The sequence below is a fragment of the Nycticebus coucang genome, chromosome 9 (assembly GCF_027406575.1).
Source record: "Nycticebus coucang isolate mNycCou1 chromosome 9, mNycCou1.pri, whole genome shotgun sequence".
Lineage (NCBI taxonomy): Eukaryota > Metazoa > Chordata > Mammalia > Primates > Lorisidae > Nycticebus > Nycticebus coucang.
The window spans coordinates 28,071,070-29,224,502 of record NC_069788.1 but is presented as its reverse complement, the minus strand read 5'-3'; the positions used below and the strand labels follow the sequence as shown (position 1 = coordinate 29,224,502).

General features: G+C 38.1%; 1 protein-coding gene and 2 pseudogenes across 4 annotated transcripts; 1 reads left to right on the top strand and 2 right to left on the bottom strand.

Annotated features, from left to right (window-relative positions):
* Nucleotides 1-139,499: 139,499 nt before the first annotated feature.
* On the bottom strand, nucleotides 139,500-140,731 carry LOC128594063 (14-3-3 protein eta-like; annotated as a pseudogene). Its single transcript, XR_008382479.1, has one exon. The product of XR_008382479.1 is annotated as a 14-3-3 protein eta-like (transcript).
* A 513,157-nt stretch (nucleotides 140,732-653,888) lies between these two features.
* Nucleotides 653,889-1,151,353, bottom strand: PKHD1 (PKHD1 ciliary IPT domain containing fibrocystin/polyductin). Of its 3 annotated transcripts, XM_053602538.1 has the most exons (67): nucleotides 1,151,202-1,151,353; nucleotides 1,148,775-1,148,910; nucleotides 1,147,075-1,147,152; nucleotides 1,146,297-1,146,447; nucleotides 1,137,213-1,137,321; nucleotides 1,133,427-1,133,484; nucleotides 1,129,637-1,129,715; nucleotides 1,128,046-1,128,120; nucleotides 1,123,855-1,123,919; nucleotides 1,122,838-1,122,877; nucleotides 1,121,875-1,121,945; nucleotides 1,119,500-1,119,601; nucleotides 1,118,600-1,118,695; nucleotides 1,102,864-1,103,005; nucleotides 1,099,987-1,100,101; nucleotides 1,098,745-1,099,023; nucleotides 1,097,338-1,097,427; nucleotides 1,097,146-1,097,236; nucleotides 1,096,400-1,096,542; nucleotides 1,094,867-1,094,997; nucleotides 1,093,758-1,093,933; nucleotides 1,089,422-1,089,560; nucleotides 1,085,566-1,085,693; nucleotides 1,082,852-1,083,036; nucleotides 1,081,822-1,081,944; nucleotides 1,080,316-1,080,421; nucleotides 1,078,967-1,079,242; nucleotides 1,075,549-1,075,679; nucleotides 1,073,116-1,073,251; nucleotides 1,065,935-1,066,130; nucleotides 1,065,636-1,065,703; nucleotides 1,062,458-1,064,059; nucleotides 1,060,783-1,060,926; nucleotides 1,054,827-1,055,049; nucleotides 1,048,146-1,048,296; nucleotides 989,620-989,776; nucleotides 963,409-963,621; nucleotides 936,083-936,293; nucleotides 935,334-935,491; nucleotides 932,835-933,026; nucleotides 929,482-929,607; nucleotides 926,529-926,585; nucleotides 926,129-926,259; nucleotides 900,419-900,531; nucleotides 898,287-898,392; nucleotides 893,988-894,122; nucleotides 887,163-887,298; nucleotides 883,927-884,173; nucleotides 870,297-870,474; nucleotides 868,698-868,893; nucleotides 856,670-856,735; nucleotides 850,009-850,137; nucleotides 817,381-817,518; nucleotides 803,422-803,535; nucleotides 801,153-801,240; nucleotides 782,172-782,326; nucleotides 780,618-780,770; nucleotides 775,520-776,398; nucleotides 774,396-774,564; nucleotides 772,418-772,575; nucleotides 701,353-702,370; nucleotides 689,492-689,627; nucleotides 686,626-686,713; nucleotides 678,144-678,251; nucleotides 673,007-673,168; nucleotides 666,358-666,480; nucleotides 653,889-656,245 (listed from the first exon to the last, which is right to left on the bottom strand). In XM_053602538.1, exons 2-67 carry the CDS (start codon nucleotides 1,148,824-1,148,826, stop codon nucleotides 655,749-655,751), a joined length of 12,288 nt encoding a protein of 4,095 aa, XP_053458513.1. In that variant the 5' UTR covers nucleotides 1,148,827-1,148,910; nucleotides 1,151,202-1,151,353; the 3' UTR covers nucleotides 653,889-655,748. The 3 variants fall into 3 exon arrangements, with proteins under 3 accessions (XP_053458513.1, XP_053458514.1, XP_053458515.1); XM_053602539.1 differs by lacking the exon at nucleotides 780,618-780,770; XM_053602540.1 differs by lacking the exons at nucleotides 1,097,146-1,097,236; nucleotides 1,097,338-1,097,427; nucleotides 1,098,745-1,099,023; ... (13 more) ...; nucleotides 1,148,775-1,148,910; nucleotides 1,151,202-1,151,353 and adding an exon at nucleotides 1,097,030-1,097,072.
* LOC128594033 (RNA-binding motif protein, X chromosome-like) lies at nucleotides 922,012-923,294 on the top strand (annotated as a pseudogene).
* Nucleotides 1,151,354-1,153,433: the final 2,080 nt, after the last annotated feature.

Here is a 1,153,433-nt window from a genome sequence, read left to right as displayed (position 1 = left end):
GGATGATTCTAAAGAACTACTTGGATAAAGCTTTTGTCTCTAATAGCAGTCTGCAAGGTTTTTCTGTAAAGAGCCTTCTGGTAAATATGTTAGGCCTTCTAGGCCACACTGTTTTCATTGCAACTACTCTACCATCACAGTGTGAAAACAGTCAGAGATGATGTGTAAATGAATGAGTAAGTCTGAGTTTTCATACAATACAGTGAAATTCAATTTTCATATAATTCTCATGTGTCACAAAAGATTATTTTTCTTCTCCCCAATTGTTTATTTAATATTTACTTTTGAGTAGGAGAAGTGCAGTTCTTTTTTTTTTTTTCTCTGTTTGATATAAGGGTACACATGACTAGGTTACATTGTTTGCATTAGTTAGGCAAAGTCCAAGTTGTAGTTAAGCCCTTTACCAAGGAGTTATGCCATATATCCCTACATTGTGCCCATTAGAGGAATACAGAACAAACCCCCTCCCTCCTCTGCTTTCCCTCCTCCCTCTTCCTCCCCACTTCTTTAAATATAGTTGTGCTTTTTTCTTGTGTGCGTGTGTAGTTTTTCATCTACTAGTTTTGTGCTAGTATTGAGTACTTTTGATGCTTGCTTTTCCATTTTTGTGATGCTTTACAAAAGAGAATATTCTCCAAATCCATCCAGGTAAATACAAAAGATATAAAGTTCCCATCTTATTCCTTTCTGTGGCTGAATATAGTATTCCATGGTATACATATTCCATAATTTATTTATCTATTCATGAGTTGATGGGCACTTGGGTTGTTTCCACATTTTGGCTATCATGAATTGAGTGGTGTCAAACATTCTAATGCAAATGTCCCCCCAATCATTTAAACATGTAAAAACTATTCTTAACTTATGGGCCATATAAGTATAGAAAGTGAGTTATATTTGTCCCATGGGCCGTAGTCTGCCAACCCTTGATCTATGCTTGACTAACGTAGTTTAGAACATGGGCTTGGAATCCTGTCTTCACCACTTCCTACCCTTGTCATCTTAGCCTCTCTGGGCCTCTGGTGCCTTATCTGTAAATGGGATAAATATATTTTATGTTTTATGGTTTGTTGTGAAGATTAAATGAAATATATGTAGGATCCTAGCACAGTACAGTTCCTGGTTATTATAGACATTTATACTATTATAAGTTACTATGTACTGCAGAGATTGACCACATGAAGCTAGGCCCCTAAAAGACTGAACAGCAGAATAAGACATGCATGCAAACAATTCTTTTATGACAGAATGTAAGTGTGATTGGAGCTAATATTACACAAACACTACATCTGTAGATATTGACAATGGATGGTGTTAGCGGCTCTTCTCTTGGCGCTGGGGAGGCAGGTCTGTAATCTTGCTTTGCATTCCTATAATTCTCTGATCTTTCTGTGGAAACATGCATGTTGATCTTGTATTATGAGGCTCACCAGTTATAAAAGATTCTTCTGTAGACACACAACAACTTGAGTAGGGTCTGTAGTCCTGGACACTACAATGTTGTTTAACTGACTCACAGGTCTAGTTTATTGTGAACTATCAAGGGAATGAACACAGGGCCTGTATTTAGGATATATTTGTTTCATACTTCTGGAGATCCGCAAGGCCCTGAAAAAAAGTGAGGGTGGGGGAGTGGGAAATAATTTTGAATTGATTAGATGATTATCATCCTCTTTGGTAGAGCTTCCTTGAAAAAGAAGTTCCACATCTTTAGTGCAAATTAAAAGCAAATTGGAAAGCACAGTGAAAAAGATAAAATTAACTTTTATTCTCAATATTCAGCCATAATCATTGTCAACATTTTTGCATGTACTCCCAGTCTTTTGGGGATTGTGCATTGTTATGAATCATGATATATACATTGATATATGATGTATTTTTTATTATTAAATCATAGCTGTGTACATTAATGCGATCATGTGGCACCATACACTGGTCTTATAGACCGTTTGACACATTTTCATCACACTGGTTGACATAGCCTTCCTGGCATTTTCTTAGTTATTGTGTTAAGACATTTACATTCTACATTTACTAAGTTTCACATGTACCCTTGTAAGATGCACCGCAGGTGTAATCCCACCAGTCCCCCTCCCTCTTCCTTCCCCTCCCTTTCCCCATTCCGCCTATTCTTAGGTTATAACTGAGTTATAGCTTTCATGTGAAAGCCATAAATTAGTTTCATAGTAGGGCTGAGTACATTGGATACTTTTTCTTCCCTCCTTGAGATACTTTACTAAGAAGAATATCTTCCAGCTCCATCCATGTAAACATGAAAGAGGTAAAGTCTCCATCTTTCTTTAAGGCTGCATAATATTCCATGGTATACATATACCACAATTTATTAATCCATTCGTGGATCGATGGGCACTTGGGCTTTTTCCATGACTTAGCAATTATGAATTGGGCTGCAATATACATTCTGGTACAAATATCTTTGTTATGATGTGATTTTTGGTCTTCTGGGTATATGCCTAGTAGAGGAATCATAGGATTGAATGGCAGATCTATTTTTAGATCTCTAAGTGTTCTCCAAACATCTTTCCAAAAGGAATGTATTAATTTGCATTCCCACCAGCAGTGTAGAAGTGTTCCCTTTTCTCTACATCCACGCCAACATCTCTGGTCTTGGGATTTTCTGATATGGGCTAATCTTACTGGAGTTAGATGATATCTCAAAGTAATTTTGATTTGCATTTCTCTGATGATTAAAGATGATGTGCATTTTTTCATATGTCTGTAGGCCATACACCTGTCTTCTTCGGAGAAGTTTCTCTTCAAATCCCTTTCCCAGCCTGCGATGGGATCACTTGTTCTTTTCTAGCTTATACGTTTGAGTTCTCTGTGGATTCTGGTTATTAAACCTTTGTTGAGACATAACCTGCAAATATCTTCTCCCATCCTGAGGGCTGTTTGCTTGATTTACCTACTGTGTTCTTGGCTGTACGGAAGCTTTTTAGTTTGATCAGGTCCCAGTAGTGTATTTTTGAAGCTGCTTCAATTGCCCGAAGGGTCCTCCTCATAAAATACTCGCCCAGACCGATTTCTTTAAGGGGTTTCCCTGCACTCTCTTTCTAGTATTTTTATAGTTTCACATCTTAAGTTTAAATCTTTAATCCAGTGAGAGTCTATCTTAGTTAATGGTGAAAGGTGTAGGTCCAGTTTCAATCTTTTACAGATTGCCAGCCAGTTCACCCAGCACCATTTGTTAAATAGGGAATCTTTTCCCCACTGAATGTTTTTAATTGGCTTGTCAAAGATCAAATAATGGTAAGTAGCTGGATTCATCTCTTAGCTCTCTATTCTGTTCCAGACATCTACTTCTCTGTTTTTGTGCTAGTACCGTGCTGTTTTGACCACTATCGATTTATAGTATAGTCTGAGGTCTGGTAGTGTGATTCCTCCTGCTTTGTTTTGATTTCTGAATAATGTCTTGGCTATTCGAGTTTTTTTCTGATTCCATATAAAATTAAATACTAATTTTTCAAGATCTTTAAAGTATGACAGTGGAGCTTTAATAGGGATTGCATTAAAATTGTATATTGCTTTGGGTAGTATGGACATTTTAACGATGTTGATTCTTCCCAGCCATATGAGCATGGTATGTTTTTCCATTTATTAACATTTTCAGCTATTTCTTTTCTTAGAGTTTCATAGTTCTCTTTATAGAGATTTTTCATATCCTTTGTTAGATAAACTCCCAAATATTTCATCTTCTTTGGCACTACTGTGAATGGAATAGAGTCCTTAACTGTTTTTTCAACTTGACTATTGTTGGTATCTATAAATGCTACCGATTAATGAATGTTGATTTTGTAACCTGAGACGCTGCTGTATTCCTTGATCACTTCTAAGAGTTTTGTAGTAGAATGCCTGGTGTTTTCTAGATATACAATCATATCATCTGCGAAGAGCAAAAGTTTGATCTCTTCTGACACTATATGGATACCCTGGATCGCTTTTCTTCCCTAATTACGGTGGCTAAAACTTCCATTACAATGTTAAAGAGAAGTAGAGCAGCCTTGTCTGGTTCCTGATATGAGTGAAAATGATTTCAATTTAACTCCATTCAGTACAATATTAGCTGTGGGTTTGCTGTAGATGGCCTCTATCAGTTTAAGAAATATCCCTTCTATACCAATTTTCTCAAGTGTTCTGATCATGAAGGGATGCTGGATATTATCAAAAGCTTTTTCTGCATCAATTGAGAGAATCGTATGGTCTTTGTTTTTTAATTTGTTTATGTGCTGAATTATACTTATAGATTTATGTATATTGAACCAGCCTTGAGACCTTGGGATAAAACCAACTTGGTCATGATGTATAATTTGTTTGATGTGTTGCTGGATTCTGTTTGTTAGGATCTTGTTGAATATTTTTGCATCTATATTCATTAGTGATATTGGTCTATAATTTTCTTTTCTTGTTCGGTCTTTTCCTGGTTTGGGGATCAGGGTGATGTTTGCTTCATAGAACGTGTTGGGTAGTCTTCCTTCTTTTTCTACATTTTGGAACACATTGAGTAATGTAGGTACTAATTCTTCTTTAAAGGTTTGGTAGAATTCTGACGTGAAGCCCTCTGGTCCCGTGCTTTTCTGTTTAGGGAGATTTTGTATGGTTGATGCTATTTCAGAACTTAATATTGGCCTGTTCAACATTTCCACTTGATTCTGGCTAAGTCTTGGAAGGTGATGTGCTTCCAAGTATTGGTCAATTTCCTTCAGATTTTCATATTTCTGAGAATACAGTTTCTTGTAATATTCATTAAGGATTTTTTTGAATTTCTGAGGAGTCTGTTGTTATTTTGTCTTTGTCATTTCTGATTGATGAGATTAGAGATTTTACTCTTTTTTTCTGGTGAGGTTAGGCAAAGGTTTATCTATTTTATTGACCTTTTCAAAAAACCAACTTTTTGATTTATTGATCTATTATATAATTCTTTTGTTTTCAATTTCATCTAATTTTGGTTATTTCTTTTCTTCCACTGGGTTTGGGGTTGGAATGTTCTTCCTTTTCCAGTTGCTTGAGATGTCCCATTAAGTGGTTAATTTCCTCTCTTTCCATTCTCTTGAGGAAGGCTTGCAGTGCCATAAATTTCCCTCTTAAGACTGTTTTTGCAGTATCCCAGAGGTTCTGATAATTTGTGTCTTCATTGTCATTTTGTTCCAAAAATTTGGCAATTTCCTTCTTAATGTCATCTCTGACCCAGCTATTATTCAGCATAAGGTTATTTAAATTACATGCTTTTGTATGAGTATGCAGATTCATGTTGTTACTGAGTTCAACTTTTATTCTATGGTGGTCCGAGAAGATGCAAGGAATAATTTCTATTCCTTTAAATTTACTGATGTTAGACTTGTGACCTAAGATGTGATCAATTTTGGAGTATGTTCCATGGGCTGATGAGAAGTATGTGTATTTAGTTTTGCTGGGATGAAATGTTCTGTAGATGTCTGCTAAATCCAAATGTTGGATGGTTAGGCTTAAATCTAAACTTTCTTACTCAGCTTCTTATTGGAAGATCTATCCAACACTGCCAAAGAAGTGTTGAAATCTCCAAATATTATGGAGCTGGAGGAAATCAAGTTGCTCATGTCTGTTAGAGTTTCTCTTATAAACTGAGGTGCATTGTGGTTGGGTGCATAAATATTAATAATTGAAATCTAGTTATATTATTACCCTTAACAAATCTGAAGTGACCATTCTTATTCACCTTACTTTTCTTGGTTTAAAGCCTATTGTGTCTGCAAATAGAATTTCAACACCTGCTTTTTTCTGATTACCATTTGCCTGAAATAATGGATGACCATCCTTTCACCCTGAGTCTATATGTATGTTTTAAGGTAAGATGTGACTCTTGTATGCAACAAATATCTGGCCTGAGTTTTTGTATCCAGTCAGCTAACCTGTGCCTCTTTAGAGAACAGTTTAAGCCATTCACATTAATGGAAAATATTGGTAAGTCTGGTAAAATTTTGGGTATCGAGTTTTTCTAAAGTCCAGTGGACATTTTTAATCCTTTCACCACTGTGGAAGTTGGAGTTTGATAAAAAGTTTCTGAGTGAGTTTACTTTTTTGGTAGAGGATTGGGCTGGTCATTATGGAGGATAGGTCTGAGAATATCCTGAAGAGGTCGTTTGCTTATGGCAAATTTCTTCAACATATGAATGTCATCAAAGTATTTAATTTATCCTCAGTTTAGCTGGATAAAGGATCCGGGGTTGAAAGTTATGTTGCTTTAGGAGATTAAAAGTTGATGACCACCCTCTTCTGGCTTGAAAAGGTTCAGCAGAGAGATCTGCAGTCATTCTAATATTCTTTCCTTTGTAAGTAATGGATTTCTTGCATCTGGCTGCTTTCAGAATTTTCTCCTTCATATTAACTTTAGTGAAGTTAATTATGATATTTCTGGGGAATGTCTTATTTAGATTGAGTCGGGCTGTGTTTCTGAAACTGTCTGCTATCTGAATTTCAGAATCTCTTGGCATGTCTGGAAAATTCTCTTTCATAATTTCATGGAGAAGGGCCTCTGTGCCTTGCAAGGCCACTTCATCACTTTCAGGGATTTCACTGAGGCAGATATTAGCCTTCTTCGAACTGTCCCAGAGCTCTCGGAGAAAATGATCCATTTTTGTTCTCCATTTCTCTTCCTCTTTGAGAGTTTGGGAGCGTTCAAAGGCTTTGTCTTCAATTTCAGAAATCCTTTCTTCTGCTTGCTCCACTCTGTTACTGAGGGATTCTACTGTTTTTTTTTTCAGATCTTTGAGAGCTGCAAATTCTTGCTTCAGTGTGTCAAAATCTTTGGTGGTTTTATCTTCAAATTCGTTAAATTCTTGAGACAACTTTTGAATTTCTCCTCGAATTTCTAATTTTGACTTTTGCATTGCTCCTTGAATATCTAATTCCAATTTTCCTCCATTCTATTAATCTTGTTTGCAATCCAAATTCTGAATTCAATTTCTGACATCTCAGCCAGCTGTTTATGAATGGGATCTTCAGTTACATCTGCCATATCTTTCCTTGGGGGGGGGTTTAATCTATTCTGGTTATTCATATTACCAGATTTTTTCCACTGATTCCACCCCTTGATTATTTTACACCGTTTTACTTTTCCCCTGGAGCTTTGTCGAGGACCCATACAGTGCTATGGCCTGAGAAACTGGGGACCTGTTTGGTGTGGTGGGGCTAAGTGGTTCTGTCTTATTTTCAGCTGGTCTCTGTTTGACCCTAGTGAAACAGAAACAGTTACTCTGGGTTGAAGTCTCAGGTGTGGAGAAATACTAGCAATTAAGTCACCCCGCCCCCACAGGCAACAAAATCAAACCTTACTACAACCACACACCCAGGGCACCACTTGAATAGTCCTCGGGTGATTGGCTCAGTTCAAAAGGTCCAAATCAGTTGTCTCAGTCAGCACCTGTCTCAGTTGGGAGAGTTTAAAAGGTCTCTGGCAACTGGATTGCAGGGGTCTGGTGACAACTCAGATATGACTTGCTCTGGTGCTCTGTGAAGTCAGGAGGACCCACCCAGCAAATAGATTAGTCTGGGAAGGTTGACGCCTCCTTCTCCACCTTGTACTTCTGTCACACCCAGTCACTGATAGACTCACAGGGCTGTGACCTAGTTGCCTCCAGTGAGCAGATACTCCTGGAGTTTGCACCTGCCTGAATCACAAGGAAATCTATTTCTGCTCAGTCAGGATGCTGCTCTCTGTGTCTATCCAGCAGGGGAAGGTGAGGTCTGACAACCTCAGGCGCTTGATGGAGGCTGGGGTCTGTACCCTCAGTTCCAGCCTCATCCCTGATTGATGTTATACTGACAGAACAGAATAACTTTGCAGGGACTTTTTTCTGTCCCTGCTAAATTCCCCTGCAGAAGAGAAGCTGTTTTGAGTTCCCAGAACCTGTGCCTCAGGCCCTGTCTTTGCTCCTGCAGGTTTGTATTTGCAGCTTGGTCAGCTGTCAATTCTACCCTCCTGCCTTCCTTTGTTTATAGGCTGACAATCCCCTGAGGGCCAGGTGCATCTTAGGCTCAGTAAAGCGGTCTTCTGGGTCAGTGATGCCCTGGGAATTTCCTGGCTCTGTGCATGCGTTTTCTAGTCCCCTGCACTCTACCCAGGCCGGTAGCACCTCAGGAAAACCCTTTACTCATGGAGCCTGCATTTGCATCACAGATCTATTCCGCGGTGGTTGCCACCTGAGAAGATGCCCGGCCTCCTCTGTTTGCCCAGGGAGACAGGGGATGTGGCAACGGAATATTTGGGAGTGAGCCCTATTGTTGCCAAAAATGGCTGTTGCTCTGCGCCTCGGGGCACCGTCGCTCTGGCATGGTTCCCTCTCAGCTGACCATCCTCTCCTCACTCCCACAGTGCCACAGAATCAGCACTGACCAGCTGCAGTCTAGGCCCTGTCTATACCCCTCGAGAAATCACCCAAGAATCTGGACTCCTGGGGGACAGGCCTCCAGACATCAGAGTGAGAGTGGAGGGGCGAGCTGGGAGCTCAGAATTGCAAGTAGAGAATATATACAGCTTTATACAGTTTTATGCCTGGCAGGAGAATGCTGTGGCACCCTAGTAGGGGAGGTAGGTGCAGTTTTTAGAGGGTCTCTCCCGTGAAGTATAGTGGGAAGACCTTGGAACTCTGTTCGTTTGTTTGTGGGGCACTCTGTGCCATTCTCATGGGTGAGGGGGCTCCCATCCACTTGATGATGGATTTGGTACCTTTTGTTTGTATCTTTGAGGTTGCAGCTCACCTCAGGGGGGTTGATGTGCGTTCTTCAACCTTCTCTCTTGGTACAGCTCTAATCCACCAGGTTACTTGCTAATTTTTTGTCCTTTAACTCTCCTTCTGTATGGGAGCCTCTGTGGAAAGCTGGCTTCAGTCAGCCATCTTGTCTCCACCCCAGCGACCAGCGGGGGTTAGTGGGAGCTGGGTGATGCAGGGACCTGGCTCACTTGGTGCCAATCTAATGTATTTTTTTAAGACTGGATTATACCATACAAATTATTTTTAAAATGTTTTTTTCAATGTAACAATATTGCATGTATAATTAATTATTATTATTCATTAAGTCATGAAACATTATTTAGTAGCATTCCTATAAAGTTATTCTATATATAGCAGTGTATAGTTAGCTAACAGACTCCTGCTGCCACACTCCAGAGTTTGCTACACTATTTTTACTGAGGCCACACAGTGATGGCACTGCACATAGAGGGGGTTTTGGGTTTTTTGCCTGATCAGAAGCTCCTCTAAGAGCACTCTTTCACTCTCAGGTCTCCTGGCCTCTCTGGAATTTTCCTAGAGCTGGACTGCACTCAGGTTCCCCCTACCCTAGACTTCCTTTCTCTCTCCTTTGTCAGGTGTCAACCCTGCAATGCATTCCAAAGGCACTTCTACCTTACTCCTAATCTCTCTCCCTTTTATCTCACAAATATTTTCCAAAATAAATCTGTTGGACTTCAAATTTTATTTTGGCAATTTCTTTCTGGAGGATCCAATAGATATGAATATGTAATATAAGTAAGTCTCCCTCCAACTCCTGCCTCTTAGCCACTCAATATTCTTCCTTCATGGCAATGCCTGTGATTATATATCCTTCCAGAGTTTTTCATTCAGATATAGGCACTGCATATATTTCTTCTTCTCTTTCCTTTCCTTTTTCCTCTTGTATACATTTCTTTATCTCTTCCTCTTTCACTGTCTTAACAAAACTGATAGCATACAAAACAAATAGTCCTACTGAACATACCTTGGGGGAACTCTTAGTTTATCAGTTATGTGGAATTACCTTATTCTTTTTGTTAAAAAAAAATTTTTACAGTAGTCCCCCCCTTATCCATGACTCTCATGGATATGATCCAAGACTCTTGCAGATGCCTGAAACTGCAAATAGTACCAAAACCATATAGATCAGTGGTTCTCAACCTTTGTAATGCTGTGGCCCTTTAATACAGTTCCTATGGGTCATGAACCACCAGGCTGAGAACTGCTGCTATAGATAGATAGTAACTATATTTCTTCCCCCACCCCTATGATAAAGTTAAATTTACAAATCAGACATAGTAAGAGCTTAACAATAACTACTAAAATAGAAAATTATAGTAAAATACTATAATCAAAGTTATGTAAATATGATCTCAATCTCTCTCAAAATGTCTCATTGTATGTAGTATTTTCAGGCTGTGGTTGATTGACGGTAACTAAAACCACCAAAAGTGAAACTGTGGATGGGGCAAGGTTACTGCATAGTATTAAATTGTTTAAATGTATTATAATTAATTTAACCAATACTCTATTATCAGATTACTTCCAACATTTTTCTATTTATAGCAGTGCTACAATGGATGTCAGTAGCTAAACAACTTAACATCCATGTGAGAGTGTATGTTTATGAACAAACCCCAGATTTGTCATTGGTGGATCAGTGGGTATGAGTATTATGATTTTCATACGTATTGCCAGATTTCCTTTCATGGAAAATGCCCCTGCCTCTATTCTGAGACATATATGGCAGCAGTAGCATCACTTATAATAGAAACATAATTTTCATCATAAAAATACAGTATAAATGTAGAATCATTACATTCTTCTCTTGTGGTTTGGATTTTAATAATAATGTGTTTGATCTTTAATAGTAAAAAGAAAGTGCTGAACAATAAACCAAAATCATTAAGTCGGAAAACAGAACAACAGAAGAATGAAACAAGACCTTTTACTACTCACAAAAATCAACTCAAGGTGGATATAAAACTTAGATATAAAACATGAAAACATAAACATTCTGGAGGAAAATGTAGGAAAAATTCTAGTAGTTATCAGCCCAGGCAAATAATTTATAACCAAGATCCCAATGGCAATCCTGGCAACAATAAAAATAAATAAATAGGATTTGATTTTTTAATCAAAAATCAAGCTGAGCTGGGACTGCAAACTAGCACAACCTTTTTTGGAAGGAAGTATGGAGAAACCTCAAAGCACTCAAGCTAGACCTCCTATTTGATCCTGCAATCCCATTACTGGGCATCTACCCATAAGGAAAAAATCCTTTTATCATAAAGACACTTGCACTAGACTGTTTATTGCAGCTCAATTTACAATCACCAAAATGTGGAAACAGCCTAAATGCCCATCAACCTAGGAATGGATTAACAAACTGTGGTATATGTACACCATGGAATGCTATTCAGCTATTAAAAAAATGGAGACTTTACATCCTTTGTATTAACTTGGATGGAAGTGGAAGACATTATTCTTAGTAAAGCATCACAAGAATGGAGAAGCATGAATCCTACGTACACAATTTTGATATGAGGACAATTAATGACAATTAAGGTCACGGTGGGGGTGGGAGAAGGGGACAGCAGAGAAAAAAAGAACGAGGGAGGGGTGAAGAAAGGAAGAGCAGAGAGAGAGAAGGAGGGAGGGGAGTGGGGCCTTGGTGTGTGCCACACCTTTGGGGGGCAAGACATGATTGCACTTTGCCTAACAAATGCAATCAGTATAATCTGGTTTCTTGTACCCTCAATGAATCCCCAACAATAAAAAAAAAAAAAAAAAGAACCAGCTCTACCTCCAGCCTGCCCCAGGCCCTCCCTTCCTCCTTCTCCTCTGCTTTTTGGCTTTCATCCCCACTGCACCCGAGGGCTCTGACTGATGTCAGAGATTCTAGAAGAGATTCGAAGGCGATACATGATTCACTCTTTCTTTTTTTTAATTAATATTAAATAATAGCTGTGTACATTAATGTGATCATGGGGCACCATACATTGGTTTTATAAACAGTTTGACACATTTTCATTAGACTAGTTAACATAGCCTTCCTGGCATTTTCTTAGTTATTGTGTTAAGACTATATTCTACATTTACTAAGTTTCACACGTACCCTTGTAAGATGCACCGCAGGTGTAATCCCACCAATCACCCTCCCTCCGCCCATCCTCCACCCTCCCTCTCCCCATTCCCCATATTCTTAGGTTATACCAGGGTTATAGCTTTCATATGAAAGCCAAAAATTAGTTTCATAGTAGGGCTGAGTACATTGGATACTTTTTCTTCCATTCTTGAGATACTTTACTAAGAAGAATATGTTCCAGCTCTGGATTCACTCTTTCTTATGTCTCAGTCTTCCAGAGATGATATCACTAGACCAAAAAGAGATATTTTGAATGAAAAAAGAAATTAAAAAACTTCAAAAAACTTAAAAAAAAAAATCAAGCTGAGCTTCTGCACAGGCACAACATCCATAGCACAGTGGTTACGCTGTCAGCCACATGCACCAAGGCTAGTGGGTTCAAACCTGGCCCAACTGTGATAAAAAAAAGGCCAGGTGTTGTGGCGGGTACCTGTGATCCAAGCTGGTTGGGGGCTGAGGCAAGAGAATAGCTTAAGCTCAAGAGTTTGAGGTTGCCGTGAGCTATGATGCTATGGCACTCTACCGAGTGAAACTCTGTCTCAAGAAAAAAAAAAAAAAACTTCTGCATAGGTAAATACAAATAGATAACCTACAGATTATGAAAAAGCTTCTGCACAGAGCAAATAGATAACCTACAGATTAGGAAAAAAGATTAGCAAGTTACACATCTGATAAAGGTCTAAGAGCCAGTTTACAAAGAACCCAAGGAGATCATGAAGAAAAACAGAGCAATCCTATTAAAATGTGGGCAAAAGACATGAAAAAAATCTTCTCAAAAGAAGAAATGCAAATTGAGCTGCAATAAACAGTCTAAGTGTCCTTATGGTAAAAGGATTTTTTTCCTTCTGGGTAGATGCCCAGTAATGGGATTGCAGGATCAAATGGGAGGTCTAGCTTGAGTGCTTTGAGGTTTCTCCATACTTCCTTCCAGAAAGGTTGTACTAGTTTGCAGTCCCACCAGCACTGTAAAAGTGTTCCCTTCTCTCCACATCCATGCCAGCATCTGCAGTTTTGAGATTTTGTGATGTGGGCCATCCTCACTGGGGTTAGATGGTATCTCAGAGTGGTTTTGATTTGCATTTCTCTAATATATAGGGATGATGAACATTTTTTCATATGTTTGTTAGCCATTTGTCTGTCTTCTTTGGAGAAGGTTCTATTCATGTCTCTTGCCCATTGATATATGGGATTGTTGGCTTTTTTCATGTGGATTAATTTGAGTTCTCTATAGATCCTAGATATCAAGCTTTTGTCAGATTTAAAATATGCAAATATCCTTTCCATTGTGTAGGTTGTCTCTTTGCTTTGGTTGTTGTCTCCTTGGCTGTACAGAAGCTTTTCAGTTTAATGAAGTCCCATTTGTTTATTTTTGTTGTTGTTGCAATTGCCATGGCAGTCTTCTTCATGAAGTCTTTCCCCAGGCCAATATCTTCCAGTGTTTTTCCTATGCTTTCTTTGAGGATTTTTATGTGAAAACAGCCTAAATGCCCACCACCCCAGGAATGGATTAACAAGCTGTGGTATATGTATACCATGGAATACTATTCAGCTATTAAAAAAAATGGAGACTTTACATCCTTTGTATTAACCTGGTTGGAAGTGGAAGACATTTTTCCTAGTAAAGCATCACAATAATGGAGAAGCATGAATCCTATGTACTCAATTTGGTATGAGGACAGTTAATGACAATTAAGGTCATGGAGGGGGAAGGAAAAGCAGAGAGAGGGAAGGAGGGAGAGGGGTGGGGGCCTTGGTGTGTGCCACACCTTCTGGGGGCAAGACATGATTGCAGGAGGGACTTTACCTAACAAATGCAATCAGTGTAACCCGGCTTATTGTACCCTCAATGAATCCCCAATAATAAAAAAAAAAGAAGAAATGCATACAGCCAATAAATATGAAAAATACAACCATAAAAAAAATTGAATTAATACCTTTGCAGCAATCTGGGTTGAACTGGAGACCATTTTTCCAATTGAAATATCTCGAGAATGGAAAAACAAACACCACATGTACTCACTACTACCCTGTTTCCCAAAAAATAAGACACTGTCTTATTTTAAGGTGTGCTCCCAAAGATGCGCTAGGTCTTATTTTCAGGGGAAGTATTATCTTTCCTGTAAGTAGGTCTTATTTTCGTAGGATGTCTTATTTTTGGGGAAACAGGGTAAAATGAAACTAACCGATGAGCACACATATGCACAGAGGGAAATAAAAATCAGAGGGAAATCAACCGAGAGAAGCAGGATAAAATGGAGGAAAAATGCCTACATAACGGGCACTGTGAAAACTATTTGGGTGATGGACATACCTATAGCTGGGTCTCCATCATGATAAAAGCAATACATGTAACCAAAAACATCTGTAGCCTTTTAATATGTTGATATAAAAATTTAAAAAACCAATGAAAAATCCGAAAGCAAACCAGTTATTAGAGATATTATTTCCAAGCCAATCATTGTATCAACAAAATTGGTTTTGACCAAAATATATGTTACTGAATTCTATGTGATTTTCATTTCCATGGGTCAAGTGTTAGGCAATATTTTGAACCATGTAAAATATGTCTTCAAACTCATCCTACTCTCTTTTTTTGGCATCTTCTCCCCCATTTCTTTGACCAACTCTAGTAGAGGGATATTTATCTTGCCTTCCTAGCTGCTCACAGCTGTGAATTCCTCCCCAAATCACCCAAGCAATGCAGTTTGTTCTAAAAATATCTCTCCTTTCTTCTCCTATTAGAAAAAAAGTAATGAAATCAATTACCTCACATTAGATAGAGTTTACTTATATATCTATCTTTATGTAATGTACATGGTCAAGCTAGATCTAATTCTGTCATGTAGATGGAAAACATGAAATTCAAGGGTTTAGAAGTATTATACACCTGTGTGCCACTCCTCGTCTCTCCATCTATACTCCTATAAATTCTAACTCCTTAATATTGTTTGAGTTCACTCTACTTTTTATGGCTCCTCTGCTTCCCTAAGTTTAATGTCAGCTCCCACCTGAGTTACTACTCCACTGAGTGTCCTAAAATTAAAATATTGACTATGTCAATCCCTCTTAGAAGCCTCCATTTAATAGCTCCATTTAATGTGGTGTAAAAGCATCTTCATAGTAGAGCATCCCCTTATCGCTGTCACTTCATCCATTCCAAGTTCTCACCTGTCTACACTTTTAAGCTTCAAATACCCAGAAATTACTTAAGTCCCTCCATATCTCTGTTTTGCAAATGGTTAACCAGATAAATGTTGACTCTTACTTTTATTTCAACCTTCTGTTTGATGACTAATCTATAATTTTTCTCTTTTCAGTTGGCTGCTGCAAGGCTTGGAACCAAATCTGTGGGTTTTGTCTCACAACACAGACATTTAACAGCCAACTTTTAATTTCACATCTTGGTTCAGTGGTTTTTCCACTCTTTTCCCTTTTACTCTTCACACCCTACTTAAAAAACAAACAAACAAAATAAACTTATTTTGTATTTCTGGTACCTTTTGATATTGGACATATCTTTGAAAGTTTTCTGAAATACTTAACGATAAATAAATACTGGGTGTCCCGAAAGTTGTTCATAAAGTCACCATACACAGGAAAATGGGAAATTATAGTTAAATGTACCTTTATGTATAAAATATTACAAAATGTTATGTAAAAAATATTCATTGCAAAATTTTACAAAGAGGTGGCCCACACATAGAGAATATTTTGTAAATTATTAAAGAACATGGTGACCTTCCCAAACATTAATTTATTACTTCCTTAATCATTCTTAGAAAATATGGGGAAACAGTTTTTTGGTGCCCACTACTGGAGCTGATATTTTTCAAGAAATAATTTCTAGGTTAATCAGAGTGGTTTGGTAAAAAGAGTGTCAAGAACACAAAGGGTGTTCATTAAAGTCTTGTTGTCATCTCCCCTGAGGAGACACCCCAGGAGGAAGATGATGGCCCTGTGAGTAGGTACTGAAGAGTGGAAAAGGAACATGTGGAAAAAGAAATGCGGTGTACAAAAAAAATCTCAGTACCCCAGTCTTGTTTTCAGGTTTATAATTGCTAGATGTAAGTAATTAAGAAGATTACAATCTCTGTGTTTTTCTTATCGACACTATCAGAATGGGAGTGTAAACAATAGAACATGCTGCCTTGTCCACTGGCAGCAGCAGCGAGTTGGCTGTTTAGTGATCATTTCCCAATGATTTTTTAGTTGAGTTCTTGCCATGAGCTCCAGAAAGCCTTCTGAAGGTATGCTGGGTTTCTTCTCTTCAGAGCTTAGCATTAGGCCATCAATAATATTGCCTGATGATAAGAAAGAGAAGATGAAAGAACATGGGAGAAAGATGCAGATGCTTGGAGAACTAGTACTCCTTGAAAGAATGAAATGTCTGTTTTTTCCCCCATGTTCGTTTCATCTGTTTGGTTCAGGAAAATCTAATGTCATAAATATTTCTCTTAAATGAAAAATCCAAATGAAGGACTGCCCCAAATTTTGTGTACAATTGAGGTCACATATGTTACATTCCCAGGTTTTCTTTAAATGCTTTGGCAACTGACACGATGGCATAATTTAGGCATGCCATCTTTTTTATATCGTTATACATTTATCACCAAGGTTTGTGGTTTATATAAGATTTGTTTTAGGTCTTTTAGGTTAGTTATCTAGGTCAATTTAACGTTGATTTTAATATCCATTTTAAGTCTCCTGAGCTGAAAATTTATATCTGTGCTAAAGGCTTTTTTTCCCCTTGTACCCAGCCCTCAATATATTATTTCCTTATTCAAGTTAACGAAAAATTTTAGACCTTATATTTTTTCCAGGTTAATTTTCAGAATATATTCTATAAGGACCCTCCCCACAAAATGTCTCAGGTTTAATACATTTTTACTTGAATGCTTTTAGATACACTTGTTACTGAATAACATTGGACTGACCACAGTACCTGGCCACTGGTCATCTTGAGGACACAGAGTTTCTTAGGGTAGAATGGCCTTACCCATCCTACCTCTACATATGTCCACAAAAGCTAAAGATGTAAGGCACCCTTCTTGACTATGAGAAGTGTAGGGGGTTTAGTCTTCCCTAAAACTATAGTGTTTTGTTAGCACCTCTAGATGCTTGATAGAAAAAAGACTCCACATCAAGTTTAATTTATCGTATCTCCCTCTTGTTGCCCCACAATAAATATTAACATAGTAAAAGCCTTAAGACATCCTACATTGCCAGATCAATTTTTTGTTTAACATTGTTTTCAGAAGTATTTGATAATGGTACTTTTCTTTTCAAGGTAATATTAGCACCACTTTAATATGCTATCCTAATAGCATAATGGTCTCTTTTATGGCCATTTTACATAGTAAAATGAAAAACTTTACAAAGTAAATGCTAACATCAAATTTGTGCATGGCTGTGATTCTCTAAACTTACTAATCAAAACTTCCCATTTTGGTTAATTACTGCAGTGTTTATTAAGAGCTATGTGGGATTTGACACGTGGTGCAAATAATACTGCAATTTTAATTTTGTAGGGTGCAACATTGTGTATAGTTTAGGGGATCACAGGAAGGAAGTGGTCACTGCATAGTAGGAAGTGTTTCTGGCTAAAGAGAGTGGTGTGGCATGATGGAAGGAGCTCTAGACTGATCACAAGACTAAGGTCAGCTCTAAGCTTCACCACTAGATTGGCTCGCTGTTGGTGATTGGTTCAACCAGAGTTCAGTTGTCTCATCTACAAAGTAGATTTGTGTGGGAGGCAGAATTCTAAAGATGTTGCCTACCCCGCAATCCTGTGAGATAATAAATTTGTATTATTTGCACTGCTAAATTTGTGCAATTTTTAACGAGAGTATTAGAAAACTATTAATAAAACTGGCTATTATACACTCCACTTGTCAAGATTAATAGAACATGGTTTGTGTGAAAGGACATTGTAAAGTGTAAAGACATGGTAAAATTCACATCAAACTGGCTTCTCCTGGAGTTTTCCCTGTTTCAATAAATGGTACCATTTTATCCAGCTAATACAAGCCTAAAACCTAGAAGTCATCTTGCTTTTTTTTTTTTCCTTTTCATTTCCCATCCATATCTTGTCTGCCAACAAGCCCTCAGTTCCTAGAACACCACCTGGAATAGAAGGTCCTTCAACATTTACATTGAATAAGTTTGTTATCCCCTGAATTAAGTCATTTTAGAAAGTTGCATGTATGAGTTGCCCTCTTGGGTCATCTGTCACTGTGATAGATTAGAATTCTCTTCAGAAGTACCTGCTTGTCCCATCCCCATTCTACTTCAGTGGAAGTGTCCTGTTCACGTTAGGCTTAGTCATAAGACTGCTTTTGACCATGGGTGTATGGAAATGACAGCTGTGACCTGAGGTCTTAAGAGACTTTGATTTTTCCACTTGTCCCTTAGGGAGCTCCCAGACTTTATCATTAATAAAACATCCTCTAGGTATGGAAGTGTAGCAGGTATTGGATGAGACACATTGAACAGAGTTGCCCTAGCCATCCCATGTTCTGCAGGCTACAGTAGACCCATCCTAGACAACCCTGGACCTGTGAGAGATGGAATAATGGTTTCAGCCACTGATTCTGGGGTTGGCTTGTTATGCAGCATTTGAAAAGCGATAGATGACTAATACACCTTTCTACACCATACTCCACCTATGGGAAGTTATGTGCCTCACTTAATGAGGTTATTTTAAAAACTAATTTCCGTCAGTTAAGTATGCTGAACACTATCTCATTTTGGGACTAAAAGGACATAAAATTATAAAACTGGATGGAATATTAAAGATCATTCAGTTTGCAACTTTCCCTTTTCAGATAAGGAAATTGATGTCCAGGTATGTCCAAACTCATATAACTAATTCATTTTAGAGAGAGGACTGAAGTCTATAGCTCCTGAAGCAATGCCTCAAAGGCCCAAAATGGGAAAATGTGATAATAAGGAGACCAAATTGTGTGTGGAAATCAACTCATTTTATAAATTTCCTTGAAATATGCAGATAGCAAGAAGCTCAATAAAAGGTAACAATGGCAGGATGTATTTTTTAATATCCTTTGGGAGGAAACTGCCCTATGCACATATTAGCTACCATTATTCAGAGTCATAATAGTAGCTAACATTGATATGCCCATTAGACACAGTGTTATTTTTGATCTTAGCTGACTCCCAGGACCTAATTTTGATTTGATTAAAGGAACAGGTGACATTCAATTAGAAAAGTTCTTTATGTTAAACATGGTTAAAGCTATTAATTCCAAATCATTTCCACTGCTATCTGTTTTATAAATCTATGCATTGTCTTTAAAAATAGTCACATTAGACTTTTTAAGGCAATATCATAGTTAAGGGTTTTTACATATTGCTGGATTTTCTAATTTGGGAGAAGCCACTGTCCTCAGAAATCCCTTTACATTATAAATTTTGTCATATCTCAAAAATCTTAAGCTATTATATCAAGACATTATAAGGTTGCAACTTCCAGGGGCTTCTGTCTTTAAGTGTCTCTACCTATAACCTCCTTCCCCAGCCATTTTAGTCCACTGGGAATTTTGGCCCACTATCATATTTAGTTGCCTTGGAACTTCTATAAGTTTTATAAGTATAGTAATTCAAATCTAGCATGTAATATTTTGACTAGTATATCTTTTTCCTTTTTCAATAAAGATAAATTTATTATATCATACAGTTCTTCTTGGAAAATGGTGATTTTTTTTGATAAACAGTACAGAGTATAAAGGAAACAACCACTGAAAAATGAATATTGGTGACTAAAAGACATCAGGAACTAGGTGAATAACTATTTAAAAACCTATTTTTCTATAGTTCTCACAATGAATAATTTAGGATCAAGCACATCAAATCCATTATTTAGAGCCCAATACACAATGATAGAGGGAATATCAGACTGACCTATGAAGCCTTTAAAAATGCACATGCCTGGGCCCCAACATTGAGGCTCAGATCACCAGCACTGGGATGGGACTGAGCTATTTGTTTATAAAAAGGTTTACTGGAGATTCTGTTACTGTCCACTGAATTAGGGATTCTCTGAGAGTTTTATTTTCATGACTTTAGATTTAGTCACTTCAATTCACTCCACCTTATCTGTTTTGTTCTATGAAAAACAGAACAACTTAGAAATATTAGTTTCACTATGAAAAATGAATATTGGTGACTAAAAGACATCAGGAACTAGGTGAATAACTATTTAAAAACCTATTTTTCTATAGTTCTCACAATGAATAATTTAGGATCAAGCACATCAAATCCATTATTTAGAGCCCAATACACAATGATAGAGGGAATATCAGACTGACCTATGAAGCCTTTAAAAATGCACATGCCTGGGCCCCAACATTGAGGCTCAGATCACCAGCACTGGGATGGGACTGAGCTATTTGTTTATAAAAAGGTTTACTGGAGATTCTGTTACTGTCCACTGAATTAGGGATTCTCTGAGAGTTTTATTTTCATGACTTTAAATTTAGTCACTTCAATTCACTCCACCTTATCTGTTTTGTTCTATGAAAAACAGAACAACTTAGAAATATTAGTTTCACTATGATAATCGGTTATGTCACACTTATATAGATGTGGTCAAAGTTCAATTCAAAAAATTTAAAGCTTTTTAAATCAAAAAATATATCTGTGTACTTTGTAAAATGTTTCCTTACTGTGGGCTTTTCAAAGGTTTCTAAACCCCTTTAGTCTTAGATGTCTTTTCTGTTCTTTTACAGTGTCTTTCATTTAGAATTTGCACAATAAACATTTGAATGATTAAATAAATGGAACACAATAAAATGAGATTTAATTTTCTAAGGATAACTCTAGTACTCTAAACCTTATATTAAAATAACTATATGTACAGATTGTTTTTAGATTTTATTAAAAGGTTTTTAAATTACCCTATATTTTCTGGTCTTCTAATTTCTTTTTTTTTTTTATTTACAAGTAACTATTTTTATTACAATCTCTTTAATTTTTTAAAAATAAGACAGCTTGGCAAAGCAGCAAAAAAACCCTCCAGTAATTTTGTGATCAGCAATAAATATTTTTAACATTTTGGTGCATATTTTCCCAGCTATTTTTTTTTTTTTTTGGACAACAATATTCTTAAGATATAAACTAGAATTTCTGAGGCACTAATTTATTGGGACTGGACTTCTGAAAATAACATCCTTATTAGACTTGAAATTATAATGTAGCACGTGAAAAAATGATAAATACTTAAGGATCACTTAATTACTCTGATTTATGATTTGATCATTATACATTGTATTCTTGGATCAATATATCACATGTACTCCATAAATATGTATAGCTATTTTGTATCCATAATAATTAAAAATTAAAAACAAAGTAATACATGGATGCTGCAGAAACACAAACAATGCATGTTTTAAATTAGAAAAATAAGTATTTTTCTATCCTATCCCATGTTGACTCTTACCCCTCTCACCAAGAAAACCCATTTTGTTTGCATCTGTTTTCAGTTTGTTCCCTATAAATGTATATTTTTATTTAAATTTTAAGTAAATTTATTTCAGGTTAATGTGAGGTTACCCAGGTCAAAACATTTGATTTTGTTAAGTAGAGTTTGTCTTGTGGTTATATTCCACAGATTATATTTAAAAAAATAAAAGTTAACTGCTTTTATTTCTTAAACATTATAAATATTGTCACATTACTTTAAAGAATCATCTGTATGTGATTTTCATGAGTTGCCCAGTTTTATTTTTCATTTATTATAATAAATCCTTACTATTAGCAGTCTTTATTGATGAAACATTTTTGGTATCCCTATTACCTCCTTATGATGAATTCCTATAAATGTGTGTGCAGGTATGGGCATGTGTACATGTCTGTGTGTTTGGATAAAGTTTATTTCTAAAAACAAACTAAATTTTACTCTCACCTAGAATTGTACCTTCTTATATACCTGTTTCTTTTGCCCTGCATGGAATATTATGATTTAAAATCAGTACATTTTGATTTTACTTACATCTTTATTTGGTAAGGTCGAATATCTTTACTTACTAGACTTTGACATTTGTTTTGAGAATTGGAAGTTCATGAGGTTGTTATTAAAATTTGATCATATAGTCCTAGCTACTCAGAAAGTTGAGGCAAGAGGATCATTTGAACCCAGGAGTTCAAGTCAATCCTGGGCAAAAGTATGAGACTCAGTATCTTTCTAAAAAGAATTGATATTATTGTTTTAAAATCATTCTTGACAGCTTAAAGATATTAACTTTTTTTTTTGCTAAGTAATATGTTATGAAAAATTTCTTCTTGATTAATTTGCCTTTACATTGTGTTATGAATTATTAGTTTTTATGAGGTCAACTCTGCTAATATTTCACTTACCGAGGTTCCACATTTTGGCATTATACTTAGACCTTCTCTATTTAGAGATAAGAAAACTATTCTTTCATTTTTATAAAAATAAACTTTTAATTTTAGAATAATTTTACAGAAAAATTTGCAATGATAGTAAAAAGATTTCCCAGTACTCCATACTTAGTTTCACCTTTTAATAACATCTTAGTACAGTGAATTTGTCACAACCAATAAACCAATATTGATACATCGTTATTAACTAAAGGTCATTTTTCTGAAGGGAGAGAAAGTATTACTGATATAGAGAGGTCAGGGCAGCCAATAATGAGCAGAATTGCTGAAAACATTGCAAAAATGTGTTGAATTGTCATTGGCTGACTGTGAGAAGCATAACAGACCAAGTAAACATCAATAGAGGATCAGGAAAATCTTAACTGAAAATCTCAGCATTGGCAGGGTGTGTGTGAAAATGGTCCTGAAAGAGCTCACTGATGAACAAAAGCAAACAGCTCACATGACACTGTCTGTGAGGGAGTTTTTAGCCAGTAAACAAATAATTGTATTGGAAAACCTCCTTACACAACTCATGTGACTGGCCCTCAATGATTTTTTCTTTACCTGAAGATAAGGAAAATATTGAAAGGAAGTAATTTTGATGGCATTCAGGACATCAAGTGTAATATGACAACAGCTTTGATGGCCATTCCAGAAAAAAGAGTTTCAAAATTGCTTTGAAGGGTTGAATAGGCACTGCTGTCAGCACATAGCAACTCAAAGGGGAGAGCTTCAAAGGTAACCACAGTGGTAGAAATATGCAGGAGTGAGAGGTATATGGTACCTTTTCTAGGATGAGTTTGCAAACTTAATTGTCAGACCTTCATATATATTTTATTTTTAATTATTATGGGTGCATAATAGTTGTATATCTTTATAGGGTAAATGTGATATTTTGATGAAGGTGTAGATTGAGTTTTAGATTTTGACCACTTCCAGGAGTCTTGTGGTTGAGTCTTTGGGATTCTCTAAGATCAAATTGTTGGCAAAGAACAAGAATTTGCCCTTCTCTGCTCACATTTGGATAACCTTTATTTCCTTCTCTTGCCTGACTGTATTGGCTAGAATTTCCAGCACTAAGTTGAATATTAGTGACGATAGAGGACAACCTTGTCTGGTTCCAGTTTTAAGTGGAAAAGTTTTCAGTTTTACTCCATTCAATACAATATTAACTATGGGTTTGTTATAGATTGCTTTGAAAAGTTTAAGTAATGTGCCACCTATGCCTATATTCTTAAGTGTTCTAATTAGAAAAGGATGCTGAATTTTATTTAATGGTTTTCTGCATCTATTGAGAGGATCATATTGTCTTTATTTTTGCTTCTGTTGATATGGTGAATTACATTATGGACTTGTGTATGTTAAACCAGCCCTTCATCCCTGGGATGAAACCTACTTGAAAGTGATGAATGATTTTTTTTTTTAATGTGTATCTATAATCTATTCTCTAGGATTTTATTCAGAATTTTTGCATCATATTCATTAGTGAAATTGGTCTGAAGTTTTCCTTTTTAGTTGGGTCTTTTCCTGGGTTTGGTATCAGGGTGATGTTTGCTTCATAGAACATGTTGGAGGAAGATTCCTTCCTTCTCAAGTTTTTGGAATAATTTCTGCAGTATGGGCATAAAAATCTTTGAAGGTTTGATATAATTCTGGTGGATTGAATTCACCACTGAAGAGGACCAGGTGGGCTTATTGGTTAAAAACACATAAGCCATCCATATGCTGTCTCCAGGATACACACCTACCCTTGAAAGGCAAATCAAGGCTCAGAGTTAAGGGATGGAAAACAGTATTTCAAGCAAATGGAAATCAGAAGAAAGGAGGGGGTGCAAAGGAACCAGGGAAATTTTTTGTTGAGAGACTTTTTTCATTATATCTTCCTTCTTAGTTCTTGAAATCAGTCTGTTCAAGAGATGTATTTCTTCTTGATAAGCCTAGGGAGAGGGTGTGATTCCAGGTATTGATCCATTTCCTCCACATTGTCAAATTTCTGGGCATAGAGTTTCTTGTAGTACTTAGAGATGCCTCTCTGTGGCATATGTTGTTATTTTCCCTTTATTGTTACTGATTGAGGTTATTATAGATTTTACTTTTCTGTTTCTAGTTAATCTGGCCAAAGGATGTTCAGTTTTATTTGTTTTTTTGTGTGTGTGTGAAAAAATCAACTTTTTGTTTTGCTAATTTTTTGAATTTTTTGCTTGTTTTCTTCTGCTTGGTTTGGGATTAGATTGTTCATTTTCCAACTCCGTAAGATGATTCATGATATGTTGATGTGCTCTCTTTCTGTTTTTTGAATGCAGGCATCTAATGTGATAAATTTCCCTTTTAAGACTGCTTTTGCTGTATCCAACAGGTTTTGGTAATTTCTTTCTACACTGTTGTTATGTTTGAGGAATTTAATGATTTCCTCATTTATCTCTTCCTGAACTCGACTATCATTCAGCTTACGGTTGTTTAATTTCCAAGTCTTTGTGTGTGGGTGAATGTTTTTGTTGGAATTGAGTTTTACCTTTATTGCCTTGTGATCTGAAAAGATACAAGATATATTTTCTATTCTTTTAATTTTGCATAGGTTTGATTTGTATCCCAGGATGTGGTTGATTTTGGAGCATGTATCATGGGCTGATGAGAAAACTTTATATTCTTTAGCTTTGGGATGGTGTGATCTGTATATGCCTATTAATCTCATTTGTTCTAGGGTCACACTTAAGTCCTTTGTATCTTTGTTTAGTTTCTGTTTAGAAGATCTGTCCAGTTCTGTCAGAGGGATGTTAAGGTCCCTGGCTTTTATAGTGTTATGGGATATCATATTCCTCAGACCCATCAAGGTCTGTTTCATAAATCTTGGAGCATTTAAATTGGGCACATACATATTAAAACTGGAATGTGTTCTTGTTGTATCGTTCCTTTGACCACTATAAAATGTCCATCTTTGTCTTTCTTAACTTTAGTTGCCTTAAATCCATTTGCATCTTAAAATAAGATTGAAACCCCTCCTTTCTTCTGATTTCCATTTTCTTGAAATACTGTTTTCCATCCTGTAACTCTGACTCTTGATTTGCCTTTCAAGGCTAGGTGTGTCTCCTGGATACAGCATATGGACGGCTTGTACTTTTTTATCCAATCAGCCGGTCTAGGCCTCTTCCTTGGTGAATTCAATCCATTGACATTTAGTGAGAGAATTGATAAGTGTGGTGGAGTTCAAGTCATCTTATTTTGTGAAAGTCTGTTTTATAGTTTTATCATTTGCACGATTTTGGAAGCTAAGTTTTGACCATTAGCTTCTGGATATTTACTTTGCTAGTGATCTATTGTGATGATCAGTATTGAGAATAGGCCTAAATATTTCATATAGACCTGGTCTTGCTGTGACAAATTTCCTCAGTGCTTGTATCAGCAAAAGATTTGATTTCTCCATCAATTTTGAAGCTTGGTTTAGCAGGATACAGAATTCTGGGCTAAAAATTGTTTTGTTTATGAATGTTGAAGGTGGATCACCATGTTCTTCTGGCTTGAAAAGTTTCTGTTGAAAAGTCTGCTGTTATCCTAATGGCTCTGCCTCTGTATGTCAGTTGGCCCTTATTCCTGGCTCCTTGCAGAATTTTCTTTCATCTTAACTTTGGACAGGTTCATTGCAATGTGCCTTGGAGAAGCTCTGTTTGAGTTGAGATTACCTGAGGTTCAATATCCATCTGAAAGGAGTGTGTCAGGGTCTTTAGTAAAACTTGGGAATTTTTCATTTATGATAGTCTCTAGTAGAGCTTTAATTCCTTTGGGACAATCTTCTTCCCCTTTATGAATCCATATTATTTATATGTTTAAATGCTTCATGGAGTCTTGTAGTTCTCTAAGTGCCTAATCTGCTTTCTCTGTCTTCTTTTCTGCCTCTGTAACTACCTGGGTTAACTGTAAAACTTTACCCTCTAACTCTGAGGTTCTTTCTTCTCCATTGTCTAACCTATTTTTGATACTTTCTACAGCATCTTTGCATTCCCTGATTGTCTCCTTCATTTTCTTAAGTTCCACCATATCCTTTTTATATTCTACATGTTTCTTGTCTGACTTTTGATTCTGTCTTTCCATTTTCTCATCCATTCCTTTTGTTGTCTTTATTATTCATATTTTAAATCCATTTTCTGTCAAATCCATTAATCTTTGTAGGTGGAGTCTTCTGAAATAGCTGCCTCATGGTCTCTTGGGGGAGTTGCTCTGCTTTGGTTTTTCATGTTGCCCAATTTTTCTGTTGCTCACTCATGTACTTTTTCCTTGTTCACCTCCTTGTCCTCCTTTTTCCTTCTCACTGCCTCCTTTGTTTCAGATTACCTTGTCTCAGAGCTTCAGTCTTGAAGTGGCTTCAGCCTGAGCAAAGCCAAACTCTTCCTTGTGGTCAATGAAACAGAAGTCATTGCTTTTGATGACAACAGGTTGCAATGTGTTGCTGGGATCCAGGTGGCACTGTTTTTTTTTTTTTTAGGAGACAAAGAGAACAGCCAGCAACCTCTATGGTCCTTATTCCAAACTTAGTTGTCTTTGTTTATCACCTGATTGTTTCCTCAGCATTTAGACCCTGCTGGGTTGGGATCAAAAATCTCATAAGAATCCTTCAGGGGCAGGTTTTATAGTGCCCCCTGATTCCAGTTCCCATGGGGTGTGGGAGTCCCTCAGCCTGTCCCAAGAGTGAAGTTCTGATCCCAGCAGGCAGAATTGAGATGGCTGTGCTTTAGGTTCCTGCTAAGACCTTGTTGTACCTTCCCACAGTGGTGGCCCCCTGGCCTCTGAGACCTCATTATGTCTGCCTCACCAGCCACCAAACCTATGGCAAATCTACTCCAACATCATTCAAATCTGATTGCCAATCTTGATTCTAAGCTTTATACTCAACACATAGCTTCCCCCAACAATCGAAAGTTCCGGAAAGGCTTCCTCCCATCCTGGGCCTCCATAGGGGGCCAGCCAATCCCAGCTGGTGGCAATCACTTTCCTAATTCATCAGATTTTCACTGCTCCAGATCATATGCTGTATCCAGCTCACCACCTCCTCGCTGTGCTCCCAGAGTTATGACTCTGGGTAAGGTCCCCATGTCAGATATGGCTGGCTTCTCTCTTTTTCCCCAATTGTTCTAGGAGAGCTCAGCTGAACAATCCTTCTGGCCTGCCATCTTGCTCTGTCCCTCCTCGCTTTTAGTTATTTTAAAGTATACCTTAACTTAATGTTGTTTTTAGTCACCTCGGTGTACTGCCACTTATTCATTCTATCTAATCACCTAAGTATATTTTTACACCCGTTAACCATATCTCCTGCTCTTTACCACACTTCCCAGGCTCTAGTAATCATTGTTTTAGTTCCCATCTCCATGAGATAAATTGTTTTTAATGTTTAGCTCCCATATATGAGTGAGAATGTGTAATATTTGTTTGGCTTATTTTACTTAACATAGTGTTCTCCAGTTCCATTCATGTTGCTTCAAATGGCAGGATTCTATTCTTTTTTTTGTGGCTATATAATTGTTCATTCTGTATATGTACCATGATTTCTTTATCCATTCATCTTTTTATGGATACTTAGGTTGAATCCATATCTTTGCTATTATGAATAGTGGTGCAATAAACATGGGAGTATAGATATCCTTTATACTGAATTCCCCTCCTTTGGCTATATACCTAGCCATGGGATTGCTGGATAATATGGTTGTTCTATTTTTTGTTTTTTGAGGGACCCCATACTGTTCTCCATAGTATTTACACTAATTTACATTTCCCACCAACAGTGTATGAGAGTTCCCTTTCTTTACATCTTTGCCAGTATTCATTATTGACTTTTTCATAAAAGCCATTTCAACTGGGGTGAGGTATAGTTTTGATGGTGTATTTGTGTGATGACTAATGATGCTGAGCATTTTTTTTATATACTTCTTGGCTATTTGTATGTTTTCTTTTGATAAATATCTGCTTTGATCCTTTGCCCATTTTTCAATCAGATTATTTGATTTTTTTTCTTACCAAGTCGTTGGAGCTCCTTATATATTCTAGTTATTAATCCCTTGTCAAATGGGTAATTTGAAAATATTTTTTTCCATTCTGTGGCTTGTTTCTTCACTTTGTTGTTTCCTTTGCTGTTGTTTCCTCTGCTGTGCAGAGACTTTTCAGCTTAATGTGATTTCATTTGTCCAACTTTATTTTGATTACCTGTGCTTTGAGTGTTTTACCCAAGAAATCCTTGCCCAGACAAATGTCCTCAAGTATTTTGCTAATGTTTTCTTTTAGAAGTTTTATAGTTTTAAGTCTTAGATTTAAGTCCTAAATCCATTTTGAATTGATTTTGTATATGGAAAGAGATAAAGGTCTAGATTCATTCTTCTGGATATGGATACCTAGTTTTCCCAGCACCATGTTTTGAAGTGACTGTCTTTTCTCCACTGTGTGTTCTTGGCACATTTGTTGAAGATAAGTTCACTATAAATGGTAGATTTATTTCTCAATTTTATTCGATTGCTCTATGTGCCTGTTTTTATGCCAGTAGTAAGCTGTTTTGGTTGCTATGAGGTTACTTGAGGTCACAGCATACGATTTTTTTCAATTTTATTCTTTTTATTCAGGATGGTTTTGGTTATTCTGGGTATTTTGTGCTTCCATATAAATTTTAAGGTTAATTTTTCTATTTCTGTGTTATTGGTATTTTCATAGGTATTTTATTGAAACTATAGATTGCTTTGGGTAGTATGGACATTTGAATAATATTGATTCTTCTAATCCATGAACATGGAATATCTTTCCATTTTTTGTGTACTTTTCAATTTCTTCCATCAAAGTTTTATTGTTTTTATTATATAGATTTTTCACTTATTTGATTAAGTTTATTCCTATGTATTTTGTTTTATTTAGCACTATTGTAAATAGCTATAAATAATTCAAAGGATCATTGGAAATTAAGGATTACTTTGTTTTGTTTTCATACTGTTTTCTATTGACATATAGAAATGCTATTTATTTTTGTATGTTGATTTTGTATCCTACAACTTCCTTGAATTAATTTATCAATTCTAATGGTTTTTGAGTAGTCTTTAGGTTTCTCTAGACAAAAGATTGTATCGTCTGTAAACAAGGATAATATGACTTCTGCCTTTCTAATTTAGATGTCCTTTATTTCTTTCCCTTGTTTGATTGCTCTAGTTAGAATTCCAGTACTATGTTGAATAGCAGTGGTGAACGTGGTGTCTCATTCCATATCTTAAAGGACAGGTTTTCAGTTTTTTCCCCTATTCAGTATGATACTAGCTGTGTGTCTGTCATATATGACATTTATTATGTTGAGGTAAGTTCCTTCTATACCCAGTTTTCTTTGAGTTTTTATCACGAATGGGTGTTGAGTTTTATTGAACACTTCTTCAGCATCAAATATTGTTTTTATTATTATGTTGATATGATGTATTACATTGATTGATTTTTATATTATATACCATCCTTGAATCACTGAGATGAATCCCACTTGATTATAATGAATAATTGTTTTTAATGTATTGTTGAATTTGGTTTGCTAGTATTTTTGTTGAGGATTTCTGCACCTATATTCACCAAAGAGACTGACCTGTAGTTTTTTTTTTTTTTTTTTAATGGTGTCTTTGTCTGGTTTTGTTATCAGGGTGATACAGACCTTGCAGAATGAGTTTGAGAGTATCCCCTCCTCTTTGAGTTTTTGGAATAGTTTAAGGAGGATTGGTGCTAGTTCTACTTTTAAAGGTTGGTAGAATTCAGCAGTGAAATCATCAGGTCCTGGGCTTTCTTTGATGGGAGACTTTTTATCACTGCTTCTATCTCATTACTTGTTACAGATTCATTCAGGCTTTGAATTTCTTCCTATTTCAGTTTTGGCAGGTTGTATATGTCTGGGAATTTATCTGTTTCTTCTAGGTTTCTAATTTATTGGCATGTAGTTCTAATAATCTGTAACGATCCTTTGGATTGTTGCAACAACAGTCATAATGTTTCCCTTTTTCATCTCTAATTTTATTTATCTGGATCTTTTCTCTCCCTTTTTTTTCTTAGTCTGGATAAAGGTGTGTATATTTTATCTTTTCAAAAAAGGAACTTTTCATTTTGTTAATCTTTCAAATATTTTTGCTTTTAATTTCATTTATTTCTGCTCTAATGTTTATTATTTCTTTTCTTCTACTAATTTTAGTTTGGCTTGCTCTTGTTTTTCTAGTTCCTTAAGATGCATTATTAGGTTGTTTAGTTGAAGTTTTTCTACTTTTTTGATGTAGAAGCTTAGTGCTATAAACTTTCATCTTATTACTGCTTTTGCTGTATCCCACAGGTTGTGCTGTTATTTTTTCATTTGTTTTAATTTTTTTTTAATTTCTTCTTAGTTTATTCATTGTCCTGCTTGTTATTTGGGAATGTATTACTTACTTTCCATGTATTTGTTTATTTTCTAACATTCCTCATGTTATCAATTTCTAGTTTTATTCTATTGTGGTCAGCAAAAATACTTGGTATGATTTCAATTTTTTTTTAAAAATTTTTGAGTCTTATTTTATGACTTAACGTATGGTCTATCCTTAGGAATGATTTATCAGGTAGGAGAAGAAAGTGTTGGATAAAATATTCTGCAAATATCCATTAGATCCATTTGATCTATAGTGCAGATCGAGTCCAATGTCTCATTGTGGATTTTCTGTCAGAATGATCTGTCCCAGGCTGAAAGTGGAGGTTGAAGTCTTCAATGATTATTGTATTGGGGTTTCTCTCTCTCTCTTTAGCTTTGATAATTGCTTTATATATTTGGTTGCTATAGTGTTCAGTGCATATGTATTCAGAATTGTTATGTCTTCTTGCTGAATTGACCTCTTTTTTCTTTGACTTCTTTTTTAATTTTTGTCTTGAAATCTATTTTATCTTATAGAAGTATAGCTGATACCAGAATTTTCCTGCTGGGTCTTTGTTCCTGGGAAGTGAAGAATAAAATCACGGACTACAAATAAGCAAAAGTGGAAGATTTTATTATAGATAAAAGAAAGCAGACAAGAAAGTTTCCAGTGCAATGGAAGGGGTTCCAAATGGGTTGCTGCCAAAACTCCTTTGTCTAAGAGGTTATATATTTTACCATACTTTCTCCTTTCTTGATTGAGTCTTTCTAAATGCAAAGTAAGGATTCTGTATTGTACCAAATTGATGATTCTACATTGCACCAATCACGCCATCACTGTAATTGCTCCTGACATACATGATATAAGAATGCATAGTTTCCAGGTGATCCTTCACCCATTTCCATGGTGTCACTACTTTTCAGTTGACCTCAAACCCATTTCTATGGTGTCATAAAATTTAAGATGCAAGGTTCCATTTCCCTTTCCAAGGGTTGTGGCGTGATGATTGCACAGGTTGTGAAGGCTGAGAGCTGTGGCTCTCCTTTTATTCTCTTTCTCACCAGGTGCCTTTTTCCAGTCCTTCATTCTTGACTGCCCTAAATAGGTTCCCCTTCATAGCTGCCTCTGTTCTTTCTTGGTTTCCATTTGCATAGAATATCCTTTTTCATCTTTTTATTTTCAGTCTATTTTTGTCTTATAGGTAAAGGACATTTCTTGCAGGCAACTTGTAGTTGGCATATTTTTTTTTATCCCTTCAGCCCTCTATGTCTTTTGATTGGAATGTTTAGTCAATTTGCATTCAATATTATTATGGATAGGTTAAGTACTTACTAGTACCATGCAGTTATTTGATTTATGCTTGTTTTGTGGTTCTCTCTTTCTTTATTACTTCCTGTATTCCTTTTTTAAAAGTGATTTTTTACAGTAGTTTGTTTTAATGTCTTTTTTTACTTTTAAATTTAATTTTTAATTAAAATCGTAATTTCATACATAGATGGGGTACAATGTGATGATTTGATATGCAATATGGAATGCTTAAATCAAACTGATGAACATAACCATCACCTCACTTACTTATTTTTGGTGGTAAGGCATTTATAATTTACTCTTACTTATTTTGACATATACCTTTGCATTGTGCACATTAGGCAAGATCCCACCAAATGTCCTCCCTCCTCCTACCAATCGCCCTCCTCTCTCTCTTTTTCTCCCTCCTCTCCCCTCCCCTTTGCTAGACTATATTTCTGTTTTATAATTATATGAGTGTGTAAGTGTTTATATATTGGTTTCATAATAGTATTGAGTACATTGGATACTTTTTCTCAATGTTGAGATACTTTACTAAGAAGAATGGGTTCCAACTCCATCCAGGTAAACATGAAAGATATAAAGTCTCCATCTTTTTTATGGCTAAATAGTATTCCATAGTATACATATACCATAATTTGTTAATCCATTCATGAGTTGTTGGGCATTTGTATTGCTTCCATGACATGGTAATTATGAATTAGGCTGCAGTAAGCATTCTGGTGCAAATGTCTTTGTGGTAAAAGGATTTTGTTCTTCTGGTAGATACCTAGTAATGGAATTGCAAGATAAAGTGGAAGGTTAACTTTTAGTTCCTTGTGGCTTCTCCATACCACTTTCCATAAAGCTTGTATTATTTTGCAATTCCACCAGCAGTGCAGAAGTTTTTGGTTCTCTCCACATCCATACCAGTATCTGCAATTTGGGACTTTGTGATGTGGGCTAATCCTACTGGAGTTAGGTGATATCTCAAAGTGGTTTTGAGTTGCAGCTCTCTGATGATTAAAGACAATCAGCATTTTTTCATGTGTTTGTTGGTCATTCATCTGTCATTTTCAGAGAAGTTTCTGTTCAAGTCTCTTGCCCACAAAGAAGTTCTTTGTAGATTCTAGTTATCAGATGTTTTAATGTCTTTTATTTTTTATGTATCTATTGTAGGTTTTTTGTTTTGAGGTTACCATGAGATTTGCAAATAACATTTTGTGACCAGTTATTTTAAACATACGACAACTCTCTTACAGACAAAAAACAAACAAACAAATAAGCAAGGAAAGGTAAATCTAACAGAAATTTAGTTTCATACTCCCACGACTTTTTAACTTTTTCTTGTTTCCATTGATATCTTTTTATGCTATCTATCTCTCAAAAAATTATTGTTGTTATATTTATTGCTTGTCTTTTAGTCTTCCTACTCATGATGTAAGTGGTTTATACTCTGCAATTACAGCAGTAGCATATTCAGTGTTTGTGTCTTTACTGCTACCAGTGAGTTGTATACATTCAGATAACTTCTGTTGTTCATTAATATCCTTTTCTTTCAACTACAACGCCTTTTAGTATTTCTTATAGGATAGGATTGGTGTTGATGCAATCCCTCAGCTTTTGTTTGGCTGGGAAAGTCTTTATTTCTCTTTCATGTTTGAAGAACATTTTTATAGGATATAATATCTAGGGTTAAGGACTTTTTTGTTCCCTGAGCACTTTCAATGTGTCATGCTACACTTACACTGAGAAGTCTGCTACCAGATGAATTGAAGCTCTTTTATATGCTGTTCCCCCTCCCCCCTTTTTTCTTGCTTCCCTCAGGACCTTTTCTTTTTCCATGACCTTAGGGAGCTTGATTATTAAATGTCTTGAGATAGTCTTACTTGGATTAAATCTGCCCGGTGTTCTGTGACATTCTTGTGACTGAATTTTGATCTTTTTTCTATAAGTTTGGAAAGTTCTCTTTTATTATTTCTTTGAATAAACTTTCTACTCCAATTTCTTACTCTACCTCCTCTTTAAAGCCAATAATTATTAGATTTGATCTTTTAAAACTATTTTACATCATTCTTATTCTTTCTTTTTTTTTTCTTTTCTGACTATATATTGTCAAATAGCCTGTCTTGAAACTCACTAATTTTTTTATTCTGCTAGGTCAGTTCTGCTATTGAGAGACTCTGATACCTTTCTCAGTTTGTCTACTGAATTCTTTAGCTCTAGAATTTCTGCTTGATGTTTTAAAAATTTTAATCTCTTTGTTAAATTTCTTCGGTAAACTTCTCTGTGTTGTCTTGAAGTTCATTGAGCTTCTCAAGGACACTATTGTGAATTCTTTGTCTGAAAGGTGACTTATCTTCATCACTCCAGGATTGGCCACTGGTACCCTATTTAATTCGTTTGGTGAGGTCATGTCTTTCTGGATGTGTTTGATATTTATGGGTGTTAGTCAATGTCTGGACTTTGAAGAGTTAGGTATTTATTTTAATCTGGGCTTGTTTGAATCCATTCTTCTTGAGAAGACTTTCCAGATATTTAAAGGGAATTGAGTTGTGGTCTAAGTCTTTGGTCATTATAGCTGTGTCAGCACTGGTATTACCCCAGGCCCAGTAATGCTGTAATTCTTGTAGACTCCTGGTAGTTCCACCTTGATGGACTTGAGTAAGATATAGGAGCATTCCTTGGATTACCAAGCAAAGTCTTTCATTCTCTTTCCTTACTCTCTGTGCTGGAGTTGAAAAAGGAGTGACATGGGTACTCCCTCATGTCTACCAGATCCTAGTCACACTTGAAGCCAGCCCAGTATCATGAAAAGCACTGGTGGCTGTTTCCTGGCTGCATACAATGTTTATTCAAACCTCAAGGGCTCTTTAATCAGCAGGTAGTGAATTCTGTCAGGACTGGGTGCTTCCCTTCCAGGCAGCATGTTTTCTTCTGGCCCAGGGTGGGACCAGAAATGCCTTCTAGCAACTAAGGTATTATACTCATGGGCTCCAGCAGTCTGCTTGGCTCTTTATTTTACTTTGAGTAAGCTGGTACCCTAGTTGCAAAACAGTCCTCTGAATTCATCCCTTTTGTTTCCCCAAGAGGAAGAAGATACTCCCTGAGCCACGCTGCCTGTAGTTGGCAGAGGTGACATAGGCACTGTCTTTTGTGTTACTGCTGGTGTCTCACTGTGTCACATGTACCCCAAGTTCACTGGCTCCAAGTCAGCACAGTCATAGAAATTGCACGGGGATTTCAGGCTTTATGGCTCAATTGCATTAGCAATTTGGTTTAGGACCCAAGCTGCTTTCTGTCAGTTAGTGGTGGAGCTATCTGAAACTTGGGTATGAAGCAAACCCTCCCTCTGTGGGCTCTGGCAGAATTTTGCCATGTGCTGTGTTCCCCTGTACCAGGGCAGCCCTGAGTTTCAATGCAGAGCCCCACAATCACTTTACTCTCCCTCCCTTGGGCACACGGATTAACTCTGCACTTGGTCTGCTGGTGTGGCACTGCCAGAAGATAGGAGAGGGGTGGTGTAGGCAATGTAAGATTGTATTTTCTGCTTTCTTCGGTGCCTCTTTTCTTGATATATCATTAAAAATAAGTAGTATGATCGTTTTCCTGATTTTTTTATTCTTCTGAAGTTATTTGCTTGGGTGGGTAGTCATTGATTTAGGTGTTTGTACTGAGGGACAATTTCTGAAAGTTCCTATTCAGCTGTCTTCAGATAATTCAGATTTTGAGCAAATTGTGGCCCACTTTTTTATTTTGTAAGTAAAGTTTTATTGGATTATTGCCATATTTCTCATTTATATATTGTTTTTTTAACTGTTTTTCTGTGGCAGCAACAGAACATCATAGTTATAACATCTACCATATCCCTTCAAAGCCTAACATATTTACTGTTTGTCCTACTATAGGAAAAGTTCACTGACTTGTGATTCAGAAGGACATTAAGAGAAAGAGAAAAAAATGAGACTACAGTCAGAAATTTTAGAACTTGGCTTCTTATTACTTTGTAGTCTAAAAAATGTTTCTTGTTTTGTTTATATGTTTGTTTTTGCTTAGTATCAATGACCTGCTTTCTGACTAGGTTGATATAATGGCATAGATAGTTTATGTCCATCCTGATTGGTTAAATATTTGTTCTTATTGATTACTGCCTATTCTATACAAGTAATAACTTATTTATAACACCACAAATATTTCAACTATTGTAATATAGTTATTCCTTTCTTGGAAAACAAGATTACCATTCTCAAGTGCCATGCAACATCAATTACTAGTCATTGGAACATGAAGTTAATTCAGAATTTCTCTGTATCTCTCTCTCTTTTTTTCTTAGACAGAATCTCACTTTGTCACCCTGGGTAGAGTGCCATGGAATCATAGCTCCAGTGATCCTCTTGCCTCAAGCTTCTGAGTAGCTGGGACTACAGGCACCCTCAATGATGCCTAGCTAGCTATTCTATTTTTTAGTAGAGACAGGGTCTCGCTATTGCTCAGGCTGGCCTTGAACTCCTGAGCTCAAGCATTCTACCCACCTGGCCTCCCAAGGTGTTAGGATTATAGGCATAAGCCTCTGCACCCAGCCTAGTTTTTCTCTTCTATGTATCAGAGGGAGATCTCTCTCTCTCTCTGTCTCTCTCTCTCTATATATATATGTATATACACACATATATGTATATACATATACGTATATATACGTATGTGTATAATATATATATGCTAAAACTTGTCATTAGTCAGCATAACAATCAGTACCTACTGAGTATTCTGTATCACTCAGGTTGTTGATTAATGCTGCAGGAGATACGAACATCATAAATGCTTTGGTGGACAGGAGTTTCCAATCCTAGAAAAGAGAGGCCTCTAATATTTGATGCAACTTAAATATAAGAATATTATCTTTATTTCCTTTCTTACAAATTTGGCATTTCCCATTATAAGGGAAAAGTTTCTCTTTTTCATTGCAGAGACCTGGCAGTTGAAGTTACCTTGCTTTTGCAGTTTTTTACATTGGTGATGGCTCAGAAGACAGCCCAGGTTCAATGAGTGACAAATCATTACTGACTGTACAATGTAATTAAAAAACACAAGCATTGATTAGCGATGAGCTAAACCTGAGACCCAAAAGTGAAAGACCCAGAATAGCTGGTAAAACTTCTCATTGGATCTGTCTGAAATAGAAGATGTTTGCCCCTGCAGGCATGGCGTGGGGCCCATTGTGCATTTCCATTAGAGATCTGCACTGGATCTGAATATGCCATTGATGTTGGCCTATTTATGAAAGGCTGTTGAAAGAGGTTTCAGAGCTAATTGAAAAGAAATGTTTGTGAACTACAGGCACTTCAAACAACATGGCTCCAAAATGTTTCAATAGTTTGGAAATCCATGTATTTCAATCACTTGCATATAAAATAAAATGATTTTAAATAAAAGCTTCATGGATATTTAGTAAGAGTTTAAAAAACTTTTAATTAGAAAGTTGGCTGAGCTTACTTTAACAGTTTCTACCCTTATCTGTTTTTGCTTTTATTATGTTGTCTATCTCTGTTTTCAGGAATGTCAACTGCAGTTGCCTAAATCCACCTTGTCTAGAGACAAAGAATATATTTTGGACAGGATGTTGTCAACTACTGTTAGATACACATTTTTATCTTTTATCTTTCTTTTATCTAAGAAAAAGATATTTTTCAAAACCGACTTTTCCATAAAAAAAGAATAATAATAATAAAACAACACTTGACACATACTTTCACAAAACATTTTTCTCAAGTAAGGGCAGCACCTATAGCTCAGTGGGTAGGGCGCCTGCCCCATATACCGAGGGTGGGAGGTTCAAACCCAGCCCCGGGGAACTGCAACAAAAAAAAATAGCCGAGCATTATGGCAGGCGCCTATAGTTCCAGCTACTCGGGAGGCTGAGGCAAGAGAATCACCTAAGTCCAGGAGTTGGAGGTTGCTGTGAGCAGTGTGATACCATGGCACTTTACCAAGGGCAATAAAGTGAGACTGTCTCTACAAAAAAGAAAACAAAAAAACAAAAAAATTCCCCTTGGGGCAGCTCCTGTGGCTCAAAGGAGTAAGGCACTGGTCCCATATGCCAGAGGTGGCGAGTTCAAATCCAGCCTGGCCAAAACTGCAAAAAAAAAAAAAAAATTTTTTTTTCTCATGTAAAACTTAATAGGTAAATCTCAAGGGTGAGCTGTGTCTCAACCACACTGAAAACTAAGTGAATTTATGTGAACAGAATGCAAACATAATTATTAAAAAATGTTCTCCCCCGGGCAGTTTTCAATCAAGATCTGAAAGCATTAGCAAACATTGATTTGTTCCATAACACTTGTCCATATTATTGGACCTGATTTTTGTCTATTCTTAAAGCAGAAATTGAGGTCTGATAACTGAAGCTGGTGTGCTCGGTTTATATGTGAGCCATTGTTTACAGGGGTGGGAAAGCAAGGTGTTGTATCCTTGTTCCTCAAAGCAGAGGGGGAATAAGGTTCATTGTTATTATCTCATTTATCATAATTACTCTGTCCTTAATGTTTTAACAATATTTTTTTAAGTTAGGAAGACTGATGCCAAGCAATTTACTTAGTTAGGCATGTAGTTGGTGCTGAAACAGAAATAAAATACAATTTATCACTGGTCTTTTATTCTAGCATGGTTTATAGAAAACAATCAGGTTTTAAAAGTTTAACCACTGAGGGGAATACCAACTCCAAGTTTCTATGACTGATTGAGAGGGGTGTTCACAGCTTAATTGTCAAAACAGCAATTAGATTTCATCACAACTGAAGTAGTTTGATTGACCGAAGTAACTGGATTAACATGGGAGATGCAGTTACTACGGCTATGTTCTGATTGAATTGTTTTAATTTAGGAGAAACTTAGTTGCCTGCTTACTGCCTTGTCTGACTAAAGAAAATGTCCTCAAATTCTTTCTTACTGGCTTGAGCACTTAGTGGCCACTTCATAATTACATAACTTAACCTGCTTCCTGAGGTCCAGAATGACTTTAAGAGATCCCGGGACATTCAGAAGAGCTGGGATAGGTATAGGAATGTGGGAGAAGTGAGGCAGCCCTGAAAATCATTTGCCTAAGAAGGTTTAAAATAGAGTTGGGGTGACATAGAAAACCTGAAACATTGCATAATTATATCTCCTCCATTTAAACATGGTGCAACTCACCTTTAGTCTTCCTTTCTATAGAGGATTATGAGCTATGCTGGTAGACTTTGAGAGCCTCTGGCCTTAACTAGGACCATCTTGGACATCATACCTAGCTCTGTGGAAGCCTATAACAGACACATCACTTGTGAATTTCTTTTTTTTTTTTTTTAATTAAAGCGGACCTCCCTTAGTTAACACCGAACTTTCTTTTAAGTTTATTCCCAAGTGGATTTCCTGGGGATGTCATAGAAGTTCAGAGTTTCAAGGCAGGTGAGATACACAGATATGCTTAACAGTGCTGGACAGTGAAACAATTGAAAACAAATGTGATCTGGTTTGGAGAAAAACAAGCAGAGCCCTGGCCATGTGGGACTTCCTATGCAATGGCTATTTGCTTAGAAATAAAAAAGCAGCAATATGTTTTAATAGGTCCTAATTCTGAATATTTTATTACTAGTTAAGCATTCATGACAGAAGAAATGAAAAGGGATGGTGCAGGCCAATTGAACATTGATCCAGTCCTTGGGATGTGCCAGGTACTGGACTAATACTTACCTGCAATATCACATTCAGTCCTTGTAATGGTCATGTGAAGTTACTATTCCCTCTTAGGAATCTGCTCTTCTGCTCTCAAACCACAGATAGAGTCAGGTTCATATCTAACCTGAAAGTCACACAATGGGTGCTTTTAAACCTAGTTATACTTTCTGCTTAATAGTTTCTGTATATGTCAAAGTAAAGCAAAGAATGAGTATACAAGAGAATAGTATGAAAGTGAATTTATAGATTTCTGACCCAGATCTGAGGTTTGTAGATAATCTCACTCTCTGTAAGTTCAATGTTTTCCAAATTGTTTCTTCATTATTTTCCTGGGCTGTGTATGAGAGCTAAGTTGATGGAGAGAGAGAGTAGATTAGCCATCTAACAAACCCAGAAGTGACTTATCAATGTGGGTGAAATTGTATTATTAGGGATGATGATATGTCCGTTGTGTTTGTGTGTGTAAGTGTGTATGAGTGTGTGCAGGTCTAGGGAACAGAAAAATAAAGGAGAAGATTAAGGCAGAAATTTCCTTTTAAACTGTAAATACAAACTGAGAGTACTATCTCTGAACATTAGGGTGAATGATTTTTATAAGAACAGCAAAAAGCTTTTCAAAAACAATGGTAAGCCTATTTGCTTCATGGAATTTATTTATATGTATCTTATTCTTCAAAATATTTTATTTATTTTTATCTGAGTAGGACAGTCATATGATCTAAGAAGGAAGAGTGTAATAATCAAGTGTTCCTGGGGAAGGTTTGCTCAAGGAACTGTTCTCATCCCCACTGCTTCCTCGATAGTCACTGAGTTAGACTCTTGTATACACTTCTGGTACATAAAAGTAAATATAAATAGACACTCTTATGAATTCTTTTCTTACACAAAGTCATATATGTGTATTTCTGGCTTTCTTTCTATATCAACAGGGATATAGAAAGATATCCTTTGTCTTTCTACATCAACAGGGATATAGAAAATATATTCCTTTGTCTTTTGTATAGCTGCATACTATCTCATTACACTGTGTGGTACTCTATAGTTTAATCCATCAGTTCTCTATCGGCAGGAAATAACCTTCTACAAATTTTATTTTGTACATGAACAAGTGTTGCTGTGTAATACATGACTGAAAATGAGGTTGTTCAATAAAGGGTATTTATATTTACAATTTTGATAGACATTGACAAATTATCCTCCACAGCAATTATGTCAATATAATAAATTCTATGATAAATCTTGGTTTTCTATTTATAAATGTTTGCCAGTTTTTATAAGAGGAGATGGAATGTTAGAAAACACAAAGTATTTAAAACCAAGGAAATGTACTAAGTTTCTGTACCACTTTGGGCCTCATTTTTCTAATCCATGAGAGGGAGTAAGATACGATAATTTATAAGGTTTCCTTTTCCAAAAGCTTTTCAAAATAGTATGATTTTATACTTCCTACAATTGTCAACACTGTGTATTTCATTTTTAACTCTACTCCAACTCTGTGATCTTTTCCACTATCCAAATTCAAAGCACAATCTCTGAACAGCTGTTTCACTCAGAACGAGTTTCCTAAGACTAATAACTACTGTTTGTCATTTTACTGAAATGGAGTGAAACTTCGGTGCTACCTACAGTAGAATCAGCTACCGGGTGGTTTGAACAGCTTACAAGCATCACATTTCACCGTAGCTGTAGTGTGAACTGGAAGCTTTATGGCACGGTTAGCAGCTGGACTACTTCATCAGGTAAATAGCTACGTGACAGTGATGCGATCCATGTCAGGTGCTCCCGGCACACTGTTTTGATGGGCAGGCACTGTCAGCCAGCCATAAAGAACCCGTCTGTCTCCCATGCACTGTGGGGAGGCTCTCCAATAAGGATGGTGAAAGGCATATAGTTGACAAATGCAGGAGGAAGGTTAATCATATTAGGAATAGACTGAATCTTGCTGTGTATTATGGTTGCAAGTCTGGGTGAATATGCATTATGGTTTTAGAGAAGAAAACAGTGGAAAGGCCAGTATATCTTATAATCTGAGTTTTCTATTTTGCCATCTTATTGCAACAACATAACCCCCAAACATACTTCCAGGAGGTGGTATTTGAATTAAAATATATTTATTGCAGGCTGCCTCACTATATAACCATTCCAGTCTTTTTATTCTGGCTCTGTAAGTTTTAGCACTAGAGAAGGAATACCTTGTGTGGCACATGAGAAAAAGGACAAGATGGAAAGACAGTACTATTTGTTGAATGCCTACTTTCTGGCTGCTTTACATGCAGAGATGGAAGGTAGGTTTTCACTTCCCAGTAGAAATTAGAAAACTCTTTTTGCTACCAAAGTTCTGATTAGCCTTTCAGACCCAGGAAATGAAGATGAACGCTGAAGGCTTCACTAGGTGTATACATTATTGTATGGCAGGGAGGGAGCGTTTATTGAGGAGCTGATCGTGTTTTAGATGTGGATGCAACAAAATTAATTGTCTCTGTGCAGATAAATCTTCCTAGAACACTGAAGTTATCAAATCTCTACCTCTTCAAAACCCCATACCTATATTGTTCCTTATCAGGAAAAAAAAAAAAAACACAGATAATAGTTCCCTAGGAGTGAATATCTCATCTTATTTTTCCTTTTCATCTCAGATAAAAATTGCAATATGAAAAGATAATTATTTCCAACTGTCAGATCCCATTAGAATTTCTGCAGCCTGATGTTCTTTAAGGTAAACATGCTGTATGCATTTACTGCAGTAAACTCATCATATTTACATTTTGATTGTCAAACACTGTATAAATTGCACATAATTGCCTTCTCTACGGCTATACTCTTGCTATTTGAAACTTTTGAAAATCTTCCTCATCTGGAATTTAGTAACAAATTAATCTTCCCATCAAATAAGGGGACAGGAAATTGTCTTCTGCAGTTGTATCCTGTGAGGACACTACTAATTAGAAGTCATTTCCTGCTCTCTGACCACTTTCTAGCAGTATTCCCTGGAGGTCTAAGAGTTGCCATGTGACTGCATTTGAGCTGAAACCCTTGGTGGTCAGTAGGACTTGTCTACATGCTGTGTTTGGAGATAGTAAGAATCCAAATGATTTCCAGATTTTTACTGTCTATAGAGCAAGATTTTTCAATCTTGGCACTACTGATAATTTGGATCAGAAAAGTCTTTGTTGTGGGAGCTATCCTGTGCATTATAGAATGTTTAGCAGTTGCCCTGGTCTCTACCCACTAGATGCCAATAGTGTTTTGACAAGCAAACATGTCTCCAGATGTTCCTGAGGGTTCTCTAGGGTATAAAATCACCCCTGTTTGAGAACCATTAATGTAGAGAAATTGGAATCATATTAAGTATCCAAATGGAGGTGAGTTACTGGCAATATTAAAGTGCAATCATTTAGATAAATGTTTTTTCTTGTCTGTATACAAATATCAGAAAACAAAAACAAAAACAAAACCAAAAAAAACTGATTCACACATTAGCTTTTTTTTTTTTTTTTTTTCTAAAATTTCTTTCTTGGTTGAGTGGAATCAGAACAGAGCATGACTTCTCTATTCTGGTTTTCCTGCTGGTAGAGTGGTAGTTCTAGCTTTCACTCAGAAGATTCCAGAGTTTGGGTCAGGTTTTCTTTCTAATACATGAAACTGGTGACCTAAAGATAGTAGGTGTCATTTTCAGGGATGGCAAGTTAGATTTATATTTGATGTTGGTAAGAACTATAATTAATGTATTTCTTAGCTTCTGTTTTAGTCTATTTTTTTATTAATATTAAATCATAGCTGTGTACATTAATGCAATCATGAGGCACCATACATTGGTTTTATAAACAGTTTGACATATTTTCATCACACTGGTCAACATAGCCTTCCTGGCATTTTCTTAGTTATTGTGTTAAGACAATTATATTCCACATTTACTAAGTTTCACATGTACCCTTGTAAGATGCACCGCAGGTGTAATCCCACCTATCACCCTCCCTCCACCCATCCTCCCCCCTACCTCCCCTCCCACTCCCCATTATCCATATTCTTAGGTTATAATTAGGTTATAGCTTTCATATGAAAGCCAAAAATTAGTTTCATAGGGCTGAGTACATTGGATACTTTTTCTTCCATTCTTGAGATACTTTACTAAGAAGAGTATGTTCCAGCTCCATCCATGTAAACATGAACGAGGTAAAGTCTCCATCTTTCTTTAAGGCTTCATAATATTCCATGGTGTACATATGCCACAGTTTATTAATCCATTCACGCATCAATGGACACTTGGGCTTTTTCCATGACTTAGCAATTGTGAATTTGGCTGCAATAAACATTCTGGTGCAAATATCTTTATTATAATGAGATTTTTGGTCTTCTGGGTATATGCCTAGTAGAGGAATTATAGGATTGAATGGCAGGTCTATTTTTAGATCTCTAAGTGTTCTCCAAACATCTTTCCAAAAGAAATGTATTAATTTGCATTCCCACCAGCAGTATAGAAGTGTTCCCTTTTCTCCACATCCACACCAACATCTCTGGTCTTGGGATTTTGTGATATGGGCTAATCTTACTGGAGTTAGATGGTATCTCAAGGTAGTTTTGATTTGCATTTCTCTGATGATTAAAGATGATGAGAATTTTTTCATATGTCTGTAGGCCATGCGCCTGTCTTCTTCAGAGCAGTTTCTCTTCAAGTCCCTTGCCCAGCCTGCGATGGGATCACTTGTTCTTCTCTTGCTTATACACATACTACCCAAAGCAATATACAATCTTAATGCAATCCCTATTAAAGCCCCACTGTCATACTTTAAAGATGTTGAAAAAATAATACTTAGTTTTATATGGAATTAAAAAAACCCTCAAATTGCCAAGACATTACTCAGAAATAAAAACACAGCAGGAGGAATTATGCTACCAGAACTTAGACTATACTATAAATCGATAGTGATCAAAACAGCATGGTACTGGGACAAAAACAGAGAAGTAGATGTCTGGAACAGAATAGAGAACCAAGAGATAAATTCAGTTACTTACCATTATCTGATCTTTGACAAGCCAATCAAAAATGTTCAGTGGGGGAAAAGATTCCGTATTTAACAAATGGTGCTGGGTGAACTGGTTGGCAACCTGTAGAAGATTGAAACTGGACCCACACCTTTCACCATTAACTAAGATAGACTCTCACTGGATTAAAGATTTAAACTTAAGATATGAGACTATAAAAATACTAGAAGAGAGTGCAGGGAAAACCCTTGAAGAAATAGGTCTGGGTGAGTATTTTATGAGGAGGACCCCCTGGGCAATTGAAGCAGCTTCAAAAATACACTACTGGGACTTGATCAAACTAAAAAGCTTCTGCACAGCCAAGAACACAGTAAGTAAAGCAAGCAAACAGCCCTCAGAATGGGAGAAGATATTTGGAGGTTATGTCTCTGACAAAGGTTTAGTCTATTTTAATTGCTATAAAAAATAGCATAGATTGGGTAGCTTGTAAACAATAGAAATTAATTACTTACAATTCTGGAGGCTGGGGAGTCCAAGATCAAGGCATCAGCAGATTTGTTGTCTGGTGTGGGCCCATTTCCTGGTTCATTACATATACCTTACTACCTCCATGATGTAATCACTTCCCAAATAGCCCCACCTCCTAATACTATCAGCTTAGGGATTAGAATTTCAATATATACGTTTTTGGGGGGACACAAACATTCAGACTATTGCAGTTCCCATTGTCGAGTTTGAATGAGTTCAAAGAAAAATGTTATTACTTATTTTAAACATGTGCTTGCTTAGGAGATAAGAAACATTGATCCAATATCATATTTGTAAGTTTCTTTAATTACTTGGTCTACCATATAGACATTTAAACAGAGTAATCTTAACATTAATGCACCTTACTTGTTTGTATATCTGCCTCCCACTTGTAGATGTCAGTTTCTTAATGGCAGGAACATGTCTATTTTATCTGCCTTCATTATCAAGTGCAGCTATTGAAACACACTGGGCCAACATCACTAGATTACATGTTCCATGAAAAGAAGCTAAAATTTAGTTTCGTTCATCATCATTTCCATAGGACCTAGCATGTGCCTTGCACATAATAGGCATTCAATAAATGTTTGTAGAACAAATAATAGGGAGCCAAACTGAAGGATTGTGGTTAAATTATGGATGCATAGGTTAAATGAATTTTGACTTCATAGTTCAAATGACTCCCAACTAACTCAATTTAACTTGTTTTAGCTAGGGTTTGGGGAAAGTACTTTGTCTACTTTTTTTATTTGCTTCATTTATAGGAAACCCAAAAGAAAGATGTGGGAAGCCCATTTCAATGCTCACAAAAGCATCGCACATTCTCTAACAGATACCTGCAAATTAGTGTGACAAATTCTCCTGATGAACCAAGTTTCCTATGTTTAATTCAGCTGAAAGGAATGGTTGTTACATTTTACTTTTAAAGACAGTTGAGCATAGTGGTTAAGAGCAGTTTATATAATCACAGACTATCCAAGTTCATATCCTGGCTGCAAGATTTATTAGATATGTGACCTTTCAAGAATTGCTTAACCTTGTTGTACTTAATTTTCTAATGTATTAATTTTTATTAGATACAGAAGATTAAAAATGGTATCTACCTCATAAACATATTAGGAGGATTAAATGTGTAAAAATTAATAAAGTTTCTTAAATCTCTTAACAGGTATATTGTTTTAGTACATTCTTTCAGATCAGGATATATATATGTATTTATTTGTATATTCATTTCATTAAAATTTGATTAGTTCCTATACTTTCTCAACTTTATTTTAAACTTTATTTATTTGAAGTAATAAAAAGCAAAACTTTACTCTTTAGAAACTCTTAGAGAAAGAATATCCATATCATCAGCTTTTGAAGGCAGGAAAGCCTCACTCCATTACAGGGACATAGCTGGCCTCGTGGCTTTAGCAAAATGAGATGCTAATGAGAACGCAAAGGGAACAGCTTTAGGGGAAACAAAGGTATAATGCAGCAGAAATTGCAGACTTGGGGCCTTCCATTTTGTAAATATTTGGATTGGTAGAAATTTGTTAATTGAGGCAATTGATTTTCACCTGAAAATGGTAGCAATATCTAATTCATTAAAGCCTGAAATAACATCCTTTGGGCCAAATGGGGTCATTCCATTCTTAACCTCTTAGTGATATATTAACAGTAGGAAAGCATTTGGATGCATATCTTAAAAAGTGCCTTATTAACAGAAATACACAGCAGAAAAAAAAAAAATCTGCACAAACCTGTACTTGCACCGAGAACAGGGAAACGCCTCCATGGCCTCCAGCCCCTGTCCTCCTCTTCAGTAGTATTTTAAGGTTTGTGTTTAATATTGCCAAGCCTACTTGAGTGATAAATGTAACTGTATAAAAATTACTTATTACAAGCTGTCATGTTGCCTCAGTCACATCGACTGGGCTGGAGGCATTGCACATAAAACTTGAATCTCTACCTTGACAGCGTCAGCTGCGCTGGCTTTAAAGTAAAATGCTTTCAGTCATGAATAGAAAACATAATTTACCTTTTCATAATACTTCAGTTTGAAACAAGTTGGAAAGCTCCTGTTACTGTCAGCCCTGTACCTGAACAGAGTGGGGAACCAGTGAATTCCAAACTGTCACCTGAAACCTACTACTCCCTGCAGTCCTTTGAAGCAAACTTAAGCTGCTTAAATTGTGGGGGCTCTAATTTCGAAAGTCGTATTTATGCATAATTCCTTTTTGCAACTCTTCAGTGACAACATGTTGTCAAGGTGAATTAGCTCATTTTCTAAATTGGAATTTGTATTGGAATTCTCAACTGTTTGGATTTTCCTCCTCTTGAAGCACTCAGACACCTTCTAGCAACGGTTTGTTCTAGAAGTCAGGAAGTATTTACTGGTACACAGATATTCTTTAAAAATGAAACCCTTACTCATTTGCAAATGCTGTCCAGTCTACCATGAGCTCAGCCTCTCATATCAGTGGCTCAGCTGGCGAGTGAGTCACCGGCAGTCAGGGACTTGTGGGTGAGTTCTGAACCTCCGCTTAATCCAGCCACTAACTACAACCTGCAGATGTCACGCAGATGGAAATCGAATGTGAAGGTTCCAAGGAGCCTCTCTGCAGCACAGCTGATTCATTCTGACTGTTTTTATGGTTGGTCATGATGCATACAGTATGTGAGGATCCATCTGCGGGGGCGTCTGCCCACCAGCCTCCATGCCACACCAGTAGACATGGCCCCCGCCGGAATGCAATGGGAATGGAGCTGCAGATACCTCCCGTTAGCCCAATTCCTTCTGACAATGTTCACATTCAGTTAGGGCCCAAAGTGCTTGTACTTGTCAGTTGGGATAAAGGATGAAGAAAACAGTCCCTCTGTGGAAAGTGAAACAAAATAGCCAAAGGAAAGACTGTTTCTTTACTGATCCTCCATGCTCTCCTCCTAAGCACCCATTCTTACAAAACAACTCCTGAGCTTTCGACTTCTCCTTCACTTTGCCAGACATGTGATACGACTGTTGGAAAAAAGACAGCTGACCTGCAGGGGTGTTCAATACTGTGGGCTGTTCTCTTTTTGAAATTTTAGGGCCAGTGAAACTGATTCTGAAGGAAAACTGGTAGGGCAGGGAAGGTATTGCTGCTTAGACAAAGACAACTCCTCTGGAAATGTTGGATTCCGATTTCACTGTTTGCCTCTTTGTATCTACATTACACCTTCCCTTAAGGAATTTAAGGCGTTATCATTATACAAACATTACTTTTCATCTTTTTAAAAGCCCCCTCAGTAAATGTAACATTCTTTATACCAGCAGTTTGAAGATTTCCCAAAATGTAGCTGCAGGCTCTTTTGTCCAGCTCTTTCCTCAGATCTATTATCATCCCTTCCCCCAAAGGTACTTGTTTTAGGCAAATGTACTCCATTTCTAATTTCATAGCTTCAAAGTTTTTTTTATCATTCCACACACAGTAAATCCTAAATTAAAAAACAAAGTCTTGGGCGGCGCCTGTGGCTCAGTTGGTAAGGTGCCGGCCCCATATACCGAGAGTGACGGGTTCAAACCCGGCCCCGGCCAAACTGCAACCAAAAACTAGCCGGGCATTATGGCGGGCGCCTGTAGTCCCAGCTACTCAGGAGGCTGAGGCAAGAGAATCGCTTAAGCCCAGGAGTTGGAGGTTGCTGTGAGCTGTGTGATGCCACGGCACTCTACCGAGGGCCATAAAGTGAGACTCTGTCTCTACAAGAAAAAAAAGTCTTTTTCTTCTGGGTTTGCCTCTTATTCTGTATGCTCCCTGGACTCTGGGATTCTTGCAAAGGACACCTGAAACTAAACATTACATCATGGGATGCCATATCATGTCTCATCATATCCCATGTGAGTGTTAGAAATTTTACCAGTGGACTTTTTCCTTTGCTCTTATTATTTCTTCTCTGTACATTAGTATAGTTTATCCAGAGCAACATTTTCTTCAAAATGTATAGGACCTATAGATAGGGGCCATTTAAACTTAGAAGCATATAAACTGGTTCTGGGTCTAGAGAATTGTTTTTATGTGGGAATCTTGGAGTCCTAATTGGATATAAGAGTGTGCTAAAATAATATTTGATGATTTTCACATATAAATTTAAGTTTCTAAAAGTCGAACGGATTCTTTATTTGGTTATAGGATGATAACTCTAGCATGAGATAGTCATAGTAAATCTGTTGTCACATCTACGTTCTTATGTCCTACTGAGCACATGGAAGAACACATTTATTCTAGAAGTGTTCTATTAATTTTTTTCTAAATTTACAACATCACAATAATACTATAGAGTTTTATTTCAGAGATCCCTTCTAATTGCTTTTGTTCACACACATGCTTCTAAACCAGGTAAACTGATTATGTAAGTGCATATTAAATCTTTTTATGCATTTAAGTTATTGGCATGAGTAGAGATTTACAAATATATCATAGCATAAAGCTATGGAGTACAAATAGGGTCAGCCGGTGTGTGGAGAGCATCAATTTATTAATGCAAAATTAATGCAGAATCTACTATAGGTTTAATTTACCATCCTAGGTGCCAAGGAGTATAAAAGATAGCAGATAGTGGTAAGGTAAGCATGTACTGTTTATTTCCAAATTGAACAGCGTGTATGTCAAAAGTACAGTAGAAACTCAGCATAGTGAGAGATGAATGGGTCTTTAAACATGTAAGATGGGAGTACAGTTTGGGAAAGCATAAAAGAAGGGAGAAGATGGGTGGTGGGCAGCAGATTCAATATTTGCTGTTGAAACTAAACCTGGTATATTTTGAAGACCTGGAGGGGACCAGCTTGAGAGAAGAGGAAGTTTTGGCTGGCCAGGATGGAGGACTGCAGAGGAGGCTCGGAGGAGGCTGTATTTCTGGAAATCACAACGAACAAAAGAGCCACTGGCCCTGATGAAAGCTCATGTGTGTACACTTGCATGCAGGAAAAGGGCATTAATATTTGCTGATTGCCAATATGTAAGTCTGGTAAAGTAGGATTTTTAATATATTAGCTTATTATTCATCATAATAACAAGGATGAAATGAATATGATGACTGAAAGTGGATGCAATTTTTCCAGTTTTTTCAATGAATGTTGGGGCTGAAAACAAATTCATTTCTTCTCTTGAGCCATTCAGCAAGTAAGTTATAGAGACAGTAGTTGAGTCTTGGACTACTCAGCACCAGCATCCAAGTCATTGGGGGAGAACTGGTGAAGAGAATGTGCGACTCATTGTTTGAATATTATGGCTTACTAATTTGTACAACATACTAGTGAGAACATAGGGGCAGCTATTTGATTGAGCACACAACCTAGGATGGACCATTTGGCACCTCTCAATTCTTTCTTAGCTATGGCCAATTAAGGGCAAGAAAAAGAAGTGTGGCTATTTAAATGTTTTTTTTTTTTTTTAGTTTGTTTATTTATTTTTAAAATATTTATTTATTTATTGAGACAGAGTCTCATTTTGTTGCCCTCAGTAGAGTGCTATGATGTCATAGCTCACATCAACCTCACAGTCTTCAGCTCAGGAAATCCTCTTGCCTTAGCTTCCCCAGTAGCTAAGACTATAGGCATGTGCCTATAGTCTGGCTAGTTTTTCTATTTTTAGTAGAGACAGGATATCCCTCTTGCTCAGGCTGGTCTCACACTCCTGAGTTCAAGCAATCCACCCACCTTGGCCTCCCACGGTGCTGGGATTACAGGCATGAGTGGCTGCACCAACCTTATTTAACTGGTTTCAATTAAAGTTTTATTTGGATTCTCATCTCTTAATTTTAAATATCTTTGAAAGTTTTCCTTTAGCACTCATTCTTACCTTTTTGTTCTTATGAAATGTTCAGGACACACAGACTGATAGTCAAGCATTCCTGTACAGGTGATTTTATTATCATGGTTGGGCACCATGGCAGCCCAGAAAACATGCCTGCCAGGCCTCCTATTAGGAGAAGGTAATTGTCCAATGGCTACAGAAGCTGGATTTTAAGTTCCAGGGCCATGTTTGCCTTGAGGCCACACCTCCAGAGGGCTGCTCTCTGCTAGAGACTGAGTGCTGTGGGGCACTTAGGTTTCAGGAAGACACTGGCACTTTTTGTCTCTGCATTTTGCCTGAAGTACTTGCTCTGGGTTTTGTTGCCCTGGGGAGACTGTGGAGCAGTCTAGGTGCCTCCATGCAGAGATCTTCGGCTCTCTTCCCTCATTGTCGGATGGCTTCCCAGACCTTTTCTGATGCCCTTCCTGTTTTCTTTCACACAGTTATTTCCCTTAATAAAATTCTTGGAGTTTGCTACTCCAAGGACTCAGGCTAAAAGAGACATGTTAATATAGCTATCATTTTCTCCAATATCTGAAATATGGGAAATAAAAAATAAATGTAATAAAAATAAAAAATTGGTAAATGGATTAGATTGAAGTTCACACAAGAATATGTTAGCAGATATTTAAGAGGGAATTTTAGATTTTTTTCTTCTTGTTTTGCACATGGATTTTGGGGAAGAAATGATATGCAACTAAAAAATAGTTTAAAATGAAAAATGTCTGTGAGCTCAACCATAAAATTTATTATCATTTTTAAATATAACTGATTATCCCCGGACTCTATATATGTGTATTTTATGATATTACAGCTAAAGTATGCATATCATTTTATTGTCTAGTTTTTCACTTAATATTCTTTCCATTTAGTTTGAATATCCAAATTTGTCATATAATTATCTTCTTGTGAACTTTTATTTATTGATTATTACCAATTATTTACCAATTTCTTTCTTTTTTTTTTTTTTTTTTTTTTTGCTATTCTTTAATGGTAACTCTTAAAATATTTTGATTGCATTGAAATGTTTCCTGAGTTTAAATTACCCAGAGATGATTCATATCATTTGATATATTTGGCTATTCTCTTTTCCACTATGCCACCAATAGACAATGAGAATTCCAAATTCAGCTTTACCTCATCATCACGGAGCGTTGGGCATCACATACCATTTTCCTCATCTAAGGGAAAAAAAACAAACTGCTACAGCTTAAAAAAAAAAACAAAACTGTACTTCTTTAATTATTAGCACAAATAAGAATTTTCAATCAATATACATTCCAAAATAAAAGGAAAATAAACCTACATTTAATTAAAACAAAAGCATTTATAGTAGACTTGTGAATTCATATGTTGATTCAGTTGTTACCCAGGAAAGCATACATGCTTTGTCCCTTTAAAGAAGTCCGTTCAAAGTTAAGCAGCAATTTCTTTTTGGTTCCGTAAGACCAGGACAAAGCAATAGGCACATTTTGTACTAACAGGTAGAACATGTGAACATTGCAGACAACTTTATTTAGCATCATTTGTTTATCATCTTTTTACCTTAGTTAGCAATTACGGGAGTTCTAACCCCACTTAAAGATTATATAATGGAATCTCATCCTCCTTTATGCATAATCACATTTTCAGGACCAAATTAGAATGCGTAAGCAGGGTAGCCCACTTTGAAGGCAGGGCCAGCAAGACTGAAAATTTCATGTAAGCAGCTGAGCCTCATTTCACTAAGACACGTGGTGCTTTTCTTCCGGAAAGCTGCGAGTTCATTTGTTGGAGGGAGCTAGAAGGTAATTCTCACCTTTTTGTTGACTGTGGGAAAGCAGGGGAGGAGAATTAAGAAAGGAAGGAATAGCTTTGGATTGTCCTTTTAAAAAATTCTCCTTGGGTGGTGCCTGTGGCTCAATGGAGTAAGGCGCCGGCCCCATATACTAGAGGTGGCGAGTTCAAACCTAGCCCTGGCCAAAAGCTGCAATAAAAAAATAAATAAATAAATAAATAAAAGTAAAAATAAAAAATTCTCCTACCAGGGATCTTCTTGGAATTTTTTTTAATAATAATCCCATGACTGACATTTATTCTAAAATATGTTTTCTACAATTACCCATTGTATTAACAAGACAACTGAAATATGAAACATCTTTCCAAAATCATATAATAATCACTGAAGTAAGTTTACCCATGACAGAATTATTGCTCCTTTCTTGTTCTCCAAATGCATTTTACTTACACATTCATTATTTCATGCTCCCTCATTATATGTAGGGTTCTATTTTTGCATGCCTAACTCTGTTTTAGAATGAAAGATTTTACTAAGTAGCAAAGTCTTGCTTAGTATTTTATCCCATGAGACTTCTTATAATTTAACACTCAGAGGATGTATCCCATGTGGCAGGAGTAGGATTTTACATGCTTTATATCATTTAATGCTTTCACCTCCTTGAAATATCATAGGTACTATTATGATCTCCATTTTACTGATGAGAAAATTAAGCCCTAAAGACATTAAGTAACTCACTCAGGGATGAACAGTTACTTGGTGACAGAGCTGGAATTCAAATCAGACCTGATGCCAGAGCTTAAATTCTTTATTAAAACAGACTATAATAGTTTACCTTTTTTTCAAACCTGGGGAATAATTTTGGCCCTTATGTTTGAGACTTTTTCCAGTGTCTGAATCATCAGGGCTTATAGTGGAGTAAAGTAGAGTATTCTGCTTCTCCCATCCGAAAAATATAGAACTTCTTTATGTGTGGGTGCCAATTTCAATGAGCAAATTTTAATATTCGTTTTATTAAGGTTGGGCCATATTATAGAAAGAACATGACCACAGAGTTCATCTGACATGGACTTTAATACACATCCCATAATTTTATAGCCATGTCATCTTTGACGAATTACATGTCGTAACCTCAGTTTCTTCATCTGAAAAATAAGGATATCAAATCAACCTTGGTGCTTTTATGAAGATCAGATAGGACAAATTTTATTTTATTTTATTCATTTTTATTTATTTATTTATTTATTTATTTATTATTATTAAATCATAGCTGTGTACATTAATGCGATCATGGGGCACCACACACTGGTTTTATAGACTGTTTGACACATTTTCATCACACTGGTTAACATAGCCTTCCTGGCATTTTCTTAGTTATTGTGTTAAGACATTTATATTCTACATTTACTAAGTTTCACATGTACCCTTGTAAGATGCACCACAGGTGTAATCCCACCAATCACCCTCCCTCCACCCATCCTCTCCCCTTCCTCCCCTCCGTCTCCCCCTCCCCAAATTCTTAGGTTATAATTGGGTTATAGCTTTCATATGAAAGCCATAAATAGGTTTCAAAGTAGGGCTGAGTACATTGGATACTTTTCCTTCCATTCTTGTGATACTTTACTAAGAAGAATATGTTCCAGCTCTATCCATGTAAACATGAACGAGGTAAAATCTCCATCTTTCTTTAAGGCTGCATAATATTCCATGGTGTACATATGCCACAATTTATTAATCCATTTGTGGATCGATGGGCACTTGGGCTTTTCCCATGACTTAGCAATTATGAATTGGGCTGCAATATACATTCTGGTACAAATATCTTTGTTATAATGTGATTTTTGGTCTTCTGGGTATATACCTAGTAGAGGAATTATAGGATTGAAATGCATATCTATTTTTAGATCTCTAAGTGTTCTCCAAACATCTTTCCAAAAGGAATGTATTAATTTGCATTCCCACCAGCAGTGTAGAAGTGTTCCCTTTTCTCCACTTCCACACCAACAACTCTGGTCTTGGGATTTTGTGATATGGGCTAATCTTACTGGAGTTAGATGATATCTCAAAGTAGTTTTGATTTGCATTTCTCTGATGATTAAAGATGACAAGCATTTTTTCATATGTCTGTACGCCACGCGCCTGTCTTCTTCAGAGAAGTTTCTCTTCAAGTCCCTTGCCCAGCCTGTGATGGGATCACTTGTTCTTTTCTTGCTTATATGTTTGAGTTCTCTGTGGATTCTGGTTATTAAACCTTTGTCGGAGACATAACCTTCAAATATCTTCTCCCATTCTGAGGGCTGTTTGCTTGCTTTACTTACTGTGTTCCTGGCTGTGCAGAAGCTTTTTAGTTTGATCAGGTCCCAGTAGTGTATTTTTGAAGCTGCTTCAATTGCCTGGGGGGTCCTCCTCATAAAATACTCACCCAGACCAATTTCTTCAAGGGTTTTCCCTGCACTCTCTTCTAGTATTTTTATAATTTCATGTCTTAAGTTTAAAACTTTAATCTAGTGAGAGTCTATCTTAGTTAATGGTGAAAGGTGTGGGTCCAGTTTCAGTCTTCTACAGGTTGCCAACCAGTTCCAGTTCACCCAGTTCCAGTTCACCCAGCACCATTTGTTAAATAGGGTGAAATGAAATAGGGTGGAATGAACATTCCCCACTGAATGTTTTCAATTGGCTTATCAAAGGTCAAAAACAGTAAGTAGCTGGATTCATCTCTTGGTTCTCTATTCTGTTCTAGACATCCTACTTTTCTGTTTTGGTCCCAGTACCATGCTGTTTTGATCACTATCAATTTATAGTATAGTCTGAGGTCTGGTAGCGTGATTCCTACTGCTTTGTTTTTACTTCTGAGTAATGTCTTGGTTATTCAAGTTTTTTTCTGATTCCATATAAAACGAAATATTATTTTTTCAAGATCTTTAAAGTATGACAGTGGGGCTTTAATAGGGATGGCATTAAGATTGTATATTGCTTTGGGTAGTATGAGCATTTTAACAATCTTGATTCTTCTCAGCCATGAGCATGGTATGTTTTTCCATTTGTTAACGTTTTCCGCTCTTTCTTTTCTTAGAGTTTCGTAGTTCTCTTTATAGAGATCTTTCACATCCTTTGTTAGATAAACTCAGAGATAGTTCATCTTCTTTGGCACTGCTCTGAATGGAATAGAGTCCTTAACTGTTTTTTCAGTTTGACTATTGTTGGTATATATAAAGGCTACTGATTTATGAATGTTGTAACCTGAGACGCTGTATTCCTTGATCACTTCTAAGAGTTTCGTAGTAGAATCCCTGGTGTTTTCCAGATACACAATCATATCATCTGCAAAGAGTGAAAGTTTGAGTTCTTCTGACCCTATGTAGATACCCTTGATCGCCTTTTCTTCCCTAATTGCGGTGGCTAAAACTTCTGTTACAATGTTAAAGAGCAGTGGAGACAATGGGACCAGACAATCTGGTTCCTGATCTGAGTGGAAATGATTTCAGTTTAACTCCATTCAATACGGTATTGGCTGTGGGTTTGCTGTAGATGGCCTCTATCGGTTTAAGAAATGTCCCTTCTATACCAATTTTCTTAAGTGTTCTGATCATGAAGGGATGCTGGATGTCATCAATAGCTTTTTCTGCATCAATTGAGAGAATCATATGGTCTTTGTTTTTTAATTTGTTTATGTGCTGAATTATATTTATAGATTTATGTATATTGAACCCAGCCTTGAGACCCTGGGATAAAATTGACTTGGTCATGATGTATAATTTGTTTGATGTGTCACTGGATTCTGTTTGTTAGGATCATGTTGAATATTTTTGAGTCTATATTCATTAGTGATATTGGTCTATAATTTTCTTTTCTTGTTGGGTCTTTTCCTGGTTTGGGGATCAGGGTGACGTTTGCTTCATAGAATGTGTTGGGTAGTCTTCCTTCTTTTTCCACATTTTGGAACACGTTGAGTAATATAGGTACTAATTCTTCTTTAAAGGTTTGGTAGAATTCTGACATGAAACCATCTTGTCCTGGACTTTTATTTTAGGGAGATTTTGCATGGTTGGTGCTATTTCAGAACTTGATATAGTCCTGTTCAATATTTCCACTTGATTCTGGCTAAGTCTTGGAAGGTGCCGTGCTTCCAAGTATTGGTCAATTTCCTTCAGATTTTCATATTTCTGAGAATAAAGTTTCTTGTAATATTCATTAAGGATTTTTTGAATTTCTGAGGAGTCTGTTGTTATTTCATCTTTGTCGTTTCTGATTGATGAGATTAGAGATTTTACTCTTTTTTCCTGGTAGGTTAGACAAAGGTTTATCTATTTTATTGACCTTTTCAAGAAACCAACTTTTTGATTTATTGATCTGTTGTATAATTCTTTTGTTTTCAATTTCATTTAATTCTGCTCTAATTTTGGTTATTTCTTGTCTTCTACTAGGTTTGGGGTTGGAATGTTCTTCCTTTCCCAGTTGCTTGAGATGTCCCATTAAGTTGTTAACTTCCTCTCTTTCCATTCTCTTGAGGAAGGCTCGCATGTGCTATAAATTTCCCACTTAGGACTGCCTTTGTGGTATCCCAGAGGTTCTGATAATTTGTGTCTTCATTATCGTTTTGTTCCAAAAATTTGGCAATTTCCTTCTTAATCTCATCTCTGACCCAGCTATCATTCAGCATAAGGTTATTTAACTTCCATGTTTTTGTATGAGTATGCAGATTCATGTTGTTACTGAGTTCAACTTTTATTCCATGGTGGTCCAAGAAGATGCAAGGAATAATTTCTATTCCTTTACGTTTACTGAGGTTAGATTTGTGACCTAAGATGTGATCGATTTTGGAGTATGTTCCATGGGCTGATGATAAGTACGTGTACTCAGTTTTGTTGGGATGAAATGTTCTGTAGATGTACGCTAAATCCAAATGTTGGATGGTTAGGTTTAAATCTCAAATTTCTTTGCTTAGCTTCTTATCGTAGGATCTATCCAACACTGCCAAAGGAGTGTTGAAATCTCTGACTATTATGGAGCTGGAGGAAATCAAGTTGCTCATGTCTGTTGGAGTTTCTCTTATAAATTGAGGCACATTCTGGTTGGGTGCATAGATATTTATAATTGAAATCTCATCATATTGAGTATTACCCTTAACAAATATGAAGTGACCATTCTTATCCTTTCTTACTTTTATTGGTTTAAAGCCTATTGTTTCTGCAAATAGAATTGCAACACCTGCTTTTTTCTGATTACCATTTGTCTGAAATATGTATGACCATCCTTTCACCCTAAGACTACATTTATCTTTTAAGTTAAGATGTGACACTTGTATGCAGCAAATATCTGGCCTGAGTTTTTATATCCAGTCAGCTAACCTGTACCTCTTTAGAGGACAGTTTAAGCTGTTCACATTAATGGAGAATATTGATAAGTCTTGTAAAATTTTGGGTATCGAGTTTTTCAAAAGTCCAGTGGACATTTTTAATCCTTTCACCACTGTGGAAGTTGGAGTTTGATCAAAAGTTTCTGAGTGAGTTTACTTTTTTGGTAGAGGATTGGGCTGGTCATTATGGAGGATAGGTCTGAGAATATCCTGAAGAGCTGGTTTGGTTATGGCAAATTTCTTCAACATATGAATGTCATTAAAGTATTTAATTGCTCCATCATAAATGAAACTCAGTTTAGCTGGATACAGGATCCAGGGTTGAAATTTATTTTGTTTTAGGAGATTAAAAGTCAATGACCACCCTGTTCTGGCTTGAAAATTTTCAGCAGAGAGATCTGCAGTCATTCTAATATTCTTTCCTTTGTAGGTAATGGATTTCTTACATGTGGCTGCTTTCAGAATTTTCTCCTTCATATTAACTTTAGTGAAGTTATTATGATATGCCTGGGGGATGTCTTATTTGAGTTGAGTCATGCTGGGGTTCTAAAACTGTCTGCTATCTGAATTTCAGAATCTCTTGGCATGTCTGGAAAATTCTCTTTCATAATTTCATGGAGAAGGATCTGTGTGCCTTGCTAGGCCACTTCATCACTTACCGGGATTCCAATGAGGTGGATATTAGCCTTCTTTGAATTATTCCAGAGCTCTCTGAGAGAATGATCCATTTTTACTCTCCATTGCTCTTCCTCTTTGAGAGTTTGGGAGGATTCAAAAGCTTTGTCTTCAATGTCAGAAATCCTTTCTTCTGCTTGCTCCACTCTGTTACTGAGGGATTGTACTGTATTTTTCAGATCTTTGAGGGCTGCAAAATTTTGCTTTAGTGCATCAAAATCTTTGGTGGTTTTGTCTTTAAATTCATTAAATTCTTGATACAACTTTTGAATTTCTCCTCGAATTTATAATTCTGACCGTTGAATTCCTCCTCGAATTTCTAATTCCAAATTTTTCTCCATTCTATTAATCTTGTTTGCAATCCAAATTCTGAATTCGGTTTCTGACATCTCGGCCAGCTGTTTATGAATGGGATCTTCAATTACATCTACCATATCTTTCGTTGGGGGTGTTGCTCTATTCTTGTTATTTATGTTAGCAGAGTTTTTCTGCTAATTCCACCCCATGATTATTTTACACTGTTTGACTTTTTTCCTGAAGCTTTGTCGAGGACTTGTGCAGTGCTACGACCTGAGAAACTGGGGACTTGTTTGGTGTGGTGGGGCTAAGTGGTTCTTTTTTTTTTTTTTTTTATACATTCCACATTTACTAGGATTCACATAATACCCTTGTAAGATGCACCGCAGGTGTAATCCCATTAATCCCCCTCCCTCCACCTACCTCCCCCCAGGCTAAGTGGTTCTGTCTTGTTTTCAGCTGTCTCTGTCCGACCCTAGTGAAACAGTACCCTGGGTTGAAGTCTCAACTGTGGAGAAATACCAGCAATTAAGTTACCCTGCCCCTACAGGAAACATATGGAAAAGGAAATCAAACCTTTCTACAACCACACACCCAGGGCACCACTTGAATAGTCCTCGGGCGATTGGCTCAGTTCAAAAGGTCCAAATCAATTGTCTCAGTCAGCACCTGTCTCAGGTGGGAGAGTTTAAAAGGTCTCTGGCAACTGGATTGCAGGGATCTGGTGACAACTCAAATATGACTTGCTCCAGTGCTCCGTGAAGTCAGGAGGACTTCCCAGGACCCACCCAGCAAATAGATTAGTCTGGGAAGGTTGGTGCCTCCTTCCCCACCTTGTACCTCTGTTATACCCAGTCACTGATAGCCCCGCAGGGCTGTGATCCAGTTGCCTCCAGTGAGCAGATACTCCAGGGTTTTGCACCTGCCTGAATCACAAGGAAATCTGTATCTGCTCAGCCAGGCTGCTGTCTCTATCCAGCAGGGAAAGGTGAGGTCTGACAACCTCAGGCGCTTGATGAAGGCTGGGGTCTGTTCCCTCAGTTCCAGCCCCACCCCAGATTGATGTTACTGACAGAACAGAACAACTTTGTGGGGATTTGTTTCTGTCCCTGCTAAATTCCCATGCAGAAGAGAAGCTGTTTTGAGTTCCCAGCCTGCACTTCAGGCCCTGTCTTAGCTCCTGCAGGTTTGTATTTGCGTTATGGTTATGTGTCAGTTCTAGCCTCCTGCCTTCCTTTGTCTACAGGCTGAAGATCCCCTGAGGCCTGGGTGTGTCTTAGGCTCAGTAAAGCAGTCCTCTGGGTCAGCCCCACCCTGGGAATTTCCTGCCTCTGTGCATTCGTTTTCTAGTCCCCATGCTCCACCCAGGCCAGTACCGCCTCAGGTAAACCCTTTATTCACAGATCTGTTCCGTGGTGGTTGCCACCTGAGAAGATGCCCAGCCTCCTCTGGTTGCCCAGGGAGACAGGGGATCTGGCTTCAGAATATTTGGGAGTGAGCCTTATTGTTGCCAAAAATGGCTGCTGCTCTGCACCTCGGTGCACCGCCGCTCCAGTGTGGTTCCCTCTCAGCCGACCGTACTCTCCTCACTCCCATGCCACAGAATCAGCACTGACCAGCTGCAGTCTAGGCCCTGTCTACACCCCTCAAGAAATCACCCAATAATCTGGACTCCTGTGGGACAGGCCTCCATACCTCAGAGTGAGAGTGGAGGGGAGTGCTGGGAGCTCAGAATTGCAGGTAGAGAATATATACTGTTTTATACAGTTTTATGCCTGGCAGGAGAATGCCGTGGCACCCTAGTAGGGGAGGTAGGTCCAGTTTTTAGAGGGTCTATCCTGTGGAGTGTAGTGGGAAGACCTTTGAACTCTGCTCATTTGTTTGTGGGGCACTCTGAGCCATTCTCATGGGGGAGGGGACTACCCTATGCTTGGTGATGGATTTTTTTACCTTTTGTTTGTATCCTTGGGGTCGCAGCTCACCTCAGCGGGGTTGATGTGCATTCTTCAACCTTCTCTCTTGGTGCAGCTCTAATCCATCAGGTTACTTGCTAAATTTCTGTCCTTTAAATCTCCTTCTGGATGGAAGCCTCTGTTATTAGCCACTTACAAGGAGATCTTCAATGTAAGGATCATCTCTAGGACAAATTTTAGATTAAGTTATTAAATTAAGTAGGACAGCGTCTTAATTTTTCACTGTTGTATGTCCTTTACATACATAGTTCCCTATGAAAGTTTTGAAGCAGACCATGTTATGGTCCATTATCTCACTTCCAAGAAACACAGCCGACAGCCATGTAGTACTATGAACAAAGTTGGTCCTCGGTAAGTATCTGTTGAATAAATGAAAGAATGATCTTGCCTATCTTGTAACATACAGAAGTGCTCATTTATGCTAGCGCTTGTCTGTCTAAACTTGCTTATTTTTGTAGTGTTTAGTATTGTCTCCTTGAAACTATTTTCTTACCTTTTGGAGCAACATGTTTCCTTTAGAAGTTTTAAATTATAAAATTTTTAAGTAATAAACTGTCCATGTATATAAAGATACAAATATGTTAAAAGTATATATTCATCTAAAGAATGAAGAAGTGACTATATTAATCTCAGACAAAAGAGAGTTCACAACAAGAAATATAACCAGGAGTAAATAATGCTTTTTAATTTGTTGCATGCTTTGGTTAATTTCTGGAGTTTGAAATAATTGTTTTTGATAATTTTGTACAGTTTTCTCATTGCTTTTTGGGGAAAGCATTTGCTTGCTTAACCCTTCTGGGACTTCCACCCCTTACCTAGAGTGATATAAGTATGATTATTGAATTTATTAAATGACTTTTCAGTATCCTTGATATGATCACATATTTCCTCCCTTGTTGCCTTCATCTAAAGCATGACTTTGATAGACTTTCTTACAACCACCTTCACATTCATTGAACAAATTATAATTATTCATGCTATTTTTGAAAACAAATACTTATTCTTTCAATGATTCTTTTAATCAATATATGAGTGGCTACCAAAACAAACAAACACTTCTATAACTCCTTGTTGACTCATAGTCAATTTCCTAAATGTTAGTGTTCTCATAAAGTGTATTTCTGATACTTGTCTTTTTTCACCCCAACTTGCTGTCCTGACTAGAACGTAATTACCCGTTAAATATGAGAAGTGAAGAGAAGAAATCAAGTATGGTGCCTGAGTTTCAGTTCCAGTGTCTGATTATACAGGGGCCAAGGCTGGCTGTCACAGACAGAAAGAATTTTAGTCATATGCAGAGCATATATTGTGCAACTGTTAAAGAAGGCTAAGTGTAGTATTAGGAAAGAGATGCTTAAAATATTAAATATAGGAAGTGATGTGCAGAGAAGGCATTTAGAAGAACTAACAGGATTTGGCAATTAATTAGGGTAGGGGTTGGAAAGCAAGGAAGAGAGAAGACTACAGATTCTAGATGGTGAAACTAGAGAAGTCAAAATCTGCCAACAGAAACAGAGAAATTGTAAGTTACTGATTTTGAGAAAATGTTGATTATTTGTTTTTTATGTATATTAGATAAGAGTATTTACAAAAACTGATTATTGTATAGGGCAGAAATATAGTCTGTGCTCTGTATCTATGGAGTCTAGGTCCACAAATTCAACCAAATGCAGACTGAAAATATATTATTCATACAATGCAAAACCTGTGGATACAGAGAGTTAACTTTTCACATTCATGAGGTCTGCATGGCTGACTGTAAGAGTTGATTATTCATGGATTTTGGTATCTGCAGGATTCCTGGAACCAGTCCTCTGCGGATACCAAGGGATGGCTATATTCATCTATGGGTTGCTGGGGTGTTTTCTTCTAACCAAATGTGCCCTGTTTTTCATTTTAGTTTCTAGTTTTATAATTTTATTGCAACTATTCACTGTTCTCAATTGTTGCTCCTTTTGCCAACTTTTGCCAATGAATTAGTTTTTTTATATTATTTAAGTAGATCATTGTGTCCTAGACACTATGCTAAATATTTCATGCATTAACTCAATCTTCAGAATATTTCTGTGTGATAGATGGCTATATTAGTCATTTATTGTCTTGCAACCATTTTCTAGCAAGATCTTTCTTACTTAAGCCAAGGCCACACCTGCTGTGTCCTCAGAATCCCAAGTTGTACAGTGTGCTCAAGGCACATTAAATGTTAATTAATACTTTATTCAAAACCTACTCACTGGTTCCAAAGCCACTTCCACATTTGAGATTTCTGTTAAAACAGCACCAACTTTCATCACCAACATCTGTGTTGGCTAACTATTGCCAGGTAACAAATTACCCCATGGTTTAGTGGTTGAAAAACAGCACATATTTGTCTCACAGTTTCTGATTGTCAGGAATCCAGGAATAGCTTAGCTGTGTGGTTTGGGCTCAGGTTCTCTCACAAGACTACAGTGAAGCAGTGCAGTCATCTTAAGGTTCCATTTAGGACAATCCACTTTCGCGTTCACTCACACAACTCTTGGTAGGACTCAGAAGATCCACTTCCAAACTCACTCACATGGGTGTTAACAGGACTCACATCCTTGCCCTCTATTGGCTGGAGATGTCAGTTCCTTGTCATGTTGGCTTCTCCACGAGATGGCTTATAACCTGTGCATCTTACTGACCCCTGAATAAGGATTCTGATAGAGAATAAAGGTGACAGAGAGCCTACAAAATGGAGCTTATGACCTAATCTCAGAGGTGACAACTTACTGCTTCTGATGTATTCTACTTGTTAGAAGTGAGTATGTATATTTAGTCCATATTCAAGGGGATGGGGACTCCACAGGCCATATTGAAACAGGAATCATTGGAAAGCATCATAGAGGTTCCCCCCCTACAGTGAGAAAACTGAAGAGAGGGAAGAAATTGTGGGTGAACCATGTGGAAGGTAAGTTTAACTCCAGGTTCTCAGCTCTTGGTCACATCATACCATTATCACAAATACATTATGTACTAGGAAACCAGATAACCTTTGTGCTATAGAAATACAAAAATATTGTGAATAGCCTTCTTTGAAGCCTTCTTTTATGGACGTAAGTACGAAAGCTTACTACAGAGAAGTTCAGAAAGGTTTTTTTTTTTTTCTTGTTTATTGGTTTTATAGTAGGTTATTGCACAGACATATGGAAAGGTTTGATTAGTGTTCTTCTTCTTGTTCATTTTTTACATTTGAATGAGATTTCAAATGCTAGTCTTCCAGATAACTGTGATATTTCTGTAGCTATAAAACAAATAATACAAAACATCAAATTAGCATTTCTACTCATTTGCTTTAGGATTTGGAGCACAGTGAGAGAAAGTATCCTAAAAGGGAAAAAGAAAAGATCCAAGAGAGATGCCAAAATGTAATCTGAAACAACAGTTTAAACAGAGTTGGGTAATATTTATGAGGGAAGAAAAAAATACACAAATTAGCATATACTAATGCCTGCCTTTTATTTTTCAATTAAGTGGATATTTTATGACAGCAAATGGCATGTTTTATAAAATTAAATTTGCTTAATGTTTTTAGAAATCTTTGCTTACTGTTCAGCCATCTGGACATGTTCAGGTGGAAGATACGGCCAGCTTACCTGACGAGAGGCTCATCTAATACAGCCTAGTTGGGGGGACTTGAACAAGTGTTAATGAATAAATACGACATTATGGTGTCCCTGGTGTTCTGCTCTGCAGGACAAATGGTACTTTTTCAAGGGTAGATTGAAGGCCTCATCTCCAATATATCTGACATATGACAGATCTCTGCATGTATATAACAATTAAGGGGATGAAGTGATTTTAAAGTGGTTCAAGTTTTCGGTACAGCATCCACACTCATTTCTCAGGTTGCTATTTTTCCTACTGTATGGGAGGCTCTGGGAATAAATTTGTGAATGAATAAGTTTATGAAAAGAAGAGAAATCTGTGTGAAACATAGTTGTAGGCCAACAAAAATGAGAATGAACCTCTGCTACTGTAGTTGTGACCCCACAGCCCCACTTAAATGAGCCTCCCAGGAAAGTGGCTGCAAGGTGGGAAACCTTTATCTATGCTCTTTCCTAAGGAGTTAAGCTTGCCTCTCCATGTCCATACCTTATCCCCTGTTACTTTGGTGTCCTTATAGTGGGCTTTTCACCTAGAAAACCATCCCCTTATCCCTGGAAAGGGAGAAAAGCAATCCCATCTCCTTCCCCCTGCTTTTTTCCTTTGACCTTGGCAACCGGAATTTGGTAGGCTGTATTTTGCCTTTCTTGCCCTATTCGCAGATTTGAAATAGTTAAAATCACATATAACTTAGTCATTAGTTTCAGAGAGTAATGCTCATAGACTATTGAGAGAAAGTAACAAAGTATAAGATGAGAAATGCTGTGCAGAACTGTATAAAATGCTAAGGGAGTGCACATAAAGTAGGGGCTCCATGTGAGGAGAAGTGCTGAATACTTGCTCTTTGCCCCTGTTAGATCCACTCTTCATCTCTCACCCTGTTTGCTCTGTGCACTTGGAAGTTAAAGTGAATTTATATGGTCTTCATGGCAGGCTTCTCTGACCCTCTTTATTCTGCTTAGGTTGGTCAATGGAAGGCACCATTCCTTGTTAGTTGCCCTTAACTCTGCATCATTGCAAGTAGTCACTTCATTACCCCCACCTAGTGTATTAATCACCTACCCTGACTCGAAAATGACTGGACAAATGAGAAGACTGAACCATGCTAGAGCCATAGCTTGCCTTTACAAATAGAACTATCTCTTAACTGGATAACCACCTTTGGAGTACAGAAATTATGTAAATAAATAAACATTAGGCCTTGTGAGGACTTCTTAAGTCTTATTATTGCAAAAATTTATTGTCAAGTTTAACCCAACTCTGATATCAGTAGCTATGGTAGAAGCATTTTAAAACATGAATTCAGGCCTTGTACATTAGGTAAGAGAGCAGTTAATTTTTATGAACATGATATTGCTTCAAGCTTTCTTTTAAGTGTGATGTCTTTAAGTACATCCCATAAGAGAAGCTCCTCAAACACATTTAAAAAATCCATTTTATCTGCAAATCTTGCCAAATATCTATCACCTCTGTGCATTGTTAGAATTTTATGCTCAGAAAGGTATTTTGCTCCATCTCAAAATTTGAAAATCATTATAGGAAAATAGTAAGTGATTACAATAATTCTTTAAGGTTTCAATTAATGTGTGTTTCAATTTGACAGAATGTAATAAAATTATAGAAATTTTTTTTCTAGATTTTCTTATAGAGGATAAATTAATGTTGTACAGATGGTAAAAGATAATTTAAAAGGATTAAAGAAAATAAGAACTCTTTTGAGAATATAGTTGATACCTTTACATATGAAAAGATATTTTTGTAGTCCCTGTCATATTTTAAAAGACTTCACTTTCCATGGAGACATCAAATAAATGACATAACTCTGAAAATTACTTATAAGATAAAACAATAGACACATAACCAGTATACCAGATGAGTTCTGGCTCGTATCTATAACTAAACATTTTAAGCTCAGTTTCTTCATCTGTAATATCAGATGTTGGACTAGATCTTTTTTCCAAGTTATTTCTTAGTGTTAAGATTCTATATTGTATGTTTCTTGTCTAACAGAGACAAATGATTCCTTTAAAGCCTGAATTAACTACAGTTAACAAAAGACCTGATAACTGGACAAGATAAAGCTCACAGGTGGCAACATTTGAGGAAGTTCAGCCTAATCAGAAGATGTCCCTTTGGTCCCATGGGATGACCATCACTCCTTTGAAGTGTTTGGTGATTGATATATGTGCTATAAAGATGGCATCTAGGGACACAGTCCTGGGTAATTCTGACGTTATTTTTGCTAGAAAGAGAGGCTGGAAAATAAACCAGTTAGTGATGGAGCTAATGAGGTCAATTTCTTTATGTGAGGCCAGGCAAAGGTGAGTTTGTGAAATGCTCAGTTTGCATCTCTGTCTCCATCTTTCATTTCCATATAAATTCAGTAACAAGCTTAAGCACCAGCAGAAGCAGTGTGTGCTGAGCAAAATCCTTTCAAAAAGATCATTTCTTGAAGAATTTCATGAAGCAGCAGCAGCTATTTAAAGCAGCATGTATGTCATTTTCTATGAGAAAATCGAAATGAAGAAATACGCTTTTCCATTGGTGTTATCTACCTAAATTCTAGATATCTTTATAGATGTACTATAGCTAGAGCTCAAATATTTGTACTCCAAATGAGCTTTTAAAAGATTCAATCCTTGTTTTTCCAGACCAAGATTTCAATAAAAACAGTTTGAACTAGCTAGCACCATTTTATGGTTTATATCACAGGAGACCAAATATAAAATTTGAGGAATATGTTTTGCAATAGAATTATATCTCTTTCCACATATTACCATTTTAAAAGCCTAGCCCTTCAATTTTTTTTCTCAGTCATCATGGTGGAAAATTGCTCACATGAATAACTGTCCAACTGAAATTAATGATCACTGGCAAAAAAGAACACAAATAGTCAACTTGGAATATATCAGCATGTCTCTTTCTGTTTGATGCCATGGAACAAGAACAACAATTAAAAAAAAAAAGCACAATACCCGGTTTCAATTTAAAAAAGAGAAATTGAACTGTAGATTTTCAATGCTGACCTCCTGAGACAGGGAGGTGAATAAGAGGTATTTGTTTGTTTGTGAGTGATGCAACCAATTTTTTAGAGAAATACAATGTTTATCAATAGACATGGGAGACTCAAAAGGGGGAAGGGAGAGGGATGAAAAATTCCCTTTGGGGTAATATGGACACTACTGGGGTGATGGGTTCATCACAATCTCAGCCTCCATGACTATACAAAAGATACATATAATGAAATTCAACGTGTACCCCCCAAACTTTTTAAAATAAAGAAAAGAATACTCCCAGCTTTTCACTACTTGTTTGTTTTTAGAAAGCTGTAATAAGTGAAAAATGGGTTGTAAAGATAGCAACATGTTCACCCCTGTATATTCACAGAACATTCCTGCAGGCAGAGGCTTGTAGCTCAATGGAACATTTTCTCTGTGATATAATTTTTCAATAATATTACATGCATTAATAAAGATAATTTAGAAAAAATAGGGACCTTTAATCTCTTGTTAGGCTGGGCTTGGAAATTTTGTAATGTAATTTGTTGCATTCTGACGTGACAGAGTTGGAAAGCAGAATGGCTTGTGGCTCACACATAGACTCAAGGGACACTGGGATTTCAGCCAGCCCCATCTCTGTGCATAGCAGCCGACAGTAGTTCATGGGATGTGTTGGGAAGCATTGGGGTTTTCAGGTATAGGCAGGTGACCTAAAACTACCCCAGGGAATTTGTAAAATAAAGACAAAGGAATCATCAGAAATACATTCTGAGAGGTGCGGTTAAAATAGCGGCACCATTACTGCTCATCGAAAGGATTCATCATTTTTTAAAATAGCAAATTCCCCTGAATTAGAGGCATGGATTTTGCACTGTTAGTGAGAAATCTGAAACTAAACCTATCAGCTATTCTACTTTGAAACTCTCTTAAGTGTAACACCTGCCTAAGTGTCAGGTGAGTGCTCAGTGTTGGCCTTGTGAGATGTGTCTTTGTCCATTTTTCTGTCTTAACATGTCAACTCCCTGGAGGCAGACAATTTCCTTCTTTATAAGTAGACAGCGAATGCTAAAAAGCTTGGCTGCCTGACACATGTTAGCCATTAAGAAAATGAAAATAAAGGATGGAGTTGTTATTTAATGGGTGCGAAGTTTTCCAAAATAACATAGTTATGGAGATGGATGATGGTGAATTACACAACAGTGTGAATGCCCTTAATACTAAAATGTACACTTGAAATGGGTAAAATGTTAAATTTTGTGTTATGTATATTTTAACACAAAATAGTGGAGTCATTAAAGAGGAAAACGGTAAAAGGAAAACCCGGATTTATTTTTGTGTCTCTGTTCACAATTGTAGTCTTTTCTTTTTTCCTGCTCTTACTTTGCTAATGCCAAAGTGACTAATCACCAAGCAATGGGGCTAAGATCTATCGTTATGTACAGCCCGCAAATGTTTCTTCTTAAATGTTCTTGATTATATCAGAAGTTTCTTGTTTTCTCATATGATTTGATACAAAGAAAAAGAAAGGGAAGGAGGAGTAGTGTGTGTTGGCTGGTGGGGGGTAGGGTAAGAAAGAGACAGAGAGAGAACACAACAGGACCAGAGTTTATTAATTGTAAGATCACCATTCCTAAGTCAAGGCTTGTACCACTGATGGGGATGCGGGAAGTGCTGATCTGTACTACTGAGTCCAACTTCATCTGTCTGAAATCCCTCGAGGTTACTTTTCAGCTTTTAGAATATTTTTTTCAGTTTGCAAGGCAGATGCAAAGAAGTTCTGAATTTATAAGAGAATTGTGGCCACAGGATGGGGGCTAAACCTATGGAGTATAGAAATGAATATATTAAATCCAGAAAAGAGGTTAGAAAAAGAAAAAAAAAAAAAGGCCCTCTAATTTTTTCAATGATGAATCTTTTCTGGTGTAATCAAGCTGCTATGTTTTAGCTGTTCTGTAAAAACATGTTTCTGTGTGTGATTTAAGGGAATGAAAGTATATATATGTATTTGTATAAGTGAACATAATTCATATAACTTGTATAAAACAATAGATTAATGCTCAAATACATTTCCCATTTCTTAGTATTAATAGGATATAAATTTTTGGCACGTTAAAATCTGAAAGATGATTTTATGCATTTTAAAGCCATTGGAATGAAATAAAATAGCAATAACAAATAAAAGATGTTGGCTTATAGTGAACTGAGCTAAGTTGGTTTTGACTACATAAATGTTGAATGTTGTAATAATTTTGCTTTTATTTAATGAATAGTGTAACTAAATGGATATTGTCCAACAATTATCCCTCAAATGCTTGAACTAAAATTGATAGAACTTGGTGCAAGTTGGTGGAATACTTAAATGTTGTCCTTTGTGTAAACCAAAGGACAAATAAATGGCTAGAGACTTGATATTCCTTTTGGATGCAGTTTCTGACCTGGCGGTGTCCTTTGGTAGATGACAGGCACTGTCATATTGTCTTGACTTATTTTATTATCCCCTTTACTCATGAGTTTAGTGCATTATGGAGCATGCTCAGTATTCTCTAGATCTAAGGACAGGGTTGATGAACTCATTTTCACAACCACTTGCCCATTATGACTTTTAGGTAATACACTTAGGTTCTCTCTCTCTCACTTACTTAAACAATTTTTAAAACATGCTCATTGTCAAAAAGTTGTGGGGCCCATTTATAAAAAAGGTCAAAATCACCAATTTATGTCACAATTAAGTGGTAGTTGACTTCAAAATAGAAATGGAATATTGGTCTTTCTCCTCGTCATAGTAAACAAGAAAGCTACAATCTATGCTCTGCCTAATTTATGTAGTATTTATGAGTCAGAAGAAAGAGAAATCTGGAATTATGATCATGGATGTAAATTTTTACCCCTTTGCAAGAGAACAGTGGAATCTACATCTTGCAAAACTGAGAGTGAGTTGTAGGAATACCATTCCCTAAAAATACCTAGTAAAGAAAGGTACTATGTACTGTATTCCCAACTGGCTGAGTAATTATCGGCAGCACTCACAGTATCAAGTATGTAATGATTAAGCTGTAGTGCCTAAGGGAGCCCTGTCTGTGAGATGTTGACGTAGGAAATTTTATCATAAGGTACATACAAGAACAGATTTTTCTTTTTTAATTTTAAGAGGAATACATTGCTTACATTTTGAGAGCTCAGATTGTTTTCAAAACATTGTTCTCTCTTTAATTTCATTTAATCCTTACAACATCTCTACAAGATTGCTTTTGACAGAAAAGAAGGGAGCAAAAGGTCCAGTTAGCAACTAGCAGAGCTGGTATTACAAACCCAAGCTGTCTTGCATTGGGGCCAGCCCACTAAACCAGTGCTGGTTCCTATCTGTTCCTGGTCTGCTTGCTAAAAAGGCCTTCCTATAACCTTAACACTGAAAGACATTAGTTTCCAGAGACGCTTCAGTTGTCAAATTGTGCTCAGATTAGAATGCCTTTCTGAAGGTAAAACACAGGTGACTCATTCTGAAGCCTGTGTCAAAGAGCCTGCAACAAGGAGTGGACATCCTGTTGCATAGATGTGGTTATGGGGAACACACACAGGAGGGGAACAGGAGGACTACACCTGGGTATCACCTGTTCCTAGTCTAAAGGCACCGGAAACTGCCATTAGAACTTGTTCTTACATTCTATTAAACATATTTAGGAAGTTTATAGCATCCTTATTAGAGTATGGGGTTAGTTATTTTCTTCATTAGACTTCATATAAATGGTAATATCAGCACTAAGCTAACAGAAGAAGCACAGGTATCAATTACATATTGTTCCATAAAAGATCACTCCAAAACTTAGGGGCTTAAAATAGCAAAATTGTATTATCCCATAGTTTCTATGGGTTTGGAATCTAGTTACCTCTGGCTCAAAATCTCTCATGAGTTAAGTTATACTGTAGGCTGAGCTGCCGTTTATCTGAAAGCTCAGCTGCACGGGAAGTGGGGTGGAACAGGATCACCACCTGAGCTCACTGAGCATGGCACCAGCATGCCTTGGCCCCTTGCCATGTGGGCTTCTCCACAGGCTGCCTTAATGACATGACAACTGACTTCCCTCAGGGAGACGACCTAAGAGAGAATATCCAGAATAGAAGCTACCATCTTTTTATAACCTAATCTCATCTCAGAAGTGACATGCCACCATCCCATCACCTCTGCACTATTCCGTTTATTAGAAGCAAGTCAGTAGGTCTACCCACATTCAAGGGGAGGGAAACTCAAGCTGTGGGGAGAAGTCACAGCCATATTACAGCCTGCACAGCACAACAAACCTTTCCCACAGGAAACTTACGGACTTTTTATGTTAATTTTTTTCTTCTACTATATTGTCCCATAACTTTAAAAATCACCTGGCCAATGGGAAGTTCTGATAGATATTTGCAGAGTAATCAGTTGTAAATAAAAGGGTGGACTGAGGCTAAACTGAAGAGGCCCTAGAGGGCCTGGTGGAATAGTTCATACTTCATTTGGTGGGCTAGGTAGAATGACTCACAGTTAGAGTACTGAAGAGCATACAATGGAGAGAGTTTCTGTCACTGTAATTTTGTCTCCTCCCACCAATTTGGTTCCCTCACAAGTGAGAGGCTTCATCCTGGTTTCTACTTTAGGATAACTAACTGTTCCAGTTTATCCAGATATGGACGTGGAAATTTTGGTGATAAAATGAAGAAAGTCTTGGGCAACCTGGGACAAGCTGGCCATTCTACTCTAATCCCATAATCCATTTCTCCTTTTATAATGAAGAATGACCAATATGATTAGTTCACACTCCCAGTGAATGCCTCAAAAGCTAATAAGCTCTCTCTCATCATCATGGGCCACTTATGCTTATCCACGAGGGGGTGGGGCCTCAACTCATATTCCCACTGTCCACTCTGGAAGCAGGCTTCTGTTCTCTCAGTTCAAGCCCATTCACCTGTTTTTAGTAGTTCAAAGAGGCTCAGATTACAGCCTCAATTAGATGGCTCAGCCAAGGTCTCTTATGTGGGTTTGCCAACCAAAAAACAGATGTATATGCTGCTTCGTTGTATCTATTTCTAAATTGGATAGAATTCAGAGGAAAAAAAACAATTAAGATCTCCCACATATTTAATAATAACTGAAGCTAAATTTTCAAGGTGCATTTAGCAAGTGTTTATAAAGTACTGAGTATGAGCCATATGAATAATTAGTTAGACAAAGAGAAATAAAGCAATCTTCTACCTTCTGACACTCAGAGTTAAATGGAGTACAGACAGATAAGCCACTATTTAAACACACCTATTAAGTTATATTATAGTCATTTATTTATAACTCTATGGGAGACAGAAGAGATAAAGTTAGACTTTTCTTCTTAACACTCTAATAATTAATATGGTTACAACTTCCCCCAGAGAGTTATAAAGGTGATTTGTTTTTTTAGAGTGATACTTCAACTAAGTCTTGAAAAATGAATGCAAGTTTGTGAGGCAAATGCATTAGAATGGGCATTCCAATCAAAATTAATAGCATGCAAAGACATGGAAGTGCATTAAAAAATTGGAAATAATAGAATATAATTTAGAATGTCTCCATCAGTAGGAGAATATAGAGACCTGGCAGAAAACAAAGATTAAATTTTATCTAAGGGCTGTACATTCTGGGATACCAGACTATGGCAAAAATCTGAAAAACCCAAGTTACAGGTTAAAAAGTGGGAAGAATTGCTGTCAACTCTGCATATGCTTGAGAGATGTGAAAAAACTGGAAATAAAATGGTTGTCATTTCATGAAATGGAGAGATCAAATTACACAAACATAAGTTAGAGAATAGGATCTACAGGACTCTCCCACTAGTTAAAGGAGGGATAAAAACACAGGAATTAAGGGTAAAGGCAAGACTTTGATCCTGGGGGGGCCCGAGAGAAGTTCCCTCAACAGAACTGGGAAAAGTGAGAAGAAACCAACCTTTGGAACTGGTTCAGCTGAAGAAATATTTAGTTTGAGGAGCTGGCAGAAAGTTGGAACGTGGAGAAGGCAATTGGAACCGTAGACTTGTATCATAAAAGAGAGAGCAGGGCAACAGACACAGGGATGCCCGTGGATGATGGATGATAGATGATGCCAAAAGAAGAGAGAGAAGAAATCGGGGGAAAAAAAGAGGAAGAGATAAAGTATTTAGAAAAGCCAATATTTTTGTGGAAAGAAAATTGAGTCTTTTGAAAAAAAAAAAAAAAACACTGAAGAGAAATAATTCAGTGGTAGACCTTAAAAGGTGATGTGGGGGCATTTCATGAAAAAAGAGATGGTTAGTTGGGTTGGAGCGACTGAATATATCAGGAATTATATGGTGGCTGTGAGACTATCACCATTCATGAACCACAGCCTTGGCAGAGAGGCAAATAAAAGTAACACAAAACACAGCCACATAAGAGAAAAACTCAATTCAATTCAAGTTGGGGGTAGAGGGAATAGATGGCAGAGAGGGGAGGAGGGGATTGGTGTGCTCCCACTTAATGGGTACAATGTAAGGGTATATGGCACACCTTTTGGGTGTGGGACATAACTACAAGAGGGACCTGGCCTAACAAATGCAAATATTGTAACCTAGTTATGCCCTCACATTAACCTGAAATAAAAAGATGGCAAAAAAAGTAACACAGGTGTGATGAATGAAAACTTGGTGGTGTTGCATGATGGACAAAACTTATCACAAGTACATTATTTTTTTAGCCTACCAAGACCTATGGGTGGGTGGGGGGAAACTCCTTCAGATTATTAGGCTATATACACGAAGCATCTTCATGAACAACATCAAATATTACGCCTACATTTCTTATTTATTCATTCAGCCATTCAATACTATGTAATTCACTCATCTATTTACCCACTCAAACAAGCAAAATGCCAGGTTAGCTTCTTTTTTTTTTTGCTAATGATCCACTTAACACAGTGCTTGCATAGAATAGATGCTCAGTAACTAGTGAATGAATAATATGATTTCTTTCCTGAAAGAATTTTTTTTTTAGAGACAGAGTTTCACTTTATCACCCTCAGTAGAGTGCTGTGGTGTCACAGCTCACAGCAACCTCCAACTCTAGGGCTTAAGTAATTCTCTTGTCTCAGCCTCCCGAGTAGCTGGGACTACAGGCACCCACCAGAACGCCCAGCTATTTTTTTGTTGCAGTTTGGCCGGGGCGGGTTTGAACCCGCCACCCTCAGTGTACGTGGCCGGCACTTTACCCACTGAGCCACAGGTGCCACCCAAGAAATTTTATTTTTATGAAAAGATTATCTCCTTTTTTAGACCAGGGACTAAGTCTTAGAAGCAATTTTATTTTCTGTATTATCTGTGATAACATCTTATGTCTTTTGCATACAGGAACTTAAACATTTTTGATTGATTTTGATGTAGTACTATTTTTTAAATGCATACAACCTCTGAAAATTGCCACTCCGCTGAATTAGAATGTAGAGTTGGAGCTTATTTGGATCAAATTCAAGCTTGTACGAATAAGTATGATGAAGACCAGCAAATGATCTCAAGCCAACTTATAACCTCATAATGTTTATTTCTTTATTTCTCCTTTTTTGATGTTCATTACATCAGTCACATCTTTTATCACTTGTTTAATTAGAGAATGAGCATGGGAACAGGCAGAAAAATTTTGTGACTTGCATACTCATAATTAGAGTTATAAATTGGATACATTTCAGGACTTGACTAAATTCCTGAAGTGGTGGGGAAACATAGAATTGCAAATAAAAAATACTAGCCCAGAAGTTGGGAGACTTGAGGTTTTTGTCCTAGTGTTGCTATGAACTGGTCATGTAAGTGTGGAACTTCAAGCCTTGTCTTTGTTTTTAGTGTCTTTTTCAGTAAAATGAGTGCATTGGGCTAATGTTCTCTAAGTTTCTTCCAAGGAAGGAGAAGAAAATCCTCTGTGTATGTCTGCTATGAAGTTAGCACTGCATAACTTTTACAAAAGATACAAAAAAATTGCTTATAAATTTTTAAAGAGGAGCTAAATTATTTGAACTTAAAAAAATTAGTAATTTGCAGAACATATGTAAGCTGTAATAGGAAAAAGTCAGAGAAATCAGACTTATCCCAGAAATTTTACTATTGTTAAAAGTAAAAGGATATAGCCCTAGAAATCACAAGCCCCCAGTAATGTGATGTTACTGACCCACTGCAGATGACATTCGGGAAAGCAGCCAACAAAACTGGTGATATTCAATAATTGTCAACAATTAACTAATATTTATCTTTTATTTCCCGTCAACATTTCCAGGTAGGAGCATCCCTCTTGTTGGTCTGGCTCAGGTTAAACATCCAATAAATATTTGTGGAATGAATAAATTTTGAAAAAAGTTCTTGTTCCAAGTTCCTGTTCCATGACTCCACAGTTAAGCATCTGGCTGGTTTACAATGGACACACTATAAAAGCCTGTCTAATGCATCTTCTTTTCAGCACAGAAGAAAAATAAAAGATATGAGACTTTGAGGGCAGACTCATCTGGGTTTAAAGCTATGGACTTGAAAAGACATCATTCCTTAATCTCTTGAAGACTCAATTTCATACATATTTTTCTAACCTCAAAGGACTGTTGTGAGAACTATTTGAGAATAAATAGAAACAGTCAAGCATAATGTGTGACCCAGAATATAAGTTCAATACATTGTAGTTCTGTTTTCTTCCTTATTTTTTACTTCACTTCCATTTTTAGTAAGCTTTTCTCTATTATTATATTCATCCAAGACAAAACAATAAAATGAAGTAACAATAGTACACTGAACCCCATACTGTAACTGGAGAACTCTTTGTATGTGGTTGTATGATTCATCATTTGATTTCTGTTGGCCAGATGAAATCTGGTTATGTTATGCATGATTATATTAATTTTTTTCTTAGACTTTAACCCCTTGGAAATTAAAAGCATATCTTTATTTGGTGATAATTTTATAGTCTGCATTGTCATTTGTTTAAAGATGATTCATTAATATTGATTGGCCAATAATGATGTCAGTTCCTTTAGCAGTGTAAAATATGATGACATAACAAGTCCATGTAGGAGAAATTGTATTGGTTTCATCATTTAATCTATCTCTTCTAAGAGCTGTCCATTGATCACATTAATTTCATAATGTGGATGGTACAGGTTAGGGGCATGGTTGGGGCTGAGGGTTAGTAGGGGGAAATCAAATAGTCTTAAGTATCTACAAATAAGATTTCTTTAGATAAGTAAATTTGATTGGTTAATACAACTTTATTATTTTTTTCAATCTTACAAATATTCTTTATTGTTAAAAAATTGTATATATTTCAGTTGTACAACGTGATTTTTTTTTTTATTATTGTTGGGGATTCATTGAGGGTACAATAAGCCAGGTTACACTGATTGCAATTGTTAGGTAAAGTCCCTCTTGCAATCATGTCTTGCCCCCATAAAATGTGACACACACCAAGGCCCCACCCACCTCCCTCCTTCCCTCTTTCTGTCCCCCCCCATAACCATAATTGTCATTAATTGTCCTCATATCAAAATTCAGTACATAGGATTCATGCTTCTCCATTCTTGTGATGCTTTACTAAGAATAATGTCTTCCACATCCATCCAGGTTAATACGAAGGATGTAAAGTCTCCATTTTTTTTAATGGTTGAATAGTATTCCATGGTATACATATTCCACAGCTTGTTAATCCATTCCTGGGTTGGTGGGCATTTAGGCTGTTTCCACATTTTGGTGGTTGTAAATTGAGCTGCAATAAACAGTCTAGTACAAGTGTCCTTATGATAAAAGGATTTCTTTCCTTCTGGGTAGATGCCCAGTAATGGGATTGCAGGATCAAATGGGAGGTCTAGCTTGAGTGCTTTGAGGTTTCTCCATACTTCCTTCCAGAAAGGTTGTACTAGTTTGCAGTCCCACCAGCAGTGTAAAAGTGTTCCCTTCTCTCCACATCCACGCCAGCATCTGCAGTTTTGAGGTTTTGTGATGTGGGCCATTCTCCCTGGGGTTAGATGATATCTCAGGGTTGTTTTGATTTGCATTTCTCTAATATATAGAGATGATGAACATTTTTTCATGTGTTTGTTAGCCATTCGTCTGTTGTCTTTAGAGAAATTTCTATTCATGTCTCTTGCCCATTGATATAAGGGATTGTTGGCTTTTTTCATGTGGATTAATTTGAGTTCTCTATAGATCCTAGTTATCAAGCTTTTGTCTGATTGAAAATATGCAAATATCCTTTCCCATTGTGTAGGTTGTCTCTTTGCTTTGGTTATTGTCTCCTTAGCTGTACAGAAGCTTTTCAGTTTAATGAAGTCCCATTTGTTTATTTTTGTTGTTGTTGCAATTGCCATGGCAGTCTTCTTCATGAAGTCTTTCCCCAGGCCAATATCTTCCAGTGTTTTTCCTATGCTTTCTTTGAGGATTTTTATTGTTTCATGCCTTAAGTTTAAGTCCTTTATCCATCTTGAATCAATTTTTGTGAGTGGGGAAAGGTGTGGGTCCAGTTTCAGTCTTTTACATGTAGACATCCAGTTCTCCCAACACCATTTATTGAATAGGGAGTCTTTCCCCCAAAGTATGTTCTTGTTTGGTTTATCAAAGATTAGGTGGTTGTAAGATGTTAGTTTCATTTCTTGGTTTTCAATTCGATTCCAAGTGTCTATGTCTCTGTTTTTGTGCCAGTACTATTCTGTCTTGAGCACTATGGCTTTGTAGTACAGACTAAAATCTGGTATGCTGATGCCCCCTGCTTTATTTTTGTTACAGAGAACTGCCTTAGCTATACGGGTTTTTTTCCGGTCCCATACAAAACGCAGAATCATTTTTTCCAAATCTTGAAAGTACGATTTTGGAATTTTGATAGGAATGGCATTGAATAGGTAGATTGCTTTGGGAAGTATAGACATTTTAACAATGTCGATTCTTCCCATCCATGAGCATGGTATGTTCTTCCATTTGTTAATATCCTCTGCTATTTCCTTTCTGAGGATTTCATAGTTTTCTTTATAGAGGTCCTTCACCTCCTTCGTTAGGTATACTCCTAGGTATTTCATTTTCTTTGAGACTATGGTGAAGGGAGTTGTGTCCTTAATTAGCTTCTCATCTTGACTGTTATTGGTGTACACAAAGGCTACTGACTTGTGGACATTGATTTTATATCCTGAAACATTACTGTATTTTTTGATGACTTCTAGGAGTCTTGTGGTTGAGTCTTTGGGGTTCTCTAAGTATAAGATCATGTCGTCAGCAAAGAGGGAGAGTTTGACCTCCTCTGCTCCCATTTGGATTCCCTTTATTTCCTTGTCTTGCCTAATTGTATTGGCTAGAACTTCCAGCACTACGTTGAATAGTAAAGGTGACAGAGGACAACCTTGTCTGGTTCCAGTTCTAAGAGGAAAAGCTTTCAGTTTTACTCCATTCAGTAAAATATTGGCTGTGGGTTTGTCATAGATAGCTTCAATCAGTTTTAGAAATGTGCCACCTATGCCTATACTGTTCAGTGTTCTAATTAGAAAAGGATGCTGGATTTTATCAAATGCTTTTTCTGCATCTATTGAGAGGATCATGTGATCTTTATTTTTGCCTCTGTTAATATGGTGGATAACGTTTATAGACTTGCGTATGTTAAACCAGCTTTGCATCCCTGGGATGAAGCCTACTTGATCATGATGAATGACTTTTTGGATGATAAGCTGTAATCTATTGGCTAGGATTTTGTTGAGAATTTTTGCGTCTATGTTCATGAGTGAGATTGGTCTGAAATTCTCCTTTTTGTTTGGGTCTTCTCCTGGTTTTGGTATCAGGGTGATGTTTGCTTCATAGAATGTGTTGGGGAAGATTCCTTCTTCCTCAATTTTTTGGAATAATTTCTGCAGTACAGGAATAAGCTCTTCCTTGAAGGTTTGATAGAATTCTGGAGTGAAGCCATCTGGACCAGGGCATTTTTTGGTTGGAAGATTTTTTATTGTTTCTTTGATCTCAGTGCTTGAAATTGGTCTGTTCAAGAGCTCTATTTCTTCCTGGCTGAGTCTAGGGAGAGGGTGTGATTCCAAATATTGATCCATTTCTTTCACATTGTCAAATTTCTGGGCATAGAGTTTCTGGTAGTATTCAGAGATATCTCTTGTATCTCTGTGGGATCAATTGTTATTTCCCCTTTATCATTTCTGATTGAGGTTACTAGAGATTTTACTTTTCTATTCCTCGTTAGTCTGGCCAATTGTTTATCTATTTTATTTATTTTTTCAAAAAACCAACTCCTTGTTTCATTAATTTTCTGAATGATTCTTTTGTTTTCAATTTCATTCATCTCTGATTTGATTTTGGATATTTCTTTTCTTCTACTGAGTTTAGGCTTAGATTGTTCTTCTTTTTTCAATTCCATAAGATCTCTTGTGAGATTGTTGATGTGCTCTCTTTCTGTTTTTCGAATGTAGGCATCTAAAGTGATGAATTTTCCTCTCAAAACTGCTTTTGCAGCATTCCACAGGTTTTTGTAGCTTGTGTCTTCATTGTTGTTATGCTCAAGGAAGTTAATGATTTCCTGTTTTATTTCTTCTTTCACCCATCTTTTATTCAACAGAAGATTGTTTAGTTTCCATGCCCTTGGGTGGGGTCGAGCATTTTTGTTAGAGTTGAGTTCCACCTTTAGTGCCTTATGGTCTGAGAAGATACAAGGTAAAATTTCAATTCTTTTGATTCTGTTGATATTTGTTTTGTGTCCCAGGATATGATCAATTTTGGAGAATGTTCCATGGGGTGATGAGAAGAATGTATATTCTTTATCTTTGGGATGGAGTGTTCTATATGTGTCTATCAAGCACAGTTGTTCTAGGGTCTCATTTAAGTCTCTTATATCCTTGTTTAATTTCTGTTTAGAAGATCTGTCCAGCTCTGTAAGAGGAGTGTTAAGGTCCCCTGTTATTATGGTATTATCAGATATCATATTGCTCAGACTGAGTAAGGTCTGTTTCAAGAATCTGGGAGCATTTAAATTGGGTGCATAGATATTTAGAATTGAAATGTCTTCTTGTTGTATTTTTCCCTTGACCAATATAAAGTGACCATCTTTGTCTTTTTTGACTTTAGTTGCTTTAAATCCACATGTATCTGAAAATAAGATTGCAACTCCTCTTTTCTTCTGAATTCCATTTGCCTGAAAAATTGTCTTCCAACCCTTGACTCGGAGCTTTAATTTGTGTTTTGAAGCCAGGTGTGTTTCTTGCAGACAGCAAATGGATGGCTTGTGTTTTTTAATCCAGTCAACCAATCTATGTCTCTTCAGTGGGGAATTCAAGCCATTAACATTTATTAAGATAATTGATAAGTGTGGTAGTATTCCATTCGTCTTATTTTGTGAGAGTCCATTGCTTAGTTTTATCTTTTGCATCAGTGTGGAGGTTTGGTTCTGTCCTTTAATTTCTGAGTTCTTACTTGCTGCTGATCCATTGTGGTGGTCAGTGTGCAGAACAGGTTGAAGTATTTCCTGTAGAGCTTTTCTTGTTGTGGCGAATTTCCTCAATGTTTGTATATCCGTAAATGATTTGATTTCTCCATCAATTTTGAAGCTTAGCTTAGCAGGGTACAGAATTCTGGGCTGGAAATTGTTCTGTTTAAGTAGATTAAAGGTAGATGACCATTGTCTTCTTGCTTGCAAAGTTTCATTAGAGAAGTCTGCGGTCACTCTGATGGATTTGCCCCTGTAGGTCAATTGGCGCTTACTCCTGGCAGCTTGCAGAATCTTTTCTTTTGTCTTGACTTTGGAGAGGTTCCTCACAATGTGTCTTGTAGAAGCTCGGTTAGAGTTGAGGCGACCTGGGGTCCGATAGCCCTCTGAAAGCAGTGTGTCAGAATCTTTGGTGATATTTGGGAAATTTTCTTTTATAATATTCTCTAGTATGGCTTCCATTCCTCTGGGGCATTCTTCTTCCCCTTCTGGAATTCCTATAACTTGTATGTTGGAACGCTTCATAAAGTCCCATAATTCTGACAGTGAACGTTCTGCTTTCTCTCTCTTCTTTTCTGCCTCTTTTGCTATCTGAGTTATCTCAAAAACTTTGTCTTCTACCTCTGAAATTCTTTCTTCTGCATGGTCTAACCTGTTGCTGATACTTTCCATTGCATCTTTAAGTTCCCTGATTGACTGTTTCATTTCCTTCAGCTCTGCTATATCCTTTTTATATTCTTCGTATCGTTCATCTCTGATTTGATTCTGTTTTTGGATTTCCTTTTGGTTATTTTCCACTTTATTAGCAGTTTCCTTCATTGTTTCCATCATTTCTTTCATTGTTTTCAACATGTGTATTCTAAATTCCCTTTCTGTCATTCCTAACATTTCTGTATAGGTGGAATCCTCTGCAGTAGCTACCTCATGGTCCCTTGGCGGGGTTGTTCTGGACTGGTTCTTCATGTTGCCTGGAGTTTTCTGCTGATTCTTCCTCATGGGTGATTTCTTTTATCTGTTTTCTTGCCCTAATTTTCCTTTCACTTCCTCTTGCTCTTTATGTTCTTGTGCCTGTGGAAGTTGCGTGCGGTTTTAGATGGCTTGAACACACGCGACCACTTGCCGGTTTTCCACTGTTTTAGTCCTCCTCTTGGGGTCCAGAAGTCTCTCGCTGACTCCCTGTATCCTCTCAGGGGTGATGATAGGCAGATCCCACCAGCCAGAGATGCCTGGAGTCCTATATCCCCAGACTCACGGTGCCCAGATGCAAGGAAGCTGTTACTTGGCTGCCATCTTGCTTCGCCTCCACCGGTTAATACAACTTTAAAAAGTCAAAGCTAATGCTTCTCACCTGTCTTCTTACTCGGAGTGTTCATGGAACAGAATGATGTGGGGATCTAACTATGCACAAGTTCTAAGCCATTGGCAATCATTATTATTGATAGGAATTTGTTGTGCTCCTCGTACTGGAAGAAAATAAGGCTTGCAGATAATTATGTTTATTGTTTCATGGCTTGTGAATGTACAGTGGTAAGTTTTCACTCAAATCATTTGGTTAGCATTCATAAATTCAAATGCAATGCTATCTACCTCTGCTCTTGTTTGCTCTTTCACCAACCTTGACCAGCAGTCTTTCTTACACCTTGGGTTACTGTGTCTAGCCCTGACCGGCAATTGTGGTGCTAATTCCTACATATTTGGACTGAAGATGAAGAGAGGGAGAACTATGTACAGGCAACTATGCAATAATGGACAAAAATTGACTTAATTTATTACAATGCATTTGTCTCTTACCCTGTAATAGAATTTGTAAAACCAAAGATTAATTGAGCAAGGCCCCACTTTTAGGACTCTGACTGCTGTGAGAAATCTTAGTCAATATGGTCCTCTTTACTGTTGTTTCCAGCAGAAACGTCTTTAAGGGTCACTGAACTAAGGAGATAGTACTTTTAGGAAAAACCAGAAAGACTAATGGATTTTACTGAATCTCTGAGTCAAAAGGGTCCATTCCTCATCCATCTGTCCAAAGACACTGGTCTGTAAGTTGTTAGTGGGTTGCTGCAAATAAACAAAGTACGGATAACATACGTTTTTCACAAAATTAAAATACATCAATTCACATTCTTTTGTTATGAAATTATAATTTTTTTACTTTTTACTGAGAGATTATTTCTTTTATGAAACAATAATAGATAATGGTAAAAAATGAATGAAAATCTTTACAGTGTTATTAATGTCATTAATTCACAAAATACAAGTTTAAGCTCCCTCAAAATTATGATCTGTAAAAAAATTAGGAAAATATTGTACTGAGTCAGTGATTCTAATCAATGAAAAACCTTCCCCAGTTGAGAATCACTGTTCTAGTCAACAGACTTCTCTACATAGTAAAGATCCAAAGAGATGAGCTAAGTAATATTAATAGTATTAAGTGATGTTTCTTATTGGCTTTTTATAAAATATAATATCCATGACATTTCCTCTGTTCAAACTATACTTTGGCCCCCAGGCTACAAGGGAGTGGAGGTCACAGCTGAAAGGCAAAAAGAAAAAATATATATAAGGTAATGCTCAGCTTCTGATCTCCTAAGGACTAGATCCTAGATCAAACAATAAATGTAGACAAATACTTAACTATCCTGTTTTATTTGGCAGGATATAAAACTATCCTGTTTTATATTCACAGGGAGGGAATATAAAACCTTTTGGGCTGGAAGTAACAGACTAGGATTTTTGAAAGATAGCAAGAGGATTAGATGAGGTGTGAGAGTTTCTTTGTGTCACTGTTTGAATGTCACTGAATTTAAACCCAAAATGTCTAAGAAAAATTTTAATCGTGGAAACAACTGAATTTACTTTAATGTGATTATATTTTCTGCATTGTGTTGAATAGAGCTGAGAAGTCTATTCCTCTTCATCTCTGTCTTACATGTTCTCTGTAATATTGCCAGTAGAATGGTCTAATAAGCAAAACACCTTCATTCAAGTAAAAGGACTCAATATTGAAAAATATATTATTAAAATATGGACTAAAACCTCCAATGTTGCCAATTAGTAACTGGAGTACCATTAGAATAAAAGAAAATAACAACTGCTCTGAGATTTAGAGGTATTGAGGACAGTAGGCCACTTTGGTTCAGAAAATAAAATGGATGAATGGATCGCAGTCTGGATAAATGGATAGGTGTGTGATAAAGCAAACACAGCAAAATGTTAATGTAGATTCTATGGGCATTCACTGTACAGTTTCTTCAACTTTAGTATATATTTTAAAATATTAATCATAACATGTCAACAAAACAACAAAGATTAAGCCACTGTTGGCACTAGAACTTTGACTAGTACTAGGGGTGAATTAGATTTGTTATGCAATAGTACAGTGGTTCTCAACCTGTGGGTTGTGACCCCTTTGTAACAATGAACATTGGCATTAAGAAGATTGAGAACCACTGCAATAATAGAATCGTTACGGATAGCTGCCCTGCATATATATACAGAAGTGTGTGTGTGTATGTGTATTTAGTTGGAGATTACGTATGTATAAATGTGAATGTGAACAAGTAATGATCAAATGCACATTCTGCTTCCTTCCAGACTGATCCAGCTGCTGTGCTGATCATTTTAGGAACCTTATGAGAATTACCTGGCATTATCCCCACTTGCCCTTGCTTCTCTTATTTTACAACTCCTGGAATTTTCTAATAATTGTACAGTAATGGGTTGTGGTTTATCATCTTAACTTGACATTTTTTGGGGGGGAATGTAAATAAAAATACTTCTCACTACTATTGAGGCCTTTGAAACATAAATTAGAATTCCTTGTCCTAATTTGCCGTTGACAAGTCTTAGAGGCAGAGGTAAAACAAAATTCTTGAACCAGCAAACTTGCTTCTACAAGTACAAAGGAATTTCAATAGTAGCCTCAGGAAAAAATGGATGAAACTGTCAGTCACATAAAAGAATTTAAGGGGGGAAATAACTGGTGCTTCATCAAATAGCAGAATTCAAATGTTTCAGCATGTCACTGACCCCAGTGAATCTTACTTTTGAATCTTACATTTTTTGAATCTCTAAAGATAAAGAAGACATAGGTGCTTCACTCCATTAAGGTCTAATGAATTTAGGTAGTAGATATTAACTATATACAGAATTTATCCCGCTTAACTCCTCCAAGTCATAAGAATTTCTGGTGTGTAGCCATTTTGAATATTTGTAATATTTCTTTTAAAACTGAGATGCAATTAACATGTAATCAAATGCATAGATCTTAAATATTCACTTTGATGAATTTGGACAATGTAATTGCTATTCAGGGATATTTATGATATTCTTAAATTGGATCAAAACTTTCAAATATTTCAGGTGTCTCACTGCTGATTAGTAGTGGTATGAAATGAATGGTGAGTACTGGTCTAAGTAGTAATCCAAATAGTTCATGGCCATACTTAAAATAGTATGTAAAAATAAACTTTCTTAAAGTTACATCTATTTCCAGGGGAAGAAGAACTCTAACTATTGACTATAAATGTTTGGTTTTTATAGGTTTTAAAAATCTTAACGTAGAAACCTGAGAGACTTGACTGATTAATTTCAAAGAAATTCAATTTTATTACAATTGAGAAAAATGAATTCTAAAGAAAGTAGTAAATTTGTGTTTGATTGTTTTCACAACTACTATGTAAAAGGGACCTGCACCCCCTTACTAGGAAACTGACTGCTATCATACATCTAGTAACCATTGCCACAAAACTCCATTCTCTCAGCACTGCCTGAGTGGACCTGTCTCCTGTAACTACCCTCAGGTTTGTTATTGGGTTAGAAGCTCTGCTCATCTGTCTACCTGAGTGTACAGTGCTGGAATTTTATACCCTGCTTTAAAGGTGCTTCCCTCCAATAAGAACATTAAATATTTGCTGGGTGCAGTGGCTCACACCTGTAATCCTAGTACTCTGGGAGGCTGAGGCAGGTGGATTGCCTCCGCTTATGAGTTTGAGACCAGCCTGAGCAAGAGTAAGACCCTGTCTTTCAAAACAGCCGGGCTTTGTGGCAGAAGGCTGTAGTCCCATCTACTTAGGAGGCTGAGATAAGAGAATTACTTTAGCCCAAGTGTTTGAAGGTCCTGTGAGGTATGACACAATGGCACTCTACCAAGGGTGACAAAATAAAACTCTTGTCTTTAAAAAAACAAACAAAAGCAGAAAAACAAAAAATAACATTAAATATGTTACTCTGTGGAAGGTATCTCCTTGTATTCTCTTTATCAAACTATGCTCATTTTAAGGATGAAACATCTGAGGCATAGAAAAATTAACCACTTGCTAAAATCATCTATCTATTAAGTGGTGAATGTCCTAGGAGAATTTGTTGCCACAACTGTCTTGGAAATTAAATTATTTAATTTTTAATTCAGTCGAGATAAGAATATGAAACAAGTTTCATTTGGGGTGCTAAAAACTCATAGGTGATAAACATTTAGCACCATAAAAGTTAGTTATAACCCATTCTAATGTTTTAAAATCTGTTACTGCTTAGGGAAGAGAAAAAGGAGACACCTGAAGAAGTCACCAAAGTGATCTACTTTTGTGTGTTTAGTTTGCTTATGATCATGATTAATATTTTATTTGAATAAAGTGTTCCCAGGAAAAGAAATCTGAAAACAGTTGATCTTGTCTAATTCTCCCATAATTTTGGTAAAAATCTAAGGCATATAGAGTGGTGTGTGAACTGAGAGGGAAAACCCAGTCTAGCTCTGTCCAGTTCAGCAAACACGGTTTCTGTTATGCAAGTGACCTGAGCTGACTGAACAAGTTAATATTCAGAACCCTGGTTCTGGTTTAGGAGAACTCAAGTTTGTTGGTAATAAGACTGTTAATATCTCTGTTCTGTCATATTACTGATTGTTTAATTTCACCAGTTCACATACACAATCCCTCATCTGCCAGTCCTTAGAATGGAAGGTACGAATAGCTTCATGCTAAGTACGAATAGATTTGCTTGAGGCTTCCTTATTAGATCTGCTTCCCTATCCCTAGAGAACTGTGTACTGTGGGAAAGAGGAAAAGGGAAGGAGAGAAGGAGCTGTTTGAAAGATAAATAAATTCTGAGGTGGCACTGGTGTGTGTTGAACTTGAGAATGCGGGAGATGAACTTTGCCTATGCTGCTGTTTACCCACACTCTTTCTGAGCCCTCAAGTCTCCTGCATAGCAGTGTAGGGTCTTGGGAATCCAGAGAACCCAAGTAAAAATATTAGTATTGACTCTGGCAGGTGACAATGTAACAATCCCTAACATCAGTTTTCTCATCAGTTTTCTCATCTCTCATCTCTAAAATAATAATTACAATATTATCTGCTTCATAACATTTAATTGAGATAATGCTTATAAATGGCTTGGGACAGTGTTCAATAAATGGGCCTCCTGGCAGGGCTGAGTATGGAATGGTACCCAGACTGGCTGAAGAGAGCAGCCTATTGTTTGGGGATGAATTATAATGACCTTTGCTGGCCATTTGGCCACTGCATTGAATTCCTTTGCTTATTATGAAATCATAGTTTTTGAAAGGTTCCTCGAGAGACTTTTTCTGCAGGGCATCTTGAATTATTCTGAATTTTTTCTTGCTTTCAGAATGAGCTAATGCTAGGAGAGATAACCCAGATGCAGATTATAAAATTGCACAATGGACCTGCTCATGTGGGGAAACCCGTGGTTTCTGGCAATGAACTTGGTTGCGCCAACCAAGAAAAGAAAGGCCCTTGAGCGGGATTGGTGCACAACTGCTTTCCTTGATATTATCACTCCAAGAACCAATGTTAGACCTCTGCACAGGTGGAGGTTTGTGCTGAGGCCCATTGAGCAATACCTATTTCCCTAATGCATCATAATTAAACAACTGTGCTAAATAATTTCTTGCTGTGGATCCACTGTGGAAATTTGCTGGGTGCTTAGCCATCCTTGACGTTTTCTATTTCTTACTTGAGAGGGTGGTCTCAAGGTCATGCTTTGGTTTTTCTCTTAAAAAAAAAAATAGCAGGTTCTTTCCACTCCATGAAAAATTCTTGTTGAGGTGTGGATTTCAGAACCTTTCAAGGACACTTAGGGAAGAAAGCATTTTGTGAATTTAGGAGACATTCCTATTGTCTCAAAAGCCCCAGTAATTAAAATGCATTGTCCAACCATGAAGTGATTCCGAGTGCTGTTTTTTGTTTGTTTGTTTGTTGTTTTAGACGTCACCACTGATGTAATGAAGAAATGTCTGAGAATGCAATGGCTTTTTAATGACATTGGCTATGCTAATATGAGAAATAGGTAAGAATCAGATGAACCAGTGTTGCTGTGTGTCAGCAAAATGGCCCTTTTCGGTTGTCATGCTTATGGTTGAAATACGCATCAATACAGCTTTGAGCATTTTTCTTTCATCTTGAACAGCAGACAGCAAACAGGTTCAGGTCTGGGCTAAACTTACGGCTTGGTCAAGTCTATCTTCCACTTGTATCATATCACTTTCTTGATAGCCTCATGTTTTAAGTGTGCATCTTTGCTCTTTATGTTATTCCCTCTGTCAAAATAAGAAAGAGTAAGAGCTAATGGAATTGTTTATTGAATATATATCCATCTATCATTACCTATATTGTTCATACAAACTGAGGAATATATGCTTTTAACCCCCATGTAATAATTCATGCTGAGAGAGGTTAAGACATATTTATCATGTCTTACAGAATTTACCTATCACCTTCAGGCAGTATACCTACAATCTGTGTGACATCAAAGTTTGTGTACCTTCCATTCAAGAAGAGGATATGTGTCCATAGTTTGCCCTTCATGGTTATTTCAATGACTACTCTTTAGAAATTGTGTTTACTCAAGTAAGTGATTTTAAGTTTTTAATTTCTAACATTGCATGAAAATAATGGTAAGGGCAATCTTGGACATTATCAAATATGTAGGAAGACACTGGGAAATCCCTTCAGGTATCAAATTTTCTTGATTTTGTCACTAAAAGTGATTATTTGGGGGAGGATTTGGTACTTTTTTTTTAATTAAATCATAGCTGTGTACAATAATGCAATCATGAGGTACAATGTGCTGGTTCCATATACAGTCTGAAATATTTTCGCCGAACTGGTTAACATAGCCTTCATGGCATTTTCTTAATTATTGTGTTCAAACACTTATACTCTACACTTAGTAAACTTCACCTGAACCCTTCCAAGATGCACCCTAAGTGTGAATTTTGTACCTTTGATTATATTCCCCCATTGTTCTTTTGCTTCATCTTCCCAGAAAAATATATAACTCTGAATTGTAGAACAAGCAAAACCCCCATGGAAGATTCCGTGACTGTGGGTTTGGTGATCCAATGCTACAACTTTGTATTTTCAAAGTCCAATGAACCCTCAGTTCCACTCAATGATTCTTTCCAATGTTTAGTGTCTCCCATTTTTAATAGTAGCTATTCCACATTTTTTATCACATTCTTCAGGACTTAATCACCTCTCTGATAATATCCTCACCTTAGTTCATAGAGAAAATCAAACTTCTCAGGTGAGAATACTATACTTTCTTTTTTTTTTTAATTTTTTTAATTTTTTTATTAAATCATAACTGTATACAATGATATGATTATGGGGCATCATACACTCACTTCATAAACCATTTGACACATTTTTATCACAGTGGTTAACATAGCCTTTCCGGCGTTATACTTTCTTTGGGATTCAAGTAGCTCTGAAAATGATGCCTCTCCTTTTCCCATTTTCTATCTTTTTTAGAAAAAGAAAATGTCTGTGCTTTTGTTCAGAGACAGTCATTTCATCTTTAATCTGGAACCTCTTAACTTCACTATGTTGATTCAGTCATCATTTTTTCATCCTCTCTTCTGAAACTTTTATATATTTTTTCCACTGATTCTCTCCTCTTTCTTATAAAAATGATCTGGTTTCTCCTGTTTTAAAAACTCAAATAATAATTTTTCAAAATGGCCAGGCTTCTCTCAATCTTGCCTCTCCTCTCTACTGTTTCCTCTCTTTATTTTTCTTGCCAGTTTGTTGATGTTTACTCCCAGAGTTGCATTCACTTTGTCACTGCCTGCTGACTCTTCACTCCCTGAAAACCTAACATCTATCTACTCCAATACATGAAGGCTAATGCCTTCTGAACAGCTCTGCCCCTGGAGAATGTTCACTCCTGATGTCATTGTGCATGTCTGTGTAATTGGTTAGTTTTGTCTTTTCTTCCTTGAAATTTTTCTTCTGTCTTTCCTTTTGATTCCTGGAGTCTTTCTAGTCAATAACACAGGCTTCTATTTCTTTGCTTGATCTTTAAATATGGGATGGGTTCTATTCTCAGTTATCTTTTTCCAACTTACACTCTGTCCTCAGGAGACTTTATCTAGGCCAGTTACTTCAACACCTTCATTCCAATGATGTACAATTTATCTCAAATATCCATTCTGATTTCTAGAACAACATAACCACTTGTTTGATGATATTACCACTTGGATGTACTATGGGATCCCCAAACTCATCATGCATCCTTTCATCATCTCCCTGAACACACATTATTATACATTTACTATACATTTTATTTTTGATCCTCAGTAAGAACATAATCATTCATCTAGATTCCCAAGCCAGAAACTTAGGCATCTTTCTGTATTCTGCTAACTGCCTTCCTTGCCCCATGCAATATGTTATCAACTCTTCTCCCTAAAAATTTCTTTTTTTTTTCAGTTTTATCGAGGTATAATTAATGAAAATTTTATGGCTCCAAAGTATAAAATATTATGTTTTGATATACATTATAAAATGAATACCATAGTAAAGCTAATTAACCTGTCCATCACCTCATTTTTTTTTAATGGTGAGAATACTTAAAACCTACTGTTTTAGAAAACTTACCTTTTTTTTTTTTTTTTGGAAAAGCACAAAGTTTCTTCTGTATGATGTATTGTAATAAGTGCCATTTTTTTTTTCTAGACACCCATGGTAGAGGGCCATGATGTCATAGCTCATAGTAACCTCAACTCTTGGGGTCAAGAGATTCTCTTGCCTCCCAGCCTCCCCAGGAGCCCACCACAACACCCAGCTATTTTTAGAGACAAGGTCTCACTCTGACTCAGGCATGTCTCGAACCTGTGACCTTAGACAATCCACCTGCCTTGGCCTCCCAGAGTGCTAGGATTGTAGGTATGAGGCACCACATGCAGCCCTGTCTTAAAAAATTTAAATCTGTCTCTTCATTTTTATCTGATCACTAGTACTTCAGTTCTGGCTTTTATCAGTGTTAACAGGACCACTTCAACAGCCTCCTAACTGATGCTGATTATTACTACTAGAAGCATGGAAATCAACTAAAACTTTTTGCAATACTTTAGGCTCAACAGATGAAGTGTGTCTTAACTAGGGTAATGACTTCTGGGATGGAAGATGAGGGAAGTGATGTCAGCATGAGCAATTTGAAGAAAACAGAGAAGGTATAAAATGGTTGTGAAAAACTACATAGAGAGCTGGCAGAGAAATGAAGGCAGCCTAAGATTCATTCAGAAAATTCTGATTTTCTAGTGCTTCTATTCTGTATGCATGTGATGCCTGCAGCAGTGCCTATAAAAGTGAAGAGAAAGTGGGCATTTGACTTTGTAATAGGTTGCATTTGTGTGGATGTAGGGGATGGGGTGAATATACTTTTCATATAGAATGTACATGAATTTAGGGGGTTCCAGGTGGCATATAGTAGTAGGCAGAATAATGCCTCCCTAAGATATCCAAGTCCTAATACTTGAAACCTGTGAATGTTACCTTATATGGAAAAAAAAAAAAGGATTTTATAGGTGAAATTAAGTTAAGAATCTTGAGATTGGGAGATTCTCCTGATACTCTAGTAGTCCTTAAATTTAATCACAAATGACCTTGTTAGAGGAATATTTAACAAAAAATGTAAGGTTATATAATGACTGGAAACAGAGGTAGAGAGATGTGCTTTGAAGGCGGAGGAAAGGGCCATGAACCAAGGAGCAAAGACAGCTACTAGAAGTTGAAAAAGCAAGGAAATTAATTTTCCACTCAGAACTTCTAGAATGAGCTAACCCAACTGACACCTTACCTTAGCACAGTGAAACTAATTTTAGATTTAAGACCCCCAGAATTATAAAGAATAAATTTTTGTTATTTTAAGCATGGTCGTTTGTTATAGCAGCAACAGGAAACTAATACAGGCTTGATTCAAGGGTGCGGTTTTGGCAGAGAGATGGGAAGAAGAGAAAGAAGTGAAAGTGTAGGGAATAGGTGGAAAGGAATAGTTGAAGTGATAGTCCATGCCTCAGCTTGTAGGGTAGAAGTAGAGATGTACTGGGACTGATAGGAAAAAAATAAAGGCTCCAGAGGTTGGAAAGCTCAGTACGGGAGCAGCAGATTTCAATTTCAATTGAAGTCATTGGGTAAATAGCTTATAAATTAATAAATTTACCTGAGTTTAAAAAACATCCCAATACTGCTGCCACTAGTAATAATGTAAAGATGACTAGCAATGAAGCTGTAAATCCACAGGAAATCTTTATGTTAGCTTGTGCAACCAACAAATGTTGGATTAAAAAGCAAACAGATAAAGAAATAGGAGATAATATCTTTTCAGAACATTGTGGATTTTTCCAATAGGCTTAATAGCTGTGCCAGAAATCATTCCTGAAATTCCCAAATAGGCATTGATACAGTTGTTAACACAGTATTAAAAGTACAGAGTGTCCATAAAGTTTGTGTGCAATTTTTTACATAGGCGACTATTTTAAATTGCACGCAAACTTTATGGCTGCCCTGTACACACTTTGGTAAAATTTTAGGGAAGCAGTTCAATCTGTATTGCAATAGAAATGAGAAAAACCCAACTAACCAAGCTGAAATGTGCTCCTTGATAAAAATAAAGTAATAAAACATCATAATATATCTGTTCAAGTTCAACGAAATATCACAAGAAATCTATACTCACAAATGCACAGACACATACATAGTCAAGTGTGTGATTGGTAAAAAGGTCATAGCAAGAACCTGAAATATATGGATCAAGCCTGTAGCATAATAGTATTAGCAAATATGACGTATTTCATTTTTTGAATATTCACAGAATAAAACACTAATATTGTTTAAAAACTATTCAAAAGAATATATCCTTTCCAATTTTTATTTATCTCACCAGAAAATGTCTGTCTATACTAAGATGTGCACTTGGCCATAGGGTCATAGTACTATCATGTTTAGATAGGATTCATAAGAGTAAAATGAATTCATTGTATTTTTGTGACACTGCCCTTGGTACTGACAATGTTACCTATGAAAGCCCATCTTCTTTTATCACAATTGGGTGGCTTAATTTATAGAGAAAGCAGCTGTCACTTTTTTTTGCATCTCTTCTCCTCTCTTTCAGGTTGTTATGTCATTTCTATTGCTGTGAACTTCGTGTAATCCGACTATAAACCCATTCAAAGGAAAACTTAAACAGCTTCATTGTCAGTTGGACTCTATGCCTTTGTCCTATAAGCAATAAAACTATATGTTCCTGGCTAAATATAAATAGATGAGGTTTAGTGTTATCTTTCAGGAGATAAACTACAATGGTTGATTTTTCCACATTGAGTCATTTAATGGATTTTTTTCCACGTGATGGTTTTTTATATGCTAATGAAACCTATAAAGTGTGACATTAAATAGTATAAGGGTCTAAGTAGCACTAACATGGTAAGACTGGAAGATTCTTTTCTAGGTTCTAATCCCTGATGCATTCAGTGCATGTGAGCTCGTACAACCAAGTTGTCTTGGGCAATAACTCATTTCAGTATTTCAATAATCATAGGAATAATAATTTTGGCTGGTTACATCAAAAATGTATTATATATTAGGGTACAATTATAGTCCATGGGCCAATTGTAGCCAATTGCCTATTTTTATAAATACAGTTTTATTTGAACATAGCCATACTCATTCATTTAATTATTGCCTGTGGCTTTAGCTCCATAATAGTTATGCCAGAGAACTTATGGTCAGTAGTTGTGCTGGAGAATTTATAGTCTGCAAAGCCTAAAATACATATCTGGCCTTTAAGAAAAAGCTTGGCAATGCCTCTGGTAGAGAGTCAAACTTAAATACAATACTTATATAGTACCTTACTTTGTAATGCATCTTGAATGTTCTGAGATAATTTTTATTTCAATTTTTTTACTGTCTTCATAATTTATTTCTAGGAATTTCAGTTATAGTATCCAAACTTCATGTGTGCCTTCTTGACAAAGTATGGGTTCTGACTTTTGTTTCAAAAACAGTATGCTTATTTTTAGAAATAAATAAGGTATACTGCTCTCATTTTAGAAAGAATTGTGTATAGTGTGAAAATAGTGCTTGCCTCTTGATATTTACTATGTATGGGGATTTTAATTTTATGTGTAGTTTCTAATCCAAATTCAAATTCTTTGAGTTTTGAATTCATAAATAGTAGAGTCCATGCTGTGGGGTTTATTAACAATGATAGGCTTTCCAGCGCTACTTCTATGACCTATTTGACTTTGGACGTCTCATTTAATTACAACGTGAGCTAACCTACCCTCTCTGCAAAATGGGACTGTTCACTGCTTGGAGAGGAAACCCCTTGGACTTGGGAATTTAAAACACTTGACTGCTGCATCATGCTCCATGTTTAGTTAAAGGCTATGTTTTGGAATTGATCCAAGTATTGTTAAGGGTCTGTTTGCCCCACAATATTAAAGCTCTATTTGTTTTCCCAAAAGTCAAGCATTTTATAAAACAAGGAGCCTAGCTATCTACTTTTTCATATTGGCCTGTAGATTGCTATTGACCTGTGGCAGGAAGCACAGAATGCTCACAGGCCCATTTGTATGCATATAATACTATTTGGCATGTAGTGAGGATAGTGGGAGTAATGGGATCTCTAAAAAGAGGGAGTCAAAGGGAGGTTTTCTTCTCCTAAAGGGGGACATAGCACCCTGCGATGAGTACACTGAAAACCCTCCTTTTTTGCACTTCTGGGAATGGTATTTTCTTTTCTGGAACTTTGAGAAAGCACCCATGCTGAATACAAATTAAATATACATGGTCTTACAAATGGTCTTCCAGGGCACCATGGCATTTCGTAAGTTATATCCTATGAACAACAATTTAAATGCTAGATTATTTGGATACTTTTATGCAGATGAGTTTGTGTTGAAACCTCCCTAAGATAGCTGATGGGAATTTAATTCTGTGATATAATAATAATAATGTAAGTTGAATGCAATCAGCTTCCTAGACATTTCTATTTCTTAGGGTTTTGAGGAGATTTTTACAATACTGCCCACAGGTAGAAGACAAATTCAGAAAGGATATAGATGATTTTATAGAATAACTAGTTATATTTATCAAGGAAAAGGTTTAGTTAGGATTAAATCACCCTGTTTTACTGAGGACTAAAAATGCAAGACCCAAACATGCTGTGACTCTCCAGGAGCACTGTGGGATTCTGAGTTGCTTGTGAAGGGCAGATGTGAGAGATTTGGCCTTCTCTTTCTGTATTTTTATTGGCAAGCCTCTGTGATCACTGAGCTTCCTCTCCTGCTCATGCCTCTTTCTAGCCAACTGCCAACACCAAACCAAGTCGATGGGAATTCTACTCATTTTGAAAGGGGCCCAGAAGACGTGGATTAGGAATTCTATCACTATCATCTTATTAGATACTTGAAAGTATCTATATATGAAGCAGGTGGTAGGTGATTTACCCAAAGAATGTTCTTTGTCACCTTGATAGAAATACCTCAGGATGAGATAGCTCTTGCAAGCAGTTTAATTACTCAATACACTTGCCCTCTTGGAGGTTCACACTGCAATCTGAATGCCTTTCATCAATTTATGAAAGGCTCTTCAGTTCTTCCTTAGTTGCTTTCAACCCTCACTCCTGTTGTCTTAAGAAGAAGAGTTAAGGGCCAGCCAGCCTAGTTGTAAATATCAGTCTATTTCTTAATGTCTCTATTCTGTTCCATACAAAAAGGAATTATAATAAATACATTCATAGTCAATACATTTCTTATAATTCCTTTTTATACAATACAATAAAATGTTATACAATAAAATGAAAGTATCCTTTGTAATGCGCAAAGCAGTGACTGTGCATAAGCAGGGAATGACATAAATGTTAGTTATTGTTATTGAGCTGAATATGAGTGTAAACATTTTAAACCCCACTCTTCCTTATTTTCTCCTTATTCCCCACTCCCTTTTATTTTCCATCTTCCTTAGAACCCTTTTGAAACTAATCTTCTAAGGGTCTATGTCTGGTATATTCCCGTTCTGTGATCTTATTGTACACTTATTGTACACACTCATTGTACCCACTGTCATCTTCGTCCCAGTCATACCTAAACACTGCAGTAATCTTCTGGGCAACATATGGCAAAATGGTTCTTCTTAGTGATTTTTCAGAATGGTGTATTAATACGCTTACCATGTATATATGTATGAAGAGTTAATTGGAGTCATGGAATCCTTCAGAATATAAAGATGGGAGAATCAGAGCATAACTTCAAGCATCAGGATACTTGTGGGATTTTTTTCCAATTCCGTTTAGATTATATTTTTCTTAAATAAAAACATTGTGATCAAGTTGGTGTTACATAAAGATCCTTAACAGCCAACAAAATTTCTTTTCCTATTTTTTATACCCACTCTCCCTAGATATGTTTATGGACATATTTTCAGCCTCATCTTGGCACTGGCCAGATGTGTGACTTCTTGAACAACAGAAACCATTTTCCCCTCTCAGGGAAGTACCTGAAGACTGCTATGGAGACCTTCTTTTACCATTTTGAGTTTTGTTGGTCTTAGAAAGAGAGTGATTCCCGAGGCTCATCCCTGTCTATGAGTCAAAACTTGTGTTTTCCTCCACTTCCACCAGTGGCTCTAATTCTTCAAACCACAGCTTGTCATAACCTACCTTTACACTGACAGTCCCAGGCAGGCAGCTGATCTTTTCCTGATCTCAAGGGTGGTCCCAGAGTCATTATCTCAGTGGCTTATGAACTAACTCTATTAGCTCATAATGAGCTATTTTTTTTTCTGTGTCCAGGAGAGTGCTACTAGTTGAGCAAGAAATCCAGATGGTCTCCTTAATTTGTATTATTGTTTTGTCAGGAAGGGAGCGTTGCTTGAAAGAAAGAAATACTGGGTACCAAACTGTAGCTTTTACAGTCAGAAAGCTAATTTTGTGTAACATACACATGGAAAATATTCAGAAAGATGTAGATGGCCAATAGTTAGTTATCAACACTATGTTTAAAATAGCTATGCTTGTCTAGTCCTATGCCCTTGACAAATCAGATGCACACATTAGCTCTATTGATTTTTACTACAATTCTTGTATAAAGGGATCAAGTGTTGTTATTCCTATGACACGTTTTGTCTAGGTTCCTGGAACTGTAAGTATTAAACTTAGTTCCCCTTCGGGTCTTATTACTTCTGGTTCTATAGCTCTCTGCTTCCTATAGCCACACAGATAGCATTATTGCCAACTCCCTTCCTTAAAACTCTGGCTTTTGGGAGTAATATATTCCTGGTATTACAGTGTTTGGACTGGGCATTTCCATGCTCTCATACTTGAAAGATAACTTTTCTCTTAGAAATAATTTAAACAATTAGTTAATATTAACGGATCAAATTTATAAAACTTTCTTTAAGAAAAATGGAAAATAAAAAGAGATATTCCATCAAGGGATATAATAAAAAGAAGAAATAGAAGATTTTGTTAGAAAGAAAGAACAACTTTGCTCTTCCCCAATTTGCTTCAGCTGTGGTCTTCACCGAGAAGACATATGGGAGAACCTAAGAAAACCAAAAATACTGGTGCGCTCATGAGGGCAGCTCTACTCACAAAGCCCTTATATTACCTTGCATAAGCCTTTAAAAAGAAAAAAAAAGGAATCTTGTTCCATATTATCCTAAATACGACCTTAGGAATTACCTTTCAAAGGAAAAAATGTTGTCCTGAGGCTGGAGATAGATTTATTTTAGTAAGATGATGCTTCAGCGAACTAATTAGTATTTTGAGTCAGTCTTCAGTCTTCAGGAACTTAAATTCTTCTATATATTTCAAAAAATGAATTTTTATGCATTTGAATGATTTCTGTGCACACACTTTCTCCCAAACCCTCTTCTATTTCAGTGTTTTAAAAATAAGCCAAAAATATGTGGGCGGCAGGGTGAAAGTCTGGACAACACAAAAGCCATTGCTTTTGACAAGATTACCGTTGCTATGATTTGAATGTTTGTCTTCCCCTCCAAATTCATATTTTGAAAGCTGATCACCAATACGATGGCATTTGACACTATGGCATTTGAGAAGTGATTAGATTGTGAACCAGAGCCCTAATGAATGAGATTAGCACGTTATAAAACCGACCCCAGAGACCTACCTTGCTCCTTCTGCCAAGAGAGGATACAGAGAGAAGGAACCAGGAGATGGACCCTCATGGTTCTGAGCCTCCAGAACTGTTGGAAATATTTGTTTAAGTTGTCCCATTGATAATATTTTGTTATAGTAGTCCAAATAGATTAAGAAAGTATGTACATTATTCCTGTATGCACAGGACATTCAGAAGCGTGATGTTCTCTGCAATGCAAATTTGGACATTGAAGTCAACCTGAATCATAACAATTATGTGGTGGCAAATTAACAAAGCAGGAAAGATATGGGAGATAGAAGTCTCAGGCATTTGTTGTGTATTTTCTTAGAGATTTTTCGATAGACCAATCAATAAATATTATTGAATGTGTATTTAGAGCCTGAAATTATGCCATGTAGACCTTAAGTCCATGCAAAGGAAGTCATCTCTTCTTACTCCTGGGGAGACTACAAACTTGTTGGAGTTAATATTTCTGCCAAACCTGGTTATCTCTCTTGGCTCCTGCATCATTCTCTTATCTATTTCTGGTTCTATGTGATTCCCTACCTATATGTTCCTTCTTGCCCTGCTCCCTGAACTGCCTTCTCTGGAGAAAAGAAATGCTTAAGCTGCCTTAGCTCCACTTGCTGGGGTTCAGCATCTTACAAACTTGCTGGTAGACCTAGATCTGTTCATATGGCCCCAGTTGTGATGCATAGGTTTCTGTTTTAGTTGCTTTCTTAAAATTTCTAATCCAATAAACCAAAGAATATCTCTCCTAAAGGAGAGAATGAGAGAATCTACTTTAACCTTTTTCAAGTTCTTCTGGAGGATGGAGGCCTGATCTTGAATCTACATCTGTGACTAAGAATCTACTACCTGGTGTTTAGTCTCCATTTCTTTGGCCAACCACTGTCATCTCAGAGCTTTAACTGCTGGCCTAGGTAGACACTTGTAGATTCTATAAACTTTGGGTACTATTATTTATTATGAACTAGGCAGACCCTATCCCATAATAAATAATTATTAGGGATAGGCAGACCCTTTTCTATCTACAAAAACCTTCCTTCTCAGAAATTGCTGGGTCATTATTCCAATTTATTTCCAAGCCAAAAATAGCTGCTTAAAAGGACTACTCCAGATCAGGCCTGGTTTCAAGTTGTGATGTATTCTAATTATAGGATAATATATAATTGAATATCAGATTATATACAGAGGTCCTATATCAATGTATAGGGTTATTAAGAGATAATTACTATTATCTCTTATCAAAGTTATTTTATAAACTCATTTATTATTTACAAATATGCTTTGGAAAATATAAAGATTATACTATGTAGAAAGTAGTATAACACAGTAGATAGGAATAGGATTATAGTGCTAAACAAAATTGGGCTTGATCTGGCATTACTATTTCATTTAATTATTTGCTTAACTTTTTTGTGCCTCAGTCTTATTATCTGGGGTACTGTATATTAGGATAATAGAGCATCTATTTCTCAAGGTGATTCTGAGAATTAAATGAACTAATGCATATAAAACATTCAGTATTGTGCCTGACTCAAGCAAATGTTCAAGTAATTATAGGTCAAGGCATTAATATAAATCAGGGGTATGCAAGCACAGGGGCCAATTCTTTTCTGTCTGTTTTTTTTTTAAATAAAGTTTTATTGGAACACAGCCACACCAATTTTCTTATAGCTGTAACCTTATCTATGGCAGCTACTGCACTAAAATTGACAGAGTTGAATAATTGCAACAGCGACCACGTGATATGGAAAGTCTAAAACTTTCCATATGACCTGAAAGGTAAAAGTATTTACTATCTGGAACTTTATGTGAAAGGTTGCCAAACTATTTATAAATAATAAGAGATGAAAAGAGTACTATGTAAGAGTTCTAAGGTAAGAGATAATTTCTTATTGAGAGGATGGGAAAGGAAAGTGCATTAATCTTACCATTTTTTTTTTTTGCAGTTTTTGGCCAGGGCTGGGTTTGAACCTGCCACCTCCAGCATATGGCCGGTGTCTTACCCCTCTGAGCCAGAGGCACTGCCAATTTCTATTATGTAACTTTCAGAGATGTAACTTACTCCTGGGCAGAGAGAAAGAATTATGTGAAAGATATTTCGCAAAACATAAGTCACAGACAAAAGGCCTATTTTAGTAAATAATACAGAAAATAATGTTTTACAACAAAAATTAATTTTGGTTTAGGAAGAAGCCATTTCCAAATGTGGTAACATGTGACTGACAATGCCAAAGTATAGACCATGTGACTTTAGTGTAATCTTGACACTGTGTTTCATATACAATGTCATCAAGTACTTGTGTTTTTTTTTTTTTTAATAGAGACAGAGTCTCACTTTATTGGCCTCAGTAGAGTGCTGTAGCATCACAGCTCACAGCAAACTCCAATCTCCAACTCCTGGGCTTAGGAGATTCTCTTGCCTCAACCTCCCAAGTAGCTGAGACTACAGGCACCTACCACAATGCCCGGCTATTTTTTTGTTGCAGTTTGGCCAGGGCCGGGCTTGAACCCACCACCCTCGGTATATGGGGTCAGTGACTTACCCACTGAGCCACAGGCACCACCCATCAAGTACTTGTTTAAAAATGAGATATAAACAGTACATAAAAGTAAAATATAAAAAAAGTTTGGCTATAGCATTTCATGTATGTCCATAGCTCATACATACTGCTTTAATTATTTTAATCATTATTGGACTACTTAAAGTTTTGATTTTTTTTAAAGTCACTTTTATTAAAATATATTCCTAGGAATTTGTTCATTGAGTCTAAATTTTCCAAATTACTGCCTTGAAGTGTTTATCTTATTCTTTTAATAATGTCTGTAGTTTCTTAATGTATCCCACTTTTAATTCTTAACACTGGTTATTTGTGTCTTCTTTCTGTTTTTCCTTAGTGAGTCTTTGTTACTGGAGATTTGGAAATTTTTATTAGACTTTTGAAAGAAGGAGTTTTCTATAATCCAGTTATAACCTAAGAATAGGGGGAAGGGGGAAAGGGAAGGGAGGGAAAGAGGAGGTGGGCAGAGGGAGGGTGATTGGTGGGATTACACCTGCAATGCATCTTACAAGGGTATATGTGAAACTTAGTAAATGTAGAATGAAAGAAGGAGTTTTTGGCTTTATTGATAATCTTTATTGAATATTATTATTATTAGTTTTTTTTTTTTTTTTTTTTTGCAGTTTTTGTCCAGGGCCAGGTTTGAACCTACCACCTCTGGCATATGGGACCGGAGCACTACTTCTTGAGCTACAGGCGCCACCCCTTTATTGAATATTTTTTATCCTTATGTCATTAATTTATGTTTTTATCTTTGTTATTTCTTCTATCGTCTTTCTTCCCTGTTCTTTGTTAATATCTTGAGGACATTATTAGCTCATTAATTTTCAGACTTTCTTTTCTGATATGTAATTAAGTACTATAATTTTCTCTTTGCATCTCGTAAGTTTGGATATGTTAAAATTTTATTAATATTAATTTCAAAATAAATTATAATTGATATTATGATTTTTTTTCTTTTATCTGTAGGTTAATTGGAAGTACATTTATTAATTTTCAAGCATACATTGATTCTTCATTGTTTTTATTATTAATTTGTGATTAAATTGGGCTGCAGTTGAAGATCATGTACTGTATTACTCCAACACTTTGAAATTTTTTGTGTTTTGCTTAATGACCTAAGATAACGCTAATATTTGCAAATATTTTATATATATTAGAAAAGAACATGATTTCTCCAGGTTTGACTGTAGTATTTTATGTATGTCCATAGCTCACATTTGTTCACTTTGTCTGAGCCTTGTAATTTTTGTCTTTAACTTATATGTAATTTTATTTATTACCAATTGGGTTTATAACTGTAATTTATCTGTGTTATTTGTCTTGTTCTGTTTTTCTTTCTGTTTTCAACTTCATTTGGGCTAATTCAAGTTTTCTCTTTTCTGGTTTGTAGGTTATACTTCTTTTAGTGCTTATTGTGGAAATTACAACTTGCGTTTTTAACTTGTCAATGTCAAGTTAATCATTACCTTCACCTTCTATCCTGACAATACAAGGTCCTTAGAATATTGAACTTCATTTATGCGTCTTCTACCTCAGGTTGTTATTAGTATGTATTTTACTTCTCTGTTTGTGTTTTTAAACTTCAAAATATTATTGTTTTATTTAGTAAATATTGATTTAAAATTATCATCACATATCTCCCTATTTTGGCTATTTGTTTGTCATCCTAGCCCTTCCTTCTATCTAACATCACTTTTCTTGTGCCTGAAATATGTCCATTAGCCTGTCCTCTAGTGTGACTGCTGGTGCCAAAGTCTCTGTCATTCGATGAGGGAAAGGACGGGGTATCTGAAAATGTCTTTACTTTTCTCTCAGTGTTAAAAAATATTTTTGGTGAAACAAGATTCTGGGTTGTCAGTTATTTCTTTAAGCACAGTGAGGATGTCATTTCACTGCCTTCTGGCGACTACTTTGTTATCTGAAAGGCAGTGGTCAATAACTACACCTTCTCAGGCAATCTATCTTTTATCCCCCATTGATTGTTATAGATTGCTTTTAAAAGTCATTCTTCATCTCTTTTTATTTGTTGGTTTGTTATGAAGTTTCACAATGTGCCTAAGTGTGGATTTATTGGATACTCTGTGTATCTGAATATGCAGATTATTCTCTGTCATTGTATCTATAAAATTCTCTGCCATTGCCCGTTCAAATATTACCTCTGTCACATGTTCTTTATTTATTTATTTATTTTTTTTTGCAGTTTTCTGGCCAGGGCTGGGTTTGAACCCACCACCTCCAGCATATGGGGCCAGCGCCCTACTCTTTCTTATCTCCTTTTGGGATTCCAATTAAATGTATGTCAGATCTTTTCACTCTATAATACATTTTTCATATCACTTAACTTCTTTTCCAATTTTCTCTTTCCTAGATATGATCTATTCACCAATTAACAAATTCTCTCTTTAGTTACGTCTAATCCATAGTAAATTTCATTTTTTAATTTTAGCTAATTTATTTTTCACTTCTTGATTTCACTATTTTCAACATCTACTGTGTTTATTTGAAGTAGCTATTGGTTCCTAGCAGAAATTTTAAGTTTGTCTCATATTTCTTTAAATACAGTAGACAGTTTTGCACAATGGTTTACATCTTTGTCTAATAATCCCAGTGTCTTGTTGTGATAATTCCAAAGTCTAATGTTTTGGTGAGCTTGTTTCAATTTTCTTCACTGCTATGTCTTGCTCATGCTGGCTCATTGCTGCGCTTACTTGTTTTTACTATGTATCACTCATTTTCTGATAATATTACTTGTAAGAATTTTTCCCAGTACAAAATGAAGAGTCATATTTATTTCATCAGAGAGGGTTTGTGAGTCTTCTGTGAGGAGTCTGACAGCACTATCAATTTAGGGCCACTTTAAGCTAATTTCATTTCATAGCATGAGGCTTTTCTTTTTTGAGGGGTGGAGGTGATATTTTGTGTTACAATTCCTACTGAAGGTAGGTTTACAGTTTTTCACAGCCATAATTGCCTTCAAATAGAAACAAAGCCAACTTCGGTACAAGATGACATGAGATTTTTTTACTTCTTTTTTTTGCTTTTCCTTGCTCTGAGATGTTCCTCCCTGAAGCACCAGCACTGAGAGTAGAAGAGGCTCCTCCTACCTTGGGTAGGTCTTGGTTTTTGACCATGCTGTGGACCCAGACAGACTGGACTGCCAGAGTTTGCCAAATTCAGCAAATGCCTCAAGGCAAAAGTGACTTCACTTAACTCTGTGGCTTAGAAGTTTTACTTAGCTTTTGCTTGCTAATATATATTAACTTGCTCATGCTTTGATCCCTTTAAGAAAATTTAAAAATATATTATTCTTTTACATCATATTTAGTTGTTTCCTGAGAGGAGGGGCCCATGGTGGTCTTAATACCTTTAGTCTATTGTATTACAGAAACTGATATTTTTCCAATTGATATGTTTTATTTGTATATGAACTATCTTAAATGAATATAAGGTAAGTTTTACTTGGTTTATGTGCATTTTATTTATATGTTTAACAGGCTTACATTTGTTTTTTAAGATTTTTCTAAGGTTACTCAATATTTTAGTATAATTTTTCTGGACTTTTTTATTGCAAAATTATGTCTTAAACCTATATACCTATGTTATTTTCCTCATAAGCAGTCTTGGTAGCACAGAGGAGAATCATCAGTGGGAGAGGTAACAGATCCTTTCAGGATTTGCCTTATAGTCATAGATGGAAATTTGGTATCCAAGAAAATAAAATGAACAAATGAATAATTATTGGAAAACTTAGCTAAATAATCTATGTAGTGCTAGTCATGGAATAAAAGATCAGAGAGACTCACGGGTTGTTGGACAGGACCATTTTCCTATCTTTTGTCAGGGCAGCATTTTTCCAGCTAGTGTTTCCTTAAATTTGTATGTTTTTCTGTGGGTTTTAATGCTGCAGTATGACATTTAGAAATGGTACAACCAAGTAATATTGGAAAGTATTTAGAAGCAATGATGGAGGGTATCAGAATCTCACTCTCGTGGAGCTCTAGGGATAGGAACACAGGTTCTGGGTTCACCTTAGGAGAATTACCCATCTAATCAATGAGTCATTTTCATGACTTTTAAAATAGGAACAAAGCTGGATGTGGTGATGCACACTTATAGTCCCACCTACCGGGGAGCTTGAGGCAGGAAGATTACCTGAGGCCAAGAGTTCAAAGCCACAGTGCACTATGATTTCACCTCTGAATAGCCACTACCCTGCAACCTGGGCAAAATAGCAAGACTGTCTCCTAAAACAATTAGAATAATAAGAGTATTGTATCTTAGAGTTATGAACATTAAATGAGTTAGTATATGGGATGTGTTTAGAACTAAGCCTGACAGGTGGTGAATGAATACTATGTGAATGTTCATGAGGAACAGAGCTATTTGGTGCACAAAAGAAGCTGTATGAAAAAATAAATACTCTTGGGGAAGCTAACACGTTGTCTGTGTTCCCATGAGCAGACCAGTTTTAGGGAATGAAGTGCAACAAGGATGGAAGTTTAGGTTTAGGATTATGCCTAAGGGATGGTGATGAGAAAGGAGTTTAGGACAAAGGTGTAGAGGTGCTGCTCTTAGTCCAATTTACACTTAGCTTGGGGCTATTGCTTGATTTTAATTATTATTAACTGTTCTATCCCTCAGTTACATATTCTTAGTTCCCTTTTCTAGAAACCAATGAGTATACAGGCTGATTTTTCTTTTAAGCAAGGAATATATTAAGTAAGGTTGAACATGAATTGTTATTGTGCCACAAGGGGGAAGAAAGTGATTCAATTTGATTCTCAAGTGTATTCCTACATTGAATAATAATGACATTATCATTTAATTATTTAGACATTAGCTTCATTCGCATATGTAGTTTGTATTTAGAAAAAAAACCTAGAAAGAACAATATTCTGTTTTTATTGTAAAACCCCACTGTTAAATATCTCACAGGCTAATGTTTAATCACATTCTTAGTCTTGCACAGTTCTTGATAATAATTAACCTGAAATAACTACTTCCATACGTGAGTTAAGGACACATTTGCTTTTGCTGTTTCAATTTCCTTTCTCAGGAAGTTAAATGGTTAAAACTCGCAGATCTAAATTGTCCGTGAATAACCACAAGAGGAAAAAGCCCTTGAAGATAAAGATTGGGAGGTTTGTATGTATTAATACAGGATGCCCATAAAGTTGGTGTACAATAGTTGACTATTATAAATTGCACACAAACTTTATGGACACCTTGTATTTGCTAATACAAACCTAAGCATTCTTAAAGACCATATTTACATGTATATTTTTTGGATAGTGTGATTAGGATACTTGCAAGTTTGAAAAACTTATATTCTACTGTGAAGAATATTTCTCTTATTTCAGGTGACGAAAATAAAAATAATCCAATTATTAATGCCTCTCATTAAAAGTAAGTTAGGTGAATGGATGTGTGTGTGTGTGTGTGTGCGTGCACATGCATGTGTAACTCCTTTACTGAGGTATGTATGAAGCTATACATATTTAATGTATTTAATGAATACAGCTACTTGAGTTTGAGAATAAATGTATAACCATGAAACCATTACCTCAATCAAGGCAATATGCATAGCCATTACTTTCTCAAATTTTCTCCTACCCCTATTTTTATTATCATCACTATTTTTTAATGGAAAAAATATTTAATCTAAGACCTACCCTACCAGGATATTTTAAATTTAGAATATAGTTTGTTAACTATAGGCACTACACTATATAGTACGTAGATCTCTGGAACTTATTTATCTTACATAACTGAAACTTTATGTCCTTTGACCATCACTTCCACATGTCTCCTTCCTCCGTCCCCTGACAATAACAATTCCACTCTCTGCTTCTATGGGTTTAGACTATTTGAGGCTTCACATATTAGTGAAATCGTATAGTATTTGTCTTTCTGTATTTGGCTTATTTTCACTTAGCATAATATTCTCTAAGTTTATCTAAGTTTTTGCAAAAGTCAAGATTTCCTCTTCTTAAAGGCTAAATTGTATTAAATTTTCTCAATATGCTTTATCTTTATCCATTGGTTTGTTGATGGGCATTTAGGTTCTTCCCATATCTTAGCTATTGTGAATAATTCTGCAGTGAGCATGGGAGTGCCAATATCTCTCTGAGATTCTGATTTCAATTTCATTGGGTAAATATCCAGAGGTGGGATTTCTGGATCCAAAGATAGTTATATTTTTAATTTTTGAGAAAATTCCATTGTGTTTTCCATAATGGCTGTACCAACTTACATTCCCACCAACAGTATACTAGGATTTTCTTTTGTCCACATACTTATCAACACTTGTGTTTTTTTCTTTATAATAATCATCCTATCATGTATGAGGTGATATTACTGTGTTTTGATTTTCATTTTACTGATGATTAGTGATAATGAACACCTTTAAATATACTTATTAAAAATGTATATATCCTTTTTGTAGAAATGCCTACTCAGATATTTGTCCATTTTAAATTGGGGTATTTATTTTACTATTGAGTTGTGTGAATTCCAGATGTATTTTTTGATATGACTCCCTTTGCATATAAGACTTTCTAAATATTGTCTCCTATTCCACAGATTGCCTTTTCATTTTGTGACTGATTCCTTTGCTGTGAAAAAGCTGTTTTTACATTGATGTAATCTCACTTGTTCATTTTTGCTTTTCATGTTATATCAAAAAAAAAAAATCACTGCCAAGACCAATGTCAGGCAATATTTACCTATCTTTTCTTCTATGAGTTTTATGATTTTAACTCTCACATTTAGACCTTTAATCCATTTTCAGTTGACTGTTGTGTATGGTGTGAGATATAGGTCCAGTTTCATTCTTTTGCATGGGGCTATCCAATTTTCTCAAAACATTTTATTGAATATGAATATTAGTTCATTTTGTATTGTTGGAAAACTTGTCAAAAATTATTTGATCATATATACACAGATTTACCATATTTTGCCTTGTATGATGTACTCCTGTGTATAATATGCACCCTGCACCCATATTTTTGGCCTAAACATTCAGGAAAAAAAATCTATAATTACTTCTTTATATTATAAAGTAATTTTAGCATTTACTTTGTAACACATGGTACAGGAAATTTTATGTAAAAGGTAATTACAAAACATAAGAATACATATAAAGTAGTTATAATATTTATGCATCATAGAAGGCCAAGAGTGCTTCATCACTGTCAATAGCAGAAGTATTATCATTTTGGGGGCTTCAGATACCCCAGACCTCTACTTGCCTGCTGCAGCCTCAGTGCCCTCCGGAAGGTACAGAAGAAAGCCACAGGTGGGGCAATGGTGTATAGCACTGCACATGCCATGGGGTGCCACTTGGTGGACAGCTGCTGAGATGCTAAGCTATCGTTTGCCAACCCCTGGGCTCCAGGGCTGGCCTAGGGGCAAGTGTAATGAGTTTTTCACTGCAATATGCATCACCCTAGCCAGCACTACACTGAGGCATCCCTGCATGGAGCTGCCTGCACCACCACGTCACAGCTGCTGGTCTGCCAGGGGCACAGGCTCAGACCGGGGTCACCTGCAGCAGGAGGGCCATGAGCTGCCCTTGCTGGTAGCTATGGGAGATCCTGCTTTCATTCAAGTTCATCATAAGTTCAACAAAACCAACTACTGTATTCTAAGGTATTATTTTTCATACATATATTGTTATTTCTTTCCAGAGTTATACTTTTAATGAATAAACATAAATAAAATAATTAAAAACATTTATATAGGTGAAAAACTGAAAGCATTCCCACTTTGAACTGGACCCAAAGTTGACCACTGTTGCCATTTCTATTCTACATAGTGCTGGAAGTTCTAGCTAGAGCAATCAGATGGGAGAAGTATCCAAATGGGGAAAGAAGAGATCAACCTTTTGCTTTTTGCAAAAGATGATTTTATATGTAAAAAGTCACAAAAATTCAACCACGATACTCCTGGAACTGATAAAGAAATTCAGTAACATCTCAGATTACAAAATAAATGTATACAAATTAGTAGCTTTCATATATGCAATAACAGTCAAGCTGAGAATCAAATTAAAGGCACAATAACTTTCACAGTAGCATCAAAGAAATTAAAATATCTAGGACAATATTTTGACCAGGGAGGTGAAAAACCTCTATAGGGAGAATTACAAAACACTGAGGAAAGAAATCTTAGAGAACTTAAACAGATGGAAAAATAATGCTCGTGGATTGGCAGAATCAACATTGTTAAGATGTCTATACTACCCAAAGTGATTTACATATTCAGCACAATCCATATTAAAATGCCAAAGTTCTTGTTCACAGATCTAGAAAAAATAGTTTTACATTTCTTATGGAATCAGAAAAGACCCTGAAAAGCCAATAAAACCTTACTTAATACAAATAAATCTGGAGGCATCACTTTAGCAGACTTTAAGCTATACTCCAAGGCTATGGTAATCAAAACAGCATGGTACTGGCATAAAAACAGAGACATAGCAGAGGTATGGATCAGGATGGAAAACCCAGATATGAACCATCCTTATATCTTAGCTTTGACAAAGCATTAAAAACCTACAGTGGGGAAAATAATCCCTATTCAATAAATGGTGCTGGGAAAACTGAATAGCCATATGTAAAAGACTGAAACAGGACCCACAGCTCCCACCACTCACAAAATGTAATTCACAGTGGATAACAGATTTAAACATAAGACGTGAAACTATACAAATTCTAGAAGAAATGTTGAAAAATCTCTTACAGATTTCAGGCTAGGCAAAGAACGTATGAAGAAGACCCCCAAAGTAATCACAGTAAAAACAAAAATAAACAAATGGGACCTGATAAAACTAAAAAGTTTCTGCACAGCCATGGACACATCAATAGAGCAAATAGACAACCTACCAAATGAGAGAAAATATTTGCATGCCATATATCAGATAAAAGGCTGACAACCAGAATCAACAAAGAATTCAAGCAAATCAGGAGGAAAGGATCAAACAACCTGGTTGTAAAGTGGCCAAAGGACATGAACAGAAAATTTTCAAATGAAGATAGACTAATTGCCAACAAGCACATGAAAAAAAGCTCAATGTCACTAATCATCAGGGAAATGCAAATCAAAACCTCTTGAAATATCACCTAAGCCCAGTGAAAATGGCACATATCAAAACCTGCAAAGCAACAGATACTGGCAAAGATGCAGAAAGCAAGGGACACTGTTACAGTAGGTGTGGTTGTAGTTGTAGTTGTGGTTGTTACAATTACAAACTCTAACACTCTTACAGTTTGTAGCTGGTGGAAATACAAAGTAGTACAACCTCTATGGAAAACTCCATGGTGATACTTCAAAGCACTAAAAGTAGACCTATCATTTGGTCCTGCAATCTCACTACTAGTATTTACCCAAAGGAAAAAAAGACTTTTTGTCATAAAGACACTTGCACTAGAATGTTTCCAGCAACACAGTTCACAACTACAAAGATATAGAAACAACCCAAGTACCCATAAAGGCATGAATGAATTAATAAAATGTGGTATATGTATACCACAGAATATTACTCAGCCATAAAACATGTGATGAAGTATTTTTTGTAACAATCTGGAAAGTATTGGACGGAAACCATTCTCCTAAGTGATGTATCACAAAAATGGAAAAACAAATATCACATGTACTTGATATTAAATTGTAACTGTTGGTCAACACTTACAGACACAACATAATTCAAGTAGTTGGGAAGGAGCAGAGAGGATGGGTAAATTTATACCTAACAGGTATATCACACACTTTCTGGGTGAAGGACATGTTTATTACTTTGATTTAAAATACACGAAAGTAAACTATGTAACCGAAATGTATGTACCCCCACAATATTCTGAAATTAAAAAAAAATATGTATAGGTACAGAATTAGTACTACCTGTGAATAATAATGTTCACCCTTATTTTTCCTCAAAAATTTGGGGGAAAACGTTACACACAGCAAAATACAGTATTTCTGAACTCTGTATTGTGTTTCCTCTGTCTATGTGTCTGTTATACTATACTGTTTTAATTAGTATAGCTTTGCAATTTAGTTCGAAATCAGGGAGTATGAAGCCTCTAACTTTGTTCTTTTTCAAGATTGCGTTGGATATTTGGAGTCTTTTGTGGTTCCATATAAATTTCACATTTTTTTTTCTATGTCTCTGAAAAACACCATTGGAGTTTTCATACATTGTCATAAAATATCTCCTTGTAGGAAAGTTTATTTCCCTACCTCATCGTCAACTGGTCAAATAATTTTCAGGGCCAGTGGGGAATATAAGAAGATGTGGCGAAATACTGATCCCAAGCAGAACTTTTTTTTTTTTTTTTAATTTTTTTTTTTATATTTTTTATTTTTAAATTTCATATTTAAATTTATTTATTTATTTTTTGAGACAGAGTCTCTCTTTGTTTTTTTCTTTGTGGTTTTTTTTTTTTTTTTTTTTTTTTGGCTGGGGCTGGGTTTGAACCCACCACCTACAGCATATGGGACTGGCGCCCTACTCCTTGAGCCACAGGCGCCACCCGCCAAGCAGAACTTTTAAGTGACATCACATGTTTCTGCTGTCTCTTACATTCTTTCTCTAACATGAGAAGGAGCTTGCCAGGTAAGGGTAGTTCTTTAGCCAGAATGAGCAAATGATTAGTTTGGCCACCGTGGGTAATCTTCAAGCTCTGAAATATAACAAAATCCAGAAATTAATACTTTAAGTCACTGAGATGTCAAGTTGTTTCTTACAGTAGCAAAGTTGATTAATACATATGTTAAACTGACCTCTGCTGTCTCTCCATGAGTCATATAATTTTTAATTATTTAATTATAGATCTTTGAAAACTGACCAATAAAAGTGCAGCCATATTCTTGTTAGCATATAGATAAAAATGATATTTGATGGTCCTGGTGTACTCAAAAGCTGCAAATTTCACCAGTTCACTATCTAAACCAAAATTATATAAACTGTGCATAAAACGCAAACATTTTAGTTTATATATGACATAATTACATCCTAATTCTTGTATTTGGGGGAAATGTTTATTTTTTTCTTGGTGTATATTCCTGTCCTGTTTTTCATTTATTTTTTGGAATTAAAAATACTTACAGAACTATTTTTTAATGAAGACATAGATTAAAAGATAAAAAGGGAGTATTTTATAAAATAAGGGAAAGTGAAAAACAACTTCTTGTGTTTTTTTTTTTCTATATGAGAGTTTTCTGTCTCCAATAGGATTATTTCTCTTGATGTATGTGTTTTTGGATTCTTAAGGGATATAGTCTCACCTCAGTATAGTAGAGGGAGAAACTTTGGTGCATCAAGAGGATATGAGGTTACTTTTCTGCTGTTAGTTTTTTCTCTGCACTTTGGGGTAAAACTGTGTCACTGGGTAGCTATTTTAGATTATTATTTCAGAGAAGGTATGTAATGATGTCTTCATAAATATCTGTGGTTCATAGCAAAATAGTAACTGTATTGATTATTGGATAAAACCTCATCAGAATCTGTCCCAAAACACATTCCTAGAAGACAACAGAAATCTTCTCCATAATCAAATTCTATAGTGAGTCAACTTTGGCACCTCCTTGAAGCCTCCCTGTTATGTCTTCCATCACCAATATCTTCTAGTGTGTTTCTTGTTCATATTGTATACCAGTACCCATTATATTAAGGATACTTTGGGAACGAGGAATGGGTTGCTTGGCACCCCACAGAACTCCATGTTCACTCATGTGAGCCTGCCAGAGAGGGAGCATGTGCACTGATGAATAAACAAGATCATGTAAAGTTCAGTATGTGGGTATCAGCTGGCTTCTATTATACTCTAATTAAATCTTGTCTCCCTCAGAGTAAAGTAAACTCCTTGAGGGCAGTTGTCATGTCACTTCATTGTTGTTTCCCACGGCACTAGGCACACAGTCATGGCTCAGCAAGTTCTCACCAAATGTAATGGAATTGAATTAGATGGGTAGGAAATAACAAAGACTTGTTTGAGTCAGGCTTCATTTATTTGTAATTGAAACACAAATCTTCAGAGTTACTAATCTAGTCCTTATCACCTTACTGTTTGGGGCAACATGAGCAGCTCAAACCATTTCTATTTTGTGAACAAATTTTAAGCAGTTCAGAAAAGAGAAGGACTCAGGGATTTTTGTTATTTATTCACACAGTGTGCACTGGCTAGAATTACCTAAGAGATGCCAACACCCCCATTGGTGTTGCATATTGAGGCCATTTTCACCCCATTGTGTAATGCAGACATTATTTAGCTCTTATCATGGTAACTATGTATGTTGTTAAGATATATATTCCCAGCACACATCTAGAACTAAAAAGACTGTCAGGAGCAATGAGGAAGGACAGGGTATCTGCCACCAGATGGACATGAGTTCAGTTCTCAATCCTAGTACTTACACGGATTAGTTGAATGTCTTAGGTAGCTCACATAAACTCTCTGAATCTCCATTGCCTCATTTATCATACATGGTAAATGCCAATTTCACATGCTTCCAGGAATGTTATAGAAAAGGTGATGAGGTGCTGACCACAGCGACTGATGCAGGGCTTGAGAGTAGCCTCTGTCACTATTTGCATCTTTGGTTCCTCACACTATGTCTGGTATGTAATAAATGCTAAATCAAATTGATTTCAGTAAATGAAATCTATTGGGCTCATTAACCAATTTTTTTTGTGATTACAGAAAAAATATTCTTGATAAAATCATGGAAAGGCTAATTAATGTGTATTTTTTATGAGTTAGGAGAGGTAGAAAAGTCTTTGTTCTTGTAGGTAGGAATGAAACTATGTAGTTTAACTTGTGTGTCCATAGTTTATTAAGTATCTACTATGTGATTGGCACTGGGAACACTTTTTCATGTGCTCTGAGAGATTTGTAAGTAGTAAAAACAGAACTGGCATTGAACATTGGTGAAGAATTTGCTACTTCTGATATGGACGTAGAGAGATGCTGGACAAGCTTCTGAATCAGTAGTGCCTGTTGTCATGGAGCCTGAAATTCTACCTTAAGAAATCCATCCCCTTATTGCTAATTACTACTTACTCTGGTGACACCATGCATTTATGTCTCACTTTACACTTAAATAGTCATGATCTTATTTTACTATTATTTTTATTTTTTATTCTATATATTAAAGGAGTACAACATGATGTTTTGGTATACATATTTAGTGAGATGATTGTTATAGGCAAGAAAATTAATATGTATTGACAATAGTTCTCAAGTTGATTATTATAGGCAAGAAAATTAATATTGACAATCGTTCTCAAGTTGTACATTAGAACTCTTGACTCATTCGTCCTATGTAACTGCAACTTAGTATCCTTTGACCTACATCTTCCCATTTCCCACCTGCCCTCTGCCCTTGGTGACCACTCTTCTACTTTCTTTTATTATTTTTAAAGCACCCCAATGAAATAAGAAGAAATTATCCCTATTTTTTGATTCTCTATATGAGAATCAAATTTATTAAACCAGGAAACTTTAAATCCAGAGCTCTTTCTCCCAGGGGCGTTAGAAGTTCTCTACTAATAGGAGAGATGTAGAGAAAAAAGATGTAAGTTCTGAACATGGTTACTGACCGTCAAGTCTCCAGTGAGTGGTTGGGAAGTGGCTTCATGATGTCAGGGGTTCTGGGGAAGAGAGAGAACGCTTTAAGGCAGAATTCGTCAAGCTTAGCACACTGCCCGTCTGACTGGACACTCTTCCTTGTGGGGGTTGTCCTGTGCACTGCAGAGCATTTTTCAACATTCTCAACCTTTACTCACCAGGTGACAAAATCACTTCCTTGGGGCAATGGAAAATGATTCAGGTATTTCCAAATTCACTTTGGGAGTTCAGGGTGAGGGTAGCAAAATTGTCTTGGTTGGGATAGTGCTCTACACAAGGGATTAAAATAAACTATAAAACTGTATCTATTTTATGGTTTTTGACCTAGATAGATGTCAGGAGATGTCACAGTCCCCGAAACAAATCAGTTACTCTTTTTTAACAGATAGAAGTCCTACCTTGCTTCTTAGGAAAAGTTCACCTGGTGCTGAAAGCTATAGAATGCTAAAAGGTGAGAGAGACATTTCCCCTACAGAGGAAGACACAGCTGTTCTCAGGGGCAGGGGGAGGGAATCATCAGCTGTTATTTCAGGGCATAAGCCCAAATAGGACTATTCTGGGAAACCGAAAGAAGGAGAATAAGGGAGAATTGTCCAGCTGAAATGTATCCAGGGTACAGTCAGCACACAGTTGCTCTTCTATAGCACGACATATAATAAACTTGGGCCACCCCCCATCTGTTTCTGGCTTTAAAAACACAGAACCTGCCTTGCTGTCAATATCACTCCATTTCAATATTCAAAGGGGGAAAAGGGGAGCATATTAGGTCGTAATTTGGAATCACTGGAATCAGGCATTAGTCACTAGTATGTAAATTTAGGCATAGCACTTTACCTCCCTTTTCTAGGTTTCTGTGTCTGAAAATAAGATTAATTTTAATGTCTCCAAATTCTAAACTTGTATTTTTTTTTTTTTACTTTTACTACAACAACTGAAATCATTGTTAGTTCCAGCTAGTATAAATGTATGATTATATTGCCATGCACATCACCAGAAGTAATATGGTAATATTGGTAGTGTCATTCTTGTAAAGTTAAATAAAGGTTTTAATGAAGCAGATTAAGGCTACTTACAATATATGCCTCCTTGGGCTCAGAGGGACTAGGGAAAAAATGATCTACTTGGATATGAGAAATGAAGTAGCCAGGGCATTGAAATCCATAACTCACCATGGTTAATGAATCTTCCTCTCCCTCGCCCAATACCCCAGGCAAAAGATAGGCATTGGTACCTATTAAATAAGAGCTAGGAGAAAAGGAATTATAGTCGAAACCCTCTTAAGACATTTTCAAAGGAGCAGCCATTAAAACTTCTAAACCAGGGAATCTTCCTTGGAGAGAAATGGGAAAGCGTAGGTACCGTGCCATGCAAATGTGGCCGCTTAATACATACTATCGGATCAGGAGGATGATAAGAATAATGTATGCTGGAGGGAAAATTAGGAAGCAGGGACCTTTTAAGGGAAGGTTATTAGCTTTTTTCTTTCTGTCTTTTTTTTTTTTTGCCAACTGAGTTTGTACTTGTAGAAATGTCATATGACCTGAAGATGGATATTCCTAATGGACTAAGAATCCATTAAGAAGTCATCTCTCAGTCAGAATCTGAGCTTAGGTGGTTATTATAGCCATGTGGATATGTGGGGTATGTTTTCCATTTGGGGAAGAAGGGATCATCACTTTTACAGTCAGATGCACTCTTTGTTAATTAGAAGACCTGGACTTCCCTTTCCTCATTTCTTACTTTTCCCTAAAAGAGACCAAGTCCTTGCAATTCCCTCTCACAAGCAACAATGAAGACTTGTGGAGAGTAAGAAAGCAGTGATAGATGGCCTCACAAAAGAAAAGCTAGCTTTAATTAATGGGCATGGGTGGGGTTTTTAAAATTAAAAAAGAAAAGAAAAGCTAGTTTTAAAGTATATATTATAATAGCATCATTTCTCTAGAGCATTTGGAATTTTGGGATTTGTTTGGGGATGCTTACTACCCTCTCAATGGAAGTACAGGTGTGGGTGAATGCTGGCGATCCCTGCCACTTCCTGACCAGGTATCATTTGCTCCCTCCCACCCACACTCTTGCCAGTCATTGCATTCAGGTTCTTTAAGGGAAGACTCTTGAGAGCCACACATGTAGAAGGGAGCAGTCTCAACACAGTCTTCAGCCAATCTTGTGAAGAGTTGGGGTGGTCCTTCAGAATTTCCCTCAAAGCGGAGTGAGGAGGCTGGACCTTTAGACCCTAGATTGACCAGTTTCTAAATTTGGATGCCTATAGAAAGAGGCATAACTTTGGACAAGGTGTGAGGCAAAATCTCGTTAGCTTGAGACAATTTATCAAAAAATGCTATTCTGAAGGGTGTATTCAGCACTCCCAACAGCTAGGGGATTAAATCCCTTTGTCCTTTATCAGGATCTGGGAAGTGCCTCAAGCAACTACTATAAACTGCCTGTATTCAGGGAAGGGAAAAACACAACAGTTATTGGTCAATAAAAGAATGGGAATCCTGTGTGTAGGCCTTGAAAGTTTCTTCTCCCTGTAGAAGGAGAAGCTACTTCATGTGATCTATGAGTTGTGATTGATAGGAATCCATTTTTCTCCATGGTTTCAACTTCTGGGGAAGTTTGCCTTGTTTATTGTCCTCCAGGTATAGGTCCAAAGGGAGCAGTGGAGAGCCTACTCTCCTTGGACTGTGCATGTTTGGAAGACATATGCCTGTCCCTGGAAAGTTGGGAGGCTAAAGGGGTTGCTGTAAACCTTGAATAGTGAGAGATGTTTAAAGGGTTCTTTGACAATGCAGTTTCCTTAAAAACTTAATAAAATAATGGTCTATTTGTTGCCAATCAATTCCACGTGGCAGAAATCATCCAAATTTCTTTTCCAGATTTTATCTTCCAATATGCTTTATTTACTTCTTTGGTCCCATCTCTCTCTTTTTTTAAAAATATGTTGGTGGCTATCTTGAAGACATCTGGTTTTAGTGGAAAGGCTAACACTTTGCCCAAGGCTGGATATTATGCGGTTTTGTTTGTCAAAATTTTTATCAGTCTTACATTTTTACTTTTGGGGGTCTAGGAAAAAAAAACAATTTTTATAAAGCTTTAAGACCTTGAATTTTAATCTCTGTTCCATTTCATTGCTGCTTACTAACTAGACACATTTCTTATGAGCTCATCTCTTGCTTGAAATACCTTGCCAAATGCAGCCAACATTAGCCAACATACACTTGAGCCAAACTACCTTTCTCAAAGTTGTCAGCTCAGTAAGCCTATGGTCACATTCTTATATTATTTTAGGTTACAGTTTTACCAAATATTTTTCCACAGCATAATATAGAACAACAGTCTACATTTGTTTCTTTGACACATACATATTTTATATAATTGAGATACTGGTTGTTGCAGCATCCAACTTCAAGGGACTTATACCTAGATTTGTTGTAGTGGGCGAACCACTTAACACTCAGCCCTCAATTTCCAGTACCCTAAAACATCTTTCTCATTCAGATCACATCCTGCATATGTCAGCTATCTTTCTTCCAAACACTGATTCTCATATGCAGTCTCTCCTATATTTTGGCACTATGACCTTTGACATACACCTTCTAAGATTTTCTAAGGAGAAAGAAAATAGAGGATGGAGCATTGGAGATTTGGGAGGGGAGTACTAAGTTTGAAATGCCAGCTATTACTTTTGGCTACATTCCATTGTCTGTGACTCAGTCATCTGCTTCAATTCATGTGTAGTGAAGGCTTGGAAATACAATTTAGTGTAAGTTCAGGATGAAGAGTAGGAAGAGAGTATTGGTGGGCAGCCATTCTTTGACTCGCGTGGGCTGCAGAAAATAATTAAGATGCTGATTATAGAGGTTCTTATGTTATCCTGCTATGGAAATTGAAATATAACTTTGAAAAAGAATTTAAGAGAAGTGGTCTAAAGAAAGGAAAAAGAAGAGTGTGTGGTGATATACAAGGCAAGAGAAGGTAATAGTGAAAACCGAGAAAGAGTATTCAGAGAAACACTGAAAAGACTTATGAAAGAGTAATAACTAAAAGGCAAGGCAGGAGAGTTTTCCAAAATCTAAAGTGTCTAGTGCTACAGAGTGATCTGAATGATAAGAAACTTAAAGGGCAGAAAACATGGTGAAAGTTCGGGCAGCTAGAATTTTGATTCACACATGTGTTGGAAAACTGTATTTACTAAGGGTGGAAAAGAAACATATTTATATGTGATCCTAAAGATAGGTTTGAATGTTAATAGCAACAATATTTGTAAATAGCCAACCAAGAACTGGAAATGTCTCAAATGTTCACCAATAGTAGAATGGCTAAATAAGTTGTGGAATATTCATCTACTGAATATTATATTGTAACAAAATAAACATTGTGGATAAGTCTTGTAATTAATATTGACCAAAAGAAATCAGACAAAAAAGGTGCATACTGCATAATTTCATTTATATAGAACTTAAAATAGTGGAATCCAATTTTTGGTATTAGAAATCAGGGTAGTGTTTAGTCATGGGGGCAGGTGTGACTTCAAGGGGACATGAAGGGTCCTTTGAGGTTCTGGTAATGTTTGAGATTTGGATAATGGTTACATGTTATGGTGGTTACATTAATAGCCTCCGAAGGGTATTCTAATCCTTTATATCTGTTAATATGTTCTTTTACATCCTTACAAAATGATTTTGCAGATAAAATTAATTTAAGCATCTTAACATTAGAGGATTTGTCTGTAGTCTGGGTCCAAAGTCAGGATTTCATAATTCGGAAGTTATTTTTAACCCTGTTGAAAGTAGTTTTAGTAGAGAAGTGGTGGTAGAGCCATATTATAGCACCTTGAAAAAAATAAAGCTGACAGAGTAGAAGAATGGGTTCTGACACTTCCTTCAAAGCTTGTCAGTTATGAGAGCAGAAAGTTATGGTTGAGTTGGGATTGGGGTGGGATACACCGGGGTAGAATTAAGGAAAGACTTATATTTATATTGAGAAAGTCTTAAGCAACTTCTGAAACTGAGAGGAAGATACTAGCAAAGTTATAGGAGAGAACGCATCAATAAGAGATGGAAATAATCCATATTTTCTTTCCTGCTGGTTAGCAAGAAGAAAATTGAATATTTATAAACACATAAATAAATACATGGAGAGTTTATATAGAGAGGAGTTGAAAGTTCTTTTATCTGCTCTGTTAGGGTGGGAGGTACCAGAGCGAGCTATCTTGTTAATATTTGTCTCAGTTAACTATTGTGCATAACAACATGCTCCCAAACTTAGGGGCTTACAACAAAAATAATTTATTTGGCTCCCGTGTTTATAGATCAGTTGGGTGGGTTTTCTAGTCTTGGTTGGCTTGGTGGATTTTTGCTAGGGTTTCTCAATTGTCTGTATTTGGCAGAATTAGCTGATCTAAGATGGCCCCAGACAGGATGATTGCTGTCCTTTCCACTTCAGTAGGCTAGCCTCATCTTACCTCATGATAAAGGGAGGGTTCCAATGGAGTAAGCAGAAGTATGCAAAAGCCAGCCAAAGGCCTACAGTTGTGACTGGAACACTGACACTTCCATATCATCCTTTCAGCCAAAATAAGTCATAAGACAAACCCAAATTAAACAGTGACAAAATAAATCCCACTACTTAATGGGAACAGGTACAAAGTCACATTGCAAGAAGCATGGATACAAGGAAAGGAATAATCCATACCAGTTTGCAATCTATATAATGAAATATATTCTTTTTATTTTTATTTATTTATTTATTTATTTGAGACAGAGTCTCACTTTACCGACATTGGTAGCATGCCATGGTGTTATAGCTCACAAGCAACCTCAAATTCCTAGGCTCAAGAGATTCTCTTGCCACAGCCTCCCATATTTGAGACTACAGTCCCCCTCCACAACACCCAGCTATTTTTAGAGATGAGGTCTTGCTCTTGCTCAGGCTGGTCTTGAACTCCTGACCTTAAGCAATCCACACACCTCGGCCTCCCAGAGTGAGTGAGCCATTGCACCCAGCCAAAATATATTCTTTTTGAGCGTTATGGCCAAAGATAGTATTTGAAGGATGTGTTACATGTTGATTTAGTACTAACTTTCTGTTACCCTGACATCAGGTTTTTATGGGGTGATTTCTAGTCCATAGGACAGATTCTTTTGGCCACTGAACAGAGAAGATACAAGGTGAATGTTGGGAGAGTATTTGGATGTCTGAGGTATACAGAAACTATTGACCCAATGTTCTGTAAGATCAGGCTTTTGTACACTCTCATTTTAGAAGGAGGGAATTTAGCTCATTAGCAGAGATATGTAGAAAATACAATATTCAAGCTTAGATTTATCAGAAGATAATTCAAATTATCTTACTTAACAGATTCCGGATCTGTTTAAATTTACTGAAAATCTGGATCAAATATTAGCTTTTCTATTACAGAGATATCAAATTTCGGATATGCTTTGTAATGACTCAATTTCTTGGCACATGCTAAAAAGCACCCTGGTGATCTAGCACAAATGAATGCAGAATGTATCACAGACCATGCTTTGGGTCAAAATATCCCCACCTCCCTCCCTTCTACCTTTTCACTCTGTTTTTTTCTCCTGAATAGGATATACCCTATATTGATATTCAATACTGATACCGAGTATGCAATTTATTATGTCAAACTGAAAAATGCCTGTGGTGATACAGGTTTTTATAGCTGTGGTTTTCTCCAGCTCAAATTGCTTTGAGTATCTGTGTGTTGGCAGAAAGTTCGAAGTGGAATAGCTACAGAAACCATGAGTGGACAAAAGACACCTTTAGAAACTACGAACCAGCAAGCAGAAAGCCTTTTAGCTGTAAGTCAGCAGACTTTTATGTCAAGCTTGGCTGACTAATTATTGCTTATAATTTGCATTAGGATTAATTAACTAATTAGAGAGGAATGTCTGAAGGCAAAGTTATGGCTCTGCTTGTCAAGCTGAGGACTTTAATTATTCTGATATTTTTAATTATAATCAGCTGCTGAGTGAGTATTACATTGTCAGCTACTATCGCTAAACTAGGATGGGCAAAGGGGCTGGAGGAATCATGGGACTCACCACCATTCTTCCTCTAGTAATGGAAAGGTACAGCCAAGACACATGTAAGAAGAAAGCCTTCTAACAGCGACAGTCTTTAAAAGTGCAAACAGAATTGGGCAAACTGCAATCCAGGTTGGTTTGCCAATTAAAGACTACAGTAGAAACTTCTCCTAAGCAAAATGAAGAAATCAACGTTTTACCCCACTTCTGTAGCCGGCAAGAAGTCTTGTGACGTGATGATGATAATGGACTGGGCTTCGCCAACTTGACATTTTCTTATGGATCCTGATATCAGCTTCCTGGAATTCTTGTAGATTGTTTGCTGTAAAATTAGGCTTATATGATTTTTTGCTTTTTCTATAAATGGCAAATTAGGAGACTTAGTATGCACATCCTGGAAACTGCTTTCAGTGTTCCAAAGAAGTTGTTAAATAAAAATACCCAGCACGTGGTATATAACCAGTAAAAATCGATTGAATTAATTGTGAGATATTGGCATATGACATATAAGACCTAACAAACATATATGTGCTACCATAGCACCTAATTTCACAAGATATCTGGGACTTTCTGCCAGAATATCCAAAAGCAAAATCACACCCTTTATCTTGAACATAACCCTTAAACAATGGCCAGAAACGTAATAAAAAATGAAGCATGAAAAACTGCAAAATAACTTTTTTATGATGATTGAAGAGCTAAAATCACTGTTTTTCTCAGATAATTACAACAAAGAAACTCTAAACTTAAGTGATGTTAAAGGTTCCAAATGACTTACAAACTGGCAAAGGCCTGCGGATTTAATGTCAAGGCACTACACAAATGTTGTGCTGATTTCTTTTCTTTTTAAAGATGCCCAGGAGTGAATTCACAGATTCTCAATCACATAGACAGTCTATGAGAATCAGCAGTGTTTTCTTTGGGAGAGTAGCTTAGGGATGAAGGCAGTCATTTAGCCCTTCATTATTGCAGAAGTGCTCTGCATTTAGCATTCTCTGTTTTCAACCTTTGTACAGAGGGGAGCAAATAAGGGGATGAGGCTGTTCATAAAATTATAGACTATTAGGAGCCGGAAGAGTTCTTGGAGAAGAGAAACCATCTGTGTAGTGTTTAAGAGCATGAGTGCCAATTTTTATTTATTTAACAAACACTTGCAAGCCTTTCCCTTGTGCCAGGCATTGTTTGGAGCACTCTCAAATGACCACATCAGAAGTTCCCAAATTACTTAGCACAGAGGTTAAGGAACCTGTGCACAGTAACCCAGCTACCAGCATGGGCTAGGCTGGAAGTCGAGCCCTGGCCTCCTAAGAGCTGCGACACACTGCCTCACATGGTATGACCTGAATCCCAGGCTTCTCCTCCTCCCCTGTGTCCTCATCTGTCAGTGCAAAATAATAATAGCGCTTGCTTCACAGTGGTGTTGTGAGGATTCAATGAGGTGAGGTCCATGGAGCATTTCACACAGGTCTGAAGAGAAAATACCTGCTTAGCAAATGCTGTTTAGCTAGGTATCAGGTCCAACCTTGAAATTTTGTATATAAGAGACCAAGGATCAAAGATTAAGAGACTTGCTCAAGGTCCCTGCAGCAGGTGCCACAGCTAAGGGGACTGTGTGGGGCCCTTGACTCCCAGTCCAGTGTTCTTTCCTCTGTCTACATCACGCTCCTCAGAGTGACTGGCTTACCTTCTAATTTGCTTGTGATTTCCCAGTTTTAGGATTAATAGGCAAATCCAGGGAGTTAGTCATGTGTAACTGTATTCTGTAAGCACAAATAGTCTTGTATCTCTCTTTAATATCTGAATTCTTGGTGCAGGGTTACCTGGGCTTGGAAGGGCACAGGCAACTTTTAAGCCCTTTGGACCAAACATAGGAGAGATAAACTCTACATAGTGTAAACAAAGCGCAAATATTTTTACCACCTTATATAATTGGCTAATTTTTTTCACTGCTTTTATTGAAGTTCTTGTGTTTTGTTGACATAGCCTCATTTATCATAATATCATAGGAATTAGAGCACCATGATATCACATTAACTACATACATTTTCAGGGGGACTATCTCAAATGGCCTTGTTTAATCTTTGCAGTGTTCCATATCCATTTTGCACAGGGGTTGCTGGGGGATCAGATAGTGGTGACTTGGCCTAAGGACACAAACCTGTGCCTATAACTCAAAGCCTATTACTCCTTTATTAGTACATGGTAGGATTTTATAATAAAGGGAAATTCTCTTTGGGGAAAGTCCACTTAGGAGGAGATGGGACAAGAGTAAAGCACTTACCTTGGTGCAGAATTCAAGGAGTCATCCGGAGGCTCGGTCATTAAGAGAAATAGTATTTTAATGTAGTATTTGAAAACACGTGCAAAAATCAACGATTACCAAAATATCAACACTTCATTTATTTTTTTATTTTTTATTTTTATTTATTTTTTTGTTGTTGCTGCAGTTTGGCTGGGGCCGACTTGGAAACTGCCACCCTGGGTATATGCGGCCGGTGTCCTACTCACTGAGCCACATGTGCCGCCCAAATATCAACACCTTAAATAAAGACAGTATACAGACATTTACTGGTATGGCATTGCCTCACTCACCTCACCCTAATCTTGGCTTTGCACCCACAGCTTCTTCTCTCATGTTAAAGAAGAAAAATCAAATCCCTGAGTAGACTGGAAGAGAAATTCTGTTCACCCTGTTTCTTCAGGGTTTAGCAAACCTACCTCATTTTGTTTCAGATTTTATTTTCTAACTTATTTCTTTCTTGGAGTGTTTTCCCCTCTACCAGTATGTCCTGTAATACTTATAAGAATGCATATTATTTCAGTTACTTATGGTCGTTTCCCATAATTTGTACCTTGAGGGAAAATGTGTTGTCTGTCCTGACTTTGTTAGTGGTTCTGGGGATCAGGTGGAAGAGATGCTGGTGAGTGAGTGAAGGTCTTTGCGAATGCATACTGTGGTTGGTGCTTCAGAAACAGTACCTAAAAGGAAGAGATTGGTGGCATTAGGAGGGTCATCTTAAAGCGGGTGGCAGCAGCTCCCCAGGTGGCAGGTTCTTTCAGATGTTTATGATTTGGGGCCTGCCTTACAAGGAACCTTTCTGTTCCAAAAGGAAGTAGTGCACTCACCAGCAGGGGCTGGCTGAATGTTCTTTATTAGAGAACACCTGTGGGGAGTATTTGAAGTAAACTTCTCTGGAAAAGTGAACACTGTTTATGCTCAGGCATGCCGTTTGCATCTCACTAGCCCCTCTACAAAATATGTTTTAAAAAAACTCTAAAGCTGGCTGCTGTATCTCTTCTTCACCAGTCAGCATTCTTTTGTTTGAAAGGGCTTTCATCTACAAGGCCACTGATGCCCACCCACTTTCTCCACCTCTGAGAACTCAAAAGCCACTTCATCAAGCTCAGGCATCAAAATGAACAAAATATAATGTGAGGGGGAGTAGACAAGATGGCTGACTGAAGCTAGCTATCCACACAGGCTCCCGTCCAGTAGGAGAGTTAAAGGACAAAAATTCAGCAAGTAAGCTGGTGGATTTGAGCTGCACTAAGAGAGAAGGTTGAAGAATGCACGTCAACCCTGCTGAGGCGAGCTGTGACCACAAGGATACAAACAAAAGGTACAAAATCCATCACCAAGTGGACGGGAGTCCCCTCCCCCATGAGAACGTCTCAGAGTGCCCTACAAACAACCAGGCAGAGTTCAGAGGTCCTCCCACTACACTCCACGGGAGAGACCCTCTAAAAACTGGACCTACCTCCCCTACTAGGGTGCCACAGCGTCCTCCTGCCAGGCATAAAACTGCATAAACTGTATATAGTCTCTACCTGGAATTCTGAACTCCCAGCACTCCCCTTCACTCACACTGAGGTCTGGAGGCCAGTCCCGGTCGGCGGAGAGGGGACCGCACTGGAGTGGCAGTTCCCTGAGGCACAGTGCGACAGCCGTCTTTTGGTGAAAATACGGCCAGGCATAAAACTGTGTAAAGCTCTGTGTGTTCTCTGCCAGCAACCCCAGGCTTCCAGCACTCCCTGCCCTCCCCTCTGCTCTCTCTCCAAGGTCTGGAGGCTTGTCCCCCAGGGATCCAGACTCCTGGGTGATTGCTCAAGGGGTATAGACAGTGCTCAGCTGCAGCCGGTCAGTGCAGACTCTGGGGTACGGGAGTGGAGAGAGGACGGTTGGCTGGAAGGGAGCTACACTGTAGCAGCGGTTGCCTGAGCCATAAAACAGCAGCCCTCTTTTGCTAGCAATACAGCTCACTACTGAATATTCTGAAGCCACAACCCCTGTCTCCCTGGGCAACCAGAGACTCTGAGTATAGGATTTGCCTGAGGCAACTCCAACTTGCAAACTGGGGAAACTCCCAGGGCAGGGCTGACCCAGAGGTCCTCTTTACTAAACCTAAGACTCACCTGGCCCTCAGGGGATCGTCAGCCTATAGACAATACAAGAGCAAAGACAAGCTGATTTGGAACTCAATTCAGCTTCTCTTCTGCAGGGGAAATGCAGAGTTGTTCTGTTCTGTTCTGTCAGTAACATTAATCAGGGGCGAGACTGGACCTGAGTGAAAACCCCCCAACCTTCCTCAAGTGCCCGAGGTTGTCAGGCCTTACCTCCTCCTGCTAGAGAGAGGCAGAGCGCAGCGGCCTGGCAGACTTCCTTGTGATTCAGGCAGGTGCAAACTCCTGGAGTACCGATTCATTACAGGCAACTGGGTCAGCCAACTGCAGGGCTATCAGTGACTGGGTATGACAGCGGTGCAAGGTGGGGAAGGAGGTATCAACCTTTCCAGACTGATCTATTGGTTGGGTGGCTTCTTCTGACTCCACGCAGCACTGGAGCAAGCCACACCAGAGTAGTCACAAGACCCCTGTGATCCAGTTCCATCAGAGACCTCTTAAACTCTCTCACCCAAGACAGGTGCAGCCAGAGACAATTTATTTGGACTTTTTGAACTGAACCAATCGCCTGAGGACAAATCAGGTGGTGCCCTGGGTGCACAGTGGTAGGAAGGTTTGATTTTTCTTTTCCAATTGTTTGCCGATGGGGGGTGGGGTGACTTAATTGCTGATATTTCTCCACAGCTGAGACTTCAATCCAAAGTATCTGTTTCACTAGGGTGGAACAGAAACCAGCTGAAAACAAGACAGAACCACTTAGCCCCACCACACCAGACAGGGTCCCAGCTTCTCAGGCCACAACACTGTACAGGCCCTCGACAAAGCCCCAGGGGAAAAAAATCAAAGGGAGTACAACAACCATGGGGCGGAATCAGTGGAAAAACTCTGGTAACATGAATAACCAGAATAGATCAACCCCCCCAAGGAAAAATATGGCAGATGTAATTGAAGATCCCATTCATAAACAACTGGCTGAGATGTCAGAAATCGAATTCAGAATTTGGATTGCAGACAAGATTAACAAAGTGCAATTAGGAATTTGAGGAGAAATTCAAAAGTTGTCTCAAGATTTAACGAATTTAAAGACAAAACCACCAAAGACTTAGACACACTGAAGCATGAATTTGCAGCCCTCAAAGATATGAAAAAGACAGTAGAATACCTCAGCAACAGAATGGAGCAAGCAGAAGAAAGGATTTCTGACATTGAAGATAAAGCCTTTGAATGCTCCCAAACTCTCAAAGAGGAAGAGAAATGGAGAGCAAAAACGGATCATTCTCTCAGAGAGCTCTGGGATAATTCGAAGAAGGCAAATATCCGAATCATTGGAGTTCCAGAAACAGATGAAGTGGGCTCACTGGGCACAGAGGCCCTCCTGCATGAAATTATGAAAGAGAATTTTCCAGACATGCCTAGAGATTCTGAAATTCAGATAGCGGACAGCTTCAGAACTCCAGCACCAATCATCCCCAATAAGACATCCCCCAGGCATATCATAATTAACTTCACTGAAGTTAATATGAAGGAGAAAATCCTCAAAGCTGCCAGGAGAAAGAAAACCATTACCTTCAAAGGGAAGAATATTAGAATGACTGCAGATCTCTGTGCTGAAACTTTTCAAGCCAGAAGAGGGTGGTCACCGACTTTTAATCTCCTAAAGCAAAATAACTTTCACACCTGGATCTTGTATCCAGCTAAACTGAGTTTCATTTATGATGGAGAAATTAAATACTTTAATGACATTCATGTGTTGAAGAAATTTGCCATAAGCAAACCAGCTCTTCAGGATATTCTCAGACCTGTCCTCCATAATGACCAACCCAATCCTATACCACAAAAGTAAACTCACTCAGAAACTTCAGATCGAACTCCAATTTCCACACTGGCGAAAGGATTAAAAATGCTCACTGGACTTTTGAAAACCTCGATACCCAAAACTTCACCAGACTTATCAATATTCTGCATTAATGTGAACGGCTTAAACTGTCCTCTAAAGAGGCATAGGTTAGCTGACTGGATACAAAAACTCATTCCAGATATTTGTTGCATATGAGAGTCACATCTTAACTTAAAAGACAAATACAGACTCAGGGTGAAAGGATGGTAATCCATATTTCAGGCAAATGGTAATCAGAAAAAAGCAGGTGTTGCAATTTTATTTGCAGATACAATAGGCTTTAAACCAACAAAAGTAAGGAAGGACGAGAATGGTCACTTCATACTTGTTAAGGGTAATACTCAATATGATGAGATCTCAATTATTAATATCTATACACCCAACCAGAATGCACCTCAATTTATAAGAGAAATTCTAACAGACATGAGCAACTTGATTTCCTCCAGCTCCATAGTTATCGGAGATTTCAACACTCCTTTGGCAGTGTTGGATCGATCCTCCAACAAGAAGCTGAGCAAAGAAATCTTAGATTTAAACCTAACCATCCAACATTTGGATTTAGCAGACATCTACAGAACATTTCATCCCCCAAAAACTGAATATACATACTTCTCATCAGACTATGGAACTTACTCCAAAATCGATCACATCTTAGGTCACAAGTCTAACCTCAGTAGATTTAAAGGAATAGAAATTATTCCATGCATCTTCTCGGACCACCATGGAATAAAACTTGAGCTGAGTAACAACAGGAATCTGCATACTCATACAAAAACATGGAAGTTAAATAACCTTATGGTGAATGATAGCTGGATCAGAATGAGATTAAGAAAGAAATTGCCAAATTTTTGGAACAAAACAACAATGAAGACACAAACTATCAGAACCTCTGGGGCACTGCAAAGGCAGTTCTAAGAGGGAAATTTATAGCACTGCAAGCCTTCCACAAGAGAACAGAAAGAGAGGAAGTTAACAACTTAATGGGACATCTCAAGCAACTGGAAAAGGAAGAACATTCCAACCCCAAACCTAGTAGAAGAAAAGAAAGAACCAAAATTAGAGCAGAATTAAATGAAATTGAAAACAAAACAATTATACAACAGATCAATAAATCAAAAAGCTGGTTTTTCAAAAAGGTCAATAAAATAGATAAACCTTTGGCCAACCTAATCAGGAAAAAAAGAGTAAAATCTCTAATCTCATCAATCAGAAACAACAAAGACGAAATAACAACAGACTCCTCAGAAATCCAAAAAATCCTTAATGAATATTACAAGAAACTGTATTCTCAGAAATATGAAAATCTGAAGGAAATTGACCCATACTTGGAAGCACGTCACCTTCCAAGACTTAGCCAGAATCAAGTGGAAATGTTGAACAGGCCCATATCAAGTTCAGAAATAGCATCAGCCATACAAAACCTCCCTTAAAAGAAAAGCCCGGGACCAGATGGTTTAACGTCAGAATTCTACCAAACATTCAAAGAGGAATTAGTACCTATATTACTCAACCTGTTCCAAAAGGTAGAAAAAGAAGGAAGACTACCTAACACGTTCTATGAAGCAAACATCACCCTTGTCCCCAAACCAGGAAAAGACCCAACAAAGAAAAGAAAATTATAGACTGATATCACTAATGAATATAGATGCAAAAATATTCAACAAGATCCTAACAAACAGAATCCAGCAACACATCAAACAAATTATACATCATGACCAAGTCAGTTTTATCCCAGGGTCTCAAGGGTGGTTCAATATACGTAAATCTATAAATGTAATCCAGCACATAAACAAATTAAAAAACAAAGACCAGATGATTCTCTCAATTGATGCAGAAAAAGCTTTTGATAATATCCAGCATCCCTTCATGATCAGAACACTTAAGAAAATTGGTATAGAAGGTACATTTCTTAAACTGATAGAGACCATCTACAGCAAACCCACAGCCAATATCATATTGAATGGAGTTAAATTGGAATCATTTCCACTGAGATCAGGAACCAGACAAGGCTGCCCATTGTCTCCATTGCTCTTTAACATTGTAATGGAAGTTTTACCCACCGCAATTAGGGAAGAAAAGGTGATCAAGGGTATCCAGATAGGGTCAGAAGAGATCAAACTTTCCCTCTTCGCAGATGATATGATAGTATATCTGGAAAACACTAGGGACTGTACTACAAAACTCTTAGAAGTGATCAAGGAATGCAGGAGCGTCTCAGGTTACAAAATCAACATTCATAAATCCGTAGCCTTTATATATACCAACAATAGTCAAGTTGAAAAAACAGTTAAGGGCTCTATCCCATTCACAGTAGTGCCAAAGAAGATGAAATATTTGGGAATTTATCTAACAAACGACATGAAAGATCTCTATAAAGAGAACTATGAAACTCTAAGAAAAGAAATAGCTGAAAATATTAACAAATGGAAAAACATACCATGCTCATGGCTGGGAAGAATCAACATTGTTAAAATGTCCATACTACCCAAAGCAATATATAATTTCAATGCAATCCCTATTAAAGCTCCACTGTCATACTTTAAAGATCTTGAAAAAACAATACTTCATTTTATATGGAATCAGAAAAAAACCTCGAATAGCCAAGACATTACCCAGAAGTAAAAACAAAGCAGGAGGAATTACGCTACCAGACCTCAGACTATACTACAAATCAATAGTGATCAAAACAGCATGGTATTGGCACAAAAACAGAGAAGTAGATGTCTGGAACAGAATAGAGAACCAAGAGGTGAATCCAGCTACTTACCATTATTCAATCTTTGACAAGCCAATTAAAAACATTCAGTGGGGAAAAGATTCCCTATTTAACAAATGGTGCTGGGTGAACTGGCTGGCAACCTGTAGAAGACTGAAAGTGGACCCACACCTTTCACCATTAACTAAGATAGACTCTCACTGGATCAAAGATTTAAACTTAAGACATGAAACTATAAAAATGCTAGAAGAGAGTGCAGGGAAAACCCTTGAAGAAATCGGTCTGGGCGAGTATGTTATGAGGAGGACCCCCCGGGCAATTGAAGCAGCTTCAAAAATACACTACTGGGACTTGATCAAACTAAAAAGCTTCTGCACAGCCAAGAACACAGTAAGTAAAGCAAGCAGACAGCCCTCAGAATGGGAAAAGATATTTGAAGGTTATGTCTCCGACAAAGGTTTAATAACCAGAATCCACAGAGAACTCAAATGCATTAGCAAGAATAGAACAAGGGATCCCATTGTAGGCTGGGCAAGGGATTTGAAGAGAAACTTCTCTGAAGAAGACAGGTGCGTGGCCTTCAGAAATATGAAAAAATGCTCATCATCTTTAATCATCAGAGAAATGCAAATCAAAACTACTTTGAGATACCATCTAACTCCAGTGAGACTAGCCTATATCACAAAATCCCAAGACCAGAGATGTTGGCACGGATGTGGAGAAAAGGGAACACTTTTGCACTGCTGGTGGGAATGCAAATTAATATATTCCTTTTGGAAAGAGATTTGGAGAACACTTAGAGATCTAAAAATAGATCTGCCATTCAATGCTGTAATCCCTCTACTGGGCATATACCCAGAAGACCAAAAGTCACATCATAACAAAGATATTTGTACCAGAATGTTTATTGCAGCCCAATTCATTATTGCTAAGTCATGGAAGAAGCCCAAGTGCCCATCGATCCACGAATGGATTAATAAATTGTGGTATATGTACACCATGGAATACTATGCAGCCTTAAAGAAAGATGGAGACTTTACCTCTTTCGTGTTTACATGGATGGAGCTGGAACATATTCTTCTTAGTAAAGTATCTCAAGAATGGAAGAAAAAGTACCCAATGTACTCAGCCCTACTATGAAACTTATTTAGGGTTTTCACATGAAAGCTATAACCCAGTTATAACCTAAGAATGGGGGGAAGGGGGAAAGGGAGGGGAGGGATGGGGGTGGTGGGTAGATGGAAGGGGATTGGTGGGATTACACCAGCGGTGCATCTTACAAGGGTATAAGTGAAACTTGGTAAATGGTCTGTGAAGCTAGTGAATCATGCCCCATGATTATATCAATGTACACAGCTATGATTTAATAAAAAAAATATATATAATGCAAATGTCAATGTTCAATGACTAATGCAGGTTTATTGCCATAATGCAGATATGGGAGACAAGTGTAGACATACCTGTAATTGTTTTCTAATAACAGTAGACAGATTATCATTGTTTTTTTTTTAATTATACGACTAATGAAAATAGAGCAGAAATGAAAATAGGGCAGAAAAACATAGAAGTATTTTCACCTGAGAGGAAAAATATGTCCTTCATTTCCAAAGCATTAACAAAAGAAAATTAACGAAAAAAAGAAAATTTCAGTGTGGAGTTCTTTTTTAGGATTGGAGGGCAGGAAAAGAAATAGAGGGCAAACATACATACACATATCCATACAAATAATCCTGACAAAAAGGGCGCTGAATGAGAAGAGTGGTTTTCTATACTTGGATGAGGAGAATATTGAATAGCTTAGAGAGGTACATCTCATCACTCCTTTGAATTCTTACTGTACCTGCAATTGAAACACTTAACTCAAGGCCGCCTCTCTTACTACCCAGGGTAATGAAAGTCACTGTTGTACATGAACAACTGTTTCTGGAAATGGGTGTTTAGGAAGGTGCCCACACAATAAATCCATTCTTTGGTCATGATGTAGAGTTGATCACCAGGAGTTGCCTTCCCAGTTACTTTACCTGTATAGTTATTTGCCTCTATTCTAAGTACCCCAGACTCTTTCTTTTTTATCTAACACCTCATCATTGTAGTAGTTTTTATATCCCTTTTGTGGATTACAATCACTGTCCTTGACGCTATCTGCTGTCAGCATAGCTGATGTGTATTTGACTCCACAAGTCTTCCTAGGGCTTTCTCTGCCTCTTTTGATTCATTCCTTTCATCTGTTGTAAGCTGGGACACCAAGCCACCAACCCTTTTGTATTTCTGTCTATAATGAAGCTTCGAGGAAGGGTTTTCCATTCATAATGTGCTTTAAGTCATAAGCACATTAAGTTCATACAGGCTTTTTTCCAATCCTATGTGCTATCCTCTCACTGTATTCTAGGTAGCTGAGATTGCTAAAAACTGAGTTTCAGATGAGTGGAGAGCCTTGTTTTGAAATTATTTTCACATATGTCATCTCCTCAAGGTCACTGTAAACTCAGTGTGGAAGAGATCCCTATCTTAGAAGTTTTTACAGTTATTAAACTACCCTCAAGTGGCACTTTATACCATATGTGTAGTTGCAATTTAGTAAATTCCAACTGAATGTGTTACTCAAGACTTTCCAAGCCTCAGTTTTCTCATTTGCAATGCAAAGAATTCGCCCTCCATGAACAATTCCCTAGGGAACAAGGACTAATAAAAACAAGGTCATTCTAGTGTTTTTGATCATCTGACAGTAGGATGGTGAGTCTCTTTCCTTTCTGAGATCATAGCCATCATAATTCTTGGTGCTAAAATAGCCTTTTTTGATGAAATGATGATAATACATGGTTTTTAAAGTGCCCTTATTATACAAAAAAATACATTGGCAACCCCATGTCAGTTCCTCAACTGAAATGAAACAAAACTATTATTAGTCTGTGAAAATCTGTTACGAGCACTGAGCAAAAATCTCATAATAACATTCTACACATTTATAAATCTATTTTTTAAACAAATGGAACCATATTAATCATAACAATATAATATAGGTTGAATGTATACATAGATTTAAGAAAGATTAAATTGGTATATTAAGAACCCCTCACGTATGCTTAAGGCGAGCAAATTTCAGGGAAAGTGAGAGAGAACACAGCTTACTTTTGGTACTTGATGTTATAAAAGTCACCTGTACTTAAGAGACTTTTCTATCAGTTCCTCAGAAAGTCAAATTCCTGTTGAAACCATTTGCTATTGGACCCTGGAGGAAAATGCTTAAGTTTCTCTAAATATTCTTCCTTTATTTTTCATTTCTCACCCTATCCCACCCCTCACTCCAGCTACTGGTTCAGAAGAAGATAAAGAAAAGGTAAGAATGAAGTAAAGTTTTAAGTCAGGAAAGAAGAAAGACATCATTTTAACTTCTGGGATGTCTATAAGTACCCTTGCTTGAAATACTAGCCCAGGCATTTTATTTCTAGTTCCAAAATGTCCTTAGTTTGTCACTTGGCTGTGACAAACTTGAGCCATTGCACATGGCTCAGTGACAGCTGAGATGTGTCATGAAGGAAGCTTTTTGTGGGACAGCCACATTCCGGATGGGGCAGGGCTGTCTAGCAAAGACAATTCACTTTTCCCCAGTTCTCTCTGTTGTCCTAATAAAGAGATGGGCTATGCATGTCTCTGAGGGTGCCAGGATGAAAACTCCCCACCCACTTTTTGTCTTCTCTGCTTCACTGGCTGCAGCTTACTTAGAAGTGCTCAGCTGAAACCAGTGGCTTCTGGAGGTTCTGAGGTTTCCTTTCCATTCAGGAGCCTGTGAGGGGGTAGAGCATGGTACTGAGCAGCAGGTGGTGCGTTGAAGCCCAGGAGGCTGCAGCCATGATCACCACTATTGAAGGACTCACAAACAACGCCTGGAACATTACCCCACTGCACAGTAGCTTAGGGTTGGGTGTTCAGAAAGCGTTTGAAATCTTTCAGAGAAAAGTCTATGCCATTGTTAGGGAATATTTTACCGGGCTGATTTTCCTTCTCGACCTTTTGCATCCTTCCTTTAGAAAGCTGCCCAATCATGACATTTGTCCATTTATTCATTCAATACATTTTTATTTAGTATCTAATGTGCACTGTGTATAATGCTAGACTAGGGATTCAATACAAACTCCTGCCCTTAAGGAACCCATAGTCTAGTGAGACCTGAGAGAAATGAACACCAAAGGCACCACAGCCAGTAAAGAGTGAGCAAGACTCCTACACTCCGCTGCAAGCTTTGGTGGGTGTGTTTGTGATAAGTGACTCTGCTGGGGTTGAGGCCTAGTAAAGCAGGGTGGATTCACCAAGCAGGTGACAGTGGGATTGGGTTGTAAATCATTATAGGACATTGTGTTTATACAAAGATGGGAAGGAAACCAAGGACAGAGGGAACCACATGTGTGGATGTCTGGAAGTAAAGTCCCCTTTGGTAACTGTGAATAGGTGAGTGTGGCTACACTGTTGGATGTGGATTTACTTGGGTTAGTAGGAGATGATGCTGGAAAGGAGAAATTTAAGACCCACAGAGTTTCACAGGTTCTCATCCCTACAAAGGAGAGATGGTGCCTTGGGATGCTGAGTGCCCCTCTATTTCCTGTTTCTCACTTGAATCACAGAGGAGGAGGAAAGAGGAAGGCAGGAACTCACCAGGGCACTAACACAGGTCAGTCCCTGAGCTCCACCCTTTGTATGTGGTCTTAGTTAATCCTCACAACAAACTAGAGATAGGAAACAATTCCAAATGTTTCCATTTGGGAAATATGGAAACTAGGTTCTGATCAAAGCCACCCACTTAGCATGATCATCTTAGAATTCCACTCAGGTCTGTGTGGATTTAAATAATCTTTCTAGTTTCTGTTGTTTCTGATGGCTACTTTCAAAAAAGATTCATGACCCTCTTATATAGGAATATAAAAATTGGATTAATTTTATGGACTTGGTGAAATACATGGGTTTTATCTTCCACACAATGAAATGTCATTCAACCCATGGGGACAAGGAGCCTGGGAACTCCGACAGGACTACTGGGCTTCCACGGGCTGTCTGATGGCGCCTGGCAGGAACAGAGCCTGGCAAACAGGAGAGAAGAAAGCAGCAGATAGCCAGTTGCAAGCCCTGGAGAAGCATACCAAAATGAGGGAATTTGCATAGTAAAATTGAAAGCATATTTGCATTCAGGAATCAAACGCATGCATTACCACTGTCCTGGAAATAGGCTGACTCAGACCATACGACTAAATAAAAGAATAATGTTTACTCAGAACTGATGTACTTGTTTAAAAAGTTAATGTTTTAAGCTTTCTGCCTTCTAGCAAAACATCACTAATCTAATTAGAGCTTTCCAACCCCACTTGGCCTGCAAGTGGGCCTGCAGTGCATTGACTATTCACCAGACAGGATGGACCCCGGGCCCTTTCTCCTTACCCCTCAGCTTAAAAAGTTCAGCTCAACCCTCCTATGCCAAATGTTTTATTCTTATTTCTAAGCCAGCCACTGACACATTCCAGCACTTGGGATTCCATTCCCTAGAATCCCAGAAAGCAAGTTTATTTGGGTGATAGGTCTTCCCTCAAAGAGATTCTTGGAACGCCATGTGGTAAGCAACAGATATATAATTACAAAGGCAGGGAGGTTTCAGCAGCGGTAGAGGGATTTGACGACACTAAAGCCACTTGCAGAGAGTGGGGGTAGATCTCTAAGGCTCCTCCCCCTCACACTTCAGCAAATTAGTTTACTGAAACTTTTTTCCCATTCCCAAGTTGAAGCTCTCCAGCTCTTACAGTCCAGGAGACTGGAGGGTGTTGGCTGAACAGGTTATAGATGATGAAGTTTAAGATTGAGGTGGAATTAGACATAATCTCATTCTAAACCTAGTTTGCTTTTAATCATTCAAGATTCAGGAAGGAGTGAGCCCCAGGGGTGTTATAAAAAAATCATGAAATAAAAATATAAATTCAAGTCTGTGAAGTTTTCCTGCAATTTACGCAGAGAGGGAATTAGTCTGTCCACAGAAATATCTGGGGATGCTGAGTGAGAACATGGCAGATGGGGAGCCCTGGTTTATTTCTCCCCTCTTCCCACAGTTGCTGACTTGAGATGTGATGAATGAATGGAGTGGAATTTGTATTAGGGGCAGGGATCATGGACATTTGCACTTCAGGGCCCCTGTAGTTTCAGAGCCCTCCCCTACCCAGCTCTTGCTTAGTATTTACACAGCCTATAAGTGTGCGGCTAGTGCAGGTGTTGCTAGACCCTTCATGGAGGGCTCTCTTGAGTGCAGGTGTTGCTAGACCCTTCATGGAGGGCTCTCTTGAGACATAGTGGGTAAGCAGATTGCCTAGGGTCACAGAGCCATTCCATGCCAGAGGTTGGATTAAAGACAGCAAACGTGCCCAGCAGGCACAGAATCACCAAGCTCCTCCTTCCTTGCGGATCAGTTCATAGACCTGAGGTGAAGGGAAGGCAAGACCATGACCTTCTTTTCCTCATCGCAATACTCCTTCCACCTTGAAAAGTTGAAGTATGGGCATGGTGTGTCTCAGGACAAGACACCCTGGGGCCTGATGGGGTGCAGAACCATCTTTGTATCTCAGAATTCAGGGTAATCCTTTGACCCTCTTTCAGGGCTGAGTGGCCTTATTATCCACACAACAGGGGTACTTGGCGCCTGTGTTTACCCATGCACGGGGGTGGGGGGGTGGAGGGGGAGGAATTTTGAGATTGATGAGCTTATTGTCTTCCAGTTCTCTGCAGGATCTGAACCTGACCTCAAGTACTAGCGAGTGAGGTTATTGAAACGATAAAAGTAGCTGTTTAAAAAGAAACAAACACAATTTGACACATTTTCATCACACTAGTTGACAAAGCCTTCCTGGCATTTTCTTAGTTATTGTGTTAAGACAATTATATTCTACATTTACTGAGTTTCACGTCCTTGTAAGATGCACCACAGGTGTAATCCCACCAATCACTCTCCCTCCGCCCATCATCCACCCTCACACCCCTCCCTCTCCCCCTTCCCCATATTCTTAGGTTATAACTGGGTTATAGCTTTCTTTTTTTTTTTTTCTGTCTTAGTAACTTTACTGATACAATATTATTATATGACATTCACAAAAAATGTCTTACAATTGAATGCTTTTATGATTGGCAATGGAAAATAAAGATCACAAACAGTAGTAATTGATTACCCAACAGACTCACATACATAACAGGATATTTTAGTGTATTCTAAAAATGTATACACACACTATATATAAAATATATATAGCATATATTTTACATGTAATATAAACACATATCTAAAGATAATAGTCTTGAGGGTGGTTAGCTTACCTAATACAAAGGACTTTCATCACTAAGTAAGATAATGAACAGGACTATTATTTCTTTTTAAATTCTTTCCTAAGAACTTCTTAATTTTTTTTTTTTCTTGAGAAAGAGTCTCATTATGTCACCTTTGGTAGAGTGCCAAGGCATCACAGCTCACAGCAACCTCAAACTCTTGGGATTAAGTGATTCTCTTGCCACAGCCTCCCACATAGCTGGGACTACAGGTGCTCGCCACAACGCCCCACTATTTTTTTGTTGCAATTGTCATTGCTGTTTAGCCGGCCTGGACCAGGCTTGAACCCCCCAGTCTTGGTGTATGTGGCCAGTGCCTTACTCACTGAGCTACGGGCACTGAGCCCCTAAAGTTTCTTTTTGAGGAATGACCTCAAAAGTATCATTTGGTTATAGAAATAGTACTTCATTTCCTAAGGTTAAGTAGTATAAAAAAACCCCGAAGTTAAGAAAAAGAAGTAATAACATCTAAAATAATGACTATACTACCTCAAATGGAAATGAAATGATGAAAAGACTTTAAAATTTAAATTTCCTTAAAAAAAAAAAAGAATCAAAACCAAGTAAGTATTCCCAATGACAGAAAAAAACCAGCATCCTCATAATCTGCCTAGGTAACCAACTTCAGGTATTAGTGTTTTATTGGCATTTTGTCAGTTACCGCCACCTGATTTTGGGGGGTGTGTGTGTGTGGGGGGGTGATAAGGGTAGGGCAGGTCTTGCCCTGCTGCCTGGGCTAGAATGCTGTGGTATCATCGTAGCTCACAGTAACCTCAAACTCTTGGGCTCAAGTGATCCTCTGGCCTCAGCCTCCTGAGTAGCTGGGAGACTGAGGCAGGAGGACTGTGTGCCACCACACCTAGCTAATTTTTCTACTTTTTGCAGAAACTGGGGCTCAGGCTGGTTTCTAACTCCTAGCCTCAAGCCATGCTCCCACCTTGGCCTCTCAAAGTGTAGGATTATAGGAAATAGCCACTGCACCTGGCTGAATTTTTTTTAATAATAATAATTTTTTTAATATCCCTAAAGCAGCTTTTATTTACCCATTGAATTCCAAAACATTTATTTTTGAAGTCTAGCATTTCATAATCACCCATCTCAATTGACATGGGCTGACACACATGGTGCTATCAGATACACAAGGACAATAGGCAAAGAGTTATAAAAATAAATCCATGATTCTTAAACAATCACAACCAAAAAAAAAGTTGCAAGCATCAAAACTTTAGATGCATTGCATTGAAAAGAAGGTGTGTGCATATCATAATTTAAAGACGCAAAACAAGGCACTACTGAAATCTCACGTTAACAGTTTATTATAAAGCTCATGGAAAGGAGCAAGCTGTCTCTCTGTATCAGCTTCCCTTAACAGTTTTCCACTAGCTGAAGAAAGAGGTGGGAAGGGTGAATTCATTTTTACATGCACAAGATATACTGCTTAACAAAACACTATCAGCTTGTTTTAAATGGATCTTTTAAATATCAACTGTAGCCTGTGTTGGCTAATTCTCCTAATCTTCCCCTGTTACTTTCACCTGGATTTTCCTAATCAACAGGCATAGTAAAATGCCTCATTCACTTCTCTGCACAATTCAAAAAGGGAGCTCCTGTGGGCTCAAAGCAACCATCAGCCCAGTAATGCCCATGAAGAGTTATCTGAAAATGCTTTCCAAGGGACAGGAGAGCAGATCTGAGTAGTTGTGCTGCCAATACAGATAGGTTTGGCATTAGATATTGAGTGATTGTGGCAAGGAAGAATTGGTGATGATGGGGTGGTGAGTGAAGGAAGGGCGAGGGACGCAAAGGCTCTTCAGTTGCCTTCTCCTGCTTCTCCATCCTGCTGGCCGCTTGTCCAGAGGGTGAGGTTGTCTCGCAGCAACTGCATGATGAGTGTGGAGTCCTTATGGGAATCCTTGTTTAGTGTATCCAGCTCAGCTATGGCATCATCGAAGGCTTGTTTGGCTAAGAGGCAGGCTTGCTCAGGTGCATTCTGGATCTCATAGTAGAACACAGAGAAGTTGAGGGCCAGGCCCAGCCGGATGGGATGTGTTGGCTCCATTTGCTCTTTGCTGATTTCAAAGGCTTCCTGGTAGGCAGCTTCAGAAGCTTCCACCACACTGTTTTTCTTCTCCCCAGAAGCCACCTCTGCCAAGTAGCGGTAGTAATCACCTTTCATTTTCAGGTAAAACACCTTGCTTTCGTACTGAAAATCACTGCAGTTCTTGATGAGGAATTTGTCAGCAGAGCCAGGACATCATTGCAAAGTGTCTCCAGCTCCTTCTCAATCTTCTCCCAATAAGCTTTAACTTTCTCCAATTTCTTTTCATTTCCATCAGCCATGGTTTTCTGCTCAATGCTGCTAATGACCCTCCAGAAAGATCACCTGGCACCAACCACATTCTTGTAGACCACAGAGGGGAGATTTCGATCTTTGGAAAGAGATTCATTCAACTCTGTCACCGCCTTCATGGCGGAGGCCATGTCGTCGTAGCGCTCAGCCTGCTCTGCCAGCAGCACCCGTTGCAGGAGCTGCTCCCGGTCCCCCATGTCACTCGGCGCCTCCGGTTATAGCTTTCATACGAAAGCCATAAATCAGTTTCATAGCAGGGCTGAGTACATTGGATACTTTTTCTTCCATTCTTGAGATACTTTACTAAGTTAATGTACACAGCTATGATTTAATAATAAAAATAAATAAATAAATGACTAAATAAATAAACAAAATAAAAAACAAACAAACAGTGTGCTGTTGCTCAGATCAAATATGGAAGAAGGAAACCAATTTACTTTCTCAAGCTGGTAGTCAAACATGCTAATGTTGAGTGATTTTTTTTTTTTGACGTATACTGACTTAGTTCATTTGTTCATGGTTGGTTTGAGAAAAGTTCTGCAGTGCCTTTCACTGAGAAAAAAACCTGTGATCCATTTTCCACCTGACTTATTAATTCCACTCCACCTGAACGCAGTGGTTAACATTGCTATTATCCTGGATCCCATGCCACGCGGCACAATACTTTCCTTGTGACTCAGAACACAGCCATCGCCGCAGTTGCTGTATAGGGGAGATTATATCAAAAGTAATGTTTACAGTGTACTAACAGCCTCATAAAGATAAACATCAGAAATTGATTTGAAAACCTAAATCACTTGTGTCAGTTAAGTTTCCATAAACGGCTTCCTTATGTATTTGTCTGTGCTTCAGTGTGTATATATTTGCCCAGAATTTCAACAGACCCTGCCTTTGACACATTTGTGTAAGAGTGTGCACATGGCCCATGGGCACAGAGATATAGCTAGTTCTGCAGGCCACTCCTATTCCCCTTTGGTTCCATTGCCAGATTTATAGGGAAAAAGAGAAGTCCAGTGTAGGAGCTAAGCAAAAATGTAAACACACTGCCTAATGATCTGTATAGAGTCTGCTTCTGCCTGACCTTGTGTTACCCAGGACTGAACTGGCGACGTAACTTTCCAACTTCCCTATTTGTGCTCCCATTTCTGAAACAAGAGGAAAAGAAAATTGATGCAGGACACTCCACAAGTCCACATTTTCCTGGGGAGAGAGGTGAGGAGTGCTGGCTTTGCAGTCACAGAGACTTCAGATTCAGCACCAGTTCCATCACTTGATACTTGGGTAACCTTAGAGAAGTTGCTTACTCTCTCTATGCTTCACTTGTCTGATATTTCAAATGCCGACCAAGAGAGTAATTATTTCATAGAGCATTTATGAGAATTAAATAATTACACACAAAGCACACCTCCCAGCTGTCAATACCAACTAAATGATCAATAAACGTTAATTAGTGTTATAATATATTTACCACCCAGGAGGACCACCCACAGCATTGTTACAGAGAATAAATATGAAAATGCAAGCAAAAGCCTTTAACACAGCCCTTGGTCCATGCCTGAAGATTTTCTGGTATAGCAATGGGAAAAAAAAACCTGTATTCATACTCTCAGTTTATGGATTTTAATTAGTGGGTAAAATAAACTATCTCTCTAGTTCCCATCAAATTGCAGGTGTGAGATTCTCCTTTGAACATCCTTCTCATTTCTATTTTTCATTCCTTTGTTTTGACACACTTTGGGTAGATGGGCAAATTTCCAAAGCTGAAATGTCTGTATTTGGTCAAGAATCAAAACTTTGTCTGTAGTTTATCTTCTGATCACTCAGGTTATTCCAGGAGACTAGAGACCACCCTGAGACTTTAACTTTGGCATTCAAAGTAAACCAGCATCCTCTGGAGATGAGCACTCGGGTACAGGGAATATATGACTATTGATGTATAAATATATTGACAGGCAGAAAGCCAGGATTCAGAGCTACTGGTGAGTCAGCATGAGCCCTAAAGGCCAACAGGCCTGAGAGGTAGTTCTTCTGCAGAGCCCAGAGACCCTGAGGTTGAAATTTGATAGGATTTATATCTCAGCACCTTTTAGCAGATAATGCCACCTGAAATTTCTATAGCATTATATTCTTTTTAGAGGATTTTCACATAACATATCTTAACACAACACAGGAAAGATTCATTCTTACTCTACTTTGAGAAGGAAGGATAGATCCAGAGAGATGAAGTGGTTCTGGGCACACACTGAGTGAGTGACAGCCTAGAACTTGAACAGGTGCTGTTGTGGCCTTGAGAACAGTGGTATTGAAAGGAAGGAGCCCTGGGCCGAGACTAGAATGGTTAATAGTCAAAGAGGGGTCTACTTTCCTATCGGGGTGGCCTTCATAGAAAAGGATGACCTAGTATGGGGGTGTCTTTATAGTTCCTTGTTCCTACATGCTGTGCTGTTACTTCCTGATTTCTGGCCCTTTTTGCTTACCTCAGGGATCCTGGGTGATCTTACTGCTCCCATTTCTGAGGGACACTCTAGGCTTACCAGTGGCAGCCAACATTGCTACTTCTATGAAATGGTTCTCATACATTTTGTGTATTAGACTTACCTGTGGTGCATGTCAAAAATGAATTATGGACCAGATTTTGAAATCCTTATTAAGGGACTGTGTGTGTGTGTGTGTGTGTTGGGAGTGGATTCTGTCGTGTGCTGGATTGGCTCATAACAGCTTTCAAGAGCTTACCAAACACATCTTTTTCTATCTTTAAATTCTGTGACACGATGACATGGTATCTTCAAGTTGACAGTGGTAGGAGGTTTAACCTCATGGAAATCAGAAAGTACTACAAATCAAGGCTCCTCTGACAAAAGCTGGTTGTGTTTTCATTGTGTTTGAGTTCCAACCTTATACTTGGCCTTCAGGAGATTCAACCTCATGCCTTTGTGTCATAAGTGGGATTTTTTTTTTTTATTAGTATTAGATCATAGCTGTGTACATTAATGCGATCCTGGGGCACCATGCACTGGTTTTATAAGCAGTTTGACACATTTTCATCACACTGGTTAACATAGCATTCTGGGCATTTTTTTAGTTATTGTGTTAAGACAATCATATTCTGCATTCACTAAGTTTCACATGTACTCTTGTAAGATGCACTGCAGGTGTAATCCCACCAATCACCCTCCCTCTGCCCAACCTCCTCCCTCCCTCCTCTCCCTCTCCCTCTTCCCCATACTCTTAGGTTATAACTGGGTTATAGCTTTCCTATGAAAGCTATAAATTAGTTTCATAGTAGGGCTGAGTACATTGGATACCTTTTCTTCCATTCTTGAGATACTTTACTAAGAAGAATATGTTCCAGCTCCATCCATGTAAACATGAAGGAGATAAAGTCTTCATCTTTGAGTAGAAAGATCATAACTAACAATTTTAATTGCTCCATCTTATATTTACTCCTGAAGTAGGAAAAAAAAGACAATTCATGCATTTCCATTTCTAGGAAGACTTAGTTATATAATTTTATATTTCTAGCAGCTCTATATTTTCTGTGTTGCAGCTCTTTCAATAATAAGAATCATTGAATACCTACTACGTTCCCAGCCCTATTCTAATGACTTTTTTTAAAGCTCTCACTCTTTTGGAATGTGAGTAAAATTGCAAAGTCTAATCATTCCTTGAAAATTTCTTGGAATTGAAGAATATCATACATAATGGGAACATAACGAGGGAGATGGACTGATACGAGATAAAGTTTGCCTTATAGGCAAAGCCAGATAAAGAGTTTTGTATTTAATCTGAAATTTACTAGACAGCCCCAATATAAGCTTAGCAGGGGATGCAAGTGCTCAGATTGATATTCCAAGATGACTTTGGTTGCTGTGTGAGGACTTAGTGTAGAGGACAAAAGGGAATACTGGGCAATGACACTAGTTTTTCTTACATCTCTTCAAAGGAGAAACTTTTGCAATTCCCTCTGTCCCTTTTATATACAAAGTCTTTCCTTCCAACTGCAAGAATGCAAATCACTGAGCCAAACACGTAGGGAGAATTGCATCACTGGAGAATTGGTAAAACCACCTCAGAAGCCATGTAATAAAACAGCGTGTTTGAAAGCTGTTTCATTTAACAAGCACCAATCAGTAAGATTTCTTGTGATGATGGAAATATTCCATGTTTGCGTTCTCCAACATGGTAGCTCTGAACCCCATGTGGCTATTGAGCATTTGAAATATGGCTAGTGTGATGGAAGAGTTTAATTTTTAGTTTTATTTAATTTTTATTAATTAAAATTCAAATTTTAACAGCTATATGTGGCTCCTGGCTACTGTATTACACAGTGCAGCATTAAATGCCCTATATTTGTTAAACAATGCTTGCCTATTAGGAAGATAAGGATTAAATGATCCGTGTTAAAGCAGAAAGCTTGCTTTATAGGAACGCAGTGGATGCTGGATTCAGTAGTGCACTGGAGCATGATTGAACTGGCTTTTGGGAGCCAATTGTGGACATCTCGTTCTGTCTTTGAGTTCATGGACATTGCACATGCTCTTAGTGGGAATGTGCCCACCACAGAAATCAGCAACCCCTGCTAATAGGGTTCCCCATCCTTACATTAGCCCCAAGAACAGGTTGTTAAACACTTATCAACATACCACTTTCAAATTTTATTTATTTATGGTATTTCCATCATCAGACAAATGAAGAATCATCTTAAGAATTTATTCCTTATATCATAATAAAGTAGAACTTTAATTCTTTTCCTTTTCACTATTTTTATAATCATATTTTCATGTTCTCTTTCTTTCCTTACCTGACTTTCACAGACTTGTTTGCTTTTGTGTTTCTGCTCCCTCAGAGAAGCTTCTGCTCAAGGAAGATTTTGCATCTTTGTTCTTTCTCTTTTCCCTTTCAATGTAATCTATAAACTTTTAGTCATTTCAGTTTGTCTACTCATTGTTTACTACAAGGGAAGGAGCCAGCTGACTACAGAAATGAGTCACAATAACACGTTCAGAAATAAGACCAGGTGTTATTTGTCTCCTTCTCACCACACCCTTACCAGGCAGGTGCTAAACTTTTGCATTCTCCAGCAATATGTGTTGTAAAAGATCATAAATTACATCTCTCCACTTCTCTCGTCTTCCTGTTTCCAGCCATATTGGGTGGTATTTCTTCTGCAAACAAGATTAGGAAAATTAGATGTTTATGTTTCTGTCAGGGATGGCTTCCTTTTCTTAGCAATATGTTCTTCTCCCCTAAAACTTAAAGTCCCTAAGTCCCATCTCAGTCTAGGACTTCATAAAACTTCCTCAGATTGTTAATTGGTTAAAACATTTAAATTAAAGATGATATTGAATGAAGAGTTTTTGCCTCCAAAACTTCTTAAGCCTGTCTTGACTTGTCTCGACCAACAAGTTAACTTTAATTAACTTCACCAGTGTCATTCCAGCTACATGAACTCTAAGAAAATCTACCCCATTAGTTTTATATTCTTTTTTTATTTTTTAAAGTGGTGGGATCTTTCCCTCAAAGATAATGCACACGGAAGTCTACTACATAAAACAGGCAAAAACTGAGGTTTTTCTGGTTTTCAAATCCACACAGAAGTTGTGTGTATATGAGGGGGAGGGGGTTAGACTTAAATAGCATTGTTTGAAAACCATGATTTACTTTTTTAAAGGAAGCTCTATCCTTCACCAACATTATACATCCATTCTATTAATGGGAAATCTTTTTTTTTTATTGTTGGGGATTCATTAAGGGTACAATAAGCCGGGTTACATTGATTGCAATTGTTAGGCAATGTCCCTCGATGGGAAATCTTTTTAAAAGGTATTATACTTCTTCTTTTAAAAAATTATGAATCTTGGTTTCCCACGTCAATACTTTATGTAACAATCAAGAGATCAAACGGGCTTTGGCAATGTCTTTTCTATCCTGCCTGTTTTTTTAAACTCTGCAATGTTATGGTGAAATATACCAAAATTAGTAAATGTGGTTGTACCTTCATGATGTCTCCTTGCCTTGTAAATTTTGTGTATAGATTTCCATAAATCAGTTTATGGAAGAAGCTCTGTGACCTCAGTACTGATGCTCAATTATTGCTACAAATACAAAACCCGTATTTTAACAGGACTTCCACTCTCAGTGGCATTAAAATAATCCCCTGAGGGGACAATCGGCAATTTCAAGAAGTCTATGATTTAAATCTTAAAAATTTGCAATATATTTTGGAAGATCTGAATGCATGCCTCTCCATCTTCTCTTTTTATATGTTGATTTTATAGTTTTATTTCTGTAAATGAGGAATGTCCACAACAATGAATTATGCCATTCTCATTTTCGTCAGAAAATGAACTCTTGTCAGTGATGCTAAAATCAGAAGTGCTATCTTTTCTCAAATTTAATTGTTTTATACCTTATAAGCCCTTAGTTCAGATTGATTCACATAGTCAGTTAAGCCGGGCTGTTTTAGAACTAGCTTCTTTGGACTCAGAGCCTAAGGATGATAAGCTAGCTTTGCAAGGGCTTACTAAAAATGTTTGAGTTCTAAAAGAAAATGTATTGACCTCAAAATACAAAAAGAAAACTACCAAATTAAAATGGGTAACTGTTGAATCCTGTGTCTCCCAAAGTTAACATTATGTTAACGTATTTAATGTCTCTCTTCTACAGGTTGATGTCAATATAATAACCTTAAAACAAAAGAACAAACATGAATTAGTTATTCTTAATAAAACTCAAGATTTTAAAATGTACAAAATCCTTTAAGACAATTTACAGCATAATAATAATGTAAAATGGAATATGGATTTAATGTAATGTGCTTCATATGAAAAAGGCATAGGAAACCTAAATAAGAAACGTCTACAGGAGTCTTAAATTTTGCACGTTTAGGAACTAACTCAACATAGTAGATTCATTAGCCAACAAAATTTCTCAGAACAGCAATCTAGTTCGAATATTGTGAGGGTCAAAGTTAACTTAGAAACACTAAGGGTAACGAATAATGGCTGTTTAATTAATCACTTATTCGTATACTGGAGTAGTCTCAGAATTGTTTTTGGAGAATAAATCTCATTTTGCTAAGTAATATGTCTATAGGTCAATATGTGGAAATAAGGAAAGTTATGGTTGAAAAGAGTTTTGTTTGGGCTTCTTCACTGACGTCTATAATAGCAAATCAACTGCACATGTGTTTTCTATAATGATGGACAATCGTATGTTTCTCAGTGCTTAGCAGAGGCTCTGATGATGGAAACAATATTTGCAGCATTTAGGGAGTATTGTAGGAGAGACCTGTAATTCATCTATTCCTCCAAATAGTCAGAATCTCCAAACCTGCAGTCAATAGCTGATGGATAGAATTTAGAAGACCTGCCAGTTCTGTGTAATGGTCAAAAAACAATGTTCCTATATATAAATATGTGTGATTTCCTAAGGAGAAGGTATGTAACTTTCAAAATCTTCTTAAAGTGATTTGTCTATTAAAGAAAAAATATAGAGTCTTTCTTTGGTTCCAACAAGACTATCAGAATGTGTATATTTGATTATATTATCGTTAGCCCCACCCTGCCCTGCCCTGGGCTCACTTGGTTACCTTCTTCTTGCCTAAAAATAAGTCTAGCTGAAGTAGATTTCAATTTTGAAAGCAAAGTTTTGTAGAGCTTTCAAGAAATAGATTTGTGAAACCTTCAACCGCATTTATGTTTGGAAAGTCACTGAAGATAGCTTTCATCATGTTTTTTAAAAACTTCCTTAAAATTATCCACTTGAGAAAATTCTTTCAGAGAGGAGCTTTAGGAAAGATTTCATTTCTTCCAAGAATCTGACAATTTTTTTTTTTTTTTTTGTCTGATAAAAGGTGTCAAATCAATTCTATTTAAATGCCAAAATCCATTTTAGGCTTCATTCTACATGCACAGTTGTGTCTACTCCTGCAACGCTGGGTCTTCACTGTAACTTTCTACTCTCATTGACAGTTTTCTTTTTATTCTTAGTTGTATGTTCTGTATTTGAATACATCATAGATATAAGTCCCCTCAAATAAGAGTTAAGGGGAAAAATAAATGAATACCCAACTTGCTTATTGGCAAATCAAATTTCAGTTACGTGGGTACTCCAAAGTAACAACTTACTCAGGTAAAAGTGAACACTCAAACTGAGGCCTCTCATATACTGGACTTGTTTTTGGTAATTCACCATACAGAAGGCTCAAAATACTGGTTGTTGGTAATCAATGCAAATTGAATTTAGATATTTGGAAAAACACCTCTCCCCTCTATCCTTTCTCAAGTTATGAAACAATTTCCTGTTTACTTTGCAGAAATACTATTCTATTACAATTGGTAACAGAATGACTGACCATGTTATGTTTCTTCTCTATTTATAATAGTATTTTAGGAAACTGTGGTGTGGCAGCAGAGTATAAGACAACAACAGAGGCAAAAAAGCTTTGGCTGAAAGTCTTGCTACACTCTCTGCCTATGTGCCCCTTTGCAGAGATAGACAGAGAAAGAGAGTGGAGTAGTGGAGTAGTGCAGTGGTTAAGAACCGGGACTCTTGAGCCAAATGGATTATGAAGTCCAGTTCTGCACTTGGTAGCTGTGTGACCTAGAAAAAGTTACTTAATCTCTCTATGCAAAATGAGGGTAATTATCATTTACTCCATAAGGTTGTTGTAAATATTAAGGAGTTAATATATGTAAAGCATTTAGAACTGTGATGAGTATATAATATGATTTCAGTTAGGCGTTATGCATTATAATTACTAGCAAGATTATGAGTAGAAGCGGTATAAACATTCTCCACTTGAAGAAAGTTAATGCATAGGGGACACAGGAAAGTTAATTCTTTCTCCTAAATATTAAAATATTAAATTTATCTTTCTGCAAAATACTATATTTTCACGAGGGCAAAATATAGTGGGTATAGAAATGAGCTTAAAAAAACCCAGATGGCATTTGTGCCTACAAATCAAGGCCAGTGACTGAATTTCAAACCATTCCTCTGATATCAGATCAAATCCATTCTGGGTGGAAGCAGAAGGGACAGAGCAGATTGCAGGGTGGGTGGGGGGAAAGCAGTTGAAATCGCGTGAGCAGGTTGTTGTTCCAACACTGGAGGTTGGAGTGAAGCCACCTTGAAGATTTGGCCTTGTGTGTTTGTGATCCTAAGAAATTTCCCCAGCATTAATTTTGTGCTTCAGGGAACTGAAAGAAGTAATGATTTTTGTATCTGTAAATAAGGCCGTTGCTATGTGTGAGTGGCAGTGTTCCACAGACATTAGCTATTTTCACTTTCTTGTGGTCCACCCATGAATTACAAAGCTCAAAAGGGTGTTTCCTTTCCAGTTGAAAATAGCTTTTGGCAGTGTTTTCTGACACAGTTCTTCAGTGAGCCACGGGACCTGTCACCTCAATCATTTTACTTTCCCTTTCATCCTCCCACAAAAGTGATTTTAAGGAGGGAAGGTAAGTGATCAGATGAAGCCAAGGGAAGTGAGCATGTTAATAACAACCTGTCAACACCTGGGATAGCCAGATGCAAACACATTAGATTAGGGATGAGGTGGGCTCCCAAAATGTTCATATCCTCATCCACCTCAAACTCTATGCAGCTGTCCCTCTTCCTCCTCCCATCCTGAGGTCACCAACATCACGAAACTCAGTAGCAAATCTATTTTTTTTTCTTCTTTTTTTTAAAGGTTGAACCAGACTCACGATGAATAAAAATTCACTCTTGGCTTTCTTGATTACCAGAATAATTCAAAAAGTTTCTCCTAGAATATTCTTTACTGGGAGAAACATAATCACATAATCATTAAATGTTTCACATGCATTTCAAAATGATGAAATTCACGTCTTCAACTAAGCCTTACTCCAGCTACTGAAAAAACAATGACATCTTAAGAGATCCAGTTAAAATGCACCTTTTAGCATGATTCCAAATGCTTTACTTGTCTTAATTAATTCAGACCTCCATAAAATTCTTATGAGGTAAGTATTACAATTATCACCATTTTAGAGGCCAAAAAACTGAGGCACAGAGGAATGGTGCCCTGTGTGTGAAACCCAAAGCACCGTATGGTGGTGAATATTTCTGAGGGGCAGTGATAAGTGAGAATTCACTGAGTCTTTCCCCCTTCTCACATATCGGCTAGGGTAGAAGTACAGAAAGTCAGAGTGCAAAGTGCATTTGGAGATCACTTGGGCCTGGGGACAACTTGCAGTCAGTTGTTGAGTGACCCCGGGCTCCAAACCTGGGCTTCCCTCCTTGGACAGCACCTTATGCCTCACACCATTCATGACCAGTTAGAATGTGTTTGACTGGGAAATGTCTCCATGAAATTCTTCCTTTATCTCCTTTTCTGCTGCTTCTTTTTCTGAATGCTGTTTCATTACTCCCCATGCCTCCTTTTTGGTAAAGGAGGGGTGGCTCTTTACCAAGAGTAGGGAGATGGCTAAGAACACAGGTTTTGAATCCTGATTGATATTTTCTAGGTGTTAGACTAGATGAAACTCCGCTCTGGGACCCTCTGTTTGCTCTTCCATACCTTGGTAATAAACACTGGCTTTTTATCATGGGCTTTCTCAAGAATGACGCTTTCTAGATCTCTGCATCTTTGCTACTTAAACTGTGGTCCAACAGACCAGCAGCATGGGCATCACTGGTTGCTGTCTGGAAACGAAGAATTTCAGGCCCAACTTCAGATCTACTGAAATGGAATCCGCATTTTAACAAGAGCCTTCAGGGGATTTGTCTGCAAATTAAAGCATGTGAATCCCTGTGAACGTTTCGTAACTGTAAAGCCCAGTCCAGATAGAGGAGCTGCTCCTCTCTCTTTTATTTCTTCTTCACTCTGCTCCTTCTCTAGTTTTTTCCTGCTTTAAAAAGGCAAATCAGGTCACCAGTCCCTTATCCTGGGGACCAATTTGGATTTTTTTTGTATTCTAAAAAGGTAAACCCTGTATTATTTAACACCCTAGTGGGGTGTGTGGTGATTCACTGAAATAGAAGGCAGTGACCATGAGAGCACAGTGGTGCCTGCCTGTCCTAGCTGCTCCAGGGGCTGAGGCAGGAGAAGAATCACTTAAGTCCAGGAGTTTGAGGTTGTACCACATAATGAGATGTGATTATGCCTGTGAATAATAACTGCCCTCCAGCCTCGGCAACAGAGAGAGTCCCCATCTCTTACACATGCACACACACACCCACAGACTAGGATACTGAAAAGAATGGAATAAATAAAGATAAAAAATAGCCCCCTCCCCATTAGCTCTAGTTAGAACTCACCTTCAGATGAGTTCAAACTTAAGAAATAACTTTTAGGTGCCAGAGCTTTCCAGGTTGTAGAGTGTTCGATGAGGACTAGGGATGTGAATGTCTCAGGGATGTGCAGAACTCCGTCTGGGAGAGCTCTGAGGTGTGAGTCCCACGCAGAGTAGCTTTTCTGTGGGAACAGCCTGAGTAGACTGTGGCTATACCTGAGGTGGGCAGATAAGATGAGAGGGTGAGAGACTGGGATGTGGCCACCCCACAAATCTCTAGAGTACCATTTGGGGCATCCTGTTTCTGCAGGATCTTATCCTATCAACTGCCCTAAACCCAGGCAGATGCATGGTTCAGGGAAGGGGAAAGCTCATTTTTGTCTTTGTCTTAGAATATTGAGCCCGAGGGCAGATTGGAGTGGCAGGAGATGTACAAAGTTCTTCACATCACAGGAAAGAGTGCGTGTGTCCTGTAAAAAGGAAAAGTTAGCTTGTTTTTTTTTTGTTAATCATCCAGAAATCAAATAAAGAATTCAAAGTAGAAATGCATCTCATTGAAGGTATTGATTATAAGGAGTCTTTTAAATGAGAGAAACAAATGTACCTGTGATGAAAACCTCTCTAAAAAAGATGAAGGAACTGCACCCTCCAATCTGATTTTTCCATTCTCCACTCCTTTGCAGACTACCCTAAATTTATTCAGACTATGTCTGGAGGGTTCCAGTAGGCAGAACATTTGGATTCTTTCTTTAATGCACATCCCTTTGTTGTGGCTCTGCTGGAGAAAAGGAAAAGGGGGGAAATTAGTATAACTTCCTCACTGTTATGTATTTTTTTAAGTTCACCTAAAAGGAAAAATCCTTGAAAGAGCCTATAACTCTTAAGAAATGGAAAACAGTAGGGTTTCTGGTTCAGAAGATTTGGCTTCTGATCTGAATTCTTCTAAGCTTTTGGGTGAAATTGAGACATTCTTTGTCTATAGTCCAAGGCATTTGGTGAGTAGGTGGTGCTGGGGATTTAGACCAATAGGGGTGTGACTTTCCTACCAGAAATATCCACTCATTTACCCTCAGAGCCTTTCCAGAGTTGGTGAGACTGATATAACTGGTTGCAAATTGAACCAGCTCTGCAACATGTGCGTAAATTTGTGTCTGATAACATCCAGAGCTTTTTTTTTATTAGGGTAAGATCTTCAGTTGTATTATGTCACTTAGCCTTCCTCAAACCCCTCAGAGTAGAAAACTGAGGCTCAAGGAGATTAAGTGAATTTCTTTTTCTTTTTCTTTCTTTCTTTCTTTTTCTTTTTTTTGAGACAGTGACTCAAGCTGTCACCCTGGGTAGAGTGCTGTAGCATCACAGCTCACAGCAACCTCCAACTCCTGGGCTCAAGCAATTCTCCTGCCTCCGCCTCCCAAGTAGCTGGGATTACAGACACCTGCCACAATGCCTGGCTATTTTTTTTTTTTTTTTGGTTGCAGCCGTCATTTTTGTTTGGTGGGCCCGGGCTGGATTCCAACCCACCAGGTCAGGTGTATGTGGCTGGCGCCTTAGCCACTTGGGCCACAGGCACCTGGCCAGATTAAGTGAATTTCTAAAGATTGCACAGATAGAAGCTGGGTTTGGCTAAGACCAAAGTGTTGTTCTCTTAACCAGTGTATGGTCGCTGGTTTTGCTCTGAACCCTGGATTTGCCTTGGGAACCCCAGAGTTCAGGGTGCAGATGGAGGTGCTCTATGTTACAGGGCTGGACAGGCAACTTAAATATTGCCCACTGAAAAGTTGTTGGGCAAAGAGAGAAGGGGGGTGGCAGGCTGAGATTCATGTGCCCAGAGAAGATGATTTATGGTTCCTTTTCAACCTTCCTTCTATCTCCCTTCCAGGGATATAAGTGAGATAATCATAGGATTATAGTGATGAAATGAAACTCCTAAAGCCATCCAATCTATCCCCCTGCCTTCAGGCAGTGATTCATTTAAAGTAGACGATTTTCTCCCTTTGTTTAAAGATCTTAAAAGGAAGAATTTCCAAATCATTCAAAGGTTCCTGTGATGGGAGCTCACAGGTCTCATGGTGATTAATATTTTTGTGATGATAAATCCAAATTAATTTCCAAGCACTTATTGAGTTCTTACGTTATGCCCTATGCAAATGTATGTGCTTGTGTGTGTGTGTTATGTTTTAGAGTCAAAGATAGAGAAGAGCCTTTAGGTTTCTTACAATACTCTCGGATCAACAGAAGTAATACAATTGCAATAATTAAAACCCAGTAAAAATACTTTAAACCAATTATATGCTAAGAGCCAGTATTCTGCTGTTGGTTCTGCCAGCAATTAGCCATATGACTTTGTATAAGTCATTAGACCACTCTGATTTCCAGCTGCTCTTTCTGTAATGTGAGGGTTTGGATAACCTTGTCCTCATGTTTGCTTAGCAGCCCAAGGAACACAGATTCTAATATAATATAGTAGTGGAGACTATAAGGATAATAAGAGCTCAGGAGTGATCCTAGAGGGACTGATTTGTTAAGATGTCGGGAGGAGGAGCAACTTTAATTGGTTCCTGAAGAATGTGTAGACTTGGCCTAGAGAAAGAGAAAATAGTCCAGGAAAATAGCATGAAATGGGAATGACTATTTCTTACTGAACAGCCAGTGAGGGCCAGCTAAAGGCATAGATTGAAAGGGAAATGGAGGCCAAATCACCTAAAATTCTATTTAGATTTGAAGTGTTGGGATTAGAATTGGCATATCAATAAAAACAACAATAAACCGGTCTTGAGAAAAGCAGAGAGAAAATAAGTACGTAAATAGAGCATCTTCAATATCACAGGCCCTAGACTGTGATTTAAATATGTAACCCTCACAACCCCTCAGAAGGTAAGGATGAGTTTTGCCACTATGATGGCTAATTTTAAGTGTTAACTTGATTGGGATAAGGGATGCCCATGTAGCTGGGAAAACATTATTTCTGGGTATGTCTATGAGGGTGTTTTTAGCAAAGATTAGCATTTGAATTGGTGGATTGAGTAAAGATGATTGCCCTCCCAGTGTGGGTGGGCATTACACAATCTACTGAGGACACCAATAAAATAAAATAAAAAGGTGGGCAAATTCAGCCTCTTCATGAGCTGAACCGTCCATCTTCTCCTCTCAGACATAAGTGCTCTTGGTCATCAAGTCTTCAGTCTTGAGCTAGGACTTAATTGTATCCTCTGGTTGTTAGACCTCTTAGCTTAAGTTGCCATACCACTAGTTTTCTAGGTTCTCTGACTTGTACTCAGCAGATCATGGGACTTCTCAGCCTTCATAATCCTGCAAGTTCAATTCCCTATAACAAATTTCTTTATATGTATGTATACATATATGCACACACATACTCATACACATACAGTTGAACCTCCCCAGTTGACCACCTCCTTAAGTTGACCTAATTTTCATAGACTAGACATGCACCACACATACATATCAGTACAGTAGTCCTAGTTCCATATGTTGATCACCTCTGTATGTTGACCAGTTTGCTACACAGTCTCTTGAGTGGTCAACTTACAGAGGTTCTACTATGTATATATACTTCCTTTTGTTCTGTTTCAAGATTATGCAATTTTCTTCCAGTCACCTTGTAAATAAATTGACTGAGATTTCTGGATGAACCAGCATGTGAAATAACATGTGTTATAGAAATGTTATGAAAAAGTGGAGTGAGAATTACATAACATTAAGAAAGCTAGAAAAGTGGTGAGGTGATGTAGGTTAAAGGTAGTAAAACAAGAGAGGAAGGAGATATTCTAAAGTTATACTTTGGAAAATGACGGACTGGCTATATAATAGAAATGGATGAATAAAAGATGGCTACAATGTTTGGAATAGGAAAAGTCATAGATCCTTGCTTCTACTGATATAAACAAGCTGATTTGGAGATGAAGGTGACTTATCTTGTACATGTAGAGTGGGAGGTTAAACTGATTTCCTCAATTGGCCATGGCCAGAAGGACACTGGTATAGTAGATGCAGAAACCATGACATAAAAACAGAGTGAAAGAGAGAGCTCTGGGAATTATTATCAGAGAGAGATCACAGAAATCTCAAAAAAGAGGAAACTCTGTAATAAAGATAAGAAAGAAAGAAGACTCCCAGGCGGTGGAAGGGAAGAACAAGAGAGGTCTACACCAGAGACAAAGTGAGTTCTCCAGGAGAACAAGGACTGGAGAGCAGAAAAGCCAGAAACTGAGGGAAACCAACCCATGAAAGTGGGATGGAATGAGGAAGAAAAACTGTGAGACGCTTATTAATCCTCAGAAATTCTAATTACAACAGAGAAATCTATTCAAAAGAAGATAGAAAAATGCACACAATTTTTTTTTTTGGGGGGGGGCATTATTCCAAAGATCTTTTTCTTTCTTTCTTTTTTTTTTTTTTTTTTTTTAGTGACAGTCTCATCACAGCTCACAGCAACCTCCAACTCTTGGGCTTAGGCGATTCTCTTGCCTCAGCCTCCCAAGTAGCTGGGACTACAGATGCCCAACACAATGCCCAGCTATTTTTTGTTACAATTGCCACTGCTGCTTTAGCTGGCCAGGGCTGAATTTGAACCCACCACCCTCAGTATATTGGGCCAGCACCCTACTCACTGAGCCACAGGAGCTGCCCAAAGATCTTTTTCTTTCTATTATTTCTTCAGGCAAATAATATAGTTATGATCCTCAAGTTTTCTGCAAGAGAAGAGCTGTATTGCAGAACTTGCTGTGATATAGCTTTATGCCTGAGAATAATACAGTTTCTTAAATTTCCTTTGAGCATTAATTGCTGAAATGGTTGTTTACATCTTTGGAGCCCACAAGCATTCATTCCATTGCTATTTAAGTTCTTCTTGTGAGCTGGGCCCTGCGCTAGGCCCTGGCTTTGCAGACAAGCAGGTGGAGCCTCCCTTTTCTATCCACCACAAGCCATATATATTATCATTAGCTTAGCTAAACAAAGGGAGCAGCGGAGGGAAAAGGGTGCCCTGGGACGTGGAGGCCAGACAGTGGCCCAACCAGCTTCAGTCTCCAGCTCTGCTTTCATAATCAGTAGAGGCTGAGGATAAATTGCAATTTATTTCCAAACAGTGTGACCCTCAATTGCATAAACAAGCTGAAACTGAATGCCGACTGTAGCTCAGGAAGGCATTTTCCCCAAGGCAGATTGGCAGGGAGCTCACGGGCTTTGCCCCTTTCCCCTGCAGAGATCATCTGTTGGGATCAGGTGGGTGTCTCCCCAGCAATCAATATCCTAGGAGAGCTGCTGGTGCAGGGAAGAGCAGCAAATGGCTGGGTCACTGTTGATTTCTTTTTCTTTGGTTAGTTCTTTTACCTTTCAAATACAGTCTTTGCCCACCTGCTTTGAAAAGGTAAATTCAGTCTGTTTGAAATTAGTTCAGATTTAATTATATACACCATGTGCTCACTCTTCCCTTGATACTCATTTCACGGACAAGCAGGAGTTTTGGAAAGTCACAGTAGCTTCTTTGCAGATACCTCCCTTCTCATCTCCCAACCCCCATTTCCACAGTACCATTTTATGCACGTGGAAGCTTTTATATTCTCTATGTTTTCATGCATGCAGCCAAATATAGGGGCAAAGCCAAATATAGGGGGGAGAAAAACCTTTAAAAAGAGTAATCATCTTCTGTTTTTTTTTTAATCAGATGAAAATTTCCTTTACTTTTGTCCATGTAAACGCAAAATTATCCTTCTGCAAGTTGAGGTGGTGGCAGTTCCTGAACACAGTTATATTTTGCAGATAACAGGATTAGCTTGGATGTGGGTAATAAGTTGGTGAATCTCCCCCCGGCCATTTCTCAACACTGTGAGAGCACTAATCCTTTATGCTTTGATGTCTTCTAGTTTTCCATCAGGTGCGCCACGGACTATTTGTCCTGGGGCAGTCAGCTCTCTTATAAGATCTCATAGTGTCCTCATTAGCTGCGCCTATTTACCCAGCCAGCCTGTTGAACCCAATTTATAGTTTATGTGATTAATTCCCAAAGTACAGTAAACCCTAGCTCTAAGGCTCTCTATTATGTGACTGCATCTCCTTTAAGGGCAAACATAAGCTTCAGCTCTTTTGCTATATGACTGCATCGTATATAATACACTAATAATTTTACTCTTGAGGACACATTAAACATCCTTCTATACACTTTCTTTATGGCCCACAGCTCATAAAGAAAAGAATGTTCCACATTGCACTGTAAAGTGATAACTATATGAGGGAGTCATTTGGGTTTTTTTTTGTTTTGTTTTTTCTTTAAAAAATTTATTTTTGCTGAAATTACCATGCAGCACTACTATCAGGTTGAACAGTGAATTGGCAAACCACATTGCTGTACCATTCTTTATCTACTGAATTATAAGTTTGAAAGAGCTTAAGAGGTGACGTGGCAGCACAAACCCATGGGCTCCTTTTCATCTTTAGCATGCAGGCTTGGAAGATAAAAGATTCCAGAGTTTGAGTGTGTGTGTGTGTGTGTGCGCGTGCTCATGCATGGTGACAGTGACAGAGCAGGACAAAGACACAAAGCAAAATGAAGAGAGCAGCACTCAAGGAAAGCTGTGTCAACTTTGTTGGAATTTTTCCCATAGCAAAAAGAATTATAGAAGAGTCACTTACATTTGGAATGAGGTTAAGACACACATACACACAAACACACACACACACACACAGAGCAGTGGTTCTCATATAGGTGTATGCAGAGACGTTTGGCAATGTCTGGAGATGTTTTTGGTGATCACAGTTGAGAGGGCAGAGGCATGCTACTGGTATTTAGCAAATAGGCAAGTGGAGGCCAAGAATAAGGCTAAACATCCTACAGAAAGCCTGCTGGGACAACAGAAAATTTCCAACCGTGTCATGGTTGAGAAATCCTGTGTACACCTTTGAAAGACAAAAATAAGAGCAAACGTGCATGGAGGACAGGAAAACTCAACAGAAGTCAAGCTGTGGGGAGAGGGAAGGAGGGAACAGGCAAAAACCTGCCTAATGGGTGCAGTGAACACAATTTGAGTGACAAGCAAGCACGTTTACAACCATGACTCAAGCCTTATGAAAGCAATCCATGCAACCAAAAATATTTGTACCCATGTCATACTTAGAAATAAAAAGAAGGGAAAAATTCCAGAAAACTTGATTATTTCTTTTCTTGACTCTTAACTGATCTCAAAGCTGAGAAAGCATGAAGACACGGTGGCTGTTTGGCACCTATCTATCTCGGATTTTGCAAAGAAAACAGATCAGGGGTGATGATTAGTACCATGAATTGACTAAGCCTCTCACTTTCTTTCATCTAATTTGGTGCATAACAAATCTAATGAGGTATAATTCAACCTCCTTCACTTTTCTACTGGTTGGAAGCTATGAGAAAACCTTTGAAGGGCTAAGATATAAAAAGGGAATGTCTTTGAAACAATCTGTGGGCTTGTTAATCATATTACCTCTACCCTATTTTTATTCCACCCTACTTATGTTACCTTTACTCTCCATTGCTATGAGAATGAAGAACTTTTGACATTTGCTGATGTGTTACTTAACTATAAATTACTAATTCCACAGTTGTTCTTTTCCCATTTTCACAGGATTATGGTTCTCATTTACAGATAAATAAATTGAAGTTGTGAAAGGAAAACAGTAGCCCAGAAAAGGGGAGTAATGTAGTACCATGAAGGGAGGGTCTTAGAGTAACAACCATCATTATGGCATTGGCCCATGTCCTTGTCCTTCCTTGATCCCAGAAAAACTGCAAATGTTTTATAACCATATGAGTCACCTGGAAAATATCAAAATATTTTCTGGACTAGTATTTTTTCTAAAATACGGACTTACCGAGCAAGTCATTTCTCTACAGAATATAACACCTTAGAGACATATTTTGTTTTCAGGTTCTTGTTCTATGGACCTGCCCGTGAAGTTTCTACCCATCATTCTGGGTTCCAAGAAGAAGAATTAGAGTTTATTGTAAATTATTTTCTGTCACTAAGTGTTTAGCTACAAAGAGCTTAGGTTTCTACAATCCTCCATCCTCACATTTCCTAAGAAATTAGGGATCTTTGACCATATAAGATCTTCAGTAACCCAAATGAGTCACAGAGGTACAGTGTGGAGTTTTTAGCCTAGTTCAAGGAAGGTTACATGAAACTTGGCTACCTTTTTCTTAGAATGGTGGAGGTTAGTAATTTGCTGGTCATGTGACATATAGTATGAATTCTCTCCAGGAATTTGATGTGTTGGTCTCCTTGTTGGGAGTGGCATTCAGAAAATACAGCAAATCTCTCATTGAGATAGTACTAATTCGGCTTTGTATCATTTCAAATATTCTGACTCGTAGTTTGCCCTTCTTTGAAAATACAGATAGTAATGGTAGACTCCCTCATGGGTATATAGAAAGAATCATTCATAAAATACACAGGAACACTTTTATGTAACTCCTTAGTACTACAATAAATTTGAGGTTGATACTTTCTAGTTCTAACTTTCTCTGATTTTATGCTGCCAAACAGGGAATGATCACAATTGATAAACATTCAGTTGGCAGTAGAATATCCGAAGGCAGAATTTGATTCTGAGAAAGTGATGTTGTATATTTTTTGTTTTATTTTACAAAATATACTAAGTTCTTGATTTTCCTTATAAATAGTAAATGGATGTCATCTCAAAAAGATGAGATTCAAAAACCTCTTGTAATTGAATGACAGATAAGGCATTTTTAATACTTATATCAGCTTACATTGCAGAGCTTTAATACTTAAATCAGTTTACATTTCAAAGTATGGAATAATGATAGATAATATTGATCAAGGGCCTATTCTATCCTAGGGTCTGTGCTAAGCATTCTAAACAGATTATATCTTTTAATACTTAAAATAATCTTATGAGGTAAGTGGCTATTATTATAACCAATTTACAGACAAGTAAACTGAGAACTCCAGTAGCCATGTGACTTTTTAAAACACTTATAGTATAGACATCATTCAAAATTTAAGGCTATGTTAACCAGTTTGATGAAAATATTTCAAAATTGTATATAAAACCAGTGTTTGGTGCTCCGTGATTACATTAATGTACACAGCTATGAGTTAATAAAAAAATTAATATTTCTGATGCCAGAATCTTAGCCCTTAATCATTCCTTTACATTGCTTGGAGTCTAATTACAGAGGAATTTCATTCTGGACAAACATGTATAGTTTTTCTATTATCTGTTACTAAAGTATCCTTGACTGAAAATCTCTGGAATTTATCCTCTCAAGTATATTTTTAGCTCATAAGTAGAAATTGGCACAGGCAAAAGTAGAATATAGTTCCTGAGAAATGGGTAGAAAAATAGAACATTCTACCATATTCTATTCTGTTCCTTGAGGAAAACTGGAGAGTTGGGGTGCTCCCTAACAATCCAGCATTGTGGAATCGCCAACAACTCTTAGCAGGGTAAAACCTTTCTCTTCTGCCTAGAGGGTTTAGGATGCTTTAAAAAAAAAAAAGTATTTAACCCTGGGCTCAGAGAACAATAGTCCTGAATGGAAATTGGATAATGTGGAAGAAAGAAAGAACATATCAATAATGGTAATATTTGCTTATTTTCTCTGAACATTGTAAATACTCTCTCCCTCCACAGAAAATACTCATAATTTCTCTAAATTTTCACAAGCTCTACAAAGTAGCCTAAACATATAGAAGGTGAAGAGGCAAGAGTACTCTCAGTTTAGGAGATCGAGAGAGTGAAAAATAATCACAAAACAAAGACAGTGTTATGGGGCATCTGCTATAGGCCATCAAAACGGTAGGTGAGGAAAAACCAGCTGCTGAGGTCAGTTGAACTCTCATAATGTTGAACTCCAAGGGGACTTGGATTCCCCAGACATCTGCTGGGTTAAAGACCCATGAAGGATCAAAGGAGTCAGTGAATTGGAGAACTATGACTTTCTGTTATCAACCGTAGCTAATGTAATTGAAGGAGAAATTGTGTTAGAGCTCCTGCTTATGGACAGGTAAGATTTTATTGAAAGTATGAAAACAAGAGGCAGGTTTAATACTATTGCCCGTGTGATGATGTATACATAGTAGAGTAAAAATGAAAAAACTGAATACAACAGTAACAGAGAATTAAACTCTGAGGAAGCATTATTAAGGAATCGAGTTAGTACAAGAGAAAATATTGAAACTCAAAAAGGTGGTGAGGGCCAAAGCAGTCTTGGGGATAATCATAATTGCAACTTTCTCAAAATTCCTCAGAAAGAGAAAGGTGAGAAAGAAACTAATAAACTGTCACTGAGGCTTTGTGTAAATTTGGTGTGGGTGACAAAACTGTCCAGGAAGTGCCACATCAGTTAGAGCTGTCAGGGCAGTGGAGATAAGGACAGCAAAACATCAAGAATCAATTAATGATAACAAGAGGGTTAAGGTGAAGAGGGGATTTTATAGAGATATGCGAGGCAAATGGAAGACAGTTTTTAGAAAGTTGTCCGGAGTATCTTACTGAAGCAAGACTTTGAGTTCAAAAGTCATGAATTCAGATTTTAATCCCAGTTGTTTGTGAGATATGAAGGCAGTGACTTGACTTATTGACATTTGAAGTTTCCCCTTCAGTGAGAGTGAGAGGAACCAGCTTTCAAGTAATTGAGTAGAAATATATCTATTTTTGAGATTTTGAAGGACTCTGAAAAGCTTCAGCCTTCCCCCACATGTCATTGAAGCCATTAAATTTTAACTTAATTTAGTAGTAAAGTTAAAATGCTCTTAGCAAGAATAACACATTTCATTATATAAAGGATGCCCAGGTACTCTCCTTAGAATAGGCTTAAATTGGACATTGGCAATCAAAGGAGGATACCAGTGAAATGGAAGAAGTAGCTGTTGGAGAAGCTTGGAACCCAGGCTTCACTCACCTCTTAAGTTTATTTGAAGAGATTCACAAAAGGGTTCTAATTTACACCAAATTATAGTCTATCATATGGTAACACTTCTTTCAAGCAATTACAAAAAGAAGTACAATATACTAGGGGATAATTGTTCTTATTTTTTCCTTATGTAAGGGCTATCCAGAAGGCATCCAGGCACCTGATATGGAAAATAGAAATATACATGGCTGGATACTGTCTGGACACTTTCCAGACAGCCCTTGTATAGTAATTATTAAGGCAATACTATGTAATTACTGGTTATAGGGGGGAGGAAAGAGGTAGCAGATCAACCTAAATTCCCTTTTGCTATGGGGTTGCATTCCTAGTTAAAAAGAGTAGAAAAGTGCTTTCTTTCCCCAGTTGTAATGGAGAAGTCTTATACCCCCATATAATAGTCGACCTGGAAGGGGCCTTATAAAGTAATCTAAATCCTGCCTCCTCTTTCTTTTTTTTTTTTTCTTTTTTTTATGCCTCCTCTTTCAACAGATGAGAAACTGAGTCTGACAGAAGATGGTTGTCCCACTGAGCTTGTTGGTGTCAGATCCAGGTGATTCTTGACATCAGAGAGACACTTTTAGTGAGAAAAGGATACATGGAATAACCGCAATAACTCCCTATCTGTAAGAAATATTTTTTGAGATATTATTAATGGATACCTGAAACCATGGATAGCATAAACTAGTATATACAGTATGTACTATGTTTTCTCCTTTTTAAATTTCATGTTAATAAAGGGGTACATGTGATTAGGTTACATTGTTTGCATTTGTTAGGTAAAGTCCAAGTTGCTGTTGAGCCCTTCATCCAGGAGGTGTGCCACATACCTCTACATTATACCCAATAGGTTAGAACTTACCACATCTGCACCCTTTCCTCCTTCTTGAATTTAAATATGTTTTTTCTCCAATGTGGGCGTGCAGTTGTTAACCTACTGGTTTCATATTGGATACTTGCTTTACCACTGTTATGATACTTTAGCTAGGAGGATGTTCTCTAAATCCTTCCAGGTTAATACAAAAGATGTAAAGACTCCATCTTTTCTTTTGGCCGAGTAGTATTTCATGGTAGCATATACCACAGTTTGTTTCTTCATTCATTCATGGGTTGATGGGTACTTGGCTTGATTTCATGTCTTGGTGATTGTGAGTTGAGCTGCTATAAACTTTCAAGTGCAAATGTCCTAATGGTCAGATTTTTTTTTCCTTCTGGGAAGTAATGAGATTACAAGATCAAATGGGATATCTTTTGTTGTTGTTGTTATTCTTTGAAAATTCTCCATACTTCTTTCAAAAAAGGCTCTGCTAGCAATCCCACCAATGGTGTATAAGTGTTCCCTTCTCTCCGCACCATGCCAACTCCTTAAGCTTGTGATGTAAGCTATTCTCACTGGGATTAGGTTATATCTCAGGGTGGTTTTCATTTGCACTTCTCTGATGATTACAAACAAATGGGGTTTCTTTTTAAATAGTATGAAGTTGGACACTGGTGATGTGATAGTGGTACAACTTTGTGACCTCATGAATATACCAACACCTACTAAATTTTACATTTTAAAATGGTGAATTCTGCGATGGGTGAATTCTATATCAATAAAAAAAAAAAGCTTGAATGAAGACTGGGAAAATTTCTTTAAGTCTCTGTACTATCTGATTATCCAGAAAGAATTTATTACTCTTTCCTGTTTGTGCTAGTTCCATTAATAAACACAAGTAAAATCTGGGTGATTTCTGATTCAAGGTGTTCTTTAGAGGATCAAGAAGAAAAGGATTAAACTGAGAATAGAGAAAGAAGGGTTGGAGTATGGTCAGAGAAGACTTGTGTAAAGAAGAAAGAGTAGACATTCTTTAGATGTATAGGAGGTGAGAAATAGGAATCCAGAATTAGAAATCAGTTCAGCAAATTCACAGTGTAGAATGAAAGTCACGCAACTCAACTTTTGAGCTCTTCTATTGAGTATCTACTATCTGCACACATTAATAGACACAGTCTCTACTGTAAGGTGCTTATAGACTCTCGAAGAATCTCAAAGTAGTGAATTCGGGATTCAAATACATTTCTAGCTGAATCCATGCCATATGCTCTTAGCTACCAGGTTCCAAGGCCTCTGATGACACTTATAATCTCTACTTCACCTTAAGTGTATGTTTATTTACTTCTTATTATGAAATCTTACCATTGAAAGACTGTTAAATAATCTCTTCCCTTCATGGGTCACCAGAAAAGTCAGTTTATTCTTTTTTTTAAGACAGAATCTCACTTTGTCACCCCCGGTAGAGTGCTGTGGCGTCATAGTTCACAGCAACCCCAGACTACTGGACTCAAGCAGATTCTCTGGCCTCAGCCTCCCGAGTAGCCGGGATTACAGGTGCCCCCCACAACCGCCTGGCTACTTTTAGAGGAAGAGTCTTATTCTAGCTCAGGCTGATCTCGAATTTATAAGCTCAGGCAATCCACCAACCTCAGCCTCCCAGAGTGCTGGGATTATAGGCATGAGCCACCACATGCAACCCCAAAATCAGTTTATTCTTTTTTTTTTTTGGCCAGGGCTGGGTTTGAACCCACCACCTCCAGCATATGGGACTGGCGCCCTACTCCTTGAGCCACAGGCGCCACCCCCAAAGTCAGTTTATTCTTAACGAAGTTTATCTCCTTCATGTTAATACTTTCCAAGCAAAAGAGATTATCATTTTGTAAAACTCAGCTGATAAGTTTCGATAACTTACATAATCATAGAAACCAACAACAATGTGTAATAAAAACATAGCATTTAATTTTAAATGACAAAGCCAATAAAAACCTCTTTAATCATTTGCTGTTAAATGACATGAACTAGTTGACAAATAAATTATCTCACAATATTTGTTTCCCCCCATTAAAATACATTAAACATGCTGAGACAAATCGCATCAAATCTATCATTAAAAAAAAGAAATATCACTCTTGTAGTTGGGTCCTTCACCCAGGAGGTGAGTTAGCTTAGAAGTTAAACTTTACCTAAGAAATTCAAACAATGTAACCTAATCATTAGTACCTTCATAAGAATCTGAAATAACAAAATAATTTTAAAAATCATTACTATCATTTAAGACACAGTCTCACTTTGTTGCCGTCAGTGGTAGATTGATGTGGAGTCATAGCTCACAGCACCCTCAAACTCTTGGGCTCAAGCAATCCTCTTGCTTCAGCCTCCAGGTAGCGGGGACTACAGGCGCTAGCCACGATGCCTGGCTATTTTTAGAAACAGGATCTCTCTCTCACTCAGGCTGATAGCTAACTCCTGAGCTCAAGCGATCCACTCACCCTGGCCTCTCAGAAAGCTAGGATTATAGGAGTGAGCTATCCTGCCCAGCCTGCAAAGTCATTATTTACTATGTATTGTTGACGTATATTCGGATGATGGATACCAAATAACTGAGTTACAATATTTTCACCTTATGTTTGATATATGATTTTTCTATTTGATATAGTTTTCTATTAAGGCAATAAAAAATTGATTATAAAAAATTTCACTCTTAATCCTGTCTAGTCTGAGATTCTATCTATGCTATGTACTTTGTACCACTTTGATTATTTATAAATCATCCTTGTGTTACCACAGTAGTTTGGCATTCTCTCTGCTTCTTTTGGGGCAAATACCTTTGCCATAGGATGAGAGATTAAATTTATTTTATTATTCAGAACAATTCAAAACATTTTTCAAAGTTTCTTGGCATAGTTAAATATCAGATATGTTTTTCTTTTTTTAATTTTAATTTTTACATATACATGTGTTAATTAGGTTTCCATTTTTTTGCCTTCACAAAATTAAAAAGACTTAAAATTTAATAACCATAACAATGTTTAAGATAAGGATTAGAAACAAAAACCTTGTAAAGAATGAACGAACATAAATACATTCAGAAAAGGAATCAGACAATTGCTACATCGAAATATAAGCAGCAATAGAAATAATAATGCAGTAACATTCAGATTGTCAGATAAGAGTATGTCTATTACAGAATGCTTTGAATCTGAGATTCAGTATGGAGTCATCAGTTAACTATTTTTTTAAGTATCAAAAATAGACAACTAATATTTATAAAAAATAATAGATAATTTCAAAAAACAGATCATGCTAAACCTTATAGACAATAGAAAAAGAAGAAATACATCAAAATCATTCTACTTGATCTGGGTACACCTGATATTAAAGTTGGAGAAAATTTATTATTATTACGGAGCAATTACAAACATATGTCACTTATAAATGAGGATACAATATCCTAAACAACATATCAACATGTTGAGTTAAAAATTAATGTTTAAGTAATATACTTTGGTCAAAATCGAAACCAATTTATGTGAAAATTAGTCACTATTTTCTTTTTTCTTGTTCTTTTTTTCCCCTTCTTTTCCTTTCCCTCAGCCCTTCCCTCCTTCTCTGCCTGCTCTCCCCTTCCCCCATGACCCACCATGTCATTAATTATCATTAATTGTCTTCAAATCAAAATTAAGTACATAGGATTCATACTTCTCCACTCTTGTGATGCTTCACTAAGAATAATGTGTTCCACTCCATCCAGGTTAGTACAAATGCTGAAAAATCTCCATTTTTTAATGGCTGAATAATATTCCATCTTACACATATACCACAGCTTACTGATCCATTCCTGGGTTGAAGGACATTTTGGTTGTTTCCAAACAGTGCAATGACTGGATGAATAAGATTTTCTTTTGGGCTGTTGTGTAGTATCAAATTAAGGAAATTCAGGCCAGAATTCTTGTTTTTTTTTTTTGGTTGCTCTTTAATAGGTTTATGTCAACCATAAGATTCACACACAAATGAAGTATATACAAATTAAATCTTGCACATAATTGAAATTATGTCAGTATATGTGTGATAGGAATGGTAGATAATAAAAATATTTAATCACCATTATGGCTTTAGTAATGGAGTAATCAGAAAACAGATGTTGGTGGAAGCCAATTGGTACAGTTCTCCTGGCAAGTACCACTTGAATATTATACCATCTTTAGAATTACCAAATAACCACTTTTTCATGGAGATGTTGTGGTCAATAAAACAAAAACACTTATTAAAGAATTTATCTTTTGCCTAATCTATGTTCTTGGTGCCTTTTTTTTTTTTTTTTTTTGTAGAGACAGAGTTTCACTTTATCACCCACAGTAGAGTTTTGTGGTGTCACACAGCTGAGAGCAACCTCCAACTCCTGGGCTTAGAATTCCCTTGCCTCAGCCTCCTGAGTAGCTGGGACTACAGGCACCCGCAACAATGCCCAGCTATTTTTTTTGTTGCAGTTTGGCTGGGGCTGGGTTTGAACCCGCTACCCTTAGTATATGGGGCTGGCACCCTGCCCACTGAGGCATCGGCACCACCCCTTGGTGCCTTTGTTAAAGATCAGTTGGATGTAAATATTTGCATTTGTTTCTGGTTTCTCTATCCTTTTCCATTTTTCGTGTGTCTGTTTTTATACTCAGTATCAGAACTATGATATTTTAGTTATAATTGCTTTGTAGTGTATTTTGAAGTCAGTGTGATATCTCCAGCTTTGTTCTTTTGACTCAAGATTACTTGGGCTAATTGAGATCTTTTGTGGTTCCATTTCTAAATTTTAGATTTGTTTTCCTATTTCTGGGAAGAATGTCATTGGTAGTTTGATAGTGATTGAGTTGAATCTGTAGATGGCTTTGGATAGTTTGTATATTTTAATAATATTAATTCTTCCAACTTATGAACATGAGATATCTTTTCATGTATTTGTGCTCTCTTCAATTTGTCTTATCAGTGCTTTGTAGTTTTCACTGTGGAGCTCTTTTACCTCCTTGATGAAATTTATTTGTAGGTATTTTACTTCGTTTCTCATGACCGTTAAATAGAATTGCTTTTTTGACTTCTTTTTCAGAAAGTTTGTTGTTGGCTAGTTGTAACATGCAACTTTATTGACTTTATTAGTCCTAACAGTTTGTGTGTGTGTGTGCATGTGTGTATGTGTAAATGTGTGTGTGTGCATGTGTGCGTGTGTGCATGCGTGCGTTTGCACGCATGTGTGTGCATGTATGTGTGTTTGTGCACGTGTGTGCGTGTATGTGAATATGTGTGTGCATGTGTGTGTGTGCGTGTGAATTCTGTAGTGTTTTCTATTCACCATGACCAAGTGGGATTCATCCCATCATCCCAGGATGAATGCAAGGACGGTTTAAAATGTGCAGATTAATAAATATGATACATCATGTTAATACATGTAGAATGAAAGAACAAAACCATATGATCACCTCAATAAACACAGAAAAGGCATGTGGTAAAATTAAATATCCCTTCATGATAAAAACTCTTGACAAATGGTGCGATACTACTGAGGGAGGATGATTTGGCTGTTCTTGAGAGGCCCACAAAAAGCTAGAGAAAATCGCTCTGCTATTAACTGAAGTGCCTGTTCTGGGGCAAGACTGACATGAATGGAAAGCAAATTTTGTTTTTATCTTCCAACCTTCTAGACTCCCTGATAGCACCTCCTTTTGGTGGAATACACAGGAAGTCACCTGATAAAGGAAAAGTACATTTAGTGGCTAGTCCTGGTGTTATCAATAATATATATAGAATTATTGTTTACAGCTGAGAAATAATAGCTTCAAAATCAGCACAATTGACTAAACTGGCAAAAACAAAATCAAACAAAACTATATATGTATAATATAGTTATATAAATCTTAAACCATAGAAACTTTGTTAAATAACTTAACCAATTTATTGTTATTATCAAATATGATGGCAGGCTAGAATCCTGAAACTCTCAAAAATGACAGACAAAATAGTTTTAAGCCCTCTTTTAAATAGATGACTTCTTAAAGAAGCAAGAACAGGAGTCCAGTGCAGTGAGTAAGCATAGAGGTACAGGTACCTGCAGCATCTCCTGATGAGAGTCATCTGTGGATAGTGGGTAGCCTACAGCTTATGTTTTAATGCCGGACTGGGGCAGTAGGGAAAGTATGCCAAAGCTAAAGCCCCGAGACAAACAATAAGTGAGAAAGTAGAATGAAAATCTCCCATTCCTTTTTCTGCCTATTCTGTGAGCCAGCCAAATCTATTCCCTCTGGGAAGTAGGGAACAAGAAAATATGTAGCCCATGGTCTCAGAATGTAAGGAAATTGATTATCTCAGTTTTAACTGAGATAGATAAAGAAGAAAAAAAACTTTCCTGAAAAATGTGTGTGTCAAAGCCAGCATTTACATGAATTTTGAGCCTGAATTTATGCCATTTACTTGAAACAAAAACTGTTGAGAATTCTGATTTAATGTATCCCCAGGTAGATAGTACTTCTAAGTGTCTACAGAAACAAACACTATCTTCTGTGGAGGAAAACAGCTTCATTCTAGTCCTGCAAGACTTGCCTGTGATAGAGTACCAGAAAGCCACGAGGAAACAGGACACCATTAGAGGGAGTTGGCAGAAATAATAAGCAGCAAGATCAGACTATAAGACCTTCAGCTACTAGAATTTTAGGCAGAATATTTTTTTTAAAGTGTTTATTAAACACATGAAATTGTGAACCAAATACATGAATCAGAAGCCAGGGATAAAGAAAATAACAAGGTTAATTTTTAAAAGAATTAAACAGAAAAAAAAAGTAAAATTAAATATTCTTTGAAATACATAGTCTGTGGAAAGATTCAATAGCATATTAGATCAAGGGCTAGCACACTTTTTTTGTAAAGGGCCAGACTTTTCTTTTTTTGTCTTACATTCTTCCTTTTGGTCTGATTTCTAATTTTTACAACCTTTTAAGAATGAGAACCATTCTTAGCTTTTAGGGTATACGAATATTGGTTGTGGGCCACCTTTGTTCTTTAGGCCATAATTTGCTATCTCTGGATTCAAAAATGCTAAAAAAGATAATTAGTTATCCAGAGGTAGAACTAAGGAAATTATATTGAATTCAGATACTAAAGAAAAAAATTATATAAAATATAATAAGTAATTAAGAGGATAGACAATAAGGTAATAAGTCAAATTAGCATCTAGGAAATAGAAGAGAATGGTAAATATTTCAAGAGATAATTGCTGATTTTTTTCAAGAATTAATAAATAACCATCCTCCAATTCGAGAAGTCTAATGAATCCTAGGTTAAAATTCCAAACAAACAAATAATAATTCTGACGAACAAACAGCAGAGAACTAACAGCCAGACTATCCTTCATACACAAATTAACAACTAATTTGAGAGTTAATTTATTAATGGCAGTAAATGGAAGCCAGAGAACAGTGAATAATACCTTCAAAATTCTAAGAAGATGTAACTAGCAATTTTAAATATATCTTTATTTTACATTTTTCTCTTCCTTCTTGTCCCTGATAATTTGGTGAAATTAGTATCTTCCCCTTAGATTTGCAGTTGTTCTTCTTCTGTGAGATAGAGATGGATGAAATCACCATTCCTGTCTCTCTGGCAATGGGGAAATTAGACTGGTGTATGGAGTAGAGATTCTTATGTGAGTGTCCAGTTATATCCTCTCTATCCAGATGCTAGCCAAGAGTGTGGGACTGAATGATAGAGGCCCCTGAACAAGCAAAATAAATGGAAGATCTGTTTGTTGAAGGCTCTGTACATTGTTACTAAACAAGACTTTCAAGTGTTCATTTCATTCATTCTTATTTAATATATATGCACTGTGAAGAAACAAACCTTCAAATTAAAGTGATACCTCTTTGCCCTAGGGCAAGTGAGGGCCAACTTTAGAGCATGAGTCTGTTTAGCCCTTAAGCTGCGAAGACTGGGCTCTATCTTTTTCCTTGCTCTATCCCCAGTTCCAGTGAAACTTAAGCTTGATACCACTCATTACATATCAGATGAAGAGGAATGAAATGGTTACTGAATAAAGGATATGATCCTAGGTGACAGATTATTCAAACGTTAATAACTCTTCCAAATGGAGTCTTTCTTTCTGGAACACTCTCTTAACATTGTGTACGAATTCCAAGTATTATATTTTTTATTGCTGTATTATATTTTTCATTTTCATATTTATTTCTTTCTATTCTGTTTTTAAAGGGAAGTACTGTACATTTTTTTCAGTTCTAGTGCTAAGCACCTTTAGAACATATACCCACCTCAAAGAAACATGAAAGATTTATGAATGTTTGACCTAATGAGTGATTGAATGAACGAACAAATGAATGAGGAAAATGGAAGATGGAAAATAATTACTGTTAGCCTACAAGGACCAGAGAAGGCATGTTCCTTAAATGAAGAAAAAAAATTGAGGAGAAGGAGCAGAAGGAGAAATTGAGCAAAGTCATTTCTAAATGGCTTACTCCCCCTCTTATCCAGATCCACCGTAGCTTCAGAAACGTATCTCCAAACACACACTTGAGATGACATAATTGCACCACGATTTATTATGGTTTGTTTTGGATTATACTATTTCACTCTACTGAAAATGCTCCTGTATTCTAAAAGAGCAATAATTCTACCACAAAAGCCTCTCCATGTTGGCTGTCTTCTGGGTTCCTCTTTCTCCTCTCTTAATGCTCTTTTTCTCTTTCCAGATTTCCTCTTCTCTTAACAGAAAATATCAACGTTCACTTTTTGCTTTTCACCTCTTCTCCAATCCTAGAGAAGCTCATCCACCTGCATGGTTTAACAGCAGGCTGACAAATATGAAATCTTCTCCAGCCCAGATCACTCCCCTGAGCTTCAGACTTACGCATTGCTACTTCCTGCTGCACACATGCATTTCCCATAGACATCTGAACATAACTCATTTACAACTAAACTCATCATTGTCACTGAAGTTTAGAGGATGAGAATAACAAAGAATATCTTCATGCTGGGATGAAGATAGTGGTTGGGGAAAGATTATTCTGGGTCTTACATGTCATACCTGGTCCACCGTCAGACGCTTCCATATCGTAATAATTTAAATTATTATGGGCCACTGGAAACTTTGGTGTGTGAGAGCGCTGGGTCTAACCTATTCATTTCCATGGTGTATCTCTCTACTACAGGACTCTGAGGGATTTAGATCTCCATTCCTCAGGGTGCCCCTGGCATATCACTGTATCCTCCTTTTCAGAATCCCCAAGGAATTTCCTTCCTCCTTCAAATCTGTTTTCCTCAGTGTGATGTGGCTTTTAGAAACAAAATCCTAGAAGTACGCCACAAATTTTCTATGCGGTAGGGACAAAGCAGACTATTTTGCCTGCTCAGTGGAGATGAAACCAAAGAATTTCTCATTTCAGAGGTCCAGGCTACCTATGATCGAGACTAGAGAAGATTCTTGCAGAGGAGAAGAGGGCTGAGATGGCAGTGAATTTCTAAGAGGACCTCACACCATCTAGAGCAAGTCTGGATAGGAGGGGTCGGAGAATATCCACATAGATTTGAGAGCCTGTGAAAATTTGTATCTAATCCCAGAACGGAGTCTGCCGAAGGTAGCAGGAAGAAATAGATTTTTCCCATTCCCAACCTGGTGCCAGAGCAGAAGGCATATGTGGCTGTCTTTATAGGCAGACAACCCATGGTTAGCCCCACGGAGTTTCCTGTCGTGTGCCAAGCACTGGAGTAACAGGATATTTCCGGGTGCCTGGAAGCATCAAGAAGCAGATTCCCATATCCCTACATTTCAAAGTGAAGATTTTCCAAGTACCTCAGAGTGACACCTGAAGAGGCTGCAGGTTTGTAACAAGAATGAACGTAGGGGAGACCTGTAGAGACCCACAGCCTCTTTGTGAATGGAGAGGTGACTGTGTTAGAGTGGAAATTCCACCCAGAGACCAGTTGTCCCTTTGAGACCTCTTGAACTTTTGTATGACTCCAAGACAAGTAAAAAGTGGAATCTTTAATTGACTCAAGTTTTTTCTTTCAGTGTAGGCTTAAAATAGAAGTGCAAATTTCCTACTGGTGTGGGCTTTAAATAGAAGTAAATGTCAAATGCAAACATACATTTACTGAAAAGCATGTTTGATCATGTATCCTTGGGTAATTTGATAATCTGTGAAAAGGTTAAGTGGGTACCAACCATGTTGCTGAGACTTGACACACTGAAACAAGACAGACTGCAAAGTGCAAAAGACCTCAAATTTCAAGTCAGTGGGTGCTGGTTCGAAATATCTTAAAAGAAGGATAGTTTTAGTAAGAAACAAAGAACTGACTTTTTAGAAATATTTCTTGAATTACCTAAGAAAGTAATGTGTGAGAAGAATTATCTGACAGTTTTTGATATACATTTGCTTTCAAGAATTTCTTTCACATGAATTCTATGTTAACCTTAAAGTTTTAATCCTAACCTTCTATTTCTTCCTTTTATTTTTAATGAGCCCTGATCATACCAACTGTGGTTGTTTTCAGCCATGACACATTTAAGAAATATTACTCTCAATTGGCAAGAAATTGAATTCTATATATTTTAAAAGGAGGTTGGATGGGTATACTTTTAACAGATTTTCAAACTAGGTTGAAACAAACAGGATTTAATTCTTAATTTAAAAAAATTAATGCACCTCAGTTGCTGGACCATGCCAGGTATAGTTTTATTGGGATAGTTTTATTAAATTTATAATTTTTGGGTTTTAGTGGCTCCTTTCCCATAGTCAGCTCCAGATAATGGAAGGTCTTAATTTGGAAAAAAACTATGAGTTGATATACAAAGACTAAGACTGAGGAATGAATGCTAAACAATATTATCTACTATTTAAATGCAGAATTGTGATGGCTAATACAACAATAAGCAATATTTTGGAGGTTGAAAGGCAGAAGAAAGAAAATCAAATTTGAATTATTATGATATGCTAGTCATTGAATCTATTAAATCCACTTGCCCTTAAGACTTCTTGCTGTTGTGGAAGGCATTTCACAAGGTTGTAATTATGTTTGCTTTTTTCCCCCCTTTGTATTTAGGCTGTAGCTTTGTTAAATTATTCATTATAATATATCAACTTTAAACCCAAATAGTGTATAAATACAGGATCATGTAACTTCAACACAGCATTAGAGCCTTAGGAACTAAACCAGGGTGTGCATTCTATTGCATTATTTTCTGATTTTCACTTATATTCTCTATGGATTTAGCTGTCCCTGCTGCCATAAATTAAGTACTCGGTAGCCTTACCAATGTAACATTATACCTTCTCCAGACCTAATTAACTGCATCCCTAAGAACCAGGGATAAACTGTTGGATTATACTCATGCTTCCATTATTACTTTCCTCCAACTGACAACAAGGAACAAACAGTGTGTATGTATGTGGGTTTGTAGATGGGGAAACTAAGTTGTGGAAAGTTACCCAAACCCCACATGTTTCAGCGAAGAAAAAAAATAAACCTTCATTATGTTTGGACAATGTTTTGTTAAAATCCGAAGTAGAAGGCATTATCCTGTTTTCCAGATCTTTTGAGTAATCATTTGAGTAAACGAACAAAGAAATATCCAAATAAAGGATTTCATCACTACATCGTTGAGTGCCTACATATGTACATGAGACCGAGTCTGCTAGAAGAAGAAATACTATTTTTACTCAAAATTTGCATTGGGATAATACCACCACCTGCTTCACTCATAACCTCATAATATCATTCTTGTATTTCCATCTGTCTGTGGCTGATTCTCCCATCAGCTTTCATCACTCCCTACCCTAACAAACCTGCTCTAACACAGCTAGCCCCTAAATGTTCCTTCTTTTGGAGAATATTCCTGATGTACCAGCTACTACAGAGTCTGAATATATATAATAGGTGCTTAGCAAATGTTTGTTAAATGAATAATGGAAAAAGTATAGACACCTCCACCTATAGTTTCACATTAGATAAATATCCTTGTATGACCATGTAAGTTTGTTTATTCATAGATGCATTCTTAATAGAAAAGATTCAAATAATACTGAAGTATAGAATAAAAAGTATAACGAGGTTTCTATTTTCCTAGCCTCATCCCAGCCACTCTATTCTCCTTCTTTCCTCATATGTAACTATTGTTATCAGTTAGCAAGTTTCTTTGTAGTTATTTTTCTGTTTAGACACATACATAGGTCTGGGTGTGTCATATGTCTCTGTCGAACATTCAGAGAGCTGCTTTGTTTATAATGTAAATGGGATCATAGTACTTTTTAAAACTTGATTTTTGAAAAATGTTACTTGTATATGTAAAAATAAATAAAAAGTGTTGCTCAAAATAAAGACTCTAGAAAAGTAAGAATAGGGTATGGAAAAAGTGAACTCAATAAAACTAATAGAATAATAAAACATACAGTTAAAGTTAATTATTGTTGAAGCTTTTGAAACCAATAAAATGTTACAAAATAACTTGGAATTAAAAAACAAAATTTTACAATAAAAATTCGATTTTTGGCTGAGGATTTTTTTAGAGTTTTACAGAGTTAATACTTAGGGATGTATACCATTCTTTTTATGATTGCAGAACATTTCATAATGCACTATAATTTATTTAATATATCCTTATTTGATGAACATTTAGGTATTTACTTTTTTGCAAACTTTTTTACTTTAACAATTTGATGGTGTAAGTAATCCCACGTCCAACTTTGCATAGTCTTGATTATCAGTGAGGCTAGTTATCTTTTTTTGAAATTAATTAATTTATTTTTTATTGTTGGGGATTCATTGAGGGTACAAGAAACCAGGTTACACTGATTGCATTTGTTAGGTAAAGTCCCTCTTACAATCCTGTCTTGCCCTCAAAAGGTGTGGCACACACCAAGGCCCCACCCCCTCCCTCCTTCTCTCTCTCTGCTCTTCCTTTCCCCACCCCTCCCTCCTTCTTTCTCTGTCTGCTCTCCCCCACCCCACCCTATCCTTAATTGTCATTAATTATCCTCATATCAAAATTGAGTACATAGGATTCATGCTTCTTCATTTTTGTGATGCTTTACTAAGAATAATGTGTTCCACTTCCATACAGGTTCATACAAAGGCTTTAAAGTCTCCATTTATTTTAATGGCTGAATAGTATTCCATGGTGTACATATACCACAGCTTGTTTATACATTCTTAGGTTGGTGGGTATTTAGGCTGTTTCCACGTTTTGGCAATTGTAAATTGAGCTGTAATAAACAGTCTAGTGCAAGTGTCCTTATGATAAAAGGATTTTTTTCCTTCTGGGTAGATAGATGCTCAGTAATGGGATTGCAGGATCAAATGGGAGGTCTAGCTTGAGTGCTTTGAGGTCTCTCCATACTTCCTTCCAAAAAGGTTGTATTAGTTTGCAGTCCCACCAGCAGTATAAAAGTGTTCCCTTCTCTCCACATCCAGGCCAGCATCTGCAGTTTTGAGATTTTGTGATATGGGCCATTCTTGCTGGGGTTAGACAGTATCTCAGGGTGGTTTTGATTTGCATTTCTCTAATAAATAGGGATGATGAGCATTTTTTCATTATGTTTGTTAGTCATTCATCTGTCTTCTTTAGAGAAGGTTCTATTCCTGTTGCTTGCCCACTGATATATGGGATGGTTCGCTTTTTTCATGTGGATTAATTTGAGTTCTCTATAGATTCTAGTTATCAAGCTTTTGTCTGATTCAAAATATGCAAATATCCTTTCCCATTGTGTAGGTTGTCTCTTTGCTTTGGTTGTTGTCTCCTTAGCTGTACAGAAGCTTTTCAGTTAAATTAAGTCCCATTTGTTTATTTTTGTTGTTGTTGGAATTGCCATGGCAGTCTTCTTCATGAAGTCTTTCCCCAGGCCAATATCTTCCAATGTTTTTCCTATGCTTTCTTTGAGGATTTTTATTGTTTCATGCCTGAAATTTAAGTCCTTTATCCATCTTGAATCAATTTTTGTGAGTGGAGAAAGGTGTGGGTCCAGTTTTAGTCTTTTACATCTGGATATCCAGTTCTCCCAGCACCATTTATTCATTAGGGAGTCTTTCCCCCAGTGTATGTTCTTGTTTGGTTTATTGAAAATTAGGTGGTTGTAAGATATTAGTTTCATTTCCTGGTTTTCTATTTGATTCCAAGTGTCTATGTCTCAATTTTTGTGCCAGTACCGTGCTGTCTTGACCACTATGGCTTTGTAGTATAGCCTAAAATCTGGTATGGTGATGCCCCCAGCTTTATTTTTATTACTAAGAACTGCCTTAGCTATTATACAGGGTTTTTTCTCGTTCCATACAAAACGCAGAATCATTTTTTCCAAATCTTGAAAGTACGATGTTGGTATTTTAATAGAAATGGCATTGAATACGTAGATTGCTTTGGGAAGTATAGACATTTTAACAATGTTGATTCTTCCCAGCCATGAGCATGGGAATATCCTCTGCTATTTCCTTTCTTAGGATTTCATAATTTTCTTTATAGAGGTCCTTCACCTCCTTCGTTAGGTATTTCATTTTCTTTGAAACTATGGTGAAGTTAGTTGTGTCCTTAATTAGCCTCTCATCTTGACTGTTATTGGTATATACAAAGGCAACTGACTTGTGGACATTGATTTTATGTCCCCAGACATTACCACATTTTTTGATGACTTCCAGGAGATTTGTGGCTGAATCTTTGGGATTCTTTAAGTATAAAATCATGTCGTCATCAAAGAGGGAGAGTTTGACCTCCTCTGCTCCTATTTGGATTCCCTTTATTTTCTTGTCTTGCCTAATCGTATTGGCTAGAACTTCCAGCACAATGTTGAATAGTAAAGGTGACAGAGGACAACCTTGTCTCGTTCCAGTTCTAAGAGGAAAATCTTTCAGTTTTACTGCATTCAGTAAAATATTAGCTGTGGGTTTGTCATAGATAGCTTCTGTCAGTTTCAGAAATGTGCCACCTATGCCTATACTTTTCAGTGTTCTAATTAGCAAAGGATGCTGAATTTTATCGAATGCTTTTTCTGCATCTGTACAGAGGATCATATGGTCTTTGAGGCTAATTATCTTTATTTGTGCCTTATTTCAGGCATTATTAAATTGTTCAAACACTTTGCCCATTTTCTATTAGGTAGTTTCTCTTTTTCTTTTCTCTTTCCCTTTTTTAATTCTAATTAACATGGTCTGAAGATTTTAAATCTTTTGTTTACCAGGCTACAGATATTTTATCTTACTCATGTTCTAGTTACAATACTGAGTTAATTGTTATTCTTTTTTTTTTTTTTTATTGTTGGGGATTCATTGAGGGTACAATAAGCCAGGTTACACTGATTGCAATTGTTAGGTAAAGTCCCTCTTGTAATCGTGTCTTGCCCCCATAAAGGGGACACACACCAAGGCCCCACCCCCCTCCCTCCGTCCCTCTTTCTGCTTCCCCCCCATAACCTTAATTGTCATTAATTGTCCTCATATCAAAATTGAGTACATAGGATTCATGCTTCTCCATTCTTGTGATGCTTTACTAAGAATAATGTCTTCCACTTCCATCCAGGTTAATACGAAGGATGTAAAGTCTCCATTTTTTTTAATAGCTGAATAGTACTCCATGGCATACATATACCACAGCTTGTTAATTCATTCCTGGGTTGGTGGTCATTTAGGCTGTTTCCACATTTTGGTGATTGTAAATTGAGCTGCAATAAATAGTCTAGTACAAGTGTCCTTATGATAAAAGGATTTTTTTCCTTATTCTTTTATATTAAAAGTTTTCATATCTGTTTGTTTTACGCCTGCCTTTTGTAAACCATGTTTAGTGTTCTGGTCCTACCGAATCTGAGTTTTGCTTTTTTGTTTTGTTTTGTTTTGTTTTAAGACATTTATATACTACACCTAGTAAATTTCACACATACCCTTGTCAGATGCACCGTAGGTGTGATTCCCACCAATGACTCTCCCTCCACCCATACTTCCCCCTCCCCTCCTACTTTCCTTTCCCCTTTGGGGGCTATAATTGGATTATAGCTTTCATAAGAAAGCTATAAATTGGTGTCATAGAAAGACTGAGTACATTGGATACTTTTTCTTCCATTCTTGAGATACTTTGCTAAGAAGAATATGTTCCAGCACCATCCATGTAAACTTGTAAGAGGTAAAGTCTCCATCTTTCTTTAAGGCTACATAATATTCCATGGTGTACCTATACCACAATTTATTCATCCATTCATGGGTCGATGGACACTTGGGCTTCTTCCATGACTTAGCAATTATGAATTGGACTGCAATAAACATTCTAGTACATATATCATTGTTATAATGTGATTTTTGGTCTTCTGAATATATACCTAGTAGAGGAATTGTAGGATCAGGATCGAATGGCAGGTCTATTTTTAGACCTCTAAAAATGGATCTCTAAAAAAGTGTTCTCCAGATGTTTGGAGAACACTTAAGGTCTGAGTTTTGCTTTTAATAGAGAATGTAATAAGCTCAAATGTGTGTAATTATTGCTGTGCTTGGACCTCACTCTGCCATCTTTCTTGTACTAAATATTAATTTGTTGTGTGATTTTCCTTCCCATCTATTTTTCTCTTCCTTTTTTTCTTCTCCTTTCCTGAGTGTCTTCTATGGGGTCAATTGAATTATTTTTAGTTTTTCTTCTATCTCTAGAATCCTCACTATATTTTTAACTTTATATAAACTTTATTGTGTTGCTTAGAATTCATCACTGTGTTTCGTTCTTCTGAAGATAACAGAAAGCTTGGCACATTTTGATTTCTCTCCTATCTCCTATGTTAAATCATTTGAGATTTATTCCTGATTATTTTTTTTACATTATGCATAACTAATACTCAGACTTAACTATAAACTTTTATATCTGAAATATCTTCCTTTTGTGTATTTTTTGTTTTGTTAGAATGTAACTTTCTATAACTTTTAAGAAAAAAAGTTTCTGTAAATAGTAAATTTCTTTTGCTCTTACCTTTCAATGCAAATTTGGTTAGGCATAAGATTCTATGGTTAAAATACTTTTATTTCTGAACTTGGAGGATATTGTTTTACTGGCATTTAGTACTAGTGCTGAACCTGAGAAGTCTGATGCCAATCTAATGGCTATGTGGGCAATATTATTTTCTTGAAAAGATTTTGTGATATGCTCATTATCGTTTTGTAATTTTACCAAAGAGTGCTTAGGATGGTTATTTCTCATTCACTTGGGGAATGAGTCTCCCTTAATATGGAGTCTCCCTCAATATGGCGTTTCTGGCTCTCAAGAGATTTCTTCTGTTACTTATCCTCATACATCCTTCAGGTCTCTCCAGGACTCCATTAAGTAGATGTAGGTCTTTGGATCATAGTCTTAATTTTCTTCAATTTTTATTTAATGATTTTCATTTTTGCCTTTTAGTAATTATTCTGAGAGAGTATTAGGCTCTCTGATAGTTATTCTCCCTCTGTCCTTCCATTGTGTTTATTCTTTTGTTTATTCCATTTATTACATTTAGTATGTATTAAAATTTTGAGGATTATTTATTTAATATTTAAAATACCAAAGTGTGTGTGTGTGTTTGCAAATAGTAAATATATTTTCTATCTCTTGTGGGAATCAGTAAGACATGTTCATATCTTTTTCTTAATTTTTGCCATTATCTCTTCTCTCAAGTGTTCTTTAGTTGATTTAGTTTAGTGTTTCTCTTTCTTGGTGTTAGTTGAACTTAAGTATCTGGTGATTCTTCATTGTCTGCTGTCAATTTTGCATTTGTATTGTGTTTGTCGAACCTTCTTTGTCTACTCATGGATATTAATGCTTATTCAAACTCTTTTGGATGATTTGGGGGGAAGTGCAAGATGGAATATCATTGGGACAAATGTGCCAGTAGCTTATCTTCTAGTTCCCCCCACCTTCTAGATGTTACTGACTCCATGTGATACCTCTGTTCTTCCTTGTCCTGAGCACTTAGACTTGATGTTTTAGCTTGGGAGTAAGTGCTGTGCTGCAACCTACTTATGACAAGCTGTGGAGGGACAGAAGCCAGGTTGTCCAGTGCTCTAAATGGATTTTCTTAAATAATGGCTCTGAAGGTTGCCAAAAGTTCTTCTGTTCCATGCTTCTTTTTTCTTAAAGATGAATATTTTGTGAATCTTTTTTTCTCTCCTAATGCTTCAATTCCATCCGATCTTTTTACAACTCTTTAAAATTACTTCTCTACCTATGGCATTTCTCCCTATTTCCCTCATTATGGTAAATGAATAGATCTCTCCAGCTGACTCTATCTCTTCTATGACATCAATACTCATAACTATTTCCTTTTTTTTTGGTTTTTGGCCAGGGCTGAGTTTGAACTCGCCACCTCCGGCATATGGGACCGGCGCCCTACTCCTTGAGCCACAGGTGCTGCCCTTATTTCCATAAATAAATCCCTGTTTACTATTTGTATAGTTCTATGACTTTTGGGCCATATCTTGGGATTTGTCATGATCAAGGAGGTGGGCACCAGAGTTTACTTCTGTTTTCTTGTTTTAATTTCCAGAAATAGTCTTTTGTAGACTATTGAACTATATTCTATGGTTTCTATTAACAACAGAAAACAAAACATTACTGATGAAGTTAGTAAAGTCCTTTCTATAAACATCTAAGGTAATAGAGCTGAATAACGCTGTTTCTGATGTTTGATATGATGTAGGTATGGAGCTCAGAGATCCTAGAGGAAGAAAGTATGCACATGTTACACTATCTGTCCTATGTGTTGGATATCTCCAAACAAGGTTATAGCAAGTACAGGATCAAAGAAACTAAAGACTGAATTTCCTGGAAATTGCCAAAGTGTTTTTATTCTGGGTCATTGATTAAACAAAGATCCATATGCTTGAGATGCCAGATGTGCAAGCAGGAGTTAACATTCTAATATAAAAATGTAAGAGCATAATTCTTATCCTTACTCACATGGGAAGCTATGCTTTATCTATATGGAAGTTCACCTGAATCTTCCTTTCTTCTCGAAACAAGAAGCTGACACTGACATGGAGAGCAGACAAATATTCACTTGAAAAGACACATTTCTCATTCACAATGTATGGAAAGGCACACTTCTCTATGGCTATAATATAAGAATCTATACCTGATTATTAACAGGTCTTCTAAGACAAAGAAAGGTATAGGATGTTGTAAAATGTTCAGATCATAAGTGAATCAATGTAGATTTTACTCTAAATTAGTTTTCTTATTTTCCTAATTCTAATGCTTATATAAAATATCAAGTGCAAATATTTTCAGACCGGACTCAAGAAGAAGTGAATACTTTTAATATGGTCTAAATGTTCATACCAAGAAAGGAGATGAAGCATAGGCAGTGATTATAACTCTCATTAGAGGTGATAGTGAAATGATCCCTACTTATTTTATAGAGAGATTTTAACTCGTATTAGATTCTGCTATGAAAGAGTCTACCGAGTTGTTTTTCTCATTGAATAATTTAGAGATCCTTAGAAGCAGTAATCTCCATCCTGAATGAGGAACTACCATAGCTACTGCTGGTTGTGGATGCTAGGGGTTTTATAAAAACTCATAAATGTCTAGTGTTGCCAAATTCATTCAAGCTCTAAGGGAGCCAGAGGTTGAAATTTAGAATGAAATAAGAAAAAGAAAAATATGAGTTTGTGTAGGTGATGATGCCTCAGAAACTGATCTACTCATGTTTAACTAAGTTTAGTGGGGTTGGCCCACCATTATATCTTAGGAGAAGGACCTCAAATTAGGACAAAGCAAAAAATCTTGAAAACAGGTAATTTTTAAAGGTGAAAATGCTAGGGTCACTCTTCTTTGTCCCATAATATTGTAAAAAAAAGAGGTTTATGCAGGAAGAAATTCTTTATGAAATTTGGAAATTTTCAAAGAATTTTTGTGATCTCAAAAAGCGCAGTATTTTGTTTTGAATGAACTGTCCTTTATAGTACTCTAAATTCAGAGATACAAGTACACACAGATCCATGCATATACATACTCCCGTGTACACATTTGACAGTTTTAATTCATTGTAGAAAGACAGCTGTGTGGATGTGCAATGCCATGAGAATAAGGCATGCAAAAAAAAAAAAGGAAAAGAGAACAGAAAGGAGCAATGGAAATTAAGTCACACGAATAATTCCTTGGAAGTTGTTTTTTCCCTACAATTAGCAGCACACACCTCATGACTTCATGAGGGGTCACTGTAGGTTTGGAGAACAAATATTTGTCAGCAATTGCTTTGTATTTTCCCTCAGATGAGTTGTTTTTAACGGTTAAAGCAGTAGAGTGCAGCCGATATATAGAAAAAGTGACAGGTGCCAGTTTTGTTATTAAACCTCAGCCTCAGAGACTCTGAATTTCAAATGAGGCCCCTTATTGGCTGCATGTGTGAGGGGTCAGGGGATGGGAAAGCGTGACCGGAGCAGAATGGGTTTCACTTCACTGAGCGACTCCAAAGTCTTCATTAAACATGGACATAACATTTGCACTTGTTTTGTTTGTTCTAGACCGTTTGGATAATTACCCTCTGAAATGGTGTGCACCCATGTAGATTTGTGTATTTATCAAGGGGAGGGGTCATTGAGGCATGGGAGAAAGAGTAAGAAGGTTCATTGCACTATTTATTTTAATCCTTCAATGATAATTGCATTTCTCAACCTCCATACAGAACCTCATCATTTGCTTCTTAAAACTGCTATTTCAGGTCATTCAATTGAAATTCTATTCACTTTTAAGGGTAGCTTTTTGCAGTTCTTATTCCTGTTCTCCTCCCGCTCCTGTTGGCTCCGAGGACCCCCATTGGCTTAGGAAAGAACTTTGCCCTCAACCATTAAAGAGTGAAGACAAGAACTTAACCTTAAAGGAAAAATAACAAGCATCTTATTACGAACTTCCTCCCCCCAAATAAAAGGGGTCAGACAGAGATGGGAGGCAGGGAGACCAGTGTCATTACCTTATCATTCCTTAAAAGAACAGATCAGGTGGGTCAGCAATACCCAAAGAGCCATTGTCTAGGGTTCTGAACATAGGATTCAACACTGAGCATGGAAGCCTATTATGTGGCTGCATTTCATCACAAATTGTGCTGGGAACTTCACTTGCTGCTGGTTAGTGCTGTATTTATTCGTTTGAATCCCAGATTATTAGCTCCCTCCCTCCCTGAAATGGTGGATAATCTCAGTATTTCCTTCTAGGGAAGACAGAAAACTGAGCTAGCCAGTCCTATAATGCCACTGTACAAAAATCCTGATCACTATGGCAATCACACTGAAGACAGAGAAGCTATTTCTGCATCTTTTCGTTATTAGAACTATGGCATAAGAGAGGATCTAATCATAAAATCTTACATTGCAGGGCAGTTTTAATTCTTTATAGTACATTATCAAAGGTAGCTGCAGTTACCATTGTTAAGAGCTTATTATGTTATTATATGAGAAGCAATGTTCTAAGTGCTGACATTTAAGCCTTTTAACAATTTCATGTTGTTATTGTGATTATTTAAATTTATTTTCCAAAATGACAAATAAAAATTGCATATCTTCTGGTGGACAACATGATGCCTTGATATATATACACATGATAGAATGACTACATCACACTAACATGTGCATTACTTCATGTGTAATTATTTTAAAATAAGGATTCTGCAGCAATGAGAAAATAAAATTGAGGAACTTGCTTAAGAGACAATGCTGAGCTAGGACTTGAGCCTAGACACCAGCTGGCACCAGAGTGAGTGGTCATGAGAGGGAGGTAGAGTACATGTAAGACACAGGGAGAGACCAAGGGCTGAGGGACACTCACTCCCTTATTGTCTGAAGTATTAAAGCTGGAAGAAAAGCCCAGTGTCTTATTGCCTTGCTGCAGATTCCCCCTCGGGGGCTGGCTAAGAGTGTGGATCTCTGGAAATGGTATCTAAGAGCCAGTCTTCTCAGGTGGCTGGGCAGAGAAAGCCATTCTCCTTCGTGGAACTGACATACTTAGATGTGCAGGGTGGCACTCACCAAAAGCCTGTGTGTACATCATGCTTCGCTAGCTACTGTGCGCAATTAAACCAAGCAGTTTTTGAACTTAAGAATCTTATAGTCTACAAGGAAGCCAAGACATGGAACAAATGGTATACAAAAGTTAATGGGGTTTTCTTGATTTCAGGATGTGGTGGTTGAGTAAAAGATCATCCACCTGATTATTTCATCTAACAAGCAACATTTGATCCTTTAAAAGGAATTCATTAATAATATTGCTGAGTTTAGAAAATTTCAGAGTGAGGAAGAATCAAAAGCGAATCCTCAGTATTTTTTGAGCGAATACTGAGGCCCAGCCCTGTGACTGACACATTAAGACACAAAAACTGTTGGAGGCAGAGTAGTTAGCAGGTGATTAATATGCACAATGGGTCAGAATGTGACTTGGCTCTGTCCCCACCAGCATTCAGTTGCTTGGGAATATTGTTCAAATGATGTGGTGAAAGCCACCCATGAATAAATATTGGCAGAACCAGTTGTAAAAATTTAAAAAAATGTAAAAAAAAAAAAAAAAATATATATATATATATATATATATATATATATAGAAGAACATTTTATAAAATTAGTAGAGATAAGGCACTTCCAGTATGGGATTCTTTCCAGCGGCACTTAGTTTCTGCTTGAACTTTAGTAGTGAACAGCTCTCCAACTTTTGAGGTATCCCATTCTTTGTATCAAGTTGGAATGTGTCTTTCAGTAAGATCTTCTACCTGTTTTTTCTTTTTTTATAAAGCAGCAGAAATTCAATGGTTCTTTTTGGTTTTTCTATAAACCAAACTCCACTCAGTTCACTTGGCCTGACTGTATATTGGCAACCTCCAGGTCTTTTGTCTTCTGAGCTACTCTACTTTGGGAGCTCTATGTTTTGTCAGTGTGTCAGAATTAGACGCAGAAGTTACAAACGTGCTCTGACAGGAGCTCAGGAAGACCTTTGCCTTTGTTAAGCGAAGGACAATGTTAACTTCTTAGCACTTTATTTGCTCTAGACGAGTTTGTAACTGGAGGATTTGCCCCCAGGGCGCATTTGGCAAAGTCTGGAGACTTTTTTTTAGTCAAACCTGGCAGGGTAGTAGTGGCATACAGTAGGTAAAGACTTAGGACTCTGATCAACATCCCTGTGACACATGACACCCCCCAACAACAAATAATTATCTGACTTCAAATGTTAACAGAGACAAGATTGAGAATTTCTGATTTGACTACAATATCCTGGGGACAAACTTTACTGAAACACAAAGATAGGTACTAAAAGGTGGGGTGTCAGTAAATTATTCAATCTTTACTACAAGTGTAGAAGAATCTGAGCCTCGGGAGGATATTATTCAAAAGGACGGCTTTGTCTTGGCTGTTACAGTGTATAGGGAAAAATAGACTGGGCAGAAAATCCAGTAAAATGATTGGGAAATGGTGATGCAAGACTGAAAGGTCACTAGGCATGAGGAGAGTGAGATGGCAGCAAAATAAGTTACCTTTATTATAAATCATTTGCTAAGCTGCGAGAGGTTTAAAATATGAGAAATTTGTTGATTCGCAATTAAGGAAATATAATTTGAAATGACCTGAAATTGGCAAAAGTGAAAATAATACCTGAATTTTCCTATAATGTGGATAAATATGCATTTATGTAGTAGATATGACAGTGCAAATTGAAATAGCTGTCTTAAAAGGAAGTTAGAAAGGAGGTACAAAAAACCCTAAAAATGCACAACCTGGTAACCTAATTCTCTGAGATTGTCTTTTTACTTATCCACTATGTTTATATACATTTATAAAAATGAGATACGTTGTTACGTCCTAACACTGTGTAATGACCAAGTAGGGCATTTGTTATGTTCATCGTCTTAAGTACTCATCGTTTCATTATGTTGGGAACATTTCAAGCTATTTTGAAATACACGATACATTGCTGTTAATTTTAGTCACCCTGCTATACTCTCAAATATTAAAATCCTTTCATTCTTTAAAACTGTATGTTGCACCCATTAATCAACCTCTTTTTGTCACCCCAACTCCACACTCTTCCCAGCCTTTTTTTTTCTCCTTTTTCCAAGCGTTTGGGGTTTATCATTCTACTCTCCATTTCCATGAAATCAACTTTTTTGTTCCCACAAATGGCAACATTTCATACTTTTTAATGGCTGAATAGTATTCCATTGTGTATACATGACACGTTGCCTTTATCCATTCATCTGTTGATGGACACTTAGGTTGATTCTCTTTCTTTACTCTTGTGAAGAGTGTTGTGATAAACATGGGAGTACAGGTCTCCCTTTGATATACTGATTTTAATATACTTCTTACTTTTCTTTTGGATACATACTCAGAGAGGGATTGCTGGATCATGTGATAGTTCTATTTTTAGGATATAAAAATAGATGTATTTTAGATAGTTCTATTTTTAGGTTTTTGAGAAATGGAATTGTCTTAAAGTGATCATTAAATTTAGAGAAAAAATATTCAGCAATAAGATATTCTTATCACTACCCTTTTCTAATAATATATGTGGGGAGCAACCTAAGTATTTAACAACGGGAGGTTAATTAAATATATTGTGGCATATCTGCATAACAGAATATTATGTTATTATTAAAATTATACCAGATATAGTTAATGACATGAAAATATGCCATGCCCACAAAATTATATTAAATGAAGAAAGAAAGTATGTATTTTCTTCGGCTTTATCAAGGTATAAATAAAATTGTATATTTTAAAGTATATAATGTGCTAATTTGATTTAAGTATGTATTGTGAAATGATCACCACAGTCAAGTTACTTAACACATACACCATCTCACACAGTTACCTTTGTTTTTTTATTTGTGTGTGTGTGTATAAATACATAGGATCTAATCTCTTAGCAAATACCATATATGCAATATGGTATTATTACCACAGTCATTGGGGCATACATTAGACCCTCAGGATTTATTAATTTTATAACTGGATTTGTTTACCTATTGAATATTGCCCCCTTATCCTTACCCCCTAGCTCCTGGAAACCACTGTTCTACTGTCTGTTCCTATGAGTTTGACTTCTTTTTTTAAGATTCTCTATGTAAGTGATATCATACAGTGTAGACACGTATCACATAATGATAGTTTGGTCATTGATGAATTGCACATGCCATGGTGGTTGTATAAGAACATAACAGAGCATGTACAGAAATCAGATATAGTGCACTGATACTACTGACCTTGCGTATCGACTAGGGTGACAATGGCACATTTTCTATATTGGTTTTGAGACGTTTGGTTTTCCATATGAAAAAATACATATAAATAAAAGTACACATTCCATACAGGTTTGTTTAAGTACAGCAGGTTCTCAATTAGTGCCATTTCCTTCAAATTTGTTTCTTTATAACACTGAGGAAAAAAATAGATCCCTGGAGGTGTCGCTGTCTGTGTGGAGTCTGCGTGTTCTCCCCACATCTGCATGGTTTTCTCTAGGTACTCAGGTTTCCTTCCTCATCTCAAAGATGTACACGTTTGGGATATTGGCATGTCTACCTGGTCCCAGTCTGAGTGAGGGTGCCTGTGTGTGCAAGTATGTCCTGCAGTGGACGGCGTCCTATCCGGGGTGGGTTCCTGCTTTGCACACACAGCTGCTTGGACAGGCCACCGTGACCCTGAATATGAAAAACTGAGTAAAAAATTCTCTTTATTAATCCTTATTAATATTTCTTAAATATATATATATAGCACATATTCATTTCACCATTTAATATTAGAAGTTTTCTAGTCTTTATTAAAAGTTCGATGATGTTTTTGTGACCAGAAATATACTGTCGGACCTTGACTCTTGCTTATATCAATTAGCCTGTGATAAAATTTGTTTCCTGTACCTGGTTTCATTTAAACTCATACTTCTAAGAACATATTGACAAAGTTAAGTGAGGATTTATTATATACTCTGTGATGTTCCAACAATGTCAAAATCACATACCAATCCATTTCTCAGAAGGTGTCTCTGTCACGAAGTGAGACCTGACTATATTTGCTCTGTATGAACTATTTCACTTAGTATAATGTCCTCCTGGTTCATCCATCTTAACACAACAAATAACAGGATTTCCTTCTTTTTCATAGCTGAATAATACCTCATGTGTGTATATGTACACATACACACATACATATACACATATACACACACACATTTATTTTCTATATATATACACGCATATATCACATTTTTATTTATCCATCACCCATCCATGAACACTTAGCTTGCTTTCTTCTCTGCCTATTGTGAATTATGCTGCAGTGAACATGGGGATGCAGGGATCTCTCCAAGATGCTGTTTTCTGTTCTCTCATATTTATCCCCAGTGGTGAGATTGCTGGATCACATGATAGTTCTATTTTTGTTTCTGAGGAATCCCCTGCTGTTTTCCATATTGGTTATACCAATTTATATCCTGCTAACAGTGTACAGGGTTCTTTTTCTCTCCATATGCTTGCCAGCATTTGTCATCTCCTTTCTTTTTGATAATAGCCATCCTAACAGGTATGAAATGATATTATTGTGATTTTGATATACATTTCCCAAGTGATTAGTGATGTTGAGCACCTTTTCAAATACCTATTGGCATTTTAGAAAAATGTCTGTTCACATACTTTGCTTCATCTTTGAATTACATCAGAGGTTGAGAATTTCATATTTGAAAATCCAAACTTTGAAAGGCTTCAAAATCTCCCCCCAAATCTGAAACTTCTAGGGCTGGGTGCAGTGGCTCACGCCTATAATCCTAGCACTCTGGGGAGGCTGAGGCAGGTGGATTGCCTGAGATCATAGGTTGGAGACCAGCCTGAGTCACAGCAAGTCTCTGTCTCTAAAAAATAGCCAGGTATTGTGGCAGGTGCCTGTAGTCCCAGAAACTTGGGAGACTGAGACAAGAGAATCACTTGAGACCCAGGGTTTGAGACTGCTGTGAGCTATAACAGTATAGCACTTTACTGAGGATGACAATGTGAGACTCTGTCTCAACAAACAAACAAAAATACAAACAAACTCTTCTGCTCATAAGCATTTAGGATTAGTGATACTAAAATGTATTTGGTTTTTACTATTGACTTATATGAATTCTTTATATATTTTAAGCTCTCATCAGATGTATGGTTTACACATATATTTTTCCATAAAGAGTATATGTTTCTGTAGGTGGATACCAAATAGGCTTGGGCAGGGAGTGATCTGGCTTAAAAATTTTGGTTTTCACATTTATGCTTTCTCATGTTTTAACAGTGAATAAGTACTGTTCTTTTAACAGAAGTGGTTATTTTAAATATAAGAATAAACTGAGAAAATAGAAGCATAAAGAAGTAAAAGAGATTTTTATGCATTTTACTAAATAATTTGCAAGAAGTTTGCGTGAAAGACTGATGATCTGAGAAAAGGGATTTTTAAATGTCTGGGGAAGCGGTATATTAGGTCAAGAAATAATGGTTGCCTTTAATTATGCAAAGTTAGAGGGAATGAATATGATAAGAGTTGGAAGTGAATTTTCACAAGGGACAAGTGATTGTCCCCTGGAACAGACAGTTCACAAGCAAAAAAGGGGAAAAAAAAAACAAACAAAAAACAAGCCAACAAAACCCTCTTTTGACTATTGCATTAAACCAATTAAAAAGAATCTTTACTAAAAGGGTCTTTCCTTCTTAGCCAATCTAATTGTTGTTGGTACTTCTAAGTGTTTAAATAGTGTTGAGAAGAAATAGAATAGAAATTTGGGGATTAAAGCAGTAACAACAATGTATGACCCACTGAAGTATTCACTTCCTAGAGTGAATTGCAGAAGGCAATCTCTGTGTTTGACAACTTTGCTCAGTATTCACATGGCTGACTGTGGGGTCAGACCCCTCAGCTACAAATGTATGCAGCTGAGCATACAGGCAAGACGTGGAAGGAAGGGCAAAAGGCTCGATGATGTTTAAATTGGTGATTCTGTGATACCAGTTACAATTCAAAGAAAAATTTCAGTCTCACCATACATGTCTTTCTAAACCAAAGAGAGCCAGTCTAAAGGTTGGCAACCAAGGGGCAGTTATATCAAAATAGGAAGGATTATCTTCTGCAGTGTTCTTCTGTTCATCGGTCAGGTGTCAGAACCTCTGGAGAGGCATGTTGAAGTCAGGGAAAGTCCAAAGAACACCTGCTCAGTGGATTGGAGGGAGAAATGCAGAGTAAAAAGGAGAGTAAGAAAGGAGGGAGAAAGGCAAGCGGGGATGCTAAAACTTGTCAGTTTTCCTTCTGGATAACAGAAAATGTACTAGATCTTCTCATTGGTTATTGCATTTAATTCTCAGAGCTCATTTATGTGGAAGATAAACTTGATCTGTCAATCCAGTTTTTATTAATCATAACTTACTGAGAAAATATAGCATTATCTCAGCTCCTCACTTTCTAGCTGTATGACTTTAAGTGAGTTACTTAACTTCCCTTGATCTAATTTCTTTATTTATTTAATGGATCTAATAATCAGTACACAAATTATTGCAAGGATAAAATGAGTTCACTTAGTGAAAGTCGTTAGGATAGTGCCTGGTCTATAGGAAGCATTCAATATGAGCCACTATAGTGGCTAACATGCCCATGGTCATATAATTCCTGGGTGTGTTTGACTTAAGACTGTTTCTTTCAGAGAAAGTGCCTGTTTCAAATCTGTGGTCTTGTTTGCTAAATTCAAAATAATCTAGAATGAGGTGGCCATTTGAAATTTGAGTTTTGGCCAAGCGTCCTTCCTTACTTCACATAGTTAGTACTAAGCTTGGGGGAGTCCTCCAGGTGGGATCTTTTGTGGTCGTACTCTGTTTCCACCTGTGAGAGCATCTGCTAGACTCATGAAAAAAAATTCCTTTCTCTTAGGTCTGAACTGACACAAAAGCGAGAATTGAGCTAAACTGCTCTCATCAGCATTTGTTTTTAAATTCAAGGACCACATTTTCAAAGGGAGTGGCTAACTCAGAGAACCCTGGGCTAAGGTACACTTGAAGGCTTATCATGGGGAGGCTCAAAAATGTAATTTTATTGAGAGAAAATATGAACCTAATGTCTCCAAGTGTTTTAATTATTTATCCACCACTGTTCCAACTTGTTCTCTGATGTTGGCCACGAGTCAGATGCAGATTTAAGTAGCATTTTAGCAATTATTATGCCAGTATTAGCTTTGCTTCTGTATTAGAAATTAAACCAAAAGACTGTTTTAATTTATTTTTGTTTCATGATGGAGATGAAAAAATTAACATTAAATGAGGGAAAATAAAAGCCTAAAATAGCTCAGAAGGTCATAAGAATCTCCGTCATCAGACTTCTAGGGAAAAAAAAGGTTGTTTGTGTATACATATACGGATATGAATGTGTACTCATGCTCAGAACATGGCCTTCAGAGGCAAACCTGTTTTGGAAGAAAGCAAGCCTCAGTGGGCCATAAAACTTGAACTCCTGCCTCAAAGAAGATGCCTCAGTTTCTTTATTAGTACAAAATCCTCTTGCACCTTATGTAATCCACTTAATTTGACTTAAGTGACCGTGTTTTGAGGCTTCAAAGTATGATTGGCACTTTGATGGAGCTGCACTAATCCAAAACAATGTTTTAAAGTACCAGACAAAATTACTCACTGAACATAGGCAAATTAAATCTGTGTTTGAACTGAGGATTAAATATGTACACACCTTCTTCTATTTTTAATTCCATCACTCTCTGAGAAGCAAATTTAAGAGAAGTGACTGTGTTATTTAATATATGGAACAGGAGAATCTACCTTTTCTCTTGCTAGAGAATGGTAACCTCTGAGAGTTGGAAGAAACTTTGGAAGACATGAAGTCCACTTATGGGGCCCTACATTTAAATAAAGTGAAAATTGATCCATGGTACTGGGAAAAGTCCAGGGTGGCCTTGTTTGCATCTTTCACAACTTTTAGATCCAGTTGTTATTTTAAAATATGTTTGAAAAGAATCCTATTGAAATGGCCATTTACTGCTGCCTAAGTTAACCATAAACACATTTATGTGTATTTATCTAAACTGAATTAGGTAAATAGTGATAAAAACTACAGAGAAAATATTTATTGTATTTTAAATTTCAGTTAATCTAGATAAAGGCAAATAAGAAATAAGTCAGCAATTAAAGATAGAAAGCTATGAAAGACACTGGCCTTGGTGCTAAATCAACAAAATATGTATTAATGTCTGTTGGTCAAGGCATAGGGGTGGCGTATGCTTTGTCCCTAGGAAGACATTCCCAGTCATATTTAGACAGTGTTTTGCAAAGACCAAGGCTTCTCTGGGCAAAGGGAAGTCCAAGGGGGCCAGGATTCTTATAGAGAGGGGTAAGGAGTGGTCTTTCTACTATTTGATTTAAATAAGGTTTCTACTGCTTTAAATACAAGTTTAAAAATCAGGTAATGCCATCATTTCATAAAAGAGAAAATTTGTAACCAAATCTATGCACCTACGTACATTTTCTTTGCTTTCGTTTCTCTCTTCCGCCTTTATGTAAGGTCATCATAAATTTCCAAGAAGGAAAAAAAATGTGTTTGCTTAATAGAATTTGAAATAGCCATGAGTTGTGGTCATTGTTTTTCCAGCAGCTTGCCTTATGATGAGACCATATACTCTGTTACTGTCTGTCCTTGTGGATTCATTTTGGATTACAAGTTCAATAAATTTAAATTTCTCATTGCCAATTAAAATTAGATATTTTTTGTTTGCAACTGATGAAAATTTACTAAATCTTCAGTATGAATTCAGGTAGAAATACCTGAATTCCAAGGACAGATAGGAGGATGTGACTATAAAATCAGTTGAAAACAATCCTCTGTCCATGAGAAGTTTATAGTCCAAGCGGGTAAACAAGATAAAGACTCAAGAAATCACAATGAATAAGCTGGAGTTTCATTTTGGAAAAATTTTCTTTCTCCAGATAATCTTCACAATGTAAACATGATTAAATATGAAAAGTATGGACTGGGTAACAGAATTGGGGGAAATAAGTCATGTGAAGGAGAAATAAAAGTGTTAGCTCTTTTGGGTCTTTCCAACATCACAAATAAAATATTAACTAAAGAGTAAAACCGGTACCTTCGAAGGATTTTGCTGCCAAGGGGCTTGGCATTTCCATAATGGTAGGAAAGAAGTGACATCTCTGATTTCCATAGTATTTTGTAATTAATTTGGTGCTCTTATGGAAAATTAATTGGTTTTTTGATAATGAAATAGAAAGAAATATTCAGACTCTGGCATATTAAAAGAAATTCTCTTTAATAGAGGAGATGTCAGTCTGATAATATGGTCTTGCTCCCTCAGGTGCTCAGATGCAGTTTCAGGGTAGCCTGAGAGTGCCTTGGTGGCCTAACAGTTAAGCAAGCTTCTCCCTTGCAACTAAAGCTAAGCAGATTAATTAAAACTTAAAAGCATTATGATTTAGTTATGAATAACAGTTTGCGGTGACAGAGCTCCCTGTCTATAATTCACCATAACAAAATGACACTTGGGCTTACTGCTGCTATAATTAGCTTTTGATATACTATTTCTTAGAAATTTCTCACCAGCCACAGCCTGTGTGTTTCCAGATGTCCTGTACATACTTAAAAATGGTAAACATTAATTTATAGGGATGACAGCTGTGGGTCAAGTTTGAGGTTGATTGATAATTCCTTATTCAAATGTGTGCCTATGCGGCTTCATTTGTCATCTCCGAGCGAAACAGAAAGCCATTCTACCACATTCCTAGTTAATATTTCATTTTTTTCATAAATTATCTGTAAAAGCAAAAGCAATAGAATTTAGACCTTTTTCTACCATATGGCATGGAATATTAATAGAGCTGAGGGTTTTAAAAAATTATTTTGCAGCCAGAAGGGTTGTGATTTGTTAACCTGACACCTTGTATTTATACAGTGCTAAGCACACAGTGGTGCTCAATAAATGCTGCCTAGTGAGAAGCTCAGAATGCTTTCTGGAGGACAGGCCTCCAAGCAGTCTTCCCATTTTATAAATTAGGAAATAGCAGACCTGAAGAGTTTTCCTTAGAGGCGATAAAGCAATTCATCTCCAGGTCACACTCAAGAGTATAGAAAATGACCTGTTGTCACAGAAAATGTATTCTTTCTGATTGATTGGATTAGACCCCAAACATACATCTCTCCAAGCTTCCTTTCTCTTTGATTTTCTGTAGGGAGCTAAAAGAGATCCCTGAAATAGGAAGGAGAAATTTATTTCTATGGCAAATTATATAGTGTATAAGCATCAAGGTAATTGATCGAATTGACCACCAAACTGGCTGATACTTTTCAGTTTTGAACTGACTGTTTGTGGAGGATTTTGGTACTTTCAGAATCCTGAGTTCCTGCTATGGAAATGTAGACAAAAGTTTCATTATATAAGATCTCATCAATGTAATAAAATATGCAATGCAACCAGATATTGAGTCTACATGAAACTCAATGTAGACTCAATATCTGGTAAATGACCTACTTTAACACTGTGCAACCAGCTGCTTAGTCAATATTATTTTAACCTTTAATTTATTTAAACAAGGAACTAGGTCCTTTTGTTGAGCTACCAGAAGCAAATTAAGAGTTAAAAAGATATCTGGACCCAAGAAATGTTTGTCAGTTATATTTCATAGTCATTTAATAATCATTAATATGTTATTCCATAAAACATCCCTGTAAGCCAGAATATGTCCAATGGATCCACATGAAAAATGAGGACATTAAGTCAAAGAATTTTGGTGACTTACCTAAGGTCACATCTAAATTTGCAAGTGAACAAAGAATTAAGTGAGTTGTTTTTTTTAAGTTGAATTCTATGTTTTTCAACAGATGTGTTGAGTTATCATTAAATATTATCCTTCTATTTGTGCTAAATGTTCATAGAACTCCGAATCTTTGACCATGTAAGTATTCATTCCTCTCAGTCTTGAATCTTAATAGGACATGTGGCCAGAACAGGTTGTAGTAAACAGGGCAGAACAGGTAGTAGTAAACCTATAAGGTAAAATTTGGGTTTTATTCTTGTATTTTTGTATAGGTAACATCTGCTAAAATATTTGCTAAATTGTCCAGCATTGTTGAGACAGAGTTAAGGTTAAAAGTGGGATAAACTGAGCATCTTTTGGGCTGTGCAGTAATTGCAACACTGTACAAAAGGATAGGAACAACATTTTAATGTAAATAATACAAAATTTTCTTTTAAAAATGTTCAGGATTCATAAAAGACTCAGTGATATAAAATTCCCAATACAAACAAACTTTAAAAATATATAAACATGTTTAAGTAAAAATACAAATTTATAAAAACTTACATGTTAAATGTATAATCATTTTGATAAAAATATTGGTTTCTAAAATTAAGGAAAGATTACTACAAAATAATAAACTAAAAAGACTATATATTCTTGAAAATGAAAATACTGATCTTATTATAGTCCTTATTATATTAGGACTATATTTAATAGTCCTAATTTAATTAGGACTATATTTAATATTTTAATTAAATATTATAGTCCTAAAAAATAAACTCTGTTACCGATATGATCAAATGAATTTTAGAGAAATTTCTTCAGTTGTAGGAGCAGTTTTTCTCACTCTACATTAGTTATAACTACATTAGGATTAAACTAATATATGTTTCACATATATATAGTATACGCACACAGGTATCTATTCACATATAGAGAGATAGAGAGAGCTCATAATGTACATGATTTAGAATTCAGAGTTTTTAAATTCCTCTGTAATTGTATTACTCAACCCAATCTCTGGCATTTCATATTCAAAAACTGCACTCTACCAGGCAATTGGAAATTGTTAAGGATAGTGTCTGCTGTGGCACAAACATTCCCTCCATGAGTGAAGTCAAGAATAATGTTCTTTCCAACATCACAGTGGGAAAATTTGTGCTAGTTAGCAGCTGCTGAAATGCTGTCTGTAGTTTAGAAGGTGAAATATGCCTTCTTTACCGTGGGCCACTGGGGAACTCAGAGCCTGTTTGCCATCTATGTTTAACAATTATATACAGGACTTCCTGGTGTACACATTGGTGAACAAATTTATCCCATTTTAATTTACTTGTATACTCTAATTTGTCTTTGTATTTTGGCATTGTATTGACACATAGTATTATGACACTATGCACTTTTTAGCTACCTCATTTGTTTTTAGCTAAGGAAAACAGAGAAAAAGATGAAAGAACCAAGGGAACTAAAGAAGCAGAGGAATTAGGAAAAGTGGAAGGTAAAAAAGGAGAGAAGAAATATCTAAAATGACATGAAAAATTATATGATTAAATTAATCTACATAAATAGCTAAGCAGATAAATGGTTTACATATCACTGATATTTCTTTAGCAAATCAAATCTTGGAAAGGCTTTTCAATGTCATTTTTTACTTAGCCTTTTGTAAACTTAACTCTGATAAGAGTTCCTGATGGGTGGGCACCATGTCTTATTTACATTTGATGCTGGTCTAACATGTTAGCTAGAACATAGTAGAATTTTAGTTAGTAGGTACTGATGAAATCTATTTAATAGTACTCAGATTTTCATGATGGTATGAAATATTTTGTTATTTATTTAATGTTGTTCCTATGGATTATTTCACCAGGGACACAATCAGGTGAAAAGAAACATAAAGTCTTCCAGTGTTTGCAGTGGGGGTGGAAGAGGGTTATGTGGGTGATTTTTCTTCTGCATGAAAAGGACACAGCACTTTCAAATTCAGCAGCTGAGTGGATCCATATGCCTTCCAGGCAGAATGTAGCCAGGGTAATGCTACAGATAATGTAATTAATTAACCCGTTTGTAGTCTCAGAATTTCAAACTTCTAGGTAATGGTATTTGGATAGTAATTTTCCTTGGTTTTATATAAGATCTTTAGTAGAATCACAAAATAAGATTTGCATTTAAATGTAAATCGTAGAAGTAAGGCAATGGAAGTTATTAAAAGGAACACACTTGATAAATTTGGATAAAAGTTGCTTAGTATAATAAAGTATATCTAGCATGATCATTTGTATTCAGGAAATTATTGGTGAATGCCCAGGGTTGTTTAATCTTTGCTTTGTGATTTCTGTTCTGGTTTGGCTTGATAATCAGCAATTTTTTTTTTAGATGAATAAAGGTTGCAAATTCTTGGACAGAAACAACTGTATTTTATAAAACCCAGTAACTTCAAAATGATTTAATCTATTTATTTTAGATGTTCTCAGAGTAAATCTATAACATAATATGAATGTAGAGAGAAACCAAGTGAATGAGTGGTTTGTTGAAATGAAGGTCATTGAGTGAGCAAGTGATCTCAATATTATCTTCCCGTAGGCCAAACGGTACCAGAATTCTAAATGCCCAGCTAATGGAAGGGCCTGAATTAGAAAACAGTGTAAAACCTATTCTACATAAATTTATTAAATTATAGATATTCTCCAAGTGTGTTAGTCTTGAAATTGCCCACTATATTTGATTGACAAATTTCATTGCCAAATTTCACATAATAAAAAGTTCCCTAGTTTGGAAAAAGCAAAAACTTTTTTCTTAGGCTCCATCTTTCCTTTTTTCCCTTCCTCTCCCCCTCTCTCCTTTGTCCTCTTTGCTGTTTATTTATATATACATTGAACAGAACATATTTTAATTAATTCTTTGGCTGTTATATTAGAGTTTCATATAGTCTGAGAGTTTTCATCTTCTGTCTTTTATAAAAAGGTTTTTTTTACCTCAATTTTTCTCTTAATTGTTAAAATCAGTCGTATTATCCAGTGTTCATTTGCACCGAAGGCATTATTTGTAGCTATTTAATTGTGAGCCTTTAAGCAGACATACTAAAAATGAAAAGATCTGCAATAAAACCTTGCTCAAACATTTTTTTAATGCCAATAAAAACCAATGAATAGACCGGAGACTGAAGTAAATAAAATCCTGTTACTTCACTTATGGGGCCTCAGTCCTTTTCCAACCTGAAATCTTTTGCTAAAAATAATGTCAGTTAGCTTTAACGGTAATGTATAATAAAAATGGTTCATGAGTTAACATTAGTAAGCAGGACAGAAGGATTGTAATGAGTAGATGTGACAGGAAAACCCTGAAATGACACCATGGCAGAGGTGTGTAGAAAAAAGAAAAAGAAAGGATGCTCTTCCGTCCAGGCACAATCAATGCTTAATTGTAGGGAAGTTGAATACATGAAGACTAGTATCAAAAACATGCTCAAATGTAAATTAATTTTTCTACATCAACAAACCTTTCAAATTTGGCCACGGAACAGGGTTGTGATTTCCTATGGTGTCTGGGAAGGCACAATTGACAAGATATCCAGAATTGAGGAATCAAGAGTCTTAGAAAATATGGCCCAAGTCCAGGCCTTGCCAGAAAATTACCTACTTGAAGCAGGATTTGTAATCACTCTCTGATCATGTATCATTTGATCAGATTGTGTATCCTGTAAGTTTAATGTCTTGGAGCGCTAGAAGTAAGCTGTCTATGTATAGAAAATTCTTTTATAACATAATTTTTGACACTGATTTATTAGACTTGGATCACAATCTGTCAGTCCTAATGTAACACATATGCTATCCATTTTATAATCATATCTTTAAACCCAATGATATCTCCGCAGATAAGCATATAAATTAAACATTTCCATTTCTTCGTTCTGTTCTTTCCTTTGGGCATCCTGTTGTATGTACGGCTGTCTGTATCCAAGGAACTGCTTGGGCTGCACTTGGTCTGAGTGCAAGGTACCTTTTCCTTCCCCTTCTCGGTGTCTAGTATCAAGCCACAAGCCCAGGAGAATTCCAATAAATAGAAATTTAGTGCTACAGCTGTAACTACCAGATCCAGATATAAAGATCAATAGAATAAAAAATCAAGTCCTACCCCAGGCTGCATGGTAATTCTGTTTTGACGAAACCCCAGGGCCAGTAAAGAGGGATATAGGAGAGCAAATGGCTGAAGAAGGAAAATTTACTTGTTTTCTTTTAATGGCAAAACAAACTAACGTGGAAAAGCTCTCCTAAGTTTCTTTTGTGGACCAAATAGGAAGGAATAAGAAAGAGCTAGATTAAATTTCTCTTAAAATACAAGAGAACTTTAAAAACAAAAGAGAAATCAGATGAGCACCTGTGTAGCCATTTGCAGGTTTGTCAAACTTCTTTCCTCCCCCACTGTCTCAGGGAATAGATGCCACGCACGGTCTAACCCTGACCATGGTCTATGCATACCCCTTCACCAAGTCTGAATCATTAGAAATGCATTTCTATTCAGAGGTTCATTTAAATAAAAAGTTCAGAACTTGTGATCCAAGCTGCGTGGTCTCTATTCCCACTGCATTTTCTTTGCCTGTTTAGTTCAATTGGTGTTTAGAAACCAGAGCCCCCTTTTTATAAAGGGGAACAGAGGTATGGTGATTGGATATTCTCATTCACATGTGCTATCTACATGTAATTCCAATGCCTTTTTGTTTTTTCATTTTAATAAATCCATCCATATATATACACGCATACACAAAGAAGGTGCCAGAATATGTATACACATTTTAAGAAAGGAAAACATTATTAAATTGTAATATGTATAATCAAGTCACCTTTAATTTTATTTTGAGACAGAGTCTTGCTTTTTTGCCCAGGCTAAAGTGACATGGCTTCAGCCTTGCTTACAGCAACCTCAAATTCCTGGGCTCAAGCAAAGCAATCCTGCTTCAGACTCCCAAGTAACTGGGACTATAGGTACCTGCCTCACCACCTGGCTAAATACTTTCTATTTTCAGCAGCAGTGGGGTCTCACTTTGTTCAGGCTGGTCTCGGACTTCTGACATCATGCAATCCTCCTACCCCAGCCTCCCAGAGTGCTGAGATTACAGGCATGAGCCATCCTGTCCACCCCTCACCCCTGCCATATATTTATGTGGGAATTTAGCTAATCTACTTCAGTATTAGAAAAAAAATACTCTGTGAGATTTATTAAACTGTTAATTCTTCCAGAAAAGCTTATTAGTAGTTTTAGGATAGAATTAAAAAAACAAGGCACTGGTGACATCATTGAAAGCCTGTCCTGTCCTTTTGGAGACTTCAAGGCCATGCCTAATTTTCAGTTTTGTAAATGTCTAATGTTCTCTAGACCATCCTTGAATGTGTACAAAAATGTATCCATTGACCTACTGATAGAATGATCTGACTTAAGGAATTTCTATGTTCAGGTTCCACATGATAGCACAAATTTTCTAGTCAGTACATTTTTTTTATTATAAACTTATCAAAGCATAAGGCCTTTGCAAAGGAGTTCTACTTGTTGCCTTTTCCTAAAGTTTCCCATTTCCCTTTTTATTATGCACTGTAAGAATAATGTGTTTTCCTCTGATTTTCTTGTTGCTCCTGGGAAATTAATCCTTCTTTGTATTTCTTTTCCAAATCTCCCCCAACTCAAAATATCTCTTGGCACAGGGCTATAGATAAGCACTTTAGAAAACAGCTAAATGAAAATATTCAGAAATGTGGCTGATACGGGTTTATAATTACAAAGTCACAATTTAATTAAACACATTGTATTATGCCTCCAAATTTGATATTATACTGCTATTGAAATAATGATTGTATTAGTAGGAGTTCCCCAGAGAAATAGTACCAACAGGATATATATAGATAGATAAGAGATTTATTATGAGAATTTGCTTGTGTGGAGGCTGAGAAGTCCTATGATCTGCTTTTCTGCAAACTGGAGTCCCAGGAAAGCTGGGGTGTAATTTAGTCTGAGTCCAAAAGCTTAAGAACAGGACAGGGTTGTGGGTGGACATAGAAGATTGAGAAGTTAAGCTCTCAAACTCATCCTAGACAAAGTGCTACATACCCATGGCTGAATATCACTACGTCCTCCTGTGATAGGGCTCCCCTTGGGAAGCTGTGCACCGATGCCAGCTCCTAGTCCACACTACAAAGCCATTTTGGAACTCTTTTTCTGAAGTGGTCATCAGACCTCTTGTCATATGAGGTCTGACAATTAAGTTCTCAAACTCATCTTAGAAAACGTGCTACATACCTTATTACAGTCACAGATGGCCAAGGGGAGTACTTCAAAGGCGCTGTAGTGACATTCAGCAATGAGGTATGTAGCACTTTTTCTAGGATAAGTTTGCCAACTTAATTGTCCTACCTTGAAAGTTCCAGAGTCTGAAGACCTAACAAACACAAGCGCTGATGTCTGAGGGTAGAAGATGGATGTCCCAGCTCAAGAAGGGGCCCTTTTCTGCCTTTGTTGTTCTGTTTAGGCCCTGAGTGGAGTGGACGATGCCTGCTCTTTTTGGTGAGAGTAGATCCTTACTCAGTCTACTTACTCAAATGCTCACAGACTTTCCCAGAAATCACATTTCACCAGCTATGTAGGAATTCCTTACCTTGGTCAAATTGACACGTAGAATCCATCACAATGATCATAAAGAATTTGTAATAATATGGAGGAAAATGATTATTAAGTAATAGGTTATTATAGCAACTACAAAACTATGGATAATATAATCTTAACTACATACCAAAGTTATATATATATATGGAGAGAGAGAGAAAGTTATATATATATGTAGATGATAGTACACTGAAATATGAAAGATTATTTATATTAGAATTATTATTTTACAAATATTCTACTGTAAGTATGTATTTCTAGCATAGATTATGGACAAGCAATTTACTCAGCACCTACTGTGTGCTAGGTTCTGCAGCTATTACATTTAATCCTTAGGCACAACCTAAATTATATATTAATTTCATTTTACACAGAATCAGCCCACATCTCAAAACGTGGAGTAAATTACCTTAGGCCACAAAGCTAATAATAATTACAACCCCCAGTTTTCAAGTGAAAAAATTGAGGCTCAAAGAGGAAAATTACCTGCTCAAAGTTGTCTTGAGTATAAGTAGCAGAATAGATTTGAATTAGACTTTCTAATATCAAATGCCCTAGTCTGTCTAACACCATGGCCCTGCTTCTCAAAAACAAATGAATAAAAACAGTGACAACACAAAAATAATTAAAAGGTATTATGACGAAAGAGAAAGGTATCCAGTAGGAAAGAGAAGAAATGTTTTATTCCTACTTCTGATTGTGGATTTTAAATATATGTCATATGTGTGAAAACACGTAATAATATTTGCACTATATCTATCTTCTGAGAATTTCAAACTTACATAGTAAATATAGTAAAGCTTTTTTGGAGCCTCAGTTAGCAAATATTTTTTATTGTTCTATCCAGTAACAGTCCTTGTTTGATCTATGCTATACTTCAAGCAGAGAGTGAAAACTTTGTATCCATTGTCAATCTGCAAATAATGCCTGGTCTGGGATTATATTTATATGATGTTTTCTTCTTTATTAATATTTTTCTGTCCATTATTGGGCTCAGAAAATGCATATAAAAAGTGAAAACATTACTGGCATAAATATGGTATGTCACCAAAAACTGCTGTGGAAACTCAGAGATAGATAAGAAATAATGAGGTTTATAGATTCATTAGCATTTGAATGATGAAACATGTATATGTGTTACTCCTTTGATCAATACTGCCCTGGAGGGAAAGTACTGTATTTAATTGTCTTTCCCAGACCTTCCACTGTGGACATCTGGTTGCTATGCAGTCTTGTAGCAGGACATTTTATTGCCTCAGTGTTGTAGAATTCAAGTTCCCGTTTTATTACAAGTGATAGTATATGTTATAAAAGAAATGCATGGAAAAGAATGTATTAGGGGGAATCTCCCCTTTTCCATCTGCCTGTGGGGACCTAACTATGCGTGGCACCCTCTAAGTGAATATGGATTATCTTTCTAAGTAGCTGCTAAGTTTCAGTGATTTTATTATATGCGTTGTATTATATACATCTGTGAGCTGTTTTACTGAGTTTTGCACATTAGGAATGCTTCATTTTTGTCAGTACCTTTCACTTTGCAGTTACCCAACCATTTTCCACCTTTGTGTGTGCATACAAGGCCGAGACAATGGCTTATTGTCAGTCCTGGCATCAAGTATTTGCTCCATCATTTTCTAGCTACATGATATTCAGAAAATTATTCAATCTCTGCATGCCTTACTTTCTCATCTGTGAAATGGGGATATTGATACCTTTCTCATGGAATCTTGAGAGAATTAAATGAGACATAGAAATAAAAAAGCCTTACTTAACACATAACATTTTCTTTCTCCCTATATATATTTTTGTCTCTTCTCAATTACCCATACTGACAAAAATCATCAGAATGAACTAGTGTATTGTTGTAATATAGTCATCCCTCAGTACCCCCAGGGTATTTGTTCTCTGCTCATACCAAATTTCAGGGATGCTCAGTCCCTTATATAAGATGACACAGTATGTGCACGTAACCTGCACATATTCCCTCACATACTTTAAATTACCTCTAGATTGCTTATAACACCTGATACAATGCAAATACTATGTAAGTAGTTGTTAGACCCTATTTTTAAAGTTTGTCTTTTTATTGTTTTAGTTTTTTCCAAATATTTCCAATCTCTACTTGGTTGAATCTGGAGGTGCAGAATCCAAGGATATGGAGGGTTGACTGTAATCTAAAATAAGACTTTCTACAAAAGATGATTTTTTAACTTGTATTATGTGCCTTTTATGGGGCAGACAGAGGTGGCCTACTTTAAGCTTGTATTAAAATTATTTACCTAATATTGGCCAGTTGATATGGAGGAGCGGCGTTGCAGAAGCAAGCAGGTGGATTATGGTAGCCAGTGTGGGATATCAAATAAGCTTTGAATAAAAAGAGAGCACACATTCTATAAATGGATAATTGAGAATTTCTTACAGTAAGTTCCTGTGCTTATGACCTGGTGGCACACATCTGAGGGACAGGGCAATCTAGGAGTTAATGGAAGGCAAATTGTAAAATGCCCCCAAACTTCTCTTGCTATGGAGGATGATGCCAACCTCCACCAGGTTTCTGCTTGTTAATTCCTATGGTTGCTGCCGCTATAGGGAAATTGTCCTCATTTGCATTGTCTTTCAGTGACCTACCTGGAGGCAAACACCTGCAGACACTTTATGTTCACAGAAGTATCACTTGGGACAGAGACCCACATCCATTCAGTGCAACCAACTATGTTAAAATAACATTATGGGCAAATGTTTCAAAGCTTAACATTTCAAACTATCGCTTCCTGTACTCTTTTACCTCCTCTTATTGCTCCTAAGTAATATATACTGCTGCCAACATAACTTCTTGGCCTATCCTTTGCCCTGTGTGTTTTTTGACTTCTCATGAAATTCTTACAGTGCTTTAATTGTGGAAATTAAAAAAAATAATAATGAACAGCATTCACTGTTTATATAGAGAGGAAACAGTCCCTGGTTAAAAAAAAAAAAAAAAGGTTAGATTCCAGCTGAAAATAAAGAATGAATAAAAGAAAATAGTAATAAAAACAAGGGATATATTTGAAAATGTAAATAGGCATATATTCTTTTTTTTTTTTGTAGAGACAGAGTCTCACTTTTTTGCCCTCGGTAGAGTGCCGTGGCGTCACACGGCTCACAGCAACCTCCAGCTCTTGGGCTTACGTGATTCTCTTGCCTCAGCCTCCTGAGCAGCTGGGACTACAGGCGCCAGCCACAACGCCCGGCTATATTTTTGTTGCAGTTTGGCCGGGGCTGGGTCTGAACCCGCCACCCTCGGCACATGGGGCCGGGGCCCTACTCACTGAGCCACAGGCGCCGCCTAATAGGCATATATTCTTTATAAATTATGTGTATATATTTTAAGAGAATTTGTGAGTAATAAAAGAATAACCATTTGCCTATTGTACCACATATAAATGTGTTTATTCTAAATACAAGTATGCATAGGTGTATTAAAAAACAAATATATTTTCCACATAATGTAGTTTGTAAATTTTATGTTTAAAAATATGCTTTCTGAAGAAAAATTCTGAGTTTTTTTTTTTTTTAAAGGTACAGGTGCCTTCTTAAAGATAGTTTTCTTCAGCAATGGTTTATGGTCAAATGTTTCCTTTCTTGAACCAATAATCACAGTCTCTTTTTATTTATTTTTATTTGTACATATGTTTGTGTGTGTGTTAATAGTTACAGCAAAATAGATAAAGCTGGTTTGGGATTACAAGAGACTAAAAAATTTGCACCACAACAACCCCAACCCCACCAAATGGCCAAGATGTTGTTTGTATTGAACCTATAAACATTTATTTATTTATTTATCTATTCATATTTGCAGCTTTCAGACAGAGCTAGGGCTGGGTTTGAACCCGCCATCTCTAGCATATGGGGCCAGCACCCTATTCCAGCCACCCCTGAACCTATAAACTTTTATGTTTGGTTTAATCCAGAGTCACTGAAGGAGGAAGATCAAGCCAAATTCAAAGAAAATTGCTCAAGAATTTTTGAAGTGATAATGACTTAAAATAACATGTTTGCATATATGCAGTAGAATGTAGTTGGCTATTATACACACACACAAACACACAGACACACAGGAGGTTGGACAATTAAGTTCTTGAACTCATCCTTGAAAAAGTGCTACATACCTCATTGCTGAATATTACTCTGGTCGCCAGATGGCCAAGGGAGTACTTCAAAGATGACCGTAGTGACATTCAGCAATAAGAGATGTAGCACTTTGTTGAGGATGAGTTCAGGAACTTAATTGTTCCACCTTATATAAAATGCTAAAACAAAAAGTATTCCATATTTAATTTAGTCCTGAGATATATAAATCACATCAGTAAAATCAAGAGTTATTGATAAAAAGCCTCAATTATTTCAGCACCTACTGCATTTCTTTCATTTCTTTAAATGTTTCGACTCTGTACAGTAAATCATTCCATTTGCACTACCACACAGAACTGTACTCTGAAAAGAACTTTTTTGCATCCAAATGTCTAATAAACCCACCCTTATCAAAAGTGGTAATGGACAGAGTCAAACAGATGACCATCTATAAATCCTCACGCAGCTTGCCTTCTATGTGAAAAAGACACATGGAGGCATGTGCAGTTTTGTGTCAGAACACAAACTGAATGATTCACTGTACAGAGTTGAAATATTTAAAGAAACACAGTAGGTTTCTTTAAATATTTCTGAAATAATTGAGACTTTTTGGAAATAATTGTTGATTTGTATTGATGTGATTCATACATCTGAGGACTAAATTAAGCATCACAGATTGTGCCTTTTAATAATGGTTACCTCCTATTTTCTTCAAAGAGGTCATCAAATGTCTCTTGGGCCTGCATAGCAGAATCTGTCCTCTCTTCATGAGCAGAAATCAAGATTCAATCAGCCTGTGCCTATCAAGTGGGGGAGTTAAGGCATTTCTATTTCTTAGACCAGGTAAAATCAACACACTCTATAAGAAAAGAGAAGCTTGGTTTTGTTTGTTAATTATCCATCCGGAGGAACTATAATAATCACATGTTGAATGCATTTGCTCGAATTTTCATTCACTTGTGTAGAATAATGCAGCAAGAGAGAGGTTGGAATAATTAACTGGAAATGTTTGGACCCGCCAGGAAAAGATTTGCCCAACCCTCCATTAAAATTTGAGACCTGCTCAAACCAGTAAGCAGATAGACATGATCCCACTTCCCGTGGAGTTACAATTCTGAAAATCTAAAGCCCAAGACTCATGGATCACTTTGAGGGTATATTGTTCTCAGAAGACGACAAACGAGGAGGCAAAAGTACTTTCATCCGCATATAGTGGAATTAAAAGTTTCGAGCATAATTTTCTCCCAAAACAGTCTCACGGAGAAAAGTCACCCAACTCTGGAAATACGAACAGGCTAATTAGGGGCGCCTGAATTTGCAAATCCTGTGCGTTCTCGCGTCTCATCCTCCCCGCCCACCTCCTCGAACCCTTCATATATTTCAGCAAGGGAAGAGCGAATCAAGGAGGGGTGGGGGTGGAGACAGCGAACTTAGCACAAAATAAGTCAAGGGAGAAATGAAGTACTAATTAAGAAAGCCGAGGTGTTATGCAAATGGCCCCGGCAGCCGAGGCAGCCTAATGAATGTGCCCGGAGTGGAAGGGGCGCGTTGGCGCCGACAGCTGGCTCCCAGGAAGGTCAGGCGCAGGCGGGCGCGCCGAGCGTAATCCTTCAGATTGGCAGCTCTGCCCCCTGGTCACCGTTTGATTATCTCCCAAATTGCTGTATTTCACAGAGATAATGATTTTTTATGGTCACAGATTTGAAGACAACTGCTGTATCCTCGGGGTTGTCGTTCTGCAAGGAGATGCGGCTGCTTCCTTCAGAAGACAGAGAGAGGGAGAGAGAGAGAGTTGCTCCTTTTCTCTCGCTCACAACTTACTTCCTGGAATGGTTTATTACTGTAATGAAAGCAATGTATGTATTAGTAAGGGAGCCGCTCCAATGCCAATTCATCCCAGTCTTTCTCCTGTTCCTTTAGCCAGGGCTTGGATCCAAAGGTCTCTTTCTCTCATCTTCCAAGCTTGCCAGTACCTTCTCTTCCGTATACTCACGAGGATGTGGTCCTCTCTGCAAAACCTAAATTAGTGTATGCGTAAAAAGAAGAGGGCAAGGTTCATCCCGGGGCCCTCTGGAAGTCTCAGTGTGTGCCCCGTGTGTGTGGTGCTCAGCAAGAGGCCTAGGAGAGCTGGGGCAGGACAGGGGGTAACTGCAGTTCACCTCCCCCCACCCACGGGGGCGGGGGGCGGGGCTTGTCCAGGTGGGCCACGGGGCTATCACTTAGGGTCTCTTTTGTGCTTTGTATATATATTTTTTAAAGGTTTCAAGGTAAAAGCTTTGGACTAGAGCTCTCAAGTAGTATATTTATTTAATTAAAAATAAAAATAAAAAAATTAAAATTAAAAGAAAAAAGTCAGGGATTAAAAAGTTTACCCATGTGATTGCTACCTTGAAGACAGGTTTATTTTGCAATCGTTTAGAGAAATTTAGAGAAAATGCAGTATGAGTCCTTGTGTGTTCAGGGCTCTCAGGAACATTTTATTTTTCTTTAAGAGGGTGACCACTGAGCTCTAGTATAGATATGATTTTCCCTTGGTGCTGGGGACATCATTGTTACTGAATCCCAGTTCCTGGAAGGATTCTCTGAGGATTGGGCATATTACCCACCAAGGGACCATCTTAGAATTTGCTAACTCCTGCATCCCCCAAATCACTTGTATTTCAGTTCAGCTTTGATTATTCCAATATTGCTAAAATTTTAATATTTATGAGAAAAGATTCCTAAAGGTTTCTATTTTAAACCACTTCTCCCTTAATTGAAGAAAAAGGTGAATAGTGTAAATAAAGCCCAATTGGCTGAGGTCTTTCTAGTACTTATCTAGAAAACATGAACTCAAGGGTGGTTTGCTCATACACGTATCCTATTTCTCAAAAAGTATTAATTTTTTCACAGTTTTCATTATTTCTGCTGTATTTAGTTAATATGTATTTTTTTTTATGGTAGTTGTTATTTTCTTTTCTTTTTTTTTTTTTTATTGTTGGGGATTCATTGAGGGTACAATAAGCCAGGTTACACTGATTGCAATTGTTAGGTAAAGTCCCTCTTGCAATCATGTCTTGCCCCCATAAAGTGTGACACACACCAAGGCCCCACCCACCTCCCTCCTTCCCTCTTTCTGTTCCCCCCCATAACCATAATTGTCATTAATTGTCCTCATATCAAAATTGAGTACATAGGATTCATGCTTCTCCATTCTTGTGATGCTTTACTAAGAATAATGTCTTCCACGTCCATCCAGGTTAATACAAAGGATGTAAAGTCTCCATTTTTTTTAATGGCTGAATAGTATTCCATGGTATACATATACCACAGCTTGTTAATCCATTCCTGGGTTGGTGGGCATTTAGGCTGTTTCCACATTTTGGCGATTGTAAATTGAGCTGCAATAAACAGTCTAGTACAAGTGTCCTTATGATAAAAGGATTTCTTTCCTTCTGGGTAGATGCCCAGTAATGGGATTGCAGGATCAAATGGGAGGTCTAGCTTGAGTGCTTTGAGGTTTCTCCATACTTCCTTCCAGAAAGGTTGTACTAGTTTGCAGTCCCACCAGCAGTGTAAAAGTGGTCCCTTCTCTCCACATCCACGCAAGCATCTACAGTTTTGAGATTTTGTGATGTGGGCCATTCTCACTGGGGTTAGACGAAATCTCAGGGTTGTTTTGATTTGCATTTCTCTAATATATAGAGATGATGAACATTTTTTCATGTGTTTGTTAGCCATTCGTCTGTCGTCTTTAGAGAAAGTTCTATTCATGTCTCTTGCCCATTGATATAAGGGATTGTTGGCTTTTTTCAAGTGGATTAATTTGAGTTCTCTATAGATCCTAGTTATCAAGCTTTTGTCTGATTGAAAATATGCAAATATCCTTTCCCATTGTGTAGGTTGTCTCTTTGCTTTGGTTATTGTCTCCTTAGCTGTACAGAAGCTTTTCAGTTTAATGAAGTCCCATTTGTTTATTTTTGTTGTTGTTGCAATTGCCATGGCAGTCTTCTTCATGAAGTCTTTCCCCAGGCCAATATCTTCCAGTGTTTTTCCTATGCTTTCTTGGAGGATTTTTATTGTTTCATGCCTTAAGTTTAAGTCCTTTATCCATCTTGAATCAATTTTTGTGAGTGGGGAAAGGTGTGGGTCCAGTTTCAGTCTTTTACATGTAGACATCCAGTTCTCCCAACACCATTTATTGAATAGGGAGTCTTTCCCCCAAGGTATGTTCTTGTTTGGTTTATCAAAGATTAGGTGGTTGTAAAATGTTAGGTTCATTTCTTGGTTTTCAATTCGATTCCAAGTGTCTATGTCTCTGTTTTTGTGCCAGTACCATGCTGTCTTGACCACTATGGCTTTGTAGTACAGACTAAAATCTGGTATGCTGATGCCCCTAGCTTTATTTTTGTTACAGAGAACTGCCTTAGCTATACGGGGTTTTTTCCGGTTCCATACAAAAGGCAGAATCATTTTTTCCAAATCTTGAAAGTACAATGTTGGTATTTTGATAGGAATGGCATTGAATAGGTAGATTGCTTTGGGAAGTATAGACATTTTAACAATGTTGATTCTTCCCATCCATGAGCATGGTATGGTTCTTCCATTTGTTAATATCCTCTGCTATTTCCTTTCTGAGGATTTCATAGTTTTCTTTATAGAGGTCCTTCACCTCCTTCGTTAGGTATACTCCTAGGTATTTCATTTTCTTTGAAACTATGGTGAAGGGAGTTGTGTCCTTAATTAGCTTCTCATCTTGACTGTTATTGGTGTACACAAAGGCTACTGACTTGTGGACATTGATTTTATATCCTGAAACATTACTGTATTTTTTGATGACTTCTAGGAGTCTTGTGGTTGAGTCTTTGGGGTTCTCTAAGTATAAGATCATGTCGTCAGCAAAGAGGGAGAGTTTGACCTCCTCTGCTCCCATTTGGATTCCCTTTATTTCTTTGTCTTGCCTAATTGTATTGGCTAGAACTTCCAGCACTACGTTGAATAGTAAAGGTGACAGAGGACAACCTTGTCCGGTTCCAGTTCCAAGAGGAAAAGCTTTCAGTTTTACTCCATTCAGTAAAATATTGGCTGTGGGTTTGTCATAGATAGCTTCAATCAGTTTTAGAAATGTGCCACCTATGCCTATACTCTTCAGTGTTCTAATTAGAAAAGGATGCTGGATTTTATCAAATGCTTTTTCTGCATCTATTGAGAGGATCATGTGATCTTTATTTTTGCCTCTGTTAATATGGTGGATAACGTTTATAGACTTGCGTATGTTAAACCAGCCTTGCATCCCTGGGATGAAGCCTACTTGATCATGATGAATGACTTTTTTGATGATAAGCTGTAATCTATTGGCTAGGATTTTGTTGAGAATTTTTGTGTCTATATTCATGAGTGAGATTGGTCTGAAATTCTCCTTTTTGTTTGGGTCTTTTCCTGGTTTTGGTATCAGGGTGATGTTTGCTTCATAGAATGTGTTGGGGAAGATTCCTTCTTCCTCAATTTTTTGGAATAATTTCTGCAGTACAGGAATAAGCTCTTCCTTGAAGGTTTGATAGAATTCTGGAGTGAAGCCATCTGGACCAGGGCATTTTTTGGTTGGAAGAATTTTTATTGTTTCTTTGATCTCAGTGCTTGAAATTGGTCTGTTCAGGAGCTCTATTTCTTCCTGGCTGAGTCTAAGGAGAGGGTGTGATTCCAAATATTGATCCATTTCTTTCACATTGTCAAATTTCTGGGCATAGAGTTTCTAGTAGTATTTAGAGATGATCTCTTGTATTTCTGTGGGATCAGTTGTTATTTCCCCTTTATCATTTCTGATTGAGGTTACTAGAGATTTTACTTTTCTATTCCTCGTTAGTCTGGCCAATGGTTTATCTATTTTATTTATTTTTTCAAAAAACCAACTCCTTGTTTCATTAATTTTCTGAATGATTCTTTTGTTTTCAATTTCATTCATCTCTGATTTGATTTTGGATATTTCTTTTCTTCTACTGAGTTTAGGCTTCGACTGTTCTTCTTTTTCCAATTCCATAAGATCTCTTGTGAGATTGTTGATGTGTTCTCTTTCTGTTTTTCGAATGTAGGCATCTAAAGCGACGAATTTTCCTCTCAAAACTGCTTTTTCAGTATCCCACAGGTTTTGGTAGCTTGTGTCTTCATTGTTGTTATGCTCAAGGAAGTTAATGATTTCCTGTTTTATTTCTTCCTTCATCCATCTGTTATTCAACAGAAGATTGTTTAATTTCCATGCCTTTGGGTGGGGTCGAGCATTTTTGTTAGAGTTGAGTTCCACCTTTAGTGCCTTATGGTCTGAGAAGATACAAGGTAAAATTTCAATTCTTTTGATTCTGTTGATATTTGTTTTGTGTCCCAGGATATGATCAATTTTGGAGAATGTTCCATGGGGTGATGAGAAGAATGTATATTCTTTATCTTTGGGGTGGAGTGTTCTATATGCGTCTATCCAGCACCGTTGTTCTAGGGTCTCATTTAAATCTCTTATATCCTTGTTTAATTTCTGTTTAGAGGATCTGTCCAGCTCTGTAAGAGGAGTGTTAAGGGCCCCTGTTATTATGGAATTATCAGCTATCATATTGCTCAGACTGAGTAAGGTCTGTTTCAAGAATCTGGGAGCATTTAAATTGGGTGCATAAATATTTAGAATTGAAATGTCTTCTTGTTGTATTTTTCCCTTGACCAATATAAAGTGACCATCTTTGTCTTTTTTGACTTTAGTTGCTTTAAATCCACATATATCTGAAAATAAGATTGCAACTCCTCTTTTCTTCTGAATGCCATTTGCCTGAAAAATTGTCTTCCAACCCTTGACTCGGAGCTTTAATTTGTCTTTTGAAGCCAGGTGTGTTTCTTGCAGACAGCAAATGGATGGCTTGTGTTTTTTAATCCAGTCAACCAATCTATGTCTCTTCAGTGGGGAATTCAAGCCATTAACATTTATTGAGATAATTGATAAATGTGGTAGTATTCTATTCGTCTTATTTTGTGAGAGTCCATTGCTTAGTTTTATCTTTTGCATCAGTGTGGAGGTTAGGTTCTGTCCTTTATTTTCTGAGTTCTTTCTTTGCTGCTGATCCATTGTGGTGGTCAGTGTGCAGAACAGGTTGAAGTATTTCCTGTAGAGCTGGTCTTGTTGTGACGAATTTCCTCAATGTTTGTATATCCGTAAATGATTTGATTTCTCCGTCAATTTTGAAGCTTAGCTTAGCAGGGTACAGAATTCTGGGCTGGAAATTGTTCTGTTTAAGTAGATTAAAGGTAGATGACCATTGTCTTCTTGCTTGGAAAGTTTCATTAGAGAAGTCTGCGGTCACTGTGATGGATTTGCCCCTGTAGGTCAACTGGCGCTTACTCCTGGCAGCTTGCAGAATCTTTTCTTTTGTCTTGACTTTGGACAGGTTCATCACAATGTGTCTTGGAGAAGCTCGGTTAGAGTTGAGGTGACCTGGGGTCCGATAGCCCTCTGAAAGCAGTGTGTCAGAATCTTTGGTGATATTTGGGAAATTTTCTTTTATAATATTCTCTAGTATGGCTTCCATTCTTCTGGGGCATTCTTCTTCCCCTTCTGGAATTCCTATAACTCGTATGTTGGAACACTTCATAAAGTCCCATAATTCTGACAGTGAACGTTCTGCTTTCTCTCTCTTTTTTTCTGCCTCTTTTACTATCTGAGTTATCTCAAAAACTTTGTCTTCTACCTCTGAAATTCTTTCTTCTGCATGGTCTAACCTGTTGCTGATACTTTCCATTGCATCTTTAAGTTCCCTGATTGACTGTTTCATTTCCTTCAGCTCTGCTATATCCTTTTTATATTCTTCATATCTTTCATCTCATATTTGATTCTGTTTTTGAATTTCCTTTTGGTTATTTTCCACTTTATTAGCAGTTTCCTTCATTGTTTCCATCATTTCTTTCATTGTTTTCAACATGTGTATTCTAAATTCTCTTTCTGTCATTCCTAACATTTCTGTATAGGTGGAATCCTCTGCAGTAGCTACCTCATGGTCCCTTGGCGCGGTTGTTCTGGACTGGTTCTTCATGTTGCCTGGAGTTTTCTGCTGATTCTTCCTCATGGGTGATTTCTTTTATCTGTTTCCTTGCCCTAATTTTCCTTTCACTTCCTCTTGCTCTTTGAGTTCTCGTGCAGTTGCTGGTGGGTTTAGACAGATTGAATACACGCAACCACTTGCCGGTTTTCCACTGTTTTAGTCCTCCTCTTGGGGTCCAGAAGTCTCTCGCTGATTCCCTGTATCCTCTCAGGGGTGATGATAGGCAGATCCCACCAGCCAGAGATGCCTGGAGTCCTATCTCCCCAGACTCACGGTGCCCAGATGCGAGGAAGCTGTTACTTGGCTGCCATTTTGCTCCGCCTCTCCGGTAGTTGTTATTTTCCTTTTGCTCAATGGTATCAGCTCCTTTCTGATTTCCAATGTTCTTTCAGAGAAGAACTTCGCAGCCACCGAGGAGTTGGGCTTCTCCAGTTAATATGTATTTTTTATTTTTCTTAAGAATATACAATTTATTTATATGTGGAATTCTGTGTGTTTATCTACAGAAGAAAGATTCTTATTATCCTTTATCTTCCTATGTCTGTAACTAAAAACAAAAACAGTGAAGCAAACAGAGTGTTTCTGAAGGCCTATTACCAATGCATCAGTAAGTCTTAGATTTTTTTTTTTTTTCCAACCTAAGAGCCTGGCTTTATTCCCAGGTGAGTTTATATCGAAAAATAAGGTACAGATGTAAGAGTCCCTTACAGAGGTAAGAGTCTTCTCTGGAATTTGGGGGTATAATTATATTTGGAGTAGTAAAGCCTGATTTTTAAGAAACATTGTGTTAATCTTTCAACAGTTTCAATGGTTCTTACCAGATACTGCTCCAGGAGTAAAGAAAAAAAAAATCCAGAAGGGTGAGGGAGTGGATTGCTGTTTTAGATGGGGTAGCCAAGCCTCTGGAGCAGCTGATGTTTGAGTGCAGACAAGGAGTAAAGGAGAGAGCCTGAGAGCACAGGGAGGGAAAGCATATTCGGGTGGAAGGAACTGTAAGTTCAAAGGTTTTGAAATGATAGCATGCATGACTTGTTTGAGAAATAGTAAGAACAGTGTGTTTGGAACAGAGTAAGCAAGAGAAGGGTGGGTGATGAGTTCTGGGGCTGGGCTTGGGAGAAGGTCATGTCAACTTTACAGATGATGAGAAGGAGTTTGGATTCTAGTCAAAGAGGGAAAGACAGCTTCAATTAATCTTTTGCAGATAAACACTGAGGATTTCTATTGTTCACAATGATAAAAAATATTGATATGAACATTGTATGCAGACATTTGCATATTTTATTTCTTCATTCATTAATTAAGTAAATGATATTCAGGGCCTGCTCTGAACCAGCCGCAAAGGTAGGCACTGGAATCAACCTGTGGAGAGAACAGACATGATTTTTCCAGCACAGACCTTCTAATATATGGGCTGTGTGGTCTCCCATAGTTATCCTAACAATATAGTTCAATTATTTCTCAAGGAAATAGACTTAGAAGTGCAATTAATCTATCAAAAAGAATGCATATTTCAAATCATACACCAGTTATATATTTAAATATAAATATCTCCATTGCCCTGCAGAAAGTTTGCACCAATGCATATATTGATTCCTGGTGGAGGAAAGTGATTCTTTCCTCCCTCCACAGAGACTGCTTCCAACAAGAAGCACAAATGTATTTCATTTTTTTCAACTTATATATCTCTAATTATTGAGTATTTTTACATTTTGCATGTTCATTGTCTTACTAAATCAAAAGTATTTCCATGTGTTGCTAATTCTCAACATAAAGGCCAGATATTTCTTATGTTTTGTCCATAAAAGTAACTACAACCAAAAAAACTCATATTCACGAGGCATGAGTTATGTGTCAGTGCAGTGAAAGCATTCTATCTAATCCTCACTAAACTTAGAGAAAAAGCAGCATGCTTTGAAATCTGCCCTTTGAAATCTCTCTCCCTGCTTTCCCCTCCCACCTTATCTCTGCCTTGTGTTCTACCTACACACAGCTTTCTGCTGCTAATTGAGTTCCTCAAATTGATTCCCACCTCAATGGTACTGCTGCCTGGAAGGCCTCCCTCCTCCCCTGCATCCAGGAGTCTGCTCAAGTCTTCTCCTTAGAGAGCCTTTCTCTGACCTGTCCACCCAGAGATGTGTTTCCTCCACCCCACCTTCCCTTCACTGCCTGTCCTCTCAGACTGCTTTATTTTTCCTCCGAGCGCTAATCCCTATGTGATGCTTATTGCTTATTTATTAATCGGCTTGTTTATGGATCATCTATTCTACTAACATATGAATTCCAGGGGGGTAGAGACTGGCTTGGCTGCACCAGAACAACACCTGGAAATTATTGGGCAATCAGTAACTTAAATAAGTGAAAGAATGGAATTGAATTTTATACTTTTGTAAGAGGCCTTTTCAGATAAATACTTTGAATTAGTTAGAAAAACCAAAAGTATCAAGTTTTGTGATCTGATTTACTTTGAATAATATTATCATTCCTACAGTGTGAGACAAAATAATGAATGCCAACTAAGATATCTGCTATTTGAGAGTCTTAGATGATTTGAATCATATTTTAATGATTTCAGCTAATACTTGAATAGTGATTGTGAAATCTTGAGCATGAAATTTCTATTACTGAATCTGAAAGGCTTCTGTTGTTCCTACATGTAGTGAATTTAACTTATGGACTTTTGTGGTCTTGTACTTCTGGATGATGGGTTCTAGGAAAGAGTTAGAGAGAAATGTCTGTTTATAACTGAGGTGTGTGTGTGTGTTTGAAATTAAAAGGAATTTTAAGATAGAAGGACACACCGTTAAGTGCTCTGAGCTCCCTGCTGTCCCTAGATACATATCTGTCTCAGATTCCACTGGGGACTTGCTCAGTTAGGAGGAGCTGGTTGAGGTTTTGTCTCAGGTAAGAATTCTTTCAGATGCCACTGTTTCCCCAGTTCTGGATAATAGCTCGGGAAGGCAGTGCTCTCATCTGCCCATTATGGATATTTTCTGCTTAGTATGTAACACAGGTTTTTTTTGCTAAAGGGTCAAGAAAAGGTCAAGTCCATAGCTGTCTATTAAAGTGTATTAAAGTTAAATGTAGACTAAAGAGGTGATATCTTTGAGATGTAAATTATGTCATATCAGAGTTTAAAAAAACTCTCCATTTTTAATTGTATTATTTTCTTAAAAAGCTTCAAAATTCAAATGCTATAAAAGGTTATACAGTGAAAAATCTTTTTCTAGTTTCTGTCCTCTAGATTGGTTTCCTGGTCTCCCTCCCTAGGCTATCAGTAACAGATACTAGTTTCTCATACAGCCTTCTAGAAAGAGTTTATACAGGGTGGCACCTATGGCTCAAAGGAGTAGGGCGCCGGCCCCATAGGCTGGAGGTGGCGGGTTCAAACCCAGCCCTGGCCAAAAAACTGCCAAAATAACAAAAAAAAAAAGAGTTTATGCATATATAAAAAAAATGTAGATGCTATGTATATGATATATATGTGTGTATATATGTAGTATGCATGTGTGTATATGTTGTCATTTCCACTTATTTTAAAATATATAAATGGTAGCAAATTATTATATAGGCTTGCTTTTCACCTTGCTTTTTCAGTTGGAAAGGCTGTGTGCAAACTTTCTTTTATTTTTACTCAGGTTAATATAAGGGTGCAAATGATTAAGTTACATTGTTTGTATTTCTAAGGTAAAGTTCAAGTTGTAGTTGAGCCCTTTATCCTGGGGGGGAGGGGTTAAGCTTTTCTGAAAACTAGAGATTGGAGCTGGACTGCGTGAGTCCCAATTCTGGTAACAAGTCAGTAATCCTCTCCGCACCTCAGGTTCTTAATTTAAGTAGAAAATGTAACTGGACGTATTTTATCAGGTTGTGGTCAAAGGACATCAGTATGCATGGAAAGCACTTGGCACTGTTTCTGCCACATCAAAGGCAGCCTGAGTGGGGAGCTATTGTTAAAGTTGTTGTTATTATTGCTCTCATTATTTTTTGATATTGTAGGTCATTCTCACGTTAGTTTGTGAAGAGGCCCCTCATTTTTTAAACCTATGTAATATTCCAGTGTATGGCTATTCTTTAAAATGTATTTAACCATACCTTGGTCTCCAATATTTATTATTTCAAGGAATGCTATAATGAATAACTTTCCATGTCAATCATTCTAGACAAGCCAAGTATCTGTGCAGCATAAACTCCTCAAAATGGAAATGCTTGATTACCAAGCAGCTGCATTTAGAGCTATTTTTTTTTTTCTGGTATTTGCAAACTTGTCTTTATAGAAGTTGTACCAAGTTATACTTGCTCCAGAAGTGTGTGAACGTGTCGTTTCCCACAAACTTATACCCTCCTTGATAAATGGAAAACAGTGTCTGTGTAGTTTAAATTTGCATTTCTCTGAATAGCACTGAATTTGAACACACTTTCATATGCCTCAGACATTTCTAATTTTTTTATAGTGAATGCTCTGTTAATGCATTTTGCCCATATTTTCTATTAAGTTGTTGGTATATTTCTCATTTATTTATGTAAGTTTTTTAGGTTGTAGGAAAGGATGTGTTACAAATATTTTTCTTTGTTAGAAATTTTTTCTTTTGGCTGGGTGCGGTGGCTCACGCCTATAATCCTAGCACTCTGGGAGGCTGAGGCCAGTGGATTGCCTGTGCTCACAAGTTCAAGTCCACCCTGAACCAGAGCAAGACTTTGTCTCTAAAAAATATCCTGGTGTTGTGGTGGGCACCTGTTGTCCCAGCTACCTGGGAGGCTGAGGCTAGAGAATCACTTGAGCCCAAGAGTTTGAGGTTGCTGTCAGCTGGGACACCACAGCACTCTACTGAGGGTGACAAAGAAAGACTCTGTCTCAAAAAAAATAATAATAATAAGTAAATAAATAAAATAAATTTTTCTTTTGGCTTTATTTGTGGAAGATTTCACCATACACAGACATATTTATTTTCATATAAGTGAATTACTTTATCTTTTCTTTTGTGAGTTTGATGATTTATCTTTTAGGGGAAAGTTTCAGTGAGTTGCAGTTAAGGTCTGTGGATTCATCGGATTCAGATTTGAGTTCAGATTTGGCTTTCTTTCTGCCCTATTTGAATTTAAGTTGTTTATGAGCAGTATTTGTGTGAATTAACTCCTGAGTTGCTTTCTATTAGTTAATCTATGTAACCCCCATAGCATCACAAAGAATTTGGCACATCTACCGTTCCTGTTCTACAGGGGAGCAACCTGAGACTCAGGAAAGCTGAGTCATTTTTTTGTGTGCGTGTGTGTGGTTTTTGGCCAGGGCTGGGTTTGAACCTGCCACCTCTGGCATATGGGACTGGCCCCCTACTCCTTGAGCCACAGGTGAATGGCTATAAAGTTAAAATTCCAGGATTCCAGCCCCTGTGCTAACGGTAATGAAGGCAGAATCAATGAAAGATACTGTATTTTTCTAGAAAAGATTCAACTGTTGCCATCTATGATACCAAGTCTCAGATACCATAATCATCCTTTCCTAAACCCCAAATCCTGGAAGAATGCTTGCAAAACATATATTTTCTCAAAATCATATGGGTAGAAATCTAAGCTTCTAAGTCTAACCTAGGTTTATTGAACAATGTTTCTTGTTCTTATACAGTGGCATAAATACAATGAAAAATCTTCTCTTTTATTATACCAAGATAAATTTGCATGCCAATCCTTCTAGACTTATCTTTAAAACTGAGTTTATACCATCAGTTAAGCAGAAACCTAATGATGACCTAGAACTGGCCAACAGTAAGGGTAGGCATAGGCAAGATCAAAAATTGTTATACAAATAGTTGAAGGTTGATTAGCAGTATGACTGTAAGTAGTAATGCTGCCAGTCTCCTTCAGACAAGACACTTTATAGAAAGTGGTTAAATGTATTATGTAAATAACAGGTCTTTATCTACAAAAGATGTGACCATTTAGGTTTTCTGTTTTGGGAAACTAGGATTTTAAAAGATATGTTTGAAGGATAGTATAATCCATGTAGGATGGTTCAGAGCAGACTTTGGAGTTGATAGCCTGGAATTCTAATTCCAGCTTCAGCAATGCTCTGATTCTCTGAGCTCCAGTTTTTTTTTGGGGGGGATAAAATGGGCATGAATTCTGCTTGCCTTGACTGTCATGACATTGCATATAAAAAGTGCTAAGTAAATAGTGGCTATTATTAACCCCCCCCCCAAAAAAAAATACGAGACTGAGTCTTTCAGTACTAACGTAGTACCTCATTTGGAATTACAGAGGAAAATCCAAATACTACATATGATTAACAATGGTATCTGCAGGCAGAGACATCAAAAGAAGGATACATGTGAAACTTACTAAATGTAGAATATAAATGTCTGAACACAATAACTAAGAAAATGCCATGAAGGCTATGTTAATCAGTTCGATGAAAATATTTCAAATTGTATATAAAACCAGCACATTGTACCCCATGATTGTATTAATGTACAGAGCTATGATTATATTAAAAAAAAAGAGGTCCTCAAAGGAGGGACATGCCAGCATTGCCTTTTAAAACTAGCTTTCTGGTTAACATATTGCTCAATCGGCTATTTCATTCTAACTGAATATTTATACTAAACAAAACTTCCTTTGCACATTTCACGCAACAAATGTACCTTGGAAGTTCATCTTTGTGGAAACCTCTATATTCCTGTTCCAAGGAAGATCATTAATCAATGATCAATGTTGGCTATGTTTATAATTTTTTTTTACCCCAGAAACATCTTTTCATTATTTTAAGGGAATAATTTTGATACTAAGCATTCTGCCATTTAGTTTCCAGATTCTGGGCTTGATTTTTCTGGATATAAGCATTCACTCTTCTATGCATAGCACCACTGATAAAAAAAAAAAAAGGAATTAACACAGATTTATTAAACATGATAAACCTGCCCCTTGCCAAGAAATCTAAAATCCTGAATTCTAGCACTCAGAGAACTTTGGCAGGGCATAGTATAGGGTTTTAGCTGCTTACCATCATGAAATATTATGTTAAAAAGAGCTAAAAAAGGAACCAAGGAATATAAAGTAGAAATTGAAATCATGTTCATATAATCATGCTACAGACTTAAAACATGAAGTTAGGTTGAATATTGCTCTTTATCATAGAAATACTTTATTATATCAAGTGTTTTTGATGGGCCAATTTGTGATATGCTTTTAAAAGCAACTTTATTGATATAAAGCTTACATACATACACTTCACCCATTTAGAGTATATAATTCAGTGTTTTTTAGTATATTCACAGTTATGTACATCCATCATGACATCATGACAGGCAATTTTAGAACAGTTCTATCACTCTCAGAAGAAACCCTTACACTTTAGCTATCTATCATAACACTCTCAACTCTCATCCCTAACCCTACGCAATCATTAACCTACTTTCTGTTTGTATAGATTTCCTTATTCTGGACATTTCATATGAATGGAATCATAGAATATGTGTTCTTTTGTGACTAGCTCCTTTCACTTAGACTGATGTTTTCAAAGTTCATCTATGTTGTAGTTTATGTCTATACTTCATTCCTTTTCATGGCCACATAATATTCCACAGTATGTACCTACCATATTTAGTTTATCCTTTTATCAGCTGTTAGATATTTGCTATAAACATTCGTGTGTAAGTTCCTATATGAGCATACGAATTAATTTCATATATGTATAAATGGGACTGACAGGCCATATAGTAACTTTATGTTTAATCTATTAAGAAACTGCCAGAATGTTTTCCAAAGTGGATTCACTATTTAACATTCCCATTAGCAGTGTATGAAAGTTCCAACTTCACACTCCCTATAACCGTTGCTATCTGATTTATTTTGTATTCTCGCCAACCTGGTGGGTATGAATTAGTATGTCATTGCCGTTTTTGTTTTTCCCCTATAGCTGATAATGTCGAGTATCATTTGTTGTGCTCACGGCCTTTTGTAGACCTTTCTTGGAAAAAAATCATTTTCACCTCCTTCTCCCCTTTTGTAACTGGGTTATTTTTTCACTTCATTATTAAGTTGTAAAAGTTCTTTATATATTCTGGGTACAAGTCCTCTATCAGATATACAACAGGAAAATGTTCTCTCCTGTTCTATGGATTGTCATTTCACTTTATTGATAGTGTACTTTTAGGCATGAAAGTTATTAATTTTGATGAGCCTAAAATATGTATTTCTTTCTTTTTTTTTGCTTATGCTTTAGTTATTATATCTAAAAATCCTCTACCAAATCTAAGAACATGAAGATTTATTCTGAGATTTTATACCTTTAACTCTTTCTTTGTTTTTATTAAATCATAACTTAGTACATTGATGCATTTAGGGGGTTTGGTGTACTGATTTGACATACAATGTGAAATGCTTGCATTGAACTAAATAACACCCTCATCACAATTATATTCTTGTCTTAATAGTTTTGAAATGTACCATTGCATCATGCAGATTAGATGAGGTCTCCCCAAATGCCTTCCTTCCTCCCACCTCCTGCTTCCCCTCCCCTCTCTCTTCTCTTCCCTTCTACTTTTTGGACTATAGTTATGTTTTACATTCATATGAATGTGTAGATGATTATATATTGATTTCACCGTAGTGTTGAGTACACTGGATACTTTGTTTTTCCATTCTTGAGATACTTTACTAAGAAGAATATGTTCTAGCTCCATCCAGGTAAATATAAAAGATATGAAGTCTCCATCTTTTTTATGCCTGCATAGTATTCCATGGTGTACATATACCACAATTTGTTAATCCATTCATGGGTCCATGGGCCCTTGGGCTGTTTCCACATCTTGGCAATTATGAATTGAGCTGCAATAAAAATTCTGGTGCAAATGTCTTTGTTGTAAAATAATTTTTGATCATCTGGGTATATACCTAGTAGAGGAATTGTAGGATCAAAGGTAAGTCTACTTTTAGTTCTTTGAGTATTTTCCAAACTTATTTCCAAAAGGGTCGTATTAGCTTGCATTTCCACCAGCAGTGTAAAAGTGTTCCCTTCTCTCCACATCCACGCCAACATCTGTAGTTTTGGGATTTTATGATCTGGGCTAATCTTACTGGAGTTAGATGATAGCTCAAAGTGGTTTTGATTTGCATTTCTCTGATGATTAAGGATGATGAGCATTTTTTCATGTGTTTGTAGGCCATGCGCCTGTTTTCATCAGAGAAATTTCTGTGCAAGTCTCTTGCCCACATAGAAATTAGGTTATTTATTCTCTTCTTTCTTTCTTTCTTTCTTTCTTTCTTTCTTTCTTTCTTTCTTTCTTTCTTTCTTTCTTTCTTTCTTTCTTTCTTTCTTTCTTTCTTTCTTTTTTTTTTTTTATTAAATCATGGCTGTGTACATTAATGCAATCATGGGGTATAATGTTGTTCTTTTCTTATTGATTAGTTTGAGTTCTCTATAGATTCTAGTTCTCTATAGATTCTATCAGACCTTTGTTGGAAGCATAACCTACAAAAATCTTCTCCCATTCTAAAGGTTGTCTGTCTGCTTTACTTACTGTGTTCTTGGCTGTGCAAAAGCTTTTTAGTTTGATCAGATCCCAGTAATGTATTTTTGGTGTTGCTTCAATTCCCTGGGGGGGGGGGGCTCCTCATAAAATATTCTCACAGGCCGATTTCTTCAAGTGTTTTCCCTACACTCTCTTCTAGTATTTTTATAGTTTCATGTCTTAAGTTGAAATCTTTTACCCAGTGAGAATCAATATTCGTTAATGGTGAAAGGTGGGGGTCCAGTTTCAGTCTTCTAGAGATCACCAGCCAGTTCATCTGGCATCTTTTGTTAAATAGGGAGTCTTTCCCCCACTAAATATTTTTGATAGGCTTGTCAAAGATAAATGACGATAAGTGTCTGGGTTCATCTCTTGGTTCTCTATTCTATTCCATAAATCTACCACTCTGTTTTTGTGCCAGTACCATGCTGTTTTGATCACTATAGATTTATACTGTAGTCTGAAGTCTGGTAGCATGATTCCTCCTGATTTGTTTTTATTTGTGACTAATGTATTGCCTATTTGATGTTTTTTATGATTCCATATAAAATGAAGCACTATTTTTTCAAGCACTTTAAAGTATAACAATACTTTAATAGGGATTGCATTAAATTTGTATATTGCTGTGGGTAGTACGGACATTTTAACAATGTTGATTCTTCCCAGTCATGAGCATGCTATGTTTTTCCATTTGTTAACATCTTCAGTTATTTATTTTCTCAGAGTTTCATAGTTATCTTTATAGAGATCTTTCACTTGCTTTGTTAGGTAAATTCCCAGATATTTCATCTTCTTTGGCACTACTGTAAAAGGAATAGAGTCCTTGACTATATTTTCAGTTTGACTATTGTTAGTATATATAAAAGCTACTGATTTGGAAGTATTGATTTTGTATCCTGAGATGCTACTATATTCCTTGGTCACTTCTAAGAGTTTCGTAGTTGAGTCCCTGGGATTTCCAGGTATAAGATCATATCATCCGCTAAGAGTGAGAGTTTGATCTCTGACCCCATTTGAATAACCTTGATCACTTTCTCTTGCTTGATTGAGATGGCTAAGGCTTCCATTATAATGTTAAATAGCAGTGGAGACAATGGGTATCCTTGCCTTGTTCCTGATCTGAGTGGAAATGTTTTTAAATTTACACCATTCAATATCATATTGGCTGTAGGTTTGCTATAGATGGCCTCTATCAATTTAATAAATGTCCCTTCTATGGCTATTTTCTTAAGTGTTCTAATCATGAAAGATGCTGGATATTATCAAAAGCTTTTTCTGCATCGAGAGAATCATATGGACTCTGTTTTTTATTTTATTGATGTGATGAATTATATTTATAGATTTGCGTATGTTGCATCAACCCTGTAACCCTGGAATAAAACCAACTTGATCATGGTGTATAGTTTTTGATATATTCTTGAATTCACTTTAACTCTTATGGTTAGAACTTTCATTAATTTTAATTAATTTTTGTATAATTTTGTATGGGTGAGGTAAGGGTCTATCTTCATTATTCTGCATATGGTTATTCAATTGTCCTATCATCATCTGTTGAAAGGCTATTGTTTCCTCATTATATGATCTTGGCACCCTTGTTGAAATTGGTTGGTTATATATACGAGAGTTTTCTTCTTGACTCTCAATTCTGTTTCACCAATTACGTATGTCTCTCCCTATGCCAATACCACAGTCTTGATTACTGCTATTCTGCAGTAGGTTTTAAAATGAGGAACTGTGAGTAAGTCCTCCTACTTTTTTCTTCTTTCTCAACATTGTTTTAGCTATTCTCGGTCCCTTGAAATTCCAGATTAATTTTAGAATCAGTTAATAAATTCCTACATAGAAGACCTGGGATTCTGATAGCAATAGTGTGGCATTGTCTCAAACTCAAATGTCCTCAGGACAAGAATAATTCAGACTGTGCCTATGGGGAATAATAGGACCTGTGGTTAAAATGGAGAATATAAAATTCAGAATTAAAAAAATATTGCACTAGCAAAATAAAATTGTCTGTCAGCTCTTGAAAGCCATACAAGTCTGACACTCTGCTGAGATCAATATATTATCTCATTACTTCCTTATAATAAATTGTATGAAGTAGGTGCTTCTATCATATCCACTTTCCCCCTGAGAAAACTGACATTCAAAGAAATTAAGTTAGTTACTATTAAGAAGTAGCATCAGAATGTGGAGACAGGCAATCTAGTTTCATAATCTCTGATCTTAATCATAATAACATGAAAATTATATATGCAAGATTAGCAATCAAGTATTTTCCTTTATAGATTAAAAATCATGTAACATTCGAAAACATCCACAGCAACATTATTTTGTAGATATGAAAGTCAACCATATATATAATTTTAAATTATCTTGGAGCCTTTTTAAAAAGTAAAAAGAAACAGATAAAATTAACTTTAATATTATCTATTATTAAATACAACATAAAAAATATTATTGCAACCTATAATCAATGTACAAATTATTAATGAAATGTTTTGCATCTTTATATTAAGTTTTAGGAATCTTATGTTTATTTAATACTTTAATCACATCTCTATTAAGAGTATCTGCAGTCAAAGTGCTCAATAGTCACTTGTGGATTATGGCTACCATTTTGGTTAGTAAAGATCCAGGTGACTGGCTAAATTTTTAATATTTATTTTTTCTTTGTTATCATATGGAGTTATAATTTAATTAAACTCCACTTTTGTATATGTAAAGTAGACTGTCACCCAATATAATAATCACAGGGTAGAAGTCGCCACAGGTGCCTCTCTTCTGATCTCATTAAGAAGTTTGTATGAAACCTCAATACAAAGGGTTTGAGATTCTGTGGATTAATGGCCTAAGTTATGTAGGGTTCATACATACACACTGATGTTACCTAAAATATCCCTTTTTATAACATTCTCTTTATGAACCAGTTTTGTGGATGTAATATTTATATGCTTTTGCTATGAACATAAGCATTATAAAGGAACTATGCTTTGTGCTGCTAACCTAAATGGACTTGGAAAGCAAAGTGGAAAAACTATAATTTTGTGATAAACATTACCACCTCCCTTTAATGCATTATTATATTTTATAGTTAAAATAGAATGGAACATTGAGGCACTGTGCAGAATATAAAAAAGCATAGAGGCAGTGAAAGGAACTAAAATTACATTTACTCTTATTAATTTATGAAAAAAAACCCAAAATATTCTCAGACAGCTGCAATATCAACTCAAGTGAAAAATATGTTAACATGTTAGCAACCTTAACCTCATAATTTTGCCAGGACAAAATTAAACAAAACAATCTCCCCAAATTATTAAAGTCTAAGTCTTTAGGGGAATGTCCCATATTATACCTTAAATTACTAAACTGTAAGGCAGAACTGTGTGGCCACATGTTTCTTTACTTCTGTACTGTGTAATTGTACACAGATGTACCCAGTGTTGTGCAATAGACTTGTTTCTTAAAAAATAGAGTGCAAATTCTGTATTAAAAGTCTTTTAAATGCTTTGGGGGAGTTTGCTATTCAGAAAGTTCTTTTCTAATGTGATTAATTATCCCTAATTCTCCTTCTAGGCAAGGTAAAGTTTTAATATAGAATTTCTGTAGTTTTAAAAAAAATTGTTTCAGGCAAGGTATGATGGCTATAATACCTTGCTATAATCCTAGAGATGCTATAATCCTAGCACTCTGAGAGGCTGAAGGAGGGGGATCACTTGAGGCCAGGAGTTCAAGACCAGACTGAGCAACAGAGCAGGACCTCATCCCTACAAAACATGGAGAAATTATCTGGGTGTAATTCCAACTACTTGGGAGGCCAAGGCAGGAAGATCATTTGAACCCAGGACTTTGACGTGCAGTGAGCTATGATGACACCACTGCATGCTAGCCTGGGCAACAGAACAAGACCCTGTCTCAAAAAGAAAAACACGTTTACGAAAGTAGGAAAAAGAGAGAAAACTCTTTGTACACAGTTTAGGCTGCCCACTCTGCACAGACTAGTATTCTCCCTACCTACACAGACAGATAATTTATGCAATTTTTTCCTACTATGGAATATCCTTATTGGTATACAAATGTACTGTTATTTCTCTCACATTAACAACAAAAATGCCCCCTAATAACCCTATTTCACTTCCATTTACCATTATTTTTCTCCTTTCCATGACAAAATGCCATGAAAGAGCATGTACTTGGTGTATTATACTTGATGTCTCAAGTCTTTTTCTTTCTTTCTTTTTTTTGGCTAGTGCCGATTTTGAACCTACCACCTCCAGTGTATGGAGCTGGTGCCCTACTCCTTTGAGCCACAGGTGCCGCCCTCAAGTCTTTTTCTTAAAACTGGTAAGTTCAATGCTTTTATCATTTGTCAAAAAATTTATAGGATCCTTGCAATTAGTTTTCTATCAAAAAAAAAAAAAATAGGAACCAAATGATTAAGAGTCTTTCCCATAGTGGTACTTTGTAGCAAATATCTGCTATGTACCAGACACTGTTCTACTCATTCTACAAAATGCACCATATGTTTTCCTGACACCTCTAAATGAAAAGACGGACGTGTCATTAATAATTATATAAATAGGCATAGTGCCATGTCTGGGTGGGTGTTAAGAAGTATGGTGATATGAAAGGGTATTGGAGGCAACCCGATACATAGAAAACAATTGTATTTGTGGGTCTAGAACAAAGAATATGTGTCCAAAAAGAAGTTAGAAGCCACTCCTCAGCTATAAGAAAAGACCACACACAATTCTGCTTGCTCTATGCAGTCCCAGTCTGCAGGGTCTAAACTAGTCAGTGGTGTCATAAAAGAGACTAGAATTCATTTCTTCCTTGAAGGGAATGAAAGTCCAAATCTCTTGGCTCTAGTGACCCTGAAAATTGGCGATCAAAGCTGAGTATTCAGAACTCTAAATTAAAAGAGATATGCGAGTCTATTGAGGGAAAAGTCTATGATCTGAGATGATGTGTGCTAAAGGGCTATAAATAAGATGGTTTAGGGAATTTACAAAAATCTACTCCACTGGGTCCCACTGCCAAAGATTCAGATTTCACAGATGTACATGAGTTTTCTCCCAAATGATTTGGAGGTGTAATTTTGGGTTAAGGTTGAAAGAATGAGAATATCAGATGCAGATGCAATCTGGAAACACAGCTGGGGCATAAGGGAGAAGAGGAAATATGACATGTAACATTGATAGACACAATATAACTGATGCCATAAGGATAAGGGGAAAGAGAGATCCTGGTCTAGCTGTCAGAATCGGAAGGGGATGCATCTAGGAAGAAAGTCCATGATATTATTCTAAGGATACTCTAACCATATCAGAGAGAATTAATGGTAGACAAGGATGGGAATACGGAGTGTCAGAGATAGCAGGAGGGATCAGTTGGAAAAAGTCAGCTATTTTCCGGGCAGTCCTTTTGGAGATGTGCAGAGGGTAATAAATAATATCTTGTTATCCCCTTAGGAATTGCAAAGGACTTGAAACTTGCTCAAGACTAAGATTGGAGGTGGGAGATGTATTCATTAGTTCTTTTAGAAGTAACAGAAATTAACTCATAATTTAAGTGAAAAATCAATGCACTAAAAGAGTGATAGTTAGCTTATGGAATCATCACAGGGTGCGAAGAATAAAGTTGGTGAAACAGCAGGTATTCCTATATTTCCACAGACCACTGGGCCCCCAGAAATTACATGGAGGAGGCTGATCCTATACTTTCTAGATTTCCTCTACTTCCTGCAAGAGCTGTTGGAAGAAGGAACAGGCTAGTTGGTAAAAATGTCACGGGTAGTCAGAGCCAGTCTAGAAAGTGACTTGATGTCGTTTATGTGGGAATTGGCTCCAGAATTTATACTGGGCTTGATCCACAGGTGACATTGTGATTGCCTTGCCCCCACCTCCAATGGGAGAGAGAATAAGGTGGAGATTGAGCACATCTACTATGAACTTGATCAAGCTAAAGCAAGGGTTTCAAAACAGGGGTGTTGGGCGTCGCCTGTGGCTCAGTGGGCAGGGCGCCGGCCCCATATACAGAGGGTAGCAAGTTTAAATCCAGCCCTGGCCAAACTGAAAACAAAATCAAAATGGGGGTGTTAACTTGGAAAGAAGATTATTATAAGCAAAATCCATGACAGTAAGAAAGCTAATACTGAGCCAATCTAGGTCATATTTTTGTCATGAATTTTTCTGCCACCTTGGTTTAATAATATTTCCACTCAGAACACATGACTATTAATGATCTGAACTATTCAGGCCAAATGACATGTGACATTTCAGTTTTCACTTTTTGCCTTGTTTTACCATTATAATTCCCTGAAAGCAAAGCCAAGTGAGTCTTGCTAGTGTCCGCCTCTATCCTAAATCCATTATAGGTGCCTAATACATTTTTATGAAATTAATGGATGAATGTTTGGATAGATTGGTAAATAGAGATGGTTAGATAGACAAATGGATAAAAAAATACATTCCATAGAATCTCTGCGTTTCTTTGCAAGGAACAGAGGGACCAATTAAAAAGATAACTTTGAAAATTTCTTTTATCTATTCAGAGTCCTCATGAATTCACAGATTCTTTTATGAAGAACAGACCAAACTTCTCTAACACATTTGAGATCTATATCCCTAGAGGTGTGTTAAGGGAAAATCAGATTTTTGATTGTGCTGGTAGTTTTCAGGAAGACATGAAAAGCTAGGAATAAAAAATAAATCCAGAAAGCACACAACTGAAAAACCGTACCAGGCATCCTTTTGTACTCTCACAAATCCAATTATTTGCTGAAAGTCTATTGACTCAAAACCTCTCATCATTTATTTGACTGTGATATTGCACAAGATCACACACACACACACACACATATACACACACACACACCCTCAGAGCTCTTTTGTTTTAAATTTTCAAAAGGCCACTGGATCTGAGTTAGTGGATATTGAGTAACCTGGGAGGCAGGGGATATAGAGAGTGTGTGAAGCCCTCTACCTGTTAAGTAAGCTATGTATATGGGGCCCTGAGGCTTTACTGGATACCTCCCAAGGGGTTTCGGACACATTGTGAGCCAAGCTTATGCCCTAATGGAGCAAAGCTTTGGCTCCTGGTTCATGTCCCAAACCACCTCAGTTGTTGTTTTGCTTATGTCTTAAGATTTTAATCCTTTTAAATGAAAAATTACCATGAGACACTTGTCTTAGAGAAATGAGATGCTTCTAAGAGAATTCTTTAAAGGTGTTCATGAGGCCATCAGGTGACTAAAGTTTAAGTGAAAGATGTAGGGAGAGGGAAGAGAAAGGGATTCAGTTTCTAGGGTAGGTTTGCCTTCCCATAAACAAATATTTTATGTGTGTGTGTGTGTGTGTGTGTGTGTGTGTGTATCACCTGTCTACATTTAAGATAGTTTCTTGTGAAGGATTTTATTATTTCTTTTACTCTTTGTCATTATGATAATGCAAATTCCAATAATTTATTAATTTTATCTAAACTCATACTGAATTCAGAAACTTCTCCATCACCTGGTTGCACTAGCTGCTATAAATCATCTTCAGTGTAAGTGAGTTGAGGGCTCCTGAAAAATATCTAATGTGAAAGTTAAGGGATCTGGTATATTCTTTTTCTAGCCACTTCATTTGAAATTCTTCCTCATTTTGATCCTGGAATCTTTTTGTGGTGTTCTCCTGTAATATTATACTATCATTCTTCTCAGCTCATAGGCTCATACACTTAAATTTTTCTTCCTCTTTTCCTTTGTTTTCTGTTCCTCTACCTAAGATGCTCTCTCCCCCTAATTTTTGAATCTTCTGATCTACCTTTGGGTTCTTGCTAGGAATACTCTCTTTCACCTTTAGGCAAGCTTAGTGGTAGTAATAGCAGGCATTGGTTCTTGCCAAGACATGTTTATCTTTTAAGGTTCTTAATAGTTTCTGTGTTATTGCATACTTAATTATCTTTTTGCTTCTCTCTGCTCCCATTATATTTTGTGTTTGTGTATGATTCATCTTTGCATCTGCCAGAGCTTCCTAGCCTAAATTCCATGCTTATTTAATGTCTCCCGGATAAATGTATAAATGAATGAATGCGCAAATGAACGAATATGTGAATGTCTGTGCTGTACTTCCTTGGAGTCAGTGCTCTTTACCCTTTATTGGCGAGCACAGCAGAGAAAGAATATCTATTTCCACCCATTACCAGTGTGTCCAAGGTGGCTTATAGTCACCAAAAAAGTATCCAGCCACTTTTGAAGCCACGCTCATGAGCTTGTTTTTACTTGTAGAAAGTCATTGTACGTCTTCTTTTTCCTACAAATGGTTCCAGGGCACACAGAGAGAGACTCTTCTAGAGGCTTCACTGAAATAAGTGGTCATGTTGGAGAAGCCTGTATGGCAAAGAACTGTAGATGAGCACTAAGAACTGTGGCCAATCTATAAAACTTGTGGGTGGTCCCTGGCCAACAGCTCCCCCCCTCAAAAATTTCAACACTTTCAGTCATACAACTGAATTCTGTCAACATCCTGAATGAGCACGGGAGTAAATTCTTCCCTAGGTGAGCCTCCAAATGAAAATGCATCATGACTCATATTTTGATTACAAAGTTATGAGACCTTGAACAAAAGACCCAGTTAAGCAATACCCGGGATCTTTGCCATGGAAATAGGTGATAAATATTTATTGTTTTTAGCTGCTGGGTTTTAGGGAAATAATTACACAAATATAGCACTTTTGGTCATCCACATGATATAGGAATGGTATCTTCATGCTTGTGTTCTGCAGCTGACAACATTGTCAAGGCTACCCTTCCCCAAGGATTACAGTGTTTCAAGACAGGAAGAAAAAGAAAGATGGTATCCTCTCATATGTCTCTTCTTTAATAATAAATAAAACATTTTCCAAAACTCTTTTTTCTTGTCTAGTAATTTTGACTTCCCATCTCATTGTCCAGAATTTTCATACATATTCTTAAATTGGATACTGCTGATGGAAAAGCCAATATCATGATCATCTTGGACTAATCCACATTTATCCCCTGGGCCTGAAGACAGTCCAGCTTCTTCTGTTACATCTGACTACCTGTGAATTGAACAAAACTGGGGTTTGGGTGGAAGAAAGGTATAGGTAATGATACTGGGTGGGCAATTACAATATCTGCAAGAGCAAGAACAACATGGTTGTAGTTTTTCCATTTGTAACACTAGGATCTGGACTAATTCAAGGTGTGTGGAAAGATCTGAATATCAACATTTCTTCTTAGAACATTGTATTGAGAAGGATTCTGTGGCCATAATTAGACTCAGCAGGAAGGACTACAGGGATAGAATGGCAATGTCTGTTGTGGGCATGGGAAAAAGAAATTATTCACAATTATGATTTTAATCTGTAGAGACTATGATAAAAAAATAAAATGTATTATTTAAAAGTGCAGATTACAGAGTCATACTGTCTTCAGATCTGGGCCCTGCCACTCAGTTAAGGTGTGGTCTTGGCATTTTCCTTAATTTTTCTGTGCTTCAATTTTCTCAACTGTAAAATAAGGATAAAAATAGTAAGTGAAGATCAAATGAGATGATGAATGTAACAATTTGAGGCCCACGGTTAATACATATGTGTACTAAGAGCAGAGAGCAAACACTTCGTAAATGTAATCTACTATTATTTAAAGGCACAGCAACCACTATTTTGATGATTTGAAGGAAAGATTTCTTGAATGGAGGAAGAGTTATAGCAGCAAGATGGCAGAATATGGCTGGAACATTCTGGTGTTCATCCCCTGACAGAACCATAGATTTGAATAACTATGCACGTGTGAAAATATTTTCACAAATGCTAAGGAATCCAGATGAGAGATTACAGCACCTAGGTGATGCAAAGGAATAAAAAAGTTGCTTTGGAGAGGATAAGAAAGACACTTCCATATTACCCATGTAACCCTCCTCCAAGCTCACACAGTGCAGTGTGGAGAAAGGAAAGTGAAGTAAGCACCTGACTTTGCCACAAATACCTGCACCAGGGCCCACCCGTTAAACCTTGACACCAGGCTGGTGCCCATGAGCCTGGGATCTAGGCTTGTTCCAGTAGGCCCCAGTGCCAGTATAGCCACCAAGGGTTCAGGCTCAAGGACCACCCCTGCAGACCCAAGGTCCAGGTTGGCCCCTGTGGACCCAGAACTTAAACAAGTCCCTCTGGTCTCAGGCATTAGGTCTGCTATCTTGGACTGAGGGTCAAGGCCTGCCCCAGTTCAGTCCCCGTGAGCCCAGGCTTTAGATCCGTGCCCATAGACACAATCCAGTGCCCTTCCTCTAAAGGGGTCCAGGCTCCAGGCCAACTACCACAGATGAAGAAACCAGGTCTGCTCATGTAGATCCAAGGTCCAGCTCTATCCCAGCAGGCCTAGGCAATTCACTGATGAAAGAATTCCACAAACAAATGGAAATACATCCAATGATTATTAATTGGAAGGATTAATAGTGCTAAAATGGACATGCCATCCAACGGAAACTACAGATTCAGTGCAATCTCATTAAAAATTCCAGTGCCATTTTTTACAGAAATAGAATAAACAATACTAAAATTCATAAGGACTTACAAAGACTTTAACATTTATATGGAATTACAAAATTCATTTGGAATCACAAAAGTACACTATTACAGAAAATAGTATGGAAGTTTCTTAAAAAATTAAAAATAAATCTATCATATGACCTAGCAACCCAAATTCTGGGTATATATATAAAGGAAATAAAATCAGCATCTCAAAGGGATATGTGCACTCCTATGTTCATTGCAACATTATTCATAACAGCCAAGATATGGAAATGACCTATTCATTAATGAGTGAATAAAGAAAATATGATATACATATATATACACAAATACATATATATACATATATAATGGAATACTATTCAACCTTTTAAAAGAAAGAAATCCTTCCATTTACAACAATATGGGTGAATGTGGAGACCGTGCTAGGTGAGATAAGGCAGGCGCAGACAGACAAAGACTGCATGATCTTCGATACCTGTGGAATCTCACACAGCTGAACTCATGGAAGCAAAGAATAGATGGTGGTTGCTAGTGGGTGGGAGAGATGGAAAGATATTGGTCCAAGGGTACAAAGTATTAGTTTGGCAGGAGATCTAATGTCCGGCATGGTGACTATGTTAATTAATACCTTACTGTATCCTTGAACTTTGCTAGGAGAGATCTGAAATATTCTCACCACACACACATATAATATCCGCCCCCCCCACACACACATACAAATGAGAACTATGTGAAGTAAGGGATGTATTTATTAGCTTGGTTATGATAACCATAAGTGTGTATATCAAAACATCACATTGTATACCATAAATTTATGCAGTTTTGTCAGTTATAACTCAAAAAAACTAAAAAATAATAACTAAAAATAGGAAAATAATTGATTTTTACTAATTAATTAATTTAATAGAGTCAGGCTCTTGTTATATTGCCCAGCCTAGTCTCAAACTCTTGGCCTTAAGCAATCCTCCTAGCCTCTCAGAGTGTTGGGATTATAGGTGTCACCTGGCTAGGAAAATAACATTAAAATCTAAAAAAAAGATAAAAGAAGGCTTTCTGGCATCAAGGTAAGATTCAGAGAAAATTTGTAAGAACATTTTCACTCAGAGGAAAATTTTACTAATGACAATACTAACATTGTTGATAAAGTTGATTTGCTTAGGGCAGTCCTAGTTTTGCCTTATGTTCCAGTGTAATTGTAAATACTCCCTTTTACACTCTCAAAAGGGTTCTGATTGGAATAATAAATTGTATGATATCAATAACTCTAACTCTTGTTCTGATGAAGTTCAAGTCAGGAGATTTTCTAAGACTGCTTCTTTTTTTTAAAAGACATTTTAGGTCCGGACTGCTTGATGTCAACTCTGGACAGCTACATGGAAGTTAGTGTTTTGTTTTGTTTTTAGGTGGAATTATGGCCATATAGAAAATGTTATTTTCTCAAATAACTGCAATTCTACCTTTAAACATACATTCCTTGACTTTTTTCTATAAAATTAAAATGTAGAGACCCCAGACTCAGAAGAAGTAATTCATTAGAATTAAAATTGGGTTGGATAGGAACTTCAAATCAGTTAGATCTATTAAATTGGGAATGGTTTCCTATTCCTAGATATTTATCATTCTCTCAATTATGAAACAGTTTTTATGGGTACAGTCCATTAACAACAGTGAAGTCTTTCGTGAAATCTAGGAAACACCTGTATCATTGATGGAATTCAAATGAAAGTAAGTCAGAGTGAGCTTACAGTACTATTGCAGATGTAAACAAAAACAAATGAGATTTATTACCTTTCCACAAATAAATGGGAACTGTCCATATATTAATTAAATTAGATAGTATCTTGTATTTCCTGAGAACTGAAATTGGCTAAGATTCTTTTGAGCAGTGTGTGTAAGAAAGTGATTTTCAAAAACATATTTAGATAAAACAAAAGAGTATATAAACGTTGTTTATTTTACAGTAAAATATATCATAACTGCCAAAGCATTGACAGCGGTAACTAATAGTTACATATTTATCTTTAGATACTGACTTATACATCATGCATTTCTGCTCTCCTCTTAATTACATTTTGTCATAATTATATCATAATGCATAGAAACTGAGAAAATTATCATATTCCAAAAATGATTTAACAGCATGCTTCTAATGAACACAGATGCAATCTTAGAATGGGTACAGGCAATTGCACTAATGTACACAGCTATGATTTAACAATAAAAAAAGATAAAAACAAAGAAAAGAAAAAGTGGGATGTTAAATCGATCCTTGTTCTCAACTTTCTACTATTTTTCATAGAAAGCTGTGATCTCTTTGTCTCTTAACATGATATGCGCCTCAAAATCTATTCATGAAATAGAAGGTGAACATTTGGGTTATATTCTATTATGTATAATTGATTTTCCTTAGTCCCAAATAAATCTTACTTTCTCAACCTCAGTATTAAGATGTAGAAATGTATCATTTTCTACCACTAATGTACTAAAATTAGAAATTTTCCTTAAAAGGTATCTCAAGTGTAGAGTGATGCACGTTTTGCAAAATATGAGCACTTCCTTTTTGTGTAAATGCCATTGGCACAGGCAGCACGTGTATGGTACCTGCTATGACCTCTGTGTATTTCATCAATAAACATCTAGAGTTTGATATTCTATCATCAGCATGTAGCTCATCACCTTAAAGGCATGATTAAACTAGGAAATCACAAAAGCCTTTGGTAGAGAATACAGGCATATGAGCACAACAAAGGGAAATTTCCTGTCAAAGCAGGGCCAAATTAATTTGTCCCTCCATCCTTAATCATGCATGATAGGTTTTATTGCTGCTTCTATAATCTTAGTTTTATTAAGCCTGCTATCAAACTCAGAATCCAAGGATTTTATTAGCACAGGTGTCTGATGAATAAAAAACAAAACATATTTATGCATAGGAATTTAGAGTCATAGCTAATGACTTAATTTTTATTTTTGCCATTAAAGTTAAACTAAATATATAGGAAATTCTTACGGTAACTATATTAATGTCCTTAAAAATGGAAATATTAATGCTGGTATGTGTGTTCCCACCACAACTCTGTGCCACAATAGCTCTTTAAAGAAAAAATGCCCCTAAAATCTTCATTGATATAACAGAGAACCACCTGAGTGAAAACAAAAACACCAAGCATGCATAGTACATGAACTTGAAATGACAAAAATCAGAAAGTTAAAATGACCATAAGCAAACTCAAACAGACCAGATACTCAACACAAAGAACTCTACTCAATTTGCCCTCTTGTGCTGAGAAACTTGAGAGGGATTCAGGCAAGAGATATTTTGGAAGAATTTATCCCCACCTGTATGAGCTCCATCAGAAATTCCCCTAAGCCACCCAAAATGTAAGAAAAAGAGCACATGTCTTATGCAAGCGCAGCTTTAAGCCAAAATCTCAGAGATGAAACCATAAAACACACCAGGATAACATAAAGAAGGAAAGCTCTCCCAAATATACAAATGAATGTCTACAATCCCATCAAAGGACATAATTAGAACAAATGGGAAATCATTCCGTAGTTTTGAATGAGATGGTAGTATCATGGAAAAGTTCTCATGCATGTATACTTAATGTAATTATAATTAGAAACCAAGCCTTGGGGAAAAATTGTATGATATTGTCCGAAGGAATAATAAATGCATGACAATGGCATAGAATAGCATAAATCAGAATAACGAAGGCAGCCTTGGCTTAGCCAATGCTGTCACATACTCTATAATCACAGCAGTCATACAAACATGGTAACAGTGTGATACTAGACAAATAGGTCTGTAGAAGAGAAAAAAAATATAAAAAATTATATTAGTATATGAAAATTTAATCTGTAATTAATTCATAGTAAAAAAGATTACTTAATAAATGATGGTGCTACAAATGGCTACCAATTTGGATATCCAAAATTAACATTGACACAAATTACTACCTTTAAGTATTTTTTTAAAATGAAATAAATATTTTTACATAAAATTCTAGAAGATTGCATGTCCAGTCTAGAGAAAGGGAAAACATTCTGACCAAGACTTGATTGATTTTAAATAGAAAAAAAAGAAACTAAATTATGGTACATTCGTATGGTGACATATAGGCAAAACAAAAAATATACACAAACACACTCTGCATGTAAACATCTCAGGGCTCTTCTCTCAGCTTTGAGTACCCTTCTCCCATGCATTCACATGACTTAACTTTATTTAGGTCTTGGCTCAAATCGTATTTCTTCATAGAGCATTTTCTTGACCCTTCTACTAAAACGGCATTCTCTTTCTACAAATCTTTGTCCCCTTACCTAGTTCTATTTTTCTCCCTAGCATCATGTGGTATTTATAAACATTTACAAATATTTATTACCTACCTCTTCCATTAGACTGAATGTTCTAGGAGAGTAAAGATTTTTTCTTAGTTATTGTTGCATATCAGCATCTAGAACCATGTCTGGCATACAGTAAGTGTTTAATAAATATCAATTGAATGAATAATATCAAAAGGAACTATGTAAGAAATGTGGAATGAGTGGAATGAGTGGTACTAACTCATAGGCAGTCACTGTACACTGGAAATTGCTGTAGAAAAACTCAAGGGAGGAGTCATACTTACAATTGGATGGGAAGGATCAGTAAGTAACCTTTGCCTACCAATTGATCTCTAATAACAAATCAATATCCTGAAGTTGAAGGGCATTATTGGGATAAGATATTTTCCGGCATATCATAGACTACCCTTTTGAACAGTTCTACATCTTAGCATTTTTGTCTAAGTTCTAAGCACTCAAGGGAACAAAACAAAATAAAATGAACAATTAGGAATAGATGATGTCTTAAATACTTGAATTATTCACTGGATGGAGCTGCTGAGGGCTAAGCTCTCATGTAAGGATCCTGGCAACACAGTAGTCTGTACTTAAAAGGTTTTAGGGAACAGGCCCTGACAAAACAAAGCCCATGGCAGGGGCAAGTGTAGTTCTTTGAATAACAAGTTTAGAGGGAACTTGGACTACTTCTTACAGCCCTTGGAATACCAACCAAACTGGGACAGGCCTTTGATACCCTTTAGCTTCTTTATGGGAGGGCTGGAAAGTGGGTCCAGGATCTGTGGACAGTGTCTTCAGGGCTTGGAAGACAAGCTAAGGTGGAACGTGTTTGTATTCTAGACTTTATCTTCACTCTAATTGTAGAAAGAAAACTGCCAGTTTTGCTAGTCACTGCAGGGATATGTTCCTGTATTATGCTCAAGTGCCTTATTGAGAAGACACACTTTTGGAGCAAGGTGCATTGAAACTGGAAAATAGACGGATGCAGTGGGAGGAGCACAGGTGCTGGGGCCAGACAGTCCTGTCTTTATACTTCAATGTCAGTGTAAGGGCAATGCTATCCTGGGACAGTTGCTCAGCTTTCAATAGCCTCACATTTTATTCAAAAAAGAGAACTGTTGTAAAGATTACATTCCTGACAGGGTATGTGGCCCATGGTAGGAATTCATTAAAGATAGTAGTGAAAGTAACAGTAATCATTTTCATTAAGCCATTACTATGAAACAGATACCAAAATCTATTTTACAGTTGCCTCAATTAATTCGCACATGATCACTATGAAATCAGCACAACTACCACCTTTATTTAGCAGATTTAACAGGTCTGGAAACTGAGATTCCAAAAAGGTTAACTAACTTTTCCAAGTTCATAAAGCAAATAAGTAGTAAAGCCTGGGACTAGATCCAAGAAGGATGACTGAGCTTGAATTTATGCTTTCAAAGATTCTGTTAAATTTCCTCCCCAATTAATAGACAATTTGTAATAGCAAGAATAAAAATAATAATAATAAAGAATGTGGTATATCATTATCATTCTAGCATAGTGGTTTGATCATATAACAAAAGGGAAGGAAAAGAATTTAACAGCCAGAATTTATTGAGTTACTTCTGTGTATTTTTGCAATCTCCACAACACTGAGGTGGACATTGATTGTTATCTTGAAATTTGCAAATGATGAAACTGAGGTTCACAGTGGTTTAAAGCACTTTCTTCATGTCATTACACATCTTTAGATTAGAAATTAGAAGATTAGAAATGAAAGCTCATGGGGGTGGGGGGGGTGGGAGGCATAGGGAACATAACAGCTGAGACCTAAAGAAGGAGAGATAACTAGAAGCCTGGGAAATGGGACAAAGAGTAGTTGGGGTCAGTGATCAAGGGCATTCAGTGTCTTGCTATGGAACTTAAGTCTTTGTCTTAAGTCATGGTTTCAGAAAAGGGAACTAATATGATCTAATAAGACACTTTAAAAAGTCTTTTCCGACATCAAGGTAGTGGGTTGACTTAAGTAGCTCAGTGCGGCACAGAAATGTGGCAGAGGTTGTCTTGGTTCCCACCAACCACATTTCTTCCTTTGGGCACTAGAGAACACTAAATTCCCCAGCTTCCCTTATAGATAAGTGGAGTCCATGTGACTGAGATCTACTAAAAATGACGGACATTACTTCTAGATCTGACCATACATCACCCTAGACCCTCCTCCACCCTCCTGATTCCTTTTCTCAAAGACAGTGGTGGTCGGGTATAATAGATGGATCTCTGGGTCATCACTGAGTAGAAGGTCCCAGCACAATCACCAAAATTCACTGCTCTTTGCAATATCAATTGAAACAAGCAAATAAAACAAAATTATCTATTAAGACAATAAAACCTAAGGATTTATTTATTGTGGCAATCCTTTTCATTTCTAGCCTGTCCCTGCCTAATGACTATTCTGTATTCTTCCCATAGGAGGGAATGTACATCCTGGGAAGAGCACCTAGGTGATGGAGTTGGGGACTGAGAGGAAACTATCTCCTTTGGAGTTCTGTACCATTCTATTTTTGCAGGTAGGCAGGATTTTGGGTTTTAGGACTACTTAAGATGTTCACTAAGAGGAAAGTGAGTATATATTCTGTGAGTATAACAGCTAGCCTCCAAGATGGCCTTCAGTAACCTTGCTTTTTGATATTATTGCCATTGTGTGGTCTCTCACAATGAATCAAGGCTGATCTGGGAACATTGTGGAAATGATGGTATGTGACTTCAGACAATAAAATGCATTGTGGCTTCTACTTTGCTCCCCTAAATTATTCACCCTAGGAGAAGCTAAGTAGTACCACCCCCAACTGCACAAATACACTTAAGAAATCCCATGGAAAAGCCCATGTGAAAATAAAGTGAGACTCTTCTTCCAATATCAAGCACCAACTTGCTGGCCACACTAGTGAGCCACTTTGGAAGAGGATCCTCCAGCCCCAGCCAAGCCTTCTAACTCCCAGCCTCTTGAGTTGTCCAGCTGAGCCCCATGATCTTGTAGAGCAGAGACAAGTCATCTTCACTGTGCCTTTTCTGAATTCATGACCTGCAGAATTCAGGAGAAATAATAACTGGATATTGTTCTTTTAAATAACCAAGTTTCAGGGCCATTTGGTACACTGAAGTAGACTAATTCAGTTATCAGTGAAGTACACGGTGAAAGCAAAGAAGACCCACAGTAGGATTTCTGAGCACAAAGTGTCTGGAGGCTGACCCAAGGACAGCTGCCTGTCTGCCTCTGGTGTGGACTTCAGGCTTCTGTGCTTGTTCTTCGCCAGAGCTGTGGCTACTTTGCCCTTCGTTATATTGCCTGGCTCCAGGAGAGACCACCATAGTTACTGCTTATGCTCTTTATACTGGAGAAAGAACCTGGGGACACCTTCTCCTCCAGATAGTGAGATTTCCAAGTAGAATGGCAAGACATTTCTTTTAAGGTGTGATCTTGTCATTTCCTTCCTACTTTGAATTATCTTCAAAGTCAAATGGAATTAGAGAGGGTTATCCTGTTAGAGATTCCTGTGTTTCTTACAGCAGATTGAACTAAGATTCCTTTCTATGGAAGCAGGTTGAAGATTCTCCTGGTTAACCATTTACTCTCTTTTAAAAACTGCAATTGAGCAGTCATGCTGTGAAAAGGTTACTGGATCTAAATAAAGTCAAGGGCCTGGCCTCAACCTTGACTTTGTAAATAGCTAGACAACCTCAAAGTCACTAAAAATTTCTCTATCTGTAAATTTTAGGTGATTCTGATGATGCATAAATAGAAGGAAAAGTAGCGTCATGAGCATGAAAGTAGATGCTATTCCAGGACTGTTTGGTCAAGTATGAACAGTTCTATTAGTACAGGTATTTCATTTAAAGTCCATGTACCAAGGATATGTTCTGGGCCAAGCACTAGTCTAGGCTTTGGAAATACAGCAGTAAATGAATTAAAGGTCACGTGTCTCTAATAGAGATTCTACTGTCCTACAGGCAAAGTATATTAGTTTTCTGTTGCTATTATGACAAATTACCACAAACTTATTTAATTGCTTAAAACAATATAAATTTATCATTTACAGTTCTGCCTGTTACAAGTCCAACATTAGTCTTACTTGGCTAAAATCAAAGAGTCAGCAAGACTGCTCTCCTGCTGTGGGTGGGCATCCATTTCCTTGCTCTTTCTAGTTTCTAAGAGGCTACCCCATTCCCTGGCTCATGGAGTTTTGATCCATCTTCAAAGCTCATAATATTACATCTCTATGACCAGCTTTGCCTGCTTCTTCTACTTTTTGCGATTACATTGGGCCTACCTAGATAAATCACAGTAATTTTTCTTTTTTAGGGTCCATAAATTAATTATACCTGCAAAGTCCCTTTTCCCATATAAGGGAACATATTCACAGGTTCTGGGGATACGGGCATGCGCTTCTCTGGGATCTGTTATTTTGCCTTCCATGTGAAGTACATGTTAGTTTGAGTTGAAATGCTCGGAATGACTACTTGCTCTTCAGTTTGTATTAATATAGTCCAAACCATATGCCACGTCTCATGACTTTTCTCTTGTCATTTCATTTTGCACCCTAGGCTTATTTATGCCTGACTTACAAGGAGAATTAGATTTTAACTAAGAAATTATTCCTTCTCAAATCTGTCCAGGACTTTGCAATTGTTTTTCTCCATAAACTATTGGAAAGTGGGAGTGAAAAAAGACCCTGATAGCCAGAGGAGAAAACTCCAATTCATTTATTATTTCTATGTAAGTTCTGTGTGCATGAGATCTTATTCATTGACCTGGATTAGGACTGGTGTTGAATTCTTATTCCTAAAATGTGATGCTATGACCCTGAGGAATGAATCTAGTTCAAAACAGGCAAGACCAGCAGTGACAGTCACTGTCTATTTCTGGCATATTAAATCAAGACTTTGAGAGTGTCAGAATCTGTTATAACTTGGATTTAAATATGACAACCTGTCAAAAAATTTCCACAACTGATAACATTCCCTTGAGGTTAATAGATAAAATTACATGATGGCATAATTTGTTGTAATATAATTCCTAAATTCTATGTCATAGAGTCTGAGAGGGGGGAGAAGTTTTATAATAGTCCAGTTTTACTGCACTGATGCACAATACTTGGTCCCTTAGGAGTGGAACATATTTACAAAAATGCAAAAATAAACTCAACTGCATAAGGGTTTGGAGGTAATCAACAACAGGTGATATACCATGCCAGGGGGTTGTGTTGGGTATATTAGAGAAATAAAAAATGGCTCCTATTTGCAGAGAACTTAAAGGCTTGTTGCTGTAACATGATTGTAAACACAGAAAACAGCTGAAGAACATTACAAGTCAATAGATTCTGGCCTGCTATAGACCCGTGAACTCTGAAAGCACCGTGGGTTCTAAGTAGTATGTTAAAGGCTGAAGGGAAGTGTAAGGAAATTGAGAAAGGCTTTTAAAAATAGGAGAACAACATTCAAGGTGGGAGGAATTTTATGAGCAAACTCCCCACGATCAGAATGGTTCTATAAAATACATTAAGGTTACCAAGCTTGGGCGAAAGAGAGGGAGCTGTGAACTATAAGTCCCGGTGACAGTTGGCACATTCACTTGTGTCTATGTTCATAAGTGTGTGCTTGTGTGTCTGTGTAACAGACACAGAGTTCAATGCTTGGCTTCTCCGAAGAAATCGTAAGGTGCTAATGCAGGTGGTAATAACAGGTATTTTCACTGGGTGTGTGCTGGGCATTCACACAGTAACTCATTTAATCCTACAGCAACTGCATGAAGTACGTATTGCTAATAGTTTTAGAGATGAACAATACTGAAGCTCAGAGAAATTAAGTAAGGAGCCTATGGTCACACAACTAACAAGTGAGAAAGCTGGGCTTTTAATTCACTTTACTGACCTTAGGGGAACCCATTTTTCTCAAAACAGTGCTAATTATTAGCTTACTTTATTCTATAACAGTGCTTTTTAATTTTTTTTCTTTTTGATTCAGATGCTACTGGTAAAAGGAACTAATATGAATATACTGAGTATATTAATGTTTATTCAATGAAATTTATCACTTTTTGTTTCATATCTTTGAATTTTGAATCAATAAAAAGTCTTTCCTAACTATTCATATAGGTATATATGTACTGAATATGTTAATGGCTTGTAGCAATTAGGGGCAAGCTTTCTCACAATTAAAGAGAAAGCATTTTTGCCATGTTAGATTATTGGGAAAATATTTTTAAAATCATGCAAACATGCCATCCCTTGGTGAAAGAAGTGTCCTCCTAGATGGTTTCAAGAAGAACTTCATTTTTACTAAGTTAAACTATCTTGAATAAAAGATAGCATATGACAGATACTCCTTTGTATTTATTTTTTTTAATTTTAACTTAGCATATATAGTAGAATCTCCATAATTTACCACCCATAGGACTATAACAAACTGGTCAACATACAGAGGTGGTCCCCGTAAGGAACTGGGCCGACTCTATGACACGAACATGTAGTTCAATGAAAGAAAGTGGTCAACTAGGGAGGTTCTGCTGTATACTGGGACTCACAATCTATCATTTAGGTGATATTCCTTTTTTTGGAAATAACAAATGGTGATTGCATTTATGGCATTTTCTGTCATGCCAAATTGTTTTTTTCTAATGTTGATTTAATCAAATTCATCCCTCTTTTCTTTCATTATCTCTGGATTTTGAATCAATAAGTCTTTCCTAAGACTTATTTACACACACACACATACACACACACAAATACATATATATATACATATAGGAATTCACCTGTGCTTTCCTCTGGTGTGTACATGGTTTCATATGTGTATTTTACCTTCAGATTTCTGATCCACTTGGGATGTATTCTCGTATATGGTGTGATTTATAGATCGAATTTACTTTTATTTGTAAGTGGTTATCACGTTGTTGCTGCATGATCTTTGCACGTCACTGGAATTATATCCACCGTTCCCATAAATACATGCCTGTCTCTGGCCTTCCTGTCCTCTTTACTGTTCTGTCTGAATCCTTGTGTGTTAATGCCGCATTGTTTCAATCAGAGACACTTTACATATATTTAATAGCAGGTCCAGTTCGTCTCCTTTGCAGCTTTCCTTGCACAATGTTTTCCTACCTGTACTTGAATGTTTATTTTTCTATATAAATTTTATATCAATAAATCAAGCTTCATAATAAAGATTATTAATATTTTATACTAAAATTATTTTTATTACATTTATAAGTAAACTTAGGGAGAAGCAATATCTTTATGCTATAGAAGTGTCCTGTAATATAAAGGAATGTCTTTCTAATTCTTTAGGTTTACTTTTATGACTTTCAGGAGTATTTTAAAGTTTTCAGTATATAAGTTTTGCAGATTTCTTGTTAAGTATATTTCTACGTTATTTAAAATGTGATTTCTACCCCCTTTTGTCCTCTGTTGTATTATTTTTGTATGTGCAGACTGTATTTGTATATTTATTTTTTTAAACTGCTACCTTAATTCTTTCACTGATTAATTTTTGTCATTTGGCCAGGGGTCCTCAAACTACCTCCTGTGGGCCACATGAGGTGGCGTGATTGTTATTTGTTCCCATTTTGTTTTTTTACTTCAAAATAAGATATGTGCAGTGGGCATAGGGATTTGTTCATAGTTTTTTTTTAAACTGTAGTCCGGCCCTCCAGCGGTCTGAGGAACGGTGAACTGGCCCCCTGTTTAAAAAGTTTGAGGACCCCTGTGGGAACTTTTCCACTTACTGTCATATCCTCCTTAAAAAGTGACATTCTTTTTTTTTCCTTACCCCACCCCCCATTCATATCTGTTTAATTTAGCTGTTTTGTTTAAATGTATTGACAAATGCTCCCTAATTAGACAGTCCTGGAGATGGAAGTATCCTTAACTTCATTGTAATTTTGATGGACATGCCTCTCACATTTCCCTATATAAGTTAGATGCTGGTGTTAGGAATGAGCTATGTCATATATGCATTTGTAGTTTTTCTGCTTTTTATTAAGAATGAGAATTGAATTTTTCAAAAGCTTTCTCAGTATCTAAGCATACTATTATATGAATTTCTTCTTCTGGCAATATTTTTATTTGAATTGTTATTTGATGCTTTTATTGGGGCTCTATTACAAAGGTCTAGAGATTTGAATGGTCTGCCCAATCCCATTTTTTTTCTGAGTCCTCTGTATTTTTAATAAATGCTTTTGCAGAATGCCTTGTTTTCCCCATAGGAGCTTGTAGTTGATTCAGGGAAATTTTATGGGGCACAGAGGTACAGTCTTAACTTTCAAGTCATAAATATGCAGCATATACAGTACATATGAACACTAATTTTACTTTCCGCTTGCCAAAGATTTCATTTTTCCAGATTATGAGCACCCAGAGATTTTAGTTTATAACCTTTTAAAACAGGTTATTTTCATTATATTCCTGACATTAATCCAGGACCCAGCATTAAATAAAATGGTCATGTTTTCCAGGTGATATTTCACACAATGAGAAAGAGAGTAAGAGAAGCAAGGGTGTTTAAAATATGATGTAACATAAAAAATTCTTCACTATTGGGCGGCGCCTATGGCTCAGTCAGTAAGGCGTCGGCCCCATATACCGAGGGTGGCGGGTTCAAACCCGGCCCCGGCCAAACTGTAACCAAAAAATAGCTGGGCGTTGTGGAGGGTGCCTGTAGTCCCAGCTACTCAGGAGGCTGAGGCAAGAGAATCGCTTAAGCCCAGGAGTTGGAGGTTGCTGTGAGCTGTGTGAGGCCACGGCACTCTACCGAGGGCCATAAAGTGAGACTCTGTCTCTACAAAAAAAAAAAAAAAAAAAAAAAATTCTTCACTATTGATCTTCTAGCAGACTAAGGCAACGTACCATTTTTTTTTATTGTTGTTGATTTTAACAGAGTCTCACCATGTCTTCCTCAGTAGAGTGCTGTGGCATCACAGCTCACAGCAACCTCAAACTCTTGGGCTTAAGCGATTCTCTTGCCTCAGCCCCCCGAGTAGCTGGGACTACAGGTGCCCAGCACAATGCCCGGCTATTTTTTTATTACAGCTGTCATTGTTGATTTTAGCTGGCCCTGGCTGGGTTTGAACCCACCAGCCTTGATGTGTGTGGCCAGCACCCTATCCACTGAGCCACGGGCGCTGCCCCAACATACCGTTTTTGAGGTTAATTGCTTCTCTGTGTGACATATATCAATGCTTTCAGTTATTTGTTAGCAAGTTTTGTCCATATCTGGGAGGCCACTCAATGTCCTGACACTCACTCATTTTTAGCCGAGGTGAGATTTGTACCCTTCACCCTTGGCACGTGATCAGCAAAAGAAAGGGAAGCACAAACATACCTGAATATGGCAGCCCACTGCGGCCTAGCGTCTCTCAGGGCATGGAGACCAGCTCTGCTCCATTTCTGCACGTGACAATTCCAGGAGTTGTCCTCTCTCTGGGCATCACTTGGGGGCATTTCCTCTTCCCAGAACAAGAAGAGTAGAAAATGCACTGAGGACCTGGACTTTACAATAGTTTGTACGTGCAGCATGTGTTACTGGTTAACACGTCCTTACAAATACATTAACTCTGTAGCTAAAATGCTTTCACAATTCCGGGAGATGGTCAAAGCAGATAGTTTCAATTACATTTCAAAAAAATAAATAACTGAATCTTAAAGAGGTGAAGCACAGAGATAGGATTAGAGACCAGGTCATATGACTAAGCTTCTTTCTTCTTCTCACTCTTTGAGCCTCTTTTAGGCTTTTGGAAAGTATTTCACTTCTAATTTTTCACTCTATTAAGTTGATGGTGGGAGGGTGGGGAGGATTAAATGATTTATAATGTCCTTTTCAGCTTTAAACTCTTTTTTCACTTCAACATAAACACAATACACAGACACTTCTTATAAAATGCTCACCTCTCCATTTATACTACCTTCATTCCTTGATATCCTTTGGGGATCAGGTCCAGGACCTCCATCCCCAAATCTGCAGATGTTCAAGTCTCTGATTTTGGTATAACCTATGACATCCTTTCTTGTGCTCTTTAAATAATCTCTAGATTACTTATACTATGATGCAAATATTATGTAAATAGTTGTTATATTGTTTGTAATTTGTATTACCTTTATTGCTTTATGCTGTTTTTATTATTTTTTTTTCTGAATATTTTCAATCCTCAGTAAGTTGCATCTGAATATGTGGAACTTGCAGATACAGAAGGCAAATTATACTATCTTAGACTTTAAATCCCATAAGTTCTCACTTTAAATACTTTAATGATCTCTCAATTAACCCCCTCACCTCCACTTTAGCGCCACAGAATCCATCTTTCATGCTTACAACCAAAATATGTATGTTGTATATATTTTAATTGACACCATCTTACTGTCAACCCATACTGGAGTGCAGTGGTATAATCATAACTCACTGTGGCCTTGACCTCTTGAGCTCAAGAAGCCTTCTAGTCTGAGCCTTCTAAGTAGCTGAGGCTATGACTACATTCATACTCAAATAATTAAAAATATATATTTTAGAGATGCGGGTAGGACTATGCTGCCAGGCTGGTCTTGAACTCCAGGCCTTATTCAATCCCCTCACCTCAGCCTTCCAAGGTGCTGAGATTACAGGTCTGAGCTACCTTGCCTGGCCAGTCAAAATATTTTTCAAGCCTAGACATGATCTATGTCATTCTGCAGCCCCAAACTCAAAGGGTTCTTCTTTGTTTTCTGTACAAACCCAAGACCTTTTGCTTCATGAACAAGACTATCCTGTTGTTATCTCTCCTCTTCCCTGAAGCTTTAGCTCTAAAGATTCCTGAGGGTTTTCTTAACAGGATAGCCTCTGGCATAATGACCCCCATGGCGCTCCCAACCTGCTCCCCCATGAGAACCGCGGCCTTCCCATGAGTTGCGCACTGCTCACTCATCTTTAAAGACTCAGTTGTTGCCTTTTTAAAGAAGCCTTTCCTGCAGCTTCTCTTTTTAGAGGATTGTTCATCCTTTATACTTTCAGTCTTCCCCATCCAGAATTCTATTATAGGGCTTGCAGTATTTTATATCATGTATGTGTTTACATGTTTCTCTTTGGGAGTAGTTTATTTTTCCCTTTATCCTTAAATTCCAACACTATTCCAGGCATATAATTGCAATCAAAAAATATTCCTGGAATGAGTTCAGCCTCTGTTACCTGGTCTCCCTTTTCTATCAAAGGTAGATATTTCTGAATAGATTTGTCAGAACACGGAACGAAATCTGCAGTTCTGGAATGAAAAAGAGAGTTGTATTTCACAGGGTTTGATTTTATGATGATTTTCATCTCATTATGCACTCAATAATAGCATCTTCTGACTGGCTCATGGGTAATACACTATCAAAGAGTATGTGAAATGCTAGCTTTAACTCTATAATCAAGAATATTACTATGTATTAATATATTAGCATTAATAGATTATATCTTAATGAAAATTAAGTATTTTAAAATCTCAAAAGTGCAGTGAGAAATGTGTTTTTTTTAATATATGTATTTGCAAATTTCTTTTAATGTCTGCTTCTGCATTGAATTGTTAGATATCACATGTTGTATAGCCTCTGGAAAACTCTACACTCTTGAGAAAATAACAGTAAAAAACATATTTGTATTTATATATGTATATATGCAGAGAGCAGCTGCCTATTATTATAAAAATAAATTTAAATATGCCAATAGTCTAAAAGGGTCTTTGGGATATCTAGAAGTCTCTGGATCACTCTTTGAGAATCATGGGTTAGCAAATTGTAAATGTTTCACAAATATGTATTTAATACAGCAAATTGACAATATCCATTTAATATCCATAAAACATGGCATCACTTTCTGGTGAAATGCTGTATGTAGCCTCACATTTCATCCTGTGCTCACAAAGTTCTTAGGAATTATATTAAGTTGCCTTTCCCCTCTGAAAATACATTCATACTAGCCATTTTACGGATGAAGAAACTGAGGATTTGTGGGGTACAATAATTTGCCTGAAGTAAAATTGAGTTGAACAGGCAGTCTCAATGTTTTAAATTTAGTTTGAATTCAAGCTTAAGATTGACTTAAGAAAATGTCTCAAATACTTGGGAAGGTATCCCAAGGATCTTGGGGTTTGGATCTGCAAATGTCATGTCACAGCTCCAACTGAATAGTAATTCACTTAGTATCTAACACTATCCCTAAATTTCTGGATTTGCCAGTTCAGTCTAAACAAAAAAGCTGATTTTGCCTCAAGACACAACTCCAACATTTATATCTAATTATTGACTGCATTTGAACCCCATTATTATTCAGCAAGGAACAGAGCAAAGGTAAATATGCAACAGAACTAAGAAGAAATTAAAAGCAGTAACAACCCAAATAGCAGAAAACCGAAGAGTGTCAAGGGCAGGGAGATATGTACATGGTCCTGAGCCATGTCGGCGTCCAAGCCAAGAGGAAGAATGAACCTTGAGAGGAGGGTGGCCCCCTGCAATTGGCCTCACAATTTCAGATCAGCCTTCTCAACCTTCAGTCACAACTGGGTGTTATTAAAATCCGGGAGCAAACCCAGTTGGCATGTGACCAAATAACAATCATTTGCCTATGTTTAGAAATTTATGGAACATACAGAATCTTGTGGGCTGTCACGTAAAGTCTTTGTCTTTTTGGAAATTTAGAGGAACAGAGAAATAGTTATTGCTTATCCATTCTGCAGATGAAGAAAGAGCTCAAGGGAGTGAGTAAGTCAGGGAGGTTTCCCTTTCTCACCCTAGGTGCAGGTTTACTGGAAAATTTATCTCTGACTATGAGCCGGCGCTGTGGATTCCCATGTGGGAGATGACTTCAAGTCGTTTAAATTGGTCAGGCTAAAAAATCTTAGGGTTTTTATAGCTAGGGAGGAAAAGCAATGGATCTCTATTTTTCTGCTACTTTAAGTAGGCTTCTATATGGAGGAAAATAGATTTGGGGGAGGGGAAATCTAAAGAGCATGGGTTTTACCTGTTTGGTTATTTAGAACAGAATACAGAATACTTTAAAATATCAAATCAACTTTAGATGGCATGTATGTGTAAGCAATCATTAACATTATGAATGAACAGTAGGATTTTACTTAAAAGATGTTTTATAAAATATTCACAAGTGTTTTGCTTAACATATTTTTTTATAAAATAAATTAGGAAAAACAATAGTTTTTTATTATTTTTAAATTAGAGGTCTTAAATATAAAAGGGACTTAATTTCCTCACTGTTACATACCTCTTCTTGCCCATATGAAGTTGTCCTCATCTTTGTTTTGTCCTTGGTGGTTTTTGATCTAGTTTCAAGCACTCGTGGCTTTTTCTAACACTTTCCATGACAGCCAATTCCACAGCCCAATAGACTGTTAAGAAAGTTTGAGGGATTTTTAATGCACTGATTCTTTCCCTGAAATTCTTCTTCTTTTTTTTTTTTACTTAACAGTATTTCTCCATCCAGTTATATCTCCCTTTAGTTATGCTTTAGTTATGCCTAAATAATTCTTCCTCCACTTTAGTTTTCATGTCCTTAGGATATTTTAAGCAATCATCATGTCTCTCATCAGCTATGCTTTTAAGCTTGAAATGGCAGCCTTATTTACAGATGATGCCATTTGAAATCCAGAGCTTGTAAATAGAAGTTTATGATTGTAGGACTGCTAAAGCATTGCGGGGGAAAGCTTTCGTTTATTTATTTGTTTCACTTACTTATTTGTGCTGCCAAAGGAAAAAAAGGACAGAAAAAAGTATTTGCTCTGAAAACAGAAGTGTTTGTCTCAGTTCATTCTTTCTGTAATTCTGCGGAAGGAATATAGTCCCATAGTATTTCTTTATGGAATAGTGATTCTATGTGTTTATAATAATAACGAAAATACTCTTCAGAGAATGTTACAACTAATTTATAAACAAATCTTAATGCACCTTAGATGTGTAGGAGTTAAGGAAGAAAGAAGAAATAGCTATATATGTGCATATATTTGTTTATACTTAAAGACAAATATAATCTGGAAAAAGTTTCAAATCAGTTGTAATTTATAATTACCAGACTATTACTCTAACATAAGTTCTTTGCGTGTGCTAAACATTGAAGGATGAAAATATAAAAGTAAGAGATCCTATCCTTCAAGAGGATATTACCTAGAAAAGAATGAAAACAGGGAAACAAAAATAAATGCACATGGACAATTTGGAATTAAAAAATTTCATTATTGTATACATAAAGTAAACAAAATTCCAAAGAAATAGAATTATTACCAGTCCCTTTCTGTCTATTTTCTTAATTTGGATAGTTAAATGTTAGAGTTTCTTAAAGGGGGAGGGTAATTAAATTGTTTAGAGGTGTTTAGTTTTGTGCTTTTGTTAGAACTGGAATTTTATACCTCAGAGTCAGTGTTAAATTATTTAAAATGAGAAGTAATATTTTAAATAGTTCACTTAAATTTTTGTTCCCAAATTCAAAGAAAGTTTTAAAATGTTATTTTAAATTTGAGAACAAGAGAACAAGTCTCATTTGCAATCTCATATTGTATCAATTAAGAGTTTGGTGTCATAACCAAGTAACCTATATGTAGCAACAACCTATTGGGAGCATGGGGGAATATTTAGGATTATTCATCATAATAGTTCACCATACTCCATTTAATTCATCCTGTTTTTAAAGGGTAGATAGTTAAGACACTTATTCTCACTCTAATTCTTTTTTTTTTAATGTCCTGGCCATTCTTTTTTTTTTAATGTCCTGGCCATTCTTTTTTTTTTAATGTCCTGGCCCAAATCAGGTTGTTCGGCCTCTGGCTTGAGCTGACCCTTTGTAGGTAAATTATTAATTGATTGACTGGATTATCACCATATGAATAGGACTCAGTATTGAGTTTATAATAGGAAGGAAAAATAGTTGTTCTATGCATTTGGACATCTACAAATATAAATCACTTAGTGCGTAATATTTAGTCACTGTGTCAATCATAAAATCAAAAAGGCATTTTGGTTGGTATAATAAAATTGTAACTTCAGCCCAGTCTAGTCCAAAATAATAGCAGACTAGGTGCCAGCTCCCAATATGTTCATTCACCTGTAAGTGGATTATACTGTCACAGACTTAAGAGTGCAAAGTAGTAACACCTCTGTGGAAAGTTAGAGTCACATTAGTCTCCTCTGCCAAAAATAAATAACATTTTCAAACTAATTAAATGTCTTTGTAATACAGAACATTTGGAGCATTTAAAGGTAAAAAAGTGAAGTTAAAGCTTTGAAGATGGTATTTAACATTAGATGAGACTGTCATATGTAGACTGACTTTTTAGAATATAATAAGAAAGTGTTCTAAGAGCCATTTGGGGAATAGTTTCAAGAATAGTTTAAGTTTTAGGGTTTAAGCTTTATCTTAAAAAAACAAGGATAACAATTTGTGGCTTCCAAGACTGCTCCAGGGATATAAAGTATAACATACTCCAGAGCTGGCATATAATGACCTCTCAATAAACAGCAACTGTAATTATCAGAAATACCTTTCTTGGGTATTTTCACCTTGGCATATTTGCCTTTTTCTGTAGCCCACTTTCTTTCTGACAGGCACAAGCCTCTTTTAGCTCACAGGAGAGAGCAAAGCCTATAGGGAAACTGCTAGGAGGAAGCCTCTCCCATTCTCAGCATTAGCAGTCACTTTAATCCAAGGGGAAAACCCAGACACAAGTACCAAGGATGGGCAGAAAACGGAGTGCAGGAGCCAGACATTAGCCAGCATGTTCTGCTCCTCCCCGCCGGGGTGCACTTCCTGGCTCCCACAGAGGCTTTTCGGGGCCTCACACGAATCTCTCCCGCCATCGCCTGAAGCTCCACTGTGAGGACAGAAGTGTCCCATGGTAGCTAGACCATCACTCAACTACTGCCATAATTAGTCACCTACAGCAGACTCCAGAATTCTCTGCTTCTGAATTCAGAGGCTATGTAGTAAGACTCTTTGAGCCTGGAGGCAATTAGCAGGAGACCAGACACCGGTGAAGATGATGGCAATCAAACTGTAAAAGCTGAAACCAACTAGAAGCATGAGGTCAAAGCTGATATATTTTGAAAGAGAAATATCTGTCACTTGTCTCTCTTTTTTCAACAATTACAAATATATGTGCAATAAAAAGTATTGGTTTTCACTTATCTATTTAGTCCTATTGCAGACTATAGCCCCATAGCACTGTTTTTTAAAAAGATCTCATTAATAGATTTTTGTGCATAAAAACAGTAAATTTTAAATAAAACTGCTAGGAATCAAGCACTCCTAAAGTTTCGTCTCTAAAATAATGACATTTTCTCTTGATTTGTAGATTTTAAATTTTACTTTAATTTTCTCCATGAAAAGAAGACAATAAGGGCAAAAAATGATTATAATCAAAAACTAACAAACTATCCTATTTTTTTAACTAAAATATATGATTTTTACTTGTGATTGCATATTAATCTCCCTCTACACCCAATCCTACTTAATTGTTATTTTCCATAGCAAAAAGGAATTATAAATACAACTGGAAGATGTGCTAATTGTTTCACATGGAAGATGGGTAGGAAAGAGGTGTGCATAGCACACAACAACGTTCATACTTACAGAAACCATGACGGTGCCTGCTTCTTTTTAAAAAGTACCAGTCTGACAAAGAATAAATAGCGTAGAGTAGGTTTTGCCCTTTGTGGCTGTGATTAGAGTCTTAATGCTATGTTGCCTTTAACCGTGCCAATTTCATTTCTACAGTGAAATATGCTTTAGAGGACAGGAAGAAAGCTGATTATTTAATCAAAGTGAGGGAGAAAGCCAAAATAATCCACTGTATCTCATGAAGGAGTAGGGGTGGGTGCAGGAAAACCTCTGAAAGCATTATAGTAACAGTACTTCTTTATTTTAAGTAACAAATAAAACAGCAAAACATTTTTTCCCATCATAAAAACTGACTTTGATCCCCAGTACAGCCATTGAGTGGAAAATTGAACCACAATATAATTGCTTTCCCTGTGACCGATAAAGTGGTGTAACAAATTTTGTGTTTGAATGATAAAATCAGCAATTGGCCCCTAGCATTTCCCTCTGCCATTCCTCCAAGGACACTCAAGTCCCATCAGGCTCCAGGCGAGAGGAAGGGTGGAAGAACTAACTATAAATCTACTCCAACTTGTTGGATTTCTCTTGCTTGCTTGCTTAAGGAAATAAAAATAATAATAGTAATAATAAAAATGTCCATTTTTGTCTTTAAATGCCTAATATAAATCACTTCTGAATGTTGGAGGAAAAATCCACCTTTCATTGAAAACTGCTGATACAGAAAAAATCTAAAGCCATACTGAGAAAAATAATTTTACTCAAGAGTAAAATCTTATTAGATTGGGGAAATTGTCTTAACAGTACCAGGGCTGTTGATGCAAAGGCAGCAGCCAGAAAGATGCTCGCCACAGGAAGGAAGCCAGGCTGCATTTATGAGCTTGTTATGGCAGCATTTAAGTGGGGAAGGATACCGCACGCTCAGTGTAGGAGCATGGCCCAGCTTGGCTAGCCCTGCAGCGGACGCTCCCAGCCCCTTTGGGATAGCAATCCTAAATGGAAAGTCAATTTGTGATTTGGACAGGCTCTTCTCCAAAGGAGGGTAGATTCCAAGTTACCAAAAGAGATTTATAATTACTACTTAATTACAGTATTAGTGTATTGAGTGGAAGAGTGATGAACGGGAGGAGGGAACAAGATCGCAGTTAAGTGAGAGTCAATCCAGGTGTTTATGTGGGAGCTCATACTGCACTGAAACATTTGGTTTGCAAACCTGGACCCAGATGTGATCCTCTGCAGCTACTCATTGAATACACATAAGGAGATTTATTTCTTGAACAGCACTTCTGGTTTTAACCCAGAGAGTTTATGGGAACATACAGAGACTTAAAGGAAAGAAAAAAGTTTTTAAAGCCCAACTTCTGCAATCTTCCAGAATTTGTTGGTTGCATTTGGTAAGACAAATTTGCCATCGGATTAGAACACAGTCCCCAAAAACAGGCGAGCAGCCTCCAGTGACCTTGGGTTTTGATCTAACAGGAAATCTGAGCCAGGCAGCATTGTGGGTAGTTTTATAAAATTATTTTCTATGTTTTACAAATCTCTACAATGAGAAAGAAAAGCTTTTGTGTTATCTTTTGTGTATTTGTTAAATGTCTTAAGTTGGTTTCTTAACTTTAATGTTTGAAATTTTTCATATACATAAAAATAGAACAGTGTTATGATTATGATGCATCTGTTACCCACTTCAGTAGTCATCAACTCACGTCTGGTCTTGCATCAGGAACACCCTACTCCTCAGATTATTTTGAAGAAAAACCAAGACACCCTATATACACAGTTATACCAGGGTGCCCTCAACTGTATACACTTTTAAGTGATCTTGTTCAAAGTAAAATCTATAATTCCCCCAAAGTATATGAATTATAGTAAGATGGATGTGCCTAGCATATCTAGATATAGTAACATATAGATAACATGCCTAGCATATCTAGTAACAGTAACATATAGATAACATCTCTTAAAATTTGTATATATTTTTTGTCACTCTGTATATTTCTAAAAGGTACTAAAATATGACATTAATGCCATATTGAATATATGTACATATATTTAATGCATTTAATACATATATATTGAATGTATTCAATATTGAGAATATATTCTCTGTCCCTTATACTTTCTATAAATTTGTAATTATATAATACATCTCATTAATCATCTATTTACATTTTCATTGGTTGGTTTATCTCTTTAGTCTTTTTGTTAAAGTTCCTTCTTTAGACATATATATACACATACATATATATGTATCTTTAATTTGAAATAATATATATCTTTAAATATGTATGTTCTTTAAATTTTTTTCAATTGTCCTTAAAATTTCTCACTATAGTTGGCTGATTGTATCCCCACAGGATTGTTGAACATGCCTTTTGTTTCCTGTAAATTGACAGTTAGATATAAAAGTTTGAGCATTTGAAACATTTTTTTTTTGAGGGTACATGTGCAGTGAGGGAACAACAATACTTCATGGGTATATTTCTATCAGGAGATACTTATTCTGGTTCCTTTGGTGGAAATATGATCAGTCACCAATGATCATCAATTTACCGAGTGTTACTAAATTTAACATTCTAAATATTTATAAAAATAGCAGCTTAACAGGAAATCCCCATTAGCTCATTTCAATCAAAGGAGAAGTAATGTTAAAAGAGGGCCACCCTAGAGGGAGGGGTTCTAGGGTCAGTCCTGGGCTTTCTTTCCCTCATTTGTAAAATGAGTGGGTTCTTCTCTAAGGTATTACCTAGAACCTAACATTTTTAAATTAGTTGCTTTATGACAACGGATGTGTGTGGCACACCTGGCACCTCCCATGTTGGTTGGAGAGGACCACTTCCCTCTGAAGTACAACTGACCGCTGGAAGGCAGAGTGGGCAATACATTTACTTTAGTCCTCCTAATGCACTAGGTGTAAACAATAGCATCTACATGATTACCAAGTGTGCAGATTGGATTGTGAGCTGAATCCAGACTCGAGTATCCCATATTTGAATTATTCAATTCAGTACTGATATTAAATTAGATCCCTTTAAAAGAATTGTTAATTATGATGATATAGGTTAGTGGTTAGAGTCCAAGCTGTAGCTTATAGTAGCTCTAGCTGCTTTAAACAGTAGGACCTTAGAAGCAAAGAACTAATGACACCCATGTCACCGGCTACCATGGTCTGAATGTGTCTGCTGAAAATACACACATTAAAATCCTACCCCTCCCCCCAAGGTGGTGGTGTTAGAAGGCAGGCTCTTTGTGTAGTGATTAGGTTGTGAGGGCAGATACCCCCTTCCACCATAAGAGGACACAGTGAGAAGATGCCATTAATCAGCAAGAAAATGAGCCCTCATCAGACACCAAATCTTCCTTGATCTTGGGCTTCTCAGCCTCCAAAACCGTGAGAAATAAAGTTCTGTTGGTTATGAGACACCCAGTATAAGGTATTCTGTTACAATAGTATGAATTGGACTAAGACACTGAATATTGCAAAAATTCAATGAGAAATAACGTGAGTAAAGCAATTCTATCAATGGATCAGTGCTTGGCACTTAGCACTTTAAAAGTAGTCATTATTATTGATAAGTATGAGCACAGTGGTCTGCAAGGTGACTGCACGAACGTTTGCCATATAGATGGCCAACCCTGAGCTTTTCTAAACTTTAGTGGATTTACTATTTTGCCAGTCATATTAGTACATTAGTAATCACCCTTATGTGTGTGGGCAAAAAGACATGTTTTTCACTCTTCTATCTCAGTTCTACAATAAGACTGTCTCAACACCTTGCTACCTAAAACCAAAGGGCAAATGGAAAGCAGTGGAGTCCAGGCAAAAGTGTGTGTCACCTGCATCTTATTAGGTATCCACGCTTTTACCCTGGTCACTTCCAGCTTACACAGTGGATACAGTGATCCTTTAAAACATATCCGATTATGTTGAATCTCTATTTAGTTCTTCCTCTGGCTTCCCGTAGTAGGTTGAGTCCGCTTCTCAAAGTATGTCTATATATGATTCCCGAAACATGTGAACAAGACCTTATTTGGAAAAAAATGTCTTTGTGGGTAGAATTAAGTTCGTATTTCAAGATGAGATCATTCTGGATTTAGAGTAAGCTCTGAATTCAATAACAGGTGTTCATACATACATAAAAGAGAAAGTCAAAGAACTTGGAAGATACAGAGAAGGCAGTGTAAAGAAAAAGGCAGAGACTGAAGTGATGAGTGTGTAAGCCCAGGGACACAGGTACAAGGTTGTCAGCAGCCACTGGAAGCTTGGAGGGAGGCATGGGATAGACTCTCTTTTAGAGACACAGAGGAAACCACCCTTGCTAATGACTTCATTCTAGAATTCTGGGCTCCAGAACTGACAGAATAAATTTATGTTCTTTTAAGCCACTCAGTTTGTACTAACTAATACCCCTTTACGATTCTTTCCACAGAGGTCCTCGTGATGTGTGTGGGTCTATCTGTTGGTCCTTGTTTTCTCACTTCCTCTGATCTTGTGTCACTTGGCCATGCTGGGTGCGTTGTCACTTCCAGCCTCTGATCTTCACATTTAGAATGCACTACCCCCTGATTTTCACCCTGTTTGATGATACTGGCTGTCAGGGAGTATTCCTCCTCATCCCACTTAAAACAACCACTTTATGCCCTCACATTATCACTCCCTCACACTGCTTTGTTTTTCTTAAGGTAGTACTCATCACTTCCTGTCAATATACCAGCATTTCTTTGTTTGTCAGTTTATTTCTTCCTACTATCACTTTAGGTTCCATGGAAGCAGGACACTTTTCTCTTGTTCTCACTCTATCTTTAACATCTAGAACAGATTTGGGACCATAGTAGGCATGCCATTCATATTTGTTGACTAAATGATTTTATCTGAAATCTAGAAAAATGGGCAAAAATTTACATGGGCATCATTCTACTTTGTAGGAAATGTATCAGTGGGCCACATCTCAAGGCTTACATTGTCAAAGATCTAAGAACTTCACTGCAATAGTTATCTTAAAGTTACCCCAGGCTCTAAAACTGGGTCTGGAACAACCAATTTTCAAAACCAAAAGGGGAAATCTCTGACAAGACTGCATCTAGGGCGAGACTGTATGGAAAAGCTCCTGGCAAAGCACCCCAAGGTACCTCTGTGGCAGTCCCACAGAACCCTGGGTGACTGCACTATATTTGCTTTACGTAAGGCTGAGTGATCTTCTGAGGAAAAGGGAGTAGAGAAGATTTGGAGTTGGTGTTTGACAACATGGGGAAAAGAAGGATGTAGGACTAGTGATACCAGAAGCCACAAAGGCACTTTCTGTGATGTTCAAAAAATCAACAAAATGCATTGAAAGTTTAACCACCACTGATTTAAGTTTTAAAATAGTATGGTATTTTAAGACTCACCCTAGAGACCACTGACACTTACTTGGGATGTTGGAGAATATTACATAGATTGAGCAACTGCTAATGTTCTAGCCATGAAGAAAAGACAATGAAATCATTTAGAAATACAGTTAATTTTAAAGATGCTGACAACTGCTCCCAGAAACCCTATTAACCTTTAAGTAATTAAGGACTTTATCCAAGGCGCTGGAGGTCAAGTCAAGATAAATGGTAATGTACCCAATTGGGCAAGGTGCCTGATAGAATACACAGGAAACAGGCAAAGCTAGATTTAGTGCTAGTTGAAATATATATATATATATATATATTTTTTTTTTTTTTTTAAGGCAGAGTCTTGCTCTGTTACCCAGGCTAGCATGCAGTAGTATGATCATAGCTCACTGCAGCCTCCAACTCTCGGGCTCAAGTAATCCTCCAGCCTCGGCCTCCTGAATAGCTGGGACTATAAGTGCACTCCACTATGCCCTGGCTATTTTTGGAGGGTGTGGGGGTGGGTAGAGGGTTTTGCTCTGTTACCCAGAAGAGTCTTGAACTCCTGGCTTCAAGCAATCTTCTCACCTCACCCTGGTGATTACTGGGATAACAGGTGTTTAACATTTTTTTTTTTATGATTCTGTTGAGGGAGTTACAATTACAAGCCATAAACTTACAAATGTTACCAAATACAGAGACACCACAAATCAAAGGGAGGACAGTGAAATGAGAGTTAGCAGAGAGAAAATGAATTTCCATATAGAAGTTCTAGGATAAGAAACATAGATGAATCATAGGAAGCAGTAATGCTGCAAAGAAAGTCTAAGAATGAGGACAGAAATTTCATGTAAACCTCTAAAAAGACGAACATGGGCTAACAGGGCTCTAAAAATCAATCCCACATACCACAGGATGTGGGATCCCAAAATGTAAGACAGTGGACAGACATGGGAAACTTTCTGCATCTCTCTCCAACCGAAAGCAGACAGTAGGGAGACGTCACCTGGCTTTTTCTAAATATTAGAGTCCCAGAAGACACCAACTGGTTAGTTTTCTTTGATATTAAGCTAGCACTACTCCAGAGGGTTCGACAAAGTCACATTCAGTAAATGGACACATCGATCAACTCAATTGCCCTAACCCAGAGTTGTCTAATATGATTTTTATGGGGGTAAAAAGAAATAGATCTCTTTATTATCATTAAAAAAGGAGCGTGGAACTTTCCACTCTTATGACTGAAAAAAAAAAAACCTAAATTAAGCTTTATGCTTGGGCAGAAGTAAAAAAGGGAACAGGAGAAAAGATAAAATAAAAGAAAGAAGGGATACAGAGGAATTAAAGTCTATAAGCCCTGGATCTTGATTTTTGGATAGTGAATGAGATGATTAGAGAGACATTTTTCATCTCTTGCCAGGGTACCCTGATTTTAATTAGTGGAAGTTTCTTAGCTTTGACACTCCTGGCATTTTGAGGCATGTGATTCTGTGTTTTGGAATGGGGTGTGTATGGCCTGTGCACTGTAGAATGTTTAGCAGCAACCCAAACTTCTACCTAGGGGATGCCAATAACTGACCCCACCCTTAGTCCTGGCATCCCCAAATCTCAACACTGCCAAATATCCCCTGCGGGAAACCACCCCCCTGCAGCCCTACCACTGAGAGAACTACTGAATTCCATAGATGAAATTTAGGAGGAGAAACATCCTCCAAATTGGAAATGTTTCTATAGATTTCTAACAGAAAGATGACACGTTTTTCTATATTTCCAGATAGATTTCATATGCCCTATTGGCTTGTATAGCTTTTGAAGTTTCAGAAAGGATGTTCAGATATTTTCCCAAATCACTGAGTTTGAGATATTTCTTTCATTTGATCCCAGGCAGGTACTGAAATTTGGGAGCCTCTCGCACTGCCGTTTAAGACTTCAGAATCCACTCACGGCTTTAAGACTTCTAATCTTCCAGCCTTGGGATGTCCCATCTTTGAGGGTTGACCTACAGAAATGACACCTACTGGCTTCAGTTGGTCCTTCCTTCTCAGAGCATAGTGTTGCCCTGTCCCTTGAGACTTGCTTGCACTGAACCATTGATTTTGCAAAGCAAGGTGGCTGGGCTGAACCCTGACCAACTTTATGCAAAGCCAGAAAATCTCTAAGGCCAGGAACACATTGGCACGACTGCACTGCCATCATCTGAATCTGGATGCCTCTCACCTACCCTTTTTGCAGACACAGTCAGATGGAATGAGAATCACTCCAGGTCCTAACTTTATAGAGCAGCCTTTCAAAGCACATCGGAAGATTCCATTTATTGATTAAGCACAGTAATATTAATATGATTTTTGCCTCTAGTCATCTTCTTTTTTCAGAATATTCCCAGGTGGGATTGAGAAAGTTTCTATGATTCTAGCTGAATACTAATGTGGTAAACTTTGGGGTGACCATTTGACCTACGCCTTTTCTTCCTTTCTCTCTTTGGCATCTCTCCCTTCTCCCCTGTTCCTCCAGATGAAATAGCCTTCCAGGTTTCACTGTGGGGCTCCTGGTTGACACGGTGACTGATGGTTCACAGTGCTGCCTGCCTTGACCTCATCAACATCAGAAACTGCTCTCAAATCTCAGTCATCTCTGACAGCCTTTGAGCAGAGAAACGAGACAGTCTCCCTGACACAAAGGCTTCTGGCCTGGGGTAAAAAATTCCTTTTGAAAAAAAAAAAAAAAAATGAACACTCTACAGACCACACTGGTTTCCATTCGTCTTGTACTCTGGCCCATCCATCCCCAACTCCCTATTAGCTTTCAGACAGTTCAGCCTTTCCTGCTTCTCGGAGGCTAGCCACAGTAGCTCAGATGTTTTCACATCGTAATGGTTTATTCCTGGTACAGCCTTCAGAGCCAAAAAGAAAGCTGGTCAGTTTATACAAAAGCAGTTAATTTTGACATCTGAATAGCAAAATAAAGGATAAGCTTATTTCTTAGCATAACACCCAATAGTTAATCTAAAAATATGAAAAAAAAAGGAAAGATGGGACCCAGAATTATTACAGAGAACAATTGGTCTCATTGAATCAGAATGACATCCTAGAGTCTTCAGAATGAGGATATAGTGTGTAAACAGAGGCAATGTATATGATCTGATGATTAAAGTAAGTGACTAAAGAAGACCCAAATATAAACCCTGATTTTTTTCTCTATTTACAGTAAGTAAACTGCCTTCATGTATTTAAGCTCAATTTTCTTGACCTCAGAATGTGATAAAATCCTTTTTTTTTTCTGAATTCAGCCTCAGCCCATTCATGTTTAAGAACACCGAGTCTTTTGGATCATTAGAAAAAAGGACAGAAATATGCAATTTATTTTTCCGTGAGCTCTTTCCCAGTCAGCCAGGTTGGTAGTGATACTGGGCAGCAGCACAGGTGGCTCACTGTCCTCTAGGGCGACATGAAACAGTCGGCTTGTTTCAGGGATGCAGTCACCCAGGAAGGTTCCATTTCCCAGCATCCCTTGCATCTGAGTGAAGGGTCTTGGGACTGCAACCTCTTAGTGAATAAAAGGTTAGTGGCAGTGATAAGCACCACTTTAAGGCTCGATACATAAAAAACTTCCCAGTATAGTTGTCAGATTTAGCAAATAAAACTATGGGCTGCCCAGGTAACACGAATTTCAGATAATTACATACCACATACTTACACTAGAAATTAGTAAGCATTTGCTTTATTCAAAAATCAGATTTAAGTGCCCATCCTGTATTTCATCTGGTAACTCTACTTTCTATGCAAGACCTTCTTTCTCCTCTCCTGATGTTGGTTGGACGCCTTTTGGAAACCCTGTTGAATCTGGAAGAGCCTCCACCTGTTTGGAGCCTTGACTGATGGTGTTGAGCAGTCAAGCTCCTCCCACAGATTAGATTTTATGCAAACAAGAAATGTGTTGTCACTGAGATTTCAGTACTTATCTCTTCTAGCATACATTAACTACTAAGTATACCATTTAAAAAAAGAGGAAGTTTCTTTTTCATCTCATACACTTACTGGTGGACCTTAGAGTAGGGTACAAAAGGACTCAGAGGCCAAATTGTCCACGCCAAGGTGTTTATAGAAAAGGAAACTGGGTGCAGCGCCTGTGGCTCAAAGGAGTAGGGCACTGGCCCCATATGCCAGAGGTGCTGGGTTCAAACCCAGACACAGCCAAAAACTGCAAAAGAAAAAAAAAAAAAAAAGAAAGAAAAAAAGGAAAGGAAACTGAGTTCTATACACAGAAAATGTCTTGGCCATAGTCTATCATTATTTATGGCTGAGACAGGGTTAGAGCCCCCCCTTTTTGTCTCTCTATCTGATCTTAATCCTACTTTACCACAATGACCTTCTCATATGTTTTCTGTTTATCTAAATAATGGACATGAACAGCCCTACAATCCTCAGTGACAGTATAAATTCTCAGATGGGGCTCTGTTTTTCACATGATTGTTATTTGTTTGGGAAGAAGGATGTCTAAGATGGCAATTGACTGTAATGCATGGCATATCAAAAAATGACAAATGTAGATAACGCCTAAAGAAAATGTTTCTGGAATTCAAAAGACAAAGGCATTTGGTGATTAAACCTGAATAAAGCCTTACAAAAAGCACAGGAAAAAACAGTGGAGTGGTTTGGTTGCAGGAGACCTTCTATGCAAAGGGAATAGTGAAAGCGACGAGTTCAGGAGCAGATATTTACAAAGTGAGACTTGAGTTAATTGATGTCCCCATATTATGTGGCTCAGACAGCAAAGGACCAAATAAGGGCATCCAAATGAATGTGATCAACTTAGATTCACTGCAGCAGACCTTTGCACTAGAAAAGCTGGAGATTTTTGCATTCATAGGTTGGAACATCTTGGGTATAAGCCTTTTAAGAATTCATTAGCATCTGGGCATGGTAGTGGGCAGCTACTCATGGAAGTCTGAGGCAGGAGGATCACTTGAACCCAGGAGTGGAAGGCTATATTGCACTGTGACTGCACCTGTGAATAACCATTGCATTCTAGTCAGGGCAACATAGCAAGACCCCATCTTACAAAAAGAAAAGAAAGTTTTACTGGACTTTGGAGATAGCATTGTGGTAGGACTTCCTGTTCTTTAACTTGCAAGAACACATACATTCAGTTTTTTCCCTGAGGTTCAGGAAAACAAGCACCAACTGTGATATGATTCTCTCCCTTGTTAGTGGGAAGTTAAAAAAACCACAGATCCCAGTGTTCTGGGAAAGTGGTTGATTTACAGAAACATAGGCATAGTTGCATAATTTGCAATTTAAACATTTGTATGTTCACAAAAACCAGTGAAAATAGTTGATGTCATTAATTGTAATAGTATTTCAAGCTATTTTTCATCCATTACTGGATATCTTTGACACTTTTCTGAAGCAGAAGAAGTTGGTGATTAGGAGGATGGCCTGGGAATCCTGGCTTCCCCATCTCTGAGTCTTCTGGCTTTGGGCAAACTACAAAAGCTCTTGTGTTTCTGTCCCTGTTACTAGTCCTATACAAAAAATTACCCCATAGCTTAACAAATTAAAACAATTTCTTTATTCTGTTCATGAATTCTGAGGGTCAGGAATTCAAGTAAGGCAAGCAGGAATGGAAGTCTGAGTTCTGTGATGTCTGGAACCTCAGAGGGGAAGACTTGAAGGTGATACGATGGCAGGAGACTTTCAGAATTCTCTAAAAGTTAGGAATTACCTGCTCTGGGCTGGGCTGACAGGAAGACTAAGACTGCCAGCTAGAGTGCCTACACATGGCCTCTTTGTGGGGCTTGGCACTGTCCCATCATGGTGGCCTCAGAGTGGTCACATTGCTTACATAGTTGCTCAGCCTCTGAGTGTAAGTACTAAAGAAAACAAACTGAAGCTACATTGCTTTTTATGACATCCTCAGGATCATGACCCTGCCTTGTAATATGCTCTATTGGCCAAAGAAGTGACAAGGTCCTCTTAGATTTGAGGGTAGGAGACCTAGACTCCATCTCTTGTACCTATGTTGAAAACTTCCGCAGTTTTCTCAAGTGGGAGTAATAATAGTACCTCCTTCATATGGTTTTGTCCAGCCTGATATGAATAGTAGTTCATAAGGCTCTAAGAATGAAGCATGATACACAGGAGAGCATTCAAGGAAGGACAGCTCTTATAAGGGGTGAAATGCTGAAGCTTCACAGATGAAGGGGACTCACTCTGGGCCACACTGAGAAATTCACAGGAAGGTGCACGTGAGCTCATTGGAGTCCTCACTTTTCCATAAAAATCTAAATGTGAAATATTACCTAATCCCATTGACCCCACTTCAGCCTCACATGGTCCTATGAGGTTAGCAGGGCTGTGCATTAGTTTTATTCTGTTTAACCAAAGAGAAAACTGAGGCTCAGAGAGGTTAAATAACTTGCCCAAGGTCATAGGGAGTAGGGACGGAAGGCAGGGCTTAAGGAAATGTGAGAGACCCCTAATCTTTGGTTTCTGTGTGTTACAAGGGAGCTCTGCTGTGAGGAGGGGTAGCTGACTGCCAGCCCCAGGGCTACAGCAGTCTGTAGGCACAGGGCCCAAGGCTATCATCTTGCTCTTTGGCCTCTAATGAAGTTGTTATCAAGTTTCCTCCCGCTCTACTCTACAGGAAAACACCACAACACTTCTAGACTTCCTTAAAAAGGGCACTTAGCAGGAGGCAGGGGAAAGAGGAAGAAGCTGTTCCTCAGATACAACTCTTTCTGGGGTTACTTTCCTCCAGCAGTCCGCTTATTTACTCTCCATGCAATAATCATCCCGATTTTCCCAATTCCACGTTCACTGACATTAATCTCCCGTTAGCTCTACCTCTGGCTTCCGAGAGGCACAGCAACACACGGAATTTCCAATTTGAACTGGACCTCAGCAAGTGGAGAACGAATTTCACAAGGGGTGCTCCAAGTGTTCTCCAAACTGCAGATTGTTCCCAACAATGCAGAAAAAAGGTGCCTGCTACCCTGAGTCCTTATGTTTTCTTTCTGGTGGAGTCAGATTTGCATTCTCTTCTAATCCAGTCCCACTGCCAAGGCCAGGCCCCCGAGGGCTTGGATTCCGCATGGGTCTGTAAGGTTGTGCTTGGGAGGATTGCAGGTATAAACATACAGGGGCCTGGGAGGCTCGCCTTTAATCCCCAGCTGTGCCTTGGTATTTCTTTCTCATTAAGGGCGTCAGGGTTATCGGAGCTGGGAGAATGGCTGCAGATAAATTCCGCAGTTCATTTCCCCTCACCCTCACGCAACCCTTGAATGTCTTTGTCGTTTTGTTTGTTTGTTTGTTTGTTCTTTTCCTCCTAACAGCTAACTGACTATTGTGACAATCACCACCCACTACCTGGAATTTCACATCCCAGATGCACTGGGAGGAGGCCCCAGAATAGGACTGCCCCCAGTAACAACAGGCTAAGATTTTATTTGTATTTTGAAAAGCGTTAGTGGCCGTTGTAGCAAAGTGTTGTTACCAGTGCTCCTGCTCCAGGTGATTATTATTATTTTTTATTAGATCATAGCTGTGTACATTAATGTATTTATGGAGTAATACAATGTGCTGGTTTTATATACAATTCGAAATACATTCATCAAACTAGTTAACATAACCTTCACCGCACTTTCTTAATTATAGTGTTAAGACAGATGATTCTTTTGCACAGGGTCATTGAGAATCGTTGCTGAGGACCTACAGAATTAAACACCCATTTTGCAGACAATACTAGGAGGTCTTGGGAAGGTAGAGAGCAAGTGCTCCTTCGTGTATGATCTACTAAATCTAAGTAATGCATCACTTCTGGGAGTTGAGCTCCTGTACTTTTAATTGCTGAATTCACTGGTGCAATACTTGCTGAGCACCAGTTGTATGCTATCCACTGAACCATGTGCTGGGAATTCAAAGATGATTAAGACATCATCTTCATACTAGCTGTTCTCAACTGGGGAAGATCTTTTACTTCTCTTCCCAGGAGATATATGGCAACGTATGGAGACAGTTTTGGCTTTTACAACTCGGTGTGGAGCGTACTACTGACGTTTAATGCATATAGATCAGAGAGGCTGCTAAACCTCCTACAATGCATAGGGTAGACCTTGCAAAGAGTTGTGCAGCACCAAACAGTAGTACCATGGTGGTAACCCATTCTTAGGAAGCTGGGAGTCTTGTTAGATGACGGCGGGCATCTTGTCATGGCAAAAAGTATAAGGCAGGCACGATTTAAACACATTGAAAGTAGAAAGGCATGGAACTAAGGCTGGTTCTCACAGTTGTCAGGTACCTCCAATAGGGAAATACATAAAAATGATGACCTCACTCTCACCAACAGAAGGAAAATAGTTGGCCTTGGGCAGAAGGGGGTGGTTGGAGGCTGGCAAGAAAGCTAAGGCTGGTGCTTTCTCTCTTGCCAGCCTCCACCACCCTCTTCTGCCCAAGGCCAACTATTTTCCTTCTGTTGGTGGGGGTGGGGTCATCTTCTTTATTTATTTCCCTATTGGAGGTACCTGCCAACTGTGTTTACTAAGACAGCTACTTATTAGTATGAACCAAAAGGCTGGGAAATGGGAGGAGTTTGGGTTCTTTTCCAGTGCATGGAATTCTGCACTGCTTGGAGAGCCAGGGACCTCTTCACCATTTCAATCTTCCTTCTTAGTTTTTTCCCCCATCTTCAAAAAGAACCACGGCAAGTAGCATCATTAGGCTTTGAAGCCATGAGCACTATAGGAAAAAACAAAAGTTTTGAAGCCCTGTGTTCTTATCTTTGCCAGTCACATACTGAGTGGCTTTAAAAAATAATTTCCCCACTCCAGGCTTCTGTTTCTTCAGATGCTAAATAATTAAGTCATTGAATAAATCATTGTTTTATTCTCTTCTAACTTTTTGGGCAAATGAGAAGCTTTTTCTTTTCTTTCTGTCTTCTGTTTTTTTTTTTTTTTCTTGATAACTCCTAATACCCACTAGACCTCATGTCTTTTCTTCTCACACTCAAGAGTTAGAAAGCAAACTCGATGACTTCGTCACCATTCTGCTCCCCTTTTGGGGTGAAGAGGAGATGTGTCCAAGGGACTAATTGTAAACTAGCTTCCTGAAGGAGAAGATACCACTTCTGTTTGTAGGCCTGGCTTTAGCATTAGGGCACTGGAAGGGATGGAAAGGGGTGGTGAAAGAAGAAAGGTACGGGTATCTGAGAGGATATATCCTTTAGGGTAAGAGTGTCTGCCTGTTAATCCATCAGATTTTTCTTCTCTCATTTTAAGGACAAAATGATCTCCACTTCACCCCTGAAGATATTTCTAAGTAGGAAAGGATAAGGCATCGTAGATAAGTTCAATTCTGGACTACGATCAATAATAGAATGTGTATTCAGAGTTACTTATTTTCTTACTGAGGTATATGTGACCTCTTTTCAGAACGTCAGTTATACGGAAAGTCTAAATGTTATCACATGGGTTTAGCAGTTAAATGTCCATTTACTGTCCCAAGTAGACAAGTTACTCTTAAAAGTCCAGGGTTATCTTGTCGATTTCCTTTATAGATTCCATGGGATCTACACCCTTCCTAGGCACATAGAAGGCATCATTCAATTAAACCATCAAGTGGCTTCAATTCCATTTCATTAAGTAGCTTTCCACGTATATCCTGATTTACAAAAGATCTTCACATTTCCTTTGAGACAATTTACTTTTGAACACCAATTAATACTAAAAAAGCAGCGTCAGTGTCATTGGATTTGTATCATTGGGATGTATTGAAACAGCACTTCGTTTGCACAGGCCTAGAGCAGGGTTTGTCAATGTTAGCATTACTGAAAGTTTGGTATAATTTGGGATATTTGCAATAAGTCTCTTCTGTGGGGTTTTGCACCTGTGGCCTTTACCTGATGGATGCCAAAAGCCTGTCCTCAAATTGTGGTAAGCAAAAATGCCTCCAGATATTGTCAAATATCCCCTGGGGGACTCAACTTCCCCCAGGTGGGAAGCACTGACCTAGAGGAAAACACAAGAAGACTATCCATAAAACATTTATCATTTGGTGATCCCTTACTGATTCCTGAAAGATTTATTATGCCATGATATTTCATGTATTTCTTCAAAGCACATCAAATTTACTCATATACATTCATTCATTCTCCAGACACTAACTAAACATCTTCTGTTTTCCAGGCACTGTAGAGGAATTCATGATGAATGAAATATAATTCCAGATACAAAAGATGTACCATCTAGCAGCAAAGATAAGGCATGAGTCAAATATAGGCTAGTAGAAACCCATTCATAATCTAAAACACAGCCACTGAACAAATGTGGCTTCTATAAAGTCCATAAGCTTTCTGGTAATGACTGATGAGAAGAATATAAATCAATTGTATCACGGAGGAAACTATTTGACAGCTGATTTTTTCTCTTTTTATAAAAAGGTTTTATTAATGAAGGAGGCATCACTTAGATTTGCATTCGGGTACAGGCTTTTTTATTTTATCGCAGACTTTTAATAAAAGGGTTTGTGGACTAGCTCTTTCATAAGACTTAAAAACATCTTTCAGAAAAAAAGTCCTGTGCTTGGGGTGGCAACTGTGGCTCAGAGGAGTAGGGCGCCAGCTCCATATGCCAGAGGTGGTGGGTTCAAACCCAGCCCTGGCCAAAAACTGCAAAAAAAAAAAAAAGTCCTGTGCTTTATGTAAGGAAGGTGTGAGGACCAGTTTGAAGAAACAGTTGGGGTTGAGGAGTCAATTGACATGAGTTTGAAAAACAGGTAGGTCAGAGTCTGCTAAAATCATGATAATGCCGTGATTTAGGAGACTTAACACAGTGAAGTAGTAATTCTTCATTACATTGCCATTCATCCCAGGTCATCAGAAAGGTTCTGCTTCTACACTCATCAGACAAGCAGGCTTCTTTCACCTAGTGGCCCAGCATCTCACATGGTCTTAGGAGGCCTCCACTAAATTCTGTTGAGTGTAAGAAAGAGAAAGTGTACATATAATACCCATGCAAAACTGCCTCACATACCATTTCTGATCATGTGTTTACCATATTTCTTACTTCTGCTCATATTGCATTGGTGAGAGTGAGTTATACACCCACATCCCCACACAAGGGTCCTGGACATGTTTTCTAGTAATATGTCAAGAAAATAGAAGATAACATGGATAAATGATCACAGGGAATAGGAGGTGTGTTTGTCACAGAAATGCTGGATAGGCCTTTTAAGAAAACAGAATAATGGGGTGGCGCCTGTGGCTCAGTGAGTAGGGTGCCGGCCCCATATACCGAGGGTGATGGGTTCAAGCCCAGCCCCGGCCAAACTGCAACAAAAAAAATAGCCGGGCGTTGTGGCGGGCGCCTGTAGTCCCAGCTGCTCGGGAGGCTGAGGTGAGAGAATCGCGTAAGCCCAATAGCTGGAGGTTGCTGTGAGCCGTGTGACGCCATAGCACTCTACCCTTGGGCGGTACAGTGAGACTATGTCTCTACAAAAAAAAAAAAAAAAAAAGAAAACAGAATAATGAATATGAAAGATTCATGTGGAAAATGGGGAGGACTCGTTAGTTAATTGAAGATAGTGTATGAAAGGAAATTATAGGATATGTGGCTGAAGTATCTTGTATAGATTACAGTGATACTTCCAGGGGTAAAGGGCAATTGTTGGGTACTATTTATTTTTTAAAGTATTCTCAAAACTTAAATTAGTAAATGAAATTTTTTGATTATGAGATAGTATGCATGAAGTAGAAATTTTACACATTAGGGAAACGACAAAGGTCAAATTTCAAATCTCCTGGCTTTTTATTATACAGAGGAAAAACACCATCAATATTTTGTTGTGTTACCCATCAATTCTTTTGTTAGCATTGTGCATATGAACACCTCCTTGTATCCTTTTCAGAAAAACAAAATTGAGCTTATAGTCTCAGTATTGTTTTGCAGTCTCATTTTTTCATATGCTTGTATTATGATTAAGAACAAGGCTTGGGAATCAAACTCTCTGGTTATTATGACTAACTCACCACTTACCACTTGGACAAGTTACTTTGCCTCTGTTTCTATTTATTCATCTGACAATTATTGCAAGGATGAAATGAGGAAATGCATGTAAAGGATTAGATTCTGCTTTTGCATGATGAGAGTTCAATAAATGTTCGATATTATATTGTGGACATTTTTCTAGGCTATTCCATATGTTTCCCATAGATGTGCTTATTATATTTACCCAATGTCCTCTTATTAGGGATTTAGTTTGTTTCCATGTGTGTGAGTGTGTGCACACAGAAGCTCAAATGTTGCTTGAATAAATAGATCTGTGCATTTAGTTTTGTATCTTTATTTCTGTAAAATGAGAGATTACTGGGTCAACAGCCTATTTTTAAGACCCTTGACATATATTGCTGCATTACCTTCCAGACTTGTGTCATAATACTTTCATTTTGCTAGCAGATTATGAGAATTTTAGTTTCCCCACTCTCACTAACTGCATATTATGTTGAAATTCTACCCGCACTGTGGTGTTATTGTGAGATGGGCTTTTGAGTGGTAATTAATTGGGTTATCAGGGTGGATCCCTCATGAAAGGAATTTGTGGCCTTGTAAGAAAAGACAGGAGAGCCAGCCCTCACTCTGCTTTTGCCATGTGTACAGAGCAAGAAGACAGCCATCTGCAAGTGAGAAGCTGGTTATCATAGTCACAGGGTCTTCCCAGCTTCTGGAACTGTGAGAAATAAATGTTTGTTGTTTAAGCCACTCAGTATTACAGTAGTCTGACCTGAGTGAGGCAATCCCCAACCTCAGCATTAATACTAACACACACACACACACACACACACACACACATACACTATTTATCTACTTGAAAATGATTGCTCATTGCATAGAAATTTTGGATTGTGGAAAACCAATAAATGTGTTGATATTAATTATGCATATTTGTTACTGTGTCAGACAAAACTTTTGATGGTTTGTACCTTTAAAAAGAAGGCTATCTAGATTAGGTGGTATTTTTTTTTTTTTTTGAGACAGAGTCTCACTCTGTTACCCTCAGTAGAGTGCCATGGTGTCACAGCTCACAGCAACCTCCAACTCTTGGACTCAAGCAATTCTCTTGCCTCAGCCTCCCAAGTAGCTGGGACTACAGGCACCTGCCACAACGCACGGCTATTTCTTGTTGCAGTTGCCACTGCTGTTTTAGCTGGCCTGGGCCAGCTTTGAACCTGCCACCCTCAGTATAAGGAGCTGGTGCCCTACCACTGAGCCACAGGTGGTGCAATCCAAAACAAAGTAAAGGCCCTTGACTGAACATTTGGGGATGCACTTTGGATCTCTAATAAGAGGAGCTGAAAACTATCTGAAGTTCATTCTTTCAATTCAATTCCTCATGGTATGTATCAGACTTTATCTAGAACACTGGCTTTTTAGAATTACATACTCAGAGCTGAGATAGAGCTTAATAGAGATTGTAAACTACGTAAGTCTCTCCCACTACAAATCACACCAGCTATCTAAGTGTATCCAAAGTAGGAAACCATCTAAGGTGACCGATGATTTACTACCAATCTAGGTAGTCCCATCAATCTATAATGATTACACTTTACTTCAGGAGTATTTGAAAACAAAAATCTGCCACTGTCTTCAATTCCAGACTACCTGTATGGGTTCATATCCTCTTCTTGGATTTGAAGAGACACTGATGGTAAAAATGTTTTCTAAGTGTTAAAATCGCCCCTTCTCAAAGCACCAAGTGGTTTCATTTATCTCCTGGGTATGATCCAATAATGCAACTCATGCAAGTTACAAATTCCCCTTGGCAATTCCTATTAGGACTGCCCAAACCAAAAACCAGGTGTGACCCATAAATCCCAGTAAATTATTCAGACTCTCTCCATCAGAGAAGTGAGAGCAATCCAGTCAGTAACAGTACATTTTACCCATGTTACCTTCAAATAATAAAACAGGGCCACACACTTATCTAAAAACAATATAAGAGTATATCTCTGTGAAACCTAAATAATCATTTTGAAAGAGAATCATTCAGTCTTCTTAAAAAATTTTAATGAATTGATTTAGGGAAAAAAGATCTTGCATTTTCTGAAAGACCAGCTATTTGACATCTTGAGATTACCACATATTCCAAGGATCAACCATCTTTGCTTATGAAAAGAAAATATACAAAAACTATTATGAATAGTGTCATAAGAGTTAGCTATTTTTATTATTTCTCATTAACTGTAGTTTTGTTTGTTTTTAAACTGTTAGGCTTACAGCTTAGTTTAGGAGAGTAAAAAAAAAGAAAAGTGAAAACAAGGGGAAATGAAGTGTAGAATTAAGGGAGTGGCAGGGCTTGAGAAGAAAGGACTAAGAGAGGAAAAAAGGAAGGAAGTGGAGATGAGAAGGGAAAGGAGGAGGTGCCGAGGAGGGAAGGGGGGAGTGCAGCAGTCCTGCTTTAGCTTTAAACTAGGAATTGAATGCTTTTGTGGATATATTTTTCCCTTCCTACTCCCTCTGCGACAGGCTACTCCCAGTCACAGACGCTGTCCTTGCCCATTGAAAAGAGCAATCAGCACTCAGTGGTAATGAGGGCGGACAGAGAAGTGGGAGGAGTTATCCACCTTCACTGCAGGAGTCCTGGGAGAAGTCCTTTGTCTTTACTCAAATGGTCATAAATAACACTATGCTCCAGGTGTTCAAAGACCCCAAAACGAAACAATTACCAACTCAAATCAGAGAGAATCATCAACGTGGAATGACTTTTAGCTAGGTGTGTCTATTTTTATCTGTTCCCAGTTTTAATTATTGATGGTGTTATAAGAACAGTAGTTGTGACGTTATGGGCAGAAAAATAAAATCCAAGACTTGCTTTCTTAACTGAAGGAGAATTGGTGGAAAAGTATGAATTCTACCTTCATGATTAAGCTGGCACATCATAGTCAATATTTTGCAAGCTGTTATGAGAATTTCAAAATATGAAACATGATTGACTTCCTCATGTTTTCTGAATGATCATGTGGACTGTATTTCTTAATTTTTCCGATAGATTACTTATGTCTATCTACTGCTCACTCATTACAAGATAATAAAAACAAAATAACTCAGTAAGTAGCATCACTGTATCAACCTAATTGCCCCAATCAAAAACCTAGACGTTATACATGATATATTCTCCTTTTCTAAATTATCTTATCTACCAGCAAATCTAATCCATTATTCCACCAGAATATATTTTGTGTCTGCAGAGCATACTAGACACTGTTCAAGTTACTGCCATCTCTACCTTCGTGTTCTGCTGTAACCCACTTAGTAGCTTCTGTAACCTCCAGTCAACCCCCTTTATTGCAACCAGAATGACCTTCTGAAAATACTAAACTGAAGCTTATATTTAAGTTTATATTTGAAGTTACCTGTACTTGAAGTAACTTTCTATTGCTTTTTAGAATTAAGACTTAAATTTTCAAAATGAGTACAAATTCTGCCTAATCAAATCTCTGCTTCCCTCTTTCGTCCTATGGACATCACTATCTTAAATGCAAAATCCTCAGGGGCTATTTCTATGCACTATTAATTGCATTGATGTCACATATCTAACATAGTAATTGTGTACGTATATGTGTACTTACTGTGTTTTTTCCTAGTTTTTGGTAATTATGAATATAGTAGTGTCTCTGTATAATATATTATGTACATATATATTATATAAGTTCTAAAATACAAACAATTGTATACAGATTTTTGTGTTTTTCTTTCTCTAGGGTAAATACTAAGGCGTGTAAGTGCTAGATCATGTGGTGAGTATATAGTCTATTTAATTTTATAAAAAACTGCCAAGCTGTTTTTACCAGAGTGGTTGTACACTTTTATATTCCTATTAGAGATATGTGTGGTAGCCAGTTGCTTACCCTCCTTGTTGGCACTTGGCTCAGTATATTTCACTTTAGCCATTCTAACAGGTGTGCTACTACTATTTAATTTTTACTGGAAACCAGACCAAAGTGTCAAGAGACCTGTCCGAGGTCATATAAATGATTCACCAATGGGTCTAGGTCCCACTTGCTCTCCATTGTTGCATGATTAATTACATGCTAGCTACATTTAAAAGGTAAATAAGACTGGTTTACATAACTTAATTTATTTATGGAAAATTAATGAATCAAAATCTATTTATACTTTGGCACCAAAGAGTAATTACTTATGACTTCAGCCTTCCTACTTTGATTATGGGTCAGAATATTAGCAATGACTGTACCTGGGTTCCTGAGATTCAATGCAAGATGCATTACTTTCAAAGGAGGATGAAAGTCTTCTAGGTAAGGTAACATGAAAGTTTTGCCTGAAAGTCAGAAAACTGGACACAAGTTTTGCAATCGGTTATATATCATTATACATTATGAACATTTTTTTTGACAATCTGTAAATTGAGGAAATAATGGCAACTCATCTTGAAGCTCCTTTTTAGTTTGCTTACTTGTACATTGATTTTGGTGACAAGAACTTGTGACTAATCAAAAAAAGTTCAAAATGTTTTTTTAATCGACAATAAAATTAAGAAAATTATATTCGATTATCTACTTTTATAAAAACAGTCTCAAGTTCTTTTTTTTTTGCTTGGGCCGTACATCTTAGTTGTTTGTTTACAAAATAAAAACCTAGAGTATTTTCTTCAGATTATAGACAATTTAAAGTATACTTCAGTGTTTGCATAGTAATCCCTTCCACTTCAAGATGCCATTGCCAACAATGTTATTTCCTAAAATTTTTTTTTTCCTTCTGAAACCAGGTCTTATCTGCTGTGGGGTATTTTCAGGGAAGGGGAAAGACAGTAGTTATGTTAATATTACTCCATCTTCTATTATTATTCTCTTCTCATTTATTTTCCATTTAAAATTTATTACACTGTTGTTGTAGAGTCAATATTAAATAGCAAATATTAGGGTCTGGTAGATTCCCTCTCAAGGTTTCAATGGACTTATAATACCTTTACTCTTAATTTATTATTTATTTGATATCCCAATTAAGTGGAAATTCATGTAAAAATGTTTCTCCTTTTGAAAAGTCATGAAACTTTTAATAAGTCTTATATTCTATGACAATTACAAAGAGATGGACCAAGTATCACAGATCAGGGATACTGGTAGGTATATTTGCATATTCATTCATGCATGCATTATTGTTAAGTTTTTACTACAGGGCACTCATATGTAAAATGTAACAGTAAAAAGTAAGCAATGAATAATGATATTATGTTCCAAAATTCTTCCTATTTGTCCATCAGTCATCTATCATTTATTGCAGCAGTTCTCAACCTATGGGTCGCCATCCGTTTGTAGCAATGAAAATGCATCCTACATATCAGATAGTTACATTATGATTCATAACAGTAGCAAAATTACAGTTACGAAGTAGCAACGAAAATAATTTTATGGTTGGGAGTCACCAGGACATGAGGAACTGTTTTAAAGGGTCACAGCATTAGGAGGCATTAGGAAGGTTGAGAATCACTGATTTATTGGATTTGAACTATCGGGAGTTAGGACTCCAGTAGATCAAATTAGGAGTCTCAGTAAGTGAGACTTATATTCAATTAAATAACTTTTTCCCCAAGCTCAATTTAATTTGGTTAATTATTTAATTGACTATGACCTTTTAAAAATAGTTGAATATTTGAATAACATTAGAACTTTTATTTCCAAACCCATGTGAGCCTCTGTGTGTGTATGCTGAAATACAATAATGTGCATATGTTGTCTGTTCCCACAGTTCTGAAACCGCACAGTTCATATTTCTTAAATCACAAGCCTTATACCTCAGTTCCATCACTCATTCTCACCATCACCTTCGACAATTGGAAAAACCCCATTCTGTTGGTCCAGATTTACTGGCAGAAAAATGAGAAATTCTTTCTTGTTATTAAAAAGCCTTATTTCCTTTTAAAAGATGAGATGAGTCATTTTTAGTTTTCTTCAAAGTATCATCATAAATAAGTACAAGTATTATACCTGTAAAGATAAATGGGTAAAGGACAGTTCTGTTATAGCACTTTCTTGATTTTTTTCACTAGTGTTTATTGACTTACAAGTGACTGTGTAGTATCTTTTGACCATAAGGATGATTTACAATGGATTTGCATGTAAATGCATATAGATAATCACAACTCCTATACAAGGTAGTTCTAGTATATCTGTATAGTAGCATATGTATGTTATTTATGGTCATATTTATTATGTTGGGTTGGATATGTTCACATATGTAGTTCATGAATATGTTCTTGCACAGATACATATAGATACTTATAAATATTTATGATTATATATTCCACTATTCATTCATTCTGGGAATTCAAAAGCATATGAATTTAGTTCTATAACTTGTGTTATTTTATTAAACTATGTGAAGTGTAATATAAAAATTCATTGAACATGTAAAATGGCATTACCCTTTGAACCTAGAAGTTTTAACATTATCTGAAAAGTTGGCTGATGAACAGATTACAGTTTGGAAGCAGACCCATTGACTACTATGATTGACCAATAGAGTGGGGCAGAGTGCAAGTTTTAGGGACAGTGGAGTGAGCTGGAGGGAGGAGACAAGCTTGTCAGCAAGATTGTATTGCTTTTTCTGGAACAAAAAAGGGAAACTACCTCCCTATTTGAATGGTTCAGAAGAAAGAGAGAGAGAGGGAAAGGGAGGGATGAAGGAGGTGGGGGAAAAGGGTTGGGAGGTAGGGGTGGGGGAGGGAGGAGAAAAACTTCGGGGGGGGGGGGGGAGGAAAAAACCTCAGCAGGCAATTAGACTAATCTTCAGCCAGCCAGGCTTGTGGGTTCATTGTTTGGTATTTGCAGGGGCCCAAGCTGTGTGCCCTGGAGGGGCGACCTTCTAATCATTATCTGTCTGTTTTATTACCCAGCCAAACTGGGCCCAGTTTTAAATAAAATATGCAAAGGTTTCTTAAATTATCACCTGGGGCAAGGCGGATCGCCTTTCTTGCTGTACATGTTGTTAATCTGTGAAATGCAAATTCCGTTCATCTTATAGTTGGGCTTTATTAACTTTTTTGAATTTAAAATTTCTCGAACAATGAGTTCTGTCAGCTTCTGAAATTATATTTTCTCTTTTTTTTTCCTCCTCTAACACGGAAGCGAGTTTAAAGCACAAAATCACCAGGGGAAATAAGAACAGTTTCATCTCGCTTTCAGAATTTAATTGGCTCCTTAGCAATTATTAGTTTTTGCTGTTAAAGTCATTTTTTATTACTATAAGTATTTTCTTAAAGAAACCACATTACCTTTCTTGGTGAGGAGCGAAATGTCACAGGCAAAAAAGATGAAGGAAAGAAGGAAGAGAGAAGAAAAGGTACACACTTCAGAAGGATCCCGAGTAACCCATGCTATTGATCTTCCCCAGCTCACGGAGTTGTGAGATTTCACCCTTGCTTCATTGATCTCCTAAAGGCTCAGGAATTCAACAAACTAAATTTTATTTTTGTTATGGATTTTTTTTTCTGATTTATTTATTTCAAGCTCCAAGTGAGATCTCGTTTTTTACACTTCTTCCCCCACTCTTCCCTGCCTCCTGCCTCTTACTTCTTGATTTTTTCATCTTTGTGATTCAGTGCTCATCATTAATTCATAAATAAGAATGTTGGAGCCCAGGACTCCGTGCAGACTTGCCTGTCTACCTGCTTCACGCCACACTGCCTCTGAGGGGTCATGTGTCAAGCGTGTTTCACAGTGAGGGGTGTTAGCATGGACCAGGTGGAGAAAGGACCCTGTTCTTTCTTCTTGCTAACCATGTACCACCACCCCTACAGGTGACATCACTTTTCTTAGTGGGTGGTTCTAGGCACAAGAAACACAAAAATGCCAAGTCATTAAGAAGATAGTAGGAAAGGAGAAAAATATAAAATACATGATATAGCATGTTTTGTTGTATAACCATAAAACCCTCTAGAGACGAGTATTCCCTTTAACTTCCTAAAATCTCCCACAGTTTACTAGGTATTGATCAGGCAATTCTAATCCACTTTAAGGAGAAATAACCAATATCTTACAGGATACTAGTGTCAGTTTCCCTTGTCGCATAAACTATGTTAAGGTAATCTAATCCTGCTAAAATCTTTACACTTGTGCTTGGCTGTTGGTACATTTTTGAATCTCAATTATAACTACAGAAAACACGCTAAAAAGAAGCCTTATCTAATCTCTTAGTTAGCATTTGAGGCTTGTATTATAGGCATTGAAATAGTCTTTCAAATTATAACTCCCTTCAGAAAATCTTTTCCAATAAGATCTCAAAACAAACAATCTGAAGTAAACATAAAAGGAATTGTGTCGGTATTGTATTTCTGGCACACTGATTCCTGGCTCCTCTTTGGAGTTTTACCATGTATGATTTGTCCAGCTTTATGAAACATTTACGCTAACTCTCAAAATACAGAAATTTGTGCTGGAGCAAACATAGGGAAACTAGATAACCATGATGAGAACACTTTGAAAATTAGGTCCAATACACTGGGAATACTTGGAAGCAGTGGATGATATGCTGTAACTAAACTTCTTTCCAAAAAAACAAAATTGCAGACTGAGTTACTTCCTGAGTACTAGGGCCAAATACTAGTATGACTGGAGGATTTGGCCAGTTTTAGTCATAAATAAAAATCAGCCAACAAATATTTATGAAGAAGCTTATCATCTTCAATGCATTGTTAAAAGCTTTAGGAATTAAAAACATAGTGACAATAATAATAGCTGCTGTGTTAAGTGCTTTAATACATGATTTCCCTTAAAATTAACTAACTTCCCAAGGTCACATAACTGTAAGAGTCAGGGTTGGAACTCCAATTCATGATGTGCCTCCTCTGGGAATATATTTCCACGGCTTCATGTACCACTGGAGGAATTTTCAGTCCTATAATTCGCCGTGATTTCCTTGATCATTCTTTAGAATCGTAGAAAGTATATTTCTTGTTCTTTGCCCATGTAGAGCTGGTAGTTCTGCTTTCAACCGCACCCATAGCACTCTGGACACCTTCAACTCACCTGCAGTAACACTGAAAGAACAATACTATGGCATTGTCCACCAGGCCTGTTTATTGATCAAATCAATTAGACAAATATTAACCTTTTTTGTGGGTATGTGTATTGTGGGTCTTAGGAATATTGGGAAAGGTTGGCAATATTCATTCAAGGAGGCAAATCTGTTGACTTACGCTTACAACCATCACATTTTCTTGGATTGATTTTCCAAACGATCATCTCTAATGCTGTTGCTGTGACACTTTTTCACTTTTCCTGGATGTTGTATAGAAAAATATGGATGACTAACTTGGAAAAAAATATAAAGTCAATGTAGACTAAGAATATGGCCTATGAAATAGACTACAATCATGCTGTTATTGAAAGTACGTCTTGTTTTCTATGCCATCAGTATGCATAAATTTGAGAAAGAAAGAAGGAAGAGAAGAAAAAAGGAAGAGAGAGAGATGGGAGGGAGGAAATTTGCTGCAAATAACAAACAAATCCACATTTCCAAAATCCTTTTAATGTATGAAAATATTTTCACAGACATAAATTCCTTTTGTCCTTAAAAAGAACATGTAAATTAACAAGCATTCATAATGTTATATCCTTAGGAGCAGATGAAAAAGTTGGAAAATCATGAATTTTGTGTTTCAACTCAGGCTCAATCACTTCGTAATTTGGGACTTTGGATAATTTATTTAAGTTTCCTGGATTTATGGAATAATTTTTTTCACTTGTACATCTGGAATAAAAAATCCCTATCATATAGGATTATTGTAAGAATAAAATGAGATGAGGAAAGCAAACTGTCAGGTAATATAGCAGGTGGTCAATAAATGCTAGTTCTCTTGTTTATCCATTATCCCCTAGCAGGGGTAGAGCTGATTATTCTTTAGGACACTTCAGCTTTTAAGCAGGCAACTAGAGAGATGTTAAACTAAGAATTTTTCATTCATAGACAATAGGGTATTCAATCAAGAAAAGGTTATTTCCTAACTCCCAATGAAGGCTTGCCATTTTGGTAAGAGAAGTAAACAACAAACTCATAAGAAAAAATGCTCAGTGTTTGTAATCATCGGGGAAATACAAATCAAATCTACAATGAGATATCATCTATCTCCAATGAGAATGACTCATACTAAAAGTCCCCAAACAACAGATACTGAAGTGGATACAGAGAGAAAAGAACTCTTATACTCTGTCAATAGGAATGCAAATTAGTTCAACCTCTATGGAAAATTTTACGAAGATACCTTAAAGAACTTAAAGCAGTCCTACAATTTGATCCAGCAATCCCACTGCTGGCTATATACCCAAAGGGAAAAAAAAAACATCATTTTACAAAAAAAGGCACTTGCACTCTAACGTTTATAGCAGCACAATTCACAATTGAAAGACATGGAAACAACTCAAGTGCCCAATACATGAATGGATTATTAAAATGTGGTACATGCATATGATGGAGTACTGCTCAACCATGAAAAATAGTAAGCTGGTATCTTTTTGGAAAATCTGGAGGGAACTGAAAACCAACATCACAAGAATGGAGAAATAAGCACATGTGCTCAATACCAAATTGGAACTAATAAGTCGCCACTTTAGTGAACATATGGAAGTAAATTTTAATGAATATCAAGCTGGGAGGAGGGAAAGGATGGGATGGGTAAATCCGTCCCTGTTGGTTAGAGTGCACGCTCTCTGGGTGAAGGACACACTTAACTGTATAACTTTCACTCAATCTGTACAAAAACAAAGTATGTAAACTAGATGTGTGTCACCCCTAATATTCTGAAATTTAAACAAAAAAAGTGGTTAAAGAATTAATGTACTTTTTACATAGTTTTACTCATTCTTTGGTAGCTACTGATCACCTCTCCCTTCCCAAAATTTAAGTTTTGGTATTCCTTCTTTTGGAAACTTCTTATTGGGCAGGGAAGTGTTCCCCAGAAGGGTCTTTAAAAGCTGAAACCTGAGCGCATGACACTTCTGCTTGGCATCAGAGCCCTTTAGTTCATATGAGGAATTGCTTCAAGCTGATACAAGAGGCGGTCTTAAGAAGACTCACAAATACTTTATTTTAAAATTCTTTCTTATCATTTATCTTCAAAGTTGAAAGAAGTTAAAAAGAATAAAAAACAAGAAAGAAACAAAGAAAACAGTCCAAACAAACACTGAACAAGAAACAGTGTTTTTATTTTCCCAAGGGTTGCTTTCTGCAGAGAGATGTGCTTCATGGAACTGTGAGCACGTTGTGTAGTGTGGTTCCGAGAAGAGTTGTAGCCTCAAATCTTCAGCATGAATTCCAGTGCTTTTCTCAGAGGTGGTAGAGGTGCAGATGTGGCTGTTTGTGCGAGACTTATTAAAACTGTCCAGGGACAGAGGATTGGTTTACAATGACCGACTCAGTCCTGAAAGTTGCAGGCATTATTCTCTGACTCTGTGTCTCTGCACTGCCCTCTCAGGTGTGAGACCCTAAAAGCATTTGCCCATGAATGTGATATTTGCCAAAGATTAACAGACCTGGAGAAAAACAAAACTAAAAATAAAGGGGGGGGGGGGGCGGGGGGATGACTATAACAACAGGGCAATTATCTACTAAATAGAAAAAAATGATAAAGGTGAAACCTAATAGTCCTTGAAAAGCTGCAATTGAACTAGGTCTGCTTAAGATTTCATTGATGACGTGCTGGTAACAAAGTGCTATTCTGCCCAGACTTGTACCCTTGTCTTATGGAGAACAGCTAAGCAGTGGTTGGTAGTTGGATGTTTTAGCAGAACGCCGAATTAAGGGAGTTAGTAAACTCTAATCACAGGCTAATTCAAATTTTTAAAGAGCAAATTTTAATGGCAATTAGTAAGTTAACTAGTAATTAGCCTTTAACTGTACGTAAACATTAAAACCTATGAAATGGAATTGTCAGCAAAAATTATTGAAGTATTCCAGTTTTAAGAATCAGATACTGATGCAGGAGCCCTCAAACTTTTTAAACAGGGGGCCAGTTCATTGTCCCTCAGACCATTGGAGGGCCGGACTATAGTTTAAAAAAAAAAAAACAACTCACTGCACATATCTTATTTTGAAGTAAAAAAACAAAACGGGAACAAATGCAATCACACCGCCTCATGTGGCGGGCAGGCCACAGTTTGAGGACCCCTGATGGAGAGCTTCAGTAATCCCCTACTGAGCCATATATCACACTCAATAATATGGACCATGACATACTAACATTAGCATGTTTTGCTTAATAAGATATGTTTATTGTGTCTATGTTTTATTTCAGTGCAGTATATACGTATTTCAAGACTATAGACTTACTGCAGCAATATGTCTACAACAGGAAAGAACAAGGGGTACTCGAACATGCATCTTATTTATACTTTTTTATGCAAATCTTTTTTTTTTTTTTTGCAGTTTTTGCCGCCACCTCCAGCATATGGGGCCAGTGCCCTACTCCTTTGAGCCATAGGCGCTGCCCTTTATGCAAGTCTTTAAGTACGTTATTTAATTCAAGGTAGATGTTCTTTCTATATATGCATAATCCAGCTAGAAAATAAATCTTTTTAAAAAAATTCCTGTAACATAGCATGTTCTATGATTAATAAAAAGTATGTCATTAACATTTGTGAAGAACTGATTAATTTCATGAATTAGAAATTAGAGCTAAGTAAATTAGTATCTTTGAAAAAATGTTTCTAAAGAGGAGCATGAGAGATTTAGGAAATATATTGGAAAAGAGGAGAGGCTAGAAAAAATAGAGTCAGAGGAAGGACAAAGGAGTAGAAAAATTTCTCATCAGATCCTCTGAAAAGCTAAAAACAATGAGAAAAGACCGTTCTGAGATGTGAGGTGGTAAGGAGTGAGAAGTGAAGGTGTGGGATAGGGAAGGTAAAATCCAGATTGCTGGAGGTTAAGAGAAGAAGAGATGGTCAGAGGGCAGACGATTGCATTCATTAGAAAAGCTTAGCAGTGTCGGATAAGAGAATGACATATATTAAGTCTTTATTGATGCTGTCCCCTCACATTGAACTTGACTTTCTCTAAATCCTTTTTCACTTAATGAAGATGTGCTTTATTACTTTAGAAAACCATTTCCAAGTTTGCCTGATCATAAGAGTTACTGGGTACTTAATAAAAATAGAGATTCACAGGCTACACTTTAATGTAGTAAATAAGAACCTCCAGCCACTGGACCTGGAAATGTATATATATATTTTTTAATAGAAACCTAGATCATTTTGTGATAAGTTTGGGAAACATTGTATTAGCATACTATGTTTTTTTCTCTTTTCAGTTCTTAGCTGGGACACCTATAATAAAAAATGGATTAAAAGCCAAAAAATGTTGATTAACCTGTATTCTTCCATATATACATGAGAGAAAACTCCTAGGGAGAGTGTAACTCTCAAAGATATGGCCTAGAACTTCATTTTGTATAGAGTCTTCAACTAAAATGAAGAAAGAAGGGTGTGGGAAGGTAAGTTGTGGAAAGTCGACCAGGAAAAGTAAGGTAAACAAGTCTGTTACACAGATTTAAGTCTAAGCTGTCTCCATTGATAAGAGTCTCATGATTCGGTCATCCTTCTGTGTCTGGTACACACACCCCCACCGATGGAGATTTTTGTTATAAATGTGAACTTCCCTTGCAAAGCAGTAATTCCACTCTGTTTTCAGAGCTTCTTTAGTGCTTGTTATTTCTCAAAATAATCCTTATGCCAAGGAGGCAGATTTTAGAGTAGTGTATTCTGTTTTCCTACAAAGTCATATCACAAAGTTGCCTTTTCTGTTAATTGATTTACATTTGAGGATTTGAATATATAACAAGAATTAAATATTCTTTGTTCATATAGATTGTGCCTTATACTTCTTTTGTATTCCATAGAACAATGATAATGTCATGTTAAAGTGGAAGTGTATAAAAACATCACATTTACTAGTTAAGTTTTATATTTTAGTAGTGATGTCATTCCTCATAGTAGTTCATGATGGAGATTTTTGGGCATGGCTATATCAATGGTTTCTTATAAGAAATCATGTCATAAGAACTATTTTGCTTCCTGGTGGCTTTATATACTCTATGCAAACATCTTCATATAAATTATGTGGAAAGATCCTCAGAATAAACTAGCTGAGGAATGCTTTCAAAGAAAGGGGCTGAAACCATTTTGCTAACAAGTCAATCCTTGACTCTGCTTCTGGGAGGAAAAAACAGTACAAGAAATGTGTTTATTCCATATTATCCTGGTACACTAACTATATTGACCAAATTACCTTAGGTGATTTTTCAATTGTGCATGAACCTTCCTGTGGTGTTTTTATCTGTTTGTTCAGGTAGAGATAATTATTATTAGCACCTGTTACCCTGGGGCAAATTTTCAATTCTTTGTGAATGTTCATTTTTTTTATTCCTTCAGCACAGTACATGTTTTTTGAGCAATTGTTATGTTCCAGGCATATTATTATTAATATTTGGCACTAGAGATACAGCAAGGAACAAAAAGAAACAAAGCATCTCGTGGAACTCACATTCTAGTGGGAGAGACAGAGAGTAAATAACCAAATTAGTACAAGCCAATTCATCTAAGGAACAAAAAGTAAGGCAAGGAAGCAGAGTGAACGTGGGGCTTATTTTAAATGAGGCAGGAAAGACCACTGCAAGCGGACTGTGAGCGAGTAAAGCTGGGGAGTGCTGAGAAGCCCTGGGGAAGGAGTGTCCCTCCCTGCAGAGTGGTTGGGAGTACAAAGGCTTTGTGCTGAGAGGGTGCTAGTCCTGGAGTGACAGGAGCAGGTGTAGGAAGAGGGGGCGATGCCAGGAAGATAATGTAGTGGGAAGGCAATATTAAGGATTGTAAAATAATAAATAATAGATAACATTTCCATGGAAATTACTGTATTCTAGGTATTATTTGAAACATTTTATAGACTTCAACTTATGTAATACTTGCAATTACAGTGTGTGCTACTGTTATTCCTATTTTAAAGATGAGGTGACAGAGAAGTTCATTGACTTATAATGAATGGTACAACTATATTTACACAGCCCCTGATACTGCAGCTTAAACCCACCACTCATCACTCCACTCTTGCTTATTCTACTCGCCTCCAAACAAATTTTGTTTTATTTATCCTCCCTTCCCCACCCTACACTTTGCTTATCGAAAGGAAATATATGTAATGGACATAAAGGAATAAGGCATCTAGATGTTGCTTGCAGAATTTTATTCCCCTTCTCAATCTTCACCTTTACTGGGAAGGACTGAGGAAGAAGATCAAGGAAATCGGAGTTTCGTGATGTGTCCTAAGATGGAGTTTTGGGCAGCAGAAATGTTATTTTTCTTTCATTTTCCTTGTGTATCTCCCCACTTATTTTCCATTTGATTATTGATCTAGGGTCCATGACCTACAGACTCTATAGACAGAATTTATGCATTGATTTAGCCTGAAAGACACATAGCTTCAGCACATTATTTCTGAAAGGGGGTTATTATGGTCAACCAGGCATGCGGGCTTCACCTACAGCTATTCCTTTGATTTCTTTTGAGGCTGATCCATGCTCCCTTGTCTGTCTGGTCCTGTCAGTGTAGAGGATAGTTGTTAGAGAAGCATGTACAGACACCTGCAAAGACCCTGTCTCTAATCCCATAAGGTTCTCACAGTTCATATTTTCAGGAAGAAAATGGAATTTACCACGTGTATGTGTGGAAGGGGTGTGTGTGTGTTTCTTATTGTTATTTAAGGAGAATCTTGAATGTCTCATACTTTTTCTCTGAAGACAACTAGAATCCACTCCCTGGAATGAAAATATGGAAACATTGCTGGGGGTAGTGGATTAGCTAACGTGGGCTGGAAGACAAAGGTGGTAACAAAGGCATTCTTCCGTGACACATGAAACCCAGGAGGAAGAGGAAAGAATTTGAAAGGAAAGAATCAAAAAGAGTCTGAGAATAGAAGAAAGAATAAGAGAGGAACATTTCTCTGCTCTTAGTATCATATGGTGGGAAAAAGAAGGGAATGAGAATTGAGAGATTGGCTTCTGGTTCCAATATTTTTCCTAATCACCATTTAACCTCCTGTGGTATCCAACAACTTTTTTTTTCTCTGCTGAACATTAGAAGAGTAAGAGTTGTCTTGGATCACACAATAATGCACAAACACTAAGGAAAGCTGGTTAACAAAAAAGGGTCGGTGCATACTTTTCATGATATCCAACACCACAGATACTAAATACAAGTCTTGACAAAATCAGCATGTGGCCTACAGGCTACAGGTTGGACACCCCTGCCTTAGACAAATCATTTAGGTATGATCATAGACAAGTTGCTTTATCTTTCTGTGCCTTAATTTCCTCATCTGTAAAATGGCAATTATTATTATAAAGCCCTGTTAATCTCATAGGGGTGTTGTAAGAATGAACTAGTTAATACATGTAAAGCCTTAAGATTGAGATTAACAAACAGTAAACGTAATAAATGTAAGTGTTATTATAAATTTCTAAGAGCTTTATTTTCTCATATAAAGTGATAGACTTCTAATTTTGTAAATACATGGTTCTTGCATACTTTTTTCAAATTCTATACAACTCCATCATTTGAAAGACCCTTTTCTTTTCTGGTTGCAAGCAATTAGTTAGAAAAAGGAGGAGCACCATTACCTAGAGAATAAATCCCAAATTTCTCAGCCACACATTTAAAGGCCTTTGGAATCCAGTCTTGCTTAAACTTCCCAACCTTGTTTCTAACCACTTTTGTTCACATAGCCCATCTGTGGGAAAATGGAGCCACTTGCTCTTTCTTCTACATGCTACGAGAAGGCCTGCACTTCAACTTGACTTCTGCTGCTCAACTCAGCATCTCAAAATATTTTTTATTCATCATTCAAGACTCAACTCAAATAGCAACTTTTTTTGTAAAACATTTTTGACTGTCTTACATGGAAGTGCTCTCTTCTTTTTAAAAACTTTACCAATACTCATCTGCATCTATTTTGTGGAAGTGATTGTTTCCTATCTTACATTGTGGTCAAGTTCATATTATAACCTTCTCTCATATGAAAGATGGCCCTAAATTCTAAGTAGTCTTCCAATTCAGAGGTGGGGTTTGTAATCTCTGTCTATGAAAGAAGACAGGTTCAGTAGTTAATTGACCTGCATATGATGAGCTAGTTGTTGCATGCAGGCCTTATGAAACTGATTGTTTGACTTCCTATCTCTTGAATGTTTCCTCTGAGAAAGCCAGCCACCATGTAAAAAGTCCTATTCTGTGACCGCCATGCTGGAGAGGACATATAGGCACTCCTATTGACAGTATTCTAGCTAAGTAGACATAACAGCTCATCTACCATGTGAATACCACTGAGGGACCTTCGTTCATACCATTCAGAACAAAGAATCACCAACTGAGACGCATCTGAAAGATTCACTGGGGAAATTATGAGACATAAGAAAATGGTTCTTTTTTTAACCACTGTTTTGGGGCATGCTATGGTCTGGATATGTTCGTCCAAATTCATATGTTGAAACTTAGTCACCAATATGACAGTTTTAAGAGTTGGTGCCTTCAAGAAGTATTAAGTCCTGAGACCAGAGGTTTCATAGATGGCATTAGGGCCCTTATCAAATGGCTTGGGGGAGTGTGCTCACTTTCTTCTGACACATGAGGACACAAAGTTCATTTTCATTTTCTTTTCTTCATCCTTCCATCCCTTCTGCAAAGATAGTCGGTGCCATCTACAAGAAATGGGCTTTCCTTAGGCACCAAACCTGTTAGCACTGTGATTGTGGACTGCCCAGCCTCCAGAACTGTAAAGAATAAATTTGTTTTTTATAAATTACCCAGTCTCAGGTATTTTTTAATAACAGTACAAATGCACTAAGACAAGGTGGTTTGTGATGCAGCCACAGATAACTAAAACACCTTTCTCCTGAATTCTGAGTTCTTTCTACCAGGAAATCTGTTCACCTTTATATCTCTGTGGCAACCATCCCTAGGCCCACACATTCATAAAAGGCTGAGTTCCTTTCCGGAAGCATCCCAGATTCTCAAGTGTTTTTCCAAGGCAGGGGTTTTTTATCTTTGATTGCACATTAGAAACAGAAAGATTTTTTAAATTTTGGAGTAAGATTCAGTCACAAGTGACATACACTATGGTTGTTCCTTCATAAAATGGAAAAAGAGCACAACAAAATAAAAAAGTAAATACTTCTTTAATTTTGAGAAATAGGTGAATAGATGGATTAAAATATTTCAGTCTGATTTCCTGGAGGCATGTTTCTTTTAAGTTAGTAATTATAATTAATTTAATTTAAATTAAAATGTTTAATGTAGTAGTTTTTCTCTCTTTGAGTTGTGACTTTCCTCATCACAGGGGATATTGGGGGCTGCATTTAAATTTAATAGATATAAATCTACTGGTAGGTATTTATAGATAGTCTAGACTATCTACTATATATTGGTAGGTATTTATAGACTATCTACTATATATTTGACCCCATTTGGAAGGGAGTTGAAGGCTAGAGAAAATATAAGAGATATTGATCCTGCCCTTAAGGTGCTTATAAGTATGTCTTATTATGTTTCAGAAAAAAAATTCTCATGCAGACTCAATAAAAATATTACTAGTCACATATGGACTTTTTGCTAAATTAGTAGATACAGGTATTGAAGGAGTGCAGAGGAAGAGACATAAATAGAGAATGGAATGGTCAGAGATGGAAATGACAGATAGGCATAATTTGGGTGAGGAAAGGGATTGTCACATAAAGGAAAAAATATGTGAAATCACAGAGACAGAATAAAATTGAGTGTTTCTTTGTTGGAGGACAGTCGAGAGTGGGAATGCTGGGGAGAAAAGAAAGAATAAATAAAGAGAGAGAGAGAAAAGGAAGGAAAAGAAAGGGGGAAGAAAGGGAGGGAGGGAAGTTAGTTGAGCTGATTATATGCAGAAAAATTATGAAAGCGATCCCTTAAAATCCTTCAGATCTTTTCCAAGAAATATAAGCTAAAATACTATGCTATTATGATTTGGAATAGCACATAAACCATTTGACCCCCAGTTATTTGAAGAAAGGTAGTACCTTGTACCAACCAGCTAGCCATACCTTAGCACCATTTTAACTTCCTCTGCTCAATCATTAACTTGACCTTTTGCTCCATGGTAGTGACTCTCTCACACAGGCATGACCTCTATCAAGGACTGAGCATGAAACAGATCTAAAAAACCTATTTGGCCAGTTGGCCATCAGTTGACAGTCCAGCCTCTAACAGAATATATAAATTTGGAGCAAGAAAACAGATTTCTCATGGTTCTGGGATGCTGGGTACTGGGATGATAACCTAGGAATTCAATATGCACAGAGAGAAAGGATTCTCAGTCTTGTGAAATCTCCCAGATATTTAAGATAGCACTGGGAAATCCTTCATCTTATATGCATAACCCCTTCTTCTATGGCTAGTTCTTTGACTAAATAGCATGTGGTGGGGTTCATACATTAGTTATCTAACCACTCGTAATACTTTCAGTAAGAGTCAACCGTGTACCTTATGTATACATATATTGTGCTTGGGTGTGTTTGTATGTGTTAAAAGCTGCAAATTAGCTGGAGATAGAGTACTCAGCAACATAGACAGGGGTCCTGCCCTTGTGGTACATACATTCCTATTAAAGGAAAAAGACATTTTGCAATGAGCTATTTAATTATGAGTTTGGTAAATGCTTTAGAGAAGTATGGAATATTAATGAGGTTTGCCAAAGTGAAGAGAACGCTCTGGTCACAACAACTTAACAATCCTAGTGCCCATCAGAGGTAATTTATAAATGTAAATAAATATTTGTCCTGATTTCATACCTCAGTCTTAGGAACATATTCATAAACTGATCCCTGGAAGAGGAAACTGCTTGCTTGCACAGATGCCATTAGAAGTAAGAGTAAATCCGTAGGCCCTCCGTCTCTACACAGGGCCACTTGAAAAGTTGCCACTTTCTTTGAGGACCAACCTCCACATTGCAACTGATTAATGAGCCCTTTTCCTAAATGTCTACATTTATTGCATCTTGGAAGGGTGCAGGTGAAGTTTACTAAGTGTAGAGTATAAGGGTTTGAACACAATGATTAAGAAAATGCCATGAAGGCTATGTTAACCAGTTCAGTGAAAATATTTCAGACTGTATATGGAACCAGCACATTGTACCTCATGATTGCATTATTGTACACAGCTATGATTTAATAATAATAAAAAAACTCAAAAAAATTGCTGACAACAAGGGTTAAACCAGAAAAGTGTTGCTAGTATCAAAGAAGTTAATTTAAAAATTTAGTAATAAATTTCGGGAGAGCTGTACTTCATATAAAGAAGCTGAAAGGTTTTATAAGTTCTTTGCCTATCAGACTTATAACTCTGTCAGTTAGCCTCTAAAAGGACCAGGAAAGATTCATCTGGAGTGTTATTGGAGTATCATCCCTTCCTTTATAGCAAAATGTTATTTCTTTCCAGAAAAAAAATGCAGCCAGTTGAGAAGGACTTTTATTTCTTATTAAAGTATAATTTTACCTGACTTAACCTAAAGGTTATTTGAAAGACTTACCATTACAAAATATGTAGGTTTATAAAGGTTTGGGAATAATTTATAGGTACAGGACAATGTTAATCCTAAAAGTAAATATTAAAATTGGCTGCTGCCCTAAGGCACACTTCTTATGACTTGCATCACATTAACCATAATTGGAAAACAAAATTAACTTTTGAATTGGTCCGTGTGGTCTTCAGTGCCCTCCTCCCCCCTCCATTCACTCATCCATCCTCTGGATTCCATTTCCTTATGCACTCAAGAGAAGAACCCCTCTTCACCCCCTACATTAGCTTTCTGAAGTTGCCATAACAAATTACCACAGACTTGATGGATTAAAACAGCGGAAATTTATTCCCTTATAGTAATAGAGGCCAAGAATCTGAAATCAAGGTGAAATCAAGGCCTCCAAAGCCCACACACCCTCTGGAGGTTCTCAGAGAGACTCCATGCCTTGCTGCTTCTAGCTTCAGGTGGTTGCTGGCAGCCCTTGGCTTAAGGCCACATCATTCGGATCTTTGCTTCCATTGTCACTTACTTTTTCTCGTCTGTGTTTCCCCCTAAGTATATTTGTCTATATCTCTTCTTCATAATACTTCTAATAATATGTAGAACCCACCTAAAGAAAAGCCATAATTATCTCATTTCAATATCTCTAATTTAATCACATCTTTTATTTATTTATTTTTTGAAAATGCCTTTCTCTCAGTCAGGTAACATTCAGAGGTTCCAGAGATTTGACGTGGGTATCTTTTGGGGGGTAATTTTTTTGTGTACTATACCTGTCATGAGGAGTTGACACTCTTTTATGTGGGTAAGAATCTGTATTTTGTATAAGAATGTGAGCTTCTAGATGATGAGGAGTAATACATTTTTCAGTCTCTTCACAGTGCCTTGTATAGTACTTAGCCCATAAGGAGGAGATAATCCATTCTTAGTAAACCATTAACATATGTAAAATAACCTTAGATAACATATAGAAAAATGAACTTCCTGGAGAAAAAAAATTACTGTGTATGACCACAAGTTCAAAAACAAGTTGCCAGAATAGATTCTTCACCAAGCCTAAAGTGATATAGAGGGTTTCTAAAATCTTGCTCATCAAGCCAAGTTGTCCTCATTTTAGTCATGTTGCTCTCCCAAGATCCACAGCTGCTGCCTCTCACTCCAAGGATAAACCTTTCTTCCCACTCAAATGGACTGTCTACCCTGAGCTGTCACTAAGATTGCCCCCACCAGTGAAACTTCCCTAATATGATGATTGACTTCTTAGATCTCAACTAGCTAATTTGATAATTGAATCTTTAAGAACCTCTCATTGACCAACTAGTCAACCTCATGAACCAAGCTTCCACGTACCACTGGCTTAGAATGCAGCCAACTTGGAGTAGTGGTGCTTTACTATTGAAATGGGGCTTCAGAGGCTCATGACAGTGGGGTGTCTTCAAAGGATTTCCTAAAATAATATGCAATAAGTGGCAGAACTAGGACATGGCTGTTTTAATGCCAAATTCCATTATTTTCCCATTTTTCAACAACTACTTCTAATCTAGCATCAGCTCAGAGGACATGGTTAATTATGTTCCAAACCTGGTCATGTTTGTCTCCATGATAGAGGATGACCCTGCTCCTAAACTTAGGTTTGTTTCACTGTTTCTGACTTCAAATCTATTTCATCATTTTTTAGTGGATTTTTAAATTTGAATTGGGCATAGCTCCATTTCTTTCCTTTGGCTTCTCAAGAACGGTGTTAGAGAAATGAATTTGGCCTCCTAGGCTGGTGGTCAGGCCCTTTATCGCCACACCCACTTCTTAGTCTTGGAAATCAGGAGCACATAAGGGAAACTTTCAAAAGTTCTTTTTATGCCATTTCTCTCTTCTCAGTCATATAACTTTAAAAATGCCCCAACAAACTTATTTATTATTTTTTTTTAAAGTAGTAAAAAATTCCGTTCTGGACTTACTTTCCATGTGCTGAATTTAAGCCTGAAGCACATTTTTACTGCTAGAAATAGGGGGTTATAATGAAAATGCTGACACAACCTCAGCCATAGAGGTGCTAGCAGGCACTGCTGTAATAAATAATGTGGGAAATATTTTACACTTCAAGGCAATTACATGTTCAGCCATCTTTAGGATAGCTGGCCCATGAAGGGTAGGGATTAGGTTTTTGTGACAAGTGTAAAAGACCCATGACTCATGAATGCCGGGAGGTATGAATGAATTATAAGAGCTGAGTGAAAGCCACATAATTACCTATCATAGATTAAAAAAAAAAAAAAGAAAAGAAAAAAGAAAAAGAAAAATTCTGTTTATTTGTAAGGAGAAATGTGGCAAAATCCAATCCAGGGCATTTCTGCCAGTTTGGGGTTTGACCAACAAGACTGGAGGTGCTGAACATTGGGCAATCCTCTCCATGAACTACCACATGCACATAGAAGCCCATTTTTTTATCCTTGACCTTTCTTTCATATAAATATATTTCCAGTGGACATTAGAGTGATAACTTATGTTCCCTGAAGGATAAGAGTGTCTGGGTACCTACTGATAATACTGTGGCCAGGGGAGCCATGGAGATAGGGACGAGCATTCACTAACCCAGCTCTGCTCAGCCTGCACATTCAGGGACATGCCCTGGCTGGTATTTTGATTGCCATATTTATTCACTCCTTCCTGGCGGAGAATAACCAGCAATAGCTTTTCAGGTGCCTTCCCCCAGGGGCTATTCACCTGTAGGTACAGGAAGTTTGCTTTTACTTCTCTTTCTCTGTAAGTGCCTTGAACAAACATGGGGGTATTGGGTCACGTGAGTTATAGAGTCCCCTGTCTGGCTTAGATGTGCCATAAAAGTCTAACTCCCAAAGCACACCAATGAGAGTTATTTTACTCCTACTACTTGTTAACTGAATTTACTCTTCCTTTAGAAGGTAATCTTCATGAAGACAGAAACTGTATCTGTCCTATTTGGAGCTGTTCCTTGGAAGCCTAGCATACTTCCTGGCACATGGCTGATACTCTGTAAATAAGTTAGTTAAATAAAAGAGTGGCCTTTGGGTTAAAACATTGCATATATCCATTCACTGCACAAACAACATTGTGACTGATCCCATGTCCAAGCATTGATTTCGTCATTTTGGTATAAGCGAATGATGCTCCCACCTCTCATGGGCTCCCCTTGCAGTAGAGGGCAGAACTAAGTGAATAATCATGTGTCTGACAAAGGCTGTAAAGAGCGGCCCAGACCAGAGAGAATGTTGAGAAACGAGTGATTAGTTCAGCATTTGGGCTTATTACTTACAGATGCTTGTAATATGGGGCTTGGTTTTAGTTATAGATTTATTTATATGTTCTGTCACCCCAAATAATCATCAGCTGTATCTTCTACATGTTAATTCCATGTGATAACTAGCACAGAGTTTGTTACATCTGCATAGTTACTGAATGGGACCCTATGATGACAGCAGACAAATAGCTTAGTTCTTTGGGCTGCTATAGAAGAATACCGTAGACTGGGTGACTTATAAACAATTTGTTATTCATACTTCTGGAGGCTGGGAAGTTCAAGATTGAGGTACAAGCAGATTCAGTGTCTGGGAGCACTAGATTCTTGGTTTATAATAGACTCTCTTGTCACCGAGTCCTCACATGCAGGAAGGGAGCCTCTTTCACAAGAACACTTATCCCATTCATGAGCATTCTATTCTCATTGCCTAATTACCTACAAAAACCGTACCTCCCACTACTATATCATTGGGGGTTAAAATTTCAACATGTGAATATTTCTAGGGGGGATACATTCAGCCTACAGCAATGGGGGATATGACTTCAAGTTAAATTACAGGAAATAAACACCATTGTTGCTAGTGACATGCTTGTGACTTTGAATTCCTTGTGAAACCATTGTTAAACCTTTTTAAAATTAGTTTCCTTGCCTATACAATGATGATACCTATCTCGCAGTTTCTGTTTGGGCGATCAGACAAGTCTCAATTAAGCAAATTTTATGCTCAAAATTTGTTGTATTTTTTTTTTGCATCTTAATATCAGTTTGTTGATGGTTCATAGGAGAAATTACATGTTGAAATATGATGAAAATATAGATGGTTGGAATTGTGAATGTGGTGATTCCCTTCTTAATGTTTTAGGTCATTTAACAGTTTGGTGACACTTAGTTCAGGATGCATAATGTAATGGAATAGAATGTGTTCAGATTCACTATTCACAATAGACATTTGTCACTGTGCCTCAACTTATTCACTAGTAATTTGCTCAACAAAATTCTGTATTCAATTTATAATTTCAAGATCCACTAAAGGTAGAAACATGGTAATAGTGGTAAACAATCACCACCATTCATCACTGGACGTTTCTGATTTTTTTCTTTTCATATAGAAAAGCATAGGTAATACCAAGGCTGACAAGAGAGGCATCTCATTTCATTAACCAAATTCTATAAAATTTCTGATAGGATTTTAGCTGTAATCTCCATATTCCTGATGGAAAAGCAAGAGGGAAGTATGCCTGTCTCACGTGTATGTATGTGTGTGTCTGTGTGTGTGTGTATGTGTGTGTGCACGTTCTGTGTAACTGCCAGTAGCCAAAGCACATACAGGAAATTAGCAGGCTCTATGCTCTTTACAACAAAAACTTTACTTATTACTGTGGGAAGTACATTTGGGGCCATGCAGGTTGAAGCCAAACTGGTTGATGCCTCATGAAAGTCTTTTGGTTCAAGCTTATGCACTCTGGGGAAGACCAAGAGAAAGCCTTAGACTCAGAAATTCATACAGTAGAACCTCCGTAGTTGACCTCCCTACTTGACCGTGTCCTTTAGTTGACTTAATTTGGACATGTACCATCAGCACAGTAGGCCTCTGGATGTTAACCAATTTACAGTTCCTTTGGTGGTCAACTGAAAAGTTCTACTGTATTTATCATATTTAAAGTTTAACATGCATATGTGCAATATTCTATAATAGACTGTAAAGTGATTAAATAATTGGCAAATAGTTGCTTTGACGTGCATTATTTCTTGAAATATTCTACTTTTGAGATCAGAGAACCTAATGAATTATCTTAAACCCATCCTTCTGCTGTCTGTGCAGTGAGTAGATAGATAACTTTATGAATACTGTATTTAATTTTTGCTTAATAAAATTGTGCAAGTGAGCCACAGTATCTCAGAGAAGTCCTCTTTAAATATTTGCAAGGCTGTATTAAGTAACATATTAAAGTACATGCATTAGTGCATATGTATACGTTTTTCATTCCCAGACAAAGCCATGATTATTTAAGAGGTTTAAAATAACAAGCACTAATTTATTACCACTGGTTATAAAGACTTTGGAAGGGTGCACTGAACATTATGTTAGCATTGATGTGTCAATCTTTTAGTTGAAGGATGGCATGTCTGAATCCCAGAACAGCCTTAATTAACAGAAAATAATTAGCATCATTTCCCCAGCAGAGAATATGAAGCTTTTTTCTTTTCCAAGAGAATCCATTGATTGATAATTAAGGAGGAGTTAGTTGTAATAAAACTCCCAGTATTGCAATTTCTAATTGGCCTTTCAGGACATTTTACAGTTACAGTTACTTTGTTCCAGGCGTTTTCTGCCTTTTGAAGAGTTGTAATAAGAATCTTTCCTCTCCAAAGCCAAGGCTCTGCAGGTGATGAGGGAAGAGGAGGTGATAGCAGCCAGGAGCACATTAGTATCAGGTGGGCAAAGTATCTGCTGGAGAGCTCTTCATATCCTTTTAAGTTTTTGTGGTCACCACACTTAGTACCTTCAGGGCTAAACTTGTTCATGGGAAGAGTAGGATCTGCCTGAGGGTCTCTCTCTGCAGGAAACATTCTGCAATCTGGAATACTTTCTATAGTAGAAGACCCTTAAATAACTTTCTATTAAAGGGCTTAAAAAAAAAAAACAGAATGCCTTACCTCCCTATGTATAATGCACAAATCCCTGATTATCTCTTCTTTAAGCACTGAACTGCTTTTCTTCAAGACTTGAGCTTGATTTCATGAAAAGCTCCCATCCCATCACTTCAACACGTCCTTTCTGTCTTAATTTCTAGCCTTCTCTGTCTCTGCTCTTTTGTAATCAGGGAATGAAGAGGCACAATTTCTATACATAGGGTAGGAAAATTGAATGGTACAGCAAACTAAGGAAGAAAATTCAAATATATTCTACAGAATATGCCTTTATATAACTATCGTAATTTTGATGTCTTTCCTTTTAGTTTTTTTCTCAGCATTTCCCCACATAACTGAGTTCATTTTTTTAATGAAATATGAATAAAACAATTTTAGTTTTATTATTCTTTAAACCCATAAAGATGTGCTTTTTTTTTTAACTGAATTGAAGTGGCTATTTACAATTGTGATTTTTTTTTATTGCTAATTCTTTATTTTTAAATTGTCACAGTATATTTACCAATATGAAGATTTACAGGCAGATAGATGGATGTAGAAAGTGCAAAACAGGACCTCATTGTTGCTGTTTTGCCTCTTACATATGTAGAGATTGCTAAATTGTTACTAGTTTATCAATACACAGATTTTACCAACATTAAAGTATATTGTCAGTGATACAGACTTGTTATACTTGTTATTTTCTCTCTCTCTCTATTTAATATTCTCTAAGCTGGTTAAGAAAAAAACAACACCTGATTCTGACACATGTTTTGATTTGGTGATTGATGATGACCTGTGGCTTTCAGATCTCAGCTCTTCCTTTGTTTCTCAGGTACCGTGATTTGTTTTTTGATGACCCTTTTAAGAATCCTGCTTTCCTTCAAACATGTTTATATTTCTTTGTTTTTGTTTAGGATGTGAGAATAAAATTAGCCTTCAATTTCTCATAAATTGAGTGTAATTTAGAAAGATAACTTAGGAAGATGAGAAAAATAAATCATAGGAAAGAGAATTATGATACCAGCTTAATAAATGTTATGAGTAAATACTTGTTATTTGAACAAAATATCTATGCAATATCACAAAAACTATACAAGTCATAGATCATTTTATTGACTTTTGAAGAGATAAAAATCCTCCTATAGAAAGCAGCCCAAAGGAAAGGAAAAAATCGGCTTTTGATAGTATGTTTGGGATCTATCCGTTTATAAAGCTTCCAATAGGTTATAATAAGTTTTCAATTTAAAGGAAACAAGATAATAGGAATTTTAAAAATTAGAAGAAAAATGCACTTAACAAATAAATGTAATAAATGTATTCACTTAATATATCTGATTAAATTTACATTGACTTTAATAAATATTAACACACATTTGAGAAATGTTAAATGATATAAACTGAAATTTTTCTACATAAAAGGATGCATGGAATCTCAATATTATGTTTTAATTGACTTTAGGAAAATGTAGTTCAACAAAATATCTATTAGACTATATTTGAGACATAAAATATCACTAAAATTTTAAAGATGTCTACTGAATTAAAAATGCATATATATTACTTGAGTTATATCCACTTGCCTTCCCTGATCCTTCTCTTCTGGTTATGTCTTTTTATTTTTCCCATACATGAACAGATCATTTATTACACCCCTGGAAATGAAAGGAACAGGAGTCCATGGTTTGACTGGGTCAATATTTATTGGAGGAAGCTAGCTGTTGCCCTCTAGGGCCAGAGAGATATCTTAATAATCTCTCCTTATAATGCTAGCTCTGAGCAACATAGCTTCCTGTTGAATCTGCAAGATGAATTAAACACAAAATTATCACTTTGTAGTGGAGTGAATTTACTATCATTGTATATAAACTAATTTCATTTTAGAGAAGACATCTGCCCCAAAATATTATTTTCTATTTTAATTATTTAGAATTGAGAATGTTAAGACCTGAGTGTTGGTTTTACCAATTAGATTAACAAGAAATAAATAATAAAAAGTAGGAAAAATAATCACAAAATATCTTTATGTTAATATTAGCATATATAAGCATTTCACTTAAGATATTTTTAAAATCACTTATATGATTTGTAAGTACACACACTCAGTACTTTATATTCAATCAATCTTCCAAGCTGTGAGTATAAGCCAACTCAAAGAAAGTTGTTGACCTGTTAGACACACAATTCTCAGATCAAGATCCATGTTACCTCTTTCATGAATTCTAGATCTTACCATGTTGAGTTCTGAATGATCTGTAATAGGTATTGTTTACTCTTTGGTGTGGCTGCCTCTCTCTCTCTTTTTTTAATCAGTTGTTTATATGTTTTGGACCCATAAGAACTGACCAAATTTTGCCTGTGACAGTTCTGGACCTACATTATACAGGTCAGAGTTAGATTCTACAGTATTAGGGAACTCCAAATTACAGTATTAGGGAACTCCAAATTACAGTGGTTTAAACAAGAGAGAATTTTGTTTACTTTCATGTAAGATTCTGCAGGGGTTCAGTTCAAGGCTGAGATGGTGCTGTTCTACAAAGCACCTGACTACATTCATCTCACCCCCCTGTCATTGCTACTGTAGGGTCTACATTCTTACAGCCCAGGATGGTGGCGTTCTCATTCTAGGCAGCAAGATGAGCAAAGGAATGAAGAACGGGAACATACAGCGCACTCCTTAAACTTAAGCAGCTAGAATGACAGATACTCATTGCATATGTAGGAATGACAATTCTCCTGTTAATTAATCAACATCAGTGTTAAATGGATACCTCTGTGTATTTTCTCATAGATAAAACTTAGCCCCATGGTCTCATCGAGAGGCAAGAGAGACTGAGGAATGTAACCTTGTGCTCTAGGTGGCCCAGTGCAAGCAACAAGTCTCCCATTATGGAGGAAAAGGGGGTAGAAATAAGTGGGTTGACACCAGTGGTTCAGAGAAGCAAAGCAGATCACACTCCTTAGAAGCAGAGCTGCAGACAGTTGTCTGTGAGCATGTGGTCATTACTGGGAATGCTCTCAGGTGAGACATGAAGTGAACACACAGGGAAGCGGGAAGGTGCCACAGAAAATGTGCTTCCCCTGCAGCCGGATCACATAGGGATTTCTCTGGGCAGGAATTCATCACAAAATCTATCCCACCTCTGACAAAGACAGACTCCTACTTCAGACATTCAGTGGTCATGAACCAGTGCTTTTTTTTTCCCTCTCTCTTTTTCATTAATAAGAAATTAATTAGCTTTCCCACATTTGGTATACTGTAAGGGAGGGGAGGTGGGAAGATTAGGAGGGGTGAGGTGTATGTTGTGGAGGATGGGTTCTTTTGCTCTTTTTTTCTTTAAAATTATAGTGCCTGATAGAAATTTGAGAGGATATATTGTGGTTATTTCCATTGCACATGAACTTTATAGATCCCCTGTACAATCCCAAGAATGATCTATTTAGACAGCACCTCCACACAGATGCCTCAGCTAGGAACAACTGAACACTCCTCTGTAAGAGTTCTAGAAAGGCTTCTGGCAAGAAGATTCTGAAACTACTGATGATCCTTTGGGAAAAATAAATATACTTAGGTATATGGGGGTGTTGGTCCGTTTCCTTTTCTCCTCCTCCTCCTCATCCTCCTCCTCTCCTTCCTGCTTATTTGTCTCTTCTGTGATGTCAACTTAAAAGGAAGAACGAAAATGGATTATAACTGTTTTTTCCTCAAAACAAAAGAATACGGCTCTTGTCCATAAGGCCATCAAAAACCAGTAGGAACATTTGGTGCAATCAATCTATTACAAAACAATTTTATAGCTATATAATGAGATCTAATTGCTGCTTTATTAGTCTAGCTAATATTAAAAGTGTCAGTAATTGCTTTGCATTTAAGTTGGTTTTCTGATTTAAATTGCATGTCCAATACATTACCATTAACTTATGTCCTTCTTTTATTTAATAGATTTTTCCCCTTTCTAGTCCACATTTATAGAATTTTCCCTTTCTACCTAATTGAAATTGGAAAAGGAGAGAAATAAGAATAAATGAAAGATTTTAAAGTGAATATTTGTGTTTCTGGCATGCTATAATGTATTATTGAATATTAAACATATCTGAGGTGTTTATCTGGCCATCAACTATAAGCCATAGTGAGGCTGAACAATTTTTTTTTTACAGAGTATAGAAAATGCTGTTAATAATCAAAATAACTAGTTTAGACATTTCTAATTCACTTTATTCAACCATGTTAATAGATCAAAGAAATGTCTAATGAAGTAACTCATTGATTGGCTATTGGTGAAATTAAAAAAGATAATAAGGAATCAAATAGATCATTTAGATAGTTATTTTAAACTGCTATAGAAATATAGCCCATGTCCTGAGTATTAATTACTAGGTTCTATGACCATGTCCTCTGGAAAAATCTGTCTTTTCAAAAAACAGTGTATCCCTAACTCTTTGTTAGTCCATACTACCTTGAGGTAAACTAAATAAAGTTTCCATGGAAATCAGTAGGAGCCTAGCATTAATCGTAGGAAGCATTCTGTGTTTCATGAGTAATTTAATGAACCTGAATTTTCACATCAAGGACTAAAAAAGCAATCTGTATTTAAATTTAATCCCTCTATCTTTGAAATGTATATGTTTCTTCTCATTTTATGATAATTTTTAAATGGATTGAATTTTGGCAAAATTTTTATTCTACTTGTTACTTGCAATGTCAAAAATTCTTCCTGCTTTTATGTCAGTTCACCTTGCCAATATACCTGCATTGGCTACATCATGATTTCTGTAGTCAAGCACCCTAGATTAATATCCTGGCTCCTCTTCTTAGCTGTGTGACTTAGGGTAAGTCACTTAATCATTCTGTATTTCGATTTTCTCATTTGTCAAATGGGGATAGCAATAGAAACTACTTCTTAAGGTTGCTTTGAAATTTGGATGAAATAAAAAATACTCTCTATATATAAAGGGCTTTTGTTAATATTATTATTACCTTAAAACAAAATGTTAGCAAATTTTAAAAAATTCATAAGACATTTTAATAATATTTCTACAAACACATTGCAGGATAGTTTGTTTGTTTGGGTTGAGACAGAGTCTCACTTTGTCACCTTTGATAGAGTGCTGTGGCATCATAGCTCACATCGACCTTTAACTGTTGGACTCCAGGGATTCTCTTGCCTCAGCCTCCCAAGTAGCTGGGACTATAGGCACATGCCACAATGCCCAGCTATGCAGGATAATTTTTACCTGGGGCAGGTTAACCATTATTCTTGCACCATGTATTTTGCCTGGAATATGTGTATCTGAGAACTTTGATGAATATTTTTTAATGAATGAATATTCGGACCTAAGATGAGGTTTGTTAAAAGAAGCTGGCATACCTTAAAAGAACCTGTGAATGTGACCTTATTTGAAAATAGGGTTTTTGCAGATGTAATCAAATTAGATTTCTCAGATGAAATAGATTGTTCAAGCCAGAGCCATCTGTAGCCTCTTTTAATTCATCACTTAGGACTTTTGATGTCAGCAGAAATTATTTCTCTAATTCAGAAGTTACCAATTCACATATATAAAGAGGATAAGTATAAGATAATAAGGAGGGAAGGGTACTGAGTTGAAATAAAATAAATATGTGACTTCTCAAGAAAAAGCAGCTGCTATGAAGCTCTTATCAATTTTGCTGTGAAAGAATTTGGCACAATATTTTTCTGCCTTCTGTTGATTTAAGAAAAACTAGAAATCTGGAGGAGCATCAACATTTCCTTGGGTTTTAATTATTGTGTGGGACAAAAGAAACCCAAACAAACAAAAAGTGCAATGAAGAAAATTCATTCCTATGAGCTGCGGGTTCAAGGCTTCTTGCTAATGCATTCCTCTCTCCTCTGGACCAGGAGGTCAGTTCAGTCCCCCAGGCATCTGTCTGTCCCTGCATTACCTGTGTTCTCCACCCCATCATGCTCTTCACCCACCGTGCTCATTAATCAAGCTCATGGCATTTGCTTTCAAAACTTCTTAGAGATCCTTTGGCCTCCACCTTGCAGCCTGAATGCTTTTTTAACATACCAATTCAACCAGGTCATTTTCTTCATTAAACCCTTCAGAGATAGCTCATTTCTCTCAGGATGTAGACCAAGTCTGACCATGTCCCACAAGGCCTGCCTACCTGGCCAACCCCATCCCTCTGCACACAGACTTGCCTCATTTCCTTTCTGTTTCAGGAGCTTTGTGCACGCTAATTCCAAGAATTCCTCTTATTTCCTCACTTGGTTAAATAGTGGCTCCCCAAACTGATATGTACCTGGAACCTGTGCATGTGACCTTATTTGAAAATACGGTTTTTGCAGATGTAATCAAGTGAACAAGGGGTCATATCCCAAATTCAGTGACTGTTGTCCTCATGGGAAGAGAAATATTTGGACACAGAGACACACGCAGGTAGAGTCTCACATGAAGATGGAGACAGAGATTGGAGTTTGCCAAAGACCAAAGAATGCTAATGAGTGTCTGCAACCATGGAAGCTAGGAGAGCGGGGTGGAAAAATTCTTCCTCTCCATCCCAGCAGTCATCCCACTGTTGCTGACATTTTGATTTCAGAGTTTTGGCCCCCAGAACTATAAGAGAATAAATTTCTCCTCCCTCCCTTCCTTCCTTTCTTCCTCTCACTCTCTCGCCCTGGGTAGAGTACCATGGCGTCCTAGCTCACAGCAACCTCAAAGTAACCTCTAGCTAAAATCAACTTCTCTTGGACTCAAGAGATCCTCTTTCCTTAGCCTCCCAGGCAGCTGGGACTACAGGAGCCTGCCACAACACCTGGCTTGTCTTGTCCCTACTAAAAGTAAAAAATAGAAACTATTTTTCCTAAAAAATAAAAAATAGGAATAAATTTGTATTGTTTTAAGCCTCCAAGTTTGCAGTCATTTTTTTCATTCATCCTTTTCTTTTACTCTGGCCACCAGAAATTTACACTGTCTCCAAAGTCTTCTTGTCCCTCATTTCTCTGTTCATTTCCTCAGAGAAACCTTTTTAGATGCTGACTTAAAGTTTAGGCTTCATACAGTAAAAGGAGCAAAATTGCAGAGGGGTATGCAGTGTAGTTATTTATTTACGTCTATCTTGAAGAATACATGATTTCTGTTAGTATCAAGTACTAAGTTTCCAACTCCCAAAGCCATGCAGACACCCTTGCTTGTTTTGTTCATCTTTTGATAGCCTGAGCATTCAGTTGAATAAATTAAATGGAAGAAGGGAATTGGACATGGGCTATAATAGATGAATTAGAATGTGTGTACAGTTAATTTACCAGTTAGAGTTGTTTAATTGCTGTGCATCTTTGAATAAGTCTCTTCCTCTCTCTGGACATCTGTTTTCTCTTATGATACAAGTGGACTCAATTATTTCTGAGGCCAGAAGCAATTCTAATATCCCATAGGTCTGTGATTTCTTCCGCTGAAAATCCTTCCTGAGACGTTAGACACAGATACGTGGTTGGGCTCACAATCCTGTGAAAAATAGGTCAGACTCAAGATTATTTTATATAAATTTATAATCACTATCACTGGACCATTCATTATGATGTGAACATGGTAAATGATGAAAATGAATGTGTGTTTACACAATATACTCACAAAGGCCAGCTCTGTGCCTGGTATTTTGGGTTCTCAATAATGTTTGTTAAAATATTGCAGGTGGGGACTAAATTTATGTGTGGAATGAAGACTCTTTGGAACAACACAGTATTAAAACATAAGTTCACCCTTATCCCAAATAGTGGCGACTAAAACCAATATGAGAGTTTAGAAGATCGATATTTTTCATTTTTTTCTTATTCTGATCTTCTAAATGCCTTTATCATTGAAAAGTTCACAGGAAAAAAAAAATCAAGGAAAGGTAACACATAAAACCAGATGTCTAAGATAATTAGATTTATTCCACAGCAACTCCATCCTCAGCTGAGTCCTTGGAGCCTGTCAACAGACAGAATCTAGAAAGAAAATAGAGATTTTTTTTTTTTTCCAAAGTTACTTCACTTCATGTACGAATTTAAAAACACCCACTTTGGGGCTTTTTCTTCTTCTTCTTTTTTTTTTTTTTTTTGTAGAGACTGAGTCTCACTTTATGGCCCTCGGTAGAGTGCTGTGGCCTCACACAGCTCACAGCAACCTCCAAGTCCTGGGCTGAAGTGATTCTCTTGCCTCAGCCTCCTGAGTAGCTGGGACTACAGGCGCCTGCCACAACGCCCGGCTATTTTTTGGCTGCAGTTTGGCCGGGGCCGGGTTTGAACCTGCCACCCTCGGTATATGGGACCGGCGCCCTACCAACTGAGCCACAGGCGCCGCCTGGGGCTTTTTCTTCTTTTTTCTCTGCCTGGTCTGGTTCTAAATCTCCATCTAACACGCTGTGATGCTGGTAATTTGTTAAATATTGTGTGGATCGTCAGCCCTGAGTGAAGATTTATATTTTGCACATGTTGTGTAGTAATTGGGGATTTGTATTTTCCATGGGGAAATTCATCTGAGTAGTGAGGTTTGTTTCTTTTTTATGAGAGCTTTTTTTTTTTTAAATCCTGGCTCGGCTGTTGTTATCTCAGACTGGTTTCTTTAAGGGATGACCTGTGTCTTACTAGTATGGTCATTATGATTCCTAATGGGCAGGGGATGCCCAGGGCCCCACTTTGTAGAGAGAAGCATTTGGGGGCCACCAAGAAAGTTAAGTGCCGGCTTTTACATAGTACACCCAACCTGAAATAAATTGACTGATCATCTCTGTAATATAGGTTATTAAGCACAAAACGTCCGATTTCCTTAAGTACTGAGTTTGGCAGTCGATATCTTTGACATTTCACTTTGACTTTCTTCTTTTATTTTTATTGCCGAGGTACACCCTCATTCTTTCAAACATTTTGGCTTGTAATTATCTTTCAAAAAATTTTGTGGAGCCAGTGCAGCATAAGCACCTTGAAATATCAATGAAGTATTTGGGGAGGATGTTACTAATGAATGTACATGCATGGTTTGACAAGTTCCATTCTGGTGATTTTAATCTTGAAATGAGCCACATGGGTGACATGAGACCATGGTGGATAATGGTGAGCTGAAATCTGTAATGAAAGCGAATCCATTTTAACCTATACAGGAATTAGCAGCAAGATTTGCCAATACCATTCCAATAATGTTGGACTATTTTAAACAAATTGGTAGGGTAAAGAAGTTGGACAGATGGGTTCTGCATGAATTAAACGAGCATCAGAAGAGAAATCATCTTGAAGCTTGCCTTTATTTGCTGTTACAACATAAAGGCCAACCATTTCTATAGTATCTTATTATGTGTGATGAAAAATTGATTCCTTGTGACAGTTGCAAGCATTCAGCACAAGGGCTGGATAAAGATGAAGTGTTGAAACACAGCCCCAAACAGTGTTCATCAAAAAAAGCTAATGGTGGTTCTGTGCTGATATTATTCACCATTAACTTCATGAGAGCTGGTCAGTGGATTGTAGCAGATATCTACTGCAACCAATTGAACAAAATGATGAGATGCTTGCAATTAAGCAGCCAAGATTGGTCAGCAGAGACAGGCCATTCCTCTCGCCAGACAATGCTTAACCACATGTTGTACAAACAACACTGCTCAAACTGCAGAAGCTGGACTTGGAAACTGCCATCCACCATATTCACCAGACCTTGCACGCACTGATTATCATTTCTTATAGGCTTTGAACTACTTCTTGAAAGGAAAAATACTAAATTCTGTTGAAAACACCTGTCACGACTTTAGCACCACTTGCTCTCCAGGCTTATTTGCTGCTGGTACACACAAGCTACTGCTAAGATGGCAAAAATGAACTGCGTTGATAGTTTCAGTGTATACTTTGACTAACTGAACTGTTTCTTGTTTGAGATATAATAAACTAAACTTTTGACTCAAAATTGGACATTTCATATTTCATAATATACTTGTTAGAGAAAATTAAATATTTATACAATTATTTGTGTTATGTTTATCTTTCATGCTAGAATTGTAACTTCTTAAAAGGACTAAGAATGCCAGGTGTCCAGATACTTGGAGAAAGAAAAAAATCCATATACCACACTTGGTTCAAATTTCAGAATCCTTTTGTTGGCTAGGAGAGGCTCTCATATGAGGGTCCACATTGCCCCCCAAAGGGGAACCCGAAATAAAGGTCATGTGCAGGTGGTTTATTTAAAAATTGGCACCACAAAATGGGAGAAGAGGAGACTGGAGAGAGGAAGGAAAGACAATACAGGGCTTCATTACTGGGCTGTATTGGGACCTTCACCGCCTCTGGGACCTTCCAAGGACTATAGAACACATTTCACATTTTTCTGTGCCTTAAGTTTTAGTGCTCTGTAGTTTAGAATTGTGCATGTGAAATGCCAAGTGGGTGCCAAGAGGCATCCACATTGTGGAATACAAGGAGCACTGGGATGGGGGTGAGGTAGAGGTAAGTGCTAGAGATAAGCACTGTCAGTGTGCGCCTGGTAGAAGTTTGTACAGAACCGGGACTGAGAGAACGTGGGGCAGGGCTTAAGAACTTGCCCGATGATAATAGTCAGTCTTTTTTTCTAGTCAAGCATCATGTTGGTGTAGAAACCAGACCATATATGGCCTGGGAGTAAGCTAGTTCTCAATGTGTATGGCACACATTGAGTTATCCTGCATCTCTATTCAACAAAAGTAACCACCAAGTGATTAATTCAGTTTTATAAACCAGTCTATTGGGATGGTCTTGTCAGCCAGCTGTGGGACTGGAATTCCTCAGTTTTATAGGTTCCATGGACCCCCCAAGTAGAGAGAGGATGCCAAGTGATATGCTGATAAATACTTATCAGCACTTAACAATCAGTTCCCTAGGGGAAAAATAAAAGCCTGATTTGTAGTATTTGCCAATTTCCATGCTATAAATATTCTCACCATGGCCAGTTTCAAGCAATCAACGTGATGTCACTTAATGCAAAGTTGGGAAGAAATGTGCATGATCTGCTCTCTGTATCCCAAGTGTTGAGAGCAAACACTTGTCAACTCCAATGCACCAGTGGGGCTGCCATAGGTACACAGGTAATTATAACAAGAGATTCTATAGCAAAGTGATTAAGATAATAGGATTTAAAAATTGAATGCCAAATTTTAAAATCTGACTCTATTACTTATGCAATTTTGCAGTATCTTCTCTATGCCTCAATTTTCTTTCTCTAAAATGAACATAATAAAAGACCATCTCCGGCTCCATGCAAATGATTATCCATTTCTTACATGGTAGCCGGCACATGATGAGAATAGGAAGGTGACCCAGGTGGTGAGAGAGGCAGTGCTGGGGCATATCTGAGTTAGGAAGTAATGAAAGTAGTTTAAATAAAATTTTGTGCTTTAAAAACATATATTAAAAGCAACTGAGAACAGCTTCAATATATTGCAACTTTGTTCATTCATTTTACCTGCACTGGGCATAACATAAAATCAAGAGTTCATTTTAGAAAACAATTCTCATGTGGCAAAGTGGCTAATAAAAACTCTTAGTCAATTTATAGGAATATTAATAATAAAGTATATGATATAATCAAATCAAGATATAATTTTCTATGAGCTTTCTTCTGATGAACTGGATATTACTTTTTTCTGAGGAAATTTGGTAAGGATTTTATGGATGTGTCAGCAAAATTTTTGTCAAGAAAACAGAATAAAGAATGCCCTCCTCCAAAAAAATTTATTTAGTAGTGAAACTATTTAGTAACCACATTTCTATTTTAACAGTTGGTTTACTAATTTTAACATATACATTTATTAATACTTTTATAAACATTTTTAATACAGGCAATATTTCCTCTACAAAGTTCCTAGTACCTGGCAGCTGTTTTACTGTATGAACTTAGATTAATAAAATTACACTTTCTTCAACATGTTCTTCTCTTTGGAGACTTTTCATTAATTCAAAATGACCTCACCATGCACTAATTTCCTTAAATATGGCAAATTAATGTTGTTTTATTATGTGATACACTAAAAAAAATGGAGATGGCACATAAAGTCTGTAGAAATTTATTTATTTAGCCTCTCACTCTATCACCCTGTGTAAAGTGTTGTGGGGCGTCATAATAGCACCCAGCAACCTTAAACTTTTGAACTCAAGCGAACCTCTTGCCTCAGCCTCCTGAGTAGTTGGGACTACAAGCGCTGGCCATGACACCTGGCTAGTTTCTCCATTTTTTTGGTAGAGATGGGTTTTCACTCTTGCTCATGCTGGTCTTGAGGTCGTGAGCTTAAGCAATCCACCTGCCGTGGCCTCCCAGAGTACTGGAATAGCAGGTGTGATCCACCATGCCCAGTCAAATGTCTACAGACTTTTAATTTAGTGATCTTTTCCCCCAAACAATTTGACAATTATTTTAGCCCCTGACAGCCTCAATCTCTTTTTCATAGAAACTTGAAGCCTTAATTTGATCTTTGATTTCTCCTTTCTCCTCTATAGTTAATCTCTATAACCAAGTCTTTAGATCTTATATGTAATTTTCCCCATAAACTTGTAATTATTAAAGAGAAAATACATGTAAAGGTTCAGAACAGTCCCTGACCTACTGTAAGCTGGCCTGCTTTCTCTCTCTCTTCTATCTATTTATGCATCCATCTCTATTATTACAATCCTGCCATTATAATGTCTCCTGTGTGCAGCCCTCTGTGCTTTCTCCAAGATCCAGCCCTTTTCTTTTCAGGCTAGAGTACTGCATGAATTTACAACTTATATACTTGACTATACTTCCTCTGCTCCTACAGACTTAGGGTAAAATAAGAATTCAACATTTTCTGCCATATACCCCAGCCTGACAGTTTGGCCCATCTCCTGTGATGTGACTTGTCAACTAATTTGCAAGATCATTACTTTCAGCTCTTGTCATTTTTTTCTCTGAGAAGTTTAACATGATACCTTTAAAACAAAATAGAGGAAATGCACAGATTAATCAGAGAGAGAGGAAAAGGAAGACTAAAGAAATAATAAGGAACATGACAGTTTCAGTCCCCACACTTCATTTGCTGAATGGGTGTGAAATATCTTGGGGAATCTCATATCTATGGGAACCGATTTCTTTTGATTGATCTTTTGTTTAAGATGCAAGACATAACACACAATAAAATAAAAGAAGCAAACTTGTGTGGCAATTGGGGAAAGGGCCAAGGCATTCAAATACAAGGTTCCCTTGACTCATATGCCCCACATGCAGGGAGCAAAACTGCAAAAATGAGTTGCCATCAATTGAAAAGACCTTGGTTATATCTTATAATTAAATGCAAGCTTATTCAGTCTACTTCCTCATTAAAAAATAAAAATTTAACAAAGATCCAAGTGGAATAATTAAAAAAAAAAAAACCAGATTGTTGCTTTTAATCGTTGTTTTCCTGATAACAGTGCGTTCAAATATTTTAAAATTGACATAAATTTCACTATTGTACCCTATAAAAAAGGGACCCTAAATATCATGATGCTATAATGAGTAAATAAACCTTCTGGTATTCTCATCATAGCAAATTATTTCAAGTTTTGGAAGGCAATTGGAGTGACCTTACTTCCTGCTGTGTGCATTCTATATGGATAAGTATACCTGATAGAAAAATGATGTTGAGCACACCTAATTTTGAGATGGGTTGAGAAATTTAGTGAATGCGCTTGAATGCTTAGAAATTCTGGAGTAGAGAGAACATAATGTTATGAAGGTACTAACAACCATCCTGCCTACACACATTTATATACGCCAAAAGTGGGAAACTGGCAGGACTTTTTAGGTTAATGGGAATACACATTGAAATTGGTGGGAGGCTCAAGAGAATAGAGATGTGTCTGTTATTCATGTATGAAGGTGCAGTTTGTGTTTTGGTGGCCGGTACTTGGCTTTTGGTTAGTCCCAGTTTCTGCCCCAGAGTAAAACCATATTGAGTAAGACGACCCTCTTACCTTAAAGGTTACTAATGCTTAACGGATTGCAGATTTGTAACCTGGGGCCACAGCGTGAGCTGGAAGAAGGATTTCAGAACCTGTGCCCAGCAACACAATCAGCTCTGTTATGTGACTTGTTTCATGTTACATCCAGGCTTTACTGAGCCCTGCTTCTGACACATTTGTTTTAAAGGGATTTATGTGTTTGCTTTCTTTATTCGCCCTCAGAGGAGATGTATGTTTCTGGGAAACAGTTACTGTTGTTGTTTTTCTTTTCCTCACTTTTAAATACACAGATCAATTTGAAGAAGTTTGTTTTGTGTGTATCATCATAATACTTATTAACTTTAAATTGCTGAAGTCCAATTAGTGTTCATAATATTTAAAAACTCAGCTTATAGAGTCATTCTCTTTTCAGGAAAGGATGTAGGTGCTTTGGGAAAAGGTACAATTGATAAAAAGTATTTTGTTCATAAGTATAAACAAGTGCTTATGGCATACACTAAATTATTTGTTTATATGCCTGTCTTCCCCATCACAATGAGCTCCTTTCCAGCAGAATCCATTTATTGTTAATTTTTTGGCCTTCAGACCTCACCTGATACATAATGTGTGCTCAATAAATGTGTGACAGGATAAAGTAAATTTGAATGGCTTGACCTTCCCTTTGGGCTTTCAGGAGTACAGGAGCAGATGTGTTCATAGGTGGCATCTTTTCCTGTTTAATAACATCTACTCCAAAGAGTTATAGCAAAAGTAATATCACTAAGCAAGGCTCCCTTTTATACGCATTAACAGGTGAGTCCCAAGCCCTTCAGCATATAAGGATGGGAAGTTCTATAAGAATAGAATGTGTAGCTTCCTAAAAAATGTTAGCTTGCCAAGAATACAATCTAGAACCAAAGTGAGGCAGTCTTACCACAGGCACGCCTAATGCATATCTAAAGGAAGGGACAATCTAAGGCCATCTGGGTGCTTGGAAGTTACTTGAGAAGTAACTTAATTTACTCATTGAGAATGGTACTAGGAACTGGGGAAGACATAAAGAAAGATAAAGATGTGGCCCCTGCCCTCAAGAGGTCCACAGTTCAATGCAAAACATAGTAATCCTTTGGTTTTACCAATGCTGTGAAATAATTTTCATGTAATTATTAGCACACATTGGGCAAGACACATAATGTGCATGGAGTTTACACAGGGTACGGACCATTTGGTGTTTGTTTATGTTTTTGTTCAGTACCTACAATGCAGTTGGTGCTGGAAGGATACAAATTAAGATGTGGTATTTGCCTCTGAGGACTCACAATGTGTCAGTAGTGTTGGGGGAATGCACTGAAGGTCTACAAAATAGTACTATGGAAGGGGGTCTGAACAGAGAGGTGGTTAAGAGAGTCAATGCTGGGATTGGAACTTTCTAAACACTATGGGCCAAGTATTTTGATTTGTTCCTAAGAAAAGAGAACTAATTTGTTTGTTTAAAAGAGGCTTCATCTGAGGAGGGAAAACCATTTCAACACCACCGGTTATTAGTTGTATGACCTTGGATAAGATCTCCTGACCTCAAGGTTTTAACTTGAGCTATAAGAGCTCTAAGACATCATAGCATTCTAATAATCTGCCAATTTATTAGTAAGGATTCTCCAGTGAAACAGAACAAATAGGATATATAGTAGAACCTCTGTAAGTTGACCACCCGAGAGACTGTAACAAGTTGGTCAATGTACAGATGTGTTCAGCATAAGGAACTAGGCCTCTACTGATACATTCATATGGTGCATATGAAAATTAGATCAAGTTAAGGAGGTGGTCAACTCTGGAGGTTCTACTATATATAGATCAATGAGGGGCTTCATGAAGATTGGCTCATGTAATCTGGGAGGCTGAGAAATCTCACTATATGTCATCTGCAAGCTGAAGATACAGGAAATCTGATAGTGTAATTAGTCCAAGTACAAAGCCCCGAGAACCAAGGAGGCCACAGTTGTAAGTCCCAGAGTCCATACAGCAGCCTGAAACCTGGAGTTCTGATGTCCAAGGGCAGGAGAAAATGAATGTTCCAGCTCCAGAAAAGAGGAAATTTGATCTTCCTCTGCCTTTTGTTCCATTCAGCCCCTCTACATATTGGATAATGCCCCTACATAGGTGAGGGCAAATCTTCTTTATTCAGTCTGCTGATACAAATGCCAATATTTTCTGGAAACACCCTCACAGACACACCCAGAAATAATGCTTTACCAACTGGCCCAACTTGACTTACCTCAGTCAAGTTGACACATAAAATTAACCATCATAGCCAATATACAGTGCGCATAGTAAAATACCTCTAGAACCATGTGGTGCAAAATGCAATCAAATCCTAGAATGAGGCTCAGATCCTAGAGTGAAGCTGACTCAGAATCTCAGAGGACATTTCTGATGTAAGTAAGACAAGTGGAACTTACCAAATCCAAAAGGAACATGTTAATTCAAGTGTATTACTCTTTACAATTTCCTGATGAGATACTATTGAGTTATTGTTAGGGTTCTATGTTTTACAAATTTTTATTAGCTATGAATCAACATTTAGTGATGTCCATTTAGAGTTTTTGAAAGCATGACAATACTGATGTCACTAAACTGTGTGGGGAATCATATTTTTGACACACATGCTCAATTATCTCTGTAACAGTCACAACCTGGTGAAACATTGGCGTCATGCTGTAGGTAACTGAAGCTGGGTAAAGAAAGTTAGCAGCACCAAGGGGAGGGCATTTTTTTCCTCCCTGAGAATTGTCTGTCTTTTCTTTTTTTTCCTTTACTTAGAGCAACAAATGTTTGGTAGATTACTTAGAACAAAGGAAGTTTGCCTGTACTAAATAACCTTCATTTCATCAACTCCCCACACTACACATAAATTAGATTGTTTTACTATCTAAAGGCTTTTCAGTGGAATTAACTTGAGGCCAAGAGTTTAAGACCATCTTAACAGCATAGGGAGACCCTCATCTCTACAAAAATGTAAATAAATAAAAATTATCCAGGAGGTGGGTCATGCCTAGAGTCTAGATACTTGAAGGCTGAGCCAGGAGGATCACTTGAGGAGGAATTTGAGTTTGCAGTGATCTATGATTGTGCAATTGCTCTCTAGCTGAGGCACAGAGTGAGAACCTGTCTCAAAATAAATAAATAATACATAGATAGATAGATAGATATAGATAGATAGATAGATAGATAGATAGATAGACGAAAGGATAGATATATAAAAAATAAAGGCTCCACATATTACTATTACTCACTAAAAAAAATGTTTACTCTCACTGTACCTTCTTTAAGCATGTGCTTCAAGTCTTTTCTACCCTCTCTTCAAAAAATAAGAAGAAAAAAGTAGTGGATTTTTATTTTAGCAAGATGTTTGAAAGTATCTCCCATGCTGTTCTGGTTTAACCATGCTAACCTAGCAGTTGGGTGGCATGTACATGCTGCAGGACTCTGCTTACTCACATTGCCTTAGTCAGTTGCTCCAAAATTTTGTCAAGGATTGAGGCAAATTGACTGATTTCACCTTCCAAAATAAAGTTGCTCTTCTCTATGAAAACTGGGTCAATATATGACTATTTCCAGTTTATGAGTATCACAGATACAATAGAAGTTTGATATAATTCACAAACATTTTTAGGCCTTCACGTGAATATTAAAGTGTTTGGGCACTCTGTCACTTGGCCTCTGAATGTGAGAGGGTGAGTATTAAAAATGCCTTTAGTTGATAATCAGCAAACTTAGTCTGTTGTTTCAGGCATCTTTACCTACACTGAGCCTGGCTCCCATCTTCTCCTTCTTTGCTTACTTCCCTCCCTTCTCACTGTCCTCCCCCGCCCCCTCTAATTTCTCACGTGTTTGATGAAAAGCATTCTTTTTCATGTTTCTTCTGAAGCATCATCTCTTCATTTATTCCAAGGATATGTTGCACAATTCCCCATGTGGACCCTATTACACTCTCTACGTGCAAATAGCATAGAGTTGTCAATGGCTTTTCAGCCCCATTTGTTTATGTTTAATGCCTCAGTCCATTGACAAGCTTAACATACTTGATGATGTCAGCAACCATGTCTTTCTAAGCCCCATTTTCTCTACTGAGAGCTGCAGTCCCTAATACATTGGAGATAATACAGATTATTAAATAAAGTAAGTAGAAATGGGCCTGCACTTGCATGTATTAGATATCCAGAGAATATTATTATCTAGACACTGTGTTTTTTCTTTCTCCTTGTCTTAATACATAAAAGTAACATATCCTTCTCAAGGTAGAGGGGTAAACAATATCAAGACCTGACAATAAATTAATGAGGTTGCATGTTAAACTATGTATGGCAGGATGTTTGCCCAAATGAACATCATCTGCTTCCAAGCAATCATCTTGGAAAACGAAACAGTTGGCATGAAGTTGTTACCATTGCTCAAAACAACAGTTGTGGAACTTCTTTGCAAAATTGCTTTTCCAGTCTTTTTTGAATATCCTCCACGTGGCAAATCTTTGTTTCTGAGGTTGACTTAGATTTCTGAAAATAGCCAAAACTTTTTGGGAGCCAAGATTAGCAGAAGAAGTGAATACTTAAGTTGTGCAATGTCATTTCTGGTTTTATTGGTATACTGTGCCTCAGGAGAATGGTGCCTTATATAATTGTGAATTGCCTCTGGGAAAATAATGAAAATATTAATGCAACAGCTGGCCTGCTTCTTCTCTTCTTCAGAATTCCATCTTGTGTGGTCTGTGGTGTATTGACCTATTTCTACACTGTTAATAAATGAATTGCTTTTCAAATTGTTTTTTTAATAACAGGTCTTATTCATCTAAGTCTGCTCTTCATAATTCCCACTATGAAATGTAAGAGTCTTGTTCTTCTTATAAGTCTTGAGGGTGGACTCTAGAACTAGCTTTGCCATTTGTTACCTGTGAGCTTTTGGGCAAGTGTCTGAGCCTCAATTTACTTATCAGTAAAAATATATTTTATTATACCAGGCTTACAACCCCCCCCCCAAATGACTGAAATTTTGTATGAGAAGAAAAATGTTAAGGTCTTCCTTTTTGTCCCCCACTTTACTACATATGTTATTTTGACATTGTTTCTGTGGCCATTTATGGCACTAGGTTGCTTTGTTTGTCTCTTTTTACTCTCTGCCTCCCCTGATAAGGAGTTTGAGCTCCTTAAGATTAAGAACCATGTTTGACTCATATCAGTGTTCTTCATAGTTTGACATATAGAAAGTATGAATAAATATAGAAATAATTATCTGATCTCTATAAAATAAAAATATATGACTACTTTGGCATTGTTGTTGGTGACTATATATTTGTGGGAGAGATGCTAATTGTCCCCAAGTGTCCTGTCTCCCCTTCTTCCCTTTAGTACTGGAAATCTTTAAGGTTTGGTCCAAGGCATGAGTCCAATCAACTACAGATGCTAGTGAGTAGCAGGGATGACCATATCACTAATATATGGTCAATGATTTGTGAGTAGAAGTAATACATTCAACTTCCTTAAAAGAAAGCAGTTTGCCCCTGGTTGTGATAATGATGAGTGAGCTTTGAACATGTGGATGAGGACTATATCCAGGTGCTGGAACAAAAAGGCAGAGTCCCTGAATCTTTGAATGACCTCATGGAGCACAGCAACCTACTTCCTTGCACTTCTAGCCTACATCTGGGCTGTTGTAATGAGGATAAATACACTTGTACCTTACTGAATACACTGCATTTTGTGGCCTCTTTATTATGGCAGCTTAAATTGTATGTAATAAGTGTCCTTAAGTCTATAAACTCCATTTGCAGATTCCACTCAACACATTGGCCATCCCTTCCTTTGCTTCCTTGATGCCATCATTCTTCTCACTGCACCTTAAATGACCTTTCTCTTAGTCACTCCCTTACTCTTGGTGAGAATGATAAATGTGTAGCCTGCAAGGTCTTGTCTTCAGCATCCTGCTCTATAAGCACAAACATTCTTTGTCTGCATCTAGACATTCAATCTATCGACACTGCAAATTTCTTCTTATCAATTCTTCTTCTATCATCTTAGACTTACTTCCTTATTCAAGTGGGATCTCATATTCACCTCTAAAATCACTCCCTTACAGCGCCTTTTGCCTAGCAAAGCTGAAATCACGATGAATCCCAGCACTCCACATGTTGTACTCAGGCAGCTGTTTATAGCTGCAGGATAGCAGAAGGCCACAAAATTGCACTTAACCTTTTTATATATTTCTTTCCTCAAGTCCCTTAAACTCTATGCTACAATTTTTAGTTGAAAACATTTTTCAAAGTTTATTTAAGAAAAAAGAAAGCACCGGATTTCATATCTTACTACCTTTGAAATTACCAAGCTGTCTGTCTGTACTCAAACGCTACCTCTTGTTTACTACCAATAAGATATGTCTTGAATCCATTAAAGGCCAACTAATCCCATTCCTGTGTTTAGGTTTCCAACCCATCTTACGGTCTCAGAGCCTTTCTTCTAGAGATCATCAGCAATGTCCAAGCTTCATACTTTGTCTCCGACTTAAAAAAAAAAAAGTATCTAGATATCTATATTTCCCTCCAACTACTTTCTTCCTTCACTATAAAACTTACTGAAAAAATTGTCTGTAGTTAATACACTCACTTCCTTACACCATATTTTCTTCCCAGTCCATTCAAACTGGGTTTCTTTTTCTACATCTTCACTGAGGCTGGATTAATCATAGTCACAGATGATGTCTATCTTGGCAAATCCAACAGCTTCTTCCCTTTATATTTTACTCTTTCCCACAACTTTCTAAGCAACTAATATTCCCTCCTTTTTAATGCCTTTTTTCCTTTTGATTCTGTAATACAGCAGTTTTCTTGTTTTGCTCTTACATCCTTGGCTATTCTTTTTCCAACTCCTTTGCTGCTTTCTCCTCATAGCCTTCCCTTCTAAGTATTGACATACTCCAGGTTGTGACCTGGCCTTCATTTTTCCAGATTATCCAGGAATCTTGTCATTTCTTTCACTATCGTATCCTCAAGATGTTCTCTAAAACAGTACTGGGCACAAAATATACCTCGACATGTATTTGTAAAGTTAATAAATACAGTACACATCTTAGAAAAAGTGATGAGAGTAATGTTCCTCTCTTTCCTCTCTTTTACTCCATACATCCATTTTTGGAATGTCTCTGGATTTTTGTCTACTTATGTCTTCCACACATGCTGGAGTCTAATAATTGTTGCTTGGAGAGGACGACTCATCGGTTGGCTTTATATTACTTTATGTACTTAGAATAAAATAAACTTAATGAACTACTGCCCCATGCTTTCATAGAAGAAAACAATGGTGGGTTAAGCAAGTGCCATGTGAATTTGCTTCCACTAGACAACAAATATGCATGTGACACTCAGTTTCTTTTTTTTTTTTTCTTTTATTTCAAGTTAATGTGAGGGTACAAATGTTGGATGTACACTGAGATAGTACATATTCTTGTACTGTCTGGTCTGAATTTACCTAACATATCCATAAGATCAAGGCACCAGTTAAAGATGGACAATTACAAACAACTAGGTTACAATGTCTGTATTTGCTATGTAGAGTCCTTGGTGTAGTTGGGTCTTATACCCAAGAGGTGTATAACACTCGGTTTTTAAACTTATTTCCCTTAGCATAGCCTTTTTCTTTTTTTCTTTTTGGTGGTAACTTGAATTATACAAGCAACAATTCTGTGATACCTCTAAAAGAACTGTAAATTCTATCTTCCATTGTACTATATTGTACTCCACCTTTTCCATCTTTACAAAATGCCTTTTCCATCTTTACAAAATGGAGAAAGAATTTTGTTTGAAGCGTGACTTGAGGTCAGGAGTGAAAGATGTGGTAAGTCCATGACATTATGTCTACAATGTGTTTAAAGTGGCCTAAGCCATTTGCACAGGAAAATAACATGTCCTAATCCATTTAAGGGCCTTTGTAAGTAGTCAGGTGTCCAACCCTTAAATCCACCTCACTATGCCTAGGTAGTGAAGCATAGAGGATTTCAAATTCCTACAATTATAGGCTGATAACATACACTGACTATCAAAAGATACTTTAGGCAATGATATTCTAACAAAAGTACTTACAGCCTGTGGCCACATGATACAAAGGTTGGGTGTACATTGAGATAGTACATATTCTTGTACTGTCTGGTCTGAATTTGCCTAACATATCCATAAGATCGAGGCACCAGGTAAAGATGGACAATTACCATTTTCATTGAGTGCCAGGCGTTACTGATACCTCCATAAACTCAGACCATACTATGGGTGCTCCTGGGTGTTAATTGCATAAGATAAACTAATTTTCTCATATTTATACCTCTAAATAGCTGTACCAAACGTTTTATGTCCACAGCCTCTCCAGAGTTTCTAGCATTCATCCTTGTATATTCTAATTAATTAAAACATAAAACACCACTGATGATGTCTCGCACTAGAGACATATTGGTTAGTATCTAATAACTGAGCTGGGACTGTGGCCAGGAATTCCACAGTAATAGTCCTACCTGGATGCTCCTGGAGCACAGACATGATATGAATCAAACTCAGCTATATACACATATCCACAAGTTTACTGGACTTTCCATCTAAAATACCTGAAGTGGTCTTCCTTTGTAAACTTCAAAAGAGGTCAATATTTTTTATGAGAAGCATGAAAACTTCAGATATAGCCACTCTATTATGGACCAATAGTGTTATCTCTTTTCAAATAAATCTTATCAGGAATAATATAAGATTATTTATTTCTTGAAATTTTCCTGTATGTTTTATTTTTGTAAAATGATTTGTTATTGCCTAATCTGCATGAGGTCAGTATAGATCCCTCTTTACTTTTTTTACTTAAGGAATATTTGAAGATATTAATTAAAACTTTATTTGGCAGTCAAATATGGCCATTCAATATTTTTTAGCTGGTTGCTATTCCTCATATACACATATTTCTAGGAATGTTACTCAATATTTAACTTTTAGACTTTATTAACATTAGCATTAAATTTCCCATGCCTTGCATTCTGAGGAACAAATGAGTGAATTCTATTTAGACTGTCATTTTTTTTGCAAATAGAAATGTTTAAGACTTTGTGAATTGTTTCATGGATTTGGTATCTCTTATAATTCAATATTTCTTATTCTGAAGTTTGCATTTTCTCTATACTTCCTACCTTTTGTTTTCTTATCAAAATAGGTATAAATTAAGATCGCAGATGAATGAATATTGTTAATTGTAATGTGTCTGTGTATTGGTTATTGGTTACATGGGCCTGGGAATGCTACTTCTTGGGAGGTAAATAATATTCAGTTTAAGATATTTTATATGCATATTTGAATGCAATAAAGTACAACATGATTCAGACATTTTATTAGATCAAACTTCCTCCTCTCCACACATACATACACTCACACACATGTAATGGGAATATAACTAAAGACTTCAATGCTGCAAAAGCTGCTCAAGTGTAGTCATGTTAGATAGTTAGATCCTCAGGATTAGGGGTTGGTGGGATTCCAGGTGAGAAAATGTGAGGAACACAACCAACAGTTTTATGCTTTTGCTTTGTAAGCTTTGCTTTTGCTTTTTGTTTTTAATCCTCTTAGCAAAGGCACTAGCCTGGTGAAGCCAGATTTGGAAGTGTTTCTGGTCTTCAGCTAAACCTCCTAGGAACTGGCAACCCAGTTAAAACTTTGCTTCCTAGGTCCTGGGATATCTCAACCTTGTAAAGTAACTGGGCTTTTCCATTTAAGGTTATAAATGTGTAGTGAGGGGCGGCGCCTGTGGCTCAGTGAGTAGGGCGCCGGCCCCATATGCCGAGGGTGGCGGGTTCAAACCAGCCCCGGCCAAATTGCAACAAAAAAAATAGCCGGGCGTTGTGGCAGGCGCCTGTAGTCCCAGCTGCTCGGGAGGCTGAGGCAAGAGAATCATGTAAGCCCAAGAGTTAGAGGTTGCTGTGAGCTGTGTGATGCCACGGCACTCTACCTGAGGGCGGTATGTGAGACTCTGTCTCTACAAAAAAAAATTAAAAAAAATAAATAAATAAATGTGTAGTGAGATTGGGTACATAGTATTCTATACCACCTTCAGGGGGCTCCTATCCACCCTACCTATGAGATCACCCTTCTTAGTGATCTCATATGCACCTATGCTTTTTTCCAATGTTGTCAGAGCCTCCCTAGAGAGAAAGCAAAGATGAGCAATGCAATTTGCTCTAGATTTTCTATTTCTCATTCCTATAACAATTTCTACTTGCTATTAACAAAATTCATAATTGCAAGCAGGTCTTAAGAAGTTCTGTGCAGTGATGCTTCTCCTCCTCCTCCTGATAATGTATACTTCAATAAGGGTCTCACAGAGGCAATGGTAGGAAGATTCATGTAACATGATAGCTGGGGGTGTGAGGAACCTATCTGATCAGCCCAGCCTCGTGATAGTTCTCAGAGCACACCCTGTGGAAATCAGACATCCCAATTGACAAGTTGGCCTGAGAAAAGCCACTTTCTGTTTTGAATGAATGTCACTGGGAACAAAGAGAATATACAGAAAGAGTGCACAGGTGTGTCACAGATGGAATAGATCCTGGGAATTTTAAGTAACTAAAGCTAAGTGGGCTGTAGCTGTTGCTGCACTCAAAATAGAAGACAAAAATGGCATGATCTTAGGTGAGGTTTGGCAAAAATTGAGGTGGGTGGATTAAGGGTGTTTGTTGTTAGAAATTTAATCAAGGCAAGTCATGGTAAAAAGAAATCATAGTGATAATTGTCCCTTCATTTATATTTTCTTATTACCATTACAGCTTCTGTATTTCCTTGTATCTTATCATAAATTCATATATACATCCAAAGAAACATGAGAGTCCTACATCAGCTTCTGCTCCCTGGTAATTTATTTAAGAAATTCCTGGAGGCAATGCCTTAACTATGATAAATAACTTTCATGGTAGAACTTTTGTGAACATAGGAGGTTGGTAAAAGAGATATATTTGACAGGATGGGGTCTAATGCTACCCCTCGCCTCATACTATGTAGGAATGAGACATCTGTGTGGTAATGGGTTTGGGGAAGTCACTACTCTGTCCCAGATGAGTCCATTTACAATGGACAGGACTTATAGGCACATTCTTGCAGATAGAGGGGATTGCGTGTAGTGAAGTTAGAATTGTCGCTCATAATATTAATCAGTAGGACACAGGAGGTTTGACAAGAACTTACAGCAATGATTTTCAACCAGTGTGCCAGGGCACACTGGTGTGCCATGAGAAGCTCTTAGCTGTGCCAAGAAAAATTTTAAAGATTATTAATTATTTTTATAAGAAGTTCTAATCACAGTAAGTATATTCTTTTTTTTTTTACACTTCTTTATTAGCATAATTTAAGTGTGCCATAGGTGTGCCATGAGATTAAAAAAAAAAAAAGGTTGAAAAAAACTTAGAAGTCAAATGGGTCACGATCATTGCTGGTAATTTGGGCAGTTAAAGTCACGAGCAAAGGCCAGTTGAGTGTCTTTAGTTGTTGTTGTTGTTGTTGCTGTAGTTTTTGGCTGGGGCCAGATTTGAACCCACCACGTCTGGTATATGGGGCCGGTTCCCCACTCCTTGAGCCACAGGCACCGCCTATACAGTTGAGTGTCTTGAGTTTAGGTCAAGCTGGAATATCATGGAAAGGCAATGATGTGACTTGTCCTTTGGAACATGCAATTGTGAAAATGTGAGTCTGTGCTGTCAATCTGGTCCTACCATGGAGCCACAGCATACTTTTGGGAATAGCCGGAGTTGGTGCACAATTGCTGTGATTATGATCAAGTAAGTAATTACTGCACTGACCTTGGTCACCTTGAGACCTTGTGATCTAAGAGAAGTCAAAAAAACATAAAAAAAATAAAATAAAATAAAAATCCATCAACTTAATGGACAACAGTGAACTTTTTTTTTTTTTTTGAGACAGAATGTCACTTTTTTGCCCCCGGTAGAGTGCCTTGGCATTATAGCTCACAGCAACCTCTAGCTCTTGGACTCGAGCACTTCTCTTTCACCAGCTACCCAAGTAGCTGGGACTACAGGCACCCATTACAACTCCCAGCTATTTTTAGAGGTGAGGTCTCTCTCTGGATCAGGCTGGTCTCAAACCTGTGACCTCAGGCCATCCACCCACCTCGGCCTCCCCAAAGTGCTAGGATGACAGGCATGAGCCACTGAGCCCAGCCAACAGAGAACTACCTTTATGGATTAGATTTTTGCTGTAGTAAGGTAGTGGTGGTGCCGAAGTTCTAATATTTATTTGAGCAAATAAATGAAAGTGTCCAAGATGGTCTTTTTCTAATTTTAATTTGTTACTTTTTGTAGAGACAGAGTCTTACTATTGCCCAGGCTTGTCACGAACTCCTGGCCTCAAGTGATCTTCCTGCCCCACCGTCCCAAAGAGCTAGGATTATATGTATAAGCCACCACATCTGGCTCAGAACGGTCTTATTAGCAAAGTTTTTCATTTATATCTATGTAATGTGAAATGGTATTATGTTAAGCTATTAGAGGTTTTTTTGCAAGCTTATTATTGCTCCAATGTTATTGCTATTTCAGTTTATAGTGCATTTGCCATAAATTGTTACATTATTAAAAAGGAGCTATCCTTGTTTTAGATATTGTCCTATGGTTATTATCCCTTAACTAGGCTGAATTCCACTATAATATTATTAGCACAATTAAAAAGACATTAAGTGACATGTTTTAGATGTTTGTATTTAAATACATAAAATATTTTGGATGGTTTTCCTGTTCTCTTTTTTTCCCAAAGTATATTTTTGGGAACACCTAAGATTATGTAGAGGAGTTATTAGGTGTACTTCATATTTATATTCTCTTACTGCTCACATTTTCTTTGTAATGGTGGTTTTTCCCGTCCAGTGCATGTTATACAACTAACATTTTTACAGATATGAATTATATATCTAAAAAAAGAGGAAAACAAAAATGAGATTGCTCCATCAAATTTTTAATACCATAAAAGAAAAAACAATACTCTTATTAAGAAAATTTTAAACAGACCCAAATGTTCAATAAGATAGATGTTGAACACCAGTATACTTGTAAGCCAATAAATCCTCACCAAAGTTTATGAAAATAAAAAAGTTAAGATCATATCACTTCTGTTTGACATTTCCTTATACAAAAATTAAAAGTATTTTTATTATTTCCCAGGATTTTTATTTTTTTTAAAAATTTAATTATTTTTATTTATTATGGGTACATAATAGTAGTATATATTTCGGGGTACATATGATGTTTTGATGCAGACATACAATGTGAATTAGTCAAATCAAGGTAATTGGGGTATCTGTTGGGCATTAATCATTTCTTTTAGTTATTTTTGTTTAGTTTAGTATGATTATCGTTGATTATAGTCACTTCGTTGTGCTATCAGATATTGTTCATTCTAACTGTGTATATTTTTGCACCTCAATGCCATCCCTACTTCTATAGTTTTCATTATAGAGATGTTTTACTCCTTTGGTTAAGTTTAATCCTGGATATTTTATTTGTAGCTATTATAAATGAGATCCCTTGATGATGACAAAAAGCATTCAATAAAATTCAACATCCCTTTATGAAAAAAAAATTCTCAAAAACTTGATATAGAAGGAACTTATATGAGCACAGTAAAAGCCATTTAAGACAGACCTGCAGGTAACATCATACTGAACGGGGAAAAACTGAAAGCCTTTCTTCTAAGGCCTGGATGGAGACAAGGATGCCCATTTTCACCACTGTTTTTCAACATGTTCTAGTTAGAGAAATCAGACAAAAGAAAGAAATAGAGGGCATCCACATTGGAAAGGAAGACATCAAATTATCCTAAATTCTCCACACACAAACAAACAAAAAAACACTATTAGAATTGATTTTTAAAACGTTCAGTAAAGTTACAGGATACTAAATCAACATACAAAGACCTATAGCATCTCTATGTGCTAACAGTAAACAACCTGAAAGAGAAAGCAAGAAACCAGTTGTGGGTGTGTGTTTATTTTACTTGCTGTTAATTATTTTAAATATTTAAAAAATTACATGATGGTCACTTTGATTAATATTGTTTGTCCAAGAGAGACTGTTTATTACATTTGAAAATTGTTTTCATCCTCTATAACTTCATAATGTTTTTCAAAAACTTTTTTAAGAGCTCACAGTTTTTTTCTAAGTTGAAAGGGAGAATAGGGCGGCGCCTGTGGCTCAAGGAGTAGGGCGCCGGTCCCATATGCCAGAGGTGGTGGGTTCAAACCCAGCCCCGGCCAAAAACTACAAAAAAAAAAAAAAAAAGAGAGAGAAAGGGAGAATATATGAAATAACTAAGGGGCTTATGCTCTTTAACATTTTTAATCTCTTAAGATAATGGATGAAGGTTATATAGATGGTAATTTAGAAACTTTTTGGAAGGTTTACCAAATAAAAAGTAAGCTAAGCTAATATGTCCTTTTGTCAATGTGAAGAATATCAGAAAATACACACATGTCTGGGGGTAGATGTATAGATCTACTATGAAAAGTAGATTCACATTATCCAGAAGTATTAAAAATATCCATATTATTTTAATGTTCATTCAAACCACTTGGGGATTGTTAAAACTAAAATTCTAATTCAATAGATCTAGGATAAAATCTGAAATTCTAAATTTCTGGTAATCTCCTAAAATGGTAACTACCATGCTGGTCTCCAGAGCAGTGGTTCTTAAAGTGTGTTTTTCATACCAGCACCATTAACCTCACCTGGGAACTTGTTAGAAATGTAAATTCATAGGTCTCACTCCCATGCAGGGATACTCAAACTTTTTAAACAGGGGGCCAGTTCACTGTCCCTCAGATCGTTGGAGGGCCGGACTATAGTTTAAAAAAAAAACAAAACTATGAACAAATTTCTATGCACACTGCACATATCTTGTTTTGAAGTAAAAAAAAAAAAAAAAAAAACAGGAACAAATACAATCACACCACCTCATGTGGCCCACGGGGGCCCGTAGTTTGAGGACCCCTGCTGGGATATGGCCCAGCAATTTGTGTTTTAATGAGCCTTCATTTAGTAATCCTGATGCAAGTCAAATGTATCAGGATATATGTATAGGAATACTCATAATGCCACTGTTCATGAAAGCCCCAAATGGATAAATTCCAAACATCTAACAGTTGGTTAGATAAATTATGATTATTTACACAATAATCTACACAGCGATGAAAATAAGCGGCAGTTACCTATAACACTATAGATGAATCTTTTGAATATTGACTATATGAAACAAAGTGTAAAAGCATATGAATATGATCCATCTATATGAAAAAAAACCAGTTAACATTTTTAGAGGCCTGTATCAGTGGTAAAATGGTGAAGAAAGGAAAATGGCTAACCATAAAGTCAGAATAAGTATTACCTCTATTTTAAGTCAAGGGGTGCCTGGCCAGAGCCAGGAGCTTTGCCACTGGACTGTGCGCTTGCTGGAGAGGCTGCTGCCCAGACCTCCTGAGATGTCAGAAGGCAGATCTCATATTTTGGATTCTGGCTATAACGAATGACACTTTTCAACCAGGTGCCACTGGTTGAAAAGTTGAAGTTAACGGGGAATGTGCAGCAGTGCATTTTTCTGACATTGTCCCTCCTATGGAAGAATGCTGGTTAGGAGAAGCGTGGGACACTCCTGAAATAGAAAAGCATAATGGGAACCACGAAGGGACTTCATGTTTTACATGCGGACACCCACGAGGACATCCACCCTGTTATCTGTCCTAACAAGGTCAATTGTGGAATAGACTTCTTACTGCAGTTAAGAACCACTATGTATTAGAAGACTGACATAACTCAAGGAAGATGGACAAGAGCAAACTGTTATAATTGGAAGTAAATCTGTGGAAACTGTTGGTTTTGACTCTTATAAAAACAGCACAGTCAGCTGGGCAAGACATTTCTGAGGAACTGTGCAATAAGCTGTGCTGGTGACAAGGGAGGAATTGACAAAGCACGTCCTACTATTGGAAAGGTACATTTGTCACAAAGCCTGTTGTCATCACGGATGAAGTGATATACATATTGCTGATGAGCTCCGATGCCTGAAGTTCTTAATCTCCATAAAAAGAAACTAACATATCCCTCCGGTTCAGCTTCTCTAACTGGAATGTTTTCAGCACCGAAGGTTTTAGCCCTCAGCTGAACAGGAATAACCCAGGCTAAGGTGCTCCAGAGTGCCTCTGGGTGCCCGGGTCTTGAGGACCTACACCTTGAGTCTAAAGATATTGTCATTTCAGAAAGCCAACTGATGTTCTACAGGCTGTCGAGTTGTTAGACTTTTCTTCTAATCAACTGATGAAAATCAGCTATTTCTGATACCATAATTTCCCAGATTAGTCATCAGATTTTCATCCATACAGTTTCCAGATGCTGGAATTGGATGCAAAACATCAAATGTTCTCATCCTCGAAGTACCTTGCAATAAATGATAATTAGATGTCACATTTATCAATGGGCTAGACAAGTTACAAAGCATGCTTTATCCTGCACAAGAAACCCCCTGACTGAAAAAGACAAAGCAGCACAGACCACATGGTGACTCGTTATCACCAAGATCCGTCAGCTGAAGCCCTGAACAGGTATGAACTTGAGTTTGATCACTGAAAAGGCTTTGAAATGAATGGAGGAAAAGGCTGGTGGGCATCAGGATCCAGAAAAGGACAGCCCAAAGGACGAGTTTATTGCTAGGTACCTGTTGCTCTGCCTTTTAGATGGTTTACCTGAATATGAGGAACTCGAAATGCAATAACCATTTTTGCTCATAAACCAACTGTTAACACTGAGAATAAGATGCCCTAATTGACTAGATCTGAAAATGCTACAGAAACAGACACCAGACTCCAAGACAATTTCAAAGGTGAAGGGATGCTGTCACATCTTCTCAGAGTTCCTCTGTCTGACATTCTGTTGTCCTATGAATATCCCAAAACTCCAGACAGAGAAATTGAACTGGCCTATAGTCATTAGGAAAATGACCTATAGTCAGTACAGATTTATTCTTTGGAAAATGGAGATTGTGTATTAGTGTGATGGTAACAAGCAGTCAATAAAATTTAGAGACTAGACTGTTTATCGTATCTGGGGTTCACCAGCAATAATAAATGATTTCTTAGGCAATTCTATTGTCAAAAAATGAGGTTTTACAACTTGCCTTAACTACAACAAAGGATGTTGTTTTTAGTTGAGATGAAATCATTTCTAGGTTTGGATATGTTATAAGATAGCAATACTAAAGGCCTTGAATCTACTAAAAATACATAAAAAACAAAGTGAAGGGGTACGCTGTTATGGTGGGCGTACTTGGGAGACCCGGAGGAATGATGTGTGTAATACTTATAACCTGAGTGGTGCTAATGATATTTATATGAACAGTTGTTTTGTAATTATTCTTTATAATTAATTAGATATAATTTACATTTTATGGCCTTTTAAAAGTTGCAAAATATGTAAGAGAATAATAAAGCACCAGAACTATTTTCTACCAGAACTATTTTCTAGTGATATTTTTCTTTATTAAAACTGAAGAAACTAAAATGGCTAAATTTCTTTGTTTCTTTACCTTTTGCTCAACTGTTTAGAATAGCAGAATTAACTTGTCATTAATTGCTAACGAAGAGCTAAAATATGAGGTCATTCTTTCACTGATAACTGACCACCGCAAAGCCTTGCTGGATCTGTCTGGTGGCAGGGATTGCTCTCTCTGCGCTGACATAGGACTGGCGTGGGACTGAACTGAGAGAGATTGCAGCAGAATGAAAGGAGGTAACATTCTCATAAGGTTTCCTTCAGAGTTTTGAAGTATTGACTCTCCTGGTTCACAGCCTCACTTAACAGCTTATACACAACGCTGAAAATGCAGACACCGAGAGGGTTGCAGAGCAGCGGCCACACATGGAGCCACCGAGGAACTTTATAAAACTGCTGATTCGGTTAGTCTGGGTATGGCCAGGGCAGCGGGATGTAGAACATCTCCTCCGAGGGATTCCATCGTGCAGCCAAAATGAAGAGGGGCAGGTACAGGAACGATCCAGCCTACACAACTCCTCAGCCTTAGTCCCGACTTAGAGTTTTCTTAGTCTTTGTCCCAACTCATAGATTTTGAAGGACTTGAATTAGCGTCAGGGAAGGACTTATATAGAAGAACGAACTGCCATATCTTCTGGGAAGGTTTGGTGATTATTCTCCATTGTACTACACCATAATACCCTTGGGCTACTCACCGGGCCTTCCCTGAGCACTTCTCAGCTAATCACGGTGAATCACTCCTGGGCCTACTCTCTCCTTTATAGGTTTCCGCTGAAATCACTCCCCACAGATTTCAACTGCTCTCCCTCACAGCTTCTTATTTCTACATCCTCATCAGGACAAACAACCAAACAAAAACAGTAGAAACCATGGTTAGGTTTTCAGTCAAAGATTCAGGAACCCTAATGGGCAGACATAATCACTCGGAGTGAGCAAAGCGCACCTGTAAAGATTTTTAACCCCCCTCCCCCCAACCCCCGTCTGTCTTCCTCCAACCTAATATCTATTGCTTCAGGCTCAGGTAATTCTGACAAACATATCTAGTTTTATCATCCATTGATAGGTTGGCCCCTAGATAGGTTTCCAGATTTCCATAGATCATCCTCACCCACAAATGCTGAGCAGTGCTGTATGTGTGGGACTTTTGTTTGTACCCAGAAATAGTTCATGTAAACATTTCTCTGATTATTAAGTGGGCCTATAATCTCTCTCTTATTTAAGAATTGTTTCAATATACTGGAAATATAAACTCTCACCAGAAGATAATTTTTTCTCATAAAAATATATAACACAATTCTTATGTATATTTGAGGCGTTATCAGTAAGACTCTCTAACAAGACTTTTTAGCTGGATGAAACTTGAAATCTACTTTTTTGGAAAAATTACTTCAGTTCAGCCATTAAATGCTATGATACTGAACCTTAGCCTCACACTCTCCTATAATCCTGGGAAGACTAACATTTCACTCTTTGGGAAATGTTTGGTACTATAAGAAAAACAACTCTTTTTTTTTTTTTTTTTGAAAGTCAGCTTTCTTGATGGTTACTGCAATGTAGCCATAACTGCTTCATTGTTTTATCAGAATCTCAAGTTTTTAAAATTATAAAACAGTGCTAGTAAAATAATTTAACTGTAGTTATTCTCACCACTGTCTCTCCCCCACCATCTGGAGATGGCCAGTACGAACAGTGTCATATCTATCAGGCAAGGACAAATACACATTGTGTGTGTGTGTGTTTGAATGTGTTATTTTTAAAACAAAAATGCAACCACATAATTGGCTCTTCTCACTTGACAACATGTCTCGGATATTTTTCCAGGACACAACGGCTTTCAAAAGAGTATACAGTGTTATTTTCTGAACGTACCAGAAAATCTCTTATAATGAGCTTGCTTTCTATAAAATGGAAATGGAATGTCTTTGAATATCAAAGTCAGCTGCTGTCATCAAAGCAGCCATTCTATTCTCTCCTGTCTCCTTCACCTGCACAAACCCCATGGTTCTTACCCCTCTGCTTTCTTTCCTCCCTTTACCCAGGAGAGGACAGAGCCGTGGCCTTCCTCAATCTATGCAGTCCTTTCAGAAGACCTGTGCAAGGCTCTAGGGCTGCTGCATACCTAGATTTGCTTCTAATACAGAAATGTATTCTGCAACCTTTCTGTCAAGTGAGCTTGCACTATGTGTTTTTCACTGTGAGCAAAGAAAAATAGATTTAGCACTGAAATGTACCATCTGTGTCAAACTGTGTCAATATGTGATGGAGCAGATTTAAACCTGAGCACCTTCGTTAGTTTTAATTCTCAGCCATCCAGTGCTACATTCTTCTAACCCTCAGAACCATCTACCGGGGATCACCAAACTCCTTAGAAGTCAGGTGAAAACCTTGCTGAAAAAGATTTCTTTTAGGCAGGCGCTACCCACGCTCTCCCGCCCCGCCTTGCTCAGTGAGTCTCTACTCCCAAAGCAGCCACTGAAAACACAGTTACAAGTGAGCTGTTTTTTCCTCCCACTCCACAAATCCTTTCTTTTCTGACTTCTGCTTAATATTATGCTTTGTTACAATGCAAACATTTAAGATTAGTTTTCTACCCCCTTGACACCTCCTCATTGAAAAGATTCTTCCTAGTTTGAGCCAGGATATCAGGAATGTGGAAAAGCCAGTGAAGTTTTAATTGGATTAAACTCTGTGTGTCCCTCCACCCCTCCAAGCTCCTTACTGGCAACTTTCTTGACAGCTTAACTAACAAGATAATGTGCAGCCCACAGGAGCTGCGTTCAGCAGGGCCTCCCGCCTCACCTGGGGCCAACACACCTGGGCTGGCTGTGAGTGGCCACAGACCAACAGGTAACTGACAGTAACCCCCCTCTCTGATACTGTCACCAACTCTCAGGCTTTGTGCACTTCTGAGATGAAATTCAAACCTGAAATTTTAGCTGCTCAGAGTGATTGGATTCAGCAGGCGCCCTCTGAGCCTGCAGTGGAAGCGCCAGAGGGGGGAGCAAAGCCACTTCCCTGGTCTTTAATTCCCTCGGCCAAGAAAAATCAAAATCTGTCCATTTGGCATATTTCAGAGGGAAAAAGGGCAATACAAATTTTCCTTAATAAAATAATGCCAGCTATTAAAGAGCAGTCTTGCTGAAGTCATTTGACGCCCTTCTCCCACAGGGCTGGCGGGCGCGGGGCCAGGGTGTGGGGAAGTGCAATTGGAGACATTAGTTACACCTCCTTAGGTACAGTAGCAAAATAATATTTGATAAATGAAAATAAATCCAGGCAGACACAATTTCCAAATAGTTTTTAGAAGTACCTGTCACTGCCAGATTCTCTTCTTAAGCGTAACCCTTGGTGAGCGAATCCATTTCACCGCTTCTTCTGGGCAGAAAATTTCAGTGTGCCCTAAAAGAATTCAGTGTTTCCGGAGGGAAAGTGACAAGCACATTTTCATGAGAATTGGAGACTCTGCCAAAGCTCCCTGCAGAAAGTTTTTACCTGAAAGTGGAGCAGCTGGAGTCCTACACTTTCATTTCAAAAGCATTGGGAAGAAGGGTGACTGTCCTCAAACACTCACCCTAACAAACAGAAGTGTTGGTATCTCAAATGCCTTTCACAAGAAGACACCCATTCCATGCTGGTAGTAGAGCTAAACTTTCAATGTCAGCGCCCCTAAGAAGGATCACTGTGCTTCAAAATCCCCGCTCCCCCGAGGTGTAAAGGGCATCTGCTTGACTGTGTCCTAAGTATACGTGTTGATACTGAGTAGTATAAAGAGATGAACAATACAAGGGAAGTTATAACCTAGAGATCTAAAGATATATTTCTGGTCTTGACTGCGTTTTTTCACTTACATGCAAAAGATCTGATAATTTGGGGAAGGTTGAACCAGGAGTTCTGGTAACAAAAAGGTAGAAGAGGGGAAAGAAAGCAAAGATACTGCATAAGAATACTGAGAAGGGGAGGTCTAAAATGACACAGAATTGGGAATAATACAATCTTTTGACTTTTTTATACTTTACGTTCACTACAGTCAACACTGATGAAAATGTTACATAATGTGCTGGGGGGGATGGTTGTATTAGCGAGTCAGGAGTGGCGTACTAGATGGTGTCACTTACCTGAGTTCCCATCCTACTTTAGTACTTATGACCTATGGTCCCTTAAATAGAGTAAGTCCCCACTCTGTTACTGACACTATATTATGACCATACAAATATACTATCTAGGTCAGTCTATCTAGAGATTTTAAATGTCTTCATAATACATACATTTATTGTGAGGACTAAATGTAATAATGTAAAGAAAGCAGTAAGGATGTCTCTCTCTTTTCTTCCTTTTCTCCTTCTCCTTATTCTTGTAAATTATATATCATCACACTCTATTCCTCGGCCATAACATGGAGATAGCAAGAGTACCCGCTTTATAGGGGTGTTGTGAAGATGGATGAAGTCATCCATTTTAATTGCGTAGGAATGTGCACGGCATGTAGTAACAACACTCAGTAAACAATCTTTTATCAAGAGTTGACATTGTAGCTATTTGATTATGTCTATATACTGTGTTCTGGTAGGCACCGGCCTTGAGAACCTAGATTTTTCTCTATATCCATTTTCAAACTTATCTTTAAGCTTGGGAACTTGGTCTTAAGATTACCTTTAACAACAGAGCATAGTGTGAAAATTAGCCACGAATGAGAAGCTTCCTACCAGTACCTCTGCCTGACTCTTGTGCCAGGGCTGGTGACAGGCAGAGGTACTGTTGCCTTTTCCTATTGGAAAGCTGCCCCAGCCTCTAAGTTTCTTCTCTGGCCACTCATCATTTTAAGAAAATGGATCTAGATAACTCTGCCTTAGACTGCTGTAAGATTCTACTGCCAACTTCTACAATTCAGGACAAGAATTCCACAAAGAAAGAAAAAAAAATGAAAATAAACCTATTCTTTGAAAAATAAACCTAAAACAGGATTTATTTCACCCTGGCCCGGAAGTCTAAAAAGCCAGACTCTCATGGAAGTCAATGAAAAGATAAGTCACTATTATTTTATCTTGCAAACCTTTTAGTAATAAAATGTTAAGGGGATGGGGAACCTACAGCCCTAAGGACACGTGTGGCTCTCCAGATCCTCAAGTGGGGCCCCTCAATGGAATCCAAACTTCACAGAATAAATCCCTTTATTAGAAGGATTTGTTTTGTAGCATTTGATTTCAGTCAAAAGGCTGCACTCAAGGATTCAGAAGGCCACAGGCTCCCTACCCCTTTCTGAAATTATAAGCAAGCTTTACTGAGTACATACATGCAGTTTTGTAATAAGGGTTTATAACTTTTATCTGGTGTTGAGATAGGTGTGAGACTTTAAAAGGGTTAAGAACTTTAGATTAGAGAACAATATATACTTATGTTTATAAAAAAGGACGGTTATCTTTTTCATCTTTACGTTGCCCAAGAAAGTTCCAAAGATACTGTATAATACTTGGCATCACAGCAAGAGCGATGTTGATCCTCACTTTCTTGAAAGCCAACAGGAACTGCGGGAGTGGGAAGTGGCCTAGGTTGTGGGCCTTTGGCCTCCACTGAAGAGTTCAATTTGCTTTTCTTCTGTTGACTGAGCATAGGACCTACTCAGCTCTGTCCTAGGCTCCAGAAAATTCATATAAGAATAGCCATAATTTTAGCCTAAAGGTGATCTGGGTTCTCGGAATCACTTCCATGTCTATCAGACTCCTCTCAAATTAGTTGCTGAAGAGTTTAAAGTTTTGTGTTTCTCCCCAGGCATTGGTCCCAAGGAGGATGGAGTTAGTGACTGGCTTTAACCCACTCCCACCCTGGAAACAGGGAGTGAGGAAGGGTCTATTTTACATAAAGGGTCTTGAACGCAGCATTCAAAAATCTTCGCAGATTCAAAAATCTTCTTTGAAATGAATATCTATCATTAGTAAATGTTTTCTTGATGTTGCCAAACACTATTCTAGGCACTTTATAGACATTTTTCCCTTCAATCCCTATAGCAACCCTATACAATTGGTATAATGATCAGTTTTCAGGCAAGTGAATCAGGACTCATAGTGGTTAAGTACTCAACAGAGTAGAGATGCATGCCACAGTCTGTACGGTTTCAAAGTTCAAACTCTTAACCCTTGTCCTGTGGTAACAAGTTATTTCTATCAGATTGTAAAGTATCCTACAGTTTTCTTATCTTCAGTATATTTTGAAAGAAGTACAACTGTTTGGTTTGAGAGGATCATCTTTAAACACTAGCTGCCTGCATGTTCCCATGACTGAAGAGATGAATCCTTCTTCTGTTTCTCTAAACTGTGAGTTACCAACCCCGATATCAGAAGGTGGGAGACATACGTGAGTGCAGCTTCTCATGTATGTTGTGAAACACTGCACGTTATGCTCCTCGTATCCCTTAGGATGGATCATAGTTTAATAACTAACAGAATACATGAAAGACTGTATCTTAAATAAGAAAGGACTGTGATTTCCACACTCAACAAGGCTGTAGGTGGGCAATCTACAGCTGCTGTGGTGGCTCAAATGTGACATCAAGGGCCAACATCCTTCTGTCTTCCTGTGTCACCATTCGTAGTCTATTCTGTCATCATTTCCATAGAATAGCGGCTGCACCTCTGGCCATTGTGTTCATGTTCCAAGAAGGAAGGGAAAAGAGTAAATACAGAAGAAGGAGTGTGCCAGCTAGGCCTGTCCCTGTGCCAGTCACATGACCACTTCTAGCCATAAGGGGGACCAGGGAGGGGAGGGTTGGTCCTGAGCACATTGGCACTGCAAACATAAGTGAAGCTGTGTCAGTGAAGAAGGGGAGGATAGTTCCAGAGCAGATGACTATAGGAGCAGCCACACTTTACAGAGGGAAACAGCCTCAAGGCAATTCAGCTGAAGCTCCCGTTTCTCCACCTATAAGTCAGTGTTGTCACCTTAGCAACATCACTTCATGCTGGGGTAAAGCCTGTGTATTATATGGCCCCAGGTTTCTGTTGTGTGCTGTGTCAGATACAAAGGACTGGACTTAGTATGAAGCAACTGAGAAAGCATGGGCTCAGATTCGGAAGACCGAGTTTGAATCCCACATCCGCCATTTACTACCAGTGTGACCTTAGTCAAGCCACATGTGAAGGCACGGTTCTTCACGTGTAAAGTGAGGACTTTAACACTAACTAAGCTGTGAGGTTTAAATGAGATGATGTTTATAAAAGCGCTGGATGAAAAGTTGAATATAAACATCATCTAAGAGTATCATAATTTTCAACTGGGGAGGAGCGCTCAATTTGTTTTGTTATGGAAGTTGCTGTGTTTAAGCCCTTGCTCTGCACAAAGCATCATGCTATGCACTGATGCTATAGAAAGAAATGTGCAGAGTCATAGGAGCATCTGCCACAGCTCACATCTCACAGTGCTGGTGTTCCTTTCAGATATGCCTTTCCCCATCTCTTCTCCTCTGCCGAGCTCAGCACTCAGCTCAGAAGCATCTTCTTCAGGGGCATTTCTAAGTCCTCTGAGGCCCTTCTACTCTATTGGCTCCCATGACGCTGCATTTTTCTGGTTCTTCTTCAATGTTCTTCTCTTTTCTCTCTTTTCTGCCTAGAACGTAGAAATTCCCAAGTGTGGGCTGTGCCTCAGCCATGCCTCTTGTTAACTGCTGAGCCCCACAGGTGAATCTCAGCCACCTCTGTGGTTTCCTTTCCTTCAGTTTGCTGATGATTCTCTAATCTGTGTTTCTGGTTCAAACCTGTGTCTCAGACATCAAACCCATGTATTCGATGGCTTGTTACATATGTCCCCGGGGGCCCCAAAACACGCGAGTGCAAAATGTTCAAAACTGAGCTCTTCCTCATTCTGTGGACTTTGGTCCCACTTCTAGGTTTTCTATTTGGGGGAGTCTTACCATCTCCCCAGTTAGCTGAGCTGGAACACTGTGAGTCAATTCCTTTCTGTCCACATTCAATCTTTTATGAAGATTTTCCTTCTTTAGCACTTTTTTCTCTTTTTGCTTGCGATCACTGCTATTGATTTGGAAGTGTTGACTGCCTTCTGTATGGAAGGTCTTAACAGCTTCCTCTTTTACCTCTTGTGCCATCCACAGATCACAGCCGCTGGAGTAGGCTGTCCTAACTGAGATGAGATTGACTGAGTCTCTCCTTCACTTCAAAGCCTAGACAGTTCCCGTGATATGTCCCATGGAACATTTCCACTACTCAGAAACTAAAACTTGGGACGTTCATGAGTGACCTGGGACTCATCTGATGGGAGGCTCTCTGTGTTGACCTGTGAGCACATGAGAGTAAATGTCATAGTGTCTCCCACAGCTCTGTCTAACCCACATTCCTCAGTCTGGGGCCCGTTCTGTGGGCTGCAGTCTTTCCTTCATGCATACTTTTGTTACATGGTTTAGATTGATTATTTTCACCTTCACAGTTAAAATATCTGGCAAGAAATTTAATAGTTAAATGGTTTTCACTTAAATCTACATTTGTGAAGATTAGGTCTGTTTAGCCTTTATAGTCTGTAAACCCTGCATAACATTTCAGGGTAGAGCCAAGTAAGGACGTGACAATTAGAAAATTGATCATAATTCCCAAGTAGTTACTTGGTCTTCATCTAGATTTTTTTTCCACTCTGATGTAGCAGAGCCTGAGTAGTCAAAATTAGTCACTCCCTGAGACTGTGTGTAGGAAAAGCACGTCCTTTGATGTTAACCATCCTAAAAGGCTCAGATACCCTAACTACATGTATGGTGACATCAGCCCTTTGTGTTTGTGTGAATGGGCTAGATTAAGGAGATTAAGAAAGGAGTGGGTCAGAGGTAAATGTGGTTGAGAGGCAGTGGAGGGGGTGGGACAGCAAGTTTCTCCCATCTTGAGAAAACAGGCTTCACTCATGTCTTTACATGTACTTGAAAGCAGAGTAGCAGGTAATTTTTGAATCACGACCCCTGCTCAGGGCTCTGAGTTCAATTTTTAGCTCTGGCTCTAACAAATGAAGGACAAGGCTCATTTCTGCATGGAGCTATTGTTTGCTTTTCAATAAAAAAATGAAGAACCATTAGGTGCTCTCACATGATGATACAACCTACTGAAATGTCTTTGCAGATAGTGAAGTAAAAGCATGTGCCTACCGAAACTTAATGATTAAGTGCACAACATATTGAACCACCCCTTTCTGGGACTGACATGCTAATGAATAGTCCAGCATTCATTTCAGGTTTTTAGATACCTAAAGCAAAATAATATGCATTCTATAGAGTATATAAGAATGGCGCCAGCCACATACACCAGGGCTGGCGGGTTCAAACCCGGCCCGGACCTACTAAACAACAATAACAACTACAACAATAACAACAACAATACCCTGGCCTTGTGGGGAACACCTACAGTCCCAGCTACTTGAGAGGCTGGGGCAAGAGAATCGCTTAAGCCTAGGAGTTTGAAGTTGCTGTGAGCTGTGATGCTACTGCACTCTACCAAGGGCAACATAATGAGACTCCGTCTAAAAAAAAAAAAAAAAAAAAAGGCAGCGTTAAATACTGTATTTTCTAATTTTTTATGAAGTTATCAAAATGTTCAGATATCCCTTTCCACACTAGTAGCGTGTCTGTTCAGTTGTCAGTTCATTACTCAAGCCAATGATGACCTGCCAAAAAATGCAAATCTATAGCAGTTTCTGGTTTGAAACCTGTAAATATTTGTATGATAAGTTCAAACCCTAAAGAACAAAACCCTTTACCCTCTGGGTTCTTTATCTTTACACGTTTACTTTCTTCCTCCCCAGTTTTGTCATCTTCAGTATACATGAGAAATACACACACGGATGAGGGCACACACACACAAACACATGTGCATGGCCACACATCTCACACAAGTGCACACATCGTTAGCACACATACAGCAAACATACATATATAGGGACACACATATACAAGTGGAAAACATATACACACAGGTAGATATATAAGATATATAGGTACATATGAAAGGACTGCACAGAAGTGTGCATATAGGCACACACACACAAGGGTGTGCATACACAGGAATGCACATGGTGTACACAGACACACATTAAAACACAAATATTTGCATAGTCATACACACGGGCACATATTGCCACACTGGCATACATATAAGACTACAAATAAGTTTATATGTGCACAAACACTCACGCAGCTACATGGAAGGACACACATGGGGACACGCACACATACACGTATGCAGATGTGGAAAAAGCATCCAAAGACACCCATTCCACACTCCATTTCATGCAGATTAATGCTTGTCCCTTCCTTGATCTCACTCCTAGAAAGGCAATATAGCCTTTTATTTAGTTCATGAACTAATTGGCCTTACTGTTCTTCCTGAGAGCACATTAATGCTACTCTCATTTTAGCTGATTGCTAAAGCATCTAGCTCACCTAGCATCAGGCACCTGGAGGTCTACAGCACAGGCATATTTCAGGGAGCATCACTGGAACTCATCGTTGTTAAGAAATAGGCCTTTCAGAGTATCACACATTCATTTGCAGCCTGTACATTGTTTTAGAGCATGTGTGTCCAAAAGAAATATAACAAGACTTACAGATGGATGATACACATGTAATTTAAAATTTTCTAGTAAACACATTGAGAAAAAAAGGAAAACAGGTGAACTAAATTTTAATAATATATTTTATTTAATTATAAATATTTCAACAGGTAATCATTATAAAATTATTGCAATACTTTACATCATTTGTGTATGTGTATGCTGGTCTTGAAATTTAGTTTGTGTTTTACACTTAGGATATCACAATTTGGAATAATCACATCGCTTGACACAAATACATGCACAGACACTCATTCACATGGGCACAGATTGACATACAGGCATACGTATAAGAATTATGCAGCTCATGTGGTGAGTTACTTACTGTATGGTGCAGCGTAGATTTTACAAAATCTTCTGTGAGTCAAATTGAATCAATAAAAGACAATTTTGAACAAATATGTGCTATACAAAGATTTTTGTATAGCACTTAAAACAGACCTTTCATAAACTTACCTAACACCAGGATTTATCTGTTTCGCTCTTTTTATTTTCCTTCTGCCTAATTTTTAAGTTATTTTCATATGTTTTGTTTTGCTATATTAAATGCATTTTTTACAAGCCATTTAAGTCCTTTTTGGTTTATTGTCTGGTCTTGTACATAATAAGGCAAGTTAAAAGAAAGAAAGTAAAAGAAGATATTCATGCTCTTCCATCTCTCCATTATTCTTCATGTTCACCTCTTGGGGAAGCCATTTCTGGACCCTTTCTCTCCTCTACCAGGGCAAGCAGCTGCCTGCTCTATGCACTCAATGGAGAGACTTACCTCATAGCCCATTCTGCTGTAATAGCCATATGTGTTGCTAGCAATCACTGTGCTACGAAAAATCAAGCAACAAAACCCATAGGACTTCTGGGGGAAATGAGGCAAGGGTTATAATATTTTAAAACGCCCAAGTTGGATGCTTGAGCATCACTTAGCATAAAAAAGATAGAAAGAGAATGAAAACAGCAGCAGAGTTTTACACATACAAAATGGTTAAGTAATGCTTATGTATATTATAATAAGTATGGCACTTGACCTTGAAAAAGACTAGAAAATTTGCTTGTGGAAGTGGGCATCTGAAGAGTTCAGCTGCAGATTTATGATGGAAGGAAGGTTATCTAAAATCAGCGGATGGCGCGGCTCCCAACCCACTAGGTGAGCTGGAGGAGCTGATGCGTATTCAGCTGTGTGCCTGTGTTGTTTTTGTGTATCCCTTGTGCATTCTTATGCTGCTCAGATGCAGTTTTCTGTGTTTACTTAGTGTCCTTTACAGATGCAAAATTCATGTTGTGCTCATATTGTTCCCTAACTAACAATCCTTAGGACAAATCTGTGTTTTTAAATACAAGCATTATAACATAACTGACTGCAGTTATTTTTGTTATGATCATAATTTTGCATCTATTTATTTTGGGCTGCTTTCACAGGGGTCCTTCTTTTCCTAGAAGGAAAATTCTAGACTGTGAATTCTCTGAAGGTAAGAATCACATCTTAACTTTAGATCCTCTTTCTAGCATTTGTCCCTGACACACAAGAAGTGTTCCATGTATCATTCAAACTTTATTAATCTGTGTTTTATTTAACTGCCTCATATTACATTTTTAATTCCTTGGAGGCAAATACCCCGCAGTTATGCACATCTTCTCGCCATTTTTCTGTTTGAAACTTAGTAAGTTCAGCACCAAGTGGAGAGCAAACACGTGCACAATGGTGCACTCTGCTGCCTGTGCTCGTCCATCCACCTTCTCTTACCCAATCTCTGGGAGACTTACCCAGGCTAAGAAAATGTCAGTGACTTAGTCAATGGATTCAGTGACTTAGCAGAGCAGATTAAGGGGAGCCAAGGCAGGCAAAGGAAACAATGGTCTGTGTTATTTTTCCAAGTCTTTTCTCCGTTCCCTCCCCCAGCATGGAAACCCTCCCAGACTGCTCCAGATCAAGAGTAACCTCACTAGTACTGTAGAAATGCTTTTGTGCGGGACCAGGGTTATAAAACCCATCAAAACCAGTGTGCTTTTCCCATTGGCTAAGCTGAAATAATTCTTCACCCAGGGCAAATGGGAAAATGGAAATTTGAGTAGAGAATTAGAATATCCATTCTATACACTGAAAATACTCAATGGGGTCTTACGATTCTTTCAAAACATGTACATTGTGTTAATAAAACAGTAAGAGAAATGGAAAAAAAAGCGGAATCCAGAAAAATTGTTTTATTTTGTTTACATAATGACAAAGTGTTTTTCACTTTTAAATTTGTGGTTGTGGAATCTTCCAACGAATATGAATATCCATGTGTGTGTCATTGCCCTCTACTGGATAAATTGAATAAGGTTTCACTAGTTGTCCATACATTATGATAACACAGTAGAACCTCCGTAGTTGACCACCTCCTTACATTGACAACCTCCTTAAGTCGACCTAATTTTCGTAGACTGGACATGCACTGCATGTACATATCAATACAGTAGGCCTAGTTCCTTATGTGGATCAGTTTGTTACAGTCCTTTCAGTGGTCAACTTATAGAGGTTCTACTGTATATTAAATAATAGCTCATACTTGGCTAGCAGCACTTTTTTATTTTTCAAAGTGTTTTTACATTTAGCATTAAAATGTACCCTTTTAAAAATACTGTAAATAACTTAGCTATGTTTATTTCCATTTTACAGATAAAAAATTAAGGCAGAGGTAAGTTTATTCACTCAATATATGTACTTTCAAGAAGCTGTATGTAAAGAACTATGCTAGGCAAGTTACAAAAGTGAATAAGGTGATGTCTCCTCTCTTGGAACTCACAATGTATTACAGATAAGATACATACACAAATAGCCATCACGAAAATAAAATTGAGGAATAAGAATAAATAAAACCAAGATTTGTTGATTGCACCAGGAGCACTATTTTAAATTGTACACAAACTTTATGACCATCCTGTATGTTATTTTATCCTCAAGACAACTGTTTTGGCATTTATCATGTGTATGTAAAACTGGCATTGGGTGCTTGTGAGTCACTTGTCTTATTCCCACGGAGAAAAATTCTATGGGAAATGAGATGATAAGGAATCTGCTACTAATACAACTCAAGAAAGACTTCATAAAGGTGGTGGTGTTTGAGCTAGGGCTTAAAAGATGGGCATAATAAGGCAAATGTCAGAGCAAAGCTCTGCTCATGAGATTAGCAAATGTCAGACTCAGTTAAGGGATAAGAGGTCCTGCAGACAGAGTGGGGAGCTTAGGCTACAAGAAAGGAATTATGCTTGCTACAGAAGATGTATCCCAAGGAAGTCTCAGGAACCAGCAGTAAAGCCAGGGCTGGTCCAGATGTGCTCCCTGCAGTGAGGACAGGCCCTTGAGCAAGCACCTGGGCTTTGGCCCCTGTGCTGGCCGGAGGCGGTGGTACTGGCCTGTTTGTGAAGAAGGATGCCAGTTATGAGGCCTGGTTGCTGTTGCTTATGAATATGGTCACAGGTCAGTGGGAGGCTGGTGTGTGACATGTGAGCAAATTATGGTGGCCTGTGCTCCTGAGAGTCAGTAAGGAGTGCCACATAACAAGCAAAAGTCTGAAAATCACTCACTTTCACATTAGGGATTACTGAACTGTGGCACCTCCTCTCTCCTTTAACAGTCTGGACCAACAGCCACATGTAGAAAAATAAAAAATAAAATTGAAGACACTGTAGCGAAAAAGCAGAGCTCTCTTTGTCCTTTAAACATGATGATAAGCCTCCTTTAGTAGAGTATGTACGTGATTTTTGCCTACAGTTTTCCCTTTATGCTCCACAATTCTGAGAGCCCTCCAAAGTAAACCTTTACCACCTTCCATGTGTTCTGTTTCTGACAGCCTCAGAATTTCTTGGTGACAGAATCAATGACAGGGACCACAGCTCTCTCTCAGAGCTCCCAAGGCCAGGGTCCTGGAGTGGGGGATTAGAAAAGAAAAAGAAGGAGCAGAAAACCTATGTCAAGTTACAAGATTGGGTCTAACGCTTTGACAAAGAAAAGGAACAATGGTTTGGAAACGTGTTTTTTTCTGAAGATTTTCTGTTGTGACTCCTTTGATCCACTAAGAAAGAAATACAGGAGAAAGAGAGAGAAACCAAGAAATGGAGGTGGGAGAAAAGCTGTGAACAGGGACGAACACACAGGAAAAACAAATGAACTTTGAGTAATCATGACATCACTATGACTTTTCTGAAAGGACCACTCTGTTGACCCAATCTTGAGTCAAACAATAGTGTGGACCAAGACAGTATGTTCGGTTCTCCATTCCATGCAGTTTACTGAATACCTATTTCACCTTCACACTTATGTAGTCATTAAGAATCGAATAAGGACCTACCAGGTCCCAGGAAGGGTGCTAGGAATGAGGAATGCAAAGGTAAGTAAAGGACATCTCTTCTGCCCAACCCAGAACCTTTGTCTGAAGGTGTGCCGCACCTGTGGGGTGAGTCATAAGTGTTGGATTTTTGCACTGCTGTTACCTCATCTTAGGGAGGCTGGGACCTGGGAACACCAGTTTCACCACTTTGTTGGTGTTCCTGAGACAACACACAACCACAAATGGCATGATTTTTGTGTTTCTTTGTTCTCCTTGTTAGGATCTGTCTCCAAGCAGAGTGGTCTCGGCATTTGCCTTATAGGCTGAGCTATCAACTTCTCTCACCTGAAACTCACCCTTCTGTTATCAACACCATTATAACAGCCATTAGTGGACAATGCTGCTAAAGCCCAGTTTCTTTTTCAACTATTGAAATGAAATGTGAAACTTCCTCTCCCTATCCCACCAAGGTGAGGACCCAGGGAGCTGCGGACATTGAGGTGAGAGGCAGTTAACATGTGCATTGGAGCTTTATGTCATCAGGAAAACCAGACTGAAGTGGGTGAGGCTGTGTTTGTCCTTTAAAGCAGAAAGATAAATGAATTCAAGTAACAGTCCTTTACTTTTGGTGTTTCTTTGCCAACAGTTTTGCCTCATTTGCATGTAAGTGCCCCTCATCCCGCATGTTGGCTTTTTTTCCTGCATGATGTGTGAGAATACTAAGTTTCCAGGGAGTTTCCATGGGGCATTTTTTTATACTTTGAGCAATTTGTCAAAAAAGTGTGGATGAGGGGGAGTTTGAAAATGGTACAGAGCTAAATCCAATGTGTCCACAGTTTTTTTGTCCTTTAAAAATCCACTGAAAGTTTCCAGAACTTTTCAGATCACCAAAATCTACAACCAATAAAATTGTCTACTCAATTAGCCCTTCTCATATTTTGGATTTCAAACAGCATTTAAAAGAAAAAAATATCAAAACAATATCTGAGGAACTGATATCAGGTACCAAGGTGACGTTAACTTTTCAAGAAAAAAAAAGAGTTCAGAAAATGGCAATAGCTACCGTCAACTAACACTATTATTTCCTAAATGATGTTTAAAATCACAAAAGGGAAACAACTCAGAAAATGAACAATTCCTTCAATGTAATCAATGTACATTTTATGAAAAACTTAAAACATTGTGTTCTTCATCATGCAACAAACTGGTGACATGTCCAGGTTGGTCACGCACTGACCAACCTGTAGTAACTCCTGTCCCAGCGATCGAGTAGGAGAGGAATCTAGAAGGGAGAAGAAGGGTGGCGCCTGTGGCTCAAGGAGTAGGGCGCTGGTCCCATATGCCGGAGGTGGTGGGTTCAAACCCAGCCCCGGCCAAAAAAAAAAAAAAAAGAAGGGAGAAGAAGAGCACACGGGCTTCCTCGACAGACACCTGACTCCAGCAGCAGGTGAAATCGTGGGGAGTTTATTCTGAACTTCAGTTTGCAAAATGGAGATGGTGCTGTCTGCCAGGAACTGTTAATACTATGGGGGTCTGGTCATTTAGTGGACTGAAAGCAAGGAGTGAAGGGCCTCAGCTCAGGCCCACCATGAGATGATGACCCTTATCTCTGTCCCTTCTGAAGGACAAGACCTGAATGTTACTCCTTTTATCCCTTGGGACACATCGCACAAGGCCTCGTATTTAGGGAGTGGTCAATAAAGATTTGCCAAATTGAATTATATGAGTGTGACTAATAACGTCGCATTTGTTATGCTTTATAGCCAATCACCCTATTAAATTTATAATAAATCAATTTATAGTAATTGCTCTTTTTCTCTTCTTCCTTACAAAGTCTATGTATCTTTTGAACTGAGAGATGTTATCATTCATTTTTCTGGTATCACCTTTCTCTCAAGTGCACAGAACAGATTATATCCTAAAGCCTCTATAAATACTTGATTATTAGTCACTGATGAAAAGAAGCCATCTGCCCTTTTCTCATGGTGCATTGAAAAGTGTGTGTGCGTGAACACCTTCTCATGGGCCTTATATTTCTAGAAATCTCAGTCCACCTTGGAACTCCAGTGATAATTCTGAGTTTACAGACACTCGGCAAGGATGATCAGATTGCACTTTTAGAAAAATCTATTTCAAGTGCGATAGCTTGTGTGCCAAGGGCAAGGGCTCTTTCTTTTGCTACTAATAACTCAACAGGCACGGCAGGCAGGAGCACTGCTTACAGGGTCGTCATTCTTCACAGGTGAAGACAGTATTACCTTATATAGGCAACTACATTTTACTTACTTAGTGTGATCTGATTAACTTGATCTTAAGTGTTTTAACATTGCACTATCCATGCCCACAGAGAGTTGAGCAAAATGAGAAGGGCCTGTGGAAATACACATCTAATTTTATATTGCAGTTGTATTGATAATTGTAACTTAACCAGCTTTACTGCTAGTTCTGGATGAAAGTGAAATTACATGCGATGATAAGATTTTTGAAGAAATGGATATAATACATAATACAAGAGGCTTCCTTGGTGAAAAACCTAATAATACGTACATACATGGAAATCTAATAAATATTTTTTTATTAAGGATCACTTGTTCAATAGTATTATTAAATGACAAAGCCACCAGGAAGGACCATCTGAAGAGTGTATGCTGTGTTCTCAGTTCTTTCCCAATTTAAATGGTATCTTTTCTATAATATATCTTTTGTGGAAGCGTTCAGAGAGACTGGGTTAGGAAGGGATAAAGGAAACTCAAAATACTTTTGGGACCCTTTCAGTCTTCAGGTCTTCATAGTGACCCGAATCTAGCTCTATCAGTACTCAGAGAACGAGTTCCATGATATTGGTAAACTTAACATCATTAGTAAGATCAGTATTTTTATTTTTACTTACTTGGATACTTCTATTTTTTGAAAAAAACAATTCCAGTGATTTATAACACTGTTGTTGAATCATGTCAAGTCCCCCCAACTTTTTGTTTTATTTTATTTTATTTTATTTTATTGAATCATAACTGTATACATCGATATGATCATGGGGCATCATACACTCGCTTCATAGACCATTTGACACATTTTTATCACAATGGTTAACATAGCCTTTCCGGCGTTGTCTCAGTTACTGTGCCAAAACATTTACATTCTACATTTACCAAGTTTCGCAAATACCCCTGTAAGATGCACCACAGGTATGATCCCACCCATCCCCCTCCCTCTACCCGCCACCCCCCCTCCCCTCCCTTTCCCACTTCCCCCTATTGTTAGGTTGTAACTGGGTTATAGCTTTCATGTGAGAGCCTCAAATTAGTTTCATAGTAGGGCTGAGTACATTGGGTACTTTTTCTTCCATTCTTGAGATACTTTACTAAGAAGAATATGTTCCAGCTCCATCCATGTAAACATGAAAGAAGTAAAGTCTCCATCTTTCTTTAAGGCTGCATAGTATTCCATGGTGTACATATACCACAATTTATTAATCCATTCGTGGATCGATGGGCACTTGGGCTTTTTCCATGACTTAGCAATTATGAATTGGGCTGCAATAAACATTCTGGTACAAATATCTTTGTTATGACGGGATTTTTGGTCTTCTGGGTATATGCCCAGCAGAGGAATTACAGGATTGAATGGCAGATCTATTTTTAGATCTCTGAGTGTTCTCCATATATCTTTCCAAAAGGAATGTATTAATTTGCATTCCCACCATCAGTGCAGAAGTGTTCCCTTTTCTCCACATCCACGCCAAAATCTCTGGTCTTGAGATTTTGTGATATAGGCTAGTCTCACTGGAGTTAGATGATATTTCAAAGTAGTTTTGATTTGCATTTCTCTGATGATTAAAGATGATGAGCATTTTTTCATATGTCTGAAGGCCGTGCACCTGTCTTCTTCAGAGAAGTTTCTCTTCAAATCCCTTGCCCAGCCTGCGATGGGATCCCTTGTTTTTTTCTTGCTGATGTGTTTGAGTTCTCTGTGGATTCTGGTTATTAAACCTTTGTCAGAGATATACCCTGCAAATATCTTCTCCCATTCTGAGGGCTGTCTGTTTGCTTTACTTACAGTGCTCTTAGCTGTGCAGAAGCTTTTTAGTTTGATCAAGTCCCAGTAGTGTATTTTTGAAGCTGCTTCAATTGCCCGGGGGGTTCTCCTCATGAAATACTCACCCAGACCAATTTCTTCAAGGGTTTTCCCTGCATTCTCCTCTAGTATTTTTATAGTTTCATGTCTTAAGTTTAAATCTTTAATCCAATGAGAGTCTATCTTAGTTAATGGTGAAAGGTGTGGGTCCAATTTCAGTCTTCTGCAGGTTGCCAGCCAGTTCACCCAGCACCATTTGTTAAATAGGGAATCTTTTCCCCACTGAATGTTTTTAATTGGCTTGTCAAAAATCAAATAGCGGTAAGTAGCTGGATTCATCTCTTGGTTCTCTATTCTGTTCCAGACATCTACTTCTCTGTTTTTGTGCCAATACCATGCTGTTTTGATTACTATCGATTTGTAGTAAAGTCTGAGGTCTGGTAGTGTGATTCCTCCTGTTTTGTTTTTATTTCTGAGTGATGTCTTGGCTATTCGAGGTTTTTTCTGATTCCATATAAAATGAAGTATTGTTTTTTCAAGATCTTTAAAATATGACAGTGGAACTTTAATAGGGAGTGCGTTGAAATTATATATTGCTTTGGGTAGTATGGACATTTTGATAATGTTGATTCTTCCCAGCCATGAGCATGGTATGTTTTTCCATTTGTTAACATTTTCAGCTATTTCTTTTCTTAGAGTTTCATAGTTCTCTTTATAGAGATCTTTCACGTCTTTTGTTAGGTAATTTCCCAAATATTTCATCTTCTTTGGCACTACTGTGAATGGGATAGAGTCCTTAACTGCTTTTTCAACTTGACTGTTGTTGGTGTATATAAAGGCTACCGATTTATGGATGTTGATTTTGTAACCTGAGATGCTGCTGTATTCCTTGATCACTTCTAGGAGTTTTGTAGTAGAGTCCCTAGTGTTTTCCAGATACACAATCATATCATCTGCGAAGAGCGAAAGTTTGATCTCTTCTGACCCTATATGGATACCCTTGATCGCCTTTTCTTCCCTAATTGCGGTGGCTAAAACTTCCATTACAATATTGAAAAGCAATGGAGACAATGGGCAGCCTTGTCTGGTTCCTGATCTGAGAGGAAATGATTCCAATTTAACTCCATTCAATATGATATTGGCTGTGGGTTTGCTGTAGATGGCCTCTATCAGTTTAAGGAAAGTCCCTTCTAGACCAATTTTCTTGAGTGTTCTGATCATGAAGGGATGCTGGATATTATCAAAAGGTTTTTCTGCATCAATTGAGAGAATCATATAGTCTTTGTTTTTTAATGTGTTTATGTGCTGAATTACATTTATAGATTTACGTATATTGAACCAGCCTTGAGACCCTGGGATAAAACCAACTTGGTCATGATGTATAATTTGTTTGATGTGTTGCTGGATTCTGTTTGTTAGGATCTTGTTGAATATTTTTGCATCTATATTCATTAGTGATATTGGTCTGTAATTTGCTTTTCTTGTTGGGTCTTTTCCTGGTTTGGGGATCAGGGTGATGTTTGCTTCATAGAACATGTTGGGTAGTCTTCCTTCTTTTTCTACATTTTGGAACAGGTTAAGTAATATAGGTACTAATTCCTCTTTAAAGGTTTGGTAGAGGGCGGCGCCTGTGGCTCATTCGGTAAGGCACCAGCCCCATATACCGAGGGTGGCGGGTTCAAACCCGGCCCTGGCCAAACTGCAACCAATAAAAAGACGGGCGTTGTGGCAGGCGCCTGTAGTCCCAGCTGCTCGGGAGGCTGAGGCAAGAGAATCGCTTAAGCCCAGGAGTTGGAGGTTGCTGTGAGCTGTGTGAGGCCAGGGCACTCTACCAAGGGCCATAAAGTGAGACTCTGTCTCTACAAAAAAAAAAAAAAAAAGGTTTGGTAGAATTCTGATGTGAAACCATCTGGTCCTGGGCTTTTCCTTTTAGGGAGGTTTTGTATAGTTGATGCTATTTCTGAACTTGATATGGGTCTATTCAACATTTCCACTTGATTCTGGTTAAGTCTTGGAAGGTGGCGTGCTTCCAAGTATCGGTCAATTTCCTTCAGATTTTCATATTTCTGAGAATAAAGTTTCTTGTAATATTCATTAAGGATTTTTTGGATTTCTGATGAGTCTGTGGTTATTTCGTCTTTGTTGTTTCTGATTGATGATATTAGAGATTTTACTCTTTTTTTCCTGATTAGGTTGGCCAGAGGTTTATCTATTTTTTTGACCTTTTCAAAAAACCAGCTTTTTGATTTATTGATCTGTTGTATAATTCTTTTGTTTTCAATTTCATTTAATTCTGCTCTAATTTTGGTTATTTCTTTTCTTCTACTGGGTTTGGGGTTGGAATGTTCTTCCTTTTCCAGTTGCGTGAGATGTCCCATTAAGTTGTTAACTTCCTCTCTTTCCGTTCTCTGGAGGAAGGCTTGCAGTGCTATAAATTTCCCTCTTAGAACTACCTTTGCGGTGTCCCAGAGGTTCTGATAGTTTGTGTCTTCATTGTCGTTTTGTTCCAAAAAATTGGCGATTTCTTTCTTAATCTCATCTCTGACCCAGCTATCATTCAGCATAAGGTTATTTAACTTCTATGTTTTTGTATGAGTAGGCAGATTCCTGTTGTTACTCAATTCAAGTTTTATTCCATGATGGTCCGAGAAGATGCATGGAATAATTTCTATTCCTTTAAATTTACTGAGGTTAGACTTGTGACCTAGAATGTGGTCAATTTTGGAGTAAGTTCCGTGGGCTGATGAGAAGTACATGTATTCAGTTTTGTTGGGATGAAATGTTCTGTAGATGTCTGCTAAATCTAAATATTGGATAGTTAGGTTTAAATCTAAGATTTCTTTGCTCAGCTTCTTGCTGGAGGATCCATCCAACACTGCCAAAGGAGTGTTGAAATCTCCAACAATTATAGAGCTGGAGGAAATCAAGTTGCTCATGTCTGTTAGAGTTTCTCTTATAAATTGAGGTGCATTCTGGTTGGGTGCATAGATATTAATAATTGAGATCTCATCATATTGAGTATTACCCTTAACAAATATGAAGTGACCATTCTTGTCCTTCCTTACTTTTGTTGGTTTAAAGCCTATTGTATCTGCAAATAAAATTGCAACACCTGCTTTTTTCTGATTACCATTTGCCTGAAATATGGATGACCATCCTTTCACCCTGAGTCTGTATTTGTCTTTTAAGTTAAGATGTGACTCTTGTATGCAACAAATATCTGGCTTGAGTTTTTGTATCCAGTCAGCTAACCTATGCCTCTTTAGAGGACAGTTTAAGCCATTCACATTGATGGAGAGTATTGATAAGTCTGGTGGAATTTTGGGTATCGAGTTTTTCAAAGGTCCAGTGGACATTTTTAATCCTTTCGCCAGTGTGGAAGTTGGAGTTTGATCCGAAGTTTCTGATTGAGTTTACTTTTGTGGTATAGGATTGGGTTGGTCATTGTGGAGGATAGGTCTGAGAATATCCTGAAGAGCTGGTTTACTTATGGCAAATTTTTTCAACATATGAATGTCATTGAAGTATTTAATTTCTCCATCATAGATGAAACTCAGTTTAGCTGGATACAAGATCCTGGGTTGAAAGTTATTTTGCTTTAGGAGATTAAAAGTTGATGACCACCCTCTTCTGGCTTAAAACGTTTCAGCAGAGAGATCTTCAGTTATTCTATTATTCCTTCCTTTGTACGTAATAGTTTTCTTTCGCCGGGCTGCTTTGAGAATCTTCTCTTTCATGTTAACTTTAGTGAAGCTAATTATGATATGTCTGGGGGATGACTTATTGGGGTTGAATCGTGCTGGGGTTCTGAAGCTCTGCTATCTGAATTTCAGATTCTCTAGGCATGGCTGGAAAATTTTCTTTCATAATTTCATGCAGAAGGACCTCTGTGCCCTTCGAGGCCACTTCATCATTCTCAGAAATCCCAATAATTCGTATATTGCTTTTTTCCAAATTATCTGAGAGCTCTCTGAATGAGTGATCCGTTTTTGCTCTCCATTTCTCTTCCTCTTTGAGAGATTGGGAGCGTTCGAAGACTTTATCTTCAATGTCAGAAATCCTTTCTTCTGCTTGCTCCATTCTGTTGCTGAGGGATTCTACTGTATTTTTCATATCTTTGAGGGCTGTAAATTCTTGCTTCAGTGTGTCTAAGTCTTTGGTGGTTTTGTCTTTAAATTCGTTAAGTTCTTGAGACAACTTTTGAATTTCTCCTCGAATTCCTAATTCCATTTTATTAATCTTGTCTGCAATCCAAATTCTGAATTAGATTTCTGACATCTCAGCCAGTTGTTTATGAGTGGGATCTTCAATCACATCTGCCGTATCTTTCCTTGGGGGGGTTGATCTATTCTGGTTATTCATGTTACCAGAGTTTTTCCGCTGATTCCGCCCCATGGTTATTTTACTCCCTTTGATTTTTCCCCTGGGGCTTTATCAAGGGCCCGTACAGTGTTGTGGCCTGAGGAACTGGGGCCCTGTCTTGTGTGGTGGGGCTAAGTGGTTCTGTCTTGTTTTTAGCTGGTTTCTGTTGGATCCTATTGCAACATCTACTCTGGCTTGAAGTCTTGGCTGTGTGGAAAAATCAGCAATTAAGTCACCCCGCCCGCCCACCTCTGGCACCAGATGGAAAAGGAGAATCAAACCTTCCTACAACCGCACACCCAGGGCACCGCCTGAAAAGTCCTCAGTCTATTAGCCCAGTTCAAAAGGTCCAAATCAACTGTCTCAATCGGCACCTGTCTTGGGTGGGAGAGTTCAAGAGGTCTCTGGGAACTGGATCACAGGGGCCTGGTGACTCCTCTGACATGGCTCACCCCAGTGCAGCGTGGAGTCAGGAGGAGCCACCCAGCAAACAGAGCAGTCTGGGAAGGTTGACATCTCCTTCCCCACTTTGCCCCTCCGTCGTACCCAGTCACTGGTATCTCTGCAGATGGCTAACCCAGTTGCCCTCAGTCAACAGACACTCCAGGTGTTTGCACCTGCCTGAATCGCAAGGAAGTCTGCCAGGCCCCCGCAGTCTACCGCTATCTAGCAGGAGGAGATGGGGCCTGACATCTTTGAGTGCTTGATGCAGGTGATGGGAAGGAGGTGTTCACTCAGGCTTAGCCCCGTCCCTGATTGATGCTGCTAACAGAACAGAACAGAACAGACAACTTTGCGGGGTTCTGTCTCTGTTCCTGACAAAATCGCCTACAGAAGACGGGCTGTTCTGAGTTCAAACGTCTTTGCTGCTGGAGGTTTGTGTCTTCTTTGCTGCTGGAGGTTTGCGTCTGATCACCTCTCTGGGTCGGCCCGCCCTGGAAGCTTCCCGGGTTTGTGAGCAGTGTCAGGAAATCCCCCGCTCACCGGTGGCCTCCTCTGGTTGCCCAGGGAGACAGGGGGTGTGGCCTCAGAATATCCAGAGGTGAGCCGTTCTGCCGTTAAAGAAAAAATGGCTGTTGATCTGCCTCCAGGGAACTGCCGCTCTGGTGTGGGCACTCAGCCGACCCTTTTCACCTCTGTCTCGTGCCCCAGAGTCAGCACTGAGCGGCCGCAGTTTATGCTGGGTCCACACCCCTCGGAGATCTCCCAAGAATCCGAACTCTTGGGGGACAGGCCCCCAGACCCCGAGTGGAAGTGTGGGAGAAGCTAGAGTTTCATTCAGTTTTATGCCCAGCCGTATTGTTGCCCGGGGAGGGCTGCTGCACCACACCGCAGGGAAGTGCCGCCAAAGCTTGATTCCCCCTCAGCAGAGTGCCCTCCCCTCGCTTACGTGTCTCAGAGTCAGCACTGACCTGACGCAGCTCAGGCACTGTGCACTCCCCTCAAGAAATCACCCAAGGATCCGAACTTCTGGGGGACGGGCCTCCAGACCCTGAGTGAGAGTGGTGGGGAGTGCTGGACGCTCAGCAGGGAAGCTAGAGTTTTATTCAGTTTTATGCCCGGCAGGAGAACGCCACGGCACCCCAGTAGGGGAGGTAGGTCCAGTTTTTAGAAGGTCTCTCCCATGGAGTGTAGTGGGAGGGCCTTTAATTTCTGCCCATTTGTTTAATTGTGGGGCTCTTGAGCCGGTCTCATGGGGGAGGGGGACTCCCGTCTGCTTGGTGGTGGATTTTGTACCTTTTGTTTGCATCCTTGTGATCACAGCTTGCCTCAGCGGTGTTGATGTGCGTTCTTCAACCTTCTCTCTTGGTGTGGCTCAAGTCCATCAGGATACTTACTAAATTCCTGTCCCTTAACTCTCCTTCTGGACGGGAGCCTCTGTTGAAAGCTGGCTTCAGTCCACCATCTTGTCTCCCCCCCCAACTTTTTGAAAGTGTTCTCTGTAGCCCATAGGAAAATAAACAAAGCTTTCTGTCATCTCATTTATTGTTTAGTAATATTAATGAGTATTTTGTGCTTGGTAAAGCTTGATGAAGTATTATTAATCTCAAAGAATTAGCTAATTCTTGCTTAGCATAAAAGGGGATCAAAATGAAAATACAAAATTAAATATATTCATATATTTAAACATATGTATATATATGTGTGTATACACATATAGGAATCATCAAATTAAATCTAATTCTCTCAACCCCCACTCTGCTCTTTATAGTGGGACCAAATGGCTTTTATTTTCGAGGAAAGAGGACCGTTCTCCTCAGCAAGAAATGATGGACATGCTCTGAACCCCTCTAATTTGCTATTGCCAATTTGTTCTGCATCTCTCATCTTTGAATTTATCTAAACCCTTCCTGAGCCTATTTTTACTTTCAGCTTATATAAATAATTGACATAATAAATTCCACATGTTACCTTATTTGCAGTTAAAAACTTTCTTTCAAATTTCAGGAATGCTTCTCTAGATTTGCTATTACAGGATAGGAAAAGACTCAGTGTCTCTCATCATTATTCCCTCTGAATTTCCATTACTTTCAAATTGTAGCTGCATAAAGTCTTCTAGGCACTGAAAACATCATTAGCAACATTTTATTTAAATTTTTCCTTAAAGAAGAATTGCATTGAAATGCTCAATTTAGCCATCACTTACAGAGTTGATACTGGCAGGCAGGTAAGGGGATGCAAGATAGAATAAAATACAGCTCCTGTCTTTCAGGATCTCTTCATGGAGCCAGAGAGACAGAGTATAAACTGACAAGTGTAACACAAACACGACTGAGTTATGTAAAATGTTATGGATGGCAGCACAGTGGAGAAGAAATTGCTCCTGAGAGACTGGTATCAGTGGAAGTTTCAGATCTGAGAAGACACTTGAGTATTAAAAGGAAAGAAAGAGTCATCTAAAAGATAATGGTAATGGTGAAAAACAATAAGTACAAGGGTTAAGAACACGGGCCCGGGGCAGCGCCTGTGGCTCAGTCGGTAAGGCGCCGGCCCCATATGCCAAGGGTGGCGGGTTCAAACCCAGCCCCGGCCAAACTGCAACCAAAAAATAGCCGGGCGCCTGTAGTCCCAGCTACTCGGGAGGCTGAGGCAAGAGAATCGCTTAAGCCCAGGAGTTGGAGGTTGCTGTGAGCTGTGTGAGGCCATGGCACTCTACCGAGGGCCATAAAGTGAAACTCTGTCTCTACCAAAAAAAAAAAAAAAAAAGAGAGAGAGAGGAAAAAAAAAGTAAAAAAAAAAAAAAGAACACGGGCCCAATTAGAGCTAGATTTGACTCATATTCCTACCATGTTATAGACATGTAACTGTGGGTAAATTATTTTACTTGTTAAAAGCAAGACTTCCTCTGGAATAAAATGAAGATAATGATGCCAAATTCCCAACGTTGTTGTGAGGTTCACCTGTTATATTTTATATGTGGCATGGCTTTAATGTATGTGTCCCTCCAAAATTCATATGTTGAAAACTATACTTAACATGACAATATGAAGAGGTAGGGTCTTTTGGAAAGTGACAGATCGTGAGGGTTTCACTGTTATAAAAGAGGTCTGAAGAAGTGTCTTGGGGCCTCTCTCACTCTTGTGCTGTGTGAGGAGGCAACAAGGCACCGTCACCAAACACTGAACCTGGTGGCACCTTGATGTTGGACTTCCCCGCCTCAAGAACTGTGAGAAATTGCTTTCTGTTATTTATCAACTATGCAGTCTTTTTGTTATAGAAACAGGAATTGACTGAGACAGTATATAAAACCTCTAGCATAGTGCCTGGCACATTGTAAAAATGTATGAGATAACCACCATCATCTTTACAACCATCATCATTTTAATTATCTGGGCAGTGTTACAAGTTCTGGCTTCACCCAGTCTTTGGAGTAGCATCAAATTGTCTTTTCCCTCTCATGGTTCCTAGTGAAACATGTCTGGAGCCTTGGGCTCTTGCATATTCTTCTGAAGTCTTTGCTGGAAGCAGATAGTGCCAGTGTAAGGTGACACTGAGAGAAACACAGGATTTCACAGACCATGCTGATTCTAAATGTGGGCCATGGGCCCCATATCAGAATCACCATGAACACATGTGAAAAATTAGATTTATAGTCTAACCTGCTCTACCTACTTAATCAGAATCTCTGATAAGGCTCTAGAATCTATATTTTATAAGCCCCTATGGCAATTTGTATGCATATAGAGTATAAAAATCCCTTACATTGACTTGGCTTCAGTCTGCTGAGAACTCTTTGTTTACAAGAGGATTCCCCAAAGCTCTGGAGTTACTTTCCCTTTATAGCCCTTCACTACGCCTTCCTACCAGATTCATTTCTTATTTCATATAGTTTCCCTTGAGCACCTTCCCACCCTCAACTATGGATCACTCTCGGTGAGACTTTAAACTTCCATGCAGTAGATATTCTGCATTGTGTCTCTTTTTAATGCACCTTGAATTTAGCTTAAGCTGTATCTACTTCTAATCTCCATCTCCCTCTCTCTCCCTCCATATATATGTATATATATTCTATTTTTCTATTCTATATTTCTATTTCTATTTCTATCTTGCTCGCTCTCATAGTTTTACCCTCAGAAGGGTAAAGATATGGCTACATATGTACAAAGGCTGGGTAGGTGCCAATCACAATAGTCTTGTACTTCACTTTTTATGTCTTAGGGACCCCTTATTGGCTAAAGAATTAAAGATTATGTCCTAATCCTTTCATATATGTATCTCACAACTGTCTTTGTGGTTTCGAAACTGAAAGGTTTTAATCTTTTTAGGAATATGAGATAATGATATGCAGAAAAACTCACTATAGGTACAAAATCAAAGATGCTAACTTTTAATTTGAGGTCTTAGGAGGAGAAGCCAAGAGTTGCAGCAAAGGAAATCTGAATTCAGGCTTAAGAGATGAGGGTTCAAGTGTGGCTCCATTTCTAATTAGCTATGGAAATTAGATCTAATTTACTTTGCATCTCAAAGCTTCAGGGTTTATACTTAAGGGGTTGAACCAGAGGGTCTTTCCAGCTTTATCATTCTATGTTCATATATAAGTGTATAAGTCTCCCCTACAACACACTGAGCTATGAATATCATGGAGGTGTGATTAAAAGACAAGCTCTTGATCCCGGAATTAATATCTGATAGAATATATATATATTAGAATATATGTAGTTATTTAGTATTAATTATAATGTTAAAAGGAAAAACCTTTAGAAAAGTGGATTTAACAGTTTATTTAATCAAAGAATAATTCATCAGTCAGGCAACACCCAGAACCAGAAGAGGTTCAGAGTGTTCTGCCCAGCAGTATGAGCAGCAAGCTTTTACAGAACATGAAAGCAGAGTAGAGGAATCAGCTGATTGGCTATAGCTGGGCGTCTGCTTATTTGGGTATGGTGTGTTGAGTTGGCTGCCTGTAATTTGCTGAAATTTGGCTATTTGTTACTGTCTGAACACTAGGCTACATGTTACCAAAAAACCCCAAAAGTTCCTAAATTAGATTTCAGTTTGTTTACTTCCTAAATTAGACTGCAATTTGTTAGGTAGGAACTTAAAATATAGAAACAGCCTCAGACTAATGATCTGCTTATTTAACAATAATAAACATTGTCTATTATAATGAATAATATGCTTTTTGTGTGGTATTCACATATTAATTTATAGTTTTTACATTTTCACGTACATTATTTTATAATCAAAACAACTTTTTGTAACATGTTATATAATGTTATATAGGAATTATTGTCTATTTTTCTTTTTATTTCCTTTTTTTTTTTTGAGACAGAATCTCACTTCGTCACTTTCAGTAGAGTGCCGTGGTGTTGCAACTCACAGCAACCTCCAGCTCCTGGGTTTAGGTGATTCTCTTGCCTCAGCCTCCCAAGTAGCTGGGATTACAGGCACCTGCCACAATGCCTGGCTATTTTTTTTGTTGCAGTTGGTCAGGGCCAGGTTCAAACCTGCCACCCTCAGTGTATGGGGCCGGTGCCCAACCCCCTGAACACAGGTGCCACCCCATTGTCTATTTTTCAAGTGGAGACTCTAAAGCCAAGACAGGTGATTCACCCCAAGTCAGACTGTTAATAATTGATAGAAATAGAATTTAATCCAGTACTTTTTCCTCCATGCCACATAACAGCTTAGATTTGAATAGAGCAGATAACTCGTCTATTGTCATAAAGTAAGTTTAACAACTGTGGGGCCAAACTTCATGCTGAGCAGCACCTCAAAGAACCATAGTCTTTAATGATGTTGTATCAAACCTACAGTGACCATGCCTCTCAAGAAAATGGACATAGCTATTCAGACTGCTGGTTTGTAAGATAAAAAATGAAAAGATTTAGTAATACACATAGCTGCATAGTTTTCAAATAACATTTAGGGTATTATAATCTAGAGTTTTTTAAAGACTCAAGATGAGAAAATTATTATAGGTATAAAACTGAAGCACAGATATATGGCATTAGACAGGTTGAATCAGATATGAGTTTTCTGACTCCTAAACTTTAGTTACACTCCACCATGTAGGGTGACTCACTGACCCAGTTTGTTGAGACTGACAGATTTCTCAGGATACAAAATGTTCAGTGATTGCTGTGTGAAATTCCCAGGTAAACTGTTACAAGCTGGTTACCCTACTACCACATTGCCTATGTTCTGACACACACTGTTCCAATTCTGATTTTACTGCCAGGCAATCAATAGTTAAGTCAACAGGTCTCTGAGATCACTGAGTGACCCATCTTGTTATCAAGATGAAACAGAAATAATAATGATAATTGTGTAACCAAGATCTTGATTATGATACTAATCAAAACATTTGCCATAACAATGTCAATTATCATTAAATAGCATTTCCTTACTTACAGTGTGGGATCCAAGCCAACAATATAATAAACCACCCACGAAGGAGTGAGTAGATGTTGCCTTTGTTCTGGAAAAGGACCACATAAAATAAACTCTAGAGAATTATTTATAAACTGATGTGATAATTTGTGTGTGTGTTTAAATTGTTAGGTCCTTTAAGTGCTCTTTTGTTAATTCCAAAACAGAAAGTGTCATTCACCCAGAACAAAAATTGACTATAAAATGTAGTCACTTGAATACACGGTACTCTCTGAAGTCATAAATAGAAAACAACTTGATAGAATTCTTATTTATGTTACTTCTTTTATGATACTTAATATAGTTGCCAAATGCTTTAAAACTACTCTCAGATTGTGGATGTATTTTGTTTAATATAATTGGTGAATTTATTACAGTACCAAGTTCTTTTTATTTCTGTCAACTTAGATTAAGTCAAATTAGCTCTCATTTCAATATTGACAACGATTTGGTTTGACAGCAAGATGACCTCTGGTTTCCTCCCAAGGACATCTTGTCTATAGAATGTATTCTAAAAGTCTCTCTCAGAGGATGGCTGAGACATTGGAGGTGTTTCTGTTAAAATAGTAGGGGAACACAAGTGAAAAAGTGCTTAAAATCAGGGCTCAATTAGACACAGGGAAGGATTGCTTATTTTATGGTTAGGAAATCTTGGCATTTATTCCTGATATATGCTAAAGAATTTTCTTAAGTGGAAACGTTGAAAGGAATGTATAAAAAAAAAAACTAGGTTCATTTAAGAATAATGCTGACCTACATTGTAATGAATCATAAAAGTCTGATTGGAAGGTAAGCAGAGAAGTGAAGGATAAGATACTCATCGGAAGAGGAAAGAGTGGCCACATTTGTAAAGGTTATGATGTCATGAATGTATTTATGTGTTTGTCTAGACTTGAAGCTGAAAGAGGCATTTCTCTAATGCAACTTCTTTCAGTGAGGCTACCAAATTTCGTAGCTTTTATATCACTTACATGAGATCATTTATTTTTCCTGTTTTCTTAATATTTAAGTGAAAAAAATGATGGATTTTTACTACGCTATGCCTTCATTTAAAGTTGAGGGTACTTATGCTTAGAGATATGAAATGGTTTACTCAGAGCTCTACAACCGGGAATTTGCAGAGGTGCAGAATACAGGCTCCTTGCTTTTGTTCCATGCCTTTTCACTGCTCCTCTCTTCTAGTCTTGTCTGTTATATTTAAGAGATGCTTTTCCCCTCACTGTTTTGCAATCTAAGCTTATTCAAGTAATCATGACACCCTGGCATACTAAAGAAAAAATAACACCCTCTGTCTCCCAGGTTTTCTGTCCTAGGCGGGGGGCCCTGGCAGTGTTCTGAGTCTCCAGTCTGCAGAGTCCTTGGTGTCTCTGCTGATGTTCACATTACTTTCCTAGAGCTCAGAGTGAGGGGACCTGTTTGATCTTCAGAGTTATTAGGAAATAAAATGCATATCCCAAAGAGGAAGCACATAAAGGCCATGAAGCAAGTTGTGTGAAAAGATGCAAATTGTGATTGTAACGTGATAAAATTGATTTCTAAAAGACATATAACAGAAGGTAGATGTTTGAATAAATATTATCCCGTGTATCTAGTCCAAATATTTTTGTGCAGTGTTTGGGTTCTACTTTAGAAGGCACCATCAATTTTAGTTTCTGGAGGCATAAGGGCTATCAGTTTGGGAATTATAATCACATCTAAATTTAAACAAAGAAAATTATTACCAAGAAGGAGCATCCATCTCTTTGCAGATTTATTCCTTGCTCATCTCTATCCTGTCGCATGCTGTGAACAATATATTTTTGTTTAATTCAACCAAATAGAATGTAATAGATGAAGAATTGATACAAGACAACTCCTCACTATTACTCAAAGTTAAATGGTTTCACAGAAGGTATATTTGAAAATACTGAAAAGAATGCAGGGTCTGAAAGTGTTAGCAAAGAGGAATTACAAATGTATTTGAAATAACTGGAAAGCATTTTTGGAATGTATCAACTTTAGAGTGATGGCTTTGAAAGGTAACTTTTTTGATGTGAAGGTTTTGCACATTTGTCGAAACCTCAAACTGTATTTGCTATTCAAGACAGTTTTCAGTTCATGTTGGAATATGACAAGTTTATCAACTGACTTAAAAAACATGCTAACTTGGCTCTGTGCCCATATGTCAGTGATTAGGGCACAAGCCACATACACCAAAGCTGGGGTTCGAACCTGGCCCAGGCCAGCTAAACAACAATGATAACTACAACCAAAAAATAGGCGGGCGTTGTGGCAGGCACCTGTAGTCCCAGCTACTTGGGAGGCTGAGGCAAAAGAATTGCTTAAGCCCAGGAGTTTGACTTTGCTGTGAGCTATGATGCTGTGGCACTCTACCAAGGGCAACATAGTGAGACTCTGTCTCAAAAAAAAAAAAAGCTAACTTTTCGTCAGGTTCACTATGACAATTCTAGCAGTGAATATAAATGAAAGTTTATAAGAGCCTCTTTTTCACTTGTTCTGTAAAAAATACAATCATAAATAACCAGAATCCACAGAGAACTCAAACGCATCAGCAAGAAAAAAACAAGGGATCCCATCGCAGGCTGGGCAAGGGATTTGAAGAGAAACTTCTCTGAAGAAGACAGGCGCACGGCCTTCAGACATATGAAAAAATGCTCATCATCTTTAATCATCAGAGAAATGCAAATCAAAACTACTTTGAGATATCATCTAACTCCAATGAGACTAGCCTATATCACAAAATCTCAAGACCAGAGATGTTGGCGTGGATGTGGAGAAAAGGGAACACTTCTGCACTGCTGGTGGGAATGCAAATTAATACATTCCTTTTGGAAAGATATATGGAGAACACTCAGAGATCTAAAAATAGATCTGCCATTCAATCCTATAATTCCTCTGCTGGGCATATACCCAGAAGACCAAAAATCACAACATAACAAAGATATTTGTACCAGAATGTTTATTGCAGCCCAATTCATAATAGCTAAGTCATGGAAAAAGCCCAAATGCCCATCGATTCACGAATGGATTAATAAATTGTGGTATATGTATACCATGGAATACTATGCAGCCTTAAAGAAAGATGGAGACTTTACCTCTTTCATGTTTACATGGATGGAGCTGGAACATATTCTTCTTAGTAAAGTATCCCAAGAATGGAAGAAAAAATACCCAATGTACACAGCCCTACTATGAAACTAATTTGGGACTCTCACATGAAAGCTATAACCCAGCTACAACTTAACAATAGGGGGAAGTGGGAAAGGGGGGGGTGGGTAGAGGGAGGGGAATAGGTGGGATCACACCTGTGGTGCATATTACAGGGGTATTTGCGAAACTTGGTAAATGTAGAATGTAAATGTTTTGGCACAGTAACTGAGATAACGCCGGAAAGGCTATGTTAACCACTGTGATAAAAATGTGTCAAATGGTTTATGTAGTGAGTGTATGATGCCCCATAATCATATCATTGTATACAGTTATGATTTAATAAAAAAATTAAAAAAAAGAAAAAAAAATACAATCATAATTGGTCTTTAATCTTAGATCAGGAACCATGGACACTGTAATTGGTCAAATATTTGCACTTTTGAATGGAATTATATTCAATCATTGTGTCTGGATTCAGATATTCTTAATGGCTAAGATGCATTTGATTAAAATAACACTCAGTAAATTAACTATTTCTTTCTTAAAATTTTCAGATTAATATGGAGCTACAAACAGTTATATTCCATGGTTTGCATGTGCAAGGTTAAGGTCCAATTTGTTACATACCTGCATAATGTACCTGTTGGGTGAGAGCTAACCCATCCTCTTCCCTACCAGCCCCTCTTGAATTTCATTGAGTTTTTCTCTCATGTGAGCATGTAAGTATTAATCTACTAGTTTGAATTTAATACTGGGTAGATATAATGTTTGTTTTTTCATCCTTGTGTTACTTCGCTTAGGAGGATAGTCCACAATTCCATCCAGGCTAGTACATAAGACACATAATCTCCATACTTTTATGGCTGAATAGTATTCCATGGTATACATATACCACAATTTATCAATTCCTTTCTATGTTGAAGGGCTCTTGGGTTGTTTCCACATGTTTAGGTTATGAATTGTGCTGCTGTGAACATTAGAGTGAAAGTATCTTTATGATAGAACACATTTCCCTTTGTGTAAATACCTAGTAAAGGAATATTATAAATAGCTTATAAGGCCAGGCATGGTGGCTCATGCCTATAATCCCGCCACTCTGGGAGGCTGAGGAAGATGAATCATTTGAGCTCACAAGTTTAAGACCAGCCTGAGCAAGAGTGAGACCCCCCATATTTACATAAAACATAGGCAGGCATTGAGTTGAACACCTGTAGTCCCAGCTACTCAGGAGGCTGAAGCAAGAGGCTCGCTTGAGCCCAAGAGTTTGAGGTTGCTTTGAGCTATATGCCATGGCACTCTACCCAGAGTGACAAAGTAAGACTGTCTCAAAAAAAAAAAAAAAAATAGCTTACTCATTAGAAATCATCCAGTATCGGGCAGTGCCTGTGGCTCAAGGAGTAGGGCGCCGGTCCCATATGCCGGAGGTAGTGGGTTCAAACCTAGCCCCGGCCAAAAACCACAAAAAAAAAAAAAAAAAAAAAAAGAAATCATCCAGTATCTACAGTTTAAGCACACTGTTTCTCAAAGAAAAAAAAAAAGAAAAACAGGGTGAGTGGGCACTTAAAGACTTGCTTCTCTGTGTAGCGCTATCCTTTGCTTTGTAATATATGTGGCATCCTATTTCTGGCCACACACTAAAAAACAGAAAAAATTCAAGCAAGTGTGAGAAACAAAATTTTGTCACACATTTCCAAATACACTTTGAGGGCAGAAGAGGAGGTACAGACTCTGGATGAAAACTTCTGATCAGATAAAAATATAAAGAGCAAAAAAATAAAATAGAGCTTATTATTCAGTAGGTGGCCCAGAGCAAATTACTCATTCCTGGGCCTCAGTTTCTTCATTTGCATAATGAGGATAATAATAAGGAATCTCATAAGATTATTGTTAATGTGATTACAATTAATGTAATGATTCAGATAAAATTCCTAGCAAATTACCTCATAAATAGTAGGCAAATAGGATAAAATTGATCAACTTCTATTGGCTCTTTCTCTTCCCAGTTTAAAATTTTCTTTTTATAGGAAAGGCCAGAGTTGATTGCTGGGCATACAGGGCTGTTGTGATGGATGCATCTAAGCATGAAACAAGGGGCCTCAAAGTGGGCTTGAGGATGTAACTGTTCTAGAAATGAAATTTACTCTGTAGAGCATATTGGGGAATTTAAGTTGGGTGCAACTAACATACATAGTTCCCTTGCCTGAACATTTACTTTTTACTTGAAAATGTAGTTTTCCATGATGTCTGGCAAATAAAATTTCCTACAAATAGGTTTTATCTCTTACAGAATGGTTCATGGCTAGCAGTAATCTCCAAGAAACAGATATAAGTCTCAGATTTTGTCACTTCAAATAGCTTTTCATTTTTTTCTGAAAAAAAATTCAGACTAAGCAAATTACCAGATAAATATTCTGAAAATTTAGCTTTTGTAGAACCAGTGGTTTTAGGTAGGTATCCCCCCAAATTCTCATCTATTCTTGTTACTTGTCACTATGAAATGTTATAAACCCTGGGTTCTCTTACCTAACTCTTCAATTCTATGTGGGTTTCTAAAACACAATATCATGTATCAGAAATCTTGGAAGCATTTTTGTTTGTTTTTTTGTTGTCAACGATGTTCCACTTGTTGTAAATTATTAAGCTGAATTAGTTCTCCAGAGATCCAAAGTGAATGTAGCACTGGTGTCTGGCTCTCCATCGCCTCTTCAGATGCAGCTCTATAAAAAAAGGCAGAATAGAATTCCCAGCCTTCAGTGTCTTCTCAGAAATGGAAAGCAGCCCAGTAAAGAGACTGTTCATTATTAAGATCCATTATTGTCAAGATTCAATAAACAATTAATTGAAAATCCCTAGTGGGGTGGCACCTGTGGCTCAAAGGAGTAGGGCGCTGGTCCTATATACCTACTGGAGGTGGCAGGTTCAAACCCGACCCTGGCCAAAAAAATAAAAGTAAAAAGAAAATCCCTAGTGCTAGGCCATGGCAGGGAGACCATGATGAGTAGCATGGGCAGGCTAGTGAAATAGATTAAAAGTGATAGTAACAACAATGACTCTAATAATAATATTTATTGACTCAAAAGTTCCAGGTAGTGTTCTGAGCACATCAAAAATATCAACTAATTTAACTCTCACAATAATCCTATGAGGGAGTTGTCATTATTGTTTCTGTTTGACAATTGAGGAACTGAAGCCAATGAAAGTTAAGAAACTCATTTGGTGTTAGGTCATGTAACCAATTAATGGTAAAGGCTGCATTTGAAACCAAGCAACCTGGTTCAAGACTTTATCCTAGAAACAGGCATGACTGGTTATCTAGAGGACCAGAGTGGAAGGCTTCACAGATCGGGAAGATCTGCCCTTAATGGTGTGTCTCAAAAGACAAATGCATGTTCTCTAGGTGGATAAGGAAGACAATGGTATGCAAGGCAGAGGGAACTGAATTTGAATAGGCTTGAAAGACACAACACTAGTGTGTTCTGACACATGCAGATGGGTACTATAATATAGGGATTGATTCAACAGAAAAGGTGGGATTTAAGGAGGTGAAGAGGGGTAGTCCAATAGCTCCCTGGAGCTAGTAAGAGCAGGGAGTCATTGCCATCTCAAGGCCAAAAGGGTGAAAGAGTAAGGAGGGAATTGTTATCCAGGACTACAGAAGAGTGGTCCGGAGTCTTCGGTAGGGGACTGCAGCCACACACAGCAACCTTGCATGGGGAAGAAGGAAAATACCCCCAAGTTACTCTCTCCCCCTCCCACTCTAAGCTTACACCTATGCTGCCTTTGGCTGAAACCAGCCAGAAACTTGAGGGCAATGAATTCATGAATGCTGTCCATAAGGGCCAGCCTCCCTGGGTGCAGAGCAAGGAGAGAATAGTGGACAGTGCATCTGGAAAGGCAAATAGATAATCCCCAGGACACAAAAACAATGCCTTATGAAAGAGTTTTAGCGTATTTTCGAATGGTTTTGGACAAACTTCATTTTTGAATTATATCCACAGGTCAAGTGCACTGACTGACAATAGAATACCTACATCTTTCCCTGGAGAAAGAAGATCATGAAATCCTAGTTATTTATATTTGATGGGAATCTATTCCCAGATGTTTCTGAAATCTGACTCCACACAAATACAGTAGTAACTTAATACGAGCTCACATTGAGAGGGTTCAAAAGCAACCTTTTCCAATTGCCCCTAACTTAATTAATATTTTCATAATGAGCCAGGAGACTTCCTGAGTAAAGATGAGATATATGAATACTTGCAGCTATTAGTGAATTATCTGGGCACAGAAACAGCCCTATGTTTCTTTCAGGCAGAAAAATAAAATAAGTTACTTTCATCTGCTTTTAATTCAAAAGTAGACGGTGAATTTGATTCAATAGTATTAAAAAAATCACCTTTGGCTGAGATCATGCATGGAAAAATTCAACCCCAAAGGACAAAATTTTGGTATACAATATGCAAGTAAAAAAAGTGGACTGGGCAAAAAGGAAGGAAGAATAATTGAGTTGAAATCTGTAAATAATATGAACTTCCCTATTAATGTTCACTTTTGCAAATAATCTAACAAGAGGGTTATAGTGCTACCACCAAAGAAGATGGAAGACCTACCCCTGTGCACAGGCTGAGCAGGGTTTGCATAAATGAACTACTGAATAATAATTATAATAGCTAACATTTGTTTGTGCCCAGACACTGTAACAAGCATGCTTATTTAATACTCTGTCTATAAGGTACGTTTTATTATTAGCTTCAATTTGCATACCCCAAATCCTGAGATTTATGGAGATCAAGTAACTTTTCCAGGATTCTATTTTCCATAAATGACCTTGTTGAACCATGAACTCAGTTCTTTTTGACTCTATATGCCAGAACATTTGGTGTTAAGAAAAGGAAAATGAATAGCTGGGTAAGACTACAATAGGCAATACCGATCTCCAAAGCTTTGAATTGATTAGGATTTCCAGCAAACTTGAAAAGATAGATGATGACATTATCACCTCAACAATGTGTTTCTCCATTTTGTTTCTAAGCTGTATGTATTTCTTGAGTAGAGAACAGAACCACTGTACGGCTCTTAGGGTAACCACAGCTAGGCCAAAAAGAACAGAATTTTTTTATGTGGGATAGATGAGCAGCCATGATTAGCCCAAGGATGATCTTGACCTCGGCAGTGTTTTAGAGGAAGGTGCCTCAGGAGCTTGTGCAGTGAAACCTGCATTTGTACTGTAAAGAAAAAACATTGTTAGCATGTTAGTCTTGGCATGACTATTCCTAAAAATGATGATTAATCAACAAGTACAGGTGGAAATATGTGTTAAACATATTAGATTTTGGATAATCAATTAACATAGGTAAAAAAATGATTTAAATTTTTAAACTAAACCATCTCTTGAGGTTAGTGTATTTACATTTATTCATCTTGTCTAACAGGAGGAACCCTATATATCCATTCTTCTGGGGTTAGGTAAATAAGTCGTGGGCATCTAAAATGCCCGCAGATATGAATAGTTATTGAGGTATCAATGGCATGAAGCAAATGTTTCCATGTTCACCCAATTCATACATTCACAGCTAATTGATCTTGATCAGCTCCCAATTTAGTTTTTATATTTATATAAAGTATATACTTATTAACATAGAAAGAATTTCTGTATCAATATAATAATACACAAGGCTGTGCTTTTCTTCCCCTTACTTTGATATATATCAGAGGAGTAAATGGATGGATGACCTACAAGTAATAGGATCTACCCTCACTAGGAAAGCTGTGAGAGAGTAAGAGAGTGTTTTCTCTCTCCCTTTTCTTGTAGGTTATGATCTAGCATCTTCCCAGTTACATGTACTAAGGCAAAGCCCTTATGCCCGTATGGAGAATGTGAAGCAGTCTGGAACTTGAGGGGACCATTTAGCCCTGACTTTGGGCCTCCTGGTCTGCTTTAGCGTTGCCTTAATATTCCACTCAATTCTCACCTTCAAGAATTTGCAAAAGCAGAGACATAAATTTCATAATAACCTTTACTAAAGTGCACATCATGTTACCTGGGAGAGAAAGATGAATCCGGAGTTTGTAAGTAAATACGAGCTGATTTGCAGGCTGATGCCAGAGCCTCATGCCTGGGAGCTCAGACTGTTCTGATGGAGGTAGGAAGAGACTGCTGAGGGCGCTGAGAGTAGGATAGCACTTAGCTTTCAGCAAGGGAATGAGGGCAGTAGTCTTTCTCTCTTCTTGTAGAAAAAGAGTGGGAGTCATGGTTTGCCATTGTAGAGTTAGGAAATAGAAAGGTTAATAAAACAGCCAGGATGTAACCAGGGGGAACAAAGCTCCCACAGAACAACTTAGCCTTTTCCTGTTTTCCAGTTTTACTTTTGTAAATGGCAGTATGGCCTCTCTAGAAGTTCATAGCAAGTATGTTTCTTTAATTTGTTTTCAGTAGAAGTAGGTTGAGCATTAAGACCCAGGAACATAAGTGCTATGAGTGCTATTTCTATTTCTGTATCTCACTTTGGACTCTACATGCGAAAACTCCCTCAGTTTGCATCTTTTAAAATTAAGATTAACATGGGCTCTACCTCACTATTGCAAAGTCAAAAATGTGAAGTAACTTTGAAGTATGTGTACACTATAAAGTATGTGTATTAGATGGGTGTAAAAATAGGTATGATGAAAAAGTTATCCTTCAGATTCTCTTAAGATTATTTACTTAAGAATATTTGATCACTATATCTAATTTATATTTCCATAGAGATGAACATGTTATCTGTGTATGTACATATGTATGAACATAAACACACACATGTATTAGTTTCTTCTTCCTTGTTATTTTGTAAATCACTGTTACCAATTGAAGGAAAAAAGAGGCATTTTATAACAAGATATAGGAAATATATAACAGGATTAAATAATAATATAAGGGGAGATTATCAAGGTAATATATAAAAATAAACTAGATAGTGAAAAGATTTTTTATAAAGAACTGAAATCTAAAGTACTTACAAGGTTATTTATTTTTGTAGTTTTAACATGGACAATTCAGAAAAGTGACTTTTTCAGACTTAACACCTTATATTGGGTCTACCTAGGAAATAATTTGACCAAAGCATGAAATCCTTTCTCCGTAAGTTTTAGGCCTTTTAGTTAAATGATAGAAAAACTGCCTCACCAACAAAATATGAGTAATCACTTCCAATTTCTCTATTGTAATCTATTCATCACTGCAGGGTCAGTGTATAATCAAATGTGGAATCAACAGTTCCCTTATATGTGATTAGACTGGCAATGGTTTAACTCAGCTCATCTTATTTTCAATCTGTTATAAGCTCTTAGGGATTCTATACTGGTGTTTGATGAACCTTTTAGAGAGGTTTCCTCAGAAGTAAGAGACTCAGGTAAAGCACGAGGTGTGTATGAAGTTTTTTCTTTTAAAAGTAATGATAAAAACATGAGTATGGATTTCTAAGAATAATTTACTTAAAATTCATAGTTTTCTAGAAATTTTGTATCTGGGGTTGTGAACATAATAAAATGCTTCTAGAGGTGAAGCATTCAAATAAGAAAGCAGGTATCTGATGATGAGACTGATGGAGCAAGGAAGTTAGAAGTTAAATAAAAATAGAAACTATGCAATAGTTAATATACCTCGGTTAGTGGGGAACTTAGGGCCAGGTAGATATTGTAGATATTTGTATACATCACAAACTAAAAATTTCATAGATTTGCTTCTTTGTGTTATTATCTTCAGAGGTTATCTAGAACCATTCAATTTTTTAAATAGTCATTTTAGCAACCTTTTAAAAGATAAATATTGAAATATTGCCTTCCATGGTTAAGCAATAATGAATGTCTCTGATGGTTCACCCTCAAGATGCCCCAGTGGCTGTACATAATAGATGCTCACTAAATATGTTATGAAGAAATTCTGGGAAGAGGGAGACTAGATCATGTGTCCCTGACACTCACCCCTTCCAATCTCTCTCTGTAGCAGGAAGCATCACTAACGAAGGCAGGCTGGTAGACCCTGGAGGCTAGGTCTGAGGATTCAGAGTGTGAGGAAATGGCAGGTCAAGGTTTTTGTTCTACCTTAAAGAGCCAGGATGCCAGTTGTATAAAAGAGGCTTTGTTTGTCCCTAAAGACCAAGGAAGTTTCTTGGTCTAAAATTTTGTACCTTCCAGAGTTCTCAGTTGATATGTTGTATCAACCAGTTGTCCATCATCATGGGAAGGCTGGCTTCGTCTGGTTGTCCCTGGAGGGAATAAGGAGAAGCTTTGTGAGTGGGCTGAGTAACTGCCCCTCTCTAAGATTAGGAGAAGGCTGCCACATGTTTCTAGGAAGTCCAGGAGCAGAAAGCTTCAGCAAAGGGTTAACTAGTTACCAATTTCTTTCTTCTCTGATGGTTCATAAAGATAGAGGCCACACTGTGTCAGGGAATGGTGGCTCACGCCTATAATCCCAGAATTTATGAGGCTGATGGAAGAGAAATGCTTCAGGACAGGAATTTGAGACTAACCTGAGCAAGAGTGAGATCTTGTCTATACTAAAAATAGAACAATTAGCCAGGCCTTGTGGCCAGTGCCTATAGTCACAGCTACTCGATAGGCTGTGGCAGCAGGATCACTTGAGTATACACAGGAGTTTGAGGTTGCTGTGAGCTAGGCTAACTGATGCCATTGCCCTTTAGACTAGTAGATAGAGCAAGATTTTCTGTCTCTCTCTCTCTCAAAAAAAAAGACAAATTACAACTCAAAAGCATTAGCAATTCGAGTGGAGAAGACCAATCTGATTGTCTGGAATGGTAGCCACTGAAGTAGAAACAGTGAAAATGACAATAGAAAAATTTCATGAAACACTCTAGACCTCTCAAATGAGTGAAACCGGGGCACAAATAAAATGCTTTAGTTTTGGATTTAGGAAACATGGTCCATGACTTTAAAAATTCAACGATGGTTGAAAAAAGAAGACAGATCCTGTTGAAAACAGGAGTGGTGTGCTGGAAGACCAGTGGAAGAAACAGCTCACACCACAAAGCAGGGAAAGGTGGAACATCCATGAGGGAAGGTGAGAGGCTGAGAGGGACCTCAGCCACAATCAGGACTCCTGTTCACATAGTCAGAGTTCCAGAGAGAGGTAGAGAGCAGACAGGAAGAGTAGTACTTACACAGATGATCGCAGACAATTTCCTGGATCTCAAGAGTCACGTGAATGAACCGATTGACTGAATTGACTTAGTCTCAGGCAGAATTAATAAAAACAACACATATTCAGAATATCACTAAGTGAAAGATAAAGAGAATGTGTTATAAGTTTCCACTTTGTAAGCGGCTTGTTCTAGAAAGAAGAGGGGATTAGACTAGCATCAGATTCCTCATCTATAATTCTGATGCCTGAAGATCAAGAAATAATAATCACTTCTTAGGACAAAAAGAGAACAATGCAGACATGGTGCCCTTTATCTGAAGAAAAAAATCAAGAAAGCATTTGAAATAATCAACAACTGATTCATAACAGCAAGGCAAAAATAATGAAAAGGGAAAATATTGACAAAGAAGAAATCACGTAATATGTAAGGTAACATAAATGGTTGAGAAATGTCAAAACAAATTTGTAATATGATTTGTTAGGTAATGATTTTTGAAACAGAAGAAACATTATGTTATGGGAGAAAATGAAACTAATAGCCTGGAACTAAAGTTATCTCAACAATATCTAAGAGTTGGGCGTAAAGATGGGACATAGGAAAATGACTTCCGAAGTCATATTTCATCTTGCTAAGCTGTCGTGAAATGAGAAAGAATAAGAATCCTGCGTTTCACATTCAAATATAATAATATAAAAGATTAATTATAATAGGAATGAAAAAGTATTTATTAGTCCCATTAAAAAGTATAGTTGAAATTCCAGATTATTAAGGGAGGCAAAGGGAATTAATAGAAAGTCAATTAAGCTGGAAAATATAGGAAAGAGAAAAAGAAGAATTAATAACAAACCACAATATATACTAAATACATCCTAGAAGGAATTAAGTCACTCATTTAGTTATTCTAGTCACCGGGAATGGGATAAAATCTTCCTACCCCACACAGGAGAGAAAGGAATGGTCAGATAGCATTGATATTGAGCAACAAGCATGAAAACAAAGAAATATTATGTTTAGTGAATAAATTTATGTGTGTAATCTCCTGAGCTTACCTTCTCAGATTAAACAATATATGACATACAACCCCCCACACAAAAATATTTCTATTGTGTGTTATCTCAAGAGCAGGGAGGCCCTGTGTCAGTCATTTGCAGTGGAACTTACTCTCCACAAACCAGCCCACAGCAGGACTGGGGCTGTGGGATGCAGGATAACATCTGGATATGGCGTCAGGCAGGCCTAGATCCTACTGTGTCTCTGCCTGTCACCTGCTATGCGTTTTAGACAAGTGATTTCACCACAGTGAGATTTCTCATCAGGTTGATACAATGTTGATCTTGAACAATGATTGTAAGGATTAGATTTGCTGATGTACATAGAACTCTTTGAAAATTTCTGGCACGTGACAGAAACTCAGTCAATATCAGCTCTCTCTCTCTCTCTTTTTTTTTTTTTCCTTCTTTTTCTGGTCTTCTAAACTCACCAAGTATGCCTTCTCCAACAAAATACACAGAGCTGGGTAAGCCATGCCATTCAGGCTTGACATGACCAGGAGGAGTATGGAAAGACAGAAGGTCACACATAGTCCAGAGATCTGCCCAAGTCTTAGATTTTAGTGGCTAATAGCAAGAAGGGTGCCTGTCTGAGGAATGTATTTCATGCCAAATTAAATGTGTCCAAAGGCAAAATTTCCAATTCAGCAGTTTCTATTCAAACCTCTTTTAATGTTCATCTGAACATTCTCTGTTTGGTAGTCAATTCTGTTCCATTTTCAAGTATAGCTATGACAATAATTTGTATCTAATAGTTATGTTATAATACTCCCTGTATACCATTATTTAACAAGATTATAATGAGGCAAAGACATTTTGCCTTTCCCTTTTCTTCTTCTCTGTTCCTTTTACTCATAAAATTGTCATTTTGAATACATCTTGAAAAATCATTTTTGAATTTAAGTTTAGTTTATTTCAACAAATACTTAGTGTATTTTATTACAAGGGGGTTTTCAAAGGGAAATAAAACACACTCCCTGATTTTGTAAAACTCAAGGGTATGAAGCAAAGTATAAGCAAAGACGTAAATAGATTACAGAAGATGCTAAGATAAAGAGAAACCCAGGGACTTGGAGAAATTAGGGAAGGGCTAATCTGTGAGCTTAGTCTTAAAGGAGGGTTAGATTTAGGGAGATGAAGTGAGCAGGGCGGAGGGGAGAGACTGGAATTGTGAAGAAGAGGACAAAGACAGAGTTGGCATTGATGGCAAAGGAATAGTGAAAGCAAAGGGCAGCAGTGATTGATAGGTCTGTTGAGTGCTTGTGAATATTGATTTAAACATAAATAAAAACACTTGGAACTTCTTGGCACTGACTACCCCAAAGACCTGGAACCCATGGGTTCTTGACTCTTTCTTAACCAGAAGAGTTAGCGATTCTGATGTTATCTAAGTTTCTAGGAGTTTTGTTATTTGGGGACATGTAGCCCTAAAGGGAGAAAATTAGAAGGTCTGGAGTGGGTAGAGACGTGTGTAAGCCTGAAAGCATCCTTTCGTTATTCTGCCCAACAGGAATTTTTCCCATAGACTTAGTTTTCAAGGACGCATCCCCCTCTGTCTTCAAAGTAAATTGCTCAAGATACTAGAACAGTATCTCCTAGTTCTACCGACCTTGTCCTCTTTATACCGGCTCCTTTCCTTAGATCTGTTTGTCCTGGCTACTTGACAGTTGTTAACACCTTCTACTCTGGTGGCACCATGTAGTGTCCCCACTTCGTTAAAAAGTTTTGCTATTCAGAACTTACCTTTCAATGTATGTGCACTTACATTCTTTTTTTTTTTTTTCAATTTTCATGAACTTTTATTTAACTAATAGCAGAGTTTCAGACAGAATTAAAAGGAGAAACTTACAATCCATATTTATACTGTAAGAATTTAACAAAACTATGAGTTATGTTCAATTTATATTGATAGAGTATAAAAACCAAAAAATAGTGGGAATATAAAAATAAACGTGTAGAATATAGAGGTCAAATATAGAATTTAGACATTTGTAAAACACAAGTAACAAACGAGATCAAATATTTAATGTAAAGTCTTGTGCCTAAGAAATAGGCAATATATATATTTTTTAATTCCCAGCTCATTATATGAGACTAGTATAACATTCATACCAAAGCAGGACAAGGATAACCTGGGGAAAGAAAATTACAATCCACATACTACATCAGATCATCACGTTGTACCCCATAAATGTATGCAGTTCTGATTTCAATTAAAAATAATTCAGTTATTGTGGTATTATATTAATAGATTACCTGATATGTTCTTTGCATCCCTATGATAAACCTACTTGGTCATGAATCATTATTTTTATATTTATACATTATTGTTTTTGAGTTTCTCATATTTTATTTAGAATTTTTACAACATTGTTCATAAATGAAATTGGTTTGTAACATTCTTATTATCATTTGCTACATATTCTCTGAGTTCCCTATACTCCCATGTCATAGGAAGACTCACTCATGGTCACAATAATATCTCATAAGGTTTTAGATCAACTGCCAGGACCAGAAGAAGCAAAGTAAATGTGCAATTAGAATACTCATTATCTATAAAACCTCCTTTTCCCTCTTACTTTGAGGTGTCAAGGTTGGAATATTTAAGACTACAGGTTAAAAACTTGGAGGGAGGGAGAAGGGAGAAAAAAAAATGGATTTTATTATACTCGTAATTTTATCAAAACAATATGTTCTTTTTTTTGTGATTAACACTTCTTTTTTTTTTTTTATTGTTGGGGATTCATTGAGGGTACAATAAGCCAGGTTACACTGATTGCAATTGTTAGGTAAAGTCCCTCTTGCAATCATGCCTTGCCCCCATAAAGTGTGACAAACACCAAGGCCCCACCCACCTCCCTCCTTCCCTCTTTCTGTTTCCCCCCCATAACCATAATTGTCATTAATTGTCCTCATATCAAAATTCCGTACATAGGATTCATGCTTCTCCATTCTTGTGATGCTTTACTAAGAATAATGTCTTCCACGTCCATCCAGGTTAATACGAAGGATGTAAAGTCTCCATTTTTTTTAATGGCTGAATAGTATTCCATGGTAATACATATACCACAGTTTGTTAATCCATTCCTGGGTTGGTGGGCATTTAGGCTGTTTCCACATTTTGGCGATTGTAAATTGAGCTGCAATAAACAGTCTAGTACAAGTGTCCTTATGATAAAAGGATTTCTTTCCTTCTGGGTAGATGCCCAGTAATGGGATTGCAGGATCAAATGGGAGGTCTAGCTTGAGTGCTTTGAGGTTTCTCCATACTTCCTTCCAGAAAGGTTGTACTAGTTTGCAGTCCCACCAGCAGTGTAAAAGTGTTCCCATCTCTCCACATCCACGCCAGCATCTGCAGTTTTGAGATTTTGTGATGTGGGCCATTCTCACTGGGGTTAGATGATATCTCAGGGTTGTTTTGATTTGCATTTCTCTAATATATAGAGATGATGAACATTTTTTCATGTGTTTGTTAGCCATTTGTCTGTTGTTTTTAGAGAAAGTTCTATTCATGTCTCTTGCCCATTGATATAAGGGATTGCTGGCTTTTTTCATGTGGATTAATTTGAGTTCTCTATAGATCCTAGTTATCAAGCTTTTGTCTGATTGAAAATATGCAAATATCCTTTCCCATTGTGTAGGTTGTCTCTTTGCTTTGGTTATTGTCTCCTTAGCTGTACAGAAGCTTTTCAGTTTAATGAAGTCCCATTTGTTTATTTTTGTTGTTGTTGCAATTGCCATGGCAGTCTTCTTCATGAAGTCTTCCCCCAGGCCAATATCTTCCAGTGTTTTTCCTATGCTTTCTTGGAGGATTTTTATTGTTTCATGCCTTAAATTTAAGTCCTTTATCCATCTTGAATCAATTTTTGTGAGTGGGGAAAGGTGTGGGTCCAGTTTCAGTCTTTTACATGTAGACATCCAGTTCTCCCAACACCATTTATTGAATAGGGAGTCTTTCCCCCAAGGTATGTTCTTGTTTGGTTTATCAAAGATTAGGTGGTTGTAAAATGTTAGTTTCATTTCTTGGTTTTCAATTCGATTCCAAGTGTCTATGTCTCTGTTTTTGTGCCAGTACCATGCTGTCTTGAGCACTATGGCTTTATAGTACAGACTAAAATCTGGTATGCTGATGCCCCCAGCTTTATTTTTGTTACAGAGAACTGCCTTAGCTATACGGGGTTTTTTCCGGTTCCATACAAAACGCAGAATCATTTTTTCCAAATCTTGAAAGTACGATGTTGGTATTTTGATAGGAATGGCATTGAATAGGTAGATTGCTTTGGGAAGTATAGACATTTTAACAATGTTGATTCTTCCCATCCATGAGCATGGTATGTTCTTCCATTTGTTAATATCCTCTGCTATTTCCTTTCTGAGGATTTCATAGTTTTCTTAATAGAGGTCCTTCACCTCCTCGTTAGGGATATTCCTAGGTATTTCATTTTCTTTGAGACTATGGTGAAGGGAGTTGTGTCCTTAATTAGCTTCTCATCTTGACTGTTATTGGTGTACACAAAGGCTACTGACTTGTGGACATTGATTTTATATCCTGAAACATTACTGTATTTTTTGATGACTTCTAGGAGTCTTGTGGTTGAGTCTTTGGGGTTCTCTAAGTATAAGATCATGTCGTCAGCAAAGAGGGAGAGTTTGACCTCCTCTGCTCCCATTTGGATTCCCTTTATTTCCTTGTCTTGCCTAATTGTATTGGCTAGAATTTCCAGCACTAAAAGGTGACAGAGGACAACCTTGTCTGGTTCCAGTTCCAAGAGGAAAAGCTTTCAGTTTTACTCCATTCAGTAAAATATTGGCTGTGGGTTTGTCATAGATAGCTTCAATCAGTTTTAGAAATGTGCCACCTATGCCTATACTCTTCAGTGTTCTAATTAGAAAAGGATGCTGGATTTTATCAAATGCTTTTTCTGCATCTATTGAGAGGATCATGTGATCTTTATTTTTGCCTCTGTTAATATGGTGGATAACGTTTATAGACTTGCGTATGTTAAACCAGCCTTGCATCCCTGGGATGAAGCCTACTTGATCATGATGAATGACTTTTTTGATGATAAGCTGTAATCTATTGGCTAGGATTTTGTTGAGAATTTTTGCGTCTATGTTCATGAGTAAGATTGGTCTGAAATTCTCCTTTCTGTTTGGGTCTTTCCTGGTTTTGGTATCAGGGTGATGTTTGCTTCATACAATGTGCTGGGGAAGATTCCTTCTTCCTCAATTTTTTGGAATAATTTCTGCAGTACAGGAATAAGCTCTTCCTTGAAGGTTTGATAGAATTCTGGAGTGAAGCCATCTGGACCAGGGCATTTTTTGGTTGGAAGATTTTTTATTGTTTCTTTGATCTCAGTGCTTGAATTTGGTCTGTTCAGGAGCTCTATTTCTTCCTGGCTGAGTCTAGGGAGAGGGTGTGATTCCAAATATTGATCCATTTCTTTCACATTGTCAAATTTCTGGGCATAGAGTTTCTGGTAGTATTCAGAGATGATCTCTTGTATCTCTGTGGGATCAGTTGTTATTTCCCCTTTATCATTTCTGATTGAGGTTACTAGAGATTTTACTTTTCTATTTCTCGTTAGTCTGGCCAATGGTTTATCTATTTTATTTTTTTTTCAAGAAACCAACTCCTTGTTTCATTAATTTTCTGAATGATTCTTTTGTTTTCAATTTCATTGATCTCTGATTTGATTTTGGATATTTCTTTTCTTCTACTGAGTTTAGGCTTAGATTGTTCTTCTTTTTCCAATTCCATAAGATCTCTTGTGAGATTGTTGATGTGCTCTCTTTCTGTTTTTCTAATGTAGGCATCTAAAGCGATGAATTTTCCTCTCAAAACTGCTTTTGCAGTATCCCACAGGTTTTAGTAGCTTGTGTCTTCATTGTTGTTATGCTCAAGGAAGTTAATGATTTTCTGTTGTATTTCTTCCTTCACCCATCTGTTATTCAACAGAAGATTGTTTAGTTTCCATGCCTTTGGGTGGGGTCGAGCATTTTTGTTAGAGTTGAGTTCCACCTTTAGTACCTTATGGTCTGAGAAGATACAAGGTAAAATTTCAATTCTTTTGATTCTGTTGATATTTGTTTTGTGTCCCAGGATATGATCAATTTTGGAGAATGTTCCATGGGGTGATGAGAAGAATGTATATTCTTTATCTTTGGGATGGAGTGTTCTATATGTGTCTATCAAGCACAGTTGTTCTAGGGTCTCATTTAAGTCTCTTATATCCTTGTTTAATTTCTGTTTAGAGGATCTGTCCAGCTCTGTAAGAGGAGTGTTAAGGTCCCCTGTTATTATGGTATTATCAGATATCATATTGCTCAGACTGAGTAAGGTCTGTTTCAAGAATCTGGGAGCATTTAAATTGGGTGCATAGATATTTAGAATTGAAATGTCTTCTTGTTGTATTTTTCCCTTGACCAATATAAAGTGACCATCTTTGTCTTTTTTGACTTTAGTTGCTTTAAATCCACATGTATCTGAAAATAAGATTGCAACTCCTCTTTTCTTCTGAATTCCATTTGCCTGAAAAATTGTCTTCCAACCCTTGACTCGGAGCTTTAATTTGTCTTTTGAAACCAGGTGTGTTTCTTGCAGACAGCAAATGGATGGCTTGTGTTTTTTAATCCAGTCAACCAATCTATGTCTCTTCAGTGGGGAATTCAAGCCATTAACATTTATTGAGATAATTGATAAGTGTGGTAGTATTCTATTCGTCTTATTTTGTGAGAATCCATTGCTTAGTTTTATCTTTTGCAACAGTGTGGACGTTAGGTTCTGTCCTTTAATTTCTGAGTTCTTACTTTGCTGCTGATCCATTGTGGTGGTCAGTGTGCAGAACAGGTTGAAGTATTTCCTGTAGAGCTGGTCTTATTGTGGCGTATTTCCTCAATGTTTGTATATCCGTAAATGATTTGATTTCTCCGTCAATTTTGAAGCTTAGCTTAGCAGGGTACAGAATTCTGGGATGGAAATTGTTCTGTTTAAGTAGATTAAAGGTAGATGACCATTGTCTTCTTGCTTGGAAAGTTTCATTAGAGAAGTCTGCGGTCACTGTGATGGATTTGCCCCTGTAGGTCAACTGGCGCTTACTCCTGGCAGCTTGCAGAATCTTTTCTTTTGTCTTGACTTTGGACAGGTTCATCACAATGTGTCTTGGAGAAGCTCGGTTAGAGTTGTGGCGACCTGGGGTCCGATAGCCCTCTGAAAGCAGTGTGTCAGAATCTTTGGTGATATTTGGGAAATTTTCTTTTATAATATTCTCTAGTATGGCTTCCATTCCTCTGGGGCATTCTTCTTCCCCTTCTGGAATTCCTATAACTCATATGTTGGAACGCTTCATAAAGTCCCATAATTCTGACAGTGAACGTTCTGCTTTCTCTCTCTTCTTTTCTGCCTCTTTTACTATCTGAGTTATCTCAAAAACTTTGTCTTCTACCTCTGAAATTCTTTCTTCTGCATGGTCTAACCTGTTGCTGATACTTTCCATTGCATCTTTAAGTTCCCTGATTGACTGTTTCATTTCCTTCAGCTCTGCTATATCCTTTTTATATTCTTCATATCTTTCATCTCTTATTTGATTCTGTTTTTGAATTTCCTTTTGGTTATTTTCCACTTTATTAGCAGTTTCCTTCATTGTTTCCATCATTTCTTTCATTGTTTTCAACCTGTGTATTCTAAATTCCCTTTCTGTCATTCCTAACATTTCTTTATAGGTGGAATGCTCTGCAGTAGCTACCTCCTGGTCCCTTGGCAGGGTTGTTCTGGACTGGTTCTTCATGTTGCCTGGAGTTTTCTGCTGATTCTTCCTCATGGGTGATTTCTTTTATCTGTTTCCTTGCCCTAATTTTCCTTTCACTTCCTCTTGCTCTTTAAGTTCTCGTCCCTGTTGACTAAGGGTTACAGGACCAAATGGGTGAGAAGGTTTAAGAGCAAAAAGGGGATGAAAGAAAGGAGGGCCGAGTGATAAGAAAGAAAAAAGAAAAATAGAGAAAGGAGAGGGGGTGGGTAAAAGGAATATTGACAAAAAGAAGAGAGCACAGAAAGAGGGAGACAGAGCAATATAGGTGTACAGTAGGGTACTTTGATACAACCTTAAAAAAAAAAACACCTTCTGGGGGTGCCCAGTTCGGTGGTTCCCTTGAGGTCAGCTGCTCTTTGCTAGCCTCATCAGACACAGTACCCCACCTCCACCAAGTAGAGAGGAAAGACAAAAATGCTATAAATCAAACCAAAAAAAGCAAACAGAAAACTTTACGGGATAAAATTGGCTGGAAAAACCAAATAATAGCAGTAGAAACACTAACAAAAATGAAGTTCTAATTATTGAAATAGGCAGCAATGGGAAATTATAATTAAACTAGAAAAACTGAGAAAGAAAAAGGATCTGTATGGAGAAGGTTGAACTTAAAAAACAAAACAACAATCAACAACATCAAAATAAACAAAAAAAAACAACCAAACCAAAAAAAAAAAAAAAACACAACCAAAAACAAAGCAGTATGTATGTTATTGAATATTGTCTGGGCAACACGTGGTCTTCTGGGGTACGAGATGTTAATCACAATTCTGATACGACTGGAGGCTGCTAGTTTCTCAAACCCCAGCAGGTAGACACCTTAAATCTCTCTTCGGCCCACTTAAAAGGCACTTTGAACTTGTTCACTTACTGAGCAGAAGCTTTCTCAGGGAAGTGCTTGTCTCTGGAATCACTGCTGAAGTGGCTATCCACTTACCCTGTGTGTCAAAACTGGTCTCCCTCTGCCCCCGAGGGTTAGGGCTGTAAGGCGGCTCAGACCCCGCCCTTAGGCTACTTTGTTGCTGGGTTACCAGCTCCCACCCAATTCCAGCTCTGGGACCTGAGGGCGGAGCTTGCTGGGGCAGATCGCTCACAATGTCTGCCTGTGACCCAGAGCCAAACACTATTAGCTCCGTCTGGCTCAGCGGCTCAGACTGGGGCCCTAGACAAAGGCCAAAGTTCTCCGCACTCCCGCTCAGGCTCTCCCCAAGGCAGTTCAGCTGAGTGCCAAGTCCAAAGACACCAAAACAGTTCACAGGTAAGGCCTTTTTGGTTTGCAGTCTCGCTGCTACTGAACTTACAGTTGCGGGCGGGTTTAGACGGATTGAACACACGCAACCACTTGCCGGTTTTCCACTGTTTTAGTCCTCCTCTTGGGGTCCAGAAGTCTCTCGCTGACTCCCTGTATCCTCTCAGGGGTGATGATAGGCAGATCCCACCAGCCAGAGATGCCTGGAGTCCTATATCCCCAGACTCACGGTGCCCAGATGCAAGGAAGCTGTTACTCGGCTGCCATCTTGCTCCTCCTCCAACCATATGTTCTTTTATGCAAAGATAATGTGACTTTTGTGTCAGAACACATCCATGCACACTCCAAAGCAAAAAAGCAAATAGTCTCTTCTAATAATAGGCAACAGTCAAAGCATAGAGCATCTGTTGGGCTATTCAAACTAAACATAAATTATTTTTACAAATTTTGGTGTTTTTAAAATTAAAAATTATAATCTTAATATATATCTATATCTAACTATTTAATTCTTACAGCATTCTCTTTGTGGGAGGAACCCATATCTTTTTATTTCTTCAATGTATTTCAATAACTGTTTACATACTCTGAAGTGTCAAATGTCTTTATCAAATACATTTTCGCATAAGACTGGAGTCAACTTGAATATAGTTGGAGAAAAGTGTTTTGTTGTTACTTTGGTAGGGTCTGTCTCTTGTTATTTCTTTCATTTCCTTAATATGGCTCCAGTTAACTTCACAGGGCCCATCTATTAGTGTGGTCTCCCAAAAAGTCCTGGGAGCAGGGTTGGTAAACCATTTACTGTTTCCAAGGGATGTGCTATTGTGATTTGATAAAATGTGAAATTTGTTCCATTACTCATCCTGGCTATAAAAAAAGAAAAGGCAGGAGTCCTGAAATTTCAAGAACTCACATTTTCTTTTTTTCTTTTATATGCTTCTCTGCTTAACCTGATTTCTTGTTTTCCAGCCTTCATATTCTTCCCTTTGAAAACCCCATTGTTTATGAGAAATGATCAAGCAGTAAAATCCTCAACATGGTGGCAAAATGGCAGCTCCCCACATCCATTTCAGGTGACATTTTCATAGGCTTTGCAGGAGATTATAAACTTATAGATGGTCACTAGCCATGTAAGTGATGTTGACTCCTAAATGTTAGAAGGAGTTGCCTTCAATAAGCTTCCATTGTTACCACATTGACTTTCAACCTCAGGTACAATCTTGGCAGCTCCTTTACCACTTTGAGAATTCTAGTGGTAGGTGGAGATGATGTGATGGTGATGGAGCTGACAATACAAGATTTTAGCAGGGAAATGCTCCTTATTAAAAGAAGGTATGTTCTGGGAATTGGGGATATTTTCAAAGGCCTCCCAGCTTGTCAAATAAATAAATGAATGAATAAATAAATAAATACAAAAAAAAAAAAAAACACTCCAGGTTGAAGGGCAATTCAGTCAAGCTACCCTAACAGAGCCTGTATTTTTTGTCTATTCAAATGTGTTTGCCCCAGAGCCAAACAGCCAGCTGTGTTCTTCTGGGTGATGTATGAAGCAGAAAGAACACTGTCTAATTTTTATATCCAGTTGAGCCTGAAGTACCTTGAGATGGGGAGGGAGGTGGCACATCTCACTCCCACTCAGGAATTATTATTCATGCAAAAAATCACTCCTCAGGTATTCTGGTAGCCCTCCCTAATTCCATTAACCCCTCAACCACTGGGTGAGAAATGATAGGGACTTGTGATCTCATTAAAATTAATTGGTTGCATGACAAGGGAGGAGGATCTTTGGGGTTTTGTTTGATTTGGAGGGGGTAGTTGTGTTTCATTTATTTTCTATTTCCTTTTTAGGGTGTGCAAATATCCTCTAGCTCTCTTTCCATATATCTCTTTCACATTTGATTTGTTTTGGAATAGTCACTGGTATCAAGTGTTAAATTCTTATACAAATGAAGGACTGACATAGACCACTGATTTAGCTCTCTCTTTAGGCAGAAATCCTCCCTGGAAGGCCCCTATACCTGACCCATTCATCTCACCCAACACCAGTTGGTTTATATGGGATTATTTGAAGTTGTTTAGATTTTTACTTCCCCTTTCACCCCACAAAACACTTACATAGAATCATTAAGAAATGATCTCAGGCACAAAATCAACAGAATTGGACCAAGTGTTCTGTGACTTTGACAAAGACCAGAGAGTAGGTTCCTGAGCTGTCTATGTCCAGATAAGTATTAATTAATATCACATTTACGTGAGTGTGGAGTTAATTGAAATAATTTCTACAGATGTCTCTGTAGCATTTACAGAGTTAAAAAGGAGACTGAAGCCATATCTATATGGTAAAAACACAATTGGGATTCTGGCACAGTGGTTCAATGCACTCAGTCTGCTAAACCAAGAAGTAGGATTGCAGTATGCTTGATCCAATTGTGATGCAAGGTATTAAAGATTGCATGAAATACTTAACAGGTATTTTAAAAATCTGTAAATTTCATAGCCATCTGTAGATAAGAACTTGTGGAAACTCAGATGTTAAAAATGTGTTAAACTCAGATGTTTAAGACATATGGGTCTTAAAATAATATTGCTGCTTTCTAGTTCACCAGTCACAAGGAACACCCTGTGCCCAAACCATGTCTTCCCCTATGTCAGGAGGTGAATGGTGAGGAGGAAAAGCTTGCATAACTCAGCTTTGTTAGGGGAGCCACTGCTCCTAGGGAATACAAATAACAGTATTCCTCAAGCACAGTTATAGTTCCAAACAAACTATATTTGATTCATCAGGAAACAAAATCTCACTTTATTCGTTGAGAGCATGGATCCAGGAGACAGAGTAACTGGGTTCAAATCCCACTACTATCCCTGTATGACCTTGAGCCAATAGCTTGACTTCCTTATCCCCCAGTTTTACTGTCTATAAAATCACGGTAGTAATGGCATCGATTTCATATGAGTAATCATGTGGAGAAAATGAGTTCTTATTTGTAAGGAGCTTAGAATAGAGGGAAATTTTTTTTCCCTCTATAAATTTTTTAATTTTGTATTTTGGAATGAGTAATGGTATCTTAAGAGCCAGGTATAAATGATTTCTGTTGTTTGAACAAGACTCTTACACTACGAGAAATGCTTTTAGCATAAGTCTCTCATTTGTGAACAAGTGTCAGGACAATGCATCCCTCACTGATCTTTCATATCTCTGAAATGGAAAAAGAACAACCATTTGCTGAGTATTCATGACATGCTTGACATTTCATATATATTGTTATCTATTTCTCACAATAAGCTTGCAAGGTGGGTATGAGTTCCATTTGAGAGATGAGAAAAACTGAGAAAATCCTACCTTCACCTCATCTTAATTTGAGCATACATAAAGTGAAGACAGGGGTACGGATGCTTTTTCTCAGAGCATCTAAGGAAAATGACTTATAAACTCTAAAACCATATGACTTTATACTTCTGAGAGGGAAATACCACTTTCATATCACAAGCTAGTCTAGCTTTCTGAAATGTCTCTGCTTCAAAGAAACCAAACATCCCTACTTATTGACGGTGCATACAATGCCCTTTGTGACCCCCCTTGATCAGAGAAGGTCAGTGTACAATTGAACTGCCACAGTATTCCTCTTTGGCAGCATTTTCTTCCACAGAGGCAAGGCTGCCTAGTAGCTTCCCAGCAGTGATCATAAAAGTAGACAAAAGGACTTCCATCTCCCAGCAAAGAAAGGTGGAATGGGGTGGGATGATATGGTAGTCATTCTGTTCACCAAATATTGCTAGTCCTCATTTCTAGCATGCACTATGATTAGTATCTACACCCTTGAGGTCATATGTAGCCATGCAACTTGCTTTGGACTGTGAAAAGTGGTATGTGCCACAACCCATGAAGGTCCTGTAGATGAGAAAGAAAGAAATCTTGTTTCAGGCCGCTTGCTTTTGGGGGTTTGTTACAACGGGGTAACCTAACCTATCCTGGTTCAAGTGGGAAATATGTGATTTGATGAGATGCATTTGGAAGTTTTGTAATATTAGAATAAAATAGTTCTGCCAATTCCGGTTGGGGAGTTAGTTATGGAACTGAGAAAAGAGGAGAGAGAAGATAGCAAATCAAAGAATCTACTTCACCCAGGTTTTTAGTGGCCACCCAGGTTTGAGATCAGGTGCCTGTCCTTTAATAAGCATTTGCTTTTAATACACAACTGGGTGCTCTTATAGAAACCACCCACTTTCTTAATATTTTTATCCTTCTGTTAATAGCACAGTAATTCATATGGAAAAACAAAAGGCATATGATGATGACATAGCAATGAAAAATGTGACACTATTATAGTCTGGTCACACCAACAGAGAGAGAGAGTAGAACCAGTACATATCACCAAGAGGTCAACCTTATGTAGTCCTTTAGAACACCTGAGAATGTCAGAAGAACCAAAGTTATTTAAGGGACACCACTGAATGTCTATTACCTTCCATTTTCTCCAGTGTTGTTAGACATAGCTAAAGCCAAACCTTTAAATATAGCTGAGCTTAAAAGAAAAGAAAAAGAAGAAAAGGAGGACAGAAGGAAGGGAGGGAAGGAGAGGGAAAGAAAGGAAGAAGGAAGAAAGGAAGGGAGGGAGAGAGAGAAGAGGAAAGGAAAGCAAGGAAGACGGAAGGAAGACAGTAGGACGTGGGGGGAGGGAAGAAGGAGAAAATCTTCCTGATGCCAGAAACACAAAGGAAATTAAAGCCAGATAAATCTCATGAACTGATACCATCAATGCCTCAAAAAATATGATCGAATATAGGCTGTAGATTTTAAGGAACTGGGCTTGACTTTCCAAACAAAGTAAAGAGATGTAGCCTTAGGCCTGTGCTAGGTAGGAAATTAGAACTTACATAAGATAGACCCTTGAAAGATAAAAGTAAAAACTTCTTCCCACCAACACAGGGAAGTGACCTAGATGTCTTTTTCTGCCCTGGGCTATGGATGGACAAAAAGTCTCCTATGAAAAATTGAAAAGCCAGGCTTGCCTGCACAAGCTGTGGGTAGGGGCTATAATTTTCTCTCCATGCACACTACAGGACTTACCTCCAGGGTATGAATTAATGCAGGACTGATCCTGGACCAGTGACATTCCTAGAGTGCCAGCAAGAAGCAAATGCAAGAGCTCTTGGGAGTAAGGCTCTTATAAGTTACATCTTCCTGGGAGAAAAAAATATATTTCTGCAAGGTGAGCTCACAATAAAAATTAAGTACATTAAAGTAAACCACATGAGGGAATAATGGCTCTTAAGATATTGAGTTAGGAAAATCCAAAAGAGACTTTAAATAAATATGTTTTAAATAACTAAAATAGCCTGGAATCCAGGAGGGGAAAGAACCCACTATAAAGCAGAAAAGGCCTATTTGAAAAAGATCTTAATAGAACTTCTAGAATAAAAAAACCCATAGTCACTGAAATTTCATAAAACTTAATTTGATGTGATAAGCACCCCAATTAGACTTAATAAAGCATTAGTGAGCATAAAAGCATACTTGACACACTTATAAGAGAGACTTCACCTAACAAATGTAATCAGTGTAACCTAATTCTTTATACCATCAATGAATCCCAATCAATAAGAAAAAGAAAAAAAATTATATGTGGATTCCAAAAGTATTATGTATTAACAACATAAACAGAAATGAAGATGATGTATTAGATGAAAACAAAAAAAGACATACTTGAGGTAATTGCTCAAAATGCAGCTTGAGAAAAAAAAGATGTAACAAATAATTCAAACGCCGACATCCAAAAACTAAGATGAGAAGACTCACTCAGACATAAGGAAGAACTGTAGTAGCAATCGGAGGGCATTTAATTACATCAACAATGGTTGAAAATTTACTAAACTAAATGACAAAATGAACCTTCAGACTCAAGAAGCACAATGAGCACCAAGCAGAATAAAGAAAAATAAATCCACACAAGATCCATCCTGGGAGAAAAGCAAACCACCCAAGATGAAGGAGGAAGGGCCCTAAAAGGACAAGCAGGTATGTGGAAAGAGGATCTCTCATCAGCAAAATGAGGGGGAGAAGAGAAGAAGAACTGATATAAAACTGAAATAAAACAAAAAAAACTTAAGCGATCCATTTAGACGAAGACGGCAAGCTTTCCAGACAAAGAAAGTTGCTGAATGAGACATTTTAAAGTAGGTAAGAAGGAAATTCTACCCAGAAAGAAGAGTGGGATGCAAGGAGCCAAAGTGAGTAGGGAACTGGCAGCTGTTGGCAAATCCGAGCAAACACTGTCTGTGAGGAAGGTGGTGAGCCAGACTGTGGTCCTGCTTGGGATGTCGGGCTGGTAGAGAGAAGAGATGCTGGGTGTCGGACAACAGGGTGGGCGGGGGCCTCCACCTCACAGAGGAGGGGGTTTGAGCAGCACGAGGGGAGGGAGGGCACAGTCATTACATTTTCAGGAGTATGTTTTCATTTTAAAAGTTTCATGTTTAAGTCTAGATATACAATAAACATTATAACATTCCTTCGCTGGAGGTCTTAATGCTCAGGCTTCTAAGTTCCTTCCTTTTTTGTGAGCTGGCCTAGAATGGGGAAGGAACTCATGTCACATTGTCTGCTTTGGGGCTTGGACCCATAAGACCTGTGGGTGGCTAACAAAACAAACAAACAAAAAAGGGTTCTTCCAATATTGCATATCCCATCTGGGCTCCTCATCACTCCCTCAGTGTGAACCTCTGGTCACCTTTGGCACCTGGGTCTTGGGTCATTACGTTTTGGGTGTGGGCCATTCACTTGCCCACACCTGACTCCTGACTTAGTACATTTGCATCCCCAGCACCCCCAGTTTCTCTCTCCTCACCCCCAGTTACCTGCCCTTTGGGCCTACCCTCACTTGCTCCAGCCCTCCTCCTCTAAATCTAATCTTGCTCCATTCCCATTTGTTGTATTTCTACTCCTGAGTGGTCATCACCACCTACAAGGCTCAATTATAACCTCTGAACCTTTTTGAGTATCCATTTTTTTTCTGCTGCACAGTCTTTCCTCCTTCCCATTGGTTTAGATCAGTAGTTGAAGATACATCATAATCCCATAGAAGGATGGGTAAAACAGATTGGTAGGCTGCATTCCAGAGTGCCTGATTTAGGCAATTTGGGGTGGGGCAGGAGAAAGTGCATCATTAACAAGTTCCCAGATCTTACCAGCCCTGCTGGTCTTGGTGTCCCATTTTAACAAACCCTGGGAATCCCTACTCTGTAAAGAAAACCTTGTTTTCCCTTCTGTCTTCTCAGATCTTTCTCATTTGTGCTTCTCTGGTGTTTTGTTTACACCACTATTAAGGTGTATGTTATAGTTCAATCACATAAGAACTATTTCCCAATACCATTATTCAGGTAAAAGTCCTTTAGGTATAATCCATTTATTCTCAGACCATGAATCATCTCTTTTCATTTCTATTCAAATAATTTGTAGCCTAATATCTGTCTACTGGAGACCACTGGCAAGAGAAGAGGTTGAAAGTCTTATGTTGCTAGCCTTAAAGTGGAGCAGGGGGCTGCGAGGCTAAGACTAGCCATAGGTCTTTGCTTTTATGCAACTTTCTGCATGGTTGCCACTCACATTCAGCTAACTTGGCACTGGTGTGTTTGACAATACACTATATTCTCTGAACATCTTGGTTATCCTCATGAGAAGTTCAAGGGAAGAAGACACACAGAATTCAAAGAACTGACCTTAAGATCTCATGGATGATAAGTCAAAGATTTGAAATTCAAACCTGGTCAGAGTAAGGTCCCCAAGCTCTTGGCTGTGCCTTTGTCTTCCCTCATCAGTTTCATTATATAAAATTATACTGGGAAGGGCCACATATGGCTTGTCATTGGCTACATATACTGGTTAAATGGGCATTCCTGGGAAGATGAGGTCTTCTTCTGGGTTAAGGGTCAGGTCAGGGGTGAAGGGTTGAAATGGGTATTAGACTAAGGCATCTGACTTAACCCAAAAAGGTGCACAGTTAGTGATCCCAAGTATGTGATGGAAAAAAATCACATCCATTACTCAACCTCTTAGTAAGGGAAATTTATTATTAATATAATATTTCTTTATAATACTGAATAATTTTGGTATCTAGTATAAGCCAAATAAATGAATGGTTCCTGCAAATGATATTGAAGAAATGCTAATGTACATTAATCACCCTAGGAAGTTTTCTTTGGTGAAAACATCCCTCACCAAAGGAATCCACTGCTAAATATTTCTTGACCTGGTTCTATTTCTAATAGCAAAACTGTGTGAGGCCCAAATCTAGCCACCATTGTGTACAATTGCTAAATGATTTATTATGGAATCAAGGAATTATATTTTGATTCAGAGCAAAATAACATCCATTTCCCCAGGACAAAATGCTGTAGCTTTCTGTTTTCTCTCTTTTTTTCTTTTCTGCTGTTATTAGATTTCATTTCACCTGCATTTTTTTAATTGTGGAACCTCCTTAAGTTTCTTTTGCATTCATTCAGGCTCACAATCCCCTGTCAAAGGCCAAGGGAGAATTATTTAATACATTGATGCAAACCATATGTCAGAGAAGTTGCATTTTCTCCCACCGGTTACAGAGAGATTTGGATTGGGCTGGTCTTCATGAGAATTGTTAAATACTTTAAGGAATAGCAATAGTCTTCTCTTGCAGACTGCTAATGCTTGGTATTTATTTAAAGCAGTGATTCTAAAATCTAGTTGCTTAATAGAATCACATGAGGAGCTTTAAAGCCCAGTGCTTCCCCAAATCCCAAGATTCAGATTCAATTAGTATGAACTGTGACATGAAAATCAATATTTTAAAAATCAAGAATAAAAAAATACTTCAGATGATTGTAATTGCTTTAAGGCATTGGTCCATATTTGTGTGTGTGTGTGTTTCTCCTTAGACAACACACCTGTGATAAGTGATACACCAACCTGAGAACCAATGAGAAGAAGCTTAGAAAGGATTTATTGTTTAGACCACCGGTTCTCAAAATGTGGTTCCTGGACCAACAGCATCAGCATTATCTGGAAATTTGTTAAAAATACAAGTTCTGTCCACAGAACTCTGGAAATGGGGCCCAACAATCCATATTTTAACAAACCCTTCAGGGGATTCTAAGGTCCACTAATGTTTGTTCTAATCTCAGCATCATAAAGAAGTCTGAAGAATAAAATATAGAAATGCAGAAAATCAGGGACTACATTAGATTTAGTGAATGAAAATCACCATTTTAACAAGACACTTGATCATTTCTATGCATGGTGAAATTTGAGAAGCACTGTGTTAGAAATATGTGTATTTTTTTAAAAATTTCATTCATTGCTTTCAAGATATATGAAGTAAGGCAACACTGGATGTTATAAAAGTTCAGATATTTGTGGTTTAACACCAGGAAAACTTATTTATAGTTCAAGATAAAAGTCTAATTGGTAAGGGGGCTACAGTCGTGCATTGGGGATGACAGAGACTTTTATTTTCAACAGTAGCCTTCAAAGTGACCTTGAAAATCGGCATTCGATGGAAAAAGGAGTAAGAAAGAGTAGAGTATCCCTTGAGAGGTTTTCTTGGTCCTGAGCTGGCAACATGTATATAATGTTTCCCCACATTCTGCTGATCAGAACTCAGCCACACAGTTCTGCCTGGATGTAAGGGAGGCCCAGGGAATCTAACCACAGTCTGGGGAGCTGCTGCCCAGCAATAACTCTACCCCAAGCAAGGAAGGATACATTTTTAGTATCTAGTCCTAGACCTTTTCTACACCACAGGTTCCAAAATGACCACATGAGAGGAAGGTGAGACTTATCCCACCTCCCAAGAGTCACTCTGGAGACAAAGCCCTGTACCTTCCAATTATTTCTTTACATTTTAGTATGAACTGCAGACACTATCCAGTGGTTTTTAAGTCTTCTCAGATATCAGATTCAGATGCTAATTATCATAGAGAATCATATACAATGAAAGTATAGAGAGAGAATATTTAGAGGAGAGGAAAATGTAAGGAAAAGAGGGGGCTTCGGTAAGCAATCGATAGGGATTTTAAAAAAGTTACGTTTATTACCTTGTAGATGTAATAACTTTATTAACTCAGTGTTACTGTCTATAATTTTCATAAGAAGGAAATGTGTCCTAGAGAGGTCAAGAAACTGCTCTGGGTTCACCAAGCCTGTAGATCTGAGGCTTTCATTATCAACATAGATCTTTATTGCAAAATGTGACATGGTTGGGATGGAAAACCTGGAGATGGCCTCTATCTTCCCTTCCTCTTGGTATATACACCCTTATATGTAGGTCACTATGAAAGTTTTGGGACAGACTATATTGTGGTCCATTATTTCATTTCGAAGAAACACATTCAACCGTGTTCTTTCTGATTTCCCAGTACAAGAGTCAACTTGTTTGGGTTATCATTGTTGCTGGGAGGGCTTCCTGCACAGATTTTACATTTCTTGATTTTGGTATATTTAAAAACTTTCTTAATGACCTACATATAAACTTCTCTCCTTGAAAAGTCTATGTGCAAGACTTGTGACTTACTTTTAGCCTAGAGAATATGGTAAAGGTTATGCGATGTCACTCCTATGATTACCTCCTGTTACAGGGACTCTGTCTTGCTGGTAGGTTAGCTGGCGAGTCTGTCTCTTTGCATTGCTAGCTTTGGGAAGATGACACGAATCCCTCAGTGCAGGAAAATGGATTTTGCCAACCACCTCAGTGAGCTCGTAGGTAAATTCCTGCACCTCTGATGAGAAACCATCTCAGGCTGACCTCTCACCTACAGCCTTGTTAGTCTAAGAGGAGGACATAGCTAAGCTACACCCAGACTCCCAGACCACGGAAACTGTGAGATGATGTTTGGAAGCTGTTTGAGTTCATGACTTTCAGGTTCCAACTGCTTTTGTGTAGATTTTTAGGTGTGTACTTTTAGGCACACATAGCTTCTGCGTGGCCTGCTTAGCTTTCATCTGACAATTATTTCATCACTGATCTCCTATATATTCAATTGCATTTTAAAGAATACAAAATATGACCATTGAATTTTTTAGTTGCCATATATTTATTTAGCCAATATTTGATATTTTATCAATGGAGCAAAGAATGACTTGATACCTTTTATCACAATTTCTTGACTCAAATTGCCCCCCAAAAGAGAAAAGAAAAAAGAAACCATATGGAGGTGACTGACAGTATCTTTTTTTACTGACCCCTTGATGCTGTTGTCCAGTTTACTTTAACCTCCTTTATCAGAAATGTTTTCCTATTTATAACAATTTATTAAAGCCTACATCTTTGTACTTACAAAGTTTCCTAAAATATTATGGATCATTGGTTGTGTGCTCTGTTATAATTCTAAAGCCTTTGCAGGGTCCAATTTTGCTGAATAACTGAAGTGTAAGGGCTTCAGTCGCATCTTCATCAGCTCTTCCTGCATAAGAGGTCCTGCACTGCCTATTCATCTTAATGGCTGCAAAGAAACCACCAGGAAGGGAGGATGTGGAGGGGAGGAAGAGGCACCCTAAAGTAGGAGGGAGGCCTTTGGGGCTTCAAGATCGGAGGAAAAGAGGCACAACTGGGACCCGCAGCTCTCTGCTTCCAGCTCCCTCTGGATATTTTGCTACTACCATGAGGCTGAGGGAAGGATAAAGAAAATAAATTATACTCTTGTAAGGCAGAAGGTAGATGATTATATTTTCTGCCACCAATCAACTCCAAGCTAAAGCCAGGACTGATGCTGTATTTTTTTTTTTAATCTGTAGACATTTAAAATAAGTTTATTTTTCAAAGTATTTGTTAAAAGTTTCCATTATAGGATTCCCTTAAAGAGTATGTCCATTAGCACAGTAAGCAAGCAAATTTGACTTTTGCATATACAAAGCAAAAAGTGTATTCCATTTTGTTTAGGTACTGTACATTTGATCAAAGGGATACTATCCGGGCCCAATACAGCATTACAATTAAAACCAGGAGTCTTGTCCGTAGGTATTCACTCATTCATCACTGTATTAATCCAACTAATATTTATTGAGCATTTACTATGTACCATCTGCAGTCAACGTGGCTTAGAACAGGGTTTGGCAACTGGTATCCTACGGGCCAAATCTGATTCCCTGCCTATTTTTCTAAATAAAGTTTTACTGGAACACAGTAATGCCCTGTTGTGTTGTTCAGACACTGTCTCTGATTGCTTTTACTCTAGAGACCATATGGGTCTCATTCAAAGATGAAGATATTTACTCTCTAGCCATTACAGAAAATATTTGGGACCCCTAGTTTAGAGGATCAGAGATATTGTGCCTGGGTTAGTCACCTGAAAATAATAAGAACGTAAATGTTTACCTTTTTAAATTGATATTTTGGGGGGTATATAAAAGTTGTATTTTAACAAACAAAATACCAATAGCTGTCGCTTATTGACAACTCATTGTGAGTCAGGTATTTTGCTAAGCTCTTTGTGAGGAGCCAGTCATTGAATCCTCACACAGACAAGGGAACTACAATCGTCGGTTCCACATGTCAAATAAAGAAACTGGGACCTCTAGAGCATAACTGATGTTATTAGAGTGGCAGTGGCAGCGCTGGCAGAACTTGGTTCCGCCATCCAGGAAGATCTGTCCAAAGGTCCCTTATCTACAGGGTGAGGCTCAAGTATCTCTCCAGGCAGGATTGGGGCAGGGGCTGAATAAGAAACCTGGTATAAAGGTCTGGCCAAATGCACAGAAGCCACACAATAACACTCGATTGTTTTAGAATAACCAACTTTAAGGTAATTACTTCACCAGAGATACCCAACCAATGCATTTAGGCAATTATTCATGTTAAGTATATTTATTCTCTATGAGCACTTAGGTTTGATTGCAGAAATTATATGTCAATGGTACACACTCATGTACTCTTGCTGTAGGTCTGAATTTAGTTACTTAATCCACCCTGTCCTGTATGTCTAACAAAGAATTGGAGGCTACATACTTTCTGTAGAATGCTCAATATAAATGTTTCATTCTACACGTTATGCAAATCTTAAACTGTCAAACGCTGCGAAAGATAGTTGGGAGTGAGGGAGAGCGTAGTTAGTTAGGTAACTACCCTCAACGATGAATCACTCTCGGTTTAAATGCTGTTCCATTAATTCAAGTGACATTTTGACAATAGCATGCTGTCAGTCCAATGGTTTGACCTATACAACAACCTCTAATTATTACTAATTAAATAATTAATTATTCATAGAAGTGCATGCCATTAGCATAGCAGAGATGTGTTGGAATATGAGTTATATGAGGTTTATGAATCTTCAGAAAATAGATTCTTTAATAAATTAATAAAGGGGCTCTGGGGTTTCATTAAAAGGTGGCTGGAGGGTGTGCTTGCCTGTTTCCAAGGAGACCACAGGTGGTTCGTTGCTTTTTTTTTTAAGTTAAACTTGTTTGGGCTAGATGATTTTTTTTTTCACCCTTTTCTCACTGCTCTGTCCTCAGGCAGAGAAAGGAACATTTTAATGAAACCCCTGTTGTCTTCATATCACTTTGATCCCCCTGTGTTCTCTCCAGTCTACACATTGGCCAGTCGGATGAAGGGTTTCAGATTTTCCCCCCAGTATTAAAAACTGTGGCATGCCCTCCATGAATAAACAACATTGCGGTGGAGACCCAGCGAAAGAGGAAGGCAGAGCAAACAAAGGGATGAAGGAAAATGCATAAATTCAAATGACACTGGCCTCATTTACCCACTTAATTACCCTGACTCCTGACTCTCACAGCCACTGCGATTATTTTTCCAGTTAAGCCTGATTTAAAGAACTTCAGGAAAAACAGCTCATCCATTTCCCCCCCTCTACAAATCTCTTTGCCACATGGAGTTCCGCTTCTTCGTTATCTCACCATAATAATGATCATGGTAATATTAATATCTTCCAGTGCTGCTCACTAAATGGTGATAAAAATAGTAATATTAATGTTTTCAAACATCCATGTTTGATGCTCTGAGGCACATTATAAATTCTGTCTTTGTTTAAGCAGTGGGGGACCTACAAAATATCATTACAGTTATCGTTAGAACTCAAGGGCACTCTCAGGAAGCTGAAACCGAAGTGGGACTCTATCAGCAAGCGTGCCAGGGCCATGGATGCAACAAAACAAATGAAAAAATAGAATTTTTTAATACTGTTGCAACATTTGACCTATTTTGAATGAGATGACTTTTTTTAACCTGCTGTTTTTTTGTTTTTTTTTTTTTTCACAAAAAGTGAAAGAGCTTGTTTTCGTGAATCTAGCCACCATCAACCCTTCTAAGTCATCCATTTTTTCCCCCATTCTCTTTCGCCTTCTTCTACAAACAGGAGGGGATATGGATCCCCACCCAACAGCAGTGATGTACTTCTCAGGGTTCAGGAGCCGGCCGCTCTGGCCTGCTCTTCCTAGGTTACATTTCACCCAGGAGAGGGATGGCAGGAAGGCTGAAAAGAAAGCCATTCCAGAACAGAGCCGTTGAAGGCCAGAAAGGAAATACTGAGTACATTTTCATTACTAATGGGGCCTGTTAAATGGAAACAAAACTTTCCCTGGAAACCTGTAAAAGAAAATACCCTCCAGCGGTCGGCTTAATTTTCTGACATTTCCTTCTACCTTCACCCTCTGCAGATGAAGAAGGAGTTGCGAGCATTAGCAGCTTTAGTGTCCCAACCACTCTGCTATGGCTGTCAGTCCCTGGAGACTGGAACTCCCTTTGCACTCCTGGGGGAGTGGGGTGAACTGATCCTGACCTTAGTTCAACGCCACGTGTCTTGTTCCCTTCTTTTCTAGCTCCCCAGCTTTGCTGGAGTTTTTGTTTTGTTTTGTTCTGTTTATTCCTGTCTTGTAAAATCCTCTCCTTTCTCTTCTCAGGTCCTCAGATGCCCTCTTTTCCGCTCCCTTTCTCCTGAACACCCCCATCAGTTTTCTGCCTGGTTATTTTTCTTGAAGCCGTCTGCTAAGTGGGCAGATTATACATAGGTGGCACTCTTAGTTTATAAGTATCTGGACTGGAACATATAATCAAGAGAGGTAAAATAATATCAAGCCATTATAGTAAATTACGAACACAAACGGATGTTTACTAATACTTATAAAATAAGAATCATTTTAGGAAAATATTATTAACCCGATAGGCATCCAGGAATCCTCCACTCCCTCCCTTTCTAAGAAATGACTCAGGGAAGATTAAAGCCTAAATTAAACACACACTTTATTTCTGTATTTAGTTTTCACAAACGACATCCTTTTAATGTAAAACTGAGATTCTGGCATGGCTCACATGCCCAGAAGATTCAGATAATCAACAACAGTTTATAATAACATTGCACCAGAATAATTAATAAAGTCTGAAGTTCAATGAAAAGAAACGTATGCTCCCCCCCCATAACACACAATGAGAAGATATTCAATTTCATGTGTGATGTTAAGGTTTGAAGCTCTGAAAATTAGTGAAAGATTTTAAGTATTTGAAGGCTTGTCACAACTGTGTCCACACTGTCCATTTTGGTTTTCTTTTTTTTTTTCACTATTTTTTTCTAGTTTCACCAGATGAGATTTGCTCCTCAAATTTGGTCCCTTTCAAAAGGACAAAGATCTTGTAGCAAATTCAAGCCATATTAATATCAAGAGAAAAATGTTTCATGTTATAATCTATGGTCACTCACATTCTTTTTTCTTTTTTCCAGTTTTGGCTAGGGCTGGGTTTGAACCCACCACCTCCGGCATATGGGGTCAGCGTCCTACTCCTTTGAGCCACAGGAGCCGCCCAGGTCACTCCCATTCTTAAAGATATATAATTGTCCATTAGTTCTGGTTTTGTAAAAAGAAGGGAATAGGTGAGGAGTCTTCAACCATTTTAGCACCAGGGACCAGTTTCATGGAAGACAATTTTTCCTTGGAGGGTTGGGAGGGGGTATTAGATTCTCATAAGGGGTATGCGACCTACATCCCTGGCAGGTGCAATTTACACGGGGTTCACACCCCTGTGAGAATCTAATGCCACAGCTGACATGGCCACAGGTGGCGCTCAGGAGGTGATGCCAGTGCTGGGGCGCAGCTGTACATACAGATGAAGCTTCCCTAGCTTATGCTCCCCTCCCATGCTGCTGTGGGGCCTCATTCCTAACAGGCCACTGCCTAGTACTGGTCTGCAGCCTGTGGGTCAGGAATCTCCAGAGGAGGTGATCTCTTGAAAGCTTCCTGGGCTTCTGAGTCCATCATTAACTTCCCAACCTTGTGGTAATATCTGGTAAGCCCACTGAATTATTGTTTTCTATGAAATCAAATCAAGAGGTTAGTAAATTTAGTTTTTCATGCAAAGGGTTGAAAACATGAAGTGAATGTTTAGAGACACCATCTATACTTCTCAAAACCAGTGACTGATACCCTATCTATGCTTGTACCCATCATTCATCCATGAGAATTTGACCAAGTGCTATGAGAAAATCAGTGTTTTGAATCCTATTTGCAGACTAAGAAAATGGAAATAACAACGTAGAAATATAAACCTAGCGTGGCTCAGAATTCTTGATTTGGAAGCAGGTTTCAATCCTGTGAAAGATCTTAGGTTTGGCCTTCAGATTGGTCACTATCTGAACTTTAAATCACTTTCATCTTGCTACTCTCCAGGCTGAATATTCTGCACACTGTGTCTCCTGATTCATGGAGCTGTAATCAGAGGGTACATGGGAGTCAGAGCCCATGGTTAAGACTTTCCCTCTTGAATAGATATGAAGGGGGCTGAATCTTCTACTTACTTCAATTACCTCCCACACCCCTCTTCACTTCTTTTTGTCTCCCTCCCACAGAAAACACACTCTCATCGCTGTGCTGGAGTGAGACAGTCTGGACAGGAGAGTTTGGGTCTTATTTTATTTCTACAATGTCCACATTCAACATGTTGTCAAACATATTCACAACAAATGTTTGTTATTGAATAAATGGGTCACATCAAACCTGCTGAACAGTGCAGCACTGAATAGATTTTTACTATTCTTGTAACAAATCTTATTATTATTATTATTAATAGTTTCCATTTATGCATTCATCTTATAGTGAATAAGTGATAGTATCAAATAAGTGATAAGATATCTTTCTCAGAGGTATTTGCCTTTAATTTGGAAATATTATCTTTATGAAAATTAATTACATAATAGTGCTGCTTCAAACTAGGGGAAATAGTTTTTGATATTTTTTGGCAGAGAGCTTCCTTCATTAGCAGTATTTAGCATTTTACAAGTATTTGTATAGTTAGATCATCATTTTCTGAGTGAATAGAAAATCTCTGGACTGGATCTCAAAGAGGATTTTTATTATGATACTAGTTTCCTATTGTTGTGATAATTGCCAGAAACTTAGTAGCTTACAACATAAATTCATTGTCTTATAGTTCTGCAGGTCAGAAAATCAGCATAATTGTCACTTAGTGAAAATACAAAATCAGGGTGTTGGTAGGGCTGCATTCCTTCTAGAAAGCTCTAGAAAAAAAATCCATTTCCTTGACTTGTCCAGCTTCTAGAGGCCACCCACATTCTTTGGCTCATAGCCTCTCCCCAACCTTCTTTCATTTTCAAAGGTAGTAATGCTGTATGTCTATGACCTTTCTCTATAGTCACATCTCTTTCCGATACATCCAGGAGTATTTTCTGCTATTTAAGGACTATCGAACTTATAATGATGTTGGGCTGACCCAGATAACCTTGCACATCTCTTCGTCTCAAGGTCTGTTCCCTTAACTACATCTACCAAGTAAGTCCCTTGTGCCATGTAAAGTAACATGTTCATAGGTTCCAGGGAAAATACATCTTTGGGGGCCATTGTCCTATCTTCCATTCTCATTATACTGATAAAATGTTTCAGAAAGAAGATATTGTTTTAAAAAGATTTAGGATATCAGAAGTATGAATACTATATTCTTAGGGTTGAGACAAAAATAAGTGGCACACACAAGCTGGAAAAGGAAGGATAATTTAATAAACACCACTTACAAAGGTGAGAGGAAGGGATGGTGAGCACCTCAGCACCTGCTGGTGACAGAAGGGGAGCCATTATCAACCCTCAGTTGAACGGGCAGTTGGGATGCACATGGACAGTGGACAGAGGCATAGAGAGGGCTGCCTGAGAGACACTGGGGTTTTTGGTGTATGGGGATAGTCAAACTGGGCTGACTCAATAGGAAGAGAATTTGGCAAATCAATGCCCAAACACCATTTTCTTCCCATCCTCCTTCAATCTCCTGCCAGTGCCATCCCAATTTATCCCCTGTCTCATTGGCTGAATTCAGTTAGCAGGGGATAAACTGGTCTGAATGTTATCTTACAGCTTTGGCTATGCTACAGCTAGACTCAGTCAAACACTTTGACAGCTCGGTGATCTGCTAAGAAATCCTATTTTCCAACAGTTACCAGGTGAAACCTGAGAAGACAATGTATTATCAATAAAGAAGAGAATTGAACTGTCCACTGGATGGTCTACTATCTGAGTCATACTTAGCATTGAGCCTTGTCCTTGCACACAATATTCAGTGACTCACGTGCCACATAATGAAGCAGCAGAGTCACACGGTATCTGTAAACTGGAGGGAATTCTGAGGAGATTGGGGACCAGACTCAGTGTGAGTTAGAGCTCTCAAGAGGGCTTCTGGGCCTGCTCCACCTCCGGTGTATTTCAGTAAATTTGTATATCTAATTTCTCAAACTCTTGCTCTTTTTCTGTGTCTTTGGGCATTTTTGATACCAGCCTGGGCTGGATATAGAAAATTAGATTATGTGCAAATCTGAAAATGCAAATGAGAGTTGCAGAATATTTCTATGGGCATTTTATCTCTGTCTCATACCTACAAATGGAAGAAGTGAGGGGTGTAAACAAGCTGGCCATGAGGTCCGAGTTTCCAGTGAAGCTTTGGTCATGTCAGTGTTGTCGAATCGGAGAGTAGGAGCTGTATTACCTCATTCATGTGCCTACTGCCTTCTCAAATATTCCTAGGCTTGTTGAATCTCATTCGAAATATACCCTGAAAATGTAATTTGAATGCTAAAACTATAACTTCCAATTTGAGGAGAGATGTCAGACTAAATATTCAACACAGCAAGTTCTCTATAGAAGCATTTTCTTTTTTTTTTCTTTTTTTGAGACAGCGTCTCACCCTGTCATCCTTGGTAGAGTGCTGTGGCATCACAGCTTACAGCAACCTCCAACTCTTGGACTTAAGCGATTCTCTTGCCTCAGTCTCCTGAGTAGCTGGGACTACAGCCCGACACAATGCCTAGCTATTTTTTTTTTTTTTTGCAGTTGCCACTGCTGTTTTAGCTGGCCGAGGTTGGGTTCGAACCCATTACCCTTAGTATATGGGGCCAGTGCCCTACCCACTGAAGAAGCATCTCCTTATAACGATACATGTTATAGATATGTATTTTTCTATTATATAATATGTAACATGAATATATCATATGCATAATATGTAACATGGTTATACATAAACAAACATATTTCATATAACACGATATATATAAGACACATGTATGTGTTTTTCAAATATATGTGACATTATCACAGAACTGTGTAGCATGGATCCTACATAGATAGCCACAAACCCATGCACACATGCAAAATTGTATAGTACATGTGTAATGTAACATATATGCATGTAATGCATGTATATTAATGTACTATAAGTCATATGTGCATGGTACACATATGCATACCAAATTTTTGTGAGTAGGTAAGCATAAAAAATATATCACATGAATAAAATTTTCAGTATACAATATGGTATATATATGTACAATCAATTGCACACAAGCTTTACGGACACCCTAAAGAACACGTGCCTAATATATATATATACACACATATACCATGTTTCATATACATATACTCTCTGTATGTAACATAAGATATATTTCAGAATATGTACATGTAACACATGGGCATATGTTATAATATAGAAAACATTTATACATATATAATATGTTATAAATACGTTACCCTTTCTATTCTAAATTGAAATGACTACAAAATGACTACAAAAATAGTCATGAGTGATGTAGGACAACTCATCATAGCACACTGTCCACATGTTGCAGGATCTCATGTAGTAAATTCTAACAGCACACCCAATCATTGGGATAATCACAATTATCCTTGCAAATTTCCAGAGCACACTTAGGGGAACGATCTCTCTTGCCGAGAGCCACAGTTGTGGGAAGCATACTAGATACTGCTTCTATCCAGATCTTCAGTTTATGAATCTGAATGGCAGTATTGTACAATTTAAAATCAGTTTTTGGCAGCACCTGTGGTTCAGTGACTAGGGCTCTTGTCCCATATACCGAGGGTGGAGGGTTCAAATCCAGCCCCGGCGAAACTGCAACAAAAAAATAGCCGGGTGTTGTGGTGGACACCTGTAGTCCCAGCAAGACAATTGCCTAAGCCCAAGAGCTGGAGGTTGCTGTGAGCTGTGACACCACAGCACTCTACCAAAGGCAACAAAGTGAGACTCTGTCTCTAAAAAAAAATAAATAAATAAAAGAAAAGAAAACAAAATTGGTTTCTGTGATGTTCATAATTCTTTCCCGTCCAAAAGGAATTTTACAATGTTTCTACAGGCTGGGACTCCTAGTTGTCATCTCATACATGTAATGATGAAGGTAGGTCTGAGACACTTGGTACATTAGGTGCACTCAGGATAGTCTGAAGATTTATGATGGCACAACACACTAGTTCCACCACACATGAGCTAGCTTGAGCAATGAGTACCCCGCCTTGGCGCTGTCTGTAGGTCTTCCCTCGTAAAGAGCAGCCTTCATAATTAACTTGCTTATACTACTCAGTCTCCGTACTGATGAGCTTTGCATGTAGCCTACTGAAATGTTGTATGTAGGAAAATTACATGAAAATATACAAAGGAATAATTTTCAAGGGAAAATTCACCAAAGCATAATTCATAATCTCAGACGTATCAGGAAGGAACCATTTTTAAGCTTTGCTTGGTAATTTTAGAGCAACAGAAAATAAAAACATGAATATAATCCAAAGACTCTTTCTCATTTGCGCTCTCTTTGTCATTGCCCAAACATTACCAAAACCTCCAACATACAGGGTTTGGGATGACCACCCTGATTCAAAGTTTCCCTATAACTCTCTCTAAACAACAAAATGAGTGAATAGAGATTTTTGTGGCTGGAATTCCTGTATCCAACCAAGGTGACAAACTCCACTTGAATGTTTCAGGGTCATAGAGAAAACACAAGTATGATCGGCATTCTTTTTATCTGAGCAAAATCTTAACCATTCACATTTCATACATTGAAGGGAGTAAACTCACAGTAAAAACCATTGTGTGTTTTATCTGCTCATGGATTAGTCTTGTGTGACAATGTATTGGGGGATGTTGTCTTCTTTCTAATTTGTCAGTGGTTCTTTAATAATAACAGTGAACATTTATTGGGCATTTGTAATTGGCCAGGCAATCTTTTAAGTACTTCCCTGATACTAGCCCATTTAATCCTCACAACAGTTTTCTCCCTATTGAGGTATGGGGACATTTAGTAACTTGTCCAAGGTTACATATTGGTAAATAATACAGGTGATTTGAATCCCTACACCAGAGACTTCTGTTTTGACCAATATGTCCTGCTGTCTTTCTGACTCATTGTTTGCTCTCCTGCAAAATAAATGTATCATCTGTGTTTTAAGAATTAACAAGAAAAATTTGGTGATTGGCCAATCTTGTCTTGATGCCTAATAGTGAAAAGATAACTATAAGCATTGTCAAGAATCTATCCCTACATAAAGATTTTGCTGTTTCTAAAAATAAGAGAGAAAGAAAGAATATATCCCTACAAAACTTTAAACTTTCTCAACAGCCTTAAAAAAAAAAAAAAAAAAAAAAAAAAACAGTAGTAGTAGCAGCAGTGGTAGCCATAGTTATTGTTTTAAGATTACCTCTATTTTTCTGGCTGCCAAAGGTGTTAGACACCACACACCCAGCCCCTTGTACCTATCTTCCCTATTCATGTCTGTCCTGCCCTCCTAGCCAGCATTGTTCACAGGAAGATTCTACATGAGATTTTCCACGTGGCTGGCAAGGATGAGTCGGCCCCTAAGTCCTTCTGCAGCCCAGCCCTTCCCTCCTCCACCTCCCGCTTCCTTCTGGGCGGAACACACCACGCCCCTTGTCTTTCTGATGGTGTGTGCTTTTTCCCTTTCATTACTGCTGAAGGCTCTGAATGAGCCTCTTGTGTGTAAAGAAAGACAATAGTCCTCATTTAATGGGATTATTTACAATAGGAAAAATAGCTTTAAAAAGAGAAAGCAAGAGAGACAGTTATAGCAAGAGGCCTGAGTGTGAAGCCTCTTTTATTAGGAGTCTGGCACCCTCCGCACCTTCTCCTGGCCACCTTCCAAGCTGTCTCCTTCACTTGAGAAGGGCCCTTGAGTTTTGTTACAGTTTCCATATGATGCCACAGCAGCCAGCCTCTGTGGTGTGACTCATTTCCGCAGCAAGAGTGCTCCAGTACATTAACAGCTCTGTCTTCTTTGATCAAGTGACACCAGGGCATCCGTTCTCATGGGCAACATTTTCAGATGATTAGCCTTTTCCCAGGCACACCCATACTGAGGACAGGGCGCTGGCTGTGCAGGAAGAGGCCAAGCCTGGCTCCAGAGGTAGAACGTACCCTACACATGGGAAGAAAAAGGAGCTTAGACCCAGCCCAGCCAGAGCCTTCGTGAGAATTTGGAAACTGTGTCCCCTCTGGGCCAGAAGGTTAGGAAAAGTTGTCTCCTCTCAGTGGACACAGCCCTTTGACCCCACACTCACTTTGCACAAATATGGACCACATACAGCAGCTTGGGTGACTAGAATATGGTGGTGTTTCCACTAGCCATGTGAGCTTCAGCTGACATTAGTAGCAAGGTGGTGAAGGGTAGGGTGTATGGAAACCATGCCAGACTGTGTCTGGGGTTGAATCTTGGGTTTACCATTTGTTAACTGTGTAAATAACTTGTCTTGGGCAAGTTATTTACATCTTCTGTGTCTTAGTTTCCTTATCTCTGAAATGATTCTGCAATAACAGAATCTAACTCAGAGGTCACTGTGGGGATTAAGTGACAAAATTCATGAAAGGATGTAGAACAGTGCCCACCACAAAGAAAGCTCTCATTAAATGCTGGCTGTCACTGTTTATAAACAGCAGAGTGTTAAAGTAACCTAGACCTTAACAAAAATAGAAAATAACTGGTGTGGCCTGTAGGATTTCCAGCCTCACTTTACTGTGCATTTTTTCTTTAATCTCCCAAATTCATTCCATTGTTCAATTTAAAAAAACTGATGATGATACTATTCACAGACTTTTATTTTTTTTTTATCATGTCACACTCTTCATTAAATACTTCACATACATGATATTATTTGATCACCCCAACAGCTTTCTGAAACAGGTTCTTTTATGAACCCTAATTTTTAGATGAATAGCTTGGTGCTCCTAGAAGCTAAGCAACTTATCTAAGATCCAAAATCCAGCAAGTAGCTCAGGTGGCATTTTGAAACCTCTGTATCTAGGACTCCCACTGTATTCCCAGTATTGAATTCTGTTTAAATATGCATTTATTTATTATCCCTGTTTTTTAATTACAATTTTCATGGCCTAAAAATGTATACCTTCTCATATTTATGCTGACTCCTTTCTGGAAGCAGAGATCATGATATTATGGCCTGCCGAATCTGTACAAATAGGTTGGTTCAACTGCTTATTTACAAGAAAGATGGAAATGGTAAACTTGGAAATAAAAACTCACATAGTATAAGTCAAAACTAAAGCATAATTCATTGCCCCTCCCAAGAGCACATGTAGGGAAGACAAAGGAATCAATCATGTCCTCTTAAATACCAGCAAGCCTGGTGAAGATGGGGCTGAGTTCTGGGAGTCACTAGGTGTTCTTGATATCAAAGCATCACCAGCCATAACCTCTTTTGTCTAATTCTCAGTCTGATTCTGTCCTGCCTAACTTTTCAAATATTATTATTATTTTAATATAGGCAGTTTTGCTAACCGACTAATTTTTTCTCATTCTTTTCCTAGACTATTGTTTCATTTGTCACCTTCTTATTTTATTTATTCAATTTTCTTCAAATTGCACCATTTCTTACTTGGCCTCGGGGAGCACCAGCTATTATAACTACACTAATAATTTTAATTGACTTAACACTATGTAAGAATAGCACAGCTGCCAAGAAGTATGGAGCCTTCAAATAGGTGCTACGGCAGAAAGGATGCGTTAAACACAGCCCCTAAATTCAACAGGATGTTGTTGAAGAAAAGGTGTTCTCATGAGGAAACCAGTGGGAACCCCATTAGAATTACATCTATGCTTCTATCTCAGGACATATTATCACAAAAAATGTAAGTTTCCAACAAATCACTGTAGTTTGGGTGCTATGAGGTATAATCATTAACCGTATAAAAGTTTTATCCATTTTCTAAACCCTACGCATATTGAAATTTGATTTAAATCATTATTCTTTTTTTTTTAAGACGATAGATTTTTTATTTTAGAAAATAGTTATTTTCACAAAATTGTGTCTATGGTAGAGCATAACATGTATCTACATTTGTCCGTACTTCTGACTAACCCTGTTCTGACATGAGATCTAAAAAATAGTTTTAAAAAAAAGAAAAAGAAAAGAAAGAAATAGTGGTGGGAGCATCTACTTATTTCAGAAAAGTAGTTTACTCACAGACATTTGAGAAGTATAAAAGACAGTTGCCTTTTAAATAACACCGGGTGGGTGTCACATCCTCAGCCTCAGTTTTTTCTTCTAAAAACATGAGAAAGAAAATGTCCAATTTACCCGGCTTTGTGAGTGGAAGGAGACAACATAGGAGAGAGCAGTTTGACCTCCACAATGCAGGATAAAGTTATGAGGAATTACATGGCCATGCTTTGCGGAAAACCTCTGTAATATGCTATAGTGTCGGCTATCAGAAAGCACAGTCTAGAGGCAATCCTAGCCATAAGGCAATGGCAGACATTTACTCTGTGTAAGAATCAAGCCAGAGGAAACCACAGTCATAGGACATATTGGAAAACTTAGAGATTTGTCCAAAACATATTTACAATGGAAAAGCTGAGAACCAAGGAATAGTCATTCTTGCCAAACATCACCATCTAATTACAGGCAGTGGCAACACTAGAACTCAGGTCTCTCAGCAGCTATGCATGTGGTTTCCCCTGAAGTATCACTCTTACTTCTTAGAAGTAGTGTGAAGACCCCACGTCCTAGAACTACCCCTCAATTCCATCTGACTCCTATAAAAGGAGTTGTACATTCATGTTCAGTGTCATGTGAATGATATGAATGGCATTGTGAGTATTTTATCCAAAATACTGGCTCAATTGCATATTAGCCTAGTAAATAAGTTGTCCCTTATTTATGAAAAGTTATCACGTGCTTCCCAGTAGATAACTGATATCACTAAATACAAAACTTTGGAATTTAGAGTTAGTTCTTTCTTTGGACCTGTGGTACTTTGAGCATAGCTCTGTTAGATCTCACATAATCTCCATCAAGATGGCCACTGACAGTTATCCATTATTATTTCTCTAACAATATGCACAGTCTCTAATAAGTGCTAAATTAATGTTTGATGAATGGAAAAAGAAAAGAATGAATGAATGGGTAGATTCAGAAGCTATAGCCTGTGGGGCTTGGGTGAGATACAGGTCTTGAGAAGGTAAATCAGAGGTGGGGATCAGACTGTACTGGTGGCTAGGCTGGGCAGAGGCAGGGGGATTGGTCACACATGGCAAAGGGTGAAGATGGGCTGGGGTGCATGAAGCATGGTCACTGTAGGCATTAAGAAAGGTCTTTTACTGAAGATGGGTACGAGAGATTCCATCGTACTACTCAACTTACTTTCGATGCACATGCCTATGAAAGACACCCCCAAACCACAAAAAAGATATAATTTCACAAATGTATATATATACATAAATGTGTACATAAATATAAAAAGGAGGGTAATTTGCAATTATAAAACCATATAGAAAACCTTTTTTTGTCACACATAAGCTTAGAATTCTATAGAATATACCTGACGCCTATGTGAAGTTTCCTATAAAAAAACATATTTAAGAAGTTTTGTTTTGCTTCTGAGCAACTAGGCCTACAAGTGGAAGTTAGAGCTAGAACAGCAGCACGTATTGAATTTGGGGGCTGAGTCTGTGCTACAGCAGCACCAGGGAGAGCTCCCAACAGCTGTTGGGCCTTCTCTAGAGGCTGCCCTTGGAGTCATGCAGGTATCTGGAGGAGCTGCTGAGCCTCTCCTGTTGACGTCTGTGCCTTTGAATGCAGTCTTCATCAGTGCTAGGGGGTCACGCTCATTAGGTGTGTCCTCCTCCTCCACTCCAGCACTTTTGTCTCACCCTTCTTGTTATTTACTGGCCTAATATGCAATCGAGCCAGCATTTTGGATAAAATACTCACCATACCATTCATACCATTCACATGGCACTGCCCATGAATGCACAACTCTTTCCAAAGGAGTAAAATGGAATTGAGGGGTAGTACTAGGAAGTGGGAGTGGGGTCCTCACACTGCTTCTTAGCAGTGAGAGTGACACTGCAGGGGAAACCACATGCATAGACACTGAGAGACCTGGGTTCTAGTATTGCCACCACCTGTAATTAGATGGTGACTTTGGACAAGTAATTACTGTTCCCTGGTTCTCAGCTTTTCCATTGTAAAGTTGGAAGTTGGACTTACTAATCTCTAAACTTTCCAACATGTTGTATGATTATGCTTTTCTTTGGTAACTATGGGGGATGACAGTCTTAGATCCTTTGAGAAGGCTGGGGCTTAAGGTTGGGAGTTTGGTAACTTCTAAGTTGAATGAGGATTTTTTTGCTTATTTTAGCAGTATCTATTATTATTATTATTATTATTATTATTATTATTATTAGATTCTTCCTCACTAGGACCCTTTCTAGAGTCTTGAGAACTGTGCTGTTGATTAGAAACTTGCTAACAACTGGCAACAGTTACATGACTTTAGAAAATTCACTCTGCCTCTGTGCTTTCCACCTCATTATTTTCAAAATAAAGTATCTGAACCTGATCATAAATTTCAAAGGCATGCCTCTACTCTTCAACAGTTTACTATTCTTTGTGCTGAGTACAGATCTAGTCTGAAAATCCTTTGAAATGTACTATGGCAACTAGTAATATCTGGCATCTCTCACATAATTTCTGAGTTTCTCTTCAATGAGCATGTTAAAGCACTAAGTTCCAACTTCTGGCTTCTTACATATTTCAAAATAGCCTCCAGTAACAAAATCAGACAACTGAAATTTGAAAATTTAGTTATAAGTTGATTATATTTTGGTTTCTTAGATTCAAAAGTGAAACTATGCCATGCAGCCTCTTAAAATTATCTGTGGCTCAGTGAGCAGGGCGCCGGCCCCATATACTGAGGGTGGCAGGTTCAAACCCAGCCCCGGCCAAACTGCAACAACAAAAAAATAGTCGGGCATTGTGGCAGGCGCCTGTAGTCCCATCTGCTCGGGAGGCTGAGGCAGGAGAATCGCCTAAGCCCAGGAGTTGGAGGTTTCTGTGAGCTGTGTGATGCCACGGCACTCTACCGAGGGCAATAAAGTGAAACTCTGTCTCTACAAAAAAAAAAAAATTATCTGTTCATTTATACATCCATTGAATGAAATGAATGCATACAGGGTCCCTCTGCTATGTATGGTATCCTCTCAGGTCCTAGGTAAATAAAAAGCACAATTAGACAAAGAGCTTGCCACCTGGGAGCTTTCAGTCTAATGGGAAAGTAAGGGAAGATGTATGAGTACTTAAAATATGAGGCAGGATGCAATAAAAGACAACATTGAAGCACACAGATGAAATGTTTGGATGTTTAGGATAAACAAAAATATTTCTCATTGGTGTTAAATACACACACATAGTATATAAAATGAGGAAATCTATTATGTTTGGAAGTTTAGGATAAAAGAAAATATTTATTACTGATGATAAATGTGTGTGTGTGTGTGTGAATTAAACATGAGGAAATCTATTAGAAGCTCTTTTTTGTCCAGCTGATGTAAGAACTAAGAATTGGCTTTCCCCATAATGCAAGTACAACGATTTGATAGTCTACACCAAACCTGGAAATGTTCTGCTGACATTCCTGTTGTTTCCCATAAATTCAAAGGGACAAGTCTATGTGAATGACCTATTGTGCAAGGTTACTTGCTGCAGCTTGAATTTTATGGGAGTTAGCATTAGATTACGGACTAAGGCGTACAGCTGAGGAGCAGTTAAATGTGGTACATCTATCTGGGCCTCTGATAGACATGCATGATGGAAGTGCTGGGCATTTGGAGAGGAGGATTCTTGCTCTTTCCGGAAATGAAAGGATTAGTGCCAGCTTCAGTCTGACCCTTCTGCAGCCTGTGGCTCAGTCGGTAAGGCGCCGGCTCCATATACCGAGGGTGGCGGGTTCAAACCCGGCCCCGGCCAAACTGCAACCAAAAAATAGCTGGGCGTTGTGGCGGGCGCCTGTAGTCCCAGCTACTCGGGAGGCTGAGGCAGGAGAATCGCTTAAGCCCAGGAGCTGGAGGTTGCTGTGAGCTGTGTGAGGCCACGGCACTCTACCGAGGGCCATAAAGTGAGACTCTGTCTCTACAAAAAAATAAATAAATAAATAAATAAAATTCTACCACTGTGTTATTTTTAAAAGTTGACACTATGAGGAAACAAACATGAAAAGAAAGAAACATTAAAGAATTGAAGTGTATCTCTTCAAGTGCCACTTACATTTTGTAGGAAATCTTGGAGCAGAAAGCACAATGATTTTCCAAGCTACCACGAAGTCTTAATTTCTGCTTTTAATTATTTTTGTTTTTCTTGCTATTAACTGAAATCATCTACCATCCCCCCACTATCAATTTGGCCCCACACTTTCAGACTTTGCAGAAAAATTTGTTCTACAATTATTGACAATCCACATTGTATGATATCTGAGAATCCTTGCAAATACGGCAGGTGCTGCGTCAGAGTTAAACCGGCCATTTTGATTTGCACTGTCTTTCCTGCCTGGGAAGTTTCAATTACAGGAGCATTTCAGAGGGGTGGAGTGACAGGGCAGGTAACAGAGAACTGGACTGTGCTGAACTGAAGGTTGTTCAGGTGCAACTTTAAATTGCTCTTTTATATGCAGTGAACAAAATACTTAACTAGCTTGCTGGAACTATTTTAATTTGTATTCTCCTTTAAAAAGGTAGAAAAGAACCAAATTAGCAATGGTGTTTATTTATAAACTTAATTTATTGAATATATCAGCACTCTCTTCCCCTTTAAATTAAAAAATATCTTGCCAATAACTTAGCTCTATATACTGGGGAGGCATAGCGTATCCATTTTCTATGTGCCTATGAAAGACACCCCCAAATCATAAAATGATATAATTTCATAAATGTATATGTACCCACATAAATATAAAAAGGAGGGAAACTTTCAATTATAAAAATACATAACAGAAAGCCTTTTTTGTCAGACTAGCATAGAATTCTATAGAAAATACCCAATGCCTACTTCCTGCACCTGCACCCCATAGACTGAACAAGAAAAATGTAAATGCACAAGAGACTTGACTATGGCAGAGAAATATAGGAAATACTTGATTTCATGCCTGCCCTCTAAACTAATCTCAAATTTTGATTTCTTTTCTTAATATATTAGAATTATATATAATTGGGAGAGAATTTAAAAAAATTAATGTGTATAATATCAAGATACCAATGCATTCTTGGTCTCTTGATATTATCTGCCAACTGCTCAATTCCTTTCTGTTTTCTTCCTTTCTCTTTATATCAATTTAATTTTATCCAATTTAACAAGTACTGAAAGAGTATGCGTTACATGCCAGGCACTGGACTTGGCACAGAGGATTCTAGAAGTGCTTCCAAAGAACGCATAGCTAGGCCAGGGGAACAGCACTTACTTCACTGTTCTAGAGTTTACATCAAAAGACCTAACACAGAAAGCACAGGGAAATGGAAAGGAAAGACAACTGTTAGGGCAAGTCTTTCCAAATAAATGGATATATAAAATAATTGTTCAGGGATAGAAAGTACTTAGCTATAGGAATAAAGGAGGAAACAGCATTCTAGAGAGGTATAAAATAGACAAAGAATCTCAGTTTCTATAGGCTATATAAATAGTCCAATGAGTCTATAATGTAGATTTTAATGTAACATACTTCAAATGATGAGCAAGAAAAAAGGGCATGAAATTCTGAAAATAAATACAAATAATTAATTTTCAAAGGACTGGATATAGGTAGAAGTAAATGTTGAAGGAATTACACATTAAGGCTTACATAATTTGGGGGGATATTTAGGTCATTTCTAATAATAATCAATTAAAAATAAAACTCAGATATGACCATTCATCTATTCAACAAGTATGCACTGAGTATCACCATGTTCCAATACCGTTCCTGGTCCTGGGGCTGTGGAGTGAGGTAGATGAGTTAAGATCCCTACTCCAGTGGGACTTATAGTCTGTTGAGAGGAGATCGACATTAAAGCTGACCAGACCAAGGAAGAAGGAAGTTTCAGATAGTGAAGACAGGATGACAAGTATGTGGAGCAATGTGAGTGATCATTGGAGAAGGTGGTCAAGGAATGCTGTCCATGAAGAAGTGAAGGAATGAGATGTGTGAAGATCTGGGAGCAGAATTTTCCAAAGGATACGACACAAATTGACCAGGAATGAGCTTGAATTTTTGGAAGGAATACAAGAAAGTCAGCATTGCTAGAGCAAAGTAAGCACAGGAAAGAGCGGGAGGAAATGAGGTCAGAGAAATCGACATGAAGCAAATTGCATGGGACTCTGTAGGCTATGGTGAGAAATTTGAATTTTATTCTCAGTATAATGTAAATTAGTTATTTTTAATTGGAGGGGGTCAAATGATCTTATTTGTATTTTACCTTTGCTTTTTTAAAATATTTGTAGACACATCAAGTGGTTACAAGGATCTACAGACTGTATTTAGCATATTTCAGACAGAAGAAATACTTCCATGAAAGTCTCTAAAGATGACTACAATCAATTCCTTTCCCTTATATATGCACTTTCTGCTTCTAAGATAGATTGATGTGTCAAGACATAGAGCCCTGCTTCCTTCTACTTAAAGGGAGCCTGGATTTAGTGACTTTGTGGCAGAATCAGGGATCCTCAAACTTTTTAAACAGGGGGCCAGTTCACTGTCCCTCAGACCATCGGAGGGCCGGACTATAGTTTAAAAAAAAAAAAAAACAACTCTGAACAAATTCCTATGCACACTGCACATATCTTATTTTGAAGTAAAAAAACAAAACAGAAAGAAATACAATCACACCGCCTCAAGTGGCCTGCAGGCCGCAGTTTGAGGACCCCTAGTAGATCTTCAGATACTAGGTTATAGGATTTCCGAGGTTTCAGCTGAATCTCTTGGAAAGCTCCTTTATGAAATGCTCCCTCTAAAATTATGGCCACCACACAATGTGAAAGTGTAGTGCACCTTGGTTGAAAGCTCTAGCTGAGCTCTCAGCTGAGAGAACATCAACTGCCAGCCATGACTGGGCTGGATGTTGAGTCCAGTCAAGAATTGAGATGACTGTAGTTCCAGCCAACATCTCATTGCAACTTCACAGGAGTCCTCAAGCAAGAATCTTCCAAGTGAGCCCTCCAACTTGAGAAACATGAGGTATATTACCAAATAGTTGTTTTAATCTTGGAGTGATTTACAACGTAGCGGTAGTTGACCAGAATGGTTTTATCAACCCAAAAAGTTCACAATCTATTCCACCCACTCTCCTGATGACAAATCTGGAACTCCAGGCATCACTGGTTCCCCACTCCCTGTATTTCTTTCATTGCTTTTTCCTAAATTTTAGAGCTTTTCTTGTAAAATAGAAGCAGGTGCAGTTTCCTCCAATACACTTGGCTTATACTCAAGAATAAGTCAGCCATCCAGTTATTAACGTTTCAGAGCTGAGCTCAGTGATCTCTCATAAGAGCCACGAAGAATATTTGATCACGTGTCCTCTTCCATAGCTCACTCTACCAATGCTTCCCCTGTCTTTCTTCTTACAGTTTCAGGCATCTTCATTTAAGTATTTTCTTGTTATTATTAATCAGGCCAATGAGAGACTTGTTATTAGCATGTATATGGTGACTACTTTTTTCGTCACCATTATTCTGTAAATCTATATATTATAACTACCTTAGTTAACTACTCATGACTGTAAAACATAGGAAAGGTCGTTAATTAACTGATCGTAGCAGACAGAGATCTCGCTTAACACACCAAGAGATCCAAGTCTAATTATGTCATTTGCTATCACATATTAATTTGGCAATGGTACATGATTAGTATTAGCATGGTTCTTTAATCTTATTCTGAATGAACAAGTCAATGAACTTACAGATAAATGGGCTATAAATGTAACTCTTTCCACATCCATAAACATTAATAAAGACAGACTTGTGTAGAAAAGAAAAAAAAATAAAACCCATGACTTCATACAACATTAAGATCTTTTTAGAGAAAGGGGGTAAAATAGAGCAGATATCCCACAGAACCTTCATGCCCATCATTTCTGTGAAGTAAAAGGCTCAAGCCAATCTCAAACCATATAAAACATTTTGACTTGGAGTTGCAGTGACTGAGTGTAAGTAAACAGTTAGCGCCAGTCGTCTGTTGGCTCAGCAACCAGCATGGAAATCAGTCCCAATAAATTATTTTCTATGATCTTTCTGAGCTTGCACAAAGTAATTCTTCATTGCCTGACTTGTTTTTTTTTTTTTTTAGTCTTTTTTTTTAAAGAAAGAATCAAGATGGCTCTAAATAGCTATCAATTAACTTTCTATTTCCCGTTATAAAATGTGAACATTACAATAGTCTTGGGTCACCCACGGAATGAAGGGAAAAAAATCACGTTAGTCATATGACCCCCTTTACATGGGGCATAAATGTAGCCTTTATATATTGCTAATCATAACCACAATAGGACTAATCATATTCTGATACCAAGTAAAATTGAGGAATTAGAAGGGCTCTTTTTATTTTAAGTCTTTAGAAATCTGGATGTAGACCAGACATTATCCAGAGGAAGTCTTCTTTGGGAGGGCTTGGTTTTGGCAGAACCAAGCTAAGGAAGAGGCTGTTTGTGCTTGGTAGTACTCTGATGTTGTTTCATATGTTCCTTTTGAAATATTTTTCTTAATGATAAAAAAGATTAAATTAATGAATGTTGTGAATTTAAATAGCATAAACTATTAGTCATAACTATCTCAATAACAAAGAAGTATACTACCATTAACATTGAAAATGATTAACAAAGCTACTCAAGCTACACATTTTCCTGAATAGATTTATCAATCTGAGGTTGATTCATATCACCATGCCTTGTCAATTCATTTTATTTGGCTGTAAGATACACCAACATATTTTGTTTTGAATAACTGCCACTTTTTACATACTGATCTATTTGGGAAGGAAATGGCCAGAGGGAAGAGTGAAGAAATTGAGTTAACCTAATTGCAATCTAATATTTTGGATTCTTTTTCTTTTTTAGTAATTTATAAAGGATGTCTTGAAATATGTTTTTATAAAGAAAATGTAGGCTTTTTCTTTATCAGAACAAAGCAAATGAGAATGCTAACTGATTTCAAATGAAACTATTTGAGTTAATTTCATTTTTTTTTTTTTTCCATTTTTGAAGTAATCCTATTCGCACATAAGTGGTGCAAATCTTTTATCTGGAAGACTGTTTTGGTCAGACCATCTAAGTTTTATGAAGAAGGCTGGATTGTGGGAACCCTCAAAGGAAATGCAGAGATTAGTATTTCCCCAAGGCAGGCCTCTCTGTCTTAACCCATGGGAGTCCTGTTTGTAATTCCCTTCCTCCATTCCATTTGACACCTCAGGGAAGAGCATCTTACCTCTGTCAGCATCTGCCCAGAAGTAATTTCCTCTATGAGACCTTCCTAATATGTTGAGGTTTTCTAAGACCAAGCTCCTGGAATCCCTGTAGAGTACCTCTAACATCAGGCTCATCTCATAGTATTTACATATCTTTTCTGCAATGACATCCTGACTCCTTCCTCTGACCAAAAAAGAAGGGAAAATAAAATACAACTGTGGCTCTCCAAGGTAGAGATCATATCTTCTTTCCCTTTTCCCTCTTCATATTCCCTGGATTTAGCATTAGCACCTGGCATGTGTAGATCCTTCAGCTGTGGGGTGATCCCTACAGGGAAGCTATTTCAGAAGAAGCAGGATCTTCTTACAAACATGGTTATACTGGGAAAATGCTGAAGTTTTTTAACACTCAAACCAACAGTTGGTATGATTCTCTTATCTGTGGTGGTTAACCTTGGTCTATAAGGTTAAGAGGTTTAAATGCCCTATAAAAGGCATATGAGCTTTTTCTAAGTGTCATCCATTTCCAAACAGATATATACTAATTGTAGTTTATTGATTATTGACATATGCAAACTATGCATGGTTATTTATAGTAAGCAATTGTGTCAGATAGGTTGTGTTTTAACTATAGTGTGGTGCAGGTTGGCCAAAATGCTTGTTAAAATGCAGACTTATCGAGTCTTAGTTGGGGCTCAAGCACCTGCATTTTATTTTATTTTATTATTTACTTATATATTTATTTATTTTTGAGACAGAGTCTCACTATGACACCCTCAATAGAGTGCTGTGGCATCACAGCTTACAGCAACCTCAAATTCTTGGGATTAAGCGATTCTCTTGCCTCAGCCTCCCAAGTTGCTGGGACTACAGGCACCCACCACAATGCCTGGCTATGTTTTGATTCTAGTTCTCATTGTTGTTTGGCAGGCCTGGGCTGGATTCAACCTTCCAGCTCTGGTGTATGTGGCTGGCGCCCCAGCCGTTGAGCTATAGCACTGAGCTGGCACCTGCATTTTAAACAAGCATTCAAGGTAAGTCTGATAATGGTGCCAGCAGACTATACTTCAAAGATATTCTTCTGTAAAAGAAAACTCACTTGCTTAGAGATCATTTTTAATGTTTGTTTCTTTGTACATCTGTATGATTTCCTTTTTCTTCTTGCCTTACAATATAATACCACCAGGACAAAGAGAAGGCCTTTTATTTTCTTATTAATGCTGTTACACTAAATCTCATGCTCTGCCCTCATGGTACCATCAGGAAGCTGATGGAAGTTCATTTCTGCCCTTAGTTTATATGAGCCTGGGAGAAAGGGTGGAATCTGAGGTAAGCTAACAAGACACAGAAGGCTTCACTTTTCTCTGGTCTTGTGAATATTTCTGGTTTTTAGTATTTGCATGTTCTAAAAAAGCACATGAAAGTAATTATGAATCAACACACATTTGTGGCCATCTTCATAAAATATCCCTGCTTCACATAGCACGAGGAGTATTGGTCCAATATCAATCTACTGGGCATCCATCGATCACTGTCCTTCTTGAAGCTGTGAGTGGCTCTCTCAGGAACAGGTCTCAACCTGATCATGACTGATAAGCTTCCTGTGAGTGGCTCCGCCTTCCTTTCCAATGTCATTTACTTTATCAGCCTTTGATACACCTTTCTCCAGCCATTTGGGACTTCTAATATTGTGATAGCTCTTTCATAGTGTTCTTGTATACAACACCTCCTACTACAAGGCTGTTTTGTGACTTTGACTTCTTGGTTGTGACCCAGTCTTTAATGCTCAATTCTGTTATCACTCCCAATGGGAAGCTGACAGTGACAAGGCAATTATTCTGATGTGTTTAATTCCTCAAGTTTTATATGTTCACCCAGCTCTCATTAAAAAAAAAAAGTGAACGCTAGCTAACCTTAACTACATTAGCTCATTTAATGATTTTTTTTTTTTTTGTAGAGACAGAATCTCACTTTACTGCCTTCGGTAGAGTGCCATGATGTCACAGGACTCACAGCAACCTCCAGCTCTTGGGCTTCCACAGTTCTCCTGCCTCAGCCTCCCGAGCAGCTGGGACCACAGGTGCCCGCCACAACGCCTGGTTATTTTTTGGTTGCAGTTCAGCTGGGGCTGGGTTTGAACCCACCACCCTCAGTATGGCATTTTTCCATTTTAGAGATTTTCCATATACTGAGAGGTTGCAGTAACTTGCCCAAGTCTACACAACTGGTAACAGGCAGAGTTAGGACTAAAACTGATAGAGTTTGTTTCTTGCCCCAGTCTAAACCTTTAGTTTACACTGTAACTAAATGTTCTTTCATTTGTGTGCCTTTTGCACTAGATTAAGAATTCCTTAACTACAGCAGCCAAGTCTTAGGTTTCCCTGGATTCCAATTTCCCAGCAAATTGCCTAGTCCACAGTAAATATTCAATTAACATGTGAATAGATAAATCCTTTAATAAAATCATATGACTTTGACCTTAGCCAGAATTGCAAGATCAGTAGAAGTGATAAAATAGACCTAATTCAACAGTCCAACCCGAGCCCATAAAGACCACCCAGTCATAGCCTGTAGAGGTTACAGAGAGACTTTTCATTTCCTCATTAAGCTAAATATTAGTAAAATGACATAACATGAAACAGTGACACATTTGAATTGACTTCTAGAGCATAGATGTGAGTTAGGGATGGCTTGTTCTTTTGGTGTCCTGTAGCTATTTCTGGATTTCTTTGTGGCAAAGAACATTAGTTTCACCTCATGTGATACGGGATAGTGATGGGCCCGGTGATCAAAGTGACAATGATACTTTGTGCTCAGAGGCCTCTGACTATCATTACTCCCTGCCACTGTTGCCAGATAGTACAGCGCAGCTCAACTTTAGAATAATTTAATCTTCTGAACTTTCTGCACATACCTGATCATGGAAGTTGTTCTAGTAACTGACTGATTTCATTCCTAACCAAGCACTTGCTCTATGCTTTGGGTCCAGATAGATGTGGCTTTAAACTGCAGCTTTACCATTTATTATAAGCAAATTTGGATAATATGCATGAGCTCTCTAAGTCATGGTTTTCTCATCTGTAAAGTAGAATTAGTAAGAGTATTAACCCATAGGGTTATTATAAGGATTAAATGACACAATTTGTATTAAGCATTCCCGTGCAAGATCACATGTCTAAAACAGCTGGGTCCAGGAAACAAATTCAGTTCTTCTGATCCTAGAGCTTAAATTCACAGACCTTAGCTTCCTAACAACGTGCTAAACTTGCTTAGATATCTCTCTTTCTTAACAACATACCCCTTCCATCTCTGTTCTTTCACTGATCAAACCTATGAAAATGTAGGCTATCCTCATTGCTTTTCATGGTAAGCCATTCTTTGATTCTGCTTCAGTGGACTCTGCCTTCTTCCACCACCACACTCTCTCTATATATGGTGAGCAATGATAGTTGACTAAGCTGACAGTTCCTATATCATCAACTACTCTACTAATTTTGCAGTGCTCAAGCTGAGCACTAAATGAGCACTGTCTCACTCATTTTTCAGTGCTGAGGAGTTTGGGTTGGAAGGGTGACTTTGTTCTACATAATCATTTAGAAACCAAGCTGATGGTGCAGTCATTCATCACTTGGGGCCTTCACTTGGGGATGTCGTCATTTGATGAGTCAAGAGAAAAGAATATGGAGGAGTGTCAGGGAAGGCTCAATGGACCAGACACCAAAGTGACACACATTCCCTCCACTCACAATTCCATTATCAGAGCATATAGACTAGTTGTGAGGCCAGATCAGCAAGGAGAATGTAGAGTTTTATGAGCACCTGGAAACTCTGCCAACCTTATGGGAAAAGTTCAAAATTATTATTAACTTTACATTTCTTCAGTATCAAGTCTCAGTGTACCTTTCCAGCCCTTTCTTGAAGCATGCTTTTCCACCATTTTTTATCAGATTTTATATTTTATATTAAGTGACCCAACTTAATTTCTTTCACATAAAATTCCCGAAGGCAAAGCACTATGCTGCAGAAGGAGGAGGACAAAAGCGGACAGCAAACTTTTTCTACCTTAGACCATTTAAGAACAAATCCCAACAGGTTAGGATAGGCAGAAGCCCCAACAAGAAGCTCAAAGTTTCTGTTTTGCTTTTATTTTTGATTGGAAGAGGAAGGTAAGGCCCAGAGTGATAAAGGAGTTGCCTCAGTTGAACCATAATCAGAAACCAAGTCTATTGGATTACACTCCTAGTCTCTTTCCAATAAGAAAGAGGAATGTTGTCTCTTCTTGGTGTAGGGCCAACCCTATAAGGCAATTTTTTTTCTTTTTTTTCTATAAGGCAATTTTATTCATTAATAGTTTCAAGAATTTCTCCAATAAACCTGAAGTATGTATTAAAAGAAATAAAGTTTTAGAGATTCTAAAAATACTGACAATAAAATCTTCCTGATTTTATAGACTGACAGATTAAAATATTTTTTTTTCCTAGTTGTGCTTCGTGATCCTATAAGTTTTGAAAATCACTTAGTTTTCTTCTGGTGATCGCTCAAATTTCAGTGAGAATGAATATATGTACATGTATCTTAATTCTTGCAATTTAGTCTAGTGATAATTGTTTTTGTGCATTAGTCATAATCACTTTTTAAGTAGCAAAGCCTATTACTGTTACAGAGTGAGTTTTAGATGCCCTGCAGATTTGAGTAATTTTGGGTAATGCAGCTGCATGTGGTAAAAAGATTTTACAATGCCTATAAAATGTTGCCTCATGACATGTTCAGCAGTGAATCTGTGGCACAATATAGCAATTTCAATGCTTTTCATTAAATACCAGATACCATTTACATTGTGCAGTTTTTAAACAAGAGCCATCCTCCAAAATTAGGGGGATCTGCAAGTTGCAAGGCATTTGGGAGTCCTAAATGAAGGGAAAGATCTTGCAGATATTTTTCTAGAAACAAACACAACAAACAAACCAAAAGATTGCACAAGATAGAACTGTTATCTTGCTTACATTGTCCTTAGATGCATTGAAGAATATTAGTGCTTCTTTCTGCTTCACTCATGGTCTCACAAAAGATCAGGAGATCTGACATGCAAAAAGTAGTTTTCCTGAATACACAGTTTCTCATGTAAACAGAACAAGAAGAGAATGGGTGAACCATGGTGGGTTATACATTATTTCTTTTTAGTGTTTGGAATCATCTATCTTGGCTCCAATTACCTTTGTCGTTGCTATCGCAGGTAGGTCTAACAGATCTGAACATTTAATCAATTATTTATTCATTCAAACAATTTACACATACTTATTTAGTCCCAATATGTGTCAGGCAGATAGAATCCAGGATAAAAGATGTATAGCAGAGAAGAAGATGAATATTAAAAAAATGTTTCTGCCCTTGAAAAACATCACAGTGTTGTAGCTACAAATTAGAAGCTCTGATTTCTCACCCAAAGTTGAGGTGCAACAGACCATTTTCCTCAGATGGTCTAACGTTGACTTAAACTCAATCCATTCAAATCTAAGTTTATTATTTTAGCTGAAACCAGCTTTTGTTCTTGACTAAAGGAAATTATTATACTCTGTAACAACAAGCACCATAGAAGTATTTGCTTTTTATTAGGAGTATTCTCTGTATTAATAATTACCAAAGACACATAAAAAAAAGGTTTGGATTCACAATCCTCCCAGTTTCTGGGGCAAATAACACCACCTAAGCATATTCTTTCTAGAAGACTGTACTTATCTCTCAATGTCTTCAATGTCTTCAATCTGCCTCCTTTGGTAATGCATTCATTATTCTTTACCATGTAGTCTCTGTTCTTTTTTTTTTTTTGTAGAGACAGAGTCTCACTTTACTGCCCTCTGTAGAGTGCCATGGCATCACACGACTCACAGCAACCTCCAGCTCTTGGGCTTATGTAATTCTCTTGCCTCAGCCTCCTGAGCAGCTGGGACTACAGGCGCCCGCCACACGCCTGGCCATTTTTTTTTGTTGCAGTTTGGCCGGGGCTGGGTTTGAAGCCACCACCCTCGGCATATGGGGCCGGCGCCCTACTCACTGAGCCACAGGCGCCGCCCATCTGTTCTTTTTTTTTTTAACATTAGTATATTTTAACACTAAACTAAGCAAAATCTGTCTTAAAACATATGAGTAACATGTCATCTTTTCTTGCCTAACCTGAATTTTTATTATTATTAAATCATAGCTGTGTACATTAATGCAATGGGGTACAATGTGCTGGTTTTATATACAATTTGATATATTTTCATCAAACAGGTTAACATAGCCTTCATGGCATTTTCTTAGTTATTGTGTTAAGACATTTATACTCCACATTTAATAAATTTCACATGTACCCTAGTCTCTGTTTTTTAAGCATTGCAATGTCCTGAGGACTATGACCCAACTCTTAGAATTCAGGGACTCTTTATATCAAGTTAAAGTGAGGGTACAAACAACTAAGTTACAATGTTTGCATTTGTTAGGTAGAGTCCTTCTTGTTGTGTCCTGCACCGAATCTTAAATCTCTTTTCTTAGTTATGATGATAACTGGATATCAGTCTGGAATTGAAAAAGAAGTTCAAGTCCAGTCCTGATTCTAATCAACCAACGATGTAATCCAGTGAGGGCTAAACAACTTTTTAACATTAGTATATTCTGCTGTAACATAAGGAGAATAAATTCCAACTCAAAGAGCTGTATTCCTTGGAAATACACAAGATGTACATCCATCATTAATCTTGATGCAGATCTCTCCATTCTGTCCCCAGATTTTTCATTGTGTCTCAAACACGTAATATGAGACTTTGTCCTAGAGCTCAGGTAGGTTTCAGGGTGTATTAAGAAGAGCACTGATCTTCATTACTTTTTCATTCATTTGACCAAAGTTTACTAATGATAGATAGACACAGAGAGGTATATATTCTCTGTGTGTCTCTGATTGGACTCCAGAGGCCAATTTATATTATTTTCTTTTTTTTTTTTTTTTTTTTTTATTGTTGGGGATTCATTGAGGGTACAATAAGCCAGTTACACTGATTGCAATTGTTAGGTAAAGTCCCTCTTGCAATCATGTCTTGCCCCCATAAAATGTGACACACACTAAGGCCCCACCCTCCTCCCTCCATCCCTCTTTCTGCTCCCCCCCCATAACCTTAATTGTCATTAATTGTCCTCATGTCAAGATTGAGTACATAGGATTCATGCTTCTTCATTTTTGTGATGCTTTACTAAGAATAATGTCTTCCACTTCCATCCAGGTTAATACGAAGGATGTAAAGTCTCCATTTTTTTTAATGGCTGAATAGTATTCCATGGTATACATATACCACAGCTTGTTAATCCATTCCTGGGTTGGTGGGCATTTAGGCTGTTTCCACATTTTGGCAATGGTAAATTGAGCTGCAATAAACAGTCTAGTACAAGTGTCCTTATGATAAAAGGATTTTTTTCCTTCTGGGTAGATGCCCAGTAATGGGATTGCAGGATCGAATGGGAGGTCTAGGTTGAGTGCTTTGAGGTTTCTCCATACTTCCTTCCAGAAAGGTTGTACTAGTTTGCAGTCCCACCAGCAGTGTAAAAGTGTTCCCTTCTCTCCACATCCATCAATTTATATTATTTTCTATATTTCCATTTGTGTATCACTTTAGTCCTCTGAACCTGAGTTTCCTTGAAATGTTATTATTTCATACAACTATTTTGAAAATTAAGAATATGAATGTGTGCCTGACAAATACACAGATAGATAATAATGCACAATTCTTTCTCTTCCTTCTTGATTTCAGGTTAAGTCAGGCCTAAACTATAAAAATAGGTGAATATTCCACCTTTGGAAAGCATGAGCAATAATTGAAGACACCACCCTAGCAAAATGCAGTTTTACCCTGCATTTATGAGGCCTCAAGGGAGATAACTGTTGCTGTTTATTGACTGAATAGCACGTGTCAGGAGCTTTTCATGCATTATCTTTATCCCTCATAGTATTTATATCTTCTAAGGTGACAAAACATGGTTGGAGGACGTAGACATAGGTGACACAGCAGTGGGCTGTGGAAGTGGACTGTTTTTATAGGAGTCCCAGTAACACCTTACTTGCTATGTGACTGACCTTTGGCAAGTTTTGAATCTTCCTTTAGTCTTACTTCCCTCACCCATAAAAATAGTAATAATGGTTCTCTAATCCATATAAGGATATTCTTGCATTTATTTGTGAAATAATTATTGAACAGTGGCACTGTTCCAGGAACCACAAGACAGATGAGACTTTCACACTCTTAAGTTTTCATTTAGTGAAGAAGGCAGCCAACAAATACATAAACAGGTCTGAAAGAATTTTAGAAAGTGAAAAGTAATACAAAGAAAACTTAAATGAAAAGTAACTTGGAAGAAGTCTTCTTTGAGGAGTTGGCAAAGCTGAGAAGCCAGTAATGAAAATATCCCAGGAAAGAGGGTTTAGGTCCGAGCATAGGATCGATTAAATAATATATGCAAAGACCTTGTTATTATTTTGATTACTTTACATTCCCAGAGGTAGAGTTCTGAATTATATCCAGGTCTCCCTGGCTCCAAACCCTGTGTTCTTTTCCTTGCCGTGGAGCAGTGCACAGGTGGTGCCAGCTGCTACTAGTTGCTTTACTCTCTACCAGGCTCTGATTCTGAGGTACAGGTGAAAAGGTACAGCAAAAAACGTGGAGAAAAGTGACTGGGGAGGCAGATCCCCCAGCAGGTCTCACTGCTGGCTCATGTTGTCACCATGTTTGTCTGCTTTCCTGGGGCATCTTCTTACTCTAGACACTGGCCTCTGTCAGTTTCATAAGCTTCCTGTCACAGAGGAGAGCAAGAGGCCAAGACCTCAGTGTAAACTCAGTTGGTCACCCCGTCCAATCATGTTAGTAATATTACACTTGTACAGAAAACACTAAGCATCACAGGACTAAATGATGATAATGATGATGATGGAGATGATGATGGAGGAGGAGGAGGAGGTTTTTGACTATGTTACATAGATAAAGAAAAGTTTTTATTTTTGACAAGGTGCTGCCCTGAGCTTCTCATAACACATGGGAAGTGTACAGGTGACCCATAAATGTTGGGGTAACTCCAAACTCTATTTGGTCCACAGGTATGCATGGTTATGCATAGTTATGCTTTTGCCACAGGTCAAATTATTTTTTTCTCCTAAAGATAAGAAAATTAACTATATATTTTTTTGTAAATGTTGAATAGTCTTCATTATTGGAGAGTTCTTCAAGCATCATCTACCTGGCTGACATTAAAACCTAAGCTGATGACAATTTTTTCAAATTTGAAGGCTTATAAAAAGAATTTCCCTGCCAGAGTGCTTATATTTATTGCATGTAACTTTTATTTAATTGTTTTAATAAGTATGGTAATATAGTGATTTAGTTTTACATATAATTAAAAGAGAAAAGTCTCTTTCTACCCAAATAATCTATGTATACCAATAAAAGTCACTTTGGGGCCTGGATAATTATCCAGATAATTATCTCAAACCTTCTAATTCTGTTGTTCTAGGCTTAGAGTATATGCTCAATAAAAATGTGTTTATTCATCTGATTTTGACTATGAAGACTTTATCCAATAATTCAGAAGACCAAATACCTTGATCACTTAAGAAAAATTTATTTATTGAAAGCTACTTATGTTAGAATCATAAAACTCTTCTGAGAGTAAAATTTGCTCTAGTCATAAGAAAAATAAAAGGTAGTATTTGCCTGGCCCAAAATGATAGGAAAAGCCATGATACTTCCTTTGATAACAATTTCTGTTGTCCTGTAAGTTGATGGATCAAGAATTCTCTCTTATGTCTAACTCCAAATGACAATTAATACTGCCATTCTCTGATAAGTTTAAATTTTGACATTTTCCCCTCCATTGGAAAAGACAGAAAGCAGTGAGTTTTCCTATTTTGCGTATATGCCAGCATCAGTAATCTGGAAATTCATTCTTGATGATTTCTTAAGATTTTTTTTTGTGAAGATGTAAAGAAGTGATATCTCTCTGAAATTAAATTATAGATGTAAAGACGTGTTCTTTCTCCAGAGGTCAAATGGTATATGAGGTGAATCTCTGAAAATTAAACTATAATTCCCTGCTAACCTCATGTAAGAGACATGAAGAGTTATAGTCAGGTTCTGAAGAACAATGATAATAATTTTAATAATTGTATCTTATTTTTCAATACAACTTAAGGCATCATTTACATATAATAAAATGTATAGATTTAGCTGTTTAACTTGGTGAATATTGATGATCTATATAAAACATTTCCATTAGTCTAGAAAGTTCCCCATGCCTTCTCCCAATCAATTCTTAACCTTTCTGAGGCAACTGCATTTTACTTTTTGCTATCACAATTCATTTGCCTATTCTTAAACTTTATATAAATGGAATTATATGGTATTAAAACATTACTTCTGGACATAAACTTACAAAGCACTTTTGCTTTCATTGTCCACTAGATTCTTATAGCAACAAATTAAAATAAAGGTACCAAATGGGTGTACTGAAGCTCAGAAAGTTTTCATGACTTTCTTAAAGTCACACAGCACCAGACTCCAGAAGCAGAATTGAAAGTGGGTGTTCGATTTCAGATTCAGGACTGGTGTTGAATTCTAGTGAATCCTGGAAAAATATTTGGACTTGTTATCATCATAACAAGTTTTTTGGACTTAATGTCATCATAACAGAACAGAGTTAATAAAATTTGGGTCTGAATCCCAACTTTGCCATTTTTTTATGTGCGTGATTTTCAGTTAATTGATTCATTTCAGACTCAGTTATTTCATCTATAAAATGAGAAGAGTAATACTCTCATTCCAGACCTGACATAGCCCAGTGTGTACTGCAAGACTTATTTCTTCATGATTTCTATTAGAGGTTCTGCAAAGCCTCCTAAATGAATAGGCAAAGTTAGAACATCACTATTGGGGTTATTACACACTTGGTGTGAGTCTTTCTGAGTATGTTTTGATTCCATTTCTCTCTCTCTACAAAATCATGAACTGCTTATAAATAGGGTCTAGTTCTTGCTCGCTGCCATTTCTCAAGGGCCCAGGATCATATTTGGCACAGAGGTGACTTCCACTGTGAGTTCACTGAACCTGTGACAAGTAACCAGGAAGGACAGGCAGAGCTCCTTTGTCTCCACCTACATGTGCCTGAGTGGTCCTTGCTGGCTAGAATCTGTACATCTGTGGCTCATGTGAATATGACCAGCACCTTTCTGGGAAAAATTCATGGGTTCAATATATAAGAAGAGGGTATGAAAAATATCATCATGCTATTTTGACGGTCATGCTAAAAACGTTACATCGTGGCAACTTACAAATTATTAAATTATAATGCAAATCAGCTTAGTAGCAGAGGGTCAATCAACTTGTTGGAGTAGATGCCTGTAGGGCCACTTTGCCTACACTGCACTTCCTCAGGTGGCCACCTACTAATTCCCTAGTGCAGCCTTTTGGCAGCTACCTATTGTTAACAGCAGTGCAGTGGTGGTATTAAGGGAAACAATAATGTCTGTTAATGCTGTCAACACCTTGGCAATATCTGCCTTTCTTCAATTACTTTTGTTTACGAATTACTCCTAATTTTGTTCTTAAAAGCTAGTTAAGAACAAATGCTGCTAGGATTGATGGGAAGCTAACTGCATGATTAAGTAATTACGTTTTTAAAGCTTGCCTTACACTAGGACTAATGATATGTCACCCAGTAGCAGAAAACCCGAGATAATGAATGAGAAATGTTTATACGTACTTAGTTGCTTTTAAATCTCCCTTCACGCTAGAGCTGGTGCTATGCATGGGGTACTAAGGATGAAGAAAAGCAGTGACAGCTCGGCCTCCCTAGCCTTTGTGTGGAGGCACAAGCCCTCACCAAGGCCTCTTTTCTGCCCTGGCTGATGCTTTATTTTTTGTAGGGTTGGTGATTCAGTTGGTTCATTGATGAAAATGCTACATCGTTTTGTTGACTAAAGAGCTGAATGAATTTAATGAGTAGGTGATTGTCCTTTCACTGCAGGGACCAGATTTAGAGCAGATCTTTTGACTATATAGAAAAGAATTAGAGTCAGGCCTGAAGGGGCCCTGCCACCCTTCCTCTAACTATGGATTTGCATGGTGCATGTGTTGAGGGAGGTGGGTGTTGGAAGAGTGAGGGTCAGGGGATGGGAGAACAGCAGAAGGAGGTGCCTGTATGCTTACATCTGACAACTCTAGGTCACTCTCAGGGGTGCACAGCCTCTAGATTGGAGGGGCAGGCATCAGCTTGTTTCTTTAGAGCTGCAAGCATGGAGGTAGAATAAGTACTCATTCTACAGTGAGGGTAATGTTGTCTCAACTGCAAAATAAGTTCTTCAATTGCACGGCAGTTTTCTTTTCTAGGCAAGGATAGTAGGAAAATAATTTTATACATGCATGTGTATAAATCAATTATGATGAAAGGCTATGTTAACCAGTGTGATAAAAATATGTCAAATGGTACATAAAACCAGTGGATGGTGCCCCATGATTGCATTAATGTACACAGCTATGGTTTAATAATAAATAAATTAAAAAATCAATAATGATTTATTTCTATGTTCGTATATATTTTAAAATATATTTCATATGCAATTTTAGGTATGAATTATATATGCATATATAAATATATAATTATCTATCATTTAATATCTAGGTTTATAGTATAACACAGGCATATCAAAAGCACAGCACAATAAGAACTCAATAAGTTGCTACAACGATAGGTATATAATACCTACATATGTATACTATACCCACATAGACACAGATATTGTTTATATAAATACTCATTCTCAAAAAAGAGTATTATAGACTTTAACAATAATGCTAGAAAATGAGTGGGTTAATGGGTGGGCTTTAATGTAATAAGTTGTCATCCATTGGCTTACACTGAATGATGGAACTGAAACTGCTCTGGGTATCAATCTAGCCCCACATGGGCCAGTGGCTTGTCTCTCCTAACACTTGTGTCAGATTCTCTTACTGTAAAGTGCTGATTATGAGTATCAGTCTTGCGGGGCTGGTGTGTAGAGTGAACGGGATTATCCAGGAGTTTATCCAAGTGTTCCACACAGAGGAGGTATTCAGTAAATATTAATTTTTTTCCTAAGAATTATAAGTTTTACTCAAAAGTTGACTAATAGTAACCCCTGAGAGAAGTAACAGACTGCAATTTACTCTGCTTGCGAAATTCAAACTAGTTATCTCTTATTGCCACGTATTAATGGCTGTAATAAATTGGGGAGATTTCCGTTTAAATAAGTGGATGATTTTAGCTGACTCTGGAAATGTAAATGGACCCTAATTAATGAGTGCCTTAATCAGTCTTCCTGTTTCTTCTCTACAGACACATTATTTCCTGCCTGGGGGTAAATACATTCAGTGTACATAAGTTCAGATGTGAATACACATATGCATATATACTTTCAATGTACCAGCTTTCATGGAGAAGAACAAAGGATGTTCATTAATTAGACCTACAAAAATCTCTCCGAGTACTTTCCTTTGCATCAGAATAAAGGAAATCTTTCTTAGTGTGGCACTCAAGGCTTTCTGAATCTGACTTCAACTGGGTTTAATGAGATAGTTCATTTTTTTTCTGAGCAACTAGCTCTCTCTCTTTTGAATTTCCAGAGGACTCAATCCCTGTATTATTTGTTTGTGGCTGTGTTTAAGTCTTTTGATGCCTTACTTCTCAGAGCAAGAAAAATAGCTACTGAATTTAGCTGATAAACTTTTTTTTCTTACTTAAAATTATTTTATTATAAAATATTATAGGCTTAGGGTGGCTCCTGTGGCTCAAAAGAGTAGGGCGCTGGCCCCATAAGCCAGAGGTGACAGGTTCAAACCCAGCCCTGGCCAAAGCTGCAAAAAAGAAAAATAAAAAAAAATTATAGGGTTATAGGTTTATAATAGAACACTATAGAAAGATTATCTATGATCCCATTACAGAAAGAGATATTGGTTAATTTCCTTCCAAGATTTTCCTATATTTGAAAAACAAAATAGATTAGTCTCAGATTATTTATATACATTATATCTGTGTCAATTGTTGAAAATTTAAGATTCTGTTAGGTATATATATTTTATATATGTATTTCACAATTTTATGAAACAATTTAGAAAATAGTTTTAACTGTACTTATGAAGGAGTATTGTAGTTAATTTATCATATCTATTTATTATCGATTATTTAAGTTATTATACTTTTATTCTTTTAAACAATAATGATGAGCTAAATTACCTTTATATCCAAATCTTTGTCTTCATGTCTGCTTCTACCCTCAGGATAGATGCTCTTTAAGCTAAATTATTACATTCAAAGAATATAAAATTTTAAGAGTCTTGACACATATAACCAAATCATTTTCTGCAATAATTCTACCCATTTACATCCCCTCAAACAATATTAAGTACCTTTCTCACTAACACCTCAAAATAATAGCCTGAGGTTTTATTTAAAAAAAAAAACTTTTGGCAATATAACTCAGTGTAAATTTTATAACTCTATTTATTATTAACATAGAATGTTTTCAAATTGACAACTTTTCCATTCTAGAAGAAAAATTTGAGATCAGCCTAAATTTATTTCTTTGACATTACCTTTCTTTTCCCCCAACATGATACTTGGATTTTTAAAAATTCATGCCAAAAAGGTCAAAATTTCCCTAAAGTATTTAATATACCCAGGTACCGGTTTCTTTTGCTTGTTGCTTATTGCTATTCTTGAACATGTCCAATGATTTCACTGTGAAGATTACAACTCGGGGAAGTTAATCTATTCATAGATGTTTAAAATACAGCCTGTGGTTCTCCTTTTGCTAGAAAGGCAGGTTGTCCTTCCTGCTTGTGCCCATCTAATTTGGAATGCACATTCTAGGATGCTGGATGTGAGTATGAACCACTTTTCACTCCTGGTCACTGCATAATAGATGCCATCATCTTTCAAAAGGGAACCAGAACAGACTCCTGATGGGATTGAAAACAGAACTCCAGGAGTAAGCAGAAACATCTGAGAGTCTGAACCAGTAGGATCAACCCCAGGCTAAGTTATTGATGGGATAGCCCAGTTCTTAGATATGAAAAAATTAAAAATGTGGGGGAGTAAAGAAGTGAGTGATTGAGAATTTCTTTAGTGGGTTTTTTTTTTTTTTTTTGAATTACTGTTTCTTACTGGTTAAGATGAATGCTGTGTTTTATAGGTTTTTGACAAGACTAGGACTTCTGGATTCATTGTACCCAAGAAATAGTTGATAATAATTCTTCCATGAAATTAACAATTTGTTTATCAATAGCTTTAGTTTTCAGGTCTGTTTAGACATTATATATTTTTCTTTTCCTTTTTTTTTTTGCAGTTTTTGGCTGCTGGGTTTGAACCTGCCACCTCTGGCATACAACTACTCTATGGAGTAGTAGCTGGTGCCCTACTCCATAGAGCCACAGGCGCTGCCCGACATTATATATTTTTCTACAAGGTATAGATGAAAACAAATCAGGTGCTTACTTCTCATTCCTATCATCCACTATATGTATTTTAAATAAAGACACATATGTTTGGATAATACATATAGCATCTCTATGATAATTTTAATTTTTTTTTTTTTGAAACAGAGTCTCACTTTGTAGCCCTGGGTAGAGTACTGTGGCATCATAGCTCATAGCAACCTCAGTCTCTTGGGCTCAAGTGATCCTCTTCCTCAGCCTCTGAGTAGCTGGGACTACAGGCACCTGCCACAACACTGGGCTAGTTTTTCTATTTTCTATTTCACTATTTTCAGATGGAGTCTCACTCTTGCCCCATTCCTGAGCCCAAGCAATTCACCTACCTCAGCCTCCTTGAGTGCTAGGATTACAGGTGTGAGCCAACTTGCCCAGCCTGACAATTATACTTTTCAATCCAATTGTTAGTCCCCACAACCAAAAATGGCAAGACCATTCTTTCTAAAATAAAGAGCCTGTTTGACTATTTGTGGTTTTCTTTCTTTTTTAATTGAAAAGTACAAAGTAGAAATTATGGTTTGTTGAGTTGATATTGAATGAATTAGTAAAAAATATTTTGTTAGTTATAAGTTTTCTTTCAATTTCTAATGCATTAACACCTAATTTTTGCTTCATGCCTTTGTAGCAATTACTATTGGATAAGTTACTTAAAGAGGCAAATTACTTAAGGAGACAGTTATAATGATGTAATCGGAAGTTCTTTAACCCACCTTTACCTACATTTTCTCTCCTAGCCTCTAAAGCTACATAGAAAGATGAATTAGTTTTCATATTCACATTCTACTATGTTCAGAGCTACTTGAGTAGTTATGTATATTGTGTAATTCCGTGGGCACCTCCAACAATGAAAACGTTATCTATTGTATTTCATCTATCAATCTATCATCTGGCAAGTTATTATATATATATATAAAACAAAGTTATATATATAACTTGTTCTCTGCATTATTTTTAGTTTACGTTACAGATAATGTTTGAAATGTAAATTATCCTAGGAACACATACATGGTGACAAAGTTAGGCTAAGAAAATGACAGTTCTTGGATCATTTGGGGGATCTAGTTTTCAGTGTAGAGATTCAGACTCAGGGGGAAGCAGGGAGTAAGAGAGAGGATCAACTCAGGCTGGTCTTTGTTGGCGCACCCCTCCTCCACCCATCCCTATACCTGGGTTAGAATGCAAACAGTTGTGGAAACTACTACCTCAGCTAAAACAAATGTGAGAAGGTGCCTGCCTTTTCTACTATTTGTGGAACTGCATCACTTTCACACAAAAAGGGCAGCACATTTGTACCGTTAAACGAACAGTTCAGACACTTTAAGACTCCAAATTTAATGCGGACTTAGGCAAGGTAACAGTTGTTTGTATGGGATTCCCAGCGAACATTAACCTTTAGCTCAGAGAGAGGACATTGGCAAGAAAGGTGGTGAAACGTGTTCCCAGAACCAAATGACTTGGTGGGTGAGCCGGGCTGATTCTTTTAACTTTGCTTAAGCTTCAAGTGCCAACAAGGTTTAAAAATAAAATAATGAGGTAATAAAATAAGAAGGGGTTTGAGCTCCTTGGGCAATGTAGATTCATTATGTTATTAGAATTAGGAAATTATGTCCATTAAAATTTTAAAATATAAAATAAATAAATAAAATATGAAAACCTCAGAAAAAGAAAGATGCCCACTTTTCCAGGGCTTTGATTTTTCCTTTTCAATCTCCTAGTTCAGTGCTCCTCAACTATTGACGCAGATCAGGTTTGTGAGGGGGTGTGGAATAAGGACCACCAATGCATGTGCCCCGCTCCAGGCCAGTTACATCAGAACCTCCTGGGGCCAGGCCCTGAACGTTCCAGATTCAGTGTGAAGCTGGGGTGAAGAATCACTGTTCTAATGGAACAGGAGGCCAGTAGCTTTGTAGCTCAGATTTAATTGGGGTGGCAATGGTTGAGGAGGGAGTGGTTTTTCCTCAACAATTAGTACATGACTAACTCTGACTTACTACATGACTGACTCTGCTAGTTAACTCTGGATCTCTTAGCACAAAGGACATTTTTAAACTGAAGTCAAGTAAAGTTAGTGCCAGTCCCCTGTCATTTCTCTGTCCATTACAAGTGACATATCTGCGCCTGGTGTTTTAATTCCAAACATGTCACTCTTTTCATGTCATCACCCCATCCCATGTTGCAGAGATCACTCCTGTCACTTCCCATTCATCTGGAAGGGTCAGGCCTATAAATAAAACCGGAGGCGCTGCCTGTACTTCTGACAAGGTCTGTCACATAGCGGCTGTCACCAGGCCCAGCACACACAGCGTCAGTCAGCTGCCACCTCAGCCCAAGTCAGTTGATAGGATTTCACCTTATCAACCACACCATCCAACACTAGCACCAAAAATCAGTGCAAAGTAAATCACTTGGGGGAATGGGAGCGACTTAGATTTTTTGCAAAGTCACCCAAGAGGTGATTTATAAGTCTTGGCTCTGCCAAATCCCCTCCAAGGCATAAAGCATAAAAACACAAAGGCTGATAGGGAATCTTCAAGGCAGTTTTGCAGGACTGTTCAGAAAAGTGATTTGGCTGTTTAGTCTCTCTGGTAGGTAGTAAAACAGGAATTTGGGAATGAATCCAAGGGTTGGAAGAAAAATTGTGACTAGAGGAGGCCACGCTGGCATCCTGGTCTCCATCTTTTCTCCCTCCACTCAGGGTAGAGGAGTGGAAGGTGTGGAATAAGGTAGGCAGTGACTGTGTTGCTTTTTTTTTTTTTTTCATTTTTTGGCTGGGGCTGGGTTTGAACCTGCCACCTCCAGCATATGGAGCCAGTGCCCTACTCCTTTGAGCCACAGGCGCCAACCGCCATTGCTTATTTTATTTTATTTTATTGTTAAATCATAGCTTTGTACATTAGTGCAATCAAGGGGTACAATGTGCTGGTTTCATATACAATCTGAAATATTCTCATCAAACTGTTCAACGTAGCCTTCATGGCATTTTCTTAGTTATTGTATGTAGACATTTGTATTCTGCATTTAGTAGGTTTCGCCTGTACACATTCTAAGATGCACCGTAGGTGTGGCCCCACCCATTACCCTCCCTTCACCCTAACATTCCCCCTCCCTTCCCCTCCCTTGGCCCTTTCCCCATATTCTTGTGCTATACTTGGGGTATAGCCTTCATATGAAAGCTATAAATTAGCTTCATAGTAGGGCTGAGTACATTGGATACTTTTTCTTTCATTCCTGAGATACTTTGCTAAGAAGAATATGTTCCAGCTTCATCCATGTAAACATGAAAGAGGTAAAGTCTCCATCTTTCTTTAAGGCTGCATAATATTCCATGGTATACATGTACCACTATTTGCTAGTCCATTCATGAGTCGATGGGCACTTGGGCTTCTTCCATGACTTAGTGATTATGAATTGGGCTGCAATAAACATTCTGGTACAGATGTCTTTGTTATATTGTGATTTTTGGTCTTCTCAGTATATACCTAGTAAAGGAATTATAGGATCAAATGGCAGGTCTATTTTTAGATCTCTAAGTATTCTCCAAACATCCTTCCAAAAGGAACGTATTAGTGTGCATTCCTACAAGCAGTGTAGAAGTGTGCCCTTTTCTCCATATCCACGCCAACATCTCTGGTTTTGGGATATTGTTATGTGGGCTACTCGTACTGGGTTTAGGTGATATTTCAAAGTAGTTTTGATTTGCATTTCTCTGATGATTAAGGAGATGAGCTTTTTTTCTTTTTTTTTTTTTGTTTTTGTAGAGACAGAGTCTTACTTTATGGCCCTCGGTAGAGTGCCGTGGCCTCACACAGCTCACAGCAACCTCCAACTCCTGGGCTTAAGCGATTCTCTTGCCTCAGCCTCCCAAGTAGCTGGGACTACAGGCGCCCGCCACAACGCCCGGCTATTTTTTGGTTGCAGTTTGGCCGGGGCCGGGTTTGAACCTGCCACCCTCGGTATATGGGGCCGGCGCCTTACCGACTGAGCCACAGGCGCCGCCCGAGATGAGCTTTTTTTCATGTGTCTGTAGATCGTGCTTCTGTCTTCTTTGGAGAAGTTTCTCTTCAAGTCCTTTGCCCACCCTGAGATGGGATCACTTGTTCTTTTCTTGCTAATACGTTTGAGTTCTCTATGGATTCTGGTTATTAAACCTTTATCGGAGGTATAACCTGCAAATATTTTCTCCCATTCTGAGAGCTGTCTGCTTGCTTTACTTACTATGTTCTTGGCTGTGCAGAAGCTTTTTAGTTTGATCAGTTCCCAGTAATGTATTTTTGATACTGCTTCAATTACCTGGGGGGTCCTCCTCATAAAATATTCACCCAGGCTGATTCCTTCAAGAGTTTTCCCTACACTTTCTTCAAATATTTTATAGTTTCATGTCTTAAGTTTAAATCTGTTATCCAGCGAGAGTCTATCTTAGTTAATGGTGAAAGGTGTGGGTCCAGTTTCAGTCTTTTACAGATCACCAGCCAGTTCACCCAGCACCATTTGTTAAATAGGAAATCTTTTCCCCACTGAATGTTTTTAATTGGCTTGTCAAAGATCAAATAATGGTAAGTAGATGGATTCTTCTCTTGGTTAACTATTCTGTTCCAGACATCTACTTCTCTGTTTTTGTGCCAATACCATGCTGTTTTGATCACTATCAATTTATAGTACAGTCTCAAGTCTGGTAGCATGATTCCTCCTGCTGTGTTTTTATTGCTGAGTAATGTTTTGGCTATTCGAGTTTTTTTCTGATTCCATATAAAATGAAGTATTATTTTTTCAAGATCTTTAGAATATGACAATGGATTTTTAATAGGAATTGCATTAAAATTATATATTGCTTTGGGTAGTATAGACATTTTAAGTGTTGATTCTTCTCAGCCATGAGCATGGTATGTTTTTCCATTTGTTAATATCTTTAGCTATTTCTTTTCTTAAAGTTTCATAGTTCAATTTATAGGAATCTTTCGTGTCATTTGTTAGATAAACTCCCAAATATTTCATCTTCTTTGGCACTACTGTGAATGGGATAGAGTCCTTAACTGTTTTTCAACTTGACTATAATTGGTATATATAAAGGCTACAGATTTATGGGTGTTGATTTTGTAGCCTGAGACATTGCTGTATTCCTTGATCACTTCTAAAAGTTTTTTAGTAGAATCTCTAGTGTTTTCCAGATATACGATCATGTCATCTGCGAAGAGTGAAAGTTTGATCTCTTCTGACCCTACGTGGATACCCTTGATCATCTTTTCTTCCCTAATTGCAATGGCTAAAACTTCCATTACAATGTTATAGAGCAATGGAGACAATGGGCAACCTTGTCTAGTTCCTGATCTGAGTGGAAATGATTTCGATTTAACTCCATTCAATATGATATTGGCTGTGTGTTTGCTGTAGATGGCCCCTATTAGTTTAAGAAATGTCCCTTCTATACCAATTTTCTTAAGTGTTCTGATCATGAAGGGATGCTGGATATTGTTAAAAGCTTTTTCTGCATCAATAGAGAGAATCATATGGTCTTTATTTTTAGTTTGTTTATGTGCTGAATTACATTAATAGATTTACATTAATTACATTAATTGAACCAGCCTTGAGAGTCCTGGGATAAATCCCACTTGGTCATGGTGTATAATTTTTTTGATAGCAAAGTATCTCAAGAATGGAAGAAAAAGTATCCAATGTACTCAGCCCTACTATGAAGCTAATTTATAGCTTTTATATGAAGGCTATAACCCTAATATAGCACAAGAATATGAGGAAAGGGCTAAAGGAAGGGAAGGGAGGGGGGATGCTAGGGTGTAGGGAGGGTAATGGGTGGGGCCACACCTATTCTGTTTGTTAGGATCTTATTGAGTATTTTTCATCAATATTCATTAGTGATATTGGTCTATAATTTTCTTTTCTTGTTGGGTCTTTCCCTGGTTTAGGGATCAAGGTGATGTTTGCTTCATAGAATGTGTTGGGTGGTATTCCTTCTTTTTCTATATTTTGGAAGAGGTTTAGTCATATAGGTACAAGTTCTTCTTTAAAGGTTTGGTAGAATTCTGATGTAAAGCCATGGGGTCCTGGGCTTTTCTTTTTAGGGAGATTTTGTATAGTTGATGCTATTTCAGAACTTGATATAGGCCTGTTCAACATTTCCACTTCGTTCTGGCTAAGTCTTGGTAGGTGGCGTACTTCCAAGTATTGGTCAATTTCTTTCTGATTTTCATATTTCTAAGAATAAAGTTTTTTGTAATGCTCGTTAAGGATTTTTTGAATTTCTGAGGGGTCTGTTGTTATTTCATCATTACCATTTCTGATTGATGAAATTAGAGATTTTATTCTTTTTTATCCTGGTTAGGTTGGCCAAAGGTTTTTTTTAAGAAAGAAAATACTCTGAATGTCATGATCTCTATAAAAATGTATACACCATCAGAAAGAGGTTAACCTAAGACAAGCCTGCCTGGTAGGTGCAAAGAAATGTATATTATCTGCTAAAGAAGTAGTTTTCAAAGAATGGGTCAATGTAATTATTACTTAGCTTAATGATCACATACATTAGAATCCCTGTTTTTCTAAGGCTCACTTCTTTCTCAGAGAGACAACCACTTGGGAAGGCATGGTAGAATCTGCTCATTCTAATGCACTGTTCGAAGAAACATTTACTTAAATTACTACTCTTATTGTGATATATACACAAATTCTATTTCCTCCTTCTTTAAGCTATTCATAATACTAAAAAGTGGGAAACTTAGAGGTGGATTATTTAAACCTTATGAATACCAATGCCTAACATTCTTAGAGGATACATGAATGATATACTAGAACAACAGGGTTTCTCAGCACAGAGAGAGAGAGAACTGGTACCTGCTGGCAGTCACAATCTCTTCACCAATCACACAATGTGCAGAGGTACTTAAACGAGTTTCTAATCAAAGGCCAAAGAGCTCCGCCAGTAAATAATTGAGTCTGTCCACTTCTGGAGTCTAGATATGCATGTAGGGGAGAAAGCAGAACTTGACTGAAACCAGAGTGCAGTTGGGTGATAGATAAATTGAGAGAAAGATATTCATTCTTATGTAACATGTGTCTGGGAGTGGGGAATAGATTCAGTGGCAGAAACAAAAAAGTAGGGACATAGAAGAGATTCAGGATATGGCAAGAAACTACTTCTGACCCTCCCATAGCCAGCCCTTTCACTAGGAAATATGCACTCTTCTCAGGGGAAGACTTGTGTATTGAAAAAGACTGAAAAAAATGATTTCTAGGGTTCTCAGCACTTCTACTGTGGTCTCTCTTCTGAAAGAGCTAAGTGACATAAGAAAGTATGTTTTCCTTTTGATCAAAAAGAGGGTGAGCTTTGAAGATAATGTGGAGGAACTACCTATGGTGACAGCCAGCAGAGAGAGTAAGAGAAAGAGCAGGGCGGCGCCTGTGGCTCAGTTGGTAGGGCGCCGGCCCCATATACCGAGGGTGGTGGGTTCAAGCCCGGCCCCGGCCAAACTGCAACCAAAAAATAGCTGGGCGTTGTGGCGGGCGCCTGTAGTCCCAGCTGCTCGGGAGGCTGAGGCAAGAGAATCGCTTAAGCCCAGGAGTTGGAGGTTGCTGTGAGCTGTGTGACGCCACGGCACTCTACTGAGGGCCATAAAGTGAGACTCTGTCTCTACAAAAAAAAAAAAAGAGAAAGAGCAAAGGAGAGAAAGGGACACTACTGGCAAGCAGATTCTGGAGCTTCAGGATTGTCGTCTGAGCCTGTCTCATTGGGTGAGCAGAAAAGTGGGCATTTAAACCTCAGAATCCATAGCAAGATGGCTTTGATGAAGGCCTGCCATGGAACTTTAGTGGAGCTCTGACAGGTGAGACATCTCTCGCTTCCCGCTCCTCTCCCTGTTAGTAGCTTAGAGATTGAGGGTAGGGTGTTGGGGGAAACTGCTGAGGTTTTACCACATGGTTAATGGAAATGTTGATCAGTACACCATGAAAGTGACCTTCTCCTGGAATTTAGCAGGTAGGGTTTAGGGAACATTAGGTTTAATATGACATAGGAACCTTCTACAGCCCTGACAAAAACTTTTGTTAGGTTTGATTAGCAGGTTTGTTTTTTTTTCAGTGTCTCTAAAATACTTGTAAAACTTCTCAGAATCAATAACATCCAAGAGTTATGTCCCCAGATCAGAGCATGTAAACTACAAAGTGCTGGGAGCATGCCTTGCGGTCACTGTGTCCTCAGTCACAGGCCTGGTGGCATGCACACAAACATGCTCAGGAAGTGTTTGCGGAAAGGGTGAATAATTTAATAAATGAATGAAAAACAAGCTTAGTCTATCAGCTTGTATACAAACTTAAAAGCTCTATAGTTACAAATGAAAAAATATATAATATTTAGCCTGTTTACAATATTTATCACATGCGGCACAGATTAAGGAGTGCATTCAATTAACTTCTAAATGACATGCTTGTGTAGGAATGGCTTTTTCAGTACACAAAAAGAATTTGTCCTGAATGCTTTAGTAATGAGCTGTTCCTCATCACCAGCCAATTCTAATTCGTGTAAATACATATAGGCTGCATTTGTTCACTGAAACGGTCAGTGCTTCTTTAAAACTGTGCAAATGATACTAAACCAGAAAGTCTTCAAGATTTTAAATCCAACACAAGATGTTTTAAAAACTGTTCCTACCCTTCAAGAATATTGCTATAGAAATGAAAGCATTGTTCTGTTTACTATTCTCAATAGTGAAAGTTGTTCACAAAACATAGGCTGTCAAGTAGTAGAAGGCTGTGCATACACTACGTATCAGTGGTAAAAGATGACATTGTTATAGGAGTCTGGATTGAGAGATGAAGCAGGTTTGTAGTTTGAGGTTCTACTATTTTCTAGATGTTCATTTCACCTTATGTACAGGTCATATAGTCAGTGGAGAAGCGTAGAAAGAGGTTAGAGCTATATTGTCTAATATGATAGGCATTAACCATGTGTGGCTACTGAATACTGGAAATGTGGACAATTCAAACTATGATGTGCTGTAGGCATAAAACACACAATGGAATTCAAAGACTTAGTTTGAAAAAGAAAGAAGGCAAACCATTGATTATATGCTGAAATGGCATTTTTGTTTAAATAAAATATATTTAAATTATTAACATTATTAAAATATATTATAATTGGGCAGTGCCTGTGGCTCAGTGAGTAGGGCACCAGCCCCATATACTGAGGGTGGTGGGTTCGAGCCTGGCCTTGGCCAAACTGCAACAAAAATAGCCAGGTGTTGAGGCGGGCACCTGTGTGGTCCCAGGTACTTGGGAGGCTGAGACAAGAGAATCACCTAAGCCCAGGAGTTGGAGATTGCTGTGAGCTGTGATGCCATAGCGCTCTACTGGGGACAATAAAGTGAGACTCTGTCTCTAAAAAAAAAATTATATATATAATAATTAAGTTCATGTTTCTTTTTAGTTTTTAAATACTTTTTTAATTGACCAAAAAAAATTTGTGAATTTATAGTGTGCAATGTAATGCTTTGATATATGTATACATTGTGAAATTGTAGAAGCAACTAATTAACATATCGCATCGCCTCACATACTTTGTGATGAGAACATTTAAATCTAGCACCTGGGTAGATATCTAGTAATGAGACTGGAATCAAGTAGGACATCTACTTTTAGTTCTTTGAGGATTCTCCATATGTCTTTGCAAAAGGGCTATATCAGTTTGTAATCCCATCAACAGTGCATAAGTGTACCCCTCTCTCTGCACCCATGCCAACATCTGCAGCTTTTGGACATTGTAATGTGGACTACTCTCACTGTTATTATGCTATATCTCAAAGTAGTTTTGATTTGCATTTCTCTGATGACTAGGGTGATAAGTCATTTTTTCATGTTTATGTTGGCTTCTGTCCTCTTGAGAAAAAGTTCTGTTCATGTCTCTTGCTAATTGATTAATGGGGTTGTTTTTCTCTTTTCTTATTGATTTGCACGAGTTCTTTGTATATTCTGACCACTATCCCTTTGTCTAATCGTAGCATGTGACTATCTTCTCCCATTCTGAAGGTTGTCTGTTTCTTTGTTGACTGTACCCTTAGCTAGACAGAACCTTTTAAACTTGATCAGGTCCCATTTACCTATTTTTGTTCTTGCGGCAGTTGCTAATGGAGTCTTCTTCATGAAGTCTTTCCAAGGTGGATATCATTAAGAGTTTTCTCATACTTTCCTCTGGGGGTTTTATCACTTCATATTAACCTGAAATTAAAAAGAAATCTAACATCTTAGTAATTTTCAAGTATATGGTACATTATTATTTACTATATGTTGGGAGGCTTAGCAGATCTGGCCTGCCCCAATCCCCAGAAGTTCCTACCAAAAGACCTGTGAAATATGCCACCTTCCATGACCACCACCCCAGTATCTAACTGCCCCCCATGTGCAGACACCATCTTTGCACTGCCCAGGTGGGTCACCACCACCCCCTTCAATAAACCTGGCCTGAGTATCTCCTCTGTGGCTTCATCTCTGGGTGCCACAGTTTATACATTTCATATGCTCCATGACTCCATGATGGTGCATTAGCTGGCTGGTGGCTTAGTTGTATCTCACTGCCGCCTGCCATAGTCACCTCGGTTTTCTTGAACCTGATTCCAGTGTTGCCCAGACCCAACTCTGCTGACCCGCCTATCTGTGGAAGGGTCCTAAAGGATGTCTTACCAACTGCCATTCAAATGTGAAAGCTTCAAATAGAACCCCCACCTCACACCAATTATCCCCAAATCATTTATGGAAGAGAACTGTCATTTCCATTGTGTGATCTTGGTAATCTTACCAAAGATCAGTTGATTATAAATGTATGCATTTATTGCTGGGTTCTCTATTCTGTTCTACTGGTCTATGTGTTTTTTAATGTCAGTACTATGCTGTTTTAATTAGTATAGCTTTGTGGTAGATTTTTAGATCATATAATGCGATATCTCTAGCTTTGCTCTTTTTCCTCAAGGTTGCTTTGGCTACCAGGGTCTTTTATAGTTCTATGTGAATTTGATGATTATTTGTGTGAAATAATCCCACTGGAATTTTGATAGAGAGTGTGTTGAATATGTAGAGTGCTTTGGGTAGTATGAACCTTCTTACAACATTCTTACCACTCATGGACACTAGCTATCCTTTTATTTATTTGTGTCTTTAATTTATTTCATCTTTTGGTTACCATTTGCATGGAATTTTGTTTTTTTCATTTCTTTACTTTTAGTCTATATGTGTGCTTAAAGCTAAATTGATTCTCTTACAGGCAATATATTGTTTTATTTCATTTTTTATTCACTCAGCTACTCTGTCATATATTAGAGAATTTATTTAGACTTAAAGTAATTATTATTTTTTATCAATTTACTATTGTCATTTTTTAAGTATTTACTGACTGTGGTAGTTGTCGCTTTTTTTTCCTTTCAATTTTCCTGTCTTCCTTTATGATTTGTTGAATTTTTGTAGTGGTATACTTTGATTCCTTTCTCTTTACCTTGTGTATATCTACTGAAGGGTGTGTGTGAGTGTGGGTGTGTATCATGGAGCTTAGTAGAATGTCTTGTAGTTATAATATTCTAATTTAAGCTGATAACAACCCAAATGCAACTGCAAATAAAAACTCTATACTTTTATTCTACCTCTTTCATACTTTATTCTATTTATGTCACATTTTGCATCTTTCTGCATTGTGTATCCATTAACAAATTGCTGCAGCTATAGTTCTGTTGATAATATTTTTTCAATATTTAAACTGAAGTTAAAAGTAATTTACACACCACTCTTACAGTATACAGTATTCTAAATTTAACCATATATTTACCTTTGTTAGTGAATTTTATGCTTTAATAAGTTTTCATGTTGTTATTTAACATCATTTCGCTCCAGTTTGCATCTCTCTTTAGCATTTTACATAAGACAGGAAGGTGGTTCTCATGCTGGTGAACTGTCAGCTTTTATTTCTTTGGGAATGTCTTTATCTCTCTTTCATTACTGAAGGTCAGATTTTCTGAGTATTGTATTCTTGGTTGGCGATGGCTGTTTTCTTTCAGCACATTGACTATTTCATCTCATTTCCTTCTGGCTCAAGAAGTTTTTGTTGAGAAGTTTGATGGTAGCCTCACAGGAGTTTCCTTATATGTGAGAAATCTCTTATCTCTTGCTGCTTTCAAGATTGCCTTTTTGTCTTTGACTTTTGAGAAGTTGATTGTAATTTGTCTTATTCTTCCTTGGATTGGTTTTCCCTCAAGTCCTTTGAGCTCCATGAATGTGGATGTTCAAATCTCTTCCAAGATTTGTAAAGTTTTCAACCATTATTTCCTTAAAGAAGCTTTCTGCTCCTCCTTCTCGCTTGCTTCTCTTAGAATTTGTATATTTGTATGTTTGATGGTGTTTCGTAGGTTCCTTACTTTTCTTCATTTCTCCCAATTTTTTTTCTGTTTTTTCCTTTAATTGACTAACTTTAAATGATCTGTCTTCAAGTTTGATAGTTATGTTTTCTTAACAATTTGGTCAACTGTTAAACCTCTCTACTTAGTTTTTCCATTCTCTCATAGCATTCTTCTGCTCTAATATTTCTGTTTGGCTCCTTTATATACTTTTATTTCTTCATTAAACTTCTAATTTTGTTTATGTATTTTTTTCCTAACTTTATTTGGTTGCTTTTCTTCATCTCATAGTGTTTCCTTAAGATTATTGTTTTGAATTATTTTCCAGGCAATTCATAAATTTCTCTCTCTCCAGGTTGGTTACTGGAGCTTCAGTAGTTTTCTTTATGGTAGTGAGTTTGCCTGATTCTTTTTTATTTGTGTAGTCTTGCATTTCTCTGTGCATTTGAAGGAACAAATACCTTTTATAGTCTTTACAAACGAGCTTTGGCAAATTCTGTTAGGGGCCCAGATAATGAGATTGTCTCTGGGATAATGGTTGAGTGGGGGTGCTTCTATGTCAACAGTGGAGCCTGCAATGGTAGACCTGTTTTTAGGAGCCCCTGTAGGCATGGATTCTGTCTGGTCCCAGAGTAGACTATTCTATCTTCAGGATCTTGGTCCATTGGGCTGACAATAAGATGAGAGTCTACAGACAGTGAGCCAAGTACTAGTGGGTCTATTACCAGGTGGATAGACATGAATTTCTTTAGTTCTCCTGGAAGACACCTTCTGGATCTTCCTTATTCTAGTTGAGTCTTTAGACAGGGAGTATTAGTCTATGACTTAGAGGGGCTAGAACCAAGTCACAGGCTGCTTCTGGGCTCAGAACCAAAGCTTACATCATCAGATATGTCTCTGGAATCACAATAGGCATGACTCTGGGTAGGTTCCTAGGTTTTCAAGCCTGTTTTTAGTCCAAAGTAAAGGGGGATAGAATTGCTGTAGAGGGCCATTTTCTAACCAAAAATGGAACTTACTTCAACAGGTCAGCCTACAGAGCCAGTGACAGGCATGCCCCTCTCTAGTTTCCAGGGCAGGAAGAACTGCTCCCAGAGCACAGCTGACAGCAGCTGGGACCAAGATCCACGGCTGTTTCAGGAGCTGTTATGAAACAAAATTGGCAAGCATATGCCGGAGACTCAGATGTGTGTGTCTCTTGGCAAGTCCCTGGCTGGGAGAAACTGCTCCCAGAACATAGCCAAATGGGGCTGAGCCAAGATTTAAGGGCCCTTTAGGATTTTTGGTGGGACCAATCCTGGTGAATCTGTGCCAGGACTCAGTAATTTATGTGTCCCTCTGGCTCTTTATGTGAGTTGGGCTCATCTCAAACCACAGCTAGGGGAGTTGGAAGCAAGTTACAAGATAGTTTCAGTATCACAACTGGGACCAATGTCAGCAGACTTGTCTCCTAAGGGACTAGTGTGTGTGACTCCTCCTGGGCCTCTAGGTAGATGGTTTTGGTAGCGGAATAAAGGCCAAAAAGGGTGTAGAAAGCCCTTGGGGAAAGGATTGTTTTTGAGTCTACGGAGAGGACTATGACCTGTGATTCTGCCTCCTAGGCATGAATCTGTCCTTTCAAAGTGACCCTCCTACTTCTTGGGCTCCTTTGGAATTTCACTAACTCCTACCTAAATCCCAAGGCTCCCTCAAAGGCACTTTTGTCCATAGATATCTGTGGGGGGATCTACTAGGGGACTTACTCTTCTGCCAATGTATAGTCATCACTCTTTCTTTTTATATTGTTTTCTTTTTATATTTTTTAATGTGGCTTGAATGAAATTTAAATTATATACGAAATTTTAAATTATGATGTTGCTCACATTTGTGACTCACATTGTACTTCCATTACATAGTGCTGGATTGCAGAGGACAAAAGAGTAGGACATGTGCATTTTAGTTATTGATATGTGTTTAATTGTTTAATGAATACTTATTAAAATTTTATTTTGTACCGGGTGTTAGCCAAGATCTGTATCAAACAGTAAGCAAAACACACTAGTGATAGAAGTAACATTAACCACATAAATACATCATGTAAACATGTGAGTACAAACTGCTAAGTGCTATGAAGAGAAAGTATAGCCAGGCATCTGGTCGGAAGATAAGCTCTAGCAGGGGTGTCCAACCTCTGGCCTATGGGTTGCATGATGACTTTGTAAGGACTTCTTTTGCTTATCTGTGGGGCCAGATATCATGAAAAGCAGGCTCAGAGCTTTTATTGGTTCATCAGCTTTCTTTAGTGTTTGTGTATTCAATGTGTGGACCAAGACAATCTTATTCTTCCAATGTGCAGCAGATAATAAAAATGTTGGGCACCCTGTATAAGAGATGACTGTGAGTAAATCAGGTACACGGAAGTCGGAGTGAGGGAGAAATGAAGATAGATAAGAAAAACTCTGGGTGGAGGAAAAAATATATTCAAAGGCTTGAGTTGAAAGGGAACATAACAACTCCAAAGAATGGAAAGGAGGCCAGTGTGGCTGGAGTACAGGGAACATGAGCAGAGAAGCGCCTGAAGGTGATAAACCAGACTATTAAGAATCAAAGTGTATATAAAACCAGTGCATGGTACCCCATGATTGCATTAATGTACACAGCTATGATTTAATAAAAAAAAAATAATATAAAAAAGAATGTGCTGGGCAGCGCCTGTGGCTCAGTCGGTAAGGCGCCAGCCCCATATACTGAGGGTGGTGGGTTCAAACCCGGCCCTGGCCAAACTGCAACCAAAAATAGCCGGGCGTTGTGGCGGGCGCCTGTAGTCCCAACTACTTGGGAGGCTGAGGCAAGAGAATCACTTAAGCCCAGGCGTTGGAGGTTGCTGTGAGCTGTGTGAGGCCACGGCACTCTACCGAGGGCCATAAAGTGAGACTCTGTCTCTACAAAAAAAAAAGAATATGCTTGGCCCTGGCTACTCACAGTGTCATATGCAGGCCATCAGCATTGGCATCACCAGGGAGCTTGTCATCAAGGTAGATCTTAGGTCCTAGGCTCACCCACCATTTTAGAATCTGCATTTTTGAAAATATCTCTAGATAACTGATATGCTCATTAAAATTTGAGAAACACTGTTCTAAAACTGATTAAAGATTTTAGTCTTAATGCTTAGAGAAATAGAAAATCACTGCAAGGTTTTTGTAGGTTGGTGAAATGATCAAATTTATATACTTTTAAACGGTTGTCCTGTTATTGTATAGAAGGACAGACTGAGGCGGGTGGACAGAGTAGAGCTACCAAGATCAGGTAGAAAATGGATATGGTGTGGCAAGAGACAAGAGTAACATCGACTGGGGCACAGTCTATCTACATAAGGAGGGAGTGCAATGAGAGGCATTTAGAAGACAGAATTGCCAGGCCTCTCTGTGGGGGAATTGAGACAGTGGGTAAGACTGATGCTCAGAGTACCAGCCTTCTGGCTTTCAAATCTTTTTTTTTTTTTGTCTTATTTTATTTTATTATTTTTTTTTTATTATTGTTAAATCATAGCTGTGTACATTAGTGCAATCGCCTGTACCCATTCTAAGATGCACCATAGATGTGGCCCCACCCATTACCCTCCCTCCACCAAAACCTCCCCCCTCCCTTCCCCTTCCTTGGCCCTTTCCCCATAGTCTTGTGCTATAGTTGGGTTATAGCCTTCATGTGAAAGCTATAATTTAGCTTCATAGTAGGGCTGAGTACATTGGATACTTTTTCTTCCATTCCTGAGATACTTTGCTAAGAAGAATATTTTATTTTTTTTAATTTCAAATTAATATAAGGATACAAACAATTGCATTTGTTAGGTAAAGTCCAAGTTGTAGTCGAGCCCTTCACCCAGAAGGTGTGCCATAGATCCTTACATTGTGCCCCTTAGGTGAGAACTTCCCAAACCTCTCTCCCTCATCCCTTCTCTTGCCTTGTCCCTTGTTTAAATTTGTGTTTTTCTTTCTTATGGATGTGTAGTTGTTCATCTACTGGTTTCATATTAGTTTTGAGCTCTCTGGATGCTTTCTTGTCCATTCTTATGATACTTTAGAGGATGTTTTCCAAATCCACCCAGCTAAATACAAAGGATGTAAAGTCTCTGTTGTTCTTTATGGATGAATAGTATTCCAAAGTATACATATACCACAATTTATCCATTCATAAGTTGATGAGCACTTGGGTTGTTTCCACATCTTGGAGATTATGAATTAAGTTGTGATAAACATTCTAGTGCAAACATTCTTATGATAAAATGACTTTTTTCCTTCTGGGTTGATTCCTGGTAATGAGATTGAAGATACAAATGGAAGGTCTAGTTTTAGCACTTTGAGGATTCTCCATACTTCTTTCTAAAATATTAAACTCGATAGTTGATATCTCTGACATTTCGCCTTGACACTTCTTGTCATATTTTTTATTGTGAAGGTACATCCTCATTCTTTCAAAGGCACATTTTCACTTGTGATTATATTTCAAAATTTTTGTGAAACCATGAATAAATTAAAAATTCAAGTTATTTTTGATTATGAGTTCTATCACAGAACCAATGTAGTATAGATAGCTCAAAATGTCAACAAAGTGGGAAGGATGTGGCTAATGAATGCACAGTATGTCAGTAGTTTGAAAAGTTCCATTCTGGTGATTTTAAACTTAAAAATGAGCCACATGGGTAACCTGAAACCAATGTGGATATTGATGAGCTGAAAGTAAATCCATCTCAACCTACACTTGAATTAGCAGTAAGGTTTGATATTACTATTCCAACAATATTGTCCCATTTGCAACAAATGAGTAAAGTGAAAAAGCTGTATAGATGGGTTTCATATCAATAAAACTAGTATCAGACAATAAATTGCCTTGAAGCTTGCCTTTCTTTGCTGTCACAACATATTGGCAAACCATTTCTTCACTATATTGATAAATGTGATGAAAAACGGATTCTTTTTGACAATTGCAAGCACTCAGAATAATAAATAGATCAAGGTGAAGTACCAAAACTGCCCCAAACTGAATATTCATAACAAAAGCTAATGGTGTCTGTTTGGTGGTCCAGCAATGGTATTATCCATTACTTTTATGAAACCTGGTCAGTTGATTACAATGGATGTCTCTTACAACCACTTGGACAAAATGATGAGGATGCTTGTGATTAAGCAGCTGATATTGGTCAATAGAAATAGCCCATTACTCTTGCAAGAAAATATTCATCCACATGCTGCACAAACAACACTGATCAAATTACAGAAGCTGAACTTGGAAACTCTCTGTCATCTGCCATATTTACCAGACCTTATATCAACTGACTACCACTTCTTCCAGGCTTTAGACCACTTGCAAGAAAAAATATTCAATTCTCAACAAGCTGTGGAAAATGCCTCTCACAATTTCATTACCACTCACTCTCCAGGCTTCTTCCCTGCCAGCAAAATGGTGTCAATACTTTTAGTGCATATTTTTTTTTAATTGTACTGCTTCTTGTTTGAGATATGATAAACTAAACTTTTGATTTGAAATCAGACATTTTGTATTTGATGAACTAATACATCTGACCTTTTTTCTTCCAGCAGGTAAGTAAAGCTACTGGCTCAGTCTATCTTACAATTCACTTTGGCAATCATAAAGACCAATTCAATTCAAAATATATGTTTCAACAAACCAGCTCTAGAACATCATAGTTCTGGGAGCAAGAGGAAGCCTCTAAGAGCTCTCCTGCCCTTCACAGACTTGCAGTCTAGCTGGCAAGGCAAGATATTTATGCCCAGGCAGAGAATTGACAGCTCCTTTTAGGCCAGAGAGAAGACCTTACACCAGTTGCAGATACCTGTCTGGCTGGACTGGTTGGGGGAAGGCTTTATGGAAGAACAGCATCTTGAGTAGAGAGTCAAATCTGCTTAGGCCAAAAGGAGCAGAAAGCATGACCAGGGTGAGAGTCAGGGGTGGTGATACAGGGTCTAGTATAAGTGGCCTTTATCACAGCATTTCCACCCTCCTGAAAACAAGTCTCATCTCCCGTTTTGCTAAAGTCAGATAGACTGCTTCCTTTAAGCTAAACTTAAAGTCTCCCAGTTATAGAAAGTTCCATCTTGGATGAAGACAAGAATGTAAATGCCTCTCTTCAGGGTAAGAGCAGATGGCCCAGAGAGACCAAAGTCAGAAGAGGAGGTTTTCACCTTGACTTCCCTTGGCCTGCTCGCACACACTCACCACAAGCCTACACGCCTGTCCAGGGAACACCAGTGAGTTCCAAGGTTCCCTGGATCTTAAAGCCTTTTCACTGTCACCAGGTGCTTGCTATCTATTCTGTATCTGACTCTATCAACTAAAACAGAAAGAAGTAAACAAAAATCAAAGCGAAAAACTATTACTTTTTTAAAAATCCCATTGCGTGGCTTCATGACAAAAGTGACTGCGTTTGTTTCTCCTGTGGTGCTGCTGCTCATGATTCCTTCCCTCTCTCTTACAGCAAGCACTCTTTGCAAATTCCAAAGCACGTGCACATATGCACATGCACATGTGTGCATGCACGCACACACACACACACACACCCACCAAAATTTGGATTCTGCCCTTTCTAATTACAAATCACCACCTGTGGGAAAATTATTGAGAAACAGATGAGCTTTTCATTCCTGCAATAGCCTTAAAACAAGCAGCAGTTCCAACTGCCAGTGTGATGTATAGACACCACAGAGGGCAGATGAGGGATTAATTAGGTCTGTCCTTGCACATTGCCAGGGGAGCACTTCTGTAGAGGTGATTGAAAACTAGAAAGAGTGGCATTAGTCTTCATTGTTGGTTAAAGGCAACAAAAATAAAGATGCAGTTGAGTTGACAAAGCTTCAAGGTATGTGGCTGAGTCATTTGGAGGTGTCAAAACGATCAAACTATAATTAATTAGCCTGAGTGCTATATTTAATCCCTCAACTTTAATGAAGAATTCTGCATCCAAGAACAAATAGCAAAAAACCATCGGTTTCTGATATTTGTTGGGTTTGCAGGGAGGGGTAGTTGTTTGGGGGAGAAGTAAAGTTTTTCTCAGGCTGTAATGATCCACACCCCCTGCTTTTAATCTTATTGTCATTTGCCTTTTTCTTGTAGAGCATTGGTGCTGTTCTCTGCATTTCTATGAGGGGAGCAATCGTAGGTGCACAACTTTCCCTGCTAGTGTATGAAATCTTTTTAAGGAATAGAAAGGGGTCTTTGGCTCTTGACCACTTGCAAATTCCTTGTAAAGTTTTTTAGCAAGTAGTAAGTCTGTTTTAGATCTTCAGGATTATAGCTTTTGGCCATAAATTCATAAATAAATTTGAATTATTATCTAAAAACATTCACTAAAAGCCTACTCTATGAAGGGTACTTCTTCCCTCTCCTTAAAAACCTCTACCGGGAAATGAGCACATATGATTATTCTTTTGTCTGTAAAGTTATTGCACACATTATTATTTTATAAATTGGTTTCTGAGGCCCTAGGGAGCAGGAAACAGGTCTGTGTCATTCTCTTTCTATGGGACCCAACTCAGGCACTTAATGGTTCCTTGATGACGCTCACAATTCAACCAGCTCTAAGTGGAGGCAGAAGTGAAACGTATTAATATTTAACATCTTCATGTATTGGCTATAAATTAGCAGATTTCCTCCCTGCTATTATGTAGAATTTATATTTATTAATGATAATTTAGTATTGGTTATTCTTTTTCAATTTGTAAAGCATTTTGTTTCCTTTTTATAAATTATTACTCATAGAGACTTAAGAAAAGCACCATTGTGCTATAAAATAAATGAAACAGAATTGAAGACAAGGTAATTGGTATCAAAAAAAACCCTCCAATCTTTTTAGCTTTTTGGTTCCCCCCATTATTAAAATATGCAAGAACCCCCTCTGAATGGGGATTGCCTCGTGTCATCTATTGTGGATTTCATGTGCAACACAATATCCTCCCTGTTTTTCAGGATGTGTATTCAAAAATTTTAGTAATCTTTTGTATATAAACAGCTATTAAAAAGGAAGAAATTCAACCACATCAATAATCATGCCTGAGAAAAGTATTAACTCACATATACTAATTAGGTAAGTAAGTGGTTGAGATATTTATTCTCTATATAAATCTTACTGCCTAGAGTAATAACATAAAGTAGAATAATAGGAAAGGACTTATTTTTTCCCTCACATAAGTAAAATATGAAAATTATGCATGTCTGAAAGTTGAAAATGTTCTCTTCAAGGAGACATTTGTCAAAGAAATGTAGAGTTTATCCTTACCACCAAAGAAAGAAATGTTGCAAATTGAGAAGGTTTTTAAAGAGCAATCTCTAGGAAGTTAAATCAAGAGCAATCGCTCCTTTTATTCCACACACTCTTCTTGCTCTCATCCCTACTATTTTAAGCAAGGGACCTGACTGTCAGAAAATTAACCTTTATCTGTTTCTTCATCGTTTTCTCTTGGAGTGTTCACATCCATGTAATTATTATCCATCTTTAATATTTAAAGTTATTTATGGATTGGGAAGGTGTTCATAAAAACATGTCAGCTGGAAAATGTCACAAAGCCAGTGAAAGCTGTAAGAAAGACGTGAATGCAGGCAGTGTTTGTGATCAGTCCACACACTCTTTGGTGGTTTCCCTTGCTCACATGATAAAAACAAGCCTAGGGCCACAGTAGCCTCAGATGTTTGATGGTAAGAATGGTGGAGAAGATGCCTAAAATGCAGAATGTAAATAGCTTATCACCACATAGTTTAACAAGGTTGACAAGGACTAGCAGATAGACCTTCACCCAACTTGCCCTCATTCCACATCTACGATGTGCCAAAATAATGCACTTGACACACTCAGCTGCTGCTTAAACAAATAACCATTGATACAATGATGACTTACACTTAAACCCCACTTTACATTTTCAAAATGCTTCCATAGAACATTTCATCAAATTCCCAAAATAACTCTAAGGTAATTGATACTCCTCCAATTTTCTGATCACTCAAATATAACCTACATAGTTTCTCTACTGTGCTGTATCAGCTGAGGGCACACGGCTCATCTCCATCTACTCACACCTACCAAAAGGAAGCTCGCGACTAAGTATATTAAATATATTGCCTGGTTTAAATCCCATGTGCAATCTGCTCTTATAGTGGTTGTAAAAACTAGCGTTAAAGGGGCAGTACCTGTGGCTCAAAGGAGTAGGGCACCGGCCATATACCAGAGATGGTGGGTTCAAACCCAGTCCTGGCCAAAACTGAAAACAAACAAACAACAACAAAAAAAAAAAAACAAAAAAAACTAGCATTGAAGGTGAAAAGCATTTCAAAAATCCTTGAGGATTTTTTTTTTTTTTTTGAGACAGAGTATCACAATGTCGCCCTCGGTAGAGTGCCATGGCATTACAGCTTACAGCAACTTCAAACTCATTGGCTTAAGCAGTTCTCTTGCCTCAGCCTCCCGAGTAGCTGGGACTATAGGTGCCCGCCGCAACACCAGGCTATTTTCGGCTGCAGTGGTCATTGTTGTTTAGCAGGCCCAGGCTGGGCTTGAACCCACCATCCTGGGTATATGTGGCCAGCGCCCTAGTCACTGAGCCCTTGAGGTGTTTATAATAGATGTTTTGCTGCTTGTTTAGTTTTGAAGGAGATAAATCTGGCTATGACTACATCCTGTGTGTGACTGAAGTCAGTACGGGCCTTCTCCTCATGGCATAAGCAGAGCTCCAACCATCCTTTGAAGGTGCCTTTTAGACTCATCATGGTTACCTTTGCTTCAGACAAGAAGCTTGTATTATTTTTCATTAGTGAGCAGCCAAGTTGATATGCTACCACTAGTGGTGTTTAGAGTGGGGAGGAGGATGAAAAACTGGGTATTTCTAGATTCCTTATGGAGAGCAAGGAAATGGCATTGGGAAGGAACAGCCAATCAATCAGTTCTAAATCTAAGAAAATTTCCTACACAAGTAGAGACTTACTGTGGGAGCCAGCAGCTGCTCCTTAGTTAATGCCTAAATGGTTAGCATCCTTATTTTTTTTTTTAAGAAGTAAGTCACTGGCTAGTGAGGAGGAAGAAGGGACGTTTACACTGAACAAATAAGTAGGAAATATTTAAATCTAGCCCATCTCTCTCATCTCCTTCATCCTAATTCTACCTGTTTTTTCCCAGCACTTGCACAGGCAAAGTGTGGGAATCTGAAGATATATTGTACTTTCCTGAAAATATTCTCCCTCGGTCTCTTCTGAGTTTGATTCTTAAGAAACATGTGAGATGGTAAGGACAAGGATAAGTATACCATTTCGTTGCATAGCATATAAGCAAAAAAAAGAGTCAGTAGCGTATTTCTGTAAGCTAACATGTAAGAACACACACCTGAAGAGGTTGGGCAGACTGCCAATGTATCTGACAGAGTTACCTGGCAATCAAGGATCTTTGCAAGACATCGGTTACATTTACATCCTCACATATGGCCCGGAACAGCGCCGGCATTTGGAAAGTAGAGAGTGCCAGGCAGCTCTGGAGTCCAGTTTAACCAGTTTCATACACTCTCACAGATTGTGTGGCTAGGCCACCTGTCATCTTTTTTAATTTTTTAACCCCCTGAATTATGGAGGTTGTTGTGTAATAATTTGCTTTGCACATTCAAAGTACTTTTCTGTTATTAACTTGACATACTCACTCATAATAAAGTTTAAGCGCCAGTCAATCTTAGAACACTGAATCTATTTATTGTCGTAGAGTGCTGAAAGGAACACAGCTTTGGTTGTGAGGCCGACATCTTTTATGTCTCTGATTTCCTCCTCAAAAACTTTAGCTCTGTTTTGCTACATCTCTGACTAGTTGCTAGTTACCACTGCTACATCATTGTTTTTCAGATTTATCTTAATAACTGCTGTGTGTAGATATATGTTTATGTGTGTGTATATATACATATAAATATATAAACATGATCAACCACTGGGCTGGATGTTATTGTGTGTTCCACCTGAAAGATATCAAGGATCAATAGACACAGAACCTCCAAAACTGTCAAATAAAAACCAACATCAGCCCTCCAGCTTCTTTTCCAACCCGAAGGTTTTGCTGAAGGCCAGCATATATATCTATAAATGGCTCTACACAGGATTGGAAGAGGGCAGAGAGGCAAGAAAGGGCTGCAAGTAACTTAAAAGTTGAACAGACAACACACACTGCAGTGCCTTTGTTCTCTAGAAAAATGCCAATTGTTTACCTTTCATTGTTATTATTTTCCCAGATGGCATGAGGAGGGCGCTGGAGCCTTTAGGTCAATAGTTCTTAACTGAGCTGATTTTGCTACCCCAGGGGACATGTCACAACATCCAGAGACATTTTGATGGTTACTACTAGGATTCTGCTTCACAGGCATCTGGTATGTAGAGACCAGAAACTCTACTAAACACCCTACAATGCATAGAACAGCCCCCAAACAAAAATTAGCCATCACAAAATGTCAATAGTGCTGACATTGAGAAACTTTAGAAAGAAAATAATAACATAAATCATAAAGATAAGGTTCTCTTTGTTTTTCATGGGATTTTCTCTTTTATCCATGAATTATCAGTTAAGGCATTGTAGTCATCTCTTTATGCATATATAAGCCAGGGAAATACGAGAAGATGGGCTGGAATTAGACAAACAGACTGAGTCCAGAGATGTCCTGAAAGTGAGCTGTAAAGACACTCCAATCACCCACTCCAAGTTGATTTTTCCACCAAGTAATCTCTTATTTAAAAAATAAAATAAAATAAAATCCAGTTTTGGAAATACCTTTGATTTCTTTCTTTCTCCTAACTAAAGTTTTGCTCAAGCACATTTGCATAGCCAAAGCACTTTGCTTTGCTCTATCAGTCTTTGTAGTCCCTCAAATTAAGGAGAATAAGTGTCCTCACTACATTCAGAAGTGAAATTTGGACAATTAACAGTTCACACTGATTATATAAATGTGAAAAATAAGACACATCCAAATTCCCTTTGGGTAGTGAATAAGCAATAATCAATCCTACGCTGGCTTGGGGAAGATGGGGCTGTTAAGAGGCAATTACTAATGAAGAGTCTACCAACCATTGCCTGTGCACTAAGTCCCAGGCACTAGTACAAGCAAGGTCCTTTACATATCTTCTTTAATCTGTACTGCACATTTGAGGTAAATGCTATTTCTTCCCATTATGGGTGAGGACCCTGGGACTCAGAAAGGTGAAATTCCCTGCAGAAGGACACACAGTCGTGAGGAGTGGAGTCAAGATTTCAGATATGATCCCCGTGACTCCTGAACCTCTGTGTGGGTCTTGCAAGAGAATATGCTTGGGCAAGAGAAGTGGTAATGGTCATCCAATTAGGTCAGTGAAAATCTATTTATCTGGTTGAGTTCAGAGTGTGCAGTTTAAAAATCACAGATTCACAGAGCTAGTAAGGGCCTTAGAGATATTTTTCCCCCAATCCCTTTATATTGCACAAAAGGAAAGAGGATGTGTGTTAGGTATTACACTCCACGCTGAGATCCTTTGTCTTCCCACGTGTACCACTGATTATTATACCACCTATTAGTGCCTGGAAGCGTGTAAACATATCAGTGCCAAGATGTTCCTCCCTGTCCACCACTGGAGCAGGAAGAACTCAGCCAGCTCCTTTTGCCGATGTCCCTTATTTGCATTTCGGGGAAGTGGAGCCTTTTTTTCTGGAATTCCCTTGCTCTCTGCTCAGACAAAGCCCCAGTTTATTTACCTTTAGGCACCACAGTACAAAGCAGTCAGTTTCTTGTTAGGAGCACACACTCTGCAGACGCTTTTTTTTTTCTTCCTTATTCTCAACTTTGCTACTTAAAACTCACTAAGTGCTAAATCATAATACCAATGGATGAGGATTAATTGTGGTGTTTATTTTGGTACATTTGCCTCAGGATTTGAAGTATGTTTTCACAAATCTAACAAATAATTTTACCTAGAATACCAGGCACTGTTCGGGCCCCATTAGTCATGGTTGGATTTGAACCAGTGACCTCGAGGTGACAGGCCACACATCACAGATACCCCTGGCCACGGGGTTTGCTTGCTGGCTGCTTCTTTAATGTAATTGCCAACAGCAAGATCAGCAGTGGGAATTCTCCCCAGTATGTGCAGCCTAAAGTCTTGGAAATTTAGTAGTTGAAAACTCCTCTTTTTGCCTTAGAGTTTGGACCTATTAACTAGAAACATTGCTGGAGAAACTGCAGAGGAATAAAGGATTGTGTATATTCGGCACTGCTCTCCTGGAGAAGAAGTAGGATATCAGGTTATAACCATCTGATTTCCTGTCAGCCTGGTCGATGGCTCAAGTCACCAATGCCCATGTTCAAGGCAATATTCGAGAGCATTGATGATTTGCTGGTACCAAGAGATGCGATGAACAGTTTAAAACTACTGCCCCTCAATGGGAGAAAATGTATTTTCATTAAGGGACCAGAATTGTGCTATGCTTGTTGGAATTTTTGCTTGTGCACAGGAATTTAGCTCGAGGTCTATGTCTGTCACTAAAATTGACAACTGCCTATGGCTCTGCACAATTGAAACGTAGATCTTAAATTTCACATCATTATCCAAATAAAATATATCTGCCAAGGGGGACTGGTATTACACAGTTAGAGAACTGTGATACCAGTTGTCTGATTAACATATTGAGAGGAATATAAGAATTTCTCAGCTATTTTCCGGAGGGAGGCTGGCTGAGGACCTCGTGTTAAATGGACTAATTGATCATACTTCCCGTGCTAAGTACAGAAATGCCCAGTAATGTGTCTGGTCAGTGGAGACAGGATTCCCCTGTCATAAATAATATCAGTAATACAATGAATTTTTAAAAAGAAATGCAGGATAATCTGGACATTTCCTTAATCCCATCTAAGATGGGAAACACGGGCCCCTGATTATCTAACCCAGAGAGACGGCTGTCGGGTCTTGGACTTACTCAGCGGTACTCAGAAGACACCTGAACTTTCTCCACTCAAAGCCTTGTTATAAGATCCAACACCCTCATGACTCTGACTTAGGAGCATTTATAAAAATGTCAAAGCCATGTAATACTAAAATGCATCTGTAATTTAATAAATCAAAAGGAATAATGGAGGGACAGCAGTTTACATTCAAAAATTCATTAGTAGTCATTAGCACGTGTGTTAGGCCACATTAGCACGTGTGTTAGGCCACTTATTTCCTGGTCTAGAGCTCAGTTCCTAACTCTGATGGGTAGGTGAACATCTGAAGGCCACATATACATAACTCATAGATTAGATAACGGACAGAGCAGCACAGAGACACATGGTTTCTGCACGCTGAACATTACTTTAGTGATCAATATTGATGCAGCTTTTTATTTTTGCCAGATGAGAAAACTGGGGGCCAGAAGTTGCTGTGACTTGTCAAATAATGAGCTAATGACATTTACAATGGCTTTAAGATCTAAAGACTGGCAAATAATTGTTATAATTATCCCTCACGGCTTCGCAGAGATTCATTCTGCCTTGCAGCGGGTTTCCAGAAGTATCGTCCTGTGACAATTTCCATCAGGCTATAATTTCTTGGCACACTGACAGGCACCTAGGAATACTTGAGTTTCCTTCCTGCCTTAGCAATCACTACTGCTTTCTCTGAATGTGTAGATAATGCATTATCAATGCTTTCACGCATGACACTTTTCATAGTCTTATCCTGTGTTGCATTTAGAGGTTAGTTCCTTAATATTCCGACCAGTCTGTAAATTTTTGAAGGACCTAGAATTTCATCTGCTGTACTTTTGTTTTAACATAGAATAAAGCAAAATGCTTTATTCAATTAACTGGCCAATGAAAGGAAACAAATTCAAGCTACTAGTCCTTTTAGGTAGTAATATTACAGATGAAGAATTAAATAAATGGTTCCATTTCATATTTTATCATCTACAATACTACATAGACTTTTGCATTAGTAACCAAAAACTGATGAGGAAATTTTTCTCCATGTTACAGACCATAGACCACAGGTAGATAGGTGTTGCCAAGTTATGGCCCATGTGTGGATGTGCTTCTGTTCTTTATAAATAATTTTGTTGAAACATAGCCACATACACTTACTTATGTATTGTCTATGATTTCTTTGACATTATAATGGCAGAGTTGAATAGTCAGGTAGAGATCATAGGGCTTGCAAAGCCTAAAATGTTTTTACTCAAATACTTTGCTAACCCCTCATATAGACTCTATACTAGACTAGAGTAGACTAGAGGTCCTTGGTGCCAAAGATGAAAAGACTGTATAAAACAAAAGTGAAGAATTCATGCTTCAGCTTTTTATTTTCCTGTGGCCTATTCTCGTTAAGATTAATACTCATCAATTTGTTCTTTAAAGGTGGCTATTAAATAAAATCTCTATGTTCAGATAAGCATTCAAAGTTATTGATAGACATTCTAATTTTCTTTATAAGGAACAGGCATAACATGATTTCTTGGAATCCACAAATCACCTTATGTATGTGTTTACATCTATGTTCATTTATACCTGCTATTCTATAATTTTATGTTACCACATGTCTCCATACACTTGGTAAAATCCAACAGACATGAAAGTTTTTATTGATTTTCTTGCCAGGACTTCGTTAGACAGTCTGGGGCTCCAGAAGCCACATTCTGATTCCCGCTATTCACAGGGCTACGTGAAAAGAGTTTGTTAAATTAGGCCAATAAAAGAAGTTCTGTACACAAGCACAGCCTTTGTTTACTTAGAACACTCATTGAGTGTCATTTTTGTTTTTGCTATTACCTCGGGGATTGCGTATCTCCCTAGAGAAATGTTGCAACGGTAGGGACTACACAGAGTTAAGAGAGAACAGAGAGTGAGACTTGAGAGAGAATTCCAGTCCCTGGGGCTTTCTATTTACTTTTCTTTTTAAAAAAAATTCCCCTGGTCTTTACTGAGATTCATCAGTACTTTTTGAAATCATGAAGTATGCTACCCTAGTCAGAACCCAAAGAATTTTGTAGTGCACACACCTTCCCTGTGGGTCTTAAATTGAGTGTGATCAGCATTCATCATTTCTGTGAAGAACAAACAAAAACAGAGTCCCACAGGGAAGACAGAGAATCCCAAGCATGAATTAGACTCCTTTTGTTCTTTTACTCTTTCCTTCCCTTGAATCCATAACCCAGCTCTGTCAAAGTCAAATAATTAACAAGTGTTGTTAAACAATAGAGCATCAGCCATATGAAATTCCTTCCCCAAGAAAAGCAAAGTAGTGGGGTTTAGAATGATATCAAATTATTTTTCAGAGACATCTGGAAAAAAAATTTTTTTAAAGTCAGCCATTAGGGTGGGATAGAAAGGGCAAGAAAAACAAGCAAAGAAATCAAGGACTTGACATAGTTATAGATTTAAAAATTGAATTCTAATTTTGGCAATCCTACCCTACTGTCATGTACATTTTCTTTGAAGAACTGAAAAGCACAGAGACAGAGAGAAAGAGGGAGAGAGAGAGAGAGAGAGATATGATTGACCAATGTACAAACAGGTTGGCAACACAATAGTTTTCCCTGCCAATAAATTAATTGAAAGACGGGAGGAAGAGGAGGTCCAGAATGTCTAATTCCCTTTCCCTGATTGTGTGTTTCTTTTCTTTTCTTTCTTTGTTCTTTTATGGGGAAGGCTTTTAAAAATTTATTTATTTCACTTGAAAATATTAGGGGGATACCAATGTTTTTGTTACATAGGACTGGAGACTGTACAATAGCTTGCCTCTTCCTCTATTCTTCCTCTCCCCTTCACCATCCACCACCAGTTGGGTGAGAGACTGAGTTGAAAACAGCTAAATTCAAGGATTTAAAGAACACAATAATTCTCCAGCTGGGTTAAGTACTCATTTTAGCCTGTCAGCTTTCCTTCAGTATCCTTAGGTAGCTAATTGTTTTTCCAAGACATTATAGGGAAATTTCCTATCTTTCCTTGATTGACTAATTTATGATGTTAATGAGCTATTTCTGCTGAAAGAGTTCCTTGACCTTTCTACAAACTTCCAATGCAGATGTCACATGTCTCCTTCCTCTCTTAGCTGACGTGGAACCAGAAGCCCTGTCAGAAATACCCCTGGGGTTTATGAGAGGGGACGAAGATTGTTCTAGCTGGGATCTTCACTTCCATCCCAGCATAGATTAAAAATTCCAAAGTGTTCCACAATTAGAATGCTGTGTTGAAAGGACACTTTGCCATTGAAGAATTCCATTTTTCTCCCCATTTTCTCTAATAGCTTAGTTCCTGTGCTGTGGGAAGTCAAGATCACTTCCATCAACACTAAATAACCCCGGCGTAGCTTGGCGTGATGGAAAGAGGCACTGGTAGGAATGCAGATGATCCACAAATGGATTAATAAATTGTGGTATATGTACACCATGGAATATTACGCAGCCTTAAAGATCTGAGATCAAATTCAAACTCTCCCGGTTGAGTTGTAGGATGGTGGGCATCCCTTGATTTTTCTAAGTCTCAATTTTATAATCTACAAAAGGGGGATAACAGTCCTTTTCCTCTCTACTGTGTAGGTTATTATGTTGATAGTGCAAAGAAATAAATATAATGGCACTTTGCAAACTAAAGACTTAGAAAGATGTAGGTGAGGTGCTGTATGAAAGCAAGAATTACTCTATTCCACCTTATAAAGTGGTATATGGCATACCGAGTACAGAAGTAGGGATAGAGTCATGGCTATAAGTGGTGCTGTTACTTTCATACTGGATACTGTCTATAAATATAGGCAGCTTTCTTCTTCAGGTGGAAACTAAGACTTTTTTGTGATATTAACTAGAAGATAGTGATAGAAGGGGATGAGTATCAGAAGAGTTATGAAATTAGTCTCCTAATTACATATATCTCAATCTTATATTAGAATAATTTATCTTATCTCATACCTGACACAAATATATTTAAATGTAGAGTGTGTATTCTGCAATTGCATAGGCAGTGAATACAGTTACAGTATCTCTAACCTGGGAGAAGGCCTATGAATGTAGTCAGTGACACAGGCATATAAATCTAAGATGAATTTACAGATTATGCCACTGTTTTTACAAAACATTTCTTTTTTATTTTTTTTATTTCAGATTAATATGAGGTTACAATTTGGCTACATTGTTCACAAAACATTTCTTTAGAAATTTAAAGTCAATTCCAAGAAGTTGGAATTGGCTTTATATGTAATACATAAAAATATTAAAAAAGTATAAAGCCTGTAGATAAATTTGAAAGAACATTGAAGGTCTAGGATAAATAGACAAAAAACATACTTTGTTCCTCTGTATCTGGAGAGTATTGGTCCCAGTACATTCTTGGATTCAAAACCCACAGATGCTCAAGTCTCTTATGTAAAAAAACATAGTAATCCACACACAACTTCCAATAAACTTTAAATCAAATTTATATTATTTATAATGCCTAACAAAATCTATATAGTTGTTATCCTGTATTTTTTATTTGAGTTATTGTTTTCTTACTGTATTATTATTTTGTATTATTTTTTATGTATTTTGATCTGTGGTTATCTGAATCTATGAATGGGGAACACATGGATAGGGAGGGCTGATTGTATACTCATTGAGACACACTGACCAATTAACTAAAAGTAGCTTTTGTAATCAGAAAGATTGGACTTCTGAGTTTTCTATTTATTTCAAAATAAATGCTGAATGAGAGACCCACTCTCTCCTTCTTTTTCATAGTCCTAATCTGTGCTGCATATGACTAATGGATGAATAACATTCCAGGGCTCTGAATGAGTCTGGATTGATAATGAAGCTACATCAAATTTTGAACTGCCAGGCAACTGTGAAGTTGTCCCCATGATTGCAACGGCAAACTCAGCTTTCCAGGAAAAATCTAAGAGAAAAACAGGTAGAATGATTTAGAGACATGAAAAATACACCAAAAAACTTGAAACCAGCTAGAGGAATTGTGCAACATAATTTTTTTTTTTTATTTTATTTGTCCTGGACATTTTTGAAATTTGTAGTCAATACAGAAAACACACACAGAGCAAACAAACACATTGGAACAACAACATTAATAACATTCCAGTTGCAAGGCCTTCTAAACAGTGATGACTGCCACATCCACACATTCTGGGTCACTAAAACATCTTAGGTCTATTATCACCAGTCTAATGTCACTTTCCATTCTCACACTTATTTTATGATATGATTTACAAATTCATAAATCTAGTGGGAAGAATTCCTTCGTATCAAATATGAGTAGCGATTACTCCATTAGTGACTTTCAGGTCAGGCACTCATGAAATTAAAATTACATAGATTCTTCCTATATTTTCCAATTATGGGGTTGTTTCTGCATCCAAACCCTGATAAGCTATATATAACATTATTCCCCTTAAATTTGAAATAAAGTCCAACATTTTTTAAGTGTATGGAAATTCACAAAGGAATTCAGAAAGCATCGGGTAATGTTCAGATGGGGATTCTACTTGCCTTCGCTTCTCTGAATTGTATAATCTATTATAGTAATGCAGTGGCCAATGAGATCTAATCACAAGCTAAACCAAGCACATGCAACAGTAAGAGTTAATCAAGGAATGGGTATAATGATTTTCCTGGAAAGGACACCTCAAAAAAGAATGCCATTGTGATATGGTTTAATTCATTCAGTGTCAGGAAGCAACAAGTACAATAATAAACTTATTGCTATATGCTGAACTCCCAAGAAAGGAAGTCTTTGCACTAATTAAGTTTCATCACCCTAAGAAAAAAATAGGGATTTTTATTACCATTTTAAATAAGAAGAAACAAAAATTTAGTGAAGTTAAATACTGCATTCAAGTTTATCTAGTTTGTGGATCATTAAATTTGGGGTCAAAATAAGGAATAAAAGGATCAAATGTATAACTACAATTCAATGGAATTAGCTTTCTTAAGAATAAAAATAAGATTAATTTACATATTACTTTACATTTGATTCATTCATTTTCTTCCACCCTTCATTCTTTATTCACTCAACAAATGCCCTGAATGCCAATTCTGTCTGTGACTGTCCTGGACTGAGAAAAATGACTTAGTTTTTGCTCCCAAGAATTTAAGGATTTGGGGGGGGAAGTCAAACATACGAACTGTTGGTAATGAACACAAGAATCCTACTTGTCTTCTGAAATTAAAAGCAAAATTCTCCCATATACTAAGAAAATAAGAAAAATTGAGACACTATTTGAGGCATATGAAGGACATTTTTCCTTACTCTGACCAGGGTATGATTTGGCCATTAAAAGCTGAAAGGAGCATGTCAAAGGCAAAACAATGATGAAATGGAGAAGGAATGTTTTCACATTCCCCAGCAAGGGTGACCTCTAAAACCAGTGCTACTGATAGCTCTTAGAGCCCAGCTGCAGGTGGCTGTAAACTTCCTGTCAACCTCTTCCATGTGATAACTCCATATCGACATTGTCCAAGAGGATTATTTTAGATGAATAAAGATGCATACCCATAGCCACATCAAAAATATTCCAGATTAATCAAAGGTTGAAGTAACGTTTTCATATCTTTAATATTAGACTCTTCACTATGTCTTTAGGAACATGTTGATAATTGTCTTGGTGGTTGTCTTCAGCATGCACACCATCGAGCCCTTGTTGTCTTCCATACACATGAGGCAGACTATTTGGGAGAAGAATGGATAGATGCATATATTCCCAAGGTCACCTTGGTTAACTTTAAGCTCCGTAAAAGTAACACTATACTGCTTTTTTTCAGCACTCTATTCTCAAAATTTGGCACAGTCCCAGACCTTTGCCAGACATGTAAGATATTTTAGTTAAATTAAGAAGTGTTTTCGTCAAAGGTGATGAGTCCTTCCCAATTTATACTAATAAAAGCAACCTATTAATATACATTCTATTTTTTTTTTTTTTTGAGTTTTAAAAATCTTTTTTAATTTATTCATTTATTTAAATAGATGATATTGTACAAGAATGTGGAGGGAGAAAATAAGGCAGAAATAATAATTAAATCTCTCTTCTACCCCTATTGCTTAGTCCTCTGGTTTTCCCAGCTGTGGTTACCCTTGTCTCCAGTTTCTTGTGTATTTACATGTATTTGTGTTTTATTTTGTTTTTGTACCGTATTTTTTTTTTTTTTTGGTAGAGACAGAGTTTCACTTTCTCACCCTCGGTAGAGTGCTGTGGCATCACACAGCTCACAGCAACCTCCAGCTCTGGGGCTTAGGCGATTCTCTTGCCTCAGCCTCCCAAGTAGTTGGGACTACAGGCGCCTGCCACAACGCCCGGCTATTTTTTTGTTGCAGTTTGGCTGGGGCTGAGTTTGAACCCACCACCCTCAGTATAGGGGCCGGCACCCTACTCACTGAGCCACAGGCGCCGCCTTCCACTGTATTTTTTAAAAATCAAAAATGATACAAGCGCCATTCTTCAGCTTAGGGTTGATTTATACCTTAACTACATAATTTTGGAATTCCATATCAGTACTTTTAGAATCCCTTGTTTTTTTTTTTTTGTTTTTTTTTTTTTTTTATTGTTGGGGATTCATTGAGGGTACAATAAGCCAGTTACACTGATTGCAATTGTTAGGTAAAGTCCCTCTTGCAATCATGTCTTGCCCCCATAAAATGTGACACACACTAAGGCCCCACCCTCCTCCCTCCATCCCTCTTTCTGCTTCCCCCCCCATAACCTTAATTGTCATTAATTGTCCTCATATCAAGATTGAGTACATAGGATTCATGCTTCTCCATTTTTGTGATGCTTTACTAAGAATAATGTCTTCCACTTCCATCCAGGTTAATACGAAGGATGTAAAGTCTCCATTTTTTTTAATGGCTGAATAGTATTCCATGGTATACATATACCACAGCTTGTTAATCCATTCCTGGGTTGGTGGACATTTAGGCTGTTTCCACATTTTGGCAATGGTAAATTGAGCTGCAATAAACAGTCTAGTACAAGTGTCCTTATGATAAAAGGATTTTTTTCCTTCTGGGTAGATGCCCAGTAATGGGATTGCAGGATCGAATGGGAGGTCTAGGTTGAGTGCTTTGAGGTTTCTCCATACTTCCTTCCAGAAAGGTTGTACTAGTTTGCAGTCCCACCAGCAGTGTAAAAGTGTTCCCTTCTCTCCACATCCACGCCAGCATCTGCAGTTTTGAGATTTTGTGATGTGGGCCATTCTCACTGGGGTTAGATGATATCTCAGGGTTGTTTTGATTTGCATTTCTCTAATATATAGAGATGATGAACATTTTTTCATGTGTTTGTTAGCCATTCGTCTGTCGTCTTTAGAGAAAGTTCTATTCATGTCTCTTGCCCATTGATATAAGGGATTGTTGGCTTTTTTCATGTGGATTAATTTGAGTTCTCTATAGATCCTGGTTATCAAGCTTTTGTCTGATTGAAAATATGCAAATATCCTTTCCCATTGTGTAGGTTGTCTCTTTGCTTTGGTTATTGTCTCCTTAGCTGTACAGAACCTTTTCAGTTTAATGAAGTCCCATTTGTTTATTTTTGTTGTTGTTGCCATTGTCATGGCAGTCTTCTTCATGAAGTCTTCCCCCAGGCCAATATCTTCCAGTGTTTTTCCTATGCTTTCTTGGAGGATTTTTATTGTTTCATGCCTTAAATTTAAGTCCTTTATCCATCTTGAATCAATTTTTGTGAGTGGGGAAAGGTGTGGGTCCAGTTTCAGTCTTTTACATGTAGACATCCAGTTCTCCCAACACCATTTATTGAATAGGGAGTCTTTCCCCCAAGGTAAGTTCTTGTTTGGTTTATCAAAGATTAGGTGGTTGTAAGATGTTAGTTTCATTTCTTGGTGTTCAATTCGATTCCAAGTGTCTATGTCTCTGTTTTTGTGCCAGTACCATGCTGTCTTGAGCACTATGGCTTTGTAGTACAGACTAAAATCTGGTATGCTGATGCCCCCAGCTTTATTTTTGTTACTAAGAACTGCCTTAGCTATACGGGGTTTTTTCCGGTTCCATACAAAACGCAGAATCATTTTTTCCAAATCTTGAAAGTACGATGTAGGTACTTTGATAGGAATGGCATTGAATAGGTAGATTGCTTTGGGAAGTATAGACATTTTAACAATGTTGATTCTTGCCATCCATGAGCATGGTATGTTCTTCCATTTGTTAATATCCTCTGCTATTTCCTTTCTGAGGATTTCATAGTTTTCTTTATAGAGGTCCTTCACCTCCTTCGTTAGGTATATTCCTAGGTATTTCATTTTCTTTGAAACTATGGTGAAGGGAGTTGTGTCCTTAATTAGCTTCTCATCTTGACTGTTATTGGTGTATACAAAGGCTACTGACTTGTGGACATTGATTTTATATCCTGAAACATTACTGTATTTTCTGATGACTTCTAGGAGTCTTGTGGTTGACTCTTTGGGGTTCTCTAAGTATAAGATCATGTCGTCAGCAAAGAGGGAGAGTTTGACCTCCTCTGCTCCCATTTGGATTCCCTTTATTTCCTTGTCTTGCCTAATTGTATTGGCTAGAACTTCCAGCACTATGTTGAATAGTAAAGGTGACAGAGGACAACCTTGTCTGGTTCCAGTTCTAAGAGGAAAAGCTTTCAGTTTTACTCCATTCAGTAAAATATTGGCTGTGGGTTTGTCATAGATAGCTTCAATCAGTTTTAGAAATGTGCCTATACATTCTATTTTTAATGGTGGAAACTCTTTAAGGCAGGTGAGAAATTGATCATGTTTATAAAGTTAAAAAAAATTGAAGTGTCAATAATAAGTTAATTGGTTTTGAAATCCACTCTGTCTGATATCCTTCTATTTCTATATCTAAAGTAAATATTTATCATCCCATATGAGATAAATCCCTTAAAATTTCTTCATTCCTTTGGAGAATTGAACCCAGACTTACTTTGAGCATCATTAAAGGTGAGTTTCACCTTGGTTTATGTCAAAATCATACACAAGAAAATAGCTAGAACATTGCCTGTCCTTCATAGACCAGTGTCACTGGGATTATTATTTATTTTGATTAGAAAGGATTTGTTATTAGAAACAATATTTTCCCTCATACAAATCACAAGCAATCACTTCCTTTTGTGAGACAAATTAAGTTGCAGTCAAGATGACCCACAAGTTCCTATTTTCCTGACTTTTTGCCAATGATCATGATTAAAAATATATCCAGCTTTGTATGTCCAATTTCAGTATTTTCTAGTTGTTATTGTTTATATTTCCTTTCTCCAGTTTGCTTTCATCGCTGGCCCTGGAAGCCCTTTTATCTCATTGACTTCAGATGCAACTGGCTTTCTTCTTTCAAATGGAAGTCACCATGTCATACATAACAATCAACAAAGGACATTCAAAAGCTTGTGTGTTACTCACAGACACCTAATAGTTCACTTGTGCTACCTGCTAAAATACACACCACACTCATCCCCATAAACCCGCAGCAGTATTTTCACTGAAGGATGAAATCCTGGAACGGTAATTAAACACTTTTCCTAGCACTAGGAAGCTGGGGTGGTGAAGGAAAGAAAGCTAGGGATTGAAATCCATTATGTGGCAACCGCTTCTGTCTGGTCGATTTAAGCAGATTGAAGCCGAGGCAGTCGCACATAACCGCCTCAGGTAAGAGCGCAGTGTTCCTGTGGGGTTATCAAACAGGCCAGGCCTTGAAGGCAGAGCAAAGCCCTTCCAGTGGGAAGTTCTTCCTAAGTGCTTGCCTGGCATCCGTGGGATTATCCCACCCCACTCACACATCATCTGGCTTTAAACTTTAGGCCCTCTGGCAAAGAAGAGACGGAACATTCTATCCGTCCCCTCCTCCCTCTTATCCCTTGGTTCTGCCTTTCCCATCCTGTTTCCTAGCAGCCGCTGGCTGAGGCCTGCCCTTCTCTGCCAAGCACCAGGCTGGATTAGCTGCAAGCCAATAGCTGGGGGTCAGGATTAAGAGGCCAGTGTGCACTTTAATACAAGCTGCCTATAATTAATGGCATTATTAATAGCTTGACTGAAAAATTCATTAAAAAATCCATTAAAAATAAATACCCTTTTACAAAAGGCATTGCCTTGGGTAAGAAAAACAGAAAAAAAGATAAAGGAAAATTGATTGGTGGCTTTCAGTTCACAGAAAGACAGACCATAGTTCAAACTGATTAAAATTGAACATTTTAGATTAAGCACCCTTGCCAAAATATTCTCTGTAGTTACCCAATATGAAAATATTATGATTTGTCATATATTTATATTTTTATTTATCAAGGCTTGGGATATCAGGCAGACAGGTAGTTGTTTGAAATAACTTTCTTCAAGGGAACATTCTTGACCCTCAGGAATAGCAGAACATCTGGTGAAAATGCTGGTTAACTGTATCTGATTAACTCAGAACCATAAATGCCAAAGATCTATCTGTTGGGAAGTAGATTACTTCCCACAAACTCATGACTTTGCCCAATCGTATAGCAACTTGTATATTTTCTGTGTATGGGCTACCTTAAGTTCTTTTTTTCTTTCCTTTTCCTCTACCCTTTTTTGTTTTGTTTTGCTTTGTTTGCATTATACCACAGTTCTTCTCCGTGCATCTGGCTCTGTAACTTGGAATCGATCTTATTGAGTTTTGCCTCAGCCTAAATAAACAGTGTTAATGGTGATTGGAATGTCTGTGGTTTGGATGTTTGCTTGCAGAAAAGTGGTGATGGAAAGAGAAAGTCCTGTTGGCTATGCAGCCTTCCCCTGACTTCCCCTCTAAAAGTTTGTTTGTATAGATACTAAATCTGATCTTTTCAGTCAACTTTGCTCTGGGTCTAATCTGCTCATTGGTGTGAGATGAACATTGTCTTTCAGAGGTACAGGCGACTATGCCCTCACAGAAAAAGACCCCATTCATGAGAGTATTTGCTTGAAGAGAGCTTTTATTCACTTCACCTGTTGTGTTGTGCCTATAGAACACAAAGCCAAGTGGAGATCAGGCAATTATCTGGTTAATAGGATCAACATAGACAAGAAGTTCATTCACTGGGCATTTCTGACTGCACACCATGCACAGCACAGCTCTCCATGGGATGAGAGGCACAGGGTGAGGAGGGAACATGTTGCTGCTTCGTTCCTAACGTAATAAAGGAAATGAGACATAAACACAGCTAACTATGACATGCAGTTTACAAGCATGGGAGAAATCATATGGGATTCTTTGTACTGCAATTGAGGATATAACAAGTGAAAAATTATAGGATGTGGTTAAACGGGAATAAGTTTCTTAAGAAAGGCAAATCAATTTCACTGCTTTTAAACCTGATAATTTCAAACAGTGTATGCTCTTTTAAAATGCATTGTATTTCCTTTGTTTCTGCTATACTAAGTTTTCATAATTTATACTGAAGATGGTATTTAGTTCCTGAAAATACCGAGAAACTTGCTATTATTTTTTTTAGTCTTTCACAAAGATACCCACAGATATTATATTAAATGTCTGGCATTGTTCCAGGTCTCACTTTTCTTATTTTAATCCTACTTGCTTTGCTGAAGTCTTCAAAGTTATCAGTGCAGTACGGTAGATAGTAACTGAGCAGTGGGCTTCTGAGTGGAAAGACACTGGCAAAAAATGCCCTTGCTCTGTTGATTTCCACTTCTGTGTCTAATAAAATATGGCCCCTAATTAGCCATTGTTGAATAACTTCCCAAGCAAGGCGGAAGCATTTGTCTGTTAAGCATTTCCCATTCTCTTTCCTTCTCTTCCCATAACTTAGACTCACGGTAATTTTTTCCTAAAGTACAACAAAAATGCAATTGTGTGAGATTCTTAAAATGAAAAATAAGTGTTTTGGGGTGAGACCCTCTTGCCTGCTACTCCTGGGCATGCAATTCTTAACATACAATTTTTACCTCTATGTTAATATAAAAACCTGCACTGCTGGTTGAAATTTTTAAAATTATATTAGCTGGCTCTTTTGTCCATGTTTACCAAATGCCTTTAACTAACATATTTTTGAAATGTTTCCTGATGGAATCAAGCAATTGTTTTGGCACACATTGGAGACAGACTTCACTGAGGCAATATAAACAGAAAAGTAAGAGGAAAGGTAAGAGACCCAGGAAGAAAAAAGCTGCTCAGGAAGGAAGGAGGATGTTGGATGAAAGGCACTCAAGGAAATTATATCACTGTCTAGGCCTGTCACTTAGCACCTGGCAGGGCCTACGTTAGGTAAATTAGATAGAAGACATTAGTTTTGGAAAGGAAGATCCTGACAGGTAAATGAGATCTAGCCAAAGCCGATAAGATTATTAGTTCTAATTTTTTTTTCAAATACTGTAATTCCATATTTCTGAGTCTGCCAGGATGATTACCAAATTTCTAGAATTTAGTGATCAACTTTCATCAAAGAGGGATCAAATGATTACAGACATGGGATGGAAGGAATATGCTAAAGACAGGGAGAAAAAGTAACATGCATTAGGAAATGAAAGAAGAAATTACAATAACACAGTCATTCACCCTTTCTTTCTCAACTAAGGTCAAACAAAACCTGGCACACAAGATTTAGATAAATCTCAGGTCAGATTCTGAATAATTCACTCAGTCATTCAAGAAATAATTTTTGAGCTCCTATCAGATGCTGATAATTATCCTAAGAACTGTGGATACAGGAGGCAACGAAATGAAAAACTCTCTCCTCCTGGAGTGTGCAGTCTGGACATGAATGATAAAACAGAAATAAAAGCAAATATTTTATATGTTAGAACAAGATACGCATTGGGATGAATAAAGAAATTAAGGGAGTATGTTAGGAAGGACCAGAGGTGACTTTTTCACTGAGAAGGTGACATTTCAGAAAAGACTTAAGCCTAAGAAGGGAATGAACTCTGTAGTCATCTGTAGGAAAGGAATTCCAAGGAGAGGACAGCAGTATGTTCCTTGAGAGTGGAATATAACAGTGATGATAAGGATAATAATTTTCCTAGGGTTAGACACACTTTAGGTCATTGGATACTGGTACATACACTCAAAATTTTAAGCTGCTTCTGATGTCAAAATGGAAGTCAGTGAGGTGGGCTGGTGATGAATCAAACCTAGTACCAAAAATCATTTTGAGTCTGTGTTAATGAGGGTTGCTATCATTCCAAAGTTCCGTTGTCTGAATTTAGCATGAGAAATTAAATGGGATTTGGGTTGTTAATTCTAAGGTCTACATGGTTTCATTAAAAATAAATGGCAAGGGTGGTGCCTGTGGCTCAAAGGAGTAGGGGACTGGTCCCATATGCCAGAGGTGGCGGGTTCAAACCCAGCTCAGGCCAAAAACTGCAAAAAAAGAGAAAAAAAGTAACTGGCATAAACATTTCACATACTAAACACTAGTTTTGAATCAAATTCTCTTTATCAATGTCTTTTGGATTATATTTACTATTATAGATTTTTTTCTGGAATATAGTGCTAGATCTATTCTATCCTATATGACCAAACCATTTATCTACATGATTATCTAATAAATATGTATTGAGAATCTACTAAGTACCAGTTACTCTTCATAAACCTAAACATACAAAGATGAAAGATACTTATTTTTTGCCTTCATCACAATTTCATTTGGGGCACAAACAAGGAGTTGGTTGTGTATGGCACAAAGTAGGAAAATCTGCAACCCAGGTGAACTCAGAGCACTGTGGGAACATACAGGTGGGAGTCTCTACCCAGGCTGGAGACAGGTAAATTTACCAAGAGAGTTTTCCTAAGCACATCCTTATGGGTGAAAGAGGATCTAGCCAATTCAAGAAGTGGGGAAAGACATTTCTTGTAGAAGGAGCAGGTGAAAATTCAGAAAAGTGAGAGACCAATTACTGCACAATGAGTTAGGGTGATTGCAAAGGAAATGACACAAGATGAAACCAGACAGGCAGGCATGGCCCAGTGTAGCAGGGGCTTGACTGTGTTACTGTGATGGAAAGATATTATTAAAAAGTTCCTCAGTGCAATGACATGACTGGCTCTCCACTCTGGGATGAACCCTCTGGTGGCAGTATCAAGAGTAGGAGTGGCATTATGGAGATGTGGGAACAGGTTAATGGAGCATTTAACTAATTCAGGGAGGGTGAATATTTGAATAAACACTGCAGGGTAGTAGGACATCATGATTGATAAACACTTTCTCCTTGCCTCTTAGAGTGCCTATTAAGTAGAAAGCCTTCACTTTCTTCATAAAATTGATCAAAGAGTGCTTATTACAGGCAAGATGTAGATCTTAGGTAGTTAGTAAATCACCAAATATGAATTCTGTGTTAAAATGAGGGAATTTGGAGGATGATACCACTGGTCTGACATTAATAGAATCATTGAAATATAAAATGGTTGTTTGAATTACACCATTCTGTTGGATTATCTCTGATTCTCAGACAGTTAATTGTATGTTTTTCCAAATTTGTCATGCTTTTAAAGTTAGGGCTTGGGAGAAGGTAGTCTTCATTGAGCAGTGCCATAACGTTCCGGCATCTCATATAGAGACTGTATACCTGGGAAGATTATTGCCTAACGTCCCATGTTAGAGTCCTTGGTAAAAGTCTTCTTTGTCTCTAACAATATTCTTCTCTGCTAATTCCTGGAATTCACAGTTAACAGTTTCAATCTTTTTTATACTTTAAAATATCACATATACAATTTGCATTCTTCACACACAGCTATTATCAGCCACTCACTTTTTTAGTATTAATTAATAACTATTACTTAAAAATAAAAAAGTTTTGGACTTGGAAGAAGAAAATAAAAAAGTGAAAGGATGAGATAAATCATATGGATACAGGAAATCTGAGAGGATTACCACTGAAAGGAGGAAAAGTGCAGAATGGAGAAGTGTAAAGTCAGAACTGGCTTGACGCCTGTGGCTCAAGTGGCTAAGGCGCCAGCCACATACACCTGAGCTGGCAGGTTAGAATCCAGCCCGGGCCACCAAACAACAATGACAGCTGCGACCAAAAATATAGCCTGGTATTGTGGCGGGTGTCTGTTGTCCCAGCTACTTGGGAGGCAGAGGCAGGAGAATCACTTGAGCCCAGGAATTGGAGGCGGTTGCTGTGAGCTGTGATGCCACGACACTCTACCCAGGGTGACAGCTTGAGACTCTGTCTCAAAAAAAAAGAAAAGAAAGAAAGAAAAGTCAGAACTCTGAAACCCAAGGTTTTCCCTACAGTGGAGTAAAAGAGAAAGACATGTTAGTTCTTAACTAACAACACCTGGTTAAGACACATGTCTAAATCTACTCTCCAAACTCAGTCTACGACTTTGAGTTTTCCTTTTACTACATTAAAATAGTCCAAGCATGTAGTAGCTTTTTCTGTCTATTTTCGAGTGTTCCTCTGAACACAGAGTCCTGGGCCCCTCCTAGTACCTCAATTTAAGAAGTTCAGGCTGAAGAAAGGTAGCATAACACATGCCTACAACTGTGAATGGTTTTCCCTCCTGGATGAATCACCCCCAGGATAAAACTCCTACAGAACTGTTTGCAAGTCAATGGCAGCTTTTTCTCACTGATTTCCATTACCTTAGGCCAGAGCCTCACGTCAGGTCAGGTCTGTGTATCAGCCACACAATCATATCCAGATAGGTGATACCAAATGCCAAGTAGGTTTGGGGTATCAAATTTGCAATGGGAATCCAAAGAGCTAATATAATAGAGGCAATTCCTGGCACTCTCAAAGGACTTGGATTTGATGATATGATCCAAACCAGGAAAAGAAACAAATTAACAATGAAATGGCAGCATATGGTAACTACCAAATGAACAAAACATATGTTAAGTATGGTGAGAGGTGGTGAGTGGAGGTGAGACTAGGTAGCTTGCTTTCCAGAATTGTTTTCTTGATGGGTTCATTTGAATAAAAATACACATTTCTGAGTATTAGGAAAATATTGCACATTTCAAAGAAGAACACTTTTTTTCACCCAGGTTAAAATTTACTTCAACAAATTCTCAAGGAGCTAACTATCCATATGACTCAAAATTCACATAAGATTCTGCTTAAAATTAGGGGACCAAAATCTAGAATGTTGAAATACCCGTATACAGAATTCTTATGTAACAGAATACAACAGGTAATCACATAGAGGTGGGAGAACCAGGCCAGTGGATTAAAGATTAGTTAGGCATGTTTTCATATGGATGTGGGGATAAAAAAAAAATTAAGATATATTTAGGAGTACCTAGATATATTTAGAGTAACTTGATTTTTCTGATCCTTGGAAAGGTACTTAGATAAGATACCTTTATAAATTAAAATAATGCAGTTGACATCTAAAGAAAGTGAGCTTTTTTGTTTTTAACTAATTGGGAGGATCAGGACAGGTATTTATTGGGGACTTCCAGAAGATAAACAAAAGACACATGCCCATGGACTTGGCAAGAACTTTTAAGGAAGCAACTCAAAGCGCACCATTTCAACTTAAACATGCCGAGACAAGAGGAGGAAGCCAGCAATGTTGACTTTCAAGTGAAACCAAGCCAGAAAACTTCAGAAATAGAAATCAAACAAACACTGGCTTGAAGAACTTGATATGAAGAGAGCAAATGTGTTCCAACTATTTCAAAACTCGTGAAGTCGCCTTGTAGAGAACATGGAAGAATACTTTGTGGTGAAGTGTAAAGTTTCCAGCTAGTGATAATAAGGGGATGGTTCTAATATCCTAAGACACTGGGCCTCAACAGAGGCTCACAGAATGGATGATTTTATTTCACTTTGACTAGGCAACACATCCCACGTTCAGCTGTCCACCTTCCTTTCTGAAATCAACTTCACTCCACTGTGCACTTGCCAGACAGACACATCAGTTTTGATGGCAGGTGCCCTGCTCTGTGTACAAAAAATATCCATGAGTATTAACTAAGTTTGCAGGAGGAATTAGGATCCATAATAAATGCTTTAACAAAGAGGCTTTAGGGAATAAAAATGTATCTTCAGGCAACTCTCATAAACTAGACATCATCTTTGGTTTATAGTTTATAGTATTTTCTTCACTGTATCCAATATCCCCAGCTTGAGGGCTCCTGCTCCATGTGGCATGATTGACTGCCCAAGGTGGGAGGGTCGTTCTGTGCACTGAAGTTAAGTCAATGGAATTAGAAATCGAAGAAAACATAAAACAAGCAGAACTTTATGATTTGGTTTTTATGCTTTGTTTTGTTTCTTGAGTTAAAAAAAAAAGTTTGAAGTATTATTCCATTCACCAAGCAGGAAGTAATTTCAAAAACTTGACTGCTGTTTTCAGTACCTTTTGATAATAGGTACAAGATGAACACCCAGATCAGGAAGGTGTGCTATCACACCGTGTACTGTGGGCTAACAGATTCATTTACCTAAAGCTTTCAAACAAGGAAAGGAGAACTCTTGAGTGCAGATAGAGGGTGAATCTTCAGCATCCTCAATTTCCCATCAAATTTTAAGAATAAACCAAGAAGTGGAGAAAATGAGGCATAATTAAACAAACTTAATTTAACAACAATTCTGTTCAAGGCACTGAACTAGGCACATTGGCAAATTATGTAAATCAAGTAGTTTCATCATATGAGGTGTAAAAAAATCTCAATATCTTATAAATCTGCTAGGAGAGATTATAATCATAAATTAATACACATAGAAAGAATAGGAAAGGAATGACAAGTGGTTTACAGGAAATTTTACTTTTTGTGAGCCATGTTTAATTCAATATTTAAGACTAATACAATAAATACCTTAAATATACAAGAAGATTCTTCTACAGAACTATATAAAAGAGACTACGAATAGTTGGACTATATGTTTAGAGTTATCATTTTGGCAAATGAGTACACAAGTATGCATTCAGAGACAAATAGATGGTCAAAAGCATCTCTGAATATATTTTACACTGAGAACCTTAATGTTACTGCTATTAAACAGTTCAAAAGCTAAAATATAGCTTATAAGTATGTTTCAAAATACTGATCTTTTTATCCCTCTTTTCCATATCTCAAAAGTTATTTGGCTAGAAGCCGTGGGAAAATTGCCATAATTATTGTCAAAAAATGTTCTTATTTGTGTTTGTTATAAGGAATACAAAAAAAGAGAAAGAGAAATGTAGAGAATGTGTTGAAAAAAGGGGTCATGAGACATTGAAAGTTCTTCCAAGAAAGTAATAAAGGGTAGGAGGAGGTATTAGGCAGTACTTGGGAACTTTGAGACTTAAGCTCCAACACCATGAATTTAATGCAGATAAGAACAAAAAAGTCCCACAAAAGAATTACTTAAGCCATCCCCTCCTCAACACACATACACCAAAAGCTAAAAACATGTTTATGGCAGCTTTACACTATGTTTTGCAAAAACTTATATGACTTTGTGCATAGATTCTGGATTAGCAGCTTCTAGATATGAGTTTTGTCATCTCTACAAAGGCTCATACATTCCTGGGAAAATCCCTGCCCTCATGAAATCTTGCATGAGATTTTGTATAAAGTGGATATACCAAATACCTTGACTAAAACTTAATCTCTGTGGCTTCAGAGGATACTTCCTGGCTTCAGAGGCTACTTTTAATTTTCTTTTTCTAACTGTACTTGAAACAAGACACTGAATATTCACATTCCACATGTACTATCATATTTTGACAACTTCATATTTTTTATTCCCCTCAACTACATTTTATCTTTTATCTCAGTGGTTCACAAATATTCGCTTTCTTAGTGAATAATGTGATAATATCATGAAAAAAAAATCTGAGCAAATTTATGTCATGCAACACAAGTTTAACACCATGGTTTCAAAAAAAAATGCATAGGGCTAAAATTAACCCAAGTAAATAATAAAACCAGGGTAGAGGAAAAGAAAAACAGACAAGATATCCTTACTTCTCATTTTCCACATCCTACAGTGATGGCCCAAATGGATGTTATTGAGATTTTTTCCCTTGACTGATTTTGGTATGGCACTAGAAAGGGAGAGATGGAGGAAATAAGGGCTATCAGGTAAAGAAGACAAAGCCTTGTTGGGCAGGTCAGTTTCAGAGTGGGCAGTTGGGCTTGGGTTTGGACATAAGAGTATTTGAAACCTTTGAAAACAAATGTACATGTTCATCTATTAGCCTAAGAGAAACTTAGTCTCTAAGTAAGTAAACTTTAAAATATTTTCTAAAACCATTGTTCTTAATCAGGGGTTAATATATGACCAAGAAAGCCTCGCTCGGTTATATGGATGCTTCATCCTCCACCCTTGTCCATGTTGTCTCCCTGGCAGCAAAAATGTTTCCATCTGGATGCACAAGAGTGGTACCACACAAGCTGAACCTAAAAATCATGATTGTGTGCCTGCGGAGACCAGTTTCTCTTTGTTTCTTCCTGTCTTATGGTAAAACTAGCAGAGTAAGGGTAATGAATGAAGAAAGGTATAAATAATAATATAAAGAGAGTATGTAAAAATTAGAAAAACCTGCAAGGTTCCTGGTTTTATATCTGGATTTGGGTGAATCCCAATTTCTTACCATCTCTCTTTTTCCCAATTCCTACCAATGACCCCTAAATGCTACCACAATTTACCCAATCAAAAACCAATCATACTTTGAAGATGATTTTCCCCACTTCTTTAAGAACAACAGAACTCCACAGAACACATGCACATGCATGAACGTTTGCAAAGCTATGGAACTTTCTTCCCCTAGAATCTTAGTTGAACACTAAAATAGGACAGTCAAGGGTATAACTCGGTCTTTCCAAGCTGGCTTTTGGCCTACCGTGCAGCAGCTGATTCTGGGGAAATCAGCATCAGTGAGGGAGGTGCTACCCCTGTTTGCATTGTGTGGGTGTGTTAATCTACCATCCATGTCAAATTGCCTCAGCACTAAGTGTATTTGAAAGGTTCAGCTTGTGAGGTTGCTGAGGATTTGGGGGAAGGGTAGAAAAAGCTTGGCTTTTCTTATCTCATTCAAATTGGTTTGTCCATCTCTGCTACCATGTGTCTCACAAAAAATCAAGATGGGTGATCTCCTGGGGGACTTTTAGTACATTCCCCTCTGTCAGTTGAGGATTATATCCTACAATCTGTCCCCTAGCACTTTATACACACCCATTTAAAATAACTCCAGTAACAGGATATTTAATTGACTCAGGGGATGGTGAGGATGGAGGGCTTCTCAGTATGATTGTCGTTTTTGGTTCAAAGGAGAAGAATGAAGTTGATTCTGTGCCTTGTGTCCGAGTAACAATATGTGAAAAGATTCATTTAGTTCTTAATCCTTATGGAGGGTCTGAAAGGAGCTGATCGTATAACAGCCACACAGTGTTCTGCTTTTGAGCTGTTTTTCTTATTTATGTCGTGGTTGTTAAAGCTCTAACTGTTCCCTTTATTGTTTGGCAGAGAAAAAAAAGAAAGAAAGAAAAAGAAATACAAATTGGTATTGGCAACACACAAAGCAAAGACTCCACACTTAAAAAGGAAGTCTACTAAGTCTTGCAGGAGGTAAAAGTTTGGTTTAGAATATTTTGCAAGTCATTAGCAAACAGAGCCTCTGGTATCACGACCGGTTTCTCGTGGAGAGAAACGTGGAACAATAAAGCTAAGCAATGGAAAATATCCACTCTCTGCAAACTGATAAAAATGAAGAGAGCATTTGACTTTACCCCAACTACATTGGGGCCAGCCATACTGCCTTGCATGGGCACAAGTAAGTTTTGGAACAGGTATGAGATTGCATCTATCAAGATACTTATACTGAAAATACTGGGCAGTTTGGAACTCCCATAATTAAAAAGTTTGGAGGGTGCAGACACAGAGAAGAGTTTCCTTTCAATTTCCATTTTCTCCCACCATATTCCCAGCAGTGAATTAAACTAAGAGTATCTTATTAGAAAATTGTGGAAGTGTAGGGTGAAAGGATTATTCAAGCTCATAATGTAAGGAGAAAAATATGATTACCATTTCTCAGCATACAGTCCTCGCATATTTCCATCTGTTCTTGCCATGACTTAATTACTATTTACATCATCTGGTAAACTATGAGAGAATAAGCTAAAGCTTCCCAAATTTCCAAGGATGGGTGAATGTAGGAGGTGAGTAAAAGTACACTATAGGTATAACATTTCCTAATTTTCTCTGCAGTGGTGAGTGATTTACCCACTCACATCAGTGTGAGCTCAAGGTCTAGCATATATAAAACCATAGATTGAGAAACCCAGCCTGGCTTGAATATAGGCTTTTATTGCCATATTGGAACGTGATTCCAGATACGTGCATAAGGACATATCCTTATACAGGACAGTCCTGGAAGGTAAATAAATTAATCAAATCAAAACAAACAAAAGTGGCATATTTCATTGAAATAACAACACAAGGTCTGCTGAGACAAGGTTCATGTCCTAGGCATACACATTAGCAATATCTGAATCACTAAAGAATAAGAAATAACATCTAATATCTATTGAAATTCTGATTTGGAATTTTTCTTTTCTTTTTTCCCTTTTTTTCTTTTTTCCATGTTTGAGACAATCAAAGGATTTGGATTTAATATAGTCAAATCAAATCTTTAAAAAAAGGGAACATGAGGAAGAAAATATTTACATATGCTTATGGCCCTTAAAACTAAATGAAATGACCTGAAAATCAATCATCATTTGAAGACATTCTAAGTTATTACTTTTTTACTAACAATTTTTAGTAGCAATGCAAAGGCAATACAGTAATCACTCCCTATTCACAGGAAATATGTTTTGAGATGTTATTAATGGATGCCTGAAACCATCAATAGTATAAACCAGTTTATACAGTATGTACTATGTTTGCTCTTTTTAAAATTTCCGATTAATATAATGGTACATTACATACAACCAGGTCACATTGTTTGCATGTGTTAAGTGAAGTTCAAGTTGCAGTTGAGCACTATATCCAGGAGGTGTACCATATCCCCCTCCATTGTACCTGATAGGTGAGAGCTTACCATACCCTTCCCCACTTCCTGAATTTAAATGTGTTTTTCTTTCATGTGGGCACACAGTTGTTCATTTACAAGTTTCATATTAATATTGAGTACATTTCCATTCTTGTGATACTTTACTTAGGAGGATGTTCTCTAAATCCTTCCAGGTAAATACAAAATATGTGAAGTAAATACAAAATATGTGAAGTCTCCATCTTTCTTTAATATTCCATGGTATATATACACCATGGTTTATCAATCCATTCATGGGTTGATGGGAACTTGGGTTGTTTCCACAACTTTGCAATTGCAAATTGAGCTGCTATAAACATTTGAGTGCGAAGGTCCTTATGGTAAGATAATTTTTTTTTTCCTTCTGGGTAGATAACTAGTAAAGGGATAGTGAGATCAAATGGAAGGTCTATTTTTAGCCCTTTGAGGATTCTCCATACTTCTTTCCACAAAGTCTGCATTAGTTTGCAATCCCACCAACAGTGTATAGGTGTTCCCTTCTATCCACACCCATGTCAGCATTTGCACCATTGGGACTTTGTGATGTGGATTATTCTTGGTGGGGTTAGGTAATATCTCAGAGTGGTTTTGATTTGAAGAAGATGCCCTTGACAATGTCTTCTAAGTTATTATTGAAATAATTTTTAGAGAGGCACATTTAAAAAAAAATACTCCACACTGAGCTTTAACTCACCATGAGGGTCTACAACTTAACTGCATACCTAAAGATTTAGCCAAAGTGAAAAACAGGAAACTGCAGCCCCCTAGCAGTATTTAGTGAACAACTAATGGGACTCTTCATTCTTTTACATAGTAAGATATGATTTGATTATCATCAGAACAACCAACAACACATCTTTTTCTAATAGTAAAGGCTGTTATTCCAGAATATCATATAGAAGAAGGTAATTTGATTCTAGTGTGGTATATTGGCTACCAAATGAACCTCTTAAACTGATGTTCCAGGGCCTCAGTCCAGCCAAGCAAGTGTGTAAAAAGAGAACGGTCTTTATTGTGGGATGCCGAAAGGAGCTTCTGCACTGAAACATCTTTTTCAAGTGTGTTGGGTACCCCAAGCTCATGACTCCTCTCTGGGATAATTCTGGTAAAAGGATTTCTAAGAACATTTTCTAAATTCTCTTTTCTTAGTACTGTTTGAAAGAGTTGTTCATCTTCCAAGTTAGACAATTTGTTCATCCTTGCCTTGAAAGTTAGGCAAGATTAGGATAAAATCACTGGTTTTGTGGGAATTCATCCTTAAATTGGTTAAAGTCAAAAGATGAAGGAGAGGAGCAGCAATAACAAAGTCTAATAACATACAGGTCACTGCCAAGTCCTTTGGTTGTCAAGAAGGATTTGGGTATAGTCTCCCCATCGGATGATTAGGACACCTGATTTACTTGAAAATATTTTCATATGTGTAACCCATTTTCTTTGAGCAATGAATAAAAGATTTCCTTTATGGCAACTCTCCCACTGTCTGGATCACTTTGACAAACAGATGAAGGTTACTCTATCTTTCCTTTTAGAGAAGCCATAAACCAACCCTCAAACATACATCCAAATGGGTTCTTTAAAGCAATATCCTTTGGGACTCAGTTATATGTATGTTGATAGTGTTCCATCCAAATATGCTCTACCTAAAGTATGTGAGACATTTAGAATTAAGTATGAAGATAAATCTTTTTCTTTCATCAAACTGGAATAACATTCATTTTGGACCAGCTTGATCTTACTCACAAATCTAAAGCCCGCCACTAGTTTCTAAAATTGTATTCCATATTAACAAAATGTTTAAAAAGACGTGTTTTTGTTTGAGAGAGAGAGAAAGAGTCTTCCTCTGTTGCTCAGGCTAGAGTGCAGTGACATCATCATAGCTCACTGCAACCTCAAACTCCTAGGTTCAAGTGATCTGCCTCAGGCTTCCAAGTAGCTATGACTACAGGTGCCCACCACAACACTCAGCTAAGTTTTCTTTCGTTGAGACAGATCTCATAGTGTTTCCCAGGGTGGTCTTGAACTCTTGGGTTCAAGCATCTTGGCCCTCCAAAATGCTGAAATTATAGGCATGAGTCACCACTCAGCCTAAAAGGGTTTTGTAATTTCCCTCCAGGTAAAGTTCTTGTCTTTGATCTCTATAATTTTATATGGTCCCTTTTACAAAGCATTGCACATAGTAGGCTTTTAAATACATTTACTTATTTGCAGATGTAATACAAGCAGGTAAGATAACAACAACAACAATAATCTATTATTTAGGTAGAACAAAAAACTTTGTGGTTCTAACTGAAGCAATCTCATTCTTCTTCAAGTTACTTAATGTCACCCAGTGAAATAGATGAAGGGCACTAAGTCAAGCATTAGCAAGGAAATGAATGATTAGTTTTAATTACCTATTGAAGGTGCAAAAGGATGTGTCAACATAACGCCATAACTAACAGACAGCAACTTGCCAACAAGATAGCTTCAAGGTAGCCAAAGGAGTGAGGCGTAGAAGATTCAACACAGGCAGCCACAGCCAAAATGTCTTTGGGAGATGTGCATTCTGCTTCATGTTCCCAGTCACCATACTACTGTTCTAGACATTAACCTGATGCTATCCTGGTTTCTTTGGACTCAGTAATGGTGACTTGACAGTTGCAATGGGACACTGTACCACTGCCAATGTAAGACATTCTGCACTGGTATTTATAACAAAATATCAACCAGTTTGGTCATGGAAGGAAAGAAGAAAATTGACTGCTTTTAAAAAAAAGACAAAATTAACTGCCTGACTCACCAAACAAGAGCAGTTCATGCTCTAACAGTGTTCAGAAGGCTCAGGGTGGGAGTTTCAAAAGTTATTGACATTTACTTGTCCATTGTGTTAAGTTCCATAAATAATGATTCTTTTCATCATAAGATAGATGACCAGTACCACAAAAATTCCTGGATCTTCTGGATGGCCATGCTGAATAATCAAAAGCTACCAAGATAATTACCATCCCTATTCCTGGTCTAGCATTAGTGTCAGTCAGGGAAGTCAGCTTAGATTTGGGATTGTATGCTTGGAGTACAGGCTCATCCTCAGGACAATTAAAAACTTCTTGTTTTGTTTTTTCCCCCATGTATATGTTTAAAAAAACCTATATGTGGATTCCTAATAATCACTATATGAATTATGAAGACTTGAAGTATGTTTTACTAGTGTTAGCATTGGATGACAAAAACAAATCAACAAAATAAGAACAAAACAGAAAAAAACTCAATAATAGCTATTTATATTTTAATAATTGTTACAGATAGAAAAAAACAAGGGAACTAGATTTAATTTATGAATCATCTTAATCCTCATGACAACCCTGTATGACTTGGAACTATTAACCTCATTTTCAGATATAAAATGTTAAATAATTTGCCTAAGAATTCAAACTAATAAGTTCTGATCCCCTTGCTTTTATGTTATGTTTGTTTTTTTTTTCTACACAAATATTTCATGGCCAGTGCCCGTGTGCGGTGACTTATACCTGTAATACTAGCACTCTGGGAGGCTGAGGTGGGTGGATCGCCTCAGCTCACCAGTTCAACACCAGCCTGAGCAAGAATGAGACCTCATCTCTAAAAACTAGCCAGACGACGTGGCGGGTGCCTGTAGTCCTAGCTGCTTGGGAGGCTGAAGCAAGAGGATCTCTTGAGCCCAGGAGTTTGAGGTTGCTGTGAGCTATGAGGCCACAGCACTCTACCAAGGGTAGAGACTCTGTCTCAAAAAAACAACAACGAAAAAAAACCTATGACTCTGGAGCACACCAACCAGCTATCCAACAATCTAATATTTATGTTTCCCTAACAGCGATTCTCAACCTGTGAGTCACAACCCCTTTTAACCGTATTAAAGGGTTGCGGCATTAGGAAGCTTAAGAACCACTGCCCTAGATTTATCTTGAACCAATATAGTAGGCAATAAAATCCCCCAAAGACATGCATGTCCTCATCCCCTAGAACCTCTGGATATATTTGGTTTTGTGACTATGGTGAGTTAAGGTTGCCGGTGGAATTAAGTTTGCTTGACAGCTGATAAAATATAGATTTTTCTGGATTATTTGATTGTGTTCAATGTAATCACAAGTGTTCTTAAAAATAAAAGAGAGAGATGCAACTGGCTAGGGCTGGTTGTGGAGATATAGGAAGTGGGCAATGAGCCAGGGAGTGTAAGTGGCAGGTAATGGATTCTCTCCCAGAGCTCCAGAAGAGGAATGTGCCCTGCAAACATTTTGATTTTAGCCCAATGAGACCTGGTTTATCTTCCAGTACTGTAAGATAATGAATTTGCATTGTTTATGCCACTGTTTATGGGAACTTGTTACAGCAGCGTAGAAAACTGTCCTGCTGGTATACATCGCACCTTTCCTTTGTTCATCTCTGATGGCTTTGCATACAACCAGCAGTCTCATCTTCTAATCTGGCTTCCAACTAGCATCAGCCCCTGGGCCTTGGAGTTGGCAGGACACTGAAGACCATCTCTCTTGAGTTACTCCAAAGGACAAAACTGAGGACTCTAGCTTGGAAGTCCTAGGGCCTGCTAGCTTCTAGTTCTGGGCCTCTAATGTTGGACAAGTGGACACTAATTATAGGATTCATAGTCATTTATTGCTATATCATCTTAAGTATTATTGTGAATCCAGTGAAATAAAAATGAAATCACACTGTTAAGTCCATAAAGGGTCTCCTAGATTGTCTGGTGTGATAGTCTCAATTCCGATCCTTATCATTCAGATAAGAAAACGGAGAAACTGAAGCTCAGAAAGGTTAAATGGCCTGACAAAGATCTCACCTCTATTTAGAAGCAGAGACAAATCGAGAATGAGTTTTCTTGATTCTGGGTGCAGTGGACCTGTCTGACCTTTATTTAACCTGAATTTGATCCTGAAAGTGAAGTGATCAAACAGAAAACCTGCTGTTTGTTTTCCACAGAATTCTGAGGATAGCCCGATTTCTTTAATCTTGAAATTCCATCCTAGTACTTATTCTCCTAACCTACCGCCATTAACTTGATTTTCCTCCCGCCTCCTCTCTCACTCCCCATCATATGTAAACTCTGATTCATATCTTACCAGGAAACACTCAAAATATATTCCTCAAGTGTTTACTCAGAAGTGCTCCAGGCAATACCAGTAATGAAGATCTAAACAGTCATATGTTATATTTATTATTGCCTGTGAGTATTTACCTTCTGACACAGTCCTAGCCTTCTCCCAAATGTTTAGCAAATTCACAGAACTTCTTTACTGGAAGGATTTTAAATTTTCAAATAATTCTCCTTTATGTAGGGTCTATAAAATAAAGCTGTCTCCTCACCTTTAACCACAACCTCTAATGGAAATTAGCCTGGGTTTAAGCTTAAATAATTGGGGAAAAACCATCTCTTCTTAACTGGTCATATTCTTTGAGCAAGTTGGTACTTCAACAATTATCTCAATTGAATCAGGCACATAAAAATTCTTATTCCAGTAGTGTGTTTATCTGAACTCAGCCTCAATTCTTAGTGCTGAAATGACTCCTCTCTTGTCCTACCTAATTTTCCCCAACTTTACCTCAGATCTCACTAAAGTTCTGCTAGTTCCTTAACTTCACTATGGTAGTTTATGGTTTAATGTCTTCATCTTCATGATTCTTTTCTCCTTAAATAAATACATCTTCCAATCCATTTATTCATTTATCCTAAAGTGAATAAGGTTAGATTCTGGCATGGTCATGTGCAAAGCATATCATCCATGAACTCGTAGAAAGTAGGATACAGTCAAATGAAATGATAATTAGAAAAGCACATGAGATGGCAATTGGGTAAATATAGATACGCTTTTGGGAGAAACACCTAAGCCTGACTTTGTGAAAAGGATCTGTTTGAGGCTGAAATCATGATTTATCCACCATTTTATAGCCTTGGAATAATTAGCATATTATATATGCTCAGTGAATGTTGATAGAATTAATGAGAACATTCTGCAGTGAAATGCCTCCTGAGACAGTTACTGTGAACTCTTTATTTCCAGATGACTTTTCATCATAAACACATGTTGTCTTTCTAGATAGAATTGATCAGAGAGTGGTAGGCATTACCTGGATATTTCAGTTTTATAAACTAACAAGTTTTGAGTTGTTTTCCTCCATTGAATTATCTTTATTGCCTGCTTAAACTGAGTAAATTCAATCACTTGAAGGGCAGATAAAAGTTTGGGGGTTAGATGTAATAGGTTTGAATCTTAGCTTTGACATTTAAAAGTATGTGACATTAGGCACCTTATTTAAATACTGTAAGAGCTAGCTGTTAAAAGGGGCATAATCATAAAACCTTAAAGAAATTAAAAATAACATGGAACGGAACTGAGATATTGACATAGTAAACAATAAATAAATGTTAAAAAACTTTCTATATCCTCCTCCATATCTTTGATAATGTATATTAATATTTAGTATAAAGTATGTGAAAGTATATGAAATTATATAAAAACAATTAAATTTCTATTCATCTTTTCTGCACAATAGTCAATATCAAGACACTAGGTTGAAAAGAATGAAGAATCGGAGCTCTATCAGTTCAATGTTTTTTCTGTACCTCCAGTACATAAGGGACAGAAAGAAAGGCAGACAGAAGCAGGATTCTCCTTCCACTTGTGTTATTCTATCTCAATATGTAATTGACTATTTATATAATGCTCCTGGATTTAAAAATGATATCTACTTTTAAACAACATAATGGTATAATTTGGAAATTCAATGAATTATGAAACTGATCATGTAGGGACATGTCACATAGGCCTCCAGTTAATCATCAGACCCATCTCTTCTTCTTCCTGGGCCCTCAGTAAGTCTACACTTCTGGGTCATTCTTGCATCCAGGTGTGGCCCCCCATGACTGGGTTCTAGTCAAGGTAATTTGAGCTTATGTAATATATGCCACTTTCTAAGCTGGCCTGTAAAATCATTCCATGCCTGATTCTCCAGACCTTATGTCTACTAGCTGACTAGAAAGGATAAGCTTCCTGATTTGAGCTTAGGAGATGGCAGACACATGGATGGAAAGAGCCCGTGTCCTTGAGTCCCTACTTGGAGAGCTACCCAAACAATTATATGGATTGTTAAGTGAGAAATGGCTTTTATTATGCTGAACCCTGGAGATTTGTAGATGCCTCTTCTGTGGTACCTTGCATTATTCCTTTCCAATTCATGACTTAAGATAAAGAGTCAAAGACTTTAGTTTTAGTCCTTCCCTTTTACTAGCAATTGATTCATTTTAAATAATGGCCTCCCTTTTCAAGGTTTTAGACAGTTTTGTTTATATTCCGAACTCATAACATAGTGCCTAGAAGGTAATAGCTACACAATAAAAATTTTATAAAACAAAATAATTTCATCAATAAGCAATTGTTTTTGCTAAGAAGAATCTGTCTGAAATAGTGTTCATGTTCATAAACTGTCTAGTAAGTTTTCCTGGGGTTAAATCCTGGCTCAATTATCAATACTTAATGACTGATTTTGGCCAGGTTACTTAACCCCTCTGTCTTATTTCTCTTATTTGTAAAATGAGACTAAGAATAGAAACATACCTTGAACTTATCTGCTCTGTTATTTTGGAGGTTAAAGGAGCTCATGAATTCCAAGCCCTCAGAGCAGAGCTGGCCATAGTAAGAAGTCAGTAATATCATCCTGTATTGAGTATTTCTATATGCCAGATGTTATTCTAGTATCATTATTTCATCAACAGTGAAGAATATGTTCTTCCCATAACTCACGTGAGTATTTTGTAGAGATTAACTGGAATCATACATGACTGTGTTCTTTACTGAGAATGATTTAGACTGGTTTAAAGGGATAGAGTCAAGGATATTTGGTGGAAAAATTTTGAATAGGAGGGAGCTTCAGACTTCTAAAAATGAATTTTATACTGGTGAAAACTATCAAGAAGCTTCAATAATGTCTATGCCTGAAATGTTGCTCTAGGATGGCTGAATGTTCATGTCTTATTAATTCTTCGAAGCCAAGCTCAAATGTTACCTCTTCCCCAAAGCTGAAGGCTCCATGAGGAAATGTGAGTTTCTTCTCAGGGCTGTTTATATGGTTCATGTTTTTGTATCTTGAATTGCAGTTATACACATATGCTTTTATTATCTACTATCTCAATATACAACCTTCTTGTAGTCTGAGTCCACATCATATTACTCATTTTTGCATCTCAAACTCTCTCCTATTAGTCACCTTGAGTGGAAAACATAAAAAACAATGGAAAATGAAACAGACTGGAAATTTCTTCTGCCCCCTAACATCAGACATGAATGGCATCTAGTATTAAGTAGCAGAGGCAACTCTGTAAGAAAAATATCTGTCTTTAAAAAAATTATTGGGGGTGGGGAAGTTTTAAAGTAGAAAATAGGGATATTTTCAAACTCTCTATGAAGTTAATAAAAAGGTAAAACCCAAGGAAAAGCTAAAGAGTCAGGGAAGTGCCTGTGGCTCAAGAAGTAGGACATCGGTACCATATACCAGAGGTGGCGGGTTCAAACCTGGCCGCGGCCAAAAACTGCAGACAAAGAAAGAAAGAGAGAGAGAGAGAAAGAAAAGCTGAAGAGCCACTGCTACAGGGATTCTAGGAGTAGCATCATCAGCTGCTTCAAAGCCCTGGGAAGCAATTTAATGTCATCCCATTCTAACTCTGTAGCACATACTTTGACACTTCACAGCCAAAAACCCACAAGTCAACTCTCAACTTCCATCCAAGCCAATGACAGGGATCAATGATTCGTGTAAGTACAGCTGACAGATAATTGGCCATTGGGGTCAGAATCCCCAGCCTTTTTTCAGAGATAGAAACACCTGCCCGGGCTGGGCATGGTGGCTCGCACCTATAATCCTAGCACCCTGGGAGGCCAAGGCAGATGGATTGCCCTGAGCTCAGAGGTTTGAGACCAGCATGAGCCAGAGTGGTCTCCACCAAAAAAAAAAAAAGCCGGCATTGTGGCAGGCACCTGTAGTCCCAGCTACTTGGGAGGCTAAGGCAAGAGAATCACTTAAGCCCAAGAGTTGGAGGTTGCTGTGAGATATGACACCAGGGCACTCCACTGAGGGCCACAAAGTGAGAGTCTTGTCTCAATAAAAATAAATAAATAAATAGAAAAAAAGAAAACAAACAAAAAAACCCTTCAAACTAAGATTATTGAAAGCCAATTGAAAGCAAAATTTAAAAAAAAAAAAAAGAAAGAAACACCGAAACACCTACCTGAAAAGAGTCCCATTCTCTTGGGCCAATGCTCACCTGCCTAGCTCAGATGGGATATATCAGCACTGATTGTGGTGCCACGGAACACAATTTCAGTCTGGAAGCTGAGATCTAAGCTCTGTCTTTGACCTAGCAGAGGGTCTGGCATGTACTAAAGGGACAAATACCCCGACTGGCTCTGGACAAGCCATTTCAGTTCTGGGTCTCAGTTCTCTATAATGAGAGATGAGGGGCTAGACCACATTCCTTTTCAGCTGGAGGACTCTTGAGGTAAACCCTCTAGTAAAACCCTTCGTAATATCTGTGGGAGAGACAAAAGGTAAGGTGTTAGTACCTGACTCGTTACCCTTCTCAGTATAAGCATGTAAACACATGCAAACATGTTTGCACTTATCCTGGTATCATTTATACATGGAAACGAACAAGTGTACTGAATGTTCCTCGAGTGGCCTAACTGTACGCTACATCTCCCAGTATGCTCAGTGATGCAGACTTGGAGCCAGTAACCCCTGAAGGCTGATACTCTATCACGTTAGCATGGCTGCAAATACTACCTCAGTACGAATCTTGGTATAGCTCAGAGATATCTGAATCCTGTGAATACATACCTAATAAAGCAATTTTTTTGATTTAAAAAAATCCCGCAAATTAGAGTAGTCAGCTGTGCCCCTGTAATTTACTATACTGGCATTTGATCTGTTAACTCTTCTGATTCCCCTTTTTCCTTGGGCTGAGAAATATCTAGAAAGGCCCCACCTAGCTCTAGAATTTGATTGAATCCAATTATTTTCTCCAGGCTGGCACGGCCAGAGCACTTACGTCTTTGTCAGCTAGAAAAACTGGTGAGATCATAAACTATTCTTATTGGTAATTTATCGAGTAGAGAAAGCCGATTAAAATAGCAAAGAAAGAAGGCTTCATCTCACACGCATATGCATACAGAAGCACAACCGCCTCCCGCCCCGCTTTGCAGCCCCAACTGTGCAGGCCCCCGGACACATTAGCATTGAACAGGACAAATGGCCTATTTTCAATCAGCTGGAGTCAGCTGTCTCCCACGTGCCGCTGCCTCTCCGACTTCGCATTGTTGTTCGGGCCTCCAGCAGCAGGAGGCAGGGACATGTGGAGCCACTCTCACCCTCTGGCCCCAAATCCAGTTCTTTTCATCACATTATAGACAGACACTTTCCAAAAACCTGAATGGGGATTCACACCCTCTCTCTGATTGCCCATTAATCTGCTCGTGCAGACATTCCTCTGCCTTTTGGCTGGTTTGGACAACCGCCCAGGAGATAATGCTAAGAGGAGGACCACTCCTTGTGAGCAGTAAGTACAATTTACAAAGGCAGGGTGCTTTACAGCAGCTGAGTGTTAGGTATATCTGAACTTCCTAAACACAAGCTCCTATCTGGATCTGGAGTATGCTAATTGCCATGAAGTATTAACTTTGGAGGACAGTTGACATGTATCCACTGGGAGTCTCCAAAAGGCAAAATCTATTGATAGATGATAAAAAAGAGGCGTTTTGTACATTTTACAGTTCATCGTTGGCTTTAAGAAATTGCCCTTAAAGAGCTATCTCTACGTGGAGATAGCTCCCATGGCTCACACCTGTAATCCTAACGTTTTGGGAGGCCAAGGTAGGAGGATTACCTCAGGATGGGAGTTCAAGATCAGCCTGGGCAACATAGTGAGACCCCATCTCTACAACGGTAGTTAAAAAAAAATAGATAAACAGGGCGGCACCTGTGGCTCAAAGGGGTAGGGTGCCGGCTCCATATGCCAGAGGTGGCGGGTTCAAGCCCAGCCCCAGCCCAAAACTGCAAAAATAAATGAATAAATAAATAAACAGATAGATGTAATCTCAGAATTAGTGTTTGCCTTTAAGAAGCTTCCTTTCTGACACAACTACAACCGGGACCTTACCTAATAAACTCAAAAATTATAACCTAATTGTTTGTACCCTCATATGAACTGAAATATAAATAGGTAAATTGAGGGGAGGGAGGAAGGGAAGATGCCTTTCTAGCTGGGAAGATAAACCATGACCACATGAAGAGGAAGTACATTATGAATTTCAACAGCATCAGAGGGAAGGTGACTTCCCGAGTTGGAATGCTCACAACTGTCTTGAATGAGGAAGTAAAATTTGATTTGAGCTTTAATGGATTGGCAAGATTTGCACAGACAGATTGGTGAGAGGGAGAATAGTCTGAATAAGTATAAGATCACAGGGTGTGATACACTGGACAGGAGCTATCCTGGGGTGACGGGGAAAAGGGTGGTGCAGAGGATGAGTTGGTGGCAAATCTGGGAGGCTGAACAGGGGTAGGCATTTAAGGGACCTTTATTTCTTCTGTGGCTGCAGTTGAATGAAGAATCATTTGCCAGCTCTCCCTAATGTAACACTTCCCTCCAGTCCCTCATGTTGATGTGTGGGGGACTGAGAAGCTGTTTGTAAAGCACTCAGAAACAGGCATCCCATTCAAAACAAAAAAAGATATTGCCTTTATTATTCCAAACTGAGCCTTCTCTGTTTAATGAAGCAGCTTCTCACCTAAGCTGCTCCCTGGGTGTTCACCAGGCAGTTTAGGAAGCAGCTTGAAATCTCTGCTGGGCCCTAGGCTATCATTTAGCACACTGAAGCAATGACTTCTGGAATGGTCCCCCAGTGTCCTGACAGGGTGTCATTCTCCTGTGCTCCAAGATGTGTCCATTTGACTCCCAGGGAAAGGGCTGCATCGACAGTTATTGTCAAGTGCACGTAATGTGAGAGTTGCTGAATGGAGCACAACTCAAGGCAGCCTATTACATTCTGTAAAATCAAAAGTAAGTGTGAATAGGAGCACACTGCTAGGAACCCAGATATCGCTGCTGGTGCTCTTTCTGGCATAGGGACCCCTGTTGACATGGAGCCAGCATACCATATCCTCACTACTTCAGCTACCAAACATGGGTCTTGATTCGACCCCCACCTTGTGCCACTTTTCCAGTGGGAAGTCTCATACTCTAGCTCACTGGGCAGTGGGAAGAGAGGAGTGCAGGTGCTATTTACTAAGATGAATGGATATATGTATGACATCCGCCTGGCTGTGCATTGAATATGTGCCTAGTCTCATTGGCGCACTGGAGCTGAAGGAAAGCCATTGCATAATCTTTTAAAAAGAAACAAAACACTCCTTAAAAGTATTTCATGAGGTCCTTCCCTCAACACTGCTGCCTTACTCTATTCCAAGAATTACCACAGTGTTGTTAATAGTTTCAATGGGAATGAAGTTCGGTTTTTAGTACACCTGGGGACCATTTCCATTCTTGTTTAATGGACGTGCGTATGCTGTCTTAACAGCTTTCCTGCAAGTCTACGTTATCAGTGCATGTACAAAGAGTAATAGTCTCTTTTCTTTTACTTTAGATCTGAGAAATATGAATTTACTTAGGAGTTCTCTATAGGAAAATTTGAAAGAATTAATAAAAGGTCTGCAGAGAGCTGCAGAGAATGTTTCAAATAAAGGCAGCAGGCAATTGCAAGTGATGGTACTGACTTCTCCCCAGTGATCCAGGAGGAGCAGACATAGGACATTCATGCCTTCTAAGCAAAAGAAATGCTCATTCTTTTCAGGACAGGCCACAGGGATTTTCCCCACGTGGCCTGTGAGAATCAGTAGGTATTGGTCTTCTGTCTTTCCCCATTCTTTTCCCCCACCAACTCACAGACTAGTGAGATGATGAATGTTAACCCCTAGCTTAACATTCACTGAATTTAGAATGGGTAAAATTTTGGTTAAGGTTACTGAGGACAGATAGATGTAAGATGGTGAGAATTATGTTGTACAGACTTCAAAACAGATGGCATCTCCTTAACTCGGATAACAAAGAGAACCACAAGGTACAGAAATCCATGCACAGAACAGTTATTAGGGGACTTAGGTAATGGTCTTCTGTCTTTCCCCATTCTTTTCCCCCACCAACTCACAGCACTAGTGAGCGGAGTATTCTGGTTACAAGGCTTTTTGCTAATTTTTTCAGGCAGAGAAAGGCCTCACCATTGATACCGTCCAGTGCTTACAGAGGTGAGGCCTAGTAAAATCATCAAATGAGATGAGGTGCTTGGGTCTGATTTGATCTCACTTTCCAATGCCCAGTTCCTGTGCTTTCCCTCAACAGTGCTTTACTTTTTAGAAAAGCCACAGTTACATCTGACCTGGTGCTCAAGCTTCTGAGATTAGGCTGGAGTTAGATTGAAGGTGACGCTTCTAAGAATAACTTATCTGGGTTTTTGAAGAAAAACTTGTGCAAGTCATTATTATTTTCCCAGAAATCCTAAACAGGCTTATCCTGTTCTGAAGTGTTTCAAAATCTCCTTTCTCCTTCTTGGGCAATGCTTTGGAAATGGCAGGGGCAACCCACCAGAGCGTTCTGATCAGTAGTGCAACAAAAAAGAGAGAGAAGAGAAAAATAGATATAATACAGTAAAAATAGAGAAAAATAGTATAATACAGAAAAAAGTCAGAGTACATTGTATGTAAAGAGGCTGACATCTTTTAATGACATCTGTTTTACTTATACACACATGCAAACACACAAATATGAATATGTACGTTTATAATGGGTCATTCTGTCAAAAGCTGTTTACCATTGAAAGTCTTGTACAAAAATGTTTGAAGTCACTTCTCTGGAGTAAATCAAATGTGTCCAGGGAATCACAGCTTATAAATAATCTCCAGTTCAGGATATAATTTTCTACTCTTTTCACATTCATTCAACAAATGGTACCCTAATACCCTTAAGATTGATGCCTAAACTATTTGACCCCATACATTTCTTTTCTTTTTTTTTTTTTTTTTTGCAGTTTTTGGCCGGTGCTGGGTTTGAACCTGCCACCCCTGGTGTATGGGGCTGGCATCCTGCTCCTTGAGCCACAGACACCACCCATAATTACATACATTTCATCAATACTGACTCATGCCAAAATCAAGTAATCTCACTTCTACTAAGATTCTGAAAGTGGAAACAAAACAAACCACATTGAATAATGTTGCTTGATATCTCTTGTGATAAAAGCATTTCCATTAGGCTGGAGCACAGCCTCAGCCCCCACTCTGGGCTAAGCATTTTTACACATATCGGGTCACTTCATTTCAGTCCATGGCAGGGGCTGTAGCTTAAGCCCAGCCACCTGAGCTCCGAGGTGCGCTGGCACACTCAAGAGAGGTAGGCGGCAGGGCTAACTCACTGGACGTTTATTTGTACAAGGGGCTGAAAAAAGATCTGGGAAGAACTCAGCTCCAGTAAAGCAAGAGTTTTTCCAAGACAAACTTGACCCAGGAATAAAGCTTTGCTCATGTGTGAATGGCTTTATTGTCATTCAGCTTTGCCTTTTACAATTAAGTCATGTTTGAATCCTTTGCAGCCAGAAGGGAAAAAGGATATGGGGAAAAGTAGAAAAAATAACAACTAAAAAATGTTATTTTAATGAAAACTTGGGGCAAAGCAGCAGTGCCCTGGCATCCTTTTAGCAGGGTATGCCACAGAAAGGGTAAGAGGTGTTTTCCCCCACTTTCCCTCCGATGCTCATGTGGCTTTGACGCCAAGACAATGTCCATGCTTCAGTAGTGATAGCAAACTCAGAGCTGCTCTGTCTAGCAGGAGACAATGCCACCTAGTAGACAAGGGTGCCTAGAAGTGACAAGAACAATGGGTGATAACAGATTGAATGTTCCAGTACATGTGAAACACTCTCTTAAGACTTCCATGTTCCCTTTAAAACCAGCACTTTAGAATAATCTGGTGTTCTTATAGAATGGTGAGAGAAATGACCAGAGAAATATTGGCTACTCCTACTATTTATACAGATATTCATCTTAGTTTGTTTGGCTCCTACAACAAAATATCATAGATGGGATGACTTCTAGATAACAGAAACTTACTGCTCACAGTTTTGGAGGCTGAAGAATCCGAGATCAAGGCTCTGACAGATTTTGCATCTGGGGAGGTTTTCTTTCTGCTCGTAGATGGGGCCTTCTCACTGTATTCTCAACTGGCAAAGGGGATGAAGGCTCTCTCCAGGTCCTCTTTGACAAGGACCTAATTCCATTTGTGAGGACTCTGGCCCCCTGCCCGAATCACCTCGCAAAGGCCCCACTTCCTAATACCATAGCCTTAGAGATTAGGATTTCAACAGGTGAGTTTTGAGATAACATAAACATTCAGATCATAGGAGTATTAAGTGTCAGAAAACATACCATAAATCATGTTTCCTTCACATGCACTGTCCTTTGGAGAGTACAACCTATCATACTTTAGCTATTTGTTTTTCTAAGTTACTAATCAGGGCTACCCAGCATGTACAAGGGGATGTTCTACCTAATTGGAAGGTGGGTACAGACACACAGATCAGAGAATCTGGATCACAAAGGAGAAGATGCTTAAAACTCCCTGGACATGCACTGAGGCAGATACATTGATTCAGGCAAGCTCTGATAAAAAGTTACTGAGGAAAGAAATATGAATTGATCATTTCCAGATTCATTAGTTTACAGCTGATTCCAAAGGTGTGAAGAGGTATCAGAGCATTTGAAAATTAAAATGATCAAATATTAGTTTTTTTTAAACTCTGGCTGTGAGGAATTTCAGCAATGTAAGATCTCAGAAACCATTATCTAGTTCGCTTGCTGGGGTATCTGCAAATGTGAGATTATCTTGATATTAGATAACATATGAATTTTTCTGTTTTTACTTTTGTGTCATTTTTAAGTGAAGACTACTTTAAGCTTATTAGGGGGCCCCAAATGATGTATTTTTAAATTTCCTTTTTAAATCATCTTTTTTTATTTTATGCTCTTGTACCCTGAAATTATCAAAAAGCATTCCAGTCAGAAGAAACAGCACCTCGATATTCGGCTTATTATACTCTGGTATTTGATGGATTATTTACATGTAGACCAGCAGCTACCAACAAGGGATGTATATGTGGGTCACTATGAAAGTTTTGAGACAGACTGTGTTACAATCCATTATTTCACTTCCAAGAGGCACAGATGACAGCGTCCTTTCCAATTCACCTGTGCAAATTTCAACTTACTTGGCTTATCAATCATTGGTGGGAGTGCCTTATTTATTTCCATCTGCACACATTTTACATTTCTGCATATCTATAAACTTTTGTAATGACCCAAGTATCAAAATAAGACTTTTCAGGCTGGAGAAAAGAATTCAGTAAACTCGAGAAATGATTTTCAGGTTTATGCACAAAATGGATGCATCCTAAAGAACATGGTTTCAAACATCTTAAATATTAAATCCATCTATATTCAACACCATTTATTAAGTGTCTATCATACAAGGCATTATTCTGACTATAATACAAGCAAAGGGGGGGGGTCAATATAATTGCATTCTTAAGGCACTTAAGATCAGTAGAGACCAAGTAATTAAAATATAACAACCACTTTTCATTTTCAAAAGTATAAGAAATGATGTAAAAAATTTCCAGGGCATGATAGTGGTGTGTGCATGTATGTGTGCGTGCATGTGTGTAGCTTCTGTCTTATTGGAGGAACCAGGGAAGACCACAGATGATGGGTAATTTAAAATAGGGTAAGAGAGTAGCAGGAGTTGATAAGCAGAGATGCATGTGCATCCTTCTGAGGGGAGATCATCAGCAAAGGCATATGAAAATAAAGTTCGGGGGGTCAAACACTGAGTAAGACAGCTGGACTACAGTGGGCAGGGGATGTTGGGGAACAGAAGGCATCATCAATATGGTTTGGAATCACATTGGGAAGAACCTGGAATGAGCATGAAGAGGTTATACCTGGGTTGATAGGCAAGTATGTCTCAGATGATTATTTGACATAAATGTTTAGTATGTCCTGAAGAGGAGTCAGGGACAGGATGGTAGAGCAGTGGTCCAAGGAATAGAGTTTAAACTTGTGTTAGAGCAGTGACAAGAAAAGAGGTAAGGATTAGAGAAAGGAAGATAGAATCTTAAGCACATGAACATGTTAGATAAACAAAACAGAAAAGATTTAAAAATGACCTATTTCAACATGGATTGAATGCTGCTGCTACTACTGAAACACAATCATTAGGAGAAGCCAATGGAAGAAGTGATTCAAGAATGATTTTCTATTTGGACATATGCAGATGAAAGTTTTGCTGAAATATTTAGATGGAAACATTCAGTAAGCAAATGAAAAAGATTTGAAAGAGAAAGTCAGGCTAAACACCAATCCACATGCCCATTAGGGGTCTGTTCTGAATTGGGCCAGGAGGGTGCTTAGAGTTCCAGTTCCAACTCTGCGACTGGTCATCCAATCAAGTCTGCTGTCTATTGCTGCTGCCCAAGGGAAATTGGATCTAGTTATAGGATCTTGGCTCTGTGCTAAACACCAACTTCCTAACTCTTACATCTCTCATGCTTTCTTCCATTTTGACTTCATCTAAGTGTTTTGTCTTGTGCCCATTTCCTCTAGCTCTGTGGTCTCTTAACATCCCTTTGGTGGCTAGGATGCTTAGTTTCCCAGAAGTCACTAGCCACGTGGTTTCCCAACACCACACGCTATTCACCTGTTCAGACACCCTGGTTATTTCATGTTAGACTTTTCTTTCCCTCAACACACACACACAACTACCACCAAAATACACATAGATTCTTACTGCTAATTTAGTATCTATTGGCAGATTCTTCCCAACTATGGATGATATATCTTTTGAACTAAATTTCCTCTCAGCCATTGTAAGTAGTTCCCTTTTCACAAAATCAACACTAATTCCATGTCCCACCTTTTGGTCTTCTCCGACCCATGTAACTGAATAGGTAATATAGGGTTATGATAACATTCTTGTTCAAGATGTCAGAGCTGTATCTATAGATGTGAGAGTTGAAGCCATAGGAATGAGTGAAATAGTCAAGATAGGACCACAGAGGAAGAAGAGAGTAAGAGAAGATACTAGGGAATTCCCACATTTGGGAGGTGGAGAAACAAATAGAAGAGGCTCAAAGCATAGGTGGGAAAAGAACCAGAATAGGGCATAATCACAAAAATTAAGAAAAGAATTTAAGAGAAGAGGGTTTGATCAAAGGGGAAAGTTTAAAGTGAAGGAAAATAGAAAAAAAGGGGGGGGGATTATTTGAGTTGGACTCCATTCCTCTTTTATACCTGAGGAAGCTGAGAATAATTTTATAAGCATATTTATGATCATTTTGCCAGAAAATAACAAATCTAGACTTTAAACCTGATTGATTATAATCTTGAACTTTTAAGTAACACTAGGATCAAGCTAGGGACCAAATCAGTATTTTTTTAACCTTCTCCGATAATTCTTAGTAGCCTGGTTGCTAAAGCAGAGAAACTAATGAGGGGGTTTACTCAGGATTAGGAAATGATATAAATTCAGAGAGTGAGACATCTAGCAGTAGAACTGATTGAAATGGCTGACCCTGTGTTGCAAAATTAAGAACGATTAAGAACAATTAAGACCCTTGTTGCAAGAAAAAGTGAAATGACAAAATTGAGTGTGTCCTGTGTATGGAACTTTCCATGAGGGTGAAGAGCAAGTATAATAGGAGAGAGAGTGGGAAAGAGAGAGACAGTGATTTCAGAGTTTGAGATCATGTAGATGGAACGAGCATACAGTAATGGTATCTGACACATTGGTTGTTCAGGCAGGCATCTGCTGAAGCAGAGTAGAGGCCAGGTTAATGAGTTGGAGTCTAGGAATTTATGTCTAGGCAGTGAAAGTGATAGGTAATGAGATACTACAGCAGCTATTTAGGGATGTAGATTAACCATTACTTTTGTATGAACTAGCTAGGAAGTCTCCTATTTTTGCTTGAAGCAGGTACCAGGGTATATTTTGGAAGCAAATGGGACATATGAAATTCTCCTTTTGCTGGTTTTCAGCTCATGTACCTAAAATGGGATTGTGAGAATGGAGAATAATAATAGTACCAATCACTACCTTGTCAGTCACCATTAAATTCTGAATAATTTATTCTACCATACAAACTCACATGATCATTTTAAAGTTTCCAGAAATAAATGGAGTAACTCAGACACAAATAGAAAAATATAGGCAAGCACAGAGAAGCTGCATCCCTTTACAAGAACCCCAAACCAAGCTTTAAACTTGGTCCCATCCCTCTTTGCTTCTGCACCTACCATTAGAGCAAAATTCTTAGAAATGTATAATAACTCAGAGAAACAATATTGAGCACTTAGTCTGTGCTAATTTCTGTGCTAACTACTTGACATGGTATAACAGGCAGCTTTTAAAATGGCTTGGTGAGCTTTACCTCCTGGGATTAAAGTCCATGTTTAAATCCTTCCCACTGAGAGTGCGCTGGACCTCGGGAATGACTATAACAAATTCAATATGGCAAGAGTCATAGAATGGCATTTCTGAGGTTAGGTTATAAAAAGACTGTGACTTCTGTCTAAGTTGCCTTCTCCCTTTCTTGCTGTGTCATAGACAGCACTGTGGAGAGGCCCATGTGTCACAGAGCTGAGGGTGGCTTCTGATCAATAGCTGGTGAGTAACTGAGACCATCAGCCTGACAATCCCACAACAGCCGTGTGAATGAGCTTAGAAGTAGGTTCTTTTCCAGTTCAGCCTGAAGGTGGCCATTGACCCAGCTAATATCTCAATTGCTGTGTTGTGGGAGAGTCTGAGTGAGGGAACACAGCTAAGCTTTACCTCCATACCTGCGCTACAGAAATGGTGACACAATAAACGTTTATAAGTTACTAATTTGGGGGGTGTAATTTATTACACAGCAATAAAGAGTACACATGGAGTACACATATTTTAATCTTATAACAACCCTACATGGTAAGTGACAATGTGTCTACTTTAGTGAGAAAAATGAGATATACAAGTGTTAAAATAAGTGGTAGAACTCAGATACTAACATAAAAATGGGACGTTACTGTCTCACACAGTGCCATATGGTAAGATGAGCAGGAATAGGTAGCATGGTTATAAATTATACATTTTTTGCAATTTTTTTCCTGATTTTGTATAATTGTATGGCATGTTATGATCCCAGTGCCCCAAGAGGTTTGAAGCAATTCATTTTAAGATAAGCTGTCATTAGTGCTAAGCTTTATGGACCCCCAAACTCTTCATCTCCATTAAACCCATTTTGGGGGACTAAATTGCAATTTCTTTACAAAGACCAAAGGTGTGGTAATCTGTCTTTGCAAAAGGTGGTAGAAAATATGTCATCTAATCATCCAATGACCTCTGGTGGATGAATCTCATTGATGATAAATGCAGCTTACTGCAGAATGTTTTCTACAGTCTTGTCTTTTAGTTAATATTTTTAAGCTCAAAAACCCAACCTAAAATGTTGGCTCTTTTTCTGGTAATGCTTGAGGCTCTTCTGTATGGCCTAATTTCACATATGGCCAAGAAAAAGAGATTTCAGTACTCTGTGTGTTCAACCTCACTGTAATCTACATTGTATATCCAGATATCACTTTCAGTATGATGAAAGGTTAAATAAGCTAGAATCCACTTCTTTCATCTAATCTCTCCACTGAAGTATTTTACAAAAAGTTACTTGCACAGAAGATTGTGGTTGTTATAGTTAAGAAAATATTTGTTAAGGAACATAAGAAAGTAAAACAAACTTCTATTTGTTATGAGCAGCGGCTCCTTGGATGATCATAACATTAGAGTTTCCTCAGTAGTTGGAAAATGTTAATGCTAACCATGCAGTTCATGTGTGAAGGTGTGTGTATAAGTGTCGTGAGTGTATGTATGGGTATGTGTTAACACTCAGGTGCCTTTGCAGACCTATGAAAATATTTACTATCTTTATAATCTCTGGTTTTGACAAAACTATTATATTTTATCTACTATCCTCTCATATTCTTTATGCTTCTTTCTATATCACCCACAAAACCATAACAAAAAATTAAAGCTGTAAGAGATTTTAGATGGATTATTCTCATCCAAACTCCATTTTCCAAAATATAAATGAGGCTCAGAAAGAACTTCCTAGAGCTTATTGAACCAGTGACTCTTCTGAGAGCTTGTCTGTATGACTTCATCCAGTTCAGACAGCATTTTCATGAGGCCCTATTAGCATCCTCACTTTACAGATGTGGAAACTAAGGAACAAGAGAGTTAAGGAACTTTTAGAAAGTTATGCATGATCTAAAGGGAGCCAGGATTGAAGAACAGGATTTGAATGTCTTAATAATCTCAAGAAAATAAGCTCTCCATTCACAATCATGCTAAAATGGTATTTTGTTTTACTGTATTAATTTCCAGATATTGACTGTGCTTAATCTTGAGGTGGATTCTGGAATCCTGTCCCCCTCCTTCTTTCCTGACCCAGTGCTGTATTGAAAGGATTCACAGAGGAGGCGGAGCAAGATGGCAGCCGAGTAACAGCTTCCTTGCATCTGGGCACCATGAGTCTGGGGATATAGGACAACAGGCATCTCTGGCTGGTGGGATCTACCTATCAACACCCCTGAGAGGATACAGGGAGTCAGCGAGAGACTTCTGGACCGCAAGAGGAGAACTAAAACAGTGTAAAACCAGCAAGTGGTCGCATGTGTTCAATTAGTCCAAACCCGCCCGCAACTGTAAGTTCAGTAGCAGCGAGACTGCAAACCAGAAAGGCCTTACCTGTGAACTGTTTTGGTGTCTTTGGACTTGGCACTCAGCTGAACTGCTTTGGGGAGAGCCTGAGCGGGAGTGCGGAGAATCTTGGCCTTTGTCTAGGGCCCCAGTCTGAGCCGCTGAGCCAGACGGAGCTAATAGTGTTTGGCTCTGGGTCACAGGCAGACATTGTGAGCAATCTGCCCCGGCAAGCTCCGCCCTCAAGGTCGCAGAGCTGGAATTGGGTGGGAGCCGGTAACCCAGCAACCAAGTAGCCTAAGGGCAGGGTCTGAGCCGCCTTGCAGCCCTAACCCTCGGGGGCAGAGGGAGACCAGTTTTGACACACAGGGTAAGTGGATAGCCACTTCAGCAGTGATTCTAGCAACAAGCACTTCCCTGAGAAAGCTTCTGCTCAGTAAGTGAACAAGTTAAAAGTGCCTTTTAAGTGGGCTGAAGAGAGATTTAGGGTGTCTACCTGCTGGGGTTTGAGAAACTAGCAGCCTCCAGTCGTATCAGAACTGTGATTAACATCTCATACCCCAGAAGACCACGTGTTGCCCAGACAATATTCAATAACATATACATACTGCTTTGCTTTTGGTTGTGTTTTTTTTTTGGTTTGGTTGTTTTTTTGTTTATTTTGATGTTGTTGATTGTTGTTTTGTTTTTTAAGTTCAACCTTTTCCATACAGATCCTTTTTCTTTCTCAGTTTTTCTAGTTTAATTATAATTTCCCATTGCTGCCTATTTCAATAATTAGAACTTCATTTTAGTGTTTCTACCGCTATTATTTGGTTTTTCCAGCCAATTTTATCCCGTAAAGTTTTCTGTTTGCTTGTTTTGGTTTGATTTATAGCATTTTTGTCTTTCCTCTCTACTTGGTGGAGGTGGGGTACTGTGTCTGATCAGGTTAGCAAAGAGCTGCTGACCTCAAGGGAACCACCCAACTGGGCACCCCCAGAAGGTGGTTTTTTTTTTTTAAGGTTGTATCAGAGTACCCTACTGTACACCAATATTGCTCTGTCTCCCTCTTTCTGTGCCTCTCTTCTTTTTGTCAATATTCTTTTTACCCACCCCCTCTCCTTTCTCTATTTTTCTTTTTTTTTTCTTATCACTCGGTCCTCCTTTCTTTCATCCCTTTTTTGCTCTTAAACCTTCTCACCCTTCTGGTCTGTAACCCTTAGTCCACAGGCACAAGAACTTAAAGAGCAACAGGAAGTGAAAGGAAAATTGGGGCAAGGAAACAGATAAAAGAAATCACCCATGAGGAAGAATCAGCAGAAAACTCCAGGCAACATGAAGAACCAGTCCAGAACAACCCCACCAAGGGACCATGAGGTAGCTACTGCAGAGGATTCCACCTATACAGAAATATTAGGAATGACAGAAAGGGAATTTAGAATACACATGTTGAAAACAATGAAAGAAATGATGGAAACAATGAAGGAAACTGCTAATAAAGTGGAAAATAACCAAAAGGAAATCCAAAAACAGAATCAAATCAGAGATGAACGATATGAAGAATATAAAAAGGATATAGCAGACCTGAAGGAAATGAAACGGTCAATCAGGGAACTTAAAGATGCAATGGAAAGTATCAGCAACAGGTTAGACCATGCAGAAGAAAGAATTTCAGAGGTAGAAGACAAAGTTTTTGAGATAACTCAGACAGTAAAAGAGGCAGAAAAGAAGAGAGAGAAAGCAGAACGTTCACTGTCAGAATTATGGGATTTTATGAAGCGCTCCAACATACGAGTTATAGGAATTCCAGAAGGGGAAGAAGAATGCCCCAGAGGAATGGAAGCCATACTAGAGAATATTATAAAAGAAAATTTCCCAAATATCACCAAAGATTCTGACACACTGCTTTCAGAGGGCTATTGGACCCCAGGTCACCTCAACTCTAACCAAGCTTCTCCAAGACACATTGTAATGAACCTGTCCAAAGTCAAGACAAAAGAAAAGATTCTGCAAGCTGCCAGGAGTAAGCGCCAGTTGACCTACAGGGGAAAATCCATCAGAGTGACCGCAGACTTCTCTAATGAAACTTTCCAAGCAAGAAGACAATGGTCATCTACCTTTAATCTACTTAAACAGAACAATTTCCAGCCCAGAATTCTGTACCCTGCTAAGCTAAGCATCAAAATTGACGGAGAAATCAAATCATTTACGGATATACAGACATTGAGGAAATTCACCACAATAAGACCAGCTCTACAGGAAATACTTCAACCTGTTCTGCACACTGACCACCACAATGGATCAGCAGCAAAGTAAGAACTCAGAAATTAAAGGACAGAACCTGACCTCCACACTGATGCAAAAGATAAAACTAAGCAATGGACTCTCACAAAATAAGACGAATAGAATACTATCACACTTATCAATTATCTCAATAAATGTTAATGGCTTGAATTCCCCACTGAAGAGACATAGATTGGTTGACTGGATTAAAAAACACAAGCCATCCATTTGCTGTCTGCAAGAAACACACCTGGCTTCAAAAGACAAATTAAAGCTCCGAGTCAAGGGTTGGAAGACAATTTTTCAGGCAAATGGAATTCAGAAGAAAAGAGGAGTTGCAATCTTATTTTCAGATACATGTGGATTTAAAGCAACTAAAGTCAAAAAAGACAAAGATGGTCACTTTATACATGTCAAGGGAAAAATACAACAAGAAGACATTTCAATTCTAAATATCTATGCACCCAATTTAAATGCTCCCAGAGTCTTACTCAGTCTGAGCAATATGATATCTGATAATACCATAATAACAGGGGACCTTAACACTCCTCTTACAGAGCTGGACAGATCCTCTAAACAGAAATTAAACAAGGATATAAGAGACTTAAATGAGACCCTAGAACAACTGTGCTTGATAGACGCATATAGAACACTCCATCCCAAAGGTAAAGAATATACATTCTTCTCATCACCCCATGGAACATTCTCCAAAATTGATCATATCCTGGGACACAAAACAAATATCAATAGAATCAAAAGAATTGAAGTTTGACCTTGTATCTTCTCAGACCATAAGGCACTAAAGGTGGAACTCAACTCTAACAAAAATGCTCAACCCCACCCAAAGGCATGGAAACTAAACAATCTTCTGTTGAGTAACAGATGGGTGAAGGAAGAAACAAAACAGGAAATCATTAACTTCCTTGAGCATAACAACAATGAAGACACAAGCTACCAAAACCTGTGGGATACTGCAAAAGCAGTTTTGAGAGGAAAATTCAGCGCTTTAGACGCCTACATTCGAAAAACAGAAAGAGAGCACATCAACAATCTCACAAGAGATCTTATGGAATTGGAAAAAGAAGAACAATCTAAGCCTAAACTCAGTAGAAGAAAAGAAATATCCAAAATCAAATCAGAGATCAATGAAATTGAAAACAAAAGAATCATTCAGAAAATTAATGAAACAAGGAATTGGTTTTTGGAAAAAATAAATAAAATAGATAAACCATTGGCCAGACTAACAAGAAATAGAAAAGTAAAATCTCTAGTAACCTCAATCAGAAATGATAAAGGGGAAATAACAACTGATCCCACAGAGATACAAGAGATCATCTCTGAATACTACCAGAAACTCTATGCCCAGAAATTTGACAATGTGAAAGAAATGGATCAATATTTGGAATCACACCCTCTCCCTAGACTCAGCCAGGATGAAATAGACCTCCTGAACAGACCAATTTCAAGCACTGAGATCAAAGAAACAATAAAAAATCTTCCAACCAAAAAATGCCCTGGTCCAGATGGCTTCACTCCAGAATTCTATCAAACCTTCAAGGAAGAGCTTATTCCTGTACTGCAGAAATTATTCCAAAAAATTGAGGAAGAAGGAATCTTCCCCAACACATTCTATGAAGCAAACATCACCCTGATACCAAAACCAGGAAAAGACCCAAACAGAAAGGAAAATTTCAGACCAATCTCACTCATGAACATAGACGCAAAAATTCTCAACAAAATCCTAGCCAATAGATTACAGCTTATCATCCAAAAAGTCATTCATCATGATCAAGTAGGCTTCATCCCAGGAATGCAAGGCTGGTTTAACATACGCAAGTCTATAAATGTTATCCACCATATTAACAGAGGCAAAAATAAAGATCACATGATCCTCTCAATAGATGCAGAAAAAGCATTTGATAAAATCCAGCATCCTTTTCTAATTAGAACACTGAAGAGTATAGGCATAGGTGGCACATTTCTAAAACTGATTGAAGCTATCTATGACAAACCCACAGCCAATATTTTACTGAATGGAGTAAAACTGAAAGCTTTTCCTCTTGGAACTGGAACCAGACAAGGTTGTCCTCTGTCACCTTTACTATTCAACGTAGTGCTGGAAGTTCTAGCCAATAGAATTAGGCAAGACAAGGAAATAAAGGGAATCCAAATGGGAGCAGAGGAGGTCAAACTCTCCCTCTTTGCTGATGACATGTTCTTATACTTAGAGAACCCCAAAGACTCAACCACAAGACTCCTAGAAGTCATCAAAAAATACAGTAATGTTTCAGGATATAAAATCAATGTCCACAAGTCAGTAGCCTTTGTGAACATCAATAACAGTCAAGATGAGAAGCTAATTAAGGACACAACTCCCTTCACCATAGTTTCAAAGAAAATGAAATACCTAGGAGTATACCTAACGAAGGAGGTGAAGGACCTCTATTAAGAAAACTATGAAATCCTCAGAAAGGAAATAGCAGAGGATATTAACAAATGGAAGAACATACCATGCTCATGGATGGGAGAATCAACATTGTTAAAATGTCTATACTTCCTAAAGCAATCTACCTATTCAATGCCATTCCTATCGAAATACCAACATTGTACTTTCAAGATTTGGAAAAAATCATTCTGCATTTTGTATGGAACCAGAAAAAACCCCGTATAGCTAAGGCAGTTCTCTGTAACAAAAATAAAGCTGGGGGCATCAGCATACCAGATTTTAGTCTGTACTACAAAGCCATAGTGGTCAAGACAGCATGGTACTGGCACAAAAACGGAGACATAGACACTTGGAATCGAATTGAAAACCAAGAAATGAAACTAACATTTTACAACCACCTAATCTTTGATAAACCAAACAAGAACATACCTTGGGGGAAAGACTCCCTATTCAATAAATGGTTTTGGGAGAACTGGATGTCTACATGTAAAAGACTGAAACTGGACCCACACCTTTCCCCACTCACAAAAATTGATTCAGGATGGATAAAGGACTTAAACTTAAGGCATGAAACAATAAAAATCCTCCAAGAAAGCATAGGACAAACACTGCAAGATATTGGCCTAGGGAAAGACTTCATGAAGAAGACTGCCATGGCAATTGCAACAACAACAAAAATAAACAAATGGGACTTCATTAAACTGAAAAGCTTCTGTACAGCTAAGGAGACAATAACCAAAGCAAAGAGACAACCTACACAATGGGAAAGGATATTTGCATATTTTCAATCAGACAAAAGCTTGACAACTAGGATCTATAGAGAACTCAAATTAATCCACATGAAAAAAGCCAACAATCCCTTATATCAATGGGCAAGAGACATGAATAGAACTTTCTCTAAAGACGACAGACAAATGGCTAACAAACACATGAAAAAATGTTCATCATCTCTATATATTAGAGAAATGCAAATCAAAACAACCCTGAGATATCATCTAACCCCAGTGAGAATGGCCCACATCACAAAACCTCAAAACTGCAGATGCTGGCGTGGATGTGGAGAGAAGGGAACACTTTTACACTGCTGGTGGGACTGCAAACTAGTACAACCTTTCTGGAAGGAAGTATGGAGAAACCTCAAAGCACCCAAGCTAGACCTCCCATTTGATCCTGCAATCCCATTACTGGGCATCTACCCAGAAGGAAAGAAATCCTTTTATCATGAGGACACTTGTACTAGACTGTTTATTGCAGCTCAATTTACAATCGCCAAATTGTGGAAACAGCCTAAATGCCCATCAACCCAGGAATGGATTAACAAGCTGTGGTATATGTATACCATGGAATACTATTCAGCCATTAAAAAAAATGGAGACTTTACATCCTTCGTATTAACCTGGATGGACGTGGAATACATTATTCTTAGTAAAGCATCACAAGAATGGAGAAGCATGAATCCTATGTACTCAATTTTGATATGGGGACAATTAATGACAATTATGGTTATGGGGGGGGAACAGAAAGAGGGAAGGAAGGAGGTGGGTGGGGCCTTGGTGTGTGTCCCCTTTATGGGGGCAAGACATGATTGCAAGAGGGACTTTACCTAACAATTGCAATCAGTGTAACCTGGCTTATTGTACCCTCAATGAATCCCCAACAATAAAAAAAAAAAAAAGAAAGGATTCACAATAGCATATGACAGATATAGGGGCTTTTGTATGATACCAGCTAAAACGTTCTTCTTAATACTTCACTGTAATGCACATAGTATAAACACAGCTTATGTGTTTACACCAAAGATGTATACATCCTTTACCTGTGCCACATAAACCACCATCTACAAAGTCTCGAATTATCCCATCAGTGCCCTTGTAGAGCAATAAACACAATCACATGCGGTTTAACTCTCCATTTTAAATGTCCACATATCCTTTTTCAAAAGTCTGAAAACAATAAACATTATCTGGAAGAAAAAAAGATGCTTTCAGTATGATGAAAGGCAACTTCATTCATTTAAAATACGCTATATACGCATACAATACCATTAATTCTCTCATCTGTGTTCCCCAAACTAACCTTTCTTCACATCTTCCAGAGTCACTCATATCCAGGCTAAGATGTCAGACAGACAAATATTTGTTATTAGATCTTATAATAGTTTATATATTGGCATCTCACAACACAATTTTTGTCACAGAGTTAAATATGAGACAATTAGCGTTTTCCTGAAAGCATTCTTAAGAGAGTGGGTAAAGAGAGTGTCTATTACCTTGAGTGACCAGGACATAACATATACTACCTCGCTTTTAGTTAAGGATCTATGAATATCTCCTATTAATAATATGACCATTAATTCAGCTGATCTTAATTCTTTGATCAGAGGTTGAAGATCGGAACTCACAGTCTCTGAGTTAATTGGAGGAGTGAACAGAAGTAATTCCCTAAGTTAGGAGTTGGAAAATGTTTCCTGTCATGAGCCAGATAGTAAATATTTTAGTATTTGCAGACCATGAGATCTGTGCTGCAATTACTCAACTCCCCCATGATAGCACGTAGACAATAATAAATGATGTGTAAATAATGGGTGTGGCTGTGCTCCAACAGAACTTTGTTTACAAAAATAGGTGGTAGACCATCTTGGGCTAGTTTGCTAACCTTGCCTTAAGTCACAGGTTCACTATTTGTTTCGTTACAACATGCATTTGATAAGTTCCTAAATTGTGTAAGGCATGTATAGAATATTAGGGGAAAAAAGTAGAACAACCTCATCGTAATTAATAATCTTACAACTTGTGGGGTATAATATTTTGGGGTAAGGTTTTACAAGCAAGTATAAGAGCGTATCAGAAACAAGAATTTATCTTATTTATGGGTTTCTTAGTTCACTTGTGTTACGATCATAGATCTAAAAGATGGTTGGCAACCTCAAGAGAGTCACTCCTCCATTCATTATTTTCATTTATCAAATATTGTGGAAGGTCTGTGTACCAGGCACTTTAGAAGAATTAAGGAGGGGCGGTGCCTGTGGCTCAAGGAGTAGGGCGCGGTCCCACATGCCGTAGGTGGCGGGTTCAAACTCAGACCCGGCCAAAAACCACAAAAAAAAAAAAAAAAAAAAGAAGAATTAAGGAGATATAAATAAAAACCTCACAGGATAGCAGAATATAGATGTATCAGTGACCAAATCATGACGTGACACATTCTAAAGGCATTATGTTTCCCTGCCTTCATATGGACATCATTAGTAGAAATAGTCCCATTTTTCAGTTAAAGAAAGTGAGGTTCAGAAACATTTTCAAACTCACTTATTTCAGAAAGTTATGTGGACTCATCGCAGTAGGGCAGCTGTCCTTCTCTTACCTCTTTCCAGCATTATCTTCCTACCTCATCTCTGACCTGCTTTAACATGTGCTATCGTCCTTCAGATTTTCAGAAAGGGAATAATGACGTTAAGTCTTTTTCTGTTACACATTTGAAATCAAAAGCTGTTTGTCCTAGAAGTGCTAACTCTTTTATTATTCAGAATCTTTGTTATTTTTATTGTGAAATAATTTCCATATTGAGGAGTACAAGAATCCCTGCACTTTGTCATCATGATCCACGCTAACAACTTGTACCCTTATCCCACACAAATTGCTGAGTGTTGAATGACTGGTAATCCATAACGCTGCCTGGATTTTTGGAAGAAAGAGTAACCTGAACTTTTTGACACATTTTCCTTCATGTACATTTGATTCAGACACTTACTTTAATTTTTAAGCATGTCGTTTAGGAAAAATTCATCTGCACACCTCTGAGTTGTACTGTCTTTGTTTTTACTGTTATTGAGGGACAATTTAGTATAACTGAGAAAAAAATAAGTTAGAGTTAGGCATAAAGGACATGCCTTATAAATAACAATCAGCCCATTCTCTGGGTTCTAAGATTAAACCTCTTCCCAACTTCCTCCTCTTGGAACCTAAGAAATGGCCAGTTCATAAGCTTCTTGGCAGTCCTCCCAGCTACCACACAAGCTAAAAGACAATCCAGCTAATATTACCTTCCCACTGAATGTGTTTATTTTGTAGCTGGAGAGCTAAGGAAGAATGGTAGGAAGTTCTAAAATCTCTTTCAACCTCTGACCTACAATCTCCTCTCAGGGAGAGAGAATGGATAGGAAAAAAATAGCAACCAGCTTACCCTAAACAGGCAGGAAACCCAAGACTCTGATTTCCAACTGTGAGACTCACTCCCACAAAGGCCTTGGAGCAAGACTTTACCTTTGCCCAAAGTCTTCTCACTCCAATCTTAATGCAGCAGAAAGAGAAAAAGATGTGGGAAGACAGTGTCCACTCACTATTAGAATTGTCTTTCTTTTCCTTGTTTGAAAGTTTGATATCCTCTTGAACCATGAAGGCTGGATGTTGTTTTGGTCCTTAATCTCCAAGTGTGTGAGAGTTAATGACTATCAGGATATTCTTCAAAGTGTGGATTCAGAAGATGGTGAAGTAATTCAAAATGTAGCCCACATTTATTTCAAAACTTTAAGCTGACCACATTCCCTTATAATGTGGTACATGTGATGTATAAAAATGAAGGAAATTTATAAAAACATGTCCTCATATTAGTGTAATAAAAATGCTAAGTTAATATTGACTGACTAGAAAACAGGAGCATTTAGGGTGGTTTTCACTTTCTGTTATTCTCAGTGTATATCATTTGTTGTAATAAAGGGCAAAATTGAACGGAATCATATGGTGATTTAATCCCAGTCTTTAAAAAGAAAGAGGCACTAGGGTGGAGAGAGATTTTGTTTTGTTTTGTCGTCTTGTTTCAGTTTCTGAAACTCCCGTAATTATGTGCAATTACCTATTATGTCAGAAATTGGTTCTCAAAGATGTAGAACCTACTTTCTGCTCTTAAAAAAAACTGTACAAAATATGCAATTTAAGAAGGGAACAGTTTGAGTGTGGAGAAAAATGAGGCTACAGCTGTAGGATTTTGTTATGCTTTTAGTACCAAATCACAAAACCCATTAAATTATTTATCCTACAGGCAGGCGTTGTACTGTGAACGTTGAATACAATTGCAGATTCTAGGGAAAGAAATGTGTGCATTTTAATTGCTCTGATTTAAAGGACCTCTAATTTCATTAGTCTTAATTTTTTTTCTTCCCAAAAGAAAAAGAGTTCATTTTTGGTCCTAGGATGTAAATGACACTAATATTTTTTCTTTCCTTTAAAGAAGCATGCTTTTGAAGATCAAGCCATATTGAGGCATGTGTCCACATATACGTGTGAGGAAGCTGTGTACACATGCATAACACGTTTTCCTATACGTACAGTCTGCAATATGCCCCCAAAGAATTCACGTGCACCTACCACATTCTTTGCTCCTCATACATGAATATAGATTGACTTACTATATTTCACTTCCATCATGTCTCCTGATACTATGCCACAAATGAAGATGTCCTCCAGGAGTGCTGCTTACAAAGCAGACTATTGTTCCCAGATGAGGAAGACATACAAATTTATCAAGGATGGGGTAGCATGGGAATGGGGAGGGAAAGCTCTCTCATGTCATACTTTTGAGTTCATTTGAAAAATCTTGGCTTTGCCATCCTCTGTAATTAAAACTCTTCTGTCTTAAGATTTATCGGTGCGGTAGTGAACGCATTTTCAAAATGTTCCTTTACAGCAGCTATTGGAAATCTCTAACTCTGCCTCGGGCAGGATGCTGCGGCTGCTGTACTTTTTGGGGTCTATTCTCCTCATGACAAATGGGCTGAACTTCAAAGATAAGTTGCAGCAACTCTCAGAGGGGAAACCCTTATTACTGTTAATGTACGTTACTCTCTATCACTGTATTTTAAATACTGTGCCATGGAAAAGAAACCACAAAATCGGTTCAGTCTTGCTTTGTCCATAGTCAGGGTTTGCATACAGAACTTTAATTGGGATATTGGATAATTATTATCTTCAAGTCATAGTTATTTTCTTTGTGTGTAGCAAAACAAGTGTGTTCAATGGCACACAATCCACTGTTGTCTCCTAATCAAAAGTGTGCTCAACACCTCCAGTGAGGGCGATCACAGTATTATTTACCATCTTACTCAATCACCCAAATGCTACATGATTTCAGATGGGATATATGTGATTTCAGTGTGATTTTGACTCTTTCAGATTTAACAGTTTTTTTTTTTAAGAGCCTTTCTTATTTCCAGAAATTTTCAACTTTAGCTCTTTTCATAAAAGTATGCTTCCTGAAGTTGTTTAAAAATGAGAATCTAAACAAAAAAGTGACCCATCATTCTACTGTGCTGCTTAGCCAAGAGGCTATTTGTTTTCCTGGCTCTAATGAATTTTTACTCCTCTTCCTGGGTCGTTGGTAACATGTAGATGGATGGGTGTGTGCAGACTGAAGGCTGGCCCTTTATCCTTTGAAAGGGTTAAAGTGAAAAGGGGGCTTGTTGAAACTGGGGAGTCCCTAGGGTGGGGGATGAGGGAAGGAAAAAGGAAAAAGAAAAGGTTAGTGTTTTCTGTCCATTAAAAGGAGTATTCTGTTCTGAAACCAAATTGGTCATGCATTCCAGAAGCGTTTCCTGGTAGAGCGGAGTCCGCCCGGAGCACCTGCCTCGCTATTGTACTGGGCCGGGCTGCTGTCCTCCAGCCCTTTCCTTTATACAAGTCAGAATCTGTCACTTATTACAGACAGATTGCTCATGAGCCCAGAAAGGCTGTGTGCCACCGAGGGGATGGGGGGAAATACTGTGACTGCGTGAATCTCTACCCAAGCCATCATGAACACACAGCTTTGTTTTTCTTCTCTAATCAGTTAAAAAAAAAAAAAAATCATGTACAACCCTAATGACATCACGTTGAAGTCCACCAAACAAATGAACCCATGTGAACCCAGGGTGCAGATGGGTTAATATCCTGAGCTAAAACCTAAGAAACTACAGAAGGGTGGGCACTGGGAGTTGGGCTTTTCAGGAGCACAGAAGAAAAGCGGGTGTTGGCAGTCAGCACGCTGCAGGTGGAATCTATTAGCTCTGTAACACCATAGGTAGGTAAATAATCGGACTTGCTCTGTGGACCCTGGAAGGAATTCCCTGGTGTCCCAGCTGTGATTTTTTGTGTCCAACAGGAATACTTCCATGGATTTATGCCTTGGACAACCCCAGCACTGAGGAAAGACACCTTATCCAGAAATGATGTTACAGCCTTGCTCCTGCATGCTTCAACTCGTTATTTTTTTAAAGGCATGTTGCTTAAGAGGCTCGCACAATTTTTTTTTAATGCATACTTGCAGGGATTAGTCAGTTTCTCTTTCATCTAGTGATTTTGTTTTCTTCTTCGTTCAAGAAGTACGTAATGAACAGAAGATTAAAAACAACCAAGTTTTTTTTTTTCTTTTTACTGAATTCTTTCTAATGGGTGTACATTGAAGGGAACTTGCCCTGATAAAATCCAGTTGTGGGAGATTCACATTGCCCTGTGGCTATCTGTTCAGATTAATGAAAGGTGGCCTTTGTAACCAAATCTTCCAACCTTAGGGTCACCCTCTCTGGCCCACTACAACTGTCCTGACAAACATTAGACAGAAAGACAGAGCTTACAATATGTTGATCTTTGTTATCTTTGCTGAAGTCTCTAAACAAATGTGAATCATAAGGAAAACAATAGTAGAAAAGCAGGTGGTATAAAAAATACCTATTACATTAAGTATCTACCTAAAATTCATTATTTTTAAATACTATTTTATAGTTATGTGGTTTGGTTAGGAAGAGTACATGGCAAAGACTTACACAGAGCACCCCTACCCCCTTGTGGCACAATGGCACTTGTAAAATGGAAATTTCGTCCTTTTTTAGAACCGTTGAGACTTTTGAACTCATACACACCTGAATTACACCTTAAAGTCTTGACAGTCCTGTTAAAGATCACAACAAGGGAGAAAAGTAGATGATTTCTTAGCTCTAGGGGAAAAACATGTCTGAAGAATTTTGCTTTTGGACCATTTTTGTTTTTATTTTGGTTCTCAGTTGCAGTACATTAAAATATATGTGGCCTAGTTAATCATCGAGCATCCTGGCTAAAGGTCCCATTATTTATTTAGATATACTTAAATATTCACATTATCCTAATCCAAATAAACAAAATTTCACAGTTTATAAAACGTTCTTACAGCTATTAACTAATCTGATGTTCTCTGCCATGCCAGCAGGTAGTTTATAGCTATTCTTATTTTGCAGATGAGGAAGCTGGAACTCAGATATAGTTAGGAGCCCTGCCTAAGTTACACCATGCTCCACAGACCATCATGGGGCAACAAAGCTGGTCAAGGAGGAAGCTAGGATCTGAAGCCACATTTTCAAAAACTAAGATGAGGACTCTTGGCTATACCACCCTACATATCATAATTTTTAAAATTTCCCTTTCCTTTATAGACAGAACCACACAATTCAGCACAGTAATCATCATATATGGTCCTCCACACAGCCGTCATCTTCAATGTCTTCATTCAGTTCTGTGTCCAAACTCCTACTCATTTCTTGAAAACTCAGATGAAATGTCATGTCCTCCGTGAAGCCTTTTGTGACTCCCATATGCAGTCACTCATTTTCCCCTCTGTGTTCTCTCTGGCCTTTGTTTTAGCAGTTACCACATTGCAGGGACGTTATCATTTTACTCATCGAATTCTCTCTCTGGGCCAATTCTTTAGAGGGAGAGGGCTTGTCCCATTCATGCTTGTGTTCCAACATTTACTATGGACCTGGAAATGCCAGCTCTCAGGAGATCTTTGAGCACCATGTGCTCAAAAAGATGCTTAGAATGTTTTTTGCTACAAGGACATTTTCACTCAAATGTCTTTTGAATATACTGATAGTAGCTCAGTATACAATCATATGCAATCTCCAAGATGTGAAAACAACACAACTGCCCATCAACATATGAATGTTTATAATATGTATATACCATGGAATACTATTTAGCCATGAAAGGATGGGGACTTTACATCTTTTATATTAACCTGGAAGGATGTGTAGAAACTTCTCCTTACTAAAGTATCACAAGAATAGAAAAGCAAGTGTCTAATGTACTCAATACTTATATGAAACAAGTAGACAAACAAATACATACCCACATAAGAGAAAAACAACTAAACTCAAGTGAAAGGGAAAGGTGGAGGGGGGACAAAGAGGAAGAAGGGATACATATCATTACATTGCTCTCACCTAATAGGCACAAATATATGACACAAATATATGACACAAATCCTGAGGGAGGGGCACAACTACAGCTTGGACTGCACCTAACAAATGCAAACAATGTAACCTAACCTAATTATCTGTACCCTCATATCAATCTGATTTTTTTTTTAAGTAAAAACTTAAGGGCGGCACCTGTGGCTCAAAGGAGTAGGGCTCCAGTCCCATATACCAGAGGTGGTGGGTTCAAACCCAGCCCCAGCCAAAAAAAAAAAAAAAAAAGCAAAAACTTAAAAAAAAGATTAGGATGATGGAAAGCCAATAAACGTGATGATGGAAGATAAGATGGGTCACATGATCATTCACAATTTTCTATAAAGGCAATTCTAAGGGACAGGAAGTAGGTGGGACATAAGCCTATAAAGTTTTCTGGAGAAAGTCAACTTAGTAGTACTTTGACTCATGAGTTGGTATCAACTTGAGAGAGAATAAGGGTAGAGTAAGGGGATATTTTGGAACACTGCTATAATCAAAAAGATTAAAATACAAAAAAGGAGCTAGGGAGGGTTCTAAAAACACAGCATATTCAAGGAAGTTCAATATGTAGTTACAGGATTAAGGAGGAAAATAGTGAGTGATGAAGCTGGTGAGGGTGGCAAGAAACTCAAACACAAAGCATGTGTAAGTCATATGAAAAATATTATTCTGAAAACATGAAAGCATTTGAGGAGCTACTGAAAGATTTTAAGGAGGTGAGTATTGGGATCAGATTTCCATTTTTTAGAAAATGTCTTTTGATAGAAGTGTGGAGAATGCCAGAAAGGTCAGACTTGGAGGAAGAGATGCTGGTGGAAACAGTGAGAAGACAATTGGGATGTTAAACCAATTTGAATAGCAATCCAGGTAATGAGGATGAAAGAACTAAGAGCATGGGGAGCTCTGAAACACATTTATAAGAGCTAATTAAAATAAGGTACCAAGAGGAGGATTCTGAAAAAAACAATGTTAGCAGAGGAAATAAATTTAGAGGGAGGAGAGAAGAAATGAATAGAAAATCCACCAGTCAAAATAAGCCTACAAACCAAACTTACAAAGCATATAAAAAATAAAGTACTTACAGAGAAATTAAATCCAGATAAACTTATTTGATAGAGCATTCTAATGAAGGCTTCAAAATATGTCTGCTTAGAATTTTAAAGAGATCGATGGAATTATTTTTCTATTTAAAAAAGATAATAATAAATCAAAAATAGGTAAAAATGAAAAAAAGATATGAAAAGGGGGAAGTTGGAAATCTAACAAAGAAAAATAAAGTCAATAAAATTCAGTAAGTTCTGGATTAGAATCACTGAAGAAGGCATAAATGTACTGAATTAATAATCCAAACCCAGCACCAAGGGACAAGGAGATAAAAATATGAAAAAGCACTGAATATTTACTGAGGATGGATTGAATGGGTTCAAGGAGTATCTAATAAGACTTCCTGTAGACCGAAAGTTTGATCTCTTCTGACCCTACATGGATAGGTTATCCTTGATCGTCTTTTCTTCCCTAATTGTGGTGGCTAAAACATCCATTACAATGTTAAAGAGCAGTGGAGACAATGGGCAGCCTTGTCTGGTTCCTGATCTGAGTGGAAATGATTTCAATTTAACTCCATTCAATACAATATTGGCTGTGGGTTTGCTGTAGATGGCCTCTATCAGTTTAAGAAATGAAATGTCTCTTCTATACCAATTTTCTTAAGTGTTCTGATCATGAAGGGATGTGGGATATTATCAAAAGCTTTTTCTGCATCAATTGAGAGAATCATAAGGTCTTTCTTTTTTAATTTGTTTATGTGCTGAATTATACTTATAAATTTACGTATATTGAACCAGCCTTGAGACCCTGGGATAAAACCGACTGGGTCATGGTGTATAATTTGTTTGATGGGTTGCTGGATTCTGTTTGTTAGGATCTTGTTGAAGATTGTATATCTGGAACACACCAGGGATTCTGCTACAAAACTCTTAGAAGTGATCAAGGAATACAGCAGCCTCTCAGGTTACAAAATCAACATTCATAAATCGGTAGCCTTTATATATACCAACAATAGTCAAGCTGAAAAAAACAGTTAGCAACTCTATTCCATTCACAGTAGTATGAAAGAAGATTAAATATTTGGGAGTTTATCTAACAAAGGACATGAAAGTTCTCTATAAAGAGAACTATGAAACTCTAAGAAAAAAAATAGCTGAAAATGTTAACAAATGGAAAAACATACCATGCTCGTGGCTGGGAAGAATCAACATTGTTAAAATGTCATACTACCCAAAGCAATATACAATTTTAATGCAATCCCTATTAAAGCTCCACTGTCATACTTTAAAGATATAAAAAAAATAATACTTCATTTTATAGGGAATCAGAAAAAAACTCAAATAGCCAAGACATTACTCAGAAATAAAAACAAAGCAGGAGGAATCACACTACCAGACCTCAGACTATACTATAAATCGATAGTGATCAAAACAGCATGGTACTGGCACAAAAACAGAAAAGTAGATGTCTGGAATAGAATAGAGAACCAAGAGATGAATCCAGCTACTTACCGTTATTTGATCTTTGACAAGCCGATTAAAAACATTCAGTGGGGAAAAGATTCCCTATTTAACAAATGGTGCTGGGTGAACTGGCTGGCAACCTGTAGAAGACTGAAACTGGACCCACATCTTTCACCATTAACTAAGATAGACTCTCACTGGATTAAAGATTTAAACTTAAGACATGAAACTATAAAAATACTACAAGCGAGTGTAGGGAAAACCCTTGAAGAAATCAGTCTGGGCAAGTATTTTATGAGGAGGACCCCCCGGGCAATTGAAGCAGCTTCAAAAATACACTACCTGATCAAACTAAAAAGCTTCTGAACAGCCAAGAACATAGTAAGTAAAGCAAGCAAACAGCCCTCAGAATGGGAGAAGATATTTGCAGGCTATGTCTCTGACAAAGGTTTAATAACCAGAATCCACAGAGAACTCAAACGTATAAGCAAGAAAAGAACAAGTGATTTCATCGCAGTCTGTGCAAGGGACTTGAAGAGAAACTTCTCTGAAGAAGACAGGCGCATGGCCTACAGACATATGAAAAAATGCTCATCATCTTTAATCATCAGAGAAATGCAAATCAAAACTACTTTGAGATATCATCTAACTCCAGTAAGATTAGTCCATATCACAAAATCCCAAGACCAGAGATGTTGGCGTGGCTGTGGAGAAAAGGGAACACTTCTACACTGCTGGTGGGAATGCAAATTAATACATTCCTTTTGGAAAGATGTTTGGAGAACACTTAGAGATCTAAAAGAGATCTAAAAATAGATCTGCCATTCAATCCTATAATTCCTCTACTAAGTATATACCCAGAAGACCAAAAATCACATCACAACAAAGATATTTGTACTACACTGTTTCCCCAAAAATAAGACAGTGTCTTATTTTAAGGTGTGCTCCCAAAGAAGCACTAGGTCTTATTTTCAGGGAAATAGGGTAGAATGTTTATTGCGGCCCAATTCAAAATTGCTAAGTCATGGAAAAAGCCCAAGTGCCCATCGATCCACGAATGGATTAATAAATTGTGGTATATGTACACCATGGAATATTATGCAGCCTTAAAGAAAGATGGAGAATTTACCTCTTTCATGTTTACATGGATGGAGCTGGAAGATAGTCTTCTTAGTAAAGTATCTCAAGAAGGGAAGAAAAAGTATCCAATGTACTCAGCCCTACTATGAAACTAATTTATGGCTTTCATATGAAAGCTATAACCCAGTTATAACCTAAGAATATGTGGAAGGGGGAGAGGGAGAGGAGGGAGGGGGGAGCATGGGCGGAGGGAGTGTGATTGGTGGGATTACACCTGCGGTGCATCTTACAAGGGTACATGTGAAACTTATTAAATCTAGAATACAAATGTCTTAACACAATAACTAAGAAAATGCCAGGAAGGCTATGTTAACCAGTGTGATGAAAATGTGTCAAACGGTCTATAAAACCAGTGTATGGTGCCCCATGATTGCATTAATGTACACAGCTATGATTTAATTAAAAAAAAAAAAGCCTTCCTGTAGAATAAAATATTGGAAATGACAGAGAAGTAATAAATATCATAGAATTTTCCAAAATTAGAGATAAATCAAAAGTGCACTCTCATTGCGAAATAGGATAAATAACAATAAAGCTCCACCTAGAAACATCATAGTGAAAGTATTGTTCATAAAATGCTCAAAGCTATCAGGAGAAAACATAGATTATCTTTAAAGGAATGAAAATTAGACTGACTATAGACTTCCTATAAGTAATAAAGCCAAGGGAGTAATTAATGCCTTCATACCACAGAGAAAAAATAATTACCAACTTAGTATTCTATATTCAGGTTTATTAACTTTGAGGAAAAAATAAAACTTTTTAAAACATACAAAACTAGGAATTTACCCAAAACTCACTGAAAGCACCATTAGATGGTGTTCTTAAGCAAGAGAAAAAGAAAAGTAGAATTCTGGTGGAAAGCAAAGGGTAATAACAATAACAGCTAATAATTGCTGTGTTATTTACTCTCTGCTAGGCAAAGTTCTGAGTAATTAAATTATTAGCTTGATTAATCCCTAAAACAATCCAATTAAATAGATACTATGATTAGCTTCATTTTACAATTAAGAAAACTGATTCATGAGAAAAATATGCAATTTTCTGCGGTTACCTAGCAGACCTGAGGTTTGAACCTCAGCGGAATGGCTCTAGGAGACACATGTTTAGCCACTTCTCCAACAGCAGAAACAAAGCTGAACAGACAAATTGATGGCTAAGTGTAATCCTTCGATATGAAAATAATCATGTTTCATTTAATAGGAGTATTCACCTAGTAGGAGGTATACAAATGAAGATTGATTGAAAACAACTCCTGTTACAGAGGGCAGTAGTTAGAGGCAAATACAGAACAGAAAAATGAAGTTGGATAACTATACTAAAAGTTAACCGGACAGTACTAATTGAGGTGTGGCTGAAGTTAAGAGAATATGGACAAAACAAGGTGTCAGAGGCAGCAAGAGGAACCCTCCTCAATCATTCCTCCATCTCTCTACCGCCCCGCTTTGGACTCCTACAACCTTTACATTTTTAATCACTCACAGGAAATGTAAAGAGTAAAATTAGCAGGTAATTTAAACGCCTAAATTCTCTACACATTTTATCATTTTGTTATCCCCCAAAAAATAAATTGAGCTCCTCGAGAAAGGAGAAATAACATTTTATAGTTCCTTTATCCCCTTCAAGTGCCTGGCCCAAGTTATGAAATTAAGAAATTTGAATAACTGATCCATGAAGAGCTCATAATCCATTTGATATGAATTAAATGATTATATGCTAGATATCTCAAGTAGAACAGCAAGACCTTTAAATTATATTTTCAGACTTCATATATATATTTCAAGAAACTTAGTTTAATTAATTAAAATAGTAGAAACCTTGGAAGTACTAGCATTGGGTCTATAGAACTGCTCTCAACTATTTGGGATTAAAGTATTTGTTAATATTTACTCTGATGAATGTCTCCATGAGCTATAAAATGTACATAGTGGAGCTTGCTTAAATAGGATATCTGGTTCTTGGACATTATCGGACCCCTGAACAGCTTTCACTAACTGATGTGAACCCCAAGTTTGGAGAACCCAGCAATCAGCCTGTGGAGAAGGCTTTCTAAGAAGACAGTAGGCCCTTCTCTCAGTTGAATCTCTTAGAATATCTTTGGATAGATAATGTCTTTGTCCTAAGCTAACAATGTTTCATTCATCACAGTATATTCCACCACCTATGTCAGCTATCTTCAAATATACAGTCAGCCCTAAAACATACCCGTGGAGTCTGAGGTCAGGAAAAGCTACTCTAGAGCATTTAATTCAAATGTGGCTCCTCTCCCTCCTTCACTAACTTCAGCACGATTATGGCCGGAGGGGTCTAACCATAAGGTCTCTCAGGGCTCTTTGGGACTACTGGGTATAGTAATCCCATAGGGTTATTTTCCTTCTTTTTTCTTTCTTTCTCTTGTGCCTTGGACCTGCTTAGAGTTAGTTGCTCATCTTGCAGGATCCTCACCCCCAATATTTTCTGGCCCTGAGCATTGGCTAGAAAAGTGCTTCTCTACTTTCTCCAAACCCCTCTGTGGGATCTCTAATCTAACCCACCAGGCAAGCTCAATAGGGGTAGGCAGCTAAAAGGAAAGATCAAGGATCATGCTCATAACTAAAAAGCAAATATATGTAATCCATCAGCTTCTCCAAGAATATCCTGCAGCTTCCTCTAACACTTCCTGAGGTCCATTGCTATGGCTGGTGAGGGGTCCCATGGGATCCACTAGCATTATCACAGATGCATTGGTGAAGTGCCCTGAGGGACTTTCCAGCTCTGGGAAATGACCCACTGCACCCCTGTGGAATGCACTCCCCAAACGTGCTGCACCTTCTGAAAGTGCCCTGTGGGCTCTTCGGTCTTTTTATTCCTCCAGAATCGCATTGCACTTAATCGACTACCTTGCCTACTGCATCAATTTGTCAGGAGCTCAGCAGAGCTGGAGAGAGTGGAGCTGCCAGGTGTTAGAGTAGCTGATTAAAACAAAAGTCAAAATGAAAAGTAACAGGGAAGCCTTTAATCACCTACTGCAATGGTGTAAGCAAGAAGCTAGACCAGAGAAAACGTCAGCACTCTTCTATTCTTGTTCCCCCCTAGCATAGCCCTTCTCAAAGGTCAGGTGGATCAGCACATCCCTGGGTGTAATTTTCACTGCCTAGGAAATCCCAAACAAAAGGATCCTGCAGTTTCATAGATCTGGGTCAGGGTAGGTGAGAGGCAGAGAGAGTAAGAGGGATGGGGCTAAGAGTGTAAGAAACAGTTTTGAGCCCTCAGTTGGAGTAAAGAAAAATATCGTTAAGGTTCACCCCCCGCCCCCTAGATAAAGACATCTTGTCAGAAATGCTTGGGGGAGGCCTTGGCCAGAAGCCCCAAAAGAGACCTCTGAAGGAAGAGACCACCTGAGCGAGGGGTGCAGCTGTGCCTGACAGCATGGCCAGGTGGGAGCATTTGAGTCCACGGCCGAGACCTGCCTTCTGAGACTGCCACATACTAGATCTGGTGTGAGACAGCCGCCGTCAGGTAAGTTCTTTATCACTACCACTGCCTGGGCCTCAGAAATCACAAATAGGTTTTCAATGAGAAGATAGGCTTCTCATCTAGCACACTTTGCTTTGGGAAACCCCTTTTCTCCATGTGGACCTGGTATATTTATGATCACCATCATCATCATCCCGTCTCCCTGGCCTCTATCCCAGCAATTGGCCAATGCTGAAGTAATCCCAGTACTTTATTTTCCATTTCAATCCTCATCCTGTTCTGAAGGATAGGAATGGAGCCTAAGCTTAGCGAAAGGGAGTGCATGCCCAGAATTTTCTAAATTAGTATTGGAGATAGTAGTTGGCTCTTCCTTGTGGGCCATGAGGTCCTAATGTTGCCAAAGCTATCTCTCCTGCTATTTCCTAAGAACAAAGCTCACAGGTGGTGAGAAGACTTACCAGCTGGTGGAGAGAATGGTGATGGTCTGGTCAAGATGGCCCTTGAATTTTCAAACTATACAATGCAAGAACTTCTTTTGTCTATTTTTTAAGGAAAGTGAAGTAAGTTTCTTTTACTTAAAACTAACCAGGCCTATTAATATGTTTCTATTTCAGTAGTCCCTTCAATGATCAACTCCCACTTCACACTTCTACCCCAGCCTAGTGCCCAACCATCACCACACCACTCTTCCAATTCATTACGGACACCACATCTGCATTCAGATATTTCCTGGGCCTACTCTAAGTCTGCTGCTGACCAGTGCATCATGCTAAATAGCTTCAAAACATAGAGCAGTGATTTTCAACCTATGCCATGGCACACTGATGAGCTGAGAGGGTCTCAAGTGTGCCTTGAAAATCTTTAATGATCATTAATCAAATTATTCTTGAAAGAAGTTCAAAGCACAGTAAGGATATTCTCGTTTTTACTCTCTCTCTCTCTTTTTTTTTTTGCAGTTTTTGGCCGGGGCTGGATTTGAACCCACCACCTCTGGCATATGGGGCTGGCACCCTACTCCTTTGAGCCACAGGCGCCGCCCTTTATGCTTTCTTTTTTTAATCAACGTAATTTAACAGTGCCACAGAAGTTTAACTATAGGTTCAAGTGTGCCATGACATAAAAAAGGTTGAAAAACACTGACCTAGAGGAACATAGGATTAAGGAGGCTTTTAAACTGGGAAGATTATTTTGAAGAGGAGGAGGGTTGGTTGGTGGAAAGTCTGCCTGGTATGCCTGAAACCGCATGAGGTAAGAGACTGGCTTTAAAGATGAAAAGTCTTCATGTTTGTCGGAAATACCTGCCTATCAATTATTTGATTTGATTTTCATAAAGGGCCTGTGATATAGACAGGTTTTAAAATGTGATCTAAAAGGGAATCGTCACATAAAATTAGGCCATCTGATAAGGTAAATGTACAGACACTCAACAAATCAGTGACATGGTTGACTTGCATTTTATTTCACTAAGTCACAGGTCCACTACGTCTAGCATAGATTAAATCATGAGGATGTGAGCATTGTACGGAAATGATGATTTTACAGACAATTGGTGGAAAGTTGCTTACAGATTTAAGTTTTCTACCTAATGAATTTTGCTGGAGCATTCGGATACAATCATTTTTAAAAGCAATCTAATAGGGGTGGCACCTGTGGCTCCAAAGGGTAGGGCGCCAGCCCCATATGTCAGAGGTGACCAGTTCAAACCCAACCCTGGCCAAAAACTGCAAAATAATAATAATAATATAATAATAATAATAAATAAAATCAATCTAATATTCCTAGCAAAATTTTCAAGAAAATCTTTAATTCATTTTCTCATCTATCTAGGGAAACTCTTTTAAATTAAGAAATGCCTTTATTAGATCTGTAACAAGTGGGAAACTAATTGAAAATATCACACATGCTGCTGATAAAGTTGGTATTCATTACATAGTAAGTTGTTTTATACAATGAAAGTCCATTTACTCACAAGGTGAGTCCATTTGCAAGAATCCCTGTAGGTCAAGACATTGACTTCAGCTGAACAGTCCACTTCTTTCACTCAACAAAGTTGAATATAATACCCCAAGAGTTTGATGGGCCCATCTCTTTTCTTCTGCTTTCTGACTCAGCTGTAAAAGCAGTTTTACTGTACCAGGTGCATTGGCTCATGCCTATAATTCTACCACTTTGGGAGACTGAGGCAGGAGGATTGCATGAGGTCAGGAGTTCAAGACCAGCCTGAACAAAACTGAGACGCCACCCAGCCCCCAGCCATCACTACCAAAAAAACAGAAAAATTCATTGGGCATAGTAGTGCATGCCTGTAGCCCCAGTTACCCAGGAGTCTGAGGAAGGAGGATTGCTTGAGTCTAGGAGTTGAGGCTACAGTGAGTTATGATGATGCTACTGCATTCTAGCTTTGGTGGCAGAGCAAGACCTTGTCAAAAAAAGAGAGAGAGAGAAAGAAAGAAAAAGAAAGGAAAGAAAGAAGGAAGGAAGGAAGGAAGGAAGGAGAGAGAGAGAAGGAAGGAAGGAAGGAAGGAAGGAAGGAAGGAAGGAAGGAAGGAAGGAAGGAAGGAAGGAAGGAAAGAAAGAAAATAAAAAGGCAGTTTCCATCTGTTATAAGACAATTGGAGAATTCATTTTTATGAGGGTGATGCTATCTCCTGAAGTTACTTCGTCTAGGTCCAGTAAGGGGCTTCTCTTCATAAAGCTCTCAGTTTGCAAGTGTGATAACTATAGATCCCCCAAACTGTTTTGAGAATCTTGTCTGACAAGTATAAATTAAAGACAAGGAGTTTAGAAACTGTACTCGAAATTTGTAGTAGTAAAACTACCAATATTCTTCTATGTATAATTTATTAATATTTATTTACAATATTGTTGATCAAATTTATTTTGAGTCTTAAATGTTTTTTCCACAACTTTTCTATGGAACTAGTGGAGAATAGAGAGGAAAAAAAAAGCGTGCTTTGGTAAATAGAGTAATAAATGTTCTCTATGAGCCCCCTGCCCCTGAAACTTTACCCTTTTTAATTCTCACAGCAATTCTGAGGTTAGGACTTTCATTACATTGATTTTACATGTGAAGAAACTGAGGCATAGGGAATTTTAGTGTTGTGCAAGGTCACACAGCTTGGCTGTGCTTTGTAATACATGGCTGCAGACCCATGACGGCTGACTGTATAGATCACATTCTTAATTATTGCACCATATGGCCTCTATTTAATATTTCCTGACTGCTGGCTGTGCACTGTATATTCACCATGATGACCCATATGTAAGTGCTTGAATATAAATTTTGGAAATTTGTAGGAAACTCCTACAGTGTCCAATAGCCAGACCATTGCTAACTTACAGTATAATTTCAAATATCGTTGTCACCACAGGTCTCAGTATCTTGCTCTGTAAAATGGTCACAGAAAGAAGCAGTCCCTCACAGGCAAAATAATGACATAGTGAATCAGGTTAGCTGGCCTCATAAGCTCCTCCCTGGGAATAAGCCAGATGCTTGTGGAAGCTGAATGGTTCTTTCATTCAATTAGTGCAATGGGGGCATTATTGCTCCTATGCCCTAAATGTTCAGCAAGCAGGCCAGAAGCCCCTACACCTGCCCATCCCAGGTAGCTCTGAGAGCCTCCTGCCCTCCTGGCTTCCCAGGGTTTATGTGGTGAGATACTAATTCCTCAGCAAGAGAGCTTACCCTTAATACTTTTTTTGGGGTAACTTCTTAAAATAGTCTAATAGGAAAGTAAGTTCATGCCATGACCTGCTGGTTTTACTGTCTCTAACTTTCAGTTTTTAATATGGTAACACATATTCTATCTTATTTATCTACTCTTTCACACAACTGGTACTGAGAATACACCATGTCCTGGAAACTGTGTTAGTTAACACGAGATACTAATAGCACTGATTTGTGGGAATTGACAAAGAAAAGCCTCATAATCTTCTCTTTTGCAGAAGTTAATAGAAAACTTGCACCTTAAACTTATTTGTAATTGGAGAAAAAGGAACTTACAATCATTGTAAAAACTAACATGGGTTGGACATCATGATATGTCCCTTATCTGATCCTTACTTCAATATCATAAAATCTATATAAGTTTTTCCTTATTATTTCTTATTATTTACAAATAATGAAGTGAACACTCAAGAAATTAAGATGGCAGGTCCAAGTTCACAGAGGTGAGGAAGGGTGGGCAGGCTGGCTCCAGAAGCCCATTTTTCTTTCACTAACCTATAGTCCCTCTCTTCATTCTAGTATTTCTGAAATAGACTCTTTGTAATAACTATTGGGAAGAGCCACTGGAGAAGGAAATAATGACCATGACCCCAAATCCACAAACTGTGATTGTTATAGAGCACTTCTAAGAGAATGGGTTGCAGAACATCGGTATTTTTTTTTGACTCACTGCATACAAAGTGCATTTATCTAGATATAGCATCACATCTGAATTCTCTTCCCAGTCCAAATTCAAAGGATAAGTGTTGCCCTAAAGACAGGCAGGCAGTTGCATGAGAGAAGCTTGATTAAATTTAGGAAGAGAATTGAATTTTTAGACTTAAACAGGCTTGGGCGTTCATCCACTGAACTTCATTGAAGGCCCCGTCTATTCCCCAGAACATGGCAGCCAAGAATAAAAGTGAAGCAATAGTAATTTCATCTCTCTAGTTACCATATGGATTTGATATGGTGAAAATACCAGCTCTTCTGTGTCTGAAAGGTGTATTGAGATAGCTCACCCTTATTAATCGAAGCATCTTCCAGAACTTTCAATCTCCTGTGGTTGCAAAAGATCCCCCCTCTGCGAAGCCTCCCCACAACTGCCCTCATCTACCCTCACAGCCACACTGCCTCCTGAGACTCCATTCCAGGTGCAGCTTCGACAACAACTTGCAACTCAACCTAGTAATGGAGATCTGAATATGGCCCTTATTCCTGAAATCATGGCCTCCAGAGGTTGAGAGATTTCTAAAGAATGGATCTGGTTGTTACCAATATTGCACACCTTGAAGTTCTTTAGTTTGTCATTAACAAATAATTACATGTGTTTTCTGGGAAGCTAAGGGTCATGGAAAACACCAATATTAGAGCAGATTCAGAATCCTGAAAGTCAGCATTTACTAGGTATGTACTATTTGTCTCTATAACAGTAGACATGAACTCCTCAAAGGCAGGGCTCATGTATGTCTGTGCACCTAGGATACAGTACCTTCTCACAGTGAAGAAATACTGAGCAAACTTGAAGTGCAAGAACTTTCCTAAGACACTTGCTCTGAAGCTTGCATCACTTGCCAGTAATCGACATCGTACACCTCACTTCCAATAATATTCCTCTTGATTTTTATAGTGATGCATGGGGTCACCTTTTCATAATTTGGCAACTGACTTTCCAATGCCTCATGCTAGTGTTTGGCAACTGACTTTCCAATGCCTCATGCTAGTGTTTGCGGTATTTAGAACTTAGGTTACCATCTTGGAGCATTTCATTCATGGCACCATAGGAGCTAATAGCATTTCAGAGGAAAATGAAATGAAAGAACTGCCCTCTGTATATATGAGTCTAAAATCCCCCCCAATTTTTTTTACCCAAGATAAACTAAATGGGTGAGGCTAAAAATAAAGAAAGGCATAATATTATACAGAATGGTTATGTCAAAGAAAAAAGAGAGAATGAGAAAAGACCAGTTGACAACAAAACCAAAAGCTAGCAACTTTGGAGAAAGATTTGAGTACTAGACATCTGTACGCAATGCTTTTTTCATAGGATGACATTTCATCTCCTTTTATGTGGGCAATGATCAGTTATAACAGAAACTAAACATCCTGACATCTGAACGTAGGGCTTGATCCTCATGGCTGTCCCACAATCCCTAGGCAAGCTAACTCACCGGGCAGATCAGCCACAATTGCACAGGGATGATATTGAGTGGGGGGGCTACAAACAGCCCCGTAAGTTGTGCTCAGGGTAACAACAAGAGGCACTATATTTTTTTAATGTTTGCTATTGTTCCTCTGGGATTCTAGGTTCTTTTCACAGCCTTGGGCAAGTGGGAATCCCCAATATTACATGAGTTAAAATTTTAACTGAGATCTATGTTTTTTTACTAGCCTGGTTAATAATTGGCGGGTGGCTGGGTTTGGATGCTGCCTTCTGAGAGTGAGTTTCCAAGAGCACCCCAGGCACCCTCTGCAGAAGTATTTGTGCTAAATTCACAATCACTTTTTTTTTCCTTTAGAGTCCAGTGTAGTTTACATCTGTTTGCCCCATGAGTCCACTCGTAAAACAAGAGTAGAATTAACAGTTTGTGAGGATTCTTAGGGACTTTATATGTTTGTGAAAATGAAACTAATTCAGCCTAACTCCAATATAACGGCTGCTGCATGCCGCGCACAGCGTCCTGCAACCCAGTGGGTTCCACTAACTGTTGTTGACTGACTGATAAACAAGTTCCAGGTTTCTAATTGGCTACAGCCTTCCTGGCTGCCGTGATGATATATCGCTTTGGGTGGAAGATCCAGCCTGTACAAGCTGGAGAAAAAACAAGCAAAACTAAACTAAACAAAAATGATTTTTTTGGTGTAGATTTAAAAATATGTATAACTAATACTTGAGCCACTAGCACCAAACCTCCTCCTTTTCTTGGGTGGCCTAGGCCTGAGGCCCTCATGCACATAGACCCTGAGAGGACATGTTGATAATGTGAGCCTGGAAGAAGTAGCCAGGAGCCACTTGGGCAGTCCTGGAGGAAAAATTCCATTCTCTCCAAGGGAGCACACGCCAACTCCATAGCATATATGGAGCAACTTTGTGCCAGACTAGATACAGGAAATGTGGAGATAGAAGGTGCACTTCCTACTTTTCAGAACCTACCAGTCCAGTGGAATAATAGACAAATAATTATAATACTTCATGAGAAGTACTATTTAAGAGGTTACATATTGGGAAATATCATGGAGGGCCACCAAACACATTGGTAGGGAAGTGGGCTTTCTTCTTTCCACAGTCCTTGAACACTCTCTCATTTGGAGATGTTGGAATGGTAATTCCTCTTCAGGAACTAAGACTGTCAAACATTCCTCCTAACTAAAGTTCTGTTCAGGTCTATGGCCTACAGCTTTCTTCACCATCTAAATTTTCTGCTGGTCAGTGAAGCTTAGAACTTCTGGACAATGACACCTTTAGTGGCCAAGAAAGATCAGCATGCCTGGGACCTGCCTTCCCCATTGCCAGTGAAATAGTCCACTGGAAAGGATACAATAGCTGAAGTATGACTTGGGTTCTTCCTTGTGAAATAATTCTGTGTTTTCACAGTACGTGACCTAGGCCCAAAAGAAAGTGATTTGTACCTTCACATACACTCCTTCTAGCTGGAGTTCAAGTCACCATCTTAAACTTAAAGTGCTGTTAAATGACCTTCCTCAGAAAGGGTAAACTATGTCTGACCCAATCTACTACTAGCATTGTTCCAAGATCCCCCGAGTAGGATCTTGGGGGACATATAAAATGTCCCTTTCATATTAAACCATATTTTAAAAAGTCAAGTTTTCCCACATAGTTTTATTCCATTAGTCATTAAAAGTCATAGGCAAAATACTTGGGAATCTCAATGCCATATTTCAAAGTACCTAGTACTCGACCGTGAAGGATCATATTCAAGGGACTGGTCTGTCGTCTGCTGTCTGGGAGGATCAATGGTCTCCAGCGATCAGCATCCAACCAAATGTGCCAAAGCATCTGTTCCCCTCTGCAAGTCTTTAAATATGTAGACATGTACTACTTGGCATATTTTCACAAATATCACATGCTAACCTGTGGAAGGCCAGGGTAGGGCTAGCCCATTACCAGGTAGCATTACCACCAGCTCAGAGAAATCAGAGTGGTGGGCCAGACGTCTCTATTTCTCCTGTGGCCTAAACATGAAAAAAAGGGCTAAGCAGGCCGTTAACTTAGCTTACGGATCAGCTTGCTCACTGGGGTCAGGTAACTCAGAGGGCTGTGTAAGAACTTCTTATTCTTAAGTTAGACTATTCACAAAGTTATTTGAACCTGAAAGAAAGTAAAGGAAACCAGGTAGCAGAACAATATCATTTTGAAAAGATAACCCATGAGCCTAGTTTATAGACATTGTATTTCAAGTCAGTGGTACTGTAAAATGCACCAGAGTCTGTGAGTGCTAAGCATACTTACTGCCTCAAAGGCTATTTGAACTAGTGTATAAAGCTAATGGGGACGACTGGTCTAGCTGGAAAATTTTGAGTGCTATTCTGCCCAAGGGGATGGTGCAAAGGACTTATAGAATGGCTATTATTAAAAAGTCAAGCAATTTCAGATGCTGGCAAAGATGCAGAGAAAAAGGAAGACTTATACGCTGTTGCTGGGAGTGTAAATTAGCAGCACCTCTGTGGAAAACAGTACAGAGATTTCTCAAAGAACTAGAAGTGGAACTGCCATTCAATTCAGTAACCCCACCAGTAGGTATCTACCCAAAAGAAACCATACCAAGAAGACGGCTGCATTCATGTTTATTGTGGCGCCATTCACAACAGCAAAACATTGAAGTCAACCTTAAGTACCTACGGATAAAAGGATAAAGAAAATGTGATGTGTGTATACATATATGCATAGGCATTTTATATACACGTGATACACACACACACATACACACAATGGAATACTATTCAACCATAAAAAAGAATGAAACCATGTCTTTTGCTGCAATCTGGATGAACCAGAAGTGAAACAACTCAGAAAGCCAGATACCACCTGTTCTCATTTGCTAAATGATGTGCACACATGGTCATAGAGAGTGGACTAACAGACATTGGGGACTCAGAAGAGTGGGAAGGTGGGAGTGAGGAGAGGGAAGCGAAACCACTTAATAGGCTCAATGTGCATTCTTCAGGTGATGGCGACACTAAAATCCCCGAGTTCACCACCATGCAATAGATCCATGTAACAGAATTTCACTTGAACTCCTTAAAATTATACAAATGAATTTTTTTTTAAAAAAAGCAATATCAGTCATCCTGAGATTTTTTTCCAGGACTTATATGAAGCCATTTACTTGAAAATGAGAGCAAACTAAAAATACCAGACGGCACATTAGTCCGTCAAGACATCAGTCAAAAAAGAAGCCGAACGTGCGGTCCTCCCACCCTAACATTAACATTAACACTAATATTCCTGCCCCCATCCACAGCATGTTTTTAAAAAGTCTCCCAGATAAGCACAGAGTAGAGACCTTGAATGCTGTGCAAAAGTCATTCAGTGAAAAACCAAATTAACACTAATTATATTCTGGCTTGCTGTGGTGCAGACAGTGTGACTTCACAAGGGGAAATGGCATTTGTGGCACTAGGTGGCATCATTCTGACACATTTACAGACCATTAGCCAGCACTAATATCATTTCAAAGGGCTGGTGTCAAAACGGGGAGGGCACCCTGGGAGCACTTCCCTCAGCCCTGTGTGATCTGTAAGTGGAAGCTCTGGGCTCCCAACAGAGAGGAAGGGCTGAGGCTGGGGTCAGGCATCTCTGACCTACCTTGTTCCCTAAATGTAGGTCACTCAGTGCAGGCTGTGTCTTGGGGCATCTAAAAAACTTTGGGAAACTTTTGAGGGTGGGAGGGGATAAGCGTCTAGTGAGGGAATGCCTTTACTTCCTTCACCTCCAGAAAGATCTAAGTTCTTTCTGAGGCTCTGACAGTAGTGGCCACACGACCCAATCCAGACACACCCTGAGTAAAAGTGGAAGTTTTTCTCTAATTGGAGTTTCAGAATGAGGCGTCTACACATCAGCAGCCTTTTGTCAGAAGGAGGTGGGCAGAAAGCAGTCATGAAACTCAGAGAACTAAGGCAGGAGAGTCTCTTTCGGCGTTGCCTAGACTCCTGCTACTCCAAGCGCTGTCCATGCGCTAGCAGCACGAGCATCCCAGGGAAGCTTTGTTAGAAATGCAGACTCTTCAGAAATGTCCCAGACCTTCTGAATCAGAATATTCATTTTAATAAGATCCCCCACATGATCTTGATGCACATTAATGCTTAAAAAGCATTTGTCTGGTCTATACCCTTGAAGATATTAAGTGTGTTTTCCAAGAAAAGACAGTTTCCCTTATTTTTTCCTTCCCTTCCCTTCCCTTCCCTTCCCTTCCCTTCCCTTCCCTTCCCTTCCCTTCCCTTCCCTTCCCTTCCCTTCCCTTCCCTTCCCTTCTCCTTCCTTCCTTCCTTCCCTCCTTTTGTTTCCTAATGAATTTCTAGACTCAAAGTTCTTTCTTGGACTCTGGGCTAGCCCTCCTCTAAATCTCTCCTCACATTTTGCCTAGATCCCCTTTCACTTCTTTCTTCCTTTACTCATTTCTCCTTCCTTTTATCCTCCCAACTCATGCATTCTGCTCTGTGGCCATTTGGTTCCTGCCAGAAGACCCACTCTGCAGTTAAAGCAGCTGAAATGTGAAAAGCATCAACTTACATCACTAAAACTGAATATGAGCCACACTTCTGCTGAATCCTGAATGTAAATCTTTTCATTTCCTTAATAACACCCACTTTTCCAGAATGCAGAGATAAAATGAAATAATGTAGGTAAAAAACTTTACGAACTATAAAATATTGAAGGTATGTCTAAGGTCTTGTTCTCCAAGAGGCTATTTTTGAACATGTGCTGTAGGGGCAGTATTACATAAAGGTTAAGAGCATGGACTCAGAGAGGATCACCAGAATTCATATCCCACTCTACCATTTACTGGTGAGTATATTTGACTAAATACACATTTGTAATAGTTCCTACCCGCTACCATGATAGAGCTCTCATGAGGAGTGAAAGAGTCCATGTACATGCTACACATGGACACACCACATCTTATGACATCAGCTGTGATTATTACTTGTTTATACATGTCTATAATATCCATAAATACCACTATGATTACTACAAAGTGCAGGTAAATTTACATCTGAGCACTTTACAGTTATTTGCAAGGGAAACACAAGAGAAATGGAGTAAACGAATAGAGAACAAACTCAGAGGAGATCTGAAGGTGAAAAAAAGAGAGAGAGAGACAGAGAGAGATCCAGAGATACAAAGATGTAAAATTGGTGCCAGGCTTAGCAAGAAGCTGAGCTGAAAAGACAAAAGGGAAAACTTTACATTACTCAAGAAAAATAAGCATTGAGGGGCTATTACCACAAGAAAATGATTAATCATCACAAGTGAATGCCAACATGAACTACAGCCCCAAGTCAGGTGCTTGATCACTGCCCAGATGGAATTGGTTTCATTTCACATGAGGGCTATGTCTACAAGTTTAATGAATCGGCCATCATGCCATGCCCTCAAACAAAACCATGTTGATAAGAACATACTTCTATGTAACAGGGTAAGTGGTTGACTATACAATGAAATACACTTACCCTGGATCTTCAGAAAGCTCCTGTGAGCTGCATTCAAGGCCATTGCTCTTCCTTTTGCAAGGATGTTTGTAGTCAACAAGCCAGAGACCTGATCTTAACAGTTGCCTTCCTAGCCAAAGAGACGACCATAGGCATTCTGTACAATCCTGCTGTGGCCCCTTTGCTGAAGTCCCAAGAATCCCCCTTCTGGCCCTTGCTCCAGGCCCATCTCTCACACAGCCTTTGCTCACACCCCTGGTCCTCTTTGCTAGGATCTCCTTCTGTATAGTCTGCTTTGAGGAAGAGTTTGATGTCTGCCTGGATCATGATTTTTCAGACAACTCATTTTATCTCTGCTTTCTAACTTTCTGTGTTACATGAACTTGTATGACAGCCTCATCCAGCTCTAGGAATCTCAGTTTTGGGGGTCTAGATAGCCTCTTCCAAGTTCCTTATGCATTTTCCTTGTGCTCTTGTCATCAGGTTAAAGACCATGGTCTTCAAAGATAGTCTCTGATAAGGTATCAATAGAATTCTGCTGCTTCACAAACATCCCAAGATTGATAGAAAGTGACAATGATGAAGATAATTAAGGTTAGTCTTAGGAAAATTATCAACCAAGTGAAAGTTAAACTTTGTTCTTATCTCTTCTACCCTAGAACCCTTCTCTTCACAATTTCTCTCACTTTCCACCAATGTTATTGTTCTGGTTTATGTGGAGCACAATACCCCACCTTGACACTTTACTCACCACTAGTCTGCCTTAGTGTCTAGAAATCCCACCATTATAAATCCATTTCTTAATGTAAATGCTTCTCAGGGGAGTCCTAGTAGTTAAGCCTTTAGTGAACACATGGGTGAGGTCAGGGAAAGATCTACCACCTTAAAAGTTTAAGATTGGATTGGCTGGAATATAACTGTAGTGTGAGGACATTTCTATTGGAACAGTTTTCATCTAGTCATGAGAGAGAGTAAATGGGCTATCCAGTCACTTGTGGGATCCTTATGAGGCTGCATTTTGCAATAAATGAGTCAGAAGGAGAGAAGATTCTAAGAGCTCAGTCCTGCCTTAGTTATTCCTATGTGTTAATCACACTAGGAGGATCATTTCTAAAGTTCTCCAAAATAATTAGACACATGACACTCCATGGATTTGTGCTTTCCCCAGTTAAATCTTTCTTGAACCCAAGGATTCCACAATTCCTTTGAGAATTCAGTTATCAGCCTTGTCCACTGACATTAGGGCACTGGGTCCAGTGTTAATAAAAACATGTGATTTAGTAAAGAGTAATTTAGTAACATTTGCAGGTGCTTTTCCCTCAGAAGTTCTGGAAAGCAATTTTGGAGCCACTTGGTCCCCTGTGCATAGCGCCTACAGTACCTTGCCTAGAAAGAGCCTAAAACGTCAGCTGACCATCATGATTGGAATAAATGATTATTTCTCTTCCATTCATGGAAATCTTTTCTCTGAGCAGACTCTGTGTATTTGGAATATGGATTCATTAGCCAAAAGGAAAAAACAGAGAATGAAATTCTGATGAGTGGTCTCTCCTTTGGGTCTTCAATAATCCCCATTAACTACTAATTACAAGTACAGTCACCCATCCATTTCAAGGTATCATTTTCTTTTTTTAGTTTCATTCAAGAGTGTGCCCTCACTGTCTCTCTGCTACTCACCTCTCTGTCTCTGACTCTCTTGAATTATTTAATGTTTTTCCCCAGTTAATCTAAATTAGAGTTTGTTTGTTTGTTTGTTTTTTTAAAGGGGGGATGGGAAGAAACTAAAAATAGTCACTGAAGCCGGGATATATTACACCAACTGCTTTTGCCTCTGGTGGTTACCGGAGTTTCCTTTGTTGTCTTGTTTGATTGTTTCATTTATATGGCAGGTTAGACAGCAACAGACTTCTGTTATTGCCTTTTCTCAGTGGTGGATTTTTTAGGCTGAGATCCCCCTGAGGCAGCCACTCCCCATCCACAGCTGGTGACAAGAGGTGCTGTTGCTCTCAATACTTACACCTACTGGAGAAAGATCAACAGAGACCCTATTAAGTGTATAGTGTGTCTCCATTTTTAACTGTTTAGGCCTTTGCTGAGACAGTGAAAGTGAGAATGAGAGACTAAAAAACGCTAAGAAAGATCAAGGAACAAGTTTGTCTAGGTTGTTTATGTACTATTTTTGAAGATGTTCAATTCCATTTTTCTTTACACCTTTCTTCCCATTACCAGCTTCTATCCTCTCCTTTAAGGATATTCTGATTTTTTACAATTTTCAATAATCAGAATAACTTTTGAATTAAATTATAATAGACGTTAAAGTAGAGAAAACATTTCTAGAGGACATTTCACAATAGACTGAGAGTGTAAGACTCCTGGGAGCTATTTTTTAAAAGTTCTCCCAGGAAACTTTAGTTACTTTCTAACTTTCCATTACTCTTTGAGTTAATGCAGCCACACAGCATCATCTCTAGACATAAAACTAGGAAGGAGGAGATTTATGGAGGAAAAGGAAGTGAAACTTCGTGAAATTAAACAGATTAGATGGCTCTGGTAATACTTAAGGCGATAAATTAACACTGCAAATTGTTAGGAGTTTCTGAAGAATCTGGGTCCTTAGGAGAGGGTTTCTGCCCTCTAATCTTGTCTCTGTCAGGCATCTCAGCTGCCTTTTTATTTCCTTTTAGTCCATATAACAGATAGCCAAGGCAAAGAGCCTGTAAATGTTTTTTGCTTTGTTTTTTAAGAGCACAAAAAGCAAGGTGGGGACAGGTGAGGTTGAGGCTATCCCCTGGTCTTAGGAGGAACCTAAGGCCAAGACCACCTTAACACTTTCTTTGTGCATAACCCTGACGTGTATATTACCCCACCCCAAAGGAAAAATAAAGAATAAAAAATTCATTTTTAAAAATGGAGGGAGATCCTGGAGCCAAGTACCTGAATTTAAAAACATAACTAAGAGGATCCCCTTACAGAGATTACAAAAGAAAGGTAGGAGACTTTAATAACGATATCACCAGGTGACGAAGAGCCCACATTAATTCCTAAAATGAGATCAAGGAGGTGAGGTGGTCAGAGATGAGCTGGGTGTGGTGATATAATTGCAAGTGAAAAATGGGTAGGATTTCCATAAGTGCTGCAGATAGAATACGTTTTAACATTTCTTCCTCCTTCCCTCCCTTCATAACCACAAACTTATGAGCTCAACTTGGCTTCATCTGCTAGAAAACGCCCCGAGTCCTAGCTTTTTTCTTATTTAGATTAACCTAATGAACTCCAATAAATATTCTAAATTCACCCTCTGAGCAAAAACAGTGAAAATGTGAAGATGTCTTGAGGTAGAACAAACAGGAGGAAGACCAGACCTTCAAGGCGCTGACTTCAGGCTCCTTACTTGATTTGTCTGTGATGAGACATTGCAACATTTTAAAACTGCTCTTTCATAGAACATAGAATCTTGAGAAACATGTAACCACGAATAATTAGTGTGACTTGGCATGGTATAAAGATTTTTAAATTTAAAATGTATTTTATTTTAGGACAAAATATAATTCTAAATTATATGGTGAAGTACATTCTAATATAACATTGAATATTTATGACGTATATAAGGGAATGTTCACTTTGTTATTTAGTAAGTGTATATAGTTTGACTTACTATTTAATTACATAGGAAAATGTGTTATTCACGTGCAGATGAATTTTTTTTAATGTGTTGATTTTGCATTTTGGAGGGACCATTTGTATTAAAAATATGGATTGAGAATTAACTATGTGTTGCAGCATCCGAGTCTTAAAAACTACTATATTAACCTCTTGTTTGCAATTCTTGCACTTTATGTTAATTATTTTTTCTCATTGTATTTTTTTTTAAATTTCAGTAGATTTCAACAAGTGTTTTTTGTTACAGGAATGAATCATGTAATGCTGAACTGACAGCTTTTTGTGTACCTGTCACCAAAATAGTTTATCTTTTAAGACATATGTTTTTCTTTTGAGGGGAAAGTTTCTAAGGACAAAATAAGAGAGAAGGTTTGAGACTGCTATTTCCATTGTGTCTCTGTGAATAATTTATCTTAGGTATGGGTATTTTTTATTTCCAATGAACAGCCAAATTGACCATAACCATCGCTATATTTCCTGTCTTTGTTTTAAAGGACTAAGAGCCTTTATCAGATGAGTTTCACCAGGTGGGTTCTGAGGAGCCTTTGTAGAGAGCTAGTACAGGGTGATGGCTACAAGGGGGACCTGTAGCCAGGTACCTGAAGTTAAACCCACCTTCCCTACTTCCCCACTCTTTCCAGCTTTCTCACCACGCAGCTTTCTAGCTCTGTCATCTTGAGCAAGTGTTATAATCTTTCTGTGCCTCAGCTCCTTTATCTGCAAAATGGGAATAATAGTGGTGCCCATTCCATGATTTGGTTAGCCAGATTGAACGGAATATTTTTAAAGCAATTAGAATAGTGCCTACCATATAGTGCATATTATAGAGATATTAAATAATCACTTATATTCTCCTCATTAGCTTGTATTAAAATTAAAACATTAGTTTTTTTATGTTCTTTACTTGTATAATTATACCCTGATCTCTAAGGGTAAAAGTGATTTTAAAATGTGTAATAATTAAAATGACAATATTTTTTCTGCTCAATGGTGGACTACCAGTGACTGAAAATTCTGTCGTTATCTGCACATGTTCAAGCTCTTCCTACTTTAAAAGAAAATATTTGGATAATTATTTTTTAGTTGCAATTGAAACTGGCATCATTACTACCCTATAGGAGAGAAACTTCCTGAAACGTATTTCAAACTCCATGATTTGGAAAAGCAGACCAATAGTATCTCCAGATTTGAAGGCAGCTTGTATAATTTTGGAAAGCTTGATTTAATTTTGGCTCAACATAAAGAAAAAGTCTTGATTTCTTTCTAGCTTATCTACTCCCAGAGCTGCTCTGTACAGCTGTGCAGAGCGTATGCTGCATACCTCCAGTGTCTCCAAGCCGTTCCCCAGGGGACTGTTGTCCCCAGCATTGTGAAACTGGGCAGTCCTGAATATATTAGTCCCCACACAATCCCTTGTGCCATTAGGACCCACCTCTGTCACATAGAAATCCTCCTTCAGATACTTGGAGATAGTGATCATATTTTTCTAAGTCTTCTTTTTTTCCAAATTAAACATCACAACTTTCTCCAATCCTGCTTTCTATGGCATGTTTCCAAATTCTCAGTTTATTCATTCAACAAACATTTATTGGGTCCCTACACTGTGTCAGGTGGTGACACCCACATGAATAAAGCACAAACTCCAGCCTGAAATCCTGGGTATTCTATGTCCCAACTTGTTGACATCCCCTTTCTATTCTGCTTAGGACAAAACAACATAACTGGCTGATGAAATCTGAATTGTGTCTAGCTTTCTCAGTTGCTACAGCACACTGCCAAGCTTGCCAAGTGCCAAAACTCACACAGCCCGTGCCTCGCCATATCTCTCCCTGCCTAGACGTCTGCAGCTTGGTCTGTAGAGCTTTATAACTGTTCCTGCAGTTGTTAGAAGAATTTTATCTTCTAATATTTAGTCTATCAATCCCTAACAACATGTTAACAATATTTAATACTGATTTTCATTTCAAATGAAAAAACATTTAAGTCATAAAATAAAAACGCTGGACAAAGCAGAGTCTAGGGTGGATCCCTGCCATATTTACTCACAATATAGTCAGTGGTTCATGAGACCCTTTTTGTAATGTTTTCTGAAATCTCACTTCCATGTCAATTATATTTTCCTATTTATTGGTCTAAGGATCTATCAAAGGAAAAACTGAAGATGAAAGAAATTGCTTGTTTTGGGTGACCCCCAGGTTGATTCATAATGGTTACTGTTACATTCTCCAGGGATTATGAAGCCAGACCTTAAAAAAAAAAAAAAAAAGATTAGTTTAGGAAGAGAGGTATTAGAATTAAGAGCCTTGGTGAGTTGTTTGCAAAATCTTCCTTTCTTCTTAAAAAATCAGCTTCGAAACTCCAGATCTTAAGTTCTTCTGGCATCTCTCTTGCTTTCTCAAGATGTCTCTAAGATCAAGGATTACAGTTGAGCTATTTCCATTGCAAATCCTTTCTGCAGAGCTAAAGGTCAGAATAGAACTCTCTAAAGCTGACAGGAAACATCCCTGGCCTCAGACAAGATCATCCTAATTAATAATAATCACAATATTATTGTGCTCTGCATTTTATCCAGGGACACCTGAACAGCAGAATGCTTTATGAACATTATTTAATTAAGTCTTATGACAGTCTTGTGAAGGGAATTGGGAAACTGAGAGATTGGCTTAATCTCTGCAAAGGTAAGGAGACAGGTCGGGAGGAATAGCTCCAAAGTGTAGGAGCAGACAGCCTGGGAGGCTAAGTAGAAAAGGGGGGTTGATGGCAGCTGTGCATTTAAACCTGTCTCACCAACCCCACAGCTGGAGGAAATTCCCACATCTGAATCTTTCTGAAGTGCTCCCGTGGAATTTGATGTTTGTTACTTCAAAACAACACCAATGTTCTATGTAATTCAAGGATCTAAATGTGATTTTAAATTTACTAAAGAAAATGCTTGTTAAACAATGTTTGCCTTTCCTCTCTCTTTTGCTGCCTTCCCTCTCTCTCCATAGCCCCCATGGAGGGGGGGCTCAGATTTGTCAGCCACAAGACTGAGGCGCAAGCAAGGAAAGCAGATGACCACATTCATCGTCCAGGCCAAAGCCAGCTCGTAGGTCATCACCTCCCTGTGGTCTGAAGCCTCAAGGTCTGGCCTGGAGGAAAAGCTATCCCAGAGTCATCAAGGCTGTTGTGTTCTTGGGTAGGATGTGCATGTCCCACTGGGTACACAGCGTGGCCACAGGCTGGTGTCTGCTCTGCCCTGGAAAACAGGGCTCTTTAACGGACACCCCCAATCAACCCAGACAAAAACAGATTAAACATTTCAATCTCTTTTTGCAGCTTGTTTGAGAAAGTCTATATGATATTAATGAAAACAATCATAATTTGCCCCTTACTATACTCTATGTCTTCTCCGTATAACACATAGAGACTATCTTTTTTTCATCATGAGAACTTTTGAAATACAACTTTTACCTCCCTGAGAAGTACGTGGTAGCTAAATCATCTTAACTAGCATGCAACCACAAACTCAAGGTGTGCTGAACTGAGTTCAAATAAACTTAATGAAATGCTCTTTCCCAGCTGAGTTCTCCTCCCTCCTGCTTGACCACCACCTGTCACTCATGTGCCTGAGAAGCCTCCTACCATGTTTCCCTGGCTGTGGCTCTCTTTTCCTGGATCCACCTCTCACACTCTGCGAGCCAAATCATGTACAAGGAGAAAGCGGGGAGGAAATAGCTGGCTAGGGAGATAAGCATCAATGACTGATCATCTAGGTTACTATGTCATCTTTGCTGGAAGTCAGGCTAGGATGCCATCACCTGTGCTTGGTAGAAAATCGCCATCATTCTCATGTTCACGTTGCTGTCAGGGAAGTGACAGTACAGGAGCCATCACTGGATTCAGCAGGTTTAGAACTGCTCACACCTAATTCTGTTATGAACTCTTCATACATATATTCAAACATGGAAAAACAAAATATGCATACATTTAAATATATATTTGAAAGCATACACACACAGGTGTATATATACATATAAATATTCTTACCCCCATCTATTCACTTCCAACATTGATTGATTCAGAGATGATGAAATGAAATGCTATTTTTGATCTTTCATACGGATTGTCCAGAAAGACTCAGCCTGCCACCCATTCAGAATTCCAGGCATCCAAGTGCTGCTTTTACTGATGCTTACATCTGTTCAAAAGTTCATACTCTAAGATTCAAAGGGCCTCCCTGAGCCAAAAAAATAGGCCCCCCTGACATTGTCACTGATGCCGTGCTCCCCATGTCTGCCCTACGTGGGAGAAAGAATGAACGTAGCTATTCAATACAGGCTGCCCAATTATATTTTAAAAAGATGTTTTGCTGACATCTAGAGGCATTTGGGTAATAACACTTATTAATAATGATTCTTCCCATTTACAGGGCACCTGGCATCGCTGGATCCCTCAGCTCTTTACACACATTAATTAATTTCGCATCACAGCACCCCTGTGAGGTAGAGTAGGTAAGCATTATTATGTGCAAAGGATTTATTGATTTTTCAAAGCAATATATAGCTGAGGCACAGAGGGGAAAACCATAGGAGCATGAATTAAGGAAGGAAAAAAAAGAGATAACAATGAATGTAAAAGAAAACAAATAAAAGTAAAAATTACCCCTACTGTGCTCTTTAGAAAGGAATGATTACTTGCCCAAGTTCTGAGGGCCTGAACATTAACTAATTTGGTTAGCAACTTCTGCAAAGTCAGGTAGGAAATCGGAGGGAGAGAGTTATCAGTAAAATTCCCAAGTCATCTTTTGCCATTCCCTCCCCAAGGCTCCCTCCCTTGGTGTTTCTAAAGCCTGGACATTCTCAGTCGTCATTAGCGCCTGTGACAGATGGGAAGACAGTTCTTAGATTTGTGATGAAGGAATTTGGGGTGTTTATGGCAGGGAAGGGTACGCAGAAAAGGAGGGGAGGAGAAACTACAGCCGAGTGTCTAGGCAAAGATGTGCTTGAAGGCTGTGGAATTCCAGCTATGCCACTGAGTATAGCTATATAAATTGACTGTCTTTTGGAATTTCTTCTAGTCTTGTTTTATGATAGTGACTCAGATACTTTTATTTCTTTTTTAAGCAGTAACTTTTCTAGGTTCTTATTTTAGGCATGGTTCTTATTTATTTTCATGGAGCTAAAACTTCTGGGGCTTTCTATTTATTTCTAAACTGAAAGGTAATATTCTGCTTTAAAAGAAAAGTGTCATAAAATCGCTAGCTTGCAGACACCAAGGCATGATAAAAGACTGGAGGAGGGCTTTCTACTCTTCCTATAAGTTATTGTAATGCTGTGTTTTTATGAGGATAACAATAAGTTGCCTTTAGAACAACTTATTGTGTTCAAAACTTTCCTACTCTTTGAATTCCGAAAATGGAACAAGAGTCACGCAAGTATAAGTGAGTATAAGATTGGGAGGTGGCTTGTCTTCTGGGCCTGACACCGAAATAAAAATTACCACCTTGCCCCCACCTTCCTGCCCACTCTTACTCTTTCCCCACTTTTCGAGTCCCATGAAAAACCAAGTCTGTCTCTATAAACACTGTCACCATCATGGGCGGTGCCTGTGGCTCAAAGGAGTAGGTCGCCGGCCCCATGTGCCAAAGGTGGCAGGTTCAAACCCAGCCCTGGCCAAAAACTGCAAAAAAAACAAAAAAACACTGTCACCACCAACCTCCCTTGCACCTGTGTTGAAAATTAAACCTGGGACTCATGCTTAAAATGAGAGGAAGAAGAAAAGCAGGGCTAATTAAGAGAGCTGACTCCGGGGGCACACTCCTAGCCAGATCCCTTCTCAGCTCTCTGCTAATGTTGCCTTTGTCTGTTTGTTTCACTTCCCACAGTCAGCCATCCCGACAGAAAGTCTACCCATGGAGATTTATTTGCACAAAATGTATTCCTTTGTATAGTTCATGTGTGTTCATCCTTTTAGTCATTCATTCATCAGAACGAAAGACTTTGATCAGTTTAGACCAGATGTTCTGGAGACAGAAGGGATTTTGTCTGGGGTGGAGGTGAGGTGAGTCACTTCGAATTACGCATCTCTTTGGGATGAACCAGGCCCCAATGTCATAAAACGCTGAGCTCGAGACCCCCGGAGACTTGGGAAGATAACAAAGACATAGAACACAGGAAGAGGTAGGGAAGGCACCAGATGAAACCATCAATTCCAAAATGTTACAGTCTATCTCAGTTGACTCTGGAGGAAAGAAGAAATTCCTTCCTTCCTTCCACTTCCTTCTCCTCCTTTCCCCCACTCCTGCCCCTGGCTGGGTCTGCTGCACCCAGATATCATATCCTTGCTAGAATTCAACTCCACTCTGGCTGAAGGAGCCTTCAAGAGCTCACCAAGCAGGCCAAACGCCATATAGAATCTGCTTTCTCAGGGAAAATGTTTTAGAGTTTCAAATCATGGTATAAAAAAGAAATTTTGAAAATTACTCCCTTCAAAAAGCTTGATTGCTTCATTCAATCAAGTAGTGGGAAAAGCCAAGGAATCACATGTTGATGCATATAGTGTGAAGTTTCTTTTCATTTCAGTACCTGGTTGGGTTTGTGGGTATTGCAATTTATATGTTTCATGATTTAAGAGAAGAATTTACCTCCAAGTTTTCTGTGTAGTGAACTAGCTTTTCCTACAAACAGATATGCAGCCATGTGCCTAAAATGGCAACAATTTATATGAGGTGAATAGTAACGAATACGTATTTCCCTCCCCTTTTTTATGGTTATGTGTCTTCTCGGTGAAGAGCACGCTGGAGAGTTAAAACCGTGGTGTGCACTCGGTCCACGGTTCCATTTGCACAGGAGCTGGTGAGAGCAAAGAACGTGTGAATTCTGAAAATCAAAGGATTTGCAAAAAGTTTTTTATTTTTAGGACTTTCAGCCTTAGAGGGTCATTTCAGATTCTGTGTTCTTTCGTAAAAGTTTATTTTCAGTAAAACATTTAAATTTAGTGCAATCTGAATGGAACTGTAGAAGGACCGTTTGCTGCTTGGCTTTAACTGCAATTCGCTGGTTTTGTAGGCAAAGAGACCCAAAGGCTGCATGTTTCCTACCTCTCAGCTCTGCTTTATTTTTCTCCTTGGCACTTTTATAAACCTGATAGTATTTATATTTTATTTCTTTATCTTGCCATTGGTATCCCCCAAGTAGAATAAAAGTAAATAAGGTCAAGAGTTGTTGCTTTAAAAAAAATTAAAAATTAAAAAAAAAGAGTTGTTGCTTTGTTCACTGCCGTATCCTTAAGACTTAGAATAGTACTGGAACTGACTAGGTGTTCAATAAATATGTGTTGAATGAATCTTGGAAAAAGTTCAGAGGATCAAAGGCAGAAATTGTTCATAGAGACCTGATACATTAATGTTGGAGCAGTGGGTGGTAAGTTTAAGCACAGGGAGGAGTTAACTTTCTCTAAAGTGACTGGTTGAATAAATTAAAATCACAGACCAAATTATGCCATCGAGCTTTTAATGAAATTGCCACAAGTTCATTCAAGGCCTCCAGATGACTTCAAAAGCAATGTGGCAGAGTGTGTCTATTTCAGAGTGATAAATGCGTGTTCAACTGCTAATGTTTCTTTCAGAAATCTTGTGTAGCTTCAGTAGCTACTGTAGGTAATTTAAGTCTCTAGTTTTAGATATTGTATTGAGTTAAAATCTGCATTTTGGTGTACATCATTTTGCCTATCGCTTTTTGTATTTTGTACTGTGGAACTCTGAATGTTTTAAATACGTATCTGTGCTTTCAGAGGCATTGGTGTAGACTAGTTTGTTTTTCCTTTTGTACATTTTAAAAGCTGTTCTATAAAGTCATACATGCATCAGGCAGGGTTTCACATGTGAAGGCCTCTTTGGAGATACTAGACTGGACTTAAGCCAGGAAGGATACTATACTTGAGGCTTAATAAGGTTCAGTAAATTCTTTCCTTCATTTCTCTGTCTTTATTGAAGTGGCAAAACAATGTGATTTAAGGAGGTTTGCTGAAAACATTGTCCATTGATGTCTACATGATCCCTTGCATGAATGGGATAGAGAGCATTAAAGAAGCTGTTACCAAAAACAAAAAATAAATAAAAAAATAAAAGGCGTCATTGGCAAATGGACTCACTCAGTTGTAACTTAGCTGTCTGCAAGCATCTCTGAAGACTGAATATGTTTTATTATTCTTTTCTCTAACCCCAGTCCAATGTTATTACTATCTGATAACCCTATCAATATTGATAATAGGCTTTAAATTTTCTACCTCTGTTCAAGGTTTCTTCACTCTTTCAAATGAAGAAACTTGCTTCTCAAAATCAGAAATTTGTCCATGATTTTTATCTCCTCCCCTGCCCAAATGCATCCGCCCTTTCCATTTTGTATCCTTTGGTGCAAAAATATATATATTGTGATCTATATAGAAATAATCCCAATAAGTCTATACATATATTTTGGATTAATGTGCATGTGTTCTTTTTTTTTTTTTTTTTGGAGACAAAATCTCCCTTTGTCACCGTAGTAGACTGCTGTCATGTCACAGCTTACAGCAACCTCAAACTCTTGGGCTTAAATGATTCTCTTGCCTCACCTTCCCAAGTAGCTGGGACTACAGGCACCTGCCACAATGTCTGGCTATTTTGTTGTTGCAGTTGTCATTGTTGTTTAGCTGGCCGAGGCGGGGATTGAACATGCCAGCCTCAGTACATGTGGCTGGCGCTATAACCACTGTGCTATAGGTGCCAAGCCATGTGTGTGTGTTATAGTACACCTACTCAAGCATATGGAGACATGGATATACTTACATCACCACATTACCACATTCCTAGTGCAGAACTGTTAGCTCTCAAGCTACTTCATTTTTTTCCTCTTTTTTTTTGTTATTAAATCATAGCTGTGTACATCAATGCAATCATGGGGTACCATACACTGGTTTTATAGACCGTTTGACACATTTTCATCACACTGGTTAAAATAGCCTTCCTGGCATTTTCTTAGTTATTGCGTTAAGACATTTATATTCTAGATTTAATAAGTTTCACATGTACCCTTGTAAGATGCACCACAAGTGTAATCCCACCAATCACCCTCTCTCTGCCCATGCTCCCCCCTCCCTCCCCTCCCTCTCCCCTTTCCACATATTCTTAGGTTATAACTGGGTTATAGCTTTCATATGAAAGCCATAAATTAGTTTCATAGTAGGGCTGAGTACATTGGATACGTTTTCTTCCCTTCTTGAGATACTTTACTAAGAAGAATATCTTCCAGCTCCATCCATATAAACATGAAAGAGGTAAAGTCTCCATCTTTCTTTAAGGCTGTATAATATTCTATGGTATACATATACCACACTTTATTAATCCATTCATGAATCGATGGGCACTTGGGCTTTTTCCATGACTTAGCAATTATGAATTGGGCTGCAATAAACATTCTGGTACAAATATCTTCGTTATAATGTGATTTTTGGTCTTCTGGGTATATACTTAGTAGAGGAATTATAGGATTGAATGGCAGATCTATTTTTAGATCTCTAAGTGTTCTCCAAACATCTTTCCAAAAGGAATGTATTAATTTGCATTCCCACCAGCAGTGTAGAAGTGTTCCCTTTTCTCCACATCCACGCCAACATCTCTCGTCTTGAGATTTTGTGATATGGGCTAATCTTACTGGAGTTAGATGATATCTCAAAGTAATTTTGATTTGCATTTCTCTGATGATTAAAGATGATGAGCATTTTTTCATATGTCTGTAGGCCATGTGCCTGTCTTCTTCAGAGAAGTTTCTCTTCAAATCCCTTGCCCAGCCTGCGATGGGATCACTTGTTCTTTTCTTCTAATACGTTTGAGTTCTCTGTGGATTCTGGTTATTAAACCTTTGTCAGAGACATAACCTGCAAATATCTTCTCCCATTCTGAGGGCTGTTTGCTTGCTTTACTTACTGTGTTCTTGGCTGTGCAGAAGCTTTTTAGTTTGATCAGGTCCCAGTAGTGTATTTTTGAAGCTGCTTCAATTGCCCGGGGGGTCCTCCTCATAAAATACTCACCCAAACCGATTTCTTCAAGGGTTTTCCCTGCACTCGCTTGTAGTATTTTTATAGTTTCATGTCTTAAGTTTAAATCTTTAATCCAGTGAGAGTGTATCTTGTGTATCTCTTGAGAGTGTTGACGGTGAAAGGTGTGGGTCCAGTTTCAGTCTTCTACAGGTTGCCAGCCAGTTCACCCAGCACCATTTGTTAAATAGGGAATCTTTTCCCCACTGGATGTTTTTAATTGGCTTGTCAAAGATCAAATAACGGTAAGTAGCTGGATTCATCTCTTGGTTCTCTATTCTGTTCCAGACATCTATTTTTCTGTTTTTGTGCCAGTATAATGCTGTTTTTATCACTATCAATTAATAGTATAGTCTGAGATCCGGTAGCTTGATTCCTCCTGATTTGTTTTTATTTCTGAGTAATGTCTTGGCTATTCAAGGTTTTTTCTGATTCCATATAAAACGAAGTATTGTTTTTTCAAGATCTTTAAAGTATGACAGTGGAGCTTTAATAGGGATTGCATTAAAATTATATATTGCTTTGGGTAGTATGGACATTTTAACAATGTTGATTCTTCCCAGATATGAGCATGGTATGTTTTTCCATTTGTTAACATTTTCAGCAATTTCTTTTCTTAGCGTTTCATGGTTCTCTTTATAGAGATATTTCACATCCTTTGTTAGATAAACTCCCAAATATTTCGTCTTCTTTGGCACTACTGTGAATGGAATAGAGTCCTTAACTGTTTTTTCAGCTTGACTATTATTGGTATATATAAAGGCTACTGATTTATGAATGTTGATTTTGTAACCTGAGACGCTGCTGTATTCATTGATTGCTTCTGAGAGTTTTGTAGTAGAATCCCTGGTGTTTTCCAGATATACAATCATATCATCTACGAAGAGTGAAAGTTTAATCTCTTTTGGCCCTATATGGATACCCTTGATCGCCTTTTCTTCCCTAATTGTGGTGGCTAAAACTTCCATTACAATTTTAAAGAGCAGTGGGGACAATGGGCAGCCTTGTCTGGTTCCTGATATGAGTGAAAATGATTTCAATGTAACTCCATTCAATACGATATTGGCTGTGGGTTTGCTGTAGATGGCCTCTATCAGTTTAAGAAATGTCCCTTCTATACCAATTTTCTTAAGTGTTCTTATCATGAAGGGATGCTGGATATTATCAAAAGCTTTTTCTGCATCAATTGAGAGAATCATATGGTCTTTGTTTTTTGATTAGTTTATGTGCTGAATTATACTTATAGATTTACGTGTATTGAACCAGCCTTGAAACCCTGGGATAAAACCAACTTGGTCATGATGTATAATTTCTTTGATGTGTTGCTGGATTCTGTTTGTTAGGATCTTGTTGATTATTTTTGCATCTATATTCATTAGTGATATCCGTCTATAATTTTCTTTTCTTGTCGGGTCTTTTCCTGGTTTGGGGATCAGGATGATGTTTGCTTCATAGAACATGTTGGGTAGTCTTCCTTCTTTTTCTACATTTTGGAGCAGGTTGAGTAGTATAGGTACTAGTTTATCTTTAATGGTTTGGTAGCATGCTGACATGAAGCCATCTGGTCCCAGGCTTTTCTTTTTAGGGAGATTTTGTATGGTTGATGCTATTTCAGCAGAAATCTTATTTCCACCAGATTCTGGCTACGTCTTGGAAGGTGACATGCTTCCAAGTATTGGTCAATTTCCTTCAGATTTTCATATTTCTGAGAATAAAGTTTCTTGTAATATTCATTAAGGATTTTTTTAATTTCTGAGAAGTCTGTTGTTATTTCGTGTTTGTCGTTTCTAATTGATGAGATTAGAGTTTTACTCTTTTTTATCCTGGTTAGGTTAGGCAAAGGGTTATCTACTTTATTGACCTTTTCAAAAAACCAACTTTTTGATTTATTGATCTGTTGTATAATTCTTTTGTTTTCAATTTCATTTAATTCTGCTCTAATTTTGGTTCTTTCTTTTCTTCTACTGGGTTTGGGGTTGGAATGTTCTTCCTTTTCCAGTTGCTTGAGATGTCCCATTAAGTTGTTAACTTCGTCTCTTTCCATTCTCTTGAGGAAGGTTTGCAGTGCTATAAATTTCCCTCTTAGGACTGCCTTTGCGGTATCCCAGAGGTTCTGATAATTCGTGTCTTCATTGTCGTTTTGTTCCAAAAATTTGGCAATTTCCTTCTTAATCTCATCTCTGACCCAGCTATCATTCAGCATAAGGTTATTTAACTTCCATGTTTTTGTATGAGTATGCAGATTCCTATTGTTACTGGCTCTAGTTCCTAGTGCCTCCCCTGCCACACACCCTTTCTGCCTCCTGCACTCGCCAAACTTGGTGTGACCCCAGCCCAAAGTGGTGGCTGCCCCTCTCACCGCCCCATGGGCCCCCACTGCCACCCAGCCCTGCACCCCCAGAGCAGACCACTCACTGTGTCCCTTCACTCTTCACCTCCTGGCTGGCGCCGCACTTGTCCTTTGCGTTGCCTTCCACTGCCACCCCCTCCCCCCACACCATGAGCAACTTGAGTCCGGATGGTGAGCACAGTACCAGCACGGGCACAGGCACCCTGGAGGAGGAGGTCTGGATGCTGTTTGTCAGTGGTCTCCCTGTGGACATTAAACCCAGAGAACTCTACTTGCTCTTCCAGCCATTCAAGGGGCATGAAGGGTCCCTAATCAAGCTCACCGCCAGACAGCCTGTTAGTTTTGTGATCTTTGACAGCCCTGCAGGAGCAGAAGCAGCCAAGAATGCATTGAATGGCATTCGCTTTGATCCTGAGAACCCACAGACCCTGAGGCTAGAGTTTGCCAAAGCCAACACCAATATCACCAAGAGCAAGCTGATAGCAACTCCAAATCCCAGCAATGTGCACCCTGCCCTAGGAGCACACTTCATGGCACGGGACCCCTGTGACCTGATGGGTGCTGCTCTGATCCCTGTGTCCCCAGAGGCCTGGGCCCCTACCCTCTGTATACTACAGAGCTGACCCCAGCCATCTCCCATGCGGCATTTACCTGCCCAGCTGCCTCTGCTGCTGCTGCCGCCCTTCATGCTCAGGTGCACTGGTACCTTTCCTCTGACACCACCCAGCAAGGATAGAAGTATCGTGGTTCTGTTAGTTTTCCAGTCTTGTCACCGGGTCATTGTTTCTGGAACCTGTATAATGGTGCCAGAATAGGCACCCTGAGATTTCACTGCCCTCAGGCAGCCCATTCAGAGCTGCTGCTGCCCTCCAGACTATGAATCTGAAGCCTGACTCAGTGGACTGCTTTCTATTTCTCTTCCCTCTTCCTCAACCCTGTGCCCTGTTCTGTCCCCAAGGCCTCTCAGGAGCATTTGGGGATGACCTCCCTGTTGGGGCACCCAGATCCAGCTTGGACGCCTCACTGGGACCCAGCAAGACCTGAACTTTGGCCGAAATTTGCTTCTGTAGCTACACCTCAAGGAAACAGGGCGTTTAATTTTGTATGTTTATGGCATGAATTAAGAGACTTAAACTTGTGCATATGTGACTGTACAGTTTGTTCTCCCACTGTGTCACCATAGAAACAGGTCCTGGCCAGCAGTGCTTCATCCTGCCTGGTTTCTCTCCACCCCACCCCTGCACCTACCCACTTTGGGCCTGAGTCCTATTGCTGTTCCTTCCCTGATGGTCCAGCATCCCCACTACCCACACACAATTCCAGGCTTCACCATCACCCAACAAATATGTTTGCTTTCTCATTTCAAATCAGGGTCCTCCACTTCCTTCTCAGATGGGCCAATGATCATAAGAAAGCCCTTTCTCTGCCCAGTCGCTTACCTCTCCATCGCACACCCTGCCCAGTGCTGCTCCTCATTCTTAAATAAATTAAAAAAAAAAAGAAAAGAAAAGAAAAAGAAAGGAGTGTGGTCTGAGTTTTCAACCCACTCCAAGACTGAGAGATAAGAGAGAGAGGAACTAAGCTGGCCCCGGGAGCCTGGGTATCCATGTTGAAAATACAGCAAAATTATTAGGTGGAAGGACTGAACAGCCACCCTGGTTACTTTTCTCGTATATAATTTCTTCAAAGTTTGTGTTTTCTTTTCTTCTGTCCTTTAAAGAACCTGGGACCACCCAATGAGAAAGCAAGTCGGCTTTAAAAAAGCATCATTCTGGGAAAAGCAGCTTTCTGGGAAAGGCACTTTCTAAACTAGTTTTGGCTGGGGCTGGGTTTGAACCTGCCACCTCCAGCATATGGGGCTGGCACCTACTCCTTTGAGCCACAGAGTTCATCTTGAGAGAAAATTTGGAAGAGATAGAAGGTAGAAAAGTGAGAAAATGAGAGTCAGCAAGGAAACTGATCAGAAAAAGACACCATGAATGGGGAGAGAGGATGTGCCTATGACGTGAGCTGTCATCCAGATGGTGGGAGAGAACACGCCATCCTTGCTCATGAGGAGCTTTGTCTGGGACAAGTGAATTTAGTGTTTGAAATATTGGAACCAAAGCAAAGATGGTTGACTCAAGCCAGCTTTCCACAGAGGCTCCTGTCCAGAAGGAGAGTTAAAGGACAGAAATTTAGCAAGTAACCTGGTGGATTAGACCTACACCAAGAGAGAAGGTTGAAGAATGCACATCAACCCCGCTGAGGTGAGCTGCCACCCCAAGAATACAAACAAAAGGTACAAAATCCATCACCAAGTGGACGGGAGTCCCTCCCCCATGAGAATGGCTCAGAGTGCCCTACAAACAAACGAGCAGAGTTCAAGGGTCCTCCTACTACATTCCATGGGAGAGACCCTCTAAAAACTGGACCTACCTCCGCTGTTAGGGTGCCATGGTGTTCTCCTGCCAGGCATAAAACTGTATAAAACTGTATATATTCTCTACCTGCAATTCTGAGCTGCCAGCACTCTGAGATCTAGAGGCCTGTCCCCCAGGAGTCCAGATTCTTGGATGATTTCTCAAGGGGTGTGGACAGGGCCTAGACTGCAGCTGGTCAATGCTGATTCTGTGGCCCAGGAGTGAGGAGAGGATGGTCAGCTGAGAGGGAACCACACCGGAGCAGTGGTGCCCCGAGGCAAAGAGAAGCAGCCATTTTTGGCAACAATAGGGCTCACTCCTATATATTCTGAAGCCACACCCCCTGTCTCCCTGGGCAACCAGAGGAGGCTGGGCATCTTTTCAGGTGGCAACCACTGCAGAACAGATCTGGGACTGAAACGCAGGCCCCATGAGTAAAGGGTTTGCCTGAGGCAGTACCAGCCTGGGTGGAGCGCAGGGATTAGAAAATGTACACGCAGGCCTAGGAAATTCCCAGGGAGGGGCTGACCCAGAGGACAACTTTACTGAGCCTAAGATGCACCCGGCCCTCAGGGGATCATCAGCCTATAGACAAAGGAAGGCTGGAGACTACAAACCTGAAGGAGCAAAGATAGAGCCTGAGGTATAGGTTCTGGGAACTCAAAACAGCTTCTCTTCTGCAGGGGAATTTAGCAGGGACAGAAACAAATTTCCGCAAAGTTGTTCTGTTCTGTCAGTAACATCAAACGGTGGCAGGGCTGGAACTGTGTGAACAATCAAGTGCATGATGTTGACAGGTCTTACCTCCTCCTGCTGGATAGAGGCAGAGAACAGCAGCTTGGCTGAGTTGATATAGATTTCCTTGTGATTCATGCAGGTGCAAACCCCTGGAGTATCTGCTCACTGGAGGCAACTGGGTCACAGCCCTGTGGACCTATCAGTGACTGGGTATGACAGAGGTACAAGGTGGGGAAGGAGGCATCAAACTTCCCAGACTAATCTATTTGCTGGGTAGGTCCTCCTGAATTCATGGAGCACCCAAGTAAGTCATATTCAAGTTGTCACCAGACCCCTGTGATCCAGTTGCCAGAGACCTTATAAACTATCCCACCTGAGATAGGTGCTGACTGAGACAAATGATTTGGACCTTTTGAACTGAGCCAATCGCCCGAGAACTATTCAGGTGGTGCCCTGGGTGGGTGGTTGTAGGAAGGTTTGATTTTCATTTTCCATTGTTGCCTGTGGGGGCAGAGTGACTTAATTGCTGGTATTTCTCCACAGCTGAGACTTCAACCCAGAGTAACTGTTTCACTAGGGTCAGACAGAGACCAGCTGAAAACAAGACAGAACTACTTAGCCCCACCACACCAAATAGGTCCCCAGTTTCTCAGGCCATAGCACTGTATGGGTCCTCAACAAAGCTCTAGGGGAAAAGTCAAAAAGTCAAAGAGTGTCAAATGATCATAGGGCGGAATCAGCAGAAAAACTCTGGTAACATGAATAACTAGAATATATCAAACCCCCCCTCAGGAAAAATATGGCAGATGTAACTGTAACTGTAAACAACTGGCTGAGATGTCAGAAATTGAATTCAGAATTTAGATTGCAAACAAGATTAATAGAATGGAGGAAATTTTGGAATTAGAAATTCAAGGAGCAGTTCAAAAGTCCGAATTAGAAATTCGAGGAGAAATTCAAAAGTTGTCTCAAGAATTTAACGAATTTAAAGACAAAGCCACCAATAATTTTGACGCACTAAAGCAAGAATTTGAGCACCTCAAAGATATAAAAAAAAATACAGTAGAATCCCTCAGTAACAGAGTGGAGCAAGCAGAAGAAAGGATTTCTGACATTGAAGACAAAGCTTTAGAACGCTCCCAAACTCTCAAAGAGGGAGAGATATGGAGAGCAAAAACAGATCATTCTCTCAGAGAGCTCTGGAATAATTCGTATAAGGCTAATATCTGCCTCATTTGAATCCCTGAAAGTGATGAAGTGGCCTCACAAGGCACAGAGGCCCTTCTCCATGAAATTATGAAAGAGAATATTCCAGACATGCCAAGAGATTCTGAAATTCATATATCAGACAGTTTCAGAACCCCAGCATGACTCAATCCAAATAAGACATCTCCCAGGCATATCATAATTAATTTCGCGAAAGTTAATATGAAGGAGAAAATTCTGAAAGCAGCCAGACGTAAGAATTCCATTACCTACAAATGGAAGAATATTAGAATGACTGCAGATCTCTCTGCCGAAACTTTTCAAGCCAGAAGAGGGTGGTCATCGACTTTTAATCTCCTAAAGCAAAATAACTTTCAATCCCAGATCCTGTAAGCAGCTAAACTGAGTTTTGTTTATGATGGAGAAATTAAATACTTTAATGACATCATATGTTGAAGAAATTTGCCATAACCAAACCAGCTCTTCAGGATATTCTCAGACCTATCCTCCATAATGACCAGCCCAATCCTCTACCAAAAAAGTAAACTCACTCAGAAACTTTTGATCAAACTCCAACTTCCACAGTGGCGAAAAGATTAAAAATGTCCACTGGACTTTCAAAAAACTCGATACCCAAAATTTTACCAGACTTATCAACATTCTCCATTAATGTGAACGGCTTAAACTGTCCTCTAAAGAGGCACAGGTTAGCTGACTGGATACAAACACTCAGGCCAGATATTTGCTGCACACAAGAGTCACATCTTACCTTAAAAGATAAATATAGACTCAGGGTGAAAGGATGGTCATCCATATTTCAGGCAGATGGTAATCAGAAAAAAGCAGGTGTTGCAATTCTATTTGCAGACACAATAGGCTTTAAACCAACAAAATAAGGAAAGATAAGAATGGTCACTTTATATTTGTTAAGGGTAATACTCAATATGATGAGATTTCAATTATTAATATTTATGCACCCAACCAGAACGCGCCTCAATTTATAAGAGAAACTCTAACAGACATGAGCAACTTGATTTCCTCCAGCTCCATAATAGTCGGAGATTTCAACACTCCTTTGGCAGTGTTGGATAGATCCTCCAATAAGAAGCTGAGCAAAGAAATTTTAGATTTAAACCTAACCATCCAACGTTTGGATTTAGCAGACATCTACACAGCATTTCATCCCAACAAAACTGAATACACATATTTCTCATCAGCCCACAGAACATACTCCAAAATCGATCACATCTTAGGTCAAAAGTCTAACCTCAGTAAATTTAAAGGAATAGAAATTATTCCTTGCATCTTCTCGGACCACCATGGAATAAAAGTTGATCGCAAGCTACTTCCATGACTATTAAACTACCTACTTTTTCAGGGAAGAGCTATATCTTTTCACAATTTATTTCCCCCAATAATGAGGTTGCGTGTATACAGTTGGTGCTTAGGAGCAATAAGGTCTTGTACTATACGATCCATAGCCACAAAAGATGCTTAGAATAAATGTTGGGAAGCTGTGACCTTGTTATTTACAGGGACATGTGGTTCTCCATTTTTGAAACACACAAAGGACACAGAGTCCCCCTTCCATTTCTCTAAAGCACACTTGAAATTTCATTTGAGTTAATATCTAGAAAGTACCTTTAACAATTGCTCCGAGTTTTAGTAAACATAATGACTACATAAGAGGAAAAATTAATAAATTAAAAAATATTATTTACAATAGACTTTCCTGGAAGACAGCCAGAGCAGTGGAAAGAGCAGGGATCTTGGTCAGACCAGCAAGGGTGTAAATCTTAGGTCTACTGTTTACACACTGTACATCATCTTTGCTAAGTTAGACCTAAACCACTTTCTAGTATACCCATTTTACAGATGAGGAAACAAAGGCTCAGAGAGTTTACAAAAGAAAAATATTTAGGCAGTTTTTAATGCACACTAGAAGATTGTTAATTGGTAACTCCTTAAAAATAACAAAAAATACCTGTTACAATTATGGAGCCAGAAATAATCCCAATACATCTATACATCTATTTTGGATTCCTGGCACTATGTGCCATCCCAATTGTTACAACAATCCTGTAATTAAAATGTTATCTCCTTTTTTGCAGGTGGGGGAACTAAGGCTCAGGAATTTAACTCTCCTTCTCAACCACTATTCTTTTTTCTGGGGAAAGGCCGTAGCAGCTAAGCATTTGCCAAGTCCTCTCTTGCAACACCAACATTGGGATTTATGTTTCCTGATTTATTAATCCCACCACAAACCCAGGCCCTTAAGCTCCCTTCCCACTACAAAGGGCAATTACATATTGAGTCATCTTTTCAGTTATTTCAAAATAAGCCCACATTGTCCCGAGCTATCAAAATTAAATCAGGCGCATTTTGTTTTGGAGCATCTGAATCATGGGTATTTGCCTACCTTTGTCAGTCCATTTTTTTGCAGCCAAGGGCATTTTCCCTGAATTTTTTCTTCCAAAAATAGCAAAGAAATAAGATATTTGTATTTCTAGAAGTGACCCACTTAGGGACCTTCCTATGTTAAAGAAAGGCAACCCGCCCCTGTGTCCTCTCAGGAACAATTTTCAGGGCACCTGTCTGGATAAGATGCTTTCCTGATGCTCTGGAGCAATTCTGAGATTCTTGTATATACAAATTATGGTGTTGAAAAGAAGATTGGAACTCGTGATCAGTATTGCTGGAAAAATTCAAGGTCTCTTCCGTGTCAGTACTGGGGCATTTCAAATTAGACATTAACAGAGCATTCAGACTTATGAATTAATTAGAAGCCCTATAATTCGTGAGGATAGAAACACCCCCAAGGCCTCAGAGCTCAACATGAAGTCAAGGTAAGAGCATGTATGTTTACCAGCAAGACATTGACAGCATGGGAATAAACAGTGGTGTAAGTGACTAAGGGGCGGTGCTAAGCAGGGAATCGTAGAGGAGAGTGGTGAATTCTGTTATCTATAAAATGGTTTGTTTCTAAAATCAACATGTGAGAATCAACACGCTCCTCTCTGGAACAAAAGAAGAGAGCAATAGTGGTAATTAAGATTTTACAGCAGCGAACAATTGTGTAGTGCTTTACAGTAGGCACAATATTTTTTCAAATTAATTATGACTTTAGAACCTCACAAATGTCCTGTGAGATAGCAGGGATCATCTGTCCACTTCATAGATGAGGGGAAAGAAAGCTGAGCATTAAGTGAACCAATGAGGCTGGTGCTGATGGCAGGCACGAAGCAGAGGTCACCTCCCACCCCCCACAACAACTTTGACAGACCGGATCTGTGGTCTCCATTTGAGTGATGAGGAGACAGAGAAGTTAAATGAACCAACTAGTAGTGAAGCTGGGAAGTGTCTGCCCCAGGGGCATTGCCTGGCTGTGATGTGCTGTCTTCCCTGGCCCTTTCCCTTCCCCTCTCAGTAGTCTGTTAGTTTCTGTGGACCAGGTGCCAAAATCACAACACACCATTCTAAGGATCGTAAATGGGAACAGGTAAGTTAAGGTACATGGATGGTACCAAGTTCAGTTCTTAGGAGAGTGAAAACTGTGCAGAGACAAAGAATCAGCAACCACTCTTGGTGAGCAATTTCTCACAGAGGGAGATAAAGTGGAATCTGTCTGAAACACATGATAAATGCCCAGAAAATTCAAAGGCACAGAGCAAAAGATACACTTCCCTTATACAACACGTCAGCAAGTCCAAGAAGGCACATACGTCAGGAAAGCTTCGGATTCCCAGCCTCAGAGAACAATACACTATTTTATCCTTTGTGATTTCCTTCCATGCCTATGTTAAATTGAGGCATTTTGTGTAATCTAAACAACAGTTGTTTATCAAGTCTGTGTCCAAAGTATATGGAAATTAAAGTATGACAATTAAGAAAACCAACTATGTTTTTCAGAGTTTCTTACATCTCATCAATGATCTCAAGTCAAAGAGTGTTTTGATCTATTTATCTTAATCTTCCATTTTTTAATGAACAAAAACCTGATGAAAATCAGCACAAACTTGCCAAAACATTTCTCCCATGAAATGGGATAGAGCATAGATACCTATCAACCTACCTATGTAGATCTATCTATATTACATGTATTTATAAATACATATACGTATATGTATATATATTTAAGACTTACTAAAGATGATAATAGCACCACAAAAGTCAAAGCATCCTTACAAGCCAAGAATTGTAATTTTATCATACTAGGAAAGGAAAATTCTGCACATATACAATAATTCCTCAGTTTCCTTTTTTGTCCTGCTGTGAGCTATACCTCACACGACTCTCCCTTTCCTCTCTCCTGTTCTTTCTCTCCCCTGTCTCTCCTCCCTCTCCGCCTTTATTAGGGAGTCTTTGTCCTTTAGCCAGAAGAAAGCCTCCAGGCAACACCCCATATTCTAATAAAGCAGCTCTTTTGTCAATGGTGACAATGATTACCTCTTTTGCAGCTGCCCCTGGTGTTGCATTTTATAACACAATTTGGCCTCTTTGGGCTCTGGTTAGTCCTATTTAACGTACTGCAGGGGTTCGCTGTTTGATCTCTAATTGATATAATTGACTGGGAATAATCAGGAAGGCTTTATAGATGTTTATTGATAGCTAATTTTCCTTCATCCATTGTTTAATTCGATAAGAGCATAACCTAATTTATTGTCACTCCAATAGGGATCCATTATCCTTTTGATAAATGCTTCTGGGGCCAACTTGTCAGTAACTGATTTCAAAGAACTGTTAAGCCCACAGAGTCCATCGTTAGTTAATGGCAGTTTAGAAAGCTAATGATGTTATAAATTACAATCAATAAGAACATGGAAATTACAGTTGTTGAGCAAGATAATACTATGTTATTAAACCAACACTAAATCGTACCTTTACTTACTATACATTTTGGGGGGTTTCTAAATCCATTTAATGATATCCATGATTAACCAAGAAAACCATGGATAAGAAGGAAAATTGTAGGAATGAAGTAATTCTTACTTAAAAGGACATTTCAGAAGGATGGAGGAATTAAGCTACGTTCTTTGATAACAGAGGGAATCTGAGAACCATCGCAGAAGCACAAACGTGCACAGAGACCTCCATTTTCTCATGTCTTTAATCTGAACCTATTGAAGGAAATCAAAGATGCCACCCCCAAATACACTAAAGTTGGGGGTATTAGACTGTGGGTGTCTTTCCTTCCTAGAACCTATAAACCTGGATGCAGAGGATTTCTGCAGCTGCTAATTTCTACTATTTAAATCAGGCATCCTCAAACTTTTTAAACAGGGGGCCAATTCACTGTCCCTCAGACCGTTGGAAGGCCGGACTATAGTTAAAAAAAAAAAAAAAACTATGAACAAATTCCTATGCACACTGCACATATCTTATTTTGAAGTAAAAAAACAAAAATGGGAACAAATACAATTCACACCACTTCACGTGGCCTGCGGGCTGCAGTTTGAGGACGCCTGATTTAAATTCTTCTGATAACTGATGGAAGTAGATCAAGGAAGCATTGCTAATTGTAGGAAACAGCTTCTACTTTTCCTGAGTCAGTTATTTCTAAATCTATAAGAATCACGCTTCTTTTTCAGCATGCAGTCATTCCTTTGGGAAGAAGTATACCATTTTCAACTAAATGACAGTTATTCATGTGAAGGTCCTACATTAGTTTCATAATAAGGGTGACACAGCTATGATTTAATAAAATAATAAAAATAAAAAATTTTTTTTAAATCACAGTTATTCTTTATTACTCAGTTCTTGATTTAGATCTCAGTAAAAATAAGCCCTCATCAAAAATGGTATCACTATTTCAATGATTGAGAGTAATGCTTTCTGAAGGTTATAGAGAGAGATTGTTCAATGGGTATAGAGGTTCAGCTTGGGATGATGAAAAAGTTGTGGAGATGGACAGTGAGGATGGTTGTACCACAGTATGTATGTGCCTAATGCCACTGGACCACACACTTAAAAATGGTTCCGATGGTACATTTTATCTTTATATATTTTACCACCATAAAAAGGTAATATTTCTAAAGCAATGTTAGTCCTTTACATCAATAGTTTTGGTATATTAACATTTAAAATTAGGAATTTGATACAGACAAAAAACTTATTAAAAATTTTCATTTATTTACAGAGGGCTTAAAATTCAGGTGATTGTTTCTGGGTCCATTCATTCATTCCATCTGAGTACTTCAGAAAACTTAGCAAATACAATGATTCCTCCTTTTGTTTTTGATTGTAAAGCAGAGGAGAAAAGATAAATCATGACTGGGAGAGTCTGGATATAGATAGAATAATGTCAACTCAATCAGTAGTTTCCTTCGGAAATCTTCCAAAGGAGGACCTCAGCCTCAAGACTTCATGCCTGCATCTTTTTATTGATTTAATGAAAGTTTACTGGGTGCTCATCACAAGCACAAGACTACAGCAGTTCCTGCAGATAACACACAAATATTTTCCCTGAGGATATCATATTCTGATTGGAGAGCTCAAACACAATATGCAAGAAGGTAAGAAAAAGATGTTTTGAGTTAATGATATAAATCGCAATGTAGGATTGTCCCAAGCAGAATATGATTTTTTGTCAGACAAGTGGCAAACCTCCAGCAGTGGGGGGTTATTTGATGGTCCAGTCGGAGACACCTTTGTAGAGATGGTGATGGACAAAGACCTTGACTTGTTAGTGAGCTTGGAGAAAGGAAGGAATGGAGAAAGGAGAGAGTGTGAGCTCAGGTGAGGGGAAGAGATGGGTGCAGAATGCCAGCAGACTGTGAGGGCACTCAGCTAGCCAGCTCGGACCCCAGTGAGACTCCCTATTAGAGCACCTGAGCATCTCACGTGATTAATCTGCTAAAGCAAATGGTGTTGGCTAGAAGAGAAAGGAAGAGGCTCTCACAGCCCTTCCAGGAAATCCTGGAAAAACAGGGTTAGACAGAGGATGGCCTGGAAAGTGGTCCATGCTAGAGGGACTGGCAAAAGTCTTTGGTCAACTGTGAATATATCATAAGTAAAGCAAACATATATATGTATGTGCATGACTTCCTATATTTAGTGCTGCACTAAGGAAGTGTAAATGAACAGAATTGGAACAAATTTTCAGTTTCCAAAAATAAGATCAACATCTGACATAGGGGATTATATGTATAAAACAATTAACAAGCATTATTGCCCATAACTTGAAACATTTTCTTTATTTTACTCACTCTTTCTTTGAAATGTGAGCTCTGTGAGGCACATATTTTTGCTTATCTTATTCACTGCTGTACCCTGATCATTTATCAGAGCACCTAACACATAATAGATGCTCCTTGAATAGTTCTTGACACACTTGTTAAATGATTTGTCTTGGAAGAGCACTGATTTAAAGCAACTTTTATACTATCTCTGTTTACACAGTATGATACATTTCCATTTTTATCCATTTATTCACAATACTCAATGAATATAAAATGGTGAGAAAAACTGAAAGGGTCCCACTCTCCTGAAGCATGTAGTCTAATTGAGAGGACAGGTACTCAGTAAATAAATTAATTAAATATAATAACAAACTGTGTGGTAAGAATTTTGAAAGAAAAGCACAAGTCTCTATGAGATTTTATTTTATACAATTAGATGTGAATCACAATGGTGACCACAGGAACTAAAAGAATCTGAATTGATTATAAACCCTGAAAAGCAGGACTTATTTTTGTCTTTTGACACAGTATTTAGCTTAAGGTTCCGTTCGTAGCAGTTGATCAATAGATTATTTAATAAATGGAGTTATTTTAAAATTGATAGTCCATCTATTTTCCTTCATTAATGAAAAGTCCATCTGTCAGAATATTCTAATACCCAATAATTCCAGATAAGAGTACTTCCTCTCATTTATTTTTTTTTCTGGAAAAGGAAAAGAAATTCGATGCAGCATTCTATAATTTGTATGGTATAAAGTTAACTTCAAATTATGAGTATAGGAATTAGTTATTTCCTGTTTATGTTGGTTTATTTTCTTAATGTGTCAATTTAACTAATTATACAGAGGGGATGAGGAAATTTTACTCAATGGTCATGTATGAAGTGGGTGTAAGGTATAATGCCTGTCATTGGTAGGCCTTTGATTTGCACTAAATCACAACATCAAAGAAAATTCTAACACTTTTTTGCTGTATGAACATACTATTATGTACATATTACATTTCCGTAATAGCTTAAAATTGGGCCACATCTCACAGAATCTCCATTTGGGGGAAGAAAGAAAGGAAGAAGTTTCCTCCCGAAGACTTGTCTCTCCTTTGTCTTCAGTTCTGTTCTTTTCATCATCCGCACTCCTTCATCAGTAGCGTGGAAGTCGTGTTCATAGAAACTACTGGTAACCTTGCAAAAATGGATTGTGATGCTGGGTTGAGGGTAAAAGCACAGCAGGTAAAAATATTAAAAAAGAAAAAGAAATATTTTATGTGCAGGCATGGGCCATTGACAGTAAGCAAGGTAAGCACTATGCGCGTCCCAGGAAGGGTGCGAATCTGAGGCCCCACATCTGCCTTCCGTGACAGTGCCCTTCCCCTGTGCACTCTCTGCTACTCTGAAGACACAGCAGAGAGGCCAGTCAGTGGAGGGAACTGCTGGCAGATTAATTTCCTTGCTTCAATAGCTACTTGACATGGCAAAGTTTGGCTCCATTCTGTTTTCAAATTGAAAATTTATACAGAAATGAGAAAAACCACCACACCCAGCAATGAATTAATAATAGCTGCCAACTAGCTGCGAGAACCATTACATTCATAATGCTTCCCGATTCTGTTCTCATCGCCTGCGAAAGAGAATTTGTCCTTAAGCTGCTTATTTTCAAACTACATGTGAAGACAACAAATTGTATGGCATGTTTATCCAATAAGGCATAGCAAGGAAACTAAAGAATCAGATGGGAGGGAGTGAAAAGACACAGAAATTTAACAGCTAGCCAGCCTGAAATAAAGCTGGCAAGATTAGGAGACACATGTACAATTCTCCACGGTCCCTAAAGTCTCTAGCGAAAAGGTAGAAATGAACTAATTTATTAGTAAAATCACATCAGGGGCAGTAATTTCATGTTAGTGAATTTACATGTAATAACATTAGGCTCCCAACCTCCATTTCACCAGTGTGGCCCTCTCTGATGATGAATGAGGCGCCTAAAGAAAGATGATAGTTTGATTGTTTTCACAGCAAACAGATCAGCATTTTAATTTCTTGCCTCTGTGTTTATTGCTTATTTGGCCCCTTGCTCGGCTTGTAAAAACTTGGCTAAATGGAAATGAATAAATGTAATTACTGCGGGTGACAGTGGTAATCTGTGTGGGTTTTTCATATTGGCTTGGCCAGCGTTAATCTAATCACTGGAGAATACGTGTCACCGCACAAATGCACTGACAGAAAGCAGAGCTTTCAGTCAGTGCCAAATGTACACAGGCTGCGAAGCACAGACACTGACGGCTGTTTCTGCACCCACAGCCTGATCCCCCTCTGCTATTTAGGAGCAGATTCGCTGGAGTATCCTGAAAGGTGAATATGTGTGTCTGAAATGGCTCAGAGTTTGGAGGAACCCAAAAGAAGGCTCACAGATGTCCCCGAAGCCAAAATAAATGGCAACCAGCATTTTCCCCAGTGCAGGGCTGAGATGTCCTAGGGCATAGACAAATGAACACTGAAATTTTCCATCCTACCCTATACTAAATGGCTGGAAGGGCCAGTTAATGAGCGGCTCCAGCTTTCCAGTTTTGTTTTCCATCCATAAGGTAAGAATGGGAGGAGTCAGATGGTTTGAGGCTTGCACTGCAGAAGCAGCAGCAGGAGGTGAACAAGGCAATTGGTGTGGGGTAGGAAGGATAAACTGAAACAATGTACGTCAAAGTGTCTTGAGAACTACAAAGCCAAGCTAAATGGAGCAGAAGAGAATCCTCTGAAACAGATTTTATTATACGTGAGATTTATTTTATCAAAGCAGCAGGGAAGCAAAGGATTATTCAGTAAATGGTAGTTGAATGGCTGGTTAGCATTTTGGAAAGAAAAATAAATCAAGACCTGTAAGTTGGAATATTGGTCAAAAGGAATTCCAGATGGGTAAAATAATTAAATATGACAATAAAATGTTAGGGAAACCAGATGAGGAATTTAATATGCACTAGATTTGGGGGATTTGGGAGAGGGCTGTCTACACTGAAAAACAGTAAAAGAAATTGTGAAGGAAGAATAAACAAATTTGATGACATTAAAGTTACAAACTTCTCCCATCAAAATAAGATAGTCCAAATGGGAAAGCAAATAGTACCTTCAACAAATACAGCAAGGGTCATTAAATGTGTTATATGAAAAAACTCCCAAATATTTATTAAAAAAAAATAAGACCCCATTAATAACTGACCAAAAAAGATGAAAAACTGTCTGAAGAGAAAAACTATTGATAAATGCATGTGGAAAAAGGTTCAAACTTATCATGAACCAAAGAGGAAAATTCAAACAAGTTAGCAAAAATGAAAAATGCCTAATGCTGTCAAAAGTGTAGAGAGAATGAACATCTCTCAACTTCTTATATCAGGTGAAATTGGTACAAACTTTGTGAAAACCAATAGACATCAAAGTTGTCCGGTTTTGACCCAGTAATTCTACCTTTGAGAATTCAATTTAAAAAATATTTTTTTGGTTGGTGCTTGTGGCTTAAGGAGTGGGGTGCCGGCCCCATATACCGAAGGTGCTGGGTTCAAACCTGACCCCGGCCAAAAGAATATATATGTATTTTTTGAGAAGGAAAAGATTGTATCTATAAACATATATTCTATGTGAATAAAATATTAAAAATAAACTGTAGGAATTGTCAACATTTAAGTAATTAAGCAAATTAAATTCTCTACCTACATGAATATTTTTCTTTTCATGAATAAAAATTCTGAAGACTAACAATGTGGAAAGTATTTAGTAGACTGCTGCTGTGAGAAAATAAGAATTCTGCAAATTGTGCTTTGTCAGACTCTCCCAGTGGACTTTTTAGCTCTCTTGGGTCCCAAGTCCATCTCTGTGTAGTCATGGCAGGGACCATGGACTGACTCATACCGACTTACAACAATTTGGGAAATGAATAGTAGCTTACATTGAAAAGTACAAAGAAAGGAAGACTGCCAGATGATATTCTTAGGAATCGAATAAATGCTAAACGTTTAGGAGTAGGGGAGAGGGACAGGGTATTTAAGACAATAAATAGAAATTACACGTATTTGGAAAATTGCAGGCTTAGGAGAATGACTCTGGTCTCCTAAGTGAAATGAAACAAATAATATTTGTCCCAAATATCACAAAAAGAGAAAGAAAAAGAGGGAGAGGGGGATAAAGAAGAAAGGAACAAGGGAAGGGAAGGAGGGAGGAAGGAAAAGAGAATGGCATGAAGAAAAGGAGTGAGAATAAAGAGAGAAACATGTCGCTTACACAGATAGTCAAATTTGGGGAAAGAAACACTGGTATCTAACCCTTTCTACATAAAACAAAGACGTCATCATACTTTCAACCTACAGGTGGTACCAGGAATGTAAGGCCTCAGGCAATCTGCTAGGAAGTGGCTTGAAGGTTTAGAGCTTTCTCGTGCAGTGTCAAAGATAGAGGGGGAACGAAAAGCAAAATGAAGCACTCTCCAAGGAAGCCAGTACAAGGTCCAATCTGAACCAAAGTACATAAGATAAAGCACAGGGTGTGAACTAAGCCATGAAAGAGACAAGAACCAGGACAGGTGTAACCGTCAGCCAGAAGTCTCAAGGAGCAGCCCATTTTGCTCAAGAGAGTTACACTTTAAAATAAAATAAAATAAAACTCAAAACACAATCAATTCAAGGCAGCCAATGCCTAGAGACAAGGGCAACAGAGATTGGGGAAGACATGTTGTTTGTAAAATGCCTCTTGTTGTCAGTTAATTTGTGGAGGGGATGATGATCCATTTTTATAACCTTCCACCATCTCTCACATCTTGTGCACGTTGTGATGAGGTTAAGGAGGGAAACCAAGGCATGTGTCTCACCCCTGGTGGAAGGGTCTGGGTCTGGGAATTGGCATAAGGGGCTGCTTTGTTGGCTTCTGGGAGGTTGTTCCTGGAAAAGAGTTTACAGATATTTTTACAGAGTATCTACAGAAATTCTTTCTAGACCAAGGGTTTTCTGGTTCTTTGTGATTTGGGCTGTCTTCTTGGGCATCACAGACATGGTTTACCACCATGGGTACCTAGTGGAACCAGAGATTCTAAGGACAGAGAATTCACCCGCCAGGCACCCAACTGCACTGCCAGTGATAGGAAATAAAGTGCTTTCACTCCTATTCACTCTGAATGGAAGAATTAAAGTACAAACCCAGTACACTCACTTGACAAAAGATGGGGAGAAGTTTCTTTTATGTTTCAAGAAATTAGTACATTTTGGTGAAGTGCTTAGAGGTATAATATGAGCTGGATAATTTTTACAGCTTTGATATAGCAAATGTTGTGGGGATTTTCTATGACACATAATCAGTACTAAACCAACATTCATAAAATAAAAAAGCAAACAAAGTTTCTCACCAGGAAAATTGGTTTCCATTCAAAAAGATGTCCCAAGGGCATTCTTATAATTTTTAGGTTTCAGATGTCAGTACTCACTTTTACCACAAGGGATGTTAGAGAATAAAGAATCTTTGGTATACCCTCAAAGGGACTACCAAAATATTAGCAGAGTATCTGCCCCAAGTGAATCAATATTTAATGATAACCATTGGTTTAGTCCTCCCTCTTTCAATTATAAAAACAACAAACATAGCTGTTATATTTTCTTTTTCTCTTCTGAATAATTTTTGAAGCATATTCTTGATGTTGTACTTAGTATAATAAAATTGATTTTGATATATCTGAGGACAGCTACCTAAATTAATGCCTTTGATATTGCTTAAATTTAAGACATTTTATGAAATAAATATAATATATAATATCTGCCCTTTAATAGCATATAATTGAACAAGTGCACTATAAAGCTAGCAAATATATACAAAATTATGTTGATGCTTCGCAAAACATAGTTTATCCCCAATTCATATCAGATACATTAGATTCATTTAGTATGCTTGTTAAAATGCATATGCCTAGGTCCCATACCAGATTTACTGAATAAGAAATTTAGGACAATGAGTCCAGGGAGTTGCATTTTAACAACCACTTCAGAGTTTGCAAATTTTTGCATCAAACTTATCTACAAGAAAGTATTAAGAGCTAGAAGCTCTCTAAGGAAGTAGTAGAAGAGAGAAATTACAGCTAGTCACTTTCCTTAGGGAAGGTGACTGAGTAGATGAGATTGAACTTGTCTTTAAACAACAAGCAGTAGAAAAAAATACAAAAGATCAGGATGTAACTACGAGGGTATATGTGACTCTTAGTAAATGTGGAATATAAAGGTCTTAGCAAAATAACTAAGAAAATGCCAGGAAGGCTATGTTAACTAGTGTGATGAAAATGTGTCAAACGGTCTATGAACCAAGTGTATGGTGCCCCATGATCATACTAATGTACACAGCTATGATTTAATAAAAAAAATAAAATAAAATAAAAACATGTTGATGGGAAAAGAAAGCCAATGGGTTGGCCATCATTGAGAAGGATTTGCCAAAGAAGCTGGAAAGACTATTTTATTTTATTTTAATTAATTAATTATTATTATTTTTTTTTTTTTGTAGAGACAGAGTCTCACTTTATGGCCCTCGGTAGAGTGCCATGGCATCACACAGCTCACAGCAACCTCCAACTCCTGGGCTTAAGCGATTCTCTTGCCTCAGCTTCCTGAGTAGCTGGGACTACAGGCACCCGCCATAACGCCCAGCTAGTTTTTGGTTGCAGTTCAGCCGGGGCTGGGTTTGAACCTGCCACCCTCGGTATATGGGGCTGGCGCCTTACCGACTGAGCCACAGGCGCCGCCCAATTAATTAATTTTTTTGAGACAGAGTCGCACTCTGTCATCCTAGGCAGAGTGCCATGGCGTCATAGCTCACAACAACCTCAAACTCTTAGGCTCAAGTGATGTTCTTGCCTCAGCCTCCCAAGTATCTGAGACTACAGGTGCCCACCACAACACCCAACTAGTGGAAAGATTATTTAAAAAGATTCTTGTTTGCCTAACCACCATCCCTAGACTCTCCAATTTATTTTTTTTTACGTTTGAGTAAATATTTAGTTATAAAATAATGCAGTTACACTAGTAAAGTATTGCTAGTTTTAAGATTATAGATGTTTCTGAGCTAGGGGGATAAAGATATCCTTAATTGAGTTCCTCCTATCTTTAAAAAACATATGGGTGGCGCCTGTGGCTTAAAGGAGTAGGGTGCCGGCCCCATATGCCAGAGGCGGTGGGTTCAAACCCAGCCCCGGCCAAAAACAGCAAAATAAATAAATAAATAAAATAAAATAAAAATAAAAAACGTGATATACGTGGTGTTGAGATATCTGAAAATTGCCTTTTCTAAGTAACATGTGAGCCCCAAAGAAACCAGGAGTTCATGAGAATTACAAAAATAATTTTTCCTGCTACTCAAACTTCTAAGATGGCCAATGAATTCTCTGCTTTCTGTTATAACAAATCAAAGAAGCTGATGTATGTTCTCAGTCCTTCTACCTCAAATGAATTTTCTCTGTTTCACAAAAACAGGGAAAGAAAGCACTATGCAAGTCTTTCTTTTTTAAATTGACACAATAATTGTACATGTTTGTGGGGTACATGTGATATTTTGATGCACGCATACAATGTGTAATAATCAAATAATGGTAACTAGTGTATCTACTGTCTCAAATGTTTATCCTATTTTTGTGTGTTATGTGAGCCTATTCTGACCCCGAAAGCCAAAACTCCCATTCCACTGGTTGATGAGAAATGGAAGTAAGCTAAAAAGTTAACTGTTGGAAAATCTGTATCCACTTCCTGCTTTTCATATGTAGTCACAGGTGAAATTTTAGTACTGCTTTTATCTGCAAAGGTGAAACCTGACATGAGCTGTGTCTCCATTCCTTCCGGTGCCCTGCTGGTGGCAGCAGGAGAGTTAAGATTCACAAGGGATTCACAACTGTGTGTGGAGCAGAAGGAAGGCTGTAGGATCCAGGGAAAGGCCGCCATTCTGTCTGAAAGCTCTGGTGCCTGGTTGGCGATGCCGCACCGATTTGTGAAGCCTTTCTCTCCAGGGCAGAGGTAAGTAATAAAAAGGGGAAAAGAGAAAGAAGGAAACTACAAGACACTAAAAGAACAAAATGTGATATTTAAATCTGAAGACTCCTTATTGTACTTGTAAATTGATAGCACCATCATTAAAAATAGATCTTGCATAGTAAAGTTCTAGTAAAATTTATGATCCAAAAGGAAAAATACATATATGTAGGAGAGTGGGGATCAATTTACACCTTTGAGGACATTTCTTTGAAACTTTTTTCTTCTATTAACATGAAGCATGAGAACATGGAACTCAGAGAGACTTAACGCAAAACTGGAGGCCATCAATTGAAATTGAAAGATACAGGTCAAAGAAGTAAACAATGAGGATGTGCAGGAACCACAGGACCAAAGAAAACAGAGCTGCTAACAGTAAGGAGGTGATAAAGAGAAGGGAGGGGAGCTGGGAGATTTTAGAAATGGGCAAAACACACCTGAAAGAAATACAAAACCCGCAAATAAAGAACCCACTCCTTGCGCTCTTCTCTCTCTCCTTTGTTCATCATCACACCAAGGTCTTCTCCTGCACCTCCCACTGTAGATCCAGTTCCACCTCCCGCTTGCTCTTAGGACTTGAGATACACCCATATTTTCAAATCTTCTGAGCTTCATTCTCATTCACATACCAGGAATTTTGGGAGTACTTTCCCAGGACAAGCTCTGCAGACTACCACTCTGGAGAATTTTCACCATCACTCTTCCTACTAAAAAATGTTGGCCACCAACACGAGGCATGCAGAGAAAAACTCTGACCCTAGATTTTGCCCTGTACTTCTTTCTGCTATTTTGGTCACCTATAATTTCGAGGGAACTAGAGACTTCCTTTTGCACTTGATGCGAGATCCTGAAGGTAATAGTGATTCACTGGATCCTGAAACTTAAAATACTGGACCATTATTGTATGGTATGCGTATATTATTAGGTAAGTCAAGTAAAATAATTGCTAAATCTTACTGTGAACCAGACACTGTTCTAGGTACTTTTTAACGAATTAACACATCATTTTGATGATTATTCTTAATTTAATTATTTTAATTTAATTTTAATTTAATTATTATTTATTTTATTATTATTTTTTTAATTAATTATTTTAATTTAATTATTTTTAAATAATTATTTTAATTATTTTTAATCATCAAAATAAAGCTAGGAGGTAGATGGGATATTTTCATTTCACAGAGATGAAAACTGGATTATAATTAAGTGGTTTGCCCCTAATTCCACAACTAGGAAGAAGAGGAGCTATAATTCTAACCTTTGAGTTCAGCCTCAAATTCTAATAACTAACAGCCTCAAATTCTAATAACTTCTTTTTTTTAACTTAAAAATATCTTAAGTGAAATATGTATGCCTATATATCTAAAACAGACAACAACAAACACATTGAACCTTAATTAGTATACAATGAGCACTCTTTACAAGGCCAAGTAAACAGATTATAAAAAACTAACCCAATATATATCATCAGGAGAGATTTGATAATAACCTGGAAGGGCCAAGTGCTAAAGCAGTGACAAAAAGAGTTACTGTAAAGGGTGAAAGACCATGTTATTTTCACCAGCTTTGATCGGGATGGATGCCCTGAGTGTTCCTTATGTAGGTAAATACTGAAAAAGAGAATACACTCAAGAAATTCCATGAGGATGAGGACAAAAACTCCACCTGGTATAGGGGGTATGATTAAGAGGGGTCTCTCTACCTAAAATGCCTAGAAAAGGTCCGTTGAGAAAGGCTGGCTGTGGGTTTCCACAGAACTAGAGCTGGAATGTCTTTTGAGGTCTTCTGTTCCTTAGGACCCATCACTGCATGCCCACCTCAGTTGGTTACTTTGCTTTCATGTATGAGAGGATGGAAGAAATGACCCTGGGAATAAACTTGTGTATTGGTATTCTATGTCCATCGGCGATTGTCTCAAGCCTTCCTCCCTAAGGTTTCAATCACGGAAGATAGTGTTAACTTTTCATAGGCTTCAATTTAACATCTGCTCCTGCCAGGTTTATTTCATCTGGCCTGGGAGAAATAACATAAGTAGCACTTCCCCTCTCTCCTACTCTGCCTGATGAAATGGGATATAAAACACAGAATGGTGGCAAGGAGGAAAATATATTGGCATTCTTCCACCTTTGCCGGATTAAGTGTTTAGAGATCAAAGGGAGTATTAATGGAGATTTAATTAGGTAGAAGGGAAAAGAATATCAATGCACTTTTAATTTCCATTGATGGGTCACAGAATATGGGTTATGTGTCATTATGGAACTATCATCAGTCCCCTTGTTTATAACTGTACTACAAAGGCTATATGAATGGAGCTCAAAACATGAAGTAAAAATTGTAACTAGGAATAATAATAATAGATGCAGATAAATGGGTATGAAAAGTCAGAAACTGTATGATCTTTCATTAGTCCTTACTCCTATTTCTAATAAACTTAACAGGAATTTTTAATATGTATCCTGTACAAATACAGGGTGGCAGCCCCATGGATGTGAGACAGAGGTGCATAGAAGGGGCTCTTGCTGATTTTGCTGTCTAGACTAGGGCTTACATTGATTAGTTTTTATAAAAATAATGAAAGAGGAACTGGCCAATAAAAACAGAATTAGCTAAAGAAAGGCTTTGGGATCCAAATGCAAGTTAAATGCCTGAAGCTCTAGGAAGAGAACGAGTAATTGGTCATTTGATATTTTTGTTGCCTGCCCATAAGTAATAGAAGATAGTTGGGCACATCTATTGACTTTAAACTGTCACAATTTTCACTCAAATATTGCTTCCCAAATTGTACTTGAGACATCACAGAGATTCTAGGCTATTTCCCTTTGTGAGTGCATGGCCGAAAGCTTAGGAGAAAAAGTGGAAGTGGTAAATTAAAACAAGACACCTGGAATTCTCTTAAAATTTTACTAATAGGATCTTTAAAAAAAAAAAAGAGGAAGTAAAATTTTAGGTTAAAAAATAACTTGAAATTTTAAATAAATGACTATGTTCTTCTAGTTCTGCACTCATTTTCTATAACAAAATGCAAAACCAGAAAATTACACTTCCCTGTGAAATTCTAGAACAATACTCTTTCTTAAAGAGAGGCTATTATTGGTGTTAGGTGAGACATGACTTAAACAAATTGATTACAATAAAAGTATAAACATCACCCCAATAAGTCAAGTCACTATAATTGTTTAAATATGTAAGGACTAGTTCCTACATATTTGTCACTACATACATGACATCCGTATAAGAATTCAATTATAAGCAATGATATTGTCCCCAGAAAATGAAAAGTAAGTACTCTGTGGAAGTTTGCATTGGTGAAATATACTCTGAATAAAGTCAAAGTTATGAAAATATACTTTAAATAAAGTCAAAGTTATGATACCTATTATTAGGAGTATGACCAGACTAATAAATGCCACCAATGTAATGGGAGAGAATCTAATAAACTCAACATTATCTTTAAAGCAAATTACAAATACATAAAATTATAACAAGGTAAGAGCTAATTATATTCTGTATAACCAAGAGATCACACACTATCCATTGATTTTTCAAACAAACAAAATTAAAATTACATTGTCCTAGGTCAGTAACAGCTGGAAAATTTAAAGTGATATCACTTATGCCAGTATTTTAAAAATAACATAGGTCTAGAAATAAGTCTATAAAAATATCTGTAAAACATTTATGAAGGATATTATAAACTTTACTATAAAAATTTTAAATCTGAATAAATGGGGATATATACTATGTTCATGAATATGATAAGTTCAAATTTTCACAAATTGATATAAAAATTCAATAAAATTTCAGTCAAAAGGGATGCAAGGCTGGTTTAACATACGCAAGTCCATAAACGTTATCCACCATATTAACAGAGGCAAAAATAAAGATCACATGATCCTCTCAATAGATGCAGAAAAAGCATTTGATAAAATCCAGCATCCTTTTCTAATTAGAACACTGAAGAGTATAGGCATAGGTGGCACATTTCTAAAACTGATTGAAGCTATCTATGACAAACCCACAGCCAATATTTTACTGAATGGAGTAAAACTGAAAGCTTTTCCTCTTAGAACTGGAACCAGACAAGGTTGTCCTCTGTCACCTTTACTATTCAACATAGTGCTGGAAGTTCTAGCCAATACAATTAGGCAAGACAAGGAAATAAAGGGAATCCAAATGGGAGCAGAGGAGGTCAAACTCTCCCTCTTTGCTGACGACATGATCTTATACTTAGAGAACCCCAAAGAGTCAACCACAAGACTCCTAGAAGTCATCAGAAAATACAGTAATGTTTCAGGATATAAAATCAATGTCCACAAGTCAGTAGCCTTTGTATACACCAATAACAGTCAAGATGAGAAGCTAATTAAGGACACAACTCCCTTCACCATAGTTTCAAAGAAAATGAAATACCTAGGAATATACCTAACGAAGGAGGTGAAGGACCTCTATAAAGAAAACTATGAAATCCTCAGAAAGGAAACAGCAGAGGATATTAACAAATGGAAGAACATACCATGCTCATGGATGGGAAGAATCAACATTGTTAAAATATCTATACTTCCCAAAGCAATCTACCTATTCAATGCCATTCCTATCAAAGTACCTACATCGTACTTTCAAGATTTGGAAAAAATGATTCTGCGTTTTGTATGGAACCGGAAAAAACCCCGTATAGCTAAGGCAGTTCTTAGTAACAAAAATAAAGCTGGGGGCATCCGCATACCAGATTTTAGTCTGTACTACAAAGCCATAGTGCTCAAGACAGCATGGTACTGGCACAAAAACAGAGACATAGACACTTGGAATCGAATTGAACACCAAGAAATGAAACTAACATCTTACAACCACCTAATCTTTGATAAACCAAACAAGAACTTACCTTGGGGGAAAGACTCCCTATTCAATAAATGGTGTTGGGAGAACTGGATGTCTACATGTAAAAGACTGAAACTGGACCCACACCTTTCCCCACTCACAAAAATTGATTCAAGATGGATAAAGGACTTAAATTTAAGGCATGAAACAATAAAAATCCTCAAAGAAAGCATAGGAAAAACACTGGAAGATATTGGCCTGGGGGAAGACTTCATGAAGAAGACTGCCATGGCAATGGCGACAACAACAAAAATAAACAAATGGGACTTCATTAAACTGAAAAGCTTCTGTACAGCTAAGGAGACAATAACCAAAGCAAAGAGACAACCTACACAATGGGAAAGGATATTTGCATATTTTCAATCAGACAAAAGCTTGATAACCAGGATCTATAGAGAACTCAAATTAATCCACATGAAAAAAGCCAACAATCCCTTATATCAATGGGCAAGAGACATGAATAGAACTTTCTCTAAAGACGACAGACGAATGGCTAACAAACACATGAAAAAATGTTCATCATCTCTATATATTAGAGAAATGCAAATCAAAACAACCCTGAGATATCATCTAACCCCAGTGAGAATGGCCCACATCACAAAATCTCAAAACTGCAGATGCTGGCGTGGATGTGGAGAGATGGGAACACTTTTACACTGCTGGTGGGACTGCAAACTAGTACAACCTTTCTGGAAGGAAGTATGGAGAAACCTCAAAGCACTCAACCTAGACCTCCCATTCGATCCTGCAATCCCATTACTGGGCATCTACCCAGAAGGAAAAAAATCCTTTTATCATAAAGACACTTGTACTAGACTGTTTATGGCAGCTCAATTTACCATTGCCAAAATGTGGAAACAGCCTAAATGTCCACCAACCCAGGAATGGATTAACAAGCTGTGGTATATGTATACCATGGAATACTATTCAGCCATTAAAAAAAATGGAGACTTTACATCCTTTGTATTAACCTGGATGGAAGTGGAAGACATTATTCTTAGTAAAGCATCACAAAAATGGAGAAGCATGAATCCTATGTACTCAATCTTGATATGAGGACAATTAATGACAATTAAGGTTATGGGGGGGGAAGCAGAAAGAGGGATGGAGGGAGGAGGGTGGGGCCTTGGTGTGTGTCACATTTTATGGGGGCAAGACATGATTGCAAGAGGGACTTTACCTAACAATTGCAATCAGTGTAACTGGCTTATTGTACCCTCAATGAATCCCCAACAATAAAAAAAAAAAAAAAAAAAAAAAAAAAAAGAAATTTCAGTCAAAAATGCCAGAATTTAAAAAGTATATATGTATATTATTTTTTCAATTTGCATACTAACTTGGATAAAGAAAAAGTTTTAAAGGAGAATTGACTAGATGCTTTTAAAGTTTAAATGGAAGAGCAAAGCATTAAGAATAACTAGCCAACTGCTCGTGACGAAGAACAAAAATAACAAATGTATGGCATGATAGGTATGTATCATACACTAAAAATGAGAGATAATTAATTATGAAACTATAGATAAGCCAAGATAAAGGGACCAAGAGATCAGAAGTTGAGTCACAAAACGGGTCAAGCACATATGGGATCTTGCCATAGTGACAAAGCTAACATTGCAAACCAGTGGATAAAGTTTGGACTGTTAAAAACAGGTATAAAGGGGGAGTAAAAAAACTAAAATGTAAAAAGCAAGATTTAGAGCTTTTTTAATTTCAGAATATTACAGGGGTATGATTTCTTTTTTTACACACGAATTGCTTTCCTATAGCTTGAGTCAAAGTTACAAGTGTACTCGTCAGCTGGACAATGTGCGTTGTACCCATTATGTGTGACTTATCTTTCCTCTCCTGCTTCCTCCAACCTGTTTGCTTTTAGTTAAGTTTTACTACCAACTGTGCACATGGGTGTTGATCTGTTGATTGATTAAATCCAAGATAATAGTGACTACATATGGTGTTGTTTTTTTTTTTCTATTCTTGAAATACTTCACTTAGGAAAATGATCTACCATCCCATCCAGGTTATAAAAAGTTGTAATTCACCATTTTTTTTTTAAATGATGGAGTAGTCCTCCATGGTATACGTATACATAGTACCACATTTTATTAATCCACCCATGTATTAATAGGCACTTGGTTGACTTCGCATCTTTGTGATTGTGAATTGTGCTGCAAAAACATTCGAGGGCAAGTGTCTTTTTGATAAAATGATCTTTTTTCCCTTTGACTTAATACCCAATAGCAGGATTGCAAATGGTAGGTCTACATTTAATTCTTTGAAGTACCTCCACATGACTTTCCATAGAGATTGTACTGAAAATATTTTTTAAAATAACATAGGAAATACTTTTAAGAATTGGGATGAAAAGGCATTTGCAAACAAGATTTTTTTTTAAAGTCTGATACACTGTCTCATGAAATTTAAGGTCTACCACTTAGCAAAAAATACCCTGAAAAGACAAAATGCAGTAGAATCTCAGTAAGATGACCACTCAAGGCACTGTAACAACCTGGTCAACATAAGGAACTAGGCTTACTATACTGATATGTACATGTGGTGCATGTCCAGTCTATGAAAATTAGGCCAACTTAAGGAGGTGGCCAATAGGGAGGTAGTCAAGTATGGAGGTTCTGCACATAAACAGAAGGATTCATATCCGGAGCACACAAAGAATTCCTTCAAATCAGAAACCCAAAAAAGTATGTAATAGCTAGAAACAGGCATTTCACTGAAAAATAAACACATTGAACAATAAATATATAAAAATATATTCAACCTCTTTAGGGAGGCACAAATTAAAACTGAAATAAACTAGCAAAATATCTTTTAATAAGAAAACAATTTTAAAAACCATGGTAATGACTTAACAAGGATAAATACAATAATTTTTTTACCTTCTGCTTTATTGACCAAGTTAAATAAATGGCACATACACTGTCTGACACCTAGCAATTACACGCCTAAGTATATGTCAGGAACAGTACAGAAAGATTGTTCATGGCAGCATTACTTATGATAACAAAAACCTGGAAACAACTCAAGTAATTATCAAGGTAGAAAGAGTAAATTAGTTTTAGAATATTTATTCCCCAAATGTAATATTGATAAAAATGCTTATTCATAAAATGAAATATTAATGAAATGAATAAAATCAATTACACATTTTAACAAGGAGAAATCACAAAAACACATTTGTTTGAGAACAAAGCACATCACAAAAGATGTAGCCTGCAGAGTGTTTGTTTAAAGATCAAAAACAGGGGCCAGGCACTGTGGCTCACACCTATAATACTAGCAGTTTGGGAGGCTGAAGCAGGACGATCACTTAAAACCAGGAGTGAGACCAGTGTGAGCAAGAGTGAAAACATATAACAAACAAAAAACAGAAAAATTAACTGGGCATGCTGGTGGGCATCTGTAGCCCTAGCTACTGGGGAGGCTGACACAGAAGGACTACTTGAGCCCAGGAGTTAGAGGTTGCAGTGAGCTGTGATGATGCTGCTGCACTCCAGCCAGGGTGACAGAGAGAGAGCAAGATCCTGTCTCAAAACTAAATAAATAAAAAAGAAAAAGAAAAACTAGGCAGACTAAACAATATATTGTCAAAAAATACATGCAAATATAGTTAAAATATAAATTAAAAGCATGTAAATGATTAATGCCGACATGCAGCAGGTGAGGGATCATGGGTGGTGATGGAGGACCACAGGACACACAAGAGCCCAAAACTTTTTATTCCTTAAACCAAGTGGTGGCTTATAGTGTCTATATTATAATGTCCTAAGCTATATAAAAGTTATCGATAATTTAAGCATCATATATCTTCCACTTTCCACTGTGTACTGGAATTTCAAATTATGTGTAAGATACATCCATCATTGGGGCTAAAGTAATTTGGGGATTGTTGGTAAATGGATTTATAGGGGAAGCTGAGGACCTCTTTGGGAAATAATATAGATAGCCTTGAAGCAAAGAGGCTATGTTACAACCCTTATTTACTAGGCAAGATTAGAAAACACAATAAGGCAGGTCAGTCCTTACTTTTACAGAGGGTTGGAGCTCCTGTTAGGGTAATGAGTTAATAGAATGTTTTAGAACATCCACATGTCACTCATCTAATGCTCATCTATGAACTCTTTAAGGTAGGTAAAATTTTCTCCTGTTGGGCAAACGCACTCCTCATGGTTTCCACAAGGAGACAGACTTGATGACATCTTTGCTTGATGGTCGGCAGATCTGCCTTCTAATCCAGGGCTCATGCAGAGCCCATATTACTCCCACTTTTCCCTGGATTTCTCAATTCCTTCACCACTGGCATTTGGGATGTATGCTTCTTTTTTGTGAGACCTTTCCTGTGCATTGTAGGATGTTAACTGCCTCCCGGGGCCTCTGTATGCGCAGAGTGCCTCTACCTCTGAGTTGAGAAAGCCAAAATATCCCCCAGTTATTGCCAAATGTCCCCTAGGTAGCAAACCCACCCTTGGGAACCACTGGGCTGCACCACAATGACAAATGAGACCTTGATTTCAAGTATGTGTGCTTGCGTCCTATACCTTCACGGAATAGTTTCTGAAAAAGCTTGTCTCCCTTGGCTCTCTGCTTCTACAATCCACCAAAATTACCTGCAGCAGGTGCTTATTACCATTGAGAATCGAAGAAAATGTGTGCACCAACACATCTATACACTTGGAAATAGACCGGAAAGGAAAGGAAATACCAGATTATGCAATTTTTAGATGCTGAGATAGAGAGAGTCCTCACCCACTCGTTCTTTCAGTTTCCATCTCGAAAATTTCAGGTCAGTTGAAATAACTTCTGACAATCTGAAGGCAAAACTGAAGAAGTAAAAATGGTCGCTGATGCATAAACGTTAATAGCTCAATCATTTCCATCTTAGTCTGGGGTTATTCTCATAACTATATGCATGGAACCCCATGAATTGATCAATGTGTCTCATATTAATAATCTGGTAAATTTCAAATGGAAAAATGCATTTTTATGACGTTATAGCAGAATCTATCTAGAAATGTAGAAATTAAGTAAATGGGTCATTAATTTATTAAAAACATTAGTATCTATTTAATCCTTGGAACTATACTAGATATAGGTAGAAATATGATGATGAAATTTTAAGATGAATTTCAATGCTTATAAAATAGTGTTTTATCTGTGGGTAGGAAGGGTAGAGTGATGTGGCTGATTTCATTATGGAGAAAAAGCTGCCTTCTTGGGGAATTGTAATGGCATACATGTGTTTTGAAGCCTAAAGGAAAAGAGACTTTGATATCTCTTCATGATCTCCTTACGCACTGTGCTTAATTAAGACTTCAGTATTGTCATTAAAAACAGAGAAAATATTACTCTTTTATCTAATCTTACACACAAGACCAATTTTCATTTTACCGAAAAAAAGAAAACTGTGAAAGATCCCAAGCAGAGTGACAATACTTTTATGTCAATGATTTCTCTTCATCTGACACATTTTCAATATGCTTTATTTATATTTCTTTTTTATTATTATATATACAGAGAGAGAATTTTCTGCAGGAATTGAAGAATGATAAGCTAAATGTATTATTTGAGATCTTAAAAATAATGAGTACATTTATTTCAAGCATAAACCTGAAACAATGTAGCCGTCCTGTTCATGAATATATGATTGTATGGATGAATATTTGTAAGAAAGAGGTGTATCTTCTTGAAAAACTAGTGTTTTTTAATAAAACCTTAATATTACAAACATGAATACATTTCCCCTTAAAAATCTCAATACTCACAAAGTGAGATAGGTTCCCCACTTCCCTAATCTTCTAAAGGTTAAAGATGTAGTTTTAACTTCAAAAATTGCTGTGGATTAACCAGTAGTAATTATATTTTAGGTGCATAAATTGCAAAAACCGTCTCGAAAATTTTAGCTCTATGAATGGGGTAGTGAGTTAAGTAAATTCACATTCTATTAACTACAGCAGCTACCATGTATGAAAGACAGTAGCTTCATGTGAGACATATTTAGCTCACAGCAAATGCTTGCCAGCCAAAAGGTTATCTATAGTTGCTCATGTATCAGTAAGCTTCATGTGGAAAATACTCAAAGAAAGAGAGGACATGTAAGGAATTTTTCTCCAAGATCTTGGGAATGACAAAGCCAGCCAGAAACAACCAGCAGGGTCCTTAGGGACTCTCAGGCATCAATTTCCTTGTATGTAATCTGGAGACAATAACTGTCTTCAATATAAGGAAATTTTGGTAGATATTAGATAACTATAAAGTAACAGATTTTTAGCTGATAAGAAGAAACATCAGGTGATAAAAAGCACTCTTACTATTTTGAGTTACCTTAGCCTACCTCATTGACCCGGTACTTTGATAGACAGTTATTCCTTCTCCAGTTAGATTAAAAATTTCTGGAAGATGTTTTAGTATCTGACATAGTCTCATTATTTGTAATTCTCCTCACTTACTGTTAGCAACCCCAGTGTTACACAGAGTTTGCTTGCTTTTTGAGATCTAGATAAATTTAGCTCATCTTTATTCCCTTGCCCTATAGAAGTAAAAAAAAAAAAACTTCAGAAAGTGTTCTGTGACTTATTAGAGAACTTAATTATTGGGAGACTCCAGTTTTCCTTTTTTATGCAGTTTTTTTGGCTGGGGCTGGGATTGAACCGGCCACCTCTGGCATATGGGGCCAGTGCCCTATTCCTTTGAGCCACCCTTTTGCTTGTTTTTCCTTTTCCTTTTTCCTTTTTTGTTTGTTTCTGCTGTGTGTGTGTGTACTTGCTATACTGTGCTACAGCTGTCAGTTTTGTAATTCTGTATCTGTTTCTTTCTGTACCTGCTTCATTCATTTAGCATAATGTCCTCCTCCGGGATCATCTATGTTGTCACAATTGACAAAATGTCCCTTTTTAGTGTATAGTATTCTATTATATCTAGATATCGCATTCTCTTTAGCCATTCATCATCGGTGCTTCCCCATCTTGGCCATTGTGAATAATGTTGAAATGAACAGGGGAGTACAGATATCTCTTTGACATTGATTTGAATTGCTCTGGATGTATATCCAGGGGTTGGACCACTGGATCATGTGGTAGTTCTTATTTGCACTTTTTGAGGAAACTCCAAAGTGTTTTCCAAAATGGCTGTACCAATTTACTTTCCTATAACCAATATGCAAGAGTTCCTTTTTCTCCAACACATCTTTTATCTTACATCTATGTGAAATTTAAAAATGTTAAACTCACAGAAGGAGAGAGTAGAAGGGTCGTTACAAGAGGCTGGGTATGCTGGGGGCTGGGGTGGGCCTGGGATGGGGAAAAGAGAAATGTTGGTCACAAGGTACAAAGTTTCAGTCAGGCAAGAGTAATACGTTAGTGATCTAATGCCTAGTATGAGAATCATAGTTTACATATAATGTATTAATGTATTGTATATTTCAAAAGTGGTAAGCGGGTAGATTTTAAATGCTCTCACCATAAAAATTAAGTAGGTGGCATGTGTGTTAAGTAGCTTGTTTAATCTTTTTAAATGTATACATATATCGAAGTACCATGTTGTACTACACAAATGAATACAATTATCAACTGTTTTAATTAGATGATAAAATGAAATAATTTACACAATGTGTTTGTAAGCATTATAGGCAAGAGATGTGAGTACATAGAGGGAATAAAGTAAGGGTCACATCATAACCATAAATAACTATGAGTAGAACATAGGCATCATTGTCGTTATGGTGTCTTTTGGTCAACCCACTATTTGAGTATTTTCACAGGCCTGCTCCCTTATTTTCCCAGCTCTTTTCAACTTAAAAAGTCTTCCTTTCCTCCTACTTTCTCTGCTCTTATAGGGAATTTGTTTGGTTGCCTGCTTAACATTCATTTACCTTTTTTTTCTATAAACAGAGTCCCATTTTTTTCTATAAACAGAATCTATAAGTATCTCCCCTTCCTAGGCACACTCACGCTCTAGCAAAAGCAGGTTACATCCAGCACACAGGCTGCCCTGTGAGTCCACAGTGAGTCATGGGGTCTCGGATGACCCAATAAAGCTGAAAGGGAAAATGTTGGAAGGAGGATTCTTCCTCCTCTTGCTTGTGAGAAACAAGCCCTAATGATTACTGGCAGCTGACTTCCCACCATGATCAAGCCACAGCTATGACTGGCAGAACAAATGGACAGAAAGAATTTGGGCCCATCGTGATGTGACTGAGTCTCTGCCTTCATCTACCCTGGCAGCTATACCACCTCTGTATTTCTGGTTATATAAGATACTGCTATTTAAGCCTATTGAATCAGGTTCTTGTTACTGAGAAGTAGATGTGTCCCAGATAATTACATTTCTTTTTTTAATTCTCTTTTCTTTCGGGAACAAAATAATTTGCTTTGTTTCTTTTGTTTTTTTATTTTACTTATTTATGAGTGAGATTTTTTTAACTATTTTTTTTTTATTAAATCATAGCTGGGTACATTAATGCAACCATGGTGTACAATGTTCTGGTTTTATATAAAATTTGAAATATTTTTATCAAACTGGTTAACATAGCCTCGTGGCATTTTCTTAGTTATTGTGTTAAGACATTTATATTCTACATTTAGTAAGTTTCACATGTGCCCTTGTAAGATGCACCGTAGATGTGGACCCACCAATTATCCTCCCTCCACCCATCCTCCCCCGCCTCTCCCCTTTTCCCATATTCTTGGGCTATAATTGGGTTATAGCTTTCATATGAAAACTATAAATTAGTTTAATAGTAGGGCTGAGTACATGGGACAGTTCTTCTCCCATTCTTGAGATACTTTGCTAAGAAAATATGTTTCAGCTTCATCCATGTACACATGAAAGAGGTAAATTCTCCATCTTTCTTTAAGTCTGCATAATATTCCATGGTGTACATATAACACAATTTATTAATCCATTCGTGGGTCGATGGGATCTAACTCCAGTAAGATTAGCCCATATCACAAAATCCCCAAACCAGAGATGCTGGCATGGATGTGCAGAAAAGGGAACACTTCTGCACTGCTGGTGGGAATGCAAATGAATAAGCTCCTTTTGGAAAGATGTTTGGAAAACACTTAGAGAACTAAAAATAGACCTGCCATTTGATCCTACAGTTTCCCTACTAGGTATATATCCAGAAGACCAAAAATCATATATATATATTTTCTAAATGTTAAATCATAGCTGTGTACATTAATGCGATCATGGGGCACCATACCCTGGTTTTATAGTCCATTTGACACATTTTCATCACACTGGTGAACATGGCCTTCCTGGCATTTTCTTAGCTATTGTGCTAAGACGTTTACATTCTACATTTACTAAGTTTCACATATACCCTTGTAAGATGCACTTGCAGGTGTAATCCCACTAATCGCCCTCCCCCCTCCCTCCCCTCCCTTTCCTCCTTCCCCCTATTCTTGAGTTATAACTGGGTTATAGCTTTCATGTGAAAGCCATAAATTAGTTTCATAGTAGGGCTGAGTACATTGGATACTTTTTCTTCCATTCTTGAGATACTTTACTAAGAAGAATATGTTCCAGCTCCATCCATGTAAAGATGAAAGAGATAAAGTTTCCATCTTTCTTTAAGGCTGCATAATATTCTATGGTGTACATATACCACAGTTTATTAATCCATTCGTGGATCGATGGGCACTCGGGCTTTTTCCATGACTTAGCAATTATGAATTGGGCTGCAGTAAACATTCTGGTACAAATATCTTTGTTATAATGTGATTTTTGGTCTTCTGGGTATATACCTAGTAGAGGAATTACAGGATTGAATGGCAGATCTATTTTTAGATCTCTAAGTGTTCGCCACACATCTTTCCAAAAGGAATGTATTAATTTGCATTCCCACCAGCAGTGTAGAAGCGTTCCCTTTTCTCCACATCCACGCCAACATCTCTGGTCCTGGGATTTTGTGATATGGGCTAATCTTACTGGAGTTAGATGATATCTCAAAGTAGTTTTGATTTGCATCTCTCTGATGATTAAGGATGATGAGCATTTTTTCATATGTCTGTAGGCCGTGTGCCTGTCTTCTTCAGAGAAGTTTCTCTTCTAGTCCCTTGCCCAGCCTGCAGTGGGATCACTTGTTCTTTTCTTGCTTATATGTTTGATTTCTCTGTGGATTCTGATTATTAAACCTTTGTTGGAGACATAACCTGCAAATATCTTCTCCCATTCTGAGGGCTGTCTGCTTGCTTTACTTACTGTGTTCTTGGCTGTGCAGAAGATTTTCAGTTTGATCAGGTCCCAATGGTGTATTTTTGAATTGCCTGGGAGATGCTCCTCATAAAATACTTGCCCAGACCGATTTCTTCAAGGATTTTCCCTGCACTCTTTTCTAGTATTTTTATAGTTTCATTCTTAAGTTTAAATCTTTAATCCAGTGAGAGTCTACCTTAGTTAATGGTGAAAGGTGTGGGTCCAGTTTCAGTCTTCTACAGGTTGCCAGCCAGTTCACCCAGCACCATTTGTTAAATAGGGAATCTTTTCCCCACTGAATGTTTTTAATTGGCTTGTCAAAGATCAAATAACGGTAAGTAGCTGGATTCATCTCTTGATTCTCTATTCTGTTCCAGACATCTAATTCTCTGTTTTTGTGCCAGTACCATGCTGTTTTGATCACTATCAATGTATAGTATAGTCTGAAGTCTGGTAGCTTGATTCCTCCAGCTTTGTTTTTATTTCTGAGTAATGTCTTGGCTATTCAAGGTTTTTTCTGATTCCATATAAAACGAAGTATTGTTTTTTCAAGATCTTTAAAGTATGACAGTGGAGCTTTAATAGGGATTGCATTAAAATTATATATTGCTTTGGGTAGTATGGACATTTTAACAATGTTGATTCTTCCCAGCCATGAGCATAGTATGTTTTTCCATTTCTTAACATTTTCAGCCATTTCTTTTCCTAGTGTTTCATGGTTCTCTCTATAGAGATCTTTCACGTCCTTTGTTAGATAAACTCCCAAATATTTCACCTTCATTGGCACTACTGTGAATGGAATAGAGTCCTTAACTATTTTTTCAGCTTGACTATTATTGGTATATATAAAGGCTACCAATTTATGAATGTTGATTTTGTAGCCTGAGACGCTGCTGTATTCCTTGATCGCTTCTGAGAGTTTTGTAGTAGAATCCCTGGTGTTTTCCAGATATACAATCATATCATCTACAAAGAGTGAAAGTTTGATCTCTACTGACCCTATATGGATACCCTTGATCACCTTTTCTTCCCTAATTGTGGTGGCTAAAACTTCCATTGCAATGTTAAAGAGCAGTGGAGACAATGGGCAGCCTTGTCTGATTCCTCGTCTGAATGGAAATCATTTCAATTTAACTGCATTCAATACGATATTGGCTGTGGGTTTGCTATAGATGGCCTCTATCTGTTTGAGAAATGTCCCTTCTATACCAAGTTTCTTAAGTGTTCTGATCATGAAGGGATGCTAGATATTATCAAAAGCCTTTTTCTGCATAAATTGAGAGAATCATATGGTCTTTGTTTTTTAAGTTGTTTATGTGCTGAATTATATTTATAGATTTAGGTATATTGAACCAGCCTTGAGACCCTGGGATAAAACTGACTTGGTCATGATGTATAATTTGTTGGCTGTGTTGCTGGATTCTGTTTGTTAGAATCTTGTTGAATATTTTTGCATCCATATTCATTAGTGATATTGGTCTATAATTTTCTTTTCTTTTTGGGTCTTTTCCTGTTTGGAGGATCAGGGTGATGTTTGCTCCATAGAACGTGTAGGTAGTCTTCCTTCTTTTTCTACATTTTAGAACAGGTTAAGTAACATAGGTACTAGTTCCTCTTTAAAGGTGTGGTAGAAATCTGACGTGAAGCCATCTGGTCGTGGGCTTTTCTTTTTAGGGAGATTTTGTATGGTTGATGCTATTTCAGAACATGGTATAGGTCTGTTCAACATTTTCACTTGATTCTGGCTAAGTCTTGGAAGGCGATGTGCTTCCAAGTATTGGTCAATTTCCTTCAGATTTTCAAGTTTCTGAGAATAAAGTTTCTTGTAATATTCATTAAGGATTTTTTGAATTTCTGAGGAGTCTGTTGTTATTTCGTCTTTGTCATTTCTGATTGATGAGATTAGAGATTTTACTCTTTTTTTCCTGGTTAGGTTAGCCAAAGGTTTATCTATTTTATTGACCTTTTCAAAAAACCAACTTTTTGATTCATTGATCCATTGTATAAGTCTTTTGTTCTCAATTTTATTTAATTCTGCTCTAATTTTGGTTCTTTCTTTTCTTCTACTGGGTTTGGGGTTGGAATGTTCTTCCTTTTCCAGTTGCTTGAGATGTCCCATTAAGTTGTTAACTTCCTCTCTTTCTGTTCTCTTGAGGAAGGCTTGCAGTGCTATAAATTTCCCTCTTAGAACTGCCTTTGCGGTGTCCCAGAGGTTCTGATATTTCGTGTCTTCATTGTCATTTTGTTCCAAAAATTTGGCAATTTTTCTTCTTCATCTCATCTCTGACCCAGCTATCATTCAGCATAAGGTTATTTAACTTCCATGTTTTTGTATGAGTATTCAGATTCCTGTTGTTACTGAGTTCAACTTTTATTCCATCGTGGTCTGAGAAGATGCAAGCAATAATTTCTATTCCTTTAAATTTACTGAGGTTAGATTTGTGACCTAAGATGTGATCGATTTTGGAGTATGTTCCGTGGGCTGATGAGACGTACGTGTATTCAGTTTCGTTGGGAAGGAATGTTTTGTAGATGTATGCTAAATCCAAATGGTGGATGGTTAGGTTTAAATCTAAAATTTCTTTGCTCAGCTTCTTATTGGAAGATCTATCCAACACTGCCAAAGGAGTGTTGAAATCTCTGACAATTATGGAGCTGAAGGAATTCAAGTTGCTCATGTCTGTTTGATTTTCTCTTATAAATTGAGGTATATTCTGGTTGGGCGCATAAATATTAATAATTGAAATCTCATCATATTGAGTATTACCCTTAACAAATATGAAGTAACCATTCTTATCCTTCCTTACTTTTGTTGGTTTATAACCTATTATTTCTGCAAATAGAATTGCAACACCCACTTTTTTCAGATCACCCTTTGCCTGAAATATGGATGACCATCCTTTCACCCTGAGTCTGTATTTATATTTTAAGGTTAGATTTGACTCTTGTATGCAGCAAATATCTGGCCTGAGTTTTTGTATCCAGTCAGCTAAACTGTGCCTCTTTAGAGGACAGTTAAAGCCATTCACATTATTGGAGAATATTGATAAGTCTGGTAAAATTTTGGGTATCGAGTTTTTCTAAAGTCCAGTGGACATTTTTAATCCTTTCGCCACTGTGGAAGTTGGAGTTCGATCAAAAGTTTCTGAGTGAGTTTACTTTTGTGGTAGGGGATTGCACTGGTCATTTTAGAGGATAGGTCTTAGAATATCCTGAAGAGCTGGTTTGGTTATGGCAAATTTCTTCAACATATGAATGTCATTAAAGTATTTAATTCTCCATCATAAATGAAACTCAGTTTAGCTGGATACAGAATCTGGGGTTGAAAGTTATTTTGTTTTAGGAGATGAAAAGTCGATGACCACCCTCTTCTGGCTTGAAAAGTTTCAGCAGAGAGATCTGCAGTCATTCTAATATTCTTCCCTTTGTAGGTAATGGATTTCTTATGTCTGGCTGCTTTCAGAATTTTCTCCTTCATATTAACTTTAGTGAAGTGAATTATGCATGCCTGGTGGATGTCTTATTTGGATTGAGTTGTGCTGGGGTTCTGAAACTGTCTGCTATCTGAATTTCAGAATCTTTTGGCATGTCTGGAAAATTCTCTTTCATAATTTCATGCAGAAGGGTCTCTGTGCCTTGTGAGGCCATTTCATCACCTTTAGGGATTCCAATGAGGCAGATATTAGACTTCTTCGAATTATTCCAGAGCTCTCTGAGAGAATGATCTGTTTTTGCTCTCCATATCTCTTCCTCTTTGAGAGTTTGGGAGCGTTCAAAAGCTTTGTCTTCAATGTCAGAAATCCTTTCTTCTGCTTGCTCCACTCTGTTACAGAGGGATTCTACTGTATTTTTTAGATCTTTGAGGGCTGCAAATTCTTGCTTCAGTGCGTCAAAATTATTGGTGGCTTTGTCTTTAAATTCGTTAAATTCTTGAGACAACTTTTGAATTTCTCCTCGAATTTCTAATTCGGATTTTTGAACTGCTCCTTGAATTTCTAATTCCAAGTTTTCCTCCATTCTATTAATCTCATTTGTGATCCAAATTCTGAATTTGATTTCTGACATCTCTGCTAGCTGTTTATGAATGGCATCTTCAATTACATCTGCCATATCTTTCCTTGGGGGGGTGGGTGTTGATCTATTCTGGTTATTCATGTTACCAGTTTTTTCACTGATTCTGCCCCATGATTGTTTTACACCATTTGATTTTTCCCCTGGACCTTTGTCAAGGACCCGTACAGTGTCACGGCCTGTGAAACTGGGAACCTGTTTGGTGTGTTGGGGCTAAGTGGTTCTGTCTTGTTTTAGCTGGTCTCTGTCAGACCCTTCTGAAACAGTTACTCTAGGTTGAAGTCTCAGCTGTAGAGAAGTACCAGCAATTAAGTCACCCTGCCCCCAACAGGCAACAATTGGAAAAGGAAAATCAAACCTTCCTTCAACCACACACCCAGGAAACCACTTGAATAGTCCTTGGGTGATTGGCTCAGTGCAAAAGGTCCAAATCAATTGTCTCAGTCAGCATCTGTCTTAGGTGGGAGAGTTTAAAAGTTCTCTGGCAACTGGATTGCAGGGGTCTGGTGACAATTCAGATATGGCTTTCTCCGGTGGTCCGTGGCATCATGAGGACCCACCCAGCAAATAGATTAGTCTGGGAAGGTTGAGGCCTTTTCCCCCACCTTGCACCTCTGTCACACCCAGTCACTGATAGCCCCACAGCGCTGTGACCCAGTTGCCTCTAGTGAAAGATACTCCAGGTGTTTGCACCTGACTGAATCACAAGGAAATCTATTTCTGCCCAACCAGGCCGCTGCACTCTGCCTCTAGCCGGTAGGGGGAGGTGAGGCCTGACAACCTCAGGCGCTTGATTGAAGCTGTGGGGTATTCACTCAGTTCTAGCCCTGCCCCTGAGTGATGTTACTGAGAGAACAGAACAGAACAACTTTGCAGGAATTTGTTTCTGACCCTGCTAAATTCCCCTGCAGAAGAGAAGCTGTTTTGAGTTAGCAGAGCCTGCACTTCAGGCCCTGTCTTTGCTCCTGCAGGGTTGTATTCAGTTAGCTGTCAGTTCTAATCTCCTGCCTTACTTTGTCTATAGGCTGATGATCCCCTGTGGGCCGGGTGCATCTTAGGCTCAGCAAAGTGGTCCTCTGGGTCAGCCCCGCCCTGGGAACTTCCTGGCTCTGCGCGTGTGTTTCTAGTCCCCATGCTCCACCCAGGCCGGTACCCCCTCAGGCAAACCCTTTACTCGCGGGGCCTGTGTTTCCATCCCAGATCTGTTCTGCTGTGGTTGCCACCTGAGAAGATGCCCAGCCTCCTCTGGTTGCCCAGGGAGACAGGAGGTGTGGCTTTGGAATATCTGGGAGTGAGCCCTATTGTTGCCAAAAATGGCCGCTGCTCTGCGCCTTGAAGCACCGCTGCTCCTGTGTGGTTCCCTCTCAGCCAACCCTCCTCTCCTCATTCCCAAGCCACAGAATCAGCACTGACCAGCTGCAGTCTAGGCCCTGTCCACACCCCTCAAGAAATCACCCAAGAATCTGGACTCCAGGGGGATAGGCCTCCAGACCTCAGAGTGAGAGTGGAGGGGAGTGCTAGGAGCTCAGAATTGCAGATAGGAAATATATACAGTTCTATACAGTTTTATGCCTGGCAGGAGAATGCCGTGGCACCCTAGTAGGGGAGGTAGATCCAGTTTTTAGAGGGTCTTTCCTGTGGAGTGGAGTGGGAGGACCTTTGAACTCTGCTTGTTTGTTTGTGGGGCACTCCGAACCATTCTCTTGGGGGAGGGCACTCCTGTTCACTTGGTGATGGATTTTGTACCTTCTGTTTGTATTTTATATCCTTGGGGTCGCAGCTTGCCTCAATGGGTTGATGTGCGTTCTTTAACCTTCTCTCTTGGTGCAGCTCTAATCCACCAGGTTACTCGCTAAATTTATCCTTTGTTACAATTTTTAAAGGCCTAACCCCTGTCCTCCTGGGCCACATGGTTCTTCTCTGACTTACTGTCTCATGTATAAAGTTGAAGGGCTGTTCCTGCACTCGCCAGGGGTTCACATGGGCTTAGGGCTCCTTGGGCCCCTTCCAGAAAACAAACTCATACTCCTTATCCCCTCCTTCCTGTTGTGTCCCATGACTCACAGTCAGGCCAGGCTGGTGGGAGAGCACCGTCCCCAATGACCGTTTTTCAAAAAGGTCTTCACCATCTAAAAATCATATTTTAACAAAGATATTTGTACCAGAATGTTTATTGCAGCCCAATTCATAATTGGTTTTTTTTTATTAAAAAGAAACTCAAATAGAACATTTTTAGTGATCATTCCTTCTGAGAAAGTCCCCTGTGAATTTCCACAGACTAAGAGTCTCACACTGTATGCTAAGGGGATCATAAAGATAATTTTCTGAACAAAGATAATTTCTTTCTAAGAAAAATTATAGAAATAGCTATTTATGAAAATTACCATTTCATCATTATGCATCAACTATTATTTCTTCTCAGCTCTGCCACATTGCTGAATCAGTTCTCAGCTTCCTGTCACAGGTGAGATTACCATGACCCCAAGGCCTAGCACATTGTCCTGCTACCAGAGAGAACAGGCTCCATACATGTCCTCAGATGTGTAGGAGAAAATCTCCAAATGCCCCCCTCTCCCTTTTTTGTCTTCCACCTGCAGTTGCAGAGAGAATGGATACCCAGAACCCCCTTTTAGTGCTGTTAAAGGGGGTTATTGGCTGTCATGAATGCCACACAGGTCTCCCTTCTGGACTGAAGGACCCATTGCCCACCTGTAGAAAATACTGCTCTCATTTGGTTCTTTCCTTTCTGGAAATTGTCTTCTGCTTTACCCCTTCCAGGAGGCAGCCTGGTTCTAAAGATGAGCTCATGTAAGACAACAAAGGAACAGTCCCTTTTTCTCCATTTGTTCAATTCCACAGGGCCATCTGAATTTCAGAGCTCTCAATAAATCCCCCGAGCCTACTGTCAAGATTGTGCCTATACCAGAGGCCAATTTCTCCTCTGCCACTTCCACTTCCTTCCCTTCTTTCACAGGTGTTTGTCACATGGAAATTCCCTAACAAGCCTCCTGCATACACACCTCCATCAATGTCTGATTTCCCTCATGGGAGAACTTGCCTGGTAGCAGTTGGAGAAAGCAGATGCTGGCATAAGATTCTGAAGCTGGCTCATCTACCAGCCAGCAGACATCAAGTTGCCCATCACTGGTGGAAGGTGAAATATGAATTATCTGATGAGGCAGCAGCGCAATTGCTAAAGCTTTCAACTGCAGGGAATTACACGGGCATGTTTCTGGAAGGAAATACTGTAGCAGTGTAATGAATCAGGTGTTTAGGTGTTTGAGAAATATAGAAAAAATAGTAATTAGAGGAACAAAGGGGTTGAGTAGTCTTTGTTGGGGTTGTTTTATTCTTTGGAAAACAAATAATGAAGGGCTAAAAGTGATTAATCAGAAACTAAAATCTAGGTGTGAAAGCCTGAAGACCCCTTTGACAACATATAAAGACATGTCTGTCTCTTACAGTGGCGAGAACGAGCTTCAGACCAGCCCGGGATTTAATCATCGGAACAGCAGAACGCCAATGAGTTCTGCTGACCCCCAATCCCTAGACTGGGGACCTGATTGGAAAGGAATCGGATATTGCATAAGTGATAAGGACATCCAGAGTGATGTGTTTGAAAATCGTGAATCCCCGAATTCCCCTAAACCAATATTTCTCATCCTCTGTACTATTCTTATTTGGGGCTGGACAGTTCTTTGTTGAGAGACACTGCCCTGTGCATTATAAGAAGTTTAGCAGAAACCCTTGGCTCTACCTACTAGACGCCAGTAACTGGTAGCCCCTCCATTTCATTTGTGACAATAAAAAAACCTGCAGACATTGACTAAAGTTCCCTGGGGTAAAACTTCCCCTGGTTGGAAATGAACATTCTACAACCCTGTGCATAGGCAAGATTGGCCTAATCTTCTCTTTTGTGAACTAGTGTTCTACCCTTGCTTAAAGACAGTTCAAAGATCTCTACCCTTCAAACCTTCAAAATAAAAAGGGCACCATTCAGGACATGCCCTTACCTGCCCTCAATGATTAAGCTCCTAAACCAATGATTAAGTTTAAATCACATCCTAACCCAACTGCTAGAGAAGTGCTGAAACAGCTGGAGGAATTAAGAATTAAAATGCAAAGAAACCATAGGGTATATCCACTGAGTACCAGCAGGATCCTGGAGACTTCATATGAGATTGGATCCTAAGAATACTGGATTAAGCATGAAGAACATAAAATTGGATAAGGGTAGAGTTTGTCACTGAGGGAACACTCTCTCATGACATAGGATTCAACATTGTGACAAAGACTCCAGGAGACAGTGCTAATATGCTGGTAAAATAATTTTTAGAAGTTTGGAGAAAGCTACAGCTACAGAAAATATCAGGTGAAGTATAAATGCTATAATTTCCATGACTGATGGCAAAAGAATGAATCAAAAGGCTCAGAGAAGTAAGCATGTGGATATGCTATGTAAGGCCAAATAAATTATTTGATGATTATGACCTCACAGGAGAGTCTAGGGAATATATCGTTTGGCAAAATACTAGAAAAAGTGTTGATAGGAGGGGCACCAAGATCACTGAGGGGCTTGCCGCAGAAGATGAGACATGTCACTTTAGATCTGGGCTCAATGACAGGGATGACTGAACCAGAAGCAACAGAGGCCATCAGGTGACACAATGGTCACAGTCAGACTTGGATTGCCTTCACATCTTCAACAACACCACACTAGTCCACTCATTAATGGCGTCATACTACTTGGCCTATCTGAGCAGGAAGTGGCATGTGTGCACACATGTACTTCAGAGGATGTGAGATAAACCTAAAATTCAGGGGTCTATCACATCAGCAGAATGCTAGGGATACCATGGCCTGGAGCACACAAGAGTGTCTCATCTAATGCCAAGCACAAATTATTATACTTCATACCTCCTACCAGGAAAAGCAAAGCAGAGCACCCACCAGGACTATGGAGGCTTCATTCTCCATACGTGGGTATACTTCTCAGCCTCATACCTGTTTGAGTGGGGCTGTGAACAAATGTGGTTGCTACTTGGATCACATAACCCAGTGGGCTCTGTAATCTTAGAGATTATTATGGTGGAAAGATGCAGTGTCAAGTTTACAGCAACACTAAGGGGAATTCCAGTATAGACCCCTAGGGTTCCAAGACAAGGTGATGGCATCAACATTGGAGAATTATACAGCCATTAATCAGTTCCTGGTGTTCTGCTGGACCCTAGTTAAGGAGGAGCACATGATCCTTGGAGTACTTATGCATCCAGAATGGTCCAACATGAGCTGGGGTCTGTCAGGATCAAAAAGTCATATTGTTGTCCAAGCCCAATGGCAAGTCTATTTCAATATGAGTGATATATCTAGGACCAAACATCAGGAGGTCCAACCGGCACAAGTGAACTTCACAAGAGGCAGCCCTGATTCTCATGTTCTCTATCACAGTTACATCAGACCCTTCTGTCAGCTCACTCCCATGGCTGAATGGGGTGTGTCCCTTATGATTAGCTGACGGGAGAGAACAAAGTCAATCTTGCCTTATGGGTGGTTTGGCTGGTATATGGGTACCAAGTGAAAAGAGATGCCCTATATGGTTGCCACCTCTAGTAAGGCTTTAATTGACAGACTTTAACTGAGTGGTGAGGAGGGATCTTCCTGCTGGGGCACCTGGCACTCTGTGCAGTCTCTAAGTCTGCCTCCTTCAACTCTTCTATACCCTCAGTACCTGGAAGGTAACCAGCAGAGAAGAGGTCCTCAATAAATATTTGTCAAATTAATGAATCAATCCAACAGATACCATTAAGCACATATTTTGACCAAGGCACATATGAGTATTTGTTGGTTCATTAATTAAGACTCTTGAGAATATTGTACCTAGAACAACAGGTTTCTAAGACAGAAACTAACAGAAACTAGAAAATGCACAGACTCAGTAAACAAACAAACAAATAAAAACAACAATGAGAGCAATGAGCAGATCTTGAGTCCTCACCTGAAAGGATAGTTCATGATGAATGAACAACCAAAATGACCAAGATTGGGGAAGAGACGCAATTAAGGTATCCAGAAACATGAATGAAAGCGTGTTAACACAATTTCCACTCATATTTTCTAAAGGTAAAAAGTATTTTATTTTAAGTACATATTGCTCTTATGCTTCTTTGGAAGGAACATTACTAATCTTCGTCCTTATTCCAGTACCACCTCTTGAATGGCCCAAGCATTTGTAGACATCTGTTGAAATGATTTGAATTTAGTTCAGTGAATGTGCAGGAGAGTCAATGCAACATCTAATTTAAATCAAGTAGGGTGATGCCTGTGGCTCAGTGAGTAGGGTGCTGGCCCCATATGCTGAGGGTGGTGAGTTCAAACCCAACCCTGGCCAAACTGCAACAATAAAAAAAAAAAAATTAAATCAAGTAATAGTCAATGTACTGGTAGAATCTAATCAATTAGATTGGTTTATTTTTGGCCAGCGTGTACAATTGTTCATCTGTTCCCTCGAGATTATGAACTGGATAATGGGAACACACGTAGGTCCAGCTCCAGCTCTTGCTGAATTTCTGTTTAAAATTTCACATGTAGAAATAAGACTATGATCCAGCAATTGAACTCTTTGGAATTTACCCAAATGAATAGAAAATTATGTCCACACACTAAAACCTACACAAGGATGTTTACTACAGCTTTATTCATAATCGCCCAAACATGGAAAAATAAAAATGCCCTTCAGTAGATGGATGGATAAACTTTGTATACACAGACAGTGGGGTACTATTCAAACCTAATAGCCGGGCATTGTGGCGGGCGCCCGTAGTCCCAGCTACTCGGGAGGCTGAGGCAAGAGAATCGCTTAAGCCCAGGAGTTGGAGGTTGCTGTGAGCTGTGTGAGGCCACAGCACTCTACCAAGGGCCATAAAGTGAGACTCTGTCTCTACAAAAAAAAAAAAAAAAAAAAAAAAAGACATGAAAAGGCATGAGGGAAACAAAACGCATGTGTATAAGTAAAAGAGGCCAGCCTGGAAAGTTTCCATACTATATAATTTCAACTACATGACATTCTGGAAAGACAAAACTATGGAGACAGTAAAAAAACATCAGTGGTTATAATAAAGTAGGTGGAAGGGAAGGATGAATTAGTGGAACAGAAGATTTTTAGGGTGGGGAAAATAGTTTGTATGATACTACAATGATAGATACATGTCATTACCAATCTGCCCAAAACTGTACAATATACAATATCAAGTTGAACCCTAACGTAAAAAATGGACTGTGGGTGATTATGACATGTCCAAGTAGGTTCATCAGTTATACCAACTGCAGTATGTTGATAGTGGGTGGGCCGTGCATGTGTGGGAATGGGAGTATATGGGAATCCTATGAACCTTTGCTCAATTTTTCTATGAACATAAAACTGCTTTAAGAAATCTATTTTTTAAAAAAAGAAAGAAGACAACTGGTTGACCAATCTTTTGCTCTTATTCACTTCTAGGACTACTATCTCAATAAGACTTTTTTGGCAAATAATATAAAACAACTTGATCTAGAGAAAACAAGAAAAACAGAAGATAATTTGCTATGGCAACACTCATGGTTCACGGACAGGATGGTAGCCAGGGCTGACAAGGGACTTGGGCAAAAAATAAGAAAGCTATCTGGAGGCAAGTGGGCATTCTCCCACTCTCTTTCTCTAGGCTACCCAATTCCTGGTCTATATTTCCTGTTCACTGATACCTACCCTACACTGGTGGTTGCTTACTTGACGTCTCTTCTCTGTATATTCTCCCTTTCTCCATTACTAATGGAACTTTAATCAATAGAGACAATACGTCTAGCTCCAGATGTTAGTTGTGCAGACACTTTTATAACTAGATATTGAAGTGACATTGTTCAGGCCAAAGTGATGTAACCAGAAGAGGAAGTTTTGGGTGGTAACCTCAGGAAGCTACTTATGGAGGTAATCTCAGATGGTATGGACCTTTTTCCTTTCTGCCTAAATATAGATGCCATGCATCTATCTTTCCAGAATGTCATGTAGTTGGAAATGGGATAACTTTTTTGTAACCAAAAGGATTGGAGCCACATGGCAAGGATAGTGGAATAGAAAATTAAAAATGGGGCGGCGCCTGTGGCTCAGTTGGTAAGGCGCCGGCCCCATATACCGAGGGTGGCGGGCTCGAACCCGGCCCGGCTGAACTGCAACCAAAAAATAGCTGGACGTTGTGGCGGGCACCTGTAGTCCCAGCTACTCGGGAGGCTGAGGCAAGAGAATCGCTTAAGCCCAGGAGTTGGAGGTTGCTGTGAGCTGTGTGAGGCCACAGCACTCTACTGAGGGCCATAAAGTGAGACTCTGTCTCTACAAAAAAAAAAGAAAATCAAAAATGGTGTGGATGCTTTATCAGCCCAGGACTGCCTATCTCTGCCCTTCTTGTCATGTGGAAATATTTTTAAAAGTAAGCCACAGTTATTGAGCTCCTGTTTTCACGCAGCCTGTACAGTTCCAAACCAAAATGACATTTACTTGATCTTTCCTCCCTCACAGGCTCTAGTCCCTGGAAAAAGACAGATGCCCACATATCTGCAGTTTATATCACCTCTTATACAAATAGTCCAGCTTAAACCAGAATTCCTCAGACCCCACGTGAACTTTCTTAAAGTAAAAGTCTGATTAACCCAATTGGTCCAATCAACTGTGTGCAGGGTTAGAATAACTTATACAAATATGGCTGACAGGGCCCCATCTCAGAGTGACTTCCGAGAAGATCATTCATCAAGAACAAAGAACACAGAACACCAACGTGGACCACTATCACTTTAAGACATGATGAATTCAACAACAGAATCTAATCACTTTTATTGTACCTGCACAGATAGGACTATTCCTGATGCTTGCAGTTCTCTTTAGCATGAAATACTCCCGGGTGGAAAGAACTGTTTAGGAAAATGACCTGAGATCAAAGGTGTGTCTAGGAGGGTCCTTGGTTTGGCATTCAATTTTCAGAATTTCTCTGTGCATATTTGTGAGTGTGTATTGATCTATATATAAGTGAGAGCTGAATTCAGTCAGGATGCTATCTATTTTGTATACCTTTCAGATGTGTACTGACCCTGTGCAAGGATTTCAAAATACAGTGATATGAGCCATTGTTTCTGTTCTCTAGTACTTATACTTGACATAGGGAGGCAAGCTATAGACAGATAATACTAATACATGATTCTAGTATTTCTACTCCAAATATGTGATTGAGATTATAGTTATTATGAAATCAGAAGAAGAGAAAATAGCCCTTTGTTATTAAGATTTGCTTGAAAATGACAAATTGAGCTCTTCCCCCAAGGTTAAGCAAATATTATAATTAGACAAAGAAAAACCAAATCGTGAATATTGTCCATTCATCTGAAGGCTGAGTGTCTGATAGGATACATCTAAACACATATAGATATAAAAAGGAGTAACTCAGGAAAATCTTTGCAACATGACGTGAAATGACATCCGGTACTCTGAAACTACTTAATGTCACTTTAATATATAAGCACACTTCTGACAATCTCAGCTTGCTAACTGGCTACAGATATGTTAAATGAAATGATGTCACATGTCATTTGCACTTCATAACAAGTGAATTGGATTTTTTTCTGTGAGATATAATTTTTATCACAAGGTATTTAGTGAAACATAGTGGTAGTTACTTTACACCACATTTTTATACATCTTAAAGACCTTTTTTCCTAAAATCTAAAGACAATGAGCTCATTAGTATTTTCTGTTTTTGAGACAGAGTCTCACTCCATCGCCCTGGTAGATGCCATGGCATCATCATAGCTCACAGCAACCTCCATCTCTTGGGCTGAAGCAATCCTGATCCTCTTGCCTCAACTTCCCTGTAGCTGGGACTATAGGCACTTGCCATAACGCCCAGCTAGTTTTTCTATTTTTAGTAGAGACTGGGTCCTGCTCTTACTCAGGCTGATCTTAAGCTCCTGAACTTAAGGAATCCTCCGCCCTGGGCCTCCCAGAGTGCTAGGATTACAGGTGTGAGCCCCTGTACCTGGCCAACATCATCTTTTTAAAATCGAAATTTTGATAAAAATACTATGATAATCCTTGTCTAAAATGTAATTATTTCTCACATTATTATATCTTCCTATAATTAAGTCATACTTTACTCATATATTCAGTAAATCCTTATTAAGTGCCTAATAAATACCAGGCACTGTGCTGAGCACTAGGAATATGATGGTAAACATGACCCAAATGAGAGTTCCTGGCTTTATGGAACTTGCAGACTAAGGGAGAAAACTAACATTAAATAATTCCAAATCTCAAAATGCTATGAAAGAGACAAAGAATAATAAAGGGTTCGAATGGTAGTCTTGGGGAAGGATATTTACCATTTATATCTTCTCTCCTTAATTTAAATTTGAAGTACTGGGTTATCAGCCTTCGAACACTCTTTCTGACCAGTATAAGACCAGAAAAAGCTAAGTTTCAAGAACATTTCCATTTTCTACAATGGTAACTTGGAGTTTTGCCAACATCACACCAGAAATAAATAAATAAATAAGCAAGGGGACCCATCTATATGCAGCTGTATAGAAAATTGTATTCCATATGTGACAACATATTATTAAAACAGCAACATCACAGTTTCCATCTGCCTGTTGAGATGCACAGCATCACTCCTTTCCCTGTAATGTTAGACTTTATTGCATTTGTCGGCAGCATATTCCATTTTAATATTTGGTAAATAGATATGGGAGGAATTGTTTCAAGCTCCAGTCCTGTACTGCTTCAGCTGTTCACCTTCCTTGTGAAGCAAACTCTCTATCCTCAAACTAATATCCCCCTAAAAAGAAAAATCAATTTCAAATGACTGCGAAAATGTGTTTATTTTTCTACCCTCAGGATTAAAAAGCTGAAAAATGATTAATAATAATTTGTCTGGAAAGATAATGCAGGCATTTTAGGGGGGGTAGTGATTTTGCATCTTTAATTTTCATCAGTTCTAACATTTTATCATTAAAACTGCATGAATATATATAGAAAGAGATAAAAGAAAGCGAGAGAGGTGGTAATACCTCCTATCTCTTAAGCGGTATTTTCTATGTTTCAGATTTCTACATTGTCTGACCCCATTTCAGTCAATTTTCCATAGCCTGCCTGTCTCATATCCGCTGAGGGAACACACTAGTGCTGTGTTTATGCTAATTTTATGCTCTCTGAGTTGTGCCTGTTATTCAAAGCAGTTGAAGCAGTTATTGCCAGTAATCTTATTTCTGTGGGAGCCCCAGGGCAGACGAGGCCTCAAAATCAGGCCTGCAGACCGAGGCAAAGCCATCACAGACTGCTGGTAAATGGCAGTTCTTTCCCTCCGAATCTGATATCAGTTACTTCGCAAACACAGTAATAAAATGAAACAAATCAGATTTTCAAGTAAATAAACCAGACTTCAGTGGGAAGCAACAATGGTCAGGGCAACAGGAGTTTAATAAGTGATACATGGGGAGACACAGAAGGCATCAGGGCCTGTTCATCTGTGCTCTTTATTTAAAGCAAACCCTCCCCAATACTCACCTCCCCAATACTGAAAAAAGAACCTATTTTTTAACCCAACAGGAGAAAAGAGATAAGGAAGATGTCAAGTAAGAATAGCAGCAAAGTAGATGTTAACCTTCCATCAGCTAAAATCAAGTGACAATACTGACAATCGTATCACTTCTCCCTGAAGAGCATGTAGGGATGTAATATAAACAAAAGATTCACAAAGACAAATAGACTTGTCCATTCTGCGCATCATAAAAAAAAGACAGCCTTTTAGAAATCTCAACAAAATAGAAACAAAGCTAACCAGTGTTGTTTTTTAGTGAAGAGACATTTGTCCCACAGGAACATGGGGGTTTTGAGGCAGCAAGCGTAGTGACCAAGGTCTCTTTACCAGATCAGAGAATCGTGAACCCACGAGATTATTCATTTCTGGTCTGGCAACCTCTCCTTGTTTTCTAATGTATTCTTTTTTTTTTGTGTGTGGTTTTTTTTTTTTTTTTTTTTTGGCCGGGGCTTTCTTAATTTCATTTATTCTAAGCTTCTTCCCCAAGCCACTCCCCCAACCCTGCTACATCACTCATTTGTTGTAAACAATCAGAATACCTGGCCAACTGTGTAGAATCGCTAGCCTGTTACATCATGAAATCCCGCAACTAGTGCATGTGAAGGGTTTTACACAGGGCACTAACATGTTCAGAATTTGGTTTTATAAAGATCATTTTTCCAAGAAGTGTGTAAGATAGAAAAGAGAGGCTTTAACTGGAAATGAAGAGGCTAGTGTTAAACAAAAGGGTAAGGATAAAACTCAGAATAAAATCAGAGGGAAGAGGTAAAGGAGAGGATGGATTGATGAGGTATTTATCGTGAAGAGGTCTAGTTTAACATTGCATTTTGAGCACATAATTTTATTTTTGCTTCTTCCAGAAAGAACATTAAGAAGACAATAAAGGAAAAGAATATCTAAGCCTCCACATAATCAAAGAAAACAGCAGATGAAAAATACCAAGAAAATGTTTAAATGGAAAGAACAGATGTGTATGCAACTGAATTAGCAGAGAGAAGAAAGCTAAATACTGAGTTCTCTGTGGAAGCTGGCTGATTTGATACCTGTTGCAGAACCTAGGAAAGATTTAGGAGTTAGAGGCAGCAGTATCTCTGAAAGGTGCAAAGTGAAATGTGGTTGGAAAAAAGGACAGGTTGAGAGTTTGTAAAAAAAAAAAAAAAAAATCTCCATCCTTACATTTTTTTGTTTATTTTTATAGCTGTAAGGGGTACAAGTTCAGTTTTGTTACATTGGTATGTTGTGTAGTGGTGAAGTCTAGGCTTTTTGTGTAACAAACACCTTAATAGTATAATTGCACCTATTATGAAATTTATCATTCCTCACCTACCTCCCACTCTTCCTAGTCTCCAATGACTATTTTCCCACCCTTTATGTTCATATGAAAACATTATTTACTTCCCACTTATAAGTGAGAACATGGGGTATTTGACTTTCTGTCTGAGTTATTTCACTTGATTATTGCTTCTAGTTTCATCCACGATGCTGCAAAAGATGTGATATTATTCATTGTTATGCCTGAATAGTATTCCACAATGTGTGTTTGTGTGTGTGTGTGTATACCACATTTTTTAATCCAATTATCCAATGATGGACACTTAGATTGATTCTATATCTTTTCTATGGTGAACACTGCGTTGATAAACATAGGAGTATAGATACATTTTTGACACAATGATACCCAGTTATGTAGACTCTTATATCCTTTTCCTAATCGGAGTTTATTCATCCACATCCACAGAAGTTGAATCAGAAAAAGTTTGGATTCAGACACACAAGTGGATGAAATTAAAAGCTACATCCAGATGATAAAAATTTGTTAGCATTTTGTCTTAAATAATAGTAGGTGTACTTACTGATCCCAGGAAAAGATCAGTAGTATTTTTTTAGGGAAACTGAACCCTAACATCTGTAGACACTAATATATTAAAGCCTCTAATGTAATAATCAGGTCCTAAATTGGTCAATCTCTGGCGTGCCCCTCTGTGGTCACTCATGTACACTGGGCTTCCAGTAATGTTTTTAATGTCTCATTTAAAATCTAAATAACAGTCAGAGATTACAAGAATTTTGAGAAAGATTTACAACATATCAAAACAAGCCAAAAATAAACAAATAACACTTGAAAGAAAGAGAACTGAAGAAAAATATGCATTGTATTAGTATCCTAGTATTAGTGTATTAGTATCCTAGAAGAACTAAAACAAGATGTTGGATTCATAAAATGGTAATCCCACCAATCACCCTCCCTCCCTTCCCTCCTCTCCCTCTCCCCCTTTCCCATATTCTTAGGTTTCTGCACAGCCAAGAACACAGGAAGTAAAGAAAGCAGACAGCCCTCAGAATGGGAGAAGATGTTTGCAGGTTATGTCTCTGACAAAGGTTTAATAACCAGCATCCACAGAGAACTCAAACGTATAAGAAAGAAAAGAACAAGTGATCCCATCACAGGCTGGGCAAGGTACTTGAAGAGAAACTTCTCTGAAGAAGACAGGCACATGGCCTACAGACATATGAAAAAATGCTCATCATCTTTAATCATCAGAGAAATGCAAATCAAAACTACCTTGAGATATCTAACTCCAGTAAGATTAGCCCATATCATAAAATCCCAAGACCAGAGATGTTGGCATGGATGTGGAGAAAAGAGAACACTTCTACACAAATTAAGGGAATGCAAATTAATACATTCCTTTTGGAAAGATGTTTGGAGAACACTTAGAGATCTAAAAATAGACCTGCCATTCAATCCTATAATTCCTCTACTAGGTATATACCCAGAAGACCAAAAATCACATTATAACAAAGATATTTGTACCAGAATATTTATTGCAGCCCAATTCATAATTGCTAAGTCATGGAAAAAGCCCGAGTGCCCATCCATCCACGAATGGATTAATAAACTGTGGTATATGTACGCCATGGAATATTATGCAGCCTTAAAAAAGATGGAGACTTTACCTCTTTCATGTTTACATGGATGCAGCTGGAACATATTCTTCTTAGTAAAGTATCTCAAGAATGGAACAAAAAGTATCCAATGTACTCAGCGCTGCTATGAAACTGATTTATGGCTTTCGTATGAAAGCTATAACCCAGTTAAAATTTTCTGAAAAGAAAAAAAGTGAGAATCAAAGTAGAATCTTTAACAGTGAAAGTTAGAAGGCAATGGTCAAACATTAAATTTCTGAAAAATAACATGATTTTCAATCTATTCTATAGCCACTAAAATTATACACTAAGTGTGAGTGTAGAATAAATATACATTTTCAGGTATATGAGCTTTTAGAAAACTGACTTCTCTAAACGCCCTCAGAAAGTTATTAGAGATTATTCTTCATCAAAACAAGAGATTGAGTCAAGAAAGAAGAAGAGTTTTTTTCTTGTGTGGGCATGTATTAGATCATTTATTGGCTTAATATTAGTATGGAGTACACTGGATATTAGCTTTTCTATTCTTGTGATACTTTACTAAGAAGAATGTGCTGTACACTCACATTAATATAAAATAAGATAAAATAAAATAAAGAAAGAAGAAGAGATTTCCACCTCCCAGAAATATAGGTTAAACACGGAAGAGAAGAACAAAGTATCATTCTTCTAGTATAACAGTATAAAAACATCAAGGACTGGGCAGCGCCTGTGGCTCAGTGAGTAGGGCGCCGGCCCCATATGCCGAGGGTGGCGGGTTCAAACCCGGCCCCGGCCAAACTGCAACAAAAAAATAGCCGGGTGCTGTGGCGGGCTCCTGTAGTCCCAGCTGCTCGGGAGGCCGAGGCAAGAGAATCGCTTAAGCCCATGAGTTGGAGGTTGCTGTGAGCTGTGTGAGGCCACGGCACTCTACCGAGGGCCATAAAGTAAGACTCTGTCTCTACAAAAAAATAAAGAAAGAAAGAAAGAAAGAAAAAAAAAAACAACATCAAGGACTACAGCTGTGCGGGTCTATGGAACAACTAATTCAAATTGGAAGGAGATAAAGAGCTTCAGAAAGTATGGTTCTAAATAATGTGGAAATCCAAGATATCTGATTAGCTGTAATGAAAATATTTTTTGGTTTTATTAGAAACTTTAAAGCTGGATTAGTGATAGGAACATAGAAAACTAAGCAACTATAAAAGGCAATTATTAACTTTTAGATAAATAATAATACCACACCAAATTTTTACCAAAATTAGACTAATAAAATCGTATCAGAGTATTGGTTTGAAGTAAAGAAATAATACAACAGTAGCTAATAATTAAGTTCCATTTAAGTGCTTATTATAAGCCAAGAACTCTGCTACATGCTTCATTTGGATTAATTTAATCCTCATAGTAATTCTATAAAATAGTGCTATTAACGGCCTCATTTCTTGAGTAAGACAATTAGGGTAAAATGCCTTACCCATAATCACAATGTTAGTATACAGAAAAGCTAGGACTTCAACCTAAAAATGTCCAGAATTAAATGTCTTGTTCCTAACTACTTCATAGTTGTCCTTCTCATCCTGTTCTCCTGCTTTCTCCCCTCTCCAGATGAGATGAGACCTGAACCCTATTTCCCAGTATCTTGACATCACACTTACTTGGTAACATATTTCTACTTAGGCTGCCCAGGTCTCCTGTTTCCATGTTCCCCACCCCTCACTTGGACCTCTTGAATATTGGGGTAATGTCTAAATTGGACTCCAGTGTGTTAAGTGCTTTAAACTACTTTAATGAACAGCTAGTACAGCTTGTATTTCTCCTAACGTCTGAAAAAGTAGGCAGACTAATATATTTGATATTTAATTTCTGCATTTCTTCTCATTCTCTCTCACCTTTACAGTTAAGAAAAAATTTTTTACTACTTTGTTTAGTATGAATTCACAAGTCAACTCCTTTGGGTATTTGCATTTTTCTACAAGAACAGCTTTATGGCAACAGACAAGAAGATCATCTTTAATTTGGGAGGTAGGACTTGACCAAATATACAGAAAAGCTTAGGAGAGGTGTCATTTACCCAGTTTGGGAAAATTTACGGATCCTTCTAGTGTGACTAACTATCCTAATTTGCCCCCAACTGAGGAGATTCTGGGGTTACAGGACTTTCAGTGCTGAAACTTGGAGAGTTCCACCCAAACCGGGTCACCACACTTCAGTCAGAATGACACTGGCAGTCAAAGTTCAGAGCCCACTCAGTTGAGATGCTCTCTCTGCAAGACGGAGCCCCTACATCCTGAGTGTCGAGAATGAAATACTCAGAGAGACTGGGAAAAAGTAGAGACGTGTGAAGGAAAAGATTTTTGCTTTGAGATTTCCGAGATGGTTCTGGGAACAACTGAAATGCTGGAGTGAGGACCCACTCTACCAGGGCAGAAAACCCGGAGTCTAGCCTCGTTTAGCCTTAGGAAGCAGAAAGTTGTCCCTAAATGTTGAGTCAACCAGATCCCTAGAGATCCTTGAGAATAAAGAGCATTTGCTGGTGTCGGGCTGGACTTGGGAGCAATTCAGAATTTTATGAAGTTAATGACACTGATGATAGAGGACAGCTCAAATCAAATGCCTTTACTAACGAGGATCTGGCAGAGATGGATCAGATAAAAGAAGAAAAAAATCTGATTGCAAGAGGGACTTTACCTAACAATTGCAATCAGTGTAACCTGGCTTATTGTACCCTCAATGAATCCCCAACAATAAAAAAAAAAAAGAAAGAAAAAAAAATCTGCAATGATGATGCCATCAGAGACTATTCAAAGTTGGCAAATTTTTAGTTCAAAGTAATTAAGGAGACTGTTGGAAAAATTTATAAGACTTTTTATGTTCGCAAAAATTATTGTCTTAGTCACCATGAAGCAAAATTCAAAGGTGAAGGATGTTGGATCATAAATAATCATCACTGAATAATTTTATCAGAAAGTTACCAAAATATAAGAGATTCTTTCACTCTTCAAAAAATTAGTTCACTATTGCAATTATACCATATTTTGTAATCGATAAGCATACTTTAAAATGATTCCACTGCCAACTTAGTCCTAAATCAAATTTACCTCTGTATTCAGGTTTATTCTTCCAAATTGGATGGATTCCTTGAGATGCTTTGGGTTTTTAAAAATATGTGTTTTTTCAGAGCTTTAGTGATACTAGTCGTTTAAAACTAAGAGAGTCTTGGAAGTATATGGTACTAAAGACCAAAATCTGGCTCCCACTATGCAGACAAAGAAAGCTAAGTGATAAATATACTTAATATTAACTGGGAATGTTCAAAAACTCTCAGTACTATAAAGTATGTTACATTCACTACCTTAGTTAAGTGGAGGGCTTCAAATGAAAAGTGTGACTTATTTGAAGGTGGGGACTATCGAGTTATTTCTTACAAAGAAATTTGTGTGTGAGAGGTAAAGTTATAGTAAAAGTTGCTACCCATCATTAAGCCCTCAATTGTGAAGCAGAAGTAACAGATTATCTTTATTCAACTCTGAAAATAAAGACAGGCTTATGTGCTAATTGTCTAAAAGACTTAAAAATAGATATTTTATGGTAGGGCATGGTATCTCCTGCCTGTAATCTTAGCAGTCGGTGAGACCAAAATGAGAGGATTGCTTGAGTTCAGGAATTCAAGACCAGCCTGAGCAAGCATGAGACCTTCTCTATTAAAAATAGAAAAATTAGCCCGGATGTGGTAACAGGTGCCTGTATGTTCAGCTACTCGGGAGTTTGAGGGAGGAGGATTGCCTAAGCCCAGGAGTTTGAGGTTGCTTGCTGTGAGCTAAACTGAGGCCATAGTACGGAGTGACAGAATAAGACTCTGTCACAGAAACAAACAAACAACAATAACAACAACAACAACAAAACTCAACATTTTATAAATTAAATGCTGTTTTTAAATGCAATCCACTCCATTGCCTTTTAAATTTTATTTTTTACTTTATTTTATTTTTTAAATTATGTTAGAGTAAAATGCACTCTTTCTTGTACAGTTCTGTGAATTTTAAAACATATATTTGTGTAAACACCATTATAATTAGGAAACAGAAAAGTTCCACCATCCTAAAAATCATTCTTTTGTCCTCTCTTTATAGTAATATCTTCCTTCACCTCTAACTTCTGGCAAATATGATTTGTTCTCCATCACTATTGTGCTGCCTTTTCCAGAATGTTATATAAATGCAATCATAGAGTAAGAGACCTTCTAAGATTGGCTTCTTTCATTAAGCATAATGCTCTTATGCTTCTTCCACATTGCATGCATTAATAGTTGGTTCCCAAAGTATCCAATGTACTCAGCTCTACTATGAAGCTAAATTATAGCTTTCGCATGAAGGCTATAACCCAACTATAGCACAAGACTGTGGAGAAAGGGCCAAGGAAGGGGGAGGAAGGGGGGAGGTTTTGGTGGAGGGAGGGTAATGGGTGGGGCCACATCTACAGTGCATTTTAGAATGGGTACAGGCAAAACTTACTAAATGCAGAATACAAATGCCTACATACAGTAACTAAGAAAATGCCATGAAGGCTACGTTGAACAGTTTGATGAGAATATTTCAGATTGTATATGAAACCAGCACATTGTACCCCTTGATTGCACTAATGTACACAGCTATGACTTAACAATAAAAATAAATAAATTAAAAAAAAATAGTTGGTTCCCTTTTATTCTGAGTAACATTCTGTTCTTTGGTGTACCGCAGTTTGTTCCACTCTTCCTCTATTGAAGAACATTTATTTTGTTTTTCAAGTTTGAGGCAATTGTGAATGGACTTGATATAAACATTCACTTACAGATTTTTTAGTAAATGTAAGGTATCATGTTTTTCAGGGTAAATGCCCAGGAAGCGGATTGCTGAATGTAATGGTAAATGTATGCTTAGTTTTATAAGAAACCGCCAAACCATTTCCATAATGGATGAACCACTGTATACTCCTCCAAATCTTTGGTATTGTGTAAGTATTTTTTCATTTCCTCCAAATATTTGGAATTGTGGAAACATTTTTCCACACTCGGCTTTGTGCAAGAATTTTATTTTATGTTAGCCATCTGAATATGCATAGTGGTATCTTATGGTGGTTTAAATTAACACTTTCCTGATGGTTAATGACGTTAAACATCTTTTCATGTATTTATTTACTATCCCTTTATTCTTTTTATTGAAGTGTTTACTCAAGTTCTTCGCCCGTTTTAAAATCAGATGTTTAGTTTTATTATGGTGAAGTTTTGAGAGTTCTCCATTATATTCCACGTACCAGTTCTTTGGTGAATATCTGAATTGCAAATATCTTTCCTAAATCTGTATCCTGTCTTTTGATTCTGCTCATAAAGACTTCCACAGAACAAATTTGTAAAATTTTGATGAAGTCCAATTCATAAATATATTATTTTATAAATTATGCTTTTAGTGTCACATCTAAGAAACTTTTCTCTAATCTAGGTCATGAATATTTTCTCAAGTTTTCTGCTGAAAGTATTATGTGTACTTTTACATTTTACATTTATCTCTAGGATCCATTTGGAATTACATTGTATATGGAGTATGAATTTTAGGTCAAAGTTATCTTTTTAAATCTGTGGATACCCAATTATGTTATTATTATCCAAACATAGCTTATTGAAACTATTCTTTACTTTTATTCTATATATTTGAGGCATTCAACATGAGATCTTTATATGTACATACAGTGAAATGGTTACTAGAGTTTAGCAAATTAACATCCTCATCTCCTCACAATTTGTTCTCTTGTCAAATTTCTAGTATACAATACAATATTATTAACAATATTATTAATTCAGTATGGCTATTATAATGTATATTGGATTTCTAGACTTATTCATCTTATATTACTACAAGTTTGTACTCATTGACCAACTTTCCCCAATTCCTGCCCACTTCTGTGGTAACGACCATTCTACTCTCTGTTTCTACCTATTTGACTATTATGGATTCTACATACAATGAGATTGTGCAACATTTTTCTTTCTGTGTCAGGCTTATTTCAGTTAGCACAATGTCCTTCTGATTTATCCATTTTGCCACAATGGCAGGATACACTCTTTTTTTAAGGCTGAATAATAGTCTTAATAGTAAGTATATAAGCCACAATTTCTTTATCCGTTCATCCATTCACAGACATATAGACTATTTCTGAATCTTAGCTATTGTGAATTATGCTGCAATGAACATGGAAATTCAGTTATCTTCATGAGGTACTGGTTTCATTTCCTTTGAATATATAACCAGAATAGGGCTTAATAATTAAAAATAAAATCATATAATTGTTTTCTGTAATGACTGTACCAATTTACACTTTTAAAAACTGTGTACAAGAGCTTCCTTTGCCTCACACTGTTACCAACGCTAGTTATCTCGTGCCTTTTGGTAATAGTTATCCTCACAGGTGTTAGGTGATATCATGGTTTTGATTTGCAGTTCCCTGATAATTACTGATCCTGAGTACCTTTTATATACCTGTTAGCATCCATTCATAAACCCTTTGTCTATTTTATGTCTTCTTGGGAAATGTGCTTATTCAGGTCCTTTGTCTATTTTTAAATCAATTCTATTATTATTATTATTGCTATTGAGCTGTGAAAATTCTTTATGTATTTTGGATATAAACTCTTTATAAAATATATAGTTTGCAAATATGATCTCCCAATACATGGACTACCTTATCATTTGATTGATTTGTCTCCTTTGCTGTGCAAAAGATTTTTAGTTTGATGCAGTCCCATCTGTTTATTCTTACCTTTGTGGATTTAACTTTTGATGTGGTATCCAAAAAAAATCATTGCCAAGGACAATATCAGGGTGATTTTCCCTAAGTTTTCCTTAAGGAATTTTACAGTTTCAGGTATTATGCTTAAGTCTTTCATCCGTTTTGAGCTGATTTTTGCACTTATAAATGTCTAATTTCATGCTTTTGGATGTAGATATTCACATTACTTAGTACCACTTATTGAAGAGACTATCCTTTCCCTATTGCATATTCTCACCATCCTTTTCAGCCCTACTATGAAACTAATTTAGGGTTTTCACATGAAAGCTATAACCCAGTTACAACCTAAGAATAGGGGGAAGGGAGAAAGGGAGGGGAGGGAGGTGTGAGGTGGGTAGAGGGAAGGGGATTGGTGGGATTACACCAGCGGTGCATCTTACAAGGGTATATGTGAAACTTGGTAAACGGTCTGTGAAGCTAGTGAATGATGCCCCATGATTATATCAATGTACACAGCTATGATTTAATAAAAAAAAGATCAGGTGACTGTGCATGCTTGGGTTTATTTCTATGCCTTCTATTGTAATCCATTGATCTAAAATAGCTATTTTAATGCCATATTGTTTTGATTATTATAGTATTGCAATACAATTCAAAATCAGAAAGTGTGATATCTCTAAATTTCTTCTTTCTCAAGATTGCTTTGGTTATTTTGGGCCTTTGTGTTTTCATACAAATTTTATAATTTTTCTCTATTTCTAAAAAAAATGGCAGTGGAATTTTAATGCCAAAGGTGTTGAATCTGTATATGATTTTAAGGTACATTATAATATTTATTCCTCCACTCCAAGTCATATGGTCTATATATCCATTTATTTGTGTCTTCTTTCAGTAACATTTTGTAGTTTTTGGCATATAGCTTTTTTATCCCCTTGGTTATATTTATTCCAAAGTATCTTATTCTTTTTGCTGCTATTATACATGTAAGTGAGATTGTTTTCTTGATTTTCCTATAGGATAGATCATTACTGGTGTAAAGAAATACAACATTTTATGTATGTTGATTTTTCATCATGCTACTTTACTAAATGTTTTCATTAACTCTAACAGTTTCTAGAAGTTATAGATTATTACTTCAATTCATTTGTTTATTACCAGTCTATTATGACTTCCTACTTTTCTTAATTCATTCTTGACAGGTTGTATGTTTCTAGGACTGTGTCCATTTTTTTAGATTATCCAATTTGCACTCATATAACAGTTTAAAATAATGTTTTATAAATCATTTTATATCTTAACAATTCCTTATAATATCTCCTCTTTCATGTCTGATTTTATTTATTTTTACTTGAGTCTTTTGCTTTCTTAGTCTAGCTAAGGCTGTGTCAATTTTCTTTATTATTACAAAAAATCTCAACTCCTATTGCTGTTAATTTTTCTTATAGTGTTTTTCCCCAGAATATTTTTTTAATTATTAAATCATAGCTGTGTACATTAATGTGATCATGGGGCACCATACATTGGTTTTATAGACCATTTGAAAATCATCACACGGGTTAACATAGCCTTGCTGGCATTTTCTTAGTTATTGTGTAGATAACTAAGAAGATATTTATATTCTACATTTACTAAGTTTCACATGTACCCTTGTATGATGCACCATAGGTGTAATCCCACCAATCACCCTGCCTCCATCCATCCTCCCCCAACCCTGCCCTCCCTCTCCCCCTTCCCCATATTCTTAGGTTATAACTGGGTTATAGCTTTCATGTGAAAGCCATAAATTAGTTTCATAGTAGAGCTGAGTACACTGGTTAATTTTTATTCCATTCTTGAGATACTTTACTAAGAAGAATATATTCCAGCTCCATCCATGTAAACATGAAAGAGGTAAAATCTCCATCTTTCTTTAAGGCTGCATAATATTCCATGGTGTACATATATCACAGTTTATTAATCCATTCGTGGATCGATGGGCACTTGGGCTTTTTCCATGACTTAGCAATTATGAATTGGGCTGCAATAAAGATTCTGGTACAAATATCTTTGTTATAATGTGATTTTTGGTCTTCTGGGTATATACCTAGTAGAGGAATTACAGGATTGAATGGCAGGTCTATTTTTAGATCTCTAAGTGTTCGCCAAACATCTTTCCAAAAGGAATGTATTAATTTGCATTCCCACCAGCAGTGTAGAAGTGTTCCCTTTTCTTCACATCAACGCCAACATCTCTGGTCTTGGAATTTTATGATATGGGATAATCTTACTGAAGTTACATGATATCTCAGAGTAGTTTTGATTTGCATTTCTCTGATGATTAAGGATGATGAGCATTTTTTCATATGTCTGTAGGCCATGCACCTGTCTTCTTCAGAGAAGTTTCTCTTCAAGTCCCTTGCCCAGCCTGCTATGGGATCCCTTGTTCTTTTCTTGCTTATACGTTTGAGTTCTCTGTGAATTCTGGTTAATAAACCTTTGTCAGAGACATAACCTGCAAATATCTTCTCCCATTCTGAGGGCTGTCTGCTTGCTTTACTTACTGTGTTCTTGGCTGTGCAGAAGCTTTTTAGTTTGATCAGGTCCCAATAGTGTATTTTTAAAGCTGGTTCAATTGCCCGGGGGCTCCTCCTCATAAAATAAAATAACAAGAGACTCCTCAGAGATTAAAAAAATCCTTAATGAATATTACAAGAAACTTTATTCTCAGAAATATGAAAATCTGAAGGAAATTGACCAATACTTGGAAGCACGTCAACTTCTAAGACTTAGCCAGAAGCAAGTGGAAATGTTGAACAGGCCTATATCAAGTTCTGAAATAGCATCAACCATACAAAATCTCCCTAAAAAGAAAAGCCCGGGACCAGATGGCTTCATGTCAGAATGCTTCCAAACCTTTAAAGATGAACTAGTACCTATATTACTCAACCTGTTCCAAAACATTGAAAAAGAAGGAAGACTACCCAACATGTTCTACGAAGCAAACGTCTCCCTGATCCCCAAACCAGGAAAAGACCCAACAAGAAAAGAAAATTATAGACCAATATCACTAATGAATATAGACTCAAAAATATTCAACAAGATCCTAACAAACAGAATCCAGCAACACATCAAACAAATTATACATCATGACCAAGTTGGTTTTATCCCAGGGTCTCAAGTTTGGTGCAATATATGTAAATCTATTAATATAATTCAGCACATAAATTAAAAAACAAAGACCATATGGTTCTCTCAATTGATGCAGAAAAATCTTTTGATAATATCCAGCATCCCTTCATGATCAGAGCACTTAAGAAAATTGGTATCGAAGGGACATTTCTTAAACTGATAAAGGCCATCTACAGCAAACCCACAGCCAATATCGTATTGAATGGAGTTACATTGAAATCATTTCCACTCAGATCAGGAACAAGACAAGGCTGCCCATTGTCTCCACTCTTTAACATTGTAATGGAAGTTTTAGCCACCACAATTAGGGAAGAAAAGGCAACCAAGGGTATCTACATAGGGTCAGAAGAGATCAAACTTTCACTCTTTGCAGATGATATGATTGTATATCTGGAAAACACAAGGGATTCTACTACAAAACTCTTAGAAGTGATCAAGGAATACAGCAGTGTCTCAGGTTACAAAATCAACATTCATAAATTGATAGCCTTTATGTATACCAACAATAGTCAGGCTGAAAAAACAGTTAAGGACTCTATTTCATTCACAGTAGTGCCAAAGAAGATGAAATATTTGGGAGTTTATCTAACAAAGAATGTGAAAGATCTCTATAAAGAGAACCATGAAACTCTAAGAAAAGAAATAGCTGAAGATGTTAACAAATGGAAAAATATACCATGCTTATGGCTGGGAAGAATCAACATTGTTAAAATGTCCATACTACCCAAAGCAATATACATTTTTTTTTTTTTTTGACACAAAGTCTCACTTTATCGCTCTCAGTAAAGTGCTGTGGCATCACACAGCTCACAGCAACCTCCAACTCCTGGGCTTAGGCGATTCTCTTGCTTCAGCCTCCGAGTAGCTGGGATTACAGGCACCCGCCACACAACAATGCCCGGCTATTTTTTTGTTGTTTTGGCTGGGGCTGGGTTTGAACCCACCACCCTCAGCATGGGGCTGGCACCCTACCCACTGAGCCACATACAATTTTAATGCAATCCTATTAAAGCTCCACTGTCATACTTTAAAGACCTTGAAAAAATAATACTTTGTTTTATATCAAATCAGAAAAAAACTCAAATAGCCATTACTCAGAAATAAAAACAAAGCAGGAGGAATCATGCTACCAGACCTCTGACTATACTATAAATCGATAGTGATCATGGTACTGGCACAAAAACAGAGAGGCAGATGTATGGAACAGAATAGAGAACCAAGAGATGAACCCAGCTACTTACCATTATTTGCTCTTTGACAAGCCAATTAAAAACATTCAGTGGGGGAAAGATTTTCTATTTAACGAATGGTGCTGGGCGAACTGGCTGGCAACCTATAGAAGACTGAAACTGGACCCATACCTTTCACCATTAACTAAGATAGACTCTCACTGGATTAAAGATTTAAACTTAAGACATGAAACTATAAAAATACTAGAAGAGAGTGCAGGGAAAACTTTTCCCCAGAAAATTATAGAGGCACATATGTTTTGGTTACATAATTGTTTTTGTACAATTTGAGTTAAATTTAAGTATAAGTGTGCCCATCATTCAGTTAGTGTGCATTATACCTGTTAGGTATGTATTTACCACTCTCTTCCTGCCACCTCTCACCTGTTTCCTTTCCATTGAGTTTTACTACCAAATGTGCACCTGGGTGTTGACTGATTAGTTCCAGTTTAATAGTGAGTACATGTGGTATTTGTTTTTCCATTCTTGTGACACTTCACTTAGAATAATTGCTTCCAGAGTCATTCAGGTTGGTACAAAAGGTAACAGGTCATTACTTTTTATGGCTGAGTAGTACTCCCTGTACATCTTAATCCACTCATGTATTATGGGCACTTGGCTTGATTCCAAATCTTGGTGACTGTGAATTGTGCTGAATAAACTTTGGAGTGCATGTGCCTTTTTGATAAAATGACTTTTTTCCTTTGGGTGAATATCCAATAGTGGTATTGCTGGGTCAAATGGAAAGTCTACTTTTAGTCTTTGAGATATTTCCATATGACTTTCCATAGAGGTTACAGAAGAGGTCAAACTGTGACTCTTTGCTGATACGTGTATGATCTTATATCTAGAAAACCTGCAGGATTTAGAAATAAACATATCCTATATCAGGCACACAAAGTGAACTCAGAGTGAGTTTAAAATGGCTTGCTTTTTTTCAAGAGGCTTAAGGGACCTAAGCCCCACCCCCGACACACTCAGAGTTGGCTTGCCTGGAATTAAAAATTCTACCAGCCCATTCTCTGAAGCTGTGCGTCCAGTGAAGCCTGAGTCAAAGGGCATGTCACCCTTCCTCACAGATACAGGCCAGAAGGTTAACATATGTTAACAACATATTGTCAGAGGTTTATAAGTGCTCTGCCCTGAGGAAAAGACACAGCCATTACTTCATACTGAGTAAACTGAGTAAATGCTTGAAGATTCTCTTCCATTAACTCTGTTCCCCTGTGGCTACTTTCTTCTTTGTGATCTTTATTTAGATACCTACCCAGAGATTAGTCAGTGTCTAGAAGAAGATGTTTATTGCAAAAGCGATTGTGTTGATATGGTAACAGGATATTTCCTTTCAAGTTAATTTCAGATAGGTAAAATGAGGTAATAGTGAAACTAACAGATAATAGATTAAGTGTGTACATGACTAGAAAAGTATAAAATCAAAACCCTGAATAAAGAATTTTGCTACACACCATTCCATCCTATGTAGTCTGTTTCTTGACTTAATGATTACAGAAACAAGTTTATACCCTCAGCAAAGCTGTTGTTCATTTGTGTCTCCGGTCACACAACAAACCCCAAAGAGTCTGCCAAGAAACTCCTGGAACTGAAAAATAAATTCAGCAGAGGCTCAGGTTATAAAATTGACATTCATAAATCAAGAGCATTCCTACACACCACCAACAGTAAAGTTGAGAATCAAATCAAAGACTCATTACCTTTCACAAAAGCAACAAGAAAAGTAACTAGGAATATACTTAACTGAAGAGGTAAAAGACAAACCACTATAGGGAGAATTATGAGTCACTGACAAAAGAAATCTCAGAGGATATAAACAAAAGAAAAAATATATCATGCTTATGGATGGGTAGAATCAACACTATTCAAATGACTGTACTATTCAAAGTGATCTACAGATTCAGTGCAATCCTCCATTAAAATCAAAAAGACAAACACTAATGTAATTTTTTGCAGATCTAGAACAAATAATTCTATGCTTCATAGGGAACAAGAAAAGAACCCTAATAGCCAAAGCAACCTTTGGACATAAAGGACAAATTTGGAGGCATCACTTTACCTAACTTCAAGCTATACTACAAGGCTATCGTAACCAAAACAGGTTGGTACTGGCACAAAAACAGAGACATTGACCAATGGATCAGAACAAAAACCCAAATATAAAGCCATCCTCACATTGCCATCTGATCTTTGACAAAGTAGGCAATAACATACATTGGGGGAAAGGATCACTATTTAATAATTGGTGCTGAGACAATTGGATAGCTACTTGTAGAAGATTAAAATAAGATCAACATCTCTCACCACTCACAAAAATTAATTTACTATGGATAACACTTTAACCTAAGGCACAAAACTATGAGAATTCTAGAAAAGAATGTTGGAACAATGCTTACAGACATTGGCCTAGGCAAAGAATTTATGAAAAACCTAAAGGCTCTCAGAGACAAGTAGGTTGGTTAGCTTGAGGCTTTGTTCTTTCTGTTGACCTATTCAGAGAGCAGAGCTGCAGGAGCACCTACATGCCCGTCCATGATTCCAGAGGACTACTAATTGTCTTCCCTTTCACCTACTCTAAACATATAAAAACTTAACTTTATCTACATACAAAAAATCTGCACTTTCACCAATTTTTCCCCCAGCATATTCTTTGGGTATTCCAATTTATAACTATTTATATAACGCATCCATGAACATAGTTTAGTTATACTTGTTTTTAATGCTTTTGTAAACTTTTTAAACACAGAATTAAGAGTGGTTTACCTGCCTGACCCATGGGCATCAGTTGGGAAAGTGAAGGCATTAGGTGTACAGTTAAGCCTCTTCCAGCAAGCATCTAGGAGCTGGGTGTTTTTGCCTTTTTGTTCTGCGCTGAGCTAGGAAAATAGCCCTGGAAAGTGTGACCAGTTAGAACCAAGGTAAGATATGCATTTGTATTTCCTGTGCACCAGATATTGGCCACACAGAAGAGAGATCTGGCTGAGTTCTTTTTAATTATACCCAAGAGTGAGTAGATTTTAATGTGGAGAATCTGTGTAGAATGGATCTATGGAAAATGAGACAATGAAGAGAGAATAGAGAGTCAGAGGCAATAAACAGCCACCAATAAGGCTGTGGGAATATGTAAGTAGAAGTCTTGCTGACCAGAAATTTATAAACTGTCTCTTTTCTTCTTTATGCATTTTAATGATTTAATCTATTTAGATATTATTCCTTATCTCTAAAACAAGGACATTAGATGAGGAGGAATTCTTCAGTGCCTTACAATTTTGCAAGTCTGTTAGTCTTCTGCTGTGAATCTATGAGAGCAAATCGAGACAATTCTGACCTCAAAACTTTCCAGATGAAAGAAGAGCTCTATGCCTAGATAAGTAACATAAAAAGAGAAGATATGCAGCTACATAAATGGATAATAAATATCTAGGTATATTATGTTGTAGAGGGAGGAGGTTGGTACAATTTGAAGAAAGAGTAAAATATTCTTTAGTTGATGAAAGATCTTGTCCCAAATGGATATCATTTCTAAAATACATTTGGATAATAAAATTCATGACATTTTCCTCCAGAAATAAATTTTGGGTCATGTGGGAGTGGAGGACACAAATCACAAGGATGTGAGTGATAATTTAAGAGGCCTGAGGTTCTGCAGCTCTGAGCAAGCCCTGAGAACACTGAGCCCTGACTTTCTATAGTGGAACAAAATGGATCATCATCGTGTCGTCCAGGCACTGATCTTGAAAATGACTTGAGTTCTCTTTAGCCAAAGCATTGGTCTCTTGGGAACTCCCTGGTATTAAAGCCAAGAGATCCAAATTTATTCAAAACTCAGAACTAACTCTATCTTATTACAACAGGCAAATCACTTTAAATTACTGAGCTTCAATATTCTCAAGAGCAAAAAAATAATAACAATGCTGCCAGTAATTATAGCTATAAAATACCTCACTTAGTATAGTAAAGGATTAATAATAGACACTGTCTCTGTTATGTGAGTTTGATTTTCACAGAGACTTAGTTTAGATATTGTGATTTATGATGCTTTAAAATTATTATGATGATGATTTCTCTTTATAGAATATAAAATAGTGCTGTGATTTTTAAAGACACACTCTCCTAAGACTATTTACATAGCACCCTGCACTATATTTTTGGTCAAAAAGTGTCTGCATCCATAAACCATCTGACATATTAGTGTAAAGGCAGCAAAGTGAACATTAGGTGATTTAGTCACCTTAATTTTGTTTCTAAGATGTGTGACCTCTAGTTAATGGTATTAGCTTACTCATCTAAAAATTAAAAATCAAACTATTTATTTACTGTATTTTCCTCATTGGAAAATATTTTTATTACTACATAAAATAAAATAATTGTCCTTATTTTTATAATTGTCAATATAAAACATTTTTAAGAAAACTTGTCAACTCGTCTTTAACCTGCATATTTTACTTCAAGAAACTTAAGTTTTTTCAGTGTTTATATAAACATTTAGAAAGAGTAACAAGAAAAACAAATTCACAGGGGCAATCTAATTATCACCAACAGCTGTAACCTGTTGCATTCAATGCTGGGACTACAATATAGCCTGCTTTAAACAAATGTTCAAGTATTTTAAAAGCTTCTTTTATATTTCCTTCTGACTTAAAAGGAAATTTGAGTAAGAACTATGTAAGATACAAATGTTTTTCTACCATATTAAAAAAAAAACTCTTCTTAGCTCATCATTGGTTAGCCTGGACGCTTAAGAACCATGAGGCCCCTCACCTCTCAAAAAGTGAATTTCATCTCCTAGACATAGAGATGTCAAATATTTAACACCTCGTGGTTTCTTTTTCTCTGCTCTATTATAGATTGTAAGAAGATATCATTGTCTTATGGTCTTATTAATTTGGAATAAATTGAAATGGTGTTTCATGACGAAATGATCTGAATTTAACCAAATATAATCAGCACAACATTTATATTTGGGGTGCTAACTTGTTTTATTTGAAAATCACAATTTAAAGTAGTAAGCTGTCCTAATTAATATAGATGGTTTGATTTATACACACTTAACAATATATGTTGTGCTTCGTATAGCAATTATTTCATGAAGTGAGAGATTACTGAAAAGGAAACCAAGTTCTCTTTCATTCTCCAGTGCGATTGGCTATGTCTTTCCCTTTAAGTGTGTCCTCTTGCGCTACCTTATGATAGATGAGAGGTATATAATGAAATTTTCTTACAAAAGAGCCTGGTATCATGAATGATGCTCTCCTCTCTTTAATACAAGAGTTTTCTTTATTCCTGCAATGGAGAAGGGATGAAGTGGAGAGAAGTAAGAAAATGATGTGTAAAGAGAAAAAGGTATGAGAAGCAAAAATAATCAAAATTTCCACAAATTGTTCTCTTATAGAGAATGCAAACTAAGCGAAAAACTTTAAGAAATATGGTGTTCCTTTGTTTTAGTTAAATTAATAATAATTTCTTTTTCTGGTAGTCATTTGGGAGGGTTGCCTTAATTATTTGTTTTATAGAATTTGAGAATTTATGTTGTTCCTTCCTGGTTCCTTGTAACTTAGCCAAGGATGTAATAATGGAAGTGTTTTATATAGTGACATTTTCCTTTCCCTTAAAATAAAGTTTATTGCCTTTCAAAAACAAAATGAATCAGAAAAACATATATTACTGAATTTATTTTTTTTTAAAAAAGAAACCTCAAATGTTGTGTATTCAAATATTTCTCCCCTCACATAGAAGCTTAGGAAGAATTTAGTGCTAAATAAATGCTGCCTCAAACCAGGCAAGATAAAACATAAATCATTGAATTAAAACCTCTAACAAGTCTATCTGCTTTTTGAAATGACTGGGAGATGAAAGCGAGGAGTCTCATTTAAGAAGGCCCAGCGGATCAGTTCTGCATTTATATAGCTGTTATCAAAAGCAATTCATTTGGAGATCAAATAGACTGACAGATAGGACAAGCAGGGGATCACCACTGCCTTCAGGCATCCCAAAGCCAGGATGGCTTCCCAGCACCTCACTAATATTGGGTCTAGTCAACGCTCCTGTTTATCACCACTTCCATCCTCTGTTGGCCACACATCAGCGCACACTTCTTCCACCCCTCCCTTGCCCGGCAACTGTCAGGGAAGCAGGAATAAGAAAAGTGATTCCTCAACTGCAGTGAGTAGAAAAATTCCTCCATTGTACTTTAATGAACAGACCATGGTCAGCCTCCCTTTGGACAAAGGTGATGAAGACCCAGGGGGCCGTGGGTTCTGTGACCTCCTCATGGATGTCATGTTGCCAAATCATCATCAGACTGAGATTGTGCTCAATCCCCTACACCTGATGCATCCACAGTGGGGCAGAGGGAAGCAGGTGAGTTTGAAATGAATATGCAAGGAGGAGCATTTTCCAAAGTTAGGAGTGGGGAGATTTATTTATCAGTGCAAAAGTTGGACTTTCCAGCCCTCACTGAAGTATTATATAACTTAGTAGATTTTTAAAAATCTCATAAAAAGGTAACATGTTATTGTTGAAATTCTGAATAATACAAAAACAAAAAAGAAAATGAAAGATACAAATAATCTTTCAGAGTTAACTCCTGCCAATTGTACACATAGTAATGTAAGTATGCACGTAAATGTACACTCAAATTTAGGTGAGATCACACTGTATTTGCATCCTGTATCTTTTACTTAATATTAAAATTGAGTTTTTATGAAATTATTAGTTGCAATAATAATTCTTAATGAATTGAATCTGGTTATATAGATGTAACAATTTCAATGTAATTATTTCTCATTTTTCAATAATTAGGAAAATTTTCTTTTGTTGTTTTTTATGCATATGAGAGCCTATATTTGTTTAACACTTAAAACCCCAACCATTTTGCATAGAATGTGTGGGAAAATAAATATAAAGCTTATTCATGCCAGCTTAAAAAGTGAAACCCAGCATGATTTTCCTTCCATGGGACTTAAGATGGCAAATCAGTCAACAAGTATTTACTAAGAACTTACTCTCATCTCATGGCCTAGGTTAATCAGATATATTTAGAAATATTTATTTACAAGTACGTTAAAAGCACAGCACTTGCCTTAAGTTTGAGTTAGAAAAACAATGTTTTCCTTTCCTCACATTCACACTCGTTCCAATAGTAAGTCACATATTAGGAGTACGTTAAAAAACTCAATGATACAGGAGATGTGATCAATGTGTCTACAATATAGTTGAGGAAACATTCTATAAAGTGTCAGCAGCTGACCATCACCTTGATTACATGTAACAAAAGCAGCATAGATAATCTCATAGATAATCTCTTTTCTCAAAGAAAAGCTCACCTGGGCATGAGACACCAGATATATACATGGTCTGGTCCTCAAAGGATATATAGGACATGAATTGCGGAAAGGAAAGAAGGGAAAGTTGTACTTATAAATAAGACAAATGTTCTATCTTGTTATTATTATTATTATTATTATTTTGAGCTTAAAACATAGCACATTTGCCTTGAGTTCCAACATGCCAGTCGCTTTTATTTTTGTGTCTATGGTGTCATTGCTTAAATTCTTGTACCTCCCTCTCAGCAGAACTGAGAGGGGACTTTGGAGAACAGTGGAAAGAAGAGATTCACTCTATGTCTCCATGTGGCCCTCCCCACAACAGGGCCCATGAGGGTATATGATGGTGGTTCATTATCATAATTGAGGATTACCAGTGATTCTCAAATTAGATGACGAGCTGTATGTAGGGTTAGGAATCACCATTAATATAGATTTTCTTTCGTGCAAGACCAACCTTACCCTTAAACATAAACAGCTAGAAAGGGAGTTATTTGTAGTAGGGTTAATAATGGCCACTCCAAAGATATCCTCAATCCAATTCTGAACCTTTGAATGTTATCTTACATAGCAAAAAGGACTTGTAGGTATAATTAAGTTACAAATCTTGAAATGAGTATATTATCCAGAGTTATCTAGGTGGGCCCTAAATGTATTGAAAGTAGTCCTTAGAAGAAGAAGATCAGGAAAGTACTAGGAGATGTGAAGCAGGAAATTGGTTAAACAGTTAGAAAGGGAATTATTTGTAGTATGGTTGATAATGGCCATTCCAAAGACATCCTCAACCCAATTCTGATCCTGTGAATGTTATCTTACATAGCAAAAAGAACTTGTAGGTATAATTAAGTTCATGATTTGGGACAGTCATGAACATAAAAAGGAAAAAGTCAGGGAGAACCCAAATCATGAAGTTGGCTCTAGAATAATGTACTCTGACAGAGGAGGAAGGGACCACAAGCCAAGGAATGCAAGCAGCAGTGAGAGGCTGCAACAACAGGACTGCTCTTGACTCCACTTTGACTTTGGCCAGGAAAACTGATTTCTGAAGTCTACCTCTAACCTGTTAAGAGAATAAATTTGTATTATTTTAAAGAACAAAGTTTGTTGTCCTTTAATAGCAGCAGTAGGACACTACTACATTTATCCAGGTATCTCTCTAAAATAACTGGAATTTCATTTTTAGATATGTGTATAAACTCTTTTCAGACGGGGTTTAAGAAATTTGTTAAAATGAAAATTCCCCTGGGAGGTATGACATATTTAATATTGCAGCATTACTGAGACTTATTCTATAAAACTACCCAGAAATTCTGAAAGAAATAGGTTACTGGGTAGGTAAGTTTGATTGGAAGGATCAAAAGGGAAGGGTCCAGAGCTTGAGATATATCTGGAATGAGCTGTTGGAGTACCTGAGGTTTGGATGCTAAGTTTAGAAGAACTAAAAAGGACAAAGGTCAGGGAGAAACCAAATCATACATGTTAATTATCTACAATTTCTGCAATTTTGCTTTGAGATAGCCCTGCTTTTATGTTCTTTACACATAAAATTTTTACCCATTTCTCAAGCAAAGTATTCTACTTTTAATCACTATATAAAAAATACGAAAAATAAAGAATAGTTGTGTAAACTAATACAACCACTATGGAGAATAATATGGAGGCTCCTCAAAAAGCTAAAAACAGAGCTAACACAAGAACTTGCAATCTCAGTACCAACCATTTATCAAAAGGAAAGGAAATCAGTATATCGAAGAGACACTTATACCACCATGTTTATTGCAGTGTTATTCCACAATAACCAATATACAGAATCAACCCAAGAATTCAAAAACAGACAAACAAAGAAATGTGGTATATTAAACAATGGAATACTGCCATAAAAAAAGAATGAAATATATCTTGTCTTTTGTGGCAAACACAGGAGGAACTAGAGGACTTTATGTTAATTGAAATGAGCCAGGAACAGAGGGATGAATACCACATTTTCTCACTCATATGTGAAAAGCTAAAAAATGTTCATCTGATAGAAGTAAAAAGTAGAAAAGAGCATACTAGAAGGTGGTAACTATAGGCAGAGGGAGAAATAGGAAGAGATTTGCTAAAGGTTAGAAAATTACAACTCGATGGAGGAGTAAGTTGTAGTGCTTTCCAGCACTGTAAGATGATATATTTAACAATGATACATAGTTTGAAATAGCTGGAAGGAGGATCTTTAACATTCCCAATATGAAGAGATGATACATGTTTGAGATGATGGATATACTAATTACCTAATCTTATCACCAGACATTATTTGTATCAAAGCAATACCAAGTACCCCATGAATATGTACAATTGCTGTGTCAATTGAAAAAAGAAAGAAAAATGAAAACCATAAACATACATTAAATTCTAAATAATAAAATGTGTGTTGAAATACATAGGAGTGACCTATACCAGCATCTTTAATTTACTTTAAAATTCATTAAAAAATGAACTGAATTGATAGGTGGATAGAAGGATGGATGAATGGATGGATGGATGGATGGATGGACAGGCAAATGGATGGATGGAATCCAGCTCATATAGCAAAATGATAAGAAAAAAGAATTTAAATATATCTAAATGAGTACTCAAGGATTATGGATACTAAATACAGTTATTCAAGTACATCTACATTATAACCATATAAACTCTTTCCTGTGCACAAGGCATCATGACTTTATTTTTTAATTCTAAAATGACACCTTCTATCTCAGAGGCCAGACATCTGCTAAGTGAGAAATAATATAGCTCTTATGGGAAATGATTCACTGTTTAACACAACATGTGATTTACATATTTGGATATTAACTGCAAATGCAGAAATGCATCTAAACCACGATCATTCTTTAAACAAGAGGTATTTGTTTATGAAATATCAGCTGAGTTCTTTCAGCACATTCCTAAGTATCGGAAAACAAAACTTAGGTTCTTATATACGGAAACTTATCAGGAAGAATGCTTTTTAAACTTAACCAAGTCAAGAAAAGGAGGGAACAAGAATTCCATTTTCTGAAATATCGACAGTAATGTTTGAGTCATGACTCACATTTTTTGGAAGTCTGAAGTGTGTCTACTTTGTTTGACCAAATCAAGGTGATCACTTTCACACATAGCTGAAAGTTTGTTTAGCTGAAGGTCATTTTCAGAATGTATATAGTGTAGGACATTAATAATTTATTAAAATATAAAGAAGTGCTATTTTAGGGTAACTAACTCAACCTGGTTTACCCAGGCCTTTCAGAAATTTCCTAGCTTTAGCAATGAAAGTCCCTATCATGGGAAACCCCTTAGTCTCAGAAAAATCAGGACAAGTAATTCAAATACAAATATTTCCCTAACCAAATGTCATTTCAAAAATGGTTTTACCCACACAAACTAAGCAAACTAAAAATCAGATTAGATCAATTATCTTCTTTTAATAAAGAACAATATTTATAATTTTCCTTTGAAATTGATTAAGTATAATGTGAATAGAGTGTATATTTAAAGTTATAGTGGTATTTTACATGTTAATTATTGGTCAAAATATTAATGTATTTTTACTCCAATATAATATTAAAATGCAATTTTTCCGTCTTAGGTTAATCACCTTTTAAGTCCCAGATTAAGATTTTTCTCTATGTACAGATACCACCTGTCAAAAGCCTGGATGAGCCAGCAATTGTACATATATTCATATTCAGAATAAAGCATCTATATTTCTAATGCTCTTTCAAGGCAGTATATCAGATTCAAGATCTTTATTATCTCTAAGACAGGGAAGCACACAGATAAATGTCCTAGTGGTCCAAGCTTTCAAAAACTGTTGCCACATATTCTATGGATATGCATCTCTGCACAGCTACCAGACAACACTGCACATGACATAGCTAAATGTGATTCCAGTTTTCCAATCCCTTCTCTTTTCCCTTTGCCCCCAAATATTCTCTTTTTTCTCTTTTGCTCCCTCCTTCAAATGTTCATTTTGAAGATATGCTTTTCACTGGGATTAAAACAGGGTTTGCATTTAAAATTTTCATTTACCAAACAGAAAAATACTTTACTAGAAGGGAATGGTATTAAGGAGAAATGATTTCCCGTGTGCCCTGAGGCCTGGCATAGACAGGATTTGATTTGCTATGTTCAGCTGGAATCTGGATTGATACACAGAGATGAGAGGGGGTGTTTAATAAAATTTACATTTCATTTTCTCACTTGACACCAGCCTCCTGTCACTCATGGAACTGATGGGAATGCTACAAATAACTTTTGTCAGAATCTAGTTGGGTAAATAGACTGGGAAATGAGAAGACAGAAAGAGAGAGAGAGAGAGAAGAGAGAACAGTCCAGCTTGCTTTTGTATTGTGGTTAGAAATAAACCCGTTAAGTGTGGTTGACCTAACACTTGGTCACCTCCACACTGGAAGCAGCAGGTGCACCAGTGGGAAACCTGAGGAAGGCACCCAGGAACTGACATGATCCAGTTGTGCACAGGGGAAGCCATGCTATTGACCGGGAATTACAGATTGAATGAGGTGTTTGAGTTTATAGGGATCTGGAAGTGGTTGATATCAGCTAAAAAGGAGATCAGAAGTCATCCAAGCAAAGGCAAGAGGAGAGGCTCAATCTCCCTCTATTTCAGTGAAATCACAATATCTGTATTGGTTTTCTATTGCCATGTAACAAATTTCCACAAATTAATGGCTTAAAAAACATCTATTTATCAGATCTTGATTTTGTAGACAGAAGACTGGAGAGGCTCAGTCTCATTCTTGTAGGTAGAAGACTGGAGAGGCTCTTCTTCTTAGGGTCTTACACAGCTGAAATCAAGATGCTACCCATGTTAGGCTTTTATCTGGGGCCTCTGGGGAATAATCAGCTTCTAGGATAATACAACTGTTGTCAGAATTCATTTTCTTGTGGAGATAAGACTGTGGCCTTTGTTTCCATACTGGCTGAATTCTGGGATCCACTGTTAGCTTCCAGAGGCCACCGTATCTCCTGCCCAGTGGCTTCCTCCATCTTCAAACCAGGCAATGGCACATGGAATCCTTCCCAGATTTGGAATACTTCTGACTTTGTCTTCTGCCATCAGCCAGAAAAAAACTCTTCCTTTAAAGCATTTTATTGATGAGGTGAGTTTCACCCAAATAATTTTCCTAGCTTAAAGTCAGCTCATTAGTAAGCCTAATCATATCTGCAATATCCTTTCCCAGGTTGATTTAACCATGAGTGTGACATCATGTAACTGAAGTCAAGGGGTCACCTTAAAATTTTGCCTTTCAGGAGGCGCCTGTGGCTCAGTGAGTAGGGCGCCGGCCCCATATGCTGAGGGTGGTGAGTTCAAACCCAGCCCCAACCAAACTGCAACAAAAAAATAGCCAGGCATTGTGGTGGCGCCTGTAGTCCCAGCTGCTTGGGAGGCTGAGGCAAGAGATTCACGTAAGCCCAAGAGCTGGAGGTTGCTGTGAGCTGTGTGACACCACAGCACTCTAACGAGGGCGGTACAGCGAGACTCTGTCTCTACAAAAAAAAAAAAAAAAATTGCCTTTCACATGGGTTTATATGTGATCCATGAGTGCCATCCCAGGGGAGAAATAATCACTTATTACTATTGCCAATGTAACTGGTGACTTTGGAGAAGTCTGGAGATCCAAAATGCTAGAAAGCAAGACCTTTAATAATGCTCACCGTAGAGTAGCATCTGTGAGTCAGGCAGGCATATATGGTCACTATGAATTTCAGAATCCCATTTGGGGTTCTTTTTTTGGTTGAACTTCAGAAATAATAAGCAAGTATTATTTGCCAAAGGGGAGTAAACTCTTATTATACAGGTAACTACATATTCAGTCAGAAGACATTTTTTTTAACATTTTTAATTTTTATTTATTTATTTTTATTTTTACATATACATTTAAGTTGTGTATTTATGTGTCTTAATCTATGTTCTTCAGAAAAACAAAATGAGACCTAAAAGTAATAATTACTTTCTATTGATCAGAAAGGCAGTATCAACAAGAGTTTGATGTGTTTCGGCACTCTATCTCACTCAGACCAATCCTTCAGTTGACTTGATGTGTTAAGAAAAGAAGGAATCTGGAGAAGCAGCCTCCACAGACTCTTGTGGAAGGCTGAGGATTTTTAGGCAGAAAATTTGGCCCGGGGTACTCAGTGGATAGTCTAGAGGGGCATGGTACAGGAGTGGACACATCCTCTCTAATTTGTGGACTCCCTGCCTGTATGAGAAGTACATCTGGGGATGGGGTAAAGCCAAAGTGGAGCTCCCTAGAGCACAGTGTTTGGAATAGAAACTTCAGTTGACCAAGTCTCAGGTGGAATTGGCTGGGGTGCCATGTCTCTCTGACCCAAGCTTCATTTAGCATATAAGGAAATGAGAGAGAATTTAGAGGTCGTTTACTCCATGACATTCCAGGATATAAATTAGACTAGGGAAGCAGCATTTAACTACTTATACCTTAAAACATCAAGAGAATAGGATACTTAAATATTCATAATTCTATTTTTTTCTAAGGAAACTGATTTTTTCTAAGCAAACCTATTTTTTTCTTGATGCTTAATCTCTTCAGTTATAGTGACTATCCTTCCATCAGGCTTAATCTAAGTTGAAACCACTTCTACCATCTTTTTAATATAATTTCACACATTTAAAATGGTTATTAATTATTCATTCAGCCTTTTATTTCCTGTAGTCTCAACAGCAATTCATCACTGAAGAACCCACGATCTGGAATGTTACTCCTCTCATCACTCTTAAATATTTCCCCTTACCTGAAATGTCCTCTCCCCTATCTACATAAATTTTACCCATTTTAGGTCTCACGTTTTTCTTCTTTATGAATACTTCTTACTTATTACACATATCATTATCTTCTCTTTGCAATTATTATTGCCTAGCATACAAAAAGACTGAGCAACAGAGAGAATTACCTAGAGAGAACTGCTCTATAGAAAAAAATTACCAGGCAGAATGTTGAGGCTCAAATCTGTAATTATAGTACTCTCGAGCTTATGCTTGAGCTCAGGAGTTTGAGAGCAGTCTGACCAAGAGCAAAACCCCATCACTACTAAAAATAGAAAAACTGAGGCAAGAGGATTTCTTGAGCCCAAGAGTTTGAGGTTTCTGTAAGCTATGAAGCTATGACACTCTTCCCAGGGCAACAGAGTGAGACTGTCTCAAAAAACAAAAAAGTGAGATCCCCATCTATACTAAAAATAGAAAAACTAGTCCAACTTAGTGACTCATGAGCATAATCTCGTTACTCAGGAGGCTAAGGCAGAAGAACTGCTTGATCCCAGGAATCTGAGATTGCTGCGAGCTAGGCTAACACTATGGCACTCTAGCCCAGGTGACACAGCAAGACTCTCTCTTTAAAAAAAAGAAAAAGGAAAGAAAATAAAAAAAAAATACCAAAGTGTTTAAATTCAAATAACATAGAAAAAAGATGCTATAACTTTCCAATTATTTCTAAGCAGAAACAAAATCCACATTGATTTCTGACATATCTTCCAAAACACTAAAGTCAGAAAATGGTGGAATAATGCTTATAAATTTTACAAAGTAAAAGTTGTAATTAAAATATTTTATAATTATCCATGTTTTGTAAATGAATGAAAACCATTTTATATGACAAAAGGGCTCAGAAATAATACATCATATGTACATTTCTTGAAAGAATTATAAGGAAATATAGTTCAACATATTAAGATACAATAAAAAATAATGAATCAATAACATGAATGAAACCATGATATAAAAGATAATGCATATTAATGTACACAGCTATGATTTAATAAAAAAAATGATCATGCATGAACCCAGAAGTAAACTTAATATAATGATACATATAAACAGTTGTTATATATTTCATTTTGAAACAAAATGCAAATATCAAAATCATCTTGAAATAAAAAATGTAAAATGATTAACTTAAAATGTTATTATAATTTGTGGTTGAGATTATTGATCCTACTATCTAATAAAAAATTGAGTGAGTGAGACTGGATTGAGGCAGGAGTATAAAAGTTTATTAAAATTAATGCACTGGAGGAAGGAAGATGGATGACTAGAGGCAGCTTTCACCAGAGGCTCCTATCCAGAGGGAGAAATTCTGGACAAAAGTGGACTCAGTGAAGCCAAAGGTGGGGCGCTGAGCTAAGAAAGAAGATAGACAAGTGCACATCATCTCTGCTGAGGCAAGCTGCAACTCCAAGAAAGAAGATTCAAGAAAAGAAATTCAAGGTACAAAGACCATTACCAAAAGGACAAGAAACCCTTCCCCCAAGCAAGAGACTTGCTGTGGGCTCTCTGCAAGTGAGCAGGGAACAAAAGACCTCCCCACAGGACAGGGCCACTAAACACAGGGCCTCCTTCTTTAGGAAGGTTCGAGTTGTGATCCTAGACATCATCCTGCCCAGCATAAAATTGAACAAATATTTTTCCCACAATTCTGAACTCCGAGGCCACCCTTCTCCCCTCTCCTGGCTGTTTGAAGGTCTGCCCCCTGCAAAGCCCAGAGTGTTTGGCAATTCCCAGAGAGGCATGGGCATTGTGTAGGCCACTGAACAGCAGTGGAAGTTTGGGGGCATGGGAAGAGAGGGATGTGTAAGACTGAGAGATGTGCCATTATAGTGCACAGTGGGTGGAGGCACTGACACCCCTGTTCTGACTTTTGTGGGTGTATTCTGACTTCATGGCTCACCAGAGGATACCAGGCTCCATCTCCTCAGGATTCCAGGATGGTACTGACTGTAGATTTCTATTATCAGACCACTGGAGACCATTTGAACTTTCCCTATTGAGCAGTGATTGTACTGCCTTGGACAATCTGTTTAGAACTCTCAACCGGGCTGTCCACCCAGGACCCTCCGAGGTTGAATAGTGGTCATTTTGTAGTGGCAAATGATAGATTGTTTTCCACCACGTGTCAATTGGGGGTGAAGGGGTGCCTCAATTACTTGGATGTCTCCCCAGCTGAGATTTCAGCCTAATACCATGATTCATTAGGATTGGGTAGAGGCTGGCTGACTTCAAGAAAAAGCCACCTTGCTCTATCTCACCAAAGAGGTCCTCAAAGTCTCTGACTGTAGCTCTGAAAGGGTCCTTTGTAAGACTGTAGGGGAAAAGCCACAGTCACAACCCCCAGTTCATTAGTAAAAGTTGGTTAACTCCACTTCCTAGGGCCCAAATTCCAATCTCACCCTACCAGTTTTAATTGTCAAATTGTAGAAAATACTCTTGAGACAGAACCAGTGGAAGAACTCTGGCAACATGAATAATCAGAGTAAATCAACTCCTCCCAAAAATGACAAGGAGATACCACAGAAGATGCCATTCATAGATAATTGGCAGAATTGTCAGAAATGGAAGTCAGAATATGGATGGCAAATAAGATAAATAGAATGGAGAAAAAGATGGAAATAGAAATTCAAGAGTAGTTCAAAAGTTGTCTGAAGAAATTAATGAATTCAAAGACAAAGTCACCAGGGATATGGACATAATGAGAAAAGATATAGCAGAGCTCAAGGAAATAAAATATTTACTCAAGGGGCTTTGAAATACAGTAGAATACCTCAGTAATATAGTTGAGCAGGCAGAAGAAAGGATCTCAGAAATTGAGTACAAGGCCTTTGAATGATCCCAAGCATTCAAAGAAGCAGAAAAATGGAAAACAAGAACAGAACATTCCCTGAGAGAACTGTGGGTTCATGTGAAAAGATCAAACATCAGACTTATAAGAATTCCTGATGGAAAAGAGGATGGTCCTAAAGGCACAGATGCTTTACTCAAAGATATTATGGAAGAGAATTTTCCAAACACTGCAAGAGATACAGAAATTCAGATTGTAGACAGTTTCAGAACACCTCCAAGACTCAATTCAAATAAACCATGTCATAGACACACTGTTATTAACAAAGTTAATATGGGGCAGTGCCTGTGGCTCAAGGAGTAGGGTGCCGATCCCATACGCCAGAGGTGGCGGGTTCAAACCCAGCCTTGGCCAAAAAAAAAAAGTTAATATGAAGGAGAAAATCCTGGAAGGAATCAGACATAAGAAAAGCATTACCTACAAAGAGAGAAATACTAGAATGACTGCGAATCTTTGAGCTGAAAGTTTTCAAGCCAGAAGAGGATGGTCATCAACTTTCAATCTTCTAAAACAAAACAACTTTCAGCCAAGGATCCTGTATCCCGCTAAACTGAGTTTCATGTGTGATGCAAAAATCCAATACTTCACTGACATACACATGTTCAGGAAATTTGTCATAACTAAACCAGTTCTCCAGGAAATATTCAAACACATTTTCCATAATGACCAGTACAATGGTCTACCACCAAAGTAAACTCACCCAGAATTTAAAGAACAAAACCAAACTTCTTCAACAGTGAAAGGATTAAAACTATGAACTGGTCCTTTGAAAACATAAAACAAAAAGTTGGTTCTTTGAAAAGATTAATAAAATTGATAAACCTTTGGCTAGCCTAACCAGAAACAGAAAAGTAAAATCTCTAATAATGTCATACAGAAATTATAAAGGAGAAATAAAAGATACAACAGAAATTAAAAAACAAAAATCCTCAATGATTACTACCAAAAACTCTATTCTCAGAAATATGAAAATATGGAGGAAATGGATGAATACCTGGAAGCACATTACCTTCCTACATTCAACCAGAAAGAATTAGAAATTTGGAATAGACCTATATCAAGCACTGAAATATCATAACTATACAAAATCTCCCAAAAAAGAAAAGTCTGGGACTAGATGACTTCACATCAGTATTCTACCAAACCTTCAAAGAGGAAATAGTATGTATATTACATAACCTTTTCCAAAACATAGAAAAAGAAGGAATACTTCCCAACAGACTCTATAAAACAAATATCACCCTGATCCCTAAATGAGGAAAGGAGTCAATAAAGAAAGAAAACTATAGACCAATTGTTAATGAATATCGATGCAAGAATATTCAATAATATCCTAGCAAACAGAATTCAATGATACATCAAAAAAATTATATACCACAATCAAGTTGGTCTTATCCCAGGTTTACAAGTTGGTTTAACATATGTAAATCTATAAATATAGTACATTACATAAAAAAAAAACAAAGACCATATGATTCTATCAATTGATGGAGAAAAAGCTTTTTGTAATATCCAGGATCCTTTCATGATCTGAACACTTAAGAAAATGGGCTTATATGGGATATTTCTTTAAGTGATAGAGGCCATCTACAAACAAACCCACAGCTAAAATCATATTGAATGGAATAAAATTGAAAGCATTTCCACTCATATCTGGAACTAGACAAGAATGCCCATTGTTACCACTGCTATTCAACACAGTAATGAAAGTCTTAGCCATCACAATCAATGAAGAGAAGGTGATCAAGAGTATTCAAATGGAATCAGAGAAGATTAAACTCTCACTCTTTGTGGATGACATAATCTTATACCTGGAAAACCCCAGGTACTCAACTATAAAGCTCTTAGAAGTGATCAAGGAAAACAGCACTGTCTTAGAAAACACAATCAATACTTACAAATCAGTAGCTTTTATATATACCAACAATATTCAATCCAAAAATATAGTCAAGGGGAGGAGACAAGATGGCTGACTGAAGCCAGCTTTCCACAGAGGCTCCCATTCAGAAGGAGAGTTAAAGGACAAAAATTCAGCAAGTAACCTGGTGGATTTGAGCTGCACTAAGAGAGAAGGTTGTAGAACGCACATCAACCCCGCTGAGGCGAGCTGCGACCACAAGGATACAAACAAAAGGTACAAAATTCATCACCAAGCGGACGGGAGTCCCCTCCCCCATGAGAACGGCTCAGAGTGCCCCACAAACAACCGGGCAGAGTTCAAAGGTCCTCCCACTACACTCCATGGGAGAGACCCTCTAAAAACTGGACCTACCTCCCCTACTGGGGTGCCATGGCATCCTCCTGCCAGGCATAAAACTGTATAAACCGTATATGGTCTCTACCTGGAATTCTGAGCTCCCAGCGCTCCCCTTCGCTCACACTGGGGTCTGGAGGCCAGTCCCGGTTGGTCAGCGGAGAGGGGACTGCACCAGAGTGGCAGTTCCCTGAGGCACAGTGCCACAGCCATCTTTTGGTGATAATACGGCCAGGCATAAAACTGTATAAAGCTGTGTGTGTTCTCTGCCCGCAACCCCAGGCTTCCAGCGCTCCCCGCGCTCCCCTCTGCTCTCTCTCTCCAAGGTCTGGAGGCCTGTCCCCCAGGGGTCCAGACTCTTGGGCGATTGCTCGAGGGGTATAGACAGAGCTGGGCTGCAGCCTCTCGGTGCAGACTCTGGGGTACAGAGCGGAGAGAGGACGATTGGCCAGAGGGGAGCTAAACCGGAGCAACGGTTGCCTGAGCCATAAGGCAGCAGCCCTCTTTTGCTAGCAATACGGCTCACTACTGAATATTCTGAAGCCACACCCCCTGTCTCCCTGGGCAACCAGAGACTCTGAGTTTGCCTGAGGCAACTCCAACTTGCAAACCAGGGAAACTCCCAGGGTGGGGCTGACCCAGAGGTCCGCTTTACTAAACCTAAGACGCACCTGGCCCCCAGGGGATTGTCAGCCTATGGACAATACAAGAGCAAAGACAAGCTGATTTGGAACTCAATTTAGCTTCTGTTCTGCAGGAGAAATGCAGAGTTGTTCTGTTCTGTTCTGTCAGTAACATTAATCAGGGGTGAGACTGGACCTGAGTGAAAACCCCTCAACCTTCATCTAGCGCCCAAGGTTGTCAGGCCTCACCTCCTCCTGCTAGAGAGAGGCAGAGCGCAGCAGCCTGGCATACTTCCTTGTGATTCAGGCAGGTAGAAACTCCTGGAGTACCGATTCATTACAGGCAACTGGGTCAGCCAACTGCAGGGCTATCAGTGACTGGGTGTGAAGTGGTGCAAGGTGGGGAAGGAGGCAGAAACCTTCCCAGACTGATTTATATGCTGGGTGGCTTCTCCTGACTCCACGCAGCACTGGAACAAGCCACACCACAGTAGTCACCAGACCCCTGTGATCCAGTTCCCTGAGACCTCTTAAACTCTCTCACCCAAGACAGGTGCAGACTGAGACAATTGATTTGGATATTTTTGAACTGAACCAATCACCTGAGGACAAATCAGGTGGTGCCCTAGGTGCATGGTGGTAGGAAGGTTTGATTTTTCTTTTCCAATTGTTTGCCGGTGGGGGGCGGGGTGACTTAATTGCTGATATTTCTCCACAGCTGAGACTTCAATCCAAAGTATCTGTTTCACTAGGGTGGAACAGAAACCAGCTGAAAACAAGGCAGAACCATTTAGCCCCACCACACCAGACAGGGCCCCAATTTCTGAGGCCACAACACTGTACGGGCCCTCAACAAAGCCCCAGGGGAAAAAATCAGAGAGAGTAAAACAACCATGGGGGCAGAATCAGCGGAAAAACTCTGGTAACATGAATAACCAGAATAGATCAACACCCCCAAGAAAGATATGGCAGATGCAATTGAAGATCCCATTCATAAACAACTGGCTGAGATGTCAGAAATCGAATTCAGAATTTGGATTGCAGACAAGATTAACAAAGTGGAATTAGGAATTCGAGGAGAAATTCAAAAGTTGTCTCAAGAATTTAATGAATTTAAAGACAAAACCACCAAAGACTTAGGCACACTGAAGCAAGAATTCACAGCCCTCAAAGATATGAAAAATACAGTAGAATCCCTCAGTAACAGAATGGAGCAAGCAGAAGAAAGGATTTCTGACATCGAAGATAAAGCCTTTGAACACTCCCAAACTCTCAAAGAGGAAGAGAAGTGGAGAGCAAAAACGGATCACTCACTCAGAGAGGTCTGGGATAATTCGAAGAAGGCAAATATCCGAATCATAGGAGTTCCAGAAACAGATGAAGTGGCCTCGCTGGGCACAGAGGCCCTTCTGCATGAAATTATGAAAGAGAATTTTCCAGACATGCCTAGAGATTCTGAAATTCAGATAGCGGACAGCTTCAGAACCCTAGCACGACTCAGCCCCAATAAGACATCCCCCAGGCATATCATAATTAACTTCACTAAAGTTAATATGAAGGAGAAAATCCTCAAAACTGCCAGGAGAAAGAAAACCATTACCTTCAAAGGCAAGAATATTAGAATGACTGCAGATCTCTCTGCTGAAACTTTTCAAGCCAGAAGAGGGTGGTCACTGACTTTTAATCTCCTAAAGCAAAATAACTTTCAACCTTGGATCTTGTATCCAGCTAAACTGAGTTTCATTTATGATGGAGAAATTAAATACTTTAATAACATTCATATGTTGAAGAAATTTGCCATAATCAAACCAGCTCTTCAGGATATTCTCAGACCTATCCTCCATAATGACCAACCCAATCCTATACCACAAAAATAAACTCACTCAGAAACTTTGGATCAAACTCCAATTTCCACACTGGCAAAAGGATTAAAAATGGCCACTGGACTTTTGAAAAACTCGATACCCAAAACTTCACCAGACTTATCAATATTCTCCATTAATGTGAACGGCTTAAACTGTCCTCTAAAGAGGCATAGGTTAGCTGATTGGATACAAAAACTCAGGCCAGATATCTGTTGCATACAAGAGTCACATATTAACCTAAAAGACAAATACAGACTCAGCGTGAAAAGATGGTTGTCCATATTCCAGGCAAATGGTAATCAGAAAAAAGCAGGTGTTGCAATTTTATTTGCAGATACAATGGGCTTTAAACCAACAAAAGTAAGGAAGGACAAGAACGGTCACTTCATATTTGTTAAGGGTAATACTCATTATGATGAGATCTCAATTATTAATATCTATGCACCCAACCAGAATGCACCTCAATTTATAAGAGAAACTCTAACAGACATGAGCAACTTGATTTCCTCCAGCTCCATAATCGTTGGAGATTTCAACAATCCTTTGGCAGTGTTGGATCGATCCTCCAACAAGAAGCTGAGCAAAGAAATCTTAGATTTAAACCTAACCATCCAACATTTGGATTTAGCAGACATCTACAGAACATTTCATATAAAAAAAACTGAATACACATACTTTTCATCAGCCCATGGAATTTACTCCAAAATCGATCACATCTTAGGTCACAAGTCTAACCTCAGTAAATTTAAAGGAATAGAAATTATTCCATGCATCTTCTCAGACCACCATGGAATAAAACTTGAGCTGAGTAACAACAGGAATCTGCATACTCATACAAAAACATGGAAGTTGAATAACCTTATGCTGAATGATAGCTGGGTCAGAGATGAGATTAAGAAAGAAATCGCCAATTTTTTGGAACAAAACAACAATGAAGACACGAACTATCAGAACCTCTGGGACACCGCAAAAGCAGTTCTAAGAGGGAAATTTATAGCACTGCAAGCCTTCCTCAAGGAACGGAAAGAGAGGAAGTTAACAACTTAATGGGACATCTCAAGCAACTGGAAAAGGAAGAACATTCCAACCCCAAACCTAGTAGAAGAAAAGAAAGAACCAAAATTAGAGCAGAATTAAATGAAATTGAAAACAAAACAATTATACAACAGATCAATAAATCAAAAAGCTGGTTTTTCAAAAAGGTCAATAAAATAGATAAACCTTTGGCCAACCTAATCAGGAAAAAAAGAGTAAAATCTCTAATTTCATCAATCAGAAACAACAAAGGCGAAATAACAACAGACTCCTCAGAAATCCAAAATATCCTTAATGAATATTACAAGAAACTTTATTCTCAGAAATAAGAAAATCTGAAGGAAATTGACCCATACTTGGAAGCACGTCACCTTCCAAGACTTAGCCAGAATCAAGTGGAAATGTTGAACAGGCCCATATCAAGTTCGGAAATAGAATCAACCATACAAAACCTCCCTAAAAAGAAAAGCCCAGGACCAGATGGTTTCACGTCTGAATTCTACCAAATCTTTAAAGAGGAATTAGTACCTATATTACTTAACCTGTTCCAAAAGGTAGAAAAAGAAGGAAGACTACCCAACACATTCTATGAAGCAAACATCACCCTGATCCCCAAACCAGGGAAAGACCCAAACCAGGGAAAGACCCAACAAGAAAAGAAAATTATAGACCAATATCACTAATGAATATAGATGCAAAAATATTCAACAAGATCCTAACAAACAGAATCCAGCAACACATCAAACAAATTATACATCATGACCAAGTCGGTTTTATCCCAGGATCTCAAGGCTGGTTCAATATACGTAAATCTATAAATGTAATCCAGCACATAAACAAATTAAAAAACAAAGACCATATGATTCTCTCAATTGATGCAGAAAAAGCTTTTGATAATATCCAGCATCCCTTCATGATCAGAACACTCAAGAAAATTGGTCTAGAAGGGACTTTTCTTAAACTGATAGAGACCATCTACAGCAAACCCACAGCCAATATCATATTGAAAGGAGTTAAATTGGAATCATTTCCACTCAGATCAGGAACCAGACAAGGCTGCCCATTGTCTTCATTGCTTTTTAACATTGTAATGGAAGTTTTAGCCACTTCAATTAGGGAAGAAAAGGCGATCAAGGGTATCCATATAGGGTCAGAAGAGATCAAACTTTCACTCTTCGCGGATGATATGATAGTATATCTGGAAAACACTAGGGACTCTACTACAAAACTCTTAGAAGCGATCAAGGAATACAGTAGCGTCTCAGGTTACAAAATCAACATTCATAAATCGGTAGCCTTTATATATACCAACAACAGTCAAGTTGAAAAAACAGTTAAGGACTCTATCTCATTCACAGTAGTGCCAAAGAAGATGAAATATTTGGGAATTTATCTAACAAAGGACGTGAAAGATCTCTATAAAGAGAACTATGAAACTCTAAGAAAAGAAATAGCTGAAAATATTAACAAATGGAAAAACATACCATGCTCATGGCTGGGAAGAATCAACATAGTTCAAATGTCTATACTACCCAAAGCAATATATAATTTCAATGCAATCCCTATTAAAGCTCCACTGTCATACTTTAAAGATCTGGAAAAAACGATACTTCGTTTATATGGAATCAGAAAAAACCTCGAATAGCCAAGACATTACTCAGAAATAAAAACAAAGCAGGAGGAATTATGCTACCAGACCTCAGACTATACTACAAATCAATAGTGATCAAAACAGCATGGTATTGGCACAAAAACATAGAGGTAGATGTCTGGAATAGAATAGAGAATCAAGAGATGAATCCAGCTACTTACCGTTATTTAATCTTTGACAAGCCAATTAAAAACATTCAGTGGGGAAAAGATTCCCTATTTAACAAATGGTGCTGGGTGAACTGGCTGGCAACCTGTAAAAGACTGAAAGTGGACCTTTCACCATTAACTAAGATAGACTGTCACTGGATAACAGATTTAAACTTAAGACATGAAACTATAAAAATACTAGAGGAGAGTGCAGGGAAAACCCTTGAAGAAATCGGGATTGGCGAGTATTTTATGAGGAGGACCCCCCGGGCAATTGAAGCAGCTTCAAAAATACACTACTGGGACTTGATCAAACTAAAAAGCTTCTGCACAGCTAAGAACACAGTAAGTAAAGCAAGCAGACAGCCCTCAGAATGGGAGAAGATATTTGCAGGTTATGTCTCTGACAAAGGTTTAATAACCAGAATCCACAGAGAACTCAAACATATAAGCAAGAATAGAACAAGGGATACCATCACAGGCTGGGCAAGGGATTTGAAGAGAAATTTCTCTGAAGAAGACAGGTGTGCGGCCTTCAGACATATGAAAAAATGCTCATCATCTTTAATCATCAGAGAAATGCAAATCAAAACTACTTTGAAATACCATCTAACTCCAGTGAGACTAGCCTATATTACAAAATCCCAAGACCAGAGATGTTGGCACGGATGTGGAGAAAAGGGAACACTTTTGCACTGCTGGTGGGAATGCAAATTAATACATTCCTTTTGGAAAGAGATATGGAGAACACTTAGAGATCTAAAAATAGATCTGCCATTCAATCCTGTAATTCCTCTACTGGGCATATACCCAGAAGACCAAAAATCATGTCATAACAAAGATATTTGTACCAGAATGTTTATTGCAGCCCAATTCATAATTGCTAAGTCATGGAAGAAGCCGAGGTGCCCATCAATCCACGAATGGATTAATAAATTGTGGTAGATGTACACCATAGAATATTATGCAGCCTTAAAGAAAGATGGAGACTTTACCTCTTTCATGTTTACATGGATGGAGCTGGAACATATTCTTCTTAGTAAAGTATCTCAAGAATGGAAGAGAAAGTACCCAATGTACTCAGCCCTACTATGAGACTAATTTAGGGTTTTCACATGAAAACTATAACCCAGTTACAACCTGAGAATAGGGGGAAGGGCGAAAGGGAGGGGAGGGAGGGGGGAGGATAGAAGGAAGGGGATTGGTGGGATTACACCAGCAGTGCATCTTACAAGAGTATATGTGAAACTTGGTAAACGGTCTGTGAAGCTAGTGAATGATGCCCCATGATCATATCAATGTACACAGCTATGATTTAATAAAATATATATATATATATAGTCAAGGACTCTATTCCTTTTATAGTAGTGCCAAAGAAGATGAAATATCTGGGAATTTGCCTAACAAGGACATGAAAGATCTCTATAAAGAGAATTACAAAACTCTGAGAAAATAAATAACTAAAGGTGTTAACAAATGGGAAAGCATACCATGCTCATGGCTGGGAAGAATCAACATTGTTACAATGTCCATACTATCAAAGCAATATACAAATTTAATGCAATCCCTATTAAAGCACCATTGTCATACTTTAAAGAGCTTGAAAAAATAGTGCTTCATTTTATATGGAAAAAAACTTGAACAGCAAATACATTACTCAGAAATAAAAACAAATCAGGAGGAATCACACCACCATATTTCAGGCTATACTATAAATCTATAGTGATCAAAACAGCATGACACTGGCACAAAATTAGAGATTTAGATGTTTGGAACAGAATAGAGAATCTAGAGATGATCTCAACCACAGATTGTCATTTCATCTTTGATAAGCCTAACAAAAACATACATTGAAAAGATTCCCTATTTAACAAATGGTGCTGAGAGAACTGGCTAGCAACCTGTTGAAGATTGAAACTGGACTCTCACCTTTCACCACTAACAAAAATTGATTCTCACTGGACAAAAGATTTAAATTTAAGACATGAAACTATAAAAATACTAGAACTAGGTGCAGAGAAAATGCTTGAATATATTGGCCTGGGAAAATATTTTATGAGGACACCCCCTGGCAATTGAAGCAATACCAAAATATATTGCTGGGATCTGATCAAGCTAAAAAGCTTCTGCACAGGTAAGGGCACTGCAAGTAAAGCAAACAGATAACCTTCAGAATGGGAAAAAATTTTGCACATTATGATTCCGACAAATGTCTGACTAGAATCTACAGATAGCTCTAATTAATCAATAAGAAAAAGTCAAACCATCTATGTCTTTGTGGGCAAGTGACTTGAACAGAAAATTCTCTGAAGATGCCAGTTGAATGACCAACAAACACATGAAAAAAATGCTCATCATTAATCAGTGTAACCTGGTTTCTTGTACCCTCAATGAATCACCAACAATAATTTAAAAAAATGCTCATCATTTTTAATCATCAGAGAAATGCAAATAAAAACCACTTTGAGATATCACCTAATTCCAGTGAGATTAGTCCACATCACAAAGTTCCAAAACTACAGATGTTTGGCATGGATGTGGAGAGAAGGAAAAACTTTTATACTGCTGGTGGGACTGCAAACTAATACAACCTTTTTGGAAAGAAGTATGGAGAATTCTCAAGGAACTAAAAGTTGACCTACCATTTGATCCTGCAATTCTAAAACTAGGTATCTACCAGATGAACAAAAACCATTTTACTAGAAAGACATTTGCACCAGAATGTTTATGGAAGCCCAATTCATAATTTCCAAATCATGAAAGCAGCCTAAATACTCATCAACCCATGAATGGAATGGGTTGAATGAATGGAATAACAAATTGTGGTATATGTATACCATAGAATACTAAGCAGCCATAAAAAAGAGGGAGACTTTATATCTTTTATGTTTACCTGGATGGAACTGAAATGTGTTTTTCTTAGTAAAGTACCTCAAGAATGGGGAAAAAAGTACCCAATATACTCAATACTATTATGAAAACAATATATAATCACTTACACATTCACACAAATGATAAAACACTAATATAGTCCAGAAAGAAGGAGGGGAGAGAAGGGACTGGGGACAGGAGGGGGAGGATGGTAAAGGCTCTATGGTAAAGCTCCTAGGCTACACACCTGAGCAGCATGTTACCGTAATAAATACAATAGTCAAAAGTAACACATTGGTAAGTATTTGTGTATGTATACAGGTCCAGTAAAATGTCATGGGACCACCATCATATATGCAGTCCATCATTCACTGACATGATATTATGCAACACATGACTGTAAGTTCTGTAAGTTTAGAATAAGTTCTTGCAGAGCTGGACTTGAGGTAACACACAGGGTGGCACTAATGTGAATGAGGAAGGATTGCTATCAGGTAGGCACTTTTCATAGTATGAGTAGTATGCTGGGTGCTCACTTGACTCTGGCTGAGCATCCACTACCACTATGTTTCCTCCATATAAATGATGGGAAAGACATCTCTTTTTTATCTGGATTTTATTGAGCAATGCTGAAACCATAGCCTTCTACAATTTTTCCTATTAGGGCCTTCATCCAAATGGGACCCTTGATGGCATGCCTTGTCTAACACTCCAGGGACGCTGTGATAGGAGAGTGTACTTAGCTTGTTTCTCCACTATCTACCATTGCAGCTTCTTTACTTCACCTATAGGCTTTCCTCAATTTTCCTTTTATTCCTCCTTGGTCTTTTTTCCCCACTCCATTCATCTTCCAGCCTCTACACTCTTGTCCTTCTTTTTGGTATTTTATTCCAACTTCAAGGATTTAGAGCATTTCCTATAAACCTTTCCCACCCCTGATTGAGATCTAAAGATATTGCCAGTATCTGGTCAATAATGACTTGAAGAAAACAGTTTAAAATTTATTTTAAGAGTAACATACTTAGAAAAATATTGAAATATGAAGGGATATAAAATTTGAAGTGTGAATAAACCCATACTCCCTATTACATTTTACATTCCCCAGAAGAAACTATTGCTTACAAAATTTTCTTGGTTGTCTATTCATAATTGTTCTATGTATAAACAAACTTGCTTTATTGTTATTTCACTGTAACAGTATAACTTGAATAGTTTACATCATTAATTCTACTGAATGGATATACTATTAAAGGAAAATAGATGTAGTTCAAACAAATTTTCTAAATTGCCTTGGACCACAACAACATTATGGCAACTGATTGTGTTTCTTCATCTATGACACAATGGTTATTTTTCACATTTTCAGGATTAAAAATGTCCCCTGGACTCTAGAATGGCTTATCAATATTCTCAATTAATGTGAATGGTTTAAATTGTCCTCTAAAGAGGCACAGGTTGGCTGACTGGATATAAAAACTAAAGCCAGATATCTGCTATATACAAGAATCTCATTTTACATTAAAAGACAAATATAGACTCAAGGTGAAGAGATGGTCATCTATACTCCAGGCAAATGGAAAGCAGAAAAAAGCAGGCATTGCAATCCTATTTGCATATGCAATAGGCTTTAAACCAACCAAAATAAGGAAGGATAAGGGTGGACACTTCATATTTGTTAAAGGTAATACTTGATATGATGAGATTTCAATTATTAATACTTATGCACCCAACCAGAATGCACCATAATTTATAACAGAAACTCTAACAGACATGAGCAACTTGATTTCCTCCAGTTCCATAGTAGTTGGAGACTTTAACACTCCTTTAGCAGTGCTGGATAGAAGCTAAGCAAAGAAATTTTAGGTTTAAACTTAGACATTCAACATCCGGACCTAACAGACATCTACAGAATGTTTCATCCCAACAAAACTGAATACACATTCTTCTCATCAGCCCACAGAACATACTCCAAAATCAACCACATCCTAGGCCACAAATCTAACTTCAGCAAATTTTAAAAAATAGAAATTATTTCTTGCATCTTCTCAGATCATCGTGGAATAAAAGTTGAACTCAATAAGAACAGGAATCTGAATACCCATCCAAAACATGGAAGCTAAATAACCTTATGCTGAAAAATAGATGAGTTATAGATGAGATTAAGAAGGAAATCACCAAATTTTTGGAACAAAACAACAATGAAGACACAAATTATCAGAACCTCTGGGATACTGCAAAGGCAGTCCTAAGAGGGAAATTTATAGCACTGCAAGCCTTCCTCAAGAAAATGGAAAGAGAGGAAGTTAATAACTTAATGAGACATCTCAAGCAACCGGAGAAGGAAGAACATTCTAACCCCAAACGCAGCAGAAGAAAAGAAATAACCAAAATCAGAGCAGAATTAAATGAAATTGAGCACAAAAGAATTATACAACAGATCAATAAATCCAAAAGTTGATTTTTTGAAAAGATCAATAAAATAGATAAACTTTTGGCTAACCTAACCAGGAAAAAAAGAGTGAAATATCTAATTTCATCAATCAGAAATGGTAACGATGAAATAACAACAGACCCCTCAGAAATTCAAAAAATCCTTAACAAATACTACAAGAAACTCTACTCTCACAAATATGAAAATCTGAAAGAAATTGACCAATACCTGGAAGTATGCCACCTACCAAGACTTAGCCAGAACAAAGTGGAAATGTTGAACAGGCCTATATCAAGTTCTGAAATAGCATCAACTATAAAAAATCTCCCTAAAAAGAAAAGCCCAGGACCAGAAGGCTTTACGTCAGAATTCTACCAAACCTTTAAAGAAGAACTACTACCTATATTAATAAACCTCTTCCAAAATATAGAAAAAGAGGGAATACTACCCAACACATTCTATGAATCAAACATCACCTTAACCCCTAAACCAGGGAAAGACCCAATAAGAAAAGAAAATTATAGACCAATATCACTAATGAATATTGATGCTAAAATACTCAATAAGATCCTAACAAACAGAATCCAACAACACATCAAAAAAATTATACACCATGACCACGTGGGATTTATCCCAGGGTCTCAAGGCTGGTTCAATATATGTAAATCTATAAATATAATTCAGCACATAAACAAACTAAAAAATAAAGACCATATGATTCTCTCAATTGATGCAGAAAAAGCTTTTGATAATATCTAGCATCCCTTCATGATCAGAACACTTAAGAAAATTGGTATAGAAGGGGCATTTCTTAAACTAATAGAGGCCATCTACAGCAAACACACAGCCAATATCGTATTTGAATGGAGTTAAGTCAAAATAATTTCCACCTAGGTCAGGAACAGGAAAGGTTGCCCATTGTCCCATTGCTCTTTAACATTGTAATGGAAGTTTTAGCCATTGCAATTAGGGAAGAAAAGGTGATCAAGGGTATCCACATAGGGTCAGAAGAGATCAAACTTTCACTCTTCGCAGATGACATGATCGTATATCTGGATAATACTAGGGATTCTACTACAAAACTTTTAGAAGTGATCAAAGAATACAGCAATGTTTCAGGCTACAAAATCAACACCCATAAATCTGTAGCCTTTATATATACCAACAATAGTCAAGCCAAAAACAACAGTCAAGGACTCTGTTCCTTTCACAGTAGTCCCAAAGAAGATGAAATATTTGGGAGTTTATCTAACAAAGAATGTGAAAGATCTTTATAAAGAGAACTATGAAACTTTAGAGAAGAAATAACTGAAGATGTTAACAAATGGAAAAACATACCATGCTCATGGCTGGGAAAAATCAACATTGTTAAAATGTCCATACTACCCAAAGCAATATACAATTTTCATGCAATCCCTATTAAAGCTCCACTGTCATACTTTACAGATCTTGAAAAAATAATACTTTGTTTTATATGGAATCAGACAAAAACTCGAATAGCCAAGACATTACTCAGAAATAAAAACAAAGCAGGAGGAATCATGCTACCAGACCTCAGACTATACTATAAATCGATAGTGATCAAAACAGCATGGTACTGGCACAAAAACAGAGACGTAGATGTCTGGAACAGAATAGAGAACCAAGAGATGAATCCAGCTACTTACCATTATTTGATCATTGACAAGCCAGTTAAAAACATTAGGTGGGGGAAAAGATTCCCTATTTAACAAATGGTGCTGGGTGAACTGGCTGGTGATCTGTAAAAGACTGAAACTGGACCCACACCTTTCACCATTAACTAAGATAGACTCTCACTGGATAAAAGATTTAAACTTAAGACATGAAACTATAAAAATACTTGAAGAAAGTACAGGGAAAACTCTTGAAGGAATCACCCTGGGTGAATATTTTATGAGGAGGACTCCCCAGGCAATTGAAGCGGTATCAAAAATACACTACTGGGACCTGATCAAACTAAAAAGCTTGTGCACAGCCAAGAACATAGTAAGTAAAGCAAGCAGACAGCCCTAAGAATGGGAGAAAATATTTGCAGGCTATACTTACTATAAAGGTTTAAAGAGTCCACAGAGAACTCAAATGTATTAGCAAGAAAAGAATAAGTGATCCCATCTCAGGCTGGGCAAAGGACTTAAAGAGAAACTTCTCTAAAGAAGACAGACGCAGGATCTACAAACACATGAAAAAAAGCTCATCATCCTTAATCATCAGAGAAATGCAAATCAAAACTACTTTGAGATATCACGTAACCCCAGTAAGAGTAGCCCACATAACAAAATCCCCAAACCAGAGATGTTGGCATGGATGTGGAGAAAAGGGCACACTTCTACACTGCTGGTGGGAATGCACACTAATACGTTCCTTTTGGAAGGATGTTTGGAGAATACTTAGAGATCTAAAAAATAGACCTGCCATTTGATCCCATAATTCCTTTACTAGGAATATACCCAGAAGACCAAAAATCACAATATAACAAAGACATCTGTACCAGAATGTTTATTGCAGCCCATTCATAATCGCTAAGTCATGGAAGAAGCCCAAGTGCCCATCAACCCCACGAATGGACTAGCAAATTGTGGTACATGTATACCATGGAATATTATGTAGCCTTAAAGAAAAATGGAGACTTTACCTCTTTCATGTTTACATGGATGGAGCTGGAACATATTCTTCTTAGCAAAGTATCTCAAGAGTGGAAGAAAAAGTATCCAATGTACTTAGCCCTACTATGAAGCTTATTTATAGCTTTCATTTGAAGGCTGTAACCCAACTAGCGCACAAGAATATGGGGAAAGGGCCAAGGGAGGGAAATGGAGGGGGGAGGTTAGGGTGGAGGGAAGGCAATGGGTAGAGCCACTCCTACGGTGCATCTTAGAATGGGTACAGGTGAAACCTACTAAATGCAGAATACAAATGTCTACATACAATAACTAAGAAAATGCCATGAAGTCTACTTTGAATAGTTTGATGAGAATATTTCAGATTGTATATGAAATCAGCACATTGTACCCCTTGATTGCATTAAGGTACACAGCAATGATTTAACGATAAAAAAAAAGAAAGAAATTGACTCTCACCTTGTTATGGCTACTAATTTTGAAATAAAACCATATAGTAATAATAAATTAGATCATTTTGAGACTGAAATAAGAGGTAATGTTGAAACAAGTGATTCTTTGAATCCTGGTAAATCCCAGGAAGTCCAAAAATGCATTAAATGAATTTTCTGTCTCAAAACAGATCAATTGATAGGTAAAATCTACCCTTTCCTTTAATTGTTCTAAGAAAAGGAATCTCGAAGCATTTTTAGCAACTTATTTGAAATCTAAGAAAAAAAAACACTATAAGAATATTTATAAAAACCCAAATCTCTATATTCTGACATTTAAACCTTATTTAACTTTATGAAAATATTTTTTCACATTTAAAAAATTACATTGTGGAAAGTGACTTGTCTCTCAAATACATCTGTAATTGGTCACAATGCTACACTGTTCTACACTCAATAGTGTTTAACTCCTTCTTTCAAAATTGACATTGAATACATTATAAATTCTGGAAGCAAAATATGAAATAAGTCCGTGAATTTTAAATGACAGAGGTAATTAAAATTCTTTACTGTTATTGACATGCACAATTTTGTAGAAGCTTGGTTGAATAATATTTGCATGTGATTTACATTTAATTTCTGCAAACTCAGTACTCATTTTTGCATATAGTTTGCATGCATTTCAATGTATAGCAATTTCATACACTTGCAGTTAGACTGCTTGATGGAAGGGAAATCTTCAATTAAATTATTCTCAAAAGTGGTAGTTCCTGAGAGAACTCAAGGGTTCTTGCTCTTGGTTGCTTATTGTGCAATAACATGGGGAAGTCTGCTGCGAGACACACCTTCATCAGACTGGCTCAGCCTCTTGCTCTGGGAGTAAAATGAGGTTCTATCAAAGTGTGGTACCTTCCCTGAACCCAACCCCCTAGGCATGGAAAGATGATCCAAGCCACCCTAGCTCCCCACATACTTCTCTTTCAATTTTGACATCCATAAGTGTTTACAAAAACTTTTGTTTATTTGATGAATAAAAATTATATATGTGGGTGGCGCCTGTGGCTCAGCGGGTAGGGCGCCGGTCCCATATGCCGGAGGTGGCGGGTTCAAACCCAGCCCTGGCCAAAAAAAAAAAAAAAAATTATATATGTTTGTCATGTACATGATGTTTTAAAATATGTAGACATTGTGGAATGGCTCAGTTGAACTAATTAATGAATATATCGCTTCACAAAGCTTTTGTGTGTGGTGTGTCTGTGTGTGTGTGGTGAGACCTTCAATCTACTCTCACACATTTTGGGCTCTCTGGAGTTTTACCTTGTTCAATCTCTTGGGAAAAAGGAGTCCGTTATGTATAGATAACCAGAAATGTAAGGCAAGAGGTGATTCTAATTAGACATAGTTGAATATTTATTTAAATAAATGGTGGAGCCTATTACTACTGGGAAATATTTACTAGGTTACCCACATGAATGCTCTGAATAAATTCAGGGTTGGCCTGCAGCAGTGCTCCAATTGGCTCATCTCCAGACACTAACAAACCAAGAGCCACTCACCTTGCCTACAGTGCTTGCCCCGTTCTACCATTTTTTTTTTTTGATGAGGAAAGTAAGGACCAATTAACTATGGGTGGGAGCTTTCTGATTAGGCTCTGAAGTTCCATGTCATGTGTCAGAGCCCTGAAAGTTACTCTAGATGTTACTAGCTGCTATTTAGACCCAAAGAGTCAATTTAGGTCTCAGGGAACACAGGCTTTTCTGGGGTGAAATTAAAAAATTAATTAAGATTATTCCTAAACAGAGGTAGAGGATAAAGCTTGCCAGAAAGATGAGTATGTGGCACATGGAGAATTGATAAGGAGATAGTAAAGATGGGGAGAAGAGTAAAGAAGAGATAAGAATAAGAGAATAGAGCTGACTGGAAAGAGTGAAATAAACTAAGGAATTATAGTTGACTTCTAGATTCCTGGTCTGAGTGCAGTGATATCATTCATTGAGTTAGAAAAAGCACGAGCAGGAGCAGGTTCTAGTGCTGTGTTAACCTGATAGTGTCTGTGGAATAACCTACTGGAAATTCTCACAAGGTAGCTAATGCATAGTGTAGATCTGAGGGCAGATACCTGGGCTGAAATTTAAAGTGGTGGAAGGAATCACCACAGTGAAAGGGAGATGGTGCAGATAAACCCTCAGCTCTGAGGGGGTAAGGTCAGGATTAAGACTGCTACTATTTTACAGTCTTCAAGGGCCTTCACTTCTGAAATGTTTTTGTGCAAAAAGATTATACCTCTTCGAGGATCCCATGTATTCACTAATGTAGAGATTGCAAAGGCAAATAATTTCATAGACCAAGAAGCTACAAAAATAAGATAAACAACTGGTTGTAACAGGGACTAATTAAACTGGGGAAAGAATATTTGCCTAAGTCATTCAAGTTAGTGTTTTTGTTTTGTTTTGTTTTGTTTTTAAACACTTCTGGTGTGCAAGTAAAAGACATCTACAAAAAGATTTACCCGACAGGCAGCAAGCCTGTACCTCCAGAGCCCTTCAAATCCCTCCCTGCACACATAGATATCCTGGACTGAAATTCCTTAAAGAGCAACAACCTTAATGTCTACTTATATCTCCTTCAGAACCCAATATAGTGACACAAAGAATATTGCCAACCTTCTTTCAGGGGCAGTCATAAGATTTGAGATGGTCACAAGACACTTAACTCCTGCCAACTCTTAGTAGGGTGACAAATACTTTCTCATTGACTGCAGACAGAAAGGTTTTCTGCTATACCTCCCATGGGGCTAATTCCAGGGGATCATTATTTGAAATTCAGCAATAGAAAAGTGTATTTCCTTTCTCTGTTCCACCTCAACCACAGAAAAGCCTCTTACAGCCTTTTTAGAGACTGGAAAATCCTGCTTTACATTTCAAGAAAATCTGAGAGTAACCTTTTTGAAAATTCTCATTTCTACTCTTTGCTTTTGCCATTTTATATTCTCTTGGAGTATAAGTTCTTTTAGACTCAGAGCAAAGGACACACTCAAGCTGCTTAAAGTGTCATTCAGTTTGAACAGATATAAACCCTGTATAAATTTATGAATTAGATAAAACTGCCATTACCAAATTTATCAATATAATTTGACCCATTGATCTGATCTCCATGACAGATATCTCTCCTATCACAGCTTAGAGAGGCTACTCATGAGATAATCTCTCCTCCCTTTGGTGGGGCAGCTTTATGCATTATTTTCTCCATAAAGCAGCTCTTTACTAAATGAGTTAGCTAATAATCCAGTTGACCACTTGGTTATCTCTGGTCTTTCAATACAGTTCTCTCCCAGTTGTAAATTTGACACAGCTTATAACAGAAAGAATCACCGAAAAATAAAACAGTGGTCCACAATTTATTTTCCCAACTTCAGTATTTTTACATAGTTTGCCTTAACTAAACTCTCAGGAAAGCCCATGAGAATGTCAATTTTCATGTGTGAATACTCATGAGGTGCAAACTTGGTGTGCTTACACTACTGTGGGCTCCCCAAACAGACTAAATTTAAACCATGAAATAAAATCTACTTGTAAAAAAAGAAACCAGGAAGTTGCCTTGTAGTTAAAAGGTAAGTAAGCTTTGACAGATCAGGCAGCAGGGTGTTCTCCTGTTCTCCAAAAGTCTCTACAAGATGAAGAAATGTTTTTTTATAACACAGCAGAATGAAATATAGCTGATCAGACCTTTTCTTTTTTCTTTATTTCAGATTACTATGAGGGTACAAACCATTAGACTACAATGTTTGCATTTGTTAGGTAAGGTCCCTGTTGTAGTTGTGCCCCTCACCCAGGAGGTGTGCCATATACCCTTACATTGCGTTCATTAAGTGGGAGTACACCAATTCTTCCTCCTCCTTCCTCTCAGCCCCCTCTCTTCTCCTTTAAGAATGAAATTGAGTTTTTCTCTTGTGTGGAGTATATTTGTTCTACTAGCTTCATGTTAGTATTGAATACATTGGATACTTGCTCTTCATTCTTGTGATAATTTACTAAAGAGAATGTTCTCCAACTCTATCCAGGTTAATACAAAAGATGTAAAGTCTCCACCTTTTTATGGCTGAATAGTATTCAATGGTATACAAACATATACCACAGTTTATTAATCCATTCATGGTTTGATGGGCACTTGGGTTGATTCCACATCTTGGTGATTGTAAATTGAGCTGAAATGAACAATTCAGTTCAAATTCCCTTATGAAAAAATGACCTTTTCTTCTGGGTAGACACCTAGTAATGGGATTTTGGAATCAAATGGAAGGTCTATTTTGAGTTCTTTGAGGATGCTCCATACTTCTTTCCATAGAGGCTGTATTAGTTTGCTGTTCCACCAATAGTGTAAAAGTCTTCTCTTCTCTCCACATCTGCACCAGCATCTGAAGCTTTGGGACTTTGTGATGTGGGCTATTCTTATTGGCGTTAGGTAATATCTCAGGGTGGTTTTGATTTGCATATCTCTGATGATTATGGATAATCATTTTTTCATATGTTTGTTGGCCATTTATTACCAGACCTTATCATAATCACTTCTATAAAGGAGCCCAAAGTTGGCCAGGCATGGTGGTGATGCCCATAATCCTAGCACATTATGAGACTTAGACAGAAGAATTTCTGGAGGCCAGAAGTTTGAGACCAGCTTTAGCAATATAGCAAGACGTAGTTTCTACAATTTTTTTTTTAGATTAGCTGAGCACCTGTAATTCTATCTAGTCAGGAGGCTGAATTGGGATTTTGAGGCAACAGTGCACTGTAATGCATCACTGCACTACAGCCTGGGCGACAGATGGAGACCTTGTCTTAAAAAAGAAAGAAAAAGAAAAGAAAAGAAAAAAATACCCTTGTGGATGATCATCCCAGAGAATACTTAATAACTCCTACTGGTGCACACATCAGTCTTATACTATTGTTAAGGTGGCAAATTCAAGAATATAAACTGGTAAGTTAAAAGTAAGTAGAAAATTAACAAGTGTTTGAGAACCTGTTAATCGTCTGGCATTGGACTATGATCGGACAGTGTATGGTGCCTCATGATCGCATTAATGTACACAGGTATGATTTAATAATAAAAAAAGAAAAGTAAAAACAAAAGACATTTCAGATATTCTTCTGTCCATAAGCATTTATATTATTGTTTTCACCTTCCTAAAGTTGCAAAAGAGATGCAAAATCCACACTCTCCCTTATTAGTTGTCTCTGAAGCTCAGGTCTCACCTCCCTTACTTCCTATCCAGAAATAGTTTGAGCATTCTGCCGTTCAGCCCAAATGTCCACACTAGTCCCTGAGCCCAGCTGCTCCTGGATAGTTTCTGGGTGTACTGAATGCAGGCAGAAGGCCTCAGCACCCCCACAGGTGGCATTTTTCTCTTGGGAAAGCCTTGAGCTGCCACTTTCCTTGCTCAGTGGGCTCTGTTCCGGCAGCTTCTGCCTCTCTTGTCTGAGATCTGGGCATAGCAGCAGCAGCTGACTGTGACCTGCCCGCTGGTATCTGAGCAGCTGTTCTTGGGCCTCCTTCCAGTTCCTGGTCTCCTGCTGCTTCGTCTGCCGAGCAGGAGAGCCTGGAGCACAGGTGTGCCCATGGGACATGGTGCCAGTAACACTGGGAGCAGGGACAGCAGCCACTTCGGGGACAGAGTGGCGGCTGACTTTCCTTCTGGACACCCCATTTCGTGATTGGTGGGGGAGCTGGTGGGGCTTGCCCAGCATGACCTCCATCCTCACATCTGTAAAGAAAATAAGTAGGGGAAGAATATAGATTTAACTCTCCATCAACCAATCACATATTGGCATATTTAGTATTCCTGACAAGATATTGTCAAATAAAGACTGATTTATATCAGCTTATCAATTTTCAAATATCTTTGGATATGTATTTGTCCTTCAAAAGGCACTAAAAAAGTATCCCATGCCCAATTTGTAATTCATAAAAATATTATATAATTTATTTGTATTATACAATACGAAAAAATCTAATACAAGTTTGATGATGCTTCCTAGAAAAGCACTTTTATAATATTGATAAGTCAACAAAGATTTTTCATTATAAGCACAAGTCTAAAGTCTGAAAACCACCATCAGGCTTCACCGGGGGCCCAGCTCTTACTTAGATTAAGAAATGTAAATCAGGGCGGTGCCTGTGGCTCAAAGGTGTGGGGTGCTGGCCCCATATGCCGGAGGTGGTGGGTTCAAACCTAGCCCCAGCCAAAAACTGCAAAAAAAAAAAAAGAAAGAAAGAAATGTGAACAAAAAAAAGTCTTATTTAAATCTTCAGCTTTTATGACAAATGCACAATGTAAATACCTTTGATTTTATAACAACATGAATATAAGCATATATAGAGATAACATAAATATGTGAATAAGCATCTATATATGTGTGGTGCACGTATGATTTTATAATAGTACAAAGGAAAAGGCGCATTGGATTCAAGTTGCAAAATTGGGGTTCACATTCTCTTTCTCCTGGCAACTGACTGTGTGAATTTCATCCTGTCAGACCGTTTCTGGACTTCCACTGTACAACTTTATTTTATGCTCAGGTGCTACTTAACAATTTACTAAAATGTATAATATTGCATTTTGGCAATCTTGTTTTAATTGTTTTCTTCTCTTGACCTTTCACTTGCATTTTATTTTTATAGTAAACAGAATTAAAAATAAACTCAAAAAGTCCAGGTGTGGTAGCTCACACTTAGAATCCTAACACTTTGGGAGGTCGAGGTGAGTAGCTTGAGCTCAGGAGTTGGAGACCAGCCTGAACAAGAGTGAGACCCTGTCACTACAGAAAATAGAAAAAAAGAAAAAAGTAGCTGGGCATTGTGGTAGGGGTGCCTATAGTCCCCTGTAGTTACTTGGGAGGCTGAGGCAAGAGGATCGCTCAAGCCCAAAGTATGAGATTGTTGTGAGCTATGATGACACAGCAATTTATCCAGGGTGACAGAGTGAGAATCTGTCTCAAATAAATAAATAAATAAATAAACTCAAAAGAATACAACATAGCTAAAGAGATGATCTAGGTACCCTACAATACTGCGTAGGTAAAGACAGTGATGAGGAGCTAGGAAGCACGTTCAGTTGGATATGTGTGTGGAAGTATGTTATGCATGCGGAGGTCATCCTTCACCTGCCTTGCAGTAAAAGAAAAGATTGAAACCTGCAGGGCATAGGTGGAAATATTGTCATCTACATTTACTGTCCTGGTTTTTTTCACATTTCATCACCAAATTTATCAGCCGCTCTTTTATATGCAATGTAGATGCTAATTTATTAACCCATGCAACATGCTTTTCTCTTAGTTTATTAAAAGCTGCCCTGGTTTGTGTTAAGGGACAGTAATCATGTCCATATCATACCCTTAAGAGAGAGCACTGGGGTGAAGAATATCAATTTCCTACTTCAATTTAATCTAATAATGGATGGAAATGAGGTGAGGAAGAGAGAAGGTAATAACACAGTATAAATATATGTAAAATGCTTTTGTTGTGCAGCAGTAAAATGAGATAAAGTAATCATGTTGTTCATACTATTTCCATGATGCTTTGATTAATATTATGATAAACCCAAGTTATTCGTATCTTCTCTCTTCTTTTCCAGTCATTGTTCCCAGAGTGGCTCTGCCATGATTCTCTGGCTTAGGGCTATGAGAACTTTCAGGTTACTTAGTTTTCCTATGGGACCTGCAACTCCTTCCAGAAATGTTTCTTGACAGCTCAAACTACTTTGATTTATGCCTCAATACTTGTTGACTGGAGTTTTTCATTTGACCTGTACAGCAGCTTCTATTATTGGTCACCTTTCCTTGTGTGACAGTCTCATCTTCCTCCTAAGACTCTGAGTTCCCTCAGGGAAGGAATTCTTTTTTGTGCCATCAACCTTGTCTGCTCATTATGCCCAGTCCTCTGCCACGCACCGAGCCTGGTATCATCTCCATAATTACTGCTCCCACCAGGAGGAAAAGACACAGTTTATCAAGATCAGCAAATAACTAAAGAACAAGACTAGTAAATTGTCAGGTAGAAGCAAAATTTCAAAAGGTAAAAAGGCTTTGAATTTTAATCCCTTGGTAAAACCAATAGCACTTCATATAAGAGGAATCAAACACGGCAAGTCACCTGTTCTCAATCCACTGAAGATATTGTTATCCTGTTTTTGAGAGACTTTCATTGGAAAAAATTTCCCCCTTGTTCTGCAAGTCTGCATCTATTCATAAAAGACTAACACAAGCTTAGTTTTCCTTTGCAGACCCAAAACCATTTAAAAAGCTCCCATGAATTATTTACATGGCAGCTCCAATCAGCAACATACCTGACAGACTCCCCATTGAAATGAAAGTTCACTGTGTAAAGGTGCCCAGGGAGGCTGGCTGCCTCCCACTGAGAGGTTATAGACAGAACTAAGTCAGCACACATTATATGTCAGCGCCGACATCAGAAGGAATCAAATCCTTTGATCTCGGACCTCCACAGGAAGCTTAGATCTCAGACAAATTAGATAAAAAATGAATTTATAGCAGATATGTGTCCTAAGGCATTCAGCTGAATGTTTGGGTTTTAGGGAAAGAGGGATAGTGAGTATCAAAACACATGAATTGGAATGCCTCCATTCCACCTCCGCCTTGTTGATGAGTCCCCATTAAAATGGAAAGATGGGATTTTAAATTGTCCCTCCATGCCAAATGGAGTCCCACTGACGGATTTAACAAAGTTTTAGGGAAAGTGGGGCAAAGTATGGGGAACATATGTACCTTCTCTACAGAAAGTGGGACATCCTGGTTTGGGGTCTTTGTAGGTCCACGTATAGTGAGTTATACCTTTCTTAGCTAACCTTAACCTTTCTTGACTTCCAAAACTTTCTTGAGCAACAAATATAAGCTGTGGCAGTGATTTTTAAAATTTGTGTGGGTGCTAGTCAATGGCTTCTTTTGCAATGACAATGTTAGCAATGAATCACCCCTTTCTTCCTGCCTCCCCCAACTCTGTTCATATTTTCTCAGCCCAGATCCACATGTAGCATTCAGCAATTGGGTTGTTAGCTGGATTGAGTACCGAAGGCCTGATATAATTGCCTGGATCTTTGAGGTAAAACTAGGTTGAAGTAGAGAGATGTACACATGATCAGCCAATAGAAAGAACACATGTCACCTTGGTTCCTCATTTGTTTTGCATTTATACATTTTGGAGAATGCATATGCAATAGTTAATAAATGCTATTTCCTATGTCCTGTCTAGATTGTGTGTTCCTTTAAGTGAAGAAATTATCCATTTTCTAGTAAGCAATATATGATAAATTAAGAGGCATAAAAATCAGAAAATGCTACAGAGAAGGAAAATTGTCTTTAGTCTCATATTATATCGTAGGCAATCTCCATTTTATTGTTTTGGTGATACTCTAGCAACATATATGTTTTACTAAACCTAATTTAACTCATTAAATTATTTGTAATTTACTTTGATGTGTTTTTCAAAATGTGAATATACATTAAAAAATGTTCTAAATAGTCAAATTTACTAGACTATTATAGACTATTTTCCTTTATTTTTATTTCTACTTTTTTCAGTTTACATGTCTATAAAATATCTATATTTATACCTACATATATATATAATAAAACATCTATGAGTTTATCTAACTGTGACTATTTCTACTAATGTGCCTGTCTATTCTAATAACTGAATGTCATTTTCTTAAGAAGAGAAACATAAATAATTCCCTGGTAGAGTTTCATATTTCTACCACCACAAAATGTATTTTTCTTAGAAAATTAGCTTTGTGTCATTGCTCTGTATTTTCTGATGAATGTTAGAATCATCTTATGTTATTCTAAACTATAAAAAAATTGGAAGTGCATTAAATCCATTTATTCAGGAATAGCTGAAGTCTTTACAATATTAGCCAATCTAATTAAAAACATGTTATAATTCCTTATAAATTCAAGTCTTTTTGTAGACTATTTAATGAAATATAGTTTATTTTTTAAATACATCTGATATATTTTTTAAATACATCTCTTATTAAGACTTTTTGCAACACAGCATATCCTTTGGTTATTATCATATATTTCATCATGTTTTATAACTATTTGCCATTGACTTACAAAATATTATTTAGATTGTTATTATATTTGAGTAAGTTACTCAAGTTATTTAACAATTATAGCAGTTAATGGTTGAATCTTTTAAGTTATGCTCAAAAATTACATTATCTTAAAACATATCCAACATTTCCTCTTAATTTTATCTTATGTGTGTATCTGGCTGCATTTCTTAGGATTCCAAAATATATTTTATACATTTATGATAAGAATAAGCATGTGTTCAGTCCTCACTTGAATAGGAATTCCACTAATATTTCATTATTGAGTATGATATTGGATCTTGTTTGTAAATTGCATTGGACCTCTTCATGTTATTTAATAGACATGTTCTTATTCCTGACTTTTTTAAAGTTTTCTTACGAAATAAGTGCTATATGCCATTCATGCTTTTAAAGGAGGAGATGTTCAGATATTATTTCTTATATAATTTGGACATGTTATTTCCCGTGGTTCTACTTTCCTGGGAACTTGAGACAATTTCTGATCTTCAGCTATTCTGCTCTTCCCTGCTTTCAAACAACCAAGGCTGTCCTTCTCCTCCCTTCTTCTTGTAATTCTTATGGATTTGTACTTATAAATGGTTAATGGATAATCTATTTTATTTTTCACAAAACACACCATAAACAGTCAATAGGTATCTAGGTTGCTAAAAATAAGAAATCCTTGAGGTTGATGTTCATAGTCCCACAGTGTGATAGGCCTAATAGCCAGACTCTTTCACAATTTCAGTTTTCCACTTCCAACATTGGGTGCAAAAAAAAAGTGAACAGTAGCCAAAGATCAGTGCATGGGTTGGAGAAGGTAGCACTGAGGTCGGGAGTAGTGGCTTTCCTGCAGAGACAAAGGTGGTGGCAAAGAAACTGGAAAGGAAGCTAAAGCAGCCAGCAGAAAGCATTGCCTGGAAGCAACAAGTCACATTTCTCACCATTGTTAGGATGCAAAAGACTTGCAGTCATCATCCTGTTGTTAATTTTGTGAACCTGGACAAACTTTCTACATCTTTTTTTAGAAGGAGTACAGGGTCTCTTTTTTCCAGCAGTTATAAGAATCACTAGAAGGAGGGAGTGGAAACGAGGGGGACCCACTTCATTCTTATCATCCGCATTCACTCAGTAGTAGTTATCCCACATCCTCATGGTACAAATGCTGCTGGGATTGTAACAGACACAGAATTTATACCAAAAATCTAAATAAGATGAAGGCAAACAACTGTATTACATATAAAAATTGTTAGGTGATCAAGAGGGGAATGTTACAAAAGTTGAGAAGAGAACTACTCCTCTAGATCAGAGAATTTGAAAAAGAGAATAAGTATTTAATCTGAATCAGAATGAATGGGAGACTCTGGATATGTGGATACATGAGATAAGGAAATTTTGATATCGGGAGGTCTATATTGTATATGGGGATTACTATCCTAGAGGGAAAAGAGATAAAGAATGGAGAAGTACGCAAGAAGTGTAGTTGGCTGCGCCCATACTCTGTGGGTAGGGCGCTGACTACATACACCAAGGCTGGTGGGTTTGAACCCAGCCCGGGCTAACCAAAAAACAACAATGACAACTGCAACAACAACAACAACAACAACAAATAGCCAGGCGTTGTGGTGGGCACTTGTAGTCCCAGCTATTTGGGAGGCTGAGGCAAGAGAATCACTTACGCCTAAGAATTTGAGGTTGCTGTGACCTGTGATGCCACGGCTCAAAAAAAAAAGAAGAAGTGTACTAAATAAGACTGAAATGAACACATATCTGTGAAATGGAGTGTAGAGGGGCAGGGAGGAAAAAACAGACGCAAATGGATAAAAGTTGCCAAGCAAGAGGACAAGGTGGACAAAGTTATCTTTAAGAGTCGAAGATAACTTTGAGGTGTCTATGGAAGCCTGGGGGCTATTAACCAGTTTAGGAGGGGAAAAAAAGTAGTTGGGAAAGAGGGATACAAAATTGAGCTTTGACAGGGCAAAGCAAGCTTTCATTCCTGGCATTTCTATGAACCTGAGTTTGTGCAAACTGGACAACCAAACCCTTAGCAAATGGGATTTGAAACAGCATGCTAAGATTTAGAAGTCAGAGCAGCTAATGTGTAACTTAGGCAATGATGTTTTTTCTCTCCTGTAGCATTCTCTCCCATACTTAAATTCTTAAATATACATTGTTTGTTGTGATTACATTTAGTTGCTTTTTGCCTGAAATTGTTCTCTAATTTTCCAAAAATATTATTTTTGTGTCCCAACCATATTGAAAATCCATAAAGGACAGAGGGCAAGTTATCATCTCTTTGTAAGTATATGGAAAGGTCATGATATGCTAAATAAACATCAGAAGACAAATAAGTACTTATATAATATTTATTGGAAGATAAAATCTAATTGCATTCTTTAAGTCATTGCAGCAGACTCTTACCTAAATGTTAGAAAGATGAATAATAGCTTCTGCCAGGATTTCCCATCCTGGGCATTCTTGACACTCTGAGCCTGCTGATCTTTGGTGTGGGGGAGCCTTTGTGTATTGTAAGATGTTTACACCATCCCTGATCTCTATTCCCACTCTCCAAAGTTGTGGCAATACTAATGTCTCCAGACATTACAAAATAAATGTCTTCTGGAAGTAGTGTGATCCACTGTCCCAGATTAACTGGGGCTAGGGGAATTCCTGGGGTGTGAGTCTTTCATTTTCAAAACTGAGACCATTCTAGGAAAACTAGGATGAGACTAGTCACCCACCTGGAGGACAAAAATCACTCTGCTTGAGAACCACTGGCCTGTGGGAATAGAAAATCATCTATACAATGAATTCCAAAGACCGTAAGTGCTAATATAGAGGCACACTTTTAATAATCTTTGATCCCAATAAGGAAAACACTCATTTTGATTGAGGAGGGAACTACTACAGAAAGTTTTTGAAAAAAAATTTTTACTTGACACATAAAAATTAGACATATTTATGAGACGCAAAATGATGTTTTACTACATGTATATAACCTAAAATGATCGATACTGAGTAATAAGCATATCCATCACCTCAAATGTTTATCATTTCTCTGTGTTGCAAACAATCTTAAGAAAAAATGCATCTCAGGGACTGCTTACTTACTTGTCCCTTGAAGAATTAGTATACATGGTACCAATAAGTAACTTTTTATCCCTCACCTTCCTTCCACTCTTCCCTTTTAGTCTCCAGTGTAGATAAGAATGAAATAATGTCCTTTGAGCAGGTTTAAGCGAGTGAACGCAGAGTAATCTAGTTGGCAGAAACTGTGCAAATGAATGAGCGTGAAGATGTTAGATAAGTCCCCGGGTGAGTGAGTAGTGTGATGAATGGGGTACAACCCAAAGTAAGGATGAAAACCCAAAATAAAATTAGAAATATTGGATAGAGTCAAGCCTTAGATGGCTTTAAGTCTTAAATAGTGACTTTAAAACCCCTATAATAATGTAATATGCAAAGAGGAATTTTTCTGTGCTTTTCACTGATATTAATTCCCTTCATCTGTATAACAGCCAGATGTATGGGCAGCATTATTATAGCAGGTTTACTGATGAGAAAACTAAACGGCACACAGAGATTAGTTTCCTTGCTTGAGGCCACAAAATTGGCTAACTGAGGAGTCAGATTTAAAACCACGGTCTAATTCCTGGGTTCCATGCTTTTAATTGTTGTATTCTCCTGTCTCCCCAATTGACAATGGGAATTCATCTAATCTTATAAATAGCAGAGCGATATGAGCAGACATGAATTTTAAGAGATGGTTTAGATGGCTCTGCAAGTCAAAATCCCTGGCAACAGTGAAATAGATGGGATATATACTTTATTCACTTCGTCTCTCATTGCAACTCCCTAGCGCCGTTAATGCACCCATGCAATTCGTGGTGAAAGCTGGAATATGGTGAATTTACAATTTAAATCTAGAAGCTCCCTGCCACCAGATCAATAATCTTAAGTGCTATGATAGTGCTCAGTGAGGCTAAAGTGCTGATAAAAGAGGCAGCCACTTTATCATCAAATATTGAAAGCTGAAAACACAGAGGGAAAGGAGAAATTAAAGGGCCATGGAATTAATGTAATAAGACCAAATTTTGTTAAATCTAGCAATAATTTGGGGTTTCATACCTGATAATTAAAAAAAAAAGTAGGAGAGGTTTCATTATTTGACTTTGATAGAATGTTCTTAAGATTTGGACAACACTTAAGAGATAAAGAAGCAGATCTGCTATGATTCTCCGGGGAAGATCCAGATATCACATCTTCCTTTTTTTAATATGGATGTCCTAATAAAATGTTCTCTTTGATACTCCTATCTCTTCGATCTAAACTCTTCTCCGAAACTCTGTCCCTCATCTCATTCCTGATGATTTATTAATAAGCCACCACATAAAAAATGTCCCTTAATAAAACACTCAGGCATCATGGACTGCTTAATGTAGTTAATTGAAGTGGGGCAACTGAGATTCATGGAGATGGCCATATTAGATTAGAGGAGAGATTAGCATCACTCCTGGTCTTCTCGGAAGAATGCAGCAGAATACGAAGTGCTAAAATCAGATGGCAGTCGTCAAACAACTTTCCTGAGTCAACATGAAATAATATGGACAGAGTCTGCTGGAAACAGAATCAAAATGCCCTAGATGGAGCCTGGAAATAGTTCCCACACCCTTCTCTCTGTCTCCATTCATTTCCCCACCACCCCCACCTTTTGGTGCAGGTTCAGGAGCTGGAGCATGACTGGCTAATGTACTGGAAATAAAATTTTTTTTTAATCTGTATTTCCTCCATGGGAAAAAAATACAAATAGGCAAACAAACAGATACACACATATACTCTCACATAGGCACATACACACACACAGACACACGGACATGCAAGAGCTCATTCTGCTGCTTAGGAGCAGAACAACCTTGACTGCTATTTTCTGGTTAAACAAGCACTCAGAAACAGGAGAACTGGCATTCCTTTTCAAATAGAAAACATGATCTTTGGTTCTTACTTTAAAAAAATAGAAATATTCTTCTCTTTAGAGCATATGTTTTAACATGTTTCAGAGCCATGGAAATTATATGAATATTTTTCATATATCGTCTCCATACTTGGCCAACCACGTTGTTCTCTGTCCAGTCTTTCTACCTCTGGCATTCCTAGCAGCACAAGGGCAAAGCAGTGGTTCCAGGCAAATGCTTATCTTTTCTCGTCTTGGCTCTAGTTCTAATGGCAATTTAATAATACAATAAGTAAAATCATCTGACCTATTCCATCACGTAGGTAAATAATACTTTTTGCTAAAAGCACAACTAAACAACAAAGCAGAGCTTGATAAAGCTGAGCCATTTTTTGAGGATTCTGTATTCAATCTAATTTGCATAGTTGGTATTTGGCAACTACATTCTTCTTTTTCCTCGTGTTCAATAATGTTGCCAAATTGGCAGCTTTGCAATAGCTAAGGGAAAGATTACATGCTTATACTCTGGTTTCCCCCCTTTCTCTATGTAATAAACTCAAATGTTAAACTAATAATTTTCCACTAAGAAAAAATATATAAATGTCAGTTCAAATAACTGGCAAATGGCTTAGTGAATCAGCTAGGGTCCTGTGTTCCTGTGCTGCCGTATAATTGATATGAGAAAAAATAGCAAAGACTAAAGAAGGAGAGAGAAACTATATTGCTTCTGAAACTGCCAGCCAGGGGCAGAGGGAGGCCCATTGCACCTGGGGCTCTCTTCCGTGGGCATCATCTCACCATCCCCACTCACCTTCTCTCACCACAGCCTCTTCTTTTTCAGTCCCTACTTGGGATCCTCTGCGTTTGGACGTGATGTGGATATGATCCTTTTGATCATTAGTCTGGGAGTCAGAAATCTCTTCAGGTTTTGTTTCTGTGTTAACGAGAACAAAAGAGGTTTCTTTGTTTTTTTTCAGAAAAAAAAATTTTTTCATTTGTAAGTGGGGTCTAAGCATTAAGGTGTGTCCCTTGTATGCCCCTCCCCCACAATTGCCATATAAATACAGTAGAATGCATATAATATATTCCAAGTTTAAGAAATAATGACATGGAATCCCATCTACCTTCCACCAAATTTATAGTTTAAAATTATTGTTCTACAGAGCAGCAGCCACATGTGACTACTGAACACTTAAAATGTGACTAGTGCCAGTTGAAATGGACTGTAGGTATAATATACGCACCTGATTTTGAAAAATGTAAAATAGCTATTGTTTTTATATTCATTGAATGTTGAAATAATATTTTTGATATATAGCTGTAGAATATTACATATATATCCTGCATTTGTGGCTCATGTTATATTCTTATTGGACAGAGAAGATTAGTCAGTAACAGACTTTAATTAATGCTTTTTTAACCCTTTGTTCTAAAATAATTATTGATTCACAGGAAGCTACCAAGAAACGGCCCTTTCTTCCAGCCTCCTCTGTTGTGAATAACATGTGTAAGAATAGTATGATTATCAAAACATTGAAGTTGAGATTGGTACAATTCACAGAACTCAAGCAGATGTGTACTTTTGATTAAAAACTTTCTATCTTCAACACACCTCTAGCGGAAGAGATTACTTCATCTCCCATTCATTTACTCAATGTATGTATTAATCAAAAATATGTTTACATGTCAGACACTGTTCTAAGCACTGGGAAGATAGTGGTAAAAAAGATTTGGACCTTGCCCTCATACAGCTTTTGTTCTAGTTTAAATGGCAGATGATAAATAAATTTAATGTATACTATGAAATAATGAAAGAAAATAGTTAAGGGGGAGGAAGCAGATATTTTTGCACAGGTGTGAAAAATGGTTTGTTTTGGTTTGTTTTACTGTGATTTTATCTCAGAGTGTATCCTCCCTTCAGGATAAAATCACAGTAAAACAAAACAAATCCAAAAGACCAATAACAGGAAGATGGAAAAGCCTATTTCACTTAAGAAAGGGGAGGGGGAGGGATGGGGAGAGGATGGGAGGGATAGCAGAGGGACCACAACTATGGAGCACATTGCAAGTACAAGTTGGATCTATCATGTGTAGAACACTAATGTCCTAATGTTATAATAGGATAAATGAGGCGAAAGCTATATTGATTAGTATAATGTAAACACTATAATTTGTACAAATAATCAACACACTGAAATTGCCATAAGTGTATTTATGATCTATGTGCACAAGACTTCATAAAAAAATAAATCAAAGAAAAAAGAATGTCTTTGATGGAGAGGAAAAAGAATTAATTTCATCAAACATTTATATCACAATTTTTTCAAGAAAAATCAATTTTGCTATTGAGCTGAACTACATGCTTTGAGCTGAACTACATGCTTTCTTCATGCAATATGTTTATTTTTTTCTTGAAAAAATGAGAGATAAATTGTGGCTATTCAAACTCTGTTATTTGGCCTTTTTTAAATAAATAAAGTGAGCTTTTAAAAAAGAAACAAGCTATGGTATTTGTTTCATTAACAAAATTCAAGCTTTCATAGGAAACAGAATTCTGGAAAACATATGTCAACTACCATGAACTTCACATAATTTTTATTCTTAAAGATTTGCATTGATATTAACTAATTCTAATTTTTGCATTGTAGAATGAAATATGTCAACATTTAAACGATCTAAATAATTCAATGAAATAACATTTTCTAAATGGTAGAAGTATAATGTTTTAAAATCATGCATCAGGAAAAGCTTCATTCAAAATATAAGACAAGAGGATTTTCATGTAACTAAGTACATAATGGACATTGAGATGGAACTATAAGTAAGGCTTCTTGTCAAATTTGGGTGCAGTATCAAACCAGAACATCCACAATTATCTAAAAATGCACACTTTATGGGGGCAAGACAAGACTGCAAGAGGGACTTTACCTAACAATTGCAATCAGTGTAACCTGGCTTATTGTACCCTCAATGAATTCCCAACAATTAAAAAAAAAAATAAAAAATACCCTTTCCTCTTCTACTATATATTTGCATGAGGCTAGAGTTTCTTCATATACTTTATTTAAAAGAATACATTTGCCAGTCATGGTGACTCACACCCTAACCAGGAAAAAAAGAGTAAAATCTCTAATTTCATTAATCAGAAATGGTAACAATGAAATAACAACAGACACCTCAGAAATTCAAAAAATCCTTAATGAATACTACAAGAAACTCTACTCTCAGAAATATGAAAATCTGAAAGAAATAGACCAATACCTGGAAGTATACCACCTACCAAGACTGAGCCAGAATGAAGTGGAAATGTTGAACAGGCCTATATCAAGTCCTGAAATAGCATCAACTATACAAAATCTCCCTAAAAAGAAAAGCCCAGGACAAGATGGCTTTACATCAGAATTCTACCAAACCTTTAAAGAAGAACTAGTACCTATATTACTAAACCTCTTCCAAAAAATAGAAAAACAAGGCATATTACCCAACACACTCTACAAAGCAAACATCACCTTGATCCCAAAACCAGGGAAAGACCCAACAAGAAAAGAAAATTATAGAACAATATCACTAAAGAATATTGATGCTAAAATACTCAATAAGATCCTAACAAACAGAATCCAACAACACATCAAAAAAATCATACACCACTACCAAGTGGGATTTATCCCAGGGTCTCAAGGCTGGTTCAATATATGTAAATCTATAAATGTAATTCAGCACATAAACAAACTAAAAAATAAGGACCATATGATTCTCTCAATTGATGCAGAAAAAGCTTTTGATAATATCCAGCATCCCTTCATGATCAGAGCACTTAAGAAAATTGGTATAGAAGGGACATTTCTTAAACTAATAGAGGCCATCTACAGCAAAACCACAGCCAATATCGTTTTAAATGGAGTTAAATTGAAATCATTTCCACTTAGATCAGGAACCAGGCAAGGTTGCCCATTGTTGCCATTGCTCTTTAACATTGTAATGGAAGTTTTAGCCATTGCAATTAGGGAAGAAAAGGTGATCAAGGGTATCCGTGTAGGGTCAGAAGAGATCAAACTTTCACTCTTCACAGATGATATGATCGTATATCTGGAAAACACTAGGGATTCTACTACAAAACTTTTAGAAGTGATCAAGGAATACAGCAGTGTCTCAGGCTACAAAATCAACACCCATAAATCTGTAGCCTTTATATATACCAACAATAACCAAGCCGAAATAACAGTCAAGGACTCTATTCCTTTCACAATAGTGCCAAAGAAGATGAAATATTTGGGAGAATACTTAACAAAAGACGTGAAAGAAAGAACAAAGTTCTACATGGAGAACTATGAAACTTCAAGAAAAGAAATAGTTGAAAATGTTAACAAATGGAAAAACATACCATGCTCATGGCTGGGAAGAATCAACATTGTTAAAATGTCCATACTACCCAAAGCAATATACAATTTTAATGCAATCCCTATGAAAGCTCCACTGTCATACTTTAAAGATCTTGAAAAAAAATAATACTTCATTTTATATGGAATCAGAAAAAAACTCAAATAGCCAAAACATTACTCAGCAATAAAAACACAGCAGGAGGAATCACGCTACCAGACCTGAGACTGTACTATAAATCCATAGTGATCAAAACAGCATGGTATTGGCACAAAAACAGAGAAGTAGATGTCTGGAACAGAATAGAGAACCAAGAGATGAATCCAGCTACTTAACGTTATTTGATCTTTGACAAGTCAATTAAAAACATTCAGTGGTTAAAAGATTCCCTATTTAACAAATGGTGCTGGGTGAACTCGCTGGCAACCTGTAGATTGAAACTGGATGCACACCTTTCACCATTAACTAAGATAGACTCTTACTGGATAAAAGATTTAAACTTAAGACATGAAACTATATTGAAGAAAGTACAGGGAAAACTCTTGAAGGAACCGGCCTGGGTGAATATTTTATGAGGAGGACTCCCCAGGGAATTGAAACAGTATCAAAAATACACTACTGGGACCTGATCAAACTAAAAAGCTTCTGCACAGCCAAGAACATAGTAAGTAAAGCAACCAAACAGCCCTCAGAATGGAAGAAAATATTTGCAGGTTATACCTCCAATAAAGGTCTAATAACCAGAATCCACAGAGAGCTCAAACGTATTAGCAAGAAAAGAACATGTGATCCCATCTCAGGGTGGGCAGGGGACTTGAAGAGAAACTTCTCTAAAGAAGACAGACGCACAATGTACAAACACATGAAAAAAAAGCTCATCATCCTTAATCATCAGATAAATGCAAATCAAAACTACTTTGAGATATCACCTAACCCCAGTAAGAGTAGCCCACATAACAAAATCCCCAAACCAGAGATGTTGGCATGGATGTGAAGAAAAGGGCACACTTATGCACACTAATATGTTCCTTCTGGAAGGACGTTTGGAGAACACTTAGAGACCTAAAAATAGACCTGCCTTTTGAGCCTATAATTCCTTTACTAGGTTTATACCCAGAAGACCAAAAATCACAATATAATGAAGACATCTGTACCAGAATGTTTATTGCAGCCCAACTCATAGTCGCTAAGTCATGGAAGAAGCCCAAGTGCCCATCGACCCATGAATGGACTAGCAAATTGTGGTACATGTATAACATGGAATACCATGCAGCCTTAAAGAAAGATGGAGACTTTACCTCTTTCATGTTTACATGGATGGAGCTGGAACATATTCTTCTTAGCAAAGTATCTCAGGAATGAAAGAAAAAGTATCCAATGTACTCAGCCCTACTATGAAGCTAAATTATAGCTTTCACATGAAGGCTATAACCCAACTATAGCACAAGACTATGAGGAAAGGGCCAAAGAAGGGGAAGGGAGTGGGGAGGTTAGGGTGGAGGGAGGGTAATGGGTGGGGCCACACCTACAGTGCATGTTAGAATGGGAACAGGCAAAACTTACTAAATGCAGAATACAAATGTCTACATACAATAACTAAGAAAATGCCATGAAGGCTACGTTGAACAATCTGACGAGAATATTTCAGATTGTATATGAAACCAGCACATTGTACCCCTTGATTGCACTAATGTACACAGCTATGATTTAACAATAAAAAAAAAAAAAAGACCAGCCTGCATAAGAAAGAAATCCCATCACTACTAAAAATAGAAAAACTAGCCAGGTATAGTGGTATAGTAGTCCTGTAGTCCCAGTTAATCAGGAGGCTGAGGCAAGAGGATTGCTCAAGCCCAAGAAGTTGAGGTTATTATGAGCTAGGACTCCATGGCACTCTATCCAGAGCGACAGAGTAAGACTCTGTCTCAAAGACAAAGCAAATAAACAAACAAACAAAAATACATTTCAACAGGTTGAATCTAGAAATTGCTAAGAGAACTAACTGCCTGAGTTTTGTAAAAATGCCACCCTTTTTACTATATATTTTTGAAAACACATTTTAAAATAAAAATGCCATATTTACATGTAATGTTACATTATTGTTATTTTAAAATAAATTAATAAGTGCATTTAAAAACATTTTGTTTAAACTTCTAACTTGAAGTGGGTCTCTAGTGCAGCATCCCTTCCGGCAATTCACCGCAGCAGGACCCTCCTACTTCCTCTTTCTCTTCTTTATTTTCACTCTTTCTCTTTGCCTCTCCTCATTTTGCCTCTTCTTATAGTCACTCTTGCTTATAAATTTGGCTTTGTAGGAAATCCTAGTAACACAAGTGTTTCTTCCATTCATTTGATGGTCTGACCCAGGGAAGGGGTATGAATGGATAAGGAATTTCCCAATGCTTAATCTGCCTCCCTCTCTCCTGCACAGGAAAGACGAAGTAGAAAGGAAGAAAGACGCCTCATTCACAAAACTTCTTTTCCTTAGTGAATCCGTGTCTCCAGACCCGAAAAAAAAATTATATTTTGCTTCTGGGAAAATTTTTAATATACTTAACTTCTATGCTTTAGAGAAAACAACACAAAGTACCTTTTCCCTCTTTTAAAAGAGAAGAGGCTATTTTCCCTTGATTCTCCAATTCACCTTTTGGAAGGTCACCTGACAGTGAAGCATAGCACTTCATAGAATGGGATTTGGAGCCAAACTGCCCAGCTTCCTTGTGGTTGTGAGACCTTTGTGTGTCTTATTCTCCACACCATAATGTAGGCACAATATTTAGTATTCACTTCATTGGATTGTTGTGGATATTAAATAAATTAATTTATCTAGAGTATTTGGAATCTGGTCCAGAGTGAGCATTCTGTAAATATGAGTTTTTATTAGTATTGAAATTATTACTTAAGATTCAGCAATCCTTTTTTCTACTGCATTAATTGAACAATTTGGTGTCATGTAGTTTTTTATGTTGTAGAAAGCTTATAAAATTTGGCCTTGGGGGAAGAAAAAGAATCATTAATATGTCACACATGTTGATAATATTTTTTTCCAGAAATTTTCATTCCAAAAAAAAAAAATCATGTACTTCTATAGCTTTTGTTTTTCTTAAACCAACAGCACACCAGACAGCTCAGAGCCAGCCACGAGACCACGGAGCTCACAGAAACAGCCAGGATGATGGTCAACTTCTCCCTTCTAGTCACAGGCAAGACAGCAAATGACCTGGATCGAGCTGTAAAATTGGCTCCTGTTTAAAAAATGTTTCAATAACATATTAATAATGTGGTAGTATAATAAAAAATATTGTGAAAAAGATATGCTTATTACAGTACATGGCACATTTATTTACTGAATTTAAGGATTAAATAAAGGAATTAGTAATAAATCTGAAGAACTGCAAGATTCCAATAACAATACATAATAGGTCTTCCCAATTCTGTCCATTATTGATAGGGTATTCTTCCAATTCTCTCCTTTAGTTCTTACCAATGCACAATTTTAGCTTCATCAACTCTTATCTTTCACTAACTAAAACAAAAATGTTCTTGGTTTTTAGATGTGTGAAGCTATTCTCTCTGACACATGTATCTACTCAAGATATGCCAAATAACACATCAAAACAAAGGCAACAGGATCCTGCTATAGCACCAAGACACTTTTTAATTTCCAGGGGAATTTTTTTATCTAGAAAACTAGAAATAAGGTCATGGTAGATGGAACTAAACTGGCTACCGATGATGGGCTAAAGTGGGGTCCTCTTGTTGAAAGGGCACATCTAAGAATTCATCTGGAACCCCTCCATCTTTTATAGGCTGACAGTTTTAGTTTTCATACCATATTATTTATGAAACAAAGCATAAAATAATCTAAAAAGAAACTTACCTATTTATACAAAGCCCCTCACACGAATGCTGATAGTAGTTCTATTCAAAGTTACTAAAACATAGGAACAATGCAAATTGTTCTTCAACGGAAGAATGAATAAAAGAACTACAATAGAATACAACTCAGCCAAAAAAGAAAATGAATATAGAGAGAAGAAACAAACTTTTGACAATCTGTAACAACTGGGATGGATATCAAAGGCATTATGCTGAATAACTGAAGCTTAGACCTAAATAGGATCCCATCTATATGACACATTCCAGTAAAGAAAAAACTACAAAGATAAAGAACAGATAAATGACTGCCAGGGATTAATGGTGAAGAAAGGAAAGTATATAAGGACAGACTTTTGGAATATTGGAAAGATCTGTATCCTGATTATTTGGTAGTTACATGAATCTATACATGTATTTAAATTAATAAAACTATCTGCAAAAAATATTTTATCCCATATTAATTTAAAGATAAAAATGTTTACAACTTATCTATAATTTAAATGGAGATTAATATATTCATTATCTTAATTATGTGATTTCATGGGAGTAGATATTCATCACAATTTACCATGATATGCTTTAAATACATGCAATTTGTTTTGTGTCCATTGTAACTCAACAAACAAACAAACAAAAAAATTGTTTTAAAGCCCCTTACATGTGAACACTAGTTATTGCCAGCAATTTTAAAGTAGCTCTTCAAATCAAGTGAACTCCAAACTTTTGCTTTCATCTGAATAATTAAGGTAAAAGCAAAGTTTTTATTTTCTATCCTCAAAGAAATATTTTTTATTGTTGGGTTTTTTGGGGTTTTTTTTTTTGTTTTGTTTGTTTGTTTTTAGCTGTACTTTCCTTTGGTGGATCCCTCAACTTGATTGAAAGTCACAGTCAGATATTCAATCTCTTGACTTCTGGCTGACTCAGTCCCAGAGCTACCACAACAAAAATAGCTAGAAATGGGTCTTCTCTGTGTACAACTTATACCTGCACCACATTAGACTTGTTATCAATTGATTGTTTTTTTGTGGGCATCTGAATAAGCTCAATCAGGCCCAGAGATGGGTGAGTGGATTTTACTGAGGATTCACAGAAGTAAAGCCAAAATTCCTTATTATTTTTTTTTTATTCATTTTCCAGTGATTGGTCAGTGATTGCTTACTTTGTTAAATGGGTCAATTACTGTGCCGCTTATACTTAAGATATGTACAAGCTAGTAAACAAAATCTACATGTTTGTAAAACAAATCAGAACTTGACACATGCCACCAAAATAATGCAAATCAATTGCTTTGGAAGGTTGTTTTCTATTGATGTAATCAGGTAAAGCATCCCAGAGGAGGGAGTACCCCAAGGGGGTTGAAACCTGAGAAAATAAGTGAATAAAGACAGAAAGAAAGAAAGCAATTGGTATTTAGGAAATTCATGCTTAGAAATACTGGGAATTAATGAAGGAAAGCATTTGAGAAAAATTGTGGTGGACATTAAATATCAAGCGATAGGCTCTTGATGACATTCTGAAGGCATGAGGTGTCATAGAATGGAAAATTCTAAGTGACAAAGTTGTATGAGGCACCTGGGATATAGAAGATGAGTCCATCAAAGTGTGCAAACACAAACAATGGCAGAGAAGCTAACATCAGGGAGACCAGTTTAGAAGGCTAGAGTGGTAAGCTAAATCCTGGGGTGGAGACTGCTGGCTTTCAAATATTTCAGCAGCAGAATATTTTTTAAAATGCAATCTTAAAATAATCTCAGCATACTCACTTATTCATAAAAAATATATTTATTTATGCCTATGATGTACCAGGCATTTCTACACCCTGAGAATATAATGTAAAACTAAGCAGAACCCTTGTCCCTTGTGGAACTTAAGAGGACTGAGCACAGAGGCAGTAGAAAAACAAGTAAATATATCGATTCTATAACACCAGGGAGTGATAAGGCATGAAGAAAACTAGAGTGAGGTTACATGATAGAGTGACTGGAGGTGGGGCAGGATTGGGGATGATGAGGACTGAGTGACCCAGAGGAAGCCTCTCTGAGAAGATGACATTTGAGAAGAAACCTGAATGTGTTGATAGTGAGCCTTGTGAATTTCTAGAGTAAGAGTATTCCAGGTAAGGAAATGGCAATTTCAAGTAGGATTTCTCTGGTTAAGTCTCTTTGTGTGTGTTAGGGGTTAGGGGTGTCAGGTTATATCTGGTGCCCTTAACCTCTTCTCAACCCAGTTGGCCCTGAGGGCCTCCCACAGCCCAAAGAAATAGTCAGAAAAACCACAACCCCATGGAAATCATAGTGAAAGTGGAAAGGTTAGGTAGGAGTCAGTACTACAACCCTTCAGAAACCTTATCTTTCTTAAGTCTCAGGAAGCTCAGAAGTGATAAATGTGCCGGATTCATTCTTTAAGACTTATGAGGATTCCATACACACTAGTTAGATCTATTCAACTTCTCCATTAGTCAATTTTTTTCTTATGATAGCAATAATAATTTATTCCTCTTTTTAAGATACTGAGGAGATTTTTCTGCTTGATTCATGAATGAATGAAAGAACAACATGAATCAATGTTGGATAAACCTATTATGTTGATGCCTGTTACAAATAAGACATTGCATTCATTGGTCTAACTGTGTGAAGAAAGGCTGTCTTCTCAAACACTCTTTTTTTTAATTAAATCATAGCTGTGTACATTAATACAATCATGGGGTACAATGTGCTGGTTTTTTGAACTTGAAATGTTATACTTAGAAACCGGGAGTGACTATGAGGCTGTGTACCACTCAACATCATGATGTCAATGAAGAGTCATAGAATTTCAGGTCTTAAATGTTTTCTTTTCCTTTTATTGTCCATCTATTGTCTTCTAATTTAAATTTTTATAAATATCATTCTGAAAAATCCTTACCCGATAGACATGGTATTAAAAATTGTGAAGACTGATTTAGGGAAAAACCTTCAAGACGATTATTCAGTGAGTCTACATTATGAGTTAAAAGTAGAAACTAAAATAAGTAATAGTCTACTAGACATGAACACCAAGGTCAGGTTGAAATCATAAGTATTACTGAGAAGTATTACTGAGAAGTTTCTATCTACAAAACTCAGTTACATTTGGTTTTGCAACCTATTTCTTAAAATAACCTCGATAATGTATCATATTATTACAAGTTAACCGCCAAAAAACTTAAAGAACAAAAGTCTTTTAAATGTCAGGCAAATAAGACAAAAGACCCACTCCTGCCTGTCTTTCACTTTAAAACTAACCTATTCAAAAAGTCAAGTGTAAGTCAAAATCCCTGGAAATCCCCTGATCAGTAACATTGAACTTGTTTTTCCATGAAATGGTACTTACATTAGGACATTTTCATAAGTATTAAAGGATATCTACCCTATGAAATTAATACTTAAACTATATCCTGGCCTCAGAAGTGAGCCATTTGTTAAGAAAAATGATACAAAACTTAAGGAGAAAAAATTATTGCAGCTCTTATCAATGTCATACTGGAACTTTTTCCAATAGGCCCATCGAAGGTTTACCAATTTCTCTAAAACATACATTTGTTCAACTTAGTATTTATTACTAATTTGGACCAATATTTGTTAATCTGTAAAAGATTAATAAACTGCAAATAATTTTTGTCCAGAAAAGATGCAAATGATATTGGTAGACCATCACAGGTTACGGTTTTAATGCCCTGTATCCAATTTAGCAAACTTATTTTAGCATTTCTTTCCTAGCTATATGATTATTATCTGTCAAATGCTCTGAAAACCTGTTTTGTCATCCACCTGGTTCCCTCATCAGTGAGTTGAATGACTCCTTAACAAGTGCTCATTATATATTTTTAGGAAAGTCATATTTAATACTTCAAGAAGAACTGAGTCATATATGCAATTTACACTACCTTGTAATTCTAAAGTATACGATTATTAATGGGTATTTGTCACCACTTGAGGAGAGGAGGATGAGGAGCATAATACCCAAAGATAAGATTTCACAATATTCAATATCCCGTGACTCTCTTTCTTATAAATTAAAATTTCCTGTTAAGACTCAACCAAATGTCATATAAATAAGAAAAAAAAGTCAAATACTCAAAGTGAATTTTAACATCTACAGGAAAATGTGCATTTGGACTCTTGCTCAGCAGGAGTCTCCTGAGGCTTAATTTCTGCAAGTGCTTTTTCTTCTCACATAAGAAGAGAATCATAAAGCCAAGCGAATGTCTCTCCTAAACTATGATGACCTCTTGTCCATAACAGGAGCCATCTCCATTATAAGAGAGAAGGGGTGATTTTTTCAAAAGAAATGGAGAATAAATTTCAGACTGTGCTGAATTACCTGGAGGGGAAGTGACGGTGAAAATAAGGTGCCACTTTGACCCAGAGATCAAGACTGCCAAGTTGGAGAAGCTTACATAACCATCGTGAGTTTCTTCTTGGGTGCACCCTACAAAAAAGTCACAAAACAAAAGGTAGATGTTAGTTATCTATTCAAGAACAATATGTTCAAATCTTCTCTGCAGATAAAAGTATTAGACAATAAAGGACAATTAAAGAGTTTACCTAATCCATCTGATTTTTTCTTAGACAAGTCTTAGAACCAAATAATCCAAGTTAGGACAGTGGCTAACAGATTTTAAAAACTCACTAGGCCAGACACTGTGCTTTATATACATCACTGTATTTAAACTATAAAGAAACCTTGTGAAATATGCTATTACCTATAGTCCAGAGATTAGGGAATAGGCTGGGAAAAGTTAAATTACTTGGTGCCAAGGTTACAGCCCAAATCTGCCTCATATTAAAGTTTGCATTCTTTTTTTTTTTAATTATTATTTTTTTCCAAAGTCTCAAAAAATAAACAACTAATATTTATAAATAAATATAGAAGATAATTTCAAAAAACAGATCATGCCAAATCTTATAGACAATAGAAAAAGAAGAAATACTTCAACATTTGCATTCTTAACCACTACTGTGTATTAACTGTTTGATTATTAAGTGTCTATCAAGAAATAAATTCTATTAAATTTCTAGGTGGTCAGTTTCTAAAGTCTGCCTCTCTTCTGTTCAAGGCATTGAAATTTTATGCTGCAGCAGAGTTAGGCCAATAGATCAAGACTTAAACAGTAATTTATTAAACCACAACCGATAAATCTGCCCTCATTTAGTAACTTGGATTGCCTGAGCCTTGATTTCCCTGAATGAAAATGCAAAAAAGAAAGCTTAAATCTTCTTTTCCTTTTTGCTGAGACAGAGTCTCCTGTGTCGTGGTGTCATAGCTCACCAGGCTAAAGTGAGTTGGTGTCAGAGCTCACAGCAAGCTTAAACTCCTGGCTTCCAGTGATTCTCTTGCCTCAGCCTCCAGAGAAGCTAGAACCAAAGGGGCCTGCCACAATTCCTGGCTAGTTTTCCTAATTTTAGTAGTGATGGGATCTCACTCTTGCTCAGGCTGGTCTCAAACTCTTGAGTTCAGGTGACCCACCCGCCTTGGCCTCCCAAAGTGCTAGAATTACAGGCATGAGCCACAGCTACCATGTCTGGCCTGAAAGCATACATCTTCCAACAGTGGGCCGCCCATTTCTAAAGTGAAGGAAGGTGAATCACAATCACATTCCCAATTCCATTAACTACCTTTTTGATTCCACCACCCCTAAATTACTTTGCTAATTAACAGCTGCCACATTTCACTCTGGAAATGTCATTACAATTGGTATGGTGGACAAAGAGATAGGAGACTGATCTAAAAGTTTCTAAATTGGTTTAAGATCTCTGAGGCTGAAAGGTATTATAAAGACATGCTTAGTGTCAACATTTTTCAATTCAATTGCACAATCTTTTGTGAAAACATCATCTTTCCTTATCAATTTTGCCGAGCTAACTAAAATTTCCTGTCTAAGAAATGTCTTTTCCTTCATCTCTTCAGAGTTCCAAAATAAATAAAATGCCCAGAAAAATGAAAATAAATAAGCCAAGACTCAAATAAATGATAGGCGTCCAAGATAAATGCAGTTTATACTCTTTAAAACCTGTATGCATCAAAATTATGGTCAATAAACTCTTGAAGACAATGAACTGCCGAGTACAGATGTTCAACATGAAACTGTTTGCTGCAGTTTTTCCTTTGACAAACGTCCTTATTGTTCCCATCTTTGGAAGAATACAAAGCAGCATTTAATCGAAATGTGTCCGTAGAGCTCACTGAGTCTGCCTCATAGAACAGCCGCCAAATTGCCTAATGGAAAGTGCTTTAGCTCCAAATGGGTTTGCTTTTGCGTTAAATACCAGCTTGCCTTAGAGAGCTCTACAAAGATTCCCATATATATCTATGATATTCTCAGATTTGAAGCATATGTGCCTGAAAGCTGAGGCAGTTGCTTCCAAGTACAGTACATTACTCCAGGGTTCATCATATCCTTGGAATAGCTATTATGAAATATTCAGATACAATTGATAGGCTCTCTGATCAAACTGGTATAAACAACATTCTGGCTAGAGGGAAAATGTAGGGTGTTGGGCTTCAGTGAGATTGGAATTGATTACACGACTATCAGGAGAATGGGTTTCTGCAGGGTAGATTGTTTCTAAAATACCTTTGCAAGTCAAATCTTTCTTGCAACTTTTCCACTCACCCCCAGCTTTATATACTAGCAAACTGTTGCACCATTAATGTTGAGGTGTTACCTTTAAAAATATTAGGAATATATCTTTGTGCAACTCTGACTTGTAATATAAAAGGACCTAGAGGACTTTTAAAAAATTGCCTTTGTATAATTCTGTTTTGTGGTAATAGATTGTAATTTTTTCACATCTAAGAGGGTATACTAAGAAAAGAGTATGATGTTAAATTGCAGAATAAAAGATTTAGACTAGATATATTTAGCTTTTTTGTTGTTATCTTATTTTTCTCCAGGAAATACTTAGAGTTAAGTTAGATAATCTAAATAATTTTGGTACCTTTCTTTCTGAAGTAAAAGAGAAGTATTTTTATAATGGATTCAAGAGAAACTTTGATTGATGTGGACATTCTAAAAACAGAAAACTACACATGGTGTCTTCCCTACTTCATTATACATACAAAAAAATGTGTGTATAAAAGACACCCTCAGCCCATTCCTCATACTTTCCTCTGGATCTCCCAAAGAGGACAGCAGTGATCACACTGATCCAAGTGGGGATCAGTAGAATAAAACAGCAAACAGCTTCATACCTCATTCATTTTGCATAGTAAGAGTCTAAGCTGGTCAGTGATGACATCTTTGGGATAATTGAAAGAACTATAATGAAAAATGAAGAAGATATAAAGGTCAGAAGTAGGACAAAGGAAAATATGGAATCTGAGTGGGGTTTGGTACAGGAGAAAGTGAAAAGCAAGGGAAAGGTGGTTGCAGTACGAATAAGGCACGAAAGGAGGGTAAGGCATGGAGTATGTGTAAAGTGTGGCATAGGAGAAGGCATGGAGCATAGGTAAGGTATGGAGTATGGGCAAGTTATGGTGCATGAGTAAGGCATGGAGCATGGGTAAGGTATGGGGTATGGGCAAGTTATGGTGCATGAGTAGGGCATGGAGCATGGGTAAGGTATTGGGTATGGGCAAGTTATGGTGCATGAGTAAGGCATGGAGCATGGGTAAGGTATGGGGTTTGGGCAAGTTATGGTGCATGAGTAGGGCATGGAGCGTGGGTAAGGTATAGAGTATGGTAAGGACAGTAGAGGAGGAGGAGTGGAGTCTGAGTAAGACTTGGAGCATGGGTAAGCCATGAACATGGGTAAGGCATGGTGTGTAGGTGAGGCATGAAGTATGGGTAAGGCATGGTATAGGAGAAGGCATGGAGCATGGGTAAGCTACAGGGTGAACTGTGACGTAGGGGTAAGGTACACAGCACGGGTAATGGAGCATAGGTACAGTGTGGATAACATACGGAGTAGAAGATAGGGAGAGCTGAGTTTCAGTAGCCAAGTGAGGCTATCTGTTGTAAATATTATTGGGACATAAAAAGGGTTGAAAATTAATGTTTTTGATTCTATTGTATCAAAATTAGAAAGTGACTTACTGTTATATCCTAAGCATTCCCTGTACTAAAATGCCCATTGCAGGAACAGAATGACAGCAAAAAAAGTGGCTGTTCAAAATGTAGTTTCATTTTCATACCCATCAACCTCAAATACGTTTGCTTAATTTTCTTACTTTCTTGATGTACCTTCTTTCTGAAAACTTGCATGAGAACCATTCTGGACTGTTCCCTTTCCTAGGGATTTTAATGCTAAGATGTTTAAACTTAACTGCTTAGGTAGAGAAATGACAAATAGCAAAAATGTAATTCAGAAACACAGGTGCTACTTTCTTTTTTTTTAATTTTTTTTTATTAAATCATAGCTGTGTACATTGATGTAATCATGGGGCATCATTCACAGACCATTTACCAAGTTTCACATATACGCTTGTAAGATGCACCGCCGGTATAATCCCACCAATCCCCTTCCCTCTACCTACCTATCCCCTCCCCCCGCTTTCGCCCTTCCCCCTATTCTTAGGTTGTAACTGGGTTATAGCTTTCATGTGAAAACCCTAAATTAGTTTCATAGGAGGGCTGAGTACATTGGGTACTTTTTCTTCCACTCTTGAGATACTTTACTAAGAAGAATATGTTCCAGCTCCATCCATGTAAACATGAAAGAGGTGAAGTCTCCATCTTTCTTTAAGGCTGCATAATATTCCATGGTGTACATATACCACAATTTATTAATCCATTTGTGGATCAATGGGCACTTGGGCTTTTTCCATGACTTAGAAATTATGAATTTGGCTGCAATAAACATTCTGGTACAAATATCTTTGTTATGATGTGATTTTTGGTCTTCTGAGTATATGCCCAGTAGAGGGATTACAGGATTGAATGGCAGATCTATTTTTAGATCTCTGAGTGTTCTCCATATCTCTTTCCAAAAGGAATGTATTAATTTGCATTCCCACCAGCTGTGCAAAAGTGTAAGTGCGCAAAAGATTTACATAAGTGAGAATATGGAAAGCCTAGAAGTCTATAAGGGACTTTTCTCAAAATATGTAGCATTACATAGACCTTTAAAATTGAGCTATACACAGAGAAAGTGGAGATAATACTGGGATAGCAACAAAACTTTCAAGTTTGGGAGAAAATTATTTTTGTGGACAAGCTGAAAATATTTGGATTCTTCATTAAGTAAGTAGATAGGTTAGGGCATTTACAGGTCAAAACAGTTATGAGGGTTTTAGATGAGAGAAAAACCCAATGATATTCAAGTAGGGGATTAAGGGGCTTGGTAAATTCTCACCCAAAGGAGACATTGCATAGTTGTTGTTGTGAAGGACACAACAACAACAACTCAGACTTTCACATTACAAAAGCCAACTATGTAAGCTAATCATGTATAGCCCCATATTAATCTAAAATTTAAAAAAATAATAATAAGAGACAACTTGAAAGAAGAGTGGACAAATTTACAGCTCTAATAAAAATAACAAATTAGCTTTAAACAGGACTTTGGAGCTATGAAATGTTTGGTTATGAGATACCAATTTCCTCCTCAAAAGAGATTTTAGAAGTAGATGCTTCTATTTTCTGGATTTGATGAGGTGCAGCTTTTCAGGGAAAAAAAGCATAAGCTAAATAAATTGGTGATTTAAAGAAAACTGAGATCTGAGGTCAATTCATTACCAATTTCAAATGAGAACTCATGAATTTAAAAACTTTATCATTACAATTTTATATACTGTATTTCTACTTTTAGGACAAATCACAAAGAATGAAAGAACAGAATTATCAAGAGAGGTGGGTGTTGTGTACCACATGATAGGAACAGTTTGGGGCCAAAAATTAAGTACAATTAGAAGCAGCAGCAAGATGTAGCACTTCTAGGATTTACTTATTACTATCCATTTCAGCATTTTACATATAAAATGAGAGCCATGTAAATAAGCTTAGATGCACAGCCAGAGTCCTGCAAGAAATAACTATAAAGTTGTGGCCTATTCTTGGAAACCAGTATTTTTTAGAGAGGTTGATTTTCTTCTGGTAGACGAGTCATTTCCAAGTTTGAAAAAGAAAAAAATTCAGACAACACAAAACCAGTAGAAATGTCCTAGCCGATTCATAGAGTGTGTAAAAAATACAAAGTTGAATTTGTAAAGTGTTGTCAATACATCCTCAAATTTGTATAAGGATGGAGATATTTTATCAATTAAAAACATGTAAATACATACCACAGCAATTTAAAATTTCCAATGATTCATTGGTTTGCAACCTCCTTTCTGTACATTGCTGACAAATCTCAAAGGCGCATCATTACCATGATAACACTAACTTTGCATAAATAGCCAGTGCCCGAAACCATATTTCTAAGAGAAAGGGTTTTCAAAAGGTAGAAAGACTCCCTGGTTTTTCCCCAATATGATAAGCAAACATCATGATAATAATAGAGTATTATACTTAAGACAGCTTTTATCCTCTTTTGTAATTTTGCTAATACTGTTACATATCTCTTTATAGAATATGCACATTCTCAAAACATTTATTATCTTCAAATCACATTAGACAGTTTTTCTAATCTAAAACAGCAATATAATGTTTAGTGCAGAGATTTGCTTGGGCACTAGCTCTTGGTCAGAATTATTCAACAACTCTGAATTGAAACAGATAAGATTAACCCATTGGCTCTATTTTATTAATGAGACTCTACAGAGTTTTGAGGAGGATTGTATAGGGTAAAGGGTTTGAGGAAGGGCATAGATGCTGCCCTTTCTGAGAGTATTCTCCATGCTTTATCTTAAAAATCACTTTTAATCCGTTTGAATTCTTGAGACACTTTTTAAAATTTTCTCATTGAAACTAGTTAGAGGAATTAAAGTTAGATCCACTTTTCAGGACTATGATTATCTCAAGCCCACTATCTAAATATAGGAGATAATTTTAGAATGTCCCACTGGACCATCCTATTCTTGATTATATCAGGTTGATATAAAATGAAATTCTCTTCACCGCAGGGTAAAGCCCCAGAATTGAACTGTGATTGTACATGATTGATAGTCCATCAAGTGAGAAGGAAATTCACAACCCTACCCATAACTAGAGGGGGAATCCCCAGTGTGCTGATGACTGTGCAGAGAGGAAACCCCCTGTGCATGAAGACATCAGGCTTTCAGGCCAAAGTCTGCCTGTTGGGAGACGGCCCCCTTGACCACACACAATTAGGAAAAGGCTCCTAGTAGGAACAATGAATAATAATTCATGGGGTAGGTTGGAGGCAGACCGAGAGGAGAATAGGAAGCTCTTTTGACTCTTTGGGACACAATCTATAACACCCATAAGCCAAAATGTCTTGGTACTGTTGCATTAGAATGAAAATCACTCAGAAAAAAGATTTGTGACTTAGTCTGGCCCAGGAGCCAGGTCACACTTACCTCGCCAAAACTCTCACTTTTTGCTCATGCACCAGTCTTTCTCATGTTAGTTAACACCAATATCCACCCAACATATCAAGGTTAAAACCTAAAATTCACTTTTAAGTCTTTGCTTCCTTTATTTCCAGTACTTTCCATTGATTCTATTTCTAAAAGACACTTTGAATCAATGCTTCTGTAATCTCCACCATCATCGTTTACCAGGCCTTCTGCAATCACTTCTCAGCTGCCTTAGAGGTTCTTGTTCTCCGGTCCACCCTCCACAGAGCAGTCTGGTCTTCTAAGCGTGGAAGTCAGACCTCAGCACCAGGCAGCGTTATCCCCTCCAATGGCTCTGCATGGCAGGGAGAGTTCAGTGCACAGCGCCACCACGCTCTCCAAAGTCCTCTGCTGTGTGTCTAGCTTCAGCCTCTCTGACTTCACCTCCTCCCTGAATCTCGCTTAGTCATTGTTTTATTAAAAATATAAAGATGGATATATTTCATAATAAACAAACATGTATTTTTCAAACTGAAAAGCAAAGACAACCAAGTGACAGTCCCAGAACTACCCTTAGGATTCTGAGTCCCTAATCTGTGATAGTCCCCTGGGGAACACCTGAAAGCATCTTTTATGTCTTTATGTAGGTCGTTTTTTTTTTTTTTTTTGTAGCTTAGATAGTCAGGAATTTGGAACTCAGAAACTCAAATTTTTTACATAGAAACAATGTTACACCTGCTTTTTTCTTTCCAGTCCAGGCTCTAAAATGTACATTCCTGGACTCCTCCGCAGAATATGTTACTGAAATATCTTGGGCCAAGCCTTGAAAACCTGCATCTTAAATAAATTTTTATACACATAAGCTCCAAGGAAAGTAAACAGAGCTGGCAGTGGTGCTGGGATTGACTAGGAAGGTAAGAGACAGCAGAAGGTGGAAAGGAGAAAGTTAACTCCGAGACTCTGATCGCGCATTCTTTATAACACCGACAGCGAGTGTTTCTGTTTCCTCATAGGAACCACATTGTACCTGGTGAATTGCCCCTTGGGCTGGTCCATGAAACTGTTCCAAACGAGGTATGTCACATGGTACTGAATAGTCAGCAGAGAAACAGATTTCAGACCCAGCCAAAGATTCCACGCCCCTTTCCTTATCCCACATTGAGCACACGGACATGACAATGTTCCTTCATCATGCAAGGGAAGGGGGAGGAGAAGGTGATGCTTTAAGTATTTATAATCTTCCTTTTCACAGACACTGGCATTGTGGACTCCAGTGAAGGAGATTCCTTCCACACTACTGAAGAAATTGGGCGTTACCAACTTCAGTATGAAATTCCCAGTAGGTTCAAACATTTTCTGTTACCATAATGTAATAATAGGTATCTGAAGGTCACAGGTAACCTACCTTGTAGCACTGAATCTGATGTCCCTTCCAGGGAAGCTAAAATGGTCCAAGGCTCTGAGGGGGGCCCCAAGGACTCCACTCTTCGATTCTGGAGAGAGTAGGAGGAGGAGGGAAGAAGAAAAAGTTGGATTCAGAAAAGAATTTTGTGAAGTTATCCAAAAAAGAAAAGGATTCAGATAGACTTTTATTTTTATTTATTTATTTATTTATTAGAGACAGAGTCTCACTTTATTGCCCTCAGTAGAGTGCTGTGACGTCACAGCTCACAGCAACCTCCGACTCCTGAACCTAGGCAATTCTCTTGCCTCAGCCTCCCAAACAGCAGGGACTACAGGTGCCCGCCACAACACCTGGCTATTTTTTGTTGCAGTTTGGCCAGGGCCGGCTTCGAACCCGCCACCATCTGTATATGGGGCCGGCGCCCTACCAACTGAGCCACAGGCACCGCACCAGATAAACTTTTATAAGGCACACATTCAGAAGAAATAAATAAAACAATAAATATATGCCTTTCCCACATGAAGAATATATCAAAATCATTTATTTATTTATTTATTTACTGTTTTTTAGGATGTAAAGATAGGGTCCTACTATGTTACCCAGGGTGGTCTCAAACTCCTGGTCTCAACCATTCTTCCCAATTTAGTCTCTGCAAAGTGCTGGTATTATAGGCATGAATCACCACTACAAACTATTAAGGGGGTACAAACATTTTTGTTACATGGATGAATTGTGCATGCTGAAGTCAGGACTTTTAAAGTGTGCCTGTCACCAGAATAGTGTTCTATGTTCCCCAAAAATAAATTTTTATTTTTACTCCCCTCCCAGCGCCCCTTAGTTTCCAATGTCCTTTACACCATCCAGTACCCACGTGTACCCATCCATCTCCATCTCCTACTTAGTATTGAGAGCACATGGTGTTTCTTTTTCCATTCCTGAGATACTTCACTTAGGAAAATGGTCTCCAGTTCCATGCAAGTTGCTACAACAGACATTATTACATTTCTTTATATGGCTAAGTAGTACCCAATGGTGTGTGTGTGTACATAGTTTCTTTATCCACTAATCAGTTGATGGGCACTTAGGTCGATTCCATATCTTAGCAATTATGAATTGTGCTGTGATAATCATTTAGGTGCAGATACCTTTTTCACATAATGACTTCTTTTCTTTTGTGTAGATACCCAGCAGTGTGATTGCTGGATTGAATGGTAGGTCTATGTTTATTCATTCCTCTGAGGAATCTTCATATTGTTTGTCAGAGAGGTGTTCTAATTTACGGTCTCACCATCAGCGTATAAGCATTCCTTTTTCATCACATCCCCACCAAACATCTATTTTTTGCATTTTTAAATAATGGTCATTCTCACAGAAGTAGGGTGGCATCTCATTATGACTTTAATTTGCATTTCCTGATGATGGATGCAGTGAAAAAGGAACCATTGGTGGGACTACAAATTAGAACATTGGAGTACTACTCAGCCATACAAAGGAATGAAATAATGTCTTTTACAGCAACTTAGATGGAATTGGAGACCATTATCCCAAGTGAAGTATCCCAGGAATGGAAAAACAAACACCACATGCTCTTACTAACAAGTGGGAGCAAAATGATGGATACACACAGGCACAAAGTGGTGTAAAGGACATTGGAAATTACGAAGTGGGGAGAGTGGGAGGAAGTCAGAGATTAAAACTTGCCTATTGCTTACAATGTGCATTATTCTGGTGATGGAACTCTAAAAGTCCTGAGTTCAGCATTATGCACTTTATCTATGTAATAAAAACACTTGTACCCCTTTATATATATATATATATATTTTTTTTTTTTGAGACAGAGTCTCACTTTTCATTAGAGTGCTATGGCATCGTAGCTCACAGCAACCTCAAACCCTTAGGCTCAAGTGAGTCTCTTGCCTCAGCCTTCCAAGTAGCTGGGACTAGAGGCACCTGCTACAACATCCGGCTATTTTTAGAGACGGGGTCTCAGGGTCTCGCTCTTGCTCAGGTTTGTCTCAAACCCACTTGAGCTCAGACAATCCACCTGCCTTGGCCTCCCAGAGTGCTAGGATTACAGGCGTGAGCCACCATGCCTGGCCTCCCTTAATATTTTAGAAAAAAAGCATATTAAAATTAGCTTATTCAAAAGAGGGAGGAGAAATTACTCCAGGACAAGTTGGAGCAGGGAAGTGAAGATGGGAAAGGAAAGCTAAGCTAAGAGGAGAGGGGCCTTAAGTGCTGAAGAATGGAAAGTTTAAGAGAGGCAGGAGGGAGCTGGGTAAGAGCCAGCTGGATCAAAGCTGAGAGATTTCCAAGTGCGGCCTTCAGTCCCAACCACTTCTCTCTGCACATGTCAGGGATGCATTTATAAAGAGGAGAAAGCTGATTCAACAGCCATACTTCACTCCCCCACCCCTTGAGTTTCCTAAATATAGAAAAGATAAAACCGAGTAAAAGAACATAGAGTCCCAAATTAGAAATAAGCACAGAAGCCTCTTGCGCATGATTTACTAATCTGCATTTACTCACATATGTGAGCGATCATTCAAAATAACATAGAACTGCCATGCAGGTGTGACATCATAAGTCCCTTCATTAGCACATGAAAAGACTTTTTAAGATGTAGATAAACTTCTTTGAGAAGGCTAGTTTCCAGAATTTGCTGGGGGAGGAAACATATCTGGATTTTATTTTACCCTTCACCAAACTCTGAGCATTCATAGAAAGCGGAAGGAAGCCAGATTGTGGAGCGGAGGGAAAATGACAAGAGTCATGAGAGGTTGTGGGTGAAGCCAACTGCACGATGACAAAATCTTAAACACATGCTGAATAAAGTACAATGCTCAACTCTGAACAAAGAGGGTACCTGCTTATCCAGAAACATGAGCTGTGGTTGCACCGGCAGTTCTTTTCCCACTTCTCCATCTGAAGGCTGGACGAGGATGGAAAGAGCATAGGGCCGAATATAGACCAAGTTCCCACTTGTAAAGCTGCTTGTATTTCTGGCAGATATTAAAACAAACAGAATATATCTATAGGATTACAAATATCCCTGCAGTAGCAATTTTTGATAAAACATTCATGCCAGTGAAAATATTTTCACTTGCCTGTGTTTCTAGAAACTCAGTAATATAGTGGGTGGATAGTGAAGATGACTTTATACCAATGAATAAGAGTACATTTATTTGATATGTTTGCTGAGCCACAATAAAAAATGGACTGGGGTTGGAGAGAAACACACATTAAGAACTCATATTTGCATTATTAGTTGTTAAGATCAGCCACCCCCTTCCCCTCAAAAAACCTCAATGAAGGAATTTATCAGCATAAAATACTCAGAGGGCAGGAACATGTACAATAGTATGTTATTAAACCATTTCTTTCAAAAAATGCTCTTGATTTGTAGTGTTTTCCAGCATCCATAGTATAAATACTATGCTGTACTTGATTCCAAGTTATGAAGGCAACATTGCCGGGCAGAGATGGGGGAAGACGATAAGAGCAAACTCCAGTGCACACATTTTACAAAGAGTAGATCACTCAATCCTTACAACACTTCTTAGTATTCATATTCTCCAGGCGTGCTTGCACTGAACAGATTCAATAATTGTGGCATTAATTGATTATTTTAATTGCACCAAACACCTGGGGAGAAAACTTAAAACAGAGATTTGCTGAGCATTTGTTGTGTACAGTACTATTATAGAGTTTCGACATATACACTCATCCATCTTTAAATGACACTATGAAGTAGCTACTCTTATTTACATATGACAAAAACTGGCCCAAATAAGTAATTTGCCAAAGGTCTTACAATTAGTAAGTGCTGACCAAGGTCTAGAGGAGCTAACCAATGAACTATGTTGTTTCTCCCATCCTTAGAGCATACTAATCGCTGATGTGACTTAACAATAAAAGGGAACACATCTATGTAAGTATTTCTGGTATTTTTCTTTCTTTTTTTTTTTTTTTATTAAACCATAGCTGTGTACATTAGTATGATCATGGGGCACCATACACTTGGTTCATATATCGTTTGACACATTTTCATCACATTAGTTAACATAGATTTTGTAGCATTTTCTTAGTTATTTTGCTAAGACCTTTACATTCCACATTTACTAGGATTCACATATACCCTTGTAAGATGCACCGCAGGTGTAATCCCATTAGTCCCCCTTCTTCCGCCTCCCTCTCCCCTCCCTCCCCTCTCTTTCCCCTTTCTCCCTATTCTTAGGTTATAACTGGGATATAGCTTTCATGTGAAGGTCCTACATTAGTTTCATAATAAGGGTGAGTACATTGGGTACTTTTTCTTCCATTCTTGAGACACTTTACTAAGAAGAATATGTTCCAGTGTGGTATTTTTCAACTAGCAATGATCACGTCTCAGATAAACCTCATTGGCTGTGATCCTGCCACTCAGTCATCAAAAATACCAAAGCTATATCTGGTATTTTTGATGACTGAGTTAGCTTGTATTATTAACAAAAGAACATTATACACCTATTGTTTCATTAAGTCTATTATGTATTACACATCGTAGGCGGGTAACAGTTGACAGTTAAATGGAGCTGTATGGATATCATACGTCATATATACAGGGAGGCCATAAAGTTTGGGTACAATTTTAAGTTGCATACTATTTTAAATTGTACACTATCTTTATAGCCACCTTGTATTTTCCTAAAATAGGGTATCCCTTGGTGAGTTACCCTCAAAACAGCCTAGGCCAGGTCTAATGAGGATATTATTTTTTAAGTAGCTTATCTGCCACCTCTCATTGAATGTTCATGAGTCAGCTATTCTACTCCTAACCTATAAATAGGTATTTATTGTCATGGAGGTATTTGTCACATAAAGGTGAAGATTAGTCCTTAAAAAGGAAACAGTGGAAGAATAAATACTATGGATCACAAAATATGAAAGTTCTGCAGGAAGCAATTTTTTTTTCTCCCCTGGGAATTCCAGGAAATGCAGGCAGGGTAAGAATATGTGGCCTTAGGAAGCCCTTTTGGTCATCTATCAGTAAAGACCCCGGCCTCTGTGCTAGAATCACTCTCTGGAAATTCGACATACACCCAACCATCATTCACCAGTTTGCTTAGCCTAAGTGGGGAAGGCTCCTTTCAGTTTTTAAATACAACAATTTAAAACCAGATTTAAAGAAACTTATGCTGTTAATTTTACCCTTCCAGGGGTCCCAGGTTATTGGAAAATTCTAATCTTGTTACCAGATCTTATTTCTCCCCTAACCTATTCCTTCAATCCTTTCCTACGAGGCCCAGGATACAGGCAAGCAGTCTGGCTTAAAGAAGCAGAAAGACCCCATCAGAGACGCTGACATAACCACACTGCTGTCTAGAGACGGAGGGATGGGGACCAACTGCCTGAACACCCGCTGAAAGGCTGTTCCTGACACACTTAAAAGTTTATTGTGAGCAAACATCTCTTACTAAATGTAAACAGCATCTCACTGGAGGTCAGGGACTGTCTGCTGCAGCATATCCCAAGGTAATACCACTTTAAGCTCCACATAAACTCTTAAGCAGTTTCTATCCTAAAACCTGACCGTAGGTGGTACAGTTTTTTACGATATGTTATAATAGTGCAATAAATCTGTTAGCTTAAAATCGAATCTCTGTGGCCTTTTAGAGAAATCATCATTAAATGCAGGGTCCTGTTAATGATGCCATTGGAGTGAAATTGTTTAATCTGCTAAGGGGGTGAAAGGTCACCAAATGAATTTTTTATAATACATCAACTTGACACGCAATAGGGAAAACTGTAATAGATAAAAGCAAAGGAAAAGGGCACTGTCTTCTTCTGATAGGTCAATAGCAGCCAAGAGAGTCACTCATCCACTTTCCTTTCACGATGGGGCTCCTTTTGCATTTAATATGGACACCCAATTAATACCTCAGCACCACAGACAACCTCATTTTAGGTGACTTATAGCAATTTCTCCCCCTTCCCTGAAATGAAAGTGATCACAATACATCATAGCATTGTGCGAATTAACGTTAATTGATTCAAGTTACCAAGCAATGATGGGCCACTTATATAATCTAGGCGTTATTGGGTGCTAGAAGGGATGGAGGGAAGATTAGATTCCAGTGTCCGTTGCTGTGACGACGGGAGTCACCTGACGCCTTGTTAGACAGTTGTAAGATTCTATTGCTGGCCCCAGTGGGGTCGTCAGTAAACTGGAGTGATGTCCAAACATCATTACACGCTGCTCCAATATTAAAGCAAAGGGATTAGCAACTTATTGCAAGCAACCTGGATTTGTCATTGTGCTGTCCTTATCCAATTTCCAACTGCTAATGTGACTGTAGCCTGCAGGCAGAAGGACCTACAGCCAAACTTCAAAAAATCGGGAAGGAAAGTTCCCTCCATTCCTCCCAGTATTAACCATGGTTTAACAGCTTCTAATACCCAGGCAGGTATGTAAAAGAATTTCTTTTTCCCCTCTAATGCTTAAGTGCAGGCTAAAGGCGAAAGAGCGAGAGAATACAGAAATTTCACAGTTTAGAGATCACTGCGATTCATTCCAACCCCTACATTTCAATCCACCACATCTGAAATGTTTACCCTGTGGATGATTGGACTGTTTCCATTTATACAGCAAACAAACATCTTTGGTGAAAATCAGCTCTGCCCAAGACCATCTAGAGTCCGGTGGAGTGGGTGATTAGAGATACTCTCTTTTCAACTTTCCCCTTCTCAAATCTGTTAAGCCAGAGTCCTATAAAAAAGGCCACATACTTTGATTGAATGTCTCATACTATTCTGAGCATTTTTGATCTCTCTTGCTTTAAATAGGTTATATAAGGTAGAACAGTCTGTAAGCATCATGAGGGCACTTGAATTCTAAAGGAGTTTAGATGATTCTGTACTTTGGAAGAAAAAAAGGTATTCTTCAGTCAATTCATAATGTCAACTCTCCTACTTTGTACAAGCACCATTCAAGGGACTATAATATTAATATTTGTAAAAATAAATAAAACACTATGACCCCTGCCACCCAGGAAAACTCTACCACATCATTGGTAAGACAACAATGACTTTTCTAGTTAACTTTCTGAGTTGATACAAATAATTTTACTTACATTTCATGGTCCTTCTGCTCTCTGTTAAATTTAGACAGGTTTCCTGAGTGGCTGGCAACTCTTAGGAGGGAAGAAATGCCTGGGACCTGAAACTTTCCTTCTGTCACTGTGGGCTAGTGTAGCCATGCGGAACCTCCAGCCAAAAGGCCACACGTGGCCTCCTAGGTCCTTAACTGTGGCCTTTTGACTGAATCCAAATTTTACAAAACAAATTGTAAAATTTTTATTTTTATTAATATAAGATGTTTGTGTCTTTCTGTTATACTTAAAATAACAAAGAATAAGATAAATTTCAATGAAATAATCCTACCAGATTTACCAGCACAATTAGAACATTTGTGACTGATAAGGCTAAACTGACAGCTGCTACGCTCATGATTCAGTTCTAGCTTCCCCCACCTGACTGGTACCACTGCTGCATGAGGCTGGTTGGTGAGAGTTTGTGGGGTCAAGTACTCCAGTCTGTTACCAGCTTTTGACAGTGGTGCACTGTGTTTCTATTTGAAGTGGAATTTCTGAATAGTTGCACGGCTTGATAGTATTTTTTAATTCCCTCTGCTTAATAGCCCATCATGTCAAAGAAGACTAAGAAAATGCTGACAGAAGAAAAAAGACTTTTTAATAAGAATTAGGAATTGCAATATTATCTTATTTCTGCTAAAGATGGCATGTTTTTCCTGCTCTGTGATCCTACAATATCAACACCACAGAAATTCAATGGTTGTCAGCATTACAACACTCGTAAGGACCACAAATATTCTAAATTAGAGGGAGAGGCACAGAAGGTTGTATTGAGGAAATTGAAAGACGGAAAGAAAAAGTAAAAAACAATCCTTTCAAACAGCAATAAGAACTGGAAATAATGCCGCTGAAGCAACTTATAAAATAACTTTGTACTTGGAGTTAAAAGTGAAGCTTTTCAGTGATGCAGAGATTGTGAAAAAATGCATTGTCAAAGCTCAGACCCCCATAACGTTTCAAAGTTGCTTCTTCAAAAACAACCATAACTGATCAGCAGCATGAATTTGCCTTCACTTAACAGAACAACCTCATGTAATTTCTCACACCACTTTGCCTGGGACCTGAAAGACCTGATACGACTGTGTAGGTTTTATACTTTAATCCAGTCATAAGTAAAAATTTTCTTTGCTACAAAATTATTCACTTTGACCACTCTTGCAAACAGAATAAGGGAAGAGATATCTTCAAACACTTTCAAGGTAGATGTGGTGAAGTTGAACTGCACCTTCCATGAGAGTGAGAGAATACAGAAATTTCACAGTTTAGAGATCACTGCGATTCATTCCAACCCCTACATTTCAAACATAGGAAAACAGGAAGGGTTTATGGCACAGATAAAAAAGTATTCACAGATCCAGATGCTGTCATTTCTTTCCATTGTATCTCACATCAGCAAAATCTCTGTGCTAAAGCTACTATTTTAGGTGACACTTTGCAACAAGTTATAAGTATTGTTAACTATATTTGCAACTACAACAAGGTATCATCAGTTTAGTAACATGCTAAAGTTGAACCATGAGATATCCAGTGCGGATGTGCTATATCATTCTAAAGTGGATTGGTTATGGGACAGACAAGTGTTAGCCAAAACTTGATCTCTATAAAAGTAGATAGTTAAATTTTATGAAGAACAGAATCAACAATGTGAGTCATTGAAAGAAGTTTTCTATAAGAATACAGTATTTCTGTGTGATATCAAGTCAAATCAAAATAACTTAAATATTTCTTTGCAAGGTAAAACCAAGTCTACATGTGATATGTGGTTAAAAATATCCAAACATTTCAAGAAAAGCTACTTTTTTGTCAAAACACTTTTTCAAAAGGAAATTTCAGATGAACATTATCCCCAGGTAGCAGAGGTCATTGATGAAGAGGATGATATGTGAATCATTTGAAGAATAAGCAGCTGTTATAGAATTAATCTATTAATTGGACAACACAATAAAAGGGTCACTGACTTTGAGCATCATAGCATCACACTAAAATTAGCATTTCCACGTTACCTAGTTGATATCACCAAGGTAGTGTAGTTCAATTTTGGAATCATTACCACAGAATAAAAGATGAAATTGATTGATCTCTTAGTATATGACATTTCAAAGCCATTGTTTTCTTCTATGAAAGATCCAACTGAAATATGGAAAAATGCAGTGGAATACCCACACCTTCGGCAACATGCCCCCAGAAATGCTTTCTTGCTTTTCAACCATGAATTGCTGTGAATCTGCATTCTCCTACCTAACCCAAATAAAGATGCTCTTAAGGTCACAAGTAACTGGTACCCATCTAGAGGATCAGCTGAAACTGGGACCTCCATGCTGCACCCAAATATTCAAATGCTTTCCAACAAAAAGCAGACATAATGAAGTCATTAAAAGGTTGGTTAACTTTAAAATTAACACATAGTTTTCATTCTTTAAATTATTAAGCACATAATAGTTAGATTTTTACAAAATAATGTACATTTTTTAAGTATATCTATATCTAATTAAATTTTCTTGAATGCAGTATGAATTGATCATGGCTAAAATAATGTGGCCTTCCAACATGAAAAGGTTTCCCCACCTGGTCTTATGGTACCAAGCCTGGCACACTGTACGCACATAATACATGCTACTATAGCAACACTTTACCAAGTACTTCCTCTGCTTTTAAGTCACTAATTGCCTCTGAAAAGCCACCAACTTCATGTTCTAGTGCGTTCCTCAAGAAATGTGCTTAATGATATACTATAATATTTTTTATTAAGTTCTTGGGATTCTTTGGAATTACTCATTTCAGATTACAATTTGAGTAATGATAGGTGTCAGTTGCAGTGAGTCAGAAGCATATAAAGAGGCAGAATTATCATAGTACATCTTCCAACAATGTCAATTGTAAGCAAAAATTTAAGGGTCAAAAACCTAAGTATTTTAATTTGAAATTATTTAAAATAATATTCTGCAGTAAATCTAACATGAATATATTATCTAGGAGCATGGAAACTCTGGCTACATTTTTTTATGATTCTAAAATCATAATAAAATCCTGGGAAGCCAGTTCAGTTGAAATTTTGACCACCTAATACATACTGTAAGGATAAAAATATACTCAAGTTAAAGTCATGAAAAAAGAGATTAATGGTTAAGCAGGTTCATATTGAAATAATTATTCTTTGTAACAGATATGGTATGAGACTTAATATAACATCTTCTCATTAAGTAGTTGAGTAAATGTTGTTTTGCCTACCCATTAATTTTCAAATCTCTAGATTTTCATAGGAGTCATATAATATCTTAAACATAATAGCCATTAGATTAATATTTGGGGAATAAAAACCATTGAAATGGAGTCTTTTATGAGTCTACTATATTTACCTAGGACTTTACCATCTGACATATAATTCTTGTATTATTTGGTTTTAAGGTAGTGTAGTTCAGTTTTGGAATCAGAACTACACGTAGCTGAGGGCAGAGTGCAGATATGTAAAGAGCACCAATAGATTACAATTACCATCCTGTTCACGGAAAAATAACAGGCAAAAATATAAATTGCAGAGCAAGAATCAAAGAATCAAAGACGCAGTTTGAGATGTTTTAGTGTATGAACAATAGTACCTAATGGCATCACTGCAAAATTAGGGCTGTGAAATAAATGATGGTTTTAATGATGACCAGGAGTCATCAAAATAATTACAAATAGTCTATGGTATTTCCCATTTAGTAATAATGGATATTATGTAAACTCTTTTTCTTTTTTTTTTTTAAGTTTAAAGGTTGAAAAAATTTTAAAATGCTAGTAATTAAGAGAATAATTTTTAAATGGGACAGAAATTTTGCTTAGGCAGAACATATTTCCCCATATATATAAAATTTTCCCATATATATGAAAAAAATTTTTCCCATCTATATAAAACCACATATATGAAATGTTATTACAGTGACTTCATTATCTACCCAACTCCACAAAGTAGTGAATTTATACTGTAGTGAAAAGAAGAAATGGAGTAACAACACTTTTTAATGGCAAAGTTGTGGTTTTGCCTTGGGGAAGGATAAAGCCAAGCTGGAATACAGAAATCTCTTCTAGGATAAACATTTTGCCAGTCTTGAAAAGAACACCTTCCCATATTGATGGAAAGATTCTACTCTTGTATACTCCAAATGGCTGTCTCCTAGAAATCAGGTGCCCTGGGTGACATGGAGAGGCACCATGCAGAAAAAAAAAAAAAGTTAAATCCATCACCTACTGGCTTTCCTCATTTTCTTCTATTCCAAGTCAGCCTGATAGGATGCTCTTTATGCAGAACCAGGGTACTTAAAAAGTCACTAATGTAATAAACACACACACACACACACACACGCACCTGTGCACACACACGCACACACACTCTCACAGCATTAGGCTCACCCTCACTGTCACCCTTTTCAGGGTCTAAAGTTCGTGGCAATCTCATAAACAAAAAGCTTTATGTGACTTAGTATTCAGTTTTTACTTCTACTTCAAAAATTATCACAAATTTAATGGCATAAAGTAACACAAATGCATAATAATCTCCAGGGAATGAGTGGGGTCATGTGTTCAGACAAGCTTGGCTGGGTTCACTGCTTATGGAGAGGCTTACTAGAAGAATTCACTTCCAAGCAGGTTGTTGGAAGAATCCCTTTCCCAGGGCTATAGAACTGGGATTGCTGTTTCTTCACTGTCTGGGAGCCGATGCCCACTCTGTATGACGCATGGAGTCCACCTGCATTCCTTTTTATGTGGCCCCTTCCATCTTAAAAGCATATCAAATCTTTCTCACACTTGGAATCTCTCTGCCTTTCTCTTTAGCCTTCTTCTTCTGCTGCAGCAGGAGAAAACACTCCTTTAAGGGCTTATGTGTTTGATTGAGGCCCCTATGATAATCCAGAACATTCTCCCTATTTTAGGGTCAACTGTGCCATGTAACATAGTGTAATCATAAGAGCTATTGCTCATCTCATTCAGAGGTTCCAAGTATTAGGGAGGCACATCTTTTAGAAGTCCTTTTAAAAACTCTGCCAACTATAGACAGGTTTAGCACTTTCATAGCAAAGTATCTATGAGAAATACACAGATATGGAATCTTAATTTAGGACAAAGAATATTATTTAGAGTTTTTTTCTAGGTGGGAATAAATGAGTCAAGAAATAGAGAAGGGAGATGAGAAAGGAAAAAAAGGACATCCAAAAGAGAAAAAGTTAAATTTCTGCAAAAAGGAAGGCCAAGAATATAAAATGTGCTCTGCTAGGATTCTAGATAGAAGACAGTATATAGAAAAAATACCCTGGTGGGAATCCTCCAGTTTAAAAAAGGCAAATTGAACATGGGTTTATCTTTGCTCCCTCTACAAGCTCCACTGAAATTACAAAAAAAATGAAAACAAATAAAAATGGTATAAATAAAGACAGGTGAAGAGGCAAGAAATGACAACAGAGGTCAACAAATTTTGACCAACTGACCTAGCCAAGGAGGGGAAGCTTAAATCCAGATGCCTCTAAAAGAAGATAGAGACCACAAGAGGCCAATTCACTATGTACTGTTTAGTAAAAAGTAGATGGCAACTCCATTCCTGTGCACAAAGCAGAAGCTGGTAGTTTCTTGAAAGTAGGTAGTACTATCTTGGAAAACTAAGTATCTAATCTGGTCTCAATTTCCTGCTGTCTCAAGTTTAGTTCATTAGTTTGTCAATAGGTCTCCAGTGAGTTCAATGGAAGTCCCAACCAACACTGTTCAAAGTTGAAAGAAATAAGGCTGGCCACGAGGCCTGTGTAGGACTTCAGGGTTGTTTACCATTCTTTGCAGCTCCTAGGAACATGGGAACCCTTGCTAACTCTTGTTCAATTCCATAGCACATAGCATCTCTCATTCTATGGAGATTCATTCAGATAGGTTTAAGCTACAGACTTTCCTCATCTTTAGAAGATTTATTTGTTGGCTTGACACCTGTAGCTCAGCTGCTAGGGCTCCTGCCACATACACTGAGCTAGCGCGTTCAAATCCAGCCAGGGGCCTGCCAAATAACAATGATAACTGCAGCCAAAAAATAGCTGGGCATTGTGGCAGGCACTTGTAGTCCCAGCTACCTGGGAGGCTGAAGCCTGAGAATTGCTTAAGCTCAAGACCTTGAGGTTGCTGTGAGCTGTGACACTATGGCACCCTACCCAGGGCAAAATAGTAAGACTCTGTCACAAAAAAAAGATTTACTTGTTGCCTATGTCTAGAAAATCTCTCAATGTGTCCAAAGTGAACACATGATGATTGTAACTGATAGAAGGTGATAAATAAAAATCCTCTTTTCCCTGCACTTGTCTCCCTCCCTCATGATAGAGTGACAGGCCCCACACACTTATGTTTGTGCCTAAACTTGTACCCAATCCCCTCTTTGCTGCTTTTCCTTCGATGCACCTTTACTGCTAAGACTCACTGACTCTTCTCTTCTTTTAACTAAAGGCATAAAATTCACTGTGTCTTCTTTTATATAGAATATAAAAATCAGTCATTTGGGAACAATAACTATTAGTAAGCATAGTATTGTAAAATCTAAATAAAATTAAGTAATAGATTGGCCCTCTTTTTGTTCTAGGTACCCATCCATATAATATACTTACATGATCTCAGTGGTATCTAAATGAAATTGGGCTAAAAAAAGGAAAGAAAAGAAATCTAAGCATAAGCTAAGATGCATTAGCATAATTCTTTTCAGATTCCCAATTCTCATATATCCCTGCATATCATAATAATTTCATTAACATGGTGAAAGTTTAGGTGTTCAAGAAAAATATCCAGGATTTAATCAATTGTGAGCAGTCGTGAATCATAAGTAATTTTAAATTCTAAGCTAATAATACCCACAACCCTTCAGTAAATAAGAACCAAACAAAAATTGCTTAAGGTTTTTGTTCGTTCATTTTTAGCTTTCATACATATTAATGTAGTGCAGGGGAGAGGAATACCTATCTTCATTGTAAAGAAAGGAAAATTGTAATACAAAAACACTACCTAAGCTTTCATTTGGATACATTACTCTGTATATAAAAAAAAAAAATCAACGTAATAGTAGAATATGCCCCCAAATGTGAAAGTGTTTAATTTTTCTTTGTATTTCAGCTCTAGTGAATCCCACATCCATTGGAGATGGCTGCAAAGAAGTAATTATTACTCATTAAATATTAGTTGCTTATTCATTAGCACTACCATGAATAAAATAAAAAAGGAGTAACATCAAAATATCTGTTTTACTTTAGCAACCCCAGAACCTAGTCCACTGCTTAAATTCATTATATAAATGAATGAATAAATAAACTGAAAGGAAGCAATTCAGGAAAATTTCTTCCTACATTCTTTTCACTTTAAGGAAACAAAATAAAATATTTTCTACCACCCAGAGAAAAGAATAATCATGAAGAATGTGAATTTAATGAAGAATCTAGAACTGAGAATTTAAGTCTTTAAATGTCTCTTTGAATTTTTATTCTCTCTTAAAAGTAGACAGTAATATGATTCAGTACAAATAGATTGACATTTGCAGTATATGCCAATATGGACTCAAAATATTAGTCTTCATTTAAATGTTACTATAATTAGTACTTACCCATAGCCAAGGACTCCCTTCGGCTGAGTCACTAGTAGGGCCCCTATAGTCACATTCAGAATACTCTCTAGTTCTCCAGTCTGTTGAGCAGTGATGACTTGGTGAGCCAAATTCTGTAATTCGTTATTGGACAAGGATGGAATCATTACAGTGCTCCTTACTGTTGGCAAATCACCAATTTCAATCACGATCACTTTTGAGATAGGTTCCATAGTGGTTGGTGGTGAGACCCCATATGAGGACATTTCCATCGTGAGAGGTCTACGTTGACCAACTCTTCTATAATGACTGGTACAAGTCACAGATGGGCAATTCCGTTTTCTTTTTGCTGTACTGTCAGCAATGGCCTTTAGGGTCCCTTCGTTGCCAAGCATCTCCTGAACAAATCTGATTTGGTGTTGTCCAATCTGTAAGAAGCTGGTTAGTCTTTCAAGTATCATTCTTTCCCAGTCTTTTTCCAAGACCGAAAATGTCACAGTGAGGGCTAAATGAATAGAAATCCCTGAGCGTATTTCAATGGGCTCTCCTCCTTGCAGGACAACATACAATAGGTTGTCCATGACGTTGAAATAGTTGACGCCAATAGATTCATTTAGCAAGAAGGAAGTTGATTGAGCCAGACTGGGTGGAATAAAATTTTCTCTCAGGAAAACATGGGGGCTCTGGAGCTCATGGTAGAATATAGCCACGAGAAGTTTAGAACTGCTTTCATTGCCCAATAGAAAGAAACGCAGAACTTGAGGAGTTCGATCTGCAAAGCAGACCTTGGTGATTTCCCTACTTGGTAAAATGGAATAGAAAGTTGACACAGACCTGAAGGCAGAACAGGAAGTATTGGCATTTACCCCACTAAAGGTGTCGACAAAACCGCCAGTCACAGAAACAACTGGATATAACTTCTGGATTGTCCACATGTCATCAGCATTATCAAGAACTAGGACCACATGGTCAGTCTGTTTGCAGATATAGCCATGTAGCAGTGATCTGTATGTGCATTTCTGTTCTTCTCTAAATGTACCTATAAAATAAAGGAGAATAAACAAGTGACATATGAGTCCCGATCTTTAAAACGATGATTTGTAATCCATGATTCTAATCATCATTTGTAACCCCATAAAATATTTACTAAACATCTAATTGTGCTACACAAGGAGAGTAGAAAGAAGTTCTGGGTAAAAGGTCAAAAGATACATGCATTCAATAACAGGCATTTAACGTATTTTAAATGGATAGTTATATAATATATGCTATTAAAGTTAGTAATGGCGATAATGTCTAAGTAAGAAAAAGAGCTGAATAAATAAAAGAATTAAGACAAAAAGAATACAGTAGAAACTGACCACCCAAGGGACTATAATAAACTGGCCAACATACAGAGGTGGTCAACATAAGAAAGTAGGCCCACTGTACTGATATGTACCTGTAGTGTCTGTCAGGTCTAAAATTAGGTCACATAAAGGAGGTGTCAATGTAGGGGGGGTGATCAACTATGGAACTTTTACTATAATCACTAAGGGCTTCTGAGGGGAAAACAAACTACATGGGTTTTTTTTACCAGTCTTACACAATATAACACATGATACTTCATCTTTGTTCACCAAATTTGTGAGTGTTTCTCATTACCAAGAACTAATTCTCCATTCGACACTACCTGGGTGTTATACAATTTAACTCAGTTTTGACCTTATCTACCTGAAGTTCATGTCAGACCCCACAAGACTGCCCCCATTTCAGGTGTCAATCGCAAGTCCCAGGTTGTGACCCATGCTTCTGACCAACCAGCTATAAATCAGGGATCCCATGACCCCTCCTTGGATTCAATTATTTTGCTAGAGAGGCTCACAGAACTCAGAGAAACAGTTTATGCATTCCTATTGTTATAAAGGATATCACAAACAATACAGGCAAACAGCCAGGGGAAGAGATGCACAGGGCAAAGTACGAGAGAAGGTCCAGAGCCACTGTGCCCTCACGATGTTACCCTGTATGCACCCACATGCTCAACCATCAGGAAGCTCTCCAAACTCTGTCCAGTCTGATTTTCATGGAGGCTTCATTATGTAGGCAAGACTTGTTAAATTATTGGCCACTGGTGATCGACTCAACCTTCAGCCCCTCTCCCTTTCACAGAGCTCGGAAGATGGGGCTGAAAGTTCTAAGCCTCTCGTCACACAGTTTGTTCTTTCTGTTTTTCATCTAGGAGAAATGATATCTTTTTAAATGACCCCTTGAAATGGCTAAATTCTTAGAACTTCAAATAAATAAATTAATAATAAAATAATCATTCTCTTAGTTGATATGATTTTCAATCATTCTCTGCTACTAACTATCTGCCATTTGATAAGTCACAGGACCTATAAAGTAGGCATCAGTGTCCTTGCAGGGGCATTCCTCAGGGCCAGAAATAATATCTCAGATTTAAATTACCACAAGTCTCAATATCCTAACTCAAACATAGTAAATTCTTTTAATATATATTAGTTAATTAATATGTAATATCTTTATCAAAATTTCTATTCTTCAAATTAAGCATTTTATGTATTCTTGCATAAATAGAAGATGTAAGACTATCATTCTATAATTGAAATATATTTAAGCCAACTCATCATCATGATAGGCTATATCACACAAATTTATTGTACTTTCCCCTGTTATGATGCTTAATATATGCTAGCTGAAGACTCTAAGAAATCTATTTCACATGAACTCTTAAGACTAAAATTATTTTTGACTATATTTCCATAAATATTCTTCTACCCTTGAATCAAATAGTTGATTTGCCCACAATAGGTTGCTGCAATAAAGCCATTTTTGAGTAATTTATTCATTCATTAAGTAAATATATATATATATATTTATATGATAACATGAGTTTTTCTTTCTGTACCACCATTCCTTATAATAGGAACCTTCCAAAGCTAAAATAACAACAGTGGATTATTGTTAACATGAGTCAAATTTTCTTTTGGAGTAATAAGATTATTACCAGGAGCTATATTATATTAGAATGTATACCTTCAAAGTCCAGGGATAGAGTTCTCTTCATGTATTTATATTTGCATATTCCACCAGGAAGCCAGTCCATTATAAAGTTGGACCCCCAAGCCATCTCTGCTCTCAGGACCCCAAGCTCTCTATTCCTCTATCAGCAGGGATACTAGATAAGGAACACTGACTGACTATCCATGCTGGAGCCTGGATACACAAAAGGCAGGATTTTGAAAGGCAGAATAAGAGAAAGGATAGAAGGTTTTGGATTGTGTATGGTCAGGGGAGCTCGAGAGGACACATCCCTGCTGAAGATGTGCATTGCAGGGCATTTCTGCACCCTAAGACTCCAGCTCAGGCCCCATGCCCATGAGTAAGCTCAAGAATAAGCTGACGAGGATGAAAAGTCACAAATCTCCATGCCACATTGGAATTTTGTGAGTTGGATCATGAACCCTAGACTGAAGTAAGGAATTGATTAAACATATATTAGGATACCTAATATATGCTTATTTGGGATGTACAAACTTTTTTATCTTCTCTGCCACACATTGGAAGAATAAGAGATTTCTTGGGCCACACATTAAATACACAAAAACTAAGGAAAGATGATTAGCAAAAAAAGAAAAAAAGGAGAAAGATCCTTGCATGTGCATAGTTTTTGTGATATCTGCCACCAGAGATATGCAAAAAAAGTCTTCCCAAAATCAGCATGCAGCCTGCAGGCCACAGGTTGGACACCTTTGTTAACAGTAAGAAGATTTTGTTACTATGGTACCTCTTCAATAATAAGGAGCTGTTTGTCTTATTTTTATTATAAGCACTGTAATGAAGGATTAATTCAATGTCAAACACATATAGCTTTGCACATACATGTTAATTATTTGCTTGTTTAAAGTTAGCCAATTACTTTCCCAATTTCAAAAGAATTAGGACAAAGCCCATTACAGGCATTGTTTCTATTCCTCACTTTTCCCTGTTTTATGATTTAAACCTCTGTGTATGAACGCCTTACTAGGAAGCCATATGCATTCTAATTTCTGTGACACATGGTTGGAGATGTACTGCTATAACCTTTATAAAATTAAAATTGTTATCTCCTCATTTAAGTAAAATTTTTTTATCAAATATTGGTTATTATAAAATAGTCTCACCATGCTTTGCTTCCCATACTCCCACACACCGATTTTGATCCAATGTAAGTATAAAGAATATTTAAATTATAGTTGACCCTTGAACAGCATGGGTTTGAACTATGCAGTCCTGACTTATAGGTAGATTTTCTTCTGCCTCTGCCACATCTCACACAAAACCAACCCCTCCCTTTCCTGGTGCTCCTTAGCTTGCTTAATATTAAGGCAATGAGAATGAAGAGTTTTACAATGATCTGCTTCCATGTAATGAATAACAAATATATTTCTTGTTATTAATAAATTTTCTTTTCTCTAGCTTACTTTATTATATAGACACAGTAACAGATACAAAATATGTGTTAATTAACTATTTATGGTATTGATAAGGCTGTTAGTCAACAATATGCTATTAGTAGTTAAGATTTTGAAGAGTCAAAAGTTATACACAGATTTTCAACTGCACCCAAGGTTGGCATCCCTAACCCCCACATTGTTTAAAATCAACTGTACTTCTTTGGTTAACTCCATTTAAAGAATCCTACCAAACAATTATTTAGTCATCTCTGGTAGTAAATGTCTACTTTTAGTAGGAATTTCTACCTTAGAGTTTGGATAATAATTATTCCATACAGAGAAAATCCTCTATGTGAACTAAAAAGTAGGTTATTTTAAAATATAATAATTAAGGTTATTAAGATTTTAAGGTTATTTAGTAAACCAGTCTGACATTCAAGATGAAAATGTGAAAAGCAGCTAGTGCATAGTTATGATAAATCAGAACTTCTTAAAACATACTGGGGCAGTGGGAGGTAGGACAGACTATTGTGTTCAGACACAAGCTGACGTTCTGCAGGTAAGAGAGAACCTATGAAAAGGGAGACGCTGATGTTAGAGGGAGGCGGGGACTGACAGAGTAATCTCTGAGAGCATAAGGAAGAACTAGGTTCACAGCCCTTTAAAATGAGGTGGGATCAGATGGATTAGAAGACTTCATTTCCTGTGGAGGAGGAAAGAGGGCAGAAAGCGTAAAGCGCAGGTGGAGGTGGGCGGGTGAGTGAAGGCACTCTCATATTCTGAGAAGCATGAGGCAAAGCACCCTGCTCAGCCAAAAGTCAAAGTTGAAGTGTAAGGGGGGGCGTCAGGGAAAAGGGGACAAAGGGACAGATATTAAAGGTATTTGCAAATAACTAATTATAATGAAGCATAAGCTCATTTCAAAACAGCAAAAAAAAAAAAGGGAACTGAAGGTGAAGCATTTAGCACATGGCAGTGAGCTTAACATCACAAGGAAAGGGCTCTCAAGCAAGTAAACTGGAAAGACGCAAGTTGTGATTTGAAATTAGGATACTTGAGTTCATGCTTTTGAAGGCTGGTGATGATGACAATTTCAACGCTAGAAATGCATCAGTGAGTGGGAAGTTACAGTAGGAAAAAGGATTAAAAAATAATAACAAGTAGCATTTATTGACGGCCTTCTCTGTGTCAGGTATTCTTCCAAAAAGGACTGGAAGTCGAGTTGAGCAAGGAGAGACTAATATACAAACTGACAATGTCCCGACCATATAGAAAAATAGAACTCTGACCCACTGACAACAGTAAGCAGTCCAAGAATATCAAACAATAACTCCTGAATCAATCGTCTCCAAACATCTAATATTTGATTAATAACTACCAGCTTCCTAACTTTTCCTAATAATCTCCTTATTTTTGTTCCAGTCTCCAACTTAGAACCAATCAGAGACAGCCAAATAAGTACCACTAACCAATCACATAGGATGCCCCACTTTGTTTAGCCTGCCTACGGCTTCCTCACACTAATAGCCCCCAACCGGTTTACATCTGAAGCCTTCCTTTTTTCTCTCACTATAAAGCTTTCCACCTCTTTTGTTTGCCTTTGAGTCTGCCAAATTAAAATGATGGTAGCTGACTCCCTAATTATAGCAAGTTCAAAATAAATAGCCTTTACATGTTCTTTGGATGGTCTTTATTATTACCATAGCAGTCAAGATTTTGAACCAATTTACTTATTTCTGATTAAAAAAAAAAAGATTTTGAAACAGTTACCTACCCTAATAAATACCATGAAGAAATAGTAAGGAAATAGCAAGCCAGTTTCTATGGCCTTCAAGGAGAGAACAGACATGCCTACTATGTCAACCTGATGTATGAAGTAGAGAGCATATAGTCAATCAGCTGGTGCCAGCCTCAGAGGAGCAGGGGTCTCACTCCAGGATTATCACATAAGGCACAGGAATGTAGAATTCACTAGAGGTTTGAGGGTATGACTTAAAGAGGCTTTAAAAATGCGACATCATTAGAAGATGGCAAAGTTCCAACTGAGGCAAAAAGGTGAAAAGGATGCTCTTTGAATATAAAGAAGAGTTTGCTGATCAACCTCAGAATTCCACAAATCATCAGGAGCATATTTTGAAGGGAGGGAGTAAAAGGTTGAATGAACTCATAGGTGTCCTGGGAAGGAGATGTGTATTCTGGAGAAGGTAGATAGTGGGTGGTAGACTTGAGGATAGCGACTGAGGCAAGAAGGGGCATCAAGCAAAACATACCACAACCTTATACTATCAGTGGTGTGGAAAATAGAGACTGTCAGAGGGGACCTGAGGATTTCACATTGTTTTTATCAATGGGGGGCTCTAGGTTACTGCTCAAGCAGGTCTTACAAGACAGGCAAATGATCATCCCCATGGGTGTTTCAGCTAATATATAATGGTTGCTTAGGAGAGCTTTAGGCACACAAATATCTGACAAGAAGCTAATAGACTAATGGGAGTGGTGCTTGAAAGAGGGACAGGGTGAGGTAGGGATTAGAAGGGCACAGAAGATGACCTCACTACAAAGATGCCCTCAAGACATAAGGTTGGTGGTCTATCCCTCCCTCCCTCCCTTCTCTTACTTCTTTCTTCCTTCTCCAAATTTCTTTTTCCAAAATTTTCTAATAGCAAGTTTAATTATCTCTAGTCCATAGATAAAAATGTTGAGTCAAAGCAATTTTGACTCAGCATAATTTCTTAGCAGCAATAATGAGAAAGAGAACGAAGAGAAACAGCCTTACTTCTCAACTTCTACCTATGCCTCTGGCAAAATGAAATATAATCTAAATAACTTCCCTTTTGGATTGTATTTAGATGTAAAGTACAAGAGTGATGACTAATCCAGCGAGGGAGGGGTGCTCTCTCTGCTCAATCTATTGGCAGGCATCCATGGAAAGAGATTTTTGGTTATTTGGCATATCTCATATCTGATGAGAGCCCATTTGCTTTATTATATTTTCATTTGTCCTTTTTAATATTTTGTTATTCTATCCCAGGAATGTAAAGGTATAGCCACTTATTTAACCAAGGCAAGGAACACTGATTATTCAAATTTGGTAGACAAACTTAAAATCCTGGTCTTCATTAGGAAAAAAAATTTTTTTTAATTTCTTTGGAAGTTACCAATGTCTAAAAGACTAAGGGATAGCTTATCAGGATCTTACCATTGATTTTCCTATGTTATCTCTAGAGGTAATGAGCCCTAGTATTTCAATTTTGGTATGATGCAAAAATATTTAATAAAGGACATGTAACAACACATGGTAGTTCTAGATCCAATGAATGAATATAATTCTCAATTATGATGGAGAATACACATTAACTACCAAAGAGAGCGCCGCACACACAGCCAGCGAGACTCAATGCCCCAGCCACAGCTGGCAGGAGCCCATGGGAACAGAATAGCAGCGCTTCTAAATAGAATTTCACCTTTCTTTTCTCTGAATTTCTTTCCCTCCTGCTTCTCTCAGCTGGGGAAGGTTTAGTTTTGAGTAATGATTATCGTTCTTACTTGTTTTTATTTTTACTCTTCTTTTCCCACTTCTCCAAATGGCCTTATCTGCCAGTCACAATTTTTGTGGTCTGCAATTCTGATCACTTCTAAATGAAACCCATGCTGGCTTTGGTAATCATAATGTCATTTACAATTTACCACTAAACACGTTTATTCAGTTAGTAGCACACTGGAGAAAGAGAACTCCATATGAACTCACCGTGAAAGGGCTAATCTGATTATTTCCTCATGAAAATCCAGGCAGGGGTGCTTGTAAGAGGGGCTGTAAGAAAAAGGGGGGAAAAAAAAGGCAAGGTCTGGCCACAGCTGATTTTCATAATCAATGTGAATGGATAAGTGACACAGCCTGTCAGGGGCAGCCGCCCAACCACCCCAGGGCATTCCTCTCAAAAAAAACAGGGGTGGACAGGACTTAATAAATGCTGAGTGACCAGTGAGTATTGGCTTGGCATATGCTATTGCCTTCAAGATGGAGGAATAGTGATAAACTCCAGAAGCTCTCCTCCAAGTGAGGGAAATTAGAATAAGCAGGTTATATATGTGTGCACAAGTGTGCATATGAACACTTGCTCTGTGTATACTTTAACTTCCTAAAATATCCTGGACATACTATATGCTTTGTTCATCTTTCCCTAGATTAGAAACCACAGATCTAAAAGCCAAGAAGGAGAGTTAGGTCTGCCTGATGGAGGAGGAGGAGGTAGGGGGTCTGTGTGTGTCTGTGTGTGTGTATGTGTGTATGTGTGTGTATGCATGTATGTGTGTGTGTGTGCGCACGTGCTCAGGTTGCTTCCAGGGTTCTAACAAATATTAACTTTATGTCAATATTTGTCCTTCCTGTCGTGAAATGAGGATTTTCCACCTCATTTCACATTTGAAAAGAAAATATGCCAAAGGGCTTGCCTTTGCTAAGGAAAAAAAAAAAGAAAAGAAAAAAAAAAAAAACACCTTCAATTCTTTATTTAGAAAAATGGATCAGAAGGAAAGAAAAAAAATTTAAAATAAATGTTTTGACTCAAAGGCACATAGAATCCTTCTATCTTCCCATTTTCAACAAAAGAGAAAAATTTATATGTTTAAAATTGAATGAAATACATCAACATTAATGATTTTTTTTTCCTCGAGGTTAACACCATCATTTCCCTCAATAGTATTTTTAGCCATTTTGTGATAGATTTCATAATTCAGGGCAGGGTAAAGTACAGGAGATTTTGACAAAAACAAAACATATGATCATTCTCTTATTTTCGAGAAATGAAAAGAAATCATTTATAATTCTTTTCTGTCAAGCAACATTTACACCTCATTATTTCTAATTTAACAAATATAAATGGCCACAGATCAAATAAAGTGAAGACAGGTTGAATTTATCCCCATTTATATATTTTGTTACAGGCCCTCAGGCTATGAGGAGTGAAACTCCAAAATCTCAAAGCTGTGCTCCTAAATACACAAAAGGAGTAACTGAGATTTCAGAAGAGTTATTAAAGAAAATAGAAAATATATTTTGGTCATGTTAGAAATAATCAGAGAAAAGCACTATGCTTCTTTAGCATGGACAATTCTAGCTAAAAAATTATTTTTTAAAACTTCAGAAATAATAGGTGTGTATTATATTTACAAAGTAAAGGCAAAGCGAGAACAATGATCTTCTGCATAATAGATTCAATATAGGTGACAAGAAACTCAACCTTGCTAATTTAGGGTCTAGAATTATTATAGATCTTTGAAGTCTACTGAATGACCATATCCTAGTAGTTCTAGTTATTATAAAAGAGATACATATTGCTTGCTCATATGCAGAGGGTACCAAAAAATGTACACACATTTTAAGAAAGGAAAACTATATTAAAGTTGTAACACTCAAGTCACTTTTGACATCTGCAATTATAAGAGATACAAGATACAATATATAAGATAACAAATGTCATTGATATATATTGAGTATTACAATTTTAATATAGTGTTTTCCTTTCTTAAAATGTGTATACATTTTTGGCACCCTCGTGTACACATATTATTGTAATAATAACCAGTTATTATCACTATTTTTTAGAGAGACAAGATCTCACTCTGCCTCCCAGGCTGGAGTGCAGTGGCACAATCACAGCTTACTACAGCTCAGAACTCCTGGGCTTCGGCAATCCTCCCACCTCAGCTTTCCAAGTAACTACAACTACAGGTGCACACCACTATGCCTAGATAATTTTTTCTTTTCTTAATTTTTTGCAGAGATAGGGTTTTACCATGTTGCCCAGGCTGGTCTCAAAGTGCTGGCCTCAATTGATCCTCCCACCTCAGCCTCCCAATGTGCTGAGCTTATAGGTGCAAGACACCATGCCAGGCCTATCGTTCTTATTTAAGTAAATAAGTATATTACAATAGTTGCTACTACAAGGTAGTTATTGTAAGTAATTCGTTAGGTTGAAGAAGTACCCATTCAGGTCCTGGAGCTTCATGCATTTCCCAAAGGGCTTTCACAAGTTTTTAGACTGTGGCACTTAGCAGTATAGTTCCTCTGACACCAGGTTCAATGACAACAGCACTCTAACAACTAATTACTGGTGGAGTCCAATGGCTTAAAATACTGGGGAGTCATGAATACCTGAGGGTGAAGACAGCTCTAAAGGACTGAAGATACAGCCCCGACAGAAGCTGTTTATGAAGTATACGTACACCTGCAGGCTGGTAGACTTCAGGAGCTACGGATCACAGGAACTGTCACGATTATGTGAGCAAGCTCATGGAAGTTATTGCACTTGGGTCTATTTTCCATGTGGACAAATTTCCAAATTTACCCGAGAAAAATGGAAAACCACATAAAACCAGCCATTGCATGAAGCAAGGAATACCTGCAAGGCCTTCTGTTATAGATCTTTCTGTCTTTACTAAGTTCTCTCGGTGGGCATTTCAAAATATTCATTCTCTTTTAATAAAAGTGTTAACTTTGAGGGAAAAAATTGGTTGGGAGATTAAAGTAATTGACGGAATGACAATGAAGATGGAGAAAGAGGTCAGATATGTATCCAATAGACTTCTTCTGAGTAAACCATTTTGCTTTTTGCTTTTTAATTGATAGAAATCTATTCAAACAAATTCAAGAGACAATACTTTTACTATAACGAAATGTCATCATTAATACTTGGCTGAAAAAGTGGCTTACAAAGTGCTTTTGTTTTTTGTCATTTTGTTATAATATGATTTCACCTGCAGACATCAATAAATATGGTCCCAATTATGATTTTATTCTTTGAATACCACATTGAAAACAGCCCAGGCAAATGCAAGTTCAGGAAGTACAGCTTAGCGAGTGAGACACTGTTTTTTTAATGTCAGAGAAATGCATTGCATCCAGACTTTGTGGCTTTCTACCTACAAAACTGCAGACAAGTTACTTAGCACTTCTCTGATTTAGTTTTCCCATTTGTCAAAGGCATTGAGAATAGCACCCAATTCACAGGCTGATTGGGTTAAATGAGGTGATATATGCACAGAGTTTAGGAAAACAAACTAATAAATGTAAACTGTTACATTTGCCATAGTAAAAGAGGGGGTATTTTTAAACTACTTTTTTTTTTTTGCACCTTTTGCCCACGCTCATTACAAACTAGTATTTGCCTCATAGCCTACAATAGCACATGCAAGTGTTGCAAGCTTTCATAACAAATAGCACTCAAAGACACAGGTTACAGGTGAAGGAAAAGCTAAAAGGCTGATATGGGAATCTATGCTTGCTAGGAAATACAAGAATGAAATATACACACGTGTGTGTGCACGCGCGTATGTGTGTTTATAAGTAGGATGTCTGTTTTTCCCACTAATCCAAAAATAAATAAAAGCCCTGCAAAATCTAAGATGGCTTTTAGGTTTCATCTATTCATAACTTTTCCTTTCATTCCTCTCCATCTCCACACCACTTCTCTCTCTCTCCCTTTTCCCTCCCTGCCCCAGCAAACCTGCCTCCTAGCTTTAAACAAAGTGATATTCATAGGTTAGTTTAAAGGCAGGGGCAGCCAACAGCATTCTTTCCAGATACAATTCCTGGCACACTTTTCCCCCAGAATGATAAACTTATCACCTCTCCAGCCCTCAGTTTGAAGCCACAGCAGTAATTTCTGCTGGATGCCAAAAATAAAATGAATGTGCCTGTGCCATGCCCTGTTCTGAGCTGTGGCTATAATGAGATTTGAATGGGAAGCCCCGGACACAATAAATCTGCGCCATATGTGACCATTTCCTGTGTCGGTTCCTTTCTCATAACCAGTGGAGACTTTCTTCCCCCCTCTCATGACCCCACACCATGACTCTGAAATCTTTCATGGCTGCTGACGGGCCTCGGGCCTTTTGCAGCAGTTGTATAAATAAATGAATTTGACAGCAAACATCATAACAGTTAGCAGTAATGTGTGTTCGCCACAAGTGCCTATACTACTCACTGGAGAAATGGCAGAGGAAACAGCTTGTTTTGTTACCTAAACAAAAGTAGTTTCGCTTGACAAGTGCTGAAAGAATTAGTCAAATAAACTTGAAATCCACTAGGACTATTTTTGCCAACTCTCCCTGCCAGGGAAACGTTCCCAGCTCTTCTGTGCCCGTGACTCACAGGAGATAAATTTCCCCTTTTTATTCTGAGATAAAGATCTGGGCTGGGAATACAAAACCTTTGACTGATATTTTATATTAATTTTCTTTGCAAGGCAAGAGTGTCATGTATGGGAACTCAGGTAGAGCAAAGAATTTCCAAGGAAACTTGTAGCAGAAAAAACAAGCAAGAATATTTCGAGTGGGGAGGAAGAGAGGCAGCAACGCTCAGCCACCTCGGTGATTACCTGCTGCAAGCAGGCCGCAGACTGGGAGCGCTCCCTGCCTCTCACTCTTCTGAGTATACCACTTTTCTCTTTTCTTTTGTATTGATAGAAATCTATTCAAACAAACTCAAGAGATTATACTTTTACTATAACAAAATGTCATCATTAATACATGGCTTGTATTAAGGAACAAAATATCTCTGCAAAAACAGTTGCTGAAAGGAAGGGTTCTAGCATTTTCCCTTTTTTCCCCACAGTTTCCGTTAAACGAAGTTGTCTACATTCAGTACCTTGTGGTCAATGTAGAGAAGCAAGGAGAAAGTACAGATTTTCCTCCACTATATGGATTAGTTGTTTGAAAGACTTTTAAGTTTTTCCACTCTTCCTGCAGCATCTTCTCACCAAGCCCATTGTCTGGGCAGTGAAGGATGGTTTGGCATAGTGGTTATTCTCAGGACACTTATGGAACCAGCCGAGCTTCAAATCCTAGCTCTGTGACCTCTCTCTGCATGATCTTAGCAAATAACTTCACCTTACTGTGCTTCAGTTTTCTCCTCTGCAAAGTGGGAGAATAGTATTACAGCACTGAACTCATAAAGGCAGCTGTACCAATTAAACAAGTTCTCAAAGGCTCAGCCCAGTGCCTGGCACATAGAATGTGCTATTATTATACCAAATAGAGAAATTTGGAAAACAGTCTCTTAAATAACATCAGGGTCTTTTTCTATGATAGCTTAATATTGGCAACTAATCTCAGAAGTGGAATTTAAAACTTTCAGGGGAAAGCCCTGACAGTAGCTTTATTTGAGCCATTACAATTAATTTCAAGGTACAAGACAACACTTGCTTGAGATAAAAATACTGCCTGAGCTGTGAAATTTCTTTTTTACGTGGAGGTTACTTTGAGTCTTTTTAATGTGGTATACTTTGTCGTATGTGGCAGAGTAATCACTGCCTCTAGAATTTTCTCATATTCAATAGAAGTATCACTGATGAGAAGAGAAAAAGTCATGAGCTATTGGATCTCAGTTTACGTATATGTTCTGTCCCCCATCTTCACCTGTTATAATTGAATTGTGAAAATTGGCTCACTAAAGTGTTTTTCTTATGTGATAATATAGAAGAAAGTGCCTTAAAGTTTTAGAAGATATGGATTATAATCAGTATGAACAGATATTTCCATTTATAGAAAGCCTATTACCTGTGAAATAGATTCCTAGTGTTTCTATTTTAATCAAACTGCAAATCCTCTTGAATATACATTTTGCCATATCTAGGCAAACTACTATAGAGAAATGTCAGAATATGAACAAATTGAACAGTACAAAAATAAATGGACTATTAAAGTTATGCTGTTAAAGCAATGTCAATATAACTTGAAAGAGTGCCAGCTGAGGATAAAGAAACATGTGGTGTTATAAAACAATGACGAACAGTGGGGGAGGAGGGAAATCAATACATATAATTAAAAATGGGCTGCTAGTTCCTTGAGTGGTGGGAATTGTTAGAAAACCAAACATGTAACTGATATCCTTCTATGGTAAAACAGGTTTAACTGCTACTCCATTTATAGTAAATCCAACTGAAAGCTTCATCTTCTCATTGCTCCCAATGTCCAGGCTGCACCACCAGATCTAGGCAACTTCTCTGAAATTGGTCTGTGAGAAAATGACTTTTTCCCCTAGGCAATTTCACTGTTGTGGAATGTTATCTGATAAAGTGCCTCCCTTACTACTTCCAAATCCTTTCCCAAGATCTGCTTCTAGGATGTATTTCCTGACTCACCTTAGGATTCCCAAAGGTGAAGATTTAATACAAAGAATAACTCCAGCCACTCGCACCAGACATGGCCACCAACGATGAATAAACACAGCACTGAGCAATGTCTTCTCTGATTGACCAGATGCTTCTACTGCCTCTTAACTAGCAAATAAACACTGTCACCTTGTAAATTCTGTTTTTCTAAGTTGAAGGGGATAGAGGAACTCTAAAAGACCAGCAGCCTTAAGCAAGTATTGCGGAGCTATGAAAATAACTGCTCAGTTCTTTTTTTTCATTATTTCCCTTGTCCATGTGAGCATAACCAAGCCTAACCTTACCTCAGACAGTGACAGTTGTGTGTTTTCCAGTCCCCTACAGATGGGAGGGATCATTAACTAGTCACTGAGCAGAAGAAAGAAGTGCCCCTTTTTGGCCACACTATTTAATTGAAAAGAGGTGATGAACTATAGGCCACAAGCCAAATCAGGCTGTCTATAGATATAAAAAAGTTTTTATTGGAACACAGTCATACTCATGTGTTAATGTATCAGCGATGGCTGCTTTGCACTGTGACAACAGAGTTAAAAAGTGGTGACAGAAGCTATATGACCAACAACCTATCCCTTTACAAGAAAATGTTTACCAATTTCTGTTTAAGATTCTTAAATTAGTTGTTGAGACAGTGACGTCTCGGCCTGAGACTCTGTCAACCAGATACAGACAGAAAATGCAAATAATAAATAGACCGTTGTTATTTTAAGCTGTTGAGATCTATAGGTTGTTAGTAAGGACATCCTGATCTGGCCTACCCTGATTAAGTACAGCGTCTATACTTACATTATATGCATTTTTTCTCTGAATGTATGTACTATATGCTGCGTTAGGGAAAGAAGAAAAACATAAGAGAACTCTAGTTTTGTCTTCCAAAGACTGAGGATGAAGACAGAAGTGTTTGAGTTCACAGTCAATGTTTAGACTACAACTTTTCCTCTCTAACCACAAGTTTTCTTTACGTAATTTGCATAATTTATCCCAATATTCATTTTATCTGAGCATCAATCCTCTTGGTTAAAGTTCTTTGAAAAACTAATGTTATGAGTCTCTTCAAATTTGTTTTCTTTGCCATTATGATATAAAGATAAAATTTCCTCAATACAGTGTACACAGAAAGTTATTGAAATTATTAGGGGAAAATATTTCCATAAGCCCAGAATTGGCATTCTGAAATCTGGCAGAGTGAGTTCTTGTGTTTTGGCTTTGACTGTTTTAATATGGGTGAAAAAAGTGTACAGCTGACTCTGCTTGCTCATTTTGTTATGTCCCAAATCTTCTCCTTTGAAGGAAAAAGAAACAGGTCCATTTGTTGTCAAAAAACAAAATGGTCTCTTGCAACCTCAGAAAAGGGCAAATTGAATGAATAGCTTGCTTCTGCTGTCGCACTTTGGAAACAGGAAATGATGGAGACCCTGGTGAGAGTGTCATGTTCCTGGTATCAGCCATAGAAGGAAGAGCCACAGGGAATCTTGCCAACATAAGTGCTGTGATGTGATAAACAGAGACACTAGTTAAAAGTGTCAATTCCAATTTATTTTCTTCTTACTCCTGGTGACTTTGACAACAAACAGGCTCCCATGTGCCTCAGTTTCTTTATCATGCCAACAAGGAAATATACCTGGATATTTATCTAATACCGGGAGATTGAATAAAACTTAACTGCACTCATACCCCATGACAAGCGGAAGTGGCTTGAAAAAGGAAGTAATCACCCAAGCAATCTGCTCACTCAGAGTAAGAAATGGGAGCCAGGGAGGGAGAGTGGCTGGGAAACATGGTGACTTCAACCAGTTAGTCAGCAGAACAAATCAATAATTAGAATTTTCACAAATTAATTTTTTAGAATTCCTACAAAGAAGATACCGGGCAAAGAGATCCCAAGGAAGTTACTTCCAAGTCATGATTTAAATTCAACTACTTCGCTTGAAAATTGGAGCAGCTCAATTCAGCAAAGTGAATATGTTTTAAGGAGAATTTGGGATCCGATTTTGAGCAGCAGAACATAATTAGATTACTGAGATGCACAATTGGCACTGTACATTCAGGGACAGAATGCCCTGTTTATAGCAGAGCCTTCGTACATACTGTAAGACAACAGGGTGGCTGGAGCTATAAGAATAAGTATGGCAGAATGTGTTTAAAGGTGCTGCTCAGGCCACAAACACAATATACAAGCTCAAGATGGGAAAGTGTAATTGATGAAGCAAAATTTTAGTTATTCTCAACCACATGTAAAATCAAAAAATTATAAGCATTGATTTAATACTATTATTGACTTTTTACCATTATCTAGATAGTGAACTAGATTTGGGGATTATGCTAGTTAAACACAAAAGGAGGGACATAGAGCTTGCCATCGTGGATCTTACTCAGAGTCAGGTCTCTAGAAACAAATTTGCCTCCCTTTTCAGAGGCAGTATCTGGCCCAAGTGTCAGCCACAGGCACCTCTGCGTTTCCCTCTTCTCTCCCACAGACCAAGCTAGTCCCTCACACACATAGCAAGAGGGAAGAAATACCAAAACTTGCTGAGCCCATACTATGTGCCAGCTACTGTGAGAATCATTCAACCAATATATCTTATTTTATTTAATTATCACAACAAACTGGGAAGTATATTTTATTGTTTCCATTTTCTTTTTTAGTTATTTTGAAATATATAGAATTTTATTTTATTTATTTTTTTATTTCAGATTAATCTGAGGGTGCAAGTGAATAGGTTTCACTGTTTGCATTTCTTAGGTAAAGTTGAAGTTGTAGCCCTGGGTGTGTGCTGTATACCCTTACATTCTGCACCTTAAGACAGAGCTTACGAATCACCCTTCCTGTCTCCTTTCCTCTTTTCCCCCTTCCCTGTAAGCCCCCCATTTGAATTCAATTGTGTTTTTCTTTACTACGATTTTCAACTAAGAGAACTGGACTTACAGCTGGACTTGAAGGATTCCATGATGGCAGAACCAGATGTTAGAAGTGGCCTAGAGTTCTGAATCACCACCAGGAAAACAGATGCTGGGGGAACCCACCCAACCTTCTTCAGGCTAAGATGTGAGTGAAACAAAGTTTTTCTTATGGTAAATAACTGAGATCTGTGGATTACTAACTGGAATCAATAACTCTGCCTTATTCCATATTCATGTTTTACATAAGCAAGTAAGTGAGTAAGTGCAGAGAGGCAAATAACAAATACCATTAAGATCCCAGTTAGTTTAGAAGCAATATTAAGAGGAAAAACAAAGTATCCTGACTTTGCAACCTAGAACACTTCTACCATTTAAGGAAACTCCCGGGATCTCTCAGGCATTCCTGTCCTCTTTCTATGTTCTTGGAAGTTCACTAAGAATGACTATAGATGAGCATTGCCCTCCTAGGTATGCCCCACTTAGTGGCCAGATGAAAACTAATCTGGGGGTCCTTAGAGATTCCTAAGGGTTCAGAGCTAAGATGTGGAACCCAAGCACTGAAGCAACAGACTGCACATCAAGAAACAAAGTCAGAGCTACAAGGCAGCTTTTGACCTTTGAAAAAAGTTTGGCAAAAGGGCAAGTGCATATTTATAACTCCTAAGAGATAGCTTGTATGCTTTCCACTGGACCTGCTCTGAGTCAAAGGCCAATTTCCATTCATTATAACACACTAAGTTAGTTATATGAATATTATGTTTAGAGAAATTCACATACTGGGTCAAAAGCAAAATTAGATCCTATCCATCATTGGGGAGTTTATCATTTCACCAACTATGGAATTCTTTTTCTTTGAATTCAAGGCTGATTTCCCCTGAAACACAGGATTTTCCAGATAAAACTAGCCACTGGTCTTTTAAGAATAGTTTTCCGGGTTAATAGGCGCTGTCTCCTGGGAAGATATTACATCCCACAATGCATCTGGCCAATTCTTTGGTGCCATTCAAATTGTTAAGGGTAAGAGTGGAAGAATTTTTCCTGTCCTCTGAGATGATCATTTTATACCCCAAAGCATCAACCTCATAATTCTTATCTTAGAACATAATTACAATGTTATTATTGGTCATAAAATTAACCAGATTTTCCTCTCTTTTCTTTCCCTCTTCAGTACTTGACTCTCTGACCTTCCTCAACAGAAAAGTCTATGGGCTGATTATACGCTAAGTACAGAAGTATTTCCTCTTATTTGTTTTAAATTTTCCCACTGTTAATTTCATTGAGAGCACACTTGTTCTCATATTATGAAAAAAAAAGAAGAATGCTTGATTATTCCTATGAACTTTGAAATTTTTACTCTTGAATCCCAGTGCTTGTAGGATTGTTCACATTTATCTCACTAACCAGAGATGCTTCTCCACATTTATGTAAGCCTGGAGGTGTATGATTCAACTTACAACCCAAAGCCCTTTGCCACCTGTTCTCCAGGATTTCACTTTACAATTTCCCAAAGGAAGTTCTTTGATCCAGTTAAGGAGGTCTACCACCTTTTTGTGGCAGTGGCTGTTGAAGTATTATCTTAGGTACCATTACCAGGACTTAGTAGGAAAAGTGATGTGATAGGTTTGCAGTCTACTGGTGTGAGAGGTGGTATAAGTGGCAGAGTCTCAACAAAAGTGTCAGGAAAACACAGCTACTCTTCCCAGGCAAATACCTTGTTCAACACCACTCATGAGCAACTTAGGAGCTGCCTTACCCAGAATTCCACCCAAACTCCATTCCACCAGTCCACACCTGACACTTTTTAAGCTTCCAAAAAGATGTTTCCAGTACTCTCTCTGCGTAGACCACTGGCAATTGATAGTGTTGAACTAGATGGATGGCAGGTTGGGTTGACATACACCTGAACCTGAATTTAGAGAGGCACTGGTGATTCAGAGTGAGGAGTTTTGTGAATCCCTGATTCATGGTCCCCTGGTAAAGAAGGATAATTGCTATTCTGCTTTATATGTTAAAAGGATTAGACTTGATCTTTAAAACCACATCAAAAGCTGGACTGCTCTGCAAAGGACCCAGGTATGTTACTTCTGACCTCACTTGCTACTTCCCCTCTTGGTCACTTTGCTCAGGCCATTCTGACCTCCTTGCTATTCCTCACAAGCTTCAGGCCACTTATCCCACCCAGGGCATCTGCTTCAGCAGATCTCTCCTATCTTCTCCCAATGTTCGTGAGGCTCATTCCCATACCTTCTGCTTCTTTGTCACATTATCAGTGGTCAGCCTATACACACATGTTCCTATGGCCTCCTATAATGTTCTGAATCTTTTCTTTTGTCCATAGTACTTACCGCTTTATAACTTACCAGATAATTTACTTATTTATTAATATTACCCTCAACTACCTAGAAAAGTGCCAGGCATAAAGAGAGTATTCAATAAACATATGTTAAATGTAATAAACGTAATACTTTTATTTCTTTCCATTACGAACTCTAGAGTTTTTCTGATTCACTTACATTCAGACTGAACATTCAAGTTGAAACTATGTTCTGCTCATTTGTAGCTAACTTTGCTTTACACATGGAACGCATATGTTTGAAATCTATAAGTACATCTTTATAAAGATGTTTTCCAAGAAGGACTGGATATCAAGGTTTCCATATGCCTTTTAAGTGTCAGATATGAACACACATATTCTCAGGTACTAAATTTTCCCTTAGTTTGCATAAAAGTTGGTTTTCTTGTCTTCCTGAAATCCTACTCCCAAAAATGAGGGTGTAAGGTATCCCATTGTCAAAAGTAAATAAGAAGGAAAGTGGCAAACAGGAGCAGGGAAGAAATGGACAATGCTCCCAGTCTTGCCCTTCACAGAAGCAATGAAAGAAATATAAGGCAAGGTCATGTTGGGTAGGTAGGTAGGTGGGTGGGTACATGGATTTAATCAGATTGCCTAAAGAAAGGGGGTGTATGCAAATGGAAAATAGAGAGATTTCAACAAAAATTGGAATATAAAATGAGAAAAGAAAACTTTATATTTGTAGGTGTAGGAATTTTTAATATCTTTACTTACTATTATAACTCTTTCTGTTATAGACCATTTTATGTAACAAATATATTGCATGCATGATACGTAGATTTTGACTACATGAAAGATAATGCCTTAATTTCCATTTTACAGATGACTAAACTGAAGCTTGTAGTGGTTGAGTAATCACAGGCACCATCTATTCAATGGCACAACAGGATCTGCAGCCATATTATTGATACCATTCCATATACTTTGCCACCATTTTACAAGATGTTATTTGCCCTCACAACAACTCATACCTGAAAGGCAGAGATGAAAAGTGATAATTCCATTTGTATGATAAGAAAACTCAGTTTCATACAGTTTAGTACTTGCTCAAACATAGAATGAATTAATCAAAAATACTGATCTGCTGACATCTTTGTCCAACATTCTTGCCATAACATCATGCTCTTACGGTTGGCAATAAAACAAATATTTCTCAGATAGTGAATGAATGTGTAAATGAATAAACCTGTTAAGGTTTGACACTGCAATCTCCAAAGTGACCCTGAAATTACTCTGCTATTTTCAAACTATGTGGATTAATACTCAAAGCATTTTTAATTAGAATGTACAACATAACTAAACTATCAAACTGCATTCTACAAATAGTATTGCCTTGAGGTCCATCCACTTCAATTAACCAAAAATTGCCACTAATTAACTAGACATAAGCAAGGACTGGTGCTAGGCAATATGACCTTTTTATGTCATATGTCACCTGGATTACATTTTCTCTCTGATGTACATGTTATTGATTCCAATAGGTTGCCAGGATTTGACAGCATGAATTTATTTGATGAAGTGTGCAGAAAAAGATTGGTTTGTTAATTTCTGAGCACAATCTAGAGCCATTTTATAATATGGTATTTCCACATTCACTGAGCAAATCAATACTTGACTGTTTCAGGTAGACAATAGTGTGATTTATTAAACACAGCTCCGTATTGGAGACAAGTGGACCTGGTTTCTACTAGAAGATTTGCCAAAGTGTACTGTTCTTAAGCAACTAGCTACAGCTCTCAAGACCTCAGACTCACCATCTTAAAAATAGAATTAGACTAAATAAATTATCATTGGGCTCCCTTTCAACATTCAAGATCAAAATGATTTTATCACTTAGATTTCACCAAGCAAGCTGATGGGTACTTTAAATTCTTAGGATACGTCCATCTTCAACATCTTAGGCAAGGAAACTTGTCTCTCTGTCCAAATCTCCTGCTTCATAAATCTTGTTGACCTTAGTTTTTGATATCTAACCCTCTCTTGGTTTCCTCCCATTTCACTCAGCTTCTCTGCTCATCCCTCCCTTGACCCTAGCATCAGCATTCTCAATCCTCCCAATTTCTCATCCTGAATTCTTCTCCCATGTCCACAGGGAAAATCCCCAGTTCTCAACAAAGCTATGAGGCAGATCTATCCATTTCCATCACTTTTGATTCCGGGAAGTTTGAGAATTCTGCACAAAATCACATAAGTAAAACATGCACGCACACAGACACACATCACTGAGAACTGTGTCACTGGCACTATCACAAATACTTTATTTCTAACTTCATTTAAACCTTCAGTACAACTCACTCCCTCTTCCATTCACTTTCAAAGTTCTTTTCTGTTCATAAGCCTTAGCTTTCACTATTTTTCTGTCTCCATGACCTAGTCTTGGACTTCACAAATAAATCTGAGGACACTGAGAATTGACCTGCCCACTTTTACTATCTCCTCCTTATCTGATTTTCCTTCCTCTAAGTATAACTTCTACACCTGTGACCTTGTCCCAGTTCCCTTCTCCTTAAGTGCCACAAGTTAGCCTCATCAATTACTATCCGTTTCTTAAATGTTCTTTCCATCAGCCTAAAGAATGTAGAGATTTTCTGTATGATAAACACAATCCTTCTTTCTTTCCATTTACTCTCAAACCCCTTGAAAAAACAGATCTCCTTATTATTTTGTTTTATATTTATTGTTTAATTTTTCTCATTTCTTAGATAGGTCTCAATCCCCTGAAATCTATATTTTGTCCCAATTACCCTGCCAACATTATTCTGAGTAATATTGAGGTCTTTTTTTATCCTGATTAAAACATAGTTTACTCAATTATAACATTTATTATGATTGTGTTTGAAACGTTCTTTTGTCTTAATTCCCAGGACATCATTACTTCCTTATTCTTCCCTGCCTTCTGTTTCTCCTCAACTATTGTTGATGATTGTACCTATTTTGATGGCCCTTCCAATCATTTCTTGGAAATTGCCCTTCAGGGCTCAATTCTTTGTCAATACATATGTCCCCTGCATAAGCAATAAGCACACATGGTTGCGTGCACAGGTGCAAATGCACACTCACGAACAGAGAGAAAGAGAGATTCATGTACTAATGAGAGAGAGAGAGAGAGAGAGAGAGAGAGAGAGATTCATGTACTAACAGGCCCCCAAGTCATCTTCTATCCTGAATGAAAGAACCATACTCTTAACTACCCTTCTCTATCAAGGCACTTCACATATACCTCAAACGTACCACTTTCCTGCAGGCCTTTCATGCCTCAATAAGAATCATATCCTTATTACCTACTATGTAAGAATGACTAGATTTAAGAGACCCAGAAAGGAAAAAGCTTGCTTATTATACAGGTAAGTTCATACAGAAAGATTCTTTTAAAACAAATTCTTATTTAGTACTGACCATGTACCTGGGCTATATGAAGTAGTTCACAAAAAAATTAGCATCTAGGGTGACGCCTATGGCTCAAAGGAGTAGGGCACCGGCCCCAAATGCTGGAGGTGGTGGGTTCGAACCCAGCCCCGGCCAAAAAACTACAAAAAAAAAAAAAAAATTAGCATCTAATCATCACAATAATCATTCGGTCTATGCCACTTTTATTTCCACCTAAAGATGTGGAGATAGACTAAAAAGTTCAGAAATTTGCTGAACAAGTAAGTGATGGAGACAGGAATTCTATCAGCCCATATGGTTGCAGAGTTGATCAGTGTACAACATTGCCTCCAGGATATAACAGGTTTACCAGTACCATTTAATGAAACTGGGATAGCCATTACTTCCTTCACTCATTAAAAATAATTGCAACAACAATAACAATAACATGTACTAAGTTCTTACAAGGTATTAACTACTGTTTGCGGTGCTTTATAAGCAATAACCCATTTACTTCTCATGATAAGTCTATAGCACAGGTACATCTATAGATACATAGCATATATCTGATACCACGGATAAGCAAAAAAAGTCCTCACAAAATCAGCATGTAGCCCAGGGGCCTCAGACTGGAAGTTTAAACCAAGACACTTTTGAGATTAGGTACTATTACAGTTATGCTGGGGTGGCAGGTTTAACCTTGGACTGAGCTGAGCACATCAAGTGGTATGGTCATACCACCTCTGACCAAGAAGAAAATACAGCTGAGCAGCCATATTGTCACCAAAAAGATTTCCTCCCTAACAGCTCTCCCACTGGTGATGATATTATAGTTTCTTCCAATAGCACTAACTACAGAAGAATTGGAAATTCTGCCGGGATCTTTGAATAACAACAAGTACAAAGAAAACAATCTTGCCAAAATTTTAAAACAGAAAATAAAGAATGAAAGAATAGGATTTAAGGTTCTAAGTCTATTATAACCCATGGCAAGTAGACAAAGCTGAATGAAAATGGACTTAAAAGTATTTAATAATATTTCTTTAAATCAGCAGGATTTAAAGAACAGAGACCTTACTTCTTAAAGTCTTTTCGATAAAATCCACAGTTTAATCTCATTGAAAACACTCATCTTGTTAAATAAACATTATCTAATGAACAAAGGATTTTCTCAAAATCCTTTCATATCTTGTTATTCTCAAGTATAAATTAAAGCTTTTAACTTGTCTTTATAATGCAACCTCAATCTCAACCCTCTAACCCTTCTCCATAGCATTTAATACTGTTATTTCTGAAACATAAAGACCACTTTGCCAGAAGAAGAGGAGGAGGAGAGGGAGGAACAGAAGAGAAGGGAATAGAGGGTGAAGATGGGGGAGGGGGGGAAGAGGAGGAAAAAGAAGTTGAAATCTTGAAGTCTACAGACTATCAAATTCGTAGTAATCAGGATGTAATTGTTATCCATCCAGCAGATCTTAGGATTCATTTCTATGGTTTTTCAGCTTGAAGCAGTGTTGCACTTACTTGACTCTCAGAAACCAATACTTTTCCTATCCCAAGAATATTTAATATTGTGGGTTATAAAAGTAATGACAGATGGCTGTCTTATATTATTATTTTAAAATAACAGTATGGATAAATGTGAATATCCCTATTAATCATAAATTTCTAGGTTTCATAGTGGATAGAATAGTGGCAAAAATGTTATAGTGACAAAAATTCTTTATGTAATAGTAAATTCTAAAAAGAAATCTTAATCCTTTCCCTTCCCACCTTACTATCTTTTATCTGTTATATGTTTGGATGTGAAGAGCAGAAGGAAAATGACAGGAGCCCAGAGCAAAATTTTGAAGTGGGAAAAGTTTGCCTTTGATGGCTCTTTGGTTCTTGGAAAAATAATCTCTCCCGCATCATGGCTTCAAAACCTATTCTCTATTCCTTCAGAAGAAGAATCTGCTATCTTTATTTAAATCATGATAAAAAATTTTTTCTATTAAGCTAGTATCCCCAGTTTGCTTTTACAAAATGAACATTTAAAAAAAATCTTTAGTTGTGGACTTGAAAAGAATTATAGGTACTAATTTCAAGCAGTGCTGTGCTTTTAGAAAAGGATCTTCCCTCTGTTTGCAAATCTATAGCACTTAGAAGGCTAGTCTGAAGCCAGTTCTGCTTTAAGGATTTGGCAGGGATGGACAGACACAAAGTCAACCGAAAATGGTTGCTGGTTTGTAGCCTTTAGATGTATCCTCAATCCCTCGGGAAAAGGGAAATGGGGCTGAAGTTTCTAGATTATTAATCAGAAGCAACAGGGCAAGATTTATGACAGCCATTAAGAACATCACCCAACTAAGCAAAATTCTGTCCAAATCATTAGGAAGGGACTATCTTCACTCCCAAATCAAAGACTGAGATACTCAATCTCTCCTCCTTAGCACTCTCCCTGGACAGCCCATTACATCACAACCTCCTGGTCTAGAACTCTTACCCTCCTAACTCTTATCTCATTATAAACAATTTATTTTAAAATTCATAATTCAGAAAGAGAGAGCCAAAGCTATTGGATTTCATGTTCCAAAATCCTTCACGTTTAGGAATCAATAGCCAGGATGTGTATTAAGAAACTATTAACAGAAAATTAGAGGTGAAACACAGGGAACTGTAGCCCTGGAGAACTGTAGGTGGGAACAAGAGAAACCCTGTTGTGGGACGTGCACTCCAGAAACTTTGTGTGTCACTGATAGTGGGAGATGAGAGCAAGCAGATAACCAATCCTTAAAATCAACTTCTGAAAGAAAAGTGGAAAACAAAACAAAAGAGAACCTCAAAGGTTAAAATGATAGCAGTCATAGTCCCCTTAATGAGCTGCTTTGCATGTCTGCCTAGTCGAACATGCTGTAAAGCACCTGTAATGCGTATTGAGAAGCCCCTTGTGAAACTCCTCCCTTCAATACATATCCTGCATCTACCGTGTTCAAGACACTGTGCTCAGTGCTAAAAACACATTCTTTTTACTTTAGAAGAGAGATTTTTGCAACCCGGCACTTTTGACATATTGAACTGGGTAGCTATTGTAGGAGGCCGCTCTATGCATTGTAGGACATGTAGCAGCATCCACTCAATGGTGTTAAGTACACCCCCACCCGGTTGTGGCAAACAACACTGTCTCCAGACATTGACAAATATCCATTTAGAACCAAAACCATCCTGCCTGCCATGTCTCTTGTATGGAAGGATTCTTCACATACGTTGTCCTTAGGCTACTTACTGTTCATGGACCATTGTTTCCTTGTTTGGTTCAACAACTCGACCGGAACTCTGCTAATAACCACCACCAACAACACATATTCTCATTGAGTAGGGTGCCTACATCCCATCTCCTGGGCATTTGCAAAATGGTTTGTCTCTCGCCTGGCGTTTATTTTGTAAAATTCTTATTAGGAACGTGAAAATGCCAAATAAGATGCTGCTGGTGCTAGAACAATGTTTACACATTCAATATCTAGGAGATAGAAAGCAAAAAAAGATCACATAATGTTCACCAATTAAATTGTCCTATTCTTAAGGAATCAGAGTAATCGATTAGAAAGTAAATGGTACAAAGTAACTGTATAAAAAGTTATTAATACTGATTATTTGGAAATATTAGCTCTGAGACCACTAAACAGCCCTGAAAAGCCATATTACAAATATGAAAAGGCTATATGCTTATCTTATAAACTGTGGAACTTCTAGAGGTATAAAACCAATTAGACTGGATGGTATTATTAGCAAGCCATTCTTAACAGCCATTTCTTTTGTACAGTAGAAAATCAAATCCATGAGAATTAGAGCAAATGTATCATTACATTCCTTATTATTTGAGATTTAACCAGAATTGTCAAAATGGTAAAACCTAAATTATATTTTAAAAGTATAGTTTTCTCATCTGCACCTCAACAATAACGATCAATGCTATCTGAAACACTGGTCGAATGCTTTACAAGGAAGAGTTAAACGTCCCTCAAAAGCATCAGATAATTACCTAAGCCAGAAGCAAGATGTTAGACTAGGCAGACTAATGATCTGATCTAGGATGGTAATTTCCAAGGTTCCCAAGGAACACAAGCATCAATCATTTAATAAATACATAGTTTCCACTGGACTCCAGAGTGGGTAAAAAAAAAAAAAAATCCCATCGGTAAGAAAATTGCCCAAGTTTTCCCTGTGTATCAATATGTATGTCCCTTAAAGCAAGGCTATTTCTAACATAACACATTTCTGATCTTTCTTTCAAATGCTATTATATTAATTAAAGCCACAATAAGCACCGGAAGGGGAAATCCACATACATGGACAATTAAGTGATAGGTTCAAATAAAATCCCACTACCCAGATTTTTAAATAATTTTATACAAATTTCCTTTTGACCATCAGTATTTTATTTCTTTTTTAAAAAGTATACTACAGCTAACTTTGCTATATTTCCACCCCTCAGATAACCATATCATGGCTTTCAAAATCCAAGGTATCCAGTTATTGTATACCTGAGAAGATTCCACCTGATTGTAAGTCTCAGTTGGTTAACAATTACTTAAATCTCATAGGACGAGAAGTTGTTAGTTTATTTTTTTAATTATATGATTTTTTTTCTTTTGGTGTACAGTTCTATGGATTTGGCACATGTATAAATTCATGTAACTGCCACCACAATGGGAATACAAAACCATTCCCTCAACTCCCCAAACCCCTTACAGTAAGTTACACTCTCACCACACCCATACCTGGGCAAGCGCCCATCTTTTCACAGTCTCTGTAGTTTTGCCTTTCCCACAATGCTACAGGGTTGGAATCATACAGTAATAGCCTTTCTTCCTGGCTTCTGTTACTTTGTGTTGTCTTGAGAATCATCCAAGTTTTGTTGCATGTATCAGCAGTTTGCTCCTTTTTTACTTTCGAGTATTGGTCCATCAGGCAGATGGAACAGTTTGTTTATCCATAACCCTCGTGCAGGGCATCTGGGTTGTTTCCAGATTTTTAATAATCACATATAAAGCTTCTATGAAAATTGATCTATAGTTTTTTGTGTAAATGTAAATTTTTATTTCTCTAGGGTAAATAACCTCAAGTGGAATTGCTGGTATGTGTACTAAGTATATGTATCACTCTACGAGAAACTACCAAACTGTTTTGCAGAGTGTCGCGTACACTGTACTTCTGGCAGGTACATATGAGAGTTCTGGTTTCTCTGTGTCCTCACCAGCACTTAGTATTCTATATAGGCTTGACACTTTTGTCCTAAGAGCGCTAGAACATTATTAAAACATATTTCTATTAACCGTTGCAAAGTAAGACGTACTTAGCAGAAGATAGCTGGAAATCTGATTGGGAAATAGCATTATTTTATTTTCCAGTATGGTGTTCTGTAGAAAATACTTTGGAATCAAACCTTAAAGCCATAATAAACTATTATATTCAATACCATAAGATTCTCTAAAATTGTGTTAAATACTTTGTCAAAGGAAGTTGTAATGGCTATAGACTCAGTGTTTAATTCTTTTTGTATCTGTGATAATTATAAAAATATGCTCTATGCTTTTTCGGCATAGAGAACAAAACGGAAAACAAGAACCACTCTCATGAATTCAATGACTATTTGGTGAGAGCTATTATACTGGGAAAAGTAGTGAATAGAACGGATCTGGCCTCCATCCTCATGAGGCATATGCATGAGTGAGTGTTAGGCAGGGAAGATGTGTGCATGATAATCAATCAGATGTGTAGTTTTTTCATTCTAAGGGTATACATAGGGTATATGAGCTGGGGATGTGTTAGGAGCACTTGGCCTTGGTTTAAGCAGTTCTAGGTATTCACATATAGGAAACATAAATAAAAAACATCAGCTCTTATAATTCTTTCATTTTATTATTTATTTATTTGTTTTGAGACAGAGTCTCACTATGTTGCCCTCAGTAGAGTGCTGTGGTGTCACAATTCATATCAACCTCAAACTCTTTGGCTTAAGTGATTCTCTTGCCTCAGCCTCCCAAGTAGTTGGGACTACAGGCACCTGCTACATCACCTGGCTATTTTTTTGTTATTGTTTTCATTGTTGTTTAGTGGGCCCTGGTTGGGTTCGAACCCACCAGCCGCAGTGAATGTGGCCAGTGCCCTAAACACCAAGCTACAGGTACTGAGCCAACTGTTGTAATTCTAATTTCATAGCAAATAATGAAATTACTAAATGTTTCTGAGAAATTAGAAAGTAATTAAAATATAATACAAATTTTAATAACTGAACAAGAACCTCCAATTCCAAGATAGTGGAAAAAACAGAATCTTGATAAATAGAGCATGTGAATGCCATTGCCAATTAACACTCAATTTTCCTGTCTGGCTGTAGAAGATCACCAGTCTCCATGTCATCTCTACTCTCTTTCTGTGAAAGTTTTCTCTCCCATTCATATTCTCAGTTTTCTATTTCTTTATTAAGGATTATATCAGGATTCTCATTCTCTAATTCCTCTGAATCGATGTTTCACTGACTCGAGATCGTATCTGCACCTTCCCAGTGGAAGACAACAAATGGCCCATGAAAGAGTGCATCTGTCCCCATCTCAGAGTCCTAATTCACTGCACCCCAGCCCCTCATTTGGGTCATCCAGGGGAAAATCTGACATTAAGACCTCACTTATGATTCACCAAGGAAGAGACAATAGGCCAGAACCAATCTATCTGTGCTCACTTAACCTTGCTTTCATAGGTAAAATGCAGCCTATTACGTGAAAGCCCTGTGAAATTTGCAGGGAATTAAGAACCTTGTGCTTATACAAAAGGCTGAGTCATTTTCTAGGAGTTAAGCAAGTTACTCAGAGAGTTCAACTGCTAACAAGATTCTTTAGAAATGAAGCTGCCTGAACTTAATCAGTTCACCCTAATTGATTGCATACAGTTTTATTACATAACTGATGGTTTTAAACCCTCAGCCAATTAGTTTGTCAAACAGAGGTTAAATTCTTGACTGGTTTATTTAAGCTAAATTTAGGCAGAATTTACAATGCAGCCCATTTTATCCAGGCAGCTGAAAATGCACTCTCTTTAGCAAGTGACATTATATGGGCTTCCCTACAGCTGAAAGGGGGAAAGAGGAAAGTTTCATAAAGATGTTAATCTCAAATAACCAAACATTACCTCTGAGTTATATTTTACCCAGTGAAATCTACCCAACATCCTCTACTTTTCTTCATTTTTCCCTGATGTTCATGTCAGTCAACACCTGTAGAAAGGATAATTTATTCTGTAATCCTTTCTAGCATGAAATCTATTTTCCAAATAGGTAGTAAAGCAAAGACACTCATGAAACTGAGAGAATGACCCAGAATAACATACTGTCCAATGGTACAGAGGCTTCACACAACGTGCCGTGTTTATTATACTGCAAAGGAGTGTACCAGTGTTTTGTGATGGAAATTAGATCATGAAGCCCATCAGATGTGATATTAAGGAACCAAGATTTTACTCTGTAAAATAAAGCGAAGCCAGTAAGAGTGTTATACTGGCACAGACATGATCAGTCTTGTGTTTTAGAAAGAGCACTTCTTTGTGTGGACTATAGAGTTACAGAGGTTTAGACTAGTAACAGGGAGAACAGTAGTTACCACTATAGCTCAGGTGAAAGCTCATACCAAGGTAATGGTGAGGAAATGAGAAAGGGAGGATGCATTGAACAGCCAGAAGATGAACTCAGCAAGCTTTTGTGGGACTCTAGTAAGGAAAGAGCTGAGTGAGAGGCAGAAACACTCAAGGGCGACTACTAATTCGGAAGATGGGGGGTGGGTGGAGGGCTGGAGTGTTGACCATAGACATTCTAAAACAGCAGAATGGAGACATGGGGTAGGTAGTTGAATACGCAGATCTAGGGGTACAGAGTGGAAGGTAAATCTACAATAGGGATAGAGATTTGGGAGCCTTCCATACAGACCTAGTGCTGGAAGGTCACAGCACTGATAAGATCAGAAAGAGGAAGAAGAAGAAGAAAAGAAGGAGAAGATGGTGAAGGTAATACTTAGAGAACAGTAATATTGGAGGCATGGGGAGAAGAGTATTCAGACGGAGACCATGAGGAAGAAGGAACAGCACTGGCAGCTCCCAAACTGCTATTTTGAAAGGACTTGGATCAGCACTCAGGTCAGAAGGTGGTGGCTTGAAGATTCATTTGCATAGTACTTGGTTTGATAAAAGTATTAAGAAGACTCAACTGTCAATATCAAAGAATGGGGGCTGCTGATTGGCATGATGTTCTCAGCCCAGTACCACCTTTCAGTTACTCTAGCATGGAGAGGTAAGAGAGCCAGGAGAGAGCGCACATGGTATTACTCTGTAATCAGAGGAGGCTGACATTTTAAGAACCAGGGAGTGGACTCAGCATCAAATTCCCTAGAGATCGTACAGATAAGGACTAAACATCCAGTTAATTTGGTACTTGCTAATGTTTGCCAGTGGGATTTCAGAAAATTGAGAGGGAAAGAGGCCACATCACAGTGGGGAGAGATTGAGTAAGAAGGAAGGAAGGGTCAATGAGGGCAGACTATTCTTGAAAGAAGTTTGACATAAAGAGATGAAGAGGGATGTGGCAGTAGCCCCAGAGAGAAGCTGGGTCAAAGAGCCTCAAAAATAGTTAAGACGGCACAAGTAGAGACCCCGTCTCAGAGCTACTCCTCAGAACTCTATGAAACACCTGCCATGCCAGCAGCACAAATTGACGACTGCCCTTCTCTGGAAAAAGTCGCTCCCATAGGGCCCCATTTCCATCTAAAAGTCCACTAAGAAAGATTCATTTAGCTGGGCCTTAAAGGTTTTTACTGGCAGCAATTTTCTATTAAAGTGCAAATATCCACTAACCACTGGAAATGAGGCCAGGATAGGTGCTTGAAGTAGAAAGCGGAAGTGAGAAGGCAATTCCTCCCCTCCAAATAAAAATCTTCGCCTGCTTCACAGTTATGGGCAGAGAAGGGCAGTTCAGATTAACCACTGTGCTGGTTAGCTGAAGTTGTCCTTTATGCCTTACATACAGAGGGGCATACTACACAAAGTATCACTTTCTAAGAATAAAAGTTCAATTTAATATATCCAATACTAATACAGATCAAAATTAACTCTAGTAGGTGATACAGAAGGCATTTACAAATGGGGACTGGCCGAGGTCAAGCCTATGGGAATTAGTTGTAATTTTCCTCAGGGATTATAATCACAAAAGTGAACAAAAGATATGGGAAATCGAAGTCTGACCATGGCTCCTCTCTTGGAGTTTCTTGCACAACTGAAACATCTCCCTCGTGCTTGTGCCCACTGGGTTTGCTGCTGCCCCCATCCTAGTTCTCTTTCTTCTGGCCACAAGTCCACAGGAGCAGGGTCATTCTCTCACATACTGAAGGAGGGCGGGCCATTCACACTTGATGCCTGCTCAATTTATACGTGTTCTTTTGTGAATAATAAGTGCATGTGAGTGATTAGGTTGGAAATTATGTTTTTAACCAGTTGAAGGCATGCTTCAAATTGAACATCCTCTCCCATCCCTGGAAAGGACAACTTTATACACATCACTTTTAATTCTCACCTCACTTCAGAATTGGTTCATGGCTGAAAATGGGTAATTTCGGCCAGGTATTGTGGCTCATGCCTATAATCCTAGCAGTCTGGGTGGCTGAAGTGGGAGCTCCCTCTGGAGCTCAAGAGTTCCAGACTAGCCTGAGCAAGAATGAGACCCTGTCTCTACTAGAAACAGAATAAACTATGTGGGCGTGGTAGTGGGCACCTGTAGTCTCAGCTACTTGGGAGGCTGAGGTAGGAGGATTGCCTGAGTTCAGGAGTTTGAGGTTGCTGTGAGCGAGGTTGATTCACCAGAACTCCAGCCTGGACAACAGAGTGACTCTGTCTCAAAAAACAAACAAACAAAAAAAAAAAAAATTAAAAAAGAAGAAAAATGGGTGACATGACTAGTAAAAAGGGGAGGAGAAAGAAGAAAGGGGACCACTGGGAGGAAATGGAGTAGGTGAAAGGGGACCATTAAATACCAGAAATCACTTTCTATTCTTTCAGCAAATGACATTCCTCTACTGTCCCCAAACTGCAGGGCGTTTTGGTGAGCTGAGCTGTGACAGTATTGCTGTAAGTTGAACCCTCAAAATTATTGCAAAGAATTTGAGGGTTTATTTCCTAACCAAGCATTAAGTAGACTGAAAGAAATAGAAGTTTGACACATAAATTCCCAACTCTTTTACAAATTCGTACAGTTGCATGATGATTACTAAAATCTGTACACTTAAATGAATTGCTGAATACATAGTAGCTTTATGTCAACATGTATATTTCTAATACCAATAAATAAGAAATTATTGCTTTCGTGACAGTCTGATAAGTTTGACATTAAGTGAGAAGGAGAGCAGTTTCTCAATTAAAATTTTTGGGGTTGCCCTAAGGAAGTATGTTGAAGAGAAAATGGTATCTGAAAAGATATCAATTGGCATCTTTATTCATTTTTTTCTGCTTTTGTTTGCCTCATTTGAGACGACTCTATTCTTGTCTAATGCTACTTCTAGCACAAATGGTGGTTTTCTGTGAATGAGAACAAGGGACCTCCCTTATGATGCAGCCCCTACCAGGAAGCACATGTTGGTGAGCAGAACATGGGCAGGCCTGGTTGGCCTCCTCGGCAGACCTGCCATCTTTCGCCTACACTCTGAATCCCACATCCTCCTAATTTCTCAACTAATCTCATTCCTGTGCATTTACTTTATGTATATTGACTTATTTGGGGGAGGACTGAAGATGATCAAGGCCTCCTCAGTCTTAATAACTCTCTCCCCCATTATCACATACAGCTCCAGCTACCATCTTGCCTCTCTCTTTTCTCTCCAACTTTTTATACTTGGCAGACTTTTTTAATCAAAGGTTTCACTGTCATCCAGTTTACGTACTCCCACTTACTGCCCCAACCCATTCCAGTCTGATGTCCAACCTTACCACTTCTCTGAAACTGCTTATATCAAGATCACTAATGAAGTCTATGCTAGCAGATCCAAAAGCTTCACCTCAAGGCTTATTTCCTTTTCCCCAGTTGTACCATTTAATGCTGTGCCATCCTGCTCACCTTGTAAGGCCTTTACTCGGTGAATTTTGTGACTACCACAGGTGCCCTGTATTCCTCCTGTGTGTCTGTTTTCTCCTTCTCAACATGCTTTGTTATAGCTCTTTGTCTAGCCATTTCTTCAGCATTCTTCTTATTTTAGGCATGTAATTTCATTCTGTCCCTTGATCTTGGTCCCACCTATATGGTGATCCTCAAATCTTTGACCTCTCATGTGAATTCCAGAGCTGGGAGTTCCCTAGTGTCTGGCATATACTTTATACTCAGTATGTTTAAACCTGAATTATTCCTCAAACCTGCTCTTTCTCGAGGGAAACCCTCAGTACACAACCCCAACAGCCACCTAGCTATGTAAGGAACACCTGGATGCCTTCCTGGTTTCTTTTCTTTTTCTTGTCCCCTGCATCTAATTAATCAGCAAGGCCAGCTAATTTCACCTCACACATCTCATGCGAATCCATAGCCTCTCAGAGCCTCCTCTCATCTCTGCTGCCTCACTACCCCTCCCCCATTATACGGGACTGGACTGACTGCTTTGTCTCTTGCTTCCATACACTCTATTCTCCACCAGGCAGTCAGAATATTCTTTTTTTTTTTATTTTGGCCGGGGCTGGGTTTGAACCCACCACCTCCGACATATGGGACCGGCGCCCTACCCCTTTGAGCCACAGGTGCCTCCCAGAATATTCTTTTAAACATGAAGTTCTGATCATGATATTCCCTCATTTAAGATTCTTCATGAATGTATCACTGCCCTTAGAATCAAGGCCACAATCCTTAACTTGGGTAATTAGATATCCTGGGAAGTGATCTTTCCCCCCCCTCCATGTCATCATGGTTCATTCCACAGCCAGGCTGGATTTCTTCTATTCATTAAAGATACAACACAATCCCTAATCTCTGCACTTCTGCACTCATTCTCCCTCCATCTCATGCACTTTTTCCTGCAAGTCTTTCTTTACCAGGATTAGTTGCTCATGTTTCAAATCTCAGCTTCTCCATCACTTGCTCCAAGAAGTTTTTGGGACATCCTAGATCACACAATGACAAACTATGGTCCATGAGCCATGTCTGCCCATGGGCTTTTTCAAAACAGTCCTGAAGCAAAGAATTGTTTCACATTTTTAAAAAGGATTTCAAGAGAAAAAGAAGAGGAAGAATAAAGAAAAGAAGAGAAAGAGAAGGACGAGAAAGAGAAGAAGAGAGATGAGAAGCAGATACCACATACGGGCATCCAAGCTGAAAATAATGGTCTTTAAAAACTAAAATACTTGCTCTCTGACCCTTTATAGGAAAGTCATCTAACCCCTGTCTTAGATCATAAGCTGAGGTCCCCCCACTATGATATCTGGAACTTCTCCAGTTACCACACTCATGCTTTCTATTACAATTAGGTATTTAATGTCTCCTTTGCACACTAGACTGTAAGCTGTACACGTGAGTCACCATGTCATCTTTATCATACTACATCTCAAGTATGTAATACATGGTAGAGTCTCAGTAAACATTTGTTGAATGATCCAAAATAAAAATGAGAGACAAGTGGCAGCTTTTGTATTGCTGGTGTCCATAAATAGGCCATGGGAGCACTTCCGGGGGTATGTGAGCACTAGAACAGTAGCTATCTCTATTTTCTCAGGAAAATATTAACACATGCTTATATAAGGAAGGAAACTAAAGCAAATATTCCTTCAGTGAATGAGACTCTTGATATTCAACCAGCAACAGGTGGATTCAATATTTTTCCATAAATGCAAAGAAACGTATATTAAACATAATTAAATATCTTATCTCTATGGTATTTCTTTTTAAATAATTTGGAAATCACTTTGGAATTTTCATGCCTCAGATTTCATGTAGTAAAATTCTATCTTGTGCTTCATGTGTATATGAGTCTTACCCACCCAGAGCATGAATCCTACATCTCTTAATTTCCTTTTCATTTCTCTAGTGTTTTGCCATCACTGGTCTGTAACCCGATTCTAACTCATCAGGTATAACCTATTATGAATACTATTAATAATAATGATAGTATTTATTGAAGAGGCATTAATTGTATGTGACTTTTTTACACATTACAATAACCACAAGAGGTAAGTACCATCAATTTAAAAAATGAGAAAACTGGGGCTAGGAGTAAATAACTTGGTTAGGGACACACAGCTTGTAAGTGGTACAGATGGAGCCTCAACCCAGATCTTTCTGAGTTAATTGTGAACTACCACCTGTACTCACCATTTCCTTAGGAGTTTGTGTCTGATACCTGTTATGTGCAACTTCAAATCCTCTTCATTTCATTTCTCACCCCAGCCACTAATGTGGCTCCCAGTTCCAAGAAGGAGAAAGCTGGCTGTGCCTTGCCTTCTGCCTCTGGGCCTCCCTGATGCTATGTATTAGCTTTTATACACAAGCAATTGGGAAGTTTTGGCATGGGGAAACATTTAACCAATCGAAAACAAATGAACCTGTGGCTTCCCCTTTTGCCATGGGCAGTTTTCAGACACAATTCATAAGGGTCCTCAGAAAGTCTCAGGAGATCTGCATATCCTGCATTTCCCCTCTTTTGCTTCACTAAGGCTGTCCCCTACTCCTATTCCCTGTGACTATTTCCCCCCAAATAACCAATGTGCAAGCCCTTTGTCTCAGCCCCTGCTTTCAATGGCATTCAGGATAAGAAGAGTCCACTTCCTTCACCATCTGAAATCATCTTGTCTCTATCCATGAGCTTTATGGAACTAATATGCAACAGCTAACATATTTTATCTGAAGAGGAAATCCCCTGTCTCCGATGGACCTGACTTCTTCATTTCCTGTGAATAGCAGAGATATCTGCATCTGTAGGGTCTCAGGACCATGTTGAGAATATTTGTCTACCTCTGCTGGAAGCCCTTCTGATTAGTCAGGCTCCTTGAGTTGGAAACATAAGGATTTATAATGAAAAAGAATCACGCAGTAAAAACAGAAAGAATGAAAAGAAAACAAACCAATAAAGAACCTATCCTATCATAACATTTGAGGTTCTGGTATTTGCTGGCTTTGGAGGGAGTTCAAAATAAATGAAAGAAATGTGTATTTTATTAAATGCTAATATTTAGAAGATGTGGGAAGAAAAAAAAAAGAACGATAAATGCTTCCAATCATGTTTGGAAATACAAGGCATCCCCTGCACCCCTTCAAAATGGCTAGATGTTTTCCTTCCATTTGAACAACCTACTCAGCTGGGAACGAAAGTTGTACGTGCATCCAATCAACAGACATGGGCACCACACTCCCTCTCAGCCTAGACTGTGGTGCAATAGCAAGCACTCTCGCGCCAAGCTGCCAAGCTGCAGCTGCCCACATGACTTCCTCCATCAGGAAGAGCCTTTTGCTTCAAACTCCGCATAGACCAACCTACAATAAACTCTATCCTCCCCTTGCAACATCTGCTATCGTTAACATGATCTCTGTTTGTCTTGAAGTATAAATAGGCCCCAAATTTCAAGAGTTCAGAATGCACTGAACCATAACAGCATAGCTTCTTCCTTTTCTTCTTGGTAAGAGCCTTATCCCTCTCTTGGGTTTTGGAATTCATTTTAAGAATAACAGTGAAGTAAAGCAGAGACGAAGAAGATTTGAGAGGGTCAAGAGTACTCAAGGGGGTCAGAAATGAAGAGTTCTCCTGGCTTTAGTATATAATATTTGCAGTAATAAACGCTGACTGTGGATTTGAGCCACCTTTTGCATACTCTTACCTCCACACCAAAGTTAGGGTTTATCAACAAGATAAGTTAAGAGAAAAATACTCATTTTATTATTAGTTATTCTTTATTCAATACTCAAAGTGGTTTATAATAGTCATATAAACCAACATTAGATCTTGCTTGAGAAAAACATGTCTTATTCTTTAAAATTAACATACTTCTTTTAAAAAAGAGAAAGCAGGTGATCTACAGAAACTTTGCTCTGATGTAGAGCACTGATAAAGAGCAAAGCACTGAACCCAGACAGCCCTAGGTTCCTAACCTAGTCCTGCCATCAGGTTAATGAACATCACTTCTCTGTACCTCAATTTACTCATGTAAAAATAGATCAAATGAGTAATTATTGCATAGTATTTTTAAAGTAGTAGATGAAATAATGGATGTGAAATATTTGATACATGTGTTTGATAAGTATTAAATGATAATGATTTCCCAAAGACATGATTGGAACTTACAGTGTGACTGAAAAAGTTTTATGGCCCAGTTATCTAAACTAATTCCAATAGATGACAATCAGTTCTATAAGTATCTCTAGATGAAGGATTAAAACAGATAAACTGCTTAGAAGCATGTCAAACAGGTTATAAACACTTGATAAATGTTAGCTATCCATCATGATCATTATTAACATATCATTAATAACACACAATTATCATTATTGTAACCAGTTTACTGACTGAGCTGGACTCAGCAGGTGCAATAAAGGAAATTTAGTCTTTCTAACCAATTCTTATTTAAACTCATTCTGTCAAATGATTTTTCTCAGATCCTGGATGAAACTTTAAGCAGATGACATAAATTTTTTGATTACTTTCAAATATGAAAAATTCCAGTCCAATCTAATGCTATCTCAAATCCTTTTGAAAATTTCTTCTTTCCCTCAGCCTGAGCCTGCCTCAGTCTGGGAAATCTGTGATGGGGAAAAAGTTTCTCTGGCTTTATAACATCTTCTTTGACTTCTTGTCCATGAAGACTCTGGCTCTCCAGGGCCCAGAGTTGAGAGGGGGAAGACCAGTATTAAACAGAAAATATCAGCCTTGATGCAGAACACAAATAATCATGTATTGATGCCCTGTGAGTCTCGTATATGTCTGATACTGACTCTCTCTGGAGTCATCCCCTCCTGTAACTTATGCAGAAATTTATACTCAGGATCTGCAGCTGTTCAGCTGGCATGGACAATGCCTGTTCCTGCTGCTATTTAAGATTTCTCTGGTAGCCTTTGGTGTTTTGTGTCTACCCTCCCCTTGCAGTCACCTCTCGTCTCTTGTGTGGGTCTGTGAAAATGATCCATGACACATTCCTTCAACAGGGCCCATACCTGGTCTATAGTTGGCCAGGTAATTTTGCTCAGCAAGCTGAGAATTGAGCCCTTTTTACCACAGTCACCTCAATCAACGTCTCCAATCTCTCGTTTGTAGACTATTGTCCCATGCGCCAGACAACAGTTCTATCTATAAACTCCTCCTAGTGTTACTTTAAGACCGACTCATTTGGTGTGCGATATGAGGGCAAACGCTATGCTATACCCACTGTGAGAACAGATGGAGAATTCACAACACATTGAAAATTGCAAACAAATGATCCTCACAACAGTACCCTTCCACTTCCTAATGAAGTCTCACCTTCTCTTCTATGCCCTGGAGATGCACAATGGCCCAGATGAGCAGAGGCCATGCTAAGTTTTTGCCACTTTCTTTGCAAGATCAACAAAGATCGTTTAGTCTGCGCTGTCCAACATGCAGCCACTTAACCACATGTGGCTATGCTAATTTAAATTTTAATTAATCAAAATAAAATAAAGTAAAATAATAAGATAAATAAATTCATGTCTTCAACCTCATCAGTCAAGTGTTCAATACCCATAGGTAGCTAATGGCTACCTTTTTGGGTAGCACAGATATGGAAAATTTCCATCACTGCAGAAAGCTGTATAGACACAGAATGTCATAACCTCACTTTAGAAGGGGAAAGTTTTGTCACCTATTATTTTGTTCTCAAACTTCTGAGACTCTGTGGAAGTTACAGTACAAGAGAAAAAGATCATATTTACCAGGGTTTTTTACATAATAAATATGTAAAATATGACATCTGGGTTCTGGAGTAGAGATATGTCAGAGCACATGAATATAAGGCCATTTTCACAATGCAAACTCATAGAAAAAAGGGAAAATAATTAGTTAGGCTACCATTATGCCCATTTTTCAGAAGAGGAGAGAGACTAAGGGAGCATCAGTGACCTACCAAAGGTCACAGTTTCTTCTAGTTTCTTCTTTATTATGCTTCTTCCTGAAATCCAGGAACACTCACAAAAACAAATTCATGCACACTTAAAGAAAGCAGAGATTTGGAATTGAGCCACTGGCAAAGGTCTCCACAATTTCAATATTTTCAGTCGTGTGTGTTCTTCCAGATACCTAGTAAGCCTAAAATTAAAATTAAAGGCTATTTTATTAGCAGTATGTTGAGAACCACTCATCTACCAAAGAATGTGAGAGAAACACATTAGAGGTTTTGCATTTCCCTCAAGAAGTTTGGGAGCTGGATTCTGTTTTTGCTAAGTGCATTTTCACTTCACCTTTTATACCTTCTTGTCATTTGCTCAGCAACATGAACAGAGTCAGCGCCAGCCCCTTGGGAGGATATGGGAAGAAACGCAACCCCTAACGGAGACATTTCAACCCAGAGGAGGGTGATGAACGTCACTGATACAGGTGCTCACCTAAACAGAGGGGATGTCTGTTCATTCATTACTTTGTAATCAGACTTGAAAGAAGGAAAGTAAGAAAAAAATGCATAGGAATGAGAAACACCAAATCCAAGACAGTAATCTCTCTAGGCAAAGACAGAGAAGGGAATTCGACTGGAATCAGGAAGTCAGATTGGGGCTTCAGCTGTTTTTGTAAGTTAGGGAAGTTTTACTTCTAGAAAGAAAGAAAGAGTGGGTACGTGAGTGTTTATTATAATTTTCTTTTATACCACTGAAAGTTAGAATTCTTCACAATCAATTTTTAAAAATAAGCCTTACTAAAGGCCATTTGCTAGAACACAGATTATTTTTATAGGGCCTTTTGTCTTAAGTTGTTCATTGAAAAACACAGTTAACTTACCTTGTTTTTATAAGTAATACTTATAAAATATAATATAATCATAAATTAATTAATATAATTTATAAATTATGCTAGTTTATAAACAATATAATACTTTTGCAAGTATTTTTCTATAAAGTCAACAGAAGGCTAAAACCTAGGATATTCTCTGAAAAAAGATGGTTTTTCTAGATGTGCCAATAAAAGTGTAGAATTAAAATGGTTTTCTTTTTTTTCATTTAGCTTGATGCCATCCTTCACACTGCACTCCTGATCTAAGTGGAGGCACAAAGCCTATATAAATAAGTCATCTGAAAATATTCTCAAAGCATCCTCAAGTTCAGCAAGCATTCCAAATTTTGTAACTATGTGTAAATGCACAAATATAATAAAATGGCCTGGGCCTATTGATAGAGGCACAGAGAAGAGTATCCATTCTCACTTCGGGGTCAGGAAGAACATCACAAAATCCTTCCCAGTTAGGTCCCCAACCTGAGGAGAGCACTAAATACCACTCAGCCACCAGGCTGGCTGTCCAGGCTGTCTCTACTCGCCTTTCTCCTGGTTATGGATCCAGACCTCTGGCCACAAGAGTAGATCTATAACTAAGTTCTGGCCAGTCATACTCCCCCATTCTTTTGAACCCAGTGATTGCCCTGAAATGGGCCTGATAGCCCAATAGGAATTATTAACATTCCCCTGAGTCTAATACATAAACATCAGGAGAAAAAATTTCTTGGTCACCTAAGATTACTAAACAGGGTTTACTGAGGTAATACCCTCCTTGTCTCCACTCCCACACAAAGGAAAAGCCCTTTGACAGCCCAAGGAAATCAGTCCAAGAGTCACACAAGTAGAGATAGGCAGAAAGAGAAAGAGAAAGAGCTGTAGCACTGACTCGTTGGTCTCAATTCCTGGTAGCCCTCAAGGCCATGTTTATGTTCACTCTTTATTTGATTTCATTAGGGATTGCAGTATCCTTCCTAGAGGCATAAGCCAAATAATTGCATGTTGCTTAAGGTTCTTAGAGTTGTGACTCACTTCCTTGCCCTGATTCAGATAGTCACAGCTGCATAATAAAGTTGCATTCAACAATAGACCGCATATATGATGGTGATCCCATAAAATTATACCATATTTTCACTATACCTTTTCTATGTTAAATATACTGAGATATACAAATAGCATTGTGTTACAATTGCCTACAGTATTACCCTGTTTCCCCGAAAATAAGACATCCTCCGAAAATAAGACCTACTTAAAGGAAAGATAAGATGTCCCCTGAAAATAAGACCTAGCACATCTTTGGGAGCATACCTTAAAATAAGACACTATCTTATTTTCGGGGAAACAGGGTAGTACAGTGATGTGCAGGTTCGCAGCCTAGGAACAATTGCTATACCATACAGCCTAGATGTGTAGTAGGCTGTGACATTTGTGCAGCAATGGAATCACCTCGTGATGCATTTCTTAGGGCATATCTCCATCATAAAGGTATGTATGACTGTATGTTGAGTAAGCAACCACTTGATAGGCAGATCGAGGAAGGAGATTCTGGGAAGAGAGGAGAATGGACACAGGTATGTCACCCAGTGTCACCCAGTGATGTCACCCAGTGACATCTGCATTCTCCCATGTTTCAGCACATCTATCATATGAGGACTACTTTCCCTGGGAAGGGAAAACGAGGGAAAATGTGTCTATGCTTGAATCACAATATCATCACTGATGTTCGCAGACTATAAAAATGTGAACCTAGTCACTGTTGTGGAGGTGGTGAAATTTCTAAAAGATACATAGAAATATTAAAAACTCCTTTGGCATGAGGTAGAGTTAGAGAAGAAAGTAGCCGGGTTCAAAGAGATAAGAGTCTGTTAAGAAATAAAGCCAGTGATGTAGGCAAAGACCAAGCCAAGAAGACCTCGGACTGCCTTAACCATTGCTATAGCAACCGACCATGTATATCTCATTTCCAAAGGGCTGTGCTCTCAGCAAGGTACTGTAGTACAGAAAACTTTGTTTAAATGAAATCTTGCTAGTTTTTTTCTAATTTTTAAAGGGTTTTGTTTGTTTGTTTTTTTTTTTTTTTGCTTCATCTCAAAGCATTTGTATTTTAATAGTGGCCTGTTCAAGAAAATTAAATCTTCGATAAACCAAATGAATCAATCTTTTCTGTTGGAACTTAAGGCCTGAGGACAGGGGGATAAGTAGACACTGTAAGAAGAAGAGGAACCACTTCCAGGTGCCTTCCAATGGTGCCACACGGACCACTATTTATTGGCCCACAAGCAATTCTTCCTCTCTGTGACTGTTCTTTCACGATGTACAATTGACAGCATTCACCCAGTGACATCTGCATTCTCCCATGTTTCAGCACATCTATCATATGAGGACTACTTTCCCTGGGAAGGGAAAACGAGGGAAAATGTGTCTATGCTTGAATCACAATATCATCACTGATGTTCGCAGACTATAAAAATGTGAACCTAGTCACTGTTGTGGAGGTGGTGAAATTTCTAAAAGATACATAGAAATATTGAAAACTCCTTTTCATATTTCTACTTTAAGTTTAAGCAACAGGGGTGTGACTGTTAAGATCTGAAATTGAGCACGGAGAGATGATACTGCTCTACTGTGTCCCGATGATCATTAAATAACATTTGCTATCTGTTATCTGATCTACAGATAAATAGAGATGATCTCAATAAAAGTGATTTATGATATTTCCAGCCTCTTTCACATAAAGGGGGAACAGCTATAAATGGAGCTATAATTAAATAAAAAGCATGGAAATGACATCCAAAGTTGATAATGCAGTTTGATGTGATGATACGCACAGGCACTGCATCAAGACAAGGGACATACCAAGTCAACGATCACGTGTTTGGAGTTCATTTCCTCTTTATGTTTTGTGGAGTTATCATTTCAATACTTGTAAAATGACATGAGTTTATGCTTTTTTGTATTTAAGCTGTTCTGACATTACATTGCTTTATTTAAATCAGTACAGAGTTCACACAGGCTTGCGAACACTCTAGCTGACTAGAATGACCAGGTGCTAATATATGAATGTGACAGCTTCATGGAAATACGCAAAAACCAGACATTTTTAAGCACACATACAGGACACAGATTTAACTTGAATGTCAGTCAGACATCAAAGCTTCTGAAACAGGTAATCCTGCATATTAGCAGGCCCAGTTGAGAGTCTGATCATGTTTTCTGCAATTTTTTCGTATAGGTCAAAGGAAATCATTTACAGCAGGGTTTCTCACAGTGAGAACAATTGACGTTTTCTACTGGATAATTGTCAGTTGACAAGTGCTATACTGTGCATTGCAGGTTATTCAATAGCCTTCCTGGTCTCTGTCCGCAAGATGCCAGTTGTGACAAATGAAATGTCTTCAAATAGTGTCAAATGTCCCCTGGAGGGAGTGACTCTGCCCCATCCCCATCAAGACACACTGACTTGTAGAGTTTTGTGAAACTCAAAAGAGATGATATGTTACTGTTTTTATAAGTTGTAAATTACCTCATACATATCATATTTCTTTATTCAATATAACTAATTTTCCAATCCTATAAATAAGCAAATCATATTATATTACACAATAAATGCCATTGCTTTCTTACAGCAAAAACTCCATATTCTTGTTAAATTCATAAATGAAGCAAGATCTGGCCGTTCTTTGAGAAGACCATTCTGTATTCATATTTGTATCCCCAGTGCCTAATACAGTTCCTGAAACACATGGCATGTCTCCATAAATCTTTTGTGAATGGAAAAGAAAGTCTTAAAAGAGACTTTACTGTGTATATTTTTAAGGATGCTTTAGCTTTAAGGGGTTCAATGTGTGTGCTTGGAGACAGGGTACAGGATGGAGGGAAAAATCACAAGAGGGACAGAACATCCTTCATCAATTCTATTATCCATTATGCTTTTGTATCTTTCTAAAATTATTTTCAAAATTTTCCGAAAAATTAACAAAATCTCCAGAGAAAGCCACATCACCATCACAGATCACTCAAAACAGAACTGCTAATTCCTCTCTCGCTCACCCACTCTTGGAAATCTCTATTTACTCTTCTAGACGCAAAGTAAATTATGTCAGTCTCTATTGCAAGTAAAATAAAAATCTCATTTTCTTAAAATGAGAAAATCCCACAAAATTCCCTGGGATCTGGCTCTTGTCCACGCTCTTCACAGGCTGATCCTCCAGACGGCTTCTGTGAGGCAGCCCCTCCAGCCGGCTTTCCCCCAGTGCCCAGGCTTGTCTGCCTCTGGGGCTTCCACACAAACCGCTCTCTCTGCCTGGAAGGCTTTTGCCTCCACACATTACCTGGCCAACTCTTACTCAATTTCGGTCTAAGTTTAAATATCACTTTCAAGGGCCATTTTCATTGACAAGCCCCCAGTGCCTAGCACCAATGTAAATTAGGATGTGCTTAGGGAACTTTTATTTTTCTTCTTCCTAGCCTGTGTAACATCTCTCATGCATATACCCCATTTCCCCGAAAATAAGACATCCTCTGAAAATAAGACCTACTTACAGGCACGATAAGACATCCCCTGAAAGTAAGACCTAGCACATCTTTGGGAGCACACCTTAAAATAAGACACTGTCTTATTTTCGGGAAAACAGGGTATATGAACAATATGCATATATCCGTATGTGTGTGAGTGCATATGTGTATGTTGCACAATTTGTCTCTTCTTGTCTATTTTTCCTAATAAGAAATGAAGGTGGGGTTTATATAATTGTGTATACCCGGCTTTTATCACAATAGCTGGCACACAGTGAATACCTAATAAATATGTACTGAAGAAATAATTAATAAATGAAGACGTGTACACACATTTCTGAAAGCAAGGTCTGGCAGCAAAGGTAGCAACTTAGGCTGGAAAGGCGATAGCATGGAAAAGGGGAATATTTGGGTGTCAGCAAGACCCTGGGGGAACCTACCCCTCAGATCACATTGTATCTGCACCTATTTCCTCCCTCAGTCACCGACTGCCCAGCTCCTCCCCTCTCTGGATGGCTCCGAAAGCCCCTCAGAACCTAGCAAGCAAGCATACAGTGAGAGTTTTGCCCCCACAGTAGGTAGTCCTACCTTCATGTCCCCTTGTCTCTGTGACAAATAGTAAATAGTATGCCTTGCTCACCTGCTTGCAAACACTTTCAAACAATGGCTCTACTGCTTTGAAATGCCATGCTGAAGTTCTTATTTCTTTCTCTCTCCTTTGCCAATCTTATTTACCATATTGCTTTGCCTATACATTTTCCCAATAATTTTTCATTTTATCTCCAACTGCCATTTCCTTCCTAAGTTCTCACCCCAGAGATTCCAATCACCCGCTGAATATCTGAATGCCCTGCCCCCAGCAAGGGCAGCACAGCTCACTCAAGGCACAGCTTAAGTAACCATCCTCTCTCTGTTTTTTATTGCCCCATATCTGCTTGGGAACCTCCATTCCCTGAGTTACTAGAGACAAACGGGTCACTGTTGACTTCTCCCCACAGTCCCCAAAGTCAGGAGTAGGCAAACCCTTTCAATGTCTGCTTTTTTTAGATGTCTTTGATCTGTACCATCCTCTCCATCCTCCTTGCCATCAATCTCCTCAGGTCCTTAACGTGTTTCCTCTGAATTAAACAATTGAAACAGTGTTCTACCAAGTCTTCCCATTTGGTCCCTGCTCCAGCTCATTCTTCACCCTGCTTCCTGCTGCCTGATTCATTTCCCTAAAGTTCAGCTTCCTACAGGCTCCTCCTCTATTTTGAAATCTTCAAAGGCTCCTCAATGGTCACTGAAGGAAATGTAAGTAGTTTAGTCTGACATAGAAGGTGCTCCAAAAATATGGCTCCACTCCCGCCTTGCTTTTCAGCATGTTTTCCTTACTGCCCCAGATGAAAATACCCTACACTTGGTAATTTCTGAGCTCTTTATTCATGCCTGTCCTCAATATGCAATGTCTTTTTTCCCTTCTGCCAAAATCCCACCACGTCAAGAGCTCTCAGAGTACTGTTTGGGTATTTGCATGTGCTTGACTTATATTGATTGCTTCATGTTGTAGTAGATCATTTGGATTATCCCTCACACTAAATTGTTGCCTACTTGAGGTTCAAGGATGATTCTCGCTTATAGCTAAATTCCCCAGAAAACTTACATATAGAAAAGGTTATGGGCATCAATAAAAATCAATAAATAAAAGCATGGGAAATGAATTCATATGGAGCTGGGTGGGCACAAATCTTGCCTTTATCCCTTGCTATATCACCTTTAAAAAAGTCCCTAAACTTCTGTGAGTTTCACTTTCATCACACTAAATATGACAAAACACAGGTGTACTTTCCAAGTTGTTGTAAAATTATGAGACAGACAGCACCTAACGCAAGGTCTGGCGTGTACGAGGCATCCAGTAAATGGGAGCTATTATAACAGGAGTAACTATTATTACATGGTAATAGGGAATCGATTGATTAAAACTAAAATTAGCATAATCAATTGTTCCTGTCCTCCAGGAGGTTATAATCTAGTGGAGGAAGGCATCACTACCTGATGCTAACATAATTAACCATCCTAAGTAATACATAACACGAATGAAGGACATTACCAGCTCCTTCCAAGTTTATGTGAAGAGGAAGACTCACTTCCTCCTGAGTGGGGAAAGCATTTCCCTGAAGGACACACGGGGCCTCTGTAAAATCTCTTTCAACATGGAACAACCTCAAGAATACACTATTCTGAACAATAAAGGATTATTCTCATTCCTTTTGTTTCTTCTTTGTGTAAAAAAAAGAAGTTTTAAATGAGTTATTAATTATTTATTTGTTTCAGTAATTACTCATTTCAACTACTTTTTTTAATAAAAGGCATCCTACTTCAAAAAAAAAAGTCTTGAAAAATGAAAAATGGTCTGAATCATCTCTGTTTTTTTCCTCTAAGATAAAGTGTAAAAATCCAGTGTGGTAAAGTATATGATCTTAAAGGAGTAATTTTGCTGCTGGGACCTCCATGATACTAGCCAGGGGTCCTCAAACTCTTTAAACAGGGGGCCAGTTCACTGTCCCTCAGACTGTTGGAGGGCCGGACTACAGTTTAAAAAAAAAAAAAAAAACCATAAACAAATCCCTATGCACTCTGCACATATCTTATTTTGAAGTAAAAAAACAAAAAGGGAACAAATACAATCACACCGCCTCATGTGGCCCACGGGCCATAGTTTGAGGACCCCTGAATAAGCTATAAAATAATAAATAAAGATACTAGGTATGTTTTCTACAAGAAACATCTAAAAAAGAGTGAGGTGACTGAAAGGTATAGACAGCCCCCCAGACAAGGCTGCAGAGGAGATTTTCAGGCCAAGTTTATTGAAAGGCGAGGGTGACTCACCTAGCAGTACAAAGATGGCCTCTGCTGGGAGGACAATTAGAGACCCCTTTTACATGGAACCTAGGGAGATGGGCACATTCCACAGCTTGTTTGGAAAGTTAGAATCATCTGGATCCTTTGTGCCTTTGTCTTAGGAGTAGAGAGGAGGGTGGGAAGGGGAAAGGGGTTTGTATGTGGCTGTGTTTGGCTCCCCAACAGTGACGAACCTCATTTTAGGACAGATTCAAAGGGAGCTCATGTGGTCAGTCTCAGGAGCTGTTTCCTGGTCATGACCCAGAAAACCTTTGAAACTGCTGACCCTTCTGCACCACTCATTCCCCAGCATACCTGGCCCTGTCTGAAGAAGAGAATGTGGGGAATCTGGATTTTCTAATTATCAGGTAGGATCACGCAGGTCAATTCCAGAGTTTATACCTATGAAACTGTATGTTGAAGAACAATCCAGGTTAAGTGAAACAATTTTGAGAGAGGTGGAAAAGTCAGCTATTGAAAATTCCAAAGGGTGATAACATACCTACCTCCAAGACCAGAAGTGAAAATAGGAAAGGAGTTTAAAATAAAAATTGGTGTGTGGTGATAAAAGGTAATTTAGAATATTTTTTCCTTTTCTTCTTCATCTCCCTCAAGAGGAGAAACAAGAAAGAAAATACTCCAAATCACCAAACCTGGGCTTCCCAAATACATCCACACATATACACATACGCATCTCCCTCTTCTCTCTCTCTCTCTCTCTCTCTCTCTCTCTGTCTCTAGCCCTTACCCCCCATCCCTGGGATGCAGAGAATGATACTCCAAAGTAGGGTGCTCTGGCAGGTTACACATTTTTGAATAAAAGAAAATTGAATGGCCTTAGGAATTGCTACAGTGGCTACAGCCTTCTAAAGCTTCTCTTGTTCTTCCCAATAAGCATAGTGAGGGGGTCTCTCTGGAAATTCCCTTATCTGACTGAGAAAAACTTCTTCAAAAAGAAATGCTATGGTCTTAAGCTCCCCTCCCTAGGAATCTCACCAAATAACCAGAATAACCAAAAAAGATTAACTACCAGGAAAGAGAAAAGACTGAAAATTATCACCATACCCACACAGACTACTCTTCTGAGCAAGCTCTGAGAGATTACCTAAGAAAACATAACTACATAATAATACAACTTTCCTTTCTTTCTTTTTTCTTTCTTGCTTTCTTATTTGGAGAATACCCAAGGAACTAAAAATAGACCTACCATTCGATCCTGCAATTCCTCTACTAGGTATATACCCAGATGATCAAAAATCATTTTACAATAAAGACATTTGCACCAGAATATTTATTGCAGCCCAATTCATAATTGCCAAGACATTGAAACAGCCCAAGTACCCATCAACCCATGAATGGGTTAACAAATTGTAACCCATAGGTAATGGGGTTACAATTGTAACAAATTGGTAATATACCATGGAATACTATGCAGCCATAAAAAAGATGGTGACTTCACATCTTTTATGTTTACTTGGATGGATCTGGCACATATTCTTCTTAGCAAAGTATCTCAAGATTGGAACCAAAAGTATTCAATGTACTCAATACTACTATGAAATCAATATATAAGCACCTACCATTCATATGAATGGTAAAACAAAACTATAGTCCAGAAAGTAGAAGGGAAGAGGAGAGACATAGGATAGGAGAGGGGAGGCAGGAGGAGAGAAGGTATTTGGGGGACCTCACCTAATGTGCATGATGCAATGGTACATTTCAAAACTATTTAAAAAAGAGTATTAATTGTGATGGATGTGTTAATCAGTTGAATATAAGCATTTCACATTGTATATCAAATCAGTACACTGAACCCCATAAATGTATCAACATACATAGTTATGAGTTAATGAAAAAAGAAAGACAATCTTTGTTCACAGTGAAATTTCACCCCTTGCCTTACCATAATTAATCCACAAACTATTTGTCTTTAGGTCCCATTCAGCATCCAAAGAGAATCATTTACAAATTATTGTCTAGTTTTTGGACCCATTCTTCCCCCTTAAAATCATCTAATACCCCTCTAATATTGCCTATAGCACCCCTGATTTCCCTCTCTCTCACCAGCAAAATATTTAAGACTCCACCATCTGACCATTCCTTGAGTCTATTTTTTGTCTGATTCCTGTGTTTATTCACCTTAATAAATGTGCATGCCTTTTTCCCTGTCACTCCGTCTATGGTTCGTTCATTTCAGCAGACTTGAATTTTCACAGAGGGAGGGAAAATTCTCTTTACTCTGACTGTACACACACACATGCAGTAGAACCTCTGAAAGTGGACAACCCAAGGGACTATAATAAACTGGTCAACTTCCATTGAGTACATGTGGTGCATGTCTGGTCTATGAAAATTAGGTCAACTTTGGTGCTCACGCCTGTGATCCTAGCCCTCAGGGGAGGCCAAGGTGGGTGGATTGCTTAAGCTCAGAAGTTTGAGACCAGCTTGAGCAAAAGTGATATCCTATCTCTACTAAAATAGAAAAACTGAGGCAAGAGGATCGCTTGAGCCCATGAGTTGGAGGTTGCTGTGAGCTATGATGCCACAGCACTCTACCCAGGTGACAGCTTGAGACTGCCTCAAAAAAAAAAAAAAGAAAGAAAGAAAATTAAGTCAACTTAAGGAGGTGGTCAACTATGGTGGTTCTATTGTATATATCTCATTATCTTATGCAGTTAAGGAAATTAAGACAACCCATAGCTATGAGGTTATAGGGAGAAAAGGGTCAGAGAGAAGAAATAACTACAAATGCGCCTTTCATGCCTTGTGGCTCAGATCTTCTCTGTTTGGGCCTTTAGTAGGGCCAGGAGTAAGGAGAAGCAGTTCACGACTTGTCAAGCTGCTGGAAACAGACAGAGCTTCTCGTAATCCACACGTGTTCCTTCTGTGGGAAAGACCCCTTCCCAACAGGTGATGCTACTTAGCCAACTGACACGTTTGGCTGCTCCAGTGGCATTTACCCAGCATATCAATGCAGGAGGATCCACACCCACCCCTCCAGAATGGGCATCTTGAAATTTTTAAAACAGGACTAAACAATTGTTGTTTGTTTTTAAAAACTTTTTTCTTTCTGTAGCTGTTCTTCTGTCCAAAGCAAACAGAGAGCCATGTAGATGTTCAGAAATTGGAAACTTGCCCCTGAGTTGGAAGAGAATTGTCTCAGCACATCCTTCCAAAGAACTTCTCACCATGTACCATTACGTTCATATTTAATTCAAAGAAATGGAGGGAAAGAAGAAGAAAAGAGGGAATACAAAGAAGAAGAAAAAGAAACAGAAGTACAGGGACAAGAAAGTCCAAGAAAGAAAGACAGACCACCGGGTGCTTGTGCGTGACTCTCTTTCATATGGAATTAATGGTGGTTTAATGGGGTATGAAAGGATGTTTTACTGGAAACAATGAGGAACAATTGTCTAGCTCACGTTTCATTTCACAGGTCATTATTGCATTAAGAAGTAAATCGACCAAGTCCGGTAAATAACAGTCTGCGTATTGCCGAGAGCTTCAAACCAACAATTTTTGCCATCACGAACTAATATCACTGTCATTTTAACCCTTGCAGGGTTGTGCTAGGGGGCTAAACAATTACAGACTTCACCCAGTTCTAGCAGGTGAGCATAATTCATCGTCCCCCTAGTCCCTTCTTTTGCAAAACCCAGGAGGCCATATTTTAGCATTGTTGTTTTGTTGATGAGCCAGCCTTATCCAAATGTAGTTCTGGTGGCCTTGAAAAACAACCGCCATTTTACTGAGTGCTGCAGGCATCTTTAAACAGACTGCTTCCTCTGCAAAATTAATTGCTGCACAATGCAGTGCTCTCTCATCTAAGCTTTTGCAAGCTCATACTCAGCTATTTGGGTAGGCCGTAGAAGTGTCTGAGAGATCCAGGGAAATGAGCTGCTTTCCTTTATTATAGAGTTTCACATTTGTGTCACCAAGCATCATCAGACACTGGACATCAAGGAGTTTCTAATGCCTAAATTTTGGTTCCATTAACTCAGGGGCAATTGGTAGATGAGGCAAATGCTGGCTACATTTTGGAATCATAGCATGGCAAATAAATATATCATAAACACATCAAAGGCAGTTTATACTGAACAATCATATTTAAAATACATGTAATAAAATATATATTTAAAACACATACCCCCCCCCAAAAAATATTTTTTTCACTTGGGACAAAAATGAAATAAAATTTCTGTTAGGATTGGTAATGCTAAATAATCATGTCAATGACAATGATTATTTTTAATGACATCCTTATAGTCACTTTGAAGAGTGGATACGGACTTCTCTACATTTCCATAGTACCACTGAAGCAAGAAATATGAGGTCTAATTTCTATCCTGAAAGACAAAAGCATCTTGCAAAGATGGCATCACTATGCCAATTTCTTATTTCTTATTATTTTACCTGGTACAACTAATGCTGGGTTTCACAAAGAACTGTGGCATGTTAAGTAATAGCCCCCCTCCCCGCCAGGGCGGCGCCTGTGGCTCAGTCAATAAGGTGCCGGCCCCACATACCGAGGGTGGCGGGTTCAAACCCGGCCCTGGCTGAACTGCAACAAAAAAATAGCCAGGCGTTGTGGCGGACGCCTGTAGTCCCAGCTACTCGGGAGGCTGAGGCAAGAGAATCGCTTAAGCCCAGGAGTTGGAGGTTGCTGTGAGCTGTGTGATGCCATAGCACTCTACCGAGGGCCATAAAGTGAAACTCTGTCTCTACAAAAATAAAATAAAATAAAATAATAGCCCCCCACCAAAAATTGTTTATGCCTTAATCCTAAATATGTGAATATATCAAGAGAACTTTGCAGATGTGATTAAGATTATAGATTTTTAACTTAGGGAGCTTATTCTAAATTATACACCTTTAGAAGCAGAGAACTTTCTCTGGATAGAATCAGGTGTGTAGAAGAAGAGAAGGCTGGGGAGATTCAAAGCACGAGAGGACACAGTTCACTGTTGCTGGCTGTGAAGATGAAGGGGGCCACAAAGCTAAGGAATGTAGGCGGCTCTAGAAGCTGAATGAGCATGACCCCTGGCCTAAAACGAGCAAGGGCATGGTGATCTCAGTCCTACAAATACAGAAAACTGAATTTGGCCAAAACCTGGGGAAGACTAGAAGTGGGCTCATCCCCCATAAACTCTAGGACAAAAAAACAGCCCCGTTGTATTCCTTTTTGGCTGCTGGAGATTCAAAGGAGAGAAACAAGCCAAGTTCACCAGACTTCTGACCTTGGAACTGTGAGATAATAATACATGGTTTTTGCTTCAAACCACTAAATTCTTAATAATTTATTATGGCAGCAAGAGAAAACTAGTATAAGAATAAACTAAGATGTGACATTCAAATATTCAAGTCATCATGACAACCACAGCCATGGCAAATGGTGGCAGTGGTGACAATGGAATAATAGTGACTAATGGTTATTTATTGGTTATCCCACTCCAGACATGGGGCTGTTTTCTACATGTATTGCGTATATAAAAGCTGCAAAGCTCTAATATCTGCTCCTTCATCTCTGACATGTTCAAACAGAAAGACAGAATGTGGCCTGGATGTATGAATAGGCTGGTTTCCACACAGGCAAAGTTCAAGAAAAGTTGTATCCTACCAACATCACCCCAAAGGGAAGAGATTATCACCCATAGCCACATTAAAAAAAAAAAAAATAGCTTCAACTCCCTTCCTCCATGGCAATTATTTTCAATTTTTCAATTAAACTTATATTCAACTTTTATTAATATTTCTCCTGTGAGGGAGCTAAGCAAATTGAAATTGGGTTCTACAGGGAGTCTGCAATTCCTTAGTAGAAAGATTGGCTCTTACATCTTTGGTGTCCCTTTCTTCGACATGTTACATAATAACCAACTCATTTCGTCAAGATTGCCCTTTATCACAGAAACATCATTCACTATCATTGTTCTTCTTAAAATAAGTACTACATACACATGATATTTTAAAAATGGCAACTTTCCATTTTCTCTCTGAAGACAGTACTGAAGAGCAGCCGAGCAGAGGGGTCAGGGACATGGGATCTTTTCCTTTCCACTGTTTATGTTAGTGCTTCATTTACTCATCCAGCAACATTCTTTGAGATAATTTCTTAAAAGTTGCTGAGTCAGAAATGCAGACCTTTAGATAGTTGCCAGATGCCAACCTGCTACAAGATGTGATATCTGAGAAAGGACTTGAGAATTCTTTCACAACACTTTTTCTAATATTAAAATTATCACATTTTAATCATCACCAATTGGATTGGTAAAACAATAATTATTATAGTAGCAGTAGTGATTACAGTTTTATTAACAGTGATAAGTAACTCAAGTCTATTATTTATTTCTTTTAAGCCATATAATCAATATGAATCAATGAGGAAAGTTGAGGCTTAAAGCACATAAACAATTTGCTTGTACTCATACGTCTAATGAGTAGACACCCTCTCGGCAGTTTTACTAAGTAAAAGAACTTAACCTGTGCTTTACTTATGAGAAAAATTGGGATGTTTAGATGTTAACTGAAATTCGTATTTTTTCTCTGTGAAATGCTTTTTGGAATCCTTTGCGTATTTTTTAATTGGTTTGTTCCTTTTTATTCTTAAGTAACAGTAAGAAATTTTTATATTAAAGAAATTAATTCATCAGTGTAACCTGGCTAATTGTACCCTCAATGAATCCCCAACAATAAAAAAAAAAAAAAAAAGAAATTAATTCTTTTCCATATGAGGTGCAAGTTTTTTTTTCCCCTTAGTTTTTTGGCTTTGTTTTAAATATTCTTTATTTTCCAGGAGTTGTAATTCTGAAACAGTTGAATTTTACAAATTTGTTTCCTAGATTTCGATTCATGCAAAGAAATAGCCCTATAACTTTAAAAATATATAACCTTATCAATATTTTCTGGTAATTCTATGGAGTTTTAAAAATATTTTTTTTAATTTTTTTATTATTATTATTTTTTAATAAATCACAGCTGTGTACATGGGGCACCATACACTGGTTTTATAGCCCATTGACACATTTTCATCACACTGGTTAACATAAAAGTCTTAATCCGCATGGAATTTCTTTTTGTAAAGAAAAATATGTGAATTCCTAAATGTTTTCTTTACTCCCTAAATGATTAGTCAACTGCTCCAAAATCACTAATCGTATAATTTCTATTTTCCTATGATTTAAGATGTCATTTTAGTTATGAACTAAATTCTCAAATGTATTTGGATCTACCACTGACTTTTTAAAAAAGTTTTTCTTCCATCAATATATTAATTTTTAGGATATGTTTAATAACTACTTTCAAATGATCATAAACTAGCATTAATTTTTACATCTAGCAAGTATATAAATATATGAAGAAAAAACTGCAAACTAGATCAAGGAATCTTTCACCTTCTAATGTTGAGATGAGAACTTGTTTAGTGCCTATTCACAATCGATCCTTAAGTACTCATTAACAAGGCACAAGCTTTGTATTTGTTGGCGGGACTGTTCAAGTATTTCCTTCCTAAATGTATACATACAGACAGATGAAAATCTAAAATGGTCAAACAGATCAATAGACAAACATTCATCTATCCTCGTGAGGCATAAAATAAGCTAAAGTTTGGGATTTCACTTCCTAAACCTTTCAATATTCTTGTTCCCCCAAAATGAAAGCAGCAACCCAGGATTCTCCTTTTCTGAAATGTGAAGACTAACAACATGTCTTACTCCTTCCTCTTCTCTCTCTTTGCTTTCTTTCTTTTCTTTTTTTTCTTTCTTTTTTTTTTAACTATATTATTTCTAGAAAAAAAGCCAAAGAAACAAAAATGAAAAAGAGAAAGGAGAGAGCCAGTATATTGTTATGGCAAAAAGCCAAGTAATTTCATTGCTATAGGTATTCAGAAACAGCTCCTCTTCCAGAACACTGACATAGTGCTGTTACCATTTCTCAACAACAAAGCATAGAAAGAAACATGAATAGACTTCTTATAATTGGGTAGTAAAATTCTCAGTCTCAGAAAACCTGGGTGCTTTATTTGGAGAACTGAATGTTTAAATAGTGGCTCCTGCTAATGGCAGATAATCCAGGGCTAGGTAAGCTTCTTTCTTTTATTGATTCAGCTATATGCCCAGAATCAATTAGGCATTCTCTGGACTGATTTCTACTTCTGGGGTTAGTTTCAAATCCTAGAAATCCAAGTTGCAACTGATGACCATTTATTTATAAAAATAGAATGTAAGGGATGAAGAGAGTTTAGAACATAGGTTAAAAAAAAATCAATTCTCTTTAATATGTGTATCTGCAGAACAAATGAAGAAAGATACTCCCATATGGTGGTTGCAGCTGCATGTAGCTATTTAGTCCATTAAATGTGACTAGCTCAGCTGAAGAAGTAAAATTTAAATTACATATAGTTTTCAAAGAACAAAATAAATAAATAATATATAGTTTTAATTAATTACAAAATATAAAAATGATAATTTCATTATTGAAAAATGTTTAAGTATAATTAAAACAATTTTATATGTTATTCTACTTGTCAGTTGTAAAGTTTTTACAGATTAAATATTTTTGATGAAAATGTATTTTATGAATTGAGATACGCTGTAACTGTAAACACAACAAACTTTAAAGACAATATGAAAATAGAATGCAAAATGTCTCAGTTTTTGTATTGATTACATCTTACAATGATAATATCTTGAATATATTGAGCAAAATACATTATTATATTTTTATTTCATCTGCTCCTTTTTACTGTTTTTCTTTTTATAACCTAGTTACAAAAAAATTTTAAATTACACCTGCAGCTTGCATGATGATATTTCGAATGGACAATGCTGTTCTGGATGGGCAGTGTACGGTTCTTCATTTCTACATTTTGGAAATATCATTGACAATGGAAAATCAAACATAAGTGGGCTTTCTGAAAATTTTTAGACACTATCAATAGGATAAAAAAGGGATCCAAAGAATGGGGGACAATATGTCTGAATTATATGTTTGATAAGGAATTATATCCAGAACATACAGAAAACTTTTAAAGCTTAACAACACACACAAAAACCCAAACAACTTGTTTCAAAAATAGGTAAGAGAGGCCAGGCACGGTGGCTCACATCTCTAATTCTAGCACTCTGGGGGGTTGATGTGAGTGGATCTCCCAAGCTCAGGAATTCAAAACCAGCCTGAGCCAGAGAAAAAACCTGTCTCTAAAAAAATCCCGGGCATTGTGGTGGGCATCTATAGTCCCAGTTACTTGAGAGGCTGAAGCAAGAGAATCACTTAAGCCCAAGAGTTTGAGGTTGCTATGAGCTGTGGTGCCACAGCACTCTAACCAGGGTGACAAAGTGAGACTCTGTCTCAAAAAAAAAAAAAAATAGGTAAGAGACTTGAACAGACATTTCTCCAAAGCAGATACACAAATGGCCAAGAAGCACATGAAAAAAATGCTCAACATTTCTAATCATTGGAGAAATGAAAATCAAAACTACAATGATGTATCCACTCACACCCGCTAAAATGGTTACTACCAAAAGGAAAAGAAAACTCAGAAAATAACAAGTGTTGGCAAGGATGTGAAGAAATTGGAACCCTTGTATGCTATTAGTGAGAATGTAAAATGACACAGCTACTGTGGAAAACAATAAATTAATACCTAAAAAAGTTCAAAATAGACTTACCATATGGCTCTGCATCTGGATATATATGCAAAAGAATTGAAGGCAGAGTTTTTTATGTTATTTATAACAGTGTAAACATGGATGCAAGCCAGGGTCCATGGACAGATGAATGAATAAGAAAAATGTGGTATATCCATGCAATGGAATAATTTTCAGATTTGGGGCGGCGCCTGTGGCTCAGTCAGTAAGGCGCCGGCCCCATATGCCGAGGGTGGCGGGTTCAAACCCAGCCCCGGCCAAAAATCACAAAAAAAAAAAGGAATAATTTGCAGATTTAATAAAGGAAGAAATTCTATAACATGCTACCATGTGGAAGAACCTTGAGAACATTATGCTAAGTGAAATAAGCTAGTCACAAAAAGATGCTGTGTGATTCCACCTACATGAGGTACTTAGAGTGGTCAAAATCATAGAGAGAAAAATGGCTGCCAGAGACTCAGGAGAAGGGAGAATGGGAAGTTACTGCATACTGGGTTTAGGGTTTCAGTTTTATGAGATGAAAGACATATGAAGATGTATGGAGCGATGGTTACACAATATCATGAATGTATTTAACACCACCAAACTGTGCACTTAAAAATGGTCAAGTGAATTTTATGTTACGTATATTTTACCACAATAAAAAACAAACCAATCTAAAAAGTGAAGAACTAAAAATAAAGTCATAAGACAAGTGAGCAAAAGGAATTTAAAATTTCTATCCTTGAAAGAAGCTTATTATAAAACCACAGTCTTACTGTCTTTGAATATGTAAATAGCTGTAACATGGAACAACATTCTGTCACACCAAAAGACAAACTAGATCACTTGGTAGAAGTTACAGAAGAAAGATCTTAACAATTAAAATTATTCAAAGTATATCAGACAGTCTTATAAGGAAGTGAACTCCCACTTTCTAGGAAATTTAAAGGTAGAGGCCATCTATGCATTGAATGGGGATTGGAACAGATTGACCTCAAGGAACCAACCAGATCAAAGACGCTTCAATCCTATAATTTCTTTCCAACTGACATGTATTTCTTCAGACTAATATATAGATTAACAGAAGGCAACATTTCCCAATATGTGTTCTGAAGTACACTAACTCCAAAGGACCCTAATATTTAGTATGAACAAGTAAGTATTCTTTAGTAAAAAATTTTGAGAACTACTGGGTGTCACAAAATTAAATAGCAGTTTAAAATCCAATTGCAGAACTTACGAGAATCTTTAATATTGTAATATACATGGTGATTTCCAAAGTGGGAAGTTTATTTGGTCATGGACCACATTTTTTCTTTTTAGCTATCTCCTGAGATTAGCCAATGGAGAAACGTTCTTTGAAAATGCTAAAACAAATTATGCATTAATTAGATCTATAACATTTCCCAGTTGACTGGCAAATAAACTTGATTTCTTTACTTTTTTACTCATTTATTCATTTATTCCCTTCTTCAGCAAACAGTTACTGAGTGTATACTATGTTCCAGAAATTGTACTAAAAATTCAAACTACCTTCAAGATACTTGAAGATGAGATGGCTGGCTTAAGAAATGGTGGTAGTAGAGCAGGAGAGGTGCTATAACGGAGCTGAGCCACAGGTAAAGGAAGGCCATAAAGGGGCAGGATCACACTGCCTGTGAAAGCCAGGGGCAGTTCCCAGGGGAGGGGAGGGAGGAGCTACACCTCGCCATGGAGGACACAGCCTTGCCTAGCTGCTTCTAGACTTTACTCTTTTGCTTACCTCTTTCACAGGCTTTAGCTATAGGTCTAGGCACATCACTAATTCCATTTACTTTCTTTTTTTATTTCAAATTAACATGAGGCTACAAATTTTTAGGTTACATTGTAACCTAAAGGGTAAAGTACCAGTTGTAAAAGAGCCCCCACCCTCACAATGTGCGCATTAGGTGAGATCCTTCCTTCTGCCAATTGTCCTCCGACCTCCCCTTTCCCCCTTGCATCCCCTCTATCCCTGTACTAAACTATATTTGTGTTTTATTGTTCATATGAGCATGTAATTGTTTATATATTGGTTTCATATTAGTATGCAGTACATTGGATATTTATTTTTCCATTCTGTAATACTTTACTAAAAGGATGTATTTCAACTCCATCCAGGTAAATGTAAAAGATGTAAAGTCTCCATCTTTTTTAGTGGTTGAATGGTACTCCATGGTACACAGAAACCACAGTTTATTGATCCATTCATGGGTTGATGGGCACTTGGGCTGCTTCCACAGCTTGGCAATTATGAATTGAGCCTAATAAACATTCTGAAGCAAATGACTTTGTGGTAAAATAATTTTTGATCTTTGGATAGATACCTAGTTACATTTACTTTCTAAAGCTCTTGTCTAGTCCCTTAACTCCCTGGTCTGCTCTTGCAAATTTTATACCAAATACATTCCTCCATAGTTTAGCCCTCCCATATGTAAGTGCAGGAATTGTCCCTTATCTATCTTGATGTCTCTCTCGGATATCCAACAGTACATAGTACCTTGCTCTCACTGGGTGCTTGATCAACATTGTTTAATTTGAGAAAAAGAGAAAAAACACCTACACTGTTTAAGAATAAAGGGGAAGCTACAGGGAAAAAAGTTTTTGGTTACACAGATCACCTTTGTAATGCTCAATAGGGGTTACAAGTGTTCATGTCACCCAGCTAGTGTTCATTGCACCCATTAGATAGGTTTTCATCCATTCCTTTCTCATCTAGTCCCCTGCTTGATTTCCAATGAGTTTTACTTTCTTCTGTGCACCTGTGTCCTCGTTGTTTACCTTCAAGTTAATAGTGAATACAGGTAGTGTTTGTTTTTATATTTTTGCAATACTTCCATTAGGATAATGGTCTCAAGTTCCATCCAAATTGTTGCAAAAGGCATAAGTCATCATTCATGGCTGAATAGTATTCCACAATACACATACACCACGTTTTGTTAATCCCCCATGAATGGTGGGCACTTGGGTTGATTCCACATCTTAGCAATTGTGGATTGTGCTGTAATATACATTTAAGTGCAGGTGTCTTAATGATAAAATGATTCATTTCCGTTGGGTAAACACCCAGTAGTGGCTTTGCTAGATCAAATGGTAGATCTACTTTTAGTCCTTTTAGGAATCTCCGTACTGTTCTCCATAGAGGTTGCATTAATTTGTAGTCACACCAACACTGTATAAGCATTCCCTTCTCTCTTCATCCATGGCAGCATCTGTTGGTTTTGGACTTTTTAATAAAAGTCATTCTAACTGGGGGATATCTCATTACGGTTTTAATATGCATTTTCCTGAGGATTAGTGACTTTGAGTATTTTTTTATGTGTTTACCAGTCATTTGGTCCATCTCCTTTTGAAAAGCTTCTATCCATGTCTTTTTCCTACTCTTTAGTGGGGTTGTTTGATTTTTTTATTTATTGCTGATTCACTATAGTTCTTTGTAGATTCTGGATATTAGTCCTTTATCAGTTGTATAGATTGTGCATATTTTCTTCCATTCTGAAGGTTGTTTATTTGCTCTGTTTTTTATTTCCTTGTCTGTCATGCTTTTTAAATTTAATCAAGTCTGATTTATTTATTTTCGTTGGTGCTGTGATTGCTATTAGGGCCTGCTTCATAAATCCTTTGCCTAGGCTGATGTCTAGGACATTTTTTCCAATACTTTCTCCTAGCATTCTTAAGGTATCATGACTTACATTTAAATCCTTTACCAATCTTGAATTAAAGAGAGATATGGATACTATTTCATTCTTCTGCATGAGACTATCCAGTTTTCCCACCACAATTTATTAAGTAGGGCTCTTTTCCCCAGTGTATATTCCGGTCTACTTTGTCAAAGATCAGTTGGTTGTATGTGGATATTTTACTGTCCTGTTCTATTGGTTTCTATCTCTATTTTTGGCTATTTTGGTTCCTATAGCCCTGTACTATCATTTGAAATCTGGTAATGTAATGACTATAGATTTATTCTTTTTGTTTGAGATTGCTTTGGCTATTTGGGCTATGATCTGGTTCCAAAATAAGTATAGAATTATATTTTCTAAATCTTTAAAATGTGACATTGGTATTTTGATGGGGATTGCACTGAATCTATAAGTTAGTTTGGGTAATATGGACATTTTAATAATGTTGATTATTCTAATCCATTAGCATACATTACATTTATTTGTGTCACCTCTGATTTCTTTCCTTAGTGTCACAATAATTTTTTGATCTCATGACCAAAGCTACTTATTCTATACTACTCCCTTATCATCACATAGCCCCCGGTGGTTAACACTGCCCATATATTTTTTCTTGGATGTGACAGTCTACTAATTTTGTGCATAGACAAATAGCCATATTTAAATATACACTAAGCCCCCTGTTTTTTAAGTTCAACAACCATTGATTGAACCAACAGCAGATCAAAAATACTTGGAGATAAAAAATACTCCACAAAGTTTCAAAACGCAAAATTGGAATTGGTTGCACATCAAATACTACATTGAATCTATGCAAATGAAATGGTATGGAGGCATTGAATTAGTATCATAAGTAATCTACAGATAATTTAAGTATACAAGAGGATGTGTATAGGGGTTTCTATGTCATTTTATATAAGGAACTTGAGTATACATGGAGACATTGGTATCCATGGGGGTCCTAGAACCAATCCCCTATAGATACAGAGACATGAGTATATATATATACTCTATGTGAAGAATAGGAACTAAATGAGGCTAATTTTTGGTAGTTATAAGTTGTTCTGCCTGTCAAAAATGTTAAAGTATTTGAAATTTGTTTTATAAAATCTAAAAATTTATCTTCAAACCACTGAGCATAATGCCTGGCATATAGGGTATGCTAAATAAATATCATCGTTGCTGGTTTGTGTGAATAATTGCTGTAATAACTGCACAGTCTCAGTCTGCTTTGTTATATGCAGACGGGGCTTTACGTGTGAACAAAGCTGATAGACCTACAACAGCTAACATTGAAAAATGTAGAAAAAAAAAGAAAGAAAACTTGGAGGGCAAAATACAGTCTAAGTACACTACTCAGTCCTGAACCTTCTATTAATTTAGCTTTATGACTTAGACAAGTTACCTGATATCTCTGCGTCAGTTTTCACATGTATAAATCAGAGGCAATAAGAATACCTCTCTGAGAGGCTAGATCCTCTTGATTAAATGAAATAGCTCATCTAAGATGGCTCAGCACAGAGTCAGGAACATGCTGGGCACTCAATAACAAATGTTAGTTGCTGTTATCGTTAATGGAAGATTTGAAAGCAAAGCAATGATAATAATAATATGTCTAGACTGAGAAAAGGAAAAAGAAATTTTTCCCATGGATCATATGCCTGCACTCATCATCCTTTACAAATGACACATGAAAATCATTCCAACTCAGCATGGACTATTTCATAATGCAGTCAAATATTGTTATGCCGTTCACTGCCTGGAGACCAAGCAAGTCACGGGGGGAATGAGAAAATAAGGTGAAGGAAAGGTGGTCTTTGGGTCTTAACAAAGTACCACTGGAAGCCTTACCCTCCTCTGCTTGGGATAAAAATCCCTTGCAGCCACATATCCCAAAGAGTCTAATATTTTCTGAAACTCCACTATGCCTTTATATTTTAATACCCTGACATCTGGAATCCTAAAAGTCTAATGTTTAACCATAAATATCTGCTGAGATTAAAGAGCTATATACCAAGTTTCAATCTTTGGGGCCTATAATTGCTTGGGAAAAGAGAATGGTATTTCCCCCTCTAGCTAGAAGAAAAAGACCTCTGCAAACTCAGATATTGGCAGACAAATTTTCTAACACCCGTTTCCTTTCTCCATTCTGTCCTCTCATTTTCTCCCTCCCTCTCCATTCTCCCATTTTATAATACCATCTTTCTGTCATTGCCAGGACAAATGGGGAGAGAGAGAAGCCTAGAAAGCTTAAAGAAAAGACACATTTCAAGATCAAGCCACGCAGAGTTGAGGAAATGCTACCACTGCGTGTCTGTGAGGCAGCTAAGCACACGTCTCCACACTGCTCGCACTTTCCCATTATTCAGTTAGAAACCACTTCATCACTCTATGGGCTGACAGTCAAATGCCAGCTTTATTTTCTTTTTTATCAACCTAATCTTTTATTTTTTGATTTGAGGCAAGTCCCTTTTAAGGTCCCCACAATGGTTTATAACTTTCTTTCTTGAGAAGTGTCCAAGAAGTAACATAATTTGAAAAATGTTCCTTATTCTCTCCCATTCTTAAGAATGGGAAACTCACCTGCCCTGGAGATGGATTTGGTCAGAAGTTCTGGTCAGACCACAGTACTGTGCTGGAAATAATGTCAAGGAAAGTGTGAGAAAACCTTATCACGAATTGCTCTCTGTAATATAATAATTCAATGTGAAATTTAAAAAATAAACTTAGTATTGAGCCTATTTTTATCCAGTGATGTAGTTGGAAGATGACATTTCGAGGTCATTTGATTCACTTGAATGCTAGGAGAAAATGATCTATAAAAAGATCATTTTAACATATTCGTTTTATTCAAATGCTTAATTTAGACCAAAAACACTCCTGAATCTTTTTAGTTAATGTTCTTTTCTATTTCAAAAACTTATCCAACGTGTATATAAGCAAGTTTGTTTATATCTGTTGGTATTTGGCACAGAAAGCTAATTCTTGATTATTCGTGAGAAACTGAAACTGCCCACTTTATAAGTGAAAAGTATTCATTGCATTTTTAATATCTTTTCTATTTACTTCAAAGGGAGCATACAGTTCTATAGCAGTGATTTTTAAACATAAAACACAAAGAATCACTTGTGTTTGTGTGTGTGTTTTTAACACAAAGACATGGACTTAACACACACTTATTGATTCAAAATCTCCCCACATGCAAATGAATATTTAAAGTTCTAGATAATTCTGATGGTAAGTCGGTTTTTTGTTTTTTTTTTTTTTTTGGCCGGGGCTGGGTTTGAACCCGCCACCTCCGGCATATGGGACCGGCGCCCTACTCCTTGAGCCACAGGTGCCACCCTGGTAAGTCAGTTTTGAGAGCCACTGTCTTGACCACATCATGAAAAAATATTAGCAGGAAAATGAGAGATTTTTGTTTTGTTTTAAAATTTTCATTTATTGAAGACCAATATTTTTTAAAACATAATATAAATTAACAAACCAATTAGATATACAAAAGATAAGCCCTATATTTTATTTTTTAGATGTAAAATTACTCCACCAAATGAATGTTTCTGAATGATAAATATCTGCAGATATCTCTGTGCAGACTTGGAGCCAAGAGTTTGAGGGCCAGCATAGGTCAGGGGACTGCCCAGGAATTAGCTCCTCTAAGCCCCCAACCTCATCAGCCTGGGCATCTTCCTAACTTCACCATCTGCCTCCAGACTCCAGTTACTCCATAGCAGCTAATATGCTCTTTTCAGAGAGTGAAAACAATCCTCTCACCACCTTTCTTAAACCTTCCAACACAGTACACAGGAATAGAGAATAAATGGTGGTCACCAGAGGCAGCACTTGGGGGCTGAGAGGAAACGAGTGAATGTAGGTCAACGGACACAAAGTTGCAGGTAGGTCTAGAGAGCCAATGTACAACAAGAGTACTCCAGATGTTAATATTAGATTGTTTTCAGGATTTTTGATAATGGAGTAGATTTTAGGTACATTTGCCACAAAAACAGGGGAGGACAGGTGACAGTGGGAGATGATGAGTAATGTTAATTTGATTCCCTCTTGTGACCACTTTCCTATGTATCAGGTTATCAAACACCAGATTTTACACCTGTAACACATACAATAGAAATAAATAAAGTTGAATAAAAACCCACCCTCTTACACTGACCTCTATGGGATTTGCCTCCTATCTACCTGCAATTATTCCCCCTCTTATAACACACACACTGGTCTCCCTTCTATGCACTCCTCCAACCTGCTGAAGCCACTTCATCTCTAGGTGCCCCAGATCTGGCTGGTCCTTCTCTCCCTGGAAGTTTCCTCTCTCCAGTCAGAGCAATGATTGCTCACTCTTAAGTCAGACCTCATTTGCAGTGTAGCTATTTCATATAGCAACTCCTCCACCATATACAAACACACATATTTCAAACTACTGCTCTACCCCCCAAACACTATTTTCTTCACTGTTCTCTTCTCTGCTGGAATATACTTTTATTATTTCCTGTATCTCTTCCCACTGGAACATAAGCTTCACAGAAGCAGAGATGCTGTCTTGTTCACTCCCACAGGTTCCATGCTCAGCAAAGCGCTGGTAGACGGTGGGTGGGTGAGATGCTCTGGCACTCGCGATTTCACAGGTAGCACAGGAAGGCATGCAAGTGACGCTGCCTCTCCTTTTACTCCCTTCCATTTTTTTTGTCACATCTGAGAAATTATAAAATGCTATTGAAACTACATCTCTGATTTCCTTCTTTCCCCTACCAAGAGCGCTGGTACTTCCCATATGTAAACCGGACTGTGAGGAGACACCATCCATTGTAGTCTGGAGCAGACAGGAAGTGAGTACAAAGATGGAATGGAAGGCTCTGGCATCTGTCTAGTCCTACCTAAACACAACCTTAATTCCAAGACTTCGTTTTTCTAAATAATCTAAATGACTTTGGATTTTCAGATCACTGGATGCCACCATAACCAAAAGAAATCCTTTCCTGAAGAAAATGTAAATGGTTCCCATAGGATCACCTGCTTGGGATTAGCTGTCTTGCTCTCTATTGCAGTGCATTTTTCACAGTTGGCTGCAAATGCAAACTTACAGATAAGTGTGAAACAAAATTAACAGCTCACTTCTCCCCTGGCTACACACCCTGCATTACACAGATAGCAAAATCCACTGGCAGTGTTCCTCACCACTGAGCCACATGGATAGGTTTTGCTCCTGATACCGGGAGCAAAACCGGTGTTGATATGACAATACGCTAGGACCCGTGAATATCTGACTAAGTGAGTAGTTTTTATGTGAACTTATATGTGCAAATAAAATCTGTTATGTTCCAAATTAAAAATAAACCTCAAAGGCAATGGACTCCAATGGCTTGGAGAGATTTATTAATAAAATAGGGAAAGGGGGTATCAAATTAAATTACATTTGGAATAAACATAAAATTCGGTTCCAGTGGTCTCCATTTTCATCTTAGCTACATTGTTTTCTCCAGTTTACTGAAAGTGATCATAGATTCTTGCCTTGAAGAGGGAAAATACAAAATAGACATTAATTCTCTTAGGATTAAATCTGTGTTTTCCTCATCCACTAGATTGTAGACAGGCAGTAGAAAGTAGTGAAGAGAAAATGGTTTAGAAAATAAAAAGGAACTTGCATTAGGGAAAAAGGGATTTACTCATACTTTGGAAGTCAAAGAAAAACACGACAATCTTGTCAGCACCCGGAAGGCACCATTTACTATGTGCTGTCTCCTTCATTGCAAGAGGATACAGATTGTATTTTTAGTGCGGTAAACAGCAGATTCCACGGTGGGAATCCTTGCAGTCGGTACACATAGCAACCTCATTTAAAATCTTATAAAGCTTTAAAGCTTCAGAAGTTTAGACAGCCAGTCATGTACGCTTCTATGTAGATACTCAGCCACTCATACAAGTACGTGATTATGCACACACTGAGAGTAGATGGTGTATAATATTATGTCACCTGCCAAGCTGTACCACTGAATCATGTTTGACAGCCATGGCTGGCAGAGAGCTGAGAAAAATCAAACAGCAGCATTGCAACCACCAATGAGCACGTATCCATGCCTAAACAACTTATCACACCACATGGTAGGCAATTGCCTCAAAGTCCACCAAGAGAACCCTTAGGATTTAACATGGAGCATTGTATTGACATTTTAGAGTTCCTATTTTTAACACATGCTTTCAATGCCACACCCATATATTTTGGACACTCGCTTTCACACACCAAAGGTGCCACTGCAAAAACCTATGACTGCTTTCAAAGAAAATCTTTTGGTGGCCACAGAAAAGAGCACAGTTGGCCTGTGTTCAGGGAAAGCCAAAGTTCATCTCCCCAGAAGTATCTCTCAGCCAACGATGAGCAAGGAATTGAAGTACGTGTATAAATATATTAGCTTCCTTGTAGGTCACTTGGGGTGATATGGGGTCACATTCCCTTAGTTTCCTAGAGTTCCCCATCAGAGTTGAGTTCCAGGTTCCAGGTAACCAGTTTGATGACACATCCTTCACTGGCTTTTTTTTTATTTTATTTTATTCTGTCTCCCTTCCTCACTTCTCTATTGATGTTTTCTGGGACCACCTGTGACATAGACTATTTGGATTCTCAGCCTTGTATTGGGATCTGCTTCTGGGAGACTATCTGTAGTCCTTTTATTTTCTATTAGAATGAAATGTCGCTTAATTAAATACTTTGGGACACACATCCCCTTATAATTGCTTTCACAGAGGTGTGATCCTCACCAAAAACCAAAAGTCCAAAAATCCACAGTATTATTCACATCCTAATTTTAATGTATAAGAAGATTTCTCTTGCAGTATAAATACCTGTAATAGTGAAATATTTTTAAAACCAGTAGAAAAACTTACTATAGAAAACTCTTTGAGTAGCTCTAGGAGTAAATGAAAGGGTAGCTGTTGATAATTTTTATTTTTATTTTTTACTACTCCCCACATATTTTCTCAATATATATGTGCCCCTAAAATTCATTCTTCTCCGCAAACATGTATTTGCTGGTTATACTCAGCAAATGTAACTAACATATTAAAAGGAATATTTACTTATCATCTCTGTGTGCTCAGCACCGACTTTAAAACTATACTGAGGATCCCACAACTTGTCACTCTATTGCACAGATAAGCTTTCAAAATATGAAAAAATGTAAACTCCATATTAAAAAGTATAACTGTTGTTCAAGCATAAATTTTATGTTAATTAAAATAATTCCATGTAAAAACATCTCAAATTGCCAAATGCGCTACTGTACTAGCAATTTAGATGAAAGAAATGTTGGAAACAAGTAAAAATATACCTAGAGCCATCTGCATTTCAGGCTTCTATAATACAGATAAATCCTTAAGCCAGTAAGGCCTCCATTGCTTCTGCCTGCTTTTATGCTTAGGACAAATAGCATTAGAATTCTCCATGGTTATCCATGATTCACTCATTTGATCAGGCAGCCAATGTTTGTTGAGCATTCCCCTAAATTTGCACATGTGAGTAGAACACAGTTCCTACCCTCACCAAGTTTGCATTCTAAAGAGACAAGCAGCAAATCAACAAGTAATCAATTACATTTATAACATAATGTCAAGTAATAGGATTCTGACACAAATAAAGTAGGCATAGTAGGGTGAAATCACAGCTCTGTGATTTTTTCATATAGGGTAGGAGAATGGCTTATCTGAGGAGTTATTATTTGAACAGAGAGAACAAGCTCTCAAAGAAATGAGAATAAGAAAAGAAGAAGAAAGAAATGAGAATAAGATATTCTAGGCAGAGGAAAATAAACTAGTGCAGAGGCCCTGGAGGTAGGGACAAGCTGATGATATTAAAAATAATAATATTAAGACCAGGATGAGCCAGTTAAAGAAGTATCGTAAAAGATGAGGTAAGAGAGCAGGCAGGAAGTAGGTGCTACAAACTTGTAGGTTTGTAGTTTAGATTTAATTCCGAGTGGATGGAAAGACCCCGGAATGTCAAAAGATCACTCTGGCTACAGTGTGAAGAGTAGGCGACTGGAGTGGAAGAAAGATGACTGATAAGGAGACTGTTCCCTCCTCTGAGGAGAGACAGTGATGGCTAGAGTGGTGGTGGTGGAGGGAATGAGAACTGTGAGGATTTGGGTTAGGAAAAAGAAAAATAAGGTCATTCCTAGGTTCTTTAGTTAGATGACCTCATCAATGGTGGTGGTACCAATTACAGAAGCAGGGACCACATGCAAGACGTAGCTTGTAGATGGGAGCAGGCACACTGAGTCTAAGGCAACTATTATCCTTGCCAGTAGACTCCATTGAATGTACTGGAGCCAATTTCAGGATCAAGTCTGGGCCGGTGACATAAATTAGAAGTCATCAGCCTTAGATGGTATTTCACTCTTGCACTTGGGGAGAATTATGAGGGTGGGGGGGACTCTCAAGGACATAGTCCTGGGACAATTCAGACATTCAGAACTTAGAAAGGAGAAGAGAGACCAGAAAAGAAGTTTGGAATGAACCAACTCAGGGGGTAGGGAGAAAGCAGGAAATATTCTTTACATTCAACTGCACCAGGTTTGAGTTGATTTCAAAGGGGCACTCAGAGCCTCATTGCTGGTGGAAATACATAAAAAAAGACTATGGTATTTCCAGGGGTCAACCTCTAAAATTGAAATGAAAAGGGTTTTGGTGATATATTCAAAAAGAAGAAGAGGGGCTTTGAGTCCAACCTAGTTTGAGGCACAGTGGGAACATGGAGAAAAGGGACCTACCCTATTATCCTCTCTCCAGAGCAAGAGCCTTTAACTCCTGGTAGAAGAGAAAAGCAAAGAAACCAGAGAAGCTGGTTCCATGGCAGAACCTGTAAATTACCTATCATGACACGGTTTCACACCCAGGTGCCTGAACTGGTCAGAAGGTTGTTTTCCCACCTTGCACAGACCTGGGTGTTGGGAATCTGTACCTTTGACACAAGCAATCTCACAGAGAGCACAGCAATAAAGTCGTTAGATTTCCCGGTGACTCAGCATTCCTGTGGTACAGGTGAGTTGACAGCATATTAACACAGGCTCCAACTTCAGACTTTCGTTCCTCTCCAGCACATTCTGTTCTCACTGAACAGCACAGCTAAACTACGCATACTGTCTCTCACACAGGCCACGCATGCAGGTACCACTAACCTGTGTTGAAGAAGGATCCAGTCCATTCTGCCTCAGTTTTAGGAAATACAGAAACAGGTGGAGGCAGACCCAGGGCTCTCCCGTCCAGATCTTTAAAGAGATATTTTCTTGGATTTTCACAATTGGATTCAGCACAGACTTCTCTTTCTAAATCTTTCCTGGGAAAATAGAAAGTAATTTTCTTATTCCATCATAAGCATCAAATGAAGACATATAATATAGGCAGCGCTGATCTTTTGTAAAATAAATTCAACAGATTTTATTATTAATAATGTGTTACATAGATAACTCTATATAAAATAAGTTATTTCCCCCAGTTAAATAGTCAGGAAGACAGATCTTATTAACCAAATAGTCTGGATAGCTGGATATATTATCTTTACACAGATCACTGATTTTCTAAGAAGCAAGATAGAATAAAATGTTCCTAACTCTAATATCTATTGAAAATAATATAATTATTTCTTATGGAATGTCAAAGCTTTTTAATATTTTAAGATTATCATTATAAATATCAATTATATTTTTGTTATATACAAAGTAAAAATAGCCTCATTCAACAAATAACTACTAAAAACCTACAACTGACAGTTTGGGGAATACAAGGATGATAAAGATAGATATGGTTTCTGTACTTCCAAAATTTAGAGTTAAGTGGGATACGTAAGCAAGTAATAGGTAATTGCAACACTGAATTACAGAGAATTTATTTTATTTCCTCTGGTCTAATTCTTTGAGGTACCACTACTAATCATATTAAGTATTTATTATAGTAAACCATGTATTGAGTATTAATAGTACACAAAATAAGATTATAATATTATGTAATACTTTAGTTTGATTATATAATAGTGTCCCTTCAAAATTCATGTTGAGACTTCATCCCCAATGGAACAATATTAAGCAGTGTGGCCCTTGGGAGGTGATTAAATCCTGAGGGTTCTCCACCCTCATGAATGGGATTAGCACCTTTATCAAAGGGCTTGAGGTTGAAAAGACCACTCTCTCGCTTTTCCAGTTTTTCTGCCATATGAGGACATAAATCCCTCCCCTCCAGAGGACCCAGCAAAGAGGCTTCATCATAGAAGCAGAAAATAGCCCTCACTAGGTATCAACCCTGCCAGTGTCTTGGTCTTGGACTGTGCAGCCTCCAGAATTGTGAGAATGAATTTCTGTTCTTTATAAATTATCCAACCTGTGATATTTTGTTACAACAGCACAAACAAATACATGTAACTTTATAATTATTTCAGCCTATTGATATGAACATAAGAAAAATAAGACAGTGGAAGAACAATGATAAAGTAACACAAATTGTCTACTCAACAGTATTTAAGTGCTATCCATTCTGGATGGACATCATAAAGAGATTAATGTTAGATCAACATGAGCTTTCTAATCTTTCTAATTCCCTTCTTTCAACCAAAGGACTTTTTGCCAATGTTGTGGAAAAGAAAAAGTAACTCCTTTTCCCTGCTTCTAACTTTCCCACTTTCTTTTAAGGCAAAAAAAAAAAAAAAAAAATCTAACCTATCTAGTTGTCTGATCCTTGAATAAGATCCTCAGATCAAATGTCTAAGCAAAGTACTTACACCTGTTCTGAGTACTTACACCGTATCTGTCTGTCTTACCATTCAGTTTGGAGATTCCTAACAGTAGAACATCTCCTGCCATTTCCCTGGTCCCTTCCCAAAGACTCCCAAGGCCTCCTTCTGAAGACAGCTGACATTGTACTCCATGGGGAATGAGAAATAGGTTCTGCCTCTTCAGTAAGAGGTATTTAAAAAATCATATATCAAAGGGCATGAATAGAAGAGGGGTAAAGAATTGGAGCCATTAAGGCAATGTACCAGAACATCCTAGACGACTTATTTTTTATTTCTCTGATAATATTATTCTTCTTTTTAAAATGTTCAGGGATTTGAAGAATTGCCAAATACTTCATAAATAATAGCTTATTTTAAAGTAAAAGTGCTACCTGGGCTGTAACAGAGGAAAGTAGAACTTGTTTTTATCTTTCATCTTTAGCATCCGGGTCCTCTCTGCTGTTATTGGGGGCATTATTCCAGTGCTTTCTATATTTGGCAGAAAGCAGACATCCAGGTCATTGCTATGGCAACTTTTCACAAAACCAGTAAAGGTGACATCTGAAAAATTTTAAAAACATATAACATCATATCATGTAAAGGACCAACCATAAATGTAAGTTATACAACTAAATATTATTATAATACTATATTTTCAGAACAGTTAGTTTTAGCTATCCAGGATAGTTATAGGAGTTTTCATAAATTTTGTCATAAAATATCTGTAATTCTTTAAGACTTGAACACTGCATGACAAAAGAGAAGAGTATTCTGACACATTAAAGCCTTGAAAGCAATACCTTTCATCGAAGGCTTAATCACAATCTATTCATTTTCCAGAAAGATAAACCAATTGGAAGACTAAGTAAATGGCCTGTGAGTACAACAGAGCAAAAGACATTGAGAGAAGACAAACCCTAGCTACCCAACCAACTACTGGGAAACCTCAAATGAAGCACAATTTTTGCATCTCAGTTTTCTCAACTATATAAGAAGAAAAATAATTCCACCTGAGAGAGTTGTCATATAAACAAGACAAAGATTTGCTGTGGAAGTTCTTCAACATTATAAAGCAGAAACTTTTGTAAAGAATCATTTACTGCCACTTTAAACCATTACTGTGGTTACTAGTACTAACAGGTTATCAACTGGATAACAAGCACTAGACTCCACTGTACCTTTTAATTGACATAATTTCAGAATGCCATTAAAATGGCTCAGTGAGTAGGGCGCTGGCCCCATATGCCGAGGGTGGCGGGTTCAAACCCAGCCCCGGCCAAACTGCAACAAAAAAATAGCCGGGCGTTGTGGCGGGCGCCTGTAGTCCCAGCTGCTCGGGAGGCTGAGGCAGGAGAATCGCGTAAGCCCAAGAGTTAGAGGTTGCTGTGAGCCGTGTGACGCCACGGCACTCTACCCGAGGGCGGTACAGTGAGACTCTGTCTCTACAAAAAAAAAAAAAAATTCTGTGTATGGATGCATGGAACTATACTGCTTGGATAAGGCCTTGGCATCTTACCTTGAAGTTTTACGATTCCTGAAACTGCATGGCCATTCCTCACTTTGTGCCATGGCGTCTGAGGCCACTGATTTGGTTCCGAGGTGAATACAGGCCACAGAATCCCAACTCGGCCCCCTCTTGGATTGGAAGGAGCTCGATCCGCTGATGTCACGTTGGCTGAGTGAGGCTTCACTCTGTCCTGAATGCAGTCAAAAGAGGAGCTGGTGGCCACAATGACTGAATTCCTAAGCACAATTTGCACATTTTCCATTGCATTCTGTGACGCTGGAGACACATACACTACTGCCAGAAGACCGACAACATTGTCTACCAGAGTGATGTTCTCTATCTCCATCCTGTCCTCCACGTGTAGCATGGCACCATAGTCAAAGTTCTTGAAAGCCAAGAAGCCAGAGATACCAGTGCAGTTTCCAAGTTCACTTTCTTTATAGAGGTGAAGGCCATGAAGGCTTGAGTGGGCCACATTGTCAGACCAAAGCACTTCAGGTGAGGGGCACTGGTGGCCTCGGATGTGAAAGCCAAGTCTCTCTGATCCAGCCACAACATTGCCATGAAGGTCAATGTCCTTTGCATGGTTCACTTTGATTCCTGCCACCCAAACACTAGACCACACTGGCTGTGTCACCAGAACCACCAGGTTGTTAGTGAGAGAATAGGCCTGACCCTCCAAATCCACGCCATGGCCAGCTGTGCCAAACACCACATTGTCATTTAAATGTATTCCATGACTGGCAGCTGCACGGATGCCACCACCACAGCTCTGGTGCAGAGTAGAAGATGTTACCCAGGATTTTCCTGACACACTGGTGAATTCAATGGATGAGCACGATGGTGACCCCAAGTTCTGAATTTCCACATTTAAAAGTTGAAGGACACCTACAAACAAAATGCATGTCATCTGGTACTTTCTCCCACCCCAAAGAAGGCCAAAAGATTGGCCATTTTAAGGCATCAAGATTTACATATTTTAATTAAAATGTAATAGTTTATCCTCAGTACCAGCACTGTACTGCACATTGTTAATTCCCACTAACAAAACAGGAATCATTAGATATGTGTATGCTACATTACTGTCTGAGAAGATTTATGTGCAGTTTGGAGAGTGGTGATAGGAAGAGGAAAGAGAGAGTAGATTAGGAAAAGATGAATACAGCTAGTTTTGGAGATGAATACAGCTAAAGAGTCTGCGCAATAGCTAGGTGTTATGGTGGGTGCCTGCAGTCTCAGTAATTTGGGAGACTGAGAGGCAAGAGGATCACTTGAACTCAAGAATTTGAGGTTGCTGTGCGCTAGGATGATGCCACAGCATGCTAGCCTTGGTGACAGAGTGAGACTCTGTCTTAATAAAGGAAGAAAGGAAAGAAGGGAGGGAGGGAGCCCTTTGGTCTACTGGGCCCATCTTTGCTGTGCATTTTTCTGAGAGCCAGATCCAGGAACTGGGTAGGGATGAAGGGTGCATGGGTTTCTAGACACTCACTTCAAAGTCACATCTCCTTCTCTGTGTCTCAGGGATCCCCCCAAATCCATCACCATCTCCACAAGGAAATTACGTGAATGAATACGATGGCTAACTCTATACTCTTAAGACGAGTAGTATATAAGCGCAAAATTTATTTCAGCCCAATTGATGTCCAGAAACACAAGAGTTAATATGTGCTTCTGATTAAGACATGATAGAAGCAATAACATTCTTTTAAAATCATTTTTAAAACCCTATAAAATTATTTCTATATTTTTATTTTAGCCACATGTTATTCACCATCTCATTTTCATGATAAGATTTTCTGCATCTTTTATGTCAGGAGAGAACAGTGAATTATTTAGTCTCATTGGGGATTTTATTTGTACTGTTTAAGTAGACATTGTTTAGAAACTATATAAAATGCAGCCAGTAGGTTGATACAAAAATGCAATGAGTATAAATGTCAGTGTATATCCCATTGGCAAAATCAATAGCAACATGATTATAAGTGAATCAATATGAATTAATAGTGAGGTTAATCAAATATTATCATATATAATATGTAATACATAACACTCTTTATGTGCCACACACTGTTCTAATTCATGTATATATACACTCCTTATTTTCACAGTACTCTTATGAGGTAGGTACAGTTCTTACCCCCATTTTATAGACAAGGAAACTGAACTGCTACACAAGGACTTGGCTGAGAAACTATACTACTAATCCTAGGCAGGCGCACTGGAGATAGTGGAAGACTTCATATAAAAGTAGAAACGTTGCACTGGGTTAGAGCTATGTGCCAATAACCAGTCAGATGTTCTTTGCTAGAGGGGTCAAAACATTGCTTCTTTTGTTTTGTTTTGCTTTAAGGTACTGACAAAAGCAAACTATGCAATATAAATTTATTTCTGCCTTTAAATAAGAAGGAAGCTACATTTGAAGTTTCTATTTCACTGTGGTTCAGTAACAAGATTGGGGCTCAAAGGTATATCCTACACTCTCCACTTCTTCACTGTCTTTGCACCCGTGAGAAACTGGAACCTTTGTAAGTCAGCTGTCATGAAGAAGAGAGCCTTTGTGAGAAAGCCAGGGAGAATGTCTCCTTGTGGCCAGAAAACAGGATGCTAACATATCTGAACTTGTCAATGGTCACTATGGAGGAAGCACTGGCTGAGAGTATAGAAACAATCACAGAACAATAAAATATCCAAAAGTTTGTGATATCTCTCACGAATAGTACATAGGCAAAAAGGCTCTGTAGAACTTTGGCACAAAGGATACCGAATGCAAGCATGAGTTCATACATAAGTAATGTATTTTCTAGTTTAGAAGGTAGTTCTAGACTCTCAGTCAAGACCACATATCAAGATTATTTTAATTAGTGGATTTTAAATGTCTTATACTTACATAGATTTAGTTTTAGATTATACAAGATCTTTTCACTTGTGTGCATGTTAACCAAAGGCTAAAATCTTATCAATTATAAATACTTACAATGTCTTGAGAATTTAAATGAAAAATTAAGTAATTATTCATTAAGACCTGTTTTCTTATTTTTCTTATGAAAAGATCACAATTTTGAAAAATCTTCTAGCAAGTTGAATACAACTTGTTGGATGTTATTAGTCAGAGGGATGGTAATTATGGAGACCTCCAGTAAAGTAGGACTTGCAAATCCTGGCCTATAGGGTTTCTACCCTATAACCAATCAACACCCATGCCTGGCATCCTGACCTACACCTGCATATCCTTCCTTATTCTAGGTTCTGGACATATTATAGAAAAATACAAGGGTTCTTAATGCAATGTAGTAACCCAAATTGAATACTAAAACAGAAAAAGGACATTAGTAGAAAATCTGGTAAAGTCTGAAAAATATCTTGAGTTTAGTTAATGGCAATCTATAAGGGATAATTTCCTGGTTTTGATATGCAGTGATGTGTCTCCTATTAGTAGAAAAAAAACTGTGAAAGGTGTACAAGAACTCTCTATACTATCTTTGTAACTTTTCTGTAAATCCAAAACTATTATTAAACTAAAAGCTTGCTAAATAAGAACTACAGAGTCACTCACGATTCCTCTTAGTAGTTAACTTTTCTTATTCAGCATTAATTTGATCAGTTCATATTTATTGAGTGCCTAATACACAGAATTCATCATACTTGAAAAACAGACGAAAGACTCATCCTTACCACCAAGGAGTCCTCAAGGTCATTAAAGAGTTATGTAAATAAACAGGCAATTGTATCATAGACTCTGTTCCTATAGTAGGAAGGTAAAATGTGTTTCTCCTGGGGATATTAGAATTAAATAAGATAAATTTTTGCTTCGTAAAGTCCACAAAGTTTTGGATCCATAAGAAGCATGAAGTACATATTTCTTTCACTTCTCTAGGGGATGATTTAAGAATTCCCTAGATCAGCAATGGCAAAGATTTAAGAATCAAGTCATTCTTGCTGGTGGCTCAGCTCTGGCTTAACTGTACAAATCATTGGCTTTCTGTGCTGTTCCTATGACCATGCTCCAGCCTGACCTCCTGCAGCTTCAGTCTACTGGGTCCATTTGCTCCCCCTCCTTGATTCTCCACCTTCCTCAGCTGCAGGATAGTCTCATTCCAAAAGACCAGGACCCAACCTTGGTCTCAGTATTCTAGAACAAGGTTTCTTAACCTCAGCCCTACTGCCATTTCAAGCTAGATACTCCTCTCCTGTGGATGGTTTCCCTCTGTATTACAAGATGTTTGGCACCCACTAAATTCTCCCCCAAGTTATAACACATAAATAAGTCACCAGATAAGGTCAAATGTCCCCAAATCACCTCTGATAAGAACTTGTGAAGATAGAACTGACAGAGGGAGAGTTTTCTCTGTGAGCTAGAAATCCTGAACTTTTGAATTAAGGTCCAAACACTGTCCTTTTATAAACTGGTGAAATAATTGGGCCATGCTGCATATATTTGGAAAGTGGTCAGATCTTTTATTCCAGGTCTTCTCTGAACTTTTATTATATTCATGTGCATAGTGACTTTCTACAATGAACCTACTCCCAAACTATTTGATCAGGAAACAACTTTGGAATCATGTTTAAGGAATATGAGTTTAAAATACAAGGTCCTAATCAAATACTTTTGCAGCACTTCAACAGGGCTAAAGCTTGAAAGAAACAAGAAAGATTAAACTGATCCTTAAAGCAGTCTGGAATATGGAAATCATTTTTATTTAAATTTATGCTATTAATTTATAGCATGAACTGATGCCTGTCATCAGATATAGCATGCTACTGGGAAAGAGTAATAGAAATTCAGGAAAGAGATAAAATTCAAGTGGTCATTAAATCATCTATAATTTCAAAGCAGAGGAAATTTCACATCTGCTGAAGTTGTTTTCTTTGAGGTAAAAATGTGCATATGTGCTGATCGCTAGTATATTATTTTAACATCACACTGATAATTAAGCACAGATAAGGACTGAAAATTCATAGCTTCTTGGAGCACAAAGGAACCATATAATATGAACATTTGGTTTTATATATTAAAATTCTCACAGTTGGAATTTCTGAGTGTCCCAGATTAATAGGCCCCAAATCGGTAAAGTCTACTAAATGCTTAGTAACTTAAAATTTCATTTACCTAAAAATTCTTCCCTGTTGGAATTTCTGAAGGACCCCACAAGCAGTCTCCCTCTACACGAAATGTCAGGCTGAATTTGTATATTGCGGGTCAACAGTCCAACCTCAGCAGCCAAACGAATATGCCTGCCATTATCCATGACGTGGACACTTCCTGGGACAACAGGAATTGGGAAGGAAAAAAAAAAAGAAAAAAAAAAACACAAAAACCTTTAAGGACCTATTTTAGAAATCACCAGCTGGGGACTTGACAAAAATGACAAATAAAAACACTCCTTCTCCCTTGCAAGTCCTACCAACATGAAGGTCTACTTTTCCTCGGGCATTCTCCACAAATGTCAGCTGAGAAATGAAAAACCTTTTCACTTGTCTCTCTTTGGGATGAGAGTGAGAGTGTTTGAGCAAGAATTCAATAACTGTGGGTACCCAGACAGACCACTGGTGCACGGTAGTCATGGCAGGCCTGTCCAATTAGTGGAGTCCCCAACCTTCCTTAAATGTGTCAGTGTGAGACTTTGGTGTTTGGTTATACATTGTCAACGGACCTCTTTCATGAGAGTGAAAATCCCAGATCAACTGAAGAAATGACGTGGCCAAAGCAAGCAACATGTAAGAGCAAAAGAGAGAGAAGTAAAGCCACCTGGCGGCAGCAGCAGCCTCCTCTCTGCGTACAGCTATCTGAGCAGCTTTCAGAGCAGTGCGACCTGAAGCTAGTTTGTTTCGTTGCCCGCCATTTGCATTTTACTTTGGATCTTACAGACAAGTCTTGCTGAAAATTTCTCTTTTCTCTGCCACTTTTTAAAAAAGAAATCATCCTTGCTACTGTGATGTGGACACAGCTTTAGACAGTTCTGATGAAAGCATGTACTTCGCTATCACATGTCAGAAATAGCAACACATTTTAAACTCCTTTATTTCCATGGTTTGCCACTGATTGGCTATTTCTCCTGGGTTAGATTTATTTATTAGAGTGAACTAAGAAGATGATTGCTGTTATTATTATACCAGTACATGTTAACTGGTATAAGTGCAAATAAACATTCAATACCTTTTTAAAAAAATGGTACTTTTTTCTTTTTTCTTCATTAATAGTAATAAAATATGTTTCAACACATAAAATGTACTCATGTCAGGAAGGACACTTTTCCAAGCATGGAAAATGAAGTAATTTTTTACAATAACTACTATGTTCTAAGGGATTGTGTAATTCATTGTGCCAAGAAATGAACTGGAAACTCAGTGCCCATGAGTTTTATGCTGGCTTAGCCACAAAACTGCCAGTGACGTTGAATAAGATCCTTGATCTTTCCATTCTTAGACTTGCTGTTATAAATAAAAAGCAAAGAAAAAATATATCTAAGTATTCTTTTAAAATTAGGCAATAAAATTCATGAATGATATGAGTTAAGTCATCTAGGATGAGTCTAGAGCAGTGAAAAGGTATTATTATCCTTCTCCTTTGAATGGCAATCACATCCAAAGTCCTGAAAGTAGGTTGCTGGGCAGGTTCCTCCTGGCCCATTCATGTCTCTTAACCCACTAAGCAAAGTCTTACCAATGTGCCGGTGTTTGAGCCGTTCATGAATCCTAATGTGGTGGCCCTGGGCTTCTTTCACAGTGAGGACCTCTGCTTCATGAGGCTCATAAGAAGAAGAGCTGAGGACAATTTTGTCATGGGGTCTCCAGTCCACTGCATCCTCTACAATAATTCTGTAATAGCATTAAAAAAAAAAAAAGATATCAAATATACAGAGAGAGCAACACAGATACCTACTAAGCCTAGAGAGAGAAAGAAATCTTCTGAGACCAATGAATCTCACTGGGGAGACTGCAGTAGAAATAGCAAACAGGCAGCCACGGAAAGGAAGGGGCTTTTGTGAAAGGTGTGCTGCTCATAGAGTCAGTTTTCTGGCTCACAAATGTATATGTTACAGGGAAAGCAAAGCTATTCCATGGCTACAAAATATAAGGCAAAGAAACAAGAAATCATAAGTCTAGAATTTAGTATATGCATGTGTACGTAGTTTTCTATCATCACAACCTCTCTTCTGGATTGGGCAACAATTTAAATAAAGGCATTTCAGAAGAGATATTTTATTTTCTGAAGACTATCATGCCAGTTTTGGAAAGTTAATCGTCACACACTAAGGTTCCTACCTTCATTGTAGGAGACAGAGACCAATGTGAATCCTAAAGGTATCACTTGCAAGTTGTGAGACCTTCATGAGTCACTTAACTCCTCTCACTTCATATCCTCCTCTGAAAAACACAATATTCATACCTTCTCTCCAATCTCCCATCTTAGTGTGGAAACTTACGAGTATGTATTTACCAGTATGCTAAGTTCCAAGCATTGTGCTTTCATTGCATTATGAAACAACGAGGGATTTGTTCATTTTAGAGTATTTTTAAACTCGCATTTAACAACATTTCTGTTCAGTTTTTCACTGCTGCCTAGCTTTTCCTAGTGAATATGACTGCTTTATTCTCTATTCAGAGTCATTACCAACTTCAATAGCATATGTCATTTATTTTAATAAACTGCCTCTTTTTTTTTAATTTTCACATATACATGTGTTCATTAGGCTTCCACTTTTTGCCTTCACAAAATTAAAAGGGCTTAAACTTTAACAACAATAACAATGTTTAAGATAGGGACCAGAAATAAAATCCTCACGAAGAACAAACGAAGACAAATACATTCAGAAAAGAAATCAGAAGAATGCTGCCACAAAGTATTAAGCAATAATAATAATAGTAATGCAAAGAAAGTAACATTCACATTGTCAAATAAGAGTATGTCTATTTTTTTTTTTTTTTTTTTTACAGTTACACCATTTACTGGGAAAGTAACATTTGATACTGCACAAATTCTCTAGTAAAGCTAACAGGTGATCTTTGTTGAGTCTTAAGGCTTCAGAGTAAATATAACTATTGTATATAATTCTATACTCTTTGACCAGTTTCTTAACTCCAATTAACAGATTAGTTTAGTAAAAACAGTTATGTCTTATTTTATGAGTTGACATTTTAGACAAGGCTGGGATTTCATACAGGTGGGTCACAGCCTTTTTTTTTACCTCTCTTTGAACTATTTTTTTCTCTCTAATTTTTCTCTTTACTAAAAACAAAATATAGCAAAATTAACTTAGTTGTCAAAATAAACTGTACTTTCAGTATACTGGGTCTGATTATTTGCATAGAGTGCAATAAGAATAATTATTAGCCATTTAGGCTTTTTTAAAAAGTTGGCTTTGTTGGAACCTTTTATAAGGAATCTCAGGCTGGACTTTCTTGAAAGCCTTTTATGTTTTTTTTGTTTTTTTTTTATTAAACCATAGCTGTGTACATTAGTATGATCATGGGGCACCATACACTTGGTTCATATATCGTTTGACACATTTTCATCACATTAGTTAACATAGCTTTTGTAGCATTTTCTTAGTTATTTTGCTAAGACCTTTACATTCCACATTTACTAGGATTCACATATACCCTTGTAAGATGCACCGCAGGTGTAATCCCATTAGTCCCCCTTCTTCCGCCTCCCTCTCCCCTCCCTCCCCTCTCTTTCCCCTTTCTCCCTATTCTTAGGTTATAACTGGGATATAGCTTTCATGTGAAGGTCCTACATTAGTCTCATAATAAGGGTGAGTACATTGGGTACTTTTTCTTCCATTCTTGAGACACTTTACTAAGAAGAATATGTTCCAGCTCCATCCATGTAAACATGAAAGAGGTAAAGTCTCCATCTTTCTTTAAGGCTGCATAATATTCCATGGTGTACATATACCACAATTTATTGATCCATTCATGGATCGATGGGCACTTGGGCTTTTTCCATGACTTAGCAATTATGAATAGGGCTGCAATAAATATTCTGATACAAATATCTTTGTTATGGTGTGATTTTTGGTCTTCTGGGTATATGCCCAGTAGAGGGATTACAGGATTGAATGTCAGATCTATTTTTAGATCTTTAAGTGTTCTCCATATCTCTTTCCAAAAGGAATGTATTAATTTGCATTCCCACCAGCAGTGCAAAAGTGTTCCATTTTCTCCACATCCACGCCAACATCTCTGGTCCTGGGATTTTGTGATATAGGCTAGTCTCACTGGAGTTAGATGATATCTCAAAGTAGTTTTGTTTTGCATTTCTCTGATGATTAAAGATGATGAGCATTTTTTCATATGTCTGAAGGCCATGCGCCTTTCTTCTTCAGAGAAGTTTCTCTTCAAGTCCCTTGCCCAGCCTGCAATGGGATCCCTTGTTCTTTTCTTGCTAATGCGTTTGAGTTCTCTGTGGATTCTGGTTATTAAACCCTTGTCGGAGACATAACCTGCAAATATCTTCTCCCATTCTGAAGGCTGTTTGCTTGCTTTACTTACTGTGTTCTTGGCTGTGCAGAAGCTTTTTAGTTTGATCAAGTCCCAATAGTGTATTTTTGAAGCTGCTTCAATTGCCCGGGGGGTCTTTCTCATAAAAAACTCGCCCAACCCAATTTCTTCAAGGGTTTTCCCTACACTCTCTTCTAGTATTTTTATAGTTTCATGTCTTAGGTTTAAATCTTTAATCCAGTGAGAGGGGTCTATCTTGGTTAATGGTGAGAGGTGTGGGTCCAGTTTCAGTCTTCTACAGGTTGCCAGCCAGTTCACCCAGCACCATTTGTTAAATAGGGAATCTTTTCCCCACTGAATGTTTTTAATTGGCTTGTCAAAGATTAAATACCGGTAAGTAGCTGGATTCATCTCTTGGTTCTCTATTCTGTTCCAGACATCTACTTCTCTGTTTTTGTGCCAGTACCATGCTGTTTTGATCACTATCAATTTGTAGTATAGTCTGAAGTCTGGTAGCGTGATTCCTCCTGCTTTGTTTTTATTTTTGAGTAATGTCTTGGCTATTCGAGGTTTTTTCTGATTCCATATAAAACGAAGAATTATTTTTTCAAGATCTTTAAAGTATGACAGTGGAGCTTTAATGGGGATTGCGTTGAAATTATATATTGCTTTGGGTAGTATGGACATTTTAACAATGTTGATTCTTCCCAACCATGAGCATGGTATATTTTTCCATTTGTTAACATTCTCAGCTATCTCTTTTCTTAGAGTTTCATAGTTCTCCTTATATAGATCTTTCACGTCCTTTGTTAGATAAACTCCCAAGTATTTCATCTTCTTTGGCACTACTGTGAATGGGATAGAGTCCTTAATTGTTTTTTCAACTTGACTATTATTGGTATATATAAAGGCTACCAATTTATGAATGTTGATTTTGTAACCTGAGACACTGCTGTATTCCTTAATCACTTCTAAGAGTTTTGTAGTAGAGTCCCTAGTATTTTCCAGATATACAATCATATCATCTGCGAAGAGTGAAAGTTTGATCTCTTCTGACCCTATGTGGATACCCTTGATCGCCTTTTCTTCCCTATTTGCGGTGGCTAAAACTTCCATTACAATGTTAAAGAGCAATGGAGACAATGGGCAGCCTTGTCTGGTTCCAGATCTAAGTGGAAATGATTCCAATTTAACTCCATTCAATATGATACTGGCTGTGGGTTTGCTGTAGATGGCCTCTATCAGTTTAAGAAATGTCCTTTCTATACCAATTTTCTTAAGTGTTCTAATCATGAATGGATGTTGGATGTTATCAAAAGCTTTTTCTGCATCGATTGAGAGAATTATATGATCTTTGTTTTTTAATTTGTTTATGTGCTGGATTACATTTATAGATTTACGTATATTGAACCAGCCTTGAGACCCTGGGATAAAACCGACTTAGTCATGATGTATGATTTGTTTGATATGTTGCTGGATTCTGTTTGTTAGAATCTTGTTGAATATTTTTGCATCTATATTCATTAGTGATATTGGTCTATAATTTTCTTTTCTTGTTGGGTCTTTTCCTGGTTTGGGGATCAGGGTGATGTTTGCTTCATAGAATGTGTTGGGTAATCTTCCTTCTTTTTCTACCCTTTGGAACAGGTTGAGTAGTATAGGTACTAATTCCTCTTTAAAGGTTTGGTAGAATTCTGACGTGAAACCATCTGGTCCCGGGCTTTTCTTTTTGGGGAGATTTTGTATGGTTGATGATATTTCTGAACTTGATATGGGCCTGTTCAACATTTCCACTTGTTTTTGATTAAATCTTGGAAGGTGACGTGTTTCCAAGTAACGGTCGATTTCCTTCAAATTTTCGTATTTCTGAGAGTATAGTTTCTTGTAATATTCATTAAGGATTTTTTTGATTTCTGAGGAGTCTGTTGTTATTTCATCTTTGTTATTTCTGATTGATGAGATTAGAGATTTTACTCTTTTTTTCCTGATTAGGTTGGCCAAAGGTTTATCTATTTTGTTGACCTTTTCAAAAAACCAGCTTTTTGATTTATTGATCTGTTGTATTATTCTTTTGTTTTCAATTTCATTTAGTTCTTCTCTGATTTTGGTTATTTCTTTTCTTTTACTGGATTTGGGGTTAGATTGTTCTTCCATTTCCAGTCTCTTGAGATGTCCCATTAAGTTGCTTACTTCCTCTTTTTCCGTTCTCCTGAGGGAGGCTTGCAGTGCTATAAATTTCCCTCGTAGAACTGCCTTTGCTGTGTCCCAGAGGTTCTGATAGTTCGTGTCTTCATTGTCGTTTTGTTCCAGAAATTTGGCAATTTCCTTCTTGATCTCATCTCTGACCCAGCTATCATTCAGCATAAGGTTATTTAACTTCCATGTTTTTGTATGTGTATGCAGATTCCTGTTGTTACTCATCTCAAGTTTTATTCCATAATGGTCCGAGAAGATGCATGGAATAATTTCTATTCCTTTAAATTTGCTGAGGTTAGACTTGTGACCTAAGATGTGATCGATTTTGGAGTAAGTTCCATGGGCTGATGAGAAGTATGTGTATTCAGTTTTGTTGGGATGAAATATTCTGTAGATGTCAGCTAAATCTAAATGCTGGATGGTTAGATTTAAATCTAGAATTTCTTTACTCAGCTTTTTGTTGGAGGATCGATCCAGCACTGCCAAAGGAATGTTAAAATCTCCGACTATTATAGAGTTGGAGGAAATCAAGTTGCTCATGTCTGTTAGAGTTTCTCTTATAAATTGAGGTGCATTCTGGTTGGGTGCATAGATATTAATAATTGAAATCTCATCATATTGAGTCTTACCCTTAACAAATATGAAGTGACCATTTTTGTCCTTCCTTACTTTTGTTGGTTTAAAGCCTATTGTGTCCGCAAATAAAATTGCAACTCCTGCTTTTTTCTGGATACCATTTGCCTGAAATATGGATGACCATCCTTTCACCCTGAGTCTGTATTTGTCTTTTAAGTTAAGATGTGACGCTTGTATGCAACAAATGTCTGGCCTGAGTTTTTGTATCCAGTCAGCTAACCTATGTCTCTTTAGAGGGCAGTTTAAGCCATTCACATTAATGGAGAGCATTGATAAGTTTGGTGAAATTTGGGGTATTGAGTTTTTTGAAAGTCCAGTGGGCATTTTTAATCCTTTTGCCATTGTGGAAGTTAGAGTTTGATCAGAAGTTTCTGAGTGAGTTTACTTTTGTAGTAGAGGATTAGGTTGGTTATTATGGAGGATAGGTCTGAGAATATCCTGAAGAGCTGGTTTAGTTATGGCAAATTTCTTTAGCATATATATGTCATTAAAGTATTTAATTTCTCCGTCGTAAATGAAACTCAGTTTAGCTGGGTACAAGATCCGGGGTTGAAAGTTATTTTGCTTGAGGAGATTAAACGTTGATGACCACCCTCTTCTGGCTTGAAAAGTTTCAGCAGAGAGATCTGCAGTCATTCTAATGTTCTTCCCTTTGAAGGTAATAGATTTCTTTCTCCTGGCAGCTTTGAGAATTTTCTCCTTCATATTAACTTTAGTGAAGTTAATTATGATATGCCTGGGCGGCGCCTGTGGCTCAAGGAGTAGGGCACCGGTCCCATATGCCGGAGGTGGCGGGTTCAAACCCAGCCCTGGCCAAAAACCACAAAAAAAAAAAAAAAAAAGAATATCAGTAAAAAAAAAAAAAAAAAAAAAATTATTATATGCCTGGGGGATGTCTTATTGGGGTTGAGTCGTGCTGGGGTTCTGAAGCTAACTGCTATCTGAATTTCAGGTTCTCTAGGCATGTCTGGAAAATTCTCTTTCATAATTTCATGCAGAAGGGCCTCTGCGCCCAGTGAGGCCACTTCATCTGTTTCAGGAATTCCTATGAGACGGATATTTGCCTTCTTCGAGTTATCCCAGAGCTCTCTGAGTGAGTGATCCATTTTTGCTCTCCATTTCTCTTCCTCTTTGAGAGTTTGGGAGCGTTCAAATGCTTTATCTTCGATATCGGAGATCCTTTCTTCTGCTTGATCCATTCTGTTACTAAGGGATTCCACTGTATTTTTCATATCTTTGAGGGCTGCAAATTCTTGTTTCAGTGTGTCTAAGTCTTTTGTGGTTTTGTCTTTAAATTCGTTAAATTCTTGAGACAGCTTTTGAATTTCTCCACGAATTCCTAATTCCATTTTGTTAATCTTGTTTGCCATCCAAATTCTGAATTCGATTTCTGACATCTCAGCCAGTTGTTTGTGAATGAGATCTTCAATTACATCTGCCGTATCTTTTCTTGGGGGGGGATTGATCTATTCTGGTTATTCATGTTACCAGAGTTTTTCCGCTGATTCCGCCCCATGATTGTTTTACTCCCTTTGATTTTCCTCTAGTGTTTTGTCGAGGACCCGTACAGTGCTGTGGCCTGAGAAACTGGGGCCCTGTTTGGTGTAGAGGGGCTAAGTGGTTCTGACTTGTTTTCAGCTGGTTTCTATGTGACCCTAGTGAAACAGTTACTCTGGGTTGAAGTCTCAGCTGTGGAGAAATACTAGCAATTAAGTCACCCCACCCACCACAGGCAACAAATGGAAAAGGAAAATCAAACCTTTCTACAACCACACACCCAGGGCACCACCTGGATAGTCCCCAGGTGAGTGACTCAGTTCAAAAAGTCCAAGTCAATTGTCTCAGTCAGCAGCTGCCTCGGGTGGGAGAGTTCAAGAAGTCCCTGGGAACTGGGTCACAGGGGTCTGGTGGCTGCTCTAAAAGGCTTGCTCCAGTGCTGCGTGGAGTCAGGAAGAGCCACCAGTAAGTAGATCAGTCTGGAAAGAATGATGCCTCCTTCCCCACCTTGCAGCTCTGTCACACCCAGTCTCTGCTAGCCACACAGGGCTGTGACCCAGTCAGTTGTCTGCAGTAAGCAGATACTCCAGGGGTTTGCACCTGCCTAAGTCACAGGGTAGTCTGTGTCTGCTCAACTAGGCCACTATTCTCTGTCTTTATCCAGTAGGGAGTGGTGTGGCCTGTCAACCTCGGGCACTTGATGGAGGCTGGAGGTGTTCACTCAGTTCCAGCCCCTCCCTTAGTTTATGTTACTGGGTGAAGGGAACAACCCTGTGGGAGTTTGTTTCTGACCTTGCCAGATTCCTCTGCAGAGGAGAGGCTGATTTGAGTTCCCAGAACCTGTGTCTCAGGCCCTGTCTTTAGTCCTGCGGGTTTGTATTCGCAGCACGATCAGTTGTTGGCTGTAGCCTCTTGGCCTCCTTTGTCTATGGGCTGGTGATCCCCTAAGGGCCAGGTGCGTCTTAGGCTCAGTAGAGCAGTTCTCTGGATCAGCCCCACCCTAAGAGTTTCCCGGCTCTGCGGGTGTGTTTTCTAGTCCCCGTGTTCCACCCAGGTCAGTACCGTCTCAGGAAAACCCTTTACTCACGGGGCCTGTGTTTCAGTCCCAGGTCCGTTCCATGGTGGTTGCCATCTGAGAAGATGCTGGGCCTCATCTGGTTGCCCAGGAAGACAGGAGGAGAGGCTATGGGATATCTGGGGGTGGGCCTTTTTATTGCTGAAGATGGCTGTTGCTCTGCACCTCGGGGCACCACCGCTCCAGTCTAATTCCCTCTCAGCCGACCGTTGTCTTCTCGCTCCTTTGCTACAGTGTCAGCACTGGCCAGCTGCAGTCTAGGTCCTGTCTATACCTCTTGAGAGTTCAGCCAAGAATCTGGACTCCTGAGGGGGCAGGTCTCCAGATCACGGAGTGAGAGTGGAGGGGGGGTGTTAGGAGCTCAGGGTTACAGGTCATAACACCAAGCTCATTGAGTCCAAATGAACAAATAAACAGATACAAAGGTTACCAGGCACATGGGCCCATAGATACAGAGATAGATGGAAACACATAAACATACAAGCAATAGCCACAACAACAGCAATATAAGAACAACTGGTGGCTTGGGAGAGGTGGGCTACACGTCCGTCCTGTCCGCCATCATGCTCCGCCTCCGTTGGAGTATGTCTATTATAGAATGCTTTGACTTTGAGGTTTAGTATGGAGTCATCAATTGACTAGTTATTATTTTTTTCCCAAAGTATCAAAGAATAGACAACTAATATTTATAAATAAAGATAAAAGATGGTTTCAAAAAATAGATCATGCCAAATCTTATAGACAATAGAAAAAGAAGAAATACTTCAAAATCATTCTACTTAATCTGGATACACCTGATATTAAAATTAGAAAAAATATATTATTATAAAGGGGAAATTACAATCATAATTCACTTATAAATGAGGATGCAGTATCCTGTATCCTAAACAACATATTAATAAGTTGAAGTAAAAATTAATGTTTAAGTAATGTACTTTAGTCAAAATCAAATCCAATTTACATGATAATTAGTCACTATTTTCTTTCTTCTTTTTTTTCCTTTTCCTTACTCTCACCTCCTCCCTTTTTCTCTGTTTGGTCCTCCCTTCCCCCATGCCCCACCATGTCATTGATTGTCATTAATTGTCCTCATATCAAAGTTGAATACATAGGATGCATACTTCTCCATTCCTGTGATGCTTCACTAAGGATAATGTGTTCCACCTCCATCCAGGTTAGTACAAATGCTGCAAAATCTCCATTTTTTTTAATGGCTGAATAGTATTCCATGGTATACATATACCACAGCTTGCCAATCCATTCCTGGGTTGGTGGGCATTTAGGCTGTTTCCACATTTTAGCAATTGTAAATTGGGCTGCAAAAAACAGCCTAGTACAAGTATCTTTATAAATAAAAGGTTTTTTTTTTTTCCTTCTAGATAGGTGCCCAGTAATGGAATTGCGGGATCAAACAGGAGGTTTAGGTTGTATTCTTTGAGATTTCTCCATACTTCCTTCCAAAAAGGTTGTATTAGTTTGCAGTCCCACCAAACTAAAGTGTAAAAGTGTTCTTTTCTCTCCACATTCGCGCCAGCATCTGCAGTTTTGAGATTTTGTGATATAGGCCATTCTCGCTGGGGTTAGATGATATCTCAGGGTGTTTTTAATCTGCATTTCTCTAATAATTAGGGATGATAAGCATTTTTTCATGTGTTTGCTGGCCATTCATCTTTCTTTTTTAGAGAAGGTTCTTTTCATCTCTCTTCCCCATTGATGTATGGGATTGTTGGTTTTTTTCTTGTGGATTAATTGAAGTTCTGTATAGTTCCTACTTACTAAGCTTTTGTCTGATTCAAAATATTCAAATATCCTTTCCCATTGGGTAGGTTGTCTAGTTGCTTTGGTTTCTGTCTCCTTGGCTGTACAGAAGCTTTTCAATTTAATTAAATCCCATTTGTTTATTGTTGCTGTTGTTGCTATTGCCATGGCAGTCTTCTTCATGAAGTCTTTCCCCAGGTTGTTATCTTCCAGTGTTTTTTCTATTCTTTCTTTGAGGATTTTTATTGTTTCATGCCTTAAATTTAAGTCCTTTATCCATCTTGAATCAATTTTTGTGAGTGGAGAAAGGTGCTAAACTGCCTCTTTAATGCCAAAATTTTAGCAAACTTTGACAATTCGTAGATTCTCCTCTACCACTAAATGTTCATCTGAGCAACAAGGTTCATGACCAGGGGAATAATGCAACATATACTGACTGAGAAAATGATATGCACTAGACACCATATTAAGTGCTAGGGATATAGGGTAAATAAAACATATGCCATTTGTATTTAAAAGAAGAAAAACTTAAATTCTGCCAGAAGACATCCTTGAGAGTCTACTGTATGGGTGGAGGATTAACAGATGTTTGGTATAAAACATTAACTCCCACAAAATAAGTAAAAAAATTAAAGTTGGTCATTTATGGGCCAGAGGTGAGTCTATTATGAACCAGATATTGTAATTGATTTAAACCTGTACACACAAGGTTGAAGAAAAACAGAATTATAGAGAGAAAAAAGCCTGCTATCACTTGATGTGACTTTAATGAATGAATTTAGTCTTAGCACTGATCCTGATTTACTAGGACTTCCTAGAAAACACAGCTACAAAATACTAACGCGACTGCCAGCTTTTAAAGACAGAGAAACTAAGATCCAAGGAGATTAAATAGCAAAACTCAAGATTAGATAAACAAACGGAATCAGAGATTGAATTAGGAGAAACGAAGGCAGCTTCTCAAGCTCAGGGTTATTTCCACTAGATAACCTCAACTTGTCTGTTTGAGTTTTAGTTCTTACTTAATAAATGGTAATAGAAAAATAGTATTCCTGTATTTCATAATTATGAGGTTATAAAAAGTCTATGTACCATACAATGGAATACTATACAGCCATTTTTAAGAGTACATTGTAGAAGAGCATTGAATTATAAGGAATTGTGTTCATGATGTATTGATTTTTTTTAAAGGACATAAAATAATATGCCCCCTTTTTAATAAATATATGCACAGAAAATAGAAGATAGGAAAGAGGGATGTTAAAATGTTAGCCTATCAGGGCGGCGCCTGTAGCTCAAGGAGTAGGGCGCCAGTCCCATATGCCGGAGGTGGCGGGTTCAAACCCAGCCCCAGCCAAAAAAATAAATAAATAAATAAATAAAAAGAAAATGTTAGCCTATCTATGGGTGGTGGGTTTGTTAGTGATGTTCTCTTAAAATATACTATCTCCCTATGATAGATAGTATATTTTAGTAAAAAAAAAAAAAAAAAAAAAACTCCTTTAAACAGAAAGTAAGACTCTGGATATAAACTCAAAACAAAGTCAATTAGCAATATACATGATATCAGTCCTTCACTTCATTCTGTATTACCTAGATAATCCTTATTATTATTATTTATATTATTGAGAAAATCTCATAAAACATAACAACGCTCTGAAAAGTTTCTTGTGCAAAGAGATTTAACCTCATCCTGAATGGAACATGTGATTTTTAGGACAGTGAGACTATGATGTCTGTTAATATAAAGGTGCATACACATCCTTAATACATTTGTCACACCTATAAAACTGTATAACACAAAAAATTAAGCCTAATGTAAATTTAAAAAAACCTTCCCTAACTTCCTAATATAAACTCTCTTCTCCAGCCAGATAAATCTAATCACTCTCCCCTGCATCACTATTCAGTTCACTCATCCTTAAAAGCTGACAGGAGTTTCTACTCCACCATTAAGAAGTCTTCCATGGGAACCTCTTCTCCATGGAACTTCCAAACTCTCCCCCTTCTCCATGGAACTCACGAACACCATACATTTGACATAACAAATACTATTGCTGTGTGGATGACTTCGACCTCTTCCCTTCTCAGCTACTCAACTGTGTTATCATTAGTAGTAAATATTTAATAAAAACATGAAAATTTAGCTATCTAAACTCCTTAGCATCTAGCAATGTTCTAAACAAAGTATAGAAGGAATTATTAAAATTATTAGTTCAAACTTTATATTGAAAACATGAATTGACTTAATTGGACTTCTCCCATTATGGCTTTCAAAACCTTACAGGTTTATGAAAACTTATCTTTCCTCTATGCTCCTGATGTTTGGGGATTCTATACATCATGACAACGACTTACAGATGTCAAAGGAACATGGTGACTTTCACTTCTCTGTCCACATAGCAACATTGGTAACTTCAGAGAAAACTGAGGTGCCAGTATCAATAACCTAGTTGGTTCTGCTAGTCAAATGTCAATTTTCCTTAAATTTCACTATTCACTACTCCTAATCCTAGTCTTCAACTATTTTGGCTACCCTTCAACCATTTCAAGAAACCCTAGCTTAGTGACTGTGAAATCAGTATCCCAGTTGTATTTCAGGCCTTTGATTATTCCTAATGAGACTCTCATAGGTGCAAGGAAGAGGAGAGACTTGCTTATTGTTCTGAGCAAAACACACCTTAAACAATAAATAAACAAAAAGTTAAAAAGAAATATTTGAAACTTAATTGGACCTAAATGGAAAACATATGAGAAGACAAAGGAAATTAAAAATAATCACTGTGGAAGTCTCTTTAAAGATAACTTTTCAAAAATATAAACAAAATAAAAGCACAGCTTCCTTTGTTTTGGCATGAATATTTGCCCTTGTGCAAGAAAAATATTATACTTATTAGTAAAAAAAAACTTATTAATTACAAATAATACAAGAAATATGCTTCCAATTTTGATTTAAAAGTTTTTACAGCTATGTATAAAATATCCACATTTAGACACCTACAACTTAAATTCATTAATTAAACTTTGGGGATATCTTAATGGCAATAAGATGTCCACAGGCTCAGGGTATACAGATCCCAAGGTGTTTTCCCCCAGCAATAGGGATGGCTACTGACTGCCACACTCTACTGAGGATCCTAAAACTGTATTAGACTATGCTGGGTATTGAAGAAATCAAATCCTATAATGATGTTAATAATGACAATAATAATAGCTATGGTAGATACCAATTATTTATCTACCTAACTTCTCTTTTCCCTCCCTTATTCCAGGAAACCCATCATGCCCCTTCTGACAATTGTTCTCTCCACCCATCATACTAAGGAGTTCTAGTGAGAACTACACATTAAAGATCCAGAAACCCTTCACCATAGGTGGGTGTGGGATCCAACCTGTGTTGTGCATCAAAATCCTTCCCCTGGAATTTTTAGTGAAACTAGGAGTTGACAGTAATGTCTTCTCTGGTGGTAAAGCTTGGAAAAGCCAGACAGCTGTGAATTCACTTTTATACTACAGAATACAAAAAAGGTAATGTTTGGTAGAAAAAAATGAGGTTGAAATAGAGAAATATGAGATCAAGGGTGTAGGAGGGAGGAACTGATGCAGTCTCCCAAATAGATTAAGAAGGGTTACTTTTACTTTCAACTAAAAGAATCCTAATTACCATGATAGCTACCCTCTGAGATTTACATTGTTTCCAGAAATTGGAATGAGCATTTTGCATACCTTAATTAATTCTTATAACTATTCCATTAGCCAAGCATTAGTACTTTCATAATTATGGAAAATAAAACTGAGGCTCAGAGGGAGTCTTTGACTAAAGTAATACATTTAGTTAATTGTTCAACTAGAGTTAGTCTGCCTGCCCTCAAAGTTCAAGGTCTTTTTCACTGTGAAATATCATTTCCAACCTGCCTTCCAAACTCATTTTCCCAATGAAAAAAATTGTAGTCAATCTGATATTAGAAACCATTAGTGTACTGAACCAAAAATCAATCATCTTCTATAGGTTACATAAGTGATCCTGAACTCCTGCCAATAAATAGATAAGGCCATCAATTCCATATTCTAAAACTTCAACTAAGCTATGATAATGAGGTTTGATGAATAAGCAAAATAAAGTATAGATATTTTTGAAATAAATTCAACATTCTCATTTATTAGGTAATATACTATTGAGCCAAAAAGCTCAATAAGTTCTTATTTCTAGAGAATACACAGCAATTCAATGTAGCGACTATTTAAGAGCTATCTTCTTATATTTTATTCTGTATTAGACACTAAGAGATACACCAACTCAACAACAACAAAATCTCCCATGACTTAGAGCCACTTGGAAGAACAGGATATATTAATACAAAGCTTAAGCAGCTGAGTGACATGTACTAGAAAGCATATTTTTCTTAAAATTATAAATCATAAAATCAAATTTTATATTGTCAGATGGTGGGGACATTTGTGCTGGGGGAGACCAATAGCCTTGTGAAGGTTGTGATAGAATCTTTCAAAGCAGAGAGTAAATGCAAGATACTGTCACCCTTATTTCACTTACTATTCAGAGCCAATTCAAAAGTTGTTATGGAGAGCCATGTGAGTGCTGAGATGAGAATGGAATAGAAGGAAAAATGAGAAGAAATACTCCAAACAAAATATATACAAAGAATACATTATTAATTTGACAGGAGAGGTAGACGAATATCTATGTATCCACTTCTCCTATCAAATTAATGATGTTTAAATACATATAAAAGCAATTATGACATTCAAATTAAAGGTCTAGGTCCTGGAGAAAAGGGTGAGGTATGAAATAACTTGATTTCTTCTTCAGTTCACAGTTACTTCCTCATAAATGACAGATTATGCTAATAAATCACTTGAGACACTTCACACCCATCAGAATTAGCAAAATGATGAAAGATAACAAGGGCTAGCAAGGATATAGAGAAAGGGGAACTCTTGAACACTGTTAATAGGAATATAATTTAGTATATTCAGTATGGAAAACACTATGGAAGTTCCTCAAAACATTAAAAAATACAACCACCATATGACCCAGCAATCTCAACTCTGAGTATATATTCAAAAGACATAAGATCAGTATGTCTGTGCATACACTGTGTACTTGTATACTTGCATTCCCGTGTTCATTGCAGTGTTATTCACAATAGCCAAGATATGGAATCAATCAAGGTGTCTATAAATGGATGAATGGATAAAGAAAAAAATGTACACACACACACAATGGAATAGTATTCAGGCTTTAAAATGAAGGAAATCCTATCATTTGTGACAACATGGATGAACTTGGAAGAAATAAGTGAAAAAAGCCAGACACAGACAAATACTACTTTATCTCACTTATATGTGGAATCTAAAAAGTTGATCTCATAGAAATAGAGACCAGGATGGTGGTTACCGGGGTGATGGGGAATGGAGGGGAGATATCGGTCAAACTATACAAAATTTCAGTTAGATGGGAGGAACACCTATTGTATAAAATGGCAACTATACATATTAAAGTATTATATATTTTTTTAAATGTTGGGTGTGAATGTAAAGTATTGTCAACACAAAAATAACACTGTGAGATAACACATATGTTAATTAGCTAGATGTAGCCATTCCACAGTGTATGTACACTTCAAAACATCATCCTATACACCAGCGGTTCTCAACCCGTGGGTTGTGACCCCTTTAGGGGTCAAATGATCCTTTCACAGGGGTCGCCTAATATCAGATATTTATGGTACGATTCATAACAGTAGCAAAAATTACAGTTATGTAGTATCAACGAAGATAATTTTATGATAGGGAGTCACCACAACATGAGGAACTGTATTAAAGGGTCGCAGCATTAGGAAGGTTGAGAACCACTGCTGTATACCATAAATGTATATAATTGTTACTTGTCAGGTAAACAAATAAATAAATAAATCACCTGAGAAAGTGAGCATAAACAAGAAAAATGGACAGGATAATGCCTCACGCACTGTGTTTCTTTAAAACTGAATGAGATATGGAATAAGAAAAAAACAACCTTGGCAGAGGTTCTCCATAATCCTTTTCCTCACACAATTGCTTATGAAATTTTAGAGTGATCTTTGACTCTCTTTCACCCAATATTCAATGTATCAGCAAGTCATGTTGCCTCTGCCTTTAGCATATGTTTTACCATATCTTTCCACCTCCATCACTACCAGGCTACTCTAAGCCATAATCATGTGTCACCTGAAAACACTGCAATGTTTTTCACACAACCAACCATCATTCCTCTACACAGCCATAAATCAGGCTAAACCATAAATCAGACCCTGTCCCTGCTTGTTTAAAATCCTCCAATGGCCGGGATAAGATCTAAATCTTTATCACAACACTGATTGACAAAGTAACCATTTTATTTCAGAGGATGAATGGTTACCCTTGGAAGACCCACAAGTAAAAATACACATAACGCTTGTATTGGGTAAAAACAAATTCTTTGTATCTAAATCTCACTTGCTTTCACTTATTTACAATCCAAAAATATCTAACATTTTTGATCACCAGTCTCCCAAAAGTCAAGTCAAACAAATCACACTAAAGAGTAACTTAGAGATGAATAAAACAGAACAAAAAACATTTTTTTTTTCTTCAAAATATCTTGCTAAGCAGACTTCGGTTGATAGTGTGAGGAATGAGTATAAGCTTATAAAGTTAGCATGAAACTTTGCCTCTGAAGTGTACATGCTACCATTATTCATAAAATCGATCAATTATATACAAATAAATTCAGATCTCTAATTTTACTGGTGAAAATTCACAAAAAGGGACAAGTGAAACATTCTCATATCACAGTATAATAGAAAGGCTTATCAAATTGACTTTCAACATAGGGAAGGTTGTAGAGCAATGTTTGAAGAAATGGCTTGAACTGTGGTTCAGTTAATGCTGTACCAATAGCAACTTGCCAGATTTGCTAATGTTCTATGGCAGTGGTTCTCAACCTTCCTAATGCTGCAATGTATTTTCATTGTTAAAAAGGGGTCGCAACCCACAGGTTGAAAACCGCTGTTCTTTGGTGATATAAGATGCTACCATCAGAGAGCACTGAGTCAAGGATATATGTGAACTACAACTAATATTTTTGCAACTTCTTATGAATCTTAAATTATTTTTAATTTTTTTTAAAAGATGGGATACCCATATAATGAATACACAATGTATTTTAATTATATACCACTCATATAAACTCATTAAAGTACTTCTCCTCAGGACTGATACTAGGAAGTTTTGTTTTTAATATTTATAATATTTACAACACAAGCAATGGAATCAGATAAACCAGGATAAAAATCCAGCCTCAGGAACTTCTAGCTTTATGAACTTAGAAAATTTACTTAACTTCTCCAGCCTCAGTTTTCATATCCATAAAATGTAGATAATAATACCTAACTTATAACATTGAGAGATTTAAATAAGATAATGTATGTAAAATGCATGGGAGAGGCCTGACATAGAGCAAACCTACATGATAAGAACTCAATAAATGGTAGCTAGCTAATGACTATGGATAGTTTTAATTAATAAAATTGAGTTTCTCTCAAAATAGCCTGTAGCTCAGACTCTGAATGAGGTTTTTTAACACATTCTTATAAGAAAAAATCCATTATATGGCTCCTGCCAAATTCCAACTTGCTAACCTTTTAGTTATAATTAAAGTTTCTCATTGATCCCTGTTAGAAATGCTTCACAGATCCTTTTGGGGATCAGAAAGCACTTTCAACTCAAATTATCAAATCGGAATGAATAGTCATTGTCCCAAATTCATTCCTCTCCTAGTGAATGACACCGCCATCCATCTACACAAACCAGAAACCAAGAAAGCCCCTCATATCCAATGCACCATATAGATTTTATCTTCTGCCTCTAAATCTGCCTGATTTTCTTTATAGCTCCTGCATCTCCTTATAGAGAGTTATACTATCTCTTGGTATCCCTAGATCCAGTTAGCTTCCTCCTATCGTCCACTTGGTACCTGCAGTTATTTCTTTTACATACCAAGCGTGATTGTAAGTGCTGCCTCCCATCCACACCACCTCCTTATAAACCTACTGCTTCATGATGCCCTTAGGGCAAAACCTAAATTCTTAGTATGGCTAATGAATGTGGCCCTGACCTATACTACTCCTTGGAAGCCTGCCATGCTCAGCCTCTGCTCTCCACGTCCTCCACCATAGATGACTTTGTTCCTATGTTCTCCACTGTCCCATCCACCGCAGAATCCCCTCTTCGTGTTTTCTCTTTCTTTTGCTTATTTTCCACCCTGTTTTTTCTTGTACTATAAGGATCATGTAATGAAGCAACCACTATTCCTGACACTGATGTGCTCCAATTAACTGTGACTCACTCCCAGCTTTGTTATGGGTACTTCTGTTATCGTTTTCATTATTCTCTCTACTGTAGTTAGTCTAGGCACTTATCAAAAAGGACATATCATCTATATTACCACTTTCTGATCTCTACTTGTAACACCTTATCTTTCATCATTTTCATTTCCCAGTCTCATCTCCGGTGTTATGACAGCTTGCCATCAGTTTGTTCTTCATATTACCTGTTCAGTTTGAAACTGCTGCGACTGTGTTCTTTACTACCTCCAATGTATTATTAAATTTCATACGATCCTTCATCTGCTTCACCTCTGTCCTATTTTATTTCTGTCTATATCTTAAGCAGCTACATTTTCAATTTAGACTCCTGTTTTCTCACATCAGACTTCATCTCTTATCTCACAGAATTTATATTTTGGGGGAATTTTATTGACAGCAATTATTAAAGTATTACTTCAAATTTACTCCTGGAATAAATTATGTTCCTCGCCTACCTTTTGTATGTTTTTCTTCCTATTATTTTACAGAGATTATTAAGGTCCTTTATTTTTCCACTTTTTCCTCCTTGAATTATGAGGCTGAACCTAAAATTGAACTTTATATAGTAACAAAACCTCAGCAGAAGCAAATGAAACTACAAAAAAAGTCCAAATGTGCTGTCATTTCTTACCTCTCATTCCCTGAGGCAATGTCAGCTCCAAGACGTGTCCACGATTTCTTAGGATAAGCACCGTTAAGCTGAACTTTCCCATAAACCCCTGACAGGAAAAGAAGCAACAGCGGCTAAGAAAAGTACTTCCGAGGAATCAAGGCCAGGTAATTAAACTAATTCCAGAGGTTGTTGTGCAAAATGTGTGATAATCTATGTATGAAGGTGTCCATCCTATGAGAACAAAGAATATTTAAGTGCTCTATTTTACAAGAAGCATTTCATGTTGGATGTTTCAAATAAAGCATCTTAATTTATGGCAAAAAAGAAAGGATCATCCCATATGAGGATTTTGAAAATTATGAGATATAATTTTTTATGGCAGGGTCTTGCTCTGTCTTCCAGGCTGGGTGCAGTGGCTTGATCATAGTTCACTATATCCTCCAACTTCAGGGCTCAAGGGATCCTCCTCCTTCAGCCTTCCAGCCATTCTTAGATGAGACTACAGAAATATGCCACTATGCCCAGAAAATGTATCTCGTTCTTATAGAGACAGCGTCTTGCTATAATGCTCAAGCTGGTTGCAAACTCCTGGCCTCAGGTGATCCTCCTCAGTCTCTCAAAATACTAGGATTATAGATGTGAGCCACCACACTTAGCCTGGATTTTGAAGTTTTGGAGTGTTTGTTCCTAACCTGCTGTTTTAATTTAGATAATTTTAGATAATATTTATCACTTTAGATAAATAAATATACATATGTATGAACATACTCATATATATTAAGTTATTATATAGAAGTTCTGTATTTTCTTCCTGTATCCAAATGTATTTTCTGCACATCCCTGGATTGACACATTGATTTTACAGCAAGCCAGCAACCTAAACATTTTATAATTTCACAATTTTCAGCAGAAAGTTCATAATTGAGAGAAGTAAGCCAATAAGGTACAAATTATATGCCTTAAATTTTCATTCGATGTGGACCCCCTAAAACATTGCAATTAATTAGCACTCAACCATTTATATAAACATCCATAATTTTTCTATTCCATAATTCAGAAAAAAGTCATAAGAGAATAAAAGTAAAAATCAAGATAAATGAATGTAAAAATAATCTCACTTTCAGAAGATGTCCTGAAATCAATCTTTCATAGTTATCATTTCATAAAAATATTTCATCAGATACCATCATCACCAATGTACTCAGCCCTACTATGAAACTAATTTATGGCTTTCACATGAAAGCCATAACCCAGTTATAACCTAAGAATAGGGGGAAGGGGGAAAAGGAGGGGAGGCGGGCGGAGGGAGGGTGATTGGTGGGATTACACCTGCAGTGCATCTTACAAGGGTATATGGGAAACTTAGTAAATGTAGAATGTAAATGTCTTAACACAATAACTAAGAAAATGCCAGGAAGGCTATGTTAACCAGTGTGATGAAAATGTGTCAAACGGTCTATAAAACCAGTGTATGGTGCCCCATGATCGCATTAATGTATACAGCTATGATTTAATGATAAAAAAAAAAGAAAAGAAAAATTTATCTTTTTACTACAGGCTTAGTAAGCGAAGCAAAGAAGGATCCTAAAGTAACTTAAAGAGATTTCCAACTACAATGCTTATAACAAAAAGCAGTTCATGTCCTTAAATTTGAATTATCTAGAATATTCAATTGACCATAAAAGCAGATTTCTTGGTCATTTCCAATTATCAAAGGTTTACTGTAAAATGACACCATTTCTTAGTTGTTTCAAGGAGATTACAAAGGATTTAAAAGGATTAAAATCTTCCACTTACTTATGATACCACAAAAATTTAGGCATTCAATGAAAGAAATATTTCATTCTTCACTTCAATTTAGTATTAGAGAAAATTTCAAAAACAAAAATTAGATCATATGGCTGGATTCAGGGATCAGCACAGGCACAAAAGACTATGTCAATTTAAAACTTCATAAATATTACATAATATCTACAGTTAATAATATAGACACTTAGACTAGACTTTGGTGTATGACCTATCTGGATATAAATCCTAGTTTAGACGTTATAAAGCTGTGTGGCCTCTGCATGTTGTCCATCATCCCTGAGTCTTAGTTTTCTCATCTCTAAAATGGACACTGCTCACAAGTGAGCTAGTAAGTAAAATAATAACTAAAAATGACCTAGACATGTACCTGAAATTTAGCACGTTCTACAAATAGTATTTCTCTACCACACACACACACAAGCACACACGCACACATATTCTTATTTCATCTTTAATAAAAACTGTATCATACTCTTACCAATTGTTCCTGGATCAATACGAATTCCATCGAGACGGTCACAAAAGACTCCCTCTGAACCTCTAAGGAGAATCAGAAGCTTCTGTTCTTTTTCTAAGGGATTTTCTAAAGTACCTGTTTACAATGAAAAGTATAACATTCACAACAATTTATAACTAAAAGAAAGAAAAACAAATTGTGATGTAATTTCAGGAATGCAAAGTAGACGTCATAAAGTAAACTCTATGGAAAAGAGCCAATAGTAACATAAATAAAATTAGAGTAGGAAAAAAAATAAGACTTAGTATACTTCTTTGAGTGATAGTGGATGATTATTCAGCAAATATTAACTCCTCTTTATCATGGCAGAGTGAACTTTCCTGACCTACTAATATTTACCTTGGTCACGTGACTTGTTTTGGCCAATGAACTTTGGGTGGGAGTGACAGTAATGCCAGTTCTCACTTAATGACGTAAGAGACTTGGCAAGTTTTCACCAAATCTCTTGCAATGATGCTTGCTACCATGAAAGGATAATTCCTTAAATGACCTCTGACATATGAATGTAGAAATACACAAAGCAAACCTAATAGAACACACAAGCCAAGTCTCATTAAATCTAAACAGAAATATTTCTTCTTATGAACTGCTAAGATTTGGAGATTATTTGTTACACACCATTACTATGGCAAAGCCTGCCTGATACACTGTCTATGGCTAGGTAATCCCCAAATTTCTTTATTCCATACATTTTAGCATTTAATCTTCATATCACAGCTGACAAGTATGATTTTAATCTCTCCCAATTTTAAATATTCACATTTAAGAGGCTCAGAGGTTGAAAGATTTGTCTAAATGTATACAATTTTAGTAAAAGAGTTTATTTAAACAAAGGTCTGTTTATGCTGTTTTCTTAAACAAAGGTTGTTTTCTAAAACTAAATTCTTTTGGCAGCATAAAGACATAAACACTCAAGGTTATGACAGATAGCAGTTGGAAATTACTTCTGACCTCGTTCTATTGATATTAATGGTAGAGCATAGTTACTTTTACTGTGTGAGAGGGAATTGTTCAAGGAATTTGCTGAAATAGCATTAGTGGGTATGGCCAAAAAAAAGTTATTTTCTTTGGAAAATATATCTGAGTACAGAAGATATTACCAAGCATCAATTGTTTAAGAAATAACTGATGATAGTCCTCAAATTATATACTGGATTAAACAGGTTTACAAAACTATTCTACCAAACAAGACTTTCCAGTTTAAAACATAATTTAAAAGGATGTGGCAAATCAGTACAAAATAACTGTTTTGGTTTTCATTATGGTTAGTGATAATTCACGTAGCATAAAATCATTCCCTCCAGATGACATTTCATAGATAACCTGGTTAGCCAAAAGGCTCAAGGTGGGTTTAAAGCTTACTATATACCTATCTTTATAAACCAATCTTCATAGCTGTTACTGTAGTAAGGGTTGGTGGGAGCAAGACTCAGAGAGGTAAGTAAATCTTCCTAGAGTCATATGGTCAGTTGTGTGTCTCCAATACGAGTCTAAGGTATGCTGCAGCTCTGTGTAGGTAATGCCACTCCCCAGCTCAGAGGCTAATGCATCCTCTTAGCCAAAACAAAGACATGTTGGAGTAGAAAGAAGGGACACAAGGGAGGAAGAGACTATTAAGTAAATGTGAGTGGTGTAGCTCTTATCTTGCAGTTATAAGTCTGTCCAGTAAGCTGTTTTCCAACTGTGATTTCATTTATTTCATGGAGGGTAGTTTGGAGTCTTGGAGGGAAAAAATGGCCTAGCATAAACAGATACCAGAAAGAAAAAAGTAGGACAGTTTTTGCCCTAGAGAAATGTATGCAAAGTCCCACAAAAAGAGTTCAGTGCTCCTCTAAAATCAAAGATTAAATCAATTATGCAACCGAAAACTGCAGCACATGCGGAGATTTCACAGAAAGTCTGGGCAAAATTAGTTAGCCTGCTGTGATCTTTGATATCTGAAATGACCAGGGTTTGGCTTCCTTTTTGCAACTTAAGGAAAGGCAGAGATAGAGGATAGGGACTATGTAGAAAAACTTTCTGAAGAGAAGAAAATACATGCTATTCTAACAGTAAAATACAATGCTTCTTTCAGAAGCAGGCGATTGAAAAGCTTGGAAAGCTAAGATCCTCATTTTATTCTCAAATCTATCAATCAAAGAAAGATCAGGCACTCTCTCCAGCATGGAATTTGTCACTGAGAGAAGTCATGTCTAAGAGAAGATGCTAAGGATAATGTAGTTTATCCTTGGTTTACCTTTGTCAAGCTGCTCTATACCATAGCAAGAGGCATATTAAACCTGGTTGAAATTATGTAATCATAATGAGAGGGAAAATAATTGTCATTGTGCTGTAAAGACATTTCAGATGTCTTCATATGCATGAACTCATTTAACTCATACAACATATGATGCATATTGTGGAGGTTCTCATGAGGAAACTGAGACAAGGAATAGTACATAGTTATCAAGTGGTGAAGGTGGACCTTAGACTTAATGAGTACCATCATAGCAGATGTGACTATGAAGAAATAGAAAAGAAGTAAAAAGAAGTTGATATTACATAGCATGGTGGTGGGCAATGGAGGGGAAACAATATGTTCCAGATGCTAAAAACACCTGGGGAGATGGAAGAAAATAAGTTTTGTTACATGAAAAATAACCATTATAATGATTTGGGGAATATGAACTTCAAAAGGTAAGAAAAAGGGAAAAGGATGTTTTATTACTTATTAACTAAATTTCTGTGGTGGTTTGGTTAATAAAGCAAATCTCTTCTGAAGGAATCACATATAAACCTAGAGCCCACTCTATCGACATAACTCCCCACACCTTGAACTAAGCTCATCCATACTGAATCGTTTACTTTTCCCCTAACTCTCTCTCCTCTGTGCCCATGAGATTTCCCAGCCTTTTACATATACATTCTTTACCTTCATCTTGATTTACTCCTAATCATCCCCCAAAACTTGGCTCCACTGTAACTTATTCTAAAACCCTTCAATGATCTTGGATTAGATGCCCCCTTTTGTGTATAAAAGTGTCTGTACCACTTGCTGCAATAATTCTACTTCAAGAAACTTGTTCTAAAAAAGAAATATGGCTCATGTCAGCACTTTGAGATGCTGAGGCAGGAGTATCATTTGAGGACAGGAGGTCAAAACCAGCTTGGGCAGCATAGAAAGACCCTGTTTACACACACACATAAACTAGTATAATGTATGAACATAGATTATGGCCTAGAGTTCTTCATTATTTATTTATAATAGCAAACATTTGGAAACTCTTTGAAACAGCAAATAATTGGAAACATGTTTGTCCATTTAGAGCCCCTTCCACTCTCTTTGGTCTTTTTTGACATGCTCAGTAGCTGAGCCACACAAACTCCCAAGCATTCCATGGGCTTCCCGGTCTTCCCTCCCTCTGTCTGAAACACCACCACTTCCCTTTTCTTCATGGTTAATCGGTACTTTCAAACCCAGCTCAAATACCGTCTCTTCTGGAATTCTTCCTTGTCAAATATGTCTGGGTTGAGTGAACCTGAATAGTCTATCACAGAATACTGTGTTTTATGTCAATACATCTAAAACTATATCCAAAGTGTCTTTACTTGACACTGCCTTCTCTCAGTCAGCTTAGAGAAGAAACCATAGGTTTCTAGCAAAGCTTATTTGGAAATATTTTATTCTAGAGTGGTTAACTAGGGTAATTTTTATCAGTCCTCTGGTAAAAACAATTAGAAATAAAGAGAAATATTCCATATTAATAAAAGACTATCTTCACTGGTAAGTTAAAACAATTTTAAACATACATGCACCTAGCATTATAGCGTCAACATGTATAAACTGACAGAACTACAAGGACAAACAGATATATCTACAATAACACCAGCAAAGTCAATAAAACTGCTCCTAGAATAAACAAAAAAATACAATAAGGAGACAGCAGTTTTGAATTAAAAAATTAGCAAACTTGATGTCATGGGCATAGATGGAAAACTGGACCCATAAAGAATACACATTTTTTAAAGCATGCACAGACATTTAGAAAAATTGATCATATGATGACAATAAATCAGCTTAACAAATCTACTAATGTACACAGCTATGATTTAATAAAAAAATAAACAAATCTTAAAGGATTGGAATTACATGGCAATTTTTTATGATCATGGTTCAATCAAAACGTAAAATGCATTAAAACGTTTTTAAAGTGAAGTATATTAAAATAAAGATTTTCCAATCATCAAAGGATACCATTAAAAAAAAAAAATGGAAGCTACAAAGATAAAAGATGTTTGCAATCCTTAAACCCAACAAAAGATACATTCCAAAATATCTGACTTCAACACATCAATATAAAACAGATAAGCTGTTACTTAAAAAGGATAAGAGAATAGCTACTTGGCAAAATAAAATATTCTCAAATAAACAAAATATAAAAATGCTCAATTACATTAGAAGCATTAGAAATAAAAATTTACTTACTAGTTTATAATGTTTAATTGATCTGTATGTTTTTATCTTATACAATTTTTATGTACATGTGTATCATATTTCACATTCAATAAAAATTTATGAAGTGATTAATCAATTCTAAGATCAACAAGTTTTGCTGATCACAAAAGAATGGAAAGTGGCCAAATTTTGGACACATTTTCTGAAGATACTGTTTTCAAGTGCTGTTCAGTGAATTCAAAGCAATAAATTTATATTTTTAAATAGTTTTACTTCTGAGTTAATCTTAAAATCACATAAATATCATGATTGTACAGAAAACACAGGCTTAAGAAATTAGCCCCCAAATCAATTTTACACATTTTTTCCTGCCCTTAGAAGTTATATGGTTAGGACATTGGAAATTTAGCTTCTATCTAGAACCAAACTATTTTTTTCATATGTTGCTGTAGCTACTTTCTTCAGACCAAGGACTCCAGAGTGTTCTTACTATCAGAGACTCAAGCTAGCAAATATTGATAGCAATGAACCAATTAAATTGTAGTACATAAGATTTTTCTGAATTGGCTTTTAATTTCTGGTGTATTTTTGACACACTTATCACTAAAATGCCCTTCCCTAGCAGAATGGTTTCCATCTGAAAATAAATGGAGGGTGGAAGAGACTTGCAGCCCAATAAAGTAAGAACTGGTTATAAAAACAAGTAGGCATCATCAAATGAAAATGTCTATTCCTTTGGAGAGAGATTTTATTCAGCTGACAGATTTTTATAATCAATGAAGGCTCTCAATTTATCAACAATGGAATATTAAAATAAATATTGAAATACTATTCATTCACCACTTGTAAAACTGGTGAATGAATTCACCAAATTCATATATAAACCCTTACAACTTTAAGCACAAAATTGAACAGATGACTTCATTGCTATAAGCCTCAGTTTCCCTAACAATAATATAGGCCCAATAAGAGCAACCATTTTTTTGTGAGACCTAAGTGATTTAGAGCTTGTCAATAGTTATATATAAAAATATATATAATATATGTAACACATTATAGTACAATGTCTGCATATAATGCACATTTTAAAAAATCGTGGCTTAGTAGTTAAAAATAATAGTTGTAACAATGGAGATATGACATTTATTTCAAAATTAAACTTTCATTCTGGAAACTATTAAAAAATAAGGCAAGCTCTTCCCAACAAGTAATGTCCAATTCCTAACGTATAAGAAACTAGACATTTCAAAGCAAAAATATTCAGTGATTACTTATTTGAATGTCCAGTAAGGAACTGTAGAGAAAACAAACAAAATTTGTCTCCAACTGAAACACTCTTGTGTATTCTAACGAAGAAAATAAATCCCTCATTCATTTATTCTCTTTCTTTATTAAAATGATTTTGTTTTTATATCTATGCAAAATGAATTACTAAATAATATTTAATAATTTTTGAGATTAAGTTTTTCATAATTAAATGAAATTTAAAAAACTCTAAGAAATTTTAGGTTGCTGTTAAGGAGGTTCATGAATCAAAACTATAGTTTAAGAAACACTGATTTAGAAAATATTAAAATATTAAAGTAATAATGAGTACAGCAAATGTGTATAGTGGAGACCAAATGATGGCCCAATAGGAAATATTTGTATCAGTATTTAGCATAAAAACGTATATTTAAATATAATGTAAGGTTTTTTCAGAGAACTAATATCCATCAGAAAAATGCTTAATCTGATTTTGAAATACATATTATTTAACTGTTAGCTGCTAGTCCTAAGGACTCTTCAAGCACAGAAATGTTTCACTGTTTACTCACCTGTAAGAGACAAAGCTTTTGTTCCTTTTAGATGTGTCCCTTTTGCTCGTATAGTTAAATAAGTACAGTATTTAAAATTCATATCCCCTTCATATCACTTTTTTATTTTATCAGCTATTAGTCTCATTAAAGAACTGTTGGTATAAACACCGAGCAAACCATCTTCTATGCATATTTACATTTACGTATTAAATGTGTAGGTATTTGTATTATTTTCCAATTATAAACTTGAAAGAGGATTGATTTTTACTTAATCCATTATTTTGAAACAAATATCACCTACAAGATTCTCACTGGCTGCTAAATGGGTCTGACTAGTGGGTATTGTGGCTTTAGGCTGGAGGATATGTTTTAATCTACACTTTTCTCAGGTTTTTCTCCTTCTTCTTACTTAATCATCCAATGAGCCTTACTGAACTGTCAGTTTAGAAGGCAATAAACTGCGTATGGATTTTTCTTCTTCTTTAGGATTTAGAAAGTCCCACTCAGGGAAGCAATGAAAGAAACATCCATATACCTCGCTCTTCATTTCCTGGCAATCAAAGTCATGTGCTAATGATGACCTTAGGGTCCTGGCTACAAATGTGAGACAGAGCTGGCAAATACCCATCACTGGCCCTGAAAAGCAATATGTGACAAGTTTTAAGATAAAGTCCAAGTTTCCAATATAAACTGAACGACTAAGCAGTGCCAGGCCAGAGAAAAACATGAAGTGCTGTGTCCCCAAAGAAGCCTATGGCTGGGGCATATCCTGCTGACTTAGGGATAAAGGAATGTTCTGTTAAGTTTTAAATATCCACAGGAGTATTTATTATGCAAATGTACATGTATAATGCAAATGAATTATATAGATTTGTATAACTGTATTACTATTTCATTTTGTTTATAGGTAATCATATATTTATTTTATTATTTATAACAAATTATATACATTTATTATTACTGGTTATCCCCCTCTGAAGTCTTCCTACAAACTATTACAAAAGAGTTTTCTGTTTCCAATTTTTGAAGTATAATATTGAAACAGTCTTCATTAAGTTGAACATTTGACATCTAAAATAAAAAGAAAAACATGTTAAAGCACAGTAACAATGTATCATTTAAAAGGACACACTGAAAAAAGGGTTGAGTTCAGACAGCTATTTATGGACAAACATTTAAAACAATCAACAAATGTTTATTGAATAGGCTTTGAATTGGGGATTTTTTCTTTAAATCAGTTTTCTTGTCCTAGACAGACTGTAGAAATTGAAAATACTTTTGAGTTTTATGAGATGACCAATTTTTTCAAAGTTTTTCATTTGCTTTGCTCCTTTAATTAGTGGAGAAACATAATGTAGTCATTTAAACATTAACATTCTAATTTCTTCCACACAAATGTAGACATTTAAGTATGAGGAGACCAAATGTGTTACAAGAAAAAGGCATTGAACTGAAAGACAAACCTAGGTATTCTCATTCATTTATGCATATATTAGTTAGTAATTATTAGAATCCTACTACAGAACAGGTGCTAGGCTTTAAAATGTTCTGATGAAGTCTATCATTTAATAGAGAGAAGACAGTCACAGAAACATACCATTTCATAGCAATAAAATGAATGCAGCAATGACATTATGAATAAGCTGAATGGACCAGAAGAAAAGATACACTTGAAATCTGCTAAATGCAGACAGGAAAGAATTCACAGTAAAGGTAGTCCTTGGGCAAAGGCATCAAAAATGAGTATTTAAGGTAATGAAAATAACCCCCAATCCTGTTCCTATTCTTCACTTGCAATATAAGGTCTTGGAACAAATCAATAATCTCTCTGGGCCTGTTTCCTTATCAACAGTCAAACATGATGCACACAATCACAGAGGTCTGCAATATCATAGCTATGAATCTACTATTGGGGAATTTTTGAGAAGTTTTACAATAAGTTGCTAAACTAATATTATAATTCAGGTCACTGAAAATGCTATATTTATAAAAGTCCTCAGTTAATTTCTGTCTTGTTAAAGCCATACTCTAGAGATTATAACTAAATATCAACTTTCAGCAAAATTTGGACTTGTTTTTTCTTTAATAATCTGTAAAGCAACATTTCATGTCTTAAAATGTAACTTACATTATGAAACACATGATGTTCCCTATAAACATACTATTTTATTCATTATTTTTCAACTACAGTGGCTGCCTCTCTGCTTCACAAGTATGCAAAACAACTTCCTACTGTAGGACTTGACACTAGCTTTTCCTCTGGTCTGAACTTCTCTTTGCAAGTCTGACTTCTTCTTGTCTGTATGTTTTGAGGTCATACTAACATCAGAAATGTCTTTATGAAGTACCTTAATCTCTGGTGCCCAACATCCAAACTAGACCTCTCTTCAATTCATTTTTCTATTTAGTTTTCTTCAGAGTATGTATTGCCATCTAAATATATCTTGTGAATTTATTTTACTATTTCATTGCCTATTTCCTTCAACAAAACGATATAAGCAGAAATCTTATCTGTCTTGCTCACTGCTGAATATGCAAGTCCCAGGGAAAACGTCTGGCACTGAGTTGGCATTCAATGAAAGAGAAAGGGAAGAAGGGAAGAGGTCAGATAGAGATGGAGGAAGGGAAAAATGTATAAATGAAACTTTGAAAAATCATCGTATCAGAGGAATTAATTTCACCTTAATATCTATTTTTTCATTCCATAAACGAAAGCAAATTGCTCAAGAAAGAAATCCCATAGAGTTTTGAATATGGACAACTGTTCATTTTCAGCATGAGATTTGATATGTTCAATAATACCTCAGACTACGTTAAAGCTAAAAGAAAAGTTGTTAAATAATAGATAAATGATATTGAGCTTATTAAAAGTCACTGACCCCAAGCATCAATATTCCCTTTTTGTTTGTTCTACATATAAAGTAACATTTTGTGTCAAAACTATATTTATCAGCCATTATAGAAAACAAAGCCAGAATGAGATGGCCAATTTTCTTTGAGTTCTCCTTCTTTATTATAAATTACTTTTTCTGTTTCAATATATTTCATTTTCTTTTAATTTTAAGAGCTATTTCTCTTCCATTCTCATTCCTAAGATCATTTACCACTTCCATCCTTCAAATGGTCTGGTCTGCCTCAAAATTTCAACTTTGGTTATTTTTTCTTCTCTATTCCCAAACTCTGGTCAATTTTATTCATACCTTTGATTTCACATTTGGGCTGATGACTCTTTTCTATTTATAAATATATTTATATATATAAATTTTATATTATAATATATATTATGTATATATATTATATTATATTTATATAATATATATTATGTATAATGTATATATATAAACTTATATATACATATACTATATATGCATATATGTGTGTATACATGTAATACATACACATATAACACATATATGTGTATTATCATATACATGACACTCATGTATCTATATATGAAATATATATTATATATATATATATATATAGCACTGATCTTCTCTCATGGGGTCTTTCTTTCACAAATCTTCCTGTCCTTTTGGAGACATATTCTCTTTATGTTTTATGTGCTTTGTTCTGTAATAAATGTATGTTGACTGTGATTATTTAGTATTTGTGATCACTCCATCATCAGGTAGGCACCAGTGCTCATTCTTGGCACTGGAAGCCAAGAACCAGGGCACATTCATCTCTAAAGGGACCCCTCACATTCTTTTTCCATTTTAGAGAAAAGGATATAGACAGAGCTAGTTCCTCTAACTTGCCCAGGGTCACTCAACTAAAATTATATGGATAGGCTATTTCCCCATTGAAAGCTTTCAATTAAAGCTTAGATGTATCTTAAACAATTCTTCAAAATGGTCATTATTTTCTAGTGATTTTTATCTCCTTGATAGCTCTCTAATACATTCTTACTTCTTTAACTCCAGTACATTAGTTCAGTCCTTACAGAAGTATCCAAACTTTTTTTCTTTTTCTTCCATACATTGGAAGAATAAGAGATGCCTTAGGCCACACAGTACATACACAAAAACTAATAAAAGCTAATTAACAAAAACAAAAAGGTCTGTGTATACTTTTTGTGATATCTTGACACTGCAGGTAAGCAAAAAACTTTTCACAAAAACAATATGTGGCCCACAGGTCACAGATTGGACACCCCTGCCTTAAAATTTCTTTGCTGAAACATTTCAATATCCTTTTTACTGTGTACTGTGTTCCTTTCATATACATCCCCCACACAGGCAGGAATAATCTTTCTAAGACCACATCTAATCATATTACTTCCCTATTTAAAACTATCCGTGACCGTCCATTGCCTTTATAATAAAATCCAAATTTCACAACATCGGGGATAAGGCAAAGAAGCTTCATTGGCTACCACCATTCTATGCAAATCCTACAATTCAGACATACCCATTCCCTATAATTTCCTCAAGGTAGGATGCGTATCTGTAAACACATGCTTGTTCTCATCTTTTCCTTTATCTCTAAGCTCCCTCCAGTTTGAAAGATATGACCTTCCCATTGTGTTTTTACTTATTTGTCTCCTCTGTTTTATTGAGACACCTCTTGAAAGCTAGCATTCATGATTTCTATTTTTGCACACCCAGCATCTCACATGATATTTGGCACATGATAGGTACTAAGTAAATGCACGATGAATGAAAGAATGAATACACAAGTGAAATGCTTTAAGCTTATCTCAAGTGTATTATCAGACTAATGAGACAAGCACTGAACAAATAATAAAATTGAGTTTGGCATTTGTGATACAGCTGTAGCCCTCTGAGCAAAGCTTTGATCTTAAACTTCCTTTCTAATTTTACCATCCTATGTGTGATTCTGTTCTACTAAAAGTCGATTGATACCTTTGCCAGCACCAGTTGCCTTAAAAGCAGGGCCACCAAGAAATATAATTCCACAATGTTGGGACTTGGATCAAATGGCATCAGATAGCAGGCATATTCTGGCAGCACTCTGTGCCAGTGTCCACATCTATTAAGTTTGTTTATTAACTAGTCTTATTATCTATTTCATGTTGGGATTTCTTTAGGGTGTGGTAAAATTGGACAGATGGGTTGAAAGTCTTCCTTCAGGCATAATACACATAGGACTAGGCAGATGGGTTCCAATAAGCAACCTTTTGGCCTAGAACACATGGATGAAGCAGGGAGTAACAGAATACACCATTATCTAGTGATGGGTAAAAAATATAGTTAGAATAGAGAAATTTTGAAATGAGATTTGAAATGCATCAACTACAACTGGGAAGTGACACGGTGTCACTCCTCTTCAAAGGTACAGATTTTTTTCAGGCAACAAGCTATATATTACAGTAGTAAGTGGCCTCCGAAAGTTATGTATAACATTCAGAATGAGGAAATCTAACCACAGCAATAGAAGATGTTAATCTGCAATAAGTTTTTTAGTAATAAAAAGAAAGTTCAATTTTATTTAATAGTTATATTAATTAGACGAGGATTTTATAGACTATTAAAATAAATAGGCAAATGGTAGTAATCTGGGTGGAAAATCTCTGAATCCAGAAGGATTTCCCCAGTGTGAAAAGATATACTGACATAATAAAATAAAGAGATAAGTAAAAAATATTGTGCTTAAATTCCCCTAAAGCCTAAGGCAAAACAAAATAAGTCCTGCACAAGTGTACAATGCAGAGGTGTGTGTTTACAGCAGAACATACAACAGAGTGAAAGAGTGGAAAATATAGTTGGCAGGACTAACAACCTAAAATAAGGTAGATTAATCTTTGGCTGTATTAATACAAGTATTAATAAGGTAGATTAATCTTTGGCTGTATTGATACAAGTATTAATAAGGTAGATTAATCTTTGGCTGTATTGATACAAGTATTAATAAGGTAGATTAATCTTTGGCTGTATTGATACAAGTATTGTATCATGCATGGCACCTGGAAGCTGCTATGCTGGAGAGCTTCTACAGCCTCTTCCATTTCTAAACTCTGCCTTGTCTACCCTGCCCAGAGCCCCAGGATGCTGCTGATGTATTTCTACCATATCAGTGAGTTCTCCTCTACTCTGACTTCCATTTGGGTGTGCCAAATGATAACATGAGCAGAAGACAGGAGGGAGGCAAGAGAGTGAGGTCAGGATATTTATTCCCCTGGTTCCCTCCTTGTAGTGACTAAGTCTCAGCCACAGAAAGGCTGTGCTTCTGTCTGGCAACCATCTGCAGGAAACCAGAAAAGTGGCCAAAAAGATGGAATCTGAGAAGCTAAGCTGGAGTAATACAGTTGACTCTCTTTGCCCAGCCCACGTTCTTTCCCCACACACTTTCCATGATTATCTAGTTAAATTTTCTCCATGGTTGTAAGGATGTTTATTGCAAAAAATTCTGGGAGAGGTAGTAACACTTTGACAATAAGTGTCATTATGTTGTTAGAGGCAAGTTTACTTCTATGTTGTTTCCGTCAATGATTCTTTTAAAGTTAAAATTTTCTAGGTTTATTTCCTTGTATCCCATTAAAAAAAAAACTGTTAGAATTATAACTGAGGCAGAACAGATTTGAGAGAATAACTCTTGCTGTTGTCCAGATTGCTGGCTCTCTGACAATCAAGCTTGTAGCATCAAATCCCCATCTCTGCATTTGGCAAACAGTGACAGGTGGACCCTCTTCATCCCTGCAGACCTCCCTGTCCACCTCTGGATTCCAGTAATGACTTCATTTTCTTTCCCCTTTACAACAAGGGGTAGTAAGAACCCAAATTTCTTAGCCCCGAGATATGCCCCATCTCATTTGGATTTTTATAAATAGTTCCTTCATGTAAACCTCGAGTTGACAGATTCATATGATGTCCATTTCCTATAGGCACCCCGACAGATAAACTAACATTTATTGAACACCTATTATATCCCAAGCACTCAGTTACAGTTAATGATTTCAACATCCCTCTGAGAAAGGTTCTATTTTTAACACGTGTATGCTGCAAATGAAGAAATGAAGGGGCCCAGAGGTTGACTTGCTTAAGGTCAAACATCAAGTAAGTGACGGAGGTAGATTGGGGCCCGACCATCTCACTTAGAGCCCTGATTTCCAGTGCTACACTCATCTCACTGTTCAGAAAAGGTCAGATCCCACCTGGGAACAGTATTTTCACCCAGGCTGTCAGAAAAATTACACAAAGTTGTGCTTATAGGCAATGCCAGGAAGAATGAGGGGATTTTGTAACTCTGAGAAATAGTAGACTGCAAATTAGGAAAGTCTTTCTGAAAAGCTATTCGGCAGTTATGGATCAAGGACCCTAAGTCTGGTTTCCCAGGGAACTAAGTTAAGGCAATGATTGAAATCCTATTGTGAGTTACTTGATCAGAAAATATCAAATCTATCCTATGATATCTTCTGAAAGAGTGAGCTACAGGTATATTATAAAGGGAGAATTGATCTAAAACCTGAAGGAGCATAAACAAGTCTGCAAAGGACAGCAACATAAGCACCATGGGACCAGAGACGCAGCCTGCTGGCAGTGCGTGAGCATGGAGAATGACCGACATAACTCACCTCTGGCCACCTCTGAAGCTTGCCAAGGCAGAGCTTCACTAGTAAACTCACTATTAAGCAACTGACTTGATAATACCACCCATTTCCCAGAGCACTTTCTCCCAGAGTGTAATTCCCAACACACTCTCTATACTTGTGCCTTTACTCACCAACTTTCAGCTCCCCGCCTGCAATGACCATGCACGCCACACTCAGAACATTGCTTCTGTCCACAGGGAAATCTAAAGTCCCCATCACATAGAGGCCTCTGAGGAATGGAAGGTCTGTATCCACAAGGACAGTCCTGTCTGCGGAAGAAAAAGAAATTGCTCAGATAAGTGAGTAAAAGAATAATGAGTAAAAGAACCACTTTCTTTCTTCTCATAACTTATCCTGGTGTTCTAGAAGTTCAAGAGCTGCGTACACTACTACCTATGCCAGCCCAGATACAGAAACTGAAAGAACAAATACTCTGCCAAAGGCTAAGCCTTACTGAAAGGAAACAAAAGCCATGATTAATAAACACTGTCATTGCTTAACACATCAAGTGTTATGGTCAAAATGCATTGCTTATGTACCATACAGTTGCCCTAAGCCGACTGCAGTGCAGACACACAGATCAAATGAGCCCCCTGCCCTTTGTCCCTGTTCTTCACTTTTGGTTCTAATTTAAGGGAGACATAGAACAGTAAATATACTATGACCTTGACCAACAAAGGCAGCATATTTGGCTATGAATCCTAGCTCTGCTCTGAGTAGCCATGCAGGCCAACAACTTTTTCTCTCTGCGCCTGTTATCTCATCTGTAGAATGGGGATAATAATAAAGGTATCTGCCTCATCCACAGAATTTTTATGAGGATTAAATGAGTTAAAAGATCTAAAATGCACATTCAATACTAGTAAGCCATCTGCAATTCACTAACTTACACTGCGTAAGGCAAAGTCCATGTGCTTACTCAGTAAATGCTGGATATTAGCATTACCTGCACTGCTGTCCATTAGCATGGCATAAATAGAGCTCACTGGGAAACTGAAAACTGTTATTCTTCATCCCCCCTTCCATAAAAGTTGTTTCAATATAACTTGACAAGAAAAACATCATACATTTTGTCTAACTATAGAGTAATATATGAATAAAATATTCTCATTTACTTACTTACTTTTCATTGGTGAAGATTCATTGAGGTTGCAGAGAACCAGGTTACACTGATTGCATTTGTTAGGTAAAGACCCTCTTATGGTTGTGTCTCACCATTTAGAACAGTAAATATTTCATTTCATGAAAGCATTAAGTGTTAATTTCTGAAGCGTGTTAGTAATTCAATATAATTAAAAATATCAAATAATAAAGGTTCCTGCTTTAATATCAAATAGTATAATCACTGACACATACAAAGAGATTTTCAAAGAATTCTTTTGTGGGCATAATCTTTCATTCTAGGAAAGAATGCACCAAGCTGTTCTTAAGCTCCTGTCCAAACAAGTTAATTTATCATGTCCTTGCCTGCTTCCCTAGTTATCAGACCTACTATGTTCTCCTATGGCAGAGACTCTAAGGTTGTAAACCAACATTTCTCTTTTTCTCTCGTAGTCACAGCCTACAATTTCCATGAAGCCATGTGTCTGAGCTATAGCCTATAATATATAGGCAGAATTAAAGCATGACGTCTCTGGGTGGTCCATAGTTTTTGCACGCCTCTCCCTCCCCTCTTCTCTCATTTGGATCTGGCTTGGTGGTTCTCAGAGCATAGCAGAGGTCCATTAGGATGCAGTGCCAGCTTTAGTTCTGTTAGTAAGCTATTCCCTCCCCTTAGTGGCTCCCCCACTCCTCCTGGGGAAACAGCCTTCCTCTTTCATGACCAATGACACTTTGCACACATTCCTATCTGAGCACTACAACACATTATTCAAATATATACACACAGTGTGTGTAAGAAGGTATCTGTCAATGGGCTGATCCTCAGTGTAATTATGTCTTTCTCTCCCACTGTTACTTCCTCAAGGGAAAAGACAATCTTTCCATTTTTTTAAATCCTTAGGGTTTATTGTAATGTTGAAGATAAAAACACTGAATAAATGTTGCCTACATCTGTTGAGTTCAATTCCCTACATACCTTAATTTTGTGAATTTGTGAGTGACTAATACAAAATGAATGACAAGGCTACACAGGTGAAAAAAATATATATATGTATATATATATCAATCTCATTTCTGGTACTTTTCTTTTTATTATTATTATTATTATTATTAGGGATTCACTGAGGGTACAAAAAACCAGGTTACACTGATTGCATTTGTTAGATAAAGACTCTCTTATAATTGTGTCTGAACCCCAAAAGGTGCACCACTTTTCAAAACATTCAAACAAAGGAGTAAAATACCTAGACAATGTTCTAGGTTTAGCATATATTTTGTGAGTTCAAGACTTTAAGATGAAAATTATTTTTTAAAAATATCCTTTAAAATAAGAGTTTTTAAATAGTCTTTATAAATAAGAGTTTTAGACCAGGCATGGTGACTCATGCCTGTAATCCTAGCACTCTAGAAAGCTGAAGTGGGAGGATCCCTTGAGGTCAGAAGTTTAAGGCCAGTCTGAGCAAGAGTGAGATCCCCTTCTCTATTAAAAATAGAGAAAATTTCCCAGGCTTCGTGGCATGTTGGCTATAGTCCCAGCTACTAGGAATCTGAGACAGAAGGATCGCTGATGCCAAGAGTTGAGGTTGCAGCAAGCAATGATGACACCACTGCAGCCCAGCAGAGAGACAGAGAGAGACTCTGTCTAAAAAAAAAAAAAAAAGAGTTCTATACAAATAGTTTTTGACTATTCCAATCTATGGCCCATTCTCCAGTGTTAAGCTGTTGAACTTGATTGTATAAAACAATAAAATTTGTTCAATAAATGCTTGCTCTCATCCAGAGTATTCACATATACACATAAATGTATGATAGCAGGTGATTTTGTTTTTGAACATGCTTTGTGGCTAATATATGACATGTACACACAATTTAAAATTTATCCCTTTGTTCTTTACCACATACCCTCTTAGGAGAAATATTTCCTTTTAATTGCCCTACTGACTCCAAATATATCAACAAATTTCCCATGAATCACAGACTATTTATTTTAATCCCCAAGTACAGAGACTATACCTTATTTTCTCATTCTTATTTTATTGGGACCTAGAACACTGTCTAGCACATAGTGGGTGAAGAAAATAACATCAAACAACGCAAATGCACATGCATACACATACAATTCAATAGCTAGCATAGGACAAGTATTAGGATGAAGACAAAAGTAGAAACACAGCTCAGATGTCTTCTGTGCCACACTTTTCACTTATAAACTTCCTGCATCCATCTGTCCACCTCTTCTTTTTCTTTCCTTTCCTTTCTCACAATGTACCAAATTTTATTAGGTGGTGAGAATTCAAAGATGAGTGAGAGATGTTTCCTATCATCAGATGAAGACAGATAGATACACAAATAAATATGATATACTCCTTAACTATATTATAAAGGTTGACTTTATCTTCACTCCTTGCTACTTCAAACTGGAAAGTCTATGAATCTGCCTATAAAAATAAAATTCAGATAAAATGGAAAAACCAGACACCTTATGGAAATTTTTATAAATAAATTCCCCCCGTATCAACTTAAAAGAGATTTCAGCTCTAGCTGCTAGTGACACAAAGAGTTTACCATAAAGTTGCCTTCAGAGTAGCTTACCTGCAGGTCCACACTCACTAGCCCTCAGCCATAATGACACAGAGCTTTTCCCTCTTTTCCAGGTATAGAAAGTTGGTACCATAAGCCACAATCTCTAGAAGTAGCAACCTTTCCATAAAATTACTCAAGATTTCTCAAAGTAATAACTCAGAAATGGTATTTGTACAACCCACATCATAAACATAACTGATGGATCATCTTTAATTTAACCATGGCACAGTGCTTTTCACCTTGTCCTGCCTTGGCCACAGCTATTCCATCCTATTTTGCCAATGACCAATCTATCCTACTTGAGAGAATGATCACTAGCATATGGAGGGAACCATCTGGAATTTCTGTTGCTCAATGGGAGGCTGATGGGGAAGCTGATCTGGAAAGAGGCTCCAAAAAGAATTAATGAGTTCCAGATGTAATTAAAGACTGCTTTTTCCCCCCATAGGGGCTCAGGACCAGCCATGGGGTGGTGCCTCTTGGTTCCGAATTACACCCTCTAACCACTTGTTCATCCATCAAACACTAAACACCCACCATCTTTATCCTAGTATCTTTTACCAAGCAGTGTTTTTTGTTTTCTAAAAGTATTATGTTTTGACAATTAGAAGAAAAAAGCCTTAGAAATACTGTTGGGAAAATTAACTCTAAGGTGAATCTCCTTAATTTCTCTGTGCACTAAATGCAACAACAGCAAAAATGACAACACAGAAGATTCGGTCTTTTATTACAAAAGCAGTAGTGACTCTTAAGACCACAAAACCTGACCCAAACTGAAAGACAGATGTCTCTGACAAAGGGCTAGAGCTTCTTTTGTATCAGGAACAATTTGACTACCACAGTTACAAAGCATTCCACATAATTGCAACATTGGATTTAAATTCACTTCTTTTTCCTAGCTAACTTAGGGAATCAAGGTCAATGCTCACCATTGTGGAGCATTCCAAGGGTCTAACACTTGTCTAAATCCTGTAGAAATGAGATCAAGGGCAAAGGGCACAAATCCTGGGAATACTGATGGGGTCACATGAAGAAGCATAATTTAGGTCAGGCAGACCCACTGCTTGTATGGTACACACTGTGTTAGGCCCCATAACTTAGGTGGTGAAGACAGCTCCCACTACAACCCTGCTATTGTCAGGAACCCAGCCTATACCAACTTTGGGCAGTTCAGACGTCTGACTGAGAGCAATGGCATGCAGAGGCAGGGCAAGACGTACAAGGACTGGTTGTGAGTTTGTTATTTCCCTGTATCGTCTATCATTAATGGATTTGTTTCTCCATTCAGCCTTGGCCTTAATATTTTCCTATAAATATGTGAACCAAAGACAAAGTAAATTTTAATGTCACTTGAATCACTATTAAATGATCTAATTTTCCATTTTTAAAAGAGTATTTTTAGCTCAAAAGTGACTACTTTAGCTACTTTAAATATACATTTTATGCAGTGATTGGTGGTGTTTTCTTTCCTTCGTGGTCTTATTTAATTTTCAGAGAATCTAACAACTTATTCCACTAGTCTATCATAATTTATAAAGATGGATGATATACCCAAGCAAAGTACTCCTGAAATAGAATGGAAGCTTGCATACATAAACAGTTCACAGGGATGAAAGATTAATGTGATTGGAAATTAGTGCCAAGTAGACTAACTTACTGAGATGGCATTCACTTCTCAAGTTTATTCTCTTGTAGAAAATGCTGAACAAAGAAGAGCTAGAAGATAAGGATGCTTTCCCTCTATAAACAAGCACTTTACACAGCTGCCAACTGCACAGCCTGCCTTTTTTATCAAACCACACCGGTGATTTCTTTGTTCTATCCTGCCTATCATTGTTTTTTTTGAACTGGTCTTAAAAATAGGCAGAAAAGGCAGTTTTCAAAGTGCCCAGAGGCCCATGATTCAAGACTAAATGCCAGTTTCCTAACACCTTGAAGAAAAACCATCTGCATGCCTGGGGTGGAGTGTGTGTGTGTGTATGTGTGTATGTGTGAGAGAGGGAGGGAGGGAGAGGAGAGGGGAGAGAAAGGGAGGGGAAAAGAGGAAAATCGCTTTTCTCATTCTCACCTGGTGGGAAGAGGCCTATTTAAACTTTGGATAATCAATTCCCCTCCCGCTCCCCACAAACACTCTCACTGGTGTCTTTCTCAATCACACACAGACGCATAATTCCCATAGTAGAATCAACATTTTAAATTATGATATTTTAATTGATCAATAAAATGTTTAACATACAATGTTTATTTCTTCCTCTAGTCTACACCATCTGTTCTTCAAAAATATTTTGAATCTATTTAATAAGGAAGGTTTTTAAGTACCAAATCTATCAGATCAATCCTCTGCATCTCAAATTCTGAAAGGAAAATACCAGAAGGTGCTGCTGTTTTCATAAAAATAGAAAAGAATCAGTGCCTTCTCTCATCTCAGCTTTCTTTCTGATTGCTGTTTTTAATCTAGAGATGGTGTTATTCTGCTGGTCTTTCCCCAAGACCTCAAAGAATCCAGAGTGAATAACTTAGCATTGCTATTTAAAATAAGGAGCATGGTAGTAATGTGCTTGCTCAAATGGTTCAAGTCTAAAATTAAAAAAAAGAAAAAAAAAGACCTTGCAATCACCAAAAGACCTAAAAATGAAGAATATGTATTTTCACAATAAATCTGAGGTCAGGTGTTAAACTACAGTCTGTCACCTACTTCATTACTTTTGTACATTGTTAATGAATCCCAACTAACTTGAAGTTTGGGATTAAAAAGTCTTTCTCCACACATGCCAGGGTCTAAGTGGCTCTCCAGCCCCCTTCGTTTCTCAGCTGTGCTTCCATTCCCTCCAGGCTCTCCTCACCTCACTGGTATGTGATCATGTACAGAAATAATGCTTCGCTGGGATGAGAGTAAAGATGAGGTGAAATAGCACGTACCCAAGCACTACAGTGCCTGCCACATGACAACTATTCAATTACCAGCTATCACTTTCATATGCCCAACATCTATTTTTGAGAGCTCACTATATACCTGTCACTTCATTTTTGTATGAACCAAAAAGACACAGCCCCTGACCTCATTAAACCTACAATTTTGTGGATGAAAATAGGCATCCATGCACAATTGTCCAAATAACTATGTAGGTGCAGATTGGTAAGAAGAATGGAAGAACATAGCCTTCCTGGCATTCTCTCAGTTACTGTGCCAAGACACTTACATTCCACATTTACCAAGTTTCACGTATATCCTTGTAAGATGCACCACTGGTGTAATCCCACCAATCCCCCTACCTCTACCCACCTCCCCCTCCCTCCCCTCCCTTTCCCCCTTCCCCCTATTCTTAGGTTATAACTGGGTTATAGCTTTCATGTGAAAGCCCTAAATTAGTTTCATAGTAGGGCTGAGTACATTGGGTACTTTTTCTTCCATTCTTGAGATACTTTACTAAGAAGAATATGTTCCAGCTCCATCCATGTAAACATGAAAGAGGTAAAGTCTCCATCTTTCTTTAAGGCTGCATAATATTCCATGTTGTACATATACCACAATTTATTACTTATCATTTCTGTTTTTAATTAATTTCCTCCTTCCTCAACCATCCTATCCCAACCTTCTCTCTGCTCCACTGTCCTAGATATAGTTTCCCCTGCAAACTTAGCCCCCTAAAATAGGCCATACACTTTCACCGTTCGCCCTTGTAGCCCTGTAGGCTTGGGAACCTGGGACGGTCTGGGTATTAAGAAATTGAAGCTCAGGTGAAGAGACAGAGTGATGTGAGTAGAGACCAGCACTGCATTTGGCAAAGGTTTTTTGGCCATTCTCTGGCTGTTTATATTCTGAATGTTTTGCCTCATTATTATAAAAGAATCAAAATATAATCTTGGTAGAAAAAGACAGACTTCAAATTTTCCCTTAAAATTATGTCAATAGATCTTTTCCTGAGGTAGAACCATCCTTGCATTTCTAGGATCAAATGCTATTTAATCATTATTTACCATTCTTTTAGATGCAGAGGTCCTCAAACTATGGCCTGCGGGCCACATGAGGCGGTGTGATTGTATTTGTTCCCGTTTTGTTTTTTTACTTCAAAATAAGATATGTGCATTGAGCATAGGAATTTGGTCATAGTTTTCTTTTTTTAACTATAGTCCGGCCCTCCAACAGTCTGAGGGACAGTGAACTGACCCCCTGTTTAAAAAGTTTGAGGACCTCTGTTAGAGCATGGGTACATTTGATTTGCTAAGACCTCTCATAGTTGTCAATTAGATTAGCTGCTAATTTTCTTTCTTTATGCTATCTTTTTCTAATTTTAGAATCAATTCTACAGCCTTAAGAATGAATTAGGAAGCTTTCAATCTTTGTGTGGGTTGTAAAAGTATTCATAATAGGGTGATTTGTGTCCCTTAAAGGTATATTTTGCATTTTTTGAGAAGCATCCTGTGTGATCTGAGAAGTAGGTGGGTTATGGATCCACTTTGGAAATCAACTGACCTAGGAAATCCTCCCACTTGTGCAATGAGGCACAGATATTTTTTCTGTGAAAAATTGAGGGGAAAGATGAAGTATTCATCAGCAAGATAGTAGCTCAATAAGTCATATAACTTTCCTATTCTTGGATACTCTACAGTCACCAAAAGGATGGAACAGTTTTGTCTCTACTGATTTAACAGAATCTCCACCTCTGATATATTGGTAATTTTTTTAAGTCACAAATGAATACTTAGAACATACTTTTTTCATTGCTAAACTGAGAAACATCTTTACATGGCATATAAGAGCCCTAGTGTTAAACTATTGGGTCAAAATTATGTTCCTCTACCAATCAGCTTTATGATTGCCTCTTCAGGAGCCTGATAAGAGAGACAGGAACAGGGCCTCACAAGGTGGTTATGAAGACTCCACAGTGAATTCATCTACAATGCTTGGGATGGAAACTGACACATAGCATTTAAAACTTCAGTTTTAAATTTAGTTTCACATTGAGAAAGTTTTAAATTATATAAACATATTAAAAAGAACAATGTAATTCAAATTAAGAATAGTAGTTATCCAAGGGAGGGCAAAAAGAAAGAGCTAAAACTTCTTGACTATCTTGCTTTGTATGTTTTTACATTAATTATTTTGGACAGGAAAAAAATGTATTGTTTTAAAATTTTTTTTAAAAATACCATTGCAGAAATCTAATACTGATTGCAAAGATGTCCAATCATTATATAGAATCAGGTACATAGAACAAACAAGGGAAGTACTGGACCTTCGTTTAGGTCCTACCTTGTGTTGCCTTATGTCAATATCTACATGACTTATTCCCTTTGGGGGCTCAAAAAATTAAATTTGAATACCTCTACTATTTCCTGCATCGTTTTGTGCTAATAATGTTTTATAGCCTTCTAATTTTAACCCAGCCCCTCTGATCCCTATTACTCAAGTAACCTGGGATCTCATAAAGGCAAAGCAGCAGGAAGCCAGTTTGGATAGAGCAGCAGGAATGATAGACACCTGGATTCAAACCCTACTCAGCCACTTCCCAGCTGTGGGGCCCAGTGAACATAACCCACTAAGCCAAGGATTTTCAAAAGTGCAGTCCACGGATACCCTATTTTGGTGTGACTTGCAACGTTGGTCCAAAATACAGATTACATTAGGTGAGATCCCACCAAATGCCCCTTCCTCACGCCACCCATCACCCTTCTCTCTTCCCCTCCTTTCTCCCTCCTCACCCCTTCCCCTTGCTAGATTATATTTCTATTTGATCATTCGTATGAGTTCCTAAGTGTTTATGTATTGGTTTCTTAATCTATGGAGTACATTGGATACTTCTTTTTTCCATTCCAATTCAAGGATATATTTCAAAATAACTAAGAGTAAATTTTAAATGTCTTACCACAAAATGTAAGTGAGGTGATGGAGATGTTAATCAGTTTGATGTATGCATTCCACAGTGTATATCAAAGTATCCCATTGTACCCCATAAATGTATATGTTATGATTTTAATTAAACATTAATAAAAAAAGAAAATGCAGATCACTAGTATTTTTAAATCTTCTCAGTTGATTCTTATGCAGGTTAATTTTAACATCCTCAGCTCTCAGCCTTGGTTTCCTTGTGTGTCAAATTTGGTACCAATGTCACAGTATCTTGATGAAGCTTTAGTGAGAGAAATATTTAACACAGTGCAAGGTACATTAGAAAACTGAACTCTCATTGTAATAATGGGTATATTGTTAGTATCACCATGCTCTTAATTACTACTGTTCCCATGAAGGTTCTAATATCTCCTCACTATGTCATAGCCTTGTGTTGCCTTATATCAATATTTACATGACTTTTTCCCTTTCCGGGCTCAAAAAATTAAATTTGAATACCTCTACTATTTTCTGCATCATTTTGTGCTAATAATGTTTTATGACCTTCTGTTTTTAACCCAGCCCCTCTGATCACTTTACATAAGTAACCTGGGATAAAGGCAAGTACAGAACTTGGCCTGAATTTCTGGCATGGTCTTTATTAATGCATTGCGATTTGAGTTTGCCTGTGCTGGGAGATGGCAGAATTTGAACAGGAAAGGAAGATACTGGAATAGCAGAGCTTATAAAAATCAGGGTTAATGTTTTCCTATCTGGGTAAGGCTTGTGCTAAACATGATGTGGAGAAGAAAAAAAAAACCTATGTTATCAGTAACATCTATTTTCTAGTAACTGCCCAGTCTCTCTCTTGTCTTTGTTACCTGAAAATCCTTAGCATGAAGCTACATGAGCCTTTGGTACTGGTTGTCCTTTTCTTTTGGGAAAAAAAAAGTCTGTATTTCTCACAGACCTTTGGAGAATAGGCTCATAACCATACTTAATATATAAAAGCTGTGATTTCTGTGCAAACCGCTGCCTTTCCAGAAAACTGTAAATGCCCTCTTTAGCAGTTTAAATTCCTTTAACTATTTCCTTCCTGTTCCATTTGAACTGGGAGGCCAGCCTGCTCTGCCTAAAGCCATAATGTAAGAAATATTAAAAGCCTTTTTAATTTATTCAGACTGGCTAGAGAGCACCACTTGCATGCCAGGTGCATACACCAGGAAGCCAAGTGTTACTCCCCTGTTCCCTCAGCCACAGATAATTTCCTCCTAAGATTTAGGCCTAGCCCTGCAAACAGTAAAACGTGGGCTGCTTCGCAGTAGCCAGTGTTGCCGCTCCAAGCCAGCTCCAGCATTTATTCATTTACACTCTTCCTTTTACAGTTTTGTGGGGGGGGAAGGAAATAAACAAAGACAGGTGCATCCACACTATACAAATGAGAAAGGGCAACCTCTGAGAATGTTGCACGGCAAACAGAAGATCCACAGCTGCTCAGGAGCTAAAACCACAGGAGGTTTGTGAAGCTCCTAGATGCTGAGCTGCAGGAGGCCCCCAGGCTGCGGAGGCAGTAAATCCCCAGAGAGCTCTAAACTCCTCACTGGCAAGCCACCGGGCCCATCCCTTCCTCAGGTGCTGAGCCACGGGAGGCCCATCAACTGTTCAGGTGGAAGGTGGGGAGAGAAGGAGGAAGTGAGCTGTGTGGAGGAGCTGGAATGAAAGGCCACCAGCTCCCTAGGGGAGAAGGAAATGAGAGGCGCCTGTTGGGAATAGTAGAGTTCAAAGAACTCCATTAAGGAAAGGAATGAATCCACTCTCTCTTGCTTAGTGCAGCTTCTTACCTGCAGGCAGGTGCGGCTCACAGCGTAAATTTCTGACCCAGGGATTCTAAATAGATGCTGGTGGAGAATGATCCCCAGACCACCAGGACTGGCCCACAAGATCAGCAGCTCCTACTCAGTTGCTAAGGTTCTTAGGGACTAACCACCATCCAGCCATCCCTTGATTTCCAAGAGTGTCAATGTGACAGTGACCTCTCCCCCTGCCGTTTCCAAAATCCCTACAGAAACTTTAGCAGGGGCTCAGTGGTTAGTGCCTGCATCTTACGTTTCATTTATTCACTTTGGCTCTGGTCGAGTTTTACCGTAGGCCAAACCCTGTGCTTTGCATTCGAAATATAAAATGTCAAATAAGATAGAACGTTTGTTCTTGAGGTGACACAAACACAAATAACAATTACAGAATAAGGGTATATGACAAAAAATATGTTCAAGGTGTTGTAGGAACTCAGGGAGATGGGAATTAAATGGGGATTCAAGGACTCTTTCTAGAAGAGGTGATACTAAGTTGAGTGTTAAAGGACAAAAAGGAATAGGGCAGAGAAGATGAAGGAAAAAGAAAGAAGAAATGAGAAAAGCCTAGGCAGTGCGAAGAGCAAGGAAAATGACTGGAAAGGAGGAACACTTGATTCCACCCAATAACACTAGTGGATGAGTGTAATGGGGCAGCCAGGCCCGCAGGGGGCATAGTGTACCATAAGGCTACACCACAAAAGATCCCACAGTTCAAACACACAAGTTTGAAATCAACCTCAAAAGCTTTGAGAAGCCTCCCAAATATCGTACAACATCACAGCACAAGATGAAGGCCTCAAAAAAATTAAAACTTATTTTTGACAATTAGGTTTTTGAAGGTTTCCGTAAAGGTGAACCGATTTCCAATTTAAAATAAAAGAAAAATAAAATCCTTTTGGATTCATAGTCTAGCCTCAGCTCTGGTTCCTAAAGTCCAATTTCTATTTTATATTTTGTCATTTAGTTTTGAAATCTTATGCAAAACCATGCAGGAATATAATGATGTGCGCTATATACTACATATAACACATTTTACAAATACGTGTCTTTGAAGAAGACTTACTTTAGTCAATAAACACTAATATAAGTTTTACTACCACATCAGTGTCCAATTTTAACCATATTTTCCCTATATTACTTACTTACAAATTTATTCATAAATTGGTAATTGTATACATGTACCACAATGCTAAGGTAACAAATATTAACGTACTAAAATAACAAATGTTACCTGCATAATAAAACATATCCAAAGAGAAGTTTTGCATAAGGTTCTAATGTTTCCAATCTGCTCTCCAATGGGTCATCTTTCACATTCCACTGTGGAAGCCCCCACATGCATGAGATGGCTGGTGAACACCTGTTTCCCGCTACCCTACACTCTGCGTATTTGCACGGAGGAGTCAGTGTGCCTTTCATTAAACCAAATCAACTAAACAAAGAGAAACAGAGACAAAGGCATTCATTATAGATGGCAGTGAGATAATACACCCAAGTTCATGTGGGGGCCATGTAGTCAATAAGAAGTTGAGGCTATAGGCTTGGTGCCCATAACACAGTGGTTATGTCACCAGCCACATACACCAAGGATGGCAGGTTCGAATCTGCCCTGGAGCAGCTAAACAACAATGACAACTGCAAACAAAAAAGAACCAGCTGTTGTAGTGGGCACCTGTGTGCCTACAGTCCCAGTTACTTGGGAGGCTGAGACAAGAGAATCACTTAAGCCCAAGAGTTGAAGGTTGCTGTGGGCTGTGATGCCATGGCACTCTACTAAGAGTGACATAGTGAGACTCGGTCTCAAAACAAAACAAAACAAACAAACAAACAAAAAAAGTTGAGGCTATTGACCAGGGCTGGATGGGTCAATGTGAGGTTAGGATATCACAATTATGATCCAATCTCTGGATCCCCTTCCTGGGACATGAATAGCAGCCCCAGGTGAGGTCAGAGGGAGAGAGGCAGGATGGTTCACCTGAGGAGCAATGGGGAGCTACGGGCATTTCAGGACAGCTGCTGCTCTGGAAGTTCTTTCCCATGTTGCTGGAACCCTGGAATCTCAGAGACAGATATGTTTTTTGATAGGATGATTTTTCAGTTTTCTATAAAGAGAATTTAGAAGTCAGCAATTTGGGAACCGTTCTACATCAAAGGTATGTGACTCTATTTCCTTGCCAGAGAGGATCTTGCTAACTTAAATCCTGTTTATAAAATCTGTGCCAACGTGGGATCATGCTCACTTCCATTTTCCATGGAGTTTCAGTAAGAGAAATTGCCATTATGATGAGGACTGAAATTACTGACACCTGAACAGGTGAGGGGCTCCTCTGCCATAGACACTCATTCCTCTTGATATGTCAAGAAGAAAGAGCTGCCACACACCACCTCCAACCTTGTGAAGGGCCAAGGGGAAAAGGAATGGGCCCCCTCGGTCAGTCCCGAAGATCTGATTCAGGACCACAGCCAAGCCCTCAGAGCAACCACTCAAACATTCAGCCTCACCATGCCCACAGCAGTCAGCACTGCTGATCCTCCACAATGATGCCACCCATATGAATGGAAGGAAGGAAGGGGCTGGGATTTTATTGGCCTTCCATACAATCCACCATTCATCCACCATTCATCCACTCACTCGCTTGCTCGCTCATTCAACAAATACACAACGAACATCTGGTGTTCTGGAGCTATGCTGGACATGAGAGCACACAGGGGACAAGACCCTCCCGTGAAAGACAGCAGACAGGTGCCTACTATTTGTACTCCCGAGTACAGCCCAACAGCCCAGCACAGCTCAGAGCATCCACCACCTCTGTGCTGGGGCTCCACAGACACTGCCTCTCCACACACTACTGCTGTATGAAAAATGTGATCAGAGGGGTTAGCCCACTGCCATTAAGCCAGACAAAAAACCAGCACAATCTAGGTAAGAGCAAGGATTTTATCCAGACACTGAATTGCCATCAGGTGATATTGTAATGTAAATAAAGAGGCAAACAGATGGTTTTGAAGAAGATTCAGGGCTTGCAGAACATCACTGATGTTACAAATGAAGAAAAGTGAGGACGAGCCATTAGACACAGAGCAGGCCATGCATGGTCTGCACAGCAGTCTGATACAGAGACTCCTGACCTGAGCGATGCACTCACAATGAAGGGTGGTCACAGAGCGCTGATGGGGTTTCTTTGGTTAATCAAATGCCATTAATTTCTAAATCTAGGGATATATCTTTAAGAAATAAATAGTCTCTTAAAATGTTTTACAATGGTACTATATTACCACTACCCTTAATATCACAGCCTTTGAAAGGATCTATTTTAATTCCTCCCACTTGTTTAAATAGAAGCAGTGTAAAGAATTAGACAGACTCAAGGAGTCTGGAGGCCTTGATTTGACCCTACTGTCTCTGGGACCCAGTAGCTCTTTCTTGGGCATGCCTCTTAGGACCATTTTCCTCAACTGCAAAGTGAATAATGAGCTGTGGCAGAGACCACTGGCTGCTTCCTAGTATTTATTTTCTCCTTCCTTAGTAATAAAAACTCCATTTTTTAGCTACATATATTTTCACACAACAAAAAGACTACATTTCCTAGACTCATTTCCACCTAGATGTGGCCACTGGCTAAGTTGAGGCCAATAAGATGTGAAGAAAAGTGTCATGCTATACTTATAAGAAAAATCCTTTCTCCTTCCTGCTGCATGGAAGGTGGTTGCAATGTCTGGTGCTCCAGCATACATGTTGGACCACAAAGTGACTTTGGTCATGGAAACAACACCGTGGACAAAAAGAAAGAGTCCAACACCATGGAACAGATGTTTATGTGAGAAAAATAGAAACTTCCGTTTTTCAGGCCTTTGTTATCAACATAAGATTCTTCTTCCTAAGACAAGTGGATATCTAACTTCACAGAATGGTTGTGAGTACTGGATCAGGTGTGAGAGTATTTCCCTGAAACCCAGCATGATGAGCTGAATACTGTAACCCCCATGGAAGTTATACACTCATATTTTTATATAAAAGGCTTTGAAAAGAAATGTACAAAAATATGTTTATCTGTGCTTGGCCCATAATTTTTCTTTCTATTTTTTTTCTGTGCTTGATCCATAATTTTTAAAACTTATTTATCTTTTTCCATGTGATGCTTATAAAGAACTAGTTTCAGAGGAAATATTTTGAGAAATCCCGGGTAAATTTCTTTTTAGTAACAGTTAATATCAAATAGATTTTTCAGCCTTAAAATATAGATTATATTTGGATTTATTTCTATTTCAGTCCAGGTACCCATTGACTGTGCTTTCACCCATCACTCTCTAAATGTTTTCTGTAGCACATTTATTGTTTTATTAGTTTTTAATAATGTGTGATTACATTTCTGTCTCTCTTACTGGGCAGTAAGTTCCAGGCAGGTATGGAACTAAATGGCTCACCATTTTATCTTCAAATAAGGTAAAGTGTCCAACACAAATAAGTGATGTGCCCAGTAAATAGTTGTTCAATAAATGTATGTTTTGTGAACTTTGAATTAATATTGCAGCTTATGCAAAGGATAGTGAAAAATAAGTGTAAATCAACTTTGGAAAAGAGATAGTACTTTAATTCAAGGATTTTTAATCTCTTTTAGCTGTCTTAGATAGCACGTGGACCATAAACTTCACCAATAATCGTAATCATAATAAACTGAACAAGAAACAGAACTATCCCTAAACCAATCATTAATACACATAAGAAATCCTGAGTAATAGTGACCTAAGAATAAAATAGGAAATTATTAACATGTTTACAGATCAAGTAAAGAAAACCTCAGAATTGTTACCAAGGCCTGGGCCCAACAAGCCTGGACATTCCGGAAAATGATACATATATTTTCCTACCAAGTTCATGATACATATATTTTCCTACCAAGTTCATAATACATATATTTTCCTACCAAGTTCATGATACATATATTTTCTGTGATGACTAGAAATCCATGTTGGCTACTGACTGAAGTTTAGTGGGAGCTGCCAACCAGTGTGATAAATGTGGCCCTGCCACATAATTGGATCCCCTTAGTCTGAGGGCTGTGTTCCAATAGGCAGTATCCCAATAGCAAGTGAGACACCCAGGCAAAAAGGTCTTCTAATGCAAGGGTTCTTGTGACCAAGCCCAAGAACATTACTCCTACATTCTATCAGTCAAGCTAGTCATTAAGGCCAGCCCAAATCCAAGGGGTGGGAAGTGAGCCCCACTTCTCCATGGGATAAGTAGCATTCATTTACAGGAAGAGATCAAAGTTATGGCAGCCTTTTAGGAGAGTATCTACAATGGTGACATTGAAATTACAATGGTTATTAGAACCAGAATTAGAGATTGTTATTTAATCCTCTAATAAAGAAGCATGTTATTGTATCATAAATTTTATTTTACTATCTTGATAGCTATTATCAATAAAACTAGCTCCTCTTGTAATCCTATCTTGTATATCAAAAACCTTATTCTGAGACTATATCTAGGCTTCACCAGACTGCCAGCAGGAATGAGGACACAGGAAAAATTAAGAACCTTTGGGCTGTATAAAGGTGTGGTAACCCCAAGGTTAAGACTGAGCCACCTGTGCTGTTCCTGCCTCTGCTGGCCTGACTGTACCTACAACAGCCTCATCACTTGGGCAAACTTCTTATCTTTAAACCTCTTCTATGAGGAGACTCCAAAAACTCCCTCAAGGGAGTATAATCAACTCAAGAAACAGAACTATACCTAAAACAATAATTGGGAAATCATGAATTATTTAATTCTACATTCCAAAAAATATCTACATGGAAAACAGACCATAAAGTAAGAAAAAAGAAGTAATTCAATTAAAGCAAATGAAAAAAGCCCTGCTCTGCATTAAAACCCCCTGTGGGTAACTGTTCCTTGCATGGCTTCTGCCTTCCCAGGCCCTACCAGGAGGGTAAAATACATATGCAATCACTCAGGTCCCCTTCTCTTGTAAGAAATGCCTGTGCAAGACGCCTCAAAGATTATTAATTCCATGGGACAAAGTTCTGGGGGAATAAAACTAGGTAAAATATAAGCTTATGCATTTAAGTCAGGGAAAAATTTCATTAACCCTCGGCAAATTTGCTACAGTGAAAATCATAGAATATGAGGTTGGTATGAACTTTAAAAGTGATTTCTTAATAGGGTGACCCATTCTCCCTGGTTTGCTCAGACTTCCCAAGGTTTTAGCACTAACTGCCCTATGTTCCAAGAAACCTTCAGTCCTGGGCAAACCAGTGTAGCAGGTCATTCAATTCACTAACAGTTTGGGGGGTTTTTTGTTTGTTTGTTTTTTGTTTTAAAGAGTCTCACTTTATCGCCCTCTGTAGAGTACTATGGCATCACACAGCTCACAGCAACCTCCAACTCCTGGGCTTAGGTGATTGCCTTGCCTCAGCCTCCCGCAATTCACTAACAGTTTTAAAAAGAGTGGCTTCTCATATTGCCACCCCAAAAATAAATATCAAAATCTCTGGATGCTACCATCAGTATTCCAGCACTGAAATTACTTAACCAATGGTCTCTGACAGACTAATGTTGCCTATTTTTTTTTTTTTTTTTTTTTTGTGGTTTTTGGCCGGGGCTGAGTTTGAACCCACCACCTCAGGCATATGGGACCGGCGCCCTACTCCTTGAGCCACAGGCGCCGCCCAATGTTGCCTATTATTAATAATATCAAATTCAATTCTTACATCCAGATTTCAACTCATTGTAAGATTTATACACAATCCTCTAAATTAAAATATATATATATATATATATTTTTTCTGTGGTTTTTTATAGTTTTGCAACACAAATAGGAAATGAAAGTGATATCTCACAGGGCATAGCCTATTCTGTTTCCTCAGTCAAACTGAGCGGTACAAATTAGCCAGTGTAGTTGAACTGAACTAATCACATGAGCCCATTCATTTAGAACACTCGATAATATTCTAACAAGAGAGTGACAACCTGTCTGCCACCCTAGAAGTCAGCTGTCTCATCGGGAAGTAATTTCTTTCCATTTTAACAAAGATATGGGGATCTCTGAAGACAGTGATCCAATCCACGTGCGTGAACCTATAAGACAAGTAAGAGATGTTGCCTTACTTGCAACTGATTTGTGGGAGCCGGCATATAGTATATTCTTCTCAGGCAATTTCTAAATTACCACTCTCCTAGTCCTCCTTGGAATGTCACCACGACCCACCACCATCACATTGTTACCACTGTTTTCTTGCCTTCTGTTATCCTAGTTCTCCTTCTGATTTCATGAGAACTCCTCCAATGTCTCTTCTTATGATTTAAATTAGAATTTCCTCCAACGGGTTGTCTTCTGCCTCCTCCTTATATCTCCCTGCAGTGGTTTTCATGTTGGTTCTAAACCTCGTTCAGTCCCCAATGCTCCCTTCGTCTATTCTTCTGAGGATTACCACATCTCCATTTGGCTTCCCAACCTGCTTCCCTTCCAAACTCCTCGTCTGAACCTCCTATCGCCGTAGGCATCTGCATGTGAAACGTAACAGATGTCTATGATGGAAATTTATGATCCTCCCTAATAAACCCACTCCCTCTCCCTACATCCTTTATTTCAATTGATGGCATCCTAGCCACTCACCTGTGTTCTGATCATCTTTTCCACTTCATTTTCCTTTCTCTTTCACAATTGATAAATTGCCAAGTCCTGTCAATTTTGTTTCCTAACAAGTTTATGATACATACATTTTTCTCATAGCTACTACTGTTGCATTTGCTATAATAAAGCTTGTAATTGTATTGTTGAGGTAAGAAGTACATACTAAAAGATAGCGTAATGTGTAGTTCCTTTAAGAAACAGTGCAAAGTACATATGGAATTTTGCAGAGGTTATATACAAGAAAGAAGTAAGAAAGAAGTTACTATAGCAGAAAAAAAAACACACAACTAATACAACTAATGAACTAATGGAAAACATCACAGTTTATTACAAAGATGCCTGTTAGGTTCCTCTCTCAGATGGTAACCCAAGGTGCCTAGCAGGATCACACTTCTGCGAGACTAAGGCAGAGTATATGAATTTGTAAAAGCAGTTATTCACTGGGTGCCAAAGTCTTTTATGTACTCCACACTTGCCAATATCCCCACCACATTATGATCTTTATGTCCTGGGGAAGTGTGCCCCTCCTAGAAAAAGTGTCATCATCCGTGTTACTAATGGGTTATGGTCCTGAGTGTGTTTCTCAGGTGAGTGACGACAAGAAAGTTTGTCCAACCACCCGATTAGAGTAAAACTCGAATTAGTTAGCAAGCTATAAAAAGTGTCAGTGCCCATATGACATTGGATCCCATGAGAAGGCTCTAAGTGAGTTCTAGTTATCCCAGAAAAAGAACACCAAGCTTGAGTCAAACAGGGATAGAAAACTAAGAATAGAGAAAAAGTGCCAACCTATTTTAATATTTTTATGTTCCTTTTGTCAATTATAGGAAAAAAGTGCTGCTTCCCTTTTAAGTGAAGTTTCATTTTGATGGGAAAAACATATATAATTGTATTTTTTTTAAATTCCAACTCCTGACTGTCCACCTTAGCAAAAGTATCGAGTCATAAACCTTGATCAGTAAGTTAGGGTATCACTGCTATTCACATGGGATAAGCCATTGGAATCATGGCCATTGCAACTTGAAGGAACTTCCTAGCCTCCATGTGTTCTGTCAAATACAATTCTATTTTAGGGACACAACAAATAAAACAATAGTATTTGAGCTAATGAATTTTAGGAGGCAATGTGCAATACTTGTTGAAACAAGAAGACTAAAATTCTACTCTTTGGTACAAAATATCATATAAGTTAGGGCAATAATATCAGCATCTCACAGCATTTTCCCATTTGTAAAATACTCCCATTATCTTACTTTATTTTAGTTGGATCAAGTAGCCACTAAGTTTTCTAGCAGAGCAACAATTTTGTGTATCTATATTTTTACATACATACTAATATTTAGCTATAATAACTAAATCCACCTCAAAATAAAGCAAACTTCGAGGTGATTCGTTCATCAAAGTATTCTATATTGCAAAGGATTTTGTACCTAATTTGCTTTAAATAGTAAGTGTCTATAGTATATTTTTAAATGGTTTGATATAGGAAAAATCAATTTACATTCAACATTCCAAAAATAAACTGCCTAGAATGTCAGTGGAAACAACTACTCAATGGAACCTAAAATCTTGTGTTTTTCTTCCCGTGGTAAAAACCTGGCTTTAATAAATTTTACCATTAAGCAAGGTTCATTAAGTTCTATCTTCCTCTCTAAAATATTACCTAAAAGGAAGAAGAATTATACAGCTCCTAAAAATCCTTCCATCTTTGGTTTCATGTTATCTTTTATTTGATAAAAAAAATGGCAATAAAATTTCCATATCAAGAGTACCTGAAAAAATAGCTTACCCATTTAAATTCTAAATAAAGTCAAAGAAAAGTTCAATGTCTCCCTGAACCTTTAATTTCTGCCCTGAAAGCAAGTGCTGAAAGTATTTTTCTTCCATTTCTCTCCTCATTCTGCCATACCCCTTTTTCTAACAAAAAATTTTTTGGTCACTCATGTAGCAATTTGACCACAGGTTCCTGGCATCCCCATCTCAAAGTGAGAAATTCTAAACCAGGGACCCCATTATGTTTGGAGGGTTGAAGAATACCAGTTTCCAGCAGAGAGAAGAGATGAGGTAATTTACACCAAGCATTACAGGTAATAAAAATAATAATAATAAACTAAAATTATTATTATTGCAGTTTTTGGCTGGGGCTGGGTTTGAACCCACCACCTCCAGCATATGGGGCCAGCGCCCTACTCCTTTGAGCCACAGGTGCCACCCGAAAATTTCTTTCCTTTCCTTTTATTTTTTTGCAGTTTTTGGCTGGGGCTGGGTTCAAACCCACCCTCCTCAGTATATGGGGCCGGTGCCCTACTCCTTGAGCCACAGGTGCTGCCCTAAACTAAAATTCTTTAACCAGTCCAACTCCTGGTGTTCTGAAATTTCCGATTCATGCAAGCTGAAAGAGTCTAAATAAAGTCTGCTCAGACGAGGAAGACAGCACAAATTTGGCAGGCTCTAAAACCACCTTTTGAATTGAATTAAGTCAGGTACATCTGCCCTTAATTATGTACATGCACACATACTTACACATAGAAACACACAGTGGTAGATTAAAGACAGCTGAAAATTCTTTGCTGTTCCTCCCATTGAGAGGTGGAACCTAATTCTCTTCCCCTGAATCTGTGATAATCTTAGTGCTAGTTGTACCTGTGCAATGTGATGCCCATGATATTCTGAAGCTGCTAAGGCTGACTCAGAAGGCATGCAGTTTCCACCCACAACTCTTGGACTACTCTATTTTGGGGTACTTTCTCTTAGGCTACTCTTTCATAGAATCCAGGCACCATACTGTGAGGAAGCCCAAGCAACTCCATAGAAAAACCTATCAGAAGAGGAACTGAAAACCCTTAGCTGATTGCTCCAGCTGAGACCCCAGTCAATAATCAGCATCAACTCCCAGCCATATGAGTGAGCCAACTTAGACCATGGAGCCAACTTGAGCTTATGACCACAACCCAGCCAAACTCTCACTGCAATGCATGGAAGAACCCAAACAAGAACACCTGATCTTAACCCTTTCCCATAAAATTATGAGCAAAATAAAATGTGAATTTTAAGCTTTTAGTCATCTGAATTGTTTGCTAGGTAATAAAAGAGTTCCAGTTGCCCACACTCTAGCAGTCACCATTCTGGTGGCACACCTCACAGAAATGACCACAGTAATTCCTTCCCCCCCCCCACTTGCTACTGCTCCAGAATAAGTGAGTTGGTGATATGTAGAGCTTTTTCATCTCACGCAAATGTTACAAGGCCAAAATATGAGAATTAATCAAGCTATGTAAACATGACCAAACACCTAAAGCTCTGTGTATATCCTATATCATCCCAGATAAGAAAAGGTTAAATCAACCCAAAAATTCTATGATCACAACTTTTTATAGAAATCCTCCCCTCAAAAATTACTTTCTGATGTATGAGCATATTGCCTCATAGTACTGAGCTATTATAATGCCTTACAATTCAACAAGGAAAAGCATAAATAGTGCTATCATTGAACATCACATGGCTTTGATGAACCTCTCTACCATCTGAAGTACTGAATATTGAAAATCAGAACAAACAGAAATATTATAAAAGAAAAATGGTTCACTCCTATTCATCTCTTCAAATTAAGAGCAGTTCAAAGTAACAGAGAACGAAACAGTGAGTTCTACGACACACACACAAAGGCTCTGGAGGCTACATGTATGCTATCAAAACAGAATCCTATCATGTGGAATTACAATGTATTTTCCTTCTGTTAAGGCTGTCCTGTGTCAAAAAGATGTCATCTTGCCAAGGCTGAAACTCCTTCAGAGAAAGCACGTGAAGCATCGTACAAAAATCCTCTCAGGGGAGCTCAAGACAAAGCATGGAATAAAAGTCAGAGAGATTATTTGGCAATCAACCAGCTATTCTTTATGAAGATTTGAAATTTGCATAGTAAGTCAGCTAGAACTTGTTCCTACTGTTTAAGATGTCCAGAATCCATTTAGACCAATTCTTCCAATATTTAGAAAGCAAAGATACTCTTGTTTGTAGGAAACAAAGTTATCATAAACTAAACTAAAAGAAAAAATTCTTCACGATTACATCAGCTTACTCTATAAAATACCACAAACAAGAATTTACAGCTCTTTCAAAATCCAATGTCTATAAAGACAGGGTGCCTTGAAGGAAAATGGTACCATACTTAAGATAGTGATATCTTTTATTAGTACTGTAAAGTCCTATTTTTATGGAATAGGATGGGTCTGAGGTCATTCCATAAAATTGATTTCCCAGAAAATGGAAATAGGCAATTTACCCTAAGAATTTTATTGAAAAATTATGCTATTCTATTTGAATAATGATGGGAATGTTCTACACGTTTCCTTTATTAATGAATTAAAATATACAAAACACCATAAAATTATATTAGAGGTTCAAAAGTATCACTTAAATCTTCTTTACCAGTCACTTTCATTTTGTAAAATCAGCAGTTCCATTAAAATCATATTATGTAAAAATGGGTTTTTACTGTAATAATAGTTATTACCTATTTAGCTCCCAAGGATGTTGTGAAAATTAAATAATAAGCCATTGGAAAGCAAATACAAAATGTCGCTAATACCAGAGGCCAAGAGGGGCAGCCAGATGGAAACATGAAGGGAAAGAGCACCTGATACATTACAAATCGCACCTTTCATCTGTAATTCCATTATACCAATGCTCTACCCAGTTGGCCTGTACACTGATGTTATCTCATTTAATCTCTTAACATTATGACATATTAATTATAGCCCTCATGTTACAGATAAGGGTCAGAAAGGTTTACAACTTGTCCAATGTCACACAGCTTCAAATATCAGAATCCAAATGTGTCTTGGATTTATCCTAGTGACCGCCCATCCGATATCCATTTAATGATCCCGAGGATGCCCTTGTGTCTCATAATTACCCCTTCGATTCTTACCCTATCTTTCAAAATCCACTTCAAATGCCTCTTCCTCCATGAAGCCACCTCTCCTTTGTTTGCCTGAGACACTTTGATTCTAAACACATTCTGCATTCATTACAGCTATTTGTTTTATTATGTACCATGTGTTTTATTAATCCAGCTAACTCCATAGATGTTTGAGATCACAGCTTTATCTTACTTGCCATTGTATCCACAGATCATAAGCACTTGCTAATATGCTTTCAACACCGTGAATGTTAAATATTTATTAAACTAAATTGGAAAGGGTGTTAATTTGAATTACAGCTGTATTTGCCACCAGATGCAAAGAAAATGTTTTTGCTAATGCTGCCCTGAATTGGATAGCTCTTTGGGAAGTTTCTCTAGTTTTTCCAACTAAATGTGGTAAGGTTAAATCCTTCAAATAGAGTATCTAGCATGTAGTAGGTACTCAATAAACAGTAATTTTGTAATTTTTTTAAGATTCCAAATTAAGAGAACAATATAAACAGTAAATAGAGAAGTATAAATTAAGTATAAAATATTGCCTGATTTGGATGAATCAGAGCAGGTAGGACAGTAATTTTTTTTTTTTTTAATGATACAAAAGAAAAGGGTATAATAAAGAGTTAGAGTCCTGGAATTAAACTGATGCCCTGTCCCGGCTTATTTACTTACTAGCTGGCTAAAACTTGAGCAAGTTCTTAATCTCTCTGTGTTTCAGATTCTACAACTATTTTTAAAAATGGAATAATAACAGAATTTATTTATAAAGTAGCTATGAGAATTTTTCTCATAGAAAAATCCTTACAGAACACTTAACATAGTCCATGACAAACACTCCAATAATAGCTTGAGTACTGAATACTCAAATAGCAGTTTCTACTACCATCATCATTACCATATTCATAAAAATCATTTCATAATTCTTAGGACTCTGTTCAAAAGATAAGACATCCTTTTCGAAAGACTTGCAAAATCTGATAGTTATAGTGCATTTATTTCCCTGATTAAATTATGGATGGCTGCATTTAGTTCCTACACTTCATCCAAGCAATGCTTACTGAGTAGCCACTTTTGGCCAGACTCAGATGGACAAACTTATTTGATTCAAAGAAGGCTGGGAATAAAATTGTAAAAAAAGGAAAGTCAGGAATAGGTGAAGAATTCAGCGGGAGGGAAAACTATAAGCAGAAATAGAGGTAGATTCAGTCTAATCAGAGGTCATACTATCGAGAAAGATTTGCCAAAAATTAAAAAGGGGGGGGGGAAGCCACAGTACTTCCTGCATGAGATTAAAAACTGAATGCACAAAGGATTCATCTGCTGGTCAATTACAGATCGTTTGTTGGAGTTAGAAGAGAGATTCTTAGAAAAGGGAAAGGGTAATGAGCAAAGAACAAGAATCTAATTTTTTATATATTTCACCTCTGTTTTTTACCACCTATCTTTTCATGTGAAAGCTAAAAATAATGAAAATAACTGTTAACATTTTAAAAAATCTAAACTTTCCTTATTCTTATAACAACACTGAGTGGCTGATTAGAAGGTAGCCTATACATCCAATGCCTATACCCACTCCCTTACCCTGCCCCACAGATCATGGATGGGTTCTGTTTAGGAGCAGCTTCATGAAGAATTCAGATCCAGCTTACAATCTTCTGAGCTATCCGTAAACAAAGGAATGAAGGCTGATGAAGAAAGCCAGGGGCTCCCAGGAACCAGGACATACAGTGGATACAGTCAACTGCAGTGCCAAGCAAGATGGCTAAGATTGCTCCTCACTCAGCATTAAAACCCCAAAGGATACAAAAAGCTTGGCAACCTTCAAAAGCTTCTCTTGCTTCCTGCATGGGGTGGGGGGAAACGGTTTGCTTAGTGGGAAAAACCATAGCCCTGGGCGAATCCGCTGGCTAGATTCATCAAAGAGATGGCTGAGACAGAACAGCTTTTTCCTTTCCATATAGGAATGACTCATGCCCTTGTTTATTCAAAAAGTTACATCCTCCATTGAAAAGAAGTGGATGATGGGGAAGTGGGATAATAATAATAATTCAAGTTTGTATTGGTCAGCCTACTTGATTCTGCCCCTCATCTATCTGTGAACAGTTATAGGGACATATCACCAATGACCAGAAGGTGGCTAGCATGTTTTGATTTATCTTTCCTTCATTTTGCCATGTCAATAAGGCAAGCAACATAGCTACATTTTTTTTTTTTTTTACTTTACTCTTAGTCCTTTTACAAAGGCAACATGCCTTATTGGTTAGGAACAAAGTCTTGGGGTCAGACTGCTTGGGTTCAAATCCCGACTCTGCCTAATTGCAAACTATGTGACACTGAACAAAGCACTTAACTTCCCTGAGCCTATGTTTCTGTGTCAGTAAAAACATGGACAATAATATTACTCAGTTCATAAGGTTATTATAATAATTACATTAGTACATAAAGAACAGTTCTTGGCACACAGTTCTTAGTAAATGTTTGACATCATCATCGTCACCATCATCATCACCACATGGATGACCAAATGTCTTCATCACAGGTTTTCTTTCATTCCCTGTAGGTTCAAATTAAACCACACATGGAATTAGGTCTTTTGAAGAAAATATAATTGTTCAATGAAATACATTTTCTTCTCAGGCTAGGGAGATTTTCTGGGACTTCAGAAATTTTCTGTTAAGGAGGAATAATTTTAAAAGTATGGGTGTGTGTTTCTGTATATCTAAGGAATCATATACTAGAGTAGATTTAGATAGATGGATAGATAAGACGATTCTGTCTTATTAATCTATTTCTTCTCTGCAGTTTTGAAAAATCATGGCAACGGTGGAGCTTGACATTTTTGCTCAGTTCTAGATGTAAAAATTCACAAAGACAAAAGATAAAGAAGCATTTGTAAATTGTTCTCTTTCAAAACCCTCTGTGTATTTTAAACTTAAGGATACTAGAACCTGTAACTCCACTCTCTGACACATGAAGAAAATTATTTGAGAGGAGTCAAGATGGCCGACAAGAAGCAGCTTTTGCTAGAGGGAGACATATTGAACAGAAGTGGACTCAGTAAAGTTGAAAGTGGGGAGCTGAGCATGAAAAGAAGATAGAGAGTTACACATCATCTCTGCTGAGACAAGCTACAAGTCCAAGAAAGAGAAAGAAAGAAAACAAAGACCAGTGTAAAGAGGATGCAAAATCCCTTCCCTAACAGAAGGCCCACAGAGGGCTTCTGCAAGTGAGTAGGGAACAAAGGACCTCTCATTTTACCCCACAGGAGTGAGCCACTAAACTCTAGTCCTCCTCCTCCAGGGAGGTCCCACCCCTGAGCTTAGGCATCATCCTTCCTGGCACAAAAGTGAACAAATATTTTCTCTGCAATTCTGAACACACAGTTCACCCTTCCCCTCTATTCTGGCTGCATGAAAATCTGCCCCCTGCAAAGCCTGGAATGTTTGGCACATTCACTGAGAAGTCTGGGCATTGTGTCAGCCACCAAATAGCAGTGCAGAAACAATGGCACACGTGGAAGCAGGGGGCCGGGGAGAGAGGGATGTGTGTAGAGATGGTGGTGCCTGCTGAGTTAGTGGCATGGGCTGAATTAGTAGCAGGCACAGAGGCTGTGATACCCCAGTTTTGACTTTGAGGGTGATCTTTCCTGACTCCCCTTTCCACTGGAGGGGACCATACTCCAGTCCCTTGGGATTGTGCAAACAGATCTGCCTGCAGATTTCTGCTTTTTGGTTATTTGGTAACTCTTGGAACTCTTTTGGGTGAGCAATATTTATACTGTCTGGGACAATCTGATTGGATCTTCCAACCTGGGATGTCCACAGGGGGACTCTACAAGGTTGAGTGGTGGTGATATTATAGCAGAGAGAGACAAATTCTACTCCAGCTGTCACCATTGGGGGCTGGGGCCACCACAGGTGTTTGTATCTTTCCCAAGATGAGATTCTAGCATAACACCAAGACTCGTTAGGACTGGGTAGAGGCAGACTGACATTAAGACAGAGTCAGCTTATGTTATCTCACAAGCTAACCCTCAGTCTCTGTCTACAGCTCTGAAAGTCACCTTTGCAAGGATATAGGGGAAAAGCCAAAATGACAAGTCCCATATCAGTGGTGAAGGGGTGGTTAGCTCCAGTTTCTGAGGTCTCCAATCCAGTCTGACTTTGTGAATTTTAATTACCAATTGGCAGAGAATACTCCCAGGAATGAACCAATGGAAAAACTCTGGCAACACAGATAAACAGAGTAGATCAACTCCCCCCTAAAAATGACAAAGGAGATAAAACAGAAGATGCCATTCATAGACAATTGGTTAAATTGTCAGAAATAGAATTCAGAATATGGGTGACAAATAAAATGAATAGAGTGGAGGAAAAGATAGAAATCCAAAGAGTAGTTCAAAAGTTGTCTCAAGAAATTGATGAATTCCAAGACAAAGTCATCAAGTGTATGGACATAATGAGCAAAGATATACCAGAGGTTAAGGAATTGAAAAAGGCATTTGAAGAGCTTTGAAATACAGTAGAGATCCTGAGTAATAGAGTTGAGAAGGCATAAGAAAGGATCACAGAAGTTGAAGACATCCCAAACATTCAAAAAAAGCAGAAAAAAGGAAATCCCTTAACTCTCTTCTCAGGGAAGAGACAGTTAAGGGATCATTCCAAAAGATCAAACATCTGAATTATAGGGATTTCTGAAGGAGAAGAAGATGGTCCTAACGACATAGATGTTCTACTCCAAGACATTATAGGGAGAATTTCCCAAGCTTTGCAAGAGATATAGAAATTAGATAGTAGATAGATTCAGAACAATAGCACAACTCAATCCAAATAAAGCATCTCCTAGACACTTTGTAATTAACTTTGCCAAAGTTAATATGAAGGAGAAAATCCTACAAGCAGCCAAGTGTAAAAAAAGTATCACCTACAAAGGGAAAAATATCAGAATGACTGCAGATCTTACAGATGAAGTTTTCAAGCAAAAAGAGGAGGGTCATCAACCTTCAACCTTCTAAAATAAAACAACATTCAGCCCAAGATCCTGTATCTAGCTAAACTGACTTTCACTTGTGATAGAGAAATAAAGTACTTTACTGACATCCATATGTTAAGGAAATTTACCATAACTAAGTCAACTCTCCAGGAAATACTCAGACCCATTTATCATAATAACCAGCACAATGGTCTACCACTAAGGTAAACTCACCCAGGATTAAAAGAACAAAAACTAACTTCCACAATGATGATCCAACACCAAACTCAATAGAAGAAAAGAAATAACCAAAATTAGAATAGAATTAAATGAAATTGAAAACAAAAGAATCATTCCAAACATCAAGGAAACAAAAAGTTGGTTCTGTGAAAAGATTTTTTTATATATATTATTGGGGATTCATTGAGGGTACAAGAAACCAAGCTATACTGATTGCATTTTTTAGATAAAGTTTATAAACCCTTGGCTAGACTAACCATAAAAAGAAAAGTAAAATCTCTAATAACTTCAATAAGAAATGATAAATGGGAAATAACAGATACCACCAAAATACAAAAAATCCTCAACAATTACCATCAAAACCTCTATTCTCAGAAATATGAAAATATGGAGGAAATTAACCAATACCTGGAAGCACACCATGTTCCTAAACTCAACCAGAAAGAATTAGAGATATTGAACAGAACTCTATCAAGCACTGAAAAAGCATCAACTATACAAAATCTCCCCCCCAAAAAAAAGCCCAGGACCATATGGTTTCACATCAGAATTCTACCAAATCTTCAAAGAGAAACTAATACCTATATTGCTTAATTTATTCCAAAATACAGAGAGGAAGGAATCCTCCCTAACACATTTTACAAAGGAAATACACCTTGATCCCCAAACCAGGAAAGTACCCAACAAAGAAAGAATACTATAGACCAATATCATTAATGAATATTGGTGCAAAAATATTCAATGAGATCCTAGAAAACAGAATTCAACAACACATCAAAAAAACTATGGCTATGATCAAATTGGTTTATACCAGGGTTACAAGGTTGGTTCAATATACGTAAATCTATAAATATGATACCCCACGTAAATAAAATAAAGACAAAGACCATATGGTTCTGTCAGTTAATGCAAAAAAGACTTCTGATAATATTCAGGGTCTTTTCGTGATTAAAACACTTAAGAAAATAGGCTTATATGGGACATTTCTAAAACTGATACAGGCTATCTACGATAAAGTCACAGCCATTACATTGAATGGAGTAAAATTGAAAACATTTCCACTCAGATCTGGAACTATACAAGAATGTTCATTGTCACCACTATTATTCAACATAGTACTAAAGTCCTAGCCATCAGAATCAGGCAAGAGAGGATCAAGGGTATTCAAATGGGGACAGAGGAGGTCAAACTCTTGATCTTTGAGGATGACATTATCTTATACCTAGACAACCCCAAGGACTCAACTACAAAGCTCTCAGAAGTGATCAAGGAATATAGCAGTGTCTCAGGATACAAAATCAATACTTATAAATCAGTAGCCTTTATATATCCTAACAATAGTGAAGCCAAGAATACAATCAAAGACTCTATTCCTTTTACAGTAGTGACAAAGAAGATGAAATACCTAGGAATATATCTAACAAAGGACATGAAAGATCTCTATAAAGAGAATTATGAAACCCTTAGAAAAGAAATAGCTAACGATGTTAACAAATGGAAGAACATATCATGCTCATGGTTGAAAAGAATCAACATTGTTAAAATGTCCATACTACCCCTTGGGCAGCTCCTGTGGCTCAAAGGAGTAGGGTACTGGCCCCATATACCGGAGGTGGTGGGTTCAAACCCAGCCCCAGCAAAAAAAAAAAAATGTCCATACTACCCAAAGCAATCTACAGATTTAATGCAAACCCCATCAAAGCACTAACGTCATACTTCAAAGAACTTGAAAAAATAGTACTTCATTTTACATGGAATCAGAAAAAAAACAAATAGCCAATACAATTCTTAGAAATAGAAACACAGCTGGAGGTATCACATTATCAAACTTCAAGTTATACTACAAATCTATAGTGATTAATACAGCACAGTACTGACACAAAAAAAGAGACATAGATCTATGGAATACAATAGAGGATCTAAAGATAAACTTAGCCACATATCATCATTTGATCTTTAATAAGCCAAACAAAACATGCGTTGGGGAAAAGAATCTCTATTTAACAAATAGTCCTAGGAGAACTGGTTAGCCACTTGCAGAAGACTAAAATTGGACTCACACCTCTGACTACTAACAAAAATTGATTCTCGCTGGATAAAAGTTTTAAATTTAAGATATGAAGCTATAAAAATACTAGAAGAGAATATAGGGAAAACACTTGAAGATATTAGCCTTGGAAAATATTTTATGAGGAAGATCCCCCTCCACCCCGGCAATTGAAACAACACCAGAAATAAATAACTGGGATTTGATTAAGCTAAAAAGCTTCTACACAGCTAAGGGCACTGTAAGTAAAGCAAACAGACAGCCTTCAGAATGGGAGAAAATTTTTGCATGTTATGATTCTGACAAAGGTCTGATAACTAGAATCTACAGGGAACTCATATTAATCAATAAGAAAAGAACAAACAACCCCATTTCTTTGTGGGCAAGAGACTTAAACGGAAACTTCTCTGAAGATGACAGGTAAATGACAAACACACGCATGAAAAAAAATCTCATCATCTTTAATCATCAGAGAAACGTGAATCAAAACCACTTTGAGATATCACCTAACTCCAGTAAGATTAGCTCACATCAGAAAGTCCCAAAACACCAGATGGTGTGGATGTGGAGAGAAGGGACCACGTCTACGCTGCTGGTGGGATTGCAAACTAATGCAACCTTTATGGAAAGAAGGATGGCAAATCCTCAAAGAACTGAAAGTTGACATTCCATTTCATCCTGCAATTCTACCCAGAAGAACAAAAATCATTTTACCACAAAGACATTTGCACCAGAATGTTCACTGCAGCTTAATTCATAATTGTCAAGTCATGGAAGCAACCCAAGCACCTATCAACCCATGAATGGAATAACAAGTTGTGATATATGTATACCACAGAATATTATTCGGCCATAAAAAAAATGGCTGAATAATAAACATCTTTTATGTTTCCCTGGATTGATTGGGTATACATTCTTCTTAGTAAAGTATCTCGAAATGAGAAAAAAGTATCCAATGTTAATACTATTATGAAAACAATAAATAAACACACACTCATATGAAAGATAAAACACAAATATAGTCTAGCAAGTGGGAGGGGAGAAAAAGGAGGGAGAGAGGAAGGGTACAGCAATTGGTAGGAGGAGAGAGGGCATTCGGTGGGATCTCACCTAATACATATGATGCAAGGGTATATTTCAAAATAACTAAGAGTAAATTTTAAATGTCTTACCACAAAAAACAAGCAAGAGAGATGATTTAAGCATTCCAAATTATATATTAGATCATCACATTGTACCCCATAAACACATACAGTTACGACTTTAATTAAAATTTAACAAAAAACTAAAACAAAATAAAATTATTCAGTTAGTGAATTATTCTAACTCATTTTAGCATGATGATTAATTATTCCACTTTCAATGAAGGTAAACGAAGTTATTCTTTCTGGATTTCATTGGGCTGTGAAATGCCTCTTCTACAGTAGCACATAAAAGAGAATTGTAAACATTAAGTGCCTACTTATTTCCATACTCTTTACTGTTATACAAGATAAATGAAACAAACATAATCCCTAATCAGATTTGGCCTAGTTTAGTCAGTCTGTGATTTATTTCAAGGATAAAGGCTTTTACTCACTGGGTAAAATCAGGACGTCATCCCCTGGGCCTGGAATGGTGTGGTTGTGTCCTCCCCAGCCCTCATCAACACCTTGCCATGTTTCAGAGAGAGACCATTTTAAAGCTGATTCAGGTGCCGAAGTAGAAGCTAAAAAATAAAAGAATATATCAAAGGTAACTGTGAAAATATAATTCATTATGGTAACTTCCAAATTCCATTCTTACTTTAGGATGCTGGTGGTATTTTCGCCTCCCAAAGTAGTTGCCTTTTAATAGCTTAAAAGCTTCTGGAAAAACATTTATCAACTAAAAAGCAAGTAATTAGTCAATCCTGTGGTTACCTTCACTTCTGGAAAAAAAATACATTCCACTCTCATCAGTAAACATTCACATTTTACCTTATTATAAATATTATGTATGCTTATCATGAAATATTTGGTAAATGCAATAAAGAAAAAACAAAGATATTTGTACCAGAATGTTTATTGCAGCCCAATTCATAATAGCTAAGTCATGGAAAAAGCCCAAGTGCCCATCGATCCACGAATGGATTAATAAATTGTGGTATATGTATACCATGGAATACTATGCAGCCTTAAAGAAAGATGGAGACTTTACCTCTTTCATGTTTACATGGATGGAGCTGGAACATATTCTTCTTAGTAAAGTATCCCAAGAATGGAAGAAAAAATACCCAATGTACACAGCCCTACTATGAAACTAATTTGGGACTCTCACATGAAAGCTATAACCCAGCTACAACTTAACAATAGGGGGAAGTGGGAAAGGGGGGTGGGTGGGTAGAGGGAGGGGAATTGGTGGGATCACACCTGTGGTGCATATTACAGGGGTATTTGCGAAACTTGGTAAATGTAGAATGTAAAGGTTTTGGCACAGTAACTGAGATAACGCCGGAAAGGCTATGTTAACCACTGTGATAAAAATGTGTCAAATGGTTTATGAAGTGAGTGTATGATGCCCCATGATCATATCATTGTATACAGTTATGATTTAATAAAAAAATTAAAAAAAAAAAGAAAAAATAATAATTGCCTATAATTTCTTCACTTTACAGTAAGTGCCATTAACCTTTTGTGTTTCCTTCCAGAATTTCTCAGGATTTTTACATAATTGAGATTATATCATTTTAAGTTCTTACTTTTGCAGCCAGATCTTATTTTGCTTAGCTTGCCCTTTCTCCTATACATTTTGTAATGTCATCAAAACGTTTTGTAAACATCATTTTAATGGCTCCATAGCATACAAATATCCATAATTTACCTAATCGCTAATATCTGGTGTAAAGGCTCTTTCCACTTTCTGTTTAGTTGTGAATAATATGGTGTTAACTATCGCTATTCAAATCTGCCAATTATCCTGATTATCTTCTTCAAATAGATTCCTCAATGGAATGACTGAGTCAAAAGATATGATCTTCCCACAACTCCTCATGCATATTAAAGGCAGGGTAATAATCTTAAGACTTCTTGGGCCAGTAGCCTGCACCCAGAACATACATTTCAACTGGTTTTTATTGATTCTGCCTTTGATGATCAAATGGCCTTTTCTTTTCAATCATTCTACTGGCATCTTCATCAGAGAATTGAAATGTGAATCTAATAATTTCCAGTGGGGATGGTCCAGTAGCACATAGTGCCAAACACCACACTAAACTGTATCTACTTGTTCTTTTCTGGAATGTAATCTCTGGTATAGAATCAGAAGTGCAGGAGATTGTCTCAAAAATGGGATAAAAAGGCTTCCTCTTTTACGGGAGGGAAGGGATCTCTTATCCATTACTTGTTCGTTTTACAAGCATAAATTGTGAGCACCTTCTTTATTAGACCTGTCTTAAAGAGTAGAGATATAAAAAGTAATAAAATGCCACCCTTGTCTCCAAAAAGCTAATAGTGTCATGTCAGTAAATATTGGGAGGATAAAAACATGCCCAGGTGCTGAAGGGAGTTCTCTTTAATGGTACCTGACCAAGAAAGGAAGTAAGACCTTGCTGGGAGAAGCTTCCAGAGAAGATCGTCTCTGGGTTGCATTCTAAATGCATAGAAGTCATACAAGTAAAGAGGGAGTTGTGATGACAGTGTGGTAAGGGGTTTGCACTGAGGACAAGGGATGAGTATGAGCAGAGACAGAAACTGAATGATCAAGTGGAAGAATAGTAAGAGCTTGCCGTTGCTGAACCACAGAGCTAGAAGATGGTTAAGTAACAGGCTAGAGGACTATCAGTATGTGAAAGGTAAAAGCGCGTGAGGAATAAAGTTGAGGAAGTCAGTTTGAGTCATATAGCATTTAGGGTATCTTTGAGGTCTGCCAGTAGACAGATATACCCAGCTGTGGAGGGATATAAATTTGAAGGGCAAGAAAAGATTTGAGCTGAAGACATGGCATCACTCACCTAAAGGTTGTATTTGAAATTCTGAGGACAGGTTGGGCACAGTGGCTCACACCTGTAATCCTAGCACTCTGGAATGCTGAGGCCAGCAGATTGCCTGAGCTCAGGAGTTCCAGGCCCGCCTGAGCAAGAGTGAGACCACATTTATACTAAAATTTAAAAAAAAAAAAAGAAAGGAAGAAAGAAAAACTGAGGCGAGAAGATCTCTTGAGCCTAGGAGTTTGAGGTTGCTGTGAGCTATGACACCATAGCACTCTATCCAGGGTGACAGAGTGAGACTCTGTCTCAAAAAAATGAAACTCTAAGGATGGTTATAATAGCACCAGAAGACTGTAAGGTGAAAAGAGAAAAGGCTTGATGTCATAATCATGGGAAGTACGCTATTATTTTTTTTTGACCAGACCCAATTCCTCAGCAGTCATGGTTTAATTAGAGCCCCAGGATAATTTAAAAGTATATAGGTTGTGGTCAAGCAGAAATTGTAGGCAATTTAATTAGCACAAAATATAATACACACCATGGGAATAAGGACGTCTTTGAATAAGCCTCGCTGAAAAAGTGACTTTATAAATATTTTATGAACACCAACACTACAGTACCTTTCTAAGTTTTCTCCCAATTTTCCTCCTTTCTAACATTTTACTTTAGATATCCAGGTGGGCATAGCATAGGGGCATTTGTTGGGGTGGCCATTAACTAGTACCACAAAGTCTAGGTAGGATTTTTCACATGCCTTATTTCCAGTCATATTTAAACAGTCAATGACTAAGTTCTTTAAAAGCCCTTGCCTGTAGTTACTTCAATTTTATGTTACAGGTGATGGAAACAAACAATTTTCATTTTTCTCACCTTAGCTCTTGTTTACAGTAGAGTTAAAATTATCTTTAACTGAACAAATTAGACCTTAAGGTTATTACTCTAATGATGGAATTCTATTATGCACAAATTTGATCATTATATACCCTCCTCCCTTAAGATAAGAACACCTAAAGCAGAAGGAAATATGTTTCAGTCTCCTGTCATAGTAATATTTCTATATAGTTAATATCAAGCTTCTCCATAACTGTTACTAACATTGGAATTTGGGGAGAGGAAAAGAAGCCTACAAGAATTAGAAAAGAAGAAGTTAGAGATACACAAGGAAATTCAGAAGAGAGGAATGTCTTGGAATTCTAAGAGATTTCCAGGAGCCAGAAGTGAGCTTGTTAATAGAATAAGAGGGGAAAATAAAAGTGACTATTGAATTTGGTAATAAGGGCCTGGGTAATCAAGATGAGAGTGGTCCCAGTAGAGTGGCTGAGGTGGAAACCACATACAGTAGATTGTGGAATACATAGCAGGTGAGGAAGGAATGCTGTTGGGTCAGATCATCCAAACAGCTTAATAGACAGCTTTTTAGATTTGAGACCTTCCAGCCTTTCATTTATCTTCTGAATCTTTAAGTAAATTAGAATTAATTTTGAAAATGGAGGCCATGAATTTTGGTCTAGACCAAGATTTGCTTCCCTGCATAAATTTGCCATTCAACAGCTGCCAAAATTTGAGGTAGTCTCAAGCTTGATATCTGAGCCAGATAATGCCCTCCACATCTTTACTGTTGATCCACCTCGGCCCTTTCTGGCTCTGTATCAGGAGGAGGCTTATCTTTTGGCAAGTGTGCAGGAGAGATTTCAGCTAAAGAAGAGTCTATATTCACAAGGGTTTTTTTTTTTGTTTGTTTGTTTCATATTGGGAGACATCAATCAAAAGAATCTAGTAGAGAAAAAAAAAAAGGTTGACTACATAAAGAGTTGTTCAATGATGGGGTAAATTTCAAAAGATGCCTGAAAGGATGAGTTAACTTTAAACAAGAGAGGGACTGCCTGATTCTCAGAGACCAGAGGAAAGGACATAAGCTTAGGTCTGTAGGGAATTTTAGAAACAGAATATCTGATAATCTATCTGGATATTCTCATGAATATGGACAATATTTTCAATTACCCCCCACTGAAAAGATGATGCATGATTAAGGTGCTGGCTGTTCAGGAATATTTTTATCTTCCCCAAAGTAAAAAAGGAACTGCTTCATCTATTCTCACTTCTCCTATCTTTCATAAACCATCATGAACATTGAGAGGAAACCAATACAGTCACAATGTTGTAAAAGCATAAAAAGCCTGCTCCAGGTCTTCATAAACTTGGATACCATCTTGACCCAAATTAGAATAAATCCTCACCTCAAACCTAATGCAATGACCTATACCACCACCTCCTCTTCCTCTTCCCAACACACCCACTTCTACCCTAATTTCTGCTGCCTCTGCAGTTCCCTGTCTACAGTAGAATAGGCCCTCTATTATCTGAGTGAACTGAGAGGCTCCCTGCAGCAGAATATCAAAATGTTTTATTTGAGTTACATTGTCACATCAAATCTTTGAGTGGGTTAATCATTAGTCATTAATCATTCCATTATTGTTCTGTAAAGATTTTTTGATATTGCAATAATTTTACTGTTTTCCATATAGCTCTTCCTTAAACAAGGTGTATGCCCATATTTAAATTTTGGCATTAGCCCATCCATATTATACCACAGGAATCAGGTGATGTCTTGGAAACATGTTTGAAATTTCATCCTCATCAAATGATATTGTACTAACTCTGTAACTTCTTGTGTTTTAGAATAGTTTTCTGACCCAAACTATACATGTATAAGCTAGGAAAACCTACTATAGATTTCAATACACTTATAAATTAATGCATGCCCAAGAAAGTAATTTAAGCACATCAGAGGCCACGTGGGATAGCAGAAAGAACAATGGATTGAGTTGGGACCATTGAGTTCTCATCTCGGCTCAACCACTGACTACTGATGCAACGACGGATGTGACTGGTAAGAGGCTTAATCTATAGGCTTCCACATCCCCACTGGTAAAATGGCCATTTGCAAAAGGAAGACAATCTATAAGATCCCCTTCTTTGTTAATATCCTATAGTTTAATGAAGCATTAGTTTCTTATTTATTATTTTCTCAGCATGTCACATTTCACAGGCCAAGTGAAACATTTCTCAGTTAAACTGACCCCTTCTAAAAAAGCACTAGATACCAGTGACTATACTGTTCTTCCAAAGAGTCCCTAATAAAGAAAGCTTCATAGCTTTCACAACTTCACAGGAGTAGGGGTGAGAAGTTCCCTGGAAGGGATGTGCTCCGCCAGACAGAGACTAACCCAACAAATTGAATCTTTTCTTGGGGAACTTGAAGACAGAACTCTCAGAGAGGACAGAATGATAATTTTCTTTCATAATTGTCATTTCAAAGGAAATTTGTTGATTTTTTAGTCATTAGATTCACATCCCTAAGTGACCAGGAGACCTCATTAAGTCAAAGGCTATTCCATCTTATGCATCATGGTACCCCACCCCTTCACATCAGAGGCCCTCGGCAAAGTATTTTGAGCCAACTACAGGAAAAGAGAGATTTGGAACAAGGGAGAAAAAGAACAAAATTCTACGGCAGCTCGAACACCATTATGAAAACAATCTTGAATTACATTCTTTATGGTCCAATAAGCATGGAATAGTAACCATCAGTACCTCTAACTTGTAGTTTAAGTCCAGTCTCTTACCTCTTACCACTTATTAATTTAGATGGAGAAATTAGATCATTTTCTGATTAGCATGGGCTGTGCTCCAACATAACACAAAAATGCCACGGAAAATCAAAGGAAAACTTTGCCTTTGAAAAGATTTATCCCTCCTGCAAAAGTATAGTTAAATTGACTCAGGATAAACAAAAACAAACAATGTAATACATTAAAAGGTGCTTATGAGACATTTAGTCTTTGAGAATTGGGCTTTTTTGAGTTAGGTTTCACAGAACCATCTGACTTTGGGTGAGGGTTGTTTACCCTGATTTCCTGAAATTACCAGGAACAATTAAAGTTTTTAGAGATACCCTGAATTTTTCTTTCCATTTAGAGGGGGCCTAATGGCCCATCTGCAGATCTGGAGTCCTGTGTGCACATATGGTCCATGATTTATAAAATGTGCTTATTTACATGTTTTAATTCTTACTTTCCATTGTTTTGAGAAACAAATGTGTCCTTGTATCTTTCTTTGACAAGCAGATATAACATAACATATTTAGTTATGGGGGTAATACAATTGAGAGTTGTCAGGCATAAAAGCATTAGGACAGATAGCTGCTTGTTTATTAACAACATTCCAAGGAGGAATTTGTACAGGAGAACATTCTGCTGTACTAGGCACTTCTATTTAGTGTTTTAATACTCACCTGAAATAGTCGGAGATGCACCTTCTGTCACCTGGACAATTACTTGAACTTGGCCTTCGCCTGCAACTGAATACAAAGAGCCACAACTTAGAGGTGAAAAAGATAATCTTAATTACAAAGATATTCACATGTGAGAAAAAAAATGAAAATATGCTATATTCTTCCCAACCTAACTAAATTTTCAAGATAAAAAATGAAGTTCTTATTAGTTAATCTAACAGTTGATTTCCAACATTTGATTTTAATTGTTTTTATTTGATTAAATTTAATTGTAGTGAGGTCTCTAAGAGAATTAGCACATAATAATTAGGAAAAATTAAAAAAGAAAACCTTTTGCCATGTGTTCTTTAAGGGCCAATGGTGTCCAGCAAGGCAGACCTCATATCCTATTTCCTCTCCATCATTTTGTAGGCTCAGCTTTTAGAATTCATGTGTTTTTCACCAATAGAGTTCAGATCATCCATGAAATGTATTTGCTTTACCTTTATCCAAACAAATTGTCCTTTTAATGAAGGCTTTTCCCCACCCCCCATTCTCTTCTCATCTTCCAAACCAACTGAGCACATTTAAAAGGCCTGGGGTTCATTAATTTTAAGTGTTCAATAAATTAGTGGAAATAATCAAAAGGCCTGATTCTTTCTGATAACGACAATTTGATGTCCGTATAAACCAGTAGATTAAGCTGGGAACATATGCTCCTTTGCCAAGAGAGGCTGCTATAATTAAATAGTGAATGCATCTACAAGGTGCTCTCACGCCTGATTAATTAGTAATCAGGTGCATGAACTCCATTTTTCTGGTCACACCTTGTCTCTTATTGGTTAATTACCTTTCTGCCTTATCATATGACATGTGAACCAGCACCTCCCACCACAGGAGGACCAATGCTGCTGAAGGCTGCAGCCTCAGGGCCTCAACCAAATTCGAAGTCTCCAATTTTGTGTTCCTGGGACCCTAAACCCTTTCCTCCATCATAGATGAAATAGACCAAGGATAATTCTGTCTAATTAGAAAACATAAGCTTCACAATATGACAAAGAAAATGATCCCCAAAGAGATCCATGATGAGAGCTCTCCAATTCTTCTATTCTTATGTGGGTCATTTTCTCATTTCCAAATTGTTCCAATTATGAAAAGCATGAGTCTGTGGCTTTCTCCTTATACCATCACATCCTGAGACCAGGTACAATGACAACATGCTCTTGACCTGGTCTACTTTTACTACTAATTCCAAGACTTTGCTTAAATTCTTCTTTTATCCTGTAGTTTATTTCACCCATCTTTCTGACTTAATAATCATAAAGCCACCAGTCTTGCTTCTTTTCTTTATATAAGGTGTGATTCATCCTTCTGTTCACATCAGTCTGTGCATTCTCTAATTTGAAAAGCACTTAAGATACTTATTGTGGTATTTATCCCAAACTGTTCTCAATTTAGTAAATATTTATTGAGCATCAACTGTTAAGTATTGCATCAATAGACAATTTTGTCTTCAAATTTTCAAGGGGGAGTTTTTCTCATATGCCTTATGACACTAGGCATTGCTAGAAATGTAGAGACTTCATTTTCATGGACCATTTTAGAAACCAAGTTGCCAGTGCTCTACTCTGGGTACCTAGAATTTTAAATGACAATTAACACATTCTGCCTACTTTTTAGAAGTAGGACATAACCCTTTCAAGGAGCCAAAAAAGCATAATAATTTTTAAAGTTAGGCATACTCTGATTTCTCTTTAGCTCAAATAAATCTTTGACCTTTTACTAAAAAGTTAGACTTCACTGGAAAGAAAGGAAAAAGAAAATATAGTGAAGACAGCTTGTGACCAAGCAAAAGTCTGTAATAATAGAATACCCTTCTGTAAGACAAAGGGATTAAATATTGCAATAGAAACAAACTCTAACAAAGGTAAATTAGATAAAATTTCAGGCAACATTTGGAAACGGAAATCCGTTCATTTAAAGATGTTACAAAAATCATCCTTAATGGTTTCCAAGCTGTGTAGATTTCAGCACATCTGTGCCCTCTTCTTTAAGACAGAGCCACAGAGGTAAGGAAAGTAATAATAGTTACAAGTCAAGAGTCTTCTTCAGAGCCACTCCAGTCATTTTACGATGATTCGATCAACCCAAAATAACTGTAATTTATACCTATAGGAGGAATGATTGGGAGGAGGAAAGAATGGGAACATTATTTTTTCCCACTGGATAAATGAGGAAATTTAAAGTAGAAGGAAAGTAGTGGGCATGGCTGCTCACACCTGTGACCCTAGCATTCTTGGAGACTGAGAAGAGTGGTTTGCTTGAGCTTCAGGATTTTGAGACCAACCTGAGCAAGAGTGAGAACTCATCTTTACTACAATACAGAAAAGTCGGCTGGGCATTGTAGTGGGTGCCTGTAGTCACAACTACCTGAGAAGCTGAAGGATGAGAATTGCTTGAGCCCAGGAATGTGAGGTTGCTGTGAGCTATGATGCCAAGGCACTCTAGTCTGGGATAACAGAGTGAGACTCCATCTCAAAATAATAATAATGACAACAACAATAATAATAATATAGAGGGAAAATATTCACTGTATCCAAAATCCCTTGAACAAAAAGCTATGCCATAAGTATAAATGGGTACAGTTGTGACAACTCTCTCTCTCATGCAAGGCTGTCTGCTCATTTTTTCATTCAATTCATCCCTTACCCAGGCACTGCTTTTAGCAGACCAGGGCTTTCTGGCTCGCTGCTCTGTGGTGACTGTAGTTCTTTCCATGACAGCACGCTGACGGCTTCTGGCCTGAGTGGCCACTGATTATCTTCAGCCTCTCCACATGTACAAATGACCTCCACCTCCAGAAGAACCCCCTCCCAAAATAGACATTGGAAAACAAACAGCATGTTAAAAAACCTATTGCTCACTTCATTAAAGTTGAGTGTGTGAATGTCACTCAGAGAAGGTAAGTAGTTTCAGTATCAAAAAGGCAGAGAAAAGTGAACAAAAAGCAGAAAAAATTAGTAGAGTCTTATTTCCAATATAACCCCCTCTACAGGTCCCTCTGGGGGCTGGTTCTGAGCCTGTGGGTAAGGGTCCAAGGACTATTTCTTCCCAAGCATCATTTCTAGGTCCTGAGAGACAACCGAGTGGCAGGAAGAATTTGGGTGCTAAAGCCCCACAGTCTGGATCTGAATCCTGGCTCTTCTGGTTCTTAAATATGGGCAACTGATAAGTTGTTCCCCATTTCTGAACCTCACTCACTTCAACTAAAATGGGAATAATCATATTATCTATCTCATAGGGTTATTGGGAAGAATAGATAGGATAATCCGCAGAACTGGCTTAGCACATAACGAACAATCCCCAATACTGTCGTTACCGCATGCTCATTATTCTAGGCTCCAGTTAACAAAGCTCAAAAAAATGTGCTTTCACTCTCTTTACTCTTTTTTACAGCTGCACCTCATCGTGATGAGCTGTAGTATGACAGAGCTATAAGCAACTTAACCAGATCTGCTGAAGTTTGTTACGTGTTTTGCCTCTATAAACGACTGTACATGTCAAGTGTCATTTCCAATCCGAATAAACACAAAGAAGGATGAAAATCATTTGAGAATGAAGGTATTGACTTGGGAAGAGTTTACAAGCCTTATACAAGCTGTGATATTGTACATATGTTTTCTCGGGGCTTGTGCGTTCTGATTTTGTGTTTGTAATATGAGCACAGTTAATCTTCCTTGTTTATATATGGAGCCCCTTTGTGGTTGATCCGTCCCAGATTGTAAGAAGATCTGGTCCTCCAAAAGAAAAAAAAATGCTTTGGGTCAATTATTGCCAAGTTATTCTGATGAGTGCTATATGATCTGAGCTTGCTATAAACACAGACATCTAGGAGAAAGAGAAAAATGTGCCAAGAAAAGGACTCCTGGTAAGAGGAAAGTGAACTACTAAACTAGATGTGATACTGGTACTACCAAAGTAATGTGCCTGATAAACCTCGTCCTTACTGGAGAAGAAAAAAATTACTTAATTCTCTCCGTACACAGGTCTAATTCTCTCTTAAAATTTTGAAGGGAGAAAAAAGTACCTAACTATTTAGAACAAAAGAAAAGTCACATGGCAGCTTAGTGGGTTACAGACTCTTTCCCTATTTCGCCCTTCCATTCACATTCTCATTCTCACTTTCTCATCCCAATCTGTGCACATATAAGAACCTCTCACTCAGCCCAGGTTATCCAGTGTGTCAGCCGCTGACTACACAATGACAGAACATGAAACAGTAACTGTAATTGGTTGCTGCAAATTGCACTCTGACTTAGGGCTTCCTTTCCTGTGTTATATGCCTGGACCCAGATTCCAGCTTTGTCTTCTGAGTCAGCTGTTGGACTGGGTCTCTGCATTTTCAACCTACACTACTCCCCACATCTTCTCCACATACCTGCATACTCCTGCTGTTTCTCCTGTCCAGCTTAGTGAACTTGACCTCATTCCCTAGAAGTCACCTTTCCTATGTAGCCACAGAGAAGACTTGCTTGTCAATTGGTCCCTGGGCAGTTAAAGCTGATTCACAAGACCAACCACACTCCTGTCTGATTCCAGTGTCCCAGACACAGCCATGGAAGCCACCTTAATCCTTATAACACATGATCTTCTAAAGTCCTTCAGATTATATGAAAATCCTTCAAATATTATATGAAAATCCTGTGATCACCTTGGACTCTTCTATTATCCCAGTAATTCACATTCATGGAAGGGTGTGATTCTTTTAAGAATAAAAAGAGCATGATGGGCTCAGCGGAGTAGGGTGCCAGCCCCATATGCCACAGGTGGTGAGTTCAAACCCAGCCCCAGCCAAAAACTGCAAAAAAAAAAAAAAAGAGCATGATCAAGATGCCAATGGATATATCTGCATTAAGCATAGTCCTGAGAGTTAGTTCAATTAACCCTTCTTAAGTAACTCAGGGAACAACAACAATTGTTATTCTGACTCAGAGCAATGTTTATCATACTTCAGTGAAAGTATTTGTGACATCCTGGGCCCCTGTTCAGACCTCCAGGGACAGAACCTCTATGGAGGCTCCTGGAAATAAGCATTCCGGCTTCTTACCCATGAGGTAAGCTTTAGAAACACCTGGTTTAAGGAATTATACAACTTCTCCTGTACTATAGCTCTTAAATATGTAGTTTGTTCTCAGGAGGAGGTATTCTTAGAAAGTGAAAGACCCAGTTTAGGAAAGATGCTTGTGTTCACAATTCTTACTTTTCACCAATTATACCAAAAGCTTACAGACCATATCATATTCTCCAAATACAAAATGATCAGTGATGATTTTAGCGGCACAAAAGGTTTCACTTTAGTAGCCATAAACTATAATAATTTTCAGAAAAAAATAACCCATTAAACCCATGATTTTATCAATTTTATTGCTTAACAAGAGGTTAGGTTTTAAAAATAAGACCATATAGGAATAGATTTATGACAAACACTAAATACTAGTTCAAGAGGCATAGGATCTGGAAAAATTATGAAAATAGCACTAAAATATCTCAACTTCATGAAGAACAGTGTTAAATAATAAGTACAGATTTTTCTGGTAAAGGGAAGAAAAAAGAGTCAGTTTATAAGAGTAGCTATATAAGCTTAGATTTTTTTTTTTAAAGGGGGGATAGTAAACTAGAAAAAAAAAAAAAAAAAACCACTGATCCTAAAGTCAGAAGAGCTGAGTTTTAATACTGGTTACACCACATATGACCTGTAAGAATTAAGACTAGTCACTCAGCATTGCTAAGAATTCGCTCCCTAACCTGTGATTCCTTTAAAAAAAATTTGAAGTGAGTGTATGATGCCCCATAATCATATCATTGTATACACTTATGATTTAATAAAAAAATTAAAAAAAAAAAATTTGATTCTGACTTCTTCCTAAGTTTCCTTCCCTTCTTTTTTCCTTCCTTCTTTCTTTCCCTGCTCCTTTCTCTCTTCCTTCCTTTTCTCCATCTCTGTTTCTTTCCTTTGCTCCCTCCCTTTTTTTCTTTTCCTTTTGGAGAAGTTGTTTCTCACCAAAGAGGCAAATCCCTTTTCACGTTCCCAGTTTCTGTCCCATTACCTATAAAGGTTAGTGCATTTCCCTCAAGTCGATCATCTATATTTCTGGTAAAAAAAATCCTTGGGGGATCTTTGGGGAATGAGTTTTCTATAAGAATGTAAATTAATTTATTAACTAGAATACTATAGATTGCCTTAGAGGGCCTCAGCATGGAAATGGGCTGCAGAGCTGCAAAAAGATTATGATTCTGCTCTGCCTACAAAATTCTCCCCAAGAGCTCTGGGGAGCCAGCTGAGTTCGCTCTCCTTCAATCTTTCTCTGGGAGTTGCCTGGAGTCTTCTAGACCCGCTGAAGAACCTAAGCATATAGGTTTGGCAGCAGCCTGCTTCAGCTCAGTGCCCTTCCCACTTGAAGAAAAGGAAACCTAGGGTATCCAGGATCAGACTCAGAAAAGTGTTCCTTATTTTCAGGATCCCTGAAGTTAACAGCATCTTTTCTGACCCATCTATGTAATGTGACTTGAGCTATTCAAGGCAACTTGGCACCCACAATAAAGTCCATCTGTCTTTCTATCCACAGCCATCTTTCCCTCATGGCTATAGCCCTGGCTGCACATCAAACAGACTGCCTTTATTTGGTGAGGGGGACATTTAGACACATGCGCTGGCCAGCCTGGCTAGATGTGGCTTTTTCTAGTCAGATCAGAAGAAGGTGGTGCAGCAAGAGCCTCGGAGCCTCATAGGCAGGCGGACCTTCTCAGCTGCCACCCCACACAATGTCCCAGCTCGGCTGTGTTTCTGCTGTGTGCACAGGGGGCTGTGTGAACTCCAGAGGGCAACTGTGAATGGCGCAGCATCTGATATGAATTTATCACCGGCTGCTGGTTGGGAGGGGGGTCGAGCAGAGGAAGGGGCTGTGAGTGTTTAATGCACCCTGCCACAACCCAACAGTTTGCCCTAAAAGAGCCTTTTACCAATATAAAAGGACAGGGTCAAAAGTAAGTTGACCCCTGGCAGAATGCACAATTATTAGGAGGAGGCTGTGTGCGAGCAGCTGCTGGAACCCCACTGGCTCCCCGAATCAGGCTTCCAAGAGTCAGAATATGAATAATCAACTCAAGATTGTTCTCTCCACCTCTCTCCGCCCCCACCACCTCCCCTCAACCTTCTCCTCCTGTTTTGGGCAAGTCCTATTCTATTTCTACAGGAAGAAGCATAGCCTCCCTTAGCAGCTGCAATAATTGTGTTCCTATTGTGATGAAGACCTCCTCCTGGCCACCCCCCTACAAGTGGCCATTGTGAGCAGAGAGTCAGTGATTATACGCTCCCCCTGGTACTTTGGGGGACCCAGCTGCCTAAGTGCTGACACACGAGCTGGGGAAGGCCAGGGAGGGGCTGGTGGAGGCGGGAGGTAGGGGAGGACAGTCTGTGAGATGGGGACTGTGACATACCAGACCTTCTGCATAAGTCAAGCCCAGAACAAATGAGGCTTTATCAGGCCCCAATGCTGAGGGCTCTCATCTCCCTTTGAAGTGGAGCTGAGCATGGGGCCTAGCAGCTTTTCCTCCTTTGGACCAAGAAAACATCCTTCTTTTGATATGCTACATGCTCATTATCTCTGCCCCATTTAATGATTTTTGATTGAAGGGTGGCGGCTGGGATGCCGAGAGGATCGTTGAGAGAGGTTCCATCCCGCCAAGCCCATAAGAAAGGCTTTCCTTGTGCCTGGGCCTAAATTCGGAATTTCTTAACAGTGTGTCACTTGTTCTTAGAAGCAGATAAGGGCTGAGCGTGAAATTCTTAATTAAGCAATAAATAGAGAGTGGGGTGTCAGCAGATGTAGCCAGTAGCTATGGCAACGGGAATCACATGGGCAAGAGAGCTGAAACTCCATGTAGGCCTCGGGCCTGGGCCTGACTGACAGCTGAAGAATCCTACAAAGCTTGTAAACCAGATTAATTAGCTGACTAATTATTTCATAGCGTTAATGTAACTAAAAAATAAAAATAGTTCACCATGAACTGAAACATCCCTGGAAAAAAAAAAACAGCCAGCCGGGAAAGAAGCAGTGGGAAATGGCTTGTCAAGGCAGAGACACGAGCAGCCAGTGAATCAAATCACAAGAACGGAAAAATGGGCTTGCTAGAATTTTCTCCCAACTTTGCAAATATCAAAGAACACTTGTTCTATGCTCATCATACTCATTCCCAAGCACGGCATAGAAGTCTCAGTTGGGAACGGCCATTTGAAACAGTTTATCACATCAAATACTTTCTTCTTGGGGAACTGGGAAGGCCATTTGAAACAGTTTATCATATCAAATACTTTCTTCTTGGGTCCTACCTAGCACAAAAAATGGCACACAAGTATTTCACCTATGGTCTGTTTTGTAAGCAGCTCCTTGGGCAAAATTCTCATTGGCTTTGGAAAGGCAACCAGAACCAGTCTCCTTAAAAGACATTTTCAAATGCGTAGTATTATCCGTGGATAACAATTGCTTTAGTGATACTGGATTTCAGCCATGGAAACAATCTATCATATGTGTTATATAATTATGGATATCGCTTATCTCAGAAAATCTCAAAAGAGATAAAAGGAGACTCTTTCAGAAAGGTTGTGACATGTACACTGAGTTCAGGACAGGTGATATTATTAAACTTTCTGTACAGAAAGAAAAATTCTAGAGAAATAGTCTGCTAAGAATTTTTTTTTTTTTAAAGTAACATGGCATGCTAATCACACTTTAATATGTTTGGGGTTTTTGTACTACAATTCCAACAGATGAGGAAATATTATTAACCTGCTTGTATGAATGAAGCTACTAAGGCATGGAGCAATTATAATGCCATGTCCCAGGTAAAACAGTCTGCCTGCCACTGATTAAAACCCTACGCCCCAAGGGAAAGCTCCAAGAGTTTTCCCCAAAACATTCAACTCCATAAGGACATTTACTGAACAAAGACAGAACTTGCCTTGGTGGAAAAGCAAAATGCAAAGGTCAGAACTTATTCTATGTGCAGGATTTTTTTCTTTGTCATGGGCGATCAGTGAGAAGTTTTCTCCCACAACTCTGCCTAACACCCCACGCCCCATCCTTTTTGGTCAGTGATCTATGATTATTTAGTGGGCAGCACACTCTAGTGGAGGGAACCACGGCCAGGAGCTAGAATGCCTGGGTTCTGGTCTTTTCTGTCTTCAGCCAGACCTACGATGAGTCATGTATCTTAAAATCACACATGAAGCAGTCAAATAGAGGAAATGAAGATAATTGTGATTTTCTAAAAAACTTCCTATCCTGGGGGATGTGGTAAGGCTGCAAACAAACAAGACAAAAGATGGTCCACTTAGAAGTGGTCAAGCGATGAATAGAATGCAGCCAATTGTCAGTGAAGCAATGCCCCAGATGAAATGCCAGCCAAGAAAAGCAGCAGCACCCCTGAGAACCTGACATGGAATTCTGTGGACCTGAAAAGAGGTCCAGCAGCTTCCCTGCAAGAAAATGAAACTTCTGTATATATAGCTCTTCCCATGTTTTTTTCTTCCCAGGAGTATGCCAACGCAGACTGCGAGGTCTTATATTTTATGTAAATTATCCCAGCCATGGTCCTATGAAGTCAAGAGGTCAAAAAAAAAAAAAAATCAGGTGAAATTAACAATTGATCAGTATGTAAAGTGCATGGAACAGAATGGGAACTCTACTGGCTCGATGGTGTGCCAGCTGCAACTCACTGCTATCACGGCACTAGGCAATGCAGGCAGGCCTACTGAAAATAAGCCTAATCGCCAGCTTCCTCGAGATCTTGTAGCCTTTATACAGGGAATATCCAAAATTATCCCTAAATCTACACAGCCCAGTGCAGCTGCATGAATCTCCACCCATGGAGCAGCATTAGAGCCTCTGTACCTCCAGAGCCCTCATTTCCTCCCAGGAAGGGAACAGAAGTGGTTCCAGCACCATATGCTCAGAGGGTAAGGGAAGCACCAATGTCCATAAAAGCTACTATTGGGAATCCTCTTGAAGGAGCAAGGATCTACAAGTTCATTAAACATTCAACAAACCCTCTGTGATTGCCTGTTTTTTCCCCAACTCATATGTGTATTTGAAGGTAGAGACAGAGGATAGCCTGATATAAAGAATTTGTAAAAATCAATAAAGGCTATATATCTCATACAAATGTTTCATAATGAAGTTCATCTACGTCATATACATGCACTATGCACACGCAGATGTTCATTTACATACACATGCCCACACATACCTACCTACAGAGATGTGCCTTTATAGCATATAGTACATATAGTACAATCCTGTAACTTGCTATTTATTTAATTACTAGTGCTACAAAAGAGGAAGACAGTCTACAGCTGTGTGATTTGATTTTTTTTTCTTTGTGCCATAAGTTTTGGTACTACATTTGGCTTATGTGAGTATTAAATGTACCCCTATATATGAATCCAATATTTTAAAAAATGAGCTTGCAGTTTATGAACAAAAATCTGATGAATGGACGTATAGGCTCTTCAGAAACATACCAAGTAACAGCAAGAGCACCATTCAAACTAAAATTTGTTCCAGAATACATACCAAGTGAGTAGCTATAAAGTTAATGGCAACGACTTGCTCTTCCTTATGGCCATATTTAGCCTTAGTGGTAAAGCAATCTCAGGGATCTCTGCCCATCCTGGGTTTTTACAGTTTTAGGTTACATTCATAGATGGATCAAATAATAAAATCTGAATGGTATCAGTAAAAATAAAACATACAACAATCCATTTGGTAAAGATGTAAGAAATACTAGGAAGCACCAGACTCTGCGCTCTGATGCTATTAACCTGTGTCAGTTCCAGGGCGCCCCTGCAGGTCAGACTGAGCGGACAGATATCTAGGCACACACGACAAAGAAACAGGGACTCAAGAGCAGTTCTTTGTGGCAGGGCTGGGACTTGATATGCTGGTCAAGTCCCCTGAATTTGACCACGATCTATTAAGACTAATCTGTAACAAAATGTTCATTCTAAATACCTATTTGGTCAAATTATCTTTCTTATGCACCTCTGTAAAGAAGTGCCCTTACAGGGAGCTGAGCGTTGGTACCAGTGGACACCAGGGTGCTCAGAGAGACCACCGCTGACAGAGTGTCGAAAAGGAATACAAGATAAGCTCCAAGAAGTTGAAAGAAAAGAAATGGATGGTCCTGACTCTCACACTGCCATCCTGTAAAATACTCACAGTAAGAAGGTAAGGAAATCCTTTTGCCCTATCTTATTCTGAAATCACATAAGGCAGTGGTTCTCAACCTTCCTAATGCCCCAACCCTTTAATACAGTTCCTGTGGGTCACAACCCACAGGTTGAGAACCCCTGACATAAGGGTTCCTGATTCTATAAAATGGATGCTCCTAATTTCTTTGTCCAGATGCTAACCCTGACATAAAACACACACAGCCAACCCTACAGTCCTCAGGTCCGCCGTCTATAACATCTCATTTTCCTGACTTCAGGTTCCCTTCCAAGGTTTTCCTTCTCACCTTTCACATGAACCTCAATCTTAATTCGGCCTCCCTCTGTATTTTTTACCTTTCATCAGTGGCCATAACAAGCCATCTGTCTTTACCCGTGCAATTGCACACTGCAAATACAACATGAATTAAGGATATCAAAAGCCACCAATGTTTACTACACACTTGTGTGGGTTAGGCACTCTGCATGCTGTCCTTTACCAAATTTCCTATCTTTTGAGGTGGGTCCTCTCATTATCCTGCTCTCCACAGGAGCAAGTGGAGACTCAGAGGGGAAGGGCACCTGCTTGGAGCACTCTGGCTGCTGAGTGTTGGAGCTGGGATCTGAACCCTGGGCGGTCTGATTGCAGAGGACACTCACTTAACCCTAACACACAGTTCCTATAGTTCCTCAGCACTTCCCAGCGCGAATGTCTGGAATTCCCTAGACAGTGGTGGCTTCTGATTATGCGTCTTCAAAATACTCATCCCATTGGATACTTACCCAGGTAGGTGAGTTGTCTCAACTGGGTTTTGAAGAACCAGTCACAGCCTTGGTTCTGACCAGGTGATGGAAGAAATGGAAGAGACAGACCCACGTGACTCCCGCATCTTATGAGGATGTCAGGGGAAGGCGGCAGGTCTGTGTGCACCAGCAGGAGGGAATTCCCAGGAGCAAAGTTGTCAAAGGTTGCTGAGTACTTGAAGTAAGAAGAAAACACAAACATTTTCATTTAATAAGGAAGCCCCTGGCTCCAAACTACTATGAAGAATGCAGATGGAGTATTTTTAAACATGGCAGAATTCAGACCCAGACTGGACTTTTCTTGTGATAAACAGCTCTTCTTAAATCCCCTCTGTAATAAATTCATAACAAGAGTGACAAAATCCTAGACTATGAAGACTGAAAGATGCTGTAAGATTCTTCTTACTTAATAACTTCAATGGACAGAGGAGGAAACCAAGGCCCAGACAAGTGAATTGACTTGTGTCAGTTCCAACAGCTAGAAGAGACAGAGCCAGGTCTTGAATGCCTTTCCCATGTTTCCCATAACTTAAAGAGGCAGGTAAGCATGACAGTTATAACAGTTATAACTGTAATAATAGTAATAGCTGTTACAACACTAATAGCTAGCACTGCTGGAGCATTTACTACACGACCAGGCACTATTCATTAGAGTCATTCAATACTTGACAGACCCCTGTGATTGTTACTCTTATTGTCCTATTTTGCAGTTGAGGAAACTGAGGCCAACAGAGGCTCAGTAATTTGTCCCTATCACAAAGCAGGAGCACACTGAGCCAGGACATAAACCAAGGGTGTCCACCTTCAGAGTCACATCTTATTTCCTTCATGGTATGAATATTCTCCAGAAAGTTCTCCTGGGAATCTCAAGGAGAGAAAACAGAGGTGTGGGGAAAAGATCAGAAGTACCATGCTCTGAATTTCTCATAACTATCTGCTCTCATAACTGCTAAGGGAAATGTATATGATGAGACAAGAAGAAACAAATGTGTTAAATGGAAGGAAATAATCTTGGTCAAATCCACTAAATTAATTTTTTTAAGCGGAAAATGCATCTACTTTCTGCATGGCCATTTCTATCTTCACTCCCCCTTAACCATTTGACCACTTCAACTTAACCCTGGGAACTCAGAGACCTTTACTTGCATGTTAATCATTGACCACAAGGTGGCAGTATGCAATATATAAATGCTTCATTAAGACATTTTTCTCTGGCTACAGACCCCTCTTTGGGGTAAATTGGTTTTCAACCTGTGGTTTGGGTATTTTTTTTTTTTTTAATTGCAATTCTATAGGATGTTTAGAAGTTATTTTTTATTTTATTAATATGTTTAAAATTTCAGGCAGAACTATTCTGCATTCAAAATAACATTTAAATAGATATTAAAATTTTCTAGTAAAAAAAAAAAAAAGCCTCCAAGTCTCATGTTAGGTTATATACATCTGGCCAAAATGTCGCTGCAGTTTTAATTATCAGCAGCAGACTATGCTAAGACTTCCAACCTACTTTTTTCACACAAGGAAAGATAAGAACCCCTGGGTATGAGGGCATAAAGATGAATGGATTCCTGGGGTTACCTGCAGAGATCTGTTGCTTGAAGGATTCTCAAACCTCAAGGAATAAGTCTCTTGGTCCAAGAGCAGAGCCATCCAGCCATGAAGATTAGACAATGTATCATGGACATAATTGACAGTGGTTGTCTTATTTCTGCTGTCAGTCATGGTTAAATCATAAGGGGTATCAGCAGCATGAGCTCTAGGGTGATTTTAAAAGAAAAAAAAAGAGTTCCAAGGTTATTTGCCCATTACAGATCTAATGCATTCTTTTTCCCTCAATTGTAGTCATCTTTCTATTCTCTCCCTGTGTCTGAGGCTTTCTTTGCCTATGTGTCTATGGGGGTTTCACCAGTCATTGAATGGGCCAAAAGAGCCCAGTGGGAAGTTGCCATTGGATTATTTGAAAATTACACTGGCCTGTACACTTTAACACTCCAATCTTAGGCCACTAATAAATGTCACGCTAAGTTGTTTATATGGTTCAGGACCATGTACTATTATTTTAACAAAGAAATGTCTAGGGCAAGAATTTTGCCATAGACTAGATGTATCAACAGCTGAAAACTTGTTATTATTGGTATTTAGCTATTTCCATGGGGTACAATAATAAAGACCTTGCACTTGACATGCCCTGCTCCAACTGCCAGCAGAAGTGGTTGCAATGGCCTTCCCTGAATGAAGAGCTAACCTGGCCCCTCTCCTGTGGGCTGACACAGTTCCAAGCGCTCACTGCTATTACAGTTCCTCTGTGTTTTAAAAAATATAGATTGTAAGATCTTTAAGTTAGAGGTGTTTTCTCCTTCCTCTTGGTAATCTCTGCCCTGGCACAGGGCCCAGCACAATGGAATTCAAGCTGTATTGTTCTATAAATGAAGAATGTACGGATGAGATCTGCCTAAAGCAGCCAATGGCATTTTCCTAATTCATATAAAGGATTTCTAGAAGAACCAAATTTTGCCAGATGAGGAAACTAACACAGATTATGGCAAAAGTAACAGATGAATATAACAAGCTAGAACTAGAAATGTGTGACTCAAGATCCCACAAATTATACTATACAAAAAGTGATTATACTATGTCAAAAAGTGATTTTTAACATTTCATTAGAACATTAATAGATTTAGGCAAATACTAAGACCCTAAAAGAGAGTCAAAGTGGATCAAAAAAAATTAAACAAAAGACAAAAAATAATCAACACACATTATGACTGCCCTCTTCCTTTTGGTTTGGTTTTCATGAGAATTGTGGTATTTTGCTGCAGGCAGATAGTTAAATTCTCTAAGTAGAAAAAAACGAGATGAAGGAGGATGTTGGGTTTTCACAACGAGGTGGAGTATGAGTATGTCTAATTCATAAGCCAGTGACATATTATAAAAGGAACATTTTTCGAGGTTTCATGCTTGGGCACTGGAGTCGAATGGGTATAAATTGGAAATTTAGATTAGCACTCAAGTAGCTGTTTGAACTTGAGCATATTACAGACTCCATTTAATCTTTAGATTTTTTTCTTTTTGAAATAGAGGCAAAAATAACATATACCTCATATAGCTACTATGAAACTTGGAGAGATAATCTCCATAAAGCACTATTTTATCAGCCACTGTTAAACTCAACGTCTACTTACATCTTACTTAAGATAGAACCTCTGATGGGCCAGATCTACCATTTCACACTATTATATTAAGGTCTAGAGATCTATCCAGGATATTTGGTCATTTAAAAACATTCCCCAAACCTTTCATGGTACAGATCATTGACCTAGCAATGAGGCACTTGGTGTATACAGAGAGGTGCTAAAAAATGTATACACATTTTAAGAAAGGAAAAAAATACAATATATAATTGTAATATTCAAGTCACATTTGATTTCAGCAATTACAAGAGGTGCTCAAACATGACTTGTATTCATCTTTCTGTCATCAGTATATATAGAGTATTACAATTTTAATACAGTTTTTTCCTTTTTTAATATCGGTATGCCTTTTTGGCACACTCTCTGTTTTTCTTGGAAGATTAAATGTGTTTGTTTCATCCATTGATAAATTAATAAAATGAAAGGGATGAAAAATGCTCAGAGCGTTTGGATATAAATAACTACTCTTTCCACTTGTTCCCTTATACAGCCTTAATTGAACCTTTAGACATCTTGGGAAAGGGGAAAATTTCTTCCCCTCTTTGGGCTTGAGATAATTAGGAGAACTGCTGTTACTGTTGTTGTTGTTGTTGTTGTTGTTTCTTCCATCAGGATTTAAACTTGAATTAATGAGAAACCCTCAACTCGAATTTTTAGAATCAGACTGAAGCTATAGACACAAAGGTGATCTGTTCTGACTGCCAAAGCGTTGCAGGAATGCCCACCATAATGTTTCATCCTGCCTTTCTTTCATTTACAGGGTGTTTACATCCTCAAATAAAAGACCCTTCCATTTATGGAATTTATTTTTAATTTGGACTTTTTAGAAAAGCTTTAGAATGTTAAATTTCCTCCCTCATGCTTTCCAGTCTCTTGCCCCCAATCATCGTGGCCCTCTGCTCCCCTAACTGAAATCATGTGTCCCCTCGTCCCTGGAGATTGTCTAGCATATTTGGCCCAACTATGTTTAATGAATAAAAATAAGCTTCTAGGAAATAAATGTAAAACTCCTGTGATAAGAAGAGGTAAGTTGGAAATAAGACACACTAAAGAGATAGATAAGCCTCTGCAGTAGTACCATCGTTTACACGGTAAAACGGGACACCCCACAATACAGAGAATGATTCTAAGTGTTTCAGCTTCGGAAAAAGCATCATTTCAGCTTTCACTGAAATACAGGGGCTTTGAAAAATAAATCACAAAACCTAAATCCAAGATATAAGTGATAAGTCATAAGTTTTAGTTCATGATTTACAGTAAGACATAAAACTGCCTTCGACACAGTGAGAGTACAGTAAATATTTGTTGAATAAATAAACAAATGCACCAGAACACTCCAACTGGTTACTTAGTGATCTTTCTCCTCATCATGGAAGTCTACCCAGAAAACCACATGAGTATCAGAAGATTTCTTGTCAAGTTATTAACCAAAAGAGATAAGCAGTTGCTCATAAATTAACAGACCCTGATATGAATAACCCCATATCATTAGAATATTTACCAAGAGAACTTAAAACACTTATAATTAGTGGTTGGAAAAGCTCCCCTCAGCACATACAAGTCACACACAGTAACAATGGTCTCAGCTCCCATTTCCTCTTACCTAGCCAAGTATTCTTAGTTAAAATACTTTTTTAAATAGTTTTATTTTAACTTTGAGAGGAGAACCCCATTTGTTCAAATGCACGCATCAGTGCTCATTTAATTCCTCCTGTCTTACCAGCCAATCACTGTCATTATTTTCTCAGCTATCACGCATACCACACCTTGACACTAATGCAAGTGTTACTTTAATATGAGACAATACAATCCATCGGGTAGACAGTTCCCAAAACATTTCTTAATTTCAGCAATGGGTACCAAGAACCCACCATGGTCACTTCAACTGGACTTAACTATTTCTCAAAGTTCCATTCACATCACATCTAAAAATCATTTTTTAGGATGCTGTTTCTTCTGACTTAATTTCTATAGGATGTAATTTCAATTTTTGAAGGAAGCATTTTTCAGACCATCTCCTCAGTTTTTCTGAAAGCCCTTGTAAATATAACCCCTCTGCAAGTAACGCCACTACCTGCTGGCATTAATTAGGTTCTATTTGTCTCGATGACCTTTGCACTTGCCTTCTGATGCTCTCCTTTCAATTGGCATCCAATAATCTGATGCTAACCCTTTGGTCAGCCAGAGCACACTGTGATCCTAAATTACCCTTTCCTCGTTCCCCTGATGCATTGCCCATTCTTGGTGGTGTCAAGGCCTTGATGGTGTCAAGGCCTCTTTGTCTATCTCAACCAAGGTCAGTTTGGGATGCAGTTTCACAGGCAGTCATGTGCAGCACCAAATTCCTGCAGTGCAAGGCAGGGGAAGAAAGTCGCAAAATATGACTTTATCACCACTGGTAGTAGAAAGGATCATATGGTGCACTCTGAAAATCAAAACAAATTGGAAAAGCCCCTTCAACCAGTGGACAAGATGCCTTGCATTGACCATCCCTGGGAAGGTGGGGGTGGTGCAGCAATTCAAAGTCAGTTCATTCTTATCTACCAGCCCAAAGGCCAGAATTGACAGTTGTGGGCTCATCTGAAAAGCACCAAAAGAACACCAAGAGTCAAAGAACACCATGAAGAGAATTTACCAACCATAATTACTACAATTTTCACTTGCCCTAAATAGCCACCAATTTCCCCGTGCCCTAAATAGCCACCAATCTCCTTCTCCTTACTGTTAATGAAGCAAAGGAGCACAAAAGTATTTCTAATTTGGAGGAGCCAAGGGAGTCTGCATGGGCCATTAGCAGCAGAGAGTTTCATTACTAGGGTAAGAAGTCTCTCCCTGAACTTCTCGTGGCTTTATGTGCAAGAAATCAGGAGGCAACCAGTCCATTTTAAATGTTAACCCTTACCTCTGCATCAGCAATGGCTTCTTGTCTACAAAGACACGGAAAGATGATAAGCCTTACATGTCATTTTTCCTTTTCTATGGAATGCCTTAATTTTGGTTTTAATAACCAAACCTGGTTTTAATTCAGGGATACAACCCTTTAGAAATACAGCACTATCACTTTGGTAAAATTTCCTGGCCAGAGTATCAACTCACCATACCAGTTGCTTAAATAGTTACATAATTTAGTGCCCAGGGACTGTGCAGAACTACTGACCATATACTGCCCACAGAAGATTTGTTAGGCAATCAGCAATAGCAGAGAGAACAAATATTAACTCCCTGTTTTTGTTTACCATTAGCTTACTTTTCCTGAGGGTCCATATCTCCGTGTATTAAGACAAATACTGCATTGAGCTCTAAATGCTCTCAATTCAGAACAATAGTGAAATAAAGCCTTTATAATTATGCGTTTCCTAAGCCAGGCACATCCTAATAGCTAGCCTCCAATGTCGCTGCAAGCATCTTCTGGATATTTGTGCTTGCTGCTGTCACTGTCATCTTTTACTGCACAAAGGGGACAAAATTGAAATTGCGGGCACAGCCAAGAAGTTTTTGCAGCATGGCTTTGCAAGAATATCCTTCAAAAACACGTGGACCTCGTAACTCCACTCTCCTATCTGCCGAACTGCCACCATTCAGTAATATTTTATGTGTTATCAGCATGTTTTTCTATCCACGACCTTATTGATTGAAAAACCCATAAATACTTCTCCTTTGGAGTAAGGTAAAAACCTAAACAGAGGAAAGAAACTACAACACTCAGCCTCTTCACAAACTTTTAAAACTTCTTAAATTTACGTACAAGACAGAACTGATGAATGCAGAGAAGAGCCACATGATTGAGCAAACCTCGTGTTTCTGGTGAGCTCACCCCACCATCATTTCTCCATGACTTTTCAGATGTGTATTTCTATCTTTTTTTCAGAATTGGCTAAACAAATAATTTTTCAACCCATAGATCAACCTGATACCTTGTCTAAGGTAGCATCTGTACGTCTTTGCCTCAGGCTTACCTTCTGTCATAGGAGGACACCACTTCCTGCTCATTCTATCCTAACCCATCACCCTACTTTAGACCATCCTTTATACACCATGCCTTAGCTTGTTTTGATCTGCTAAGTACAGCTAGAATTACAGCACTGACCATGAGAATCCCATCATTGGAACTATACACCTAGAAGTAAACAACTACTTGTTGGGAATATTAAAAAACAATTTTATGTATAAGGTAGGAAGTTATACTAAGACGCCTGGCCTCCCTTTTATATAAATACACCTGGTGCTGTAGTGAGGATGATTGACACTGCCACACAAGAGTGCATCCTTGGCCCCTCTTCCCCAACTCCATGTTCAGTGATACCACACTGGTAGCTTCAAATAGGAGAATTGTGAGAGTATTTTTCACCACAGAATCAGGCAAATAAATGCAGCAAACAAGAGCTTTTATTCTGAATAGCTAGCCGTTAAACATTTACTAGTGTACCACTGTACCCTTTTATTATTCATGAAGCTTAATAATCATGTAATATTGTTGGTGATAGTCCTTAGTTTGGGGTCCGTTATGATTTTTTTTTTTTTATTCTTTTCTGTTTCAATTTTGTAACCTCAGCTGCTTACAGAGGATAATACATCTTGGATAGTGCTTTGTTTTTGTTAAGGGGCTGAAAAGATACCATTAGTGATGCTATGCCTATTTAACCCTAGGAAGGAGAGTTAGGCGATTATTAGAGGAAAAGCTAGGCCAAAATTTCCATTTGAACTCTTCTTTACTTTTGCATTCACAGAGGCAGGGGGTACTTCATACTTTGAACACTGACACATTAAGAGCAGTTCCATAGGTAAAAACTGAACGCAAGCACTACAGGAGAGGATATTAAGCAAGATCTCAGAATCAAGGTGAACATTAACCTTTTATTATCCAAGAGAAGTAGGAAGGAAGAAACAGAAGGTCCTGGGGCACAGTAAATCAAAGACTGTGTCCTTAATGACTCCAGATTCTATACTACCTGGGGGGTTTCTGAATCAACATGATGTCATGTGATTATTAGAAATTATTCTCGGGCGGCGCCTGTGGCTCAAGGAGTAGGGCATCCGTCCCATATGCCGTAGGTGGCAGGTTCAAACCCAGCCCCAGCCACAAAAAAAAAGAAATTATTCTCAATTTTTTAGTAATTGAATTAACTTACATTTGAATAAACTTAATTCCCTTGCCAGGCATTTGTTTTTCAAAAACATAAAAAAATATATAATAATCCATTCAATTAGTAGTATGCCTGTGTGTGTGTGTGTTTGTAAATCATAAATGTACAATAGAGACTTTTTAAGATTGTATTTATTGAGCGCCTACTACATGCCAAGCTATGATCCTGCAAGATACATACTATTATATCCATCTTACTGATGTGAGAACTAAAGCAAAAAATAACCTGTCCATAAGAATTTACCTAGGAAGTAGGGAACTATGACTTGTACTCACACATGATTCTTAATTACTTCTCTATTTTTCTTTTTCTGTTCTTTCTTTTGTTTTGTTTGAGACAATGTCTTACTTTGTTGCCCTCAGTAGAGTGCGGTGGCATCACAGCTCATAGCAACCTCCAGCTCTTGGGCTTAGGTGATTCTCTTGCCTCAGCCTCCCAAGTAACTGGGACTACAGGTGTCCACCACAATGCCCAGCTATTTTTGTTGTTGTTGTTGCAGTTTGGGTGGGGCTGGGTTCAAACCCACCACCCTCCGTATATGGGGCCAGCGCCCTACTCACTGAGCCACAGGCACTGCCCACTTCTCTATTTTTCAGTCTTTGAAAAATTATTTCAAATATTTGCATATGTCCTGATTGTGTTTTATGTATATTGTATTAAAAACTCAGAAGGATTAATTGACCAACCCACATCACTTTGCAAGCTCTTAGAATTTCCCCCATAGTCAATACAATCAATAATTAGAAGACAGAATCAGGGTTTGATTTGTTGATATCTGAAGAATGATCTGAATGAGTCTCTGACAATTGAAGAAGTTACAGAGTGCTCTAGATCACAAAAGAAAAGAAAATTCCCAGATAGTAGTTGTAAAGGTTGAGTTCTCATTTTCCCCTATGTCAATTCTGTGTATCAATATGGCCAGAACAAGAAAACAATTGCAAGGTTTGGCAAACTGCTGATTGAGTGGAGCAGGGTGGAGGAATATTAGAGAAGAAATCAGCAATTAAAATTCATCCTCTGGTCAAGTGATAGCCCCAGGAAAGTAATAGAAATTATGAAAAGACATTCTTAAGTATTAGATGTAACTAGGAATTTCATAAATAAACACTGGGGGTAGCATTTCAATTTAGACCTTCTAAAGAAAAGCAGAATGCCATGGACTCCTTATGAAGCGAAGAAATGGACAATGATGACATTAGAAAAAGATTTGGGAGAATTCACATTTTTTAATTTATACTTATTTACTCAACACTAACTTTGAGTTATCATGTGTTCAACATGGTTTAGGGCATTCTAATACAAACAAAAATCCTATTCTCACCCTTCTAGTGTCTATGGGGAGAGATGGACAATTTCTTTTCTTTCTTTCCTTTTTTTTTTTTTTCTAGGTTTAGTTTTGTTTTTGTTTTTTGAGATAGAGTCTTATTCTGTTGCCTGGGCTAGAGTGCCATGGCCTCAGCCTAGCTCACAGAACCTTGAATTCCTGGGTTCAAATGATCCTCCTGCCTCAACCTTCCAAGTAGCTGGGACTAAAGGTGTCTGCCACAACACCTGGCTAATTTTTCTATTTTTAGTATAGTCTCAATTTGTTCAGGCTAGTCTTGAACTCTTAAGCTTAAGGAATCCTCCTGCCTCAGCCTCCCAGAGTACTAGCATTACAGGCATGAGCCACTATGCCAAGCCAAGATGGACAATTTATAAAACTATGAAGGAGTTATGATTATTAATCAGAGAAGTATAAAGAGCTAGTATGTGGGACGCAGATAGGCTGAATTCCTCATGGACCTTCCAACAGTGCAGGCAGCTGAGACCATCAACTAGTATCTTAGGTGAGAGAAGCTGAGATGCCTGTCTGAGATGAGACCTGCTCTCCTCCCTCTCTGTTCTGGTTGCACCATTATCTGGCCACTTCAGATGCTCCATTACCCTATGTCCTTGCTTGCCCTTTACTCAACCTTCCTGGGAACTGTAATCTCTTCTCTTTCATTCTTTGCTTCGACAGCTGACTACTGGCTGCTGTGTATTCTTACATGTAGTACACTCTGTTATGTACCCAATAAAAAGATTCTTAGGAAGCAGAAGTTGCTGCACTGTTTTCATGCTTCTACCAAGCATCTAAAACAGTATATGCACTTCCAGGCTTCCAGGCTTTATGTTTTAAGTCTGGTGTTAACATCTCATGATTTCCCCAGCACCATCTCCCATGTCCTAAACCCAACACTAGTACACTCAGAGACAGCAGAACCTGCACAGCAAGCTCTGGGAACTTTGGAGAAAATGGCCACCATGCTGAGTTCATGGAAGTCAAACCTTATGAATTGAAAAGCACAAAGAAGTTGATTGTGACAGAGTGACAGAGTGCAGGGAAGGTAGGGCAGAGTGCAGAGAGATAGTACTAGAGCCATAAGAAGATAGCAGGTCATGGAAGGTCTATAAGACATTAAGAATGTTGAACTTTGGCAAGCACTAGGAAGTCTTGGAAAGTTCTAAGCTATGGAATGGAAGGCAAGAACACAGCTGTATGTGCACACCTCGAAGATGGAAGCACAGCAAGGGAGCAAGCTAAGAAGCTATTGTGGCTCTACAGTTGAAAAGTAATGGCAGCATGGACAAGAGGGGTACATGGTGAAGAAGAGAAGAAGGACTCCTGGGAGGAAGGGATATTTCTATTTTTTATTTTTTTTTTAGAGATAGAGTCTCACTTTATCACCCTCGGTAGAGTGCCATGGCATCACAGCTCACAGCAACCTCTAGCTCTTGGGTTTAGGTGATTCTCTTGCCTCAGCCTCCTGAGTAGCTGGGACTACAGGCACTCACCACAACGCCCAGCTATTTTTTTGTTGCAGTTTGCCTGGGGCCAGGTTCAAACCTGCCACCCTTGGTATATGGAGCCAACGCCCTACTCACTGAGCCACAGGTGCCGGCCAAGGTGGGGATTGTGGTGGTGGTGGCATCTTTTTAAGGCAATAAAATGGTCTTGGTAAGGGATTAATGTGGGAAAATAGGTAAAAAGATGACTCAGTGTTTTGACCTGCATTTGTCTTACTGGAATTCTGAACACCCAGAAGGAAAAAGGTCTATATAGAAAGACCATACCCACTGAATAGGCACAATGTAGGACTGTGTGTCACACCTTTTGAGTGTGGGACATAACTACAAGAGGGACTCTACGTAACAAATTCAAATATTGTGATTTGGTTGTTTGTACCCTCACATTAAGCTGAAATAAATAATAATAATAATTTGAGAAAGAAAAAAAGAAGAAAATGATCACAAATTCCATTTTGGTAACTTGAGTTTAAGATGGCTATTAAATGTAATGGTGGAATTTCTATTGAAAAAATCACTCCTTGTTAGAAATATATTGCAATCTACAAGTGCAAGCCACAAAATTTGTCCTAAATTTTGTATCAACCACATTTAAAAAGTAAAAAGAAATGGGTAAAATTAATTTTAATAATATATTTATCTCAACATAACCAAAATACCATTTCAACGTAATCAGTATAAACTATCGTTTACATTCTTCTTTCATCCTAAGTCTTAGAAATATGGTGTATATCTTATTAATTCACTCTTACAACGCATCTCAATTTGGACTGGCCATGTTTCAAGTGTTCAGTAGCTAGACGTTCCTAGTGGCTGTAAGATTAAACAGTATAGTTCTAATGGCAGTTGGTTAAATGAGTCTAGAGTACAGGAGAGCAGTATAGATTGGAGGAACAAAATTTAGAATCATTATAGTGAATGTTAATTGAGGTTTTGGAAATAACCCAGATCATCTGGGAAGAGCGCATGGCTTGGGAAGAAAGGAAAGCTTCTTACAGAACCTTAAGGAACACTAGTGTTTAAGAGACAGAAAGGAGAGTTGACAAAGGAGATCTAGAAAGAGAGCACAAAAATCTACTGATAATATTATACTTAGTCCATGTAATCATCTCTATACAGAAGAACCATTTATCCAAATTTTGAGTTCAATAAATCTAAGAGATATGTGAGGTGTATCATTATTATGGAGACCCTGGGGATAAACAGTGACTGGCCTATATTTCTGAAATGAGGTCCTAACTTACATTGGCAAAGCTCACAGCCTCAGCAGGAAGACCGAAGTCTACAGAGGGCAGCTAGTAGAAAGAGAAGCTTGGAAAGAAACACTATGTAGAGTGCCTGCAGCTCTTGCAGAAAGCATGTTTGCAGAACTGGTGACAGAGAAAACAATTATAAGCAGCACTCATGTACATCAAGCATGTGATCACTGTAACAAAACATAAAGTAGACTCTATCTAGCAGAGAGTGGCAGTTTTTTCTTCACCCAGATATTAAATAATGTGGTCACTTCAAATATGTATATGCCTCTGCTACCTTTGAGTCACAGAAACCTATAAAGCAGGAGGTACCACAAACATGTGCACCCTCAGACTTAAGGCAGTGGGTGGCAGGAATATGTTGAAGATCACCAATATCAAAGAAGCTATAGTGAAACTGGAACAGGGGGGTCAGGGGGCCTTACCAAGACAGAAATCACACTCCAAGAGCTTGGTTTTAGCAAAGGGAGAAGGGGCTGACTTGTTTATGCAGCTATGTGAAGCCTCATTCCCTGCCTTCCTAAGACCTCTAGCTGAGGGCAGAAGTAAGGGTTTTGAAAGCGAAGACGGCAGGGTGCTTATGCCATATCAGATCTCCATCAACATGCACCCCCAAAAGATCATGACCATGAGAGCTTTCTAAATCAACTCTTAGGGTGCTTGCCCCAGGGCAGATAGCACAACAAATTAATCCTTTCTCCATGAAATGCAGCAAAGTTTGTATCTACGCTGAATTCAAATTGCTCATTAGCTCTGACATGTTCCTAATGAGGTTATAATGCTCTGGGACAAAGATCAAGCCACTGAGCACAAATAGCTAGGGATAGGATTATAAAAAGAAAAACTGCAAAGGACCTTAGAGCAATGCTTCTCAAGTTCAATGGGAATCACCTGAGCATTCAGATTCAGGACTTGCAGAGTCTAGTCTGAAACTCTGCATTTCTAAAAAGTTCCCTGATGGTGCTGATGCTGCTGGTTCACGGACTATACTTTAAATTGCAAGGCCTTAGACATAGTCTAGTCCAATTGCTAAACTAAAGGTGAAACTATTAGGGCCAAGACACCGTGACTGGAAATATGCTGAGACTTCTTTATGGCTACTTTGGGGCAATAGGGTATTTGTCCATAGACATGTAGGTCAACCTGAAAATTTTAAATAGCATCCAGGAGACAGGGTGGCCAATTACCCTAGTTCATTCAAGAAGTTTCCTGGACATGAGATTTTCCATTTTAAAACCAAAAAGATTCCTAAAAAGCTGGAATGAGTTTTTCGCCCTACTTGGACACTTCTGAATCTCATTAGAATATAGCATCAGGATATATTGATGAGTGGTGGGATCACAACTGGCTATCAAAGCAAGTACCTAACCATGCTATCCTGAAGATTCAACGGGCCAATGTTCAGACAAGGTTGAGGGTCTGCTGAGCCTTCCACTACCACAGTGACAGCTGCCTCTCCATGAGACAGCCTACCAATAGATTTCAAAGTAAGGTATATGAAAAGAGTACCGAGATACATAGAAATAAATATCATACATGCATACAATGTTCATTCTAACTACACAAATATATTTTATTTTCCTATTGAAAAAATGCATATAAGAAATAAGTCACTAACTTTTATAAACCTCAAAACACTCATTAAAAACACCTTGAGCAGAAACACTAGTGTAACAATAAAAATCAGGCTGCAACCCTGAGAATGTAGAAAAAGTCATACTCTGTACAATCAAAATGATTAGAAATAAAAGCATATTTCTCCTTTTTCTATTTTATTCATTGGAATTAGGCCCCTTAACATTAGATAGAATAAAGAACAGTCTGAAGAGCAAAAATGTAAAATTTTCAGACTATTCAATTCAATAGTATTCAGACTATTGAATATTTTCGGACTATTCAATGTTAATAGTATATTGCTAAGGCTTCCAAAACAGAATGTCAAGATACTGGCTCCCTATGCATTTGAAATGCAGAGTTAGTTCTGTCCACAATGACTCACTCTCCGGAGTTAACCTGTTCAAATAAGATGTCTATGTGGTCTGACTGAATTACTTGACTTAACATTCATAGTGTTAGAACACTTAAAACAAAGCAAAGAAATAAGGGTAGCTAAATATGTACAATGCATTTGAAACAGATGAAAGACAGAACCCTAGATACTGAGCAATAATTACCTGGAAATTAAAGAGGGCAGAAGCAATCCTATTATTCATTATAAACAGCCCAGCCGCTGACTTAATGGTAGTTCAAGTAGCATAACCAAGGAGTCCTTGCTTCAATATTAATAGGAAATGTATTGTACGAATCCAATAGTTCATGAAATTAACAAGGAAAATGAACTGGAGGGAAGCAACTTTGTAAGTAACAGGAGGCATCAGAATTGCTTCCCCTAGAGCATACTGAACACTTAGAGTTTGGGGAGAGTACATGTATAAAAATGAGGATGGACATTATTAGAATTTTTTAATAATACTTTTAATTTAAATAAATTTCAAATTCTCTATTCGTTGCAAGTCTTTTCAAGAAGTTATTAGTTCAGAATGTCAATAAGAGGTCACAAGCTTTGCGAGCTGATCCAATGATATTGAAAGTTAGCTGCCATTTGAGTCAACCTAAAACTACCATAAATTCATGATTCGACAGCTACCAAAATTATTCCCATTTCACCTTTGTAGAACTAAACACTTAAAATAGTCTAGAAAACAATTTCCCTTCTACAGGCCTCAACACCCTAAATAATATACACATGCTCATCAGCAAGCTGAAAAGTATAGCTCATTTTACTTACAAACCAATAGACATACGATGAAAGCGAGCACCTCCCCCACAGACACTTCCGGGCACAATTCTACTGAAGCTCTCATTGATCAAACAAGAAGCTGGAAGGGTTTCCATAGAAGGGAGAATGTGATTTGTATTTTCCCCAGACAGAGACCCATCCAAGTCTTCCAAAATTGCTGCATGAGGAAATGGAAATGCTACTAAGTTTGGAGAGTTTGTAAACTTCAATTGGTTGGTCTTCACAGTAAATCCACCTATAAATTGGAAGACAAGACAGACTTACACAATGGCACAAAAGTCTGTTAACGTAAATGACAATTCAATTCACTGGGGTGCTTTCAGTAACTTAAATACTTCAGTAATTTAAACAGAAAGATGTTCTGTCCTAAGGATATTTAAGTTCCTAAGAATAACATCATTTAAACCACAATTAGATCATCATGGAAATAAATAAAAAAATATTACATTTATATCGTTTTATAATTCACTCATTCATGCAATTAAAAAAAAATGAATGCTTATGTATGGGCTAGAAATACCAAGGGAAACAAGCAACGTTGGCCCTGTCATCACCTGGCCTATAATCTAGGGCAGAGATTTTTCTTTTGGGGCACTTTTGCCCTCCAGGGACATGTGGCACTATTTGAAATCCGTTTTGTGTGTCACATCTAGGGGGGTTGGCCGTGTGCTACTAGTGGCTAGTAAGTAGAGACCAGAGATACACCTAAACATTCTTCAATACATAGAGCAATCCTCATAACAAAAAATTATCTGGCCCCAAATGCCAATAGTGTCAAGGATGAGAAACTCTTGTCTAGTGGGAAATAGAAACAGAAAACATTAATTCACTAATTACTAAACACTAAGGTTTCTATAGTTGAGTCTCAGTATTTCAGTTTCCATTCCTCTCTGGTGTGTCTAACCCCAACAACAATACCTCTTACCATGAGGTTTATACTTTAAACATTTACCTTCAAAAGAAACATTCAATTAATCATTTGGGCAAATAGTATTAGTAACACATATTCTAAGTATTAGCTCTAGGGCTATACTTCTTGGCAGTCTTTCCCTAATGCCACTGCCATGTGAGTGGTGGGTACTGCCAGTCCAGTTGCCAGAGAACAAACTGGCAGTGATCTTTTAACTCACACACCCATATCATTAAAGGAGGAAAACTGAGTGTGTGCATCTCCCACTACATTGGCTACCGTGCTAGTGTAGTATGTACATTATAGAATACACACAAAGGAAAATAACAAGGAATAAGATACAAAGAGGTGCTCACATTTTCATTCTGCACCCCAATAGAGCACACGTAGTGAATTAACGTGTGAAAGTTTCCATGACTCCACCTCTCACAACTTCGGTACTTCATCTAATACCACTGCAGCTCTACAGTTTTTTGTTTGCTTTTAATTTCGGATTGATAGGAGGGCACAGATGGTTAGGTTACATTGCTTGCATTTGTTAGGTAGTGCAGCTCTACATTTTAGACATACTGGACTTCTTTGTGATCCTCCAAGCACAACTTGCTCTATAGAATCACTATTTTTTTAATATGTGTTTCCTAGTACCTGGAAATTTTTTCCTACGTATTCCTTCTTGGAAACTTTCATTCACTCTTCAAAATCCTACTCAAGAACCCCTTGTATGAAATTTTACCTGACACCCCGCCTTGGTCCCTTCACTGACCTTATTCCACCTCTAGAAATGCACTCATTTCAATGCATTACAGTGACGGGCTTAGATATTCATCTTTATGCCTAGACCAAGAGTCCTGGAGGACAGGAACTATGTATTTTTCATTTCTATACTCCCCAGCTCCATAAACAGAAATAGACAACTTTTAAACAAATAAGGAGATGGTTTAACTAAGATCATCCAGTGAGATCTTTAGCTTATAGCTCATAAGAAGCATGTGACTTTTTCAGTGTCTTATGAATGATAGGAAACAATGAAGGTATTAAAGAATTAAGCAATGGTGATTAGAAGTCCTTGCCATGAGGTATTTTTTTTTTAATTTTTTTATTAAATCATAACTGTATACAATGATATGATCATGGGGCATCATACACTCACTTCATAAACCATCTGACACATTTTCATCACAGTGGTCAACATAGCCTTTCCGGCATTATCTCAGTTACTGTGCCAAAACATTTACACTCTACATTTACCAAGTTTCGCAAATACCCCTGTAATATGCACCACAGGTGTGATCCCACCGATTCCCCTCCCTCTACCCACCCCCCCCTTTCCCACTTCCCCCTATTGTTAAGTTGTAGCTGGGTTATAGCTTTCATGTGAGAGTCCCAAATTAGTTTCATAGTAGGGCTGTGTACATTGGGTATTTTTTCTTCCATTCTTGGGATACTTTACTAAGAAGAATATGTTCCAGCTCCATCCATGTAAACATGAAAGAGGTGAAGCCATGAGGTATTTTTTATTCCTGTTATTATTTCTGCAATCTTAGTTTCAGATGCCATCCAAATAAAAACAATCCTTCACTCTGCCTACCCAGGAAGAAAAAAAAAGTGAAGTGCAGACTTGCTGATTATTCATTTAATTAAAAAAAAAAAACAATTATCTAAATTGGTGATTCAAACCACAAGAGCATATTTACTTAAATTACTTGGCTTGGCTGTTTACAATGATCAAATCAACTAGATTGCTCTCTACCTCTTTTCACCTTGGCCTATGAGTCCTCCAAGGTATTTCTCACCACCTCTGAGATGTGGTTAACGAGTAAGCAAGAATGCCTATGGGACTGTCTGTCTATACATCAAGCCATGGGCTGCTGAAAACACTGAGTACCTAAACTTAAGCTCTTTCAGAAAAGGTCATGTGCATGGTATTTTATATCCATGTGTCCACCCATTCAACTCCATTCACTCATTTAATAAGTAACTGTCTTCTACAAACCTGGCTCTCTGCTAGGTGCTAATAAAAAAGACAGTGTAAGAGAAATGTGATGCCTGTCTTTAAGAGGCTCAGAGTCCAGCAGAGATATAGCACTATAATTACAGAATGTTGTAGGCACTGTAGTGAGACAATGGGCAGCTGCAGGAACTATACTGGGAACTCCTCTAGAATTTCTTTTAGGAGATTTAAGCAAACAGTTTATACTGATGCAATCTTGTAACTGAAAGAAATAATAATTCACAAAGGCTTTGCCATTGTTTATCATATGCACTTGAATATCGGCCTTATTTACCATCTGTACTGTCTATTCAAATAACTTACCTTGTCCCTGGGAACAGCCCGAACAGGTTCTTATGGCCACACAGTTGATGAGATCAAAATTAACAAAGGCAGTGTTAGATACCATCAGTTCCCATCTTTTGGGAGTTTTAATCCCAGCTGACATACACAGGCCTTCCTGTGATTTTAGAGAGGACAAAAAAGGGAAAGCAAAGTAAGAGAATTGGCCACATATATAAACAGTTTATAATAATATAAATAAAAATAAGAAGATAAAAAGACAAGCTACAGACTGGGAGAAAGCATTTGTCAATTATAATAGGACAAAGTACCTTGATCCAGAATATAGAAGGAAGTTGTTTCAAATCTCAACAGAAAGAAAACTGAACAACTCAATGTAAAAATCAGAAAAACAAAAAATGTTGAAAAGACACTTCACCAAAGAGGATATCCATATATCAAATAAGCATGTGAAAAAAATTCAACATTTCTATTCATTAGGGAAATGAAACTTACAATCAGTAAGATACACTAAACACCTATTAAAAGACCAACAATACCAAGTACAGATAAGGACTGAGAACAAGTAAAACTCTTCACATCTTGCAAGTGGAAGGCAAAGCGGGACAGCCACTGTGGAAAATAGTTTGCCAGTTTCTTATAAATTTAAATGTTCCTCTATCATAGGGCCTAGCATTTGAGCATGAAGACCTACATTTATACAAAAACTTCACACAAATGATTGAACAGCACCAATTTATAATCACCAAATCTGGAAACAACTCAAATGTCCTTCAACAAATGAGTGGATAAATAGCCTGTGTTATATCCACATAGTAGAATACTGTTCGGCAGCACTGAGGACTAAAAAACCAATACATGCAACAAGGTGGATGAATTCCAAAGCCATTTGGGAAGAAAGGAAGCCAGAAGCCAGTCTGAAAAGGTTGCATACTATATAATTCCATTTACATGACTATTGAAAAAAGCAAAACTATAGTGACAAAGAATAGATCAGTGATTGACAGAGGTGAGAAGTGAGAGGAGGATGTCACTGCAAAGAAAGAGCATGAGGCAGGTGGGATTAATGCAGCTGCTCTGTGCCTCGATGGTGCAGTGGTGGGGACACAAATTTACACATGTGTTAAATTCATGGAACTGTACATGAGAAAAGTCAGTTCTGCTATATTTTCATATAAAAAAACAAGTTTACCAGAAAATCTAGAAAGAAAGAAATAAGAACCACTTCCAGTATTTTCCATAAAATCTCATCAACAAACTCAATTCAAACAAGTTGTTATTGCCTTACTGTTTCATGGTTTAAAATTGTTGTACATTTGAGGGGATCACCAAAACGTTCTCAAGACCCTCCACAAGGAGGAACAGTGCTAAAACTAAACAAACAGAAGAAAAGAAACCCAGTGGAGACAAAGCTAGTATAGAAATCACAACACTTAAACGCTATCACTAATAACCTCAGAGAAATAAACATATTATATCCATGAAACTAATGGAAACCTAAAAGGGGATTTTTCAGAAAATTACAAAAATGGGAGAGTCAAAATAAGAAATTCAACAGATTGAGAAAATATTCTAGAAAGTAAAACAAATGACAAAGAAACAGAAAATCAAAGAGAAAATTCAGGTTGGAAGAGCAATTCATGGGTGGCGCCTGTGGCTCAGTGAGTAGGGTGCTGGCCCATATACCAAGGGTGGCAGGTTCAAACCCAGCCCCTGACGAACTGCAACAAAAAAATGGCCAGGCTTTGTGGCGGACACCTGTAGTCCCAGCTACTTGGGAGGCTGAGGCAAGAGAACCGCGTAAGCCCAGGAGTTGGAGATTGCTGTGAGCTGTGAAGGCACAGCACTCTACAGAAGGCAACAAAGTGAGACTCTGTCTCTACAAAAAAAGAAAGCAATCCAAGAGGTCCAATATCCAAACAATAATAGTTTTCAGAAAAAGAGGAAAATACAGAGGAGCTAATTATCAAAGAAATAATTGAAGAAATTTCCCAGAAAGGAAGAATATACTTTCTCAGATTGAAAAGTTCTGCTCAGTACCTAACACAGCAGTTGGAAAAAGAGCCTCACCAAGTACATCACATTGGAAAGGCAAAACACCAAGGGAAAGAATGAGACCTAAAGATGAAAAAATAAAAGGTTACCTATAAAAGACCCAGAATGAAAGTATTTTAAAACTATTCAAACTCGAGACTAGCAGAGGCTAGAAGACGATGGAATATTGCTTTCAAAATTTCAAAGCAGAATTAACTCTTGACCTGGTATCCTGTGTCCAAGAACCTACCAGTAAGGGAGAATTCACATGCAGCTCAAAACCTTTACTTTCCATAGTTCGCCTTGTTCTCAGAAAGTTACTTTTAGCTATGTGCTAACAAAATGAGGAATTAAACTAAAAAGGAGGAAGTATGTGGAAATCAAGAACAAGAGTTCCAACACTGGAAAGACTTGAAGGCAGTCCCAGGATTTTGGTTAACAAAGACTTCAAGGTGTAGCTTTGCAACCATTCCTTCTACTTGTACATTTCTGGTACAGCTATAAACACTCTGACCATTTATTGGGCATTACCCACTCAAACTACTCTATGACCCAGCAATTTTACGATTTGGCATATATCCAACAAAAATGCATGCACATGAAGATCAAGGGACACACAGAAGAATGTTCATCACATCATTTTTGTGATACCCCCAAACCTGAAACAATCAAATGTCTATCAATAGCAACATCACTTGAAAAAAAAAAAAAAAACTGTAGTACAAAGACAAAATGATGCACTCCACAATGACTGGAAGAATAAATTATTGTCACACACAAAAGCATGGATAAATCTCACAGACACAGTGTGGTGCCAAAGAAGCCTGGTACAATAGATCACAGACTCTCTGATTCCAGTCTTATCAAGTTCAAAAACAAGAGAAATTAATCTATGCTGATGGAAGTCTGAAATCTGCTTCCCCTTTGGCTAGGGAGTGGTAAGTGGGGTTAAATGGACAGGCATTTAATAATAAACTATTATTATTTGGATATATTTAGAGAAATTGATAATGTTCTATCGCTTGATCTGTGTGGTATGCACACAGCTTGTTTGCTTTCCTAGTTATTTGTTCACTTTTCTCTATAAATGTATTTCCATGAAATATTTACTTTAAACACTGGAACAAATACCAGAGAAAAAATAACATAGAAGATAGGAGGGTACAGAAAGGTAAAGCAGTTTAGAGTTCTTGAATTGCTCAGGTAAAGCTTAATAGTGCTGATGTATTTAGACTTCATTAAGACGGCCAGGCACATTCAAAGTTTAAGGCAAATAACAAGAATAATCATAACAGAATGAATAACTTCCAAGTGAGTAAATATAAAAAGATAAGTATCCAATACAAGACAAATCAAGTTAGGAAAGTAGAAAAAAAGAATCCCAAACCGGATTGCAAACTGAAAGCATGAAAGAAGAATGTAGAAATAAATGCAAATGTATGGCAGCCATCAGCATGTGGATGGTAATTGAAACCACTAGAGAAAATGAGATTTCTCTCAGGGAGAGCGAGTATATTGAAAAGAAAAGGGGCCCAACCACGGAATTCAGAGAAACAAAAAGATGAAAGGTCTAAATGAGGAAGACAAATCCACAAGTGAAAATGAGAAAAAAACAAAACACTAGAGAAATAGGAAGAAGAATGAAGAAACTCCATCAACATCTGTCTGAATAAGATATTTTGTAAAGAAGTATCATCTGCTCAAATTAATTACAATAAGACAAAAAGACAGCCATGCTGCAGATACTTCAAAGAATAGAGTGACTGTAACTTAAATCCAAATTAGGACACTTTTGAGTATAAAAAGGGATGCTAATTAGGTAGAATGCTGGGACAACAGGTATAAACAAACTGCCCAACCAAAGTAGGATGTATAATGATGCTATAATGCATCTCTTTTTCTTATATATATGAAAGCCATCCTCGCTGAAAATTATTCTATCCATCTCAACATAAAATTAACATGGGGTATAAGAGTCCCAATGTACATACAAGCATGCTTAAGGGAACTAAAAAGAAAAAGCCATCTAATGACAAAATGTTCTTCCAGAAACTAATGTTTGTTTTAGGACAGGCCACATATAATTGTATGCTACCCATTATATGTAGGTAGGAAGTCTGTACATGAAGAGGCCACATTCTCTGAAAATCTCAATTCCTTAAGGAGTGGCAGGCACAAAAGACAGAAGCAAAAATCAGAGTTCCAAGCCACACCAGGTCAAGTATCTTCCTTTATTTTTCCTTTTAATAATGGACACATGGCAACAAAGTAGTTCCCAAATAAATCTGAGAAAAATTGTGCTAATGAAAGGTAATGGATAGTTCTCTTATTTGTTTTAACCCGAGAATTTCTCAGAGTCTTTAATATGCTTTAATATTTTTTCTTTTTCTAATAAATTTCATTCTGTTTATTTGAGGTTTACAAAGTGATATTTTGGGATACATCTAGCTAATAAAATGGTTCCTATAGTGAAGCAAGTCATTATATCATCCCACACAGTTAACGTTTTTTGTGTGACAAGAGAAGCTAAATTTACTTGCTAACAAAAATCCCTAATATAATACATGTACAATTTTAGCAACTCTAATCCCCATGTTGTATACTATACTCTAGACTTGTTCGATATTTCAGGAAATAGAGGGTATGGTAAACAGCATAGCACAAATGTAATCAACCTAAGAATGTCCTTTCCGGGTCTCCGGGGCTATCCTTTCACAGAAAACACTTCAGAGAGTATTGGTGTGGGCACCAGTAAGTGTTCATAATCAAAGATACCTTCCATGAGCAATCAAAAGAGTATTTGACCAGAAATAATAAGGAGGGTGGTCTTAGTTGCAAAATATATAGGCATGAATCTTGAATTATCATTCAAAGCCTCCATTTTTTCTCCTGCAAATTCAGGAATTTTAAACAAGACATCTCTCAGATAATATTTAGCTTTTAAATTGTATGATTTTATGATATGGATGACTAACCATTATCCAGATGTCTTCTAGAAGAAAATTATTTAATATGTCTCACTGAAACCCTTACTTGCTGAGAGACTGAAAGGCCCTTGGCTGCATTGCATTCCAAGTGAATCACACCCCTGGGGTATGATTATTTCCGATTATTTCATGATAAGCACCCTTTTGTCATAATTTGTATCTTAATTTATGTCACTCTCCCATTAATGATGATGTCTATTTAACATCAATTAAGATGCTGCAACATTAATTTAGCAGGACAGTTAGTTACTTAGTTTGACAGGAATTTTGTTTTTAGCATCTACTCTAAGGTTATTTCTAGAAAAGTTAAGGACATTTCATCTACCGGCATCACAGAATCTAAATCTGGGTGCCAATTTCTCTTAGAAATTATGCAATCTGAAAAGAAGAATTATCTCTGACGGTAGTAATCCTTTTATAGAAATGGAAAACTGCCAAGTTTTTAACTCCTGAAAAGGGTGGTTCAAAATAGATGTAACTAAGAAAAGTTGAGAATTAAACACAGGATAATATAAGAAAGTGATTTCCTAAATCTTAATATTTTTATCTGTAGCTGTGAAATAATCCCCAATTAAAGTACAAAAGTCAAAAATCATCATTTCTTTTTTTTTTTTTTTTTTTTTGCAGTTTTTGGCTGGAGCCAGGTTTGAACCTGCCACCTCTGGTATATGGGGCTGGCACCCTACTCACTGAGCTACAGGTGCTGCCCTAAAAATCATCATGTCCATGTCAATTGAACAGGCAGGTCACGGTGGTTCATGCCTGTAGTTTTATCACTTTGGGAGACCAAGGAAAGAGTATCACTTGAGGTCAGGAGTTTGAGACCAGCCTAAGCAAGAGCGAGACCCTATCTCTACAAAAAATAGAAGAGTTTAGCTATGTGTGGTGGCATGCACCTGTAGTCCCAGATACTCAGGAGCCTAAGGCAGGAGGAGTGCCTGAGCCCAGAAGTTGAGGTTGCAGTATGATGATGCCACTGTACTATAGTCCAAGCTACAGAGTCAGCCCTATCTCAAGAAAAAAAGAAAAAAATTCAACTGGACAAAAAAATTCAGGAAAAAAACTGAAGAAAATGTCCTTTCCTTGGCTCCCAGGAATACTTTGAGCTTCTTTAATCTATAATTTTTATAACATCATTATAAATATGCATGTTACTCTTTTAAGAACAAGAACATGGGGGACCCACTATAGGCCTGAAGCCTAAGAAAACAATGGCAGCCCTGAAGCTCCCTTAAGGAGAACTAGTACCTCTCCCCTGGGTGGTAAGTACTCTTTGCTTCAGCTACATTCTGGTACCCCAATCATGCAATGGTGAAGAATCCATCCACAGTCTGATTTTTACCATGTAGAAACCCACACTTAAGCAAGTAATAGAGAATCACATACAAAAAGTTAATACCATAAACTATATATATTTATGTTACCTGATTTGACCTCTTTAGGGGGGGCCTAAAAGGAGTAAAAACAATGACAAAATGTTGATGTAGAAACTTGGTAAACTGAATTGCATAGTCCTTATGAGGTTAGAGAAAATTCAGCTAAATTATTAGGTGTATTATTAAATTTATGTGAATAATATTCCAAATAAGAATTCTGCAAGTTACTCATAGCTATCATGAGTTATATGGGCTCATAACAATGAAACCCTGTGTATGATAAGAAAATGAATTTATTACCAATATCACCATTATTACAAATAAAAAGCTCTTCTTTTACCAATTAAATACAAGATTCACTAGAGAATGCTATTAGAATTACATATCCTGTACTATCAGGGAGACCTGCACATATAATTTTGTTTCGATGAACAGCCTAAAGCACTTACCTTGTGGGCAAAATGACCAAGTAATAAGCTGTCAGTAACTGAAGTATTTGCATCACTTTCCAAGATGTCAATTCCAAAATCTCGGCATGAATGAACTTGGAAGTTTTTCAGGTGAAGATTGCTACTTCTAAAAATCTATAAAATAACAGCATACATTATGGAAAAGGTCTGGGGCTTGATTTTCCTTGCAGAATTCCTGTAGCTTCTTCAATTATTGATTAAGTATAAATAAGCATACTATTCCATATTTAAGCACCTTTTATACATCAATATTCAGCCAGACATCCTAAAGCCATTGTGCGGTCAGCATTAACCAGTGCCTTTTGTAATATCCCCTCCATAAGTTTCATTTCTCTTCATAATAACTAATGCATAAAAATGTCAACATGCTTCTCCACGTATCCAAAATAAACTTGCATGGCCAAGTAACACAAAATTAATAGGGAAAAACACAGCATCCAAGAACTCCAGTGCTTGACATTTTCCTCAGCGCAGTATATACTAACTTGTATTGTCAAAAGATTGCAAATATGAAATAAGAAATTCAGTGTAATTATAGGGGTCACTACTTGTGGACCCAGTATATGTTATGTGCATATACACGTAGGTCAACTTGGGCTAGTGTGCCCAGACAGAGTATAAGTAGTAACAAAATCATCTATTAGATTTAAACAGATCCCAATTGCTATGGTTTGAAAGTGTCTCACAAAAACCATGTGTTGGAATCTTAATCTCAACAGAACTGTGTTGGGAGATGGAACCTAATGGGAGGTATTTAGGATACACAGGTTCACCTTTGTGAATGGATTAATGCCAGTTACAAAGGGGCTTGAGGCTGCACTTGCATCTCTTGCTCTTTCTTGACTTCACCCTTCCTTCATGAGATGACACAGCAAGAGGACCTTAACCCAATGCTGGCTCCTCAATCTTGGACTTCCCGGCTTCCAGAGCCATAAGCCAATAAATCTCTATTTATTACAAATTTCCCAGTCCAGTCTGTGGTATTCCACTATAACAGCACCAAATGAACTAAGACACCACTGGTCTAGGCGACAGAGCTTTTGGTTTTCACCTTTCTCTAATAGTTTCTATGGGATTTGGAGCATGACATTTAATTTCGCCTAGTTCTAAATTCAGGGCTAGAAGTTAACCTAACACGGCTATCCTCTATTCATTAAATAGGGTCATCTTTATATTCATATTTTTCACCCAAAATCTCCTATTAATTAATGTCAAGATATTCTTGATTTACTTTGCTGTTGTACTTCTACCTGTCAATCAGTCTGTGTGTTCAAATTTTTAAGAATTGAATAGATCATATCTCCCATTTGTATTCATCTAAATCTTATAAAATAATAGTTCTGTGAAAACACAGGAATTTATTTGAATAAAAAGGTATGATGTGAACTGATAATTTGACAACACTTATTGCCTAATTACAGATATCAACAAATATACTCATTTGTAAATTACTCATATTCCAAAACAGCTAACACCTAGCATTAGCTAATTTAACCTGCTAATTTAAAAAACAAACAAACAAACAAAATCAAAAACATACAATAACAGAATGCACCTATTTGTGGTGTGAATACACTTTTCACAATATGCTGTCATCTTTCCCTCTTCTTTGTAAAAAATCATCCAGCATTTATGACACATAATGAAGAGAGGATATTTTTCTCAACTCTTATTAACATATAAATAGAAGAGTCAGATTGCCTGAGCTGGAATCCAACAATTCTTAGTTGTTTGACTTCAGCAAGTATTTAACCCTCTTAAGATATTTTCATACACAAAAGGAGTATAATAATGGTAAACCTTCCCCAAAGATTGTTACAATGATTAAATGAACAAATCCAAAATCATTGTCAATATCATCAAATAGATATAAATTTATGTTTATTCACAACAGGAATTTTCTGCTCAATAGCAGTAATCATAGAGAAATGCAAATTAAAACCACAATCAGATATCAGACTAGATATTCATACCATTAGAATGACTATCATAAAAAATGAAAAATAACAAGTGTTAATGAGGATAGAGAGAAAACAGTCCCCCCACACACTATTGTGAGAATGTAAATTAGTACAACCTTTATGGAAAATAGTATGTCAGTTCCTCAAAAGATTAAATACCATATGGTCCAGCCATCCCTTAATGCAGAGGTTCTCAACCCGTGGGTTGTGACCCACAGGAACTGTATTAAAGGGTTGTGTCATTAGAAAGGTTGAGAACCACTGCTTTAATGGATATATAGCTAAAGGAAATGAGTTCATATGTCAAAGAGATATTGACAGCTGCACTCCTACATATATTGCAACATTATTCACAACAGACAAGATATGGCATCAACCTAAGTATCCACCAACTTATGAGTGGATAAAGAAACTGTAGTAGGTATACATATGGAATACTCTTCAGCCTTTAAAATAAAGGAAATTCTATCAACTGCAACAACATGGATGACCCGAAGGACACAATGCTAACTGAAATAAGCCACACACAGATGGACAAATACTGCATGATCTCATATGAATATGCAGAATATAAAAAAGTTGAACTCAGAGAATACAATGGTAATTACCAGGGTCTAGGGTCATCATGGAGGGAAGTGGAGAAGAAGTTGATCAAAGGATACAAAATGTCAAGTTCAAGAGATCTGGTGTTCAACCTGGTGACCACAGTTCATAACAACATATTCTTTAAAGGCACTAAAGCAGATTTCAAGCATGTAAAATAAATATGTCAAATAAATGTGTATGTAAATTAGCTCAATTTAACCATCAATGTGTACACTTTAAAACATTATGAGGTACACAATAACATAAACATCAGGTGGTACACAATATATACATTTTGTCCATTAAAAATAAAAATGAAATCAAATTATTTAATCCAATAGAAAAAAAGGATTTTACTTGATGAGATGTTCTATTTAAGTATCTATATACATGAAATCACTTGATTATAGATGTAGTTTACTTCTAGACTGCCACTTTTATTCCTTTGATGTATATGTCTGTCCTTGTGCTCATATATTTTTGCTTTGTAGTAAGTTTTGAAATAGGGAAGAGTAAATTCTCTTACTTTATTGTTTTTCAGGATTTTTTTGAGGAAGGGTACATTTTAAATTTGATGCTATCATGTTATTTAATTTACCCTTTGTTCATGCTCATAAAAGTGAAGTTCCAAAAGTATTTCCATTATCTTATTTTTTGGATGATTAAATTTGAGCAGGCAAGAGTTCAATCCATAGACATCCATTTTCTCTTTCACAAATTTAGCATTTCTGATCACAGAACTTGAAAAAAATGGGCTTTGATAAGCATCTTTTAATTTTTTCATTTTGTTTGATTATTTCCTCTAGAATAAGGTTACTCAAGAGCAGAAGGTGAAGTTTAAGCCTCTGTGAGCTCCTCTGCATAAAAAGGCATTCAGAGTTTCTGCTGGATTTGTCACCCCTATATTTATAGTGCTTATGGCACAATATGTCTTTTAGAAAATTAAATGAGAACTAAATACAATTGAGATTCTTCTTGTTAACTCTCCTACTTACATATTTTAGGGCTTTTCTCATCCATAATTGTCCCCCACATGTTCAATATGTAAAGTAAATGTTTCTTATTATGACTTAATTACATGTTTTTATTCTATTTCCTGGATAGTCTATAAACATATTTCTTCATCTCTGTACCTTACGTTCCAGATTTATAAGTGGCAGAGACCAAGTATATATAATTTTCTCTGTATAGCAACAAATAGTGACACTGAATAAGTTTTATATGTTGCTATTAATAGTCAGCATATTGACTAAAGAAAGAATGGTACCTCGAGGTGGAATTTTTGTCTTCCAATAATGAACAGAGTTTTTTCTTAAGCCTGGAGCATACATTATTCAGGATATTAGAATATCAAATACACAGCATTTGGAGCCCAAAGACTGAACTTGGTTATGGTACTAAGCAGCCATGTGACCTTTTTTGGTCAAGTCCCTTTACTTTCTGATTCTTAATTTCTTACCTCTAAGTAAGGAGGGAAAAAAAGGACCTCTACAATCCCTCCTGGCTTAAATCTGTACGATACTGTTGTTCTCTGTTATGGCTATCAAAAAGACACAATGGAGAGATGACCTAACCTTGGAATTTGTTCATTTAACAGATATTTTAAATTGTGATAATATTGCAATGTCTCCCATCAATGGCAAATCACTCCTTCCCTTTACATAGATATGCGTGATAAATTGCCATGAAAATACAAGTGACAATTTTAACTTTAAAAAGTAAAGAGACTTACCTGAGCACCACCTACACTTTCCCAAACTGTGAAGTTCTGGAACAGGGTGGGGCTCGTGCCATTATCCCAAGGTGGCTGAAACTTAGGGTATACAAAGAGACCATACCTAGGAAGTAAACCAAAGAATGAAATCTGACGCCAATTTCTATATTTCTAACTTCCTACTATTTCTTTTTGGAAAGTACAGAAACAACAGAAATGAATAATGGAGAGAAGAGATAGATAAGACATGTAATCCTCCTCTTTAAGTCGCATGGCCATCCATCAGCCCTTCCACTTCGTTACTTTCTGTGACCTGCCCCTCTCCTGGACCCCAACAAAATGCAGATGGTCACAATCCCCTGCCAGAGTATCAGCCACCCTCTGCTTCATCCCCTTCCTAAGAGTTTGGATGCCTTCACTTAGCCCTTTAGGTCACAGTCCCTGTTATTCCATCAGCCACTCAGACACTCCTTCTTAGGAGAGTAGATACCAGCACCTGCAATCTCTTCTACCTTTGTTCTTCTACCTGCAAAGCCCTACTGCTGCTGTACTTTCTTCCCTCACATTCCAGGGCTGCCAAGAGCTGCTAGAAAAAAAGTCATAGTCATGAAGATAATTTCATTACACATGTACTAATCCCAGCCTCAGCTAGCACTTTAAAATTGCTTATCAATTGTTCATGTCCCTATTCTATTCGTCTCATCACTTTCCATCATAGCACTATTACTGGATTATTATCATAATTATTTATAGTTATTAGTCATTGAGTTCTTACTATATCCCAGGTGCTCTCCTCAGTACATTATATAAATCATCTCTAATTTTCACACCAAATTTTCAATGTAGATTTTTCTTCATTTTACAAATAAGATGAAAGGAGGAAGGAAAGAAGGAAGGAAGAAAGGAGGGAGGGAGGGAAAAGAGAGAGGAGGAAGGGAGGGAGGGATGGATGGATGGAGGGAGGGAGGGAGAAAGGAAGGAAGGGAGGAAGGAAGGAATTGACTAGTAGAGTTAGGACTTGAATCAGACCTAATTGACTGTGAAGTTGTCATTTCCCCATACTTCTCATATCCCCTACTCCACCTAGTCTCCCCATGTCCTCTTTCGCTTACCCCTCTATATATCAAAGACTTTGAACAAGTATTTTCTTATCTTCCAGTGAGCAAATGACAAGCAAAGAGCCTCTTCTCCAAGGCTCATCTCTCTCAATGCCTGAGCCCAAGATCACCAGCCTTCCAGGGCTTCTGCATTACCACCTGCTCTCAATGTCTTGGAAGTTTAATTACTGTCATTGAATCCTCTCTGGCCACAAGAGGTACATTCTATCCTGTTGGTTTTTCTAGTGAACCCCTTTCCCTTCCCTTCACTACTAGACTTCCATGATCCAAAATGCTTGCACAAGTAATCGTCATAGCCAAGGCATGGAGACAGCCTAGGTGTTCGTGGATGGGATAAACGTGGGAATATTTATAATGTAAAATTAGTCACCATTCTGAAAGAAGGAAATCCTGCTATTTATGACAATGTAGATGAACCTGAGGGACATTGTGCTGGGTGATGGAAGCCAGACAAAGAAGAAAAAATACTACATGATATTGCTTACATGAAAAACGTAAGAAATATTCAAATGCAAAGAAGCAGAGAATAAAATGGTAGATGTTAGGGCTTTGGAGAAAGGGAAAATAAGGATACATTAGTCAAAGGATACAAAGTTTCAGTTATGTCAGATGAATAAGTCCCAGAGATCTACTGTACATCACAGTGCCTATAGTTAACAGTACCATATTGAGTACTCAAAAATTTGCTAATAATTTATATCTTATGCCAAGTGTTGTTACAATAATAATAATAAACAAAATAAAGAAGACTAAAGGAACACTTTTAGAGGTGATAGATGTGTTTGAAGCATAGAGCATGGTGCTGGTTTCATGGGTATCTACTTACCTCCAAACTTATCAAGTTATATACATACATTAAATACATATAGTTGTGTTATGTCAATTATACATCAATAAAATGGCTGAAAATAAGTAATAGGAGCATTGCCACACTCAAGTAAAGGACAAAGTGCCCTTTTATGACTTTTGTACAGAAAAATGCAAAATCATAAGCTTTATACCCAAAAGATAGATGAATTTCCCCAAAGTTACCTTGTACAAGAATGTGCAACGTTCTGAGTAAAGGAGAGAAGTGGAGCTTGTGATGTCTTTCTGGTCACAAGATGGAAAAAGTAGCCAAAGCCAGAAGCACACACTCTGTTCCCCTGAGAAAATTAAGGATAGTTAAAAAATAGTTAAGATATTCCACGTATGATAAAGCTGCTATAAAGAAAGATCCTTATTTATGCTGAGAATATAAGCATGAGCCACTCTGCCCAGATGAAAGACTCTTGTTTGTACTCAATCCACTTTTTTTTTTTTTTGTAGAGACAGAGTCTCACTTTATGGCCCTCAGTAGAGTGCCGTGGCCTCACACAGCTCACAGCAACCTCCAACTCCTGAGCTTACGCGATTCTCTTGCCTCAGCCTCCCGAGTAGCTGGGACTACAGGCGCCCGCCACAACGCCCGGCTATTTTTTGGTTGCAGTTTGGCCGGGGCCAGGCTTGAACCCGCCACCCTCGGTACATGGGGCCGGCGCCCTACCGACTGAGCCACAAGCACTGCCCCTCAATCCACTTTTATATGTACTTTCTGCCAAGGTACATTGAAACTTTTATGGTCTCCTTCATTCTTTTTTTCCCCATCAGGATCAAAAACACTCTCATTCCTCTTCCCCCACGAAGTTCAACTCGACTGTAATTGGCCCATCTCAATAACTGGTATCTCTTGTTCAAGACTCCTTCTAAGGTTCCCCAGTGAGAGGTTTCTATGTGAAATCTAAACTAAGCCTCTCCTCTTTAGTGTATGTACTGCGGTCCCGGGTACAGGCACACCTTAGAGCCAAGCCTACACATGGTAGCCTCTCTGATCCTTTGAACAAATCAGTGATTTGGCTGTGCGCTGAAGGCAAATGATCGGCCTCATTATACCTTAGCTCTAAGATATAATGGCTGAGCTCCAATATAGTTCAAATCTGTTCATTGCCCTCTTGTCTTAATTAGATTATTAAATCACCTTAAGAGTTTTTTAAAGGATTTAATATCTAAATAATTTAATGTCTTCTATATGTTCATAGAAAATCTAACTTCTCCATTGAACCATACAAGTTTGGGGATCTAATTCTTATCAAACTGAACACAATGAGATTATAAATTCAATGAAATACCTAAATATGTTCATCACTATTAATATACTCTAAGACAGAGTAGAAAACTGACTTCCTAAAGGGCCTAATACTAAATACAGATAAATTCAGACTTTTAAGCTTTTCCAAGCCCAGTTCCTATGGGGTAGGCATGGGTCAGCTGATGATAAGTGGGCCTGCCATCTTAGGCTATAAGTTATTTTGTCATAGTCTTCACCTTTCCTGTTTCATTCATTTATGACACCTGCCTAATCCCCATAGAAATTTGAATTTGCAACCCCAACTCAAAGTAGTGAAGTACATAACATATTGACTACTATATGGAAGTTTCTTCTTTATCCTTCCCTGAATTGCATCTGAATGCTCTCAGGGTCCCATTCTCACATTTTAAGGAGCCCAATCCCTCTCTCCTTTCTCTACCATCAGAGAGAAGGAACACTAATAAAAATTGTGGGCCCCACCAGGCTGCTGCTCTGGGGTGGTACTGCAGTGGGAGAATGAAAGGCCAACTGATCAAGCTGCAGGATTACTGCTGGGGATCTGTGTGTATCTATCTGTCCTCTCTCAGCCTGAGCCTGGGCCAAGACCAAAATGCCCCAATCTGCCTGTGGAGTAGAAGTTAAGGAACAGGCTTCTTGGCTCGCCTCAGGCCTAACCTCTTGCTACATGGATAAAGAGAGCCTCAGAGGTTCCCACATGTTCATCCCTGATCATCTGGAGGTTGATCTCCAGTATGGTCTGGCTGGTGTGAGGGAAAGAAGGTCAGGGTGTCCTCCCTGCGAGTAGCTCCAAGTCCAGGAGCACACACTATGACCCATGAAGAGCTCATCCTGAGTATCAGCACCAGGTCCACAGAGGAGAAGAAGGGAGCAGAGGGGACTGTGACCCTGGGTCACTCAACACAGCATTAAATACCTTTCTTTACAACACAAACTTCACTCAACACAGCATTAAATACCTTTCTTTACAACACACACTTCAGTTGCTTCTATATAGGGCTCAGGGGGGACATTGCTGTGAGCATTCTTCTAGCAAGTCTCTCTCTCTTTTTTTTTTTTTTTTCTGAGACAGAGTCTCAAGCTGTTGCCCTGGGTAGAGTGCTGTGGTGTCACAGCTCACAGCAACCTAAAACTCTTGGGCTTAAGTGATTCTCTTGCCTTATCCTCCCAAGTAGCTGGGACTACAAGCACCTGCCACAACACCCAGCTTTTCCTAGTGAGTCTCTTAAACTTCAGTGTGCACCCAGGGTAGAGCTGTCACATTTAGCAAATAAAAACACAGAATGTCCAATGAAATTTAAATTTCATATGAAAAACTATTTTTACATCCACGCCAACATCTGTAGTTTTGAGATTTTGTGATGTGGCATTAGATGATATCTCAAAGTGGTTTTGGTTTGCATTTCTCTGATGATTAAAGATGATGAACATTTTTTTATGTGTCTGTAGACCGTGCACCTGTCTTCTTCAGAGAAGCTGAACACTCAGGGATCTAAAGGTAGATCTGTTGATGGATCCTACAATTCCTCTACTAGGTGTATATCCAAAAGACCAAAAATCACTTGGCAACAAAGATATTTGCACCAGATCGTTCATTGCAGCTCAATTCATAATTGCCAAGTCTTAGAAGAAGCCCAAGTGCCCATCAACCCATGAATGGATTAATAAATTGTGGTATATGTATACCATGGAATACTAGGCAGCATTAAAAAAAGATGAAGACTTTACCTCTTTTATGTTTACATGGATGGAGCTGGAAAATATTCTTCTTAGTAAAGTTATCTCAGGAATGGAAAAAAAATATCCAATGTACTCAGTACTACATAAAACCAATTTATAATCACTCACACTTTCATATGAGAGATGAATCACAATTATAGCCCAGGATGAAGGAGGGAAGGGGACAAGGATGGGAAGGGAGGGGTGTGGTTTGATAGAGGGAGGGTTAATGGTGGAACTACACATATGAAGCATATTGCAAGGGTACAAGTCAAATCTACCAAGTATTGAACACAAATGTCTTAACACTGTGATTAAGTAAATGAGGTGAAAGTTATGTTAATAAATAGGAGTAAACACTCTAATTTGTACAAATAATCAACACATTGAATCCCACAAAGGCATAAATGTATTCATGATCTATGTATATATGACTTAATAAAAAAGAATTAAAAAAAAACTATTTTTAGTATAAGTATATCCCAAATACTATCTAAAATTTAAATTTAAACAAATGTGCTGATTTTATCTGGCAAACCTAACCTGGGGGTACAGAGGGTACAGATTTTACATATTCTGATTTAGTAGGTGGTCTGCGTGAGGGAGAAAGGATGAAGAATGGTATTCAATACTTGTGAGCACCAAAGGTATTCTGATATACGTTTGTTGGGGGTAATGTTTGGACCCCATTTTAAGACCTACTTCTCCAGAGTGGCTGAGACACTAACACTGTACTATCCCTTTACCCAGAGGGATATTAGAAAGCTTTCATTTCCTGATGATTTTGCCTTGACTTGCTTTGGGACCCCACTGCAAATGGAAGTTGTTGCTCAAAACAGAAAGAGGACAGAGACCCAGAAAATCAAGACAAGAGTTTGTTTTTAGATCCCTAGCAGAAAGCACGCCAATCTCAGTGCAAAGTTATATTTATTTTGAATTATATTCTTTTCCTTACAAGTATTTATCTATTTTAAAGTTATGACCAAGTACAATAATAATGCTCATAATAAAAATTAAGTCCAACTGCCAAATTATACAGCAGGCATCCTCAAACTGTGGCCCGTGGGCCACATGAAGCGGTGTGAATTGTATTTGTTCCCGTTTTGTTTTTTACTTCAAAATAAGATATGTGCAGTGTGCATGGGAATTTGTTCATGGCTTTTTTTTTTTTTTTAACTATAGTCTGGCCCTCCAACGGTCTGAGGGACAGTGAATTGGCCCCCTGTTTAAAAAGTTTGAGGACGCCTGTTCTAGAGTATCATTTATTTTTACATGTTTATACATTGGGTATTATTACTACAGTTAAACAGCAAAGAAACTTAAGCTCAGAGATGTTGAGTAACTTTTCCAAAGTCACAGAGCAAATAGTTGCCTGAGCCATCTCCGACCAAGTACAATCCTGGGAACATCAGAGACTCTAGATTAGAGGAATGAAGGTAGACCTCAGAGTCAGGATCCCAAAAAATGGGTGTGAGTGAAGAAATATAAATGGCAGAGTACAAAACAAAGTTCTGTCACCAGCTCAAGGGCAGAGCAGGTGTTTTCTATGGCCTCCCCCATAGTGGACACAAAATATTGAAAAACATTCTTTGGAGAAGTCCATGTAACATGGACACTCAGGCAAGAGAAATTCCAGAGAGAAATTAACGGTCCAAAATTAACTGTCCAAGTAAGCCAGCTCCTTCAAGTGTACACATACAGTCACTAGGAAAAAATTAAGTTAATCCTTCAGGCACTAGGTAACTTTGGGTAGTGTTTGGTATTGCCCCATAAATGTATATTTCTCTAAAAGAATTGTTCTTTTCTTTTTTTTTTTTTTAGAGACAGAGTCTCACTTTATAGCCCTTGGTAGAGTGCCGTGGCATCACACAGCTCACAGCAACCTCCAACTCCTGGGCTTCAGCGATTCTCTTGCCTTAGCCTCCCAAGTAGCTGGGACTACAGGCACCCGCCACAACGCCCAGCTATTTTTTGGTTGCAGTTCAGCCGGGGCCAGGTTTGAACCCGCCACCCTTGGTATATGGGGCCGGCGCCTTTACCGACTGAGCCACAGTGGATTGTTCTTTTCAAACCAAAAATCCAGAAAATACAAAATCCTTTTCATCCTCCCCACATGGAGATAAAGTACTCTCAGCAAGAGTACACAGAGAGGCACATAGTTAAGGCACATTTCTTAATAATAGGCGGGAAGAAGACAGGGCATTGGGAAAAGTGCGTTTAAGGAGGATGAGGCTTCTGCAATTCCAGCATTATGGGAATACAATATTATTGAGGTGCAGACATAAAGTTAATGAGGACTGGCTACTAACATAGGAATTTTAAGCAAAGGCAGATAAAAACACTGAGATTATCTGCAATTGTTATTTACCAACAATACAGACAATAAGAGGTACAGGATGGATGCAGATGAGGGCTGGAATTTAAAGAGGAAGTTCTGATTTGCCCAAGAACAGGCTCTCACACATAGCTCAGGGAGATTTTTGACCCACTTATTAATGATGTATTGAGAGCAGTGACTCCAATCACAAATACCACTCTGCTTGGAGCTGTCCTGTTTATTTCTACTTTGAGTAAACTCATCTCATCCTATGACTTCAGTCATCCCAATATTTTTATTGACTAATTTCCAAATGAAAGGACAACTTTCGATTTTATTAAAGGTGCCGCTGTGCACCTGGGTGACCCAAAGACAGTCATGATACATCAGAATACCCTACAAAAGGGTAAGTGAAAGACCCTATACCTCCCTGGGTGTGCCACAGGTACCACAAAGAACACACACACACAACACATACACGACCAAGCCAAGCTAATATGGAGGGAAAATTAAAATAGGTTGTTTTAAAACCAATAATACTCAATTCTCTGCCTCATGTGGGAAGAAGCTTGGAGCCTTTAGCATTTGGGAAAGTGTGAGCTGGGGCCACAGTTCACCCTGAGGATGGAAGTCTAGCCAGCAGGCAGCAGCCAGAACCCAGGCAGGGAAGCCAGCACATGCTGATCCAATCCTCTGTGCTGTCTACTCAGCTTCAGCTTGTATTCACCATGGGTTCTCTTACCCTGGGCGTTTGGGAATAGATAGCCATTCCTCAGTTTTCACTCACTTACAGGATGTTTTCTTCCTTTGTTGGGCAAGTTGGTCTATTTTCTCCCGCACTCCATTATTTTGCATACTAAGCAATTCTCCAATTTCCTAAGATCCCTTGAAATTCTATTAACATGTCTTACCTACCACATGATACTCAGCAAAAGTGATGTTTTTATTTATTTAATTATTTTTTATTGTTGGAGATTCATTGAAGGTACAAAGACCCAGGTTACATTGATTGCACTTGTTAGGTAAAGTCCCTCTTATAATTGTATCCTGCCCCCAAAATGTATGTCACACACCCTCACTCACCTCCCACCTCCTCCCTCCTTTCTTCTCTCTGTTCTTCCCTTCCCCCACCTCCCTCCCTCTTTCCCTCTCCCTGTTCTTCCCTTCCCCCACCCCTCACCATGTACTAGGTCATCAACTGTCCTCATATGAGAATTGAGTACATAGGATTCTTGCTTTTCCATTATTGTGATGCTTTACTAAGAATAATGTGTTCCACTTCCATTCAGGTTAAATAAAAAGGATGTAAAGTCTCCATCTTTTTTAATGGCTGAATATTATTCCGTGGTATACATATCACAGCTTGTTAATCCATTCCTTGGTCAGTGGGTATTTAGACTGTTTCCACATTTTGGTGATTGTAAATCGAGCTGCAATAAACAGTCTAGTGCAAGTGTCCTTGAGGTAAAAGGATTATTTTCCTTCTGGGTAGATGCCCAGTAATGGGATTGCAGGATCAAATGGAAGGTCTAGTTTGAGTTCTTTGAGGGTTCTCCATACTTCCTTCCAAAATGACTATTAGTTTGCAGTCCCACCAGCAGTGTAAAAGTGTTCTTTTCTCTCCACATCCATGCCAGCATCTGCAAGTTTGAGATTTTGTGATGTGTGCCATTCTCACTAGGGTTAGATGATATCTCAGGGTGGTTTTGATTTGCATTTCTCTAATAATTAGGGATGAAAAGCATTTTTCATGTTTGTTGACCATTCGTCTGTCTTCTTTAGAGAAGGTTCTATTCATCTCTCTTGCCCATTGATATATGGATTGTTGGCTTTTTTCATGTGGATTAATTTGAATTCTATATAGATCCTAATTATCAAGCTTTGGTCTGATTCAAAATATGCAAATATCCTTTCTCATTGTGTAGGTTGTCTATTTGCTTTGGTTGTTATCTCCTTAGCTGTACAGAAGCTTTTCAGTTTAATTAAGTCACATTTGCTTATATTTGTTGTTGTTACAATTACCATGAAAGTCTTTTTTTTTTAAATTACAAGCAAGTTTATTATTGTATTATTTACAAATAATAAAACCTTAATGCTGAATAATGAGAATAATTATGTGAATTATGGTACATGCAAGCAATGAAACATCATTAGCCATAGAACAAATGTTCTCAATACAGTATATGGGGATGCTGGAGAAATATATATTAAAAATAACCATTTTGTACAGTAACTTTCCAACTTTGTAAAAACATACCTAAATGTAATTAACTCTAATATTGGGATTGTCATCAATTTATATTCTGTATAAATTTTGTTTTTTCCAAATACAAATGTGTTGTTTTTATAATTAGAAAAAGAACAATAAATATTTTAAAAGTGGGTTGGCACATCTAATAGCAGTTCCTGGTTTGAGGAGCTTTGACAGTAATTACCTCCCTTCACCACTCATCCCTTAAATTCATCTTATTTAAGAACTATTTTTATTTTCATTTAAGAATCAAATAATTTTCAGTTTTTTTATGATTTTTTTTTTTTTTGGATATTTCTTTTCTTCTGCTGGGTTTAGGCTTAGATTACTTTTTCTGATTCCATAAGATGGCTTGTGAGTTTGCTGATGCACTCTCTTTCTGTTTTTCAGATGTAGGCATCTGAAGTGACAAATTTTAGGTTTTGGTAGTTTGTGTCTTCATTATTGTTATGCTCAAGGAAGTTAATGATTTCCTCTTTTATTTCTTCCTGCACCCAACTGTCATTCAGCGTAAGTTTGTTTAATTTCCATGCCTTTGTGTGGGGTTGAACATTTTTAGTTCCACCTTTAATGTCTGTGGTCTGAGAAGATACAAGGTAAACTTTCAATTCTTTTGATTCCATTAGGTTTGTTTTGTGTTCTAGGATATGATCAATTTTGGAGAATATTCCATGGGCTGATAAGAAGAATGTGTATTCTTTAGCTTTGGGATGGAGTGTTCTATGTACATCTATCAAGCACAGTTGTTCTAGGGTCTTATTTAAGTCCCTTATATCTCTGTTTAGTTTCTATTTAGAGAATCTGTCCAGCTCTGTAAGAGGAGTGTTAAAGTCCCCTGTTATTATGGTGTTATAGGATATCATATTGCTCAGACTAATTAAGGTCTGTTTCAAGAATCTGGGAAAATTTAAGTTGGATGCATAAATATTTAGAATTGAAATGTCTTCTTGTTGTATTTTTCCTTAACCAATATGAAGTGTCCATCTTTGTCTTTTTTGACTTTAGTTGCTTTAAATCCACTTGTATGTGCAAATAAGATTGCAGCCCCTCTTTTCTTCTGAATTCTGTTTGCCTGAAAAATTGTCTTCCAACCCCTAACTCTGAGTTGTAATTTGTCTTTTGAGCCTAGGTGTGTTTCTGGCAGACAGCAAATGGATGGCATGTTTTTTTTTTTTTTTAATCCAATCAGTCTATGCCTCTTCAATGGGGAATTCAAGCCATTAACATTTATTGAGATAATTGATAAGTGTGGTGGCATTCTATTAATCTTATCTTGTGAAATTCCATTGCTTAGTTTTATCTTTTGCATCATTATGGAAGCTAGGTTCTGTCCTTTAATTGCTGGGTGCTTACTTCGCTGGTGGTCCATAGTGATAGTCAGTGTGTAGAACAGGTTGAACTATTTCCTGTAGAGCTGGTCTTGTTGTGGCAAGTTTCCTCAGTGTTTGCATATCAGTAAAATATTTGATTTCGCCATCAGTTTTAAAGCTTAGCTTAGCAGCATATAGAATTCTGGGCTGTAAATTGTTTTGCTTAAGAAGATTAAAGGTAGATGATCATTGTTTTCTGGCTTGAAAAGTTTCATTAGAGAAGTCTGTAGTCATCCTGATGGATTTGCCTCTGTTGGTCAATTGGCGCTTACTCCTGGCAATTTGCAGAATCTTTTTTGCCTTGACTTTGGACAGGTACATCACAATGTGCCTTGGAGAAGCTCTGTTAGAGTTGAGGCAACCTGGGGTCTGATATCCCTCTGAAAGGAGTATGTCAGAATCCTTGGTGATATTTGGAAATTTTTCATTTATAATATTCTCCAGTATGGCTTCCATTCCTCTGGGGAATTCTTCTTCCCCTTCTGGGATACCTATAACTCATATGTTTGAATGTTTCATGAAGTACCATAATTCTGTCAGTGAATGTTTTGTTTTCTCACTCTTTTTTTTTCAACTATCTGAGTTATCTCAAGAGCTTTGTCCTCTACCTCTGCGATTCTTTCTTCTGCATGGTTTAATCTGTTGTTGATACTTTCTAATGCATCTTTAAGTTCCCTAACTGACAGCTTCAATTCCTTCAGCTCTGCTATATCCTTCCTATATTCTTCATATCGTTCATCTCTTGTTTGATTCTGTTTTTGGATTGTCCCTTGGTTATTTTCCACTTTCTCAGCAATGTCCTCCATTGTTTTCATCACCTGTATTTTAAATTCCTCTCTGTCATTTCTAACATTTCTTTATAGGTGGAATCCTCTGCAGTAGCTACCTCATGGTCCCTTGGGGGAATTGCTCTGGACTGGTTTTTCGTGTTGCCAGGATTTTTCTGCTATTTCTTCTGCATGAGTGTTTTCTTTTATCTGTTTCCTTGCCTTAATTTTCTTTTCACTTCCTCCTTCTCTTTAAGTTACCGTGCCTCTGACCTAAGGTTTTGATTAATCCTTTTGGTATAGGACTAAAAGGATGAGAAGATTGAAGAAAAAGAAGGAAAAAAACTTTAAAAAAGAAAAAAGAGAAAGGAGAAGGGATGATTAAAAGGGAATATTGACAAATGGAAGAGAGGCACAGAAAGAGGAAGACAAAAGTAATAAAGGTGTACAGTAGGGTACTTTGACACACACCTTAAAAACCTACAACCTCTAGGGTGCTGGGTTGGGTGGTTCCCTTGAGGTCAGCAGCTCTTTGCCAGCCTGAGAAAACACAGTATTCCACCTCCACCAAACACAGAGGTAAAACAAAAATACTATAAATCAAACCAAAACAAACAAACAGAAAACTTTGCAGGATAAAATTGGGGGGAAAAACCAAATAACGGGAAGAAACAGTAGCAAAAATGAAGTTCTTATTATTAAAGAGGGCAACAATGGAAAATTATATTTATACTAGAAAAATGAAGACAGAGAAAAAAACAGAAAAAATCTAGGGTGGATAATTTGAAATAAAAAAAGGGAAAGGAAAAAATATCCACGAACAAAGCAGTATATATATATATTGCTGAATATTGTCTGGGAAACAGGTGATCTTCTCAGGTATGAAATGCTCATCACAATGCTGATACAGCTGTATAAGATGGAGACTGGAGGCCTCTGCTGACTTCCTTGCCCTCAAACCCAAAAGGGTTGAGATCCTGAATCTCTCCTCAGCTCGCTTAAAAGATACTTTAACCCATTAACCTTGGCTAAGCAGGGGCTTTCCCAGGAAAGTAGTTGTTACTGGGATCTCTCCTGAAATGGCTGCCTGCTTATCAGATGTGCCAAAACTGACCTCAGTCTATGCCCCTGTGGCCCAAAACTGCAAGGCAGTGGAGAGCTGCTACACAATACCAACCACTGAAAGCTCTCCTCTTCCCCTCAGTCTCAGTCCTGGCCTTTGGCACTGTTCAGAGCCACTAGATCATTCGCCCAAGGTCTCCCAGCCCAGGCCTCACTCTGCGATCCTGGGCACACAGCTCTCCCACAATGAGAAGCTGTTATTCAGCTGAACAATAATAGTTCTGTTAGGCCCAGCAGTTCAGTCCTAGATCCTGGACAATGCTTAAAGACACCCACGATCTCACTGAAGTTCTCCTAAGGTAATTCAACCAAGTGCCCAAGTCAAAATAAAAACAAAACAAACTGCAGAAAAAGACTTCCTTGTCTGTAATCTCACGGCTATTGTACGTACAGCCACGGCAGCCATCACACCCTCAGACTGAATTCAGACCAAACAACACAACCACTTGCCACTTTTCCACTGCTTCGGTCCTCCTTCTAGGGCCCAGAAGTCTCTCACTGTCTTTCCACATTCTCAGAGTGATGTTTCTGGGCAGAGCCCACAAGCCAGAGCTGCCTGGAGTCTTCTCTGTCTAATCTCACCATACCCAGTTGCAAAGAAGCTGTTACTCGGCTGCTATCTTGCTCCAAATCCCAAAAGTTATTTTTTTATATTATTGACTATTAACTTGAATCACCATTTTTAGCATATTGAATAGATGCTAACAAGTCAGGGCCATCTTTAAGACTTCATCAACCTTGGAGTGGCCTAACTGCCAGAATAGTAGTTGTCAGCCAGGGATAATTTTATTCCCTAGAAAACATTTGGAAAATCTCTGGAAACATTTTTGATTGTCATAACTTGTAGGGTAGAGGATAGACCAGCAATACTGCTATGCAGAGGACAGCCCCCCCAACAAGGTATTACCTGACACCAAAATGTCAACATTTCCATGATTGACAAGCCCTGATCTAAGTCTACACTGAAGTTGTGTATTATCAAAATGACCCATGCCTACTTTCCAGCACCTCATCTCCAAATTTTGATGAAAGACCAACCTAAACATAAAAAAATAGTTAACTACAATAAAAATGTTTTATATGAGGGCAGAGACAAGATGGCTGACTGAAGCCAGCTTTCAACAGAGGCTCCCATCCAGAGGAGAGTTAAAGGACAGAGATTTAGCAAACAACCTGGTGGATTAGAGCTACACCAAGAGACAAGGTTGAAGAACACACATCAACCCCGCTGAGGCGAACTGCGACCCCAAGGATACAAACAAAAGGTACAAAATCCATCACCAAGCAGACGGGAGTTCCCTCCCCCATAAGAATGGCTCGGAGTGCCCCACAAACAAATGAGCAGAGTTCAAAGGTCCTCCCACTACACTCCACGGGAGAGACCCTCTAAAAACTGGACATACTTCCCCTACTAGGGTGCCACGGCATTCTCCTGCCAGGCATAAAACTGTATAAAATTGTATATATTCTCTACCTGCACCTCTGAGCTCCCAGCACTCCCCTCTACTCTCACTGTGAGGTGTGGAGGCCTGTCCCCCTGGAGTCCAGATTCTTGGGTGATTTCTCGAGAGGTGTGGACAGGGTCTAAACTGCAGCTGGTCAGTTCTGACTCTATGGCACAGGTGTGAGAAGATGGCGGTCGGCTGAGAGCAAACCACACCAGACTGGTGGTGCCCCGAGGCGCAGAGAAGCAGCCATCTTTTGGCAACAATAGGGCTCACTCCCAGATATTCTGAAACCACACCCCCTGTTTTCCTGGGCAACCAGAGGAGGCTGGGCATCTACTCAGGTGGCAACCACCACGGAACAGATCTGGGACGGAAATGCAGGCCCCATGAGTAAAGGATTTGCCTGAGGCAGTACTGGCCTGGGTGGAAAGCGGGGACTAGAAATGCATGTGCAGAGCTGGGAAGTTCCCGGGGGGGCTGACCCAGAGGATGGCTTTACTGAGCCTAAGATGCACCCGGCCCCCAGGGGATCGTCAGCCAATAGACAAAGGAAGACGGGTGGCTAAAACTGACAGCTAACGGAATACAAACCTGCAGGAGCAAAGACAGGGCCTGAGGCGCAGGCTCTGGGAACTCAAAACATCTCTTCTGCAGGAGAATTTAGTAGGGACAGAAACAAATTCCCACAAAGTTGTTCTGTTCTGTTCTGTCAGTAACATCAATCAGGGGCGGGGCTGGAACTGAGTGAATACCCCCCAGCCTCAATCAAGCACCCGAGGTTGTCAGGCCTTACCTCCCCCTGCTAAATAGAGGCAGAGCACAGTGGCCTGGCTGAGCAGAAATAGATTTCCTTGTGATTCAGGCAGGTGCAAACCCCTGGAGTATCTGATCACTACAGGCAACTGAGTCACAGCCCTGAGGGGCAATCAGTGACTGGGTGTGACAGAGGTGCAAGGTGGGGAAGGAGGCATCAACATTCCCAGACTGATCTATTTGCTGGGTGGGTCCTCCTGACTCCACGGAGCACCGGAGCAAGCCATATCTGAGTAGTCACCATACACCTGAGATCCAGTTGCCAGAGACCTTTTAAACTCTCCCACCTGACACAGGTGCTGACTGAGACAATTGATTTGGACCTTTTGAATTGAGCCAATCACCCGAGGATTATTCAGGTGGTGCCCTGGGTGTGTGGTTGTAGGAAGGTTTGATTTTCCTTTTCCAATTGTTGCCTGTGGGGGGTGTGGTGACTTAATTGCTGGTATTTCTCCACAGCTGAGACTTCAACGCAGAATAACTGTTTCACTAGAGTCAAACAGAGAACAGCTCAAAACAAGACAAAACCACTTAGCCCCACCATACCAAACAGGTTCACAATTTCTCAGGCCATAGCACTGTACAGGTCCTCAAAAAAGCACCAGGAGAAAAATCAAACAGTGTAAAACAATCATGGGGCACAATCAGCAGAAAAATTCTGGTAACGTGAATAACCAGAATAGATCAACCCCAACACCAAGGAAAGATATGGCAGATGTAACTGAAGATCCCATTCATAAACAGCTGGCCAAGATGTCAGAAATCGAATTCAGAATTTAGATTGCAAACAAGATTAATAGAATAGAGGAAAATTTGGAATTAGAAATTTGAGGAGCAATTCAAAAGTTGGAATTAGAAATTCGAGGAGAAATTCAAAAGTTGTCTCAAGAATTTAACGAATTTAAAGACAAAACCACCAAAGATTTTGACGCACTGAAGCAAGAATTTGCAGCCCTCAAAGATCTGAAAAATACAGTAGAATCCCTCAGTAACAGAGTGGAGAAAGCAGAAGAAAGGATTTCTGACATTGAAGAGAAAGATTTTGAATGCTCCCAAACTCTCAAAGAGGAAGAGAAATGGAGAGCAAAATTGGATCATTCTCTCAGAGAGCTCTGGGATAATTCGAAGAAGGCTAATATCTGCCTCATTGGAATCCCTGAAAGTGATGAAGTGGCCTCGCTAGGCACAGAGGCCCTTCTCCATGAAATTATGAAAGAGAATTTTCCAGACATGCCAAGAGATTCTGAAATTCAGATAGCAGACAGTTTCAGAACACCAGCATGACTGAACCGGAATAAGACATCCCCCAGGCATATCATAATTAACTTCAATAAAGTTAATATGATGGAGAAAATTCTAAAAGCAGCCAGACATAAGAAATCCATTACCTACAAAGGGAAGAATATTAAAATGACTGCATATCTCTCTGCTGAAACTTTTCAAGCCAGAAGAGGGTGGTCATCAACTTTTAATCTCCTCAAGCAAAATAACTTTCAACGCCTGATCCTGTATCCAGCTAAACTGAGTTTCATTTATGATAGAGAAATTAAATACTTTAATAACATTCATATGTTGAAGAAATTTGCCATAACCAAAACAGCTCTTCAGGACATTCTCAGACCTATCCTCCACAATGACCAGCCCAATCCTCTACCACAAAAGTAAACTCACTCAGAAAGTTTTGATCAAACTCCATGTTCCACAGTGGCGAAAGAATTAAAAATGTCCACTAGACTTTCAAAAAACTCAATACCCAAAATTTTACCAGACTTATCAATATTCTCCATTAATGTGAATGGCTTAAAGTGTCCTCTAAAGAGGCACAGATTAGCTGACTGGATACAAAAACTCAGGCCAGATATTTGCTGTATACAAGAGTCACATCTTACCTTAAAAGATAACTATAGACTCAGGGTGAAAGGATGGTTGTCCATATTGCAGGCAAATGGTAACCAGAAAAAAGCAGGTGTTTCAATTCTATTTGCAGACACAATAGGCTTTAAACCAACAAAAGTAAGGAAGGATAAGAATGGTCACTTCATATTTGTTAAGGGTAATACTCAATATGATGAGATTTCAATTGTTAATACTTATGCACCCAACCAGAATGCACCTCAATGTATAAGAGAAACTCTAACAGACACGAGCAACTTGATTTCCTCCAGCTCCATAATAGTCAGAGATTTGAACACTCCTTTAGCACTGCTGGATAGATCCTCCAATAAGAAGCTGAGCAAAGAAATTTTAGATTTAAACCTAACCATCCAACATTTGGATTTAGCAGACATCTACAGAATATTTCATCCCAACAAAACTGAATACACATACTTATCATCAGCCCATGGAACATACACCAAAATCGATCACATCTTAGGTCACAAGTCTAACCTCAGTAAATTTAAAGGAATAGAAATTATACCTTGCAACTTCTTGGACCACCATGGAATAAAAGTTGAAATCAGTAACAACAGGAATCTGCATACTCATACAAAAACAAGAAAACTAAATAACCTCATGCTGAATGATAGCTGGGTCACAGACGAGATTAAGAAGGAAATTGCCAAATTCTTGGAACAAAATGACAATGAAGACACAAATTATCAGAACCTCTGGGAATCCGCAAAGGCAGTCCTAAGAGGGAAATTCATAGCACTGCAAGCCTTTCTCAAGAGAATGGAAAGAGAGGAAGTTAACAACTTAATGGGACATCTCAAGCAACTGGAAAAAAAAGAACATTCCAACCCCAAACCCAGTAGAAGAAAAGAAATAACCAAAATTAGAGCAGAATTAAATGAAATTGAAAACAAAAGAATTATACAACAGATCAATAAATCAAAAAGTTGGTTTTTTGAAAAGGTCAATAAAATAGATAAACCTTTGGCTAACCAAACCAGGAAAAAAAGAGTAAAATCTCATCAATCAGAAATGAAAAAGATGAAATAACAACAGACTCCTCAGAAATTAAAAAAATCCTCAATGAATATTACAAGAAACTTTATTCTCAGAAATATGAAAATCTGAAGGAAACTGACCAATACTTGGAAGCACATCACCTTCCAAGACTTAGCCAGAATCAAGTGGAAATGTTGAACAGGCCCATATCAAGTTCTGAAATAGCATCAACCATACAAAACCTCCCTAAAAAGAAAATCCCGGGACCAGATGGCTTCACGTCAGAATTCTACCAAACCTTTAAAGAGGAATTAATACCTATATTACTCAACTGGTTCCAAAATGTAGAAAAAGAAGGAAGACTACCCAACATGTTCTATGAAGCAAACATCACCCTGATCCCCACAAACCAGGAAAAGACCCAACAAGAAAAGAAAATTATACACCAATATCACTAATGAATATAAATGCAAAAATATTCAAAAAGATCCTAACAAACAGAATCCAGCAATACATCAAACAAATTATACATCATGACCAAGTCAGTTTTATCCCAGGATCTCAAGGCTGGTTCAATATACGTAAAACTATAAGTATAATTCAGCACATAAAACAAATTAAAAAACGAAGACCATATGATTCTCTCAATTGATGCAGAAAAAAGCTTTTGATAATATACAGCATCGCTTCATGATCAGAACAGTTAAGAATACTGGTATAGAAAGGACATTTCTTAAACTGATAGAGGCCATCTACAGCAAACCCACAGCCAATATAGTATTGAATGGAGTTAAATTGAAATCATTTCCACTCAGATCAGGAACCAGACAAGGCTGCCCATTGTCTCCCCTGCTCTTTAACATTGTATTGGAAGTTTTAGCCACTGCAATTAGGGAAGAAAAGGCGATCAAGGGTATCCATATAGGGTCAGAAGAGATCAAACTTTCACTCTTTGCAGATGATATGATTGTATATCTGGAAAACACCAGGGATTCTACTACAAAACTCTTATAAGTGATCAAGGAATACAGCAGTGTCTCAGGTTACAAAATCAACATTCATAAATCAGTAGCCTTTATATACACCAACAATACTCAGGCTGAAAAAACAGTTAAGGACTCTATTCTATTAACAATAGTGCCAAAGAAGATGAAATATTTGGGAGTTTAACAAAGGATGTGAAATATCTTTATAAAGAGAACTATGAAACTCTAAGAAAAGAAATAGCTGAAAATGTTAACAAATGGAAAAACATACCATGCTCATGGCTGGGAAGAATCAACATTTTTAAAATGTCCATACTACCCGAAGCAATATACAATTTTAATCCAATCCCTATTATAGCTCCACTGTCATACTTTAAAGATCTTGAAAAAAATAATACTTCGTTTTATATGGAATCAGAAAAACCTTGAATAGCCAAGACATTACTCAGAAATAAAAACAAAGCAGGAAGAATCGCACTACCAGACCTCAGACTATACTATAAATCAATAGTGATCAAAACATCATGGTACTGGCACAAAAACAGAGAAGTAGATGTCTGGAACAGAATAGAGAACCAAGAGATGAATCCAGCTACTTACCGTTATTTGATCTTTGACAAGCCAATTAAAAACATTCAGTGGGGAAAAGATTCCCTATTTAACAAATGGTGCTGGGTGAACTGGCTGGCAACCTGTAGAAGACTGAAACTGGACCCACACCTTTCACCATTAACTATGATAGACTCTCACTGGATTAAAGATTTAAACTTAAGACATGAAACTATAAAAATACTATAAGAGAGTGCAGGGAAAACCTTTGAAGAAATTGGTCTGGGCAAGTATTTTATGAGGAGGACCCCCCGCAATTGAAGCAGCTTCAAAAATACACTACTGGGACCTGATCAAACTAAAAAGCTTCTGCACAGCCAAGAACACAGTAAGTAAAGCAAGAAGACAGCCCTCAGAATGGGAGAAGATATTTGCAGGTTATGTCTCCGACAAAGGTTTAATAACCAGAATCCACAGAGAACTCAAACGTATAAGCAAAAAAAAGAACAAGTCATTCCATCGCAGGCTGGGCAAGGGACTTGAAGAGAAACTTCTCTGAAGAAGACAGGCGCATGGCCTACAGACATATGAAAAACTGCTCATCATCTTTAATCATCAGAGAAATGCAAATCAAAACTACTCTGAGATATCATCTAACTCCAGTAAGATTAGCCCATAGCACAAAATCCCAAGACCGGAGATGTTGGCGTGATGGTGGAGAATAGAGAACACTTCTACACTGCTGGTGGGAATGCAAATTAATACCTTCCTGTTTGAAGAACATAGACTAAAAATAGATCTGCCATTCAATCCTGTAATTCCTCTACTAGATATATATACCCAGAAGACCAAAAATCACATTATAACAAAGATATTTGTACCAGAATGTTTATTGCAGCCCAATTCATAATTGCTAAGTCATGGAAAAAGCCCAAGTGCCCATCGATCCACGAATGGATTAATAAATTGTGGTACATGTACACCATGGAATATTATGCAGCCTTAAAGAAAGATGGAGACTTTACCTCTTTCATGTTTACATGGGTGGAGCTGGAACATATTCTTCTTAGTAAAGTATCTCAAGAATGGAAGAAAAAGTACCCAATGTACTCAGCCCTACTATGAAACTAATTTAGGGTTTTCACATGAAAGCTATAACCCAGTTACAACCTAAGAATAGGGGGAAGGGGGAAAGGGAAGGGAGGGAGAGGGTAGGTGGGTAGAGGGAAGAGGATTGGTGGGATTACACCAGCGGTGCATCTTACAAGGGTATATGTGAAACTTAATAAATGTAGAATGCAAATGTCTTAACACAATAACTAAGAAAACGCCAGGAAGGCTATGTTAACCAGTATGATGAAAATGTGTCAAATGGTCTATAAAACCAGTGTATGGTGCCCCATGATTGCATTAATGTACACAGCTATGATTTAATAATAATAAAAAAAGTTTTATAAAGTCTTTACTAGGAGGACACCTAGATGTTTTAAAACAATCAGATCTGGCGCTCTCCAAGAAAACATTTATTTGTATTAAATCAGTTATCTCAATTCTTCCCCTATGCATGCACACATGATCTCGACTTCAGGAAGAATCACTATCTCTGAGTTGGCAAATAAAAGTGCCCAAAATATTTATTTCTTCAGCCCTCACAGATATGCAAAGAAATACCATAGCTGCTATTCTCAGTTAAAATTAGGCAATTAAAAACCTTCCCCAGAGAAGCACATATAAACCTTCACTTTCCGCAAGTGTGTCTTTCTGCACCTATGACCCACAGAAAAGCTCACTGTTATGTGAGAACTGAGGGTCAGAGAAGGGGGCTTCTTAAACACAAACAATGAGAAATGTGAATTAGAGGCTGAAAGTGATCATTTTACTTGGACACACCACTCTATTTCATTACCAATGTAATGCTATTTTGTTACCAAGACGTTATGAGGAGGGAAGAAGTTCCAGCATTTCAAAAATATATTCCAGGGGCTACATCCTTATTCATCATCTTTGCCAGAGCAGGTGCTCAGAGAGCATGTATTTTCAGTGAATAAATGGATTTGTTGAATCATCTGCCCAACTGCCATTAGCATTTATGGATCATTCAGTGATCACATATAAATGCTTTCCCAGTGAGTTAATAGTTGGGCAGGAGATTGCAACTCTGGTCCTCTGTTAGCCGATAAGTTTCGCTTTCTTTCTCTCTCTCTTTTTTCATTTCTTTTTTTTTATGAAAAAGTACTTGTACAGTCAGATCACATTGCTTCCTAGCCCTTTTTATTCTCAATTCCAATTGGGTATGCCACAAATGATTCACAAGGAAAAACTACATATTTATGCAGGCAGCTGGCAGCTTGCGGGAAAGGGTTTAAGGCAAGCAGGGAATTTTGTGTGGAAATCAATTCTTTGCGGAAGTCAATGTATTATGGACACTCAAGCAAAAGAGATTCCAGAGAGAAATTAACTGCCCAAGTAAGCCAGCTCCTTGAGGTGTACATCTATAGTCACCAGAAAAAAAGTGAGTTAACCCTTCAGGCAGCTCTTAAATATGCATTACCTATTCAGTGGGGAGAGCGGGAGAACTGAGGCTGGGCCTTTAAACACAGAATTCCTTACAAAATTGATTCACAAACCAGAACAAATTCTCCTCAAATTAAATGCATGTCTCTAAAGGGCTCTTCTTCAGGGTTTTTCCACAGACTATCCTAAACAGGAGTCTGGTCATAGGAAATTTCCAGCACCTACATAAACACGGGCTACTCTGAAGCTGTGAAAGTGAACAGTCTCTTGCTATTTGAGAGCAAAGACTTGCTTTCCTGGCCAGAGGGAGTGGGTACAGGTTCACATAGGCTGTGTCTTCCAGAAAGATGGAGCCTCTGGACAGGTAACAAAGAGCCCTTTAAAGGATCCAGAGACTCAGATGCTGGGGCTGTTGAGGGAAGACAGCCCGGGCACGGAGTGCTCTAAGAAGCTACAGGTGATGCATTAAAGAACCAATCTGTTTTGGAAAGCGTGGCAAAGGCTGTCTGAGGAGCATAGAAAGGAATTCCACAAGGACCCCGGAGATCAAACAAGATAGTACACATGAGTCCTCACTGGCAAGAAGGCTTTGAAAGCTCAGGTTTTTCTTCCAGAGCAAAACTGTCCTGGACTTAGCTCAGGTGCAGCCTAGGTAGGGAGACAGGTAAACCACTTGCAACTATAAAACCTAAAAAGGAATATCACACTTCAAATCCCTTTGCACCATGCTAGGTGGAAGGTGAGTGAACTGCAAAGGTGACCGACTGAAAGCTCAGGTGAATCCCTTATACAGAGGCTAAGAGTTTGGCCTTAGGTTCTGGGAATAATATAAAAACCACAGACCACTGCACAGACTTAAGGATTTCTTCCCCTGCCTTCCTGCCAGATCAGAAATGTTAAGGTCAGACATATGGGGAAGAGAGAATTTAAGCTTTAGGGGTTGGTCACCCAAACATGAAGATGAAACCATCTTTTTGTTTGTTTGTTTGTTTTGTTTCTTTGTAGAGACAGAGTCTCACTTTATTGCCCTCGGTAGAGTGCCGTGGCATCACACAGCTCACAGCAACCTCCAACTCCTGGGCTGAAGCGATTCTCTTGCCTCAGCCTCCCGAGAGGAGGCGCCCGCCACAACGCCTGGCTATTTTTTGGTTGCAGTTTGACTGGGGCCGGGTTTGAACCCGCCACCCTGGTATATGGGGCCGGCACCTTACTAAACCATCTTCTTGAAGCCTAAATAAAGGCATTTGTTTAGCAAATACTATCATATCAATGACAAAGTCCTGGTTTTGATATTGCTCCATAACCATAGTTATGATTATATTATCTTTAGATATAATATATTATATATATAATATATTATCTTTAGCTTCTTTAGAAGAAGCTGGGTGAAGAGCATATAGGAACTATGTTTTATTTTTGCAACTTCTCAGTCTGAAATTATTTCAAAATTTAAAATTTAAAATAAGAAAGGTTGGCATATGTGTAGATGTACACAGGGAAAATGAGAAACCATAGCCAAATGTAACTTTATTTACAAAATATTCATTACAAAATTTTACAAAATATTTATCTACATGTTGATATATAAAAATATTAAACATATTCATTGCACGGTGGCAATAGTGGCTTCTATGTCCAGTCAGTCCTTCAACCTGGCATCTGCTATTCATACTGAGCTGTTGATAGGCAGCACCATTAGCAAGTTCATAGGAGTTTGAAACCTTCATCACGCCTCCAACTCATGAGAAAAAAATGGTTGAAGCAGATCACCCAGGAAAATATTTCATTGGTAGGCTTAATACAGAAACAATGGGAATGCCTTAAAGTATAGTATTTGGCAAATATGGACAAATAGTGGAAGTGCTCTTGATAAAAGACAAAGAAACCAATGAATCAAGAGGATTTGCTTTTTTAAAATTTCAGATTAATGTGAGAGTACAAACAATTAGGTTACAATGTTAGCATTTGTTAGGAAGAGTCCCTATTGCAGTTGTGTCCTTCATCCAGAGGACATGACATGTACCCTTACATTGTGCCCATGTGCTTTTATCATGTTTGAAAGCTCAGCAGATACAAAAGATGCAGCCAGTGACATGAGTGAAAAGTCTTTAGATGGAAGAGCCATCAAAGTGGAACATGCCACCAAACCATAACCTGAAAGTGGTAGACGTGGACCACCTCCACCTCCAAGAAGCAGAGACCCTCCAAGAGGTCTTAGGGGTGGAAGAGAAGGAAGTGGAGGAACCAGGGCACATTCCTTTTGGGGAGGACACATGGAAGATATTGGCTATTCCATGAATTTTAACGTGAGTTCTTCCAGGGAACCACTCCCAGTAAAAAGAGGACCACCACCATGAAGTGGGGATCTTCCTCCTAAAAGATCTGCCCTTTCAGGACCAGTTTGCAGCAGCAGTAGAATGAGAGAAAGAGCTCATATATCACTTGGAAGAAATAGTTATGGAGGCTCACTTCAAAGGGAACCCCTGCCCTCTCATAGAGATGTTTCTCTCCAAGGGATGATGGATAGTCTACTGAACATGGCTTTTAAGCAGAGATTACCCAACTTCTCGAGATACAAGAGATTATGTACCATGACCAACTTGTCATGATTATGGTCATTCCAGTTCACAGGATGACTATGCATCAAGAGGCTACCATGATAGAGATGGATATAGTCACGATCATGACAAATCAGATCATCCAAGTGGAGGTTCCTACAGAGATTCATATAAGAGTTATGGTAATTTATACAGTGTTCCACCTACACCAGGGCCCCTGCCATCTTATGATGGAACCTGTTGCTATAATGATTACCGCAGCTTGCATGATGGATATGGTGGAAGTTGAGACAGTTACCCCAACAGCCAAAGTGATCTCTACTCAAGTGATTGTGATCAGATTGGCAGACAAGAAAGAGTTTTCCCCCTTCTATGGAAAGGGGGGATTCCTGCAGCAGTTGAAGTTGTGGAGTACCAAGAGGTAGTGGCCATTGAGAAAGCTAATCTGATAGAGGGGTAGGCAGAAGCAGATACTAGAAACAAACAAAACTTTGGACCAAAATCCTTGTTCAAAGAAACAAACAAAAGAGTAGAAACTATTGTCATAACTACCCAAAGACTACTACAAGGAAAGATTGTGTTACCTTTTTAAAATTTCCTGTTAAGCTCCCCTCTGTAATTGTTATGTTCTTGTGAGGGAAAAAAGTAAAACATGTTTAATTTTATTTGACTTTATGTCATTGCTTTCAACAGGCAAATGTTAAATGCGTAAGACTTAACTTGTTGTACTAGTGCTGTAATTTTCCAAGTAAAAATGTCCCTAAAGGCCACTTCCTATCTGATTTTTCCCAGTAAATGAGGCAAGCAATTCTAAGATCTTCCACAAACATCTAGCCATCTGAAATGGAGAGATGAATCGTTCTGCCTATACAAACAAGCTAGCTATTACAGGGTGGTTGGGGTGTGCTAGGATTTTAGGATGTCTTTAAACTGAAATCTCAGTGGACTCAGAATGAAAAACCTGAAATCAGCTGCTTATATGAGGAAAGCGGTATTCCCAGTAAACCCAACACAAATGGATTTTCAAGGGTATCTCTTTCTTTTCAGGGTAATATTAGGGTACATATAATTAGGTTACTTAGTTGGCTTTTGTAAGTTTAAAATGCAAGTTGTAGTTGTGTCCTTCACCCAGGAAATATGCTGTATACCCATGCAATATAATCACATCTCTTTCTGTTCCACATAGCATTCACACACACACACACATTACCAGTACACACATGTGATTATTTTAGCCTTCTTAATATCCCTTTAGAATAAAGGCTTATTTTTAAAATATATTTTTTAGTGGACTCAGTGTGTCATCCACACAGGACACACTTAACAAACACTAACTTCCCACTTGCTCAATAATTGAAATGATCTTCATTGACTGTAAGGGTCCAGAGAAGCCCGAAACTTTCAGATTTTTCCACATATGCCCTGTTATCACCTATGTCTTAGAAATGGCACCATTCAGACAACAGAATACAGCATAATAGAAAAGCCAGTGGCACAGCTAAAAAAAGTGAACTAAACTTTGCAAGATTTAACACCAACAGATTGTCCAATAAAATCTAAATGCTACCACTGACTAAACTTTTTATTTTTCAGTCATCAAAATGATTTTAGAATCTTGGCATTTATTCATCACTTTCCTCTTTCCTCTCCCCATTCTTTGGTTGTGGACATATGCCTACATTCATTCATTCACTACGGTCAATAAATTTTTATTGAGCAACTACTATGTTCTAGACACTGTGCTAGGGTCCCAAACCCAAAAGGTAATGAAAGGAAGACTACAGAATTTTATGATATCAAAGATGAATATGCCAGGAATATACCCAATGAATGTGCATTATCACTTTAACCTACAACTTCATTCTCAAAACACATGCACTGTATATTTTTTTCCAAATTTTATAAAGTGGATATAAGAGGAAGAAAGCAAATGAAAGAAAATGGAAGGCATCTGCGGGGCAGGAAGCAGCTGACTGTGGACTCAATTTTTCTACCGCTGACCAGGTATTGTTCTCCCAGTCAGTCTGCAAAGGCTCAAGCAACCCACCAGCTTTTCAGATGACCCTCCAGTTCTCTGCACCTACAGCCAGCTCAACCCTTCTTCCAGGGAGCCAGTAGGCTGCATACCTGTCCAGGAGAGACAAGGTCACGGCCCAGTGAGACAAGGACACTCCAGCATCACAGAGCAAGATGAGCTGGGCAACCCTGAAAGTTTACTTTCCCCTGGGCATTTGGATGTATTTAAGAAAGTACACAAAAACATGGCTCTTTAGGCCCCAAAGTTTCCTGGCATAGCTGTGCAATAGCCCATTAGTGGCCAACAAGTTAAATGCAGTCCAGCTGCCCTAGATCTAGAGTTTGGCTGCCTACAATCCATGTGGTTCTGCCTCCTTTCCTCATTGGCATATTAGCCACCCCCATTAGGCACCTAAAATGGTGTGTAAGTGCTGTGTTTGGAATAAACATAATTAAGAGTCTAAGGAGGACTGAAGGGCTAACCAGGACCTTCATTAGGGATTAGTCAGCTGAAGGTAATTAAAAAACAGATGATCAGGGAGAAAGAAGATCATCCTTTGAGTTTCTTGGAAACCTGGCATAATTGTATGATGCCCAGAGGACTGTCCTAGAAGAGCGAGTCCCTTATCCCTTTTTATAGACTATTCGTGGGATAAAATAATTGGAAAAAGGGAAACTAAATGGCTTTCCATTACTCTGATGCAAGTACTTACTTACAGATCTATGGTTAAACTGTACCCAGAAAAGTTAAGTTCTTCAATGTTTAGACAGAAATTTACCAGGAGAAAGAAAATAATATTAAGTCGTACTAAATAATAGAATTAAAAATCAAGGTCATCAAAGTGTACTTCCTCCTTCTGAAATCTGATGTGATCTCATCATATACTCAGGCCTCAGTTTTGAGCACTCTTAAAAGACAGCCACATGGCTGTATTAACACAGTAAGATTATGAATATTTAGTAAGTCACTGGTGCTGGAATTGAGACAGACAAAATCAGCACCCACAGCAGATAGTTCAGGAAGATATTTTAGTTTGTATTCATCCAAATGACCAGAAATTGATCGATATCTATTTTGCTCCATTAGCCATTGCTTTCATGTATCCTGAAAAATTAATGATTACATTTATCTGAGAGCACTTTTTTAGTACAAAATTACAAATTATTTTCTTGACACTAATATACACCAAGTAAATATTTCATACCATGTCACTGATGCTGCCACTCCAGCAAACTTTGGGAGTGAACTTCATCCCCTCTCACCTCTGATCTTCCTGGTGGAGCTAAGATCTTACCTCTATGATGTTGGTGGGATTGCGGATGTAGATACCAGATGGTGTCAGCATCTCAGGATTGGAGAGGCCCTCGGCACCAGAAACACCGATGATCACATTGTTTCTTACTATATTTCCCAGTTCTAACAGGTCTAATTTACAAAAAGACAAATCAACCCAGGGGAATGCACAAACATAATTAAAATGTATACAACTCAACACTTGTGAGTCTACTAATACACATTAGAGTTCACATAATACTTTCATATACGTGTACGTGTGTATATATGTATATATGGACATTTAGAAAGTATGCTAAATAAATGGAAAATATTTAACTTTTTGTCATCAGGCGTATCTACAAAATATATGACAATTTAAAATAAATTGCAATAGATTTAAAATCGCTTTACATATTTACCATTTTTTCTTCCAGGAATAGCCTCCCAAGAGATATGTCTTATCTCCATGAATGTCCCTGAGAAGAAAAGACCATGTTACTTCAGCCTCCTTTATGATACTCAGCAAAATAAGGGACACTGCAACGCTCTTTCTTCTTTGGATTTAGATTGTTTAGATTTTGTGTTTATATTTTTATCTATGAACCAGAAACAAAGATACGGATCACATGGACTTTTTAGTTCTAGTAGAGTAGCATTAGTCGGAAGTTCATTTTAAAGAAAAAGAAGAACAGAGAAATAGTTCTCCTGCTTTACTTTGTGGGAGGAGTCTTAAGCACTGTCTCCATAGTCAGAAGCCACACATCCTGTGTTAGCTCCAGCCCCATTCCTAACTATTCAAATTGAACATGAGCTATCCGCATGCCTCTATCTTCCCCTAGAGCAGCGGTAATCAACCTGGGGGTCGCGACCCACAGGAACTGTATTAAAGGGCTGTGGCATTAGGAAGGTTGAGAACCACTGCCCTAGAGGATCTGGAATGTCGTAGAGGAATAGGCTGGACAGTACCTTACCCTTATATCCAAATGACTAAGGTTGCAATAGAAAAGAATACAAAAGCAAGTAAGCCTGGGCTGGGCTATGAAGAGAGATTAGTTACTCATGAGGTATCAATAAGGAACAGTCCCCTCTCCCCCTCATTATTAATTCTTTAGGAATCTAGGCATTCTCTGCCATTTCACATGTCTGGTTTGCAAACTTGTTATGCACAAGATTTCATTAATAAATTTGTTAATTCCCTTAACTTGTGGCATGATAGATACCAAGAGCCTGTAACATTCACAACATCTAAGCACTAAGGGCTAAATTCCTCCTACGGTCTTTCTTCCTTGCCTAGTTAATGTATATTCCACATATAGTCATCCCTTGGTACACATGGACAATTGCTTCCAGGTTCCCCATGGATACCATAGTCCTGGCTTACTCAGGTCCTTCCATGGGCCCTTCAGAACCCACAGATAGAAAAAGTTGACCCTGGATGGACACAATTATACCCGTAATCCTAGCACTCTGGGAGGCCAAGGTAGGTGGATTGCTTGAGCTCACGAGTTCAAGACCAGCCTGAGCAAAAGCAAGACCCTGTCTCTACTAAAAAGAGAAAAACTGAGGCAAGAGGATCGCTTGAGCCCGAGTTGGAGGTTGCTGTGAGCTATGACACCAGAGCACTCTATTCAGGGTGAAAGCTTGAGACTCTGTCTCAAAAAAAAAAAAAAGAAAGAAAGAAAAAGAAAAGAAAAGAAATGCTGCGACCGTTTAATACAGTTCCTGTGGGTCGCGACCCACAGGTTGAGAACCGCTGCTCTAGAGGCAGATAGAGGCATATAGATAGCTCACGTATTAGCAAGTTTCACATCCTGAGAACACTGTATTTTCAATCCAACCTTGGTTGCAGCGTTTGAACCCATGGCTACAGAAACCCAACTGTCACTAATTTTTTAAAAATCCCCAGGAAAGTGAACCCACATAGCCTATGCCATGTTAATAGTTAACTATAATTGTTTTCTGTTAAAATAATATTGTTAGGACACCTTCTAGAACCTCCACTCAAGGTTTCACTGTTTCCCTTGCACATACAAAAGTAGGAACAAACAAAACCAGTCCTGTGTCTGTCATGTACACTTCCCTATGGCTGTCCTCTTCTAATCCAAAGACTTTCCTGCACCTGACCGCCTCATCTGTTCCTGGTTCTTTGCCTTTTAGAGCCAGTGTGTGTTTTAAAGCAAGTTGATATGATTCATATTTTCCTCTCAGGATTAGAATCTTTATGGATTTCATTCAACAGATTGTTCTTAAATGAAACATGCATTTTCCCACTGATGATATCACAGAATTTATTTAAATATAAAGCAATATTTAACAAATACTGTTACAGTCTTCCTTTCAGTGAAAGCTTCTGATTTGCCCTTTTTTTCTGATACATCCACAGACCCTTTGTTCATGTGTTCATTTCTTTCAATAAACAGACCTAAAATGCCCTAGTTAATACACATATGCTAGGGGTTAAGGAGAAAGTGAATGCGTTCATGAAATCTGGTCATAAAAAGAAATTAATCAAATGATAAAAAATATGGCATATAATTTTAATCAAGAAATGTCAGTAACAGCTTAGAGTTTAAACAGAGGGATCTAGGGGGAATCTAGGGGGAAAAGATCTTGCAGGAGGAGATTGAGTGGCCTAAACAGAGGGGGAATGTGCAAAGGCCCTGGGGCAGGAAAAAGTGTAGTCCTTTAGTTTGGAAAAATTAAAATAAAGTAAGTTAGTGTCACTAGAGTAAATAGATAAAAAGAGTAAGACATGTTTATAGAGGGTAACAGAGGCAAAATCACTGTCAGGGTCATTTAAACCTGGGTTTTGAGTTGTATTCTAAGAGAAATAAAAAACTCATAAAGTGTTAACTAGACAAGTAATATGATGCAACATGGAATTCTCAAGGATCCTTCTGGGTTTTATAAGGGAATGAACTTTAGAAAACAAGTAGATACATATAATCAGTTAGAAGATTCTGAAACATGGACTTCCTTACCAAGCCACAGGAGCAGTTACAAACAGAATTCAAGATTTTTAAGTCCTCAGCCATCTAAGTTGGAAAATCTTAGAGATTGTACAAAGACCTATTTATATGACTATGTGACTTAGAATTATTGTGAAATTACTGGCAGTAAATTTTAAAACTCTCATCATATGCTCATCAATCTAAACTGAACCTTTGAAAATGTTTGCCTGTTGGTAAAATTGAGTAAGCCAATCAGTGATTGCTAAATTTAAATTTAGAATTTTTATCTATGGCCTATTTCTAACAATCAGAAGGCCAACGTTTTTATAAATTGGAAATTCAAAATTGGAGGAGAGCTCCTCATGAAAAACTATGTGTCCAACTTAAAAACGCAGAAATTAAACAAGCTGATTGCACTTACCCACCAGCAAGGCATGGCCTAAAATATTGTAGAAAATATTACTTTCCACCTTCAAGCCAACAGTCCTGCATATGCCAAGGCCTCTACTGAAGGAGTTCCGCACTGTGCAGCCCTCCACATAGGAATCTGAGTAGGAAAGAATAAGGAAAAGATTACATATGAATCTCAAAGTTTCCTCAGATTCCATTGACTATATTCAAACCAACCTAGGCAACAGCTAAAAGCATTCTCTCATGCAATAATGAAACTCAGGATATCAGAAGTTAGAAGTAGCAATCAAATCAAGAAAGAGGAAAAGGGTAAAATCCATGGACCCAGTGTTAGAAAAGAAAACAGTCAGAGATGGAAAACAGTTCAAACCACAGAGGAACACAAGGCAGGCAAGATTTCCAGCTGGTGATTGTCTTTGCTATCAACTCTCATCACAATAAGGCAGGTGAGAAGTTAAGGGCCATGTGAAGAGTTACACTCCTGGCCCAAGCCTGATCCTGATCTTTGAAAACTGCATTTGGCATGAGGAAACATAGTCATTATTTCTTGAGCTATAATTTAATATTTATAACTTCCCAGGCAATAATATTCTTGGCCCAAGACAGCCAAAGATTCTTATTCCGAATTGTCAGCATGGTCAAAGGTTGACTTGAGGATCATTTGAAAGTAGTAGGTTTATAAATCTAAAGAGGATATATCCTCTACCATCCTAAAAGAAACTGACATTTAGGAAATCATTACACTAGCTCCACAGGCATATTCTATGACCCCCAAATCTGGTTATATGACCTAGATCAGTCAATAAATAAATATTTTATGGGTGTCAATTATATGTTTTAGGAATTGTGCACTGTACTGGACTGGGAGTAATAAAGTTGAGCAAAACTAAGTAAAAACTATATATCTTCAGTCTGATGGAGGAAACTGACATTAAAACAATCAAAATTCATTATTTGAATGATTAAATTATAAATACTGGTGGGAGGAAGGAGCTTTATGTTATTATCAGGTAGTGAGAAAGACATTTATGGATGCCAAATATTTGGAATATTATAAAAATTACTTTGGGTTATGGAATAATCTGACTTTTAAAAATGGGACTATCTAGAAAAGTCTCAACTGTAATGTCCCTATAGAGTCTGGACCTCCACATTCACCTCAATCTCAGCTCTTCTAGTCTGGGTGCCAACTCATTACTCATCAAGAGTCCATGGTGGCACCTGTGGCTCAAGGAGTAGGACGCCAGCCCCACATACTGGAGGTGGTGGGTTCAAACCCGGCCCCAGCCAACAAAACACTGAAAAAAAAAAAAAAAAAAGAATTCACCTCAATAAATTAACTTATCTATACCTACTCTGTAGAAAAGACTGCCTATGGCGGACAGAATCTCCATCATAAGATCACCTAATCAGAGTATGCCTGCCCAGGTGAACAACCAGTAAATTCTAATGTGTTCTTATAGCTCTTGCAGATGGGGTTCAGGGACTGGTAAACCTTTACAAAACATTGTATGAAGAGCCTAACACCTTCTAACTCGAGTGGCTGGGGACAATTTGCCACACAGGGCCTGAGGGCCTTCAGGACATGAAACAACAAAAGATTTTTTGGTAAGCATGCCAGCCAGAAGTCTCTAACCTCTGAATTAATGTGTTACCCCCATCTCAGGAAGCATACTTGAATTTTAACAGGGATTTACAGGCCTAACGTAATAATGCAGTGATTTTCAAATTCTTTTTAAGCACTTGAACATTTTTCAAATAAAACTCATATATAAAAATAAACAAACGTGTAGGTTGAGGGAGATAGATTAGGTAAAATTTGAGCAAGGGAGGGTTTTGATTATGTTCAATTGACAAACGTTCTATAGCCTTGTAAGCAACAGGAGACCAAAGAAGCAGAGAGGAAGGCAGGAGGACAAAAACTCACCCAATGTGCTAGGGAAGGGACCAAGTAGGAACCATCCAAATGATGAAAGAAAAGGAAGAAAGGGAAAGAAAGCAAGGCGAGGGGAGAGGAAGCAAGAACAAGAGAGAGAAGGACAGAGGGAGAGAGAGAGAAAGACACAGAGAGAGAAAAAAGGGAGGGAGGGAGGGAAAGGAAAGAAAGAAAGAGAGAGAGAGAGAGAGAGAGAGAGAGAGAGAGAGAGAGAAAGAAAGAAAGAAAGAAAGAAAGAAAGAAAGAAAGAAAGAAAGAAAGAAAGAAAGAAAGAAAGAAAGAAAGAAAGAAAGAAAGAAAGAAAGAAAAGAGAAAAAGAAAGAAAGAGGGAGGAAAGGAAAGATCTGGAAAATAGAGATAAATATACATCCTTGGCATGCAGATAATCTGAAATGAGGAATAATGTTGCAGTTGGAGCCAGGATCCTGGTTTTAAAGACCTTAAGAAACTTACCTATTGAAATCCTAGCATCTCTCAGGGTCCACATGCACCACAAAGTTCCCTGATACCCTTTGCCAAGCATAAACCTCAGAACCCCCCAGAGCACCACCCCTTTCCTTAAACAATGGCAAAACTTAAACATGTGGGTGCCGTGCATCTTAGGGATGGGGATTTCATTTCATTCAGAAACGAAGCAGCTGTCCTGATTACCCGGCATCTGCAGCCCAGTTCTCAGACTCTACATTCTAGCTTTGGCATCGGGCTTTTGCCCTGGAAGTTCCTACATCCAGCTTTGGTTTCAGAACCTTTAATCAGCACATCCGGTCATATTCTTTTTTGGTGATTCTGATCTCATTTTCCATCTAGTTGTTCTCACCTGGTTTTAACGTTTCCTGCTCCTTTTTGGAATCTTTAGCTCTAACCAAGATCTGCACATCTGCCTGTTCCTTGTTCCCAGGAAAAGCACCCAGATCCCAGCCTGGTGGGACCCATTTTCCCATACAGAAGATTCCTGAGTTAGGACAACTTCACTAGAAGTGCCTCCTGCTGTGCCTCGACTCCCACAGTGCTGATTATGTACACCACTCAATGTCATAGAGCTAGTGAATGGTGAGAGGCAGAATTCAAAATCCAGGATTGTGGGGTTCACTCTCTAGGGTTATACTTACAGTGATATTTCTCAAAATGTACTCCTGGGACTTCTTATTCCAGAACCTCGAGGTTTACACATTTAAAATTCAGATCCCTAGGACCACCTCAGACCAGAATGTGTTGGGATAAGGTCTATAATTCTGACTTTTAATAAGTTCTACAAGTAATTTGTTTAAGCATACTGAAGTTTGAGAACCACTGATTTAGAATATAAATAATTATCCATTCTCTGAATTCCTCAAATCCCGCATACCACCTATAATGACCCTCAGCAAACAGTATCTTAAGAATAGGAAAATAAAGAAAAATTAGGTCTTAGGTCTGGACCTCCTTACCTCTCAGCATTCCCACCAGAGTGAGTGAGCTCAGATGCTTCTGGAAGGCTTGCCCCAAGTCTTGGAATTGCACTCCCTTCAACTGGACCCAGCTGGGCTCTTCTGGGAAAGACTGAATGATCACACTGGCCCCCAGATCTCTAGATCCCAGCATCCTCTCACTCATGGAATACAAACAGTGCTTCTGATTACCTAAAATGTAGAAAAAAGTCCAGAAGACCTAAGGCATGTAGAACATGCTTCTAGACAAATCCCCCAGTTTAAAAGGCACTATCAGCACAAAGGACAAACCATTATTATTTCATTCAGTAATCTTACTTCCCTTTTTCTTTGATTCTCCTCTGTACATTATTAATTAAAAGATCCGATAACTAGGACCATGATGTTGCCTTCGCTCTATTAGTTCCAGAAACTCCAAATCAATCACCTTAATTACTATCACAAAGAGGCAGACTCTAACCCACAAACCCAACTTAAATAGATGCTTATTTCAATCCAAAAGATCCCCTGGAGGAAATGTGCAATAAAATGACCTTCTCGTGGCTTATAATTGTAGGAAAGAGAAGTGAGCACTGAACACAATCACAGCACTTTGTAGTGTTTCAAGCTGTGCAGTGGGGTTTCCCCTTTACTATACTATTTTAGAGTTTGGGAACCTAGCAATAATGCCACCACAGAAATGGCAAAGGGCTCCGGAGAAGCAGCTGAACAGCCCCTGCACCAATACCTCCACCCCCAGCTAAGTTGATAGTGAGGACAGCAAACTACCTGAACATGACACACACAACTACTGCTGCTACAAAATGTTGCCACCTCAGGATCCAGGGCACTTTCTGTTGACACATGGCATTTAGTTGTATGAACTAATCTCAGAATGGAGAAGAAGTCATCTCCTGAATTGGTTCTTTGTTATTCATGTTAATGAACCAAAGAAATGCTCCCCCCCCCCAAAAAAAAAAATGCATCATTCTACAGTAAATTTGAGTCCAGTGATTTGGTAACACCCACAGAATAAACATACATGGTGGCTATAAAGTCCATGTGCAATATGACCACCCTGTATTAGAGGCAAGTGAAGCATATCTGTATGCTTTATCACAATTTTGATTATTTATGCCAGTGATCCACAACATTTTTGAATGGCCAGATCTTACAGTATTGGATTTAGCTACCTTATTCCCACACATCAATTCCACACAAAGAAGGGGTAAATGACTTATTTTAAGAATATTGTAATCATGTTTAAGATATGGGATGAAATCAAGGATGTTTTCCATTAGAAGCTTACAGATTATAATGGCTTAAACCTAGAAGCATGGTCTCACTAGCAGCATGATCAAATACAATGGTTTTTAAAGTATGATCTGAGAATACCTGTATGAGAATTACCAAGAGAGTTTGAATAGAATGCAGATCCCAATTCACAGAATTGTTCACATTGGAAGTGAATGTATTCTAATCCATTGTTATCCAAACATTTTTTTCAGAAGGACACATTTATGAGTAGGTGACGCAAGTAGGGGGAGGCAGGGAGGTCAATGTCCCTCTCCACTAGTAACAGCTCCCCACACCCAAACTCACGGCAGCATTATGCCCACATGTGCCAATATGTGACACATGACACAAATCTTTTAGGCTCCACAAATCCACAGACATCTCTTCTCAGTTGTTGGCCTAGCATCTCAGTTTCAACAGGTACAAATTTAAACTCATGTTCACCACCCTCCCACCCCAAAACCTGCTCCTCTTCCCATCCCAGTAAACAGCCTCCTCATCCATCCAGAGCTCATGCCTGGAAGTCATCCTTGACATCCACACCATCCTGGACCAAAGTTGACAAATGATGTCTTCACAACATATGAAAGCCTCATAATCTACAGCCTGAGAAACCAAAACATAACCTACTAAACTAACCATCCCTGAAATAGATGTTTAATAGGTACATCAGTGTGATTCAGTGCCTGCTATTCTACTAGAAGATAAATTGACTCTTCCACCACTTACCTAAAATATGTGATAGTTCACTCAGAAAACAAACCCCAAAGGGGGAGGGGGTGGGTGAGCCCAACGAGTCTAATCACTGAGAATGTGCTCTCTGAGCCCAGGACTCTGGCATTATGGTTTTCCTAAGAATCTTAGAAGGGGCCTACAATCAGAGTTAAAGCTTCATTATCACACCAAACTCAGATACGTCATTCCACTCTCCAGATTTAATTCTTTAGCGGAAATATATTCCCCAGAGAAATAATGAATGTATTATTTCTTTTATGTTTTGTCTACCATTTTCACAAGGTTGTTGGGCAATAGGATGGGCAGAAGCCAGCGGATAAAATAATAACTTACCAAGAGCATTCTGAAAAGTACAGGATATTACGGACTTCCAAAGGTTAAGGGCTTATTCTGTTTTGAAAGCGGTTGACCACAGCAATGTCACATATCATTCACAGGAAGAACATTCTTTTTGATCCATTGGACTTTTCTAACAAAATACTTTTTTACCTTCTGAAGCACTGGCTTCCTGGCATGAAGCAAGGAGCTGCATCCTCTCCTTGGTGAGATTTCCTTGTATGGTAATACTCCTGCTCAGAAGAGCTAAGGTGACTTTTAAAATATGGTGCTCTCCAGCCACCGAATTCTCTGTAATGTTGTAAGAATATCTGGGAGGGAAAATAGGGAAGAGACATCTGAAAAAATTACTCCAAATCTTGTTAGGAATAGTAAACTACTAGATAATCATAATTCTTTCTTAAGGGTCTATGTCTTTAGAATCTCAAATACAGAATAGAAAACTACAGACAGAAGTACACGAAAATTAGGAACTATGTTGATTATGACACTGACCATTTGCTATAGGACAGAAGTTGTAGAGTCTTGCAGGAGAAATTTATTTAAGATGTCATTTTTACTCGTTGGGACTTGACCATTATTTATGGGAATAATTAGCTGAGAAATATTTTTACTGCTTCTATTCTTGGCTCTGCCATGTGTAGCTTACATATTGGCAGGTACGTGGCAGGTGTTTGTTGCATGTTGACTGGAGTATTGCAAACAATTGATCATAAACTTTGATAGAATTTTGTTTTTAATAAGTCATCAAAACATTTCACGATTTATAATTTTCTTGTCCAAACGTCTAGCATTATTTAATGTAAAACTGCATCACTGAAAGACAAATAAATGCCCTGACCCCAACACAGTCAAAACTTCATCTTCTTTCATGTGAACATAGCCAAGCTGACTCTCAGTACCTCAAGGGTGACCTAAGATAGAGGTCTGTGTTGTGCACAGTTTCCACAATGACAATCTCTTCCATTGGTCTGACACCTTCGACATCTGTCCCACTGATGATGACAACTTCATCCCCAGGCTGCCAGTCTACAGCATCTTCTAGAGCCAACACTGTGTCTTGGGCATGGGCAGCTGCTCGAAGATGGGTGACAATTACTTCTGGTAGTGAACCTAAAGTAGCCCAAGGAAAACTTGTTCAGATATTTGAACAGTTAATTAAAATGGGATGTTACTCAGCCAAAGAATTCTGTCAAAGAAGAACCTGGGAAAGCAAGCTGCAGGATAAATAACCACCAAATTTTGGATATTTGTTTTGTTTTGTTTGATATTAATGTCAATAAGAGTAATCCAGGAGAGAATAGTAAGGTGTGAAAAGCACAGAAATTGTAATCAGACTAAATTTGCATTTGAATCACAATCTTGCCATCTTCTGACCAAGGAATTGGGGCAATAGACTTATTGGTTGGCTTCAGCTTCCTCCAGTTAGTTAGAAACAGAAATAGCAAGGTCTGCCATAATGGAGTTTTAGGAGGATTAAAAAGAGATAATATATATGAAATGTCTATGTGTACCAATGCCACATGATACACACAGAACTTCAAGGTAAGTTAGTCTTTTCTCTTCCTTCCCTGCATCACGCTGTGTTGTGAGGGTGAATTTTTACCACCTCTTTTTTATTCCAAATAAAACAAAAGGTTTTTAAAGCCTCTAATGTAGTTTCCATAACTAATTTCCAATACAAAGACTTCAACTCTACAGATAACATATGTAGAATGGAAAATCACAATTACCTTACAATGAATTTTACTAAGTTTTGTTCTATTAAATGATCCCTTCAAACTCTAAAACTAGGTCTATCTAGGATAGGACTGTTACCCAAAATTGAAGAAGGAAGATCTTGGGACTCTGGATATCTTAGTTTGTATTACACCCTGGTCATACCCACACCAGACACTAGTCTTTCATTATGAAAGATTCAAGAAAGTCGTTGTCCCACAGTTTACCCTGGCCTTTTCCAGCAAATGTCAAAGCAAAGATATTTTCAAGACATTATTTGAAGCAAAACTTTAGAAAAACATGGCTTATTCCCAACTCCTTCCTCTTTCCTTAGTATATTTCCTTCCTCCTTTGCAATAGATCATAATTTACCTTTAGCCCACAGCAAGTTACTGTCCTCTCTTGTTGCACTAAAGTAAAGTAATAATACTTGAATCTCTAGCTATAGAGGTGGCCGACAATAAATCATTTTCAAATTATTTTAAACTTTCCTCTTTATTTGTCTCTCTGTGTGTGCGTACTTGTACCAATAATGCTGTTCTAAGCTTAGTAAGGTCTCTGGGTTAATGATGTAATTTCTGAAGTTTACTTGGGCGATAATTTTATCTTAAAAAAATTTACAGAGTTCAAAATTCCTAATTATAGGGCAGGTGAAAATTAAGACATAAATCATCCCAACAGAAAATAATTTTAATTTTATTTCTTGTTTGTATATCTTAACCTTTGGGAACAATAAAATGAAATAAAGTTTATTTAAGTGTATATGCATATATATGTGAATTTTTATGAGCTACCACTGAATGTACACAGAAAAATCTCTATCAAGCACAGAAAAATGTTTATCAAAAACAAAACGCTACCAAAGTTTGCGATTGATTGTTTGCAATACTCCAGTCAACATGCATTAAATACCTGCTATGTACCTGCCAATATGTAAGCTCCACGTGGCAGGACCAAGAGTAGAAACAATAAAAACATTTCTCAGCTAATTATTACCATAAATAAGGGTCAAGTCCAAATGAATGAAAAAAATCACAGAGAATCTTTGCCGTGCATTGTAACTATTTACATAAGTTTATGCCCTTTGAAGTGTAGGTGGAGCCTCTCAGAAGCAGTAAAATTATTTCATAACTTATTCACTATCATTACAAAAATAACATCTCTATGTGATGACTAGAACATCAAGCCTGGGTGCTTCATGAGTGCTGGTCTTTCTAGCGACATGGAAGACATCAGCGTTTGGATGAGTTGCCCTTATCTCAAACTCAAGATGTCAAAATTTACACAACTGTGCGCAATCATAACCTGAGCTGGACCTTTGACAAATAGGTTTTATTTTTTTTAACCATTCCTCATTACGTTCTTTAAAAAAAAATATTCTGCTAAGTTATTTTAATTACATCTCTTCTTTACCCATTAGTTTACAGTATTTCCCTATAGTACTTGGAAATAAAGCTGAAAATTCCCTTCTTGATTGTCAAGACTCCGTATCCCCTTTGCCAATTTTGTTCCCCCAGCCCGTGTGCCCTGCCTTCTTCCTCTGTTCTCTTCTCCAAAGCACAGCTCAAGCCCTGCCTCTTCAGCTGAATTCCAGGGAGCACTTCAGCCTCCTCCTGAAGGTGCTTATCCTTGCCTCCTCCAGACCTTACAGTGATGTGAGGTCCTTACCTGAGCAAAATCTTGATGCACCTCTGGAATTTAGGCATAAATACCCAAGCATGTGTGGGCAGTCTGTGGATTTATTTGAGCCACTTTGCCTGGGAGAGGCAGCATGGGCAAAGAACCAGATAGGAAAAAGACGATGACAGTGAAGACTTGGAGTCTGTCTCGGATAGAAGCCCTCTCTCCTGACCACATGGACCCATGGCTAAACCTGAGGGAAGAACATGAAAGAACTCTCCAAATGGCTTTTGCACCTGATGCTCCACTGCCTGAGATTCTTTTGCCATCTCGTTCTGCTGCGTTACCAGAACACAGTTCCCGGAGAAGCCTGCAGGATTTGCTCACGACTCAAAGCCTCTATCGTTTTTTTTGTAAAACCATGTCTTTCTCCCTCCTCATGTTTTTAACATGACTACAATTTGACCTCTCTTACCATAATTATGTTTGTCTCTCCCTCTAAACATAACGGTAAAAATCATACCTATGTCTGCTCACCATCACAGCACCAGTGCCTATCACAGGTATACCAGGTGCTCCATAAATATGCCTTGAATAGTGAAAATCATGAATGAGACATGGAGAAACAAGCACCCCAACATTTTGGTATCCAAGTGGCCAGATGGGACCACGAGTGGCATGGAAAGATAGTCACCATACAGAACACAGTGCACTTCCACACTCTGGGGTTCAATCGCCCAGGGCAACGCAGGCCTACACCCGTGGATTCACGTGGTCACTGTCCTCATGGCAGTTCCAGCAGCAGAGGCAGGGATGAGGCAACTCCCACCACCTTCCTGAATGGATGGCAATGACCAAAGAGGCCAAAATAGGAGGAAAAGTGTACCAATAAAGCTTCGTGGTGATTATGGCAGGCAGACTGGTTGATGAACTTGTGTGAAATACGTGGTGAGAAAACCGGCAAACAGACAAGAAGGTTAAAAAGGGAAAGAGGTTCTCAGAGAGTTGGGGCCATGGGCAATAAAATTGTTATCACTATGAAAATAGCCACAGGTTGATCAGGCGCAGAGAGGCCTGGGGAGCCCTCAGTTATATGACAACCATGCCCAGCCAGCACCGTCTCTCTCAGCACTCAGTCATTCGCAATTATCACAGGGCACATCTCATCTCCCCTCCCGAACTCAGGGCCACCACCTTATGTTCATTTTGTTTATGTCACAATTTCAGACACAGTCACAATTAGCCATCGACTCATAGTGGTTTAAACTAACTATTCTAAATATTTTCTTCTGGACAAGCACATGTTAAACTCTCTTCAGATATATACCCAAGTGAGTACGTAATATTCAATATGTAAAAGATGAGAAAAAACCAATACAAACACTTACCAAGAATTTAGAATCAACCCAATCTATGCTAAGTAGTTGTATTCTGAAGTAAGAACTGTTTGATGTGGGGGGGTTGTTATTTATTTTAACAATCTATTCAGATAGGAAACTAGGATTCTTCAAGGACAAGATCACATATTAATAAATATCAGCACCAACTTCTGAAATTGGGTCTTCTTAATCCAGGACCAGAGAACTAGATGAGTAATGTAATTCCTAGCCTCTGGAAATAGCTATAAATCAGCTGTACCCAATTAGCTTTGATACTCAAAAAATTATATTCATTACTTCATAAATGTTATTTAAATGTCACACAAGTTGGAGTGACTGACTTCTCTGATGAAGAAAGTATTGCGTACATTTTGAATGTGAGTCATTGCTATTCCTAGAACTCTTAAAACCCAAGTTGGGCAGCTCTCTTCCTTTCTGTACCACGAATCAAAAGAAAAAAAAAATACAAAAATACAGTTTAAAAAGCTCAATAATTTATGAATATGCTTAAATGAAAAAGGACTGTGCTTTTAACTTCTAATTTAAAACAATGTATAACTACTTTGAGCTTTCAACATTGACCTGTTAACCAACCAACTATTCATTTACTCCCACTAATGACTTCTACTCATAATTGTATTTCCTACAAATTATTGTTCGAGTGTTTTAATGTCATTCATCCATAATTACACTGTCCCAGAAAACCATTCTTACCAAATGGGCATGGAGAGAAAGAAAATAATCTTTGTGGGTAACACACTTTAAAATCACTAATTGTCTTCTGTTTGTTTATTCTGTAGGACTTCAATCTTTATTCTAAGTCAGGCATCCTCAAACTTTTTAAACAGGGGGCCAATTCATCATCCCTCAGACCATTAGAGGGCCAGACTATAGTTTAAAAAAAAAAACAAACTATGAACCAATTCCTATGCACACTGCACTTTACTTTATTTTGAAGTAAAAAAACAAAACGGGAACAAATACAATCATACTGCCTCATGTGGCCCGCGGGCCACAGTTTGAGGACCCCTGCTAAGTGAATAACTGCTAAGACCTTTCCAAATCATTATGAGAGAGAGAGGGAGGGAGGGAGGGAGGAAGGAAGGGAGGGAGGGAGGGAGGGAGGGAGGGAAAGAATCATTTCATTAAAATAGTGTTCATATCAGACTTTAAAAATAAAAGAACTCACCAAAGAACTAGAAACATGTTCCTCAAATATACACAAATTATTTCCTCCTTATTTCTGGAGGCAGTTTGACCATGATCCATAGCAAAACAATGAAGACTATCTGTGTGTAAAGGAATATTTTGTCAAGCACTAGGAACATAAACATAAAAGGAACAGAGTTGCTTTCCTTCAAGGGCCATGAGCAGGTCAAGAAATAGACAGACAAAGTCAAAAATGTATCCTACTAAATGTTAAGACAGACAGCCAGTGTTTGTGGACACACAGACGTCGAGCTCCTCACTCACACCAAGGGAGTGTTTATTTTTGGGAATTTTTCCCAGAAGAGGTGGTACCTGAGCTGGGTTTTGAAGGATAAGCCAAAGTGGGTCAGCTATAAATGGGCAAAACAGTCTAAGCAAGTACAACGTGTGCGATGGTAAGGGACATTCAAATAACTGCTACATGCGTGGCATGGCTGGAGTACAGGTGCACAGTAAGTGTGGGTACCTGATGAGAGTCCCTCTCCCCTGCAGTGGTGTGAGCAAGACTCACCCAGAAAGGGTCTCACTGGCACTCTCAAAGAACTTAGATTTATAAACCAATGGAATATTCAGGATGAGAAATAAAGAATCATCTTGCGAAAGAGTTTTAAGCCCATAATACCGACATCAACTAAGGGAAAAGAATCTTTAAGGGAAAAATATACTTACTGCACACTGGGAGAGTAAGTCAAGTTCTAAGGGGGGTATGAGCCAGCCAGAGGAGAAAGAGGAAGCCTGATGTTGCTCGAGGAACTAAGTGGAAATCAGATGACTGGAGCTCACCAACAAAAAGGCATGGTGTGAGTGAGCAAAATAACGTAGGCTTTCATTAGCCTTTTTAAAGAATTTGACTTTTATTCAAAATAGTTATGTGAATAAATTTATGTTGTTAAAGATTTCCCTGAATGTTATGTAAAGAAGGAACTTTAGGAAAGCAAGTGAAAATAGGCAGTCTGCTGGCTGCATCCACAGCTGATGAGCAAAACTTTCTACACTGTGATGAAAGGGATTTGGGCACAAAGTTTATTCCCAGTGCCGAGAAATGAGTCCACCATTCTTCTGGCACAAAGAGTCAGAACAAGGTTAACCAAGGTTATATGGTTGGTGCTATGTGCCATACTTTGAAACCTTTCGCTATAGGTATTAAAGAAAATCTAACTTTTACTTCTATCCATTTTGAGTTTTGGTATTGTTACTTTCATTCAAAATAAGGGACTATGAAGAATCAAAAATATAAAGTTTTAAAAACCCAGAAAACAGAGAATTGTGAGACAAATGGGAATATCCAGGACCCTGTTTCTCACTCCTGTGAGGATATCAGGCCGTTTCAACAAATGTCATAGTTAGACCATAAGGCCCTTAGTGGTACATGTGAGTTAGAGATGCAAAACCCACTTGATCAGAGCTAAAGCCTTCTGAGGAATGTTTTTAATAACCACTTCTGTTCATTGTCCTTAAAATAAATAAAAATCCAGATATATTCCTGACCAGATAGATACTCGTTCTGATAATCATTGTTATGGTTATGGTTTAGAGTGGAGGTGATAGAGAGAAGAGAAAGAATTTTTTTTTTTTTTTTGAGACAAAGTCTCACTTTGTCGCCCTCAGAAGAGTGCTGTGGCATCACAGCTCACAACAACTTCAAACTCTGAGGCTCAAACTATTCTCTTGCTTCAGCCTCCCCAGTAGCTGGGACTACAGGCACCTGCCACAATGCCTGGCTATTTTTTTGTTGCAGTTGTCATTGCTGTTCAGCTGGCCCAGGCCAGGTTTGAACCTGCCAGTCTCAGTGTATGTTGCTGGCACCAAAACCACTGTGCTACAGGTGCCGAGCCAAAGGAATTAATTTTTAACAAGATAATTTCTTTTGAGAAAATCAACAAATGTGTAATGTTTGTTTTTAGTGTGAGGTTGATTGGTGTTGAGTTTTACTTCTCTAAATAAAACTATAGAGAAGAATCTTAGAATCTAAGAATTCTAAGAATGTTAGAATCTTAACACACCAGATTAAAATATGTTTTTCCTACCATTTTATCCTGTGTTCATATATTGCCAAAATACATATTTAAGTAAAAATGTGATAATTCTGTGCACATCATTTCTGTGAATTCTCCTTATTTTAATATTAAGGGAACATTGTTCATCTATATTATTTATGAATTGACATTGTAATGGCATCACAGTATCCCATTTAAAATAGTATATTTGTATACTAATCTCTTATTTCTCCATATTTACTTTGTTTCAGATATTTTTGCTCTTTTAATGATGTAAGCATTCTTGAGCATAATTTTTTTACTGTTTCAGAAAGTGACAAATATTATACATACTTACAGCGTAAAACATGATGCTGTGATACACAACGTGATGATCTGATATGGGTACACTGTGAAACAATTAAATCAAGCTAGTTACTACCCTGTTTCCCTGAAAATAAGACAGTGTCTTATTTTAAGGTGTGCTTCCTAGGATGTGTTAGGTCTTATTTTCAGGGGACGTCTTATCTTTCCTGTAAGTAGGTCTTATTTTCAGAGGATGTCTTATTTTCGGGAAAACAGGGTATAACCATGACCTCCCATTCTTATTTTGTGCTGAGAACACTTACGACTTAATCTCTTAGTAATTTTCACATGTACAATAGGTCACTAACTAGGTCACCACAGGTTATCAGTAACTAGGTCACCACGCTGTATGATAGATCTCCAGGATTTATTTATCCTGGCTAATTGAAACTGCTTACCTTTTGACCATGAACTCCCCATTCCCTAATCCTTTCCCCTCACCTGTCACTGGAAATCACCATTCTACTCTCTGCTGCTTTGAGTTTGACTTTGTAGATACGTGAACATGTAAATGAGATCTTGCAGGATTTCGCCTTTCTATGCCTGGCGTTTTTCCTCATTAATACATCCTCCAGGTTTATCCATGTTGTCACGAATGACAGGATTTCCTTCTTTTCTAAGACTGAATCAAATTCCATTGCATACCACATTTTCTTTATTCATTGATTCTCTGTCATAACTACTCACCTTACCATTGCAGGGTGAAATGCCATAGATAATACCTAAACGAAGGGGCATGGCTGTGCTTCAAAAAATTTTGTTTACGGAGGCAGAGCAAGATGGCAGCCGAGTAACAGCTTCCTTGCATCTGGGCACCGTGAGTCTGGGGATATAGGACTCCAGGCATCTCTGGCTGGTGGGATCTGCCTATCATCATGCCTGAGAGGATACAGGGAGTCAGCAAGAGACTTCTGGACCCCAAGAGGAGGACTAAAACAGTGGAAAACCAGCAAGTGGTCGCGTGTGTTCAATCCGTCTAAACCTGCCTGCAACTGTAAGTTCAGTAGCAGCGAGACTGCAAACCAGAAAGGCCTTACCTGTGAACTGTTTTGGTGTCTTTGGACTTGGCACTCAGCTGAACTGCCTTGGGGAGAGCCTGAGTGGGAGTGCGGAGAACGTTGGCCGTTGTCTAGGGCCCCAGTCTGAGCCGCTGAGCCAGACGGAGCTAATAGTGTTTGGCTCTGGGTCACAGGCAGCCATTGTGAGCGATCTGCCCCGGCAAGCTCCGCCCTCAGGGTTGCAGAGGTAGAATTGGGTGGGAGCTGGTAACCCAGCCACCAAGTAGCCTAAGGGCGGGGTCTGAGCCGCTTTGCAGCCCTAACCCTCGGGGGCAGAGGGAGACCAGTTTTGGCACACGGGGTAAGTGGATAGCCACCTCAGCAGTGATTCCAGTGACAAGCACTTCCCCTGGGAAAGCTTCTGCTCAGCAAGTGAACAAGTTCAAAGTGCCTTTTAGGTGGGCTGAAGAGAGATTTAGGGTGCCTATCTGCTGGGTTTGAGAAACTAGCAGCCTCCAGTCGTATCAGAACTGTAATTAACATCTCATACCCCAGAAGACCACGTGTTGCCCAGACAATATTCAATAACATATACATACTGCTTTGTTTTTGGTTGTGTTTTTTTTTGTTGTTGTTGTTTGTTTTTTTTGGTTTGGTTGTTTTTTTTTGTTTATTTTGATGTTGTTGATTGTTGTTTTGTTTTTTAGGTTCAACCTTTTCCATACAGATCCTTTTTCTTTCTCAATTTTTCTAGTTTAATTATAATTTCCCATTGCTGCCTATTTCAATAATTAGAACTTCATTTTTGTTAGTGTTCCTACCGCTATTATTTGGTTTTCCACCCAATTTTATCCCGTAAAGTTTTCTGTTTGCTTGTTTTGGTTTGATTGATAGCATTTTTGTCTTTCCTCTCTACTTGGTGGAGGTGGGGTACTGTGTCTGATCAGGTTAGCAAAGAGCTGCTGACCGCAAGGGAACCACACAACTGGGCACCCCCAGAAGGTGTTTTTTTTTTAAGGTTGTATCAAAGTACCCTACTGTACACCTATATTGCTCTGTCTCCCTCTTTCTGTGCCTCTCTTCTTTTTGTCAATATTCCTTTTACCCACCCCCTCTCCTTTCTCTATTTTTATTTTTTTTTTCTTATCACTCGGTCCTCCTTTCTTTCATCCCTTTTTTGCTCTTCAACCTTCTCACCCTTCTGGTCCTGTAACCCTTAGTCCACAGGCACGAGAACTTAAAGAGCAAGAGGAAGTGAAAGGAAAATTAGGGCAAGGAAACAGATAAAAGAAATCACTCATGAGGAAGAATCAGCAGAAAACTCCAGGCAACATGAAGAACCAGTCCAGAACAACCCCGCCAAGGGACCATGAGGTAGCTACTGCAGAGGATTCCACATATACAGAAATGTTAGGAATGACAGAAAGGGAATTTAGAATACACATGTTGCAAACAATGAAAGAAATGATGGAAACAATTAAGGAAACTGCTAATAAAGTGGAAAATAACCAAAAGGAAATTCAAAAACAGAATCAAATAAGAGATGAACAATATGAAGAATATAAAAAGGACATACCAGAGCTGAAGGAAATGAAACAGTCAATCAGGGAACTTAAAGATGCAATGGAAAGTATCAGCAACAGGTTAGACCATGCAGAAGAAAGAATTTCAGAGGTAGAAGACAAAGTTTTTGAGATAACTCAGATAGTAAAAGAAGCAGAAAAGAAGAGAGAGAAAGCAGAACGTTCACTGTCAGAATTATGGGACTTAATGAAGTGTTCCAACATACGAGTTATAGGAATTCCAGAAGGGGAAGAAGAATGCCCCAGAGGAATGGAAGCCATACTAGAGAATATTATAAAAGAAAATTTCCCAAATATCACCAAAGATTCTGACACACTGCTTTCAGAGGGATATCGGACCCCAGGTCGCCTCAACTCTAACCGAGCTTCTCCAAGACACATTGTGATGAACCTGTCCAAAGTCAAGACAAAAGAAAAGATTCTGCAAGCTGCCAGGAGTAAGCGCCAGTTGACCTACAGGGGCAAATCCATCAGAGTGACCGCAGACTTCTCTAATGAAACTTTCCAAGCAAGAAGACAATGGTCATCTACCTTTAATCTACTTAAACAGAACAATTTCCAGCCCAGAATTCTGTACCCTGCTAAGCTAAGCTTCAAAATTGACGGAGAAATCAAATCATTTACGGATATACAGACATTGAGGAAATTCGCCACAATAAGACCAGCTCTACAGGAAATACTTCAACCTGTTCTAAACACTGACCACCACAATGGATCAGCAGCAAAGTAAGAACTCAGAAATTAAAGGACAGAACCTAACCTCCACACTGATGCAAAAGATAAAACTAAGCAATGGACTCTCACAAAATAAGGCGAATAGAATACTACCACACTTATCAATTATCTCAATAAATGTTAATGGCTTCAATTCCCCACTGAAGAGACATAGATTGGTTGACTGGATTAAAAAACACAAGCCATCCATTTGCTGTCTGCAAGAAACACACCTGGCTTCAAAAGACAAATTAAAGCTCCGAGTCAAGGGTTGGAAGACAATTTTTCAGGCAAAGGGAATTCAGAAGAAAAGAGGAGTTGCAATCTTATTTTCAGATACATGTGGATTTAAAGCAACTAAAGTCAAAAAAGACAAAGATGGTCACTTTATATTGGTCAAGGGAAAAATACAACAAGAAGACATTTCAATTCTAAATATCTATGCACCCAATTTAAATGCTCCCAGATTCTTGAAACGGACCTTACTCAGTCTGAGAAATATGATATCTGATAATACCATCATAACAGGGGACCTTAACACTCCTCTTACAGAGCTGGACAGATCCTCTAAACAGAAATTAAACAAGGATATAAGAGATTTAAATGAGACCCTAGAACAACTGTGCTTGATAGACACATATAGAACACTCCATCCCAAAGATAAAGAATATACATTCTTCTCGTCACCCCATGGGACATTCTCCAAAATTGATCATATCCTGGGACACAAAACAAATATCAACAGAATCAAAAGTATTGAAATTTTACCTTGTATTTTCTCAGACCATAAGGCACTAAAGGTGGAACTCAACTCTAACAAAAATGCTCGACCCCACCCAAAGGCATGGAAATTAAACAATCTTCTGTTGAATAACAGATGGGTGCAGGAAGAAATAAAACAGGAAATCATTAACTTCCTTGAGCATAACAACAATGAAGACATAAGCTACCAAAACTATGGGATACTGCAAAAGCAGTTTTGAGAGGAAAATTCATCGCTTTAGATGCCTACATTCGAAAAACAGAAAGAGAGCACATCAACAATCTCACAAGAGATCTTATGGAATTGGAAAAAGAAGAACAATCTAAGCCTAAACTCAGTAGAAGAAAAGAAATATCCAAAATCAAATCAGAGATCAATGAAATTGACAACAAAAGAATCATTCAGAAAATTAATGAAACAAGGAGTTGGTTTTTTGAAAAAATAAATAAAATAGATAAACCATTGGCCAGACTAACGAGGAATAGAAAAGTAAAATCTCTAGTAACCTCAATCAGAAATGATAAAGGGGAAATAACAACTGATCCCACAGTGATACAAGAGATCATCTCTGAATACTACCAGAAACTCTATGCCCAGAAATTTGACAATGTGAAAGAAATGGATCAATATTTGGAATCACACCCTCTCCCTAGGCTCATCCAGGAAGAAATAGAGCTCCTGAACAGACCAACTTCAAGCACTGAGATCAAAGAAACAATAAAAAATCTTCCAACCAAAAAATGCCCTGGTCCAGATGGCTTCACTCCAGAATTCTATCAAACCTTCAAGGAAGAGCTTATTCCTGTACTGCAGAAATGATTCCAAAAAATTGAGGAAGAAGGAATCTTCCCCAACACATTCTATGAAGCAAACATCACCCTGATACCAAAACCAGGAAAAGACCCAAACAGAAAGGAGAATTTCAGACCAATCTTACTCATGAACATAGACGCAAAAATTCTCAACAAAATCCTAGCCAATAGATTACAGCTTATCATCAAAAAAGTCATTCATCATGATCAAGTAGGCTTCATCCCAGGGACGCAAGCCTGGTTTAACATACGCAAGTCTATAAACGTTATCCACCATATTAGCAGAGGCAAAAATAAAGATCACATGATCCTCTCAATAGATGCAGAAAAAGCACTGCATCTATTGATAAAATCATTTTTGATAAAATCCAGCATCCTTTTCTAATTAGAACTCTGAAGAGTATAGGCATAGGTGGCACATTTCTAAAACTGCTTGAAGCTATCTATGACAAACCCACAGCCAATATTTTACTGAATGGAGTAAAACTGAAAGCTTTTCCTCTTAGAACTGGAACCAGACAAGGTTGTCCTCTGTCACCTTTACTATTCAACGTAGTGCTGGAAGTTCTAGCCAATACAATTAGGCAAGACAAGGAAATAAAGGGAATCCAAATGGCAGCAGAGGAGGTCAAACTCTCCCTCTTTGCTGACGACATGATCTTATACTTAGAGAACCCCAAAGACTCAACCACAAGACTCGTAGAAGTCATCAAAAAATACAGTAATGTTTCAGGATATAAAATCAATGTCCACAAGTCAGTAGCCTTTGTGTACACCAATAACAGTCAAGATGAGAAGATAATTAAGGACACAACTCCCTTCACCATAGTTTCAAAGAAAATGAAATACCTAGGAGTATACCTAACGAAGGAGGTGAAGGACCTCTATAAAGAAAACTATGAAATCCTCAGAAAGGAAATAGCAGAGGATATTAACAAATGGAAGAACATACCATGCTCATGGATGGGAAGAATCAACATTGTTAAAATGTCTATACTTCCCAAAGCAATCTACTTATTCAATGCCATTCCTATCAGACTGTATGATACCCCATGATCATATCAATGTATATAGTTATGATTTAATAAAAAAAAAGAAAAAAAAACTTAATATCCACTTAATATTGTGAAATAAAAAGTAAAATAGTGTCAAAAAAACAAAGGTAATTACAATATCAACATAAGAAAAAAAAAATACCAACATCGTACTTTCAAGATTTGGAAAAAATGATTCTGCGTTTTGTATGGAACCAGAAAAAACCCCGTATAGCTAAGGCAGTTCTCTGTAACAAAAATAAAGCTGGGGGCATCAGCATACCAGATTTTAGTCTGTACTACAAAGCCATAGTGCCCAAGACAGCATGGTACTGGTACAAAACAGAGACATAGACACTTGGAATCGAATTGAAAACCAAGAAATGAAACTAACATTTTACAACCACCTAATCTTTGATAAACCAAACAAGAACATACCTTGGGGAAAGACTCCCTATTCAATAAATGGTGTTGGGAGAACTGGATGTCTACATGTAAAAGACTGAAACTGGACCCACACCTTTCCCCACTCACAAAAATTGATTCAAGATGGATAAAGGACTTAAACTTAAGGCATGAAACAATAAAAATCCTCCAAGAAAGCATAGGAAAAACACTGGAAGATATTGGCCTGGGGAAAGACTTCATGAAGAAGACTGCCATGGCAATTGCAACAACAACAAAAATAAACAAATGGGACTTCATTCAACTGAAAAGCTTCTGTACAGCTAAGGAGACAATAACCAAAGCAAAGAGACAACCTACACAATGGGAAAGGATATTTGCATATTTTCAATCAGACAAAAGCTTGATAACTAGGATCTATAGAGAACTCAAATTAATCCACATGAAAAAAGCCAACAATCCCATATATCAATGGGCAAGAGACATGAATAGAACTTTCTCTAAAGATGACAGACAAATGGCTAACAAACACATGAAAAAATGGTCCTCATCTCTATATATTAGAGAAATGCAAATCAAAACAACCCTGAGATATCATCTAACCCCAGGGAGAATGGCCCACATCACAAAATCTCAAAACTGCAGGTGCTGGCATGGATGTGGAGAGAAGGGAACACTTTTACACTGCTGGTGGGACTGCAAACTAGTACAACCTTTCTGGAAGGAAGTATGGAGAAACCTCAAAGCACTCAAGCTAGACCTCCCATTTGATCCTGCAATCCCATTACTGGGCATCTACCCAGAAGGAAAGAAATCCTTTTATCATAAGGACACTTGTACTAGACTGTTTATTGCAGCTCAATTTACAATCGCCAAAATGTGGAAACAGCCTAAATGCCCACCAACCCAGGAATGGATTAACAAGCTGTGGTATATGTATACCATGGAATACTATTCAGCCATTAAAAAAAATGGAGACTTTACATCCTTCGTATTAACCTGGATGGATGTGGAAGACATTATTCTTAGTAAAGCATCACAAGAATGGAGAAGCATGAATCCTATGTACTCAATTTTGATATGAGGACAATTAATGACAATTAAGGTTATGGGGGGGAACAGAAAGAGGGAAGGAGGGAGGGGGGTGGGGCCTTGGTGTGTGTCACACTTTATGGGGGCAAGACATGATTGCAAGAGGGACTTTACCTAACAATTGCAATCAGTGTAACCTGGCTTACTGTACCCTCAATGAATCCCCAACAATAAAAAAAAAAAAAAAAATATTTTGTTTACAAAAACAAGCAATGGATCAGATTAGGTCCTTGAGCCCCAGTTTTCAGAACTTAGTTAAAGACATAAATGTGAAAAGAAAAAAACAAACAAAATATATATATATATATATAAGTACTAAAAACAAATAAATAAATTTTTACATAGTCTTTGTACAGAAGAGAATTTCTAAACAAGGAATCAAAACCACAAAGCATAAAGGAAAATATTTGTAGATTTGACATAACAGAAATCAGAAAACTCCATTAAAGTACTGAAAAGTAAATAAGAAATTGGGATCTGAACAGGTTCCTTGCACCTCTACTGGGAATTACAAAGGGGGCCATAAGGAATAGAGCCCTACTTAAGATCCCAAAATAACCTGAAAAAATAAAAATTGAGATGACTCTTTCAGAAACCAGGAAGAAATATCTTCTGTCCATCTTTCTGCCACAGGTAAATACCACCTGTATATGCACAAAATAAAAGGAAGCACATGTGCATCTTAAGCCCATGAAGAGGGCGGAATAAATTTTACCTGCCTCCCCTTTCAGGCCCCTGTTTCATCATCTCTAAAAGGAAAGCAATAATCCCAGTTTTTCCTACTTCACAGGGTGGTTGTGAGCATTCAGTGAGAAGAAAGAATGGGAAGCAGCTTTGAAAATTATAAAGTGCCAGGATCTAGGTAAAATCCAATTTTAATAAATACTGAATATAATACCCAATTCGATGATACTCTTTCTCCATGACCAGGCTGAAAGCAATACTATTAATAGTGTGGCTTTGATGACACATATGGAAGAATTCTCTTTGATGGAAAAATCGCAATCTTCTGCTTATATAGCTTTCCATTTACTTAACAAGTTGAGTTTCTTGTGGTACTTGAATAATGTAAAAAATGTAAATTCTTGACCACATTAATCATTTAATAAAATATAAGATAGTTGCTACTGGAGCATGGTTGGGGGGAACAGGGAGGGCTGTAGAACAAGGCAGAAGGTGTGAAGCAGGGACCTAAATCAGACAAGGCGTTATGGCCTGGGTATAAATATTTGACTTTATCTGAGAAACAATGGGAAGCCACTGAAGAGTTTTCAGCAACAGCATGATATAAACAGATGTGTGTTTTTATTTATTACTTTTTTAATCTTTCTCGAGACAGAGTCTTACTCTGTCACCTTGGAATAGAGTGCTATGATGTCATAACTCACAGCAACCTCAAACTCTTGGGCTCAAGAGATCTTCCTGTCTTAGCCTCCTACGTACCTAGGATTAAAGGCATCTACCACAATGCCTGGCTGGTTTTTCTATTTTTAGTAGAGATTTAGTCTCATTCTTGCTCAGGCTGGTCTCCAAACTCCTGAGTTCAGGCAATCCACCCACCTCAGCTTTCTAGAGTACTAGGACTATAGTGTGGACAATCTAGATTTGTGTTTTTAAAAAAGATCATCTTGGTTACAAGGCAAAGAATGAATTAGAGTGGAACGAAAGTAGAAGCCAGAAGATAAATTAGAAGAATTACACAATAGTTCAGACATAGGTTGAAACTATCATAAACTAAGGTCATAGTAATGGAGGTGGAGAGCTGTATATGAGCTCATGAGTTATCCAAGAATTAAAATCAACAAGACATAGCAATGGACATGATGTGAAAGATGATAAAGAAGGTATCAAGAATGACAACCAGGTTTCTGGCTAACAGATCACTATAAAACAATAAACACCCTTCCATCTTTCTTAGAATGACAATGAGGCAACTTCACCAAATCAGAACTATAGGCACATACAATGATAGCAATAAATGACATTTATTGATTGGTTGCTCTATTGCTATCACTGTGCTGAGTACTTTACATGTTTTATTTCATTTAAACCATATAATAACATCATGAGAAACGTTTTGGCACTGTTTGCATTACATCAGTTTGTAAACTAAAACACTGAGGAGTTAGGTTTTTCAAGGTCCATAATCTAGTTAGTGGTAGAAATGAGATTTTGACCCAAGCAATCTGCTTCCAGAGACCATGTACATAACACTGACCCAGAGAAAGATGAGCAAGTACTCAATGACTGAACAAAGTCAAGCTTATCTACAGAATATGCAGAATATCTTTCATTCCAGGTGGATAATGCATCTCGTATTTTAGGAAAGTATACTCCCTCACTCTCAGACCATGTAGTTCAGGGCTCTGCTCACAACCTGGCCAATGAGAGTGCTACTTCCCTGGTCATAGTAGTTGGTTTAGTGACCCAAATGGAATCACTTTTGACTCAAGTGAAACCAAAGTTAATCCTGAGGCTTCTGTTCAAAGTTTTTATTCAGTTATTCAAGTAACAAATATCTTTTGAAACCCAATGATATATTAGTCTAGACTGTTCTAGGCAATGGGTATTTGTTATAAACAAAAAAAGGAAAACCCCTGCCCTCATGATGTACAATAAATATGATAAGTAAACCATATGTAATATATTAGCTAATGTTAAAAGCTAAGGTAGAAGCTAAAATCCAGAAGAAGAGTTGTGAATTGGTGATAAGTGAATGTTGAAATTTGCCCAGGAGTCAAATAGCCATTGGGAAAGGGTCATTCTCTATCATCTGGAGCCACAGGGTCCCATTTCTTCCTCCACAAATGGATAATTTGACTAAAAATGAAGCCAACTCAGGGGGAAACATAATCAAGAGTCACAAAGAAACAAAGTCTTAATGATTTCATTGGAGCACCTGGAATCAGCTGCGCCTCAAGTTTTTTTTAAGTTATATGAGGCAATAAATGCTCTTATTTTTTGTTCGAATAGGGTTTCTGTCACTTACAACCAAAAAAGACCTGACAAATGCCAACACTTTGAAGTATATATAGAAACTAGAAGTACCTTACAATGTGTTTCTAAGTGGCGTTCCTGCTGTACTTGGATTATTGAATAGCTAGAACTCATTTCTAATTAGCAGTATACATTTACATGTAAACATCTAAAATTAAAAGGCCTTAAAAACAGCATGTTCACTTAAATGTGTTTAAACAAGTTCCTTAAAGTGCAGTTTATACTATTAATTTAAGGAACCTTTTCTTATAGATCCTTGCAAGGTTACTCTTAACCAGATCAATGCAATTTTAGCAGAATTTTCTGCCATTGTGCATAGAATGGTTGTACAGTGTCTTCTGGACTTTTGTGACAGTCCAGACAGAAGAGAGAAAATTTCCCCTTACTTTATACTAGTGGTGTTGGTTATATTTAGGAGGACATAGGGCCAAAGATTAGTCTTCGTCTGGTTGGAAGGGAGAACCAGTCATCCAGGCATTGGCCATCCTATCATGCTGAGGGTTCCAAGTATATGGGAACCATGCTCACTGGTGTTAATCTGACTGTATAATTATGATTTGCCGCATACCAGCTGCCCAGAATGCTATATTGTTAATATATTAAAGCTTGTTTAAATTTAAGACTGAAGAAAGCAACAAATAAGATTTACTTTTTTGTCTTCCTGCTGGTATTATTTTTTTAAGTATTATTTTTTTTTTTTTTGAGACAGAGTCTCACTATGTCGCCCTTGGTAGAGTGCCATGGCATCAGAACCCACAGCATCTCAAACTCTTGGGCTTAAGCGATTCTCTTGCCTCAACCTCCTAAGTAGCTGGGACTACATGCGCCTTCCACAACACTCAGCTATTTTTCTTTTGTTGCACTTGTCATTGTTGTTTAGCAGGCCCAGGCCAGGCTTGAACCTGCCACCCTCAGTGTATGTGACCAGTACCCTACCCACTGAGATACGGGCACTGCTCTATTTTTTTAATTTTTTAAATTCCAGATTACTATCTGGGTACACACAATTAGGTTACATTGTTTCCATTTGTAGTAGAGTCTGAGTCCTATTTGTTTCCTTCACCTAGAAAGTGTGCCATATATCCCTGCATTGTTCCCTTTGAGTGGAAACTTGCCAAACCCTCTCTCTCCACCCCCTTCTTTTATTTAATTGAGTTTTTCTTTCAAGTGAGCATGGAGTTGCTAAGCTACTAGTTTCAATTTAGTATTAAGCACATGTGATGCTTGTCTTTTCTTTCTTATGACATTTTACTTAGGAGAATATTCTCCAAATCCATCCAGGTTGTTACAAAAGATATACAATCTCCATTTTTATGGGTGAATAGTATTCCACGGTGTATGTATACCATAGTTTATTAATCCATTCATGTGTTGGAGGGCACTTGCGTTGTTTCCACATCTTTGCAATTGTGAATTGGGCTGCTATAAATATTCAAATGCAAATGTCATTACTGTACAATGACTTCTTTTCTTTTGTATGTGAAGAGAAGGGAACACTCATGCACTGTTAGTGGATTAGTACAGATTACTATGGCCTTTATGGAAAGAAGGATGGAGAGTCTTCAAAGAACAAACATAGACCTCCCATTTGTCCTGCAATCCTATTACTATGTATCTACCCAAAACAAAAAAGTTTAAAATTTTCCCCATCTTCCATTCTCCATTCTTCCCCTCTATTTAATCTTATTTTCTATGTAAATAAGAAGCTGAAATGAGTCCTAAATGAAACAGAACAAAACACAGCAACATTACAATTTCAACAACCAAATGACATTTGCTCTCCTCTCCAACCCAGCATCCTTTTAGAGCGCCCTTCCATACATGCAGCAGCTGTTGGGCACAACTTCTGCTCCTCCAGAAACTACCAGGAGGACAATAAGAACAAAGCAACAATAAGCATGCCAGGTTGTAAGGGAGCCATACACAGGGAGCAGACACCTCCTTGGGGCGTATTGAAAGGAAGCTAATCTTGCTCTGCCCTCTTAGGTGTCCCTGCAGCAAAGCCCACATCAGGCTATATGAGCAACCAAAAAAAAGGATATCCCAAGAAATCTCCAGAGACAGGCTGAGCCATCAGCCTGGGGGAGCTGACCATGGCCTTTTCCTCTCCTTCCAACAGAGGGAGGTATGAGGGCATATTCTTTATTCAAGCATAGAAAAAGGATTTCCTACGTATCAATCTTGAGTTTCCCATAGGATGGGGAGACAAGCTTCTTTTCCCCAGGTTAGATGTCTGTACATGCAGCCTTTTTGCTAAACTATTCACACTTAGCCAAGCAAGAAAAGAACTGGAGAGAGAGAGAGAAAGCAAAGAAGAGAAAGGGGGTGACGACGGAAACATCTTTGATGTGGATGGAGTTGTTAGTTTCGTTTCCTCTAGATAACTGGTTGCCTAAGAAGGTAGCTTGGTTTGAACCAACTTTCAGGTACCTCACCTAAGACCAACCCCAACATGGATGCTAAGGGGACTGCAAACCCAGGGAGGGTTTCAACACTGGGAAACTGCAGCAGGAAGGACTCCTCCAGTGATCTCATGCAGGCATCTTAGAGGACAGTACCTTCAATTCGCAAGTATTGTTCAGAAAGGCAGCAACACCCAGGAGACTTGCAGGAATGTCCACTGCATGTGGATTAGCTAAGGACTTTTTTGTTTATCTATGGTGGCAGATATCACAAAAATTATTCACAGACCTTTTTTCTCTTATCAGTTTTAGTTAGAGTTTGCGTGTCTAATGCGTGACCCAAGATAACTCTTCTTCTTCCAATGAAATGCAGAGAAGCCAAAAGGTTAGACACCCCTGCAACTGCACAGTTAAATAAAAAGCTTGTTACATTTCCTGCCATACGTCTACCATGTACCCCAATGCTGAGAAAATATAAGAAGGAGGAGAGGCGAGTGAAGAGGTGCACCCTACCTTTCAGGAGCCTCAAAAGATGAAGCTTTGAGGAGGAGGAAAAAAATATTAATAGGAGAGTGAAGTTTTGTTTTGTTTTGTTTTGGTTTGGTTTGGTTTGGTTTGTAGAGACAGAGTCTCACTTTATCACCCACGGTAGAGTGCCATGGCATCACACAGCTCACAGCAATCTCCAACTCCTGGGCTTAAGCGATTCTCTTGCCTCAGCCTCCCGAGTAGCTGGGACCATGGGCACAGCAACCGGCTATTTTTGTTGTTGTTGCAGTTTGGCCAGGGTGGGATTTTAACCTGCCACCCTCAGTATATGGGGCCAGTGCCCTACCCACTGAGCCACAGATGCCACCCAGAGACTGAAGTTTTAAACTGGATAATGAGAACTGACCTTTTTAATATCTGAAATCACTGGAAAGCTATGGTGCCTAAGGTAGTGTTAAAGAACAGGAAAAAAAAAATCCATCAGAATATAGATGATGATAGTTACCTGACAAAAATAAGGTCTGCTCTGAGTTCGACTTCTGTCTGCAAAGTCTGCATCTCACAAACATCCCTAAAAAATGTACTTCTGTGTGCATAGCCCTGTGGCAAATTTATATACCACACTAGCTCAAGTTTCCCAATAATTCCCAGTACTATTTTGTGGTGATAAATGCTAGGAGAAGGCAGAGAACCTCTTCAATACTGAGGAAATCCAAGATCTCTGGAAAGGAGGAAGAAAAACCATAACATCTACTAGAAAACTATACTTCATAAGATCTCAGAATAAATAAAACTTTAAGAATTTTTAGTAAGACTGAAATTTAAAATTTGGGATTCAATCAGAGCAAAAGTGTTCAATAATACTAGTTTTAACCTCAAAGATTTGGTGAGAATCTTCTATATTCTGAACTCTGTACTAGAAACTTAAACAGCATTTCTGTTTGCCTAATCTCACACATGTTATTTATTCAGCCTACATGCAGCCTAAATGATAACTGATTTTAACTTTACACATGGAGTCTATTCAACAGTAAATAGCATACTATATTTGACTATTTCTTCTGATGAGTTTCAGCCACCTTGAGATTTCACAGGTTTAACCAGAAGTCAGAAGCCTAAGATTTCATATTTACTAGCTTTGAGGATACCTATGGTTTTGTCTGTCCAGCAAAACTTCTCTACAGGACTGGCTCCCATCCTTTCTTTTGGTGAACAGCTTCCAAAAGCACAGGTTCATGCACACACCTATTTGCACACCATGTATAGTCCTTGGTCTACTAGGTAAATCAAGCAGAATTTTTTGAGGTCTTTGCCAATTATTTCTTTTAAAAAACACAAAGTTTCTTTCTTTGGTAGTAGGAATCAAAGTGAAACCAGGAAACGACAGTGATGGTGTAAAAGACTCCATTAAGAAATAGGAGACAGTGAAGCTGATACCTGCAAAGAGACCCAAGAGTGAGGAGTAGAAGGTAAGTCCTGAGAAATGCAGACTGCTGGAGACATTTATGTCCAAGGTCACTGCCTTGCTTGTATATCTGCTATTTGATGATAAGAGTTCATAAATTTTTGGTTTGGTCAAAGTTTGTTTGCACTGGGCTTCTGTCCCTTAAAATCAAACAACATCAGAATAACAAGGCCACATACAAAAATGCTGTGTCATAGTTCTGGTTTGTGTTACAGCCCAAGGGAATGGGAGACAGAACAAATGGGAAGGGTCATCTAGAAGAAATAGATAGAGCAGGGCAAAAGGAGATGTTATGCATGGAGAAGAGACAGAATTGGAAACTGATCAGATGATGAAGAGAAGAGACCTGAACATACATTGCTGGATAAAGAGGAACTGTTATGAAATGAAAATGGACTCCAGAAAGTTTCAACCTGCATCAAAGAAAAGCCTTTATAGAAAATGTCCCACAGCTCAGTCTTGGGGTAATAGGAATCATGCAAAGAGAGGCCCTGAACTCCTCAAAAGGATCCACATACCGCAGTTAAAAGAATGACCTAGTAGAGTTTGTTAAAGCACGATTTTCACAGTGGAACTCTTTCTTCTAATGAAATATTACTTTGAACACAAATATGTAATCGACATAAAAGCAATGAATCAATTACTTGATCAATTTAAGCCTTTACTCCTGAACCGCCAAATATTCCATTGTTTGTGGAACCCCCTTCAGGAAACATCTGGATTTTGTGGAGCACAATATGAAAACCACTTCTGCACACATGCTGGCTCCACACTTAAAGGCAGCCTGATACTCTATAGCAACTATGTAATAGCACACATAATACAAAACTAGTAAAAAATCATGGAATTTAAGTACAAATACTTGGTACTTCTAGAAGGAAAACCTAAACTTCCTTATGTAGACCACTTTTTTCTCATTTCTTTCTACCAAATTCTTATGTTCACAACAACTGCCCCAGTGTTTTCTTCAATCATGCCCCACAAACTAGTTTTTCTCAGAAATTTCCATTTATATGTAATGCCCATGTCTCGTAATTTCTTGAAAAGGACAAAGACGGAAGCCAGTCAAGGCCAGGACTGTTTTTTGTCCTAAGAAACTGTCAGCCAAATTTCTCAGGGAGGAACTGGAAATGAAGTGAGAGACATTGATAAATTTCCCTGCTGAACAATCAATAAAAGCCCCACCATCCTGCTCAGACTCCCACTGTGGAAGCAAGAGCCGTAATTACATTGTCAAAAATTCAAGTTGCCCGGGCTGACAGCAGCCCCCTTGAAGGGTGACAGGTGATTGGCACTCAGTTTGGGGTGATGAAGCCAGACTGGCAGACAGGATGGCGAAGGCAAAAGGGAAGGGTGAAATTTCCTTTTTGACTACAATTACCCAAACCCCAGCCCACCACACTGGAGGAATCCTGAGACCCTTCGGTCATATTAACATATCAACGTGAGCAGCTGACAACTTACCAAACAATCTGAACTCCACTAGAGATTCAGAACATGCCCTGTCCCTATCTACTCTCAGACTGACAGAAAAAGAAAGACAGCGCCGTGTGTGGGTGTGTGTACGTGCAGGTGTGTTTATGTCAGTGTCTGAGCAGGTGAGAGTTTTTCAACATTCAAAGAACACCAAACACGCTTTCGGCTCCATCTTTCCTTGTGACAGCTAAACAACAAAGCCTATTTGCCTAGTGATTTTAATCTAGAACAAAAATCGGCTGGAGCAGGAGGGTTTCAAGGGCAATGAGGATAATGAAGGAGATGGGAGGGAGGAGGTGGGGATAGCAGCGTGACTGACAAGCAGCCCCACTGGTGTGATTCTATGAGACCTGAGCAGGAGTTAAAACAGAATCCATTAGTCCACACACGCTGCCGGATATCGGGAGCCAAATGCCTGCCTTGTTTGCTGGCCAGTGCCCTGTGTCTGGCTACAGAGGAGTCCATGCAAATAGTTTCCAAGAAGGCTGTGTTGTCACCACGCCTAGGGAATGGTGGTTATCCACTGCTGGGAAGCAGCTGCACTGAAAGATTAAAATCTAAAGGTGTTCACTGAGGGGTGGGAACAGAACAGAAGATGCCTGGGAATATTGTTACCTCCTGATCTCCAAAGCTAACCAACCCTCCCTTTTTATTCTGATGTAAAGAGATAGGCAAGAAAATCAATAAGGAGAAAAAAAAAAAAAAATCTCACAGCAGAGCTGGCCTCGTGCCAAATTTTGAAACAGAAACCACTCCCCACATGTTCTCGCCCCTAAAAGAAAATAAAGTGAGTGAGAAAATTTGTGCTGGAAAAAGAAAAAGAATATAATCAAGACAGCAATAAGTAAGGCTACTCCCATGGTGTGTGCCTAATACTCCACGAGCAGGAAGTCTATGAGGTGGGGACTGTGTTTTTCCCATTTTATAGAGAAGAATTTGTCCAAGATCCTACCTGATAAGCAGTAAAACTGGACCAGTCATTGATTCCCAAACTATTTACCACTAAAATCATTGTACCTCCAAGTGAGTCAAATCATGAGGGGTTCCCATGAAATGCACAATTTCTGGGCCCAGAAATCCAGATTTTTAAAAATCCCCCCGGAAGAGACTTCTGGGCACCAAAGTTGGTGACTCTCCTCACTGCACTATCCCAGGAGGCTGAGCAGATGCTGGGTCATTAGGGAATCTGGGTGCACGGCAGTGAATCAAGTTGCTCACTGTTTTGCATATTTGACAGCAAAAGAAAATGAGTCTTTCCCTAATGCTCAGTGTCACCAGACCCACCTTTGGCCCTTGAAAAAGGCCAGTGAAATTATATAATGATTTTAACCATGATATAACACCACGCCCGAGGGGAAATCTGTTCAAGACCTCATGTGAGTGATGAGGGAAAGGCAAAGGGAGAGGATTGATGAGCTGCACGTGGGCCTGATTCTCTGGCAGATAACATTAGGAAGGGAACTCCTCACACCCAAATGGCCAAGCTCTTTTCTACATAATATTTCTTTCAAATGAATGAGATGCGGTAGCATCACATCAGAGGAGAACAAGCTTGACTTTGTCCCTGTTCAACGTGCAAGCTCTGTAGTTCAGGTGAGACCCAACTCAGTCCTATGTTGGCAGGACTTTAGGGAAGCTGTTGTTAAAGACAAATAATGTGGGAGTACAAGAAAGGGCAGAGGAGAGGAAGAAGAGGGAGAAAGAGGAGAAAGAAGGAGAAGGGGAGGGAGGGAGGAGGAGGAGGGAGAGGAGGTCTCACTCAATATCCTGTAACATCACATGGCTAGAGTGGCGACATTTTTTATTTAAATTTCCAGAATTCTTAAAACATATTCAAAGTATCTACTTTGTTTTAATTGTCCCACATGACTGTAACCAATGGCAGGCACTAGGGACTTGCTTACTTGGACATTTGCTCAATCACAAAGGCTTACAAGCACAGGAGACATTTAAAAAAACAGGTGCATAATAGTATGTTGAACTCTCACTGATTCTTCACAACACAGCATGAGAATGGAAGGAGCTTGGAATGGAAGAGGCAGAGTAAAAGAATTAGGAGAGTTTTTGTTTTTCCTCATTTGAACTCCAGTTTCTAATGAGAGTTGTGCCATCAACATTGTACTGGACAGTGGCTCTCTAATTGGAGGACCCCTTCACCTGGCTGAAACACTGATGTAGGCCCTCTCATTCTCTACTTATGTTTTTTGATTAGCAAACAACAGCACAGTGGGTTTGTGGCCTAGGTGGCCATTAAACTAAAACAAACATTTGAAAATTGTGGCAGATGTACAACTAGATCTGGGCTACAAAATCAGTGTAGGAGCTGGCTGATGAAGATAGGAGAAAAAAGACCTCCTTGGAAGTAAATCATAAGAATCAATATAATAGGCATTTTGAATTTCTGTCCAGATAGTTAGGGGTTTCTTAAATCTTACAAAATTAGATCCTCGGTGTCCAGCACACTGGCTAGCCCAGAATCCACACTTAATAAACGCATGAGGAAACGATCTCGCTTCTGCTCAGAGAAAGCCAAAGGATTTAAGACAGTGCATTTTGATGGACAACGATTGAGGCTCACAGTCTGTGATACACAGATCCTGGACAGAAAAAAATGGCAGACCCCTTGCCATAGCTTCCTGACCACATCCAGAACAAGTATTCTGGGCAAAGTGGGTTTTACTTTGTTATGCCAATATGGAAATGCCAATGGCAGTATGTCTTGTGGAGAGTGAGTCACTGTCTGCAGCCCACACTTTCATCTGCCTTTAGCTCATCCTATGCACTGTGCAAACAAAAGTATAGTAGGAGCCACGAACTATACCTAACATTCATTATTGTGTGCTGATAGTTCCCAGTTGATACTAAAAATTAACCTGAATCTCAAAAGGGAAAGGATGTCCATATTGCAAAGGAGAATTGGATCATCAGAAGGCAAATAGAGTCAGAGCAGAAACACATTAGAACCTACTCCCTGTTTTCTCCTAGGAATCCTGAAACATCCAACCCACCTGGAAGAGGATTCTAAGTAGAACCATAATTACACCTTATTCACCAGGAAGGGGTTCAACAATAACAACAAAATGAAGTCGTCTCTGTGTGGTTTGTTGAGATGCATCAGTGTATGCTAACTACCTGTATCTGCCAGTTTTCACTAGGTGGTACCGCAGTTGTGAATGCAAATCCCAGTGGCTTATGACAACCAAGGTTCATTCCTCACTCACATATGTGACAGCAGCAGGCCAGCTGCATCACGGCCCTGTCAACTCCATGCAGGTTCCCAAGCTGAAGAAACTGTCCCCATATCTGGGACATGCTATTGTTGAGTAGAAAGAAGAAAGAAAAATGGCTAAAGCATCAGAACAGCTCTTAAAACTTCCACATGGCTAAGCAGGGCATCATTTCTGTTCATAGCTGATCCCACCAGTGGGTCAGGCAAGGAAGGTCCAACCACAGCAGCCACTGAAAGTCACCTGACACCACTGTCAGGGCAGGGTGTACACATTCCTCTTACAGGAAGAGGAGTGAATAATTGGGAACTGTGGTACACACTGCCCCAGGAATCATAAGAATTTGATTTGTTATGTAAGCAAATAGTGCCATGATCTAGTTGACCTTGTTGCCTCCGCAGCTAACAGCCAAAGATTTTTAAATAGTTTTATCATTTTTCCATTGCTCACATTTGCTAGACATAGCACTACTTCATTTCCTCTGGTCACTCGCCTCACTCACCATGCAGGGAAAGAGTTCCATTCCTCACAGCCAGGAACTTGACTCCATAAGGAAAGAACGGGGTGGAGTAGGAACTTCCATAGAGTTTGATCCGAGCTTTGCCTTGGAAGGGTTTGTCCTCAGATCCAATTCGGAGCTCTCCACCATCAGAAACAAGGATGGCATGGGCCCTGAGTTCAATGGGTCCTGGAGCCAGGAAAATGAGCTTTCCCCCTAATGGACAAAGAAAAAATTGTTAATCCCTGAGAGGATAAAGGTTCGCTCTGTTCTAACAGTTCCCATGACTGATGAAAGCCTCTTTATTTACACACTTGTGCAAAAATTTAGACTTATTTTATCTTGTCTTCTCTTCTAGAAGCCAAATGGGGTGGCTCAGACATGCAGGAATAGAAGCACTGTCATTACCAAGCCAGCTTAGGTTAGCTATTACTATTCTCTGAGGCTTTATTTATAATATTTTTTATGACGATTTCAATGTCCAGCAATTTAGAACCGGCTACATAAGGAACTAGAAGGCTACTAAATTTATGATTTAGCAACAGATAAAATTAGCTCACAAGATTAATTTTTTAAAAACTGAGAAGTGTACAAAAAATAGAGATAGAAAAATTGTGACAAAAACGGCAAGAATTGTAGGGGAAGTACAATTCAGGCCAACATCATGGCATTTGTAGCATTTTAGATAACCAGCATCTGTTATATAAACTTTTGATAATGGACTCTAATTTCCTGGAAAAATTTTTCCTGCCTGGCTTGCCCTACCATGGCTGGAATCACACATTCTTGGGCTTCAAAATGAGTATGAAACAAAAGGAAAAAGAAGGTAGGAAATGTTAAGATCTCATGAATTGCAGGGGTGGCATTCTAAGGAGCATGAGAAGAGTTCCTGTTTCTGAGACCCCCACCTGCCAATCTCTTCCATCTAATGTCTTGATTCCTATCTATTTCTATGTCTGATTTCTCAGAATGATTCCCATGAATTAGTAAGCTACTCACTACCTTCCCAATAAATTTCCTTTTCTAAAAAAAATTTCACTAGCTTGTTTATCGCAACTCAATTTACCATTGCCAAGATGTGGAAACAACCAAAATGCCCATCAATCCAGGAATGGATTAATAAACTGTGGTCTATGTATACCATGGAATACATTCAGGATGGAGACTTTACATGTTTTGTATTAACCTGGATAGAGTTGAAACACATTCTTCTTCTTTTTTTTTTTTTTTTTTTTTTTTGCAGTTTTTGGCCGGGGCTGGGTTTGAATCCACCACCTCCGGCATATGGGGCCGGCACTGAGATACATTCTTCTTAGTAAAGTATCACAAGAATGAGAAATCAAGTATCCAATGTACTCAATTCTAATATGAAGCAAAAAGACCAACTAACACACACCCACATAAGAGAAAAATTCAATTCAATTCAAGAATTAAAATGGAGGACTGGAAGGAGGGAGAAGGGGAGATTGGGGTGCTCTCACTTAATGGGCACAATGTAAGGGTATATGGCACACCATTTGGGTGTGGGACACAACTATAAGAGGAACTCTACCTAACAAATTCAAACATTGTAACCTAATTGTTTGTACCCTCACATAATCTGAAATAAAAAAAAAAAATTTTAAGAAAAGTTTGCAGCCATAAAAAAGGATGGAGACTTTACAACTTTTATGTTTACCTGGATAGAACTGAAACATGTTCTTTTTAGTTAAGTACCTCAAGAATGGGGGAAATAAGTATCCAATATACACCATATATTATGAAACCAATATATCATCACCTACACATTCATACGAATGATAAAACACAACTATAGTCCAGAAAGAAGGAGGAGAGAAGACAGAGAGGGGAGGGAAGGAGGGAAGAGGGACAGTATTTGGTAGGACCTCACTTATTGTGCACAATACAATGGTACTCTTTGCTAAGAGTATAAATGTCTTAACAAACAAGTGAGATGATGGTTATGTTAATCAGTTTGATTTAAGCATTCCACATTGTATATCACATCAGCACATTGTAACCCATAATTGTACACAGCTATGATTTAATAAAAATAATTATTTTTAAAGTTCATTTCTGTTATTGTGATAACCAAATAACTTTAACTGATACAGCTACCATTTTGCTCTGATGTCCAAATTTTCTGTAACATAGGAATATTTGCTTATAATAAAATTATATGACATTGTGAGAGCAAATAATTAAAATGTTAAAAAACACTTTTGTCTTTATGACACCCTTCTTTTAAAGGATGTTTTGGCCAGGCATAATGACTGAGGTGGGTGGATCGCTTAAGCTCAGGAGTTTGAGACCAGCCTGAGCAAGAGTGAGACTCCATCTCTCAAAAATAGCCGGGCCTTGTGGCAGGCACCTATAGTCCCAGGCTGAGGCAAGAGGATCGTTTGAGCCCAAGAGTTTGACATTGCTGTGAGCTATGATGCCACAGCACTCTACCAAGTTTGACAAAGTGAGACTCAAAAAAGAAAAAAAAAGAATATTTATGCTTTATACAAAATAGTCTCAATATTGTCAAAATAATGAAAGTATCTCATATAAATAAACACTTTAACCTCAATCAGTTATTAAATCCATCTTCCTCCTGCAAATGGTTTGCAAAAACACTAGACTATACTCTCCTATCCTGTAACAAAGTCGTGAAAGTTGTGACTTTATATTGGAAACTCTTTCCTAAACTCCACCATAGTTTCCCATCTCACTCAGAATAAAAGTCAAACTCCTTATACTGAGCTATAAAAGGCCCCTTGTGAATTGCTACCCCATGCCAAATACCTCTCCAGCATCATCTTTTAAAGATCAACTGTTCATTCATCTACTCCAAACACATTGCCTGCTTGTTAGTTCTCTAACAGGCCTCAGGACTTGTCCACATGCTCTTTCTTTGCCTGGAATATTCTGTCAGATACGCACTTGGCTCACTCCTCCTTATTTCTATTCAAATGCTAACTTCTTACCTTGTGCTCATTAGGGGAGAGCTCACCAATCCCCCTCCCTTCTTTCCTCTCCCTCCCTCCTCCCCCCACCCTAAGAAATGCAAAAATGCAATCTAATCATTGGTACCTTTGTATTAATCTGGAATTTAAAAAAAAAATGTTAACTTCTCACCTAGCTCTTCTCTTCCTAGTCTGTATAAAATAGCATGCCCTTGCCCCTTGTCTAAATATCTTTTTCTTCCTAGTACTTGATATCAGATGTATTATATATTTACATGTTTATTTTCCACCCCCTCCCCACTCCTAAATTCTTGGTATCTAGAACAACAACTGGTATATAGTTGGCACTTAGTATATAATTGTTGAGTGAATGGATAAATGGCTGTATCTGTTTAGATAATCTGATTTAAGTACTTGCATATCCTTATATACAAACACACACATATACACGCATGTACACACACATTCCCATTTTTTCAGAAAGGATCTTACCATTACATTTAACTTATGAGCCCCTCCATTACCTAAATGAGCTAGAGGTACACAAAGGATATATAGAGAGAAAGGTGTCAGAAATGGTTCAAAAGGCACACTCTACTGGAATAAGGAGGATCTTGGCGAGGGGCAGTGGAGAGCAAAGACTTCACCTGCTAAATGTAGCCCTAAATCCAGTATGCCAAATTAGTGAGTTGAATTGTTGATCTCCAGAAATCACAACTGGAAATATCTAAAAACACTCTGCAGGAATGAGAAGGAGAGAAGAAAAATGCTAAGATGGCTTTAGTCATTACTGTTTATCTCCATCTTATTTCAAAGATAGTGATCATTAAATGTTCGATCCACTATTCAAATATGGAAGCCACGTCTTCCCTGACTGTCTAAAACTAACTTGTCTTTAGCTTTTCTCTGCCATCCTCTATCAGGCCTCCTAGTCTTCAATTCTAAAGCCCAGGGCACACACCACCTATAATAGTCATGGGATGTTTACTTGGCCCAGACCTCTTAAAGCACCCTTTCCCTTCAGCTAAAGTAGAATGACACACCCCACCCTAAGTATCCAGTAACTCTATCTGGAAAATAGGCATGGCCAGAGCTCTTCCCTCAGAGAGTTATGGTGAAATTTATTGCACTAATGCTTGCAGATCCGAGGTCCGCACTTCATGCAGTGGTCTCTGCTGCCATCATCACACTCAGAATCTTCCTTTCCTCCATGAGTCCTGTAACTCACTCATTTTTTATAGCTGCCCCGTCATGTGAGCACTGCTAGACCATCTGTATCTCAACATCTCCCTGGTACTTGTCCTGACTGTCCTTTTAAAATGTGTCATACAGGGAGGCGGAGCAAGATGGCAGCCGAGTAACAGCTTCCTTGCATCTGGGCACCGTGAGTCTGGGGAGATAGGACTCCAGGCATCTCTGGCTGGTGGGAACTGCCTATCATCACTCCTATGAGGATACAGGGAGTCAGCAAGAGACTTCTGGACCCCAAGAGGTGGACTAAAACCGTGGAAAGCCGGCAAGTGGTCGCGTGTGTTCAATCCGTCTAAACCCGCCCACAACTGTAAGTTCAGTAGCAGCGAGACTGCAAACCAGAAAGGCCTTACCTGTGAACTGTTTTGATGTCCTTGGACTTGGCACTGAGTTGAACTGCCTTGGGGAAGGCCTGAGCGGGAGTGCGGAGAACTTTGGCCGTTGTCTAGGGCCCCAGTCTGAGCCGCTGAGCCAGACGGAGCTGATAGTGTTTGGCGGTGGGTCACACGGATCCATTGTCAGTGATCTGCCCCGGCAAGCTCTGCCCTCAGGGTCGCAGAGCTAGAAACGGGTGGGAGCTGGTAACCCAGCAACCAAGTAGCCTAAGGGTGGGGTCTGAGCCGCCTTGCAGCCCTAACCCTCAGGGGCAGAGTGAGATCGGTTTTGGCACACTGAGTAAGTGCATAGCCACTTCAGCAGCGATTCCAGCGAGAAAGCTGGGAAAGCTTCTGCTCAGCAAGTTTACAAGTTCAAAGTGCCTTTTAAGTAGGCTGAAGAGAGATTTAGGGTGTCTACCTGCTGGGGTTTGAGAAATCAGCAGCCTCCAGTCGTATCAGAACTGTGACTAACATCTCATACCCCAGAAGACCACGTGTTGCCCAGACAATATTCAATAACATATACAAACTGCTTTGTTTTTGGTTGTGTATTTTTTTCTTCTTTTTTTTTTTGGTTTGGTTGTTTTTTTTGTTTGTTTATTTTGACGTTGCTGATGTTCTTTTGTTTTTTTAATTTCAATCTTTTCCACACAGATCCCTTTTTCTTTCTCAATTTTCCTAGTTTAATTATAATTTCCCATTGCTGCCTTTTATAATAACTTCAACTTCATTTTTGCTAGTGTTTCTACCGATATAATTTGGTTTTTCACCCAATTTTATCCCCGTAAAGTTTTCTGTTTGCTTGTTTTGGTTTGATTGATAGCATTTTTGTCTTTCCTCTCTACTTGGTGGAGGTGGGGTACTGTGTCTGATCAGGTTAGCAAAGAGCTGCTGACCTCAAGGGAACCACGCAACTGGGCACCCCCAGAAGGTGGGGTTTTTTAAGGTTGTGTCAAAGTACCCTACTGTACACCTATATTGCCCTGTCTCCCTCTTTCTGTGCCTCTCTTCTTTTTGTCAATATTCCTTATACCCACCCCCTCTCCTTTCTCTATCTTTCTTTTTTTCTTATCACTCGGTCCTCCTTTCTTTCATCCCCTTTTTTTGCTCTTCAACCTTCTCACCCTTCTGGTCCTATAACCCTCAGTCCACAGGCACAAGAACTTAAAGAGCAAGAGGAAGTGAAAGGAAAATTAGGGCAAGGAAACAGATAAAAGAAATCACTCATGAGGAAGAATCAGCAGAAAACTCCAGGCAACATGAAGAACCAGTCTAGAACAACCCCACCAAGGGACCATGAGGTAGCTACTGCAGATGATTCCACCAGTATAGAAATGTTAGGAATGACAGAAAGGGAATTTAGAATACACATGTTGAAAACAATGAAAGAAATGATGGAAACAATGAAGGAAACTGCTAATAAAGTGGAAAATAACCAAAAGGAAATCCAAAAACAGAATCAAATAAGAGATGAACGATATGAAGAATATAAAAAGGATATAGCAGACCTGAAGGAACTGAAACAGTCAATTAGGGAACTTAAAGATACAATGGAAAGTATCAGCAACAGGTTAGACCATGCAGAAGAAAGAATTTCAGAGGTAGAAGACAAAGTTCTTGAGATAACACAGACAGTAAAAGAGGCAGAAAAGAAGAGAGAGAAAGCAGAACGTTCACTGTCAGAATTATGGGACTTTATGAAGCGTTCCAACATACGAGTTATAGGACTTCCAGAAGGGGAAGAAGAATGCCCCAGAGGAATGGAAGCCATACTAGAGAATATTATAAAAGAAAATTTCCCAAACATCACCAAAGAGTCTGACACACTGCTTTCAGAGGGATATCGGACCCCAGGTCGCCTCAACTCTAACCGAGCTTCTCCAAGACACATTGTGATGAACCTGTCCAAAGTCAAGACAAAAGAAAAGATTCTGCAAGCTGCCAGGAGTAAGCGCCAGTTGACCTACAGGGGCAAATCCATCAGAGTGACCACAGACTTCTCTAATGAAACTTTCCAAGCAAGAAGACAATGGTCATCTACCTTTAATCTACTTAAACAGAACAATTTTCAGCCCAGAATTCTGTACCCTGCTAAGCTAAGCTTCAGAATTGACGGAGAAATCAAATCATTTACGGATATACAAACATTGAGGAAATTCGCCACAACAAGACCAGCTCTACAGGAAATACTTCAACCTGTTCTGCACACTGACCACCACAATGGATCAGCAGCAAAGTAAGAACTCAGAAATCAAAGGACAAAACCTAACCTCCACACTGATGCAAAAGATAAAATTAAGCAATGGACTCTCACCAAATAAGACGAATAGAATACTACCACACTTATCAATTATCTCAATAAATGTTAATGGCTTGAATTCCCCACTGAAGAGACATAGATTGGCTGACTGGATTAAAAAACACAAGCCATCCATTTGCTGTCTGCAAGAAACACACCTGGCCTCAAAAGACAAATTAAAGCTCCGAGTCAAGGGTTGGAAGACAATTTTTCAGGCAAACGGAATTCAGAAGAAAAGAGGAGTTGCAATCTTATTTTCAGATACATGTGGATTTAAAGCAACTAAAGTCAAAACAGACAAAGATGGTCACTTTATATTGGTCAAGGGAAAACTACAACAAGAAGACATTTCAATTCTAAATATTTATGCACCCAATTTAAATGCTCCCAGATTCCTGAAGCAGACCTTACTCAGTCTGAGCAATATGATATCTGATAATACCATCATAACAGGGGACTTTAACACACCTCTTACAGAGCTGGACAGATCCTCTAAACAGAAATTAAACAAAGATGTAAGAGATTTAAATGAGACCCTAGAACAACTATGCTTGATAGATGCATATAGAACACTCCACCCCAAAGATAAAGAATATACATTCTTCTCATCACCCCATGGAACATTCTCCAAAATTGATCATATCCTGGGACACAAAACAAATATCAACAGAATCAGAAGAATTGAAATTTTACCTTGTATCTTTTCAGACCATAAGGCACTAAAGGTGGAACTCAACTCTAACAAAAATGCTCAAGCCCACCCAAAGGCATGGAAATTAAACAATCTTCTGTTGAATAACAGATGGGTGAAGGAAGAAATAAAACAGGAAATCATTAACTTCCTTGAGCATAACAACAATGAAGACACAAGCTACCAAAACCTGTGGGATACTGCAAAAGCAGTTTTGAGAGGAAAATTCATCGCTTTAGATGCCTACATTCGAAAAACAGAAAGAGAGCACATCAACAATCTCACAAGAGATCTTATGGAATTGGAAAAAGAAGAACAATCTAAGCCTAAACTCAGTAGAAGAAAAGAAATCTCCAAAATCAAATCAGAGATCAATGAAATTGAAAACAAAAGAATCATTCAGAAAATTAATGAAACAAGGAGTTGGTTTTTTGAAAAAATAAATAAAATAGATAAACCATTAGCCAGACTAACTAGAAATAGAAAAGTAAAATCTCTAATAACCTCAATCAGAAACGATAAAGGGGAAATAACAACTGATCCCACAGAGATACAAGAGATCATCTCTGAATACTACCAGAAACTCTATGCCCAGAAATTTGACAATGTGAAGGAAATGGATCAATATTTGGAATCACACCCTCTCCCTAGACTTAGCCAGGAAGAAATAGACCTCCTGAACAGACCAATTTCAAGCACTGAGATCAAAGAAACAATAAAAAAGCTTCCAACTAAAAAATGCCCTGGTCCAGATGGCTTCACTCCAGAATTCTATCAAACCTTCAAGGAAGAGCTTATTCCTGTACTGCAGAAATTATTCCAAAAAACTGAGGAAGAAGGAATCTTCCCCAACACATTCTATGAAGCAAACATCACCCTGATACCAAAACCAGGAAAAGACCCAAACAAAAAGGAGAATTTCAGACCAATCTCACTCATGAACATAGACGCAAAAATTCTCAACAAAATCCTAGCCAATAGATTACAGCTTATCATCAAAAAAGTCATTCATCATGATCAAGTAGGCTTCATCCCAGGGATGCATGGCTGGTTTAACATACGCAAGTCTATAAACGTTATCCACCATATTAACAGAGGCAAAAATAAAGATCACATGATCCTCTCAATAGATGCAGAAAAAGAATTTGATAAAATCCAGCATCCTTTTCTAATTAGAACTCTGAAGAGTATAGGCATAGGTGGCACATTTCTAAAACTGATTGAAGCTATCTATGACAAACCCACAGCCAATATTTTACTGAATGGAGTAAAACTGAAAGCTTTTCCTCTTAGAACTGGAACCAGACAAGGTTGTCCTCTGTCACCTTTACTATTCAACGTAGTGCTGGAAGTTCTAGCCAATACAATTAGGCAAGACAAGGAAATAAAGGGAATCCAAATGGGAGCAGAGGAGGTCAAACTCTCCCTCTTTGCTGACGACATGATCTTATACTTAGAGAACCCCAAAGACTCAACCACAAGACTCCTAGAAGTCATCAAAAAATACAGTAATGTTTCAGGATATAAAATCAATGTCCACAAGTCAGTAGCCTTTGTATACACCAATAACAGTCAAGATGAGAAGATAATTAAGGACACAACTCCCTTCACCATAGTTTCAAAGAAAATGAAATACCTAGGAATATACCTAACGAAGGAGGTGAAGGACCTCTATAAAGAAAACTATGAAATCCTCAGAAAGGAAATAGCAGAGGATATTAACAAATGGAAGAACATACCATGCTCATGGATGGGAAGAATCAACATTGTTAAAATGTCTATACTTCCCAAAGCTATCTACCTATTCAATGCCATTCCTATCAAAGTACCTACATCGTACTTTCAAGATTTGGAAAAAATGATTCTGCGTTTTGTATGGAACCGGAAAAAACCCCGTATAGCTAAGGCAGTTCTTAGTAACAAAAATAAAGCTGGGGGCGTCAGCATACCAGATTTTAGTCTGTACTACAAAGCCATAGTGCTCAAGACAGCATGGTACTGGCACAAAAACAGAGACATAGACACTTGGAATCGAATTGAACACCAAGAAATGAAACTAACATCTTACAACCACCTAATCTTTGATAAACCAAACAAGAACTTACCTTGGGGGAAACACTCCCTATTCAATAAATGGTGTTGGGAGAACTGGATGTCTACATGTAAAAGACTGAAACTGGACCCACACCTTTCCCCACTCACAAAAATTGATTCAAGATGGATAAAGGACTTAAATTTAAGGCATGAAACAATAAAAATCCTCAAAGAAAGCATAGGAAAAACACTGGAAGATATTGGCCTGGGGGAAGACTTCATGAAGAAGACTGCCATGGCAATTGCAACAACATCAAAAATAAACAAATGGGACTTCATTAAACTGAAAAGCTTCTGTACAGCTAAGGACACAATAACCAAAGCAAAGAGACAACCTACACAATGGGAAAGGATATTTGCATATTTTCAATCAGACAAAAGCTTGATAACCAGGATCTATAGAGAACTCAAATTAATCCACATGAAAAAAGCCAACAATCCCTTATATCAATGGGCAAGAGACATGAATAGAACTTTCTCTAAAGATGACAGACGAATGGCTAACAAACATATGAAAAAATGTTCATCATCTCTATATATTAGAGAAATGCAAATCAAAACAACCCTCAGATATCATCTAACCCCAGTGAGAATGGCCCACATCACAAAATCTCAAAACTGCAGATGCTGGCGTGGATGTGGAGAGAACGGAACACTTTTACACTGCTGGTGGGACTGCAAACTAGTACAACCTTTCTGGAAGGAAGTATGGAGAAACCTCAAAGCACTCAACCTAGACCTCCCATTCGATCCTGCAATCCCATTACTGGGCATCTACCCAGAAGGAAAAAAATCCTTTTATCATAAGGACACTTGTACTAGACTGTTTATGGCAGCTCAATTTACCATTGCCAAAATGTGGAAACAGCCTAAATGCCCACCAACCCAGGAATGGATTAACAAGCTGTGGTATATGTATACCATGGAATACTATTCAGCTATTAAAAAAAATGGAGACTTTACATCCTTCGTATTAACCTGGATGGAAGTGGAAGACATTATTCTTAGTAAAGCATCACAAGAATGGAGAAGCATGAATCCTATGTACTCAATCTTGATATAAGGACAATTAATGACAATTAAGTTTATGGGGGGGGAAGCAGAAAGAGGGATGGAAGGAGGAGGGTGGGGCCTTAGTGTGTGTCACACTTTATGGGGGCAAGACATGATTGCAAGAGGGACTTTACCTAACAATTGCAATCAGTGTAACTGGCTTATTGTACCCTCAATGAATCCCCAACAATAAAAAAAAAAAAAAAAAAAAAAAAAAGAAAAAGAAAGAATGCAAACCAGAAAAAAAAAATAAAATAAAATGTGTCATACAAATCATACCCTAAGGTAAAATTATTCAAGAAGCAAGAGACTATCCTTGGGTGACCTACAGGCTCAAGGCCGAAATAGTACCACTCTGCTTACCAGATTTCCAAAGGACCCACTTGCAATTCTGGCTTTAATTTTTCCTTCCATCATCACTACATATACAAATGCAGTAACAGTTACGAATCTCACTGTGAACAAGAAGGGAGAAATGTGACCTGTGCTATAGGTCAAATTTTATGTTAACTAAAATTTTTCACTCACAGCCACATGTCAATTAATGCCTAACTAATTACATTCATCTGGTAGACTGTGGGTTTGCATAGCAGGACGCCTGCATTATAAATAGTCAGGGAATCTGAACTGCCTTCGATGAGTAAGTAGTGAAGATACGGAACAAAATCGGGGTTCCTATCCTCCCGCTGCTATTGGTCCCTGAAGGACCCTCAGTAAGTCCCATACAATGGCCAGACCTCAGATTACTCAATTCCCAAAACTGTCTCACTCAGTGCCTAGAGATTGTCTGTATTCTCCTGACCAAGTAGAGGGAAGAGTCATGCATTCACTGAGGCTCCTTCTAATTCTAGGACATTTGATGCCTGAGTGCCTCTTTTGCCTCTCTGAGAATGCATTCAGATGTGTGTTTGACACTAACGGAGACACAAAATTTGTATTTTCTTGATACTGCTATGCTGCAGTAAATATTAAATCTCACTTTAGAAAGGTATTATACACAGAGACAATAATTAAAATTAGACCGTTCAGGGAAAACAAGGGGACTAACATTTAGTAAGCCCCCACCTTGCCTAATTATCTAGATGTAGTGTCCAAAATGACCTTCAAAACCAGTCTATGAGGTCAATATCACGTTTGGTATTTCACGGAGAGCAATGTGGCGAGGAGAAGCTCATATCTCCTCCAGACCAGAATAGGCAGAGCTAAGCATTAGAACCCAGGACCACCTGACAGAAATGTTCATACCCTATCCATTTCCACAAACCTTCCCTGGTAGCGTTGAATTAATTACAGTTGTTTTCATAGTTTCATTTAAGGAAAAACATGTGTTAACCTAAGCAAGTTTGCCTATGGCTTGTTTATATATGATTCATTTTAATTTTGTTAATGTAGATATACCTCATTTCATTCCAAGAAAGATTTGAAGCAGATTACAAGGATTAGTGTGTGTGTGTGTCTGTGTGTGTGTGTGTGTGTGTGTGTGTAAACAAACCAGGGCTTTGTCCCTTTTACCATTAAGCAAAATACTAAATACACTGAAACAAATTGGTAGGAATTTTGAAACATCATTTATTGACAGGAACTCATAATGATGCTAATAAAGGGAGAAAAACTCAACCCAAAGAAAATTAATTATTTGTGTTATTGATGGTCCTACAAACAGGACTAATTAACTAACATTGACACCACTGACCCCTGCTAAGAATAATCCGCTTGTTTTATTAACAGGGAAATATAAAGAAATGTAGGTACATTAAGAAGAGAGTATGATGAAGAATTCAGCTATTTTTGCCTGAAATAATTAGACAGCCAAAGGTGAAAGCTTCTTTGTGTGAAGGAGTGTCAAGTTCATACTTAATCTCTGTACCAAGGTCCAAATTTTCACCCTCACACTTTAGTAGCTCAAAATAAATATACAGTGGGATGCCTTAAAAGATAATTACTTGAGTGTGGGAGGGTGGTGGGAGGACTTTATTCTCTACTTTATAGAGCTTGGCCCCATTTCTGAACATTTAAATAAAGAGCAGGGCTGAAATCAGCCTTTAGCTGTGACCCTTAAATTGCTTATTATGACTTTCATGAAAGCTGACTACATCCCACAAGTGACCTTGGATAATTTTATAAAAATCAATCAACCATCACTATTATTACTTCCCTCTAAAATAAATAAATGAACAAAACTTTTTACATGTAATCACTTCTTTCCATTAAACATCTCTTTTATTTCTTTGAAAGGGAAGTAAAAGAGACTTTTAGCAGCTAGCTGATGTTTGCAAAGTACATCAAAATCTGCTTTTGGCTAACCTTATAATTAGTCCCCCTCTGTAATAAACACAAAATAATGTGTTTGTTTGTTTGTTTTAAGAAAACAAATATAAAGTTCTAACTATTTTTCCTCTGTGGAAAAAAAAAATAGAGTGTAAATATTTTATTATATAATACCTGTCTTCAAGAGAGCTGGATATACTCACTATCTTCAATTCTTCCCCTCCCTGGGAAAGAAAGGTCTATGCCTGACCACTTTGCCAAAAGCAAATGTACTGGTGAATCCAAGGCTCAGTGCCCACTTCTCATCTTTCCTGTGTGACCAGCAGCGTTTTACACACTTACTCACTCCTTTCCTAAGACTCCTTCCCCTCACTTGCTCATCATTGTATCTTCCTAGTCTACTTCCCACTTCTTGGGCATCCCCTTCCCAGCCTCTTCCACTGACTTCTGGTCATCTCAACCACTAACACTTGGTATGTTCCAAGACCCAGTCCTCTGACCACTTTTCTTATCAGTCATCAGTTGCCCTGTCTTGTCGAAAGATTTTGAACATCTCATATGCTAATTGCTTATGACTTTCAACTTCAGAATTCCAAGCCTAACCTCTGCCCTCTGGTCATATCCAATTGCCCACTCAGTATCTCTCCTTGGATATCTCATAGCTTCTCAACTATGTACATCCCAGACATGAACTCATCTTGCCCCACAGATATTTCCACAGTGCTTCCCATCTCCATGAATGGTACCCTCATTCTTCTCGTTCTCAGTCTGAAAAGCACAGAGTCAGCTTTCACCGCCTCTCAATGCACAACCAACTCTCCAAGAAATTTTACACATTCCACCTTCAAAATAGTCCCATGATGCAACCACTTCTCTCTACATCCACTTATACTTCTACGGTCTAAGTCACTGTCATCTCATTCCTGGATGACTGTAACAGCCTCCTAACTCACTGCCTGTTTCTGCCCTTATCCCCCACCCCAGGGCCAATTCTCAAAACAACACCGAGAGCTATTATTATTGTCATTTCTTCATATAAACTATATCATGTCACCTCTCTGCTCAAAATTCGCTCATGGCTCCCATCACACAGTCAAAGCCTATCAAACCCTACGGGGTTGTTCTCTATGGTCTAATCTTCTGCTCTCCCCTTTGTTCACTATGCTCCTGCCACCCCGACCTTCCTGCTTCCCCATCTCATAGCCTATGCCTTCACCATGTGTGAATCTCCCAACCAATCCCAATCCCTACCCACCCCTGCTGCTGAATTTTCCTCCATGGTACTAAGAAAATCTAACAAAAAAATATACATAATTTGCTTGCTTATTACGCTTATTAACTGTTTCCCTTATAGAAGTAAACTCCCCAATAGCATAATCTTGTTCACAATATTTTGTTCACAGCTGTGATCCCCATACCTAGAACAGTGCATGGCACCTGGGGAAGGCTGTAGTTGACCACTAAATATTTGACATTTGTTGAATAAATGGGGGTTGAGATTATGGAAGTAAATGAGGTCTTCCAGGGAAGACATGTAGAGTGAGAACAGAAAAAAATATGGGGGTAAAAACTATCAGACATCAATATTTAAAGGCTAGAGTAAGGACAGGAAATAGCAACATTCTTGAGAGTAAGTCAAAGAATTAGGTGAATTAAGAGAAGAATCAGAAGGTTGAGGAGACACAGTCTCTAAGAAGAACTTTAAGAACTCTGAAGGTTGGGCCAGGAACAGCAGCTCACACCTGTAATCCTAGCACTCTGGGAGGTTGGAGAGGGTGGATTGTTTGAGCTCACAGGTTCGAGACCAGCCTGAGCAAAAAGTAATACCCCCATCTCTACTAAAAATAGAAAAACTAAGCAAGAGGATTGCCTGAGCCCAAGAGTTGGTGGTTGCTGTGAGCTATGATGCCAGGACACTCTACCCAGGGCAACAGCTTAAGACTCTGTCTCAAAAAAGAACTGTGAAGGTGTGAAGGTTGTAGGTGAGTGTGTCAAACCCTTAATGTTGTTTTTAGGAGGATCAAGGGAGAAAGGGTACAGAGTCAGAATGTGCTGTTAGGATGTGAATGTCAGGTGATAAAATGAACCTAGAGAGAGTGATTCTATGTTCGAGCAGGGGGAATATGAGAGGTGATAGGAGGCAAGACTCAAGAAAGGATCTGAGGACCCAAGTTCATCAGATCAATCTGAATCACCAAACTAGATAATTCATTTACTCAGAGCTTGAAATACCAAAGTTTTGGGAAATAAACAATCCAACTTATTTACCTAAATTGATAACCTCCATTCGGTTTTATTTCTTAAAAAGTCTAGCAGCGTGTACGTATGGTTACCTTTCTATTGTTAAACAATCAAATGGACAGGCGAGGTAGTCTGTAGAATCCCTTCCCCTGGAGAATGACGGATGATGATCGTCTATTCAGGACGGACAGACACTGCTCTGCCTTGATAAGGAGAGCTGGCTGAGTGATCTGCACGGAGTCGGGTACATTGCTGTACCTGACTGCACTGTGCTGCTTTGGAGGTGGGAGCAGGGAGGAAGTGAGCAAGGAAGAGCAGCTTTTAGAGAAGGCAGCCACAGCCCGAAGCCCACATTGTGCTGGGGATGCACACAGCTTCCTTTGCTGGCAAGATCCGGATTAGACTTGTGCCTGATCCATTGGAGCAGAGCCTGGGAAGCCTTCGAGGTGGGCTTGTCCCCGGCCAGAGAGGCGGAAAATCAATTTGGCTGGCAAACGAGAGCCCCCAAGAGCTTAGTCCACGCTCCATAATCCTATCCACTAGCAGCTCAGGAAATAGATGCCTGAGCCTTCACATATTCATAGGGGATATGAGGCATAAATCAGGCTTTAAGGATTGGGGGCAAAGGGAATGGACTCTCTGGCTGGCTACTAATTAATCAAGCACGTACCACCTAAACCTAGCAACCTGGGATGGAGCCACACACACCCGAGCAGAGGCTGCTGCTGCTGTTTTTCCTTTTTTCCCCCCTTTAATTTCAATTAAAATAGATATCGGGCAAAATTTTCCCCTTTAGCTGATGCTGCTTATGCATCCCCCTGTTCTTCCTTTAATTAAAAAACATGCTTATTGCAATACTTGCCGGAATCACTTTAACGGTATTTTAATTGTAATGTCTCTGCCTGATTAAAAAAAGAAAATATGAACTAGAAAGTGTTTGCAAAAAATGTTCACAGGATTCAGGAAAAAATAAAATCAGACACCTCCCAGGAATGAATGCCACATACTAATTCCTTAATTAGCCTGGTACTGCAGTCAACTGGGCAATGTCGAGGGGAAGAAACAAATCTGAAATAAAATCACTGACTCAGAGCTGCAAACAATAGCAGTTGGGAGAAACAGTTTTCATCAGACCTGATTCCCCCCGGCAGGATAGAGAACCACATCCAGCTAAAAATGCTATGCTCAGGATAAGCCTGTTCCATGTGGTCAGCCAAGTTGCCACTGTTCTTTGCAAAGGGTGGCATAGCCTTTGAGAAAAGAGTAGCTGGGAAAGGTCAATTGACCTCCAGTCCTGACAATTGTATGGGGTTCTCTTTATTTGTTGAGGCTAGTAGCTCTCAAATTTAAGCAGGCATCCAAATCACCAGGAAATCTTTAGAACACACACTGGTGAGCCTCACTCCCAGAGTAGGTTTGCTATGAGGTCCAAAAATTTGCAGTTCATACAAATTCCCAGGTGATGTTGATGCCATTTCTCAAGGATCACACCTTGAGAATCACTATTCTAGGAAAACTAAGTGATTGCTCAAAGTATCCATAGGCTCATGATGTTTGCTATCATCTAAAACGAGCCATGAACTACACGCCTCTAATTACAGATGCATTCCCTTATACATTCAACAAACATTTACTGTTCTTTTCTAGCCCTGTCTGCTAAGTTCTCAAATATGAATAAATAGTCTCCACTTCCAGAAAGTCACAGTGAAGCTGAATTGCTCTAGGTAAGTGGAAATACCTTCATTCCAATGAAGTGGCCCACTATGCAGAGAACTGAGAGAGAAGATAAAGGTTTTGACTCTGTCTTCTACTTCTTCTACAAAATAAAAAACTCATTAAGTTACCCTTACAACTGAATTAACTCTATACTAATTACAAAGTGTAAGCATATCTGTGGAAAAGAAACTGTATGGAAATATTTAAAAGAACTCAAACACTGAGATATAAATAAATACGTTTGTTACTAAAGGTACTGGTATCAATGACTACGTAACTAGACCTCGATTTCTTTTCTACCACCAGAAAGCCATTCCTTCCTTTTACCAACAAGGTTTCTGGCATGTAAGTGCTCAGGGCCCTCCACCGTTCCATGGCTTTCTAAAAAAGTCTCTTACTTTAGAAAGAACGCAATTTCTAAGGAGAAACAGAAAAGACAAAAACTGTCTCTTCCCTGAAGTTTGCACCAAGCATGTAAAAATCTCCCTAGCTACCTACCAAAGTCATGCAAATAATCTCTTTCTCTTCATCTAAGTTTAATGAACACCAGTCCAATCACATTTTTGACCAGCCTGCAATTTAACACATTTCTCTGAAATGTGAATGATTATTCTCTGATTTGGCCATAGCACAGTAGTATTATAAATGAAATATATTCGTTGCTTTCTTATGGTATCCATTAATTAAAGAAACAAGAATACAGTACTTCCTGCTTCTAACACATTGCTGACTATTCACAAGTTACATGGATAGTTTCTGTATAAAACTGCTGGTCAGCGATGTGTTCAGATGTTAGAGGTGCTAAGTGATTCTATGTTATAAGCAGCTGAGAGATGAGGAGGGAAGAAAGAATAAAATAAGCTTAATTTGGGACAACTGGGAATTGAGACGGGAGAAATGAATCAGGGAACAGTTGCTATCTTAACATACTGTTGACAGGCAATTTTACACAAAAACTATCCATGTTACCAGTAACTTGTGACCAGTTAGCAATGTGTGAACCTGACCCAAGAAATATTACAGAGAAATAATAGCAATGAAATGCTCAGTCTCCAATGTATTTTTATCTGCATGTGAATTTTGAGTACAAAATATTCCAGATTTCCAGCTCCACTATCAGTCTGGATAAATAGGATCTAGGGATCGTTAATGAACAAATGAGATTGAGCAGTAAACAAAGACCGAGTCTGGAAGGATCCTGTTAACCATCCACCTGCAGGGTGGGGAACCTATGGCCTTCTGATTTCAAGATTATTCTTTCGTAAGCATCAAAGTAGGCAAGAAAACCTGTATGTTTCTCTGCTGCACTCTTTTCATAAAAGGATTTGTTCTGTAATATTTGGACTCAGCCAAAAGACCACACTTATGGACCTAGAAGGTCATGTGTGGGCTTAAAGCTGTTGGTTCCCCACGCCCAAGAAAGGTTTTAAGTAAGGAAGTTTGAAACATTTATCTTTCATTACTGATAATATTACAGTTTCTGTGCTAGGAAGCAACTGGTCCTTTTCAATAGCATTTTTCATGTTATAATATCCAAGTTGTCAAGACACAAAACTGTAAATTGTTTAGTATCTATCTATCTGTCTGTCTGCCCATCTATTGAGAGCATGTCCTTTCTCATAGCAATAGCTTATCTTTCATTTAAGGCTAATCAAGCGTGTCTGGGACTGTTCTCTGGAGGTAAATAATGTAAGTCATTGTCTGATTGGGAAAAATAAGGGGTTTCAGGGTCAAGTGTCCCCCACCTTAAAAAGCCTTTGTCTCTGATCTCCTGATATATAAATAGTAAATGAAATTGGTCACTGTCTGGACTAATCCACTAACATTTGAGGATACCAGGAAGGACTCTGATTATAGAGAAATTCACAACAAACATTAATCAGCCTCTTCAGGTCAGAAACTCCTTTATTATTTCATTCATTTAACAATTATCTGAGTACCTATTACATGCCTGGAGACACAATGGAGCTGGCAATAAAAAGGTGAGCAAAAATAGATCTAGATCTGACTCCTCCTTATAGCCTAAACTTCTCCAATCTTCTCAAAATGAAGACCAAAAAAAAAAACTTTGATACTATATTTGTAAAAAATTAACATAAAAGTAATTAAAATTTTTAGCTAATTAAAAGTTTGTCAATAATCCACTTAGCTTTAGATATAGGCAAAATCCCCTCCTATAAAACAAGTAATGCAAACCAAGAAAAGTCTGGCACATAGAAACACAAAAGATAGAAGTTAAGACTTTGAAAAACTCAAATTAATTCTTTCTGATTCTGACTTCTTCATTGGGCTTTCCCTTTGGAAAAGGGAACAGACCAGCCCCTTATAGAACACCATGCCTTACTAAACTCTTCTCCTATTCTTCCTCCACAGCATTGCACATACACACCCAATAGTAGTAGAAGTTTTTGCAGGCCACATTTTGTGCATTGATATGAGGACTGGAGCCTTGTCCAAAGACTTGACTGCCTCAAATCTGAACTCAGGCCCCAGTTTAATGACACAACTGCAATGAATAAACCTTGTTCTATCATCTGCACATAGTCATCCATCCCTGCCTGGAAGGGTAGCTATGTTTCAGCTAATAAGGCAGTTCATCAATCTTCTTTTATTGCCAACTTGTAGACACATTATCTTGAATTTACCAATTTGCAACAAATTTCACCCAGCCCACAAAACCTTCTCAAGACACCTTACAGTTACAGAAAGAAATGTTAATGGAGAATGTCTCATTTTTATCAAAAATCAAGCGTGCATTCAGATGGCTTTTTATTAAACTCAAACTGATATGCATGAAGTCTTGAAATTACAGGCACAGGGTGATCTGCCAAGTGACTCACACAGGCCTGATGCACAGAGACTACAAGCAACACATCACAAAACTCTTGTTTCATAGCATTTTCTAGCTTTAGAAAGCATTATCTGAAGCATGAATCTACTAAATCTGAAGCTGGCTTAGTACTAATTAGAAGCAAACAAGTATATAATCCCTAGGACAAAAAAGGTTGTGCTGGGTTCAACAGCTAACATCTCAAACTTTTGCCAAGGATGAGGAAACTCTACAATGAACCTGACAGTGAGTCAAGGGAAGATGCTTCATCTTAGTAAGCCAAAAATACATATACTTCTATGCCATAGAAGCCCCAGAGATAATAGAGTCAAATAGATCTGAATTTCTTTAGAAGTGGAGACTAAAAAAGAGATTGGAAGAAATGAGACCATGTTCCAAGCTACAGAAGAAAAACATGCTTCCTTGAAGTCAAAGTAACAAGGAGAATGGAGGCGAGCAAACAGACTCTGCTGCTTCCACGTCTGTGTCCTCCCCTCTCTCGCAATACAAAGAAAAACATTTCAATATGCATTCTGAAGATAACAGAGGCAAAAGCAATCCAAAGTCTTTATTATCCAGCTAATTCTTTGAGTAATCCAGTTTGCTTTGTATATAGAAGTAGCCATTATCTGTAAAGAAAATTATAACTTAAGCCTGATATCCAACCATTTATTCTGATATCTCTGTTAATGCAAAAGTAACAACAACCAACATTAATTGAGTTGTTATTCTGAGCCAGACTCTGTGCTCAGAGCCTTAAAAATATTCCTTCAATTAATACTTAAAACATTCATGGGAGACGATCAAGACATTGTGATGTTTCCATGAAACAACAAGCAATAAATTCTTGCTATCGTTTTTGCTGTGACTGTCATTATTGGACAGGCATTGCCCTAATGAGGTCACAGATCTGGGAAATGGTGGAGCCTGGATTCAGAGTCAGTTCTTTCTGGCTTGAACATGCCAAGCATTTAACTCTTTTGGTATATGCCAGTAGACTAAGAAATAGAAAATCACATTAAAGGGAGCCAGTGCTCTATTAAAGAGCAATAGAGACTAGAAATAAATTTCTGTTTGAATATTTTAAAGCAATAGCATTGTGAGTAGTAAAAAACTACAAAATGTCTTCTTTATCCATTGTTATATTTATGATGTACAACATGACATTTCTATATATTACATATATACTGTATATATACACAGAGAGAGAGTAAAGTGATTACTACGGGGAAGCAGACTGACATAGCCATCATAATGCATGGTTACCTTTGTTGAGGGGAGGGAAGAGAGAGAGACCTAAACCTAAAACCTCAATACCAAGGGAAGAGTTCATCCTCCCATAATTGACCCTTAATTAATTCTTATCTCTAGGGGGCCCTTTCACATCAAGATACTTGACCATCAGATTAGAAAGAGATTCATTGCTTCATTCAGGAAATATGAATGCTTTCTCAACTTCACACCACAAGCCCAAGATCCTTGCCTGGGATGCATAATGTGCTGACAAGGGGTAACATTCCTTCTTTGTTATTATGGCTCATCATAATTACTTGGAGTAAAATAATAAATTTTAATTCAGCGATGCCTATGGCCGTTGGGCATCTTAACATAAAAGAACAAAAAATATAATTAACTAAATCAAGGCAATATGCCTACTTCCATCCCAACTCATTAGTATTAATTGATTTGGGTTAATTCTCTTTTGTGTTTAACAGTACCCCTAAAAAATAAGTTTTTTTTTTAAAAAAAAAGGATGGAGGGTGAGAAGGAGGGAAGAAGTAAAGATGGTAAGTAGACAAAAGTTCTGGATCTTTTTCTAATTAAAGTGAAATAATAAATATAGTTGAAGTTCTTACGGTCACAAAAAATATCTGCCATTTTTCAATAAAGTTCAGGAATCAATAGCATATATAGTACATATAGCATCATATATAATGGCACAAAACTTTGTCTCTGGTACCACTTCCCAATTTTCCTCCCCCCCCAAAAAAATTTACATAATCCTGCTTCCTACTGTATAAGTCATACTTGTAAGAAAATAAATCAATTCTATAGATGGAAATATGAGCAAGGCACAGAAAGTTCGAGACTCTTGAGGGCCTACATGTAGAAGTGTTGGTTTTTCTAATGGAAGAGTCTAATCCTCTAGATATCATGCTGGTTTCCATGAATGGGCAAATAACATAAAGGACACAATATCTTTACAAAGTATTTCCAAATATTCTTAGATGATCTAGTTTCACTGTTACTTATCACTAATCCTTTCAAAGTGTACGTACTTCATGTAGAATGTACTCTTTGTAATATAGAAATGGCAGAGAAGCTACCACTTCTGTAATACTTTATATTTTGTTAGTTGAAATCTTTTGAATAAATTATCTTTTGGCTTGAAAGTTCTCAAGCTTTATCTCAGTCTGTAGGCAGTATCAGAAAAATGAAGAAAATTCCATTTGGCTATTTTTTTTGACACCATGAATGAATATTTAAAAGTCAAGCAGTAACAGATACTTGAAGAGATGTTTACTGTTGATAATGATGATGATGACAATGTTTTAATTTTTATTTGATAGCTCTTTATTGTCCTTCAAGTATTCATTTAAATAATACGCTTTTTAAATTTCATCTAAGATCTGAGCTTTGCACCATTTACTTATCTGTCCATTCAATAATCAACAGGCACTTTGTGAGCCCTCATCATGTATCAAGTATTATTCTAGACCCTGAATAACAATACACTGGTAAAGTACTTTGCCTTTTTGATTTTATCCTAATAGACTGTAAACAAACAAGTAAATTTACAACACATCATGATGATAAATACTATGAAGAAAAGTAAAGAAAAACCAAAGGATAGAGTAATGGGGAGCAGTTTTCATTCTAGAAAAGATAGCAAGAAAGGCCTCTCTGATAAGTTAGCATATTTTCTAAGACAAAATGAAATAAGTGACCAGCCACATCAATCTGAAGGAAGAATATTCTATGCAAAGAGCATTATGGACAAGGATCCTAAGGCAGGTGTATTCATAGAAGAGCTGCACCGGAATGAATGAAGAAGACAAGGCCGATGAAAGGATCAGAGGTTAAATAATGGTAAGTATAATTCAGATACTCCTAATGAGATGAGAAGCCTTTAGAAGGTTTTCAGGAGAGAAGTGACAAGATGCGACATATCATTAAAGCAAATGGACTACAAACTGGTAGGAGTGTGCTTAAGAAGGCAGTATAAAAGCCAAATACTAATGACTTAAACATATGAAGTCTTGTTTTTCTACCACAGAAAGTAATTTCAGTGGTGAGGAGTTCAATGCTAGCATGGCAACTTCAAAGTCATCAGGGTTCTGGGTTTCTCTTATTCTTCCATTTCCCCATTCTTAGCAAATCATGTCATGATCCAAAATGGTGGATGAAAATGTAGCTGTCACATTTACATACCAGCAAATAAGAAAAAGAAAACAATTAAGCATACAGGATATGCCTCCTACTGGGTCAGATCTGCTTTAGGAAACCTCACATCTCATTGGCAAACTCTTAGCCAGGAGGCCACATATGGTTACAAAAGAGGTCAGGAAATATAACATTTTAGCTGGCTATGTTGGTGTCACAAATGAAATACAGGTTCTGCTACTAAAGAAGAAAAAGAATTGGAACCATAGGAACCAATTAAGACATAAAATGGTCCAAGTCAGAAATTATGGTGGTTCAGACTAGGTTGGTGACAATAGAAGGGTTGATCTATGGGACACATGTGGAAGATCCAGCCAACAGGACAGACTCACTGATGAACTGGTCACAGGATGTGAGAAAAAGAAAGAGTCTAGGATGCCGACAAGTGTCACGGTGTCCAACTAGTAAGTAGAGGAAGTTCCCCAAACTTTGATTTTGTGAATATGTATTAATATCTATATGACCTGATTAAGTCTCAGACACAAATGTCACCTCCTCTCCATTATCCAACTCTTATCTCACATTCTGAACACCCTGACTACTCCAGTCTGCATTTTGCCTCACTGCCTTTATTATCTACTTTAGAACTAGAAATTTTACTCTTTTCTCGATGTGACATCTCAGATATGCATGTTCTTGTAGTAAAGCATGTATTCGTAGACATTTTATGATAAAGAAATTATGTTAGGCCATTCCCACTGTAATAATAGACCTTTGGGAAAAACATGTTTTTAAAAATAAAATGAAATACAATCACAAATTGCTCAAAAAGTTTTACATTTTTTAATTTTTAAATCCTAAGGAGGTACAAATGTACCTCGTATAACACTGAAGTCGGAGTTTTTAATTCTGCCCTCATCACCAATATAGTGTTCATTATTCCTAATAGGCACATTTTTATCTCACTTTCTTGATCCCTTCCTCCCTCTTCCTGGTTTCCAATGTCCTTTACATATCTGTATGTCAAATGTGTACCCATAATTTAGCTACTACTCTTTTATATTTCCTTTCTAATTACTTTTCTTTAGTAATGTTATGATGCATTTCTGACATGAAATACTATTTTTCATTTTTTAAGGTACCTCACTGAGAGTTCCTAGGCCACTTAATAAGCATTCACAAATTACTGGATGAGCAAAATTTGATCTGTGCACTTCCCTTGTTTGCATTCTTTCTAAAAGCTGTGACCCATGGCTTCAGGATAAAAATCTGAGAGTTTCACTCTAGATAGCCCGCTCCCTGCCAACACTCCTGTACCCCGTGTGTACAGAAATCTCTGTCCTCTACTCACATCACATTCCTACCAACTGTCCTTCTTCTTCCTCAAGAGAAATAGGAGATTCTTCAGACAACTAACTCTCCCTCTCCACAAGATGAAGTTTTGTTTTTCCAAACCTAGCTCACTTATTCTGCATAAGTGAAAAATAGTGTCTAAACCAGGATTATTAGGGAAGACCACTATTGGAAGGTGACAGGTTGGGGCAAGTATTTGAGTTGTTCCCATGCTGAAGTCCTCAAGAGAGCACAGCCAAGTGTGTGCTACGCCTCTCCCTGCCTTTCTCTTCCTCTTTGCTCTCCCTGTGATGCCTCTTCTCCGTCTTAGCCTTTGGTCCTCTCAATATCGTTCTTTGATTGAACACTGACCTTTGATTGAACACTGACCTAGAAGTAGTAATACATGCAGAGCCTCGGTAATCCACCATTTCTGGCTGAGATATTTCTTCCAAATGGTTGTAGTAATATAAAGCCAAGTCCCTTGAACACCTGCAGGGCACCCCACCTCCAGGAGCATTTGGGTCCCATGGGGATAGCCCTGGTTAAAGGATTGCCCTGAGCGTCTTCCACACACACCCCCCACCAGAAGAGGCTTTGGTTTGTAATTTTCCCTTGTCATTGCTAGTCCTTAGGTAGTTGATCAGTTGTCAATAGATTGGCATTCCCCACAGCCACTGGCTACACACATACACACCCCCCCACAAAGACAGGGCAAGAGCCCATTTCCCCCAATGCCAACTAGCTAACTGGTTTAACTGAAACCTTCTACCTATTAGAGAAAAAATAAAATTGAAAAAAAAAAAACCTCCAGAACACAGAATGACAAAATATCTAATCAGAAAAACCTGATTCTGTAAGTCTACAAGAAAGAGGTGTTAAAATTGCCTTAGTTTGTCCCTTTTAAAATATTCTATTTTCCCCTTAATGTAGCCATGCTCTTACTTTAACAAGAATAAATGTTTGCATAAGTATTAAATATATTTATAGTAAAGAGGCGTTTTAGTGCAGCGTTTTATAGCTATCCATAACTAATCACATCTCCCAAGTAATTTTCATTTGCCAATGAACAGAGGCACTTTGATAACCATTTCTTATTATCATCCACTGAAGTAGGCAATGATTTGTATTCTCATTTAACAGATAAGGAAACAAAGGCACAAGGAGGTGAAAAAACTGACTTAGCCATTTGAAAATGTACTAGAAGAATTGAAATTTGAATTCTCAGTCCATTCCAACTTCCGAGACCCTAGAGCTATGTGACCAGTTTTACAATAAGAAATCCTATTTATGTGACTTTCCATGGGACCAAGAAGGCAAAACCACAACAGGGTAAGAGCAGGAAGACATTGCTTTCTTGGCAAGGAATTTCAAAGGCAGCAGCATTAAGCGATTTCAGGGCATTTTGCTATATTGTGGGGGCTGCCCTGGATAGGCGTGACTAAAAAGTGCTTGAATAAAGGAGCATATTCTTTGAGAACACTGTTAACCTTCTTGTTTTTGAAAGATTAAAATAATCAAGCTCTTTACTTATAAGAGTCCAAAGAAAGGCCTTTCATTTTGAACCCTCTGACCACTTCTTCCTTTTCATAGTAAAATCTCAATTTAGTCTGAGAATAAATTGTCAGCTGCATTCTGGAACTTAATCATAAAGTCACCCTCCCTCCTGCCCCAGAGAGTGGCATGATTACATAGAGCAATGTCACGAATCTTCAAACTCCACAGACCTTTAACGTGCAGCAAGTTCAGGATGCTTGTATTGGTGTCAAGCAGAAGCAGCTGGCCTTTCTGCACTGTGACATTGTCGCCATCTTGTGGCACTCTCTCGGGAAACCAGCTGTGAGCCCTGGACCATCTCTGGCAAAACTGAAAGGAAAAGTTGCCCTGGAAAACACAGAAGTGGTTAGTTGATTTTTAAAAGCAGGATGGTATAGATGATCAGTCAAAATTGAGACTTTTCGAAGAAAGTAAAATTAAATTTTCTGAATGCCCCAATAAGATCAGTTACCCTTCTCTTTCTTGTACGACTAATCCAAACAGGAAAAAAATATGGAAGAGGCGAAATTTTACTTGTGGTGCCTTTGGGCTCAGCCCCTGGAATTCTCCGATAACATGCTGATAATGTTTTCTTAGCTTTTCTTCTCCTGGCATGAACCTCCTTCTACCTAACAGATGGGGTTGATTCCATTTTTTAGTTTTTGCAGACATGTATCAAGTCTTGGACAAAAAATCATAAATAGCCTGGAATAGGGAGAATTAAAATGTTCTGCTTGATGGGTGGCATTTTGCTTTATGTAATTGGTATCATTTTTCACTGGCTGTACTGCCAATAGCCCCTGCTTTATAGGAACATTCCTCTTCCCAAGTGCTCAGATCCATCCTCCCACATGGCCTTTTTTGATATTGTTGTTGCCTTCCCCTCTGTGCTTGGTGCATCAATGCTGAACAAAGCTCATGCAGGCATCGGTGGAATGCTGACCCACTTCAGATGACAAGCAAATAGCCTGGAACCACCGAGGGAGGGACGGGGCACAGGGCTGAGAGAAGGAGCCCAGGAAAGGAAGCACAACCCCCATCCTCCCGACCCCAGCCTTCAGTCCCTTCTCAGAACTTTCATCTTTCCTATTAATTTATAGTCACTCTGGTGTCACATTTTTCAAAACAAGGATGTAATATCACAGAAAGATATTCTGCTCACAGAAGCATCTGGAACGCATCTAAATGTCTTGTGAGGTTACAAAGCTACAATTATGATAAATATAATAAAATCAGAATAGAGAAGGTGATTCCCTCAAGATAATACCCTCAATGTGTATGTGCCTCTTCCACAGTCTTCTTCGATCTAGATTCCAACCAAAAGTGAAGCCCAAGTTCCCACAGAATAAATTGCTGGAAGGTCTTCTCGTGACATGTAAGAGGCGGATGGGAGAAGGACTGTTAGAGGGGAAGGACTGTTTGCATCTGGGCAACTATGCCTACACAGAGGACAGTGCTCTGGTGTATCTCTGAGCAAGAAAATGGAAAATTGTGTGACCAAAAGAGCAAATATACTTTCCAAAAGAGGGTCTTAACTCCTAGATCAATAGTCCTGAGTTGCAGACCCAACCCAATCACCTACCAGACTTTAGGATAATGAAAAGCATGTTCTTTTCATATTATACATCTACCAAAGAGAAATAAAAGCCCATGGCTCATCCCAATCCAAGAGATGGAAAGGCAAAGGGCATAGGATAAACAGTCCCAGCACCACAGGAAAAAAATAGGTGGTACCCAGGCATCACCATGGGCTGAACAAACCATGTCCCAGTGATGACTATGGTGGGCTAGAAAAGCAGGAGAGAATCTTAACTGTCCAGCTGATGCCACTATAGGACTAGTGTATGTTGGTAAGGCACTTTTTGTAAGGCTATAAGCCTTTAATTCACTCCCACAGAATGCAGAAAGAGGGAAGAGAGGCAAACAGAAGGAAACTGGAATGGAATAAAGTGGTTAAAAGGTGGAAGAACCTGAGATGATAAAGTCAGTTCAGAACAAGATGAACTGCTAACTCTATTGCCAGCTCAGAGTCAGTCCACGATAAAAGGTTATTGGAAAAAGTTTGAATTTCCAGGTCAGAGATGGGAAGGATTCTAGCAAGATCCTATCCCTTCATTTTAAAGATGATGTTTCAGAAAATGTTTTCTAGAGCTTAATAAAATGCGGATTGCTTCAGTGCTATCATAAGCCCATTGAATCAACAGTGTAGGAGGCAGGACCCAGGAGTTGTAATTTTAATGATTTCCTCAGATGACATTTCTGCATCAAAGTTTGAGATCTATTCAAGGCAAGGGATAGAATTGGAGCTAAAAAAAGGAATCAAGAAGTTCTGACACCCAAAGACACCCAAGCTCAGGGTCTCTGGTCAGGGTCACTCAAAGATGAGCAAGCCTGGCAGGGTGGTACATGAATGAACTATAAGAAATATGAAGAATTCGGCAGCATAACTCTTTCTGAGATATTAACCTGGTGGTCAGATCCACAGCTCAGCCACAGAACTACAAAGACAACCAGGGCTCCTGACACTCATCATAAACAGATCCAGAACAACTGGACACTATTTAGGAACTTCATGTAGTCAAAGGAAAATCACTCTATGGTATCAGCCATTAATTAATTTGAGAATGTTTTAAAAAATTTTAAGATTAACACTGGTATCTGTTATCCAGCTCTGAAGGAAATTTAAAGACTTTCTTCTCCTGCTTTGAAGTACCTGTGTATACTTCCAGTGGCTTCCATGTTTTATAAAATTTTGGCCTGGTCTGTAAGCCTTCAACAATTAGTAGACTCACCCTCAACCCAGTAAATAGGAAGGTCAAATTTTGTTGTCTCCATTTTGCAGTGTTTTAATGATGTGGCAAAGGCCATAATGATGGAGACAGAGTAATCATGCAAAGCAAGCTGGCACCTTATGTTTTCCACTTACCATGCCTCTCCTAGGACACTTTCCCCCCAAATACCAGCATGGCTCATGGTCTGATTTCATTCATGTCTCTGTTCAAATTTCACCTCCTTCCTTGGGTCATTATTTTACAGAAGCACCACCAATCACTCCCTGTCCCCTAATACTGCTTCATTCAGGCATTAGCTCATGTAACTTCTTGCATATTTGATTATCATTTATTTAGCTTATTCAAATGAAGAAGAGATTTTGTTTTCATCCGTGCTCTATCCCCAGACCCCTAGTAACTAACACATAATTATCGATAAAAATTACCAAAATTATTTTTTCCTACCTACTAATCCCATGCATGTTTTTTATTGGTATCACACACACGCACACACACACACATACATAATTTAATGGCTGAACATGCATATCTAAGACCGAAAATGCTACCTATCCCATAGGTCTCCTGATCCACTGGGTTTAACTCATAAACTTCCCCATTCCTCTTCATGTTTTCAAGCTTTCCTGATGGAGAGAGCTTCTAAATTGGAACCTGAGACCTAGATCCAGTCTTCCTATGAAATCTTCCATCCATTTTTTTCTTTCACCTTAAGTTTATTTATTCAGTTGTGGCAGAGTTCAAATGAATTCAAATGTTAAGCACTCAGTTTCAAGACACCAAAACTTTGTACCCTAATTTCTCCTCAGCAGAATAAAGGTATCTTGAGATGCATAAGTGTTCATTGATAATTCATGCTTTCATGCGAAACAATGACTAAATACTAGAAGTTCTAAAAATTAATGCAGCCTCAGCTACTTAATAGCAACCTGGGAAAGTAAAAAAGTGATTTATATCTATGATTGCAAGCTGTCAACATAATCCTGATTTCATGCACATTGCCATAAGAATTTTAGCTCTCCTATATTTTCATAGTTGACAGGTCTGGTGCCATCATTCCCTATGCATGATTCCCAGGGTCATGCTCCATGAAACAGTCGAAATGGCTCACCTTCCAATATCACATCCTCCAACCCTTGTCACTTTGATCCAGTCAAGCAAAAAAGAATGCTGACAGCATTGATAAAGGAATTTTTTGTCTATATATTGGAGAACCTCTCTGTTGATACCAAGATGCTATTTTTGGTGAAGGCCATGGTCTACATCACCAACCTAGCCCATAGGTCATTGTAGGTTTCACTTCCACCTAATACAAGCTCTTTCCCCTATAGTTCCCAAGGTTCTCAGTGTTTAGATTTATTTTTCTTCTTTGAGATAAATACATCACTCATTCCCATTCTGCAGATGAAAAAAATCATTTCCTCATAGTCAGATGGAAGCAGGTGTAGAAATAGAGATATGAAACCTGTCCAGAACACTATCTTTGCATGTAGCCCCAAATAAACAACAACAAAAAAAAAAAAAAAAAAAAAACCAGCAAAAAACTTTCCTCCCTCAGCTAGGAAGCTTAAGCAATTTGTTTTCGTCTTACAGCATGTCAGCACTTGTCTGAACTTCAGGGAATGTGCAGTGTCTGCAAATCTCACATGTCACCTTAAATGTACTTGCAACACCACCAGAGTTACCTTGAAAGAAGTCATTGATCAGCAAGTTGGAACACCAAGCAAAGCAAAGACCTATTTGTGAGCATAGCATATGCACTGAGCTGCAGTGGTGAAGGAGGTGGGGGACGGAAATCTCTCTGATCAGTGTCTCCCGGCTGAGGAAGACAAGAAAGAACTGTTCTGACACCTCACCAGAATGCCTCCATCCTCAGCATGCAAATCCTAGAAATAGGAAAAGACACGTCCTGTAACCTCCCTTCACCTTCCTTTATTTTCTTCAAGGCACTTATCACCTCCTAACCCACTGTATACTGTTATAGTCAGTCAACCCCTACTAGAACGTAAGCTTCACAGGAGTTTCTTGGTTTTCTGCTGTATCCTTAGTACCTACAACTATGCCTGACAAGTACTGAGTGCCCAAAAACTTTAAATGAATGAATGGTCAACTCTCGCTTGGACTTAATATTATCATTATGCTGTGATGAAAATATTTTAATAACTAAAATAATTTGATATGAATCTATAGTTTACTTTTAGTCAGTATTTATTTACATAGAATGTTTTTAATTTTTCTAAAACCTACTTTATTTACCCTTACTTTGTGACATTCTTCATTTTTATGGAAAGAACACCCTCTTTCATTCTGACATAAATATAACATATATTCTTTATTGGCAAGGTTTATATTTGCATGTTTCTTTTCAACTAACTTAGAATCTATATTATTAGAAGATTCTCCATTCTTTTCTTTCTTTTCTTACTTTTTTCCCCAGCTAAATGACTAACTGATCGCCTTCACATCATTTATTAAATAACATTTGTTCTCTGAACTAATAGTCTTGGATGATAATAAGCCTGTTGGCCAAATAATATCCCAAACATTTTGTGTATGAGCTAATGTAAAGGCATCTCTCCCAAGTAAATGTGACTTCATCCTTCTTTATAAGGTAGTTATATTATCATCTAGAAAAATACAAATAACTAGGTAATTAAAGTGTGGTTGATTCAATAATTAAAGGTATAACCAAGGTGCCATGTGAATCCAGATGATTAGATAGCTGACCCTGGGAGAAACTGCCTTACAGGTGAAATGCAATGTATTAATCACCTTTTGCTTTTTTAATATGAACATTACAGATAAATTAACACAAGCTGAGATTATTTCAGCTGATTATAAAACAAAAGATACTCATTGTAGAAAAGTTAACCATCTATAAATCCAGGCTTACCAACAAAGTTTCTGACCTGTAATCTAATAACTCTTTAGGGAACAAATAGGAAATTAAATTAGTTTGGCATAATTTATTCTTATCGACCTCAAGCTGGCTCTAAGTGATCACTTTCTTTTCTCGGTGCTTATAAACCCTTCATGACTAGAAGATAATATGAGAAAGTCTTTCTACTTTGCCTAGAACATTGATGACTCAAAGACACGTCAGCAATGCCTTTTGGCTAGAGATTCATCCCCAGTTCAAAAGTACCTTTTGTCTCCCTCAGAAACCCATACAATTCATTGTCTTATCTCTTGATTCTATACACTTCCAATCTGCCCTGATTTCCCAAAGATTATTCAATGCTTCATATATAAGTAATTAGCACTTTTGAGCTTCAGAGGATTAGCATGGTCTGAAAAAAAAAAAATTTTACAGCATCTTTTTTTATTTTCTCCATTTGAATATTCAAATCTCTTCTGAATTTTAAGTCTGAAGCTCATTCCACTTGCTGGAGAAAATAATGATAATGGTAATCACTAATACTGAATGTTTCTTATGTCCCAGGGATAGTGCTATGCATTTTACTTACAGGATCACTAATCCACACAAATGAAAAATATACTCTGTCCACTTAAACTTTAATGTTGACAATTTAATAATAATGGTTAACACTTACTGAGTACACTTAACAAGTATTATCTCACTTAATAATCACACACTTTTGTCAGACTCTGCCTAGAACTGTAGAGTAGATGAATCCCTGAATTCAACAAATGTTTATTAACACATTGACTGCCACACTAGAAAAAAATTTTTTCCTTGGGGTCATGGTGTCTTATTAAGGCAAGAGATGTGTGAATTATATATGCTTCATAAGACCCCAGGCTCAAAACTAACATGAGTGAAATACGACTCACATGGCAGTTAATGTCCTTGACCTAATAAAACACTGTGGCCCTAAGGAAAAAAAATTTTTTCTATTGTGGCAGTCAAGGTGTAGGAGATGTGAGTTATATATACTTCATGAGGCCCCAGGCTCAAAACTAATATACATTAAATACAACTTACATGGCACTTAATGTGTTAAGCACCCGCCTCACACCAACCACTAGTATAGGCACAAAACAAAACAAATCCCTGACCTCATGGAACTTATCTTCTAGGAAGATAATGTATAAATACATGAATCAAGTAGTATAATCTGAAAATAAATAAATAAGTAAATAAACAAACAAACAACAGGGTGATGTGGATCAAAAGCACCAGGCTGGAAGGAGCTATGTGATGATAGGGAGTGATCAGGGTCTGCACCTCTGAGAAGGGATTACATCAGAGAAGGAGAGTGTGAGCCAGAAGCAATGGAGGGGGGACCCTGTGAAGAAGCACGCTTGGTGTGCGACAGGCACAGTGAAAAGGAGAGGTGAGTCTGAAGGAAGGAATGCTGCACAGCTAGACAGAATTTCTGCTGACCAGGGTGGAAACTCCACAGACAGACCTAGGTGAACATCAAGTTCTTCATGTCATGAAAACAAGAATCATTTCAAATATTCAATAGTATGCGACAGAGGCAGCCAACTGCAGTCCACACCCCAAATCCAGCCCATCCACCATGTTGAGATTGGCACGCGGCCTGTGACAATTCATTTACATACTGTTTTGGGCTGCTCTCAGTTTACGACAGAAACAACATGCTCCATGAAGCCTAAAATATTTGCTATCTCACTCTTTATACAAAACGTGTATGACTCCTGGTACACAGGTGACTCCTGGTATGTTCCGGTTCATACTATCAGCAGAGCACGTATGATATCCTCAATATAGCACAGCTACACTTCATTCCATTAAGATGAAATATGTTCAAAATGGAACTTTCTGTAATTAAGATTAAGTGGTTATAATACAGCTACCTAAGAATTCAAGGACTGGCAAGCAAAAATATCTTAGTAAAGGATATATTTTAAAGTACTAGAAACTGGTTCTGTTGTTCCCATTTTTCAGTGAGCAATAAGCCAGATCTCAGAAGGCCACGTAAAGGCAAATGGAAGAGGGGGCAGGTGCATGTCGGTATGCATGCCACCCACACGTGCCTGCGTGCACATGAACACACACACTCTTAAAGCCAAATCAGAAGACTGACAGATACACGCTAGCCTTTTTCACAAAGCTGACACAGTGCCATTTAACCAGCGAGCATGGAGCACGTGTCTCTGCTCCCAGTCACTAGTAAGAGACAAGGTTAACATTTTAAGTGATGGACTACAACGCTGTTATTTCCCCATGCAATGGACCCGTGACTGCACTGCCTTCGAAAACACTTAATTTCAGTGATTGAATACACAGGAGTGCGCTTTCCCAGCTATGAACCTTTGACAGCTCCTCAGTTTCATACACACACATGGGAACCTGGTTTTCCTCCTTTTCTTTCTTCCCCTCCCCTTTATAGCTGAAGAGAAACAAAATGAATATGTGGTGGCAGAGGAAAAAGGAAGAAGTCCAGAGAATGAAAACCAGCTTATAAATATCAGTGTGTTTTACAATAACAGTATTCACTGCTATCTGCTAATTACTTCTCATGTTTGGGATACCATCTTCATACACTAGACATCACCATGTCCTCAAAGGAAAAAAATATTATTTTTTTTTTTTTTAGGAAACAAACAAAGGTTGATTTAATGTAGCTTCCAGGAGAGAAGAGGCATCAAGCTACTTTGTAGTGAACAATCAGGAGAATGGGTAGGTGTCCCATAAACACAGACAAATTGGGTCCTCATAGTGGGTCCCTCCGCTTTCTTTCCCCCTCACCCTCTGCATCTTTGTAGAAGTTGTGCCCACCCTTCAGAGGGCAAGGAGCTGACTAGGCACATTTCTGGATAGAAGGTTATTTCACACCAATTCTTTTTTTTTTTTTTTTTTTTGCAGTTTTTGGCTGGGGCTGGGTTTGAACCCACCACCTCCAGCATATGGGGTCAGCACCCTACTCTGTTGAGCCACAGGCACCACCCTCACACCAATTCTTTACATTTGGATCAGAACCACAAAGACAAGACTCTGTCCCAGCTTTGACAAATACTGAATATAGGGCTGGATATTGTACTAAGATTTCAGATTATCCCATGCAGTGAACTCCTTTGGGGCCACCCTGGGTTTGAACCCCTCTAAGGAAGCATGAGCCAACTTAGCCTAAACTTTCTAGGAACAGACAGTTTTGTCATACATTCAACTAACTGAAATATATGAAGTCAGGGAAGAAACAACAGATCACTGTGATCCCAGCAGGAGAGACCTGACTTTCACAAAGGCTGAGTCTATTGACCCTTTCAAATCCTCAGGATCAAACATACTGCAAATTCCCATCCCTGATACGTATACCCTGTAGAATCCTCTCCTCTTCAGCAGAAGCAGAGCCCATAAATGTGATGGTGTCTCACTACCATGATTAGGTTATGAGTATATGGCAGTGCTGAAAGAATCCTGTAAATATAACTAAATTCAGAGATCAGTTGACTTGGAGTTATTCATAAGGGAAATGAACTTTACCTCAGATGAGTCCTTAAATGAGAGATTTTTGCCATTGACCTTGAAGGACAAAGTGCTGTGTGGCTAGGAGGGGACTATGTAGATGGGGCCCAAAAGCAGCCTTTCCTAGTGGGAAGTGGTCCTGGCCACAAACCAGCAAGAAAAAGAAGACTTACATCTTATATAAGGAACTGACAACCTGAATGAGCTTGAAGAAAGAGCCCAAAAGAGAATGTGGCCAGGCTGACACTTTGATATCAGCCCTGAGTCCTTCAGCAGAGGACCAGCTACTCTGTGCCCAGACTTCTGACTGACAGAACTGTGGGGGGAAGGTGGATAGAGGGAAGGGGATTGGTGGGATTACACCAGCGGTGCATCTTACAAGGGTATATGTGAAACTTGGTAAACGGTCTGTGAAGCTAGTGAATGATGCCCCATGATTATATCGATGTACACAGCTATGATTTAATAAAAAATAAAAAAAAAAGTAAAGATGAAAACAAAAAATAAAATAAACAGGCAATCTTGTAAGCCATTAAGATTTTGGTCATTTGTTACACAGCAGCAAAAAAACAAACAAGCTACCATCATAGCCTTCTTGGGAGACCAATTTTCTCTTGGGGGAACATGTTTGGGGTTTTCCCTTTTTGTGGAAGTTACTACTCAAAAGGATAAATAACAAGATCAAGGTCGGATACCAGTGCTGGGCAGAGGGCCAGGTTGTTCTCTCACTACACAAATAACTCCCCACACACAGGACATGCAACACAGAAGTTTGGTTTTTATGATGTCAAGTAAAAATTAAGACCTGAGGTAGACCTTTCATTTGCTCAGGAAGAGTTATAACTACCAGAGATGTGCACGCCACAAGGACTTCCGTGTAGTCACAGTCCACTCTGTGCAGGCTAAAGAATTGCAAAATCTTCTTGATTCTGAACATGGCCCATATTCCGACTTTGTTTCTGAGAACGATATCAGAATATAATTGGTATTAATAGTATTACCCTTTCTCTAGCATTGCTTCCTGAAAGAAGAGGATTTTGCTCTTTTATATCCTCACTAAAAAAAAAAAAAAGAAGAAGAAGGGAAGGCAAGAAGGAAGAAAAGAATGGAGAGAAGAAGGGGGAAGGGAAGGGAAGAGATTGCCAGTGAGGAAAACCAAGCTCAGAAACCAGAGAAATCTATCCTGTACCTGGTATCTTCTCTGGCCTTGACTGAATAACTTTCTCCTAATTCATTAAGCTTCAGAGTAGAGATTAATACACTTTTGGGGAGGATGAAGAAGATGTTAAATTAGGGTTTTAGGGTTTTAGGTCTCCTGAAAGTAGCATTATGTGTTATTAAGCATTCAGGTGTGTATTGCCTAGTATTTGATAATGCACAAGGTTATTTTTGTTAATGGTAATATCACAAAATTATCAGTCCTGCTTGAGGAATGAGGAGACCTAGAAAGACGTGTTTCAGACCTGAATGAAATCTCAAGGACCCAAAATTTGGGAAACTACCATTCCTATCCATGTAGTGAGGAAGCCTTCTGGTATATAAAGATTGTGTTGAATAAAACCATCGCCATCCCCTTTATGGACATTCACTGGGTGCTCACTACAAGCCAGGCATTGTGGTCCCTACCCCTGCTCCATGACTGTGTAATTGAATTTCTAAGCTCTTAGAGCCTGGGTTTCAAATGCATTGTTCGCTTTAGTCCAAATGCATCTGCCACACATTGTCCCTTTTCTGCCAAACCATGTTTATTGGTTCCAAATGCAATGAATCATTTACTGACTTGAGTGACATTAGAAGTAAACACCAAGGTTAAAATGTAGAGATAATTGAATAACATCAACTACCAGTAACAGCAGTCCAGGCAAAGGAGGAAATAGACCCAGAGATTTCAGATAGAGCAGTCTGATGGAAACCCTCCACTCTCTGGATCAAAACCACATGCCATTTTGACATGATAAAAAAAAATAACTGTGTTTTATTTTTCAAATTTTTGTATGCCAGTTATCAATATGGGGGAAAGCAGCAAGCAGTCAGGTGGGGACATAATTGAAATACCCCAGTGATAAAAAATAAAACATCCAAAGCCAACTGTCACATGTTTAGTATATCAAAGTATATTTATGCTTAAAACTGTTTTTCAAAATATATGTACATAAAATTGTTTGCTGATAAATAAGATTAATTGAATATATGCATTTTCCTTCACAGTAAACTCTTCTTTAAAGAAAACTCCACAAAGCAAACATTTTTCAAAGCCTTTCCAAAACTTCATAAATCTCAATATAATTTCCAGATAGCAAAACACACTTTAATCATTTGTTCTATAGTCACCTGGAATTCATTGTATATATTTGCATACTGTATAAACATGGGTATATAACATACACACTTAAGTTTATACAAACACTTGAAAAACTTTCCTTGTTATGTGTCCTTAAAGGCAGAACACTCAGAACCTTTGGCGAATACTAAACAATCCACAGGCATAGTTTTCACCCAAGAAGCTCTTCATACTTTGGAAATCCAAAGCCACCAAGACCGTCATGAAACAAGCCTTAAAGCAGCAGTAATCAACCAACTTACCTGGGGATTCAAGGCAGAACTAATGCAATAAACCCTATTAGAAAGTTACCAGAGCTGCAACACTTCTGAGGAACGTGTGCAAAAGGCCTTTGGCCCAGAATTTCCCCAATTTCAGGGAATTACCCCCTTGCCAAAATTCGATGTTTGCCTTGCTGAGGTTTAATTATTCATGTGCCTCTGCTTTGCTTTAAGAAAATAGAAACTGCTGCTTTCCCCCATGTTCCCAATGAAAAGAAACGGAGCTCCCAACAAATCCCTTCATTAATCCCTTCAGGGTTAACGAAAGGTCAGATATCTGTTCCAATACCTCGTTTTTTAAATGCAAAACTAAGTGACTGTACAAGATTGCCAAATGAATTCAGTAGGGGTAGAGTCATGACAAAGGTCAAATCAAAGTGGTTTTGGTCTTTTAAATTTTTCTTGATGCAGCCATCACTATGCATGCCAGCAGATCTGAGCCACGTCCATCATAGACACCATAGAAAAGCTGACCAATACCGGCTTTGTCATTCCCCATTTTTTACTAATCGACAACTCCTAAATATCCACCCCCCTGCCCACCCAGATGAAGTTTCCTTTCCCTGGGATGTACCCACAGTAGATTTTTGCTTTTGTTAGAAAATTGAGAGGGGGGGGGAGAAAAAAACCAACACTACTTCTTTTCTTTATCAATCGCACCAAGCAGAAAGAATTGACCTTTCCTTCTTACCCCTCCTCTTTCCCATTATGCTCAAGTAATCTGCAAGTCTTTAAGCTTCCCATATGCACAGACCAAAGCAAACCTAAACCATGCTTAGCTTAAAACATTATTTTAAGCCTTTGGAACAATTTGAGAACATTTAAAGACAATGTAATAGGCATAGAGAATTGAAACCTTGCCTGATTCTCTAACCAACCAGGAGGATAAGAAGGCACTCAAAGTATGTTTAGAGGATAGGAGGTCAAAGTGGAAGATAAAGGAAGCTTAATTACATTCTGCAGACTAAGCAAGAGACCTGAATTTTAAAGATTCAAGTCTTTAAAAATTCAAAGACAGAACTTAAGCTAACTTAACATTTATATAAAAGATGCTTCTTTGTTTTAACATAGGAAATATCTTCACAAAATTGTCTTTCGCAATAATTTCTTGGATATGACACCAAAAATAGAGCCACAAAAGAAAACAATTAATTAGACTTAATAAAATTTAAAACTTTGTGTTTCTTTCTTTTTTTTTTTTTTTTTTACTGTTTCAGGTTACTTTGTCGGTACAAAGAATTATGTAACAATATCTGCATTTGTTAGGTAGAGTCACTCTTATAATTGTGTCCCACCCTGTGCCATATACTGTAACGTTGTGCCCATTAAGTGGGAACACACCCATGCTCCACCCTCCTCTCCTTTCCCTGCTCCCTCATTTCTCCACCCCCCACTTTGAATTGGTTTGAGTTTTTCTCTTACATGTGCATGTATTAGATCATCTACTGGCTTCATATTAGAAGTCAGCACACTGGATTTTTTCCCTCTCCATTCTTGGGATACTTTACTAAGAAGAATGTGTTCCAACTCCATCTAGGTTAATATAAAAGATGTAAAGTCTCCGCCTTTTAATGGCTGAATAGTATTCCATGGTATACATAGACCACAGTTTGTTCATCCATTACTGGGTTGGGGGGCACTTAGGTCATTTCCACATTTTGGCAATTATAAATTGAGCTGTGATAAACAGTCTCATGCCAAATGTCCTCATGATAAAGATTTTTTTTTCTTCTGGGTAAATGCCTAGTAATGGGATTGCAGGATCAAATGGAAGGTCTAATTTGAGTTCTTTGAGGAGTCTCCATACTTCCTTCCAAAAAAGTTGTATTATTTTGCAGTCCCACCAGCACTATAAAAGTATTCTCTTCTCTCCACATCCACACCAGTATCTGCAGCTTTGAGACTTTGTGATATGGGGCATTCTCACTGAAGAATGGACAGCTCAGGGTGGTTTTGATTTGCATTTCTTTGACTATCAGGAACGATGAGCATTTTTTTTCAAATGTTCGTTAGCCATTTGTCTGTCCTCATCAGAGAAGGTTCTGTTCTTCTCTTTTGCCCAGTGGCAGATAGGACTCTTTGCTCTCTTTTTATTGATTAATTTGAGTTCTCTGTAGATTATAATTATCAACACTTTGTCAGATTCAGACCCTGAAAATATCTTTTGCCATTCTGAAGGTTGTCTTTTTGCTTTACTTGTTGTACCCTTACTATGCAGAAAATTTTCTGCTTAATTAAGTCCCATTTGTTTATTTTTGTTGTTATTGTAGTTGCTGCTGAAGTCTTTGTCATAAAGTCTTTCCCCAGTCCAACATCATCAAGGGTTATTCCCACACTTTTTTCTAAGATTTTTTATCATTTCATGTCTTAGATTTAAATCTCTTATCCACCTTGAGTCAATTTTTGTAAGTGGTGAAAGGTGTGGGTCCAATTTTGGTCTTTTACATGAGGTTATCCAGTTCTCCCAGCGCCATTTGTTGAATAGGGATTCTTTTCCCTACTGTATGCTTTTGTTTAGTTTATCAAAGATTATATGGCAACTAAAAACTGATTTCATCTCTTGGTTTTTTATTCTTGGCAACTAAAAACTGATTTCATCTCTTGGTTCTATACATCTATGTCTCTCTTTTTGTGCCAATATCATGCTGTTTTGATTACTGTAGACTTGTAACATAGCCTGAAGTCTGGTAGGGTGATGCCTCCAGCTTTGTTTTTATTACTAAGATTTGCCTTGGCTATACAAGGTTTTGTTGTTGTTGTTGTTGTTGTTGTTCCATTCAAAACAAAGTACCATTTTTTCCAGTTCTTCAAAGTGTAATGTTGGTATTTTAATGGGGATTACATTAAATCTGTAGATTGCTTTGTATAGAATAGATATTTTAACAATGTTGATTCTCCCTAGCCAAGAGTATATAATTCCATTTGTTAATTTCTTCTGCTATTTCTTTTCTTAGGGTTTCATAATTCTCTTTGGAAAGATCCTTCACCTATTTTGTTTTCTTTGAAGCTACTGTAAGGGAATTATGTCCTTGATTTGCTTCTCAACTTGGCCATTATGGGAGTATACAAAGGCTACTGATTTGTGAACATCAATTTTATACCCTGAGACATTATTGTATTTCCTGATCACTTCCAGAAGTTTTGTGGTTGAGTCTCTGGAGTTTTCTAAGTATAAGATCATATCATCAGCAAAGACTGAGAGTTTGACCTCCTCTGATCCAATTTGGATGCCCTTTATATCCTTCTCTTTCCTGAATGCATTCACTAGAACTTCCAGAACAATGTTAAATAATAGCAGCAACAGTGGACATCCTTGGCTTGTTCCAGTTCTATGTGGAAAAGCTTTCAGTTTTACTCCGTTCACTACGATGTTAGCTGTGGGTTTGTCATAGATGGCTTCAATTAGCTTAAGAAATGTGCCAACTATGCCTATTTTCTTAAGGGTTCTTGTTAGAAAAGGATGCTGAATTTTATCAAATGCTTTTTCTGCATCTATTGAGAGGATCATATGTTCTCTGTTTTTGCTTTGACTAATATGGTGAATTACATTTATGGATTTGTGTATAATAAACCAGACTTGTATCCCTGGGATGAAGCTTACTTGGTCATGATGATTTTTTTAATGTGTAGCTGAAATCTATTAGCTAAGACTTAGTTGAGTATGTTTGCATTGAAATTGGTCTGTGGTCCTCCTTTTTAGGTGGACCCTTTCCTAATTATGGAATCGGGGTGATATTTTCATCATAGAGCATGTTGGGGAAGGTTCCTTCCATCTCAATGTTCTGGAGTAGGTTCTGTAGTATAGGTAAAAGCTCATCTTTGAAGGAATGACAGAATTCCAGTGTGAAGCCATCTGATCTAGGGCTCTTTTTGTTTTAAGCCTTTTTTTTTTTTTTTTTTTAATGTCACAATGTTTTAAGCCTTTTTACTGTTTCTTCAATCTCAGTGCTTGATATTGGTCCTTTAAGAGATATATTTCTTCTGGGTTAAGTCTAGGGAGATAATGTGATACTGGTATTGACCCATTTCCACCACATTGTCAAAGTTCTGGTCATACAGTTTTGGGTAGTAGTCAGAAATAACCTCTTGTATGGCTGTGGTATCAGATGTTATTTCCCCCTTTTCATTTCTGATTGAGGTTATTAAAGAGTTTACTTTTCTATTTCTAATTAATCTGGGCAACAGTTTATCAATTTTGTTTATTTTTTAGAAGAACCAACTTTTTGTTTCATTAATTTTCTGAATGGTTCTTTTGTTTTCAATTTCATTTATATCTGATTTAATTTTGGTTATTTCTTTCCTTCTGCTGGTTTGGGATTGGACTTTTTGCTCTTCCTTTTCCATTTCTTTAAGATGATTCATCAGATTGTTGATGCACTCTCTTTCTGTTTTTCGGATGTAGGCTTCTAATGCAATAAATTTCCCTCTTAGGACTGCTTTCGAAGTATCCAACAGGTTTTGGTAGCTTGTGTCTTCATTGTTGTTATGTTCAAGGAAGTTAATGATTTCTTCTTTTATTTCTTCCTTGACCCAACTGTCATTCAGCGTATGGTTGTTTAGTTTCCATGCCTTTGTGTGGGAATGAAAATTTTGGTTGGAGTTCCACCATTATTGCCTTATAGGCTGAGAAGATAAAAGGTATAATTTCAATTGTTTTGATTATTTTTTGAGGTTTAATTTGTTCACTAGGATGTGATCTATTTTGGAGAATGTTCCATGGGCTGATGAGAAGAACATGTATTCCTTAGTTTGGGGATGGTGTGTTCTGTATAAATCTATTAAGCATAGTTGTTCTAGGGTCAAGTTTAAGTCCCTTCATCTTTGTTAAGTTTATGTTTAGAGGATCTGTCCAGTTTTGTAAAAGGAGTGTTTAAAAACCCTACTATTATGGTGTTATAGGATATCATGTTGCTCAGACCAATTAAGGTCTATTTAATAAATCTGGCAGCATTTAAGTTGAGTGCATAAATATTTAGAATTGAAATGTCTTCTTATTGTATTGTTCCCTTGACCAATATGAAGTGTCCATCTTTGTCTTTTTTTTACTTTAGTTGATTTAAATCCACTTATATCTGAAAATAAGATTGCGATACCTCCTTGCTTCTGATTTCCATTTGCCTAAAATATTTTCCATCCCTTCACCTTAAGTCTTATTTAAGTGTGGTTCCTGGAGACAGCATGTGGATGGCTTGTGCTTTTTTTATCCAATCAGCCACCATGTGCCTCTTCAGTGGGGAATTCAAGCCTTTAACATTTATTGAGAGAACTGAGGTAGAGTCCTATTCATCTTATTTTGTGAAAGTCCATTGCTTAATTTATGTCATTGTGGAAGTTAGGTTTAGTCCTTTAGTTTTGGGGTGTTTACTGGCGGTCCACTGTGATGGTAAGTGTGGAGAATAGGTCTAAGTATTTCCTGTCTTGTGGCAAATTACCTCAATGTTTACATATCAATAACGATTTGATTTCTTCATTAGTTTTAAAGCTTAGCTTAGTAGGATATAGAATTCTGGGCTGAAAATTGTTTTGTTTAAGAAAGTTAAAGATAGATGATCATTCTCTTCTGGCTTGAAAAGTTTCATTTGAGAATTCTACTGTCACCCTGGTAGATCTCCCCCTGTAGAGCAATGGTATTTACTGCTGGGTGCTTGTAGAATTTTCTCTTTCATCTTGACTTTGGACAGGTTCATGACAATGTGTCTTAGTGAAGCTCTGTTTGAACTGAGATGACCTGGGGTTCAAATCCCTGTGAATGAAGTGTGGTGGAATCTTTGGTGATACTTGGGAAATTTGATTTATGATATCCTCTAGTAGGGCTTCCATTCTTATGGGGCATTCTTCTTCTGGGATACCTATAATCTTTATGTTTGAACACTTCATGAAGTCCATAATTCTCTGAGCAAACATTTTACTTTCTCTCTCTTCCTTTCTGCCTCTTTAGCTCGAGAGCTGTGCTAGCTGTGTTGCCTATATTAGCTCAAGAGCTTTAGCCTCTAGCTCTGAAATACTTTATTCTCCATATTCTAATCTGTTATTGATACTTTATACTGCATCTTTAAGTTACTGACTGACTCCTTCAATTCCTTAAGCTCTGCTATAACCTTTCTATTTTCTTGATATCTTTCATCTATTATTTGATTCAGTTTCTGCATTTCCTTTTGATTATTTTCCACTTTCTCAGTGATTTCCTTGTTTTTACCATCCATATTTTAAATTTCCTTCCTGTTATTTCTACCATTTCTTTATAAGTGGAATCCTCTGTACTGCCTACCTCATGATCCCTTAGGAGGTGGGGGTGGGTTGCACTGTTCTGGTTTTTCATGTTGCCAGCATTTTTGTAATGGTTCTTCCTCATGAGTGTTTTCTTCTTATCTGCTTTCTTCCCCTACTTTCTCCGTTCACTTCCACCCTTCTCTTTAAATTACCTTATCTTAGTTCTTGGTATTGAAGTACAACCAAAAGGAAGAGAAGAGAGAAGAGCAAGAAGGTAGAAAAGATAAAAAAAAGAAAAAGAGAGAGAGAGAGAAAAGAAAAAGAAAGAGGAGGATAAAAGGAAAGACTGACAAAAAAAAAAGAGAAGAACATGTGAAACTTAGTAAATGTAGAATATAAATATCTTAATGCAATAACTAAGAAAATGCCAGGAAGGCTGTTAACCAGTGTGATGAAAATGTGTCAAACCATTTATAAAACCAGTGTATAGTGCCCCATGATCGCATTAATGTACACAGGTATGATTTAATAATTAAAAAAGAGAGAGAGAAGAACAGAAAGAGAGAGACAGGAGTAATAGTGATGTTCAGCAAGGTGCTTTGATCCACACCCACAATTCCTGGCCTCTGGGAGTCTGGGTTGGTGGGGGGGGGTTCCTTGAGGTCAGGGGCTCCTTACAAGCCTGAGCAAAAATAAGAGCCCACCTTCCCCAAATAGAGAATAAAAAAGCTATATGTTGCAGTGGAGAACTACCAATAGCATCCTTCCAAAGGCCAAAGCTAGAAAGATCCCATAGACCAGGGAGTCAAGGTCTCCTCGAGCCGGGCCAATGCTATGGCACTCCAGCCCAGGCCTCAGAGTGAGACTCTGCCCTATAAATGGAAAATAGATTGACAAAAGAATAAAACAGATCAGGAAAAAATATAAAATAGTAATAATAAAAGTATATAAAGAAAACTGAAAATAAAATGATGTAAGATGTAAAAACAGGGGAAGATATGTCTTAGTTGTTATTTGAAAAATTTATGTGGGAAAGATAACAAAAGTAAAAAAATCTTTACAGAAGGGGGAGAAAAGGATACAAAAGGAAAGGAAATAAAGAAGAAACGGGGTAGAAAAACTAGCAAAAAAATGGAACTTCATTATTGAAAAAAGTAACATGAAAAAAATAAATATATAACAAAAAAAAAAAAACAAGAAACTTTAAGGGGAAAAAAAAGAATAAAAGGAGCGGTAAAACTGTAGCAAGAATGGAGCCCTTACTATTCAAGAAAGAAACAATGAAAAATTATAAATAGAAAAAAAAAGAAAAGAAAAATCTAGGGGAAAAAATTCTGATGCTGATATGGCTGGGGGCTGGAAGCCAGCCAAGGAGACATGGTCCCTTCTTGCTGACTTCTTTGACCTCATCCCCCACAGGTTTGGCAGCCTGAAGCTTTAGTCAGCCTACTTAAGAGACACACCTCAACCTTTCCAAACAGTATCCCTTGACCACACAGGAAACCATGTGTTGCTCACATCTCCCCATGGGTGGCTGCCCAGCTCAGCAGGTATACCAGAACCAGCCTTACATTAGGACCCTGCAGATTATTCCTCCCAGGCAGTTCTCCCAGTGGCTGCCCCCAGCCAGCAGCCAAATGATGAGAGCTCCTTTCCACCTGGAGATTCAATCTCAGGTGCTATTCAAGATCACTTGCTCACCCAGACTCTCCCAAAGTAACTTTACCAAGGGCCCAGGTCCAAAAAAAAAAGCCTACAGGGCAAGTCTTCTCTATCTGAATACTGCCCCCAAACCGATGGGCCTCTGTGCCAGTTCTCCATTGCTCCTAACCTCTTCATGGGTTCCTAGAGTCTCCTGCTCCCTCCCTGTGTCCCCAAAGAGATGTCTCTGGGCAGGATCCTCCAGCCAGAGGTAGCTGGAGCCCTCCCTCTCTGATCTCACCACAAGTGGTTGCAAAGGAAATGTTTCTAGTCCAACATCTTGCTCTGCCCTTCTCCAAAACTTTGTGTTTCAAAGAAAACTATCAAAAGGGTGGAAAGATTACCCATGGAATGAAAGAAAATATTTGTATATCATATATCCGATAAGAGATTAATATCCAGAATACATAAAGAACACCTGCAACTCAACAACAAAAACTAAATTTTTTAAAAATAGGCAAAGAACTGAATAGGCATTTCTCAAAAAAGGTATACAAATGGCCAATAAGCACATAAAAATATTAAACATCATTATTCATTAGGAAAGTGCAACTCAAAATCACAAGATGCTATTTTGCACCATTAGGACAACTATTAAAACACACACACACCACAAAATAACAGGCATTACCAAGAATGTGTAGAGAAATTAGAACTCTTGGCAAGCAGTAGTAGGAATATAAAATGGTGCAGCCATAGTAAAAAACAGTATGGCATTTATTTAAAACATTATATAGATTACCCTATGATCCAGCAATTCCAGATATATATCCAAAAGATTGAAAACAAAGTCTAAAAGAGACATCTGTATACCCATGTTAATAGCAGCATTATTCACAGTAGCCAAAAGGTGAATGCAACCCAAGTGTCCATTGACAGACAAATGGACAAACAAAATGTGGTATAATACAGAATTATTCAGCCTTAAAAAAGAAGAAAATGTTGATACATGCTACAATATGGATGAATCTCGAGAATGATATTCTGCGAAGAGAAATAAGTCAGACACAAAAGAACAAGTACTGTATAATTCCACTTATATGACGTGCTTAGAGTAGTTAAATTCATGGAGATGGAAAGTAGACTGGTGGTTATCAGGTGCTGGAGGAAAGGGAAAGAGAGTCATTGTTTAATGGGTGTGGACTTCCAGTTTGGGAAGATGAAAACATTGCAGAGCTAGATGGTTGTGACAGTTATATACAATGTAACATACTTAATGCTGCTGAACTGTACACTTAAAACAGGACAAAATGGTAATTTTTATGCTGTGTGTATTTTACCACAATTTCAAAAACTCAAAACAAGATGTTTCTTAGTATTTAATAAGATCCTCAATATTCTTGGGTTCCCTAGTACTCTAGAACAAACAACAAAATTAGAAATAAAATTTACACAGTTCATTGAGTGCTTTCACAGAGTCGAGTTTGGAATTGAGGAATTTTAGAACATCTAATTTCGTCATTTTTCAGATGAGGACGCTGTAGTCATGGAAGCTAAGTAACTTTCTCTAAGTCCTAAAGCCAGATGATGGAATTAAAAAACAGAAAAGGCAATCCTCAATATCTATGCTTGTCTTGCTGCCTTGCAGAATGTGGGTTTCCCCATTTTGCTTCTGTATGAGTCCATGTGTGTATCCACAAGTGCCAGTCACCCTTCCACTCTACTCCCCAAATCCTCATGGGAGAACATGGAGGAAATCACCTGCTGTTTTCAGACGCACTCTGCGGTTCCACATTCCTGTGCCTTTATTCACAGAGCTTATGTACCTCTATAATTCCTATTTGGAAGAGCCTTCCAACTCTATTCTACCAGGCAAACCCATTCTTCAAAAGCCAAGTCATCCTCTTTCTCTGTGAGGCTTTCACTAGTATCCCTCACCTGAAAGCAGGCGATCCCTGCCCTCTCATCGCTTCCCACTGGGCTTTGTATGTACTGTTGTAGCACCTTGCCTCACACTACTTCACAAACTTTGGTATGCTATGGCATTTTCTATCTCCACTCTCACTGCATGTAAGCCAAATGAGAGGAGAGTTTCTCTTGCTTCTTCAGGGGCAGAGCTTAAGGGCAAAGGCGCTAGTATCTGGAAAGTCTAAAAGCAAGAAACCAGCTTTGCCCTTCCTTGCCCAGGAGCAGAGGGCATTGGTTTGTGAGTAAGCTGCATGTCACTACTGAAGGGACAAAGTCCCTCACCAGAGGGAACAGGTCTGGTGTGATTTAAAGAGATCTTTCCCAAGAGGCAGACTGGGTTGTTGAAGGATAAGCAAAGGTCCCCACTCCAAAAAAATGATGGACCAATCAGTAAAAGAATGTTGCAGACCAAGGACCCCAGCAGGAGGATTTCTGATGAATCCACAAAATATCCATAAAAGAGAGCTAACAAACACCTGTATTCCTCCCATCCAAATAACACTTTCCTCAGACAGCAGCTGGACCTGCCATATACATATATCCTTTAGGCTAATCCTCTCTCCCCTTGGGCCAACTCCTATGGGAAGTGAAGAAGAAGATGGGGTGGAGGGAAAGAGCCATCCCCCGCCCTGTCCCACACGTAGGCTATCAAGCCATCTGGGGACAGAAGAGTCTTTAAAAACTGGATAAATTTTGAGGTTTCAAAATTGTATTAAATTGGAGGTAGAAGATTAGTAGAACTCATCAAGACTAACACATTTAAAATAGGTCATGAGGACTTCAAAGCAGTCCTTATTTAGCAGGAGGTTGCAGGAGACCTTGGTCACAGGCCTTTCAGCATAGAGGGGCTATCAAAGCCAAGCATCAGAGGAGAGTGGGTTAGAGGGAGGAGCAGAAAGAGTCACTGCCGTGGCCCTTTCCACCAACATGGTTACAGGGGAAAGAGAGATTCAACAAAGTGCTAAAAGGGGCCATGGGTCAAGGCAGGCTTAGGGGGAGTTTGAGGTTCTTTATTTAAGATTAAACAGTTTATGTACTGGGGGAAATAGCTAATAGAAGGACAGAGATAGAAAATACAGAGAAGACGTTGGCCATTACCACAGCCATGCCGCTGAGAAGAAGAGGAGGTGGCCTAGAAGAATGCAGCAGGGGTCATCCCCCTTCCCTGCTCACCTCACATACTCTAGAAGTCCCCCAACATCCACCCTCTTCCTTCGCATCTGCACGTTCTTCCTACACACCATCACCTCCTGTGGCCTCTATTATCACCAATCTCATAACAGCTCTCAAATCTATATTTGAACTAAAATATTTCTCCTAAACTCCAAATGTCTGGACATCTCCATTTGTGGAGCAGTCAGCCACAAGACATGTAAAACTACATTATTTTTCTCCTTCCTATAAACTTACTCAGCCATAGTACCTGAAATATTGTTTAATGGCACCACTGCCCACTAAGTTTACAGAGTTCCCCAACTCCAAAAACACAGTTACCCAGAACTACTCCTATTTTCCACCTTTGACATCCAACAGGTCATCAAACCCTGGACCCCCAAATTAGTGAATCAGACCAGGGTAAGCCCATTACCTCATAAATGCCTCTTAGTTCATTCTTTCTTTCTCTGTGTGTGGGAAAGGACGCTCATCTCTCCCTTTGGATCTTTTCTGACTGTAGGTTCCACAAGGGCAGGAAGGATATCTGTTTATGCACCTAGAGTTCAGCACAGTACTTGGAACATAGGAGGTTTTAAATAAATACATGCGTGTATTAATAAACGAGTGAGTGCAGAATAGATGACCAGTGAATACAGCAGCTACTCTGCTCTCTGCTTCCAATCTCCTCACATCCTTCCATTCTCCTCCTTCCTGCTAATATTCTCTTCCTAGAAAAATTAACCTCATTAATTTATTTTCTCTTATTCCTTCTCTCTCCTTCCCTCACACACAATCAGAGTCACACACCTGACTAGGCCACACACACTTGTTTCAATACACGAGCTGTGGCACTCAGAAAAGAATTGATTTCTAGTGCCTAGAGAATTAAATCAAACTCAAATAATCATATAACCCTCTGCCCATGTAACTCTCCATAACTGGTCTCCCAGCTTCATTCCAGACTACTCCCATGCCTTCATTGGATCATCCACCATCCTCAAGCCATATCAAAAGCCACACCATCCCCTCATGCACCGAGACTGTGCTTATGCCTGTGTTCCTTCTTTCCCGACCCATACAATCGTCATCCGAGGCCTGGTTCCATTTTTAATCTCCCTGGGATGACTTTCTCAGCCTGGAGAAGCTTCCTCAGAGCCTGACCCACACTCTGCTTTCACTACTTCTGTGCTCCACTTTCATATCAATGCTTCACCTTGCTAGATTGTACATTCTACAAGGACAGGGATGACATGGACATCACCTGTGTATCACAAATCACTAGCACCGTACCTGACATATAGTGGGCACTTACCAAATGGATTCAATGAAAGTAGTGAATCAGACCAGCTTATTAACTATGTTCAACAGGCAGCCAACAAACAGGCAGATTTCAGTGGCACCAGAAAGCTTTCTTTTGACCCGGAATTTTATAATTTCTATGTCCTTTGTTAAAATTATTTAGAAGATTGTGGAAAATATTCACCAAGGTATAACTCAAACTGCTGGCACTATGTCAGCCCTCAGAATGCCTTCACACCTGCTTTAATAAATTGATAGCACTTATTTATAATTTGCATGCAAATAATTAATGTGCTAGAGTTCATAAAATTGATTTTTCTCTTAAGTTAAATATTCTACCTACAATGTTGTTAGTTAAATATTCAACCAATAAATATTTATTGAGCCAGGTACTGTGCTAAACCCTGAGGATAAAACAATAAATAACATAATTCCCTGCTCTCAGGAAGCTCACTGTTGAGAAGCAACCAACACATAAGCTAATCATTACAATTAGACAAGCTTGTTTCTTTTCTTAGAAAGGCCAAAATCGATGTCTGTAAGCAAAGTTAGAAAAGATGAAAGCAACATAGTAGCAATTTTAAGTCATAATTCTCAGACTATGATCCTACTTGCAGAAGCGTCTTGGCTTGTGAAAGAAATCATGCAAACTTTTGATGCTACAAATAGTATACCTATTCAACATGATTCCATATTATTAACAACCTTTGTGAGCCAAATATCATTGAAATCTCTGAACAATAAATGAGTACAGTTCATTTAAAGGACGTAACTAAATTTCTTTTAATATCAAGATGGTAGACCATCCACAATTAACGGTTGTCTAAATCGGTCAGCTTCCGCAAAAGTCTATACAAACTGTTGAAGAAGGGGCAAAGGTATAAAACTCTATATTTGGTCAAATATAGAAAAAAAAAGGTACAAGGTTAATTATACCCTTTGTTGGGAACCTATTCCTGCCTCCAAGAAGAAATCTCCATAAACCCTCAGAAGAAATTTCTGATACAACAGGATCCCGGGGTGCACATTCACCCTACCTTCTCTTCCCATTACACTGTACCCCTGCTCTGATTTGAGTCATGCAGAAACCTCACTACAGTCCAAGCTCAAATTCTTCCAAGGTGTTGTGGCTACTAAGCTCTTTTAGAGAGGCTAAAAAATATCCCCGTTCAAGCCACATCTTGGGTATTTGCCCTGGCTGCCTCAGCCTGCAGTATGGTCCCATGCTGAAATCCCAAGCCATGTGCTCACTCAGTGCCCAGGACGGGAGCACAGGAAAGCCTACTGTTAGCAAAACCCCCAATCAAGAGGAAGACCAAGTTCATGTCAAATTTGTAATAGGTAGCTCCATCATTAATGATTTTGACTGAGAATTTAACACAACCCGCTCACTAACCCACAGTCACAACTGCACGGGTAAATTCAGACCAGATTAAAAACAAAAATTTTGTAACTTAATTTTCCAGGTAACTACAGTGGTGAGAACTGCCCAGACTACAAATAATAAGGGCATTTGCTTATGTTGCTATATTAATTTGAAACATCGGTTATTGTGTAATCAGAGTCTCCTTTTACATTTGTATTCAGACAGGGCTGGAAATGGCATCTGAGCACATAATCATATCACAGTGTGTTCCTCTCTCTCAGAAGCTAAACCTTCTGCCTTAATACTTTTACAGACTCCTCCAGGCCTGCTTCAAACAGACAAAACACTCCTCCTAAAACTCAAAGAAACATCACGACACCTTTGTAATAGGCCTATTTCCCAAGGGGGGGCGGATAAAAGGACAAGGCAAATTAAGGGAAATGTGGAATATAAACTTGAAACCTACTGTCAATAAAACCAAAAACAAACTCGAAGCGGAGGTGAAGAAAGCAGGGGGAGGAAAAGCAATGTTAAATGGTCATCTTTCTTCTCATTTTATTTGAGGAAGTTAAGTTTGCACAGCTCCTTACAAGCTGTCTTTGGCTAAAATCACTATTAATGAGCTTTGACGTTTGAAATTTAACTGAGCATGAGCTAACAGCTTCCAGCACTGCACCACCCATGAAGGCAACTGGAAATATTTTGCTAGAGCCTAACGGTGTGTTTATTGAAAAGACACAGCTTTCAAGAGAAAGTGTTTATAGCAACCACTTTATCTGCCATCCCTGCTCTGTGATGTCTGTTTGGTTTCAGGGTTTGAGGTGGGGGCAGCTCCTCTTTAACTCTTTCTAGGCACTGTTCTAATTGTTTTCAAGTCTAGCAGGAAAATGTTAATGAAGTTCTTTGCTCTTCAGCAACCTGGATTTTGAGGACAGATTTGAAAACTGGGTTATGACAAAGGCGCAGGCCACAAGGCAAAAGAAACAAGTCCACGAAGAGACTTCAGCACCAGCATTCACTCATTACAAAGACAAGATAAAAACAAGTATGCTTTATTGGTAATGCCATTAAAATTATTCGTTCCCCAAAGAGAACACAGTGAATAGATCAATAAACCTAGGAAAAGTGCATGGACTCTTCTTGGCTAAAATCCTGGTTCACTGAATGAAAGCAAATCCATTATTAACCAAGTAGTTTCCCCAAGAGAAAGGCCTAGAAGTGCTTCACTTTACTCCTTAACAAAGAAGGCTTCGGGCAAACTGACTTTTTTAAGGAGTAAAATGAAAAGGAGGGAATAAGCTTAAAATAAAAGGATACTCACACATACCCTGCTCACACAACATTTACATGTTGTCAGCTGCCACCTCCACAATGTATGAAAACAAAGCAGGAGGTGGGGTTGTCATTCTGAATCTCATGCCACAGTCCTACAAACAATGGTCTGTGTTCAGTGATCCTGTACAGATTCTTGACCTTGAACATGCCTGGATGCCAATTCCAGTATGAAATTCAGAACCACTACCCTTTTCCTGAAGCCAGTGCTATGCTGGAGAACATAGGAATATCCTTTGCCTGAGGCATTCCTGGACCAAGTAAAAGTAAAAGCAGAAATTATAACCTAATCTGGAATGCCTCTGAGGAATGGAAAGGAAATCTCAGTTACAAAGAAAAGGAAGTTCAGAATCCCTGAACTAGAAATAACACATAATTTCAAGGTTTTAATTTACCAAATCAAGGTCGGGCTACCCCTACAACTCAAAGGGAAAAATGCCCAAGGACAATGCTAAATCAGTGAAGATTCAGAGGTAAGAATGAAAGAAGGAATAAGGAGAAAGCAGGAAAAATAAACTCTTGGACCAAAGTATTTTGAAATTACTAGATTTTTTTTTTTCTGTTAAAAAAATTATTGGATTATCATTTGTTTTAAATACCAAATAAAATCTTCATTTTACATGTTCCTTTTGGTACAAGTATTTTAATTTGCAATATGCATGATCTGTAAAAAGAATAAGAAAAGATGTACATACAATTAAAGGCTATTTCTAAGTTTCATATAAATACTTTCTCAAAATATGGAGAAAGATAAATGTACACTTATAGGTAAAGTGCACACTGAGTGAAGGGCACACTTGTAACTTTGACTCAATCTGTATAAAAACAAAGTATGTAAAGAAAACATGAGTGCTCCCTAGTATTTTGGAACTAAAATGGGGAGATTAAAAAAAGTTAAAGTTCATGAATTTTATTTAAAAAATCACATGGTACACTGATGATAAGATGTGGGACTATCTTCTAGACTGGAAAGGCTTCTTTTTTATTGATACATAATAATTGTACATATTTATGGGCTATGTATGCTATTCTGATACCATACTCTCACTTGCTATGTAAGTTATTTCTAAAAGTTATACAATGGACAATATTTTTAAAAAAATAATTTATAGGCCAGGCACGGTGGCTCATGCCTATAATCCTACCACTCTAGGAGGCCAAGGTGACTGGATTGCTTAAGCTCATGAGTTCAAGACCAGCCTGATCAAGAGCAAGACCCTGTCTCCACTAAAAATGAAAAACTGAGGCAAGAGGATTGCTTGAGCCCAAGAGTTTAAGGTTGCTGTGAGCTGTGATGCCACAGCGCTCAACCCCAGGGCAACAGAGTGAGACTCTGTCTCAAAAACTAATAATAAATAACAATTTATAGTAACCATTCGTGAATCAGAATATACTTCTGATAGTTATTAATTAGTAAAAGGCACATTATCCATTTATTTACAATCTTGCAATATTTCCAGTTACATTAGTGAAAAAGTAAAGTAAAAACTTAATGTGACAAATAGGAATAACTCTGTTTAGAGAATCTGTATAGCCTTAATGATCACTTAAGTTAAAAAGAGAACTAAAAACTGTAATTAACATGAGGCTTTAGCTCCATTATTATTACAGAAATAGTATAGTAGGTCTTGATGGGGGAGAGCTACATGGGTCCACCATCAGTCTGATATCTCTCAGTCTCAGGTCAGAAAGGGGAAGGGAATATATCACAATCTCCACACACGGAACCTCAAGTTGTTCTTCAAGAAGTATCTTTCAAGGTCTCTTTGCACATACAGAATCTCTATAGTTGACAACCTCCCGACATTGACCACCTCCTTAAGTTGACCTAATTTTCGTAGCCTGGACACGCACCACATGTGCACATAAGTACAGCAGGCCTCGTTTCTCATCTTGACCACCTCCATATATTGACCGTTTGTTGCAGACCCTTGGGTGGTCAGCTTCCAGAGGTTCTGCTGTACATTTATTAAAATGTTGTTATCTTGTCAGTTGGTGAAAGAAAGAAGAGAACAGAAGGATTAATTAGAAGGAAGTGGTGCTTCTGACGGCATCCCGATAGGAGATCTGCAATCTGGTGACAAGGGAACTACATCAATCCAGTCATGGACCATTTGGTGAGGGCACACACCTCCCTGTCATCTCAATAGCACCACCAGCTGGGGGAGAGGTATTATTTTCAAGAAGTGAAATAAATGAATTTTATGTTGATAATCTGGAAGTATCAACAAAATAATACTGCCTGTATTCAGCTAAAGGGCATAAAAAGCCTTCACTATGTCTAAGAAGATAGAACCGAAAATAAACATGGCTTAGTATTTTGAGAGAAATTTTTCATTTGCCTAGAAAATTAACTCCCATCAAATTTCTCATCCCCCTCTACCCAGGAAAATAGAAGAGGAGGATGTTGTAAAACTTTAAAACTGCCAAAATATATGACATGATGAGGAGTTTGGTCCAGAAATGAAATTTGGAAATGCCTCTCACCTGACAAACATTGGTCTTATGCCTGCCAAATGCCAAGGGCGGTACCAGGTGCCAGAGTACTAGGTGTACCCGAGATACAGGCACAGCCCCATGGAAAACCAGTGCAGGAGCAGGAGCTAGGTATAGTGGTTGCCATGAGAATGTGAGAGCATCAAGATAGAGCAGTGTTTCTCAACCTTTTTTTATCTCATGGCACACTTGGACCTATAATTAAACTTCCACAGAAAATTATGTTGATCAATATAAAGAGTAAAAAAGAATGTGCTTACTACACTTTGAACTTTTGTCAAAAATAATTGATGATCTCTAAAAATTTTTCATGGCACACGTAAGATCCTCTCGTGGCACACCAGTCTGCCCAGCTGACAATCGCTGAGAGAAAGCATCGGCCAACAAAGCCCAGAAAACCCTCCGGGGTTGGGGGGACAGCATGTGCCTGGCACAGTCTCAGATTCCTGATTGTCTTCTTATTCAGATCCCCCCATTTTGGTAGCACATTAAATGAATTTATCCAGATTTGAGAAGTACCAAAATGAAAATCAGATCAACACTTAAAATACTTAGAACCGAAGGGATGAGGTTGGGAGGAAGGATAATAACAATAGTAACAATGAGAAACCCTGTGAATTTCTTAAATGCTGGTGCTGCACTAAAACTTTTCCTACCACAACCTGTTTAAACTTCACAGCAAATCAGCAAGGATCTGTATCTTATTAGCCCTGTTTGCAGATGAGAAAATCGAGCCTTACATGGGCAAATTACCAGACAAAATACTGCAAGTGGTAGATCCGGGGCTTTGGAACTCCATTTTCAGACATTAGTAGCCTATGCTCTTGACCAATACAAACATTTGTATAAAAAAATGATGAAGTTTTCCTAAATCTGAAATGATGAGACAAACATAGCCTCACAAACACAAAGATGTTTAAATCAGACTGAATCAAGAGATGTGTCCAGCGAGTTTTCTACCCTCATAGGGGAAAGTTCTTTCCTTTTCAAACCTTTTCTTCTGAAACTATAGACTTTCAGTATTTCTTTGACCATCAAGTCCTCAAATCTCAGTGATTATATTTTATTTACCAGTTGAAAGAAATGGGCTCTGGATGCAGTAACACAAATTCAAATCCTAACTGTACGACCTATTCACTGTATGACCTTTGATAGTCACTTAACATCCTTAAAGCTCAATCCCTTGTCTACAAAATGGAAAATTTTCAAGGGCTCTTATAATGAGTTAATAAGTATATGTGAAGACTAACTGAGTAAGTGGCATGTAACAGGTGCTTAGTAAGTATCAATGCTCAATTCTCACCTTTCTCATATTTTCCTTAAACAAAAGCAAGGAAAAAATAGATTCTTTTTTTCAGATTTATATGAAGGTACAAATGTTTAGGTTACATTGTTTTCAAGTCTAAAGTAAAGTTCAAGTTGTAGTTAAGTCCTTCATCAAGGGAGCGTGTAAACACCCTCACATTGTGCACATTTCGTGAGAACCTGAAACCAATATGTGAACTACTACACACCCACACAAGAGAGAAACACAAGTATAGTCTGGTTAGAGGGAGAGGAGAAAAGGGGGAGGGGAGAGGGGGGGAGAAGAAACATGATTGGAGGAAAACATAGATTTCTTAAGATTTAGTTGTTGCATCACCATTTTGACAAAAACAAAAAAAAAGAAAGAAAGAACAATAAACACAAAATTAACTTTCTCAGGTAGCAAAAATGTCCTATCTTTGAGTATGGGCTTCACAGTACATGCATCTGTTAATGACTATGTGCATAAGATTTGTGCATTTTGTTACATGTAATGTATCCATCAGTACAAGAGACAAATGGACAGAATAAATTTAGTATTTCAAACATATTCTATGAGCAAACCAAATTACATGGCTGCCGACTAGAAACTTTTGAAAGTATAAAAAATATGCATTTTTCATCTAGGCCTAAAATTTCATTCCCCAATCTTCTTCTCACTTTAAATAATCCTAAGGAAATTTTCAAGAGCCACTATTTCATTGCTCTACTCTGAGTACCACATTCTAGTTTTCTATCCAGGCATTCTGGCCATATTACAGACAGCTGCCACCACCATATGCCACAGGAGTCTACGCAGATAGGAGAACCAAGAGTTTCAGCAGGGGGGTTTTCACACCTGTAGACCCATTTAAACTTGAAAAAAATTGTGGGAAGATATTGTTCAGCTCTGCTACCATCACATACATAAGGGGAAATGATAAGTCTGAGAAATTAAGTCAAGGGCTCAGGGCTTCTTAATAAGATGGTATTAGCAGGGACTGGGTCCCAGATCTTCTAGGATTAAGAGCTGTGTTCTTTCTATTACTCTGATACCTTTGACAAGGCGTGTCCTCCAACCTGGGGCAACAAACAGTGACCTCTGCACAAGACTGACTGGAGAGAACCAATGATATAAGGCCAGGGGCTCACATCCTTTTCTCTGGCTTTAGAAAAGGATGAAATCTACCTAGAAAATATTCCCCTAGTCTACCCAGAGTTGCTTTTGGGAACCAACATTTTTACATTGAATATGATTATTTTCAGAGGAAAGTATTAATGCTATGGATCCACTCCTGCCTACAGGGCCCTTTGCCCCAGCACCAACGTTTTACCTTCTACAAAAAAATTCATGAGAGAAAAACCTAACTAGATTTTTCCAGGTCAAATGGAAAGAAAAATTCATACCAACTAAAGACGTGTCCTTTTAAACAAGCCAAAAAAAAAAAAAAGCCTATTTCAGTTCTCTCTTATTTTCTCTTTCCCCTGCAAAACTTGAGTCAAGGGTAAAAAGGAGCCAATTAAAGTTTCTTTTTTTTTTTTTTTCTTATTGTTGGGGATTCATTGAGGGTACAATAAGCCAGGTTACACTGATTGCAATTGTTAGGTAAAGTTTCTATTATCATAAAACATAATTTCATTGGTGCAGTGATACTGGGCAAAAGCAATTTTATTCCTGCTCTTCCACAAGTGTATATATGTGTGTGTGTGTGTGTGTGTGTGTGTGTGTGTGTGTACATGTGAAAAAAAGTGGGGGGGGCGTGCGGGAACACCTGAGGGGTATCTCTATGCATATGTGTGTGTGTATTCAGAAAGGGAGACAGGAGCAGTATTGTTGAATCACAGAATTGAATTCACTTATTCACCACAAGTAAATAAATAATGATGTTATATAAAGACATATTTCTTCATTATCTACCAGAATTTTGCTTTGCTTACTTTTTATTATCCTACACTCTTAAATTATCATCATTTTACAAAGGAGGGAGCTAATGGAGGCCTTTAATTTCACCTTTCTTAGAGAGGTTTCTAAAAAGACTTAGCAAGCCTAATCACTCCATTAACATAGCTCAAGAGAAAGAGAATTCTATAGCTGTATCTGCTAAACTCCTCCGCAATAGCTCAAGGTTTATATTAATTTAAAAAAAAAAAAAGCAAGGGAGAAGGGAGGAAGAGGGGGAAGGAGTGGGGAGGGAGGGATAAAGCAAGGAAACAGACAGGGGAGGGAAGGAGAAGAGGGGTGAAGGAAGGTGGGGGAAAGGAAAGGAAGGGGAGAGAGCAATGGAAAAGGGAGACAGCAGTTTGACTTCTCCCATCCGTGCACCTAGCTGCTGCTTTTATTGTTATTTATTTATTTCCTCCCCTTTTGAGCTAGATCCTTTTTTTCTCATTTAGTGGGACAGAGATTGTCCTCCTGGAGTGACCTTTTATTCTTTCCTTTTCCTTCACCCCTCCAGGCTATTGCCCTTGTGCCAGTAACTAGATAACACACTCTATCAAAGATTTTTTTAAAAAATCATTGGGAAGGCACTAGGGCTGATAGTGGCATCAATCGTAGCCTGACACGGGCTGGGGTCAACCATTTATCTCTCCACATAGCCTGTGGTTACTGCAGCGGCCATCTTGAGACTTGCTACATCTTAACAACCTGGTGCAAGTGTTGCCTCTCCCAGCCCTGATAATATCTGCTACCGGAGTCCTTTTGCATTCCTTGTTTGGCATATTTCTTTGTTTTATTCCAGTGGACAACTTTTCATACTAAATGAAGACAGGAATGAGTGAAACCCCTCCCACCTTTCAGAGCCCTTCTGTATTTCAGGGCCAGGGAAACAGTCATGGGCTATAAAAAGAATCTTGCTCTTTTTGCCCAAATTTTCAAAACAAAATTGAAACACTTTTGTTCCTTAGTAAATACAGCCATGTCCTTAAAGTTAAAATGAACTCAAGTAGCATTGCTCTTATTTCACTAGATATGAGATTTTATCAAAAGATTTCTTTTGATTAACACAAATTTATTTTCCACCCTATGACAACCTTTTCCTGCCTTGTCCTCTCTCTGCCTCTGACATACCATTCACTAGCATTCGTAGCAACTTACTCAGCAGGCAATTTTTATTGTTAAGAGAGAGTTCAATGTTAGGCAGGCAATATTTCTAATTCACAGTCCCAACAAAGCCATGAGGCCTTGAGCAAGTCTCTTAATATTTCAAAGCATCCATTTCCTTATCTGTAAAATGGAACTAATAATATCCACTCAAAGTGCTATGACAACAATGAAGAATAAAATACCTATATGCCATTGGCCTGTAACATATAAATGCTCAATATATTTGAATTACTATTTATTGGCTTAAAGTTAATGAACAGTTAGTTTCTCGGGCAATGAAATTTAGTACCAAGAACAGATCATCCCACATACAAAAGTTATCTTCACTGTGTATTTTTCTACCACTATGACTTCACTTATTTGGGCTTCCAAGAAACCTATTTTAAAATGAAAATATGTTCGGAAGTTTTAATAGACTTTCTGAACTTAAATCTTAAATGTGTGCAATGGAACACAGAACAAAAGAAAGAGGACATGAGAGTCGAGGGAAAACATTATGTATATTCTGCTCTATGTTTTAATGTAAACTCTAGATGCTTCATGCTTCTATCAATTCAAATAAATGTAAAATATAATCATCCTTTTTATACTGAACTGTAAGAGATCCTCAGGTCAAAACTTTCCCTTATCTTTAAAACTTCCATTAGCAGATTCTTCTTTTCAAAGGGAAGCCAGTGCTAGTACCATGCTGTCTTGACCACTATGGCTTTGTAGTACAGACTAAAATCTGGTATGCTGATGCCCCCAGCTTTATTTTTATTACTAAGAACTGCCTTAGCTATACGGGGTTTTTTCCGGTTCCATAAAAAACGCAGAATCATTTTTTCCAATCTTGAAAGTACGATGTTGGTATTTTGATAGGAATGGCATTGAATAGGTAGATTGCTTTGGGAAGTATAGACATTTTAACAATGTTGATTCTTCCCATCCAGAGACATAGACACTTGGAATCGAATTGAAAACCAAGAAATGAAACTGACATCTTACAACCACCTAATCTTCGATAAACCAAACAAGAACATACCTTGGGGGAAAGACTCCCTATTCAATAAATGGTGTTGGGAGAACTGGATGTCTACATGTAAAAGACTGAAACTGGACCCACACCTTTCCCCACTCACAAAAATTGATTCAAGATGGATAAAGGACTTAAACTTAAGGCATGAAACAATAAAAATCCTCCAAGAAAGCATAGGAAAAACACTGGAAGATATTGGCCTGGGGAAAGACTTCATGAAGAAGACTGCCATGGCAATTGCAACAACAAAAAAAATAAACAAATGGGACTTCATTCAACTGAAAAGCTTCTGTACAGCTAAGGAGACAATAACCAAAGCAAAGAGACAACCTACACAATGGGAAAGGATATTTGCATATTTTCAATCAGACAAAAGCTTGATAACTAGGATCTATAGAGAACTCAAATTAATCCACATGAAAAAAGCCAACAATCCCATATATCAATGGGCAAGAGACATGAATAGACCTTTCTCTAAAGATGACAGACGAATGGCTAACAAACACATGAAAAAATGTTCATCATCTCTATATATTAGAGAAATGCAAATCAAAACAACCCTGAGATATCATCTAACCCCAGGGAGAATGGCCCACATCACAAAAATCTCAAAACTGCAGATGCTGGTGTGGATGTGGAGAGAAGGGAACACTTTTACACTGCTGGTGGGACTGCAAACTAGTACAACCTTTCTGGAAGGAAGTATGGAGAAACCTCAAAGCACTCAAGCTAGACCTCCCATTTGATCCTGCAATCCCATTACTGGGCATCTACCCAGAAGGAAAAAAAATCCTTTTATCATAAGGACACTTGTACTAGACTGTTTATTGCAGCTCAATTTACAATCGCCAAAATGTGGAAACAGCCTAAATGCCCACCAACCCAGGAATGGATTAACAAGCTGTGGTATATGTATACCATGGAATACTATTCAGCCATTAAAAAAAATGGAGACTTTACATCCTTTGTATTAACCTGGATGGACGTGGAAGACATTATTCTTAGTAAAGCATCACAAGAATGGAGAAGCATGAATCCTATGTACTCAATTTTGATATGAGGACAATTAATGACAATTAAGGTTATGGGGGGGAAAGCAGAAAGAGGGATGTAGGGAGGGGGGTGGGGCCTTGGTGTGTGTCACACTTTATGGGGGCAAGACACGATTGCAAGAGGGACTTTACCTAACAATTGCAATCAGTGTAACCTGGCTTATTGTACCCTCAATGAATCCCCAACAATAAAAAAAAATAATAATAAAATAAAATAAAATAACAAAGGGAAGCCAGTATTAAATAATCCCCAGTTAGAAGTTACAAAAGTTTTTTAAAATAATCTGATATCTGTTGAAGCTAGGAGCTGGATACATGGGGTTAATTATACTATTCTCTCTACTCTCACATATCTGTAGTGGTCTATTAAAAAAGTTAAAGAAAAAGTGGCCCCAATCACTGTATTGCCTTAAATAGGCCAATTGCAATGTACTTCCAGTTGTACCGTGGAAGTGTGTGATAGCCCAGTAAAGAATAGAGTCAATTTCCCATGATGTTGAAAGAAATTATTTCTTAAGATTGAACAAATAAATCTTAAAATTTCTCTTAATCATGGATTTTGTAGCTAGTTATAAAGTATAGATATAGAAATAAATATATCACTCTAAGCATTGCAAACACTAGCTTATGACCCTTATAATTTATTTACTCAAAATACAGAGAACGTGTTTTAAATTTTTCACCACATTACCACACTTCTACATCCAATGGCTATAGACACTAAAAACAGGAGCTGTCATCGCTAAACTCTCCAGCTTGGAAATTACAGGACAAAGTGCCAGAGAAGCCATTAATGGCTCATGGCATCATTGGCTGACGCTTTTTAGCCAGAGTCAAAACAACTGGATGTTAAAATTATAGAGGATCCTTTTCCTCCCTTTTGATCTCTTTTTAAATTTTTTATTCTAAGCATACATTTCTTTTAATAAGAAGAAAAGGTATTTTGTTTTACTTATTAAAATACTTAAATGGTATTGTGAAGAGCCCAAAGTGGCAGGAAGAAAGAAGCTGTGGTTATGGGGCAACGTAATACAGGCAAGCTCCTAAAAATTAATAAACTTCTATATATCCCATACCTGTATTCCTCATCCCCACATTACAAGGTTTATTGCCTCGTTCACCAGAAAATTAAAAAATGGAAAAGTAAACCAAACATCCCGAAAGAGAAATCTGTTCCTCATTCCACAATAACATAACAAAGGAAATAGGATGCTCTTACTCTACACTCCAAAATAAAGAATTTCTAATAAACATTACTCATATTTCTCAGACTTTTAAAGTTCAGGAAGATACCATGAAATTTGCCTGCAACAAGCATGTTTCCATTTATGCAACCTGCAGAAAAATTCAGGTAGAAATTGGAAAAACTATTACGGTTTTAGAGTCCAGATGTCATGCTTGGAGGTGGGAAGGCCATTCTGAGTGCAGTCACCCTTCGTATAACTCATTTCTTTGGTGGAGAGATGGTTGTTTAGTGTTTTCAATATCTACAGTCTCTGCAACAATTTCTAAAAGTATCACGAAAAGATTTTGAGAATTAATTATAATCTGGAGACTATTCATTTTAACTATGTTCACTAATGCATTTGTTCAACAAATTTTATCCTCTATAATAATAGGTAAAGAAGATATAAATCTAAGCATCAGACCCCATGCTGCATATCACTACCCCATAAATACACACACACACACACACACACATACACACACACACACTCTTCCACTCAAACAATCATCAGAGCAGAAAGCAGAGGAAACAGAGAACCTCACTAGAAGCATCTAGAACACAAGTTAGAGCAATGTCCACAGAGGGTGGAGTTGTAGGAGCTATTAATGGTGTGCAGGGGCGGGGAAGGAAGGAGTGGTAAAAAACTAGAACCATGCTCACAGCTGTCATTGGAGCTCAGAAGATAAATTTTAATATATGTATTTGTACTTTATTTCACTACCTCGTGATGTACTTTCAAAAATTTATAATGTAGCTTTACAAATTTACCTTGGGAAATGTTTACAAAAAAAAAAAAAACAGATTTCTTTCTTCTTTTTCTGCATTTCATTCCAAAAGAAAATCAGTGGTAATATTGCATGCTCTGAAATCATTCTAGCTCAGTTGGAGTCCCTGCTCTGGCACTTAGCAGCTCTGTGTCCCAAAACAACCTGGTAAGTGTCTCTGAGCAGTTGTTAATCTGTACAGTGGAAAGGGTAATAGTAACCACTTTAAAGGTGTGATTTGAGGATTAAATGGGCAGTTCCAGTAAAGGACTTCACACAGTTTTTGATAAGAAGTAAGCATTCAATTAATGTTACCCTTTTCCATTATTATTAGTGGTAGTATTTCTTTACAATAAAATACAGAATATACTTCTCTAGATGACGCCACACCTAGTACTGAATGCCCTAATGTTTTTCCATTCATTTTCCTCCATCTTACCAAATCAGTAGTTATATACTTAGTTTTTTCATTTTAATGTTTGAAAACTGTATGTTGATCCAAATGAAGTAATGAATTATCTGAGCATAAAGGATACAGCAAAGAAAGGAAGAATCACTGCCAGACCCAGGGGCCCCTGGATTAGAGGGGGCACAGTGTGAAGATGAGTGTAAATGCAGGAATGCTCTCCAATTTCCACACAATTTCCTTGTGAAGAAGCCAACAGAATAGGAAAGTTTTAGAATGATTTCCACCAAGAAGTGATGAACTGGATCCCCTGTGTTCTCAGGCTCCCCGCAGGCATGGCCACTGAAGGCCTCCTCAGTGAGAGGTTACTGTGCCCCAAATTCCATGTCACTTGGCAGAGTGAGGCTTTTATCCAGAAGCAGGACATTGTTAGCTTATCAGAAACACTGCTACATTCTTATCTCAACTGCTCAGAAAACTCGCACAAAGAGAGAAGCTGTCTGTCCTCTTGCTGCTCTGTTCCAGCTCTGGATTAAGAAGGTCCAACCTTCAGTTCTCTGGTACAAGGGTCTCAGTTCAAACCTTCAGTCCCTGGCCCCATTAAAATGTAAGACCAGATTCAACCCATCACAGAACGGCACCAGAGGATTGCAATTTCATCCAGTATGATTTTTATTAGCCTTGCAATTTCTTAATGGGCTCCCCTGAGGGCTGGCTGGTAGAATCCTGCACTACCAGTCTGGATTTGCTACAGGCAGCTTAATAAACATGGTATCTAGCCCTGTGACAATTGTTGTAACACCTGACCAGGGTGCAGAAGGCAAAGCTAAAGGTTAACAAAACCACCGCTCAGGTGGCAGGGAGGTGAGTGGGGAGAATGCTGGAAATTGTAATCTGAAGGCAAAGGCTGATTGCTGGGTTGGCAGTTCTTCCAGCCCGGCCAGAGCTCCCAGAAGCTGAGCAGACAGCTTACCGCCTCCTGCAATCAGCATCTTTTACACATCTCATCAGTGTCACCACTCCTGACATCTCATTATGCACCAGAGGTGGAAGTGGACAGGTACAGAACACTCGAACTTTTACTTTCCTTATTATTTCCATGGAGCACCATGAAGCTGGGAGTTAATTAAGTCCTGTGGGACAGACAATCAGTGTCTTTTTTGCTAGGTTAAATTACATTATATACAGATGCAAAAAAGAGAAGGAAAAATAAGCCCTCAGCTCTTTCCTAGTTAATAGAGTAAGTTAGAAATATGATGATTCCAAACTGGAAGCTGAAGCTGAAGCTCCTTAGCATGCAAGGTGTCTAATGGAGTCATATGACAAATGCACCAGGGACCTCTCTCTCTTTAGAGGCTCTCAGAGCACTTGAGTAAACACTTTTCAAGAACTTCTGCCTTCAACTCTGAGAGAAATTTAATTAGAGGATGATAGTCAATTCTATATTATAGGTAGGAAAATGTAGTCAACTAGCCTAGATTGGATTTTTAAAATCTTAGATGAGAAGACATTTTCAGAGGTAAGACAGAATCAGAGAAAGTGAAAAGTGGGAAGAGAGATGAAAATGACCCAGATCAAAAGTGTTTCTTAGAGAGCCAATAGGTTTTGTGTGGGAGAAAAAAATTTTTAAAAATTCTTATGACCAAATATGTTTGGAAAAGCATAGGTTCAGCAGAGTAAAACTGTCTTCTTTCCTGCAGGACTCTCCAAGCTTTTAATTTGTCACTGGACATTGTGTAGAATCAAGTCGATAGCATTTTCCAAATTATTTGACCTTTTTTTTTCTAATGGTATCTCCTTCATCACTAATTCCCTGCAGAACTCACAGTAGAAAATGCAGATTTAGTCCAGTTCCTCATTTCAGAAGGAGATCAGATTTTCTCAGACACCTATCACACAGGTAGATGATACCCAAGCCTGGGAGGTCAGACTCAGATCACCCACTCTTAGAAAACTATACCTCACTGTTTCTCACTCCATAACTTACCGGGAATCTAAAACACCCTACGAGAGTTTACTGAGCTCTCCAGTCACTCAGAAGGTCCTTGGTGTGTCTCCGTATTACCTCAGCGCACTCCCCCTTTACTCCCCTCACCTGAGGCTTTCCGATGCCCCATTTCCTTATGTCCTTGCCTGTGTGGACAGCACTGCCCTCTGCAGGCAGCACTGCCCTCTGTGTAAGTACATCTGAGCCCAAGAGAACAACATCTATTAGAACTGACCCGTCATCAGGCCACAGTTTAGCAAGACTAGAATTCTGACTCTGATATGGGCTCTAAGGAACATTTTATGAGACACAGCAATGGCTACAAAATTTATAAAGCCTCTACACATAACGGTTGTCCCAGATTAAGTCTGCACTCCTTAGTTTATCACTCAAGACCTCTCATAATGTTTTTCAACCTTTGTTTCCACTAACTGCCTTCCTGGTTACTTTTTTCAAACCTTACATTCCAGCCAAACATGATTACTTATAAAAACGTATAAACCATGTTTCCCATATCTGGGACTCCAAAAGACCAGTCTCTGTACCAGTTGTACCTTTGCTGTTTGTCTTCCCTTTGCTAAATTCTGGCCTCTGTTTTAGACTTGATAAAATGCTATACCCTTCAAGGAGTTTCCATGTGAGTTTTCCAGCCAGATGATTTCTTTGCTTTCCCTTTTCTACCTTAAAATACAAATACGTTATCATCACATTAGTACATTTTGCTGATAGCATAGCTATTAGGCTTTTATATCTCCCCTATTGAATAGCAAATTCTTGGAGGTAGGACTTGAATCTTGAGTTAATGCAACCCTTTCAAAGTCCAAAGGGGTGGACTAGTTTTAACATTCTAGGTTTTGAAGACATAATGTTATTTATGCCTTTCTAATTTCATAGTCTTCAGTCAGATTCTTCTGAAAAGAATCATCTAAAAATCACACAGAGAGGCTAATTCAGTGACTGGAATCCTCAGAGGTATCTGTAAATGATGTTTGAGAAGAGTTAATCATTCCATTTTCCTGCTGCAGGAGTACCTTCTCCCTCAGCTGGCCATATTGTCCCATTTATTGTATGTTAGCAAAATCATCAGGTAGTGTTCTTCAAACTCAGACTAGTCAATGTCAGGCAGAAACATAACAAAATACATTTGCTTCTGCATGGCTGTGCATACTTTCCCCCCGGGAAGGGAAAGGAGTTAAATGGCGATGTTTTTAGGTGACTGGTGAGCCCAACAGTTGGGATCCTTCCTTTTGACATTAATTCATGGAGAGGACTTGGTCAGTTGATTCTGTCTGCTCCACTCTATATAAATAGGTATCCATTACACAGGGAGACTAGGAGATTTAATTAATATTTATACAGTGTTTAAGAAGACCTATGATGAGAAACTGAGGCCATTTCTTTCCCTAGATTACTCTTTTCTTTCATATTAGAAGAGGGTTGTCTTGCATAGAACTGAATGAGGAGCCATCCCCGTTGGGAGCTGGTACATCATAGAAAAAAACTACTGTCATTTTGAATCAGAAAGGTGCACATCACAAAAGAAACACATAATGGAGTCTGAGGTCCTGCAGGCTACTGAAGGTATATATGTTTTATGTAGTTATTATCCTTTCCTGTTGGCTTGTTTGTTAAAAGCAAACACTCTTACTGAATTCTATAGGAGGTTTATGTTTCCTTTTCACTTAGCTGGCTCCCTTATACAGAAAAGGTGGCTTGTTTTCAACAATGTCAAAATTCTATGCAGCATCAAGGTCTTGAGTTATCAAAAGGAGCAGTGAGGAGAATCAGATGAAGAGGCTTAGAGTAGAGCTGTAAGGAGAAGAGCAAGGTCACTGTGGTCAAGCATCAGCTGACTACCCACTGTCCACTCTCCAGCTTCCCACTCATCAGCAGCCTCAACATTTTTCCTCCAGGCACTGCTCCCATATTCTTAGCCAGGTGTTTAGAATGGGACACTCGTTGGCCAAAAACACCTTAAGCACAAGACAGAGTGGTCAGGTAAGTCAACCTGGACCAGTGAGTCATGATGAGACATTCAATGGGGCGTTCTCGGAAAGAAATCTCTTTCTTCTGAGACCATGCACACAAAAGACCCTCTTATTCCTATGTAAAGGAATAAGGAAGCAAGTAGCCCTGGGAGTTACTGGCAACTATCTTGTGGCCACAGAGAAAGCAGGTTGAATCTGACATATGAGAAGTTCACGCAAAGACAAAGTAAGATTCTTATGATTAGTGAGCCCTAAGCTGCTAGATCAGGCATTCCTATGACTCCTTAGATTTCCTGTTCCATAAGACAATGTAGTCTTTTTATCATTTAAGTCTATTTGAGTCATTTTGGCCTTGTGAATTAAGTCTTCATAACAATAACAAAATTTTTTTAAACTAAAGAGAGAAATGAGAGAATATGAGTGTATGGAAAACACCAATAGATTATATAGAGCTATAGACACAGATACATGCTTTGAACAAACATTCTTGAAGCATAATATTTTGGTGTGTTTCTTAGAAGGAAATAGAGACGTAGCACAGGCAGAAATACCAGGGATAGTCGTTTCCCCACAAACTCCCCCTGATTGCAACAACACTGCAAAAGAAGGTGATTAATTTCTCTGTGCTGGGCAATTCTGCAGAGGATCTTCAGGGCATTGGGGCTGGGGGTGAGAATAGAGACACAATACCAATGAAAGGGAAAGAGAGAGAAAATCCAGATGATGGAAAGAAGCTGAATGCTATCAAATGTCCAGGCATACCCCCTCCCCCGACTAAATCCCATCAGTCCACAATTTCTACCTAACAATTCCATCTTATAGTCTAACTCGTCATATTTGCCATCAGAAATATAAAAGTTATGATTCCAAATGGACACACAGAAAAAATTTAAAGGTACTATGTGAATACTGTGGATCTACCACAAGGCTGCAGAACCACTTGTTAAAGATGGTGCCATCATTCAAGACTGGCCAGACTGCACGAATAACCAATAATCCCAAATCAAATAAACAAAAATTTATTTCTTGTCCACATGACATTCCCTACTGATATTGGCAGCTATCTGAGGCAGAACAACTCTCTTCCATATGTTGAGGACATGTGTTTAGCTCACACTCTGAGCTATTGAGTCAACATGGCCAAAGAAAAGAGAGAGAAAGAGTCTGAGCCCAGAAATACAACGCTTCTACCATTCTATACAAGTCACACAGCCCCATCAAACTTGACAAGGCTGGGGGAGTGAAGTGCTTCCTTATTCTCAAAATAGAGGAAGACTGGATATTGGAGATGCCTATCACAGAGGGAATAATTATAGAGCCCCTATGCCTTCTCCTAGGTAGAAAAGAAAAGGAGGACTCTAGAGAGTCAGTTAAATATCCACCTGTGGCTTATGGAGTAGGGCGCCAGCCCCATCTATAGGGGGTGGCAGGTTCGAGCCCAGCCCTGGCCAAAACGCAAAAATAAATAAATAAATAAATAAATAAAATATCCATTAATCTGAGGAAGTTACTATACTTAACTGGAAGTAAGGAAACGCTTCAAAATTATTCCTTCTGTGTTATTCTGTATCTCCCATCCAGAGAAGAACAGGAGGAAACTAGTTTAATGATTATCATACCCTAGAAAGGCCAGTGGTTCCTTTAGAAAACCTATAGAATCAAGACACACCTTCCCTATTTCTTGTTTGTTTATTTTTATTGTTGTTTGTTTCTTTGTTTTGAGACAGAGTCTTACTCTGTTACCCTGGATAGAGTGCTGTGGTGTCATAGCTCCCAGCAACCTCAAATTCCTGGGCTCAAGGGATCCTCTTGCCTCAGCCACCCAAGTAGCAAGAACTATAAGCACCCACCACAACACCCAGCTAGTTTTTTTTTATTTTTAGTAGAGACAGGGTCTCATTCTTGCTCAGTCTGGTCTCGAACTCCTGAGCTCAAGCAATCTACCTCCCTCAGCCTCCAAAAGTGCTAGGATTACAAGCATGAGCCACTGTGCCCACCCTCTTGTTTGTCTTCTTGTTTGTTGTCTTTTTTTAATGCATAAGCTCTAGGGAGCAATGTATTTTCTTATGAAATGCTGCTTCTATGTACTTCTCTCCTTCCTCCTTTAGAAAGGACACACATCCTTCATTTTTGTGTAGTTGAAATGACTCCTTGCATATTTTATGGAAAAGACCCCTACATTTATCCCCTGATTTGCATTTATGCTGGCTCCATGGAGAAAGGCAATCTGAGAGATGCCTCATGGCACTGTTGGGGTCAGACACTCCTTCATCAACACCCTTGCCAGTAGCCTACCACCAGGTAACTGCAGCCACAGATGACCAAGGGGCCAGATGACATCTTGCCTAACAAGTGTTCAAAGCAACCCAGGAAGTCAAAGCAATGCAGAGAAACAGCAAGAAGTCAGTAACTAGATGAGCTTTTAATGGAGTAAGGCCTACAAACCCTTTATTGATCTACCCAAAGAGATCAGTTCAGTCCCATCAAAGCTGGAATACACAAGAAGAAAAAGAAGCAGATAGTCAAAAAATAATGCAAAAAGTTCTTTTCCTGAAACAACCATTTCTTAGAGTCAATGGCAATTTAATATCCACTCATACAAACAATAATGCCATAAAGATCATCTCTACCAAAAACCGCTTCAATGCTAGCCAACACCCATGCTTCTCTCCCCTGGTTCCCTTTCTTTTCTCCTCTAAAATAATCCACTGAGAGATTTTCTAAAATTACCTCCAAGCTGATTTCCAATTGGATAAAGTTAGTTTCAGTAACACTTTGACTATCTTAATAACCACATTCTCTCTCATCTAAAATGAAATGTCTTCCCTCTTCACTGTTACCCAAATTTCTTCACCCTCCAGGCTCCAGTCAAGATTTTCCTACAAAGGTGCACATTTAGTGGGACTAAGAGCAAGGTCCTCAGGGAGGCAGATTTGTGGCTAACCCAACAAGACTTAAAGAGAGGAATTCCTGAGGAGAGAACCCAAGTTCTCCAGTTATATCTATTTGCCTTCTGGATCTCCAGATTGAGATGATTATTTGCTCTTGCAAATAGAGATGCTCTATATATTAGGCTAAAAACTGATAACATTTCATAGCTTTTAGCAAAATGAAAAATATTCAACATGTTTAGTAAGGAATCACACATCCAAACACTGGAGAAATTCATATTGCTCTTTACCCAACACAAATAAACAAGACAGACCAGAACCAACACCAACCCCACACGCATCCCACACACCACAAAGTAAAACTATATCTGATTTCTGAAACCTGTTCACCTGTTCTCTGAGGTCCTTCATAGGAGGGAAGGTATGAAGACCCATCTCACACTTGCAAATGAGTGCTCTTCATTCTTCATCAAGCTTTGGGGAGATGGTGATTTACTACAATGTCTTCAAAAAATGAATGTGTATAAAAGTAAGCTTTTCCCTTACGTGAAGAGTTAAACCTACTAATAATGTAACATATTCACGTATCACAATTGTCACAGTCTGTTATTAAGGACATCCTCTACTGCTTCCACATCACAGACAGGGAGACCAAGACATGAGATCACAAAACTGAGTCGTCCAATGCCTCCCAACAAGTCAGCAAGCAAATTAATTTAAACACTTCTGGTTCTTCGTTCACCAAGCTTCCCCTCCCCTTAAAATCCGAAGAACTCAAATGTGGGCATATTCTATCACCCAAAGCAATTTCACAGCACCAGCCTCAGAGTAAATCTAATCATTATATTCCCACATCAAACCTAAAATACGCCCACATATTTCCTGCATAATATTAGGTTTCACTGAGAAAATTCCTTGCAGTATTTATTTAGACAAAAATAAGCTCAATTTAAGAAGCTGTACTTTAGAAGGAAATAACCATCATGTCCCAGTGAGATCGCTCTCTGCCTAGCATTAACAGGGTTATTTTTACAGCAATAATAAAGCTCACTCTTTTCCACTAAAGACAAAAACTATTATTTCGAGATAAAAGTTAAGATCAGTTTACCTGAGACAATTCAAACTCCTCCATGGTGATGTAATAATCACTTAGTGACATTATAATCACTGGATAGAGGGACTTTGGGGGACCAAAATGTGGCAAAGGCTCATCAAAACCACAGCCTCATTCACTGTTGACATATCTTGAAAGGAAAATAGCAGTCTGATACCATGAAATCATTTAAAACAAAGAGTCTCAGAGAAACAAGAGGGGAACAACTAATTTGTTTAGATAAATTTAAATCTGTATTCAGGCTAAATATTTCCTGAATTCCCTCTTTTAAAAAAAAGAGCAAGAAAAAGAAGCACACAAAATCTTAGCTTCAAATAAGTAACAAAGCCTTTGTTACACAGCAAGTATTGGTTAATACAACACTGACAACCACACACTAAACAATGACATAAATTGTAACACCTTGACTTTGTATAACAATTTGCAGAGCACTCACAAATTGCTTATTGTTCTTGTACAGTTAGAGAAGTATAATTTATCATCTTAATTGTATTGTCTCATTATGTATTTAACCAAAAATAATGATGTCTGGCATTGTGAAGGTTTCCTACCAATGAGACACCATGCTAAGTACTCTACATGGATTATTTAATTCTTACAACCCTGTGAGGTAAGAATCATTAATAACAGACTCAGGGAAGTTAAAAAAATTGCTCAAAGTTATATAACAAGTAAGCAGAGGATCAGCCTGAAATCCAGTTTCATTCTAGAGCCCAGGCTCACAGCTGCAATTTCATATGCCTCTGTTGAGCGTTCAGGTTCTTCTTAGTACTATGCTTTGTGGGTACTGTCTTCTTTCCTCTAAAAGCTGAAAATAAGGTAGCACAGATCAACTGGAACGTTAACTGTGTTGCCAGGCCATCATAGTCAGACCGGGACATTGCCAGAGCTAGAAGGGAGGTCCCAGGAGTCCCATACTCTAAGTGTCCTATTCTGCCTCATTAGCGCAAGGAGGTAAAGCCCTTTCAGATATGAAACTGTCTGCCTTCCCACCTCCTCCGCCTGAAGTAGGTAACTGTCATACTTTAGAAGCCTCATTTCACAGAGAAAATATAGACACAAGGGACCCAATAAGTTTCCTACAGGTGAGTCAGGTCCTCTCCTCTATCTTTTGTCGCTGACCTAACACCTGGCTCAGTCTTGTTTACCATAGCATCTCTCTCTGCAGGCACACAACCGTGAAGATGAGTCCCAATGGGAAAAAAGGAGGAAAGGAGAGGAGAAGAGAGGGTTAGAGAAGAGAGGAAGCGATGTGGGTGGGGGGAGAGGAAACAAAGGGTAAAACTGTTTTTGGATTTCTATAACAGGAGAAACAAATTGAAAGGGAATAGAAAATAATTTCAAAAGAGCCTCTAAATCACTACACACATTATAAAAGGTGAAATCTGTCACATGACTAGATTGTGTGAATTTCCTAGGAAAGTCTCCTTAAATAAAAAGTAGGGATTACAGTAACACTGTGGTGTGCTTTTTAACAGTAACTCAGGACAGGTCTACACCTTCATCCACCCATTCATCAAAAAGAAATCTGACATGAACCCCACCCTCAGAGAGTTTAATGTATAGTTGGGAGAATAAGAGATTTAAATAAACACATTTAATTTAACTGGATAAAAAAATAAATTCCATAAGACAAATATGATAAAGTTCTATGGGATTTCCCCAGAGGAAAACTCTTCAATTTTAAGGAAAGAAAAATATTTCCAGGGGAGATATGCATTGAAGAGCCTGAATAAATTTTAAAATACATATATTTGGGGGAAAATAATGTTTCACCAGCTAAACATTAGAGTTGCCTGCAAGCTATTTGTAGTAGTCACTAGAAAAAATGGATGAGATGAAGAGTCTTGGTCTTGTCAAAGCAAATAACACACTTGATGACAAAGACTTTAATCAAAGTACCTTTAATGTAAGAAAACAACCTCCAGCACAATGACAGTAATTGTGGGCATAGACAAGGTACCACCAAACACAGTATTTAGCTGCTTTTTCTTTACTTTCCTACTTACACTCTATACAAGCTGTCTGCATTTTCTTGCTACTCATTTACTTCTTAATCCCACAAAATCTTGCTTCTCTCCCCAGTCAATACTTCCCTGCAGCCCCAATGTCACTATGTACTGCTATATCAGAATACTTTTTGACAATTCTTAGCATAGGTTCCTTCAAACGCTCCCTTCACCTGACTACTTCAACAGTACAGCAAGTGTTTTCAAACATACTGCTATTAGTAGAGCCCTTCTTTCATATGACACCTGCCCTAGAATTCTAATTACTATAGCTGTACAGTAAGCCCCAAGTCAGTGCAAGCCCCCTGATTTTGTTCATCTTTTTCAAGGTTTTTTCCGGCTATTCTAGATAATTGAATTTCCATAAGTTTCTTTCAAACACCCACCCCTCAAAAAACTAGTGATATGTCTTATTAGAATTGCATCGACTCTAAATATTAATTTGGGGGAACTGTCATCTTAACATCACTTGGAACTCCAATAATGATTCTCTTCATGTTTCTCCTAATCTGGATTCATTAAGCTTCTCAGATCTGTGAGTTTCTAGTTTTCACCAAATTTAGAAAGTCTTTGCCATTATTTCCTTAATTTTTTTTTTCCTTCCTATCTCTCATTTCGCATAAATATCAGACTACAAATATTGTCCCAGGGAGTATTGATCATCCGCCCATTTTTCCCCTCTTCCTTCTTCCATTTGAATAGCTTTGTCCTGTCTTCAAGTTCACTTATTTTATCTTCTGCAAGGTCCAAGCTAACATTAAGCCTACCTAGTAAAATTTTTATTACCGAAATTATTTCTTTCAGTTCTCTAATTTTCATTGATTATTTTAAATAGTTCCTACTTCCCTCCCTATCATTTCACTTATTGAGTCAATCTTTTTCTTTAAAATCTTGAACATGTTTGTAATGACTATTTTAAAGTCTCTGTCTAGTAAGTTCCAACATCTCTGTTATCCATGGGTCAGTTTCAATTGATTATATTATTTGCTTTTTTGTTTGAGGTTTTTGATTATATGCTGGAAGTTGTGGAAGATATGTTCTTGAAAGCACGGATTTGTTGTCTTTCTTTAAACACTGTTGGGCTTTTCTCTAGCAGCCAATTAATTGACTAGAAGAAGAGTTTAATCCTCTGAAGCCCTGTTTTCAGGATCCATTTTCATGGATCTAGGGTAGCTTTACTCTGAAGCTAGAATATCCCTATTCTTTCCTATGGCCTGCCTGAGATCTCAATTCAGTGCTCCACTGTTGGGCACGTGAGTCTTTGGCCATTCAGTTCTCTCCAGTAAAACTGGTCCGCACTCAAAAATCTCCCAGGTTTGTGCTATTACAAAGTAATTCCTGTATTTCTGGAATTCACTTCAAGTCTCCTGGTGGTTATTCTCTGACAGACCTCACAGAAATGCACTCACTACATGACTGGTTAATTGAATGGCCAAAGACTCAAGGGAGCCCATGCAAATTTCTAGAGCTCCTTTCCTGCACAGCAACCTCCTCTCTGGTACCCTGCCCTGAGAATTCCACTAACACCAGCAGCCTTGAACTCCAATCTTTTATTGCTCCATGTATTGAGACTATTTCTTTCTTTTGGGGTTCAATTTCTCTATGCTATGTTTTGAATAGTGCTTTCAGATAGAACAACACTCTCCCCATGTGGTTCCCTTCTCTCAAGGATGAGAGCCTCTATCTACAATGAAATGCCTGAAATATATTTTGACTAGTTATATAGTTGTGTATGGCATAAGGGTAAGCCTAAAATGCATTACTTTCTCATAGCCAAACCGAAAGTCTGTCTATGTTTACAGGACATCCCAAAAGTCACCTCTAAAGTCACTGTACATAGGGAAAATGAGAAATTATAGCTAAATGTACCTTTATTTATAAAATACTCATCACAAAATTTTATAAAATATTTTAATTTTTAAATTAAATTAATATTTAAATTTTAAAATATTTATAAAATATTTAAATAAAATTTTTTAAATTAAATTTAATATTTAAATTTTAAAATATTTATAAAATATTCTCTGCATGTTGGCCACCTCTTTGTAAAATTGTGTGATAATATTTTGTAATAAGGCTACATTTACCTACAATTTCCCATTTTTCCCTACATATGGTTACTTTAGGGCAAATACTCCTGGGATGTGCTATATTTAAGGTCAAGACACTAAAAATCTAAGTGGGCAGTTGATACAAGTAAAACTTTTTGAGCCTTCTCAATGCCAGTATCTGTGAGTTTAATCTCTTCAGAGAAATATCATGAAATCTCCTTCCTGGAAGGAACAGAACTTGGTATGCCAAGATTCTGGAGCTGGGGAGAGGAAAGAATGTAGTGGGGATGAGAGAGTTGACTACTTCTCTTTCAAGAAAAAAACAGACCTTCCATTCATCCCCCAGATTTCAGCTGTATTCTCTATCCCTACCCTCCTGCACTTAGTATCAAGAACTTGCAGAAAGTAGGCACCTGTTTCCTGAAGGGTGGGATAGGAACAGATGTCTCTTGTTCTTGGTCAGCCAGGAATGGTATGCTAGGGATATAGCTATTCAATATAGAGGTTAAACAAGACCCTCATTTTAGCATCCTGTGTCATGCCCATTTGCTAATACCTAAATTTCTCTAATTCCAAAGCTTTTCTAGGATACTATGGGCAAATGTCTTCTTTTTTACTCTAAATCTTCCTTTACTTTCCTCCACTCTAAGTCATTTGCCATTCTCCCATTTATTTCCATCTTCACATAATGTGGTTTGTATTAAAAATGTCTCCTTATTTTATCAAAGAAAGTTTATGCCTGTGATTCTCCTTTAATTATATCTCCTTGAAACAGGAGTTTCCTGCTTCCATTTAGTTAAGAATCCATTCTTTAAAATTATATTAAGTTTCAAAGCCACATTATCAACAATTTTTACTCTGTTTTGTGGATTTTTTGTTAATATCTCATATCATCCTGTTTATTTTACTGTGCAGTTTGCAAGAGCACATTATTTTTCAGAAAGTTCACAGGGCAATGAACTTTGTCTATATTTTGTTCTTATTCCAAATAAGAATAAGGATTCTAGGTTCAAAATCATTTCTCAGAAAACTTTAATAGTGTTGTTTCAAACTTCTTTCTCCACTGATATGACAGATGAGATGTTCAGAGAAGCTTCTTCAAGTTACCATAACTGATGTTTCTGGATGAGTGGAGTGAAAGTGAAGGGATTCCTTTGAGGCAAAAATGAAGAGGAAGCTTCTTTCTGCTGCCCTTTCTTCCTTTCTCTGACTCTGTCATGGAGTTCTAGGGTTGTCTTGCATTAACTTTGGCCTTAACATTTACCAGGAACATGGTCTCCATCTCCTGTCCCAAGGCAAATAATCCCTCTAGGTTTCATGAGCCACTCTTAAGATTTCATCTTGAGAGCCTGAGTTCCAAACATTTCATATACACAGGGACAGAGAAAAGAAAGGGAGAGAAAGAAGCAAAAGAAATATTGACTTAGCCGTTTTCATTAATTTCCATGATGTCTGCCCCATCCTTGGAATTTCTCCCAGAGCACTATTGAAAAGTGTAGCTGTATTCTTTATAGCTGTCTGTAAATTTGTTTTGTGTTATGTTTATACTGCTATAGTGTCTCTATCCATCCAAACCAACCTGCTATCTATGCAACAGAAATCTGAACATATGATTGTGTTACGTCACGCCATTGTGTTATCCATTACTCTTTTGAGTTTTCTTTTTCTAATTCTCTTGTTCCAGTGTGTCATAGTGTCTAACACATAGTAGATATAAACAATGCCTATGGAAGAAAAGAAAAATTTACATTCGCTAAAATGAAAAGATGACTGGATTTTAGCTATCCATTTATAAATCCGTTTGTTCATTTTTTTTCTTTTTGAGCTCAGCTATGTACTAGGCATAGCTCTAAGCTTTGATAAAACAGCATTGAGAAAAGAAAATTCCCTTTTGCAAGGCACTTACATCATAGAGTGTTATCATATTTTTTAAACACAAGTTGAAGAACAACATACATAGCATGATAATATCTTTATGTGCAAATGAGTGCATGCCTCTGATGTACATGTATCTGTACAGGTGTGAGAGGTCTGACAACTAAGTTAGTGAACTTGCCACCATGCACTTACATTGGCAGCAATGTAAAAACAACTTGATAAGGTTTCATAACATTGGTATATCAATGTCTCACAGGTGTGTTCATGTTGACATGTGGCAGTGTCTTGCTGAGTAAGCATTCATTATTTTTGTTGTATATTTTCATATGCCATTAGAGCTTGAATTACAGCAACAAGCAAACATTAAATTTGTTGTTAAACTTGGCAAGAGTGGAAGTGAAATCAGGGACATGTTAGTCCAAGTTTATGGAGATAATTCCAGGAAGGAAACAGCACTGTACAGGTGGATTAAATATTTTTTCTGAGGGGAGAGAATGCATCACTGATGACAAGAGGTCAGTGCATCCAGTAACAAGCAGAATTGATGAAAACATTGCAAAAATTGATCAAATCATTTGTCAAAATTGTTGGCTGACTTTGAGAAACATAACAGACCAAGTAAACAACAGCAGACAAACAGGAAAATCTCAACTAAAAATCCTGACATGAGGAAGGTATGTGCAAAAATGGTCCTGAAGAAGCTCATAAGGAACAAAAGCAAAGGATAGTCAAAGTTTGCCAAGACCTTTTGGATGAGGCAAGACAATGTTTTGGGTCTTGTTATCACTGGTAATGAAACATGGGTGTACCAATAAATACTGAAACAAACTGTGAGAGTGCACAATGGAAGTCAGCCAATTCTCCATGATCAAAAAAGTTCTGTCAGTCCAAATCTAGAGTCAAAACAATGTTGCTAACCTTTTCTGATATCAGAGGGATTGTTCCTTATGAATCTTTACCAACTTGAAACAGTGACCAAGTTTATTATTTAGAAGTGCTGAAAAGGCTGTTTGGAAAAGTTAGATAAAAATGACCTGAACTTTTCTCCAACTCATGGCTCTTGCGTCACAATAATGCACCAGCTCACACACCACTGTCTGTGAGGGAATTTGTAGCCAGTCAACAAATAACTGTATTAGAACATCCTCTGTACTCACTTGCTCTGGCTCCCAATGACATTTTTTCTTTACCTAAAGATAAAGGAAATATTGAAAGTAGGACATTTTGATAACATTCAGGACATCAAGGGTAATTATGACAACAGCTCTAATGGCCATTCCAGAAGAGTTCCCAAATTGTTCTGAAGGGTAGACTAGGCACTGGTGTCAGTGCATAGCTTCCCAAAGGGAGAACTTCAAAGGTGATCTTAGTGATAGTCAGCAGTGAGGTATGTAGCACTTTTCCTAGGATGTGTTGGCAAACTTAATTATTAGACCTTTATATTTCCTTTTAGGTATGATCATCATGGAACAGAATTGGAGAAGTGGCAAATGAGAAGGCTTTTTAAACTTCTTTTATTTTTATTTACGTATTGTTTTAATCAATTGTTAATACAATTGATTCAGGTTCTGTTTTAGGTGTATAGAACACACCAATGAACAAAAAGTAGACAAGCCTTTCTGCCTTCTTGAAGATCATATCTTAGAAAGAAGAGTCAGATACTAAACAATAAACATAATAAATTAGTAACTTAAGTCATATATTAACAGGTGATAAGAACTATGGAAAAATAGAATAGGACAATGGAAATTGGAAGCATGAGCAGTGGGCTGCAATTTTAAATGATAAGAGCAGACTTCATAGAAAAGTAACATTTCAGCAAAATCTTGAAGTAGGGGGTTGAACTTGAAAAAGGAAGGAAGAAAGTATTCTAAGTGAAAGGAACAGCAAATGCAAAGGCCTCAGTGTAGAAGAATGCCTGGCATGTTCCAAGAACAGCAAGGAGCCAGAATGTCAGAAAACAGAAGATAAAAGCAGGAGAAGTAAGAGAGACAGCTGGAGAGGAGCTTGGGGTGGGGAGTGAGGAGGGCAGACCATGGCCCTCTAGGTCAGCATAAGGCAGTGGTTTCTCAACCTACATGCTGTAGCACACTGGTGTGCTATGAGAGGATCTTAGGTGTGCTGGGAAATTTTTTTAAGATTATTAATTAAATTATTTCCAAAAGAAGTTTAAAGCACAAAAAGCACAGTAGTATATTCCTTTTTTTGACATTTTTTTTTGATCAACATAATTAAAGTGTGCCACAGAAGTTTAACTATAAGTTCAAGTGTGCCAGGAAATAAAAATGGTTGAAAAACCTGAATTTGATTGTGAGAGAATTTGGGAGCCACTGGAAAGCTTTGGAGAATGGAATTATAAGATACATTTTAAAAAGATCACTGTGGCCATATTAGAACAGACCAATGGGAGATAGAGGTAGAATCAGGGAGGTGGGGGGGCCTTGTGATAAATAGTAAGACATGATGGTGACAGTGGTGGCAGTAGAATTGCTACAAAGGGGTCAGATGAAAGGTAGAGCCAACAGAATTTCCTGATGGATCTGACATGGGATTTGGAAGGTCAGGATGCCTCTATGGCCTGAGCAACAAAAAGATAGAGCTGCCATCAGCTCAGTTTAAGGCTATGAGGGAGAGAGCAGTGGAGAGCAGGAATTCACTTTAGAACCCGCTAAATTTGAGATGTCATTGGGAAGACCTCAGGAGACAGGTACAGGAATCTCAAGTTCAGGAGAGAGTTCTGGGCCAGAGATTCCAATCTGGGATTCATGACCATACATGTATTGTATTCAAAATTTTGAAAAGATTAATTTGAAAAGCCAGCACACAATTTTTCTTCCCTACCACGTTTACTCTCCCAGAACTTTGAACACTTTGTCTACCATACGTTATCGAGTGCTGATTGTTCAGTGTGTTCTCTCTTGTCCAGTCCCGCTGCCATTTCCCTACTTGAGTTATCTCTCTCACCTGGTAGAGATGCTCCTACCTCCTATGAGTCCACCCAGACCTCACTACCAGGTCAAGGTGACTAAAGCACACCTCTGACTGAGCAGTAACACCTCAAGAATTACTCATCACCTGCTGAATTAAAGGACCAAACACCTATAGATCACACTGCCATCCCACACACCTTCCCTAACTCACAACGCTCCAGTCTCCTTCACACACATCATGTTCCTTGCACTACTCCTGCGGGTTCTTTTTTTTTTTTTTTTTTAATTGAGACAGAGTCTCACTTTGTCAACCTCTATAGAGTGTCATGGCGTCACAGCTCACAGTAACCACAAACTCTTGGGCTAAAGAGATTCTCTTGCCTCAGCCTCCCTAGTAGCTGGGACTATAGATGCCCGCCACAACACCCAGCTACTTTTGTTTTATTTTGTTTTGTTTTGTAGCAGTCCCAGGCCTCATTGGAACCAACCAGCTCTGGTGCATGTGGCCAGGGCTGTAACCACTGAGCTACGGGCACCCAGCCTCAGAGTATGACAGAAGAAAGAGCATGGCATGGACAATACTTCCACAAGTGAGGGCGGCTGGACAGATGTCAGCCCTGAGGGAAGTTCTGGAAATGAGTTCCATAGACAAATAAGTTTATATAATATTCCATACCACTATCCTCCTTAGAAATTACAGATCACATTACACAGTCACATATTGAATGTTCTCAAAAGTTCTTTGGTAGGGGCCGGGCAGAGTGGCTCACACCTAGAATCCTAACACTCCGGCAGGCTGAGGTGGAAGAATTACTTGAGCCCAAGAGTTAAGGTTGCTATGAGCTAGGCTGACTCCACAGCGCTCTGCTAGCCTGGGGCAACAGAATGAGACTCTGTCTTAAAAAAAAAGCCTTTTTATCACTAAATATTTGTTCTGTGAAACAAGTGTTCTAAGATTCTCACACAGGGAAGTCTTGGGCATGGAATTGGGATTCTCAACCTGATTAAGCACCTGTCAGTGCTGGCCTTTCTGGAGGCTATGTCTGGATAAAGTAACCATGTATCCTAACACAGGTGGAATATTGCTCCCAATTCAAAGCAGGGAAATTGTACACCCCAACATGGGTAGGGTAACCATGCATCACATATGAGTGACAAGCTGTTCCATTCACAAGCCCAGGTAAGGTAATCACACACCCCAACATGGGTGACGTGTTATCCTGACGTAATTATTAATTGTGGACCTTGCGCTCTCAAAAGCTTCCTGAATTGGGTGACAAATTATCCATTTAGTTAATAAATCCTCTACATATAGACTTCATTATATCCAGTTCCTAAAGCAACCAAACCACCCTATTAGAGAGTCTAGAATTAACAACTTTCCTATTACCAAGAATTTTGTTTTTCTGGGCTTTCAGCAACCATGTGCCAATCATCATTCTTCCTGAACTCCTATCATACTGACCTAGTCAATGTGATAGGATGCATGCCCTGAGACTTGTTTCCATCTTTAGGAGCCCACTGGATCTAAACCCAGTCACAAACTCAGATAATTTTGTTATAAATCCCTGTCATTTTTCCCCATCCACTCCTGGCTGCTTGAAGCGTTCCTGTCCCCAACAGACTGTTCAAAAAATGACAGTTTCACCAACACCTGAGTGCAACACCCATCACATCTGGATCCTACAACTTTGGTACCTATATCCCCTTGTTCCCTTAGGACTGAAGTCTCCTACACACTGGCACTTGCCTAGAAGGTTTTGAAAGACATACATACACATATTCCCCCACAATCACTCATAGCCACACAGATTGATGCCCCATAACTAGCTGTGTGGCCTTTATCAAGTCATATCTCTTCATGAAGCTCAGTTAACTCATCTCGAAAATAAGAAGGCTGGTGTGGACGGTCTCAAACGTTTCATCCAACCGCTATGAACACCAGCCCTCCTTCAAACTTACCTACTTCCATATACAGCTTTAAACATGAAGGTCTTTTTCCATACTATTTTTTTATGTCCTTCAGAGCATAGCAGAGGACCTTGAACATGGTTAGAACCCAACGAATACATGTTACATGAACATTTTTTAAAAATGTGAGGCATTTAAGACTCTAAAAAAATTCAGATTTAGACTTTGAGAGGATGAACAATTCAATGAAACCTAAGAAGTGAAATGATCTGGTCAAAGCAGCAAACACTACAGAGAAATGATACCCTACCATTTTCTAGCACTACTACCTGTGACTAGCGCTGCCAAGTATGGCTGTCACAGGACACCTGCTGGGTGTGAGCTTAGCGCTCTCAGTGGTCCACACAAACACCCTGTTAGGTGGATACTAGTATCATCCCCCCTTCACAGATGAGAAAACTCAAGTACACAGGGGTTAGGTAACTTGCCTGAAATGCGCCAGGCAGCAAGTGATGTACTTGCTTGAGGCCCCTGTGCCAGCCCTTCCCTCTCACCAGCATTTGCTCACATGAGCATCACCACGACCCCATGAGGTTATTACCCACCTCACAGAAACCGAGCCACAAAGAGGCTTACAGCTCACTCACTGTCCCACAGCTGTTCTCCTTCACCACAATAAACCCTTGACACATCCCTGAGAACTGAGAAAGAGGCCCAGTGTGAAGTGGAGGCTGTGATGAGGGGACAGTGGTCCAGGAGAGGCAGGATCAGGTGATCCTAGCACTCTGGAGAGGCAGGGAAGGTAAGGGGAGTGAAATGCCCTGTGAGGGGACAGGACAGAGCGTGGGGTAGGCAGAGAACACTTTCAGAAAGATGGGGGAACTGTTATTTGTAACTCCACACATTTTCAGCCCCAGTACAAAAGTGATTTTTTTTTTAAAGGCATATATTTCGAAACCAAGAAGTACAGTGGAGCAGCGCTCACTGGGACACTGAGGGGCACATAATAGGCACTCAATAAATGTTTGTTCCAAATAAAAGAGACAAACAGGAAAATTTGAGAATGGCTTTCATAAAGAGGAAGGCACCTAAGGGAGCAGGTGCTCAATAAATATTATTTTTTATCTGTGTACAGTGAGAAGCCTGGGGAGCTGTAAGAGATTATCTGATCCATTTCCAAAGAGCCCTGAGCCTCTGATTTCAATTCTCGCAAATTCCCTGGTGAGGCTTTGGAATTCCTCACTGGAAACTTCAGAATACATTCATAAAAGAGCCACTTGGAGGGAGTGGTTTAGACAATTTCAAAATGGATAGGGAATTGAGGTACAGAGGTTAGACCAAATGGCCCTGCGGTCCTTCTCAGTTCTAATGGCCATGTCATCCCCTCAGAAACTGAAGTTTCCACTCTGTTCCCCAAGGAGCAGAGATGAACCAATGAACCCACAGACATTGCTGTCCTACTAAGCAGAGGATGGCCGAGTGACTTAGAAGCCTTCTAGGAGAACCTGGTTAAATTGCAGGCCATTTATTTCATGAGGAAATAAACCACTCAGAGCCCTCTCCAAACATGCATGCAGAAATCAGGACAAAATGCTGAGAAGATTATCTGTTCAGAATTTGCTTTAAAAGAGCCCAGGCAGCACTCATTTATTTTTGAGAAAATATATGATTAACCAGATTTAACTTTGAATTCAGATATTGTGCATTAGACCAGCTCCTCAAAGTTTGAGAGCATTTAATATTATATATCGCTGCCATTTGGACTAAATTGTTTTTTTAATGTACACAATATTACAAATTTAATTTGAGCTGTTTGAATCAGTCTGTAAAAAAGATTTGATTATACCTGAGTGTTCTGGCCCCAGCTTTTCCGTATCTCAGTAATCTTGGCGGTAATTGGCTGATTAGGCGTCTCACACTCCATCTCTGCCTCAGTTTCCATGGTAATGTTACAGGAGCTATTATAGATGAGAACTTCATCTCTTTCCACTTTAGGGCTGAAACGAGAGGGGAGGTTAAATGGGGTGTCATCAATCTTAATGAAATGCAATTATTTTTACTCTTATTAATCATTGCAAGCCATTAGCTTGTGGCAACTACAGGCCACCATTTGTCAAATTTTGCAAATTTCTGTAATTTTGTTTCCATTCTTTTATTGTTTATTTGTTTTCCCTTTATCTGAACACCCTGCAATGAAAATGCACATAGTAAATATCTTTCACTGAGGCCTTTCTCTTCTCCAAATCTATCAAGAACATTAGCAAAAGCTTCCCCAAGCCGAACTTAACAAGCAACGCATGGGCAATAGTTCCAGTTCCAAAAATGGAAACAAATGTTGGGGAGAGTTTGGGGTTGTATTTTTTTTTCCTTTTTCCTTTCCTTCTTTCTGCTGTTATTCAAACTTAGTCTTGGAGGGGGTGAATTGCCTGAATCCCCCTAGGGCAGATGGAGAAATTGGAAAACCCACACAACTGGCTAACTGGTCCCTAATTCCAACTGTGAAAAAATGAGCTCATTTAGGCTTTCAATTCCCTCTCCCCAGCTGATGGCAATGAGGCTCTGTTGCTAGCAGTGGAACATTAACTTAGTAAATTAATTAAACTTACTTAACAGCCCAGACTAAGGAGATTCGATATATGTGCCAGTTATACTAGCAGCCACTTGCTTTAAAAAGTCCTTTTGCTTTAAAGAGAGAAGCCAGACTGGATTTAAAATGAAAAACAGCAGTGTAGCATTACAGAAAGTCTAAAAATATGCGGTCTAGAGGAGGTGAGAACATGGATATTGAAGGGGATTGTCCCCAACAGGTGTGATATTTATTCAGGAATAATCCTGGCTGTAGGCATTGTTGCAACTAACTCAAAGATTATTAGTTAATAATAATGCATGATGTTTTATACTTTTCAACAATTCATATGCATGATCTCATTTCAGCCTGTAAATAGGTAGAGGAATATAAAAAACAAAATGTAACCTAAAGAGATCAGGAGATTTGCACAAAGTCAAACACAAAACTCTGGCAGCTCTGAAATCAGAACCCAGGTGTTCTCTTTCCTAGAGCAGTGCTCTCAAGTTCTGAGATGCTGGTCGAAGTCAGCCAGAAAGATGATAGATCCCATGGGAAGATCAGGAAGGGTGCAAGAAAGAGCAAAAGGTCACCTGTTGAGAAACTATAAATCATGTCAAACAATGGCATCTTTTTCCAAGTCAATGTCATGATGGATTCTCCCACAATTTTCTAGAAATAATGAGTAGGATAAATATTACATCTCACCACTTAATCTTCTCTTCTTCATACAAAAATTGTCTCCACTCTGGATTCACCTAAGTCCTAAGACATGACTCCCAGGCCTACTGTCCTCTAGACCTCCTATAGATTGTCAATTTTTTAACATCACATTACCCAGAACTGAAGGCAGATAGTTTGGGCTGATGACCAGGGGGCTCTGGTCTCCCACTCCTATGGCACCTACATAGCACTGTGTTCATTTGACAGCCCCTATGTGTACATTGAGATGATGGTCAACTCAAAGGCTCAGAGCTGCAACTGCCTGAGGATTTCCCCATGCTGAATTTGTTCGATTCATTTTCTCAAAAATATATGCATATAAAGGTTGGGCTTGGAAGAAGATCACCTGGATTTGAATCCCAGCCCAGATATTTACCATCTACGTGACACCGAAGACACTTTTCACTAAGCTTTGATTTCCACATTTATGAAATAGAAACAATTGAGTACCTGTTTTGTGGAGGTGTAGAGGAAATTGACTGAAATGAAGCACACAAAATGATTGGCATGAGACCCAGTGTACAGTGGGAGTCTGGTAAAGGCAGTTCTTGTTAGTTTTGGTGGCAATGGCATTGATAGGACTATGGTTGAAAGGTAAACATGAGAACTTATGTTCACTGTGGTTACATTTTATTTCCCTGGTTTAGGCCCATTGCTCAAAACATTTTGAATCTGTAGCCTGTAATTTAGCTATAAATCCACTTAGCTAAGCCATCACCCGTGGGGTAGACAGAGCCACAGAATAAATATAGCATTTGTTCCCAAGGTGTCAGTCATATACCAAGACTCAGAAAGAAAAAGCAAAGTAATTTAATTTTAAAATTAAAATGTAATGCGATATTTACATACATGTGGAAATATGGTGAAAGAACATGCAAAATTCACATGGGCTTTGCAAACACCTGACTTCAGAGCAATTTTAGGCTTGTGCCAAGGTACTTTGTGTTTTGGACCTAGATTGTTGTTTTGCTACTAGAGGTGGAGAGGTTGTTAAAACAGTTTACCAAGGTGTCCCTATTTATGTCATAAGTCACTTATAAACTTATCCAAAAGGAAATGAAATTGGTTTACCACACCACCACATTCTTTGAGAACCAGTTTCCAGATAACTTCTTTCCTTTCTAAAGGCTCAAAATCCATCTGATAAATAATTCATTCTAGAATTTTGTCAGGTATAATGTCAAGCTTAGTTGTCCAGATTTCCAGAATTCTTCCTTTTTCTCTTTTCTTTTGGCCATTTGTAGAATATTTGATTTGCCCATTATCCCTCTTCTGTTATGTGGGCCCTTCTCTTGGTTTATTGGCAGTGTGGGTCTTTAGTCATATCAGCCAATTTTTTGTATCCAATATATGAATGATCTGGGACTTGAACTCAAGGAAAGTAGTATCTGACCTCCTTTACAATTTTTCTCAGCCTTGGGCTTCCACCCTCCTAATAAATCTTCGTATGCCTTTTCTAGATTCTTTCCTGGAAAATGTATGGTACAATGATCTAATTCGTTCTGCCCTGTCTTTGTCTGTTAGCAATAAACTATCTTCCCCCAGACATTCTTCTCTGAATAGAGCCAAACCCTTTTCATTAGCTTGGACTTTTCTTCAAGCTTTAGCTCATATTCTTTTTGTATTTGTTCCTGATCACCTTGCTAGAAATTTTTTTCATTAAAAAACCATCACAAAAACTTGCTGAGACACCAGAATATCAAAAATATATTAACATTTACAAGATTTCAAAGTTTCCAAATAGCCAGCTACTATTCCACATTTTCTTCTATAATAATTCTATGAATTAAGAAATATGGTTGGGCAGATTTAAATATAAATATAAATATAGTAGAACCTCTGTAAGTTAACTACCCAAGGATCTGCAACAAACTGGTCAACATACGGAGGGGGTGAACATAAGGAACTAGGCTGACTGTGCTAACACATACACACAGTGCATGTCCGGTTTATGAAAATTAGGTCAACTTAAATGGTCAATATAGGGAGGTAAACCTCCCCCAATTATGGAGGTTTACTGTATATGTATGTATGTATGAAGATACCAATATATATAGCTGCAGATGAACACATGCACACACACAAATATTGATTTGGGGGGAATATGGTAAGAATTTTGGGTCCAAATGGTGGCAAAGAAAGTTCTAGAACCTAAGATTCTGGACCCTCAATCTATTGTTCCCTCAGTTGGTCTCATCAGATTCTAACATAAGCAGGTAACCTTGCAAGTACCTTTCAGGACAGGGAGTAAAAACACTTGGAAGCCTTCTATATCCCTCACTTAACCTGAAAGTGCTTCCTAGTTTTATGAAGTCTCACTGACCCCACGCAGCTCAGCGATGCTCCTGGAACCACGCTGATGACATGGCATCATGCTAAGTACACTGTGGCTTTGTCCCCCCACCCCCAGCACCTCACATAAGTTCCAGTCCCATTGGGGCTGTGGCCTGAGTGTGTGACTTTAGAAAGTTACTTAATATTCACTTAGAATAGAATCCAAACCCCTTCCGAGGGCCCTGTATGCCTTACATACCCCCTGAGCTCCTCAACGGCCTCTTTCCTTCCTTCCCACTCTAATTCCACCCTACTGGCCTCTGAGCACTACATAAAACTTGATGGTTCCTTTGCATTCCCTGCCTCCACTGCCTGATTCTCCCTTCTTACCTCAATGTAAAAGGAAATTCTTCAGAGAAGCCTCCTCTGAGCACATTATCTAAAGTAGCTCCTCATTATTTTTTTTAATCACTTCATAGCACTTATCACAGCGTATAATCATTCTGTTTACTACCTGACTTCCTCCTCTACACTTTTTTTTTTTTGAGACAGAGTCTTACTTTGTCACCCTGGGTAGAGTGCCGTGGCGTCATAGATCACAGCAACCTCAGACTCTTGGGCTTAAGCAATTCTTTTGCCTCAGCCTCCCCAGTAGCTGGGACTACAGGCGCCCACCACGACACCCGGCTATTTTTGTTGTTGTTGTTTTTGTTGTTGCAGGTGTCATCATTGTTTTAGCTGTCCCAGGCTGGGTTCGAACCCGCCAGGCTCAGGGTATGTGACCAGCACCCTACCCACTGAGCTATGAGCGCCGCCCATCCTCCTCTACTCTTAAGGACAGAGACTGTCACAATCTATTTACCATTGAGTCACCCACACCTGGCACAACACCTAGAACATAGTAGACAGTTGGTAAGTACTGGTTGCATGGAAGGATAAATGGATAGGGGATATTTTTGCCACAGACACATGTCTGCCTCTGCCACATGACATGAGACCCATAGAGGTAGTGACTGACAGAGAGACAAGATTCAAAGCAAGTGGGTTCCCTGAAAAGATTCTGGACATTAATCTTCTGGGTTCACAATATAACCTTAAGAGAAAACAAGTAGGTTATTTGGACTATTATTTTTTATGCCCCCTGTATAATTCATAATGTGTTTTCTTGATAACAAATCAGTACATATTCACTGAAAAAAGACATAAAAATTAATGAAGAAAATAAATAAGATCAGTAATCCAGCTACATAAAGATAAGCACCATTGACATTCTAGAATACATCCTTCCAATCTTTTCTCTAATCACCAATGTGGGTACAAACAGAAGTACTATTGACAACAGGAGGATCAAGTTGATACACTACTTTGTGACTTGTGATTCTCACTTTTCAATATATCACAAGCATTTTACCGTTCATTAGATATTCTACCTCATGATTTTTAAAGGTTTCTTAGTCTCATGTCATGTGGAGGCACTTTTTGTTACTAAAACTTATTTCATTTTAAATATTTTATTGTATTGGAAACCTTAAGAAAATGGTTGCTTATAAATACCACACATTTCTATCTGCTTTCTTAGAATAAAATCCTAGAAGTGAAAATGCTGGGTCACATAATATAAAGAATTATAAGGTTAGTATTAGTGCATTATTGAATTGTCCTCTAAAGATTATATCAACTTACCTCCCCACTGGCAAGAGAGAGCAGTCAGAGCTTCCCTCCACCCTCATCAACACTAAACTTTGTTTAAATCACAGGGCATTTATTTTAATTCTTAAGAAAATATACCGACATTTGCCTGCTGCAATCACCAGATAAGGGTATAACTTTTAATAACTGCAGTTGTCTCAGCCCCCTTCCAGAATAAAGAGGGAGGGCACAGAAGAATTCCAACCAATTGTTTGGGGATCCAGAGAAAATCTGTGAATTGAGTAGAGCCAGAAACTGTTGACGCGTACTTCTTAGTGTCTGGTATTAATAAATGCTGAAATCCAGTCTCACCCCATTTCCTATGTGACACAAGCAGGGTTCTTCGGGCCCTGTTAGAAAGCAACCAGCCATGGAGCTTGCTCTTTTCCTCCAGCTAAACCCAAACCTGTGTTGGCAAATTCATTCTAAAACACAGACTGTGTCAGGACATCAAAAAGTCAGACTGCCATGGAAAGAGCTGCTTATCTCTTTCACTGTGGGTAATTGGTCTTCTTTAATTTTATAGTTTAATGAGAAAATAGACCTTCATTAAATAACCAGAAGTAGCCACTCTATCTAGAGAAGAAATAATGAAGAATTCAGGGCAATGTTCAGCCCTGAGATATCACCCTGCACAGGAAAAGAACTGCTTGCTGAAATTAAGACCATCCAGAGTTACCAACATGGTCACACTTTTCTTTTTTTAATTTGTTTAGAAAAGGAGAGTTAACCTGGAAAGTTGTGGTATTTATTTGTTGGGGAGTTTTTTAAGTTCAAAAAAATCCTTATAAACTTAAGACTTCCGAATCCTAGCTCTATGGTAATTCCACCTACATAATCCCCCCTCCCCTTTTGAATAAACATTGTACAATCTGCAGGATTTCTCTATGACTTTTTTTCATAATTGTGAATCTGTTTGGAAAGAAAAGAAAAAGGAAATGGGGGGAGCCTTCTGTTTTTCATAATGTCTAATCTTTTTCCCCATTGGCATTCACCAGATGTTGCTTTGGATGGGAAGATAAATATTAAAATCTAAGCAAGAACAAAGCGAGCTGTTTACAGGGCAGATTTTTCAGATGTTCTCTTAAACATTTGAAAAAGACAGGAGATGTTTTGAAATGCAGGCTGGCTGGGATCCACAACAGACTGGCCCCTCCAAGAGAGCTGCAGCCCGCCACCCCACCTTCAGCCAGGCCCACCTGGCTGTCTCATGGCTCCATCAGCCATTGGCCATGTCCTTGTGGGGAAGGTCAGGGAGAGAGAAGACAAGATTACCTGATGAAGAGGCCTGAAAATGAAAATGGAAACACTGTCTCTGTCCAGTGATCTGGCACAAAGAGGCGCTGAGCACTTTCTTCGCAAATGTAGAGGTAAGGCCATGACTCAGGCAGTCTCTCTGTCCCCACAGCAACAGTCAAATCACACTGCACATAGGTGCAACTGGTGGCCTCACAGTTGTCCTCCTTGCGCTTCAGGCCACACAGGAAAGCCATCGACACTGTGGGAAACAGTCACCATTAGGAAAGAACCACAGAAAGAAATGAAGGCCTCAAGTCATTTCATAGATGAAGTTCATGTGTCCTCCTTTAACCAACAAGAAAATGAAGTTATCAGTTTACTCTTTTTAATGTATTAGGTGTGTACAGTATACACAGAAGAATGCAAGTAACATTTTCATAAATCAGCACCATAAAAAACTCATGTGAATCCACCAGCCAACATAAGATCTAAAACAGGTGTAATATGCTTGCTCTGCATTCTTGGAAATAACCACTTAGCATTTTTTTAAATAATTTTATCACATGGGTTTGTATTCCTAAACAAGAGACTACTGAGTTTTATTCGTTTTGAACTTCATAAAACATTACATGTGACAAAATATTCTTCAATCTCCTGTTTTCATTCAGCATAGTAATATTTCTAAGATTTATCCAAATTATTGCATATAACCATTGTTGATACATTTCACTGCTGTTTAATATTGTATCACACAAACGTACAGGTAGTCTCCGAGTTACAAACATACTACTGCTGTACGACTTGTACTTACAAACGCAGGTTATTACAGGCAATAGGTATATGTACCTGTTACGACTTACAAACTAATTCAACTTAAGAACAAACCTGCAGAACATATCTTGTTCATAACCCAGAGTCTGCCTGTACTAAGATATATTTATCTATACTCTTACTGCTGGACTTTGGGTATTTCTCAGTTTTTTCTACTAAAAACATGTACAAAATTTTCTCTAGGGTAGATACCTATAGAGATAACTGCTTACTCAAAGGGTAAGGGGCAAGTTCAACTTCACAAGATAGTGCCATATTGTTTTCCAAAGCGATTGCATTATTTTTACATTCCTATCTGCTATATTTGTGAGTTTCCATTACTCAACATGATTGTCAGTGCCTGAAATTATCTGACTCTTAATTTTTGTCAATCTAGTGTATATAAAATGGTATCTCGGTGTGGTCTTAACTTGCACAATACTTTTAAGTTGAACAATTTTTTATGTTTAGTAAGAACTCACGTTTTCTCTTCTGTCAACTTCCTATTCCTATCATTTTCCTATTTTTTATACTGGGATTTTCTCTTTCTTATTGATTTGTGTTCTTTATTTTTTCTTGAGACTAATCTTCTGGAGATTATGTGTTTGCTAAGGATGTAGCAACAGAGTGAATGGGATTTCTTGATTTTCATATAATTATGAACATTGACATGTTATAAAGAAAAAAGGTATTTGAACCCCTTTGCCCCTTGAGCCATTTCTTTCTGGATCATGAGAAAGAAATGTAAAGAGCATCAATAAGGCAGACTGGCAATCTTGAGAAGATGAACAAATAAATCTCTACTAGAGATGGTGTAGGAGCAACTCTGTCTGGAAACCTTAATAAAGATGAAAAAAGAACAATGTCTCTAACATGCTGCCTCTGTAGCCAGCCTGTCCATATAGGTATGCAACAAATGTTACCAAGGGCTGTGGGCTTCCACCTACACTTCCCTGCCTCACCATAATTCCCCAGCAAGGGCGAAATGAGACAAATACACGTGAGAGGGATTGGAGTTATGCAATCACACCTAAATATTATTATTGTTGCTGTTATGTTCTAAAGCACCTGGCACCTCAGAGGTTCTCTGTGAATGTATTTTGAATGAATTATAGCAGTAAAAATAACTGACAGTAGAACTCTTGTATGGACAGACAAAACATAAGAACTTTCCAGTTAGTAAGCCTTAAGGCAAATAAAAACAGGCTCAGCACCCATAAAATAATGAATTCATTACAGGTGATTAAGTGGATGCAAATTGACAAGGTGGATTATGAAAATCACCCAGGGCTGAGGATCAAACTTCATGGGTTTTACTCAAAGTTCTGTCACTAAATAACTGTGTGACCTTAATCACTTTAGCTTTTCATGCCCCATGGAAAAGGTAAAGTTTCCATGAAAAAGTCAGAATGTATAATTCAAGGTATAAATGCAAGAAAAACCAAAGATCAAAGATCTTGCTCATTTTAAACAGATACAAAGGATTAGTTTCACCTAACAACAGGATGTTTCAGCAACCATTACAGAAAAGGTAAAATATAACAAAAGAAAATTTTTACCTTTTCTGTAATGGGGGACCCCAAAAGTAGCAAGAGAACTGTTTGAGAGCTCTAACTCCCCTGCACCACTCACAGATAGAAACCACGTTTGTCCTGTGGCACAGGCACAAGCAAAACAATACTTAGGGAAGTCGGAGTTCTGGGACGACACCTACAACCCAGAACATGAAACATCAGCTATCGTACAAAGTCAAACCGAAGACAAAAACTCAAAGCAAGGATTAGAACCCAAAGCAAACTTGGTAAGTTAGAGAAGTTAACAGAAATAAGCAAAAGAACAAATGAAAAGAATAAAGTAGTGAACTACAAAAGGAAGAGAGAAGTTGTTTACATATAAACACAGCCACATTAGAAAGAAACATCCACACGCACACACACGCACACTTTGGAATAACAGTAGGTAACAGAAAGATTATAGACAGCAATGTAGTTTTTTGTTTTCTGTTTTTCTTGAGACAGAGTCTCACTCTGTTGCCTCAGCTAGAGTGTAGTCATGCAATAGAGCTCACTGCAACTTCCAACTCCTGGACTCAGGCAAGCCTCCTGCCTCAGCTTCCTTCGTAGCTGGCACCAGCTAATTTCTTTTTTGTTAGTCTTTAAAGATGGGGGTCTCATTATGCTGCCCAGGCTAGTCTAGGATTCCTGGCCTCAATCCTCCTAGCTTAGCCTCCAAAAGTACTATGATTACAGGTATGAGCCACTGCACCAGGCCAAGAGTGTAATCAGAATAATTTAAAAAACAAATATGCGACCAAATTACACAGCCATCTTATGACACTACTCAGTACGTCCAGAACTTGCTTACACAGAGGAGCTACCTAATTTAGGGCTTCAAATTATGAAATGTAGAATTTCAGACAGGGCTCAGAAGAGAGACACCAAAACATTTACTTGAGAAGTTTCTGATGTCCAAAAATATGCCCAAGAATGCATATTTCTAAGAAGCCCCCAGGTGTTCCTGTTGCTGTTGTTGGGGCTCCAGGGAACATATTCTGAGAAATGCTGCTTTAGGGGGACTGAGATTATTCGGATTTCCAAAAAGCCACCCTCTGATTCAGGTTCAAAAACATGGGGTGATGGAGTATCAGTTAGGTAGAAAGATGGATTTCTCAGAACAGTACTGTGGAACACTTGTGAGGGTTGCTGCTAAAAAGTCCTCCGTTGAAAAATCTCTTAAAATATTAACAGATTCTTAACTAAGTTGGTTATTTGAAATCCTGTCTGAAAGTAGAGGAAATATTTGTAGTTTTTAATAATTTCTGAGACACATCTTTTTTAACCATTTGATGACCCTTATAGACCTACCTCCTAGGGGAAAACAGTATACAATTATATACTCAAAAAGTGTCACTGGACCTGGTGTTGGATCTTAAGGAAGGAATCTCTGAAGTAAGTTCCTTTCCATCTTTAGACACTGTGATTAAAAGTCTTTTCAAAGACGTTTTTATGAAAAAAATTATGTATTTCTCTAGAATGTATTGTTTGCACAATCATTGAGTCTTTGGTGCCACCTAGTGACAATATAGAGAGTTACAGCTCCCAACTCATATTTTCTTCTTTTAAAAATCAAGGAATTTTGAGCTCTTTTCTAAAACTTAATCGAATCTTTCTAATAATTTCTATTATTCCTCCCCTAGGACTCATCAAACTTTAAATACCACAAATTACCTGACCTTAAAACCTCATTGATTTTTATTTCAGACTTCTAGTTGAAATTCAGTTTTTTTAAAATAACACTAAGGGAGTTTAAAAAGTATATTAATGTTTTTAAGAAAAAAAGTCCTGATTCCTGCAACTAACACCCAAATGATTCACCCATTTCCTCTACCCTCCCCCAAAAGTATGGTATAAAAATTGTACTAATTTAAGCGGCATACATATGAAAGACTTTGTAAAAACTGTAACAGCATTAGTTTAAGATTAGAAACTAGAAATGTGGGACCTTAGTTTCTGTTTTCATTTCTATTTCTTCCATCTATTCATCAAAGTATCAATGTTTCCCATGCCCTAAGCCAATACTTCTCTACACCTGATAGAACAGTGAATGAAACAGGCAGTGCCTTAAACTTAAATCTTCTATTGTAACTTAAATTTCCTATTGTGGAATCAATTTGCTATCATAATATTGTGTTTACACACATGGTGATAATAGGAAACTCTATATCTTGTATTTTAATCAAGGAATGTTTCTCCATCTCATCTCCTTCCTCCTCTTTTTCCTCCTCCTCTTTCTTTCTAAGATAACTCAGTATAAACCAGTGGTTCTCAACCTTCCTAATGCCACGACCCTTTAATACAGTTCCTCATGTCGTGATGACCACAAACCATCATATTATTTTCGTTGCTACTTCATAACTGTAATTTTTGCTACTGTTATAAATCGTAATGTAAATATCTGATATTAGAAGATCCCTGTGAAAGGGTCGTTTGACCCCCAAAGGGGTCGCCACCCACGGGTTGAGAACCACTGGTGTCAACCGCCATCACATACGCTTATCGTAGAATTATTGCCCAAGCTCAGATGACATGATACTTTTATCACCTTGTAAATCCTTAGCTCTCATTTAAGTTGTGGACAAATAAATTAAGAACATATCTTAAAACAGTATCAAGAAAGCAGGTGTGTAAATGGTTCTTAAATGTACAGATACAATATCTATGACTATGCAAACAAGAAAATCACCTGGCTAAATCTGAGTTGTCTCAAATGCAATAAGTTCCAATGATAATAAGGATAATTTCTTCCCTTTTCATGTTGTGAGGTCCCAAGCTATATATCTTTCTCTTTATTCCAACAAAGAGATAATATCCCACACCACAATGTACATGATGGCCAGGCAGCTTAAAGTAATGAGCATATTATATTTAACTGAGTAAGAACTGGGTAATTACATGGACGTTGCAGAACAAGAAGATAATGTGAATGTTGACTCTTTTGCCTGTAAGAATTCAAGACCTGAGCACAATTCTCCCAATTCTTTCATCTGTTTCTCTCTTGAGCCAATTTTCAAGAGATGTCCAGCTTGATAATCTCCATGCTGGTCCCTCCAATAAGCAGGAGAATTCAGCAACCTCTCCTCAGAACAAGTCTAAGAATATGTTTCCTCCACAATGTCTACAGCTGTCATTGAAATTAATACTCAGAATTACCTTTCCCATCATCACATGACTGCAATCAAGAACATAGGTGACAAATTTTTTGATGTTTGTTTAACATTGGACTATATGACAAAAGTTATTATGAACTATTATGATAGGTGGCTCCAGATTCTAATTACTATTTTAGGTGAGGAGTAAAGAAATTCTTTTCCCAGGAACACAGAATAATTAGTGGTTCCCATAGCATTAATTACAGAAATAGAACTAACCAAAGAATATAATTTCATTTAGCTATATGGTGTACAACCTCCATAGTTGACCATCTCTCTACAATGACCATCTCCTTAAGTTGACCTAATCTTTATAGACTGGACATGCACCACATGTACACGTCAGTACAGTAAGCCTAGTTCCTTATGTTGACCAACTCCTCATGTTGACCAGTTTATCACAGTCCCTTGGGTGGTCAACTTACAGAGGTTCTACTGTACCTTAAAATACACACATGTAGCATCTTTACTCACCATCCAAGGGGAGCACCAAGCAGCTGAAGGCCGACACTGTAGCATTAGCCAAGATTCTGCAGGGAGCACCACACACAGCAGCTGAGATCTTCCCTGGAGAAAATCCTGTTCCAAAGACATGCACAAGACCTCCACCCAGGTAGCCTTTAAAGATAAAATCACAAGTCCATGATCACAGAGACAAAGCTCTTCTTCTTTACTTAACTCAAAATTCAAATCTTTGTTTTCTTCCTACCTATCCTTTTTATACCCGCAGAATCCACACAACTAGCTTCGGGTTCCTGACATCCTGTTTCTTCTGCACTCTGGCCTTGGGGCTGTCAGGTGCCAATGTCAGAATGTTATCTTAAAGAGGTCTTTTAAATTTAACCATTTTTATACAGAAAATTGATGCCTTATGTACAGTTTTTAAACATTTTATACAAAAGAGCATAAAATAAAGGGTCCCCCAACTACCTGTCTCACGTCCCAAAGGTATCCAGGTATAGAGTCTCTGGTGATCCATCCAGAATTTTCTAGGCATATAGATCATTCTATGCATATTGCTCTGTAACTTTTTAAACTGAAAAGGATAGCATATTTTTCAAAACCTATATAGACTCAACTCATTTTAATAGCTGCTCAGAATTCCATTATCTAATCATACTACAATTTAACAATTTTCCTATTGACACTTCCATTATTTCTCCTTTCTTTCTATTATTAATAGTGCTGCAATACTTGTACATATTTTGGGGACACGTGTATGGGTAAAACTAGTCTACATCTCTAGTTTACACTTAGATACAAGGTTTCACTCTCTACTGCCATCATAGTAAATCTAGATGCTACTTAGCCATTTGACAAACTTAAGAATAATGCTTTCTGTTTAGGGTACCCCTGCTCTCCCACCATAAAAATCATGGGATCTTAGGGAGTAGGAAGTGGAAAGCCTTATCAAACAAGAAGCTGAGGTTTAGAAAAGTCCAGCCCAAATTAGCTAAATTAGTGACAGACGGTAGACACAAACTCCAGTCCCCAGAGCATTCCACACAGGGGAGGCCAACTTCACTCTAATCAGTGGCTTGGTTACTACTTCACCAGTCCAAGATACTGTTTCCATAATTTCTTCTATACTCCCTGAATCACAATCAAATTTGGGCTATTTTAAGTGCAGGAAACAGACACTGAAACTATCATTGGAAGATAAAGCCAGGAAAGCTCCATATATCTGAAAGGAGAAAAAAGTTCAACCAATGCAACTGTACAATACAATGGGCTTATTATTAGTGGAATATGAGTTCACCTATGAAATATAAAATGACAAAAATTAATCCTATTTAATAAAAAAGAATCCAAATTGGTATATAGGACTAAAAATAGAGGAAGGCATTTGTATTCTTAAATGATCACTATATAAGCTCTTACAAATGGTATTATTTAATTTAAAACAAAAACCTGGTTAATGTATCAAATTAAAATACAATCAAACACTTAGAGAATATGCAAAGCCTCATAAACAGAGCATGACAAAGACAAGACTCAGGAATAAACTGGGACTGTAAGAGGCCAACCAGGCTTCTCATTCCTCCCATCAAGCAGATTGATGTTGATTCCTCCATCCTAGAAGACAAGAGTAGCTACTAATTCACTTACATAAAGGAAGTGCACTCTTACATGGATTTGCTTGACTTACCAAAGTTCTTGGTCACTGCTGTAATAATAACTCTTGAAGTGAACACCAGGAGAGATGAGGCCCACCCTCTGATGTGGTCATAACCTCTGACACGGTACTTCCCAGCAGGAAGGCAAGGGACCATGCACTGGAGGACAGTGTGATTACCAGAGACACCCACACAGAGTGACATCCCAATAAAGATATCAATATTTGCAGCTCCTGAGATTTGGGCCACTGCAAAGGTTAAGATGTCGTCACTCTGAGAAAAAGAGAGCAATTCTGGGGTGAAGTCGTGGCTGTAATCAATGGTTCCAATATGGAATAAAAGTCCATCTACCTCGATTTCCAGGGCAACAGAGCCATTCCCTGCAGGAATAACACACTGGATGAGCTCAGCACTGATGTCCACTGTCAGGCATGCTTGCTGGCCAATGGAGACTGATGTGGTGTTCTTTCCCCTTAGGGCTGTGCCCTCTATGGCCAACAGACTTCCACCATATATGCTGAAATGCTTAGGAAAATAATGAAACACTTGAGGTGTTATGTAGAAGTGCCTGGAAATGTTACCAAAACAAGCATACCCATTTCGTGCATGAAAAACTGATAGGTAGTGGGGTCCTGGAATCAAGTCACTTATCTGGCATGCCATGTAGCTTGCATTAAAGAAAGTCACATTGCAAGGAAGTTGATCATCCACAAACACCATCAGCTTGTTGGTTGTGGTGCCTAACCTCTGACCCCTAATCAGCACAGTTGTCAGAGACCCACTGATGTTTGTGGTCATGGCGTTCACCACAGGAGTTGTCTCCTTCTGCATGAAGAGAGTGCAATTCCCCTGACACTCACTGGTCACGCCATTGACCAAGACTGTGACATCCAGGCTGAAGGAAGTTCCGGGCAAAGGGTCATCCACAGGGCTAACCTTGCAAAGAATGGTGTGGTCTCCCAAACTCAAAACCACACAGGTGAAAGGACCTGAAAGGTCAACCTGAACTGATCTCCTTCTAGAGTTGAGAGCCAGCCCCCTCACAGTCAGTACTGTCCCCCCACACACAGAGCCATGGGTTGGAGAGACAGCCATTATCCAAGGTGTCATCACAAATTGCTGGGGCACTGCAGATGTATTAGCCAATCCCATCCACTTCTGATGTACTTGGAAGGGGTAGATGCCTGCCTCTAAGCTGGGAAAAGGAAAGGAACATCCAAACAGGTTCACGCTGCTCTGGGAAGACCATGTCTCAAGATCGCAGGTGAAGCTCCCCAGAAGGACGACTGAATTGGAGAGGTTACTTCCTCCCACATACAGCCTCAGGCTGCTATTTGTGATTTCTCCTTGCAGGGAAGTGACCACTGGTGTTGCTGCTGCTTCATACATGAAAGTGAAGCCCTTCCCCACCAAGCTCACTGAAGATCCATGGGTGAAGGACACGTTGCCAACCCAGACCTCTACAGGGGCTGGGACAGCATCTGCATCAGGCATCTGGGGAGCTGGAGGGGTCTTGCAACAGATGCTCACCTCTGTAACATTCACAATGTCACAGGACTGATTGCCCATGAGCACCCAAACAGAAGATGAGTCCCTGCTAAATCCTATTCCTGAGATGCTGAGGAAGGTGCCACCTAAAGTGTGAATAAGGAAAACACAATTTAACAGCTCATATCCATAAGTGTGTGTAAGTGAAACCTCAATTATTTTACCCTACTCTCACCAATGTTAAACTTATGATTATTTGGATAGGGATCAGATGAGGTTAAAATTTTACATAACAGAAAAATAATACAAATTGTTACACAGGAGGATGTTTATAATATTTAAGACAAACTTTTCGAGCACATTTATATAACCTAGAAACCACTACCTTAATCAACTTCTACACTAATAAAACATCAAATTCCTTAGTTTTCTTGTCTTCTGCTATTATTATATGACCTTTCATGTGTTATGTAGAATATATGTATATTATTCTGTATCCATATATATGTATTCATATACACACTAATGAAAAATCAAATTCAGTGAAATCTTCTATCTTCTTTATTGTTATATATAATATTCCAATATTATATATTATATATCTAATATATCTTAAATATTCTATAATATCATATATGATATATATATCATATATATGAACCATATATCATATATAATATCATATATATGTGTGTGTATATATATATATACATTTATATGTATATATATGAACCATGTCAAAACCCATCAAATCTTGCTGGTGAATTTGCCTCTCAATTCACATTCTTTGTTTTACTCTATAGTCGAGAGACAATCAAAGATCAAACCCCATCTTCAGGACAGGAGTTGAAGCAAATGACCCATATCATAATCAAATCTGTGGTACAGTCAAGCAGCTTACAAAAAGATTTCAGTATACTCAAAAAGGATAATGTGCTACTTTATACACTATCACAATGATTAGCCACCTGCTAATAGGCAGCTTTCAATTCTTTCTGAAAATTAATAATTAGGGATTGCTCTCCAGGGTGTCCCAAAACGTTGCCTACAAAGTCACCATACATAGTGAAAATGGGGAATTACAGTGAAATGTACCTTTATTTACATAATCTCCATTACAAAATTTTATAAAATATTTTTTAAATATTCTGTACGTGTTGGCCACCTCTTTTATAACAGGTATTTTTTAAATACATGTAAATTTAGCTACAATTTACCATCTTCCCTACATGTGGCAACTTTGTGGGCAACTTTGTGGGATACCCTGTTATTTGTCCTGGTGTCACATCTCCCATATTGACATTTGCATTTCTCTTTCTAAGTTCTTCATCTGGTATCCCTAGAGAAAAGAGAAGTCACAACAGGCTCACCGCTCCTCTCCTTGAGTGCTCAGTGTCTAAAGGCTCGTGCTGGAAACTCCTCCCTCATTTTCCTGATATCCAGTTTAGAATGCTACCCATTAGAAGCTTTATCCTCTTATCATTAGAAAAAGAAAAGCAGGTACATCTCCTTTTCATAAAACTAATTTCCTGAGCAAAGGAATCGCTGAGTTTTCACACCCTTTAAAATACACCACACAGTTCCTGAAGCCTGAGAAAACCTTCTCTCCTGCTACCCTGTTTCTAGCCTTGCACGCAAATTAATCCAGGAAGAAAATCGGAATGAATATCCAGTGAACAGATTTGTTGGATAATTGATTACTGTCACAACAGAGCCACTCACCCAGAAGGGACCCACAGCTCGGCTGGATGCTGAAAACTTCTGTGATGTACCGGATGTGGAGATCAACCCTACCGAAGACAGGAGGATTGTTACGAAATAACAGAGAGTTAGAAAGACAGAAAAGAAAGAGGAAGACAGAAGGGGGGGCAGGGACAGAGAAGAGTCTGGCCGTAGGGTCTCTAAGATTTGTTCAAATGTTATGACTTCAGCAGAGAAGACCTACCTCGAAACTAGAATTCCCCGGCTGAATAGCTGGACCATCAAACAAACACAAAATTAATGGCAAAGGGACACCTCACCCTTGCGAGCAAATGCTGACTCCGTTGATAGAGACGGATAGCCCGTGGAGGCCGGCTGGCAGGGCGGGAAGCACCACCTCCAAGCCCCAAGCCATCTGTGCACGAACCACAGCTCGGGCACCACCAACGTGGACCTCCACGGCTAAATCTGTCGAGTTCATCAGGGACGTCATTCCAATGAGCAGGGTCTCGCCTCCTGTGTTAAAAGAGTCCATTAGCCTCTGGGATGTGGGTGTGTGGGCTCAACCGCCTATTCAATTCTAAAAGTGTGTTTTGGGATTAAATACGTGGTCAGCCCTATGCATAATACTCTAAGAGTTTCGATACCAATCTACTTTTTTTTCCATGAAATATCTAGCAACTCTTTTTCACAGAGCTACATCCTATAATCCATCTCAAGGCATAAAAGCAAAATTGGCAGGACCATTATACAAGGGGCACTAACTTATTTCTGTGCAAAGGCAAATCAAGAAGTAGTTTAGAGAACGAATGGTCTTCATAACCAGCAAAGAGCATCCATCTCCTTTTTTCTTAACCTCCACTTTTGCACTGTAGAAGTCTAATGCTCTACCTTCAGCGTGCACTGAGCCGCATTATAACACATATGTGCATAAAATAGTTATAGTTTACAGAGCACTTCCATATATGTTATGCCATTTGATCTTCACACTGTCCCAATGGTGTGTATAGTGTACAGGCAGCCAGTATGCTGGCATTTTGCATTTCAGGAAACTAAGGCACAACACCCAAGGCCTCACAGCTAATCAATGGAAAATTCAAGTCCTTGGTCTTCAGTCTTATATTTTAACATATTTTTAGTTTAATTAGCAACTCTGCTTATATATTGTGTGTACTATTAACACTTTAATCATCGCTTTTAATTCAAATATGGATTGAGGACCATGAGAAAGATGCAGCAAGGGGCACAAAAATAAGCTAAATATTGATCCTTCTCACAAAGAGTTCTCGAAGATAATGAAATAGGGGACCAAAGAGCTTCAGCAGAAGGCACACTAGAAGAGACGTGCAAATTGGGCGGCGCTTGTGGCTCAAAGGAGTAGGGCCCCTGCCCCATATACTGGAGGTGGTGGGTTCAAACATGGCCCCGGCCAAAAAACTGCAAAAAAAAAAGAGAGAGAGAGGGAGAGAGAGAGGTGCAAATTAAGCACTGGACAGCTCAAATCAGCGCAATGTTAGGAATATTAGGAGAGGGCTCATGGGCAAGGCAGTACCGGAAAAACAGTTTAAAGGATAAATTCTAAGAGAAAGTGATAGAGAAGCGGGGACTTTACACTAATTCTAAAAATGTCACGTTTTTATTCCAAGTCTTTTATAGCACGTTCTTACTTCATCCTCCAGAAGCTTAGAGAGAAAAGGAAGAGAATGAGGTGACTTTCTGGAAGACAAGCTACATGTAGATACAGGTATGAACTCTAAATCTATGGGGGTAAGCCAAATTGATGGTGCTAGGGCCACAGACAGTCCTGAGGGGTCTCTGCTTAATTCAGTGGACAGTGGAGACCTCCAAAGTCTTCTAAGCAAGGAAAGGACACGATTGAAACTATTCTTCCAGCTTATAAGATAAACTGAAAATGCGGGAGGGGAGCATGCAGTCTGCAGACAACTGGAATCTTACCGAGGGCCAGAAATCAATTGTGCAACAGCAGTAGTGGAAATAAACGCACCTGCCTTTCCCACATCTCGGTGTGCCCACAGAGATGCAGCTTGGGATGACGCCTCCCTGGTCCTTTAGCCTCTAACAGTTGAGAATCACTGCATGTCTGGGATGCCACAGCCAATCCGATGCAGAGAAAGAAGTTGCTTAAAAGAGAGGGATGTGGCATGGTAACGGTGAATCTGTACTCAAATCCTTGGCCTCCATCTAATCACCTCTGTGACTTTGGGTGACTAGCTTGGGCTCTCAAAACCTCGGAAATGTTTTCATCATTAAGATGGTAATAAGGCTTCTCCTCTGTGGCTTACTGTAGGAAGTTAGATACATGTCTCTTGGGAAAGCACACAAAGAGGCCTCGTTCAACTCTGTTCTCTTCCTCCTTCTGTGCCCTCTTTACTTCTTCGTGTCCTCCCAATCTCTACTGGGAACTCCTGATGTTTCAACGTAGTGAGTTCAAGGGACTTCAGGGCTGCTCAAGGAAAAAGGCAGAACCACTAGGTGGCAGCAGCACAAAATGAGCTTTCTTCAAGGGTTTGTTTTTTGGTTTGGGTTTTTTTTTTAATTTCAAATTAATGGGAGGGTACAACTAGGTTACAATGTTTGCATTTGTTAGGTAAAGTCCCTCTTGTAGTTGTGTCCCACACCCAAGAGGTGTGCCATATACCCTTACATTGTGCCCATTAAGTGGGAGCACAGCCATCCCCTCTCTCCCCCCTTCCTTCCTCCACCCCAACTTGAATTGAACTGAGTTTTTCTCTTATGTAGGTGTGCATTAGTTCATCTCCTGGCTTCATATTAGTATTCAAGGGTTATTTTAACAGATTTAGAGAGAAAGAAAAAGTCTGACAGGGACACCTTCCCCAGCCCGTGGTACAAGGCCACCACCTGGAAGGGAAGGAAGATGGGGGAATACTGGGAGGAAGAAAGCTCAGAGAGGGGGCTTCTGTGTGACCTCACCAAGCAGCCTGGTGAGTAGGCTATGGGTTAGAGAGCTCTAAACAGTTTGGGGTCTTTGATAGCCCCAGGGGTTTATCTTAGCTGTGGCTAACTGATAATTGTGTGTAGTTTTAAGAGGTATGCAAAGCAAGCAGGCTCTAAATGTCTAAAAATATGCTCCTGTTGATTATATTGAAAATAATTGAATGTATAAAAACTTAAATTGGCACTGTTGGGCTTTTAAGCTAAGGGGTCCCAAGACACTGTGAAGAGGTAACCAACATAGGGCCAACATGCAGAGGCCATCTTTGGCTCATTAACATAACACTTGGAATGTGGCGCAATGCTGGCCTTCGCTTCCACAAAGCTTACTTACTCCATGGCAGTTTCTGGACTGTACTTTCATCACCCACTTTATCTCCAATTTTCATGATTACCTTGAAAAAATTATTCCCACTAACAAATAGGGAAAATAGAGACAAAAGAAATTAAATATCTTGCCTAAGGAGTATGTGAAATTAAACTAAACTTGGCCTGAGGAGGCCTCTATACCCTGAGTCCCTACATAATGAGTTGCAACCTAACTTGTAGTAAATGAACTGAAGCCTAATTTAGGATTGTATATATATACACACACACACTTTTTTTTTTTTTTTGAGCCCTTGGTAGAGTGCTGTGGCATCGCAGCTCACAGAAACCTCCAACTCTTGGGCTTAAGCGATTCTCTTGCCTTAGCCTCCTGAGTAGCTGGGACTACACGTGCCCGCCACAACACTCGGCTATTTTTTGTTGCAGTTGCCACTATTGTTTTAGCTAGCCAGGGCCAGGTTCAAACCTGCCACCATCAGTATATGGGGCTGGTGCCCTACCTGAGTTTCAGCTCATCACAGCAGCTGAGCTTTAGCTAATCACAGGCTACCCACTAATCAGACAATGCCCAGTAAGGCAAACAGGAAACTGTAACCAATCAAACTGTTTCTGGACATCACTTCCATTTTCTTTCTTTATTTATTTATTTTTATTAAATCATAGCTGTGTACATTAGTATGATCATGGGGCACCATACACTTGGTTTATAGATCACTTGACACGTTTTCATCACACTAGTTAACATAGCTTTCGTAGCATCTTCTTAGTTATTTTGCCAAGACCTTTACATTCCACATTTACTAGGATTCACATATACCCTTGTAAAATGCACTGCTGGTGTAATCCCACCAATCCCCTTCCCTCTACCCACCTCCCCCCTCCCTCCCCTCCTTTTCCCCCTTCTCCCCATTCCTAAGTTGTAACTGGGTTATAGCTTTCATGTGAAGGTCCTACATTAGTTTCATAATAAGGGTGAGTACATTGGGTGCTTTTTCCTCCATTCTTGAGACACTTTACTAAGAAGAATATGTTCCAGCTCCATCCGTGTAAACATGAAAGAGGTAAAGTCTCCATCTTTTTTCAAGGCTGCATAATATTCCATGGTGTACATATACCACAATTTATTAATCCATTCGTGGATCGATGGGCACTTGGGCTTTTTCCATGACTTAGCAATTATGAATAGGGCTTCAATAAATATTCTGATACAAATATCTTTGTTATGGTGTGATTTTTGGTCTTCTGGGTATATGCCCAGTAGAGGGATTACAGGATTGAATGGCAGATCTATTTTTAGATCTCTAAGTGTTCTCCATATCTCTTTCCAAAAGGAATGTATTAATTTGCATTCCCACCAGCAGTGCAAAAGTGTTCCCTTTTCTCCACATGCACGCCAACATCTCTGGTCCTGGGATTTTGTGATATAGGCTAGTCTCACAGGAGTTAGATGATATCTCAAAGTAGTTTCGATTTGCATTTCTCTGATGATTAAAGATGATGAGCATTTTTCATATGTCTGAAGGCCGTGCACCTGTCTTCTTCAGAGAAGTTTCTCTTCAAGTCCCTTGCCCAACCTGCGATGGGATCCCTTGTTCTTTTCTTGCTAATGAGTTTGAGTTCTGTGTGGATTCTGGTTATTAAACCTTTGTTGGAGACATAACCTGCGAATATCTTCTTCCATTCTGAGGGCTGTTTGCTTGCTTTACTTACTGTGTTCTTGGCTGTGCAGAAGCTTTTTAGTTTGATCAAGTCCCAATAGTGTATTTTTGAAGCAGCTTCAATTGCCCGGGGGGTCCTTCTCATAAAAAACTCGCCCAACCCAATTTCTTCAAGGGTTTTCCCTGCACTCTCTTCTAGTATTTTTATAGTTTCATGTCTTAGGTTTAAATCTTTAATCCAGTGAGAGTCTATCTTGGTTAATGGTGAGAGGTGTGGGTCCAGTTTCAGTCTTCTACAGGTTGCCAGCCAGTTCACCCAGCACCATTTGTTAAATAGGGAATCTTTTCCCCACTGAATGTTTTTAATTGGCTTGTCAAAGATTAAATAACGGTAATTAGCTGGATTCATCTCTTGGTTCTCTATTCTGTTCCAGACATCTACTTCTCTGTTTTTGTGCCAGTACCATGATGTTTTGATCACTATCGATTTATAGTATAGTCTGAGGTCTGGTAGCATGATTCCTCCTGATTTGTTTTTATTTCTGAGTAATGTCTTGGCTATTCGAGGTTTTTTTCTGATTCCATATAAAACAAAGTATTGTTTTTTCAAGATCTTTAAAGTATGACAGTGGAGCTTTAATGGGGATTGCGTTGAAATTATATATTGCTTTGGGTAGTATGGACATTTTAACAATGTTGATTCTTCCCAACCATGAGCATGGTATATGTTTCCATTTGTTAACATTCTCAGCTTTCTCTTTTCTTAGAGTTTCATAGTTCTCTTTATATAGATCTTTCACGTCCTTTGTTAGATAAACTCCCAAGTATTTCATCTTCTTTGGCACTACTGTGAATGGGATAGAGTCCTTAATTGTTTTTTCAATTTGACTATTTTTGGTATATATAAAGGCTACCGATTTATGAATGTTGATTTCGTAACCTGAGACACTGCTGTATTCCTTGATCAATTCTAAGAGTTTTGTAGTAGAGTCCCTAGTGTTTTCCAGATATACAACCATATCATCTACGAAGAGCGAAAGTTTCATCTCTTCTGATCCTTTTCTGTCTATGAATAAGGCCTGAGCTCTCTGAAACTCACCTGGTTCTGAGAGCTGCCTGATTAGCAAACCATTCTTTGTTCAAATAAACTCTATGAATTTCATATGCTGGAAGTTTTTCCACTTGTTTCTGACTGTAGAAAAACTACACAAATGGTCCTGCATATGAAATTCTGAAGAGATGTGTAGCACTCCAACTTAAAAGAGACTTTCCCGATGGGCTACCACACTTTGTGGACTTCATAATATGTTCTTTATTCTGCCTATAGAAAGATTTGAATGCAAGTGCAAATTCTAAAAGAATGCATTGTACTGTAGGTATCATTAACATGAACTTCTTGGGCTTGGTCAATTGTCAAGCTAATCCTAGTTGCCTTTGAGGCACTGATACAATGTATTTATTCTTTTCTGTAGGATAATTTCATTAAAAGGCAAAATCACTGAAATCTGAATATAATACGAAGCTCCCTCCTCCCTTTCTACCTCAGTGGGAAGAATCTATACCACCAAGGAACTTTATACACTTTGGTCGCCCGAGACAGCAAATTCTTCCTCCACACTATCTGAGCTGAATGATAATGACAAGCTAAAGGACATTCACTTTATTTATATACTTTTGAGCTATGGAAAATTAAAATAGTATCATAAAAATTGAATTCAGGCTTTCAGGAGGTAAGAATGTGAAGGTCTTATAATAATATATCCTTAAATATGGCTACTAAAATCTGTTTAGTAGCCAACACCCAGAAAAGGGTGTTTATCTGGTATTTTTTCAAATCTATATGGTATGACATGATAATAAACTGTTATAATTTTATCTTGTCAAATTTTCTGAATCATCAATGAAAGATTAAATTATTTCATTTAGTTGGTGCTAATGAATTCATTCTTTTCATACATAGTCTCAAGGAAGAATTCATAATCAAAACATCCTACTCTTTAATTGTACTATTAATAAAAAACTGCTACAATAGAAATTGCTGATAAAAACAGCATTTTACAGTTCATTATAAGTGATTAAGTGCTTGTGATCTGCAAACAGACTATGTGGGTTCAAATCTCGGCTCTGTTTCTTAGTAAAAGCAACGTCTTAGACAAATTACTCATTCTCTCTATTCTTTATGTTCCTTATGCATAAACTGAAGCTAATAATCCTATAAATTAGTGGCAAGGATTAATTTAAAGCTTATTATATGTCTATGGTATTATTGGCACATACTAAGTGCCCAAGAAATATTTGTTGAATTACTACCTTTGAATTCCTATATATTTTTCATGATGGAAATAAATAGTCTCAATTTTGCAAGAACAAACAGATATCAGGAGATAGAGTCAATGATGGCTAAGATGGAAAAAAAAATCTTGTGTAAACTTTTTTTTTTCAGTTAAAGAAAACTTCAAAACATAATAAAATGTATAGGATATTGATTTTCCTTTTTATAGGATCAATGCTGTAAAAAGATCTTACAGTAGCATGTATTTTACCTGCTATGTTGCTTCTGTTTCTGCTGAGAGTCACAATCACTGGATTTAAAGAGGAGACATACGTAAATGCTCTGGGAAGTACTGCAGAATGGTCCCCTCTGACGACAGTCACATTCACAATGTGTCCATCTTTGCCCTGAAAAATCAATTTTGAAACTCAAGTCTCAGTTTGATTCTAAAGTAAGACTGACTTGAGTGAAGAGGAAAAGTCCTTATAGAATTGGTTTAAATGGTTAATTTCAAGGAAGTTGTTTTTAAAGGATCAAACCTTTCTTTCTCCTCCCCACTTCTCTCTTGCTCTCACTCATTCTCCCCTGCTCTCTCTTTCCCTCCCTCTCTCTGACACACACACACACACAGAGTGACAAGTACTTAGACGAGGCAAGTGCAGTGTTAAATAGCTCCAAAAGGACCGTGCCATTACTCTGCAAATAATAATGATTTGCAACTAACACATTAATTGTTTCTGCAAGAAATGGCAATTTTAAGTAACTGTCTATACCTAGCTGAACTATCCTGTAAGTATGAGTGTACTTTCAAACACATAATTTCTCTTCCACATTTCTCTTTCACAGGGTGTTTTGTAAGGTTATGATCTCACAAAAACTAAATAATAATTTTAAAAAAGAAGATACAAACTCTAAGAAACTGTGGATCTATGTAGGACAGCAAATCAAGGGAAATACTAGGATGAAATCTGTAGATTACACCTAGGAAATAACCAACACAGATTGAAGCAGGAGAATAGAGAGCTTCAAAAAAAAAACACTAACTAACATGTTGAAACTTTTTTTTAAAATGGTGGATTTTTATTATAAGAAAGGCATGTTTTTAAAAAAATCTCTAGGGAAGAAAACAAAGAATTACAAATGAACAAAATATACATTACCTGATTCTGCCAGCATCACTTACACAGTTATAATAACATAAACATGTTTTACTGATTTGACAAAAAAATGGTACCATAACTATATTCAAAAGAACTGAAAGTGTTTGTTTCAGAAAGGAGGATTTGAAGAAAGGGAAAGAGAAGGAGAAGGATGAGAGCATGATTTGCTATTTGGCTTTTAACCTTATATCTATCACTCTGATTGAAATAAAAGTTTGCTTTTTTAATGTTTATCCTCTCTGATTAAAAAAATCCAAACAGTACATATTTACCCACAAAATGGCAAATACATATTAAAATGATAATACCCAGTGTTGGCCAAAGTGTCAAAAATCAGATATTTACACAGTGATGATGGGAATATACATTAAAAAGGAATTTCAGGCAATAGAACACAACATATCAAAAGTTTCAAGTTTAGATTAATTTATCTTCCATCTCTAACTGAGATTAATTTATCTCAATTTATCCTGAGAAAATAAATATGCCTCAAAATATAGTTATTAGGATGACCAAAGCTCTGTTGTTCAGTAAAGAATAGTTAAACAAATTACAGCACGAGCATATATTGGAATTCTATGTAGTTTACATATAAAACCTAGCTTTTCATAAAATTTAAGAAATTTGATAAAGTAAAAATATAGGAGCAATGATCAAAGAATATTCTGAAATTAATCTCCTAGAGAATATTTGTTCAGTAGACAGCCATCTCTGGGGGTCAGGGGTGTGCTAAGAATGTTGATGATGCAAAGAGCAATTCTGACTAGAAAGCTCAGTCGCAGCTGTGAGGGTGACTTGTCACCAACAACACCAGGGAAGGGCCCTGACTCAAATTCATTAATAAGCCACGAGACAACACTCCCTAAAAGGAATGAAAAAGCCCAGAAACTTGTTTTTAAGGGGGAAAAGATGCACTGGGGAATAATTAGGAAGTTATTTCATATCCTTTTTTTCTTCATTGGAAGAATAAGAGTTGTCTTGAGCCACACATTGAATATACAAACACTCATGAAAGCTGTGTAGCAAAAAAGAGGTCCGTGCATACTTTTCGTGCTGACACCACAGATAAGCAAGAAAAGTCCTCAAGAAGTCAGCATTCAGCCCACAAGCCACAGGTTGGACACCCCTGCTAGAAGTTTCTATGCTCCACCATTCACATTCATGCAGAAAAAAATATCTGGTGAAAACTAAGTTATTTTTTGTTTGTTTAAGAGAGAAAAGAATCTTAATATATGTAAGTTTTACAAACCAGCACCAAGAATGTGCACTGGATAAAGGTATGTATTCTTTGGTACTAATGGTCACTGAGTGCGGACAGGAACTGTCGGGTTGTAGTAATTTAAAATGAATTCACTGATATTAATTACAAGCTCCATTAGTGGGATCACTTCACAGCAAAACAGACGATATAAAAAATGTAAGCATACTATCATGACAAGAGGTTCACATCGGTTAATTTAATTCCAAGAAATGAATCCCTGAAAACTTTATGTTAATAATGGTTTCCCACCCTAGAGAAGGAGAGGCCGAAGGAATCCACTTACCATAGGTGGAACTCTGCATTGAATTCTTCGTGAACTGCTTGTGGTGACATTGATGGCACAAGACTGAGACCCAAAGAACACCAGTCTAACATCTTCCAAACTAGAGCCTCGGATGGTGGCCCAGAGCCCTCCTGTGACAAAAACAGCATTTTCATATGGGATCCACAGCCATGTTGGCAGACAAAAACTAACCATCCAGAAGAAAGTTAAAATGAAATTAAAATATGAAACTCTTTAGTCAAGACACAAGGCAGTGCTCAAAAAAGGTACAGCGCAGAAAAAGACTGAAGTTAAATATGCAAACTATCGAATAGAGAGGGAGAAACAGTGAACGGGAGCAGAGAGAAGAAATACAACCCGCAGGCCTTTAAGAGTAAAACGCAGGGGCACAATATTGCCATGAGTCAGAACAGTAGATGGAAAACTGTTTTTGCCCCTGGATTTTACAATATCATTTCTTCCAATCCTATAAAACATATTCTATTCCTGAAAACCCAAGTGTTAGAGAGCATTAGGATAGAGCAGTGGCTCAGAGCCAGGGACACAGGCTGCTCTGCCACGTCAAGCAGGTCACTACAGCGTGGTCCCTGAGCTGACTGGTCCTCATTCTCCCCTTCTCTAACTGATGGCATTAGCCCGCTCAGCTTTGCAATTCTACACCATGTGTACTAGTTCTAGTCACCTAGATGGTAGAGAAATGACTGGTGTCACCAACCACTGCCATGAAAATCTCTCTGGTGCCCACCGAGGAGCAGCCACAGAAACCCCCTTCTCCTTTTCACTGCAGACATCAGTAAGAGGAAGGCTGCCTCCACTTCTGCTATGATCATGACACATTGTCCTGTGTTCACTCCTGCCCCTTCTGGATTTTTCTCCCACACACTTGCCACCACCTCGTAAAGACCAGAGTCTTTGTTTTCATTTGCTGTATTATAGCATTAATAGCGCCCAGCACATAATGACAGTGATACAAATTGTTCTCACAGTTGTTGATGGTTAAAAAAAGTTAAAGAGGTGGTGATACTTGGCTGTTTTCATTTGAAAATTGAAGTGCCTCACAAGAATCTGTGCCTTAGGAGAAGGCAACACTATTTCAGTAAAAAAAAAAAAAAAATGGATCAAGACCATATATAAAGCAAATCTAAGATATTCCTTTAAAAAAATCCTTCTAAGGGTGCTTCTGCATCTAGGCAAGTGGTGATTTAGAATATTAGCCACATTATATACACGTATCCCTCACACCTCAACTCTTCTGTAAATTTCTAACTAGTAGGCATCAGCCTGGTTTTCATGAAATCCCATATAGCAGTATTTCTCAAACTGCACTATTCATAGAAATTGCCTGAGGATCTTATTAAATTGCACATTGACTCAGGAGGTCTGGTTGGAGCCTGAGACTCGGTGTTTCTGTTAATATTAAGCTCATGGTGATGCAGATACTGCAGCTGGTCTAGGACCACGCTCTAAGTACTAAGGTCTTCGGCACCTAGCACAGGGCTCTACACAGGAAAGCTCAATCAGCGCTAAGTGATGGATTAAGCTCGATTGATTGATCAACACTAGTTGATTCTATATAGCTAGCAGAGCAAAGAAAGGTTAATAAGGAGAGTTTAAATCCAGTAATAAGGAACGTAGCAGCTAGAGCCTCTCCCTCCCTCCTTTTCTCCTTAGTCTTAAAATTACTTGCACCCACCAAATATATCCCTTCTCTGAGTTTTCTTTCGCTAAAATATAAATGTGTGGTATATGATCCTCCCACTCCCTTCAATATGTATTATTGGTACAGCTTATAGGATGATCAACTCATTCCAGTTTTCTGGGGACCAAGTGTTAGTAGTGAGAGTTCTGCATCCAGTTCTGAAACTGAAAGTCTTGTGACCTGGAACTCCCTCAGTCCTAGGCAAAGGGGAAATTTGGTGATCCTACTTGTGCAAGGTGCTTTGTGTATGGAAAATGAAGATGAATGAGTCTCCTGGCTGCCTTGAAGGTGTCTACAATCTAGTTGGGGGGCGGGGAGCTAGAGTGTGTGGCCTGAACTGCAAAGGTAACTTTGTAAGAAGATCGAAGTCCCTTATAAATATAGTGAAAAGACTGTCCTGTGCCCTAAACTCAAACCAATAATTATGGATTAACATAGAATATGATTTTGCTCTCTGTAGAGGAAAATCTGGCTCCTTCCTGAAGTCCCTGGGAAATTACAAGTGCTGCCTGCCCTGTTTCAGGTGTAGAGAAGAGGTGGGGAGGGCCTCATACTTCACTCTTCAGGCAAAGCAGAGACAGAAGCAAGCTGTTTCTTTGAACAAGGACTCTGTGGCCAAAACACTGCCTTAAAATATGATTTAAGCTGAAGTCCTCTGGCCACCAAAATAAACCATAACAAAAGTCTATTAGGGAATCTGTGCTGTAAAATGCAAACATTAGAAAACATAAGCATGAGTATTCTGAGATTCTTGCGATCTGGCTGGGTTATTATGAACCAGTTGCGTCCCAGTGAAAGTACCAAGTCATGGAGAGATTTCTGGTTTTCCACGGAACTAAGACCCAATCCACAGGGTCATGTTGACATGACCCACTGCCCTCTGCATTCGCACAACTCCAACAGTAACTGGCTCTGCGTACTAGCCACATACCCATTGTAGATCAGCTAGCACATGTTTGTGGAATAGCTATGTTCAAAGTTCCTACAGGGCGGGCAAGCCCTGTACTTCACATTTGTCCAGTGTTTTTATTTTTAAAAAGATTTCCCATCTATTGACTCATTTTAATCCACACAAATATAGGCAACCTACAAGTCAAGCATCCTTAGATGCCTGGTCTGCAGTAAAACCGAGGAGTGAGACAGGGCTGGTTTTCACACCAGCTCCACGTCTTTCCCTGCGAAGCTTGGGGAAGTCACTCTTTTCTTAGAAACACCATTATCTCATCTGCAAAATATGGATAATAATTTTATTCCTTGGGCAGTTGTAAGCATTTGGAGGTGCAACTACTTAGAAGAAATATATGATAGTGTGGCTATTACTATCATTATTAGGAAAATAATTAGAACCCAAACAAGTAACTGCAACTTCTAAGGTCACACCTCAACTTCTCAGACCTCTGACTTGTGGTGGGATGAAAACCCAGGCACATATCCTAACGCCCAATCCACCATTGTTTCCTTGAGACCAGACGAACCTGGTGACTCAGGGACTAGCCCAAGTACATATGACAACACAGCCAAACTATAATTTTTTATGTGGCGAGTGAGTGTATTTAAGGGCTCAAATGCCTGTTGCTCATTAGAAGGGCTGATGTCAGAAAACAAAAAGCTATGACTCACAGGGAATATGGAATTTATTACAGGGCAGGACTGGATGCCTAACAGCAAGGCCATGAGCTTCACAGGGTCAGGTGCATGGTAAGGCCCTCCCCAGATTACCAATCTCTGCAGCTCTGGAAGGTTCCACAGCATCCACTCTAGGCTCCACCTTCAGGAAGAGGCCTTCTCCACTGGCATTGATGGCAAGACCAGAGGTTCTCACCAACATCAAGATCTGATGCTCTCCCACTGGTAGCAGGTCCGTGTGACAGACCACATTTGTTTGGTTTGAGAAAATAACTCTGCAGTTTGTTTGGTTCACCGTAACCTGCAAGGACTTGGAGTCACTAGAGAAACCAGTTCCAGCAATGTAAACCAGTAGGTTGGTGTCAGCATCTTAAAAGAGAGAAAAAATTAAAAAAAAAAATTGTCTCTCAGTGATACCATTTCATTTAAGATATCTCTCTCTAACATCCGATGTTTGTTCCCTTTCCCCTAACCCTCCCAAATTTCAGGGAGTTGAAAATTGACTCAAATGTTGGACATCTGAATCTATTATTATAGTACAGAGCCCCCATCTTAAATTCTCAAACTAGTAATGAGGAATCACTGCTTAATAAAAAAAAAATCAAAGAATATTTTAAAATAAGACACAAGGAGAATAAAACATTTCAAGTCATCAAAAATCTACTTGCACCTGTAATCTTAGCACCCTGGGAAGCTGAGGCAGGTGGATTGCCCGAGCTCGTGGGTTCGAGACCAGCCTGAGCAAGAGCGAGACCCCATCTCTAAAAATAGATGAGCATTGTGGCAGTGCCTGTGGTCCCAGCTATCTGGGAGGCTGAGGCAGGAAAATCACTTAAGCCCAAGAGTTTAAGGTTGCTGTGAGCTATGATGCCACAGCACTCTACCAAGGGTGACAAAGTGAACCTCTATCTCAAAAAGAAAAGAAAAAAATCTACTTATTCCCATTTCAAATAATGACGATATATCTCAGATGTACCAAAACATGCACTTTCTGCTGCACCACTCAACCTCCACCTAATAATGAATTGATAGTTCTTCTATCTACCCATCACTAGTGATATGGCCTCTAGCAAAATCACTTTGAGTCAGTTAAAACACATTCTTCCTAGTAAAGTATCACAAGAACGGAAAAATAAGTATCCAGTGTGCTCGGTTCTAAAATGAAGCCAATAGACAAACGAATACACACCTACACAAGAGAAAAACTCAATTCAATTCAGGTTGGGAGGAGGGAGAGGATTGGTGTGCTCCCCCTTAATGGGCACAACGTCGGGTTATATGGCACACCTCCTGAGCATGGGACACAACTACAACAGGGACTTTACCTAACAAATGCAAACATTGTGACCTGTTTGTACCCTCATATTAATCTGAAATTTTAAACAAAACCACTCTGAGTCTCAGGTTCATGTCCATCTCAATTGTTAAGTCACAAATCATACCAAGAGAATACCACATAGAATGGACCCAGGGAGTTGAGGCTTGGAGGTACTGGAAAGAACAAGAGCCTGGGCAATGAGCTGGTATGTCATTCACTTGCACAACCACCTGACAAAAGGAAAAAAAAATTATTTAGGCATTTCATATGCACAGGGTATTAACTTGTGAAGTTTCCCCAGCTAAAATGTGTTCGTGATCCCCTTATTGTCTTTCCTTTCTCTGTTTCACCAGCAATTAATCTTAAATTGCAACGAATAGCTCAAAACACATGATCCTTTCTTAAAATGGCGGTGGATTTACTGAAATCCATTTCTGTAATAAAATATGGTAAATCTTGTGTAAATTTCCTCTCTGTCATTTTTTATAAACTTAACATGCATAAAGACTTCTTATTGCTCAGTATTTCTAACCAGGCACCCACCTCATGTGAAAAGCCCTTTCTTTGCTAGTGAAGACCAACAAAGTAGGAACTTTCCTTCCACCAACACTCCATGAATATATAACTTAAGACTAAAGTGTTTGTGGACATTGATTGAAGGTGTGTCTAAGCTGCGGCCTGCAAGTCACATGCCGATCGTGTGAGGGCTATTTTGCTTGTCTGTAATGGGTGATACCACTAAAATTATGCACACGTCCTTCCTTTTTCTTTTTGCTCATCAGCTTTCGTTACTGGTTATGTATTTAATGTGTGGCCCACGACAATTCTACTTCTTCCAGTATGGCACAGAGAAGCCAAAAGGCTGGGCACCTCTCCAAGGTCTGTTTTGTCCTAAAATGGTACATTGCCAAAAAGGTTACTATTTGTCTTTCAAACAGTCTGGAATTAATGCTAATCTAATAGAACTTAAACAATACTTGGAAATGAGAAAGATGAACATGATATGGTGCAATTGATTCTCTACATATAAAAAAAGGTTTAAGAGTATTCATACCATATGACAGCGTTTGCTTCTGAAGGGAAGAGGAATTGGAACAGTATAGTTGATAAAGAACATCTAAATTTTATCTATATTATTTTATTTTTCCATAAAAAATTATTCATATATTAGAATGTGGATGACAAGTAGCAGATTGAGTATCCCTACGTTGGTTCTATTATTCTTTATTGTTTTTATGTTTTAAAACTTTCTCAAAAGAAGATGACCTATAACAAGAATATGGGACTAGAGAAGAGAAAAGCCCATTTTAAAGACAAAAGGAATCACTTAGTTCATTTACTTTCCAATACCCCTGAGTGGAAACATAAATCATATTCAGCAAGAGGATTCCTCTAATTCCTTTGCACCCTAAAAATAGTATCACTGATTATAATAGGATTTGTGGCTACAAGCATTTATGTTTTGCATAGTAGTTTACATACACTACAGAAGTAGAAAGAGTACACCGTAATACAAATGGTAAAAATGACCCTGGGGAGCTGAATCAATTGGTCCATGTTACAAATCAGTTGGAGGCTGAGTTAGACTTGAAACTAATACTTACACTTCAGGAGGCCCATCCATGCTTACCTGAGTGTTGTGGTTGGCAGTAGCTAACATGTCTCCAAATACAGGTCCAAGGAAAACTCCCCCATCATATATCACACGAGTGGTTGCAACAGGATTCAGTCCGGTAAGATTTCCATCAGAGACCTGAGATGGTTACATTTGTGGCAAACTCTGTCATGGAACAGAAATCTAATCTTGATGGGGGGGTGGGTCTAAAACACATGATAGGTGTCTTTTCACATTCTGTTTGAGATAATCAGACAGCTGAGAGAGCTGAAATCTAGACATCTAATAGTAAGGGCTAATGAAAACCTCAATAGATCGGAGAAATGTTTATTTGCAATTAGAGTTCCCAAAAAAGGCACAACAGACCAGTCTTTTCTCTAAGGCTTCATACATTTTCCTATGTATTTCTATTTTATATGTTTGAAAACAAAAATATTAAAATAAAATGTAAAGAAAAAGGGGTGAGATAACGGCAAGGTCTCCTACCCTCCCCCTCCCCCTCCACACCAATATTGTGTTTGAAAACCAGATGACCTGCAATGCCATATACCATAGAACTGAGAAAAAATTTCATTTGGGTCTTCATTTTATAATAACCAAATGCTAGATGATCATTAGATTATTTTGTAAAGCCCTAAATATGCAAGAGCATCTGGTTTTGTCATTATCCAAAGACAGCAAATTCTTTTCTAAACTTCCTTCTGCTACTCCATCTGCTTCCATGGTAATCTAAGTCAATCACATCTGCTTAAATTATCCAATAACAGATGTAGAATTATTGTACAGTGGACACTGACCAACAAATTCTCTACCTACACCAAATCATGAAAAGACATGTTGGGTTTAAAATGCTTTATTAGGGATACAAGATACAAAATATGTGTTAAGAAACTTTTAGGAGTAAAGATCACAAAATTCCTTTACTTGAATATTCCAACAAAATGAATAATTCATGAGAGTTTTCATTCATATAATTCTGATTTTTGTTTAATCAAGTTTCTCCAAAGCACCAAGTCTATACCATTAACAGGTATACTATACATACCCTGATAAAATTGGGCAAATCCCCAATCTGGGTGGACCAGGACAGGGTCCACACATGTTCATAGCAAGTGTTCAGATCCTCCTTCACAGCGAAGTCACTGGCGTTGAGGTATCTGGAGGTGACAGCATCAGCATTGTTCTGCAAAAGCTTGTGAAGGCGACTTGCAGAAATGTGCACAGGGACATCTGTGAGAGAAAGTTTTGAAACAAAAAACACAAGACGCTACTTAATCCACCTCACAGGGTTTCCTCATCAAGGGCAACAGAGAATAAATAAATATCAGGATGCCTACCAAATTTGCAGGAGACCCTCAAGGTCAAAACAGAGCTTCAGGGTGGCGCCTGTGGCTCAGTCGGAAAGGCGCCAGCCCCATATACCGAGGGTGGCGGGTTCAAACCCAGCCCCGGCCAAACTGCAACCAAAAAATACCCGGGCGCTGTGGCGGGCACCTGTAGTCCCAGCTACTCGGGAGGCTGAGGCAAGAGAATCGCTTAAGCCCAGGAGTTGGAGGTTGCTGTGAGTTGTGTGAGGCCCCGGCACTCTACCGAGGGCCATAAAGTGAGACCCTGTCTCTACCAAAAATAAAAAAAACCAGAGCTTCAAGAGAACTACAGCCCTAGCTAAACCATTTCTTTTCCTAACACAAATACAACTAGATGCCCATTTTTTCCATCATAGTATCTTTCATCAGTATCATATCACATAGCAAGCAGGGAGCCAAGTCATGTCAGACAAAACCAACTCAACTATCAACTCAAAATGTAAACTCCAGACACTCTCGTAATGCCTGAAAGTCTAATTAAATATTGGGCTTTCCCTGGAAAAATTTAGCTGGCTCTCTGAACAGAGAAAAGTTGGCCACTTTTCACAGGGAGTGGGGGAAGCATGCAGCAGCTGACACTCATAAAAACTTAGCCAACTCCGCTGAGGAATGTTGGCATTTAACTTTGGTTTCTCTATTAGAATTTTCTTTAAGCCCAACCACCTGCTTCCCCATTCCACATTCCCGCAGAGAAATAACAACACTGTGTTTGAACCCTGCTTCATGCCTTACCAAAAGTTTCCATTTCATTAGCTACTCCCAACAGCCCTGTGAGGAGGGTCATCTGGGTACCCTCACGCCTACTTTTAGAGATGAAGAAAATGAAACCCAATGATATTCAGAAGCTTCTCAACCCAGTCAGACAGTTTTAGATTAAAACCCAAGTTGCCATCTACCTCTCAAGAGCTTTCTTCTTGAATTCTACACTGCCCCAAAGGGTTAATAAAATATCACTGTATTTCTAAAAGGCCAACAAAATTCTTATCCTTTAAAAAAAAAAAAAACATGTTTCTACATGTACAAACCATTTCAGATCCATTCCCATTTCCAAAGGCCAGGTTAGTCTGACTTTCCCCACTTGTTTTCCAGAAAGTGATGTGAGGACTGTCAGCAATATCACATGGCATGGCGGCAGGAAGTTTCTCTGCCGGTGACCTCATCTTTCCTGAGAAGAGGAACTTAGCACAGAAATGGACTTCTTAGAGTAGGGCTGTGTTGCCATTTATTCACCCATTTATCAGACTCCAACTCTAGGGGCCTTCAACTTTTCCCAAGTTGCTCAATTATAGTAAAAACCACCACTCCATTCTTCCAACCCAAGAAGTTTTTGCAAGCCCAGTGTTTTTCTGCTTGAATGATGTACCAACTTTTAGACAACCCCTCTGGAGTTCTCCTGAGCCTTTCTATGACTCCCCATTTTTCTACCAAACAAATAGCATGTCATCATTACTTATCATTGTTTTTTTGTGAAATGTGTGTATTCTTGAAGGTTATAAGCACTACTCTAATTGCATCCTAAAGCTCTTTCTACATTTGTTGTGAACACTAAGATTCTGGGCAGCATATGGTGTGTCCATTGACTTTAACTCTAAAGGCCCATGACTACCATGGACTAAAAAATTCTAGCGAGACAAGGACTAACCTAAGAATCAAATACCTAGGTTCACATCTGGACTCTACCATCAGTTATTTGTATGACCTTTGGGCAAGTGTCAGAGTAGTTGGCTGAACGGTGTTCCCGCCCTCCCCCACCCAAAAAAGATAAATTAATGTCACAATTCTCAGAATATATGAAGTTAGCACATATGGCAAAAGAATGAATATTTCTTTATGTGACAAAGATGTGGTTAAGGGTCTTAAGAGAAGTTTACCCTGAACTATCCAGGTAGGATCTAAATGCAACTATAAGTATCCTTATAAAAGAGAGAAAGGCCATTTTTTGATAGAAAAGGAAGAGGCAATTTACCTATGGAGGCAGATGTTGGAACGATGCCCCCAGCAGCTAGAAGAGACAGGAAAGGGACCGTCCCTAAGAGCCTTCCACGGGAGCGTGCCCCTGACCACAACTTGATTTTAGACTTACGGCCTCCAGAACTGGGAGGAATTAAATTTTGGTTGTTTCAAGTCATCAGCTTTGTAGTAATTTATTAAAACAGTCCCAGAAAGCTAATCCCTCTCAGTTTCCACATTTACACAGTTAAATGCTGGGGTAGCAATAACAACAAGTCCTGTTCTCGGGTCTTTAATTTCAAGAAGATCATTTTAAGACACTGTGAGAATCAAATAGCTTTAAGACTGTCAGCCTATCTGACGACCTCATAGGATGCTTTTTGCTTAGGAATGCTCCTCAATATGTAAATGAGAAGGGCTGTACCCCCAGTTGCCTCTTTACCAAGAATCACTGTATTAGAAAGGTGGATGTAAAAGTGTCCTCCTAACGGTGGACTCGTCCTCTGTAGTCTCTGTGTTGTCACCCGGTCCAGTCCAGATCCTTCTTCTGTTCCTTCAGTGGGCACAGAGCTGAGACACATCAGAAACAAAGCATTAACCACAGTACCATCAGGAAGTACTAATCCACACAGAACAGAGCTCCATTTCAAAGGTCACATCAGCCCCCATGGTTCCGGGCCGTGAGCTCAAGCTCCCAGATATTGAGTGTCCCTCTCTTGTCACAGCAGAAGTAAAATAAAATATTAAGATTCTTTCTGTTTATGTATATATGTATGCATTTATTTGTTTTTTGAGACAGGGTCTCTTCCTGTCACCCTAGCTCGAGTGCAGTGGCATCATCATAGCTCACTGCAACCTCAAACTCCTGGATTCAAGCAATCCTCCTGCCTTAGCCTCTCAAGTAGGTGGAACTACAGGAATGCACCATGACATCTGGCTAATTTGTCTATGTCTTGTAGAGACAAGTCTCCTTCTTTCTAAGAAGGAGAAAACTCCTGATCTCAAGCAATCCTCCCAGCTCACCCTCCCAAAGTTCTAGGATTACTGGTATAAGCCACCACTCCCAGCCAGATACTAGGATTCTTTTTTTTTTTTTTTTTTGCCGGGGCTGGGTTTGAACCCACCACCTCCAGCATATCGGGCAGGCACCTTACTCCTTTGAGCCATAGGTGCCGCCCTTGGATACTAGGAGTCTTTTTTTTTTTTTCAGTTTTTTTTTAATTTTTTTTTTTTTTTTTTTTGTGGAGACAGAGTCTCACTTTACCACATTCAGTAGAGTGCCATGATGTCACAGGACTCACAGCAACCTCTAGCTCTTGGGCTTCCACGATTCTCCTGCCTCAGCCTCCCGAACAGCTGGGATTACAGGCGCCCAGCACAATGCCCAGATATTTTTTGGTTGCAGTTCAGCCGGGGCTGGGTTCGAACCCGCCACCCTCGGTATATGGGGCCAGCGCCCTACTCACTGAGCCACAGGTGCCACCCGATACTAGGATTCTTAAAGAGTGTTCTACCCTTCACACTACAGTGATCTTGGGAGCACAGGGATCCAGAGTCTGCTCTGGTTCTGAAACAGAGTTTAGAGAGAACTTCTATTTCCTCTGTCCCCATCTGTATATGCAAAAAAAAAAAAAAAAAAAGTCAAAGTGCCCTGGTCCACAGAAGCTTCTATCCCAGTATAATTAGCTGAAACATGATCACTTCAGCTAGCCAAGTTCTTATCTAGCTCCTGTGTACAAATACACTGCCTGCCCAATCCTGTTTTTAATATAACAAGTGGTTTCGATAAATTGTGACATACCATGAGATGGAATATTATTCATTCAGTGTTATAGTATAAATGTTTGTGTACTACTGTAATTTATAATTTGAAATTCTAATCTTAGGAAGTAGGGCCTTATGGGAAGAGATTAGGTCTTGAAGGTACCGCCCTTGTGAATGGAATTAATGCCTTTATAAAATAGGCCTCAAAGGGACCCTCCTCCCTTCCACCATATTAAGACACAGTGAAAAGGTGGCATCTGTGAACCAGAAAGCAACTATCACCAAACACCAAATCTGCCAGTGCCTCGCATCTTGGACTTCCCAGCCCTTCAAGAACTGTAAGAAACAAAATTTCTATTTATAAACTACCCACTGCATGCTATTTTGTTACAGCAGCCCAAGTAGACCAAGATAGCCACTAAAATAATTTTGGAAAGATGTTTAATAAAATGGGGAAATATTCAATCCATGCCATTAGATGAAAAGGGCATGCTACCAATATGGTATGTAATGTGTGGTCCCAATTTGAGGTTTAAAAAGTAAATATATACATATATATGTGCAAAAATGCTTGAGAAAAGGGCTGGTAGAATATAGACTCAAAATATTCATGGAAGCTGTCTCTCAGCAGAGGGGTTATGAGTGACATTTATCTTCTTCTGTATGTTTTTTCAGTATTTCCCAAATTTTCAACAATGGACATAGTCAATTTCTTTTTTTTTTTTTTTTTTTTTGTGGTTTTTTGGCCAGGGCTGGGTTTGAACCCGCCACCTCCAGCATATGGGACCGGCACCCTACTCCTTGAGCCACAGGCGCCACCCTAGACATAGTCAATTTCTATCAACAATATTTAAGTACTACATACTGCTATGTATATTTAACAAATAGAGTGGCACTGCCTGGCTAGTATAAAAGCTGGACTGTCTTGCTCAGGCCAGAGGCTTCTAGGAGGAGCTAAGGAATGTGAGGAAACTCAGGAAGGAAGGTTGTCAGAATCACTCAAAGTGTGAATCTGAGTAACCTAAATTAGCTTCTAGCATTTCAGAGTTAATAACTTTGGCATTTAGAGCCTGCCAACATAGTATATCCTAAACAGTTTATGGTTTATACCATATGCTATATGGTATAAAGTACTACTCCTAGGCTAAAAGCCTATACGGCACATTACAGGACTAAATACTATAGACCATTCTAACACAATCGTAAGCATTTGTGTATCTAAAAATGTCCAAATATAAAGAGATACAGTAAAAATATGGTAGGATAATCTTACAGGCAAATGTTATAATTCAGTCTGTTATTGACATAAATATTGTTATGTGGGGCAGGACTTTCTATAATATATTGTATATGTATACAATATAAAATACACATAAACACATATATACACATACATACTGTATCTGAAAGGTAGAGAATCTCTATTTTTCCTATCCTACTGGGGCTTAAGTGAAAAATTAAGAGAAAAGATTAGAGCATACATGTGATCCAGGAGCTTGGAGCAGACCAGTGATCGCTTTGTCAACGATGGCTAGAAATGTAAGAACAACGCTTACGGGGATCCAGCGCCATCTGGTGGTCATTTCTTAGAAATAGCTATTTATGTTCCTCAGAGCAGCGTTGCCCAACCTTTTTGGCCCCAGGGACAGGTTTCACAGAAGATAATTTTCCCACGGATGGGGGTGGGGAGGACAGGAGGCGGAGCTCAGGTAGTGATGCAAGCGAGATGGAGCAGCCATGCTCACCCGAAGTGCAACTCCTGCTGTGTAGCCCCGATCCTTACAGGCCACGGACCCCAGGGTTGGGGCCTGCAGCCTTAGAATATTTCATCTCACTTGAAAGGATTTCAACAACAGTGATACATGAGGAATGGAATGAAGGGAAAAAAACAGAAAACGGTGGTAATGTGAACCTCTTAACAGCAATACAACTATTTTTAAACAAATTCACTGGAAATAAGTTCTCAGATTGTAGTCCTCAGACCAGCAGAATCAGAAAGTTGGATGTGACAGTGTCCTCCTGACCATGGAAACTCACTAAAAATGCAAATTCTCAGGCCTTGTCCCAAACCTACTGAATTAGAGACTCTGAAGGTAGGGCCCAGCAATTGGGTTTTGTTGGCTTTTTTTTTTTTTTGGAAAGATTTATTATTGATATGATTTATTATTAAAGATTTATTATTAATATGATTTATTATTAAATCATAGCTGTGTACATTAATGCAATCATGGGGTACCATGTGCTGGTTTTATATACAATTTGAAATATTTTCATCACACTGGTTAACATAGCCTTCCTGGCATTTTCTTAGTTATTGTGTTAAGACATTTATATTCTACATTTAGTAAGTTTCGCATGTACCCTTGTAAGATGCAATTACCCTTCCTCCACCCATCCTCCCCCCCCCTTCAGGTGAGAACATTGCTTTAAGTGATAAGACAGATAGCTTTTCCTGATAAGTGTCCCGGCTCTGAGTCCCCCAAGTCCACCCAGCAATCCCAAGGAGGGGCAGGCGTGAAAAAACCACTCCTTACCGTGCAGAGATGAGCGGGAGCTCCGTGCCACATCCAGCCAGCCAGGAGGTCACACTGTAGACTGGAGGGGACCCCGCCACAGAAACTGATTCCACCAGGTTCCCACCTGGACGAGCTGTTCCAGAATCAGCTTGAGAAACTAGAGGCAATAAACCAATTATTAGCGAGTAACTCAAGATGAGAGACTTGCTATGTGGAAAATCCCAGTTGAGAGGCTGTTACTCAGATCGCAGCACACATGTAAAGCACAGATTCCTACCTGCCTACTGCAATAGAGAGAGCACAGGGAGAGGAGGCAGGAGGACCCGCTGTTTAGTTTAGTACTGGAGAGAAAAGGCAAGGTCATGATTTAAGGGAACAAAGACTGATTCCACAGCAAAGTTCAATAAGTCCCTGGCCAGCCTGCCCAGCTCTTGGGCCCACCCATACCCAGACAAGCTATTGCAATGTACTCTGCATTCTTTCCTCCTTCCCTTCCCACACCCCCTGGCAACTCTAGGAATGTTCAACTGACCCTTCTTAGAAACTCTGAACACATGAGGCACATCCCCAGGGTACCTGAGTGTTATCCACAATGTGGAGTCAGCACATGTGCAGAAAGCATGCAAGTTTGAAGAGAGACCACTGCTTAAATCTTAATTTTTCCACTTCTGTTGGGTACCCACTCAGCTAATCTTCATAAGCCCCCTAAGCCTCGGTTTTCTTATTTCTGAAATGGAAATTATAACATGCTTGATTGATAGCAATCTGCATGGAAAGGAAACTTTAGTGAGCCTACAGATTTTAAATGACCAGAACAATATATTTTAATATTATTTTCCTCTCCTAATAAGAAGTAAAAGACTAGGGCGGCGCCTGTGGCTCAGTGAGTAGGGCGCCGGCCCCATATGCCGAGGGTGGCAGGTTCAAACCCAGCCCCGGCCAAAATGCAACAAAAAAATAGCCGGGTGCTGTGGCGGGCGCCTGTAGTCCCAGCTACTCGGGAGGCTGAGGCAAGAGAATCGCTTAAGCCCAGGAGCTGGAGGTTGCTGTGAGCTGTGTGAAGCCACGGCACTCTACCAAGGGCCATAAAGTGAGACTCTGTCTCTACACAAAAAAAAAAAAAAAGAAGTAAAAGACTAGTTCTTCCCTAAGACTGGTTACAAGTGAGACTGTAAAGAGTTTAAAGGCAACATCATTTTTTTTTTTTTGCATTCTGAATGCCACTTAATTTTTTTCCTCCTTAATGTGAGTATACATACAATTAGGCCACATTGCTTGCATTTGTAAGGCAAAGCCTAAGTTGTAGCTGTGTCCCTCACACAGGAAGTGTGCCACACACCTGCACATTATTCCCACTGAGAAAGAACCCACTGACTCCTCTGCCCCGCTGCCCCCCTCTTGGATTCAATGGAGTTTTTCTCTCCTGTGAACATGTTGTTAATCTATAAGTTTCAGATTCGTATTGAGTAGATGTGATGCCTGTCTTCACATTCTTGTGATAATTTACTCAGGAGAGTGTTCTCCAAATCCATCCAAGTTCTAACAAGGGACACAAAATCTCCATCTTTGGCTCGGTGCCTGTGGCTCAAGCAGCTAAGGTGCAAGCCACATACACCTGAGCTGGTGGGTTCCAATCCAGCCCGGGCCTGCCAAACAACAATGATGGTTGCAACCAAAAAATAGCCAGGTGTAGTTGCAGGCGCCTATAGTCCCAGCTACTTGGGAGGCGGAGGCAGGGCTCCAACTTAAGCCCAGGAGTTGGAGGTTGTGGTGAGCTGTGACGCCACAGCCCTCTACCCAGGGTGACAGCTTGAGGGTCTGTCTCAAAAAAAAAAATCTCCATCTTTTTTTGAGGCTGAGTAGTATTGTACTTGGCCCTGGGCATGCAAAGATGAATTAGATAAGAATGCTGAACAGCACCCTTATCTTATTCATCTCTGCATGTCCAGTGCTTAGCATAACACTAGTCACAAAATAGGAAGTCTGTAAATTATTACTTGCTCTTCTGGGTAGGAAGTCACCAAGGTTCTCTCAGGTGTCAATGATCACTGGATTCTGATCTCCCCCATATCCCAGCTGTGTGATTTGGAGTAAGATACCCAACCCCCTTTAGCCTTGTTTTCCTCATCCATTGAATGGGAAGAATAGTACCATCTCCTATGGGTTTCTGGGAACTAAATGAGAAATAAATGGAAACTACAAAAGAACTAGAGGACATTAGGTAGGACAATGTAATCACATATAAAATTGATCAGATAAATGACATGCAATGAACTGTAACTATTAAGTTCAACTGTATAGTGGATGTGGTTATTAAGTAACCCTCAAGCCACACCTTCACCCAGCCGCCCCCTCTCTAATCTCCTGCCTCCACCCTCTCCCTTCCTGCTCTCCTGGATGATTCCAGATACACAGAATTTGGTGACAAAGAGGTAGGGGTGGTGAGAAAGGGCTCTGGATCCTTGGCTTCAAGGGTTTGGAGGGGCAGGATGACATCAAAAAGAAAGAAAAGAGAAAGTGAACAGCACTCATCATGTAACCCTGCATTTTCCCACCAGTGGGTGCAAGTGTAGGAAACGCTGATCCCCTCAGCCTTCTGGAAATGTGGCAGTACTGGGGGTCACGAAGGCCACCAGCCCCTCGTCTTAGGCACTGACACGTTCAGGCAGTCACTGCAGCAGACCAGTTCAAGTGTCCTTTTCTACATGTGCCAAGAGCACAAACAGGCTTTGGAGTGATTAAGCCATGACCCAAATGCCCCCAAAACACTTAAACCACTGAAATAGAGAACGGCTAGGATTTTGATGGTTATCACAGATGATGCAATTTCAGGGTGGTACAGAGCCCTCTTGCGCCCACCCCAAAGTTCCCCTGCCTTCAGCTCGGCAATTTTTAGGCACAAGGTTAAACATTTGCATACTTTCTAAATCAAAATGTAAACAACTGTATCGCCATGCTCTCCCTGGAGAGAGAAAGAAGCTATAAAAACAAACAGCTTTCATGTGAGAGTCCCAAATTAGTTTCATAGTAGGGCTGTGTACATTGGGTACTTTTTCTTCCATTCTTGAGATACTTTACTAAGAAGAATATGTTCCAGCTCCATCCATGTAAACATGAAAGAGGTAAAGTCTCCATCTTTCTTTATCCAGCTACAACTTAACAATAGGGGGAAGTGGGAAGGGGGTGGTGGGTAGAGGGAGGGGGATCGGTGGGATCACACCTGTGGTGCATCTTACAGGGGTATTTGCGAAACTTGGTAAATGTAGAATGTAAATGTTTTGGCACAGTAACTGAGATAACGCCAGAAAGGCTATGTTAACCACTGTGATAAAAATGTGTCAAATGGTTTATGAAGCGAGTGTATGATGCCCCATGATCATATCAATGTATACAGTTATGATTTAATAAAAATTAATAAATAAATAAAAATAAATAAAAAAAAAAAACAGCAACAACAACAACCAAAAACAGCTCAACAGTGCCTGAAAGTCACAAGGAATTTGACAGAAAAGGAAATGTGAGCAAAAGTTGGAAGCCTGGAGGGCCTGAGAGCAAACCACACCTTTCTGCCTTGCCTGTACACGCATGGCATGTGTGCCAGCCTCACAGGACCCCCGAGGAGGACTTTGTCCCTACGACCAGTGTGTCAAGCAGAGGCAGGTGAGACCACTGTGCCCAAGAGAGGTCAAGGGATGGTTCACGAGGAAGGGGCCACACCTGAGCTCTGGAGAGAGAGAAGGGACACAGACACATATCACAGGGGATATGATAGTATATGACAACTCTCCAGCTTTCACTGAGTCTGCCTTGAAGGTTGAAAATCAGACCTATATCCCATTTATGGGGCCAGATGTTGCTGTATTCCTCCTAGTCCTCAGTATGACAGATATTAACTCATGGAGAGTTGGAAAAATCCTGTTGGCCTAACAATAATGACAATAAAAATAATTGCTTATATTTATTAAGCACTTACCCCAGTCAGGACTTGTAATGAGTCCTTTATATTAAACTTTGGTTAATCTTCACTAATTCAAGGAAGGGGTGGGGAATTTTATTATACCCATTTTACTGATGAGTAAACCAAGTCGTCTCAGCAAGACAGTAGTAAAATTAAGGTAAGAACACAAGCATCAGAAGCAGGAGTAATCACTGGGGTAAATGGGAGAGAGACTAACTAGAGAGTATGGAAACAAGGGCACATAATACCAACCCCATCTGCTTTCCAGAACCAAAGCAGGTGAGATGGAGAATCACCTGTTCCCTCTGCATTAAAACAACAGTGGCCACCCAGCAGGGAAGTTTGAGTAGGCATTTGTCAGACAGGCCCCTGGAAGACACCAGATGTGATGATCACCTGTTATGTTTGTGTCTGCAATAATAATTTCATCCACAAAGAGCACGCCCGTCTCCTGAGCCAGAAGCAGAAGGTCAATCTGATGAACCAGCACTGGGGAGTCTGCCTGAAGCAGGTGGACATCCCCGGAACGCCACACACATGTCTCCCAGAGGTCAGTGCAAGTGAAACGCCATCTGAAAGACAGTGCAGGGCAGAGCTGGGCCTCTCAGTGAGCACCTGCCATCCTCTGCCAACAGGGCCCTCACTCCCAAACCTGGGGACCTGAGAACTCTGCAGCCAAGAGAGTCCCCCCTACCCTGTGCACCCAGAAAGTCCTGGGTGCCATGGTTACAAACATCACACCCAAGATGGGCTCAGCTCAGCTTTTGATGAAACCCCAGTGAGTCACATTTCTAAGTCAATCATTCATTCATGACTGACTCAATGTCAGAGCCTTTTCAAATTACAATTTGATTGTGCCTCTCAATCAGATTATATGTTAGGCTCTAACCACAGACAAGATGAATAATCCTAGCATTATCAGACTCATTTAGGTTTAAAACCACTTATAAGACCTGTAAGAAATCTGTGGGAAGAACACTGAATCAAGACATCAAGATGCACATTCTTGGTACACATTCTTGGGGCCCTGATTTTCTTTAAGAATGTTCTCTAAGGCAGTGGTTCTCAACCTTCCTAGTGCCGCGACCCTTTAATACAGTTCCTCATGTTGTGGTGACCCCCAACCATAAAATTATTTTCATACACCTATATTTGTACGGGGTGTATGTGATGGTTTTAGGCAACCCCTGTAAAAGGACCATTCGACCCCCAAAGGGGTCTCGACCCACAGGTTGAGAACCACTGCTCTAAGGTCTCTCCCAAACATGATGTTCTATGAGTCTATCCCTCTGAGAAATGTCAGACTCCTTCTAGGAAGTAGTACATTCTTGACCACTAACTTCTCTGTGTCAAACTTCTTTGTCAAGTAAAATATATCAAAAGCCTCAGCTTAGGATCTGAGACCCATATAAGACTGTCAGTATGTCCAGTGAGCCACTGTCCCCAAGAAAGCCAATACTCGCAGCTGGCAGGATTCCCACAGCACCTCCTTACCCATTAGCTACCTCTTGGGACTGGTCTTCATGAGAGTCCAATCACAGGTGATATTCTTCTGCGCCATGTTGTGAAAGCCGGTTGTGTAGGACACAGTCATCTTCACGGTCATATTCGTGTGGCCTTTGTAGGCAAGACACAGCTACAGACACCAAATAAGTACTTCAGTTCTATTAGTCCAAGAAGCAGCTGCTCAAACAATATGTAATGAGTCCACATGCCTGGAACCCTGCCACATGCTACAAAGATAGTCCAGTTACTGCCCCCTGGAGTTTACTAGTCTGCCTGGAGAGGCAAATAACTTAGAATAAATTATTATTTATTCACCTCAATAAAGCTGGGGAAAATGCAATAAATATTCTTTCTGGGGCCAAAAAAAATCTTATTCGACTGTTTTTAAATGCCTAGCACTGTGCTTGGCGGTGATAATTGTAGTATCTCAATGAAAAAAAATCCTATTCTAACTCAGTGACCTGTGCAACCTTGAGCAGGTCCCTCAACCTCTCTGACCCTAGTTCTTCAACCCTAAATCCTCAGTATCCTTGGTCTCTAACTCAGTTATGTGGACAGTTGTCTGGCACAAGAAGAATTTAGAGCAAGAGTTTTCAACCTCAGAACTACTGACATTTTGGAAGCTTGGTAATTCTTCACTGAGCCTTAGAGGAAGTTTGGCGGCATCCCTGGCCTCTACTTAGAGGGTGTCAATAGCATTTTCACAGCTGTGACAACTGAACAGACTTCCCTATGTGGCCAACTTCTGCCTGAGGGACATAATCACCTCGCTGGGTGCCCCTGCAGTGGAGGAGAAGCTGAAGATGGAAGGGGCCCTGGCCTGAGCCTTCGAGTCCTGGTTCCCACTGCAGCCAGACCAGGAAAGGGCTTAAAACTATTGCCCTGTACTCCGCCACCCAAGCAAAACTCATTCTTCAAGGGGCAAATAAGCTGCACTTCTTTTCCAAAGGACAGCAGAACTATTGAGGCAAAGGATGTAAGAGGTGCTCGAGAAATGTGTCAGTCAATTCGACCATCCATAATAACAATAGCTAAAGTAATAGCTAGCCTTCCCTGAGTCCTGACCTCTGTGCAAACACTTTATTAGAGGATCTCATTTAACCTTCACCACCGTCCTGAGAGGTAGACCACATTATTACCCATTTTACAGGTAAGTAAACTAAGACATAATGTACTTTAAAAAGACATTGAGGGCACACAGGGTGTAGAGTTAGGATTTGAAACCAGATCACCTGACTATAGAATCTACACTCTTTTACTCAGAGATTAAAGAAAATATTGGAGCAAATAAAAACTCGTATAGCTCCTACAAAGGCTTTCTAGATGACCTGTTGGTCTAGATGACCAACATGTAAGTGTGGGCCAGCAGGGTTCACACCTGAAACAGTTACAAGACCTAGAACCTCAGCCCAAAATGTCATGGACCAGTCACAGCAATCACTTCACTATGCTCTGTCTTTTTGGTCTCAAACCCAGATACTCACTGATCCCTCCTGCCCACCTGGCCTGGAAACATGAGGGCCGCTACTCACATGTATGTGCTGATCTAACTGATAGCCCTTCTGGGCAGCTGGGGGCATCAGAACAAGGTGTCGAGGCTGATGGAGGCTGAACCTGCCACAGAAAGGCTCTGACCCACTGGTGAGGTCCCCATCAGAGCTGGAAACTTCTGGACCTGGATGCAATTCAGATAAAAAAAAAAAAAAATACAAGTGTTGATATTAAACAAGGCAGACCTTCCCAGCATGTGTACGGGAAGTGGGCTGCAGGTTCACCATGGGTGAGCTGGGCAAGGCTTGGGTGGCTGGCACCCCTAGCTTGAAGGCTCCAGCCATGAGAAACCCATTCTGTCTGCCCTAAAGCTTTGAAATCCATTCCCACGCCCTGTGCACTAGGACACGAAAAACTATTGTGAAGGAAAAAGACAAGGAATGTCAATCAGAATTTAGTTGGTCTTATTAGCAGTTTAAAAACACACCCTCACATTTTAAGAATTTCTTAGGACTACTTTCTTCTGTAAGAATGCCTTTAGATGCAATTTGAATGCATCTAAATGCTTCGCCCCACTAACAGCTCAAAAGGAAAGTCAAAAGGCAAATCTTTCCTTTCTGCTGACACCCACACCAAGCCTCTCCCTCCCAATGACACAGCCACTCCCTTACCCATCAAGGATCCAAATTCAGTGTTCCCAATGAAGATTGTTCCCATTTTGTGGAAACAAAATAGATAATGATGGGAAAAAAAAAAAGATCAGAATTTGTTAAAAGGTGGACAGCACCTTGTTCAAATCCAAGCCGCAGTAGGACATTAGCTGAAGGAGGTTCCAGTTTGCATTTTACTGCAAGTAACTCCTCAATGGTTGTTTGAATCTATCAAAACGAAAAAACAATTGCAGGAATTTGTATCATGGGCATAGAGACCACCCCAAGCTCCCTTGCCCCACACCTCACTATTTGAAGACATTTCTCACCTGATGGGCTGTGGCATTTGCAGGGATTGGCTGACTAGAAACATTGTCCCACATAAGAAAGAAGTTTCCGTTGCCTGACACATTCAGCACCTACAAAGTCAACAGAGACAAGACTAAATCCTGGTGCTCATTAGGCTAGAGAATCTAGGCACACAGGACATGCTTCCTCAGCTTGATATTTTTTTAATCATAATTACAACTTCTTTTTTTTTTTATTAAATCATAGCTGTGTACATCAATGCAATCATGGGGCACCATACACTGGTTTTACAGACCGTTTGACACATTTTCATCACACTGGTTAACATAGCCTTCCTGGCGTTTTCTTAGTTATTGTGTTAAGACATTTACATTCTACATTTACTAAGTTTCACATGTACCCTTGTAAGATGCACCGCAGGCGTAATCCCACCAATCACCCTCCCTCCGCCCACCTCCCCACTCCCTCGTCTCCCTCTCCCCCTTCCCCCTGCTTAAATGCACTACCATCATCTAGAAAGATCTGAAGAACACAGCATCTTCACCTAATTGAGAACTTTTCTTGGGATAATATATGTCTATCTCCCTATTTACTTGTGCGCATTTTCTTGGAATATGGGATGTAAAGGTTACCATTGATTGGCACATTTTCGCCCCCCTCACAAACTGCTTTCTTCAAGGGTAACCTGGTGGCCAGAGACACATACAGCATGTCACCCACACGCATAGCCTTCCCAGTCTCCGCTTTGCCTCCTGCACATCTGGTGTGGAGCACATTACACTTTTGCTGTGGAGTAAGATCTGTGCAGCTTTTAATCCTCTAAATCACTTCTATTTTCTACTTTGTCCTGTGGTTATTTGTGTGCATGCTTTACTATTAGACTACAAGCTTTAAAGATAAGGTCCATATTAATTTGTCTTTGTACACCAAAAAGTGTACACAAAAAGTACATCAAAATTGTTCAACAAAAATATGAGGCAAAAGTGGGGGACCCAAAGGACATGACCTTCACAAAGTAGATTCAGAAAATGTAGCGTAGAGGGAAATCAAACCTGACTAGGTCAAAAACTATGGCGTTTCATGTGTATGTGCTCACATGCATGTGTGTGTGTGTGTGTGTGTGTGTGTGTGTGTGTTTAAAGGACTTTATGTCTACTCTGGGGAATAAGTTTCCAAAAGAAAACTTACTTGGGTCTTAAATTCTTAAAACTTATTCAATGAGCAAGGTAATCTCAATAATAAGACTACATTTTTAAAAAATGTACATTTTTAAAAAATCTTCAAAATGTCAGATAGCTATCTTATCTCTTTGGCAGCAGAGTTATAATTATAACTCAGTTCCCTGGCTCCCAGCCAGTGGTCTTCTGCTAGGCAAGACTTTAGTTTTTCCAGACGTCAGCTTTATGGAACTTGAAAGAGGCACAGACCTGTATTTCCGGAAGCCTCTGGGCTCGGGCTCGGATCTGGTGCTTCTCCTGGAGGTAAGTGGTGACCACATCAGGACTCAGCCAGGTGTTATGAATCTGGACACCGATTCTCATCCCTGTGCTGGGGGCTATCCCATGATGCTCTGCTTCCAGGTAGTACTTGGCTCCGCCCAACAGCTCCAACTTGGGCGTCTTCTGCTTCCACATCCCTTCACCCCCATGCTGCTCCCAGGAGTCAAACCAGTCAGCAGTGCCAACCCCAATGGAGGCCACTTTCACCTATGCCCCAATATGTAGAGCAGGATCAAGCACACATCAACAGTAGGAAGCTTCCAGGCATCTCTTTCCTGAACACTAAATGTCTGGAAGCTGCCAACAATGCCAACAAGAGGCTTTTGAACTGGTCTGTCTTTTCCAACAAGTTAATCCAGTAGTCCTGGCCTTGTGGTTGTTTCTCTCTCTGTCTCTCTCAGTTGCATAGTATTCCAATGAGGCAAGATTCTCCTGCTCAAACTGTTCTTGAACTCCTGACATCAAGCAATCCTTCCGCCTCGACCTCCCAGAGTGCTAGGATTATAGGCGTGAGCCACCGCACCCTGTTTGGCTACTTGTTAAAGGCACCTATATTTATCTTTTAAAGTTGGTGGAGAAGGCAGCACCTGTGGCTCAAAGGAGTAGAGCGCTGGCCCCATATGCCAGAGGCGGCGGGTTCAAACCCAGCCCTGGCCAAAAACTGTAAAGTTGGTGGAGAGATTCCTACATAAAGCTGGCTATATCTCTTCCAAAATTAGTGGAAAAGGCAAAAATATTGGAAAAGTGGAAAAGACAAATCTGGGTTTGAATCCTACAAAAGTAGTGGAAAAGACAAATCTGGGTTTGAATCCTGAATATGCCTCTTACTATCCAAGTAGTCCTGGGTTGGCTATAAATCTCAATTTTTAAGCCTAAATTTCGTCATCTGGAAAAGATACATATATATATATATATCTCAATGGACACATGGTGAAGATTAGAGACGAAGTCAATAAAAGATGGGTAGGGTAATGCCTGGCTTACAGTAAATGCCAAATGAACAGTAGGTGTCATTACATTCAGCCAAATTCTCTCTCAAAATTAAAGTCCCTGGTCACTGATGGCATGTCACAACTATCTAGAATAAGAGAGCTTTAATCTTGCTTCTTTCTTTCTTCAGAGTCAGAGGCCTAAGGACAAATAAGAGGAAGATGAGAGGAAGTTAACTACCTTAGTCCTGGGCTCCTCTGACCCACTGAAATGCAGGGAAGCTTGGCTGTCTGCCTGGATCCAGAAAGTGTAATTATTTGTCTCTGGAGCCACAAAGAACCCACTGAGCCGTGCTCTGTAAAGTAGAAGAACACAGAGTCAAGTCAGAGCAACTAAAGTCTGAATCAGTGAACCAACAAATGGCCACCCCTGTACTTGGTTTTTCTTTATGGTAATGAGGGAGATACGCCTGATTCTTTTTTTCTTTATATCATAACTGTGCATTAATGCATTTATGCGGTACAATGTGCAAATTTGATATACAATGTGGAATGCTTACATCCAACTGATTAACCTAACCACCACCTCACTAACTTCGTTGTTATGGTAAGACATTTATATGCCACATGACTGTCCAGAGTATCCTAGACAAAGCTATGGCACCGGTATAGTATCAATATCTCCATCCATCTCTCTACACGGGCCACAACCCCCTTGCAGTTGTGTCACATTTGGGAATGTTGTAGTCACAGGATAGGACCACATGGAGGCTAGCTCAGAAAATCACCTGACACGGCCCAGTAGAGGCTCTGCGCCACAGTCAAAACGCCATCAATAGCAAATATTCTTATTATTAGAAATAAAGAGAGATCGCCAATCAGAATTTGCTCTGAGCCTACCAGGTACCTCAACACCTCCAGAAAGTATTTTTCCAATACTTTCTACAGTCCACAGAGAAGAGTTGATTTAAATGTGTCAATAATTTCAAATGAAAAGCCATAAATGGATCTTTGAAGATGATTGCAGGCCTTTTCATAAAACATTTTTGAAATAAGAACATTTTTCTTAATGTTTAAGATAAATTCCAGGGACCTAATATTATATATATGGTTAAGAAACTGATTGTAACTACTTGAATAAATACCAAGAATATTTTATGCTTATAACATTTTTAAAAATCTTTGCATCATCAATATAAGAAGTTTTTGAAATGTTCCTTTGATATATGTTATTTTTATCTTTAGAAAGAACTTCATATTTAAAAATAGTTTCAAAAAATAACTAATTTAAAGGTCCATCAATATAATAATTACCAATAAATAATATCCATGTTTTAAATTTAAATACTTTAGATTTTAAAGAGGTATATGATAGAGGGAATGGAAAATGGATTACTATCTGGTCTGTAGCTCCTCAAAATGGCAGTTAAAGGGGCCTACCCTACAAGTCCTTGTGTAGGAGTCAAATATTCTTTTGCCTTTTGAGGTAGTCTGACTCACTTCTTAACAATATCAAACACAACTGAATATAGCTGAAAGGTTTTCCTTTGAACATTATTTATGGTCCTCAAAACTATGACAAAAATGCACTATTAGTTGCTGCAACAGACCACAAATTACTGACACTTTTCAACCAAAAATTGGGCCAGATGCAGTGACTTATGCCTATGATCCCAGCACTTTGGGAGGCTGAGGGAAGCGGATTGCTTGAGGTCAGGAGTTCAAGACCAACCTCAGCAACATAGTGAGACCCTGTCTCTACAAAAAGTTAAAAAAAAAATTAGCCAGGCATGGTGCCAGGCACTTGTAGTCCCTGCTACTTGGGAGGCTGAGGCAGGAGGATCACTTGAACCCAGGAGTTCGAGGTTGCAGTGAGCTATAATTACGTCATCTCAAGCCAGGGCAACAAAGCCTCCAAAAAATAATAAAAATAAAATACCATAAATTGAAGTTAAATGCTTAGTTAGAAAGGCTTCAGGAGACAGTCTTCTGTTCACAGATTACTATCCCTACTTGGCTTTTTCAATATCTGAAATTTTCTAAACAGGGAACAAAGTTTCTCATTACACAATTAAGTTGAGATCTAAAATGGTAAAATCTTTGAAGAAGATGGCAGATTGGTTGAAGTTCGAACTCAGGGGTCATGACCAGCCTGTCTGAGAAGGGTTTCTAAAGGGAAAAGAAATCCATCACTTAATAAAGGATCCATTCCTCAATATACACACTGAGAGCACACTAAGAAAACAGCATGTACATAATTTTCAAACTTTTATATTTTTAAGCTTACTTCAGTAAACTAGAAATATGACTGCATCCTTGAAATGTTAAAAAGAGGGCGGCACCTGTGGCTCAGTCGGTAAGGCGCCGGCCCCATATACCAAGGGTGGTGGGTTCAAACCCAACCCCAGCCAAATTGCAACCAAAAAAAATAGCCGGGCGTTGTGGTGGGCACCTGTAGTCCCAGCTGCTCGGGAGGCTGAGGCAAGAGAATTGCTTAAGCCAAGGAGTTGGAGGTTGCTGTGAGCTGTGTGAGGCCACGGCACTCTACCGAGGGCCATAAAGTGAGACTCTGTCTCTACAAAAAAAAAAAAAAAAAGAAAGAAAGAAATGTTAAAAAGACCCAAAACAATACTAAGCAGAAAAATCACAATCACAGTGCAGAAAATAGTGTTTCCCCGAGCCCATCAGAGCTTCCTCTGCTGTACACCATTCAGCTCTGGGAGGTTAAGGGCAAATTCTAGTGTCTTTGTTTGGCATCAGCCAGATACTAGTTTTACCTCTTAATCATGTACTTGCCACAAGTTCTACTCAGTCATCTAACATGTGTCCTGGCCTAGTCAGCTCAATGATAATTGATAATTGATAATCCAAAGCTCCAAAGCACCTTGTAAACTGAATTGCAAAAGATATAAACTTGGTATACTGATCAAAATTTGTCTGTTCACCTACAAAGGTCACTAGCATGACCAATACTGGTGGAGTCACTGTCAAAACTTGTTATTGAACTACCTGGTGTTATACCTTCTCCCCCGGAAATCTCTCTGTTATCTGTATCCTAACCTCACCTAGCCCAGTAAAGAGGCTTTTGACACGGGCTCCCACTTTGCCTACAACATACCTGAAAGGCTGTCCTTCCTTTGACCAAAATCCAGATGGAGAACTGGCATTAGGGACAATCTGCCACCTGTACCCAGGGGTGGCTTCCATCAGTGCCAAGCCCTTGGCAGCATATCCAACTTCAAACAGAAGCCCTCGATTGCCTGTAAGATGGACATATCTCATGAACAACTGACCACACCACTCCACAAATTAGGGAACCACTTGGTTTCATATTACAGAGCAAAAGATGATACAGGGACTATCTGTAAAGGGGAGTCACACCAAGAGCTAGACAGAGTAGTCATGTGAAAGATTCTATAGACCATACCAAGGTTTGGGAAGCAGAACGCATTCCTTGGGGTAGGAGTTGTCTCTTGGAAAGAGAGACTGGGTGAGAAATAATAAAGAGCGATATTCTCAGAAGACCAGAGAAGAGTAGGAAGCCCTTTTTAAGGGGAATGCCTCGGGAAGAGAACCAGTCCAAGAGCAAATGTGAATGAGCAAACAAATGCCATAGTAAAAGAAAGAACATTGTGGTTGTATGCTTGTGACGTGACTTATCTCTGATTCTCCAGGCCAGAAGTAGACGTCTACATTATTTTTGAAGGTCCAGTTCAACCTGGGAAATCTATTCCCTAAAATCCTCCTCCCCATGCACAAAATTGTCAATCCTTACATTTTTCAAGTGCCATGGCCTCAATCTGTGGACCTGCACAAAAAGCCAATTATGTGGCACACTATTGTGAGTGCTATTACATGACATTTTTTTTTTATTGTTAGATCATAGCTGTATACATTAGTGCGATCAAGGGGTACAATATGCTGGTTTCATATACAATCTGAAATATTCTCATCAAACTGTTCAACATAGCCTTCATGGCATTTTCTTAGTTATCGTATGTAGACATTTGTATTCTGCATTTGTAGGTTTCGCCTGTACCCATTCTAAGATACCCTCCCTCCACCCTAACTCCCCCCCTCCCTTCCCCTCCCTTGGCCCTTTCCCCATATTCTTGTGTTAGTATTAGTGTGCATTCCCACCAGCAGTGTAGAAGCGTGCCCTTTTCTCCACATCCACACCAACATCTCTGGTTTTGTGATTTTGTTATGTGGACTACTCTTACTGGGGGTAGGTGACATCTCAAAGTAGTTTTGATTTACATTTCTCTGATGATTAAAGATGATGAGCTTTTTTTCATGTGTCTGTAGATAGTGTGTCTGTCTTCTTTTGAGAAGTTTCTCTTCAAGTCCTTTGACCACCCTGAGATGGGATCACTTGTTCTTTTCTTGCTAATACATTTGAGTTCTCTGTGGATTCTGGTTATTAAACCTTTATAGAAAGTATAACCTGCAAATATTTTCTCCCATTCTGAGGGCTGTCTGCTTGCTTTACTTACTATGTTCTTGGCTGTGCAGAAGCTTTTTAGTTTGATCAGGTCCCAGTAGTGTATTTTTGATACTGCTTCGATTGCATGGGGAGTCCTCCTCATAAATTTTCACCCAGGCCAGTTCCTTCAAGAGTTTTCATTGCACTTTCTTCAAGTATTTTTATAGTTTTATGTCTTAAGTTTAAATCTGTTATCCAGTGAGAGTCTATTTTAGTTAATGGCGAAAGGTGTGGGTCCAGTTTCAGTCTTTTACAGATTGCCAGCCAGTTCACCCAGCACCATTTGTTAAATAGGGAATCTTTTCTCCACTGAAGTTTTTAATTGGCTTGTCAAAGATCAAATAACAGTAAGTAGCTGGATTCATCTCTTGGTTCTCTATTCTGTTTCAGACATCTACTTCTCTGTTTTTTGTGCCAGTACTATGCTGTTTTGATCACTATCAATTTATAGTACAGTCTCAGGTCTGGTAGCGTTATTCTTCCTGCTTTGTTTTTATTTCTGAGTAATGTTTTGGCTATTCAAGGTTTTTTCTGATTCCATATAAAATGAAGTATTATTTTTTCAAGATCTTTAGAATATGACAATGGAGCTTTGATAGGAATTGCATTAAAATTATATATTACTTTGGGTAGTACAGACATTTTAACAATATTGATTCTTCCCAGCCATGAGCATGGTATGTTTTTCCATTTGTTAACATCTTCAGCTATTTCTTTTCTTAAAGTTTCAAAGTTCTCTTTGTAGAGATCTTTCACCTCCTTTGTTAGGTATACTCCCAAATATTTCATCTTCTTTGGCACTACTGTGAAAGGAATATAGTCCTTGACTGTTTTTTCAGCTTGGTTATTGTTGGTGTATATAAAGGCTACACATTTATGGGTGTTGATTTTGTAGCCTGAGACATTGCTGTATTCCTTGATCACTTCTAAAAGTTTTGTAGTAGAATCCCTAGTATTTTCCAGATATACGATCATGTCATCTGCGAAGAGTGAAAGCTTGATCTCTTCTGACCCTATGTGAATACCCTTGTTCGCCTTTTCTTCCCTGATTGCAAAGGCTAAAACTTCCATTACAATGTTAAAGAGCAATGGAGATAATGGGCAACCTTGCGTGGTTTCTGCTCTAATTGGAAATGATTTCAATGTAATTCCATTCAATATGATATTGGCTGTGGGTTTGCTGTAGATGGCCTCTATTAGTTTAAGAAATGTCCCTTCTATACCAATTTTTTTAACTGTTCTGATCATGAAGGGATGCTGGATATTAGCAAAAGCTTTTTCTGCATCAATTGAGAGAATCATATGGTCTTTATTTTTTAGTTTGTTTATGTGCTGAATTACATTTAGATTTATATATATTGAGCCAGACTTGAGACCCTGGGATAAATCCGACTTGGTCATGGTGTATAATTTTTTTGATGTGTTGTTGGATTCTGTTTGTTAGGATCTTATTGAGTATTTTAGCATCTATATTCATTAGTGATATTGGTCTATAATTTTCTTTTCTTGTTGGGTCTTTCCCTGGTTTGGGCATCAAGGTGATGTTTGCTTTGTAGAATGTGTTGGGTAGTATTCCTTCTTTTTCTATATTTTGGAAGAGGTTTAGTAATATAGGTACTAGTTCTTCTTTAAAGATTTGGTAGAATTCTGATGTAAAGCCATCTGGTCCTGGGCTTTTCTTTTTAGGGGAGGTTTTGTATAGTTGATGCTATTTCAGAACTTGATATAGGCCTGTTCAACATTTCCACTTCATTCTGGCTAAGTCTTGGTAGGTGGCATACTTCCAATTATTGGTTGATGTCTTTCAGATTTTCATATTTCTGAGAGTAAAGTTTCTTGTAATGTTCGTTAAGGATTTTTTGAATTTCTGAGGTGTCTGTTGTTATTTCATCGTTACCATTTCTGATTGATGAAATTAGAGATTTTATTCTTTTTTTCCTGGTTAGGTTGGCCAAACATTTATCTATTTTATTGATCTTTTCAAAAATCCAACTTTTGGATTTATGGATCTGTTATATAATTCTTTTGTTTTCAATTTCATTTAATTCTGCTCTGATTTTGGTTATTTCTTATCTTCTGCTGGGTTTGGGGTTAGAATGTTCTTCCTTCTCCAGTTGCTTGAGATGTCCCATTAAGTTATTAACTTCCTCTCTTTCCATTTTCTTGAGGAAGGCTTGCAGTGCTATAAATTTCCCTCTTAGGACTGCTTTTGCAGTATCCCAGAGGTTCTGGTAATTCATGTCTTGATTGTTGTTTTGTTCCAACAATTTGGTGATTTCCTTCTTAATCTTGTCTATAACCCATCTATCCTTCAGCATAGATTGTTTAGCTCCCATGTTTTTGTATGGGTGTGCAGTTTCCTGTTGTTGTTGAGTTCAACTTTTATTCCATGATGGTCTGAGAAGATGCAAGGAATAATTTCTATTTTTTAAAATTTGCTGAGGTTAGATTTGTGGACTAGGATGTGGTCGATTTTGGAGTATGTTCCGTGGGCTGATGAGAAGAATATGTATGCAGTTTTGCTGGGATGAAATGTTCTGTAGATGTCTGTTAAGTCCCAATGTTGAATGCTTAAGTTTAAATGTAAGATTTCTTTGCTCAGCTTCTTTTTGGAGGATTTATCTAGCACTGCTAAAGGGGTGTTAAAATCTCCAACTACTATGGAAGTGGAGGAAATCAAGTTGCTCATGTCTGTTAGAGTTTCTCTTATAAATTGAGGTGCATTCTGGTTGGGTGCATAAATATTAATAATTGAAACCTCATTATATTGAGTATTACCTTTAACAAGTATGAAGTGTCCATCTGTATCCTTTCTTATTTTGGTTGGTTTAAAGCCTAGTGCATCTGCGAATAGGATTGCAATGCCTGCTTTTTTCTGCTTTCCATTTGCCTGGAGTATAGATGACCATCTCTTCACTTTGAGTCTATATTTGTCTTTTAATATAAGATGCGATTCTTGTATGCAGCAGATATCTGGCTTAAGTTTTTGTATCCAGTCAGCCAACCTGTGCCTCTTTAGAGGACAATTTAAACCATTCACATTAATTGAGAATATTGATAAGCCTTTCAAGAGTCCAGTGGACATTTTGGATCCTATTGCAGCTGTGTAAGTTGGAATTTGATCGAAATTTTCTGGGTGGGTTTTCTTTTGTGGTGGAGGGTTACGCTAGTCTTTATGGAGGATAGGTCTAAGAATATCCTGGAGGGCTGGTTTAGTTATAGAAAATTTCTTCAACATGTGAATGTCATTAAAGTATTTAATTTCTCCATCATAAATGAAACTCAGTTTAGTTGGGTACAGGAGCCTGGGTTGAAAGTTATTTTGTTTTAGGAGATTAAAAGTCAATGAGGGGAAATGGGACCCTGACCCCACCGCGGGAAGGGCAGCTCGCCAGGCCACGCTAGGCCCGCAAGCTGGACTTGAGCCTGGGCTGCCCTCAGTCCCACCTCTCGCCGGCTGAGGAGCCGCAGCTTTCCAGTCTCGGCCCCTTCTCCGTGGGATATGGGACTGTTCTGCTCCTGAATGGGCTTTCTGTGCCCCTCTCCTGCCCAGAGAACCAGAAGGGGAGGAGACAAGATGGCTGACTGAAGCCAGCTTTCCACAGAGGCTCCCATTCAGAAGGAGAGTTAAAGGACAAAAATTCAGCAAGTAACCTGGTGGATTTGAGCTGCACTAAGAGAGAAGGTTGTAGAACGCACATCAACCCCGCTGAGGAGAGCTGCAACCACAAGGATACAAACAAAAGGTACAAAATCCATCACCAAGCGGATGGGAGTCCCCTCCCCCATGAGAACGGCTCAGAGTGCCCCACAAACAACTGGGCAGAGTTCAAAGGTCCTCCCATTACACTCCATGGGAGAGACCCTCTAAAAACTGGACCTACCTCCCCGACTGGGGTGCCACGGCGTCCTCCTGCCAGGCATAAAACTGTATAAACTGTATATAGTCTCTACCTGGAATTCTGAGCTCCCAGTGCTCTCCTTCGCTCACACTGGGGTCTGGAGGCCAGTCCCAGTCAGTCGGCGGAGAGGGGACTGCACTAGAGTGGCAGTTCCCTGAGGCACAGTGCGACAGCCGTCTTTTGGTGATAATACGGCCAGGCATAAAACTGTGTAAAGCTGTGTGTGTTCTCTGCCCGCAACCCCAGGCTTCCAGCACTCCCCACCCTCCCCTCTGCTCTCGCACCAAGGTCTGGAGGCCTGTCCCCCAGGGGTCCAGACTCTTGGGCGATTGCTCGAGGGGTGTAGACAGTGCTGGGCTGCAGCCTATCAGTGCAGACCCTGGGGTACGGAGCAGAGAGAGAACGACTGGCCGGAGGAGAGCTACACTGGAGCAACGGTTGCCTGAGCCATAAGGCAGCAGCCCTCTTTTGCTAGCAATACGGCTCACTACAGAATATTCTGAAGCCACACCCCCTGTCTCCCTGGGCAACCAGAGACTCTGAGTTTGCCTGAGGCAACTCCAACTTGCAAACCAGGGAAACTCCCAGGGCGGGGCTGACCCAGAGGTCTGCTTTACTAAACCTAAGACTCACCTGGCCCTCAGGGGATGGTCAGCCTATAGACAATACAAGAGCAAAGACAAGCTGATTTGGAACTCAATTCAGCTTCTCTTCTGCAGGGGAAATGCAGAGTTGTTCTGTTCTGTTCTGTCAGTAACATTAATCAGGGGTAAGACTGGACCTGAGTGAAAACCCCTCAACCTTCATCTAGCGCCCGAGGTTGTCAGGCCTCACCTCCTCCTGCTGGAGAGAGGCAGAGCACAGCGGCCTGGCAGACTTCCTTGTGATTCAGGCAGGTACAAAATCCTGGAGTACCGATTCACTACAGGCAACTGGGTCAGCCAACTGCAGGGCTATCAGTGACTGGGTGTGAAGTGGTGCAAGGTGGGGAAGGAGGCAGCAACCTTCCCAGACTGATTTATTAGCTGGGTGGCTTCTCCTGACTCCACGCAGCACTGGAGCAAGCCACACCAGAGTAGTCACCAGACCCCTGTGATCCAGTTCCCACAGACCTCTTAAACTCTCTCACCCGAGGCAGGTGCAGACTGAGACAATTGATTTGGACATTTTGGAACTGAACCAATCACCTGAGGACAAATCAGGTGGTGCCCTAGGTGCACGGTGGTAGGAAGGTTTGATTTTTCTTTTCCAATTGTTTGCCGGTGGGGGTGGGGGGTGACTTAATTGCTGATATTTCTCCACAGCTGAGACTTCAATCCAAAGTATCTGTTTCACTAGGGTGGAACAGAAACCAGCTGAAAACAAGGCAGAACCATTTAGCCCCATCACACCAGACAGGGCCCCAGTTTCTCAGGCCACAACACTGTACGGGCCCTAGACAGAGCCCCAGGGGAAAAAATCAGAGGGAGTAAAACAACCATGGGGTGGAATCAGTGGAAAAACTCTGGTAACATGAATAACCAGAATAGATCAACCCCCCCAAGGAAAGATATGGCAGATGCAATTGAAGATCCCATTCATAAACAACTGGCTTAGATGTCAGAAATCGAATTCAGAATTTGGATTGCAGACAAGATTAACAAAGTGGAATTAGGAATTCGAGGAGAAATTCAAAAGTTGACTCAAGAATTTAACGAATTTAAAGACAAAACCATCAAAGACTTAGACACACTGAAGCAAGAATTTGCAGCCCTCAAAGATATGATAAATACAGTAGAATCCCTCAGTAACAGAATGGAGCAAGCGGAAGAAAGGATTTCTGACATCGAAGATAAAGCCTTTGAACGCTCCCAAACTCTCAAAGAGGAAGAGAAATGGAGAGCAAAAACGGATCACTCACTCTGAGAGCTCTGGGATAATTCGAAGAAGGCGAATATCCGAATCATAGGAGTTCCAGAAACAGATGAAGTGGCCTCACTGGGCACAGAGGCCCTAATGCATGAAATTATGAAAGAGAATTTTCCAGACATGCCTAGAGATTCTGAAATACAGATAGTGGACAGCTTCAGAACCCCAGCACGACTCAACCCCAATAAGACATCCCCAAGGCATATCATAATTAACTTCACTAAAGTTAATATGAAGGAGAAAATCCTCAAAGCTGCCAGGAGAAAGAAAACCATTAACTTCAAAGGCAAGAATATTAGAATGACTGCAGATCTCTCTGCTGAAACTTTTCAAACCAGAAGAGGGTGGTCACCGACTTTTAATCTCCTAAAGCAAAATAATTTTCAATCCCGTATCTTGTATCCAGCTAAACTGAGTTTCATTTATGATGGAAAAATTAAATACTTTAATGACATTCATATGTTGAAGAAATTTGCCATAACCAAACCAGCTCTTCAGGATATTCTCAGACCTATCCTCCATAATGACCAACCCAATCCTATACCACAAAAGTAAACTCACTCAGAAACTTCGGATCAAACTCCAATTTCCGCGAAAGGATTAAAAATGGCCACTGGACTTTTGAAAAACTCTGTACCGAAAACTTCACCAGACTTATTAATATTCTCCATTAATGTGAACGGCTTAAACAGTCCTCTAAAGAGGCATAGGTTAGCTGGCTGGATACAAAAACTCAGGCCAGATATCTGTTGCATACAAGAGTCACATATTAACCTAAAAGACAAATACAGACTCAGGGTGAAAGGATGGTCATCCATATTTCAGGCAAATGGTAATCAGAAAAAAGCAGGTGTTGCAATTTTATTTGCAGATACAATAGGCTTTAAACCAACAAAAGTAAGGAAGCACAAGAACGGTCACTTCATATTTGTTAAGGGTAATACTCATTATGATGAGATTTATATTATTAATATCCATGCACCCAACCAGAATGCACCTCAATTTATAAGAGAAACTCTAACAGACATGAGCAACTTGATTTCCTCCAGCTCCATAATCGTCGGAGATTTCAACACTCCTTTGGCAGTGTTGGATCGATTCTCCAACAAGAAGCTGAGCAAAGAAATCTTAGATTTAAACCTAACCATCCAACATTTGGATTTAGCAGACATCTACAGAATATTTCATCCCAACAAAACTGAATACATATACTTCTCGTCATGGAACTTACTCCAAAATAGATCACATCTTAGATCACAAGTCTAACCTCAGTAAATTTAAAGGAATAGAAATTATTCCATGCATCTTCTCGGACCACCATGGAATAAAACGTGAGCTGAGTAACAACAGGAATCTGCATATTCATACAAAAACATGGAAGTTAAATAACCTTATGCTGAATGATAGCTGGGTCAGAGATGAGATTAAGAAAGAAATCGCCAATTTTTTGGAACAAAACAACAATGAAGACATGAACTATCAGAACCTCTGGGACACTGCAAAGGCAGTTCTAAGAGGGAAATTTATAGCACTGCAAGCCTTCCTCAAGAGAACGGAAAGAGAGGAAGTTAACAACTTAATGGGACATCTCAAGCAACTGGAGAAGGAAGAATATTCCAACCCCAAACCCAGTAGAAGAAAAGAAATAACCAAAATTAGAGCATAATTAAATGAAATTGAAAACAAAAGAATAATACAACAGATCAATAAATCAAAAAGCTGGTTTTTCAAAAAGGTCAATAAAATAGATCGACCCTTGGCCAACCTAATCAGGAAAAAAAGAGTAAAATCTCTAATCTCATCAATCAGAAACAACAAAGACAAAGTAACAACAGACTCCTCAGAAATCAAAAAAATCCTTAATGAATATTACAAGAAACTTTATTCTCAGAAATATGAAAATCTGAAGGAAATTGACCAATACTTGGAAGCACGTCACCTTCCAAGACTTAGCCAGAATCAAGTGGAAATGTTGAACAGGCCCATATCAAGTTCGGAAATAGAATCAACCATACAAAACCTCCCTAAAAAGAAAAGCCCAGGAACAGATGGTTTCATGTCTGAATTCTACCAAACCTTTAAAGAGGAATTAGTACCTATATTACTTAACCTGTTCCAAAAGGTAGAAAAAGAAGGAAGACTACCCAACACGTTCTATGAAGCAAACATCACCCTGATCCCCAAGCCAGGGAAAGACCCAACAAGAAAAGAAAATTATAGACCAATATCACTAATGAATATAGATGCAAAAATATTCAACAAGATCCTAACAAACAGAATCCAGCAACACATCAAACAAATTATACATCATGACCAAGTCGGTTTTATCCCAGGATCTCAAGGCTGGTTCAATATACGTAAATCTATAAATGTAATCCAGCACATAAACAAATTAAAAAACAAAGACCATATGATTCTCTCAATCGATGCAGAAAAAGCTTTTGATAATATCCAGCATCCCTTCATGATCAGAACACTTAAGAAAATCGGTATAGAAGGGACTTTCTTAGACTGATAGAGACCATCTACAGCAAACCCACAGCCAATATCATATTGAATGGAGTTAAATTGGAATCATTTCCACTCAGATCAGGAACCAGACAAGGCTGCCCATTGTCTCCATTGCTTTTTAACATTGTAATGGAAGTTTTAGCCACTGCAATTAGGGAAGAAAAGGCGATCAAGGGTATCCATATAGGGTCAGAAGAGATCAAACTTTCACTCTTCGCGGATGATATGATAGTATATCTGGAAAACACTAGGGACTCTACTACAAAACTCTTAGAAGTGATCAAGGAATACAGCAGCGTCTCAGGTTACAAAATCAACATTCATAAATCGGTAGTCTCTATATATACCAACAACAGTCAAGTTGAAAAAACAGTTAAGGACTCTATCCCATTCACAGTAGTGCCAAAGAAGATGAAATATTTGGGAATTTATCTAACAAAGGACGTGAAAGATCTCTATAAAGAGAACTACGAAACTCTAAGAAAAGAAATAGCTGAAAATATTAACAAATGGAAAAACATACCATGCTCATGGCTGGGAAGAATCAACATAGTTAAATACTACCCAAAGTCTATACTACCCATAGTTAAATACTACCCATATTCTATACTACCCAAAGCAATATATAATTTCAATGCAATCCCTATTAAAGCTCCACTGTCACACTTTAAAGATCTGGAAAAAACAATACTTCGTTTTATATGGAATCAGAAAAAACCTCGAATAGCCAAGACATTACTCAGAAATAAAAACAAAGCAGGAGGAATCATGCTACCAGACCTCAGACTATACTACAAATCGATAGTGATCAAAACAGCATGGTATTGGCACAAAAACAGAGAGGTAGATGTCTGGAATGGAATAGAGACTCAAGAGATGAATCCAGCTAATTGCCATTATTTAATCTTTGACAAGCCAATTAAAAACATTCAGTGGGGAAAAGATTCCCTATTTAACAAATGGTGCTGGGTGAACTGGCTGGCAACCTGTAAAAGACTGAAAGTGGACCCACACCTTTCACCATTAACTAAGATAGACTCTCACTGGATCAAAGATTTAAACTTAAGACATGAAACTATAAAAATACTAGAGGAGAGTGCAGGGAAAACTCTTGAAGAAATCGGGATGGGCGAGTATTTTATGAGGAGGACCCCCCGGGCAATTGAAGCAGCTTCAAAAATACACTACTGGGACTTGATCAAACTAAAAAGCTTCTGCACAGCCAAGAACACAGTAAGTAAAGCAAGCAAACAGCCCTCAGAATGGGAGAAGATATTTTCAGGTTATGTCTCCAACAAAGGTTGGATTCACAGAGAACTCAAATGCATTAGCAAGAATAGAACAAGGGATCCTATCACAGGCTGGGCAAGGGATTTGAAGAGAAACTTCTCTGAAGAAGACAGGCGTGCAGCCTTCAGACATAAGAAAAAATGCTCATCATCTTTAATCATCAGAGAAATGCAAATCAAAACTACTTTGAGATACCATCTAACTCCAGTGAGACTATCCTATATCACAAAATCCCAAGACCAGAGATGTTGGCGCGGATGTGGAGAAAAGGGAACACTTTTGCACTGCTGGTGGGAATGCAAATTAATACATTCCTTTTGGAAAGAGATATGGAAAACACTTAGAGATCTAAAAATAGATCTGCCATTCAATCCTGTAATTCCTCTACTGTGCATATACCCAGAAGACCAAAAATCACGTCATAACAAAGATATTTGTACCAGAATGTTTACTGCAGCCCAATTCATAATTGCTAAGTCATGGAAGAAGCCCAGGTGCCCATCGATCCACGAATGGATTAATAAATTGTGGTATATGTACACCATGGAATATTATGCAGCCTTAAAGAAAGATGGAGACTTTACCTCTTTCATGTTTACATGGATGGAGCTGGAACATATTCTTCTTAGTAAAGTATCTCAAGAATGGAAGAGAATGTACCCAATGTACTCCGCCCTACTATGAGACTAATTTAGGGTTTTCACATGAAAGCTATAACCCAGTTACGACCTAAGAATAGGGGGAAGGGGGAAGGGGAGGGGAGGGAAGGGGGAGGTGGGTAGAGGGAAGGGGATTGGTGGGATTACACCAGCGGTGCATCTTACAAGGGTATATGTGAAACTTGGTAAACGGTCTGTGAAGCTAGTGAATGATGCCCCATGATCATATCAATGTATACAGATATGATTTAATAAAAGAAAAAAGAAATAAAGAAATAAAAGTCAGTGACCATCCTCTTCTAGCTTGAAAGGTTTCAGCAGAGAGATCTTCAGTTATTCTAATATTCTTCCCCTTGTAGGTGATGGTTTTCTTTCGTCTGGCTGCTCTCAGAATTTTCTCCTTCATATTAACTTTAGTGAAATTGATTATGATGTGTCTGGGGGATGTCTTATTTGGGTTGAGTCTGCTGGAGTTCTGAAACTGTCTGCTATCTGAATTTCAGAATCTCTTGGCATGTCTGAAAAGTTCTCCTTCATAATCTCATGGAGAAGAAACTCTGTGCCTTGTGAAGCCACTTCATCACTTTCAGGGATCCCTATAAGACAAATATTGGTTTTCTTCAAATTATCCCAAAGCTCTCTGAGAGTGTGATCTGTTTTTGCCCTCAATTTCTCTTCCTCTTTGAGAGTTTTGGAGCATTCAAAAGATTTCTCTTCAATGTCAGAAATCCTTTCTTCTGCTTGCTCCATTCTGTTACTGAGGGATTCTACTGTGTTTCTCAGATCTTTGAGGGCTGCAACTTCTTGTCTCAATGTGTCAAAATCTTTGGTCATTTGGTCTTTGAATTCATTGAATTCTTGAGACATCTTTTGGGTTATTGCTTGGAATTCTAATTTGATCTTATTTGCTATCCAGATTCTGAATTCGATTTCTGACATCTCAGCTATTTGTGCATAGGATCTTGTGCTGTGTCTGCCCCATTGTTCCTTGGGGGAGTTAATCTACTCTAATTATTCACATTGCCAGATTATTTCCTTTGATTTCGCCTCATGATTGTTTTTTACCATTGCCTCTGGCCGTCCTCAGAGTTGGGGAGGTGTCTCTCCAAGATTACACCCCAGCGAGATCACGCTATTGTTGCTGGATCTTTGTAGGGAGTGACCCTGTGTGGCTCTTCTGGGGCTGCCCCAGCCAGGGAGTTCTGGTTATGGGAGCAGCTCCCGAGTGTGACACACCCAGATCCAGCAACAGGGCAGGAGGTAGTGCACACAGTTCTTGGACTGCCTGGTGCCCAATGACTTTGGCATAGAGATCCCAAGGCTCCAGCAGTCTTTGGCCAGGAGAAGGGCTTGGCCCAGAGGCAGGGAGGGCTCCAGAGGGCAAGGGGCTACCACAGTTCCTGGCCAGACGAGGGGGAAGTTGTGGAGGCAGGGAGGGTGCAGGAGGGACGTGGGGTTGTGCGGCTCCTGGAGTTCCTGGTCAGGGTGTGAGGAGGCGAAGAGGCAAGGAGGCCCGCGGTCTGGGCAGGTGCCAATGGCTGGTCATGGCGCAGCTCTCCCTGAGGTCCTGGAGGGTGTCCATCACGGGTTCTGGAGCAGCTCCGGTTCAGCTATATGACTCTGAGCAAATCATGTAACTTCTCTAAGCCTGTTTTCTTCTCCCCCACTTAGAGGTCTGGAGAAAGCTGCGTGGCGGAAGAAGGCGGTGCCCCCATATTTGGGGTCAAGAGGGAGTGCGGGAGAAGGCAGCCCTAGCCACGGCATGAGGAGGCTGAGCACAAGTGCAGGACTTCTCCCAGCTCTGCCACACAGTGCCCGCACTGATCCCGAGCCCAGCTGCACAGTCAGCAGCTCGAGCCCCACAGCCGTGAGCCCTTCCCCTGTCCAGCACCACAGAGGCGTGCGGATGTGAGGGTTTGCAAAGAGGCTTCCCGCTCTGCCCCACCCGTGGCTATGGCCCTGGCCTTGGGCTTTCCCTCCTCCTCTTCCCTGTCTCTATGAAGTGACATTTAAACTATGTTGTATTAATTTGTGTTTCCTATTAAGCAAACCCTGAAGCCAAAGGCACAGATGCAATCAATGCTGGATACCAACTTGGGTTGAAAGTAAAAGCTCTGTAATTTTTTAGCTGTAAGTTCCAGTTTCAGCTGTGCCCTTCAGTTCTCAGAACCAAGGGTAGCTCTGAGAAAACTCCCCTTGTGTCTTCCTTTTCTGGTACATCAAAATGGGACTAACAATAAATACAGATAATACTTTATAATTGCGGGGAAAATACACCAGGACTGTCCTGAAATTATCCAGCCAGGCGTGTCTCTGTTTTTCATATTACATGGCTGGATACTTTCCAGACAGCCTTCACAGACAACCTGAAACATACCAAGTGCTCGATAGAGAAGCTAGGATAATTTCTATTAAACTATTAGTGTTGTTCCTCAATAATTCCTGAAAGGGAGAGGTAGGTATTGGAATGTGCAGAAAAATAAAAGTCTGTTTTAAGAATGTTACTTTCAACCAGAATGTCTCAGCCGGCCAGCTATTGGCGTTTTCGGCTGGATCACTGTTGCCAGCAGCTGCCCTGTGCAGCCCACAATGTTAGCAGCATTCCTGGTCTATCCTCCCACTACCTGTCAGTATCACCTCCGCCACCACAGGTGTAACAGCCAAAACTGTTCTCAGACATTGCCAAATGCCACCCCACCCAAGGACAAAACTCGCCCCCAGTTGAGACCACCGCTTTCCATAGTCATCGGCAGCAGGAGCAGGGCTCTGCTTCCACGAAAGAAACATCAAATGCTCTTCATAAAGGGCGCTGCTAACTGTCAAAACCAGCTGCATTCCGGAAATTACCCTGCGGCTACCCGCGTAGCTGAAGCAGGAAATGCTCAGAGGGGTGCAGACTCTCTATTTCCTGACAGGAAACACACCTTCACTTGATTACATGTTTCAGTGGTTTTATTTCCTCGGATGGCAGCTATCCCTGAACCAAAACTGCAGTCTGAGAACTGGAGAATTCTCAAGCCAAAGCTTTGCATAGATTTTCACACCTGAATGGCCTTTCTTTAGAAAGGGCTTCTTCCCCTCCGGGGCCGCTTTCCCGTGGGTGCTGAGCCTCCGGAGCTGCCTCTCGCCGTTCTCAGTTGAATCAGTGAGAGCCTCCTCCACAGACGTGCTTAATCCCTACAAACACTTAAGCCTTCAGTTCTAATGTTTGGCAGAGAAGCGTTCCAGTGCTGTGCGTTTAATTTGCTGCGTTGAGGTGGAAGCTCTAAATAGGGGACAGGTGGAATCCGCTCCCCTACCTCCTCCATTTCTGCCCACTTCAGGCATAAACCAGACATCATAAGACATCATAGTAGTAGACAGATGCCTACAGGTGAGGGAAAAGCAACATTTAAATGCACCCCATTGTGCCCTATTCCCGGCCTTGTCTGAAGCTGTGGTTATGAGCACAGCCCAGCGTGCTCCAGTGCTCCTGTGCTCTCAGACCAAGGCGTACAACTGACCCAGCCAATGGAGGGAGGCACCTGGGGGGTCGGGGGGGTCCTCCAATTGTTGAATCCTAGTCTCCACTGAACCCCACTGGCTGTACATCTGGCTGGAGTTAGGAATGCAAAGTTACTAAGGGTCTGAATAAATCTAAGAGCCTTCCTGATAAGAGCTATAGGCTCTGTGCCTATAGCTCAAGCGGCTAGGGCACCAGCCACATATACCAGAGCTGGCAGGTTTGAATCCAGCCTGGGCCTGCCAAACAATAATGACACCTACAACCAAAAAAATAGCCGGCGTTGTGGGTGCCTGTAGTCCCAGCTACTTGGGAAGCTGAGGCAAGAGAATGGCTTAAGCCCAAGAGTTGGAGGTTGCTGTGAGCTATGACGCCACGGCATTCTACCCAGGGCGACTCTGTCCATGCCCCCCCGCCAAAAAAAAAAAGAAAGAAAGGAAAAGAAAACCTTGACAATGGTCCCATGGCCTGTGAGTTTACTGAGCTAACCAAATAGCTGAGACAGAATCAAAACATTTTTATTTCTATTCACGAGCCCCCTCCTGATTAAAAGTATAATGAGAAAGTTCTTTGACTAGCCCTGGTTATTCCCTTACCAGCTTGAGGAGCAGTGAGCCTGGCATCTTTTCCTGGAGCCCTAGTGGTGCATTCAATCTTCCTGGGAGACACGCGTCTGATATCACATGGAATGCCTAAGGAGAATAAAAAAAGCATACGCACACTGTGTATGTGATATAGGTACAGAGAAAGACTGAAGTAGGCAGGCTCCTATTCTACAGCAAAGGGCTGGAGGTAGATAGAATAGCAAAAGTTGTCACCCCAATTGAAGGGGACCAGGAAAGGCAGAGTGCAGAGCTACAGAGCATAGGGCAAGTGGAGTAATGGGAGGGAAAGCCACATGAAGCAGGGCCACCCCCTGGGGACCCACTGAACCACTCAGCTGAGCCTGGGAGCTCAATATGCCTTGAGAGTGAGGACACTCTCCTGCAGCCTTTATGTCACCAACCAAAGGACCATCCCATATGGCTGGACAAAAGGTCCTAGATAGGTCCACAAAAGGGCTTGCCAAGGGGACATTCCAGAAAAGTCTGCATAGCAAATGACGGCTCACTCCTGCTTACGAGGAACAAGATGGCTAAAGGAAGACCATGAAGGGTCATTTTTAGTACAAATGGGCCTTTGTAAAGAGGCAGCTATACTTTTTCTTTCTCTTCCCCCCGCCCAAGATAGGGACAACTGAGGGAATTGCCCATGCACTCTGAGCATGTCCGCAGGACCTCCTATTCCCATTATATTTGCAGAGGGTCAAGAATGAAATTACACCTATTCTCAGCCAAACAAGTAGAAGACCACAGAGCAGGATGGCATGATAAGTTAGAAAGGGCAATGATTGCCCACCCCTTGCCCCAGCCCGCACTCCTCGTGCCATGAGAAATACAGTAACTCTTGCAGCATTTAACACTATGAACTATTTTCAGCCGTTTCAACATAGTTACCTGCAATAGTAACCTGGGCAGAGTTGTCAAAGAAGTCTCCTATAATTGTGATGTCTGTTCTTCCCCCGAGGCTCCCGGTTTCTGGAAACACAGATAGTACTTCTGCAAGAGTTTAAAAAAAAAATAAAAAGTAAGCTTCCAAATATAGACCAGGATATGACCCAGATAATACTATACTAATAGATGCTATCAATAATTTATTTCTTACGTTAACTCTCTAAGTCCAGCAACAGTTGGAATTTTTTATCTAGTAATAGCTATTTTAAAATGCACATAATAAGAAAAGAACTGGAAAATATATTATGCAGGATCGATATTTGGAAACAAGGGAAAATGTACAGTCACTTGTGGTATCAGTAAAAGCTCCTGCCTACCAAAATGTTTTCTTAGGAAATCTGTCTCCTGACTTCAAGGACTCTATTTGCATGTCAGGGAACTGTCGGTTACGCTGCATGGAGCAAGCAAATGTGGATATACTGGGGAAGGCCTCAGTTCACTCATATGAATCTACAGTTCACTCTAAGTAGAAGAAGGAACTGTCTGCAGTACCCTCTCCCTCATGCCCATGCTGAGTGCTCCTTCCCCCATGCAGTCCTCGGCTCTTACCCAGCTCTTTCATGCTGCACCTGATTGCTTGAAACCCTCTGTAGTCGAATGTCACATATCCCCAGGAATTTAACTTGATCTCATCCCTTCCTTTCTAATGATCAAATTTTGACAGTTCTAAGTTGCATCCCTTCCAGGGGAAAGAGGAATTGTATTCTCTAAAGGTACAAAAAGGCTGATTATGAATGGTTTTGCCTTCAAATATAAATCATATGAGGATGTTTTATAATGCCATTGCCCATGAGACAAACCAGAGGCAAGACATGTAGGCAAGGATTGATCGCTGCCACTCAAATATCAAAATTCACCACTAATAATAATGGCCCCTTTCTTTTAACCTACTATTTTACATTTCTCTTTACACTGACATAGGAATTCTGTACCAAAATTTTCTTCATGCGGAGATTAACACATTCTTTTGATACACATTCAAAATCACACAGACTACAGACCAAATAATTTATGAAGTACTTAAACTTTTCACATAGTTGTGGACATTATATAATTCTTCTCAATATTCACAGAGCACCTTCGATATAGCATTATGGATATAGAGTTGAATACAGAATAATTTCTATCCTGAAGGAGACTGGCAGGTGTGAGCAGTCCCCGAGTTACAGACATCCGACGCACATACAACTCACACTTACAGATGGAGGCTATTACAGTAAGTCTCCAAGTTACAAACATCCAGCTGTCATATGACTCGTACTTACAAACAGGGGCTGTCACAGGTAATAGGTAAATGTACTTACTTGTTCCAACTTACATATAAATTCAACTTAAGAAAAAACCCACAGAACCTATCTCATTCATAACCCAGGGAGTGCCTGTACAAAAAGCTATAATTATAATACCTTAGGTTTGCAAAATCAGAGAGAGTATATGAAAGAACAGAGAAGTTTAAGAGTGGGGTGGGGGTGTGGAAGAGTAGAACAAAGTTTCTAGAGATGACATCCAATTTGAGTCCTAGGGAGGCATTAGAACTGGCCTAGTGAAGGGGAGAAAGAGAAGGCATTTGGAGCAAGAGATGGCCTGAGTGTGGAGAGAGGAAATTGTACTGCACTTCTGAGCATTGCTAGAGTATGGAAGAGAAAGACATGGAACAGAAGATCAGAAGCTTGGCCATTTCTGTAGTGGCATCCAGTTCTCATAAGCCAAGTAAAGGGTTGTGGAGCTCTCAGGAGAGTCTTTCCAGAAGATTTCGGCTCCTTTATCACCAGGTTGCACACACATTTGACAGCAGAGGAAAGAGAAGTTAAGTTGTTGACGGTGTACAGCAAGGCTGACTTGAGTAAGTGTTCAGCAGCTGCAATATGATCCAGGTTAAACAGCAGGTGCACTGATGGAAGGATTCTTGTCCCCTGGTCTCCAGGAGCCTGCTTGTGCTGGGCACCAGGGTGAAGAGCTGAACAGTATTGTAGAGTGACTTCTGTTGGGCTCAGTGTCCCTTTCTTAGTAGCATTGTGTCTTGCAGGCTTCTTCATGTACAGCAAGGCCCTGGGGTCTGGCTGCAGTCCAGGTGCCCCACCTCGCCCACCAAATAGGACTTTGAAAAGATAGAGAATAAAGCCAGATGTGTCTCTCCCATCCACAGGCTACAGCAAGGACCAAGCCTTAGCCTGAGATTCCATGCTTCAAAGGACAGAAAGGACAGCTTAAGATGTTCATGATCATAGAGAAATGGCAAAAAGAAAGGGAAGGCAGGGGCCACACTGAACGAGGCCTCAAGGAAGGGATGAGAAGTCTGGGGTAAAGGAAAATGATACCTGAGTATGTCTGGTACAGGAAAAGCTCTTGCTTGGCACTGATCAGCCATGCGTTCTTGTCAACCATGGACCTGCAAAAAAGACAAAGCTGTGTTTTGGCTGAAAACATCCTCTGGAATTACTTCTTTTTTTTTTTTATTAGCTGCCTAAAAGGAAGATTGTGAACTAACCTCTATTGATCTTTAAACAGTTAAGATACCAGCTGCCTTCGATAACTTACAAACGAATCAAAGTTCATTTTCTGATCCACAAAATTATTACATGGGAATAACACCTACTTCACAGAGCATTGGAAACATTAAATGAAAGTATGCATGTGAAAGGGCCTGGTACGGAGTTGCCAGAGTTGGCCTATGGTCAGTACTACTGAATATACATTAGTTTTATTCCTCCCACAATGAGGCAGGTGGGAGGGATCTCCATATTTTTAGCTGTATATGTACAGGTAATATGTCATTATCATCCCAATGAAGTTAATATCAGCTTAATAATGCACTTTTTAAGGAAAACACCAGGCAAATTGTATAATGGCAGGGTGGGAGATAAGAGACACAGAATCCTAATTTATCTCTCCAAAGCTCATTGAAGTTTGGCCCCTTTCCAATCTTGAAAAAGGTACTTCCTGGGTGCCACAATGCATTCCTGAATCCACGCTCCTGATCATGTGACAGTTTCAGATCTACAATACTTTTAGATTACTTAACAGGCAATTCTCAGAATTCTGTACCATCATCGTATTGAAACACACTGCCTACAGATGTGTGCATAAGACACAATTATATTCACCCAAGTAAAAGAAATCCAGGAGATACATGTGGTTTCATTATACGATTCTGTTTGTGTGTGTGTTAGAGATTTTCCATTATAAAAGGTTAAGGAAAGGTTAAGCAAGATGGAAGAGAAATGATGTAAAACGAAGACAAATTTACCTACTTCTCCCCCCCCCCCCACACCGTTACTTACTTTCCTTTGTTAAACACTGAGAAACTAACATTCTGGGAGCCTGTAACATAAAGAAACAGATATTAATGCAGGAATTTGCATGAATCTCCTGGGTCGAGCCATTGCTACCATAAATCCAAGGACTCTGGGTCATTATGAAAGTTTCAAGATACACAAAAATCACGAAATATAAAATCCATGCAGACAGAAACAAATGAAGCCTTCCCAATAACACCGATAAGCTAAGCAAGTGAAACTTGTACAGGTGAATCAGAAAGTATGCTATCCACTGTGTTTCTTCGAAGTGAAATGATGGACCTTAACACGGTCCATCTCAAAACTTTAATAGTGATGTACATATCATCAGGTTACTGCCCAAACCTGTAGTTTTTGATAGTGGCCAATATAAATACCCCGCAGGCTTAGTGCAATTAGCAAAGTGAACTTTCCAGAATAAAAGGACAAATATAGTATTGCATAACAGGTAAGAGCCAAGGCTTAGAGTGACACTGACATGATACAAATCCTGACCCACCGGTTCCCAGCTTTAGTTTTCTCACCCATAATGTGATGTCACAGGCATGATGTGAAGATTAAATTAGTTTATAGATAAGCTGCTTTATATAATATATTTCAGGGAGTTCTCATCAAGTGGTAGTTATAATTATTATTCTCATGAGAACCAATTCTTGCAATTTTTTCTGGATATAGAGAAGACATGGATAAGACTTTAAAATCGGCTTGGTGCCCATAGCTCAATGGTTAGGACACCGGCCACATGCACCGGGGCTAGTGGGTTTGAACCTGATCAGCACCTGCTAAAAACAAACAAACAAAAAGAAAATGGCCTTGCGTTGTGACAGGCACCCATAGTCCCAGGTGCAAGGGAGGCTGAGGCAAGAGAATCTCTTGAGCCCAAGAATTTGAGGTTGCTATGAGCTGTGATGGCACAGCACTCTACCCAGACCAACAAAGTAAGACTCTGTCTCAAAAAAAAACAAAGAAAGACTTTAAAATTGCGTTACTCCTCTAACAGACCGATGTAGTTGCCTTCCACACGGCACTGCAGAGTCCCAAGGCCATGGTCTTCCTGAATGGGATAGCTAAGGAGAGAACAAAGCAAGGTGAGAATTGCTGGACAACTCAGAAGTTCTGACTCTTTAATTAAGAAAGTAAGAAATAAAAATAAAAAATAAAAAAAAGCCAAATTAGCCAGAGAAAACAGTAGGTGCAGAAGGTACAATGAGTTCCTTGGGGTGAATGCTTAGGGCAATCCTGGAGTTACCACCAACACATAGGCTACCAGCAAATTTTGTGAGAGACAAAATTTAACTTACTCCTAAACTCCATTGGGTCTTTTCTTTCGAAACTCTGTTCAATGACAAGCTTAGCAAAACCCTTTACCCACCTCCCCAAAACATCCCTTATCAAATGTGAGCTCCAAACAAGACAATCCTGAGCAAATAAACCAGAGATGCCAGCAAGAAACCATGATGTAGAGTGTGACTCTACTACACACTAGTCTCAAAAAGCTAAACTACAAAGTATATTCTTATACTGGCTTCAAGGAAAAGTTAATCCACACAGTCCTGAGTGACGTAAAAACTCCTGAAAAATGTTGGTTAGCTGAACTAGAGCACAAAAACACTTGTTTCACCCCACCCCTTTGGCTAGGACTGGTTAATCAGACAAGGTTCAAATCCCAGTTCTCCCAATTGTTCTCTGTGGGACCTTTAGCAAGATACTTAATGTCTCTGTGCCTCGGTTTCCTAATACGTAATGTGGGACTAATAGCCATACATATTTGCAAGATTATTAGATGACTTAAACCTAAAGTACTGAAGCAGGTCTTGACCTATGTTAAGCCCAGGAAGTACTAGCTATTTGTTTTCAAAAAAGGTTTTTAGGTTTTTTGAAAAGGTCAATAAAATAGACAAACCTTTGACTAACCTACCCAGGAAAAAGAGTAAAATCTCTAATTTCATCAATCAGAAATGGTAAAGATGAAATAACAACAGACCCCTCAGAAATTCAAAAAATCCTTAATGAATACTACAAGAAACTTTACTCTCAGAAATATGAAAATCTGAAAGAAATCGACCAATACTTGGAACTATGCCACCTACAAAGACTTAGCCAGAATGAAGTGAAAATGTTGAACAGGCCTATATCAAGTTCTGAAATAGCATCAACTATACAAAAATCTCCCTAAAAAGAAAATCCCAGGACCAGATGGCTTTACATCAGAATTTTACCAAACCTTTAAAGAAGAACTAGTACCTATATTACTAAACCTCTTCCAAAATACAGAAAAAGAAGGAATACTACCCAACACATTCTATGAAGCAAACATCACCTTGATCCCTAAACCAGGGAAAGACCCAACAAGAAAAGAAAATTATAGACCAATATCACTAATGAATATTGATGCAAAAATACTCAGTAAGAGCCTAACAAACAGAATCCAGCACCACATCAAAAAAATTATACACCATGACCAAGTGGGATTTATCCCAGGACTCTCAAGGCTGGTTCAATATACATAAATCTATAAATGTAATTCAGCACATAAACAAACTAAAAAATAAAGACCATATGATTCTCTCAATTGATGCAGAAAAAGCTTTTGATAATATCCAGCATCTCTTCATGATCAGAAAACTTAAGAAAATTGGTATAAAAGGGACATTTCTTAAACTAATAGAGGCCATCTACAGCAAACCCACAGCCAACATCGTATTGAATGGAGTTAAATTGAAATCATTTCCACTTAGATTAGGAACCAGGCAAGGTTGCCCATTGTCTCCATTGCTCTTTAACATTGTAATGGAAGTTTTAGCCATTGCAATTAGGGAAGAAAAGGCTATCAAGGGTATCCACATAGGATCAGAAGAGATCAAACTTTCACTCTTCGCAGAGGACATGATCATATATCTGGAAAACACTAGGGATTCCACTACAAAACTTTTAGAAGTGATCAAGGAATACAGCAGTGTCTCGGGCTACAAAATCAACACCCAGAAATCTGTAGCCTTTATGTATATCAACAATAGCCAAGCCGAAAAAACAGTCAATGACTGTATTCCTTTCACAGTAGTGCCAAAGAAGATGAAATATTTGGGAGTTTATCTAACAAAGGACATGAAAGATCTGTATAAAGAGAACTATGAAACTTTAAAAAAAGAAATAGCTGAAGATGTTAACAAATGGAAAAACATACCATGCTCATGGCTGGGAAGAATCAACATCATTAAACTGTCTATATTATCCAAAGCAATATATAATTTTAATGCAATTCCTATCAAAGCTCCATTGTCATATTTAAAAGATCTTGAAAAAATAATACTTCATTTTATATGGAATCAGAAAAAACCTCGAATAGCCAAAACATTACTCAGAAATAAAAAAAAAAAAGCAGGAGGAATCACGCTACCAGACCTGAGACTGTACTATAAATCAATAGTGATCAAAACAGCATGGTACTGGCACAAAAACAGAGAAGTAGATGTCTGGAACAGAATAGAGAACTAAGAGATGAATCCAGCTACTTACTGTTATTTGATCTTTGACAAGCCAGTTAAAAACTTCAGTGGGGAAAAGATTCCCTATTTAACAAATGGTGCTGGGTGAACTGGCTGGCGATCTGTAAAAGACTGAAACTGGACCCACACCTTTCACCATTAACTAAGATAGACTCTCACTGGATAAAAGATTTAAACTTAAGCCATGAAACTATAAAAATACTTGAAGAAAGTACAATGAAAACTCTTGAAGGAATTGGCCTGGGTGAAAATTTTATGAGGAGGACTCCCCAGGCAATTGAAGCAGTATCAAAAATACACTACTGGGACCTGATCAAACTAAAAAGCTTCGGCATAGCCAAGAACATAGTAAGTAAAGCAAGCAGACAGCCCTCAGAATGGGAGAAAATATTTGCACGTTATACCTCTGATAAAGGTTTAATAACCAGAATCCACAGAGAACCCAAATGTATTAGCAAGAAAAGAACAAGTGATCCCATTTCAGGGTGGTCAAAGGACTTGAAGAGAAATTTCCCTAAAGTAGACAGATGCACTATCTGCAGACACATGAAAAAAAGCTCATCATCCTTAATCATCAGAGAAATGCAAATCAAAACTACTTTGAGATATCACCTAACCCCAGTAAGAGTAGCCCACATAACAAAATCCCAAAACCAGAGATGTTGGTGTGGATGTGGAGAAAAAGGCACACTTCTACACTGCTGGTGGGAATGCACACTAATACATTCCTTCTGCAAGGATGTTTGGAGAATACTTAGGGACCTAAAAATAGACCTTCCATTCAATCCTATAATTCCTTTACTAGGTATATACCCAGAAGACCAAAAATCACAATATAACAAAGACATCTGTACCAGAATGTTTATTGCAGCCCAATTCATAATTGCGAAGTCATGGAAGAAGCCCAAGTGCCCATCAACCCACAAATGGACTAGCAAATTGTGGTACATGTATACCATGGAATATTATGCAGCCTTAAAGAAAGATGGAGACTTTACCTCTTTCATGTTTACATATGGAGCTGGAACACATTCTTCTTAGCAAAGTATCTCAGGAATGGAAGAAAAAGTATCTAATGTACTCAGCCCTACTATGAAGCTAATTTATTGCTTTCATATGAAGGCCATAGCCCAACTATAGCACAAGAATATGGGGAAAGGGCCAAGGGAGGAGAAGGGAGGGGGGGAAAGTCAGGGTGGAGGGAGAGTAATGGGTAGGGCCACACCTATGGTGCATCTTAGAATGGATACAGGTGAAACCTACTAAATGCAGAACACAAATGTCTACATACAATCACTAAGAAAATGCCATGAAGGCTACATTGAACAGTTAGATGAGAATATTTCAGATTGTATATGAAACCAGCACATTGTACCCCTTGATTGCACAAATGTACACAGCTATGATTTAACAATAAATAAATAAATAAATAAAACTGGGAAAAAAGGGTTTTAGAATCCACATCAATACACATTTTGAATCAATTCCTGTATCTTTTTCAGTAAGTTTGAACATAAAGTACTGATTTGCATTAAAAAATAGACGTGTGTATGCTTGTGTGTGCATGTGAGAAAGAGAGAGGAAGTGTGTGTGTGTGTGTGTGTGTGTGTGTGTGTGTGTGTGTGTGTTATATCCATGTAGAAGAACTTAAATTCATAGACATTTGCAAGAAAAGAAAGACACTCACCGGCTTCCTGTCTGCCTGTTTACAAGAGAGCAAGGAGTCATCCATTTGTCTTCTTGAGCTTCCAAGATCAATGGGCTAGATAAAAAAATTAAAAGAAAAGACATAGAACCATAGTGAAATACTTCCAACACACATCCCTGACAAAACTCAGAGAAAACATCATCATGAAGGTTCCTTTCTGGATTTACCGTGTACTGATAGAGGGGGCTAAAGGCTGTGCCCTAAGGGATGTCAGGTCAAATTCTCAGCAAGAGAGAAGGGTGCCCGTGGCCCATATTGCCACACTACAGAGGAAGCATTTCCCCTTCCCCATAAAATCTTCATCATTTCCCCACTGGCTGTATTTGATCTATACTCTAGGGGTGTCCAACCTTTCTTCTTATCTGCCACACATTGGAAAAAGGAGTTGTCTTGGGACACACATTAAATACATAAACACTAACACAAGGAGATGAGCAAAAAGAATGCCCATGCCTAATTTTCATGATATCCAACACCACAGATAAGCTAAACAGTCCTCACATAATCTCCATGAGGCCCAGAGGCCGCAGGTTGGGCCCCCCTGGCCTATGCAGAGTTATTGGGTGTTTATGCCTTTATTCCCCCTTTTCAAAGCCTAGGTCCCAGACCAATGCTGAGATGGAGCTAAGTAGTAAATATAGCATATTATCAAGGATATACTTGGGGTTTCTATCCTCCACACAAAGAGTAATTTTCTTATAAGACATATTGACATTATTTAAGATCAGAAATGTAGATCCTGAGAGTAATCAAATCAAATCACTAGGTGTAATTACATTAACAAAGTTTGCTGATAAATAGGGCAGAATCAGAGAGATGAAGCAGAAGAGAACCACTGACCCATCCAGGAGTGAAGGAAAAATTAACCACAGCATGGAGAAGCTTTGCAGCTGAGCATACAGTGAGATTATGTTCCCTCTACCTTACAGATCCTCAGTATAATTGCTTCATTTGTTGAATAATCACAGTAGCTTAGAGATTTCCACAAACTCCACAGTTTCAACACTTTCCATCTGATTCTCCTCTCTCCCTACTGTAGATGATTTACTAGTGATGCTTTCCACTTAACAAGTCTCCAGTGAAGAAAGCCATGTTGACATCCTAATTATTCCCAGGAAACATTAAAAGCTCGATGGCTTTTAGTACCTGCATCCACGTTTTCCTCTGATCCCACTAATAGAATTTCTAAAATGCACAAATGGATAAAAACCAAACAAAAAAGTCATAATGGGCTCTTGGGTTTACATGTTATTTTATAAAGAGCTTATTTCAGCCTGAGAAATAAGAGGAGGAAGGGTGAGAATTGAAAAGGAAAATCTGTGGACGTGATTACAGTACATTTCACACTGAGCCCAGAGTGACTAGTTGTCAGTAAATGAATGGACCAACTTAATCGACCAGTTGCAATTACATTAACAAAGTTTGCTGAAGCCCAGCTCACCAGGGACCATAAACTGCGAAGAGGAACATAGTAATTCTGTGCCAACTGCTTACAATTTATTGCTGCCAGGGAAGCTAGTCCCAGGAAGCCTGTTGGCCTATTGGTACCCAGAAACAAACACATGCTTACCTGTCAATGTACTCAGTGTCAACATCGAAGGTTTCCAATTTCCCAGTGATAATCCAGCCATGTACATGTATTAGTTCTCCTGTTTTAAGAAGAATTTTTAAAATTTAATGTAACCTAACTCAAAGAAATGGTTTCTTCTTGCTTGTGTATTCCCAGCATGGCAAAGCTTGTCCTGACCCAGAAAATTAACACTTTTTAAAAAAACTGTACAATACCAAGGTCAGCGGTGTGATGTAGTCATCGAAATTACACTATCAAAAGGCTAAAATAAATGGTTTCAATCATGGACTTAATTGTCTATGCACAGAGCATAGAAGGAAGAACAGGTCCTCTTCACAGTGTAATAAAGCCAGAGGATTCCAGGAAGAGGGGCCAGTTTCTACACACTGCCCAGTTCCATTCTACTGGCTCTGTGTAGACCACTCACCCATGTGGGATTTGAGAACAATGTGCCTTGGGCTGCGCCACACTCCAGACTTTCCTCTGAAAGCTTGCTGAAATGAACATGTGGTATGAAGCATGATCTGCTTGCCTCAGGAATCCTAACTTTTTTCCACATCTCAAAGTACAAAAAATAAAAATCACAAATGACCCAAATGGACAGGAACTAAACAAGGACATAGCCCAGCAGGAGAGTTACAGGCCAAAGGAGGGACAACTGGCACATCTTACTCATTTAACAAATACCCTTGTGTTCAAAGATAGGACAAACTGGGAGTCTGCACAGAGTTAGTGTCTGCCTTACCCAGTGATATATAACAACATCTACCCCTGGGTCTTCTCTCTGTACTGGTCCATGGCCTGCTAGGAACCAGACCTCACAGCAGGAGGTAAGTGGCAGATGAACAGTCAAGTTTCATCTGTATTTACACCCACTCCCCATCGATCGCATCACTGCCTAAGCTCCGCCTCCCATCAGATCAGGAGCAACATTCGATTCTCATAAGAGTGCAAACCCTACTGTAAACATTGAGTGTGAGGGATCTAGGTTTGCACACTTCTTATAATAATCTAATGCCTGATGATCTGAGGTGGAGCTGAGGTGGTAATGCTAATGCTAGGACTGTCTAGTTAAAAACAAGCCCAGGGCTCCCACTGATTCTGCATTACAGTGTATTGTACAATTATTTCATTATATATTACAATGTAATAATAATAGAAATAAAGAGCATTTGAATCATCCTGAAACCATGCCCCCTCCTGCCACCCAATCCATAGGAAAATTGTCTTCCATGGTACCAAAAGGTTGCAACCACGGCTCTATGTGACTTCCAGGGATTTCCACTGGGTGGAAAGTTTCTCTTTAATACACTCTAACAAGAATGGGATTGTAGGCCTCGGCAGCTGCCTATCAGCAAGGTGCACCCTCCATGCCACGCCCACATCCACTGCCCAGGGGAGTTGGGACAGGCATCTAAAGGAGCCCCCTCTCAGAACTTGGGAGCCCCTACCAAATGCTGCATGAGCTAGTAGCTTCTATGTTTGAAAACCACCTAGACTCAGCCCTGTGGAACTGCATGAGGCAAAGTTTCAAGCAAACACAACACAGCAAGGTGATGTAGTTAAAATTTACCACCAAATCCCACAACTATTTGGAAGCATGTGCCTTGCAAACAACTGAAGAATTTGTTCATCAATACTGTGATCAGCTACTACCACAGACAATGTTTAGAGATGAGAGACATGTTGGTTACTGAAGGAAAACCTCAAAAAATGGGAGAGGAATGGGCGCTGACAGGGCTTCTGAGGTTGCTGGATATAGAAAAGTTGAATCTTTTCAGACACTTATGGCCACGAAGAGCACTAACAGTAAGTTGTTTGTGTTGTAGTACAAAGAATTGACTTTCCTCTGCAGCCAAAGGATGACTTGTACTAAAATAAGAAGAAGCTTTCAGGAGGTATTGCAGCCACTTTTACAGGTGGCTGGGTAGAAAGAACAGAAACTTAACAATTTAGACAAAAGTCATAGAGTTGGCAGGAGCCTGGAGTCTCAGTTCCTCTGTTACTGCTAAAAACGGGCAGAATAATTCTCTTTAACTTCGGTAGGATTAAAGAATCAACTTCCTAGCTTTGATGAAGCTTTGGTAGGCACAGTTTTATAGAAAGTAGGAATTCCTGTGAGTTTTGTTTGGTTTCTAAACACACAGCCAACAGAGGCTGACAAATGGCCAAGCCAGACCATGGTGTTAGAAGAATCTGTGTCATGGTAAAGGACTGTTAACCACATATAGAAACCAACAGCTCTCAGCTGTCCCCACCACCTCCTCCATTTCCCTGGCTGCTACTCTAGGCAGCCTTCCCAAATGAAAGGAGAGTAGTCATCTGGAAAGCTGGAAAGCCATTGCAAAGATGCAACTGTGTTGCTCTTGCCTGGAGGGACCACTCCAACCAGGCCAGCCACCAGTATTTCCCCCAGACGGTGGAAGTGACAGCATGCAGAACTCTAACTCAGTGGACAGAGATGGGCTTGGCAGAGCTGGGTGGGTGAAATACACTTCCAATGCTGGGATCTTCCTCACCCCTCACCCTAATAAGACTTGTGCCATTTAAACAGGAGCTTTCTAACACCAGAGCAGCAGGGACCCAAATGTTTGCATAGGATTTTCACAGACCACATCTCTTTTTAATAAAACATTATCATGTCATCATGATTCAGATAAATGGGAAGGAACACATCTATGAAAAACCCACTAAGGAAGATAATACCAAATGCATATGCTTAGGATATAATTTAAACACACATACACATAATTGGTATCTATACACATAAACACAGAAATGTACACTTAGTCAATAACTTAGATATTCATTTTGGCATTCTTCACCAGTCAAGCCAATCAGAACTAGATCAGTTTATATATGCAGACACAGCCACGCATAAAAACTTAGCACCTTGTGTCCCCATAATTAACATCATGCTGGAATCCCTGAACAAATGAAAACCCTGAAATAAAAGTGGGAGTTTGCCAAGAATTGACAGCAAATCACATATAATCCTAATTGTGTTTACTACTTAGTTTCAAGAAAGACTTGAAAATTCCTAAATCTATTTCTTCATTGCAATCCCTTCTCCTTTCATGTAAATCCCCCAGCTTTACATAATCTTCTCCCCATGCGCCTGGTCTTTTCTACATCTGTGCGCTCTCTAACTCATAAACAAATCCCCGAAATGAAAGCCAGGTTATGACTTTCCAAGTGGCATCCAACACTACTCTACACAATACAAAATAGTGGATTTATGGGTCATTCTGAATTCTAACTGGGTTCAAAAATCACCTGCACCATTCATTAGCTGTATGACTTCAGACAAATTATTTAACCTTTTGCTACTTCATTTCTTCATCGTTAAGATGGAAATTATAATACCTCTGAAGTTATCAGGTTTGGGTGAGGATCTAATAAGACACGTGAAAAGCTTAGAATGGAGCCTAGCACACAGTAAGAGTTTAACAATGTTTTCTTATTATGGGAATGATTATAAAGTTACGAGCAATGATAATTTCTATTTCCTCCAGTCTCCAGAATCAACTGGTTTGATTTTGCTGCCCTCTTTTGCTTTCCACCTTTGGATTCTTTTTGTTGTCAGTGAAGTAATATAGCAAAAGAGCCCAGAGGTGAAACCAAACCAGGTTAAAAATGAATCAACAGTTGACACTCATTTTCAAAACAGCATCAGAGAAGGAGTTAAATTTTCCCACTTAAAGAATCCACCCACCTACGTAGAAGAGTTTGCAATAAGCTTTGGCAAAAGGATTCACAATTATTCCTATTTTAATAAAAGATTTCTTACCTGGAACTCCACTTGATGGATGAACTTGGTAAACAATGGGTGTCTGTGCCTTGGAAAACTGTTTTGAAAATATGATCGCAAGAGAGCATTTCATTAGAATTTCTACAAATGCAAGAAGTACAAACCACTCCTCACAAAGCAAGGAGCATTAGTCTAATGCAGGAAATGGTTGCATTTCTTCCAATCATCTTCACAACGACTTCTTTTCATCATCATAATGTTTCTGTGAAGCAGATCTGTCAGATGTTATTGTATTCCTCCCATAGACGAGTTAAAGGGAATTTGATCAAGGTCACACAGTTCTCTCTCTATTGTATTCCTCCCATAGACGAGTTAAAGGGAATTTGACCAAGGTCACCATATTATCCAAACCTTAGCCAGCCTGTTTCTTCTCTCTGCCCACCAGCCCTACCCAGGGCCATATTTTACCAGAAGAGATGGAAGGTAAGTAGACCACAATTCAGAATGTCAATTTTTTATTTATTTATTTATTTATTTGCAGTTTTGGGTCAATTTTTTAATTCCATCACTATAAATTTGATGTCTTTGGGCCTTATAATTTTTTTCTAGAAAAAAATTGATTTATTTAATTGGAAGGATTGTAACTTAAATCATTATCAGCCAGCACCTTGGTGGGGATTAGCAAGCTACAAAAAATAGCAAGTTAGATAGGCATTTGTCCAAGGTGCTTATTGGAGAAATGGAACGTGCTTGTTGGCAGGGAAATGATTCAGAAGATTCAAGGCATGGCAAGCTACATTGTTCTTTAAGAAAGTGAAACATGGCATTTATGGGAGAAGTTGGGGGGCCCTGTGAAAGCCTGGTCATGGCTCTCCAAATCATCTTACAGTGCTCTCTTTCTGCAAATCACATCAATCTTCTATCATCTGCCAACCACAGCTCCATAAAGGCAGAGACTGCCTGACTCAGTCGCTGTTGTGTCCCTCTATATAGCCTGGTGTGTAGAAGACATTCAAATTTTTATGAATGGATGGGGTCACCTGATCCAGGATGACTGATGTGCTGACTGGAAGGAGGACAGGGAAACAAATAATTCCAGGAATCCCATCTCACCTCAAGACATCTGGGTTAGTCTAAGGTTAGTGCATTACTTCATCAGGAAACCACACTGGGGCCAGTGCGAATAGACAGCGAAGTGTGAGGATGGACTGACTGACCAGGTCAATGTTTGACCAACGAGACAATGACTCACACAGGAGGACACCTATCTCCACCTCCCATCACTTCAGCCCCAAACTCTTATGCAGAGACTGCCCACATTCCATACAACCTACAGTGTTTCCCTTTTGCAAAACAAATCAGAGAAAATTGTTTTATTTGGTCTGCTTCCAGCACCCCAGGAGTCCACTTTCCCAGGAAGACTATCACCAAAGAGTAACTCCATTGTTAATCAACAGCCATAATCAGCCATCGGGAAGCAACAGTCTTTTCTGTTGGGAACCCATAGACAAAGCTGGTGATGGCTTATCACGTGTGAGTTTTAAGTATTAATCTGCAGGGCTGGCCTTACAGTCTACTATCAAAGTCAATTTTCTCACTGTCCAAAGGAAAACTTAGAAAATAGTTGAGAGAAAATATATACAGTCAGAGGGACTAAAATAAGAATTCTGTGACTTCATAAATTGGGAGCTGGCTCTGTTCTTACCAATAGATAAAGATTAACACAGTTCTACACACACCTGCCAAACATGCCATTCCCCTCAGCCTTCCCATAATCACTGCCCCAGGCCTCCACCTCCCTCTGAGACGCTTTTACACTGATGTCATTTCCAGGGAACTATATCACAGGAGTCCCGGCAAGCAGAGCAGAGCTTATGGCCCCATCTCACATGTTAGAAACTGAGGTAGATGGAGCGACTATATCCAAACCAAATGAGGAGGCATACATCTCAATTTCCAACTTGAAATGTAACATCTACCCCTTGGTCTGTAATCAATCCTTCTACCAGAACTTCATGGGGAATATAGCAATTCCTCAGAGAGTGGGGGGGCAGGCTCAGGCTTAAACCTCAAAAAAGGGCTTCACTTCTGATTCTCTCTTGAGCTAACACAACATAAAATGGTACATTTCTAAGAGAAACCGGCCCCTGGTCACTCGCCAGGCTAGAAACAAGACAAAGTGAAAAATTAATGAGCTTCCAAATCAAGCTTCCTGCATGCTGATCCTTGAGCTCAAGTAAGGTCAACAGAGGCAAGATGGGGAAGAGGGAACACAGTGGATTAGAACGAGAAAGCCACAGCCACCAGCTGCGGGATAAACCTTCTGTGAGTGGTTCAAGCTTGTCAGTGCCCACAGCAGGCTCTTTGGAGTGGACTGGCAAGACGGGATTAATTTTTAATACTTGTGGCTCCCTAGTCTCAGTACCCAAACAAAGAGACACACTGTGTTTTCATTCAGCTTGGAATGCCTCTCATTAACCAAGTCCCCTGGTGATTTTTAAGCAACTGGCCAAGATAGAAAAACCACTGACAGATTTGTTTTTTTTAATGTGTAATTTTAGGAAGTGTTTCTCTTTTTTCCACCCTCTCTCCTTACCAATCTTTTAATAAGTAGGAAAACTACTATTTGGGGTGAGAGGAGCCTGGTGATTAAGAAGCATGCTCAGTTATCTCTCTTCTGCTAGATTCCTCGAGACAGTGTAGAGGTGGTAGGACAGCTTTCAATAAGAAAGGACAATATAATTATTTTTTCTTTAGACTGCATATGTACAGAAGCAAAATTCTAGAAAACAAGTTTCTCTTGAACTAAGAAACACGTTATTAAATGTGAATTGACAGCAAATTCAAAATTTCAAAAACAAATAGCATATATGAAAGGTAGATGATACTAGACATGGGTGCAGAGGGTAAAGTCATATTCTAAGGGAGCATTAATTTTCAACTAAATTGTACTCTTTGGGACAACTCCTCAACAGAGGCACCCCATGTGAAGTACAATCACATCAGTGGGAACTTCGTCAAACCTCTGCCTTTTATGATCCCTTTTAGAGATCGTTTTTAGTGTACAAGTAATCTGAGAGGGATAGGAGATGGAACCAAACATAAAATGAAGCCCCAGTATAGAAATTGAGGCTGTAAAATAAGTCAAGTATTGGCTTCATATCCTCTCTCTCTCTTTCTTTCTTTCTTTCTTTCTCTCTTTCTCTTTTTCTCTCTCTCTCTCCCCACCCCCCTTTTAGATCTGAATACAAATGAGAATTCCACCAGCAAATGTTACATCTGTTCAGTGCTGGAAAGAGTAGCAGAAATCTACTATAAGATATAAAAATCTGCTATAAGAAGTTAGATCCCTGAGTTCCTTCATCACCCTGATACACAGCATGAGCTTAGCTGCAAAATAAAATTACTAGTGCAAAAAGATAAGCTCTGTGGCTCTTCTATGGGCTTCAGTTTAGATGAGAATTTAGAAGCAGATACAGGTTCAAATCGTGGTTCTGCCATTTACTACCTGGATGACATAGACAAATTAACTTAATCTCCTTGAGCCTCAGGTTTTCCATCAGTAAAAATAGGATAATAAACAGCTACCCCCATAAAACTGCTGTGAACACTTAATTAGACAGTTTATATAAAGCATTCAGCTAGAGCCTGACGTGCATGTGCTCAATACTTGTGTTTCACTACTATAGTCTAAGAAACTATCACTACCATCCACCTTTCTCCTCACCCTGTCAGACTCTCAGATTGACTTATAACTCACCTTTTGAGAACACCAGCCCACCCTCAGACTATGCAAATACACATTCTTCCATCCCAAGCACCCACCTTGAAAGTACAGCTTTCTTGTGCTCCTGGACTTGGGCTGCCTATTGCCTGTCCTCCAAAGTACACTTCTAGGGAGTACAGAGCCTCATGTGCTTCAGAAGGCAGAGATCTAAGGGAATAAAGGGGAAACTCTTAGGAATCAAAACCCATGAATTTCCATGCTAGAAGCCAATTTGACCCCTTCAAATTTCTTCCCTGCACTTGTGAAACAGAGCCTAGTTAAGAAGTCCTGTATTTTACCTTTCACCCCATAGATCCGTTCATAATTACTAGACTTTAAAGATTAGATCTTCAAGGTCAAATCACCTTCTTATCTCCTTCCTCTTTACTGTGACTTAGAATCTGGAGGCCAAGAGGGAGGCTTCCAGAGGACAACAAAAGTCCAGGAAGAGGTAGGCACTTCTCAGCAACTCTCAAGGAAGCAATCGAAATAATTAGTTAGAAGAGCTGCACTGTAACTGCAACCGGCGCCCACCCAGACCTCCATAAGAGCTGCGCCGCCCAGATCTCCATAAGAATTGCGCCAGACCACCATTGATGTCCATCTGGACCTCGGTAAGCGCTGTGCCATGACCCCCAACCCATGACCCGTGCCCGCTGGGCCTCTGCACACCCTGACCAGGAACTGTGGGAGGCATGCAACCTTACGTCCTCCCTCCTGTACCCTCCCTGCCTCCACACAGGCCCACTTGTCTGGCCAGAAACTGTGGTACTTACATGCCCTCCAGACCCCTTCTCCTGGCCAGAGACTTCAGGAGCATTGGGCTCTCTGTCCCAAAGTCACTGGGCGCCCGGCACTCCCAGAACCATGTGAAACACCCCCCATCCTGTTGCTGGATCCGGGTGTGTCACACTCCGGAGCTGCTTCCACAACCAGAACTCCCTGGCTGGGGCAGCCCCAGAGGAACTACACAGGGTCACTCCCTACAAAGATACAGCAACAATAGAGTGATACAGCTGGGGTCTAATCTTGGAGAGATACCTCCCCAACTCTGAGGACAGCCAGAGGCAATGGTAAAAAACAATCATGAGGCAAAATCAACAGAAAAACTGTGGCAATATGAATAATCAGAGTAGATCAACTCCCCCAAGGATCAATGGGGCAGACACAGCACAAGATCCCATGCACAAACAAATAGCTGAGATGTCAGAAATTGCATTCAGAATCTGGATAGCAAATAAGATCAAATTAGAATTCCAAGCAATAACCCAAAAGATATCTAAAGAATTCAACGAATTCAAAGACCAAATGACCAAAGATTTTGACACATTGAGACAAGAAGTTGCATCCCTCAAAGATCAGAAAAACACAGTAGAATCCCTCAGTAACAGAATGGAGCAAGCAGAAGAAAGGATTTCTGACATTGAAGACAAAGCTTTCAAATGCTCCCAAACTCTCAAAGAGGAAGAGAAATGGAGGGCAAAAACAGATCACTCTCTCAGAGAGCTCTGGGATAATTCGAAGAAAACCAATATTCATCTTATAGGGATCCCCAAAAGCAATGAAGTGGCTTCACAAGGCACAGAGTCTCTTCTCCATGAGATTATGAAAGAGAACTTTCCAGACATGCCAAGAGATTCTGAAATTCATATACCAGATAGATTCAGAACTCCAGCATGACTCAACCTGAATAAGACGTTCTTCAGATACATCATAATCAATTTCACTAAAGTTAATATGAGGGAGAAAATTCTGAGAGCAGCCAGACGAAAGAAAACCATTACCTACAAGGGGAAGAATATTAGAATAACTGAAGCTCTCTCTGCTGAAACCTTTCAAGCTAGAAGAGGATGGTCATTGACTTTTAATCTCCTAAAACAAAATAACTTTCAACCCAGGATCCTGTACCCAACTAAACTGAGTTTCGTTTATGATGGAGAAATTAAATACTTTAACGACATTCGCATGTTGAAGAAATTTGCCATAACTAAACCAGCTATCCAGGATATTCTCAGACCTATCCTCCATAAATACCAGTGTAACCCTACACCACAAAAGTAAACCCACCCAGAAAATTTTGATCAAATTCCAACTTACACAGCTGCAAAAGGATCCAAAATGTCCACCGGACTCTTCAAAGGTTTATCAATATTCTCAATTAATGTGAATGGTTTAAATTGTCCTCTAAAGAGGCACAGGTTGGCTGACTGGATACAAAAACTTAAGCCAGATATCTGCTGCATACAAGAATCGCATCTTACATTAAAAGACAAATACAGACTCAAGGTGAAGAGATGGTCATCTATACTCCAGAAAAAAGCAAGTGTTGAAATCCTATTCGCAGATGCAATAGGCTTTAAACCAACCAAAATAAGGAAGGATATGGATGGACACTTCATATTTGTTAACGGTAATACTCGATATAATGAGATTTCAATTATTAATATTTATGCACCCAACCAGAACGCACCTCAATTTATAAGAGAAACTCTAACAAACATGACAAACTTGATTTCCTCCACTTCCATAGTAGTTGGAGATTTTAACACCCCTTTAGCAGTGCTAGATAGATCCTCCAAAAAGAAGCTGAGCAAAGAAATCTTAGATTTAAACTTAACCATTCAACATCGGGACTTAACAGACATCTACAGAACATTTCATCCCAACAAAACTGCATACACATTCTTCTCATCAGCCCACAGAACATACTCCAAAATCGACCACATCCTAGGCCACAAATCTAACCTCAGCAAATTTTAAAAAATAGAAATTATTCCTTGCATCTTCTCAGACCATCATGGAATAAAAGTTGAACTCAACAACAGGAACCTGCATATCCATACAAAAACATGGAAGCTAAACAACCTTATGCTGAAGGATAGATGGGTTATAGACGAGATTAAGAAGGAAATCACCAAAATTTTGGAACAAAACAACAATCAAGACACAAATTACTAGAACCTCTGGGATACTGCAAAGGCAGTCCTAAGAGGGAAATTTATAGCACTGCAAGCCTTCCTCAAGAAAATGGAAAGAGAGGAAGTTAATAACTTAATGGGACATCTCAAGCAACTGGAGAAGGAAGAACATTCTAACCCCAAACCCAGCAGAAGATAAGAAATAACCAAAATCAGAGCAGAATTAAATGAAATTGAAAACAAAAGAATTATACAACAGATCCATAAATCCAAAAGTTGGTTTTTTGAAAAGATCAATACAATAGATAAACCATTGGCCAACCTAACCAGGAAAAAAAGAATAAAATCTCTAATTTCATCAATCAGAAATGGTAATGATGAAATAACAACAGACCTCTCAGAAATTCAAAAAATCCTTAACGAATACTATAAGAAACTCTACTCTCAGAAATATGAAAATCTGAAAGACATCAACCAATAATTGGAAGTACGCCACCTACCAAGACTTAGCCAGAACGAAGTGGAAATGTTGAACAGGCCTATATCAAGTTCTGAAATAGCATCAACTATACAAAATCTCCCTAAAAAGAAAAGTCCAGGACCAGATGGCTTTACATAAGAATTCTACCAAACCTTTAAAGAAGAACTAGTACCTATATTACTAAACCTCTTCCAAAATATAGAAAAAGAAGGAATATTACCCAACACATTCTACAAAGCAAACATCACCTTGATCCCCAAACCAGGGAAAGACTCAACAAGAAAAGAAAATTATAGACCAATATCACTAATGAATATTGATGCTAAAATACTCAATAAGATCCTAACGAACAGAGTCCAACAACACATCAAAAAAATTATACACCATGACCAAGTGGGATTTATCCCAGGACTCTCAAGGCTGGTTCAATATACGTAAATCTATAAATGTAATTCAGCACATAAACAAACTAAAAAATAAAGACCATATGATTCTCTCAACTGATGCAGAAAAAGCTTTTGCTAATATCCAGCATCGCTTCATGATCAGAACACTTAAGAAAATTGGTATAGAAGGGACATTTCTTAAACTAATAGAGGCCATCTACAGCAAAGCCACAGCCAATATTGTACTGAATGGAATTAAATTGAAATCATTTCCACTTAGTTTAGGAACCAGGCAAGGTTGCCCATTGTCTCTATTGCTCTTTAACATTGTAATGTAAGTTTTAGCCATTGCAATTAGGGAAGGAAAGGCGATCAAGGGTATCCACATAGGGTCATAAGAGATCAAACTTTCACTCTTCGCAGAGGACATGATCGTATATCTGGAAAACACTAGGGATTCTACTAGAAAACTTTTAGAAGTTATCAAGGAATACAGCAATGTCTCAGGCTACAAAATCAACACCCATAAATCTGTAGCCTTTATATATACCAACAATAACCAAGCCCCAAAAAACAGTCAAAGACTCTATTTCTTTCACAGTAGTGCCAAAGAAGATGAAATATTTGGGAGTATAACAAACAAAGGACATGAAAGATCTCTACAAAGAGAACTATGAAACTTTAAGAAAAGAAATACCTGTGATGTTAACAAATGGAAAAACATACCATGCTTATGGCTGGGAAGAATCAACATTGTTAAAATGTCTATACTACCCAAAGCAATATATAATTTTAATGCAATTCCTATCAAAGCTCCATTGTCATATTTTAAAGATCTTGAAAAAATAATACTTCGTTTTATATGGAATCAGAAAAATTCTCGAATAGCCAAAACATTACTCAGAAAGAAAAACAAAGCAAGAGGAATCATGCTACCAGACCTGAGACTGTACTATAAATCAATAGTGATCAAAACAGCATGGTACTGGCACAAAAACAGAGAAGTAGATGTCTGAAACAGAATAGAGAACCAAGAGATGAATCCAGCTACTTACTGTTTATTTGATCTTTGACAAGCCAATTAAAAACATTCAGTGGGGAAAAGATTCCCTATTTAACAAATGGTGCTGGGTGAACTGGCTGGCGATCTGTAAAAGACTGAAACTGGACCCACACCTTTCACCATTAACTAAGATAGACTCTCACTGGATAAAAGACTTAAACTTAAGACACAAAACTATAAAAATACTTGAAGAAAGTGCAATGAAAACTCTTGAAGGAATTGGCCTGGGTGAATATTTTATGAGGAGGACTCCCCAGGCAATTGAAGCAGTATCAAAAATACACTACTGGGACCTGATCAAACTAAAAAGCTTCGGTAGAGCCAAGAACATAGTAAGTAAAGCAAGCAGACAGCCCTCAGAATGGGAGAAAATATTTGCAGGTTATACCTCTGATAAAGGTGTAATAACCAGAATCCACAGAGAACTCAAAACGTATTAGCAAGAAAAGAACAAGTGATCCCATCTCAGGCTGGGCAAGGGACTTGAAGAGAAACATCTCTAAAGAAGACAGATGCATGATCTAGAAACACATGAATAAAAGCTCGTCAATCTTAATCCTTAATCATCAGAGAAATGCAAATCAAAACTACTTTGAGATATCACCTAACCCCAGTAAGAGTAGCCCACATAACAAAATCCCAAAACCAGAGATGTTGGTGTGGATGTGGAGAAAAAGGCACACTTCTACACTGCTAGTGGGAATGCACACGTTCCTTCTGCAAGGATGTTTGGAGAATACTTAGGGACCTAAAAATAGACCTGCCATTCAATCCTATAACTCCTTTACTAGGTATATACCCAGAAAACCAAAACTCACAACATAACAAAGACATCTGTACCAGAATGTTTATTGCAGCCCAATTCATAATTGCTAAGTCATGGAAGAAACCCAAGTGCCCATCAACCCACATATGGACTAGTAAATTGTGGTACATGTATACCATGGAATATTATGCAGCCTTAAAGAAAAATGGAGACTTTACCTCTTTCGTGTTTACATGGATGGAGCTGGAACATATTCTTCTTAGTAAAGTATCTCAGGAATGGAAGAAAAAGTATCTAATGTACTCAGCCCTACTATGAAGCTAATTTATAGCTTTCACATGAAGGCTATAACCCAACTATCGCACAAGAATATGGGGAAAGGGCCAAGGAAGGGGAAGGGAGTGGGGAGGTTAGGATGGAGGGAGAGGAATGGGTGGGGCCACACCTACCATGCCTCTTAGAATGGGTACAGGCAAAACTTACTAAATGCAGAATACAAATGTCTGCATACAATAACTAAGAAAATGCCATGAAAGCTACATTGAACAGTTTGATGAGACTATTTCAGATTGTATATGAAACCAGCACATTTTACCCCTTGATTGCACTAATGTACACAGCTATGATTTAACAATAAAAAAAAAATAAAGATTAGATCTTCAGCAAAAGAAGTTAGGACTTTTGTGTGGTTAAAAGTCCCTGAAATATGTTTTTGTGGACTATCCTCCATAAACCCTGAAATGTTTTTTTAATCTGTCCTTTTTCTCAGAATCATAAGTTCATAATACTTTAAAAATTGGAAAGGGCCAGGCTTGGTTACTCACACAGATAATCCTAGCCCTTCCAGCGCTTTGGAAAGCTGAGTGAGGTAGAAGGATTGCTTGAGGCCAGGAATTTGAGACCAGCCTGGACAACATAATGAGACCTCATCTCTTCAAAAATAAAAAATTATCTAGGTGTGGTGGTATGTACCCATAGTCTCAGCTACACAGGAGTCTAAGAGAAGGAATTGCTTGAGCCTAGGAATTCAAGATTACAGAGAGCTATGATCATGCCACTGTATTCCGACCTGGGTGACAGAGTGAGACCCTACCTTTAAAGAATGTTGATACATAATCTATTCTCAGTTTCCATTTTAAAAAAATGATAGTTCCAGGTAAATTAAGAGATTTATGTGTGTAAGCACCAAAAGTTAAGGGAAAAGTGGGCTTGAATTCTAGGAATTTTCTAATAAAAGACATTGATATAAAACGTCTCGACTTTATAATCATCCAAGCAGCCCATAGATATCTCAAATATCCATCAAGACATAGAATCCTGGGCACTGTCTTATCTTTTTATGAAAATCACAGTGGCTTCTTTGCCACTCGAGGCTGTCATCCATGTTGATTTTAGTAAAAGGAGAATATTATGAATAAGACAGAAGCTAGATGGAAGAAGTGCTTCCTGTGCAAGTGTTACCAATAAAATGCTTAGCATGACCTTGAGTATTTAAATCTGAATTGTCCATTGTGTTAGTAACTAGCCTGATGTGCTTGTTGAAAGGTGGGCAGTCCCAAATAAGATGCCCTATGATTGTAACATACACAGTGGACTTTGAAGACTTGGTATTAAAAACAAGAATACAAAGTATTTCATTAATAATTTATGTAGATTACATATTAAAATAGTAGTACTTTGGATACATTGGGTTAAATAAAACATATTTTTAAAATTAATTTCACTTGCTCCTTTTGAATTTAACTTATTTCTTTTGTTGTTGTTATTTTTTGTTTTGTTTTGTTTTGTTTGAGACAGAGTCTCACTATGTCACCCTCAGTAGAGTGCCATGGCGTCACAGCTCACAGAAACCTCAAACTCTTGGGCTTACGTGATTCTCTTGCCTCAGCCTCCCAAGTAACTGGGACTACAGGTACCCACCACAACGCCCCGATATTTTTTAGTTGTTTTAGTTGTCATTGTTGTTTAGCAGGCCTGGGCTGGGTTCAAACCTGCCAGTCTTGGTGTATGTGGCCAGCATGGTAACCACTGTGCTACATGTGCCAAGCCACTTATTTCTTTCTTGATTCAAGAATGTGGCTACTAGGCAATTTTAAATTACACCTTTGATCACATTATATTTTGCTTGACAGTGCTGATTTTGATATTGTAATGGCTGTTTTGGAGAAAGCAATTATGTCTTTTCATGCTAATGAGCATGAACAGCATTTCTTTGATGATAAAGTGTACATCTTTTTACGCTTGTATATTAATTGAATTTGATATTCAGCTTCCAATTGATGAAGTTGAACATATATATTTGAGAGGATAACATTTCCACTGTTTTGAAAAAGATGACATAAAATCAATGGTGCATCCTGAAGTTGTTAGTATGTAAGGATTAAGGAGATAGCACATACAAATCTTGAAAGCTTCGACTTATGTCATGGCAAGCCCTTGCAGAAAGTCTATGTCCAAATATACCATGAAACCTAAAGAAAATATATCACCCAGTTTTAAAAACAGTAGCGCAATAAGGAACTTCAGTACATTTGTTGAACATCTTCTACTCATATTGTATTGCATAATACACCATAAAGACTACAAAGCTGATATTTAACACACCCTCCATCCTCAAAACACTTACCTCTGTGGATGAATCTGACAAGTGGACAGCTGACATAAGAAATTTAGTATGAGGCAACAGTGTGACAAGTCTACACCTGCTGTGTCTTTGTGTAAATTACAAAAAGGTCTCTTTTCAGAGTGATGAATTACACAACAAAGTGTGGTGCCCACACACGCCCTGTGGATGCTCCACTAAAAGGTGTTTCTTCTCTCTCTTTCGAAGAAGGGAAAGATTACACTCAGTTGGACGTTCAGGGACGAGATGGCAGTTGTAATACAGTTGGTGAGTTTTAAAACACAAAAATGGAAAAGGGGGACTCTTTCTGAAGAGGGAACAAAAAATGAATGGTATTTTTTCTTCTTAATCAATGATCCACTTTTATGTAGTTTGTCTAAGACACAAGTAAAGAAAGGATGAACTGATGTAAACGTCATAGGCTAACAAAAACTTGAGTAGAATAACAGATTATGTGGAATTCTTTAAAAATAATTCCTACATAGAGATAATACCAAACTCAACAAACGAACTGAGCCTAAAGAAGATTTCCTTTCTAACTGGTTTTGGGTTTATGCACCATTATTACAATTATGCTTAGCCCAAATGATCAATAATTTTAAAGGCAAAATGTCACAATTTATTAAAATCTTAATAGCCACAAAACTCCTTGCAAAAAACAAATGGAAACATAATCCAGCCCTTCCTTCTAAATATCTCAAAATTATTTCCCATACTCCCATCTTACCTTATGCTCTAAACCCAAAATAGAGATCTCTTATGAAGTATATTCATGTAGAACATTTTTTAAAACTATAACTGGTTAATTGCAGTCACAGCAGGAGTTGCTCTAATAAGTCACCAAAGCTACTGAGATAAGCAAAAGCCCATTTCCTATCTGGTCTTCCTATTCCTAAACGGGTGTACCTTGTCCGGCATGTCACCACGGGCAAATCCAAAAACACGGGAAAGACATCACAGGGGATAGTAGGCAGTGCAGACATGGCCACGTTCATGTTCACCAGGTGTATCTCCATTTGAGAGCCATTGGTGGGGTAAAGGACACCCAATCCCAAACCTAAATATAAGGGAAAGGGGAAATCTCAGGCTTGGCAGAATTGTAATACGCACAAAGTAATGCAAAAATGCGGCCACGTGGGGGCAGTGTGAGACATTGAATTTACCCAAGGATTAAATTAATAGTCATTTCCTAGTAATTGCTGTATAAAGGAGTTTTCTCATTTATAAGCTTATAAAACAGTCTTCTGTCTTCAGGTCCACCTAAATCTAAAAAAGAAACTTTTAATCCCAAAATGTACTCCGTACTGGTCTAGAGTTGAGTATGATAAGCACAGATTAGGAGCCCCAAGTATTTAAGTATAGAACAAGGAAGATTCCAGGGGACACATTACCAAATACTAAGCTATGCACTGCCTTGTCATCTCATTTAGGGTTCCCAGAATCCATAGCTTGTCCCATAGCTTGGGACAAGAAAGTAGACACAGACATGCAGTGTATGACGTGCTCTGCCTCTGTGACATTAGCAAGGGAGCCTCTGCAAAGACAGAAGATGGACATTCTGTCTAGTTCCCAACATGCCCCCTTTCACATCTGTCCTTAGACAAAGAAGAAAACCAAACACACATATTCTTTACGACTGTGGGTCGATAAGTAAGAAACTTTCACTTGGTAAAATCAAACCTACCATCAAGAATGACTGTGATCCACGTTCCCCCCGCAAGACTGCCTTCTCCAGGTTCAATACGTAAACTCAGGTAAGGTACTATGAAAAGTGAGGAAAACACTTTTTTGAGGGTCAGATTTCAATCCACTAGTTTCCCCAATATTTTAAGTCAAAATTTAGCATGCATCAGAAATCACCAGAAGAGATTGCTGGGCCCCACTCTGAGTTTTCAGTGCAGTAGGTCTGGGGAGGGGCCCAAGAATTTACATTGCCAACAGAGCTGCTGGTCTGGGAAACAGATTCTCAGAATCCCTATTTTTTGTTGTTTTCTTGGGAAGGGATGTTTGTTTTTATTTGAAAATATTAAAAGATACACAAGTTTTTGTTACATCAATACTTGTATAATGCTTAGGTCAGTGCTTTGGGTATGCCCACCCCATTTTAAGGAAAATTCTGACTGATTCTTCTCATCTTGGATGTTCAAAAACCCAGTGTTCATCAGATGGACCCTATAGTTCTACTTCCTTTGGAAAGAGCCTCAGGGACACACTAGTATTTCTCTATCCTCTTTTCCATTCTCTAATCAGGTGGCCACATTGAACTACAAAGACCATCACTTATTCCCCCTCCTGGGGAGGAGAGACTTCTGGAAGCTGTCCGTATTTCAGTCTCCTACTGAGTGCACTGTCCTCTAGTTTCCCCTCATGGTCAGAATGACCTCAGATACAAATAGATGCAAATTCCCTAGATTGTTGCTTTGTCTGCTTAGAGAGGAGCTGAGGCATGAATCATTACTGGAATTTCCTTTAAAAAAAAAAAAAAGCGGTCTAGAATTCACATGCTAGGCTAGATCGGGTTTGCCCATATAGACCATCAGCTGGGCATGATCTTACAGCCTTCCATCTTTGAAGATGTTCCTGGATATGCCCTGATAGCAGTCAAGCCACTTCAGGGAAGCCAGCAAACATCAGTCAGCTCCTTAGTGAGGTAATAAGCAAGGAAATTGCTCTCTACAGAGCACTTTTACAGTTTCCACATCAGAAACTGTGGCCAGCCCAGGGCTTCCATACGCAGTGATGGACGTGGTGCACAGCATACCCAGGGGTGCTGGAGCGCTGTTCATATTAACATAAATGCAGCCCTAGCCAAACTAGACCATCCTTACCCCTTAAAAATTCAAAACTTTTAGCTAAAGAAGACCAAAAGCAAATGTCATAAAAAGATACAGAGGATAATCAAATTCATGGAGAAAATTGGTGACACAATCTGAAAAAAGGGCATTTTAATACAGAAGTCATTAATCACTAAGACAAGTTACTCCCTTTGCAAAGGCAGAGCAGTAAAATCTAAAAAGAATTACATCATATAGCCCAAAAGGGAATTATAAAAGAAAGCTTCTAAGTTATTATTAAAAGCTCTGAACTATAACAGCAGCCTCCACTGGTCCCTAAAAATTGAAGGATATGGTCACAACAATTTAGGATATAACTTCAGCTGTTAGACAGAAAAAAAAAATTATTAAACAGAAAATTTAAACCCAAAAGAAGACACTTCAACACCTCCTAAAATAATATTTTAAATTCAATTCTTCAATTGATAAGTAAAAATTGTGAATATTTATGGTATACAACCAAAATAATATTTTAAATATCAGTAATAGTTCTCAATATAATCTAATTGTGTTCTTGTCTAGACTCTGTTCAAAAATGCATTCTACTTACCTGCCCAAAGTAGAACTTCAATACTCATCAGAGAGATCAGCCAGATAGTCATGGTGTCCACTTAAATCAATCCTCTTAAGATTGCTCAGACATTAAAAGCATTTTCAGCTTTGATTGGAGCAACATAGCTTTGGTGCTTTATAAAAAGTGAAGTGAAAAATTATTATCATTTTTGGTTCTCTATGTACTAAAACTTGGGAAATTAATAAGATACCATATAAATGTAGCCCTAATATCTTCACCACTAGGTGAATTAAAGACCCACCATCTTTCAAGCTCAGGGGTAAAGGATTATCTACCAATCTTATATAAAGTCACCACCACTACCCCACCACCTTGTCCCACTAGCTTATTTCATGCATGTTTGAGTCAGATAAATGACAACTTCCTTCACTAACTCGGCATTGAACAAAAGCTGAATTTTTTTTTTTTATTAAATCATAGCTGTGTACATTGATATAATCATGGGGCATCATTCACCAGCAAAAGCTGAATTTTTAAAAATAAATTCCAGATATTAAATACTAGTGAATGGTAGGGTGGAGGGGCTCTTTTGGATTGCCCTATCCTACTGTTCCAGCTTTCCCTGAGCCACTCTCCATCTAAACCCTGCTCCCCTCAGACAAGCCCTCCACACATCAGCCTCGGCCTCTGCTCATCCCTTCCTGGATTTTCTGAACTCACTTGGTAGCCTCAGAGATCCCGACCCTCCTTCATAGCCCTACTCAGGAGCCGCCCACGACTCCTTCATCAGCCATCCCAGTTCTCACCCACCTTCCACCATGGACCTCTGGCCTACATCTGCAGAACCTGGACCAGGCAAAATGCAAAATGGTACACGCATGCCTCTCTTTCTAGACCAAGGGTGTCCAATATTTTATTTTTTCTCTGCTGCACATTGGAAGAATAAGAGTTGACTTGGGCCACACGTTGAATACACAAACACTAACAAAAGCTGAGTAGTCAAAAAAGGTCTGTGCATACTTTTCGGGATATCACACACCACAGATAAGCAAAAAAAAAAAAAAAAAAAATCCTCACAAAATCAGGTTCATCACCCATGCTACGGATGGTACGTTTTTTTAAAAAGATCCAGGGAATAGTATTATATTTCCACAACTTTCTTAGTGAAAAGGTCCCAAAGAGAACACAGTAAATTCAGATTGACGAATACATATTTAAATACCCTAAATCTGGGTTTACCTAATCTGAGAGAAATGACTTTCATGCTTGTGTGGGTTGGCCAGGACCCACGGAAGCCTGGCTGAAACCGGTATGCCTAAGCACCCCGACACCTGCTCTAAGTAGGTGCTGAGCTGTGCCCCCCAACCCAAAGCCAGAGAAAATCCTCTTCAAATACTGGCTCTCTACTGTTCTGAAAGTTTAAAAAATTAAAGAATTAAACTCATACACATATATTACTACATATACGTTTAATCTCTATTTTTAAGAAAAGACTGAAATGAGAAGTAGTTATACCATTTCAGGGAATAAAAGTCACAATCAACCCCCGGAAAAAGCATATCTGCAGAAACCTATCTGCATAAGCCTATCTTACAGGTACATGCTGACTGAGATAGCCCACAATATAAAATTATTTATATTGAATTCAACACTGCAAACATTGATAATACATCTATTATATGCCACATACTATCCTAAGTGCTGGGAAAGAGCACCCAATGGAGTGGGAGTAGAGGCTGCCTGCATTTAGAAAGAGAATTTTTAAATTTTCAAGTGGATTCAGTAAGTGCTTTCACACATTGCAAAGTTAACTACATCTTTATGTCCATTTGGAATAAAATTCAATTTATGAATAATTCAATTTTCAGAGCTACATCTACTGCACCAAAAAGGGTACCCAGGAGCATTTGCTGTTAGTCCAGATGCACAGGATCTGACTCACTTGTTACACCCAAAAGAATATACTCAGCACGGGACAATCTTTTTCAGTCTGGACGCACGATTTAACCATTTGTTTCATTTCAGTGCCTACACCCAAGCTTAGAACAATAGAAATAAAAATTCACACACTGGTTTCCTTAAAATCCTACATTCAGACTTGCATCTTGTCTTCTAAAATAGAGCAATTAAGTTAATAATAAACACGACTTTTCTTAGTGTGGATTAACCAATCCACTAATTCTTGCTGGGGATAAATAAATACAGTCTCTGTTTGTTTCTTTTAATCAGAAAATTTTCAACCACAGAACAGAACTACGTGTATTCAGTAACAGTCTCTCTCCCGCTATGTCCACCTCTTCCTTTCTTCCCCACTTCCCTTTGGGCTTCCCTTTCTTTGGACAGTGAGAAATGAAGCTGCGGGGTGCTACTATAGATCCCCCATGTCCCTTTGTTCCACAATGTTAACGAGAGATACAATACTTAGGAAACAGGGAGCAGAGACTTGCCTGAATCAAACAGTACCTTTTTTCTGTTTCTGTCTCGTTGTGACTCAAGGGAGAAATTATCTTTTCTTTCTAGATGATCTTGTTTCCCTCTGCCAGGAACCGAGGGCCACGTTATCTGGTTAGAGCTCGGCCTGCAGCTACCGTGCAGGTAACTCATTCACGTTGGACTATAACTCACCTAACTTGTTTGTGTCCCAGCCAAATGCCAACCAGAGTAAAAGTTCGGAGGTGGCCATAGGGCAAGTTTAATGATTAACACAAGCTACTTAGATTTTTTCCTCTGGGTCCTTTATTAATGACCGAAGAGAGGGTGTCTTGCATTTTTCTCCACTGACTGCTTTATCCTAGACAAGAATTTTAAGTAAAAGTCCACACAGTGAGACAGATGCATTCAACATTGAAAGAATTGGCCAGTAAGTCAGTGACCAAACAGAGGACCCAGGAGAAAGGCCCGGGAGAAAGGGCTGGTCCCCATATAAGAGCAGAATCCAGCTCTTCATCCAGAAGAGAGACTCATAAAAACCAGGATTTGAGTTAACGTTCCTATGCCTAAAGAAGCAAAGAAAGGAAGTAACTTGATCAATGTCTTGCTGAGAAAGTTTGACTAACCCTCTTCATTTTTGTACTTTCCCTCTTCCCTTCTGGCCTTGCCTCCTTAACCAGGAGAAAGTCCTTGACCCACATCCGTCACCATCCAGTAGGACCCAGACATGGGTCTCAATTGTTGGTTTGACTGTCTCTTGATAAGGAATCAGGAACCAGAGGGCCCAGGATCAGCCACCTTATCACTTGGTCCACGTCTGACTCTGTCCCTGTTCCACTGCTCATTCCGATTGACATCACCTGCTTTCTGATCATCTCTGTCCAGGCCCTAAGGTACCTGACCAGAGGATGTGCTCATCTTCTTTCCCCACCCTTCCCTTTGGGAGAGAAGTCATTGTGATAGGATTTGAAAGCCCTGAGTCTCCACCTCCAAGGACCATCAGTAGACCTGAGGAAACATCTTTGGCAGAACCAGATTAAATCCACGGAAATGCAGCACAACTCTGATGAGAATAGTAAAACTATCCTCTAGAAAGTGCAGAAGTTTATACTAAATGTTATAATATAGCAGCTTGGAAATCAGTGACAAGCCAAATGATTTTTGTAGCACTGAAGCCAGGGGCATAGGGAGCGGGTGCCTGGCTAGGTTGGTATAGGTAGGGAGTCCATGGCCTGGCCACCTGCCCACCTGCTGTATATAGGTTCTGGACCCCTCATGGCAGGCCAACAAGCATCATTCAAACCATGTTCGTATGCTTGGCACATGGGTAATGGGACAGACCAGGTTTGGCAAAAATAGTCAAAGGAGATTTCAATATAATCGTAACCTTTTATCTTTTCTTTTTTTGCAGTTTTTGGCTTGGGCTGGGTTTGTACCCACCACCTCCGGTATATGGGGCTGGCACCCTACTCCTTTGAACCACCGGCACCACCCACCTTTTATCTTTATAAAAAAACTTATATTCATGAATCACTTAGGTGATCCAAATTTGTTTAAAAGAATATAACAGTTTCTGCCTACAAAGTGCTTGTCATCTGGCGGGAGAGCCAGACACATAATCAGACTATTTTGACTCTATTGTTGTAGAGTCTCCTGATAAGTTCCTGAGACTAAAACATGTTTCTATTCCTTTCTATTCCTGCAAGAGGTTTCCATAAATTAACCCCATCTATCCCTGGGTAAATAGCTTGTAACGGATATTTACAATTCTCTTTGGCAGCCTAGCTGTCAAGACATCATCCTAAAAATCACACCAATTTTCTTACAGGAATATAGTCTCCTCCTCACTGTTGACTAATTGTAATCATACCCAAGTCTTTTGTTGCTGTGTTCTAGGAACCTCCCAGTGTGCAGTCAGGGTCTACTGTAAAAGAAGCAAGGTACAATGAGCACTTTGTGCCCAAGGCCTGAGAGAAGCTTCTAGAGAGCTCTACAGGCGCTCTACGTCACACACAGGTTGGAAAGCCTCAGCACCCCCTCTGTGAGCTCTGTCATCCAACTCACAGCCCCCAAATATATGCCCACATTTGCTTTGCAAAAGCAATCTCCAGAGAAGCCCCTCCTTTCCATACAATCATACTCCAAAGCCACTTTCACGTAGAAATTCTAAATAATATCTTGAGCCCAAGACTCTGACTCAATAATGAGGACAAACTCTGCTCAGAAGGAAGACTGCGCCTGCTTCCATGCGGCTGAAAGGAAAGT

Coding starts and splice junctions, on each gene's coding strand:
- PKHD1 (XM_053602538.1), bottom strand. CDS start 1,148,826: ATGACTATCTGGCTGATCTCTCTGATGAGTATTGAAGTTCTACTTTGG. Junction 1,097,237..1,097,337: donor CAAATGCCACAGCCCATCAG/GTGAGAAATGTC, acceptor TCGTTTTGATAG/ATTCAAACAACCATTGAGGA. Junction 1,080,422..1,081,821: donor CTGCCAACCACAACACTCAG/GTAAGCATGGAT, acceptor TCCTTTTGTCAG/GTGGTTGTGCAAGTGAATGA.